General features: G+C 38.1%; 8 protein-coding genes, 1 long non-coding RNA gene and 1 pseudogene across 45 annotated transcripts; 4 read left to right on the forward strand and 6 right to left on the reverse strand.

Annotated features, from left to right (window-relative positions):
* The first annotated feature begins 17,165 nt into the window (after positions 1-17,165).
* ZBTB20 (zinc finger and BTB domain containing 20) lies at positions 17,166-794,742 on the forward strand. 20 transcript variants are annotated; one of them, XM_074331585.2, is made up of 13 exons: positions 17,179-17,308; positions 166,098-166,148; positions 219,503-219,547; positions 316,689-316,762; positions 427,922-427,971; positions 542,805-542,927; positions 576,913-576,984; positions 612,693-612,732; positions 720,168-720,268; positions 728,132-728,295; positions 728,674-728,861; positions 757,149-758,753; positions 769,687-794,742. In XM_074331585.2, the coding sequence occupies exons 10-13, from the start codon at positions 728,285-728,287 to the stop codon at positions 770,106-770,108; spliced, it is 2,226 nt and encodes a 741-aa protein (XP_074187686.1). In that variant the 5' UTR covers positions 17,179-17,308; positions 166,098-166,148; positions 219,503-219,547; positions 316,689-316,762; positions 427,922-427,971; positions 542,805-542,927; positions 576,913-576,984; positions 612,693-612,732; positions 720,168-720,268; positions 728,132-728,284; the 3' UTR covers positions 770,109-794,742. The 20 variants fall into 20 exon arrangements, 19 of the variants coding, with proteins under 19 accessions (XP_074187686.1, XP_019590410.2, XP_019590421.2 ...); XM_019734851.3 differs by lacking the exon at positions 576,913-576,984; XM_019734852.3 differs by lacking the exons at positions 17,179-17,308; positions 576,913-576,984 and adding an exon at positions 57,422-57,580.
* Positions 794,743-798,087: 3,345 nt separating this feature from the next.
* Positions 798,088-901,989, reverse strand: TIGIT (T cell immunoreceptor with Ig and ITIM domains). 2 transcript variants are annotated; one of them, XM_074331654.2, is made up of 5 exons: positions 901,596-901,989; positions 809,297-809,448; positions 807,981-808,310; positions 805,759-805,859; positions 798,088-800,446 (listed from the first exon to the last, which is right to left on the reverse strand). In XM_074331654.2, the coding sequence occupies exons 2-5, from the start codon at positions 809,358-809,360 to the stop codon at positions 800,210-800,212; spliced, it is 732 nt and encodes a 243-aa protein (XP_074187755.1). In that variant the 5' UTR covers positions 809,361-809,448; positions 901,596-901,989; the 3' UTR covers positions 798,088-800,209. The 2 variants fall into 2 exon arrangements, with proteins under 2 accessions (XP_074187755.1, XP_019590375.1); XM_019734816.3 differs by having other exon boundaries at positions 807,981-808,307; positions 901,596-901,987.
* ZNF80 (zinc finger protein 80) lies at positions 837,997-838,962 on the forward strand. The gene is given in 4 exon segments (XM_019734819.3): positions 837,997-838,171; positions 838,174-838,538; positions 838,540-838,667; positions 838,669-838,962. Coding segments are annotated over 4 exon segments (870 nt in total). The 3' UTR covers positions 838,871-838,962.
* On the reverse strand, positions 863,046-869,455 carry LOC148754810 (uncharacterized). The gene is made up of 2 exons (XR_016019625.1): positions 868,949-869,455; positions 863,046-863,609 (listed from the first exon to the last, which is right to left on the reverse strand). It is a non-coding gene; the product is annotated as an uncharacterized LOC148754810 (long non-coding RNA).
* On the forward strand, positions 897,169-939,189 carry DRD3 (dopamine receptor D3). Of its 4 annotated transcripts, XM_019734810.3 has the most exons (9): positions 897,173-897,510; positions 897,604-897,721; positions 904,373-904,677; positions 914,513-914,625; positions 922,672-922,814; positions 929,857-930,053; positions 931,185-931,262; positions 934,080-934,425; positions 935,575-939,189. In XM_019734810.3, exons 3-9 carry the CDS (start codon positions 904,408-904,410, stop codon positions 935,769-935,771), a joined length of 1,344 nt encoding a protein of 447 aa, XP_019590369.3. In that variant the 5' UTR covers positions 897,173-897,510; positions 897,604-897,721; positions 904,373-904,407; the 3' UTR covers positions 935,772-939,189. The 4 variants fall into 4 exon arrangements, with proteins under 4 accessions (XP_074187750.1, XP_074187744.2, XP_019590369.3 ...); XM_074331649.2 differs by having other exon boundaries at positions 897,169-897,721; positions 934,143-934,425; XM_074331643.2 differs by having other exon boundaries at positions 897,169-897,721; positions 929,911-930,053.
* Positions 939,190-957,894: 18,705 nt separating this feature from the next.
* On the reverse strand, positions 957,895-981,511 carry QTRT2 (queuine tRNA-ribosyltransferase accessory subunit 2). 3 transcript variants are annotated; one of them, XM_019734885.3, is made up of 9 exons: positions 981,366-981,511; positions 977,456-977,678; positions 976,614-976,669; positions 974,902-974,978; positions 972,467-972,679; positions 967,564-967,763; positions 964,851-965,002; positions 962,287-962,404; positions 957,895-960,046 (listed from the first exon to the last, which is right to left on the reverse strand). In XM_019734885.3, exons 2-9 carry the CDS (start codon positions 977,653-977,655, stop codon positions 959,815-959,817), a joined length of 1,248 nt encoding a protein of 415 aa, XP_019590444.2. In that variant the 5' UTR covers positions 977,656-977,678; positions 981,366-981,511; the 3' UTR covers positions 957,895-959,814. The 3 variants fall into 3 exon arrangements, with proteins under 3 accessions (XP_019590444.2, XP_074187824.1, XP_074187825.1); XM_074331723.2 differs by having other exon boundaries at positions 977,456-977,754; positions 981,366-981,472; XM_074331724.2 differs by lacking the exon at positions 981,366-981,511 and adding an exon at positions 981,028-981,152.
* Positions 981,512-981,630: 119 nt separating this feature from the next.
* On the forward strand, positions 981,631-1,045,249 carry CCDC191 (coiled-coil domain containing 191). Of its 3 annotated transcripts, none has more exons than XM_019734878.3 (16): positions 981,631-981,856; positions 986,323-986,464; positions 990,756-990,893; positions 994,390-994,568; positions 996,475-996,698; positions 999,646-999,796; positions 1,010,205-1,010,395; positions 1,019,560-1,019,809; positions 1,023,568-1,024,025; positions 1,024,826-1,024,938; positions 1,026,817-1,026,899; positions 1,027,654-1,027,755; positions 1,037,285-1,037,428; positions 1,042,271-1,042,423; positions 1,042,939-1,043,084; positions 1,044,082-1,045,249. In XM_019734878.3, the coding sequence occupies exons 1-16, from the start codon at positions 981,767-981,769 to the stop codon at positions 1,044,224-1,044,226; spliced, it is 2,709 nt and encodes a 902-aa protein (XP_019590437.3). In that variant the 5' UTR covers positions 981,631-981,766; the 3' UTR covers positions 1,044,227-1,045,249. The 3 variants fall into 3 exon arrangements, with proteins under 3 accessions (XP_019590437.3, XP_088650108.1, XP_074187775.2); XM_088793982.1 differs by having other exon boundaries at positions 1,042,304-1,042,423; XM_074331674.2 differs by lacking the exons at positions 1,037,285-1,037,428; positions 1,042,271-1,042,423; positions 1,042,939-1,043,084; positions 1,044,082-1,045,249 and adding an exon at positions 1,036,174-1,037,267.
* Positions 1,030,379-1,031,406, reverse strand: LOC109449003 (ATP synthase peripheral stalk subunit b, mitochondrial pseudogene; annotated as a pseudogene).
* Positions 1,045,250-1,046,250: 1,001 nt separating the features above from the next.
* ZDHHC23 (zDHHC palmitoyltransferase 23) lies at positions 1,046,251-1,058,755 on the reverse strand. Of its 4 annotated transcripts, XM_019734813.3 has the most exons (6): positions 1,058,238-1,058,373; positions 1,057,963-1,058,019; positions 1,057,405-1,057,676; positions 1,054,630-1,055,340; positions 1,052,924-1,053,091; positions 1,046,251-1,051,009 (listed from the first exon to the last, which is right to left on the reverse strand). In XM_019734813.3, exons 3-6 carry the CDS (start codon positions 1,057,563-1,057,565, stop codon positions 1,050,742-1,050,744), a joined length of 1,308 nt encoding a protein of 435 aa, XP_019590372.2. In that variant the 5' UTR covers positions 1,057,566-1,057,676; positions 1,057,963-1,058,019; positions 1,058,238-1,058,373; the 3' UTR covers positions 1,046,251-1,050,741. The 4 variants fall into 4 exon arrangements, with proteins under 4 accessions (XP_019590372.2, XP_074187807.1, XP_074187800.1 ...); XM_074331706.2 differs by lacking the exon at positions 1,057,963-1,058,019 and having other exon boundaries at positions 1,052,924-1,053,082; positions 1,057,405-1,057,574; positions 1,058,238-1,058,755; XM_074331699.2 differs by lacking the exon at positions 1,057,963-1,058,019 and having other exon boundaries at positions 1,057,405-1,057,574; positions 1,058,238-1,058,755.
* A 470-nt stretch (positions 1,058,756-1,059,225) lies between these two features.
* Positions 1,059,226-1,145,914, reverse strand: GRAMD1C (GRAM domain containing 1C). Of its 7 annotated transcripts, none has more exons than XM_074331682.2 (18): positions 1,145,811-1,145,852; positions 1,140,811-1,140,960; positions 1,124,547-1,124,631; positions 1,119,166-1,119,269; positions 1,118,461-1,118,556; positions 1,113,204-1,113,284; positions 1,094,066-1,094,184; positions 1,091,239-1,091,371; positions 1,087,704-1,087,866; positions 1,080,686-1,080,823; positions 1,074,328-1,074,446; positions 1,072,782-1,072,924; positions 1,071,928-1,072,031; positions 1,070,409-1,070,585; positions 1,069,384-1,069,441; positions 1,066,342-1,066,452; positions 1,065,974-1,066,079; positions 1,059,226-1,060,922 (listed from the first exon to the last, which is right to left on the reverse strand). In XM_074331682.2, the coding sequence occupies exons 1-18, from the start codon at positions 1,145,835-1,145,837 to the stop codon at positions 1,060,842-1,060,844; spliced, it is 1,995 nt and encodes a 664-aa protein (XP_074187783.1). In that variant the 5' UTR covers positions 1,145,838-1,145,852; the 3' UTR covers positions 1,059,226-1,060,841. The 7 variants fall into 7 exon arrangements, with proteins under 7 accessions (XP_074187783.1, XP_074187779.1, XP_019590434.1 ...); XM_074331678.2 differs by having other exon boundaries at positions 1,070,406-1,070,585; XM_019734875.3 differs by lacking the exon at positions 1,140,811-1,140,960 and having other exon boundaries at positions 1,070,406-1,070,585; positions 1,145,811-1,145,914.
* Positions 1,145,915-1,153,433: the final 7,519 nt, after the last annotated feature.

Consider the following 1,153,433-nt stretch of genomic DNA (forward strand, 5'->3'; position numbering starts at 1 on the left):
ATTAAGTTCTGGTGTAACAACCTTACCTCTATAGTGCTAAGTATTAACCTAAAAGATTTTATAGACTAAAACTTTGCCAGAAAGTTCCTCAGTTAAAATTTCTTCATACTTAATAATTATTTTTATATATAAAAATTTTATCTCCTCAACCACAGAATAAACACATAGAAGACAGAGAAAAGGTTGTGTATTGTTCTTTATACCTCTAATGCCACATACTTCTGTATGTTTGAGCCATACCTCACACCTGGGAAAATCTCATTCTACATTTCAGGAAGCTTTACATACACTTCTCTCTTTTCCTTGAAAACACGTTAACCATAAAGTACCAACCTAAATTAGTATTTAAGTAAACTCAAGCTAAAATTATTAGCTTGTGAGAGGCAAATCACAATAGTGACTGTCATATTTACTAATACAAATGCTCCAAACATACTAATGGTGGTCATTCTTGCCCTGTGCCGTGGGAAATGGTGGATATGAAATATCTCTGTGTAATCTCAGCCTTCTTCAGGATACTGTAACAACCGCACTGACGTTCCCAGCCAGTCTCATAAAGCCAAGATCCCTCCCTAGAGAAAGTCCTGCTCTTGGATCCTGGGTTTTGGCTCAAGTGACACCTGAAACTCCACATGCACTTCATCATCCTGTCAAATATCTATGCTGTGCAGCATTTTATACAGCTCTCCACGAGTGTTGCTTCATATGATGGGAATGTGTAAGAAAGTCTCAGCTCCCAATAGATTTGCCCTTCCAATAGAGGCCCGGGACTCCTTCCCTTGTGCATATTCTGCTTGGTGTTATAACCACTACATTGGATTTATCAGCCATACTCCTAGAGCAACAAGGATTGAGATTTTTGTGTATGTATTCACATAAGAAGACACATTGTTCCATACTGGAGTTTTTTGTTTGATCAGTCTTTTGAGTTGTTTGCAGTCTCTTTGTCTTGGGCTTTAAGGGAACCACCTCATTGCTGGTGGGAAGTCTGTGGCACTTTGCCCATAACTCCATTCTGGCTAAAGCTATCCCACCTACAGACTTATTTTGAAGAAATTTGCCTGTGTCAGTTAGCTCTTGCTGCGTGACAAAGAACCTCTAAACCTCAGTGGCATTTATTTAGCTCACACATCAGTGCATTAACTAGAGGCTGTCTGACCTAGAATGGGCCAATATGGGAGTGACACGATTGGTGCACTTATACTCTGCATGTCTCTCATTCTTTTCCTGGGTCCAGCAGGCTGGCCCTGGCCTATTCTTCCCACGGCAATGGCAGAAGTGAATAAAGATAAGAGAAAACCTGCAAATCCTTTTGACCTAGGCTTACCACTGGCATATTGCCACTTCTGCCTCATTCTATTGGTCATAAGCCCAAAATTAAAGGATGAGACAATATTTTCTGCCTCTTCCGCAGGAAGAATGTGAAGTCTCATGGCAAACAGCACAGCACAGCTAGTGGGAAGGGGAGAGAACTAGAGCCATTAATGCAATTTACCACACTGCCACAGCTTTTCCTTACACATCAGTTACCTTGCTGTAAACCCCAGGATCGCCCTACCTCTGAATCACTAAGTTAGGAATTCGCATCTGATCCAACAGCATCATAAGCTGTGTATCAGCTTATGAGCTAGCCTGATACAAGAGTTCTGGTCAATGAGAGAACTTTCTGTTGGATGATAACTAGCTGATCTGATTAGATATTTTCTTGGGGGATGTCAGAAACATACACAGAGGCACATGGACCACTGAACCGAGCAGAAACAGAATGATACAGAGAGTGAAGCCAATGAGTGGGAGGCATCAGGCTTTGGAAGCTGTTCTGGGCTGAATAATGGCCCCCAAAGATAGCCACACTCTAATCCCTGGAACCTGTGAACGTTATTTTATATGGCAAAAGGGTCTTTGCAGATACAATTAAATTAAGGATTTTGAGATGGGGGATTACCCTGGATTACTCAGGTGGGCCTGATGTTATCACAATGGTCCTTATAAGAAGGACTAGGACATTAGAGTCAGAGGAGAAGCGGATGTGATGACAGAAGCAGAGATTAGAGTGATGTGCTTTGAAGATGGAAGGAATGCAGGCAGCCATTAGAGGCTGAAAAGGGCAAGGAAATGGATTCTACCCTCAGAGCCACTGAAGGAGCCAGCCAATACCTTGATCTAGCCGACTGACACTAAGACTAATTTCAGACTTCTGAAGTCTAACAGGCAGGATAAATTTCTTTGTTTTAAGCTACTAAATTTATGATAATTTGTTACAGCAGCAATAGGAAACTAATGCCGAAGATGTGAGGTAGAAAAAGCTATGAGGTAGAATGGAGTACAGATGAAGAGAATCCATTAATTGGCACCAGTGGTCACCATGGAAACGGCAGTAGGTAAGAAAGGGAGTAGTTGAGTCTCCATAGTAGAACATTGGAGTTGAAAGCAATAGACTTCTGCTTCTACTAGAAGTACTCTGTACACTAAAGAATCATCCGGTTCTCAAAGAGGTATATCTCTTTAGCCGCCAACACTACTTTCACTTCTCCCTAATTTTTGCGTTTCCTGTGTATACTTAAATGTCAATTAACCGAAGTACACTTAGTGAGTCAGTATTTATTATAACTCGTAAGGGTCTAACCTACATTATAAAAACTAGATCATATCAGAGGTCCTCAACAGTGACATATTCACATTTTGGGCCAGATTACTGATGGTTCTCTCTGGCAACCTATAAGGACCAAAGAAGAGAATGGGAATTTATATAGATAACAGGTTCCTTTCTTCAGATCAGAAATCATGTCTCCCTTGAAGAAATGCCCAGGAGTGGTACAGAATCTTGCTCAATTTCCCATGTCTACCAGAGATCACTGAAAGACCTTTTGAAAGGACAAGTACATAGAAGCTCTTTTTGGTGCCTAGGAGATCCTACAATCCTGACCAATGTGGAGGACCAACCGGAATTACAGTCTAAGTTTCCTCGCAAACTTTCTTCAGTATTAAATCCTACAGACCTCTAAGCTAATCACATCAGTAGTTCCAATTTTGAAGGAAGGAAAGTAAAAACTAAGCCCCATATGAGAAGGGAGGCTTGCTGTTTCCTTGGTGTGAGGGATCACTGAAATGAACAATTTTTCTTGTTCCTGCTCAGCAGCCCTTTTCCAAGTATTGCCTCACTCAGCCCCCCAACCATAAATCAGCAGAGAGAGATCCCTCATTTCTAAAATGTGACCCATCTCTTGGCCACAGTTGATTTGTTCTAAGGTGGACACTGTCCTAGTTGGGCAAATCAGTTCTTGTCCTGAAATTTTTGTATCAGATATAAATAGAATAGTTTCCATCTAGGTGCTTGAGTAACCGTAACAGGCAAGTGCAAAGCTGTTGACAAATATGATTTCCACCAGTGGGTGGGAAAGCAAAAGAAATTGATCTGTATTTCTGCAGTGGTTAGAAACTGTATGTACTTCCTAACTCTCTCTGCTAGGGATTCCCTAGTTTCTCCCCTTCTAGTTCATGTGAGAATGACAATATAGTCAGTGTATGCTTATCTCCACTTTGAAATCACACCTCTGCATAAAGATCCACTTAATTTGGCTGGGTGGGCGGGGAGGCTCCTGGCTTCAGCTGCACAACTAAAAATTAGTCCTTAATCAGACTAATTAAATGTTGTAAGTGTTTTTGGGCTCAAACTCAAAATTTTTAAAGTTGTATTAAAAATTTGTTTCAGTTACTATGAGTAAAGATAAAGCCTCTTTTGCAGCTATTATTCAGGCAACAAAACACTTTTATATTGGAATCCTGCCCTCTTCTTCCCTAATACTAGATCCCTGCTCACCATTCTGGACACAGTTCACGTCTCTTTTTGCCATGAACTTTCAACAGGCTAACAATTCCACAGTAACTACTCCCTCCCTTCATCTCCCAGAGCATTTATGAACAATATGCTTACTGCCATGTTCCTGTGGGTTGTGGTGCCCTCTGCCATGCACTCACAAAGCCTTGCAGAAGAGGTAGCCCAAGGGAGCAGTGCCCTCATCACAGATCACTCCTCTGCCATCCAACTCCAACAAACAGCCAGCTTATCTACTCTTGGCCAATAGTTGGCTGAGAAAAGCTCAAGATAAATGAGGTTTGAATAATTAGCTAAATCAAACAGATTGTCTCTCAGGAACTTAAACTCTAGAAAAGAGAAGGGCAGAGAGGAAGACATAGAAAAATAGAGCCAGAGAGCAGTCACATCACATAAATGATAGAGCATTGGTGCAAGGGTTCAACCAACTGCCTTGAATCCAAGACAAGCTTTCATCTCTTATCATCCTATAATGCCACGGCATGCGTCTTTATCCTGGAGGTCCACGACAGCTTATCGCTCTTATTATTAAATGAATTCTAATAAAAACTCCCAGTGAGTATCTATGACTGGAAATGAAAATAACTATCCCAAAACACTAGCCATTTATGATATCTTCTCTTGTCTTTGTTGCATATTGCATACCTGACTATTTACTGAGATTATTAGTTCTGTGAAGGCAGAGATATTCTGTATCTTCCCAAAGGAGTTAGCACAGTCTTCCCACACATTGAGATCCTCAGGAAGAACGTACTAAATTGTAGTGACATCCAATCCCAATATTCTTTCTAAAACCAATTTGAAAACTTTCCCAAATGTATTTGTTATGTGCTATTTTAAATAATGACAGCTGAATTCTTTCTTTCAGATGTGGGATGTCCTACAAGATTTCTTCCCAGATAGTAGAAAGAACAGAACAGTTTAGCTAATCTTTTATTGTCATCTGCATTTAATTTACCTCCACTAGAGATAGAGAAGTAGCCAGAAACTTCCTTAAACTTTTCATCCCTTGATTCTTGGCATAAATAAAAATTATACCTGGAGATGAAAAAATACTACGGCGAGGTAGAGTGAGAAATGAGGGTGAGCCAGAAAATATCAGGTAAGGGTATTTTCAGCTGTTTGAACTCCGCATCAGTCGCCACACTCACCTTGAGAACTAGAGACAGGGGCGGTGGAGTACCGTCTGTCAGCCGTCATCTCCACACTGCATTCTGACAGCACACTAGAGGCGTATCATATATAAAGATACAGAGTAACTCTACAAGGCTTAAGTTTTCCTCAACTCTGTGATGTTTTGACATTTCAAACTATTAATCTTTAATAGAAAAGATAAATCAAAGGCAGGTTACCTTGGAAGTATTTTATTTAGCAATATTCTTAAATTACATCTCATAACTTTGATCCTTCCCTAGAAGTTTATACTTAAATCTGAAACTTTTACAAAATCCTAAAGCTTCAGTTTCAACTTTAAAAATACTCAACAAAGATGGAAGAAAGGCAATAATATATTTTGTAAATGTATTCAGGATCAAATTACTTGTACTATTTTTTTTCTAATTAAGGAAAAGAAAAATAAACTGTATGAATATTCTTCCTGACACCAGAGACTATCCTGTGTGTCCTTCCATTCTAATTAAGTCCCTATATTAGCCACACATTTCTGTCCTTTTAAAGCCATGCTAATTCATATATTTTATGAAAGAATTGGGATAACTGTGTTTTTTTTCCTACCAATTTCTCCTAAAACATGTTTTATTCTCTTACAGCTTTCATTTTCAGAAAAACAGATATTGCTTCTTTCTGTGTAAGAAATACTATTTCTATAAATCTGGTTTCCCCTCCCACTGGAAAATATTATCTAATCTTTTCATACTCTAAATAAAAATTCAGCTGTTAGTGTTCAAGAATTCTAAAATGTAATTTTTCTAGTCAGTGTGTCCATGGCAGCAGACAAGACTAACTTCCATCCAGAATATAAAACAGTAATTGCAGATGTGATCTACGAGTATATTATAGTACACAGCTATTACTGGGCCTGCTCCCCAAACTTCTCTCTGCCTATGAAAACTTCACTCATTCTCCACTTTTAGTCCAGAAGGGCCTAGATGAGCCGGAGACTCTATCAGCCAATGGAATTCTCCCAGTGGGAGGTTCCCTTCCCCCAGGACTTTTGCTGGAATAGAGAAATACACATTCTGCCCTTCTATGATTGTGGGTATTATTTTCTCCAGTATCCATCTCACCTGTCTCCCATTATACTGGTATATTTGGCTTGGGTGGGACTGATACAACCCCCAACTTCAGAGGTGGGTGCTGATTAATATAAACCAATCAGTACAGTAGAGTTCCTATCTCTCTTGCCCCAGATATTGGTTCCAGGACAGGAAATGACTTAAGTTGGTCCTCACAGAATGAAATATAGGACTTCTGTCCAATAATTCAGGAGAAAGATTTGTTCTCTTAACCCTGATTGATGTGGTGTGCATCTGTGAGGCCTGGGACCAGCTGACACACAAAGAAGGGTTAAAAGAATCCCAGAGAGTTTGATCAAACCGCATCTGTGTGCATCTAAACCACTGGAATACATCTGGACGTCTATCTGTTAGGTGAGCTGGTATATTTATTATTTAAACCAGTTTGTGCTGAAGGTCACGTAGGCTAACATTTTCATTACCGTATGTGCCATTCCATGGAGACAGCCCACCTGAGCATGAAGTCAAAGCAGAGGAAAGCAGAACCAGGAAAGAGAGGGGAGACTGATTGCTGGTAACTGATTGCACTTGGGGGTCCTTCTTCATATGTAAATTAATACAATAGCCTTTGTTATTTAAATGTATTTGAGTTGGCTTTCTTCTACTTTTAAATGTGAAATCGGACTTATTCAGTAATGTTTCTGGTTTCTACAGTTTACTGGCTCCAAGACTAGATTATTTTCCCATTGAAAGAACCATCACAAGAACCAGATTTCAAAACAGAACAAAGAAATATAATCTTTCAGAACTAAGTTGAGTATAATATAACCACTGGTTTTATTATTTAATATAACCACTGGTTATATATGTTTAATTTATTGTAGTATTTAGGCAGATCACCAATTTGCTACTTTAAAGGGTCATACTGACTAAAAAATACAGAAAAACCTTAAAAAAAATGGCTTAGATAAATTCCATCACCCTCCCAATGCCTAGTTACTAGGTGCTGATTCTATACGCTCCCATTGGATGATTATTATCTACATTTGTATTACATTCCAGGCTCCCAAGGAGGGTCAAGGCTTCCTCTCTCTACCACCACCACCAGAAATAAAGATTGCATGGATCAAGGCCAGGAGCACTGCTAGGCTCCAGTGCTAAAGGCTAATTAATACTTCCAATATGGCACAAGGGGTTTGGCTTCATTCTACAGTCATCCTTTCGGGATCTCCTCTCATTGGGTGCGGTCTTTATGGTGTGTGGGGGGATCCTATTCTGAGCTTCTTCCTTCTCCTATGCAACTATTATTGTCAGAGGAATTTGGGCCTCTTCTTTCTCAGGGTGTTTGTACTCCCATTACTCTCAAGCCCTGACAAATGGACAGAATATCAGGATAGTCAGATAAAAAGGACATAAGTTTAATGGTTAAAATAGAGGCTGAAAGAGAGAGCAACTGTATTAGACGATATTTTGACCAGCCTATCAAAAAAAAAAAAAAATCCATAAATAAATGCTATCCCAAAATAAAGGATACCTCCCTCTAACCTAGATGTCAGTCACAGTAAACTATTTGACATTCCCTGAATTCACTATGCTTTTAAACTTGCTAAGCCTCAAGTCCTCATCTGTATTAAAGGATGCAATAATTGTACTTAACTCATAAAGCTATTATGAGTTAAGAAAAAATTAACTGTATATATAGTCCCTAGGCACACAGAAAGCGTTAGGTATTAAAACATATCTCTACCATTGTCCTTATTAGATTGTGATAGAATTATCATATGTCTTCTAGTAGACTGTGTGATTTGTGAGGGTAGGATGCTGATTAATTTGTATTTATGCATGCAATATTTAGCAAAATTAGGAAGTTCTCAATAAACATATGTCCAGTGCATAAGTAACTGTTTAGAGTTCAAACTTCTATTGGCTATGCGGGAGAATGGGAAAAAGACTTTTCCTATAAATATTTAAGCCATATACAAATCATATTTAAATCATCATATATCAATGCAAATAACACTATAATAATGTGATACTTTTCAAGATACGTGCTTTGCATTCCTTCCCAATTCAAATATATTAACTCCGAATTTGAAGGGTAGGTAGTACAGATAACAAAGAAAGCAAGCACTGATCTAGTATGTAGAGATTAATCAGGGTGTTCATGACGAGAATCAGGAAGTGGGTCTAAATATCTTTCCTTCCCTTTCCCTTATTCTTCCTCTCCTCTATGAAGGAACTCAAATTTACTTCAGGAATATATATACCACTTCTCTTCCCCTACTGGCATAGGGAAGCACTAAAACGTTTGAGGATTGACAAGAAGCGGAAGACCTAGCAAAGTGTCCCCTGTAAAGGTTGTGTATGCAAAGGAGCTGAGAGACCAAAGAACAAGGTAGACAAGTCCAGCTTGTCCATTAATGGATTCTAAAGGGAACTTACTACAGAAATGGGTCCTGGGTGGCCGCAGGACATTAAGATCTCCACATCTTCCACCGCCTACACCGCCCTCTCTTATGCCCCCGTGGAGATGGGGCTAAGTGCTAGGAAAAGAGTGTATGGATAGTCAGGGGGAGACCAAGAAGCCAGATACTGAGGCCCTGGCGCCAGGGAGAGCTAAGAGATAGATAACATCAAGGGCTCCTTGCCCCAGAGGAAAGAGTAATGGAAACTTCAGGACTAGCCTGAAATCTCTTTACACATTCCGGAGTCCACCAGGGCGAAGGGTAGTGGATCAAAAGTCCAGCCTCATTTACTCAGAAGTTAAGCTGACGGATTGGCTTCAAGATGGAGTCAGCTTTTCAAGATGGGGTGCACACACAGGGTTGTGATTATATGCTCTTGGGTCTCTTATTTATAAGGAACCACTCTTTGCTTGTCGGCCAAATCTAAATCAACCCAGTTTCCTGAGAACATAACCACCTATTGCAAGCATTTGGTTCTCGTATGTTTTCAATAGTACCAGTCTTGCAATCAAATCCTTGAACATTTTTAAAGCTCTGGGCTTCAAAACCAGCCTTCTGGCTTATAGGGAGCTTATCAGTACTGTCCATAATGACAGATGTGTATGGATCCAATGAAAAATTTTCATTCAGAATGACAGTACTGCAGCCTCACAATTTTGAACATTATTTGCAGTGTATAATGTATGAAGGGTTGAAGGAAATGCTAAAATTAGAAGGCAAGGAAAACATTTTTTATGATGACCTGTTTAAAAACTAGTGAAAAAAAAGACCTTACTTTTGGGGGTGTTTATGTCCTCCAAATGGGCCAAGAAAATCAAGTTATACATAATGTACTTATATATTCTTATACAACAAAATTTATGTGTAATTACAAAAGGTGCATCATATATTTTTTTTCAAGATATCCAGTCTTCAAACTTAAAAGTGTATTATCATTTCCCCCCATGGCTTCTGCACTTTCCACTGATTTTTATGAGGATAGTTGTTAAAATTTGAATCTCTGAAAGGCATCCTGTTTTGAAACTTAAAATGTCCTTGGCATTTAGAATGTCATTCACTTAGGTGCATTTCATAAACCTAGAAACATTAAAATTCTAACTAAAAAGTTGAAGAATACTAGAGTTACCAGAAGAGGTTTTAAACAAATTTCTGGAGATTTATTATAGAGCAGATTAATTTTCTGCACAAATGGTTTAGGGATGCAAAATTTGAGAAAAGAAATTAATCTCTCAAATTTCCTTTATGCTTTTCCCTACCAGGTGATGATTTTTAGTATTTCTTTACCTGTAGGCATGATCTACTTTTGTCACAGTTCACAAAGCTAGCAACATCTGTCATAACATACAGTCACATTCTTCAAGAAAAAAAAAAACACAAGTCATCAAAGGTCCTTATGTTTCTTTCTGCCATTACAAATAGACAAAAAATAAAATAGGTCTGTATTAGGAAATGGACTTACTGGATTTGTGGAGGAAGACAAAGAAGGACCTTGGTAGAGTTCATGGTCTTTCCTCTGACTCTAGCTTCCTCGCTGTGATTCTTGATTAGACGCTATTGCATTTTCCATTGGCCTGTGAGAGACATGTAATTAATCTTTGATAAATTGAGCTATTTCCAAACTGAAGCCCGTTACATAATTTTGAAAGATCTTAAAAAAAAAAGAAAAAAAAAAAAAGAACTGATTTTAGGTCTGTTCTCTAAAAAACATTTAGCAATGTAGCAATCATACTGGCCATCTCTAACTCATCTAACCCCCCCATCTTGCCCCCACCCCGGCCCCTAGCCAAAGGTCTACACTCAGGAAATAGTCCAGAAAACCTTAAGCTATAGAGTGGTTTAGTCCTATGGAATTGCTATGTAAGAAAAATCTACTCAAGGATTACTGTTCAAACCTAGGGAGTTTTATCTAGAATATTAAGTTTAATTTTAAAAATGAAAGCTCTATGTTCCTTGGGCTTTTTTCAGAGTATAATGATGAGAGCGGTAAGAGTCTTTCTATGGTAGGATGAATAGTTGCCTCCCTGCCCCCAGATATGTCCATATTTTAATCCTCAGAACCCGTGAATGTGTTACATAGCAAAAAGGACTTTCCAGATGTGATTAAGGATTTTGAGATGGGGAGATTACCCAGGTAGCCCAGTGTAATCACAGGGATGCTCATAAAACGGAGGTAGGAGGGTTGGAGTTAGAAAAAGTTGTTAGACAGGAGTAGACAGTGATTGGAAAATGCTATGTGGCTGGCTTTGAAGATAGGGGAGGGGGCCACAAGCCAAGGAATGACGGTGGCCTCCAGAAACTAAAGGCTCACTTGGAACCTCCAGAAGGAACTCAGTTCTGTGCCACCTTGATTTTAGCCCACTGAGATTGATTTTGGACTTCTGATGTCCAGAACTATGGGAAAATAAACTTGTGTTGTTTTAAGTCACTAAATTTGTGATAATTTGTTACAACAACAATAGGAAACTAATACGTCTTCTCTGGTAGATTTCCAATATACACTAGGTCTAAAGACAATTCTTTTAACAACTAGAAGTGATCCTATGTCAACACCGAAGCATTCACTGAACAACAGAGCCTCAGGGAGGCAGAATCTTGCTGGGTAAATCACATTTAAATGATTGCCCTTTGGTATTACAATCATAATGTTTTCCCTGGATAAAATGTGATTTATCCAGTGACAGAAATTGCAGTAGACCTTAGGGCAATAAGGGAAAGAATTCCACCTTTACCTGAGGATTAGGACAGAAAGTTTACAGGAGAGGGCTTGTTCTGGCTCAGTATGTAGTTGAGGTAAGAAATCCTTCTGATGCAACTACCTATCCATTACATGGATGCCAAGAGTAAACTATTTATCTCTGTTCTCTTTTTTTTTCTTTTTTCTGAAAGAGCTCTACAATGAAATAACTACAAGATTTGAAGCCTAGGCTTGTGAGTCCACAAATTACACTGACACAGGGAAAGGGGTTTCTTCACCATGCTTGACCGCTAAGAAATCAGGGTGGGACCATCTATAGTGACATATGCTATTCACCTTAGAGAGAGAGCCATCAGTTTTCAAAGCAACACTGGATGGAAGAAACAGCATCAATAGAAGACTTTGCTGCTGAATAAACCAGATATTCCGGTCATGAGACAAAAAGTAGGAAAGAGACCTCGGACTTAGTAAGCATATCTGAGAATCTTAGACTTATCATTGGGACAGCCTGCATTGGGATGAAAGACCTGGTCACTCTATTTGATGATGGTTAGGAATTTTTAATTTGAATATTAAAATATATGTGACCTGGTTTTGTATGCGCCACTAGATAAAGTGATATATTTTCATTCATAGGGGTTCCAGTCATGATGAAGCAGCTTATACCAGACTAACTTTGTGCCAGAAACAACTACAAAAGCTGACTAAAACTATATAAGACATTTGTTTGAAGACAACTGATGCAGACAGTTTGAGGGGCTGACTCCTGACAGAAGGGAAGCATAACAAGGAGAGCTCTAAAGTCAATCTGGCCTTTTCCCTGAGGCGTTTCCTAACTCAAAAAAAGAGGGAATAAATTCTGAGTAAAAAGTTACAGTCTCACTGGTAGACGCCAAGAGAGGATAGGATATAACTCTGCCAAAGAGGTTGAAATTCAAGGGGCAAAATTTCAGAGAGGAAGGAATGACAGAGAAGTAAGCCCAAAGCTTTGCGTTTGATTTTCTCTTCTTGAGTTTGTGAACTTTTAAGCTGTATATGGACAGAGTAATGCCAACAAATCCATCAGAAAACAGCAGCTATGAGGCTAGAACTGAGCAGAAATTTCTTGCTTGGGAGACAGATGATGGAGTTCAGAGATTGCTAAACAAGAGAAGAATTTGTAAACACCCAGACTTTCATTTGAGACAGCAGAAAGGCTATGCCTATGGAAATAAATCTGTCTGAAACAGACCTGCCCAAATAAATACTAACGCCAACCTTTCTCAGAATCAATGTGATCTGCCTGCATACTTGCTGCCTCCCAGAAGAAAACGTAATCTCCAGAATTGTTCATCACAATATCCAGCATTCATTAAAAAATTATGAGCTATGCTAAAAAAACAGGAATGAATGTCTCAAACCAAGAGAAAAACAACAGAAACAGGTCCACAGGTATGGGAGTTTTACAGATATTAAGTATGTGTTACTAAATAAGCATATTTAAAGTTTAGAATAAGAGGAAAAATGGAGAATTTCAGCATAGACATGATTACATCAATGGGAATCAAATTTTACAACTGAAAAATAATTTGTCTGAAATTAAAACTTTAATATGTAAAACTTTTGCCCCCAGATAGGATATAAAAGATATTAGGTCAGAACTCTCACGTGAACTAAAAAAAAAATCAGATAAATTACAAAAACTGTATTTTTAAAAACACTAGAAACTTGTGGACACAAAGAGGAATTGATGAACCAAATACCAGAGAGTCAGAACATGTACAGACTCATTAGATACTCCCCAGGAAAAAGTTAGTTGGCAAATTCAGCTTACCCCTGTAAATTCAGTAAATATAAGGGCCTCAAACTTCTGCCTTATTGTGGATTTGGGGGTTCAAGGCAAATTTTATATGTCTCCAACACCAGAATAACTTGTATCACATCTGGGTTACAGGTGGATTTACAGAAATCCCTTTTTTGCTGCTTTAGATGCCAATTGTCTAAGCTTAATTATTGGCATGTTGCCCTAACACATTTTGATGTTTCATTCAATTTTACTTCACTATGAAAGGAAGACTCATTTTTCTTTTAATATTCTTTTATTGGCTATTAACTGCGCAGGTTATTGGTGGGTACATCTATAGAAAAGTTCTTGTCTTTGAGTCAACAGTAAAAAATATCAAGTGATGTGTATTTCATATATGTTGTGTGTGAGGAAGGGTGGTTAAGTTCTCTAACACATCCTTCAAAGACTACCTCAAAAGTCCTACCTTCCATTAAGATTTCCATGATTTCCTACTCTCCACTACTCAAGATGTAAATAGTATTTCTTTTCTGCTCTCCTATAGCACTTTATTTATGCCATCATTAAAACGCTTCTCATTTTGTCTAGTAATATAGTGTTTTCTTTTCCTGTGTATGTCTAATTAGTGCCCTTATTAGAATCTAAGCCCCTTGAGAGCATCATATGATTTGATTAACTTTTGGATTCAGTACAATGATGAGTACAGTGTATTACATATATTCCCAAATTCTTGCGAGTTAGGCATCCTCTCTTCTACATTCCCATGTTATATATACCACAAATGTACACAGCATAATAATTTACCCCTTTACTTCTCTCCTGATACACTGTGAGCTCTGGAGAAAAATGCCAAATCTTGTCTATCTTTAGTTTCAAAGTTCTTGTCAATTTTAAATGCTGTCCCTCCGTCTCTCCTCTCTCTCTCTCTCTCTCTCTCTCTCTCTCTCTCTCTCTCTCTCTCTCTGTATATATATATATATATATATATATATATATATATATATGTATATACACACATACATATATATGTATATATATGTATATGTATATATATATTTATATATAACAAATAACACGCACTTATGATTTGTTGAATGAATGAGTAAATAACATAGTGAAAAGAGGCAGAGAGACGTGAGTTTGAAAACAAGCTCTGCCACTTGGGACATGGATAAAACATCCAAAGTTGGAGGGTCATTTGTAACATAGGGAAGGTAAATTTACTACTAGTTTGGCCTCTATGAAGCACTTTTGATGCTTTAGGGACTGGAAACTATTTAGGATCTGTGAAGGCACTAGGTCAGGGGACCACCAAATTCCTTATAAAGTTCTTTTCCAAACAATCATAACTTTTATTTTCATTTTCTATCAATCATGCCTGCTTCATCACCCTCCCAAGCTTTCTTATTATTCTTATTGTATCCTTTTTTCTTGATTCTGATCATTGCTAACCAGAAAAATATGTCTTTCGTCCCTTGACATAATTATGATTGAATTCTTGCTACAACTTTTGGGATGTTTGTATATATATATGTGTGTTGATCGCCAAGGTGTGTGTAATATATGCATTTCTTATAGATAGCATTCTAACCCAGATACTAACATTAGGACACGATGTAATCACCATCTTATATAGGGGCAGTAACATCCAAGGCTTTAATCACCAACATTTGACTTAAATATTTTACACTGCTTTCCTAATGCCTTATCAATAATAATCCTAACAACTCTCACGTGAACACATTGAAAAATACCTTCAAAAACTAGTTTAAAAGGATGAGTTTTAAGTGGTAGAGGGAGTGGCCATTGCCCCTTGGAAAAATTATGGAAATAACTAAATACCTTTGTTAAAGTTTATTGAATTTTCTCATTTGAAGCTGAGGATTTGTGTATGGAATACTTACTAGTCACTACATCACCTTTTAGCTAAGATTTATACATAAATTCTAACATGTTTTGGCTTTCAGACTCGGTAGCAATTTGTACACTTTACTGGACTTCAAATGTAATACTTGATGCAATAATTTTCTGGATTCTGAGAACCTCATACACATATTCCTCAAAAGATATGTCTAATAGTATTTAGCAGGTCAAGGCTTTGCACATTTTTTTCACCAGGGCCAACTTATTTTGCTTAGGTTCTGCCAAAGACCCTCTAATCAAAGCCAGGCATCTGTGCTTCCTTGTAAAAATCCAGTTTTAGCAATAACCCTGCAACAGTCAGTTTAGCAAGACCACCCTCCACCTCCAGCTCCATATCTAATCACTCTGGATAAATGATCAGGTTCCTTATCCTCCACCCACCCTCAGGTGATGTCTGATCACTCTGGCCTGTCTTCAGCAAGAATCCAGTTAGGTGGGTTTAGCCAGATTCCCCTCCTCCCCCAGTGCCCTTACCCCTAAGGTTTCCTTGGTAATTTTCCATACACTGACCCCCACCCTGCTCCTTGGCTAAAATTTCCACCTGCCCATTCCGTATTTGGAGTCCAGCCCCATGTCTCTCCCACTGGAAAATTCTAGCACTGTGGTCCCTATACCTATCTTGATGGCCCTAACTAGGCTGCCTAACCATCTTTAACAAGTACCCAAAATAATTTTTTCTTTAATGCAAGCTATATCCAAGGAAGCTTAGGATAAAGCTACAAGGACTTGACATAAGTCTATTGGAAACTATACATCAAATGCATGTCCTATAAAAAGTTTTCAAACTGCAAATACACTATATTCTTTGTACGGATGCTACTTTTGGTAAAGTCCCTTATTCTGTGATGTTATTGATAGCCGTTTCCTAAAAAGTGCATTTTTTTTTTTTGGCAATTTTTTTTTTTTTTTTTAATAGTGAAAGGGTTTTTTCTTTTTTCCATCTTAGCCCTTTTGAGGAATCCTTTTTAGGAATCTTCCCTGAGATTCCTGCTGGCCTTGTGCCTCACTTTTTCCCCTATGCCTGAGGACTGGACCAACAAACACTTAGTAGGAAGAATTTGGCTCTGGGGAGTGCTATATTGAGTGACAAATGGATGAGGATGAAGGTTTTATTGAACATCTGAACCGCATTTAATTTTCCGTGTTGCTTTATTTGTTCTTTAGCCCTCAGGATATTGCATTTTGGGCTCCAGTTGGGTCGCTGGTACTTCAGGCGTTCAGGAACGCAATCTGCTTTTCCCGTTAGGATACTATCCACATTTGTGTTAAGGGCGACTGACTTCGAACTGTTTTACAGAGCATTTTTCTAAACCTCCTGAACGAACAAAATTTCCCTTTGAGCTCTGGCACTGCTTCAGCGGCCTCCGGTGACCTCCTAGCTTGGCAACCTGCGCCCCGCTCCGCAGGAATCAAGCCTGATCCAGTGTGGCCTTTCAGACACCGCCTAGCCAGACCCTCTCTCCCGCTTTCCCTCCCACCGCCCCGGTTCCAGTTTCCACACTGCTGCCTCAGCCGTCTGCGACAGTGACACCACCTCCTCCCCTCCCGCGGCTCCCCCGCGAGCTCGCCGCGCCAGACAGCGGGTAACCGCCGCCTCCGCTGGGGCATCCCGGCTCCATAGGCCTAGCGCGCTCCAGGCACCTGCCTCTCACTGGTCACCGCGGCTGCCCCTCTCCCCGCGGCCCCCTCAGCAATTGGTCCCAGGCCGCCCTTCGTCATCCTCGGCCTCTCGTCGAATCCCGCCTCCCTCGCCGGGTCATTTAAGTTTATCACAAATAAATAAATAAAGGAGGAAATAGAAATGCGTAGAAAGTAAAAGCAGTCAGGAAGGGGGCGGGGGCGTGGAGAAAAAAAGGGAGGAGGAGCGGAGGAGTAGACAACCAAACCTGATCGTATCTGTATTGACCAATCACAGCTCATTCTAGTCCGGTCTGACGGGCTCTCTCAACCAATAGCTTCCCGCCTCTAGGATCACTGAACAACGAGAAACCACTGACCTCTCCAGACTGGGCGATATGCGGGGGTTGGGGGCTGATGGAGTGGGAAGAGTGTTGACCAATCGCCTGTTAACAGTTCTCTGAGCGAAGTGTCGGCGCTCCAATAACTGTTTGAGATAGCGGATTGGGCCTCTTCTAGCCCAATCGAAGGCGGAAGAGATGAGGGAAGAGGAAGATGGGGGCGGGGACATGGGAGGGGAGGAGGAAGAGTGCATTTTGTTTATGGGCGGCAACCTCACGAGGAGCGTCCCATTCTTATAGGCTCACTGAAGCCAAGAATGGCATAAGAGCAACCCAATAGTGGGGAAAGACAGAGGGTTCGCGGCGTGAAGCGCCCAATGTGGACCTTCTACCGAAGAAGTAAGGGCGGGGGAAGTTTAGGAGTTGAGGAAAGAAGATTAAAGAGCGCGAGGAGGTAACGCCAAAAACTCTAATTTGTTGTAGGGCGGGCGGGAGGGGTGTGTGCGTGCCGAGGGGGATGAGGCGTCTGCGAGGCGCTCGGAGTGGGGGGCGGCGGGGCGAGAAAGGAGGGGAGCAGGGTGAGGTTGGAGAAGCGAGTTTGAGAGGCGAGCCCGCGGGCTGTCGGCCGGCCGAGCGCGCGCCCCTGCGCCCCGCCCCGCTCGCGCCTCCTCTCCCCGGGCGCCCCTCCTCGCGCCCGGCGGCGACTACGTCCTCACCCGACCTGGCTGGGAGGGAGGGAGCGCGGGAGGGTCTCGCGTCCCAGGAGCGGGCGGGGCGTCCCGCAGCTGGAAACGTGTCTTTACCTACTTCTCTCTACTCCCTGCGCCTGGAGCTGCCGCTTCCAAGAAGAGGAGCTGAGGGGGACTAGCCTGGGCTCTGGAGCTGCTAGAGGCGCCCGCTTGTCTTCCGCCCCCCTCTCTCCTGGCCCTCCCCTGCTTGCCTTGGCTCTCGCGGTCTCTGGAGCGTCTTCAGAGAACTGGGGGGCGGGAGGTGTCCTGGCCCCAGAGCCGCCGGACGCCCCCGCCAGACCTCGGAGCTGCCCCCGCCTGCTTCGCTGCTTCGACTAGAGAGGAGGGGGCTTGGGAAAGGAAGACACCTTCTTTCTCTCTTTTTAGCACCTTTGGAAACATTAAAAAATGTTTACGCTTTTCAGTAGCTGAGATAAAACGATTGGAAGGTTTTTGAAAGTTTAAAAGAATTGCACTCTCACGTTGTTCAATGCATTACTATCTGGCTTTCTGGTCCTCTCCCACCACCCACCCCACGCCCCCACCTCCCTGAATCTGTTATCCTTATTAAGGATGCTGAAAAGGCAGGAGGCAGGGATTTCCCCAAAAGTTCTATTGATAAACACACTTGCACAAGCATATGCTAGGTACACACATAAACTATAAACATTAGCTAAAAACACAATATGGCGTATAGCTACACTACCTAGCGCTGTTATCCACTGATCTAACACTGAACCCTGTTGAATTGGGTCAGTAGCAGGATAACAGTTCTCCAACAAAAATCTGAATGGAACAGAAAGTAATTTGGTAGCATATGGGTTAAGTACTATCCTCAGAGTCAGCATTGGCCCAAGCTAAGTTGAACATGTTAACTTTCTAGACATGTGAAAATTGTCTTCATTACTTACCATTAAAAATACCAAAATGTTGCCAAATTGTAGAGTTTTCTCATCCCGTGGTCGTGTGTAAATTCCAGCTAATAAAATTAGCAGAGGCACTCATTGCCCCAATGTTTTCAAATGAATTTAAATCTAAAATTACTATAGTAACTTGAAAATTTTGAAACATAAGTTATAACGATCATTTTGTAAATAAATTCTATAGCTGTAAATACTAAATTGAAATGATAATCAGTTATTATTGACAAATTCATAAATTTCCTTTCCTACCTGTTGCTCCTAATCCCAAGTATCCTTTGCTGTCACCTGGGAATAGTTAAAATACACCCCCCACCCCACACATGGAAATTTGACCAGTCCAGATGTGTCTATTTTATGCATTTATGCTTTGCAACTAGGTATTTTTATATTTCTAGGAAAAGAACAACAAAAAAACCAAAACAATTGCATTGATTTTTCATGAATTTGTTTGCTGTTTCTCATTCTTATTCAGAATGTATCAAAGTTGTCCTTGCACATGTAGTGCATGGTATCACTGTGCCCTCGGGAATAGTCTTCTCAAGAAAGCTTTTGGAATTGTCCTTGAAGAATTCCTGATGTTACTCATTGTTCAGTGCTCAAGGTTTAATTCCTAAAATGGGGATTGTGAGTTCCATTGAACTCAATTTTGGAGCACTTTACGCTTGAGGATATATGGTGCTCAAATAAACAGCTGAGAAGAAAAGTGAATTTTTTAGAAATTTATTAGCTGCTCAGTGAGTCCAGCAGTTGGGATATTTTTGGTTTTGTGATTTCAGATCTAGACCAGTGGAATATAGGCCTTTTGTATATGAAGATCAGGTGACAAGTTCACTGGCTACCAGCCTTCAAAGCAAAACACCTTTTCATGGTGAGGTCCTGATTTTAACCGACTGAAAAAAGAAGTTTAAGACTAAAAAACGGTCAGATTTTATCCATTTCCAGGAACAAGTCCTTATGCTTACCTGTCTAGTCCAGTTAAGATGCCAGTATTTTAAGATTACAAATACTACACCAAGAAAATATAGGTGTACACTGACTAGCTACTAAAAGACAATATGCGTTTAAGAATAGTAGAGGAAGAACTTTCATGGAAGAGTTATAATTTGGAATGTGTGTGTATGTTTAGAACTACTAGTTGATGTAATGCCAGTTTCCTACGTAGTTAGGTCAGAAAGTTTTTGAGACCCACAAATACTCAACTACTCTTGCTGTCAATGCGATTTGACTGCTTGATACAGGAATAAAATCTAAGAAAAAAGCCACTTTAAATGAATTGTCTGTGTCTCAGTAGTGAAAGTCTTCAGAAGACTTTCTCACCAAATTGGACTTCCTAGAAAAAGGCTAGGCTACACTGAATAATTAGGTCAGTTTAGAAGAGCAATAGAAGATAGGACTAAATTCCTGTAAAGGATCTAAAATTTATAAATGAATTACAAATTATTCCAAATATTTTAGAATGAGTGGTAGGGAGAGACTTCTTTAAAACATTTAGAATACAAAAGTGGAGCTCGATGGGCTCTGCTTTATTCTCTGAAATAACCATGCTTTGCTGAAATGGATGTTTAAATTCAAGAACTTGTTCTAGACAGTTTTATAGACACTTGGGAAGTAACTGAACAAGAAATAAAATTACCTGCCCTGGTAGAGTTTATATTTTAATGTCACAGGTGTGCTTCAGATTGTTAGAAGAGATTTTTGGATGGAATTTTAAAACCCGGCTGTTTTCTCGCTTTAGGGAATACATTTTGAGAGAGTTTACAGAGTTTGAGGGGCAGTGAGCTGTTTACCAATTGCCAATGATAAGAAGGGAAGAGCTTACTTTATTTCTTATTTTTACTCTTTGTTATTGTCATGAAACATTCTCCATACGTTAAAATAGGTCTTTTTTTTAAACAAAATAGGGGTTTTATTCTATTTGTATTTTTTCATAATTTTAAGCATGGCTTTGAAATAAAATGTTACTCTATAGTAAAAAAAAAAAATCTGTCTTGAAATTCACTACAATTCCTATGAAGCTTTTGTTAGCAAATTGTGGTAAAACGTGAGCTAGAATATCTTAATTTTTTCAGTTAGAATTTGATTTAGGAATAGATCTGAAAATCTAGTGCCTAAATCTTTTTCAGTTGTGGTTTTATCAAGAGAAGATAGAAATTTGTTGTAATTAATTTATAGGTGACATTAAAGAGAGGAAAAAAAAGAGAGGCCTGCAAAAAAATGCTTTGTTATTTAAACCTTTCTTTCAAACTACAAAAGCATTTGATTGGCACTTCTCTGATTTAATAGACCATTTGTAATGCAAGAGGAACATTACAGAAGATTTTAGCATTACTTTAAATCTAATCATTTAGTCTGTAGGTGTAAAAATCCTAGGTTGCTAACAGAAGGAAACTTGGTGCCTGGTTAAGGGAGTATATGATTTAATGCTTAGTTTGTTGCTTCAAGTAGTGGGTGTCTCACCTTTCCAAAACTTAATTCATAGTTCTCAAATAACAAGTTCTGATTTTTGTTATTTTTCTGTCATGGCGAGTCTTATTTTGTTAGCCATATACATGTTCAGTTCTTAAGTAGGATAACTTTTTTTACACAATCCCTGCACCACGGGTCTTCCTGTCCCCTGCTCTGAAGGGCTTGTATTTCTTTACGTACATTAGATCTTTATTTATGCTAATTTGTAGCATAATCACCTCTTCCAGAAAGGGTACATATTAATGCACTTTAGAGAACATTGAAGTTGCCTCTGGCTACTTGTATACAGAACTGCCTGCATCTGAAAGCTATAAATAGCAAGATTTAGGAAGAAAAGCAGAGGCTGTAACTAATGGAATATATTGTTTTAGCTGAAGTCTTTATTTTAAAAAGCAAAGTGGAAGAATTGTAAAATGTTAAAAATTAAGAACTTTTCCTAATTCTGGTGAGGATGGTTGATCTACGTGTGTTTATATGCATGCAAATATTATATATATTATATATATATATATTATATATATATGCAGTTTTTGAATAAAGACATATTTCAGTACTGGATAAATAATCCCAGTCCTGCCTATGGTCCTCGACATGGAAGGCATTCAAAGTTCCCAGGTGATTTTAACTAAATCTTTTAGTTACTAAAACTTTGAGCAACATAGAAACACAAGCTAATTAAATCTTTAAATTTTATAATAATTTTATATTCAAAAAATAATTTGGAAGATTTTTAAAAGTGTTATTACCAAGCAGCCCATAAAATGAATGAAATCTACAGTGAGGAGTTCTTCAAACCCTGGATCCACATAATAAGATAGTTGAGAGTTTCAAAAAGACATATTCATAGGGCAAAGGATAAAATCTTGACATCTGTCAAATTTTTATAGTAATAAAATAAGCATGACTAATTCTATTAATATGCATATTTGTAAGGTAAGTGTAAGTATATGTACAGTGCATTTTTAGTCAAAATTTGGGGTGTTATTGGCTAGACACAGTCATTTCTTTGCCAGAGATACTAGGCTGTGTGAGGGCTAACCATCTGTCAAGTGATAGAGACAAAGAAAGGTTTAATATCCTTGTCTGAAATTTCCACAGACTTGTTTTGAATTGTATTGTCATTTTGTTTTGGCCTTCATACTCTGTGTTGAATATGCATTGGGTCAGTCACCCCACTTTGTTTTATGAACAAACTATTCAAGGTCTGGATAAGGTTATCGTCACAGCTGACATGATGTAGAGGCAAGATAAAATATGTTTTGATTTTGCTTTCATGTAATGATCAAAAACTCACAAGTGGGCCACCCACTAGCAGTTATACATAAGACTTCAAGCATCCTTATTTTCACCCACCCATTCTGAATTTTGGGTGTCTTAATTCTTTTGCTTTATAATTCAAGCCTAGTATATAAAACCGATTTCCTGAGCTGTTTGGGGATGGGGGGAAAGTATCAACAAGAATCCAGATTGCCTGTTTTAGGTACAATATGGTGTGATGTGAAACTGAAACAGCAGATTGGTGAGAAACTTTAGTTTCAAACAAATATAAACTAGTTTGTTCAGTTAAGTCATACACAAAACAGTAGTGTCTATTGACAGGGCAACATTTTTTTTTTCCTCAGTAATTTCCACACCATGAGGTCACTGTGGTTCTTTGGGCCAGTAGTCTATTTCCAAGGCATCATATAGGAAAAAGAAGCTCTGATATTGCTGATTGTAATGACATACTTGGATATGGCAGGTTGAGAAATTATTTATAGCAATGCTAATTATATCAATAAAAATAGAAATATTAATGCTGTGAGTGTCAAAATCCATTCCTGACAGTATGAGGTAAACAGAACTATAGTCAAACAAAGCAGCCAGCCTGTCTCTACTGTCAGCTCATGAATATGCACTTCAGGAAAAATATATGCATAGTATAGAGAATTGGGTGTACTGATTTAATCTTTTTCAATTACTTTTGACTTTTTAAAAAAGATGTCCTTTATTTCTAATTCACATGATAATTAAAATGACTTGGATTTTCAGTTTTGAAATTCTTGGTACCTGTTTTCTTATAGTCATTAGTAAATTCCTAGAGATTTATTTATAGTTAAGTGCTCTAACAATTTAAAAAACCGAACAATACAAAACAAAAACCACTACTACCATACACGCATACACCCCCAATAAATCTCTGGCTTCCTTTAGACGTTAAGTCCTTTTTCATGGTTTTTATTTAAGAAAGTGCGTAAATTTCCTTTGTTGTTTTCATTACTTTTAGCTTTTAAAATTTTATGATATTTTAAAGTTACTTTCCTAGGAATATAAAATCAAGTAAGTAGAAGTCGTTAAATTCAAAGGTTTTTAACTTGAAGGGACAACATCTAACTTTTCAATCAATCCCTCATATATTAGAATTAACTCTTTGACTTTATTGCACATTGTCCAAGTCTCAGATGTAGAGTTAGGAGAGATTATTCTAGGTCTGTGGCTGCTACTAACTAGCTGTATGATCTTGGGCATGTCACATAGTCTGTTTAGATCTCTCCCTTAGCTTCTTCATCTTCAGGGTCCCTTTTAGCTCTAACATATCAGTATGTTTCCTTCAATTGAATATTTTAGCTTCAGATAATGTTACTGGAAGTGATGTTTAAGGCACCAGGAAACAGTATATATAAAATATTTGACTTTGCTTTTTACTTTTAGTCCTTGATAAAAGTTTCACTTTATTGATTCTTCCTTTCGAATATGTCATAGTAGTATAATTATAGATTCATAATATTAAAGGCAGATACATAATATTAAGTGCTTATACTCTTTTATAGTTGGTAATTATAATAAATTTATTAGTTTACATAAGTTTTTCACCAACTCACCTTTACTCATGAAGATTTATTGGTAATAGAATTTATAAACATGATTCTTTGCATTTCACACCACATAAAGTTGCTTAACTGAGGAAGGCAGTTAATAATATTAACTCCCAGTCATTGTCTAATTCTATAAAATAATACACATCAATATATTTCTTAAAAATAAAAAATATTTTTGTGCATCTTTAAGCAAAAAATAAATATACTTTGAGTAATCAGGAGTCATCTCCATATAGATCTTTTAAAATTGATAATTTTTAACTACTGCATTTGATTTTTGATCCTACATTACATCCATCCAGATATGTATTTACATAAGAGATGTCGACGAAAAACTTAAGAGAAAGCTTAGAAGAGTTTATTTGAGTCAAACTGATGACAATTGCTGGGAAGCAAAATCTCAATGGATTGAGAAAATGCTCTGCAAAATGTCGGTTTGCAGCTTATTTTATACATAGAATCGAAGTAGTGTTATATGAAATCCCTTGGTGGTAGATTAAGGGGGTGGGAGAAAGCAAAGGGGGGGGGTTGGGGGAGTGGGGGGGAGATCTGGGGTTGGATAAAAGTAAATTGGAGAAACAGGTACTTCTTTTACGTAGGTGGTACAGGATAGTTAATAGTTCACAGAGATGTTAATCAAGGGACAAGAATAATAATGAGAGTCTAATTTCCTACTCTGGTCTGGAAGAAGGGATTAACGACATTCGAAGGATGTCATCTTAGGCTCAAAAAGACAACAGGCTCACTTAAGGTGAAGATTGACTTTATGAAGGAAGCTTCAGGCTAAAAATGTGATTTCCCGCCATCGCCCACCTTAGTTATGAATTTTTTTATGTTCACGCTATCTTATGTGGTTATTTTCAGTCTCCTGACCTTGTCAGGTTTAACCTGTGGCCCCATTTCCAGCCTCAGAGAGATGATAAGGAAGACAAAGAAAATTGACTATTTTGATAAAGAATAGTGGAAAGAAGCTGTGTTATTAGGTTGGTGCAAAATTAATTGCGATTTTTGCAATTATTTTTAACCTTTAAACCACAATTATTTTTGCACCAACCTAATAGAAAAGCCTTTACAAATACTTCACTGCCATATATAGAAACAAACAACTGCACACAATTAGTGTGTACCTACTTGATAGGTCTTTAAATATAACCTCAAAGTTTTCATTTGAAATTGAAAATAAAAATTCACTCTCAGTTTCTTTTTAATTGACTCATATTTCTTTTGCTGGTGTGAGTGGTACTGAAAGACTCAAAACCGTCAATCACTACCTATTCACAAATGAAACAGCATTCTGGGGAAAGATACACTATCCCTGGATCCTCTCCGTTCCCTACACTCACGCACAGCTCTAGATGTTCTTGGTACCGATCGCAACAGTTTGTAAGTCACTTCAGAGACTGTATAGCAAATTCTCCAGTATATTTGGTGGTGGTAACCTGTTCTGGCTTTCCAAATGTCTAGCTAATAGAAATGGTAAGACAATTTAGATCAACCATTGGGCACAAAAGGTGGTATGAGTGCTTCATTGTGTGCAAATAAAGGAAAAATTCTAAGGGATATTTAAAAGGGAAGCTGAGTGTAGACGTAGTTAACTGACACCCAACACATGTACAAGGTATAATAAATATGGTGAATAAATTAAAAAAAAAATTGTTACAGTAAAAGACACCTTTCCATTAATCCCCCTCAAAATAATCCGCTTTGCTTTGAACACATCCCATTGTTCTTGCCACTTTCTGAAGCAGTTCTGGAAGTCCCCTTTCGTGTCTTTAGTTGCGCTGTTGTGGCTACCTCAATGTCCTGAATCATTTTGATTTGGGGGAAGAGCCAGAAGTCGCACGGTGCCAGGTCCAGTGAATAAGGTAGATGAGGACACACTAATGTTTTTATTTGACAGAAATTGCCATATACCAGCGATGTGTGACTCGGAGCGTTGTCGTGATGGAGGATGATTTACGGCACACTTTAAAACACCTTTTCTCAACTGTAGCTCATACCCAACTGACTGCACCAAACAAGTTGAAACTTGTCACACACTGTTACTAAAGTTTGATGCACTGCTTCTTGTATTGAAGATCCTAGCCTTTCTGTTGGATGGCACTCGGCAGCAGTATTCACTGTATTTTGTGATCACAACGGACAGGCTCGTGTCACACATCGCTTCTGGTATGGTACAGCAATTTCTGTCAAATAAAAACATTGTGGTGTGTCCTCATCCACCTTATTCGCTGGTTCTGGCACTGTGTAACTTTGGGCTCTTCCCCAAAGTCAACATGACCGTGAAAGGTAAACGTTTTGAATCGATTCAGGACATGGAGGCAGCCACGACAGCGCAACTAAAGACCCTCACGAAAGAGGACTCCCAGAACTGCTTCAGAAAGTGGCAAGAACATGGGATAAGTGTGTTGGAAGCGAGGGGGATTAATGGCAATGTGTCTTTTACTGTAATGTTTTTTAAATTTAAACATTGACCGTATTTTTTGATTACACCTCGTTTTGAGGAATTAATGTAGACTCTTTTCTAAAGACATTGGTGCCAAAAAGACTAGCAAAATTGTTTGTGGGAAGCATAGTAAAAAAATTAAAGTACATTCTGTTCTTGTAATAAACAGTAACAATAACAGTAACAGCAAGAGCAGCCAATATTTATTGACAATTTATTCTGTACCAGGCATTGGTTATATCTACATTTTCTCAGTTAATTTCATAATCCTATGAGACAAGTACTTTTATACCCTGTTTCCCTGAAAATAAGACCTAGCCGTACAATCAGGTCTAATGCGTCTTTTGGAGCAAAAATTAATATAAGACCCGGTCTTATTTTATATAAGATCCGGTCTTGTAGTAAAATATAAGACCGGGTCTTATATTAATTTTTGCTGCAAAAGATGCATTAGAGCTGATTATATGGCCAGGTCTTATTTGCAGGGAAACATGGTAATGCCATTTTTAAAGAGACACTAAGGCTCAGAAAGGTTAAGTAACTTGTTCAAAGTCATATATCCAGTATATAACAGGTGGGAATTCAAACTCAAGTCGAACTCTAGAGAACCTAAAGCTTTTAATCACCACCACATCATGCCTCTATTCTGGGATCTTTTTCACTTAGTGCTTGCCCATATTTGTACTGGTAATTTTATTTTAAGAAAGTTATAGTGGATTTGGAGAAGGTTCCAGAGAAGGGCACAAGGTGAAAGGTGTAAGTGGGAGTAATGGTTGCTATGGTAGAGTCTGTTTTTAAAATTTAACTGTTCAGTCTAGAATTACAAATGCTGAGAGAGAATTTGTCTACAGAGGATGAACTGGGTAGCTGCTGCCTGGTTTGGTTCAGTGAACAACAGTGAAGCTCGGTAACATTTGTTAAAGCAGTCTGAGGAAGTCATGACTAGAAGCATCTGATACTGGGAGGACTAGGAAGGTAGAGGTCAAAAAAGAACTAAATCTAAGCAGACCAGGAACTAGGGATCATGTAGAAAAAATGGGTGAGGCAGAACAGAAACAGAATATATTTTAAAATGTGGCAAATCCTACTGACTTTGGAAGGCCCTTATGTTATTTGTTGTTTGTGTCCTTATATTTGTTTCAGAAACCAACATCTGGCTTAAATGAGGGCCACCTAAAGTTTGGGTTACACAGACTGCTGTGTTTTTGACACAAAAAACGTGATCATCAATGCTAGTTTAGAATTAGGCAGTAAGTATAGATGCAAAGAAATGCAATTTAGTACAAAAATGTATGTGGTAAGCCTCAGAATAGATGTTATTTATTAAGTATCTATTGTGTGCCACTTAATTATGAAATCTGTTTCTGGGGGAATTTATAAGTTGCTGTCTGCTCTCCAGTTTTCAAATACAAGAAAACACCTCTTAGTTTTCCTGGCAGTTTGATGGACGAAATAAATAGTACCTTAATTTAATTTAATTTAATTTAATTTATGTAATTTAGCTTTTGATCTCCTCCTTCGCACACTTACGGAGTTCTAAACCAAGCTCCACTAGGCTTAAAGTGGAATAGAGTCTAGATTACTCTCATGTAACTTAAACTTTATCACTATACTGAAAGAGATTTATTTTCATTTGATAGGATAAAAGTACTTCTATCAGAGGAATGGACTCAAATGATCAGCCCTGGTAAAGTCAGTGTATGTAAGTTTGGATTATATTTAGGATAGTCAGCATCAGTTAATTAAAAGGGAATTATAGAAACTTCTGAAGTTCATTTTTGTTATTTCAAATAATTTTATTGACGTCAAACCAAGTACAAACTGATATGTATGCTATGTATACACATATATACTCATACTCTGTTTACAAGGTACTAGAGACTCCCAAAGTTTTTAAGAGATAGTATTCGTTGTTATGATATATGTATATATATGTATATATGTGTATATATGTATATGTACATATATGTATTAGTTGGAGTCAAAGAATAAGGAAATATAGAAGTGCTATACTCTTATTTATGTGACTTCATTTTTTCCTTATGACAGTATTTCTAATTTTCTTCAGACTCTTATTTTTATTGCATTAGGAAATATGGTACAATAATCACTTTGTATGTTTCAAATGGATACGTCACTAAGAAAAATATACTGTGAAGGTTAGAAAGATGATCAACATTCAGTTTATGCATGACACATTTTCTCTTTAGGTTCATTGTCATTGGAACTCTTCTTATTTTGACATCTTATGGTACCTAGTCTTTTTAACAGCTATGTTATTTGTTTGCATCTGAATACACACACACACACACACACCTTTGAAAACTCATGCTGTCAATAATTTTTCTTGTTCTAGTAAAGGGTTGAGAATAAGACAACACTGTTTAGGGGGTGATATGAGCTGAAAAACAGTATGGAAAAAAATGAATAGTCCAGGCCCTTCTGATTCAGATATTTTACATTATATTTGTTGTAAAGTGAATTGCCAAAGTGTATAAAAGCCAAAAATAAATAGTTGTTTTTCTGTAATGTTATGTTATTATGCATACCTGTTTCAATCTACTATTTGTGTAATGATGAGTTTTATTATGCAAAAATGGGTGCATCCAGTGTAAAGTGAATTTGATTCAGCTTGGTTTTTTATGTGCAGTCTAACTGGTGACTCAAATTCTTTGACATTGATCACTCAGGAAAGGTAACATTTAGAATTATACTCCACTGAACTGCAGTTCCTTAAGGGAAGGTACCATGTTTTATTAATCCTTAAAGCCTTGGTGCTTGGTATCGCACCTGGCACATTGGAGCGATTCAGTGTTGATCAGGCTCTTTTGTAGCTCTCGTAGGAAGATTACTTTGATCCTTGCTTATAAAGCTATCCATTCCCTTATTTTCTTTTAACTGGCTCAAATTTAGCATTGTTATAATTATTACCAGTTACAGGCTTTCTCCATACTTTTCTAAGTCCCATTTTTTGCACATGCTGGTGATCTTTTCCCCTTTTAGATACTTAATGAAATTGTATCATGGCAGAAGTTCCAATAAAAAATTATATTTACTGTGATTCAAAAAAGAAATATGTCAGATATCGTCCCTCAGTGGTAAAGCAAATCTACAATCAATTCAGGATATTGTGTTGAATAGAGTACATAAAATTACGTTACCTAGTGATTCAAAGATGAAACCCAAATTTCATATCCTATACGATTCCTATCTAGGACAGACAACCCACAGTATTTTTTGCACTTAGTAGATTGCAATTGAGATTTTGAACATTCTGTATGAGCTTTCTAATTCTTAATAAAGTTCATAAAATTTCACAGAATTAAAAAAACAGAGTTTTACTTGTTTCACCTTATTATCTAAGTTGTTGAGAAGTCTAGTCCACTGAAACACTTCAATGTTAGGTGATATATCCTGAGTTCTTTGGAAAAGCAAAAAAGGTAATTGGGCTGTGAACAACATGATGGGTAATGTCACGTAAACCACCGTGTAGGATGCATGTTTAATTTTTATATAACAGCTGACATACTTTTTCATATTTATAAGACTTGCTAATTAAACATTAGGAAACTTACATGATTGGCCAAGGTCAAAATTTGTCTTTCTATTAGGTTGGTGCAAAAGTAATTGCAGTTTTTGCAATTATTTGTAACCTTTTAAACTGCAATTACTTTTGCACCAACCTAATACTACCTGAAACAACAGCAAATTGATTTGAAATTGTTTCCAAAACAAAAGATAATTATGTTCTGGAATAATTAAAAACTAGGATTGCATTAACGCTTACTACAAGTGATTAATAGCTGTAGTATATTTTGGGATCTGTATCTAAGAGCATAAAGAGAACATATTGTCATTTTTATGTATTCAGAAATATGTTTTCTAAGGAAAGCATTGATTCTTGGGAATAATTATAATGAACTCCTAGACACACTCCAGAGCCACATACCTCCTCCCTCAACGTTTTTAAAATTAAGGATTCTGAAAACAAGGTGATCTATGTGTGGCTATCTTCCCCTTTACTTCTAATTCCTAGCTGCCTTTCTGAATCAAATCACTGTTGACAACTGTGAAAAATTGCCATCGCACCTTGGGCAGAAAAACCATGTTTTGAAACTTTTCTACCTTCGGTTGGGCAAGCAACTAGAGAGCAGTACTGGAATCCCGGGATAAAGATCAGAAACAGGAGGCATTGGGAAGAAGAGCTTGAGCTTCTGAGGTCTGTGAATTCACTGTGGGAGAAGATCAATATTTGCCTATTTCACGTATCCAAGGCTCCCCAACTAGCTAAAAAGCCAAAGTAGCTGAATGTGCTGGCTGAGTTTTCTCTGTCTCTGAGGTTGAAAAGAAATAGGACAACAGAGATCTTTTTCCTCATGCAGGGAACTGACAGACTGTGTACCTTTGCTTTTCACTAAGTGTCATACTTATGCCATTTAGGATACCCCAACAACCAGATCTGAGTTTCAGCGAATTATCAATGAAAAATAATCCATTTAAGGGGACCCAGTCATGAGGGAAAGAGGAAGATCAGGTAGGAAAATCAGAGTAGACACTCCAAGCAAGTAATGTTGGCAAAAATAAATGAAACCTGGTTTTCTGGGGGGAAAAAAAGCATTTAAGGAAATTCAACTACAAAAAAGAATTTAGGTACTAGGAAAAAAAACTCAGCTGAACAACTCAATGGAAAAATTGAAGAATATCATCACTGTTGAAACAGTGAACTGAAAGAACAAGTGCAAGAAACACATCCGGGTGCATAGATCAAAAATAAAACACGATGAAATTCTTGAGTAAGAAGGATAAGTCTTGGAGGATAGTTTAGAGGTCAAAACATATGAATGATAGGAATTACAGAGGAAGAAATAAGAACAGATGGAGGAGGGGTGTAATTAAATAATAGAAAAATTCTCTGAGATTAAGAGAGATCAGAGTCTGGATTGAAAGAGTGTACTGATTGATGGTCTTGATGGAAGGAAAAGGCACACTTACGCATATCCTGATAAAAGTTCTGAACACTGAAAATAAATTGAAACATTTTGTAAGCTCCCAAGTAGAAAGAACAAGTTCTCATAAAGGGGAAACTTCATATCTGCAACACAGGAAGCTGGAAGATAGTGGAAGGACATGTTCAGTCTGCAAAAGGAAAAATGACGACAATCCAAGAATCTCAATCCTCAGAAAGATATCCTTTGCTAGTCAAGGTGGAAGAAATACATTTAGAGATAATCAAGTCAGAGAATATGACCATTATACCCAATTGAGAAAATGCCTAAGAATAGATCGTAAGCAAACAACGTGAATCAGAACAAAGTCTTCAAGATGAGGAAGATGAAGAGGAAAAGGAAATAGTGGTGAATACTGAGTATTTGTGTGTGTGTGTGTGTGTGTGTGTGTGCGCGTGTGTGTGTGCGCGCAATTTTATTTAAGAGATAAAGGCAGATGGCTAGTAAAAATGTAATAAAATAGACAATTTCAGGCTTTTGAAATAAAAGGATCATATGTTTGCAAAGACTTTTAAAAGTACTAAACTGTCTCATCAAAACTTAGTTGATGGAGGCAGTGGGTAGGAGGAGAGCAAAAAGAAAATGAATGGTGAGAGATGAGAGGGAAGGAGAAAGACAAGAGGGGGGGAAGTAAATATATTCTAAAGATCTCACTTATTTAGGAGAAATGGAAGTGGGGGACTAGAACCTCTTGGTGGGGGAAAACTTGTTTTACATATATTTACATCTGTTTGTTAGAATAAGGAAAGGAAAGGTTAATGCAATAAAACACAGAACTTCCAGATTAGCAAGGAGAAAATAGAATGTAGAGCTACTTGATCAAACAAACAAAGAAATACAGAAAAGGGAAACGAGAAACAATAAAATAAGAACTATAAGTATTTGGAAGATATAAAATTGACCATATCAGTTACTATGTTTAGATGGACTAAATTCTCCCATTGTACAGAATAAATTATACTCCAATTTTACTTAGGAAATAAATTCAAAATTTCTATATAAAATGTTAGCCAATATCAGCAATAGTTCAAAAGAATAATATGCTAGGACTTAGAAGTTTTTTTTGTTTTGTTTTGTTTTTTAAATAGAAACTCAAGCATGATTTAACAACAGGAAATGTATCAGCATAATTCATTACATCATCAAGTTAAAAGAGCAAAATCATACATTCATCTCAGTAGATAGTGAAAAGTAATTTGACATAATTCAACAGATACTCCTTTTAGAAGTCAGTCAAAATGATAATAAAAGAATTGCTTAAATATAATAAAGTATTTTCATTCAAAGCCAACAGAAAATCTGAAATGGTTAAATCCTAAAAATATTTCAATTAACTTCAGAAAACAGACAAGAAATTATGACAATTATTTAACATTAGCTAGGAAGCTTTAGCAAATGCAGTAGGCAAATGATATAAATAACATTAGCATTTGTAGAGAAGAGCTTAAAGTGTCTTTTTGGTTGATATGATCTTACCTAAAACATTCTAGAATTCTAATTTAAAAATCCAGAGAAATTAGAAAAACAGGTAAGGTAGTTGGGTAGAAGATAATTAGATGCAATTCAACAGCTTTTCTCTGGAAATAATAGGCATCTAGGAAACTTTTTCTATTAGGAAAAATTATTTCCCATAAAAACACAAATTACAGAATGCTTAGTAATAAAATTATCAAAAATGATATAGGACCTATATGAGAAAAAAAGGTAATATCTTATTAAAAGCCATAAAATAAGATCTGATTGAAGAAAGCACAAATTATGTTTTTGAATGGGAAAACAACAGCCAAATGTTAATTTTTTCAAAGTTAATATATGTAATGCAATTTCAATTAGATTCTCAATGGGGATTTTTTTTTTTTTTTTTGAATTAGACAATGTTATTTTTAAATTACATGGAAGATTAAGTGCTGACAAAAGGCAAGAAAATATGAAAAAGCAGTGAGGAGGGACTTGCATTATACATACTAGAACATATTATAAAGCCAGCTAATCAAAACAATATAGGAATAGGCAAACAGATCCATTGAACAGTTTAGAGAATGCTAAAACAGATGACAATTTAGCTGGAAAACGAATGAACATTTAATTAACGGGATTGGCATAACAGGATATCTTTGTGGGAAGAAAATGAAATGATATTCTCATTTTGTACATCATGCAAAATATTCTAAGATGAAAGGCTTAAATGAAAATATAAAACAAAAAACTTGCCAAAAAATCTAAGAGCCTATAAATTTTTTAAACAAGTGAAAATCGAGAAAGTTTAGAATAACAGCTTAATTGATTACATAAAAATCAAAACTTTTATATAAAAATAATATAATGGAAATTATTAGGAAAACAGAGATTTGGAAACGTGATGCATATTAACACAAAAGATTACTATCCAATAGCTCGTAGCTATTGTTAAGAAAAAAGTTATCAAACCAATGTAAAAGGAAAAGACAATTCACAGAAAAGCATACTATTCGTTAACACAAGAAGATGCTAAAATTCACTAGTAATTAAGGAGATTCAAATTTAAGTAAAAATATTGTGTCTTAGCATTTAAAAAATTGTTAGTCTTATGGGTTTAACATTTCTTGCTAGTGGTCATGTGTGGAAAAGGGACCCTTATTTGTTACGAGTGGAAATATAATATATTTTAACTTTTTTGAAATGCATTCTGGTAACCCCCATTAAAAATTGCAATTCGTAATATCCTTTGATTTAACAGTCTCATTCTTGGGAATATATCCCATAGAAATATAAGTATTGATATTTAAGGACATGTATTTTTTTGCTTTTAAAGTTGTCATAGCTCGTTTGTAGTGGTAAAATGGGGGGGGAAGTATTATAATTCCATTAGTAAGGTAATGCTAATGAATAATGGAAATTAACACCATCATTATAATGCCATCATTATATAATGCCATCATTAAAATGTGAATTAGAGCTATGTCAGGTGATCTGGAAGAATTTTCAGGAGTTGATGAGTAAGAAGAGAAAGTTATTGAAAAGGGTGTACAATATTAAATTTTTGTAAAATAGTGACAAAAATCTATGAATATGTATTTCATATGTCATGTCATACATGCAAATATTTGATTTATAGTAGAGTTATTTGCAAAGGAAGACGAATGTGGAAGGGTGCATACTAAGTTGTTTAAATGGATTACTTTGGATGGGAGGAAATTTAGAGGGAGGGGAGCAAGAGCCAAGCAATATGAGGAAAAGAAAAATTGCACAAAAACATGTTCAAAACTCCACTTAATGCGTTTTAATAAAATTAAATACATTTGAATATGTATGTATAAAGAAATTAAAATGTTTTGAAATAATTGTAGCTACTTTTGGTAGTAATGATTTCATATTTATGAATATTTGCACCCAGGAAATGTTTTTTTCATTGACATTTGTTCTTTCTTTAATTTTGTACCACATTCTATCAGAATTTTCTACGTGTTCTAGAAAAGTTTTAGATGATTTTCTAGCATTTCAGGCCAGATAAACGTGTCTACAAATGATTTATAGTTTGAGATCTAATCAAACTCTGGGTTATACCCATGGCAGGGCGGACATGCGGCTGATATCCTTTGGTAAAATTTAGGTGGTATATTTCAGTTTGTTCAGTGTTCATTTTCTTTGGTTGGTACCTTCTGTGTCACTTGTTAAATATTTCTAATATTACTCCTGTCAGTGTTACTGATTAATTATAACAACAATTATGCATGTATTGAAGACTTGCACATAAAAGTTATTTAATAAACGTGAGAATTTGACACAGATTTTAGGTGCAGTAATGATTTTAACAGGGTAACTATGTAGAAATGAAAACACTTAAGGGTATTTAAGAATAAAACTAGAAGTTAACCTGGAATATAATTTTAGGCAAATTAGTTCTGTGTCTCAGAATCTTAATCTTTAAAAGAGCATATTTTCCTCATTTCACACAGCCCTTGTGATGGTCAAGTGAAGTAATACATGTCTGAGTGCTTTGGAAAATATAACGCATTGTGCAAAAATGATGATGATAATGAAAATCTGAAGGCAGGCATTTTTTATGCTTAATGATCATGTATTTTATGTACATATATATTGCAAGTTGCATGTTTAATGTTAAAGCCTCTTGACATATCATAATAGAACATATTACTGATGAAGCTGTCTGAGCCTCAAAAAGACAAAACAGTGGGATCCATGGAAGGTGTGAATACATTTAATTGCTTCAAGTCCAAGATTAATCTCTAGAATCTGTTTATTTTCCTGTTCATTGAGGGAAATTCTTTATTCAGGTATATCTCCTGGTGACCTTTTGTTCTGGTATAGAGATATTAATGTTTTGTGTGAAGTCTGGGCCTTTATCACATCTGGACAAAATGATAATGTTGAATTTTGTTTTGACTTAATAAATGGCCTTGGACAGCTAAGCACAGCTGTGTAATCTGTTGTTATAATTCATTAGAAATTCTCTCCTTGTAATTGGTAGCTGCAGTTAATAGTGACTATAGCATGGATACTTTAGTAAAATCTTTATCTTTTAGTAACCAGACACGAAATTTACCATTGGCTAATTTTTGGGGTGTGTGTGACTATCGGGAAATACCTACATTATGATTTATAGGTTAAAAACAGCACTACAAAAGCATAAAACATTTACATTTTTTTATTATGGAAACATAGGTATAATCTTGATACTCTAGAGTCTGCACTTTACTATTAAAGATACATAGATTCTGGTTTGGAGAAAATGAAATGGGTGAATGTGTTTTTCTAAATTTAAATAAATTATTATACCTGACTGTTTCCAAGAATACATCCTCATTTTAAAATTTTCTTGCCCCAGTAATTTGGCTTTTACTTTCTCTATAAATATTCTTGCTATTTCACTAGTCTGATTTTCTTTAGTTTCTCTACTGTTCCTCTACTATTGGAGACAATGTTATAAGAAAGCTGAAAAGGTAGATATTCGGAGATAACAATCTTTCTTTGCATTTCTTTAAATAGACCTTATGAAAGGTTACTAGTAAAAACCACCTGAAATGATTCTCTTTGATATTATGTATTTCACTTAATGAAGTTATTCCATCATGCATATTTGCACTTTCTATTTGTGTATTGATTATCTTTATTAAGTATGGAATTAACAGCAATGATGATAGATACATGCTGTATTTTTAATACAGATCTTCACTCTTGCTTAGTAATATTAGTGTTACTAGAGCAGTAGGACTTTCTGGAAAATGCTGTATGCATCCTTGGATGTATCTGTCGTTGCCAGTCATCTTTTAATTCTGTTCTTTTTCTGCCTCAAGAAACTTTCTAACCATCAGTGATTGCTCCCCTCAATGGAAGTTGCAGCAAGGAAATCTTCAAGTAATCTGTGTATTCTGATCCTCAAGAAACCTAAATGATTTTCCTTTAATTCTTAATATTCATTAAGTTTCCTGTAACTCAGGAAAGAAGATTCTTTCACTTCAAAGAAAATCCTGAATCCCAGAATCTTGTATCAGGATCTTCTACTTCACTTTGGAATGGGTGGAAAGCAAATCATCGTTTCTTAACACTGTAATCAACTTTCCAAAATATGGCACCAGTCATCCTTTTGGGTGGTCAGGCTAGTTTATTTAGTTTTTCCTTCTAAGTCTCTGAATTTCTTGAGTCACTGATGCTCAAGACCATGGTTGTATTTTTCTCTGCCTAGGTTTTCTTTTCTGTTTTTTTTTAAAACTAAAATTTCACTTGACCAAATAAAAAATATTTAGTTGTTTAGGCCTTTATATTTCAGGTTTTACATTTATTGTTGCTTTGAATAGTGTCAATCTTTTTAGCTTTTTTTGGATCTCATATTTGGAAATCAGTGGATAGGATGGAGTATTGTCTGTGAAACCAGCAGCATCCACATCACCGGGGAGCTTAGAATGCAGAATCTCAAGCCCCATCCCAAACGTAATGAAGCATCATCTTCATTTTAATAAGATCTCAAGTCATCCATCCATACATGAAACTTTGAGAAGTACTGCTAAAGTGCTTGTCATTTTAAAAAATCAGACTACAGTTGCACAGAATTGGTTAATTATAATACAATTCATAGTCATTGTTCCATTTACTACCCTCTTTTACTTCATTCATTCATTTGTTATTTTTAATCAAAAATCATGATTGTATATATGACATGGCATCAGGTCTCAGCCATATTTAGCTTTGGCTGGTGGGACCTCACTCAATAATTTGACCTTTTATCCTCTTAGATGTCCGGAGCTTGTATGGTGGTATATTTGTCAGAGGACTGACAAGTATTCTGCTTAATGTTTCTAGTAAAGACAGCCTTTGACAATTTAATCTGCCTCCATTCTTAATCTTTTGTGTTTCTAGAATGCTTGCTTCTTTTGTTTCCTATTTGCTATGTCTAGTCTGATTTTTTTAAATAAAACATATGATCAGATTGGTAAATAATTATATGTTTTATTAATAACTCATATTAAAACATACTCAACTATTAATCTGTTATTCTAGGTATTATTTGTTAAATTATGTGAAAGGCAAAGTTAAGAAGAAAGAAATTTCTGTGGGATGGAATGAAAATAAATGCCCACAAAAATATTAAGATATGGTGGCAAAGAGCTGATGTATGAGACTCCCAAGTATTTCTACTGAGTGAAGATGTTTTAGGGGGATGTAGGTTTAAGAAAGTAGAGGAAAGAACTTTCACAGACCTGGAATGGGTGCAATAGGGAGAAATGTATGATGACACAACACACAGAACTAGCCTGTGACAGATTGTTTGGAAAGCAGCAAGAATTAGAAATTTATGGAAAAAAAAAAAAAAAGGATTTAGAAATTTATGGAAAATCATGCACGTTTTTCACAATGATTGGAGTTTTGAGATAAATTACTAGGCCCTGACTTTTTAATGGATACATTTTTTGCCTAAAGAGTGGATGTTTGATGTTGGAAATTAGTGTGTAGAGAAGGCAGATCTTAGAGGGGTAAGTAGTAGTGGGAACGTGATTTAGCTGGGTGATTACAGGCTTGTGGAAAGGTGATTGTCAGTAGGGGATGAACAGTGAGGCCCTTAAAATGGGATATAACCGATAAAGGATAGAAATGTATTAATCAGAATGTATAGATAGCAACTGTAGGAATGTGTGGTCAGAACAAAGAATAGGATGTGTGTGGAAGGTCAACAGTCATTGGAAAAGCAAGAGATTAGACTAGGGAGAAGCAGGGCACAGGAAGGCATTATGGGGTTGTGATACCTTTTGAATAAATGAAAACATGGAAAACCAAGGCTCTCCTCAGAGGTATAGGGCTATACAGAGATACAATTTAACTTACATGAAACATAGGAAGGAATTGTTTTTCTTTTATTTAGGAAGGAATATTTTTGATTGAGGACTTTTTTTTCTTCTTAATTTAAGGGGGAATAGAGAGCAAGAGGCAGCTATATGCTAACATTTTGCTAATGAAAATAAAGGAGAGAATTAGTCTGTTCATTGGATTTGCAATCTAAAGTCAATCTGGAGGATTTGAGAAAAAGAACGTGTATTCTGATGTTTAGATTCATGCTTTAAAACTTCAGTTGGGTCTTAACGGTTTTTTTTGTTTTTGTTTTTTAACTTCCCTCTCCCCATCATCTTCCATCTCGACCTGCTAATTTTTGCCTTTTGTTTCATGATTAAAATTGGGACAGTTCAGCATGACATTCTTCACATTTTCTTTTCAATGAAGGTGTTTTTGATATGCTTGTATTTTCTGCACAGCCAGCTTCTAATAGTCTCTGTCTTCAACATTTAGACAGGAAATAAAAGTGAGATTCTAAATGCTCAGAAGAGTCCTTCAAGGTCTAAAAATAACAGTTTCATTAAGATTACAAAAAAAAAAAAACACCAAACTTGACAAAGTTACTTTATAATCTAATTAAAATTTCAAAATCACAAAATAGGAAAACTCTAAAACACACAGAGACTTTGTGGGAAATAAGCTGTTTTATTTATACTGTAAAAATAAACTGAGCTTTGAAAACAGACTTGGTGCTACTGAAATTTTGTAAATAGTGCAGACTGTTCTTTCTATAGGTACTTATTGGAATGTGGTAGGTTGGTGATTATGTAAATTTAAAGATGTTGAAATTAATCCTTATGTTCCTCAAAGATAAGCCAATCTTTAGAAACTGGAATCTCAGTGAAGCTTTACATTCTTTCTTATCCCACTACTTTGTGTCAAACTAAAAAAAGGTGGGAAATAATTCTTTAAAATACCCTCCTTCATCATAGACAGTGGTTCAGTTGTCAAATAACATATGTAGACTATCTAACAGACTTTCACTTTGTTATTCCTGATGCTTGTATTTATTTGCCTCGGAGAGGGGGTGGGAATCTTTCTGGTTCAAGTATCAGTGGATAACTGAAAATATTGCTTCCATCCTTTCTGTTTTCTTTTTCCAAAGATGGTTCTCTTCCTCTTAAATTAGTTCAATCATGCAGAAAAAAAAGAGTGGTTGTGGCAATAGGTTAAATATGAAAGGTAAAATGTTGTGAATTACTGAAATTGGATAATGGGTATAAGATAAAGTTTCATTATATACTATTTTTGTATGCTTGAAAATTTTCATAATATGACTTTTTAATTGCAGTCAGAAAAATAAAATAAGTTAGCTCAACTAACAGATGCGTTTGTTGCTCAGTTATAACTAGATATGAATTGAGGGAATTTCAGGGTGCAGACTATAAAATTGACTTTATCTCAACAGGTTATAATTTTACGTTATTTAGTATGGTTACTTAGTAAAGCACTTTGGATTATTACCTTAAAGGCAAAAAATCAGGTCTGAAACTACCAAACAGGGTAGGTAGCCTGTCATCACTTCCCATTAATTTTGAAGTTTCATCCCTTTTCAAATTTTTAGTTTCTTTCTTTTTTTTTCTGGTCAAAGCCATTTGAAATTATAGCTGTTCTTGCCATACTGGCTAGAATACTTGAGTCTGATTCAAAGATTTTCCGTTTTGTCATTTTTTTCTTTTCTTTCTTTTTTTTTATTAGTGTACTTACTGCATGGAGTCAAATATGTTCTATTGTGCCAATCTTATACTAGAAAGAGCGCTGGATTGGGAGTCACGAGTTTTTAGTCCCGGCTTTCCCATGAACTGGCTTCATGACTCTGGATAATTATTTCATTCCTTAAAACTTTCCAATCTGAAATTCTCTTCAATTTCTCATTTGGGGATTTTTAATCATTCAAAGCTATTTGTTTAAAAATGCCTTTCCTAGATAAAGGCACTGTTACACTGTCATTTGCCCGTCTTGATGGTCTCATCTTCTTCAAGTCTTGACCTTGTATGCTTGTGTTCCCAAAACAACTGACTTTTTTAAATAGAATTTTTTCAAATAGGTGTTATTTTTAAGAACTACTTTAGATTTACAAAAGATTGAGAACATAATACAGAAAGTTCTTATATATTCCACACCAGTTTTCTTTATTATTAATATTTTGTATTAGCATGGTACATTTGCCACAGTTAATGAGCCAGTATTATTATTAACCAAAGTCAATGGTTTATTTGGATTTCCTTTGTTTTGACCTAATATCTCTTTCTGTTCTAGGTTCCTATCCAGGATGCTATATTACATTTAAAGGCTTTATGTTTTTTAGAGCAGTTTCAAGTTTACAATAAAATAGAGAGGAAGGTACAGAGATTTCCCGTATACCCCTGCCTCCCACATGCACACAGCGTCCCCCCATTATCAGTATCACTCACCAGAGTAGTATGTTTTTTTCCCCAATGATGAACCTAGATTAACATATCATAATCACCCAAAGTCCCCCCCCACCCTTTTTTTAATCTTAGGATTCACTCTTGGTGTTGTGTAATCTGTGGGTTTGGACAAATGTACAGTGTTATATATCCATCATTATGATGTCATACAGAGTGTTTTCACTGCCATAAAAACCCTCTGCACTATGGAGGATTGCCTGTTCATCTCTGTCCTCCTCCCCACCCCTGGAAACCATTGCCTTTTTTACTGTCTCCATAGTCTTGCCTCTTCCAGAATGTTATATAGTTGGAATCATACAGTATATAGTCTTTTCAGATTTACTTCTTTCACTTAGTGTTATGCATTTAAGATTTCTCCATGTTTTTCCATGGCTTGATAGCTCATTTCTTTTTAGTACTGAGTCATATTCCGTTGCCTGGATGGACCACAGTTTGTTTATCCTTTCACCTACTGAAGGACATCCTGGTTGCTTTCAAGTTTTGGCAATTATGAATAAAACTGCTATAAACATCCTTGTGCAGGTTTTTTGTGTGGATCTAAGTTTTCACCTCTTTTGGGTAAATCCCAAGGAGCGTGATTACTGGATTGTATGATAAGAGCATGTTTAGTTTTGTAAGAAATCACCAAACTGCCTTCCAAAGTGACTCTCCTGCTTTGCTTTCTCACCAGCAATATATGAAAGTTCCTTTTGCCCCACATGCGTGTCAGCATTTAGTGTTGTCAGCATTCTGGATTTTGGCCATTCTAATAGATGTGTGGTGGTATCTTGTTTTAATTTGCATTTCTCTGATGACATATGATGTGGAGCAACTTTCATTGACTTATTTGCCATCTATATATCTTCTTTGGTGAGGTGTCTGTTAAGTTCTTTGGCCTGTTTTTTAATTAGGTTGTTGTCTTATTGTTCAGTTTTAAGAGTTCTTTGTATATTTTGTGTAACAGTCATTTATCAGCTGTATCATTTGCAAATATTTTCTTGATATTTTCTTTTCCAGAGCAGTTTTTAATTTTAATTTGAATGAAGTAGGCTTATTGGCTTCTTGTGGGGAACTCTCCCTGACTGAATCCCCTGAAGTTTTTACCTCGCAGGGTTGTCCAAATTGGGCCTCTAGCAGTCGGTCAATTGTAGTTCAGATTTGCCTACCCAACACTGGTTCTCATGGCAGTTTCCACTCTTGAGTCTCTGTTCCAGGAAGCCGTGACTCCCTGCAGTCGGTTGTCTCTCGCCACTCTTGGGGGCAGCTGTTTGCCCTGTCTTTTCCCCTTTTATGGATCCAAGAAGAACTGTTGATTTTTCCATTTGTTCAGCTTTTTATTTGTTGTTAGGCAACTTTCAGACTCCTTCCATGTGGAACCAGAAACTGGAAATTCTCCTATTGAATTTTGTCCATTAAGTGCCATATAGAAATCAGATCCTTATTAATAACCCTTAATAAGTAATTCACAATTTAGTGCTTGTGTTCTCTCTGTTTCTGTCTCTGTTTCTGTCTCTGCCTTTCTTCCCCCCCCCCCCCTTGCCCTCTCTCACACAGTAATCTCTTTTAACATAATGGTGTTGAGTAGGGTAAGAGCAAGGAGTCATGAAATTGAAATATTTGAGAATCACTTCATTTCCTTTGTTGGAACTGTTAAATGAGAAGTGGACACTTAGGTAAAGTAGAAATAAACCAAAAATACAAGCTGAGATTTACTAAATGCTTGCTATGTACCTGGCATTGAGCTTACTGAGTTTAGAATCTAAGGGTTCATTCATACTCTTGAATTAGTCTGCTGGATTTAAATCCTGGTTCTGGTTTATTGTGGGACCTTGGACCTCACTTTTCTCAATGGTAAAAGGTATAATAATAGTATTTACAGAGTTTTGTGATGATTAAATGAGATAGTATATGTAAAAATTTTAGCGTAGCACCTGTCATATGGTAAAATGCTTGATAAATGGTATTATTACCAATACTTGAATTATTGCATTTTGTCATCACAAACGCCCTGTACTGTAGGTCCTTTTATTTCCCCCATGTTAAAGATGAGGGTAAAAGCTTAATATTTAGGGAGTTGTCTGAAGCCTAGATTTGAACTTAAAGCAGTCAGAATCCAGAACCCGTATACACCTTTAAATTTTATGTACTGTTTCCTCCTAATTAGTAAGAAACAGATACAAGAGAAGCTGAGGACTCAAAGAAATGATTCTTTAAGTGTGGTCTTGAGAGTCTTGTGCTCATGTTAAGTGATTAATCAGTTGTTCTCTCAGAGTTGCTTAGATGAAATGGTGATTTTATTTTAATGGACCATCCAATATTTTAGACAAACCTATTTGCCAATATTATTTTGTGTTTTGTTTTTGATGAATAAGTAATTATTTTATTAAGGTATTTTTATAACTATAAAAATAATATATAATCTATAGAAAGTATTGAAAAATACAAAAAAGTACACAGAAATAAAGTGTGTTGCCAGTACTCAGAGACAACTGCTGTTCTGAAAAGATTATGTACACTTTTTATTATTTAAAAAAAGTTTCCCCAGTTTTATTGAGGTATAATTGACAAATAAAAATTGTATATAGTTAGGTTTTACATGATTTTTTTAAGGGGTACAACGTGATGACTTAATATATGTACCTATTATAAAATGATTACCACAATTCATTAACATATGTATCACCTCACATAGCTACTATTTTTTTCGTTTGTGCGTGATCACTTAAGATCTACTCTCTTAGCTAATAGCAGGTATGCGATACAGTGTTACTATCTACAATCACCATGCTGTATATTAGATTGCCAGAACTTATTCATGTTACTGTGTTTCCCCGAAAATAAGACCTAGCCAGACAATCATCTCTAATGTGTCTTTTGGAGCAAAAACTAATATAAGACCTGGTCTTATATTATATTTTATTATATAAGACCTGGTATTATATTATATTATATTATATTATATTATATTATATTATATTATATTATATTATTATCACTTTCTTAGTATAAAACATCTGTTAGTTTTGGCTGACTTTTTTTAGTAGTTGGGGAGCCAGGCTTGATGGAATGTTAGGTGAAAGTTCAATTTTGTTACCACCTGCAAGATCTTATGCAAATTATTTACTTTCTCTGAAGCTCAATTTATTGCTGTGAAAAATTAGGATAATGTTAAATTACTTCATAGGTTGGCAGTAAGGATTAAATTCAGTAGTTGATGTGAAGAAATTTTATAAGCTGTTATGTGACTGACAAATACAAATTGTTGATGAAGACACCCATAAATTCAGAACCTCTGGTTTAGGAAGAAAAGGAGGAGATGGATTATCATTTAATGGATTTTTGCTATGGGTCAAACACTTTATATCTGTTTTCATTTAATACTTTTGCCCCATTTTTGCTAATGAGGAAACTGAAATTCAGGGAAAATGAGTAACTTGTTTCAGATCACAACTTGGGAATGTGGAAGTTTGATTCAGATCTGAAGCCCACGTTCTTTCTACCAAAACACTCTGCTTCCCATACACCTAGAGAAGGAGTGTACCAATCAGGAATAATTAAGAATGAGATAAAAAGCCAATCTTTCCAGGTTCTCATTAAAATACACAATGCCTTACATTTATCATTCCTCCTTTTACTTTCTCTAAATGTTTCAAAATGATTTGCTTAGTTTTTTCTTTATAAATAAAGCACTGTGAGTTTGGTAGAAAACTTAGTGAGATTTCAGATGTAATTAAGTGAGTAAATATTGTATATCAAAAGTGACCTCAGGTCATTTATCTGAAAAAAAAGTCATGAAGAACATTAATGGTGTGCAATGCAGTTTACAAATTAATAAAATACTTTATAAAAAAATCAAAATTCTTAAATTTAGTGAAGCAAATGTTATGTTTCATAATACATTTCAATACATTTTTTTTTTGGTAATACCTAGTTAATCTTGATTTCAAATTCATTGATTAGAATTGCCTACTTTATGCAGAATATATCCCCATGAAAACCAACATTTAAACATTTATCTTCGGGGAGGGTCTGAAAAACAGCAAATTCCACGTAGTTTGAGTAATTCAAGTGGTGTAGTTTCCACAGAAGAGTTAAGTAAAGAGGAAAAATCACAGAAACTAAATTGCGTTCAACTTCTTTCTAAGTCAGCTTTTCATAGAGCAGCTTATTTTGTTGGAAGTGCATTTTCTTTTATAGAACATTAGGCATATCAGTCCTCATATATAGATACGGAAACGCATTTCGAAATCCAAATAGAAATTATTTTTTGGTTATCCATACCTTATTTCCCATCTGTTAATACAAATAATCAAGGGTTATTGTATTTTCAAAAGCTCTGGGGAGTGTTATGCTCCTGCAAAGGTATAATGGAGTATGTATAAAAACAGTAGCATGCTTTGCAATGCTTGTGCAATCAATTGATCATTCCTGTCAATAACAGAGTTGCTAGAATTTTTACAAACAATAAACAGCAAGGTATGGTGGCACCCTATGTACATTCATTCAAAAACATTTAATTATTGAGCACTTAGTACATTCAAAGCATTGTACTTCGCACTCTGATACGATACAGGGATGGTTATGACATGACGTTGCCTGCAGGAGCCTTGAAGTTGCACGGTAGAGATAGGCATCTAAACAACCAGCTCCATTTGCCCTAATAAATGTTACTGATTATGTACAATTTCTCTTTCCTGGGAAAGAAAACTAATTTTTTATCGAGTGTTCATTATTTGTAGACATTATACTTCAAAAATTAATACATTTAATGGGCTTTGAATACTGCCTTGCACTTTGTAAACACTCAACAAATATTATCTGTTATTAATCTAACATAATTATCAAAACAACTCTGTGAGATAGCTATTCTTATTCTCATTTTATAGGTGAGCAATGTGAGACATGGATAAATAACTTGCTTAAGGATACATAGCCAATAAGTATTATTCAGATCTGAGTCCAAAGCCCATGCTGTAGAACAGTGGTCTCAAAACTAGTGTACGTGCACTCCAGGAAATACGCAAGATGATGTATTAGGGTTTGAGGATATCAAATCTTTTATGTGTATTGTTTATTTAAAGAAACCTAAGAAATTAAAGTTTGCTAATATTTAATATTTAATATGGCTGACAATGTCAGAATATCATTTACATGCATTGTAAGTTGTACAAAGTATTCTGCAGGGAGAGTGAAAGTTGATTTGCTTTAAAATTTGGAGGTACTGAATTTTATCTGTGCCTTGTTATGTGGAATCACAGATTACATTATCTAGTTTTAACTATACCAACTCTTATAAAACAGACAACTCAAAAAAAATAGAATAAAGATAACAGTAATCCAAGCGTATTTAAAGAAGAATATCTCTAATACATATTAAGAATACTTTGTCAGTTACGTTACAAAGTAAAAACAATGATTTAATGATATTGGACAATAAGTGAACCAAAAGTAATGATCAAGAAATCTGTTTGAAATGTGGATTTATATTCACTCTCTTTAAGGATGAGCCTCACCGTTAGTGTATGGTGTACCTTGAGGTATAGAGAATGAGATAATGGAAGGCCATCTCATTGGTAAGGCATTAAAATCTATTCAGATCATGAAGCAAGCAATGTTTAATGTCACATGATGCTCAGTCCCGACTTTACAAAGTCATTAAACTAATGTTTAAAATACTTTTGGGGATTTTTTTTTTTAACTGACTAGGAAAAGACAAACACATATACCATTAGAAACACTGTTCTTCCCTCAATAGCAAAAACACCCGAAATAATACATGAAAAATAATATAGCAACAAACTATATCATATTTATTTGTCAGCAAATGCTATTAGAAGGTGCATAGAAAACATTCCTGAAAATTTAAAGGAACAAGTATTTGAACAAATTGCTCAGTTTGAAAGGTTTACTATACAGTTAAATAAAAGTACCAATATTTCTAATATTTCAGCCAATAGTATTTGTTAGGTTTAATTTAATATGAAGAACTACGTTTTTATGAATCACTAAAAGGATTATTGGAGAACATACCAGCTAAGCATCAAAATGCTCTCATAGGTAAAACAATGCATTCTGAAAAAACTATGTTAACATAGTTTTGGAATGTTGGAGTGGTTTGTTTAATTGGAATGGAAAAAAGATTTCCAGATAATGTTACAGAGGTGCTTCTACATACGAAATTCATTCATTTATCATTTGTAAGCAAGCTATTTTAGCAAATCAATTGAAGTCAAAAGTATACATAAGTACTGTAGGATGTCATGGACATGATAAATTTGTTGTATTTTTTTAAAATAAAAGATTGAATGTGTAGTAGAAAACAATTAAATTTGGAAGAATATTGAAATTTTAGTAGAATCTTTACAATAATTTGTAGTAAGATGGAGAGTAGCCATGAATATTGTTTGTAGCATTGAGGTTCATTGGTTAGTCAGTGGCATACTGTTGAGAAGCAGTATCGAATATATGGCAGCCGTGTAGTTGTCTTTTACCCAATGACAGAGTTCTTTTTTTCTGACCTCTTCTGTGATGACAGGTGCCTAACATTACTATGCCCTATAACATATATTTTTATCTCTTTTTAAAGTAATGATAGTGACTGAGTTTGAGAAGGTAACTGCTTTTTGAAAGACCCATTTTATGGAGAAAACATTTTCATATGGAATGTAATTACTTTCATTATATTTTGATTTTGTTGCCAAAACCAATGTAATTGTAAAACTCTAGTTTCTGTATAATTTAAAACTGTACAAAACTATTTGAATACTTAGAACAGAATTTTATAACTTGTTTTAAAATCTTCCAAATGAAATATTTAAATCAGTTTTAAAATTATTTTGTTAAAAATTATAAATGTTACCTATACTTCTTAATGACTGACTGACATCTGGTAAGATGGAAACTTAGTAGTCAACAAAAGCTTTTACTTAATTGGTGGTTGGGACTGAAAACTGCGTATTGTGATTTAATAAGCACAGCTAGTGATTCTCTTCTATTTGGATCTATTTTGTGAGGCTTTCCCCTCCTCTGCTGCCCTCCCCCCCCCCATGACAGACAACCATTACAGCTAAGTATCATGATAACCTGAACATAGTATGAGATTTTCAAAAGACTTTCACAAAGCGTAAAACTAAGCCAAGATATAAAAAGTGACAAATATTTAATCAAATTACTCTGTCTAAACATTGTTTTTTAGTGAGAGCAAAAATGTTTTAAAATTGTTGATAAATGCAACAAAATTAAAATTTATTTTAAGTATTGTTTAATTCTTGTTTATTTCATCCTTTAAAATGCCTATTCATCTATTCCGTGTTTATAATACAGTAGTAGTATATGTCTATAATTTATAAATAATTATATGTAGGCTTATATTAATCAGTGCCCAGTCAATAAAACTGATATGATTCAAAACAGTGACTTTCCACCAGGGAATTTGTTACAAAAGTGTTGCAAAGGCTGGTGGAAGGGAAAGAAAGTGACAATGTTGTTTAGCAACGAGTACCTATGGAAAACAAGGGAAAGTTTTGTTACCCAGAGTTTACAAGGCCTGTGCTGCTGCTGCTGTAGCTGTTGGAATCACCACTACCACTGCTTTGCAGGAAGCCAGGTGCCTGCACTCCTACTGACACGGCAAGAGCCCAAGAGTCCACAGTTCCACTGAAGCTGTTGTACTTGCCAAGGCTGCTAAAGCTTCCAGTCATCTGGGATGGCTGCTGCTGTTCCACAGCTGCAGTACCATTGCTGCACAATCAGCAGTCCTGACGGCCAGATCCCAAGAGTTCTGTGCTGCAGAGGCTCCTGAAGTACCATTGCTGAGCTTGCTAGTGTCAAAAGCCCAAGCAAAAATATTCTCTCTGATCTTTTGCCAGTGCTTCCCATTCTGGCAAAGCAATCTGGGAAATGTAGTTTTCAGGTGCCACCACAGAAGAGGGTATGGCAGGAGAGGGAATGGAGTTGAGAACCAACAGACAAATGATCTACACAGAGTTCAAAAAATATTTTTACTGATGGGGTATATAATTTTTGAAAGTTGAAGAATCCACTGCTCTAGAGTATAGGTAAAACATATCTTACTTCAAATGGTGTTGTTTTAGCATTCGGATTCTGGTTTGTTATTTAAAACTGGGGTTGTTTTTCAGGAAGCACATATTGGTAATATATCATTTAGTCACAGTCTACTACTTTGACTACTTACAATAACGTTTCTTATTGGTATATGCCCATGCCTTATCAGCTATAAATATTTTGCCCATCACCCACCACTGCCCCAAAACTGCTCTGATTTATTGTTTATTTCTATATACTTATTTTTAAAATAATAGTAATAATGAAAATGTGGCACCTGGAAAACTTCAGAATTTATAATATCTAATGTTTTATTTTATAATATAAAATATAATTTATTGTAAACATTCTAAATATCTGATTAAACTACTAAAGCACAAATTAATTATTGATAGAATATTAAACTAAATGCATTTATTGGTGGAGAAGTTTAATTATTTTAGGCAAAAACCACATGAATTTTATTAAAATGTTAGAGTGGTCTGCAGTTTATTTCAATTACAGATTTTTAGATATGACATCATAAGAAGTGTATTGGAGTCTCAGACCATTAACTTTCTAAAATTAATTTCACAATGATGATGTATTTATACCCCTTTTCATAGTTAATACAGATTTAATTATGGGCAGTGTTATTCTCATTGATTATTAATAAAACTATTTCCTCATCTGGTGAGATACTTGTTTTATGTTCATATTCTACATCAGTTTAAATGATGTTGGAGTATTATTTGTGTTGTGAAAGGACCAGTTACTACATTATAACTGGTAAATGTCATCAGTTTGAAAGAGTAGGACATCTTATTTAATTTAGTGATAAGTCCAAATTTATGGATTTTCAGCATGAAGTAGAATTTATTTGATAATTTTGAAATACCCAACATAATTATTAAAATAAAATTTAATTCATTTAAAAATTTCTATTTTACAAGAATCCTGTAAAACGTATCTGATACGGTATACAATCTGAATGTATATATTCTGATTAACGAGGTTTTTCTGTATTTGTTATTAGTATAAATGAAGAATGTTGAGATTTTATGTAGATTCTTTTTCAAAACTTGATGTGATCTTAAATGTTTAAAAGGTTGTGGTTGTAACCATATAACTTATTGGGGTAAAATGAGCTTTCTTAAATAAAATTAAAAGATATTGTTTGTACCCACTTTGGATCATCCCTATGGTCTGTTGCCTCAGAGGAGTTAGCAAGCTGCTGTCGTGCTGACTCTGTTATTAATAACTGGCTTCAAAATTACTGGACAGATTGCTATTAATGTTTCCAACCCTTTAATCAAACTGGTTCATGATACGTTTCTTTTGTCACTTTAAAATTTATTTGTATGCTGCTTCTCTTTGTTTCCCTCTCTTTAAATTTTACTTTGAGACACTTAATATACTTTTTCTCAAATATATGTAAAATAGGTATTGAAATTATCTGGAGAATGCTTTCAAACTTGTTCCCCACTATTAGTCTTCTTCCAAAATTTCTTACTAATCTCACCAGTTGTTTTTTTTCTAGAAAATTTTTGGAGTAATTTTGTCAAGCCCCTCCCTCTATCTCACAAATTCCATTTGGATTGAGTTTAGGCCTGACTTCTACCACTTATTAGCTACGTGATTTTGGACCTCAGTTTCCTTATTTATAAATGAAAACATTACTATTACCTTTCTTACAGTGTTGTTGGGAGGATTCAAGGAGATTGTGTATGTAGCAGTAAGCACACTTTCTGACCCAAACAGTAGTGATGAACTTACTTTAAGAATGCATTCTTATTGACTAGATTGGAAGAACATGAAGAGTGAGTTTTTCAATGTTGAGTCACCAGGCAGGACAGTGGTAATCTCACCAATCTGCTGGACAAACAGCATCTATGGCAATTAAGACACCTCTTTGATATCTTCTATGTGACTTTTATTTTTTCTATATTACACACTCTGCAGTTTCTGTTTCTTTGGCATAGCATATTTAGTATAACCTGTACATATGAATAAATTACTATGTAAGTGTTGAAACTTTAAAGACAGTTCCTAGGACTGTTCTAGATTGTTAGGAGAGAGGATTGAGCAGGGAGCAGCAAGAGTTCATGTAATATATGTCTAACATTTTTCTAAAGCAAGGCAATATTGCAAATGACACTTTTATGTTTTTTAATCATTTTATTCAAAACTTAGCAATTATGTCATGAAAGTACTTTCTTCCCCCACATTTCTGTTGATATATCACTTAAGATCAGTTTACAGAGGTAGTAACGACAATAATACTCATAACAATCTTGTAATTTAGACATTAATCTCTATGCCTCTTGACGTGGCCGTATTTCTTCTGTACATTTGTGGGAAAGGGTGATTGACTCATATCCCTATCTGAGTCATTCTATATTAAATATGCTTTTGACTTTTTACCACTCACTATCTGCCATTTACTGGCCACTGTTCACAGTACCACTGGTTACTCCTTGGAACTCCTGGAGTGTTTTCTTTCTCATTAAGAAGCTTCTGTGTTTGCAAAGCCATGACAGTATGGCAGTACCTTCGTTTTCCCATCCTTTTATTCCTCATTACACTACTAAACAAGGCTGTAGAATATAACAAGCTTTCTAGAAGTTTTGGAGAGAAGAAGAATATTTACATTGCAAAATGAAAACTTCTTAGACTATTTCACTGCCTACCATTCTTTCCTGTTATTCTCCTCTCATTTCTTCTCATCTCTGTGCTCCCCTACCTTCAAATTGTTATTTCTTATGCAATGCATTTTAACCCCACAAGAAAAATTATTCAAGTCCCACTCTCTGACTCCAACCAGCTTACCAAAGTGATTTCCTCAAAGGAGACGGTTCCATTCCTATGAGAAACACCAGACCTACACTTGAACACTTACATTGTAGATGTGAAAGAAATAATGAGTAAATGAAATGTAAAGGCAAGCTGAATTTTCTCAGAGATGATGTGAATTAAAATTCTGCTAGCTATAAGGCAATATCTTTTTTACTCAACATTTTATTATGACATTTTTCAAATATACATCAAAGGTAAAGTGTATCACTTACCCTATTATAACCATTTTTTTCACAAGATCTTAAAGTAATATGTTTCATGTTATTTAATACACTTTTAAAATGCTAGTTACAGGTTTATAGACTTAGAATTCAAATTTATTAAAGTTTTTAATTAACCAAGGTTTATAAATCCCATGTATTATTGCTTTATTCATTTGTTCATTCATTCATTCATTTAGTCATTTATTCAAGAAAACATTTTGGAGCTTCAACAATATTCTCGGTGTTTACCAGGTATCAGGCTGACAAAGCTTAGTAAGTAGACGCTCTGTTCTTGCTGGTTCCTCAGTCCAGTGGAGAAAGGATAAATGACTACAACACTGCATAAGGCATAATAAAAGTACTCCCAGTTATGTAGTTTACATGTAATGCTTTGTGTTTTTTTTAAACTTAAGAATTTGTTGACTAGAATTGAAATTTGGCATGCCTCTCTTCCCATATAAGGATCATACTACTGGCCTACTATTAGTAAACTACAATTTATCTACAATCTCTCCTAGTTTTTTTGGGGGACTGATGGGATAAAATTTTAAAACAGGTGGTCAAGATTATGGATTATTATCTCATTAGGCCACATATAATTCACTTTATGAAAGTGGTCTCAATGACAAAGTCAGTAGTTAGTGTAGCGCTTATTCATTTTGATCCACGAATCCCAGACTTTGCTTTTCCATCCCCTTTACTAAGGCTGAAAACTCTTGTTTTGTCCATCATTGCAACAACTCTAATTTTTACTCCTTTTTAATCTGGGCAATAAAAATATCTTTTGGGAATGTTCTTGTGAACAGTCTTAAACTATCTCAACATTTCCCCCGTTTAGCCTTACATAATATAAAACCATCAATGATAACCTGAGAAAGGACTTGGCAAAAATATATTTGGGATAGTGTTAAATGCTTTTGAAATTAGTTCACTTTCTTTCCTTTTCAAAAAAAATAAAAAAAATGCCTTAACCCTTTAAGTACTTTTGGAAGTATTCATTAGCCAAGACACCAATCTCTGATCAAAGTAAAGTACATTGTAACTAAAATTAATGAAATTCTGTGATCTAGGGCAATAGCTATCACTGATTTCTACTATTATGTAAGAAGAAAATGTACTGTGTACTTGTAGAAGACACTTTACTAGGGGACAATGGATAAAATATACTCAAAGGATCTACAAAGCACACTGTGAAAGAATAAACCGTCTCCAATCAAACCTCAACACCTCCCCCTGCTCCATGAGTGGGCGGACACATGCACACACACCTCTTTCATAAGCTACGTTTTATTTTTTTTAATTAAAAAAGGTTTCATAGCACATTTTAAATTTAGGTTTTATATTTATTTCATTGAATTTAAATTTTAGCTTTTTGAGGGAGAAGCACAGTTTCCGACACTGCATTTCATGTGATATCATAATATGCAGGGTAAGATTATTTGCTTGCACTAATATTTACGTATCTGTCCCCCACCAGCCTGTGAAGTCTTCCAAAGCAGAAGCTGCATCATATGTTTTATCTTCACTTTTTACCCCCAACTATAGTGTGTGGCACATAATGAGTACCCTGATATATGTTTAGTTAATGCACAAAGATTAGAGCAAAGGTAAATTCTTGCAAAATGAATCATTAGTATCAAAATATTCAAAATATATCTCCAAATAATTCAAAGTTAAAACCAACTGCGTAAAATTATATGATCATATTATTCAGCATCTCTTACAAATCATTTATAATTGAACCCTTGCTTTTTCTATGCCTTTCTCAGGCTATGGGATAAAGGACTTTTTTTTTTTATTGTATTTAATATTCATTTAGTTCTTTAAACAATTATTTGCATCAGAATTAGGTATTTGACACTCGAACTAAGGAACCTTCAATAACTATGTAGATTATTATTTTTTCCCCTTGACTTGGGGCATTTAGGAGAATAATCTATGGGAACTATATATAATGCAAGTAGGCTTTATAATTTGGTAGTTTTATTGATTACTGGTTATTTTCCAGTTCAAGCAAATGGAAGCACATATTTATGGATATTTGGAAAAAAAAGTGATTGAATGGATTACGTAAACTTTCAAATCTTGTTGCTAGACTCTTAACCCAAATATAATGAGAGCTTTGGGTATAATGTTATAAAAGTAAGTTTGCACTGTGCTATGTTAGTAATCAAGGTATGGTGAAGAATGACCAGGATATGTTGGATTTGACTCATAACCACAGAATTTTATGGGTAAATGGGGCCTTAGATATTATTAGATATTGGGAGATAATATGGCAAAGGGATTAAGCACATGAGCTCTACACCTGCCAGGTGGGTTCAAATCCCATTGCTGCTATGCTGTGTGATCAGGAAGGTTGCTTAACCTCTCTGTTTCTTCACCTGGAAAATGCAACTAAAAATAACCTCTACTTTATAGGGTCATTATTAGGATTTAATGACTTAGTACATGGAAAGTACTTAGAAGTGTGCCTGGCACGTAATAAGCACCTGACCACTAGCTGTCATCACCGTCATCATGTTGTCCAGTTCAAGTCCTTCCTTTAAATTTAACTTCATTATTTTTTTATATAAAGAAATGGAAGCTGAGAATGGTAACATGATTTGCCCAGGGTATACAAACAACTGGTGGTGACGCTGAGAATAAAACCAGTTTTTAACTCTAACTTCAGGATCTTTCTGCAGGATGAAATTGCCCCATGGCATATTAACATACTAAATAATTGAATAACTTTATAATGTACAGAATCTGGTAATCAACTAGGATTCTTGTTTCATGTGGTGCTATGGTTAACTCAATTACGTAGATCTCCATTTCCAGCAGGGAGGGTGTATCTTGAACTCCAGAAAGTACTAAGAATGTGCCACTTACTGTGTTTGGAATCCAGTAAAGTGTGCAGATATGGAGAAAGTGTTGAGATGTTGTGCATTTTTCACTAAGCCAAAATATTTGTTTTTCTTTTTTTCACATTCAACTTGGTAGTTGTTCTTTAGAAAAGGTGAATAACCTTCATGGTCCTTTACATTCCTTTTGACTCATGCTTGTAGAAATCAGACTGTCTTCTTATTCTCCTTGGGTTAAAACCAAACAGATCAAAAATATCTAGAACCCTATTTCAAAAAGTCATGATATACTAATATCTAATTTGAATCAGTCTGTCAAGCTGTGAGGCTTTTGTGTTTTTTTAAGTGGCGTGTTTCTTCATACATTTCAATAAAGCCTCAGAGAAACAATAGGGCAATAGTAGGAAAACAGAACTGCCAGGCTGAGCAGTAAGGGGTGAGATGCATGCTGGTCTTAGGTACACTAAGTATATTTTAGAAAGGTTTTTCTCAAGACATGTGACCAAAAGTAGGGGTCAGTTACATCCCCTTTGGTGTGTGTCTGTCACCTATTTATTAAGCACCCACCCTGGAGAGGGGTAAAACACAACTGCCGCACCATAGAATAGAACTGATGGTTTACAATGAGAGTGGAGGGTCAAGACTTTTTGTCCCAGGACAGTTTGTATGATGTGTGGCTGGACATAGCCCTTCTAATTTCTCTGCTATAAATTATCTTCCCTTAAAATCGCTAAAACAATATTGATCTCTGTTCTGAACGTGACCCAAGATTTAACTGACATTCTAAAAATAATTTGTAATTCTGGTAAAGATACAGTCAATCCATAGTTATATACTGAAATAATTAAGTTATTTTATTAACTGAAAACTAACTTTTAAATGAATTGACGCTTACATAGTAAACTAGTTTTGTTTATGCAAAGAAACACATTCTAATTTTTGAAGCATGGTGAAACATTCAACCATATAAAAGGATGATTTTACAATTAATATACTTAATATACAATTAATTATTGATGCCCAAATGCAGGCTTTGATTAGGTCAGATCCACTCATGTATTTTTTTTGCGTGTGTAGATTTTTAAAAGAATGTTTGACCTCCATAATGTATCTTAAGTCCCATCTCAATGACATACAGCCAAACTGTATAGAAATATTTTAAGGAAGGTGACTGTCTAGATAAACAAGCAGTGTCTAGTTTTAAAAAAAATTGGGGACAAGGAGAAGGGCTTGAAACTAGTTCTATCTTCTGATGTTTGTAATTCCATAGCTGCAAATATATTCTAAGTTTATTTTTTTTGCAAATAAACTTATGGGAGAAAAGGCACCTGGGAATGGGGAAAAGGGGTGGGGAGCCCGTGATGGGGTGAGAAGTATAATTTCTGCATTATTTTGGTTCTAGCATGTGAAAAAAAAAAAAAAAAACGGTTAGAGGAATCAGGCAAAGAGAAACATTTCTTTTTCCTTTTAAGGAAGGTATGTTTAGAAGCGTTGATTATTCTTATTTTTCCCTTCTGATAAAAGAACAAGGGATTTCTGTTATGGTTTCAGACTCACATTCTATGAAATCTTGTCCTGCTTGTGATGGAAGCTCCTTATGAGATTTATTTCTGTTGTTGTAACATTATGTACTATATGCATTGCACCTGTTCACGCAGAGTACATTGCATTGTGATGTTTGTACAGATAGATGCTTCAAATAACAATCCAATCTGCCTTTTTCTAAAGTATGAGTTTATTAGTTACTTAATTAAACTCAATTCTGTTTTTGTCTGCAATTTTGCATATGGTCTTGACTTATTTACTAAGCGATGATTTCTTCTTTGCAGTTATCAGTTTTGTCTGAGATCAGTTTTCCTATTGTATGGAGTCTTTCTTTGAGAGCCTCCTTTAAGACTGCTCTGACTTTAAAATCATTACTGGGCTTTTGTCAGAGCAGATTTGTTGATACTCTTCTCACATTAAAAAAATAAATTTAAAAGATTGCACAAATAAGCTATGCATTTCACTATTTCTTGCTAATGTGCAAAAAATGTTATTTATGATAATTACGTGTACTGTGTGCCAGAACTGAAACAATACATTCCTCATAGTGGAGCACAAATAAAGAAGGTGGAGCCAGCTGCTCTTAAACTGTTTATTTGCAAGCAGTAATGATATAGAGAATATACCTTTTTCACTGTTAGTCTGGCAATACTGAACCTGTTGCTGCATTACACGAGTTGCTTTTTGCTGGATAGGGGAAGGAAGGCTGTCTGTTGTCTGGTAGGAGGGCTTTGTCTGTGCCTTTCTCTCTCTGTTTCTTTCTGTTTTTCTTTTCTCTCTCTCTCTCTCTCTCTCTCTCTCTCTCTCTCTCTCTCTCTCTCTCTCTCTCTCTCTCTCTCTCTCTTGCTCTGTCTCTCTCTCTCTCTCTGTCCCCCCTCTCCCTCCCTCTCTCTTGCTCTCTCTCTCTCTTCCCGTCTCTGTGGTTTGTAAGGTAGGTTGCAGTGTGTGTATATACACAACATCAAGAGCAGGAAAATGGACTCATTAGGGAGGCAGGCAGTCATTACCACTCACACTGTACTTCCAGGGAGACACCGATTATGAGAAGAGAAACTCAGCGCTGGGGAAGAAGGTAGGGCAGACAACTTTGAAAAAAAAAAAAAAATCCTGCTTCCTCAATCCCCCCTCTACCTATCATCTCCTTCAGCCCCCAATGCTTTTATTCTTTCTCCCTTGAATTTTAATATCCAGATTTAAGTTTGACAGAGCTACTGCTAGCTTAAAATTTGGAACATCTATAGGAGGCCTACCCTCTGCTAATTTTCTTCCTACTTATTTAAGGGTGTGCCCTTGTGATTCAGTTTAATTACTTTAAAAATAATTACAAACAAACCTATTTTTCTCACTGAAGTACCAAATAAATCAGTATCTTTCACTCTTAAAGCAGACCCCTCCGTATGTTTGTTAGTCTCTTTGCTTTTCTTATCTGTTTATGCAATTCCATCTGTCTGTCTATATATCATGTTGTCCTTATTTATTGCTAACTGGGTTTTGCTAGTTACGTGCCAGTGAGTTTTAGCTGCAGTGCCAGTGTGGGTATTACTAAAGTCAGACTCTTGTTCTTTGTTTCACATTGAAGTTTAAAGTCCATATTTACAGTTTAAATCCTTGAAGCAGGTTGAATACTTTTTGTAGCTTATTTATTTGATGGCATTGGCCATAAGGTGAGGGGTAGTCATCGAGGGCGGGTAAGAATCTAGTAATCATTTTATCATCACACACTCTTCTGTATCACATCTGGGGGGGTGTATTTCGAAAGCAATAAGGTACTGTTTTGTAACTTTTACTTTGCAGATGGACTTTTATAGGGATATATATCACTGTGGTTAGTAAGAATGCAAACTTTTTTAACAAGCAGTTTTTATCCTAGGACAGTTTCCTTTTAGTATGTTACTGTTTATTTGTGTTTGGGGAGGGAGGAGTGGGGGGCTGGCCATCTTTTAACAAAGTGGAAGCTGTGAAGTGTATCAGGCTATCTTTTGCAACAACTGTAAGTATTTAACATTTTGGAGGCTATAAATAATGTATTTGTTATTTCAAACATAGTTTTGTGGTGCTTTTTTTCTCTTTATTTTTTCCTTTTTTATGGTGGGAATAGTTGCATTTCACAACTAGCTGACATTGTTGAAGAGTTTTCCCAGAACAGTGTTCTTCAAAATTCAAAGGAGTAGTTAAATTGGACCATTTGAAATGGACTCCTTAATGGAGTTTTATTCAGATTTGTCTGAAAGTAAACTGCTATTCATTTGATAAAAATTAAGTCAGACAGCAAGATACACAAATATTTTTAGTGTATACATGAGCAATGATAGAAAATAGATGGTGATCTATAGAAATCTTTGATAATAACAATCACTTTTTTCGTAGTAAATTATTTATTTAATAGAAGTGGCAGTTTCTTTTTTTTTTTTTTTTTAATTCCATTAGGCCTCTCTGACAACACAAAGAAGTCCATAAAGCAATATTCTTAACCCACCTGGGACGCTAGAACAGATTCCCAAACACATTCTCAAGGTTCAAACCTAGTAAAATGTTTATTAAAAATCCATTATTCCAAAGGGTTGTGAACTTTTGCTGTTAAAAGTCTTTTTTTTTTCCTTTCTTTTAAAAAATTTATTTGGAGACTTTTAATTTACTTATATTTCCTAAACTGTTTTCTAAGCTAGAAAAGTCAGCTTTGACCAAGAGTGGTGCAAATACTAAGTATATTCAGGTCCTGTTGAGGTTTTTTTTCCTAAAGGGGAACTTTTGGGGGAGTCTATTGAATGTGTTAACATGGTACACAGTGTATGGTGTTTCAAATGTGATTTTCTCCATTTCAGAACTCTTAACTAAAAAATTTGTTCTAAAACAAATAGCTATGTCAAAAATGTGCATGTCTCATGCACCTGTCTATCATTTTCTATATTAACATTGTGAGGACTATCAAAAATTCTACGCTTGTTTTCAAAAGACATTTTGCACGTATCTCTTGATCAACAGTTCTCTTTTTCTGCACACATGTATGTGTGGAGATATCTGTGTTCATATATATGTACTTATGTACATAGTCTCGTGTATGGATAAAGAAATCACAGATTCTCTTCAGATATGATATTTTAAAAATTTCATGTTAAACATATTTATGTTAACCAGAAGCAAACAAAAATGGAGAGGCTTTTAAGGGAAGATGAAAATTTCTTTTAACCTTCTAGAAAAAAGAAAAGAAAGTAAAAACGTAGTCATTTTAATGGTTGGCTTGATTTTTAGAATGTGTATATGTTTTCTTCTAAATTATAATTCTTAGCCTTCAGTAGATCTAAAATATTTTTAGTATGGAAATAATCTTGGCATTTTCTGGGAAGGACTGTCACAATCTAAATACAGCAGGACATTGTAAAATGTGCATAAGTGAACTTAAAACCAGTGTGCTCTGCTGTATAGGAGTTTGGAAAGCTGAAAGGCTTGTGCCAGAAAAATTCATTAACCCGCCCTGCAGGTTTATGGTGGGCTCTTCTATCAGCACATGAGATCTGCCTGTTGAGAACCTGAAGTCTTGGTCAGGTCACAGTGTGTTTCATTTTAACGTTGGAGCACACAGTTATCTAACACACCCACATGAGGAAGTGCTCTAAAGCAGTTATTTCATACTTTGCCATGCCCTGTAGCTAAAACAACTTGGTACTGAGTGACGTGTGCGCGCGCGCTCACGCGCGCTTTTTAACTCCTACCCCATGAAAATCAGCTTTGGCTCTTTGAAAAGGACCCAAACAGTGGAATGCAAGACAGTATAATTCAAATGCCAAGCACATGATGGTTTCAACTTTTCTTCTTTTTTTTTTTTTTTTTTTAGGAGAATCACTATGATTCTTTTTAATAAAAAGACTGTATAGTAATTTCCTGGATTTTACTCATTAAGATTTCAAAACTTGAGGTTACTTTTTCACATTTTTTCCAGAAGCCATTCATCAAAAGGATAGCAGCTGCATACGTTCCCCTGAAATGTGAACAAATAAATGGCATTCCTGTTTATCTATTTTTGAATTTTAATGATTAGTCCTTGTGCTAATTAACAAATTCCCGTATTCATAAAATCTGGCACTTCATAAATATCCAATTGTGTGATTATCTACACATGTTCTGGCTTTCTGTAAATATAGAAATTATGAGTGAATGTGTTCATGGACTTGCCCAGTCTGAGTAGTGGCTGGTCCTGCTGCCACACAGGAAGCTAGTTCAGCGCCTGAGCAAATGTGTTGCCCCAGGGTCTGGCAAGGTGTGTAGAAGCAGCATCTGACTGATACTGCTAACTAGTGATCCTTTCTGGCAGAGGAAGGACTGACGTTGGCATTTTATGCCACCAGTTCCAGCCTTCTTCAGTCCCAACGGTAGCCTCTGTAGGTCTAAAAGTTGATAATGGATACTAGAGCTGACTAGTCTTGGAAGCCACTTTAGATACACATTTTAGCAAACTACATTTTTCAGTGGAAAATATACTGATCTTCTACCAAAGAAGTAAAATAATGTGCAAGCCTTATATAACCATTTTAAGTTCCTTAACCAGTGAGGATCAAATTAGCATGAAAAGTCACATAGCGCTGAAAAGAAAATCTAAGTTATTTTCATTTATATGGCTGTGTAACTATCGCAAGCAAATGATAAAAATCAGATATTGCTTACATAGGAACAGTTCACCCTACATCAAGGACAATAAACACCAGCAGTGAACAAGAGTGTACATGCAAGAGTTGTTATTAAATTAGAAAACAGCCCTTTTAAATGATTTTTTTCATATCGTATAAACCAGTGGTTACCTAATACAAGCATTAGGTCTTATTGACAATGCTACTAGAGTCAGCCTTGGTCATTTGATTCTTTGCTCCAAACTTTCAAGTGAAGTATAGGATTCCTAGGTACTTAGCAAAAGTTGAAACTTATAATTTTCTTGAAAACCTATGTTTCATTCATTTGCATTGCTTAAGTAATTTCTAGCGTTTTGTAGAATCCTCAGGAATTACAGCCAATGTTAATAACTAGAAAAATCCTTTTAATTGTTTACCAAAAACTCAAGGGCAATATCTATATCCTAGAAATTCTAGGGAATGCCTGAATTCATGTTTTCCTGTAACATAACTATATTTAATCACCAAATACCATGGATGTCGATTATGTTTAATGTATACAAAATATATTCCTTGAGCTCTTTTAATTTCAACATAGGCAAGCTTCTGAGGCTGTGGGAAGAAGTAATGCTAGCTATTATTACTATCATACATGTGTAACCACTACAGCAGATGTTGGAAACATTTGAGGGTCTATAAGAAAAAAGGACTTTTCTACCACTTTAGCTGTTCGATTGTAATAATGACTAAGTGGCATGCTATTTCTGCACTAAACTGTGGAAAAATTATGCTCAACTGCAGCTTCATAACCTCTTTTCTACTCCAGGATCAAGTCTTTTGGTGATTCTACAGTTCACTTGAAAGTAATCAGCTTGAGGACATGGAGCTTGCCTTTCTGGAATCTTTTGACACTCAACTGAAACTTCAGCCCTGGGGTATTTGCAGTTCAGTTAACCAATGCAACCCTTATATAACCATTTTAATTTAGGGAAAGTTAGCTCCTGATTTCCAAGTGAGAATACTGAGATAAGAAGCAAAGGCTGAGTTAATTGACTCATCTAGTTACCAGGTGGAAAGTGAGGATATTATTATTAATTTCTGAATATTCAGGCTTACCTTTGAAACTCAGTTAGAGAGGGTGGTAATTATAGCATCATTTACCTTCTTGATATTAGATGTAATTTTATCATTGAATATTTCTGTGTCGGTATGATGAATTTCACATACATATTACACATTATGCATTTAGAATGATAAGAATTTATTTGAAAACTTTCTGTATTAAATAACTAATGTAAGGATTTGCGTTCAGTAAATATAAAGCTATGTAATGGAGTTTGGGGTTTTTATAAATTAAAAAGATGTCCAATAAAGTGAAACTAAAAAGGGCAATAATTACAAATCTTATTCATAATAGAATTATTTTATTCTTTGGAAATTCTTAATCTAAACTTTTTTAAAAACCATGTTTGAATTTAAATTTTAATTGTTTCTAATCTTTAATCTTTAGAAGGCTTTAGTTTCCTTTTTTTTTTTTTAACTAAATGAGTCTGGATATTTACTATTTTTACCTTTCTTTTCAGAAATGTTCTCTGAATTACTGTTGTAATCAAATTGTGATTTGTTGTTGGTAAATTCCTTTTATAGTATGAGATTCTTTCTAGTAAATGAAATGCAACTGAGAGAAAATTAGGGTAATGTCAGTTTGCTCAAGTACCACATTAAAACTCAGAAAAATAATTAGTCCTAGCAGAACATTATCAATGTTTTAGGTTATGTAATTTTTGTGGCAGATGTATGTATGTATATGAAAACTGTATGGCTATTATTGTAAACAAACAAAACCCCTTATTTATTAGGTTCGTGCAAAAGTAATTGCGGTTTTGCAATTATTTTTAACCTTTTAAACTGCAATTACTTTTGCACCAACCTAATAGACACCAAGATATTTAAATAGTGGGAATATGGTCCTCTCTTTTCTTATTTAAATATGAACGAAGCAAATATAGTCGCAAGGGTTGCTTTATACTGTTGGATTTATTATATTTTCTTTTCTTTTTAAAAAAATTCTGGACACACTAAAATTTCTTTTGTTCCCTATAAATGTACTTTGGGTCTGCACATATTTAACAATGTCTCCATCCTAATAGTCGTTTGCACGTATCACCTGGGCTTTAGGTTGGGCAAAAAAACTGAAATAGTTCTTACTTTTTCTATTCCTCAAACCAACAGTAATCTTTATCCCCTTGTGTCATCTCTACAGGGGAGAATAGAGACCATTAACAAGCAAATGGAGATCAGAATATAAGTAAAGCTGAGGGTAGAGGTTGTGGGAGCTTTTGAAGCTTCTAAATTTATAAGTCTAATGAAAGAGAAATACTTTCTCTCCAACCCTCGATAAAAGCCCTCCAACCTATCTATCTGACAGCACCATCTTCTCCCTATTCCCATCGAAAACAGAGTTACCTAAACTCCTTCTCTACTCCAAGACAGACTCAGTGGTTCCATCAAAAGACGATCATAGAAGAGAAAGTCGTAACATCTCATATTTCTAATACATTGACTGCCAGGTGTTCTTCATACTTTTTGCCTTTTAAGCTTTAAGTGTTTAGAGTTGTGAGCAGATTTTCATAGTTGGTAGACATATTTTATTTGTTTTGATAAGAAGCCTTCCCAACAAAGCAGTCCCAAGGCATGTCGCAAAACAGCATCATGAGTTTAATTCAGATGGATGAAGTGATTGAGTGAATAAGTAATTATGTATGTCTTTCCTGTCCCAAAATAAAGTAAAATACTTTTCATATTAAACAAAACAAAAAACAATAATAAACTTCGTTTCAGTCTGAACGGATTCAGGTTTCCTTTTACAAAATGGCTTTCTGAAACCATTTTGTGAAGCAGTTTTGACCAGCACATTCTGCTCCATTCCCTGCCCACTCACTGTTTGGCTTTCTAAACATTGAATGAATGTGACTAATTCATTAGTTAAAAAAAACTCACAAATTCATTTTCTTGTAACAGGCTCAGAATATAGCCATAGATATGAAGATGTGCTAGGACTTATATGCAATAGTTTCAGTCCTATCAATTTAGCATGAAAATACATGAGTTAAAATTTTAGAAACTAATTATTTTTCTAGTATGTTGAGAGAAACCCTATGGTGTGGTAAAAACAAAACAAAACAAACAAAACACTGAAGCACTGCCTTGGAGAGCAGGAGGCATTAATTAATGCTAAAAAGGATTTAAAGTGGTTAAATCTGTAGGCCAAGTTTCTAGTCCTGACTATATGATTTTGAATAAGTCATAATCTCTTTACTCCTTAGTTTCCTTGCCTGTAAAACAAAGGGGGAAGTTTCTTTTTAGGTTTACTTTTATTTTAAAGAATGTGTTATTTTTTTTATTAAATAACTTTATATGTAGGTAATTCTGCATGCATTTTCTACCTATAAATCACAAACCTATATGGAGAGATATGTAGGTTGGTAATGATGGAAAGATAAAAGTAATTTAGGTGATCTGAGAAAGCAACACGTACTTTAATTTTTTTGGTGGTGGTTGCTCTCAGCTTAAGTGGATGTCATAATATATTATTGGGTCTATTTAATGATTCAATAAATGGAATAAACCAAAAATTGTCATTTGTCAAAGTGACATAATTGCCTATGGGTGCTTTGATAAAAGGGCTGCTTTTAACTGAATGAAGCAAAACATGGTTACTATGGTTCTGTTCCTCCCCACTGGCCACTAGATGGAGAGACGGTCCATGTCCACGGCCTTGCACACAGTAAACATCTCACTTCTGACTTTCTACTGGCAAAGCTGCATGATATGTCTTTGGACATTTCTATGAAAACACACATGACATTTTGCAGAGGCCATTAGAGAATATGTTCTATACAGGCACGATGTGATATTCATGAAATGCAAACTGATTTGCTTCTTTGGCTACTATTGATGCTGGTAGACCTAGACAGCCAGTATTAAAACTCTGATTTTAGTTGTCACAGTAGGGCCTTTTGCCTCTTTCCAATTTGTCCTTTTAATAAGGGCCCTGAAATGAATGTCAGCACCACAGTGCCACCTTGTGTCCCAGTTGCTGTGAAAGTTACTGATGCATGAGCCAGGGAAGAGAATATGACATTTGCAAAAATTTGGCAAATTGTTTCACATTCTGATATTGCAGTAGCTGCACAAAAATTTATGTTTTAATGTGTTTGGAAAATTTTGCCACCCAAGGAGAAGTTAGGATGAGTGCACTTTACCCTTTCTCTCATGCCAGTGTATATAAAAAATATACTAAAAAATTCCTGGCACAAACACAGATGTGTTCAATTTAGAATGGGGAATGATGAAGGCAAGGATTGTTGCAGATACTCACCTAGTTCTGATCACTTACAAAGCCTCAGCTCAATTGCTTCAGACAGTGAGGTGCTCCTTCCTGCACACTCGCAGAGCAACTTTTATATGCATATCTTGATAGTATCATGCTTCCCATTGTATTGCCATTGTTTGTAAGCATATCATCCAACTAAACTGTGAGCTCCTTGAGGATGGTGTCTGTCTTATTCATCCTACTGCTTCCAGAACTTTCTATGGAATTCAGTCCATAGGTACTCAAATGTTTGAGGTCGGAATGAATGATTATGTCTGGCTGATTTATAACTTCTCATTTGTTTTATTTTTATTTGTTTGAGTTTTAAGTAATTTTAGAGGCTTTTCTCTTTGGAAGAACACCTGATAGCACCTCATTTCCAAATATCCCTTTATAAATGTACTTTTTCTAATATTAAAGTGACGGTTTCTCTTTTTGATTATGAAAACCAATATATTGCCAGTTCATGATTGCATATGGTAGTTGACTTTCAGGTAAAGATACATAATTTCTAGTTCTAGCTTTACAAGAAATTTGCTGTGTTGTCTTGGGTGAGATATTCAATCTTTCTAGGTCTGTTTCTCATGTATAAAATGAGCAGGCTGGATTAGTTGATCTTAAGGTACTTTTGACTAAGGGTTTCTTTTATAGGTATTGGACACATGTTAGTATTACTCTAGTTGTATTTGGTTTAACAGTTTTTAAAGTACTATGATAGCTGAAAATTAAATTGCTAGCCTTTGGAAGTACTATTTGATATCTCATGTTTCAGAAGAGGGAACTGAGGCACAATGTTGAACTGCAAATAGAAAAGGTAAATAGTATTATAACTGATGGGCATTCTAATTTTTTGTTTGTTTTTAATTTTTTTTGTTTGATTTTGCTTAATTGAGCTCCACTTGCCTTCTATCCTTTAACTATAAAATAAGTAAAACTACAACAAATTTAAGTAGCAAGATAAACCCATGGTTTGGTATAGGACTGTAGACTACTTAAAATTTAGAGACTCTTCCATGCTATTTTGAATTTTTTGTAACACTTAAAAATGAGTGCTAGGTTTTAAATTTCAGATTTTTGCATGGTATTTACATCTGGGGTGTTTAGTCCTTATATTGTTGTAAACACCACCAAACTGTATGACTTTGGGCAAGTTGCTTAAGCTTTTTAAAGCTTGGTTTTGTTATTTGTAGAAAAGTACCATATTTTTCTGTGTATTATGCACTCCCATGTATAATGCATACCCACGTTTTTGGCCCAAACTTCCAGGGGAAAAAAAAAATCTTTCGTTTTAATTTTTTAATTCAAATTTTTATTTGTTTACATTTAGGTACTTGTTTTTTTGTATTATAAAATAATTTTAGCATTTATTTTTTAACATATGGTACAAGAAATTTTATGTAACAAATGATTACAAAACACAAGAACAGATACAAGGTACAAGAAATTTTATGTACCGGTAACAAATTTACAATATTTACGCATCATAGAAGGCCAAGAATTCTTCCTCGTTGCAAGTTTGTTGTTAAGTTCAACAGAACTGATTATTCCATGGTATTATTTTGCATATGGATATAATTATTGTTTTCTAGAGTTAAACTTTTAACTCATAAGCACATATAAAAGAATTACAAACATTTATATAGATACGGAATTAGTACTACCCATGTATAATGCTCATCCTTATTTTTCCCTTCACAAATTTGGGCAAAGAAGTGCACATTATATGCAGCAAAATACGTAATGATAAATGTTGCCCTTCCTGTCTACCTCACAAGGTTACTGTGAGGATTAAATCAGTTAATGGATATGGAATTTTTCTATAAATAGTAAAATCTTATGTCAATTTAATAACATTTATTGTTATTACTGCTCTAATTAAAGAAGGAATAGATAATAGAAACCTAAGTCAAAGCAAAAGACACAAATTTAAAAAAACACTGAAACTCATAAATTTCTTAGTTGGGTGCTTCTCAGTGGTGGTAGGCTCGCTGAAGATGACTTGATATGTTTGCCCAATTTCCTATGTTTTGGTTTAACAACCTGTAATAATAATGATTGTGCTTTTGAGCTTACCGTTAGTGTTTTCTTTAAATAAATATTTTTACCCTTCATTCTTAAGTTCATTTTGACAGTGATATTTATTAACATAGAAGGTAAAACATTTAAACTAACCAAATATGAAAAAATTGTGTATACCTTTTTGATATTGTAGTATTGGACTTTAGTCCAGTGGTTTTTAAACTTTAGTGTATTTAAGAATTATCTAGATACAGCCACTGTGGAAAAGAGTTTGGAGTTTCCTCAAAAAATTAAAAATAGAACTACGTTATGACCCAGCAATTCCACTGCTGGGTATTTATATGAAAAAATCTAAAACATTAATTCGAAAAGATACATGCACCCCTATGTTCATTGCAGCATTATTTATAATAGTCAAGATATGGAAGCAACCCAAGTGTCCATCAATAGATGATTGGATAACAGAGATGTGGTATGTATATACAATGGGATATTACTTGACCATAAAAAAGAATGAGATCTTACCATTTGTGACAACATGGATGGACCTAGAGGATATTATGCTAAGTGAAATAAGTCAGACAGAGAAAGACAAATACCATATGATCTCACTTATATGTGGAATCTAAAGAACAAAATAGATGAACAAAACAGAAACAGACTCATAGATACAGAGAACAAACTGAAGGTTTTCAGAGGTGAGGAGGGTTGGGGAGCTGGGTGAAAAAGGTGAAGGGATTAAGAATACAAATTGGTAGTTACAAAATAGTCAGGGAGATGTAAAGTACAGCATGGGGAATATAGTCAATAATGGTGCTACAACTATGTGTAGAGCCGGGTGGGTATGAGACTAATCAGGGGAATCACTGCATAAATGATATACATGTATAACCACTACGCTGTACACCTCAAACTAATACAGAGGGTGCCAAAAAAATGTATACACATTTTAAGAAAGGAAAAACCTGTATTAAAATTGTGATAATATATACCGATAACAAAAGATGAATTGAAGTCATATGTATACATTTTTTTGGCACCTCCCGGTATAAAATAATATTGTATGTCAACTGTAACTGAGAAAAATAATTAAAAAAAAAAAAAAAGAATTACCTAGGGTGTTTGTTACAATTCAAATTTCTGAGCTTCATCCCTAATAGGTCTGGGCTGGAACTCAGGCATCCTGGGTCTGAGCTGGTCTAAAAATGTTAGAAAATGCTTCTTCCCTTGGCTATTGTACATCATAATCAGCGGGGTCTTTTAAAGTGCAGATTTCTAGGTTCTACTCCCAGATATCCTAAATCAGATTCTTTAAACTGGTATTCGGGCACCTATATTTTACAAAAACTGCTTCATAAATTCTAATAACATTGCAAGGTTTGGGAATCACTTGTTTTGTTTTTAGGGTATGTTGATAAAATATATTCACTATTGCACCTGAAGTCATCTTCATTTATATTATTCTTTAACTAACATAAACTCACTTTATATAGAAGGGCAAAGTTGAAACTGCTATGTAACAGAAACTTAGGCTTGAAAAACAATGCCGTTCTTGCCCTATAACCTCAAAATTAAGGAAAAAATTTACTAAGTACCTTTTGATGAATTGCTTACTTGAATATTTACAGCAACTCTATAATATTCCCTGGTTTTCTGCCTATATTATAGATACCCAAAAAACCTGAAGCTTATAAGTTGCCAAGTTCACATAGCTGTTAAGTGTCAAAGCCCGGATTCAGAACCTATACTTTTTCTATTATATTATTTTTTCCCTAATTCAGTAAATCTTTGCCAGGTTCCTATTACGTTAAATGATAACATCTAGCTTTGAGGGCCCCAAAGTGCAGTATTGACATGGTACAATAATTATTGCTTACACCATGTAAAATAAATTGAAAACTTTTTTCTTGTTTTTCCATTGAGAAATAATTTTTAGCTGGAGGTAAAATTCAAGTTTTCTGAGTAGTCAGATGGTTCTAAGTAGTAATAGTAATCATAATTATTTAATTGTTGAAGAACATTGTCTAATGGATCTTTTAACCCCCATGCCTTTGCTATGAGGTATTTCTTAACTCAGTTTACAGATAAAGGAAGCCAGACGTGGGATGGTTAAGTGAATTACCCACTGTGGCAGATTTAATTAAGTGGCAGAACTCTGGTTCAGTCTAACTTGGATAGCAAAGTTAGCGCTCTTAACCACCAGTATATGCAAATTTTGACTGCTTTACAGTTCACCTCCAGAATCAGACTGTTCCTCCGTTTGAGAAGTACAAGCTACTACATGCTAATTAAACTGTGTGGGACATAAGTTCATTTCCTTTGTGGGGAACAAACCCTTTTGCCACACTGAATCAGTCCAGTAATATATTTTTTTTAAGTCTTGTAAAGTTTGGTGTTAATAATGAATAATGCCTTGGGGAAGTCAGTTGATGTGAACAATCTTTTGTTTATATTTTTATTTGAGAGTTGAAACTCTTTGGTGGGAAAGATTATTTGAATGAAAATTTCAATCTTACCTATTATGACCTGCCATGAAACATAACAATTTCATGGCATATCCATTGTTATTGGTCTTTAAATAATTGATTTGCATTTAAAATCCATTGAGAGTATTCGTAGATTCAATACAGCAGTGCTCATGAAATCTAAAAACTGATTCCTGAGCATTCCTGATGTTCTTGTTGAAAACCAAACGTCTCATAGTGTTAAATGACAGCCTGTGTAGACAGTATAGTATACAAACGAATACAATTTCTCATTTAACCATTATATGAATTGCTAAAAACATTATTTTTATACATTTTTATAGATTTAATAATACTTTAAATACAATAGGGGTCCTAACAATTTAAAGGAACCCTGAAATGTATCTTTTAGGTGTGAAAATAATCATGGTTTTATAAATTTTGATAATGTGTATATTTTGGGGATATTCTTAATACATCTATAATTATGTGTTAAAAGATACCTTTTTTAAAAGACCCACAAAGTCACTAACGAGGGGATATAGTGTTGTCGTTAGCAGACTTTCACGTTTATTGGAAATTTGAATCCTATTTCAATTTTCTTCTCTAAGGATGGTCTTTTTTCAAATGGCATTCTTTTAAATTTTATCAAGTGAATGAATGCTACCATAAAGAGAGAAAGGTGAAAATATAAAGTGAAGAACTTTACCTATACTCCTTTTTCAGATGTAGAAATTAAAGCTTGATTTCTTAAATAAAGTTCCATTTAGCAGCAGAGCATAAATTGGAAAATTTGGTCAGTGATTTATTTAGGCTCCACAGGGAAAATCCTGTAGGGTGTTTTCGAATATCCTAAATTTATTTTGATTTGAGACCAGCTTAAAGGGCATGTCTATCTTAAAACAGTTCTCCATTTTCCTGAGAAAAATTCCAGTGGGGCTAGTTGTGGGAGGTAGTATCCCAACAATGAACCTTTTGGGGCCAAATAAGCACTTTAACAGAACTTACTCCATCCCTTTCCTTAAACCAAAGTCTGTCTTGCCCACTGGGCTTGTTTAACTTTGACTGCTAATTTTATTTCTCTGCAGAGGCAAAGGAGACAGGAAAAAGGAGGGAAAATAACTGATGGCATGTGGGTGAGGTTTTGGCTCGGAATAAATTTTAAAAGATCCTAGGCAGTGTAGGGATGCAGAAAGCAGTTGGTGTCTGAAACTCACCCCTGTTTTACAGATTAAGAAATAAAAGCCAATAGAGGTTGAATAACTTGCCCAAAGTTACACCATAGTTTCCAGTGCTGGGATTTGTCCTGAAAACTAGGTTACTCATTGTTTCAAAAAGACAATTGGACAATCCAGTTTCTCTTTTGGTCAAGATGCCCCCTTCTAATATTCCCTCCCTGCTCCCTTTTCTTTCTTTTCCTTTCCTTTCCTTTCCTTTTTGCTACTGTCCTTTAACATCTAAAAACTCATTGTGCTTATATTTTCAGGTTTAGAAGCTGGTTGAACAAATATATTTTGATGATTAAGTCCATTTAGAAGTAGCTGAGCTGTGAGGACAGTACTTATCTTGTTAAGCCTTCTGCCTTTCTTTTACTGGGGTTCTGTGAGGTAATGAACATGGAACTAGCAAATAAAAATGGTTTTGAATAAATTGGGCCTGAGCTCATGGCAGAGCCATTAAAAATGTGGTGGGCCCCTAATCAAGGATAGGCCTTTTTTTTTTCAAAGTTCTAATTACAGTTGATCATAGAATTTTGAAATGAACATATGCTAAGTTTCGACACTTTTTCTCCTAAATTGATGTCATTATATGGCTTTAAGGTGGAAAGGGGGACCATGACTGAAATATGAATCAGAACCGTAGTCTTCCATAAAGGGTTTGTTCATAACTGCCCCCAAATATCCCCTCGGTTTGGAACTGGTGGAAAAATTGTTTCTTGGCCCTAGTATCACTCTGTCAAAGCTGTGAGTGTAGATTGAGTCAATTTCTCACTTACATAATAAATATTTTCTGGAAAAAATAAGGTAAAGCATTTTTGATGTTGAGGTGCCTGATGAGTATTGCCATTTGTTTCTAGATACCAAACAAACTCAACTAGAATGAGTTTTATTTGGTTACCAGCAACTAACTACCTACATGAATATGTAGTAGAGCTTAGAAGTAATGCCATTGTATCTGACATGGTACGAACAGGCCCCAGTGCACTATTGGACCCCCTAAATTATTATTAGGAAATATTTACTCAGAACTTCAAAATCCCAGTGAAATTCAAGTGTATGTCCTCATATTGACCCATCTGCAGACTTGGCTTCTAGTCTAAGAATTTCAGTTTGAATTGATTGAGGTCAGAAGGAACTACATATTTGATTCACCGAATGTGTCCTACGGTATCTACTTACACATAGCAGCTCGTTTCCTTTTAGAGTCTTAGGAGGTAGTTGTTGGTTTTTATGTCTTAGTAATAGAGTCAGTGATAGCAGCACACATAGGCTAATTGTTTGATAGAAATGGAATGTAGGCTTCTGGTAATACTCTTAAATTCACACCAATTGGCAGGAAATTTAGTATGGTTCTCTAAGAATTATATCACAAAGGCTTACACTTGAAGTGGTTTAAAAAACCCCTCTTCACAGGCATTTAGTTATTTTCTAACCAAAAAAGTAATTTTCCTTTTATCTATATCTTTATAAGCCTTTAAGATGAAAGAGGAGAGTGACGACTGTATATGACAGTGACCTAAAAGTGTAAATTATAGTTAGTGGAGTTTGGGGAATCTTCAGGACAAATATAATCCAGGATATTTATCAGTGAGCTAAAAGGGGGAAATGTTATTTTCAGCATACTGCAAATAAAATGCTTAATTAAAATTCCCTAAAAAGGTAACAACTTGTTCCTAAGAAATTACTTTGCTTTCGAAGAAATTAAGGCTGGGAAAAAAGAAGAAAGAAAGAAGCTGATGGTTACAAATTTTTTCGTACATTTAGGTAATTTTAAAAATTGTTTTTATTAATTCTTAAATTTGAGTGAGAATGAGCTGTGATTAGATTAATTGCCACTTAAATATGCAGTTCCAGGGTTGTAGGCATCTTTCTGAACCAGGTTGGAAAAACCATAGAAAAAAATTCTAGTGTGGAAATTATATCTGGTGGTGAAACAAAAATTCAAAATGTTTCCTTTTATAATAAGGTGAAAGTGGTTACCAAAGAAACAAAAGTTTCTTATCATTCTTCCTGAGGCAAATGTCTCATATTAAGCTTAAAATGAATTCTCTTCTCCTGAATGCACACAACTCTTATTAAGGTCTTGGAAATTATGCACACATAGGAAAAGAGGACTAAGAATTTCTGGATGCATTTGAATAAGCATCCATTGGGGTATAGAGGCTATCTTATAACTGTGGATACTTTAGTGTTAAACTGGGTAAAAATCAGTTTTTACTATTTACCTTTTACTTGGATTTAACTTTAAACAGAAGGACTTTTTTTCATCTTAAAAGAAGACTTTATTTTAGTGAGAGCTAGGTTCCCTGGTGGCCTGAAAGAGTTAATGCAGTTTCCAAGAGTGTCCAACTTACTTCCAGGGAGTAGTGCGTGCATGTGAGAGTCTGGCTCCAGGATATTTGTTCACATCCCAAAACCAATTTGGCACAACTTAAAATGTCTGCTAGGGAGAGGATTCAGAGTGTTGTTAGGCCACGCAATTAGTGTTTTATTTCATGAACACCAAATTCAACCAATAGTGTTTTGTTTTAAAGAGAAGCTTGAAATTCACAATAACGGGTTTCATTTATCAGAGCCATATGGGACTCACCATCTTTGGATATATTTGTAAGGCTTTCACAAAGAAGACTCCTTAGGCATCTCAGATTTCACGGATTCGAGGGCAATCTGGATGAATATCTTTTTTGGAAATGATGAACGATCTTTTTCATTTGTAGTCTCCAATTTCAGTAATCCTTGAGAAGTCCCCTCCCCCCAAAAAAACAGGAAAGAGTTAAGTAAACACCAGCTTATTAGCTTTTACTAGAAAACAAAGACCATGATTCTTAGATCTGGTTCAATGTACCTTTGATGTTGAAATTTGGCCATGTAATCATCATGTTTGGTGATGTGGCGTTTATGAGAGGGAAGGTGGGTTCTAAGCGTCAAGCTATTTTTGAACTGTTTGCTAGTTCTGTCATGGTCATATGTCAGTAGATCGTTGGGGAGCATCTGCAACTGAAAATATAGCGCGGTGGTTCTTTTAACGTTTACCCAAGATTATTTCTTTGTGGCCTCCTCTTTTTCCATACTTCTCTGATCGTTAGGAGTCTATCTCAATGCAATATATTTTTGAAAATGTCTATAATAATTGATTTTTTTGGAGAAATCTCATATTTTCCCACTCATCTATAAATTTAGAGATTTAAAAATAAAATCAGAATGATCTTCATTTGACAGTGGTTGCTAATACTTTAATTTTGGGTTTCCAATTTCTCTTAAGCTATTAATGATCGATAAACAAATATTTAAGTGTTTACTAATTACAAATGAATATATTTTTAAAACAAAATGCGATTGTGTTATGATAGGTAACCACTATTTTTTTAGGTTTACATATTTTTTTCTCAGCTCTGTAGGGTTTCTTGTAAAGGACACACTTGATTCTGTTTGATAAATCTGGTAAATCAGAATATTTGCCAGTCATAAATGCTGCTGTAACAATTGCTACTGACCTATATAAAGTCTATGTAAACTTCATCAGTAAGGTAATTTCAGTTTTATTTTAAATTGTTATGGTAAATTGGCAATTACTTAGAATAACTTTTGCTCATCTTTAAATAGCATTTTATTGTATTCAGCCTTATTTTATTATCCTCTAGTTTATTTGGAAAAACAAAAAACCAAAAACCTTTAACACTTCATTTGCTAATTATGTTTATATTAGCATATTTTAGGTTTCCCAGAGAATGTCTGCTATATTTTGTTCAGTTTTGAGCATGATGAATAACATTAAAATACAGTATATTTTTGGCTACCATTTAAACTTTTTATTGATATCGATGTCCTGTATTTTAAATACTATTTTATAAAGATTCAAAATGTTACTCCCTACCGTTTCTTCTCTAAAAGACATTATACACTCCAGAGAGAGCACTTAGACCTCTGTTACATAGCACTCCTGGAGGGTACACACTTGCACTGCCATGTGTCATCGAGCCCCACGCTATAGGTTGACGAGGCTGCTGGATAACTGATAGAACATTGGAATTACAGAATGAGCTATGATTGCTTACATCAACTTGAGCATTAATTGTGCTGGATGGTTGACTGTCTCATCTTCGTTCTGTATTTTATTCTTAGTCAAGCATTCTAAAATCATTGAATGAGTATAATCAATTGTTAAAACACTCCTAGGATTAAGTTATATTATTTCCTTGTTGCTACAAACATAGGCATTATGACTCAATGAAAGTAAGTGTTTTTCTCACTGAAAAAGTCATTATGGAACTAAACATGATCTCTTTTATTGGCAGGTGCCTGGTGTCCATAGGAATTTTGAAATATTTTCTTTGGGAAATGATATAGTGAGATAGTTGAGATAGTGGTCAGTGGCAACAAGGAAATTAAAGATGGCAGAAAGACTCAGGATAGAATGTGTGGATATGGATACAATGGCATTTTATAGGTCTTTGGATTTAGTGTAAACCATAGGCTGTGAAGAGAAGATAGACACAGATCAAACAAGAAAATGCAGATGTGATGATCAGTGGTTATTTATGCATATTCCTACTAAAAGGCAGATGATAGTGGGAAGGACGTAATTTGATGGAGTGTATGTGTGAATGATAAAATGGTTGGATGCTGAGAGAAAGGTAGTGTGAAGAATAGATACAAGGATTATATGTAGTTTTGTGGCTGTAACTGCCTACTTTTCTGCATTTACACTGAGTTTCTGTTGTAGGGATGAATGGCTCCTATATATAACATTCTTGGTATAAATAGAATCCATAAATCACGGGTTGAGCAGGAATTTTATTTGCTTGTAAAGATAGACCTGTTTGATTTTGAGGTGCAGTGTGCTATTATTCTTACCTTTATGGCCAGAGTGAAGTTTATGTTGTTTTTGTTCAAATTATAATCTGAGTATAATTATATGGCACAGGTGTGTGTGTGTGTGTGTGTGTGTGTATGTGTGTGTGTGTTTGTGTGTGTTGTGTATGCGTGCATGTGTACACATGTAAAGAAAGACACTTTCATTTCTGTCTCTTTGTTTATCTGTCTCTATCTCTCCTGTGTCTGCTGCTTTTTGCTTGCCAGTTTTTCTTTGTCTCTATCATTTTTGTCGTTGAACCCATCTGTGTAGAAAATAGAATGCTTGGTTTCATAATTTTTAATGATTTTTAATTTTTTGCTATTTTGTTCTCCCAACTTGTTTTCACCTCAAGAATTAAGGCTCAATATAAGGCGTTTTAGTTCTTGCATTCAAGAGGTGTTTCTGCTTTCTTTTCCGTCCGTTTGTCCATATGTTTACTGGTCTCTGATAAGCTGTGCAGTGAGACAGCAGTTTACTATCTGTGTGTGTGTGAAATTAGCTAATTGGTGTTAGCAGAAATATTTTCACATGTTTTATAAGCAAAGTGCAGTAAGGTATATAAATGTAGATATGATCCAGACACGCGCACGCTTACGACTGTCACTGCTCATGCATAGGCGCTCAGAAGTAATTAATGTTAATAAGATTTTAATGTGCTTGTGAGATCATAATGAGGAGAAATGAATGCTCTGATTAGGAAAAGGTAACTGTGTGTGTGTTTTGGCTTAGAACAAGATTTCAATTTTTATAAACCGCAATTTTAGAACTTGTTTGTGATTGCATCAATTGGTTTTTATTTTCAAATTAGAGGTCTGTTTAGCCAGTTGAATGATTAACCAAATAAATGGGTGAAACCCTGATCATAAGGAATAGTGCAGGTTTTCATTTGCAAAGCAATGTTAGTGTACAGCAAGGCTGTGATCATGTCTTTTGCCAATGTACCATTTTTATGTTGTTTCTTAAAAAGCTTTTTCAGAAGCTACTTCTGGAGATGCTACTCATTTTTATAAATGTAGATGTTATCTATATGTTCCGGAGACAGGAGACACCAATCAGACACTGTAACTATTGTGTCTGAGATACATTCTTGCCAGTCAGTAATAATGTACTCAGTGTCCAAAGAATCTATATCATGCTTCTTGAAATGTATTGGGAAAAATGTAAAACAACCAAGATTTTTCTTCCTAAACACAACCTTTGCAAATGTTAGAGGCTTGACACCTTTTATGGTGAAGTCAAAAACGTCAAAGTAGGCAGGATGCTGCCTCATCCTGGACTCAGATGCCGTGCAGTCAGCAGCCGGCTCTAGGCTTGAATCCAGCTGGACACCAGAGGTCCTTCTCCACAACACATTTTTTGAAAATATTGTTTACAGAGCTTTTGCATACATTTGCATTATTATTATTTTTTAATTATAGGATAAATCTAAATATCTATTAAGGGCCCCTGCCCTGTAGCACAAAGAAGTCACTTAGGCATTTTTAAATATAAATAGTGGATTAAGGTATTCAAAGATTGTAATCCCTTTTAAAAGTATGCATAGACTGAAATGCAAGGAGAAGTCTTGGATGTGAATTGGAATATGGGGTAGTGACGTTTATTTCTAACTAAATGCTGCCGGTGTGGTTTAGGTTCTCCTAGGTTTTGGTTATATCACTGCACTCTTTCTGCTGGAGTTTAAAAATGATGATGAAGAAGGTGAAGGTATTAGAGTTTGATCTACTGAATAATTCTAGAATTTCTGTGATTCCTGAGGTGTGTTAGATTTTGCTTCCCATAGAATCCATAAGGATGATGATTTACCTGACCAAAAGAGGCACTGGCCCTTAATATTGCTTAGTTGACTTCGTTGGGTCTTATGTCATTGAGGCATATGTAGGAAAAATTTTTTTCCACTTCCAGTTTGGTCTAAAGGAATTCATTTATGTTTTCTTCCGGTACTTTCATGGTTTTCTATTTTAATTTTTTAATGCAATCGTACCTATATATTTTTTATGACAACCCAAAATTTATTATCTGGTTATTTTATTTTATTTTTTTATTAAAGCTTATTGGGGTGACGATGGTTAGTAAAGTTACATCGGTTTCAAGTGTACAATTCTGTAATACATCATCTATATATCATATTGTGTCTTTATCACCCTGTTGTGTGCCATTGGTCTTTCTATTCATATGTCATTATCACATTATTTTGATTATAGAGGCTTTGGAATATATTTTGATATCTGAAATGAAAGCCTTTAACCCCCACCCCTGGCATTGCTTTTCTTTTTCATGATTTTCCTGGCTTTTCTTGCTCACTTGTTATTCCCAATGAACTTTATAATTAACCAAGAAAAACCCTGATTGTATTTTTATTGGAATTATGATAAAATATGAATTAACATAGGGACAGTTAATATCTTTATGAGGTTGAATCTCTTTATCTAAGAATTTGCATTTTCTTTCCATGTGTTCAGTAAGTTTTGTGTCTTTTAGAAATGTATAGTTTTCCTTATAGAGGTTTTAAATATTTGTTACTAAGTTTGTTGCTTGGTGTTCTATTCATGTATTTATTTACTTGCTTACTTACTTTTTAAATTACTTACTCTCCTAAACAAAGTCTTCTCTTCCCTATATTTTCTCACTGGCGTTTTGTTTCTGTATAGGAAAAGCTATTGATTTTTGTAGGTTAATTTTGTGAACACCCAGTTGGCAAAATTTTCTTGTTGTTTGTGGTAGCACAGTGCTTGGTATCTGTGAGACCATGGACAGGTTATTCTGAGCCATTTTCCTGATCTGTAAAGTGCAGATAAGAAAACCAAACTCCCAGAGTGACAGAGAGTAAATGAGATCATATAATAAAGGGCCTATTATTAAAGAGCCCAGCACGTAATAAGCACTTGACTACTGATATTCATTAAACAATGTAAATATAATGTGATATGACATGATATGTTATTATCATTATTATTCTTTAAAGTATTGCTAATATACTATTGAATTATTGAAGGTTTATGGAATCAGAGTTTTTACTGCAAGAGTGGAGTGAATTAAAGGAATAAAAAAACTTACACTTCCTGGTAAACCTTCGTGATTTAAGAGACTAGGACTGAAGAGTAACTCTGAGATTAGGGTATTTTGTAGCTGTGCACATGTATTTCCATTACTTCTGTTTTAATTATAATTATTGCATGCAAGACTCCTTAGCTTGGAGAGTAAGTACAGGGAACTTCTTGACACCTAGAGTGATGATTCAGAGCAGTTCATAGAGTGTATTGATTCCAGCACTTGTTAATGACCTGAATGGATATGATCATCTAATTTAAAGTCCTGTAACCGTTATGTTCTACTGCAAGAATCTGGCAACTTTTCTTAGTAAACAATGTACCGACTTGTGAATTGAGGTCATGTAGGGTAAATACTGAACACATATGAACTTGTGATGGTATTTATTGATGTAAGCAGAATAATAATGCTTGCCAACCTGTTATGTAACATTTTTGATAAAGTTGATGGAAAACAGTAATTGATAAAAAAAGTTGTCCAATATGGTGGTTCTATGACTTTTAAGCTTCTTCGCTAATTTAATAAAATGGATATCAACATTGCAAATACGCTTTTTGAATTCATCTGAAAAAAATCTATTGTTTAAAATTGAGAATGCCAGAATTTCAGGGCTTATCTTATTTCTCCTGATGGCAGTTGTGAGGGTTAAGTGAGATAATGTACTGGCATTGTGATGCCGGTACTAATGATAATACAGGTGCCTGGCTCATGATAAGTGCTTGAAAATGGTAGTTATTTTTCTTGCTATTATTTTATTATTACCTTTGCTAGTTCTTCACTCCCACCACCTACACATATTTCCCACCTGCATATATTCTAACTGGTTATATTGTTCTATGCTTAGAATAAATGTATGAAATATGTCTCATGATGGTCATTTAAGAATAATCATAAAATTATATACCTATTATTTGCCAATATTGAAACTAGCTAAGGGTGAGGTAAGACTCTATCACTGGAGCATGCGAAAGCTTTAATTGCTTGTGGATGAAATTTCTGTGGCGCTGCAAGGATGAAAAATAATTTCTTTCAGAGAATTATAGGTACATTTTGTCCATAGTTTAGTGTCCCAGTGTTCTGGCTTAGCATTGAATGTAATTAGCCCTCCACAGCCTCTCAGTGTCCCTTTGTTCATTCATTCATATGGAAAACAACATAGAGTATCTATTAGGTATAAAACATTGTTCTGGGTAATATGAGATATTAAAATGGCAAGATTAGTTAGATGAACTGCCTCTACTCAAGAAGTCTAGTAGACAATTCAGACAGCAAACCACTAGGTAATGTGTAAGGACTTTGGAGCCAGATTATTTGGTTTGAATCCCTGCTCTGAAATTTACTATTAGGTTGGTGCAAAAGTAATTGTGGCTTTTGCAATTTTTTTTTTTAACCTTTTAAACCACAATTACTTTTGCACCAACCTGATAGTTATGTCACTTCAGGCAAGTTATTTAGTCTGAAACTGTTTCAGTTTCCTTACCTACAAAATGAAGCTGAAAATAATGCCTAGTGCATAGGATTGTCTTGAGGATTAAATGATTTGGTACGTGTACAGCATTTAGAGCAATAACGTAGTGAGCACTCAATAAATGTTAATTAACATTAATGTTATTATTAGATAAAGCAGAATAAAATTAATGCCATAAAACAATAAAAACAAAGTAATACAGTATTATAGAGGATGATAATACTAATTCTTACTGTATGTCTGGGGGCAATAGAATTAGAGGAGCTTTATTGGATGAAGTAATGTTTAAACTGAAACCTTGAATCATAATTTCTATAGGGCAGGGAAGAATACAAGAGTAGGAGTGAGTTGATTTCTAGGTTGAAGGTATAATCTAAGCCAATATTTAACGGTGGTAGAAAAGTAAAAATTAAAACTCCTGGGGATGTTGTAGTCAGAGACTTGTATGTGAAGCCTGGCTCCCTCGGTGTCAGCAGTGTGGCCCTGGGCAAAGCAGGCTCTGGTTGGGTTCTCCCTCCCGGAGTTGTGGCCGGGTAACTTTCTAGGCAGTAAGCTCCAATGGTAGGGCGGAGCTTGTCATGTGCTGCCTGTTGTCCAGTGTCTGGAAACCATTATTTTGTCCAGTTTTTAGTTTTTTAAGACAGAAAGCTAAGTCCTGTTTCTGTTACCCCATCATTTTTGGGAGCAGAAGATCAACGTATTACTTTTACTTTTCTCCTCATTGAGCGTAGGATTTATCATTTAATTCAGTTAGCCTTTGTATTCACTACACTGCATTACAAGTTTTAGTTTACGTATCTGTCACCTCATTACACTGGCTTCTCTGAGAACGGGACTACGTCTGGTTCATCTTTATCCCCACTACCAACCCACTACTCTGTTTGGAGTCTGGAACATAGCGGGCAGTTAATATCTTTTACATTGAATTTAATCCCTGTGAATTGTACTTTAGTACCATACTGTGAAAGATTTTGAATGCTAAGCTAGAGTTTGGATTTTAATCAGTGAAAACCACTCAAGATTTTTGAGGAGGTAAGGGAAATTCCGTGAGCCTTTTTTTTTTTTTTAAAGAAGATAACTTGAGAAGCATAAATATGGCTGACAGAGGTTAGTAATTGAAAATAATTAGATTACATATTTAGGATTCTAGGCAATAACAGTAGGAATAGAGAAGGACCATTTATTTGAGAGTAAAATTTCACAATGTAAAGAGGTAAATAATGTTAGGGATTTCTTTAAATTCTGTTTTAGTGTCTTTTTTTTTTTACTAAAATAAAGCTTGAATTTAAAATATTTTCTATAAAATGAATTATAGTTTTTTATTTTATCATGTAGTGATAGTTTTCATCTGTACATATCAGTCTCTTTTTACGTACATTTTTTCTCATTATAATCTCTTTTCTTTGGATACTATACTTATATGTATCTTTCTTTCCCTGTTAGTTTTTAGGTTTTTCTGAAAGATTGCTACTTTTAGTCTTTAGAAGATGTTGGTAATGAACTCAGGGCTAAACATTCATTTTGTGCAGTTGAATGACAGCACCTGTAGAATGACCTAGAGTGAGAATTTTTCTCAAATAAATTTTAACTTTGATTTTGTAGTATCAATTTCCATCCAAATTGTCTTTTCTTTTTGAGAGAAGTTAGAAGAGCTACTAAGAGAGTAGAAGTGGGGCAACAACAAACATTAGGACAATTATGGATACTCTCCAATGCCGAACACTTGTGCATAAAATATAATAGTAGCTCTTTGAGAGTTAAAACACTTATACCAAGAACTTGTTTACAGTGGTCTGAAGGCCATTAATTAGAAATAACGGACTGAATATGTGTATAGGAAGTATTTCTCCCACTGAGTTTTGTTCAGTTCTGCATAATCCTCTAAGGAAATAGTGCTGCTTGTAAAGTGTGATCTAACCTGAGAAAAATGACACAATGTTTGAATCAACAATACAATAACAACAATAACATGCTGACAGGTAGGGGGATTTCTTTTTAAAAATATTTTATTCTATTTCTCATTTCAGTTTCTTATGTGAACTATTTGTTACTCCTTTATAAAGAATGACACACACCATGACTACCATTTATTGAATCACCCTTTGTGCTGGTAACTGAACTATGAGATAAATATTATCTTATTATTGTTCACAACAATCTCATAAGGCCGATATTATTTACATTTTATCAATGAGGAATCTAAGACTAAATTAGATTAAGTAACTTCCATAAGGCTACACATTTGCTGTTGGCAGAGTTATTCAGAATCAATGGTATTTATTACAGGTAGAAATGGATTGCTGTCTGATGTGTGTATTGCTGTATGCAATGGAGTTTCTCACCAGTAAGCAGAGGAAGATGAGCTTTTTGGAACAGATGTGGGAAAGGAGTGGGGAGAAAGGGCAGATGTTTGTGGTTTTGACAGGTAAGTTAATCAGAGAATAGAAGGCTGATGTCTTATTGTGGCACGTCTTTCCAAAGCCCTAGGTATTGCTGCTTTTGGTACTCCTTTAGACAACTGATATCCAAGGCAGCTGAAAAACTGCATTGTGCCTTGCTGGGATCAGCTGAGGGGCCAGGAGCAATGGTGGCAGCAGGGAAGGTTCTTATAACTTTCAACTATTTGGAACAGCTTTTGTGAGCGAACTTACTCGGTACAGCTATTCCAGACTGTTAGGGACCATTGGACCTGATGCCATGTGATGAGAGTCATATCAGTTTCCCTGCTGATCTGCCCTCAACATCTTAACCAGTGTGCTGTTTTGTATAACAAGCTTATTATTCAGTGTACTTACGTCCGTCACAGAAAAAACCTGCATCTATTCCTGCATACAATTCTAAACTTTGAAGTAACGTTGAGCTCTAGCCCAGAGGGGTAAAATCAATTACATAATATGATCTCTTACTATAAATGAGGCACCCCAAACGTATATAACCAATTAGAAATTTTCTAAGTTTGTTTTAGTCACAAGAATATTTACACCTGGATGAATTGCAGAGATTAACAAACTCTGACTCTCCCAAGTTCCGCTACAAAGAAGTCTAGTTATTTGCCTTAGTTTCAAAAGAATAGTTTGCTAAGTATTTAAAAATGTCCATTGGCTGCCCCAGCCATTCTCTTTGGAAGCTTCTTTCTCATCCTCATGGCACATCTCTCTGGCATGCATGACCAGCTGCACGCTAAACCCTGTGGAATAAGAATTCTTTCATCCCTTTGTGTGATGTGTTTCATTTTCAGAGTTTGGATGATCCTCTTCGGCAGCAGCAGCAGGCATTGTTAGTTTCAATAGGCGGCCTGGATGCACAAGAGCAGTCATCATGGAGAGACAGGCTCTCAGGGTCTGTCCCTTCGTGCCGTGGTCTCTGTTAGATCACTTTCCCCTGCTGGATTCATGACCAGAAAAAAAAAAGAAACAAACTATATCCAAAGGAATCCAATTAAAGTACTTGAACTTCACTGACGTCCATCCTATTGTTTTCTTAACTTCCTAACCTATGGTTAATTATTCTGACCAGTAGAAAGGAATAGCATAAATACGAGAATTATCTCAAATTCTCCTCCCCCCCCTTTTTTTTAGTTTGAAAACGCATCAAAATTTTGTTGTAAAATATGAAATAATAATCTCCGTTTGGTATAGTTGAACTTTTTTTTGGTTAATGTTTTAATCTCTTCTCTAATATCTTGACCAAAGTCATTGCCAAGACTTATTGTATGAAACTGCTCAGCTTAAAATTTTGTTTCTGATCACCATCTACACTGCAGCATTAATTCATTCTGGGCACTTTGGCTTCCATGAATCTCCAATTGATCCCACTCCCACGACTGTGATATTCTCTTCCTGGTTAATCAAGAATTCTCTTTCTGCTCTGTCATCCATGCCATTGTAAGAAGGAAAGTAATTTAGGCTTTTGGCTCTCAGCTTCATCATTTGTGAAATAACCTCCCCAGACTCTAAAGTTCTGTGTCCAAAATACAAACTAGGATTTCCAGTAATAATAATTTACGTGTGTATGATGATTGATAGTTTCTAGAGTTTTTTCATGGATTTTATTTTATATAGTTCTGATCATAGTTCTGTGAGATGGGGAGAACAGGTATTTTTCTCTTCTTTTTCAGATAAGGATACTACAGCTCAGGGAGATGAAGTAACTTACCCCACATCAAACAAGTAGTAAGTGGCTGAACCTGAACCTTAAATTCAGTTTTTTCCCACATAAGGTGATGGTTTCCTTTCGTAGGAAGTGTCTTCTTTTATTAATTATAAGTTTGTGTTTATGTTTATGCTTTGGGAAGGGTTTCCTTATACTTAATTGAGTTTGGGGTAGAATTTTGTGATTAGTTTTTATCAGTGAAGGCGTCTCCTAGGATTTCCAATTAAGAAAGATAAGAAGGAATGTGTTACCTTTCTAGTATAGAATTTTGGTATTATTGTAAACCCCTCTATCAAATTTAATTGTATTTTCAATTGTAAATCCATTCTTCCAGAAATGTAATATACTTATTAAATAGTATTCTTTGTGAATAGGGAAGCTCTGACTATAGTAGAAGCCAATCTCTGCTTTAGGCCAATAGGACACTCTCTGAAAAATGGTACATTTCTATTTATCTGTTTACCTGATGGTATGCTTATCTAGAGTCATTTGTGTGTGTCTTCAGTTTTGTTTATTCCAGTCAAATGTGCAATTGTCATTTAACTATGCAGACTGATGAAATATGAGTAAAAAGTATAAAGGGTTGTTGATTTAATGAAATTCAAGTTGAGTGCTTTGGAAAGATTTTGTAAAGGTGAATCACTAAAACAAATTTTGGTTTAAATAGGAATGGGGTACATAACTGTGAAATATTGCCTGGGGTGGGTGTAAAAAATCTGGAAGGATCCTGCATTTAACTTGCTTTTGTAAGTCCTTTTAAGCACTCACCGACTTTATATAAACCAAAACCTTTAAACTGTCACTGAATTTAAGTAGATGATACATTGTGGTACAATTTAAACAAGAAGAATGATGTGACTTAGCAAATCAAGTGTCAATGGCAGCCCTTGGTCCTAAATCAAAAGTTTGGTCAATAGGTGGATAATTTTATGTTTTAACTTTAAATAAGCTAAATATGTTAAAATTGCTTTAACTAACTACTTTGTGTGTCTCAGTATCCTGTGTAAAATGAAGATGAGAATAATTTTACCTAACAAGGACAGTTTTTTGAATGTGTGAGGATTAAATGACATAATACATGCATAACACCTAGAACGGTGCCTGGCACAAGTACTAAAAAGTTAGCTATCGTCGTCATCATCATCATCATCAGCAGCAGCAGCAGCAGCAGCATTTAAGATTATCTGCAGTAAGGCTTATGTATACATTTTAAAAACATAACCTTCTGGAACAGTAACTGCTTTTCCCTTGCTGCTTTTAGGACTGTCTCTTTGCCTTTCACCTTTGCCATTTTAATTATGATATGTCTTGGTGTGGGCCTGTTTGGGTTCATCTTGTTTGGGACTTTCTGCGTTTCCTGGGCTTGTATGTCTGTTTCCATCGCCAGGTTAGGAAGGTTTTCAGCCATTATTTCTTCAAATAGATTCTCAGTTCCCTGGCTCTCTCTCTTCTCCTTCTGGTATCCCTATGATGCAAATGATGGTACACTTGATGTTGTCTCAGAGGTCTGTTAAACTATCCTCATTTTTTCAGATTCTTTTTTCTTTTTGCTGTTCCAATGGCTGTTTTCTTTTACCTTGTCTTTCAAATCGTTGATTTGATCCTCAGCTTCATCTAGTCTGTTGGTGATTCCTTCTGGTGCATTCTTCATTTCAGTTATTATATCTTCACTTCTGACTGGTTCTTTTTTATGGTTTCTGTGCCCTTTCTTATGCTTGCTCTGTCTTTGTTGAAGTTCTCACTAAGGTGAGCATCCTTGTAATGACTGCTTTTGACTCTGTCTCTGGTAGGTTGCTTGTCTCCATTTTGTCTAGCTCTGTTTCTAGAGTTTTCTCCAGTTATTTCATTTGGGATGTATGTCTTTGTTTCCTTATTTTGGCAGCCTGTCTGTGTTTGTTTCTATGCATTAGGTAGGGCTGCTATATTTCCCAGTCTTGCCCTGTGGGGCCCAGTAGTGCAGTCTCCCTGGTCACCCGAGCTGGGTACTCCAGGAGTGTCCCTTGTGTGGGTTGTGTGTGTCCCCTTGTTGTCGTTGAGACTTGATTTCTGTTGCCATGTCAGTAGGTGGTATTGACCCTCAGGCTGACAGCTTGTAGCATTTGGCCACATCTATAGCTTACAGGCTGCTGTGTGTGGGGGGGGCTTAGGTCACAGAGGGGGATTCACCCAGCGGGCTCTGGTGCCTGTTGAGACAGCCCTTTGTGTGTGTACTGATTGTGGGGCTAATTGGGTGGTGCTCCGCTCTGCTCTGAAGCCAGCCTTCAAAGTATGTTGGTTCTGGGGCCTCTTGGGAGGAGATTTGGTGCAGGCCCAGGTCAGCCACTGCCTGTGACCAGCCGGGGACTCCCTGATAGGAGCTACAAAGCAGTCCATGGTTGGTCACTGCCTATGCTGTACCTGGAGGCACGTGGGAGAGGCCACGCCATGCTGCAAACTGAGGATGGCTCCACCAGTACCGGGTCTGGGGTAGCTCTGCAAAAAGCCAGGACACTCTGAGGCCTGCTGCTACCTGCCGGCTTTCATATGGTTCAGCTGCTGACAAAGCCTCCTGCATTATGCAGGTTGATTGACGCAGGGTCTCAGTGAGTCAGCAGCAGTAGAGCTCACCAGGCCAGTCAGATTCAGATTTGGCCTGTGGGAGCGGGCACAACACAAGAAAGATGGCTTCTGCCTGCTGGCTGCACGGGAGAAGGGCTCTATGTGGGAAAATGGGGACTGTCCCTCCAGTCTTTGCCCCGAAGTTACACAACTCAGACTCTCCCCAAAGGTCTCCAATGACTCCAGAGTCACCGTCCCTCCACCAGAACCCAGGTGAGTGCCTATGTGGGCCCTTTAAGAAGACGTCTGGATTTCCCACAGCCTTCTGTTCCACCTGCATGGTTGGCATCCCCACTGTTTTTCACAACCAGAAGTTGTGGGGGCTCCTCTTCCTGGCACCAGTACTCCAGGCTGGGGAGCCTGGTGTGGGGCTGGGGTGCCTCACTCCTTCAGGGATCCTCTGTGGCCGAGATAGCTCTCCCAATTGTCACCTGCCACATGGGGGGGTGGGCTTGCCAATTTCACGTTTTCACTCCTCCCAGTCTCAATGTGGCTTCTTTTTTATATTCTTAGTTATAAAACTTCCGGTCAGCTAGACTTCAGATGGTTCACCAGACTGATAGTTATATACTTTAGTTGTAATTTTGATGTATTCACAGGACAAGGCAAGCACAGTGTTTATCTACTCTGCCATCTTGGATCTCCACCAAAGTCCGAGAAACTACTTATTTCCTACTCCCACCCCACCCTTATTTTCAGGATTTATGAGAAGAGGAAATTTGACTATAACTACCTGTTCTCAGGAAATGCTGAAACCTCAAAATGTATGTGAGACATAAGTGAAAGGGTTAGGTGTAGTCTCAGCTGAAGACTATCAAAAAGATTTGGATCTGAAGAGTCTGAAGCGTACTTGTGCAATTGTGTAGAATACTTAGATGGCATCTATCCACCTTGAGCCTAGATCTAGCCTAGGTGTTTCTCACTTAAATGAACACTGGGCTTCACATAATTCTGTCACAACTGTAAATAGAAAACAAACAAAGGAAAAGAAAATACAATCTTGACAAAAACTCCTAGTAGCTAAACTCTTAATAGTTGTGTGGTAGTCAAATACTGATTCAAAGTTAGGCATTGTACTGTTTTCCATCAATTCCTAAATGCTTCTGCTGACCAGTAAGTTACAGGTTTTCATTAATGAATCCACATTTAAAAATTGCGTTTTTGAATGGGAATTCAGCTTTTACCTGCTTTCTTTCTGAATGCTGCTATAAACATTTTCATGTCATTTCACATTATGTTTTCCTACCTAAGAATATACTCCTTCTAGGAAAGAGGATCAAACTTCAGGGTCAGAGCAACACCAACACTGCTGATTTTGTTTTTAATGTTACAATATTTGATTCAGTGCTTGTGGCATTAGAATGAATGCACTTGAAACTCCTTTTATTATTATTTAAATAAGTGATACCACTCACCTTCTATAGACGATTTATATGACACTTACATAATATTTAGAAACTAAAGCAAATAGGTAGCAAAGTGGAATTTAAGATGTTTTCTACAGTTGAAATAATTTTTAAATGATTATTCTAAAGTTATTAAGTACCCTTTTGGGTCTTTAAATAGTATAAGTATCACCATTGGTCACTCTCTGTGCTTATTATGGAATTTAGATCTATCTGTTTTTCATATTGTAGCCCATCCTTACCTGTCATAAAGTTTTTGGATAAAGAAATATTGCCTTTCAACGTCATGGCTCATTATAGCATTGGGATTACGTCAGCTCATACAAAGTACATATTTTTACCCATGAATATTATTTAACCTTTTTCTCTACTCCGTCTTTCCTGTGCTTTCCTTTTAATCATTACATGTCCTATAAATTCTGGCTGTACTCAGGTTTTTGCCCTCAGGTGTGTGTTCACATATTTTTATTTGCTCTTCTGTATGTCAGCATTTGTTAATATGCATTCCTCTTTCTAACCTATACTTTTACTCCTTAATTTGTTGATCAGCCATTATTTTTTTTATCTACACCATATCCATAGAGTTATTTTACATGAAGACAGCAGTGAAACTTATAAAAATTAGGTAGCATCCCAGAAACAAGCAGTCTTTATAGTGAAGTACAATAGGCTAGGTATTCAGGCTTCTACCCAGTGAGGATCTACCCGTTATATCTTTTTGTTATACACAATTTTTAAGCAAGTAGGATTCAAGAAAATTTTCTTCTTCATATGAAATTTCTGTTAGTCAACACAATATTCAGAATTCCTTGCTAAGCACCTTTCTAGGCAGAGAAAAGAGTCAGTTTCAGTTTGAGTATGTTCAGAGTGCTCTCTCTGTTCTTAACTCATATCCCAGGGGCCCACCCTCTTGATATGTTAAAATTTAGATTGTGGATTAAGGCATTTCTGTAACTGGCCTGGGATGCATTGCTAAACTTCAGGTGATGGGTTAATACATCACTGGGAGTGTTTTGCTGTGACAATAAAATGGAGGTAGGCAAGCAGGTTGGCTTTAGTGCGTAGTGGTCAGAGTATCATGGTACCTGAGGTTGATATGGTAGAAGAAATGATGAATTAGGTGAATGTGCAAATACAGTGGTGCTTTTTCTATTTTGTTTAGAAGGCAATTTGGATATCATTGCAACATGAAATGCAATAACTTGATCAAATTCCAGCTAAGAAAGTTCTCATTTCTCTGAATTGGAGAAATGAATGGAGGACAATCTAAAAATTAGAATATTAACAACAGTGACATCTTTCTTTTGCTTATTTTTCAGTTGGTATTTTTTTGTTATGGTGAAAAATTTTGCTGTGTTATCAATTGAATAATTTAACAAATGCACAAAGAAAAATCAGACTGATGTGCCATATAAAGATCTGCTGAATATATACATATACTTAAAAAAATTATGTATTCATGACATTTTGACTAAGTTGATCAACTAATAATAAATTCCATTGAATTATTTGGCTTATCAAGAGGCAGATAAGCTATTGCTGCCTGGATTTGTTGGCCTGATGTTATCTATAATTTCATTTAATTATTCATTTATTCATTCATTCATTCACTGGGCACTTATTATGTTGGGGATTGTATTTGTCAGAGTAAATAATGCAAAGATGATTAAGCCATGGTCCTTGCCTACTCAAATTTGTAGTCTAGTGGCTATTGTATAAAACATTCTTAGATTTGGCCTTTACTATAATAATGTATTGATAACTTAATTATTTCACATCCAAAAAGTCTAATTATTATTGTTATAATCATATATGTAATTTGCATCTTCAGTATTCTAGCTATTATATTCAATGCACTGTCAATACCTTTAAACAGATTATAATCTCTAAAAGAAAACATAAAATATCACAAATATGAATATTAATATTACGGTAAACCAAATTTTATCAAATACTCCTTATAGGGTTAATACTGGTTTTCAATCATACCATCCTCTTTTCTTTCGTCTGATTCCTTCTTTATTTGGGAGAAGAGATGGGAGCGGACAACTGGAATTTGGTAGTGAAAATGTAGTGTGAATAGAAAACCCAACAACAGCCTTTTGGTTTTAACCTGGTTACAAATGCCAAGTTAAATGCCATGTTAGTAGGCATAGGAGATGAGATGAAGAGATGTGCCGGTGCCTTAGGTGAAGTGTCTTATATGTGCCATGCTAAGGATCTAGAAATGAAGTGGGAGCCATTTAAAGGCTTTAAATAAGGAAATGACTTCTTAGTTATGTTGAGAAGAAACCAACACACTTCATCAATTGAGTGAGGAAAAAGGGGTGTAAAGAGAAGAGACTAGAGTCTGTGAGACCAGTTAGAAGATAATTAACAGTAATCAGGATGAAATACAGTGAGGGGCTGAACTGAAAACAGCTGCAAAGCTGTGAGGAACATCGAGAGGGATGGATTCAAGAGGTTTTTAGGAGGCCGAATTGATAAGATTTGGGGACTACCTAGAGGGAGGGGTGGGGGCTGGATGCTGTTAAGGAAAAAGAAGTTTAAGATGACTCTTGATTTTTCCGTGAGTACCTGTGTGGTACTATTCATGTAGGAAAAGATTATTTTAGGAGAAGTAGGTTGCCGGCCAGCCTGAGGTCGGAGAGTGTGAGGGTGGGAGATAAGGAAGGATATAAATAATTCACTTGACTTTTAAGCATAAATTTACTTTGCTTTGAGAAAACGTGGTGTGGGGGCAGAGCCCCAAAAAGCAGTTTCCAGGCTCTCGGCCTCACATAGAAAGGTGTTGGCTCAGGTAGTAAATGGCCAACTGTGATTGCATGGCCATCAGCTGTGGCTAGTTGGCCGTCAGCTGTAACCAGTGAGCCATTGGCCACTAATATAACTGCTGTGGCTACGCTAGCAGAGGGAGGAAAGAGAGAAAGAATGGGGGCTAGCAAGAAGATGGCGGCTGGGCTGGCAAGCGTGGATGGCGGTTTGCGGACAGTGTGGATCCAGCCTCCAGTGAGTATAGTGCCGCCAGAGAGAATAAAGTGGTACGACTCCCCTACCTATGGCTCCGTGGGTGTTCCTTTTTGGCCTCACCATATCCTGCGTTCTTGTATGGGGAGCGGGACCAGAGACCCTGCAGGTCTCCCTGCACGACAAATGGCGCAGCGAGCAGGGTCTCCCGCACGACACGTGGTGTGATCCTGGGACCTGAAAGCATAAAAATTAGGGTAACTCTGGCATGTTGAAGCAGGCTAAGGAGAGAGAATTTCATGGGAGACTGCTGATTAGGGAATTTTAGTGGAAAATAGAAAGTCTGGAATCAGATATTTATTCTTGGAGTCATTGTTTCCTTGATTTTCTTTAATGGCAGCTTTCCCCCATTTTGTTAACCAGAAACTAAATGGCTTTCTCACATGTTTTAACCTTATGATGTGATGTGGCTGGGCGTCCTTGGAGAGGAGCAGCTTTAAGGAGTTATCTGTTTGAGGAGGCAGTGTGATAATGAAGGCTAGTTCAAGCACCAGCTGTATGAATTGCTAGATAAATAACCTTGCATAAACCACTTAACCTTTTTGGGTTTCCATTTGCTCACCTCTAAAATAAGAGGGTTGAATTGGATGATATCTGAGAAGCTTTTTAACAGTAAAAAAACCTATGATTTTATAACCCTGTGAATAGCATGATTATACCTGTAGGTTTAACGTCTTTAGAAACTTCGACAACAGACTTCCAATTAAACCCGGTGATTGAACGTGTTTTTCCTCATTCCTTTCTAGTAAGGGACTAAAAATGTGAGTAAAAGACTGAAAAATAAATAAACTTTTAAAAATAAATAAACATTTACAAGCATAGGAAGAGCAAGCAACATATATATGAAAGAGATACAAGTTTTGGAAGATGTAATGTGGATGGAGGACTTAGTAGAACTGAGAAAGTTACATACAGTGGCTGGAGAGTGTTGTGCCAATGAGACAGCAAACCAGTTTATGCTCCAGATTTGGCTCAAGAATTGGAAACAATACTTCCTATGGAAGACAATCTACTCAGAGAAATAGGAGAAGATGGTACTTCCATGAAACATGATAGAATGATCTAAAAAAAGGAATAATCAGAATAAACACTCTTATGATAGCTGATATAACTTTAATAGGATTGAACTTTTCCTGAAAATACAGCAAAAAGTCAAATAAATGGAAAATAGGAGAGAACAGATAAAATCAGACAAACATTCTAACAAGCCGAAAATTTGATTAATAGAAGTTCCAGAAAACAGAGGAGAGCAAAGAAAATGAGAGATTATAATACAAAATTTTTCAGAACTGAAGAACATGAATTTCTAGTTTGACCCAGGGTCTTCTGGGTGCTCATAAAATATCTAAAACAGATCTATAACAAGTATGTAATTAATATTTTAGAATACCAGCCATATAGAGATAATAATAGAAGCTTCTTGAGAGAAAATGTAAACCCTACATACACATTGGCTCAAGAATCAGGTATCTTGCATAGCTAGAAGATGTAGCTTTAAAATTCTGAGGGAAATTACTTTTAACTTCTAATACTATACCTAGCCAAGCTATTAATCAGGTGTAAGAGTAGAAAAAAGACATTTTTAGATGCATGATCCTCTAAATTTATCTTTCATGGTTGCTTTCTCAGGAATCTTTTGGGAGCATGTGTTATATCCAAATGAGGCGAAACAGGAGAAAAAGAGGAAGACAGACTTTTAAGGAAATAAGTGATGAGAATGAGATGAGAAGGGTGAAGGGAAGTTCCTGGACAGCAGCTGTGCATTGATCTTAAGAATAATCAGTCCTTAGTTAAGCAGGAAGGTAGAAAAAATCCAGAAAGGGATGTGTTCAAAAGGAAGAATTGGAATTGATAGAATGCTTCATGGTTGAGAGTATGAAGTATATTCAGAGAGGTTTTACATTTCTGTTGCAGAGCTTGGGAATGGGGGACAAAGGTGGCAATATTAACTCTAGGAAGGAAAATTTGTTGCTCAAGGAAGGAAATATGTTAAAAATATATTAGTTAGCTAAATATTAGGAGAATGAAAATAAGGGAAATGGTGGTATAAGAGAGCTAAGTCTTGACCTTCCACAATAGGAAATTAATAGATTATGTCTACCATTTACAAATAAAAAATAAGAGTATAAGCATATTATTTAGAGATAAAGATGTAAACACTAGAAAGAATTTTGAGAGGAGGACTCAAAGTTGGAATATGGACTGCTTTTTAAAAAAAAATTTTATAAGAGTTTATTTGAGCCAAAATGATGACATATGCTGGGGAGAAACATCTCAAATGTTCTGGAGATTAACAGTTTTGCAGCTTCTTTTATACATTTGAAATTATAGGAGGGAGTGTCAGGAAGATTACATAAAGGTGGGAGAAAACAAGGCAGGGATTGGATTACAGAATAGGTAACAAGGTTATGTGTTTTCTTGAGGGTGGTTATTTCAAATATGTGTTAAACTAGATGCACAGAAACAATGGATAGGGCTTACTTAAGGCAAAGATAAACCTTTTACTAAAGAAGTTATATGCCTGGAGAATGACCATGCACTATTACCTGCCCAGTTAGGAATTTATGATCAGATCACCCTGTGAGGTTACTTTCCATAGAACCCCTTTTTTTTTCATCCATAGTTCTCCCTTTTGGTCATAAATCAATCCAAAGGATGCACTGATGACCAACCTTTGGGTCGGATAGTGTGGTCTTACAGCACTAGGAAGGTTCATTTCTACTACCGTGTTTCCCCAAAAGTAACACCTAGCCCCATCAGCTCTAATGCGTCTTTTAGAGCAAAAATTAATATAAGCCCTGGTATTATAGTATATTGTATTATATTATATTACATTATATTAATTATATTTATATTATATTAGACCCAGTCTTAATATTATAGTAAAATAAGACCAGGTCTTGTAGTAATTTTTACTCCAAAAAAAGCATTAGAGCTGATGGTCCGGCGAGGTCTTATTTTCGGGGAAACATGGTAGGAAGTCTTAGTATCCACGTCAACTTGTTGACATGGGGATGGGGCAATACTGTAACCAAGGGATCTGAGTTGAGGCTGAATTTTCCCCAAATGGGAAGGGCAGGTGAAAAGAAGGCAGTCAGGTCTTATGCCTTCACTGGGAAAACATACTTTGGATTATTTCTATCCAGTGAACACTCATGATCCGAATTTTGTCTTCTGTCTCATTTTCCTGTATTTGGCACCTAGTATAACATTTAAATAAGTCCTAAAAAGAGGACTAACAGTCATCCTATACATGTTCAGTAATCATAAATAGTTGGGACTATAGAAAAACCCAAAGAACAAATATAGCTGTTATTATTATGACTAATATCATTAGCAGACAGATAAAGACAATTGATTTCTGAGTTCAGTATCAGTATACAGGCCTTACTGATGTCTTTGGATAGCTGTCTACCTATAATATAAGCAGCTTCTCATAGAGGACTCTGATGACCGTTGTATGAAGAGGCAATTCGCAGAGCCAAGTGTCAGAGACAGGGATAGATGTCCATTCATGGTTAGGTGCCAGATAAGGTCTCTTCCAACAATGTTGGAGTGTCCTTTATTTGATGTCCTTTCCAAAAAAGAAACACAATATCTAAAGTATTTGTCTCCTGGGAGCTTGCTGTAGAATTGTGGTTTTTTTTTAAATATTGTATTACTATTTAACTAGCCAGCTATACAGTTAGACGTATTACTTTGAAAACAATGAGAAATGATCATTTAAAAGTTCTAACATTAGGAATATAAGTATTTTGGATTTTGATTTTTCAGATAGAAGACTAACTATTGAGGAAGTGTACATGTTTCACTTATCTGGAGGAATTAAATGGTTTATACCCTGGCGTTGTTGAAATTTGGACATTCTGTCTCTTGAGAATAAATGTTATTTGGAGGGGTTTCTTCTTATCCCTATAAGGTACACGTGTTGTTTGTATGGTAAAAACTGTGGTAAAAAATCTAAAAGTTGTTGCTATAATTCTCAGACCTCAAGTATATGTTCTAAATGAAAGAAAGTCATTAACTACTGATGGCTAAGGAGAAATAGAAAACACATGAGGAAACTTTCATTTAACTTCATAGGTATAGTCATATAAGACAAATTAAGCATAGTTCACATGTTAAACAAAGAATAGCTTTCCGTCATTCCAAGTAACGTCTAAATACTTAAGATCAAAAACTTCACATGGGTAGTTTATGCATTCTCATGGAATGCTTTTAACTGTTCACTGACTCATTACCTACTCATCTATAGCTAATGTAAAACCACTTGTGTTGTGGTTTACAGAAATATGGAGGTCATATGATTCAGTGCATGCAGTTCAGAATTTAGATTATCTTTCAATAATCAAAAACATCCTTTGCTAAAAAATCCAGTGTGAGTGTGCTCAAAATACCAAGTGCTTTTGAAGTTTTAAAATAAAAATCTAACAACAAATGAACAAACAAAAAAAACCCAGAAAATGTAAACAAGTGTTTAGCAGACATCCTTAAACCTCCTTGAGAGAATTTTTAGAACATAAGAGACATTAGAGGCAGAGACCGAGGTAGAAAAGGAGGGAATTTCTCCTTGAATTTTTTTTTTTTTTAAACCAAGGACATTTGGTGTTGAGAGGAGAAGGAGAGAAGAAGAAATGAAGAAAGAACACGATTTGTCTCAAAGAATTATTTTGTAATTGATTGGAGCTCATAAAGGTTTTCATTGATAGTTGTATGGGAGGGAGAATTCTAAGTTTCAATGCTGACACTTTGAAAAGTTGCCCTGTTGTTGCAGCTGCTTGGGCAGCCTTGCTCAAACATCAATGGTGCATTGTGGCAGCTTGCTCTGCTTCCGTGTTTCTGATGGACGTTCTCCAGGCAGTGAAGGGCAAAGGGGCCGGCAATGCTGGTAACTGGCATAATAGAAGTTGTTGGACCAGTTTACAGTGTATGTGTGTGAACTGAACACTTAATGACAGATTCTGTATTATGGTCAGTCTAAGTTCAGGGTCAGAAAGTACTTTCTGGTCAATTAACAGAGATGGGAATATATATATATACACACACACGTATATATATATATATTTATGTTGCCTTTTTGTGGCATAGAGTGCGTGTTATTTAGTTTTCGTGTAGTGATTGGTAGAAGAGACTAATGTTTATGGCTTGAAAACAAAATCAGTGTGTACTGAGGTATAACCAAACTGAAATATTTACATCCTAAAAATTTTGACTTTTATTGTTCATGTAAAAATTTTGACTTTTATTGTTCATGATACTTAATTATTGATTTATTAGGATATCCTAATTAAATATTTTCTATTTGTGAAAATATGTTCTAGTTTTTTTTTCAGCTCTCTTCTGTATATCCAATAACACTCTAATTTATTTTTTTAGAATCATAAATTATAGAAGGGATATGAATAGTGACCTCATACTGAATAGATAGGGCCATTACTTGGAAGAATATGACATGCTAGGAGGTGAAGCAGAGAAGGAAGAGATAATCAACATTTATTTTGCTTGTATTATTCCCTGTTACAAGGCATAACCTTCATATTGGAAGCAGGGAATGGAAATCAGTGATTTAATTGGTTAGTAAGGGACCATTTTGGCAAATTTAAAATTTCACAGAATTTGGCAATTATTTCAGAACAGTTATAACCATAATTAAAAAAAACCAAAACCCTGCATGTCTATATGTGTGTTTTTCAAAGCATTGTCAATATATAGTTTTACTGGATCTTTATGGTGATCTTGAGATGTAAGGAGTTACAATTATTCCCATTTTATAAGTGAAGAAAGAGAAAAGCAAGCAACTAAAGAATTTTGAATAGTAGGTACTAGGTAAGAACTTTTCACTTAATCTCCTTTAATATTCATTATAAGGAGGTAGGTGGTAGAAGAGAGTAAACAGGGTCAAATATATGGTGATGAAAGGAAAACTGACTCTGAGTGGTGAGCACACAATGTGATATATAGATGATGTACGAGTATTATAGAGTTGTGCACTTGAAACCTCTGTAATTTTACTAATCGTTGTCACCCTAATAAATTTTAATTTAAAAAAAAGCCAAAAAAATTCATTATGACCAAGAAGATGCTATTACCTCCATTTATAGATAGATGTGTTAACTGAAATTAAATAATTTTTTTTCAGGCCACACAGCTCTCCTTCAAAGCACCTAGAATCCAAACCTAAGGACTTTTGCTCCAAAACCTATGTTCTTCCCACTGAAATTCATAATTTTCAGATATAATCACATTTGGAGAGTTGGAAGATACAAGATACTGGATATAAGCAAATGTGTAAATTCTTAAAGATAAAATAAAGACAAATTTTGTAATCTGGAGTTAAATTTATCTCCAATAAAATTCTGAAATGAAATATTAAGTAGATTATTTGTGAGCATGTAGAAACCAAGGTGATTACTAAGAGCCACATTAGTATTTCACCAAGAGCAAGTCATGTCACACTAATCTCATTTCCCTTTTTTGATAAAGTTAACTAGGTTATTAGATAAGAACATTTTGCAAACATATATATCATAGTGTAAGCAAGGGATTTGACAAAATGATGGCAATAGATTTAGGTAGATTCATGAGCTATTCGAAAAACTTTACTCAGTCATATTTGATTTTGTTTGTTTTTGGTAAATATTTATTAATGACCTACTTAGGAAAACATACTACTCTCAACTTGGATCTAGGAGAAAGATTTCCTGTAGAGGTGGCGTTTTAACTGGACCTTGAATTATGAATAGGATTTGTATAAAGAAATAGGGAAAAGGTTTGCAAATAATAATATTAGCTCTCATTTATTGACTATATACTCTGTTCTATTTATTCTTCACAAGAATCATTTTGAGGTAGATTCTGTATTATTATTCCTATATTAAAAATGATACTATGGTATAGACAGTTTAAGTATAACTTGCTCTATAAATTGTTGGAGTCAGGATTTGAACTTAAGCAATTTACCTTATAGCCTGTGTTCTGAAGAAATGAAAAAAAAAAAAAGGTGTTAAGAGCAGGTTGTTTGGGTAATGATACACAGTTCAATATGACTAGAATTTAGGAATACCTAGAGGAAGGTGTCAAGTGAGGTCTTTGATTTTGTTTTTGTCAATGTTGTTTTATACATCAGTGGTTTGAATGAAAAGATAAGGAATTTATATAAAATTTTAAGATTATTCAAAGATGAACTTTAATAGGAATAAATGTAATTTCTGTATTTTGTTTCAAAATATTAACATAACCAGATACCACATGAAAGACATGGTTTTTGCTTTTCTTCATTCTCTTTTTTTAAATATTACTTATTATATTTTTAAATTATAGTTGATATACAATATTATGTTAGTTTTAGGTATATAGCATCATGGTCAGACATTTATATAACTTATGAGGTGTCACCCCAATAAGTCTAATACCTATCTGACACCATACATAGTTATTGCAATATTACTGATTATATTTCCTATGGTGTACTTTACATATCTGTGACCGTATTTATAATTGGTCATTGGGAATTCTTAATTCCCTCAATCCCCCTCCCATCTGGCAACCATCACTTTGTTCTCTGTATCTATGAGTTGTTTCTGTGTATTTGATTTTTCAGATTCTGCATATTGATGAAATCATATGGTATTTGTCTTTAACTGTTTGACTTACTTCACTTGCCATAATACCTCTAGGTCCATCCATGTTGTCAGAAATGGCAAGATTTCATTCTTTTTTATGGCTGAGTAACATTCCATTATATGTATGTGCCTCATCTTCTGTATTCAATCATCTATTTACAGGCACTTGGGTTGCTTCCATATTTGGCTATTGTAAATAGTGCTGCAATGAACATACGGGTGCATATATCATTTCAAATTAGTGTTTTGAATTTCTTCAGCTAGGTACCCAAGAAGTGGAATTGCTGGGCCATAAAGTAGTTCTATTTTTAATTTTTTGAGGAACCTCCATACTGTTTTCCATAGTGGCTATACCAATTTGAAATCCCACCAACAGAGCACGAGGGTTCCCTTTTCTCCACATGCTCACCAATACTTGTTGTTTGTTGATTTATTGTTGATACCCATTGTGACAGGTCTGAGGTGGTTTTAATTTGCATTTCCCTGGTTAGTGAAGTTGAGCATCTTTTCATATGTCTATTGGGCATCTGTATGTCCTCTTTGGAGAAATATCTATTTAGATCTTCTGCCCACTTATTAACCCCTTATCAGATGTATCATTGGCGAATATTTTCTCCCATTCAGTAGGCTGACTTCATTTTGTTGATGGTTTCCCTCACTGTGCAAAAATTTTTAGTTTGATGTAGTCTCATTTATTTATTTTTTCTTTTGTTTCCCTTGCCTGAGTAGACATATCCAAAAAAATATTACTAAGAGCAATGTCAGAGAATTTACTGCCTATGTTTTCTTCTAAGAGTTTTATGGTTTCAGGTCTTATATTTACGAGGTCGGACAATTAAGTTCACGAACTCATCCTAGAAAAAGTGCTACATACCTCATTGCTGAATATCACTATGGTCACCTTCAAAGTACTTCCCTTGGGAAGCTATATACCGACGCCAGTGCCTAGTCCACCCGTCAACGCAGTTTTGGAGCTCTTTTTCTGGAATGGTCATCAGAGCTGTTGTTGTATTACGCTTGATGTGCTGAATATCATGAAAATGTCTTCCTTTCAATATTTTCTTTAACTTTGGGTAAAGAAAGAAGTCATTGGGGGCCAGTGCAGGTAAGTAGGGAGGGTGTTTCAATACAGTTATTTGTTTACTGGCTAAAAACTCCCTCACAGACAGTGCTGTGTGAGTTGGTGCATTATCGTGATGAATTGTTGGCAAAAAGTTCAGGTTGTCTTTCACACAGCCTTTTCAGCACTTCCAAATAGTAAACTTGGTTTACTTTCCAGTTGAAGCAAGTGCATAATGAATAATCCCTCTGATATCAAAAAAGGTTAGCAACATCGGTGCAGCAAGTTCACAAACTTAATTGTCAGAACTTGTATGCATTGATTTTTAAAGAACTTTATGCTGAGGAAAAGAAGCTAGACCCCAAAGAGTCTCTATTGTATGAATTCAATTTACTTATACTTATATTAAGACCGGGTCTTATACTAATTTTTGCTCCAAAAGACGCCTTAGAGCTGATGGTATAATATAATTAATATAATATAATATAATATAATATAATATAATATAATATAATATAATGATATAATATAAATAATACCGGGTCTTATATTAATTTTTGCTCCAAAAGACGCATTAAAGCTAATGGTCCAGCTAGGTCTTATTTTTGGGGAAACACAGAAATATATTGTCACAGTCAAGAGAGATATTTGTTCGACTAAAGATGAATGAAGTTGTAATGGCAGCTCATCCACCAGAGGTATTGGGGAAGGCAGATGGGTGATGACATGTTTAATTCTGTGACTCTACAATAATTTTGAAAATGATGTACAAGTAACTGGAATATGAAGATTATTTTAATTTTTAATAGAGAATTTATACAGGCACATACTCTGGAATGGACAAACTCAAAGAATGCTCCAACAGAATAAATCAAACCATTTGAGGCACTAATTAGGCACAACCAATTATTATGCAGCTATTTCTCATTTCAAAGTATACTGTGAAGTAAAAGAGGAAACATTATTTCTTTTTTTTCCCCTTCTCGTATTAAGTCCAAACAACCTCTAAGTAAATATTGGTAACTACTGATATAAATTATATGCCTTAAAATTGAGAAGGAAGGATTTGGTTATGAAAGAGCTAGATAGCTGTATGATTTAATTATCTCACTATGTACTGAGGATTCCACCAAATACTCTCATCAGAGAACATTATTTATACATCTGTATATCTTTTTGTAATAATTTTTGAAGAGACAACACTTAATGTTTACGTGCTTGTTAGCAGTGGTGGAATTCTGAACAGTTTTTTCTTCAGAAATTTCTACTTTTTTACATTTTTTAAATTTCCTATAAAAGAATAGTTTTATCATGGAAAATTAAACATACTTCAAAAATTATAATAAAACTCTTAAAAATTTAAATTTATGAATTTTTAAATTGAATGTTTTGTTTTGTTTTGTTTATATAGGATAATAAGTGGTGGAAATGAAAGCTTGGCAGCTTCTTCCAAAGAGAAAGTTTGCAGGAAGAAAGATGAATTCCCATTTAATAATACAACATAATTCTAATCCCATCTCTTTGACTCCATATTTCTTTAGTATGCAAGATAGTACTGTGGTCTAGGCACTTCCATCTTTAGAGAGCTGTGGTATTATCAAATTCTGATTAAGTTCATCCATTAAGAGATCACTAATACTGAAACTGTGATAATTGGAAAAAGAACCTGCTGAAATTTGTCTTCTGAAAAAGGGGTTTGTGAGGCACATTGAGATTATGACCAACATTACGAGAATATTTTCTAGTCTACTTAGGAGAACAAACTAGCTTTAAGAAATTATTTTAGTAATGTTAATTTCTATTCTTACAATTAACTAACATCTCTTACTTGCCTAAACATTCATTTAAGAAAGAAACACTAAATCTTAATCCTGGCCTCTACCAGCTTTAGCTTGCCAGCCACAAACTCTTACTCATCCGTCACCTCTCAGCTTAAACATCACTCAAGGGGATGTTCTTGAGCATATGTCAGATTCCTTTCTCAAATTATATCATATCATCAAATCTCATTTTTTTCCTCCAAAATCTTCTCTCTACTGATAGTTATGTAGTCATTTTTATGATTATTGATTAATGTCTTACACCCAATAGACATTAGTTAAATGAAAACAGGCATCATGTCTATTTTTATTCTTCTTCTTATCATTCTAGGAACTAACATTGTATCCAAAAATATAATAGGATCTCAATACTTATTTATTTAATTAATATCTAAATGTCTGAGTGAAGTATTGAATGAATATACCCAACAGAAAATTTCGTCAAGGTACTTTAAACTTAAAGATTTAACATTATAAATTTTCAATGATATAATTTATAATTTAGGTAACACAAATTTGGAATTTTTGAGTATTGGGACAGAATTGGGACGTGAAATTGAAGAAATGCTTGAAAATGGTAAAGCAACCTTTAAAAATCAGTATTCTATAATTTTGTCTTCCTATAATTCTAGCTTGACTTTAGCGTTCTGTTGTTCTAATTGAGTTTTATAGTAGTTTTCATTTTACTACCATCCTTTGTTGTTAACTCTTTTCTGTAGATGAAACCACATAGTAATATTCTAGCTATATGCCCATATCAGTTTGACATAATGATTATAGCCTTTAATCAGAACTGGCATCCATACATAAAAAGTTTTATCAAGAAGTTCACTGAGTTCATATTTTCATATGCCAGTTAACCTATATTTATGAGATGGTATGTGTTTGAATATTTATGGCAGGGATTATAGAAAGTTAAAATCAAGAAACCATTGTGAAATGCAGAGGACCAATCATATGAATGCACAAATTTCCAAGTTACCTTACCTTGTAAAATATATTATAAATTGCTTTTCCATAAAAATATTTGATAACGTAATGCTAGTTTTGGTTTCCAAGAGAAGACAGAAGAGAGCTTAATTCATTCGTTTACCCATTTAATCATTTAAAAAATTCCATACATGCCCCCAAGTAAGATAACTCTGATTATAAGTCAATGCTTCCCTATTTTTATCATGGAAAAAAAAACAAAAAACTTTGGGGGGAACTTTGGATGAAATAGATGTTTACTTATTTAACTTGCTATTTAGTAACATGAATAATTAAAAATAACACATAAAATAATGTTTTAATTACTAATATTGTTTTTCAATCCTAATTTTATTAACCAGTTTTATTCATATTCTTCACATACATTTTAAGAATTAGTATCTTTTCAAAGTTTTCTGAAACACATCTTTAATTTTATCTAAGTTATTTTAGTTATAGTATGTTTTAAATCCAGGTATGATACTGTCCTTAAAATTTTATCACAAGACACAAAGACTATTTGGATTAAGACTAGGAGAATTATTTTTAATTAAAATTTATTAGGGTGACAATAGTTAACAAAATTACATAGGTTTCAAGTATACAATTCTGTAATGCATCATCTATATATCATAGTGTGTGTTCTTATAGGTCATTCTGATAGAATAGTTAAAAATGGAGGCAAAAATATTTAAAACAGATTTAGTGTTTCTAAGCCAATACTAACTGAGGTCATTCCTAAGTAGTACTTTGTTGTTTAAAATAAAGTAATTCGGAGTGTGTCCCAAGACATGAGTTTCTCTTCTAAGAAACAGTATTGAGTGAACAGTTTGCCTTATATTCTGAAATACACTATATTTGGTTAATACCTCCTATTCGTCTAGATGCTAGAGATATAAAAGTAGTCACCAGATAGTCCCTGTCCTCCAAGAACATATTGTATAGTGGGGGAGATAGACAGGTCATTGGACATTTTCAATACTGTATAATAATTGATTTTGAAACTAGTTACTACAGAGAAGTAGAAAGGCATATAGAAGTGACACCTCACTCAAGCCAGGGAAAACTTTGGTAGGACGTGATGGCTAAGATGATACTGAGAAGGTGAGTAGGGATTAGCTAGAGGTAGAAGTGTTAAGGGTATTGTAAAAAGAGGAAATAGCTTGTTCAAAAGCCTGGAGGTTAAGAAAACTCTGTGACAGGTTCATGGGTGTGCAGATAATTCAATATGGTTGGAGTGAAGTTTATAGGTGTGAGTGTGTGTCTGTTAAAGATGAAGTTGTGTAGGTAAACTAGAACATAAACTTATTATAAATGTCTTTTTAGATAGAAATCTTCAGTACATACTCTTTTCTAGATCATCCAAAAATACTGTTTTAAGACAGAAGTATTTAAGATATGCTCATTTGAAATGTAAATAAAATTTCAAAAATAGTCACATCTTTATAAACAAAGGGCAAATCATTGGTTTCACTTCCTATGTGTGTGAGAAAAACTGATGAATGGCCTTTCGTAACAGTCCTTAATACATAAGCTCTGTGAGGGTAGCAATTGTGAGTTTGATTTATTATATGAAGCTTATGGTTGCTTTGAAATGTAAACAGTAATAATTATCAACATTTGTTTTAATTCAGCCAAGATTATTTATCTTACCTTAAATGACAGACACTTCTGTTGGGATATAATTATAATTATCATTATGACTTACCAATATAAATCATATGATCCCAAGACCCTGGCTTTGGCATAGGATTTAAACACCACATTGAGTAGGCCGGCCGTGAGATGGTCTAGAAATGGGATATTGTACAGGCTTGTGTGGGAACTTTCCTATTTTAGCCAAACTAATTCAGGAATAAAAGGATAATTGGCATTCAGATAGAAATAATAGATTTTTTTCTTGTGTACATAGATATACTTCAAGTAAAAAGATAATAGGTATTTGATTTAGAAAATTTTATCAGTCACTAATAATCATGTTTTGTTTATTCCAACATCATGATCATACTATATCTGCGATTGGAACATTGCCGCAATTCCAGGTAGGTAGGTGCGTAGGGTACAGCCTTGTAAACATTCAGTTCACCATACATAAGGTAAATTTATGTATGAGAACAAGCTGGTTGCTACCAATTAAATCATGATTTATTTGTGTTAAGTAAATTGTGATATTCTGACATTGCTTCAGAATCTTTGTGTTTCTGTTTCCTACAAAATGTATTAATTCCAACCATATTCCAGAAAACACTCAGAATTTAATAACTAGAGAAATAAGTTAGATTCTGTACTCTTGAGTACATCTTTTTCCTAAGGAAAATTTCATTGCAATATATGTAGAGTAAGCAAACTCAGCAGAAGGGTAGGACGTAGATTCTCCATGTCATATTTGTCCACTACACAAGCCCATAGAAGATCCATATTTGGAGCAGAGATGCCTGATATTGCCATAGGCAAAACCTCTTATAATGTCCCTTTAATAAGTAGAAACAAAATTATTACCACTTCAGACATTATATCAGTAGTGCAGTAGAAAAAAAGTGAAGAATCGGGGAAAGGGGATACCAAGAGAGAAAGTACCTATTAGTTTTTATTTTTATTTTTTTTTAATTATTGGGGCAACAATGGTTAGTAAAATTACATAGGTTTCAAGTGTACAAATCTGTAATACATCACCTATATATCACATTGTGTGTTCACCACCCAGAGTCAGTTCTCCTTCCATCACCATATATTTGACTCCGTTTATCCTCATCTACCACCCCACTGCCTCCTTGCCCTCTGGTAACCACTGAACTATTGTCTAAGAACCTGTATTGCATATCTATGATCTTCATTGCACTTGGTTCTGTGGCCATACCCTCCTGGCCTCCCATTTTGCAATATGTTTAAAGAAGTCATGTACTGTGACTGAAGTGTGCGGCCATTAGAAGGTGGAAATTTACCTAAGGATTTGTATCTTCAAGTGCTACACACATGCATGAGGTTGCTGTAAAAATAAAACGAACATTGAGAAAGAGTCTACTAAAATCATGTCTATAGTGTGGTACTCCGTTTTGCTTGTTTGTGCTATTACTCAAAAGAAGATCCTTTTCAGATGCCATCGAAGCCATTTCATACCAGTGAAGCCCACTTATATACAGACTAGGCTGTTCATCTGACTTTTGTTACTCAAGGGCTCCATTGAATGTGATTATGGCTGGTGTTTTCTTTCACAGTCATTCATAATAAGGTATTTGGATGAAGCATGTTTTTCTGTCACAGATGAAAGCAAGGAGGATTGTTTATGATGTGAATGTGTTGCTCTTCTTGAAAGTTTGTCAATAACTTGGACCAGTTTTCTTATGTATGGCAAAGATCTGTCTTTGCTGTGTCACCTGTCCTAACTCTGAATTCTGTTTTTTTTGTTTTTGTTTTGTTTTTTGGTCTTTTATAACAGTGTTTCCCTAATTTGTAGACCTGGCAATGTATTAAGGGCCCATGAATTTTCGTAGTTTTAGAGAAAAAGAAGCAAAGAAATAATTTTGTTCACATTTAGTTTACAACATAAGAAATTATATTTTCACAAACTTTTGTTCTTAAAATTCACATATATATTGTAAAGACAGTTTATCTCAACCAAAATCAGTTAATAGGATACAAACATGATATGTCTTTATATAACTTACAGGTTGTTTCCATTTGTTAAATTTTACATTGTGTGTTGTTACTTTTCTGTTCTATTCCTTATTCACACAAAAAAAGTATGAGTGGTTAAAATAGGTTCATAGAAATTATAAAAGTATTAGTAGAAATATTAACTAAATAATTCACAATACTATTATAAATATAAATAGTGAATATTCTGGAGTGACCTAGAATGTATATTGAGTATATGCCGGGAAAAGTGAATATGCAGGTGTGACTATTTCATACAAGCACTTTAAAAAGTACAAATAGAAAAACCCAGTGATGAGTATCAACAATGCTTTATCCTCCTAGTTCCTAGTGTTGTCTTTTCTCAAATAATTAAAGGAAGCCATTGGAGCTTTTTTGTCATTTTTAATGCTTTCTGGTATAAAACTTGATGACTTTTGTTGCCAAGAGTGCGAGTATGAAAATTACAAAGGCTTAATTCAGAGTTGCACCCCTCAAAGCAAAGGCAAATACAAGCAATGCAGAGGATTGCTTTAAAACTAGTAAATCACCCTTAAAGTTAGTGACAAATACGCTTAGAGATAAGGTACAAGAAACTATTGATAAAATTTCTTCACCCAACCACACTGTTTGATTTTGGATTATATCAGCACATTAATAAATTGTGAAGAAATAGATACCATCTAATGTATGTGCTAGCATGTAATTAAATTTTAGTTGGAAGGTGTAATTCAGCTCTTGGCATTTGTGCTGAGAATATCTGAGGGAGAAGTGCTTGATGACGTTTTGTTCTGCTTTATCACTAAAAACCCATACTCTATAAAATAGAGATTTCTGTTTGTCTATTTTTACTAATTATTTTCTGAGCTGTGATGTTGACTGGAAAACTGTCATTGTTACAGTATGGAGAACCAGTCTTGCCCATAGTAAAGTAGGGTTTTGTTATATATGAAACAAGATGGTTTCTTTTGAAAGCCAATCCATAAACTATATTAGCAAGTATGAATGAGGGATGAGAGAAATAATATTTCTTCCTAATACCTGATAATGCCTATGAAGAGTATTCCTGTAACTGCAAATAGCATGAAGTTGTATATATCAGTCATTAAATGGCCTTAGCTTATTAATTTCAGGCCACATGATTTTGGTTGAGATAAGAAAGCAGTATTTCTTTATAATACAAATCCTAGTGCACATGTCTCCATGATGACTGAGAATGTGACTCTCACCCAGCATTTAATATGTTCTTTAATTTTGAGGGCAATGGATTCATGCTACACTTTTAATGTGCCAAAGGATGGATTAAGAATTAATTCTTCTCTATATTCCAAGTTGAAACCTTTAGCTTTTGAGGTTTGAATAATTGTTGACTTAGCATCTGACACATACAGTTAGGTTGGTGTAAAAGCAATTGCGATTTTGCAATTGTTTTTAACCTTTTAAACTAAAGTTATTTTTGCACCAACCTAATAAAATAGTCCTAAATGAGAAGCTCCATAACCTCAGGTTTAATGGTTACTAAAAATTATCCAAACTACCTGACAGAGGCACCTATAACTTGCTACTAACCCCACCTATAACTATAAATCATGATTCTTTGATCATGAAAAAAAAGTAAAAAAAAAAATTGTATAAAATTTTACTTGTACTGTGGCATAAACAACTCATCATTGACGCAGATAAAGATACTTTGATGAAAAACTGCAAACGATAGCATCCTTCCAACTGAAATTGGTCCATGTGTTTGCTGAACCGTCATCAAGTGATCTACGTAGCACACGTTAACAGTTTGAGAAAACAATCTTAGGATCTTTACAATATGAGAAGAGAGAGTAGAGAAAAAGATTCAGATCATAATTTGAATTTAGGGGAAAAATTTGGAAGTGGTAGAGAGCAAGAAATATCTCTATCCTGAAGTTTTTCTCCTAACTTTCTGAAAGGGAGAGTTAAATTCTGTATTCACATCCCTTTCCTCTCTTTTTCAGTTTTTATTTTCAGCTTTTATTTATTATAAATCTCTCCCATATTAGTGGCACTATGAATTTGACTAAATCAATCACATTTTAGTTGCTTGACAGGTTTTTTATTTTTTTCCATTTAAGAAAGTGTAAAGTCGGTGCATACAATAAAAATTCCCTCTATCACACTGCTAGGCTCTACCAGTGCAGAGCAGCAAGAGGTCTAATAGCGCGAGCATCAACAAGTATTTGAGGCCCTTCTGTGTCATTGTTTCTAGGTTCCTTACAATCATTATTTCTTTTTTCCTGACAGTATCTGCATAATGTAACCATTATGGCCATTTTGGAGATGAGGAAACTGAGAGTTTTATAGCTTAAAAGCAGCTTGTGTTCTTAATAACTGTGCTAAACAGTTGATCAAAAAAAGAAAAAAAAAGTTATCCCAGACATCCTTTAAACTTGGCACTACTAATTGTGATTTAATCAGTCTAAGCTGGGGCTCTGGCATTGGTATGTTTTAAAAGGTTACAAGTGATTCTTAAAGTTAGCCATGATTAGAAATCACTAATACAGATAATGACCAAAGTAATTTCATTTTTTGGAAAATTTTTAAAATACTCAGGTTCACAAACCAACATTATTTGATTTAGCTGTCTTTTTAAAGAATTATTTAATTTTTTAAAAAATTTATTGGGCCTTTTAGATTAACTAGGTAATAGGAATGAGCCACATTAGGCTTTAACTTCTCCTTTAAGATCTGAAGCTTAGAGGTAAGTGTGTGTGATACCTAGAAATAAAATGACTGTTTACCTCTATAAATCAAAACCAGATTTATGACTGAGTGAGTTTTTTGTTTCTCACTAAGGAATAAAACAGGGTAAATCTAGGCTGGCTGGCGCAATATGCCAATGTTTTGTCTTATGTGATTTGAAACTTCTTGGAGAGTAAATCCTGAAAATAGGGCTTATAAATTCAAGAAGGTAGAAATAATAGAGGAGGAATAAAGAGAAAAAGAAAGTGTGAAGTAAAACAATATCTCAAAATGACTCCTACCATGTTTCCCTGAAAATAAGACTGACCTGGACAATCAGCTCTAATGCATCTTTTGGAGCAAAAATTAATATAAGACCCTGTATATTATATTATATTATATAAGACCGGATCTTATATTATAGTACAATAAGACCGGGTCTTCCGTTAATTTTTGCTCCAAAAGGTGCATTAGAGCTGATTGTCTGGCTAGGTCTTATTTTTGGGGAAACACGGTATGTAGTTGATGAACTCTTCTGGTTTTAATGACCTTTTTATAATTAGTTTAAGGAAGTCAGAAACTCAGAATAATTTTTCAGGGTTAAAATACTTGTTTTTAAATTTACCACATACTATGAAATGTGCTGATTCATTCTGATATCGTGGAAAACTTATACGTAAGTCAAGATTTGAAACATTGTCAACATGGGACTTACTGAGTAGAAACGGTATTTTCAGGGTAAGGTGGGGAAAAGGATGTACATTTCTAGAAAAAATACTGGCAAAAACTGGGAAAGCCAGTTTCCAAACTAATGGAAAATTTTCAAATGGCATATAATTAGTGAATTATTTTCTCCCTTTGTGTTAAAACCAAAAAGTTAGATTTAGCTTTGGATTACAAGAGTTATGGTCAGAGATACTGGTCCCTATTTTTTTGCGTAACTTTTTTGTTTGGTTGGTTACAAAAATGGAGTATAATGATAAAGCATGTAAAAAATATAGTTTCTCAGTGTAGATCTCATGGACATTTTTCAAATTTGCAAAAAAACGTTCTCTCACTGCTAGAATAAACTCTTTATTCTCATAATCCAGGATGAGTTATTTTAGCTTCACTTTTGAATAAACACCTCCAGTCTTCTTGTGCTCACTAATATCTCAGGTGAGATATCATATCATCTGTGAACAATTCTGATGTTAACAAGTTCTTATTTACTGTGAGTAGAAATCTGTATCTAGTATTCTCAACCCATTATTTTAGTATACCCCTTGAGACCATGCAGAGGAAATCTAATATGAAGTTTTCAAACATTTGCAACCTTTCCTACGCTAATTATTCCCCCAATCCCATAAGTAGTAACATGCAATACCCTTGATTCTTTCTTTCAACCATTCCTACACTTGATCTTAGCCAAAAGGCCCAGCAGCGATTCAACCATTCCTTATCTGTTATGATTTTAGTCTTGTACCTTTCCTTGTCCCCTTTCTTAGAATACTGTAGTGATTCTGGGTCATTCTGTATCACAGTATTGATCATGTCATCTGACTATTACTGACGAGAATTGGACTGTTGTCTCCTTCATTCTAGATACTGTTATTCTGGTAGCACAGTTTAAGATTTCATCTGATTTCTTTTAATGTTCATATCACACAGTTGATTCATGTTGACCTTACTGGAGATGCCATCTCTTCTTATCCAAGGATACAGTAACAGGTCACTGAGATATTACCTAATAATGATGTCAGAGAAGAAGCTTTTAATCATTAGAAAAGAGAATCCAAAATTTTATATATATGTTCATATATATAAATATATATTTAATATATATTTAATATAAAATATACATATATTTAAACAATGGTGAAAATTATGTGAATTACATATAAATAGGACACAATGGCTAAAAGCTGTTGAAAATAGATTAAAATGCAAAACCTTTAGATTTTGCAACTTTTATATCACAGACATGTTAAGCAAATTTTCATAGTATTATAGTTTTTAGAACTACAATATAATTTAAATTGAATATTTTTAGCATTTCCTTCAAATATATATAATGTGACTAGTCTATCAAAAACATCTATTTTTATGAAATTTGTGATTTCTCTAAGGTTGGATGTATTCTTTATATTTAGAGATATATTTGTTTCAGGAAAGTATCCTTTCATTTTATAATAAAAATTCAAGAAAAAATATGATTTACATAGCAAAAATGTATTAAGAACACTTCCCTGGGATGAGGTTAGTCCAATGAACAAGTAATGAATGTTATTTTCATGTCTTTCTTTCTTGAATACTTAGTAATTTACTGAATCAGTGTGTGCAGTATAATTACTGATGTGACTGGTTGTGTTTCCATATATTTATTTGTGATTTCTTTAATTTTCCATTTTGATTGTAAAACCTGTATAGCCAAGTCTGGTTTCTTCTTGTGTTGTATTTACTCTTATAGTGTGTTGTGGTGTTATTATGTACACAAGGAACACATTTTGTTATTGAAGATTGTTATCTGAGTTTGTGAGTACCTTGAGAATGTAGGATGTATATGACAGTACTCACCTTGCTCTGTGTGCATTTTGGCTTAGTATATACCGGTTAACCCACCTTAAAGCTTACGTGAATTTTCCTTGTAGCTCTTTGAACCTGTGACATTTATCATAGACTTTAGATTGGAAGTTTAACCCTGAAAAGCTGCTTATTTATTTTTATATTAATACATTGACTATAACTTGTTAATGTGTGCCTATGTAGGTGGTAGTGGCATCTGTGTAAAACTTCATTGTTTGAATATACCTAAGTTTTCTATAGTTAGGATAACTGAGTTAATTATTTGATTATGATTTTCAACTCATTTGTGCTATTTAAAAATTAAATTAAATATATGGTGATGGAAGGAGAATGGACTCTGGGTGGTGAACACACAATGTGAAATATAGATGTTGTGTTACAGAATTGTACAGGAGTACTCCTGTACAATTCTGTAACTTTACTAACTTTACTATGTAACTTTAACTATGTAACTTTACTAACCAATGCCACCCCAATTAACTTTAATTAAAAAATAATAAGAATAAATAAATTTTAAAAAATTTCTGTGTTAAAATAATAAAGAATAAATGTTTTCTAGTGGATATATTTAAAAAAATAAAATTTAAAACAAGACTTAAAGGGATCGCCACATCTAGTTATAGTTATGTGTTTTTCATACTAATATTCTCCTATCAATCACTGCTTAAACCTACCTCCTTATACCAGATTAAGTCAACCAATGTAGTCATACTTCTACTAAGAGCTTGCTAGCTTGTATGCAGCTCAGCCCCAGTTGTTAGAAAACTTTAGCTTGAGGTATTCTTACAAAGGGTTTTTATTTTAAACTATCAACTACGTCTGAGTTTTGAAAGTCTATTTACCTAGTTAAAATCCTTGATTTTGGATTCAGATAGATGTGGTTTAACAGTCACTCTGTGTTTGTGACTTTGGTCAGTTTTCTTGATCTATGATGTGTGTTTCTAAAGTAGATGAACTTCATCAAGTTTTTACAAGAAAAAAATGTGGTATTTTATAAAGAATGCTGAACATTGTGCTTGCCATTAGTAAGAGCTCAGTAATTATCATAACTATATATTACTATCCAATCAAATTTCTCTGTGTCATCCATTTAAATCAGTAATTCCCCTATTCCTTAAAGATTGTCCTCAGTGTAGATCTAGTTTCATTGTAAACTTTGTTCAGGGACAAAACTGAGTTTTATTTTGGATTGCTTCCTGCTAATTTTAGGGAATGTTCTTAGTTTACTTTTTGTGTATTCATTAAAGTTCTCTGAGGGCTTAAGAGTTCTTCCAGAGGATTTGTTTTTTTCATTTTCTTAGCCAGTTTAGGAAAAGAAAACCATTACTTTTTCTTGAGCCCAGTGCTTACCAGGTGAGTTTTCCATAAATTTCTTTTGGTTTTTTTTTCATGTTTGGTGGGGAAAGGACAAATAAAAAGTTATAAAGCTTTATTACCATTTCCCCCTGATTTTTAAAAATTGTGATAAAATCGCCATATTTACTATTGTTTAAGTGGCACTCATGTTGTTGTGCAACCATCACCACCACTCATCTCCAGAACTCTTTTCATCTTGAAAAACTGAAACCCTGTACCCATTAAGCAGTAACGTCCCATTCTTCTCTCTCCAGCTCCTGGAAACCACCATTTTACTTTTTGTTTCTATGATTTTGACTACCCTAATTAACTAAATACCGTGCAGTATTTCTTTTTTTGTGTTTGGCTTATTTCATTTAGCATAATAGTCTCAAGGTTCAATATGTAGCATATGTGAGAATTTCCTTCCATTTTTAAAGCTGAGTAATATTGCATTGTATGTGTATACCACATTTTGCTTATCCATTCATCCATTCATGGACACTTGGGTTGCTTCTGTGTTTTAGCCATTGTGAACAATGCTACTATGAATATGGGTGTACAAATATCTTTTTGAGACTCTCTCTTTTTTAAGTAAATACCCAGAAGTAGAATTGCTGGATTACATGGTAATTCTATTATTAATTTTTTGAGGAAGTGCCATACTATTTTCCACAGTGACTATAACATTTTACATTCCCATCAGTAGAGTACAAGGGTTCTAGTTTCTCCACATTCTTTCTAACACTTGTGTTTTTTTCGTAGTAGCCATCTTAATGGGTGTGAGGTGATATCTCACCATAGTTTTGACTTGCATTTCCCTAGTGACTAGTGCTGTTGAGTATCTTTTCATGTGTTTATTGGCCATTTGTAGATAGTCTGAGAAATATCTATTTAAGTCCTTTGCCAATTTTTGAATCAGGTTTTTTGTTTGTTTGTTTTTGTTGTTACTGAGTTTTAAGTGCTTTCTATATGTTCCAGATATCAATCCCTTATTAGGTATATGATTTGCAAATATTTTCTCTCATTCTGTGGTTGTTGTTTTTTTACTCTGTTGATAGTGTCCTTTGATGCACACATTTTAAGAATTTTCATAAAACCCAATTTGTCTACGTTTTCTTTTGTTGCCTTTGGTATATACAAGAAATAGTTGCTAAATCCACTGTCGTGAAGTTTTCACCTTATGTTATCTTGTAAGATTTTAATAGTTTTAGGTCTTGAATTTAGGGCATGGATTCATTTTGAGTTAATTTTTGTGTGTGTTATTAGGTAAGGATCCAATTTTATTCTCTTGTATATGAATATCTAGTTTTCTTGGCATCATTTGTTGAAAAGGCTGTCTTTTCCCTATTGAATGATCTTGGCATCCTTGTTGAAATCATTTGATCATAGATGCAAGGATTTGTTTCTTGATTCTCTAGTCTATTTCATTGTTCTATATGCCTGTCTTTATGCCACTACTGCACTGATTTGAATACTGTAGTTTTTTTAGTAAGTTTTGAAATCAGGAGGTATCAGTCCTGCTGCTTTGTTCTTTTTCAGGATTGTTTTGACTATTTGAGGGCCTTTGAGATACCATATGAAATGTAGGATAGGTTTTTCTATTTCTGCAAAAAACACAATTGGGATTTTGGTAAGGATTGCTTTAAATAGGTAGATCACTTTGGAGAATATTGACATTTTAACAATATTAAATATTCCAATCCACAAACATGGAATTCTTTCCATTTATTTGCATCTTCTTTATTTCTTTCTGAAATGTTTTGTAGTTTTCATTGTACAAGAAATTTACCTTCTTAGTTAATTTCTAAGCATTTTATGGTAAATGGAATTGTATTCTTAATTTCTCTTTGGATTGTTCTTTGTTAGCATGTAGAAATGAAATTAATTTTTGTTGGTTGACTTTGCATCTTGTTACTTTGCTGAATTCATTTATTAGTTCTAACAGTTTTTTTGTGGAATCTTTAGGGTTTTCTACATATCAGATCATATCATCTGCAGACAGGTAATTTTACTTCTTTCTTTCCAATTCAGAAATTTTTATTTATTTTTCTTGCCTACTTACTCTGGCGAGGACTTCCAGTAATATGTTAAATAGAAGTGGTGAAAATAAGCATCCTTGCTTATTCCTAATCTTAAAAGAAAAACTCGCAGTCTTTCACAATTGAGTATGATATTCACTGTGAGTTTTTCATATATGGCTTTTATTATGTGTAGGTAGTTTTCTTGTATTCCTAATTTGTTGAGTTTTTTCTTTTTAATCATGAAAGGGGGTTGAATTTCATCAAATGCCTTTTCTAAGTCAACTGAGATGCTCATGTTTTCTCCCCCGCTTTGTTCTGTTGATACGGCATATTACATCAATTGATTTTCATGTATTGACCCACCCTTGTATTCCAAGAATATATCTTGTTTGGTTATGGTGTATAATCCTTTTAATATACTGCTGAATTTGGTTTGCTAGTATTTTGTTAAGAATTTTTGCATCAATGTTCGTAAGAGATACTGATCTGCAGTTTTCTTTTCTTGTGGTGTCATTGTCTGGCTTTGGTATTAGTAATGCTGGTTTCATAGAATGAGCTAGTGTGTTGCCTTGTCTTTAGTCCTTTTGGAAAATTTTGAGAAGGGTTGGTGTTCTTTAAATGTTTGGTAGAATTCACCAGTGAAGCCATCAGATCCAAGGATTTTCTTTGATGGGAGATTTTTGATTGCTGATTTAATCTCCTTACTAATTACGGTCTATTTATATTTCTATTTCTTCATGGTTTAGTCCTGGTAGGTTTTGTTTTTAGAAACTTGTCCTTTTTAATCTAAGTTATCCATTTATTGGCATACTGTTGCTCATAGTACTGTGCTATAATTCTTTTTATTTCTGTGGAATCAGTAGTAATGTCCCCACTTTGATGTATGGTTTTAGTAATTTGTGTCTTTCTTTTATTCTTAGTCCATCTATTTAAAGATTTATGAATTTTGTTGATTTTTTTTTGAAGAACAAGTTTTTCTTTTTATTGATTTTCTCTATTATTTCTCTATTCTCTATTTCATTTACCTTTCTCTAATCTTTATTATTTTCTTTCTTCTGCTAACTTTAGGTTTAGTTTGTTCTTCTATTTCTATTTCCTTAAGTTGTAAAGTTAGGCTGTTAATTTGAGATTTTTCTTGTTTTTTGATATAAGCATTTGTAGCTATAAATTCTCTTTTAGCTTTTGATATGTTATGCTTTCATTTTCATTTATCCCTAAGTAATTTTCACTTTCCCTTTGATTTCTTCTTTGATCCATTGGTTGTTTAAGAGTACATTGTTTAATTTCCACAAATTTGTGAATTTTCCTATTTTCCTTCTATTGTTGATTTCTAATTTTATCCTGTTCCTGTTGTGGTTAGAGAAGATACTTTGTATGGTATTTGACTTTTAAAATATATTGAGACTTAATTTGTGGCCTACCATATAGTCTATCCTGGAAAATGTACCATATGCTCTTGAGAAAATGTATAATCTGTTGAGGTTGAGTAGACTGTTCTACATAAGTCTATTACCCCCTAATTGTTTTTTGTATTATAATAACAAGTTATTTTTATAGTTTTCTATACTTTAAACATCCTCATTTCTACCCCCAGCAAATATCTAAAATATTTTATGCAATTTGTTCCCTTGTAGTGACTGTATAACGTATCTTCTTCTGCCTCTTTCCTCTCCTCATATCTCCTGTATCTACACATTTTCCTTTCCCCATTATTCAGGTTTAAAAGAGTAGGTTCCTGAAAGATCTGGGAAGTGATTTCTTTATAATATCCAATGATGTAACTCATTTAACCAATAATTTATTGTGTGCTTACTTTCAAGGCCATTTTATAATGAGAACTCAATCTGGATTGTATTATATAAAACAGTTTATTTTACCTTTTATTTCATATAAAAATCTATCTATCTATCTATCTATCTATCTATCTATCTATCTATCTATCTATCTGTCTATCTATATAGATTGGGACCATCACTTGGTAAAAAGTAAGTGACTCTTACCACTGGTTAATTTAGCTCATTTAAACAATTTGAATTTTCCCACTTCCCTTGAAAGCTCATGGGGAGACAATTTTTTCTTGATTATATGACACTAACTTATCTTTTGATAAATATGTTAAAAGCAACCAGTCTGATGTACTCAGGGTTGGATAGCATGCCCTAATTTTTGTTGACTAGTGACCTCTAAAACTTATTACATTTGAGCCCACTTAATATCAAGTCACCTAATGGAAGCACATTTCTTTCCACCAAATCATTTTCTACTAATTCAGTACAATTTTGCCCATTTAATATCAATTGACACTAAACGATTTCCTGTGCAATGTCAATTGAAAATCACTGATTTCCTGCTAATACAGCACTTAGTGTCAATTTCTGTGTGCAGCAAAAGCATTTTTTCAATTAACTACACCATATAATTTTTTGTTTTTAGTTGTTTGCTTGGAATGTCTGATAATAGTCTCGTGAAACAAAGACATAAGAAGGAGAAAAAGATCACTTTTTGCTTGGCATTAAATAATTTAAATCTAATGATTTTATTTTCGGTCTATAGGAGGTCAGATAGCTTATTGGAAAACTTTGGAATATAACAAGCAATGTGGTAGTAAATTGAAATTAGCTGTAAATAGGTTTGTGTGTTTTTGAACATTGTATATACTAAGCTATATGTAGAAAACTGTTTTGACTAACAAGAAAATCCATACTAATAGCACCTCTCACAGTTTAGCTCAAGAAATTCTATTGAATACTCATTAATGAAGTTTATTCTATTAATTGTAGAGGGATGAGCTCATTTAAATATCCTCATATACTCTTTCAGAAAAGAGGGGCTACTTACATCTACTAATTCATGAAAGTTAAGAAAAGATTGCTATAAAACTCAGTATTATATATCTACCATTCTGGATGGTGATCGAGAAAGAGGAAATTGGAGTTGACTCTTCCTGTCCTAGGAGAATTATGAAGAGAAGTATGTGTATAAAACTACAGAAAATTATTCAAATCTATAAATAAAATAAGTACATATTGAATTTTTATTAAATTCCTAAGCTGTTTAGCCAAACACATTATAGGATACCTAACTAGAATAAGTCAGTCTCTACTTATAACAGAGCTCAACATCTGTTGAGAAAGAAAAGATTCATAAATGAGAAATAATAACAATAAACTTCAAATGATAAGTTGTGGGATAAAGTCTGTACGTGGTATAGGTCTTTAGACTTTTCAGAAGATCAATATATACCTGGGATACTCTAGAGTAAATCATTGAGTTGTACCATGAAGGAAGCTTTTGGTATGTCTTGGAAAGGAGTACAGAATCAATTCTCATTAAGTAGCTTTGTCTTTTATTTTTTCTTTCTTTCAGCCTTCTTATACTGTTTGGCTCCCTATTAGCTTCATTCTGGAATAATCCTGGTTAGAAGACATTTCAGCAATAATTCAAACTAATATTTTTTAAATGTGTACCATATAATAGATACAGTAATAGCTACGGGGGATGCAAAGAAGTAAATATAGTTTTTATTCTCTTGTGGAACTTTAATAATAGGAGTGGAATGATATATATATATATATATATATATATATATATATATATATATATATATGTATATATATGTGTGTGTATATAAATATACATATATATGTAATATGTATTCAGACAATTAATTTTGTGAACTTGTTGCTAACCTTTTTTGATATCAGAGGAATTATTCATTGTGAATTTATATCAACTGGACAAGAAGGTAAACAAGTTTACTATTTGGAAATGCTGAAAAAGTTGTGTGAAAAAGTTAGATGACCTGAACTTTTCACCAACAATTCATGGTCCTTGCATCACAACAGTGCACTAGCTCACACGGCACTGTCTGTGAGGGAGTTTTTAGCCAGTAAACAAATAACAGTATTGGAACACCCTCCCTTGTCACCTGATTTGGTCCCCAAGGACTTCTTTCTTTACCCGAAGATAAAGGAAATATTGAAAGGAAGATATTTGGATGACATTCAGGACATCAGTGGTAATACAACAACAGCTCTGATGGCCATTCCAGAAAGAGTTCCAAAATTCCTTTAAAGGGTGGACCAGGCACTGGCATCAGTGCACAGCTTCCCAAGGGGAGTGCTTCGAAAGTGACTATAGTGATATTCAGCAGTGAGGTATGTAACACTTTTTCTAGGTTGAGTTTGTGAACTTAATTGTCAGTCCTCGTATGTGTGTTAATATTATATAACACTGATGGTGTGCAACATTGTGCTATGAGCAAACAAAGGAAGGGCACCTATTTGTTACAGCCTGGTAATTCAAGCAAAAGTTCTTGATGTCTGAAATAATCCTCGAAAAATAAATACTAGATGACTTGACAACGAGAGAGTAAAGATCGCTTTGGTCAGAGGGTACTGCATGAGTAAAAGCCTGGAGATTACTCCCAGAGAAGAAACTAAAGGAGTTTATCACCACCAAACCAGTATTACAAGGAATCTTAGAAGGACTTCTTTAAGACAAAAAGAAAAAAAGACAAACATACAAATAATAAGATGGCAATAACCACATACCCATCAACAATTTAAATGTGAATGGATTAAATGCTCCAATCAAAAGACAGGGTAGCTGAATGGATAAGAAAGCAAGACCATTACATATGCTGCCTACAAGAGACTCACTTCAGAATGAAAGATACACACAGACTGAAAGTAAAGAGATGGGAAAAAAATGTTCCATGAAAGTGGAAACAAACAAAACAAGGTGGGGTAGCAATACTTATATCAGACAAAATAGACTTTAAAACAAAGCCTATAATAAGAGACAAAGAAGGACCTAGTGATTGCACTTCTGGTGGGTATTTATCTGAAGCAACCCAAAACAATAATTTGGAAAAAATACATGCATTCATGTATTCATTGCAGCACTATGTACAGTAGCTTAGATATGGAAGCAATCTGAGTGTCCATCAGTGGATGAAGGGATAAAGAAGTGATACATACATACAATGGAATATTACAACTATAAAAAACAAAACAAAATCTTGCCATCTGCAACAACATTAATGGACCTAGAGGGTATTATGCTAAGTGAAATAAGTCTGACAGAGAAAGACAATTCCATATGATCTCACTATATGAGGACTGCAAAAAAACAAAATAAATGAAAAAACAAAATAGAAATAAACTCATAGATACAGAGAACATTTCAATGGTTGCCAGATGGGAGGGGTGTCAGAGGGATAGATGAAAAGGGAGGAGGGATTAAGAAATACAAATCGGTAGTTACAGAATAGCCATGGGGGTGTGAAGTATAGCATAAGGAATATAGTCAATCATATTGTAATAACTATGTATGGTGTCAGATGGGTACTAGACTTACTGGGACTATCACTTTGTAAGGTATATAAATGTCTAATCACTATGTTGTATACCTGAAATTAATATAATATTATTGTATGTTAAATATTGTGTGTATTGTAAAATTTAAAAAAAATATTTAAAAGAAAGCATGGAGAGCACAATGTGGTGTGTGTGGAAGCCATTATACCCAAACATGCATATATTTTACAAAGTTAGGATTATAAAATATATACTGTTTTGTAATGCTTTTCTCATTTCACAGGGTATGTTGATTACTTTTCTGAAGTCCTTAATTATTTTCCATAGAAAAAAAATTTAAAGTGCTGCATGGTATTCTGTATGTTTCAAGTAATTTTTCTGTATTGATTGTCTTTTAATTTTGTTTACATTTGTTATATAGATCATTTCATTTTGTTTTTATGTGTTCCACTCTACTATTTTAAAAAAAATCTATTATATTTTTCTTTATGGCGTCTGCCATTGCTTTTATGTTTAGAAAGAAATTCAACTTGGATTAGAAATTCTCCTATATTTGCTTCTAGTTTTTTTTATGGTTTCATTGTTTACATAAAACTCTTTAAACCATCTGGAATTTTATTTTGATATACAGTGTGAGATAGGCTCTAAATTTACTCTGTTCTAAATATTTAACCAGTTGTCCCAGCACCATCAATTGAAAAATCTCTGTTTTCCCTGTTGATTTGAAATGCATTATTTATCATATGCTAAATACTTAATTTACAAATGGGTTTGTTTCATGCCTTTCTATTTGATTTCCAGCCTTTATTTTTTCTCTTCAGTTCTATCAGTTTCTTTATTCTTTACTTGTATTATGCTATTTTAAATATTGTGGCTTTTACAATACTGTTTAAACCTGTTAATGAGAGTTTCCTTTTATTATTTTTCATTTGAAAAGATTATTGACTATTCTTTTCCAGTTAATCTTCTATAAGAACTTTAAAATAATTTAATCATCCCCCTTCCTGCCCAGACTTCAATTTCATTGCTCTTCTGATAGGGGTTTTATTAAATTAAGAATTGTTTTGGAGAGACTTGACATTGATTTGTTAGTTTGAAGTATTGGGATTTAAAACTTTAGATGATGGGTTCAATTCAGTTGCATGTATTAGGTTGGTGCAAAAGTAATTGCAGTTTAAAAGGTTAAAAATAATTGCAAAAACCACACCTTTGCACCAATCTAACAGCTACCTAAATATTATACCTGGAAAAAAAGTGCCTATATTTAACAACAGGTGGTATTTTGTTTGTTTGTTTTTTGCTATGTTTATTGTTGCTTTTTATTATATTTTCCTTTTTAAAAGCTCACATATGTTTTTCATATCAAAAAGTAAATCCTTTGAATTTTGTTGTTTATTTATTCAATGAGCAGAGATGAGAGGAGGAGAGGGAGTTGTTTCTAAAGGGAAGCACAGGGTCAGGGAGATTTGTATTAAGAGGAGGGTGATTCACATATTCTGAAAAGTAAGGAGTCAGTAGAGAAGACATTGAAAATAAGGAGAGAAGAGTGATAATCGATAGAGGAAAGTTCTAGAGATTTTAGATTCTAAAAATCAAGTATAAGATGATGTATTACAGAATTGTACACCTGAAACCTATGTAACTTTACTAACATTGTCACCCCAATAAACTTAAAAAAAAAAAAGAAAAGTACATAAGTTGAGGGATTGTCCTTAAATAGAAGGATAATGATAATGAGTTGGAAGATAAATAAATGAAACAATGACATGCATTGAGTGCACCTGATTATCACAATAACTCTGTAATGCAGGTATAGTTCTATAGATAAGGAAATTGAGTTTTAGAGATGTTAGCCGAAGAACAATTAATTTCCAGAAAACTTTGGTAAGATGAGATCTGGGATTTGTATAATTGAAGTGAGGCATTTATATGTTGTAGGTGAAATGATTACAAACTACCAGGAGTAAATTGGAATAGACAGTAATGAACATGCAGAAAGTGAGTGAGGGGAAATGTCATAAATAATCCTGGTCAGAATGGACTTTCCATTTTCTCCATTTTTAGATTTCTTGCCTTCCCTCCCCCCCCCAAAAAAAAAACACACTGAATGTTAGTGATATATTAAACTATCCATAGAGCCTTGAAATCTATAAAAATACTCATTTCTTGGTCTTCCGTTTCTCTCATTATATATTTTCAGATAGATACACCCCCAACTTTGCAACATTCATTTACATCAACATGTTTTCTATGTATCCAATCTTCAGTCTATCCAGCTACATTTTATTCAGTCACATACTTTAGATTACGAATTCTGTTAGTACTGGGGACGCAAATATAAAAGAGGTTCCTATTATTTATGCAATCTCTTTATAATATTACAGAATCTGTAAAATTTCATGTCATAGGAGATTTGCAAAATGTTTTTGTAGACTATTCACATATATATCAAGCCTTTGAAGCAAACATAGAGTTTATTCTGAAATAAATTTTTTGTTTTATAGGGAGGAAACGTAGATCCCTAGATCTTATTTTTTCTTATAGACATTATATTAAATAATCTCAGTAGGTGTAGCTTTGATTATGTGATTCTATGAATCATTTTTCTTGATATATTTAACTCTGTGTGATTTTGTTTTATTCTTATTATTGTGGGAATCCTGCATTTCCAATTAGAAAATAATCCTGGTCTATTTTGTGTATCTGAGGTAAATCTTCACAATAATATCAAAGAATAAGATAAAATTTTATAATTTTAAATCAATCTAATCCCTATTTTAGTAACAGTAGCTACTGATAGTAACTACTACTAGTAATAGTAGCAGTTGATTAAATTGTATAAGATTAAGTTGTATTTCCTAAGTGAATAAATATGTAGCATGCTGTATTGTTTTCAAAATAATAACGTCAAGGCATATAAATGGAAATTTTATGTGGAAGAGTTAACCTCTCACTGTTGTGACAGAAGTGTTTGAGGAAGTTCTTACTAAAATATCTCTCCTAACAGCTTACTATACAGTTCCTGATATCCCCATCATTAGCAACCAGTTCTTCTCAAATAGAGTGACTTGTTCAAATGCAAGAGAGATGTGATGTACATGCTTTACTCTTCTAATATCTAGTGTGAGTTAATTTGTGAGATTGTTTCCCAAAACACCAGTCCAAGAGGTGTGCCTTGAGGGAAAATGGGCTATAACTGACAGGTAAGTTTTAATGAGGAGTTTAGAGAGATTGGTTGCAAGTACAGGGAAAATCCAAGGAATAAATTAGAGGATTTGAGTAGCCAGATGCATAATGAGGCTAGCAATCTGTTCTTACTTACATTAATGGCCTTATCAAATTATATTACAGTTACATTCCTACCTCTCCACCTAGGTTGTAAACTTTCCCATGTCAGAGACGGCCTAATTCATCTTGTTATCAATAGCACCTACTATAATTCCAGACAAATAGTTAGGCTATAGTAAATATTATTGAATGACTAAAGTAAAACAGGGGAATCTAGAAGGTCAGGTTTATTACAAGGAAGAAAAAGTCTGAAGACAAACACTACCAGGTCCATTTTTTCACCTTTACCAACTTTGCCTTCTGTCAACAGTAGCCCTCTGATTTAGTCCTGCTGGAAATGGAGAGCTACAGAAAACTTTCTGTGTACCACAAATTACATTGTGCAGCATAGTTCAGAAATAGGATGTAGATATCAAATGACTAGTTTTCTTTAAAAATAATGTAATATATTCATCTCCAGACTACTTGTCATTTAATAGTTGATTCAGAAAGGAGGTATAACTCAGAATCATCATTAAGATCCTAACTGAACTTGCATGATTGAACTAGCAATGCTTGGAAGTGCTCTTTACTAATAGTCTGATTGTGAAGAATATTTGCTGTATTTTAGCATAATTTTTTCTCGTCTGTGTAATGTAAAAATCAGGAAGGAGAGAAAGAAAAGGGAGAAATGGACGAGGTATATAATTTGGAGGAAGTACAAAGAAATGAGGTGAGAGAAAACAAAAATTAGAAAGGAAAGAAGTACAAAGAGAAAAGAGTTATTGAAAATGCCATGTTGTGAAAGGTCACCCACGTTTGTGTTTGTTGGTGAGAAGCATTTTCTACCATCAGATAAAAGGTGTTTTTTCCTCCTTTTGTATATGTTCTGTCTAATGGTGTAGAAGATAAATACCTAGTAAACTTTACTTATTGTGAACAACTAGATGGTTTAAATTTCTCCTTTCAATAGTAGAAACAAACCATTTGGAAATCAATATAGATTAAAAAAAAACCTCTAGAAATCCTATCAGTATTATTTCTTCATTGTTGTATTGACATAGCCAAAGAATTAAGGTTATGTGTAAAGTTTTTAAGATCTGTGTTTTTATCTAGGATTATGGTCATTTTAAAAATAATGCTGCTGTTAAGATGAAAAAATGCTCAACATCACTAATCATCAGAGAAATGCAAATAAAAACCACAATGAGATATCACCTCACCCCAGTTAGAATGGCTATCATCAACAAGACAAATAGTAACAAGTGTTGGAGAGGCTGTGGAGAAAAAGGAACCTTCATACACTGTTGGTGGGAATGCAGATTGCTGCAGCTGCTATGGAAGGCAGTGTGGAGGTTCCTCAAAAAATTACGAATAGAATTACTATATGACCCAGCAATCCCTCTCCTGGGTATCTACCCAAAAAATCTGAAAACATTTATCCATAAAGATATGTGAGCTCCAGTGTTCATTGCAACTTTATTTACAGTTGCCAAGACATGGAAACAACCAAAATGTCCTTCGATAGATGAATGGATAAAGAAGTTGTGGTATATATACATGATGGAATACTATTTGGCGATAAGAAAAGATGAAATAGGAACATTTGTGACGACATGGTTGGATCTTGAGATTATAATCCTAAGTGAAATAAGTCAGGCAGAAAAAGTAGAGAACAATATGATTTCACTGATATATGGTATATAAAACTGAAAACAACAAAAGAACAAGACAAACATATGAAGAAACAAAAACTCAGAGACATAGACAATAATTCAGTGGTTACCAGAGGGTAGGGGGGTGGGGGCTCTAGAAGAGGGTAAACGGGGTCTAACATATGATGATGGAAAGAGAACTGACTCTGGGTGATGAACACACAATGTGAGATATAGATAATGTATTACAGAATTGTACACCTGAAATCTGTGTAACTTTACTAACAATTGTCACCCTAATAAACTTTAATTAAAAAAAAAAAAAAAGATGAAGGCAAGGATCTCCAATAGTTTTCAAGCATCCAGTTCTAGTATTAGGTTGGTGCAAAAATAATTGCGCTTTTTTCAATTATTTTTAACCTTTTAAACCACAGTTACTTTTGCACCAACCTAATACATGGGATGTCTACAGAATTTGGGTCTCTACTGTCAATGAGAAGTTGAGGGTTGAATATGTTCATGGATTCAGTCTCTACTTGGCCAGCAAGCAAACTGAACTCTGTGCTATTTCCTATTAGTTAAAACTGAAACTCAGCATATGTCAACTGCCTTGAAAACATGTACATTATGTCCTGAAAAGAGCGTGGCGGGATATATAGATATATCTATGTATCTATATATCTATATATTTATAGTCGTATATCCAGCGTAAGTTACCATGGTTTCAAATGACTAAAAACATGCCTTACCTATAATCTCTGTATATGTAGTATTGGACACTCCATTATATGGAAGTATTCTGTGATCTTCTTATATTTGCTCTCTCCCTCTCCTTTTCCCTCTCCTTCTTTCAGGAAGCAGGGGATATAGATTTCATTAGAAGAAAGCTATTTGGGGCTTCCTGGCAAGATTTGACAGTAACTTTCAGAAACAAGTTTCTGTGTAGTGTAGTAAACCATAAGGTTTGTGCTTCATTGTTTTTTTTTTCCAGTTTTATACATGAATAAAGGAAAGACAAAAAAACAAGAGGGCCTTTCATTTGCCACAGTCCTCTTCCTTGGGTGCCATTCCTTTCTTTGTTCAGACATGAATGTTCTGTGTATTCTTCTCACACAGACCAGAGCCAATTTTCCTTTTGCTCTATTTTAAAAGGCATAATATTTCTTGAACTAAAGAACACATTTATAATATGATTTCAGAGTGAGATTTTGTTTACTTATCATTTTCATGGAAGATTTCTCTAAATTTTTGGCAAGAGATATTTGTTTCTGATTGGTAATTGGTCACATTTATCGGTCTTCATTTGAAGGATTTCCTTGATACTGAAATTTCTGTTTAAGGAATTTGAAAAATGTTCAATTATATACAACCCATGCAACATATTTACTTATCCCTCTTCTATCCTGTCAACTATTTCTTTACAGATGTTAAGCAGGGTTTTGTGTGTGTGTGTGTGTGTGTGTGTGTGTGTGTGTGTGTGTGTGTGTGTATACACGCCTGTGTGCGTTTTGATAAAGGAGAAGCAGAGATAGAGGGAAAGTGGGCACTCATAGCATTCGAGCCAGTAGGCCTATTTCTAGAGAGACGGATTTTATTCTGAAAATTTTGTTTTAAATTCTCCACTTTTAAATTAATACATTTTTTAAAAGTTTCATGCAGTGTGACTTAAACAAATTTATATAGAAATTTCCACCCTTTAGGTTTACTTTTTATTGTAATCAGTTGGGCATTGAATTAATATCTTTATAACTTCTGTATAACCCCAAATTTTTTATGAATCAAAAATCTAAACATTTTCCTTTGTTATCTCAGAAATTATGTACATGTTTGAAAGTCAAAAAGTTCATATCTGAGTGGATATTTAGTTGCGGTCACTATTTCTAACTTGGAGTGAACATTATTTTAAAATAAGTATTTGTAAAGAACTGAGATTTATTACAGCATCTCTTATTCCAGGTACTTGTCGTGTCTCACATAATGCTCTGAACATCTATTTGCATTAATATAATTAACCTCAGTTTATAGAAGATGAAAGTAATTGAGACTCAGAGAGAGTAGGTAACAAATAGGGTGATTCAGTTCCTAACTACAAACCTTTGTCCACTTTTCTCCACCTCCACTGCTACCTTCCCGGTAGAGGTTACCGGGTTTCCATCATGGACCATTGGATTAGCCTCCTAACTGGCCTACTCAGTATCTGCCTTGCTGCCTCCAAACCATTCTGTATGAGATGCAGGGTTATTGTGGGATTATGTCTTACTTCAGTGGCAGTTAAAAAAAACTTTACTTACAGTAAAATTCTGTAAGATCTGTCTTACATTCTCTTTACATCATCTCAAATCGACTTTTCTTTTAGCTCACAACACTGTAACCACACTGATGTCCTTTTACTTCCTAAGCAATGTCACCTGCTTTTCTTCTTGGGAACATTCATACATGTTGGTCCCTGACCTGGCTTTCTGCATCATCAATTGCTTCTCATCCTTGAAGTCTGAACTAAAATACCGCTTCTTAAAACGGTCACCCTCTCCCCGTTGCCTGAATCTTTGTTGGTCATTATCAGAGGACCTTCTTAATTTGTAATTATTTTTGCTTGTTTTTCTATCCTTTCCTCTCCCCACAGTACAGTGAAATCTCTATGAAAACAGAAATATTCTATTTTATTTGTTATTCATATACAGTGTCCAGTACTATAGGCACTTAGTAAATATTTGCTGGATGACTAAATGACTAAATAAATAAATACTTGCTTCACTTTAATATGTTCTCCTATAAATTACATGTACTCGTAAAATTTATCCACTTGGCAATATATATTTTATTCTTTAACACTTTAGGTACTTCTGTTGTCCTTTAGTAAAGTTTGCATGATGTGAAACGATGGCACTTCTTTCATTTTTTTTGAATATTATTCCTTGCTCAGAAAATGTCATCTTCCTGCTTGGCCCAAAACGTATTGTGGCTTTATGTTTTAGCAAAATATCTCAAAGAATCATAAAATCATAGCGTCATTGAGCTGACGGGCACCTTAAAGCCCATCTATTCCCATTACTGACCTGGGCCCTGAGTCTCCACTACAGACCCTCCCCCAAGTGGTCCTGGAGATTGTGCTTCGGCATCACCAGCCTCACGGAACTGAGTACTTTTCAAGGCAACTCATCTAATTCTTCATGTGTTTTAGTAGCATATTTATGTTTAGACTTTCAGGTATTAATTCATTCCAAGTTCTCCTGTCTTTTGCATGTTCATGATTTATGCCCTTAGATTCGTTTGAAATCTTTTCAGTTTAACCTAACTTTGTTGTTTCTTTTTATTTAGAAACTCAGTTCAGGTAACTTTTCTTCCTGAATTAATGTAACAGTATCAGAAAAATTTTTCTTGGTTCATTCTTTTCTATTGTTAGTAAATGTAATGATAAGAGTAGGAGTATTTGCAAATTTTCTGCAAAATATTTCCACCTATGGCTGTTTCCATTTCTCCTTGTGCCAGTTCTATTTTCTCAATCAGTTACTATACTCATCATAATCAGTTTAATGTTTCAAGTAAAATTCTGAAATACATGTCTTTTCTTCTTGATTCCTCTAAAAAACACATCAGTTTTATCAGCAAAATCAAGTGAAATATCATTTATGACTTCGCCTTCTTCTGGATATTTTTCCTATATGTGTTTCATCATTTAATTTACCAATAATGCCTGCTATAATAATTTTGAATAATGTGGGGATACCATTTTCTGAAATGAAAAAAAAAGAGAAGGAAAGAAAGAAAATTAGAGATTATTTTAAATAAAGTATACTATGTGTATTCTGAATGCCATCACACTTTCATCCCCAAAGATTTTGCTAACTCACAATTACCTGTAAGATACTTATTCAACATTTGTTATGTCTATTACTTATCCTTTTTTCTCAACTATGTATTCAATCTGTATCAGCTCTTTCTTCTTATCCTATAAACTTATGCAAGTATTTGATCTCCCATCAAATATACAAAAATATGGAAACAACAACAAAAAAAGAAAGAAAATCCGTTTTTATTTATTTTTTTTTATTTTGAAATTTACTGTTACAACTTTTTTCTCTCTTATTTCTAGTCAAAATTTCTGGAAAGAATTTTTACTTCTTCACCTCTCATCCTCTCTACAACCCACTGAAAACTTAGTTCTGTCCTTAAAATGTAATTTAAATTCCCATCAAGATCACAAATTATAAAATTGTCAAATCTAATAGAATATATTCAGTTTTGAATTTATTTTTCTCTTCTCTTTCTGGTACCCCTATGATGTGAACGTTGTTACGCCTGATGTTATCCCAGTGGTCTCTTAAACTAGTCTCATTTTTTTGGATTCTTTTTTATTCTTGCTGTTTCAGTTGGGTATTTTCTCCTACCTTATCTTCCAAATCGTTGATTCGATCCTCTGCTTCATCTAGTCTACTGGTGATTCCTTTTTGTGCATTCTTCATTTCAATTTAGTCTTCACTTCTGACTGTATTTTTTTTTTTTATGGTTTCTATGTCCTTTTTTATGCTTCCTATTTTTTTTTTTTTGAAGTTCTCACTAAGTTCCTTGAGCATCCTTATAACCATTGTTTTGAAGTCTATCTGGTAGGTTATTTGCTTCCTTGTTTAGTTCTGTTTGTGGAGTTTTCTCTTGTTCTTTCATTTGGGTTGTATTTCTGTTTCCTCATTTTGTCTACCTCTCTGTTTGTTTCTATGTATTAGGTAGCTCTGCTGTGTCTCCCAGTCTTGGCTGGGTGGCCTTATGTAGTAGGTGCCCTGTGGGGCCCTGGCACAGTCTACCTGGTAACCTGCTCTGGGTTCTCCAAGAGTGTCCCTTGTGTTGGCTGTGTGTGCCGTCCTGTTATAGTTGAGCCTTGATTGCTAATGGCATGTCAGTGGGTAGGATTGACCCTCAGGCTGATTCCTGTGGTGTTTGGCCATGTCCACAGCTTACAGGCTGTTGTGCTGGGGGCTTCCCCCACTTCGTGGGATTTGCCCCAACAGACTCTGGTGCCTATTGAGACCACCCTTTGTGTGTGCCACTTGTGGCGCTCACTGGGTGATGTTCTGCTATGCTTTGAAGCCATCCTCCAAGTATGTTGGTCTGGGGCTTCTTATGAGGGGCTCCAGTACAGGCCCAGGTCAGCCACTGCCTATGACCAGTAGGGGACTCCCTGGTAGTAGCTACAAAGTGATCTGCAGTTGTTTGCTGCCTATGCTAACCCTGAAGGTACATGGGAGAGGTCATGCTGCAAACCGGAGACATCTGTCACCAGTACCGAGTCTGGAGTAGCTCTGCAAAAAGCCAGGACACCCCGAGGCCTGCTGTCACCTGCCAGCTTCCTTAAGATTCAGCCTTTGATAAAGCCTCGTTGGGAGAGGCAGGGTCTCAGGGAGTCATTAGAGTGGAAAGAGTGTGGTCACCAGGTTAATGTAGACTCTGGTTTGGTGCCAATGCTGAGGCTGGAGTGACTGACTCAGCAAAAGTCTCAGAGCTCCCTGAGGCCAGCTGCCACCCACATGGGTCCAGCGAACCCTGATAGTTTTTCAAGAAAGAGTGTAATGTGGACAGGGCCGGCTGCTTGCAAAGAAAGTGCCTTTTTTGTTGGGTTGTTTGTAATTTTTTATTCTTGAATTTTCTTTTGCTTCTTGGGTTTGGTTTTCTTTTGGACTGTGTTCAGATATATTTTTTCATGCTGATACTCTCTTTCTGTATGATTTTTACATAGTTGTCTCATTTCATAGGAAATGTACAAATCACTATATAGCCCTAATCCTCTTGAAAATTGTGTGTGTAAACACTTGTTAATGCTCTTCCCACCGCACTTTAATCGAAACTTATTTTATCTTCTGAACTTCTGTTTGGGGACTAAAATTTTACTTTATCAGAGCCACTTAGCCCAGGGGCTTACATTCTCCTATTCACCTGGTTTCCCACGGTACTGTCTCATCATTTTTCAGACAGAGAGGACAAATCAGGTAAAAATCATTGGGTTTTGCTATTACAATATTAGACTATGTGTTAGCCACTTGGGCTGCTATAGAAAAATACCATAAAGAGAGTGGCTTATCAACAACAAAAATTTATTTCTCATAGTTCTAGAAGCTGGAAGTCTGATATCATGTTGCCTAAATGGTCAGGCTTTCATGAGAACTCTCTTCCTAGTTGAAAGCAGCTGACATCTCATTGTGTTCTCATATGAGGGGAAGAACAAGTTAGCTCTCTGGCTTCCTTTTGGAAGGGCACTGATCCCATTCATGAGGGCTCCACCCTGGTGACCTAATTGCTTTCCAAGAGCCCCATCTTCTAATACCATCATATTGGGGCTTAGGATTTCAACATATAATATTTAGGGGAGACACGGACATTCAGTCTATAACAGTCTAGATCTAGAACAAGCAATTAGGGACTATCTTTGTGCCTGTTGATGTTGCTCTTCCCTCCAGCCTCCTCTTTCCTCAGAGAACTGAATTATTTATTTTTATCTTTTGCTTTACATTCTTCTAAGTGTCTCTTTTTCCGAAAGCTAGTCATCTTTGGGAAATTACCATGATTTTGGCTTCCCTTTCCCGCTTTCCTCCCAGTAAAGAAAAAACAAAATGGTGAGCATTGACTACCTGTCCCAGCTAAGGAAATTTGGATGACTTTTCATTTATTTTTTATTTTTTCATGATTTTGTCCATTTAATCAAACAAAAACACTTTATGGTGGGAGAGAATGTTACATATTAGCAGTTATATCAGTTCTCTTTTATTTTGGCTGCCATTTTACTAAAATTATGGAAGAAACTTTTGTCCCTTCCTTTCATTAATTATTACCAGCATTTTCTTTTTCTTTTTTTGGTAGGGGGATAGGTGAGAAAGTTCTGTCAGAAGCCTCCAAATGGATTTTATTTTATTTTGAAAATAATAAAATTGATAATATATGTGTGTGTATGTGTGTGTCTCATTTTTAAAATAAAATTAATATGGTTAATCTCAAATTTACTCAAAAAAGAGAGAATGATATACTAAGTCCCTACCATCACATAGCTTTAATAATTACCAATAAATCGCCAATAAATCACATCCACACTCAATTATTTTGAAACAAATCCAAAATGTCATAAAATTTCATTCATAAAAATGTCAGTATTTTAGATATGTTTTATAAGTTCTCTTTTTGTCCTAAAAAAAAGTTTTAAGAGAAATTCTTTCTGTTGGCTTTCTTTAAATTAGATCACCACTTATCTGTGGCCTGTTTTATGACTTTATCTAATCAGCATACTCAGAAAAGTAGAGGAACACAGAACATTTGTAGTTTGCCTCATTTACATCCTGATCTGTTGTCTTTTTGCCATCAAAGTATGTATGCAAATTAATTCAATTAAATAAATATTTGTAGAGGTTTTCCTGTGAATCACACAGTTTCCTAGGTAGTACTACAGATATTGCAGTGAACCAAAAAAATGCTCTCATGGAGCTTACAGTTTAGTGTTTTACTTTGAGAGGTGGCTCTGAAGTTCAAAGTGTCAGTTTATCAAAGAATGTTTTTCATTGTCTCTTTAATTGTGGTTTTTCATTTGAGGATCAAAACTTTTCTTATTAAAACATTAGCTTAAGCATCTTGTCAAGGATTCTGGTGATACAAAACAAAAATAAAAGAGCTCTTTATTGTATGGCTTTACTTGTAAACTATACAAAGTTACTGTCACTTTATAAGAGTCTGAGGAAACAATTTCACTGAAAACCTTATTGGCTGTTTTAGTGACATCACATCTTGTAGTTCTTTTATGAGGAACACAACATGGAAAGAGTGGGAAGAAGTTTAGCTAGAGCTGTGTTTGTTTACCTGCTGTGTGATGGGTCTCAGATGCCCTATACACTATTGTAGGTGGAAATCATTGCTTATCATTTTAATGTAAGTTTGATTGGGATGTGAGTAATTACATGCGAGTTATACAAGAAACATAATGCAGGATAGTTTAGATCTGCTAATTAAGATAAGCAGTATGAGGTAAAAAGAAGGTATAGTTTGTGCACAAATAAAGAAATGCAATGTTTCATTCCTATATGATATGGTTGTTAAAGTTATTTTGCACTGAATTGCTGATAAATATCTTCAAGAAAAGCTTGTGGTATAAATTAATAGTTTAAGATGGCAGTCTTTATTGCAGTAAGCCAAGAAATAGTCCATAAGCTTTCACAGAGAGATGTAAATTAAACTACCCATTGAGGAATTGTGTTGTCACTAATGCTTTCACAGGATTTCCTTTATATTAAGGATTTTAAAATCTTGCATTGTGTACTACTGCATTCATATTATCACCAACTTGTAATTTCAACAAATATATAGTGAGTTAAATGTGTTATAGGCATTGTGCTGGAATTTGGAGATACCATGGTAGTAAAATGAAGCATGGCTCATGGATCTTACAGAGTACTTGATATATATAGATATACACACACACACACACACACACACACACACACACACATACATATATATGCATATGTATATGTTATATATATACACACGTATGTATACTTATATATACGTATATACACACACATATACATACATGCACACATGTACACATACACTTACACACATAAATATGTTAAATAATCACACAAATACACAAATATTTACTTTCAGGTAATGCTACTATAATAAATTGTGATTAGTTTGTGTTGGCAAGAAAAACACAGTTCATTGAGATTTGTATTTCAATGACTTTTTACAAATTTAAACCTGTTTGTGTAAAGTTTTTTTTTCTTTTTGTCTTACAGTTTCAGTTACAAATTGCTGATTTGTGTACATGAAAGTTACTGAGACTTCTTGCTTAGTAGGAAGTTTATATGAGCTAATATTTCCCATTAGTACAATAGATTGAAAGATGCGTCAGTTGCCTGGAATTTATGCCACCAAGGGAAAGCAGTGAAGAGTGAGTTAAAAGCATCAGATCACTGGGTTAGTCATGTTCTGCCAGAATATCATTTACTATCCTTTAAATAAGAAAAAAAAATTAAGTTAGAGAGTTTTAACAAGTTAAAATTAACCAGGGACTATAAAGGAAAGTAAATTCAGCAGTATTCTTTATGCCCTCAATCAAAGTTTAAAACAAACAAAGAAAAAACAGTGTATATGTGGTATCTTATGTTTTGAAGATGATTCTTTCCATCCTTTGTTCTTAGATCTCTACATGAGCAGAAGCACATAAAGTGGCACTGGGGCCAAGGGTGCTAGATGCCTTGGCACTCATTAACTATGGCAATTAGCACCATTTAGATTGATATATTTTCAAGATGAAAACATGACTTGGACCAGACAAACGAAAAATGATGATGGTATTTGTGAAGCTGGAGTGACATTGACCAATAAGAATCAGAACAGAAACAGAGTTCACCTTAAAAGACTTGGAATATTTGAAAAATTGATTACATGATGAGACTGTTTCAACACAACTACAATTCTCTGAGGACTTATTAATGCTTCGGTAGCATTAAAGTAATATGAAAAGACACCAGGATAGTCCACTTTAATATTTTGCTGGCTTAAACCTCGATACATAATGTTCTTATAATAGTTTATGGGTGACTGCAGTAAATTGGTAGCGAATGTTTTCCAATTTTTGGCTCTTTATATCAGATCTGCTCTTAGAGAACATTTTGTTCTCAGAATATTATGAAGGCATTTGATCTAGTTTCGAAGTTGCTTGACAATTTTAGTGCAGTGTTAACTTTTCTCCCCTCCAGATTGTGTGATTTTATTCTTTAAGTTGAGATCAAATTATAGTTAGTTTGGACTTAAGCAGTTCATTCACTTAAACTTCACCTACTCTGACTAAATGTTTTGGAAGTACTGCCACAAACAAAGGAAACTCTTTTTTCCCCCAGTGCTTTTGTACTCTGTATCTATTTAGATAACAGTTTAAATCTGTCCTTTTTGACAGAGAAAACAATTTGAAATGGATTAATTTTGAACCTAAATAGTTTGTTGATGAATCATTAATGATCTTATTCAGGGGTTGTATTTGAAATAAAAAGAGATTTATAATGCACCGAAGAAATGACTGTCTTTTAAACAAAATAAAGGCTGAGGATTGCCTGGGGTTTACTGAACTGAATTATATAATATGAGTAGCCCTGAGGCATTTAGTGAATGGCCTATCTGTTTTTCAGTTTTTAAAGCAGCAAATATTGATACTGTACATACAATAAAAACAGGCTACAGATTTAATAGAAATTGAAATGGTCTCAATGTTAACATTAAACCCATGAAAAATTAGAAGATATATGAATACCTTATTCATTTTTTTTAGTCTTCAGTGTACCTAGGAACATTTATTTCATATAAAAGTTATATTACAAAATTAATGGACTAAGGGTGCATTTGAAGGACTGTGAAATAAATTCTGGATATATATGCTGAATGCAGGTGGAAGATGTTTAAGGAACATTTATGGAACAAAGTGCAGTCTCTTTCTACTAAAGTCTAGGCATTCAAAGTGGCAGGATGTGTCAGTGTGGTAATATCAAATTGCAAAGCAAATTCTGGTTGGACAGAGAGCTCTGAAGAGTAATAAAGCAATAAAGAGCAATGGCAATAAAGCAATAAAAGAAAAAACTGAGAAAATAAGAAAATGCAGAGGAGTTAGAAATAATTAGAGAAGAAATGAAATGCCTCAACAAAAAATGGGAACAACAAAAATTTAAGGGATTTCAATGCATTCCAGCCGACAGAAAGGATTTTAAAATTGTATGTGCGAGAAGCAGACAACATGATTGGAAATGAAGTATTTGCTTTTTCCTTTAAGAGTCGAAGGGTAAGACATCCCTAAGCAACAGACCTCTGCAACAGGATTAGTTGTATTTTCTCAAATATATATTGAAGTAAAAAGCTGAAAGCCAAATATTTTCCTTCAGCCACCTGAACTACCCAGGTCTCATGTAATACGTTGCCTTTAGTGTTGTATGGCTTATACAAAAAAAGACAAATTGTATTTTAAAACAGATATCTGTGTGCGCATGGTTATGCTACACCTATGGATTATCAAAGGTAAAACCAATAACAGTCAATCAACAGAGTCAATTCAGTCTCAGTAATTAAAAAGAAACAAAAATCCTTAAAGTGTTTTGTTAAATCCCATGAAAGTGGTTTCAATGACAAAGGTTTCAGATCTTTGCAAATGATAATGAATTTGGAGACATATAATGAGAAACTCTGTAATCAGGTCTAGACAGATTTGGATAAATAATGACCCAATAGTTGATGGCAGCCACAGTCTTTAACTTTGAGTAAAGGAATCTTAAAAGCAGTTCAGCAAAGAAATATTTTCTTTCTTTCCTTTTTCTTTTTAAAACATTTAATTGCCTTTTTTGAGGGCGATAAAGAAAAGATGAAATCTAGAGACTTCATTATACTATGCTCATTATATTCCCTCTTCTGCCTGATACATAAATCTATTTGGCCTCTTCACGTTTATTCATCTTTAAATAAAAATATTCTATATATAATATGTATACTCTTTCTATATGTATATGGGCATGTGTGTGTGGACACAAACATTCATACCTATTCTCTTCCATTTATGCTCATATAATAAGTCTTAAACTCTTTATTGAAATAGTTGTTTTAGGTGGATTAATTTTACATTAAATTGTTTTATTACAAATGAAAGACTTCCCTTCTATCAAATTGAAGCTTCTTTTGATACTAGAATGAGGCAAGCATTATTGCTACAGTATAACTTTATATGGTTGGATGTCCTATTGGTTCTTGAACTCTTAGTTATTTGAAATTTTTGCGGGCTGTTAGATGGAGTAAATGGCAAGATGCACTCACGGACTACAGATTTGTCATTCCTTAGTCATTTCTATAGTTTGTACTTTTTACATTAATGGACAATTTTTATCTGTGACAGAGGTCAACTTTATATATCGTGTGCTATTAGATTTTTCCCTCATATACTTGGAAGGCCATTTTTAATTGAATATTTTTAAGGGAAATCACTAACTGTTCTCTTAATGGATAATAGCTTGCATAAGTATAATACAAAGAACTTGATGTTTGAGTTTTAGATATAATCACCCTGATTTCTCATTGAAATCAGGGCTAAGCCTATGTAGTTTAGTAGCAAAGACAAAAGCAATCTTACCTACTAAAAAATCACTATCATTTTCTTACCAGTTTACCGTAAAGATGTGGATAGTATATATTTTTCAATATTTTGTATATATAGCAAGATTTGTATATATACACACAGAAAATTTGTTTGTAAAACTACATTTATGCAACATTAAAAATATTATTAAATAAAGTTTCTGGGTAATGAAGCTGTTCTTTGCAATTAGGCCCTATACTGTGATAATTTGTTTAAAATTTTTAGTATAATGGATGAACTTGAGTCACTGTCCAAACATGAACTCCTATTAAACGTATTTGCATGTGTTCTGCTATACAAACTGAGGTCTGTAAAAAGGATAATGCCATTGTACTTGTTCTGTTATCAAGAAGTTCTGTCTGCTTTTACAATTTAAACAATCTACTCTCCGCCATACTCCAAAAAGTTTCTGTTACATAACATAGGTGTATTCTAACAGTGGAAATGTTTGCATCTTTGTCAAACCAAATATCATGTTAAAATATTTCACACATTTCCATGGAGAGTTCTGTTTTCATAATAAAAACTTCAAACTGAATAGAGTCGTTTTGAAAATGGCTGGACTTTCAGTTCAAAACAAATACACAATTTAGATGCTAGTCTGATGATTTCAATAATACATTGCATTTTGAAACTTTGTTTTTTCCTGAATAATAGTGGTATTTTGGCCTTTAAGACACATTATTCAAAATATTTTGAATGAAAGTTAAGAGACATTTGTCCCAAAGATTAGAATCTGTCCACATAATAACTCAAGTGATCTCCATTTTTCAAAACCTAATTTATGAAAACTTAGGATTTGCAAAAGAGATAAATTAAGGAATGGTGTTTTGCTACATAGAAGAATTATGGTTTGCAAAATATTTTAGAAGTATAATTTCTTTACAAAATTTGATTTACACTATTTAACATATGAAAAGAATCAACTCCATATTCTAAAATTTATGTATTTTTTAAACAAATACAACTGGCTATTATGTAATGAACTTTTATGCATCCAAACGAGTATTATTCTTTGCAAAGTAGTCACCTTGGGAGATATTCCTTTATTGACAAAATATAGCCATTACTCTAAACATTGTACTGTGTTGGAATTGCCTTCAGAGGTAACAACATATCCTTTTGAATATTTTCATTGACAACTACCCTTTAATTTGATTTGATGTTTACAAATAGTCAAGAGTAGTTTGAAGCCATGTTTACTGAATAGAAACAAGTTGATTGCCATAACAAAACCTGGCCCATTCTGACTGGTACAGTTCTCTAAATCCACAACCTCCTCCAATTTGATGCCCTTCACCCTGTCCACTCGATCCAAACTACTGTTAAGTCTGTGGTCTGTCTCTTTTGGATGATCAACAAGGGCATTTTTTTTAAACATTATGGAAATAAAACTATCTTGTGTTTTTGTGCAGTCTTTAAAGGTAGTTTCCAAAGAGATGTAACTCACAGTACTTTGAGAAGGGCAGAATCATTGGAATAAAGATATGATCTTCACTGTGACAAAGGGTATTTGGATCTTCAGTTTTTGGATATTTGATATGTATCTTCAATTAAGTACAGTAAATATTTGTTGAGCATGTATACGATGCAAGACACTGTAGTAGGCACTGAGGCAGAAGCAAAGATGAAGAAGTAATGAGCCCAGCTCTGACTCAGGGACAAATAGGGAGGGAGGGGAGTACCCTTCAGTGACTACCACAGACAGATTTAAGTGTTCTCTTGGAGTTACAAAGCACTACATAAATACAGGAGAGGGAGAGATTCATTTTAACCGAGGCATGACAGTTAAATTGAACCTAGAAGGACATAGATTGAAACCTTGACAGGTGGGGATGGAAAGAAAGGTCATTATAAGAGGAGGAGGTAACTTGTTCAATTGTATGGCAGGGTTTATGTCTTTTTAAAAATGAACATTTTACTTTCTAATCACAGCTTTCACAGTAAAAACTGTGCTATTTTCAACTTTACCAGCACTATAGGATTTGCCTCCATTTAATTCAGCTGAATCTCACAAACACTCCGTCTTTTGTCCTGTGTGTGTGTGCCCCGTGGTCTTCTCTGTGTTTTCTTAGTGTGCCTTTGTGGTTTTGTCTGTCTTTCTCTTGTTCTGTGTCTCCCTCCTTTCCTCTTTATCTTTTTCTCGCCTTCCCTATCTCTTCCATTCCCTTCTCATAGTCTTCCATCTTGATTGCCCATAATAAGGAATTGAAATATACCTGTTAAATTTAGTGCTTTTATGTTTTCTGTTCTCGATTTTAGAGATAGGTGGATTTAACTTTATTTCTTAATTAACAGACTACTTTTTAAAGTAGTTTTAGGTTTACAACAAAAAACCCCCAAAAACAATCCTGAGAAAAATGTACCATGTTTCCCTGAAAAATAAGATCTAGCCGGACAATCAGCTCTAATGCATCTTTTGGAGCAAAAATCAATATAAGACCCGGTCTTATATTATAGTAAAATAAGACCGGTCTTAACATTAATTTTTGCTCCAAAAGATGCATTAGAACTGATTGTCTGACTAGGTCTTATTTTTGGGGAAACATGTTACAGAGTTCCCAGATATGCACTTGTCCCTCTTCCCCAGTTTTCATGAATATTGGCTAACCTCATACATTGGCATGCTACATTTGTTACAGTTAATAAGCTAGTATTGATATATTATTATTAATGAAAGTACATGGTTTACATTGGGCTTCATTCTGTGTTGTCAATTCTATGGGTTTTGACAAATGCATAATGTCTTGTGTCCACCATTACAGTATCATACAGAATAATTTCACTGACTTAAAAATTTTCTGTGCTGTAACTATCTCTCTCCCTGCACTCCTCTTCTCTCCCCTGCCTCTAAACCCCTGACAAACTTTTTACAGTTTTTATAGTTTTACCTTTTCCAGGATGTCATTTAGTTGAAATCATACAGTATGTAGCTTTTCCAGAATGGCTTCTTTCATTTAGTAATATTTAAGATTCCTCCATATCTTTTTGTGGCTTGATAGCTCATTTCTTTTTAATGCTAATAATATTCCATCGTATGGATGTACCATAGTTTGTTTCCTATCCATTCACCTATTAAAGGACAGACACCTTGGTTTCTTCTAATGGTTTGCAATTACAAATAAATCTGCTGTAAACATTCATGTGCAGGTTTTTGTGTGAACATATATTTAAGTTCATTTGGTTCAATACGAAGGAGCATAACCATGTTTCCCCGAAAATAAGACCTAGGCAGACAATCAGCTCTAATATGTCTTTTAGAGCAAAAATTCATATAAGACCCGGTATTATATTATATTATGTTATATTATACCCGGTATTGTGTTATATTATGTTATGTTATGTTATACCCAGTCTTATATTATAGTAAAATAAGATCGAGTCTTATATTAATTTTTGCTCCAAAAGACGCATTAGAGCTGATTGTCCGGCTAGGTCTTATTTTTGGGGAAACACGGTTAGTGGATCATATGATAACAGTATGTTTAGCTTTCTAACAAATTGCACAGCTGTCTTCCAAAGTGACTGTAACATTGTGCGTTCCCATCAGCAATCAATGAGAGCTCCTGTTGCTCCACATCCTCACCAGCATTTAGTGTTGTCCGTTGTTTGGATTTTAACCTTTCTAATAGGTGTATAGTGGTATCTCGTTTTAATTTATAGTTTCTAATAAAATATGTTGAGCATCTTTTCATGTGTTTATTTCCCATCTGTATATTTTCTTTGGGGGTGTGTTTATTCAAATCGTTGGCCAATTTTTTAATTGAGTTGTTTTTTTCATTGTTGAGTTTTAAGTTCTTTGTATATTTTCATGACCACTCCTTTATCAGAAATGTGATTAACAAATATTTTCTCCTAGTCCATAATTTGTGTTTCACAGAATGGAAGTTCTTAATTTCAGTTGAAGTTCAGCTTATCAATTATTTCTTTTATGGATCATGCTTTTGGTGTCATATCAAAAACTCATTGCCAAACTCAGTGTCACCTAGATTTTCATCTATGTTATCGCCTAGAAGTTTTATAGTTTTGCATTTTACATTTAGGTTGATAAACCATTTTGAGATAACTTTTGTGGAAGGTATAATGTCAGTGACCTTGATTAATTAATTAATTAATTAATTAAGGATGTGGATGTCTGGTTCCAGCACTGTTTGTTAACAAGACCGCCATTGTTCCCTTGTACTGCCTTTGTTCCTTTGTCAAAGATCAGTTGACTATACTTGTATGGGTCTGTTTCTGTGCTGTCTATTCTGTTCCTTTGATCTGTTTGTTTATTTTTTCACCAATAGCACATTGTCTTGATTATTTTAGCTTTATAGTAAGTCTTGACGTTAGGTAGTGTCAGCCCTCTGACTTTGTTCTTCTTCAATATTGAGTTGGCTATTCTGGATCTTTTGCCTCTCCATATAAACTTAATCAGTTTGTAGATATCTACAGAATAACTTCCTGGGGTTTTGATTGAGATTGCACTGAATCAGTAGATCAAGTTGATAAGAACTGACATCTTGACAATATTGAGGCTTCGTATCCATCAACACAGAATATCTCCTCACTTAGTTCTTTGATTTCTTGCACCAGGGTTTTGTAGTTTTCCTCATATGGATCTTGTACATATTTTGTTAGCTTTATACCTAAAGAATTTATTTAATATTTTGGTGCTAATGTAAAATATGTGCTTTTAATTTCAAATTTCGATAGTTAATTGGTGGTATATAAGAAAGCTATTGAATTTTGTATACTTTTAATGCCTGACTCTCACTTTCTCTAAAAAGAAATCCTAATCTAAGTATAAATATATTAAATATCTTTGCTTCCATACAGTTCCCAATTGTTGTTTTTTATATGTGATTAGAAAAAAACGGCCTCCATAATAAAGCGATAATACTGCCATTGGTCACAACCTCATATTTCTATTCTCATATTTGAACTTTATTTTGGAATGTATGTCAAATATGGCATGATCTGTTTCCAATCACATTAGAAGTTTCATTCGTGTATTCCATTGGTAATAAAAGAGCAGTTCTGACTTTTTCTTAATACTAGAGGGCTAGAAGTTTTACTTTGTTTTTTATTTTTTTTAAATACTTATTTTAACAAACCTGTAAAATACTGGAGTATAATTTTTTTTTTCCAGAATCCTATAACACTGGTAATATTTTGGGACATAGGCTCCTGTGGTTTTTAGATTTGTGGGAGATGACATCATGGTTAGAGAAGAAATGGATATCACTTCTTCCTAGTAATGAACAAGGGGTGGGTATACAGAAGGTGAAAGTTTATGCTAGTTCTCTTATATGCAGATATAAATATGTCACTGCAGGTCTAGTATTGACGGCAGAGCTCTGATACCTTATTTCTCTTCTCCCTTTTGAAACCATTGTTTTATTGTTTCTTGACTTCTTCTTACTTATTATTCTGATTATACTATTAATATTATAAAATCTAATAGGTAGTTTTTTGAAAAATTAAGATACTTTTCACATGCCATAATATTTCACCCATTTAGAATGTATGATTCAGTGGCTTTTCATATATTCAGAAAGTTATGCAAACATAAAAAAATATCTAATTGTAGAACATTTTCATCACCTCAAAGAATCCACAGTGTGTGGTCCTAGCAGTCATTTTGGGGAATCTAACCTGTAACAGTGCAGTGATATTAGAACTACCTGATCCTCTGTCTACATGATGCTGTATCAAGAATGTATTGACACTGAAGATTTTTCTCTTGGCTTCTCCTTTTCAAACCAACCCTCCTTTGTTGCTTCAACTCCCCCTACAATTTCAGTAATTCTCACCATACTGCATGTTTCTCTTTATAGGCTTTCTTTTCTAAAAAAAAATTCTTAAATTTATTGGGGTGACATTGGTTAGTAAAATTATATAGGTTTCAAGTGTACATTTCTATAATACATCATCTGTACTTTGCATTGTGTGCTCACCACCCAGAGTCAGTTCTCCTTCCATCACCACATATTTGACCCCCTTTTCCCTCTTCAAACATCCCTCCTCCCCCTTACCTTCTGGTAACCACTAAACTGTTGTCTGTGTCTATGATTTTTTTGTTTCTTTGTCTTGTTTATTTGTTTTATATCCCATACTTGAGTGAAGTCATATGGTTCTTGACTTTTTCTGTCTGACTTATTTTTTGGTATGTCAATGTCCTTATCAAAATGGATTGTCTCGAGCAAGACAGCTTGTGATCTATCAGTGCCATGCGTCATTTTTACCTTCTTTATTATTGTAGCTGATATTATTGATCATAAGGCCTTGAATGATACATAGAAATTCTGAAATCTGTCAACATTTCCATCACTCCCACAACATTTGTAGTTTCCTGTTTCTAATGATTAATCATATATATATATATATATATATACACACACACACACACACACACACACACACACACACACACACACACACACACATATATGGAGAGAGAGGGAGGGAGAGAGAGAGAGAGAGAGAGAGAGAGAGAGAACCTCAGAGGCAAAGGGGAACCAGACACATGACTAACAACCAACTTAATGTACACCCAGCATAACCATAAAGCATCAGTTGATTCACTGGAGTTGTACTTCTGAATTTGCTAGTATGCTAAGCATATAAATAGATAAGACTAAGGTTGGGATTATATGGTAGTTCTGTTTTTAATTTTTTGAGGAACCTCCATAGTGTTTTCCATAGTGGCTGCACCAATTTGCAATCCCACCAACAGTGTACCAGGGTTCCCTTTTCTCCACATCTTCGCCAACACTTGTTTGTTGATTTACTGATGATAGCCATTCTGACAGGTGTGAGGTGATATCTCATTGTGGTTTGAATTTGCATTTTCATGATAATTAGTGATGTTGAGCATCTTTTCACATGTTTGCTGGTCATCTGTATGTCATCTTTATCCGAAGAAAATGAAAACACTAATTTGAAAAGATAAAGAAGATGTGTGATAACACACACACACACACACACACACTCACAAAATGGAATATTACTCAGCAATAAAAGATAAAATCTTACCATTTGTGAAAACATGGATGGACTAGAGAGTATTATATTAAGTGAAATAAGACAAAGACAAATACCATATGATTTCATTTATATGTGAAATCTAAAAACATAAAATAAACAATAAAACAAAAACAGACCTATTGATATAGAGAGCAAACTGATGATTGCCAGAGGGTAATGGAGTGGAGGGATGGGTGAAAAAGCTGAAGGGATAAAAGGCACAAACTTCCAGGTATAAAATAAATAAGCCCTGGGGATGTAAGTTACAACACACAGTATAGTCAATAATATTGTAATAACTTTGAATGGTGACAGATCAGAGATGGTTACTGGACTTCTTGTTTACTTCATAAAGTATGCACATGTTGAATCACTGTGTTGTGTACCTGAAACTCGTATACCAGCTATACTTTAATAAAAAAAATTTTTTTAAAGATTAATGTTGGGAATAGATATATCTCTTGCAATGGGGTTTGTGCAATATCTCTTTGTGGGGTTTGTGATAGCACTAAATGAATAATGCTATGTTATATTGTCACATTATTTTCAGTAAGTAAAATAAGCAAATGAATATATTTTGAAGGTAGAGGAGAAAAAATGTTTACATACCATTTCTGCTGAGAGTTTTACCAAAATTACTAAATAAAAGCAACATTTATGACTTAGGGTGGAGCGTAGGAAATACAGGTCTTTGCACTGAACTTTTTTCTTTGAATGCTAGACTACTCCCAGTGGATAGCTTAGTGATTCTAAATGGAAACTGTGGAAAAGCAGGTCTAACAGTAACCAGATGTCTTGGGATTTAGAATGGCATGCTAAAAGTAGCAGCCTATATAAAGCTTTTGAAAACTTACAGTGCTTGTCATTTCTTATTTTCTTTTATGAACTATTTCCAAAATATATTAAGGCACAGAATTAATATAAATAGCAAATACCCATCCCTCATTTTAAGAACGTTAATGTTTAACGTACTTACTTAAGGAAAACTTTACAGAAATTAATCTTTACAGAAAGAGTTGAAGTCACCCTATTTTTACATTTCTCCATCTTTAATCTTTATTTTTCCAGAGATAACCACTCTCGTGAAGTTAATGTATATGCTTTTAGTCCGTACTTTTACTAGTTTTATGTTTTTAGTGTATGTGTGTTCATGAACACTTGGTGTAGTTTTGTATATTAAAAAAAAGACATAAATCATAGCTAAATGCCATGGTTTCCAGTCTAGGTACCAGGGTGCTCCTGGAGTGCCAACATGAACTCACAGGTGTGCTGTGGGATATTTTAAATTTTCAAGAGAAATATGGTGATATTCAACATCTGTCAGATGCCAGGTCAGCCACTAGCTCACGATAATTCACTGTTCCAACATTTAATTTTAGTACTTTTCTTCTTGATGGTGTCATGTCTTTGAGAAACTGGATTTTGGGCAGTTGCTGCCGGTACTGTGTGAAAATCAATATATAATAGGAAATATGGGTGGCAGTGTCCAATTTGATTTTCAGGTTTGAGAAGTTGTGCAGTGCTCAGCACATCCCGATAATAAGTAATTTAAGAATGGTTATACAAGAATGTAATTAAAATTTTTCCTTTCAATTTATGTTTATTTTTTTATATGATCACTAAGTTTCCAGGACATAAAAACTTATTGAGTAATTTAGAACTAAACTACTCAATAAATGGATCTGTTAGGTATTTTTTTAGGCTAAGTTTGCTGTGAAAACATTACTAAGACACTAATGGCTCTGTAAAAAAAAAAATAATGAGACACTGAGGGCTCTTGTGAACTGAGAAATTTTGGGTCCTTCTGCAACATATTTTGGTTTCACTTGACATTATGTTCATTCATAGTTATCTATGTTGGTGCATATAGACCCAAGGAATTTTAGATATGTATACAGTCTGTGTATTATTTAATTGTGTGACTGAGCCACTGTTTATTCATTTCCTATTGATCCACATTTGTGTTTCTTCTCTTACCTTCCTCTTTGCCTCCCTCACCTTCATTCTTCTATTTTCTTCCCTCCCTCCCTCCCTCCCTCCCTCCCTCCCTCCCTCCCTTTCTTCCTCAGTATACCTGGAGTGGAGTCTGATCATCTGCATTTCTAACAAGGTCCTAGGTAATTATTACCTGCCACACTTTGCGAATCCCTCCCCTGAGGGTTAGATCTAGGGTCACAGACTCAAGAGCATTCAATAGCCAGACAGAAACAAAAAGAACTGGGCATAACCTTAGGAAGTGGCGAGGCCTGTGGCAAGCTGCAAAGTATATTCATGATTTACAAGTCATTCGACTCAAAAGCATTCCATTAAACCCAGTGCAGGGAGGCAGCCGTCTGGGACCCTAGCTCAGGTGTTTGCTGCCACCCACCGTTCACTCCAATAGTTCCAAATGCACCCTTTGAAAAAGCACAGAAATTCATGCTGTAGTTGGAATTCTACAACTTGGACTGAGCCCTTTTTTTCCCTAGTTTTTTTTCACAGAAGTTAGAGATCATTAATAATTATGGTGCCTAACTAATGCCCATTAGAAATGAGCTGACCCTGCCATGGGAAAAATGTGATTAGAGCATCCTTCTAAGAGTTGGCAAGGTGTACAGGATATTCCTCATTTCTCCCTTTAGACGCACTCTCCATCCTCCTTTCCCACCTGCTGTGCTCCCAGAGGCTGACTGCTGGGCACCAAGTGAACCCAGCTCCCTTCCTTCAGTTTCTGGTTGGGACTGGCCAACGTGAAGCGCTGGCAGGAGACTGGAGGCAGGAGGAGAGAAAGGTCACCCCCGGGCAATGGCGGTCACTGTGCTCGTCTAAGACCGCAGCTCCTCCTCTGAGCGTTCCAGCTACTTTTTCTGGGACCTAGTCCTTCCAGGGTCACTTCATGTCCAAGGGCAGAAACAGCTTCCTGCTCCACCGTTCCTTGTTGGTTTCCCTTTGCCCTAACCAAACCTTAGTAACTAGTCCCTTTATTACACTCGATGCAATCACCCCTTTTGAGTGTGTTTTGTGTTCCCTACCTGGACCCTGTATGATCACTCCTCCCTCCCTCCCTCCCTCCCTCCCTTCTTTCTTTCTTTCCTTCCTCCTCCCCTCCCCTCCCCTCCCCTCCCCTCCCCTCCCCTCCCCTCCCCTCCCCTCCCCTCCCCTCCCCTCCCCTCCCCTCCCCTTGTATTTCATATGTTCTTTTGTTTGTTATTTCATTCTTCTCTTCCTTTTCTTTCCTTTCCTTTCTTTTCCTTCCTCTCTTTTTTATTTTCTATTACAGTGTTTCAATAAATATTTTTGTAAATATGTACTTCTGTACATGTCTGTAAGATAATTTTTCTATTTGAATTTCTGGGTTTAGGTAATACACATGTTTAAGTTTAAAAAGTAATGGAAAATTGCTCTCTAAATATTTCTGAGCTCTCCAACGCCAAATACTGACATACTTTTAAGTTTTTTATGAAAGAGAAGACTAAAAGTGTCATCTGTTTGCTACTTTAATTTTACTTCTTTTAAGTAATGTTGAGCTTCTCTTCATATTCTTCTTGGCCAATCAGATTTTATTTTCTATGATTTTTTTGTTTGTATTCTCTAAGCAGTTTGAAAAATTGTAATGTTTATGTTTTTTCTTACTGATTTCTTTTAGCTTGTTACGTATTCTGAATAGAAATTTTTTGTTGATTATGTGTGTTGCAAATACCTTCTCTTAATCTATTGTTTGTCTTTTATTCATGTTTATAATGTTTGTTTTGTTTTGTTTTGTTTTGTTTTTTGCTTATATTGACAGAACAATAGTTTTTCTAATTTAATCTCTAAATATGGCATGTATCACTTAACATATTCTTACATAACGATTCTTATATTCCTGGGATAAATTCTCTGATTATTATGTATTTATATGTATATGTACCCATATGCACATTGCTTTATTTGGTTTGCTCTTATTTATTTAGAATTTTTGCATCAAAGTTTTTTTAAATAATTTTTTTATTTTTCAATTACAGTTGACATGCAATATTATGTTAGTTTCAGGTGTACAACATAATGATTAGACATTTATATAACTTACGAAGTGATCACCCTGTTAAGTCTAATATCCATCTGACACACTCCATAGTTATTAAAATGTTAACTATGTTCCCTATGCTATACCTTACATCCCTGTGACTGTTTCTATAACTGGCAATTTGCACATCTTAATCCCTTCCCCTTTTCACCCATCCCCCAAACCCCCTCACATCTGGCAACTACCAAAATATTCTGTGTATCTATGAGTTTGTTTCTGTTTGGCTTGTTCATTTATTTTTAAATTCTACATAAAAGTGAAATCACATGGCATTTGTCTTTCTCTGTCTGACACATTTCACTTAGCGTAATACCCTGTAGGTTCATCCATATTGTTGTAGAAGACAAGATTTCATTCTTTTTTATGGCCGAGTAATATTCCATTGTATATATGTACCATCTCTTCTTTATCCATTTGTCCATCAGTGGGAGCTTAGGTTGCTTCCATATCTTGGCTATTGTAAATAATGCTGCAATGAACATGGGATGCATATGTCCTTTCAAATTAGTGTTTTGAGTTGTTTTGGATAAATACCCAGAACTGGTTTGTCTTTGTCTCATGTTATATAGCCTTTGTTTAAAGTCTATTTTGTCTGATATCAGTAATGTTACCCCAGCTTTTTTCATTCCATTTGCATTAATTATTTTTTCCCATCCCTTTCCTTTCAATCTGTGTGTGTCTTTTGACCTGAAGTTGGTCCTTTGTAGGCAGCATAAGTCTAGTTTTCTTATCTGTTCATCCACCCTATGTCTTTTATTCTATTTACATTTAAGGTAATTATTGATAGGTATGTAGTTATTGCTATTTCATTATTCATATTTATGTTCTTCCCCCACACCTTTCTTCTTCTTAAAGACGTCCCTTTAATGTTGTTTGTAATATTGGTTTGGTGGTGGTGAGTTCCGTTAGCTTTTTCTTGTCTGGGAAGCTCTTTATTTGTCCTTCAATTTTGAATGATAGCCTTGCTGGGTAGAGTAATCTTGGTTGTAGGTCCTCGCTTTTCATCACTGTGAATATTTCATGTAAATCACTTTTGACCTGCAAAGTTTCTATTGAGAAATCAGCTGACAGTCTTATGGGAGCTCTCCTGTTGGTAACTAACTGCTTTTCTCTTGCTACTTTTAAGATTTTTCTCTTTGTCTTTAACCTCTAGCATTTTAATTATGATGTGTCTTGATGTGGTCCTCTTTCGGTTCATTCTTTTTGGGACTTTCTGTGCTTCCTGGATTTGTATATTTATTTACTTCACTAGGTTAGAGAAATGTCCTGTCATTATTTCTTCAAATAGATTTTCAGTTCCTTACTCTCTCTCTTCTTCTGTACCCCTATGATGAGAATGTTGTTATGTTTGATGTTGTCCCAGACGCCCCTTAAACTGTCCTCATTTTTTGGATTCTTTTTGCTGTTCTGATTGGGTGTTTCCTACTACCTTATCTTCTAAATTGCTGATTTGATCCTTTGCTTCATCGGTTCTACTGTTGATTCCTTCTAATTTATTCTTCATTTCAGTTATTGTATTCTTTTTTCTGACTGGTTCTTTTTATGTTTTCTATTACCATTTTTATTTTTTCGATCTCTTTGTTGAAGTTTTTTCTGAGATCATTGAGCATCCTTATAAACTGTTTTGAACTCTGCATCTGGTAGAATACTTGTCTCCCTTTTCTTTCATTTGGGACATGTTTCTTTGTCTCCTCATTTTGGTCGTCTCTCTGTTTTTGTTTCTATGTATTAGGTAGACCTGATATGTCTCCTGGTCTTATTAGACAGTCTCCCTCATCACCTAAGGCAGGTGCTCCAGGTGTGTCCCTTTTGTGTATTGTGTGTGCCCTTCAGTTATAGTTGAGTCTTAGTTGCTTTTGGTACGTCAGTGGAAGGGATTCACCCTCAGGCTGATTAGCTGTGAGGACTGGTTGTGACTACAGCAGAGGAGCTGTTGTGCATAGGCTGACCCAACAGAGCAGGAGTCGCTTTACTGGGGCCCTGGTGCCTGCCAATTCTGCTCTTTAGGTGTGTCATTTATGGAGATGGTTGGGTGATGTCTGGGGTGGTGTGAATCTGGCCACCAGGTGTGTTGGTTCTGGGCCCTCTTGGGAGGTTCTGGTGCAGGCCAACGTCAACCACTGCCTGTGTCCTGCTTGGGACCACCTGGTATGAGCTACAAAGTTATCTTCAGATGTATGTCCCTTGTGCTGGGATTGGAGGTGCCTAGTAGAGACTAAGCTACGAACTGAGTCTGGCTGCCACAGGTGCCATACTTGGGGCCACTTAGCCAGAAGAACTGGACACACCAGTGTCAAATGTTGCTTGTTTGGGATTTGTGAACCTTTTAGAGATTTTAGGAAAGTGTGAAGCATAAGCCAACGCTGACTGTTGTATGGAAATGCCACTAGAAGTGTCAGGTGAGCTCACAAGTTTCGTGGGGTAGGGTCTCAGGGAATCACCAGGGCAGGGTGAATGTTGCTATCTACATAAATGGAGACTCAGACTTGGTGCCTGCCTATGCCTGCAGGCCAGGTGTCTGGGAGAGCTCACCAAAGGACCATTGGCTTCAATCAGCTCTTCTATCTTGGAGAAAGCTACCCCTCCAGCCCTTGCCCTAAAGCCAGACAATTCAGTTCCTTCAAATATATCCCTGCCACTTTTCAAGCTGTTGCCCTACACTGGAGCTCACCGTAAGTAAGACTGTGCATGGCCCCTTTAAGAGGAACATCTGGTACTCCAGCAGCCCTCCTGTCTCACTCAGCCACAGTCCCCTTGGTCACAATCTCCACTGTTTTTTGCAGCCAGAAGTTATGGGGATACTTCTTCACTAGCACTGGAACATAGGGCTGGGGAACCTGGTGTCAGACTGGGAGCTCTCGCTCCTCAGGGGTCCCCTCTGCAGCTGAGACACCTCTCCCAATTTTTAACTACCATACTGTTAATGTGAGACCAGCCTGTTCTGAGTCCCTACTCCTCCACCAGTCTTGCTGTGGCTTCTTCTGTATTCCCTTAGTTATAGAACTTCTGTGCACCTAGACTTCAGGTGGTTCTCAGTGATGGGTCTCTTGTTTAGTTGCAATTTTGATGTGGTCGTGGGAAGAGGCAAGGACAGAGTTTACCTACTCTACCATTTTGACTAGGCATCTAAATTCTTAAATGAGATTTCATGTACTTTGTCTTTCTCATGTTCTCTAGTTTTAGTATCAATTTTGCTATCAATTATTAACCATAAAGTTATTCATTTTTCTATTTCTTATTGTATTGATGTTGAATATTGCATTTTTCTAGGAAATTGCCCATTTTATTTGAGTTTGTAAATTGATTACCATTTATTAATAGTTGTTTGGTATATTCTCTTATATTTAATGTTTCTTCTATCATATGAGATGCATTCTCTTCATTCCTAATGTGTCTAAAGAGTGCCTTTTTTGTTGCTTAATAATTAATGAATAAATAATGATCAATAATAATTTGATCAGTACAGGTTTTATTATTAGGTTGAATTTTGTCAATTTCATATGGTTTAGGCTAACATTCTATTTGTCTTTTTAAAGGATCAGTTTTGTCTTTTTAAACCAGTTTTGTCTTTCTATTGTATATTCATTCTGTGCCACTATTTTTTTCTTCTAATCTTTATTATTTATTTCCTTCTCCTTCATTTGGCTTTATTCTGCTATTATTTTTAACTTGCTAAGTTAAATCCTCAACTAATTAATTTTACTACTTTGTAACATCTAATATATGCATTTAAGGCCATAAATATTCCACTAAGTGCCACTTTAGCTGCATCCCACAGGTTTTGATATGTAATGTCTTTATTGTTCAGTTTTAAATATTTAATATTTCCATTATGATTTTTTCTTTGACTCATGGATTATTTATTAATATGTTTCTTAGTTTCCACATATGTAGGGATTTTTAATCCTTCTTTTTGTGTTAATTTCTGATTTTGTTGCATTTTGGTTAGATAGCATGGTTTGTATAATATAAATTCTTTGGTGTTTGTTGAGACTTCTTTTAGTGAATCAATAATTGTTAAAGTTTATAAATACTACACATTTTTTTGGAAAGAACATGCAATCCTTGAGAGGAAACTTCTTCACATCACTTAGTTCAAAATGATTAATTATATTGTTAAATCTTCTGTATCTTTACTAATATTATTTTTCTCAGCTGTTGAAGTTTCTTCTGCGTCATGATTCACTCCTTCACTTTGTTCATTGTTCTGCTGGAATTTCACCTCCTTAGAAAGACTTTCTGTTAACATTCTTTCTAAGATACCTGCTTCTCCATATCTTCACTCTCTTTTCTTTTATGCTGCTTTTTCCTTGTGACATTTATTAGTACTGGACATTATATTTTATATTTATGTTCTGTTGTTCAGTTGTAATTTTGATGTGGTCATGGGAGGAGCAAGCACAGAGTTTACCTACTCTATCATTTTGACTATACATGTAAGTTCTTAAGTGAGATTGCATATACTTTTTCTTTCTCATGTTCTCTAGTCTTAATATCAATTTTGCCATCAATTGTTGACCATAAAGTTATTTATTTTTCTATTTCTTATTGTATTGATTTTGTATATTACACTTTTCTAGGAAATTGCCCATTTTGTTTGAGTTCCTAGAACATAAACTTGCTGAAGGCAGGAATTGTGTTTTATTCACTACTATATCTTTTGGGTCTAAAATACCAAAGACAGGTATTTAATATACATTAATAGTTGTTGAATGAATGAACAAAAAATAGCATTTTCTGATATTGTTGTGAGCTCATTTTCAGTTGAAGGAGATTGTTTTCTATGAAAGTCTTGTGAGTCCTTCCAAAGTGACTTAGCATTTCCTTCTGTCTTATGATCGATCCGATCTGTGTCCATAAGAGCTGAAGCAAGTCCTGATTATTTTTGTGTTAATTTTTAAACTTGAATTTTCTGTCCAAAAAATGTAGTTTAAATGCTGATTTCTAAGCCCATGGAACATATCTGGGTTTCATATTTTTTCAGTTGACTTTTTACCACTCTGAGCCATAAGAATAATTCCTGTTTTTGTATTGCTTCTCCATGCTAGTCTGTAGAATTTTTCTATTCCTAATCTTATGGGTGGAGCATCCATTAATAAGCATGTCTTAGTTGCTGCTCTACCCCTCTCACTGGTTTTATGTCGTGTGTGTTTTCCACGTATTGGTGCTAATACTCCATATATCACCCCAAATATCTGGGTATGCATGAGTATGATGCCCTAGAGTCCAACAAGTCTTCAGCCCCACCCTTCGCTCTAGATTTAAGTTCTCTCTTCATTTCTGACACTCAGCGATTTTCCTTTACATCTTTTATTCTACCTTGGCTCATTTTTTAATTATCAAAGTTATTCTAAATATCTGTTTGAAGTGAAAGCAGGGTATAATCACATCAGTGGAATCTGCTCTATGTAGTTCAATTATTACATTTCATAATAGCTTGTCTTTACCTCTAATAGGTCAATTAGGATCTTTATGTGATTATTTATAAAGGTTGTTTACAGCATGGTAATCCCCCTATAGAAGATGTACAGTAAGTATATTAATGTATGTGGCACTTGATTTGGATTATGTTGCCCTGATTGTTCAGTAGCTGACATACTTCTGTGCTGTCATATTAACAATCATATGTGCTTTTTTCAAATAAATTATCCTTTAAGTTAACAGTTAACATCATGCAGTGTGTGTGTGTGTGTGTGTGTGTGTGTGTGTAGTGGGAAGAAAGGAGAAGGAGAGAAAAAGAGATTAAAGTGTTTAGATGGAAATAGATTATGAAGAAAAAGATAGTTTAGGAGAGGAGAGATAGGCCGAGGATGGGGAATGGGCGACATGGCATTGATAAGACAGCTTATACCTAAACAAGACAAACCTTTGGCAAGGTTGGTTTAATTCTTTTCAGTGAGGCAGATGAACTGTAGCAGAAGCAGATAGATTATACTAATTCCAATCTGCCTTCCCCTTCACCTCCTTGGTCCTGACTTCATTTCACATGTAACTAAACTGGTGCTTTTTGCTGATACCTGAGTGAAGTTGAGAGGTTTACATTTGGACTTAGTTTTTTGGCACTGTAAGATTTGTGCTGTACTCATGACTATAGGGGAAAATTGGTCCCTCTGAGTACAGAGTGACTGTCAACTTGATTGTATGTGAAAGCTGCGATTCCATCATGTGATATTAACAGGAACCCAGGATCAGCAAACCTGTGTTCCTTCGGAACTGCTTTTCTTCAGCATTCTCTATACATAGCAAGAAAATAGGTAAGAAAGGTATTCAAGTCTCACAAGTGAGATGTGAATCCTTCATCCTTTTTTGCTAATATTGCAACGCTTTGTGATTCTCCTTCATATTAGGAAAGAGAAAGAATCTTTCCAATTATTTCTTTAATGAATCAGTTACTTTATGAAGCTTTTGAAAACAGCTATTTTTCAGATAGATTCAACAATCTTGCCCCTATTGTGTAATCTAGTGGTAAGCTTTCTGCATTCATCTTACCTGGGAAGGTCAAGCATTTTATGACCTCAAAAAGCCTGATCCTTGTTTTCTGCAGACAATTACCTAAATGTTCCCATCATTTAGAATGGATATTTCAAATATCTCAAGGTTTACTTTTACTAGGATTCTCAAGTGTTTTCATTTATTGAAGACTGAATCCAACTGAAGCAGTTTTCATAATAGTATCTAAAACCTTATATTTTCTCATTTTATTTAAAAATTCTTGGTTGTATGACATGCTGATGTAACTTAACAGTAAACGTTACATTTAAATGTTGTAGTTTTAGCATTTTTGCAAAAGCCTAGTTGAAGCTAAAAAAAATACTTTGACACCATAGGCTCTAGAGATTTATGTAGCCAGAACAGATAGAGCAGAATTGGATGTCAGAGAAGTAAAGTACAATTTATTGGTTATCACAAATAGAAGGGCTGATAACTTAATGAAAGCTGATTGGCAGTAGAATTTATTATAGCAACTGTAAGATAGAGAATAGAAAATGATAATGTTACTAATGAATAAATAACACATCTCAGGACAATGTGGATGAATGTACTATCATTTAGAATCTTGACCCACCAAGTTTTAATTTAATTGTGTAGCTATTTTGGTGTTTGAATACAATTTTGAGAAGCGTTAATTAGTTTAAAATATGTGAAAATAGTTATCAACTAGAATCTGGTAAAGAGGTATTTAGTATTTTGGAGATATGAAGGTATATTCTAATGGGGAAATTTAGAAAACCTAAAAGATTTTGAGGAAGCAACAATTCTTATAATAGACATAATGAAAATATAAATTGAAATGGCCTGACAGCATTTTCAATAAAACAGGAAGAGAAATCTGTAAACATCATGAAGACAAAGGAGTCATGAGCAATGAACAAAATGAGTTTATTATGAACAAATCATGTCTGACAAAATTAATAGTTGTTTAAAATAGAATTGCAGAATTAGTATGGAGAACAGGAATGTATGTTTTAAACTTCAACCAAGTATTTGTTGTAGCTTTTCAAAAATAATTCTAAAATTAGAATACAAATAATCTGATAGACTGCATATTTATGGCAAGATGATGAATCTACATAAGGCCAAAATTTAATGCCAAGGTTATTCCCAAATTGATTGTGAGATTAGGTGACAGCAACAAGGATTACCTGAGGGGTTTGCGTCTCCCATAATCTTCACCTGTCCTCTTAAATACTCATACAAGTTATGTAAAATCAACATGCATATCATGCAAAGGCAGCTACTAGGATAAGTCTTCCCAGCACTCCTTCTAAATAAATTTTGTTGCTAAGTCTCATCTATAGAATAGTAGCCATTCTATAGAAATTCTGTAGGCTTCACTAATGGGTTAGATTAGGAGTCAATAAATTTGTCCCGCTCCTTTTTGATAGATATAATTGACACATAACATTATATTGATTTCACACAGATGACATATTGATTCAATACATGTATATATTGTGGAATGATCACCACAACAAGTCTAGTTAACAACCATCACTGCACAGTTACAATTATTTTTCTTATAATAAGAGCTTTGAAGATCTACTCACTTAGCAATTTTCAAATATATAATACAGCATTATTAACTATAGTCATCATGATGTACATTACACCCCCAGGACTTATTTATTTTATAACTGGAAGTTTGTACATTTCGACCGCCTTTACCCATTTCCCCCCATCACCCCCACCTCTGGAAATCACCAGTTTGTTTTCTTTGTATATGATTTCGGTTTATTTTTTTAGACTCAATAAGATTGCATTAGATATAAGGGACGTTATGTGGTATTTGTCCATCTTGTCTGACTTATTTCACGTAGCTATAATGCCCTTAAGGTCCATCCATGTTGTGCAAATGGCAGGATTTTCTTCTGTTTTTATGGCTGAATAACATTCCATTGTATATGTGCACCACTTTTTCTTCATCCATTCATCTATCAACAGACACTTAGGTTGTTTTCATGTCTTGGCTATTGTAAATAATTCTGCTATGAGCATGAGAGTGCAGATATCTTTTTTGACTTAGTGATTTTATTTCCTTTGGTTCATTACCGCAAGTGGAATTGCTGTATCATAAGGTAGTTCTACTTCTAATTTTTTGAGGAACCTCCACACTGTTTTCCGTAGTGGCTGTACATTACAACCAACAGTGCACAAAGGTTTCCTTTCCTCCACATCCTCATCAACATTTGTTATTTCTTCTTGTCTTTAATAGTAGCCATTCTAACAGGTATGAAGTGAGATCTTTTGATTTGTGGTTCTCTGATGATCACACTCTTTGTTTTTGTAAATAAAATTTTATCGAAATACAGGCATGCTTCTTTGATTGTATATTTATTGCCTATGGCTGCTTTCATGCTATAGTGACAGAGTTGAGTAGTTGAGATAGAAGCTATAAGACCTACAAAGTCTAAAATACTTACCATGTGGCCTTTTAGAGAAAATTTGCTAATCCCTGGCATGTATGTATATGTATATGACCGTTAGAAGCAATTACATTATTTCAAGTGGAGCATAGGTAGAGTATTTGTACATTGTATGGAGGGAATGAAGCTGTACTCGTTACTCCACTTAAGGTTCAGTCTTACCCTGAACATTTCATGGCGACTGAAACAGCCATTTCAGCAATAAAGATCCAAAATGAGGTATGTTCCAGCATCACTGCCTTCATTCAGTTCCATTCAAATGTTCTTGACATCATAAAAGTTAATGGTGACATACCTATAGACTTACTGGGGGAATGCAAAGAGAACTGCAGGGGAAGAAAACAATGTTGTTAGTCTGAAGTAGCAAGACATTTTAGGTCACAATCTATTTTTTTTAGAACTCTTTCAAAATAAGTGTGGTCAAATTTATCTTGGACCATTCTCCCATATGCACTTATGTTAAGGGCTGAGCATTCTTCAGCTTGGGATTCTAGTTAAAAATAATTCATCTTGTGCATATAGGTGCTTGATAAATATATATGGCTGAATTATTAACTTCCTAGTTATTTTATTGATTTAATTTTTCATTCTTCAGCTATTAGAGTGCCTACTATGTGCCAGGCACAGGCATACAAGTTCAAAAGCCCCAGACTTTTGTGGTTTGACAAAGGAATGTAAAGAAGAGCAGTATGTCTGTATCCTAGAAAAGAGTGAGTGTGTGTGTGTGTGTGTGTGTGTGGTGTTAATTTAGATCTACGCTGTTTTGTGTCTGTGTGAGAATATTGGTGGGAACAGAGTATAAGGTTAGCCCTCTGTATGTTTTCTGAGGTATCCAAATCATCACTATTTTCTAAACAGAAATGTAGGTGTCTGAGTTAAAATGTAAGTGATTGAATTGATGGTATCTGAATCAAATTTTATTGAATCCAAGAGAAAGGCATTCATAGTTCTCTGGATAGGAATAAGAGAAGAGTGAGAAGGGCGAAAGCATTGATATACTGAGCGTTTTGGAGACAGTGGAGACTAGCGCTTGGTTCTTTAGCTCCAAGACCATGTAGATTTCAATTATAGTAACGCTCCTTGACACATTGTAGGCCCCAATAAATGTTTGCTAAGTCAATGTATATCGGTTTAAAATCTTATCTGATTGGATTAGAGGGCACAATTTCTGCATTCTTTGGAAGAGCGGATACATAATGGAACCAGATTATGGAAGACTTTGAAAGCCAAGCATGTAGGATTTGATACTGTAGAATCATTATGGGGAATAAGGCAATAACTAGTTGATTTCCGAATATTTGTTTTATTATGGTATGTGGGAAGGTTTAGAGACAGAAGGAGCTGAGGATGATATTGTATTCCAAGCGTACTTTCTATTTCAACCAGGTTTTCATTCCCAGCTGGCTTGGCTGCACTGGAATCAGTTACTCCATAAAAGTCCCTGGGTCTAATGATGAAAAGTTGCCTCAGTTACCAAGGTTCTTTGTTTTGTAGTCTTGCATCTGCATTTCTGTATTCCTCGTGCTGTACTTTCTTCACTGTATATCTGATCTTGAACCATTTTGTCAGTACTCTGAACATTCTGCCTTATTTTGCCCTTACTGTTTGTCCCTCACACCTGCTTGATTGCATTTATATGTAGGGCGTAATTCAATAAAAATTAAATGGAATAAATTTATAACTGAAGATGTTCCTGTACAAACTGTAAAAATGGGATTCTCCTCTCTCTCTCTCCCTCTCTCTCTCTGTCTCTCACTCTCTGTCTCTCTTTCTCTCTTGTTATCAGCCTTTGCTCTTCATGGGATTACTCAAAATATAAGGTTGGTACACGACCGGGTCTTAATATAATATAATATAATATAATATAATATAATATAATATAATATAATATAATACTGGGTCTTATATTAATGTTTGCTCCAAAAGATGCATTAGAGCTGATGGTCTGGCTAGGTCTTATTTTCGTGGAAACAGGGTACCTCCTAGAGTTTTTGTGAGGCTTAAATAAGTAAATATACTCGTACATAAAAGCACTTAGGACAAAACCTAAATACAAGGAATACTTATGTATTTGCTATTATCTGATAATCTTTAGAAGTAAAGATAAACATTAAGTAGCTTTCTCTTTGACCTTGCCTCCTCTGAGAGTCACAAAAGTATAAGAACATTGTTGCCACTTCTAGAATGTCGAATGATTTGAAAACAGCATTATTTTGTTTTAAAGCTCAAGCACTGATAGTGCAACTGTCCCGAAAGGAGATTCACATTTACTTTTGTTTCCAATTTTTTTAGGTATCATTTAAAAAAATTTTTTATTAAATTTATTGGGGTGACATTGGTTAGTAAAATTACATAGGTTTCAAATGTGCGTTTCTATAATACGTCATCTGTATATTGCATTAGGGGGACGATAGAAGGTGGAAAATGGGGTCAAGTATATGGTGATGGAAGGATAGCTGACTCTGGGTGGTGAACATTTAACTTGAACCAAGACGAAGTTAAACAGAATTGTTTTTTTCCACTTCCCTTTTAGAAAAAAGGAGACATCATAAGAAAATAATGCATTATTAGGGATGTCTTCATAAAGCAACTTTAAAATCCTTGTTGTGTCCTGGAGTCACTGTGCAGGCGGTACAGTCCCCTATGTATATGTATTTCGAATTCTGTAAAAGTGGAAGGCAAGTGGTCTTTATGTGGGATCCTCGCTCCCAGAAACTTTATACAAAATTTTGTGAACATGTACATTTTTCTAGAGAAATAGATTCTTGCTTTTCATTACATTTCAGAGGGACTTATGACCCCCCCCAAAAAAAAAGTTAAGAACCATCCTCTAAGGTAGTATAAAACGTTCATCTTTAATGAAGATAAAATTATAATACCTGTTTACCAAGGCAAAATAAATGTACTAGCATACCTTAGATTTTTAGTTTAAAGGATCAAAATGAAAACTTTATTCACCCTTAGCTAGCTGGAAAATTTAACCAGCATTTCAGGTAATTGATGTTTACTTGCATCTAGCACAATCATTCTTCAGTACATTAGCTGAGCTGGTTTCATCCAGAGAAAATGGTGATTTTTGTCTACTGTTCATTCTTTCTTTTTCTCCTTCATAATCGTATATTTCTTATGATATGCTTAGGAGTAAGAGCATTCTATAAATGTTTGCTCCAAAACCATTATTGTATCAGTCTCATCAATATAATTTAGTTCAGAATATTTCTACTCATTTTGTTCAAAGGTATTATAAACTAAAGTATCTGAAAGAGGACAAGGGAAAGTTGGCATGAAGGAATTTTTACTGACCTCTGAAATCTTAAAAATGTTTTGTATTTCTAATGCACTTTGCAGATGTTTAAATTCACTTTTACTCTGGTGTTCTTTTAATTGCTTTTATTAAAATGGCTTAATAGAATATTTAAAAATAATTGTTTTATGGATCCTTAGAAAGGGTATACATTCCAAGCTCAAAAACTTTAAAGTTTTTAGTTGAGGGAGATTAAGTAAATAATTCAGAAATGCATTCTGTTTACCTGTTAAAAATTAAGCAGGTTAGACTGTGTACTTTTTTATAGTCATTGAGTTTTAATTTATTTATTTGTTGGTGTGTTGATTTTAAGAATTTATTTAAGGCATTCAGCTGTTGGGAAATAAAAATAAACAGAATAAAGTTGTACATAATAAAGGAAGGGGGCTTGGGTTACTTTTAAAGGGACAAGTGAGAAAAAAAATTGATTGGATTTTAGGGTTAAAAGCAGTATTTAGTGCATAATCTCTCTGAACTTTTCCCCTCTGTGTGGAAGGGAAACTGAAATACCTAACAGCAAGTATAATTGAATCAAGTGAATGGTCTTTTGTTGTTTCTCTAGAACTGTGGCTCAATGGAATTCAATTTGATTTTAGATGGCTTTAGTGGGGTTTAGCCAGGTCACTTTTATAGATGCTTAGAAGAAGTCTACCATAGAACTTATCAGGTTTCTCTGGTATTTTAAAAACTCTGATAATACCCAAAGCCAGAACGAATACCTCCACTTCAAGAAGCACCATTATGGATGGACTAGACCTAAATTAGTCTTTTCCAATCTTAGAAGGGATGCATCTGTCCTCTTGACCATGAATGTACAGATTCTTTCTGATGTTCTTTAAAGATTATAAATTGGTTTTCATTTGCCAATTTTGATGAGATACAGCCAAACTTCATATTTAAGTTTTTATTTAATGAAGACTAGTTTTCTGTAATTATTGATAGAAAATAGTCTTTAGCAGTTTCTATTCACTTTGTCCTAATGTGTTATAAAATTTAATCTATGCAGTTAACAGAGGGAGCCTTTACCAGAAATAGGGACAGGAAGATATTTTCAAATGGCTTTCTTTACATTCAGGAAATCTAATAATATATTATCTAATGTTTTTCTGCAACATACAGCAAGTGTCTTGTTTCAGTACTTTTTTTTGTTTATAAAAGGTAATTTGTGTTTCTTGTAGAAAATTAGGACAGGGATTGTAAGAAGAAATATATTTGCCATAATCTTAATATCTGAGCTAAGTACTAGGATTAATTTAGTTTACAGGTGGCTACATGCTTTTTCTAATACATATATGTTTTTTCTAATACATACACATATACATACAGAACTACATTTATATATACATATGACCAACCATTGTGCATAGTCTATATATGTGTATATTATATATAAACAAATTATTAAAAATTGTATCTTATTGTTATTTTACAATCTGCTTTTTAGACATAATGGCATATTGTAAATTTTTATCTGCCATATTTAATAAAAGCTTACTATATCACATATAATTTATTTAACCAGTTCACTATCCTGGAATATTTAGGTTACTTTAATTTACATTTCTTTCATTGCTATTACACATTGATATTATTCCATATATATATTAGCTTGTGTTTCTCTATTATGAATTGCCTGTTGATTTGAAAAAATGAGATTTGTTTCATTTATTTACTTATAGATAAAGACTATTAACCCTATTAATATCCTATGCATGAATATATTTATTTTTATTTGTTGTTGGCCTCTTACTTTGTTGAAGATATTTTGGGACTTGTGAAAAATGTTTTATTTTAAGTAGTGAAATTCATAAATCTTTGTGCATATATATATATATATATATATATATATATATATATATATATATTACTGCTACGTGCCTCAAAAGGCCTTCTCATGTTGGAGTTCAGAAGGTTATATACATGTTTTCTTAAAGCTCTTTAACTATTTTACTTATTATATTGAGATATAGCAATCTGATTTATATTTTGGTGCCTGGTAAGGAGCAGAGAAGAGAATTTTTGTTTTCCATATAGTTATCTCAACACTGGAAATACTACCTGTAGTATTTATCACATACTGGAGTCCTATGATCTGTTCTAGTGATCGGTCTCTTTTACTGCCAATATCACACTGTCACTTATGCATATATTTCAATCTTTGGTTAAAACTAACCTTGTTCTTTACTCCTTTGTTGCAGGGCCAAAACCTAACACGTGACATTTTTTCTTTTGTAATCTCCTATTTTGTATTATTATTATTATTATTATTAATTTGAACTAGCTTTAAAGCATCAGAACTACTAAAGATAATTTTAGTTCAATTCAGTTCAACAAAGATTTATTGACTGCTATATATCAGGCCCTGTGCCTGTAATAGGAACATATAAATGAATCAGATCCCTGTGTAGTAGACTACTTGCACAAGAAAAGTGTATTAATGGTCAAGACAGTGGTCTAATATTAAAAACTTCATTGTTTTATGATTCTTCCTTATTCTTTTTTAACAATCTATGACTTACTGGCTGTAGCCATTTTATATAGCTTTCCCTTTTTTCTTTCTTTTTAATCCAGAAATGATTAATTATTAAGCGACATTGATTTAACAGAATTAAATTGATTCAGGCATATGAAATATGGTCTTTTTCATATTCATATAGTCTGTTTACTTTTTCTAATTAATGAACTGGTAATTGTGTCTTCCTATTTTCAATTCTATAAATGTTTATTGAATTTTTGCTAGGCACTGTTTAAGGAGCTGTAGGGAAATAAAAATGAATGACTGTCTGACAAATTTATAATCTAGTGGGGGAATTTACCATTTCTAAAACAATAGCAACATAGTAAAATAATAGTTATTGAGAATACTGTTGGCTGTGTGCTAGCCATTACACTGAGAAAGGTAATATGTATCTCGTTTAATCCTTATAAGAGCCCTTATAGTCCTCCAGATATTTTTTTGACTAGCTCTCTCACTTCTCTCAGGCATTTTCTAGTGTCATCTCTGAGAAGCTAACCTGTCTAAAATAGCCCATGTAACTCAATATTGTTACCTTGTTTTGTTTGCCTTCACACTACTAATTATATGACGTAAGTCTAACAATTTATTTGCTTATTGCTTGTATGCTCTGCTAGAATGAATATTGAGTGGAAGACTATAAACAATGGGTTGTAGAAGTTTGGAGTTGCAAAAGGCAAAGTTTAATTCATAACATTTAACTTCCTTAAACCTAAATTTCTTTATCTGTAAATAGCTGGAGACTTAGTGCCTGTTTCATAGATTGTTTAGGCTGTTCATTCTTTCATTCAATAAATATTCATTGATCTCCTACTATGTGGCAGACACTATTCATGGAAATGGGGAATACCATAAAAAAGACAGTGCCTGACCTTATGGAACTTTCATTGTAATAGGGGAGACAGACAATAAATAAATAATAATTACTTTTTTAACATATCATGTAATGGCCAAATTAATTTTTTCCTAAATGTCCTTCCCTACCTCATCCCTATAATCCAAACATTTTTTTTTTCTTTTCCATTCCTAGCTATCCTCTGTTTATCCAAAATGAATGGTTCGTATCTCAGTCCTCCTAACAGATTCTAATTTTCAGTGCCTCTTCTAAAGTTTGGTGTTGCAGAATGAGTGTGATATTTATTACTCATGCATCCTAAACATAACAGGACTATCACCTTCATTTTCTGGATCCAATTAATCTATTAGTACAGCCTAAACTCAGGTTTGTTTTGGTTTACTGGCTGGTTTGTTGTTTGATTGTTTTCCCTTTATAAAATATTGTTTATGCATGTTAAAGATCCAATCAACTAAAATCCTTACCTTTCATTTTAGTGGGTCTTTTACTATAGATGTATTGGTTTGCAGGATTGGGTTATGTTTATGTATGCATTTCCATTAGTAAAACTGCTTTTGAGACTTCGAATGGCTGAATCTCTGTGGAGATTATTAGTAAATATGACCGCAAGGTCATCATTGAGATTTCATAGCAAATTTAGATCACTTTCCAAGGACAGACAATATCAAACTCAATTTTTAATAGGAGGGTTGTTTCTAGTTAAATCTTTTCATATTCAGACTCACCAGATTGGCCTTAAAGGCACCTCAACATCCTGCCTGCTCTACTGCTCCCAGTCCCAGCTTTGAGTCCGTACTATTAGGTTGGTGCAAAAGTAATTGTGGTTTAAAAGGTTAAAAATAATCGCAAAAAACGCAATTACTTTTGCACCAACCTAATATCGAATGCATTTGGATGGAAAGGAATTTAAAAGTAACTCATCCATTTGTTTAACATCCTTGCCTCCAAATCTGAATAGGACCCTACTATTAGCCTTGCTTGCTCAGACAGGAAACATAAAGCCATATTCTAATGTCAATGTATTAGGTACTGTAGGCCAGTTCAAGCTATTTTGAACATGTTACTCTCTTCTCCCTATTTCTTTCTACCCATTTACTTTTTATTGTCTTTGGATTATCTTTTTTATGCATATCTGTCCAACCTCAATGATTTGGAGGATAGGGCCTGAGTCTTATTTATCTTGTATACTTTCTAACTCACCAATGCTTACCAGTATATTATACATAGTAGATTTTTGCAAAATATTTAAGAATAAAGAAATAAGTGGGATAAAGACTTGGACATTTGTTTTTTTAATTATAAAAATATAAATGTAAAAACCTTTGTATAAATTAAGAAAGCTTCTAATGATACTATAATAAATATTCTCCGTATAAACCGTGTGCAAACAGTGGTTTACCTTATATATTTGTGCCTCTTTTACTGAGTGCTAGTTCTGCACATATACAAAGAAACGTGTCAGCCTTTTTTTTAAAACTATACACATTAGTTGACATACACAAACTCATAAAGATCTTATGGAAATCTAAATTGTTTCCTTAGCAGACTTCTAATTTTAAGTATTTCTTTTTACAGCCACACAAAAGAAGTGTTAAGAATTGCCCTTTGAGACTCAGAAGGCTGAAGGTAATGTCCGATGATATTTTCTTGAATGGGTTTTATCTTCTTGAAAAGTTTCCTAATGTTTAAAACTTTGGGTTTACTACCTCAAGGCTTTCTTTTATTGCCCCTTAGCATGTTAGATATCTTTTTCCATGTCTGCTTAAAATAATCTGAAATTGTAAGTCAATAAAGAAGCAAGCTTTGTGTCATCTCAGAATAACTTCAGCCTAATTGGGTGTCGCTGTTCCCCTTCTTCCTTTATCTGGGAATGTATTACGGTTCCTTCCCTTTTTAAATCATTTTGGCACTCTTCTGATTTACACCTTGCCCTTTTCATAAATAGACACATTGGGTCAAAGCCAAAAAGTCAGTACCTATTCCTCATCAGGAAAAGCTTTACAACTAACTGTAAGAAACAAAAATGCATTTGTTGGAGACAACAAAACCATTCAGATGAGATTTTGGTAGCTACTGAAGGCCAGAATTTCAGGCCGCAGTCCAGAATTTCAGGCAAGAAGTTTACAATAGACTTGAGTCACTGCATTGTGTATAAAGAGCTCCTCGGGATTGAAGAAGGTTTCTTAGACAAGAGGGGGCTGTAATTACTTTCCTTCTTACATGCATGGTTAGATCTTCTAGTGAGAATAACATGGTAGGGTAATTTATTATAGAAGAGTAAATCACAGATTACATTGCAGGGGGACGGGGTGGTGTGATCCAGCCATCAGTTTTGTGAATACATACACTTAAGCATGTGTGATAGCTTGTTTTTAATTTCTTTACACCAGTGCACACCTCAAACATTCCGTTTAGCAGTGGGATATGCAAATTGTTCCAAATGCAGCAGCAGTACTTTCACCTGAATGTCAAAACTGTCAGAGAGCTTTAAATCAAATCTTTATAACGTTTTTTAGAAACCAACCAGCCCCAAGACTGAGGCACCAAACTCACTGCAAAAACTTGATGCCCATACTTTTTAAAAAGCTCCTGTATGTCAACAGGGTAATGTCAAAGTTCTAATTCACCTGCTTTCTAATTTTAACCTGTTAAGGATTTTATTTTATTTGGCTTAATTATGATATTTTCTACAAATTAATGATAAATGCCTTGATTAATAAAACCAAATGTCAGAGAAAATGACAACTTGATGAAAAATTAATAGTCGTCAATATTTTAAGGTACAGAAGTACTAGAAATGTACTCTTAAACCTCATACTTGATCAGCTCTTCTTGAATGTAGGTAACCAGGATTCACCTTGCACCTAAGTTTTCGTAGCCACATGTGTAGATGCACTATAGCCATATCATTTTCCGCTGTTTTTTACTACTAGCTGTTACAGATAGAAATATATTCTTAATTTTTATCTCTCCTTTATCCCATAATATTAATTTTTATTTCACAAAATCAAGGTAATATTTTATATTTTGGGTTGGTTTTATAGGTGAAGTTACCATATGCTGAGTCCAAATAGCAACGTGTGTGTGTGTGTGTGTGTGTGTGTGTGTGTGTGTGTGTGTTTCAAGAGAGCTCATGGTATAAAATGTAGTAATTGGTGATTGGATATCTGCTAGAGTATTAATTCATTTGGTTGTGCATTATTTCAGCTGTTATAGTTAAAAATTATTCAATAAAAATAATATATACACAGAGAGAGCACAGCCTTTCAAAGAGAAACAGATTTTAATGTGCGGATTCGCTTTTTTAAATTATATTTTTTTCTGACATTTCATTAAAAGACCTGAATATCAATAAAAAAATTGTAACTTGCTTTTTTTCCTGTAAACTGTTGCTTAAATAAAAAAATAAAAAAACAGAACAAACAAAAACAAACAAAATAAACAATTGAAAAATAGGAAATATGGCTATTTTATTTTTCTCATTTTACTGGCGATCATAGAGTAGAAAGATTAAAAAAAAAAAATCCCGTATATTTTTCCATCTTCACAAAACGCCAGGGTGATTTTTGATATGAATACTTAAATATTTGATTAAATGGTATGTGGAAATGGTACTATGCAGGATTATAGTCCATGTTGGCTTTTTATTTTCCTATTTCACAGATAAAGCTGCCAACCAAACGAGGGAAGGCACAATGACCTCTTCTGTGTTGTGCTTTTGTTTGGCGTGGTTATTCAGGGATAAAAAGACCCACATAATATACTGTCAGTGAAATGGACTCACTTTTACCATCTGTTCATGTAACGACATGATGGTCATACCTATCAACAGAAATTTTTGCCACTTCTTTCTGTAATATACTGAAATATTCTAGGTAGTTGTTTCAGGCAAATTGCTATGCATAGTAAGATAAATAGAGGTAAGTGTTGGACAATATATGCCAATCACAAGGGGAAACATTCTTCAGTGGAGATTGCTGGTACTATTAAAAACTGGAGATGGATTGTACTGATCTTCCTTTCGCTGGCTATAGGTTTTATTGTGTTTGTGTCTTGCCTGGTTCCAGGCATCCAGTCTGCACTGGCAAAGCTGCTTGATGAGGATAGGCCACCAACATCGCTGCCCTGACTTACATACCTGCCATGAATAATAGATCTGTCAGCTAGTTAATCATTGCATTGTAACTGTCTCTGTTCCTTCTTAGCTGATCACTGCCCAGAGGAGTTTAAGTTCCATTGTAACACAAAGCTTCTATTATGTTTCTATACCTACATTTATTTTATGCAAAAGCATCATTCTTCTTTTTTTCATATACCAGTAAATAAGACATGCCCCACATCTTTGACAGTTCTTAAATTACATATTAAACAATGTGCTTTCCCCACCTTGTTTATTCTGTTCTTTGCCTTTCATCAATTTGCTTTCGAATGTGAACCAATTAACTTTTATTCATTAGTTACAAAATTTGATTAAGGAAATACTAATATCTACCTTACAATCCTCAGCTTTATAAGTTTTTAGTTGAGATCTAGTTATTTGGGGTGAGTACTATAAGAGAATGACATCCTTTCCCCAAAATGTCTATGAACAAAGGAAGTAGACTGAAACCAAAAATAATCTCTAAAAGGCTTTTGCTTGGTATTACATTGTTTGATCTTACAAATAAGGACAATGGACAAAGCACTCACCCTTACAAAGTTAGATTGGTTAGTTTCAGGGAATTGAGTTATAATACTTTAAATTTGATGCTTGAATTAACACACACAACAATCAATTGATGTTCTTTGAACAATCTAAACCTCATGGAAAATTAAAATGTTAGACTATCTCTCATTAAAAAGGAAGGAAGGAAGGAGGAAAGGAAGGAAGGAAGGCTTTTAATAGACTTAAAATACATAAATTCCCAGTGTGAGTACTAATAATTAGACTGTATCTTCTCTCTAAATTCCTTTTTAGCATCATTAGAAGTGGTATTTTCTCCTTTAAACCTACTGCATTTTATAGTGCAAGCTCAAGTAATTGAGACCTTACTGGTTTGCAAAGGTGAATGCAGTTTTTAACATTGCCTGATGTATAACTTAAGTACCAGTAGAATGATCAGTTCTTTTAAGTAGGATTCATTTACCTTATTTGTTTTATTTGGAAGCTTGTGCTTATTAGTTGAATAAACTATGCTCATGAAACACACAATCAAAAGATACCAGGAGAAACCATGAACATTGTCCACAATATGTAAGGGATTTGTGTTTCCTGCCTAAATGCTGCATTCATTCCTCCCCCCATCTACCATTTCTTTAAATATCCAGGTCTCTCTTTATATCCTTTAGTGATGACAAGATGTTTTTTATTCCTCTAATGAAGTGGGAAGCAGATTAACATGCTTTCTTCTTGGGAATTAGATTACTTATTGTCGTACTTACCGCTCAACGTATCTTTGTAATACTCTCCAACCCCTACCCACAACTAATTAGTGACTTTCAGAATTAGGGAAAATCTTGTTGTGTGGTAGCTCTATTTACCAGTGATCAAGGAAGTGTTACTAATACACTTGTCAGTATCAAAAAAGAATTAAGTAAATAAAGGGCCAGATGGTCGAGCCCAGGACCTATCAAGAGCCCAGTATGTGTGGGCTGGTCCAACGGAATGACAGAAACATATTATCAGGCTAAGTGGGCTTTCACTTATAAGAAAAAGGTCATTTTTCAAATATGTTTTCCTATGATATAGTGATTTACATGTTCAGATCTCATTTGTGCTAGTGACATTTGCGAGCATATATTCTGTGTGCATCAAGAGCCAGCAGCCTTTACGTGTATCAGAAAAGTCTCTGGGAACAGGACATAGTGACATCAAAGTAAAGCAGTTACCATGTGAGCATTTTTGCTGGTTCAGAAAAGAATCCTGCTTTGTTCTCTCATAAAACCTGTTTTTACTGTTAAAACTTACTTATTATATTTTACTATAATAAATATTTTTCTGTTCCAGTAGACGCTATAGCTCATGATATGAGGAACCTGGTTATATAGTGGCTACAGTGCATGGCCAGATGAGGAACTAGTAAATATTCACTTAGTGTTTTTGTTATAAATAGAAGCATTATAATGTCGGTTATAATAAGATTCACCTGAACGAAATTAAAACAGCAAATTCCCTTCCTTTCCCATGATTTGTCTTTACATGTATACGTATACTGATACAAACATCTTGTTTCGCACTGTAATTTCCATCTTTTCCATTTTTCATCTATTTTAACTTATTTTATCTTTTAAATATGTTTTAAATCATTTGGTTACTAGGATAGATGGATGATCAGTAAATTGCTAGGTAGATAAACTGACTAAATAGAATGAAGTTTTTTTTTCAAATTTTCCCCCCCACAATCACACAGGTAATTCTAGAGGATATTAGCTAACCATAGGCCTCCAGCCTTCCTTCACTCCATCCCTCTTTCTGTCCTCCAGCAAATATTTATTGCATTTCTGCTCTGTGCCAGGAACTTCCTCAGTGTTAGATATAAACTGTTGAACAAAAAAGACATAGTGATTACCCTTGTGGAGCTTATAGTCTAATAGGAAAATATAAACACATAAATAAACATTAAAAACATAGATATATAATTAAATAATGAATTTTGCTGGACTTCTCAATTACAACATGGGTTAGGAAATTGGTCGACAGTAGAGAAATTATCTTCTATGGCCTGCCTTGTTAAAAGTAGGTCACGTCTAGATTTAAAAAATGCGGGCAGGCCAAATTAATTCCAATTATGTTTTATGGTGCAAGTGGCCTTGGGATGAAGACAGGTGAAGCAATATTTGCTTTTAAGGTGAGTGATAAAACAGTTTTGTAAACCTGGCTTACCATATATGATATAGAGGACCCCGATGTATATTTTCAAATCTCAAATTGAAAAATCACAGGAAATTCTAACATTTTTTAAATTACAAATAATTATTTCTTTTAAATATTGTTTAGTAGTCCAGAGTTTACCTGTGAATTGGGTTGTAGTAATAGTGATGGAAGAGCAGATTATGGAAACGTGTATTTTTCCTTCTCTTTGGACATGTGTGTGGAATATTTTTGTGTTCTGATCAGATTGTTCATTATGTTCCCTTTGGACATGTGTACTGTTTGGCCTTCCTGCCTTGCATGCTCATTCAAAGGCATTCCAAGCCATTATGCTGGACTTCAGCCTTGTCCAGTAAAAATGCCATTTCCTCTATCAGCTGTCCACTTGGACATACATTCTTTTTACTCTCAAAAAGATTTTATATGCATTCAGGGTGTATTAGATGGATTTGTCAAATTACTCACAGATAATCAGTTTTTTAAAGTTATAATTTGAGCTATGACCTCTCAAACTGTGAATTATAAGGTTTGACCCTTTGGTTCACTGTTTGACACAGCTGCCATTAATTACAGTTTTTAAAGGACATTTTATTTCAGTTAGAATTTGTATTATGAAAACAGTTTGAGTGTTTTCTCTCTAACTTTCAGGAATAAATGCTGAAATGTAAATTTATATATATATATATATAATAGTTGGCTTGTATATGCATGTGATACTCAAATGTATTTATACATATTTCTAGTAGTACATTAAGTCTGTTATATATAGTTATAGAGTTTTTTATATAATAGCCTGTGAATTAACACTAAGGTTATACTTATTTTATATAACTCTGGTATCAGAATGAGCCTAACTTTTTAAATATGTTTATCAAGGTGTGAGAGACTTTATTGCTACTTGAATCTAGGCTTTTCTCTTTTCTTTTCCTTGAGCAGGGATACAGAAGTAGGTGCCTGTGAATGCCCAGATTCTGACAGTAATTTGAAAGTCCTCAGGATGGTTCAAAGTAGCATGGTATGGGAGAATATAAACTAGTCAAGTGGTTTTCACAAATGTACTGAGATGGGAAGGACATAGCAGAAAGGTCAGTTTGGCTAAGTGCAGAAAGACATCCAGATATGTGGCTTTTTTTCTGACTAAGTGTATAGTTTGGATTGCATTATTTTTCTTTTTAGACCCGTTAGTTTGTGTTTTTCAAGGAAATGTTTGCCTCTATTTTTTTTTTTTTTTAATAAAAGCAAAGTCAGGGTACACTAACTAAAGGTAGAATTTCCAAAAGGCAATTTTTTTTTTTTCCTGAGACTAATTGTAAGCACTTTATGTCACAAAGTATGTTTAATCATTTGCAGATTTCCCAGAATGCCTTGAGATATGGATCTACCAGCTTCTCTCCCCAGTAGCTTTTGTTAATATATAATGAATCTTTTAGGTAGATAACATTTTAGGGATTTTGTTTTCCCATGGCAAAAAAACTCATTCTTTGAACTAAATGTAAGGACTTGTAAATACGTTATGGGAATTCTGAAATTTGAAAATAATTTTCAGAGGTCAATAGAGTTAGAAAAGTTTATTTTAATTTTCAGGATTTATACTGATCTCATTTTTGTTTGGTAAAACTATTTGTTTAGCAAATACAGGATGACATTGACATTTTAAAAAATTTGGTCCCAAACTGCTTCTTGAGCCCCTGACTTCCAAACTTCTCTCCGTTCTTCCCACGCCGCCTCGCCTCCTTTCCCTAAGCGTACAGCTCTTCTTGCCCACACTGCAGTGTCCTGTCTTCTGTGCCTCTGCTCTTCCTGTTCACTCAGCCTGCTGTGGCCTTGGTGTGGCCCAGAGAAATGCTGTGTCACTAGTGGACACCTTATTTATCCTCCACTATAGAATCAGCATATCTCTCATAGTGTCTCTACATAGTGTCTTTACATTTACTCACATTAGGGTAATATAACACTTACCACATTGTGTCATAGTTCACTTACTTATGCCTGTCTCCGTTCCCAGATGGTAAGCTTCTTGAGGGGAGGGAATACTTGTATACCTTCTTCATGTTGTGTTTGGTTCAGGCCACGTTCTCAATAAATGTTTATTGAATTGACTTCCCTATCAGACTTAGAGAAACTATATCATCAGTTGTACTCAAAATTTATCCACAACACAAACATAGGATCCTTTAAAAATTGTGTACTAAATTCCCTTTGAGTCACTACTTATTTTCTTTTAGGTCTGGGTATCTGTTTTGGTACTTATCTTTAAAGCCAAGTAAGGAAGTTTTCCCCTATATATTGAAATAAACTTAATTACAATTTTAAGACAAAAGAGATTGTTAGTAAAAAAAAAAAAAAGATCAAACCAATGACTTTTCAAAGTAGGTTTAGATCTTAACACTTGAAATGATAACATTGAAGGATCAATACAGAAAGTCTTAGAAGTGTTTAATACTCTTTAATACTATACAAACCACTATTGATGATTGTACTTAGTTTGAAATAGCATTTTATACTTATAGACTTATCCAGGATTTGAAATTTAGGCAATACTTGGCCTCTCAAATGGATCTGTTTGGAAAGTGTTATAAAATAATAGCTCTCTTCCCAAGGAAAGATGCCGGCGTGTTAAGACTGTTCTATCTAATGGTGTCTCCACTGAAACAGGTGCCTTGTTGCTTTGTTCTCCAGGAGCAGCTTTATAGGTTTAAGCACTGAGTATACAGTACACAGTGGCGCTGTTAACAAATCAGAATGAGGCCAAGGGAAAACTCATCTAGGACCCACATACCTAAATGCAGTTAGTAAACAGAGAAACGAACTCTCATTAAGCATAATTAAACCTAATATTGACTGTAAACTGTTACTTACCTTAAACTTCTCTGTAGAGAGTGTGAAAAGGGATTAACCTAGCAGATTGGGACATTAATTACTACCTCTTCCACATTCAAGTTACCATCAAGAAGGGCTGTATTCATAAATAAAACATAGAAGGGATGGAGAGACTGAAAATATGTAAATTGACTTTATAAAAAGGAAAGAAAAGCCTAAATTAAAACAAAAAAAGTAAGTGAGCTGTGAGTAATGCCAGGCCTAGAAAAATGGAACTCAGGCTAATTACTATTATACAAAAAAAAAAAAAAAAAAGGCTGAAATAATCACAGAAATGTGTCCTTGCGTTCTGACTGACAGAATCTGCTTCACAGGAGTCCACTCTTTATCATGCAGAGCTTCCTCCACTGCTGAAACTAATGTGTGGTTTAAGGAGAGGAGGAAGGGACTTGGGAGAAATAGAACTTCTTTCCTCCCCCTCCCCCAGTCGTTAGTCGCCCTTTATTTATGAAATTGATTATAATGATTGTACAAATCTTGTTTGATTTGTCAGCAAGAAGGCACAGTGCTGTTTTTTTGTTTAGTCGAAATGGTCTGGTAACTGGTCTCCTGCTACTATTTAATAATCTCCTTCTTGGGTGCAATCTAAAGAGTGTGTTGTGAAGGATATAAAAATGTCAGCTAAATTTAAGATCTACTGTTAAGTTTTTATCTTATACTGCTGCCCCTAGGGGGGAAGCCAGGATCTAGGAGATAAGAATTTAAAGAGAAAAGCAAAGTAATGACAATACAAACTTATCTACCAGCCTTAAAATCCTCTTCAAAATCTATCAGCCTGTCTGTTTGCCCCAAATGTACGCTTTTATCTATGACTTGTTTTCTATTTCTTTTCCAATAAGATACCATATACTCATTTCTGGACTTTCTCATTATTTCACCAGGGTGGGGGTTCTAACTTTTGGAAATGAACCCCCATACAACCTTGTTTATGGTTTGAGCGTTAAACCATAGTTTAGGTTTAACAGTGTTAGGCTCCTAACCAGGTCTTAGTACCTGTGATGCTACATTTTATCTTACACGCGCTCATGAGCACCAGAGTAGTAGAGTAGCTGTGCATGTGGAGAAGGGAGCCTAAGAATTAAGCCTGGAGCATGTGTTTAGTTTTTTAGAGGATATGAGGTTTAATTTTAGACTAAACCCCCTATTTTACCCCTCCTCCCAAAGTTTAAAGCTAGTTTCATAGCTCATGAGATGAACTAATGAAACAGAAATAATTAATGGACAAAAATCTATCCTTCATTTCCCCCATTGAACAAAAATTTGCAAACTGGTTGGATGACAGAGGATGAACAAAAACAGTGAGAGTAAGAGTACTTCTAGCCTCTGTTCTTATAATAATCGTGACATTACAAAATAACCATAACAATGGCACTCTTATTAATCAGACATATTTATACAGAATTAGTGTTGGCTTCTGCTCTATATTACCTTTAGTTTTACATGAACTTTTATTATCTGTGCATATCAAAAGAGACATGGTAAATGAACAAAGAAGCCCTGTTATGAGACAAGTATTATTTGACATTTTGGGAAGCTCTTATTATAGGGTTTCCTCTTAAGTGAGAATAACGGGAAGGTTGTCATTAGTTGCACTATTATAGACACTCTGGATTTTTAAAAACAGAAATGGAACCGATTTTTTTCCTTGAAGATTCATCAGAACAGTTAGAATGATCCAAGGCTTCTAACCAAGACTTAGCCCCACAATCTTCTTGTTTTATCATGTGAAACAATGACCACATAAGGCATCTCTTAAGACAATTGTGGGGTGTTTTTTTTTTCTTTTCAGTTTTTTGTTTTTTTATACAGAGCTAGCTAGATGCAAGTTTCTCTTACTTTTTTTTAAAGATGTACAATCATCTTTAAACTTCTGGTAAGTCTCCAATCAAGCCAAAACACAGAAGTGTTGCAAGGTCTACAGCCCTATGCTTTTTATTTTTTGTCCTAAAAGAGGACAGCTCTAAGTAAGTTCTTTTGAGGTCTTCTTCCCAGGCTTGTGACAGGTCTGGCTGAGAATTAAGGTGAAAAGCATGATTGTGGGTAACATTGAATTTCCTTTTGAAATCACTGAGCCTATACTTTTAAAGACTGACCAGTTGTCATGTATTTGTTTTGTCTACAGCTTGGAATAAAATGTTAAGTTCAATGAATAAAAATAATACTGTTGAAAAGAAAATAGGTGAGTCACTACAGCTGCAACACATCAGCTGCCTGAATAAGGAAAATAATAATTCTCAAAGTGGAGAAAGTGAGATTAAAATTACCACCTTTGGGGTCTTTCGAATTATCCTCCCCCAAGTTGACAATTATTTGTATAGAGGCTTATTTAAGAGCCAGAGATACTAGAAACACTTTGACCAATTGATAATTGAGCTGTTTTTAATCTTTTAAATTTTAAATGTAGAAAGTAGAATAGAGATTTTATAATCACAGAATTTCCTCCTACCCCATCGTATCTTCCTGTTTTATGTTAACATACACCGAGTTTGGGGGTTCAATGAAAAAACAAACAAAACCCTCAAATAACATATAAGCCCCTCAGGAAGACAAAAAGGCTGCCAAGTTTGGGGTTTAAACACATGTTAAAAGCAAGCCAAGTTTTTTGAATGAGCTTTGAAGTTATTAAATTTCTCTTAATCACCCATCTGTCCTACCTAGCAATAGGAAAGGACACAACTTTTATACCTTGAAATACTTAAATTGAATCCTTTAAAATAATTTTTATTTACTTGCCGGTTTATTTTAAATTTCTAATGTTTTCTATTAGACATTTTTAATTGGATGTTAGAAAGATAGGCAGAGTGATTTCACCTGTGACCATTCTAGTGTCTCAATGTATGGGGACACTAAAAACATATTTAAAGTAGGAGAGCTCATCCTTAACTGGAGTCGAGATTCCTTGGCTTTGAACTCCGTCAGAATGAAACGTCTTCACATTTTAGGAGCATTAACCAAACCATTCATTTAAGACAGGGTCACTGTGTATAACTTTTTTGCTACGTACTTATCAGGCACTTACTGGCCGAATAGCACTAGAAGGTGGTTCAAAGTAGTATAGATTTCCCCATGTCTAACTCCCCCAACAGATTATGAACTGTGGGAGCAGGGAACATATCATTTATAACTTTATATACTCCTTAGTACTTTGGACATTTATTACAGGTAAGCAGTGCATTCTTTAGGTGATTTTTGTTTTAAATTTGGACAAGCTGAGGTTAGGGAGGAGAGTCACTAAATTGAAAGGTAGTTCAGTGAATGTTTTTTACATCAAAATGTGATTCATCTTAATTTGCAAATACATAACATTTTCCAGGAAATAAATTCACCTGTGACTCACAAATCGCTAGTTTCCCGTAGTAGCCAATTACGTACATCCCACCCATGACCTGCTCTAAAGCTAGCTATACTTTGGGTTTGTACCATGCCTTTAGTAACAAGTCCATCCTTTCAGTCACTTAAAAAACATTCATTAGTGCTTACTGTGTGTGAAGCATAGAGATATACAAGTGAAAATATAGGATGTTTGCTCTCAAGAGACCAATGTGCTGTTGGGGTCTCAAACACAGTAGAATTCTTTAAGTATTAATACCTTAAGAGGGGCAGAGGAAAGTTACTATGGGAACATGAAATAAGGAGACCAAGAAAGGACTCATAAAGAGAATACTTGAATGGAGATGTGGAAGATAATTAGGAGTTTGATAAGTGAAAATGGAGTATGGAAGTGGTTGTGTTGGGGAAGAACATTCTAGCTAAAAGTAACAGTATGCATGAAGGCCCAGGAGAATGAGAAAGCCTGGCTCATTCAACAGTGGTAACTGGTTTAGTATGGCTGCAGCTTAGGGGGGAAGTAAGAAGTAAGGCTAGATGAGTAATGTTGATCAGGTTATAAAAGGCCATAAAGGCTATACTAAGGAGATTGAAGTTTATCCTGTCACTGTTGGTGAGTCATTGGAAGATGAATATAAAAGGATATATTCAAGAGTGTGGAGATATAATTTATACCACATAATAGATACTGTAGGTATGAAGGATGACAGAGGAGTCATGAATGAGTCAGCTGCCTGGCTTTGGTGAGTTTTAGTGTCATTTATAAAAGATAGATGATACTACTAGTTGCCACCTTCTCTCTTTTCCCAGTCTATACTCAGATTTCTCCAAAGAGATGTTTATACTGTTTCCAGTTCCTCACCAATCTGTTTATCCGTTTACCCCATCTGCTTCTGAGATCTCTATCACTTCACCAAACTGATTCTTACTGAGATCTCAATGAGCACTTTCTATCTTGCTGACTACTTCCTCCTTTTTGAAATGCGTTTTGCTTTTGTTTTCCATGGCATCCTGCTCTCCTAATTTTCTTCCTATGTCCCTTCTTATTCCACTGGTATCTCCTTTGCAGTTGTTTTCTCCTATATCCAGGTATTAAATGTTGGAGATTCTCAAGGCTGGATCCAAAGAATTTCTGTCGATGCCCAGCGTTTTGCACATCTGTATAGCCACAACACATTGGAATGTTTCACAGAATGTACAATAATTCTTTGAAGGTTATTTTTCGGGAACCATGTTTCAAAGGTTATATTTAAGGTATATAGTCTTGTATTCTTTATAATTGTCAACACATGCACACAGGGGAACTCATATGGTAACTTTTGTCTAATTTGAACATCTTATCAAATCTTCCACAGGTAATTATTAATCCTCCTTGAATCTGTTTATTAATCTCTAGGACATGGGTATACTATAGATTATATATTATACATTGGCTCTTTAGAATTCCATTAGTTGTGGTTTAATATTTTACTATCTGAAGAGGATAGTGAAATCTAGAGGATATGCAGATGACACTTTGAATTACATAGTCAAAGGTTATAAAAATGCTTGTCTTTTCCATATCCGTCCTTCACACTTTGCTTCCTATATCTAATTCCATGCTTGTGGAAATATATATATTTCTAATTTCGTGTTTACTTTAAATTTCTTTGTATAATTTTTGCTACGAAATTTTATGAAAAAGGAAAATCTTAATAGATTATATATTCTAGTTACTGCTTTTAGAGATGCTATTTAACCCCAGAAGAAACGCACATGTGAGAGGCTCAATTAACCAAGGGGAGGCTTAAGTTTTTCAGAAATGTTACCCTTTTGTACATATCCCTCTTATTTGTCTTTGGTTTCCAAGCTGCTTCTAAACCCTTTTTGTGATTGGGTCACAAAGTACTCCATGAAAGTGGCCATTTCAAGGACAGGTTAGTTAGGTATTTGGGGCACAGTTTCAGTCTTGATCAGCAACAATTTGATGCTAGTAATCCTACTACATCTAGTTTATTAATTAATTTTAGAATGACCATTATGTTTATCATTATTTTGAATCTAGAACCTTATAATTTGTGTGCTTCAAAATATATTTAAGGCATGGGAATCTCCTTGCAGTTTTCCTTGTGTGTGTGTGTGTGTGTGTTTGTGTGTGTATACATACATATTTTTTCATTATTAATTTAGTAAAACGAATCTTTGAATTGTCCTACTTATTGCTAGCTGATTTATCCCCTTGGCGTACAAACAACCCCCACCCCCCCAAAAAAAAAGAACAATTAAAAAAACAATTGGTATTGGTATCCCTTGCAAATGGGGCCTCAGATTTCTTATCATTTATTTATCTTACCTAGTATCTAATGGATTTTCTTTCTCCCTTTGGATAATTTTTACTGAACAGTTGGAGTGTGCAATCTACCTGGACTTTTCCCCAAAACATCCACTATGTGGCTGTTCTTTGTTCATTTGAGCAATCTTTTCATTTAAAAAATAAATGGACTTTTCTCTCATATTTCTTTGTTCACTTTACCATTTAAATCTACAGTATGATAGTCTCTATTTCTCCTTTTCTCTTCCCTTTGTTTCATGTTTTTGTTCTTGACATTTTATCTAATAAAATGTTTGAAGATAAGCCTTGAACAACGTGTGTCATTTTCTGTGTTAAAAACACTCCTTTAATCTTTGCTTGTCCATCTATAATTGTCCATTGGCGCTCATTAGGAGAAGAGAGGGATCAGTTCAGTTCCTGTTGGAGATCTGAAAGGAAAATAGTTGAGTAATTCAGAGTATTTGTGAATTTTAGGTTTTGGGCTCCTTAATTCTCGATTACACAGAGTTTGCTACCATCCTAGCCAGAAATGGGAGAGTTTGTGAAAAAATCAAGCGCAGTGATACCATTTCTGGATAACTTATAAATTCAGACTATTTCTCTTCATAACTTCAAAATAGCTATTATTTCCAACCTGGGAAAAATGACTAAGTTTTAAAAATCTATGCAGTAAAGACTTTATTCTGCTCTGAATAAAAAAAAGACCCCAGTCAACTGCAAGTGTAAATATTGTGCACCAATAGGAAGCTACCACCTGTTTTTATCTTTATTTAAAAAAATTTATATATTATACTATTCCTAGATTCTGTGGATAAGGCTGGCATATTAAGCACTAGAAGCTATTTGTCACTATCACACGAAGTGAGGAAATAAGAAATATCTGGATTCTAAAATATATTACAATATAAATTATTTAGACCAGAAATGATGGTTTCTCCTTTTGGATCTGATCTGTAGAATAGAGGATCCACCAAGGAGTAAATATACAGTCAACATAAATTGATGGGGAAAATTCTTAAATGTTAGCCCTGGAAAGGGAGATTTATAATTAAGTGTCTTTGCAGCTTTAAGGAAAATTTCACTCTTGAAATGCTATTTATTGAAAAGTACAAATATTTGTGTGGAGACACTCAAATAGAGATGAGTCCATTTTTAGTACATTGTGTGGGGAGTGACATGCGTGGAACTCCATTAATAGCAATGTATGTTGTGTTCTTTTCATTTCGCTAATGAATTTATTATCAGATTGATGGGTGCTCAGAACAGAAGACTTAATTTGCAGAATAAGTACTAAGAGGAGTGTATACATAAGGGCCTACAAAGCACTTTTCCATGGGAGGTCAAGCACTAGATACACAAGGATACTTGGAACCACTTGCTTCTCATCAGGTATGAAATGAGCTAGTGACCTTTTGTCTGTAGATTCATTTTCTTTATAGAAGGTGATATCATCACCTAGGTAGCATTTGGAAATGTATGGTTGTTACAGTGCTCAGGAAGCGCTAGTGGAATTTAGTGGCTAGGGGAAAGAGGTGACTTTTTTTTTTTTTTTTAACAAGACTTTATTGGGAAACAGTGTGTACTTCCAGGCCTTTTTTCCAAGTCAAGTTGTTGTCCTTTCAGTCTTAGTTGTGGAGGGCGCAGCTCAGCTCCAGGTCCAGTTGCTGTTGCTAGTTGCAGGGGGCGCAGCCCATCATCCCTTGTGGGAGTCAGGAATCGAACTGGCAACCTTGTGGTTGAGAGGATGCGCTCCAACCAACTGAGCCATCCGGGAGCTCAGCGGCAGCTCAGCTCAAGGTGCTGTGTTCAATTTTGGTTGCAGGGAGCGCTGCCCACCATCCCTTGGGGGACTCAAGGAATTGAACTGGCAACCTTGTGGTTGAGAGCCCACTGGCCCATGTGGGAATCGAACCGGCAGCCTTCGGAGTTAGAAGCATGGAGCTCTAACCGCCTGAGCCACCGGGCCGCCCCCCGAAAGAGGTGACTTTTAAGTCCTGCAATATGTGGACTGATTACTTAGAAGGGTTCTTGACCAGCTCCCAAAGCCAGTAGTACCCCTGTAGAGAAATGCTATTTAGGCAGTCGTATAGGTATCCTTTGTGGCAGTAGTTTTCACATTTTTCCGTAATAACCCATAGAAAGAAACCCATTTAAATCATGAGCTAGTACACACACACACACAAATTTATGAAATTTTAACAAAAATTTCACAAGACAAAAATTACTCTTCCTATATGTGATGCCTACAAATATTTTCCATTCTATCCTATTTTATGTCATCCTATCCTATCCTATCCCTTCCTTTTCTTTTGAAGTCTACAACCCACTATTTTAATTTCAAGACCACTAATGCCATAACCTGCAGCTTGAAAAACAATGTTTAGAGATTTTTAAATTTCCTGGTAAGAACAGAATAAAAGACAAAACCACCAAAGAGTTGCCTGTGATATGACTTGGTTTCCTTTTACCCTAAGCAGAGTTCAAAACTTCCATGTGTGACTATGAAACAAATTTGTTTTTGGGAGAGGCCTTTGGCCCATATATCAGCAGTCCAGGCATAAGGCCTGGCTGCCACCTTTGCCTTGTGTTGTCGTGCTAATGAGGGGAGAGAAACAGAGAATACTATCCCTGCTCACTCACAGCATTTGGATCCAAAGACCCAGTTACATCTGTGGGGCGTATTAGGAACTGTGTAGCAGTATGTTACAATGAACAGTATTCGGTGAGTTGAGAGTAAAATAGTCTGCTCATCCTGTCAAAGTGAGTCATCCCTAAGCTGTGGGCTGGTATTTGGCATATTGGGTCTCTCCCTTGCATGTTGTTGACCAAGGCAAATGCAGTCAAGTAGCCTGCATGTTTTGGTATGGTGTCCAATTTAGCATGATGGTATCAAGTTAACCAAGATCTTGGCTTCTCAGAATTGTCAGAATACTGGCTTCTCAGAGTACCATTAAAGGCGTAGCTGCTGATGGCAAGCCTACCATTATACCTTAATTTTCTTTACCTCCTTCATCTGAAGTGATTATATCAATTAAATATAATCTACAGTTCTCAGCTGACGGAGGGAAAGGTTAATTTGAAAAGAAGCTTCCCTAGTGATTTTGGTAAGAGGACCATTATTTGGCTATTTCTAGGATACCTACCTTGCTATCTTAAGTCATCAGAAGATGACTTCAATACAGGGTTTAGTCACAGAGGTAAACTGAGGATGGTCAGTTTTCTGCTGTCATCTTCCTGGTCCATGTGCTATTCTCATGAGTATTTGTCCATGTGTTTGACTGAAAAGGCCAGGATTTACCTTCATCCCTTGGTTTCGTTTCGTTGACCCAGTGACAATTGCAGAAAGCCTTGAGTAATTAGAGATTTATATTTGGGGAATGAAGAATTACAACCATCTCTTCTTCCTATGAGCTGATTTTGATTAGCATTTATACACAGATTTGTTAATGTGGCTGGTTGTTCAGAGACCTTGGTCTTACTTCCAATAGTAGTGTCGTGCGGGGAGGCCTGCAGGGTCTCTGGTCCCGCTCCCCACATAAGAACGCAGGATATGGCGAGGCCAAAAAGGAACACCCACGGAGCCATAGATGGGGGAGTCATACCACTATATTCTCTCTGGCGGCACTATACTCTCACTGGAGGCTGGATCCACACTGTCCGCAAACCGCCATCCACACCAGCCCAGCCGCCATCTTCTTGCTAGGCCCCATTTTCTCTCCTCTCCTTAGCGTAGCCACAGCAGTTATATTAGTGGTCAATGGCTCCCTGGTTACAGCTGACGGCCAACTAGCCACAGCTGATGGCCATGCAATCACAGTTGGCCATTTACTACCTGAGCCAGCACCTGTCTATGTGAGGCCGAGAGCCTGGAAACTCCTCTCTGGGGCTCCGCCCCCACAAGTAGACACCATTTAGTATTAGATCTTTAGCATGATTGTCGTGCAGGGTGTCAGGCGGGGTCTCTGGTCCCGCTCCCCACATAAGAACGCAGGATATAGCCAGGCCAAAAAGGAACACCCACAGAGCCATAAGTAGGGGAGTCATATCACTATATTCTTGCTGGTGGCATCCGCCTCTCTGTAATCGGCTCTTGCTAGCTCAGCCACCATCTTCTTGCTAGCCCCCATTTTTTGCTAGCGTAGCCACAGCAGTTATATTAGTGGCCAATGGCTCACTGGTTACAGCTGATGACCAACTAGCCACAGCTGATGGCCATGCAATCACAGTTGATGGCCATTTACTACCTGAGCCAGCAGCTTTCTATGTGAGGCTGAGAGCCTGGAAACTGCTTTCTGGGGCTCTGTCCCCACAATGATACATGGATGTTTCAGATTTATTTGTAAAGTAAAACACTATTTGGCATCAAACTGTAAAATGGTTTAAAACAATTAGACTTAGTATGCCACAAAATTTGCCCTTTCCTGTTCCACTTTTACTAAAACCCTCTACCATTTTCCACTCATGTTGTTTCATCTATGGAATACAGGACTATTTCCTTACAAACAAAACAAAATAAAATGTATCCTTTTCCCTGCAATTTTTTTGGTCCAACTTTACCCCCAAAAATAGATTTCCTAAAAGCCTGAGTCAGAGATGGAGTGACAGTTGTCTTTCTCTTTCCTCTTTTGGAACCATCATTTCTTATTTGAAGATGGTTACTTATCAGGGCCCTAACATTCCCTTACAGGGTGAAAAGCTTTATCTGGAGACATCTCTGTGGATGATTTCAGGGTTAAATACAAGAGCTAAGATAATAAAGACTTGTCCCAATTGAGTTGGACAGTGTGAAAAGAAACAGAGCAATTTTTTATTTGTTTGTTTTGTCAAAGTCCTTGGAGAGTAGTTGTCATTAAGTTAGTGAAGCCAAGATCAGAAGACAAGCTTAAAATGCAGTAGTTCAACTAACAAGTGAATTCTAATCAAGGATTAGGAATGCAGCAAAGCAATGTGGAGACAAAAAAAAAATAAAAAATAGGATTCTTGGGAACTCTATGAACAGAGCTCAAGAAATTGCACCTTGTGTATATTGGTCCTCAGTGACTTAGTACATGGAACAATATGTCTGACTTGTAGTAACAGTTATAGTGTCCAGATAGATAGCAGGACGCACAACTATCCTGTCACTGGCTACTGCCATTTAGTAACTTGCTCAAGAGTCTTTGGAGCTGGAGTTGTTAGAATTCATTCATAGTCAGGAGGTGGTTTATTATTGTGCTGGTTACCCTGGGCTGGTGAAGGGCTGAATGCTTCACCTCCAATGTCCAAGTAACCAGTAACCATAGGGCAGTAGTACTGTTCACAGCAGGACACACCTGCTCTGGTGGGATAGTTGTGCGGGATGAAGTGGACTCCCAGACTTCCGTTGGGCAGCTGGTAAAAGTGGTTTCCTTAGGAGTGACTATTAGCCCTTCTGTGGTAGAGGAACTTTGTCAGCAGAAATGGCAGCTGCAAGTGAAGGCACCTTTGTTCCCCACTATCAACCAGGGATCTCTCTAGCTTCACAAGATGTTGTTCTAGCCAGAACCCAGTGAAGTTTCCTATTCCTCTGTTATTTCCTCCAGAAAGTGATTGGCTTCTAATAGTACTTACTGTTGAGTACATTTGAGGTACCACAAATCTTCTCTTCCTTTGGAAGAGACATGTAACTAATCAACTGTCATTTTCTCTCAGTGTTCTCATTGAAGCATGTTGGAGCTGGCACTTAAACTCTCTCTTTGATTAGGTGGGTTCTTCTTTACTCTGCAGTCTCAGCTTAAATGATACCTCTCCAACGCAGCTTTCTCAGGTCATCCTATCTAAGATAGGACCCTCTTGGTAATTCATACCACCGTATCGTGTTTACTTCCTTCTTAGCATACATACATGGCTCTAGGAAATTGTGTGTGTGTGTGTGTGTGTGTGTGTGTGTGAGAGAGAGAGAGAGAGAGAGAGAGAGAGAGAGAGAGAGAGAGAGAGAGAGAATAATTGCATTTATAGTTAGTGTAATTATTGATATGTTTGGATTTATGTCTGCCGTTTTATATTTTGTTTCCTATTTGTTCTCTCTGTTGTCTATTCCTCTGTTTCCCATTTCCTGCCTGTTTTGGAGTTATTTCAACACTTTTTTTTTGTATTCCATTTTAATTTATCTATTGTGCTTTTGAGTATATATCTTTGAATAGATTTTTAGGGGTTATTCTAAGGTTTACAGTATACATTCTTCTCAGAATCAATATTTTATCACTTCAAGTAGAATGTAGAAATCTTTCCACTATGTAAGTTTCTTTATTCTCCCATTTGTACATCATCATTGTCATGTGTTATATCTACATACATTGAAAATCCCTATAGGTGTTATAATTTTTGCTTTCAACTGTCAACCATATTTTAAAGAACTCAAGAAGAGAAAAATAGTTTATTATGTTTACTCATATCTTAATGAATTTTGTTGCTTTTCCTTTATTCTTCATATATTCCTTCTGGTATCATTTCCTTCTGTTTGGAGAACTTCCTTTAGCAATTCTTTTAGAGCAGTTCTTTTGGCAACAGATCTTTTTAGTTCTTTTTCATGTGACAAGGTCTTTATTTCGCTTGTTCTATAAGGATATTTTTACTGGATATAGAATTCTATGTTGACAGTTCTTTCCTCTCAGCACTTTAAAAAAGGTATGTCATTCTGGCTTCTCTGGTTTCTGATGAGAAATACAGTCATTTGAATCATTGTTCCTCTGATGTGTTATTTCCTTTGAATGCTTTCAAGATACTTTCCCTTATCTTTGATGATTTTGGGCATAGATTGTTTTTGTTTTTATCCTGTTTGGAGTTTGCTATATTTCTTGAATCTGTAGGTTTATGTATTTCACAAAATTTGGGACGTTTCCAGTCAATATTTCTTCAAATATATATACATATATATTTACGTATATTTACATGTACATAAGTATATATATTTATATTTATTTATTTATATATACACACACATATACGTGTGTGTGTGTGTATATATATATTTAAAGTTTTCCTTATAGTTCTCCTTTCCTTTTGATACTCTGATGACATGAATGCTAGACTTCTTGTTATTGTCTCACGAGTCCTTGAGCCCCTTTTTATTTTTTCTCTTTGTTAGTAGTGGATAATTTTAATTGATCTGTCTTACAGCTCAGTGACTCTTTCGTCTGTCATCTTCATTGTTATTGAGAGCATACACTGATTTGTTATTTATTTTATTTTTCTGTTTCAAGACTAGTCCTTGTTGGAGTATTTTCATAGCAATTTAAAGTTTTTGTCACACAATTTCAACATCTGTCTCATTTCAGTGTCTGTGAATGTTAAAATTATCTTTTCTCATGTGAGTTGAGATTTTCCTGGTTCTTCATATGCCTAGTAGTTTTGGTTATAACCTTGACATTTTAAATATTATGTTATGAGATTTTGAGTCTTGCTTAAATTTATGGAGAATGTTGATATTTTCGTTTTGGCAGTCAATTGATTTGGTTAGGTTCAGATTGTAAGTTACAAGCTGTCTTCTGTGGTTCCAATGCCAGTTTTATTTTCAGTGCTTTTCAGATCTGTCCTGCATGTATCCCAGTGGCCAGTCTTGGACCTAGGCACTGGTCTGTCTGTTGTTAATTTAGTTCTCAATTTCTTTTGTACACTGATTTAAATCAGATCCAGGTATGTGCAGCTCAGGATGAGCTCAGAATTTCATAACACCTTTGCAGGGTTATTTTTCTGAGTCGTTTTCTCCCTATGATATCACTGGTATTTTTCAGTTACCTAGAGCTTCCCTTTGTAGTCCTCCAGCCAGCAAGCTGTGGCTGTATTTACCGCACTCTGATGCACATTTCTGTGCCTGTGCCTGTGTTTAAGGCCACATTGTGAAAGGACAGAGAGGGAAAACAAAGCAACGAGAGTTCACCCAACACTCTTGGGACCACAACTACATTTTAAGCTATTTTTTAAACTTTACCGCAATAAAATATATGTATAAAAAGTACAGAAATCATAAGTATACACCAAGATGAATTTTTTGAAAGTGAACATACCCATGCAAGCAAGCACCGAGACCAAGAAACAAAGCATTACCATACCACAGACGTTCCCTCATCCCTTCTTCCACTCCTACTCCATGGATACGTTTCGACTGTTTTTGAATAATATAGAAATAGAATTACATGATATATCTTCTTTTCCTTATGTTTGTGAGATTTATTCATGTTGCATTGCATTTTTGTATAATTGCAGATTTTTAAAGACATTTTATTGCTTTATAATATTCCTGTGTATGAATACATCACAATTTTATTTTTTTAAGCTATTCTTCTGTAGGTGGACATTTGGGTTTCCAGTTTAGAGTCCTTATGAATAATGATTGCCATATGCACATTCTAGTGAATGTTTTGTTGTACATGTCTATGTATATACCCAAGGGTGACATTGATGATATGCTTATGTTCAGTTTTAGTAGATATTGCCAAAAGTTTCCAAAATGATTATACCAATATTTACCATAGTATCAGTATATAAGAGTCTCAATTGCTCTAATCCTTGACAACACTTAGTATTATCTCTCTTTTAAATTTTGGCTTCTCTGATTTATGTTGCACGGTAGCCCATTATGGTTTTAGTTTGCAATTTTCTAATGACTGGTGAAATTAAGCATCTTTTCATATGTTTATTTTCCCTAACCTTAACCCTTTACTGTGGTGCACATGTTGAAGTTTATTGCTCATTTTCCAGTTTAGTTTGTTACTATTTCTGTTATTGACTTGTAGGTGTTTCTTTATATAGTCTGACTGTATGTTCATTGTCAGATATACATATTACAGCTATCTCCTCTTACTCTGAGGCCTGTTTTTTCATTTTTATGAACTTCAATTTGTCAATGTCTTTTTATAATTGGTGTTTTTTTATACCTCATTATAAAAAGAAAAACTGTCTACCATGAGATCGTGTAAACATTTTCCTTTGTTATTTTTTTGACATTCAGTATGATTTTATATTAATTTCAGGTATACAGTTTAGTGGTTAGACATTTATATAATTTAAGAAGTGATAACCTTGACTAGTCTAGCACTACGCATAGTTATTACCATTCCCTTGGCTTTATTTCACATCCCCATGACTATTTTGTAACTGCTAATTTATATTTCTTAATCCGGTCACATCTTTCACCCTGCCTCCAAACCCTTCCCATCTATCACCCCAACAAATCTAGTACCCATCTGACACCGTGCATAGTTATTACAATATTATTGACAGTATTTCTTATGCTATATGCTACATCCCCATAACTACTTCGTAATGACCAATTTGTACTTCTTAATCCCTTCCCATTCTTTCAGCCACACCCCCAACCCTCCTCCCATCTGGCAACCATCAAAATATTTTCTTTATCTATGAATTTGCTTCTGTTTTGTTTGTTAATTTTGTTCTTAGATTCCACATTTAAGCGAAATCACATTGCATCTATCTTTCTTGGTCTTATACTCCAGTCAGCACAATACCATCCAGGTCTATCAATGCTGCTGCAGATGGCAAGAACCCATTCCTCTGCATGGCTAAGCGATATTCCATAGTATATATGTACCACCTCCTCTTTATCCATTCTTCCATTCATGGACACCAAGGCTACCTCCATATCTTTGCCATTGTAAACAATGCTGCAGTAAACATATGGATGCACATGTCCCGTTGAAGTAGTATGTGGGTTTCTTTAGATAAATACCCTGACGTAGGATTACTGGGTCCTTCTTTGACTGTTGTTGTAGCCTTTGATTTAAAGTCTATTTTGTCTGGTAAAAGTATTTTTACCCCAGCTTTTTTGTTGTTTGTTTTTTTATGAAATATCTTTTTCCATCCCTTTACTTTCCATCTGTGTGTGTCTTTCAATCTGAAGTGAGTCTCTTGTAGGCAGCATATATAAGGGTTTTGTTTTCTTATCTATTCAGTACTCCTATATCTTTTGAGTGCAGCATTTAATCCATTTACATCGAAAGTAATTGTTGATAGATATGTAGCTATTGCCATTTTATTACTGATAATTTTGATTTTATTTTTCATCTTAAAGAAGTCTCTCTAAGATTCCTTGTAATACTGGTTTCATAGTGATGAACTCCTTTAGCTTTTTCTTGTCTGGGAAGCTTTTTATCTGTCCTTCAATTCTAAATGATAGCTTTGCTGGGTAGAGTAATCTTGGTTGTAGGTCCTTCCTTTTCATCATGTTGAATATTTTGTGCCAATTCCTTTTGGCCTGCAGTTTCTGTTGAGAAATCAGCTGACAATCTTGTGGGACTCCCTTATAAGTTACTAGTTGCCTTTCTCTTGTTCCTTTTAGGATTCACTCTTTGTCATTAACAATTTCCATTTTAATTATGAGGTGTCATGGTGTGGAACTCTTTGGGTTCATCCTGTTTGGGACTCTGTGATTCCTGGACTTGTATGTCTGTTTCCTTTGCCTACTGAGGAAAGTTTTCAGTCATTATTTCAAATAGGTTCTCAGGCTCTTGTTCTCGCTCTTCTCTTTCTGGTGCCCCATGATGCAAATGTTGTTAAGCTTGATTTTATCCCAGAGGTCCCTTAAACTATCCCTTTTTCTTTCTTTTTTTTTTCTTTCTGCTGTTCCAATTGTGTGTATTCTACCTTGTCTTTCAAATTGCTGATTTGATTCTCTGTTTCAACTAAATTGCTGTTGATTCTTTTTAGTGTGTTTTTCATTTCAGTTATTTTCTTCATTTCTAACTAGTTCTTTCTTATGTTTTTTATGTTCTTTTTATGCTTAGTGTGTCTTTGTTGAAGTTTTCACTAAGTACCTTGATAATCATTATAACCACTGTTAATCTGGTATGAGTAGATTGCTTGCCTCCATTTCATTTAATTTTAGTTTTTTTTTGTTTTTTGAGTTTTCTCCTGTTCTTTCATTGGGGCAATGTGTGTGTGTGTGTGTGTGTGTGTGTGTGTGTGTGTGTGTGTGTTTTCCTTCTCATTTTGGCTACCTCTCTGTGTTTATTTCTATATATTATGTAGATTTGCTATGTTTCCCAGTCTTGACAGGTATGTATTACATGTCTATATATTAAGTATCCCTTGGGGCCCAGTGACACAGTCTCCCTGATATCCTGAGCCAGATTCTCCACAAGTTTCCCTTGTGTGGGTTGTGTGTGACCTCCAGTTGCAGTTGCGTCTTGATTGCTTTTGGCACGTTAATGGGTGGGATTGACCCTCAGGCTGCCCAACCTTAGGATTAGACACACCGACAGTATATGAGCTGCTATGCAGGGGCTGAACCCATGGAGCAGGATTCACCCCAGTGTCCTCTGGTGCCTGCCCAGACACACTTTTGGTATGCCACTTGTGGGACTAGTTAAGTTGTGCTCTATTGTGGTCTAAAGCCAATCAACAGCTATGTTGATTCTGGGGTCTCTTGGGAGGGGCTTCCATGCATGCCAAGATCAGCTACTGCCTGTGGCCTGCCCATGGCTACCTGGTAGGAGTTACAAAGTGATTATCGGTGGTTGCTACTTATACTGGACTTGGAGGTGCATGGGAGAGGCCACACTGAGAACTGAGGCTGACTGCCACCAGTACCAGGTCTGGGGCAGCTCTGTCACAGGCCCAGGGCACTCTGAGGCCTATTACCCCCTGCTAGCTGCCCATAAGGCTGAGCTGCTGAAATAGCCTCTGATGGTATCCAAGTTGGGTGAGGTGGGGTATCAGGGAGTCACCAGGGAGGGGTGAGTGGTGTTCACCAGGTTAATGCTGATTCAGATTTGGTGCCAGTGCTGAGTCTGTGGTACTCAGCAATAGGCTCAGGGCTCACTGAGGTCAGCTGCCACCCACCTGGGGCCTGCAGACCCCTGAGAGTTCGCCAAGAAATAGTGCAGTGCAGGCCAAGGGCAGCTGCATGCTACAGAAAGAGCCTCAGGCTGTATGCAAGTTAGGGGTGTGGGGTCACAGGGAGTCACCAGGGTGAAGCAAATGGAGTTTACCAGGTCAATGCAGATTCAGATTTTTCCATGTAGGGGGAGAGCGCAACATAGGAAAGATGATACCAGTCTGTTACCTACATGGGAAAAGAACTCAACATAGGGACAATGCAGTCATCCCTCCAGTCCTTCCCCTGAAGCCACACAACTTATTCTCTCCCTGTATGTCTCTGGTGCCTCCCAAGCCACTGTCCCTCTGTTGGTGACTAGGGTATGTGCCTGAGAGTGAGTGGTTCTGTGCTCAGATCCTTTAAGAGAATGCCTGTGTTTCCAGCAGTCTTTCATCTCTCTGGAAAGGTCAGAATACCTGCTGATTTTCAAAGCCGGGTGTCGTGGCGGCTCTTCTTCCTGGTACTGATGCTTAGGGCTGGGGAACCTGGTGTGGGGCTGGGACTCCTTGCCTCTAAGGGGGCACCTCTGCATATACTATGTGATTCTCAACTGCCACACCTGAATGTGGGGTCAGCTTGGTTCCCATTTCCACCACTCCACCAGACTTGAAATGGCTTTTCCTTTATATTTTTACTTATAGGACTTCTGTTCGGCTGGTCTTCAGAGGTTCTTCAGGTTGACTGTTCTATAATTTAGTTATAATTTTAATGTAGTTATGGGAGGAGGCAAGCACAGCGTTTATTTACTTCACCATCTTGAATGGAACTTCTTAGTTATTTTATTTCTAAGTATAGAATATCATTTGATATTTTTGATAGATCCTGGTTGTCTGGTAATTCTCAATCTTTTCCTGTACTTTTTAAACGATATTAATCACAGTATTTAAGTCTGTGACTAATTATTCTCTTATTGTATCTTTTTTTTTGAGTTTATGTTTATTTTTTTCTCTTGGATTTTTGGTTATTTGATTATAACTCCTGGCATGCCTGATGATTTTTGTATATGAATTAAAAATTGAGAAGATTTTGTACGATATTGTATTTTTCCAAGGAGGATTTAACTTTCTTTTTGTAGATAATTAGAGTAAAGGTATTCACCTTGATCTAATCAGGAATTAAGATAATTTGAAGTTGGATTTCAGTCTTTGTGATGACTAATCTCTTTCTGTTTTGCCCTTACTCCTATAAATAGCCATTTAGAGGTTCAAATAAAATTATGGAATGCTTTTTAAGTAGTCCTTGAACTCCAGTTTTTGCCTCCTTGGGACTAAAAGAACATAATACCTTGGCACTGGACATTCTGTTTGATTTTCTAGTATTCAGACTGATGCTTTCTGCTTGTTTGTTTTTTGGAGTTTTTCACTCCATGAAAGGGAATTTGAAAATGCTGCAAGTGTTAAAAATGAAAAGGAATATAGGCTTCACCTCATTGCATTTATCTTATGCCCAGGATCTTAGCTCCTCATGTTGTGGCTATCTATCTTGATAGCTACGAAGTATAATTTTTGCTAGACTATTTAATGTTCTTTTACATAGCTTTGTGCTAGTCTCTCAACCCTGTGCTACTTAGAAATCACTAAATGCTTTGCGTGTAAAAGTAATAGGTATTATAGGGCTCACTTCAATGTTTCTCACTTTTTTACAGGATCTTGAGTTTTAAGTTGAAACCACTTTGGTTAGTCCTTGGTGACTTCAAACAGTTTTTAAATTATTTTATATTCAGCTTTTATAATTTTGATCAGCAGGAGAGGTGTTTTGATACTAGTCACTCTATCATGGTGGAACTGGGGGTCCTCTTATAGTGCTAATTTGATTAACAGGTCATTTAGGGGAAGGTGGGAGTTAACTAGTTTGTTTCTTTACAAAGTAATTTGTGAAGATACACTGTTTCTTCCAAATATATTTTATACTCCGGTATATATGAATTCCTTATATACATTTTTCTCTAAATATTATTCTTTCAATATTTAAAAGTACTAAAAAATTTTGTTGCTGAAGTTCATTTGGCACATCCTAATTGATCACTCTCCATTTAAATGGTTATCTTATTCTCCTCAGTTAAAGCTATACTGTTCTGAAATTTTAAAATCACCAAAAATAACATTATTATTTCCTAAAAGAAAGTTATCCCCAGTGAAAAGGAAATCTTCTAGTTTACTTAATTACATGCATTCTGAAAATCCTAGAAATAATAATAGTTTTAGTAGGCTATAATATCCTTCTCCAGTTTGTGTACTAAACTATGATTAATGTTTTCCTATGTCATAAACTGGTGACAGTTTCCTTTAACAATGGGTTAAAGTGTTTATAAAGGGAAGTCAATGTTATTTTAAAACTGATTCATGTGTATTTTGTGGTGATACTAGTAAATAGCTAGGCACAGAAAGGAGTTTCGTAAATGGCATATAATAATTTTTTGAAATTATTTTAATTTACTATTTTTTTCCCCTGAAATTTTCTTATCTCCCTGGATAATATGATGGACGATGTGTGACATACCATGTAATGAATAAAACCAGTATCAGATAAATATCAGTGTTTGCCTTAGTAATTCCAGTACTGGAAACTTGGATAAAAAGAAGCTGTTATAATGAAAGTTGAACAGTGAGGACCTTGATAACCTACTTAGACAACATAGAGATTTATTTATTGTCATTAAGAATCCATTGTATTTTATAGAATGAAAGTCTCAAAAATTAAATACTTTCTTAAACAAAGAATGAAAAGTAAGTAAGTGTACCAGTTAATTGTTCTAGGGGCGATAGAACCCTTAAGTATCTTTTGACTTTTCTTCCCTTTTTCCTTTGCCAGTCAAAAATATACATTCTCTTCAAACTTCTAAGTTGTTGATCACATACCTGCTTAACAGTTGTCTACATTTTGAGCTGCTATGGTTGGTAGAAATTTATGGTCCTTGGTGGTTTATATAAAATTTAGAAAAACATTGCAAATCATGGATTCTTTTGATTTGATAGTATCAAAAGACAAACCTGAAGTAGGAGTTAGGTGGACAATAACCTCGCTCCAGTTACATGCTGCTATCAGGCAAGTCTCATATTCTCTGGGCTCTCATTTCCTCCTTAATAAAAATGAGATCTTGTAAACCATTTACCTTAGATGCTCGACGAGTCATTGTGAGGACCAAATGAAATGATGTACGTGAAGTCTCTTCTCCAAGTAAAACTATTATGCAAATAGAGGAGATTATTATTGTTATCATCATTAGTGCTGATGATACTGGATGACAATAGCACTGCTCATAAGCTTAAAATAGTTTTAATATACATTTGTTTAGTTTTCCTGGTGATAAATAAATATGAAGTGTGCCTTCCTATCTGAAACTTGTTAGCATCCTTTGTATTTTTGTTTTTGTTACTTCGTTTTTTAAAAATGGCAACAAATTTGCTCTGTGGGTTTAAGGAGATCAATCCAATAACAAGCTCGGATTAATTTTTTCGTCAGTAACAATGAGTTATATATTCAGTGAATTTAACAAACTGGGACAGGATTTTATCTTATTAAGAATAGGGCCCCTAAGGCCCGTGAATGTATTTTACTCATTGTTTAGAGGAGAAGCAATAGGCTACTTCGGAGCAAACTTACTGAATTACAAAGGGAAACAGTTTATCTTTGAGCCATTATGAAATTCAGGGGATGGATGATACTCCCTCAAGGTCAATTTTGTAACATAAACACAGAAAATATTAACTCCTTTAAAGGGATGTGCATTATTTTAATTCTTGTAATCATTAAATTAATGATTCACTTCAAGATCACAGATCATTAAGTGATGGATTTAAATGGAAAAAAAAAAGTATGCATAAGTTGAATAAGAAGATAGGTATGCATTACATCAGAGATGACATTCAAATGCACCTGGAACACATGTTTGTCTAATTAGGAAGCATGAGTGCAATCTGTGCAACCAATGCTTGTGAGTAAATAGAGTTCTACCCCGCACACTATAGCAGATTCAGAATACTTTCCATGGTCCAAAGAGAATCAGAAATGAATGGTTAATATCCTCCTTTCTTCATTCATATGAATTAATCAAATTGTAATTAGACTCTGTCAGTCGTGTGCATATTGAAGAAAACCTGAAAAGCAATGAAATATACTGTACTCAATGAGCAGCTAGTTCTAGGACATAGGCATATACATACTTCTTATAAAGAAATTTAGAATACAAGGTTAAACATACATTTTATCACATTACACTGTGACCTTTGGTTTACTTGCACAATGCCTAGAATATAATGACTCTCAAAAGTTTGTTCAATTGTATGTTGAAGAATGATTGTCCTAATGTGTGTATGCAGAAGACAGTCCTTGCAGCGATGGTAGAATACCTGTACTGAGTAGTGATAGAAGAGGGTATGGAAAATCAATTTTCATTCAAAAACCCAATATCATGATTAAAATAAAACTCTTTCCCTTTTATTTCCTATCTTTGGCTTTGTTTAATGGTATGTTGGATCCATGAGTTTTCCAAAATTCTTAAAAACTGTATTCTTCAAATTTTTTGTCTTTTTTCCTTTGGTTTCTCTCTCATAGCTCCATGTTTTCCTTACTTTCCATTACAAATAATTTTAAATATTATGCACTTTTCTTTCATTTTTCATACTTTATTCCCCCAAGTAAAGATAATATTTTATTAAAGAAAAGTTGGAAAATTTAAAAAACCTCAAGAAAAGAAAATATTCCTATTACTGTATTGGTTTATTTTCCTCCAGTCTTAATAATGTATCTTTTCAAAGATTTTAATCTTAATCATTATACTATGTTGTATCTTAATTTTTAATTTTACTTAAACTATAAGTACCTTTTCCATTTTAATAGCTATAGCATATTCTGTTGAGTAGATAAATCATAGATACTTACTCATTTAAATTGTTCGGGCATTTAAATTGCTTGAACATTTAAATTGTTTCCAGCTTTCAGTTATTTTTTAAAAAGACTGCAATGAACTTCCTGTGCATTAAACTTTTTTAAAAAATATGTAATATTTAGATTATTTTCTTGGGATAAATTCCTAGATTTGAAATACAGCCATATGTGGTAGCCATGAAGATGCCCTGCTTAGATCTCCTTTCAAGAGCAGCTGTTGTGGAGAGAGCATAGATGATTGACAGAGAGCCTCCAGCTATCACACTTTTGGATCCACCATGACATTCAGACATTCACACTGAAGTAGAGTTTCTCCTGGGCTGCTCCCAGCTAATGACCAATCGTGTTGAGAGTATTATTATAGAATTGAGACATTCCTGTACAACACGGGCTAATTCCAAGGGGCAACTTTGGCTCAGGGACTCTCCATCAATGTGGCTGAGACTTTCTCAGAACTGCTCTGCATGTGAAGAAACTCCTTTCCCCTCCTTGCATCGTGGCCTGAGCACTCTCCCTGCTTAAACCTTTCTCTCTTTATCATCCACAGGTTATTCCTCCAATAAATATCTCACACACTCACCCATTTGCCCTTGGCACTAGAGGACCCAAACTGACAACATATAATCATTATTCAGGCTCTTGATCCATAGTGATCAATTTTCTTTCAAAACACTTTATACTAATTTATACCAATTTATACCACCACTGCAATGCAGGTTTTCAACACTGGATTTTTATTTTCTTCTAACTTTCATTGATTTGATAGATTAAAGCATGTTATTCCACTTTTTAAATTCCTATTTTCTTCATGAGATTCAACATCCTTTATTTTCCATTTAAGATCTATTAAAATGTATTCTTTTTTTTCCCCACTAAGAAACTGTTCTTCTAATTCATAGTTATAATCATTAATTTTGTGACATTTTTGATAGTGTATTTGAATGAGGTTTTCATTCAATATTCACTTACTAGTATTTGGGGTAAATTGAGAATGTGGGACAAATATCATGATCAATCATTTACTCACAACTAAACTAAGACCACAGATACTATTGATGATTTGCCAGCAGCAGTAGTAGAATCCAAGTCTCCTGTATGTCTCTAAGGAAAGCCTTATAGTTTTAACATATCTGTAATTAAAGTGTGTGTGTGTGTGTGTGTGTGTTTGTGTGTGTGTGTGAGTGTGTATGTGCATGTACACAGGAGGATGAGGAAGCGTGTAAGTACAAAGTTTGTTGGTTGAGAGGTAAGGCTTAAATTTCTTCATTCAGTTGTCTCATATTTTTTCTGTTAGTAATCTTGCTTTTCTCCTTTGTTTTTCCTCCACTATCTTTTTCCCACCTTTATTTCCAAGGTGTCCCTGATCATCTGATACTTATTAGGTAGTTAAATTATGCATGTGCCAATCTCTGTGTTCCCAAACTCACATAGCTAATCAAGAATCAAAGCATTTATTGTAAATTTACCTCCAGAATGAATCCTCCTTTTTCTGATTTTGAGGATGGATAGATGCTCATTATGATCTGGTAGACAATTATAACGTGCACGTTTAGAGTGTAGGTGGATGAAGAGTACTGAGTGTTAGGTGTTAAGAGTTTTATTTTACTCATTTAAAGACAAAGATTTAAATGTGCTTGTTTAAATTCAACAAGCCCTTAGAGCCACGAGGCCTTGGGGGTAAGAGGTGCTTAAAACCAAATAGCACAGGAGCTGAAGAAGTAATTATATGCCAGACTCAAGATCGAGCTGAACAAAGAGTGAGCTGATCTGGGAACAGGGGATGGGAAACTAAATTATATCCCAGGTATCCACACACCAAGAAAACAGACTGGCAAACATGCTTCTTCCTACATTGTACCAAATTTTATAAAAGACAATGCTTTTCAAACTGTTTGCTAATCTGATTTCATAATTTCTGCATTTTTAATGTAATCTAAATTGAAAAAAAAATCTTTACTGGGAGGGTGTTTCTAGTGAAGAACACAAAAACTTCATAATGTCCCATATATTCAGGATTTAAGGTGGCAGAAAATAAAAGATAATTGGAGTGAAATTTCAAAGTCCTTATGTCCCTGAAACCAGCTTTTAAAAGCTACCTCACCTCTCTCACCTCTTCTAAAAGGTGGGGAAAGGGCAAGGTGGGAATCACGCTGAGCAGAATTTAGACATTCTAAGGCAATGGGATTAATATTAAATACTTAAAATGTCCCACATTCCCCAGTTGCAAGAACATGGTAGGGAGGAGGGAAATACAGATTCTTAGTTCCAAATCCTTTCCCAAGGAATCTGGCCTATGGTTTAAGAAAAGACTCTAGAATTGGGTAGTAGGTATCAGAAGTGACCATAAGCCCAAAATAATTTATTTTTCATTTTTCTTAGGTTTACAGCTCATTCTTTATGAAAGTAATAACCGATGTTGATAGGCCCATCAATCTGATTATAAATAAAGGTTGTTTTATATTTCTAGAAACATTTTCTTAACCAAGCTCACTGTAAAAATACAAGTATGCATTTTTGCTTATGAAAATCCTTTTCAAACTTAAGAAGTTCTGGATTTTTGATGGTGAGAAATACAAATTCCACTTTAGAAGCCAATGTCGAAGTCTGTTTCGCCATAATGTAAAAAGACAAAAAGTTCCCAGTTAGCAATGAATTCCTGAGCTCCTATGCAAGTGCAGTTTGCTCTGTTACTTGTTTTGCTAAACTGTATGCAAACTGAAAAGAGACTCTGTACGATACTTTATAGAAGACTAAAGGGGAAAAAAGAGAATGGAAAGAGGAAGGGCCACATGCATATTTAGAGTATAGGTGGATAGAGGTGAGGGCAGGAGAATGAGAAGACCCCATTGATTTACTTATTCAATAAATATTTAGTAAGCGCCAACTGTGTTCCTGGCATAGAGACTGCGGTTCAAAAACTTGTAAGACAAATGCCTGGCTTTGGATGATCTTGAATTCAGTGGGAGAGAAAAGGGAAAATATCAAGAAAGGAAATTATGCAATTTCAATACAGAGCAAATTACTGTGATGGGTAAGTGTAGATTTGGGAAGTGGTGGGCAGCAAAGTTAGAGAAGACTTTCCCGAGGAGGTAATAGCTGTTGAGAACCAAAGGATGAAGAGGACTTTTCCAAGGAAGAGTTGGGGGTGGGGGGTGGGAAGAGGAAGAAAAGAGTGCATTTTAAGCAATAGGAACAGTATGTAGGATTTCAACAGATCAATGACTCCATCAGATTCTTATGTTGAGAGAGACAGACAGGGGCAATTACATGGGAGGGGCAAAAACCCTAAGGCAGGAGGGTCCAGTGATGGACAGGTACATGGATTAAATGCTGGAAAAAGGTTGATCCTGTAGTATTAGTAGAGATTGAGGAATGATTGGGTATGAATGGAGTTGTTTGTAAGTGAGGCAGCAAAAAGTTGATCTAATGGCCTTTATTTTCTCATTGAGATAGAGAGCAGATTTCTTTGCAGATACTGAAAGGGTAGAATGGAATAGATTTCAGGAAAGAGGGAAGCTTTGAAATAGATGTCAATTACAGAAATAGAGTGGGAGCTGATTAGGGAAACTTGGAAGGGTTAGTAAGCACTATTAGGCCCAGCTACACGAGGGGGCTGTGGATGGATGAGCAGTGTTTATAGTCTGAGTTTGCGAGACCCTCTTTAGGTTCTGAAGTCTAGGAATGGACAAGGCAGGCAGCCGCTAGGATTGGGCTTCACTGATGTTGGCACCCTTTCCATTTTTGCCCACCTCTCAGCTCTTGTCACTGAAGACTTCTTATGGCTGCTACTTGTGATTCTCTGCCCGAAGGAGTTTTTTTATTTCCCCTGGGTGTTGAGAAAGTTTGCAGACTATCTTATTTCCCTTCTCTGCCTTATTTCCTTTCTCCCTTACCAGTGTTTCCTGGGTCATCTCCCAAATGGAGTACTTACACTGGAATTCCTGTCTCAGGATCTCAACCAAGGTATTTTTGGTAAAGAGACAGGTAAATCAGGAAGTGAACTGAGGATATTAACAAAAGAATAAAATGTTGGGCAGGCTTGAAGTGCCAAAAAGTTGATGTCACTAGAAGAAGCCTTAAGCAAATACCTGGTGGTAACTTAGTGGGTAAATAAATGCCCTGGCATCCTTGTCCTCATGTGGGGTAACTATGAGGCATGTTCCACAGGTTCCCAGAATAGCCCAGTAGGATTGAAGTCCAGTTTACCACGAGCAGGGAGTTGCTTAATAAAGGCAGCCCTTATTGACTTTCTACCTGCTTCATTTACGGCTGTGTAAAAACGACCCCAAAACTTAGTTGCTTAGAATCACAAGGATTTATTACTTGTCACAATTCTGTAGGGGGACTGGGCTTAGCTGGGGGGTTCTTCTCCTCTACCTAGTAATACTAGACGTCACTCATGTAGCTGCACTTGCCTGTCTGAGTTAGGAAGTGACAATGGCTTTCCTTCCTGGCCTGGGGCCTCACTGTGACAGGTGGAATGGCCAGGGGCTGTCTGGGCCTCTTCTCTCCATATGCTTTTTTATCGTTCACTAATCTAGTCAAAGCTTCTTTACATGGTATATTGTATCTCAAGAAGGCAAAAGAGGAGGCTGCCAGGATTCTTTTGGCCTTGGCTCCGAAATGGCACAGTGTGACTTTTGCCATAATCTGTTGGTCAAAACAAGGTACCAGGCCAGCCCAGATTCAAGATGGGTGGAAATAAACTCTGCCCCTTGATGGCAGGGGCAACATGCAAAAACAGAGATCTAGGAACTATGGATGGTTATCTTTGCAGACTATCTTATTTCCCTTCTGTGCTTTATTTCCTTTTTCTCTTAACCAGTGTTTCTTGGGTCATCTCCCAAATAAAGCACTGACACTAGAATTCCTGTCTCAGGATGTCAACCAAGAGATTTTTGGTGAAGAGATAGAGGTAAATCAGGAAGTGAAGTGAGGATATTATCAAAAGAATAAAGTGATGGGGCTTTAGGTTTGGGCTGGGTGAGAAAACCTAAAAGGGATTCAAAGAGCAGAAAACTCCAGAGGATGAAGGCTTGACAATATCTGTGATACTAACAGAGCTAGAGCTGGTAAATTGGGCAGGAAGAGAAGACAGGAGGGAAAGGAGACTGTGTTGGTAGGTCCAGCAATGGCACAGTGTACCTTGGGGACTCCAAGGAACAGGACGCCGTGGAGCAACGACGAGGTTTCATGCAGCAGCCTCTGGCCAGACTGCTGGCACCGCCTTGGTGGGAGGGCTCGCAGCTTGTGAAATCAATTTTCTGGGTTGCACATCAGGCAAATACTCCTTCAGCTTGTGTTACAGCTGCTCCCTGACGCTAGCTCTGAAGAGGAGGTGGCTGTTAACACAAGCAGTGTACGGCACCTGGGACACATGTTTTCCCAAAAACAGCTTGAGGGGAATCGTTTGCCTACTGGACTGGCACGGCGGTCCTAAGGAAGAATGTTCCTTTGGAAAACGGACACATGAACAAAAACACGTATGGGAAAGAACAGAAGCTTCAGAGTCAGATTGGATCGAGTTATGGTGTCGCCAGTTAGGTGATACATGGTGTCACAGAAGTAACTTAGCCTTTATGAACTCCATTCCTTTCTTGTATTACGTGGCATCAATGCCTCATTTGATTGTGATGAGATTAAATGGTGAAACGTTTGCTGAGTGCCTCACCCAAAATAGGATGTAATTGAGTATCAGTTCCCTTTCTTCCATTTTTCCTTCCTCCATTCTATAAATCCGGATTCACAGGCAACGTATAACACACTTTCTTTTTCTGTTGTAGCTTGTTTCTGAAGAACCTGTGGTCTACTGTAAAGTATACCCTGGCGGCCAAAAGGTTCACTCTGTCTCCCTTAGGTCTTTTTCACTTAGGCAGCGAATAGGGAGAATGTAACTTAGTGGTAAGTGCCCAATCTGAGGAAATGTTGTGTTTTTTTCTTTAAATTTAAATGGAGGGCAAGAGGATTCATTTGTACGAAGTAGCCAAACAACCTGCTTGGACGGTATTTGACATTCATATGGATTTTGGCAAGGAATAAGCCTCATCTGAACTCTGCTGTTCTCTTATTCATTTTGTTAAAAAGTAATATTCAAAAGATTACAGTTATATTCAAGTAAGAATAAGGTCAATCTTCACTATATAATTTATGTTTGTAGATTTTTGTGAATTGTAAATTAAACTTGGAAGCTCTTGGCTGAAATATGTGTCTATTTCAAAGGAAGGCATTAAAATTCATATTCTTGTCATTAGTGTGATTATAGATTAATTCATTCTTACTGCCCTTTGAAAACAAAATGAAGACCAGTGATATTGATCCAAGCATTTCACCTTTAATTGAATGATTTAGAAAGGACGCGACTCAATTGCACATAGGAGCTATACACATACCCTCTTAGGGGCTAGGAAGCTGCAGACGGGAACTTGAACGTAGCTTTGTCCTCATTCTTAGGTTTAAGTTAGCCTGCCAGAATTTGCGCCCTGATAGAAACGGTTACTTTTTCCGATAATTGCTGCTTCTAGTGACATGTTCATGAGGTAGAAAACAGGAAAAATTCAAAATTTCTTGTTCTATGAGAGAAGTTTTGCTTTCCGTATTTCCTCAACTCAGAGTTCCTTTCTTCCCATAGTAGAGTCCTTACTCTATTGCTCTTTTTTCTCACCTTCCAGTTGCAGTGCATTATCCTTGATTCCTGGCCTTCTTCCCAGGAAATAGATCCTCTCCTCCCAGTGAGCACCTGTTACATCTTCAACTGAATGATGGTCCTGTAGGTCTACAGTTCTGCCCCTGCTGATGCAGGCTTCTCTCGCCATTCCACCATCTCCTGCGCTGACTATTCTGCATCCCACCTCCGGCAGGCTGGCCCCTACTAGCTTAGTTCCCTGCAGGCTCTCTCTGTGTCTCCTTCATAGTATTTACCTCTTCCTGCTATGCATTATTATTATTTGTGTGTGTATGCCTTCTAGTATGTGGTGCTTCTGGTAAATTTTAAACTCTCTAAAGGCAAATACAACATTCTTTCTTATATGTATGTGTCTCGCAGTGGACAGTATAACACTTTGTACCAACCAGGTGCTCAATATATGTTTATTAAGGTTATTTGAATGAATGTAATCCAGGCAGTTGTAAACAGGATTGTACTACTTATCCTGTTTTGTTTTCTTGGTTTCTTCTTTTTTTTTTTTTTAATTAAAGTTTATTGGGGTGACAATGGTTAGTAAAGTTACATAGATTTCAGGTGTACAATTCTATAATACATCATCTATATATCATGTTGTGTCCACCCAGACATGTTGTGTCTGGGTGGTTATATCACCACCCAGAGTCAGTTCTCCTTCCGTCACCACATATTGGATCCCCTTTACCCTCATCTACCACTCCCCTCCCCCCTTACCCTCTGGTAACCCCTAAACTATTGTCTATGTCTATGAATTTTTGTTCCTTTATTTGTCTTGTTCTTTTGTTGTTTTCAGTTTTATTTACCACATATAAGTCAAATCGTATGGTTCTCAACTTTTTCCGTCTGACTTATTTTGCTTAGCATAATAATCTCAAGCTCCATCCACATTGTCACAAATGATTCTATTTCATCTTTTCTTATGGCAGAATAGTATTTCATTGTGTATATGTACCACATCTTCTTTATCTGATCATCTATCAAAGGACACTTTGGTTGTTTCTGTGTCTTGGCCACCATAAATAAAGCTGCAATGAGCACTTTTGGTGGAAATGCAGATTGGTGCAGCCGCTATGGAAGGCAGTGTGGAGGTTCCTCAAAAAATTAAGAGTAGAATTACCATATGACCCAGCAATCCCTCTCCTGGGTATCTACCCAATTTTTGTTGTTGTTGTTGTTTCTAAGCAGCTTTTTATAAGATGATAGATCTAAAATTCTCAGAATTTTAAACAATATTGCAGCATCTCTTTCTTGAAATTCATAACAAATGTCCAATTACTTAATCTTCAAACTTAAAATTATTTTAAATATACCATTCACAAAATTATCACACTCACCTGAAGTTCTGATGTAAACAAGCTTCTTACATCGTAAGTATGACAGCTTCAGATGCCAGTTGATGATTTACATGAGATTGTACGTGGGAGCCTGCATTTTTTCCCCTTCATTTTTCTGAAAGGGATAACTTGTCTCTCCTGAATCTTTTCCATGGGCTAAGATCTGAGGAATTTGCCAGACCTGTTTTGTAGAAATCATACACGAAGACCTCAAATATTGAAGAATCCAGAAATAAGATAATTTATAGCATCACAAAATGGGACAATTAAAAAGTACAAACCATGTGTTCTAACCTCATATTTCACATGAGTCAACAGAATCCATGATACCTGAAGGGACTTGTGCAAGTCCCAGAGATGCTTATTGGTGGAATCATATCTTCTGATGGCTGATGGAGATGGCGGCAGTGTTTTTCACCATAACCTAATAGAATTAGATCCAGAGGCATATTAAAGGAGAATAAAAGTATAATGAAATTATTTCAAATGATAGATCTCTTACAGAGATTAGAGTCTTTCTGAGTTTTAAATGAGATCGTTTCTTCTCTTACCCAATATTATCATGTCCTATAATGCATCAAGTCTAAAAACAGAAGTTGTAATGATAATGATGTGTAGACTCTATTTTCATCTATAAAGTGAAATATGTTTTAGCTTCTTTATAAAAAAATTTACATGTAAGTGTGTGCTTGTTTTTAATTTAGAAAATACAATTGAGTTGAGATGAATTTTTCAAGCTTTGAGATATGTTGTGGGTTACAGTAATCTTGGCAAAAAAACTTTGGACAGAGATTCTTTTATTTATTTATTTTCCTACTTTGATTCTGGGAACTGATAAGAGTGTTGGTCTTGAAACAGTTGGCTGATATTTTTTTCTACTTAGAAAACTTTTGAGATATATATCTATATTTCACTTGCATTCTTAATGTATTTGGTGGCATATATTTCTTTAAATTTATTTATTACCCACTTCCTTGGCCCCTTTCTTCATGGGTTATTGTTCAGGCTTCTTCAAGAAGCAAGTGATATGTTTCTAGCCCATTTACTCCAATTTTCATCTGTACTTCTTGCTACTCTTTTAGAGCCTTCTGTTCCCACAATTAATCATAATACAAGAGGTTTGTTTCTGGTATGGAGAAATAAACTTCTAATCAAACAACTCACCTACAAATAACAACATTAAACTCTGAACAAAAACAAAAAGCAAAGAAAACAAAATACAGTACAATGATGTGAGGATTTTGGAGAATGAACAATAGTATGAAGAGTTTAGAAGGGGGCGGTGAAACTTGGATTAAGCAACTGACATTGGGTGAGGTGAGTTTCACATTTTTGTGGCTTTTCCTGAGAGTATCTGAAGCTGTAGTGGCAGCATAGGGAAACTAAACTTCAAAAGAAAGCCCACTACTTTCTGCCTAGAGGAACTCTGGGAAGGAACAGGGATATCAGAGTGAAGGGTATCACAGGAAAGGAAAGAGACAGAGACGGGAACATCAACTTCTGTATACAAACTCGGCCTAATTCGTTGGCTGACCCCTGAACCACATATGTATAAGGCAGACTGAACAGGACAGAGTTTACAGTTTCAGACTAGCCCAGTTAATGGCCTGCTAAAACAAAAATATCAGCACTCTCAGACTCTATTAACAGAACCCAGAGTATCTATAATTAATATTGACAATGCCTAAGATAAAACCCCAAATTAGCTCAAATACAAACAAACAAACAAACAAACAAAAACAGTAAACTGTAACCCTTTCTCAATGAAAAAGAAAATCAACAGATGACAATTCTGAAATGACCGAGATGTTGGAATTATCTGGCAAGAAAATTAACTATTACACCTATGCTGAATGAGATTAAAGAAAATATGGTTAAAATGAATTTAAAAAATAGGAAATCTCAACAGAGAAGTAAAAAATATGTTTTATATAAATTACTAAATGGAAATTTTGGAACAGAAAATTACCGTATCTGAAATAAGTAAATTACTGAATAGTCTTAATAGCATAGTGGAAGTGGTAGAAGGAAAAGGCAGTAGAGTTGAAGACAGATCAATAGAAATCATTCAATCTAAAAAGGAGTGAGGAAAAAAGAGTGGAAAAATAAGTAGAACCTCAGAAGCCTGACAGACAATTTTTAAAAATGTGACATATGGGTCATTGAAGAACAAGAATGAAACAGAAAAAAATATTTAAATATTTTAAGAATAAAGATTAAAGCTTTTCAAGTTTTGTGAAAAGCATACATAGATAGATTCAAGAAGTTTAGTGAATCCCAAACACAATAAATCAAAAGAAAACCATGCCTTGGACTATGATAGTAAAACTGCTGACAGGCAAAACTAATACTGCATTCAACATTAGATTTAGACATTATACGGTCCTATTTGAATGCTTTTAAAAAGATGAGGAAACACTAGAAGGTAGTGTTTAATAGGCTATGGGCTCCTGACATCAGTCTCTGCCACTGATTAGCTCTGTGACCTTGAGCCAATTGCTTTTCTTTAAATATCAATTTCTTCCTTTATAAAAGGGTGATAAAGATAAAACTAAAACTACGTCATGTGGTTGATGTACAGATTAAATTAAATAACATATGCAAAACTCTTGGCAAAGCCCTTAGCAGAAGCTAAATAAATACAAGCTGTTGTTACCTCCCCCCCCCCCGAGTGTTCTTTGTTTTCACCTCTTAATACTAATTATTGCAAATAATTTTCCTTTCTCACAAATCTTTGTCTAGTTTTTATATCAGTGTTTAATACTCTTATGTAATTGAATTGAGGTGCTTTCCTGTTTTCTATGGTACAGTTTTTATAACATAGACATTAACTGGTTTTTGAAGGTTTATTAAATATTGACTTAAATTTTTTGTTTGTTTTCTTATTTTAGGCAGAAAACTTTTAGTTTGTCACCATTGAGTATGATGTTATCGATGGGCTTTTTGTTTGTTTTTCTGGTAATGATAATTTACTACTTTAAATGAAGTAAAGAAACTTTATGTCTCCTTAAATATAATCATCTTAAGTATTTCCTTACCTATAGTAAGCACCACATAAGATAACTTGATGAATTTTACTTGAACTGTCAAACATGACTAAAAATATGAGAGGATAGTTTGTTTACCCTTCTTGTTTTATTTTTTAATAAATGAGATATAAGGCAATTCCTCCAATATTTTCAAAGGGTGTTTCTTTTTATTGTTTATTTTCTTATTTATATTTTTATATTTGACCCTCTTTACCCATTTTGCCCTCCCCTCACCTCATCCCCCTTTGGCAACCATCAGTTTGTTCTCTGTATCTATGGGTCTGTTTCTGTTTTGTTTTGCTTTTTTTACATTCCACATATAAGTGAAATCATGTGGTACGTATTTATTTTTTTCTGTCTGACTTATTTCACTTAACATAATATATTCTATGTCCATCCATGTTGTCACAAATGTCAAGATTTCATTCTGTATTGCTGAGCAATTTCCCATTATGTATGTGTGTACGTGTGTTATCACACATTTTCTTTATCCATTCATCTATCTGTGGACACCTAGGTGGCTTCCATATCTTGGCTATTGTAAATAGTGCTGCAATGAACTTAAGGGTGCATGTATTAAGTTGGTGCAAAAGTAATTGCGGTTTTTGCAAATTTTTTTTTAAATCTTTTAAACTGCAATTAGTTTTGCACCAACCTAATATCTTTTCGAATTACTGTTTTTATTTTCTTTGGATTAATACCCAGAAGTGGAATTGTTGGGTCACATAGTAGCTCTATTTTTATTTTTTTGAGGGATCTCCATACTGTTTTCCAAATGGCTGCACTAATTTACAATCTCACTATCCGTGTACAAAGGTTCCCTTTTCTTCACATCCTTGCAAGCACTTGGTATTTGTTGATTTTTTTTTTTTAAATGGGGAATATTGGGGAACAGTGTGTTTTTTCCAGGGCCCATGAGCTCCAAGTCAAGTTGTTGTCCTTTAATCTCGTTGTGGAGGGCGCAGCTCACCATCTTCTATTCTATCACTCCAAGTCTAGTCACCGTTTTCAATCTTTAGTTGCAGAGGGCACAGCCCATCATCCCATGCCGGAATTGAACTGGCAAACTTGTTGTTAAGAGCTCACACTCTAGCCAACTGAGCCATCTGGCCACCCCCTGATTTTTTGATGATAGCCATGCTGAGAGGTGTGAAGTTATATCTCATTGTGGTTTTGATTTACATTTCCCTGATAATTAGTGATGTTGAACATCTTTTCATATGTTGATCTGTTGGTTATTTGTATGTCCCCTTTGGTGAAACATCTATTCAGATCCTCTGCCCATTTTTAAATCAAATTGTTTGTCTTTTTGTTAAGTTATATGAGTTTCTTATATATTTTGGATATTAACTCCTTATCGGATATATCACTTGCGAATGTATTCTTCCATTCAGTAGGTTGTTTTTTTTCTTTTTTGTTGATGGTTTCCTTTGCTGTGCAAAAACATTTTTTATATATGAGTGTATTTGAGCCAAACTGACGACATATGCTAGGGATCAACAGCTCAAAAGCTCCCTGTGCAAAAACCATCTTAGTTTGATGTACTGCAAGGGCAACAAAAGCAAAAATGAACAAATGGGACTAAATATTAGCTTTCTAAATGTATTAGGACCTGGTGTGTGTGTGTGTGTGTGTGTGTGTGTGTGAGTGTGTGTGTGTGTGTGTGTGTGTGTGTGTGTTTACATCAATTTCTAACTACTTATATAATGGTTGTATTTATAATAGTCTGTTCTGGTTTACCAGTTTCTTTCAAGTCAGTTATATTTTTAAATAAAATTATCCATTTAATATAAGTTTTAAAGTAGCTTGAATGTTTAATTCAAATAAATAGCATAAACTTGTCCATACTATTCAGTAATTATTTTAGATCTCCAAATAGATTTGTCCTTTTTCCCTTTTAATGCTATTTACTTGTACCTTGTCTCTTTTTTTATGATAAAACTTCCCAGATATTTGTTTGTTATATTAGTGTTTTCAAAGAAGCAAATGTTTTATTTTGTTGACTGTTTTTATTTCACTTATTTCTGATATTATTTTGCTATTTTCCTGCTCTTACATTTTTTGGTTTTACTTTATTGTATCTTTTCTAATTTGATAAATTTTCATCTTTTCTTCTTAACATGTAAATTTAAAGCTATGCATTTTCCCTATGAACTGCTTTAGCTGCATCTCTTGAGTTTTGGTATATTATGTTCATTGTCATTGAGTTCTATATATTTAATAATCTTCAAAATTTGATTGGCCTTTGACTTGTGGTTTATCTAAAGTTTTAATTTTTAAAAACATTCCAATCATTAAAGGTTATTTGAGGGGTGGGGAAATGTTGTTGTTAAAGTCTGCATTTAAATGTGATTAGAAGAAATTACATATGATTTTAATTCTTTCGCATGTTTTGAGATTTTGCTATTTGTGTTGCATATATTTTATGTCTTTTTCTGTTAGATGCTTAGAGGGGCAGTTTGTTGTATCTTGATGATACATTATTTCATTTTCATTATTTAATTACCATCTTTATTTTTTAATAGTGCTTTTACTTAGAATGTGATGTACCACATTTCAGATATTAGTTTTAGTGAAAATTTCCTTTCTATAAATCTCCTTGTTTTAATTTATCAAGCTGTCTTTCACATTTTTTTCTCTGTACTTTTGCCTCTCTGTTTTTAAAATTTTTTATTATTTTAAACGTTTTGTCCCACTGAAGCTTCAGATTAATATTCTGTCACTTCAGTTCTTAAGACCGTGCTTTGTTCATTTGTAACTTAGTGCTCATATTTGATATAAAGAACTGTGTGTTTGCTGACTCAATGTGGAAAAACATTTACTCGTGTGTTTGATATTTTTGACGTTTGAGCTCTTCTTTATTAGAATTTGCTTTTTTCTTTGAGATTCCCACGTGGCCCGGGTTGTTGGAGGTGTCCTGCTAGAGAGGATTTTCTTCTTCTGGCTATTCCAGGTGTATTACTTGGTTGTCATTGTCTGTAATTGCAGTTATTGTAAACTTGTTTTGTGTCTCCGAGGTGTCCTAGTTATCACTGAGTTGGATAATATCCTTGGTGTCTTGTGGTAGCATCGTAATGATGCCAAATGTCCTGCCCTCACATCCCTTTTTGTTTCTATCTTCCTGGAATTTTAATTTCTTTCTAGTGAAATCAAACTTTTAACACGTTTTGTTTGTATATGTTTTTGTGTTTACTCCTTTAAATGTAGCACCACTATGTTTTAACAGGAGAATTTCTGTGTGAGTCTATCCTGACATTTTTATAGAAAAAAGAGAATACTCCTAAAAGGGGGACTTTGTATTTCCCATTCCTTTGGCTTGAATGCCTTTACTCCAAGGATCTCTTTTAAATTCATTTCTTTCTTTATTTTAGTCATTTATGTGAATGTGATCTTTTAATGATATCACTGGCCCTCTATCTAAAATATCAACCCCAACGCCCCCATCCCAGCATTTATTTCTCCCTTCTTTGATTATTTTAATTCTTTAGCATGGGCCATTGTCTATCATTCTGTATATTTAACTTATTTGTCTTGCTTATTGTCAGTTGCCCACACAAAAGTATAATCTCCATGGGATCAGAAACTTTCATCTATTTTGTTTACTCCTATATCTTCACCACTTAGAACAATGCCCGGCCCATAGTAAGTATTCAATAAATATTTGTTTAATAAATGAGTGAAATATTCAGTGGTTGTGTTCTGTACCTGTCCCTGAACTAGGTGGTGATGATAGAAAGAAAGAAAGAAACATAGACAAGATTCTAGACCTCATGCAGATGACAGGCTATTAAAAATGCAGTTTATCACTACAGGTGCACAAAGTACATGCACTCAAATGTACACTTCTGGTGAACTTATTGGTACCAGGTAGGCAAATACTGAAGTGAAGTAGGGCAATACAGTGATTACTTTTGGTATGCAATGCATCTGAGACCTCTTATTTGCTTCCTTTATCTGAAAACAAAGGAAAGAATTCTCTCTCTTTCTCTCTCTCTCTCTGACACACACGCATACTCACACACACACACACACACACACACACACTAGAAAGATAATGATTTAGGCAGAAAATAATTTTAATGAGGGAGCTGACATAAGTTTGACTAAAGTAGTGAGAAAATGAAAGCAACTAAGTGTGAAAAAAAGAATTTCCAATGAAGTTTTCATAATACCAAGTTTCTCTTCCTGTGTTGGTAGCCAGCATGTCTGAGAAGCACAAAATGCAAAGACAGAGTCTGACTCTGCATTCTTCTGCCTTGTAATTGTACCTAAAGAGCAAGTACACATTTACCTTTTATAACTCTGCAGGTAGTACATAGAGGAGGATATGCTGTTACTTTATCATAGTAAATAATAAAGTTCATGGCTATATTTACACAGGCTGAGTTTCCAGCATGTGAAATCATGTGAAGAATATTAAATCTCTAATATGTGTTTAATGTACATTTCAGTTGATTTTTCTCCTAACTATAATAGTAGCAATTATTTTATTTATAGGAAGGGAAGGCAGTGTCACCTAAGGGAAAAGCTAATAGATTTCTTGGCAATTTTTCTATCATGTTAAAATCTCTTTCCATTTCTGACTGCTGTTATAGTCCTACTACTCTGTCTTACACTGGTTTTTATTTATTGTATCTAACACCTGCTTGCTTTTTTTCTACCTTTGAGTCCTTGTTTATTCCATTTTTCTCTACCTAAAATGTCTGCTCTTGGGCTTAGTCAAATCATATCTCTATCTTTCTGCAGACACTGGCTGGCCAATGCAAAAGAACTAATGTGTAGTGAGCCCTTCTCCTAAAAACCACGAATTATATTAGCAGCTGCTTTCATATATACCACCTCATTCAATCTCCATTAAAAACTAAGTGTTAGATAAAATCCTTGCATTTTACATAAGGCGAAACTGAGTATTAAGGAGATTATGTAAATTTCCCCTAGGATTACACATTTAGCAAGCTGGAATTCAAACCCCAAACTTCTAATTGGAAGTGGTTGCTGTTCTCATTATAATCCTATTGCTTCTCCTAGATGTTCTATCTCTAGCCTACCTAGAGTCGCTTTTGAAGTTTTCCTGACTTGCTACTGAGTGAATGAACTTACAGTAAAATGTACTGACAATATCAAGGCTACCATGTGGTAGATAGAATTCGAATGTAGAGAAAAGAACAGTAGGAGTGGCTATTACCTACCTCAGTTTTTAGTCTCTTGATTGAAAGCTGCTGCCCCAAACCTCATATTTATACATCTGACAAATACTTATTGAGTGTTTATTGTGTGTCAGGCACTAAACAAGGCCCTGGTTATAGAGTGCCAAACAAAATTATGTGGTCTCTATAGAGTGTACAACCTAGTGGGGGAGAGAGAATAAACACATAAACCAGTAATCATATGAGTGATTCAAACTGTCATAAATGCCACAAAATAATAAAATAATGGAGGGCTCTGTCTCAGGAATAATCTTCAGGGGCAGCCTCTTAGAGAGTGTAAAAGAACCAAACAATTGGTAAGGAACTGCGGAACACTCAGGGAACTCTGTGTCTCAGCTTCTGCCAAACTCCGAGTCTGTTAACAAGTGGGATTTTGATTGTTCACCTCTGCTCAGCCTGAGGCGAAACGAAGCAGACTTTCTAATCTGTTGTAAACATTTGAGATTCAGATTCTCACTTAGTTTTGTAAATATGAAGAGGAAAAGAAGGAAGGAACAGTGGAAGAAAAGAGGTTGGAAGGTTACTTTTTTCAAAGGTTGAAAAACAATTTGTTTAAGAATGTCATTCCCTATTTTTCTGTTGTTTCTTTTTTAGCTGCTTGGATCTGGGGGTGGGTGGGTGGGCGGGTTATAGCATTTATTACATTTAGAAAAATTGAAGCCATTATTTCTTTTAAATTTGTTTTTTAATTTTTCAATTTAATTTATTTTTTTATTAGTTTCAGGTGTACAAAACTATGTAATAGTTAGACATTTCACCCCTCACAAAGTGATAACCCCTCTCCCCCAATCTGTTACCCCTCTGACATCATATATAGCTGTTACAATCCCATTGACAGTATTCCCTATGCTGAACTCCATATCCATGACTATACATATATATTAAATTATAGTTAACATTCAACATTATTAGAGAACCCCAGAGACTCCACCAAAAAGCTATTAGAACTGATAAAATAATTTAATAAAGTAAAAATTAGTAAAATTAATATCCAGAAATCAGTTGCATTTGTATATACCAATAGTGAACTATCAGAAGGAGAAATCAAGAAAACAATCCCATTTACAATTACTTCAAAACAATAAAATACTTAGGAATAAATTTAACCAAAGAAGTAAAACACCTGTACTCAAAAAATTGTAAGACACTGAAGAGATAAGTGAAAGAAGATACAAATAAATGGAAACACATACCATGCTCATGGATACAAAGAATTAATATAAAATGTCAGTACTACCTAAGGCAATATATAGATTGAGTGCAATTCCTATCAAACCACCAATGACATTTTTCACAGAAATAGAATATATAATCCTAAATTTATATGGAATCATTCCCTAATTTTTTATGCTTGTGAGTTTTCTTAAACATCAGAAGTAGATGACAACACAATTAATTCAACATTCCTTTAACCAATATTTAAGCCATGCCTCCTATTTATTAGGTCCTGTTCTACGGACTAGAGATGTAATGGTGAATAAGACAAAACCCCCGTCCTTATGTTACAATGCAGTGTGATGATTATGACAAGACTAAGCACAGAACATCAGATTCTGGAGGAGATAATGCCTAAACTAAGACCTCTAGATGTGTACAAGCAGGTCAGTACAATTGTCACATTTCCCGAGGACAAATAATTCCTTTCCATAGTTATAACTTCAAGTTGAGAGTATTTTGAAAATATAATTCTTAATGTTTATCTGAATTCTAGTTTTTGTTCATTTTCTTAACTAACTCTTAAGTTGCAAAAAATCATCTAATTAAAATTATTTTCTCCTTAATAAACTGTGAAGTGTGGATTACAGGATGGAGGTATTAACATGTAGTGTGTTGTAGATCAGGTTTCTACTTAAGAGTTCAAATTTATCATGTTTCCACATAAAATTTGATATTAAATTGTTTCCTTTTAAGTGGTAGCCATTAATACGAGAAAATTCAAATATAGCATTTTTTATAAGCTTCGTTTTTCATGCATTTTGTAGCTTTGTTATAGCTGGTGTGACCTGAGGTCTTGACAGACCAACTATGCCCTTGTGTTAACGGTGTTTATCGTATAATTTCCTCTTCCTTCCTTATTGCCCTTTATCTGTTTCCAGTTCACAGAGTTGATAAATAGATAACTGTTGCTTCTCAGACTTTCTTTTCTGATAGAAAGTTAGATTTATTTTTTAAACATGAAAGGCTAAGTCTAACTCAGTAATTTACAAAATTAAGCATAATTAACAAGTTTTTCAAGTCTACTTTTAAAATTATTCCTTTTACTCTTCATAGGCTTTCTGTTCAGATAAACTACAGAAATTAGAGTACCTCTAGTTTTAAAAATTAAGTTGGCTTTATTGATGATTAAAGTCTACATTTTATAATAACAATATAATAATGATAGAGCACCTGGCTCAGCAGTGGGTCTAGAAGAAGTAAATACATATTAAATAAAATGAAAGTATTTGGGATTACATAGTGTCTTTTCTCAAAATAGGTCAAATTTAAAATGCAAGGCACTCAAAATGTTCCTGAGGATGCTTATTCAGTCATAGGGGAAATGTTTTTTTAGTCTAAATTTAGGTTCAGAGCACTTTTATGGAGCCACTGCCCCAGCAGACCCAGCCAAGGCCCCTTTCAGTGCCTTAAGTGAATTAGCTATAAGATTTATTGATGGATCCAGAAGCACCATTAAGCACCCACTGTTCCATCCCTAGCCAGGCCCAACCCATGGGAGGAAAGACAGACTTCCCCAAACTTCACCACATAGGGCTGGCCCTGCTCAGTTCCCACCAGGGAACACACCTGGGCCAACCTAGACGTAAAAAGAACTTGAAAAAAAAAAAAAAATCCCCTGTAGTATATCTCCATTGGAATGGTGCTGATAGTAACTTCGTCCTCATGTGACCCAAACAATTCTAGAGATTATCTGACTGCATGGGATTCTGAAGAGACCGTTGAACAGTTCTGGATCTGTGCTATCCAAAAAACCAAAACAGAAATAAGGTCTAGCACAACAGCGGCATGCATTCATTTATGTGTTCAAAGCCCTGAGAGAAAAAACTGACTATAATATTTTTTATTTACATTTGCAAATCTTGAATTATATGTGAGCTCAGGTCATTTGCAGGGTCTCTTTAGAATACATAAAAAGGTGATACGGCCCACAAGTGACTGTTAAGGAGCCCACAACACTTTGGCTTGACTCAGGTTGGACAATTACACTCATTTTGTCTTTATTTTCCCTATTCTGATTTTTTCAGTTAAGTGTGGAAAATGACCCTTCATTTTTCACTAAGGCAAATGGGCAGTATTACTGCGCATGTTACTACTGAGATCCTCCTACCTTCCTCTTCGGTAACAGAGATGCTGCTTAAAAAGGCTGGTTAGGTTGCTTATTATGGCTATTAATATTATTATAGCGTTTTCTGATTCAGAGAGGTTCTGGGAACATCCTGTACATGACTGGCTCTTGGATGAGTTGTAGGATACAGTGTTGTCTTGAGCAAGCCATCTTTCTATCTCCTGACTCCCTGCTTAGCTTAGCCCCTTCTCTTAAAGGGACCGGCATCCCCTTCCTTTCTCCTCCAACTAGGACAGAACAAATAGCTTCCATTTAGCAGTGCTTATTCTATAGCAGGCCCTGTGCTGGATCCGCCTAGAATGTACTACGCACAAACAGTCCTCCTCTAGGGTAGATAACATGATCATCATTACACAGACAGGGAAAATGTAACTTGCTCAAGATCACACCACTGAAGAAAGGAAGCTGGAATTGGATCCCAGGTTTGTCTGACAGCCAAAGCTAATCACTTCACCACCATCCTACCTCGCGTAACTCTGCTGCTGTCCAGAACTCTGTGAGGCCCAGATCTACGGATCATTGATCACATAAATAGCCTTTCTTAGTGCCTGGCGCCGCTTCACACAGGCTGACCCCACTGACTGAACCTCAGAACCATCGCATAGCACTAGCTTCAGAGGGGCATATGACAATTACTGTTACAAGCTGCAAGGAAATTGAACTGCTGTTGAGAGAAACTCTGTGCTGCATAATTTTATCTGTACACCAAAAATGGAACCGACGACTACCACCACCACCACCACCACCACCACCACCACCACCACCACCACCACCACCACCACCTTTGGTTTTTAAAGATCCCCTCAGTATTCATCTATCCATTCCGATCCTCCTTTACTTTCCCTGGTGGTGGGGTTATAGCAGTGTTTTTGGCAGGGTTAGCAAGTGACTCACTTATTTACTTTGGTTGCCAATAAATAACTGTAGCCTGTTAATAATTGTGCATGTTTTATGTAGCCTTTGACAAACTAAGACTGTTTTATACATCTGGCATCTGCGATTGGATCAATACCCCTTCATACCTGGTCTCCTTATATAACTCTCTATTAACAGAAAGTAGATCACCTAAGGAAGAAAGTTAAATACCTAAAGTAATTTACTAGGTCATTTTATCTGTGATGTACATTCATGTACTCAACTTTTCGTTGACTGTTACCTAAATATCAGTCTTTGCCCAGCAATATAAAAGAATAAACCTGATATATGTTTTCATGCTTTAAAGTATATCAGATAGGTCACAAATGCCTTAAATTGTAATATGTTTACATCTTTATGTGAGCGGTATGTACATTTTTTTGTTTTGTTTTTCAGTTTTTTTGTTTGTTTTCTAATAACTTTTTTAAAAGCAGTTTTGGGTTCACAGTAAAATTAATAGGAAGTTATATGTATATATTTGTTAGCCCTTTTAAATTGTTAGCTCTATGAGGGTGTGATACATGTTCTGATTTATCTTTTAGCATGTCATAACGCCAAACAACACTTTGTATGTAATAGATACTCAGTAAATATTGTTTACTTAGTGAATAAATTAGTCTGTACTAGGTTGAACAGATTTGCAGTCCTAAGTTGTTCTTGCCATCATTTCACTCTGCATAATTAGAGAAGTTTTACTAAAATGATTAAAAATGTGTTATTGAATTATTGGTATAGATTCTAAAGCAGTGGGATGAAAGAGACCCTGGCTGCACCCTTATGAGGAAGCAGTGAGGATGAGATTCTCACTCTAGGGTATACTTGGTGGATTTTATGTGTAACTGAATTAATTTACTTCACTTAGGAAGGTTAGATTTATGATATCCATATGGCACTCTATAACTTTTTTCTTTTATCCTGCCGACTAATATTTATCCTATTATAAAATAATGTTTATTATAGAGATTAACTCTATATGAAAATAGAAAGAAAAAATTAAAATTATCTATAACCTTATTCCAGATATAATCACTCAATATTTGTGTGTATTCTTTGTATTTTTTCCTCTTCCATCAATATTTGTGTGTATTCTTTGTATTTTTTCCTCTTCCATGCAATTTCATCAGGTCCATTCAATTGGTACCCTGTATGTTTATGTAACATTGTATAACCACAAAGTATCTTGTGGATTGTTACAAAATATTCCTTTACATGGATGTGCTATGTTTTATTTAATCATTTTCTACTATTGGACATTTAGGTTGCTTTTAGTTTTTTTCTATCATAAAAATTATCTTTTTAACATAAATCTCTGTTTGTTTTCAGTTATGCAAGATAAATTCCTAGAACTAATTAATGAGTACAGATTTTGAACTTTAAGTTCTTGATACATATTACCCAATAGTTTTCCAGAAAATATTTTAGCAATTCACAAATTTATCAGAAATATATGGGAGATGGTGTTTTGTTAAACTATCGTCAAAATTGATTATTACATCTACATACTCTTAAACAAGTATTATTTAGGTCAACTGATTTTAATACATTACTGTCATTCACTATGCTGAGAAGTATATAAATTAAACACTTCAGTTTGCTTTTAGAAAGAATTATGAAATATTTTTAAGAGTCACAGTAGTTTGGAGGCTGCATGTTGCAATACAGTTTCCACCTACATGCAAATAGCGTTCAGGTCTAATTGTAAACTCTGCATACTTTTGCTCAGCTGGACTTACGTTGTCTTCCATACCGATACCTACTTCATTGGCGTTTACTCAAGTGTTTCGATGAGGCATTATATCTGGCATGGCTTTAGCATTCATTCTCTCTTGTAGCAATCAATCTCATTTCTATTTGCTGTGGAAACTAAACTTAATGAACATTCAAAGTTTACTTTATTTATGTATTTATGTATTTTTATGGACTACTCTACAAAAGCAACTTTCTTCCTTGCCAATATACTACACTGAGTGCAGATGAATCTGAGTGGTTTCATTTTAGAGTAGCAGTTATATTTGTATTAGGAAGGCAATAGTCTTGGAGGAATACCAAAAAAAAAAAAAAAAAAAAAAAAATCATTTCAAAGTGTGCCTCATTCTCTAGTCAAAGCATTTTCGTTTCAGAGTCCATGGTAAGCCTTAGTCCCTTGATGGTCCTTGTTTTGATAACTCTACTACGGGACTCTATGTGTGTGTATATTCACACACAGGAATTTAAGGTGATTTTGAAATATCCTCTGGGGAAAATGGAGATATAAAATAACTCACCTCTGCAGTCTTTCCTTCTTCTCTACAGAAATTATCTTAGCATAATACTGGCTCTACTTAGAAAATTGACGTTTACTTATATTTTCGTTTTGCATTTTAGGTACCTGATAAATTTCAAGTCTGTCTGTGCCCCATAGCTGCACAGGTATGTATATGAATTACCATAGTTATGTAAATCTATGTATTAACTGATAAGTTATTGCATTTTTATGTATTAAAATTACTTACAGATTTCATAATGTGAAAATGTTAATTTTTGAGTACTTATAAATGTTGACAGTTTCAAAGCATAGTACATTTTCTACATACGTTGCATTTTACTCTATTGTAAGAATCAAATAAATGTTTCTTGGATTTGATGAGGCAGAATAATTTTAATTACAAAGCATTCATTTGATGAAACAGTAGAGAATGTTTTATGGAACTATACTATTAAAGTGACTATTGATGTGGGGTCAAATTATTGCAGAAGCACTGTTTTTGACATTATTGCTTTATTTGCAAACTTTTTTTTTCTTCTGCTTTTGAGTTTGTTTTCTGTGGTGGTTGCTTTAGGTAAGGAGTGGTTGCAGATGTACTGTCTGCTGCACTTCTCAAGCACTATGGGAATGGAAAAAAAATGTTTGCACCTGTTGAAAATCTCAACCATGCGGTGTTGTGGTTCTTGGGCAACAAGCAGGAATTCTCAAAAGCTTGGTCGCACCTGCTCAGTTGTTGCTTGCAGCTGTGTCATACGAGTGAGCACACAGAGAAGCATGTTAGCAGTTTGCTTGTGCTGTTACGTGTTTTGTGTACTCTGAATCTGAAAGACTTACTTGATGTAGACCTTGAACTATCACATTGGTTTATGGGAAAACGCATGGGTTTTAGTTCCCAAATATTTTCTCCAAATCCTTCATTCTGAGTCTCAAATATTGTTTAGTTAACTGTCCTAGATAATGTGTCTGTTAACGTCTCTAAAGGATACCTGGGGAGAGTAGATCTCTCCAGATAAGTGGGTTGATAATAATTTTTATCCTGGTAGACACATTTTGTGTTTGGCTCAATTTCACCATGTTGGCAACCCCACTATGTGAGGCTGGATGTAGTTATTGATCCATTTAGCTGAACAGATTTGAAAGCATTTGGCTATTAGTGGACACATGGGGCATATTCAGAAAATTTAAGGGTATATTGTAAGATTTCTTGATTTGTGCATGTGTCTCTGTGGCAGTTGGGTGGAAGTGAGAGAGAAAAAAATGAAAATTAAACAGTGATCTTAGAAAAGGTGCTAAAATCCAGATGTAGTTTTTAAGGCTGGAATATTATTCTTTGCTTTCATCAAGTCTAGTCACCTGGTATTTTCCCAAGTGTTGCTGTCAGTGATAATGTTTCTTTTAGTTAATAGCTCTATATATTTTCTGACAAATATCTACATTTTTAATATAGACATGCTATTATAGACTGTATTCTGTACTAGTTAGGAAAAATTGTTAAATGCAATATAATAAGCTGCAACTCAACATAAGAAATATTTAGTTAAATAATTTATTTGATAGTCCCAAATTCCCGATATTGAAAATGTATTCAAATGACTGGCATTATTCTCATTAACATATTGAAAATGCTAAGGAGTTCTTATCAATATTTAGCAATATAAAGTCTTAGAGCTGGTGTACCTTTTCCATTTATTGACCCATTTAAATCTGTTTTTGCTTTTGTTTTTTTAAAATAAATCACCATAACATGAATTTAACTAACCTCTTTGGAAGTATGAAACATAGGTGCTAAGGTAAGTAGAGGATTTTCCACACAATGCTTTGAACATAGTAGGTGGTCAACAAATGTTAAATGAATGCATATATGAATAAAACATGCCTGGGGTTGTATTAGAAATAGAGGGCTAGAGTCCCAGAAACTTGTTACTCATTATATGTTTTGTATGGTTCTATGTATATGGACTTCCTTTAGTTCTTATACTGTTGATTAGACAGAAATGAAACAACTGATAAATTCTGTCTTCAAAATGAGAAATGAATATGTAAGAATTGATCCTCATTCTAATCGAGAATTGACATCACACTATTTACAATATGCTTTATATTCATTTTTACTGACTATGAAAAAAGTCTTTATGTTATCCTTATTTTACACACAATGTGAAGCATCAATGACTAAGTCAAGTGGAACTTGTCACCTTGGAAATACTTTGCAACATATGAATAAATTACTCTTCTGTGTTGTATGATTAATGCTGTAGGTTTCCTGAGCAATCACTTGTTCTCTCCTTCCCTCCCTCCTTCTTTCTCTCCCTCCCTCCCTCTTTCCCCCACACTTCCCCATCTCTAACTCACTGAAAACACAAAAATAAAATGTATGTTGACTTTCTTCAGGTCAAGTAAGATCAGATCATATTAAAAATCTGTAACTGTTTTGATAAACAGAAGTAATGGGTCCTGTGTTTACTGTATACATGTTTATAATTATGGTTTCTGTTATTGACAAAATTCTAACTATAAATAAGTAGCAATAAAGCCAAGTAGAGATAGAGTCAAAATAGGGTAATTAAGACCTGCTTTACACAGGCCATTCTAAAGTTCCACTTTGTGTGGCACGAATCAGTCATAAGAATGGGGGAGGTTGCATAATGAGCCAATATCTATTGCATCAAAACATCTTGTTTAGGCTTCTCAAAATTTGGTACCACTGGTTGATGATGTTCATGGGTGCTGCTAGGCTTGGAAGTACCTTTCCCCTGGGAACAGTGGTTGTTTTGTTTTGTTTTGTTTTGTTTTGTTGTTTTATTTTCACTGTAGTTACATCAGTGGATGAGAGGCCAATAGCAAAGACATTATTGTGTTTTTTCTGAAACCTTAGTGTGGAAGATTAAACTATATTCCTCTGTTCGTCTCAACATTAGAAATTAAGACATGAGCCAAGAACGTGTATTAACTAGAATACTAAACCAGATAACAACAGCTGCTTCAGTGACTTGTACCAGAAATTATAGTATGGAATCCCAAGGAGGTAGAAATTTCTAAGCCCCAGGATTCTTGGTCATAATTGCAGGTTTCCTTGTGATTTCAAGGTTAAAGAAATAAAGGAAGAAACTCAACATTTATTTAGAGCATAGTGTGTCTAGGTGTAATTTCTTTCTTCTTTCTCATTCTTTGCTCCCTTCCCTCCTCATTTCTTTCCTTCCTTTTATTCCACACAGTAAATGGATGCCTACTCTTTGCCTGATGCAGTGCTAGGCTAACTGAATAAAACAAAGTCCTTGCCCTCAAGGAGCACACAGGCTAGTGGGAGACAAAGGTATGTCAACAGAGCTCATTTGGGCTTCACCAGTTAGTATGGACCCAGTCAAGTTACGTCATCTTTCTGTTCCTTTGTTACTTCATTTGTAAAATTGGAAAAATAATAGTATCTACCTCATATATGGTTGTGTTGAGTTAGATATAACATAGTACACGTAAAATTCTTAGTTTGGTGCTTGGTACATAGCAAGTGTTCAATAAATCTTAGCTACACTAGTATTATTTCTGTCACTACTGTTACCACGACTACAACTTAGATAATGAAGAAAGACCATCTAATAGACTGACTCTGGTCTGGACATTGTCACACAGATTGTCTTAAAGCCGGGGTGTCCAAAGTGCGGCCCACGGGCCAACTGCAGCCCACGATCCATTTTTTTTGGCCCACAGCAAATTCCACAGCAAACTGAAAATATATTTAGTTTACTTAGATAAACCAGGTGAGGCAATACATACTTCACCTCGAGTGAGTGGCCTGGCTGTTTGTGTGTTTTACCGAATATGGCCATTGGTGAAAAATGTTGAAAAAAGTTTGAACACCACTGTCTTAAAGGTTCTATCCAAAGTTACCTCTGCTTCTGGGCTTTAGAAGAGATTCTGAAAATCACTTAGTGTTAGAACTTGGAGGGATCTTAATGGTCATCTATCTAACATCTTTATTTTATACATGGTGAGAAAATAAACTCAGAAAGTTCATGTACTTGTCAGGGCTATACAGTCTAGTAGGTGAGAGATGAAGGATTTGAACCCAGAACTCTTGATTCTTGGTCTAGTGTGAGATACTTCATGTGCAAAAATACTAGAGTTAAATTTTTTCCTACTAGTGATTGGAGAGTTGATTGATTTTCAACAGGAAGTAAATGAACTATGTCAAGTTGGTGGAACACTAACCATACGCGTAAGACAAGCAATCATTGTACGGAATTTGAAAGAAGTTCAGGTATTTTTATAATGGGATTAATTTTATCTAAAATGATTGAAGCCTTTTAGTATGTTTGTGAATAACTGGTTTATACATAAGGAGAATAAAGTGAGGTTTAGCAAGACTTTACTATCTAAGTGACTCCAGATGCTTTGAAGGAATCTGTGAATACCTTAAATAAATCAGCATCTTGAAAGCCAATGATGCTTCTAGGATCTCTGGATTCTAAATGTCTTGCCTGCATTTGAGGTTAGGAGCTTTGGGGTCCAAATGACATGCTCTGAAATCCCAGTCCCACAATTTAGTAGCTTTGTGACATGATCTCGTTTGCCTAACCTTGCTAGGCCTCAAATTTTCTTATCTGAATTATGATATAATAATGTCTACCTTTTTAATGATGGATGTGAGAATTAAAGTAGATAAGGTGTGCAAAATATTTAGTGCATGACATCCACCAGTCTTTCCTAGATATTAATTTTCTTCTCTCTTCTCATGTTAAAATATGAAAGTGGTTATGATGAGTAGTAAAAGAATTTGGGGGAAGTATGGGATTCACCCATTAAGAAAGTTAATTTTGGCAAAGTTCCATCTTTCATGGTAGTGGTTGAGTATCTTAGTTCAGTTTGATTAGACTCAGCATTTCTAGCTATGCATGCTGCATTTCTGTTGAAGGCTGGGGCTATTTAAGGAAAAACTTAAGATGAGGATGATCGCATACACTACAAGGTCTGTTGATTTGGGAAATGTACTTTTCAATGGAAGGACAGTTGGTACAACTCCTGACAACTGTCACCCCTCGTTTGAAAGTCAGATACTCTTAAAACCAATCTCTTGCAAAGAATCCATACTTGCCAATTAATCCATGTACTCTTACATGCATCCTGGTGAACTGAAGGTGGTTCTGTTGGCAAGGTTGTCACAATCTATGCAGCCACTGGTTTAGTGATCATAGGTGGCAATGAGTAGATGGCTGTATAAGGCCGTCTTTTTCCCTTGAGAAGAAAATTAGTGTGTGAAAATGTCCTGATAGCCTCCTATACAAACTCCATCAACAGAAGAAAAGTGGATTTGTGAATTTGTATATATGATTTCCCCTTAATTATCTTTAATAAAAACTAGATGATCTTAATTATAGTAAACCAGTTCTTTTTTTTTTTTTTTCTGCCAGGCTTTTTATAATGCAGCAGTATCTTTCTGAACAGCAATCAGAAAGTAAGTAAGGGAAAAAGCACTAGATAATTTATGGATAGACCATTACTTAGCAGCATGAATAAAGTTGACTTGTCTTGTGTACAGTTTTGACCATGATGAGTCAAGGTAAATATTAAAGATTCATGAAATTTTCATTTAGTTGGGTATTAGTTTGCTAGGGCTGCCATTACAAAGTATCACAAACTGGGTGGCTTAAACAGCAGAAATTTGTTTTGTCACAGTCCAGGAGTCTGAAATCAATGTTTTGACAATGTTAGTTCCTTCTGAGGGCTGTGAGGGAAAGATGGTTCTAGGCCTCTCTCCCTAACTTGTAAACCTCCATCTTCCCCCGTGTCTCTTCACATCATCTTCCCTCTATGCGTATATGTCTCTGTGTCCAAATTTCCCTGTTTTATGAGGACACAGTCATATTGGATTAGGGCTCTCTTTAATGATCTTATTTTTAACTTGATTACCTCTATAAAGATCCTATCTCGAAATAAATAAGGTCACACTTTGAAGTATTTGGGGTTAGGAATCCAACATATCTTCTTTTTTTTTTTTGGGGGGGGTGTAACAATTCAACTCATAACAATTAGGTTAATAATAGTTAACATTTATTGAGTGACTTATATTTCAGATATTTTACATACATTATTGATAATCCTTATAACAATCTATTACAGAGATGTTATTTTCCCTATTTTACAAGTGAGAAAAGTTAAATTCAGATTAAGAAAAGTTAAATTCAGGATAAGCAATTTTTCCAAGATCACACAGCTAGTAGATGTTAAATGCTGGGATTTGATCCAGAATTCGATGCCACCTTTTTAATGGATAAGCTTCACAACAACTCAGTCAAAAGTCTAAAGTTACTTGGAGCATTGCATTTTTTGTTTGTTTGGTTGTTTTCTTTGGGGTGGGGGTCATTAGGGCTTGTGCCAAAGGACATTCTATCCATCAAAAAAGGTGCATTAGGCTATTGCATAAATGCCCCATAGTGACTACCTACATTGTCACTCCTGATTTTTTCACTGACGGTGGTGGTGGTGACGTCTTAATGTTTTGGCTCTCCTGCACCTGATGACGCTCTTAGACAGGATGAATTCCGAACACAGACTGCACGGGTGGTTCTGGCCCCAGTGTGTGTGGATGGCATTGAGAGCCAAGTCCCACCCTGAGTCTGCTACACAGCACATGGCCGCTCTCCTCTCCTTTTTTTCTCGCCTCCTTCTCCCTCATCTTTGTTGTTTACTTTGAACAGGGAGTTTGTGATTTTCCTTTCTGACAGCCCCTTCCATGAGCGAGAACTATTGAAGAATGACAAAATAGGGGATATCTGTGCTGATGTGGAAGCTAGTGCTCCTGTAGCTGTGACCTCTAAACCATCCACACCCTTATTGTTGCTCATTCACCTAAAGAGCAAGGGGCGCTGTGCACTTTATTTAAATTCCCTATCTCACCAAAGGAACAGTTTGTTTCTCACTTTGAAGTTTTAAAGCAGGACTTGCTCATGACCCAATTTCACTAATAATTCTCTTAAGTAATCCTTGTACTCATTTATAAGACTTTTTTCCCCCACCCACTGTCTGTCTAGCCTGGTTTAAAATTTTTATATATGTACTTTTAAAAAATTGATTAGCTGGAGAGCTGCCCATTCCTCTGTGCTGTATAATAAGGATTTAAAAACTGCACACTGAATTCTGTATAGTGTAATTAAAACTGACCCACATTTGGACCTGAGTACACCAGGACTTAGCCAAACTTGCCATGAGCTGAGTTCTGGTGGCAGATGGGAACTAATGAGGACACACTCCACTCCAGAATTTCCCAGCTGCTTGGCCCCTTTTTGTACAAACAAGGTTTGGAGCGAAGTCCGGATCCCAAGAGCATGTTCTGTAAATGTGCTGTACCCAGTGATTTGGGAAATGTTCTCACAGAGTCAGGCTGTTTGAAGGTATCCTTAAGACTTCCGCTACTGTGAGATTTTAAATATGATGATTCAAGGGGACCTTTTGTGCTCGATCCAACCAATTTTTAATTTTAAAGTGAATTAAAATTACATCTTCCCTTGTCTCTTTTCCTGTGACTGGGGGTAGAATGATCACATATATCCAAACCTGGAGATTTGCAGGTGGTTGTCCCAGGACTAGGTCTCCTTGCAACCTATGGATCTCTTCAACTGGTTTGATGTCCTGGGACTATTCAGGCAGATGTAATTGAATCAGTTTGAAGCAGCTGTAGCTGGCATGTGGTCTCTCAGATTGCTAGCACCTGCTTGTTTTTTTGCAACTCACTAGAGTGAGAGAAGTGCCAAAACCAGCGTTGGTCTTGGAGCAGATAAAGCACTTCAGATCCTATATTCCATTCTCCTTCCAATCTCGCCACATCATCATTGGTGCCTGGATGAATACAACCCCTTTTCATGATTATGGCTGAGGTATACTTTTCCTTCTCATTCTTCTCAGTATTGAGATCCTGACAGTACTGACCATGCTAGTCCAAAAAAATAAGGGAGTGTAATGGTGATCAGGTGGCTTTGGGGCTCTTATCATTAGACAACTGGGTAGCCTGCGGTTTGCAGAATCATTTAAATGAAAGCACCAAATTCATTTGCTCTTCCAGCACAGTCTTATTGGCACAGAGAATGAGCAGTTAATGTATAACAAACTGTGAGCTGTTATGGAATATGATAAATACATTTGCTTAGCGGGGGGAATGTAAAATGGAACTATACCTCTAGTGTAATTCTAAACTAATCGACACGGATTTCTTCAACACTTACTATGGGCAAGGAGATGCAGTCTATTAAAAAAAGGATAAAAATTCTCAGACATAGTAAATATATAAAATGTTTTAAAGGATATAGATTTGGAATTTTTTTTTTTTAAAAAAAGGTTTAAATCCATTTAAAAATGCTTGTTTACCTTAACTTGTCTTTGTTCCACTATATTATTCAGTAGGCATATATTTAATTCTTAAATATTACTTCCTAATGTTTAATTTGAACCTGGAGATGATAAAGGCAACATATTGACTTAAATTTTGTAGTTTATTTTACAAAGTTCCTTTAAAATGGGTTTGATGTTGGTAATCTTTTGAGAAAAGCAGAAAGAAATGGAGTTTATGAATAATAGTGATAAGTGAATTCTAAAAGTGTCATTACCATCAGCAGATCCCTGTTTTGCAAGGCATGGCTAGATGCTATGAACATAAAGAGGCATATATGGTCCTTGACTAAGAGAATCTTATGGTATACTTGAGATATAATATACATTAATATATTACATATATAATTTATTTATATACATGACAATCTCAGTGTTAAATGCATGCTCTAAACCTAGATTTGGTGTCAAATGCATACTATAAAAGTAAAAAAAAAACTCATGCACTGTTGTAAAATGAATGTTCTAGACCCGATATCCTCATTCTCCCCTTCTGAAGGAAATCACTAATCCATCATGGTTCTCTTTGCCACTAAACCAGAACTTGACCTCAGAATTCTGCTGAAAACAACGCATTAGACAACCATTAACCAGTTGATAGAAGTTGGAATCCAAGATGAAACTCATTTTCCATGACTGAAAATGTCATTAAATGCTAAAGATACTCAGTGGAGGTAGAGTGTTTGGTGAGTTGCAAGTAAGAAAAAAAAGGGGGGGGGGCAGGGGCAGAGGACCTGAACAGATATTTCTCCCAAGAAGACATACAAGCGGCCAATAGATACATGAAAAGTTGCTCAACTTCACTAGCTGCTAGCAAAATGCAAATGAAAACAACAATGAGATGCCACCTCACGCCTGTCAGAATGGCTACGGTGTTTCCCCCAAAATAAGACCAGGTCTTATACTGTATTTCCCTGAAAATAAGACCGGGTCTTATAGTACTTTTTGCTTTGAAAGACACATTAGGGCGTATTTTCAGGGGATGTCTTATTTTTTTCATGAACAACAATCTACATTTATTCAAATACAGTCATGTCATCTTCTTCTGGAACATCGTCATAACAAACTAAATGCGTCCGTCTGGCTGTTGATCTTAACTGGGACTTATTTTCAGGGATACATGGCATCATCAACAAGACAAGTAATGCGTAACTAGTTTTGGAGAGGTTGTTGAGTAAAAGGAACTCTCGTACACTGCTGGTGGGAATGTAAATTGGTACAGCCACTATGGAAAACAGTATGGAGGTTCCTCAAAAAATTGTGAACAGGATTACCATACAACCCAGCAGTCCCACTTCTGGGTATCTACCCCAGAAATCTGAAAACATTTATCTGTAAAGATATACGAGGTCACAATTAAGTTCGCGAACTTGTTGCAATGATGTTGCGAACCTTTTTTTTGATATCAGAGGGATTATTCATTATGAATTTGTACCAACTGGACAAGCAGTTAACCAAATTTAGTATTTGGAAGTGCTGAAAAGGCTGCGTGAAAGACAACCTGAACTTTTTGCCAACAATTCATCACGACAATGCACCAGCTCACATGGCACTCACTGTCTGTGACGGAGTTTTTAGCCAGTAAAGAGAGAAATGTATTGGAACGCCCTCCCTACTCACCTGATCTGGCCCCCAGTGACTTCTTTCTTCACCCAAAGATAAAGGAAATATTGAAAGGAAGACATTTTGATGACATTCAGGACATCAAGGGTAATACGATGACAGCCCCGATGGCCATTCCAGTAAAAGAGTTCCAAAATTGCTTTGAAGGGTGAACTAGGCGCTGCCGTCGGTGCATAGTTTCCCAAGGGGAGTACTTTGAAGGTGACCATAGTGATATTCAGCAATGAGGTATGTGGCATTTTTTCTAGGATGAATTTGCAAAGTTAATTTTCCGATCTCCTATGTACCCCTATGTTCATTGCAGCATTATTTACAGTGGCCAAGGCATGGAAACAACCAAAGTGTCCCTGATAGATGATTGGGTAAAGAATTATATATATATGTATATATATATATGTATGTATATATATATATATACACACACACACACACACACACACACACACACACACACAATGGAATATTACTCAGCCATAAGAAAAAATGAAATACTGCTATTTGCGACAATATGGATAGATCTTGAGATTATCATGATAAGCAAAATAAGTCAGTCAGAATAGGTTGAGAACTATATATATATGACTTCACTCATGTGGGATATAAAACTGAGAGTAACAAATGAACAGGACAAACAAACAAACAAAATATCATAGACATTGACAACAGTTTAATGATTACCAGAGGGTAAGGAGGTAGGTGGGTGTTAAAAGAGGATAAAGGGAATCAAATATATGGTGATGGAAGGAGAACTGATTTTGGATGGTGAGCACATAATGCAATATATAGATGATGTATTATAGAATTGTACACTTGAAACATATATAATTTTCCTAACCAATGTCACCCCAATAAATTTAATAAAAATTATTTAAAAAAATAAAAAGAAATGGGACTTGAGCTAGGCCTTAAAAAAAAAGAAACTTAGGACTTAAGTAACTAAAAAGGAGAGAGGATATTATTTTCAGGCTGAGGACTAATATCAACAAATAAATTAAGTTTGGAATTCTGTGGTATATAGTCAAAGATTATGAGTAGATCTTAGTTGTAAATAGGTAAGTAGTAATGTAATTATTACTTTAATGGTTTTCTCCTCTGCTAGACCCTGTGAAGTATTATTTGTTATAAAATACCTCTGCAGAGGGAACTTCACTGAGACTCCTATTTGAATTAAGTCTTCTGTATGTTTCTGTAAGTTCTTAGTCTTTTCTTTCATAGTATGTAATTCACCCGATAGCTTTGGGAGCACCTTCCCATTGCCAAGGTTCTATATTAAGAACTGAGGGGATTCAAAGAGGATTTTGTCCTCTATAAGTTTATATAACAACAGTAATTTTTAAAGAATGGTTTTTATTTTTATAAATGCTGTGGCACTCTGAATAATGATTTGGGGGATTTCTATTTTAACCATAGTATGTAAGAATTTTACTACATATTTCTGGATTCAGGGAACAAAGAGGCAATACATCATACTGGGAAGGGTGTGGGTTTTAGAAATACCTGTAAAAGATCTGGGTTATCACATTGACTATGAGATATTGGGCAGCCTGTGCTTTTAGGCTGCTTGCTAATCTAAAAATTAGAGGTGACAATATAAAAAAGCACTTTGAAATTAAAATTATTCCTTCTTCTTCCTCCTCCTCCTCTCCATCCTCCTCCTCTTCCTTCTCTTTTATCATCGTCATTGCAGTTGTAGTCTGAAACCATGTAATAAAATGGTTAACATGATCTACTGTATAGATCCTTCTTTCTCTGTCACTTTTATTATTTGCTCTAGCTCTCACACATTTATTGTGCACTTTGAATAGAGCATTACACTTATCTGAAAAGAAGCAAGAATTTTAGAAATACTCCATAACCTAGTCATTACTAATATTTACTTTTGAATCATTTGCTCCTCAATAACTATTCTTATTTGTAACATGACTTTTAATATTAATTTATATATTTAAGGTATCTGTTTTATAATGATCCATTTTAAACATTAATTGTTTTTATGTTTTAATCATTCATTCACGCATTCACTCATTCAGTGCAAATTGTAGCTATTGACATAACTATATTCACTTCCCACCTGGTGGGAATACCTTAATTGTCCACATCTTACTGAGCTTATAAAGTGTTAGGAGACCAGTGTCTCTAAAAACAATTCAAATACAAGTAAAAATGACTGTTATTTACTAATAGTGATTAGTATACATCTCTTGGATTAAAAATAGTAATAATGACATTTGCCGTTTCCAGAAAGATATGAATTCCTTCAATATTTCTTGCTTTGAACATGTAATATTTAATGATGAATATCTACATGACTTGCCTTATGATTTTGAGTCTTTAAGGGAATTTATGAAAATAATTTCTAATTTCTAAATATATGCATTCCTATAAATATAGGGTGAAAATTTGTGACTAGATTTTTCATTCCTCAAAATATATTTTCTTCAAAGTATTTGAACTTCTCACACTATTTATTATTCTCATTTTTTTGTTAAGAGTATCAAAACACGATTGTACTATAGGTCATGACTTTTTTAAAATAAAAAATGTAAATGAGTTAGGGTCTTCTGAATTTCAAGATTTAAGTAAGTGTAGGTCCATGATAATATGTACAGAAAAAATAGGTAATCTAAAAATTAACTAAAAATCTTGCTTTTTAATAATGTCTTAACTTTGTGTAGCAAATAGGACAGCTGGGTTTAGTATTACTTTAATAAATGGTTAATTTAGGGTACTTGGAGACAGTTCAAACATAATCTTTAATCATGCTAGTCTGATGCCTCAAGCCAAGCAATGTATACTTATTAGAGTCTTTGCTGGTGTCAGGCTAGGATATGCCCTAAGCCAAAAGAAAATTGAATTTTTTCCCCTGTAAATTTGTCATTTGATGTTATATTTAAATTTCCATTGATCAAAAATAGGTGTATTTACTGTCTGAATCCAGTTCTTCAACAACATAAATAATTTTTCATTTGATGACTGGTTTAAGTTATGTTCACTTAAGTGATTTTAAGAATAACTTTGCTACTGACTATGTACCATCATAAAGTATTTATTAATTACTTATGTCAATATAGCACCTGGGATTTTTAAAAATATAAATCTCGTAATGTTCTTTAAAAAATTACCAACACCTGTGTAAGACCAGTTTCTGGCTTTCTTGAAAGTACGGGATGAGAAGAGGTTATATCACTTTTGGATGACGTCTATCTATGGGAGTTAAAAGGGAACAACTCCAAGTAAGAGGGCTGTACATTCCTTTTAAGGTTGACTTACTGCTATTAGCAACCATCACTACAACCTCTCAGTAAGTTATCTCATTGATCTCTCTTTGTCCTTGTATGCTCCTATCACCTGGGGCCTTTGAGGTCACCATTTACACTTATGTAACTGCTAGAGAGTATAGAGAGAAGGTATTAGTTTCCTAGGGCTCCTGTAACAAGACACAACAAACTGGGTGGCTTAAAACAGCAAAAATTTATTCTCTCACAATTCTGGAGGCCAGAAGTCCAAAACCAAGGTACCGCAGAGCCACAGTTCCTCTGAAGGGTCTAGGTGAGAGTCCTTTCCTGCTTTTTCCATCTTCTGTTGGTTCCAGGTGTTCCATGGCTTTCGACAGCGTAACCTGAAACTGTGCCTCCGTGTACATGATCTTCCCCTCTGTGTATGTCTATCTTCTCCTCTTCTTATAAGGACACCAGTCATTGGGTTTAGTGCCCACCTTCAATCCAACATGATTTCATCTCAAGATCCATAAGTAGTTACATCTTCAAAGGCCCATTCCCAATAGTGTCACATTCTGAGTCTTCAAGTAGACATGACATTTTAGAGGACACTATTTAACCTACTATAGAGAGTCACTTTGTTTTACTGTAAAATATCTATGGAAGGCTTATGTCCATGCTCATACATTAATCCTCTCTCCTCTCTGTGGTTGGCAAAGTTTATCTGTTTAACATTTGTAGAATATTTGTTGCCGTAGCACCTTGGTATTTTTTTATGGATTTAATTGAGTTATGAGTCCTTCTCTTTCACACTCTTTTAAACTACTGGAACTTCTCTTCATTATAGAAGCTAGCCTTGAGGCATAGAGTAGGTAGTCAACAGGGTGACAAGTACTCCACATATGCAGTACAAAATTTAAAACTGACGTTGGTATCACCCAGCTTTTCTGTGAATCCATGTGTGTGAGATACCAAATATACGTTTATATATTACATACTTTTATATATTGCATAATACATACTTTCAAATAACTTTACTCATGACCTAAGTCATGAGTTACAGAAAAGATTTTAATAACGATCTCCAGATACTATAAACCAAGTATGAACTTGAAATTTAGTGTCATAAAGTGACAAAAGCATTATGCTAGATGATTGCTTGTTGAAACCATGAGATAATCTCTCTATATTTAACATAGGCAAGATATTTATTAGAGAATTTTGAATCTGGCCAAAAAAAATGTATACACATGAGTTGTATTCATCTTTTGTTATCGGTATATATTGAGTATTACAATTTTAATACAGTTTTTTCCCCTCTTAAAATGCGTATACATTTTTTTGGCATCCTCTGTATAAGAATACACATCCATTACGTGATAACTGGAGGTTGAGAGTCTAGGACCAGATTGGAAAAGCAAGACTCAGATCAGAGAAGTCTGTTTCTAACTTTATGTAGCCAGTAAGTGGCTGAGACAGAATTTAAACTCAGCTCTGCCCAATCTGCATTCTTTCTGCTTTTCCTAAGTTGATTCACAGGCAGTTGAAAATGTTTTCCTCTTCCTATAAGTAAAGAATAAACTCCTGTTATGGTGAGGGTGGACAGAAGGAGCAGAGTGAGGTAGAGCCATTCCTAAAAGAATCGGAATAGAATTGGAAGCATTTGTTGGTCCTTTCCACCTCATGATTGTGGGATATTACAGGTGTGTTTTCTTTCAGAATACTCAATAAGCCACAATTTTAATTTTAAAAATAATTAGAGTGATTCTATGAATTATGACAAATCTTATCTACAGAACAGTTCCTTTAAGTTCTAGCTCTTCTGGTGTCCTTCTGTTTTGGATAACACATACCGTGTTTCCCTGAAAATAAGACCTAGCTGGACCATCAACTCTAACGTGTCTTTTGGAGCAAAAATTAATATAAGACCCAGTATTATGTTATATTATATTATATTATACCAGGTCTTATATTAAAATAAGACCTAGTCTGAAATAAGATCCGGTATCAAATCATATCATATCATATATCATATCATATCATATCATATCATATCATATCATATCATATCTCATATCATACCCGGTCTTATAGTAAGATAAGACTGGGTCTTGCATTAATTTTTGCTTCAAAAGACGCATTAGAGCTGATGGTCCAGCTAGGTCTCGTTTTCGGGAAACACGGTAATTGTATGCTCATAGGACAGAAAAAGTTTCGAAGTAAGCATTCTGAGGAGATAATGCTTGAACCTAAGAGCTGACTAAATATGAAGGAGCCCGTCAAGGGAAGATCTAGAGTACAAGAAATTTGATTTCTATATTCTTTTTTTTTTTTTTCCACAAATGATTTCTGTATTCTTATAGGTTGCTCAGGGTTGTGTCCACCAGGTGTTTGCGCATTAGCGCAGAGGGTGAGGGGATGCATGTCCCGTTAGCTGTTAACAGTGTACAATCAGGAGAACCGCTTCACGGCCAACCAGTTAACCCTCCTTTTTTATCCTGATAGTAAACAAGGCAATAGTAAGCATTCAGGAGTGGATTAAAGATGCTTAACTATATCTCCCTAAAATTTTGTGTACTTGTTATTTGTGAAAGCCAAAGTTAGTTTGGCCACAAAGAGAGACACTGAATTCCTTGCTACTCTCATCTGTTCTTATCCATTCCATTGTCCACTCTGGGGCCAGGAATTGGTAGAGGAGCCACAGGAATTCTTGAACCATCATTTCTCCCTGTGGAAAATCATCTTTTCTAAGGCTAATATCATCTCTTTTCCTCTTTTGCTGTATATCAAGGCTATAAATGAAAATAGAAGTTCAAACTGTATATCTTTCAATTTAATTTATTTTATTTTTTTAAATTTTCAATTACAGTTGACATTCAATATTATTTTATGTTAGTTTCAGATGTGCAGCATAGTGCTAAGACATTTGTATAATTTATGAAGTGATCCCCCCCGATTAGTCTAGTCCCCACCTGGCACTATACAGTTATTACAGTATTATTGACTATATTCCCTATGCTGTACTTTACATCTCCACGACTATTTTGTAACTACCAATTTGTACTTCTTAATCCCCTCACCTTTTTCACCCAGCCCTCCAACACCCCTCCCATCTGCCAGCAACGATCAGTTTGTTCACTGTATCTATAAGTCTGTTTCAGATTTAATCTTTTTTTTAAGTATTAGTCTCTTAGGCCACAGTTTATCATTGAGCTTTTTAGGAATACGTAGTTATCGCTCCATTTGAGTTGTGCATAGGAAAGCTGTTCTTCTCATCTCTCCTTTCATTCTGCAGCAGACATTTCTCCAAATGCTTCATTCAAAATTAAATTGTTTATCCATAACTAGACAAGGACATGTGGTGGTAAATTATTGAAATTGATGAGATTTGATTGAATTTTCCTGAGTTTAATGTGTCTAATCAACATTGCACTCACGGCATTATTATTTTCCCATTGCTTGCTACTGTAACAGATGACAGTATTACCATGACCCAGGCTGATACTATGTGAAAAGAAAATGCACAGGAAATAGTCTATAGTGAGCATTTAAAAACAAATAAAACAAATAACATTTTCAGAAATGGTTAAGATTTTAGATGAGCAGGTTTAAAAATTTTTTTTCAGTAGAGTAAAATTCTCTCAGTATGACTTTTGATAGGCTTTTACCTACATTCTGATTTATAAACCACATTGATGACACCACATTATCAGTTATACCATTGAATTTTATCAAGGAAATTTTCACGATTCTGGAAATATAATAATGGGAACCAGAAATAGAGGAAAGAACTACTTTCTTTTTCCGAAGTACCACAGTGTACAATTTCCACTCTGTGTAACTTAGATGACCACATAATTTGTCATCCAAACCATAACGGAGGATTTTTCTTTTAAAAACAATTATCCAAGCGACAAGAATATTATGTCACAATGGAAGAAGGTCACGATCACACTGAAGCCTCAAATACCACAAAGTAAAAAGTTACAGAGTATTTCGTATAACTTGTGAGCATGCACTATAATGTTGTAGAATATCATAAACTGTTAAAGAGTGCTTGTGGCAATAGTATATACCTGAATTATAAACCAATTTTGACATTTTGTTCAACTCAAGTTGTGTATTTGAGAGCACATATCAAGAATAGATTCAAGGGGGCAGCCGGGTGGCTCAGCTGGTTAGAGCCGAGCTCTGAACAACAGGGGTGCCAGTTCGATTCCCGCATGGGCCAGTGAGCTGCGCCTTCCACAGCTAGATTGAAGACCACAAAGAAACTGTCGCTGAGCCACCAGTGGGGCGGTCAGATGGCTCAGTTGGTTAGAGCACGAGCTCTCAACAAGGTTGCCGGTTCAATTCCCCCACGGGATGTTGGGCTGTGCCCCCGTAACTAAAGATTGAAAATGGCAACTGGACTTGGGAGCTGATCTGCGCCCTCCACAACTAGATTGAAGGACAATGGCTTGGAGCTGATGGGCCCTGGAGAAACACAGTTTCCCAATTAAAAAAAACACAAAAAACAAAAACAAAACAAAAGAATCGATTCAAGAAGACTCCTGAGCCAAGGAGTTGTCAGTGAGTATAGAAGTAAATTTCTGATCACTCTTGTTTGGCATATTTCAACACTTGGGCAGAACTGAACAGTTGAGACCCAGAAGCACTATTTATACAGTGAGTATAGTGTTCAAGATAATTTAGTTTATTCAGGTTTTCAAAACTTTCAGCATATACGTTGTTTTCTGTTGTCATAAAGACACGACTACAATCTGTCTACAAAATACCAAATAGAGATTTGTTAATTATAGTAGCTATCGATGCTCAAAATAGATAATGGGTCTCAAACATATTTTACCACTATTCTGTTTTGGATTACTAAGACATAAAAGTACAAACTGTTCAAACTATAAGATAATTTACATATTATCTTTTTAGTATAATTCAATTATTTTACAGATGGGGAAACGGAAACAGTTGAATAGGTCTAGATAAGTGTAGAGGGAGGAATTGAGCCATGCAGTACTCTTTACTTCCATTTAGTATACTTTTCACTTTTACCACTACACGGAACATTTTTTTGCAATTGTTATTTTTAAATGCATGCACATGGTAATAAGTTTAAAAATAAAATGGTACACAAGGATAAACAGTTTCAAGTGTATTCATGTACAGAAATGTACCTATATGGCTGCATTTTACAAACAGAGAGGCAATCACACACTTCAAGTTTTCTTTGTATTTTGTTTTTCTTTTATTTTTAATACTATATCTTAGAGATTTTATAATATTTATAGTATAGTATTTTATGCTATATCATCTCCTTTTTACTGGTACGTAGTATTTCCATTTTATGGATGCAACAATGTGTATTTAACTACTATCTATTTTACGGAAATTTGGTTATTTCCAATTCAAAAAATATTGCAATAAATAGTCTTCTAAATATCTTGTAGGTATTTATATATATATATATATATATATATATACATGGTATAATTTCCTAGATATATTTGTATAATTAAAATTTTTATAGCTATTAAATATTTCTCTTCAAAAACATTGTTCTAATGTATATAAACCTAACAATAGTGTGTGAGAATTACTGCTTTCCCACATCCTCACAAATACTAGGTTTTAACAGTTTGTTTTCTAATCTGAAAAGTGAAAATGATATTTCATGATTTTGATTTGCATTTTTTCTTTAGATTAAACAACATTTAAAAATTTTACAATTTTAATGCCCACTTGTATTTATTTTTCTGTGTCTGTAAATACTTTTAAATTTTTCTACAAAGTCTTTTTCAAATCTTTTGTTAATTCGTATAATCTGTTATTATGAAAAATAACACATTTTCTATAATAGATATTAAAATATCTCTCAGTTTGCTTTTTTACTTTTACTTTGGTCTTTTTATGTAGCTGCATGTATCAATCATTTCCTTTATGGTATAGAAAACTTGTATCAAAAGAGTTACCCATATTTTCTTCTAGTACATTTGTGATTTAGTCTTTTACTATTTACATCTTTAATTCAACAAAAAAGTATTTTGTGTAATATATGTTTTTAATTTATTAATATTTATTTACAAAATGAAAATAATTTTATTTTATCACTTGAAATAAAAGAATCACTGTTGTTTTTTATCTCATGAACTTTTTAGAAAGGCAGAGATAAGCACTAACGTTATAAAAAAAGTCCTAGAATGAGAACTGAAATGTCCAAATTGACATTTTTCTTAATCAATGTCTATTGTTTATGACAGAAAAATTCCGAGAAACTTTTTTACTTATGAGAATAAATTCTTATATTTTAATAATCTAAGCAATGATTAAATCAGTGAAAGTATCACAGAATAAATCAAACCCCTAGCGAGATACTTTAAACAGCAATTCCAGTTCATATGCTAATGTTAATTTTACTTACTTAAGAGAAGCTCTTACTTATCAGTAAGACCCTATAACTGTACAAATAAAGTCAAAATGTGAACCTTGTTATTTAAGCAGGATGCAATAGCCAGGTGATGGATATATATATTTGTACCTTGAAAAGTTCACTTCAAGTCCTCATCATTACTAAAAGGCAATTACTTTGTATGGTTTTTTAAGCATAAAAAGCAGCTTGGAGACTTCAGGGGTTTGATGGCTGACACCTTTGTAAGGTTTGTAAATGAGTAAACAATCCATTCAGTTAGAAAACTTGAATATTTAGCAATAAAAGAACATTACTGAGTTTCACATCTATTGTAGTATGATTGGAATTGACAAGGAGAGAAGTTAAGACAGGTGAAATATGAAATCTTTAAGTTGGGCAGAGAAATGAGTAAATATAATTTAGCTCTTTCCTTTATGCTCTTTACTTTTAATTGGACATTCATTTTTCTACTATAAAAGTAATGCACTATCATGGTAAAACTATTTAGAAAACACAAAAAGGCAGAAAGAAGAGAATAAAATCACACTTGATATTAATTACTATTAATATTACTATTTAGAAAAAAGTCCATCAATATTTTCGTGTGTGTATGTGTCTGTGCATGCAAAAACATAGAATTATACTCTATGCATGACTGTGAGTTTTGAATTTTTAACTAGCAATATATTGTGAACATTTGTTTCTGTTAATAATTATTCGGTAGCGTGATTTTTTTATTGATTATATAGTATTCCATACAACAGATGTGTTATAATAATTTAGCTGATCTCTTATTCTCGGACATGTAAGTTTCTTCCAGTTTTTCTATTAAAATCAACCTATGATGAATATGATTGTGCATACATTTTTAGGAACATCCCTGATTATGTCCTTAAGATAAATTACTATAAGTAGAACAGTTGATTCAAAGATAAATGTATTTTTCAAGCTTTTGATGCCTTTAGCTATACCACGTGCACATTACTGTCGCTTTACCAGCAGTCTCTGAAAATGTCTGTTTGCTCAGATCCTCATCAGTTCTTCATATATTACATTATATGGCTCAAAGAAAAGCTATCAGTGGTCTGAGAAGAATGAGTATAAAGAGGTGGGAAGAGGTCAAGCATAGGTAAGTGATGCTTTTGTCTAAAATGTTGCAGGCTGCCACAGGCTGTGAAGAGCAGCAGCTTTCTCCAAAGCGAACTTCCATTTTCGGAGGCAGCTCAGACTCTGAGTGTTACTTTGGCACAGTTGAAATGTCCCTATTTGCTTTGAGGCAGTGGTTTGACTCTTCAGGCACAGCCCTTTGAGACCACTGACTCATACTAATCATTGCACACCGAAAATACATAAAAGATTTGTATTCATCCCTCAGTATATTTTGCTACTCAAGTGTCATGAAGCAGTCAGGGTATATTAACTGGCAAATGCACACCTGGAGTATGTTACTTAGCTTTAGAAACTGCTAATTTAAAAAAATCAAATATTTAATTTTGAGGAAAAAAAATCAGTTTTGGATTTTGAGCATATATATCATCTTTCATTTTGGCCCAATTAACCCAGCAGGTGTGTGCAAATTAGGTCACTACTTTGTCACCGTGGTAACATGCTTTGGGGAGGTAGATCTTAACCACCTCCAGCACAGGTGATGTTGGCTGGGTTAGTATTAAGAGATGCTTTACAAACAAACAAGGCAGAATTTAGTATGTTAGGGTGTAGAAAATAGGTCTAATGCTGGGTACCAGCAGATAATATTCTATGGCATGAAAATAAGTACAGTACCACCTCAAATTTATGTTAACAAGAGAGATCTAATGAGCCTTAGAAACAGAACTTTCTATAAATGTAAAATTTATAATCTCTGAAAGGACAGTAAAACTTACTGACAATCACTCATGAAGTGATTATCTCATTCCTTCATTGATCACGAGGCTTGGGGGTTGGAATCAAATTCTCTGGAATTTAAGGACGTTTTTAGAGTTAAGCCATGGTTTTCAGAGGGTCAACTCCTTCCTGCCTACCCATTCTAGTAACTAGAATCTAGTCAGTCCTAAGGATTTTTTTTTAAAAAGACAGTGTCTAATCATTTCTTTTAAGTGCTATTTTTTATCATTATTCATAATAGCTTATGGGTTAAGAAGTTGGCAGACTTGGTCTATGCCATCACTCTAGCTTTAATGCAAGTCTTTAACTCCGGCTTCTTCTCACCAGGTGAAAAATCAGACATGTTTCAAGATCGCTGGTAGAGATTTGCAATCTGTTTGGCTGCGGAGGGTTCCAAATCATGTGGGCATTCTGCAGCCCCACAGAGTCGTACAATTTCTTCACTTATCACTGACAAGTTCACACCTCTTTTGGTCATTAAAATTGTAAATCTGTATTCTCAAATGCAGAAAACATGCCAGATTAATAATATTAAATATATCTCCAAGGAAGTGCACCTCCCGTGACCACTTTCAGCACCCAGTCACGGATGATTTTCCACTGAGCCTGTGGGAACGATTCATATGTGGCTTTGTTTCTCAGTTTGTCCTAGTATCCTGCCTTATATTTGTATGACTTTTTATGATTTTGAAGCATTTTTGTATATCATGTTTCATTTTTTTGTGATATTTTACACATGGCATTTCAGAAACTTGAATCCCTCTAGTGTTTATTTTCAGTTGGTTGTGACCACAGCTTTATTACTTATTTCGTGTGCTTTCAATAGTTAATATTTACAAAACACTGAACAAACTCTTCAAGATTGCTTTCCATAATCTCCCTCTCCATGTGTTAAGGATGAGAGCTACAGAGAAGTGTCATAGTGACTTACCCTGTGTCACAGAACATGTGAATTCACTTTCTTAGGAGAATCAAGGGTCCCTAGCTGGTTTTCTGTTTTCTTTCTTTCTTTTATTTTCAATCTTCCAAGAGTCTTCTGGTTTGGAGACTTACAAAGGGATAGCATTGCTAAGTGGAGAAACAGTAGGCTCAACTACTTTTTTACCTCTAACTTCTCTTTCACCATATACTCCCTCCCTATGTTCAAGTCTTCCGTTCCCATCTACCCCCTGGTGGACGCTGAAAAACATTTCTCTTGAAGAGCTGGTTCATAACATAAAGACCAGAAGACTCAGTAAAATCCATTAACTTGCTGAAGGTAAGGGTATATGCATTTTTCACTGGAGAACAGTATGCCATAGTCTACGCTGTCTGTTCTGGGGAACTAGGTGGGTGGTGGCACAGATTAGCATCAGAGCAGAGCTTTATCACAGTGGAACCCCAGGTTGTTTTAGGAATAAGACATGAAACAAAAATATGTGAAGGGATTCAATCCATCAAATCTAATAAAGGAAATTGTAGTAGAGTCAGGGAACTTGGATCCCTGAATTGTAGTAAAGAAGCTAGAGAGGAAACGGGCAGTTAAACAAAATAGTGCTGTATCTTTCATTGTTTGATGAAATAATTTTTGCCCCATTTAACTGGTATGTTAAAAAAGAAGAGCTTGGTATATCTGAAACAAAGAGCTTACACAGTCACCGAGCTGGTTGGTTTTTATACCTTCCTTTACTGAGTATTGTCCTTCAGTACAATACAGAGCCATTTCTTTGTTCTCACAAGCTAGCAGTTAAATTGTATGTAAATGTATGCAAATTAGATGCTGTCTAATAAAGAGAGTCATTAGATGGAAGAAATATTTAGTTTAGAAAAAAAAGCAGGTGTATTGTGTAAAAGAAAATGTAAGGCTACAAAAAAAACCCCAAAGTTTTGTGGACAGTTGTAGAAGAAAATTATTAAAATAGATTTTTAAAAGACTTACGTCTTCTGACCTTTCCTTTGTGCTTATATATATGTGTGTTTTTTAAATATTTACATATAAAACTAAGGGATTGGCTTCTTTCCCAGAATTACTGGAAGCACCTTCACCAGGAACATTTGGACTTGAATAATCTCCACAGCAGCATTTTCTTTCTTGAATTAAATGAATTGTAAAATGGATGATTGGCCCAGGAACACTGACTGCTTATTTGGGTTCCTTTCCTTTAGGTCAATAGAGGCTTAGTGGCTCCATGTTGGGTATCTTGCAATTGATTATCTTGGCTCCTTTAAAATTCCCGTTCAGTACACTTCACCCAGTTTTCTTAAAGGCTACTGTAGGCTCCTTAAAAGATATGTAGACTATAAGCTCCTTGAGAGGAACCAACAGTTTCTCTTGAACTTGATCAATGCTGTATGGAATGTTTAGTACAACGCACAGCACATACTAGGCACTCGCATTTATTTTTGAATGATTACGTGAATGAGTGAATAAATAGATAAAACATAATTTCACATACATGAAACATTTTAAGGGTCAGTAAAGTGGTTATGGGTATGTCAAATACCATCGTAGTCCCCAGCAAATAGTTAGTGAGGTGATTCCTCGGGTTTGCAGATAGCAGCTATTCAGTAAGTGCATAGTGCAAAAAATACTCTGTGGTCCGGTTTCCTCGGGCCAACTGTAGCAAATGCATTGGGTGCTCAGCAAGTGCATCACTCATTATGGCAGCTATTAGAGGGTAAGATGAATAGGCGTAGTCGTTTCTCCCTAGGAGCTCCTAGTCTTCTAGGGAGTCAGAGATACACATACTTAATAGATAGCAAACTGTACAAAGGAGCGTTACAGATAAAATATGGAAGCGTGAGACAGAAATTCTGTTTAAAGAGTGTCTGAGATGGTTTCTTGAAGGAAAGGAGAACTGAATGAAGCCTTGAAGGTTGTAGGGAGCAGACGGTTGGCTCTAGTAGGGTGGAGAAGATCAGAGTTGCAGAATTCTCCAAGTTGCAGTCCCAAGTTAATAGGAATACACTGGATTTTCTTCTCTAATGAATGTACAGCAATAGCTTGAGTTTAACCTCTGTGGAAACATAAATGAGGGCTGTGATGGATACAATAATGACTAAAGTTAAATTATAACTCTTAAGTCAAAATTTTAATCACATTCAGCCATTGATTAGGAAATAAGGTAAAGTATGCAAACGAACTTATAACTTATCAATTCTAAGGTATTACAAAAATATAGTTTTTTATTATATTTAAGGGGATAAGAGGTTTAGGTACCTAGAAAGGAATATCTCATATATATTTAATCTCTTACAGTTTACAGAGTATCTTCCTACTATTTTATTTTCGTAACAACCCTTGAGGTTGCAGAAGCATTATTTCCATTTTACAGGTGAGGGAACTGAAATTCTGAGAAGTTAAATGACTTAGCCAAGGTCACACAGTAAATGTCAGAGCCAGGGTTTCCTGACAAATTGTCTAGTCCTTTTCATATACCTCATTATCATCCGGAAACAATGCCTGGGAGAATTGTACAGCTATAGAAGCAGCACATCTTGGTTCTAATTTTATTGCAAATATTTTTTACTGATTTGGTTTTATATCTACATTTTCTTCATTTTGGCGTGGGTAAAATATGCAAGACTGAAACTGAGGGAGACATGCATGGGCAAGATGAGCTTATTTTGGTAACTGATATGGATATGAAAATCATAATGGGTCTACGGATTGAAAACATTTTATTTTCTTGACTTTTGAGTTAAAGAAAAGATTTCAATGTGAAGGTGCAAAATATGCTGCACTGAACTTATCTTGGAGGTAACCAAAGGGCTGTGGGACTAACAGCTTTTGATATTACTTAGTGCTTATTATTGTTATTATTATTATTTCTTTTTAATTATGCAAAGTGCTAATCAGTTTGATTATGCACAGTGCTAATCAGGTTAATTATGCAAAGTGCTAATCAGTTCTTCTTGAAGCACACGAGGAGAGCAGAGGTGCTGGCGGTGAATGGCGTAGCTAGATGGGGGTAGTCACGGCAGTCATTCCTTATTAAGATAGGAGTAGACAAGATAGCAACGGGGATTTATCCATAAACATAAAGAGAACTGTGAGCACACGAAAGAGTATGGTTTTGGCAGGACGGTGCTTACGCATAGAAAGCTGTTTTTCCCCCCGTTGCATAGTTTGGTTGGATAGTCTCTGCTGTATTTTGAAGGCACTCATTTGAAGCCAAAAAGACTGCAGAGGGAAAGAAACAGAGTATTGTATAGCTAGACAAGTTGTCAAAACAACTTATTGTAGTTGGCAAGCACCAATTCCTGGGAGGACAGTAGAGGAAGTAGAATCTAATAGACCTATACATGAAAGAGGACATCAATAAAGAGAATTGAAAAATTAAGGGAGTGCCATTCTGATAAAATAAACAGGGCCATCTCACCACTGTATTGTTATTTGGATGGTCGTCTGTGTAGCATATTTCCTGAGGTGAACTGAGGGCTTCTTGGTACTGGTCGTGGTCTCTGTTGAGAGTGCTGATGATGACAAATATGACAATAAGGGTTTTATGTAATAGCTCCTTGTTGGATCAGTTTTGTCGCTGCTGAAATCAAAGTGAATTTTAATATTAACTTGCAGGTCTGTGCTTATTAAGCTGGGTTACTTCCTGTGAAGGTGAGTTTATAACAGTATGTTCATATGTTTTTATAGAACAACGACCGTGGAACTCCCTTAGGAAAACCCTTTTTATTCGGTCCTCCTGTTTTATTCTGTGGTTTGATAAGCTATCAATGAAATGCTGCGATACCTACTTGTTCGAATGTACTCAAAGATCAGAAAGCATTTCAGGATTACTATGTGAATATTCGTTTTAAAAATGTTTTCAGTTCATGTGACTTTTCCTTTACTCTGGAATTTGAGCAGGAGATTTATAAGTCATTGATAAAAAGGAGGGTCTGCTTTTCCCTTTATAACTTGACAGAGTGTTTACTCACCATCTCTTTTTTAGGCCTATGTCTAAGCACAACTCATCTTCACAAATGCCTGTAGTGAGCTTGATTTCTGGAAATGTCCAAATAATGGTAAGACTACTGCAAAGTCATTGGTGGTGTCTACAGAATAGGGCATATTAATAAGGTATTTGTCCAGGCGGCACTGGTACTTGGAATAACGACAGGCTTTCCGTTTTCATTTTTATTTTAACCAGGACGAGAATGACATAAATCTTTGGTTTCCAAGGAGCGTCTGGAAAGAAATAGATTGTTAGAGGACAGAGCCCACAAATTGAGAAAGCCTGTTGGGGGCCCTTTGAGAATTTGGCTGGAAAATTCTTTTATAAGCAGTCCTTCTGCTCAGCTTTATGGGAACATGATTTTAGAAATAAAACGTTACTTCTGTGTTGCCCACCCCCCGAAACTAAGATAAGGATGAAATGTTCATGTTTCTACTTTGCTAATCAAAATCTCTTGAGTTATTTCTTAATAAGTTTAAATGTTTTCTTAATGATTCTACTCAAAGGACACCTTGCAAATTCCATTCATTGATGGCACACTAAACTCTTGATGCCCGATAAAGGCATTTGAAACCAAGAGCTTGCTATGTAAAGTATTTAAAATGTCACTAGAAAGTTTCAAGGAGAACATGATGTTATCCAAATGGCAAGTGAAAATTAGTTTAGTAACATCTAAATAATATGGTCAGTCTCTTGATTTAATTGCACTCTTGCACCCATATCACACAACTCCCATACACAGACCCATTCATCCCTTTATGAAACAGGTATTATTTGGGCCCCTTCTTTTGTAAAATGTGTACTATGTTCTAATAACAGAACCATTTACTGTCCTAGATAATGGAGATGTAGTTAGCCAAAAAGAGACAAATGCCTGGTATGGAGCTCACCTACACTGGGTGAGATGGTGTTTTTCTCATGATCTTCATCCTTCTGAGCAATAAGTTTGTACTTTATTTCTCCTCAGCACTGCTGTCCTCAGTAGTCTATGTAACTCAATTAGTTGGCCTTTGAATCTTTAATATTTACAAAAGGAGGTTTGACTAGACAGTTACCAGGGGTTTATTAGCTGATTATGCTATAAAAGCAATTTATTCTTTATTACATGTAAAGAGCCCTTAGGATCATACAAAGCCTGTCTTAGACTTTGATCTTTGAGGAAATAAAGTATTTTTTGGCTAACTTTTGTGAACCTCTTTGGACTTAGGCCAATGTTGAATGTATAAAGGGTGGACTTTAGAATCAGTCCTGAGTTTGAATCCTGACTCTTCAGTTACTAGTTGAGCAAGTCATAGCTGCTTTGAGCTGCTGTTTCCTCATAGTTCCTACCACACAGGGTGGTTATGAGTATTAGTTGAAATAAACTATATAAATCACTGAACTCAATGCCCAGTGGCACACTGAAGCATAGCTTTGCTCCGTTGTCAGTCCCTTTTTCATTTCTGGAAACTGTAGCCTTTCTGGCTCTCACTACCAGAAATATCTTCAACTAATTCAACTTCTTCTCCCCAAGCTGCTTTTTCTTACATTAAGCCTGTGCTTCAATTAACTCAGTATTTTTTTCCCATTGCATCTTTATAGATTTCTTTCTCCTTGTTCTCTTATTTGTGGACTTTGACCACTTCCCTGCTTATTCTGAGTCAATTTTTGGCTACCTCTTTTTACCATATGTAACATAGCCTTGATTACAACAACAAAAGATAATTCGAAGCAATTATATAGAAATATGCGGCCTGTGTCAGAGATGAATTATCATTGTCTATGTTTTTGACCTCCTGATTATACTGGAAACTTCTTGGGGGCAAGGGTAGTGTCTTCTACCCCTGTATTCCTAGCTTTAGCATGTGCTCTACCAATGAAACCCCACAATCTACCAAGGAGAATTTTAAAGCAGTAACACGTATGATCTACTAGTAGGAAAGTGTTGTGGAAAGTGAAGATGTTGAAAGCCTCATGGAGCAGATATTGGGAAAACGTCCTGGAGAAAATATTGTTTGAATTTGACCTTTTAAAAAAAGTACCTAAAATACATTTTTTTCCTCGGGGAAACAGTGAAGAGAAAATAAATTCTAGATGGAGATAAGAGCTCATGAGTACAAAAAGTTGATTGGTAGCTGGAAGGCAGGGGATTAGGGGACACAAAGGAAGATTAGAAAAGTATATTGGCAGCATACTATGAAGGGCCTATGAGCTGTTTAGAGTCTTGTGTGAATAATCCTAGATTTCCAAAATAAGTGTATATTTGTGGCAAAGAGAACATTGTCTATCAAGAATATAGACATTAGCTTTCTTTCTTTTTTTTTTTTTTTGAAGAAAGAAATGGTTAAGATGATGAACAAATGAATACAGAAAAAAGGACAATGAAGTATCATGTCAGAAGGAAGGTCCAAATCTGAATCCAACCTCTGCTCCAAACTTGCTTTATTACCTTAGACATTTCACTTCATCTTCCTAAACAATATATATCTTTTACTATCACTCGCTACCCCTCATTTAAGTTTTTATGAATTTACGTCACTTTTATTGGGTATAGTTAAAGAAGGCTCTTACTTTGTATACTTTGGATCCCAGAAGTTGGATATGATTGGTCTTTTTTAATGGGAAAGATGAATTTTATACTAGTAGCACGTTCAGCTTCAGCCAGTAATAGGATATTTGGGAGCGAAAGGAAGGTGAATAAGAATAATATTGTTCAGACCCAAAGAAGGCAAAAGGATCTCTACAAGTAAAAGTAAGATTATGGCTTAAACTATTTAAGAAGTCAGAGATATTGACAGATGGATCTGGCAGGGCTTTGCATTTGGGAGATGGACAAAGACCTGAAGAAGAAATAAAAAAAGAAACCATAGAGTATCCTAATTTCTAGCCTGAAGGTTGAAAGTTAACTCCTAAGATTAATAACTAATGAAAATATGAGCTGGGAGAGGAGATATGCAGAGAAGATCATAAAAGGGCACTGGCCAGTGGCTTACAAAGCTTTGAGGTCGGCATGTGTTTGGTATAAAAATATTTTTATGTAAGTGTTGATAACCCCCCCCTCTTTCTTCCACCATGGGATTCTTCTCAGTTCCCCCTCCTTTCTTTTCTTCTAAGAGCTCCATCATGCCAGCTAGGTGTCAGGACATTGATAATGTAGAATCAGGGGAATGGAAGACAGAACTGGAAAAGTGACCATGGCTGGAGGAAGGGTAGCGGACTCATCATAATGTGGCAGAATTTTACTAGAGTAAGAAGAAAAGAATAGAGATGGAAAGAAAAATGAACAGGGAGGGGGAAAATGTTTGTGAGGGAGAGAAGGGATGGAGAGATGTTTGGGCTGGGAGGTGAGAGTAAGAATAGAGAGAAATTTTGAGACCAGTTGCTGTCCATATTCAATTTGTCTAAGACGGACAAAAGGGATTTTTCTCTCCTCTTTTGGTATTTTCTCGAGGAACTTAATAAAATTAGAATATTTTTGTATGTTTTTTGACTTGGCTGCTATTTCTTTGGATCAAAACTAGGTATTACCTGGGACACAACTTTGTCCCCAGTCCCCATCACTGTCACCAATACAACACAGTGGAAACGGGAGGTTTAGAATTGTTCCAGGGTATCGTATAAATATTCTGTCGATTTCTTCTGTGATTTGTGCCCTGATTATCAGTTATTCTTGATGTTAAGTTTAACTCTATAAAATTATAGAAGTGGAGGGATGATGGCCAACCAGGATGTATGTATGGTGATTCATATTAGACAGCAGCCTCCTGAAGATGGCCTGATTGCTAGGGCATTTCACTGCCTCCTGATCTTAATTCATGCCTTTTTACTTGTGAGGGGTCAGATCAGCAAAGCAATTTTATGTTAACCACAACAAAGTTATGTTTATGTTCAGAGGAAAGAACTCTGCTTTTCAGGCATTACTGTTCCAGAAAAATCTTCAGAGGGTTAGATGCCAATTAATCAAGATTCCCATAAGAAATGTTAGTAAGTAAATACTATCCAATAAAAAAACTATTAGTCAATATTGTCATTTAGGAATTAAAGTTCAACCAGGGTAACTGTTGAGTCATGAAATTATTCTCTGTAAAACTGACCAACCACCACTGACTGACATACGTGAATGTGCTTGGGAACTTGGTGCCACCCCAGGACTGGGATTTAAAGGACTGTGTGAAGACTTCCTGTCACAAACAACACATTTTTTATAAGGTGGATTTTATTCATTAATAATGTCCATTTTGGAAACTTCGATTTTTTAATTTATTTTTTTATTTTTGGCATTAAAGAAGGAATGCAATTTCATAAATCTACATTTATTTTATTTTATTTTTAAAGACTTCCCACTGGATTATGTAACATCAAGCATACGACTACACAAAGATTAGAAGAGCTGTGGCCATCAGGAATAAATGTTGGTAATAAAACTGATGGAATTTCACATGTGTCATTTATTGTGAGAAAAGAAGACTTTCATGAACTGAGATAAGGAAATAGACTTGTTTTTTAATAAAAATGTAAACAGAGGCATTTGTCATTAAAATGGTAGCATTTGAAATTGGCTTCCTGATTTCATGTTAAGAGGAAACACCTTAAGTTAGAAGAATTTTTTTTTTCCTCTGATAAGAGTGAAAAATAATCAAATCAATCTATACACATTTTATTATGAAAAAAAATACTTGGAAGAATTCTATTGGTATAAACTAATGCAAGATGAGAATGTGTTTATTAAAAAAGTATTTTGAATGTCCTCTTCCATTGATCATGTGCCACTGGTATAAACAAAGATGTTGTGTACGACGGAGGACTTCTATTTGCATTCCTTTACATGTTTAGATATTTTTTAGGAGGACTTGTTTCTTCTGTTTATTGACAGTGCTTTTCAGGACTTTGTACAATTATAATGTGTACATCAGCAATGGCAGCATTTGAGTTTGCCCCAGAGGGTAGGTTCTTCAGTCAGTGTAGCCAGGAGAATATAAAAATTCATTGTATTAGTTTTGATGCTTCGGGTAAAATAGGTTTAGTCCAGGGCCTTCCCATTGCATAGGGCAAAATGCTATGCTCAGGGGACATGAAGGGGGGTGGAGAAAAGCTGCACTGGTTTTGTTTAGGGAGTGCCTGGCTTTTCATCTGCTTGGGAGAGAAGCAGACCTCTTTGCCAGTTGCCAAGTACTCTAATGCTGAGAAGTGAGTCAGCTGTGGTTACTCTGGGGATTTTGGCAACAATAAGCACTTTTCCTTGAGAAAAATCAGCATAGATGCCACACATTGGAATTGGACAAATTGCTTTTATTTTCTATTTTCTTTAACAATCAATTTGCATTTTCTTCCTTTCCCAGCTGTTGCCGCTTTTTTGGTTTTTAGCTTAGATGATGGGAGAAACACATGTTCACTTGCGACCCAGAGGAGAGCCACTTATTTCTTCCTGGGTGAACTCCTTGAACTCAAGATACTGACTAACCCTAACTGAATAATGATATTCAGAAGATGATTTGTTGGGAGGGGTTTGTGGGTGGTGAGCACAGTGAGTGGGGGCAGTAGAATCAGTATGTACACCACATGCATTAAGAAACTTACATTTGCAATCTTCGTGATGTTTTCAGCTGAAAGCCTTGGGGACCTAACCTGTTCTATAGAGAAGTCTTTTCATTTCCTGTGGTTTATAGCTGGGAAGAAAAATGCATTTGTAGGAGTTGGATTGGTTGGATTAGTGTACTGTAAATCAGATGTTAAACAAACAAAAAAACAAACAAACAAACCTGACCTTTTTCTGTTAATTTTTTCACTTTCCCTGAAACTTCTTACCTCTTAAAGGTATTGTCACATCTGTATTTCCACTGAGCTTGCCATCAAGGGCCAGAATTCCCTTCCAGGTCGGTGTAGGGCAGGATGGGAGTAGCTTTTATTCTTGATGTCCAGATCAAACTAGTTTCTCTACCTTCTCTTATTTTACATAAAGAAGCCAATCATCTGACCTACCTGCAGATTATAAAATTTGCCTCCTCCTTTCTTAACAGTCAGGAGTCCACAGACCATCCATCCTCCTTCTCTGGATCTATCTTTGTTCTCATTGAAGGAGGCTTTGCCATCCTGGAATTCCTTTCTGTCAGATGATTTATTGACTATTTCTGTATGTCAGACACTATGCACTTTACATGTCAGACTTCTCTAGAGAAACAGAACTGAGAGAGAGAGAGAGAGATTGAGAGAGAGAGAGATTTATGGCTTATACAATTACTGAGGCTAACAAGTCCCCAAATCTGCAGCTGGGAAGCTGGAGACCCAGGAGAACCGATGGAACAGTTCCAGTCCAAATCCGAAGGTCTGAGAACGAGGAGAGCTGATGTTTGTAGTTCCTGTCCAAAAGCTGGTAGGCTGAAAACTGAGGAAGGGCCATTGTTTCAGTTGGAGTCCAAAGGCAGGAAAACAGCTGATGTCCCAGCTCCAAGGCAATCAGTTAGGAGGAATTCCCTGTGACTCCCAGTCGCGTCTGCCTTTTTGTTCTATACAGGCCTTCAACTGACTTGGTGGGGCCCTCCCACGTTAGTGAGGCAATCTGCTTTACTTAGTCTGCCGATTCACATGTTAATCTCATCCACAAAACACTATCACAGACACATCTAGAATAATGTTTGACCAAATATCTGGGCACTCTGTGTCCCAGTCAAGTTGACACATAAAACTAACCATAATACATGCTTTACCTCATTTAATCCTGAACGAAATGCCGCCCAAAACCCTATATGAGGTGGATACTATTGAGATTGTCCTTATTCAAATTCTCTCTCCACCACTTATTGTATAACCATAGGCAAGTTACTTAATCTCAGTTTCTTCATCTCTAAATTGGGGACGATAGTACTATATACCTTGTTGAGTTATTATGAGAATTAAATAATATATGTAAAACACTTAACTTGGATGACTGGAACATAGCTTAATACTCAATGAAGGCTAACTACTTTTTATACACACAAGGAAATAAGGTTCATAGAGGTTTAAGATTTTTGCCCAAGGTCACACAGCCAGTAAGTGGTGAAATTAGGATTTGAATTTGTGCTGTCTGACTCCAAAATCATGCATTTAACCATTCCTCTTTACCAATGCCTACTTTATAGGGCAGCCTATAATATAATATAATATAATGGTTAAGGCTCTGGTATTAGACTCCATGGGTTCAAATCCTGGCTCTTTCACTTGCCGAAAGACTTTAGACGAGTTATGTAATTTTTCTGCACCTTAATGTCCTCATCTCTAATAGGAATAAAATAGAACTTTTCCCAGAGTAACAGTGAACTGAAAGATTTCTAGGGATATTACCTTCATTTATGAATCTTAAGGAACAAAATTTCAAGCTCAGTAAAGTTGTAGAGAGAGTTTTTCAGTTTTCCTCAAATGATGCTAGTTGGTACTGGGTTGGTAGGTAAGATTTATGAAATCTAGAAAAGTGTCAAAAGCATATTAACATATCCTTAATATTATAGATACCCTTATTTTGTAAGAAATTTCTTAGGAAACATTTTTTGAGAGCGAATGAAAATGATGCTTTCATTAGGAATAATTGTATTTATCTTCAAAATGTAGTTGAAACAATGGATAGCAGGTAGAAGGAAGCTGAGGAGGAGTCCATTACAAGATGAAAATGCCGGGCCTGCTTTTTGTTAATCTCTTGCCCATTTAATAGCCATGTAAGATCCACTACCTGGAAACAAAATATGGGGTGTGATTGAAAAATATGGTGAATGTTTAAATTAAAAAGAAAAATTATTAAAGTAAAAGATACATTGCCATTAATCCCTCTCAAAATACTCCCCCTCACGTTGAACATGCTTATCCCATCATTCTTGCCACTTTCAGAAGCAGTTCTGGAAGTCCTCTTCTGTGAGTACCTTTACTTCATCTTCTATCATGACAACGCTCTGTGTCACACATCACTCTGGTACAGCAATTTCTGTCAAATGAAAACATTATGGTGTGTCCTCAATTCACCTTATTCACTGGATCTGGCACTGTGTGACTTCTGGCTCTTGCCCAAAGTCAAAATGACCATGAAAAGAAAATGTTTTGAATTGATTCAGGACATCAAGGCAGCCACGACAGCACAACTAAAGACACTCACGAAAGAGGACTTCCAGAACTGCTGCAGAAAGTGGCAAGAATGATGGGATAAGTGTGTTTGAAGCAAGAGAGAGTATTGTGAGGAAGATTAATGGCAATGTATCTTTTACTGTAATTTTTTTTAAAATTTAAACATTAACTGTATTTTTTGATCACACTTTGTATTTCCTCCAGTATATAAGACAAGAAGACTCAGAATTTTGGAATGTTGTATCTGACTTTTCATCTGTCAGCCAAAAGTAGCTGAAAAGGCGAGAGCCCTGGAGAACTGTTTTCCTACATATGCATTTGTTTTTAGACAAATGTGTTTGTTTAAAAGTCTAAACACCATGGAAATGGGTACCATGGAAATGTTTGGTTGAAGGGTAGAATCCCTGGAAGTGTTGATTCAATCCTTAATCCTTCTGTGTGATGGATTAAATGCCACATGCTTCAGTTTGCTGTGTGTGAGTTCCTTTAGCACAGTTTAAAATTAACGGTAATGCTGTATGAAGGACATAGAAACTTACTGATCTTTTTTCAAGAGATTAATGAGAGGTTGGTTGTCATCTGCCCATTGCTTATGCTAACTGAACTCCAGAGAAAATTATATTGTGTCTTACTTTCCTTTCACCCCAAATGTTTTACATACACATGAAATCAGGTTAAAATTAATATTAAGGGCAGCCTTGAAGGGGAGACAAATATCCGTGTGTAGGTTGCAGGGAGTGTGGAAATGAAGGGAAGAAATATAGGGTTGCCCTCTTTCCTGAGAGTAGTGGGAGAAATCATAAGCCAATTAGGTATCATCCTCAACACTTTCATATATTCCATAATTCCTTTTTTAATTTTGACTCCTAAAACCATCGCTAGAAACCTGTCTTTTTTACCAAGTGTTTCCTTGAGTTACCTACCACCCATCTGCCTGTAGCAATTTGGAATCTTCTCAAAATAGGCAATCGTTATGGATATTATTATGTGAAAACTATTGGAATCAGATGAAAATTTTATGGTAAACATCAGATGGAAATGTTCTCTCTGCTGTATAGTTGCAGTTACTTTACTTTACCCTTTTTATTTTCATAGAATTACAAGGCTTCATGATTTTTTTGTGTTTTTTTGTTTGTTTGTTTTTGGCAATTGACATGAACAAAATTTTTTTCAAAGAAAAAAATACTTAAGAAATAGAAGACTAAGAGGGAAAATGTAATTGAGTCTGGTAACCATTTTGCCTTGGCTAAATAAATAAGAAATGATAAGGAGTACAATGCAATAAGAGTTGAGAAATGCTGAGGTTCATGCAGACTGTTTTATTTAACTCCATTTAATTTTATTGGATTGAATTTGATAGAGACAATGTCAATGGACATGTACAAGGAAATTGGCAGTGGAATGCCTGGGGCTGTTGTATCATTGACAGGAACGTGTATAAACAGAAAAGGAATGCTGAATAATTCTGAATATAATAGTGATTTTATATATCAAATTTCAGTTTTCCAAATGCACAGAGCCAGCAGATTGAAGCAGACCTGTCACCTGTATCTAGTTCTTCATTTCTATATGCTGAAAATCAAATGCATCAATATTATATTTTTTTCTTTTCTTCCTTTGCCAACAAATGTTTAGAATGTTTTTCCAGCATTGCTGAACTCCCAGCTAAAAGATATATTTCTGCTTAATTTTTAGAGGAGGAATAAACCTTAAGTGGGTTTCTAGCAATGGTTACACGTCAAACTTACGGTGCCTTTGCCTCCTCGGTTTTCTTATAGAGCTAAGCTTCCATAGCAGACTTGAAGAATCAGTTTACAAGCAAAAATATTTACAAAAGCTTGATTTCATTTCTATATGAAGCCAAAAGAACTGAGATTGTTTCAGAAAAACTAAACAACATCTCAAGTGGATTATCAGAATGAAATAAATTCAATTATGCTTGCTCCTCAACAGGCTTTACTTTGGTCAGTTATGCTTTAAGAGAATTTGTGTAGTAGACAGATGTAGCGCATTATAGTCCCATAGGGTGACTACAGATTAGATTGCCAGCCTTTATAGCAGTAACTTTTCTAATTAGCCCTTATGTGACAGGGAATTTGTAAGACCTTATTTATCTTCTAATATTTTGTGCATTTCTTTATTTCTTTTCCTTGAAATGGCATCATTCTTGAACTTAGCCATTAATAGCTGCATCTAGATTCCAATTCAGGGCAATCTAAACGAAGCTGTAGAGTGTGTTTGTGTTGATGAAGTTGAGAATTGATAATATGGCTAACTGAAGTGGATAACTCAGACCTTTCAGAACTTACCCTGATACATAAATTAACTTTTCACACATTCATTCATCAGCTTGTCTGGGTAATTGTCAGATAGCCACTCCAGTTTATGGATATATGTTTTAATTAATCAGTACACCTACATTTCTCTAGAGTTTCCTCATGGACATCCAGTGAAAGACTGAATGGTCAAAGCATTAGTAAATTAGGGTGGTAAAATGGTAAAAACAAACAAGAATCGCTGGTTTATAGAAAATCCTTGCCTCATAATTACATTATATAAAAAGACACCCTCCTCTCAAACACATAAACAATAATTGAAGCTCTGCACCAACAAGGGCTGTCTTTATTCCTAGAACTTCTTCTTATACCTGTCATACAGTGTGTGTTCAATAAATATTTGTTAATCAATGAACTCGATTGTGAAGAGGTTAGATGTGATTATACACTGGTGCAAATCAGATCTCTTCCTTTCTCCTCTATTTCCAAGAGCAAGCATTATATAGGCTGTTCCCAACTTACGGACAGGTCATGTTTAAAAATTCAGACAGTTTAGTCATTTGAAACCAAGAGTGCTTCTCTCATTTATACATTTATCACAAATCCTGAATCAACATTCATTCTGGCCCAGACATAGTTCTAGGCTTTGGAGATATAGTGATGAACAAGACACACAGGCCCCATTCCCACTAGCTCTTAGAACAGTGCCTGGCACAGAGTGAATGCTCAGTAATTGCTAACTACTGTTCTTAAATATTGACCCTTCTATTTTCAGGAATGTTTAATTCAGAGCCCTTAGCCTCTGTACTGAGTTGTCAACCTATTTCACTTCCCAAAACAAATTTGAATGGAAGCACTATGTGAGAAAAAAGAGGTACTATTTTAGGTATATTCTTCTTTTATTTCATTAATCTCCACTGGGCACCCACCTTATGAAAGGAAGGATCTTGCTCTTTTCTTTCTTTTTTTTTTTTTTTTGTTAATTTCCTTGCCGTGTGGTCTTGGGAAGTCATGGGCCCGTCTATGTGATTCTCACCTGAAAATAATGAAGATATGATAATATTCTAATTCACACAGAGAACACAGCAGAACCTAGTAAATTAATGTTTGCATAGTACTTAGAAATCTGAGGTTAAAATTGCTAAAAGAAATGTACTGAACTATTATTGCCTCTAAAAATATGATAGACATTTTTTTCTCTAACAAAAAAATACCTCAGTTAATTGCTATTTGTATTTTAAAAGTTATATGCCACCTTAAAGAAAATGTTCAATGTATATCTAAAGGAAAAACAAATAAAGATCCTGTCTTTTAATTATTATGTGATAAAAAATTTCTAAGCAATCACTAGTTTGGGGTAAGTACATGGCATTTAAGACCTTATGAATCATCAGTCTGGACAGATGGATGATTGTCTTTTCTTACTTAAGTGACAGGTGGCAGCTCTGTTGAAATGGCGTCCAAAGGTCTTCTGATTTTTACCTCTCTTCTTTAGCTACTGTTGGCTTGAAGTAAAGTTACAGTGTGCTCCAATTCCAAGAGTAAGGAGGGTTTTTGTTTATTTTATTTTATTTTATTTTATTTTATTTTATTTTATTTTATTTTATTTTATTTTGGTGTGTGTGTGTGTGTGTGTGTGTGTGTGTGTGTGTGTGTGTGTGTGTGTGTGTTGTCAGCACTTTGGTTAACTCCATCCATTCAGTGGTCTAGCTAAAATGACAGACAGTAAATGCCCCATAGCAACAGACTGATTTCAAACCAGATCTGAACACACGCTTCCTAGAATCGTGATTTTTCCATGTTAACATCATATATTGTCTAGTATGTAAAGGTTGTTCTATGTGATATTAGGTTGGTACAAAAGTAATTGAGATTTTTGCAATTATTTGTAACCTTTTAAACCGAAATTATGTTTGCAACAACCTTAATACTTTCTCTTATCAGCAGAAGATGAAGTGTTTAAGTTGTGAAATTTAAGAGAGAGTATTGTAGCCGTAAGTTTTATTTATTTGGCAAATATATAATAAATACCTACCATATGTTAGGCACAGGTCTGGGCACTGTTGATGCCATGGGGAATAAGATAAAGTCTTTGGCTCACAAAGCTTCCATTTCAGTAGGGAAGACAGATAATAAGCAAATAAATATAGAATTTCAGGAACGAATAAATACTATGAAGAAAACAAAGCAGGTTAGGAAAGGCCAAAGGTGGCAAGCTATTTTAGATATGATGGTCACTGTAGGTCTCCTGTAAAGGTGGTATGTGAGTAGAAACTGGAATAAAGAGAGAGATGGAACATGCCATACTCTGGAGGAAGGACATTGCAAGCATAGGTCAAAAGAAGTCCTCACACCCTGAGCTGGAACTTAGCTTGGTGTATCCCAGGAAAGAAGGGACACTTTTATGAACTTTGACAATCTTTAAAATCATGAAGAACCAGGTAGAGACTGGCCCATATTTTGTACAATTATTTGCCTAATACCACCTGTAGGACTGGAGGACATTAAGGCATCCTTAAAACATGATTTCCAATCTTAGATTTTAAGATGCCTTCATGATACTTTCATTTAGGTAGAATCAGAAGAGGGCTAGCTGCCTTCAGTCAAGAGGCACAGGAATAAATCTATTCTGATGAGACCTGAAGTTTACTACTCTGAAAGTGCTTTGAGAGGGAATGCCACAGGACAGTGAAAGCACAGTGAGAGATTCAGGGTGACTGAGAGGGCAAGAGAGACAAAGCGCAGCACTGCAGGTACAACTTTACTTTCAGCCTTCCTCTACTGCAAAAGCATCTGCCCTCAAAATCACCTGCAGGCACCTCCTACCCATGGGTTTAGCTGATCTTCTTAGATGCATGAATATGAGGGGTGTCTGTTTGAATGTTGTAATCCGTAATGATGTTCTGCCTCTAGAAACCTCCGATTGTTCTGAAAATACTGACATTTCTTACGTTATGTCAACCTTTCTTGAAAAGCGTTATGAGGATTAAAAAAAAATTAAAGCACATTTTAAAACATACTTAGAGTTGCTTCTCCTCAAAGGAGGCCTATGGCAAATAATTTTCTAAAACTGATAATCAGATCCTGTTTCAGAATTTCGTGTATTGGGTATTGGGTGTTCATAGTGACAGACACTTGTAGAGACAGATTATTCTCCAATACCTCCTTTGGTATTGGAACATGAAAAATGAATTAGGCCCTTACCCTGTTTTGCCTGTAAAAGATTCTTTAAAGCCTCAGACTTGACCCTAGATGTGTAGAACAGCCGGGGTGAGGTGAGGGGGTGAGGTCTTCAAGTGACATTGCAGTTGTAAAGTGCAGTTAGAATTTCTGCTTTATTTATGCACATACTCCCCTGTCATTTACTCTGTGCCTTTACACAAGCAATTGAAAAAATAGTTCTTCACTAGCTATCGCCGTCTTTTATAAAAGACTGCGTTTGCTTAGGGTAGATCACAGACTGCTGTGTGTAGAATTGGAAGCCATGATGGAAATATTTGGAAATAGCATGATCCCCAAAGGATAGCTATAGATTCTAAAGAAGAAGAAAAAAGGAATGTCATATGAGGTCATCTAAAATTTCCGTCTAAATCAGCAATTTGAGTAATAAAAAAACATGGATTCTGAAACAAAAATATTACTTTTTCGAAAAGTTTACCACCTTCTCCCCCAAATTAAAGAAAGAGGGGATGGGGAGAGAGGGAGGCACAGAAGAAAGGAAAGAGGGAAGGAAGGAAGGTAGGAAGGAAAGAAGGAAGAATGCTTCTCTTGGCACATAAAATACTTCTGTTAAATTCTTCCGACATTTTCTGTTAAAAAAACCCACACATACTGTTTTGTGCCATTATCTAACCTTGAAAGTCTAAAATTGACTGGTTTACTGTAAGAAAAAATAAATAAATGTAATTTTTAGTTTTAATAACGGTAGCTCAAATTTCATGTGAGATCACATCAGTTGTCCAATGTAATTAAGTTTATGGCTTTCTTATGTGCTTCAAGAATATCCACGATATGTGGTCAATAGATACGTTTTCAGGTAAGTACTAGGACACCGCATCAGTGATGCTGCAGTGGCAAAAGCAGATGCCACCAATTAATGAAGTTACATGATATTTTGGTGGAATTTGTCTAAAAAGGTTCATGGCAGAGAAGTCTGTTTTTGCTGAATGTCCAAAGTGATAAAGGGCTGATGAGTTGTCTGAAGAAAAAGGGTGTAAAACAAAGACTGTGTGTGTGCTTTGCAGGCTACAGAACCTCTGTGCCTTGCACAGGTATTCTCCAGAGCTCAAATGGAACTTTATGATGGGGAATGTGTCCTTGAGATTAGACTGGTGGCTCCTAAAGCAAATATGATAGCCCAGGATTTCTTTTAACATCAGAAGAAGGAAAAAAAAACCCACAAAAAACAACCCACAAGTAGAAACTGCAGGTGCTCCCTTTTTATTACACTATGTAAAGAGAAAATGTAAAATGGACAGGCTTTCGACAATCACGTTCTCTTCATCAAGCTGTTATTGTTATTTTAGTGAGTCCACTAAAAAGAATTATCTAGAGCTTCTTGTTCTTACTTCTTTGTGTACTTGATGAATGTGATTATCATTTTTACCTCATGTATTTAAACCCCTCTGCCATAATCCCATATTCTGCCTAAAAGCCATGTCTGTGAGCGCTTCCCTTCTCTGCAGTAGTTTTTGGGGGTATGACTGCATTTAAGCAGGTGCAGTAAATGCATGTTTGGTGATTTTTCACTGTTGTGTGCAAGTGCAAAACGCCTGGCATAATTAAGCTGACGTTAATAGACACTATTAGTAAAATAAGCTTGTTTTATGAATGAAGACCTTACATTCATTCAGTGTAGCCTTTCTTTGACAAATGCACTGCATTCACTTATGTAGCACAGCATTGTATGCCATTTGTCAGGCTACCTTCCAGAGTTTTCCATTAACTGTCTGGTAATTCCCTTCTCGTGGTCTGTAAAGGGAATTTGATTTTATTTTTAAATGGAACAAAGGGATTGGCCTGGCACCACGAGGGCCAGTGATTGTCAGAATCACGAGAAATCTTTAGTTAATATTGGTCCTGTGTTTTTCTCACTTTAGAATTTAAAGCATCCTTTTCAAAATGGCCACCATACAGGGGAGGAGGGAGTGAAGGAAAATAATAAAGAACAGTGGCAACTGAGTTGATGCTGTATAAATAAGCACATTTGCTGTGTCTCTGTTCTGCAGTTTTTATGTCCCACTGATGAGAGAACTGGTTTGAGATGTAAATTGCTTCCCTTTGATTGAACCAGGGAAGAGATGTCATGTAACTCATCTCATCAGCATAGAGCATTGTGCGCCTTTGGTGAATTATAGGATAGCAGAGCTAGGAAGAATTCCTTAACCTCGCTCTGCAGCCCTGTTCCCGTGTTTAATAACCACAAAAGGCAAGTACTTCCCTTCACTTCACCGGACTACCTTCCGTGGTTTGTGCTCATTTTGTCTGATCGGTCCTTAAATAGTTTGTAAAAGATCACTGGAAATTGCCACTGTGTTAACTTGCCATGCATTTCCTGTAAATTAAAATATCAAGTAGTAGGGAGGTGGTTTCTTTTTGTTGTTGTTTGCTCATTTGTTTTAGGTACAGAGCATTTAAATGATTGCTTGGGAAAAAATGAGAAACGGGATGAAGAAATGACCTGAAGGCAGTATTTCCTATAGTGCATCATTCCCTTGTTTAGACTTAGGGTAAACCTGGGGTGGCAGGCAGCTCTACATAAAACTGAGAATGGAGGAGGGGATAGGAGTAGAGGTGGAAGTGGGGGGGTAGGAACTCACTGTGACACCCATGAGATGGTGTGCTATATGAGCAATTAGTAAATGGATTTAAAACAAAAGAATTGGAAATAGGCCTGCAATCAATCTAGCCTGGTATCTCAACAAACCAGGAACTTTTTTTCTTTTTTTTTATAAGAAATTCAGGGCAGATATCACAGCCCTATCATGACAGCACGGCCTTTTCTTCCTCCCCTTCTATTAAATCTACATTTTGAAGGTGGATGGTGCTGACTCATAAATTAAATTGGAGTAATACATACAGTGTATATATATTTCTGTCACTTTGTCTCAAATTAAACACGAACCTTCTCCCCTGACAAGATGATAGAAAAGTTAATTGCTCGCCCTGGCTTTAAATTGGAATTTGAATTTGCAAAATGCTAAAGGTTTATGAGATCTAAATCATGAGGAGCTTAAATTACATTCCTGTGATAAAATATTAATAAATCAATTAAAACATAAGCCGAGTATAATATTACTTTTTTTTTTTGTAGGAACCTTGAACACAATAATTCATTAGGGTGTAGTGCAGTAACAATTATTGTATCTTTTTTTAATTTTCTTTTTATTAGTTTTTTTTTGATAAATACATCATCAGATAACATTCCACACGGTGGATTAGCGTCACCCCAGTGCAGCATCCAGAAATTTTGTTGCACCCCTAAACGAGAGCTCACAGTCTAAATTGTCTGCTGTTACTTATCCTTGTTAGCATCAGCTGCCTCTTTTACTGAAGGGGTATTTTCCTCTTGGGAACATCTGTTCAATGCCAGCTCTGCCATTTTGTGGTTTCTGAATCTCTCCTCTGAAAATGGGCATAATCATAATACTATCTCAGAACTGGCACAAGGATCAAATTAGATAATGTATGTGGAAACCATTTGGAGATGGTAAAGCACCATCAAATGTTAATTATTAGTCATAAATTGGAGAATTTTTATTCCAAAAGAGTTCTTAGACATCACTTAGTAACCAAACCCCTCATATTAAATATGAAGAATCAGAGGTCCAGAGAGGTTAGCTCACTTGTCTAAGGCTACACAGCTAGATAGTGAAACTGCTGAAGCTAAAAATCAGGACTCCTAAATCCCAACTCAAGTTGTTTTCCACTCTCTACCCTAAACCTCCCTACAAAAAATATTTGGAAGGTCACATCAAGTTTGGTATGTTATTTACTCTCTCCACATTCTTTTCCCTTTGATGCTGTGTTTTTTTGTTTTTGTTTTTGTTTTGTTTTTTAACTAAACATTAGCGATTTTTAGGATAATTTTCTAAGGGGCCTGGTGGCACAAACGCATATCCCCACAGCTGTCAGGAAGGGGTACATGTGGCTAAGGAGATACTGCCTTGTCCTGCTGCTCCCCAAATGAAGAATCAGCAGTATGTCTTCCTTTCCTGCAGGGTTCTGGTGAGGGAAGACAGTGGCCTTGCTTTTTTAGATTACTTCTCCCATGTAATGATGGATGAGGATTCACCCACCATCATTTTTGTCTCCTCTACCTCCTTCCTGCTATGTGGCCCTAGCTGGCAGTTTTCTTTCCCCATCCCCTCCACCTCCAAGTCCCAGGAATCACAAATCCCTGGGATTTGCTTTTTATTTATTTTGGAAATAAAGAGAACCTTCTCTTTAATACCAAACAGGCCTTTTCCAAATAATAGTACTTGGAAATGAATAGATATGTTTCTTACTCTGATGCTAAGATAACTCTAGTTGAACCAAACATCAGCAGATCAGAGAATGAGAGACTGAGTTGCTAATCCTGTTTTTCCTGGTGGCATGGGATATGCTATCTGACAAGTTTTCATCATTCCATCTTTGTTTCCTCTTCTTACCACCAGTAATAACAAGATCAATCTAACTAGTGTTTTAAAGACTTCCATTAAATGATTATGAAATGTTTGCAAAATGATAAAGGATTATATAAATTTTATATAATAATATTCTGTGATCTTCTATGAATGAGCTCAGGCAGAGTGGATACATTCTGTGGAATCCATAACAGTCACATGCATTATCATTACTTAATGGTGGTATAGGTTTTACAGAATATTCAGTGAGTTGTGAGCAGACGTGATATGGTCTCTGTCCTGAAGGTTTAAAATTAGGATATATTATTTTACAAGAGAAAAAGAGAAGTTAAGAAAAAAAATTAAAACAGAGAAACTATTGGAGCTATAAGACTAGTCATGAACATCAACAAAAATATTTTAAAGAAAAGTAGATTCTATGGTGGCATTTCAAAAAAAGTGAAACGGTTTATGAATAAAAAAGCTATTGATCAAAGTACAATGATACAGCAGTTGTCAAGTATCATAAAAACCCAATTAAGAACATGAAACTAAGCAAAATATGTTTTTAAAAAGGCAAATGAGATTTGATAAAATCCAAGAACTTTACATATTATATAACCCTTCAGGGTATCTTTGATTTTGAAATCCATTTATTGAGCCCGTACTATGTACCAGACCTTATGTAGATAGGATCTGATTTTTTTCCTCATCACGAGCCTCATAACATTCATTTTGCAGATGAGGAAGCAAATTTAGGGACATTAAATGATGAGCATGAGGGACAGACAGCCAGGATCCAAGCCAGATGTGACTCCAGAGCTTCTTCTTTTTTTTCATTACTCTGTACTATCTTTCACAGCAGATATAAGGCAATAAGAAACATCACAAAACAGAACTATAAAAATGTACTGGAGAAGAGGAAGCAAGAATAGAGAAAGTGGTGTTCCTGGAGGCAGGCTCATGAAAGCAATCATCAGTGAAATGGCAGTTCAGAGTGTAGCTGAACAATTAGAAAAAGCACACGAAAGGGTCCAAAAGCATATCATATTCTGTAGCATAAACTGCCCCATATACCTATGTTATCTTTGACAGCATCATAATACCTTGTTTTTATCTGGATCATCTTTTATTATTAGATACATAGATTTCTGGTTGTTTATTAGTTTACAAAACATTTGATATATATTATTTCATTTGCTACTCCCAGAAAACCTATATTGTAAGAAAATAAGTATTGCTATTCCCATTATACAGATGGGAGAAATGAGGCTTGGGTAGTTTAAATGACTCACTAAAATTTTATTAATAATAAATGACAGAGAGAGCTTATGAATCCTGAACTTCTCAGTCCAGTACATTTTCACTGTATCAAGTCATTTCTTTGTCTAGAAAATAGAAAAATAATTATAAAGATTTCCATCTTAATATTTAAAAGAAAATAGTTTAAACAGTTAAGTAGAAAATTTACTTACTTCCTCCTATGGTTCTCCTTTTATAGAAAAAAAAATGAGGCATTTCTGTAGCAAATTCTTGAGATTAGAGCAACTCAAACATAACTTTATCACTCACCCACATGAGGCAATTTTGCAGATACTACCGTGTTTCCCCAAAAATAAGACCTACCCCAAAAATAAACCCCAGTTAAGATCGTCAGCCAGACAGACGCATTTAGTACGTTATGGTGATGTTCCAGAAGAAGATGACATGACTGTATTTGAATAAATGTAGATTGTTGTACATGAAAAAATTAGACATCCCCTGAAAATATGCCCTACTGCGTCTTTTGGAGCAAAAATTAATACAAGACCTGGTCTTATTTTCGGGGAAATATGGAATAAGACCCGGTCTTATTTTCAGGGAAGTACGGTAGTAGGAGTCCTCTATCTTCTTTCCCATATCTACCAGATTATTTGTCATTCTATAGCCCTACTTTCATTTCATAGCTTCATCTGGAACTCTAAGGTTTAATCTAAGGTTTAGAGACCCCTATTTAAATTGAAATATGTTTATGAAGGGAGAGACATGCAATAGTCAATTAATATAAATGCTTAGTTGACACCTTACACGGGTTAGTCCAGTTTGGGGAACAGGGATGGCCAAGCATTTAACTGAGGGCAGAATTGGAGAGGAACTAATAAGAAAAGTTCTGTTTTTGCCAATTAAGAGGACATAGATGAAAAATTAAATGCAATTCTGCTGTATGTCTTCTAATGGAAAAACCAAACAATCAAACAAACAAATGAGATACATAAAAACCCTCTTTTTTCGGAAGGTGGGCAAATCACAAACCATAGAACACTATGACGTTTAGATCAAGTCAAAGGGGGATGTTGACAGTAAGTTAAACATATGGAGTAGGCAGAACCTCCAAAAATTGATGGAATGACCCTGAGGGACAAGTGCTACAATTACCTACAGGGACCAGGAAAGTCCAAGGTAATGGGTAGGCTATAGATGCATCCCTGGCCCTATTTTACAATAGAGGCTAACAGAGGACTGGCAGTGAGTGAGGAATAACACCAGCCTGCCACGTGTACCAGAGCCAGGATGTGAGGGTGGTAAGTGGAGATAATAAACCGCATCAGCTTTTGCCAGGTTGATCACATTCAAGGGAAGAAACCAAAACATTGAAGAGTGACTCATAAGATGTGTAACATACAGGGCTTCGTGCAAGTTCTTTAGGGCTCCTCCTAACCAAAGCAGGTAAGTCAGTGAGAAGAGGCATGTATTCTTTCAGCAATGTGCACCATGCAATGGGAGAGAAAGGGTATATAATGTGCCAGCAAATACAGCATCAAATAAGTTCCCTCCTGCCTCAGTTCACTCCCTCAGCCTCTTCTATTCAGCTGATAAAATTAATTCGTTAAAAAATAAGCAGTAATCACAAAAGAACCAGCATTGGACCCATGCTAACCTAATTGTAAAACAAAAGTAGCATAAGGAAAAGCAGATCAGTATATTTACCAGAAAATAATACGTTTTTCCTAGTGGCAAAGAAATAGAAGCAACTGTGGCCTCTTTACAATGAGGTCAAATTTATTAACAGGATCAAAGAGATAAGACAACAGAAAGAGACATAAAATGAGTTGTGAGGGAATGGGAAAAAAAGTGGAAGAGAAAAATAAAGCTAATACAGAATTAAAAGCCATATTAGTTGCAGAAAGTAGCAGAAGGAAAAAACTTCTAACAATACCACCAGAATTGTGAATGAGAAAAATAAAACAAAATAAAAAGTTTAAAAATAGTTTTCAAGGGATGTGATAAAAAAAAATCATTACGATTGGCAATATATATCTCAGATAAATATATTATCTCCCTAATAAATCAGACCCCTGAAAATTGATAAGAAGACCAACAACTCAATAGGAAAATGGGCACAGAACATTCAAATGGCTCTTAAACATATTAATAGATATTCAACACATACGTAAGAGAAATAAAGATTAAAATATGCATGATAAAAGAAATGCAAATTTGAAATGCACCTAGATGCATTTTCATCCATCAAAATGCCCAAAATAACTTCAAATGGAGATAAATTTTATAATGTGTAACAAAATAACAAATCCATATACTTTTTGACCCATCAATTCTGGTTTTAAGAACTTACGCACACGAGTAAAATAATATATGCATAGAATATTCACTACGGCATTGTTTGTTGTTGACAGTATTGGAAACAATCTAAATGTTTGTCAATAGGGAATTAGATTAATTAACTATTGGATAGCCATTGGCATATGTATTTTAAATGAAAAATGTAAGATGTGGAGCAGTGTGCTAGTATAAAAATATACACATAAAGAACATATTTTTTTTGTCTTTATTGGCATATCTGTTTTTTAAAAAAACAAACAAACTAATAGCAATGGTTACCCGTCAGAGGATAGTGTAAGCACTGGGTGGATGGAAAACAGAATGAAAAAGACTTTTTACGGTATATCATTTCATAGTTTACATTTTGGAATTATGTGTTATTTATTAAAATTGGATAAATAAACTTTTGTGTTATACCTTTGGAAGGCAAAGAAAATACAGAAACAACTGATATGTGTGAAGGAAAAAAGAACAGAACAAAGAGAAAACAATTTTGATGTGTAAATATAACAAGGTTTTCCTGGAATAAAGATAGTCCTGAATCTTCATATTGAAAAAGGCACCATATATTCCCAGGAAAATCATCATTCTGAGCAATGAGCACTGAGACCTATTTGATGAAGTTACAGAACTTCAAGGTTGAAGAAAGAAGCCTGGAAGGCATACAGGGAAAAATATCAAAAAGGGAGAGTTTGGATTTGCCTCAAATTTAAAATGCAAGAGCTCAGAAACTGTAACAGCATGAACTATTCTGGTAAACAAACAAAGCAAAACAAAACAACATGCTTAATGATGAATCTAGGTTACCAAAAGATTGAGAGAAGCCATGATAAATAAATGTTAGTGGATCTCAAATCAACTTCAAAATAGACTTATGACTAAATAATGGGGGTGGGGTGGGAAGTATGTTACAGAATAGAATGTGAATGGTATAAACCTTGATGTTATAGAATTGATAACATGACAAAACCTGAGAGGTTTGAAAGTTAAACAGGAGGTAAGAGGAGGCAAGGGTGAAATAATTTCGTACGAGAGAATGAGGGATCACTACTGCCTAAAGCTGACAGACTAAGTAACAGAGATGTAAATGTGTTTTAAAGCTATAAAGATAAAAACATGAAAAACTAAAAGTAGCAATTTAACCAAAGTCCAGTGGTGTAGAGGGAGGAGAGAGTGGAGGGCAAAGGGAAGTGTGTAGAGTATTGTCGTAATTTTTTTGAGAGTCCAAAGGTGTATCCTTAAAATCATCAAATCAAAAAGTGGGACTTTTAATTTTCTTATTCAGATGTATAAAGTTAACCATTAGAACAGGATACTCAAGGTGTGGTCATCAAACCACCAGAATGAGTATTATAAAGGTGTTTTTTAAAAAAATACGTACTGTGTGTCTTAACCCAGACCTACTAAATCTTTTGGTAATGAGTGATGAGACTTGATTTTAACAAATCCCCTAGGTTTGAGGAATACTGCAATAGAATAATTAATTATCTGTGATAAAACTTTCAAACTATTAGAAAAACCCATAGTAATAAGCAAAGCAAATCATTAGAAGAGAAAGGAAGCACTTTTTAAAATAATATAAAAAGGATGTAGAATATAAGATCAAACATGTCTTTTATAACAGTAATGCTAAACTCATCTATTAAAAATGTTTCATTATTAGAGAGTCTACTAATACAATCAGCCATGTTAATAAATCAAAGAAAAAAAAATGATTCCCAAAGGACATTTGAGAAAATTTAGTCTATATTCTATCACAGTATAATAAGTTAGAGATTAACACTGGAAAGAAAAAATTAAAATCATATCTTTCTACAAATTTTAAACTTTCAAAATCCATTTTTGAACTAAAGAGAGAATACCTAATTAACAGAAAATAAGCATATATGCATATAGATAAAGCAATGTTCAGAGGAAAATCCATAGCTTTAAATACTAATATTATAGGGAAATAATAATTATAAACAAATTATCACTCATCTCATGAAATTGGTTAAAAGTAAAAGAAAAAAACACATCTGCAAAGCAGAAGTAATTGATAAAAATAAAATCAGAAATTCATGCATTAGAAAACGAGAAACACTAATAAATCAAACATTGTTTTTTTTTCCAAAGAGAATATCAAAACAGTGACTAGATCAGTATCACATGATTTAATTACCAAATGAGAAAGCCCACTTTACAGAGTTGTTGTGAGGATTATATGAATACATACATATAAAGCTCTTAGAAGAGTGCCTAGCATAGAGTAAGCTCTCCACAAGTGTGAACTGTTACTAATGTCTTCTGCTACTTGTGAAGTATCTTAGCACAGAGGTAAACACACATGGCACTTGTCTTTGATCTACTCATTGTGAAAAATCCTTGTATTTGTATTTTGGTCTTGGCTGAAATAGTATCCTCCCCCTTGTCAAATTCTGATTGAGTCCATTGCTCTGCTATTAACTAGTAGCTATGAGTGTCCTTATATGCAGGATGCTTGGGGAGAAGCCTCTGGATTTTAGAAGCAACTTCCTTAATTTGGGGCTGTTTATTAAGCATCTCTGATCAGTAGAGGAAATGATTAAACTAAACTAGGGATTAACTGTATCCTGAATAGGAAATTATTTTTTTTATACTTTCTGTGTTTTATAAAGTCTTATTTATTATGTGTATGTATATATAATATAATCTGTGACCTAAGGACAACTACTTTCTTTGAAAAGCACAATAATATGAAAAATATAAAATTATGATTTTATTTGACTGTACTCAGCATATGTTGTTTTCTTTGAGTAGCATTTAAAGTTGAGAGATTATTAAGGAAAAACAACCAGTATGTTGATATTTCAGCATATAAATATCAACTGTCAATTAGAAAACAAAAATACAAAAGTTAATATATATAGTTTCAGGTAAAACAGATAATTTGCTATGCCTTTATCCTCTTTGGTTGAAAGTATTTTGGTGACTTACTTATGGTCATAAAGTGTATCCAAGGTACAATTAAGTTTCAAAATATTGAACTAGCTTATACGGAGCTAATTTTTATCTCAAATTTATAAACAGTTGTTTAGAATAGTCACATAAATTATCAAAGGCTGCTTTGGTTGTATATGGAAGATAAAAGCCAAGGTTCTTACGCTTAAAAGAAATGTCGATTTGTGTTGAATTTCAAAGGAAATGATTAGATTATCTGTGTTGCCTAGTTATCACAATTGTCTCATGTGCTCTGACCTTAGTTTATTTTTTTAAAAGCACAGTTAGTGCTTTTCTAGGAAATGAGGGACTATCTCAACACTATCTCGTTTTTATATCAAATTTAATATTTTGAAAATGTATGAACCCAACATGACCACTTTCTCTACAGGTTTTATGTTGGGCGGGTGCCATCTGCGGTTGTGAAGCCAAGTGTTCTGTTGGGGCAGAATAATCAAATCAAAGTTAATGGGGTGACCATCTAAGCAGGGCTCTTTGTCATTAAGGTCCACTCTTGTGATAGTAGCACATTATCCTGCTGATTGGATTTGTAGGAAGGCATCCACCTGTGGCCCAGATTGGCAGAAAAGAGACTGACTGCAGAGGCAGTCGTGGTGAAGTAGGCGGTGGCTGTCCTGGCCTGCAGATTCTTTTGCTGGAAAGCCAAAACATGGGCAATATTAGTAGATGGAGGATTCATACCTTATTTGGTGGATTTAGGCCCCCAAATAAAGAAACCAAACCCAAGGCAGTAGAAACTATATCATTAGAGAGAAACAACTGGTCTTGAGCCGGAGAAAGTTCCATGGAAAATGTAGAGACTCTGAGCAGATGATCAGACAAGATTTAAGCACATGGAGCCCTTTACCTCCATCTCAGAAATGATTTCCTGTGTTTGGACGAGAGCTATTGTAAGAATTTCCATGTCTGTTGGGGGCACTGAGGTTCTCACAGGCTATGGTAAACATGATTTGGCTCACATGCTCTCATAATCAGGCTGACTTGCACTGAAACAGAGAGTGCTCTATAGCAGCGCCAGGCCTCTAGCAGTACCAACTGTTAAATAATAAACAGGCCCTGTTTGTTGGCAGCCTCTTCCCCTCCCGCAGACATGCAGTGCCCATTCTCTGGGTTTACCTGCCTGCATGTGTTCAAACGCTCAGAACAGTGTGCGTGTTGTGTGAGGTGGCGGTGGCTTGGAGGCATCAGTCTACATCTAATCTGCTTAGTTTATTACTCTCCCACGACCTCTGTGAGCAAGCAAACATACAGGGCTCTGGCAGCCTGAACAATGGCTGTGCTGTCATTCTAGATACTGTTACAGACGTTGCAGAGTGCATTGGCTAATTGTTTTTCTTGTGTGCATTTTCTCTTCAGATTCTTTTCCTTCCTTTGAATTGGTTTGGGGCAAGTGGGGATTAGGAAGGGTAGGAATGGTTCTGCCTATTTGCTTCTTTTCCCTGGGATTCCAGGTACCAATTGACTACAGGAGATACTGGAAGAGCATGTCAATTAAGAGCCAAGCTGGAAACACACATACACACTCAAACCTTAGAAGAAAATGATTCCTAAAAGTCCTCTATTTGGTCATGGAGAATTTTCCCTATTCACCAGTCCCAGGAAAGGTTACTTGGTAATCTCAGTTTGATGTTGCTTTTTTAGCCAAAGGAATTTGGTATGCCTCACAGATGCAATGGTCAAAAACAGACTCTCTTAATTCCTATTAACCCTCTCCAACTCCCGATCCCCAGCAAAGCCCACAATAAACAAGCCATGATAGCAGTCTCCAAGAAGAAGCTTTTCATTTATCGGTGTAAACGAGACATTTTCAAAATAGGGTAATCAGGGGCATGTGGTGGTAGGGGAGGGGTAACTAGAAAGCAAAAAGAGTGGTTTTTCTCCTGAACTAAAGCTAAAGACAATGCCTCCACTTTCAAGTAATGACAATATCCCTGGAGTAAGTTTCTACCAGGATGGCCACTATGAAAAACAGCCCTTATTAGAAGTCTGTATTATGATACTTTTGTTTAGAAAATTCAGTCATATTCCTTTATAGTGATGGCTCCCATATGATAAAGTTATTGTTTGGTTGGAATACCAAAATCATTTGCTTGAGTGAAATGAAACTTCTATCTCACAACACTAAATATGCTAAATATTCTTGGACTAGCATAATTTTTAGTTCAAGAGTATATATTTGAATTAAGAACTCTGGTGAGAGCTCAGTAGGTGTTATAGAAAGTTAGTATAGTAATCCCATATTCAGCTTAATATTCCCCAAATTCATGCCTCAATGGTGTGTGATGGTTACACTTAGAGTGGTATTTTTCCTTTTATGAGAAATGCAAGGCTCTACTTATCTTTTAAGAAAGATTTGGCTAATTTGCAGTGTCAAAAGTGGTTTAAAGATTTAGGCAGTGTTGAGTTCACTCAGAATAGTTTACAAATACTTGATGGTAAAAATTTATAGGGTATATAAAACTGAAAACAAGACAAATGAAGAAACAAAACTCATAGACACAGACAATAGTTTTGTGGTTACCAGAGAGTAAGGGGGTAGGGGGATGTTAGATGTGGGTAAATGGGATCAAATATATGGTGATGGAAGGAGAACTGACTCTCGGTGGTGAACACACAACAGGACACATAGATGATGTATTACAGAATTGTACACCTGAAATCTATGTAACTTTACTACCAATTGTCACCCCAATAAACTTTAATTGCAAAAAAAATTATAGGGAAACAATCATTTAAAAAGCAACTAGCATTATGTAACATAATCATGAATTTGTATTCACCATTAGTCTCCTATTGGATTCATATCCCCTTGTTACTGAACTCTCAAAGATTTCATCTAAAGGACTAGACCCAGATTAATTACCTTTCATCCAAGAAATTTTGCCTCTGTCCACTAGGTCTCCTCCTGCCCGGCCTACTAGAAGGTACGTAGGGGGACCTATCAGCTCTCATGCCTCCCTACATCAGGCTGCTTTCCGTCAGTATCAACAGGTTCACCTTGAATTATCCACATTTAATCTGTTGTGGGTGGGAAAGCAGATACCCGAAGTTAGAATTGTATCTAAATGGAGATTATGTAAGCTGTGAGTGAGGAACTCGCTTAAGAATAAAGCTCATCAAGGTGGTGAATTCTGTTGGTTGTGTGACCATTTTATCTCCTGTGTTCCAATGAGTTCAGTTTTGATTACACACACATACACACACACACACACACACACCACAATATGTAGACCTATATAGTTACACATACAACATATATGCTGTGTAATATGCATATGTATAATATTGTATGTTTATCTATCTATCCACCTATCTACATCTCTGGTAATTGTTCCTAGTAGCTAAGGTGCTAAAATCTATGAAAACAAGCTTTTTTTAGGGGGTGGGGTAGGGAGTACCTATTTAAGCACCCACCTATCTGGAAGTCCAAGGGGCTTATAAGATCCTGCCCCACTTCATAAGGTCAAGACATATGCATTGAGGACCATTATAGTACATTACCTTATTACGTATTAGAAAAAGCTTTCACTGCCTAATTTAGTGTTTTGCATAATATAAAGCTGTTTTGGGTGTATTTAATAGAAAATATGTATATAGTTACAGCTAACTTTGTTGGGAAAATGGGATTGCTGGAACAGCACTTAAAGAAAATGAATAGTACTGACCTACTTAGAAAAATTAATTATGAAAGAAAAAATAATGGATTATAGTTGCAGATAATGGTTTTGGGGACGCTGCTGGTTGCAATCCATCCTGAGGCTTATTTATAATTGGCACAATTAGAGTTTTCGAGAATTTAGCAGCTTTGATTTATTTACAGGGATTCATACTGGATTTAAGTTATTGAGGAGGTAGGGAATAGGATGGACAGGGGACTTACTGCTTTATATTTAAGTTTTACAGAATTTCAAATTCATACTTTTTTGGGGAAAAGAATTATTTCCAGTAGAAGAGAATCAGATTCTGTAACCGAGAGAATATAGTCTATTTGGGTCCTTATATCAATAAAATTTTATATTAAATCAGATGACTAAAATTGAACATGCCTTTGCATTTAAGACTGTTTTTTATGCTGCCTACACAAATTGTTTCCAGAATTTGCATTTCACAACATGAAATTTTTATTTATTCATCAGATGTTTATTGAATACCTACTATGTATCAGATAACATTCTAGACACTTGGGATCCATCCATGAAAAAGATAAGTCAATCATGAAGCACATTAGGATATTATACCGTGTTTCCCTGAAAATAAGACTTAGCCAGACCATCAGCTCTAGTGCATCTTTTGGAGCAAAAATTAATATAAGACTCGGTCTTATTTTACTATAAGACCTGGTCTTATATAATATAATATAATATAATATAATATAATATAATATAATATAATATAATATAATGTAATACCGGGTCTTATATTAATTTTTGCTCTAAAAGACACATTAGAGCTGATGGTCCAGCTAGGTCTTATTTTCGGGGAAACACGGTAAGTGCAGAATCCAACTCATGCATGATACATAAAAGAGTAAATTGGACTTCGTTAAAATAAAAAACGTCAGCTCTTTGAAAACGTTATTACCAAAATGAAAAGATAAGCCACATACTATAAGAAAACATTTGCAAATAATTTATTTGATGAAGGACTTGTATTCAGAAATCATAAAAAGCTTTCAAAACTCAAAACTGGCTGTAACTTGTTAACTCATCGTTGAGTGAATGAACAAGTGTTTTTAGAGAAGAGGAGACAATAGAAATGGAAAAGATGGGAAGCTCTAAGCTCGAAGAAACAGTTCTCCGACTTCATAGTTTTGCCTCACGTTTGTCCTTTTGTTCTTGAAGTAGTTCTAGATGGCGAGGTCTTTGATAGGACAGGTGCACAAAGCGGAACACTTTTCAAGATGACCCCTAGGCTATTGCCCAGGCTAACACTAAAGAAGCAGCTGTAAGCAGCTGATGCACGAAGGTAGAGGAGGGGATGGAAAAAACTAAGCGGGAAATAAAGAGGCCCGAGTTCCAGTCTTAGCATTGATGATGTGCAGCCTCAGGCCTAGCCTTTTGGAACCTAGATTCTGATGTGTCAAGAGTTATATTGCCCACACGCTTGTGCCATAATCTTGTCTGAGAGCCAACAGCAGAATAGATGTTAAGAGTAAGTGTTGAATTGCTGTAGAAAAGTAAGGGTTTGTTATGAAGGGGGTTAAAAACATCCCATAAAGGCAGTCTCACTTTGCCTTTGCAGTATTAAGAGTTGACGTTCTTAGGACTCTCTTGGCTCTACTCACTTTGGACAATTCTCCTGGTCAATCTCACTTACTCCCACAGCTTTGATTAGCACCTTCAGATGGATTTCCACCACATTTTTTTCTTCAGCTCAGACTTACCTCTGAGAACTACCTTCTAGACCTCTTTTCTTGAATGAGCCATAAACACCGCAAACTCAGTATGCCCCAAACTAAATTCATAATCTTCCCCCAAACATCCCGTGCTGCCACATAATTGCCAACATTAGAAACCTGGCATTTTCCTTACCTTGTTCATATTCCCTATTGTCATACAGTCGTTCAGTCTCCAAGTTCTTTTGATCTTCCTCCTAAATATGTTTAAATCTGTTTACCTGTCCATAGCAACGCTACCACTCCAATGGACGGTACCGTCTTATCCCACCCCAGCTATTGGGACATTCTCCTGTGCTCCTTAGTATTAACCTTGCAACCTGGCCCTGTCTCCTCTTTTAGCCTGATTCCTATCACTGTTCCCCTAGTGTGCTATGCTCCAATCGCACTGAACTGCTTTTTGTGCATTCAGTGCACCACACTCGCTCTCATTTCTGGTGTTTGCATACATCCTCCTCTTTGTTTGGAATCACTTTCCATTTCTCCCCTCTTCCCCTTTCTGCTCAGATACACTGAAATAGCAAGTCTCAAGTTAAAGCTCATTTTCTCTGGATGCCTTTCCTAATTCTCTGACTGATTAGAATTGCTTTCCTTTATACTCCTAAAACACGTGCCTTATTTTTGTTGATTGTTTTGCCTAAATCTACTTTATGGTAGGGAGTGGTATATCTTATTTATTTAAGGCCGAATTTCTAGTGACTACCACAATGCCTGGTATTGGCTAGGCATTTAATAAGTATTTGTTGAATGAATTAATATATAAATACATTTTAACAGCCACAAATAATATTACAGCTAATATATCACATTTTCACTTTTATTTATTTATTTATTTTTGTAATATTTGCCTAGTTAGTCCTTAGAAAAGTGAAAACCAACAACTCTTGAAAAGTTATTTCACTTTTGTTGTATGTATTTTGAATACATACATTAGTCTCAATTTTCTGGTATTAAGGAGTTAATTCCAGAATGTGTAAGACCTGATCTCTATGATTCCTATATTTTTCCTCTAGGAAAATTATTGTTAGAACTCCTTTTATTGTTATTATTTTTTCTTCATGTCAGGGATAACCAAAGATGTTTGCAATTGGTATGCATTTGACAACTTTGTCTTAGAGATTATTAAATGCTGTTGTCGATTTTCTTACACTAACATTTACGAAAATTCTCTTATCACAGCCTTTGCCTCTGTATCTAGTGGTCTTAACTCCAAATGAGATGCAAATGTTTTTTAGTAATATTCTGGCATTGCTTTTCCATTATTTGTCTATAGGAAACTAGGGAGGATATTAAAGATGAGACAGTATAGGAATCTGGTCTGACTGTAGTGCCACTGACAACCGAGGAGGATGCTTAAAATGGCGTGAATAGTCAGTTTGAAATAAAAATTTGTCAAAACATTTGGTATCATATAACCAGTTTCCACATTAATCAATCCCTTATGCTCTAATTAATACCTTGCTAAAATGTTGATTCTCAAGGAAAACAACAGTTTTTAACTTTTATAGCGATGTGGCATACTTTAGAATTTATTAACAGGTTAATCGAGTATTGAATATTGAGCAGAATAATATTCTGCTGTTGGAATGCTTATAGTGAGTGAGGTACTTTACTTTTCTCCATATCCCACAGCGATCCTACAGTGAGAACTTACCATCATTTTACTAATGAAGAACCTGAAGATCAGAGATATAAAGTAACTTGGTTTTTTATATCACACAATTTGTATAGAGAAAGCCCAGGTTTAAATCTGAACCTGTCATGCTTAAATACTCCATTCCATTACCTGTCTGTAAAATAATTACTTATTTGGGGTATGTTAGTATGTTAGTTCTGAGTAGTTAGATCTGCAAAGACCCTTTTTACCAAATAAGGTCACATTCACCGTTCTGGGGATTAAGATGTGGGCATATCTTTTAGGGAGCCATCATTCAACCCACTGCCCTGGGTACCGTAGGAACTGTTTCGTTTTCAAAACAATAGATATATTGTTGGCATATGTCGTCAAAGTGCAGAAAACTAAAGTTCACTACTACCGTGTTTCCCTGAAAATAAGACCTAGCCAGACCATCAGCTCTAATGCGTCTTTTGGAGCAAAAATTAATATAAGACAGGGTCTTATTTTACTATAAGACCAGGCCTTATATAATATTATATATATCACAGGGTCTTATATTACTATAATGTAAGACCAGGCCTTTTATAATATTATAAGGCCCGGTCTTACATTATAGTAAAATAAGACCCTGTCTTATATATATATTATATATATAAGATCTAAATATATATATATATATATATATATATATATACACACACACACACACACACATATATATGTGTATGTGTATGTGTATATATATATATATATATATATATATATATATATATATATAAAATATAAGACTGGGTCTTATATTAATTTTTGCTCCAAAAGACGCATTAGAGCTGATGGTCCGGCTAGGTCTTATTTTTGGGGAAACACAGTATATGTAATCTGTATCTATATCTAATACACACACACACACATTTTATATACAGAGGGTACCAAAAAAAGTACACACATTTTAAGAAAGGAAAAAACTGTGTTAAAATTGCAGTACTCAATATATACTGATAACAAAAGATGAATACAAGTCACATTTGACTTCTGCAATTACAAGAGGTGCTCAAAGTGGTTACCTTCAGTGTAATTTTAATACAGTTTTTTCCTTTCTTAAAATGTGTATACATTTTTTTGGCACCCTCTGTGTGTGTATGTGTGTGTGTGTGTGTGTGTGGAGAGAGAGAGAGAGAGAGATTGAGAGAGAGAGATTGAGATTTGTAAATGGCTAGTTAACGTGGACTCTCCATCAGGACCAGCAGTAGAATAGTGAGTGTCTCTCTGTCACTAATAGGACAAGAATGATATTTCACAGGGGTACTGCTCATGGTTTGGAGTGGCTTCACTAAGGCTTGTGGCCCATCCTGCTTATTTGGTTGCAAATGGAGACCTCAGTAAATAAGTTGAAAGACACCTGGTTTTCCTCCCTGATGCCAACCTTAAAGCCATAAACCATCACATTCTGTTACAGTGTATCTTTTATGAATTTCTCCAACTACTTCATCTCTTAGTCTTTGCTACCTTTCAAGGTAGGCGTTCTTTGAAATACAGAATAGTGTTTCAGTCTCTGACCCTATTTGTACTTTATAAACTTGATGTTTGTCCTCTAGTATTACTATTCTAGGACTTCATGTGTAATTCTGTACTTACCTCTCCATAACGTCCATGACACCGTTATGTAATAAACCAGGGTTCAGTGCCCTTCCTTTAACTCTTCAGAAACTTTAACCCCAAGTCGTACTGTGGATCTTCCAATCCGCAAGCTGCACACAGCCCTCTCCATTTAAGCTTTCCTGCATTGTACAGGCTAGAAATGCGTCATTGTGCACAAAGATGTCATAATTTTACATAAAAATAGGAAAACCTTTCTAGCTTGTTTCCAGTACATGTGGTGAATCCCAACATTTTATTAGTCTTTTTGGCTACAGGTTCGTATTGAGCTAATATCATTAGTAAACAGTTCAAAGTGATTCATAAATTTGGTTTTCAGTTGTATCTGATATCTCAAATACCATCATCTTAAAAATACAACTTGTATTATTTTCCCCAAAAGTGCTTTCCTTGCATTTATCCTCATTAAGGTTAATAACTAACATTTATTCCGTGCTTTTGATTTGTGAGGTCCTGGATTAAACATTCTATATAAGCTACCTCAGTAAATCTCCAGTAACATGTACAACTACTTTCTGTATTTCACAGATGCAGAACTGAGGCTGTGCTGCTACGTGTTGCTTGCTCACACAACCCAATCTTTCTGCTGGTTATCTCTTTGGTTTGAATGGTTTGCATGTCAGTAATTTGTGTGGGATTTTACCCACTACTTCTTTTCTTGATCATTGGCAAAATGTTGAGTGAGGACAAATTCCAGTACTAATCCCTTGGAGACTCATTTTTTAATTCATTTGTTCACTAAATTCCTGGAATTATTCCACATGCTGAGAGTACAGTGGTAAGCAATTGTGCTGGGCAGCTTCTAAGATGGCCCCCACTGATCTCCGTGTCCTATATCCCACCTCCTTGTGTAATTACCTCTTCCTTAGTATTCACTGGACCTTGTGATCGACGTCTAAAAAGGGGCAAATGTAATAGGCTGTCACTTCCAAGAGTAAGTTGAAAAAAGATTGTGTCTTTCATCTTGGGTGCCTCTCTCATTCGCTCATAGGTTGCTCTCTCGGGAAAACCAAATGGCTTGTCACAAGGCAGCTGTGTGGAAAAACCCATTTGGCAGGGGCTCCAGGCCTGCCAACAGCCAAGTCAATGAATTTGGAAGTAGGTCCTCCATTCTAGTTGAAACTTCAGATGAAACCACAGCCCTGCCTGAAAGTTTGATCACAACCTCATAAGAGACTTTGACCCAGACTCATCTACTTATGCTGCACCCAGATTCCTGACCCTCAGAAACTAGGAGACAATACATGTTAGTTTTTTTTACGCTACTAAGTTTTGGAGTAAGTTGTTAAGCAGTAATAGGTAATTAATATAACAATATGGCTAAGAACTTCACTCTCTTGGAACTTACACTCTGATACATAATACACACATGATAGATATAGGTATAGATATATAAATATAGATATAGATATAAATATAGATATACGGAAGATACGAGCAATTCATTATAAGAGGAAAATAAAGCTGGGTAGAATAAATTGTGAATGCTTTGGATACCATGATCAGGGAAAGAAAAAAACTCTCTGTGAAGATAACGTTTAAGATGAAAGTAATGAGAAAGAACCAGTCATGTGAAGATGTAAGGGCAGGAAAGTACAAGAGGAACCGATAGCCACACTAGGGACAGGAGGAATAGGCTTGGGTTGTTTGAGGGATGGAATTGGATCACAGAGGCAGAAGCACAGTGAACAAGGCAAAGTGCTTGGCGATGAGATCAGAGAGGTGGGCAGGATAAGGTAATGGGAGGGACTTATTGGTTATGGTTTTGAATTTGAGTTTCATTCTTACTGCAACATATATACATTATAGATTTTATACAAGGGAATGACATGAACTGTCAGACATTTTAAGATCACTCTGGTTTCTGTTTAGAAAACGGATTGTAAGAGATAAGAATGGAGGCAGAGAAATCGATTAGGAGACCAGATGAGAGATCATTGTGATTTAGGTTGGTGATAGCTGCGATGGTAAGTAATGGCTAGGTTTGCAATATACTTTTGAGGTTGAGTTAACAGGAGTTATTGATGGAGTAAATGTGTTGGGTGAGGCTAAAGGAATCCTGAGGCTCTCAGTGTTTGGCTTGATCAACTGGGTAGATGGTAGCACCTTTCACTGAGATGGAGGAAGTGCAGTTTGATTGGAGGTGGAGGTGGTGCTATGGGTGCTATGGAATCAGGAGTTTTGTCTTGGGTGTGTTATGTTAGTCTGTAGTATGTAGAACTATCTAGAGAAGCACCCGTTCATCTCTGTTCTGTGCTTTGAGCCATTCTCTTGCACTGGAAAGCCATCCCTAACACCCCATAGTATCTTGTTTCCTCCTGAGTTTTTTTTCTTTGTGATAGAATTTTTTCTGAGGCTATTTGAGTGCTTAAGTAGCATATGTTGACTCCATTCTTTCAATATAGTGAGTTAATCAGACATAATTTCTCTTATAGAGTGCTGCAAAATTCACTGCGAGAAAAATCAGTGCAGTATTTTGACTATCCTGTAGTATAACATAAATATCAAATACAAGATAGCCTTTGCTCTCTCCTTGATTCAGACTTTGTCATAGCCTCCAATCATGCGTTCCTATAGATTCATTAGTACATAATTCATTCATGACACCCCACTTACCTTAACATTTGTACCAGCTCTGCTGTCACTCCTACGAGTGAGGTGGGGAATTTGAGTATATCATTGTTTCCCTTCCTTTGCACACTCTCCAGTGAGAGTAAGTAGTGAGAATAATTATGGTTACAGAAATACATTGGTCCATTAAGACAAAGGGATCAGGAAACTCCAGAGAAAACGTGAATAATGCCAACAGCATTTTGTAATGACAGGGTGAACAACTGTAAAAATAAATGTCTTAAAGAATTTTTTTAAAAATGTAAATATTTTCTAGGCTAGTGGAACATCGTTGTCCTGCCTGAGTAGTTAGCAAAAATATCTTTCGATGTCTGTGCGCTGCCAAGTATGGGTGATTCTCTAGCTCCCTGGGACATTTAGAACTGACTCTCAGATCCTCAGATATGAAACTGGGGGGATAGACTTGATCGGCTCATCGTGAGCCAGTTTATTGTAACCGCTGCGCTTTGGGAGACACTAGTATAAGCTGGTATATTATAAAATTAAATTGTATTGTATGGTGCATTGTATTGTTCCGTCAGACTTTGATATCCTCACTTTAAATAATTCATGGGAAGAAATGATCACTTCATAATGCCACAAAATCACAGCAGGCAAAACTAATTTTACACAATATGAAAACAGATTTTATTTATTTAAAAGGAATATTAAAAAAAAACACAACAACTTTTTTGACACCAGCTGCTGAGAAATAAATAGAATACTTTATGACAAAAAAATATATCTAAATCTACAAAAGCTGTTCCTGGGAGACCAAGTTAAGATTTGTAAAGATACATTTAAATGCCCTGGTCAATACTACAAGCCTTATTTTGAGGAAAAATAACCCTTCCATCTTGCTCACTCCCTGTGGGGATAAAACGGTATTGGGAAAAAATTAGCTTTACAAAACCCTCCTGACACCTACCACATAATGCCAATGATTAAGCTTCAGATATCACTCCAAGGGCCCCCCATTAGTCCAAGTGATGTCTATAGGTAAATGGTAACTAGCGTACTTAAATGCAAATCAAAAATTATTGCTTAACTTTGTCCCAACCAGATCTTAACTGGAAGCGGAGAGAGTATTTTGGCGTGACCACAACAATTTTCCTTTCACTGTGGCTTTAAGAGTGGAATGAGAAAATAAGGTGAAAATATGAGACTATTTTTTGGGGGAGAGTTTAGTAGATAGACATTTTTATACAAATATACAAATGTCATACATTTTGTATGCCAATAGTAAAAATCCAGGCTTGCTGTTCAATTTGATAATAATTCCATATCTGACTCTGGCAATCAGACGCTGGCTTCAGACAAAGAACGGGACCCATGCCATGGGTGGGTCTGGGTTTAATCTCAGAAGCGTGAAGGTCTAGGCATTTAGGCAATTTGCAGTCCTCTTCCCTGAAGCCTCAAAGAGAGAACAAGTGTGGAAAAGGGACAGGGGTTGGAGTGCAGGAACTAGGAGATGGTCAAAAGAGAGAAAGAAGAGAGCAAAGTCTAAAAGAATCAGATCTTTTAGCACCAATGCAATGAAAACACATTCTGTTGGTAATATAAATGTTGTTTATTAAATTTTTACTTTTTAAAAAAATGTTTAACTTAAAAACTCTTGCTGACAGTGGGAATGTAAATCTGAGACTAAGAGACTGACTCACCAGCAGAAGTTTATTATTATATCTTTGATAACAGCTGAATTCCAGTCTTCTTTGTGTACTGTAAAATGGGGCAGATTTGTGTATCCCTGGCCTCACAGGCACCATTGTAAGGGCTTGTCTCTGGTTTTGTTATAAGTTTCCTTCTTGAGCAGTTGTAAGTCAGGAGATAGAAATTCACGTTAAATTTTGAAGGGTTAACACATTTGGAGGGAAGTAAATTTGGCACAATTATTCTTTAACTTTTCAAGATTTAAAATACTTTGCAATGTAGCTAAGGTTTTAAATGTTCTCTGGGTGTTACCAAACTTTGATGGGATGGTGTTTTTAGCAGCTGTCTGTATTTTCAAAGGGCGATAACATATACAGAGATAATGGGTTTCCTTTATCCTTACTATGTCAGGTCAGTCTAATATGTATATTAGCAACATAGCTACAGTAATAGAAGGAGCGCTGAGATCCCAGTACAGGAGGTCTAAGTTACATTTTGGCTTAATTCCACTTGCTAGTTGTTGACCTTATGCAACTCATTTTTACCTTTTCTGTACCTTATTTTTTCATTTGTAAAATGGGGTTAACAATACCTGTCTATAAGGTTCTTGTACTATTCAGCAAAATAATAAAGGTATGGAAGCTTAAAATGCTATGACGATGCTGATTTAATCATTTTAATGAAGATTATATAAATTCTGCTGCTCAAAAGCAACACTGTTGCATATTAAGGGATGACTTTGTGCATATGTAATGTAATATATGTAAAAATGACTGTTTCTGCTGAGCGTTTTGCTATAACACAACCAGAGTTATCATGCAAACATTAACCAAAACAAAGCTGGTATAGCAATGCTAGCATCAGATAATCTGAGTAATATTGAAATGATTTTTTCAGTAAGTCAGTGTATGAGCCAGACTATTTTCTTATGTATAGTATAGAAATAAAACCAGAAATTCCGAAATTTCTAATTTCATTTCTTTGATTTATCTAAGATTTCTATCTTCCAGAATGTAAAGCTCCTATTTTTTTACTCGAGTCTTTACTTCAATTTCAAGCTTCTCTTCACAATGCAAGGGCAATTGATAGAATGAGACTTAAACATTATTTAAACAAATTATTTCAAGGTCGTATTAGTTTTATGAAATTGTAGATATCCTGAAAAGAGTTGTCACCTTTCCACCTGCTCAGATGCTGTAAGTCAATTATCAAAAACAGAACACTGGCCTAAAATATTCTTTTTTTTTTTTTTTTTTTAAATGTAGAAACAGGAATGTTCACATCTAAGTGGCAAAGTGGAGGTTCATGCAAAGCACAGATTTATTATCTAAGATTGGAAACATCATAACTGTCCATGCAATTAAGAACACTTAATTAAACTCAGAAGTTGACTTTGAACATAGAGAATTTTAGAAATAGAAAAGATGATGTTTCATAGCTTTTAGGAATACAATGATGTCATTTTTATTTATAAAAAATTATTATGCTTATTATAAAATGTCAGAAGATTTTTGTCATTAGAGAATTCAGGGCAGATGTCCCTTTGCCCCCTTGTGGAATTTACTTTGCTAGAATAGATTGTCACACTCTTTGAAGACAATTGCTTTGCTACTGACACCAGTCACCATGCCTTCCTTAGAGCTAGAGAGGAACAAGAAGGCGTATGAGTAACACTGGCACAGTCAGCCATAATGAAAGTTGCTGAACGTTGTGTTTGTCCTAGAATGAGGTGATTTTGGTGGGGAAGTAGTAGTCCAACCTGGATGCACTTTTGTGGAACAGAACACTTAACGACTGTTGTATCAACTGTGCATTCCATCCAAACCTGGAATTTGTGTTCATCCAAAGGGCTGCTCAGAGATTCAACAGGATGACTGAGAATGCACTGGGCCAAGTGGGGCAGAAAGAGGGCAGGATTCTGCTGACCTGGCAGAACAGGGCTTTGGGTTATCACCTCAAAAGTAACACTAAATTCCTTTTTCTGCAATTATAACATTTTTCATTTTCCAGGAGCCCCATCTATAGAATCCAAAAGGCTTATTCTCTTTCATGAAAATAATGTAACTAAGCTGCTTGAAATCTCAACAGATTAATATAAATGTTCAGATAAAAAGTTAGTGTTTTAGTGGTAGTCTTCAAACATTATTAGTAATGAAATTTAAGGAGGGCCTGGGAGAATAGAATCATGGAATCCTAGAATAAAATCATATCATTTTAGAAGTAGAAGTATTGTCCTATTCCTCTGTGTAACAGATGAGGCAGGTAAAAATGACTAGTTCAGGATCTCTAAATTGGAGTGCGTGGAAAAGCTGGGACTAGAAGCAGGTCTCTGTTCTCCAGTCAAGTGCTTTCTCTAGTAGAACTTGATTTCTTTATATCTGGACAATAAAATCAATCTCACAAAACGATATGGGTCATATTTTTTTTCTAGGCAGTGACATGTTAGTCCACTCCTCTACCATCAGTAATAATGAAAAACACTTACAGCACTTACTACCTGCTAGACAGGACACTGATTGTTTTACTTACAGTCTCTTTTAAATCTTCCTAAGAGCCTTATGAATGAAGTAGGAACTGTTGTTATCTTCATTTCCTAATTGAAGGAGGAAAGTAAGCACAGAAGATTAAGTAAATCCACCAAGGAAACAGATCCATTTAAGTGGTAATGCTTGGATTTGAACCCAGGCAGTCTGGGTTCCAGAGATTAACCACTACGCTATGTAGCCTCTCAAACATTTGTTAGTTGCATACCTGCTTAGAAAAGGCATGAATAAGTTCTCAGTACTCCAAAAGAACCAGTTTCAAGAAAGAATAAAACATATGTAAGCCGATGATATGCCCATTATATAAAATAAAAGGTTGGAAGTACTGGAGAATTTTACCCAGGAAAGAAGAAACCACGAGACAAATAGGATAGCTATGAGGAAAATGGGTTGTAATTGTTTTCAATGACTGTACAGCAAAGCTAGGACCAATGGGGAGTTATAAGGAGGCGGGTTCTGGCTTAGTACAGCGGTGCAGTCATCACAATAGGCAGCCTTGTTAGTGAGTTCCCGTCTGTGTATGTACAGGTTGCGTGACTGGTCCCTGTTGATATACACAGGGTTGCTGTATTGGGATAGTACAATAGAGCACAAGTACACTTAGTTAGGTGAGAGGTAAAGGACCACATTAAATTTCATCTGAAACAATATTGTGAGGCATGGAAGGACAAGGGCTCTAGACAGATCTGACTTTGAATTCTGGCACCATCACTTGTTAGCTGCACGGACTTGGTCAAGATACTTAACTCTCACTTCTCTGAGCCCAAGTTTCTTCATCTGGAATTGGGATAATCGTATTAATCTCCTAGAGTTGTGGTGAGGAGTCAATAAGGTCATTATGTAAAGTGCTTAGCACTGTGGCAGGCACAAAGCAAGTGCTCAGAAGATACTAATTTTTTCAGGAGTGAGGGATTCATTACTTTTTCAAAAATGAACTACAGTGCTAATTATTCATTCTTACGGAAAAGGAAGCTTGGCTTAGCAGGTAATAAGTGGTAGGACTTTATACCACCCATCTTTCACTGCCTTTGGATAAAGGACCATGGACTCTGGCTTGTGAAAAGGACTTATAAAGGAAGCTTTGTAAATGAACTTATTTAAAATGCAGTACAGCAGCTTATGATTTAAAAGTATCCTGTGGTGAATCCTTTTATAATGTGAATAATCACGCCCTGATTTATCTGTTTGGTAAGTTCAGAATTTGGCTTATTGAGTCTTCTTAAAGCAATGAGTACACCTGCATTCTTAGTCCCACAAGGTAGGACTAAGTATTTTCATGCTGAGCTGCCTTTCAGAGAAATACAGGGTGCCTCCTGGATTCAGTCTGGCAGAGGCTGGGTAACTGCTGAAACACACAAGGGCACTGCAGTTAGTGTGAAAGTTAATTGTACTTTGTGATCCATACATTTTTATGAGCATGCAAGCTCCCGTAGGTCGGTCGACCATAAGACCATTGCACGTAGGAATATTGCCTGAGTTGAAGAGTTGAGTACTTAAGAGTAACTTTCCTTATATCTCTTTTTCTTTCTCTGAAATTTCAATGGAAGCGAACATGAAATTTTGACATGATACGTAGCACCTTCAGGAAAAACCAAACAGCACTGGAAAGTTGTGCAATAGAAAAGAATACTGGGTTAGGAACTCTGAATAAGACCTTCCATGTACTAACTGCATGGCATGAGACAGGATACCACTTATTTTTTCTTAGTGTCCTAATTGTAAAATAATCAGGTTAGACTGACATCTTTTATGTAACTCTAGCTAAACATTTTTAGTATATTTGATTCATTAAATGAAGTGATACTATTTTATTTCTTTCTTTCAAATAGAAAGAATAGAACAGGAAATCAAAGAAAGAACACTTATGAATAGTTAAGAGGATTTCTTATTTCCAATCAACAATACTTGTCACTCTGCCTTAGCTTGAACCCTCATTTGCAGATGTGAAGATTTATAAGACATTTGATTTTACTATGATATAGAAATAAATATGAACGTGGGCAAACTGAAACCAAATCGGTCTTTTCTCCCATCAGCTGGCAAACATTGACCTATGTTTGGAGAAACTTGAATGTGTTTGAGAGAAAATGACCTCACTCACAAATTAATTACATCTAGGGCTAAAATAATTATATCTTTTCATTGATTCTCTTTATTTTCACAGTATCCATGGGAATTTTGCCAATTCTTTTTAGAGTGCTTTAAGCTTATTTATAACCAACTTAGATGAAGCACACTTTGAATATATGCTGGTGACTCTGTCCTTTGCAAGTTGAATGGGGGAATAACGTGCATTAGATGTGTATGCTCAAAGTAGCTGGTGATTCTCAAAGATGGCCCCTTAAGAGCTCAGTTGACTACTTTACAAGAACTCAAATCCACTTCACATGTCCCCAACTTTTTGGGCTGGTTGCAGTCCACGCAGGATGTTGAAAGGAGCTGGAATTCATAAATGACATTAGCTTGCCTTTTATCAAATGATAATTTAAAATACATTTTTATACAGATTCATGCATTATAAAGGGCTACTATTCAGCCCTGAATTTCTTATTGTCAAAACCTTCAACTGAATTTTGAGAAACTGTTAAACTTAATTCAATTAAGGAATAATGAAACTTTAAATTTAACCAAATTGGAAATGCAGACAAAGTCTTAGTATTCTACAATCATTTTCAGAATTATTCTGTCACCTCCTAAAGATGCTAAAGCCATCAAGATCGCAAGTATGTGTGATGAATAGGTCACCATGATGCTAGGCATGATGGCCAGTGGCCATCCATGGGTCAGAGACTTCCCATTCTGAAGGTGAAGAATTTTATAGTCTTTTGTTTTTTTAATTACATTTATTGGGGGTGGCATTGGTTAATAAAATTATATAGGTTTCAAATGTACAATTCTATAATACATCATCTGCACATTGCATTGTGCATTCACCACCCAAAGTTGTCTCCTTCTGTCACCACATATTTGACCCCCTTTGCCCTCTTCTACCACCTCCCCTCCCCCCTTACCCTCTGGTAACCACTAAACTGTTGTCTGTGTCTATGAGTCTTTGTTTGTCTTGTTTGTTTCTTTTAGTTTTATATCCCACATACGAATGAAATCATATGGTTCTTGACTTTTTCTGTCCAACTTATTTTGTTTAGCATGATGATCTCAGGATCCATCCATGTTGTTGCAAATAGCAGTATTTCATCTTTTCTTATGGCAGAGTAGTATTCTATTGTATATATGTACCACATCTTCTTAACCAGTCATCTGTCGAGGGACACTTCGGTTGTTTCCATGTCTTGGTCACCACTTAGTCTTTTATTTTGATTCTTAAGAAGAACATTGCTATGTATGGTTATATGCCATTGTTAATTTTTTAACATGTAGACAAACAAAACCTGTTCAGTTTTTCTAATAAATAAAAAACATTAAAAAGTTAATCACATAACAAAATGTCCATGTTTCATTTTCTATTAAGAATGTAATAATACCTGGAAGCATATAGAAAGGAACTAATATAAGGAATGATTAGAATAAGTCATTTAATATAAATCCCAGAACGGTAAAATTACAGTTATAGAAAAAATGTCTAACATATGGAGTCATCCTATCAGAAACATAGTACAGAAATTTCTATATACAATAAAGGATCCAGAAATAATTATTGACTATTTATTCAGTGCTCAATATATATTGTCATTAAAAATATGAATACTAAATATATAAATAATTGCTTGAGATTGACTCTATTTGACAATAAGATTACCTCTCTACAGATCCAACAGAATAATGAAAATCCTTTCGGTAAATGTATAAATTATTAACTTATTTATTACAAGATGAAAACATATTTGTAAAAATAGCTTCATCAGTTAATCCCATTTAATCTCACTTTGATATCTCTGGGAATTTCTTTAGTTATATGATTAGAATGTAGTCTTTCGGAGACCTCTAAGACCTCTTGAGGGCTTTACGTTTGTGAAGCCTACAAGTGTACTATCAGTAGAAACAAGGCAGTTACAAAGGAAAATAAGGACGAGGACCCAGTTCTGCTTGAGTTACCCTTACATCTGTAATGAAGTATTGGCTCTGGGTGCCATGATGGAGTTCAACTTATGCTAAAGCACAGTATATTTTCTGAGCAATCTTTGGTTTTCTTATTGGAGAATTGACAACTCATAAAAGCCCAAGAGCACCCTCTAGTGAAATTTCTGGAGTAGGCCTATGGGGCTTGCTCTTGACCTCGACTCTCCCTTTCAAATGACCTTTGGTCATCCAAAAAGTGGAAGCCGGATTTTCAGTATCTGGCTTTATCTTCAAACAATTTCCAGATCACAAAGAAGGTGGTATGCTTGTCAAGTTTTCTGGTGGTAAAAATGCTTAAATGCTAGTGACCTGATATTCCATCATTTCCATAATTCTTTGTTTTTACTTACAATACCAGCCTGCCACATAAGACTTCTACTACAGTCATGTGTTAAAATAGTTCCTGGAACTATTTATATAAGTGAAGAAATATGGGAAGCATGAGAAACATGTTACTGAATCATAATACTCCTGCCCTTCCCTCCACCTTTCTCATGTCTCTCACTGCTGGCTCAGGTACACTACATTCAGGGACTGTTTCAGTTCTTGGCATATCAGAGGTCAAGAATAGTAGGCTCAGAATTTAAGTAGAAGTAAAAAATTATACGAGGGGTAAAGAAGATTAAGTCCTGGTATTTGTGCACTTCTGAGTTTTTATGTTATCCGATTACTGCAAAGATATATTTTCACTTAAATCTTGAACAGAAATGAAAATGACATATTCCATAATGTTCAAGATAGCACCTTATTATATCAGAGTTGCAGTTAGAGAGATGATTACAAAGCAGGCCCAATCTTTGCAGTAAATTAGTTAAAGCTATGAGTGCAATGCCACTCATTTAGATTAGTAACTGTTACATAATAAATGAAACAAAGTAAATCATTACTTGATTTTGCAAGTAGCTTGTTGTAGAATGCTATTATTGGGAGGCACCTTTGAGATCTAAATCTCCCCATTTTAGAAAAAAAAAAATGATAACCTAAATGTAAGTAACTTGCCCAAGATGACACAATTGGAGAGTGACAGTTTCAGGATAATAATATAGGTCCCTTGTGCCCCTTCCAGTGTTCATTTTGCTGCAAGAATCCACTTATTAAAGAGCTTGCAATATAATTTCAAACAGTTTCACTTTCATTGGTTATTGGTTTTTATGCCTCTAATAATTTATGGATATGTCTTCACACTTACGGGGAGAAAAAAGTGTGTGCATTCTAATTTCATCTCGTTTCTATCTCTACTTTCATGTATGGTTGAATAAATTACTCTTGGGCTTACTATTAGGAAGAATACAAAAATATAATCATTTGATATGAGTCATATTTATTCTTAAAACACTGTGTCACACTGTGTTAACTTTACACACTATAAACAAAATGGGGGGACCCTCAGTCAGTTTGATATTCTAGCGTTACTGATAACCACTCCTATGATTATGTGATCTAACAGTATTTACCTCCTAGTGTTGATGGAAGGAGTACATGAATAAATGCAGATAAAGCATGTGAGATGTAGCTGGCATTAATTAAATGCATTATCTGTATTGAAGGTTAATGTCTAATTTCAAAAAAAAAAAAAAAAAAAAAAAGAACATGGCACTCCTAAGATTATTGCATAGAGATCAGAGCTATGAGTTATAACTTTTAGGATTATAGTCTGATTTCTTGAAAACTAAAAACAAAAATCTCCCAGTTCTTTCCAAGATAATTGTTTTTCATTGAGAATGTATAAGAAATCACCGCTTGTAAAGGCATATCACATACTAGTTCCATAGAAGTTTATAATTCATTTCTTAATTCATTATTATATCCTTAGTTTGGGCTTTAACCTTAATATTCCCACATATGACCTTAATATTCAACTTTCCTTTCATATTATTGATGATGTTTAGTAGGTGAGGTGGTTGTATATGGCAACTCAAGGCACAATTATATCACTTGAATTTTGCTGGAAAGTTAGTCATTTATGAAATTTTGTTCCTTGTTCTTTGCCCACTTAGCTATTCCTCAACACACAATGTTGGTATTTAGAATCATAAACCCAGTAAATATTAGAACTAGACGTGATCATAGATGTTATCAGGTCTGATTCCTCCATTTTGCAGATGAAGAAATTGACACGCCAACAGTGAAGATAACTGGTTGAATTTCATTCTGCACACTGACCGAGTTTCAGTTATAGAATATCATATTTCCTTATTTTTCTAAAAAAAACACACACAAAAAAACAATTGAATCTGGAGAAACAATTGAATGTTTAATTTTACATTGATATTCTGAACCAATAAGTTGATAATTTAAATCAGTGTTATCTACAAATAGACAATACACAGTATTTTAAACCTGTTTTATTCAGTAGTACAGAATACCATGTATGCCTGCCAGTTTCATAATTGTTGTCACTTTACAATGGCGTTAAAGCCCATACTGAAACTCTTAAGTGTCTGTCTGTAAGGATTTTCTTCTCCAGCTATGCAACTAAACAGTCTGAGTAATGAGACTGCATGGTCTCTGCATGGTCTACTAAGTACTTCCAGGAAGTGGAACCCCCTTCTGGAGTTATGAGAGAAACATCACTTCTCAAATGCCTTTAAAAGTACTCCAGCATAAACATTATACTGGAACATTTCATTAGCTTTTTGAGAACAATAAAGAAATGTGGAGCATAATAGGCTAATATGTTTAAGTGGCCTTGGTAGAACCCTACTTAACTCAGTGGGATTTTCTGCAGCATGCAGAGGTGGAAAACCATTCCCTACGCATTTATTGTGTAGGACTGCCTCTTTCTTTATTGCATGCAGTTTATATCAAAGAGAAGTGACTTTCCACCTGTAATTCTAAAATGAAGACAGGATCAACATACAACTTTTAGAAGAATCAATATTTAGATATGATGATCGGCAACCAGCAGCGCTGGCTTTTGGCACTCCGGATTTCTGTCAATAAAGATGGGGAAGAGGGGCCAACTTCCATCTCAGTATTTCCTAGCTTCTTAGGAATTAAATAGTCATCAGGGTATTAAGATTGTGAGGGACCTACATTCCTGTTGAGAAAGGCAAGATGTAAGCCAAACTTTATTGGTCACAAGTGAAAAAAAGTAATTAAATTAATAAAAATTTTCAGTTACCCAACCCAGCAATAAAACTTACCTGCACAATATGTTGAATTAAGTAAAATGGCAAGTTAATGAAAACGTAAAATGGTAATTTTTATGGTTTTATTACAATTCCAAGTGACTGCACTGAGTGTATGGTTAGACTTGCAATATGATACTTACCAATATTCTCTCTCTCTGAGCTTCTGTTTTTCTCTGACATAAATAGGGACTCATAGTCTTAAAAACACTGTGATCACTAAGATATTCTTGAGCTTTTAAGAAAAAAGGTATAAATTAAGCCCACAATTACAGTATTTTAACTAAGTTCAAAGAGACATGCGATGATAAATTTAAAGTTTCCCTTTAGGTAGCGGTTTCTTTTGTGTAAACAAATTGTTACCAAAATTTATTGAAAAGTAAGAATTCCTATTTGTGTGGCATTGAATTAATGATACAAAAAAAAAAAAAAAGCTTCCTGAATGACAGCTCTAGTGACTGAAGTGGCATATTTAAACCATTATGTTTGTTTCACTTACTGTCAAACTCTGTCTTAGAAATACTATCAACTGGTTATACTGATATATGGAATCGGTCTTTCAGTTCCAGGATGTGTTTTGTATCAAAGTTTCTCTTCATTGGTTTTTGGAATCTATAGGCAAAATAACACATAAACACTAATGTAAATCCCAGCTGTAATTGTTTCTCAGTATTTGGTGACATCACAAATCCCTTAAGATTTATATTCATATTGTGTTATAAATATCACCAGAACCATTCAGTATGAAAATAAAAACTCTAAACAAAACTTGAAAATAATGCATATGCTTCTTTCTCACTATGAGGATCGTTTCCTAGCTACCCTACTTACCCCAGTGGAATTTTACAAAAATGTTCCTGGCACTCAAAGTCGATCTAACAAAGAATCAAGTGGGCTTATTTTAAAATGCACCCCGAAATATGATTGCTGGTTTTGAAATTCTGATTTTTGTGCTTATGTAATACGTAAACAGCTTTGGTTTTAAAACAAAATTTGGCAAAAAGACTACTAGTGCATTATGTGTTCTAATCACGTGTGGTGTTTTGAAAAAATAGATTCAAAATTGACAAAATTGTTTCATTGGCATTGCAGTTCAAATGCATGGCTTTTCTTTTTCAAAAGTTGCATAAAATAAAAAAGTAAAATCAACAGATATTTCTTAAATGAATCATATATGAATTTAATTGAGTTTCATAATATCCAACAACCACACTACAGACATAAATTTTCATTGTGTGCTTTTGCATCCTTTGTTTTGCAGTTTACTCTGCTTTAGTTTATGGTCAATTTTGTAATGTGCCTTAACATCAATTTCGAAATGTCTGGGCTTCTCAAAAAAGTTTCTCCCAGTGATAAGAATAGTATGTGCTCAAATTCTAGTATCAATGGCCCAGCTTTCTTTGATTTTTCTTTAAGTGCTTTTCTTTTTTTCAGTAAAATATATGAACTTAGAGACAGAAGTTTCCCTGGCTCATATTACACTCAAGAGACAATGATGATACTGAAGTCCTTTTCATAATCAGGGTCTTTGTAAAGATTGTCCAGGTATTCTTAGCCAAAATATCCCTCTCATTGTGTACCACTCCAGGGCAACATGTGGTGTGCCAGCTGGATGCCCTCCCTACATGCCTCAGGTGGCCACATTTCAATGGTGTCTATAGAGCACAGGCCAAATTCTCATTCTCTGTGTTAATCAGTGGGAGAATTCCCATAGAAAATGGGATGGGAACATATTTTAGGAAAACTCAAAGAGATTATCCAGATGATTAGGCCAGGACATTGTAAGTTTGAGTTTTATGTAGGATTTCTATGGCATTATCTTGTTTGACCATGAAGAATGCTAGAAAAATTGGAGATATTTAGAAATTTAAAATCATATTTTTTATTCCACTGTATTTTCTCCCAAGAGATTTCTACAAAAATTTTCTTTAGATACAATAGGAGCTCTTCTTGATTCATTACATCAAAGACAACTGATGTACCTAGTAATATAATTTGATTGAGCTTTTTCCCATGATCTTGAAAGGATTTGAAATCTGCTATAGAACTCTCATTATACCTCTCTTCTCAATTAAATTCTAATCAATTCTACAAACATTTGGTAAGTACTTACTATATACAAAGCACTGTGAAAAATGCTCTGAATAATTCTATGTGTGGTGCTTTATGATGCATAACATATTTTCACACTCATTATCTCATTTATGTGGTAAAGATCCCCCTTATAATTATTAGTTATTTAAACTGCCTGGAGTTACAGATGATTTTATATTTTGATTTTGTTTTGTTTTTGATGAGTCCATAGACCATTCTAGAAATACATGCAGCATCTTTTGAACAAAAAATAAAGTCATGTCATTGCATCATATTAAATTGATTTGGGTTGGAACCAGTGGCATTTCTTAAAAATTTCCTGTTTATTTGATGTGCCATTAGGCTCAGTCTAAAGTGTATTTTTAATGACCTAATTAAAAGGTTTGTCAACATGTTCACAAAAAGTAACTTTATACTACTTTTAAGGCAATATTGATTTATTATATTTTATAATCTTTTTTAAGATAAAAAATCATTGATTTCTCCAGTAATTAATCATATTTAAAATTATATCAAATTCTACTGCTTGACCATGAAGTCTGTTAAGTGCTATACAACTTCTGGAGCATAGGTCTCAGAGCTATTAGTCTCCATTTAGTATGTGCAATATTTTCTACTTTTGTTGCATCTACTGCAGAGTAAAAAGTTCTACTTCTACATTAATATTACACTACAAAGTCTTATTTCTACATATTCCTGAGATTTTTTTAAAGTGTTTTTCTCAAACCTACTTTGTAAATACTTTAAAATAACCTTATTTTTATTTACTCATTTTATTTCCCTTATCCAAAGCATTGAAATGGAATTTATCCTTTAGCGTTTTTAACATTTTCAAACAATTTAAAGGGAAATCACCTTCACTTTAGGCATTGAACACATCACTTTTTTCACAAACTCAAACTCAAAAACTGGTAGGAAGTTCTTCGTTTGCTTTATTTCTAACATCAAATTTGCAAGAAGGCACTCTCCAGGTAACCCTTCAGCTATATTACCTTGGGTGTTTGGCCAGAGGGCAGGCATGTTGACCCCATCTGCGAAGGCTGGCTAAACTAGAATCTTGGACTATTAGAATGCCATTCATCAAGGTCCACATAAAGTAAGGTAGGTAGGAAGCAAGAGGACAGATGGTAGGTTCGGCAGCAAGGAACTTGTTTGTTGACATTGATATAGACCCTTCTTCTTGCCAGAGTGACTCCATGGACTTGTTTTGGCATGGAAGACTAGGCCAAAGCTATCATTTTAATAGAAGGTGAGCTGCAGGCAAACTGGAGAGATCCATGCACAGTAGGTGTTTAGGGTTGGCTTCGATTTTGTCTATCAGCTTGACTGTCATACATACTTGATTGATGTGCAGTGGGGCTCGAAAGTGCTGCATTGATGTTGAAGACTGTGTCATAAGGTTCCTGATATGGTGCACATGTCTGAATGGAGTTGGACATTGACTATCTTTGCACATGCCAAGCAACACCAGACTTGAGCGCATTATTCAGCGGTTGAGTAGCAGATGGTGAGTGCAGACATTTGGAGGGGGTGTGCCTTCAAACACAATATGGAGCCGGCAAACTTACTTAGAAGGTTATTGCATGTCTTGACTTTGGAAGCTATTTTTTCAGCACTGGTGAAAAAAAGTTCAAGTCCCATCCATTGTTAATCTTAGAAGACGCAGTATGGTTTGTGTTCCAGGCAAAAGAAATGTGAAAATCAAATTCACTATTCGGTATGTTGGTCACAGTTGGTTGAAGGTAACTTCTTTGGTGTTGGCTAAATGGGCCAAATAAACATTCTCAGACTGATTATTACTGGATGTGGTACCAAAATAGTTATTAACAAAATAGTAAACTTTATCTAGAAGTGGTAGAGGAAGGGCCATCAGAGCACAGGAAGAACACTGTGGTCAAATATGGTACTTAAGAGTGACTTTATTTTCTTTGGATTTTAATTCAGGAAAGTATTATATGCTTCAGAAATAAAAATAAGAAAATCAAGTATATGTTTTTCTTGTTAAATTTATTGGGGTACTGTTGGTATAAGTTTCAGGAGTACAGTTTTATAACACAACATTGCATTGTGTACTCACCACAAAAACTCATAGACACGGACAATAGTTTCCTGGTAACCAGAGGGTAAGGGGTGTGGGGCATGATAGAAGAGGATAAAGGGGATCAAATATATGGTGACGGAAGGAGAACTGACTCTGGGTGGTGAAGACACAGTATAGATGATATATTATAGAATTGTAATTTGACACCTATATTATTTTACTAACTAATGATGCCCCAATAAATGTATTACAAATTTTAAAAAATTCTGTAAAAATTTTGAAAGCACATAATTTGCTATGCTCAATGGAGATATATGTTATTGTTTAAAGTTGCTATTAGAAGTATTTGTCAAATGTATGGTGACAGAAGGAGACTAGGCTTTGTCTGGTGAGCACACCAATATCTTAATAGATGTTCTTTGTACCTAAAATTAGGGAGATTCACATATGAATGAGCATAGTAATTCCACATGTATAGTAAAAGCGATTTTTATTGGTGTTTTATTTTGTTTCCTTGAGTGGATTCTGAACAGATATAAATTTTAGAGTTAAAATAATTTTTTTTTCAGATTAAAAGGTAAGGAATGCTCATTGAATATATTATAGAAATATAAAAATGTATATAACAAATAAAATTTAAATCAGGTATGAACAGTCCTGTGATTTTTGCTCTGCCTCCTTCTGATTTATGTACAATCATTTCTCAGTGTATGTGTGTTTTTATGTATGTATGTATGTATATTTTTATATAAAAGTTTGGATCATATAGTCCATATTATTTCTTCAATTAGCATTAATTATATTATTATTTCTCAGAGTCATAAAATACTTTAATGGCTGCATAATATTTGTACCTTGTTTATGTACCAAAAAATTTTAAACCCCTCCATATTTGATATTAAGGTTATTTTTCACCATTATTCCTACTGTTCTGCGGACCATTCTTATGTATAAATTTTTATCTGCATCTTGAATTACGTTTTCAGCATATACCAGGAGTGCCAAAAAAATGTACACATTTGGACACTGTTGCTCAAGCAGTAGTTTGCCATAATCAGAAGTGTCTGGACGTTGATGGTAACCACTTTGAGCACCTCTTGTAATTGCAGAAGTCAAACGTGACTTGTATTCATCTTTTGTTATTTGTATGTATTTAACACTACAATTTTAATTGTTTTTTCCTGTCTTAAAATTTGTATACTTTTTTTGGCACCCTCTGTATTTTTCAAAGGTTAATTTCTGGGTTAGACAATATAAACTTCTCAAAGTTCTTTTGATAATTCCTCCCAATTTGTATGTAAGAGTACTTTTCTAATTATACTCTTACCTGCTTTGAATAGTATCATTTTTTAAATATTTCCAATTTGCAGGTAAAAAACTGGTTTATTTTGTTTTAATATGCATTGATTTATATAGTGCTGGATTTGTTCATATGCTTATTTGCTGTTGTTTTCTTCCTTTTAGAAATTGTTTGCTCATGTCCTTTATTCAGGTTGTTTTGATGAGTTGTAAGACATTTAAAAATGTTGTCACTAATTTTGTCAAACGTGTTGCAAAAATGTTTCTTCCAGTTTTCATATGACATTATATTGTTTTTGCTATTGTTGATGTGAGGAAATTTTACATATTTGTGTGGTTAATTCTATTGTATTTTTTACTCTATGACTATAGCCTTTGCTTTTATCTTATTTTTAACAGCTTGAAGTCAGATAAGTATTCACCATTTTTCTAATAGCATCATGGTTTTATTTTGTATTTTTAACTCTCAATTCCTTCCAGAATTTATTTTAACCTAAGGTATGAGATAAGCATCTTAATTTTGTTCCCAATAGTTAATCAATTGTCCCAGCATCTTTTCCCCACTGATTTTGATGCTATCTTTATAGCGTACTAATTTTTATCAACATTAGGATCTGTTTTTGGACTACCAGTCTTTTTCAGTTCTTTCACCAGTTCCCTACCATTTTCATTAGACCTTGACAGAGTTTACACGTTTGTTAAGTCAAATTTCCTTGCTTTTTATTTTTCAAAAATAATTTGACTATTGTCATCTACTTATTTTTTTAGATTAATTTACTTTATTGAATTCATAAAAATGTTCCACTGGAGTTTTATTAAACCTATAAAGTATTATCAATATCTTTGTAATATTCAGTCTTCACATTTAGAAGCATTGTGTGTTTACATTTAGGTAATATTTCATACATAAATAAATTGTGCCTTTCTATTTATATAAGTTCCCAAATTCCTTATTATATTTAAGTATAGATATGTTATGTTCTTGTTATTGTCTTTAAATGGTTACATTCCATTTTCTAGTTGTTCAGCAGAAAAGTCATATTTTCTTCTTTATAATGTTTGCCTAGATATTTTATTCAACTTTCCTGATAATTTTAATAATTTCTTATAAGTTCTCTTCAAGGTCATAAGTTATCTGCAAATAACGATGACATTATCTTTTTCCCCCCTCTGATTTCTGTTTAATGTCCTATTTCATTGATTAGAATTTCTAAAACAGTTAAAGAATCATGGTTATAGGAAGCATTCTCATTCTTGATTCTTTGGTAATGTTTCTAATTTTTCTCATAGTTAAGGTGGATATTAGGTATTGATTTAAGACAGATATTCTTTGTTATGTTAGTAAGGTAGATTACAATACTATTTTCCAACCCTTTCTTTGTTTATTATGAATGAGTGTTGAAGTACATTGCATGTCTTTTTTGGGCCAATATTGTCTAACTGATGGACATAGACTTTTCTTGTGATGTCTTTTTCAATTCAAATCAATTCAAACACATATTTATTCAGCACTTACTGTGTATCAGAAATTATTTGCTAGGCATTGGAATTCAGATGTGTAGCCCCTTCCCTTGAAAACATGTAAGATATTTTGGAACATGATAATTCAGCAAGGGATGTATAGTAATTGATTTACCATTATTAAATTGTCCCTGCATTAAAACTTTGTAATTAGGATTTTATTATTAATACTTGGAGGGCTACCTTCAATTGTATACCATGTCAAAATGTGAATTTTAAAAATTGTTAAGATTAAAATTATGATTTACAATTGAAATTATGTGTTTTTGTATCTGAAGTACTAGTGTTCAGATTCTAATCAAGAACATCTATAAAACTTGATAGTGTCTCAGAAAATTCATAGACCTCTATAATATAGATTGCTTATATTCTATACAATCAGGAAATTGGAATTTCTAGTCATACTTTATCACTTTTTATATAGTATGACAGGAATGATATGCAATATTGGGGCATATCTCTATCATAATGCCATCGTATTTTCATTTCTCTGGAAGTCTTCAGAATTATTTGTAGGATTTAAGTATGCATTTACATTGATTTGTTTTCAATTGAAGTTTTGTTTTTTGGTATTAATTTTTTTGCTTCAATATAGTTTAGCATAATATAACCTGTTTTCCCCATCTAGTGTTATACTTTCTTTTATTTTCAGAATCCTTTATTTTGTTCTTTTATACAGTACGCATAAATGAACATCTGATGTTTTTAAACTATACCCCCTTGACCAGATTCTTTGTATTTCACACAAATTAAATCAACAATATTGATTGATAATCAATGTTATACTCAGCATCATGTTGGTTATTATGAGTTATAGTACAGAAAAGCATAGATTGCATACTTTCAAGAAACTTATTTTCTAGTTGGTAGATAAGATACAAATAAGGAAAAATGCAAAAACAACAAATCCTAATAAAATGTTTATAGTGGCTAACATAAATACAGTCATATTCTTGTTCTATATTTAAGCAGATGTATTAGAACTCACAGCATATCTTTTGTGTATTGACCTCATCCTGGACTCTTCATGCTTTTCCTATTGTTACTGTATCTTCACCATTATTTCCTCATTTGCTGCTTAAAAGTTGTATTTACTTCTGTAAGATTTTTTTCTTTTAATTCTCTTTTGAACAACACTGGATAGACAAATGTCATGCACATTAATCTCGAAATATTACCAGTGATAATTTGTTTCACACCAAGGTGACCCTGCTCAGAGTTTGGAAATAGGAATAGTGCAGGCTACTATAATTGTAGACTGAAAATCATTGCTTTCTGAATTTCTTATTTCATTAAAGAACTTGCCCTGATTTATAGAATCATTCACAAAAGAATTAACATGCAAAGTAGGAGAAATCCAAATGCTAACATGAAGTTAGCATCTCTACTGAAAGGGAATTTTAGCATTTAGTTTTGCTGTATTAAGGAAGAGGAGTCTCATGCTTTGGGCTTTGATGAGGTTTTTATATCATAGGGCCATCCATTTTAAACTTTAGCATTCAATAAATGTTCTAAGTTATAACCTTAAAAATTCATCATATTTTGGAAAATTTATATCCCCCCTCAATTTTTAATGCCTGCATTGAATAATGTTTGTCACAGACCACAATACCTATCCCAGTGGGACTGTTATCTTATCTTAATTCAGAAGCAATGCTATTGATTAAGTAATACTTAACAGCTTCCAAACTTAAAGGCATTTTTCAGCCACCATTTCTCCCTAACCTCACTATGAGCTTCCTGTGTGGTATCATTCATTAGAGGTCTTATTAAAATGTAAATAAATTACACCCAGCGTATTTCCTGTATTTGCCCAACGTGTTACTATATTGAAACAAGTGTCTTAATGAAACACATATTGATGTATGGTGTATTTCCGTGTTAAACCAAAGTGAGAGGGAAGTTATATGAATATATAACAGAACACACTTTGTAACAGTTTCTGTTAAAGCATTTTTTGAATTGGAGATAATATGAGCCATGGGAGATGATGTAATTCTACATGACAGAGTTCACAGAAAGAGGATAGCTCCTCAGATAAAATTGGATTAGATTCTTGAGCGATATGCATTGGGGCTTTTATGGAGCTTTACCTTTACAAGCTTAACTAGCTCTCACTTTTCCATACTAATATTGTAGTGTTGTGATAAAGAGAATAAAAATAAAAATAAAGAAACAAGAACATTACCTAAATTAATTTGTCTTTGGCCTTTGTATACAATATCTGATGTTTTAGCATCAAATTTACCATTTTATTTTTGTTTTCCATGAGTTATAAAGCTATTTCTAACCTCCATATTATGAAACAAATGGTCTAACAGTTACATAATGTCTTAGTACTTCGTTATGTATAATAAATAATCTTCATAGGGCATGATCAGATAAAACCTAACTAATGTAATAATGAGCAATAATAATGAAAAATAGTAAGAATAAATAATAATCAATAGCAGACCTATGAAATACAATAGTACTTAGTTAATTACTAAGTTAATTTGTAAAAAATAATTGCTATTGCTTTAGTACATACCAAATAGTTGAACTAGGGCGCTACTAAGTGATGTGCAGGAGGAAAAGAGGAAGCCAAACTGGGATAAAGATTTGTCATGTTTGAATGAAATTCTGAAGTGCTGATAGTGGTTGATTGTCTCTGTGTGATCAGACTTTTGGTATTTGTAATTTTTCCTTATACTTTCCTATTTTTGCCATTTTATTTGCAATGGGCATATGTTAATTTTGTAGTGAAGAAAAGTTTATGTAAAAACGTGTTATGCATAGACCATTTGCAAATATTTCATTGAGAGTTAACTATATAAAATCTCCCAGGAAGAGTGGAAGCCATGAGCTAAATTTAAGGGCAATGTATTCCGTTATACAAACAATCCATTGTCTCAGAACTTATTGAAGTTTTGCTATCACTTTTACTGCTTTAAAATTCCGATCTGGAGACAACTTAATCGCAGAGATAACAATAATATGAATAGCATTATGCTCTGTATCTACTTCTCAACTCTACTTAGGAAGAAAAGTCTTTAGTATGTTGAGAATATGATCTGATATAAGATGTGTTGCCATCTATGGAGAAAGACATTATTAGGAGAATTCTTTTCCTCCTATTCTCTTTCAAAGTCAATCTCCCTGAGGAGAACTGTATATATAACTAATATTCTCTTTTTAAAGCATTGTTTAGTCCAAGTCATGGGGACTCAATCAAGCTCATGAGGTGAGATCATTACTAGGAGGCTTACCTAAATGTTTATGTAACATGTAACAGCTGGAGAGCCAGATAAATATCAATGCAATTAATTACACTTTGTTAGAATTACTATAGAAACATGTTATACAGGGCCTCTGTTACTTATATAGAGGTTTAGTACAACTTAGAAAAACATGTCGTCTTTGGGCTACCTCTGTGCAAATTTTTATAAGAAACCCTTTCCTCCAGTTGATGCAGCTTAGATGGGGGAATGTGGTGTCTAGAACAGAACACACCTCTGGCTTTGGGGCTCTTGTGCAGGGCACAAGCAGTTATGACTGCCTTATGTTATGTGCTTCATTAATGATTTGAAAATAGCTGCCCTTGCTCCATAGGTTCCAAATGGTTGTATTCTTGCACAGAAAGCCAAGAATAACCTTCAGGCAACTTAGCAAAAAGATGCTTATCTAAGCTTTAAGTTAGTCTTGGACCTTGATGATAGAAGTCTATTACTTTGCTTCAGACATCTGATTTGAATAACACTGAGGGTAAAAGAAAATGAAATTAAGTCATTACAAAAGCATAAATGAGTTTATCAAGTCCAGCTCCTAGAAGATATAAGCTGACATTTTAAAATTGCATCTAAAATCTTGGAGTCTCCTAGAGTAAATGTAGATGACTTGATATATGAGAAGGTAGATAAAAAGACAGATGGACATCTCTTTGTTCCAAAAAGATATATATAAAGGTGGTTTGAAGGGACACACACACACACACACACACACACACACACACACCTATTTAGTATAAATGAAAGTAAATAAAATAAATGAAGTGTATAACATAAATGAAATAAATGTAAACTAAAATGGGTAAACAAGGGAAAAACATGAGAAGGGATAAGAATTAGACCTATATAAAAAAATCCTATATGGAATCTTATATACATTTATAAATTGGATTTCTGCCATATGCTTTGAAGAAATACATTACTGATACTAAGACTAGAAAGAAATATCTTCTTATGATACCCTTCAGTATATGAAGGGATCACCATATTATATCATGAATATCATGAGAAACAAAGAATATTTTATCGGTACACTTCTGTTGTATTCCTCAATATAGATTGATAACATCTTCGTAACGTGCAATGTGTTTTTCTCAGTCTTATAAGATATAGACTGAGGTAGATAGCATTCCATTCTGGTATTGTTTCAAGGAAGATTTCAGAGTATATCTAGATGCTAAATGCCAATGAAAGGACTGCACATTCTTCAGGCAATTTTCTATGTACACTGTTTCTCTAAGTTACACCTTTGATTTTTATTGGAGAATGGTGAATTCTCGACTGTATTACTAGAAAACACTTAGAATACAGCTACTCTTTGTTAACAATAGCAGAAATGATAATCAAGTTAGACATTGGACTGAAATTGTCTTATAGAAATTGCAAATCCTAACAGAAATATACATGTAAAAAATGCCCATCCACTTTACCCAAAATTTTAGCTGGAGAAGTATCATTTTATAGGACAAAAAAAATATCTTTAAACATTTGTTTTGGTTTTGTTCTAACATATAGACAAATGGGGGTGGAGGCTCTAAGTCTTTTCTTTGTTACAGTTTGATAATTGTCTAATTGATAATTTCACACTACAAGGTAGTGCAATTTCATCACATACTTACTCACCAAACTTGCTTGTGTCCATAAGCAATTTATGTGATGTTTCTGTACTTTGTTTTATGGATTAGATTCCTTGTTTTCCAAATAGAAATAGTTATATTTCCTGTTACCGTTCTCTGGGTTAAAGGTGAATTATTATGACAATTTAGTGAGATAAACTTTGGTGAATACTTTGATTTCCTTGACACCTTGTAAATTGGAAGAATTGATATTGTTCCCAAAACATCAGTGAGCTGTTCAAAGTTGATGCATCAAACATTCTGAATTTCTACTACACAAAGTTTGCTAATTTTCCCATTTATTTCAGTCTCTCTGAAGAAAAAAAAAGTTTTGAAAATTCCTAGAAACAGATACTATATATTTATCTCACTTTATGTGATAAGAGTGATTTTGAAAATCTATTCATAGTTTAAATGCTCTAGGAGAATCTGTTCTTCAAGGGAATTCTGTTGTGGATTATTATGTAAAGCAAAAGTCATTTTAAAAGTTAGTAGTACTCCCTATTTCGATATGGGAACTTTCTGATTTATAAGAGTTATTTAAGTGTATTCCCTTAGTATGTTCCTAAGGAGATATAACCTGGACAGAATAGGAAACTGAGGAATAAGGTGGTAAAAACAAACCTGCTCTAAGTAAGTATTTTGACCTCTTAGATCTCTGAGCTAATATTTGTTATGAGATTAAGTCTATATGACGTATTCTCTACAATTGCTTGGAATGGTTTCTTCCAACTTAGTTAGTCTAGCTTCAAATCTCCCTACAATCCTTTATGAGCCATGTACGAGGTGTGATAAATATATCTATATATCTATATATCTATCTAGATATAGATAGATATATATGGTGCATGTTTAAATTTAAAAAAAATTACAGTAAAAGACACATTGCCATTAACCCTCCTCAAAATAATCCCCCTCACTTCGAACACACATCCCATCATTCTTGCCACTTTCTGAAGCAGTTCTGAAAGTCCTTTTTCATGAGTGTCTTTAGTTGTGTGGTCGTGGCTACCTCAATGTCCTGAATTGATTCAAAACATTTACCTGTCATGGTCATTTTGACTTTGGGGAAGAGCCAGAAGTCTCACGGTGCCAGATTAGGTGAATGAAGTGTATGAGGACACACCGTAATGTTTTTATTTGACAGAAATTGCCATATACCAGAAGTGATGTGTGACAGAGCATTGTCATGATGGAGGATGAAACCTCTGGTGAATGCTGCTGCTCATAACATCAAGATGATGTTAATTGTGTTTTTTGACCTTGATGGAATTGTACAAGCTGAGTTTGTATCCAGGAACACTACAGTGAGCTGTGAATGTTATAAGGGCTTATTAGAATGTTTAAGAAATTATGTGCCTAGAAAACAGCCTGAGAAATGGACAAATGGTTTCATCCGTCATCATGACAGTGATCCGTGTCACACATCGCTTCTGGTACAGCAATTTCTGTCAAATAAAAACATTACGGTGTGTCCTCATATACCTCATTCAACAAATCTGGCACCATGGGACTTCTGGCTCTTCCCCAAAGTCAAAATGACCGTGAAAAGTAAACATTTTGAATTGATTCAGGACATCGAGGCAGCCACGACAATGCAACTGAGGGCACTCACAAAAGAGGACTTCCAGAACTGCTTCAGAAAGTGGCAAGAATGAAGTGTTTTTGAAGTGAGGGGGATTAATGGCAGTGTGTCTTTTACTGTAATAATTTTTTTTAAATTTAAACGTTCACCATATTTTTTGATCACACCTTGTAATTCTAGTTCTTCTCACTGAGTGATTCCTTTCAGCTCTTCAAAATAAGGCAAAATTCTTTATCTCCCAAAAGAGAAGTTTGGTACCCTCATCCTCATCTTTCATCAACCTCCCAATCCTAATGACCCAACCTAACTCAGATTTGACGGACTTTCTTAATTTCCTAGGTTTAGACTTTCTAGCGACATAGTAGAACACGCAGTTGAGAATTCTCTGTACATGTGTAACCATCATGGTAACTTTCACTCAATGGCAATTGGACCTCCTCACCCCACCCCATCCCTCTACATACCTGCACCTGGGCCTCTGATTCTAGCATTGCAAGGAAAAGAATTAGGCAATGGTTTCTTGCTGAAGGAATACTGTAAATTATTTATGCTTACTGTGTAGAAGGAGATCATAAATTATATCACCCACCTGGATCCTTTTAGTAGTAAAAGGGGCCGCATTAAAAATTATGGTGAGACAAGCATAAGTGAGATATGGTGTTATGGATGGACTGACTTTATCCCTTTCCCCTCCCCAAATTCCATTGGCACAATTGTTCTACCAGGGCAGGGCATGCCGTGAAAACCCAAAATTTCACTGCTAAAAGGGGCTGACTTGATGGAGTAGAACATGGAAAACTGCATGCCCCTAGGTGTTTTCAGAAACAACAGCAATCTCAATGGTAAACAAACAAGGAGTATAAGCACTATAGATAGCCTGAAGTTGCAGCTCAGGTTGGGGCAAGCAATAGGTTGGCATATTAGCAATAAATTTGACAAGGAGGGTTGGAGAAGGAGACTGCCACAGAGGGCCAATCAAAGCTATCACATATCCCTGTTGTTTTGGAAATGCACACATATTTCAGCAAAAGCCAAAGAGGGTCTGAGATATCCAGATATCCCAGGCTGATGCTAAGGCCTTGTACAAATAGGAGATACGAGAGAGCCCAATGGAAAGTAAGAGCCAAGGAAGATTTGTAAACTGGTTGGACTTTGAATGCATTCCCCAACCAATAACATATTCATCTGCAAAGGGTGTTAGCTTATTGGCCCAAGGTCTTTGAGTACAACTTCCAACCAGTCATTGGATGTAAACTGAAAATTGTGCTGATACAGGCCCATCTTAGCTAAGAAATGGAAACAGGATTTATCAAACCTGACAAGAGACATCAGCAGCTGCGCAGTATAAGGAGACAGACCCTACAGAATTAGACCGGGAAGTCACTAAACAATTAAATAGCAATAACAGCAATGACTCCCTTGGAGAGAAAAATCCAAGGCCAGAATTACTATGATACATTGTAGAAAATGTTAATTTGCATGAAAAAAATTATGACACATGTACCGAAACAGGACTATGACCCATACCCAGTTAAAAAAAGCAGTCAAGAGAAACCATCTCTGGGTTACAAGGGGGAAAGCAGATGTTGAATTTGGCAGACAAATACTTGAAAGCAGCTGTTATATATATATATACACACACACAAATAACTAAAGGAAACCATGTTAAATAATTAAATAAAGTATTACTGTATTTACTCTTCAAATAAAGAGTGTTAATATAATTATAGAAATTATTAAAAAAACAAATTCTGGAGTTCAAAAGTGCAATAACTAAAATGAAAAATATTCTAGAAGGATTCAAATGCAAATTTCAGATGTCAGAAGAAAGAATCAGTAAACTTGATTAATCAGTAGAATTTATCCAATTTTCTGAAGAACAAAAAATAAAATAATGAAGAAAATGTACAGAGCTTCAAAGATCTTTGAGACACCATCAATCATACTACCATATTGTGTAATTGGAGAGGAGGAAGGAAGGGGAGAAAGGGTAGGAAAAGATATTTGAAGTAATAATGGAAAAAAAACTCACCAAATGTGATAAATAATAATAATAATAATAATAATAATAAACACATTTGAGAAGCTCAATAAACTGCAAGTATGATAAACACAAGAGGATTCATACACAGACACAGTATAGTCAAACTTTGAAAGCCAAAGGTAAAGAGAAATTCTTGAAAGCAGTGGGAGAAAAACGACTCATTCAATACAGGAGACAACACTATGATTTGCAATTGATTTCTGCTCAAAAGAAATTAAACTCAAAAGACAGAGGGATAACATATTGAAAGTCCTGAAGGAAAAAATATGGCAATCAAGAAATTTATATCCAGCAAAACTGTTATTCATAAATGAAGGTAAAATAAAGATATTCCAAGATGAATGAAGACTGAGGCAGTTTGTTGCTAGCAGACCTACCTTAAAAGAAACAGTGAAGGACACATTTTAGGTTGAAAGGAAATGAGAGCAAACAATAACTGAAATCCACCCAAAGAAATAAGTAGCACTAGTAATATAATTATGTAGGTCAATATGGATATGGTATAAATAAATATATAACAAAACTCAGCTTAAGAAGAAAATAATACAAATTAGAGCAGAAATCAATGAAATAGAAAATAATAGAGAAAAATCAATGAAGCCAAAAGTTGATTTTTTGAAAAGATGAACAAAAGTGACAGACCTTTAGCTAGACCATCCAAAGAAAAATGAGGGAAGATAACAGATTACCAAAGAGGGGACATTACTACCAACTCCACAGAAATTAAAACAAAAAATTAAAAGTTAATGCTATGAACAAATGTACTCCAAGAAATTTGACAACTTAAATAAAGTGGTCTCATTTCTAGAAATGCAAAAATTGCCAAAACTGATACAAGAAGAAATAGAAAATCTGAATAGACCTATAACAGTAAAGATATAGAATTACTAAGTCACCACACAAAGAAAAATCTGGATGTAGATGGCTTCACTTCATTTTGTCCAATATATAAAGAAGAAATAACACCATTTTTCACAAACTTTTACAGAAAATAGAGGGAAAAGGGACAGTTTTCAATTCATTCTATGAGAATAGTATTTCCTTGAGTCCAAAGCCAGACAAAGATAGCAGAAGGAAAAAAACAAAGAAACAAAAAAACAGTATCCCTTATAAATATTAACATCAAAATCCTCAACAAAATATTCTCAAATCATATACAACAATCTTTAAAAGAATTATGCACCCTGACCAAGTAGTATTTAGTCTAGGAATGCAAGGTTGGTTCAACACCGAGTAATCAATTAGTGTAATATACCATATTAGTAAAATAAGTGAGAGAACCACATGACTGTGTCAATAGAGACACAAAAAGCATTTGAGAAAATCCAGTATCTATTTATGACAGAAACTTTCAACAAACTAGGAATAGAGAACTTCTGTCACCCGATAAAGGGCATCCATGAAAAACGTACAACTATGAAAACATTGTAGTTAATGATAAAAGACTGACTGGTTTAACCCTAAGACTGAGAACAGGCAAGGTTTTCAGATCTCATCTCTTCTGTTTAACATTGTACTGGAGTTCCTCTTCAGAAAGATAAGAAAAAAGAAAAGAAAGGAAAGGGGAAAAGGACAGAAAAGAAAGAAAGCAAAGGCTTCCAGATTGGGAAGTAAAAAGTAAAACTTTATTTGCATAAAATATAATAAGTATGTAGAAAATCTTAAGGAATACATTCACATACACAAACTAATAAATGAGTTCAACGAGTTCACTGGATACAAGAGCATTATATAAAAAAAATTATTGTATTTATGTAGACTAGCAACAAACAATAAAATTAAGAAAACAATTCTATTCACAATAGCATCAAAAAGAATAAAGGCATTTTTGTAGAAATTGACAAGCTGATCTTAAAATTTATATGAAAGTGCAAAGGACCCAGAACAGTGAAAATAATTTTGAAAAGGAGGACAAAGTTAGATGGCTTACACTTCCTGATTTTAAAACTTACTATAAAAACTATACTAAGGAAGAGAGTTTAGTACTGGCATATAAATCAATGGAATGTAATTTTAAGTTCAGAAAATTAACTTTTACATTTTTGAGCAATTGACTATGACAAAGGTGCCAAGGCAATTTGATAGGGGAAGGAATAGTTTTTTCAGTAAATACTGCCAGGACAGTTGGTGGTAGGACTGTATGAAATACAATGAATAGCCATGGTGCTAACAATATATGAAAACAAACAAACAAACAAAAAGGTTTTAGATCCTTACCTCACACCATTAACAAAGATTGATTCCAAATGGATCATGGACTTAAATGTAAGAGCTAAAATTATAAGACTTGTGTAAGAAAACAAGAGAAACATCTTTCTGACATTGGGTTACACCAAGTTCTTAGATATGACATGCAAAACATGATACAAAAAAAAGGAAGAAATTTGATAATGTGGATTTCAACAAAATTAAAAATGTTTGCACTTCAAAAGATACCAGTAAAAAATTGTCAAGACTAGGAGAAAATATTTGCAAAATTTATGATTTGCAAATTATATCTGATAAAGGCTTTTTATCTTCATAATATATAAAGAATTTTTCAATTTAACAACAAAAAGACAACCCAATTAAAAATTGGGCAAAATGTTTGAATAGTTTTTTCACCAAAGAAGATATAAGAATGACTAATAGCCCATGAAAAGATGCTCAACATCATTAATCCTTAGGAAACAAATTAAACAATAGACATGGAAACAACCAAAGTGTCCTTTGATAGATGATTGGATAAAGAAGATGTTGTACGTATATACAATGGAATATTATTCAGCCATAAGAAAAGATGAAATACTACCATTTCATTTTAAATTAAGTAAATTACTCAAATTTACTTAAAAATCATCAAGTTGTACACTTACAAGGGCGAATTTTATATTACATAAATTATACCTCAATAAACTGTTAAAATTAAATATGCATTATGCTTATAAAATTAAGAAAAGACACTACCTTAACGAAATTACTAAGATTAATATCCCTAGTGTAAGGTCATATTGATATTGTGTATCCTCTGATATGATGTTATAAGAAGAGCACTTCATTCTTTAGCATTCTTCTCTAAAACTATAATCCCAATCTAATTATGAGAAAACATCAGATAAATACAAATTAAGGAACATTGCACCAAATATCTGACCATCACCCTGTATCAGAACTATGAAAGTCATGAAAAACAATTAAAAGAATGAGACATAGTCACAGATCAGAGTAGTTTAGGAGAATTGTCAACTAAATGCATTGTGATATCCTAGATTAGATCCTTGGAACAGAAAAAGATATTGGTGGAAAAACTGGTAACAAAGTAAGGTAGGGAATAAGGGAATTTTCTGTACTGTCTTTGCAACTTGTCCATAAATGTGAAATTGTTCCAAAATAAAAAAAAAGTTATAATTTTTAGCTTGATATAGTCCCATTCATTTATTTTTGCTTTTACTTCCCTTTACTTTGTGGTCAAGTTCATAAAATCCTCTCTGAGACCAAGGTCCAGAAATTTAGTACCTATGTTTTCTTCTATCTATTTTATTGTTTGAGGTCTTATATTTAAGTCTTTAATCCACTTTCAGTTAAGTTTTTATATGTGGTGACAAATAGCAGTGTAGTTTTATTCTTTTGCATGTGGCTCTCCCAATTTCCCCAAAACTATTAACCAAGGAAGCTTCCTTTCTTCCACTGTATATTTTTGGCTCCTTTCTCAAAAATTGGTTGCCCATATATATTTGGGTTTATTTCTGGGCTCTCAATTCTGTTCCATTGGTCTGTGTGTCTGTTTTTCTGCCAATACCATACTGTTCTAATTATTGTCACTCTGTATTATAATTTGAATTCAGGGAGTGTGACACTTCTGGCTTTGTTCTTTTTTTCTCAGGATTGCTTTGGCTGTTTGGGGTCTTTTGTGGTTCCATATATATTTGATAATTTTCTATTCTATTTCTTTGAAAAATGGGATTTTGATGGGGATTGCTAATATATACAATGAAATGCTATTCAGCCATAAAAAAAGGATGAAATACTGCCATTTGCAACAACATACATGGGTCTTGAGAATATCATGCTATGCAAAATAAGTCAGATGGAAAAGGACAAAAAGCATATGACTTCACTGATTTGTGAGATGTAAAACAGAAAGTAACAGACAAACAAAACAAGCAAAAACCTCATGGAAACAGACAACAGAAGGGTGGTTACCAGAGGGGAAGGGAGATGAGAGGAGGATGAAAAGAGTAAAAGTGGTCAAATATCTGGAGATAGAGTGAGATTAGACATTGGGTGGAGAGCACAGAATGCAATATATAGATGATGTATTATAGAATTATATTCTTGAAACATATAATGTTATTAACCAATATCACCCCAATAAATTTAATTTTTTAAGAAGTTAAAATTTTTTTTAAAAGAACAGTGTATTTATAGGTTAAAGGAGAATTACGGGTCAAATATAATGTGGGGACCTTGTTTAGATCCTAATTCAAATAACCAGCTGTTAAAAAAGAAAAGAACAAAGACATTAAAAGTTAATTATTTGACACAGACAGGATATTTAATAACATTAAAGAATTACTATTATTTTGGATGTGGGATAATGATATGTGTCATGATTTTTAAGAGTCATTTTTTTGGTAACACATACTAATATATTCATGGATGGGATGATATGATATCTGGGATTGTCATAAAATGATCTGGTGGAAGAAAAAGTGAATGAGTATAAATGTAAAAAACATTGATGATGGGTAATGAGTACATGGCAGTTCATTTAACTATGCTCGCTACTCTTGCATGTGTTAGAGATTTTTCATAATCAAATATTTTTAAGTGAAAAGAAAAAATGACCAAGGTAAATAATTAAAATATTATAATTTGCTCTCTATGCTGACCACAGACAGGGCTTGTCTCTTAAAAATCAAATCTGAACAGTGTCAGAATGAATAAATCATAGAAAGGTGAGTGAACTCTCAAAAACAATCTGAGCAAGATACAATCGATAGTGAATAGATTGGAGAGCTTTAGGAGAAGTGCCTAAATTAGCATAGACCTCCTACACTGGAGTGCTTTGTTGTTCTTTCTGTGAAATTCTGTGACCTGGTGATATCTAAAACTCCTATCTGTGTGAGAATTTTGAAACTTAGAGTGTGGTCAGAGCAGTCTTTTGTTCCTAGTGAATGTTAAGATCAGTAGTTCCTCACCCCCATTCAGTTTTTTGTTGTTGTCTGGCCCTTGTGACTTACAGGATAGGTTACTGTAATGTAAGGTATTTGCCACTCCTCTGGAAGGCCATTCAGAATTTAGACTAGTGCAGAATATACAACTCTTAGTAAAGGAGTTTGTCTCTGTCAGGAGAAGCATTCTTCTGGGTTTTCTAATTTGCATTGATTGCCGAGCTCTGTACAGTGGATCACTGGGTGTTGAGTGTAATCTATAAAGCCTTACACAGCTTGGTCCTGATTAAAGAAGGTCTGACACGGGTAGTCAGTTTCAATAATAACTGAGATTGATCTGGGTGACTTGAAAACATTTTAACAGGTTGTAGAACCCTGAATGTCAGGAGTTAGTTATTCTTATTGAAGACACATACTCTGGAAATCCACTTTATTTTTTTTTGGAAATCCACTATTTTAAAGGTAGTTTCAGTGTACAGAATTGAACTTTAAAAAAGAAACAGGAAGTTGAAAAGTAGGCAGTAGTGCAAAAAAATTAGGTGCTACTTCCAACGTTATGCTCCTAAATCTAATCTGACATGCCTTCAGAATATTTCAGTTCCTTGATGCTCATTCTTCCAAACAGATTCGACGCGATACTTAACCCCACTATATACTGACAGAGTTAATGATTTTCTCATGAGGCAGATATGAATAGGAACAGTATTCAAAGACAACTGGTCTCTCTTCCAGGTCCATCTTTGGGCCAAGATATGTAGTCGCCAACAGTGAGTTGGCGACTGTATTTTTTGAGTCCTGGCGCAAAGTAAGATCCATCTGTTTTGCCCAGCCGTTTGCCTGAATGCCACAAAATGATCCTGTTATTAGTCTTATTTGTGGTCCTATTTGAGGTTAGAGGATAATGTAAATAAACTTCGGTCCTCCTTATGATGAATGTAGCATGGGAATTAAAAGTGGTGGTATTGGTAGTGGTAAGTGATGTTGCGTCTCTATTTTCTCAATTGCTCTGTTTTCTTTGGATTGGGAAACAGACATTTAAGAATGAGTTTGTCATCTGGAAGGATAGTTGTGACCAAGATTCCCTCAACAGGATACAAGATGTTATTTTTGAGCTTCATTACCCTCACCAAGGGGGGAAAAAGAGAGGGAAAATAAATAAGGAAGAAAGTGAAAGTGAGGAAGAAACAGAGAAGTGTAGAGAAAGGTCAAAGAGGAGAAGGAGGAATGCCAATGAGGAGAGAAGGAGAATGGAACTTAGACTGTCTATTCATAGGAATGGCTTTATTATTTTGAACTGATAGTTCAGTGCACTCAACATCTGGTGAATTAAGGAAAAGGAAATCTGACTGATTAAATTGAACTGCTAGTTGTCAGTTAAATCGTTTATATATAAATATGCAGCCTAGTTTCCATCACCTTTTCTTGTCTGGACAGTGAATCAGTTTCACTAACCATATTCAAACGGGTGACTAGAACGATATCAATTGGTGATTCAGATTTATGTAAAGGTGGGCAGTTTCTATATTTCTGAAATCAGTTATTGGGGATTATTGTTATTCCATATAATTTCCAAGCATGAGTTATTTTTGTCAGTTTCTCTTATAAAATGTTTTGTTGCCTTGTAAGGAAATATGTGCAGTCCCCTCCTCTCATTCACTTGTCCCCGGGTGACGCCTCCATAATTTGTCTTTACACTGGTGCATTTTTAGTCTAATTCAGGCATGTGAGAAGCAGGGGAAAAGTTTAGTCAATGTCAGTGATTTTTTTGGAGGATCCATTCATGGATAGATTTAGTGAATCTGAAACAGTTTGCATTTAAAATCTGTATACATCAAATAGACACAATACTCAAAATATTCCTCCATATGCTTCAAGGAAAAAAGAAAACAGAATTTACAAGTGAGAACTAGATGCATTTTCTAATAATAGATGCAATTTCAGGGGTGATTTATGATCATGCTCTCATGTGGAGATTAAAATATTACCTTGCACTAATGGGAAGGTGGACATAAATATACCACTTTAGTTCTACAAATATATAAAAAATGCATTGCCATGCTATGAAGTAAAAGAAAGAGAATTGTATTATCTTCATTTTTACATGAAAAAAACTATATATTTCTAAATCCTGTCATGTCAGTTATTTGAAGCTATAGTAAAAATAGGGATGACTTAATCAAGTCTGTTTTTTTTTAAACCATTATCTTCTTTATAGATGGTGTTGTATGAAGAAAGAAAGGATTGAAAAAAATTGTATGATGTGTAAAGCACAAATATTTAGGACACACTTGGAGATTTTAATGCTTGGACTCTTAATTTATAGATTAAAAGTATATATGTTAAATATGTGATTATAGTTATTTAAACAAGGAGGTCTGGTTCAAACCCTGATGGTCTCCCTGTGCTGCTTCAAACAGCCGTGGCTGCATGTGACAGGATATACAGTATGATGTGGTGTGGGGCACGCTAAACCCACAATACATTGCAGTGGGCATTTTGTATTGGCAAATACAGCCGTTCACCTCTACTTCACCATCTGCCCCACCACCAGTTCAGTCATTTGAAAGTAGTGGATCTAACTTTTTTTTCTAATTTTATTTGAAGTCACGACTTCCCTTTAACAAGTGTATCCAGATCATAGATTTTCTTCTTTAGTCTCTGAAATTAACATTTTATATAATCTTGAGGCTGTGAAATTGTTGTTTAAGAGGTTGTGTTTTTTTTAAAAATCAGAGTATTGCTAAAATTCAGAGGCACTGAGCTTCTAGTCATATCATTATGAAGTCCTTAACATGGAGGCATATTTTGTTTTTCAGAGTTGCTTTTCTTTTTCTCTTTAGATCCTTTTCTTTTCATTAAAAAACTACTCTGGGAAGAGGTGTTTTTTTTTTTTTTTTTTTTTTCTTAACAGAAAAAAAAAAGCCACGCTTGACTGATAATGCATTGCTTTGGATGGTGAAACATTATGAAAGTTTAATTTTTAATTAAATCTGAAATACCAATTATAACTGAAAGAGATTTTAACCTGTTTCTTTTCAGACTGCCTGAAGTTACATTTAGAGACTGAAATCACTGCACCTTAAAAACAAAAGATTGAGCTGCACTGCATTCCTGTAAGTGAAAGCTTCCTGTACCTTCCTCTGTGTTTTTGTGACCAACTCAATAAAGGACAAAAATATTGGTAACATAGTAACCAGACATGAGCAAAAATTTGAATGTCCCTGAAGAAATATGTTTAAATGAGTTCCTTCTTTAAAAAAAGAAAATTTGTTGGGCTCAATATTCAGTATGTCTTTTTATCCACCCTAAATTGTGAATCCTTTTTTCTAGCTGGTTTGAATTGCATTAGGGAGGGTGTCACCCACTGTGCATCAGCATGGTTACATACACCCTGTCAGGAAAGATTCTTGCGTTTTTGTAGAAATTTCATAGAATATAACAGATTTCTTATGGAATCAAAGTAAATTCCTTTTTCCTTTGTGATGTCATTAGAAATTTTTAGCCTTTGTTTCAGTGGAAATGGAAAGTTAATGATGACATCACAAGATTCTGTTGCCTTGAGGACTTTGGGCAAAACTAAGGAAAATGCATAATTCCCTTGTGTGCGTGTGTTCCCCATTCTGCTATGAAGCAGTCAAAATAGCACATCTTATGTCTTCCCGTGAGCTACAAGGCTGTCTCTCAGAGCCCCATTGTTCCATAAATGCATGTCAGAGTCTACCACAGTCTGGTCTACCCTTATTTAGCTGCTGTTTTGTCAATGTACTTGGAAGAACAATTAACATTTGGGATTTCAATGTCTGAATAACAGGCAGTGAATAGAACCCGAGCGTAGAAAGAATTCAGACGCCCAGGGTAAGAAAACAGAAGCTTATAGTTGGTGGGGGATAAAAGGAAAGCATTTTAATGCTGTACTCAAAGGTTGTGAAATACTACAAGGAAAGTCAATCGGAGGTTTTTGTTGTTGTTGTTGTTGATTACTTTTTAGATCAAAATGTGCATTTTGGTAATGAAATCCAGAAGGTTATGATGTCTTCCTAAGTTTTGCTGTTTAATGTAGTGTAAGGTCTTTCACTAGAAAGTCTTAAAACACTTAACATTTGTCTCTGAGTTATTGTGGGAAGGCTGGGTGTGGGGTATATGACACTGGATGTCAGAGTGTCCCAGTGCCTGTCTAAAGGTAATTCTGACGATTTCTTCCATTTTCGCTTTGGTTCTCTGCACTCTTTCATTATTGACTATAATTCTTGTGTGTTGACTGTGGACAGTCCTGAAGTTGTTTAAATATCTCTGCCTATTGTTTGAATTCCTACTGAAGTCCTGTGTTTTTCTTTTTTGTTATTTGTTTGTTTGTTTGTTTGTTTGAGAGATGATGCATGGACAGGGCAAGGTTACCTCACTGTCAGGGTATCCAGAGGGAACTTCGGCCGCTTATGCATGTTGCCCATTGAGCTCAGTGCCTAGCTGGTATGAGTCAATAAATGGTGGTTATAGTTATTTTTGTCATAACTACAGCAGTTCAAACCCATAGATGGTAACATCTCTAAAAGCAGGGTCTATTTCTTACTAATTTTTATAATCCTCAGGGCTTGGCATAATAATAGTAATCAAGAAATAGCTGTTGTTATTAGTACAATTACAAAATTTGTTAAAAATCAGAACTTCTGGATTCATTCTGTCAGAAAATATTTATTATGAAGATGGGTTGAATCAAGGTTTTGACAGTCAGGAAGATAATTATAAAGGAATTTGAGAAAGACAAACCTACTGTTTATCATCACATTAGGCGCTAATTAGTCTCCCAGTCTTTCTCCTCTTTGACTTTACACTTCTTTCTCCTGACCAAAATGAGATGTGTCCATTTTTTTTTCTGTCGGAGAAATTGTCTTCAGTAATTTTCTACATAAGTTGAGTGTCTTGCATCCCATGCACTGGAGTTGTCTTTGAAGATAAACTTTCCTGACTCCAGGATGGGTGGTGCTCTGCACCTGTTTGTCTAATTGCCAAGCAGTGGATTGTGCTTCAAGGAAATGGGGAAAATGGTACAATAGGTATTGGGTCAAGAGGCCAGAGATTTGGGAAGTTGCCATTAGAAACTTCTGCTTTCAGGGCATAAAACGCCAGGACCAGTTGTTCTCAGCACTAATAAGGCCGTGGCACTCCTCAGAACTCAGAACCATTTGACCCAGCATAAGTTTAGCTTCCTGGTGTTTTCTTACATAAGATTCTCTGCCCGTACCGACCAATTTTAATTTATTTCCAAAAAGGGTTCCTTTATTTTTATTAAATCGGCTTCTGGTGATGCAAATTAAGGCTCTCATAAAGCTTAGCCTCTGAGGCAAAACTAAAATGATAAAATTTAGGTTCAGTGAATAGTACTGTTATCATGTTGAATAACATTTAAGGACATAAAAGAACTTTATAAGCATATTGCACATTTTTTAAGGCTAAAAAAATTGAGGTGACAGGGATTTAAGGGCAGAGCAACATCAGACGTTGTAGGTAGAAAGGATATAAGAAATAAAAGTTCAGTCATCTCATTTTGAAATAAGTAAACTGAGGCCCCGTGTAGGGCGTGCAGGTTATGCAAACCATACTGACACGAATGCAGTCCATTCTTAGCCACCTAGGCCTGGGAGGAGACCTGGATTAGACTCGGGGGCTTTGATCTTCCCTTTATACTCAGGCACTGAGCAGTGTTTCCTAAGCAATGTATTACCTTCTGCTCATTTTTATGAAACCAGTTGAACTGCATTTCCCTCCACCACATAGTCCAAAAGTCACATATAAAGGGGTAGTCTAAAAACATTTATTGTTATCAAAACAGGATTTTTTTCCTTTTCCTATACATTTTGATATCATGCCTCTGATTGTACAATGAGTCACATAGAAGCAAGTTTATTTGGTTCACTTAATATTCTTTATGATGAACTACAAAGTAGACAGAAGACCATCAGAAACTTCAGTACTTTAATTGTGCTTAGAGGCATGATGAAACCCGAAGTAATCTGAGCCGTTGTGACACGGAATTCAGACTTCGCAAGAGTGGGTATCATGCACGGTGTCAGAATGTCACTGTTGCCAGGGGTCATTTCCACCATAGGAAAGGTTTTCAGGGCCTGAGAAAAAATGAAATAAACTTTAATAATTGAAAATGAAACACTTGCTCTGGTAATTTATTTCAGGTTTCCTTTATTGGATTCTGTCATCCAAAGGTACCAGTGTAGGAACATTTCTATTATTTTACCTAGAGCTAGGTCTTAGATACACTTTAGTTTCTTCCTCAAATTTATTGTGTCTCCTCCAGAACTTTCCTGCCCCAACCATAAAGACGCTCAAGTCACTATGCATAAAAAATTAATGGCCTAAGTCTTTGTGTCCCAAACAAGGAGACAGTGCTCTGCCTTAAAAACTTCCACGGAATCTTTGGCATACAGGGAAGAAGGGAGAATTGAAGCATGAGGATTGGAGAGCATTGAAGCCAGAGCAGGACCTTAGAAGCAGGGACTCAGTAAGGTTTCCTCCTCAGACCTCTTGTCTCTTTTCTCTATAATAATGAATTGAAATTTATTCTATACCTCTTATGAACAGATAATTTCAGCAGGATACATAGATAAGTAACACCTGTTTGCGCTCATCATAAAGTTCATAATCTATTTGTGCAATAGGTAAATCTTTTTTATGGATGAAGTGTGATATGGGTAGAATAGAGGAAGTAGATGACTGTTATTTTTTCTAGACCATCACAGAATAACATGATAATAACAAGCAGCCCAAGCAGAGGGAGTAATAAAAATGAAAGTTGAGGGAACAGAGTAGAAATGGTGTGATCTGAGTATAGGATGATGGTTGAGTCCAGTTTTCAAGTGTGGGTTGCCGCCCATTTTTAGGTCATGAATTCAGTTTAGAGGATCACAGTCAACATGATGTTCATGAAATAGAATCAAAAGAAAGTAATTTATAGAAAGAGTGTGTTACATATGTTTCAGATAATGGGTTACAAAATAAATATAGGATTTCTTACTGGATATCATGCCACCAAAATATGAAAGGACGTCTGAAAATACTAGGTATTTTAAATATTCAACTCATGTAACCCTGACTAAGGGATAATAATACTATTTCACCCCTTTTTATATATGAGAAAATGGAGGGATTAAGCAATTTATCTCAGGTCACACAACAGGTAAATAGTAGAGACAGGATGTAAAAATGTCATCAAACTCCACATTCATACGCTTCCCATGGTTTGACACTGCTTTCCAGGGTTGCATGACTTCAATTATTTTACTGTTGACAACTCACACATTTATATCTCTAGTCCTGATATCTCTCCCAAACTCCAGTCCTATATTTACAATGTCCTATTTAAACGTTCAACTAGATATCACACGAGTTTCTCAGAGTCAGTATATCAATATTGAATTTATTCTCCTAGTTAAAAATCATCATCCTTTTGACAACCCTAATTTTCTTCACCCCAATTCTCCAGGTCTCTTGACTCAAAATATATCATTTTTTACCTCTCTTCCCCCAACCAGGTGGCCTAGTCCTGTTAATTCCCCTTCTTTGATACCCCTGTCCTAGCCAGGCTTTCATCTTCTCTTGCCTGCAATAAGACCTTAATTGAAAGAGACAGGAAAAGGGAGACCAGCTCATCCTGAACGCTGTTGCCCCATTAGGCTTCCTGAAGCAGGAGCCCCAAGATCATGTTACCTTTGTTTAGACAAAACTTTAATAATTCCGTATTAATTATCAAACAATTCCTAACTAATATTTATGACATTATAAAACCTAGTTCTAACTTCATTTCTGGTTTAATCTTATGGTAATATACTCAGGCCAAATTTCCTCATCCACCTTCATTAGGATTGTTTCCATTAATTCCATGAAACCTTCCCTCCCTGACCTTGTCAGAAATAATTCACTCTCCCCTACTCACCCAGCTCACCTAGGACCTGCCGTGCCCCTGCCAACAATTTGATTTTAGACTTCTAGCCTTCAAACCTGGGAGAGAATAAATTTCTGTTGTTTCAAGTCAACAAGTTTGTAGTAATTTGTTATAGCAGCCCAAGAAACTAATACAGCACACATTACACTCTTTTTTGAGACATGAATTACTCTCTGTATTTTTAAAGAATGTTTTTGTTCATGCCTTGTCTTCCTACTAGAAAATAAATTCTTTGGATATAGACTCCATATTTAATTAGCATTTCTAAACCCTACAGAATTTACCACAATAAAATCATTAATTCGTTATTCAGTCATGTTTAATATTAGTAATATAGAAATGATCCTTCAGGCTCCTATGGAATTTATAGCCTCCTAAGGGAATCAGACATTAAATACATAAACAGATAATTACAAATTACAAATTGTACTCCATGAAAAGAGCTAATAGATATGCAAGACGACAGTGGGGGAAATCTATGTACTGTCCACTGGGTGCTCAGGAAAAAATTCTCAAAGAAAGTGTCATGTAAGTTGAGAGTTGAAGAACAGGAAGAATCAGCCAGGTGAAAAACGGGGGGTAGGGATGGAAGCATGTGAGGGAGAGCAAGCTCCAGACAGAAACAGCATGAAGGAGGCCCTGAGGCAAGGACAGACTTTGCCCGTTCAAGGAAATAAAAGGATTCCAGAGTGGCTACGGCAAAGTTAGCAGAGGAGGAGAGTGACTGGAGGTGAGGTCAGAGAAGTAGTCAGGGAGGAATTTAGGTGGTATTCTCAACACACTGGAAAAGCACGTAGTAGATGTGTGTGGGGGGGTGGGGGTGAGGGGGGATGAAGGGAAAAAAAGAATAAAAATGTATATGTTGAAGGATAGCTCAAGAATAGAGCAAAATCAAAATAATTCAAAGGTGAATACTATGCACAACTCATAGCATTCGTACATTTGATCTGAGTTCTCATTGAAGGTTTACTTCTGATTTTGAGAAAGGCTTGGACTTCTGAAACCAAGGTCTAATAATTCACAACATATTTCCTATCTGCATAACCAAAGTTATGCAGATCGGACAACCTTCTAAGATAAGGTCAAGTTAATTTTATTTCCTTTCTAGTTAATAATTATTAAAATTCTGTTGTTGCTTAATGGATCTTTTATTTTTAAATGTTCATTATGTAATACACGAATGAGTACCAAAATGTGTTTTACTCCTAGAATGCATTTTTAACTGTTAAACCTTAATCTTATTTTTAATTTTGGTGTATTTTATCATATGCAATGACCAAAGGCCTGGAGGCATAGAAAGCCTTGAAAATGAACCATCGTTATCCTCATTATTACTACCTACAATATTACTGAATTTCTGGATTGAAAACAATCCAGACTGCTTTAAAATGTAATGCTTTAATATCCTGGAATGCCACTAAGTCAGAATAGAGATATTGGTTTGTTTGCAAAGTGATGGAAATTATCCCCTCTTAGAAGAAATAGAATAAAGGCAATGTAAAAATTAAACCATAGAGAAGTAGGTTAATCTCTAAAGATGAGGTTTTATCTGCTGTAAGTCAGTAAAAAGACACTAGAATCATAAAATATTATAGCTACAGAGAATCTTAGGAATTATTTATTCCAGCCTCCTCATCTTGGAGATGAACAAAATTCGGGTCTAGGGTTCCTGTCCAAGTCATACATTTAAATCTTAAGGGCTGGAACTGTAACCCCAAATCTTAGGAGCTAAATCAACACAGTCAAACCAGCTAATCTGTGATCAAGGCCCCTACCATAACCCTTCCAGAAAGGAATATTTACTACAGGAGGGGAATCTACAGACAAGCTTTACTTAATAAAAATCTGAACAATATATATTACGCACAATCTGCTTACTTAATGTACCAGATGCTTTATAAAAGTTGTCTCTAATCCTTGCTATCCTACTCATCAACCACTCCACAAAGTAGGAATTATTTCCATTTTATAATGAGAATACTGAGCCCCAGAAAGATTAAGTAATAGCCAAGATTGCAAAACCAGTAAGTGAATTTGTATTAATGCCAGACCTAACTGATTCAAACTCTGTACTAGCTCCTGCTTGGTGTTTTTATCTATTACATTTTGTTATCACCTTAGCTCATAGTGGTCACAGAGGTCAATAGTTCGCTAGTCCAAATGTCTGAAAAACCTTGAAAAGAGATAGGAAGGTAAGGAAGAAAGTTACATTCAGCAGGGGCCCTCTCTGCATAAAGCTCTTTACATTAAATTCTCACAACAGTGCCTCAAGATAGATGTTATAATCCTCAGTTTACAATCTAGGAAATTGAGGCTCAATGAGATCTAATTGCCCCACACATTTTAGTACAAGCCGGAGCCAGGATTCAAACTCCGATCTGTCTGACCCCAAGTGTTCTTCCCATTATTCCACCCTCCTCCCAGTTTATTCTCCTGAACGCCAGTTAGTCTTCCTTGGTCTGTATACCTCAGCAATTTACCTGGCAAAGAAGAATAGTAATGCAAGCTCTCATGGACTTCCCGAGAAGAAAGCATGTTGAGAGTGTGCTTTTAAAATTAAGTTATATCATCTTGTCTGGAAGTAAATACCGTGCCCCCTATATGTTTCCTTTGTTTGAGAAATGGGGATCTGGGAAGATTGGTCCAATCCATGCCTTAGCCTTTCATCTTTACATCTTCTTGGCTCACTGTGTGTCTGTGCCCCAAACCCAGTCACATCCGATAGTGGTGCCAGTAACCTAGATCATACTTGAAAACATTTTTGAAAGTGAAAGCAGTAAAATCATTGTATTTATGAAACCAGTAAGAAGTAATGAGGCTTATAGTTTTCCTTCTCAGGTCTAACGTATTTGAAGCCTTATAAGCCTGATCAGTGATACAGTTCAATGAAAGTGCCCATCATTAACTGCTATTAAAAAATGTCAAACTGAAAGTCCAAACGTGCTTAAGTATTATTAATATTGTTTTCTAATGACGACTGAGGACTATATTAGCAGTGAGCTCATTGGTAAAAACAGGAGGGAGGGAGGAAGGGAGGGAGGGAAGGGGGAAGAGAGAGAGAGAGAGATTTTGAGGGATTTGAAATACTTGTTGAGGGCAGGTTCTACTGCAAACATGATCCTGAATTTTCTTCCATGTATGCGTATCAACCTCAGCAGCACTGCATGTATACACCTCCATGTCTGAGGTGGTCTTTTTCTGGTATTGATTCACTTGAACAATTATTCTAAAACCAACTGTCTCTGTAGAATAGGACCAGAATACATAACAAGTTTGTGGTAATTAGAAGCAATGCCTACATGTTATGGTTCTGGTGTTGCTTTTTTTCCCCTCTACTTGAGTTTGACTCCAAGTCTTCCTGTGTGAAAGCCCTCAGCAGGCCATTCAAGTTTTCTAAAATAACTCAGTGAAACACATGCTTCCTGCTTTGCAGAAGGGACTTGGTTCTTTGGCTCAGCTTTGTTCTTTGCAATATGTTGCTAGTAGCCCTAAATCAGAAAGTGCATTAATATATCCTTTGAATTGCTGGATCTCCTCAGGAGAAAAAAAAAGTGTTTTCAAAACTCTTATAATATTTTGTTAAAAATCCAATTCTGATTCAATGTTTTGTTCTCAAAGGAATTTTGAATGAAGAAAAAGCTTTTGTAAGAGGGGGGAAGCTTATCTAATCTCTTCAAGACTGATGAGAAGCAATCAGGAGACTTGTGACTGTTTGAAACAGTAAGTTTCCAGGGAATTAGGCACACGTTTCTCAAGAACAATAAAGAGTGTTACACTCCAGGTTGCAGCATATTGGCTGTAAATGCACTTCTTCATGGATCCCAAATGGCACTTTGAAAGCACCATTCTTTGAGTCAACTGGAAAAGGGAGGAGTCCATGCCGATCTGCCGTTCTTTTCATGAGAAATTAAATACAGAATGAAGTCAGTCTTCTAGGATCAGACTCTCAGTTATAAATCTCTTATGCTAAAATATCTTCAGAGATGTAGGAAAATAAGTTTGCTCATGTAATAGTTACCTAGTATTAGAAGATTTAGATTTTTAGCAGTTGTTTACTTGTTTGCAATTGCACTAACTTGACCATATGAAATTTGCTTAACCTCTGCTACAATTTTACTGAACTATTCTTTGCTTACCTTATTTGAATATTGTAGGACTTCATTCAATGATCAATATATGTCTGACATTGTTATCATCTCCACTGTTGTTACTATAGGAGGTCTGTTTTCTTCTCTGGATTAGGGCTGGCAGGAACAGCAGTGAACCTGGGTTACACATTTAATGCTACATCTATTTTATCTTCTTGTAGCACTGGAAATTGGAAGGGTCAACTGGACTGGTTGTTCAGTAAGTTAAGTTAGACTCATCTCACTTAGAAAACTTGTCAATGAAGTTTTATTTCTAAGCCCTTTTAGCAGATAGAGAAACAGTTTGCATGAAAAGCTCTTGTTTTTGTGTGTGTGTGTTTCTTTTTTTTTTAAATGAGAACTGACTCTAGCATGAGATATGAGACTCTCTAATTAATGGCATAATACTACCCACATCGTCATTGCAGTTACCACTAGGGAGGCAGCAAGGGTAATTGAAAGGAAAGAGCATGGGGCTGCCTATCTTGAGACTTGATGCAGGCATTGTCAAACAGTTTAGTCTTAAGCTCATTTTCTGTAGGGGACTGTAGGGGACTCTTTTCTCTATCTTACAGACATTATGCAAAGAAGTCAGATGATATATATGAAGTATTTAGAGGTCCATGGTGTAAAGATAGTTCATAAATATCATGTATTACTATTACAGTAAAAGTACAGTATTAATAGAATTATAAATCACTTTGAGATCTCAGGAGTAAGATGCTTTATCTGAGGTCTTAGTGGGTAGAAATTAGTTTGTGTTTTGAGTTTCCATATAGGGAAGTATTCTGTTGCTGCTAAGTACTGTTCGTACACTGGAAATAATGACTAAGAATGAATTGCCATTGATAAAGTACTTCCTTTAAAGATTTATTTTAAAAGCAGTCTTTGTTATAAATTCTCTGAACAGGTCCTCTCAAATTAAAAAAAATAATAACTATTTTATCTCCCATGTTAGTTATTTTCTTGATGGAAAGATCCATAAGTAATTTACTATTATTCTCAATCACTGAAACTGTTGCCAGATAGGTGTTCAGTAACTATTTGCTGAGTATCCTGTGTAAAATTTTAACATTTGTTTAAAAAAAGGAAACTAAATTCATTAATTTGACTACATGTATACAATGGGACATGGACAGATATCATTGAAGATTATACAGCCATTAGAAAAAGAATGAATTATACCTGTTGCTATTGACATGGAAGGATGACCATAATTTATTATGTTAAAATAGCAAATTTTCAAGGGAATTAATATTTATGATAAGTACGTTGTACATGTTTGTATGAATGTGAAAAAAGCTATGGAAAATGCATATTATATTCTTCACAACGGTTATCTCACAGGGTTAAGAACAAAAGAAGACTCAGGGAAGATTATTAATTATTTTCTTTAAACTTTTTTTATTGTTTCACTAGTTATAATAAACATCTATTCAAGTAAGTTTGAAAATAAATATATAAAATTATTTTTTAAATTACTACCTTTTATTTCTTGGAAAAGCAGCCTGAGAAAAATAATCACCATACAGAAGTTTTAATTTCATTGTATTCCCTCAATTTCCATAATAAAGTACATATTCTAAATAGATTGATTCATTTTATTCAACAAATATTTCCTGAACTCTATGATGGTACTAGTTCCTGTTAACAAGTTATATCTGTGTATGTGCGCGCGCGCGTATATATAAAGCTGAATCCTTGCATGATTCAGGTTTGTATATGGAACCTTTTTCAAAATCTCACAGTTGAGGAAGCAGAAGTTATTAAAAGTAATTAGATTATTTGCTATAGTTTCTCTAAAAATATAATCTACAAATGCACAAAAAATTAAAGATGTTTTTATCTTTTATTTTGCCATCGCTCTCTTCCAGATGTATTTCTCCATATTGCTTCCCCCAGTGTTTCTCCTGCCTTTTCCTCACTCTTCTGTTCAAGAGCTCTCACTAACCCTCCTTGGTCCAGGTCAATTAGTTTTTCTGTTCACTTTCAAACTCCTTGCTGGATTGGTCCTATTCTTCTCTTTCTGTTGTAAATCTCACTTGACTTTCTGGCTTCTACTTGTCTCACTTACTGAGGGCAAAACAAATAGAAAAAAAACACAAACTCTGCAAGATAAGTTTTCAGGACTATATTCCCAACAGAAAACTCATAGGAGTTTAAGTAAATGAAGGGGCAGACCCGGAAACCTTAGGATAAAAACATTAGGTCCCCTTCTTGAGCGAGTGACGTGGGCAGAACATCCGAATTGGAATCAGGCAAGAGATGACCATTCAATTTGAAGTGCTGTATTTTCCAGGGCTGTGACATTCCAGATCCCATCACAGACTACTCCCGACAATGAACTGGACTTGGTGGATGGAGGACAGAGGCACCACGAACTGAATTTAAAACACAGGAGAGTTGTATGAGGTGTGATAAAACAATACAGTGAATGTTTAAATTTAAAAAAATTGTTTCAATAAAATACACATTGCCGTTAATCTCCCTCAAAATACTCCCCCCTTGCTTCAAACACACTTATCGCATCATCCTTTCCACTTTCTGAAGCAGAGCTGGAAGTTCTCTTTCATGAGTGTCTTTAGTTGTGCTGTCATGGCTGCCTCGATGTCCTGAATCGATCCAAAATGTTTATCTTTCACGGTCACTTTGACTTTGGGGAAGAGCCAGAAATCGCATGATGCCAGATCTGGTGAATAAGGTGGATGAGGACACACTGTAATGTTTTTATTTGACAGAAATTGCCGTACCAGAAGCAATGTGTGACATGAGCCTGTCCATTGTGATCATAAAATGCAGTGAATGTGAATGCTGCTGCCGAGTGCCACCCAACGGAAAGGCAGGGATCTTTAAGATGGAAAGTGGCCCATCGAACCTTAGTAACAGTATTTCAACTTCTTCAGTGCAGTCAGTTGGGTGTGAGCTGCAGTTGAGAGAAGCCGTGTTTTAAAATGTGCCGTAAATCATTCTCCATCATGACAATGCTCCATGTCACACATCACTTCTGGTGTGGCAATTTCTATTAATAAAAACATTACAGTGTGTCATCATCTACCTTGTTCACTGGATCTGGCACCGTGTGACTTCTGGCTCTTCCCCAAATTCAAAATGATTTAGGACATTGAGGCAGCCACGACAGTGCAACCAAGACACTCACAAAAGAAGACTTCCAGAACTGCTTCAGAAAGTGGCAAGAACAATGGGATAGGTGTGTTCGAAGCGAGGGAGAGTATTGTGAGGGGGATTAATGGCATCGTGTTATTCACTGTAAAATTTTTTTTTTAATTTAAACATTCGCCATATTGTTTGATCACACCTCATAGTATGATAATTGCAACTAATGATGAACAGATATACTTCCCTTTATGTTATAGTCAGTTATAATACAGGCTTTAAGAAAAGGGAGGGAGGGATGGGAAAGGGGGAAGAGAGACAAAGAGAGGGGAAGAGAGGGAGAGGGAGAGAGAAGGAGGGGCGGGAGAGAGAGAAAGAGAAAGAGAGAGAGAGAGAGAGAAAGAGAGAGAATCCCTTCTCCCAAATCAAAAAATGGAAGAGTGGAAGAAGATTGCTGGTTAGGGGAGTCGGAAGCATGAAGAAAAAAATAAAACATATTTTGACACCCCAGTGTTTTTTTTTGTGTGTGTTTTTGTTTGTTTGTTTGTTTGTTTCTTTTTTTTTTTTGCATTAGGACAAGTCTTCCCTGGTTAGTCACGAGTCCTACCTTGGGTGGGTGGGGTCTGCTTGGCACTTCCAGCCAGACAGCTGTCCTCTTCTTCCATCTAGAGAATGTTAACTCAGAGTGAACCACTTATGGTTGTTGGAAACTCTTTAAAATACACTCACAATTATATTTGTTGCTCTTAACTGCAGGGGGCTGAAGAAGTCAATAAACAGCTGATCATGGCAAGCTTGCCCAAAGATGTAGGTCCCCTTCTCTACCCTATGCTTTCAGTTTAAGAGTTTTATGCAGAAAAAGAATGTGAATTCTAATTTCTGTTATTTGACTCCTACCTGTGCCCCTCTAGTCTGGTGAGAACAGAAACTCTAGCTAGACAGATAATAGATGTGTGGTTAGAAAAACAAATAATGTTTGTGCAGAGATTTTAATGAGATAAAAATGATTATATAATGTTAACAGAAAAAAGCAAGATAACAAAACATATAAAATATTAAGCATTTATTTCTGGGTATTTATTGTGCATTTCTCTTCCATTCTTTTCTTTTTCCAAAAGAAAGAAAAGAAAAGGAAAAGTACTCTTGGGGTAGCCTTCCTTTTTTGTTTTTTATCAATGAATTCATTTTAATGGTGGCATATCTTATAATGAAGACATTTTACCTCAAGTTTGAATGATAGGATATCTTGCTAAGAATTTTTTTTTCCTTTATATACTGCTACTGTGGTGTAATGTCCTGGTCATTTTTAATGATCAAGCAGCCCTTCAGTTCTGGTGGAATGATTGAGGGAAGGGGATTGTGAGGTAGGTGGTTCATTATTTAATTACTGGTGATGGATTAATACAGCTCAAACAAAGCTCTTGTCACTTTGGGTATGAGTAGCCAACAGAAGCAAGGTAGGTCAATGGATATATTCAAATTATGCTTTTGTATATAGAATAAATGTTTACTTAGATGATAAATTACTTCACATTCCACTTATTAAAGCTCAGTTAGTATAAATATTTAAGTGGAATAAAAACTGTATACAATTAAGAAACTTGATATTTCTAAAACTCTGTGTAATCTGCTCCTCTAAATATTTACCTATTTATCTTATTTTCACCTTATGGCTTCCTCAAACCATTTTCATGGTTTATGATCAGTTTAGGTTTTGCGGCTCTTTAGAATCTAGATGTTAATTATCCCTATATAGCCATAAGTTGGAGACAGTGCTGGTTCGGTTCCAGAACACTACAAAAAAGAAAGTTGTAATCTTCTTGCTGGTAGAGTACCTTGCCTTCAATTTATATATATAAAAAAAGTGCAACATTTGTGAAGCGAAATAAAACAAAAGCACAACAAAAGGAGGTATGCCAGTAACTGACACCTCTTTTGTTCTTCTGCTTTTAACTAAAAGCTGCTTAATTTCTCCCAGCTTGATAGTGGTTCTTCTGCCATTTGCAATGATAAATTTCTCTTCCCTTCATCTCTGTGTGCTCCAGGTCCTAACTGCCATTTACAGTTACTTTCAAAGTTACTCCTAGCTCCTCCTAACTCAGGGTCTCTGCCTCTAGCTCAGAGGTTCCTAATCCTGCCTGCACATTCAAATCACCTATAAAGTTCTTTTGTTGTTGTTGTTTTGTTTTGTTTTTAATACCATTGCAGTGTCCCCACCCCAAATATTCTGCTTTAATTAGTCAGGAGTGGTGTTTAGCTATATGCTAGACCCTCACAGGAGCCAATCTCTTATTTCATCTTCAAATTTCCAATTCAGTTAAGTTTAACATGCTGCTTCACACTGGAAAATTGTTTTTCTAGATAAGGACTACCTTCCTAACCAGACAATAATAAAGCTTTAACATTATGCAGAATACAGCTCTGTCCATATAGCAGCACACAGACATGTAAGTGACACACACACAAACACACACTTGAAGCTAATAACCAAACTGGAACAAATATTTGATAAACATATCATTTAATAATTAATTGGAAACTAAGCATAGGTGACTGAATTTTAAAAGTTCTCTTTATATCTGACCATTGTAAAGGAAAGGTCCTGCATTGCTAAGAGTATGAGAAGATGTCTTGAGTCTGATTTGTGGGGGGGAGAGAAAGGTGGCTGACAGCAATGTCAGAGGGGTACATAATTGATAGTCAGAAGGTGAAAACAACACAACAGAAAGTAGAATAGAGGTTACCAGAGGCTGGAAGAAGGGAAGAGGGGGAAGTTAGTTATTTAATGGGTACATTTTCAGTTTTGAAAGATTAAAAACTTCTGGGGATGGATGGTGGTAATGGTTGTACAACAATGTGGATGTACGTACTGCCACTGAATTGTACACCTAAAAATGGTTGAAATGGTAAATTTTATGTTTATGTACACTATCGCAATAAAAAAGGAATGTACATTTGAAAACTTTTAAGACATTTCAATGAAAATGGATTGCTGTCACAGGGTTCAGAGGTACAATTGAACTGAGTAGTCTATTCACAGTCATTAGGGTTTTATTAAATGTAATAATGTATTAGTTTAAGTAATAGTCTTTACTTTGCTGTTGAGGCCTGTCATACTTATGAAATTCAAGCACTGGTATTATTCTTGATTCATAAGCAGTAATGACTGTAATAAACTACAGAGACTAAATTTTAAATAAACAGGATTATAATTAAATGCTTGTTGCTATATTAGAATTCTCATTTTGGTCAACTGATTGCAGAGGCCGAACTGCAGGTTTCTTTTTCACCAACAATACATTCTCTTACCAAATTTCTTCTTGGTAGGAGAAGCCATGGTCTTGTATGAATCCATATTTTTCAGTAATTCATATGTAAGCCTGTTGCTTCCTTTTTTCCTGAAAATGTTGAACATTTTTATTGACTTTTATAAATGTCTTTGTTTACATTTCTATGAATTTTAACACATGTATAGATTTGTGTAACAGCCACCACTGCTATCAGGATACAGAGCAGTTCCAATACCCCAAGGCACTGCTTTATGCTATCCCTGTCCCTCTCCCCCAACCACCAATCTCTGGTATCTACTGATCTGTTTTTTATCACTATAGTTTTCTCTTCCTGAAAATTGTCATATAAATGGAATCATACTGTATGTAAGCTATTGAGGCTGGCTTCTTTCACTCAGCATAATGCATTTAAAACTCATCCATATTGTTGCATGTATAAAAGGCTTTTTTCTTTTTATTGCTGAGTAGCAATCCTTTGTGTGGATGTATCACAGACTGTTTATCCATTCATCTCTTGAAAAACATATTTTTCCCCCAGTCGGGGCAATGATGAACAGAACTACTGTAAACATTTATGTACAGGATTTTATGTGAACGTGTTTTCATTCCCTAGGGTAAATATTCAGGAGCTGGATTGCTGGGTCAGATGAGATATGTATGTTTAATTTTATTTTTAAAAAATTGCCAAACTGTTTTGCTGAGTGGCTGTATCATTTTGCATTCCCACCAGACATGTATGAGTTCCAGTAGCTCCACATCCTTATCAACACTTGGTATCGTCATTATTTTTTTATTAAATTAAATTTATTGGCATGACTAGTTAATACATTATATGTTTCAAGTGTACAATTCTATAATACATCATCCATATGTTGCAATGTGTGTTCACCATCCAGATTCAGTTCTCCTTCTGTCACCATATATTTGACCCCCTTTACCCTCTTCATCTTCCCCCGACCCTCTTCCCCTCTAATAACCACCATACTATTGTTGCGTGTGTCTATGAGTTTGTTTGTTGCTTTTTGTTTTACATCCCACATATGAGTGAAATCATAGTGTTCTTGTCCTTTTCCATTTGACTTACTTCACTTAACATGACACTCTGAAGATCCATCCATGTTGTCATAAATGGCAGTATTTCATCCTTTCTTATTTTAGTCATTGCAATATCTATGTAGTGGAACTACTCTTTTTCTTTTAACTACATTTTTACAAGCTATCGACAATGATTTGATTCTGGGGCCATAATATCTTGACTCCTATTTTTATAAATAATCTATTTCTGTGTGCTTTTTTTATACAGGAAGAAAAATGTTGTCTATTTTTATATTTCTGATACTGTTACTTTTTTCCTACTGTACTCAGAACTGCTATTTTTCCTTATGATAGTATATTTATTTAATCTTTCAAAAATTTATTTCTTGAAGATCTGAAAAACCCACATTTATCTATATCTAAATTCTAATGGTAGCTTAAAATAGTGTATGTACCTATATAAATATTAAATAACAGGTGTAAGAAAATTAATGTATCATTCAAACATGTTTGTTGAACGTTTGCTGTATCTTAGACAGTGAGGTGAAAAACATAGGGTACAATAAGAAAGCAATCAGAAAAATATCAAATTATAGTTCTGTTTGCATTTCTAATGTTGTGGCAAATTATATTGATGATGTAGTTGCTGAGATACAGTTCTTTAAGATCAGCACATCAGGTGTGAGATGGTGTTGGTCTCTACTTTAATATAACATCTTGTGAAAATGAAAACAAATTTATGTAAATGAACACATATTTTTTTAAGAGAAAAGAGCCCTGTCCTGGGAGTTGGAAGAGCTGCATCACAGCCCCACTCCTTCCATCTTGTAGCTCTGGAGTTCAAGCAAGTTATTGCTCCTCTCCAAATGTGTTTCCTTGTCCACGAAATTAGAAAGTTGGTCTAGATGCTCTCTAAAATCCTTCCAGCTTAAAAATTTTAACTTACACTGTGTCTTTCTAGCATTTACATCTAGCTGCCAATAATGGTAAGAAAGGCAACATTTTTATTATTTTGAATAAATAGTTGGCTTTATATCCTAACAGAACAGAACATAATTAACGAATTTGTTTATTATTCTTTCTTGCCATAGGACTTTGTCAGTACCTTGATATAGAGGCCTGTTATCTTAACGTCTCAGAAGCATTTCAAGATGTGATGTAATCCTTTTCTTTTTCTTTCTTTTTTTTTTTTTTGAATAATGTCAGTCATCCTTTGGCTCATGTGAAATCATTCTCTCCTGATTTTCCTCCTATCTTACTGACTTGTCAGTCATTTTTGTTAGCTGCCCCTTCTCTACTCCATTATACTCTCTAGACCAGGGGTGTCCAAACTTTTTTCAACGTTTTTTCACCAAGGGCCATATGCGGTAAAAATACACAAACAGCCGGGCCACTCACTGAGGTGTAGTATGTATGGCCTCACCTGGTTTATTTAAGTAAACTAAATGTATTTTTGGAATTTGCTGCGGGCCAATTAACAATGGATCATGGACCACAGTTGGCCTGCAGGCCACAGTTTGGACACCCCTGTTCTGGATGAACTCATCCAATCCAATAGCTCTAAATACCATTTATATGCCGATGACTCCAAGATTTTTATCTCCAGTCTAACCGTAACCTATCTATCACCTGAGCTCCAGACTTATAAACACAACCATTTTCTTATTATCTCCAATGGTCATCTACTGGGCACCTTAATATCATTACGAGGCCGTGATTCTCCACCCCTCTCTGTGAATAGCACCATCCTGCTGGAAGAGGCCTGCTCCACTTGTGTTCTAGCTCATCTCATTTCTTGTTCTTATATCTTTGGCAACTCAGTTTCCTCAAAAAATTTAACTGGCTTCTGGTCCATTTGTTTCAGGTCATTTCCATATGTGAGTAACCACAGCAAAAATTCTCATGTAGGCATTGTTTTTAAGCCTGAAAACTGAAGTATAAAAAATTTTGAAAACAATCCTACCACTTTAAGATCAATTTTGACTTCTAAGAAGAGAGGGGACCTCCTTCTGTCCCTATAATCGTCCTTAGTCACCCCCTAATTTTTTTTTTAACTGATGTTTATTTTTTAACTGGTCCCATGTTTTTCCCGTCCCCACCTTTTCTAATTTAATAATGGCTCTCTGGAGCCACTGGAAACAATAGGCAATATGGGAAAGTATACCCTCAGTCTGCCCTTGCTTTGAGCATGTTACCACTGTCTGTCGGAGATAATACTTGAAGGAAGAGACTTACCTATACCTACTGAGGCTGCCACTTTGTTCAGTTCTGGGTACAGAAGAAGTTGGCTCTATGTTAGGCCTTCCTACTGTTAGTCCTTTACAAGTATTGCCCTCCACTGTCTGGTTTCAAGCCTTCAGCTACCATTTAATATACCTCCTCCAGCTTTCCTCTCTCCCCTTCCTGGAAACATTTATTCTGAAGAAGAAGATTGGCCATTCCCCTACTCAGAAACTTTCATTGACTCCTCATTGCTCTTAGTGCAATCCAACTCCAAGCAGTGACGATCAAGCTCTTTCAGAATTGGACCATCAGAATTTCTATATATAATAACCTTTGCATATTGAAATGTATTAATATATTTAAAGGGCATACCACACTACCTAGTAGGTGCTAAATAATGGTAATCATTTTATTAACTAAATTACTTGGTGTTTTAAATGTTTAAAGAATTCTCCTTCAAAAAAAATTTTTTTAGAGGAGTATGTGTTAAGATCCAGTAATTCACTTCTAGTAATCTTCACATATATTACAACAATTTTCATTGCAGCTTTATTCGTAATAGCAAAAATTTCAAAGCATACTAGATTTCCAAGGGTTTAATACAGTGTTACATTAGTCTATTTGTAGCTATTGCAAAGCATAAAATAGATCCATATATCCCACTCTGAAAAGATTCACATGGTCTATTTTTGGTTTAAATAGAAAGTTGTAGGTTAATATAGGCGATTCTCTTATCTTACACTGATACAGAATGAAATACTATCTCAAAAAATGAGAAGAGTATACCCCAAAGTGGTTATTTTAGGGGATGACTGAGGACAATTATAGGGACACAGGGAGGTTCTTTCACTTTTTTAAAAATTTAAAGAGGTGGGATTGTTTTCATTTTTTTTTTTTTTTATACTTTAGATTTTGTATGTTCGTGGGGGGAGGGGAAGTTTTCAGTATTTTTCGATTAAAAAATTAAATTAAAAAAGCCCTTGTTAAAATTAAAGATGTTGCCTTGGAAGAACCATTAGGAGCTATATATTATACAAAATAGTATGAATTGGTTTGTTGATTTGTGCTTACTTTGGAAAGTAAAGTGTAGTGTATTGGCAAAATATAAAATAGAATTTGGAGAAAGTGAGGTTTCTTAAAGACTTAATTTTTCGAGTGTCAACCTTATTTAGAATGATTGAGTTTGTATGATAGCACCATTTTTCTATAGTCATCCAGAATTGTTAATTTTCTATTATTTTGATAATTACAAGTGTTCGATTATACCTTAAATCAAGCGACATTTGACCTCAATATCATAGATTGACTTTTTAATTTTTTTTAAAGGCAGTTAAGTGTAAATGAATTTGTGCTAGTAAGTTCTTCATAGTTTTGCTCTAAGTAAGGGTAAGAAAGCTCTAATTCTTATTTTTGTGTGTTAAAAAGATTCTGTGTATGCTGGAGGCCATATATTTTTACTCTCTCCTGTGAAAACTGTCAGTGACTCTGGAAGCTTGTTGAGAAATTCCCATGACTAACTATAGGCGTTTTAATAATAATAATAACGATGATGGTGATGATAATAATAACGATAATGCAATATAAGAGCCAAAGTTTGCAAATCTATCACCAATTTATGTGAGTTGTGAATTTAGACTATTAATTTAAGATACTAAATATTAGCATAGAAATATGGAATTAAATCATAGAAAGATTCCCTTCAGTAGGGAAACTATCTGGATATTGTATTTACTCTTTTCTGGTTTCTCTGTAATGTTATGCTGATTTTCTGTCTGCCTCTAACCTACCACTCAAACGCCTTTTCAACAGAAAGTCTATTCCTCTGTGATGACATTCAAAGGGGCCTGTGGAAATGCAGTAAAATCTAAATTGTCCTAAGAGAATTAAGAAAACAATAATCTTCAAGACAGATATAAGTATTTGATGCTATAATTACATTTATCCATTTATGTAATTATTAGAATATATTGAGTATAGGATTTACAGATTTTACTTTTTATCTAAATATACTGAAGGCCTTGAAAAATCAAAATTATTATGCTTATAAAGTAGGATGGTACCATAAAATATTGAAGTTGGGGCAAAGTTCTCAGAAATCATCTAGTACAGTGACTTTATTTTCTAGATCAGGGTTGGCAAACTGTGGACCATGTGCCAAATCCAGCTTGCTGTTTGTTTTTCTATGACCTATGAGGTAAGATTTTTTTTTCCAGATGAATATTTGCAATTCATTTCATGTTAAGTACACTGTCTTTGAGCCCCAATTAAGCAAAATTCTGTTATCTCCCCCCAAAATTCTGTTCTTATTAATAGACCTATCTTTCAAAAAATATATGCTTAATTTTATTTTTGTTAACTTTTGTTAATAATATAACAATGTGATATATTTTAAATACATTTAAAATTAAAAATTTTAAATTAACTAATTGTATTTTAAAAAGTATGATGTGATTTGTTTTCTTTCTTGTTATATAAGTACCTACGTAATATAACATTCCTGATTTTGCCTCTTGACCCACAAAGCCTAAAATATTTGCGATCTGGCTCTTCATAGAAAAACTTTGCTGACTCCTGTTTTAGGTGAAGGACCCAAAGTCCAGAAAGGCTGAAGGATGTTCCCCAGACATCGGTTAGACCTCTTTCATCTTTTTGTGTCAGAATATGCTCATATTGTACGGGCTCTGCAGCATCTGGTTGAATCCTAATTACCTTTAACTAGCCTGTTGACCTTGAGCAAGTTACTTAACTTCTCTTTGCCTCAGTTTCCTTATCTGTAATGTAGTGCTTTTGTGTGTATTAAGTGACATAATATATGTGAAATAATTACAACAGTGCCTTGCACGTGGTTAGTGCTCAGTAACTGTTAATTATTGTTGTAATTAGTGTCAATGTGTTTAATTGGTAGGATATCCTAAAGAGAAAGAATTAATCCACATCTGTTCCTACCTCTCATTTTCTTATGATAAGAACGAGGGTCTCTCTCCTCAGGTTCGGGGAGGACTTGGCATTTATTCACATTCTCATTTTTGCAGCATAATTTTTTTCTGCTTCTTTACAATAGCTCCATGAGATAATCCAAAAAAGTATGTACTTCTAAAACACAAACATGCACATATAATTTATTGTATTGATGGGAAAACTTAAACAAAGAGCACTTAAATGATAGTCACACAACACACCTGCTCTGAGAATGAAATCTTTTTATTCTCTCACCCTGTATGTCCTGAGGACATTTTTACCATATTTGAGACACTTGAACCGATCACATGTCTTTCACTGATGTGGCAGACATTCAGCTGCTGGGATGTTTTTGTTATTGTTGTTGTTTTTGTTTTTAATAATTATGCTTAATTGTATTCTGTGCAATGGAGAAGTGTTGTATTTCTGTTCATTGTTTTCCATTCAATCCTCATAAAATGTTATTTGCCCAGTTTATTAATGCTCTTCATGAACTGCTTAGACTACAAAGCCATGATGCTGAACTAGATGAAATCCAGCGAGATAAATGTCCTACGTATTGGATCATTTAGTATTTCAGCCTGTTAGGCTTCTAGGCTGTGGCAGCTCTAGTTAACTACACTTTGTCATGAAAAGAAGGAAAAAAAGAGTTTTATTCCTCCCTTAGAGTTGAAATGAAGGAGGATAGCATGCTTTCTGCTTTAATAACTTTAGAATTTTGGTTTCTAAGGAAGACCCACTGTGCGGTTTACAATTTTGAGGGAAATATTTGTTATAGGGTATAAACTATAGTTTGGATTTAAAGAAAAACCTCACCAAAAAGACCAACTCGAACCTTTCATTATTAAAATGATAAGAATTGAGGTTGCCTATAATTACTTCCTCTGTGACTTCTATGTTGTGTTTGTTCAATTTACCAGTCCAAACAAGATTTTACTTTTTTCAGTCTTATAGATATAATCGCACAAAAGAAAGCATGTTTTTTCTGTTTCATACATCATCACCATCATCTTCATGGGTTGCTGTCATTTATAATAAAAGATGTGCCTTAACAGAAAAAGAAACATGGAGGTAGGAAAAATGCTGCCATGTTTAGTCTTAAAGAAATTACAAAAATAATAATATTTGTGCTCGATGTGTCCGTAATCAGATAGGTAATTCAAAATGCAAGATTTAAAAAAGCAATTAGTATACCTAAGACACACATGTGGCAGTTTATTCTGAAGATAAACAAGACCAAACCAGAAGTTCAAGGTCAATAAAAACCACTAGCACTTTATATTGTTCAAATATAGTTCTACCATATTTCTGGAATGAATTAAAATATAAATAGCTTACAGGTATGCATTTCCATAGCATCTAGTACTTCACCTAACATAGAATGTATCATGTTGTAATTATTAAATTAATTATCTGAATATACTTCTTGGGCAGAGGACCTATTCTGTCTTGATCACCATGATATCCATTGTACTCAGCACAATTCAGAGTCTGATACTTAGTTAAGTCCTCATATTAGATTGAAGAAATGAATGGATGAGTGAATGAATATTCATGAATGCATGGACTTTTTGAAGGGGCATTGTTATTTTTTTTTTTTTTTACTGGACTGATTGCCATTTACAGAGACAGTTTATCAACTAATAGCCAGCTTTTCATATGTATCAATACTGTGAGTTGGGAATGCCTTTGATGTTTATGTCACCCATTCACAGATATTTCCACTTATGTCTGCACATCTGTCAATTCCCTGGTTATGGTATAATGGTCTATCTTCATAGATTTAAATTATGTGCATCAAGATTCAGCTCAAATATTATCCCTCTGCTAAAATTACCTTGATTCCCTCAGCTATAAGTGATTACTCATTCTTTAATATCCCACAACATATTATCTAGGACTCTTTTATTGAGTTTACTTTCAGACTATTGCCATGGTTTATCAGTCAGATTATATTTGTACCCCACATTGCACCTAGTCTTTTAAATAGTTCCTCTGCCTTATAAAGTGCTACATAGTAGATTCATAAATATTTGTGAAATTTTTTAAAAGAAATTTATGGTTAAAAAGCTCACAAAATTTGCACATGTTTACACTTCAAAAATATTTTATGCTTGTTGAGAGCATTTATCCCTGGCACAGAGATCAGAGATCCATTGCCAGGACCATAAAAAGCCAGTCACTCTACCTCAGCCCTTCCCTCTATTGTGTAGGCTGCTTGTGAGAGAGCCTTAGCTCTCCCTTTGGGAACCACTAACCAGTCTCCCCCATTGGAGTAGCTGTTATTCACTAACTAGTTAAGTCACTCTTTCAGTGAGTATTTTATTGAGCAACTACTGAACAAAAATGAACGTAACAATTTTTCTCCTCGAGTAGATCACTATTATGTTATAGGAGATAAAATATGTAAATGGATAATTACAGGGTAAAAGGTTAATTACTTTGAGATACACATAAGATACCGGGGTCACATAAGGGGGCATCCCCTTGCTGAAGAGTCTGCACCTCTCCTCTCCTCTGTGTTTTCTAATGTCCCCTGCATGAGAAGATATGCATCTTGCTAAGCCTCTCCTGCTCCCTCTTCCCCCCGTTAGCCTTCTAGAGGTTGCCTCTCGGTTGCTCTAAGCCAGTACCGAGTGCTACCTTTTAGTTTATTCCTTCTAAAAGGATGCTAATCCCTATCTCCAACACATCTAAGCAAACCAGACTGAGGCATTTCTTCATACCATGTCATCATTCATCCTGAGATGAAATATTGGCATAAAGTAAACTAGGCAACAAATTGAAAGACAAAACATAAAACAGATCTCATGAATGACATATTTATGCTTATACCCTTACCCCTGCCAGTGTTTAACAGGATTGTGCATATAAGTAATAGCACCTAGCATTTATTGAGTAATTACTAGGTACCAGTCCCTGTTCTAAGAAATTTATATGTAAAATTCTCTCATTTTGTTGTTACTACATCTCTTTTATGTTTTTATTCTTTTTTAAATTACAGTTGAAAATCAATATTTTTGTATTAGTTTCAGGTATACAATATAGTGGTTAGACATTTATATAATTTATGAAGTTATTATTATATATAAACTCAGCCCAGCCCCCAAGCTCCCTCCCATCTGACAACCATCAGTTTGTTCTTTGTGTCTGAGCCTGTTTCTGTTTTGCTTGTTCATTTATTTTGTTCTTTAGATTCTACGTATAAGTGAGATGATATGGTATTTGACTTACTCTGTCTGACCTATTTCACTTAGCATTATACCCTAGGTCCATCCGTATTATCGCAAATGGTAAGATTTTATTTTTATGGCCAAGTAATATTCCATGGTATATATGTACCACATCTTTATCAAACCATCTATGGATGGGCACTTAGGTGGCGTCCATATCTTGGCTACTATAAGTAGTGCTGCAGTGAACATAGGGGTGCATATATCTTTTCAAGTTGGTGTTTTTGATTTCTTCAGATAACTACCCAGAAGTGGAATTCCTGGGTCATAAGGTAGTTCTATTTTTAATTTTTTGAGGAATCCCCAAACTGTTTTCCATAGTGGCTGTATCAATTTGTAATCCCACTAACAGTACAAAAGGGTCCCCTTTTCTCCACATCCTCACCAACAATTATTGTTTGTTGATTTATTGATGATAGGCATTCTAACGCCATGTTTCCCCGAAAATAAGACCTAGCTCGACAATCAGTTCTAATGCGTCTTTTGGAGCAAAAATTAACATAAGACCTGGTCTTATTTTACTATAAGACCGGGTCTTTAATATAATATAATATATATAATATAAGGCTGGGTCTTATATTAATTTTAGCTCCAAAAGATGCATTAGAGCTGATTGTCCAGCTAGGTCTTATTTTCGGGTAAACAGTGTGTTGAATAAAAGTGGTGAAAGTGAACATCCTTGTCTTGTTCCTGTTCTTAATGAAGATGCTTTTAGCTTTTCCCCACTGAGTGTGATATTAGCTGTGTGTTTGTCATACATGGCCTTTATTATGTGGAGGTATGTTGCCTCTATTTCCACTTTGCCGAGAGTTTGTATCATAAAAGCATGCTGGATTTTGTCAAATGCTTTTTTTGCATCTATTGATATGCTCATGTAATTTTTGTATTTCATTTTGTTTACATGGTGTATCACGTTAATTGATTTGTGGGTTTTGAACAAACCTCTCATCCCAGAAATAAATCCCACTTTATCATAATGTATGATCTTTTTAATGTATTGCTGAATTCAGTTTGCTGATATTTTGTTGAGGATTTTTGCATCTATGTTCATCAGAGATATCAGCCTATAATTTTCTTTTTCTGTAATGTCTTTGTCTGGTTTGGAATCAGTGTCACAGAGGCCTTGTAAAATGAGCTTTGAGAGCCTTTGCTTCTCTTGAATTTTTTGGAATAGTTTGAGAAGGATAGGTGTTAATTCTTCTTTGAATATTTGGTAAAAATTCACCTGTGAAGCCATCCGATGCAGGACTTTAATTTGCTGGGGTGTTTTGATTGCTGATTCAATTTCATTAGTAGTAAGTTGTCTGTTCAGATGTTCTGTTTCTTCTTGATTCAGTTTTGGAAGATTGTTTACGTTTCTAGGAATTTATCCGTTTCTTCCAGGTTATCCAATTTGTTGGCATATAATTATTTATAGTATTTTCTTTTAATCCTTCGTTTTTATGTGATGTCTGTTGTCATTTCTCTTTCATTTCTGATTTTATTTATTTGGGTCATCTCTTCTCTCTCTCTCTCTCTCTCTCTCTCTCTCTCTTTCTCTCTCTCTCTGATGAGTCTGGTTAAAGGTTTATAAATTTTGTTTATCTTTTCAGAGAACCAACTCTTGGTTTCATTGATCTTTTGTGTTGTTTTTTTAGTCTATTTTGTTTATTTATACTCTGGTCTTTATTAGTTCTTTCCTCCTACTCATTTTTGGCTTTGTTTGCTGTTCTTTTTCTAGTTCCTTTAAGTGTAAGCTTAGATTGTTAATTTGAGATTTTTCTACTTTCTTGAGGTAGGCCTGTGTTGTGTATTTCTCTCTTAGGCCTGCTTTTGTTGTGTCCCATAGATTTTGGGCCATTGTGTTTTCATTTTCATTTTCCTCAAGGTATTTTTTATTTCTTCCTTGATCTCATTGTTAACCCATTCATTGTTTAGTAGTGTGTTATTTAGCCTCCATATGTTTGTGTGTTTTTCAGGGGTTTTTTTTTGTTTGTTTTGTAATTGATTTCTAGTTTCATACCATTGTGATTGGAGAATATGCTTGATATGATTTAAATCTTCCTAAATTTATTGAGACTTGTTTTATGGACTAACATGTGGTATATCATGGAAAATGTTCCATGTGCACTTAAAAAGCATTTATCTTCTGCTGCTTTGGGGTGAAATGCCCTAAAAATACAAATTAAATCCATTTGGTCTAGTGAGTCATTTAAGGCCATTGTTGCCTTGTTGATTTTCTGTGTGGAAGAGCTGTCCATTGGTATCAATGGGTGTTGAAGTCCCCTACTATGACTGTATTACTGTCCATTTCTCCCTTCATGTCCATCAGTATTTGCTTTATGTATATATTTAGGTGCTCCTTTGTTGGGTGTATAAATGTTTACAAGGGTTATGTCCTCTTGCCAGATTGATACCTTTAGCATTATGTAATGTACTTCTTTGTCTCTTATTATAACCTTTGTTTCAGTATTCATTTTTGTCTAAGTGTCACTACCCCTGCTTTGTTTTTGTATCCAGTCGCATGAAATATTTTTCTATCCCTTTACTTTCAGTCTGTCTCTGTCTTTCAGTCTGAAGTGGGTCTCTTGTAGACAGCATATGTATGGGGGAAGGGGTGTCTTGTTTCTTATCCATTCTGCTACCCTATATCTTTTAATTGTGGCATTTAATCCATTTACGTTTAAAGTGATTATTGATAGGTACATATGAGTAGTTACTGCCATTTTATTATTCATATTTATGTTCTGCCCTCCCTCTCCCCTTATTCTTAAAGAAGTCCTTTTAACATTTTTTGTAATACTGGCTTGGTTGTGGTAAACTTCTTTAGCTTTTTCGTGTCTGGGAAGCTCTTTATCTTTTCCTTCAATTCTAAATGATAGCTTTGCTGGGTAGAGTAGTCTTGGTGGTAAGTCCTTGTTTTTCATCACTTTGAATATTTTGTTCTAATCCTGCCTTGCCTGCAAAGTTTCTGTTGAAAAATCAGCTGACAGTTTTATGGGAGCTCCCTTGTAAGTAAATAACTGCCTTTCTCTTGCTGCTTTTAAGATTCTCATTTTGTCTCTGATCTTTGCCATTTTAATTATGATGTGACTTGGGGTGGGCCTCTTTGCGTTCATCTTCTTTGTGACTCTGCATTTCCTGGACGTGTATATCTGTTTTCTTCACCAGGTTAGGAAAGTTTTTAGTCATTATTTTTTCAAATAGGTTCTCAATCGCTTGCTTTCTCTCTTCTCCTGGTACCCCTATGATGCGAATATTGTTACACTTGATGTTCTCCCAGAGATCCCTTAAATTATCCTCATTTTTATTTTTTTATTTTTTTCTGTTCTGATTGGGTGTTTTCTGCTATCTTGTCTTCCAAATCACTGATTCGATCCTCTGCTTCATCTAATCTGCTATTGATTTCTTCTAGTGTGTTCTTCATTTCAGTTCTTGTATTCTTCATTTCTGACTGGTTCTTTCTTATGGTTTCTATGTCTTCTTTTATATTTAGTATCTCTTTGTTGAAGTTCTCACTAAGTACTTTAAGCATTCTTATAGCCAGTGTTTTGAACTCTGTATCAGGTAGGTTGCTTGCTACCATTTCATTTAGTTCTTTTTTTGTTTGTTTTTTGTTTTTTTGTGTTTTGAGTTTTCGTCTATTCTTTCAATTAGAACATATTTCTTTGTTTTCTCATTTTCACTCTCTCTGTGCTTATTTCCATATGTCATGTAGATCTGCTACATCTCCCAGTCTTGGCCTGGTAGCCTTATGTAGTAGATGCCCTGTGGGGCCCAGTGGTGCTGTGTCTCTGATCACTTGATCTGGGTGTTCTGGGAATGTCCCTTGTGTGGCGTGTGTGTGCCCGCCTTTTTGAAGTTGAGCCTTGATTGATGTTGGCTTGTTAGTGGGTGAGACTGACCCTCAGGCTCACTGGCTGTGAGGATTGGCCATGCTCACGGCATATGAGCTGCTTTATGGGGGCAACCCAGCAGAGCGGGATTCACTTCATTGGGATCTGGTGCTTGCCGAGACTACCCCTTGTGTGGGCCACTCCTGGTACTAATCAGGTGGTGCTCGGTTGTGGGCTGAAGCCAGTCTCCATGTGTGTTGGCTCTGGGGCCTCTTGGGAGGGGCTGCCATGCAGCCCAATGTCTGCCATTGCCTGTGACTTGCCCGAGGCCACTTGGTAGGAGCTACAAAGCAATCTGCGTGTGCTGGACCTGGACGCGCAGGTGGCTGCCTGTGCCAGACCTGGAGGTGCATGGGAGAGTACACGCTGCAAACTGAGGTTGGCTTCCACCAGTATCGGGTCTGGGGTACCTCAGCAAAAGGCACAAGACACTCCAAAGCCTGCCAGTGCCTATCAGGTGCCTGTAAGGCTCAGCTGCTGAAAGAGCCTGGTGTGGTAAGTGAATTGCATAAGGCGGGGTTTCAGCGAGTCACTTGGGTGGGGCAAGCGGTGTTCAGCAGGTTAATGCAGATTAAGGTTTGGCACCAGTGCTGAGTTGTGGGTACTCAGCAGAAGGCTCAGGGCATACCAAGCCGTTTGCAGTCCACCTGGGACCCACGGACCCTTGAGAGTTGTCCAAGAAAGACATCAACTTGGGCCGGGGGTGACTGCTGGTAGCCAAAAGTGCCTCAGTCAGCTTGCAAGCTGAGGCTGGCTGTTTGCTGCTGAAAGAGCCTTTACACTGTGAGTTGGGTGAGGCGGAGTCCTAGGGAATTATCAGGGTAGAGAGTGGATTTCACCAGGCTGATGCAGATTCAGATTTGATTGTGTGTGGGGAGGGCTCAACACAGTAAAGATGGCACCTGGACCACCAGCTTCACAGGAAGAGGGCTTGACACAGGGACAATGGCAGCCGTTCTTCTAGCCCTTGCACTGAAGCCACACAACTCAGTTTCTCCCTGTATGTCTCTGGTGCCTCCCTAGCTGTGTCCTTCTGCCAGAGCCCAAGGTGAGTGCCTGGGAAGTGAGAGAGTCTGTGTGTGGGCCCTTTAAAAAGACACCTGGGTTTCAGCAACCTTCTGTCTCATCTGGACAGATGGATTCCTAGCTGATTTTCATAGCCAGATGTCATGGGGCTTGTCTTCCTGGCACTAGTGTATTCTGGGCTGAGGAGCTCGGTGTGGGACTCGGACCCCTCACTCCTCTGGGGGGATCTCCACAGCCAATGTATTATTCCTCCCAGTTCTCAACAAGCACATGTGGGTGTGGGGCCAGCCTGTTATGTGTCTCTGCCCCTCTTACTAGTCATGACATGACTTCTTCTTTATATCCTTAGTTATATGACTTCTGTTCAGCTAGTCTGCAGGTGGTTCTCCAGGTTGATTGTTGTATAATTTAGTTGTAATTTTAATGTGGTCATGGGAGGAGGCAAACACAGCGTTTACCTACTCCACCATCTTGCCCCAGGTCTGTCTCTAACTACAACTCTTAAATAGTCACTATTGTTATCCCAATTTTACTGGTGAGAAAACTAAGGCATAGAAAGGAATAAATTTGGCCAAGGTCGTGTAGGTGGCAAAGCCAAGGTTCAGTCCCAGGAAGTCCGAACCTGCTCTTTTAACAAGTTTATATGTCCTTTAGTAACAAGTTTCAAAATTAAAATTTATCTTTATATAACTCTAAATAGTATTCACATTTTCTCTGTTTTTATGGGATAATCTTTGTTTTAAAATAGATTTTAACAATGGCCATTCTGTTTCCCTTCAATTTGCATATGCTGGCAAATTGAGAGGTGATATGCAATATAAATGAATGGACAGTTACCATGTTAGAAATACAGAACATGTTTGTTTATTTATGATGAGTCATGTGGTTCCCTAGAGGTAAATCTGTCTAAACTGTTTATATGTGAATAATCTAAGCAATTATTTTAAAAGTGGATGGTACCATCTTTGTAATGTTTAAGCCTATCTCCAGCAAAAACCTGGATGTGTATTAGAGAATGCATCCCAGCTTAGTGCGCTCCTCCAGTGAAAAAGCCCATCTCTTTTCTTTTTTCTCTCTCCTTCACCAATCTTCTGTTAAGACTTTTTCTGCTTCTTTTTAACAGTCATTTTGTATCAATACAAATCTTAAATAGGGTTTATTAAAACATTCACTTTTTTTTTATCTGTAAAATGAGGGATTGGTTTAGGTGATTTTAAAGTCTGTATGGGAAAACTTTATGACCTATCTATGTATTTGATGAAGATCCCATTTTAAGAAAAAATATATACAGTAATCTGTAACCAACACACATCATGACAACCATTAATGGAGAACATTTTTATCCAGAATTTAACATCTGGTTTTATTCCTTACAAGTTTCTCCTTTAACTCACTGAATTGCTTCAAAGAAAAAAAGTATTAACTTTATTTACATTTTCATGTATGTAATTTGACCATGTTGAAGGGACTGTATAAATCTATCGGTTTTGATTAAGTGCACAATTAAGGGATGTTTACTGGAAAATTTATACTAAGTAACCGATAACCTGGGACTTTGATAAACTCAAGTTCCAGAAACATGATTACTAAAATGCTAAAGACCTTGCTTATTTGAAAGGTACCCGTGTTTGTATTGCCTCTTCCCAAATGTCCTTAACTTTTGATATTTAAAGCCCTATTCATCTCAACCGTTTCTCCCTCACAACACACTATCTCATATTAAACTCATCGTCCTGTATTTGTTATGGTACAGAATATGTGTTATGACAAAGTACAGATTATTAGTTTTTAGGATCATAATCTATGCTAAAGGAGTTAAGGTACTTTTGTATTAGGATTTTTCAAAATTCTTTTATGTTTTTTCTCTGTAGCACTCAATGTTTTATGGCAATGTCTGCAGAACCAAATGGGCCAATTTCCACTGGTGCTGCCCACCCATTCTTCTGTACCTTGAATTATATGTCAAGTAGTTACTCCTCAAAAACTGACTGGTGTCATAAAGCTAAGGGGAGCTAGTTAAAAAGAACACATGTTCCTAGCCAACTAGGAACTCATAGAAACAGGTGGGATGGTAAAAAATGGGAATGTTAACAGTTGTCCTCTGGCTTGTTGGAAGGGTTAATAAATGAGTAAAGAAAACTAATTATGTGGCACTGTGAAAACTTACACAACACAAAGATATAAATTCTGTTCTTCCAAAGATAAGGTGTAAATGGAATTGAAGTAAATGAAACAATGAGGTGAAGCAAATAAAATAAAACAGGGTGTCATGCAGGGTGCCAGGCAGGGTCTCAGCTCCCGCTCTGCACATAAGAATGCAGGACATGGTGAGGCCAAAAGGGAACACCCACGGAGCCATAGACAGGGGTGTCATACCTCTATTGTCTCACTGGTGGCTCGGTTGGAGACACTGGAAATAGAATCCACACGATCTGCAACCTGCCGTCCACTTTTCTGCCAACCAACCAACCCCACTTGCTAGCTGCAATCTGCCCTGCTAACTGCAATTCACGCTTGCTACCTCAGCCACCATCTTCTTGCTAGCCCCCCAGTTGCTGTTAGCATAGCCACGGCAGTTATATTAGTGGCCAGTGGCTCCCTGGTTACAGCTGATGACCAACTAGCCACAGCTGATGGCCATCCAATCACAGTTGATGGCCATTTACTACCTGAGCCAGCAACTTTCCACGTGAGGGCGAGAGCCTGGAAACTGCACTCCCGGCTCTGTCCCCACACAGGGGGAATATGCAGGTGGAATTTACACTGACTGCTCTTCAGTCCAGATAGTGAAACTCTGAAGTCCTGAAACCTTGAGTGGCCAGAGTCCAGTGGTAGTGTTAGGATATGGAAAAGGCAATATACTAAGATTCTTATTATACCTGCTTTTTCAAATGTAGGTGCATAGGGATAACTAAGAGGTTTGTTTTTTTCAGTATTTTTTTTTTAGCCTCCTACTAATTTGAATGTGCTGGGATATATTTCTTCTGTACAATTGTTGTATTAATAATCAGTTTATCATTTGTTTATTTTGTTAAAAAATAGAGTATTGTGTTCTTTCTTTTTTTAACCTACTGTCAAATGAATGCTCAGTGGTAATTATATGAAAGTAGCAAAAGATATATGACCATTTTTTATATATCCTGACATTAGAGTGTTATCTTCAAAAGGAAAATTCAATCTCTATTAACTTTTCAAAGGTAGACTCTATTCCTAGAAAAAAGAGGCAACATTTCTACTTGATTTTCTCAGGTTTTCTCATTTACTGATTAATCCAGAATCTCTTTAGGCTCCTGAGAACTTCATTTCTTCCTCTGTTATCAGTGGACTGTGTCTACTGACCTCATGTTGATCCTGATGATTGGTGGTTTGGTTGTTGGAAAGCCCAGCTGAAAAGAATTATGGGAATTGAGAAGGTTTCCTTATCCTTTTTGATGATGCAGCTACCGTAGATTTTTTAATAATGAACTAGAGAAAGTGATAAACTGGGTGGTTTGGTTATATAATAGTCATTTTGCTGTTGGACTTTTCCAGACTTAACTTATTGTTTTAATACATCTATTTAAGAATTCTTGCATTTAGGTATGGGTAAATCTTTGGGTTAATCTTTAAAAATCTATTGTCTTTTGAAAAGCTATAGTAAAGTTACTTCAAGTGCAGACTGAGGCTCTTCACTTTTATAGCATAGTATACATGTCCCAAATATAATACGTACGTACCAAGTCACTTGCCACTAAAGTTCCTTATACTGACAGTTGATTTAAGAAAAAATGGCTGGTAATGCACATGTATTATATACAAACATTTATTTTAAAGGGAAAATATGATCGATTTGTCCTACATACAATATGCAAGCTAGTCTTAGAAAATTGGAGCTTTTCCATTCACAGTCTGTATAATCTGTTAAATGCCCGCATGTACTCTCTTTGTCCTATTTTCATTCTCAATTTGTTGTAGATCACAAGTTCCATAAAAATTCCGGCATCTCCACAAAGAACTTTCCTTCAAATCTTGTCACCCTATTTTCCACTCCTTCCCACACCACCAACCTTGGACTGTTGATTTCAGGAATATGCTGAACAATAGGGTCTTGAAACAGTTACCATCTGTATTAGTTTCCCATGGTTGCTTTAACAAATTATCAGAAACTTGTTGACTTAAAACATCAGAAATTTATTCTCTCACAATTTTGGAGGCCAGAAGTCCAAAATCAGTATCACTGGGCTGAAATCAAGATGTTAGCAGGGCTGTGTTTCTTCTGGAGGTTCTAGGGGAGACTCTGTGTCCTTTCCTGTTCCAGCTTCTTGCGTCTGCCAACATTTCTTGGCTTGTGGCTGCATCACTTCAATCTCTGCTTCCATGTTCACACTGACTTCTCCTCCTGTGTCTGTTGGAAATCTTCCTCTTATAAGGATACATGGGATTGCATTTAAGGGCCATCTAGGTAATCCAGGATAATCACGTCATCTCAAAATCCTTAACTATATCTGCTTAAATCTGTTCTGCTGCCTAAGATAACACTCAGAGGTTCCAGGGATCAGGATATAGCCATCATTTGGGAGGAACACTGTTTAGCCAGCACACCACCTTATCCTGTGCACCTGCCCTCATCTCCTGCCTTGTTCTTCCTTTTCATTTCTTCTAGCACCCTCAGTGAGACCAAGAAAATATGAGAAATGTCCAAATACTTCACTTTCCTGTCCACTCTTTGTACTTGAAATGGAACAATTGGACAGATGCAAACATTATGCCTTTATAGGATTGTGTAAGGCGAGGTCCATGAACAATGGGCTGCAGATTTGTATATTTTCTTTGGCCAGGTTCGCATAATTTCTATCTTAATTCTAAGGACACTTGCCTGAAGAGACCCAATTCTGCCTTCCTAAGTCTTAACTTTTCACCATCATTGTGCCTAAGGCAAGGAGAACCCAATGGCTCAATCAAATGTCAACTCCCTGTCACACTCCTTTTGGGAAAGCTGTATGCCAGAGCCGTGGGTCTTGAATGTTTATTCTTACGCTACATAATGAAGAGGGACATTGCAGAAAGGTGGCTGTGGGGAAAACATCTGGAAGAAATAAATTTCCTCGGATCAAAGGGCTCCGTGTGCAGCCCAGAGGGTCCTCAGGGTGCTCCTCAGAGCAAACAAACAATTCTCTTGATGAGTCACTGCAATTTTCTTCTGCCAAAAGCCCACATGTGTTGCAAGATCTCAAGGAAAAGGGGTGGAGTAAAGAGAGAGGAGGAAAATTAAAGAAGGCAACAAAAAGTGATTTTAAAAAGATCTTAGCCATATAAATGAGAGAAATTTCAACATGATTACAATCCTTTAATATATCCACCATCCTCAACCTTGCATCACTTCCATTGCTACAGAGTAAAATTAAATATAACAAAATATTTTTAAAAAAACACAAGAACAGCAATGCAAAGAAAGGATGTTGAAGAAGAGTACAACACTCTGAAACAACTTTTTTTTTTTCTCTCTCTCTAACGCATGAAAATTGCCAGGACTATGTCTCGAACCCTATAGGGCCAGTGGCGTTTTCCTGAGGAAAAAAAAAGTTACTTATGAATCAGTACAGCCATGCTTTGTTCTGCATGAGTGTTTTAATAGAGCGAGTGTAATATAAGGATCAGGTGGGCTCGTGGGAATGGAACAAAAGGTTTTGTAAAATTAAAGCAAAATAATTATAGCTCTAGGTGCAAAGCGAGCATACTCCAGCAGTTGATAGCAAGGACCTGCTCAGAATGGAGAAGGGAGGGGGCATTCTGGAAGTTTTTTTCTTTTTCTTTCTTTCCTTTTTTTTTTTTTTATTCACTAACAAAGGCTTTTAATAGGTAACAGTTGTAAAGCAGCTTTGAAAGTAATTAATGCACCCACACAAAAATTTATTAAAATGAAAATTTAAGGAATTGTCTAAAATGAATTAATTAACAAAAAAAAAGAACATCATGCCTTTCTTATTTTTTAAAGAGGGAGAGAAGGTTAAGCAAAGCATGTTTTTATGAGATTGCATTTTAAAATGTTCTTGGTTTACTTTGTATCTGAATAGCCCTAAAAAAGAGAGTTGGCGGGATTTATTATTATCCACCTCCTTTAGAAATATTAAATTAGGACAGACATAAAATGGGGATTAATTTGCTGTGCGTGAGCCTCAGAGCCCCTTATCTGATATGATATTTCCTTATAAAATGACCAAAGTATTTAATAAGTTTTCTGGGACCTGTAGGAAACAGAATGTGGTCCTCAAAAGAAGAGGAAGGTGAGTGGTTTTTCTCGGTGGGCTTCTCCATCATGCACTGCTCTTAAACAGGCCATTGAGAACTACGCTTCCTGTTGTAGCCTCATGGAATACAAAAGGAAAGCTGCAAAGTGTGGTGTTAGTAATTTTTACCTCAATATATTTTCTGTCTCTACGGGGGAAAAAAATTAACTGAATTTATCCTGTTTCTACAAGAATTTTTAATCACTATATTTGTTTTTCCTCCTATTTTCTTTCGTATTATTTCATACTGTGATATAATTATAAAGTTGGTTATGTATAACCTGCTGAGAATTTACCCTTTACTGTGAGAATCATTTCCAGTTGATTATAAAAGTATTTGTTTTCAACATGTTGTTGTTATACGTCAGAAAGTTTTAGGTTCTGAACGCGAGCAAGGTCAAGTTCTCTAAATCTGAATAATCTAGGATTGTCTCCCTATTATAAGGTATGTAACCTTTGTTACATCTGCACAGTCCTTTTTCCATGTCACATAACATTTTGTCATGTAATGGAGGTTCTAAGTATTACAGAGTAGATATTTTGACGTGTAATTATTTTGCCTTTCACAGATGAATTCTAGAAGAATGGGTGAGCTCCATTATATACTTTTAGAGTACTCTGAGTATTCTTTTTTTTGCTGTAGATGTAGAAGGAAATACTCAGTTTGAATACATATAAAATCTATTAGTAGGTTTTCTCCTAAAAATTTAAACATGTATCCTTATATATCTCATTGAACTTGGTAAAGAGTGTTTTTTTCCTCACTTGGTAAATAGAACAGCTAGTGCACAGGAAAAACCAAGCTGACCATTATGGCCTGAGCTACACTGAGGCTTTGTGATTTACGGTACAGATTTTATTCCTCAATACCCTTTATTCTCCACAAATCATGCTAGAACCATAGTGGTAGCCCAGCTGGAAAAGGGAAGCAAGAGTGAGAAAACCAGAAATGGAATTGCTAAAATATTAGCAGAGATGATCTACAGGGAAATAAATGCACTTACACCTGCCAACAAACAGGAAAATCTCTAGTCTGTCACTGTTATATAAGAGTGTGTTCTGGTAAGTGAAGGCATGACACAAGGCAGAGCGAAATTGGTCAGACAGATGTCAGCGTTTTGATTCAGGGGTTGGCAAAGTGGGCGAAGGATGCCATAATAGGAATCCAAGTTGAATAAGGACCTCAGTTTACAGCTGAAATTACAGAGAAACGTTCTAGCACCCTAGTGAAAAGGGACCAGAAATAAATCTTTGGATAAGGTTGAAGAGAGGGCTAAGAAGTTCAAAAGGAAACAAGGTCAAAGAGAGATTAGGAGAGGAATTGGGGACAAAGTTACATACACGTCACAATTTTGCTCAAGGTGGGTTCTGATGTCTGGGATGTTAGGGTTGCTTTGGATAGTAAGAGAGAAATACAGGTAAATCCACTGAATTGTAATTTCTGTTATACCTTTTCCTTAAGAAAAAAATTAGGTTATCCCAGCAATCTATCATCTTATTTCTTTTAAAATCTATCATTTTATTATTTGCGTCTGATATATCACAGTTTAAAAAAATAGAATTTTCCAACTAAAAGAGTGATGCCCTAAGTGAAAACAGGAAATATACGGACAATTGAATTCTCAAACTTTATCAATAACTAAGTTTGGGCCTTTGTTTAATTATAACGTAAGGTTGAACAATATATTATTTTCTAAAAAGTTAGTTTTTACTTCTATTTAGTAAATTTGATTTAAGTGATCACTTATAAACTAACAGGAAGTTTAGTTGAAGTAGATATATGTATACTTATATGTTTTTCTCAAAATTTATTCTACTTTGCTGTTCATGTATTTGTTGATTTGATTTATAAATTATTTGTGAACATGTGCCCCTACTAAATGCAAGATTAATAATAAAGTAAAAGCTTAACTTGACAGTATTGTTTTCTAGTGGAATGAGGAAACACACATTAATTCAAACACATATGCATGTAACCACATACAGAGAGTATCCATACATATTCTATTCATATACATTTAAATATATCTATGCGCTCTTCTAAAATAGCTAATATACTTGCTGTTTCTCTGTATTCCATCCACAAATTCCATGTACGAAATAAATATGCATATGAACTCATTTGAGGGTATATGACATTATTCTCATTTCCAAAGTAAGACAACATAGGTGCCTAAATAATTATGTGTGATGAACATTTTTGTTTGTTTGTTTTTGTTTGTTTGTTTATTCTTTGCTTTGATGAACATTTTTTTTAGTGCAGTATAGGATAGCAGAAAAATTACTGGGTAACTATCAAATTTCCTGAGTTCTTGTCTTTGTTTTGCTACATGTTAAATATGTGATATTCAGCATATCATTTAATCATTTACAGCCTCAGTTTCCTTACTTGCAAAATAAAGACAATATATCTTTCATTTACTTTCCAAAATTAATATCCCAATCAGAGAAACTAAAGATACCTTATGGTATTTAAAGATTATGAAATGCTCTAAAAAAACATTATGTTTTAAACAAATATGAACAATTCTCAATACAGTAAGGCATAATCTGTGTCCTCAAATATATGCAGTCTATTAAAATTATAAAATTTGTTTGTTTGTTTGTTTGTTTGTTTTGGTATCTCTTGCCACATCTCCATGTCATTTCTTATTTCTGATGAGTTGTTATTCACAGTATTCAGTAATGTTGGTTTTCAATACTGTTGTATATGTCACAGCTGAAGTTCAAAACCAGGACAGCAGTAGATGTCAGTGTACTATCAGATGCAGCTAATAGTGAGGAATGCAAAATTAATGATTAAAAACATGCAGAATCACTATAATATTTATATCTTGCTGTATACTTTATTTTTACTAATTAAATAGCTCATTAGTCAAATCATATATTTTCCTCTTCTAAATTCCAAAAACATTGACAAGAGTCAGAATTTAATGGTTGACTTAGAGACAAAAGACACCTTTTTCTATGGATGTGTTGGTTGGTTGGTTGATTGGTTGGATTTAGATCTCATTTCCATTTCTCCAAGTTCCTATCCTCACCTTTTTATTTTGGCTTGGTCCCAATTCTAGAGCCATTGGTTCTTTACATCCAGCTAATGGGTGGTTAGAGAGTGCAGAGATCAGTTTAGAGTTTATATGAGCCCTGTACAAATGTATGCAAATATATTTTATATGTATGTATGTATATGCATATTTATATGTATACTTTCTATGTATTTGTAAATGCACCCTTTCTTTCTCCCTTGGAGAGGTTCATAACTTTCATTTATTCTCAAAGGTTGCACTAGAGCTTAGAAACACCTGGACCTACTGAATTACAGATATTGTTGCCTCAGTGAGCATCAACGGAGGGGAGAACTTTTGCTCCCCCACTCCATTTTCAGCTGTTTCAGTTGTGTCCCAAACATTTGGGTTTGGGTAGGTAGTAGGGAAGGAAGAGTAGAGGGCCAGCCAGTGAGAAGGGTGAGAGAGTAGTACCTCCATAAATGACTTTCTTCTTTCCTACTGTCTCACCTTCTTGTTTTCTTGCTTTTATGCTCAATCACTTTATTTTCTTAATCTTCCTCTCTCCCTCCCTCCTTTCCTTCTTCCCTTTTTCTCTCCTTCCTTTCTTTTTCTTTTCAATTACTCTTCAGAGAAGAAAGTTTAAGGAAGCATTATTTTGAGTAAGCTCCCCTCCCAAAAATATTTCTTTAGTGCTTTAATATTATCCCTTTCCTCATTTACTTCTCATTTCCCTCCCCATTGATGTGAATTTACTCGTTTTACTATTTTGTCAGTTTTGAGAGCATTCTTTCCTATCCACCAGAAGTAGCCGTGCTCTGCGCAGTCATTTCCATAGCAGAAATCATTTAGAAATCAGTGGAAAGAAAAGGTAATACCTATATAAAAAATGTCCTTCACCTTCGTTTTTCAACATTTTGGCTCTCTACTTGAACATTATCATCTTAGCTAAAATTTCCCCCAATTAATAAAACAAATAATTAAATTGACTTGTGAATTAACATAGAAAGAGATTAAATTAAACTGCAATTCTTCTGTTTAGTGGCATAATTGAGTTATTTTTAGAGACGTGGACAGGGCCACCTCCAATTTCTATGAATAGAAGAAGTATAGTTTTGACTTTCTTGAGCAAAACCTTCCTATTACCATAAAGAGTGAATAACTTCCTTTATTTTTTCATTTCATCCAAGAGTATATTTGTATCACCATTTTTTTTTTTTTTTTTTTGAGAGAATGAACTTTGGAAAGGAAGAAAAAGGTGATTCTGTCATTATGGATTTCTGTTGGCATTCAAAATGTTGCTATGCAGAGTTTTCCCTATGTCCTATTCTTGTAGGATTTGAATTTTCCAGTTAGATTGAGTTGGCTGTCAAAAAGTCAAGTTGATTTTTCTTTCCCCAAATTAACTTGATAATTGGCTGAATAAAATGTTAAGAACAATTAGGAGAGGTAGGATTTTAAAGCTACTTAACACAACAAACAAACTTTATGGGGCTGTTTTGTTTTCTCTCTCTCTCTCTCTGTAACTTCTCCAGAGAACACTTTGTATAAAGTTATAGTTTCCTGTTCCATGAAGTATTTCTTCCTTGACCTACCTGCCATAACTGCTTAGCTTTCGCTTAAAGAAAAAAAAAGTTTCCATTCCACTATTGAATCCTTTTAAAGAAAAATCAAGGTACAGCCTTTCTTTTCCATACAAAAGCATTCAAAGCACTATTTTTAAGGAGAGCTTAATTCTTACACTAGATGTTTTTAACTCTATTCTTGTTCAGAATACAAGAATGCTACCCTCTTGTCTTTCTTACAGCCTGCCAGAGTTTTTTTTTTTTTTTTTTTTATCATTTTCTATGCCCATTTCAGATTGTTTTACTGTCAATACCAGCTAGCCTTCTCAAATTCCCTCTACTACTGTTTCCATATCTTCCCTCTGACTCGAGCTTCGCCTCACTCTTCTTACTTTCCCCCAGTATTCCACATACTTAGAATTGTTTGTAACTTCTCATCTAGATGAATGCCTATTTAGTTTTGATCTAGATTCAAGTCCCATTTCTTAATAGTTCTCTTCTAAGTAAGCAGCCTCTTCTCTACCAATAATAACTTCTCTTGGTAACCATTTCACACTCAGTAGGCTATGTATTTTAAACAAACAAAAATAAATTCACATTATCGGCTTTGCTAGTCAAAACGCTTCTTAGAGGTTGGGGACACTTTCTTTAATGTCTTCAGTAGATTGCGTATTACTTTGTCTTTTTCGTAAAGGTGGCAACAGCCTGTTGCATTAGCAAAAATTAAAAACTATGTTTCATGTATTGTAGTCATCGAGATGCCACTCAAACAACAAATGGTTTATTTACTTAAAGCATATTAATGACACTTTTTCTTCAGTGAATCTTATGTTTTTCCACCTTCTTAAACGAAGTATTCTAATCGTGATTTAATCGTTACCTGATGATTCCCTATTCACAATTAGTGTATTAACTTTCTAGAGCTGCTATAACAAAGTACCACAAACTGGGTGGCTGCAACAGCAGAAATGTATTGTGTCGGAGTTCTGGTGGCTGGAAGAGATGAGGGTTTCAGCAGGATTGGTTTCTTTTGGCTGTAAGAGGGACTCTGTTCCCTGCTGCTCGCCTAACTTGTGATGGTTTGCTGGCAATTGAGGTGCTGCTTGGCCTGTAGCAGCATCTCCCTCATCTCCATCTTTACCTTCACATGGTGCTCTCCCTGTGTACCTGTCTGTGTCCGAGCCCCCCCACCCCTTTATAAGGACACCAGTTATATTGGGTTAGGGGCCCACTCTACTCTAGTGTGATCTCATCTTAATTAATGATACCTTCAATGACCCTATTTCCAAATAAGGTCACATTCTGACATACAAGGGGGTTTGAACTTTAACATATGAATTTTGAGGGGACGCAATTCAACCCCTAACAATCATGAACATGATTTTCTGTGTAGAGCTCTACCACATCGATTTCTGCAGGACTCAGTTATGGACACGTTGGCAAGCTAAGCTATACGTAGTTCTCAGCCATGGGTACCTCATCCCTCCCTTACCCACTCTGCCTCCTGTTCATTCTGAGATGCACAATGGTTTCATATAGTTGTCACTGTGCTTTCTTCTGGAAGTGTCCCATCTTCCCATCTAACATGAATGGAAGGTCGCAGTAAGGAAGAATATATTGGTTTCAGGCTAAAGTCTCACTGATAAATACAGATGAGTTTGGGCAATCATGTGTACTTTATGGCAACTTTTTTTCATTTCTCAAGGACTCAATTTTCTCTTTTCTAGGATCTTGACCATGTTAAATCAAGATAGGCTTATTTATAAATGAATAGGACAATGCTGGATAATTGAGGTATTGACGTATTATTTTCTCATGACAGATGAAAACTAAAGAAATATATTTGATAAAAATATTAGAAATATAATTATCGTATCTACTGGTTGCCTAAGATTTTACCCAGTAATATAGGAAATTCAGAGTTCTCCTTAGAATCCTGTCAGGTGTGAAATTTGAGTAGAAAGGAATTATACTTTTGTGTAATCTGTATAGTATCTATCACACTGAGATCATTCACTAAGTGTAACACTAGCACAGAATTGTATTGAAATCCAGTGCTGTGAGTGGGTAAGGAAATGTGCACATTTAGTCCTTAGCAGGTAGCACTCCTGAGCATTATACGGGTGCTGACTTCCCCGAGAGGCCCATGTGGTTCCCACGGCGCCCTGCTCATGAGCCACCCACTGTGGTTCCAGTGTGGGCGGGTGTAGCCACGTCGCTCTGTGATCCTGCGACAGTGACCACTTCTGTTTGTTTTGCCCCTCCCTTTGGTCATTATTCCCGCCTACCACTAAAGAAAAAAGAGAGAGAGAGAGAGAGAGAGAGAGAGAGAGAGAGAGAGAGAGAGAGAGAAAGAGAGAGAGAGAGAGAGAGAGAGAGAAATGAGAAGTGGGATGGGGTTCTAAGGGGACACTTCAGGAACAGGACCCTGCCAAGTATGAAAAGCTGCTCATATAGTTCTGGTTCAGAAGCACATGTGTAACATTTCTGCCAACCTATCCGTGAATGCATTTTATTTTCTATATCGTGCAACAGTCTGCTAAAAATCACGTTTCCTGATTCTGTTTTCTCATTACTGGGATCTTGGATCCACCATAAAATGCAGCCAGCAATACAAATAAAGGGTCATATTGCTTCCTGTCTTTTAATAGACTTTTTTCTGTAAGTATGTAAATATGCTTGGAACATTCACTTCATCTTATGCCTCGATATTTTGAAATCAATTCCTCTGCTATATTTGAAAATCCACATTAGTGGCTTATGTTGGTCAATTTCTTCTTTACATTTTATGAAACTTCTGTTGAAAAATTTTAGATTTTGCAATAGTCTCTGCATTTCAATACACTATTTGATGAAAAGTGTAACCGTGACTGTACCCATTTTATAGCTGAAAAAGTGGCGACAATGAAGTGCTCAATACTGTGATTTAAGATCGTACAGGGTGTTAGTGTCATTCTACTAATGATACTGGTAGTTATTTGGATACCCTGGGATTGAGGACTTTAGCACATGCTGTATGATATGATCAAAATATTTGCTCCACATTACCTTGACAATGTCATTTAGGCATCATAGATAGGATGACAGAAAACTGAGACACAGGGGGTATTAAATGACTTACAGCAAATCATATAGCAAGGTCACAGGAAAGCTGATAAGATCTTGGACTCCTTCACTCTCTGAACTACCCTGACTAGTTTCTGACAAGAAACATTTTTCTCCTTCAGGGGATCCTAGTTTTCACAGTTGTGAAGCTTGGAGACTTTCACCGAGAAAGCAATGCCTCAAGGGATAAGGAACTTTTGAGAAAATTTAAAGTTTTTAACTTCAACCTGGTATAGCCAGCCGACTATATCAATCACCACTTAACCATTTTAGAATATTTACTTTCTGATATACTGGTTTAGACAGAAATCTGAATTTGAAACTGGAATTAAATCACCTTTTCCCTCCTTCATTATCTAGTTATTACTTAGTAAAACATTTAGGAATTAAGTGTTTGTCTGTGTATGTAAAAATGTTTGAGTTTGGAAACTAAAGTATGTGGAACTTATTTGGAAAAGGTTATAGAAAGTAGCAACTACTTAGAACTGTTTCTGTAATAACTTCTGCTTGCCATCATTTTCAACCAGTGGAGGAAATTTCCTGATGTTCGGCTGGAGACTCAGACAATTAGTTAATAAGGAAGAAGGGGCCCAACCGGGCCAAAAGTTTACTAAGTCGTGGTTACAATGCAGGTATCATGAGGAGAGAGTACATGAACTAATCTTCCACAATTTTAGTTCCTACCAGTTAGGATTTCCAGTGAGAAATAAACAGTTTCTAGAAAGCTCCAGCTGCCCACGATATCCCACACAGGTTAGTAGGGCTCAGGCAGTCCCTGTGCTCATTAACTCATCCACTGGTTTTCTCAGACAAACCTGATCTCAGCCAGAGGCCATCCAATGAGAACCAATAATGGAGGCCCCAGGCAGTCCCTTAGCCCAAAGAATCCCCAAAGTAGTAAATTCACATAGACATTCAAAGAAATGAGAAGAGCCTTGGTGAAGCCCTTCCAATGACTCCTCCATGAAGGAATACCCCGTTTCACCTAGAACCAACCTTATCCACATCAGTAAATGTGTGTCCCACTGGTATTTGTTCCTTCAGTCAAGAACTGGAGATGGCTGCAAAGTATGTGGAGAGGGCATCAGGGTGCCTGGAGAACGCTGGTAGTTAGCTGGTCGTTAATGAAGTTCACAGCATCGGATTATCTGAGGAGAGCATGTGGTTATACTGAGTGGTGGGACCCAAATAAACTTTTCCATCTCCACCAAATGAGGTGTAATGCATTAATCAGGTGGAAAAGGAAGAAGTCTTTTCTAGTAGTAACTGGTAAATCCCTGTGTCATCTATCTCTGTTTTGTCTGTCAGCATTGTTTTCCGAAACACAACCATTTCAGCTATATTATTAACATTTTCAAAGGAAATTCTACCAGACTACCAAATGCAATTTGCTTTAGCTAAGACTTATTTATATTTATTGTTTAAGGCAGGCTTAGATAATCTATGTGTCATTTGGTCCAGAAATAGTAAATCTTTGTTGTAGATGTTAAGCTTTAACTCTGAGTACTTCAAGCACCATATACTGTGCACCTATTCTGGGCTAGTTGCTATGCTGTGTACCTTATATACATTTTCTCCTTCAGTTTTCACAACAAACCATTTTAGACATAAGAAAATTGAGCCTTAGCGAACTTAATTAATTTGACCAAGGACATACAGATAGTAAGCAGCCAAGCTAGGATTCAAACCTAAGCCTATGTGACTCCAACTCCTTCTCCGCTCTACTGCAGCACTACCCCACGCTGCTTCTAAAGGTGTAGACAATTTTGACTTACCTTCTAAGAGTCTATGCAGTTTTAACAAGGGAAAAGGGGGCTGCCGTAGCATGTGGTTCTGTGCTGCCTTGTCATTTCAGGAGCGTTTACTGACTCTTGAAAAATGCCTTTTGGGGAAATTGGAGGAATCATTTATTTTCTCAGCATCTCACCCTTAGTACCATGTAGCATGCACTCTCTGGCAAGAGTTGTACGTGTGACCACTAAGTGGATATAGGTGTTCCCCATCCTACTGATCATGCAGATATGATTTATCTTATGGTACAATGGAAACAGAAGTACTATGTACATGTTAAAAGAAGATACATGAGCTGGAAAAAAGCAAAAAGGGCAACATGTGTCATGGAGGTTTCCTGTTTGCCTAAGACACTGAAATATACCGAAAGTAAGAAGGATGTGTATTGTCACAATTTGTTCTAGTTCTGGAGATGATGTATACTTTTCTAATGATGTCAAGATGTTACAGTTTTGGGGAGCCTTTTTTTCTTAAGAAATTTATTTTTACCATTTTTACCAAAATGTTTACCATTATGGATCTGAAATTATCATGCTTTAAATACCATAGTTCCTAAATGATAGTGTCATTGTAATGAGAGTTTTACAAAGGGTTCAAAGGTTTGCCTCTCCCTAGACTGTTCTTCCTACCAATGATATTCCAACTCTACCTTTAGATACAGTCCATGCATCACTTCTGGAAGCCCTGCCTCGTACTTCTAGGCATATTTGTGGCATTGCTTTTGCTATGTTGTATTTTAATTATCTATCTAGATGTGTGTTTTCTCTTTTGTCTAGTGACTAAACTGTGAGCTTCTTGAAGACACAAGCTGTGCTTTGTTTATCTTTTGGTCCCCAGTATTATTTAGTTCCTAGGACAGAGTAGGTGATCAACAAATATGTTTCCAATTATTAATTAACTTGCAGTCACACACACACACACACACACACACACACACACGCACACAGTTAGATCAAGGACATGAATAAAATTTCCTGTGTATTACCATTGCTGATTGATATGTTTCTGCATACTCTAGTCACTTTGAGGGAAGTTTTCTAATCTTTGAAAAACTATTTTTTACCTGTTAGTATTCATTGTTTTTACTCTGAGCATCACCTTTGCACATGGACTCACATGTGCTGTCAAGTACTGATTACTTCATTGAACCACACAGGTGGTGTTATGAATCTTTATTTTTATTTGTGCACTACCTGTTTGATGGCTTTGTTCAAGCACATTATCTGTATGTTCAAAAAAAAAAAAATCTCCCCCCCCCCCCCATGGATTGTGACAGTTAACTGGAAAAGTCTCAGTTTCAAAAAAAAAAAAAAAAAGAAAATCTCAGCATTTAATACAGTGCTTGGCATATAGTTGGGATTCAATAAATGTTTGTGGAATGTGTGAACAAATAAGCCATTATTGTTAACTGTTTTGAGGATGAGGTATGAGATTTCTTTTTTCAAGACTGAATGAAATGCCCGGTATCAGCAGGATAAGAATAAATCTAACACTCGTAGGTCTTACCTCCGTGTTTCTAGACTGTTACACCGGCTCCCTGAGAAGTGCCGTATATGTCGGATTTCTCAACTTCACCCTGCAGTAAACTTTTGCAATCTGGAGGCTAGAGACCTCTTTTGTAAATGTTGTCTGCCCGATGGTGGTGTTGGCACCGAGGAGGCCTTAGCAGATAAAGTGGAGGAACATATGGCTCCCATCTGAATACAAATTGGTGGACATAACATGGTAATTCAGCTGAGATGTCCTCTATATTGTAAACTGAAAGAGTATGATTAGAGGTGTTTATAAACGGCGTCTGAATTCCCCCCACACACACCCCTTTCCACCCCCTTTCCACTGTAGTTTTATCGGCCTGAATCATAGCCATCTAGCGTCCCAGTCTCACTGTGTTATTTGTTAAAATGGCCAGCGTGAGGAATTATTAATTAAAGCTAACAAATCACCCTGACGAGCTGTGCCCTGGCATGGCTGAAGGTTGATTGGCGAAAGTGTTCTCCTTTGGAGAAAAGACTTTTTGTGCTTGTGACGCAGTCAGGGACGGATTATTGAATATTCAAGTTAGAAGAAAAATCACAGGACAAGCAAATTGAGTATTTACTGGCAAATAATTGCTCTCTTAAGCTGTGGCTCTCTTCCTAAATTCTTAACATTCCCGAGGGTTAGAAAGAAACACAGAAAAATGCATCGGTACATTTCAAAAAATATATATAGACTGATGTTTCAGACTTGTGCAGGTAAGTGTGATTATGTGTGCATGGAAAGTGAAAGAACAAGGGGAAGCAAGGGAAAGATGGGGTAAATTTTTAATATGGTGAGTTTTTAAAATCAATTTGTTGTTTATTGGAATACTGCTCGGTGTATTTCTAAGTTGACTAAGAATTTACTTTCAGTGCTGCATTTATTGTGAAAGTTAGAGAAATGAGAAGGAGGGAGGAGGGATTTCTCAGAGTTACTTTATGTCTATATCAGCAGAAGATTATGTTAATGTTTTGCCCTAATAATAGTTACCAACTTTGCTCAGATATTTGTGGATATGTGTATAAAATTATCACTTGATTTAAGGCTCTTGAGTTGTTCTCAACATCGTTAATTATGAACTGTCTTAACAGTGTCCCAAACACATTTCGGTTTAACTATTGCATTTATTTTTTTTTAAAGTAAACTCTGTTTTACATTAGCATCAGGCTAGATCTTTTTCAGAATTTCTAAAGGGACATTACAGTTTTGGAATATGTAGTTACTTAAACTTAGGGCTTCTGTAATAACCGAAGGGTACTTATTGTCAATTGTGTGGTCTTTTTATCTGAAACGTTGATCAGACTACTGAGTTTTGGGGACATTGTGAGATAAGTGAAACTTGTTTAGAGGCTTTTCCAAAACCAAACTTAAATACATAAAAATGTGGTGTGGTGTGGAAATAAAGCCTCATTCTATGTATAAAATGTAGACATTAAGAAACAGAGATACTCTCCTAAGTACAGCTAGGTTATATGAACGGCCTTATCAAAACATATATATCCACTGAGGATGCATTTCATATCCTATGAAAACCCAGAAAATGTGCTTTGATCGACAACAAACTGTTTTTGAAAATGAGAATAACTGGCTGGTGAAATAGCATTTTAGGGTTGTAATAACTATGAATAACATGGATTTAAAACAAAGGCATAAACATAGTTTAAACTAAATTAACTAATTAATAATTTCAAAGTACATTACCAATAAAGCATCTACATAATAGTAATAGTAATAGCAATAATAATAAAAAAGGAAAATCTGGCAATCTCCCAGAAATTAAATCAGATGACTCTCATAAGGTTTTAGAGAATCAGGATTTTAAAACGTAACTATATAAAACTTATATTTTACCTCCTAATCTATTTCTTGAACCATGCAATATTGTGCTAGTTAAGATTCTTCCTTACTATATCCTATTTTATTAAAAAAAATACAGTTTGCCTTAGTATGTAGGGTAGAGCTCATAAGAAAGTTTAGAAAGTGTTTTTTAAAGGTTTAATTCCCACTGGATAACGTTTTGTCCTCAGATTTCAAGAGGCAGCCTCCTTAAAGTTTCTTGTGATTATTTGAGGGCACAATTTGGTCCATTCTTTTGAAATAGCAAAAGGGGCATTTAAAGCATATGTTCAGAGACTAAACCATCTGCCTGCTTTATTATGAAACCACAGAATTATGAGGACTTGGAAAGGCTCAAAAATTGAACCAGAGTTCTATGCAAGGTTAAAAGAAAATACAGCACTTTGATTTTAAAAAGTGTTTTATAACCATTTACTTTTGCTAAGTATTTCATTAGTCTTCTGGGGTAGAGTAGTATCATTATACCCCTTTGATATATAGGGAATGAATGGTAAAGTGTAGTTAGTGACATGAACTTATGGCAAGTAAATGATAATATTTTCTCTCTGATTTAGCACACTAAATTTAAATACCTTTTGAGGTTTGGGATTGACTTGTCAATAGTGAAACTCGTAGTGAATTGGAGAAACATTATAAAATGGTGACTGCTGGAACAAAAATGAAGTCCAGCTGCTAGCTTCTGGACAATCTACAAATGAGTTGCAAGAGACATGCAGAGGTCAGACTAAAAGCACTTCTGTAATCCAACTGTGATGTAATGGAAGTATGAGTTGGCGATTGGTTGCCCACGCTGGGGTGGGTGGGGGGGTGGAATGAGCGTTACTTGGCATTATTCTATAGTGGTACTATATTCCTTTTGTATCTGGAAGGACACGAGATCCAGAAATTAATACGAGAACAAAAATCATAGTTAGGTCTCAAACATAATAATATGTCAGCCCAGAGCAATCGTGCAGTCATATACAGACAAACAAAGATGAGCATCATTGTGGAGATGTCTAATGCCCAGTTAGAGTTCTTCTAACTTACCTGAGTTTTACTAGAGTCAGATTGAGACTACCTGGATCACTCTCAGAGGAAATGAAGAAAATAGACTCAACCCAGCCTGAAAATAAGCTTTCAGTGTTGAGATTACTTATTAGTACTTGTTGCTTAATGAAAATTATTAAAGGAAAATAATAATGGAGGCAAAGGACTGAAGTGTGTGGTTTGAAGATGCTCTTATATATATATAAGACATAGAAGTAAATGATACATAAAAATGTATAATTTTTTAAAAGAAAAAAATTTTTCAAAATTGTACACTTTGTTAAGCTGATTAAGCCTAGGATTTTTTGTAGTCTGTCTAAAGACTAACACAGCTATAGTTGACTTTCAGAACTGAAGGATGTCAGAATAATGATCTGGTAATAAAAATACCTATGTCCAATTTCATGTGGATCTTCTCATAGTGATATTTAAATTTTATGCCTCCTTAAATTGCAAACCTGCAAATAATCAAGTGACTCTAATAGCCCAAAGACTACAAAACACTTCCATTATTTGAGGAAGTTTTTATTTTATATTTTGGGTGTGTTCTGATATATATATATATATATATATATATATATATATATATATATATATATATATTACACACACACATGCACACACTCTTTGTTTTGTTTTGTTTCCTTCATGTATTTCTGCCACCTTGTTCCAATGAGTAATTAAAATGGCTAAAAAAAGATAATACAGTAAAACATGAATTAGATATAGATAAGAACGATAAACAAAATAAAACAAAACAATAAACAAAGGCAAGGATATAAAAAATGGAGGCAGGAGTGAAGTCAGCATACAAACTACATTCAGTCAGGTGTTATACATTTGCCTTTAAACTTGCTTGCAGCCAAGTTGAAGAGAAAACCATGACAAGTTATGCAATTTATAACATGCATAAGAATAATAAAACAATTTCCATCATTCATTAACTAAAGCTCTTTAAAAATGACAGACTCTGAGATTTTAGAGAACTCAGTGCTGAGACAACTCCCATTGAAAATAATTATAGGCTGCAGAGACCTAAAGGTCAGGGCAGAGCAGAAGCAATACCTTCTCTGGGACATGTGTGGAGGAGTAGATATTCAATCTCAGGGGATAAGTTTCTCGGGGGGTTGGGGGGGGAAGCAATAATGTTGACAAGACCAAGATCTATGGCAAATAAGGAATCGAGGGAATTTTTTAAATTATTTCATATAAATATATACATACATATTTTTATAGTAAGTCAAAGACTTAGAAGTCATCCACTTTTATAATAGACATTCAAACACATTTTGTCAGATAAACCTCTTGAGTCAACATTGCTTCCCTAAGTTGTTCATGAAATCCTGCAGCTCTGCTGCTATTCTTCTCCCTCTTTTACTTTAAACACACTGCCAGTCTTTGTGAGGTTTTAAAAAGAGCCCTTTCTGGCTAGAAATGTAATGTTTCTTGACTTTGCATTTTCCCTTGGTTCATTTTCAAAAGTCTCAGCAAACTGCATGGTCTTTACACAAGTAGTTTTAATGGTTAAGTCCCATTGGGTAGGCTAGTCCTTCCTCCATACTGTAAAGGTGAAGCATAAAGATTTTTTTTTTCACACTCCCTTTGTAGCCCATAGTAAGTAGTCCAAGGACCACCGTATCCTAATTACCTGAAGTGCTTGTCAGAAGGAAGATTCCTGGACCCCATTCCAGAATTTCTGAATTAGAAATTCTGAGCCTGGAGCCTGGGGATCTTCAGTTTAGGAAGCGGCCCATGTTTGTTATGTAAACTGAAGTTTGAAAACCACTGTTTCAAGATTATGACTGTAAAATTTCTAGTATGTGAACACAAAATGGTAGGCTTGCCACACCACACTTAGTGAGGATTTGCTATATTAACACTAACCAAAACATTAATGCATGTTCAATAATAACTGACGATTGCCTGCTAATAAAACTGGAAAGATCAAGCTTAGAAACACTCTGCATTTGTTTGAATGCTTTAAGCCATATCTCACAATTGTAGAAAACAGTCTTTAATTTTTGTAGCTATCATTTATTGAAAACCACTGTATGCTAAGTCATTTGTTGGATCTGGGTATTAGAAAAACAAAGATGAAAAAGAACAAGTCAGTTTGTTGTATGAAAAAACTCATTATCTAGGATAATTTATTACTACCGTGTTTCCCCGAAAATGAGACCTAGCTGGACAATCAGCTCTAACGCATCTTTTGGAGCAAACATTAATATAAGACCCAGTATTATTTTACTATAATATAAGAGTCTTATATTAATGTTTGCTCCAAAAGACACATTAGAGCTGATGGTCCGGCTAGGTCTTATTTTCGGGGAAACACGGTACTGGGATATTAACCTCTCCATACTAGGATAAGTATGAATTGCCCCATAATCTCCTCTTGAGTAAAACTCAAGATTTCCACTTTTTCCATCAGTAAAAGTATACATTTGTTGATAGCAGTTTTATATTGTAGGACCCTGTTACAATTTGGAAGCTGCAAAACATAAGAAACCCTTTGTAGGGTCCTCCTTCTCTTCAGTAGGAGACAGTATCCGCCAAGACTGGGATGGGAGATATCATGGGACCTTCTAATTTCATTTCTCCCATCATCAATCAGGTACCAGGATCCTTTCTGAGAGGAGGAGAGAAATGTGTGAGTGAGTGCGCCTGACATTATGAAGACTTACATGTCTCTTTTCACTGCCCCTCAAGGAGGCTCAGCGGACCTGTAGGGAATGCTGAAGCCTATATGGCATCAGCCCCCGCTGTTGACAGGTGGGGCAAATATAGAAGGACTCAAGCTGATTCTGCCCAGTTCTCTGCCCCCAAGTCTTAGCAGTGCCAAAAATTGGGTATCGACAGGCTAGAAGGGACATATTGTGCATGAAGGAATTTAGTAGCTGCTATGAGGAACAGGATGAAAGCTCAAAATTTCATTGGTGATTCATGTTTTCCTAGAAAAGTACTGGAGATACCTGCCCCCTCTATTATGTTCAGAACAATATGAGAAATGTTATTAGGGTTTCTATATATATATTTTCCTTTCCTTTCTCCCTTTTCAACACATATTTATTGAGTATATAGAACCAATGCTCTCTTCTAGAAACTAGGGATGCTGTGGTGATAAAGTTTCTACTTTCATGATATATATTAGGTATATATCATGAAAGTATACATATTATATTAGGGGCAGAGAGGGAATAAAATTACTAAATATAAAATGTAAAGTAATATAATATAAATATTAAAATAAGCTTTATTTTAGAGACACTGCTGCGTACTGCATTCCCCATTACTTCCAATTATATTCATGTTATTTCATAATGTGTGTGTATAAATATATATATTCCTTGATGCATTAATAAACTTCTCTGGGGAACATACCAGTCGCTTCAGGGCATTCCTTGTTTTGGGGTGCTCTTTTTTATGGGGACCTGTATGTAATGTAAGGGGAGAAACAAAGTGCACAGTCAGTCACAAGATCGTTCATTTTCTTCTCTTTGTTCTGTGTGTGTGTGTGTGTGTGTGTGTGTGTGTTCTGATTTTGTTGTTGTTTGGTTGTTGTTTTTTAACTGAATGCCAGTGTTCTGGAATCCCAAGGGTCTAAGAGGTGGATAAGTTATGAGGTCAATCTTCAAGGGACTAAAGATAAAGAGATGACTTAACAATAGTATGTGACTGTGACATACAGTAAGAATTGTGACACACAATAAGAGTCTTTGTGACACATGATAAGAATCTGGGTTTATAGATGAAAATTATAACATAATTTAGCTCCGTAGATAAATGACATTATGCAGACTAATTTTCTGTTTCTAGGTAGAAATGATGTTTAAATCTGTCTTAAATGCCCTTCATGGTACAGATTTTGTTTCAACAATTTGTGACTAACTAGGTTTGTTATATTAAAAGGAACCTTTAAATCCAAAGCCCTAATGTTTTTCACACAGGGCTACATTTCTTTGTACCATCAGTGACTGAAAGGATTAGAAATACAATTTTACCTAAAGAGGCATCTTCAGGAAGGAGAGGATACTACGTTGTCAAGATCTGTATTTTAACATGATAGTGAACTGATATCTAGCCTAACAGGTGCTACATAGTAGGAGCTTAAATAATTTTTTTAGTTTGAACTACATTCCATAAGGCATGTAGACATCAATGTAGATGTTCTTTTGAAGAGGAAACAATATTAAGAGAATGACGATGCAATGCAATAACAATGTATTAGAAAAAAGCAATTGCGTGGAATCTTGACAACACAGTAGGTTAGCTTTTTAAAATTGTAGCCTTGCCTCAGTATGAAAGGCAGAACGATGTAGTGAAAAACACACAGACTTTGTAGTGCACAGCCATGGGTTTGGTCATCACCTTTATGTGTACGAATGACTATATGATCATGGACATGGGATCTCTCGTCTCTAAGTCCTCAGATGGAAAATGGAGCAATAATGGCTTCATTGCAGGACATGGGTGTGTAGCGCCTAGAAGAGTTCTTGACATGTAACAGTACTGAGTGAGTGATAGTCACTAACAACAGCAGTAATAGCAATAAGACATAAAATGAACAATGAACATAAGCTCATTACATATAATACATATGTGTATATATAATACATAATGCATATGATCCATACATAAGGTGTAAATACTAATACTTGAAATTGACTTGCTTAATGTTTGACACAGTAGGAACTTCATGGGTAATTTTTCCTATTTAAATGTCATGCAAAAAATTACTTTAGTTATTCCAGTTAAATGAAAATAGAATTCAAAAATCTAAAACTAACTCTATCTTTTGAAAAATGACAGTAAAAGAAAAAAGCTACCAAAAGATGTGTTACTAAAATAGACAAATAATTTGGATTTCATGCAAATGAAGAGCAGGGATTACACTCCACTTCAAATGGTAGAAAGGGTGAATTAACTTGAGACACTCTTAAGTGACCCCAAATTTGGATAGTATTAATTGGAAGTATTTTACAGATCAAAAGGCTATTATTTCTAGTTGTGGTGGTAGCTACATATGGAAAGTGGCTGCAGTGATTCACAATACAAAAATAGTTCATTGCTAAATTCAAATTTCTGTTAATGTCACAAACAGTGGGATGTGAAACACAAATGAATTGTGATGACAGTTAAGTCCCAAGCTGCCTATTTTTTTTCCCCTTAGATTTGCCCATATTTAGCTTTATATTTTCCTCAGTTCTGAGTTAACTCATCAATATTTGTATTTTCTGAAGCTAGCACCACCTTGGAGCATACCATGTATAGATTTTATTCCTAAATACTCCTTAGTCCTAGGAATTTCGCTCTCACTGCTTTTCTTCACACAGATATGCATTCTTAAATCTTTCTTTGCCTCTCATCTTAGGGTCAGTTTCAATGACTTGTTAACCTACAGCCTTCTAGGGCTCGCTGTTGCTCTTTCCACCTCCATTTCTCTCCAGTGTTTAGTCATTCCACTCTTCTTCATCTACGGGCTGTTTACACAGGGCACATTTCTTCTCCAATGGTGTGACTTGGGGCACTTCCTGTCATCCAATAATCGATATTCATTTCCTACTGTAGTTTTTAAAAATCTGTTTTTTTAAATGTCACTCTTATCCTTTATGGTGAAAGGTCTTTATGACCCTGGATTTGGGGGAACAAGACTACATATGCTGTTTTATGAACTGAATAAGCTCTCTTTTAAACACAGGAATTCCATATAACCATAAGCTAGATTGTCTTTTGAGAAATGTCATTTAAAATAATCTTTAAAGAGTATTGCTAAAATGACCAAATTATTTTGACTTCATGGATTTTGTAGTGAGATACCAAACTTAACTCACTGAGCGACAGACCTGACTATGTTTTATCTGGATTTTACTGCAGGCAGTGATTTGACTGCCAGTTATTGAGTGACCTCTCTGCACCGAGAATTTTGCATTTAATTCTTAAAACAATCCTGTGAGATAGGTACCATTATGTTCACTTACTAGAAGAGAAAACTTTGACCTAAAGAGGCTAAGGGGTGGAAATAGGATACAAATGTAAGGTTCTAAGACTAAAACTCATCTATTACCACTTGCTTGTGTATAGTTATATATTTATGTTATTGGTAGTGGGAAAGAAGTTTATAGTTAATTGAGGGCATAGCCAATTTCATCAAAGCAAACACAGTGAAAAAGACTTTGTTGTGTTGTTATTTTTATAGAAATATGAACCCCAGGCGATCACTGGATCTCCAGAAGGGTGAAGTACATGAGGATAGGCAACTTTATCGCTCCCTTTGGTTTCAGGAGACAGGTTATTACTAGTTCAGAAGAAACTGGATCTTAAAATGGATGGTTCATAGTTCAGGAATTTCTGACTTCCCATCGAAAGCCTCCTGACTTGTCCTAGTCATTTTCTCCAAAATTAAAATGTGCTAATTATTTTCACCCAATGTATTCTGTATACCTTCCCCTCACCAAATTTCTGAAGAATGATTATTTTGAGTTGTAGTAATACTATTTAGCACGTTTATAAAAGCAAACAATATATTTTTAATCTATTCATTAATCTATATATTTCTCTTAAGAGGCATTAATACCACTTTACTTTTATATAGTAGTTTACAGTTAAAAAACTGCATACAAAAAATAACACTGTCTTTTCCTCAAGCTCACCAAAAGTACAGATATATAATTTAGCCACAATTTTCACGTAGCTAAAGCAGTGGTAGGAGTACCGTTCAGATCAAGAATCTTTATTTTCCAGGATCGTACTCAGGCCTAGTTTTCCAACTGGCCCTTGTGTAGTTGGCTCATTGAGTTCTCTAGTTTTCACTCATGCCCCAAGACCTTGCTTTGAGTAAGGATTTGGGGGTTAGTGTGGACTGGCTTAGTTTATCATTTTGCCACAACCACTTACTTAAATTGGGTCAGAACCTCTAAGAGGGAGCTTCTGAAATTTCCCTAGAATTTAGAGTGAAATTTTAGATAAAGAAAAGAAACTACAACAAAAATCCTGGAACAATATTTCTTCAAATATTTCCCTGAAAATAAAATTATACAAAACTTTATTGTATGTTGCTGGGTTTTCGATTACACATGCCGAATGCTTTTCCTGGGCTGCATTTCTGATGCTCACCCTTCCCCTGGTCACAGCGTTCAATTTATTTTGCTCAAAGTCTGGCCACTGCCAGTTTTGATGTGTGTGTTCACGATAGTTTTTTACTCTAAATTTAAAATGGGGTAGGTGTTTCACTGTCACTTTGAAGATTCAGAAAGTTTTATTGTGTTTTTATAAAAAAATCACTGTAGAACTTGACCCCAAATCCTGGTTTTTAAACAAATATTGCTATTTTCTACAAATCTGAACACCATTAGCTATTTTCACCCGTCATCTTAATCTCAAATTTCTTCCCCTTCCATTTTCTGTAAATTATTGAGTCCTGGAAATATAAGTGAAAATTAGCAGTCCTAGAAAATTATAATAGGAAAGTTTGCCATTCATAGTTGTATTCAAAATGGACTTCCTGTCATATTTGTAACCTAAGTGTTTCATTTTCACAAATGTAAATTATATAGATATTAAGGCATATTCACAGTAACACATTAGCAAAAATATGGAGGAAATTCCATGTGTAAATACCCCATCTTCCCCCACACCATGAATCTTGGACTTGAGAAAATATCTTTCCAATAGTGAGATATCATGTTGTGCTTGGGGAATTTTAACATTTGCATTCCTTGGTGTTCATGTTTATGAAAAGTATTGAAGACTTATGACCTCTTTTTCCTTGTAGCTCCACATGGCTCATTCTAATAAATTTTGAATACAAATTCAATATGGTTATAATCTCAATCATACCACATTTAAAAGCAGTGTTCTAGACTGTGTTTCTGTGCCAGCATGACTCTACAAAGAAAACGAAACCAACCCTCGCAAAACCCTCCTTAAAAGAGAGAGTAAAATCGGGCTTGCAAGAACTGTTTTGAAAAATGGTTTGAACAGTAACCAACAACCAGGTTTTCAAACACTGTCGTAGCCATTTCGAGTTGTAGAGTGGACAGTACACAGGAAAAATCAAAGGGAAAGATCTCTGTCACAGATGAAACCTAAAAATACCTTGAAGACCAGTTCCCTCTCTATGCATCTATTATTGCATTCCACTCAAAGGTGCTGAAAAAAAACCCCACCAACTTCTACTAGAACAAAGTGTCCAGACAAGCAAGTCTGTAAATAATTAAAAGAATAAACTAGAGTAGAAGAAGGGAATTGAAGGGTAGGGGGAGGAGATTAAGCACTTAAAATGTTGAGTACACCAAAACCAGAAAACCCAGAGAGAGAAAGAACTTGTTCTTCAAAAGAAGTTGCCTTCCATCCTTCGCCAGTAGCACAGAATTGATAGTCTGCTAACAGAAGCCCTTTGGGTAGGTGGGAGGGAGGAACACTGTCTTCACAAAGGGGTCACTAGGTTTTCAATTGCCCGGAGCCATCTGATCAGTGCGTCCTTGTTTCTAGAATTGAGTAAACTGAATCAGGATGAACAACATATGGTTTAATAGTTAACTTTTAGAACAAGGGACAGGGAGATGCTTTTATGCCTCGGTCCCAGCATTCATTCCAATCTCATTGCTAAACTCTGTTCTGAGAGCATTTACAGCTTTCCGGGGAGTCTGACTTTGGCTGAATCCTGAAGATAGAAATACAGCCTTAATGACCTCCTTGTCCTGGAGTCTCCCTTAAAACAGGTGAATTTTTGTGATAAACATGCTCTGAAATCCAAAGTATTGGTCTTAATATCATAACTACTAATATTATTATTACTCCTTTCTGATATTGATAGTTATCTCTCCATTTTCTTCTTCTAAGAATAAGTGAAAGTTTTGAGAATATGCAGAGTTGTTTTCTCAGAGTTTCTCTGAGAAAGTTTGGTGTCTTCTTCCAAGTTGGAAATTTGAGATATTTTGAAATATAGCTGTATGTGCAAGTCCAAGCCTGCCTTTTAATGACTATGGATAGAAAAGATCCTAAAAATAATCTTATGCTACAAAGGGAGAGGACAAAGGAAGGGAGAGAATTGTGTATTTTGTCTGATTCAGCCCTCCGTGCTCAGTGTTGTTTGGGCAGTGGCCTTTTTATTAAAGTCTCTGCTTTCTTAGAATCCTAATCAAACTCTTCCCCTATGACTAAGAGAATATACCCAACTCTTAGCATCTTCTCCGTCTCTTCGAAAGTAGAGTAGCCGTGGACTAGGATTTAGTATACTTGATGAATGGGCACTGCGTTATGAAGAAGTACTAAGGGAAAGGAGCAACAAGAAAATTGAAGGCAAATTCGTGATAAGCACTGAGGTCTTGGAACCAACTGTTGGAAGAATCTGGCATGGAGTTGCTGTTAGTATTACAGCTAAACTAAGCAGCAACAGTGACAAACAAACAAAAAAAACCCAGCATATTTCTCACTCCCCTCTCCCTGGTTCCATTGTAAAACAACCACCGCTATAAAAATAGCCCAGCAAAGAGAAAATGCACGTCTCTGTGTTTTTGGTATATGATTATATATCTTGATTGTAGTTCCTCTGCCATATATTAGCAGAGTTATTCGCTCCTGGTGTTTCTCAAAGATCACTTTTATGCGTGTCTCCATAGTTGTTCTCATAGCATTACTATTCTCTTTTCTTCATGCTCTCCTTTTATTTGAGCTCTTTTTTTATGTATGCAAAGAGGCTGTTTCTCTAGCTCCCCTGCATACATTCTCCATGTCACTAGGAAAAATGAGTGTTTCTATATGATGCCTTTTAATGTGATGAAATAGCAACAATAGATGTCGAACAATATTTTACCAGTATTACTGAAAAATTAGCAACTGTATATTTTATACACACACACAGAAGCTACATAAAATGCGAGTTCTATTCATGTCTGATCGCTTCTGCATTTGCGCAGTGACTATTGCTGTAGCATCTAGGCATTTTATGTTATTTTCTCTTATTATTATTTACCACCTGATCGTTCCAAAGTGCTTTTTACAATCAGACAATTTCATTAACAACCCATTCCCTCTCTCTTTGTTTTTCTGCACCGTTGCATATAAAAGTATCAAGATCTTAGCAGCTATATCAGATAAATTACAGTAAAAAGATAGAGTATTGCTGACAGGGTGAGGGAAATCACAAAGCATCTCCTAAAATCCAGTTTATGTTTTACACTATCCAAATAATATTACAGGAGTGTGTGTGTGTGTATATATATATATATATATATATATATATATATATATATATATATATATTAGAGTAGAAAGTACAGTGCATCTGTACACTTCTGTCATGGTTTTCACCCTTCCAATAATCAGGAATGGGAGCTGAGCAGGGAGTACCGTCTGCACTTCTTATATAGAGAGGTCTGGGCAATTGCACCTTCTCACCGTAGAAAACTGGTCATTTCTTCTTGCTTCCTGAGCTTCCTTTAGCCCAGAGTTATAGAAGTCAATTTGTTTTAAAATCCAAAAAGTTACTGTTATGTTTTTTAAGCTTAGAAGATAGAGACTTGTTTATGAAAAGGTTCATTGTGATTAGAGATAAAAGTGCGTGGTTGGTACCTTAACAGTTTGATTGAATTAAAATCAAGTTCACTCTGAGGTTTCTTTCTCAGCTCTACTCCTTGCTTTCTCTTTGACTCCAAGCTAATTGCATAACCTCTGGTTGACTTGTGCCATGTCTACACATTCAAAGTGCAATTCAGAAATGAGGTGATTAATCTAACTAATGTAGGCTATAACGTTATTTCTCTAAATACTTCCATGAGAGAATTTTCGATTTCTGACCTAAGCAGATAGTAATAAAAACTAAGAATTCAATGCAGAATCGCCTTTTATCCTCAGACAACCCTCATGCAGTAGATGCAGCAGAATCACCTGGAGGGCTTGTTCGAACACAGATTTCTGGGCCCCACCCCAAGGGTTTCAGATTCTGAGTCTAGCTAGAGTAGAGACGGATAATATGCATTTCTAACAAGTCTCCCGGTAATGCTGCTGGCTAGGCCACTTTTAAAATCACTGCAGTGGTTGCCAGAGGGTAAGGGGGGTGGGGGGTGGGAGATGAGGGTAAGGGGGATCGAATATATGGTGATGGAAGGAGAACAGACTCTGGGTGATGAACACACAATGGGATTTATAGATGATGTAATACAGAATTGTACACCTGAAATCTGTGTAATTTTACTAACAATTGTCACCCCAATAAATTTAATAAAATAAAATTTAAAAAAAAATCACTGCAGTAAGAGAGATGTGTACAGGAGAGAGATGTGTACAGTAAGAGAGATAAGTACAGGAAAGGAAACTGAGGCTGACTTTGTCCTCAGTCACGGCAATGAAGTGGCAGAGTGCCAAGAAAAACCACGACTTCTGAGCTGAAATCTCACTGTCTTTCTTCTACGCACATTTGTTTTTCCTTTATTTCTAGTACTTTTATGATTTGAATAACTTTCGGTGGCCTTGAGATCCTGAGTGAAATAGTGTTGTAAGGGAGTGGTAATTGGATCTTTCCCCTTTGGATCCAGTAGCGCCTCTTTCCAGATTTGTAAAAGGAGAGGAGGAGGCCATTCTAAATTTTAGTGATTGGCTTTGGTAAAAAGGGCTTTTAAGGCCAGCCTATACTTCCCTTTGGGGGTGACAGTAATAAATGTGAGTCTTCTTTGTGTTCATTCGTCATAGCCTGTAGGTAGATATGACAGGTTCTCTTTGATGAGCTTGTGCCCTATTCTTCTGTGACAATGCTTTGTAAAAATGTCCACATGTATATTACCTCTATAGTCAAGACAAACAAACATGGCAGGGAGTACACGGGGGGGGGGCGGGGGAAAAGCCACTGCAGAGAGACTGAGGATTTGGTTTCTACTGCTGTCTTACCTTAGTGCAGTGGTTTGCCATCCAGGCTGCGTGTTACAGTCACCCAGGGAAGCTTTGAAACAAACATTCATGCCTGGGGCCCATACACAAGAAATTCTGACTCATAGTTCTGGGGGTAGGGTCTGAGCATCAGTAGTTTTTAGAAGTTTCCCTGGGTGATTCTAATGTGCAATGTGAATAAAGAACTACTGGCCTAGTGGTTAAGAACCTGGATTTTGAAATCAGACAGGTCTGAATTCATATCTTGACTGTTCCACTTAACTGTGCAACCTTGAACAAGTTTTTTAAATGTCTGTCACCTTTAGTTTTCTCATTTGTAAAATGTGAAATAATAACATTTGCCTTCTAGGAATTTGTGAAAATTATATGAGATGATACATTTAAATGTTTGACATAGTTCCTGGCTTGTGGTATAAATCTATTCCATGTTAGCTGCTGTCATTACTATAATGCACATTTGGTCTCCTTACCTGTAAAGGGAGTGGGACACTTTATGCGATGGAGGAAAAATATCTTGGCATTCTTCATAAATGCTTCCCTCTCCCCTTATCCACATTATCTTGCTCACTGCCATCTTGCCCTTTTCACTTCCTAAATATACATATTTTGTTAGGTACAGTCTTAGACAGACTCAACCTTTATTACCATGTTTTACCAACTATTACTATCCTGTCCTCCTTCTTCCCATTAAGATTGAAAACTTGAGTAATAGAACCAATCCACTGACATTCCATATGGGGCAATGGAGGTGTGATGTATGGTTGACATATAGGTTTGAGAAACAAATAGAAAAGCTTTGTAAACATGTACAAAAACTAACATGGCTCCTCAGTTGATTGCTGTTTTTCTGCTATCACCCCCTCTAAGAGTTCAGTTACTGGTATTTTTCATCACAGAGGAAGAAGGGTGCCCTCACCCTTAATCATGAAGATGATCACAGTCTGTTAATTCCCTTCATTTTTCCTGATTTCCTCCTATAAGTCTTAAAGAAGCCTTAGTACACAGATGAATAGTAATAATTTTTAAGGCAGTCGTAATTTTCTAAGCCCATTTGCCTATGTTTACTAGGTTATACTTTTCAGATTATATCACCAATTTGAAAAATTAGATCCTTTTTACAAAAACTCTCCTTGTATCTCCCTTAAAGTATACAAATTATGTTTTGGATGGGCAGAGAGGAATTATTTGATTGTCCAATGAAAGTACATATGGTTCCATTTCCCTTGACTCATCGTACAGCACACATTAGTCAGGTCACATGCCTATTTGGGAATTTTTGTAGCACTAGGTCACTTGCCGAGCTTTGGGGCACATAAAAGACTATTTGCCTGGCTTTTAAGTTTGTGGATCTTACACTGTGCCTGGCATGGAGATAGGAAGGACATTTTTTTTCCATTAAGCATTTTCACTGTGTTTGGAAAGGAAAAGTTGAAACAGAGTCCCTACTGAGATTTTAACATGTTGCATGGTGGTAACCATAGGAAATAGGGAAACACAAAATTTTGGGACAGAAGGAAGCCGAGGAGTCCATCTCAGCTTGTCCTCACCTCTCAGATACCAGTTGGATTCTACAATATTATTTTTATCTAGGTGTGTGTCTAATGCCTTGTATTTCTATAGCTTATCTTCTGATCGAAGAGAAACATTGCTACCGATCATGGTGGAAAAGATTGCTCTCTAAACCATGCTCAGTTCCCTCTTCTGGAAAACACAATGGAAACATTCATTCAAATGTTAATAAAGCTAAATCATGGACGTTTTTATTTGGAAAAATCCATTTTGATGTTTCAAGGGATTCTCAAAAGGTGTTATGATAGAACCTATGTAAACTCCGGTTATGGAGAAAAGTACTTGTTTCACATAATGTGTATAAACACAATAATGGGATTTTCTTCTTCGTTAAATTCAGAGTACTTAAATTCACCAAGTGTGTGCACACATGTGAATGTACACACGTATATCCTCCACCTGCCCTCTTCCTTCACCTGCCCTCTGTCCTAACATCTGGGATCAAAAATGCTGACATCTAAATCAGCTCCCATCTCTGAAAGATTCTATAATACAAAGCAAAAGTGCTTAACAAACAGATCCATTGAGATTCTTTCCTAATAACTTAATTACAAACATTTTAATGTACGTGTGTGTGTGTGTGTGTGTGTGTGTGTGTGTGTTTTCTACCCGCAGGGAACATTTTTCAAATAATCTAGTTCAATAGAGGGAGCTCTATTGAAAAGTCACCAGTTGGTTAGCTTTATACCTGTGCTACTAGTTTCTATTTTCTTTCATTACATAGCAGTTACCAGGACTGGGATCCTAGACGCCACTTCCCATTGTCGCATTTGAATAGTGAAGTAGAGCTAACCAAATAGTAGTCATGGCTATCAATAATTTTTTGATACACATTCAATGTGGCAGCAGTTAAATTTTCTTTCTCATACCCACAGTAGCAAAAAACCTTAAAATAAATTACGAAAATTCAAAATGATGAGTTTCTAAAAAATCTAGCTCTTACAGGTCAGAGCTAGTAAGTACCTCACAAGACTGGCAGCAACGTGGTCATTGCCGTTTCACACTGGACCACCCCAGACCGCACAATGCTAGACTCACACAATAGCAGTAGGTTTTCCATAGTCCACTTTTTGAAAGATAAACACCATGTACACATGAGCATAGATGAAATAACTCGGAGATACAGAGCCCATAACACCCGCCTAGTCCGTAGCAGCAGGGGAAGGTTTGCTCACACAGCAGGTTGAACGGCAGGTGGTAGAATGTCAGAGTGTCTGTGCTCCAGCTCAGACTCTGCCACGTAGTGAGTTAGTGTAGTTAAAGGGTCTACTTCCGTGTGCATCAGTTCCCAACATCTGGCTCAATCTCAACCTAAAAACCTCTTGTATTTTAATAATGATCAAAGTAATTAAGGTGTTAAATTATTTTGAAGTGAGCTACGTTACATATACACATAATCTGTGTGTGGTAAAGTTTTAAATGGGAATTGGGACCAAATTATTGGGAAAAGCTTCCTTGTTCCAGATGTTGGAGACAAATTGAATGATGTGAAAACCTCAAAGATTTGCACAGGTTGGCAACAAACATACAGCCAGACAGAAGGGGTTGGTTGAAGTAGGGCAGTTACAGTGGATTACGATTTTTTAAATTAATGGAAGACATGGGAGACACTGGACTCTTGAGGAAGCTGATTCAAATGTGTTTTGCCTTGTGAATTCTCTACTCAGACCCAAAAGATGACCTGAGAGGGCTTATTTGTCAAGGGGAAGTTCTGGTGAGATATAGGAGTTTTACCCTAAGACTATTCTCAAAGTTGATCGTACCTAACAAGCCGGCTTAACGTGCAGGTTCTAGGGCCATATCCCTCATATTCTAATTTAATGGGGTTCTTGGATCAGCCTGTGATTCTTCATTCTGACCAGCCTCCCTGACAGTTTGGTTGCTGACGTTCTTGAGAACACACCCTGAATCTTCTGTCATAGCCATTCAATTCTCTAGTCTTCAGATGATATGGTTTCTGGTATGGGAAGCACCGAAGGTTATTTAATGCTTTGTAAAGCCCGTTAGACAGAACTTTTTATTTGTTTCAATGGAAATTCATTATCTTTGAAATTTTCTCTGTTTGTTCCTACTAAATTGGCATGTTTTGGCGTTTAGGAAAGAATACAAATAGATCTGTTTGGTCAGAATTTTTACTTAATTGGCACTATAGGATCTATCAGAATAGGAAGTCTTTTACACATTTTGGTGGGTTTTTTTTTTATTTTTTTTTGTCTTCTTTTTATGCATGTGCCCAGCTGTCTTCACAGAACTAAAATGAATTTTAAAAACATAAATGAACAGTTCCATTTAATATATTTATCACATATTGTCATATGAGGTACTAATGCCATCTGATCTAACCTCTCTAAAATCTTTGAATCCATAAGGGTAAGCAGGCAATATCCCCATTACTAAGAAAATTTTGTCATATGAAAGAAAAAAATCTCTCTATCTTATTCCACATATTCAATTCCCTTGTCATTTTACATTATAAATAAATAACAAACCAATTTGGCACATGCCCACCGATTAAAAATAAAAGTTGTCAGAGTGAGAGGAGAAAGACAAAAATATGAATTATTAATTATAATATTGAGCAGCACAAAAAGCCTAACATGGAATGATATCACTTAAAAGGAGATTTTATCAAGATAAAAATGGGACAGTGATATAGTCTTTATCATGCAATTTGCATTGTTGTCATTTTAAGCCAGAAATATATTTACCACATCTACTATATTTATATCAAATTTGGTGAAAAGATATTTTAATCATGGCAAATAGAGAAGTTATTTATAGAATAGTAGCATAAAAGACAAGCTTAATTTTAAAGTCATACATTAAATTATCATAGACCCGGTCGCTATATTCACTATCACGTGATATCCTTTCACATTATTACTTTCCAAATGTACACGACTGGAAGAAGCAAGAACGCTTCATTAGAAGAAGAATGATGTTTTTCTTTTTAAGATGAGTTTGGAAGTTTGCACAGTTCATATTGAAATGAGAATGAAAGTGTGTGTTGTTTTTTGTTTGTTTGTTTGTTTGTTTGTTTGTTTGTTTTACCTAAATGGAGGTTTCAAATGACTGTACATTGAATACTGGCTTATAGATTTTCAGGGGAATAGAGTGTTTTCTTCTCAAGAAGGGACGATATCAGAGCTTTAATGGAAATATTTCCAACTATGTCTTCCTGCATCAGTTACACAATATTTGTGACAGACTTGAGTATTCTTTTCCTAAATAGGCTAGGCCTATAGCGTTTTGTTTTCAGTAATTTAAAGGTTTTATTTCTGATAAAGTTTCACTTGTTTTATGAAAGGTCTTAAAATTTCATGTGGAAACAAAGGCAATTCTGAGAAAATTCTCCACATTTGTAGTAATCTCATAGGAGTTATTCACATAGATTCTGAGGAAAAAAATCTTCACTTGCTATTCCCATGCATAGCAAGATGGGTTCTGTTTAGTAGTATTTTTATTTTAACACTACAGAAAACTTCCTTGACTTGTGTTAAGTTTGCTTGTTTCATTTCAGTTGGTTTCGTTCATCCTGTCTTGATAGTTTATTCTCTCTGGCGTGATGTTATATTACCATCTCAATTTCCCTGGCAGTTCTCTTATTTTTGGTTTTTAACTGAATTTAATGCTCATGGAAGTTGAGAGGTGGGTCCATACCCAGGCAGAAGGCCGTGCATCTGCACACATCTTTGCATAAAGCAACTGTTTCGTTTTTGTTGCCTTCATGAAATTTTTTCAAACAACCAAATACTTGGAGTGCTTTTTAATAAAAGCTTTTGTGTCATAGATACTCTGTTTCAGTGTCTGCCAACATGGGTTCTAATTTTAATTTATCTTGTCAATCAATTTCTAACTTTGGCTTTTTCACATACATCATCTTCATTGCTATTTTCATCATCACCAAGCACTTTTTAAGCATCCTATCTATATCAGCATACACAAAGATATTGTCCCCTCCATGCAGGTTATGCAGTAAAGAAATCAAATACAGTAAAAATTGCCATTTGTCTTGGTTCTCATTCTGTTCTTACAAGTAGTTGCCATTTGATAAAAGTACATCAGTCCTTTCAGTATTATTGTCTTGTCCAAATATTCATCCAGAAGTGACTTTCCTGGCTCCGATAGTCTTCAGAGGCTGTTCCTTAAGCTTAGATTTCCCTTGTAAATCATGTTTAAGTTTCATGGCCTTCCATTTTTTTCTTTTGTTTCTGTGGGTTTCACTGATTTCCTCCATGTACCGCCCATTTCACAGCTGCTCTCATCAACTGCTCACCCTTGGCATGATTTATATTTAATAACATCCCTTTTTGCCCAACTTTGATAACCATTAGTCTCAATACATTCTTCATAATGGTGAGTTCTTCCTTGAGTTTTATTTTTAAATCACTTAGTAGAAACTGGAAAATAACAACAAGCAGTGACCAAAAAAGCAAGTACAGAACTACAAAATGAAGCACAGCAATCCTATTTGATGATTGGGCTGGAGCTGAAGAGATGTTAGCCAGACAGAGAACATTCTGGAAATGAAGAAAAAAAAATTTAAGTAGAACATTATTCTAGAAGGGAACAACATAAAGTCAATAAATTGTGAGTAAAATCGGGTCATAGAAAAAATAACCAGAAGAACACAACAGGCTTTTAGGTGTTTAGCAATTTTAATGATTACAGTAAATAATATTTATTGAGAGCTTTTTATCTGCTAGGCAACATGCTAAGCAACTTTCATTCATTATTGCATTTTTTTTTTTTTTACTAAAAATCTATAAGAATAGGTGTTCTTATTATTTCCTCCATTATACACAAATGAAAACTGAGGCTTAGGACAGTTACAGCAATTTGCCCAAGGTCACATAGCTAGGAATGTGGAGCCAGAACAGAAACTCAGGTGCATTCTTAACCTTTACACTGTGGTAGCTTTCACTTGACAGCTTTTAGAAAACAAACACATACATAATTCTGGTTTGACCACTCTTTACAGAGACCATGAAAAACCTCAAGTCAATTTTTTCATGATTTATACTTCAGTGTTACAAAAGTTCGAAACACTTTCATAGTAGAGCATAGTTCAGGTTTTAGAAAATGGATCTTTCCTCAGGTTTGCTAATTTCATTCTCTGTAGTGGTGGAAAGTCATTTTTGACTCACTCTTTTTGTTCACTATAGCTAATGGCTGATGAACATTAGGAAAAATTCTTCTGGAGGCTTTTAACATAATATATTTTGAATAAATGTAAAATAAATGAATAAATGTCCGTGTATTACATAATTAATATAAGCAGTGTTTCTTAGATAATTAAAGAGATTTCCATTAACTTATTTCTTGGTTACTACTGGTTAAATTTTAAACTAATATGTTAATTCTGATAATCTGGCACTGTAAAAATATCTGATAATTTTCATGTATTGGGTAAATTTAAGACAAGATGACCGTTTTTGATGTGTGGTGATTTTATGATAAACAATCTCATCCTCGGTGTAAAAATGTCATCATTCTTAAGCTTGAATAAGTAGCTAGTATATGAAATCCAGTTTGGGTCCAGTATATCTGCTGTATACAGTGGCCTGAGGCAGTCAGTCAATAAATTCAGAAGCTGAGCAGCCTGGAGCCAGAAGCATGCAATTCAAACTGCCATGAGTTTCAGGGTTCATACAAATTATTTGACCCAGAGATTCTTTTATGTGTCATCTAAACCACAGAACTCTCTTTTCAAAATAAATCTTATTGGAGCCTTTACACATAAGATAATGAGTAGTATTTTATTAAAATAAACACATTTTATAAATTGAAATTATTTATCATATTAAACTTAATAAGAACATTATGGAAAATAAGAACATTATGGCAAATATACCAAGAAGTGGAGACTCAGGATTGGCTTATTTTATTGGCTTAAGCCTTTAGTGTGTTTTTGTATAAGGAATAGAGTACTATGTATGGTGTCATAAAAATCACGAGACATAGGTAAGTAGTTGCATATAGTAAGTTTTGTTTGTTTGTTTGCTTCCTTTTTAAACAGTTTGCCTTTCAATCTCAGAGCCTTAATTTGAGGCCTGCATGAATACTAGCTAACCTTATTGTACATATTCAGTTTGTACATGTTGGTTTCCAATATGTTCTAAAAATTTATATAATACATTTAAACTTTGCATGTCATTTTATCACAATTATAAATTGATACAAATATGTAATTTTTAAAATTTATACAGAAGGTGCCAAAAAAATGTATACACATTTTTAGAGAGGAAAAAACTGTGTTAAAATTATGCTGATGGTAACCACTTTGAGCACCTCTTTTAAGTGCCGAGGACAAACGTGACTTGTTATTGGTATATATTGAGTATTACAATTTTAATGCATTTTTTCTTTCTTAAAATGTGTTTACATTTTTTGGCACCCTCTGTATTTAATTAAATATTTAGTTGCTCAATTGTCTCTTTGTAGTCTTCTCTTTGTAAGCTTGGGGACCATGAAGCATAGTTTGAAAACCACTAATCTGGTTCAAATTTTTAGGAAGTCAGCTTATTTTCTCTCTGTGTTCCTCTGTTATTTAAGGACAATTCCACCCTGTGGGGATGCTTTATCTTGTCGATTTTGGTATACAATCGTTGCCCCATATCTATGGTTTTGCTTTCTGCAGGTTCAGTTTGACCGTGGGGTCAAATGTTGTCTGAAAATATTAAATGGAAAATTCCAGAAATAAGCAAGTCATAAGTTTTAAAGTGTGTACCATTTTGTGTAGCATGATGAAATCTCTCATCATCCTGCTCCATGCAACCTGAATGTGACTCATCCCTTTGTCCAGCACATCTGTGCTGTATATTCTCCCCTCCCAGGAGTCACTTAGTAGCCTTTTTGGTTATCAGATTGACTGTGGCAGTATCATGGTGATTGTCTTCAAGTAACCTTAGTTTACTGAACAATGGCCCCAAAGAGTAGTGATGCTTGCAATTCAGATATGCCATACAGAAGCTGTAAAGTGCTTCTTTTATGTGAAAATATATGTATGCATAGGAAAAAAATAGTGCATATATAGAGTTCAATACTGTCTGTGGTTTTAGGCATCCACTAGGGATCTTAGAACACACCCCATGCAGGTAAGAGGGGAATTACTATATCTGAGTTCTTCATTTAGAGGTTAAACTCCTGAAGGGCAAGAATCTTTTTTCTTTTTTTTTGCCTTATTCTCTCCACAAGCCTAATATTACACATTGTACATAGACATAGGGTTTGTCCAAATTCATTTGGTTTCCATCTGTGTTCACTAGAGAATTTGGAAGAGGAGCCCAAATCTCAGTCTCAGCCTCCTCCCATCTCCTGTCTATATTTCTACTTCTGCTTCTGCATGATGCTGTTGATAGCAAAAGCAATCCAGTGAGTCCACTGGGCTTCCCGTTTTTTAAGTTCCCAAGATGGGGCTATCAATTAATAAATTATGGCTTTCAGAGGGTGGAACTTTGAAAGAATAAAATTAATAGAGTAGTAGTACAAGGTTCAGGAACATCGCTTCTGATGAACTAGAGCAAAGAGGAGGGAGAGAGGGTTAAGAGGCAGGAGAGAAGTGAAAAAGGGTAGGTAAAAGCCAGTGGAGAAAAAGAAAGAACCATTTATCTAGTAGAAGCAAGATAATTCTGGTACCATTAGTGCCTTCTGTAGAAGGCTTTGAAGTGTACAAAAGAATGACCAAAAATCACAATTGACTATCTGGGCCACAAATGAAAAAGAAAAACAAAAATCAAGTCCGAAGAGAGAATGTGGTATAACTATGATACCAACCAAATGACATCAGAGCCACCACTGGAAAAACTTGTGTAGAACTCAGATGCTTTTCAACCTCCCATCAGCTTTTGGGTATCCAAGTAGGCTGAGCCATTCAGGAACTACCTCTTCTGAAATGCAAGTCTTATTGAGACTATTACATGATGAGCCAGTGAGGAAATGAGAGCAAATATAGTATACTGTGAATCCACAGAACCCCAAATTAGTCTGTTTTTATAAATATGGGACATTTCCTACACATTTACTTGAAAAAAATCTTTTTTATGATATATGTGTTTACATAAAACCAATGTCTTGTATGTGTTAGAACATTTTGCTTTTATGTCTGGTAGACCATTTACTTTACCTCCTATTCAGTGCCTATTGGGACAGTTATTTTATATTCTCTATTTCATTGCTGTTGGAGCATTTATGTATGATTTGTTTGTTACTTTTATCAGTTGATCTTGCCCTCCCCATATGCTCATGTCTAACTGGCCTAGTTTCCCACATTCAGTGTGTGATCTCTAGCCCTTCTTAAATATTAATTAGTGTAATTGAATTCCCTCCAGTATTTCCAACCTCAGGCACCTGAATCTCAGTGTTTTTATTATAACTGATTTGTTCATTTAAAGTCCAACCTGCCTCCCCATCTCCCACCCCCCGAACAACTTTTCTTGATTAGGTAAAGGTCGGGGTACACATGCCTGCCTCAGAGAAAGTCTTCACGGGAAAATAAAAGCATTATATATCCGAACTTTTCTCAGTTAAAGACTGAAAAATGCAAAGCTATCTTGAATCTTTGGCAAAGAAAAATCATTCAGAGTGAATAGAAAAAATGATGCAACCCCGTCCAGGTGCACAGCTAGAAGTAAAAAACCGAACACAGGCAGAGCCATCCTCAGAAATGAGAGTAAAGCCTCACATAATCATAGCCCATTCTGCTCTGCCAGCAGTCAGAGACCCAAGGACAACACCTTTTTAATTTCTCTCTACACTTCCAGTTTGCAGATTTATCTCTGACCAGCATACCATCCCTGGCTACAGTCCATGGTTACATGTAAGTGATTCTATTCCTTGGAAAGAAACAGGAAAACGGAAAAGAAAAAGAGCCTGGAAGTACACCTAGAGAACCACAGGCTAGTGAGAAGATCTGTCAATAAGATCATCAGTTACTGGCATTCATACATTCATATCTGAGGAGAAGACAAAAAATGTTAGCCAACAAGAGATGTGAAAAATGTTCTGATCTTCGGAAAGTAAAGGAGGTAGTTTTCAAGGACAAACAGCTTGATGTCAGTCCTGAGCAAGAGCCTAGAATATATTATTAAAACAATGAAGTATAAGTTATGGTTTCTGATCCCCTGAGAGAAGTGGTGCTCGCTAGAAACCAGAATGACGTCATGAAAACGTGCCTACAATTTGTGATCTGATTCCACCTGGGTTAGATGCACAGGTAGATTAGTAACTAATATAAGTACAGATAGATTAGTAACTGGTTGAATGATCACACTATTAATTGCAAACAAATGGCTGGCTCAGTGTCATAGTAGAACGGATTCGTATGGCAGGCTTATCTTGGCTACCATTTTTTTCCCCAATGGCTTAGGTAAAAGCATGTTCATCAGAGTTGCAGGTGACGTGAATAAATACATAGAAAAGTTGTTGAATGAAGTAATCAAGTTCCAAAGACATCTTGAAAGACTGAAATGATGGGCTACGTCTAACCAGATGAAATTTCTATAATGAATAAATGCAAGATTTTGTCTTTATATTTTTAAAAGACTGCTCGTGAATGATATAGGGGAAATACAGTTTAACAAGCCAGTACAAACAATCTAAACAAAACAGGAACGTCTTCAGTGCTAAGTGACCAGGATGTTAGGGAAACGAAAGGTCTGATAACAAGGAATGGTTAAGGGAACTGGCATTCTTTGGAAATTCACCAGGAAGGATATGAAAACTATGTTCAAGTATATTAAGGACTGTCATATAGAAGATAAATTATGTTGTTTTCTGTGGCCCCAACAAGTAGAATACAAGTCAGTGGTGAAACATACAAGAATAAAATATTTGGGTGAATATAAAACCTAAGTTTTTAACACCTTTATGTGCTCAAAGGTGAAAAACAGACAAGGAAGAAAAAATATCGGTCTGGAAGAAAGTTAAATCTTGGTTATGCCACTTTTGATTCTGTGTCTCTTAGGACATTTTTCAAATCTCCCATAGTCTATTTCTGTACCTGTAGATTTAATCAATTCCTGCTTTGCAAATCGTGGGAACTCTAGTACCTGTAATACTTTGCAGGGACTGCCAGAGCAAAATATCACAGACTAGATGGCTTAAACAGAATTTTATGTCTCAGTTTTGGGGGCCAGAAGTTCAGGATCGAAGTGACATACATGAAGGTTGGTTTCTCATGAGGCCTCTCTCCTTGGCTTGCACATAACCTTCTTCTCAATGCTTCTCCTTGCATGGCCTTTTCTCTGTGTGAACTCATCGCTGATGTCTCTTTCTCTTTTCATAAAGACACCAGTCCTATTGGATTAAAGTCCCACCCTTGTGACCTCATTTAACCTTAATTGCCTCTTTAAATGCCCTATGACCAAATGCTGTCACATTGGTGATTAGGGCTTCAACATGTAAATGTCAGGGGGTGGGGGGACAAGACATATTCAGTCCATACCAGTTCCTACCGTCAACAAATATTAATTCCCTAAGCCCAAGGTGTTTAAGTATGGACAACCGCTTTACAGGGATGTTTTATAGGATGTTCAAGCCTTAGACAAAAGATTGTAATATATAATTTTAATGAACTCCACTAACACTACTATTCTGTCATCATAAAAATAAAATCCCTAGTATGCATCAAGTCTGAAATTCTTCAATTCTCTGAAAATGCTCAGTAGCAAAGTAGTAGTTCAGCATATACAGCAACCTTTTTTCAATAAATGTTTTCATTTACTGTTCAAAAATTCAATGGTGGTGAAACAAATTCCATCTAATTTGATAAATACTTATGTACTAGACCTCCCTTAGCCTCTGCAGCCCAGATTCCCAAGATGCCTTGTAGGTGAAATCTCTCTCTCTTTTGTGGGAATGCATTGCTTTGCCAAACCTTTAAATGCTCTAAGTCAAAAGTTGTACATACATAAGAAGAGAGAGAATATAACTATCTTAAAACAGAAAACAAAACAGACAAGTTGTACAAGTAAATGCCTGCAAAAAAAATAATTTTTACATCAATTGTACAAGTAAATGTATGTAAAAGGGAAAAATAAACACGTGCTAATTCAGTCAAGAAATTTCAAAGTCTGAATCTATAGCTTTGAGACTTTTGAGTTCAGAACAGTGAATGGATGGTTTATTTTGTTATCCTCTGCTGTTATCCTCATTTTAATATGCATATGTATTGGCCACTTATTTAGAAACTAATAGTTTAAAGTTGAGCCTGTGCCAGAATCTGGCCATTGAGGTTGGTTAGTCCTTTTGTTTGTCTTTCTTGTGACGAGTATTTTGATGGGAATGAGGCTGCATTGTCTCTTGTGTCTGTGGGTAGTTGAAGTTACTTTTAAAAGTCAGTATTCTCAGCCAATGAAATAATATATTCTCTCCTTTTTCTCTTGACAGACTGAGTAATATTGTAAAATGCATATCTTCTCAGGGAGTGTATACCTTTTTTTTTTTTTTTTTTTGTCAAGGCTAACTGAAAACAAACAAAAATTATGAGCACTAATGGTGACTGTAGTACCTGGCAATTAAACAAGCCACCTCTTGACAGGGCCAGTTACTGTAACTCGACATTTACAACTGAGAGTCAAATCTATGGTTCAGTGGAAAGAGTATAGCATCTTGAGCTGGGTTATTTGCATTCAAGTCCTAGCTCTGCCATTTGTGACCTTTGGGAGGCATCAGATTCTGAGCCTATTTCATGTTATATAAAACTCTATATTTGGGCTTCTTTTCAGGTCTGCACAGAGTTCGACCCCATATAGATATTTAGTAAAGATTAATTTATTTCCTTCTTCTCTGATCCTTAATTCTCTTACCTTCTGATGGGTATAATAGTAATACTTTCCCTCCTTACCTATCCCGAAGGATTGCTGAGACAATCAAATAATATGATGTTTGTGAAACTGCTTTTATAAACTGTAAAACCCTACACAAGTGGTATTTCTTTCTTCTTATGAGTGAATGGGGATGCTTAACTAGAAATGGAATTGGGACCAGGCAGGAATTAATGTTGATACTGTTTCCTAAGAGACGTTAGAGGCCTCATGTTGTTGTCTATTTAAATTGCCTGAACTGATCTGTAAAATGAAGATCCTTAACAACAGGTATTAAAGTTTATTGTCTATTCTTCTGTGGTGTTTTCCAGGGAGCATATGAAAGATTTTCTTTCTTTCAATTTTTTTTTCCTGTTTTATTGGGCTGTTCTTGAAAATAACTGAGACAAATTCTTATTTTTTTTATAACTATGGAGATCTGGGCCCATGGTGCTTAGTATCATTATTTCTGTTGTACTTGTGGTAATTGTTGTTATTATTATTAATTATATTTGTAATTATAGAGCTTCTCATTTTAAGGAAAGATAAATGACTAGGAAATAAACAAGCTGCTGTAATTGAGAGATTTTTGGAGTTACTGAGAAAGTTTTGAACATTTTAACCCACTTTTAACATTTTTTTATGTATACTTCTGCATGAATTTTGAAACACTGCACTTTTTTTCTTTTTTTTCTTTTTTTGTCTACCGTTGAAAATAAAGTACTAACTTGTAAGGTGCTGTCCTTGGAGTCACTCAGGAGAAAATAGGGTCTCTCAGAGCATTTCTTTTCTCTGCTTTTTAAAGTATAGTTACTACAGTGGAAGTTTGTTGTGGAGAAAGATTTTGATGCAGGAAGTGGATATGCTTAAAAGTGACCCACGCCTAAGTGGCGAGGCCTTGCCCCCTGCTCATTCCTGATTGCCTGTTGAGGAAAAGAAAAAGGTGAATGAAGACAAGCTGGGAACAGTTGTGGGTTATGGGGCAGGCAGTCAAGTGTAGCCCAAGTACAAAATGTCCCACATATATTGATAGAGGCTCTTTGGAATAAGACATCCACTCACCTCCTTCAATCACTTGGCTCTATTATTTTCAGTTCTTGAATATCCTTAATGCTGATTAAGTCTTTTGTAAGTTCCAGGCTAGTTGGCCTGGTCTTCTTTGGATCACGGGTCTCCTATTCCCTCACTTAAGAAACCTAATAGAGAGACCGGGGGTCAGAGTCAGTGTCTTTTTCCATAGGTGGTCTCCATGTAGGTTCTTCTGTGATTGGGTATGAAAGTGGAGATGAAACTTTACCAGGAATAAAGAAGGTTATTCAGTTATTTAATTATTTCTTACTTTTAGAAAAAACCTCCTCCATCCAACTCTGTCTTACCATCTTCTAAAGCCGCCATCCTCAGCATGAGAATCACCTATGAATATGTTATAAACACAGGCTCTTGCTCCTCACCCTGACCTACTGAAGTAGCAACGTTGGGGTGGAGTATGGCAATTTGTGTTTCACACAGAGGGCTCTAGGTGATTCTGATGCATACTACTAAAATTTGAGAACCACTGTTCTAAAGAGATGTTGAATTACACTGAGAAAATTATTGGGCAATTAAAAATCCTATCGAGAAAACAAAACTGACTTTTGGAATTCAGAACCCTTGACTGCTTTACCACAAATTCTTTAACAGTTTCATCCTAAACTATTTAACAGACCCTAACGTGTTTTACCTCTGACCTGCAGCTCATATCAACCCCAACCCCAGCTTGAAACAATCTTGGTCCCTCTGTCTAGCTAAAGCTTATTCATTCTAAATTAGCGTATTTTGCTGTGTATAATGCACACTTCTTTGCCCAAATTTGTGAGGGAAAAATAAGGATGCGCATTATGCATGGCTAGTACTAATTCCGTGTGTATGTAAATGTTTTTAATCCTTTTATTTATGCTTATGAGTTAAAAGTGTAACCCTAGAAATCAATAACAATATCCACATGCAAACTAATACCCTGGAATACAATAACTGGTTTTATTGGACTTACCATGAACTTGCAACAAAAGTAATTTCAGCCAGCAATTCAACAAAATGAAACAAAGAGCGAGGTGTTGTGGTCCAGAGTAAGTGACTCTGACTGGGTAACATTGGTGATGCCGGCTTTATTACCACAGGGTGAGCAGCGCAACATTTCTCTTCGTACACTTTGGGCAGGAGCTCGCAACCAGTCTAGCTGGTATTTTTACAAAAACTATTAGAAAATTAAAATGAAAGATTTATTTCCCTGAAAGTTTGGGCCAAAAACGCGGGTGCACATTGTATATGGGAGCACGTTATACACAGTAAAATATGGTATTCAACTCAAATACCACTCCTTGCAAAAACTTTACCAGTCATGTGGACCTTCTCTGAATTTGGAGTTTCTATAGCTTTCAATGTCTATACCATTCATGTAAGCCTTACCTGTGACGTATTTGTGTAATAAACTGTGAACTACCATGTTTCCCCAACAGTAAGACCTAACCGGACCATCCGCTCTAATGCATCTTGTAGAGCAAAAGTTAATATAAGACCCAGTCTTATTTTAATATAACATAAGACCAGGTAAAATATAATATAATATAATATAATATAATATAATATAATATAATATAATATAATATATATTATATGATAAATATAATAATATAATATAATACCTGGTCTTATTTTAATACAAGACCGTGTATAATATAATAATATAATTAATATAATATAATACCTAATGTTATTCTAATATAAGACCCGGTTTATATTAATTTTTGCTCCAAAAGAAACATTAGAGCTGATGGTCCAGCTAGGTCTTATTTTCGGGGAAAAGACGCTACTACAATAAACAACAACTTGCATTTATTCGGTGCCCTCTGTTACCACAGCTAGAGGGCTAGTTACCACAGCCCTCTCAGAGAAGTACTGTGCCTGAATTGCTGAGATCTTACGTGGCTTACGCTAACACGCAGTATGTATTAAAAAGAAGATTTTCATTTGGCCTCACACTTGACCTTTAGACTATGTTGTCCTGCAATGTTAATACACTTTCTCCTATTGGTATCTTTTTTGTCTCTCCTGCTGAACTGTATGCTCAGTTGCAATTAGAGACCATAATTCTCGTGTTGTCCTATAATAATATTTTTTACAATATAGAGAGTAAATGCGCATCTGTAGGCATATTGTATTACAAACTCGAAACTCATTTCTGTATTTGTCTCACTGTCTTTTCCTTAAGAAAATCTTGAAAGTGAAAATGGTTAAAATTCCTCCTAAGATCCAAAATAGGATCTATTTGTAGGTTGGGTATCTTCATTTTAGTAAATTGATTTATCAATTGTATTAAAATATTTAACTCACAATTGTGTTTTGATTTTTATCACCAGTTTTGATTAGTGCATTTCAAAAATACTTTATTCTATAATGCATTTAAAAGAGGAAATAGCTCTTTTATTTAAAGAATTTACTGATTTTCAGAAAGTCATTTTATTATTTTGTAAGAAAACAAAAATGAGTTGATAATGACTTTGACCCATGCCTGTATACTTACGTGTACCTAGTAGTGATGGAAAAGTTGAAGATACTATTAGTGGCTAAATAATTTTTCAGGAAGTGTGTTTAATGGAAGAAAAAAATAGATTTTTTACTCTATGAGCATAATCATACCCTGTGAACGTGTTCTATTTGTGAGTAACTTAAATTCATCCAACTGAATCTGACCTAAGGAACAGATGTATGTCCTCTTCCAGGTCAGGCCACACTGTGCAGGTTTTCGGGGGATAAATGTTTGGCTAATTTCTATTCCGTTATAGCTGTTTTATGAAAGGCGAGGATCCTCAACCCTGGGTCAGAATTACCTGGGTGTTTGCTAAACTACATATGAGGTCTGGTGACAATTAAGTTCGCGACTTTGTTGCAACAATGTTGCTAACTTTTTTTGATATCAGAGGGATTATTCATTATGAATTTGTACCAACTGGAGAAACAGTTAAGCAGGTTTACTATTTGGAAGTGCTGAAAATGCTGCGTGAAAAAGTTATACAATCTGAACTTTTCGCCAACAATTCATGGCTCTTGCATCACGACAATGCACCAGCTCACACGGCACTGTCTGTGAGGGAGTTTTTAGCCAGGAAACAAATAACTGTATTGGAACACCCTCCCTACTCACCTGATCTGGCCCCCAATGACTTCTTTCTTTACCCAAAGATAAAGGAAATATTGAAAGGAAGACATGTTGATGACATTCAGGACATCAAGGGTAATACGATGACAGCTCTGATGGCCATTCCAGAAAAAGAGTTCCAAAATTGCTTTGAAGGGTGGACTAGGGGCTGGTGTCAGTGCATAGCTTCCCAAGGGGAGGACTTCAAAGGTGACTGTAGTGATATTCAGCAATGAGGTATGTGGCACTTTTTCCAGGATGAGTTCTCAAACTTAATTGCCCTACCTCGTATTCCTAGATTCCACCCCTATTTATTGAATCAGAATCTCTGGGACTGGAGCCCAACAATTTACATTTTTAACAATCACTGTCAGGCGATACTTATGCACAATAAAATTTGAAAGCCATTTCCATTTAGATTCATCCTCTTTTTCCCGGTGGAGCAAAGTTTCCAAAAACCTGATCTTTGAGTCTCAAAGCAGAGTTTTTAGACACAGAGGCTCAGTGACAACCTTAAATAGTTATTTTATTTGCCATCAACAGGTTTTTATTTAGTTCTCATAGTTCTGTTTGCCAGGCACTCTTATCTAAATTAATACAAACCCAAATTGCTTTGTGAGGTAAGTATTATTGTGCCCATTTTAAAGATGTGGTAATGGAGGCTTAGAGAAATAAATACCTTTCTGAAGGCCACCCAACTAGTAATTGGATTGGATTTGATGCTAGAACCTGTGTCCTTAAACTCCCAAACAGGGCTGAGTCAGAATTTGAAATCAGATCTTTTCAGTCCTGCCTTTCTCTTTTTAAAAAGACAGCTGAATAGTGAAGATGACAGCTCTTTCCAAGTTTGTCCAAACTCTGAGATTTTATGATGTTAGCCAACAGTCATCTTAAATTACAGGGTAGGTAGCTATAGTGTTATCATGTGAGGACCTCAATCAGTAAACTCTCCCCTTCAGTGTTATTGAATGGACCCACGGAAGCATCTTCAGCCTAAACCTGTCTGTTTTGTATTCTTCTGCATTTACATTGCCCTTAAGATACCTGATATATATTTTTCTATGCAAAGGTTACAAGAAAAAGCTTTTTGTAATTTTGCTAAGAGATTTTCCACAATAATAGCAGGCTTGTTTTGATAAATCTCTTGCAAATATAGCTGATAACGCTGTAGAGATGACGCGATGGTTCTCAACCCTGGAAGCACATTCAAATCCCCTATGGACTTTTAAAAATATATAGATGCTTAGGTCTGCTCTTATAGATACTGAATCATTGGGTCTGGACTGGGAACCAGATGGTTGATTGTTTACCTAGCTTCCCAGGTGCTTCTATAGACATGCAAGATGGAGAATCGGGGGTCCAACTCATTACTTGATATAGAATTTGGAAATATACATTAAAACAGCAATTGAAATAAGTAAAATTTCTTCATAAATCCTACAATGAGTCCTTTGAAATGAAAGTAGAACTGTGATCAGCTTGAGAAACTGTTTCTTGGGCCATCTAAATATTCAGATTTGAGTCTCAGATAATGAAAAGGCAAGAAATAAGTAGCCATTAGAGCATGGTGCTAAGTGGAATTATGGGAAACCGTTTATAAATGCTGTGGGGTTTGGAAGGACTATTTTTAAATAGGCATTTTTGTAATAGACATTGGGGTAACGGAATCGGCTGCATATTTGAATCTATCTACATTTCCTTTACATTAAAATAAAAGTGTAGTGTATGTATAACCTGCAAATGTTTCTTGATCTGATATTTTTGTGAGTTAAACAGACATTGGGTCACCAGTCAGCCCGATCAGAGCCAGCTATCAAATCAGAGCTCGCTCTTCAAATCCCAGCACTAATCGAAATGATGAAGAGCTACCGTTCGATTAATCCTGCCCTGGACTTTAGACAAAAGATAGTGCAGTTTAATTACCGAGTGAAATTCACTTTGTCCAATCTGCCCGTTTTTGCTATAATGTCATAATATAATCAGCATCATCCCTGTCTGAAACACAGGGCTGTGAAGTCCAAGGCCTGTGAGATTGGAAGAAATAAAATGATGCTCAAACAACAACCAGTCACAGTGCAGTAATTATTCAAACCTTGTTTTCATCTGTATGTCATTCTCTCATTGGCTTGTCATGACAGCAACTGAGACAAGGATGGAAGAGAGCGTGATTGAAAAAGAGATTGACCCGATGGAATCAGACTAGGTGTGGGAGGGAAGAGCCAAGCTGTATAAAATCTTAAGGCTAATTAATCTTGGTTTTTCTTTAATATGTATTCCACTGACTGCTACTGATCCCACAAGTCCAGGCTAAACCATTCAGCTAATGTCTCCCTGCAATTAAAATTAAAATCTCCCTTTCAGTTGAAACTCTATAGTTTTTACTTCTCTGAAAATAATTTATGGTTTTTTTGAAACTGGCAATTGGCGCATATATATCTATATATATCTATATATATATATATATATATTATTGTATAGATCTCAATGTAATTTTTGGAAATTCAACTCAATACGAGAAGAGGGTTGCAGATTTTCTTCTGTGAGAGATAATAGCCTTTGGGGGCATTCATTTCTAGGTTTTCATAAACCCACTGCCTTACATAGAAGCTCTGAATCCAGAAAGATGCCTGGCTTTCCAATCAATTATCACCCCATATTATACAAAATCTTTAAAGTAACTTGCCCTAGATCCTATTGTTGGAAAGTTACTGAGCTAGAATTTGAACCAAGATTCTTCTGACTCTGGGTCCTATTCTTTTGACTCTACTATCCTACCCTTCCCTTTATTCTCACTTACTTATGATTAATATCCTCCAATTTATTCATTTAATATGTTAGTCTTGTGCATCTATGTATCAAGAACTGTACTATACTCGATATTTACATTAGTGAAACTAGCAAAGAAGAATCAACTAGTATCTATCTTCAAAGAGCTTTTAAGTTTTGTGGTTCAGTTGTTTTTCTTGTTCAGTAAGTTGACATCTTAAGTTCAAAAAACAATTGAACTCTTAAGAAATGTAAAATATGAGGTCCAGAAGGTCTATGTTATTTCCTTGCTTTTATTCATAGTATTACTAGTCTACCCTTGACCCAAAACTCTCAGAATCAACATTCCCAAGAATCTCAAGATCTTATATATAATCAGTCATCAAGTTCAATATCTTGTCACGTATGATCTACCACTCCTAAGCCTAAGAAAAACAGAAAGCATGGAGATTAAGCAGACGGCCTCTGGAGTCAGATAACCTGGGTTTTAATCCTGGTTTATTACTTATTAACTGGATAAACTTGAGAAAGTTTCTTAATCTTCATCTGTAAAGTAAAAACAATACAGTTACTTGCCCTTTAGAGTTGGCATGCAGATTAAAGAGTTAATCTAGGTAAAGCATATATTACACTTCAGTGCCTGGCACATAGTCGAGGCTTTCTAGATATTAATTATCATTTCTTCCTTCACAGTGTCTCTAGAATATTTTCTTTTCCATTTCTAGTGACACTACTGAGATCAGATAGTGCCTGGGTTTTACAGTGGATTTCTCTCTCTACCTCTCAATCTCTGGTTACCTCTAGGCTCTCTGTGTTTCAGTTTATTCTGCCCATCATTCCCAATTACTTATACTAAAATACCACTGTAATGATGTCAGTGCCCTCCTTACAAGCCTTTACTACACCTCTTTTGCCCACAGAATAAAGTGAATGACTCAGCCCAGTACTCGAGGACCCCCTTCATATTCCAGGCTCAACCTCTGTTTTCAACACGATTTCCTATTACAAGTCCAGCTACCTTATTTATGTGTGGTTCCAAATATATTTTTCAACTGTATGCTTCCATGCCTTTTTTCATGCCCTTCATTCACATCAAATTTTACACATTTTTTAAAAATTCAACTAGATTTCTTCATTGTAGTGAAACTTGCATTGTCAGCCTAGATATAAGAGATGGTTTTCTCTAAATCCTCATTCTAAACATCTAAATTGCTTTGTATTGCAATTATTTTTTAATATTACCTCAATAGCTAGATATTAAGTACCTCAGGCATAGGTTGGCATCTCAATACACATCATTGTTTGCCCAATGACATTCAGAGAAACTCGAACATGGTAGCTATACAATTAATATATGCCAGATGAATAAGTGGTCTGAAGTTTGGAGTTTCTTCCTTGCTCTAACCACTTTTTCTTTCCCACAAATCACTCTGAATTTTACCCTTTATTCCTAGTGTTTGTCTGTACTTCCTATTGAATATTTTGAAATGTCTCCCACTTTTTTCACCCTCTTCTGATCACTTAATTTATAAAATCTTTCCATTCCACGGTTACCATGCTGTCCCCTCCCGCTGCATGTAGCCAGACTGCTAATGGGTCTGGCTTCCTCTGTTTTGGTCCACGCTGTACCAATACATCAGTACATCAGAGCCAGAGTGATACTTGCTTATCTGCAGAACAGGGATGATAAACCTGCTTTTTTACTTTTTGGAGTCATCCAGAAAAAAAAATTAATTTCTGTGAAAGTACTGTAGAAACTGTAAAAAAGCTCTACAAGTACAAGGTATAGTCTACAACGTCTGAATATTTTCCAGTAAGCATGTATTCATGTATTAAATGCATACTTAAAATATCAAATATAAGATCTGATGAGTTGCATCATTCTTCTTGAATCTAACGATATGCATGTCTGTCTAAGGATGGTTCCTTCTATATTCATGTATCTTCCCCTTTTTTCCCATCTAGTCCCACCCCTCTCTTGAGCAACTTATATTATTTGGCCTCATTCTGTCCATCTACAGGGCAAATGGGAATGTTCCTTAAAAGATCTTCACTGGGAAGGTGTTGTTGTTTTTAAGTGATTTTTTTCAAAAAATTATTAAGCAAAACTGAGCTTTAACAGACGGACAGGCAGAATCTTAACAAGTTCTAACCAATCCTGAAACAACATTAAAAATAGATAAACTGTCTGGAGAATGCCAGTTAAATTTATTTTGGTGATTTTGTTGTATTTATCATTTTTAATGTGTAATTATAAATATTCACTGTGTTACCTAAAAAAAAAAAATAGATAAACTTTATCCTACACCACAGGTGTAAAGATTATGCAAATTAGCGGGCCACGTGGATTTTCTTGAAATTTCTGGGTCAAAAACCTAGCCATAGGGCAATATTTATGGTAATACCATTCAAACATTGGTCTACTACCTAGATCATTTTTTCTCCCTGGGGTGATACGTTTCTATTAATCAGAGGGTGAATTGATGGGTAGTTTGATGATAGCTGAGAACTTGAAATCACAGTGCCTAACAACTCAGTACAGCAGGGGGACATTTCAGTTTTGTTTCATTGCTGTTAAATGGAACCAGAACAGACAGATCAGTCTGTATCCCATTGTTCCTAATGGCAGAGTAGTCCCAGCGTGTTCCGTGTGAGTTCAGTAGCAGGCGGGCAGTATGGACCAGCCAACCTTATTGGATGTGTTACCCATGTTGTTTTCTTAAAAAGTGTCCATATTCTTGAATACTTACTTGTATTATCCCTGAATTCCTATGGACATTATCAATGAATTCATATTTCCATGAATTTTCTTTTCCACGAAGTTTGCCCTCACTGCTCTAAGTTTTGAGATTTTGATGACAAGCCGCAGGCATCTTCCGGGCTTTTCTCTTGCTCTCCCCCACCCCCAACTCCATTCCTGCACATAATCCATCTGCCATGAAAATAATCCTTTCAAGGTAACCTGATATACCAGAGCAGCATAATCTCTACTCCTTCCTACTGGCTTTTTGGCTCCTCCTGCTTGTTTGGAGTTTTGAGTTAAAATTTTCAAGTTAATATTTAACTTGTGAGATAACTGTTTACAAAATTGTTGGTTGATAATCAGGGATATTTTCCCCTGAATTAATATGGTTAAAGTTTAACTTAGTAGAACAGCTCTAAGAAAGTAAATACATACACATATATATGTAACATGTATATAAATAAATATATATATGTATATATGTATTTATGTATTTACTTAAATAAAAATATTAACTCTGGGAATTCTGCTGATGTGTTCTCATGACTTGAAATGGAATATTTGTTCTAGTCTAGATAAAAGAAAGACCTTGGTTATAGGCCAGGCAGACTGACTCTATGGGAGAATTTAAGCAGAAAAGTGAGCCAGCGTCTACTCCTAGCTGGCAGGTGACATGCAAATGCGAACATCACTTTTTTTTATTAAAAAAAAAAAAAAATGGTGTCCTTTATTCTTAGTCTTAGTAATATCACATTCAAAATAAGTTCTTGGGATTTTCTCAAAATAGTATATTTTGGATAATTTTGGGCTTTGATCAGCCTTGTGCTGTCTTGTGGTATTTTATCATGTCAGTGACCTTATATGTTACAAAATGCTCAAAACTTGGAGTCAGACATGGGGTGAGAAGTCATTTCTGTTGATCTATTGCCTTCCAGCCATATTTGTTAAGTCATGAGTGACCATTTCTTCTTCTAAAACACAGACGAATGAAAGCTTCGTCTAATGATTGCTAGAGTATATCTTGTGTTCTAAAAAGAAATCTTCATGCTTTTGCTAGGTTTCAGCACTAAAACCATATTCAGGTTATTTTGGTTTATTTGGGAATGGGTTTCGGCTTTACTTCTTGCAGTGTAGACTTCAAGGAACAATTGTTGAAAGAAACTGGGTGGAGCAATTAAGTGAATCTGGTAGAACTATGCGGTACTGCATATATGTGTATGTGACCTTCAAGTTCAATATAGAGTTTTCTGAAATTGTGGGCCACTGAAGACACTGTTTGTTTTGCCCACATGTAGAAATCTGTCCATTCAGTAAGTTTCTAGTTAAAGGATCATTTATGGATATTCAAACTTAGTTGCTCATAATTTTTGCTATAAGGATAAACAAGCTTCAAGCCAAACGAAGAACTAGCTTTTCTGCTCTATTCTGAATTCAGAGTCATAAAGCCAGACTTTATTCAAAACCTGGATATCTCGCAAGCACCTTCTAAGAGTCCATTGTTTTGCCAAATATACTGTGTTTATCCCAAATCACTAGAGGGATTGAATTACTAGTAACATATTTCATATTCGATGAGACTTGAATAGGTTTTAAGTGCCCAATAAGGTAGTAGAAAAAACTGGAAAGAAGGGTGTCCCAGAAGATAGCCAGTGATTCAAGTAAGAGGAAGTGGTTAACCATGTTAAATTACTGCTGAGAAGTTGAGTAAGATGAAAATGAAAATGTGACCATTGAATTTGGCAACAGCAGATATGGTTGAATGGAATGGATAAAGCTTCACTGGACTAGGTTGAAGAAAGAATAGAAAGTGAAGCTATGTTAACAGCTAATATAGACAGTTCTTTCAATAAATGTTGCTATTAAAGGAAGAAGACAGATGGGAAGCAACTGGAGAGAAACTTGGGTCAAGAGAGTATCATAAAGATTTGCAAAGCATTGTAGTTTTTTGTCTTGTTTTTGTGTTTTTTTGTTTGTTTAATCTGCTTTCCCAATTGCAAAAATAACATAAATAAGAATCAAAGCCTCAAATATGGATTGAAAAAGGAAAAAGGTATGGAAAAAGCAAAACCAGTCTGGTAAGATGTAAAAGCTATTGGGTAAGATGCAATGGATCTTGGTTCTAGTTCAGGTTCTATAAGCTACTGGTAATATAGCCCTAAATAACATTTCTGTGACTATCAGTCTAGTTATTTATTGATAAGCTCTAAAGTCCATTTATAATCTAGATCTGTGAAGGGAAAAATAACAGACTATTTCAGAAATTTCTCTCTAGTAGAAATAAAATTTGTATCATTTTTAACCATTTACAAAGCACTTTATTATTTAGAAAGCGTACGCAACTGGTTAGTTAACCCTCATGAGACTGCTATGAGGTAGGTGGTTGTATTGTTTTATTTCACAGATAAGGAATCCAAGGCTCTAAAAGATAAACTAACCGACAAAATCTTACAGTGCACAGACAGCAGAGGCAGGGCTTAAACCCAGATTTTCAGAATATAACTCAAAGGTTCTTCCCATTATGCAGTGCTCTCCCTCTACTTGCCCTGTAGTCTTTTGTTTTGTTTTATTTTTTTCCCCTTACTGTTCAGTAAATTCCTTTCTTTTCCTCCATTTCTACTCCAGGCTTCCATTGTTTTTCTTTCATTCCACTTTCCCCAGGACTTTCTGAATATGGCCACTTTCCTAAATATCTGCATTTCGTCATAAAACAGAACCAAGTACACAGGATTGCGGGTCTGTATTAAGTGCAAAGGAAGAACAATCCCACGCGAAAATATTTTACCAGTCTAGTGAAATTGCATTTCAAACAGCCCATGGAAAATCAACACTCTGACCACAATGGCCAGGGTTAGCAGTCAAAATTCCTTTGCAATATCTTGTCATTTGGGCTTACAAGCTTTTAAAACCAGAAGATGGAAATGGAAGAGCAAGAAGATAGGAAGGGGAAATGGGAAATGGGAAGTAAAAGAAGAGATGGCACCGAGGGGTATGTGTGTTACTTAGTGTAGGCCCTGCAGACCAAAAATTATAGTGTTTCTAACACTATTGATTTTTTCAGCAGCTGATATTTCAATCTGGGTGCAGTGTGTCTGTGAGTCTACGCACACTGTCAAGAAGAAATATGATAGTGTCTTAAAAGATTAATAATATCGCTGGTCCTCTGGAGGCCTGTCTTAATTCACTGGCCTGTTCCCTGGCATGTACTGTAATTTATCTAGTCTGATTTGAATAGCAAATGGCAATCGGCTGCCATTAGGGAAATGGGCATCATTCTTATTGATCCAGCATGGGCTGGATTTTATTTAAGGAGAACTGCAAAATGTTATTACCTTCAGGAAAAGAAACTGAAAAGGGAGCTTTTCCCTCGTGTATTTTGGAAGTGTTCTACCTTAAGAAGGGGGCAATGGACTGTGGATTTCGGAGAACAGAGGGAGATGATGATCCTAGCGTGTGATCAGAGACATGTAGAGGCTGTTTTCGGCATAATTGTTTACCAGCAGGAAAGAGTACTCATGATTATGAGAAAGAGGCCATGGGCCTCGGAGGTTAGAACATTGGACAATCAGATCTGATCTCTTTCACTGTCCGCCTTTGTAAAAAGCTCCTTGTTGCTCAGAATCCATTTGTCAGTCTGTAAAATGGGCTGGAAAAAAAATCCACTGGCCAAGTGAAGGTTACTGTAGTGTTTGTTTCACCTCCTGGGAGCCTTGGGTAAAGGATGCTATGAAATAAAACAGAAAACACAAAGAGGGCTAATTTAGCTTTGGGGGGAGGGTGGGCTTTCACTATTTATTGCTGTTCTTCACTTAGAGTTCTTGAAAAGACAGGTTCTGCAGTGAGTGAAGCATAACGAACTAGCCTCATAATTCTCATTAACCGTAATGGGCATCTCTCAGGTTCACATGGAATATATTGACTTTAATGTTCACCTGTTCGTGGCAGATCTAAACCTGCACTCTTCCCTTGTTTTACAGAATTAGGGGAAGCCGTCAGCATTAGGGTAGAAAATGTGCGAGACAGTTAGACCCGTTAGGGGCTGAAGGTGCCACTCCAATTATAGCTTGTTGGAGATTTGCTGTGAAGAAGCGCACGCTTACCCTACCCCTAACCTTCCTTAGCAGCCCCAGGAAGGGAGGAAGGTATGACAAAGGTGGCTAAAGGAAGTGCTCATTGCTACTTAAATTCTTCTCCATTCCACCTCGGGTTGTTATGGAAAGAAACGATAATGTGCTACAGGAAATGGCCAAGTATAAAAGCAATAAAATAAATTGAAAATGACTTTGTTTTTTTTTGAGCGGCAGTAATTGCTATATGTTGTGATGTTTGCATAAGGAATTAGTTAATGTGTAGCAGAATGGCATGTGATACTTTTTATTTGCCTGATGACTATAGTCTCTGAGTGAATGACTTATTAAGGTTAATAAAGAAAAATTTGCTTGTGACTTGTAATGATCCAATTGCTAGAATTTAGCATCCCCTTATGCATTGTTGCCTAAAGGGGAGAAGGAAAAAAACCCACACACATTAATGGCCGACTGGCTATGATTTTTTATAGTGGTGTGAGAACAAACAATGTCTTCTAAATTGTTGGTCTGTCTATCTTTCTGCCTGCCTGGGCAGGAACGTTATGGCTTTCTTAATTCTCCTGTGTGATTTATCATCCTAAATTCATTGTTTTGCATAACTCTGCTCAAAATGAAGAAATGTCATTATTTTGCAGCGAAAAAGTTGTCATTTGCATAATGCCTGCCATTAATTATTGTGAGACTAATGCAGTTGTTGATATTTTTAGGGCACCGTGGTACAGCCTGCACCTTGTATAATGTCATTCTGAAAACATTGGTAGTTAATAGGTGCCACAACATTGCACAAATGGAAAAGAAGATGATGAAGAAGAAAGGGACACAATGGAACAGGCTGTGATCTTTATTTAGCTTTTTTCTTTCCTTTTTTATTTTTTTCCTGAAATGCTTGGTGAGGAAAGACTATAAAAGGAAGCGAATAGAGCAGGAAGCTGTGACATCCAAGAGAACAAAGGGATTGAAAAGCAGAGGTTTTCTATTTAGGCTGAATTGGTATAACCTGGGTTCCAGCCAATTTAATGGAGGAGGTCGAGTCTCCTGTGTTTTGGCTTACCTACTTAAACCAAAGCCCTGAACAGACTGTAGCACTGGGCTTTTTTAAACCGTCAATTAGGATAAGGTTGCTCTAAAACATGCTCATCTTGTGGCAGAATTCTCTTAACTGGGGCACTTGGTCAAAGTTAAGAGGACATACCAGGCTTTCATGGAAGAGAGCTGAAGACTATGATTTCCAGGTTTCGATTAATCAGTCTTCCGTGTGTCACTTATTTCAGTATTTATATTTAGGGCCATAGTTGTCCTTTCCTGCAAAAAGCAGAGGGATACAGTAGTAGCATATTAGGGTGATGATTTTTTCTTTCTTCTGTTCCCCTCAATAGAACTAGCTTTCGCATCTGATTCTTTAGGGCAAGAGCCTACCAAGGCTTTCTATTTCACAGGTAAATGAAAGTCAGTTATAAAAATTCGATCAGAGATGAAACTCATTACGCTGAGTCTGGAAGGCATAAATATTACAAATGTAGGTAACTGTTGATCTTTTTAGTCATGGGAGCTTAACAAAAAAGACTCACATCAAATAGAATTTTTTTCCTAATTTCAGCTTTCTCTGTATTATAAATTTAGATATTTTTTCTTTATCATTAAATTTAAAAGACATACAAGAAATGGAACCTCAAAAGTAGGTCTATTTGCTAAGACTGACCAGAGATATTTAGAAAGAAGACATTGCCCTTCACAGTTTAAAGCCTGGCATTGTGAATTCTGGAAAAGGCAATACTTTTCAGACTGTAATCCAGCTTGTGATGGCACGGAATGTGCCCAACTACTATTTTGGAGCGTCCTTAAACCAACTACTATTTTGGAGCCTCCTTACAGCCCGATGATGGGTGTGAGGGAGCCTTAAGGATCAGGAGAAGGCCACAAGGGTTGTCCCAGTTTGTCTTACAATAAATACCTAAGCAGAACTTGGGCCGGGATAGTTTTGTAGACCTCACCTTGGATTTCAGGACTTAATCTGTACGTATTCAGTGCTGGAATACGGAGAAAACACTCATTCTCGGTTAGGAAAGTTTTAATTCCCCACAGTGACATCACCATCGTAAATTACCACATTTAGGATTGTGAAAAACAGATGAGCCCATGCGTCAATTGAGACTAGTCTCCATTGCTAATTCTCACTTTTCCCTTTCTTCTGAAGAAAAGGAAATTGCCCTAACACCCCAAATTAATATCCTTTGACTATAATAAAATCAGTACAAGCATACAATTTTAAAGCATAAGAGGTCCAAAATGGGGGTGGGGGTGGAGAAGAGAGAAGGGATTTTTACTTCATGTGGTATACTAGGACAAGACTACTTCTTAGTCCACTTGTATTTGTAGCCTACTAATTCCTAGTTGTCTATCATATATTCTACATCGATATATAAATCCTACAAATAAATACATATGAATATCTGATAATTAAATTAGCAAGTTATACCATGATTACGGTGACCAACTCATCTTGGCTAGCCCAGAATTTTCCCTGTTTTAGCACTGAAAGTCCCACATCCCAGGAATCCCCTCAGTCTCAGGCAACCCAGGGCGGTTGGTTACCCTAACCATGATGGATACTCACAAGGCATATTGATTTAATCATTACATTTATATTTCATCTTATATTTGAAGAGGTTCTCATATTTAGTGAACAAACTGCTATTAGGAAATGTGTGTGTGTGTGTGTGTGTGTGTGTGTGTGTGTGTGTGTGTGTGTATCACCCATTTGCTAATAGCATTTTACCTAATTATAAGAGAGATTTGAGTAAAGAGGTGTAGATTTTCATGCACTGAGTGTCTAACACTTTGAGCAGCAATATTCTGGAAAGTAGCGGTCTCATAGTATAATAATCAGCATCAACTCTCATCCCCTGTGTTCAGGAAATAATTTTAGAGCTAAAGTCTTCCATAGAAACCGGGTAGGAATCCATATGTTAGTTGGCATGACTTTCACCACCTAACATCTGATAATCATGTTAGACTGGCATTCTTTAATATTCACTGATTCCTGCCAGGACTTCTAACTTCTCTAGCCTTTGCTTTGGAGTTTTCCTCCTTTTCCAGCCAGACACCGTGCTAAGAGCTGGGGATACACAATCGATAAGACATGGTCCTTAACCATGAGTTTTTCAATCTAATCTATGAAGGAAAAAGAGCTGCAAGAATGAATTTTATATAGCACATGTCTAATTGAGGCAATTGCTTTATTCACTGAGATTAGTTAGCACTATCACAAAGCTTAGACAAAAAAAGAGTAGCGCTTAAAATTTTGTTATTGTTTGTTTCATGGATCTGTTTGTTCATTTGTTTAATAAACATTTATTGAAGCTCAACAGTCTACTCAGCAATGTTCTGAACATTGTGGATATAAAGATATGTTATACGTGGTACTTAAACAGAACAAAGAGTATAAAAGGATACTTCATCCCCTCTCTAGATTCGGAGTTCCTCAAGCACAAGATGGCACGTCAGAATTCCATGCCAGTCTAACTCCCCAGGACCAGGGGGCTGGGAAGGAAAACTTCTCCCTTTGTAGACCCAGAGGAGACATTATTTTCAGTTAACTAACTAATGTGACTTTACTTTTCCCAAGAACCTTCTTCTAAGACCTGAGCTCTACCAGGTAGCTGGGTGCTCAGATGGGCCTGTGCAGTCAGATGGAAAGAACTGAGGCCTCTGGGACGATTCAGAACAGCCACTACACCACACAGAAGGAAGATTTTCTATTTAAAGTTGATGTGCCTGGGATGAGATTTATAAATGCTGGAGCACTTTAATCCTCCACTTACTCATTCAGTCATTTAATATCTATCAACCACCTATAATGTTTCAGACACTGTTCTAATTACTGGGAACATAGTGAGAAATGAAACGAAGTCCTCGATACAACTGACTTTGTAGTGGAAGGAAAGAGAGCCAATAAGCAAATAAAAATATCTGCCATATTATAATGATAAAATCTGGGAGGAAAACAGTGCAGGGTAAGGGGTAGAAAATAGGCATAGATGAGGGAGAAATAAGGTGGGTAGCGGAGGTCTCACTGAGCAGGAGACGTTTTGCAATGATTTAGATAGTGACCAGGAGCCCAGTATTTGGTCATTAGGAGGAAGAGGATTTTAGGCAGAAGGAACAGATACTGTAAAGTAAGTTAAGAACAAGTTGAAATATTCCAGGAAGAATAAGAAGAAATGTATGGCTGAAATGGAGTGCAGCAAGAGTCCATTTAAGCCCTAGGTAGGGACCGGATCACATGGGCCATGGAAAAGACTGACAGGAAGCCATAAAATGGTGATGTGATCTAATCTAATGATTAAAAGACATCTGTGGGTCTTTGTGGAGAACAGACTGAAGGGATCAAGGTGGAGCAGGAAGACCAGTTAGGAGTTATTGTGGTGGCCCCATATGAGATAGACAAAAGCAGTGGAACAGAGGAAAAGCGGTTCAATTCTGAATAATTTGCAGGTAATTTCAAGGCAATTTCTGAGGGACTGGTGTGGTGTAAATGAGACAGACATCAGGTGATTATACCCCAGGTATTTGGCCTGCGTAACTTGATGAATGACAGTACCATTCATTAACTGTTTGGAGTTGGGAGCTGTGGCGAATATGGAGGAAAGAGCCAGTTTAGGGACAGAGGTGATTATGAATTAATTTGGGGGCATGTTGACCTTGAGATTCTTATCCAAGTGAAGAAATTGAGTAGGCGTTTGGATATATGACTACTCAGGAGCTCAGAGGAGGAATTAGGGCTACAGATGCAAACTCTTTCTTTTCTTTTTTCATTTCTACATACGTATTTTCTTTAGAATGTAAGCCTACAGAGTAAAGGAATGGACACTGAGCACTTTGGGGAAGTAAAAAATACATACTCTGGTTACTTGATGATGAACGTACAAATGCTACTTTCATTCATTCTGCTGTCTTTCGAAAGTCCTGGATGTATATAGCAAAGAGGTACCAACAAAACCATATGGAAATTTCCTGAGGACACATATGGTTTATGATCCCACTGAGATATAAGACAAACATAAATTATTGGTGCTATAATGACATAAGACAGAAGGGAAAACACATAATCTGTAGTTTATCAATGTTTGTAAAAATCAGTGTGGGTTAGAAGAAGGAAGGTAAAGCTTGAACCCAATTTTGGAAGTGAGAATTTAAACAAGCAGTAAGGAGCAGGCAAGGCATTCCAGATAGGGAGACGTCAGGAGCCGATGTAGAAAGACATAAATTAACTTTCTGTTTGGGAAGAACCAAGGATGGAGAACAAGGATCCTGACCCAGGAGGAGCTGAATTTTTATGTTTGTGAGGTTAAGGGAGATGGATTCATGATGGTGGAGCTTACCCAGTAGCACATTGGCCCTCACCTCTAGGATATTTCACAATCATTTTTGGAGCTTAAAAATGTGGATGCCTGCATAGCACTTCTGGAAATTCTGATTCCATAGGTCTTGGAAGGGCCCTGGCATTTGTATTTTTCACAGGGAACTTGTTCCAGAACAGACCTCCTTTGCAAAGCTGTCATTATTTCCTGGGTTAATTGTCCTACTGGACTTGTAGGTAGAGTTGTCTGCAGTCACCATTCTAGTGTGGCTCCCAAGCTGGCTCTTGTTGTTTTGGAATGTTTATTGGCCTAACCTGTAAGAAATGGAGGTCTGTAGCTTTCTCTGTCTTTAGTTATGCTATAGGCATAAGTTGTGGTTTTATTTTCTCTCCTTTTTGCTCTACATTACTTTTGGAAGATATTTGGAGACTTCAAATTTAGTTTGCTACCATTACCCAGTAGGAACCCAGAAGCCTGCAAAACAGTTTCAAGAGTAACTTCCAGCCTTTGTAAGGGGTTGCTTCATCGCTGCATACCATGGACACCTAAATTTATAATCCCATAGACCTGACATAAATTCATGATATTCCACTTTAGCTATTTGAAATTTCCACAGTGAAATAAAATACTCAGGTTTAAAAACAGTCTGTGTCTTGGAATCTAATGAAATCTCAAAGTTTGGATGTTAGATGCTATTGTTGTTGTTGTTGTTATTTTATTCAAAGGAACAGAGACACAGTCAGCTTGCTGAATTTTTGAGATATAGATGGCATAATAAAAATAAAGGACTGCTAAAGGGAGGTTCTGGTGAGGTCATTCCAGATCCAGGGCTGCTCCAGCGCCTTTACGACAGGAGTTCATGGAACATTGCTTCATAGACTAGGTATCACATCTCAGCGTTTCTTCACATCTATGCTTAATTCTTTTTTTTCAGTGCTACTAGACACTATATTGTTTTCCTGTTTTATAACTTGGGACCACTTGTGGCCTGTCATGGCTTCTCCATTTTCTTCCTATTTCTGTGGTTTCTTACACAATCATCTATGTCTGCGTGTCGCTGTGTGGGTGAGGAAAGGCTGTGGAAGGGATAGTCTCTCTTACAAGGAGCTGTAGGCATGAGAAATACCGTGACAATTACATCAAGCACTGCACCAAGAATTAGACTGCACTGAACGGAGCTCCTCCTATATGACGAAACCTGTGACGATTTTTCTTGAATGATTGATTGATTCTGTGTTTCATTTGTTTTCTACAGCATCAACATCTATTAAACAAATAAGGATTGGTGAAATAAACGAAAGAGTTTGGAAATTAAAAAGGGCAAAAGTATTATGCTGTGGACCGAAATACTAAAACTTAATGATATTAATTGCTATTATGGAGCCTGACTTGAAAACAAAATTTAGGACTTCAGGAGCAATAGATACAGAAGCCCTATTGTAATTTTTAAGATTCCATATAATTAACTCACAGGCCATTGGAATTATTTCTAAGAAGAAGCATAAGACTGAAATCATAGGGCTATTAAAGGTTTTTATTTAAGAGGTAGAGTAACTATTTTAACTATTAGGTTGGTGTAAAAGCAACTGCGGCTTTTGCAATTACTTCTAACCTTTTAAACTGCAATTACTTTTGCACCAACCTAATATATTGTCTGAAACACTTAAGATTTTTTGAAAGCTATCTATAAAAACAGAATAGGGGAGACTGCTAGGGACAAAAATACCTATGGAAAGTCACTTTTTAGACCTTTAAGGAAGAAAGCTTTGTGTAGACTAATATTTTAGGTAATATTTTGCTAAAAAGTTAATATGCTTTTATTGTGTAGAAGTTCAAAATAAACAAAAATTATTCAAAATTCCTCTGCCCAGAAACAACCACTTTTAGTGTTTTCATACATATTTTCTAGTCTTTTTCCACTATGTGTGTACACATTTATAATTTCTTAAACAATATTTATCTTAGCAATATTTACTTAAACAATAATCATCCTTTGCATGTTGTTGGTTAATATGCCTTTTCATTTAACAGTATTACAAAAACATTTCTTCATGTCATTAAGTAGCATTCAAAATATGATTTTTCATAACTCCAGAGTTTTGCAATACATGGATATACTATCATTTATTTTATCAACCCTCTATTATCAGAGAAAGTTTCCAGTTTTTCACAATGATATATAATACTGATAAACACTTTTTCTTCTAAATCTTTTTGTAGCTCTTTGATTGTTTCTATTAGATAAATTCCTAGATATGAAATTTCTGGTCAAATAGCATCATATCTTTTTAAGTTTTTGATGCATATTGCTGAGACGCTCTCCAGATAGTTGTGTGAATTTTAATCTTTCTGTGGTAACATGTTAAAGTTTCCCTCCAGAAGAAACTTGATTTAAAGCTGTGCCATTACTTTTCTTTGAGTCCTATCTCGTCCACCAGTTACAGGTGACTCAATGTAACTCTTACCTCAAGGTTATACTTATAGTACTGGAAACATTTCTGTAGATTATGCTGCACATGAGGAAGTTTAAGGAATATAATTTGACACTGGGATTAAATTGTGTTCCTGTTTCATGCCTGCTCTGTGCAAACATTCTGTTTAGGATAACAAACAGACAAAGAGAAAGAGAGAGGGAGGGAGGAAGGAAGGAAGGAAATAAGGAAGAAAGGAAGGAAGAGGGAGAAAGAGAGAGAGAGAGAGAGAGAGAGAGAGAGAGAGAGAGAGAGAGAGAGAGGTGGAGGAAGAAGGAAACGGGAGGAGGGGAGAAAAGAAACCTACCTCTCCTATTTGGACTGATTGAGCACTCACAATATGCTAGGCACTGAATTGAACATGCAGGAGACATGAGTCCTGCATTCAGAAGCCCTACAATTCCAGGTACCTTGATTCATAAGGCAGGATGTAAATAGTGGGCTTCTAACACAATGCCCTATTGTGAAAGTGCTTGAACCGTGTGGTACAGGCAAACTACAGGACACCTGTGATCCACACTTGCAGGGGGACTGTAAGTTTTAATGATGTGGAGTCGGGGAGAAGAGGACATTCAGGTATCAGTTTCAACTCTAGAATAATATAGAAACCTCAAGGGATTCCTGCAGGGGTAAATACAAATAAGAGGTTGACCAGAAAGAGGTGAAGGGATGAGGTGAGAGAAAACAAATCAACTCATTCCCACTCCTCCCAGTGTGTCCTTTCCAGGGACATGTGGGCTGCTGATCGGAGACCAGCTTCCTCCACGTGGTAGCTCTGAGTTCCTGAGGTTTTCAGACCTGCTGAGGGAAGAGTATGGCGTGGACGTAGAGACTATTTTCCTGTGAGGACAATGGGAGAGTATGTGGAATTGGGCCTCTGAGGAATAATCAGAAGGGTTGCGGTGGACCTGGGACATCCTTAGTGGTGGAGTTCTGTAGTGCGTGTGTGGCAGGGAGGTGTGATGGGGGTGGGCGTCGCTTGCTTGAGAATTAAAGACGTGAGAGTCCCTATCCCATTGCTTGGACTGGCAAGGCTTTCCGACCGTTACTTGGTTAGCTAAAACTCGCATGAATTAGAGGGGCCATTGTAACAGTGACATAAAAATTTCAAATAGCCCTTCTGAATAGATATGCACACATTTAGAAAATGCATAATAAATGACATATAGTGAAAATGTAAACAAGCCATTTAATAACATTTTAATGCTTGATTCTGATCTCTTAATTAAAATGTGCATAAAAGAAAACAATGGTGGAACATCTGTGTGTGTTATTGGGATAGCAGGATTTATGCTGCACCCTGGGCTTTTGTGTTTGCTTCTCAGGGTGCGTGAATGTGGGAGGGTTTCCTCTCCAAGGCACAGTTACCCATTGGAGCCCCACGGGGTCTGTGTTCCCGCCCACCTTCTCTGGGCTGTGGTTGTCTCCCCTTTTCTTTCCTCTTATATTAAATACTGGATGGCTGGTTGTCTGCTAAAATTAAACTACTCTCATCATTCTCTCTGAAAGCACTCCTCACCCCACCCCTGTGACCTGAAACCCTGACCTAACCCTGACTCACCCTTCTTATCTCAGCAGATGTACACAGCATTACCTAATGTTTTTGGCCTCAGTGAATAATTTCAAAGAGCTTTGGGGAAAGCATGGCCCTTTGTATCTGTGACCTTGGCAGCAGTTATTACTCAGCTGGACGCTATTGGGGTTTAGATTTAAAAGACAGAAATTCTACTCACCCCTGCTGGTGATTTTTTAAAAAAATTATTATTCATTTGGGGGATGTATGTCTGAGCTTGATTTTGCCCAGTTGTTAAGTGAGAGTACCAGCAATCACGAAAGTCGAGGGTTATTAAGTGCTTTAAAGTCTTCCAGTAAAAATGTTACACCATGAAACACTTTTATTTCTATCATTATTTGGAACGTACCTGATCACCAGAAAGTTTGCCTTTGATTAAAAACCAGCATATAAAGTACCTCATATCTTTTTTTACTCCCAGAAGAGTTCTGTATCATTTATATAACAAAAAGTCACAGCCAAAAGGTGTTCTTAAACATTTAATAATTAATATTTAATGGTCCCCTTTATGAGGTGGACATTGCTCTGGAAGTCTCTCTAATACTCACAGTGTTTCTGCAAAATACATGGTTTTATACCCCATTCCACATGTGATGGACCTGAGATTCGGAGCCGTGTAACCGATGGGCCTAAATCTGTAGAGATAGTAAGTAGAAGACCTGGAATTCAAGCTCAAGTCCATCTTTCTCTCTCTACGCCACCATCTTTCCAGTGTCAGGGCCTGTCCTATGACAGCTCCCATTTCCTGTAGACAGTTGCTAGCTGGGGTTCTCAAAGAGTTAAGTGAAATATACCCTGTTTGTGACAAATGTCTGAAACTTGTTTTTATAACTTGGACTTAATTCACAAATAAAGAGTAATTATCAATATGTCACAGACGAAGAGCTGCATGTATGGATCCATGTAATTTCTGTTCCTTGGCTTATGGATGCTTTATGCCCCAGGGAGTTTCACAAATCCACATGGCATCTCCTAGCGCTGGGTGCTGTGGAAGCTGAACAAAGTGTAAAACTCCGATGTGTTGGGGTAGCTGACAACTGGTGACTATCCGAGGAAATGTGTAGCAAATTACCTTACCATATGTAGACATGGTTTCTTTTCTGAATCTGTCCTTAACACTTGATGGGGGCGGGGAGGGGGGGGGTGAAATACCAATTTTTGGTACTGGCTTTGTATTTTTTGAAGGATATTTGTTTTTGGAAGTGTTGCCACCTAAGAGGAAGAAGAATGGGGGGTGTGGTTCTTCCTTTCTTTTGTTATCCTCCCTTTGCCTTCTTGTGCCTCTGTTTCCCATCAGATTCCATTTTGTCACTTTGCTATAATCCTTTGATGAAAAAAGACATAAAATGTTCAGACTGGAAGTTATTAAGACTTTAAATCACATAGGATGACCCTCGGGGTAGTATTTTTGGTCTGAATTTTGCATATTTCAGTTTTGTAGAACAGGGTATGTGCTGTATATTGGGCGTGTGTAACTCATACCTGTTCTACTCCCCTTTATTTTCTTCTCAATCTTAGAGAATCTCTGCTTTAGCCTTGTTATGCATCCTGAAACAGACCAGTTATATAATTTATACGATAGTTAGGCTGCGGCGGTGATGAGATTTCTTAGGACATTCAGATGTGTAACGGGCAAAACAGCCCTTGGAGTATCCCCAGATCTCAGCTCTTTTTCTTTCTAGGTATATACCTTCTGGTGAGTTATTTAACTCAGCAAGTCTCAGTTTGTGTCTGTAAAATGAACACTAATAATAATGCCTACTTTATGGAAATATTGTGCAAATTAAATGAGATAGCACATTGAAAACATTTAGAGCAGTGGCTGACCTATGTTGGTTGCTTACATTTCATGCCCCAAAGAAAGGGGAAAACTGGGAAAGATTGGAAATTAGAAGATAATACTGGATTTGAGAAAAACGTTTTCATCATTTCAGTTCAGAATAGCCGAAGTAGTGTTTGTCTAGAAAGCAGAGACATGGGTTTGACTTCCAACTCTGCTACTAGACAGCTATAAAATCCTTGCCCTTAGCCCTCAGTGTGTCAGTTTCCTCATCTTTAAAGTGACTAAGTTGGAATGCATGGTCTCTGTTTAGTGATATAGTTTTGCCTTCAGAAGATTTGTCTCCTTGCCACAGTACTGGATGGCTATCACTCAGCAGTGTGTAAGTCTCAGAGGCCCGCTAGCACAGACAGCCCTATTGTAAGGCACACTGTTCCCTGTGCAACTATGTTTACGTGTAGTCTTTGTATATTCGTCATGTGTCTGAGTATTTATGCACCTGCCTGCTTGATAAAGTAAGCACACTAGCATGCATTCATACATTTTTTTGTGGGTATGTGTGTTTATATATAACACACACACACACACACACACATATATATATATATACAGTATGTGTGTATATATATAAATATATGTCTGTGTGTATGAGAAACAGATGTACTGTAGGCAGATAAAGCAGATAAATATGGATCCAAATAGAAGCAAAGCTTATAAATATAGACGTTATATACAGTGAACGCAAGCAGATCAGCACAATTTCATGATTGCTGGAAGTCTTTGTAATAAAAGAGTTGAAACTCAGTAACTGACACTGAACTTATTGATTGAATGGCACTGTCAGATCAGAAGGCATGGTGTACGGTAAGAAAATAACCTTTCTTTCAACTTTGAGAAGCAATTAGCAGGCAGATCTATTACTTTTAATTACTTGATTTATGAAAGTTTTTAGCTGCTATGTAGTGTGGCGATTTTAGGAGTACAGATATGTCACCTTTCCCAAAAATACTACCAGAAAACAAAAAAATAATACATAAGAAAAGAACACCTGTTCCAGTGCTGAGAAAAGACTTGACAAAGGTGACAAAATCCCTTTTATTTGCCACTTGTGATTGGCAACTCTTTCCAAGTACGGACAGACAAGTTCGTTTCATTCTACATTACTTTTCACAAGCCCTCTGGAGTCTTTAAGGAAACTCTCCTAAATTAGATATTTTGAAGCACAAGGCTAGAGTCACCATTGTTAAGTTGTTTTTGTGAGAACGCTGGCAATTGTATTTAGTGTGTGTGTTGTGTGAGTAAAACTGGGCTTCCATCTGCTACTTTCATGTCACTGTTTTCACCAGTCAAAATAATTGGTTGTGAGTTTTTGCTTTATTTTGTTTTGTTTTAGTGAAGAGGGTACTGTGAGTTATTTTAGCAGGTTCCAGTTAACTCTATAATTTTTTTTAATGTTGCAAGCTGTATCTTGGTCATGTGTTTAAGCACTCTATGAAAATAAGGAGTGTCTCCTTTTTCCCCCCCAAATCTCATCTATTTCCCTAAACAGATTGTATCTGCTATTCAGCTTTGTTGTAAGAACATCCAAAAAAGCTAAAATTCGAAGGGAGCCCTTGAAATTGTGCAGATACAAATGCTGCTTTTGCCTAATACCACAAAACTGTCAACGCTGTTGCTTTTTCTGTTGTTTCGTTCCGTATTGCTTTTCCTTATGAGGATGAGAAAAGACAGTCAGGACCGTGTTCTTGTTATCTCCACTTTTGTGCTTCTTTTAACCAGAGTGTGTTGTTTTTTCCTTCCTATTCCCAATGGAGTTTAGACTTGAGGAAGAGGAAGGAAGGACAAAGCAATAGAACTCATTAAAACTTGTGGGATAAGTTAGTGCTGCCTCAAGAACTGGGAATTCTTCCTTTCAAATCTGTTTGGCTACTATTACTTTGTTGGTAAGTTCTTCACCAAACTATGAGTTTAAAAATATATTTTTAAAAGTGGTCTTGAGAATAGAACATAATACACACACACACACACACACACACACACACACACCCCACATATGCACACAATAATAAAGTTGTAAAAGCTTTATCCCAAAAAAACTGTATTGTATGAGAAAATGGAGTATACGTCCCATTTTATAAGTTATTTTGAAAGAATATTTCATAGCAATGTGTAAAGTTGGTAAACTGTATAGTGCTTCAAACCATACACTATTCAAAACTGTTGCTATTTAACTGATGAGTTCTGTTACTTTCAACAAGTGTTTATTTATGAGATTATTATAAAATAATATATCTACATATAAAAGACTCAGTAAAATAATCATTTTGAAAAATAATCATTTGCCAAATTAACATAGCAAAGCGTCTTTATCATTTTATACACACACATGCACATAAATATACACACACACACATAGACACACATACACACACATTGAATTTTTAGTGTATTAATCATCTGACTTTATATGCACTATATTTTTAAACTTTATTATAAATCTTTAAAGGAATTTTTATAAACACTCATATATCTGGTCTGATTTAAAGGTTCCTGGGAGATTGTATATTTTTTTACCTAGGACAAAGAACATTTTCCAAAATTTGGAAAAGTAGGAACCTGTTTTCTTTTTAGGAGTCCTTTCCCTTTCCCCACTCTGCTTGGAGCATGGTGGCTCTCATGATGGGCATGGAGAATTTGTTTTTGGTTCAATGGCTTCAGATTCTGCTCTGGCTTTGTGGTACATTACAATACATGTAGGTCTGGGAGGACGTGATCCTGACCCTCACCTGCCGGACTTTTTAATTAGCTCTTTGTCCTTCAGAAGGGGAGCTAATGGCTCTGTAATAGGTTGCTAATCTACGAAATGTAGCCAATCTGATTTACTTCACAGGGGTTAGTATTAAAAGGTACAATATTAATGAAGCAGGTGGCATATAATATGTACTCAGTAAATGCTAGTTTCTCCTGGCCTATTAATTTTAATTTATGTCTGTGATTTCCCCCTCTTATCCGTCCTCACCAGTGCAGTTTAGCACCATATTGTTCCCATTAGATGTTATAGCGAATGCTGGGAAAAGAGGAGCAAGGGGTTTAAAAGTTATTAATTATCTAATATGCACCCTGAAAATGGGTTAATGGTTAATGAGGAAAGAGATAGGAGGAAATCAACAGGAGTTACCGTCTCCTATAATTGTGATGTTTTCTAGTTAGCAAAGAGGAGTGGGAGACTTCTCAACAAAGTGTGGCTGACATTCTATTCTCATCAATAAAGTGGGATGAAATATCCATCCAAGTGACGTACATTAAGCCTTTTAAAATAATAGAGCATCCTTTTATTGCCCATTCATATACCAAGTTCATGTCCTTCATTCCGCAGTGGACGTTGCTCACCTTGGCTCACTATAAATTAGGCCCCTTAATTAACACGTACAATATTTTAGGGAAAGGTGTGTGGTCAGCATCCAAATGTCTTTGAAATTGCTAAATAATTGCTGTATATTTTGTTTTTTTAAGGAATATGGAGGAAACAAATACCTCCCACTCTAAGATATCTGGAGCTCTTTCAGCCTAGAGCTGATTGTTTTAGCTCAATTGTGAACCCTTGCAAGAGTTAAGGTTTAGAAGGGAAACAGTGACACCGTCTCAATGACAGTGATTTGGGAGCCATGTCCCTGTTACCCAGAAATCTCTTTCTCATGTCCGAGTTCTCTTTTAACCTCCCCAGATTTCACTTTCTGTGTAACTGCAATTTTGCTATGCAACTCTTTCTGACTTTGTTTGGAATTGAGAGTTTTGCCAGTATTGTTAAGCCATCTTACACCACTAGGATTTCTCTGGATCTCCACCTGCTGTGCCGTAACTAGTCTCAAACTAGCTGTGTCTTCGGAAGGGAAAGAAAGAAAAGGGGAAAAGAAAGGTTTTACCTGGTGTGATGGGAAATGAGTGGTCTAGCGATCATGAGACTTTGCTCTCCATCTGTGATGAGGGTCCTTGTCACACTAGCCCCAGTCGGCTTACTGACAATGCGGAGGTCTGGACAGCTGTAACCTCTGGCTCAGCCTGTAGCTGTAGGTTATCCTCAGGTGGTCAGTCTTGTTGCAGACCTTTCCTCTTTCTAAAAGTTAACTATATACCAAAGGCCTGTTTATTGTATAATATGCAATTAAAACATTTTCTTCCTTTATGATTTCTTGAGGATCTCAAAGCACGTTAAGGACAACAAAAAATGATATTTATGAGGAGAAGTAATAAACAAAAGTTGGAGAAACAGATGAAAAATGAGAGAAAGGGAAGAATTTGAGATCAGGAATGGGCATAAATGAGCTAGAAACAGAGGAAAAATTATTCTCTCTGAAGATCCAAAGAATAAGAGGAGGAAGCAAAAGAGGAGGAAAGGAGACTTGGAGTAAAGATAAAACATGAAATTAAATATAAGAAATGTTGAGGTGATCATTTTACATAACATAAGGATTCCTTATCTTACAAAAGAATTCTTTGAAATCTTTCTCTGTGGCGTTTAAACTAATATTGAATTTATACGTCTTTGACTTATTCTATGCTGTGAAGAAATGAATTGCAAGCTTTAAATACTAGTCCTCGATCTGTCTTAAAATATATTCCCTTGTGAAAATTACCGTCTGAGCTTCAGAATCTTCATATATACAACAAGGAGGCCAGACAAGTTCTCATCTGCTTTTAAGAATCCATGAAATGAAGAGGCACTCGGGAAGGCCTTGTTGACATACTGCCAGGATGCTTGCTTATTGAAGAAAATTGCTGAGATTGGTTAGATTATACCACTGACTAGTTTAAAAAACAAAACTTTTTGAAAGTTTTGACTGAAATGTATGTGCTTAGTTGTATATGAGTTAACAAGATGGTAGCCCCACTTTGTAAAAAGTACTATGGCTACCATTGCCGAACTTGCTTTTAGCTGAATCTTCAACTGGAACTTTCGAAAGATTCCACTTGCAACTCTTTCTCTGAAGGTCTTATTCTCCCATTAACTGAAAGATGGCATTTCTGATTTTCTAATCCAGAATTTTTTTCTCATAAAACTCCTCCTGTTTAACCAAGAAAATGGAAATCAGTACATTCTTGGTTGCCCTTCCATTAATTTAAATTTGCATAACCTAATCAAAACTCAACCTGCCTTGCCCTTCAACAAAAAGGTATGTTCTCTCCCATTACTAAATGCCTACATTCTTCTCAGTGTTTTTTTAAAGATGAATTATGTTGATAACTCATGACTTTTCCTTTAGAATGTGTCCATGAAAATTAAAATGGACTTTTTTGTGCCCACAACTGAAATGAAAAATAGTCCAGAAAGGCGGGTGGAAATGAACACAAAACTTTGCTGATGTTATCAGTGTTATAATTTTGTTAAGCTTTTTCCTAATAAAATGGAACTGAAGTCAACTGCCCCTCAAACAACTGATACTTCCTCTACATCATTGTTTTGTGTCTGCAGCCTAAGTGCAGCCTAAGATTCCCTCTGAATCACTGGAATATATTTTCCTGAGGCTTTTCTAGTATACCTTTCCTGCAGAGATGTTTTTCCCATAATCGTCTTACTACTTCAACAAATATTTGCTGAGCACAGGGACCGTGCCAAGCACTATGCTAGGTGGTCGGTATAAACTGTGTGCCCGCAGCCATCGGTCATTAACGCATTCCTGACAAATGGGTGGCACAGGCATCTTTACTATTTCCTAAGTGAAAATGGCTGAAGAGAGATTGTTGGATGATCAGAAATGAAACGCTGACTTCTGTTCTTTCCTTTGGGTGATCCCGTGATCTTCCCTAGTCTCCATTTACAAACCCACGTCCAGGAAGACCCCCTGCCTTGGTCTCTCGCTGGCTGCTAAGAAAGAGCACTTCTGTTTCTCTTCCTCACCTTAGTGGTTCTTCTCAGCCATGGGAGGTCACTCAGGAGCTCGAAGGGCCTGTGCCTAACAGCAGCGTTGACTTCACCCTCACTTTCTGGCCTAAGCTTTGGAACTCATTGTGCGGTGCGGGAAGCATGGAGGGAGCAGCCTCCGAAGGCTGTTATCATCAAGATCCAACGTTCAGTTTTAAGGGCTCGCCATAGCCAAAATATAAGGAGTTATTCAAATTTCTTTCACAAGTATTGTTCATCGGTTTAGAACCGTTCCTCATTTTACCCATTTCTCTTTCATTATCCTCTATTGGGCTGTTCTGTTTAGACACATAATTTGTGGCGTGTCTTTCTTCCAAAGTAAAATAGTGACCTTTTCAAAGGTTTCTAAATGCATTCTTTATACACCTTTAAAGGAGATGGGTAAAATAGAACATATTCCTCTTTGGCCTGATGCATACCTTGCAAATAATAATTGTGACTAGGTAAGCTAGTTGGGCCATAGCACTGGCTATCACAGAGTCACAAACGCATAGAGAGAATGATAAATAGGTGCATATGGAGAAGTCTGACAGTTGAGTGCAATTGCTATCAAGTAATTTGACACATTAGTACTTTCAGACATTCACCTGCCAGTAATCCTCATTAGAAATAAGATTGGAATATTGGGGTCACTAGCTCAAGCCCATTTTTTTTCTGAGACTCGAACAATAATCAAAAGTCAGAGCTAGAGGGAATAAGAATGAAACTATTCCAGGCATTGGCATTGTTTCTGTAAATGAGCTCTTTCTCTTTCTACCCTCCGTGCCTCCTTTTTTCTCTCCCTGTTCCTCTCTTTTTCTTTTTCCTCCATCCCCCTCCCACTCCTTTCTTTTTAGTGTTCTGAATTCATTAGATGGCATAGTGTAAATCAATAGTAAACGCTAACCGCCTACTCAGTTACGCAACATCACAAAACCGGTACACAGAGACAAAAAGGGAAAAAGCACACACAGCCTTTACATTCAAAAGCTCTTGCATAATTTTACTTTTCCACAGCCAAAAAGAAAAAAAAAAGGAAATAACAGATGGGGAAACTTACAGTTTTTTTTTTCCCTTTTCTCAGACTGTTGAAAAGGGAGTTAGTTAACATCTATGGCCATTTCTAGTTGCCCTAGGCTGCAGCAAAACATCCCATAATTGACAGTGCCTTAACTGGCTTTAAAACAGGATTTCTGTGACCCTCCATGATGTGGTACATTTTCCAGGTAACATAAGACTAAAATTATTCTGAGGTGTTTAATGCTGACTTGGATTTTACTTATTTTATGAAAAATCAACAAAATTTAAAGTATGGGATGAATTTTAAAATAGAAAGAGGATAAGACGGCTGTGTGTGTGTGTGTGTTTTCATTTGAAATGTATCCTGATGTAATATTTATGTAAAAAGCTGGTTATATAAACCCTGTCTTTCTCTTGCTTTTTCTCTTTGGGGGTTGTACAAAGCTCTAATGTTTTGTGTTTTTTCTCATGACAAAGTATATTTAAACTCCAAACTCATAATGAAAGAGAAAACATCTAGATGCTACAGCAGAGACACTTAATTCAAACTTCCTATAGATCCATCCCCTAAGCAGCAGTTCCTTGTAAGGACCTGTAGTTTCTGGAACTCTCATTTAGAACTTTCTGTTACACTACTCCCTGGAACACCCATTTGATTTATTGTACCGCCTTTACGTCTCAAATGTATAATAAAAGGTATTTTTTTCTCTCTCTCTCTTTCTCTTTGTAGCCCTTCACCCCTTTCCCACACCCCCAACTTTTTCATGGGAGTAACTCTCTTCCCAGCTTAAATGGGAACACAGTGAGATTTGTATGAGGTTTATCCGTCTTCCTTCCCTGTTGTAGTGTTTTGTTTCACTTAACTGACTGATATCCTCAGGGAATGAAGCATTAGTCTGATGAGGGATGTTGGAAGGATTTGGGGCTTTATTTTTTTTCTTCCTTTTTAGTTTCTGCCTATAAATGGTTGTAACATGGATACAAAATGGTAGAGAGCACATCACTAGGCATTGTTATCTGCCGCAAGAAAGCTAAATCAGGCGCGTGAGGGGTGGTGGTGATAACTCGGATTGTTCTCAATGCAATCAGAAAAGATGACAGTAGGAAGGAGAGAGCATGGATCTGAGTAGGAACTACTGAGACACTTCATCTCAGTATATTTGGGATCAGCATCATTCCTTTAGGTCATACGTTACTTCTGGTTGGTAAGGTCATGGGACATGGGTTTATTTGATGTTACTGAAGGTAAGAGGTGAGTTTTCCTTTACTTTTTCAAAAAGATCCAGGCTATTTCCTAGTTTATTTAGCTTTACCTTATGTGTTAGAATTTAGGATTCCTTTTGTATGGAAAAATCTGGTGTATAAAGATAAAACTCAAAGCCAGGAGCATTTCATCTGGTTTTTCAGGTTTTGTTGTCTGAATGTGTTGCTCTCTGTTGTAACAACTGAGTAATCAACATCATTGGGATTGTCATGTCTCTATATTTCTGATGACATGGAGACATCATTGGTTGTCCTAATATGAATAATGAGTAAGCTGGTATATGTGGAAAATACATATGTATGTATGTATGTGTGTGTATGCGTATTTTATAAATACATTTTCTTTCTGCTTTTTTCCTTAAAAGAATCTGTAGCTCAAAAAAAAATTCCTCTTAAAAAAAGAATCTATAGCTCAGAAGAATTTGTTTGTAGAAAAATAATGAAGATTGTTCAGCATATTCTAGTTTAAAGACTGGTTAAAGCCAGGAAATCATATTCACAGGTATATTTTTTCTGTGTATCCCTCTACATGGGTTATAGCTAAGTTTGGATTCCCATATGCAATTTTGTATATATGTCCCTGATTATCAAGATGAATTCTGAACGACATAGAGTATATTCTTTATAATATGAATTTAACGTGATTAATCATCTGTAACCAAGCACTTATCTTTGGTGTGTAGTTCTGTATATAGAAAGTCATATAGAATACCCTGATTTTCAAACAGGTTGCCTGGCTTTAAAAGAAAAATTAGGACTCCAGAGTAGTTTTTTTAGTTGTCAAAAATATGTTGAAGGCATCTGGTTACCAAAGAAATAGAGGGAAATATCTTTGAGTAAAACATCTTTGAACTTTTTTTCCTGCCTCAGTTTGTCAGAATCACTTCCATTTTCATCTTGGTTAATTTTTACACTCTCTGAACCATACTTAGGGCAGTATTGGCCTTTCAGCGTCCAATGGATGCCCACTAGTTCATTTCACCCCTCATTTTCAATTGTAGCCCCGGCCCTAGGAACATATAGGCTACTCACACTTTTTCTTTTACTATATGGGATCCAGGGTTAGGAAGGGCTGGCAGGCCTAAGCTTTCTATTTCTAGGGCAGGCAATAAGCTAGGGAGAGTTTTAAATATTTTCTAATTTTTCAAAAGTCCTTCACAACTATGTCAACCTTGCTTCTAGTTGTTGTTGGCAGTAGTAATAGATACTTTTAAAGGCTGCAACAAGAACCTCAGTCACTGACTTACCTTCTCAAACACAATCACTCTAGTTGTCCCCTGCACATAGTAGCTGCTTCACAGATATTTTACCATATTTTGGTGAACTGGTGAGGGAAACTGCTATGTCTGTTCCCTCATAGTACTTAATCAGGTAAGCAGTACACCATGCGAGTAATAAAGGAGTAAGATACAATAGGATACAGAGCGCTCCAAGCTTCAGAAATGGACAGATCATCCCATTTGATAAGAAAGCCCTTATTATTCTGTTTCTGTCTTTATAAAAGTAGCAAATTGCAAAAAGCAAATTTATATTTTTCATGGAGGTCCTCCATGCTGCATGGGCCATTGGGTCATTTAAAAAATGTGGGGGCTAGCTACTTTGGTGATCCCCATTAAGTTTCATATGCAAAAATGTTAGGTACTTATGATTCTGGGTCTCAAATATACTCCCATTGTGTTCTGCCACAGGGTCCTTTGATCTTGTCTTTTCTTGTTTTCTGTGGACAATTATATTTTAGACTTCATTTTATTTCATAGGTTCTAGGATGATGACTATAGACAAATTTTACATGGAGTTTTTTTTTGTTGTTTTTTGTTTTTGTTTTAATATACCAGAACTGCCAAAAAAATGTATGCACGTGACTTCTATTCATCTTTCGTTATCAGTGTATATTGAGTATTACAATTTTAATACAGTTTTTTTCCTTTCTTAAAATGTGTATACATTTTTTGGCACCCCCAGTAGTGAGTGTTTCATTACTTTTAGCTACAATAATTCCTGACCTTTCTAAACTAATTTTGGCTTTAGTTATGCTGGTTATTTTCAAGACCTCATTCTGGTAATATTGGGGATGGGAGGTGATCTCTGGTAAAACCACCTATGGCTTCTAAATTATAAAAGCAATAAAAAGAGAAGCATGTAGAATTATTGATAAACTGCTGCTTGTTAAGCATGCAATTTTTAAAATGCAGATTATATAATATTTGGGGATTTTGTTGCTCCACAGTAGAAGCTTTTTAAATGTTAATTTGGGGTTTGTTTTGTTGCTTTGTGACTTAGCATAAAAGGGTTTGGTTTCAAAAGGTTTCAGTTCACTCATTCCATTTGCCTTCCAGGACTAAGAATATAATACTATACATTTATTTATACTCATGAAGGAGGATAAGGCCAGTAACTCACAATTCATGCAGCCAGGGGTAAATAATCCATAGCTTGTTCTCCAACCATTGCCACAATATTTATATCTAGAACACAAGTAACAAACAACCAAAAGCAAGGGGAAAAAAAAGTTTGTTTTTGTTTACAAAATGTTTAATCAGAAGTACAGTAAAGTTCAAATGGAGCTGCAAATCCTGGTGGTTCACAATGGTTTATTTCTTTAAAAAACAGACCATGGATAATTAACCATAAGACATAACTTTCTCGACACAAGTTGCAATGACTTACAGCAATGGGCAGCCAGTCATTCACAACTGGTTAGAGCCCTTCAAGTTAAACATGCAGGCGGCTCCAAAAGCCGCTTTCTCAGTGCACACTTGTATTTTCATTTTCAAAGGGAAGCATCTGTTACTTTTTATATAGTATCACCAAGTCAGTGTCCCAAAGTGAGAAGTAAATGGGTTATTTTCTATGATTACCGTGTTGTCAGACATCTATTAAATACCTAGCATTTATGGTACTCTTTTCATTTCAGAATGTTTCACCATCACTAACTGAATAGTCCTCACTCGACATTGCTGTCTGGTAAGTAACTTTCAGAATCTCTAAATGGCAATCCAAAATATTGAGGTGAAAAGAAGTCAAGTGTTATTTCTCCCAGCCTTGGAAAGAATTAGACCTAAAGGTATGGAGAGTCCACCATCTCAAGTACAAAAGTTGAGCAGAACATATTTTGACATTGGTGAAGGGTATACATTTCATATCCTATTTATTTGTTCATTTTTGTAATACCATCATTTTAGAATGGTAAGAAACTGTGATCCGAAGAACCTATTATCACAGATTTCAACAAACATTTTACAATGATTTTGCCACGCGTGGGTAGAAGTATTCAAAAGATTTGTTTGGAAGACTCTCCAAGAATACATATATATTTCCAAAAGTGACACCTCTGTGGACAAGAAAGGGTGATATAGTGAAGTTGGGGACTGACATTGCCCATATGGAACATTAGATGCTTTGGCATTAAACAAACACAAAATCCTCCAAACATATTTTGTGATGCTTTGAACTACCTTTTATAATTTGATGACATGCTGCCAATTTAAAATATACTTGCTTCATTTGGATCAATCTTGAAATCAAATATGACCACTTGAAATCAAATATGTACACCCACGAACAGAAGGGAACCATGTTATTTAGGAACGTGAAATCCTTCCCCAAATCCTTTACCAGCTCTGTAGGAGGTCCAGGACCAGGGCTGCAAGCGAGCATACGTTTGAAACTCTGAGGTCTGTGTGTCTTTTACGGAGAATTGATCATTTCCAAAAGGTTGCTGTTGTGCCTTCTAGAAATCTTGAGATTTCAGTGGTCGGGAAGAGGGTGCAGGTCAGGACTGAAAGTATATAGGTAGAGCATCAAGTCAGACAGCCGGAAAGAGCTGAGTTTGCTAGAGGTTGGCCTGCATATTCAGCATTGGCAAATATACTGGAGACGCAGGAGCAGGGAAAGGGTGACTTGTCTGGCAACTGACGAGATTCTGCCTGGCTACCGCCAGGCCTGTTTAGTCATGAACTTCATATTCATCCAAACCTTTAAAAGTTATACTTTCGACTTCACTGTATATGAATGTGCATAAAATGAGGAAAATAATCTCTTGGGATAATGATAGCTTTCTAACAGGGACTTTTCATATCCGTTGCACATAGTCCCTGGTTGTCACTGTATTTTTGTCTCGAATTCTGCTGCACATGTATCTCTGCTCCTGTGAACATACCCGTCTTGCTAGTGAAGACCACAAGCCTTAGGATTACAACTCCACTCCCTCCCCACTCCCACTCCCATGCTTTACTTGTTATGCTGCTGAAGGAGAAACTCATATCTGCGTGAGCATCAGGAGCTCAAGGAACAGGCTTATTTGGTAACTTTAAATTGTGGCTCCCCTTGCATTCATTGCAAAATGATCTCATCACAAAATGGCCTGAATTTCACACTCTTTCTGGCTTGCAAAGAAGCCAGTTCCTCCCATGTTTCTATCCAACACACAGAAAGCTCTTTATGTTTCTATGATCAGATAAAGTCTGTATTGACATTTCTTTTCCTGTGGGTGTATTTCCCTTGTAGGTATAAAGATTTAAAGTAGCAGGGCAATGCTGTATGTTTGCAGTTTCTCTGTTTTAGTAAATGAAAAGCTCCTTGGGAAAGCAGAGCGCATCTTATCCACTAATGAATAAATATTTATTTTCATTTTAAAATGATACATGCTCATTAAAAATAATTTGAAAAAACACATAGGAGTAAAATGAAGAAAAATTAAAGTAATTATTTCTATAATTTAAATCCAATCATTAATAACCATTTGATATATTTCCTTACTCTCATTTTCCCCTGAAGACATATTTTTTAAAACATGCTGTAATCATACTTTCTATATAATTTTGTGTTCTGCTTTCAAAATTTAACCTAAGAATTCTACATGTAATTATATAGTCTTTATAAACATCATTTTAAAGAAATACATATTATTCAGGAACAGGAATAGCTTACTTAACCTACATGTCCAAAAAGAGCATTGTTTTGTTCTTTGGTTTTTTTGTCCTTTTTTCTTTTTTCTTTTTTTTTACTGTTTACATTTCCACAATAATTTGCATATGAAGAGTAAATGAATCAATCAATAAATAATGAGCAAACAAATGAAAGTTCAAATCAGTATATATTTTTCAAACTTTTATTATGAAAAATTGAAAATACATTAATGTAGACATATTACTACATTGAACTCCAATATACCCATCACCCAGCTTGCACAATGATTAACTTTGACCTATCATTTTCCCGAGCTATTGCCATGTTACTTTGAAGCAAACCCCAGACATCATAACAGTTAGTCCACCAATATTTCAGGCCCATCAGGACTCTTTTGTATGTTAATATTAAAAAACATTCAGAAAAATAGTTCTACTCATTGTATATAGGAGTATCTTCTTCTGAGTATACTGCCATCAGGTTTTCTAACATGTAACAATTGATCATAAAATCTTATCAGTGTGTTTCATAATGTTCTTAGGCACATCTGTAAGCTAAAGGGCAGTTTGGTTGACTAGAAAGACATCTCACAGATTTGGCCAGGTTTCCTGGAAGAACTATTATTTTTTGGGGGAAGGGGATACTTTCTCTACTGGCCTCAAATTGAGGATGATAATTTACATGCTAGATTTATGCAGTATTAATTTTACTCATTATTAGATATATGTCATGTTATAAACAATTCTGTATCTGAGGTGAAAGGAAAACATTGACTACTTGGAAGTCCAATATGGCTTACCCAACCCATACTGTTAGGTTGGTGCAAAAGTAATTGTGGTTTTTGCAATTATTTTTAACCTTTTAAACCACAATTATGTTTGCACCAACCTAATAGATAGCTATGGTGAACCTACTTAAACCAAATGTAACACTGGATTTAAAAGTGTATAATTTTTAAAGAATTCGTGGCCGACATGGAAGATTTCTTCCTAAGTAAGAATTTATGAAATCTGAAAAAGGAGGAATTATATATGAATAATCGGAATTTTTTGTTTGTTTGTTTTAAAAAGCACTATGTTTGGGAAGTGGGAGTAGAGGGAGGTGGCCTGTTGCAAGACAGAGGGCCCTCCCTATGTGCCTGTATGTTTTGCTCTAGTTTATTCTAAGAATATTTGAAGAACGCTCTGTGAGCCAGCTCTTCATGGCTACACTAGATCCTTTACATTCAGAGCTCCACAAATGAGGAATGTGCCGCACAAATTAGGCTCTCCATAGAGCACCTACAGTTAGGGTTTGTCCTGCCTCTGTGTTTGAATTGCAGGCCAGTGACTATTCAGTAGCAGCGTGTCATCCAACAGGTGTGTTCCACTCATCAGAAATTCAGGATGTGAGTAACTGTAACATACTGCATCAGTATAAACTGAATTTATGTGTTACTCAGGTCTATTCAATCTTAGGAACACATTTTCCATTGGCCTCGAAAGTGAGTAGCTAGAATATTGATGTGCCTATCCCTTGGGGAAGGAAAAAAAAAAAAAAAGGAGCTTCTCCACCATAATAAATCTGTAGAAAAATACGAGAGTTTACAGTACAGACACATACAAAATATTTTCAGCCAAAGTTGGTAGAAGCAAGCACATGGGGGGGAAAAAAGAAAGAAAAGAAATAACATAAGCAATAAACTACCCCAAGCAAACAGAAAACATCTGTAAAATTGGCCAGAATGGATAGTATAAGCAATAGAAACTCTCTTTTTTTTTTCCATTTCATTTTTCCCCACAGTCTACTGATCAACTCTGTTTCTCCTTTACCCTTGGCCTGGCATTACCATCATTAAAATGTCCTCAAAAGGTCGGGAATGAATCTAATGGCTTGGCACTGGGGCAGGTATTCCAAGAAATTCCTACGTGGGAATTAGCCACTATACTATGTTAAAGCTGCAGGGATAACTTACCACAACCCATAATACACATATTTTAAAACAGCTAGCCTTTTCATCATTATTTTAAGATTGATATTGATAACACAACAACTGAAATAAAAGTGTAAGTCTTCACTTCTTACTGCATCCTTTTCTGACCTGTTGGTATTGGATTATGTAGATTATGTCATATAGGATATGAACTGCCTTTAAAGAGAATAATAAATTCACCCATGGTTCTTTCTAGCTAATGTATTCTGTATTATGTCCAAGTGAACTATCAATGCCTCGTCATGATAATAGCCATAATAATTATTATAATGATAGTATTTGTCTCTTGGTATGTTTGTTGTGGCATTTCCTTATGTTTAGTCTTTGGGTCTGGTGTTTGTTCAGTTGTTGTTACATTTGTGACCGTATGTATCCTCAAGCTATAAAACAACATTTCTTGGAATAAACTCATATTCCATATCTTCTACCTCCTTCCGCCTAGTTAAAGTTCAGAATCATGGTTGGATGATTCTACTTATATAGGGCAGGGAATCCTTTACAAATACCTCCATCAAGCCTAGATTTTCATTTTAGACCTGAAGACACAGATAGTTGCAAAAGAGAAAAATGGTTTGTTCATGTCATCAGATGTATGTTTCATAAAGTTGGCATATTTTCTGGATAAATTTTATTGGCTGTGTAACACACCATCATGCAAAATTATCATAAGGATGGGGATTTTGGCATTCTCTTACTGAGATGATTGGTGACTCTGTTTCACCTACAGTTACAAGGGAAGGTGAAACCCTCACTCATGGCAAAGATATTCAAGGAGATGATTTTGCAGCCAGCTCCGTACTTTTACACTGGAAATGCTAAGGAAAAGTTTTCATTTTTGTCCCCCTTCACTAGGGATTGTGTAAAAGCTCTGATATAAAGAACGTGCACTGAATATGGTCTTCTCTTTTGACTAATGAACTGCTCTATTAGTCGACCTTGCTAGCTTCCATAGAGAATTGGTTCTATTTGTTCTATCCTACTCTATGAAATATTCTTAATGTGCTGTTGATGTACACTTTTTGGTCAAAAGTAATTTGCTTTCTGGGTTTTTGATGGCCACTTTGTGAATCAACTATGTATTTGTGGTGTGGGGATCTGTAACCTCTGAATACTAAGTTTAAAGACTTTTGTAATTCATTATTTAAAGACATTTTAGCCCTTAACTCTTACTTGCTCTTTGTCTACAAACAAGTTGATTGGTTAATCATGTCTTTGTTTATTTTTATTGTTGTTGCTTTCCGCATTGCACATGAAACAGGAAAGAGGAAAGGCTGTTTGTAAGAGGTAATTACAATGGCAAAGTTGTACTTTCTCTAACTGTTCTCATTTTCTAATGTGTGATTACATCAAGAGCTGCACTCTAAGAAGGGTGTTTTCGTTTTGCTAGGAAAATGACAGAGGAGAAAGATAAATCCAGTTCTATAAAGAGATGTCAAGCACAACTTAGAACAAATATAAATATCAATATTTTATTCAAACCCGATGTCTCTACTCCTGGAGGACTTTGATTTCTGGCCATCCTTTGATAATAAGGATCCATAGCAAGGAAAAGACAGAGACTACTTTAGAGACCCTTGGACATGGGGTCTTTTAATCTTTTAGTTGAACATGATTGGTCTAGTGGATTCTTCGAAGCCTGAGTTATTTCTGGCATGGCTTATCCATCCCTGAGTAGAATCAGAACTCACACAGTTTTCTGAAGATCAAATAGAAACCCCAGAGAATAAGTGAATCTTTAAGATTTTCTCCAGGTCATTCTTTAAACAAACTTTTGTTGATGCTTACTATGTGACAGGTAAATGTGAATCCATTTCTTTTTAAACCTTCTAACTCATTTTACTTTCTTTGTTCATTTAAGCAAGGACAAATCTCCTTACATGTCGCTAAGGGCCCTGTGCATATTTGCATGTAGCCAAAGCTCCATCCCTTCCAGGAAGTCTGGTTGTCAACCGGTGATCTTGCCTTTGTCTTTTCTCGTAGTTCTGCCTGTGGCGCCTGTCACTAGCAGTCAAATAAGGACAATTTTACCATTCTCTCCTGCTGCTTTAACTTTTTTTTTTTTTAGTGCCGGTACATGAATTTGTTATTCTTTATAATTCCCTTTGAAGTTAGAAATCCAAGGGGAATCTAAAACCAACCAGATGTTTTTGCTGCTGGAGCGGGAAGGGAGTAAGGATTAAGTTTAACAAAAAACTTGGTCTCTAGAAACAAAACAAAAAATCATTTCAGATGGAAGTCATCTTTAAATCTACTCATTTGCTACATATCTGTTAGTTAATTTACATTTACTAGTCAGTTATAGACAATATCACCGATCCATTTCCTCCAGGGAAAACTCATCAGTTTTGTGAACAAATAGACTCACCGTTGTGGTTTGCTCAGGTCTATTTCCCTTTGGGGGTTTTAGTTCTATTGCTCGACATATTTCTCTTATGTGCTTTACAGTGAAGGTTTTTTGTTATTGTGATTGTGATTGTTGTTATTGTTGTTGCTGTTGAAAGATCACTGTCGTGTCACATCCATCTGGGAAGCCCGTTGCAGACTGTCGCAAGAGGTTGCTGTCAGTGCAGACTGTGATTGGGGAGAGAAAGAAAGGACAGTTGCCTAAATTCTTAGCCTTTATGGAGTATTTCAACCTGTTTTGAGATGTATAGATCAAAACAAGAATAAGAGTGATGAAGACCTTCAGGGTCAAAAAAAAGAGTCTTGTGGTCTTTCAAGGAATTAGATGATGTTTCAGACAGCATGAATAAACAGGGGTGGGAGGTACAGAAAGTTAGCTGTATTAAAACATAAAAGAGAAAAGGGTGTCTGTGAGATGAATTGTTAGGATCTCACAAACTGAGTGTCCAAGGCTTCAGGCCCCTGTACAAGAGTGGAGAATGATTAAAGTAAAATTGGAAAGAGGTGGGTCCAAGATAGTCGTGTAGGAAGACTCTGAACTCACTTCCTCCTGCAGACACACCTAATATGTACCTACATATAGATCAATTCCTCCTGAACAACTGAGGGCTGATGTACAACAAACGAGAGAGTGGCCACATAGAGAAAGGTAAGAGATACCCTATGCGGCAGCCTTCATTATGAGGGATATCACTGAGGGAGCCCTGCACAGACTTGCCTGCCCTGAGGAACAGTGATAAAACAGCAATGTAAGAGTGCCCAGCACATGATTACTAGACTTATCATGGTGATCACTTTGTAAGGTATTCTAAGTGTGTAATCACTATGTTTTACACTTTTACACCTGAAACATCATATTGTATGTCAACTATAACTCAAAAAATAATTTAAGAAATAAAAATAAAGGACACTTTGACTATACATGAGAAAGATCCATTTGCAAAGCCCAAAGGATCTGCCAAACAGGTGAGCATGAGAGAACTCTCTTGATCTACAGAAACACTCTAGGATCACAGGTGCCCGGGAGCACCATTGTTTACATTCACCTTCCACCTATAAATGCAAGTAGGAGTTTGGCCCAAGTGCTCTATCCAGCTTGCAAGGCCACCACAGTGTGCTCTGGCCATGAGGCCAGCACTTGCCCTAATCATGGCCAGCTGGCCTGCCACAGAGATCCCAGAGCCACATGCCCTGGGACACCTCAGCTCGTGTCTGCCCTAGATTCTGCCAGCTGGCTTGCCAAGATGCCCCTGGAGTCACACACCCTGGGCTACCACACCTGTCACCCACCCAAGACCCAGTCAGATGGCAGACGAGGGCACCCTTCTCACTGCAAATGCCTGTTTCAGCTCCAGCAGCCTGCCAGAACAACCCAATATATGCAGTCTACACAGAGGTTGCTCCTACACAACACCACTCCTTTCAGATCAGGAAAGGAAGCTGTTTCATTTGATTCATAGAAACAAACAGAAAAAGGCAAACAAAATGAAGAGATACAGGAATATGTTCCAAATGAAAGAGCAACCCCCACCCCCCAAAAGAACAAAACTTAAATGGAGATAAGTAATTTCCCTGATAAAGAATTCAAAGTAATAGTCAAGGATGCACATCAAAGGATGCTTATCTTGGAAGAAGAATAGAGGACCACAGTGAAAACTTTAACAAAGTGTTAAAAAAAGAGCCAACCAGAGCTGAAGAATACAATAACTGAAGTGAAAAAAATATACTAGAGGGAATCAACACCAAATTAATTAATAGAGTAGAATGGATTATCAACCTGGAAGACAGAATAGTGGCAGTCACCTAATCAGAACAACAGAAAGAATTTTAAAATACAAGGATTGTTTAAGGGAACTTGATGACAACATCAAGCATACTAACATTTGCCTTATAGGCTTTTCAGAAAAAGAAGGGAGAGAGAGAGAGAAAACCTATTTGAAAAAATAATGGCTGAAAACTTTCCTAAGCTGGGGAAGGAAATAGACATTTAGGTCCAAGAAGCACAGAGAGTCCCACACAAGTTGAACCCAAAGAGATCCACACCAAGACATATTATAATTAAAATAGAAAAAGTTAAAAATAAAGAGAGACTCTTGCAGGCAATAAGAGGAAAACACCTAGTCACATACAAGAGAAACTCCATAAAGCCCTCAGTTGATTTCTCAGCAAAACTTTTCAGTCCAGATATATTTAAAGTACTGAATGGAAAGAATCTGCAACCTCTCATACTCTTACCTTGTAAAGCTATCGTTTAGAATCGAAGAAAAGATAAAGAGTTTTCTTCTAGGCAAGCAAAAACTGAAGGAGTTTATCACCACTAAATAGGCTTTATAAGAATTGTTAAAGGGTCTTTAAGCCGAAAAGAAAAGGCCATAACCAGAAATAAGAAAACATACAAAAGAAAAAAAAAAAAAATCTCACTAATAAAGGCAATGGATCAGCTACTTAGAAAGCTAGTATGAAACTTTATCTGTAAAAGACAAAAGCAGCAAAATCAACTATACTACAATAAGTAGTTAGGAGAAAACAAAACAAAAAGATCTAAACTATGACATCAAAATGTGAAGTGTGGAAGAGGGAGTAAAAAGGTAGTATTTTAGAACTTACCTAACAGCTTAAATGAGACTGATTAGGTAGGTAGGTAGGTAGGTAGGTAGGTAGGTAGGTAGGTAGGTAGGTAGGTAGATAGGTAGGTAGGTAGATAGATAGATAGATAGATAGATAGATAGATAGATAGATAGATAGATAGATAGAGAACCTCATGGTAACCACAAACTAAAACCTACAAAAGATATACAAAAAGTAAAGAGAAAGGTGCCCAAACATAACACTAAAGAAAAACAGCAAACCACAAAAGGTATGTATGGCAAACCCAAAGCTAACATCGTTCTTACTGATGAAAAGCTGAAAGCTTCTCCTGTAAGATTAGGAACAAGACAAGGATGCCCATTCTTACCACTTATATTAACATAGTTTTGGAAATCATAGTCACAGCAATTAGAAAAGAAAAAGAAGTAAAAGGCATCCAAATTGGAAAAGAGGAAGTAAAATTGTCACTATTTGCAGATGGCATGATATTATATATAGAAAACCCAAAAGACTCCACACAAAAAAAATTAGAACTGATAAATGAATTTAATACAGTTGCAGAATACAAAATTAATATATACAGTCTGTTGTGTTTCTATATACAAATAATAAACTATCACAAAGAGAAATTCACTTGCAATTCCATTTACAAGTCCATCAAAAAGAATAAAATATCTAGGAATAAATTTAAGCAAGGAGGTAAAAGACCTGTACTCTGAAAACAATAAGATACTGATGAAAGAAATTGAAGATGGCACAAATGAATGGAAGGATATACCATGTTAATGGATTGGAAGGATTAATATGTTAAAACATGTAATACCCAAAGCAATCTATAGATTCACTGCAATCGCTATCTAAATACCAAAGACATTTTTCACAGAATTAGAACAAATAATCCTAAAATTGGTATGAAACCACAAAAAACCATGAATAGCCAAAGCAATCTTGAGAAAGAACAAAGTTGAAGGTATCACATTTCCTTATTTCAAACTATACTACAAAGCTATAATAATCAAAACAGTATGGTACTAGCACAAACCAGGCACAAATCAATAGAACAGAATAAAGAGCACAGAAATAAACCCACACTTACATGGTCTATTAATCTACTATAAAGGTGGCAAAAATATACAATGGGGAAATGATATTCTCTACAATTAATGGTGTTGGGAAAACTGGTCAGATACATGCAAAAAAAATAAAACTGGATCACTTTCCTACACCATATACAAAAATAAACTCAAAATAGATTAAAGACTTAAATGTAAGAACTGAACCATCAAATTCCTAGAAGAAAACATAACATGTCTCCCCAAAAATAAGACCTAGCTGGACAATCATCTCTAATGCATCTTTTGGAGCAAAAATTAATATAAGACCCGGTATTATATTATACCTGATATTATATTATTTATTACATTATATAAGACCCGGTCTTATTTTACTATAAGACTGGGTCTTATAGTAAATTTTTGCTCCAAAAGATGCATTAGAGCTGATTGTCCAGCTAGGTCTTATTTTCGGGGAAATACAGTAGGCAGTAAACTCTTTAACATAAGTCTTAGCAATAATTTTTTTTTTTTTTTTTTTTTTTTGGATATGTCTTCCTGGGCAAGGTCAACAAGAAAAAATAGGCAAATGGGACTACATCAAACTAAAAATCTTTTGCACAGTGAAGGAAACCATCATCAAACAAAAAGAGAACCTACTAAATGGGAGAAGATATTTGTAAATGATATATCTGATAAAGGGTTAACATCCAAAATAAATAATGAACTCATGCTTCTCAACATCGAAAAACAAATTGATTAAAAACTGGGCAGAAGATCTGAATTGACATTTTTCCAAAGAAGACATACAGATGACCAACAGACGTATGAAAAGATGCTCAACATCACTAATCATCAGGGAAATGCAAATCAGAACCACAATTAGGCATCACCTCACACTTGTCAGAATAGATAGTATCAAAACGTCAACAAATCATAAGTGTTGACAAGGATGTGGAGAAAAGTGAACCCTAGTGCATAGTTGGTGGGATTGCAAATTGGTGCAGCCACTATGGAAAACAGTATGGAGCTTCCTCAAAAAATGAAAATAGAACTACCATACAACCCAAGATTCTACTTCTGGATATTTATCCCAAGAAAATGAAAGTACTAATTCAAAAAGACGTATGTACCCCTGTGTTCATTGCCACATTATTACAGTAGCCAACATATGGAAGCAACCAAAGTGCCCATCGATAGATGAATGTGATATAAAAGAAGATGGGGTATATATAATGAATATTGCTCAGCCTTAGAAAAGAATGAAATGTTACCATTTGCCACAACCTAGATGGACCTAGAGGGTATTATGCTAAGTGAAATAAGTCAGAGAATACAGATACCGTATGATTTCACTTATATGTGGAATCTAAAAGATAAAATAAATGAACAAAGAAAACAAAACAGAAACAGGCTCATACAGAGAACAAACTCATAGTTGCTAGAGGAGAGGTAGGTGAGGGGTGGCTGAAAAAGGTGATGGGTAATAAGAGGTACAAACTTCAAAATTATTTAAAAAAAGTCACAGGGATGTAGTAAATAATATCATAATAACTTTGTATGGTGACAGATGGTTACTAGACTTATCATGGTGATCACATCCTAAGGTATATAAATGTCAAAGCACTATGTTGTACTTCTGAAACTAATACAATATTGTATGTCAACTATAAAAAAAATAAATTAAAAATAAAATAAAATTGGAAAAACAGTCTTAGAATCCAATCAGAACGTTTTGGTGGTTTGCTTAGTACTTCACAAAAGTGTTGGATTGCAGAGATGGATTTTTCATTTGTTCGCTTCCTGCCCAGCATCTGTGACACTATCGCCTTACATACTACATTGCTCTCTAGATTTCCCAGGTTTCCCTAGGTTTCCAGGAGGACAAAGAAATCTGTGAATAACTTCTTTGCACTCCTTACTTGCTTAGTGGATTAAATGTTTAGGAATATTTCTCACACTTCCCAAAAAATGAATACTCACAACTCATAGTTTCTGTTGCCCTAGCTATCTTATTTTTAAATAGAAAGTCTGAGTCCTCAGTAATCATATTAAGCTTCTTAAGCAGCACGTATCAATTGCACATACCATTTTAAGCATTTTTTTTCAGCCTTTAGAAAAAGAGAGTAGGGGAAGAGACAGAGAGAAATCACTTAGCAGCTGATTCACTTATTTTAAGCAGCCTTCTCCATTTTAAAATATAAAAAATTCAGGTCCTGGAACATTGGGTGATTTGAATGTTCTGTAAGGAGTTGAAAAAAAAAGACTTTTTAAAAATCATATGTTCTACATTCAGGGACCCAGATTTTCAATTTAGTCCTTTAAAAAATATGTACGTTGAAATAAGAATTTCAACCTAAACAGTTTCTCTTCTTCCTTTTCATCTATTTGACATTATTATTGTTATTATTTATTTTGTCAAAGCAGATAGCACGAAAAGCGTTTATGTTGGTCTCACTGCTGACAGAGCTTAACCTAATAATCCAAGACTTGGAACTTGGTGTTTCAATAAAGGAAACACTCTTTGAGATATTTTCCATTCAAACCAGCATCAAAAGTTTTTAATTAACACTTTTAGAAATTAATGGGCTAAATGCAGGACAGGGCTCCTACATACCCCACTACTGGGAACAAGACATCAAGAGGGACCCATTGTGCATGTTTGTGTTTTATAATGTATTTTTATTTACTGACTGAAGCAGAGTCCCAGCTGCACATTGTGTGGCAGCCACAAGAGTGAAACCTGCCCAGGGCTGCTTCACTCCAGCAGTTTCATTTTGCTCACTGATTATTGTCCTGAGCTCTTTGTGATTGTAATTGGTTAGAAAGTTTGAAATTCACAGGTCCTTGTCAGCCCATGAAAGCTTTGAAGTCCTGAGGCTTGATGCGGCTATCCAGCCTGCGGAAGCCTAATGGCTTGGTGGGTTAAGAGCCTCAGAGCTGTAAGACCTCTCTCCCTCCTCGGGCTTTGACCCATTCACCATCCAGCACTCTCAGGAGTCCCAGTCTTGCAAGAAGGCTTTGTTTGCGGCCCTTTCTTTTCCGTCACTGAAGCCTTATTCGGGATGAACAGATTATGGCCTGACTAGTGGGGGTGAGGAAAATGAGAGCAAATGGGATAAAGACTGAAGTAGAGATCAAGGAAATAGGGAGGAAGGAAAGGGGAAGAAAGAGCACAAAAGAAAACGGAAGTGGGACGTAAGATGGAAAGAGTTTAGTAAATATTAGCATTTGGTTTCTGTGTCCTTGGACTTGATGTCTCAGGATGGACACATTGACAGAGGTTAAATGGTTCCTGGGGCCCTTCCTCCCTTCTTCCCTCCCTTCCTTCTTTCCTTCTTTCCTTTTTATTTTTTTTTTTCAGAAATTTTTTTAAAGACTTGCCCACTCACTGTGAAAGGGAAGACACATATGTTCAATATTCATATCAGGCGCCATAACCTACCCACCACCACTTTCACCGCATTTTTTAGGGATTAGGGATACAGTTGTTTTCTTTATACAGCGTAATAAGGCAATGAGGAGTTTATCAGTTCTTCTCCTGTAACCAGTAAAGTATCTATTGTTTAACCTTATGCTCTTGTCCCCAAACCAAAATTTTCCACAAAACTCCCACACTGCTTGGTGAATTACAAAATAAGTTCACCTTCATCCATAGAGCAACACAGGAACTGCTTGGGCAGGATGAGCTACAGGAGATATTGTCAGCACTGATGAAATGTTTATAGGCGCTAAAGGTCTTAGTAACTTTCTATAAATCTCATTTGTGTTGAAAGCCTTCAAGCTTAATACGTTTAGGTGCAATCCTTAAGTTATTCCTATTTCTCCTCTACTTTAATACAAAACAAAAAAATACAAACCAACTACAACACAGATATTATTGCCATGAATTCAGAATGTGAGGGAATTTTTCAATAGCATCAGTCAGGCCAAAATAATGCAAAAATGCATCACCATTTTTGGAAAAGCTCCCTCAAGCTCTTCAAAGGTTTCCTGAAATACAGGGAGATCAATACATATCAACATTAGAGGATAATTGGTGAATGAGTGTCAGGATTTTCGTAAGAACTGCTAATAGTCCGTTCTTGACATCATAGTCACAGAATCAGGTAGGGCGATTAGAAAATCACCATTTTTCTGTGTCTTAGCTGGACAGTGTTAGGATTTACAGGCCCAACGTTTGACTTCTTGCAGGAATCAGAGACACCTTATGTGTAATATAATGTAGTAAAAAAGATGTCAGTCCTGGCTTTCCCCTGACCACCTCTAGGGCTGCTAGATCCGATTGCACAGCACCTATGCTCCAGCCCGCAGGATTCTTTATAGGCAACTCCAGCAAATGTGTCTGGCACTGTGCCATAATCCCTAAACTCACCTCTGATTTCAACTACATCCGGAAGCAGTTCTCCCTTAGCCCAGACTCCCACCTCAAGAGTGCTTTTCTGCATTCTGCCCCCAGGACCCTTTCCCGTGTTGAGAGTGCTCAATAAATCTACATTGGTTTGGGAAGGGTGGTTGGCAGCTTAATGTCCTGGGGCTGAGTCTCAACCAGAGGAGAACTAGCACTGCAGAGAAAATGTCCCAGCCCTCCGTTGCTTTCAGACGGTTACCTCTGGAGGCATTCTGGACAGGTCTCAGAGATCCTGGTACAATCGCGCCTCTGTTGCCAAACTGGTGGCCTCACTGACAGGGCCTTATTATTGCTTCGTCTTCTCTGACTCACTCCCACCACTCCTTCACTCCTGCCTCTGAGGTCACCCTCCAAATTGCTACCTGCACCCAAGCCAGTCCTATCTCAGACTCCTTTCTTTGAGGGAAGCTAAAATGAGACAGCACTCAGATTTGGGGTTTTTTTTTGTTTATTTATTTATTTTAATAAGTCAGTTCACAGCATTTTCTTGTCTCCTATCTACTGCCCCAATGAATTATTACTCATTCATACCTGATGCCCAAAGCTAGCTAGAAAGAAGCCCAGTAGCTCACGTTAATAGATTGTAACATTTGGAAGGAGACACATTGTTTTATTCATCTGTGGTCTCCTGTATCTACCACTGCCCCAGCACATAGTAGGTGCTCAATTAATGTTTGTTGGATGAGTGAATAAATGCATAATTTATACCAATGACTTTAATTGTCAGTAATAAATACTGGCGTGTGTCAATCATGAAATGTGTTACAACAAATTTGTTACGAATAATGTATTATGAAGTACCTATACATGTATATGACTTATGTTTTAAAAAATTAAATGAAAACAAACGCAAGTTTGGTCTTATAATAAAGTTACACTCACACACTTGTGTTTCCTGATATGCTTTATAGTAGGAGAAAATGGGTACTAGACTGTACTTGAAGGATCTGGTCAAATTCAACAGGTTCTTGAATTACTTTTGGGGATATTTGGTGCTGTGAATACATGAAGCCGTCTGAAATGAGACATGGTGAAGTCTTGATGTGCCTGTTTTCTAGACAGCAATATAAGATCTACTTTATGTGTAATCAGCACCAGGGAAGAGTCTACATTCTGTGAGAGAAATTAACGAGCTCCAGAACGCAAATAACAATGAGATGGAAAGTTCAACACTTTCTTCCTGCATCTCAGTGCCTGAGACGTGGGTATTTTAAAATTATTTCCAGGGTGTGGTGACCAAGATGATCACCCTGGCACCACAAGCCTCTTTTTCTTAACCATTGTCCCAGTCTGTACTGAAGAAAGTAAAAGATGAGGAAAAGCTCCAGGAAAAGACACCTTCATTTTCCAAGTAGTTTATTTTGGCCCCAACTGAGTACAAAAGAATCTGATGTTGTGTTAGGAGCTATACTCCTCTGGGGGGAAAAGTTTTTTTTCCCCTACTTTCAGAAAAACGTTTCAACTTATATGTAGGAAGATAAACTATTGATAATTACTGAAGTTGTCCAAAACTATCATGTTTCAGGAAGAAATGGTGATTTCTTTTTATACTTCCTTAGCATTCATTGTGACACCTAAAGAGCTGTGAAACTATAAGCATTGAGAAACAATCTCTTTAACCAAAATCAACTATCTGATCTGCTGTTTTCTAAAGTGGACTCATTTGGAATTTGTACTGTACCTTCCAGCATAATTTTTTATATACCCTCACCTTTTCTGCAGTGGTTATTGATCAACTTCCTAGAAAATGCCTTTCCACACTAGTGTTTTACAGAAAATATCAGTTTAACTGTCTGTGAAAGATCCAAAATGAGTCAGAGGCAGTGATTACAAAGGTTGAGTCTCTTTGTGTTCCGAAGAGTTTGTGCTTGTGTCCAGTGTTTAGTTTGCCAAACTACGTGGGATGCTTGTTGATCCCCTCGGAGAGGCATGGTGGCAGCTAGAGCTGCAAAGTCAGTCATATCTGGCCAACCAGAGCCTCCTCCGATATTTCAAATCCTTCCTAGTTTATCCTGGCAAGCGGGACAAATACTATGTCGTTTTGTATGTGTTCCATGATGTGAACAAGTTTGGGAAGCATGAGTCTTATAGACTGAATGTTTGTGTCCCCCCACAATTCATATGTAGAAACCTTAACCCCATTGCGATGATATTAGCAGGTGGAGCCTTGGGAAGTAATGAGGTTTAGATGCGGTCATGTGGGTGGAGCCCCCGTGGTGGGATTAGCACCCTTACAAAAAGAGGAAGGGAGACCAGAGCTTCATTTCTCTCTGCCATGGGAGGACACAGTGAGAAGGTGGCCGTCTGCAAGCTAGGAGGGCTCTCAGCAGAACTCACCCATGCTGGCCCCTGGATCTTGGACTTCTCCCCCTCCAGAACTGTGAGAAATACATTTGTGTCATTTCAGCTACCCAGTTTACGGTATATTTTTATGGCAGGCTTGAGCCAACTAAGACAACTAGTCTAATGGATTTCAGTGAAGGGTAAATGAAGTATTAAAAAGAGAAAACAGATAACGATAAGCTTGCTGTTAGGAAACTACATTACAGACTGTGAACTTATATATAAGATTTTTCCATATGACTGCTGCAAGGTCCCAGGTTTACCGATATGTATGTTCCTACAGAATGCACACAGAGGGATGCTAATTAGCACTGTGAGGAGGACTCTAGCACTGGTCCTTAACAGGCCTGCATATTATGTGATTGGGAACATATACTCACCATTAGCATGAGGGCTGCCATTTGATTTGTTTGCAGGGCCTGTTTCCTTTGACTCTTTTGCCTCTTACCTGAATTGTTTTGTTATCAGATAAATTTAATCAAAATTTTCTGCATTTTTATTTCCTTTGTTGCAAACTGATTTCCCTGTTTGTGACAGCTTCTTGTAACAATCAACTAGTCACATCACTGGAGGCTATGGTTGCCCTCACCTTTCCTTTCTAATTTGCCTCAATTCAGCTCACTTGTGTCCACATAGCTACCATTATCCGTCCTCTATGCCTTTGCTACTCAGAGTGTCGTAGTATTAGTGGTATCAGTATCACCTGGAAACTCATTGGAAATACAGAATCTGAGACCCCACCTCAGACCTACTGAATGAGAATTTTAATAAGATCCCAAATGATTTGTCTGTTCAGTAAAATGTGAGAAGTACATACATGTCTGACTAAAAGGCATAGTAGCAGCTTCTCCATTTATGAACTTTCAACTGACAACTTTTTAAAACTATATATGAAAAACATTTCTGAATATTATGTATATATCAGCAGAAGTATAGAAAATGTGCCACCAAATAGCATTATAGTATTAATAGCTGTTGGTGTATCAGTGATTGCTGTGATAATGCTGTATAACAAACAACCCCCAAATTTAAATGGCTTATAACTATATATTTTTTATCATCTATAGATAAACATTGGTACCTCTGTTTCAGGCTGTTTGGGTTCATTTCTTCTCCATATGTTTCTCATTCTGGGACCCAGGATGAAGGGACCAGAAACCTGGGACAAAGTTTTCTTATTGCAAATTTCAGAGGCACAAAAGGCCAAGCCAAATCACACACTTAAATTAAATCTCTACTCATGGCATGTCTGCTAACATTCTAATTGGTCAAAGCAAGTCACTTAACCAAACTCAAAGCCAAGGGACAGAGATATATACCCCACTTCCACACTGTACAGTAAAGTCATATGGTAAATGCATGGATATACAGTTCTATTATAGAGACAGTGTGAAGAATTAGGGAAAAATCAATCTACCACGTATACTCTCTGTTTGGACCCAGAAACAAGTGACTTACAGAGTTGCATAAATAATTTAAGAAGCCTGATATGGTATAAAGGACTTTTTGTGTGTGGGTGCTGATAATACATTTGCAATCATAGTAACTGTAATCACCCTCTAGAGGTCTTCTTCATAGATTACTTTTGAATTCCTCAATAATGATAACCACTGAATAGAGGGTAGGATGTCAGAGAAAACATGCCAGGTTAGAAATGAAGGGCCTTGGGTTCTATCCAAGCTCCATCTCTCGATGTGGAATCTCACACAATTTCTGCTAGTGTTGCTGCTTAGTATTATTATCTCTAAAATAGGAATGTTTTTCTCCCAGCTATTCTTTATTTTTATTATTATGCTCATCATATATTGGCATTGTAGAATATATAGAATAAACTGCAAGAGGGTAATAAAATCACCCACAATCATCCAGAAATAATCTCCTTTCAAACATTGGGGATATACCTCTCTAGTCATTTTTTTCTGTGCCATTTTACTTTTGGTAAAACATTGTGTGCACTGTTTTGCATCCTACTTTGTCACTTAAATTTATGTTATAAGTAACATTCTGTACTATCAACACCATTTTAATACTGGCTTACTACATTCTACATTGAATATCTCATTTTTATGAAATCAAATGTTATAAAGTCTTTAAAAGCAGAATATACTTCAAAAATAAAGGTATTATCATCATCATCATTGTAATTACAGAATTTGAAAGATTGAAGAAAAAAAGAGAAAGCATATTTAATAAAGGTTACTCTCTGTCGTGCTCTGTGCTTGGAACTTTATTTAATCAATTTCATTTAATAACCTTTCAGCCTAGTAAGAAGTATAGCATGGTAGTTAAATCCTGTGAGCTATAGGCAGAAATGTCTTACTACAGAGCTGCTTACTAACTTTGTGACTTTGGAAAAGTTTACCTTTTCTTTGGCTCAGTTTCCATACTGTAAAGTAATAACAATAATAAAAATAGCACTTGTCTCCAAAAAATTGTTGTAAAGATTAAATGAGTGAATACATCCAAAATGCTTAGAAGAGTACTAAGTACTCAGTAAATGTTAGCTATTATTTTCTATCAATACCTATACTAAAGTTCCACTCTTCCTTCCATAAATCCTTCCATTAAAATATAAATCTACATAGATTTTAACTTCTTGGTTTGGAAGTGGGTTCTAAGAAGAAGTAATGTAATATAAATGGAAAAGGTCTCTAAGCTTTTAAATTTTGGTTTCCCAGCCTCCTAATAATGTGGCTTCTGGCAATTTAGTTAAAATTTCCAAACTCAGTTATGTTTCTATTTAAAATGGATAAATACTATTAGCCATCTTAGTATTTTCATGAGGATGTAAATGAGATAATTTATCATTGGAGTCTACTACCTTGCCTACTCACTAGATGGCTTTGTAAATATTAGACTTTTCTCCCTTGTTTTGCTATGAAATTGTGTTATTTGTTTTAACAACTAGTATCTCTGGGAAGGTAATTCACACACTTTTGCCAGCACCACAGGCACTCACATCTCAGTGTGAGACACTCAATAAACATAGGCCATACAGAGGCAATGATGCTAAATGGTGCGCTGGTACAGTTCTCAGTTTTCTACAAGTTTATCGCCAGTTTTTGTGAGTCTAGCATGGTATATACTCTTCAGATGTACCCATTATTTGTTTCATTATTTAGATGTACCCATTATTTATTTGTGTAATAATAATTACCATATAATAGACTTTCTTAGCCTGTTGATTTGTAAAATATTTTTATTCAAATAAACAAAACTTTTTTTTTTTAATTTTCTTGGGGAATATTGGGGAACAGTGTGCTTCTCCAGGGCCCATCAGCTCCAAGTCATTGTCCTTCAATCTAGTTGTAGAGGGCGCAGCTCACTGGCCCATGTGGGAATCGAACTGGCAACCCTATTGTTCAGAGCACTAAACAACTGAGCCATCCAGCCGCCCTAAACAACACATTTTTATAAAGCAGCCTTTAGTTCCTTCTGTATGAGCATATGGAATTATTGAAGTAGTTTTCTTAAGTAAGTATTAATGATAAAGCAAGGGAGTGAATCGTTTAATGAATGACTCTATCTTATTCACCTAACAGTCATTGAGCATTGGTTACAGAAGTGTAGTATTTGGACATCATTACTCGACCAATTATATCAATACAGTCCTTCTTTTCCTTTTTCGTTTGTAAAACTTGGATGAAAGATTTCAGGCCAATACTATCTAGATTCTAGAAGGAGAGAGACTTAGAAACAAAGAGCTTCAATATAAAGTAGAATGCAAAAGTTGCTGTTTTAGAAGAGGTCACGTGCTGTGGTTGATTCTAAGGTGAGTGAGAAGGAAAACTTTGGAAAGGAAGTGATCTACATCAAGTAGACGTTGGAGCATGAATGAGATTTTCACCTGGTAGAAGAGGAATAAGACAGTCTAGACTGACTGATGGGACATAAGGAGAACTGAGGCAGGAAGCCGTGATGAGAACCTGGTGTGTGTCCAGAATGGTGAGGAGACTAACCTGGCAAGGCTGTAGGGCACTGTGGGATGTAGTGGGCGATGAGGCTGTACAGCTTTCTGGAGCAGATCATGGGTGTCTCAGAATGAAGTTCTATTGGCTAGCTAATGATAATCATTAAAGGTAACTTTTTAGGAAAGAAAGAATAGTAGCATCAAATCTGTGTTTTTCAGAAGCCAGATATTATTGAACTCATATTAGGCTCCATTGGTGATGGACTTTGAGTCAGTTAGAGAATCACACAGTTCCACCCCCCAAAATCATACCTTTTAGGGTGGACGTTTAGCCAGTGAAAGTGGTACTGTATCCAAAATGAATGCAACACCAAAGTTCCCTTTTTAAAACAAAAATTTGGTATCATTCCTCAACTTGAAAATGTTTCCTCATTACTTATAAAATACAATATGAACTTTGTTGTTTGTTATTACAAAGTCTTTTATAATCACTCAACCCTTTGGTTTTCTCATCTGTGAGACTGAGGCCTATCCTTCAGGTTTGGTGTGAAGTGGTTCGTATAAAGCACCAAGGATATTGCTTCTATCCATGAGAGGCTCTCAGCTCATGGCAGCTATAATTGTAATCACTTTATTATCTCATCTCTGTTCTTCCTCACCAGCCCCATGTACACCCCCCTCTACTATTTTTCAGATCAAGTCGATTGCTTTTTGTATTTTCATTGTCTATTATAATGCTTAGCACAAAGTAGGTTCACAACAAATGTATCTTGAATGAATTAATAAACTATGCTAACTTCCTGAGGTCACTCTTATGCTCACACACTCTAGATAAATATAAAATGCTCCATTACATTTTAAATAATTCTCCATAATTGAGCCATTTAGTGACAGGATTTCAGGAGAGCTTTCTTTCATTGAACGTGTCTCTTTTTGAAATTATCAACTCAATACAACTTAGTCATATATAAGAAATAACGATTATGCAAGGCATATAGTAGTCTTCTTTAGAAGACTTTAGAAGACTAATGACCTTAGAATTATCCACTTCAAATCCTGAAATAGATATTGTTTAAAATCATAGACACAATGCCACACATACCTTCAGTGTGGAGGTGAAGAAAATATTGACAAGACCTGCTTGCTGATTGGAGAGTTTGTTACAGCAATCGTTATGTTCTCCCATTGACCTTAAACGTGTTCTCTCCTTAAGAGAGCAGGCTTGTTTTGAGTGAGTTCTGTCTGCAATTTTCAAGTCCTTTTTTTAAAAAAGAATAAGAACACAGTTTTCAGAGTGATGCTGATATTATTTAATGATGCCAAGGCATCGACGAAGAGTGTATTTTTTAAGTTGAATATGTTCTTATTTTTTTGTTTGTTGATTTTAAAGCCAATCTAAACATGTGAAGGGAAAAAAATCAAATTTTGCCAATTTGAAAAGAACAAAAACAGCTAAAACCTCCTTTTAAAATTTCTAAGCTATTATGAGAATATTACAGACAAAAGATTGTACATGAAAGAATTTTTTCAAATCAAGTTGCTTTGCCTTTCTTTAGTCACTTCAAAAGTCTTTGTCAGATATGAAAAAGAAATATACTCAAAATGAAGAGTAAATATAATTAAAATGGTTCTTTGCCTTGACATATAAGCTTCTTATGGACAAAAATCTGTATAAATTTAATACTATGAAACTTGGGCTTAAAAGAAGGAATAAGAAAGAGTGGGCAGGGAGAGAAAAGGAGAGAGGAAAAAGTTTGATTTTTATACAAGTAGACAAAAAATGATGGTAAGTGAAATGACATTAAATCCTTAATTGCTTTTGACGAGTAAATTTTAGATCCATAGTATTTTTTTTCTTATTGTTTGTAACTGGCATGTGCCTCGCACGCAGTATTTTTTTAACAGTTAACTAGACAGGCCACATTAGTTTGCTATAAGCACAAGGTTTCTGATAACAGATGATAATTAAGAATTCAGTTGATTCATCATCAAGACCTGATATTTATTGAACATCTCCCTTAAATTCATTCTTTAGCAGGTAGGATTCAGTTGTGGTTAAAGGTTCACATTCTTGAACACTTACCTGTGTGACCTCTGTGAGCCTCAGTTTCCTCCTGTATACAGTGAAGACTTTCAAAGTCCCTAGTTCATAGGCTTAAGGGGAGAATTACATAAGATAATGTCATAATGCACTCGGCAGAGTTCCTGGCACATAGTAGGTGCTTACTAAATTTTAGATATCGGTATAAATATCATAGTACTTATAATAGTATAAATAAATATATTACCTGATATAATTGTTATGAAGATTTAATGAGTTAATGTCTGTTATTATGGGGGTGCCTAGAACATCTGAGAGTTCAACAACATATATTAAACATCTGGAAAGTCCTACACACAAAACAATGAGTATTCATATTGATAATTTCTCTGAAAAGAAATATAATCTAAATGGGGGAAAGGATCATATGTATTAACAGATAAAAATCGGTAGAAGTGAAGCTAACATTTATTAAGCATTGACCCTCCACTGAGCTCTAAGATGCATGATCCCACTTCACCCTCGCCACAGCTACATGAAGTTTGTATTATTATTCCTATTTTACACAGGAGGAAACTGAGTTATGAGATCTAGGGTGAAACCCTCGTCTGACTCCAGATCCTGAGCTTTTAGCTACCGTGTTATTCAAAACAGACTGTGTGCAAACAGGCGTGTAAATGTTCAGAAGGGAAAATGAACAGCAAGAGCTGGTCAGTTAGGGGAGAGCTTCAGGGGAGGGGAGGAGCTCGGAGTGTTAGGAGACCAAATACTCCTCACCTAGCAGGGTCTGGCTTCCTCGTTTTGAATCCCAACTCCTCTACTAACTGGCTTTGTGATCTTGGGCAAGTTTCTAAACTCTGTGCTTATGTGTCCTTATCTATAAAATGGGAGTAATAATATTACCTGGTAGAGTTGTTGTGAAGATTTAGTGAATCAATACGCGTGATCACAGGGGTGCCTAGAACATTTAAGACTTCGATAACTGTTAGTGGATGTTTATATTGTTGTAGTTACCGCTGCTGTTGTTACCGTTTCCCCCAAAATAAGACCCAGCCGGACAATCATAAGATCGGGTCTTATATTAATTTTTGCTCCAAAAGACGCGTTAGAGCTGATTGTATGGCTGGGTTTTATTTTGGGGGAAACACAGTATTAGTGACTACAATAGTTTGGATTTTTTTCTTAATGAGTTAGCGTTTAAAATGTAAGGATAAGCTAATATGTCAAAGGTGTAGATCATTAGATGACTTAAAGTATGGTTTTTCTACTTTCAGTCCAAGAGCTATGCTTCAGTCTTACATGATGTGAAGAGAAAACACAATTTGGCCGAGGATTCCATTGTATATTTAGGTGAAAGAAATTCAGTAAGATAGTATGTTTGCTAGCCTCATGTGTTTTTCTTTGCTCTGTGTTTGTCCATTGATATTCTCAGTTAGCCTTCTTAAGAAAACAGTAAGATGAAATTAAAAATTAGTGTCTTTTTTACTTGGGAAAGCTAAGCCACAGCTCACTGTCACGTTTAGCCCATTTCATTAAAGGAATAGTAGTGTGGTTAGTGGCCAGTGTGTAGAAATCCCCTCCCCCCCAAAAAAAAAGTACAGTAACCTTATTCGTGAGAAGAATATGATAATATTCATCGACTGGGGAACTACAAGGAGCAATTATCCCAAGCTGTGTCTTTGAGACAATGCTGCCAGTTTTCCACTTTGATGGTGAGTACCGCTGGGCATGTGATGCGAGGGCAAGACATTCCAATGGGACTAGAAGACCAGTGCATGGGCTACCATCTTCGCTCTACCAAAGGAGCAATATCTGTCAAGGAAAGATGGATTTTAAAAATGTTTGTCATAGAAATGACTATTGGCAGCACTTGACTGGTTTCCCTCCCTGCTAGTGACCCCAGCAGAAGCAGATTATCAGATATTGTTTTTCTTCTGCCCTTTTCAAAGACCCTTTAAAGCCAGAAAGCTACACCAGAAGACCCCTATGTTTGATGTGTGTGTATATATGTGTGTGTGTGTATATGTGTGTTTAAGCATGTATGTGTTTAAACACACATCGTGTTTGGAATATTTTGCATTGTTCGTTATTATGCCTCACGTGACTCTTAGAAATCAAAAGGCGTTTCTAATGTTTACTACTTCATGAAAAGTAGATCAGTTATAACTCTGGTTTTTTCATTTTTGCCTGCGCATCTCCCTTCTTTCCTTCCTTCCTCCTTCTTTTCTTTTCATCTTTCCTTTCTTTTTCTTTTTGCCTTGCATTCCTCTCTCTCTCTCTCTCTCTCTCTCCCCCCCCTTATAGACAGAATAAAGTTTAATTTCAGCATTTACAAGATAATTTGCATTATACTGATTAACTTTATTTTCTCATACTCATTCACCTTAGTCGACACCTGTTTTTTATTGGATTAAAAAAAATGTAAATCTTTGAACTAGGAGTTAATAATTAAAAATAAGAGCAAGGTACCACATGCTCATTCCTCTCCTTGCTCGCTTTCTTTCCCTTTCAAAGTACTCAACTACAAACTTTATTGCATGGAACTACAGTACCTCTTTACATACATATCGAAACAGCTTTGTGTGTGAGCTATAAAACAACTAGAATTAAAACTTGTCTAAGGCCCCAAAGCCTGTTCTTCACAAAAGAACCTTTCTTGCCTGATTTAGAAAGTGTTTTGAACGATGCATAACTAAGCAGAGTAACTAAACAATTGCTTTTGAACATCTGAATCTTGCCCATTAAGATTTCTATAGCCTTTTCTTTTACTTTCTGTGGTTTAAGAAGTGATTCATGTTCAGTATATGGAAGTTCTGGGTTCAGCACATTGAGCTTTTATTGGAAGGGTCTCCATGAATCTAATAAATGAAACAACTAATGTAAGAACCGAGGGCAGTTGGGCTCGTGTGAGTTTGTGCACCACAATATTTTCTTCCTGTTGTCTCCTATATGTTTTAGTTTCCTAAATTCAAATATAGAAATATACCCTAGTTTTCTTAGAAAGATCTACAGGAGTCAAATTGATTGTAAACAACTGATTGAAATATTACCTGGAACTTCATAGAATTACATCAATACTCTTCAGATAAAAAACATTACCTACCAATAGGGGCGAATTATGAATATGTTCCATCTAAGCAAAAGCATAGCCAAGTGCCTTAATAATGCTTAATTTTAGATGTCGTACTGATGAGATATTTTCCATACAAAAAAAAAAAAAGAAAGAAAGAAAACCAAAGTGTATAAAACCTCAGGATGTGTGCCTGAGTTAGAATTACAATGCAACTGTCATTTTTGCATTTCTTGGCTTTTGTGAAACATTACTACTGATCCTCTGTCATTTAAATCAGTGGAGAATATGGATTTATCTTAATTTTCGCCCTTTGTTTCCCCTTTTTGTGATAACAGTTATGAGATATGATGATGTAAAGTGTTTCTACGTATAATGGTTTCAGGCTTGTCCCTTGGCAGCCTAAATCTTCTGGCTAATTCACTGATCAGTTAAATAGTCAAGGTTATTATTATTATTATTATAATTATTGTTTTACATTTATATAGCACTTTTCTTGAAGAGGCTCAAGGCATTTTACACACAGTAAATTACCAAATAGGAATTAATCCTTATATCGCCCTGTGGGGTAGGTACTGTCACATAAATGAAACTGCACAGAAATCCCGCCTGTGTCACAGCTCTCAGCCATCCTTTCCCCACCCCCCAGTGAGCCTACCCTGCCTAAGTGAAGATAAAGCAGAATGCTGTTGGCATGGAAAGGAAAGGCTCCAAGCAAGATCTTTGGGAAAGTGGTCCTATGTTTTTTCCTTGGTACTTTGAGCTAACCAGGAAAGTATCAGGAAAGAGAGCAGCTAATCATGTAATGTCTTGATTTGCAGTTCACAGATAAGTTTCACCTACATGGTTTAATTTAATCCTGACTCAAGACAAGTTAGGCTGGGGTCCTAAAACTGGAATGTGTACAAAAATCACTTAAAAGTGAGTTTAAAGGCAGACTCCAAGGCTTTCTAGCTCAGAGAGCTTAACTTAATAGGCCGTGGAATCTGGATTTTCACCCTGGTGATTGTAAGGCAGGTGATACTTACCCATGCTTGGAGAAACTTGATCTGATTAGGGAAGAATTGTTGGTCTCCATTCTGCATATCAGAAAAGGATGGCTCAGGAAAGCAACATATCATGCAGTATTTGGCAGAGCTGGTATTAGAAAGCCAGCTTTCAAATTCCAAAACCTGTACATAGTCTTTTCATTACACAAGGATGCTTCATGGAAAGGGAAGGCAGAGACACAAATGAAATAGGATTTAAGTGTAAAGGAAAGGACAGAATAGCTCGATGTGATGTGAAACACTTTGCCCTTATGCACTGGCACCTCCTGGCTCCTTCGGAAGCTCTAGTTGACTTGTGATGTCCAGGCAGAGATGACCATCATTTGTGGGGCTGGGCTGGACCTAAGGAAGCCTTTTCCGTGATCTCAGAGTGACTTTGCTCCCTCTAGCCAATGAGTCAGTCAACTAACTCTAATCCAGTGGGTGCCTAATAGACTTGCAATGTTTAATTTTTCACCCTGCCCACAAAGAGAGTTCTTTTCTTGATGGGTGCTGCCACCAAAATAAAAAGTGAGTTTTGCCAGGGAACCAAGAAAAACTCTTTTAACAAGCTTCCTGTTTACGTGAGTGGGCTCTTTATGGGATGGGATGGGTTTTACATTTTTTTATTTGAAGCATTCTTACTCCATTTCTAAGAGAGAGAGAAATAAATATAACAGGAAACGGTTATGAACAATTTAACTATTATTTTTCAATTTAGTATTCCATTTGGGGTAATTTCATTCATTTTTTATCTTGAATTAATTTTTATTCAGTTTTCTTCAAAAACTGGGACAAGGCATTATAGGAAAAACTGCAGACAGACATAGAGCACCCAAAGCTTTTATTTTGTTCTGAAGTTCTTACTCCAAAGTGTCAGAATTCCATGATGGGGTTTAGAGGTTCTTGTGGGATTTATTTGGGGTTTTCAGAAACCAGAAAAACAGACACATGGTGTTACTCATGGTAAAAATTCCCACACTCTACGTAAACTCACCATTCTTTTTAGTAGGTACTACTGTTAATTGTATTGAGAGCATTTCCATGCCCTGCCTTTTCTCAAATTTATCTATCCTTTAGATATGGATAATAATTATTGTTGTTTTAGTAAAATAAAAAAAAATTGTCTCTCTCACGTACGTTTTTATTCTTAGAAATTTATCTTCTGCCTGTGAATTTTTTATCTTTAAAAAAACGAAAAACCACTGTGATTATTCCCAGTCATTGACCAGATGGGTTTTAATTAAAAGGGTCTCATAACCTTGTCACAGTGGGGTGAGACAGCATTTGTTCTTTGGCAGGGCGGAGGGCAACAACAATAGGAAGGGTACATTTGGGTGTAATTTATATGCTCTCCTTGTGAAAGTACATCTTGTATCCGTCTCAGGCTTCTCGGGACTATCAGATGTGATCCCGTCAAGGGGACCTTACACCCAGGGTGGATCAAGGTTTTGCCAGAAGCTTAAACTATTTGGGGGATCTTCTTCAAGAAAAAGAATACATAGTTATGATCAAAGATTAACTACAGGGCCTCTGAAGGGTCAGGCAAGTGAGGGGTCCTAAAGTTTAAGCTCCGTTACATTCACAGTAAACCCACCTGTGCATCTCCCCATTTTGAGCTTTACAGAGGCACCCTTAATAAATTTTATTATTTCCTATAATAACAAGATCATTTGAGGACAATGCTCTATTTTAAATGCCCAGTTTTTACGTTAAAAGTAATCAAATATTGTAAAAATAATGCAACAAATGATCTAACTGGTTCCATGTAGTATTCATTTCCATTTATTCAGGCTAACCCTAATTTCATGCAGGTCAACAAATGCCATTAGAGCAGACCTCTCTGCATGGAGCCTGGTATTTCAAGCAATACTTGAGATGAACTACAGGGCAGCAAAAAATGTCAACAGTTCCTCGAAGTTCTTTATAATGGGATTATACCTGTATTATGAAACTAATATCAGAAACTAGAGTAAGTTGCATTTGACCCATTGTCTCTCTTCTCCGAGCTGGAAAAGATATAAGAGACACAGCTTCTCCACAGCATTTTGCTTCTACCTCCACCCGTTTTTATGCTTAATTATACTGCTTCTCATTGTTCTTCAGTTAAGTGGATTCATCTTTTTCTCTAGAACAAGATTGTAAGTAAGCATCTTGAAAACAGAAATCAGACTTTTTTTCTGAATATTTTATAGTGCCAGAACATTACTGTTTCCTTCCTGTTCATTTCCTTACTTAAATCTCTCCCTTTGCCCTGCTCTAAAAGCAATTTTTAGTGCTGGTCTCTTGGTAGGAGGTACTTAACAGTCTTGAATTGAGCTGCTATGAAAACCTAAAACCATTTCTACCCTCCCCTCTACTGTCCTTGTGACTCTAGGATTTCCCCTTAAGAGAGAAAGTGCACATACTTGGAGCTAAATCGAGAAATTAAAATGGAAAAAAGAGGAGAAACATACTGACAGCTCAGAAATTAGTGAGTTTCATTCTCTGTGTGGCTAAGCCAGATATTTCCCCTTTTGTTTCCTTCTTATCCCTAAGAAATGCCTGCCTAGGAAGCAACTTTTGGGGGTTCAAAGAGGGAAGCAATAAAAGCCAATTTTTCTAAGGACCTCAATGCATTATAACTCCTGGTGCTGCTAACCAAAATAAAATTCAAAAGCATAACATTAACTGCAAAGGTGAATAAATCCGTGCAACATGACACACTGGTAGTGTGCAAATGTTCACCTGAGTGTCACTTTCAGGCATTTTCTTTTATCAGGAAAATACGTGTTGCCTTTGACAGGGAACCTCATAAAAATTAAATGTCATGTATTTGAATTTTAGTCACATCAACAATAATTTTCAGATATTTTATTTTCTTCATTTTCAGATTTCATTTATGTTGGTTCTTCCTTTCACATGTAATCAACATTTTTTAACAGTGGCACAGTGCTGAGTTAAATATTTGCAGAATAGTTGTGGCTTATTTAAAAACTAAATTTCACACCTACCTTAGAGCTCGTGGTGTGCTCCCTTAGCTGAAAATGACTTTTGTACCTAAATGGTTCCTGAACTCTTCGCTTTCGCCTGATTTGTCTTAGAGAGAAATAGTGTGAGAAGTGGGGTGCTATGATTTGCACAAATGAGTGCTTGCAATACATATGGAAAATACCACATGTAGACAAAAATGATCCCAGAAAAATGACTCCTAACTTGTCACAACTCATTTAGGCTATCTTTTTTTTTTTTTTCCAATGTGTTCACTGCTTTTTATAAACCATTTCAAAATATCTCTGTGTCAGGATAATGTTGCATAGTCTTAACTTCTTATTTTTAAACCCCTTGGAACGAAAAAAGGATATTAGTCCGGTTGACTCAGTAATGTAAAATTATCTGTGTATAACATTTGGCATAATTAGCTCCCAATAAACAACTACTTGCTTCACCAGTTCTTTGCTTAGCAATGTAGACAGATTTGTCAGGTTATGTATTGGAAGTGGTGTTCCTTCTAGCATCTCCTTCAACTGTTAGACTATCCCATGGACTGAGAATCTTGAGGGTTAATGTAGCTAATGGTAGGCTAGTCTCTGGGGAATTTCAACTCAGTACAAGGTTTCTCAGTAGCTGCACTACTGACATTTTGGACCAGATAATTCTTTGCTGGGGGCAGGTAGGTGCTATCCTGTGTATTGTAGAACATTTATCAGTATTCCTGGCCTCTACCCTCTAGATGCCACGAGACCCTTCAGTTATGATCATTAAAATCACCTCCAGACATTGACAATTGTCCCTTAGGGTTTGGGGGCAGCAAAATCTTCTCCCAGTTAAGAACCACTAGATTAGTAGTGTACAGTACACGAAACCAGAACCACTGTTGTTCATTTGTTTGTCTTTGTTTTTACTGGAGTACAGAAAAAATCCAATGCAAAGAAAGTCAGTAGTTCTTAGCTGTGAATTTCTTTCACAGAGCTGTTATGGGTTCTATTTTAAATGTAAATTACATAAGCAGAACTCAGAGTTTCCTTTAATGACTTACGTGTAAGAGAAAGGGTTCCAAGATTCAGCATAGATGTACGTTTTATCCTTTTTATTTATTTATTGGTCTCCTTATGATAGTGATCTTCTGAAAGGCAGACCAAGCTGGCACATTGCTATTGACCTAACTAAACTCCCTTTTCAACATTTATTTGCTTCAAATAGTTTAATAGTTGATATTTTACCCTTAGTAGCATGCAGCTAAGGAGAGATCCAGTGAAAACTAAAATCTTGGCTTTGAGGCAGAAAGATGGCAAATACACAAGCAGGGCTTAACTCCACTGATTTTAGAAGGTCAGAGGCCAAAAGTGAAATTGTGAGATCACTAGCCAAACCAAGAAACCAAAGATTTGCTTAACTAACCTGATTTCAAGGACTCAGAGAAACACCTTCACACTGACTGTATGAAACTCATTAATCCTCATTGTAAGTATAGGAGGTAGGTGCTGTTATTATACCTTTCTCACAGATGAGGAAACTGGGCTATGAGAAATTCGGTGGCTTCCTCTGTCAAACAACCTGTAAGAGATGGAGGCAAGCTCCAAATTAGTCAGTCCTCCACCGTTCATGGTCTCCTAATGTCCTTTAAATATGTTAGAATTTAAAGGGAAACAAACGGCTGGGTTTCAAGGATCTATGAACAAAATAATTATCGAAAAGAATAAATGAAGAAAATTGTTGATCCTTCAGATTTAAGGGAGGGATATGGTTGGAAATAAAGGGTTACATATTTAATAATCAGCTGTTCTAATTGCACCATACTATTTTTTTAAATGCATAACACAAACTTTTCATAGAATATCTCAGTTCTGTCCATCGAGTGTCAAGTTACTTTATTATCTCCCATTTCCATTTGAGGATTGAGAGAATATAATTTTGCTCATGAGCGTGGTTGACCTGTAACAGATGATTTGCCACTCACCATTAACTGTCAGGTAATTCTACTTCTCACTAATACTTTTTCCAGAAAATGTAAGAACTTAGATCATAAATAAATCAGATTTTTTTTAAATTATGCATCTCTAAGCATCTTTTTTTAAAAATATACTATACCCACTAAAAAATTCCTCGATCTGGAATACTGTGGTTAAAAAGTCATCTTGATACTTATAATTTGCAATGCGTCAATATTAGTCAGCAAGTAAATGCCCTTAGTTCTTAATTTATTCTCTGAATATCTTCAGTAAAAAAATTTGTGTCACCTCTTTTGATTATTTGTAATTTTTTAAAAGTAATGCCAAAATTGTTTTTTACCCAATTCTCTAACTTATTGGCTAGAGGTTAGGCTGCCATAAATGGATGGAGGAAGAGGAATATAGGAGTGAGAAGTGTGAGAAACACAGAATTGGACCCATTTCTTTCTAAATGTGTTTAATCAGTGCAGCCTACAATTAGATAACATTTGCATTGATAGCAGAAAACATTGATTCAATCCACTGGTATCTTCAAGTCTAGTGACATCCATGTTTCTAGAAATCGTGAAATTATATATGTGGACTCATTCTTTTCAAAATGATTTTGCTTACTGTTGTGCCGTGGTTACCAAGGCCATCTTTTGTGAACCTAGCAAAGTTACTTTTTATACACATTTTAAGATGCATGATTACAGTATTGGAGGGAAATTCTGATACAGCTTAAAAAATAGAGAACTTTCATTTTATTGTTACGCATTTCATATGTCATCTAGACTCTCATAGTAGTTATTATTGTTTCCTACCTATATTTTACAATTGTCTTGCCCAGCCCATATCTGTTTTTAGTATTGATTTGCATCTCACTGGAAAAGGTGTTGGTAATATGTCTCTTTGCAAAGTACTACCCATGGAAATGAGACACCACATTCGCTATAGTCTGTCCCATTTATAAAGAGAACCTCATGGGTAGTTTTTAAAAAGAAAGCCAAGGGCGGCCGGTTACCTCAGTTGGTTAGAGCAGGGTGTTCTTAACAGCAAGGTTGCCTGTTCGATCCCCACATGGGCCACTGTGAGCTGCACCCTCCACAACTAGATTGAAACAACTACTCGACTTGGAGCTGATGGGTCCTGGAAAAACACAGTTAAACAAAATAAAAGTTTTAAAAAAAGAAAGAAAGCCAAGAGCTTATCACGTATTCCAGATACTCTAAAACCCCTTTTAACATGACTGCTTGTCCCTTGCGATTGAAGAGAACAGTGTGCCCCTCTTTAAGAAGTCTTCAGCAGTTTACCAATCTCTAGCATGTGTAAAATCACAGAACAGAATCTTTGTTCTCAGCTTTTGAACTTGAAGTTCTTGATAACTGAACCATGGTTGCCTAATAAGAAAAGGGTTTTGAAACCCATCCCCACTAACCGGAAGTTTTTGTAAGTAAAGAAAGATTATACTTTCTATCTGCATACAAAGAGAAGTAGCTAATTAATCTTTGTTGCCAGGTAAATTAACTGTATTCAGAGGAAATAGGCAACTTGTAGAAAGAAAGTCTAACAGGTGCTTTAGAATTCTGTCATGATATGATTTAGTAACTGATGTTGGTGAGCAGATTGCTACTGAAGTTTATAAGAGTTTACTCTGTAACATTTCTACTGAAGTGAAGGAAATCAAATTGCTTCTTGATTGTGGAAAGGACGTTAGACCTCTTCAACAGGGCAACGTCTCAGGCTGATGGAGCTCCACTCCAGACGGCACTGTGACTGCTGCTAAGAGCCCCACAGCCTTTTGGCTCCTCCCAGGAAGATAGACATAAGTTGAAAGGTGGGACAGGAGCTGGGATCAGGGATCTGAGGTGCAATCATGATCGGTAACCCCCAGTAAAAATCAGAGAATGCCCGGGACAAAGGAAGCATGAGCCCTTTGAGGATCATGACAGTATCTAAAGGATTTAGTCTGATCTTACCAAACTGGTACAGCTGGAGGAACCTCTCATCAAAAGTTTGCTGAATGGATGAATACACGTAAACACTCAAAGTTACAAGGTCACTAATTCATAAGCTCAGAGAGTAGGGAAAATTAGACTTATTAGGAAACTGCTATGGTAGCCAGTTACTAAGAGATGTCCTATGACGTCTGCTAAATAACATTTATTAACAGCCGTGTTTGTTTGCATTTTTCTCATAGTCAATGAGTTGTTATGATATCACAAAATAACTTGTTCTCTACTAGCTTACATTATATTAATCTAGTTTGGAGTCTTTAAGGACTGCCCTGTGTGAGAGATTTTGGGGCGTTATCTCACAGGACATGATACTCTAAGTGCAGAGGTTTTAACATAAGAAAAGTCTGATATTATTTTCATTAATTCTCTTAACAATGGCTAACATTTTCCAGGGCCTTTTTACCTGAAAGAACCCAGTGGTCCTCCAGTCCCTTCCTGGTTAACACGTAAAGCTCTTCTTCTCATATATTTGAATTCTTTGGTCGTCCATGCTCACACCATTCTGCACACCTGGACACATACTGTGCCTCGTCAGCTTAGCTTTCTCCTGCTCAGGAAACTTGAATTTCATCTACATACTTTGATAATTGATTGTACACTCCTTGTTTTAGATTATTCACTCAGGCAGCAAAAACTAATTGAGCTTCCGCTATATGTCAGGCATAGTGCAAAACGCTGAGGTGAGCAAGTCACTTATAAATGTGTTAAACAAGGTTAGTCCTATCGCCAGTTGCTAAGGCATCCGTCCTCGTTCTCTGTGTTCTCTGCTGTCCGTGTACCTTTAACTTGCTCTGCGCCTGCTTTCTTTCTTCGTGGTAATGCACAAAAACCATGGCCATGCCAGTTTTCTCACTTTCATCTTTCTGCAGTGTATATAAAGCAGCTTTCGTGGTTCACAAATGCAAATTTAACACTAGGCCTAGTCTAGTACTAGCGTGTGTGTGTGTGTGTGTGTGTGTGTGTGGAGGAAGAAGGGGAGTAATAGATCTATGAGAACTGTTTCCTACAGATCCAATTCAAGTAGTGCTTCAAGAATTGTACACGAAAATATTTCCATTGGTGCTGAGGCTGTCCTTTGGTTAGTTTTGTTGTAATGATTGGCTGCATAGTAACATACTGATACAGTACTACTTTTGTTTCTAAACTCCAATGTTTAATCCTCTTCTTCTTGGGGCTGGTATATTTACAGGCACTTAGTTCCTGGGTTTTCAGCATTAATCCTAATGTTCTGTCTAAAGTATAGTAAAGGTTTCTTTGTACTTCAGTTCACTACAGTGCTTGAGGGGGAGTCACCGTAAGTAATGATTTTGCTTTATGCCTTGGCAGTGCAGCCACGCACTACAGAGGTTCAAAATCTCAGGTTTTGCAAGGAATTGTAAGAGATCATATGCGGCCTCGGGGAACTACTAAAATGCTCAGATTAATTGTCTAGATACAAGTTCCTGAGTGTCATGACCATTTACTTTAGAGTTAGAAAAAAACGCTAAAATCACTAAATCACAATTTAATGTCATGGTAAACCACTTGGTTTTACTGGAGGAAAATGGCCTCCATTTCAGAAGCAAAATCCTAATTCTAAGATAAAGTTAATGTAGAATAGAACACGCAAGGGAAGCATCCATGAAACCGGTGGCAGTAATTCTGGTCTCTGCAGACTTTGTTCCATGTAGCTGCCCTTTCCCTTTCCAAATTCACATTATCGACAAATTTCTGTTTATTCACATGAGTAGACAAACTCATGAAATGGTCTCAAGCAGCAAATGGTGTTGGAAACCAGATAGAGTGCACTAATCTTCGGTTTATAGATGTGCTGTGATGCTGAAGGAATGGCTGCATTATCAATCAACTTTAACAAGGAATCATGGGTCTGAGGATAAGAAGCTGAAATGGGTGAAGAACAACAATGCTAAGAGCAAATGACATGCCGGAAAAGTAAACTTCATCCTTTGAAGGAGATTATGAAAAAGCCAGCTTGAAAATAATGAATGAGAGGGGCCAACTTGATATGTTTTAGAGAGAGTTGGTTCAGCTAAGACCTCACTTTGGCTTTGACAAGGCAATTGCTAAATGTGGGGAGAGTGAGCTGCACAGCCCCTAAAATCACATCTTTCAATCTTTATTTATGCTGAGTAAGGATAGCAAGAGGGTACACTTTCCTCCCTCATTACCAGACCTTTTTATCTATCTTTCTTTTATTTTTGTCCCAGACTATAAGTCATTTAACTAGGCAGGGTCATTTTGGAGAGCTTTCGTAATGCCAAGAGACACAAAATGGTGAGGTAGATGAAAGGAACAAAGAATTATAGAGGCATTGAGCCACTTTCCTTAGGACTCTGAGTATAATGCGAATCGTCTACTTAGCTCCAGGCCCCAAACCAAGTATTTTGCAGCAGACCCAGTCTGGATTTCTTGAGAAGTTCTCCCTGTTGCTTTTCAGTTTAGATAATCCACTTGAACAGTCCTGATTAAATCAGTTGCCCCCAGGCTATGGGCAAAAGCGTAAATGGCTTTCAGGACAGAATGGTCCAAAAGCCAGCTTCTCCCTCCCTCTCCCTCTCCCTCTCCCTCTCCCTCTCCCTCTCCCTCTCCCTCTCTTCCTTTCCCTCTCCCTCTTCTTCTCCCTCCTTCTCCCTGTCTCTCTCCCTCCTTCCCCAATTCTGTCTTTTCTCTTGTCTCTCTATATGTTTCCCTGTTTTTTCAGTTGTTCTTTTTGTTTCCACTAAAATTCTGTCTATCCAATGTAATGGTGAAGTAGAGGATACCAGAAAAGGTGGTGTTCCCCTCATTTCATAATTCAGGTTTTGGTTTTGAATTACATGACCTGTCTGGTTGTACTTATTATGAATAGTTTATTGAAAGTCTGTTATCTAAAGGGTGGTTACCCAACAATATTGTGGAAGGTCACCAGGCATTTAGTTCTCATGTCTGATTCTTTATAAACCCAGCAATTACTCTATCATTTAATAATTCTTACCTCAAAATTTACTTGAAAGAAAGCTCATAAGATTTAAGGGGAAAAAAATCCCTAAAAATAAAAGTTAGACTAGTCTAGGCCAGGGTGGGAAATTCCATTGTGGCTAGAAGCCCATGGCAGGTAGAGTGGAATTTAATGAAGGAAACTGCTGTGTTTTTGTGTCTTTCTGTATGTTTTTCCTTTAAAACCAAGAGCTGGGCAGGCATCCCATTCGACCTGACGTGACCCAAGCAAATTGCTTCTTATATAAAAACAACTGCAGACTTTGAGAATGTGAAAACGCACTGCATCCTTTTCCAACTGAGGGAAACGAAAGCCTGAGAAACAGGACGGCTCTGTCAATACTCGTTGGGCAAAACTATCATTCAAACCTGATAAAGGGAGATTAGAACAGGCTTCCTTGTGCCAGAGAGATTCATTATAAGTTGGACTTCTCTATTTATTTTTTTATTTTCTTAAACAAGCACAGTGGAAAATGGAAATGCATTTTTAAAAGACACGTTTTAGGTAGGAAACAATAGTATGCACAGTTTGCAAGTGTTTTTTTTATAGAACTAACATTTTTAATTTTTAAAAACCACTAAGATTAAATTTAAAAAGACAAAGAGAATCTTTTTTTTTTTTTTGCTTTATTTTTTTATTTATGGCCTTTTTTGCCACAGTCTTGGACTAGCAAAGGAGAAGAGATTCAGGGTGTGTCCACTGATATTGCATTCAGATGTGTTGTCTTGGCTTGTGTACTGACAGATTTATTTAAAAAACAAAGTTTAAAAAATGCATTGTGTGCTAGTGAAGTCACTTCATAAATCTTTTCCTTTATGAATTATTTTGATCACAAGGCTCGTTGTTTGAATCACTGAAGGACTATTCTCCCTAAAAGAAAAATTCCTTCATTTCCAAACTGTCAGTTCAAAAGCCAGCAACTTCCCGTGAACAGCATGCAGGGATCCAGAGGGGCAGAGAAAAAGGGACCACATGAGTCCTGATTCTAACATAAGGCATAATCCAGTTTAGATTTGCCGTGGTTCACAGAAGAGACATGTTGTGAAAATTTAGATCCAGAGTTTTTACTTTTCTAATAGATGGACTTCGTTTGAAATAGTGATTCTGCTTCAGGAAAAAAACAAACAAACAAGGGAACACAGTCTTTGATGCAGCTGGTCTGTCAGAGGGCGGAAGGTTAGAATTAGAATACTCTTCAAGCTGTTGCTGAATAATGAAGGGTAGGGCTTCCTAGCTGGGCAGTTACCACAGTCTCCGGGGAGCACAGAGGACAAATATTACCTAATGTGTACAAAGATTTTAAATGTGTACAAAGATTTTAAAAGTTAAGTTAATTACAATCTCAGTAAGGAAGGTTGGAAAAGGCTGCAAGGGCTGAATTCCATGAGAAAGACCAGATAGGAGCCACAGGGATCCACTTAGCCCTCAATTCTCAGGGTTAAAGGGATGGATGCCAATAGGAAGTCAATTAGGTTCTTGAAATGAATAGCCTGCATGAAATCATTACAAAAAGAAAGAAAAGTGGCATATTGAAATATGTGCATGCATCAGCTCGATAAGTTAGATGAAGGTAACACTGTAGGTGACTGTGTGATGGGTAAGAGTCTCCCTAACCAAAGTGTAATGTGCTTGTGACCAAGGACCTTGTCTTGTTCTTTATTTGTTTCCCACATAGCACCTAGAATGTTGTTGAGACATAAAAGTAAATAATTAATAATTGGTCTGTTATCTCAATTTGCCAAGGTAATTGGTCAGGTGGAATGGTAGGTGGTTCCAAGTTAAATATTAGAGGCTCTCTAGAAGAGATGAATTGGAAACTGGTTTCTAAAGGACAAGAGGGGAGGACAGAACTGGACAGGCTGTTTCAGGTTCATTGATTCCTGAGGTATTTCTCGACTGCTCACCATTTCAATCCTGAGATCTCTCTTTTACTGCTGCTCCGTGAAATGAACAAGAATTGTATGGGAAGGATGAAGAGCAAGTTTACATGACAGAGGAAGCAAGTTGCTAATGTAGAAAATGGGAAGAATATTCATAGGAGATGCGTACTGTTAGAACACGTGATGAATGTTGTGAATGAGTTTGATCTCAATTCTGAGTAGGCAATAAGAGGGAAGGGTTGGAATTTTAACTCTGGAGTCTGACTACATGGGCTATTTTATAAATTCCTGCACATAAAATACTTGGCAAATGCCTATCTTAGAATAGGCTTTAAAAACAGTCAGGATGGAGTTACCCATTTCCCCTGCACAGCAGTACCTCATGTTCAGATTCTTTGTCATAAATGGAAATACACTGCTATTCACCCAAGCATATTCCTTAAGGTGATTTTCTTTATTTGTAACTCTATTTCACTTCACTCATATAGATTATTCTGTTCAATTTAGTTACACAAATATTCATTGGTCATATTTACTAAATGGAATACATACCATTTTCCTAGGACTATGAATGATTTTTTTTTTTTAACATGAAAAAAAATAGCCTTTTTTCGTAAGGAACAAGCAGTCTATTGGGAGAGGAAAGCCTATTGATACTTTGATTATAATGCAATTTTTCAAATCAATTTCTAAAGACTGTCTACCATGAAACTACATTTTTGATGGTTTTGATTTTGGTAATGGAGGAATAACTTATACTACTGCAGGACAAACATTTCTACAGATAACAATTCCAAACTCTGGTTATGATTTTTAAAAACAACTAAACTACAATTAAAAACTAACAAACAATTATTTGAAGGCACTAGCGAATGACCAAAAGAAAACAGAATCTGGAGTGAAGTGTACTGGGTGAAATTCACATTTTATATAGCTTTTCCCATCAGGAACTGCCCAGTCTCTATGGGATAGGAGAGCAAGCCACAGTCTTATTGGTTTGAGGTATTGAAAGGACATAATGAAGCATAAGACCAAGTCACCACAATGTCAAAGATATCAAGCAGTAATTTAATGGCCTGCTAGAATAAAATCCATTCTTTAGAGGAAGATAACAGAACCCAGAGTCTCTATAACATATCATACACAAGGTCCAAATGCAATTAAATAACAACTGGACAAGGGAAACAGGAAAATGTGGCCTCTAACTTAACAAAATAGTCCATAGAAAAAAAATTATTAGATGATTCAGATGTTTAAATTAACAGACAAGGACTTTAAAGTAAAAGTTATAAATATATCAGGACTTAGAGGAAAATATGGTCATAATGAGAGAACAGATGAGAAAATAAGTAGAGAAATGGAAATTACTACAGGGAACCAAAAAATTAAGGTACAATATCTGAAACCAACAAACAGAAAATAATTGGAGTGTCTTAAAAACAGATTAGAGATGGAAAAAGAAAATATCAGTGAATTTGAATACAAATTAATGGAAATTATTAATATAAAGACAGAGAGTAAAAGGGGCTGTAAAACATGCAGAGTGTCAATGATTTGTAGAACAATATCAATAGTCTAATATTCTTGGAGTATTTCCAAAGAAGAGAAAAAAATGGAATTATTAAAAAGTACCAAAGTGTTAAAGTACAATATCTGAAATAAAAATAATTCACTAGAGAGGCTTTACTGTAAATTGGAGATGTCAGAAGAAAGAATGGGACAAAAATGATATTTGAAGAAATGATAGCTGAAAATACCCAAAATTTGTTGAGAAAGCAAAATTATAGAACGAAAATCACATATAGGTATTATTTTCCAACATCTTTAAACCAAAGATGAAAAGAAAAAGCTTTGAAAACAGCTAGACGAATGTGGGGAATAGATTGCTTATAGAAGAATAATTAATAAATGTTGACTGATTCCTGATCATAAATGATGAAGGCTAGAAACAGTAAAAAACTGTCAACTCAGAAGTCTATATACAGCAAATAAATATCTTTTTTATCCTGTTATTTTAAAAAACTGCTTAATGCATAAATTGTGACATTTTATCACGGGTCTATAGCATTTATAGATTTAAAATACATAAAAATACTACAAAGGAGGGAGTGGTGGTAAATAGAGTTATAGTTGTGTAAGACTCATACATTTACATGGAGTGGTACTATATTATCTATAAGTAGACATTGATAAATTAAAGAGTTATGTTATAATCCCTAGAATAACTGCTAAAAGCTAAGGCAAAAAAGCACAACTAACGAGCCAATAGTGGATTTAAAATGGAATAATAAATTACCAATTTAGCCCATTTAAAAAAAGAAAAGAAAGCAGAGGAACAAAAAAGGAAAATATAGAAAACAGATAATGAGATGGTAAATCTAAATTCAAACATGGAAATAATTCCATTCAATATAAATGGTCTAATCACTATAATTAAAAGGCAGAGACTGTCAGACTGGATTAAAACAGTTAAGACTCGACTACATACAGTCTACAAGGAATGTACTTTAAATGTGATGATACGGAGATCTTGCAAGTAAAAGAATGGGGAGCTATATAGAATACAAACAATAAGAATAAAAAGGCTCTATTTTATATTAATATTAGGCTTTAAGAGAAGGAGTATTATTAGCAATAAACAAGGATATTTTATAATGATAGATGTCAAATTATCATGAAGGCATAAATAAATAAATAAACATAAATTAAACATAAATAATAAACAAATAAATAAACATTATGTAGAAATTGACAGAAAAACAGAGACATAGAGAAATCCATAAGAAGTGAAGATGTTAATACCATTTCCCTAATACTTAATAGAATAAGTAGACAGAAAATCAGTAAGGGTATACAAGATATTAAAAATACCATCAAACACCTTGACCAATTTGACATTTATAGAACAGTATTCCCACCTGCAATATATGCATTCTTTACAACTACTCATAGTACTTTTACCAAGATAGACCACAACCTGGGCCATTAAATCCAGTTCAAAAATTTTCAAAAGACTGATATACTAGAGAATATGTTCTCTGATCATAATTAAATTAGAAATTTAAAACAATAAAATATCTAGAAAAGACCATTTGGAAATTGGACAACAAATTTATAAATACCCCATAATTGAAAGAATAAATTCTTGAGGAAAATTATAAAAATACTTTAAATAAAGTTATACTGAAAATGTAGTATGTTGAAATTTATGGCATAAGTTAAAGAAGGGCTTAGCAGAAATCTAGAGCTTTTATACCTAAAACAGAAGAAAGAAGAAAGGTTTAAAATCAGTAGCATAGGTTTCCACTTAGATAAAATAGAAAAATATGATCATATCAAACCCCGAAGTACTTGAAATAAGAAAGGAAATAAGTAATAAGGCTAAAATCCAAGAAATAGAAAACAAACAATAAAGAATTACAAAGGCAAACTTGATTTTTTGAAAAGATAAATAAAATTCATAAGCCTCTAATAAGAATGATCAAGAATAAAAAGATTCAAATTACCAATAGCAGTAATGAAAGAGGGGATCATCATTACATGTCACACAAATATTGAAAGGATAACAAGGGAATATTATGAAAACTTCATGCCAATAATTTCAACAACTTTAATGAAATAGGTTAAGTTCCTTAAAGACATGTTGCTGAAACAGACACAGAAAACAGAAAATCTAAATAACCTTATATATATTAAAGAAATTGAATTTGTTATCAAAAACATTCCTAAAAAGACAACTAGAGGCTCATATAGTTTCTCTGAAGAATTCTATAAAACATTTAAGGAGAAAATAAAATTAAACCTACACAAAATCTCAGAAAATATACAAGGAGAAAACATTTCCTGATTTGTTTTATGAGGCCAACATAATCTGACTAGCAAAACCTGAAAAAGATATAAGAAAATTGCAGGTCAGTATCCCTCCTGGGTCTGGACATAGTAATCTCTTAAAAATATTAACAAATAAGTCCAGTAATACATAAAATGAGTACTACCTCATGACCAACTGGAGTTTATCTCAGAAATGCAAGTTTAGTTTAACATTTGAAAATAAATTAATGTATATTCATCATATTACTAGAATAAAAGAGAAAAATATGATCTTCTCAATAGATGTGAAAAAATCATTTGAAATAATTTAACAGGGATTTGTAATAAAAACTGAGAAAACTGTGATAGGAGCTTTCTCAATCTGATGAAGGGCTTCTGTGAAAACCTACAATTAATACCATATTTAATAAACGACTAAATGAATACTTTCTGCCTAAGATCTAGTACACAGCAAGGATATCTGTTCTGATTATTTCTGTTCAACACTGTACTAAAGATCCTAGCTTGAGTAATAAAGCAGGAAAAATAAATTAAAGGTATAAGGCTAGGGAGGGAAGTAATACTGTCTTTATCACATATGTCATGATTTTTTATGTTAGAGAATCGTAAGGAATATACAATACAACTACTGGAACTAATAAGAGCATTCAGGAAGGTCACAGAATCATTATACAAAAATTGATTATATTTCTTATATAATAGTGGCAAATAATTTGAATATGAAATTTAAAGTCAATTTATAATAGCATGAAAATATAAAATACAAATAAGTTTAACAAAGGAATATAAGGGCCCTACATTCAAAACTAAATAGTCCTTAGAGAAATATTATTGTTCATGGGTGAACACTCTATTGTTAAAGTGTCATTTCTTCCCAAATTGATCTGTAGAATCAACATTCCGAGTCAAGATCTCATCAGTTGTTGTTTTTTTTGTTTATTTTCCCCTAATTTTTGGAGAAATTGTCAAGTGAGTTTTAAAATCAAATGGAATTTCAAATACCCTAGAAAAAGAAGAACAAAGTTGGAACATTCACACTATCTAATTTCAAGACCTCCCTAAGTAATGACAGATTATACTATTTTTTTGGATTATACTCCAAAAAAGAAAAAAAAAAAATCATACATAAGTAGGTCATTGTAACAGAAGAGAGAGTCCAGATATAAACTCCAAGCATATGGCCAATTGATATCAACAATGGTAACAATGTAATTTAATTGGGATAAGGAAAATCTTTTCAACAAATGGTGCTTGAACAACTGGATAGACTGTGGAGAAAAATATTGGACTCTTCATACATTGCACACTAAAATTAATTTAACATCTATTTAACACCTGCAAGAACTAAGATTGTAAAGCTTCTAAAAGGACACAGGGGGAAAGAAAAATCTCATAACCTTGGCGTAGGCAAGATTTTTTAGAGGACATAACATAAAAGAAAAAGTTAATAAATCAGACTGTATCCAAATTAAAGATTTCTAGTTATCAAAAGACATTAAGAAAATGAAAAGGCAAGCAACAAACTGGGTGAAAATATTTGAGATATATCAAAGAACTCATGTCCAGAATATGTAAGGAATGCCTACAAATCAATAGCAAGTAGACAAGAAAAAAATTAAAAATAGGCAAATGACTTGAGTTGGCATTTCACAATGGAAGGTCTAAGAATGGCCAATAAGCTCATAAGAAAACGTACTCTGTATCATTAGTCATTAGGAAAATTAAAATTAAAACAATGAGACCCTAGTTCATGCTTACTAGAATGACTAAAATGAAGAAGACTGATATATTCAAGTTGACAAGGATGTAGAATACTTGGCTTCTTACATTTACTAGTGGGAATGTTCCACTCTGGAACACTGGGTCAGTAGATTATAAAGTTCAACATATACCTCCCCTACGATTTTATAATTGCATTCCAGGAAAAAAGAATGCTAATAAGCAAACAAAACAAAGCAAATTGGACTATACTACAGACAACAATGTGGATGAATTTCAAAACCATGCTATGTAAAAAAAGCCAGGACCCCAAAGACTACACATTGTATGATTCTATTTATATGAAGGGAAAACTAATCTGATAAAAATCAGAATATTGGTTGTTTATGAGAGGTGGGAATTGACTAGAAGGGGGCACAAAGGAATTTTCTTTTTCTGTGCTAGGATGGTGATCACACAGTTGTATACAGTCGTCCCTCATTATTTGGGGAAGATTGATTCCAGGAAACCCCCCCCCCACAGATACAAAAACGTGAGGATGCTCAATTCCCTTATATAAAATGGCATAGTATTTGCATATAACCTATACACATCCTCCTGTATACTTTAAATAATCTCTAGATTACTTATAATACCTAACACAATGTAAATGCTATGTAAATATTTGTTATACTGTATTGTTTAGGGAATAATGACAAGAAAAAAAAGTGCACATTAGGTACAGGCACACTCATCCTAGGCCTAACTATGGTACATAGTACAAGTTAGCAACAATGTAACTTATTATTATTTTGGGGGAATATTTTTGATCCAAGGTTGGTTGAATCCGCAGATGCAGAACCTGAGAATACGGAACCTGAGGATACAGAGGGCTGACTGTGTATTTATCAAAACTCCTGGTGTTGTACACCTTAAAATCAATAATTTTTGTTTTATATAAATTTTACCTCAATTTTTTAAAAACGTATCCTTGACCCTAATCAACTTTTTCCCGAAGTGCTTCATACGTTTTGCTAACAGTTTTTCTGGACCTTCTCTTAATTAATCTTCAAAGCTATGTTAAAACTTTTCTGCCTATTGCCTTATTTCCAAGAGATGTGGTAGTGCATAAATTGTCAAAATTTGGAAACCCAGGAAATATTCAGGGTTAAGGATAGAAATGTCTGATAACAAACCCAGGTATGGCCGTGGGCAGGCATTGACACCTTGGGCAACTTTTCACTGCTCGTGTTGTTGTTTTGTGTGTGTGTAAGGATACTGTTTTCTCAACATGCTTTATTTCTAGAGCAAGAGGGATAAAATCTTTCACATTTACTTTTTGTGTGATTACATACTGCAAAGTTAATACAAATTCTCACTTAAAATCTACAAAGAATGTTAGGGCTTTTTAATTTTTCCTTCTTTTGCAATCCAACCAATAATTGTGTTTATGCCCTGGTTTACTGTGTACTTTTAAATAGTCATCACCAAAGAAAAGAATAATTGAATATTCAAAGCTGACAATAAGCAAGATTTCAGTTTCTTTCTAAATGCAGGCTTACCACTTCCCTGTGTTTAGCTGTGAAGCTGGTGTTCTGGCAGTATTGTCATATGATTGAGAATTCTGCTTTACCTAAAACACTTTTTTGTTTTTAGCTTATGTAGGTGTCATCAGGTCTTATTTTATTTTACTTCTCTCCAACCACCCCAACAAATATTACTCAGGTCGGACTGAAATGCAGCCTTTCTTTTGTAGTGAATATTTATGAAAGCACTTAATACCTGAATTATGAAATATAGACAAGAGCACATTAACCTGGCTGAGTTATTTCCTTTCTTGTTTTTTTTTTTTTCTTTTTCTTTTTCTTTAACACATATTCTAGCCGGGTCTATCAACGCCAGATGGCAACTGCATTTTGATACACTGAATATTTACCAAGTCATGTGGTGTGCTTTTGAAGTATTTTTTTACCCTTTCCATCAAATGAGCTGACTCATCTCTCATTCATTTATTCCTGCTTTTAACAAGTTGCATTTTTAGAAACTTGACCTCAGCTTTATCAGAATGATAAATGATGTTTTAACGTGATGCCTCAGAAGTTCTGAAGGCCTGACTACATCTTACATCCTATGACTACCATGTATATTGTTTAATTTTTAAATGTTAATGGTGAACCAATTTCCCTCATATATTTTAATGAAACTTTACTCCAACTGCATTACCGGGTTAGCATAGAGGAATGTGGTGGGAGTCTATTTGTTTTAGACAGCTTAGGATATTCAGAGAATTAAAGCATTTATGGTTGAAATAACTTAAAATGACCATGAAAACAACTGAGCAACTGATATTTATGTCCAAGTTCTAACTAAAGGGCCCTATATTTTGAGTCTAATGAAAGATTCAACCTATTAGAAATAAGCAGTAGACCTAATAATAATAATAAGAAAAAAGAAAAAAAAAACTAAAAGGACCTCGGAATACTATAATTCTCATGTTTTCTTCTTGTTTTCTGGGTTTTCATAGGCACATGCATTTGTGGGAACACTCTCAGGATATTTCTGTAAATAAATGCTGATATTCCTTAATGTAGGAATATAAAGAAAAGCAAAAGAAAGTTTTGGTAGATAAAAGTACATGGCATTGAAAAATGGGGGTGGAGACCAGTGCATAGTCTAAGAATTCTTCCCGGCCTATTGATCTTTGAAGACTATTTTCAGTTATTATTTAAGTTTCTATGGCTACTTTACAATGATTTTTTCAGAAGTAGTAGAGAATATTGTGTGTCTTAAGAAGTTAAGAATCAGTGCTTCATATAAAAGAGTAGTTTTCTTTGTGAATAATTTTTTCAAAATTATTATAGTTTTTTTTCTTTTTAAAAGCAGGCATTAGAGGTATTTGGATAGATTCAAATGGAGAAATATGAAAGGACTATTCAGTTTTACCAAAATTCTCCCGATACTCTTATCCATTATATTTTCTAGCCCTGTTGTATAATTAAAATTGCTTCTATCTGTGTGTGTGACACATTTTGTGTAGTGCCTAATCTGAAGTAGGTTCTCAAACATATTGACTGTTTTATTCATTTACTAATGTATATAGAACCCTAAGCATAGTGCCCGATATACGGTGTTATTCATTATTATTGTCTTAATATTGCTTTTGTTATTAGTACTACTTTTAAAAGGAAATCTCCAACTCACTTTTTAAAATAATCTCATTTAGACTATGCTTTTATAAAAGATTTGAGAAATGTACAATTTACAAGTGTAAATTTAAAGTAATTTGAGTTATATTCTAAAGGGGGGAAAAAGACATTCTAGGGGCAAAACACCACCAACAGGACTTCATTCATGTTTGGATTAGAATTAGTTTTTATGCGTATACAGAACTTGAGATCAAATAAATTTGATCCCTATGACACATGTGGAATTTCTGTCTCTGTAGACTTTGTCAGCTTATTCACTTATATGACCCTCTGCCAGAGGAAGTACATCCTGATCCAGTATACCCGTGAGTCACAAAGTAGAGACTTGGATCCATTATACACCCTTTTAGGTTTTCTTTAGAAAAGAATCTCATGAATTCCACATTCTCTTTTTAAATAAGTCCAGAAGATTCTCTGCTAACCCTCTCATTTTTATGTGTAATCAGCTTCTCAAGAACTGGAATTTCTGGAGTCTACTTATCTTTATTTTGTGAATTTCACTTCAATGTTTCCAACTTCTTGGGGACTCAGCTGATTGAATGGCAACATTCTGTATTCAGTCAGCAGAGTTAGTACTAGTAAAAGCCTGTGGTAGACACACACAAAAGTAAGGTTTTCCATGTAATTTATATTGTATTTCTTTCCCTGAAGTAAAGTAACAGTGAAAGAAGATCCTGTCTTCTTTGGCTTCTCTGACCGATTAAACTATAGGATAATTAAGTTATTGTATTGTTTGGGGAGATAGGAAATGGATGAGCATAGGTTAAATTTTCGAACTGTGAGAACACGTCAAATGTAATGAAGATCATTTTATTTAGCAACATATAGGTCAACTGCTAAAGTTGTGGTAGTTTTAACTCTTTAATTATTTCATCTCTGAGCCTGCTGGTTAGTCAAAAGAGTAGGAGCTATAACACAATGTGATATTTGCTTTACTTTTATTTTAGGAGGTACTACTTTCTGTATCTGCACTGCTTGAGTTTGTTCCTTTGGGATGAAATTTAATGATAATCCCCAGACAATGTCAGTGATCTTAGCCCACTATATCTATGAGTTTTGAAATACATTCCAATGAAATCCAGTCAAGCTAAAATGTTTGGTTTTTCTAGATTCTATCTCTGTATTTCAGATGGAATTTTGTTTCTTTATTATGGGTTATTGTGTACACTTCATCAAATGCTATTTTTGGGGGGGCAGCCTTTCCACCCTGTGTCATGTAACATTATTATTGCACAAATTAGTAAATTAGTTAACAGTATACTTTTATAAATGGACTTTCTAAGTCAAAGATACTGTGTTTCCCTGATTTTGCTCCGAAAGACGCATTAGAGCTGATGGTCCGGCTAGGTCTTATTTTCGGGGAAACATGGTATTATCATTCTGTTCTATCAGTGCTTCTAAGATTTGGATATAGTGAGTTTTCCTTTAACGAGAAAAAATTGTCATGGCTCCTCATTTATCTAAAGATACTGAGCTCATGAGATCTTTGAAAGTATTAACTAAAAATTAATATAAAATGCTTAGCAAAATGTGGTACACAAAAAACATTCAATAAATGATTCCTATTGTTATTATACATAATATGTTTATAGTTATTAATGATATTAAAATACTAATAGTGTGATTAGTACAATGTAATAAGTATTAATTATGTTAATTAACTGGTTTCTTAGTAAAATTTTTATTTATTTATTTTTTTAAGTGTGTTTTTCTATAACCCATCAGCTCCAAGTCAGGTAGTTGTTTCAATCTAGTTGTGGAGGGCGCACCTCACAGTGGCCCATGCGGGGATCGAACCGGCAACCTTGTTGTTAAGAGCACCCTGCCCTAACCAACTGAGCTAACCAGCCACCCCTAAAATTTTTATTAACTGGGGTACTAAGACAATAATAGAAGGAATGTCATAACAAATTCAATAAATACTACAGGTTAAATACCTAGTCAAACATAGCACAAAATTTAGTTACAATTTACACTTGAGGTACCTCTTCTTACTCTTCTGATAGACAACTATATCAAAGTATACGTAGAGAACTTGTTCTACAATGTGGGAATACTGACATCATACGCTTATGGAAAATCTCTAAAAGATTAACCTTAAAAAGTATCTAGTACTTTCTTCTGTTTCTTAGGTCTGATCTTTAGTTGTTTTCAAATGATATGAATGAGAGAGTAATTATTTTTCTTCCACTTCTAACATTTTATCAATTAGCAAATGAAGAGATGTCAACAAAGTGCCATCTGGTCAATTGTCAAATGATTGTTTCCTCCAGTGAGTGATCTGAGGATCAAATATCTTTCCTTTCTCTCACATAGATGTTATCATTACTAGCTCCTTACTCCGAATGGAGGGGTACTAGAGAAGTACTCAGTACTTACTGAGTACCTGCATAATACATGGGACACGGGTTCCATACGTAACCAGCATTTTAGAGACAACTAAACTGAAGGTTAAACGGGTTAGCTAACTTGCTCAAGATGACACTGATAAGTAATGGAGTTCAGCTTCAAAGTCATAGCTGTGTGACCCAAACCCATACTTTTCCTGGCATATCATATTGCTTCTTTCACTCAACCTAAGTAAATTGCCAAAAGCTTTTCCCAGAAGTTTAACCTCACTTTAGATCTTTGAGACCTTCCACTTGCCCTCTATGGTTTCCCATTCGTAGGTCATTTATCTTTGAGTCACCAGAAGGAAGAGCTGTGGAGATGCAGGAAGCAGACAAGGAAGGTTGTAAGGGGAGGGGAATGATGAACATCCCTCTTCTGCTTTCTCCTCATGATAACTCTTACCTTTATTCCCAAGAGGAAAAAATGTAAAAATCCTCCCTTCTGGGGAAGTGTAAAACTACCTTGACTCAGTTTTTCCCAATCAGTGATTAACTAGGAACTCTAGCCCAGAATTCTAAATCTTTTCTTTTCCTTTCTAAAGGTAACTCTTAAACCTTCCCTTCTACTTAATCTGCGGATTGTACTTAGGTTATTTATCTTCCAACTTTTTTCAAGTTCCCTTAGGAATAACCTTAGCAACTGACTTTCATATAAACTGCCTGGGAAAGTTTAAGGGCATCAAATCCCTTGTCACTAAATAAAATGGAGCATTTGGATGGAAATTTAATATCAAATTAGATTGGCATCATTAGAATGAATGAAACTTTTGTTTTCTTTGCATTTACAGAATAAAAGTCAACTAACTCTCCATTATCCAATAAACTGGAAGAAAGAGATTATTCCATTTTTTTGGCTTATTGTACAATATAGCTTGTTTTCACCACATTCTATCAATTCAACCTCCAAAGCAAATCTTAAACCTGATCTCTCTTTCTCTTTGCCATTGCCTCTGCCTTATGCATTGACTCTTGCAAATATCCTAATGGAGTTTTCATTAGGAAGGCAAAGTTTTCTTTAGAAAGAAGTAGACTCTTCCCTCTCCAAATATAAACTCCAGTACAGGAGAGGAACAATATGGCTTTCATTCTCTTGAAATTGGGGCTTCCACTTTTTCTGATCCCTCCCATAAATGTTCCAGACTTCTTTCATCCACCACAATCTTACTGAGTGAGGGTATCTAGGCAAGGGCTGGTTTGGGTAGCCCTCTTTCTGGCCCATGGACTCTTATTGCCCTCCCATGTAGCTGCTTTATGAGGGGTCCTTTTTTCTAGTGTACAGGTTTTTTGAAAACTGAGAAATTTGAGAAAAAAGTTATTCCTAAAATATTCATGTCCTATTAATAAAGAGCCTTCGGAAAATGACTACAGATGACCCTCCTCTAGCCATACTTCTAATCATCTTTAGTAATTCTGTTAATCCTCTGCATTCTTTTCTGACCTGCTTCAGGCTTCGGACTTTATGCCATAGTTGAGGGCTCTATTTCATCAACATTTCTTTTCCTTTTATTCCGTAAAGCTGAACAATTTGTTTAGTGAAGGACTGAGAACGAAATATTTCCTGCTTTATAGTTTTCACGTACATTCTTCGTAATTATGTCATGTGATAGAAAAATGTTTGTGTCTATTTGGTAAAGCCAAATGGCTAAATAAATCCCAATTTCATGGGTACAATTAATTTGACCACTCCAAAACAAGTCACCTTGTACTAGAAGTCTACTTAGCTTATGGAGTCATATTGAATCTCTGTGGCTCAACATCCCTCTTTGAGACACCCAAGGGGGTGGGGGGTGCAGGGGAACTAATAATAGTATTAAAATAAAATAACTTTGACATTCAACAATACTATCCATTGTAAACTGATGCCCTCCAGAAAGATATCAGGAAACAGCTGGCTGATACAAATATAGTGAAACATTTCTGGAATTAACAAACGAGGCCAGTTTCCAGATAGTGCTATCAAGACAAAAGAATGTAATCTTTGAGTGACTGGGAAGGAGGTGAGAGGAGAGGTTAGGAGAGCCCCCATTTGGCTATATAATTAATCAGATTTGTCAATAATACTTTAGGTTGTATTCATAGAGGTTTGAAGTGGATATGAAGTAATCATATATAAGAATTCTTTGATAATGTATATGTATTTGAGAACAGTTGGTAGTAAAGAAAATTTCTGTGCATAAATATTATTATTTACATAAAACTATATTATATGAATTCTTAAAGAAAAGAGTAGATTATCTTCGGTACTCACTCACCGATGTAGTCTCCCACAATGGGTTCTTTAGAACACTAATATTTTACTTTCATATAGGCAGCTTTTACTATATTTTCATAGGTCTTTGGGCTTTGTAATATCACTTCAACAAACATCTGTGGGGCCCATAGTTTGTGTGTATGTGTGTGTATATAATAAACTGTATTATATTAACAATCAACGTATACGGTTTACTAAAATATGCTATTGAATATCCATTATCCATAGGGAAAGAAATATTTTTAATTTATAAATTAATAAATCAATCTTCTGTGTTTTTTTTTTTCATTTCTAGAGCTAGTGAATTCATTTAAATTATATCCCAAATATGTTTTATCCTGCCTACCCACAACTATATAATTCTGTGATGTAAGGGCTTTTTTTTCCTCTCTTTTCTCTCATCAGTAATTAGACACAAAATGAACAAATTGCAGTAATATGCAACAACATGGATAAACTTTAATAATATAATATTAAGTGAAAATACTGAAATCCAAAAAATATTATATAGAGCATAATAGCATTTTACAAAGTAAAAAGCAACCAAAATATATATTACATACATAATACACACACATTTACACACATACACACACACACATATATATACAAACATAAATTTAAGGATACCTATAGATGAGATCAAACATGAAAAGAAAAACAAAAAAATGATAAACATAAGTATCAGGATAGTGGTTATCTTAGATTGAAGAGGCAAGAATGTAAAATGGGGTAAATTATACGGATAGATATAGGTTATTATAAAACTCCAACCTATTTTTACAGGGATTAAGTTTGCTCAGGTTTATTAATTCATTAAAAAATAATTGTGTGAATAAAAGTAAGCCACACATGGACCAATAATAGGTATGCATCAAATACCAAGGATTATGATTAATCCAAGTCTGTGCACTTGAGGTACAAAAAAGAAAAAAGCTATATTGGCTATCTAATGCTACAAAAAAAAAAAAAAATTGCCTCAAAACCTAGTGTCTTAAAACCATAAGCATGTATTATCTCCCAGGAATCTCTCGTGATCAGGAATCCGGGAGCCTCTTAGTGGGGTGGTTGTGGTTTCAGATCCTTCATGATGTGACAGTCAGGATGTCAGCAGGGGGTGCAGTCATTGCTGGTTTGACTGGGGCTGGAGAATCCACTCCCAGCGTTCACAGCTGGTGTTGACTGTTGGTCTAAGCTCCTGGCCATGTGGACCTTTCCATAAGGCGGCTTGAGTACCTTCCCAACACAGGGGCTGGTTTCCCCGGAGTGAGTGATCAAAGAGAGTAAGGAGACACAAGAATGGCTTTTCTGACCTAGCATTGGTCCCACAGACTAACTCTAATTCAATGTAGGCCGGACTGTACAAAGGTGTGAATACCAGGAGGCAGGCATCATAGGGAATCACCTTGGAAGCAGGTTACCACGCAAACCAATCTGGCTTACCTTGAACATCCAGCTTTTTTATCTACTGCAACTCTTAAATTCCAATTATTTCTCCCTATTCTGCTCTTGGTGGCTTTGGAGAATGTGTTCTTCTCTCTAGAGTTGAAAGAAGTAACTTTCTCCTTTTGATATAATAATGCCAACAAGCATTCTAATTTCAGGCTTTCCATTTAATTTTAAAAAAACAATATATTAACTTCCTTCTACATGTGCTTTCAATTGTGTTGAACTGTATCTTTTTTTTCTTTTTTGATTCTAGAATTTTTCATTTTTAACCTTCTACGCTTTGTCCTTCCTAAATATCTTTGGAATTTTTAATCATTTGTAACTATCATGGATTTTTCCTCCAAAGCTGTAGATTTATTAATTTGCCTAATTAAAAGTTTTTCTACTGTTTACTTGATAATTTGTCCAGGTGGTTTTTCTTGCATTCAGCGAGTCTTTAGAGAGAACCTATCATGTGCCAAAGTGCTAGAGTCTCACTGTCAAGCAGAATTGGGAAGGTGTTGGATTCAAAATATGTCGGGAAAGAAGGAGTGTTGTAAGAAAAGGTAAGGGCAAAATATAAAGTGAGAAATCAAATTAAATAGTTGAAAGGATTCTCAGTTGTTCTCCATGACCCTTCTATTTGAAAAAACTACATACACCTCGATCATGTGCATTTAACAGCTGACTATTACACTCAAAGATCAACTGAGAGTCATACACCAAAATTTCAAGGTTAGGCTTTGTGACATTTTAATACTTCCGGGACATTTCACTCATCCTTATGGGCAAGATAGCTTATAATAGTGATTCACTGATCTGATGGAAAATAAACGTGTGGAGATTTATGTTTAATAATAAGAAAAACTTACCTAGTACTTCATAGGTAGATGAAAATTAGCCACACAAATAATCCCTTTCCCACCACTGCTTCACTACTTGTCAAAATGCATTCAGGTGAATAAACCACAAAGGGATCAATTGATTGAGGAATGTGCAATATAATGTTTGCTCTCCCCCTGTGTCCTGTACCAGTTTCCAGACCTACAAGGAAGGGATTTTCATCAGAGGGTTTCTTTTTCCCCCACTAGAATTCATTTCACTAACAATGGAAAAGGAAGAAAATTATTTAGAACAAGAAGCCATCAACACAACAAAATAGCACATGGAACAACTGAGGAAAATTTTGCAGACTCAAAAGAGGAACACTCATGAAAGAATAAGCATGTTCCAACCATATGTTTTCATGTAATAGTTTATGAATGTATCCAACCACATAAAAACTAAAATTAGCCATTTTGGCAGGAAAGATGACCTCTTCTTAACAGTGAAGATTTTAGCATATTTATTTTTCATATAAAAGGAGAGGTGATTAATAATGTTATAAGATGTCATAAAATATTTTTCCTTGAATTTCTGCCCAGCTAAGACTTGTAGCTTAAGTCGACTGAAGTCTAATTTAAATTCTGCAACCTTTTGATATCAGATTAAATGGCAATTACTAAAACAGATATACAATTGATAGATCACCTTATATTCTTTTGAAACTTCTTATAGTATGTTCTAGGATTACATACCATAATCTCTAAAAAAGTGAAGAACTAGAGAAACAATGAAAAAGGACTGGACTACATTTTTTTTTTAACTCATTTATCAGTTGAACTTCAAACCTGGGAGGTTGAACCAGGGGAGAGTCCAAGGTTGATGAGTTGTGGAGATACTGAGAAATACCTAGAAACGTTTCCAGGATAAACTAAATTCAGTTCACTTGCTTTGGTTAAATGTTTAAAACTTGAAATTTGTAGACTTCCAGATCTGTTCTGACCTCAGCCAGACATTGGCAATCAAGGAAAGGGAAGGGCTCATGTTGTGGTACCCAAGCTATCGCCACTCTCCTCGACAAAGCTACACAATATCAGTGTGCTCTATTGCTCACAGAAGATACCCGACATGACCACCCCCAGCCCCACTCCAGCAAAGTTACTCTTTTCCACCCTGAGCTATTTGTTCATTCCTAGATTGCCAATACGGTATCAGATAAGTGTTGATCATGTTATAGAACATCAAAGTAATTAACAAAAAGGTGTGAAGGAAGTTTACAGGTTCAGAAGGCATATTTGCATTTTAAAAGAGGGGCTTGTTAAACACAAATGAACTAATAGATGGAACGTGTGAGAGATATTTTTCTATCCAAGGTATGGGGGAAGATTTCTAGTGCTCTTTTTCAGCCTCTGGAAACCAAGTACAGTCCTGTCAGCTTTCCTTTCCCCTCTGCAGTCTCTTGCCATTCACTCCTCTTTTTATCCTAACACTGCAAGTAGAGTATATTTATAATAAAGAACCATTAGTTAGAGAGTTGCTTCATAGGACCTTATACAAACCTAAAGATCTTGATGCCGCAAATTGGGTACTAGCGCCCTAATTCCCAGAGCAGTCAATTTAAACAGAAAGAAATGCCATGCATTAGAGGATTACTTCTCCATTTAGTGTATTTACCTGTTTAATTATTTGGATCAAGGATAATTTATAATAACTTTTTCTACAATTACTAAAAGCTCCAAAGAAATGTCTTTTAAACTGGGGGGGGGGGGGGGAGAGTCAGACTTTTTTTTAAATCAAATTATTTGATTACATTCATATAGATGAAAAACTAGAAAGACTTTCCATATAATTTTGATGTCAGGTAGACTTAGAAAATTAAGTCTGAATACCCAGATTTTTTTTCGGGCCCAAAGAATCTAGAATTTCAGAGAAGAAAGAAGAGAATGTCAACAAAAGGAAAATATATCTGTAGGGATCCAGGGCCTCATTTAAAAATGTAACAGTGCAAGAGAAAATGTTGCCGCTCCACAAACTAACCTTTCTATTCCAGCTCTTCTGACTCCCAAGTTTCCCTTTATTTTTGAGGAAAGATTATATCAGAAACTCACAAAACCACTAACAAAACTTTTGACCAAAGTTGTATACTTTAAATTGCAGCCTTTCATTTTCTAGCCACAGTGTACAAGAGCCATAGTCGTTCCTCCCCAGAGTTTTGTGGGCCATAAATGTCCATGCACAGGTGTCACCTAGACATGTGATGGAGCTGTGTCAGAAGGAGAGGCAAGTGACAGGCCCCTGCTTGTACACGTGTGGCTCAGTCTTAGCTGCTGCGTGCAACTTTTCTGCAGTCCAGCTAAGTGTTTAGAAATTGAAAAGGGGAAAGCTGTCTTTATTATAAAAAGAAATAATAGTAACTATGTTGAATTTATGTTCGCTTCTTAGAGTATATATAGCTGTTTCATGTCTGGTTTTTAAAATGTCCTTAAAGGAAATTTAGAAAGGGGTTAATAATAATAATGTTCCCAGGGATTAATTGAATTTGCCAACTGAGCAAATAGTTGAATTAGGATTCAAACCCAGGATTCAAAGAATTTCATTTCGGATCTTATGCTTTTTTCATTACAACACATTTTAAGGGCAGCTATGCCTTCTTATATAAAATGGGGCTTTAAAAATCCAGTACTGCCTAAAATTAGGAATTCTAAATAATTCATAGAAATATAACTTTCCAAAATTATCCTCATCTTAAAATAAACCTCTAGATGGAACGATCTCTCCCGTTGAAGCATTGGGATTAAAGTAATAAAGTTTTAGTTTCTCTCTTTTTTTTAACAGGTGTTAACCAATAGTAACCATTTTCATTTGCCTAAAGAGAATGATTATCACTTATAAATGGGTCACAGCTTTTTTTTTTTCAGCTTATGTGTAGGCGTCTAACCCTATTTATCAACCAAATGGGGGCACTTTTGAAAGTAAAAGTGGCCAGTATTAATATTTGTGCCTGGAGAATTGGAACTGTAACTATCCTGGGAAAACTGGGAGATACTGTCACTCAACTTGTAAGAAGTACGTCTGAGTCTGAGAGCAGTGAGTTTTGAATGGAAGAAAGGCCAGCAAAGTGAAAATCCTTATAACGGGCCTCGATTCCACGGTTCCCGAGTTGGTTCACAAACACAGTGAGCACAGAGAGTCGCGGCATCCATTTAGGACCAAGTCAGAAGGAAGAGTGCCACCTGCTCAGACTCAAACCCCCAATTGTTTTAAACCTCTTGTTAGTTGGGGGCTCCCATCTCCACTTTGACTATGCACAACCCAGATGCTCAGACCAAAAGACATGTCCTATGCAACATTCCCCAGTAAACCCTAGTCATTTTCATAGGCGTCTAAGTGACAAACATTAAACCAGCATTTGAAAGATTGAAAGGGAAAAATCTATTCAGCCCTTAAATTATTTTTACAGATAATCATAATAAGATTATGTAATGGAAACCTCTTAAATTAGTAATTGATTAAAGAATTAAACTGATTTTAAAAAGTTGATATTTATACACTAAAGCTAAATTTGTTAGCATAGGACTGTATTTAATCTTAGAATGTCCTCATAACAGGCATAAAAATAAATTTTATTTTGAACAAAGATAATATTTATGAAAAGGTACTGCTACGTGCCAGCCATATAACGTGCCGTCTTCCTATTTTGCCTATAAAATGCTGTATTGAAAGGTGACCCTCTAAAGAGTCGTACACAGAACAGATTTAACACTACCCCAAAAATGATAGGTTCAGGGAGAGTTTGACAATTATTGCTAACTATCGCTGAATTATTTGGAAATTCTTCCTATGAGATTACGTTTGTTCACCTAATTTAAGAAGTGTTTTCCCAGTCAGTATAAAGTTCAAATTAATTTGATTTGGTTTCTGGGGGAAAAAAAGGTTTTCTTGAGATTTAAACTTTTATTTCAGATAAAAAGTTTCCCTTCTGGACAACAAGTTGCAGCCTGGAAATGGTAAAATGTCTAGGGGGGGAAACTAATGAAACTTTGTTGTGGAATAGTTCACAAAGGAATACAAGATGCGTTACATAATGCAGCCCTTTGTTTGTGGAGCCTCTGACAGAATCCTGCAGTTTTAGCTCAGGCTGAAGGCTGCCACCAGAGTCCTCCCTAATTCCAGGCAGCTCTGAGTCTTTTTCCCCACCTCCTGCCATGATTACTCTGGCTTCTGATTAAATCACACCTTATATTTAAGGTCACTAACCTAAAACGACCCAAAGCTGCTTATTTCTCTCCTCAACAGTTCCCCGTTACTTGTAATATTTGGAAGCCTTGAAAATAGCTCCTGTCGCAACTTCTGTAGTCTTTTCTCCAAAAGCAAATGCTGTAATAGTTTCCTCACTCCTGGGTTCAAACCTCAGGTGAAAGATTTGGAAGCTAAATTAGCATGCTAAGGAGTCTGGAGCCTTTGGGTGAGTCACAGTCATGCTTCCTAAGAGACAAGAAAATGTCTTGTTGCTGGTGATATTTAACTAGTGCCGTTTCCTCACTTAGTTTAATGGAGCTGTAACTGCATTGCATTGTCTTCTTTATATTTAATAGAAATCTTGTGTATATCATCTCTTCTTTAAAACATCTATCCTTTTGAGGCTTATTCTAAGGTCTTATTTCTTAAAATATATTTCTGCTAATTTTGGAAAACTTTTAAAAGTTTGCTTTTATTATATGAACTGGGTTGTAACAAATTCTCGTCTTAAAACGTCTTATTATAGACTCAAGTTATTCTTTTTTGACCTAGTTTAATCCTCTTTTCTTAGCTTAATACAAATTCTCCCCTTGCTTGTAGAGTGAGAATTGCATTACGTATATCGACTGTCGAGTATACATAATCAAGATATGAAGCCAATGAATATTTATTAAATGCCAAGAATATGACCAATGTTTGCCATCTAGTTCAGAAGAACAGTTTGGATAATTCAATAAATGGAAGTAATTCTTGGTCAGAAATGTGTTCCGTAGCAGAAGTCCTCACTTGAATGGCTGAAACAAATAGGGGTTTGTGTTTCTCACGTAACACAATATCCAGAGGTAGGGAGCTGCTGGCATGTGCTAAAGTCAGGGCCACCGTCTCTGGGGTTCTGTTCACCATTTTTGCATGCTGGTTACTTTATTATCACAAAATGGCTGCTACAACTCCACACACATCATGTCCCAATTCAAAGAGGGAAGAAGAGGGAAGCAGAAGGATCATATTTGACCTCTATCTTTATCAGAAAAGAAACCAGCCTCTCAATCAGATTGACACAGAGGTATTATTGACTAGAACTGGGTCCCAGGGCCACCTTTGGTTGCTAGGGAGACAAGGAAATCAGGGAACAGATTTGTCATAATTGCTTAGAAATCATCAAAACTCATCCAGGACTAAGCACATTGCCACTCTGAAAATAGGAGTCTGTCTCTAGGAAGAATGGGAACGGGCACTGGGTGGACAGTGGTGTCTACTCCAGCTGTACTAGTAAAAAAAAAAAAAAAAAAAAAAAAAAAAGGAAAATTAGTGTGGACTACAAAAACTAAAAAATGATTTATGGCAGAGATAGAACCTAAACGCGTCTACAAGGTAACTAAAGCAATTAGATCAGTAAAAGAATGACGACAGGACACTTTAAGGGAAGAACAGAAGCTTAAAAAGCAGAAACATGTGTGCTATCTATGGAAAGTAGCCACTACACTGTGGATTTCTTAATTCTTTGAGGGCAGGAATTAAGACTTACTCCTATTTATTTCCCCAGCATCTCACACATAGTAGATGCTTATTGAATCATAGTAAATTAATACATAATATTCCAATCCAGAAATCCAGACATGATTTAACAGATCATGGAGAAAACAGAAGAGAAAATTCAAATTTTAGGAGTCCCTTGGTAATACCAGGACGAAGGGAAACACTAATATGAATCTGGTATTGGAACCTGGAATGCCTAAGCAAGGTAGAGCAAGAAATGGAGGGTGAAATACCAAGTTAAGAATTTAAATTTGGTTTATGAAAGCCAAGATTATGTTTCTGAAGACAGATTTCTGGTAATACACAAACAATGGTCTCCAATAGGCCTTCCATCTATTACAAGTACCTACGTGGTTGCTTTCACTTGCTCCCCTTTTCTCCATGTTCTGTTCTCTGTGGCCTTGAGGGATTTCCAATGTGAAAGGACCTTTGGAAACATGAAAAGTAGTTCATTGGCGATTCCTAGATTCTGACCTTACAATAATTGAAATTTGACGTTTATTCAGTTTCTGTTTTATGCCAGTTACTCTGCTGCAGTTTTTAGGAGATTATTAAAATAACACTGACTGCAAATTGTTTACATCCTAGTCAAGAATTTAAATGTCTTGATTGATTTAAGATAAAGAAAAAGAAAAAAAATAATACTGTCCAGAAAAAAAGCTAAGTCCATCCAAAGTATAGTTTGAATTGCTTTCTGTTGTTACGGTGCTGTTTTAACCAGACAACAAAGCCAAGAGGCAAACAAACTTATTTCTGCAAATACCACACACGTAACTTGTACTAAAGGGAAATGGCCTTACTATAGGTGTGCTTATTTTTTATTTAGCAAAGGATAAAGTGCCATGTCCTATTTTGTTTAGTGAACCCTAGAATTTAATTTGGGCTTCCAGTCTGCAATATGATTTCCTAGTAGACTAAAATAATAAATGAAAGTAATTTCATGTTTAAATTTTGCCTCCATGAGTCCCCCATAATTTTAAGGACTGACCTTACTTTTTGTTTTTATGACCTTAATTTTACCTGAAAACTATGCCAATAGGCTAGGGGACAGACACAGTATTAAAATGTGCAACTTCAGTGACGTGGCGTTTCTAGCACACTTATGTCTGTGGCCATTTAATGAGGTTTCCCTGTGATTTTAGGCTCCAGCTTCCCTGGTATGATTAGAATACTTCAGATTATTTGAGCTGAAGAGTACCTCTTATTTTGACGAAAGAGCATCTCTTCTGTTTTAGCTGATTGAGCGATGTATTTTTACTGGCAGATCTTGAACAACTCTGAAGACTTGTACCATTATTAACATTGCACTTGGATAAGTAACTCAGTCTGGGCATCAGGTTTATCATCTGCAAAATGAGGTAACTAGACTTCCATGGTCTCTAGCTACTTTCAGCTCTAAAGTTGTATGATCTCGTTTTCCAATTCAATTCAGCAAATCCAGAGGGTGCCAAAAAAATGTACACATTTTAAGAAAGGAAAAAACTCTATTAAAGTTGTAACACAATGAATGATGCTAGCATTCATTTGATTAACATCATCTTTTGAGCAAATGTCATACTACACATTGCTACCATAATTCAATTCAACTTCGAAAAGTAATACATAGATAACAGCTCTTAAAATGTGTATATTTCTTTTTCGGCACCCCCAGTATTAATGCAATACTTACATAATGCAAACCAATATCGTAGGACCTGGTGGATAGAAGGATGAGTATTGTGATCTTTTCATGCAAATAGCTTATACTTTGATGCATTCAAGATTTAGATGTGTATTTCCCAACAAATCTTAGCTCCTTATGTTTGGGATGTCATTTATGAAAGAGGGCATAAGATTTATTCCAAGAGGGGAAGAAATTCATTCATTCATTCATTCATTCATTCATTTATTCATTCATTAATATTTCTCATATCTGGGTTTAGAGAACCAAAAAAGGGATCAAAACTTATCATTTTAATAATGTGCATTTGTATCCCACCTCACATTGCAAAGAATTTAGAGCATTCCAGAACCATTATCTCATTCATCCCTAAAGAAGCTCAATGCATGTAGAAAAAGATGAATATAGTTATTTCCATTTTGGTGATTAGAAACCGGACCCTACGTTTCCTGGAGTTCTATCATGAGCCAGTGAATGAACACAGGTGAAAATCTAGGCACTCCCACTCCAGGCCTGCACAGCCGGCTTCCTTCACGTGTGACAGATTCTTTTAGCAAGTTCTGCAGAGCCTGATTGGCAAACCTCCTTCCACACTTTATCTTTCTCATTCCCTATCCAAAGAGCAGCTTAAACATTGGTGATTTCAAATGTATCAACCGGAGGGAGTGGGGGGGAGGTATAGAGGAAGAACGGAACGTGTGGGAACGTGTGCAATAACAGGTGCAATATGCAAGCTGTGATACAGTGGTATAATGTTTCATCTTCGATGTGCATTAAAATCAGAAGTGAAGAAAAGTTGGGGACTCCTTTATCAATGTAATCTGTAAACATCTGACAATAGGCCCAGCAGCCATAAAGAAACCCGCACTTTCGCGAGGTGAGAACATCATTCTAAATGTGCCACCCTGGACACACTGCTGCAGTTCTCATATCGCTAGAATCTTCCTAGTCCGCTTTTGACAGGAGTCAGGAGCATGAGAAATTTAGTTCTTTTTACAAATCTTGCGAGCAGCACCTTGGAAACAGGTGATTATATTTCCTTCTTTACCTAAATCTTCCCAAGTAGTAAAAAAGTCACATCCATGTTTCATCTCATGGTTTCCTTAGTGAAAAAATTTGCATCTGAGGCCTAGGAAAATGTTTGGCCTTCACAACTGAATGTTTAAACAGGTGCACATTGCATTGGCCTGGCTGAGGAAAGGTAGTCCCCTCCTTCTGGAAACCCTGACTTTAAGAGAATAATTCTGGTGCCAGCTCTCACGAGTACTTGTGAAGGAAAGTTCAGGTGATTTTTAAGTCATATTACCTGGTTACAGAGGGAGCTCCCGTTCTGTGTTCTCAAGAAGAAATTGATTTAATAGATTCAAGATATTATTAAATACATTCTGCATTAATATTATATGTCCTCTTTGAATCCAAGTGGCAATACAATAGAATTTCATTTTATAAATAACACCTTTCAAGCTAACACCACAGGGCACAGTACAAAAGAATCAAAATAGAACACAAATGCTGTAATCAAATGCAGACCCCAGGAAGGCTGATTAAAAAGGCATGTTGCTAGTCAGAGCAGCCGACAGGGTAAGTATAGTGGGTCAGAGCAGAGAAGCCAGCTGAACAGAAGGGCAAACTGAAATCAAACGGACGTGCCTGCCTCATTCATGTGGACTTAAGATTCTTCCTTTGTCATCATCTCCTTTGGCACTCAGGAATTGCAGGGGAGATGAGTGTGATTGTGATTGTTGGGGAGGTGGGGACCCAATGTACGTAGAGTCCCGAGGCTCATCCTCAGTCCTCACTTACAACATAAGCAAAAGAAAATCCTAAAGACAACCACTGGCAGCTGGCAGCGATGCCTACAATACGAGTGTGAGACGACCCAACAGGGCTTGCTTTGCTCGGTAATATCACTGGTTTTCAGAAAACACAGCTGTGAGGAAACAAGCCGATCCCTTCCCTGGTAGCGAGAGCAGACAGTACGGCTGTGGCCTGGCCCGGGGAAGCAGGTGACGGGTGAGGTGGTGCTTTGTGGTTGTAGCCTGGTGGTAATGTCCTCCCCACAGGACCCTCTTCTCACCCCACTGCTTACTGTGCTCTAGCTTCTCTCCACCACACCCTCCTCTAATGTCAAGGGTTTGTGTTTTAAAACCCCACCTCTAATTATAGGATGGAAGTCCTCTTCTTAAAGGAATTAAGCCAAAATTAAGGAGGTATTTTGGCACATACCTCCCCATCTATATGTAAAACCAGTGCTAACGGTGATCATTGTATACTTTGAAGAATGCACCAAATTGGTGATCTACTGATACTATCCTACTTAATATTGAGGGAAGAACAATGTAGGACAGGAATCATAGGAAAAATTCTCTACAAAATATATGATACATTTTTCTGAAAAGTAGCAACCTATAGTTAACAGTCATGGAACAGCAAATGTGGGTTCTACCATCAATAAAAAGAAACAGAGAGAGAAAGGGAAAAAAGGATACATTGAGGCAATTTTTACCACTCTTGAATCTCCAGGTTATTTGCAATGACTCTCCTGTTTGCCCACTTAGTTGAAATTCTTGACTGAAATCACTGGTGCATTAATTTAGGTCAATAGTTTAGTATTTCTGTACATCTTTTTCTTAATCTGTCAAATGTAAACAATTAAAATATGTGGGCAGCATTTGGGGAAAAAGATTATCATACAAATACTAGTATTGCTACTTTTACTTAACAGAATCTTATTTTCCTTAATTCTGTCAGTATTTGTTTGTCTGTGCAGCGTCAGTTTATCAGTAAAGGTGAAGAGTAGCATAGTAAATTGAGAACACTGGGTTATAATCTCCAAAGTGAGTTATTTCATAAAGTATGTGAGCAAATGATAGCTGTGCCAGTTATCAATGTGCTATCTCTCAGATCCAAATTTACCTTCATTGCCTACTCTACAAAGGTGTATTTGGGTCCTTTCTATATTTTTCCTTTCCCAGCTGTACGAGTGCGCTTTGTCACTAGAGAGTTTAGAGAGGCTTTACTGGAGGAAGAGGTTTTTCCTTCCTGGTTCCCACGTACTCCATTGGTTTCTCCAGGGCCTGACTCCTGCAGCACACACGGCTGCCCAGCAGCTGAAGCACAGGCAGCGTCTCCAGTGCCTGGTGGCCAGCAGCTTTCCCTAGCACCCGCCACACGCTTACGCACGCATGCTCACACACACATGCGCACGCACACATAAACACGTTGGCTGGTTTAGGTAGTAGCATGCCTCAGATAAGACACCTCCCTGTGAACAATTTTCCTGGCAACCTAGAGTGCAGATTTCCAGCACATTCTGCTGATACAGCTCCCCAGCAATTTCTCTACCATTTATTCATTCAGTGTCTGGGCCTGGTCCAACAAGGTCTAGATCCCAGTCCAGCAGTGGATTCTTCCTAGAGCATTCTATCTCAGCGCCATAAAACGCTATGCTCCGTACATTTGCTAATTCTTATATAATTTAGAATTCTCTTTGCTTCTTACTAGCTACTCCCTCATTTCTCCAATCCCCTATTATAGTTAATAATTCTTTATATTAAACTTTTCATATTTAAATTGCTATGTGGTTTCTCTCTCCTGATGGATCCTGACTGATACGTAACCAGAGAATATTAAAATAATCCGTATTCTTTGGGAGTAGGGGAAAGTAAATATGAAAAGCCATCTCTCTGTGGAATGGACTAACATTGGTACAATGCGCCTCATCAAGGCCTGACTATTAGATGAACAAAAACTTGTGAGAATTTGATGCTAGATTGAAAGGTGAAATAATATGATGCTATATACTATTTTTAACTGTACATATGATTTTAAGGACCAATTTTTAAATATTTGATTTCACCAAGAGGTTTTTTGGTTTGTTTTTTTGTTTTTAATATAAACGATAATAAAGCAAACAATAAAAATCTGGACTCAACAATAATTTGTTGGCCTTGAAAAGATGTTGCAAAATAATATCACTTGAATGAAAATTTGTAGATTATTAATGTTGGGTAATGATGATACCCATCATTTATGGAGAACTCAGAAAGTCCTTTACACAGGTTTATTGAATCCTCATCGCAATAGAGGTGGATACTGTCATTATCCCTGTGTTACGAATTGGAAAACAAAGTCTCAGGAGGTTAAGGAAGTGGCCTAATGTGATACCTGTAGTAAGTTTCAGAGCTAGAATTTTAACCTGCAGCTGCCTGTGAGCTCTGGTTCTGAATCACTGCCCCCTGCTTCTAGAACACTACCCCTGAAGCAAATACCGAGTTACCTGAGAAAACAAACACAGAATAATTGTTTTCTTGTTTTCATCAAAGATCCAGGAAGAGAAACTCTGAAGTGTTACTACAATGTATAGCACACCCTGAGATATTTCTGAGACAGGCAATCTATTACTTTTACCTACCAAGATCTGGACAAACTGGGTGAATATCAGTGATCAGATCCCCAGAACCAAAGTGTTAACAGTGTATCAAAAACCCAGCAGCCTTTATTCAGAGCTGAATTGAAGGCAGATGAAATATTAACAGCCGTTCTAGCAGCACAAAATGAAATACGAGATCCTGTATCAGAAATTATTAGTAACCTGTTAAAAGAAATGCTGAAAAATGGCAGTTACCAAATTAAAAACTAGGAAACAGAGCCCAAATGGGAAATTTTGAAAAGTTTGGAGGAAAATAAATGACAGATTGTCCTCTTGGCTCTTATTACTATGCCATCCTAAATCCTACTTGGCAATACATGGTGGAGGTGAAATAAGAACTGCATCACTGCCAGTGCTGGCCCTCAAATTTGTAGTCCTAAGTGTCTGTGATGGTGTCTGGGATTGATTAGAAAAGTAGTTGGAATTTGGTAGCATTTAGCTTATCTAAATTGAAGAGTCTGGAGACTCTTATTATGAAAGGCTTCCTCTCATTTGTGAATTGGCCCCTTTGCTCCACTTTTGGATGGCTGGCTTCCTCCATGCCGAGCTGCACTAAATGCTCTACATGGGAAAGCTATTCTCCTTAAACGCCTTCAAATTTAAAGCATCTATCTGGATACATTCGTATGTATGACTCCAAATATCTAGGATCAAAAAAAGAAAGAAAGGCTACAAATACCAAATACCGGGTAGTAAACGAAGGAGACATTTTTCCATCAGGAACTGAAAGCAGAGAAATGACTGTAAGCAGAGTTGTTGTTGAGCAGTCGATGCCAGAGAGAAAAAGGAAATGAGCTATAGAACCATAGAATCTTAGTGTTGGCAGAGACTGTGGAGTTCCTGCAGTCCTACCCTATCATTTTTCAATGAAGAGGCTGAGACATGGGGAGTTAAGGGACTTGACTTGCCCTAGACACATAGTTGTTTACTGACAGTCAGGCCAAAAACATTTCCCAACTCGCAGTCTGGAACTCTGTAGTTCAGCATGCTCCTGCCATCCTCTACTGAAAATTAACACTAACCCAGCCTGGAACATGGAAGAATTCAGCATAGGTGGGGAGCAAGCAAAACGAGGAATTTTGAGATGGTGATCAGTGTGGGGAAGGAGGAGGGGAGATGGATGATCCTCCTTCGTTGTGACTCGTTGGCCAAGCTTGTGCAAGACATTTTGTGTCAGTTTACACCCCCACAAAAAAATAATAATTTTGTTGTAATTCCCCAGGGTTTTTATATTTATGCATTCAGATTTGATTGCTTAGACAATTCTCCCACATAAAGGTTTGCTCCCGATGGAGTTTGGTTTGTGGGTGGCATTGCTATTGATCCCTGTTATTTCCATGAGCTTAACTTTCTTTCTCTGGAAGTGAAATGTGCTCCAGAGTTCTCGTGGGGAGAATCTTCTTCATGGGACACTACTAACCGAGGATCAGATGTAGGTTTAAGATGTAAGAATTATCTTCTGTTAACCTTGTATTCTATTAACCTCATGGAGAACTCGGGCCATATGTGGTGGGCCTTTTAATCCGGCTCGTGAGTTAGGTAAAATAGTTTTCTTTCTTTGGAAGCACAGTAATTTGAAGTAAGCCAGTAGCAAAGAAGATATAATAAAAATGTCTCAATAGGATTCCCTGTGAAATAGCAGTACAGGTCTTTTAGACCAGTCAAATATTTTTCAGAATAGAGCAACCGGAAATGAGAGAATCAGACAGTATGATGAAAACTACAGATGGAATGCTTTGCATGAAAAGTGATTATATTTAAGAGAGGGCTCGGGAGCGGGTAGGCGTAGAGATGGAAGGGGGGGGGCATAACTGAAATAAGAGAAGATGATGCTTGACCAGGTCTAGTAAAATATTCCCTGCCACAACCACTGTTCCATGAAGAGATTGAGCCAAGAGGCCTGAATAAACTAACCTTAAGTTCAGAGTTGCCATTATTGTGGGAAACATCGGGGAGAGCACATCCGGATTTGTGTTACATAGTAATCACTGCTGGGTGTCAGCATTCATCAGCCAGATGGTCAGACCCACAATTAATCAATTAGGCCGGGATGATCAACTGGACTAAGTTTTCCCCTTTGGTAAAAAACCCTCATCATGCGGTCAAGGCCAGCAGCACTTTTATCCTGTTGCTTTTGGAGAAGCTTCTGAAAACCCATCTTTTCTTTTTTCGGCCTGTAGTTACCGGACACTGTTAAGCTCCAAGCTGCTTTGACAACATAGATACCCCAAATCAAGATTTTAACATAATAGATTTTCAACATCCTCTGTGTTCAGCGATAATGTTTACCATACCCAGGCAGAAATAAGCTTTTTAAAGCAGCCTTCCCTGACGACTGCTACTCCACTGATTTGACCACAGTCTTCGTATTGGCCCCACTCATTCCAGTAGAAATAACGCTGGCAATGATTCTTTCACTGGGCACTTATAAAGATGCTGTGATAGTCAGATGAAAATCATAGCAATTTATTGAGTGTTTGCCGTGCGACAGACACTGCTATGATAAGGACCAAACGTTGACCAAACATCGACTCGGTCCATAATAATTCAATAAGGGTGATAATATTCCATTTCAAAGAGAAGGAAACTGAAGGTTAGGAAAGTTCATGTGCCCAAGGTTGAGCATTTGTTAAAGATGTATTGAGATGACTTAATACTCTCTGGAATGAGATTAAATAAAATTTACTCCACATTTTCTTCCACATCTTACATATCTCTAGGGGATAACAGTTAGGAATATATAGTGGGTCCTTATTATTCCTCTTCACAGGACTGTAAAGAAATCTTTGACTAGTGTGTCCCAACGCTGGTGATCTTTCTTTCTTTGCCATGCCATTCTTGCTGCACACTGTCTGCCTTGAGATTGCTTTCTTCCTTATGTTGGGGCCCCCGTTACTGTTTGCTGCTGATTCTGTCTCCACCTCAGTTTCCTTATCTCGATGTGGTTCTTCTAAGTTTGTTTCAGACACTAAGACTTTTCTTCATCAGTTGGCTTATAGGGCAATTTGCCTCCTCCAAAACAAAATGTCCATGACTGATTTATTTCTAAGGTTGAAATAAGTGTTGGTTTTTCCCTCTGACTGGTTTATTTTCCCTCTCCTCTTGTTGTGTTAGAGTACTACTGCTCAGGGGAGGTGTTGGAAACTCCTCGTGGTGGGAAGCGTCACTTCCTGATGGAGGGCTATGCTGACCCCACTGAGTGGAAATATGGACATGTCATATTTCTGTAGTGTTTCATCATTGAACTTATGCCCCTCTTCTCTCAGTGCTTCTCTGCCACCACCCAAGCTTGATTTAAGGATTTCTTCTCTTTAACCACTTTGTGACCAGGATTTTGCAGGCTGTACACGGACACCATTGATCCAGATGTACGTCTTTAAGATATTAGGCTCTTACTTATAATTATATTATTTTATGCAGTATAAGGCTTCTTCTGGCTACTTAACTGCAGCGCTTTGCTTTTATGTGTTTGTTTTGCTACTTACCGAATTGGGAAAGCAAAACCGAAACACCAGGATAGTATATAGGTAACCACTGTTTCTTACAAGTTCAGGAGCACACTGAAGAAAAGGTATTGAAGAAATCTTAATGAGCATCTCTTCTCCTCCAGGGCTCCACCCGTGCTCCCTTTCTCTCCCTGTGGCACTCTAATTTGTTCTTGCTGTGTTTGGTAGGCAGCTGTTTGGAGTTTTTCCCTTGCTGCTCCTTTTTCTACAGTCTTCACCCCAGAGCTGATGAGGCTCTTTCATTTTGACCTGCATACAGTATGTCCGTGCATGGCAGAGCTGGGCCCTGCCATCTAGACTGCCTTTCTGCTTCATTTTGCTCCTGACCTAAACCCCCCTGCTATTCCAGGCCTGGCCTCTCATGACCAGAGACTGCTGACTCATCCTGGCCTGTGCCAAGCTGTGCAGTCGCTTAGCGATGTGGACAGGAGTCGAAGGACTAGAATGAGATCACTGAACTCATTTCACTTGTTGCTTACGGTACAGTCCAGCATGAGCTGGAAATGTAGGAACCTCAGCCTCCCGAGCAGAAAGAGTAAGTAGATTAAACACATCGCATCACCAAGTCCTCAACAAGCAGAGTTGGGTGGAGGGTGGGGCTGGCTTTCTCCTGGCTGTGGCTAGGGTATTCCGGTTCACCAGGAGTGTTCCTTTGTCCTCTCTTCTTCCTCTCCTCCACAGTTGAGCCCTCCCCCCTTCCCTGAACTTCCCTTCTGAAAATGTCCGGATGGCACAGCAATGATCTGGGCAGAAATGAAATTTTGCTAATAAGCAGCCTCCGCAAGAAATCCTGGAACAGTGACACTGTTGAAACTGCTTAGTTTAGTTTGTCTACTGGGAACTCACATGAACTTCCCAACAGAATTCAAGGGGATGAAAAAAATCTTTTTTTGGTTCTTATTTTCTTCTTGATTCTCTTTTTCTTTCTGTTTTGAGGGGAGGTAGTTTCAGGAGACATGGCTGCATTCTGGTGTGGTGTAAAGTTTTCCGTCGGGAGACAATAATGTACATTCCTCTGGCAGGACGGGATAATTTTTTTTTGTTTTGTTTTGTTTCTGTTGCTGTTGTTTATTTATAAGACATTTCCTCTCAGTTAGTGGAAGTTAGATCGTAAGAGGCTCCAGTGATTTTCCTTCCACCTCCCCTCCCTAATTTCTGTGCTTCAGCACTCTGGAACACTGTGAACTCGACAAACTAATCAGAGCAGGGAGCTTAGCAGCCAGGCCTGGACACTCTCAAGAGACTGTGCTGATTCTCGGTGGACACTCCTTGGATCAGGAACCACAGTCTTGGTGAGTGGTGAGGTTCCAGAATTTGATGTGTCAAGGATTCTATTCTCGGTGTCTCTGAGGCAGTCAGGAAATAACGGGAGTTTTTTGAAAGAAAAAAAAAATCCAGTTTTTAAAAAAAGCTACCAAACAATCCAACGGAATGGTGACGATTTCAGTGTGCACGGCTGAGAGCACTCTGTGGCAAGGGCAGAGCCCCGAGTCTGCTCGGGAGGAGCCTGCAGGCATAGGTTTCATGCTGCCACCGATGGATGTCAGCCTTGACATGCCTAGCACACATGCTGGTGGGAGGAGGAAGGTAGGTGAGTGAGTGGGGACAGGGAGGTGGTAGTCCTCGGGCTGGCAGGAGGGGGAAGTGAAAGTGGGATTCGGCGTACATTTGAAGTTTCTCTCTACCAACTTTTCATGCATCTCTATCCTGAACATGTGCGTTATGCTCAGAATACTTAGTACCCAGCTAAGCAAGAAAGAAAAGTGGGTGCCTAGCAAAAAAAAAAAAATGTTGTTAATACGATTCCTCTAAAGATCACTTTGCTAAAAGCTGCTTACTTTTAAATGTTAGGGAACCTCCCCGCACCTGACCTTTGGAAAATATTATTTGTCACACCCTCTTCTTGGGTCTTCTGCACTCATGGTATCGAACAGAAGGATGCCATGAGCATCCTTGTTGGGTTCCAGGGAAATGTATCATCCTGACACAGGAAAACTAGATGACTGTCCTCACAGTATTAAACCCAAATATAGTCATGCCCTCAATATAAGAGACTCTGATTGAATGTGTTCAGGGAAGTTGTCGAAGGATTGGAATGGGGGTGGTTGCATCCTGTCTAATGTGCGACTAACAGAGGAGTCAACAGACCAGCTTTCAGAGTCAATATGTGCCTTCTGTGTCCTTGTTAATAACTCACATCTCCCTGAAAGTGGAGTTCCAGTTGGAATATGTATTTGTCCTTTACAATCAGGCCTCTACTTACTTGCTCTTGCAGAGATATTTGATCTTAACTGTGTTTTCTTGTCTTCTTTCCAATTTCAAGAATCCGGCATGTTCCAAAATATTGAGTGGGGGAAAAGAAAAAAAACATGGTGGCCATAAAAGCATTAGACTTTGTGGCAGCATCTGATGTGAATTGCTCTTTGGAGAGAGGGAGGAACCTTTGATGTCCCCAATATGGTTCTCATAGGCTAAAACTTCCAAGAACCACAACTCAGCCTAAGGGGTACTTACTCGATGTTCTTAAATATTTGGAAAGAGATGCTATTTTATTGTTTTAGCTTTCCTTGCTATTAACACATTGCCAGTAGATTCCTCCGAAAAGTTGAAAATGCTTTAGCAATAGTCAATTTTACGTTGAACCAGATGTGTATTGTGTGTGTCTGTTGTGTGTACTCTTGTCCAAGCTGGTGCAGTCATCCAACATATTACATTGGTACTTAAGCTTTGGAATTTTGTTTGCTGCTCTAAACGATGCGCATTCTTCACCATGTAACTCATGCTTGCTCATATATCCTGAGTTCCCTACAGAGACTGCCCCTTGCTACAGCCTCACCAGGGTCCATCAGTGACCTCAAGAACAGAGTCAGCTTCCTGTCACAGTTCTTATAGTTTGTGAGGCACATCATATTCCTCAGCTGTCACTGGGACAGGAAGCAGTCTCTGAGTTTTATTAGGACCCATATCCTAAAAGTTTAATGGTATATCGTTTGCCTGTTTCAGTTAGGCCATTGAATTATGACCACACTATTTGTATGTAGAATGTTTCTTGGGGATTTTCCATTAGGTCTCTTGTTTTCTAAAGAAAGAAGTTGAATGGGAAAATGGTGGTAAAATTTTTAAAATATGGCATAAGAAAATATACCTCGTGTCCAGCCCATTACCAAGGCATACGGGTATATAAGAGGTTTGCCCTCTCAGTTAACACTCAGGCTGGACAGATTGCCAGGAGAATTGTCTGTTAGTCTGTGGTGAGGATGTTTATTAGAACATCCTAATACATGGAGGGCAAGCTGGATCTCTATCGCTTTGAAGACATTTTGTTTTAATTGAAATCGTCTATGTCTATACATAAAAATGTTTAAACATTGTTAAGCAGAGAATGGGTAAATACATATATCTAAGAGTATATCTCAAGAGATGACATTTTAAAAAACATAACCTGCCAGGGAGATTTTCCTTATTATTGCCAAGATCTAGAGTTCCACGTAACCAAGAATTCCATGGCTAAGCTGGAGTATAAAAGTCAGAATTTGATCAGTACACCTCTGATAAAAAGGCAAGATAATGATGTATTTCTTTTTGTATAAATGGCTCTGTTCATGTTACCTGATTTTTTTCAATACCTGTATTTAAACTATCATAGAGTACTATCAATAATTCAATTTTCTAGTGCTCATCCCCAAAATTTTAATTTCATTTCAGAAGATGCGTGTTGCAAAATGTACATTTTCTTGCATTCACATTTCAGCTATAAGCACTTTCTATATGTCATATGCATTTAATTAGGTACTCACAATTAGATGCAAATGACATTGCTAAATAACAGAATTATGATTGACCCAATAAGAAATTATTCTTTATTTGTATAGAAGTGTTTTTTGATATTTATGTGAATTCTTTAAAAGATACATGTTTTAAAAAGTTACAAAAAGGGTTAATTCATTATATCATGTGATTGTGTTTGTATGTTATCTTGTAAATGTATACATACATGCGTAATGTGCATAATCAAATACCTATATTCAACTATTAAAAATATGACCAAATACTAGCTAGGTTTACTTTGAATTCAATCAAACATTTTTTTCAAATTGACCATAAGTAAAGTGTAGTTGATATTTTATCACACTGATAACAAAAATTTTACACAAATATTTATGAATAGTACCTGCAAAAGGTAAGATTTGGTTAGCTGATAAGCTTGGTAATTATCCTTCATCAAGTATGCATGCTAGATTATAAACCTAAATTATATTATGCACAACTTCAAATTATTAATTGCTATACGTATAAAGTAGTTTAAAATTAAACAGAAAGAAATTAAATTGGTATTAATTGTCTTAAAATTGAAAATATATTTAATGAATTCACTTTATTTTATAAGAATGAATTTGTGTTCAAATGACTCGGTTTATTCTAGTTTCTCAACTATTTAGATTTACTTTCAATACTTTGATGCTATATTCACATACCAGTATTAGCAACTATAATTTTCCAGATATCTTTCAAGATACCCAGCCAAGTTATGTCCTTGTCAAGTCACATTTTTTTCCTCTGAAGCTTTTCATAATAACCCAAACTAAAAGTGAACTTCCCCTTCTGACATTGACAGCATTTAAAAACCTGTTGATAGCTTTTGTTTGTCACTTAAGTGGGTGTGGTTTTTTTTTGGTTTTTGTTTTTTGTACATATGAAACTACAAGTGGTTAGAGGGCAGGTACTGCATTTTATGTTTATCTCCCTCCCAACCAGTGTCAAATTGCCTCAGTCTAAATGGAAAATCAATGAATAGGTGATGAATGAGTGAAAGAATGAATGGATGGCTATTTATATGTTATTACATTGACAGTGAATACATCTTGCTTATCATAATGGAAGAAATATGTCCAGAAAACAAATCACCAGATTCTGCCATATCTGAACCCCTTAAACTCGAGTATTCGATCTTCCAACTAGCCAGCAGCGTCTCTAGCCATTTGCCAAGGTAGCTTCTCTAATCCTGCCCAGGTGATTTCTGATGGGACATGAGGTCTTGAGTTTGCAGTAGTCCCATTCATTTTCCGGGACTCAGGAGGGTGGCCCAATACCCTGAGTGGTCTGTTTGTGCAGTCTGAAAGTACCAGATGCACCAGTAATGCATCGTATTGACCGAAGAGCTCTCCGACGTGTCACTACTTGCTTCCAACCAGTCAGTGGTTCCTTCTTTCCTCATACTCAACACCTCGGAAGCTCAGGCATGTCAGCTGTGGAAAGGCATGAAGACTGGCTATGAATGGCTTGTGAACTAGATGAGGCAGGGAGGGCAGACAGACAACACAATAAAGAGAGGGGCAAGAGGACAGCCAGCCAAACCATTTCCACTACCTCAACAAGCACTAATTAAATGCCATTTTAGGCAAATAATAGTTGAAAATAGCCAAGTGCAATCGTTTCTCATGGACGTGTAGAGAAATCGGTAGGACTGCTGGGGCTGCTTTAGTCACCAAGCTGCAGTACACTGAGGTGCCGTCAGTGCTGTGGTGACACAGGAAGAGAGGGCCCATTCCAGGACCCTCAGTGGTGTGCCGCTGACGTGAATCACATCCAGGGAGTCACTTCCCAGATTACAAACCAACCATAACAAACAATAATTAAAAGAAACCAAAATATTGTGTAAAATGTGCTTTAATTACATCTGTTATCAATGGTCAATCAACTTGGCCATCCTCAAACTACACCTAATTCTGTCTCTTACTCTGAATTATTTTCTGGAGCTTCTAATATGTATAAATGAAATGTACTCGTTTCATTTTTATCTCTTTTTATTTTCCCTACTTATCCTCTAGTAAACTGAATTCCTAGAGGTAAGCAGCCAGAGGGAGAAAGAGAAGCGATTCACATAATGGATAATTAACCCTTGAACAATGGAAAGTTAACCCTCCGTAGACATGCCAAAAACTGCAATGTTTTGTTGTTGAATTTGTTCTCCTTTGGGTGCTGACACATAGAGGACATCTCCATTAGCACAAACTTGGCACCAAACAACAGGTTCATCCTCAAGCTACAAATGCCACACTCACCTTCCAGTTCATTCTGGCAGGATTTGTAGCATGAGGTCCTCTTGGGTAGTCGTGTACAAACCGCTCTCAGGGGCAAAATTGTATGAGTGCCTAATCCACTTTGAAAATGAAAGAAAAGGATCTGTTTAATGAAAAGCACCTAATAAGGAAAGACACAAATTGTAATAAAAAGTATTAGCACCTTGCACCTCCTGTTAATTGCCTTCCTAGTCAAGAGGAATCAAAATAGTGTAATAAATGTTAGTGGTACATCAAGAACATAGTGCAAAGAATCATGTCTACCTTTTAATAGTGAATTGAGAAAAGTAGCAAACATTAAGCTATATATGTAGCTTTGATTTAGGTTCCTAACCTTTCTGGGACTCATCTACCTCATTTGTCTAGTGAGAATAATAGTACCCATCGTCATGAGGATCGGATTACAAAAACTGTCTCTCCATTAAACATGGATGTAACATTCATTCATTCATTCATTCACTATTTTATCTATTAGTTCAAGAAACATTTTAAAACCCATACTCTGTGTCAGGTATTATTCTAGAAGCTAAAGATGGATTCACTTATTAACAAATATTTATTGAAGAACACATATTAAGCACCTGACACTTTTCCAGGGGCTGAGATACTACAGTAAACAAAACAAACGGAAGTCTCTAGTCTCATCATGCTTGCTTTTTATGCAGGGGAGGAAGATGACAAGCAAGTACGTATGTAAAATATATAGCATGTAAGAGTGAAAAATACTACGGAGAAAAGTGGAGGAGCAAAGAGAAAGATAGAGAGTGTATGTGTGGGGCGGGGGAGAAGGGGTAGTAAAGTTGCAATTTTAAATTGGACGGAAAAGGAATAGCTCATTGTGGGGACAACATTTGAGAAAGGTGAAGATGCATGTTTTGTGAACATCTAGGCAAGAGCATTTTGCGCAGTGGAACCACCAGGTGCAATGGCTCTGGACAAGAACGTATCTGGCAAGTTTGAATGAAAACAAGCCTTTGTGGCAGGATCAAAGTGGGCAAGCAGGAGAATGGTAGGAGGTGAGGTGGGTCAGGCAGTGGGGACCTGGACACGTAGGGCTTGATACGCTGTCATCAGGGCTGTGGCTTTCTCATTGACAATCCAAAGGTGAATAAGACATGGCCTCAAGCTGCTCACTGGAGGAGAAACAGAAAGGGAAACGAGTTTGCATAATGCCCTAGGCTAAGGATCATAACTGAAGGAGGTTCAAGGAACTTTGGAGGCACAAAACAGTGTGTGTTTAACGGACTGTACCTTGGAGTAGAGGGTCAGGGAAAGCTTCACAGAAGAGCTAATAAATCCATGCTGGGCCGTGAAGGATTTTCCCAGATAGTCAGAGGGAGGAAGAACATTCAGTAAGAAGACCAGCAGAGGCAAAGGCACTTAAACAGGAAATCAGGTGGCAGAGTCGGGGACCAGTAGCGCTGGTGTTTAGTAGAGGAGTGGGGAGAAATGATGCTGTAGATGGAGGCGGGGAACAATCATGCTGGGCCCTGATTGCCATGCACAGAAGTTTTAACTTCATCTGGTGGCATTTGGGGAGCCATTGAATGGTTGTAAGTAGAGAAGGTTAATGATCAAATTGTGTTATAGAAGATCACCCTGGCAGCAAGGTGGAGGATAGATTGGAGGAATGGGAGAATAGAGACAGGAAAATGAGTTAGGAGGCAACTGAAATTGTTCAGATAGGAAACAATGAAGCCCTGAACTAGGGCAATAACTGTGGGAATAGAGAGGAGGAGACACGTTTGAGAGATAAGAGGCAGAATGGACACAATTTAATTACCTTTGGGCTGGGCATTGAGAGAAGAAGGAATTTTGGATTGCTCCCAGGTTTCTGCCTTATACAACTAAACAAGAAAAGCTACGAAGAGTCAGAGCAGGCTTTGTAGGCTGGGGGAAGATGATACATTTACTTTTGAATGTGTTAATTTTGAGATGTGGGAGGAGCCTTCAGACTGATGTCTGGTAGGCTGTTGGATGTAGTCAGGAAAGCTGGAGCTGGGTCAGGGAGAGACAGAAGTTTGGCAATTACCTGAATTATCAGCACCATGGTAGTACCGTGTTTCCCCCAAAATAAGACCTAGCCGGACAATCACCTCTAATGCGTCTTTTGGAGCAAAAATTAATATAAGACCCGGTCTTATTTTACTATAATATAAAACCAGGTCTTATGTTATAGTAAACACATCTTATAGTAAAATAAGACCGGGTCTCATATTAATTTTTGCTCCAAAAGACGCATTAGAGCTGATTGTCCGGCTAGGTCTTATTTTGGGGGAAACACGGTAGTTAAAAATCATGGAGTGGGCTTTTCTCAAGGAAAATATGTTCACAGAAAGCAAAAGGGTACAATGGTCTTATGGAACAGAGAGAGGAAGAGGAGGCTTAGCGATTATTATTATGAACAACTATTACGTGCCAGTAATTGGGCCAGGTGGTGGCGGAATGAGGATGACTAGTGCTCAGATGCTGCCCCGGAAGTTTGTACAAATACAAGAGGTTTTCACTACTATCACCACCAACCATGGAGCAGTGCTAACAGAGGAAATGCCCAAGCATGCCAAGAAAGTTATGCAGAATATTAGCGTCAAGGGAGATAATTATAAAGGCAGGATCCTGGAACGTTTGCTACATGCATTTTTGCTGTGGAGTTCCTTTCTGATTTCTCTAATGCTGGTATGTGTATATTGCAGTGTTAGCATGGGTTCAAGCTATTGGCAAAACAAGCCAGGTGTAAATTATGGTAGAATTGAAATCGATAGCGCTTTGAAGCGCTGGAGTGCCCAGTTCACATCAGGGCGTGCGTCTGTGTTCACTGAAGCATGGCTATCAAGTGCACCCCGAGTCATTAGATGTGTTATCCAGTGAATAATACCATAATGTTATTTTAGCAGAGCAGCCTTATGATAAATTCTGTTTTAGTGAAACTCCATATACAGAGCAATTTCTGCTGGCCGTGTATATTGCGTGGCAAAGAAAGGATATCCTGCTGCGTATCAGAAGGCTGTAATTTCATTTAGGGGTTCTATTGACATCGTAAACTGCAAGAGCAGAGCTCAAGTGGCTATTTAAGTCATAGGAACTTCAAGCTAAAATTACTGCCTAGTCCTAATCGCCACCTCCGGGGGACTCCTGCCTATACATACGTGCTTTATGTTTCTATCTCTGTGTCTCTAAATACTCAATCACTCCAGGGGCCGAAGTGAGAAGCTGTCCTAAAATATGACAGGTATCCGTCACCTTTGCAGCTGGTACAGGCTAAAGGAAAAAGCGGTTCTATTATTGATTGAAGGTCAAATGCCAAAAGGGGCCAGCAGCTTCTGACAAGTTCACGGTGTAGGTGTTCCTGTTTTTCTGCTTGAAGACATTCTCTGCTTAGTTTAAGGTCAAGGTCTTTCCACAGGTTGAGTCTAGGAAAGTGGGGACTTTTAGACTTACCTGTACAGCAGGGTTTATAGCCTGTGAGCCCTTGCTCTATTCTTTCCTATTTTTACCTTGACCTAGCTCACTTGTGAAAATAATAGTACTGGATAGTCTTAGTATCCAGTAAGATACAAAGTCATTCCCTAGACATCAAAAGGGGACATTCTGTCTTGAGAGATAGTCAAGCTGAAAATTGGAAGCCATAATAATTGACCTGAATGTTTATACTTTCTAGGAAAATAAATTTATATAACATTTAAAATTCTCAAATAGTATTTATTAGATGTTGCTTTGGAATCGACTCCAGGAGCCCAAAGACTCAAAGCTAAGTATGTTTCCCATTGGTGTCTAACGAAAATTTCATGTTCATGCCCCAGCAATAACAATGAGCTTTGTCAAGAGGGGACAACACAAATTAGACCCTAGAGTCCAAACTTCTTCAGTCATTATGGTGCTGATGTTTTATTTGGTCGCTCTCTCCTGTGCTTACAGTCGTCTGTGGACATGCTGTCTTAAAAAGAAATCCCAGGGTTGGCCGGTTAGCTCAGTTGGTTAGAGCGTGGTGTTCTTAACAACAAGGTTGCCGGTTCGATCCCCACATGGGCCACTATGAGCTGTGCCCTCCACAACTAGATTGAAACAACTGCTTGACTTGGAGCTGATGGGTCCTGGAAAAACACACTTAAAAAAATAAATTAAAAAAAAAGGAAAAAAGAACACAAGATATCCCAGAAGAATTATCATGGTTCAGAAAATCATAGTAGTAATAGCACTTAGGACTTTAATAAGGTAAATGTGTTTTATAGTCATCTTATTAACCCTTATGTCACCCTGTAGAGAAATGGAGGATGGAGAGGTAGAGAGCTGGATGCACTCTTAGTGGCTGTCTGACACTAAAAATTTTCCTTTCTACGTTACCCTGTCTATTGTTCTACTGCTTCGTCACAATATTTTTTTATTGCTTAAATAGTATAATTAAAAACTATAATCTAAAAGAGCTGAATCTCTCTCATCTGTTACCATGATACTTTCATTATATGCCTGAACAACATAATATGTCATTGTCATATTTTTGACAACGGCTACTGTTCTAGAAAGAGTAGCCTAAAATCATTTCTATCTATGGGAATGTAAAAAAAAAAGATATTATGTAGACATAGATAAGCTTCTCCATGAACTAGTACAACAACTATCATATTGTTCTGGATTTAAGCAGTATAGCAGTGAATCAGTGTACAGACTGCCTAGGTTCTACAACTTCCTTTGCATGACCTTGGGAAAGCTTCCATTCTCACAGCCTCAGTTTCTTAATCTATAAAATGGGGAGGATGATGATGATGATGATGATGATGATGATGATGATGATACCTTCATCATAAAATTACTGTGGGGAGTAAATGATCTTATAGATGTAAAATATTTAAATCAACAGCTGGTACATAGTAAACTACAATAAACATTAGCTGTTGTTATAATCACTATTATCATCATCCTCATCCTCACTTATTCCTATCCTGTAGGATAATGGTTAATACATGTTAGGAGAAAACCTGCACACACGCATGTATACACACACACACACACACACACACACACACACACACACCCCATCCAACAGGAATGCTTGCTTGCCCCAGCTGTGGACTTAAGCTTCACCAGCGTATTAATCTGAATGTTTTCCTGGGCAGAGGACACATGAGGAATCCATGCTTTGAATGAGGTGGTCTTTGTACTGAGTTCGGCTTTAACACTGGTTTCAAGGACTTGATGCAGAATTACTCAGTTGCTGGGCCTCACTCATTACCTACTCACTCTGCTTCTCTCATCTCATCACTGAAATCCTTCCTGATCTATAAATTCTGTTAAGTATAGTCTAGTCCAGACCTATTGATAGGTTCACCACTATTACAGCTCAATAAATAAATGTAGGGTGAATGTATGAATGGAATGCTCTTCTTTTCCCAGCCTCTTCACTTAGGTCATAGCTCTGGCTACATGATGTTCTAAATGCTGACCTCATTATCCACTTAGGCCACTGTATTCACTATCCCTGGTTATGATTCCCAGTCTTCCAGTCCAAACTCCCCTAGTTATTTTCTCAGTACTAATAACCCGTCAATATAGTAGGCCTATCCTCTTAATCTACTTCATCTTTCCCTTCATGGAACCATGGACACCACCCTTATAGCTGTGTTCTTTATGCCTCTGCTGATGTCTTATTCCTGTTTGATATTTGAACTTTAATCTTACAAGTGATTCATTACCATTTGCATTTTAATCTGATGCCTTTGGTTCTAACCTTGATTTTGATCTTCATATCATGTTATACACACACCCCTTTCTATATTTATTATAGTTTGAGGAAAATATGCTTATATCAATAATAAGCAAGTGAAAGCTGATATCAAACCCGATCTGCAAGAAGCAACATTCAGCAACCTTGGCATACTGTGTTGTATCATTTGTTATGTCTCCCATAATGGTCCTTATCTTAGCTCCTTGATGAATATGCTATCTTATACCCTGAATGTAGTCTCAGTTGCCCTATACCTGCTCTAACCGTAGGCTGATGCTAACAACATTCAAAGCTTAATTATTGTAAAATTTAATGGGGCAATGTTGGCATTAGTATAGAGTATGCCTAATAGTAAATGTCACACATAAAAGGGAGAGAGGAACTAACAGCAAAACGCACCGTTATTGCAGCCGGTAAAGACCACTGACCATTACACGTTGATATAATTATTGCGTTCCCCTTATTGTCACTATTTTTTGACTGTTTCAAAAAAGGGAGAAAATAGTTTTTAAAAAGAGGAAAAGAGGTACAATTTAAATTTAGAAATAAGTATGATGCTAATCTTGATTAGTATTTATCACAATAGTAACAGTGCTACTGATTATCAGACACCATACCTGCTTACAAGAAGCTTATAGTTTGTATAATCATATTGCAGAGATTAGTAATTAAATTCTAAAACTAATTAGGTAGAAATTATTAATCTATTTTATGCACCAAAATGAGTAGTAAAGAAAGGCAGTGACTGCTGCAAGAATTCCCATCAGGATGGCTTTTCATGATACATGAAAGCCTTGAGAATTGAGAGGAAACTTTAGCTATAGATGTGAAAGCTCAGCATTAAAGAATAAAAAAAAAAGGACTCCTGCAGAGGAGTAAACATGGAATATGGTGGTGTGATACCAGAAAACAGGGAAGCAGGGAGAATGAAGAAAAATTTCAACCTGAAAGAAGGCATGGCTACGGGACTGAAGTTGGTGGGTCCAGGAAGTAATAAAATTAGAGATGAGATACATGTTGGTAAAGATTAGGATATGAATTTCGAAAGGCAGGTGGAGTCCAGAATTTATTCTTTCTGGGTGATGAAAACAATGGCTGTTGTAGAGTCTTTAGAACTCAGTTAGGGTTTGCTGAATAATTGAAACATTTTAGAGATGCAAACAAAAATAATAAAAGCAGTGTTTTAGGAGTTAACCGGGTGCCTAGGGTGGATCAAGGAGGTTGAGACTAGTGTGATGCCAGCTGGGAGGCAACTGCAATCACTCAGACGCAGAGCGCTCAGAACTCAAATACAGTCACGACTGTGGAGATAAAAGAAAAAGGGCCTTCAAACAACATTAATAGCACTCTCCATGTCTCTTTCCTACTACCCGTAACCCTGGTTTCTCCCAACCATAACTTTAACTGGAAAATATCTCCTACATGTGGGATCCTCTTGCCTTTTGATTTGATTTTAGTGAAGTTCATTCCTTCGTAGAGAGCAGGGCCAGGTTGGGGAGTGGGCACTCAGGCTCACTCAAGCCTCCAACCAGTGAGGGCTTTATTGTATTAATATTATATTCCTGAACAATGCAATGTGCTCTCCAAGTTTGACTGCTTGGGAATCAACTCAAGCAACGCACAGACTCCTCTGGTTCCTATTTATGAGTTCCTGATATGCAGAACTCTGGGGGAAACCTCACATGTCATAGAAGTTTCATTTCATGATTCATTTTAGGCTCTTCACTTTTCAGTTCTTAGCCCTCGCTGTCTGACTCCTGAGACAGCGATAGACTCCTTCTTGTACATTTTCTCCGTTCCTTCCTCAGTTCAACCAGCTGGGCACCAAAAGGAAAGCTCCAGAGAGATGATATGCTAGCAGAGATTTCAGGATCGTCTCAAGCTCTTTCATGAGCCGTGAGACAGTCTGAGCGATCCCAAGGGTATTTTGGGACTTGGTCATGAAAACATGACCTGCCTGTCGGGAGGAGCAAACAGGGCACAGCTCTTTGATGGGTAAGAACTGCAGGTCAAAGCCATGGACTTGCTGCGGTTGCTGCCACTGTGATTTCTGTGGCTTTATCATTTGAGTCCCGAAGGAGGCTCGGGGCAGCTTGTTAGTTGTTCCAGCCTAACCTGGGAGGCTAGCTCTGGTCGCTGACATCACTAAAGCGACCTTGCAAATGCTGCCTGTCAGTGCTGTGCTTAGTGAGATGGACACTTAAAACCATGATCACCTGCCATTTATAATCTTGCAACTGTGCCTCCCGAGTCCACACATGTCTCCCATCTCCAGGCACCGTCCCTCGTGCTGTTCTGATCTGCCTGGTAAGAGTATTTCTTTCCTGCTGCAAGCTGCACTACTCACTGGTTTTCAGCCTCTACTCTACTCAAGAGATGCATTTTTCTCTCAGTAGGAAAAAATTGCTCTGCTTCAACCTTCTGAGGGAAATAGTCTACTAAACATGGTGCTTATTTTTGCAGCAGTTACACCCCTATAACTACACACATCGTCGGCCTTGGCCTTTATCATCTCAATATGCCATGTGCCTTGTGAGGAAAATACTTTTTCCCCCGAAAGTGCAAATATACTAGTGATGGCAAACTGAATTCGTGATTACTTTGTATATAACTGAGGAGAATAAGCAGAGTGAACTTGTGTTTTTACCAGTTTAATTTGATAGTGGGAATTAATTGTGCAATTCTTTTTTTATTATTAGTTTCAGGTGTACAAAACAATGCGGTGGTTAGACATTTATATACTTCACAAAGTGATAACCCCAACAAGTCTACTACACATCTGACGCGGTACACAGCTATTACAATGCCATTGTCTGTGCTTCCTATGCTGTACTTTACCTCCCGTGAATATCTATCTATCTATTTATAGTTGACATTCAATATTATTTTATACTAGTTTCAGATGTAGAACAGTGATTAGGCATTTATATAATGTATGAAGTTATCCCCCCAATAAGTCTAGTATCCATCTGACACCATACATAGATTTTACAATATTATTGACTGTATTCCCCACACTGTATTTCACATCCCCATGACTATTTTGTGACTACCAATTTGTACTTTCTAATCCCTTCACCTTTCTCACTCATCCCCCAAACCCCCTCCCATCTGGCAATCATCAGTTATTTCTCTGTATCTACGAGTCTATGCGTATGTGCCACATTTTCTCTCTCCAATTGTCTATTGATGGGCATTTCAGTTGTTTTCATATCTTGGCTATTGTGAATAGCACTGGAGTAAATGTAGGGGTGCATATATCTTTTCAAATTAGTGTTTTGGATTTCTTTGGATAAAATACCCAGGAGTGAAATTGTTGGGTCATAAAGTAGTTCTATTTTTAATTTTTGAGGAATCTCCATACTGTTTTCCATAGTGGCTGCACCAATTTGCAATCCCACCAACAGTATACCAGGTATACCCTTTTCCCTGAATCCTCGCCAACACTTGTTCTTTTTTGATTTATTGATGATGGCCATTCAGACAGGTGTGAGGTCATAGATCATTGTGGTTTTTATTTGCATTTCTCTGATGATTAGTGACTTTGAGCATGTCTTCATATATCTATTGGCCATGTGCATGTCCTCTTTGGAGAGATGTCTATTCAGGTCCTCTGCCTATTTTTTGATTGGATTGTTTGCTTTTTTGGTGTTGAGTTATATGAGTTTTTTATAAATTTTGGATATTAACCACTTATCAGATGTATCATTGGCTAATATCTTCTCCCATTCAGTAGGACGTCTTTTCGTTTTGTTGATGGCTTCCTTTGCTGTGCAAAAACCTTTTAGTTTGATGTATGAGTCTCATTTGTTTATGTTTTTCTTTTGTTTCCCTTGACCAAGGAGATGTATCAGTAAAAATATTACTAATACATGTCTGAGAATTTACTTCCTATATTCTAGGATTTTTATGGTTTCAGGTCTTACATTTAAGTCTTTAACCCATTTTGAGCTTATTCTTGTATATGTTATAAAAAAATGGTCCAGTTTAATTTTTTTGCATGTATCCGTCCAGTTTTCCCAGCACCATTTATTGAATAGACTGTCTTTACCCCAATGTATATTCTTGCATCTGTTATTATGGATTAAATGACCATATAGGCATGGGTTTGTTTCTGGGCTTTCTATTCTGTTCCATTGATGTAGATGTCTGTTTCTATGCCAGTACCCTACTGTTTTGGCCTTGTAGTATAATTTGATAGTAGGTAGCAAGATACCTCCAGCTATGTGCTTCTTTCTCAGGATTGCTGTGGTTATTCAGGGTCTTTTATGGTCCCATATAAATTTTAGGATTATTTATTCTAGTTGTATGAAAAATGCCATTGGTATTTTGATAGGGATTACACTGAATCTGTAGATGGCTTTGGGTAGTATGGACATTTTAATTCTTCCTATCCAAGAACATGGTATACATTTCCATTTATTTGTATCTTATTTCTCTCTTCAGTGTCTTATCATTTTATGAGTACAGGTAAGAGACCTGTACTTCCTTGGTTAAATTTATTCCTAGGTGTTTTATTTTATTTTTTATGCAGTTGTAAATGAGATTGTTTTCTTAATTTCTCTTTCTGAAATTTCATTATTGGCATATAAAAATGCAACTGACTTCTGAATGTTAATTTTGTATCCTGCTACTTTACTAAATTTCCTTATCAGTTCTCGTAGCTTTTTGGTGGACTCTTTGGGTTTCTCTATATATATTATGTCATCAGCAAATAATGACAGTTTTACTTCTTCTTTTCCAATTTGGATGCCTTTTATTTCTTTTCCTTGTCTGATTGCTGTGGCTAGGACTTCCAGTACTATGTGAAAGTGGACATCCTTGTCTTGTTCCTGATTTAAAAACAGTGCTACTAGCTTTTCTACTCTGAATATGATATTAGCTGTGGGATTGTCATATGTGGCTTATAATGTTGAGATACATTTCCTCTCTTCCCATTTTGCTGAGAGACTTTATCATAAATGGACACTGGGTTTTTATCAAATGCTTTTTCTGCATCTATGTATATGACCATATGATTTTTATTTTTCATTTTCTTTATGTGGTGTATCACATTAATTGATTCTCAGATATTGAACCAACTTTGCATACCAGGAATGAATCCCACTTGCCTTCTTGATCATGGTGTATGATCTTTTTAATATATTGCTGAATTATGTTTGCTAATATTTTGTTGAGGATTTTTGCATCTGTGTTCATCAGGGATATCGTTGTACAGTTTTTTGTTTTGTGTTTTTGTTTTTGTTGTTGTTGTTTTGTCTTTGTCTGGTTTTGGAATCAGGGTAATGATGGCCTCATAAAATGAGCTCAGGAGGCTCCCCTCCTTTTGAATTTTTTGGAATAGTTTGAGAAGAATAGGTGTTAATTCTTTTTTGAATGTTTGGTAAAATTCACCTGTGAAGCCATCTAGTTCAGGACTTTTGTTCGTTGGGAGCTTGTTGATTACTGACTTGATTTCATTAGTACTAATTGGTCTGTTCAGATTTTTTTGTTTCTTTTGATTCAGCCTTGGAATACTGTATGCTTCTAGGAATTTATCCATTTCTTCCAGATTGTCTAGTTTGTTGGTTTATAGTTGCTCATAGTATTTTCTTAAATTTTTTTGTATTTCTGTGGTGTCATCACTGCTCTTTCATTTCTGATTCCATTTATTTGGGTCCTCTATCTTTTTTCTTGATGAGTCTGGTTAAAGGTTTGTCAATTTTGTTTATCTTTTCAAAAAACAAGCTCTTGGTTTCATTGATCTTTTGTATTTTTTTCTTTCAGTCTCTATTTTGTTTATTTCAGTTCTGATCTTTATTTTTTCCTTCCCTGTACTCACTTTTGACTTTGTTTGCTGTTCTTTTTCCAGTTCCCTTAGGTGTAAAGTTAGACTGTTTATTTGAGATTTCTCTTGTTTCTTGAGGTAGGCCTGCGTTGCTATGAATTTCTTCTTAGGACTGCTTTCACTGTGTCCCATGGATTTTGAATCATTGTGTTTTCATTTTTGTTTGTCTCAGGGTATCTTTTGATTTTTTTCTTTGATCTCATTGTTTACCCATTCATTGTTTAGTAGTTATTTAGCCTCCATGTGTTTATGTGTTTTTCAGTGTTTTTTTTCTTGTAATTGATTTCTAGTGTCATACCATTGTGGTCAGAGAAAACGACTGATATGATTTCAATCTCCTAAATTTATTGAGACTTGTTTTGTGGCTTAACATGTGGTCTATCTTGGGAAATGTTCCATGTGCTTTTGAAAAGAATGTATATTGTGCTGCTTTGGTGTGAAATGCTCTAAAAATACCAATTAAATCCATCTGGTCTAATGTGTCATTTAAGGCCACTGTTTCCTTGTTGATTTTCTGTCTGGAAGATCTGTCCATTGGTGTCAGTGGGGTATTAAAGTCCCCTACTATTACTGTGTTGTTGTCAATCTCTGCCTTTATTTTGGTCAATATTTGTTTTATATATTTAGGTGCTCCTTTGTTGGGTGCATAGATGTTTACTAGGGTTATGCCCACTTGTTGGATTTATCCCTTTCCCATTATGTAATGTCCTTCTTTCTCTCTTACTGTAGTCTTTGTTTTAAAGTCTGTTTTGTCTGATAGAAGTATTGGTATCCCAGATATTTTTTTGTTTCCATTTGTATGAAATATCTTTTTCCATCTCTTATTTTCAGTCCATGTGTGTCTTTCAATCTGAGATGGATCTCTTGTAGACAGCATATGCATGGTCTTTTTTTCTTATCCATTCAACTACTTTGTATCTTGACTGGAACATTTAATCCACTTACATTTAAAGTGATTATTGATAGATACATAGTTTTTGCTGTTTCAGTGTTCATAATTGTGATCTTCTTTTGTTTGTTTGTTTTCCCCCTTCTTCTTCTTAAAGAAATCCTTCTAACATTTCTTACAATACTGTCTTGGTGGTAATGAATTCCTTTAACCTTTTCTTTTCTGGGAAGCTCTTTATCTGACCTTCAATTTTCAATGATAGTCTTGCTGGTTAGAGTAGTCTTGGTTGTAGGCCCTTGTTTTTCATCACTTTGAATATTTCTTGCCACTCCCTTCTGGCCTGCAAAGTTTCTGTTGAGAAATCAGCTGATAGTCTCATGGGAGCTCCCTTGTAAGTAACTAGTTGCCTTTCTCTTGCAGCTTTTAGGATTCTCTTTTTGTCTTTAACCTTTGCCATTTTAATTATAATGTGTCTTGGTGTGGGCCTTTTAGAGTTCATCTTGTTTAGGACTTGGTAATTCCTGGGCTTTATGTCTGTTTCCTTCTCCAGGTTAAGGAAGTTTTCAGTCATTATTTCTTCAAACAAGTTCTTGATCCCTTGTTCCCTCTCTTCTCCTTCTGGTACTCCTATAATGCGAATGTTGTTAAGCTTGATGTGTCCCAAAGGTCCCCCAAAGCTGACTCCATATTTTTGTCTTTTCTTTTTGTTGTTCTGATTGGGTGTATTTTGCTACCTTGTCTTCTAAAGCACTGATTTGATTCTCTGCTTCATCTAATCTTCTGTTGATTCTTTCTAGCATATTCTTGATTTCCATTATTGCATTTTTTATTTCTAACTGGTTCTTTTTATGGTTTCTATATCTTTCTTTCTGCTTACTATCTCTTGGTTGAAGTTCTCACTGAGTTCTTTAAGCATTCTTATAACCAGTGATTTAAACTGTCTTTGGTAGGTTGGTTGTCTCCATTTCATTTAATTCCATTTCTAGAGGTTTCTCCTGTTCTTTTATTTAGGACATGTTTTTTTGTCTCCTCATTCTGGCTGCCACTCTGCGTTTGATTCTGTGTATTAGGTAGATCTCCTATGTCTCTGTCTTTGCTGGGTGACCTTATGTAGTATGTGTCCTGTGTGGTCCAATGGTGCAGTCTCCCTGATCACCTGTGCGTGTGTTCCAGGAGTGTCCCTTGTGTGGGTTGTTTGTATTCTCTGTTGTAGTTGAGCCTTGATTGCTTTTGGTGCATCTGTGGGTGGAATTGACTCTCAGGCTGACTGGCTGTGAAGATTGGCTATGCCCATGGGGTATGAGCTGCTGTGTTTGGGCTGACCCCTCAGAGGGGTTTTATCCCAGTGGGCCTGTTGAGACCACGCTTTGGGTGCTGCATGTGGGGCTAACTGGGTAGTGCTCTGGTGTGGTAGAAGCCGGCCTCTGGGTGTGTTGTTTCTGGTTTCTCTTGGGAGGGGCTCCCGTGCAGGCCAATTTCAGCCTTGCCTGTGACCAGCCCGGGGCTAACTGATAGGAGCTACAAAGCTATGTACAGTTGGACCTAGGGGCATATGGTGGTGGCCTCACTGTGAACTGAGGCTGGCTGCCTTCAGTATTGGGCTTCGGGCAGCTTAGCAAAAGGCCCAGGGTCCCCTTGGCCTGTTGTCACCTGCCAGCTGTCTATAAGGCTCAAACCTCTTCAGGTATGTGGACTGTGCTGGTTGACCGGTATTGAGAGTGTCCCAGGTGATGCAACACTAGTTGGGCAGGGCAGGGTCCCAAGGTGTCAGGAGGCGTGGCTGGTGGTTTTTACAAAGGTAATGCAGATTCAGTTCTTGCGCCAATGCTGGGCCTCTGACCACTTTGCAAAATGCCCTGAGAACACCACAGCCAGCCACCACTTGCCTCAGGCCCTGCAGATCCCCGAGAGCCGCCCAAGAGAGGCTACAGCGCAAGTTGTGACTGACTGTCCACCACCAAAGGTTCCTCAGGCTGCTGCGGGCCGTCTGCTGCTGTAAAAGGGTTCCACGTCTTGCAGGACGGGGCCGGCACCTCAGGAGCTGAGGTACCCCTGGTGATGCAGCACTAGTTGGGTGGTGCATGGACCCAGAGCATCACCAAGGTGATGCACTCACTTGGATTTTAGGAGACCAATGCAGTCTCAGATTTGGCCCCTTGGAGGAGGTTTCAACATAGAAAGTTCGGCGCCCCGTGTAGGCTACATGTGAAGCAGGCTCCACACAGGGACAATGGCTCCTGTTCCTCTAGCCTTCACCCCGAAGCTACACAACTAACTCAGTCTTTCCTGGTATGTGTCTGGTGCCTCTCGTGTTACCTCTCCTTCACCAGAGACCAGGTAAGGGTCTGCAATTGAGTCTGTGTGCGAGCTCTTTAAGAGGGCATTTGGATTTCCAGCTGCCTTCCATCTCACCAGGATGGACAGAGAGAGTCCTCACTGATTTTCACTGCCAGATATTGTGGGTACCTCTCCTCTCAGCACAGGACCCCTGTGCTGGGGAGCCCAGTGTTCGGCTGGGACCCTTCCCTCTTCCCGGGAGAACTCTGCCCCCAAGGGGTCCCTCCCACTGTTTAACTACTGTCTGTGGGTTTGGGAGTCAGCCTGTTTTGTGTCTCCGCCCCTCCGATTCGTCTTGATGTGGTGTCTTCTTTATATTCTTAGTTATAGGGGTTCTGGTCAGCTAGCCTTCATACAATTCTTGAGGTTGATTGTTCTATAATTTTGTTGTAATTTTAATGGGATCATGGAAGATAGCAGGTATAGCATGTACCTAATCCACCATGTTGGACCTTCTCTAATTGTGCAATTCTTAATATAACTTCAGTGCAACCACAATTAACAGACATTCTTTACAGTTATTGCCCCTCCCTCTTCAGCTTATAAGAGGGCACATACTGTTCTTTTCCCCTAAGTTCAATTTTCCTCAAGATTGTAGAATTATTGCAAAAGAAGAAACTGTAGTATTTTTGTTTTCTGGTTGGCTTGTGTGGTATCCATTTAATAAAAGTTTGACTGATAGACATGAGGAAGTGAGCTCATACTAGTCAGCAGCATTTCCTGGTTGTGCCTTTCTGAATGTTAGGGGGAAGAACAGAGTTTTATCTGATGCAAGTTTTGGGAGGAAATAGACTGACTTACCAAAGAGAGGTGAGATGATGTGTCAGAAAGGTATAAGTCAGATGTTTTACTGAGCAAAAGGGGGACTGGGCTCAAATACAGAGGTTTCTTTTCCTACTTATTTTAGTGTGATAGCTTTATTTATTATTTTGAATATCTCTGGGATGCAACAAAGGCAGACTGATTTTTCTGAAGATCATCTCCAACAGGGTTGGAATTAATAATTTGATCAACCAGATTGGCAGACAATGAAATAAAAGTGAATAAAAAGAAACCCTGTATTCAATTAAAGTATGTTGACTAAGCACAGGTTTTTGTTTGTTTGTTTGTTTTCCTCTTTTTAATAAATTAGGGATTGATACTTGGGAAATATAAGTCAATGCTTCTGTGGGAGGGAGCTATTTATGAACCCCATTTGACTTGTTGCTGTTGCTAAAAGCTTTAAGACTCAGAATTCAGTAAATGTATCTAAATTATTCTAAAGGAACATACCGTGGATTGGAATGAGAGTCTGCACCTGCTTAAAAGGCACAACAGAAACATTGAAATGGTACAATTCATTAGGAATGAAGAATTTTTTAGATACTGTAGCAAAGGTTTCCCAAACATCCCTGATCCTAAGACTCAACAGGGTCACCCCCTGAAATAAGTACATTTCTGGGTCCCACCCCAGACCTGAAGTATCAGAAACTTCCATGGGGCCACTTTGGCATTTGTATCTGAAACAAGAAATCTAGTCAGATGTTATGACCAGGGAAGTTTCAGGAACACTGCTCTAAGGTGTGTGTGTGTGTGTGTGTGTGTGTGTGTGTGTGTGTGTATTTTTTAGAACACAAAAGGGAGAGAATGATACATCATATACACACATATATACATATATATTTCTATTTCTCCTATGGTCTTCTCTGGAATTCAGAGATATTTCAAGTGAGTAAAAGAAACTTTCTCTAGACCAGTGGGTTGTTTTGTTTTTGTTTTTCTTTTTCTTTTCTTAACATCTCATATCTCTTCTTGTCCTTCCGTATCAGTGACCTTAAGATATTGTATTCCCCTCTTTCTCACCCCTCACCCACCTAATAAATGGTCATCATATAACGTAAACATCCCTAGATTAAGAATTTGGAGCTTGAGATCTAATTCTGACTGGAACTCAGAGCTATGTCACCTTATACCTTCTTATCACTTTAGTTTTCATATTAGAACGTGGATGAGGTTGTACAAAATGGGTTTTTTTTTTGTGTGTGGTTTTTTTGTTGTTGTTGTTGTTTTGTTTTGTTTTGTGAACCAAACTGTCTCTACATTGTTACAAATATTAAACATCTTTTCCAGCCTTGTTTGGGGATCATAACCATGTGTGACGATTTTGGTGCTTGATGGGAATTTGTGTTCAGGTTTAGACATGTCCATAAATACTATTTACAGACTTTTACCTATTTTGAAACCAAGTTGAGTTACAATTTAAGATAAACTCTTTAGAAAATATATTTCCTTCTTTGGACTATTAAAAGTACCTTCCAGGGAAATTATCGACAAGGGTTTTTCATATTGACAGCCACATGATGGATACTGATTTGTTAAAAGAGTAAGAGAATAAATAAATGAATGAATGAACTACGTGGTACCTGGTACTCTAGGTGCTAACACTTCTGAGTCTGTGGAAAATTACAGCCTTCAGCTAAAGGATGGGGACTGGTAGTGAAAATACTTTTAAAAATACATATAAGTGGCTCTGGTTTGGGGTTGTTCTACAGCTGCATGGAAAGTACATGGCTGGATACAACAATAAAAACAGAAAAGGGAGAAAGTGCTGCTCCAGTTTCAAAGGTGAAGATAGAGAAGTGTAGCGGTGGAGGTTCCCATTTCCTAAACTCCCTCACCAGCTCAGCATGTCCTCCATGTAAATACACACGTGAGAGTGGCCTCTGCACTTCTTCACACTTCAGAGAAGCCCTTGGTTTCCTTTGCTCCCTCTATTTTAGCAGTGGGCAGCCTGCAACCTTTTGATCAAGCTGACTTTGTACGTTACATGACTGAACTCAGCGATGCCAAACATCCTTGAGGAAGTTGACATTTGTGTACTTTGAAAGAAAAAAAAAAGAAAAGTGAATCCCAACTGCTTCCTCCTGCCCTTTTGATTAAGCGAATGGTAAGTCAGCAGGAGAGGTGCTGCTTTTAACAAGCAGGGGTGTACAGAACTGATTGGTATCTTTCTTTGAAAAAAAGTAGAAAAGATTGATGTTAAACAACACTAATCAGAGTTGATTACAGGGACTGAATGAAATCATTGATGGGAAAAAGCCATGGTTCCAGAGACAACAGAAGAGATTAAATAATAGTCAGGGGAATCGTATTTGGAATAGTTCTCTCATCTCTGCAACCAGGAATCAGTGCCCCCAGGTCTTTAACCACTCCTTGGAATAGAATAATCCGTGTGTCCAGTGCAGTTCTCTTCAGGAAAAGCTCTTCTCCCTGAGCTTTGCATGGCTGACCCTTTCTTTTCACCTAGGTCTCAGCTTTCCCTGATTGCCTTATCTAAAGTGGTGCTTCCATCTCAACCTGAGTGGGCCCTACCCACCTCTGAAACCCCATTCCCTGCTATTCCCAAATGTCACCCAGAGCTCTGTCTGGAATGGACTATACTCTGCTGTGCTCTGTATTTTTTTTTCTTCCTTTCTGTTACCTCTACCTCATGTCCCTTTCCATTCTCCCTAGTCTTTGCCTGATCTACTCTGCCCATCCTTCAAGTTTCAGCTCAGGCGTCATCCCCTCTAAACTTGTTATATAAACTCCTCATTAAAAGCCAGCATCCCATGCCGCTGCCCCCCCCCCAGCTATTTATACTGAGCTCATTTATAGTAGGTATCACCCTGTCTTATAATTAGTTGGATATTTACTTTCCCTTCTCCCCAATAGGCTGAAATATTTGAGGGCAGGGGCAGTGTCTTTTATCTCTGTATCTTTAATGATAGTAACATACCCAGAATGTATTGGGTGTTTAATAAAGAATCAATCAATCAATCCTCCCTCCTGCCCCACCTCCATGTTTTAAAATAAAATAAATAACAGAACCCAGAGCAAGAAATTCTCACACAGAATGGATAACTCAGTGGTTATCTGTTTACCAAAGCAGTAGTGGGACAAAGGAAATGGCAAGTCACGTTTAGGAGCTTCTACCTCTGTTCTTTTCTGTGATTTCTAAGTTGTTCCAGATAGCACTCTGACTATAAAAATGAGGAAACCTTTGGGGAAACAGTTTGTTGGACTGATGCTGTAATTTCTGACCAGTGAATGAGTGTGTTACTTATCTTACAAAAATGAGGCTGCTGCTATTAAATAATTATTAATTATAACCCACTGTTTATATAGGCTTCTCCTTTAGGCATTCCCAACTAGTCAACATGCACCACCATCTGCCTCATCTTAATAACCGTATGCATACTGAATATGTCACCTGAGCACTTTAGAATCTTGGTAACTATTATCTAACAAATGAATCTTTTACACTCATTATTTTTTATATTCTCATACATTTAAACTCCTAGAGAAATGTGTTTTCTTCTTCTTATGCAGCAACAAGTAGATACCTAGATCTTCTCCCCCCAACGCATGGATTAAGTAGAAAATATGAGGAATCACCATAGGCTTTTAAATGGGATTTGTCCCAGCTAGTTCATGGTTACAATATGTTAATGCCATTTTAGATTTTAGTAGTAACGCCATTGGGCTCAGAAAGGAGCAGTTGTTTAATAACATCGTAAGAACGCGACAAAAGTAGGGCTGGAAGAACCTGAAGCATTTTATGGTCCAAGGTGATGGAGTCCCAAGCATGCCAAATGCTGGCCACATTTGCCCAAATTTTGGCTGCACCAGTGGCTAAAAGATGGGGAACTTGGGGAACATTGTATCATTGTTATGACACTTCCATTTTCACTTTTTTATGGGATTATTCTTGAATTAGTCAATCTTGCATTTTTCAATGCATTTTCAATGCAGTTCTCAGTCTTGTGTTCTCCAGTATATCGTGGAGATGTTTCCAACCAGTACACAGAGAGCTCCCTTACTCATTTATTCAGTTGCACAGTACTCCATTATGTAAACGTATCATAGTTTTTTCTGCCAGTCCCTATTCATAAACAATTTTTGTCACTTCAAACAATGCTCCAGTGAACAACTTCGTACATAAATCATTTCTTAGATGTGTAGGTTTTCTGGAGAATAAAGCCTCAGAAGTAAAGTTGTTGATCAGAGGGCTACATGCATCTTAAGTATTGAGAAATTTTGCCAAATGGGTCTCAACAGGGGTTGTATTAGTGAGCGGACCATTGGCAATATATGGAAGTGCCTTTTGACCCCCAGCCTCAACAAAATAGTGTTTTTTATAGACTTTGGAATTTTGCCAATTGTATAGGTAAAAGACAATATCTCACTGTATTTTTAATTTGCCTTTTCCTTTTTATGAGTGGTGCCTAGCACCTTTTGATATGTTTAATGATTTTGGTGTTTATTTTTTTATAAGGTGTCTATTTTCTTTGCCTTTTCTTTCTATCAGATTCTTGTTCTTTTCTTATTGATTTCTTGCCATTTATACATTAAGCAGATCATCCTTTTATCTGTACACATTGCAAACATTTTTCCCAGTTTGTCCTTTTTTAAATTACTTTGTTTATGGTGTATGTTTTTTTTCCATACAGATGTTTGTTTTTAACATAAATCGATTTACTGACCTTTTCTATTATGGCTTCTAGACATTGAATCATAGGTAGAAAGTCCTTCCCCATGCCAAGATTATAAAAGGATTTGCCAGTGTTTTCTTTTAGTACTTTAATAATTTAGATTTTTGTGTTGAAAAATCTGATCCATTGAATGAGATTTTTAATCCAGAAGATATTTTCAGGATAACAGATGATCTGAGAAAACAGAAGCCATAATGTTCCCACAGCTTGATGAGCTGTGGCTGACCTACTATTGTTTGCATAGTATGCTAAATCTCATTCCTTTCTGTCAGTAGGATGCAATATAATTATGATGAAAAAGAACAATCTGGATTTTAAAATTAAAATTAAGAAGAACCATGTTTAGCCTTTAGAGGTGTTCACCTTTCCCCTTTCTATATTGATGTTTGTCTTTATGTTTTATTTGTTGTTGTTGTTGTTGTTGTTGCTATAAGAAGGCCGTGAGCTAGCAGAGAGTCCACAAGCTAATAGCATTATTTATTGGTTCAAATCTAGTATCCTATGCAATTCAACACTAAAATCTCAGTAACTATGAAATACCGATTGGTATGAAATAGTGCGTAGAACCTAACCTCTGCTGTCAGAAGCCCTGAATTCATCTGCTGTACCCACAGAGCGTCTCTCTTTGCCTTGATTTACATCTATATAAAAAGGAAAAAAGGAGATCACGATTTCAATAACAGTAACAAAGCAAATAGACACATTTTTAAAAGTGCTTTGAGGTCTATAGAAAATTAGTTCATGAAGTTACTAGCTGATGATATTTTTTAATTATATGCCATACTAATTTTTGAAGGGAGGCTGTATGTAGAAAGCTCCCCCCACCCCGACTCCAGTTCATATTTGCTTACCCTCTTCAGTATTTTGCCTTTATTTTCAAAAGTCATCTTTCAACAGGTATCTGTTGTAGGTACTAGGGTTACAACAGTGAACAAAACAGACACCTACAAAAACCCTTGTCTTCAAAGAGCTAACATTTAGATGGGAAGGGCAGAAAAGAAACAAACACACACGTAAACTATTAAGTATATCAGAAGTCAGTAAGTGCAATAGAGAGCAATAAAGAGGGAGGAAGATAGGAAGTGCTGCAAAAGGGGTGTTTCTATGATGACTAGAATCCAAGAATCCTACACATTTATCAGTGAACCTTCAAGGATAGGTGAGGATATCTCAGTGATCGAAATACACTGGAATGACTTTCCATGTCACAAAGAGAACCAGAAGTAGAAATATATAGGTAACCAATCATTTAGGAACATATTGGCTCTATTCAAGGTCAAATGACAGTGTTTATGTCAAACTTTTCATCAGATATCTCATATGTGCTCACAACATCCACCTCTCTCGTCTGATCCAGACTCACCGTCAGCCTTTAGGCAACTCCTAGAATCTGTTATTGAGAATGAAGGATCAATGGCCGTGTGTGAGATTCTTGTTTAGGTAACGTGTATGATTAATCTCAGTAGATGAAGCATGATATAATCTGCTAGAATAAGACTCATTAGATATAAAGACCTTTTCTCTGTCGTGAATGTAGCATCTCCCAGGTGGTCCCCAAAGCCTCGGAGTTGTGATGTATTACTATATTCTCTACTGAAATTATGTTGCTGGTGAGTTGTTTAATGAACTTTCTTCAGACCTAGACTATTGACAGAGTGATGTTCTTCGGTCGGCACTCAAGATCCCCTGTTATCTAGGCCAAATTTACCTAAAAATGACCAGTTTTACTTCTTGCTACTCCCTTTCACAAACCAAATTATTTACTTTCCCCAATGAATGATGACCTTTTTGTTCATGCAGTTTATTCTGCTTGAAATGATTTCTCTTTCCTCTCGATACTTTGAAATCCCATCTGTCCTTCAATACCTAATTTAAAGGATTCTCCACCTGGAATCTCCTTCCTTAGCCATTTATTGAGATCATTATTCATATATTTTATCTAGCTAGCTAGCTATCATTTATCTATCTGTTGATCAATCTATTAATCAATCATCTACCTACCCATCCTCCTAAAGTAATAAATGTCCTCGATATGTATTATATAGTGAATAAAAGAATGAGTAGTGAAATGGGGGATAGAAGGCAGATATGGGAATATGGACAAGCAGTGAAATAAAGGTGAACTTGAGTAGATCCTATAGTCTGCGTATGACCAAGTAGTCAATAGGATGTAAGCACACCTTGTTTGTACTGGTCGAGAACCAGGCAGGCTGTCTGGTGGCTTCTCAGGCAGCTGTCATGTGTGAAATAATCTGAAGGACGGAATCCTTTTAGGATTGGTGAAGAATACTTCTAGCTGATGTGTCCAACCTACTTCATAAGGGTGTAGTCTATACTGACCTCTCTCACTTGATGAGTGTAAGCATGCCGAGATTGGAACTTGTTTCCTACCTGAGCTCTAAAGATAAGAAAGCTCATCTATTTAATAAGGTTTTTGTGTTCCTGATTAGTTCACTCTGATGTTTTCAAACATTACTGCTTTTCCCAAGGTCTGGGCAGCACATGATTTATTTTTAAAATTCCATTCTTTCTGAATATTTTCCACAAGTAAAGGATGTCCTGAGAGAACAAAAAAAGAAAAAATACATATGAAGGCATTAATTTAAGTCCAGGTATTTCAAGGAAAGGCAAGCACCAGGATGCAACTGGGTGTTAGAAAGAAGTGCATTGTGGGAGCATATAGCTTGGCCTCAGTCAGTAACATGACACGCTCATATCTGATGAGACTAGGGGGAGAAAATAGCACTTCGAGCGAAGAGTCAGGTTTAGTTATGAGTTGAAGGTGAAGTCAGTACTATTTAAAGTTTTATTTTATTTATAGGACTCCCTAGTAAGTGTAGGGTTTCTGAGACAGTAGAAGACACAATTCCTGACCCAGAAGCCTTTTATTATAATTAATATGATGAAGCTAACACAAGTATTGTTGATACATATGACTGAGACTTATAACCAAACATACAGAGGAAGTAGGGCACTAAGGAATTTACCTAAATGGAAATCTCAAATTAAAGGAATTTTCAAATTAAAGGAACTTTATATCATGTGGGATAGGGCTGTCAGGTGAAGTATTGTTGTTGCACACACATTTTATTGAAAAGAAGGGAATCATCTCTGGAACTGCTGGAGTAGTTTCAGGAATTACCAGACCAAGGAGGCTGAGGAGAGGGAGATAAGAGGATCTAGAAAGCGCTGCCAACACACAGACTGCTCCCAGTATAACACTCATAGACCCAACCTCCACCTGAACCCCCGCCTTGCATCAAGTCTTCATTTCAATCTGTTAGGAATCTTTTTTCTATGGTTTTATAATGTAATTGCTCTGTGATTTGATAATAGAAGTTAAGCCTATACATTTTCATAATCACCTTCTCCAAAACACATCCATTATGCAAAGAAGGGAAACTTGTGTAGCGATAATGATAATGTTTTATTTTAGGTGTACTGAGTGCTTTCACTTATATTAATCTTATTTGGTCCTCACAATAAACCTCTGAGATAGGTGCTATCCATTTTAGAGCTGAGGAAAATGGAGTCCTAGAGAAATTTTGTAACATTTGTAGTTTCTCTCTCTCTCTCTCTCTCTCTCTCTCTCTCTCTCTCTCTCTCTCTCTCTCTCTCTCTCTCTCTGACACACACACACACACACACACACACACACACACACACACACACAGTATTAGAAATACAAGAAAGCTCTGGTCATGGTTTGTACTTCTCAGTAAGGAGTCATGGAAACCCAGCCTGGAAGATGATCTTAAGGAAGGTTAGGAATCAGCTTGAGTCTTTACTTGCCTCTTACTAGATTTGTGATATCTGGCAAGTTTTTCAACATTTTTGAGTCTGGGTTTTCTCATCTATGAAATAGGAATACTAATAACAACAACAACAGCAGAGCTATTTTGAGAATTAAATGAATATAGTGTAAGTAAACTGCCCGACACATAGAAAACAATCAATGGGAGGTAGCCATAATCAAAATAATGATTATCATTATCTTATTTTCAATAACAGCAGCAACACAGGTGGGAAAATTCTTAAATTTATTGAAAGGAGGATAAGATATTTAAAAGATATATATTAACACCAAGTGTTTGCATGGATGAGAGGGTTAGTAGCCTTTTTCAGAAAATGATCCCCAACAAATAAAGTATTAAAAGGTGTTATAATTATTAGCTCAATGGCCTGAGAAATAACACCAAGTATATCACGTCTCTGTGTTCTTCCTTCATCTGCCTTAGCCTTTACAAGAAGTTTCAGGACTAAATATCTGGCAGGGAAGGACCTCTGTGTGTTCAGTGGAACATTTCTGAGTGCTCCAGAAACTATTTCAGTGCAGACACTATAATAATTGTAGAGCATCATGAGGCCACCTTTGCTCCATCATGAGATGTCATGAACTATTATAAGGTGACACAGGGATCATGCTTTTCAGGAAACAATCCCACATGAATGAAGTCCTGTATAATTTTGAGAAGTGTCACATGGAGCCTATGCTGCTCCAGCAATGTCCTGGTGATCAAAAACCGTGTGGTGGAAAACAGTGTCCAGGAGGGTATATAACAGACTAGCTCAGAGAGCGGTTTTGGATCCCTCCACCCCCACCCAAAGGAACGAAAAGGATCTTTCTTACTCCCAGTGGTTATTGTTGGGTCAAAAAAATACAAGTTTTGGGTTTTTAAGAAACTTTATTTATGCTTTTCTAGTGCTTTCAAATTTATTATGAGTTACTTTTATATAATTTATTTTGGACATGTGTCCTTTTAAAATATCATATTAAGTTTTTAACACAGAGAAAATTAAAGAAGAAAAAATTATTCATGCTGGCATTATTTTTAAATATATAGTCGAAAAATTCAAACAGAATAGAAAAGTATGTAACTAAAAGTAAATTTTTTCATCCCTCCAATCAAAAGCGTCTTGTATATCCTCACAGAAAAAAATGTTTATGTTTATGCCAGTATACATACATATGTATGTCCTTATTTTATTCATACAAGAGGGATTGTACCACGTATGTCTTTTATCTTGTCGCATAGCATATAAATCTACCTAATTCTTTTTTAGCAACTTCACAGCATTCCTTATCAGGGGGGTATCACATTGTTTAACCAGTCACTGGATATTTGGTAAATAGTCTTACTTTTATAATCAGAAAAATTCAATATCCTTTTTTTTTTTAATGAGTTTGCTAAACCTTAGCCTAGATAGAGTAAACCAGAACCTCTCTGCTTATTATATGGTCACAGGAGAAAAATCACTTTATGTGTGTGTGTGTGTGTGTGTGTGTGTGTGTGTGTGTGTAACATATTAGAGAGGATAGCCTTGATCTTTAATTTTATAGCATAAAGATTTTCAACTATAAGCTGTCAGAATGGACGCAGGTGGAGTGGATAATGTCTCTTTGTGACCCTGGCTGAGTTGTGGCCTCACATGGAAGTTCACTTCTTGAAAGTGTTAACGCAGCCACTGATTACAGTGTCTGAGATTTTACTGCGATTTCCATTTGAGTTAAAACTGATTTTGTCCTCAAAATAAAAGCCTTTAAAAACAGAGAAAATAATTATTTATTTTCATGGCAGGAAGTCTAAATTCTTTCATTTGATCTCCTAACATTAAAAAAGAAAGTACTAAGACATCATTAAAAACGTGATACAGAAACAAACTCTCTTTTGAATATCTGAGCTTCAGGAATTTATCCTCCAAATACCTGCTAATGTCCCAGATACCCAACACAGAGAGAGTCAGATGCAGAAAAAAATTATATCAAGATTTATTGTGATGCTAGTAAAAAGGCAGTTGAGGCTTTTGAAAACCATTTTTCTGCAGGTTAATTTTTTTTTCCCCATGTGCTTTTGAATAGGAAGAATTTTGTTTGTGGATATTGGCAGGATTGCCCTGTGTAAAATGTGGAGATTGCACAACTCTAATGCAGAAAAGTAAATGCACAAGCAAGCCATATTCTAACCTTGAAAATATGGTTGATTTTAATGACACAGTACATCAAGGTCAAGAGAAGGTGCCCTCAGCAGATGAAAGACTTTTCAAGTGAAAAAGCTTCATTTACATTTAAAATATATTGAGTTACACATGATTTCTAAGGAACACTTGGTTGTTCTAGTTATAAGCATGGCTCATTGCTGTTATCATGTGTCAAGTAATGGATTTACCTCATATTTCCCTGGCAGGTGTTTTCTATGGAAAGGCAGGGAGAGAGGTGAAGGAGGAAGGTATTCCTCAATATCTTGCTATAAACCCACTAGGTGTCACTGCTTTCAGTGGGACTCTGGAAAGAAACCTGTCAAAGGACACATCTGTGCCTTGGTGAAAAATGAATTTCATGGCACCTTGAGTTTTAACCTCTAATGTACATGGAAAACTGCTTAGGAGACTTTCTCATGTTTATTTGCATCTGTGGTTCCCTTACTTTATTTTATTTTGAATTTTTTAAGGTTAAGTTTTGCAGTATTTATATTTGAACCATGTTTTGCTCAGAAATGGTTTGTTGAAGCTATTCTATAACCCATACGTCCCTTCGAAATTATTGAAAGTGTTTGAGTACTTTGGTAACAGAATGCATTCAGAAGACTTGACCTTATCCTTTGTAAGGCGCTGAAGCAATGAGATGTCACGTGCTTTCATGTCAGTGGTATGGAAGTGACTTTCTTCTTTCCTTTTTTTCTTATCCTGCCTTTCATTCTGTGTTCTTTCTCTCTTCTTGCTCTTCCTTTCTCTCTCCCAATTTCATGAAAATTCATTTATCTGTGACATTTAAAGACTGTGTCTGAGAGGTGTCTGGAGCTGTGGCTGGCTGTGTACATCAATAGTGTCTTAGAACCTGGCACTCTGTCAATATTTGGGGGCCTCGGTAACCGCACTTAAATGCACTGTCTGCCAGCCATCACGCTCTTAGTGTCTCAGTAATGAATCCGAAAGGAATGGATATTAGCATGTCAATTCCTTTCACAACTGGTAACACTTTTTAGATAGTATATGGGCATCTTGCATTTGCCCTCTGCACCTCTATATTTGTCTGCTTCATTTATGTGATGTCATTTTCCCCTCTACATACAAAAATAGGAATCTCCAAAAAATACTATTAACAAACTGAAGGAAACAGCATCATTGTACAATCTTGGGTTGGTAGGTTTTATAGTACATAGCTACCTACGTAGGCAATACATTTTTTTAATTACATTCTAGGTGTTTCTTTTTGCTTAGGTTATATTTGGACCAAAATTGTTACTGCTATTTTGTGGTAGAAATATATATGTTGGGGCTTTCTAGGTAAAATTTCCCTAGTTTATGTACGAGTCTAGTATTACAGAGCTATAGCTACATAAAGTAGAAATATTAGTGGGTTGAAGAGACAAGGCTGAAACAAGAACTATTTACATTTTCAAATGTTTCTTAGTGTCCTCCCTCCTATGCCTGTGAAATGGCCCATTTGTAAATTGATTCATTAAAGCATTATTATGTCAACTTTCCCATGAACTGTCCCAGACTATAGCATGTTAGCCTTTCAAGGTTTGTAAGGGAAACCAACATTAGGGCAACATTTAGTTACTGAACTAAAGGTTACATGTGCTCGCAACCTATACGTAACCTTGACCATATCTTGTAATGAGAATCCATCAGGAATGTGAACTTGAGGAAAAAAAGGAACAAGAGGATGAGATTTTATCAGATACCAGTCTTGTCTTGGAGATCTGCATCCAACGTAGAATAAGTATGGAAGAATTTGCCAAACTCTAGGTCATGCTCTGATCAAGGTGTCCAGATACCAAGCAACTATCCTGGAACTCTTCATGCTCCTGGATGGAGTCATTACTGGCCTCTGTCTTGGACTCCTTGGACCAGCAATAACTTCTACGTTTAATGAATTCACCCAACCTTCATCTGACTCACAGATCTTTCTCAGTCTGGGTTTTCAATTCAGGTCCCTAACATCTGAGTTCTTGCTCTCATGTGAGTTGCCAGGACCTGCTCTTCACCAGAGTAATCTTAATGTGGCCCTTACTGGGACTGAGAAAAGAACTGCCTAAATAACGGCATTAATGCACTTTCAATTCAACCACTAAAGACAAACTCACGACCTCTAGAACCATTTGTTATACTTCAGAAAGGGAAATACACATGCTTATTTGTCTCATAATTATGAGTCCTTTGTAAGGCTACAAGTTCATTTGACCAGCTCTAAATGCTGCCTCCAGATTTTATGTCCTAATACAGAAATCATTTTATAGGTTCAATCACTCATCATCTTTAGTAAGAGAAAGGCCATTGGAAGTTTGTATTGAACTAGACAGCATGGATGGACAAAAGAATGTCATAGGAGCTCCAACCACCAGAAATCATATGGCAATATAGGGGCGTGCCTCAAATTCAAAAAAGATACATGGGCACAAGAACTGAGAGAACAGCCAAAAGGAAAGGAGAAGTATGTCTGAATCTGTACATGGCCTGCATCAAGGGATTTGGTATTTTCCTTTCTAATTCATTTACAGTAGAATATAGTAGTATGTACAGCTTCTAATGAAGAAACCAATATGCTCTCCCACCTCTGTCCAGATTTAGAACTGTTTTTGTGGTCAGAGAAGAGAGAAAAAAAAACAACACTGTACCTCATTAACCACAAGATTTTTACACTACAAACTTCATCTCAAGATATAATAGAGAACATTTTCAGCACCTTCCATGGATGAATTAAAAACATGTCTCTATTACTGCCAATAAGACTCATCTTCTGGGCTAAGAACTTACCCTCCTCTGGCTCTGGATTCAGAATTTTATGAGTATGCATTACGTCTGTTCTTTATTGTATACTGTTTGTTTAATGTTAGACACTTAATCCTTTCTGGGGCAGAGGAAGAAACAGGGATGAGATGAGAACATAGAATCAGCCTGCAGAATTTATAGGAGGAATTTTGTTTTCTTTTGCATCACTTTAGACACATCTTGGAATTGTATTTGAAATTTGATGGGCTACAATTTAACCATCTCTTTTCATTGATATTAAAATGTTGTGTTGGCTAAAGCAGGCAAGAGTTGGGTTCTTCTTCCTTAGAGATCATAGCAACTTCTTCAGTTCCTTCTTCTCTAGTGTATATTTTGTCTATTGATCACAGAGTGAAATGAGAACAACAGGACAAAAGTGTTGAGGGAATATGCCTGATCCCACCAGTTAAGGCGCATATATTAATTCTTCAGCCTTGGCCACCCCTGCCAGAAAAGAAATAGCGGCTTGACTGTATGGCTGATAAACAACAGAACAATAGAAGGGGTTGTTTAAAAGGTCTATCTTAACGTAAAGTATAGAATCTACTGTTACTATGGAGATGAGCTTTGTTGTTGCCTCTGCGATGCCTTAGTGACAGACACCACTTAAACAGAAACCCACAACTCCAACCGGAAAAGACACAAGAGGTAAATGGCCTATCCAGTTTCAGTTCCATGTTATGTCCCAGTCACAGGGGTGCCCATATTCAGAAATCTGCCCCCTCTATTTTTGGCCCAAAAATTGTCGTTCTTGTTCTTAGTGTATGAAGGATTGAATGATTTTATAACAATTACTACCTCCACATTTCTAAAAAGTCCACTTACCATCTTTAAACTTAAAAGGGCCCCAAGTAAGAGGTGTCATTGCTACTAAAGGACTGCTTTTTAGTATTCATCTCAAGAACTACTTAAAAAGAAAAAAAAAAAAGGTTAATACTGGATTTCTGATGTCCATACACCAGAACGGGAGCCATTGTCTTTGTTCTTTCTGAAGAAGTGAGCTTTTGAAATAACGATATGCTTCTCCATAATCAAAGTCCTCTTTCCCACAGTAATATAAAGCACATATATTTCATTTCCTACTCATGTCATAGTGGCCTGGGAGCTACCTGCTTAACCAGCAGTCATGGACCCAGTGACCGTTTATGTGTCCAGAAATAATGAATGTTGAACTATTGTATGTGAATCTCTTGGAATTGTATTCTGGAATTATACTGGTAGAAAATGCATAATATAGGTTTTTATAGAATAAATTTCTACAAAGACAATAGACTGGTCACAAATAGAGAATAGATTGGACAACACAATAGATTGGGCTAATTAATCTATTTCAGAGGAAGTTTCTCTATAAATTTCATTAAGTGAGTTGCTTATGAACAACATTGTCATATTTATATTCAATGCAATGTAAAAATAAGGTCAGTATAGAGAGTCAAAGTCTTACATAAATGGTGCTTAATGGCTGATTACCCAGGAAGTCTGCAGTTCTGGTTGTGGGTGATGTGGGTGATGATACTTTCACATTTACCTTCATTGTCTCTTTTCTGCTTGGGAAACTCTGTTTGGGAAACTGTACCTGTATATAACCACTTTAATACTGTCTGCAAGTTATAGACCTGAAAATCTAACCACCATGCAATGAAATGTCCCAGGAAAGCCCCGATAAAATTGATGTGGCAAGTCCTTGATGATACGAGGTACGAGGTAATGACCAGCACAATGCCATGCAGTACGTTGTCTTTTTTCTGGGCCCAGTGAGAGCTCTGGTGATCCAAGGCAAAGTAGAGCTATGATCCGACTCTACTTAACTAGCAGAGCTTTTAATTTTGTCTCAAATGACAAAAACAAACAAACAAACAAAAAACACCACAAATCTAACCAATTTATTTGGTGCCAAGCACTTCAGAATTCTCAAGAAATGATTATTCGGGTATCAGAGTCAAAATGGAGAAATGGAGAAATGGTGTGCCATTGGGGTCCATCTTGGAATATGGTTTTTGATGACCTTGATTATCTAAACACATTTTCTAATATTAACAAACCCAGTGTATTCTAAATTATTGGTAGCAGCATTTCAAAATCAGACAACTGAATCAATTTTAGTTTAAAATTACATTTTAATAAAGGCTAGTTGAGGAAGAGTGATGCAAAGTCTCATTAACAATGTGACATCAGAGATTGTAAACAGTTATGAATCATGATTTTAGGACAGGGAATCCATATTTTCCAAGTACAGTGCATTTATGCACAGTGTCCAGATACCAACAATTTGAAACACAGGTGTTTGAGACCACTTCAGAGGGAGGACAGTCATTTGAAGTGAACACTCAATAAAACACAAAATAAACAGAATGTTGTTAGCATTCTTTAGGAGGGAAAGGAAACATCACAAGTGGCAATTCATCCCGTAACTCCCTCATCACTTATATATAAACTTTCATAGAGCTATATTAGCTTGCGTGTGTTAACTCCCAAACTAACACCACGTACCCGAATATGCATATCTACATTGCTTCTTTTATGTAAGATTGTCTTCTTTCTCCATAACTTTGTTACGTGCAAGGGAAGGCATATACCTTTGTTTCTTTTGCATCTTCTGGCAATTCTAAAATATCCCATTATCCATTATGATTTGGTAAATCTCATTGATGGACTGAAAATAACGAATGACCAGCTCTGTGGGCAAAGTAGCATCTAGAAGTCAAACACAGAAGGTTAATCAAGAGTGTGAAATGTAAAACTGAAATTTAAAAATAGCTGTAATAGTAGAATGTATAAGAAGCATGCAGAATATAGACATTTCTCCTATTTACTCTGAGCATAGATCAGACACTCAATCAGACTTGTTCTGAATTCAACTAAAATTGAATAGGAACATCTTGGGGAGAGTTATAAAACTCTTCCCCTCCAATATTAAATTTAACATTTTGAGAAAAAAGTTTCTTGAGAAAAAGTTAAAGACATTGACTTTTTTTTAATCTTAATAAAGAAAAGATTAGGATAGTGAGTTAATACCACTTTTTAAGCAAGTAATGGGAAGTAAGAAAAATATTAGTCTTTCTTTTATTCACTGAGACCCCATAGTGATAAAATATGCTTATACAGCAACAGAAAATCTTTAGGTTTGATAATGAGGTAGAGAATTTCATTTGATAGTGTGGCTTCTAAACACTGAAAGGGAAGGTGGTTTGTCTTCTATGAAACTTTAACTTAAACAGGATAGATTCACATCTTTCTGGAAGGGTCTGCATGTGTCAGGGAGAAGGGAAGGAATGTCTACTCAAGGTGGTTCACATTTTCCAAGAGGTTCTTCTTCTCTCTCTTTTATAAAGCCACTGTTATGCAGGAGCAAAAACTGTTGTGAGCCGCCAGGACTTCTAAACGTGCTTGGCCAAGGTGAAAGCAATAGAATGGTCACCAATATTTTAATGATCACATATGGAACCATTACTCTGTGTTACCATCATTTCCTACAATAATTGATTTACTACAAACTTGGAATTGTGGGTACAGCTGCTGAAAAATTTATTTATGAACAAAGAGATTAGAGCATATCGTTCAGTGTTCTGTACAAAGGTGCAGTGGACTTTTAGTGGACAAGTTATCACATTTTGTTCTCTGTTGGTGTCAATATTCAAAGTCAAACTCATTACCATTAATCTTAAGCCATTCCTTTCCTGTGGGACTAAGGGAAGTATTTGTTTTGTTCTGTTTTTATAAATTTTATTGGGGAATACTGGGGGAGAGTGTGTTTCTCCAGGGCCCATCAGCTCCAAGTTGTTGTCCTTCAATCTAGTTGTGGAGGGCGCAGCTCAGCTCCAAGTCCATTTTCAATCTTAGTTGCAGGGGGCGCAGCCCACCATCCCATGCAGGAATTGAACCAGCAACTTTGTTGTTGAGAGCTCCAACTGAGCCATCCAGCCGCCCCTCTGGCAGCTCAGTGGCAGCTCCTTGTCTTCAATCTAGTTGTGGAGGGCGCAGCTCACTGGCCCGTGTGGGAATCAAACTGGCAACCCTGTTATTCAGAGCTCGTGCTCTAACCAACGGAACCATCCAGCTGCCCAAAGGGAAGTATTTTTTATTCATCTCCAAAAATATGAAGCCAATATGTGTTGCTGGTATTTGTTATAAAGTAAGGGGAGGCTTCCACAGAATGGAATTAGGGGAAACGATTCCCTCAATTTAAAAAAAATAAAAAATCTACCTAGCTGTTTTGACTTGCCAGATACTCTTCTGGGAACCAGAGGTACAAGGGAAATAAATGTCCATCACTAAAGAGTGATGATGGGAGAAACACACATGAAAAAAGTGAAGTGCAGTGAGCTAGGTATTGGAGTAAAGATATGTTTACGGTACTGTATAGATTTGCCTGGGACATTTCTGGTGTGTATCTGTGATCTTAGTATAATTATTTACATGGTCCTTTCACCCTCAAAAATGTCCTGTTTAGAGAATAAATTATATGGCCACCCTAGAAATAGCTATGGCAGTCAAGTCTGCCTCAGGTCGTCTAGCAAGATTTTCCACAGAATAGGACAAAAAAATCAAAGAGAGTAAGAATGCTTTGCCACACATGTTATCTACATCCAAATGGAAATGAAAAACTAGGTAGACTGATGTTCATTTCTGCCAGGGTTGTCAGAGGGTACCGTGGCATTCTAACTCGTGGGGTGAGGGGAGAAGAACAAGGCAGGACAATCCAAACCCACTTGTTGGTATATGATATGCACAAGAGTTGTCGTTAAAGGAGCCATTAAACTATGAATTCCCTGAAGCTCTCAGGATCGAGATGGGGTGAGAAAGAATTAGAAGCCATGGGGGCAATTTTAGAAAGAAAGGTTAGGGTTCAATACAAGGGAGGGCATTTTATACAAATGGAGGGTCCTAAAGAGGGATTGGGTTTCCTGTGAGGGTGAGAGTCCCATGCCCCTGGCAGGGTGCAGCAGAGGCTGGGTGGCCACTGCCAGCAAACCCACACACCGGATCAAGACTCAGACCGCAGTTTATTTAGGTTCTCTACACATCGCCCAGGGATCTAATGATGCCACATTATGCGTGGTATCTTTTTGAGTAGTCTTTAATTAAGAACCCTATGCTTAGGAAAACCTCTACAAGTTAAAAAAAAAAAAAAAAAAAAAGTAGAAATACCGTGAGAAACAAGAAGGTTGTGTGAGTTACAACCTCTTGTGATCTACTCTGAACACACACTAAAAAGAGACGAGGGAATGTGGATGTAGATGTCCTTGAGCTTATTCTTTGCCACTCATATCAGGAAAGCCGCCATTGACACATAGTATTCAGAAAACGTGCCTCACTCAGAGGTTTCCACCTCTTGGACACATACTCATTTTAAGAGTCTCTGCGGAGTCTTGCTTACCAGTTTGATTTGCATAGCTCTGAGTTACATACGAATGGGACCTGTGGCAAAGCTATCATTAAAAAGAAACAAAGCAGAAGATTGAACAAAGGATGCATTCTGTGCAAAGTTTGAAGTTTAGTCGGTTTCAGTAATCCTTGTCATGGTGATAAAGATGTCCGCCCCTTCCCCCACCTACAAAGAATAGCAGACAAGTGACAAAAGGAGGCTCCCTGGAGGTAACATGGGAGCACAGAGTAGGGTGAACTAAAGGCTGTACAGATGAAGAGAGAGAGAGGAGTTGGCATGGACACAGGGAGATGTAGCCAAATACCCTGCATTCACAGCACAGAGATACGTGATTAGGTTAGAATCACTTTCACCTCCTCCCAGCGTCGAAAAGTAGGAATAGGTCAGACTGGGGCCAAAGGAATGGCATCGTGATGCTGCTCAGCTTTCCCAGAGGCCTAACAAGGATGGCAACACAACTAAAACCAGAACATTCTCACTGGCCCTTGTCTATCAAATTCTTGAATATCGACATTTACAGATTAAAACATTTTCTAGCAAACGCGAGAAAAAAGTCTTCTGAAGGCAGTATAAATGATTTCAGTTCTTCAGTGGTCTTAAGTGTGTAAGGAAGGGCTTTGGAGTAAGGGAAAACTTGTTTCAAATCTCTGTTCCTTACAGATTTATGGTAAAGTATTTAAATTCCTCTATGTTTTAGTTCCAACATGTGAAAAATAAATTGGTAATATATACACCACAGAGTGTATGTAAAGATTGTATTACACATGTAAATTGTATAACACACAGAGTGTCTGGCAAATGATTATTAACAATAACATTTTTATTCAGCAAGGACTCTTATCCATTTCTGTCACATTCTCTGTCACCCACACCCAGCTCTGCCTCACCACCCGTCGTTACTTTCTGTCTGGTCTTTGACATTTCGCCCTCTGGTCCAGCTTTGCCTTGCTTCCCCAAATACTGTGAGCGTTGATCTCCCTGCTTCCAAACCTCAAGCTTCCATGTTCTTCCAGAGGTATAGCTAGAATTATTCATAAATTCAGTACCAAAAATAGAAATTTAAAATCATAAATAGGACACATGACTTTTAGGAAATACTGTTCTTGTTCTTGAATTCTGAATGTGCTCTTCATCTTTTATAGCTTTGACCCTGAGGCCATTTGTGTCAGGTGAACAAGGAATAGGTATTATTATTTTGTACCCTCCTCCCAAGAGGTTAAAATGACTCACCGAAAGTCACTCAGTGATCTTGGATGCAGAGTCCAATGAGATAACCTTGGATTGGTTCAAAGTCTTCCAGGGTCTCCACTTACTATGAAGAAGCCAGCCTAGAGAGGATGATCCCAGGTGTTACTTTTACATTATGATATTATTTTTTACACATAAAATGCGTTCAGGACTTAGATTGGCCCTCTGGTTACCCACAGAATACAAAGTGAAGGCCGTGTGAATTGCCACAGTGGCGGTTGTCCTAGTCACCAAAACTCCCATATGTGAGATTACATGCAGTGTCTGTGATATAGTCAGGCCTTGGCTTCTCAGGATCTACTCATTACAAGTGAGATTATGTGCCTTGAAGCATATGGCCTTGATATATGATCCCAGAGCAAAAGAGCAAGGTATTTTAAGCTGGCCACAACTTTATTGACTCTCACAGGCTTGCTTTGTAGTCATTCCAATAAACTAGATGAGAAATTTCTGATGCTTCAAGCTATCCAGTCCCTAGGACTCCATTTCATGATTCAGAGTCCAACTAAACAACTCAAGAGTGCTTTTGTGTGACACTGTGACCACAGGGATAAATAATTGCTTAGTAATTCTCTTTGAGGCAGAAAATTCTAAACATGGAGGAACCATTTCCCCTTAATGGGAGCCAGAAATCCTGTAAGTGCTTGAAATGGCATTCACAAGTCTGAATGGTAAACAGATAAAAACAGGAGCGCACCAGTTGCACAAATGACTTGCCTGTCACAAACTTGTCATTGCAGTAATCTAACATTTCTTTCACAGAGCCCGATGGAAAGCATGGCACAAACAGACCCTGCTGACGTTTTGGCTCTGCTAAACCTTCCTCCGAGCTAAAGCGTCTGCAAGCATCTTCCTGTCCTAGACCCTTTATCTGCTGAAGTTAGCTGATACTGTACATGTCAAAGAAATGTTTGACTATTGCATTAACAAGTCGATGACAAGCAAGTTATTCCTGCAACTGAAATACTGCTGCTTTTAGCAGGCTGCCATTTTGACCTTCCTCTTATTATCCAGAGGAACCCTAACAGAGCGAAGCTCGAGGGAGATACCAGTAGTGTGGTCCCTGGCCTGTGCTCATGAGTAAGGACCACCTGTCTAGGGTTTAGGTGCAGTGGTATAGTGGCAGTTCCATCAGGGTTATGGATGGGATTTCCTAGTAAAATGTAAGTTCTGCCGCCACATTGGACTGTCGCAGGGATTGCTCTTGCTAGGACAGAGGGAGCTGCCCAGAAATTCATTTTCTCCCGCACCCCCTCTACCCACACACGCGTGCCCACACACAGGCCTGCATATACTTTATAAAATGTTATTAGCTGGAAAACGTAATGAAAATTGTATAGCAGCTTTACATGTAGTTTTTGCCAGTTCTTGGAGTCCCTCCTATCAGTAGCCTCTCCTTGCCTCCTCCTCCTTCAGCATAACATCTGGAACTGTCTAACCCTAATCAGAACCATGCTCTTATCCCCTGAAAAGCAAGGTGTGGCCATTAGCCTCCTCACAGGGACCCCTGAGAGCCCTGAGACTCCACCAGTCCAGCTGCAACCTCGGCTGCCAGCAGGGGGGTGCTCATACGCTGTGCAGCATCGACGCTTGCCTTTCTTTGAGGAGGCTTCCTCCCCTGGGACACCCACCTGTAGTGTCCCCAGAGTGTGCAGTCTGGTGGGTCACAGGCTTATCAGCGAGCAGAGCCGAGCTGGAGCCTGTAACAGGAGCCTTGCCTGCCTGCCGCTGGAGTCTTTTGCCTCTGCCGGTGCCATAAGCATATCAGCACTTGGAACAATGGAGCATTTGCCCTAAGACTTTGGCCTTTTCATACAGCTGAGCTTCTCTTATTCAACAAGGTGTCAGGTGCCCTGTATTCTTTTTAGACCCCTCGTTAAGGGTGCATTGATAGTGTCTTATCTGGTTTAAATATTGACGTGAAACGCTTGCATTCTCAGACATTTTCTGGCTGGTGCCCCAGGTGCTTTCATTTTTTTAAAGTCTTGTGTAAAAATGATTATCATTGTTCAGCCATGAGAACCCAAATTTCTTGCCAAAGTAGCGATGGAGCTTAACTTTCTTTTATATTTGGCAAATTGACCACCTTCTGGCTCCCAGATGAATTGTTTTACTCCCATCCCAAATATCTCACGCTGTAATCTATACCTCAGCTTTGTTACCTCAGAAGACAGGTGGGAAGGGTGTGAGAAGAGGGTCCTGTGTTTACACAGTTAAGTATATTGTCCCTGGAAAGGGAAGTGAAAGCAGTGTGAGGTGGCGCTGATATTTTCTGTAAAGGAAAACATGAAAACAAACGATTTTAATTTTAAATGGAGTTTTAGTGACTTTTTGTTTCTTTTCAAAGTGCCTAATAGGATTTCTGTAATGATTTTGTGTTTTCTTTCTTAATAGAACTTAAATGGCAAAGAAATGATATGCTATTTTTGATTCAGGAAAAAAATAAAAATCTTTTTGATGGGAACTCTCTTTTTAAATACACATTAGGGAATAGATAATGGCAACAACGAAAAATGTTCTCTCTTCCCATTTAGAGGGATAGCTGATTAGTGTATGTGTATGTGTTTTTAATATGTATTTACTTATTTGATTGTTTATTTGTCTATTTATTTTAAGAATGCAAGAAAGGAAGAATAGAAAAATCCTTAAGTTGGAATAATTTCATTAGATTTGTAGAATTGTAGGGCTAGAAAGGAGCTTCCGATAGGTCTCTGACTTTGGGTCGCGCCTGCGCGTCAGTGCCGTGGATACTGAGACCCAAAGATGTTTGATAACATGAACAGAGATGCACAACACACTTGTGGCAGAACTGGGCCTAAATCAAGGCCTGACTTTCAATTCAAGCAATACTGTCTCAGAAATTAGATTACAAATTTTTAGACTTTCTTTTAAACAAAGACAGTCTTATTTGAATAATTTGCACTCATGTGCTTAAATCTAATAGTGTATTTGCTTTTTGGATAACTGGGGCTAGGTACTGGCTAAGTAAGCCAACTTAGAGATGTACATTTGAACAGTTTGGAGACATTTCATCCTAAGCTGTATGTTATGTGAGTCGTGCTAGGAACTGTTACAATTTCAATTAATTGTTTTCTCTTACATGATTTCAAAGAAACACTCCATTCCCATTTTAGCCACCTGAAAATGTCTTTTTAAATGAGTCTGTTCCTTTAATAAGTATTCATGTAAATAGGTCATAGTCGAAAATTCTTGGAGATAAAAGATCTTTTATTAGATTAAAAGAAATCTGTTTTTTATTCCCACTTTTAGCCATGTTTCAGTTGGTCCTTGTAATTGTCAGTTTCAGCAAAACACTGATTAAGACAAAACGTCAATGTTTTTGTTTTTTTTGGCTCTTTTAGTTTAACACAAAAGGATAAATAAAAACTGCATTTACCTTTTTGCAGCTATGATAATTATATACTGTATTTTCCATTTATGCAAAACTTATTTTTGAGGGTTTTCTTTTTGTTTCATTTCTTCATTTTTGCATTTTCCAAACATCTGTACAGTGGCTGGTGGCAAGAGAAGCAGTGACTGGCACTTTTCCTCCACGTTTTGAGAGAAAGAGAATTGGCTGGCTGGAATAAAACCTTGCTTTCCATATGGTCGACTTGAAATACTGCATTGAAAAGGTACCGTCTCTTTTTCTTTTCTGAAACCAGAGGTGAAACCCATGAACAAATAGCCATATTGATACCAGACCACCTGTTGATTCACATTAAAAAAGTCCTTGGCAATGCTTTCCCCACTTCATCAGATGAAAAGTCTAAATGGATGGATGTTCTTTGTGTGTTGGTAGCATCTTATCAACAATACACTCATATGCTGCTGGTCACTCACTTAAGAAAGCCTAGAGTCTACACGTAGTCGAGACATGAATTGAAAGTTTTGCTTTTGATTCAACAATACGATCGCTTTGTAAGTATGTTTGGCTATGAAGTGTTTATTGATTCCTGGAACACGGGGACAGTGAAGAGAAGATGACACTAGTGGTTTCTTTTACCTTGATTAATTCTAGTTAGGAAAAGCAGAAGTCTTTGTCTTATCAATTCTTTTAATGTAAACTGTTTCAAGCATATGAAAGTATAAAGAATAATATGAACAGACAAGAATTCAGCGCCCAGGTCAAACAAATCTTAATTCATTTGGAATATTTATTTCTGTAACTGGTTTTAGCTTTTATTTTTCCATTATAAGTCCCATACAGTGAAGTACACAAATTAAGTGTATAGCTTGATGAGCTTGTATGTAAATATACATCCATGTGACACCATCCAATCCAAGACAGAGAATATTCATCATGCCTGGGAAGAGTCCCGTATGTCCCCTTGCAGGTGATATTCTCCAAAGCTTTAACAAAAGGTTGAAAACAAGTAAAACTATTCTGGCCTCTATCATCATGAATTAATTTTACATAAGCCATACATTATGGCTTATATAAAATGCATCCTACTGTATGTATCACTAAAGTTTATTTATTGCACCTCTCATTGTTAGAGATTATTTCCAGGGTTTCCCAATCACAACCAATACTGTAGTTAACATTTTTATACATGTTTAAACACAGCGAAGGAATTGCTAACCTCTAAGAAATAATGCATTTTCAACTTTACTAGGGACTGTAAAATTTCTCTCACAAGTGGTAGTACAATTTTGCATCCTCATGAACAATCTAGGAGAGTTTCTCCATATGCTTTACATTTAGAATGGCCAGACTTTTTCAATTTTTGTTGGTCTGATGGGTATTAAATAATATACCATTTAAATTTTTTTTTTTTTCACTTATAAACCATTGGGATTTCCTCATGTGTGTTGCCTATTTGTATATTTGCCTATCTTTCTATTGGGTTATTTATTTTGCTATTGTTGTTATTTCGGATGGCTTTTGATTTTGGTTTTTATTGTTATAATAGTCTGAATTTCCCTCCTTTGGGCAATACAGATAGCAAATATTTTTTCCCAATTTGTAGTTTCTCTTTTAACTGTGTCTGTACTACCATTTATTTTTAAAAGCTTCTAATTTTAGTGCAGTTAAGTTTATTGATATTTTCCTTTATGATTTGTGCTTGTGTGTCATTTAAGAAGTCCTTCCATATAACCAAGTCATTATGAAACCTTCTTATATTTTGTTTCAACAGTTTTAAAGTTTGGCCTTTTTAGAGCTCTAATCTTCTTGGCATTGCTTTTGTATATGGTATCTTACATGCACCCTATTTTATTCTTTTTCCATGTGGATAACCTTATTATTCCAGCACCATTTAACAAATTAGTCATCCTTACCACTAATTTGTAATGCCATCTTTCGCCTACATTAAATCTGTTTTTGGGATCTTTATTTCATCCAGTGGACTGTTTCTCTATTCTAATGCTAACACCATAATGCCTTAATTACCATAGCTTTATAATATTCTTGTTATTTGGTAAGGTAAATCTCTCTGCATTGTTTTATTTGAAGTGTTCGTCTCCTCTTGGCTTTTTGCTACTCAATATGAATTGCAGCATTAGTCAAATTTGGCAAAAGCCCTGCTAAATTTTATTTGTAATTACATTAACTTTAGCGAATAGTCTGGGGGGAGAATGGACATTTTTTATAACATTGTGTCTTTCTGCCCATTAACAGACTATATTCCTCTACTTGATCATATTTTCCTTCATGTTTCTTAATAATGTTTTACAGTTTTCACCATAAAGTTCTTGCTTGAACCTCTTTTGTTAGATTTCTTTTCATATAACAGATTTATGTGCTATTATGTATAGAATTTCTTTTTATTTCATTGTTTATTGGAATTATTGGTGGATATTCAGCAACTTTGCTGAAATCTCTTATTAGTTTAATGGCTAAACTTAAGTTTTCTGCATAGATATGTATGCCATCAGTAAATAATGACAGCTTTTCTCTTAAATTTCAGTTCTTAAATGCTCAATTTCTTTTTCCTTTCATATTGCATTACTAAGACCTGTATACAATGTTGACCAGAAACAGTGATATTAGGAATATCTGTTCTGTTTCTTACTTTAATAGAAATGTTTTGGAAATGTGATATTTGCTTAGGATGTTGATAAGTCAAAATTCCTGTGATAAGGAAGTTCCCACCATCTATTAATAGTTTGCTAAGCATTTTTAATCTGAAATACTAGCTGAATTTTATCTAATGCATTTTCTGCCTCAATAATATGATAGAATTTCCCATTAATATGTTAATATTTTATATGATATTAATACATTTCCTGATATTAAACATGTCTTACATTCCTGGAGAAAATTTTATATGATCCTGGTATGTTTTTTTAATCTGTTGAGTTTAATTTGCTGATTTTATGTAGTGTGTTTGCATGTGGACATTAGTCTTTAATTTTTCTTTCTTAAACTGTTATTGCAGAGTTTGTGTTTCATGGTAATACTAGCTTCATAAAATAAGTTGAGCAGTATTTATTTGTTTGTTTGTTTGTTTATTTTTCTATCTCTGAAGCAGTTTTTGTGTTATAAGGATTACCTCTAATATCAATAACTTGCCTCTAAAATCATCTGTACATGGTTTCTGTCTGTAAGGAGAGTGTAGGGTGGACTTTTGATTATCAGTTCAACTTCTTCCATTGTTATTGATTTATTAAAGTGTTCTATCTCTTCTTAAGTCAACATTGGGAAATTGCTTTTGTTTTTTGTTTTTTCAGAAAAATGTACGATTAACAGTTAATATACACTTTCAAATTTATTTGCATAAAGTTGTTCATAATAGTGTTACAATTTATCATTTTATCTTTAGCTGTTCAATTTAATTCTGTTTTATTTGCTGTTTTCAAAAACTGGCTTTTGATTTTGCTTACCTACTTTATTGTGTCTCTGGATTCTGTATCATTACTTTCTGCTTTTATCAACATTTTTTTCTTCATTCTGCTTTCTTATAGTTTAGACCATTTTTCTGTTTCTAGATTCTTGAGTTGAATTATTACTCGTTTAATTTCAATTCTCTTCATTATTTTTTAAAATGAATTTTAGTCTCTAAATTCTCCTTCATTAGCTGCGTAACATGTCTTGATATGTAGTTTTGTTCAGTTTTAAATATGTTGTAATGTCTGTTTTGATTAATTTTTACTCCTTGAGTTATTTGGAAGTATTTTTACTTTCTAAGTATATATTTGCTCTATTTCTATTACTGCTTCTGAGTTGAATTGCCCTATAGTGAGACAATGTATTTTATATGGTGTTAATTGAAAAAACTTTTTGAAATAATTTTTGTGACCTGGCACATGGATTTTACTACTGAGCTTGAAATCTATAGGTGGCTTATATATTTCTTTAGTGCTCATGCTAAAATATTTATATGTATACCTAGCTACATATTCTTCTTTAAAAAATGCACTTTTTAGTTTTTCTGGCTTTCTCCTTAATGTAAAAACAGAGGCCTAGAATGTTTTATCTACTTACTAAGTATCAATCTGGTTACATAACTATTGACTAAAGTTTTAGTATTCCCTGTTAGTTTTAAACATATACAAACATGGTTATCATTGATATTTATAGTCAATGTTCAGTTATATTTACTCATATATTTTAGTTATTACTGTGCCCACCATTATTCTTGGATTTTATGGTTTCCTTTCTTCTTGTTGAATTACATCTTTTAGTAATTCTTTTGGGAGAGGCCTGGACAGTACACTTTTTTTGTATATCTAAAAATATGTTTATCTTTAATCTTAAATCACAATTTATCTGGACATTTTTGCTCAGCATTTGAAGGTAATATTAAATTATATCTTAGACTATTGTTCTGTTAACTATCATTACATAAAAAGACATCTGCTACCAGTCTATTTTTCGTCTCTTTGTAGGTAGTCTGCCTTTTTCCTCTGGTAACTTTTAAGAACTTTTCTATATCCATGATATCTTACTGTCTTTCTAAAATGTGTCTAGATGTGGATTTATTTTGAATTATTTCTTGTGAACTCAGGGTATGCTTTCTTCTAATCTCAGGACTCTTAATTCTGGAAAATTCTCAACTATTATCTTTTTCCTTATTGCTTCTTTGTCATTACTTTCATTTTCTTTTGGGATTCTTATAAGATATGTATCGGTGTTTTCCAGTCAATTTACCATATCTCAACTGCTCTTTCATTTTCTAAAAATATATTTTACTTTCTGTGATTTTTTTGAGTGAATTTCGTATATTACTTTCTAACTCACTAAATCCTCTCCTTGAAATTGCCCAGTCTTAAGTTATCCCATCTATTGCATTATGTCAGTGAACATATTTTTCATTTTTTAGATTTATGATTGGTTCTTTATTCACCTATTCTTATTGCTATCTGGTTTATTTCATCATTTCTTGTTCTTTTATAGATTCGATTCTTTTATTTATCTCTGAGCATCATAAACATACTCATGTGGAGGTCATTATCAGGCAATTCTATAAACTCACATTCATCTCAAGCAACTGTACCAGTGATAAGTTTGTAGGTTGTTTTTCTTAACATTGGGTTTCTTGCTATGTTTTAGAACGTTGTTTTGCAGGTTAATGTTCATCATAGGCTTTTTCGCCTTGTCTCTTGGTTCTCTCTCTCTCTCTCTCTCTCTCTCTCTCTCTCTCTCTCTCTCTCTCTCTCTTTCTCTCTCTTTTTGTTCATACATTCCTGATTAGTGGTTTTGCAGTGGCTTTCATCTGGATTCCTCGGTTCCTAGTCCCAATGCAAATCTTATAATGGTAGCTTTCCGCTTCTTCTCTTTAAGATCATGAAGCTGTGTTTTTATCCTTCCAAATCTCACCACCTGCAGCTCTATATAAGCTATTGCCCCAGGCAGCAGGTAGACACATTTTTAGCAGCCTCTTGCTGAAGTAGTGAGCCAGGCTCAGGTCCACCATTTCATATCAACCCTTTGTGGCCCCATTACTCCAAAGAGCTAGATTTCCAGCCACCCCTGTGTGCTTCTGGATCTAGACGTCAGCAGGCTTACGGCTTCAGCCCCCCTTTGCTGCTGTTAGTTTCTTTGCAGAAAGGATCCCCTTCTTTTGAAGTTTCACTCTGCCTCTTTGGCTTTCTCATTTTGAATTGTATCGATTTATATAGTTAACAATGTATCTTAGATAACCCTCCTTTGGTTTTTTACCTCTCTATTATTTAGATGCATCGTTTTAAATCAAATATTATAAATGATATTATTATGGAATGTTTAGTTGTGCTAGGCACTGAACTTTGTAGATATTATTTTATTCAATCCTCTCCATAGTCAGTTATTTTATTCCCATTATATAAACTGAGAAATTGAGGGAAATAGGCTAAATAAATTCCCCCTTAGGAAAGAGGTTATAACTAGTAAATGACAAAAGTAAGATTTGAACTTAGTTTTCTCCACTATCAAAATTAGTCCTCTTAAAGTACTGTCCTATGTTTAGATTTTGTGGCTTTTTTTAAACCTATATTACGGTGCGTATTTTTAATACATTAACTCATATTTATTGTTGTAAAAAATATATCTAGTCATATCTCAGAAATTTTACTTTATATTTTCTGTGTTTTTATGCATCCTTGGTTCTCTCTCTCATTTTTTAAAATATATGACTGTTTGTTATCAATATACCCATTTTACAAAGTTTTAAAGCATAGTTTTTTCTTCCTATAATGATTGCTGCTATTTTTAAAAAAACATGTAGGCCTATTTTCTTTAATTATCATTATTAATGAAATTGCTGTACGAAATGAGAAATTTAGGATACTGCTTCGTCATTCCTCTCTTCCCACCCAATGTATCTTATTTTGTTATATATACATTATATCATGTATAGGATATTATTCATTTTTATGATACAGCTATGGATAGGATAATCACAAAAAGCTGAATCATTTATTTGGGTAATAGAGAGCTTCTATCACAAAGTAGGTGCTTAGTAAATATTTGCTGAGTATGAAATGAATGGACCTGTTTTGTGTGCACACATGTACACAGACAAAGAAAACATAGCTGAGATCTCTTTAGAGTCTCCCTCTACTGCTGGATGACCCACCTATTTATTTAAACCTTAGATTTTATAAACTGTGGAAGAGTTATATGAATTAATATACACTCTTTCTGTCAACACTTTTGTTAAACAAACACATGCTTTGTGAACCAACCTTTTATAATCAATGAGCCCTTATGCAAGTTAGTCACGATCATAGCTATTTCTACATTTGCCCCTTCTAACCTACCCTACCCCTACAAATAATAAATATATTTGGCAACTCCCATTCTCACATCAGTGACTATTGTTAAGTTTTTATTTGCCAAATAACTGTGTGATTCTTGAATATGAAATAGTTATTAAATAGCAATAGTTGTATCATATTCAATTGCTATTAGTTCATGTTCGTCCAGAATAGTCCATGTTGTTTACTACTGAAATAGGGGCATTTTGAAGTAGTTCTTGTTTTACTTTTTAAGCTTAATTCTTGAAATTCCCAATTGTAGTCACAGGAAATTCTGTATAGACGTTGCTAGGAGAATTCGATGTTCGTTGAATACCGGTAGGTATTACCAAGAAACTTGATGATGATCTGCAAAGTGCCAGAAAAAAATGTGATGCTTCTATTGCAGTAAATCAGATTAATAACACAACATATATTAGCAAGAAAAAAGCAAACTACTATAAACTAGGTCATTTGCTGATGTGTTAATTTTATGGAAATTTTAATGACACATTTGATCGATTTATAAGAAGCACAAATTATTTGTGTTTATAAGAACACTCAAGCCTTCTATGTGGCATGATTTTAGCAATCTTTTATACATAAGAACAGATTGAAATTAAACTGTCTTTCTAGCTGTTTCTGTTCTTTAAATTGTAAAAATGATTTTTATTATTCTCTATTGAAAAGGCACTGAACTTGGAATCAGGAGACTTAGTCTCTAATCCAAGTTCTGTCATTTAACTAGCTCTATGTCCTTGGGTAATTACTGACTCTGAGTCAGTTTCTTCTATTTAAATGTAAAGAGTTGCGCTTGATGCTTTATAAAGTCCCTTCTAATGTGTATCTGTACTGTTTGTCATTGTGTGTCTCTCTCTCACCTACATATATAAACTTTACTGCATATAGGTTCAATATATCAATAACAAGTTATTCAACAGAATTCATAAGGAAATATCCAAGAATGGGATTAATTTTCTCCTGAATACGGCACTTGAATTTAGCCAATAGATAAATAACTGGACACTACTATAGGTTCTTGACCAGGACTGACATGATGAAAGCAATAATTTCAAAAGTACTGTTAGACAGCAGTCTACAGAATGGATCAGAATGGAAGAAATCTGGAAGACAGACCAGGTAGACACGATACCATGGTTCAGGATGAGATAAGAAGCGCCCACAGTATAGTGATAGCATCAGAGATGAAGTAGAAGCAAATGATATAAAGATACTGAGATATGTATTTGTTCAAAAAGAACATCTAAAAGATTACAAAAAAGAAAAATCATGAAAGAGGAAATACAAATGCCTAGTAAACACGTTAAAAGAGTATTTTAACTTACTAGCTCTCAAAGACATAATTTATAAAAATAATAATTCTCAATGCTGGTGAGTGTACAGTAAAACTTGCACCCATGTAATAGGGATACTGGAGGTATATATTACCATAAAATTCTGCAAAGTAATACGGCACTGTATTCTCAGAACCTTTCTTTAAAATGTGACCTTTGGTCCAGTAATTTTACTTCTGAGTATCTTTCTATAGGAAACAGAACTTAGACAAATATTTATGTACTAAAATTTTCATCGCAATGTCATTTCTAAAAGTAAAAGAAGAGAAAAACAATCTTAAATATTTAATCAGAAAAATTGTTAAGCAAATTATCAAACATCCATATATATCATTGCATATAATAATTATTAATTATATAGTTATTTAAGGTATATTGAAGAATTTTTACTAGGAAATGCTCATGAAATGATGTAACTAATCTGATCCAAAAGAAACTTGTATACCTAACACATCCCAAATTCGAAAAATGAAAGTATTTGGTTACAATCAAAGGAAACACATTAGAATGTGAACAGTAGTTACCTCTGTATAGTAGAACTGAATGATATTTTATTTCTTCTTTTTCTTAAACTTTCTAAATGTTCTGAGAGTACTCTAATGATTAGAAAAATAAAAAAATTGAGCAAACAGCAAAAAAATCTAAATAATTAATTCCAAATTTTATAATAATTCACCTTAAGAAAAGAATACATGTCTACTATTTATCACCTCTTAAAGGAATTCAAGCATTTTGTTTTTTGCTATTTATTAAGCTTATGAAATATATGAGATACCAATTTTAGGAGACATATCATATTGAATATGATATGATATGTATTTTCTGAATCATATATTGTTTCTATTGCCCAGTGTTTCTCAGAGTCTCTCTTTTTCACATTTCCTTTGTACTTTGACATTCCAGAACCTTATTTTCTTTCGTCCATCAGGAAGTTCTGCCATCGATATGCTCAAACCACATTTACATATATATGAGATTATTACAAGGGAAGAAATCTAGATCACTCTTTATGTTTTCAATTGTTTTTAACTTCGAAATTTCTCATTGTGTAAACATTGCATAATCTAATAATAGAATTTTGAGTAATTGAAACAGATGAAAACGAAGTAAAGGACACAGCCGATATGTCACTGTAGAGTCACTTTTATTGGGTGGAACAAACCACTGCTGATAAAATTGATTGGGCACCCGTCTCCAGAATAGTCTCAGCTGCTGCTGGTAGGAATGAATGAACATAACAACTTACTTGGCTCTGTACCCAGAATTTAGCCAAAAAAGAAACCCAGTGGGATGCCAGAAAGAAGGAACCAGATAAAGTTTTACCGGCTCAAAATGTACAAGTGACTTAGTCTGTCTCTTTTCTAACAAAACTGTAGAAAGAAAAATGTAATCTTCTTTCAAAGTCTAAATTCCTTACGCTAGCCAATGGCAAAGAGCTGGGGTAACTAAAAATTTCCAGACCGCACCCTCTTTTTCTTCTTCTGCCAGCCTCCTCTGCTCCTCCCCCAGCTCAGGCCTCCACTGGCGAGAAGTTAACCCAGAACCATTTGCACACAAGCTGATGTCTTTTTTGGAACTGTAGGTCCAGTGAAGGCAGAGGCTGTGTCCTACTTATCGTCATTATCTCAGGTTATGACAAAGTACATGATTGTTGAATGAACTCATGAAAGATTACAATTTAGATTGTTTTAGTACGTATCTATAAAAATTATCTAAGGAAAATAGTTCCTTGGATACAAATGCTCACGCCCTATGCATTATTACATGACCAATTTTATTAGCATTTAGGCAAGTTCCTTTAAAATGATGCTATCATCGTGTCATGAACCTCTTTGGGAGTAAACATCTTTCAAGAACATATTTTCCTGCAAGGCTAAGAGTTCAAGTAATGAAGTTCTTAAGAGCTCTTGCAGTGATTAGTGTGACACCCAACAAGTTACTAAATCTCTCTGAATCTCAATTTCCTCATCTGAAAGATGGGAATAGTAATGATACTTACCTCGTAGTCCTTGCTGTGGGGATTGGATGAAATCTGACATGTGAAGCAGCATTGTGTCTGGCTAAACCCTGGGGCTATTATTATAGAATTAATGCCTCCCAGGAAAGCTGCTTGTATTTGTGCATGTGCATGCATCTTGACCACTGGGACAGAGGGTGCAGGCACACCAGCGGGGCTCTCAGTGGGTATAGAATTAGAGAGTCTGAGTGTATAAACCAGTGCTTTTCAGGCTTCAGTAGCATGAGTGACTTGGGAATCTCATTTAAAATGTAGATCTTTGAGTTTCACCTCAAGAGATACTCAATTCAGTGTATTTTCTCTGGGATAAGAGCCTGAAATGTGTATTTTTCACAAGCTCCTCAGGTCATGCTGGTGTAGCTGGTCCCAGACCAAGCTCTAGGAAACCGTGGCCTCAGCCCACCTGCAGCCCCATGGTGTCACCCTCCCGAACTTGCCCTGCTCTGTGGCTCCGTTGTCCCCATCCACTTACCCTACCTCACTGAAAGCAGAAGAGAAGAAAAGGGAAGGCAGGGTCAGTTGGGAAAACTTGAGTAACTACAGCAAATTATCTGTTACTTTGTATTATTTTGACTAATCATCTGCATTAGTGAGCTGACTTGAGAAGTAAGCTTAAACTTGAGAACAATAGTCTGGCCCCAATAACTGTAGAATGACTGGCTACAGTGCAGTGTATCTCCTGTGTTTTCATGGGATTGCTACCTATAGAACTTAGATGAATAAGCACAATTGAAGTGCAAAGTGTTAACTGCATGCTTCAGTTTAGTCAATGCATTTGCACATTGAAGTAATTAGGATGTATTTAAAAGCATTCTGCTTAAAATACTTTGTTCTCCATTTCCTACAAATCAAATTAGTGAGGGGTAGATTTGATTTTGACATCATTTTGAAAATATTTTCTTTTTCTTTTTTAAATTTTCTTAGTATTACATTTTTACAAACTTCAAAACACAACCAACTGTGACTAAATTCATAACAACAAAACAAAAAGTCCATAGTGCAAGAAAATGAAAAACAGCACAGAATAATATGCAGAACAACGTAAATCATACCTACAAATATAGTTGCAATAACACACTTTATCCATGTCTGATCAATTAATAGCAAATACTTATTCAAATAGCAAATCGTGCATTCTTTGACTTTGAGGGCCCCAAATATGATTATTCACCTCAGTCCAAATAAATACAAAAAGGCAGCCAGATCCACTTAGTAAAATCTTAACCATCTCCTAGTTTCATTGCACTATATGTAATGCAATGAATGACTGTAAAGAAAGATTATAAAGGGTGTTTTCCTCGTTTGCTAACAAAGCATTCAAACAAGATTACTCGTTTTTTAAATAGTTAGATTGGGCAGAACCACGAAATGTTATGGCGCTACATGACACAGACAAAGACAGCCTCTTGAGCTTATATCCCAACTCTGCCCATTGTCTGTATTGTCTGTAATAATTGCCTCTCTGAGCCTTAGTTTTCACATGTACAAAGTGAGGGTAATAATGTCTACGTTGCAGAGTCATTTTCCAACATGCAATAATGTATTTGAAGTGCCTGGAATTTAATATGTACTCAATAAATTGCAATTATTATTATTATTATTAATGCAGGGAAGAAAGTGTGGAGCGATAAGAACCCAAAACCCTCAGAGAAAAAAAAAAAAGACTAAACAGAAATAGTCTGTGTTCTCTCTTTTCCAGAGGCTATGTACAGGAGTCACAGATTTCATCCAGAATTTTACCAGGATTCCTACAGAAGGGATTGTTTCCCCTTTATAATCTTCTTGCCCCCCAATTGTTGTCCTTAATGTAAATCAGTGACCTCAAAATACATGTTGAGAAATAATCCTTTGTACTACTGAAGTGCATATTTGAATGGCCATAATATTCTAATACAAATTATTATCATATCCTTTTGTTGAAAATCAGTAGTACTTTGGATTGGGCGTAGATTAGATAAGTCTAATTCCTCTTAGTTTTTTCTATACTACTTTTATAGTTTTCGAAGTCTAATGTTTAGGAATAGAAATGAAGAGGAGATAGAGAGAATCAATGAGAATGGTAGATTCATTTGTGCTTCTTAAGAAGTAGAAATGGTATCTTGTTCAACCCTATCTTCAATAACTAGCTCTATGTTTCACATATAGAAAGTGCTCATTGGATGTTTGTTGCATTAAGTAAATGAACAGAAACAAAATGCTGAGAAAATATTTACACAGCGTCAAGGAGCCAACCTGGCAGTAGTGTGTGCGGGTGGTAGGCAAAGAGCTTAAACTTAGTCGTGGGCGTCAGCAGCCCTGTGGGAAGGATGGCTGCGTGTGGAGGGGCAGCCATTTTTATTCAGAGCCTCTAATTCCTAACTGGAGGAAGCGGCTAAACCACAAGAGCCAACTGACCTTCAGTCCTGGAACCATGACATGACCTTCATGTCAAAGCTGGAAGGGACCATAGAGATTTTCTAATTCAATGGCCTCATTTCTCAGTTGAAGGAACTGAATGAGTTGCCGGAACACTTGATAGCAAAGTTTATTGCTCCTCAGACTTCGGTTTCCCGATTCTGGTCCAATTCATTTGGTATTGGACCAGGTTGCCATTGTGTCCCCAGGTTGTCCCCTTGGGTTCCCATGTATTCACAGTGGCTTCTCTTCCTTTGACCAAAGTAATGCAACAGAAGATCCAGCAATGCCTCTGATTAGAATCATCTCACCAAAATACGGTAGTTTTTCATAGAGCCTAAAAGGCCACAATAAAGAGATTCTTTGGTTGACTCTTAAAATTAAATTTCTGTACCAAGAAATAATCTATACTGAATTATTATTAACCAGTAACAGCTCATCCAAATTACTTTAGCTCCTTTTCAAGTGATTATTAACTAACAGGAATGGAGAGGAGAAAAGCCCTCAGAATTTGAGTGAGGAGAAAGTGAAGGAAGAGTGCTGCCTTTGGGGTGGCACCCAGGGAAAAGCACTGCCAGCTTGGCTGTGGCAAGGCATGGGGCCAGGTAGGGTGGGGGTGGACCAGAGTACCCAGGAAGGAACTGAAGGATTTGAGTCTTTGAGAAGGAGAGAGGAGATAGAAGAGTTGAAGGAACAGAAAAAAAAAGAGGAAGTGAAAAAGGGGGAGGGTACTGCAGGTAAATTTAATAATTTTGGTTTTGGGTTCATTATTTGTACCTCTTACAAACTCATATACTTGTAACTCTTGCGTTCAGTGGAGAAACCTTGTGTTCAGGTTATTTGTGTCCTGTTACAATTTATATTGCTATTATCAAATAATGACAAGAATTCCTTGAATCAAGTATGAATGACATCCATGAAAGAAAAAATAAAGCATTTGGTAGGTAAATATCTTCCCCACCTACCTAGAGAGTGGAGGAAGTGTTGATGGGCTGCTGATGGTGAGTTAAACTGGCATACCAGGAATTTTTATAAATGGTTTTCCCATGCTCCATTGACTCTGTTGCTGAGACTTCAGTTGTATCCCAGCTGTGCGTGCAAAATCTCATAATTATTCTTACTGTATTAAGCATTTTATAGCAATTTTAGCTCCAAAATGCTATGCAATAGTTTTTATGCAAGTGTACCAGACATGTAAGCTGTTCCAATGAAAACATTTCCTTTCATTTAGACACGTGGTTTTAGGTTTCCAAACTTAGCTCTCTGCATTGAAGGAAGACTCTGTAGGACAGACATCAGGGGTTTTATGGTGGGCGAAGAGGGCGCAGTTGGATTTTCTTGCACATACTTGAATTCTACAAGCAGCCTCCTCAGAAAAGGGACATTTCACTAGTTGTACAAAATACTGATATTAGTAAATGCTGCTACTGAGCAGGAGCTTCTCCCCAGCCTGTCCTGTTGAGAAAGGCACGGGAGAGGAAGTGAGGGTGATCTCTGCATCCCTCTGGGGCATGACAAACAGGCAGAAGGACTTGGGCTTAACCTCTCCACAGACGGCTGGTACCTTTAACACTGCTGCACATGCTGTTGCGTCCTGCAGTGGCACGTCTTGGGCCCGAGCCCAAAGCTGGTGTGGAGTTTGAACCCTTGGCATTCTGGCCCAGGGCCAACTGCTATCAATGGAACCCCACTGACACCTTTAGTTATTCTTCCTAGATTAGGATAGTAATTTACTTGTCTCTTTGATTTCAAGTGTCTGGTTTTGTTTCCAGATGCCTCCCAGCTCATCTGTATTCCAGGGGTTTCAAAAGACTTTAACCTCATTGGTTCTTTCCTTTGTCAGTTCCATTTGGAGCACACAGGAGGGATACAAACTAGAGAGAGGCAAGGGAGGGGTGGTGTGTGTGTGTGATGTATGGCGCGCTGGGGAGGGCTGGGTGAGACTGCAGGCATACATGAAAGGCATATTCACTTGCAGAATATGAGCTATTATTTCAGGGCAAGTCAGGATGGAGTTTAAGAGGTGATGTGTAGGACAGTGTAGTGAAAAGTGTCATTAGATAGATTCATGTGTCAAAGCCCTCCAACCAGCAGTAATCTCTAACACCCCAAACGATTGCAATATACGAAAGAGATGGAGAGACCATAGAAATTTTATCCCAATGCCAATAAGGTAACAGCAGTCGGATTTTAACATGCTATGGTAGGAAAAGGCATTATTGCAGGGGTGTCATTTCATGTTTACAGGGACCTGTCTAGCACTGTTTATTGATTTTACTGCATTTCTTTCCCTAGGACCCTGTAGATAGATAATTGCTAGAAATGTCCATCATTAGCAGAGCAACGAGTGCAACCATCGCACTAGGAAAAAGATACACATAGGACCCTGCAAGCAGGCATCAAATGGGGGGAAGAGTCACAATAACACGTGCAGCTATAACTCCAGGCAAACACACACACAACACCCTGTGTAGCCATTGCACTGAGAAAATACACAGAGCCCCCTGTGCAGCCATCACACATCAGGAAAATACACACATGACACCCCTATGCAGCCATCACACCAGGCACAAGCACAGACATAAAATGCTAAGTCAATAGGAATGAACAGCTCATAAAAGCCTACTGGAATAGATCACATCACAGCCAGGTACATCTGTTCTCAGCACTAACCATTATCGTTAGCTTAAAATGCTTAAAATCACTGCGCATCCTCAGGTCTAGGGACAGATTATTCCAAGAAGATTCTGCTAAATAGATTTGGCAATGCAGTGAAGGGGACCTCTACCACATTAAAGTGATGCATTTTGCATCTCAAAGGCTGTCAACTGTATTTAGAGGAACTGTGTGATGGAAGAACAATGCCCTAGGATGGGATAGCAATTTTTCCAGCCCTTCTAAATCTGGGGGTAATTTTTACCCCAACTTTTAAGTGTACAATTGAATGGGCAGCCATCAGATTGGGAGGTGACTAATAAAAGCAGAGTTGGAAACAATTTTCATCTGTGCTGCAAAGTAAGCCACACCATCCTGTTTTAAACTGCAACTCTCAGGGGAGATGTCGTATCTAGAGGTTTTAGTGAGGTCAGGCTTCAAGCCATCAGCTTGAGATAAATAAGTAGTAACTACAGTCCTTGCTTCACAGGGTTGCCTGCCCAACTGGGGGGAATAAAGGAACCACCCACCTCTTCTTTTTCCAGTGCCTTCTCTTTATCTTCTTGCCTTGGTCTGTGATGTTACTCTAACTGTATGACACAGGGGTTATAGCACTGTGAGGGAAACTCGGTGTGTCCTTCTGAAGAGTGGTCCAAAAAAATACGAGAATTTCAAACTTGCAGTTCCGTTTTTCAATTACAGTGGCGTTCTGTGTTTCTACTGAGTGAGACAAGTTTCAAGCTAGCTTGTTAAGAATGATTTACACCATAATTCTAGGAAAAAACAAATGTGACTGAAATTTGAAAAGGAAGAGTGGGGGGGAAGTGCCAGACTAAATGAATCCTAAGTAAATAGGGTGGAGTCGGGTTTCTTTTTTTGGTGTTTTTTTGTTTGTTTGTTTGTTTGTTTGTTTGCTTTTTTAAAAAAAAGAGAGAGAGAGAGAGAAATGTATGTATTGTTGGTAATCACTTCTCTCACCTGGGTGGAATGAAGCAAAAGAAAACAGAATTGCTCCATTTACTCCTTGTAAAAGCAAATTTTCAGGAGAGGACAGGTGTTTCTCTTAAATTCACATGACAACACCTTACTGGGGATGAACAGAACTGGAAATGAAAACTAAGAATTCCACCTCCTTTTTTTCCTCAAATGTGGTGCAAAAGATTTTGTTAGGGTGAGATAAGCAGTTTCCATAAAACAATGCAATGGTGACATGAGGTAATTACATGGTGATTAGGACACACGGCGTGGCATACTGGAGAAATGACATGATACCTACGTGACAACTATAGTAACTCTACTTATTGCTACCGTATTTTCTCCTGGTAACTATAAAATTAGTTTGTGTCACCAAAGCACTCTAAACGTATGCCTGTTCCAGCTACTCCGGTAGGAAAAAAATAAATAACTTTTTTGCAAGGGGGGAAAAAAAGCTAATGAAGAAAGTTGCCAAGAACAGATATTTTGTAATCTGTGCTAAATCTCTGCTGGAAAACATGAACAGTAACGAAGCTGAGAAGACAGTAAAAGAAATTCGGGGCAAGGTGCCAGACGCCCAGACGGAAGGAGAATGTGGACCAAAAGATTGCGACAATCGGGTAATTATGGTTTATGAATTTCAGCTTTAATCTGTAGTTCAGTGAGTCCTGATTAAATATCTGTTAAACACAATTAAAGTTTGTTTTTGTATTTCACCGTCTTGATCAGAATAATTAGAGACTGCGTGTTTCATGTCAAAAGTAGCAAGAGGAATTTTAGTGAATGAACATCGTTTTTAAAAGCCATTTGTAGCACCAGCTGTTGGCATTATTTTATATTTTAGTGTTATCAGCATAAAGATGGTCCTCTGGATGCTGAATAGTTTCCAGCAGGACAGGGACGTTATGCTATCATGATGGGCCTGTGCTGATGAAGCTTAAATGTTTAAGGGCTGACGTTCTCTGGAGATAGTGGACGGGGGAGTTGTAGGTCAGGAAAGCAGATACTTTCGGGAAGAGAAGAAGGAAGACAGTGAAGTTTATGGACGCAAGGAGCTGAGGGAGGAAATTTCTCATGGTATAGTCATTTGTGTTAACACCTGCAAACATTGCTTAGCTTATTGAAACAGGATGTGTATAGTGCCTGAGGGAAGGGCACGAGAAAGGTGTGATGAGAAGCGCAGGAACTCTGTGCTGGTTGGTCCTTGGCTGAGGGCCTGTGTTTTTTATTCCTCGAGTTAGTAGAAGGTATAGCTGAAAGAACTTACCATATTAATAATTGACTAGCGATAGCAGTATGAATTCTGCAAAAAAGACAAACTGGAATACAAGTAGGATTAACTGAAATTGGGTAAAGAGGTAAAATACATCTCCACAACCCCAAACTAAGACTATGATTTCCATCCACATGCGCCATAAGTGAGGTTGGCGAGTCATTAAGTTCTATCCCTTTAAAAATTATAGGAGGGTGTATGTAAAAATTTCTGTACAGCTTGCCATGATATGAACTTTAAAGAAACAAGATACTGTCTTGCTTGCTATTTGAAATGTGGGTACATGAAATATGTAGGTCACTGGGATAGAATAACAGCAACCCCCCCCCCCGCCCCACCCAAGGTCTCCACATCCTCATCCCCAGAATTTGTGAATATGTTGCTTATATGGCAACAGAGACTTTGCAGATATAAATTAAGGGTCTTGAGATGGGGACAGTATTCTGGATTATTTGGGTAGACCTGAGTAATCACAAGGGTCTTTTTAAGGAAAAGAAGGAGACACAAGGGTCAGGGTTAGAGAAGGGGATATGACAATGGAAGCAGAATCAGAGAGAGAAAGAGAGAGGAGAGATTATAAATGCTGCACTGCTGGCTTTGAAGATAGAGGAAGGGGCTATGAGCCAAGAAATGCAGGCAGCCTCTAGAAGCTGGAAAAGACAAGGGGAAGGATTCTCCCTTAGAATCTGCTTTCTTTCTAAGCAGCCCTGCTGACGGTTTTATTTAAGGACTTCTGACCTGCACAACTGTAATGTCTGTTGTTGAAGCCATCCACTTGCAGTCCTTTGTTCCCGCAGCAGGAGGAAACCAGTACAGTCCCCAGAAACCTACCCTATGGATTTGATATCCACTTAGAAGGTGGCTGGTTCAAAGTTCATTTAGGTGTGAGAAAACCAACAAGCTTATATGAGTTTAATTTTCCAAAGCCCGTTCTGCAGACTTTCTCTGTGGTGTCATTTGGACGTACCTGCTATGATAAGAATTAAGAAAGCCTATATACTATAAATTAAAATTGGGAAAATTCAACCCCATCCCAGCACCACTTACCAACAATACATTCTGTGTGACTAGAAATGTTTACAGGAATGAGGATTGGAGGGTGAGAATAATTTCTCTAACACTAGCAGTTAACATTTGAGTGCTTACCTCAGGTTGAACACTTTACCAATATTCGACCATTCGGATCCACTGAAATGGTAATTTCATATGGTTCAACAAATCCAGTGTTATCTCATTTAAATCTTCAAAGACTTAAATTTAAAAATTTCCCCAAGATAATATAATTAATAAATGTCAGAGTTATGTAGAGTTCAGACTAATAAAAATGCTTATATCCAACACATTCAAGTAAAAACGAGATTAAATCCCAATGGGCCGAAGGTATTTTAGCACAGTGGAGGATGCAGGCGTGTGTCTTCTGTGCAATTCCAAAAAGTGACAGTTTAAAAGTCATGAGAAAGCTGTGGGGTAAAGTGAGCATGACCACAATAGACAGAGACAATGACTGAAATTTGCTGCCTCGCTTCTTTGAATTCAGAAGAGCCTATACGACCACAGAGGACGATGGGATGGCAGAGTGCTTTAGAGTGGTATTGCTTAAAAGGATTCCTCGCCGCTTTTGGCTTATGGCTTCTGTTGATAATCTGATGAAATCTGTGGATCCTCTCCCCAAAACAGGACACAGTACCTTTTCAAAGAATTTATAGACCCCCTCCCCCACCCTGAAAGCCTATCATTGACCCTCAGATTAATTATCCCTGGTTTACAGTTGTGTTCTAAGAAAAACACTGCGGGACTGACTGGTCTGACATGATTTGAGACCAGAATTGTGCAATACTTATTTAGCACAGGATTTTGCACCAGTCTTCAATGTACACTGAGGTCCAGGCTTTGAATTAGTAAAACTAGGACTTCTGATGCTAATGTGCAAGGAAAGTATATTTTTGTTTTGAAAACACTTTGAGGTACGTTTAAACAACCATCGAAATGAAAAGCATGGGTATTTCCCTTGTTTACTATTCATTCTCTTATTGTTTAGTCATTAATGTATTCATTCATTTAGCAAATATATACTGAGCCCCTACTGTTCTCAGTGCTGGGGATATAATAGTGGGCAGGACTCTTTCCTCATGGAACATTCTAGTTAGAGGAGGTAGCTAATAAATATGTAAACATGCTGACACGCACTGATGAGTGACATGAAGAAAAAGAGAGTGTAACCTGGTAGAGGTAGCATGTAATGAGATGGCATCTGGCTGAGACATGAATGATATTAGAAACTGGCTATTTGAAGGTCTCAAGGAAGAGCATTGCAGGCAGATTGGAACAACAACTGCAAAGACTCTGAGACTGAAATGAGCTAGGTATGTGAATTGTGAAAGCTGGTCAGTGAATAAGAAGTATATTGGAGGTGTGAACAGAAAAGGAATTAGAAACCGGATTACACAGGCTTGTTTGTGATAAGTTTGAATTTTCTTCTAGTTGCAGTGGGCAACCTTTGGAGATTTATGTAGTGGGATCTGATATTACACTGAAAGAAATCATTGCAGTTGCTGTATAGAGAGTGGGGTATGGGCGAGCAAGAACAGAAGTAATCCCTACTAATAGTTAAGAAAACATCCAAAGCTAAAGATAGGAAGTAATCTCAGGATAGTGTAATACCATGTTTCTCCGAAAATAACACCTAGCCGTACAATCAGCTCTAATGCACCTTTTGAAGCAAAAATTAATATGAAACCCGGTCTTATTTTACTATAAGACCAGATACAATATAATTAATATAATATAATATAATATAATATAATATAATATAATATAATACAATATAATAATATAATATATACCGGGTCTAATATAATATAATATAATATAATATAATATAATATAATATAATATAATATAACATAATGCAATATAGTGTAATATAATACCGGGTCTTATATTAATTTTTGCTCCAAAAGATGCATTAGAGCTAATTGTCCGGCCAGGTCTTATTTTCGGGGAAACAGGGTATAGTGCCTGATGGAGAATTTTTTTTTTAATTAAAATGTATTGGGGTGACAATGGTTAGTAAAATTACATAGATTTCAACTGTACAATCCTGTAATACATCATCTGTATATCACATGGTGTGTTCACCACCCAGAGTCAGTTCTCCTTCCATCACCATATATTTGATCCACTTTTCCTTCTACCACCCCCTCCCCCCTTACCCTCTGGTAACCACTGAACTATGGTCTGTATCTATGAGTTTTTGTTTCTTTGTTTGTTTTGTTCCTCTGTTGCTTTCAATTGTGTATCCCACATATCAGTGAAGTCATATGGTTCTCGACTCTTTCTGTCTGACTTATTTCGCTTAGCATCACAATCTCAAGATCCATCCGTGTTGTCCCAAATAGAGCCTCATGGAGAATTTGAGCTGTCTTAGGCTGAGCAGCCAAATGAGCAGAAAATGGTTTAGGGAGTGTAGCATCTCCTCTGTTTTTGGTCCATGAAAGGATTGCTTGGGCCAAAAATGTTATTCCTGAGAGGAAGAGGAACAGGAAATGTGAGCACAGTCCAAGCGTTGTTTGACTGGGAGAAGATTATTAAAGTAACTGCTCAAGTCACCAGCAAACAGAAATCTCGACAGGTAAGGGAGTTATTGAGAGTTTGGCCCATTTTACTGAGGTTCATCACAAGTCTGCTTCCTCTGTTTCCTGAAACCTACCTGAGATCACAGTCATTTAAACTTCTGCCCGTTTTTAATGTAGTTTTAAATGCCCTGTTTCTTCACTACCATTCATGCCTGAAAGTAGTCCACGGAGGAGAAGTGCTCCAGGGGTTGGGGGCAAATGTGAAAGGAAGGAGAGGAAGAACTTCTGTTACAGGTGTTTCCCAGTAGAATTAATAGATTCAGTCGGGCGTAGATATTCATGCAGTGTTTTACAGGTTTAGTGAATCACCCACATTGCTTGAACAGTTAGTCGTATTATACTTTGTTGACCAATTGAAATCCTTTAATAAATGGTAAATCATAATAAATACATCCTGTATAAAAATAGTGATTTGCTGTTAGCTTGTAGACAACTTACTTTCACTAACAATGTTAATTATATCTCAATGATATTCATAAATAATACAAATTGGTAAACTCTGCAATTATATATGAAAACATATGTAGAAAATCATTTAGAAGGCAAAGGACAGGAGCCTTTTCCAAAGGGGCATTGCTATGAGACTGTAGGGTTTTAGCTTCAGGGTAAGTGTGAGGGTATAAGAAAACTGCAGGAGGGTTAAGGATGACTAACTGGAAGTGAATTTTATCATCAGAGTTCCTAGAATGACCTTGCAAATTATATTTTCAGGAAAGCATGAGCATAGTAGTGTAGCATTACGGAATAGCCTTATTCCATAGACCAAAAACAATTAGGTATACTATATGTGAAAAACATGTTGCAAATACTAAAGGTTCTGAGCATATTCAAATGAAGGCTTAACAACTGGTTGTTGTTATTGTTGCTGTTGTTTTAATTGAAGTTGAAAAATCCTGCAATAGAATTACCTGCCCTTCTGCCACCCCAAGTCTTTATGCTATTTTAAACCCTTCCCTCCCTTCGGTTCCCAAACTGCCCTTTCTCTGGGGAACAGAATATAAATTATCCTATCTAAATTTCAATAATGGCTATTCCCACATGAGAGCATATCAAAGCTGAGAAGAGAATATAGAACTCTTAACAACCAGTACTATTCATACCTGCTCATCTGCTACCTCCTAATAAAACTGGTTGTTAATCTCCCCTGATTTGTCTACATCTTCCAGGTAATAAAAGTGTCTAAACCGTAATGCATTCTTCCAGAAAAGATAATCAGGTAACTTAATACTTCTCTGCTCGGTGACACAGTGTCCCTTTGTATCCAGTCCTGAATTGGATTGATATTTCTAACTGACACTTTACATCAAAGGTCATTTTGTTCAGTTCACTGTCTGATCTTTTTTTATTGTCTTCTAGTATATTCCTAATTTGCAAGAAGATTTCTTCATCCCTGGCAGTATACTGAGAGCTTCCAATTTCATTGTCATTGGTATATTTAATTAATTATTAAGGTTTCTCTTTCCAGGAAAGTGTGAGTCCCATCACTAGAGAAATTAATAACCAGAATATTGCAAACACCAAAAGTATATAGTTAAGTGGCACATAACTCTGAACTATCAAGAGAAAAAAAGAAAATCCAAAGTAGAAAGAGCTCTCCTAACTGTAATGATTTCATAAGGGACATTCATACTTAGTAAATTTTATCAAAATGGGTTGAGTCAATGTGAGTAAAAGATTTGGTTTCCTTTATTTATTTATGTTAAGCCATTCAACTCATACAGATCGGAAAACAATGTCTGACGCAAGACCAACTTGTGTTTTGTGGCTTAATATAGATGCTGTATCCTGAAGGGTATCTTTTATTTTCCTTCAGTTTTGGCTATTTCTACTTTAGTCCCTTAAAAAAGAAAGAGAGAGAGAGAGAGAGAGAGAGAGAGAGAGAGAGAGAGAGAGAGAGAGAGAAATATATTATAATCTAATAAAATAACAGAACCCCCAAAACTTATTTACTAAAGAAGTAAACTAGTCATTAAATGTCTAATGCTATCGATGTTATTGACAAAAAAGATTAGAAAGAAATTAAAAATCAAAGGTACATTAGGAAATAACATCACAGAACTATGAAAAATATGATACTCTTTCTAAAATCTAAAAGCCCTGAAGATACAGCATTGCTACTAGAGCTAAGGGAGATAGAATCAAAAGAGAGATCAAAAGAGAATATGCAGCTTTAAAAAAAGATGTCTGAGAGTAGAGGAAGCGATATATTTGGGATTAAATTTTCATAGCAGTAGAGCATTTACCAAGGTATGAATAGTGTACAGAGTGCAAATTATCCTATTTCCCAAGGAGATTTGACAGTAAACGCAGATGAGATTGGGAGAGTAGGGAGGATTTAAAGGAAAAGGTCAATATAGGTTAGAGGAGGAAATAGACCTGTTGGGAGATGTTTTGAAAACCATGAGTTCATATGTACTGCTGTGCATCTTTATCCTACTTCGTAGAAACAATGCATGGACAAATTTAGAGATGAAGGGACGCGCACAGGAAGGAAACAAACAGTTAACTTTCCACTGCGTATGCCAGGTTGTGTGTGTGTGTGTGTGTTTACATTGGATGGTGGGATGTTTTTACCTTCCATTGATAGAGAGGATAAAAAAAATAAAAATAAAAAAGGAGAGGAAGGCAACAATACCTATGTTATTGCCCAATGTATTTTTGAATGCCTCTGATCCAACTTTCAATTTCAAGCTGTTTAAATCTATCTCACTGATGGGTCCAAATCTAGTGCTCACATGTTTGGGACAATTAAAGTCAGCAGGGTCTGTGGCTCCCTAACCCAGGCTTTATTGTCTAAGGGGTAAACAGCCTCTTGTAATTTAGTAAGTGCAAGTCTTTCAAGATGCACATACCAGTTCCACTGAAAACCGATCAATTTCTGTGCTTGGCAGTGGCATTCACAAGGCCCCTATGGAGCATTATCCCATGCCTGAGGGTCATTACTCTTCCACAGAAGCACTGACAGTTGTGATGAATGGCGGTACCTGGGAAGAGGAGGGTTTGGATGTTTAAACAGATTACATTTTCCTTTTAGAGCAGTAGACATTAGATCACATCTTAGACTGTCTACCCATGTGGACAGTGAGAATGAAATCAGAGCATATGTGAACTAGTGAGATTCAGGTGTAACAATCATCATTTCTGTTGGGGGAAATAGACTTGACTTTGCATCCTGTCACGATACTGCACGTGCTGGAAAGCAATGGGTAATAGCCGTATACGAGCTGCTGAGATGTTGGGCTGTCAACAGGCGTGCGATTCTGTCGATCACTATTATCTACAACAAGACTCATTACCTGCCAGCCAGTAAACATCCCATTTATACCATCTGCAATGAATTAAAAAGTGACGAAAAGAATCAGGATCTGTTTGAGTTGCAACATGATTGTCAAGTTGATTTTCATCTCTGGAAGCCCTTCCGTTCTTTGAGAGACTTTAGGGGAAAATATATGATGAGGAAACCCAGGAATAGCCTGGCAGTGACAACTGTCACTGACAATTGTCAGGTTTTTAACCAGGAATTTACATATACAATTAGCTTCTTAAAGTGTAAGAAAACTCTAGGCCTTTGTCAATTCCCATTTTTAGCTCTTCCTTCTCTCTGTTTTTCTGGTGTGCTGGAACTGGGAATCAATGTTTGATACTCCTAAATAGATGCTGACTACAGTGAGAAATGTTTCATTAAAAAAATGTATATTTCAACATAAACTCTTAGACAAAGCTGCCACTGTATCGAGAGAGGAAGTGATGATTAGTTTCTCATTTACACGTGCGGTGATTTCTTTGGCAAGTGTGAATTCCGTGTCCTACAGTAAGGTTCTCTGTAGCTGTTCCTACTTGAAAAAGTTATTGAGGTATTAAAAAGAAACAGAGGTCTGCTGGCACTTGAGGCTATTTAATGTATCTGTAAGCAAACCAGCTGTCTGTCAGATTACACATGTAAGTCATCCAGTGGTGGAAACGGCAGAGCAAAAGATAAGATAGAAGTGTCACACACAAACCACATGAGAAATAGCAGAAGGATTTGACATTTGTTCATATGCATCACCTTTTATAAGAAGAATCTCTTGTTTTCCAGTCTTTCTTTTTCTTTATTATATATTCCAACAACAAGGAGATAACTTTCATTCTTACCTTAAAGATGAGGGTTCTTGGTGTTGCCCAAGGTATTGCTCTGAGGAAAGAGACCAATTTTGAAATGAGGATATTGAAGATAAGCCCTTCTGAAAATAGCCTGGCTATTCAGTAGTATTTCACTCCCAGAAATCTATCTCTTCCTCCCACAAATTGCCCTTGTGGTAGTAATATAGAAATGAGATTATATATTACCTCATCTCCTTACAGAGAAAGGACAAGTGCTATGGGAAAGCTTTGTTTCTTTTAATCATTCCAGGCATCGCTTGCCTTCAATATTTCACTAAAGAGGTCCTCGGTTGCCTTTAGAAAGACACTCTAGTGAGAAAGGAAGAAACAGAGTAATGAGAATGACGGCCTCATCTGGAAAGGCTTTCTAACCAAAAGGGAAAGGCTAGCTGTGACCCCCACCCTCCAATATGTGAATCAGACAAGAATAGAAAGGTAGTATGAAGTTATGACTGCCTCTCCAAAATTTTGCTTAGTAAATGTTCTATCTGATACTGTAATATAGCAGGAGACATCTTTTAATCACATGTTCATCTTTATGTTTTCAGGGGGGAAAGACACAAACCTCTATGTAGAAGGCTTTTAGGGCTACTAACTTTAACCGTGCTAGAAATAAGGAAGAGAAATGTAACATGTGGGAATAAGGAAGCTATTTTGCAGAACCTGGCAGGGGAGTGAATGAGTTTCATTCTCCCTTCCTCTTCTCATGTACCCAATCCTGAACTTGTACATTGTGTTAATTCCATTAGGGCAAAGTTAATTGCCGATGGGCTCATATAGAAGATTTTGCCTCTCTAGGAGTAAAATCTTATTATGTTTGAGTCATTTCAGTCCTAAACAGCACATTTTCAAACTCTAAGTAAAAGGAATGTACAAGATTATGCTGTGAATTTATGGTGTTTATTTTAACTAATATATTTGACCAGCCTAATACTAAGGTTGGGTTAGAAAAGCTGTAATCTATCTCTAATAGCATCAGAAGAGGGAAGCTCAGTATACTTTTCATAAATGTACACATAATCAAACACAGAATTGTGATTTTTCACCGATTTGTCAAGGATCAAAGAAATACTTTAAAAAGGATAGGAAAAAGAGGCCAAGCGTTTGAGAAAATGGAAGTTAAATTGTACTTTTATTACATTTTTCCTACAAAGTAACTTAATATACATGCCAGAAATTAGTAGATATTGTGAAGTGTTGATTAATACTTGTTGATTATGTACCACATCACAGGTATATATAGAAAACAAAATGGTGGAGTTCTTAAAGTCTTACATATGTCATTAATTTCCAGTTGCTTTGGCAATATTATGGTAAAGTCTTTGACTGGATTGCTTCTCAAGTCTAAATGCCCAATTAAACATGAGACATTACTTCTAGTTTCTCTCTTAGCAAAACATCATATAACTTTCATGTTTTCATGAAATAAACCTAGATTTGGAGAGAAGAGGGTAAATTTTTGAAGCTACATTGAGGATACTTCTTGGAGTGACCCAACATCAGTAGTCCACCTTGGACTTGTTTTTTTTGTGTTTATATAAAATAGTGTTGAAAACAGTGATTCTGAGGGCAAAAATGTAACACAAAGTAATAGACACAATCTTCACATGCATTAAACTTCTAAGCTTCTACCTTGGTCATGAACAGGCAAATAGAGAGAGACAGTATTAGAATAGCTACCCTTTGTGTCTAGCTTCATCTCACTGTACCAAACACAAAAAGGGTGTGTGTGTGTGTGTGTGTGTGTGTGTGTGTGTGTGTGTGTGTGTTTGAATAACAAACATGGATCAAATTGCTTGGTGTAGCAACCAGTGGCCACATCTTCAGCAAAGACACTTTTGTGGGAGCTCCTAAAACTCATAACCATGGAGTGAATCATAATTATATTGTTTAGAAATGCACGTCAGAGAAAAAACTCTTTTGACTTTAACCATTTTCCCCATTAATTTTGAGGTGTTTGATAATAGACAATTTTGATCTAACACTGTTTTCTTTACTTGATGCTTGTATATACTCTTATCTTTATTTTCATCTGTCAAATGTTATCTATCCATTTCAAATACCACTGCCTTTATGAAGCCCTTCTTGCCTATTTCTCTGCTTCTCTCATGCAGCAAAAGTCATTGATTTCGGGGTGGCAGGTTAGCTCAGTTGGTTAGTGTGTGCTGCTGATAATACCAAGGTTGCTGGTTCGATCCCCGCATGGGCCACTGTGAGCTGTACCCTCCTTGAAAAAGAAAAAAATGACATTGATTTCTCCCACAGACCCGCCACCTCAACACACTTTTTGGTGCTTCTTTTATGAAACTTAGTGCTTAATTTGCATTATCACCAGTAATTTGTCTAACCCCTCCACTAGGTATGAATTCTTTAAGTGAAAGAAAAGTTCTCAGTATAATGTCTTAGGCATAGTAGATTCTCAATAAATATTATAACTCAAACTGAATCTCTTTCGTGGCAAACAGGAATTTTTTGGAAAATTTCCCATACCACTTAGAGAAGGACATAGTAATAAATAAAAGCATGTCTAATATTCAAAATTAGAAAGACAAAAAAATATAATTTTTAATCCTTGTGAGTCTACAAACGCTCTTTGTTTCAGATACTCAGGCATCTTCTACTCTAGATCCTCTTTTAAAAAATGTATCTTAGACTCTGTATGTTCAAAAGATAACTCATAAAATATGACCTTTAAAAAGAGAGAATAAATATGCAAGTGGAAGAAAATAAAGAGATAAAAAATGGGGCCTGAAAATAAGAAATTATCATTTTTTTCTCAAAGGTTGATTGAAAGTCCTTAAAGATAACCAAACATAAAAAAATTAGAAAGCTAAATAACCCACCTATGGTCTTCAAGGCTTCCTCCATAAGTGAAGAAGAAATAGTGTTGAAGAATGGAAGTCTTGTCCACCTTCCTGCTTACAGAAAACTGTACATGATCAAGTTGAAATTTGGACTTCAGTCTTTTTACAGCAAATGTGAATCATTTTGATAAATGCATAGGCTCTATGCTAGTCATCAACCAAATTATGGAATCCTTGATGTAAATACAACTGAACCAACACATATTTGGGAAATATTTCAATTGCATAAAGAAATTAGGATCAAGTGTAATAGTGGGGGGAAATATAATGAAGAAAATATAGTTACATAAAAGTAGAAGCAATATTTTATGGAAAGAAAATTGAGGAAGCACAGTGATAAAAGCAAAATAGTAGAAATGGTGTGGTTGAGGTCAGTCACTTCTGTGAGAAAAACGTCAGATGAAAGGTATACTTCTTAACTGATAGGTTCACCAAAAGTCTAATATCAGCATCAGTTAACAAAGAAAAAGAAAAAAATAAAATAAAGTCAACTTGTAACCCATTAGGAAATCAACCCTACCCACAGCTTTCTAGGAAAGAATATTCTTAGGACGGTGATTAGAGAAATGAAAACAGAAAAAATGTTCAAAGGAGGACAGTAGTAAATTGCTTATACCCTAAATTGAGCATCATTAGCACTTTTATAGTTTGGTGGAAATTGCTGTGTGAAAGCCAAATTTCTGTTTACAAAAAGAAAATGATGCTATAGTAGCGAATGGATAGTACTGCGTAGATTTAAGACATGAGAAGCCATTGTGGTACCAGTAATAGTACCATGGTGAAGAAAATTAACAATGAGGATATACATTGGACATTAACAGGACTTTGACATTAATTTGATAAAATGTTAGTAAAGGAAGTAGAACTATAGGGCTTTAAAGAATTGTTGTAAATAATCGTCTCACTCTACTAGGTCATGTACTACAAAATTAACACTGAATCCATCTTAAAGACGACCTACTTAAGACAAGGTCTCACTTACAGTTATAAGGACTGGTGAACAAGACTATCTGAAATAAACACAGAAAATGCTCTTTGGTTGGACAGATATTTAGTGACATTTCATAAAAGAATTTTGTTTCCTTGAATAAGAGGAGCATCTTCCATTATATCGAGTAGCTATAGAATTGTCATCCTACATATTTTCTCAGTAGCCAAAGGTCAGAAGTAAATAGAGTAATACCTTGCTATGTTCAGAGGCTTGCTATGTTTATTTCTTTGTGTACTTTTTTCTTTAACCACTGTGAGGAAGTTGTCTTATCCATGACTAGTTTTCTTCAAAGTTGGTTTTTAGGTCTTAACAAATATGAGAAAATGAGATTTCCACATCCATTTTTTTGTATTCCTTTTGCTTTATATTAATGTTTAAAAAATGATTCAGCCATGATTTTAAAACTTGCTTTCCTTTTGGTGCACTTGTCAGTGAACTCAATTTTGATACTTACTGATCTCCTAAGCCTCTTCAGTTTCTTGCATATCAGATGCATGAGAGAAGTAAGATGACGTAAGAGATCAGTACGGCAGGTCGACTCTCCACAGGTTTTCATCATATCTGAACTGAGGATGATAGAAACCAGAGCCATTGGATTCCTGCACAATGCTTTGTACAAAATAAGTGTGAATTTCCCTTTTTCTTCCCACCCCCGAACAAGCAGGAATCCGCAATAGAATTGAAGGTAGTTCCAATGCCATGGCCATCAAAACATCTGAGTGAAGCACAGAAGATGCATATACACATGTATCCCTTCCAGAGAACCACATAGTTCTCAGTCAGGACTGATCTTAGTAAAAATTAAAACCTGCTGTAACCCAAAGCCAGCTTATTCACTGGCTTCATTTAAATGCATAAATGTTATTTGAGAACAAAAAAGATATCCAAGTACACTAAGAAAAATTACTTGATTATAAATTGTGTCTAGATGGCGCATTTATCACTGATGAAAGCACTGCGATCACTGGTCTGAGAATTACAAACAATGTAAAATTAATATAAAAAAATGAAAATGCACCCTTTAAATAATGTTGCAATAAAGTTTAAACCATTTTCCATTCAGTGATGGAACATTTCTGTATCCTTATTGTAAGCCTTACACATAGTAGGCACTTAATAAATACCCGGTTAATAAAGAATTGAGTAATTGAATGAAAATTGTAAGCTCTTCTGTGCCATGAGGAAAATGGAGGCATTGCTCCTAAATCTGCATGTCTGTAGTCCACACACACACACACACACACACACACACACTCACACTCCTAATCTTTCGGATGTCCAAGCCCTGCCCCAAAGCGTCTTCCACTGCAGCCACATCCATTTTCCCCCATTGACAACCCGTGGGACCCTTTCCTCAGGCACCATCACTAGGGTCATTTTAAAAGCCGCTTCTTTTGACCTTTACTTCCATTTAGTCAGTCACTAAATTCTGCCAGTTCTCCCCCAACAATATCTTTCAGTTGGCCCCTTTCTTCTCTTTATTTTCAGGATCTCACAGTGGGTCTTGGAAAGGATGGCCCTTATCTCCTGTCTGAAGCACTGGAAATAGGCCACCCTTCCTTCGGGCTGCTTTCATAAAACAGTCCTTTTAAGCATCTGAAATAATTGCTCTTATCCATCATTTTCCTCATCTCATTTCTTGGCGTAGGATCCTACACTGCTTCTCTTCCACCTATAGATTAAAATCCAAATTCCTCATCTGGCTCTAAAGCTCCTCTGGCCTCTTTTTCTTCCGCAACACCAAGGTCCCCATCAATTTCTGTTTCCCCTAAAGTAGAATGAACAAGGCTTTGGTTTAGCATCTTGGCAAACTTCATGAGCCAGGTGAGTTGGTTCTGCACAGAGCTCCACACACCTGCAGGGACCCGCCTGCTCTTGGTTGCCCTGCTTCCTGGACCCCGGCCAAGTCTGTCAACTTGCCTTTTCCCAGCCCCATGCTCTCGTTTATGCTGTCTCTTCACTCTGTGGTGCTCTTCTCTTTCACTTCGGGAAATGTACACCCATCCCTCCTTTCCGCATTCTTTTTGTATCCTATTTATTACACTAGAACCTTCATAGTCTCTGTGTGTACTCTCTTTGTGTTGAGCTGTACACGTTAAGCAGTTTTGCCTTGTATGGGTTTTGTTGTTCTCTCCCTCCCAACAAGATTATAAACATCTTAAGGCAGTAGGGAGCATTTCCTTAAGTATGGTCCAGAATTCTCCACATAGAACTTCTTCAGTGAATGTTTGCTGACTTCTTGGTGAAGCATGTGGCCACTAGATCTCAATGAAACATGTAGATTCTCCATTCATGATTTTAAAAAAAATAGTCGTATGTTGTGAAAGGATTCACTGCACATCCAAAACCTGGCTCTCCAGGCCAGAAGCTGGATAATGTTTGAGGGCAGGTAAAGCACGCAGGACCCTTCTACAGGGTATTTAGTTGGAAGGTCTGTCGTGTGAAGAACATCAAAGGACCTATGTTTCCTGGACAAGCAGTCGTGCTCAGCGGCAGTGGGACAGCCTTGCCATTCAGGAGAGGAAGTTTGCCAAATGTTGTCATAATATTCAAGTGGGTTTGTCCTTAAATGAACACATCTGATGAGCATCCCCACCCAGGCTGCTTTTTGAAGATGTAAGTGGGCAACAAAGCACAAGTGTGACTCAGTTCAGCTGCCAGAGACTGACTGGCTCCAAAAACATCCACACCCACCTCTCTCCACTGTGCAGAATGTGCTATTTCACTCTAGTTGTGCCAGCCCCATGGTTGAGAATCATCAATGAATCGGTAAGGGAGAGAGGCCATCAAGATTTTCCCTGTACTTATGGATCTCGAAAATTCTTCATTAGAAAATTTTAACTTACTCTCTGAAGATCCCACAGGGACAGCAATTATGTAAGAAAACTTCCTTCTGGCTCAATTTCTGCCCACCTGATAGTATCTGATGGCAGTGCATGGGTTGCTTCAGAGCACGTAGTTTCGGGCTTAAAGAAGACCTAGAATTAAATTTATGTCTTGCTCCCCAAAAAGCACTGTCTCTTGGGAGTATATGGAAAGGCCTCTTGTGGCCATCAGTTAAAGAACCATTTTATGAGGATGGTTCAGATCTAAGATTTGAAAAGATTATTCCTTTCATCAGGGGCTTGGATTATGTCATTTTAAGTAACGGTGAAGACCCCCTTCCTTCAGCCTGATAAAGGGAAGCAGACTATTGAGAAGCCCGTGGTGTCCCCGCTATGGATTCTCAGTGATAACCTTTTAACTGCCCCATGGCTACCCTCTACCTCACTGCAAGGTAGGGATTATTACCCCCAACTTACAAATAAGAAAATCGAGGCTTAAAGTGATCAAGGGGCTTGCATAATGGCACACATCTCGTGAGTGGCTTTGTTAAACACCCCGGTGTCTGGTGCCCGAGCCAATGATCTTAACCCTCATCCCCGCTGCCTTCTGACCAGATGCCGCAATGCACATGCGAGTGTTGTGCAAACTAGCAAGAGGTGTACAAATGGGAGTGTATGTGGGAGCCAGAAAGTCCCAAGAAGGACAGTTTCCAGGTTATCCTGAAAAGAGAATAAGTGGTTTTTATTCTGAACACCCTAAAGACACGAGCAGCCCTTTTGGTTATACACAAAAGGCCCTAAGCTGTGCTTCTGAGGCATCCAGATGCATCCAGTAACAACGGAGTCGTGTGCCTTTTTGACTAGCCTAGCCTGGAGCATCAATATCCAAAGCAGGTTTTCCCACCTTCATATACAGGAAGGCTCATGGCTAATGACATCCCAAGGAGAAGGAGGAGGTGTGAGCAGAATTCTTATATTTTAATATATGCATCAACTTCATGAGCCATTTCATTTCAGTTTCCTGACAGGCTTTCTTCATGATCACCACATGAAATAGGCAGTCATTCTTGTAAATTTATTAATGGAGTAAAATTGGTTCCTAAGAGAGATACTATCCTCCGTGTTCTAGACGCTAAGTAAATACAGACCGAATGAATGAGTCACAGTTAGTTTTTGACATAGCTGGGAGTTACCCTACATATTCAAAAACTTGGTTTTTAAGAACACTTCACGTAATTTTTTTGGCCTTAGGTGATGTGCCTTTTTACAAAATAGATTTCTCCCCCCTTTGCAAATTATTGTGTTTCTTGTTGATTCATTTTTGTTATTTCAAAAATGGCTCTCGTTGGCCATTTTTAGCATTTGAGCAAGAAGGTAAATAATTTGTAAATAAATAGATGATATAAATAAACTGTTATTTCAAAAAGTCTTTAATGAAATGAAACTTGAATGATCACTGTTTTGAACTTCCTTTATCTCTAGACCAAATCCACTAAGCCTGGCTGTGAATACTCTTTCCCTATAACAGGAAGTCGTGTTGCGCATTTTCTATGAGCAGAAATCTGAACCCTCTTGTTCACTCCTTTCCCCGGTGACAAACATAGTAGGTGCTCAATGAATAGCTGCTGAGTGAATTAATAAATGAATTACCTCTAATTTGTTTGTCGTTTAGTTCTGAGGTTTCCTGGTGAGGGGAGAGACATCTTTAAACTAACATTTACCTATTTCTTGAGATTTTGCATGCTTACTCTCAAAGGTAATTTTTGTATGAAAATCTGTAAGGAAAAAATTTGAAAAGTTTTTGAGTTAAGCTATTCTATAAAGAGAGCTCTTTTCTGTCTCAGAAAATATTGATTGATTCCATTTTGGTATTTATGGCCATTGAAACTGTAACTTCTTTCTTGGTCTTAAAAGTGTAAACTACTGTATTATTATAAATATATACTGATGTTAAAAGGCTTGAGGAATATAAGCCCTTGGGTGTAGACAGGTAGGTTTAGTCTGGAAAAAGCCCATTTTCTAATAGAGTTTATATTAGCTAAAGTATTAATTGTTGTTAAGAAAATGAAGTATCAAAAAGTGGGCACTTTGGTCCCCATCAGGGAAGTCGGAGATGGTAAGGGGCGCTGTCGTCGTTGGTCCAAGTACTCTCTCTGTACGAAATCTCATCTACTCCATTGATTTAGCATGCGGAGAGCCAATAGGACTCAGAAATGATTTGTTTTTTATGGTTTTCTGGGTCCTATACACGTGTGAGATTTTTTGGTTTCAGTCATTGTTATCAGTTGAGACTCATGGCTTCACCATCGATCTCTCCACCTTTGTTGCACAGTGGTGCTCCTGGGACCAAACCCTGTCGGAGACTGTGCCAGCAACCGTGCAGCAAGTTATCAGTCTGTTGAAGGTATTTATACTTTTGAAAATGACTTTGGCTGTGTTCTTCAGAAAGGGTCTGATTCACCTGAACCCTGCCTGCGCACCTCACTGCCAGAGGAGAAAGCCCAAGTAGGCGGAACACATGTATCTTTTGTGTACCAGTCTGCTAGACCTCAAATAAGATTAGTGCTAACATGGAGAAACAAATTTCCTTTTCATTCCACAACGTAACTTAGCTGCTTTCAGATGCAAAAGCCTCCCACACACACATACACACTCCATTCTCCCTCCCCTACCCTTTCCCCTTTAATTCCTGCCTGGAATGGATTCCTCCCAAATGAGGATAATCCTGCCTTAGCTGTTTACTCACTTGGTTACCTTCCTGGGCTCCGCACCGTCCACAACAGGCTTTGCCGCTTTTATTTATTCCTGCCAGAATGCACTTAGGAGTTTTTATTATTGTTATGGCTGAGGTGGCACTTTAGCTTTAAGCCCTTATATTTATGGTTTATAACTTTCTCTCTAAATTGTATGCTGGACTAGAATTTGTCAAGCGTAGTCTCTATTTAGATACAAATGTTTCGTAAAATTTGAAGAAAATGTTGGACATGGCAGCCAATCAATATCCAAGAATTCATTTCACTCACCTGCTTTCAGAGTCAGCTGTTATACCTCGATGCCTCATGTATGGAACACGCCTGGGTTCTCAGTAATAAGCCATAGATGCGTACCTAACCTAAGGAAACGATTATGGGGGGGGGGGAGGAAAAATAACCTCTGTGTTTTTCAATAAAATAAATTTAAATCATCATTGTTTTGTGTTTCAGAAATACCTTTGGACAGCCAAATGATGGTTAAATTATGGTTATTCATTCTTTAATGGTAATAGTTGATAATGGTGCTATAAACTCCAAAAGAGCTTTGCAAAACCTATGTTACATATATTACTTCATTAATCTTCATAACAACCCTATGAAATAGGTATTATTACTCTGATAATAAGACTCAGAGAGGTTAAGATATTTGCTCAAAGTCACCTTGGCTAGTAAGTAGCATTAAAACGATTTGAATCCCTATCCCCTCATCTCTGGAACCTTTGCTTGTTCTACTAGATCAACCCATAAACCTAAATATTCTGAGCTGCTACGCCCTTTATTAGTCGTCCCACATGAATACATTTCGTCATATGTTGAAAGAACACATGTACTACAGCCCACAGGTTGTTTGTTTTGTTCATTTGTTTTTAGATAGATTCTCTTTCCTTCTGCAGAAGATGGTTAGTTTGTAATCAGAAGTAAAGGTTAAAGGACCTATAGAGGAAAGAGACAAATACCTAAACAGGAATACGATAATCACTCAAAAGAGGCATTGTTTTTTAAAAATAAGTGTGCTTTTCCACTATTGTTGATTATCTAAAACTCTAAGCAGACATATTACAAGTTGAATCCTAATCTGTTGTGCCTTATATTCCTCCCCAGGAACTCTACCACAGACACAATTAAATTAAATATATATTACAGAAAATCAGGTGAGGAATGTTGTAGAACTGACAGAGAGTGGCACTAGAAACCTTCATTTTAAATTTCATGACTTTTGTGCAATTAGAAGCTCAACCTAACATTGCATTAGCTTAGGGGTTTTGTTTTGTATTTTTTCTTGCATTCAATTATAGATACTGAGTTAAAGCTATGGATGTTAATATTTTAAGCCTCCGTTAATGGTTGTAATCGATTTTTTGTATTATTTTTTGCCATAATAATCAAAAGCGCATTTAACCTGGACAGGAAACAAATCTAGGATTCTAGAGATTAATATTAAATCTGCTAATGTATTGTCCTCCCATCCCCTGGAAGCCTAGGGTATCTGATGCTATATGCAAACATTTACAGGTGACGAGAATCTCTGGAAAATGGCCGAGGTTTCAGTATTTCTCTTAGAATTGTCATAGTAGCATTGTTTTTCTAGTTTCACAGTGGGATATATTTTAAGCAAATGGAGGGTGGGGATTCAAAGATTTAAAAAAAAAAAAGAAAACTAAAGGAATTGCTTAATTTGTACATTTAACCCTGTATCATGTTTCTTCATTAGGGATATTTGCGATACTGATTCAGTACCAAGCACAGGGGGCAAATGGGACAGAAAGGGCACTAACTATATTGAAGATGGCACTAGAAATTTGGAGGGCTCTTAATAATTAGGTACTTAAGCTCACCTAGAGAAGTGATTAGTGCTTAGAAGTGGAGACATGGCTACAGGAACATAGATAAATTGGAAGGGAACAAAATGTCCAGCTTGCCGCAGTTATTTTAAACAATTGTAGCCTGCACAAGCAATGCTGGAATAACTGTTCATGCTGCTTCCACAGCCTCCCAACAGTCTGCTTGGTCCCAGTATGTATGACTATGGTGGTACAGATGTAGCCTGAGCATGAAGATCCTGGGTTGTTTTTTTGTTTGTTTGTTGTTTGTTTTTCCTATCTCTATCAGTGACAAACAAGATACTCTCAGATAAACCATTCACTCTCCTGATTTTTCTATTCTCCTCCTTGTGACATGGATGAAATATCTTCCACTCAGATATACTAACATTTATAACATATTCTTAAAAGTCGTGGGTTGAAGACAGTTTACAACTAAGAGAAGATGAACATTTATAGCAGTCACTCCGCAGACACGTAGTAAGAGCTCACGGGAGGCTAGAGGTACAAACACGCATGAAACATTGTCCGGGAGTAGCTACAGTCTATGAGGGGTGTGGGGAACCGCAAGGGTGGGTACAGTCTATTAAAGAGCAAGTAGAATATGACAGGAATGCTATTTGTGCCTTGCAGAGGAGGACATGATGCTGGACATCTGAAAAGCATTAATAAGTATGTATAATGGTAAAGAAACATTAATAATAATGGGATGTAGTGGAAAGCGCACTGGACTAAGAGTTTGTTCTGGCCATGCTGCGTACTGTGTGTGATCCAGCAGAAATCTTTGTTCCTTTGTGTCCTTATCTATGTAATGGGGGGAATAGCTTATTGCATATGCCACAAAGTACATTGAGAATCAAATAAAAACTGTGTATTGGCCACACTTTGAAAACTTTATAGTGCTCCGTAAACATCTAGCATTGTAACTATCATATCACTAGAAATGGTGGAAAACCCACATAATTAAATGGGTGATTCAGACCCAAACTAATTTCACGAAAAAAAAAAAAAAAGTCAAATAACTGTGACAGAAGGAAACGTTGATGCTTCTATTGTATGAATGATGCCTCTGACTAAAATTTTGTTATATGGAATTGATATTTTCTGGCCACACAGTAGCAAAATAATTGTGACTTTTCAGCATGAGAGTCTTCTGAAACTAAGACAGAGAAACTTAAAATTGAAAAGAGCCTGGACACTTATACATTAAAGATGACAGGATGAAAAAGAGGAGGATTGTGCTTTTCCAAATGTCAAAATTTAAAATGCTAATAAAATCCAATAAACAGGATATTTACCATGACTACCACGACTCGCAAAGGTTAGCGTGGACAGGGACCGGAAGCCATGGAAGGTGCGAGGGACAGCAGTCAATGAGGATGCCGGTCGGCGTGAGCTGTACTCTCACCGGCATGTGCGCAAGTCCTGGAGCTGCTGCTTTCATAGATTGAACCTGACTGTAAGCGCATTTATTAAGAGACTTTTTAACATGCACATACTAGTTCATTACTGTGTTTTGTTCCGTTTTGTTTTGTTGCATAGCGGAAGTTACTTTTGCATCTCAGTGAGAAAACTGTTCCTACATGATTTACCGCCAACAGTTTGAGTAAGATGACAGAATACGCAGACACAAGCAAGACCTGTGTCTACACATCTCAGAAAGAGAGCAGAATATTCAAACATGTGTATCTTGCACTTAATTTAAACTGCGTGGTTGGTTACCTATCTCTTCGGCAATTCAGTATAAAGTTTTATTACTGTGAAATAGAATAGGGTAGGGATTTATGTCACACAAAAATGAATTTCCATGGATGGGAACACACATGAAATAATTTAGGTAAGCAGTATGTCAAATGAAAATTTAAGATGTTAGAGCTGGTGATGCAAAGGGAGGAAGCAAAGAGGAAGTTTGGGTAATAGATGATAAATACATCACCAGGGAAAGAATAAGGACCACAGTTGCTATAGGAAGTTATTAGTAATGGCGAAGAACTGTAGAAAACGTTAAAGAATGAGTTTCAGGACCAAGAAACCAAAGCAAGTGATTAAATGAGGGGGAAGTCTCATTTTGAATGTCGATGGAAAGTATAACACTTAAAATAAATGAGAACCCTTAGCGTTATACCCAGGAGTGAATGAAAACCTCAGGCCTATAGAATTTCTGTACCTTTAGACACTGGAGACATTTTTTTAACTTTCCTTTTGCAAAGGTTACTGAAGGAACAGTGGTGAGCAAAGCTGCTGTCACCTCTGCAAAAATCCTTCCTTTCCACTGATTCAATTGTGTTTCAGAATAATCCCAGTTGTGAGAAACAGGATGTGAGAATGTTCACCCTCAGAGCTGCTCACGGAGTGCTCTGCTGGTTTACGGTGTAATCAGGTATGACGGAAGCGTATGAAAATCTTCCTTTTGTCATTCTGTTCTTCTTCCCTTTTTTATATGTTTTTGTGAAGAAATTCCTAGCAGTAGGTCTCTGACATATAAATTAAAAGAAGTAGAATTGTTAATGTGCTTTCGGGGCTCTAGTCCTCAAACATAGGCTAAAAATTTCAAAAGAACTGAAAAACCAGGATAGAATTTAGAATTTAATTAGCTAATTTAGATAAAGGACAGCGGAGAAGGATAAGGAGAATTTAATGTGTCTGAGTTGATGCCATCTACCAAGAGAAGGAACACAGGAGCAGGAAGAAGTTTGCCAAGAAAGAACAACTCATGGCTTTGATTTGGGACCATTTGTATATAAGTTGGCTGCAAGATGTGTCAATTTTCATACAATGTCCAGGAGACTAGAGACAAGCTCCAAAGAAAGTTCGGGGCTGGAGATAGAGATTCAGGAGTTATTTGTGAGGAAGTGGTAGGTGGAGCCATGAGGCTGGATGAGATGTGACTCCAGGAGACTGTGTGAGGAAAACAGCCCAAGGAGGGATACTCGTAAATTCCAGCACTTAAAGAGTGGACAAGAAAGAGGAGCTAAAGAAAGGATGAGAGGGGACTGTCTGAGAGAGAGAATGGGAAGATCAAGCCAGTATTGAGGAAACCAAGTGTGGCAGAGGGGCTGTGGTGAGGCCAACTAAAAATAAAACAGAAAATGTCCAAGGAATTTGGTTTGTAAGAGGTCGAGACTGACGCTGAGAGCAAAGCACCTCAAATGCAGTGATCTGTTTGAGATGATAGTTTATAGTCGTATTTCATAAGTGGCAGTGGTGGTGGAAGTCCCTTGTAACTCAAGATATTTTTCTTAAAAATCCCTTAGTTCTCATATTTCTCAGTTTATCTCTTCACTTATCCCTCCCTTTGGTATTATTTTAATTTTTCAAAATATTGAATTTGCACTTTATTTTAAGAGCATGGTTATTAGGCAGGCAGTACACAAAATGTGTAAGAGGCTGTGGTTGTCACAATATGATTTACACGCGCACACACACATACACACACCTGATCATCCCCACCTTTTACCTAAGTAGGACAAGATAAAAACTAGGATTTTTTTTTTTTTAATCACTACTGCTTTTACAACCTTCAATAAGTTTCAAAGTAGGTATGTTCTATTCAGCATTCATTCAACTAGCTAGATTTCTGTGGAGGATGAAAAAAAAATGAATGAAACACATACAGTCCCGGAAGTTCTTACATATCGGTAAAGAATTCATTATAAGGTGAAAATATGGTTAAAGAGACATAAATGAAGTGTCTTGGAGGGAGAGCCAATCTCTGGTTTAGGGGGCTTTTAATTAAGGTATTTATTTTTTTACATTTATGTTTAACCTTTTAAACCTCAATTACTTTTGCAACGACCTAATAATATTAGTTCCTATAATACATAAACCTCCAAATCTCAGAGGCTTAGTACAATACAAGTTTATCTTTTGCTCATGTAAAGACTGCTCAGGAATCCAGGTTGGCAGAGGCTCTGTCATCTTTAGCACGTAACTTCTAAGGTCACCTTGAGTGTGACATCCAGCCAGCCCACTGGTCGAGAGAGAGCAATAACTGCACAGCAACTTTTCATGGACTAGGCTTGGAACAGCATGTGTCACTTTTGCCGACATCCCACTGGCCAGAATTTACTCACAAGGCTGTAGCCATCTGCAGGGAGGGCGGGGAAATGGAGTTTAGTAATGTGCCCAAGAGGAAAAGTAAAGGGTTTTTTGAATAATTAGCTTGTGACTACCTAGGGGCCAGGGAGGGCCTTGGGGTAGGATTTAGACTTACAGACAGTGGGAGCGTCCCTGCAAAAGTGATGCAGGATGGGAAAGGGAGAAGGGGACTGCAAGAAGAATCAATTCCAGCTTCATCTCCATGCATAGGGTCCACAATGTCGGATGGGACCTGTTAACTCTCAGTATAAGCTCCTTAACAATATTGGTCTCTCATCTGAGAGAATTAGTTTATTTCAGAGAGAGAAAAAAAAATCCTACAATGCACAGCAGTTTACTTCACTGGATTTCGAATGTTAAAGCAGAGAGCGATCACAGACTTTCTCCTTATAAGCCCTCGTATCAGAGATGAGGGAGGGGACTTGGATGAGGCCATGCCCGCCAGCAGATGAGAAAATACTTTGTATACCCTTAGATTATAGCTGGATCATACCCAGGGAGGCATTGTCAAAACCAGGATAACACCAGGGCCTCAGCTTCCATTCCAGTTCTCTTTCTGTGAGGGAGGCACAAGTTTTAACATTTGAGGGGTGGCGGGAGAGGAGGGAGTTCAATTTCATTCACCACAATTATGTAGAAATAACCATGGCGCTTCATCACAAATTGTTTCTGTCATCATATTTTAAATTCTACTGTCAAACTAAAGGAAGAGAGCTGATGTAAAAATCTCTTCTGTGCTAATGAGTATAGTCCATATTTATTCTTTATATAAAAAAAAGATCTTGTTTTTATTCTATAGACCACTGTATATGTCCTCTTCTTCTCACACCTCATGTGGACATTTAACAGTCCAAATATACAGAATAAGGATAGATGAAATCAACATGTTTACTATTATTCTTTTACCTAAATTTCAACAGAAAGAGGGAACAAAAGGTGAGTGATGGATGAGTTGTATGGCTATAATTGAGTTTGTGTTGCTTTCATTGTTATAAAATTTTAATTGGCATGGATGCTTAAATGTATATCAAAATGCATGTCACAGCTTTTGTACAAAAATAAATTTGACTTCAGAACATGTTTTCTTACGTGAGAATGATGAATTGTCTCAAAACTTGTGATACTTTACTTATAAAAATCATAAGGTCAGTTCTTTAATTAAAAGATAAAGGAAAGTACTCAGTGTTCACGTAGTCAAATCATTTATATCAGGATAATCTAGTAATCAAAAAAAAAACTTATGAACGGAGAGATGTAATCTATCTTCAAAATAATTGGCCTAAGAATGACTTTTTTTTATAGTCTCATAAGACCCACCTCTAGCACACTCACATCTCAGTGCAAGAAAATGGAAATAACACAGGGTACAACAAAGAATTTGTTCTAAATTAACTCAGATCAGTTTCAATTGTGGGGCTTAATTATTTTTTCAGTTTAAGAATATAGCTCCTATATGTAAATATTCTCTTTTCCAAAACAATTAATATGAATGAATATATAGTCAATCTCTGGTATAGGAAATATAGATACAGTCACCCCTCAGCATCCACAGATTTATCATCCTCACATTCCCAACTGCAGATGAAAATACTGTTTTCAATCCTTGGTTAATTGAATCCGCAGATGCTAAGAGCTGGCTGTACTGTTCTATGCCATTTTATATAAGGGATTTGAGCATCCAAGGATTTTTTTATCTGCAGGGGAGTCCTTGAGCCAATCTTCCACACTCACAGAGGGACAACCATATACATGTAGATAGATATATAGATATTTATACAGAGGATGCCAAAAAATGTATACACATCTTAAGAAAGGAAAAAACTGTATTAAAATTATGCTGATGGTAACCACTTTGAGCAACTCTTGTAATTGCAGAAGTCAAATGTGACTTGTATTCATCTTTTGTTATCAGTATAGAGTATTATAATTTTAATACAGTTTTCCTTTCTTAAAATGTGTGTACATTTTTTGGCACCCTCTGTATATATAGGTATAAAATACTAGATTGGAATTACAGTTGACCATTGAACAATGCTGGGATTGGGAATACCATCTCCCACATAGTCAAAAATCCATATATAACTTTTGACTCCCCCAAAACTTAATTGCAGTCTTCCCCCTCATATCCACGGGTTTCAGATCCATGAACTCAACCAACTGCAGATCAGAAACACTGAAAACAATATATTCGATGTGCAGTTAGGAATCCATGGATGTGGAGGACCGACCATGCTAATAGGCTAGTGTGGACTGGAAGCCTTACCGATACACAAACAGTTGATTAACACATATTTGATATGTTATATGTGTTATATACTGTAATCTTACAATAAAGTAAGCTAGAGGAAAAAATGTTAAGAAAATCATAAGAAAAAGAAAATATATTTCTTTATTCAAAATAATCTGTATAAGTGAACCTGTGAGATTCAAACCATTGTTGTTCGAGGGTCAACTGTACCAGTAAATATATTTTTGTTAAGTGGTACATAATGCAGCCGTGTGTGCCCTCATCCCTGCCTGTGTGACAGTCTTCTCCATGTGTTTCTATAAAGGCAAAGGAGAAAATACTTTGCATACCCCTTAGATTATAACAAGGTATTATATAATGAAATATAGCTGAACATTTATACACACCACATCTGAGAATGTCTGTTGATACAAGTCTAATGGTCTAGCCGTATCTGGATGTGTGAGTATGTATGATACGGCTCTACAAACCTAGACAGCAAAGCGCTTCCTTCTCGCTGCAGTCCTGTGAAGTGATCTGGACATTGTCTTATCCTCCCAATATTTTGGCAAACAGCAGAGGCTGACTGATAAACCAGTGCTGGACTGAAGGCCCGAAAAGATTCTGCTTCCCAGATAAGAATTGCCCTCCTGTGAGGCTCCCACCAGATTTTTGGACCTGCCATCTAGTGGCCACTGCAGTGATAAGGCAGTGGTAACATTTTGGTCTTCATTTGAAACCTGGGGTTTAATTGTGGCTCCTCTGCAGATAAATCTGGAAGCGTTCCACCCATGGAGCTATAGTCCCCTCCTCTTTCATTAGACACTGCCGTTTTCATGGAGCAACGTCAATCAGAACATTTGTTATAGTCACAGGAAAAACAGATTTTTCACGCAAAACGATACACTTCCCACCTGGAATTTTAAAAAAAAGAAGAAAAGAAAGAAACCAAGTCTTCCATTATTGAAAAGAGATCTAGAGTGGCAAAGGAAGAGGGAGGGGGAAGGAGAGGGAGCTGGAGAGCAGGCATATATTCTGTCAAGTAGTTCTGCTTGTGAGACTAATTCTTCCAAACTGTGCACCCAGCAGAGTAAACCTCTTATTTTGCTGCTTTTGCTCTGATCCCCCACGTAGCTGTAATATTCTAGTTGTTTTCCCCGGTCCTATAAACCACGTAGGCATTTGATATGATACATAATGTTGGCAAAGGAGCAATTTACAAATGACTTAAGTAGGTAATTATTTAGTAGAATATAGGTCTATAGAAATGTATGTTACTGTAGCAAAACCTGGTAAGAGGTTAGTTTTGTTTCGGTGTTTCTATTATAATCCCTGGTTATTAGTTTTCCTTTTTCCAGGGAGTTATGAGCGGAATGTGAAAATGCACAGTGGGCTATTATTATTTATTATTTGTCAAAGAAACAGGAATATACAGAGCAGAGGCCGGTTTGTGCACTACGCCAGCCGTCCCCAGCCCCAAAGACCTCACAATACAGCTCTTAAGTAGGTGCTGAAAAATGCAAGACAGAATGAAAACAGATGGATGAATGATACTTATTCAATATCTTAAATATAGAACTCAGTGGTGCAGGTGTATCTTCAGATGTTATTTGAAAGAAGAGACAGACTATCTTGGCATTGTGTCATTTATTCATAAATATTATAAATTTTATATTATTTGAGAAATTATTCTAAGTATACAGAATGGTTTGAAAGAAGTTGTGAAAGCCAATTCCCTCAAGTGAGACAAAGGGCAAATTGAATGAGAAGCAGGAACTGAATACACAGAAAGTGGAGAAGAACCAGGTCAAGGATGGAGCCAAGGGGAAATACATCCCAAGGGGATACATAAAGTTTGATGGAAAACAATCGCAAGGATTTTTTCTTTTTTAAGAAAGAATCAAATCAAGCAAGAAAAAAGATGATCTTGGCAGCTATGTCCTGAAATACTACAATTGCCGAGAGACTCCAGGAAGAGTAGTGGCAAAGGCCATGATTTAGTTACGGAAATGGCAGTGTAAGAGTGCATAGTTCTGTGTGGCGGACAGAGGACATGGTCCTGAAGACGATACAAGAAGCAGGAAGAATAGTCAGATTAAGCCTAAAGCAGAATCAAAGGTGCGAAAGGAGTTACGGTTTTCAGATTGTGGAGGAAGACAAAAATCAGTGACCCTGTTCCGTGAAGCTGTCGTATTTTTCTGAGCATCCATTGTCCGTTATGTATCCGTGCACCCATTATGGCGTCATTATGCACGTCATTACGGAGTGTATCATAGATGTTAGGTGGCATCCCTGACTCAAAAACAAACCTATGTTCAAAGTGAAAACCTAAGATGAACACACGTTAAACAATTAGAAAATACAAAGCAGCTAACGTTATGAGGCATAGTGGGGTTTTTAAGAAGGTGGAAATCAGCAGGCCTCAGAGTTATCATGGAAAAGCCATCCAGGAGATGAGACTAAAGCTGAGCCTTGAAGAATTGATTTGTGGGGAACTGACATTAAGAACAGAGGAGAAATATGAAATCATCAGGATAGAAATTAACAGAATAATTTGGGGAAGCAGTGACATGCCCTTACCATGTGAAGTGGATGGTTTGAGCAGGATGGTTAGGGGATACAGGTAGGATGGTAAACTGTGTGTGAAACTGAGAAAATGTGGATTCATCAGCCTGTGATGGGGCCATTCATGAATTCATTCTAGAAATATTTGTTGACAGTGTATTATGTTTCAAGCACAAAATAGACAAGATTTTCTTCCTTGTGGAACTTACATTCTAATGAGGGGAAAACAGAACCTCCCTCGAACACAAAGCAGAAACATAAATGAACAAAGTAATTTCGGATAGTGATTAGTGCCATGAAGAACATTAAACCGAGGGATAAAAAAGAGAGTGCCTGGTAAGAGTACGGACAGCCCAACATAGGGAGAAAGGAGAGTAAATATTTGAAAGTGGAAATTCTTAAGACTTGGAGATAATTTGAATAGAAAAGACAAAAGGACAGCACAGGTGATTTATAGCTATCTACACTGGGAAGTCATAGGTTTGCTGACGCCAGTCATATAAACTGGGAAGATGGAAAGTAAGAGCGGAAAAGTCGAGAGGGAGTAGGAAAGCTCACTGTTCCCGTAAACCCAGCTCGTGGCAGCTATCTACTAAGCCCCAGGATGCTACCCCTAATTTCTTAAAGATTTTAGCCACTACTGCACTAATGCCCTTTTCATTTCTACCTCATCACAATTCTTGGTCATTTCTGTGTCTAAATATACGATCCTTCCAATACCTTGCCTCTGCCAAGTCCTTGATTCTTTAGTGATCTGTCCACTGCCCTACCCTAGCTTCCCTCTCCCAGGGTTATACTTTTGACCTTTTAATTACTAACAATTGCAACTTCTCCATAATCCCAATTTCAAGTGTCCCACTCTCCAACCACTGCCTAGTTTCCCAGCCTAATCACTCCGTACAGCAATTCCTGAAGCCCACCGAGATCTCTAATTCATTGGTTCTACACGTAGCCCCTTATATTCTCACTGCCATATAGAGTGTGGAGTCCATGGAAAATGATTTTAATCATGTCCTTGCATACACCTTGAGCACCTTCCATCTTCTCTTGCTTCGCTGTCCTTTCCTGGCAGATCTCAACTCTAGTGATGGTATGCAGCTCCCTGTCTGTTCCATGCATACCTGCCAGCTGATTGTGGCTGGTGGAAAACACCTAGCAAACTGATGACCCTCCCTTTAAACTGATGACCACTCAAAGAGGCTCTTAGTGCTGGCTGCTCTGTAGTTACTGTTTCCCTGTCCAGTCTCTTCCCCATGTCTCTACAAGAATATCTCCTATCTTTCCCTCTCCCAAACTTCCAACATCTCCTCCCCTATTCTTACTCTCAACTTATGACCCTCTTCCTACTTCACTGAGAAAATAGAAGCAATCAAAAAAGATCTTTCACAAACATGCACTCCCCAGCACACCTACCCTCCCATCTGCACCCATACCCACAGACTGCTTTCTCTCCTACTACTATGGAAAAACTCTGCGTGCTCCTGTCTCAGCCCACCTCTCACTGTGCATTAGATCCCATCCCCTCTCACATACTCATAAACAGAGCTCCTAAAAGAGCTTCCCTCTTTCTCTCACTTGATCGATTTTTCCTATCTACCAAATCTATCTTTCCTATCAGCATACAAACATGTTGTAATGTCTCTTACCCTAAATAATACTCTCATCTGGCCCCACGCTCCCTGCCAGCTACTATCCCATTTCTTTCATTACCATTATAACAAAACTTCTCAAGAAATGGCCATCATCACTATAGACACTCTCCATCCTATTCTATAATCTTCTCATTACCTCTGCACCCACCAGGGTCGTAACACTGCGCACGCTGACATCACCAGTGACTTCCGTGTTGCTAAATCCATTAACCAGTTTTCAGTCTTCATCTTCCCTGATCTCTCAGCATTGTTTTACCTGGCTCATTATGCTTTTCTCCATTAAAACACTTTCTTTACTTGGCTTTCAGTCCACCACACTCCCTTGATTTTTTTCCTACCTCACAGATCATTTCTTCTCCATCTCCTTTGCTGTCATATTCTCATTTCCCCAACATGTGAACACCAGAGCATCCTAGGACTCAGTTCTTGAACCTCTTCTCTTCTTTATCTCTGTTCACCTCCTTCATGTTCACACACAAGCATATGGTTGAAGCTTGTATCTCTCATTCACGCCTTTACCCTGAATTCTAGACTCACATAGTCGATTGCCGACTCAACATTTCCAGTGGTAAGTCTAATGGGCATCACCAACTTAACATTCCCAAATGGGATTTCTTATTGTACCCAACAAATATATAGTCTTCCCCACTTTGGCAAACGGTATCTCCATCCTTAGACTTGCTCAAATACAAAATTTATCTCCCAGCCATTTATTTTTCTCACACATCCAACCTATCAACAAATTCTACAGTTCTACCTTCAAAATACATCCAGAATCTAACCACTTCTCATTCTCACCATCGCTACTACCCCGAATCAAGCTATTATTATCTCTTGCCTGGATTATTGCAATAGCCTCTGGATTATCTTCCCTGCTTCTAGCCTTATCCCTTACAGTCTACGTTAAAACAGTAGCCAGAGTCACTCTTTGTAATATATGTAATGTAATTTAAGTCAGACCATGTCACTCCTCTGCTCAGAGCTCTCTAATGGCTCACCACCTACGCAGAGGGAAAGCCGAAGCCTTTGCTGAGCTTGAAAAGACCCTTAGTTTTCCCTATTACTTCTGTGTCCTCATTTCATACTTGACCTCTCACTCACTCGTCTCAAGTTCCATTAACGGCCTTGCTTTCCTCACCTACATACGTTCCTCACCTCAGGGCCTTCACACGTGCTTTTCTCACAGCCTGCAGTGCTTTCCCCAGGTAAGGCCTGTTTGCTCACCATCTTCAGGTCTCTGTAACTTGTACTCCCAAGTAAGGCTTTTCGTAATCACCATGTTTAAAAATGTACCCCCTCCTTTTCTTCATTCCCTTCAGATGTCATATATATTTTATTTACATATTTATTTCCCCTGGCCGTGGAATATAAGCCTCATGATTGCAGGGTTTTGGTTTTGGGGTTTTGGTTTCTTTTTTCTGTTTTGTACTCTAAGAAATCCCCAGTGTCCAGAACAGTGCCTGATGCATTAAGCGTCTTCAGTAAATATTTGCTGGATGAATTAAGAAAAAGAATGAGTACTTTTTTCCCTGAGTTCGCAGGTGTTTCTATTAAATGCAAAACTTAATATTGTGGCATGGGCCCCATGATTCTCCTTGGCAAAATTTTCAGATTTTTCAAAATTAATTTTTGAAAGTAGGAGCACTTTATGCAGACTAATCCCAAATATTAGATAGGCCACTATTTCTGTTCAGAACCCAAAGCAGCAACATCTAAAACATTTACTTTTTTTTTCATTTAGTAAATGTTTATCAGGGAATATGGGTGTTTTAGACACAAGTAGTGACGTGTGCAAAAGCTCAGAAACATAAGAGAACTTAGTACAATGGACTGTTACAATATTACAAGTGACAGATAATGGAAGCCCCTGCTAATGTGGTACAGTGGGAATGAGAGACATAGAAATGTGAAAAACATCAATAAGCCAAAGGGCACTAGAATCAAGAAACCTGGTTGATGGAGAAAACAAAATATTATTTACCTGGATCATGCTATAAAGCGGAAAGGGACTATCAAAGAATTAGATTAAGAGTGGAACTTGAGCATAGAGGACCTGAGCTGTAACATTCCCTTTGTAGGATGTAGACTTAGTATCCCTCATTGTTCTAGTTACTATAAAAACATCCAGTGTGTTCGTTGGTGACTCTGGTAGAATCATTGTGGAAGGTGTTTCCAGATCAGACCTTCTCATTCTTTCAACCCCCTGACAGTTGAAATAGTTTGAGATCCTAAATTTTCTACCTCGTAACCTCACCCTTCCTGAAAGTGATTTTTCTTTCTTTTTTTTTACAGAAATTACTAGATTAATAAATAGAATATTATATGTGTGTATAGATAGATACACACACATAATAGTTGAAACCCCAATTAACTGTGAATATTGCTTTCTATGCACAAAAATCTCCTTTGGTTATTAAAAGAAATTACATTTAGAATTACAAATCTGGTGATTATTTGAGGAGAGATGAAAATCAATAGGTGATTCCCAGGTAGGAGGCTTGGGCAGATCGGTGAATGGTGACGCTATTTGCCCACGTAGGGAACAAAGAAGGAAGAGAAACTTTGAAAAAGATGATTCAGCTTTGGATACATTGAGGAACTCAATTGGAATTGTCCAGTAGGTCATTTGATATAAAGGGTTGGAGGTCAGGAGAGAACTAATGGCCCAAGATGAAGATTTGAAATTTACTAACATATTGGTGATAATTAAAGTTGGGAGACTTTATGGAAATTAATGGATGTCAAGTGGGCAGTGGAATATATTAGATGAAAGTATGTGTAATGAAACATTGCCAGATCTAGACCTGTACATCAAGGAACTTATAATCACTCATATGACATTTTCTTAGACTGGTTTTCTCTTAAATTCGCTCCCTCTCATTCCCTACACCAACCTGTATCCAATCTCCAGCTTTTCGTTCTGTTTAAAAATGTCTATGGTTTAATACCTGGACCCTTTACATTTAGCAGACATGCCGTTATCCGTATGCAGAGAAAAAGCGTGTATGTGAGATCACTCTGTCAGTGAACTCAAAAGCTCTCGTTATTTTACGAAACTCTAGGATGAGCCTGTTGGCATGATGACAATGTTCCCTAATCTATGTATTCTCTGAGTTCTTGTCAGGTTTCCTTTCACTGGTGTGCATCGTATTCTTCTGTTATAACATGAAACCACTGGGATGGTTGAGGAGATCCCTGTTAAAAAGTGAGAAGGATGTCATCTTTATTCTTTGTCTTTCTGCTTGTGGGGAAGGACATAGAGGCAATCGGTTATTCCCGGAGGGCCAGTCTCCCTGTAAGTCAGCCATCCTCCAGAAATGGAACTTTCAAGTTTATTTTTTTCCTAATTCTTTTTTTTTTCTTGCCTTGGGTCATTTAAAAATGTTTTCTTGCCGTGCCACTTTTGTCACCTCTATACCCTGGTAGGTTTATTTATTTACTCTTTTATTTTTGAATACCTTACGTCTGTTCTTTCTCCTCGTACTTGAAATTTTCCTGACAGAGACAGCCCTTGTATGGAAAGTTTGTTGGGTTTATGGTAGTAGTTATAATCTCGATTTTCCCGAATTTCTAGGCCCTGTGATCATCAGGGCCTTCTCTTTGCTATGCCTCTGTATTGGCCGTCTCACTTTCTTTCTTGTGTCTTACCTTCATTCCACCAAAACAGCTTCTGCAAAATGTGTCTTCCTCACCAATCATAGCACTGCAGTGATGGCGTACGCAGCCTCTATGGTAACTGGGACACGTGCCACAATACCAAGACCACTGGGGCAACCTTCATAGTGGGGAAATCGGTGCGTTCACTCCTCTGGCACCATGGAAGTTCCCCCACTGACACCGGAATCAGATACTACTATTTTAATATGCAGGGCAAAGAAGGGAGCAGAGGAAACGCTATAAACCCAGTTTCTCTACAGGCACCATACTGGGTGTTAGTGGAACTCTTGAAGTTCCTTATCATGAATAAAACTAGACTGGTGTGCAGCTCCAGACCAGACATGGATAAACTGCTTGAATTAAGGGAGAACCTTCCTTTTTCTTACAGTTACATGCCTAGTCTCTAAGCAAGCTGGTTTTATTGAAATTAGGACATACAGAGGGTGCCAAAAACATGTATACACATTTTAAGATAGGAAACCTGTATTAAAATTGTAATACTCAATGTATACCGATAACAAAAGATGAACACAAGTCACGTTTGACTCCTGCAATTACAAGAGGTGCTCAAAGTGGTTACCATCGACGTCCAGATACTTCTGATTACGGCGAACTACTGCTTGAGTAACACTGACCAAAATGTCCACGTACCTACATTTTTTGGCACCCTCAGTATTCTTAGGTAAGCTCAAGGAAGTTCTAATACACTATGAAAATTATTCACTGACATTGCAGAGACAGACTCTTGCAGGCGGTTTCGCCCATAACTGCATGTTGACCCAGTGGGGGCCAAAGGCAAAAATGGCTGTGTCTTAGCATGCCTTAGAAGGGGGCAGTTCTGTTGGATCATGAAAGGAATGAGAATGAAGCAAGGCGCTTCCTCTGGTTGCTTCCTCTAGGACTGCACTTCCTCCCACAAATGTGGAGGGCCACACTCCCAGGGACAGCCCAATAGAAACGAAGGACCTGAAGCAGGGTTTTATAACCGTGGCCTTGTTGAGATTTGGGGGCCAGGTAAACCTTTGTTGTGGGGGGCTGTCCTGTGCATTGCAGGATAGTTAGCAGCATCCCTGGCCTCTGCCCACTAGATCCCGGTGGCAACTTCTCCAGTCTTGACAACAAAAAAGGTCTCAAGATGTTGCCAAATGTTCCCTGGTGGGGGCAAAAAGTTGCCCCAGGTTAAGGACTGCTGGCCTAATGTAAGAAAAGGGTAAGAAAAGAGAGTTGGAATATTCCTTCAAAGACCCAGGATATTCATTGTTAGTCATTCAGCAGGTATTACTGCATCCCTGCTGTCTTCCACACACTCTTCTGTGTATCAAGGATACAATGCCAAACAAAGGCCTGCCCTCATGGAGCTTACTTTCTAGTGGATGTATGCCACATGTTTCTGACCAGCTGGATCCCTTGATGCCAATGCTTCAAATGCTTCAAGCCAACTGAGGGACAAGAAAAGGAAAACACAAGTTCATATTTAAAGACTCTTTTTTAGTTTATGAACCTCAAAAACGGCTTTGATTTAAAAATGAAACTTGGCAGGCAAGTGATTAGTTCATATGTTTTAATTTATAATATGTTTTAATCATTTTGGGTGTTTTCAAAACAAATGGTGAGATTAGGGTTGTTTTTCTTTTTTCCTTCTATTTTTGGCCCCTTTCCTCTGGAAAGTCCTTCTCTTGTGTTTAGTTTTTGGTGTTCTTAGCGTATTGGAAGAACACTTTTAAGTATTTGAAATGTGTGCCTGTGGATGAAAGGAGATGCGGAAGAAGAAACATAGAACCCTGTGACCTTTACTCGAACAAATACCAGCACCCAAACCCAACGCAGTGTTCAGACATCATTTCCTCAAGGATGCCTTCTCACACACAGTACCCTGACCCCGCTGCTCTCCCGCACGCTTCCTACATCCATACCCCAACCGTAAGGAAGGAATGGCTGTGAAATCAGTTGCTCAGGTGTTTCCCTTTAGAATGCAAGCGCCGTAGGGCTCAGTGCATGCGTGCTCTGTCCGCAGTTCCGACTTCGGCACAGGGGCTGACACACAGGAAGTGCTTCAGAAATACAGACGGTGCCAAAAAAATGTATACACAATTTAAAAAAGGAAAAAACTATTAAAATTATGCTGATGGCAACCCCTTTGAGCACCTCTTGTAATTGCAGAAGTCAAACGTGACTTGTATTCATCTTTTGTGATTGGTATATATTGAGTATTACAATTTTAATACAGTTTTTTTCCCTTTTTAAAATGTGTATACATTTTTTTGGCACCCTCTGTTCCCTGACTGTGGGTGACCCTACCCCCACTCTCAGACTTCATGGTTGGTCATTATTTTGTAGATGCTGAAGTAACATGTAAACTCCTACAATCACGCTTAAATGAGAAAGTCCAGAGAACAGCTTAAGTTCATTAATCTTAGGGATATTTCAGGCTTCTATAGAGATTGTAGGAATGTAAGGGAAATAACAGGGCATGGTATTTAGGAATATTTTTAAGTATTACTAACACCCTAAGCATTGTTCAAGAGTTAGTGGGTTTAGAGTACAAATGCTTATGATTGTCGAGTTAAGTTACATAATGTCAAGTTAAGTTACTTGTTTTCCTGTTTGATGTCTATTTCCCCCACCAGAATTTAAGCTTCATGAAGGTGGAGAACTTGTCTTGTCAATAACTAGATCCTCTGTGCCTAGAATGATATTTGACACATAGTAGGTATTCAGTGAATATTTGCTGAATGAATAAATGGTAGGCATTCAATCAATCCTGTGTTGATGGATAGATTAAGTGCTTGTTAGTACAACAAAAATGCAGTAACATGATATTTTTATTAATTCATTCCTCAAGTATATTTAAGTTTTTCCTATATGCCCCACATCCTAATATCCTCTCTAGACCAGTGCCTAGCACATAGTAGGTATCCAACACGTATTTAATGAGTGAATGAGCTCATTAGTATTCCAACATATTTAAATATGGTTTATTTACTAAGTGTATTAGTTTACCAGGGCTGCCATAACGAAGTGCCACAAAACTGGGGGGCTTAAACAACAAACTTACTGTCTCCCAGTTCTAGAGGCTAGACACCCAAGATCGAAGTGTCAGTAGGGTTGGTTCTTTCTGAGGCCTCTGAGAAGAATCTGTTCCATGCCTCTCTCCTAACGTCTGGTGGTCTGCTGGCCATCTTTGGTATTCCCTGGCTTGTGGAAGCATCACCCTGACCTCCGCCTCCATCTTCACATGGTGCTCTCCCCATGTGCGTGTCTGTGTCCAGGCCTTCCCTTAGGTAAGAACACCAGTCGTATTGGACTAGGGATCCACCCTACTTCAGGATAACCTCATCTTAACTTTAGTAGTCACATATGCAATGACCCTGTTCCCAACTAAGGTCACATTCGGTGTTGCTAGGGGCTCGGTCTTCAACGTCTGAAATTGGGGAGGACACAGTTCAACTCATGACACTAAAACAATGGAGAGCCTCAGGTAGCGATATTTTAAAGGTTAAGTTCCATTTTGAAAACATCAACTTCTGAGAATAACATCTAGTTTTATGATTCTAAATGGAAATTGATATGGTGATATTAATAGCATTTACTATATTACACAAAAACTTGTGTGTTCATAGAGAGGAAACACGGAGAACGTCCAAGAGGCATGAGTGTATGTACATAGCACATTTTGTCAAATGGTGTGTGACCAGACAGTGGGTCATGTGGGGAAGACTGTTTGAGATCCTGAAGGGATTTGTATATGAATCAAAGGTATTTGGTATTTGGACTTTATCTTACAGACATCAAGGGACCAGCACGGAAGTCAACACTCAGTGAACTGTAGAAGGGTATAAAAAGGGTGAATTTAGTATACATGTAAATAATTCAATGAACCTGACTTTAAAAAGAAAGAAATAAAATGATGAGGTTGAAGAATGGACCTTGGAAACTAGCAATTCAGAAGTTTTTGGTGACTTTGGCAGTTTAATTAGGAACCACTAGAGAAACCAGATTTTACTGTGTTGAGGAATAAACCAGAGTTTGGGAAGCATGAAGATGGTACAAAGGAGGGGAAAAATCAGCTCCACTGAATGTGGTGTGTTTTTTTTGTTTGTTAATTTGTTGTGGTTATTGTTTGTTTAGATGAGGACTGCAAAAGCATGTTGGCGGGCAGTAGGAAAATGGCAAATGTAGAAGGCAGGAGTAATTGATACAGTAAGACCCTGAAGGAGGGCATCAGGGGCTAGAGAGAAGAGTCTCTGGAAGGTCATGGCTGGGTTCTGACAGAGGTGGAGTGATGGGAAGACCATTTGCCGGCCTCTGGCTTCTCTGTGAAAAAAAGAGGCAAAGCTAAGAATTGAGAATGAAGAGTAGAAGGTAAGTTACAAGTTGTAAAATAGCGTGATGAATGGAAACTGGGAAGTGAAAAAGGAAACTGACTAGGAACAAATAAAGAATTATAAAGTAGTTCTGAAACCCCAGCTCAAGTTGGAAACCAGGACTCTGGAGGGGCACTAGACTGTACAGTTTTGTCATTTTTCTCCTGCATTGCTCAGCAGCCTGGGAGCTGAGGAGAACACGCACGCGTGGGTTCACCTGGGCTCAAGAACGAGCTAAGTACAGTTGAGAACCATAGATGAGGGAACTGATGGAGCTGGTGGGTGTCTTTATATTTAACAACCATGAGGGTCTGCCCTGGTAGAGAAGAAATTGGAGATTAACAGTCTGGGATAAAAGAGAAAAAAATGAAAATCAAGAAGTCATGGTGCAAAGGTAGAGTACTTGTTTTCTGGAGGTGCATACATCCCAGTAAGGGTGCCTGCTGCTACCGCACATATTTTGTGCCACCAGTTCCAGACTGAACACTCTGGGGGGCATAGACTGGCAGGAACATAGCCTGGAGGTCAGGGTTTCATTGCCAATTTTGCCAGTAACCTAAGGCTGTCATCTTTACCACCATTATCACAGAAGGCTGGTTCTTAGGGAAAGAACGTACTTGTGTATGTAAAAGTAGGGACAATGGTAATAACTGTCAAGAGGCAAATGTTTTCACTTTTTGCCTCAGATTCCAAAAGTGTTCTGATGTTTCCCTCAAAGTATGCTCTGTCATTTCTCTTATTTTAAGATTCTCTCTTTTTCCTATTAGAGAGTCTTGAGTCCTGCACCCCTCTTTCAGCATCCACACTCCCTTTCTGTGTTTCGTCTTTCTCCTTGCTTCCTCTTGTCTTTAGACATTGAATGTTGTCATCTGTTTCAGCAACCTTCCCCCACCCAATGACCAAATAAAATATTCCCATAAGCTTTATACTGGAATTTTTTTTCCAAGAACACAGGGCTAAAAAGTCGGTGTTTGTTTAGAAAATGCTTGTACGTACCTTGCAGAGGACCCTGTACAGCTAAGCCTTCATACCCTATGCATTCAGATGGAGCCATGTGCCCTCCATGGTACTCATAAGGAGACCGAACTCTGCTCCTGTGGGCCCTGCCTCCATGTGTCAGACGGACAAAGCACCCACCATGTTATCTGCCGTGAGAACCCATGCTCTAGTTATCCTTTACTTGCTTGAGTGACGTGATGAACATCATACATAAGGTTTGGTCGTTTCCTAAACCCCATGAGAATTCCTAAGCTCCTTCTCATCTTGATATTGTTTACATATAAGTTCATAAAATGATTTGGGGGGAATTTCAATAGACAACTTAAAGAAGTCCCTTTTTCCTTTCAAATATAAATCCTTATAGAATTACATCCCCCACTCCGTTGTTGTTTTTTTGGTTTTTTTCCCCCCTATTCATAACTCTCTTACACCTCTTCCCAGCAATGCTAAGAACCAGCTTGTCTGGAGATTAATATGATCAGACATACCATGAATTTTTTAAATCTCAAAAGTCCCAGTTTCTAGTCTTGGTCATTCATACATAGGTTGTATTTTCTTGCATATACAAATGTGCAATATTATCATAAGTCTTCTCTAAATTCCTTTTTATTTCAGTCTCATTGTCCCCTAAGATAGTCATTTGTTATAAATGTTCTTTGTTATAAATATCCCCTAAATGTTTCTTTGTTCTAAAGAGGCAGAGAAAAGAGCCTGAAGGGCGGAGGGGAGACGAGTATGAAGTGATGATGGAAGGGAACGCACTCCAGGGATGAAGGGAAACCAATGAGGAGATGGAAAAAGTAGTGATTTCCCTTCTCCCCAGGCCCCTCAGACTGCTTTTATGTTTGGTTTTGATATTCCTCTCATCTAATGCCTCAGATGACCTCTTCCTAGCCATTTATTCTACAAAAAAAAATACTCCTCTCACTGCCAGAAAATCTCCCTACCTACACAACAAGTCAAAACCTCCTGCCCTAGCAGCTTTACAGCCTCTCCAGCCGGCCAAGCCCCCGTCCTCTGACCCCAAGGACCTGAACCCAGTACCGTTAGTCCCACCCTTCCCTACCCCGCGCTGGCGTAGAAAGTGTTAATGGCTGACGTAAGTCTGAAAAGAACTTAAGCTGTAATTTGATTTTACTTTATTAACATTCAAAATATAAACAGTTAAATTACACATTGAATTCATTAATTCTCCCTCCACTATTTAGAAAGATGAACACTACATTTTTTTAAAAAGGGATTGATTGGTGTCATATGCGTATTTATTCACTTGTTTATGCAAGATAACAAGAATATTAACATGGAGGTAGAACCATGGTGTTTATCATTCATCACCACTGTTTATATAAGAAGAAACTGTCAGAAAAGAAACAGGGAGCGAACATTTGTTCCTCTGCACCCACATCAAATTCTTCCGTTTTTGTTTAAAAGGAGATGAGGAGAAAAAAAAAGTTGAACAAGTGGAAGACAGTTTATACCATGGTCACATGGTATAAACATTGACCTGAGACAGCTCGGTTCAGAAAAGACTAACAGGTAATGGTGGGGTACCCCTTAGAAGGAGCAAAGGGACCGGGAGCATGTGTTCCACTAATTCCTCTCTGAGGTTGAGATGAGTAAGATTATGACCCTCTGCCAGGTGCTGAAATGTTCTCTCTTGGACAGTAATGAGTACTGTGTCTGTGAGACCACAGACTGTAATTTCAGCAAATAGCTCAAGGTACGCTTCCTAGGTAGGGGCCAAGGCCCCCCTCCAAAAAAAAGAAAAAAATGGTGTTTCAAATATGATTGTAAGAATCCATTTCATAGACTTAAATACGCATAGTTCTGGGAAGACTTTTATAATATTTTCTTGGCTGTTTGAGAAAGAAAGGGTAGTTGGGGGTGGGGAAGGGGTTTCTTACCGCAGTAAAAATGAGCTGATTTGATGATATAGGCCACAAAGGGTCAGATCATTCACAAGGGCTTAATAGATGTCCTGAGGCAATTGAAAAGCTGAGGAACAAGAAGAGAGGTTGTTATGGGCAGGTTGTTGTATTTATCGTAACTTACCTAAGTGGGCTAATAACCAGTCAGTGATCACAGAGACATAAAAACTCTAAGATGTATATTAGAATGGAAGATCCTTGAGAGCAGGAGTGGGGTCTAATTAGCACAGTAATTAATAATAAACTCTGAAAAAAACCTGTTAAATTAATGAATGAATATATGCCTCCATCTGGACAATGCATTGCGTGTTCTCGCTTATCTAAACCAATTCTCAAGGAAGTTCAGAAATGTTGATAGGCTCAGTTATAAACACAGGTATTTCCCCAGTGAGAGAGCTGAATTTTAACAAGGGCATAAAGTCACTAATTTTTATTGATGTATTCCTTTTAATCTCCATTTACATTCCTATTCCTGTCTACCTCGCGAGGTGGCCATATTCTATTTCTAGTTGGACCGATTTTGCATGAAAGCGATGAGAGTAAGGTCAGAGAGGTAGTGAGGATTGGGCCTCAGAGACCATGGTATAGGCTTGAAATCCCAAGTCTCAGGGAGCCAGAAAAAGTCTGATGGGCAGGAGTCTTTGTAATTGTAGCAACCCTATTGCAGGATGACCACGTGAGGCAGTTCCGGCCAAACGCTGGAGGCACAGATGTACAAGCTGGAATTAGGCTTTCTGTCAGATATAAGATTTCTGACCAGTGTAAATAAAAACAAACTGTGCCTCGTTGGACCCTGTTTTTTGCCTGCTGGGCCAGTTGACCCACCTGACACTCCCAGTTGGCAGTCATGCCTTTGAGAAGCTTAAGGGGGCAATAGTGAACCTGTTTTAGAACTTCCTAAGGTCTTTGGTTCCAAAGCATAGGATTAGACACCACACAAGAATTTAAAATGTTAGATAGGTTTCCCCTTGTGCTGACGGTCCACTGTGCAAAGAATTATAGAATTCTTTTTAATATTGCCCAAGTGCATAAATCACTTTTCAGAAGAAAGTGGGGTTGAGAGTTCACACAAGACTTGAGTGCTCTATGACCAAATCCTACCAAAATGGGCCAGTTTGCACATATACTTTTGAGAATGAGAGAGATCTGATGGTTTGCCTAAGATGGGACATTCAGAAGAGCTCATTTTCTTGTTCATTAATGTATAAATCTTTCAAATTCTAAAGTTATGTGCAAGTATAACTGAAAGAACTAGCCCAGAATTTTTCTTCTCATGTACCAGAGATGACAGACTGAAAATCTGATGATTCTTCGATAGCTTCTAAAAGAACTAGAAATTGTCTGGCTCCATTTGTCTGGCCAGAATGTATTTCTGTGATTTATCCATGGAGGTTTTTAGCAGAACCTTACACTTACTGTCTAAATTAATGATATTCCTTTCTTTTGCCATGACAAAAACCACTCTACACTATATACATTATGTTAAAGATTTTTTTATTTTAGCATATGGACATGTTCTATAAAAGCTTTTTCAGTTTCATCACATTGACAAGCTGATTCCATTAAATCACCCACCATCATCATGTTCACTTTTTTTTCTTCTTTGAAAAGTTAGAAAACAGTGATCATCTTAGAGTTTTCAAGGCATTCACTTTGGCAAAAATAAATCTGGAAAAGCATGAGCCTATTCCTTGAAGTGGAAAACGGATGAGTTATGTCATTCTCCTCATTGGCCCTGCTCTTGAAATTCTCAAAGACGGGAAAGGATGTAGTGGGTCTTTTTTATTTTTTTCCAGTAAAATGGTATTTAAAAAAATTTTTCTGGATATAGATCAAACTTTTCTACCTCATTATTTACTATGTATTGTTATTTCAAATAGAAACGCCAATACGTTTGGATGTATAACATGAAAGGGTTTAATGCAAACATTTTTTAGCATTTCTGCACCCTCTGATAAAATGTTATTTGGTAATGTTGTAGGGTCACACTGTTGTTTTGAATTAGCGCAGATATATCCCAGCTCTCCCATGACCACGCTTTCCTCGTTGAGAAGAAAAAAAAATAACCTATCTGATCATGCTACTGCTGGACCATTTAAAACACGGAGTGGATGTGTGAAATGAGAAAAAAAAAAAAAAAAAGCTCAGTATGGGGTTAATTACCTATAGTAGGTCACTTCCTCAGGACCAAATCATGCAGGAGGAAGCATGCATTTGCGGACTTACAAAAAGTAAAAGAAAGCTATGACCCCTCAGACTCGGGGGGCACAAATTGATTGTCTTTGGACACAAGAAAGGGACCCTTTTGTGCAGTGCGTACTTTGGGCTTCGTTGGTCAGAGTCAAATGGACTTCCCTTGAAGTGTCTGGTGAAGGCCACTGTCAGCCACTGAAAAAGAATCCACGGTTGATTAGCCCTGGCAAATCTGGCACTTTTGAAATTTATCTCTGCTGACTCTTTTTAAAAGCCTATCTTGCGCAGTTTCTTTTAATGTGCCTTATTTTCTAGGTCTCATCTTGGAAACAACATAATTTCTTCCTGATAATATGGGTGAATCCTTTCCTTTTTCCTAATTGTATTCATAGATTGCCAAAGGTTCCCTACCTGCTGCGATCAGCTCAGCCATGCTTTGCCCTGAAGGAGTCCCGCTAGGTTGTTTACAGTCTAATCCTTTCATGAAGCGGGAGGCGAAAGAGCAGGCAGAAAATATCCTCAATTCCTAGATCATTAATAGGTGAATACGAGAATGCAGATATCTATAAGGGAATTTCACAGCCAGTGTTTTCTAAGGCAGAAAGATGCTGTGAAAAAGTCTTCCTGAGCGTATGCTGACAAAGAGCCAGGAACCCATGGAGACGAACCATGAGGAAATCACTAATGAAGGCTATGTTAATAAAGTTCCAGTGCACACCGTTGGTGCTTTCTTATGTTTCTGCCTAAATTACTCTGACATCACTAAGAGCAACCCTTCATAGAGTGTTTGAACAGAAAGTCCCAAAATGTGTATAACTTTTGAGAGGAAAAAAATACATACGATGTGTACATGTATATGCATATGTCTTTATTTGCAGTTAAACTACAAGCAACATTGGCTTGTTGAGATGAGGGAGCAGGTGACCGCCCTGACAGTAAAACTGAAAAATTTTGAGAGTCCAGAGCAGAATCCACCATCACTACCACCACCCACACACCACACACAATTACCAGATACTCATCCCTCATCATCTGTGGAGAAACCTGAATTTGGATCTTATAAAGACAGTTAAGAAAATGCAAATTTCCCTAAGAGGAAGTATTAAAGCAATTAAATTAATAAAACTTTAAGATGACTGAGACCAAGTTGGGGTTGGGGAGGCTAGAGAGCTGAGAGTGTCCCCAACGAGGCAGTCTCAGTACATCTTTTTTTTTCTTCAACTGCCTGATGAATGTGGAAATAAGAAGAGATTGGGGGTGGCCGGTTGGCTCAGTTGGTTAGAATGTGGTGCTCATAACACCAAAGTTGTCGGTTCAATCCCCATATGGGCCACTGTGAGCTGCACCCTCCTTTAAAAAAAAAAAAAGAAGAAGAAGGGATGGAAACGGGAGAGGCCAGGAGTAAGTTTGATGAATTCTAGCAGCATTATCATCTTATTGTACCATAGCTTTTCAAAATTCAAGTTGCTGTTGAGCTTGACACGTTTGCTGTTCAGTTCATTCCTGGCATTTGAAACGGCATAAACAAGAGCTCCCGGCACCAACCATTGTCCTGGTGAGGTTGTCAGTTAGCTTAACGCTGACTTTACTTTCTGTGGTGATACTGTTCCTTTTGAAAGGTCTTCCACCTCTGTCCTGCCAACTCCTGATCTCAGTAATAACCAACCTCAAGTAGTCATTAGTGAAGACTCAACGAATATCCTGTAACGAGTCAGCTATGAAGAAATTGGCATAGTTTATCTCTTTTATTTGTGTTCTTATGAAAATAATGGGTTGCAAAATAAAATTACATTTCTTTCTCTCAATCTCTTTTTTTTTTTTTTTAACTGGATCTTTAGAAGTTACACCAGGACTGATTTTTTTTTCCCCCTAACAAAGGTTGAATAACACTTAAAGGCTTTAATAGCCAAAGTCCATCTTTAGAAATAGCTTTCTTCTATAATGTACTGCCAATTTCTTATGCGTGTGTATTTCGACCTTCCTCATGCCTCTGCTATGGGCTGCCTGTTGATTGGTACATGTTAGTGCTTTGCTTATAAGAGTTGGGCAATAGTTCAGTGACCCAGTCCAAATCTGTGCCACAGATAGAATGGGCTCATCTTCTATTTAAGAAATGTGGCAAACTGCTTACATGAATTTGGTTCAGACAAGGTAATTGGAACTGTTCATCTAACCCTGTGTGCTGTATGTGATGGACCCTTCTGCTGAGCTCCAAAGCTACAAGGTAAATAGACGAGAAAGCCCTTAACTTGCCACCCCCTTTAGAGCTTTTCCTGAGTCTGTTATTAGATTTACATTCTTAGTCACATGGGACCCATTTCGGTCATTTAAAAGGGCTGTTCACGTGTTCTACTGATGTCTTTGTAGATAGTGCTGGGAATAATAATAGTTCCTATATTATTTTCTGGTCTTTTTTTTTAAATTGGAGATTGAATTTATATGCATATTCATATCAGCTTTATGAAATATTCAGCTAAATTTCTTAGACATGAAAGAATTCATTGTTAGAATGTTTTACTTTAGCTAATTATTATGTTGAAACTATAGTAGATTCAAGTGAATTTTTCCTCAATTCTATTTGTGTCATATACGCTTGGCATATTGAATCATAATTGCCAAATTGAAACGTAAGCACTATGTATACTATTTTGAATTTAGTAACTTACAGACTTTCTGTGTTGCCTAATGCTCTTCAAACTGTAGAATGTATTTTATTCAACTGTGTTATGATTCTGTATAATTTTTAGGGTCAGCGTGGTATAGAATTTTGTAATCATATAGGGCTCAACAAGATGAAAGAAGTTATTGAATTCATCCTCCTGACTAGAGGCAGAGCTGCATTTATTTCAATCAAAATAGACGAGGATCTTTTTCCTATTTTTAAATAGACATGAAGATAGAAATTTCTTAACCACGCTTAGCAATCTATTTGGTTATGTACCACTTGCACATTTAGAATGCTCATCTTTAAGTCTTAACTTAAATTCTTCACTGGACGTTTTAATACCATTTGCCCTGGGATAAAAATGCTGATCATTACCCTCTTTACAACAACTCATCTTAGAGTCAGAAATCTGTGATGAGGCACCTCAACTCTTTCTTTCCTAAGTGAAATCATCCCAGTTTTAAACATTTGCTTTTGTTTTTGTAGCTCTTTCTGTATGAGAGTGGCAAAGGGGACTATTTTAAAAAGTTCTGTCATATACGATGCCTATGAGAAACTCACTGCATATTTTAATTTCACCGTGCCGATATGGAAATAGCCACAGCTTTTTCATTATATGCTGATGGACAGAGCATTTGTGTTCATTTAACCTTGAGGTTGAAACTTGTTCCCAAAAAAGTAACTGACTCATCGCATTGGCTAGACCCAAGAATAAAGAGCATCAGTTTTCCTAATCTTAAAGCTCATCTTGCCCCTACTCCTAAAACACACTAAAATTAACTTTTCCTTGACCTCTCTCTGGTGCTATTTATTTACTGATTTAGCAACTTTTTTTCTATCATCTTTGTCTCCTAAAATAGATGGACAGCATTTATTCAACAAAAGAAGTGTTGGGCTGTGATTTGGATCCTATACTAGGCTTGGGAGATTCAAGTGTGAACTGTGAGCAAAGGCTCCAAGTCTGAGGTGTCCTAGGTATGTTCAGAGAGGAGCAAATAGCCTATCACAGAATATAAGGAGACAGTGGTGCAAAAAAACAAAAGCAAAAGCAAAAAAACAAAACAAAAAAATAAAAATAAAGACAAGAGAGGTGGATTGGGGTCAGATTGTGAAAGATCTTGGATCCTCTTAAGCAAATAGTTGATTTTTGACAAGGACAAAAGTAACAGTTTTTTCAATCTATATTGTGGAAAGATCTTTCCAAGTTTTTAAAACACAGACTGTGCCTACATTGTCCTCTTGGTTTAGTATCTAACAGGCAGACCATCATATATAAGTACTTGCTTAATTTATATCTTTTGATATAAATTTTGTGTCATGATTTTTCCCTTTGTATTTCAAAAAAAGGAAAAAAAACATTTGAGTGAACCATTTGAGTAAAGCAAGCCTTCTGTTCACACTGTTCTGGATGTTTCTTTCTCCTGCTGTGCCCATATTTATTCCAAAGCCCTCTGTACCACTAACATGTTACTTTCTGTATTTACATACTGTGGAGTCTCAGGATGAGTTTGCCCTGTAACAGGCACAGCCTTTATTGAACCAAATGAATGGCATTACTGGTAGGCTGGGCGCAGCATTGTGACCAAGTGTTTCTAATTGATTGGTCACATGATAACAGTGCCAGACCTTTTCATCATCCCCTAAAGGATACCAGTATACTATAGTAGAAGGTCCTGGCATACCAATCCATTTGGAATCCATAAAGCAACAACTTAAGGAGTTTGAAGTATGGAGGAAAAAGTTGCTCTTAGGGATAAGATGGTAGAGAGCTCCTGAATGTCACCATGTCATAGAGTTAGGTCTATTTTAGGAGCTGGAAGAAATCATCCTGAATGTAATAAACAAATTCAGTTCCTGATGCTACCTGCCACCTTGCCCTGCCATCCCTCCCAGCACTGCTGTCGTTACTTCATTCAAATCTCTCTGGCCCAATAGCTGTAAGAAGCAGGAAGGCTCAGGAGGATTGGTATGGGGTGGGATGGGGTGGCAAGTTGTAACTCAGCAATGTCTCAGGCCCGGAAACAGTCCCAGACCTAATTACTGAACTTTACTTTTTGAATTCTCTCTTTTTATTGATCATTATTTCATCATCTAAATTTTTGAAGGTAGACATCATTCAGAGTTATAGCATATTAAGGAAAGATAAAGCATCACTGTGATTTCCTTATTCTTTTCACGATGGAACCAAAAAATGGATGGTCTTGAAAAGCAGACTCCCAAGCTATGAATGACCATTTGTGTTACTTATGACCAGAAAGAATGAAAATACTTCAAGAAACATGTCTGCAGGAGACCCCAAAGTACCTACTGGGAGACTGAACATGCTTTGTATGCATGTCTGAATAACCCTTCCATCTGACTTCAACGTGGAAACCTTTGCCAGATAGAAAATAGAGAATTAAAAGCTCCAAATTCAGGGTGCATGAAATGTCATTAAATCTAGCATAAAATTTCTTGAATCTGTCAGATAAAGGAAGTCATGTATCCAGAGTGAAGATGGAATATCAATTGACAGGAACCTATGAAGCTGGCACTTACTCTGAGAGACATATGAATTTAAAAATCCGATAGTGCCTCATCCTTTGAAAACACTGGGAGCCAGAAAGGTATTAGGAAAATCAATAAGGTAAAAATCTTCATCCTCCTATTTGGAATGACTCCCACATATGAATTAATTAACACAATACTTCTAGAACATTAAAAGGATATTAAAATGTTATCTCTACCCATAGGAAACAAAGATATAAACCCACCGAACTTCTAGAGACAGTAGTTGAAGAAAAAAGATTGGAACGATCAAAGGCCTGTGTAAGAGGTCATTTCTGTCCTGCTGTCACTCCATTTGCCCTCTTCAGATAGAAGGCATACGTGTCGAACTGAAGTTCATCTGAATTCCTCAGTTCTGTCATCAGTGCGCTGACACCTTCTAATTTTCTGATTCATTTGTGATGAATAAGCTCTCCCTTTCCTATTCACAATGCTAAAAGTAACCAATTTCTTTGAGTGTTATGATTACTTATTTTCCACCTTTTATTGCACTGTTATTTTCTCTTTCCGAAGTTTGTCTCACTCTGCATCAGCCAGCGTTCCTTCCCCTTGCACAAAAGCCCCTGGACAGTGTCAGTGCTTAGGCTCGGAGTTAGGAGGAATGAGAGACTGACAACCCAGCTTCTGTTTTTAACCCCGCCAGATACCTCAGCTGGCAAGTGGCTCGGCTTCCGCACCATAAAATGGGTATAATAATAGCTTTCCCTTACCACTGGGAAATATTTAGAATGCAAATCAAGCCAAACCTGTCCCCTTCCAAAGCAGCTCAAACTAGCCTGCAAAATCCTGAATGAGCCCAGATTTCAAGGGGAAACGTAAAGTGGAAAACACCTAGAGGTAGCATAATGTAGTGGTTACAATGTATGTAGACTTTGGAATGGTACAGACTTATGCAGATCCCAGCAGCTGTGTGATTTGGGGTAAGTTTCCCAATGTCTCAAATCTCCCGTTTTTCTCTAGTAAATTGGAAGTAATGGTGGTGACTTGTGTAGTCAGGGTTAAATGATAGATGGTTAATCAATGCTGCTTTTCAAACTCTTCCATGTAGATGATCCTCAGGTCAGACTGAGTGATCCAGTACTGGGGGTGCCGGGGACGTTGCCTGAAGCAGTCTGCCCCAAATGTGACTTGTCAGTGAGGTCGCAGGTCTCACCCTAAAAATACATACAGATGGTGCATTCTGTGCCACAATATAGTCTTGTGTATTTCACTAAACTGGAAGTTCCAGGAGGCCAAGAGCAGTATCTGTTTTATTTCTTCTATAACATCCAAGAAATGTTACCAGATAAATGAATATAGGTACAAATGAGAGTTTAAATTACTTAGCCACAAGGACAACTGCCCCTCCCCCAGAGAGACAGCCACGTCTTTATTATTGATTTGGTGGCCTTGTGTACTCCCGTTACACTGCTCCACCTTCTCGGTGATACTCACATTCAAACTTGAGAAGCATTTACTTACCAGGTTGCCTGAAACCCCAGAAGAACTCAGTGAATAGGAAGGTTGTCATTTCTCTGCTCACTGCTTCTCGACCTCATGGTTCCTAAGGCTCTGTGGACTTTTCAAAAAAGAAATGGTAGGGGACTGGGAAGGTCAGCCTGGGGGGCCTTTGAAGGAGTGTAGGGCTCTCTAGCCACACACACTCACCCAGGTATTTTCCAAATATTGGATTTATTCCTGGCTTCCACTTAGAGCAACTTGTCAAAACTCCCTAGAGGCCATGAACAGTGAGATTGAAAGCGCTTTTTCTCCCCCTCCCCCTAGGCCAAAGGTCACCAACCTGGAATTCGTGGATGACCTTCATGGAGTCTGGGAGCTCCTTGAAACTTGGTGTTTGGGGGTCGTTTCTTGGGAGGAGGATTCTCATAGGGACCTGTATTACTATTGCCCTAGAACATTACATAAATTAAAATCAGAATTGACTAATCTTTAAGTTACAGTTAATAATACTTTCAGTTTCTTGGAGATGGATAGTATATAATAACTTCCACTCAAAAATCACAAACTAAGATTAGATTTCCACCAGTCACCCCCTTCTCAGCCCTCCCCACACCCCACCACTCCTCACCCCCTGTCTACTTTTGCCTTCCCCCACCATGTTTTAAGGTCCTATTCATTGATTCATTTGGGCTTTACAGTTATATATTCCTGGCTAGATATTCGTGCTTTGAATGTAGCATGGTTAATGTACATTTTTTTAATCTTATGCAAAATCATTATAGGTAATTCTTTGCATTTCAGATGAAAACAACTTACAGACATACAAGGTGAATATCACTTAGGCAGAAAGGATGCATATCAATAAAATAACAATTTGAACTGAACAAAAATAAATCTATGTAGTTTAATACATATTCTCAAATTGCCTAGCAGATTGTAATTCAGTCAAGAAGTCAGGGCCTTTTGACGTTTATGAGCATTTATGAATTGCATAAGAACTCTGAGATTAAATATTAAGCCTTAATATTAAATTTTGGATAGGTATTATTGTTTTTCATTAATATATAATGACAACAATTATATCCAATAAAATCTTCAATTTAACTTGGCTTTAATTTGTCTGAGACTGTGACATACACACTGCAATTTTTATCTCCATCTTGGATTCCTGTAATTGACAGCCTGTGTGTCATTTGACATCCAGAAAGATAGTTTTTATTCCAGGCCTTGGATGTATTAGTCAATCTGGTTTCAGTTTACATTGATCTCTTCTGATCACATCAAAAATTTAATTTTGACTAATTAACTTTTATGAAAAAATGCTCTTTGAAATTTAGAAAGTTATGTGCTTAGATGTAAGAACACAAATACTAAGTACAATTTAAAAATAGCATAATATGTTATTGAGAGTTACTGAGTTTATAACGTGCAACAGAAAAATGATAAGTGAGCATATTTCATAGATAACCACTAATCACATTTTTCTCCTTTTCCTCAAAGGTTGAGAAAGAAGTCAAGATCAAAAAAAGTTGGGGAGAGGGAAGAAAAAAGAAAGTGGGGGAGGGAAGAAAGGAAGGAAACATGCACCAGTGCAATGGTCTAGCATCCGGGCTTGCAGAAGAGACGAGAGTGTAGCAAAACTTAGAGCTTTTTAAAGTCTTTGAAGACTAGTCAGTCATATATTATATACGTTTCAGGTTTGTATGTGCTTTCAATGAATCATACATAATCTAATTATCCTGCTTAAATTTTTCATTATGCTCATCAATTTTGTGAGACAATTTGAAAGCATTGAAGACCCCCCAACCTCTCTTGTGTTAGCATACATTATGATCAGATTTTCATCTCTACTCTTCTTGTCTCACGAAAGGAACATCATCTTTTAAACTTGGATGTGCACGGACAGGGGTGCATGTTGGCCGTAAATAGGATACTTTTTCTTTGGAGGAGCCTTAGTGGTGGTGCATTTGTCCAGAAAGCTTGCTGAGAAGTGAAGTCTCTTTAATTGCTAGTTTTCTGCTTGAGCCTTCTTCTATGCTGTTATTTAATCCGATCCTTCTACTTGATCTCTTTTAATGCAGTTTGTTTTGCATATTTCTGGAGGCCTTGTGTGAAGTCGTTAAAATCATGGTGTCAGAGAGACAAGAATTCAATCAGCGCATATGAAGTCCTTGATATATTTGAGTGGGATGGGGGTGGGGAGACTGCTTTGTTTTCTCAGCATCCTTGTTTGGTTTATTAATTTCTCATGGATCTTCTGCTACTTCAGTTTGATTCTTCTATAAAGGAAACTATCAAGACAGTGGTTAACAGGCCAGTCCCACAATAGCTTATCTGGCTCGTGAGTTGAAGGTCACAAAGGAGAATTATTAGACTTAAAATACAGAATGAGAAACGGTTAAGGTCAGCTCCCCCAAACCTGAAGTTGTCATTGTTAGTGTTGGTTTTAGGGGACAGATGCTTCAGTTTCAAATCATTTGGTCAGAGGGGACATTTCTAGGCTGATGAGATGGGGTAGAAGAGGCAATATCAAGTCCTCAGCTGAGGCTTGACAATGCATAGAGGGGTCAGATTGGTCCAGAGGACCTTCTAGACATTAAACTTACCAATTTTACCCTAAAGAGAACCAAAATTTATCAGAGGTTGACTCATCCTTGTCAAAAGGAGAAAGGACCTAAAATTTCTCACTCACTACATAGTGGTTTGTCCCCATTCTAGCCAGTGCTGCCCAAAGATGTTTATGCAACAATAGAAACGTTCCACCTGTAAGGTAGCCAGTAGCCACAGGTAGCCACTGAGTACTTGAAAGGTCGCTGGTGCAGCAGAGGAACTAAACATTTCATTTTCAAATTCAATTTTAATTAAATTGAAATAGATAAATGTGGCTTGTGGCTTCTGGAGTGGACAGCACAGCTCTACAAAATACTCGTATAACTCAGATCAGAATGAAGTTGACAAAGAAAGAGGTTGGCACTCCTTGTGCTGGGAACTGCTGTGTTGGTCATACAGCAGGAGGGCACTCCTTTGGAAAATGTCATGTGGCTGGACCTCCTTTTTCTTGGTGACAGGTGACAAAATGACCTCCTGCTGCTCGTCCTGTAGGAGCAACCAGTCCCATCTATACAGTACTTAGATTTGCTTTCCTTCTCCCCACAGTATCATTGGGTTTGTTTTTAATTCCTTCTTTTTTTCTTTGCTTTTCAGTTCCGTGACCATCAGTCTGTGGCCTGCCCTTTCTCTTTATGTAAGTAAAAGTGGTTTCTTTTACTTTTCCAAAAAATGTCCGATGTGGGAAATTTGGGTCGTTATTGGCACGTTGTCTGGTTGCCTTTGTTGTGGTTCCCAGCGCTTCTTCAGTATGTATTAGCTTCTTTTGTGTTTGGAGTCGATGCTGTTGGTGGTAGTAGTTGTTGCCATCTGTGAGGGGGCTAAAAAGACCAGCATCCCCAGCGACTGGACTTATATAAAGACTGCCTTTTACTCAGCCACAGCTGCTGATTGCAAAAGTCACTCCTCTTCTAAACTATAGCTTACATTCTTCAGCCAGATACCAGCAGCAGTTGGGCTTTTGCCCCACTGTCAATCAATGGGCAATTATTTATTCTTCAGTTACACACCCATCCCTGGGTTCAGTGGTGTTTAGTTTCAACTTCTAGGTCAGAGCTTTCATTTATGGACAAAATTTCTAATATCCTTTTACTAAGAAGCACAAGAGTGAAGTTCAAGATTTCTGCCATTTAGGTTAAAATTGTGAAGTCCACAGGAAGAGAGAGAGAGATCCAGGATTACATGCTTCAGGAGGTTTATGGAAGGTACTATTCTTTTTTAGAAAAGATGCAAGTCACTGGGGGCAAGGGGGACTTGATTTCAGATGAAAAGAGAGAATAGTTATTATTTCAAGCCCAAACTAGGCTGCACTGAATGGGTTTGGATAAATTTTACCTTGAGCTGCTTGAAAGAGATTGTGGGGCAGCGAACCCAAATAATCCAAGTCACTACATCACATACCAACCGAGAGATGCCACAGGTAGTGGCAGTCACCTCATGTGATAAATAATCTTTTTTTTTTTAATTTAAATAAATGATTCCTTCCAGCTGCTTCTCACTCTGGTGAGCACAACTGGTTCCTTAGTCCCAGCATTCTCTCTTACTCCACTGACCCCTCACTCCGAGGCATTTCTTATGTTGTAATCATTTGCACAGAAAAAGGGGTTCCCGTGACTCTTGGGCTTATGTGTGGCTTCCACTAATATTCTTAGAAGCCAGTTAAACATATTTAGGGGAGCAGAATCCTCCAAAGGAGGCCCAGGCCTAAGTCTAAAGTGACAGTTATTTGACAGAAAAGGGAGATTTATTAAACTCCCCAAAGACTGGTGCTGTGTGTAATGCGTTTATACAGCAGGGGTGGGTCGGCCCTGCCCGACAGGTCTTGTTATTCCTCATTCTCGGTGTTGACAGAGTGGGTCTGTCAATGCTTTGGAGGCTGCGAAGTGCGTGCTTATGGCTACCACTTCATGTCTCTGCAGCCCCACCCCAGTTACCTAGCGCTGCATATTTCTAGGCCTCTGCCTGGCAAATCATTTTTGTCACAGGTCTTTGTGTAAAAACAGTTCACATAATAGCTCTGTGTTAGACAAGGCATTAATCGTCACATCACTGGGGATGAGTCAGCACGTTGCACTCCTGCCCGCACGGCTCAGCTATTATGACGTCAGCACTATAGGGCGAGCCTCAGACACAAGCAGTCCAGGGGGCTGGAGACCTGTGTCACAGATTAGAAATCAAGGGGGAGACCTTTGAGGCAAAAAATATAATTGAAACACTGTCTCTGGCTCATAGGAAAATGTGAAACTGATTCTGTGCTACATCAACCATCAATCGAGCAGCTTCTAGAGAGATCTTAGTTTTTAACCAGAGAGGAGGCTGGGAGAATGATGACCTATATATAATGAGCTGATAGCCCATTCATGTACCTACTAACCTTGTCCCACCCCCGGGCCATGTGGCTGGAATTGTTCCAAATCCTAAGGCTGCCTTTATTTCAAGGGTAACAAGGCCTGTGACAGTCCTGCTGTCCTCAAGTGCCCCACAGACACAGCTGATGGCTTCAGAGGTGGTGCCCCAGATGCCCATTAAAGGGAAAAGAAAGGTTCCTTGGGAACAGATCTCCCCAGTACTTCTTCAATGGCCTCTTCCAGACAGATGCAGAGTTCTGCCTCTTCGACCTTCTTCCCTTAGCACTGCATTTAGTCCAAAGTCCCAATCTGGACTTGACGCAGATTTCAATAGGAACTGAATAGCTTCCAGATGCACCCCCGCAAGAGTTTTCCGTTCCATTGCTCTTTAACAGAAACAAAAAGGAGCTTTCCGTAACCTGCTCTGCTACCTTGAAGCAGGTGTCACAGACTTGCCCTGTTTGGGAAACCAGGTTTTTAGAAGTTAGACCTCTCTACAGTTCAGACTCTGATTCATTCTCAGGACAATACCTTTCAATATTGAAACCTGTGTGTTGGAAAAGCTGAAAATTCACTGCTTCGATGACATTCTCTGTTACTGAGACGGTCCTCCATCTATCCCTCACTCTCCCTCTCACCCATCAGAAGTACCTTACTTCTGGGATCTTCTGCCTTCATTACATGGCTAAGAGCTCTTACCGTGGCTACAGAAGCTAATACTACTGCTTGGCTTAGTTTTGATTTATTATCATGCACAGCTCTTTATTCAGTTTTCAGTCAACAACCATTTAAGGAAAGCCGGTCACCATGCTTGGTACCTGGAACTCCAAGATAAGTAAGAAGCGCTCCCTTGTTGTTAAGAATCTCACAGTCCGGGTAGGGGAGATAAACAGTAAACAAAGGCTGCACCATGTGACTGATAGGCCCTGGAATGGAGGCGTATACACGACATAGGGAGGGGAAGGAGAAAGGAGTGCCCACCGCCATGTGCAGAGGTACCCAAGCTGGGCAGTCTATTAGGTGAACGTAGAGGAGAGGAAAGCAAAAGGGGGTCATACTCAGGAAAAGAAGCAAAAGCATTTGCGAAGTCAGGAGGTGCTGAGCAGCAGCCAGGTCCAGAGGACAGTAGTTAGTGTGGCTGGAGCATGGTGGTGGGAAAGGTGCCTGAGAGAGGAAGCTGGAACGTGGTAGGAGGCAGGTCGCCGAGGGCCTGGTATGCTGTGCCCAGGACTGAGTCTGGACTGGATGCTGCAAACTTGAGGAGGCTTTGAAGTTTTAACCAGATCCGTGTTTTAGCAAAAGAGAGCTCTGGTGGTGATAGAGATGGCTGACTGAGAAAAGGGAGAGCAGGTCAAAGGTGAACCCCAAGGGCCCGAACCATGCAGTGGGGGTGAAAGTGGAGAGGAGAGGCCATTTGGTGGTGTTGGCAGTGACACTGACGTTGCATAACGCCAGCACATCTTGGCCCAGTGCATAGTCCTCGCCTCCTATGAGAAAGGCTGATGGATTGTGTGGGGCCGAATTTCAGACCAAAGTACATCTTTATGGGCGCTTCAGCAGAGACCTCAATTTGAATCTGACCTCACTCTGAGCTGCTGCCTCCTGGTCTCCAGAGATAGGTGTCTCTCTCCCATAGTCACTTGGGGAAGGAACAGGCAGATAAGGAGAAGACATTCCCAGTGTTCTACTTTTCTCTTCTTTCACCTGAAAATGAAATAATTTCTTAAGAATGTCCCCCTAAGGTCAATTAATGCCCCAATTTTCTATCATTTTCCCATTGCTGCCTTTTTCTAAGCAGAACTTTCAAGCCATTGAGCTGAATTCCAACTTATGCACAGCCGGGTGTTGAAACAATTCAGTATATTCATTCCTTTTTTCTGAATTAGAGTTCACCATAAGTGTGCTTTTCTCTTGTTCACTTTGGGCTGCCAGGACAATTTAAAGGAAATTTTCAACAGCTTCTGTTTCATGTACCATGTTCTCTTTTGCAAATGGGAGTACATGCGTGGGTCTGTTTAAATCTTCTCTATATTGCTTTCTGGAGAAAGGTTGGAGAAGATGGATAAGATAAGGAATAGGGACCTATTGAAAGCCCAGGTCTCTTCAGTGACCTGAGTGCAGAATGTAGGCTGGTAATCAGATGGTCAATTATGTGTTTGTCAAAACACAGTGGGCTGCATTCCAGACTGCCAGCTTTGGAGGCCCAGCTTCTGCCAACCAAATGTCATCTGGGAACATGCAACACTGGGCACTGTGAAGGAGTTTGAAATAGACCATGCCACAGCCAACCGACTGCCAGTCTTAAAGCACCAATATGGCATGCACAGCCGGGCCCCATGTTTCAGAGCTCAGGAATTCACTGTACTAAATTCAAGAGGTCAGATGGGTTCATTTTTTCAAAGCCTATGTTCTCTGCTTTGAACATTGTGACTTGCTCCTCAACAATTTCCAAGGGATATTTTCCAATCACATCTCTGTGGAAACCACTCTTTTTGTGATGGTTATAAGAGCCTTGCAAATGTCCCAGAGGAGAGAGAAAAAAAAAATAAACTTGCTCTGACAATGACTGTGATGCTGGCAGAGGGATTCCAACTCTGAGGAAATTACATTAAAGGTTCATAGCTTTTAAAATATCAGGAACCACCTTGGCAACTTATAAAAAGCAGAAGGGCTTTGCCTATTTTATAAAGTGATTTGCATATACCTGCATAAATAATGTCCCCACCTGTACTTTTATGCATTTAGGTTGAATAAATTACATTCAGTGATCTTTAAAATATTCACTGTCTTTCATGCTCAGATACCATTTTCAGGACCCTTCCTCCTCATTTTTTGTCCTGTGGTAGTAGTGGCGTTTTTTGTTTTTTGTGTTGTTGTGTGTTTTTTTCTCAATCTTTCCACTAACTCAGAGAATCAAAACATTCTGCAGACCAGCCTACCACAGCCAAGAGCATTGCCTTCTTCTGCTTACACGTCTCTTCGCTTTCTACCTAAGACCATGAGTTCCATATGCTTTTCATAAAGGAAAAGTGGAGGAGTATATTGCTAAGGTGAAAACACAACACAAGATAGGACTAAATTCCACCACCTGTATGTATATCCAGACTTGCCCTGATACGCGTCTCAGGGACACACTCATGTTAAGCTTTCCTTTATTTGGCCACTGCCACCACCTCTTCAGGACCATCCAGCCACTAAGCCAAATCCACTGTAACTTGGGCTGTCAGATCAAAGCCTGATCAGCAGGCCAGCATCAGGCACAATCATCCCATAAGATATTATTCAGCACTTACCATACGCAAAGAGTCATGATTAGTGGGAAGTTAAAGCATCAATCTAGGTCACTGCCCTTGCTTGCTCTTAAGGACGTTAAAATAGAATTAGGAAAAGAAGTTATACCTTTGCATGTTCCACATGCGTATAAGACAATAAATGACAATTCCAAAAGGAACGATACAGCCCAGTAAGTGCTATAGAATTTTATTCGTGAAAGAGAGCCTTGAGGGCTGGAAAGAGTCGTGTAAAATGTGGTTTAGCTGGGTCTTGAAAAATGGCTAGAATGTAAAAAAGATGAAGAGTAGAAGGAAGATAAGCCAAGCAAAAGCACAAACCTAAGTGTTGAAATCTTTGACGGAGTCCAATAAATAGCACTGCTCAAATTCTAAGCCCATTGAAAAGGTAGATCAAAGAACTGATAGCTGGGGAACCAAACTTTTTGATAAAGACCAGGTTGAAGGATGGAGCTTAATTTGAGTAATAAAATGGGCTTGCTGGCTCATTTCTCTTCAGTCTAAACCTTGGAAAAGCCCTCCCAAGGGAAAATTTGGATCTGCATAAAAGCAACACTTTTCCAGGTCACTAACTCCAACTAGTCTAAGTAGGAAAGGAAGGAGAAAGAGGCTAAATTCCTGCGCATGTAAACTTTGATAGATCGGTTCCACCTGAGAAAACACGGACCGAGTGCTGTCTCACCCACAGCGTGATTTGTCTCCATGGGAAAATAGAAGGAATGAGACGAGAGGGTAGGTGTGTTTAGAAAACTTCCTTCTGGAAACAAGGAGTTTCTAGACTCCTAGAGGGGACTCTGGAGGGGAAGAGGCATTCCTACCAACCCGAAGAGCCACAGGCTGGAGAACAAGATGACAAAGTATTGAGTGAGATGAAAATGGGAACCAGAGCCAAGAGGCCAAACAAGGCTCTTATCTGTCTAAGGGGACATACCGAGGGTTGGAACCAGTAGTCATAGCCTTATCGAAGTTCTAAACTGAGGGTTCCTTTTCAGACTTTCAGACTTACCGGAATCAGAACCCCAGGGAATCAGCAAGAAAGGAAGATAACGGACTAAAACCTAGTTGGGAAAAAAAAAATACAAAAACTCTTTATCTTTTGTAAAACTAATAGTAACAATAAGAAATAACATTTTTTGAGTACTTGCCTTGCATTAGGCACCAGACAAAATAATTTTAATGGCTATCTGATTTAACTTTTAAAATGACTCTTATTAAGTAGATGTTGTTATAATCCTAATTTTGAAAATGAAACAAAGATTTAGCATGTTTGAGTAATTTTTCCAAGAATACCTAGTGAGTAGCAATAGAGATAGAACTTGAATCTAAGACTGTCTTAAAAGCCTTGTCCAAATTTTATTAAACACAAAATAGGTGTCTACTAAATGCTAAAGATATAATGGTGAACAAAACAGACATGGTGTCTGCCCCACTAAAGCTTACAATCTGGGGGACGAGAGACAAGTATTGATCAGATGATCACACAAAAGAAATTATGATTATAAACTGTGCTTACTGCTATGAAATAAAAGTGCCAGATGCTCCAAGAGCAAATATAAGAGGGGGATCTAAGTGAGTCTGGAAGTTCACGAGAAGTTTCCTTGAGGAAGTGACATGTGAGCTACCATCTGAAGATGAAAAACAAGAAGTAGGATTGGGTGGTGGAAGAGGTTTCAAGACCTAGGGAACATGTGGACAAAGGCCCTGAACATAGCTGGGTAGAGAGAATGAGGTGCAAAGCTACCCATGTTGAAGTTGAAGAGACATGTAAGGCTTGGTGATGCGGGATCTCCGTAGGCTGTGTTAGGGACTTTCCTCAGGACGACGGGAAAGCAAACTTCAGAAGGAATGTGGCATGATCCATTTTGTACTCTTAAAAAGTATACTCCTCTCGGACACTTATCCCGGGCAGATGGAAACATATCCACACAAAAACCTGTACACCAATGTTCCTAGCAGCTTTATTCATGATAGTCCCAAACTGGAAACAATCCAAAGTACCTTTTATGAGTGAATGGTTAAACAAACGGGGACATCCATACCATGGAATACTTTTCAGCACTAAAAAGTAAGGAACGCTAATTACATACAACAACTTGGATTAACCACAAAGGTATCACACTGAGTGAAAAAAAACAGTCTCAAGATTATATACTTCATGATTCCATTTATATACCAGTCTTGAAATGACAAAATTATATATATGGTGAAGTGATTCATGGTTGACAGAGGTTAAGGAGTTGGGGAAAGATGGAGCTGACTGTGTCTATAAAAGGGTAGCAAGAAATATCTTTATGACGGAACTATTCTGAATCTTGACTGTGGTCGTACATGAATCTGTACATGCAATATAACAGCACAGAAATACACACACACACACACACACACACACACACACACACACATATAAAACTAGTGAAATCTGAATAAGGTGAATGGATTGTACCAATGTCAGTTTTCTGGTTGTGATATTGTACTATAGTTATACAAGACATTACTATTGGACAAAACTGGGTAGACATACCAGATCTCTCTGTATTATCTCTTACAACTGCATATTATACTACCATAATCTTGAAATTGAAAGTTAAAAAAAGAATAGATCTAACGAACTTCACTGTGGTAAGTGGTTTGGAAGGAAGCTATCGTCGTGGGCCAGATGAGCTACAGACGAGGGTAGTGACGGTGGGAATGGAGGAAAATAAATGGAACTGAGAAACAGTTCAGAAGTGAAATACACAGGTTTTTCTTATGGATTGAATGTGGGAAATGAGAGAAAGAAGTGGCAACTGTGATTACTGGCTGTACATTTATAAACCTATATGGAGGATGGTGCCATTCACAGTTTTATGAAACACCAAGGAGGAGCGGGGTGAAGGGAAGACTATAAGATCTGTTTTTGAGATGCAGAGTATGAGGTGCTTTTAATAATGATAAGGAAGCATAGTGAATCGACAGATACATACAACTGGGGTTCAGAAGTGAAGTGAGGGCAGATGACGCTGTTGGCATGAATGATATTGCCTAGGGACAGGGTTAGGTTGAGAAGCAGTCCCAAACTGGAACTTGAAAAACTCAGTATTTGATCAGCTAGTAGAGAAAAATGAGGCCATAGAAACACCCTCAGAAGGAATAGCTAAAGAGGCAGTGGGAAAATCAGAAAACTTGGGCACAGAACCCAAGAGAAAACAGAGTTTCAAAGAGAATGGTCAGTAGTGAGAAGTGCTACTGAGAGGTCAAATAAGTTAAAGACTGAAAAGCATGCATTTGATATATTAATTTGGAAGTTATTGTTGACCTTCGCAAAAGCTATTTTGTTGAAAGTGGTAGAAGTAGTCACCTGTTTGCACTGGGATGAGAAAAGAGTGAGAGATGACAAGATAGAGACAGCAAATGTAGATAACTCTTACAAGTTTTACTGTAAAGGAAAGGAAACTGAGCTAGTATGATATCTTGGGAAGGGGAGAGTGAAGTCGAAAGAAGGTCTGGAAAAAATGGAAACATTGGCATTTTCATATGCTCATGGGAAGAAAGCGGTAAAGAGGAGAGATTGAGTGTACAGCAGAGAGAAGAGGCAGGTGATTGATAGGGTAAGATTCCTGGTGAGGCTGGAGACATGGAATGCTGAGCATGAGTGGAGGGATAAATGGAGGGACACCTCGTCTATTGTTACATGAAAGAAGAAGAAAAGGACAGGGGAGATGCAAGCCATGTGTAGACTGGGTGCGGACAGGTTAAGAGGTTTCCCCAATGCTGGCTCCTACGGAGTGAGGTCCTGCTGAGAATAAATGGAGAGGAGATTTGAGGAAAAGTAGAAGTTTAAAGTACTTCCTGGGACAAATGGGACAGCAAGTTGACCAGAGAAGCATAGTTGGATTCTCCTTGGCAGAGTGGAAGCCCTGGGTGTGTCTGGTGGGTTCAGATTGAGAACCTGTCTGCCTTGTGTAATTGTATCCAGTAGTTCAGTGACCAAGGTAGACGCTCAGGGGAAATGTGTATTTGAGTTCAAATTAGGATGGGTTTTTGCCAGTATGTGTGAAGAGACACTAGGGCTTTTAGCTTCTTTTGGTTCTAGCTGATTCCAGAATGAAAGGGCAGTAAATGGGCTCAGTTTAATCCTTCAGGTGTGTGGTGAACACCAACACTGCACCAGGCACTGTGCTTAGTACAGAAAAATCAGAGGTGAATAAGGCACCGTCTCTGACCTCAAGGAGCTCACAGTCTAGGAAAGTTTGAAGGCTGCCATTTTGTCCAAAAGGCCGGGAACAGGTGGTTAGAAAACCTTTGCCAAAAGACACAGAGACCCCTATCCTTCCTTTTTTTATTTTTCTTATGTCTGCTCCTTCCTCCCATCCTGGCATTACCCACTTATTTTCTTGCTTTCTCAAAAAATACCTACTGTGTGCCTTTTTGCCAAGCCTCTAATATGCATCATACATGCATAAGTGATAACTCTGATATCTTCATCATCACTTTGCTAAAATATGATCATTTAGGAATAATGAGATAACCTATTCAAAGGGTGATATCGGGACTATGTGAATTTTCTTTAAATTTCAAGAGCTGCCATCTAACTATACAGAAAAACTATTTCAAAGAGGGAAAGAGAGAAGAAGTCTGCGTAGGTAAGAGAAAGGAAGGGAAAGAAAGCGAACCATCTGTAAAAGACCTTATGTAGCAGCTCATCCTTGTTATTCAAAGGAACTCCCGTTTGAAATGAATGGATGAGCCTCTATTTCTAATGGCGGCCTGTATCATCAGCCTCCAAAAAGAGCTTCCAAATCTGGAGATATTACAGAGTACTATAGATTAATTAAATTCCAGCGTCTAGCAGCCTAAGACAAGATGTGAAGAACACCTGAAGAATGTAGAAATTACCAATTTCCAATAGAAGTGGGATTCCTTCCTCAGATTTATTCTAAGCATTATAGAATGGTGGCTTAGAAAGAGGTGATGGCAATGATGCCTTTCCTTTATTGCAACACATTCCATTCTCCTGGATTAGAAAATTATATCAGGGCCATTTGACTCTCAACTAAATTGCAGATACATCGGGGGTAAAATTTGGCAGCTGTTGAGCAAAGCAGCTGTATTTTTTTAATTTTATTTCTTTCATGATTCTACAATTCACATTTATTGTAAAATGTTAAAGTATAGGGCAAGGAGAAATCAATCCATAATCCCACTACACAAAAACAACCATCATTAACAATTTTTCAGATCACTTTCTAGTCTCTTCTTGGAACTTTATCATAATTGAGCATACGTTGTATCTACATGGTTGTATCCTATTTTTAAACTAAATATTATATAAATACTTCCCAGTGTAATTGCAAACTCTTAATAAATACCACTGTTATGTCTGAATAATTTTCTATCATATAACCCACCCCCCCAAAATTTACCTAACTATGCCCTAGATATACATATTTGGGTTATTTCTAATGTTTGAGCTTTAAAGTCCTCTAAGGTAAGAACTACAATGCGTCACCTGAGTTGTCAGACTTGGAGGAGAATTGAGGCAGTCAGTAATGTTACCCATGAAGAAAATGGTCAGGCAATGATGTCAGCCTATTAAGAGGATTACTCATTGCTAATGATGATGAAACTCATATTTGAATTTTTAAGTAATTGTTGCAAGGGTCATCTCTAGGCTCTTTTTCCCAAAAAAGTAAAAGTTCCAATTTTTATTTCTATAAAATATACATTTAGTTTTGTTTGAATTTGTTGCAATGATGATGTATAAAAAAGGTTTTAAAATTCATTCAAAATCTAACTGCCTAGAGATAACCACTAGTAACACTTTGGGAAATATCTTTCCATACATATCTATTTATCTCTCTTTCTTTTTGTTTCTCTTTGTTATTCTCTTTCCAAAATGAAAGGAAAATCTACTTGCTGTTTTGTAATCTGCTTTTTCACTCAACAGTGTAATAAGCATTTTTCATTTAATAAATATAGATCTACATTATCTTTTTGACAGTTATATTGTACTCCGGTGTATGAATAATTTATTGAATCAGTCACTGGTGGACGTTTAAGGTATTTGGGTTTCTTTTTTCTCTGTAAACCATGCCACAGTAACTATCTTTATACACATATGCATTTTTTTAATTCACTTGCCTTAAGATAAATTTCTGGTAGCGGAACTGCCAAAATTAAATGTATCAATTGCTAACCGGTCCTCCAGTAACATTGTATCAATGCATTCTTCCACCAACAAAGCAAAAGATTGCCCATTTTTGCGCCCATCTTCACAAATTCTGTAATTTTCTATTGTAATTTTTGCCATATGAGTGAATTTTTCATATTGGAGATATGAGATGCTTTTGCCAAGCATAAAACCAAAGTCTGAAAATGCAAAGAAAAATATTAAATTTTACCACATGAGAAAAAGAATTGCTCTTGTAGAAAATATCTTTTAAAAACTGGGGAACATGTTTGTGACATATTCCTCATATTTTAAGAGTGGTTATAAATCAACAATGAAAAGGTGATTAACACAGTAAAAATTTGGAAAGGGCCAATAAGCAGTCTAACATGTGTTTCGTTGTTCAGTGTCATTTATTGCAAAGGCCGTGCTCCCCGAAGTCCTACGAGGTCACCTCAAGCGCTGTTTCCTAGGTTCTGAAAGCAGCACCCACCCTCACTGCCCTCCTGGGGAGTGTTGTGGGGAGCAAAGCACCAGTCAGGGGACATGCAGTTTCTGGTTGGGGGGGCGGTTAGCACTTCTCCTGGTTATATATATATGTATGTATGTATGTATGTATGTATGTATGTATATACATATACATATACATATACATATACATATACATATACATATACATATACATATACATATACATATACATATATATTTGGCATCACCGTCCCCCAGTGGGGCAGGCTAATTGTTCACGCACATGAATGTAAAAATGATTCTCTGAGCTCTTCCATCAGATTCCAGAATCAGTTAATTATGGGGAAGGGAGAAAGACACACTGGCAACATTGCCTGATCCATGTCTCCAGGGCAGAATTGACACTATTCTTCTACCAGATGTAGATAGAGATTTCTAGATGTTCTCATAAATAAAGTGCTAGAGGCCATGTCATCAGTGTCCTCCGCCTTTCCCTCTCTCTGTGACTCCCATGTGTATTACTACATACTTAATGAAATGGAATCTTTTTCAGCAACCTCAGGGAAAGCGAAAGACACTGGAGAGGTAGAAATGCCACACTGGCAGCATCAGTCCCTGCCTCCACAGTACAGACTGTGACAGGGCGTCTTCCCTGTGTTTGGGGTAGAGGTGTCTGGGTTCTGGAAGGGAGTCCCGAGTATTTCCGAGGGGCAGGCACTGTGCAAAGCTGTTCTGAGTGGTAATTAGAGCGTTCCTCAGCGCTAGGAGTTCACTTGCCAGATGATAAGGGTTGGCCTGTGTTCTGGGGCAGTCTTTCTCCCTCTCTGGTAGAAAACTGTTGTGTACTGAGGTTGTGTGTGCCTCAAATCCTTAGGCAGTGTCCAGAAAGCAAGCAGAAGAGAGACAAAACGTGTTCAAGATGGTGTGGGAGCCCTTTAGGCCAACCACAAGCTAAGGAGAGTGGTAGGAACCAGGCCTAACAAATGGCTTCTTCTCCACCTGAGCAGCGGAAGCCCCCAAGGTGTGAGGACGTGATTAGAGCCAGGCTTCGTGCCACTCACAGTTCTCTTAGAGGCCACGTGGCCAGCTCAGAGGGCCAGGTCTCAGTGCTCAATGTCCAGCTTTCCTAATGATGCTCTTAGAAAACCTCACGTATTATACACCTTCCTCCATAACACAGCCTATACTCAGAGGCCAAATGGGGACACAGTAATGATTCATGTTGAATGTTATTAATTAGCATTATGACTATTTCTCATGTCTTTTCTTACCCTTTTCTTTTCTTCCCCAAACACGGTTGCCTGTTCAAAACTGGGAAGATGTGTGTGTGTGTGTGTGTGTGTGTGTGTGTATCTTCATCATATATATACATACACACACACACACACACACACACACACATATGGTATTTACATACATATGATATATACATAACCTGCTTATTCAAAAACTCTTTCTACTAGGGCACTTGCAGAGGCATCTTGTGTAAGAGGTCTTTGCAGTGATAAAATTAAGATTTCTTTCTTTCATTAGATTCTTCTTTCATGCACTCTTTCTCTAGTCTCTGTCATTCCTCATTCCTCCCAGAGTGGGGTTATTGAAGACAAATCAGGCATACCTACCTTACCCAGAAAATCTCTTCCAGGTATTTACTTAGAATGGATCACCTTACCTTTTACACTTTGGTAGGCTAACATGGATTCCACCTTTAGCTCCTCTCTGTATGTGTATAGGCTTTTTGTACCTATAAATGATTATCACCTCTAATTTAAAATTAAGCCTTTATTTTGGGTGAGAGAATCACATGTCTCATGACAGAAATTGAGGAAAAGATATACTCTAAATCCATTAACAATGTGCTTGAGTCTGTCTGGTCCTTACAAGCTGGTCAAGGATGCAGAAGAGAAGTAATAGGAAATCTCCACTTAGAACCATTTCCTGGGATTTTTCCCTTGCTCTTTTCCATCATCACCATGCCCACATGCTGTCTACTCCATTGGTTTTTCACTGGTAGGTTCCACATGCTTCTCTACCAGTTTTATAACAGTACTCTTTAGTAAAGATTAGGAAGAATCGTAGTACTATGTATTTTTCCTAAAATGCAGGAAGTGTCTTTTCACAGAGTGTCTAAACACTATCCATCTACTTATAAAGAATCAAATTCTTTATCATCTTATCACCACCAATCATTAACATCACTCATCTAGAACAGATACAGAGGCCAGCCACCTAACACTGTGTTCACCACTCCACCCAGCTCCCTGATATACCTGGGTAAAGAGCTTCAGAAATGTACAGTAACATTCAGAAAAATACTCCAGAGGTCTGAATCTTGGTGCAGGAATCCAAGAGAAATCTTACTGGCCACTATTATTTGGAATTTTTCCTTTTTATCCAAACAACAAAGAACTACAGCCCCGACACTTGGAAGAATTCCTTTTGAGCCATTTTGGTATTAGTTTCTGGTTTATTCCATTTTAGAAAATGGGGTATCATATTTAAATCCCAGATAAATACTTTTACCTGATAAGAAACGAACATACCATTTTTGACTGTTGTAATAAATGACCTTTCATGAGGTGCAGCATCTAACACTCATCTCTACCCTCGTAATGACCAAGAGATGGAGGCCTTCTTTAAAGAGGAGACAGAACATTGTGGATAGTCCTCCAAAGGGATGCAGACTTTGCAACTAGACAGACATGCAACTAAAAGCCAGAAAAACAACAGAGAGCTGTGTTTATATTAACAACACCAGTTACCCTAAAATGCGTTAAGCTTTAGTTAAGATGGAGTCAAAAACACGCACTCTAGCTCTTCATCCATTTCTAGGATTGTGCCGTGTTTTAGTTTCTTCTTCTGTCTTAGTAAAATTCAAAATAACTTGATCTAAGAAGAAAGATTGCCCCACACCCCAGTTAGGTTATTTCATGGGAACAGCACACCCCTCGGCAGACCACAATGATTGTGCACCAACCTGAGGATCCAGGGAAAACAGACTGAATGACCCAGAGGCACAGAGTCAGGGCCAGCTGTGGACATGACGAGTCTTTACCATCTTCCCCAAACTACCCCAAATCAGCCACTGATTTCCTTTCTCAGCAATAGGCATTGGAAAACTTAAAGAGCAAAGTTCTTTTTAAGGCCTGAGTTAGTGATGTATTTACAGAGATTATTTCTAGGTCAGCTGCAGTTACCTTTGTCTGTGGTTCGGACCACAGAGCAGTCCCACACCAGAACACATGTACCCACCTGTACACTTGCACACAATCTGTGGGGCTGGGCTTTTCCCCTGCCTATTTGATGCATTACACATTTGCTTTTAATGGGGCCTCTTTGCATTCCAACAGAAACATTTCTGGAGCTCTCCTGGCTCCCACAGCACTTGCTGGGTGCACATTTAATATGTTTTAGCTTTACTTCCTGAAGATGGAATCAGGGACATCTACCTGCACATGACAGTGCTTTGGCTCTTGCAGCTGCAGAACTTAATGTATGTATCAGTAATGAAAATCTTAATTAAGAAAGCTGCATCATTGTCCACGAACACTCATTTTTCTCCCCCTGCACAGCCCTTTGTGTATTGCAGTATATACCTGGTCCAGACAGACAGAGCCCTCGAAGAGCTTGTCTGGCAGATCTTCTCTTGATTATTAACAGCTAGTGAATGACAAAGTCTCGCTCTCCTTTTGTCTTGAATCTGAGGCTGGGAACAGCAGAGCACACAATGTACTGGAAGGTTTGTTTGTGTGTTTTTTTAAAACTTGCTTTTATTACGTTGGTGGGTTTAAAAATCCGACAGTGTTGATCAAAACTAATTTAGGTAACTTAGAGTTGCCAAAACACTAGCAGATGCATATTTACACATATACTCTCAGAGAAATATAACTTCCCATATAGAAACAATGCACAAACATAAAGAGACCATTTTGAGCTGCCTGCCCATGTTTCTGGTGCCTTTGGCCTCCAGTGCTTGCCGCCTGCTGTATCCCTACTTCTGTGACCTTAGCAGTTACTTCTTTCCTTGCACCAATATGCATGTGCCAGTTTGTCATTGTGCAGAGAGTAAGAAGCTTTGGAAGATGAGATCACTTTAGGCAGACAAATAACTGTGCCCTAGACTTTGGGTAGTGAGCACACAATGCTGTATACAGATGATGTATTATACAATTATACACTTGAAACTTACATAATCTTATCAACAAATGTCACCCCAATAAGTTTAATTAAAGAGAAGGTTTTTTGAAAAACATATAATTATGTTTATGAAACAGTGTCCAATTGTAATAATTTAATCATGCCCAAGTCACAATCCCCAAAATAAAAAGTTAATTCACTTGAAATTCCAGAATAGAAGGACCTGCCCACCTAAATAAAGGCTAGTGATAAATACATAGGACCTGCCTGCTTATTGGACTTGCACCATCCTCATCAAGAGGGGACCGGAAACTCTGTCTCTGGTGGTGCTAATGTCCCTGTGTATTCACCCTACTTCTTAGAACTTCTCAGGCTTTAGCTCATTTGTTTTAAAAATCACTGTCAAAAAGGTAACAGTCAATTGTCTGCCTATCTGTAGCTTGAGAAAATCTGTGTCACTATTCTCCATGTGTCATGTAAGGTGTGAGGACAACCTTATTATGGAAAAATTAGTTTGTAATATTCTGACAAAATTTCATGGTTGCACTCAACATTTTTAATTAAGATTAAAGATGGAAAGTAAATAAAAATGGACTTACGTTTTTATACGATAACTAAAATAAGAGGTTCCAAGAGATGCTATGAGGGCTCTTGGTTGCTAGATAAGAAACTCTGTGAACAGGTTGTTTTACTCTGGAAGAATTTCCTTTTCAAGAACCATCTGGCCAACCCTGCCATAAATCCCAAAGCAACAGTGAGGTAATTATCCTAGGAATGTGTTGCAGGTATACCATGTGAGGCATATCGTTGGCTATCGATAAATGTTTGGAGAATGAATAAATGAATAAATTATGAATGACTAATGGAAAGAATGAATTTTGTTGGTCTTTCAAAGACTAAATCAGAAGATCAGATACTTTTCTAAATTTTGCAAAGCCCTTGATTAGAAATTTGAAATGTGGTGGATTTCTAGACGTTCTACTCTTCAACTTCAATTGTATTGTTTGCAATAAAACACTCAAAAGAATGATGAAGAATCTTAAGATTTAAAAATTCAGATAGATCACTTTCTGCCTCTGGAACACACACATATACACACAAACTTGCGTGTGTGTGTGTGTGTGTATGTATATATCCACATATGTATGTAAACAATCACTGGATCACATTGTAAACATACTTGTTACTGTGCGTCATGAATAAAAATGTTTGAAAACCTCAAAAAAGGGGGTGGCGGGTCAATCAAGATAGCATCTTCTCCGATTCAGCATCTCTATAGTGTGATTAAAATTGAGGAGTGACTAGACCCATTAAAAATGGCAGACGGCAGGCCTCCTGATGATTTACCCTCATCTCTGCCTCTCTGCTGAGACCTGTGTGTTTCCTCATCATTTTTGTGCTGGAAATACCCTATGTTGTATCAATGTTGGCCCACTTAACAGCTGAGGAATCAAGCAGGTTTAGGGCCAAGCAGTGCCATGCAACTGGTGTAAAAGGTCTTTCGAAAGCGTGCCAGCCGACTATGAAGGTGCTCTTCAGTTCACATCTGGTCACCCTTTGCTCCCACACAGAAATACGTTCACTAGCAGTGTTATAAGTGACCCTGTCAGCAAACCCGTGCCTCAGTGGTCCTCCAAATACCATGTTTATGTGAGTGCCTAATGAGATGTTCATGAAGCAATGTGCACTTTGTTATATTTAAATGCCCCTGACTTCCTTATTTCAAAAGCAAGTACCTTTAAACATAGCAATAGCATTTCTCTATATGCAAACCTCTGTACATAAAAAGGTTTACATTTTAAAACAAACATGTTTTTGAGTTTTATCCAAATTCAAAAAAAGCATCTGAAAAATTTAACAGCTGAAAAACACTTTCTCCTTGCTGAGAAAACTTAAACCTTGCTAGGCTTTATGCAACTTAAAAAAAAAAAAAATCACTTCTGTGCTGAGAACTAGCATGAGAAATCTCAGCATGAAAGGTTGTTGGAATTTTTTTTCTTCATAGAGCTAAAACCAATCATTGGTTTTACAGTGATGCCACAATATGCATAGGCTTTGTCCAGAACAAATATAATTTCAAGGGCATCTTCAACAAAAATTAGGGGGGAAATGATAAAGGCTACTTAAGCAGCCATCTAGGGTCTGAAAGCAAAGGTTAAGGACATCATTGTACCATCAAGGTCTAGAAATGTGCTAACCCTGAGCTGGTGGTTACTGTTTGAAAAGCCTAAGGATATTTGCTTGATTATTGTCTCACTCAATCCTTCCTTAGCCCTTAGCCGAGTGGCTCTCACAAGGGAAGTGCTGCTCTCTGATGGTGTCCCGGACTTTGTTTTCTGTTTGTTTCAGCACTTCAATAAATGCTCTGTTACCTACCATTATGACCTGCATGCATTTGCTGAGCAGTTTTTCAAATCAAAACAAATTATGTGGCTGTGTTTCTAGAAAGCTGAACCATTTTCAAGATAGTATGGAATTGGAAACACACGTAGATGTGTCCATGCAATTGCATGTTTATCTTGGACACATATGTTCTGGCATATTCAGGAAAATAAGAAGAAAGAAAATAGACTGGACAATGCAGATATGGAAATACAGCTTACTCAAACATTTGCAGCCCATGTTCCTAACAGTGTACCTATGTAGAAGTGACTTCATAAAGAAGGCCTGCATTCAAGCATGTTCTTTATATTTGCCTGGGAATAGAGGACACAGAGTAGTTTTTTTAAATATCATACTGGCTTTTAGATGTAATACTCTGTGTAGTGTCTTAGGGAGCCATGGAAGGGACGAGAGATAACATAACTCTATTATTTGCAGGGTAATTTTTGAGAGAAACAAGTCCTTCCTTGAAGACTGGCTTAGATATTTCAAGACCTCTTCAGTAAAATTTTTCAGCACCTTCTGTGCTCCAAATTGAGGCAGTTTTCATCATGTTTCAGTATAACTGAGTAACAGGATGGCAAATTCCCTGCTTTCTTATTCACCGAAATCCAAAATAGAACTCACAAAACTCCCTCTTTCAAACCCCCACCCCACAAAAACACCCCACTGTTGCCCCCCAGGGAGGAACAGACCAAAAACAAAAAAAAATAAAATAAAATAAACCCCAGTAAATAGAGCCAGCCCTGAAAGACAAATTCCCAGCTGAAACGGGAGCACTTTGCTCAGTTTTATGAGCTTGCTAGAGCTGGCACATTTTTTATAATACAGATGCAGAAATGGGCTGTCGGAGGCCGAGCAGCCCCTTTGGTGTTTCTTGTCTTGAGTATATTACACAGGAGTAGCCTCCTCAGACCCAGAATAAAAGACTTAATTTGCCATCAGACTTTTTTTTTTCAATTATGCCCTTCTGTGACTTAATTTTTCATGTTGTAGAAAAGCACCTTTATCAGACTTTCACAGTATTTTTCAAATTCAGACTTTCACTGTCTGTGTCTTACACATACACACATACTCATATGTATACACATTAACAGATTGCATGTTTAAAGGGAAATATGTAAATATAAAGCACTTAATAGGTTTTCTAAACAACATGCATGTATGTGTGTGGTTGATAATGAGTTATTTCATGGTGGACATAAAATAAACAAACCAATGGGAAATTATTGTTTAAAACCAAGATGGGTGGAAAAGATATATATACCCCTATGTCCACTGCAGCATTGCTTACAATAGCCAAGATGTGGAAGCAACCTAGGTGCCCATTGATAGATAAATGGATAAAGAAGGTGTGTTATATATACAATGGACTGTTACTCAGCAATAAAAAAAGAATGAAATCTTGCTGTTTGCATCAACATGGATGGACCTAGAGGCTATTATGCTAATATGTCAGGCTGAGAAAGACAAATACTGTATGATTTTACTTCTATGTGGAATCTAAAAAAGAAAAAAGAATAAACAAAACAAAAGAGAAACAGATGCATAGATATAGAGAACAAGCTGATGGTTGCCAAAGGAGAGGGGGATGGAGGTATGGGGAAAATAAATAAAACCATGATGGATATTAATTTTTTGGACCATGATATAGGCATTCTGAAAGGGCAGCTTATTTTATGGAGTACCCCATTCTCTTCTCTAAAATTACTTTCTAGAATAACTTTTAAAATGAATAGTACTGATTAAAGTGAAAGGAAAGAAAAATATGCTCCAACTAGAGTTCCAGTTGAACCTCCCAAATTGGGCCAAAATGTTGTCCAAAATACAAAGGTGGCCTCTCAAGGATAAAGATGAGAGACACTGAGGTCTGTGCAACAGAGCATGAGACCAGAAGCCATTCCTAATTGCTCGGGAATGAGTTCCAGGGGTCCAGGCCTGTGTTTCACAACAGGCCCTGCCTGTTCCAGTGTTCTTTGGGGCACGTTAAGTAATCTTTAAGCCTCGATTTTCTTAGCTATAAGATAAGAATTACATTAGTAATTACTTCAAGAACTCTTGTGAAGATTCAATGAGCTAATACATGTGAACCATTGAGCCTAGTGTCAGCTACACGGAAAATGCTCCATAATGGTAGTCGTTCACCTAAATTATTAGAGCATTGGCAGTATCTCTGGAATAAGTGCCTAACCTGGGGATGGAGATGAAGCACACTCCGGTGTGTTATTTCTGGCGTGTTTCTCAGTTTATACGTCATGATCTTTTATAACCACAACACAAATAAACTGTGCAACCAGAACGTTGTTTTTTTCATGGTGCTACTTACTGCCCACTAGCAGTGTACCAGGCCCTGTGGAAGGCATCTGATGCACGGCATCTCTTATAATCTTACAATAGCCTTTGGAGATACCATGACCATACCCCCTTTCCACACAAGGGCAGTGAAGCTGGGCAGGCATCAGCAGCTTGGCTAGTTACACAACCACGTAGGTAATAACGGAGTCAGACTTTGAACCAGGCAGCGAGTACTAAACTCTAAGAAAATAATTGCAAATAAACAGAAACCACTGCACACATGTGTTTGTCATGGGTAAATATGTACTTTTTTACCTTTTCACTACAGAGATTTTACACGTATATAAAAGCAGAAAGAGTATCACAGTAAACCCTCACTCAGGCTGCACAATTACCAGCTTATGACAAAACTTGTTAGACATAACTATATTATAAAACTGGAAATAAGCTATATGTTCAGCTCTAGGGGACTGGTTAAGTGTATTATGACATATCCACTAAACTGAATTTTTGAGCCATTAAAATGTTTATGAAAAGCTTATAACAACCAGGACTGTTTATGCCACATATTAATTAAAAGCAGCATACATAATTATACATATTGTATAATCACAACAATCTTTTTAAATAATAGATTGTGGATCTTGGAAAGATTTTAAAATTTTTTTGTCTTTGACTTTCCTAAAAGTCCTAAATTGTACATCATGAGCATATTTTATTTTTAATACAAAAATTGTCTCCCTAATATTCAGAAAAATATGTAGGTGTACTCAAGTGTAGGGAGAAAGAGCTTATTTAGCTGGCTTCACTATGGAAATCGGTTTATGTAACAGAAAATGCCATGTAACAGAACTTTATCTCCTCTTAACGATCAAATTTTTCTTTATTTTATTCATATTAAGTTATGATGTATTGTACCTTAAATTTATATGCGTATCCAGGTTTCTTAGAATATGTTTACCATAATTTAAACTTTCTAAACGAGTCAGGTCATCCTCTCAAACAACAATTGTATTCTGTTTCTACTGATAACTGATGGGGACATGGAAGTACAAAAATAATGCTGTACATTTGAATATTGTTTTGTGGTTTCCAAACAGTTTATTATGGGACTACCCATTTGGTCCTGAGTCTATAACATTATTTGCTTCTGTGCTTATTTACCCCCAGACTGCTATAATAGTTTTAGGTCTCATATCTTCTTTTTATAGTTTTTATTTATCTTCTTTAGCTATCAAGTTACTTCTTGTTGTGCCAGCCTCTAAGATCCCCATCCCTTCTCTAACATACTACTTCTGATCTGCTCTGGACTAGGAAAACAGCCGTAGTGTTTAGGTTACAGGTAAAGCCCATGCAGCAACTCATTCACTTGACAAATATTAGTGAGTCGTGCACTGTGTGAACTCAACACCGGAGTGTACACAGATAAACAAGCACCAACCCTACCCTCAAAACAGTTTTAATCTAGCATGTGCCTACTTTGCTAGAATCCAGAGTAGAAAGTGATATGCTCTGTGAAAGTAGTACAGATCACATATTATTGGAGTTCAGAGGAGGGCTCACTAGGGGTTTTACCAGAAGAGGTGATTCTGGATTTGGACCTTGAAAGGCAAGAAGAACTGGAGCATACAAAGGGAGAAAGGAAAAGAGAAAAGAAAAAAAAAACAAAACATTTTGAATTGAATTTAGCTAGAGCGTGGAAGGTGTAAAAGCGAGTAGTGGGAAATAAAGTGGTAAAAGTAGACTGGGACCACAAAGTGAAAGGACTTGATTACCAGGCTAAGGAATCTGGACGTTATTCAGTAGACAATGGGGAGCTATTGAAAGTTTTTAGTAGAGAGTAACATAATCAGAACTGTGCCTCAGAAAGATTAATCTGGCAACAGTGAGCAGAATGGATTGGAATAGGGAGAGGCCAGAGGATACAGATCAGGTAGGAGACGATCACAATAGTCCAGCCAGCGGCACCGAGGGCCTTAACTGGGGCAGGGGCAGAGGGAACGAACGGAGCCCGCCAACTGATTTATGAGACGTGGCGTAAGGAGAATTAATCAATTATATTTGGGGATTGAGGGAGAGGAAGACATCAAAGACATCACAAGATCTTTTTGTCTAAGTGGGGCCATAAACAGAAGCAGAGGGCAACAGAGCAGAAGCAGGTTTGGGAGGAGAAAGCACAAGTTTAATTTTGAGAACTCCGAGTGAAGGTGCTGGCTGGGCATCCATGAGACGTCCACTGGGCTTCTGGAGACGGGAGATTACGGTGCAGCAAAAAGGCCTGGCCTGGAGATGAGGCTTTTGAGTCCTCTCTGTGTCAAAGACAAAAAGGACAAAGAGGCAAGAGGCACAGCATGTCAGAGAGACTTCCAGGGTTGAGGTGTGAGCTACTTGATGCCAGTTTTGGTGGCTTACAGTTTGGTGGCCAGCCAGTTTGGCTGTTCTTTTCCACTTTCTTTCTGTTGTTAACCATACTAGGAATGCCACATAAGTGGCTCACAGATGAGAGAATTATTGCTTTATATATGCAAATACACAAAATATATCTTGAAGTAATTTGGAATATACCTAATGAGGTCAATTTCACATTATCCACAGTCTTTATCTTCACATGAAATATATTGCTGTGTGACCATAGAGAAGTCACTGTACCTCTCTGGGTCTCAGATCCCTCATCAGTTTAAGGAAGACAAGCTCTTTGGTCCCCGTAACTGGCAACAAGCTGCCAGAACTGACACTGTATCAATCACTTGGGAAGGGAGTGGAGGGGGACCAAGACTCAGGAATCTATATTTTTTAAAACCTTCGTAGGTGATTCTGATATGCATTCTGGGTTAGTAACCACTGGGCTAAACATTCCAGCTCTCACATTCTAAAGTGTTGTCAATATTTAGACCAAATGTGCTTTTTTTTTTTTTTGGGGGGGGGGTTTTGCCACAACTCAAAAATAAGAAAACCTATCCAAAACAACAAATTTACTGTCAAATTCAGTTCATTTATAATTCCCCTCCTCCCCTTTCAGTTAGGAGTAAGATATAAAGTGTATTTGAAAAACACTATAATTTAGAAGGCTCCTGTGATGTTCTGAAATATGAAAGATTCTATGGGGGAAGGTGAAAGAGGGTGAAAACCAGGGAGGGTCCGACCGCACACATGTACAGCAGGCTCTTCTCCAGCCACATCCGGGGACTATCCCCATACCCATAATTCACTATGCCTGTGTTTTACAGTTGATTTTAACGCTCCAGCTGTGCTTGCTGAGGCATGCCGTCCTGTGCCATCCGTCTCTGGTTGTACCTGTCAGATTGTAGACGTAAGCATTTCAGGAGTACCTGTGCAGGCTGCCTTAGTCCGTCCGGGCTGCTGTAACAAAATACCAAAGACTGGGTGCCTTATAAACAACAGAAATTGTTTTCTCACAGTTCTGGAGGTTGAACGTCTGAGATAGGGTGCCAGCATGGTGGCATGATGGGCCTCTCCCAGGTGGCAGACTTCTCTTTGTTATCTTCACATGACATAAAGGACTGGGGAGCTCTGTGGGGCCTCTTTTGTGAGAGTACTAATCCTGTTCATGAGGGCTCTGTCCTCATGACCTGATCACCGAGCAAAGGGCACCCCCCACCTCCTAACACCATCACACTGGGCATTAGAATTCCAACATGTGAACCTGAGGGGCAGGTGGGGGGCGGGAATCACAGACATTCAGACCATAGCACAAACCCAGTACAGGTGTACAGTGGAATGAAAGAGCCTATTGAGATTCCAGTGGGGTGAGGTGAGCGTTCTCATTAGTGAGATCATCTTCCGTGTTCCTCCCTGTTAGTTTTTCATCATACATTTCATCATTTGACTTGTACATAGCTCCATTATTACAGCCTGGCCTCAGCATTCGTAGGAGATACATTCTAAAAGCCCCACAGAATCTAGAGCGCTGTCCTGGGCTGTTTGGGGGTGGGAAGGGAAGGGGCTGAGGGAATGAGAGGACTGAGGTGTCCATTCTTTCTTCCCTTTCTGTATTTTTTCTCCCTTCCCCCACTGAGGAAACAGCTGAACTTCACAGGTTCGGCTGGATGAACCTAGACTGGAGAAACAGGTTGGAATTTGGCCAATCTGAAAGTGTCCAACTCCCAAACTAATTTTGACACCCCCTTTCAAGTTTTTATTGAAGAGCTGCTATACTTAGAGTGTTCTGCTCAGTGTTTACATCAGAAATCAGCCACCAATTGTGATTTTCACTGCACACCGGCTACTACCAAAATTCTAGACGTAAGGGCAGGGTAATATTAATGATAATAATCACACTTCTACTTTACATTTATGTAGATCTTAGCGGTGTTTTCACAGAATTATATTTGGTCACCTCCCACTCCCTGGGGAAACCCTTCTCCTCTTTTGTATCACCACCCATCACCCTGCTTTCACCCTTCACCACCACAGTTATCCATTACCTTTCCCCAGTCAAATGGTGGCTTCGTTACCTTGATTAGACCCAGTCAGCTGGTCTAGTAACCTCTTTAAAGTAATATACTCCAAGATGTAAAGAAGGTTTAACCTTCTTGGAGAAATTTGTATTTTAAAAAAGAAGATTATTAGACAACTGGATTTCCCCATCCCAGCCCCAACCCCCAACCCCCTGCAGTTAGTACCATGTGACAAGAGTTCTCAGGGCTTTTAGATGCATCCTCTTTGCCACTGTCCCCCAACACACAAAGCTTTATTTACATTTATAAAAAAGACAAGCAACCCAATTTCTCTTATCTACCCCCCCCCCACATACAGATTTCCTCCCCACCACCACACACACACCGGCGCTGTTAGCAGCAACTGTAAGGTCCACAGCTATTGCTCATCGCACATGCTCCCTCTTCTCTCTCTCTCTCTCTCTCTCTCTCTCTGTCTCTGTCTCTGTCTCTGTCTCTGTCTCTGTCTCTCTCTGTAGCTCTCACTCTCTCTCTCCCCCCTGCCCCCGCATGTCACTATACTTTTAATGTCACGTGATACCCTGCGTCCTGCATGTCGGACACATGCTGGCCTCCACCATGCTGGACTCACCGCTTTGTTCCTAACTTGTTTCTACTCTAAGTCTTGGCTCCATCTTCTACTCTTATAAGTGCTCTTTGAATTTACCTCTTTAGATTTTGTCCCTCTGCTCTCGGAGACAGATTAGTAAAATAAGTGAAGCAAAGGCACTGGAGTCACTTGCCACTTACTAGGCATGTGAACATAGGTGAGTTATTTATCTCTAAGCCTCTGTTTCCTCACATGTAATGGGCATATCGTGAGGATTAAATAGGATATATAAATAGGATCAGGGACATTTTGTTAAGAGTTCAGTACATGTAGTTACTATTATTAATATTATTTATTATCTCCATTCCCCTCAACAACTTTGAGTTGGACTCATGCTACAGGTTCTACCTTGGGGGATCTAATTCTTGAGTGTTATGTGCTAGGCACAACTAGTTTCCTGGACCTGACCTTGTAATCTGCAGGTCACATGCAAAGTAGACAATGATAGTGACCATTTTTCTGAACAAAGACAGGACACAATTTTATGCATACAACATATTTGTGGGAATAATAAAGGCAAGATTTGAAACCGGGTCTGTTCTAGGAAATCAGAGACTTATGGCTTCTGTGCCTGTTTATAGAATGTGAATTTTATACTAAAGATGAAGGTGAATTTCAGAGTCACAAGGTAGTGCTAAACATAATTAAGAATGTGGCCTCGTTAATAGCCCATTGTACGGAGAAAGCAAGGTTGATTACACAGGTAAAAGTTGTCTACATTTCAGGGAGGTTATTTGTCTCACCCAAAAGAGAAAACAGAGCCTTTGAAGTCAGATCTGGGGTTCTTTACAAACTCCATTCACTTAAAACCCATGGACTCCACAGCCCATGTCATTAATCTGTTACTAATGAGGAAACTGAGGCTCAGATAAATCAAATAATTTGACCAAAGTGAATATTACCCATCTCGCAGACATATTATGAAGATTAGAAATTATGTATAAAAGTTTGGTGGCATATTGTTTAGTCTAAATAAATACATTTCTTAGGAATCTAGGGCCAGGTTTCTCTTCAAGATGAAAAGGGACTGAAATTATGCCCACCTTCCATATAACCAAGGTCTATATTTAAAAACAAACAAAAACTTACCTAGCTACTATAGAACATGGAAATAAACATGTTTAACATTTTTAACCTTAATTTGTCCAATACATATATCCAGATAGACAGACTAGGTATAAACTAAGTACTTTTTCAACACTGGTTTATAAAAAAGAAGTTTTCAAAGGATTCCTAATGTATTAGGTTGGTGCAAAAGTAATTGCGGTTTTTGCAATTATTTTTAACCTTTTAAACTGCAATTACTTTTGCACCAACCTAATACTTTGCAGTCTAGAAGTGTCTTTTGTTATCATATAAGGGAAACATAAGACCTTTAAAAAATGACCACAACATTTTATGGAGAAATATGGAGGCACTTAATGAAACCTCACAAAAAAAGACTCCATATTTCAATATAGTTAATGCCTAATTTCCAAGAAAAAAATATTTCTCTCATCTAAATAAATCTTGAACATTTTAGATAAGTTGAAAAATTGTATGCTGAGTGTTTTTTGTTTTTTATTTGTAATGAATCAGTAAATCTGACCTTCATTCCATATGCCTCCTTAATTTATGGTGAATAAAGTAATGCTGATTTTTCAAAAATTAATACACAATTTCAAGCCACCACGTTTCCAAATTATAATATTTCCAATGGCAAATAAAATAACATGCTGTCCGTGCAGTTAGTGATTTGAGGCAATTTGAACATCGTGATAAAAGGAGGGGGGGATTACAAGCAGTGTTATAATTAAAGGTCTGTTGATTCTTCAGTTTAAATGCCATTGTTGAAAGATTTTTCACTCAGATGTCAAAGTCTGTGGCCAGCCAAAACTTGGCATGCTAGAACTCAGCCCAGGAAAACATTGTGTTCTACAGATTTAAAAACCAAAATCTGTTAGGAACAGAAATGTTGGGCTTGGGCTGATTTCTCATGAATCAGAACCAGAGCATAGCCAAATACCATCTCCTCTCTATGAGAGGAAGTAGTGCAGGTGGATATTAATGGGCAATGTTTGTTCAGATGGAAAATGAAGGGAAATCATCGTTAGATGTCATCATACAGAGCGCTGGGTTAAAGTTGTATATAGTTAAAGCATGTTTCTTTGAGAAATTTGAAACATTTTAGAAGTTTCTAGTTAGTTTTTCCTGGGTGATTAAATGGGGAGCCATATTTACCCATCTTCCAAAATTTTCATATTGAGGTTCAGTCTCTCCACATTGCATCCCTTGTTAGTAGAGAACATCGAAGCAAAACTTTATTTGCTTAATTCACCACATAGAAATATATTTCCAAACACCAGGCTTCCTTTTCTTTAATTTAAAGATTACCAGTGTCTGGTAGCTGCCTCTAGCTAACCCATAGAATTTCTTTTTTCCTCCAAAGAATATTTTAAAATAATTTGCCCGTTTGAGCCAACTTTTTTTTTCCTTAAAATTTATTGGGGTGACAATGGTTAGTAAAATTACATAGCCAACTTTTAAAGATCAAGAGATTTCACACAAAAATACCCAGATTTTTCCAGCTTCTCTTGAAAATTTGAAGATCTGGCAATATCAGACCTACATTTTCACATGGCACCAATATCTGGAACTGAGTAATGGCTGTTCCCTGAGACAAGCCATGTCTTCTCCAGTGTGACAACATCTCTGTCACCCCATATTTTGTGCCATACCATTTTACTCATTAATTCTACCACCCTGGCTCCTAGAGGCATTTGATTTTCTTTTCTTTGCTTGTGATAGATGTGTTGTTTCTTTGCTTTTTTTGCTTGTGGTATTAAATTTTAAAGCTTCCAAATATTTCTTCCCAATAAATAATAGCATTGCAAAGGCTATGCACACGGGTACTCAACAGAGCTTATATTGAAGATGACAAAAATTGAAATGTGACCAAAATGTCCAAAAATAGGGGATATCTTAAATGTATGTTGATGTATCCATGGAATGGAATACTATCCAGTGCTTAAAAATGTATGTCTTGAAAGAATGCAGGTTACAAAACAATGTATGCAACAAAATTCCTATTCTGTAGGAACAAAAAAAACCATATTTATACATATAGGAAAAGGCTCAAGTGATATCTCAGGACAGTATTAGAAAAATATATACATATATATATACATAAATAAGTTAACAAATAAGCCCCAAGGGTACCTTTTATAGATCTCTTTCCATATGGCTTTCTTACTCCATTTGACCCAACAGTTGGAACATGTCCTGAAGCTATTTTTCAATTTTCTATCTAAAGCTGATTATTTTTCTTGCTTTTACTCTTTAAAGGATACAGTCAAGAATAAGATTTCCATAGTGATTTTAAATACTTAAAAAAGTATTTTTGCTTGCCCACATAATAGACTACCACCATGGAGAAGCAAGAGAACCAATTACTGTGTTGGCCTAGAGTTGGTTTGTTCTTCTAACGCACCTTTTCTGATACCAAAAATTATTAAAAACTTTTTAAAAGCATCTTAGAACAAAAAAATTACACATAAATATGCACTTAATAATATGACTACAGAAACTCTTAGGGGCTGGAATTGAAACTCATCATTACAAAGGCATCAACTTTGTACCAACCATAAGAAACAAAGCTCACAGGTAAAAGCCATCTAAGCAGTTATGGAAATTCTTCTGATCCCAGCACTTAGCACAATCCCTAGCAGATAGGAAAGGCTCAAAAAGTATATATTTGTCAAATAAAATATGAATAAATTTGCACTCCCACGAAGGAACAATTGACCTGTGCAACTGAAGTCAGTCATCTTTTAAATAAAACTCAAACAAAATTGAGACTTTACTCATAAAACTTCCCGATTTAGTATGGGTGCCTCAGAGTTATAATAATAATGCCATACAATTTTTCCCAGGGGGAAAATATGTTTCAGTGTGTGGTTGAGTGCATGATGAGTCTGGGGAAAGAGTAGAAAAGAATAAGAGGGGGGTTTTCAAAGATGAGTGATGAAGACTTCAGCTTCAAAATATGGCAGTGTTTCTGATTTGACTGTTTTGACCATCTATGTCCACTTCTCTAGCGCATTCTTCCTCCTTGGGCTCCATAGCATCTGTTTTCATGATTGTCTGAATTCTCTTTCTTGCTCCTTCATGCGTTCTCCCTTCATCTGCCAATGGAATGTAAGTTTGCCTCTCTTTCTTCCATCATTGCATTCGTGAAGTCTGTGGGCACTTTCATAGAACCATATAGCTGCTACCACACGTTCCTATCACCTCCCTGAAGGTCTGAGTATCTAGTCCTGGCCTGTAGATTCTTGTACTACCGTCTTGGGTTTCCAGCTGCCAGCTGCACATTGCCGCCTGGATGTGCCACCCACAACATCTCAAACTCCTGCTGCTGTCCTTGGAGTATTCTCAAAGCTGATCAAATCCACCCCAAATATATTTTGTGCTTTCCTATCCCTATTCTTTTATTCTGTACCCCTTGCCTAAAACCTATGTCTCCAAATTCTAACTGTTGGAACTTTTCCCATATACCAAAGTCCATCTCAAACACCGCCTTCTGCAAGTAACTTTTTTCAGTGGCCATCATCACATGATGCTGCTCGAGCCACTGAACTGACAGAATTTTGTGAGCAGCCCTTTATGGTATTCCCTTTTTTTGCATTATGTTTTAGTTATGTGGAGTTTATTCTCTGCCATATTCCAAAAGGTTAGGTTTTTGGCTTCTTACCTAACCTTTGTAGCTATTTTCTGGAGCTTAGCTCCTAGAAGAGTCCTTTATTCATAGCAGGTACTCATTAAATATATATTGAATTAAATTGGGTTTATATATAGATAGTTGTACATGTTATGATTTGAAAGACCCAGAAAGTTCACCTTTTCAAAATGTTTCCTCTACTTTCCAGACCATAAGATCTGGTTTTGGAGACTTCTTCTACAAATAGGAATTTTCTACTAAATTGTATCTTTTTGTTACCGAGCAAATAAACTGTTGACTCGTTAATACTTGAGTTCCCCCACCTTCTAAGATCCATTCATTATCACCTAAGAGGGAATAAAGTCTTAAAAGAATAGGCCACGGGTCAAGTACGTTCTCAAGAGGGTAACAAACAGGAAAAAGTCCACAAGAGAGTAACTTGGGCAGTGCCACTTACAAGTTGTATGCCTTACTCTTCTCATCTGTAAAACCAGACAATAGTAATTCCTACCTTATAGAGATGTTATGAGAACTAAGTGAATAGTACTAAATACTAATTAATAAATAATAATGTACTTGGAATAATATCTAGCACAGTATAAGAACTAATAAGTTTCAGCTATTAAATATTTATGTATGGCATATTGGCATATACATAATATATATAATCATATGTATATTAAATATATATGTGTATACTTGATATATATATATATATATATATATACATATGTATATATATATTTAACAATTATTACGGTTGTTGTGATTGAACTTGATAGAAGATCCCAAAGAAACTTAAATAGCCAAAGACCTTAAGTGCCAGGGGATGGAGCATATAAAAGAACAGAGAACATACAGAGAACAAACTGATAGTTGCCAGAAGAGAAGAGGTGGGGGAACGGGTGAAAAAGATGAAAGATAAGAGATACAAACTTCCAGTCACGAGATGTAATGTACAGCTTAGGGAATATAGCCAATATTATCGTAATAATTTTGTACCATGGCAGATGGTTACTAGGCTTATTGTAGTGATCACATCGTAAGGTACATAAATGTTGAATCACTGTGTTGTGCACCTGAAACTAATATAATATTGTGTGTCAACTATAGTTTAATAAAAATAGAAAAGAGAACAGGCTTTGTCCGACAGACAGGGGTTGACAGTGCCGCCTTGTCACTGTGCCCCTTGGGGAAGTGCTCGCCCTCTCTGAGCCTCAGTTTCTTCGTCTGCAAAACAAGGACGCCTCATATTTTATATTTGCTTTGAGGGGTAAGTGAGCTTTTGTTCTCCCTCATCATTTGGAGCTTGGATCTCTTTCTTTTAGTGATTCCTGTCCTTTTTCTGAACTTTGCATTTGTTTTCTTGACAGTTAGATTCCAGACTTTTTGTTTTACACCAAACTTAGATGAAACAGGTGGCAGTATTTCAGAAAAACAGTGGCAGTACCAGCTAATAATTTCAAATTATTAATAATGCAGTAGTGAAATGTTAAAATATGTACCAATTAATATGCACCAAGCCTAACAGAGAACAAATACTTACCCAAGTCTGGCTAAATCCTTAATCTAGAACAAACTTACCAGTCAGACCCAGGTTTCTTGTTTTTTAATGAAATATGTTCTACCTATGGAAATAATTAACTAACTGTGGTAATCCACAGATTTTACAGTGGTCATTTTTTAAAAGTACAAGAATTCAATATTTACTAAAAAGTCCTTTCCACATAGTCCTATCTGAAAGGAGTTTGTGGGGGTTGGTGGGAGAAGAAAAAAACAAAGGAAGAAACGATCTTGAAAATATCTACAAACTCCCAAATATTTGGATCTGAAAGAAAAAGAACCTTGTAATGTACCTTCTCACAGTCAGGCCTGTCCTTGTAGTGCTGTGATGTGGCACTTAATGCTCTAGGGGACGTAGAGCAAGTGTTACAAATGCAACCAAAAGTCTCATGAAAATGAGCCTCTTAACAGTGTGTGAGCTGGTCTGCAATGGCCTCAGGAAATCCCCCCAGCTATTCACGTCCTTTTTATCCACTACATTCTCTGGCTGTAAGGGAAACCTCACTTCACCTCCTTGACCAGATTTGAGCAGACATTGATTTGGTTACCCAGTGCTTTATTTATTCATTTATTAGTCTTCATTTGAATTGCACCAGAACAAAAGAATGTATCTTTTCTTCGCATTAACTTAAGTTTCAGGATGTGCAAATGTGTGTTTGGGAGCAAGTGCATATTTATGGTTATGTAATTTTATGGATAGCTTGCTTTAATTTAAAATATTTTCCGTCAAAGCTGTGGTACATGGAGCCTCACCACCACCACCACCATTGTGCAGAATGACTGTGCTTGACACATGAGCTGAATTCCTTAAAATGTTGCATGTAAAGTGAGCTTTTTAAAAGAGAATCATGTTTTTCTATTCACTTCTATAATTAGGCAGGTTAAGTGTCACATGGGAAAAATAAGTGGCCCAATGCATAATTTAAAAAAAAAAATTAAGAACCGCAACTTCATCTCAGTGATAATGATGCATTTATCTATGGGCACTTTATGTGCCTTTATTGCCCCCAAGAAAAGCCAATAAGAAGTAGAGCCAATTAAACAGCAGGTATTTTGGAAGCAAATGCTATGTGTAAACCACTGTACTGGAGGCAATGGGAAATTCAAAGAAATATAGTCAGGGTTTATCCTCAGGGAGCGTATAGTCTATTTAAGGATACATGGCAGAAAAGGTGGGGTTATATGCAACAATTAAAGATTTAAGTAACACTTCAAGATATTCAGACATGTTCTTTGCACAAATTATGTTAATGATTTATATTAAAATATACTACATAGTTAATTGCCCTTCCATTGAAAGGACTCATTAATTGGGTACCATATATACTCACAGTTACCTAAATACCAACAGTGTATGAAATCTTCACACGAACTTGACTCACAGATTTGTTTAAACACATTTTGGGCAATTCAAGCAGTAAGAATTTGCACTGTGGCAGAATACACGTTCCTGTCCTTTTCAGTGTTGAATATCCAGTAGCTTTACTGCAAATTTTCCTTCAGGAATGCTTGTTGAACTAACAGACATTTCTAAGTAGATGTCTGATATTAAGCAACCAAGGAATAGCCTCTGAGGATATTTTCAGTCCTCAATATCAGCTTTGGATGTCATGCTTTCTTCGATTTTGTAATATTGCATTTGTTTTTACTTAGAGACTATATTCAAAGTAGAGTTGCCCAGAACACAACCATAATAAATTCTGCAGCAGTGTCTATTTAATGAATGACTGGTCAGAATCAACGCAGAGATCATATAGGGACCTAATCTTTATTTACCACTTTAGTTATAACCGACAAAGAGATTAATGTAAGTTCAGGGAAAACCAGAGACGTATACACAACTTAAATGTCTAAAAATATGCAGACTACCTTGCCCATATTTGTATACACACCTTTATTCTTCTGCTGTGGTGTAAATAATAACAATATCATCATGCCAAGCTAATGGAATCTGTAGCTTACAAAGCATTTTGGATACATCATCTCTTTTGATCCTCACCTTGTGACCTCAATAACTTGTGAGACTGGTAAGACAAATATTATCCACATTTTACAAATGAAAAAAATCTATGAAGTTTAAAAGGACAGATGACTTGCCTAATGACACAGAGCTCTTAAAAGGTGCAGCTGCTTCTCCTGATGCACACATGACTGGCAGAGGAAACAGCCACGCAAACAGAATCTTTGCTGTACCACAACTGTCCTGCAAGGCCCAGAGGAGCTGCCAAAATGGGAGCTTTAGACTCTCATTTTTAGAGAATGGAAGAGCTCTCAGGCCCAAAAGCATACCTACTATGATTTCATGCAAGAAGTTAGCTATCTTTTCTAAGGTGTTTTTTTCCCACTTGTGCAGTGCCAGAGACGTATACACTGTGACGTATACATTCGTCAATACTTTGAATTTTTTTTATTGCTCAGCAATTGTATAAAATCCTCATGATTTTCCATGGAAATCATGGTTATATCTCAACTGGTTGTGTCAGAGTTTTTTTTCCAGCTCCCTAAGAGCTGGGACTTCACTATCTAAAAAAGTCTCAATCCTGATCTGGACAGCCCTTCCCACCTACCAGGATTTATGGTTTTTTTCCATTGAACAATCTGTGAATATAATCATTTGTCTTTGAGCAGGCTTCCTGGCGCTTCTTACTTATTGAAGAATATGATATGGAAATGATGGAGATCATGGGCCACTTTACTAAAACTGATTGTCACTGGGAATTGATAAAGAAGTGTGGTTCTGAATCCCACAAGCCACAGGCTTTCATTGGCAATATAGAATTCAGAGCTGTCACTAAATTGTTGCCACCTGATGAATAGAAAAGGTAGAGCGATGAATAGAAAGGTAGAATTTCAAATCAAGAAATTCAGTACTTAGTTCAGGAAACTTGGCTCCAGAAACATTCATCAGTGGGTCCTCCATTCAATATTGCTTCCTTTAAGGGTCTACCGACTTCCAGCCTTCACTTTGGCTGGAGACTTAGACCTGACATCTTGAATTTCTTGAAATTTTTTCTGTTACTACTTTGGAGCCTCAGTTAGTGTGAAATATCAAGGCCATATCCCCAACACCTTGGTCCCAGGACAGTGGTAATCCAAATTAATGTTTCTTCCATAATAAATAATCCTGCAGTTATAAAACATTTTCATATTCGTGGTCTTGTTAAGTCCTACACAGTAGCCATTTGCATAGATGGGGTGTTATGACTATTGTCATGTCGTCATCATTCCCATTTTGTAGATGAGGAGATACACAGACTAACAACATGCTCTGAGGTCACATAGCTGGCGACAGACCCACAGTTACACCCAGGGGAGCAGGTCGTCTCATCCACGTCAACATGTTCTTCAGGAGTTTTGCCGAACCTCATAGATTTGCCCTAGGACAGTGGTTTTCAGCCACGTTCTAGAATTATCTACAGGACTTTTTAAAATATAGCCATTCAGATGTCTACCTCTGAGTGTCTAATTTAGTAGGTCTGGAGTAGGGCCCAAGGATGTATTTTTCTAGCAAGTTTCCAGGCAATGATGCTGTGAAAACTCACTCTGTCCTATAGATTGTATACAGTAACTTAATGGCAATGATACCTCAAGGCAAGATAGTCTCATAAAAAGGAGGTATGTGCTGCGTGATGCTTCTTTTCTACATTTCTGAACTCCATTAGGAAAGAGCAGAACAAATGTGGAGTGGGGGCTAGCAAGAGAGTGCCTGACTGTTTAGAATGAGTTTTGATCTTCTGGCACATAAGAAATGGACAGCAAGACCCTTCAGTTTGCTTTTAACTGGAGATTGTTGTTGTAGATTAACTTTGAGATGTGATTGCCAACCCACCAATGAAGAGCTGCTATAAGACTGGACATGGGCAAATAGGATTATATGAACCTACAGACAGCTGATCCATTAACCAGCAATCTTCAGATAGATTTCTCCATGTCAACCTGGGAGGTTCTTAATGGCAAGAGGGAAAGACCTAGTCTTGACCTGTTCTAGTAAATATATTTCTGAAGACTGGTAAGAAGTTTTTGTACCACCAGCTCAGTTTGAACCAACAAGGTAACATATCTGCTTTAAAAAAAAAAAAAAAGCTAAGAAATATTTCAGCTGTGTTGTGAGATCTTGTTCAGATCAAGGTAGCTGATGGTAGGGCTGGTTCCTCTGAAGGCTCTAGGGACTGACCTTGAAAAGCCTAGAAAAGGCTCCTTGCCTTTTCTAGCTCTTGGGGCCATCTGTGCTCCTTGGTTCATGACTTCTTCTAGAATAACTCCATCTCTTGTTTCTGTCATCACATCTACTACCAGCTCTGATCCTCCTGCGTCTCCTAAGTACCCCTGTGATCACATTCAGAGCCTACCTAGATAATCCAGAATCATCTCCCCATCTTAGTATCCTTAATTTAATCACACTCACAAGAATCCCTTTGCCACTCATAGGTTCTGGGGGTTAAGACATGGATATCTTCTGCAGGGTCATTATTCAGCCCACTGCAGGGTCGTTATTCAGCCCACCACAGCCCTTCATAGGAATATAGTGCCCCTTTCTCAGCAACAGAAGGCAAGAGTGTGACTGAGGCAGGCATTGGGCCAGGACGCAGGAGAACCAGGTTCCAGAACTATTTTTGCTTCCACCAAGTTGTGTGACTTTAAGCTTGCTTGGTAAATGCCTCTGCCACTCTGCTCTTCTCTGCAAACTGAAAGAACCAGGGATTCTCCTAAATACCTCCTAGGTCTAAGAGTCTATGCTTCTATAAAATCCATCGGGCTGTTTCTAGATGACCTTTAAATTTAAAACCAAGGCCTTGCTTACCACCTCTAATATTCAGTATAAATCTTGTCTAATTTTCTTTTGAATTCAAAATTCATTTAAATTTTGAGTTTGAAATGTGTTAGCTAAGGACTTCTTGCCATCAAAACAGTGGTGAGACTATAAAAATCACCTCTACAAGTGTGTTTCACTAGCTAATTCTTAGGTATCCTACCCAATGATACTACTTTCGTCTAAGCAACAAATCACTAATCATAGGGTAATAATATACCCCTTTCACATATTGGAAACTTGAGGCACAGAAAGAATAAGTTGCAATTGCATATGAAGAGCTAGCAGAGTTGGCAGTTGTTGTCTCCAGCTCTTCTGAAATATTATCTACCACCATGGGCAGGTGTGATGCCAGACAATACATTAAGCAGACCAAGCCGAGTATAAAGACTTTATCCAAAGATCTGTCTAAAGGCATGAGTGACAAACCAGAAGACTGTCACTGAGTGACTGCTGTCATTATTACAGGGGTCAGGGAGGTGGGAAAGTCCTGGGGTTTTATTCTTTTTTTTTTTTTTTTTTTTTTTTAATTTAATTTGGCCTAGAACTTGACCACTGAATCTCAAAAGGAAATGGGCTGGTTTGAGACAAATCTCTCTAGAGCAGTCGAATCATCTCATAATCACAGATTTTAAATGATGATTTACAGAGGGCCACGAAGAATAATTTGGAGGAAGTTTATAGGAAGGAAGCTTTGAGAGCTGAACCAGAAAAGGTGCTTGAAAGTAAATCAAATTATGGCATACATTGAATTATGGCATTTATTATAATGTGCAGAGTATGCATGGAATTTTGAACTAAAAGCTGAGGAAGCAAAGGTCTAGAAACTCTCATGCATAGTAAATAAATTAACCTTTTATTCCCTTACTTTCTGTGTATCCTATATTTGGTGACTTGTTCATACAAATGTACACTGAAAAGAACTAATAATCCATGCTCTGCCATGGGTACATTTGACTATTGCGCTCACAATTAAAATGTATGCCTGCTGGAGATTTTCTTTGGTATCCTGTAGACACAGTCAGTGTTTCAAAGGCCAAGAATGCTTTAGGAAAGGGAGAAGTCTTGTGTCTGTGTATGACTATCAAACTTTCCTAAACTTATTAAATTGGAATCCCTTGTCCTCTTCTCCTATAATTTGAAGACTATTCTAATATGTTTGGCAAAGAAAAATCTTGCCACATAAGTCAGGGTCTAATAACTGGATTAATGACTGTTCTCAAATCCATGAGTTCAGTATACTATATCACTCGGGACATAGTCTCTCTCACATTCTACTTTGTAAGATCAATTTCCATTGCTATTTTTTTATGCTGGTAACTACATAGTATAAAGAAATGAGCTTATCATGAGCAGGTCATCAGCTCTTGGAATATCTGCCCATGAGGAAAAGAAAAAAAAAAATGTGATTGGAATCCTGTCACCAAGGAAATGGTTTAAAAATCTGTTTATTTCAGTGCCAAATGAAGACCTTAGCATCAACTAGTTATTTTGCAGTAACTTTAATTCTTTTGCCCATTCATTCATTTACTGCATGCATGGCTAGTAAACACTAATCATTTAGAAAAAAAGGAACACCCTACAGATTATGAAAACCTTAAATATAACTATATGTTTGTGTGTGTTCATATGCTTTTTTAAAGAGCACAGTTGTGACAGGAAGTGAAGAATGGCATGGTCGGAGAAAAATTAAAGAGACACGATGTAATTATCTGAACTGGAATTAAGCCAATTAATAACCCATGTGCTAACACTACCCTCAAAGTGCTGAAAATGCCGTCAGGTACTTAAATGCCCTGGGTGGTCATAGCCAATGAGCTTCACCTCATCCATTTTCAACACCATGCAGGGAAATGGGGACATGGGGACATGGCTCCCCTCAGCTTCTGAGGAAGGGCTGCCACCAGATGTGAGCTACAGAAGAGACACAGATTGTATAATCCAATCACGAGATTCTCTCAAGTAATTGTGCACAGATTTTCACTTATTTTTAATGAAATCAAAACACTGGTGTTTTATGCATTTGCTCATTTATTCAACACATATTTACTGAATGCCTACTGTGTGCCATCCCAGCCTCATGGCTGAGGATGCAGGCTTTACCATCAGTTGCCTGGATTTCATCTCCAGCTCCACATGTACTAGCTGTGTGAGTTTGAGCAAGTTACTTAATCCTTCTATGCCTTGTTTTTCTTTCCTACGAAATGAGGATTGGTAGTCCCTAATTCTTAGGGACTAAAGCCCAATAAAAAATGTAAAGTGCTTAGCAGAGCACCTAACACAAATCAAGTACTCAATAATATGTTGGTTATTGTTATTATGAGCCAGGAATCATACCAAAGTCTGGAAACCAAGAGATCCAACAACCCTCACATGAGCCTTGAATTTTAGATTCCAGAACTATGGGGTTCTGAACTTTATAATCTCTGCTGCCAACCCTTTCTAACAGAAGTCCATATATTCGATCCTTGCTTTGCTATGTGCATTCATGTCTTGTACCTGCATGCTGTGAATATTAACACACTCAGCATGTCCATACAATGCAGTTTTATTTATTTATATCCTCATTTTATGCCTTCCTCAATAATAGTTACCATGTACCGACCAGCCACGGACTTCACGTTAGCTCACGTCATCTTGAAAATAACCTCATGGGGTCAGTTTTATCACCTTTTACAGATAGGGAAACTGAGTCTCTGAGAGTGGTTGTGACTTAGGAAATATTATAAAGGTCTGTTTGACTCCACAGCTCATTCCCTTTTTGATTCAGTTTACCCAGCATGCACGTACCAAGCATTTCACTGCTCTTCTCTGGACTCTTGCCTCTCAGGAGCTTTGAGACCTGCAGGAGGACCTCACCAATGTCAAAAATCATTGCTCTCTCCTCCCCCTAAATTGGTTGACTGTGGACCATGTGTTTTTGACCTGTCACAGCAGCCACTGTTAAAGAGGCTGGTGTGCAAATAAACTAAATGACTCTGGCTATGACTTGTCTCAGATTACTTGCCTTTGAGTGGGCTCCCAGGTGTCTGACATTTTTCAGTTTTCTTCTTACAACCTAAGTAGCGACGTCGTTGCTAAAGCATGACTGAGAGATAGTTTTCGCTTTTATATACACCATGATTCTTGTTTTAGGACAAGAAACTTCATCTCTCCAGTAACATCTGATGGCACTGTTCTCTTCATAAGCACCCCTTTCCCCCTTAAAAAGAAATTTACTTTCAATTATCTGTTGTCAAGAGGGAAATCCTTACTGAATATGATCATACATGTCCAGAAGAAAGATACCATCAAATACGTGGGCAGATAATCGTTTCCCCTTTCTATTTTAGGAGCTCGTTTCAATTGAAAGCTATAGGAAAAGTTGCCCCTAGCTAATCTTTCAGGCTGAAAATCTCACTCGTGGTTTCAAACAACATTGGAAGCCAAAAGACTCAATCTCTTTCACCCACCGTGTGCCTATATTTTAAAAATGAGTTGTGTGAGAGAACCACCCTTTTTTACATGGTGATATATAGCACACAGTCTTCACAGAGGGAATTGCAAAGTCAGGGAGAGGTTTTGTAGATCAGTGCACCAGCCTTTGCTGGCCTGGAACGTGGCACCAGCTATACTTTGCTGAGACGGGGCCTCCACAGTGTTCCATTTTTCTGCTTTTCTCTGAGAAGGAATTCAGGACTTACATCCCTATCCCTAGAGTTCAAAATGGACCAAAAATATTGCTACTTAGACTTTTTTTTTTTTAATTGGAGGTTTGTGCATTCATTGTATAGATGGAGGAATCTCGTTCTTGTGGAGATGAGGGTGATTGTCATACCTGTTGGGCCAGAATCATTAAAGAAAGCTGGAGGTTAGCTGGTATGATGGAAAGATCCCTGGCCTCGTGGACTGCTGCAGCTCGGGTCCCAGTGTCCTGGCCATCACGCCTGTCCCTGTGATTTATTAGACTGAATGTCTGGGCCTCAGTTTCCTCATCTGCTACATTATGGCCTTGGAGAGATTGATCTCTGGGGCTTTTCCCCAGCTCTGGTGTCCTCTGGATCTGCGACTCGCCGTCAGTGTCTGCCATCGTCTGCCTTGCCAGCTCTGTTTGTCACAAAGATTAATCCATTTTAACTGTACCTTGGAGTGCTCCTGGGAGAGGAGGAGGGATGGGCTGTTTTGCACCTATTATTGCATCAGAACTTTTGCCGTTTGAGACGAGATCGTGCCGTGCCTAAAATCTGTCTGCCTCTCTGCCTGTGCTGATCTCTGGCCACGGTGCCTCTTCTTCCAGCATCCACCTCCCTCCAAGATCCAGACTCGGCATCCGACTGTACCTGTCTTGTTCTCTGCAGCATCTGCCTGCTACACTCCCAGACCATCGTTAATAAACTTTCACACATTACACGCAGACCCTAATATGTTTGCGCCTGCACATAAATATCTACCGTTCATAAAACTAGGGGAGAAAACTCCATTTTTTAAAAAGACCTCTATCCAGTGCCATTTGTATTTGCACTTTTTGTTTAGTTGTAAGTTTTAATAGTTCCCCCTTTGAGGATTTGTCAGTACGAGCAGTATTGCTTATCAGAACACACCAACAGTCTTTTTGTAATATTCGCTTTTCCCCTTTGGTTCAGCCGAGCCTGCTGACAGATCATTCAAATTCAATTGTTTTATGTCTAAGCCGAACAGCTAATTAAAGTAGGGATGATTAACCTGACTGGCAGTGTCGCTCTCCCTCTCGCGCGCTCTCTCTCCCTCTCTCTCTCTCTCTCCCTCTCCCTTTCTCTCTCTCCCTCCCTCCTGTTCCAATCAGTCTTTTTCTCACTCTCTCTCCTTCCGTGTCTCTCTCTCTCTCTCTCTCTCTCTCTCTCTCTCTCTCTCTCTCTCTCTCACCCCCCCTCTCTCAGTCTCTCTCCCTCCCTCGGTTGGTCTCTCTCTCTCTCTCTCTCTCTCTCTCTCTCTCTCTCTCTCTCTGTCTCTTGCTCTACTGTTTTTTTTTTTTTTTCCTCTCTCTCTCCTAAACGTGGTCTGCTTGCTGATGGCAGAATGGCACTCGGAGATTTGTGCATTGTGTCTGGTTTCCTACGGGCAGGCTGACCCAGTGCCTCCAGGGACTTATCAATAGACCACTCAGAAGAGACACAGACAGGAGAGAGGAGGAGGGGTGGGGGGAGAGAGAGAGAATCAATATCAAGAATAGAAGGAGCTCCGAAGCCATTTTTTTTTTAAAGAAGTATCGGGACTTGGGAGAGGGTGACAAAGAAGGTTTTTCAAAGAGGCAGTGGAGGAGGTTCTAATAAATTTGGAAGGAAACAGTTCCCTGTCTTGGGAAAAGGAGAACTCCTGACTGATTAGCATTCACACCAGGTATGAGATGTTCGCTACCCCTTATCACTGTGTCGCAACGGAGATGGAAAAGCCTTTTTTTTTTTTTTTCCTTTTTTTTTTTTTTTTTTTTTTTTTTTTTTTTTTTTTAAGGAGACTGAGGGAGCATGTATTTCGCTATGTTTGTTGTTGGGGGGTAAGGAGGGTGGCGTGAGATCTGTGGGCATTTGTGTATGGGAGCAGAAAGAATGGAAGCAGTACAACGGGGGTGGGAAAGAGTATGGAGTGTGTTACTGTCTTCCCTGTCTTTGTGCACCCCTGGGGGGTTACCCAAGTTCATTTCTAGCAGGTGGATTTAGACGGGAGTTACTTAACGCTTGACCGCCAGTTTTGAAAAAAAAAAAAGAAAAAAAAAAACGCTGCTTCCTATGTCTATTAAAGGAAGCTCCAATCTCTCTCTCTCTCTCTCTCTCTCTCTCTCTCTCTCTCTCTCTCTCTCTCTCTCTCTCTCCCTCTCTCCCCCCTCCTTCTATCTCCCTCTCTCTCCCCTTCTCTCTCTCCCTCTCTCTCTCTGCCCCCCCCCCCCCATCTCTCTTCCCCTCTCTCCCTCTCTCTTCTTTTTTTCCTCTCTAACCAGACAGCGGGAGGGTTCCTGGCTCCCAGCCAGCCCAAAAGCCTCTAAGTGTTTTGCACTTGTTTCAGGGAGTAGCTGCCCGGGGATTTTTCAGCATTTTCACTAGAGAACAAAGAGTTCTTTACAAAGGGAAGGGGGGTGGGGGGGAGTCAGCTTAATGTCTGATATATGTTTTTCTATTTTTATTAGTTTTTCGCCTAAAAAGAAAGAGACAGGAACAGAACATTCACTCTATAAAAACACAAAGACATTCAAAAGAAATCCAGTTATCTTTTTTCCCCATCACCCCAATATATATACATAAAAAATAAAAAGGAAAAAGACTAATTAAGTTAGGTATGTTGCTCTTTTCTCCTCTTTTAATCTTTCTAAATCCAACTGTTCTTATGCTCACTCTATGCTATTTTTTTCTACTCACAGTAAAAGTTGTTCAGGATGCATCTTCTCTGATCATCTCTTGCCCCTTTCTGCATCCCCAAAATCCTGCAGAGGAGAGAACAAGAGTCTACCAAATAATCAATTTAGTGTCGAGAACATCTTCTACTTTTGCCACTTGGGTAAAAAGTTAATTATGGAATTTGGGTTCCCAAAATATCAGTGGGGTACATTAGTTCATTCGGTCTCACAAGTTTTTGGATCCATCTGTTTAAAAGGTGTCACTTGTCAGTTATTAAGAAAGGTACAAAGGGAGTAGATATTTGTATTTTATCTTTGTTTCTATCTAATTACATAAATGACAAAACGCCCAGATAGCTTACTTGCCCCCATCCATGATACACTAGTTCAAGCGAAATACAGTACAGACCGAGATTTTTCAGTGATTCTGATTGTCGTGTAGCTTTGTGTTCTCCATTTGATTTTTGCCTGTGCATGTGTATTTTTTACCGTGAATTTGTGTTTGTAGCAAACATTCTACAGTGCTTATCATTTTCAAATTAATGCTCCCACAAAAGAAAAAGAAATCAGCATGTGATCTGTATGTGCAAAATGTAGTAAACAATTCCATCTTTTATGTATGCTGTACATTTATACTTTTATCCTAATATTTTGAATTATAAACCCAAGGAAATGATTTCTTTCTAAAAGTTATCCTAATGCATTTCTATTTCATTTGTCATTTGGCAATCTTTTTAAGGTACCTAATAGAAACAAAATTGAATAAGGGGAAATTTTTATAAGCTCCACAAAAATTTTATATATTATGTATAGTACCTAACTACAGATAACTACTTTACTAAGTGGAAACTAGCTACAACCGTCGTTTCAAGATTCTGAAACTCTTTTATCTTTTTCATTTACTGAAAATATAATCTATTTTTTGTCCCTGGGGAGGGAAAATATAGATATATACATTTTTATACATTTTTCCATATTTTTATATGTATATAACTGCCTCTTAAGGGTGTAATACATAGAAGGGCAAAGTGTGATGTCTAGTCAGTAAACCCTTCTGACTAGGAGGTGTAAGCGCCTTACTTTTGAAGTAACTTCATAACAAGGAGTCTTGGGGGTGGGGGAGAAACCTTACTGTGTAGTGTTGCCTCAGTAATGACCCTGAGAGAAAAAACAAAAGCTAGGTGGCCAGTGTTTGCACTTGAACTCCATGAAAGACATTAGAATTGGGGGGACTTCTGGCAAATCCAAAATTTTCTAGAGTAGCTTACTTCTTACAGTTATGTTTTCTTCAGGAAAATTCTTGTATTGCCTTCAGACTTTTGTATACTTTTGTAGAGATTTTTGAATGCTTTTAATAATGCTGAAGGAGAAAAAGATCTTTTAAAAGAAAGTCATCAAAATAAGAGAAAAGAAAACTCGGTCTTCAAAAAGTTTTATATTGAAAGCAAGTTATTTTTTCCGTGACTTGTTTCTGATCCCCCCCCCCACACACACACACACACCACACACACACACACACACACACACACACACACACACACACCCCGAAATCTTTTGTTGCTCTGGGCTGTTGTGCTTGTATTTTTGTTTTTTGTTTTGTTTTTTGCTTTTGCCTTTTTTTTTTTTTTTTTTTTTGGCAGGGGGTCTATTTTTGATGTGACCAACAGGGTCTGTGAAAGGGGTAGAGGGATTATGGTAAGAGGCTGTTACTGAAACCTGGACTATCCCCTCTTGATCCCAACTCAGGCAGCTCCTATCAGCTAGTTGTGCCGCCAAGAGTACAGTGAAAGGTGATAGCTGTCATTCTGGGATTCTTCATGGATCTGACCTGAGAGTAACACATTCACAGTCGAGGAGAAAAGGGAAAAAAAATTGAGGAGGAGGAAAGAAAAGCTCTTTGAGCTGGAATACACTGGCCCTTTCTTCCTGTAGGCAATCCGCTCTAGTTCTTGGCGACGTGTCCTGCACTATCAGATATCATATGACTTTTTATTTAGATTCCTTTTCGGAGAATGGCCTGTTAGGACTCTGTTTGTTTTCTTTTATTTAATTTCCTTCTCCCTTCACCCACTAGTTTTGTGTATCTGTGTGTGTGTGTGTGTGTGTGTGTGTGTGTGCACGCGCGCATGCATATGTGTGTGCAATTTTTATCTTTGTTTTTGTTCTGTTGATCTGATGCTTTATTTAAGGACAAAGCTTTAATTATTTCAGTATACTAGTTTAATCATTTGCCAAAAAGAAACCTCATTCTAGGCGTTTTGGGGGGGTCGATTTTTAAACACATCCATTAACACATGAGGCTGGAGATCCTAAATGCTTGCTGGTCGGCCCTTGGCCCACTCCCTCACCTTAATTTAACCCTCCCCCTCATCAGCATGCACAGTAGTATAAGTTAGGAAACACCTGTGCTGAGTTGAGAGGGAAATAAAAGTAGAAGCAACTTCTTTAAATCTGCACTCCTAGTTTCACTTTAATAAACTTTTTTTAATCGTTGATTTTTTATTTTTTTTTTATTTTTTTTGGCACCTTCTGCTGAGCTTGAAAGCATCAGAGATACTGAGAGATGTCTGTGGAGCTTTTGTGAGGCCAGCTGAGCACCCCTAGAAAGTAGACCAGGGTCTGCAAGTCATTCAGAGACTTAAGAATTAAGTGAGAGATTTAAATAAGATCTGTGAGATCTGTGGGCTGTGCAGGGTTTGGTGATAGATGGGAAAATGGAATACTTAGGGGAACTCAAGGAGGAGGGGAAAATTCCAACCCAGGGGTAACACAGGCATTCCTGCTGCAATTAATACTTTAAAAACCATATTTAATCATTTTCTTTTATTTTGTATCGCACGAAACTTAACCAAAGGACATGCTTTCCTCTCATGCTTGCTATGTGAAACAGAGGAATTATACTGACATCATTACAGGGTTTCTCCTAAATTTTTTATGTATTTCTTTTTCAGTTTTGAAGATTGCAGATTTTAGTTAGCAAAAGCAAAATATAACGTCTCTAGGTATGCAAATGTTTGTCTACACATTATTCTTCTTGCTACCTAACTTTTCTATATGTACATAATATATCCTGTTTGTATCAAGATTTTGGGGGTTTTTTTTAATAGTAAAAAGCAAGACTGCCTTGAAGGTTCATATGACCATTGCATTCTTTAAACCCATAGTTTTTAGGTCTTTGCTACTTTCTCTAAAATTATTTTTTATAGACCTTAAATTTCTAATGCCTTATGATAGCCAGAGGTGAATTTTGTTGAAAGTTGGAGGAAAATCTATTCCACCCCTTTAAGAGTACCCAAAAGGGAAGGGAGAACTATTTTTCGTTCAACAAAAAATTTTAGAAGCCTTTTTTCCCCCAGCGGAGAACTCCAAAACAGCTTTGTCTCAGAACGTTAAACTTGGCATGGATAAGAAATGTGAGTTTTGCTTTGTTTGAGGAAATTTGTTTTTGAATCAACAATGTTATAAATATTTTTAAGTTGCCTGCTGAGCATGCGCTGTATCTGACTTTATTCATAGTTTTAAACACACACCAAAGTGCAGTCTTCTGAATGGCCACAGGTAAGGCTGTTGATTTGTATGATCTTTCTCAGAGCCACCTTCAGTGAGTCTTCTCAGTTTTCCAGAAGGGAAAAGAGTGAGAGCTGAGTGTAGACCTGGACTCCCTTCTAAAAATCATAGAGCAAGAGTAGATTCCCCCATTAAGGCTTGCACATTACACTTAGGGTAAGTACTATTCAACTTTCCTTTCTTATAGGAGTCGCCTGCCTTAACTTTTCAGCATAATACTAGCAGAGTAAATTTTTTTTTAACTCAATGAGGTATTTGACTGAAGTAGAAAATTTGTAGATTTTTTTAAGGGCGTCTATTGTGCATAAATTTGGGGATACGAGAATTTGCCAGTGAAATGATAGCAGCTCTGTGCTTACAGAGCAAAGATGTGCTAGTCTGAACATGCCTGAGCTCATCTGGAATCGAAAGCTAAATCTAGGTGGGCCTGTAATAATACCAGAAAGGGAACACATGTATCTTTTGTGCAACCTTCTTTTTTTTCTTTTTTTTTAAGCCAGGCATCCAAAGGGAATGACAAAGAATTGGGTTCTCTCTTATTTAATAAGTAGTCATACTTTGCTTCTGGAGACATATATTTCCAGTTGTTTTGTTTTGTTGTTGTCATCACTGTTGAAGTATATTCTTTCTTGTCAGTGATTGTTAACACTTTTCATTTTTCAGAATGCTTTATTTCCATTAATTCGTTTGATGTTTCCTCACTTGGTTACCTTTCTCACGTCTGCGATGACCCTCTGAGGCTGTGCAATTCTTATTGATTCTTGCCAGAATATATTTATTCATTAGCTGTTTGTTATAGTTATGGTAGAGGTAATCTCGTTTTTCAGGCCTTTATAACAATCCAAAATTTTTTTCATTTCGAGGTGAAATTTCTCAGTTATTCTTAACTCAGAACTCAACTTGTCTTGCAAAGGCTTGAAGAAAATCCAATTAACCATCTTTAGAGAACTAAATGTTCTAATAAATGCAAATGAATTTTTTACAATATACATATTGATATGCAATGCTTTTCTAATTTGTTTTTCCCATACTTTAAAACAGTACCTGAAAATTAAATGTATTTTTTTTTAAAAAAGGGAAAGAAACCTGCCAGGTTAATGCTGATATTTTAAATGCCCAGTTTAAAATAATTCAGTTTTTATTTCTATGCATGTATTACCTTTCAAAGTCATTCATTAATGCTTCGTGCAGATATACGTATATATATGTATAATATATATATGCACACAGAGAAATGACTCCACTTTACATTTATATTAATTCTATTTTTACATAAATGAGGGTTAGCATTAATGCAAACTTTTATTTATTTTTTTTATTTTTCTGTAATTTAAACATCCAATTAATTGTTGCCTCCATCTGATTATTTAATATATGTATATACTTATTAATATCTATTTGTAGTCTAATAATTTATCTTAATTTATAAAGTATTTTTATAAGTCTTACACACTCCCGAATATTACGCAGCTATATTAACGTTCAAGTTTATATTAACGTTCAGATTTATTCAGATACAATTTGCTTGTTCCGTATCAGTTACTGTGTTTTTTTTTTACTTTCCCAATCTATAAAGACTGTGACGGTTTTTTCCTATATGTGATTTCTATATGTCTTCAGTATTCTGAAGAAGAAACTTTTTAACCTTGTAATCTCCTGAAAAGCTTTCAAACAAGTGGGAGAAGTATTTTTACCTTGCTACTCCCTGGTCTGTCTGTCACTCACTGTACTCACCACCAGCAACCCTGAAAAAACAACAATAATAAACATGATAGGATAATTTTTTCTGATCACAGAACCGGGAAATACCAAAGGAAATTGTGGCACATGAAGGAAAGTGCCAAGAGCTTCTTCAGTAAGATCAGCTGTTTTCGTACTTTTTTTTTCTTTCCTGAATTGTGTTTGTGACTTTTTTGGCTTGCTAAAGTACACCCCCATCATCTTACGAAGCCACAGCAAATTCCCAATGCCACAACAACACTATGCAGCTGGGAAGAGCCCCGAAGAGCTTGATCCTGGGTGGCAGCAGACTTCCCTAGCAGGGATGCAAGGCAGGAGGAGTAAGTAGGCTGCTCTTCTCTTTGCTTCTTACCTGGGCTGCTCAGCTGGCCAGGTAGAGTGATTTTCTTTCTGTCATTTTTTCCGTCAGCTATCTGGGGCTTTTTCTTCAATCAATCACCAGTGGCCTTCTACATCTTTCCGGGGATGATTTACGTAGCAAAGCATCCCATTCTTCTTTTATATGGAAACATGGAAAGCTTTGAAGATTGGGAAGGGCAAAGGAAAGAAATTCAGGGTATCTGGGAAATATTCAGTAAGGTGTCAGAATCAGAGCCGGGTTTTTTTGTTTGTTTGTTTTTTTGTTGGTTTCTTTTTTTTTTTTTTCTTTTTTTTTTCTTTTTTTTTTTGGTCTGTAACTTTTCTATTCCCTCCAGAGTCTCTGAGAGGTTGAAAGTGGTGAATGGGATAACTTAGGATAACTATAGGGTGCAAACGATGATCTAACTGATTCAGTAGATGGAGCTCTTCCCCCTAAGTCTGTACTTACATTAACATCCCACTCTAATTTGTGGGGCTCTCAGTTTTAAGGTGTGTCATACTACACATGTAAAACCGAGGGTCTAGATGGCCAGAGAAGAGATTTCCTGGCAGTTCTCAAAAGAGATGTAGCATTTGTTCTAAAACACAAAACATAGTGCAGGAAGGAAATAAAGATGGGTGGGAAATGAAGTTTACATATCTAAATTTCTCCCTATCTGTTGATGTTCTTAAGTATGAAGTTAAAGCCTAGCACTTACTGTACAAGTGATTATTACTGGAAATGTAGAAAAATGTATGGAACTTACAGAATTTTGGCTGTATTTGTTGCAAATCTTTCAGGGTACCTGACCTGTGCAGATCTCCGCTCATCCAATTCTGCAAAGGAATCTTAATACTGTGGTGCAATTGTTTCATCCAATTAGTCTAGCGAACCTGGCTGAAATGTTACAAATTCTGAATTGTGGCAGTGCAGAGAGGGGCAAAGCAGCTGTGCTAGTAAGGTACCTGTAGGGAAGCCAAAATATTTTCAGCAATAACTGAAAATAGATCTCCAGTATCTGTTTTAATGTGAAAAGAACTACTTGTTTATTTTTTTAATTAATTGAAATGAATAATTGTCATAAAATTCATGTCAGTGTTATATTCTCAGTACCAAGAAAGTAAGTTTGATTACATCCCTCCCTGGTACCAGGAGGAAAAATATATGCATACTGTATGTATTAAATTATCTTCCTTAGTGGAATGTCTTCTCACAGATTGGAGATATTACTGAATATCTCTTGTTAAATCTTGATAAGATCATTTGGCCAAAGTAGAACTGGGCTTGGCTTTAGTACCATAAGAAATAGCATTTTTAAAGGACTTGGATTTCCTTTGCATACCACGTGTCTGAGTCTGATACGGTCCAGGAAAATAGAGAGGATGAGACAAAATTATTCCTAAGCAGCCGCCGTAGGCCAAACACTGAAACAGTGCCAACCTGGACCAATCAGGCTGGCTTCTCAGTAGATACATGCTTTTGTCAAACACTTACACGAAGAGAAAGAGGGAGAAAGCCCTTGCAATTTTATTCGTATGAATGATTCTTCACTAATTCCAATAAAGTCCATCGTAGTAAATTCAGTGATTTTTATTCTTTTGTAAAGCAGACACTGTAAATTTGTTGTCCAGCTAAGGATCTCTAAATGTTGCATTCTGACATCTTTTAAACAAAACTAGCCTTTTGAATTTAACCGAGTGAAAAACTTCTCACAGAGAGCAAAGAGTAAAATTGATGGAAACTCAAAATCAATTCCAAACCCATTTCTGGCATGATGAGAATAACATTTGTGCTGTGTTTAAAGCCGTTTAAAACAAGAAAATGATAAAATGATCAATATACTTACAGCCAAAAATAACCAGTAGAGAATGATCTGTGATCCATTCCCAGACCTGAAACCCTATACTTCTGATTGAACATGAAAATAGACGAATATGTCTTTTATAAGGTGGCATTATAAGCCTTATAATATAAAGCAATGATGAAATGCCAAGGTTTCAACTCTATTTATGCTATGTATTCAGAGTTTAGCCAAACAAAAATGCCTAGACTTAAACTATTATAGAATTATTTGCTTGTATATACCCTGACCATAGAAAGAGCAAAAGTTAAGTAAGATATAGACTGTCACAATGAACTACATTGCCACTTCACAGTCTGTGTACTCTCTTTATTTTTAAAAAAAGGAAGAAAGGTTTAAGCTGCAAGCAAAAATGTTTTAGGCTATCGCTGAACGTCAGTGAATTAGTCAGTGTGGAATAGACTGAATATTTCTTTAAAAATACTTGGACTTTTGACTAATTTATTAAGTTCAGTACACACATAAATATAAATCATGCATGTTTTATGCTTATTCTGCAATAGATTGAAAGACTAAGTTGCCACTAATAAATTTTGCAACTTAAATTTTGAATTGAAGGTCAGTAAAATACCACTGTCCCGGTTTACAAAAACCTGTCTAGACTTAAGATTTTACCCCAATGAATGATTTTTTTACCAATTTTTCCAGAGTCATTTGATAGGCTAGTTATTTATTGATCAGATAAAGTAAAATTGTCCTTCTGGATGAAGAAATCCTAGCTGAAAAATTAAAATGACAACAAATTGCATAAGCACATTTAATTGGGTTGACCTAAGGCACAGTAGGAATGATGATAATTCTAATAAGCACTGTGACGGTGTAACTACAAAACAGGCATGTGTGATTACATCAGTAAGAATGAACTCAGTGGGCAAGGTCAGAGGGGTGAGACACAAGAGCGGTGACAGAGTGGGGGCTAATGAGAAAAGTTACTGGAGATGTATGAAGCCTGTGGCTGGCTGCAATATGAACAGATACTCAAAAGAAAAGTCAATCAATTTTAAAAGTAGATGGATGGGCAACACTTTTCCCTATAGGATATAATTGACCGTAGAATTCAGTTTTGCAAAGAGCTATAACAATCTCAGAAGCTCCGGCTGTCCAGTGTGATAATAATTGTAAAGGGCTGTTATGACATCTGCTTAAAGAGTCATATAAGTGTAATTGTTATAGGAACTTCTTATGCTATTGTTTGAAGTTGAAAAGCTCTACTTTAAGTGTCGACAAAGCAAATGTCAGCATCATAGATTCATAATCATTGCATCTTAGAGCTTGAAGGAGCCTTAGACATCTCAATGTGGGTGAATGGGTTAGCAAACTCTCCAGAAAAGAATATTGGAATATCTGGTGTAGGACCATGTAACATTTGAAAAAAATATATACATATTTTATGTATTACAATGATATATTTGGAAAGCACAATTTAAGAGAAAAGCTTAAAAAACAGAGAAAGTAAAGCTCCACAAATTTATCTTGACTAGTGGGGCTGTACATTGGATTCTGTGAACCAGGATTCTAAATAGGGAAGAGTGGCAGAATTTACAGAAAAGCACAAGGTTTTGTTTTCATCAAAAGGGGCAGGGGGTTTAACAGATTAAAAAATGCTGTTTGGGCTGAGACATTCACTTTGCCAATAAGAAAATTTAAACCCAGAAGTGACAAAACTTCCTCAAAATGTGAAAGGCAAACTGTACTACAACTCAAGTTTTTTAGCTACTACACCACATGTCTGACCCCTAAAACAGATTTATAAAAATGAAAAGTGGATGATATTTTAGAAGTAATTGAATAAGAGAGCAATTGAATAGAAACCTTGAGGTTTCAATTTCTATACCAATATCCCCACCTTAGACAGGGCAGGAGCAAATATGTGTGGTAAGGATAAGGCATTCTGGGAAAGGTAAGAGAATGCACCCAGATCATGAGCTCCCTGGATACCCTCTGCTGTTAACACTGCTCCCCTGACCCCCGCAGTCCCTCCAAGGTGACCTTGTATCTCATTTCTCTTCTTCCCTCTTCCCTTACTTAAAAAACAAAAACAAACAAACAAACAAACAAAAAACACCACAATTTTTGAGAAATTGCAGTCAGAAGATCTTTCAGAAAGACATCCCTCACTTAGAAATCATCCTATACGGATCAGTATATCTTATCTTATTAAGGTATAAGTTCTAAGCAGAGGGTGCTGATTCAACAAGTTGGAACACATCACAACCTGGTACTGCTCGTTTCCTAAGCTTGCACCACATGCGTTATCACATCCCCTGGTGTTTCCAAATAGAAGCAAATTCTGTCTCCTTGATTTCTACAATACTCTAGATGTTCGTGGCTCTTGTCATATTCTGTCGTACACATTAGCCATTTGTGTGTTTACTTGTAATGTAAGGAACTTGTCTGTGTCATCTTAGGCAATGCCCTTAATTTCACTGGGGCTCCCTTTCCACTGCTGTAAATAGGAAAATGATAACTACCTTGCTGAGATACTGTAAGAATTCGTGAAAAGGAATATAAAGTGCTGAGCACAATGACCTGCACATGGTCACCACTCAGTATCATTCTTGCTGCTGCTACTACTATTAATTAATAGCCCTTTGCCACTCATTCTTTCCCAGCAACATTCTTCTCGAGGTCATAGATTGATCTTACTGACTTCAATATCTCCTCAAGAAACAAACAAAATGACTTACATACAATAAAAATATATTGAATCTTTTTTAATAAAAACATATTGAATCTTTTTATGCAAGTCCATCGGTCCTGTGACTTCCTTAACAAAATCCTTAAATTCTTTCCTGGAAGTTCAGAATAGGGGAAGGTCGTGACCAGTGCCAACGTACGTACACCATAAAAGATACCCCTATTGCTCCCTGTAGACAGTTAGGGCCACCCTCTCTTTCCAGTTCCCAAGAGACCCTCCAACCGCTTAGGATTGCTCTTTGCAGCATCCCCAGAAGTGTCAGCTTGTAGTTCTGGTTCATGTGATTAATGAGCTTGTTATACCTCTGTCTGTAGCCTGAACTAGAAACTTTCACTTTGGAGAGCAGGTCAAGATATCGAATTTAATTTCAGTTGCATCTGTTATAAGCCAATTGTGTATTCATTACATTTATAGATTCCCTCTCCAGCCATATATTTTCATGGCTGTTGAGAGCACCTGGATCTGTGTTGAATGTCCTTAGATTTTACGTTGGGGACCTGAAAATTAGGCAGTGAGACATTTTTGATAGCTAGCTGTCATCTTTGGCATTTCTTCCCTTTATTGTCTAATCTGGCCTGTGTGAAGAAGGGGGCAAGTATAGAATTTTCTCTAACTTGAGTACAGCATGCTAATTCTGTATTATTGAGGTTTATGGTCAAAGCAGTTCATCCGCACATTTTTGTTTTTCCTCTTATGCAACCACATTCTGTGGAAATGGGAAACCTCTAAAAACTGCAAATGATAAAATAAGTTGAGGCATGTCGGAGTAGAGATACAGCCTTAAATGTACAGGTTCGGCTGTAGGCGGGACGGCATACAAAGTGGACTCGGGGTGTACATGGATCTTGCTGGTCCTCCAAGGTCACAGTGAATCGTGAGATCATGTGGCCATGGCCAAGGAGAGGCCGACAGCAGGATGTGTTCAAGTCAGGAAGAACGTTGCACCTTAATCAGCCAGAAGTTGCATTTATTTGAGAGTGAGCTAGTATTTGTGAGGGGAACAAGGTCACATTTAGTAAAACTGGCAATTCAGTAAAGGGTTCTGACTTGGCCAGGGTAATGGTATTGGCATGAAGGGAAGAAAGTTTTGCAGATTTCTGCGTGTGCACTTGCTGTTACTGGTGTTCCTAGTGGGTGGCTGGCTGAATCATTCTGATGGCATTCAACAGGAACCAGCTGCTGAGAATATTAAAATGCAAGCGTTTAGTCCTCTAGAGAGACAGTAGCATCTGCAGAGTTTTCCTATCTTGATAGTACAGATAATCCCAGGGAGCATTCTCTAGTAGTTTTAACTCTCTATTCATTTATGCATTTTCTTTTTATTGTTATTGTCAGTATCTCACGTTCTAACTGCAGAGAAGAGTGCCTGAGTCCACACCAGGTTGTAGAGACAGAGAGTGAGCACTTGGCCATGGATATGGTATCGCCTCTTGGGCTTTACCTTGAGTTATGATTCTCAACAGGAGAAATCGGCCTCTCCCTCCCTTGGCCTGTCTTCATAGCCAAGAGCCACCCATGCTCCTAGTCCTCAGTGCACAAGGAAAGGCCTCGGACTTCCCCACCCTCAATAAACACAGGCTTCTGGGGAGCTTTCCTTTTTCGTTTGTCAAACTTGTGAATTTGTTGCTTTCCTAGTGTGGCTCGTCGTTGTTTTTGTTTTTGCTTTTTGAGCTAGCATCAACAGTTGGGGGAGAGTGAGTGCGGCAAGGAGATTTGGCCTCGGTAATCTACTAGGTCTTTTCCACCTCTAATATTTATGAATAATGTATTGAACTGATGGGAAAATGTTGAATATGTTCATTATGAATTATATTCACTGGTGTGTTGCCTAGAATATAAAAGAGCAAAGCAGTTGGAGCATAACTAGTTTCTCATAATAAATGCACGGGTACGACAGAGCTTTGTGTCCTGTCCGATTCCACCGTGTGTCATCCCCAAACACACGCTCTACATGTCTCAGTGGCACCTGCAGACCAGGTACCTGATGAGATGAGTTGGGTGGAGTCTGGGTCCTAAACAGAAGCAGCTTTCTGGAAGGTATTGAGAAATCACTGAAGCCACTTTCACCTGGCACACGTTACTCGGGGAATATTATGCTGCAGGGGTCACAGTTCTTATCATCAGAGAAGGAACTCAGAATTCTGTCCCTTTATTTAAAAAGAAAGTTAAGTATGCATAATTAATTTGTTGGCAGTGTTCTATTCTGATATAAATGGGTAAGAGTGGCAGATAATTCAAAGTAACTTACATTTAGCTTCAAAATTCACTGTGTGTTTCTCTGTGTTGTTCTCTTTCACAATTATATTTTGTTGAGGATTTATTAAAACAAAATTGTGTTTCTTAAGCATTTACCAGATAACATTGGGAAACATTAGCCAGAAGCATGACAAGAGGCAAGAAATCTAGGATTTCTTTTTAATTCACACAAATAATCAACAAAATAAATAATAAAGAATTAAAATAATACTGAAATAGTTTTTCCCTGGCCATACAACAGTTGGGCCCATTTTTAATCAAACACAGCACTGGCAGTGACATGCAATATGTACCAAAATAGAGAAAGACTCTTTAAGGTCGAGAATTACAGGATGCAGCCCTAATGTACAGTAGAGAACAGATCCAAGTAGAAGCTGGTCACAGAGGGTGCAGCCGACAGCTCTGGCCCTGGTGGTCCCAGGAGGTCAGCAGGACATTGATGAGGGAGTCCTGCCTCAGGGAAGCCTTTGCTCGTGTCACTTCACAGCCCATGGACTAGCTCTTCTGAAAGGGGAGTCTGAGACTTCACATGTACCAGTATCAACTTCCACAGCGACATTAACGCAAACTCACCGTCCCAGCATTATTTATCATTATTGCACATCAGAGGTGATTTCTTTTTCTGATATTTTGTATTAGAATACAGCTATCATACAATATTATATTAGTTTCAGGTGTACATCATAGTTATTCAACAGTACCCACCTAGCCCTACACATAGTTGTCACCACATTATTGATTATATTCCCTGTGCTAAAGAAGTGATCACCGTGATGAGTCCAGCAACTGTCTGACACTGTACCACGCTATCACAATATTATTGATCGTCCCCCCACTTTTAAAATTTTCAATTAGAGTTGACATTCCATATTATTTTATATTGGTTTCAAGTGTGTGGCATAGTGGTTAGACATTTATATAATTTAGGAAGTGATCCCCCTGACTAGTACCCACCTGTTACTATACATAGTTTTTCAGAGGTGATTTTTTTTTTCTTATGCTCTCTTAAGAGCTAATACCCATCAGAGCCTATAAGAAACAAGTATAAAGTTAAAGCAACCACGTTTATCAATAGTTTATAATAATCTCTGAGGAGAGGAAGAGAGAAGGAGAGAGAAAGTACAGGGGAGAAAGAAAAAGTAAAATCTTTTTTCAGGAAATTGCCTTGCCCACCATTCAGATTAGGTCACTCAGAAACAATAATGGCTGCTGCATTGCAGAGCGGTATGACATAAGGGCAGAGGTGGCAGGTTTTTTTCCCAGCTCTACCCTTCCTTACAGGACACATCACTGAGCCTGTCTATGTAATAGTGTATTTGTCAAATAAATAGAAAACCATCTATCCTCATCTCATTCACAGCGGTATTGCTAAGGCTGATTGTGCACACGTATATAAATGTATATATTAAAGCTATCTATTTACAGCAGGGGAGAATGACTTAAAAATAAATGAATCAGGATTTTATGTATGCGTCTGTTGTGAAGGTCAATCACTTAAAAAAAAAATTAAATCCTCCTCTGCTAATTACTAATTGTTAAAACACTTGAAAATAATGACTGAGCCTGTGTCATCTCTGTGAAATGGACAAATTTTTCAAATTTAAGCATGATTATAGAGATTCAAATATATATTCATCTGCTTACGGACTCTAGGGGCCTTACTCAAGGGAGCACGAACCTATTAAGCAAAAGAAAAGATTCGCTTTGCCAATAGATACCTTTTTAAAAATCCTAAATCAATGTCTAGTATCAAAGTATAATTGTGGCTGTAGGAGTGAACTGGGTCTCTCCATCAGGCACGTATATTGTAGAAAATAGGACAACGATAACGTCATAAGGAGAGGATGGGCTTCAGCCTACAAACATCCTTGGCATCTGCCCAGGCTACGCTCTGTCCCAACGAGAATCAGGCTCAGTATATATAAAACCCCTAAGATCTTTGGAAAAGAGGCCATATTTATCTACTCCGTACTGCTGTTATTCTTTTGATGTTCATCTTGGCTGTTTAATCTCTGCTTTCTATATACGGTCCTCAGTGGAATGGTAATGACATGAGGAGGGCAGGTGAAGATAAATGAATGTGATTTTTTAGACATGACGGTTACCCTCTAATAGCTTTTCTCTGCTCCATTCCAAACATCCATGAAAGAGAAACTACGCGTCCATGGAGAGTGAAGTCATAGCTCCAACTTAGCATGAGAAGAGGAGAGAGAGGGAGCAAGCGTACTGTTAGTGAAACAAGTGAGTTTCTACTGGGCTATGAGCAGGTTCTCCTATTTCCTCTATTTTTTTCCCAAACTGAAAAGAGTTATTGTGGTAATTCACCTGTGCTTCTGAGCCTGTGTGCACATGCCCAAGACCTGCTCCAGGTAAGGCCAGAAAGAAATCAGGGACAGGACTTGCATCCAGGAAACTCAGCTTCTTTTTAGTAACGTCTGCTTGTGTGGTTTGGTTTTTGTTTTGTTTTGTTTTTTTTGTTTTCAGGGAAATTTGTGTTTTTAGAAAATAGGTTTCAATTCACAGACATTGATATCCTGGGCATCTTTAGGTTGTGACAGAAGCGGGGATTAGTAATGGCTGTGACAAATGTGGCAGAAGCCAGTGCAGTTGCAATCTATCAGACACATTGGCAGATCCTGGATTTTTCTGATCCTTCCTGCGGAATTCAGTGGCCTCCTGACCCTCGGGAGACAGAGTTAACCGAGAGCGGTGGTGCATCTTCCTAAATCTTGGTCTCGGTAATGATGTGACTGAAATACCCTGGTAAAAACAATAAGTAGAATCAGGACCACCTTCCTGGACACACAAGCCGGGCAGGTGCCCAGGTCCCCGCTTACAAGGGCCCTGGGCTTGCTTTAATGCTCTGCTGGTGCTGCCTTGAACTTCCTAATGATTTTTTCATAAGGGGCCCACATTTTCATGTTGCCTTTGAGCCCCACAAATTATGCAGCCAGTCCTGCCTGGAATTCATCTTTCCCTGGCATGCCAGCTAAAGGTATCAGTCACATGTCTTTTCCTACTGAAAATGATCCTTTTTTTCGATTCCTCAGAAGCTAATTTCTGTTAAACTCTGGAGATTTCTGTCCATGCAGTGTGGTTAAGAAGAACCCATCTCTCCTTCCTTCCTCCAAACACCTTGAGATGATTATAATCAAGATGGTCTTGATTTGTAATCAGAAACTCGGGAGTTGTCTCAGCCAACTATTTCTTGCTAGAGGTTAATACTTGGGAGAAATGGTGTGGTGGTGAAGCCTCTGCCCTTTGCTGGATAGTTAAAAATAGGCTTCAACCATTAAATTGAAATTTTAAAAAGAACATCTAACGTCCAGGTTATCTTAGACTAGGACTTTCAAAGCATTATCATACACGTAGGTGTATTCTGAAAATAAGTGGATCTCCTGCCCTGGCTTTCTGTTCTTCTCGGGCTCCCACCATGGCTGCTGCTACCTGTGTGTTCTGTGTCCTGCTCATTTTCCCTTCTGCCTTGAGCTCATATCAGTCCTTCCAGCCTTCTTACTCAAAGTTGGTCTTGAGAGGAGAGAGTTCCTCTCTGCAGTCTACAGATGGCACCTAATGAACCTAATTCTTGCTAAGTTTTGTACTGTGCAAACACACTTCCCCTGCCACCACCTTGATGAGTGTGAATGACAGAATTGTAGGGTCTGGATTAGATCCCACAGAGGTTCCTGGGCCTGCCCACTGTGGCCGTGTATTAGAACCAAGCCTTCACCGGAAGAATCCAGGCCTCCTGACTCCCAGCCAGATTGGCTTTTGATGGGTCAGGACATGCTCAGCAATCCTGAAAGATCTATTTGACATGACTGGCGCAGAAGCCAGTTTTTAAGCACCCGACCAGGAGGAGGAGGAGGACATTTGCTAGAGGAACTAGAAGCTGGGAGAGAACCTGACCGGCCACCAAAAGCTGTTAGGTTGGTGCAAAAGCAGTTGCGGTTTAAGAGGTTGAAAATAATTGCAGAAAGTGCAATGACTTTTGCACCAATGTAATAGTTCACCTCTCTGAGGCTACAAAATACTTCCCCGCCACTAATAATGTCTCCAGGATTATTGGGAGGCTCCAGAGCGCTGCTCACCTAACACAAAGCCTCCCTCGCAGCAGACACTCAGGAAGAGTTAGGTAGCTCCTTCCAGCACGCCCCCCCTCCTCCTCTACGCTCTTCCACACACCTGTTCTTCCTCCTCTAAGAAAGGAAGGGAAGCAAGAGGGATCTAACCAAGAGGTGCCAGACTGTGTAGCCTTTGTGAGTTTAAACTGTAAGTCAGAATAGCCCGTCTTTGCCTGCACCAGGTAGGCTAAAGTTTGCAGGTTTTTAAATCGCTGCTGACCTCCTGTCTGGTGACAGCACAGCCATGACACAGCACAGGGGTCACAGCATTACTCATCTCCCAAGGGATTTTTCAGCGGTTCACCAGCTGCACACAAGACCCAGGGCAAGCGCTGCGAAGGAGATTTAGTCCTTTTCAGCCATGGCCCCTCCCATCCTCCTCTGCTCTGCCTCCAGGGCCGAGAGTCCTCGTGTTAATCTGATTCTCTCCCAACCAACCACCCCTGTTCCAAAATTATCCCTATCCCTTCTCCCTGCTCCAACTCAAAACCACTTTACACTCAGGCAACGCCTCTTAGGGTAGAAGTGATTAGAGCATGAGGCATGAATGACTTAACCCCCCTGTGGGACGTTTGCATCTCAGAAGAAGTGTTGGAAATTGAAATGTACCTCATTAACAAGGGGGCTTTGCGCCTTGCTTTCTGTAGGTGGCTGTCCCTTTAGCCAAACAAGTCTGCATAGAATCAGCCAGGTCCTGATGCAGCTGTACCCCACCCCCTTCTTTATATTTGGTCATATATGTGATATGAACTCAGAAAAGCAAACTTTTTTCCTCGGAGAGAGAGGGGGGAAAAAAATGTAGGTTTACACAGTGAATAATCAAACCCTGGGCGACTGCAGAGGGTCTCTCTTACAAAAACATGCCACAGCATCATTTTTTTTAAAATATGAAAATAAGTTTCTATCTTGGATAACCAAGACCCTAATGGGTATAGATATGAAAGTAGTGTGAATAAGTTTAAAATCCAACTGCTTTGCAATAAGTCACGGCTCCTACCTCCGGTGAACTCTTAGCATTCTGCACATTTGAATACTCAGTCATTTTGCGTTTCCTCTTTTCACGGGGGAGAGTATTCAAGTCTAGATGGGACAGGACTTTTTTTCCTGGTCACCCAACTCACCTGCAGAGCTGCGTGTGGGGCCCTAGGGGAGTAGCTTTTATATCCTACAGTTGGGGAGCTCCTAAGAGCTCCCCCATCCACTGCAGCCCGCTTTCCCATCTTCTAGTCGTTTCTCCTCACCACTGTTTCCCTGAAAATAAGACCGAGTCTTATATTAAAGTTTGCTCCAAAAGACGCATTATAGGGCTTATGTTCAGGGGATGTCCTCCTGAAAAATCATGCTAGGGCTTATTTTCCAGTGAAGTCTTATTCTCAGGGAAGCACAGTAGTTGTTGCTCCTGCAAAGTGAGAGAGAATGTTAGCAGGAGAATCAAAGGGAGGCGAAGGAGCATTAAGGGAACATTAGTAACTATTGAAAAGACATTTTGACCTATTTCTGAGTTATCAATGTAATAGTATTTGTTGCCAGGAAATGCACCGACGGCTGGCGGGTGGGAGGCTGGATTGCACTAGCAGCCTGCTCTCAGGGGCCCTCCAGTTACAGGAGGTGGTAATTCCAGTTAATAAAAGGGTGAACTTCAAACACATTTTAACCAAATCAAATTGTAGCGGGAAATATCATATTACTGACGTTCAGGCCGACTCACAGCTGGTAACATTAGTCAGTCTATAGGCCCCAAATTCTGACTTTTCAGCATTTTCAGATGAATTTCTGGCACTGAGAGAGTTCCCCAGGCACATTGTTATGTAGGAAGAGGAGATTTTTAACTAACGTAGGAGCTAGCATAAATGAAAAGAAAAAAATTTTTTTTTTCTTGTTAGACTTCGGTATAAGATTGTCAGCTATTTAAATAATATGTTACCAAGCCAAACTTCAGGTGGCTGATAGGAAATCTCCTAGAGCCAAGGAGTTTTAATTTTTTTGTTGTTGTTTTGGTTTTTTTCTATGACATGTTGGCAAATGATAAAAGTGATTCACTCTGCTCACCAGAGATGCTGGGCAGAGTTCCGCCAACACTGATTTCATGCCATGAAAAGCACAAGGCGTGGTGAAGAGCACAGGCTTTGTGTCCTGGCGCTCGGAGTTGAATCCCAGTTTAGTCCCTGCTAGCTGTGTGACCAGAGGATATTTACCTAACCTCTCTGAAACTTAGGCACCCCACATAGAAAATGGGCATAATATCAGTCTTTCATAGTTGGTACAAGGATCCAATGAGAGGACACATAGCAAGAAATCCACATATAAAGAAAAAGTGCTGGGCACGTACCAAGTGTTCAAAGGTGATCATTGTTATTTTCTGCTCTTTTTGTGTCTGTGGTTTGCAAGTCTTTTCTTTTTGTCTTTTAAGAGTTAATTATTTTTACCAGTAAAATGCATAGCTTTTAATATGATAATCAAAGGAAACAAGTTATGAATAAAATACACTGCAGACTGATCTGGCCAGTCCTTTTTGAGTGAGAATCTGGTGGCCACCTCACGGTAGCACCAGTTAGCCTAGACTTCCCTTTATTAGCCTCCTGGGTTCCTGCAGTTAGATCATAGGACACATTTTAACCAAATCAACTGGACCCCCTGGTAACACAGAGCCACGTTTTATGGGCATAGGTAAGACAGTAGAGCATATGGCAGCTGGAACTCTCTGTACCCCTTCCTCACCTGCCCTACTCCAACCAACCTTGAATTAGGAGAGATGTCAGATATCGTTCTGTGGGGTAGCGTCCTGTCGGACTTTTTTCTAAACTTTTTCCATGTGCTGAGTCTCCATTTTCATAGAGATTAGTTCTGATTTGGTTCGCCTACACTTTTGAAGCTCTAAAAGCTTTCCATTGTGGGCAGATTGTCTCAAATACTGTATTTGAGGATGGAAAAAGAAAACTCTGCCCAAATGTAAGCACCATTGAATCAAAGAAACAGTATTTTTTTTTCAGTTGCATTCTTTGAGGATCCAGACAACCTTGAATCCTTTACAAAAGCACATCAGTAATGCCATCCTCCCTCTTAAAAAGACACACACACACACACACACACACACACACACACACACACACCAACTGCAGAAGATCACTTTCATGATGTAAGGGGTTAGAGTGTCCAAGACAATAAAAATTAGAAAAGGTGATTTTATAGATAGAGCCCAGGCCCAAATGCCAGGACATCCAAATTCTGTTACCTATTGCATGGGAACCTGCCTTCTTATATGGACCCCAACATATCTGCTGCACCCCAAGTCCACTGTTACTATTCCTAGGGAGCATGGATTCTGACTCATCCTCCTTAAGGGCTATCAGGGAACTCATTTGTTCCTGTTTTAAAAGTACATATATCAGGTACTTTTGTAATACCTATATCAGGAGCACTTTACGTGAGCAAAGTCTTTCCCTCACTAGGAATATGAAGCCCTGAATTTTACTTCCTGTCACTCTAGAGTGGTTAAAAGACTGAACTTTTCACACTAGTATGGGGAGAAAATGATGTCATTGTAATGCCAACTTTCCACAGGGTATTAATAGTCGTTTTACTATCCAGAGCTGATACAGACACACTGACCTGGCCTGTCATCCATGCTGACTCCTCTTTCATCTGTGCATGCTTTTGGTAAACATCAAGTACTGGACAACCCTGCGTGAGAGGTGCTGTGGGTACAGAGTACATCCCCACACACACACACAGTCTCACTAAACCCCCATGCACGCCGATGGGTAGTTCACTTAAAGCTTGGTCCAAACCCCTTCCCTTTTGTGCACTGAGCCATTTTAGTCAGTCTGTGGAAGGCTGGTTCCATAGCCAGGAGGTCTTGCTTCTTCTGAACTGTTAAGACACGTATTTATTGCCTCATGGGGCACTGATTACGTCCTATATTAGGGTAGATTTATATGTGTCTCATTCCTCCTACCGCTGGTCAGTAAGCTTCATAAATACAGAGACTGTATGTATACACAGTTTGTATCCCTTTCAACACCTAGACTGTACCATCAGAAATTAAAAAGTACATAGTGAATATTACAATTTTAAGGAATGAAATAAACAATAGCATGTAAGTATTTGGCAACAAGCCATCTTTCCTGAACTCCATAAATGCCTACCCAGATGCTAGTCTACAGAAAACATCTCTCAGTCATCTCTGTAAAGCTTAAGGATTTTTTTTTCCAATTTAGTATTTATAGATTTTTTTCCCTCTTCTTGGTTGACAGTATTTGTACATAGTAGGTTTTAAATGATGGATATTGATTTATTAATTAAAACCATAGAATAAAGCAATGATTTCACATTTTTTTAATGTTAAAAAATAGTCATTTCGATCCCCATCTACATCTTTCTTCTCAGCCCTGGTCAACCCATGCAACATAGATATCCCAGGATTTCATGCCAAGTGGCACCTGGCTTAGGCTTAGAAGTGGTCGTGAGTTTTATTTGGCCTCTTTATCAGGTGTCTGACAGCACAGAAGGAAAATCGTTTTTTCCTGCCTCCTCCTCTTCCTTATAGAACTGTTACAGTTGAATGAGACCTATGTCTATATAAAAATCAGTTAATTCCTGGAACAAACATAATGTCAGATCCATAATGTTAGACTGAGGAAGCTTTGGCCTCCCAGCTCATCAGTCGTGTTGTACATCCCATATGCTGTTCTTATGCGTGGACCTGAGGGGTGAGGGGTTTATTGCTCTAAGCTTTTAGGTTAGGTGCCTATGATCCATACCGGGTGCATTAAGTGTGTGCTCAGCCCACACGAGCCAGCTGATTTAATAGGTCCTCTCCAGCCACACAAAAGCTTCACCATTCCTCTCCAACCTGATTAGATCCTATATTTAATCCACACAAAATGATCTGAAACCAGTCACTTATGTGCTAGGTCACAGGATGTGAATTAGTAAAGAATTCCAAAATAGATACATTCTTCCAGTTTCACGTTAGTTCTCGCTCAGAGAGTCTGTCTCCCAGAAAGCCGGGGAGCCCATCCCTCCCAGGCTAGACGTTCTGTTGAGTCATGTTTACTGTCCCTCTCAGAAAGGTTCCAGAAGCAAATGCAAGAGGTTGCTGAATGCAGGGACATGTGGCGTGCATGCTACTGAAGTGAGAGGCATAGCATACACCTGCTTTCTGGCGGTGGCAGGCCATCTTGACTGTGCCATGCCACAAGTTAGCATTTTGGATGAGCAATTGCCATTCTGTTGTTTTCTTCTCAACACATGGTGTTCAAAAACAGTTAAAAGAAAACTGTACCCATTTGCTCATCCCAGAAATCTAAAATTTCACAGAAGCATGCCAAATTAATGTTCACATAATATTTTCCAAGCTTTTTCTTTGCACTGAGAAATGATATTTCACTTTTTGAACTCTTGGTGTCCCGGCCTGAGGTAAATGGATGCAGTTTCTCTTTAAATGGCATTAAACATATCAAAGCAGGATTATATCTGTCACCGTCCTTTTTTTTTTTTTTTTTTTTTTTTTTTCTAATGGAATCAAAATCCTTCAGGGAGTGTCCCAAATCCACATTAATGTCTTTGAGTGCTAATGTTTCCACTGGGACTTTTACATTAGCAAAATACAAGTGTGTGGTTTCCGCCCCCTCTGCTGTCTGTGTAAGAAAGAGACGGTTGCACATCCGTTATTCTCCATGGCCTTCAGCTCACCCGTGTCAAGGTGGTAGAAGATGACTACAGATTTTTGGTACTGATGTTTCCTTTTTCCTTCCCGTGTGTGGCTCACCCACAAAGCTGATGTGAATGCTTTTTCCGGTATGGGTGATTCTTTGGAATCCCAGCGATGAATTTTATTCAAAAAACACTATCCTGCAGTAGCCATCAATACTATCTGAGGGGCCGATTACAACCTAAATTCCACCTTTGGATCTGATTGTGCAAAAATTAGACAAACACCCAGGATTTCAGGACCTCGCTATTGACCTTTTTGCCATTGCTTTTGGGATGTCAGTCACGTGTCCTTGTTATTGCAATACAATTCCTATCTACCTCAATCGCTCTTTTTTCTTTCTTTAACAAAGCAATTCAAGTGACATGTTGTCAACTCTTGATTATGAAGTGGCAATGAAAGATTGCAGTGTCATAGATAGGTAATAATTATAGATAAATAATTGTAACACAATAAAATATAATAAATAATTCTCACATCACATTTAACCTTAGAATGCACCTTTTTCTTACGTTTGAATACATTCTGGAAAGTTACAGTGTTTCTAGAATGGTTGTTTTTCTATGTGGTGCAGAAGGGGCTGGAGCCTCCTGTAGTATCTCTCTGCAACCCCTGTCCAGCGTCTTCCTTGTTTCCGTGCCCTCCTGGCCACAGAGGGCTTTGCTTCTGGAACTGATGGAGACAGCCAGCCCTGGAGAGCTGGGAGGTGCCCGGTTCTCTAAGCTCACTCTGCATACTTTCACTTTCCGGAGCACTCTGTAGAACGACACTACTTCCTTAGACACTCTTCCTACCCCTTTCTGTTTCTTCCCCTTCTACACCCTTTCCCACTTTTCTTTTTTTCCCTTTCTTTTTCTACCCAGCATGAAAATAGGTGGGGAAGCTTGAACTGAGGTGTGTTTGTGTGGATGGTGGAGTGCAGAGAGAAGGGGTATCTCCTGATGCCCGAGCCTACCACTAGGAAAGAAACTCAGTGTTTTTATTTGAACAACCTTTCCCCACAGCTAAGCCTGCATATGTGGAAGAAAAACCCAAACCTTTTCCCTTTCCACACTTTACGGAAGACAAGGTAAGCAGAGGCAGTGAAAATGTTGACCATGGATTGAAAATAAAGCCTTTATGTACAAATTATGTGCTCACCTTAAATATTTTTGAGGGTAAATCCCTGTCTGTTGGCAATTAATGGAGAATTGACTGTGCTAGATTTTTGTGGGGATTCTGCATGGTTTGTTGTTGTTGTTGTTGTTGTTTTGGTGGTGAAAGAGTTTTGAGGTTCTTTGCTTGTTTGTTTATGTTTTTAAGCATTAGTTGTACAAAAGCTTTGCAATGTCCCGTAGACTGTCTTCTGTACTGAAAAAAAAAATACCCTTTTGCACGTGAGTCATTTGAATTCACCACGTTAATATTCTTTGTGGTGGGTCCAGTGTCAGTTTGTTCATGTTAGCATATTTAAATGTCAAGGTGGCGGAAAACGTGTGTTTATATTTGTATAAACTTCTGCACACAAATTAACACCATATAGCAGATACTCAACTAAAAATAACTGACAACATTCTTAATTGTTTCATCTTTGGGTTTCCCTCTTAGCAAACTTTGGCAAAGAACACAGGCTTTTTAGATGGACAAACTTGGGTTCATATATGAGTGCCATAAATTACTTTCTACTTTGTGAGTCTGATCAAACCACAATTTTGCTGTGCCTCAGTTTCTTTACCTGAAGAAATGTGGATAATTTTTACTCTAGAGGGTTTTTATAAGGATTAAATGAGATGATATGTGTAAATCCCCGAACATAGTACCTGAAACATGGTAGGCACGCAAACATTTCTCTAATCCCTTCCTTTTAAGAAAAATGCCATGGTGACATGCTCACTTCTTGGGTGTTAAGCTTCATATTCCTGATTTTTCTTTATAACCAGAGTACTTGAACCAATCATATTAATTAGGTTTTAGCCTCTCAGTTTTTGTTCACTTCAAAGGAAATCACTGTGCTCTGCCATATATTAAAATATGTAGCTATATATTTTATATAAAATATATAAAATATAACTGTAAGTGAAATGACTCGGATATTAGGTATTGTGTGGAGCTGATAGATGCTCAGCCAGGTTCTTTGCTTGATCCCCACTTCACCCTCATTCTTGTCCTGAATACCTCTCGACACTGGGCAGAAGCACAGCAGCACAGCCTAGAGAGCCCCGTTTCCGATCTACTTCGGCAGTGAATTTGGGGTACATTCTGAAGGGCAAAACATGTCCAAATGCAGAGAACAGCTGAAATCAATGGCTCAGCCTTTAGATTTGGGGTACCAGAAGCATTCCAAAGTACATCCAGTCATCTCTGACTTAAATACAACACAGAGTTTATGCTTTCTCTTCTGATTCAAAATTAACAATTACATTTTATGTTCATCCCAGGGCATTGAGTTTGGCTACGTAATTATTTGGGGGTATATGTTGCAGATGTAAAACAACTATATTGTAAACTCTTTGAAACAGCACAAACTATGTCTAATCATATACTTTTTGCTTTCATAATACTTACACGTAGTTGAAACTCAATAAATGCTTGTCGAATGAACAAATGAATCTAACCAATGGCTTCTTAACCATAATAATGCAATGCTATATCTATAGATCTCATATATAACATATATATAACTAATATATAGCTATATATATAACTATATATGTAAATACATATTTATATATATAACTATATATGTAAATATATATAAACATGTATTTACATATATAGTTATATATATAGCTATATATATATAGTTATAGTTACATAGAGAACAGATATAGTTATGTGTATATCTGTTCAAATAAAGGGCCCTTAAGGACCCAGTGGAATTGGGTCACTGATAGTCATCACTGATAAAATTGCCAGCTGCATAATTAACTCTGTGACTACTGGCAAGTCCTCAGTTTCCTCATTTACAAAGTGACTAGATTAAATAATCACTAAGGTATAAAACCCTTCCAACTCCCTAATACTATTCTTTCTTTCTAGTGAGAAAAGACATGTGTTTTTGAGAGGTATGCAATTGTTTGAACTTAGTGTGAGTTTTTCCCCTAATGCAAGAATCGGAGATGAAATCCACTGGAGGGCTAGGAACTTACACTCCCTTTTAAAGGCTGCCTTTGGGTGTGTCCCTGGTAACTTTACACTCAGGGCAGCCATTGACATAGGTGCCTTTTCATTTCAGTTACTTATCATTTAGACACTGGGACTCAACATGCTGGTGTCAACCGGAACCCCCAAAGGAACCTGCCCTGCTTCTGTCATTCCAAAAAAAGAGACTGAAAGCTGCCCAGACCCCCCCTTCTGGAATCTGTAAGGGCACTTCCTTGTGGGAAATGAGGACTGCTAGTTTCTGTCTAGCTTCAGCCAAGGTGTGCTGGTGTTAGTGACACAGTCTGCCTTCGTCAGCCTCACCATTTCCAGACAGGTGTTTGTGGTGGGCTTTTTTGTTGTTTTTTTAATACCTGCATATTTAATGCTGTGATAGAGCTTGATTGTCCCCATGAGAAAAGTAGGTTTTCATGTCATTAATATGCTGACTTGGTTCCTGTAAGAGAGAGTAAACTGCCGATATGGTACAGTAGTTCTGGGTTGTGGTTTTTGGCTTTTCTCTCTCCTTTTTTTCTCTTCCATTTCCAAGAAGAAAAAGACTCTAAATTGTGTCCTTTGGATTATCGTTTTCTCCTTGTACATTTGAATTTCAAAATCCTCTTTAAGTGAACAATTCTCAAGGTTTCCATTAGAAGGCTGCCTTTGGGTGTGTCCCCGGTAACTTTATGGCTGTGGGCACTTCTTCCTTTCAGCTCTTTGTGAATATTCTGTGTCCTGGCCTTCTCTCAGAGTCACGTGGGCATTCAAACAATAACCTCTCCCCTAGTTAGTGCTTCTTGATTACCAAAATCACCAGGCTGCCTCTGTTGCCTCACCTCTCTTACAGATGCTCCCCACATTTCTGTAGAAAAAAGTCTTTTAACATTTCATTTCTTACATGATAAATTTTGATAGGCACCCAAGTATCAGATTTTAGTGAGTGCTAAGGGGAAGGCCCAGACAACAGACACCAGAATTTATTTTTGGAGACTACTTCATGGTATAAATGTACAGTACTTGGGGGTTGCCAAGTCTTGCACATTTGAATGAAAGAACAGGGTTGTTGCCTTGTCTGTGGCAGGATCTCCTCCCCTCTGGTCTGCAGTGCAGCCCTGCTTTGGTTTAATTAATCCATTAAGGTCTATCGTAACCCTAGTCAGTAATGATGGAGGGGCTCACCGGGGCCGTCCAGAATGGGAGAAATTAGATGGATAATGATTTTTGTGCTGATGATGTGTTCTGTCTTTTTATATAGTTGATCCCGTGAGGGACATATTTCTTTGGTGTATTCTTGCTGATGTTCTCAAGACAGATATATTACAGAGAAATAAATCAGACTATGAGATTTTGCCAGTGTCTAATTCTCAGTGTGTAAATGTAGTGTTTTAAAATCAAAGCTATTTTTAAAAGTATATTTTTATCAATATAATGTTAAATAATCAACAGGTTGAGAGAAATTTGAGAAACTCTCATTTGGGTATTATTTTTTATTACACTTAGATGCTGTTATGGAATATTTATGTTAATAGTCTTCTGATTACTCCCTCCTCCATGAGTAAACTGTTTAAGATGATTCCTCCTCGATTCTACTCAACAAGTGTTTACTGAAACGTACCACGTACGTAGCAGTTGACGGTTCTCAAAAATCAGGAGACTTAAATGGCTTTATATGTCTTAAAGTAACAAAACAGTAGAGTTGTTCTTGTTTTAATACAACTGTTTGAAACCAAGACCTAACATTGCAAGGCAATAAATTAATCAAACTGTATTGGTTGAGCACCCACTATATTTTGCTACCATCAGTGGAATTTATAAGTAAGCACAATGTACATTTAAAATACAACAATTTTTTTAAAACTATGGTTAGGTGGATGGAGTGGTTTTTACCTTGTTTTAGATGGTTAGCAATTGGCTGACAGGAGTCTTGGAAACCTCTCTAGCAGAGCAGGGTTTAAGTTATAATTTGAAGGAAGGAAAGATGTTCTTTAGTGCATGAGAGATTATTGCCCAGATTCAGGCTTATATAGGAAAGGTTCAGAAATGGACTTTTCCCACTTGAAAGGAAGACTCTCAGTGGGATGAAACCACAAGGTAAAGGAGATTTATTTAGTGGATGGGTATAAGTGGGCTTTAGTGGCACCTTTTTCTGACAGATTAGATGAGCAGACCTATAGAAGGACTTTCAGTGCGGGGAGTTTGGAATTCAGAACTGAGCTGAAGTAGGATGATAGCAATCCACTGGAGGACTGAAGAGGTAACTGTGACAGTCAAACCACCAAGACAATGTTTGGAGTAAGGAGGCAATTTTCATATCTTAGGTACAGTGTGATCAGCTGGCCAAAAATAATGGTAAAAATGTTTATTTGAGTTAAGATCTTTATAAGACATTTTCTAGATTTGATAATTGACTATACAGGAGACACAAACTATTTTAAAATATGAGAATTTAGCAGAAGTTTGCAGCATTGGATGCTGTCGTGACCTGTGGTTGTATAGAATTTAGATGCAGAATGATTTAAGCAGAGTGGTTTAAAATAAAAGAGAGAATGCTCTATGTGGCATTTGAGGTGCTAGCAGAATATCTCATCAGCGATATTCTGAAGCGAAGTGTTAACTAAGTTAACTTAATTAACCCTAAGAGAAGAGGTTAGAGGAAACGGTAGATGAGTGTATCCACTCCTCAAACGTGTGAATGTAAAAAGAAAAAGCTGTATGTCTTAAGATGGTACCTTTGAAGGATGGAACATTTAGGAAATAGTAAAGGAATGTTGAAGGCTTAATTGAAGGAAAGTGATTGAGCCAAGATGTTGTTCCACTGTGCTGTGCTGCCTCAGTGAAGGCCTTGTCTGATCGCCTCTTGCAAATGTCATGAGTTAAGCAAAGAAAGGCAGAATTTCTAGTGGACCAAGCTGACACCAACTGACTTATTGATGAGAGAAAAGGAGAGAGTGGTATTAAAATCTCTATCACTGTTTGTGAGCTGTGGCCAGGATGGTCAACAGAAGAAGGGCAACGAATAGTTTGGAGTGCTTCATAGTAACTTTTTATGCCTGCTGCATGTCAGACTCACCTGTGTATAATGGCACTTAGAGATATATGGCTCCGCAGTTTCGCAACTGTAGAAGCATATTTATATTTTGCTTCAATATCAACTCCTCTCAACTCGGTCCTTAATATTGAGGGAAAATTCATGTCAAATTAAAATAACTAAATTGAACCTGGACTTAGTTGGTTTAAAAAAAAAAGACTGAAACTGAAGAACCCCTGACTCTAACCCAAACTGAAAGACTGGTTTGCTTTGGAACTTGACTGGCTTTCTTCAGTCCAGCCATGCAAACAGTCGGCCAATGCTATAGTCCAGAAAGCATGCCCGTGCTTTGCTTGCTAAATATTTTTAAATTGGCCCCTTTTCTTCAGGAAGACCTCCTAGGTTTTGCCTGCGTAAGGACCACAAACTTGAACCCATGCTAACTACAACTGTTAAGGTCTTGTGAGAGATGGAGGAGAGTCTGTGCAATTGTGACATGTTGAAGGGGGCTCCCCTGCATAATGTGATCCATGTCTTTAGGAATAGAGCTTTGCTCCCATGTTAATACATTCTGGAAATTGCTCAAGAGGCAGCTTTGGCATTAGAATAGCAACTTTCAAAGCAGTGAACGTCAGCACTTCTATTTCTCCTTCTTCTTGGCGTGCGTTACATGAAGCTGGAAAGACTAATTGGCTAAATGAAGGGACTCAGTGTCGCAGAGTTGAAATCCTGGCATGTAAATGGAGAGGTGGGGAGAGACTTTGCATGCATATCTATATGGCCTCCCTTTGTGAATTATCATAATAGAAATGGTTCTGCCCCTTCTCTAGTTTCCCTTCGAGATGAGTTGGGATGTGAAGTGCATGGCACAGAAATTCACCATGCTTTGTATCTATGATTACTTGTCTCTGTGTGCATCTTTCCCACTCCTAAATTGCATGCTTACCTAAGGTTGCTGAATAATACATTGTTTTAAAAGATGTGTACCTGAATTAAAGTTATAATATGGCTGCATACCGCTGAATATTATAAAGAAAAAAAATCAGTAAATGTCAGTTTTAAAAGCCAACAAGGAAATCTCTTGTTTTATAGGCGTTACATTTACTTCCTTGACCTCTGCCAAGCATTTGTAAGGACCGATTGATCAACAGTGGGATCACACAGTTCAGTGATTGGTTCCCTATCACAATGCTCTACCTGGCACGTAGGGTGTTGAAGTCGTTGCATGGTAGAGAGGCTTTTTGCGAAAGAGTGTTTCCAAATACGCTGCACCACTCAGCTGTAACTTTTATGAAAAGTCAAGGTCTAAATCTCATTTGGCTCATCTGCCCTGCCTTCGAGCAACACTTTACCTAAATCGTCACAGACAAAAGGAGAGCAAATGTATTTCATAAAACTTATAATAGGACATCACAGTATTTCATATGAGGATTTAACATCTTCTGAAAAATGTCAGAATTTTATAACTAAAGTCTTCATGTTCTTAAGCCCCCTTTTTAAATGTTTAATCTGAATTGTAGATAAAGAACGTCTATTAACACATCATCTCACTGATAACCATTATCAAATCACCTCTTAAAATATTTTGGACCAGGAAGGGAGGGAAAGTTCTTTGACCTTTACCCTGAACCCTCTCTAAGCTTTTCTTGTTTCCATTAATGATGGAACTTTGAATCTCAAGGTTGATATAAAACATGGGATGAATTTAAGTTATCCACTTCTTTGTTAACTTTTGTCATCATTTTATTTTTAAAGCACATTTTATGCTTCGCAAAATTGATGCGAACTGAACCTGATACAGTGATGCATTATAAACACCTCACAGACTAATATGGTTAAACTGTTGATCACTGAGAAAATAATTTGAAGTCACTGGGTACCACTGTGTGAAATGTTGTGGTTAAAGAACGTTCCATGGAAGCTTGACGCTGAAAGAGGGTCTTGGTGATTCAACTGAAAGCTAGGTGAACTTTGAACATTGGTAAAAACAACTCTGAGCATGCCAAACTTGATTCAAAGATCAAATATTAAAGTGTTGCCCTTTGACCATGGAAGAAAAAGTTTTGCCTGGAGAACATAAGTAGGACTAGACCCTTACAGCCCATTCGTGGGAAATGCCATTTCCGTGTTTCATTCTACCCAAGAGGGGATAAAATGCAATGAATTTTGATTGTCAATCATTAGTCATGCCATTCTAAATGTGACTCGCCTTAAATACCTATAACATCTTTTGTCCAGTAGCTTATCGTATCATTTCATTCATCTCATCAGTAATGAATATGAATGAATATGAATATGAATGAATATAAGTGTACAGGTGTCGTTCTCCTCAAATGGGAAATGGGAAAGCTGAGGCTCCGTAAGGTTAAACACCTTGCTTAGTGTTACATACTCGTATCTACTCAGAATCAAAACCACAACTAGGCTTGATGTCTGGAATCTGCAGTGTTGTTTTCAGGGCCAGGTGGAGCAAGTTATATTTAGTTTGATTTTAATCCATTTCAGAATCTGGACAACATCATACAACATGTCTGATTGTGTCCTGTTTTTCCTGTAGATTTCTACAAAGGGAGGCACAGTTGGGGGGTGGAGAGTAAATCTATTTTCTGACAATGAAATGCTTTGGCTCTTAAAATCTCCTCAGCTGAATTACCAGAAAATTCAAATTCTGTGTCTAACTCACATAAGGTGAGTCATGACATCATGACAGGTAGCGATAGAGTCACAAAATGGACCTTCTTGCTATGTGTTCCTCACATGTCAGACTAAAATGGCTTTTACAGAACGCTCAGTGCTGATTATATAAGGTCCTACTTCGCTGCCAGGAGGTTCGCAGCTCTTTGATGCCAGAGAATAGGAAGCAACAAACTACGGGGGCCTCTGCCCATTGTGGTCTTAGAGCAGCTGCTAGGTGCGCTTTGAATCCCATTGTGAGGAATCCCCAGGACAAGGCAGGAAAGCCACAGTTTGAGCAGAAGATGCAGTGGTCTAAGCGAACTGTAATTAGTCTCCCACTTTTCTTCATTTTTGACCCTGCTGTCATGCCTGGGGAGGGAGAGGTGGGAGGGGCGGTGAGAGGAGAGAAAAACTGATTTAAATAGACTAGGAAGTCCTCCAAATTTCATCGACTTCTGTGTTCAGCAGGGCTAGAGAGGGGGCTGCAGAGGAAACTGTGAAATAGAGATAACCTCCTGCGCAGCCCATGCCTTGCAGAAGAGCAGTCTTTGGGGTTATTCTGTGAGAGATTGCACTAGGATATGGCCAGAAACTAAGTGAGGTGTGGCAGGGACGGGGGGAGGGGGGGGGGCACCGAGTGATGGCAACCAGATGAGGGACATTGAAGGAGAAGGGAATATTTTCCCTGAGAGGTTCCCAACCACAGAGAATTTTAAAAAAATAATAATAAAAATGACAGCTATAGTCTTAAAATGACTTTAAGGTCTTATTTTTCCTGCATCAGAAAGTTAGCATTTTAAAAGTTAGGTTTGGAGTGTGTCCTGATGGACGTCGAAATCAGGAGTGCATTTTTATGGCTGGGTTATAAACCCACCATAATAGTGAGGGGTTAAAATGGAACGCCTTCAAAGATAACCTATACCTACTGCAGGCTTGAAACTCGATTAGCTCAGCTATTAAAACCAGGAGGACAAACTGTTTCTTCCCTGGATACAAAAGCTGTTAGGCTACGGCCTGACCCAGTACAAAAGTTTTTTGAATCTCTCCACTTTACTAAACGTCGGCTCATTGCTGCTGTCTGCAGTGAAGCTGTTTACAGCTCTGTGCTAAGTGGAAAGTTCAAATCAATTATTGTCCATTAGAGTTTAGGTATAACTGATGAAATATCCCCAGAGGAGTATTGTAAATGTATCAAGACGTCCTTCCCCATTATAGAAATGGGGACGCATAGTGAATTACTTACCTTCTCTCTTACCCTTTAATGCCTCTGAAAGGCTGCTGGGCAAACAGAGCTTATCTTGTCTTGCTGGGGTTTAAAGTAAGGACTTTACCATTTGGTGAAAGTGTGTGGTGAGCCAACAGAAATTTTAGGCTCCAACTCCTCTTGTAACCTCCCTAAACTCCCTTGTGGGCATGAAGGTCTAAGAAACAAAAGCTATAAAAGAAAACCCTAGAAATGATTAAAACTGCCACTCAGAAGTGTCCTGCAATCAGGTTCTTTCAGAAATGTTAAGTTTCTTGTTAACAATCAAAGGGAAAAGGCTCTGACTCCAAATTTGAGCAGTGACAGTAAGATGTAATGCCTGATAATTTGTGCCAGGATGCTTTCTTTCATAAAACTAGGTCTCTGCACCAAGCTTCAGCAGGGCAGAAAAGGAGACCCACTCACGGCTCAACGGTGAGAGGGGTCGTATTAATTTCCCAGGTGCTGTTATTCGGTTACAGAATCCAACAATGTCTCTTACCCCGTAAAAACCAAAACTGAGAGGGAGAAGAAGGTCTCATCTGTGACCTGCTATGACAGGAGATGGAATAGAGGTTCTTGACTTCCTCTTACAATTGTCCTTACCTATTCGCTTCCCTTAGTTCTGCCCCATAGCGATCTCTGCGCCCTAGCGCTCCTAAGACTGAAATACACGTGGACTCATCTTGTCATGGGAACACCTGGGTATTATTCCTCAGAGTACTCTGATTTTTTCCAAAACCGGAAAGTGACAGAGAAAGGTCAGGAAGACATCGTTCTCCTGTCATCCTTTTCCGTCCTCCATGTGCCCAGGTGGGCAAGATACCTTTTCATTCCGATCTAGTCCTGTTCAGCTCCAGTGGCTGCATTGTGGGAAAGCAGCGGGACACAATTCCAAACAATTCCACAAGCCAGTCAGACTGGAGATAAGAAGCATCTTCAAAACACAGCATTGATTTCTTTGTGTTTCTCTAACTCCAAGGATAACGCCAAGGATGTTTCTTTCTGCTGACAGCTCTGTCCGTGGTGCTAAGTAGGAAATTGGCCGTATTTCTTCCCTGTGGCCCATACTGCTCACCCCCAGCTCTCTCGGGGCTTCCAGTCATCTGTCTGAAGAGATGCTAATGGCTGTACAGTAAATCTGGTCGAGATGAAAACCAAGCTTCCAGGATATTTATGGGACAGATTTCCTTCTAGCTCACTCAAGTAATGAGAGATTCCATGTTGTGGTTGTTGTTGTTGTTGTTTAGCCTTTATCTAATTAGGTCAGTGGCTTTTTTTTTTTTTTTAACTTGACGAGAAGCCCTCTTGAATCTACCTTTGATTGCTAAACCATCACTCCTTTACCGAATGATGTGCTGTGAAAACTGTCACTCACTTAAAGGGAGCAATCTGGCTCCATACCCATCGAGATCCCACGCTCCTCCAATATACATCCAGCCCCACAGACCAGCATCTAACAATTTATAATATTTAAAGGATTAGTTCACTTCTTTCCCCACATTTGTAGCAATGACCACTCGCCTGCTGCACTCAGCATGCACAGGATACGATTCTCTTGATTCAGATTTCATTTATTCTGCCCGGTAATATAAGTTGTTTTTGCAACTCAGATTGTATAATTGTTTCCTCTCGGTATTTTAGGAGAATTGTTTTCTTGGCATATACTTTGATTATTAAGTATCTGAGGGAGAGGGTAGAAGAAATTCAAGCCAAGTGTGAGATTAAAATTTAGTGATTAAAGTCTAAATCCTTTAAAATAATTAATATTATACAAAGAGAATTGCCTTCAGATTTATCTCATGTCTTAATGACAAAATGCTAAAGAACTGTACAGATTCATATCTTTCTTTAGTGGAATAGAGCATCTGTATTCCACACCTGAAAAGCAGCCTAAATATGATAGCATTAAACATATTCCCACAGCACCAAATATGTGTTTAGTCTTATTTTCCTGCCCTGTGACTATAGGTAAGGGTGTGTTTAGTCAGTCTTTTTCCAATCAGCTTCCCTGTTCTGAAGCCCATTTTGCCTGCCATCTTCTGAGTATCAGCCAGCACACTCATAGATTGCTAATATACTTGCTCAGATTTAAGGAGCAGTCCTGATTTTCAAGTTTCTCCTAGCCGTTATTTGTGTTCCAAATTATCTTACTGCATCTGTATTAATTTTCTGTTTCCAAAAGTAAACTCCATGTATTCAAGGCAGCACGGTTTCTTTTTTACATTTTCCAGGGAACTGGTGTTTTTAATGTCATGTGAGGACAACATTACACAATGGATCTTTGGCAGGAATACACAGAAATGAATACCGTGTGCGAACAAACATTAAATGGCAGTCTTAATTACAGAGTTTGACTCTGTTGTTTTTAATGCCCTTCAATTTTATAATTTGATGGAAAATGCATCAACACAGCTATTTTCTTTCTACCCTAAATGATTAAGGATTGATATACCCCCAAGCCGTGGTAGCTTGTTAGATCTGTCTGATCAGGTAGGTCCTACATTTCATCCACTAGAGGGCAGTAGGGATACATATCCACACCAAGCAATATGTGCAACATATGGTCGATGTGGAAACATAGTAGCCATAGCTTTCCGTGTGTATGAAAAATTCCCATTGCAGTGTTGCTTCACTTATAATTATATTGAAAGTAAACACTAATTCACAGACGGACTACGCATATTTTATTTCAACATACCCCACTAGTGTTTTGTCTATTCTAGTTTAAAATGCCCTGAGTAATGAAGCTTCCACTACCTCCCTTGGGAAGCTGTACCAAAACCCAACTGTTTTCACTGCTTGAAATTTTTTTAAAACGTACTCAAGATCTATTAGTCCTCCTTCAGGTTTATTTAGACTTCTGTTACGTACTCCCTTTTCCCTCTACAATAAGGTTGGTTCCATTCTGGAAAGCAAATGTTTATTGAGCTCCTACTATGTGTAAGCCATAAAGTGAATGAATAACCACAATTGGCCAGGGTTGCGGCACTGCGTTAGATGGATTTGCAGGAGTCAGAAAGACTAAAGGAGACGCTCTCCCAGGTCAAACATCCAAAGAAATGTTGGTCTGAGTTGTTTCAAGTAAGTGATATGCATAAGGCTGTCAAAGCTTGGGGAAATTTGTATTTGTTCTTAGGTATCAGAACTCAAAAGGTATTACACATGCATGGTAATATCAGATGTCACGTGGAGAACAGTAAGGTGTACAGCTGACACGGCAGTGCGTTCATGCCAAGCAAGTGACCTGGATGCTTACTAATGAAGGTTTGATCCTTCTTCCTTTAGCAGCTGGTTGTCAGCTTCGCCAGGAAGCATCAGAACCGACACTGGGGCTCTTTATACCCGTTTATGAAGGGTAAGAAATGGGTCTGTGAGTCTCCCTAGGGTAGTGGCACCTTGCTGTACATCATGTCGTGTTGTCTATTTCCTATCATTGACTTTCTGGGTCCAAGCTTAGTCACACTACACAGTGAGAAAGAGGTCTGAGTTCATGTGCAATACTCTGGTTTGCATCATTAGTTTCTTGGCACATACTTTGATTATTAAGTATATGAGGGGGAGGGTGGAAGAAATTCAAGCCAAGAAAGTTCCGTTAAGGCTAGAACTCACAATTACACAGTTGTTAAAAAGTCTTTTTGTTCCCCCTTTACATTAGAGACATAGTAAGATTTTTTTGCTCTATTGGGTATATTCATCTGGAAGGATTTCCATACGGCTGTCCTCCTCACCAAGAGCAATCTCCAGATCAGCATGTATGTAAACAAGAACTGTTCAGACTCCAACAGCAAAAATTGAACATTGCAGAAATTCTAGAAATGATACTTTTTTTTATGAACATCTTTTGAGCCTCTATAGGCAGTAACCTATTCTCCAGAGTTTTTGCAATAAAGTGCTTTCCTGTGACAATTAAGAGAGCAAGACTGTACTTTCATAGATGGTCTTTCTTGAGGAAAATAGTAGGGAAGAGGACAGAATCTATACAATATCATAGCCCAGGTTCGCTATCACAAACACAGCTTAGATTTGAAATTTATGTCACCTGTAATAAAATCCACGTGGGGATTTTCTATGGGAGTAATTAAGTGCAAATGTGCAACAGCCATTTTGGTGTTTTTGTTTCAAAATACCAAAGGTGATTAGGCCATATTATGAACTAATTACGTACTTAATTTATTTAAGTTGAAACGAGTGTTTGAGTTATACAAGGACCAAAAATAAGAACTCATTAATCTGTTCCGCACATCACTGAAAGGAACAAAACAAAGAAGTTAACGCCTATTTGGTTACAACACACCAATATTTGGAACACTGATGAGGACCCAAGTGGTCAAAACATCTGTATTTGGTAAAAAAAAAAAAAAAAAAAAAAGTAAATAAATATATAAATAAAACAAATAAACTCTTTTTCCCCAACATTTGGTCCTTTCAGTTGGTGTGCTGAAATTCAGAATGAATTACTAAAGTTATGAAAATGGTGTCTTTTTTCGCACATTTTCCTATGGAAAGTTTAAAAGACTTTTCAAACATATTTGAAAACAGTAAATAAATAACCTATAAAACTCAATATTTTCTTAAATTTGGAAGTAAACCACAGTCATTCTGGGGCTTGGGACGCTGTACACCAAGTTTCAAACCAGAGCATATTTTGGTATTTTGATGGTTGAATTATAATCCCCTGAAAAGAGGGACTGCTTGTGTGCAGTGAGGACAGCTGCCCGTGGAACTAAAACAGAGCTCCTAAAATCAAATGAGTGTTTCCTCGTCGCCACTGACCGGGAGATACGAGACTCCGTAGACCCGTTCCGCAGGCCCTAAGATGAGCTCGCTGGGCTCTGCGATGGGGTTTCACCCTCTGCACGTATACTTGGCCAGACTCTAGAAGGAGAGGACCAGGAGAACACAATACACTCATGGAACCAAAAACAAAAGGAAACAACAAAACCCTAGATGCTGGAAGCAAATCAAAGGTGTCAGAAAACATTTATGACTGCAGGGTACTTGTTCTCATGTTTGACCCTTCCTCTTCCAGGTTCTAGTCCTTCTTTCTAGTTGGTTTTTCACGTATAGCTAAAGAATTCAAATTACGACCACTGATCCGACCACGGACCCGGTGTGTGGTATTATCGTCGCCCTTAATGTATAGTTTTACAGGTCCTTCTATGACATGATTCTCATTACCTGAGGCAAAATTCTGGCATGTGATTGTCACCTAAATCTCTGGGTATCTTACACCTGGGTACAGTCAACGCTCAGATATTTTCCAATGAGGGAGTGGCTCAAGCTTTCATAGTGGTTCGCTTGTTTTCTGCCTCTGTAGGAACTGGGGTGGTCTGCGATGGAAGCAGGCTTCTCTTTTCCCATGTGGAAAAGGGAGAGGAAAACCTCCATTGAATGTTGTGAGGAATTGATGAGCTATTTATATAATCTTAAATTCAGGGAATCCTTGTAGGATGAATGTCTTTTTGGAAGAGGGTTTTGGGAAGAACACGTGCAGCCGACTTGAGGAGTAACACATGGAACCTTGTGTTCTTACCACAGCTAGCGATAGCAGTGCCACGGACTCCACATTAGTGAGACCTGTGTTTTGAATTCCTTTGCCCAGGGGCTCAGATGCATTGGTACTAAGTCCTATGGTCTCTCTTGGCAGCTCTTCATTTTCACCTAAATTAGAATCTTTGACTGTGAAATAGAGTTTTTCTCTATACCAAACATGTACTCATTGAACAAATATTTGTTGAGCAAGTACTACGTGTGAAGCACTATACAGGGCCATCTTATTTTGTATGAGAACTGAATTTATGATGTTAACCTCATTCAAACCATGTTCTAACCGAGCAAGCCAGCCAGACAAGACTCACAAAATCAGAACTTTAAATTTGAAAGGAGTCCTTCACTTTACAGACAAAGGTATATTTAGGCCTAGACAGTTCAGTCATTTTGCCCAACTCAACACATCTAATTAGTATCAAGAGCCAGAGCCAGAGCTCAAAGCAGCTGGTCATCACTCTAATATTCTGTCTATTATATCCCCTTTCTCCCCCGAGTCAAAGGGCATGAACAAAGCCGAGACCAAACCCAGCAACTTAGCATTGTCAGGATGAAAAGGCAGGCTGAGCTGCCCAGTCTTCATTGGTGTTTTATCAATAGGAAGAGGCTATGAAAATTAAGTAGTAGAGTCCAGATTGCTGTGCGGAAGGAAAAGAGTCCAGTCAATGATGATGCTGTGAATCTTTTAATATGTGCAACATCTTCATTGAGAAGCTTTTTCTCTCAGTGGTTTAGACAATGACCCCTGACATTTCCCTAGTATCCTCTTTCTTCTTTGATACTTATCAGTCCCTTTGGTTCAGTTAAGCAATGACATCATGGCATAGCTTTGCCAGGTTCAGTCATGCCATATCCCAGGCCTTATTGGCAGTGAGACCGTCAAATCAGTGTTGAGGAAAAGTAAGTATCTAGGTAGGAAGTGTTCTTAAATAATAAAAGAATTTCTGCTCAGAGAATTAGTTCAGTCCTTTCTAAATGATTTCAAACCACCATGATTTTTCATTGGCCAGTGATAGTCACTAATTGGCCAGTCCCTCTCCAAGGGAATATTTGTGCAAGCAATGAGTTTCCAGTCAGCGTTAGAGAAACCCATTACATCTGTGGCTAAAATCCTGGAAAAAAGAAAAGGGAGCAGAAATGTAAAGAAAGGGAAGAGCACCCTGGAAAAATGATTGTAGATCACTTTACTTTTACCTGGATTTTCAATAATACACACAAATAGCACCCATTCCCTTGTAAACATATACAATAATTATGAATATACAAAAAATAGCTGGCCCCATTGTACAAAGACAGAGATTAAATTTACCAACAGATTCAAAGGCACATATAATTTTGAAAAGTTTTTCTTTTTTGATGAGGGACAGAAAGCTCCTGAAATATGTTACCACCGCCTTTATGTTAGCAACACTTACATCACAAAATCTCCTACAGCGGAATTTAAATTCTTCAAAATAATGGAGAAATCACCCAGAGTCTAGGAAAGTAAACTCTGTATTTTCCTCTCATTTCTCTTCTCCTTACCATGTTGCTTCTCACCACCCAGATATTTCTCATCTTCCATTTTGACAACCCATTCGAAATGAGCATTAGTAAGTCAACGAGGTTGTAGGCAGCCGTAATATTCCAGCACTTCTCAGATGTTACTTTTATTGAAATAGGTGAGCTTAGATTAGGCAAGCTGAGAATGAATCTTTAGATGATTTGATAGAGACGAAAGAATTGCACTGCCGTCTGAGGTGCTCTGTAAATAGCTGCATGTGTTGCTAGCCATGTGTCTTTACCGTCTCGTAAACTGCTTGCTTCTTTTGTTCCCTCTGAATGAAGCTGGAGACAACTTAACGTAAAGCTGCAGATGTTCACATGATTTCATAGCAAGACACTACTGCACACACAGTTTAGATACTGAGGGAAATGAAAATAAGACTTTGTGTAGCTTTAACAGGTTACTCTGGTCATCTTAAACTAGTAAATAAATAAATAAATAAAATTAGGCTACTGGGCAGAAAACAGCAGCAGTATGGGGCCATAGCTTTGGAAGCAGATACTCCTGAGTTCAAATCCCTGGTCTGCCACTTACCAGCTGGGTGACTGTTGTTACTTTTTTCCTCTGAACTTCTCTGATCTTTGCTTTTCTCATCTCTGACATAGATATAATATCAATTGCTACAGAGAAGGAGTGGTACAACGTGACTTAGGCAGTGCGACATGTGTGACTGACTAGGTTGAAGAATTTGTGGCACTTCTGGCCCCAGTGTGTGTAATATCAGCGCTACAGTTGGCCACTAATTTCTTATGAGCAGGTGGTTATAAGAGCCGTCCCAGTGCGTCAGATCCATGGACCTCTCAGCTCAGCACTCACCTTCTGATCACAGGACAGGGAAATTGTTATGTGAGACACAATTGTCCTTGTTGCCAACTTCAAGATATCCTAGTTTCTCTAAATAAAGTGTTATAAACTTATCATCCATGAATTTAACTAAACCTTTGTGATACTATTTGTCACCAACCTTAATGAATTTATAAGTTTACTGACTACTACATAAAGTACATTTTTACTTTGTCTTAAAGTGTTACTTTTAAGGAGTAATGAGATGACTTCTAATTCACCTATACTACGATTTGATAAACAAATCCACATTCACTTTACCCAGGATTTTCATTTCTTTATAGACATTTCCTATATCCCTTCCTGGATTTGACCATTATAAATGGAAATCTTTATCTTACATCATGGTTATTTTAATTGATTCTGAGCTTTCTCCTGTGTTTGTTTGTTTGTTTGTTTGTTTGTTTATTGAAGTACCTCATGCAGAAACAGTGTCCCATATACAAGGTGCCATTATCTTCTGCTAGAGTTGCTGTGATTTAACTCCCCTTCTCCTTTGTCAAAATTACATCCTAAGTATGCTCTGGGCTCAAACCAGAATGATCTTGATGTGAATGCAATTGTATTTGAGCCAAGGTTCATCGCAGGGGCAGCTGGCAAAATGTACAACAAACAGGACCAAAGAGGAAGAAACATAACAGAAAATGTGATTCTGTCTGTAGCAAGGTGAGAAGCTTGCCTTAAGGAAAAAGTAGAGACTGAAATTTTTACTCATTGTGAAAATCTTTAAGAAGAGGTACCAGGCAATGCTTACCTAGCCAGTATGTTCCATTGGAACTAGAACTTGGACTTGGAGCGCTAGTGGGCCCAGAACGAAATCTGGGTTGGGCTGGCCGGCCTGTGTTGCAGTGAGAGGTGGGGGCTCCCATTTTGACAATGCCAGCAGAAATCCGTGACTAAAGAGCCTCCAACTGCTTACTGCTCCGTTCCCATTGCTAGCACGAAGTGAGATTTGAACTTCACATGACTCATTACGAGTGGGTGGCAACCTACTGTGGAGGCAATCTGTGAACCCGAGGTCAACCTCCCAGGGAGATACCCCTGCAGGTAGCGAGTGATACAACCAGTCAGCACTGAGAGGGAGATCTCTGTCTCCTCAGCTTTGTCAGAGCATTTCCTACGTTGTTTCCAATCCAGTTTCTCAGGATATTTGGCATATTGTTCATCCTGTACTTGGCATCACAGTCTTCAAGAAATAAGTATGTCTTCCGTGTGTACAGCACTTGAGAGAATACTTTTATCTAGATTATCTCACTTGATCCTCACAACTCCACGACAGTAACTGTTCGTATTCCCATTTTATGAATGAGGACAACTGATTAAATTCACTTGTGCGTGCAGGTGTAGCTAGCACATGACTGAGCAAGGACTGGTCTCCTGATACTAAGTCTTACGTCCTTTCTCTGTCACCACCACAGTGATAGCCTGGTCTTCCTCAGACACCAGCCTGAAAATATGCTTTCATTTTCCCCTAAATGTATTGCATGATACTTGCTTGTACTAACATTGATCTGAACTGTTTGGACGACAGCAAGTCTCGTGAGATCACCCTGAAGACTTGGCCTTTTAATGCCCAGAATAGCAATAACACAGATTTCCCCGTGTTCTACAACATCCATATCGTATGGAGAGTGGAAAATGTTCAATATATCTAGCACTGAACTCACATCTGGACGTTCAATCCAGAGAAGAGGTCATTTATCCCAACCTTTTCTTCTTTTCCTGAACTTCCTTTCCATATTAAAATCCCACTCCCACTCCTTAATTTAAATGCGCTTCAGTATTATTTTAATAACTCAGTGGCATCTGTACCTTACATCTTTCTGTACCCTTCCCTTCCTCTTGAGGGGCAGAATCCCTGAATGATCCTAGTAGATTCTGAAAAGCCTTTGCAGGGTAGATAATGGGTAAAGATCACTGCATTTCAGCTCCCGGATCCATTACACGCCTGCCTTTCACCAGCGTGCAGAGCGCTGTGTTTTTTTTTTTCTAACAGAATAAATTAAATATGAAAGAGAAGGACTAATGTAATTCAAATAAACATGTTAATGACCCTATTTTTCCATTTGGTAACTAGACCGGATGTGGTGGAATGCCAGTTTTTCACTGAGCCTGTAATTTAAAACTTTCAACAAGGACACTTTTTTTCCCCTTTTATTTCCATCCTCCACTCCCACCCCCTTTTATTCTTACGGACACTCCTTACTGTCCAATTAGTTTTGGAACATGAAAACTGCCCTCATTGCTGTCTGGAGTCCTAGGGGGACCTAGGGTGGTTTGTCTCTGTAGGATGGCTTGGAAGTCTCAGGTTTTACTGGCGATTACCCTGACAGCCCTGAACTGTTCAGGGGTGTGGGGAAGGAGGTGACCAGTACATTTCACGCACCTCCTCTCTGGCCCTGAACCCCTATTTTGTGGATTTTGGATGTTTTCATGTACATGCTTGCTGCTCTAGGTAGTACTTTAGCATTCAGATTTGGCAACGGTAGACCTCTTAGTGTGTTTTTAACCCTGTAAGTAGCCAACGATTCCACAACATTTTTTATAAGAGTCAAAGCTGAGAACTTGTTATCATCCAAACTGAAACCTTAACTGACTCTCGGTGTGCCCCCACACGACTTCCTAATTTATTCCCTCCCCTGCCCTCTTGTAAGCCACCTGTCTGTCTCTGCACCCCAAGAGGAGTCATTTGCCCCAGCACCCCTAACCCCCTCCTCCAGAAAATGGACTGCCCAAAATAAAGCCCTTCCTCTCCTCCAGGCTTCAAATTCCCCACCTGTCTGCTTACATTTACAGTTAGTTAGCTGTACAGCCTGACTCTTCTCCAAATTGTGTGTGTTTCATCCCTTATTTCTCTTCTACCCCCAAAATGCGATGTCCCTTTGGCATTTTACCTGCTAGAACCAGCTTTCTCTTATTTCTTTTATTTTGGTCTCTTTCCAGTGTTTGAAGGAAAACTTCTTGATCTAAACGCATTTCAGTTTTTTCCAATTTACATGGGAGGGAGGAATGGAGGGGAGAGGGGCTCTGGCCCTGTTACTTCCTGTTTGTTTTTGTTCTGGAGAATGCAGACCATCTGTGTCTCTCAGAAGCTAGTCTACAGCCATCGTGCTGATTCTGATATTTAACTTCTTAGTTTTTCCCTCGTTTCTCTCTAAATAATTTTCTATTCCTCCTCCCCAAACTCCTAATCCCCTCATTAAATCTTTCTTCCTGAAATTTCTTATCTTAATAGTACCTCTGGATACAGTTCCGTCCCCATTAAGGCCAGGATTCAAATTAAGTAAACAATAATGGGAAAGAAAAAAAAGGGAGAGGGGAGAGAGGAAGCAGTAGGCGAAAGGAAAAAAAAAAGTAGGATTGCTTTTTAAAAATGGATTTCACTAATTCTCAGACCCCACTCTTGGGTCCTTAGATCCATTGCTGAACTACAGCCTCACCTGTCAGATGAAGTTGGCCTTTTTCTGAAGAAACATCTGTGGATGTTGGGTCTCTCCAAGCGTGGCCTCAGAATTCCCCGAGTTTATTTTTGCAGCCACGTAGACTTGGGTTAATGTTGTACTTTCTCATAGTAATCAAGATGGTTATTTCCCAGAACTAGTGGAGAGCTCACTTTTCTGACAGCTACCCAATGAATCCCAACAGATAGTCACTCTGTATAGGAGTCATGTATTTTTTCTGTGTTTCTTTTTCAAGCAATTTCACCAAACGAGGTCTCTTAAACAGCTAGAACCCTTTTTTGGTAATGACACTAACTCTGTAAATGAATGAAAATTTAACTTTCTCACAATACAGTTAAATAGGCTGGTTCCCATCTTCATTTCAGATGCCATTGCAATTTAGAACACATTATTTCCCCCATTCACATTTTTTTAAAAAATCAAAGGACTTTGTGTTTTTTTTTCTTTAATTCTTAAGGTCATAATTAAAAAGCTAAATGAATTCCAGACTTCAAACTCCCAGAATGGTATTTCAGCTAGTTCGAGTCTAAAATGTGCTATCACCAGTCCACTGGTGAAGTGGTCATGGCCGTGGCCTTCCCGGCGTGCCAAGCACAGTATAAGGCTGTCTGCTTTCAGAGCTGTGGCCTGTGGCCTCGCTCGCCCATTACTTCGGCGGCGTCTGCTTGTTCCTGCTCTAGTACCTTCAGCCATGAACATGCCATTTAATCAGTGGTGGATGAAAATGGACTTGGTACAGTCAGCAATAGCGAGGCCAAAATCAATTGGATATTTTTAAAAAGGAAAAAAAAAAAAAAAGAGGATAGAAAATTGCTCTTTTAATCTGAGTAAATCAAATCGTGCCTGCTTGCTTTCCACCTGTAGCTAAGCATAGGCAAGAGCACTCGGATTGAGGAAAGTACTTTTTCTTTTTTTTAATTTAAGTTTATTGGGGTGACATTGGTGAGTAAAGTTACATAGGTTTCAGGTGTACAATTCTGTAACACATCATCTATAGATCACATTGTATGTTCACCACCCGGAGTCAGTTCTCCTTCCATCACTATATATTGGATCCCCTTTACCCAAGTACTTTTTGAGCTTCCTTATTCATGGTTATCCGCTTGGGGTGAAAGCGCCAGGGTACTTTGGAAGGTGAGTTTTCACATTCACATGAGAAAGCTTCTGCTCTTTTTCTCTTACACACACACACAAAATAAATCATCTTCCCTTTTGCCCCCTTTTAGAAGATTTGAATAAAAGCAGAATATATTTGACCTTTTCTGCCTTTTTGGGTTTTGTTTCTCTTTTTTCCTGCCATGAACTCATACCTGACTGTGACATCGCAGTGTGTTGCTTTGGGCAGCCTTGTGCTGTCTGAAGGTGAGGACTTTAATTGGGTTAACAGAACACACCAGGAGAGGACAGCAGTCCAGTGCTGCTCTCCCAGCAGGCACTGCTCTGCTTTAGGCAGTGTGAACGGAGAAGCAGAGTCCCGCTTGGGAGCAGCTCCTTTTCCCACGGATTTGTGTTTTGTGTTTTTTCTTTTTCTTTTTTCTGTTTATTTTATTTTATTTTATTTTATTTTATTTTATTTATTTATTTTTTTTAATGCTAGGGCTTTCTTCTTTTAGTATATTACTAGCAAATGAAATTAATTTTTTAAAAGAAAACTGTGCTTTGTTTTTCACACTGCAAGGGGGGGTCTGGGGAGGGGGGCTGTGCTGGCAGGTTTGTTCTATAGCATTGATTTGTAACCAACAAAGGAAATGTCGACTTATGAGACACAAATCAATGCAACCAGACTGAGAAAGTGCAAACAGAGATGTGAGAAAATTATTCAATCGTTAGTCTTCCGTGGAATTTAAAAACATGGAGTCTTTTGATGGTTCCAACACCAAAAAAAGAAAAAAGAAAGTGAATAACTAGAAGAAAGGAAGGGAGGACATAACGACTGGTTCGAATTTCATCCACGTTTTTCTCTCATGATTATGGAAAGGTCAGGCAAGGTTATGAGATTCCTAAAAGATTAGCAATGTTATGAATGAATTTCAGAACTCATTAACCATGTCCTCAGATGCTGTTGTGGAAAACTGGTAGAACACCAGTTCATGTCTGAACTTCTGCGTCAGTCTGTGTCACCTTGGCTGCTGTCAAATTGACAGTTTCTTGCGAACTTTCTTTATCCAAAAACAATCTATAACAAGTAGACCTAGCTCTCACATTGGTATTTTTTTATCACATAAACACATTACAAAAATTACCAAATAAATCAAACAAGTAAAAATATAACTCTAGGAAGCTAAAGATACTTATTTTGTAAAACTTGACCAGTTCGGACGAACTGGGATAGAGACAACCGAGCTGAGTTAGCTGAAAATATGAATCATGGAATATTTTTATGTAATCTGAACTGTGATTTCAAAGTGTTAACAAGTTTCTTGAGCACTGACTTCTAAATAAATAAGAATTGTCAGTAGCTTATCAGATGTGTGTTTTATGAAGTATATTAAAAGGTATTTTTCCCCCTCCTCTAGGTTAAACAATCTTAACACTGTTAGTTTGCTTAGCAATCCTATTTTCAGAGATAGGGAAAAGGTAAATTCCAACACAATCATTATCCTAACTATTACATTGTAAATTGCACTGAATTCTCCTTTTGGGGAAAGGGAGAAAAGATGATCAGATGTTACTTTTCTGAACACTTAAATTAATATAAATAGATTCACTGGGGTTTTTTTTTTTTTTTTAATGCTTTCTTTATGTCCAGTAATGCCAGAGTCCTATTAAAAATCTAGGGGAAAATTGGAAATCCAGAGGCATTTTCTAGCTTGACTATATACTTCTGCTTCTCTCCCCATGATGAAGTCAATTACCAAGATTCTTTAACCTTATCCAAAAAAAAATGTCCTATTTCTTTACTTCTCACCATTATCATGTTAGTTACCTTGCCTGAAGAAATCAAGAAAGTGAAATGGAATGGATCACAGACATACAAATAAAATAACCAAGAATAGATTTCTGGGCAACCCCTTTGAAAATAAGAGCGCTTGCAATAAAGGAGCATAAATGTCTCACTCTGCGTTACACAATAATACCTTGAAGTCTGATTTCTGGCAGTTCAGACTTCTGAATTACAACCCTGAACAAAGAAGTAAATGAAGACCTTCGAACATCCACATGAGTGTCCCAAAGTCTCCCACCAAACTGTGATTTCAAGCAATATTGTCTCTGTAGCACTCATTTATCTGATTTTCCAATCCAAAGCAGACTAGAAAATATATCTAGCATAGAGGGTTGGAAGGAGATGGTTCTCAAAACTGGGACAGCGACCCCAGTGAGGTGGCAGAAGACTGTGGTTGGCAGCTCAGCCTGCGGCCATTGGACTGAGTGGTGAGGGACGAGGCCAATTCTTAAGAGAAATAAAATGTATTACTGAGAAACAGGAGCAGTGAATATTCACAAGGATATCCATGCATCATAAGAAAAAAATGTAAATGATATCAGCATATTCCTTTTTAAGAAAACAGAGATATGTAAAAGTTTTCTGTTAAAAAACGGTAAAATACACTTTATTGCTTAAAGGCAAGTTTATGTCATTAAATATGTGTGTGTGTGTGTGTGTGTGTATAATTTCATTCCCCAGTATAGCGTTTTTTTGTTATTCTATTCGTAATTGTAATTTGGAAAAAAATTAGAGATGATTTTGTAGTGACATTATAAAAAGTGACCTAGCCAAACTACTCAAGGCAAACACCTTAGAAGGAAAGATATTTATTCTTGAATATTTTTTCAAGCCCAAATCTCTTAAAATAAAGATGTTCTCTGTTATTGATCTTAGTTATATAATATACGTTGTCATCTGGGGTAAGGCACTCTAGCTTACATTTAGCTGGTTTACTTTGTAATGCGTCATTATAAGTGACCAAAAGCATAGTACAGGAAGTTGTTTGTGTGTTTCTTCATTGCTTATGCAACTTCCAAGCAGAAAATGTTCTTGAGACCAGATGGTAAAGAACAGTCAATTGCAAGTTCTATCCTCCAGATGCATTGATGTTTTATGTCTTCTTGAAGCCAGTTCAAGTACATTTGTGAATTCAAGTCTTAACTTTTAGTAACCCTTTCACTCCTGCTGGCCACTATTTCAATTGACCAAGAATTGGGCTAGAATATTTCATTACAGGCTCTCCGAGGCCAGCTGTACAACAGAGTGGCAATGCCATGGCCACATAATGTAGCCGGGTCAAAGTTCATCACATGTGCTTTTGCACTTATCTCGTCACTGTGCTACAATGATGGCTCTGTGTTGACATTTATAGTACCAAGCTTCTTTTCAACTTTATCCTTTCCAATAGTGTACTTTTTTATGACAATGTAAAAAAAAAAAAAGCCATTTACCCAGTGTTTCTACTTGGCATGTAGGTTTTGGTTTTGTTTTTGTTTTGTTTTTTGGTGTTTTTTGTTTGTTTTTAATGTGCTCAGCAATTTGGGAGTTTGCTGGAACACAGATGAGTTAAAATAAAAAGCTGTTTTTCAAAAAAATGCCTCTAGTAAGTAAAAATGAAGATACTATATCTGAATGAATGTGAAAAGTTATCCCCTTGTATATTTTTAAAGCTTCCCAAACCATCCCCAGTTCCCAGCCAAGTGCAGCCTACCCAGATTGTCTTTAGGAGAGTAGGAATTCACAGAGATTTGCAGTTAACCGTATATGAAACTGCACTCTCTCTTCAGTCCCTGCTCACAGCTCACCATTTTAGAATATGGTGAGATATGCCAGAGCCCTACCATCTGTTTAATGGGCTAATTATGTTTGCCACATGCCTACTTCACAGGAATACCATGAGTGAGGCTGCCAAACATCATACAAATATATATGTTTGTATATATAGATATAAAAGTATACACATAAATAAAATCATATACATATAGAACCGCCTCCAGCATTGCTGAGCTTCATTCTATCTTTTACTATCAGAATACATCATGGCCCATCACCTAAGCCCAGCTGGGCACTGTCCAGGTTTATTATAATGCATGCCGTGGCCATCAGACTGAAGGGGACAGGGGGTAGAAAGTCACGTTCTATGTACATACTTATCTTTGCCTGTTGGAACTGTGCCCCATAGTCTCCCTGTTCAAATCTTGACATTTTAGCTTCATAATTAAGACAATCAAATTTTATGATACTTTACGTTGCGATAGCCAAGGTTTTAACTCCTTTTCAGAAAGAATATCTTTTTCCCCTTATTAAAGAAGTAAAAAGGTCTGGCCATTCTTAAACCATGCCTTTTATATAAGGCTACAACTTTTTATTTACAAAGGCTACTGTTTTTCTCTTCTGTGCCACAGCTTCTGTGTGGGGCCTGTTCTTAACGCTAACCTGTTGGTCCCTTTCTGAGGACCCTGACACTTTTCATCTTTTTTCTCTGGTGTTTTCTGAGCACTTCCTAGGTGTGTGCTCAGTGACGCCACTTACCACAAGGGCCAATTATGGCTTGCTAGCCGACGAAAATTATCACTAGATCCCAAGTTGGATCAACCTAAGTTGCTTCTTGGAAATGGGGCTTGAGCTAGGTAGGTCTTGAAAATAGGCGGAAGTTTTAAGCAGTAAAGGGAGGTAAACGAAGGGCATGCTAGGTGAAGGGAATTAAGGTAACAAAGGAACAGGACAGAGATGAAAAGGGGCGAGTCAAGAGTAACTGAAGTGCCTACTCAGGATCTGATACAAGCTCCAGGTACTGGGTTTTCTGTGTGGCTCCTTTGTCTATGTAAATGCAAGTTGGTGAGCTCTGGGTCTTCTTGGCTTAGAGGATGCAGTGGCTTGAGAAATATGGAGAGAAATATCGACACCAGACTATAAATCCAATATGTAGCATTCTCTTTGGAAAAAAAAAAAAAAACAGTAACAACATATTAAACTAGCATTGATATACATTTTACTAAGGCTTTTGTAAGATACAGGAGTATTTTTTAAAGCTTCTTTTTTTTCCCTGAGTGTTAGAATGTCTTCGTATACTGCCTTAACTAAAGTGAATTATTCAAACAGAGCTGTTTTGTTTTGTTTGTTTTATTTTTACAGCTTTATGCTTACCAGGGATTTCACAAACAAGTTGGAAGAGAAAAAATAGCCAGGATATAAATATAGAAATAACCCTATCAGATGAGCTTGCATGAGTAAGGACCTGTAACGAGGATGAGGAAGAGTGTTTGTCAGTGCCAGAGTGATCATGTTTTTGTCTTAGGCATGTAAGTCTGATTTGAGAAGAAACACTGATGTAGAAAGAAAGGGAGAATTAGTCCTCTATTATTTTCCCATGTAGCTAAAGAAAAAATGACTTGAATATTTACGATGGCATTTCTAGAACCCAGAAACCTAAAACCCAATGCAAACCACATAGACAGATAGGGAGAAAGCAGTGTTCACCAAAATGAGAGGACACGGGGATTACTCTGTCATCTTCTCTTACTTTAAAATCATCAAATATTGTAACTGGAAAGACTCTTGAAGACCATCTAGTCCAACACTCCCCTTTTACATATGAGAAAAGTGGAGACACAGGAGGCATTTGATGACTTGCAACAATCATGCAACAGTTGACAAACAGGGCAGGCCACCCAGAGCTTCTGATTTACAATCAGATGCCTTCCAGCCAAACCATTCTGCCATTTCTTCAGTTTCTCTGTAATCATTTTAGAGAACTCTGACTTTGCCTTATCACACAAATGTTGCTTTGTGTATCTTGATTGTCAACAAGCTTCTCAATTAATTGCATTGGATTAAAGTTTATTTTATAATAATAAATTGTCAGATACTCATAAATCATTCCAAAAATTAAGATGGGTTCTCGGAAGTGTTCTGAGTATTCTACAATTACAGAGAAGCTCACTAGATAAACATAGAAGCCTCTTTTTCATAAGAATCCTATCATGTCTATACGAAGGGCTCATATTATTAAAGCTCATATTAGGTGTTTCAAGGTTTCTGGAGTCCAAACAGTTGTTGGAATGCAGTTGTTGGAATAGGTCAAACCGATGTGTTCATTCACCCCCTCTGAGTTGTCCCAGAGACATTCTTAAACTGCTGTGCCTTTGTAAGGAAGTCGTTACCACGTCCACCAGTATCACCAGTCCCTACAATCATCAGCGTGGCCAGTTGCTACATACTGATTGCCCATCGGGTTCAAAAAAAAAAAGCTGTGCTTGGTGTTTTACTGATATTTTGTTCCATATAAGAGGAGAAAGGACAAAGTGAGAGTCTGACATAGCCTAGCTCCCTTCTGTGAATGAAAAGTCTCCCACTGACAATAAGCATTCAATAAATGCTTATTGAAAGGGGGAGTAAAGCACCTACACTTTCTCCTTTTCAAAAAAGTTTCTGGTTCATTTGAAAATGAACTTAAGCTTCTGATGCATTGTTGTGTGGTTTGCTGCACCACATATGGCTATTAGGATCTACTTGTCAGCAACAATCCAGAAATACTGTTGCAATGCAAGATAATATAATCGTCCACTTTTACATTTTAAGTGTGTGTGACCCACCAACAACTTGTCCAGGTGCCAAACACACCACTGTGAAGGAACTGGCTGATACAGAGTCCCGAAATTTCAGGTAAATGTAATCACCTCACAACTGCAAAGAAGAGCTAGGTTTTGAAGTCCAAGAGGAGAAGAGGCAAACCTCCTGCTCTTCTAGAAGCAGGAACCATTTGGCAATATATTCACAGCTGTTAGAGGGAAAAGCCTTTTGTGAAGAAAGGTGATAAACTAAATGTTTATCAAAACATTTAGTCCACCAGCGTCCCAACTCTAAGAACAATTTACTTCACAAAGCGAATGTAATAAGCAGAAGAGTCTGGCCCCATCAGCCACATCCCACCACTGTGGTTCTGTTGTTATGTGGGGTGATTTAGTGGTCAAGATCCCTACTGTTTTGCATTTGGATGTCTGTGAGAAAAACCTAGAACTCATTTCCTCCAGAAACCACATCCATATGGCATGTAGCAAAGATTACCAGAGAGCAGTTGTAGAGGTTTTATTATCAACTCCAGTCAGGTTTGCTCATGGGGGAAATGGGACATTAGTAATTTCCCTTCCTCGTCCTCTCTCGTCTCTTTTTATTCTTTTTCTTTCTCTTCTTTCGTTCTTCTAGTCAAAACTCATTTGCTTAAGGATTTGAAGAATATTCCAAAAGGAAATGGGGAGAGTAAATCCTATTTTGAGGGAACACACAACCATCCTGACATATAACGATATCCATATGCCTTTCTATATTCTTAAACAACGGGAAAGCATGTAGAATAACCCAGGGGCTGGTCTTCAAAGTGGGTGTTTCCTAGCACATTCTTTGGTGAACTGGCCTTGTCCACTGTTTCATGTTATTGACCAATCAAAAAAGAGGAGAAAGTTTTCCGTCTATGGGCCTAGCCCAAATGAGTGGCAGGATGTAACCTCCATCTGTAATTTTCGATAAAGTCCTCCCCAGGTCCAATGTACATGATATCTAGAGCTACTGGGCTCCAGGGAAGGTACTCTCAAAAAAATATAGCCTACAGTGATATTTCTGAGGATGGCTATGATAAGGCAGCAAGGAAATGGAGACATGGATGTTACAAACTTACATATATTTTTTCCTCGTAACACTTTCAAACTTGCTATCTAGAGCCCATATTTTTCCCAAGCAAATTCATGGTATAAAGGAAAACTTACTTTCGTAATTATGTAAGTGTCATTTTTTTCAGCCTGTCCTATTGTTTTGCTTTTTTGGTAATCACCTTAATGGGTGGCTGAGTAGGGACCATGTATGAAAAGACCTCGTCATGTCTTACAAGGCAGAGACTATGCTCATGGGAAAAATACAAGTCTTCAGACGCAGGGTTCTTTCTACCAAAGAAAGTGGCTCAGAGAGCAGCGTCTAATGCTGTATAGACTACATGGTGGAACATTACAGCCATGTTTTCAGTCGCTCTTCACTCTCTGGAATTTTATGCAATACTGTAGCCAAGAACCTTTGAAATAGCTCTGTCTGGTCAAACAAAAAGTAGAAAAGAAAGAATCATTTGAAAATTAAACGTAGTTGGTGCAAGTTCGTAGTCAATCTAGCAAAATGTCTACTCACCCCCACCTCCTTATACCCCCCTCCAATCTTTAGGGTTTTCATATAGTAATGGAGTGTTGGAGAAGGTGTCTGTCGGGTGTGTTTGGGGTTCTTTGCTGTCTCCAATACTTTGAAGAAGAGTGCTTATTTCCTACAGTTTATTAAACCAGCTCAGTTAAACATACTGGTCATCAGGCCCTGTGATGCATGATTATTCATTATTATTTTAAAATCCGAATAAAAATCAATTGTGCTGGCCCCTTTCTCCCTCTGCCTCCTCCCTGTCTGTTTCACTTTACTGTGAGGCCCTGGGAGTAGTGTGTGTGTGTGTGTGTGTGTGTGTGTGTGTGTGTGTGTCTGTCTGGGAGGAAGACAGACTCCCTACCTGTAAATGGCTTGCTATTATTAGACGTTCAGTTACCAGGGGTTATGTAAGACAATTGAAGCTCTGTTTTTTAACAGAGACATGATTCATGCTGCTTGTAGTAACAGTAACCACCTCCAAACGAGACAGAAACCAGACGCAGACAAAGGCTGGAGAAATCAATGCCGACGCGGTACAGCCATTCTGCTGATACCCTCTGCCTTTCAATCAGAGCACTTAGGTTATCAGGAGAAGAGGCTTCTGCTCATTCTGGGTCTTTTCTGTCTCCTGGGGCTGCCAGGAGAACTCATGTGGGCTGGAGCTATGTGCGAGAGAACAGGGGGCCTGGGGAGCCCTGACGTCTGACCTTCCTCCCCAGGGTCTCTCCAGCATTTCAGACACACCTGGAGGACCAGTACTGTGACCTGCACTGTGGCTCAGAATTCTCTGTAGCTGCTACTCAGAAAGGTTGACGCTTGAGTGTTTGGCTCACCCACACGGCTCACTTGCTGAAGTGATGCTCTGTACCATTGCTGGACAGGAGAGGAGAGAGTGGGATTTGAGCCGGTGCCAGCGCTTTATTACAGCCTCTCCCAAAACCTGAATGGAAGTGCACTGGCTGTCAGCTTCCACACACCCGCGGGACTCTTCCTGCTTCATTCTTGAGACTATGTTGATTCAGTACCTCCCAGACTGCAAAGCACTTCCACGTGCGTCAGCTTATTTTAGCCTCATGGCTTTATGAGATCAGCAAAGCACACGTTAGTAACCAATACCATTCGACAGATGAGAAGAGATGCAGCCGGAAGGTAATTATGTCACGCATGGACTCCTTGCGCCTGAGTTCATAAAGTTCAGAAAAGTCAGCGACTTGACAACGGTCACACGGCTAGTTCTTCACAGATCCAGGAAGACGTGGCAGATCTTGTGATTCTCTGTCTAGTGCTCTGCTTCACAGATTGGCTGCAAAGCTCATTGGCAGCCATGGCGTTTGGGGGAGAAAAAGTATTTTCTGCTGAAAACTTCGGTTTTAGATTAAGTTCTACTGCTCAACTGAACTCTCCCTTCCCCACCTCAATCTTCTCATTTGCATAACTCATGATGGGGAAAAGTCATTTGTAGAGAGCGTTTGTGAAAATACCACATAGCCTTTAAGGTGTCTAAATCAATTGAAGCTTTGACAATGGGTGACATGCAGGAGAGAGATGGAGAGATCCCAGACCTCACCCAGTACATAAAGTAAACCATTTTTATTACAAAAAGAAGGCACTGAGATACACTTTACTGTAGAAACTGCCCATGGCTCTCAGATAACAGCATCCTTGATGCAGTGGCCCAAATGCATCCAAAAGGTAGGCCACCGTCCATTTTCACGCCTACATATGTAAATTGTCCAGAAAGGCAGCTCTACACCAGAGCATGACCGAAAAATAGCTAAACCATTTAGCTTCACCCACCCAGGAATCCCCCACAATAAAAGTTCCAGTTTTCAAAATACTTATGTATTGGTTACTACTAATAATAAATACTCTATTGTTATGCATTTTAATTAAGGAACAACACAGAATTTTCTATTATAGAATTTTTACCATTATCCTACTAGTTTCACACATTGCATAGTAGTCTATACCTATTTTAAAGTAAACATAAGTAAATGTTCTCTATTATAAATAGGTTTTCATTAAATCTTTTTTTTTTTTTGGATACCATCTTTTATCCAGGAAGGTAGCAAAATACTTCACAGGCTGTAGTTTAATGAAATGTATTTTCTCTTCTGCTAAAACATGAACATCGTTTGTCGCTGCAGTTTTAAGGAAGAAAGCTATACTCTGTTATCTCACATAATAAAACTCCCTGACGAGACATCAAGAGACCAAATTTCTAGTTCTAGCCTCACTATTAGGAAACCGATTAAGTCCCAACTTAAGATAACATCTAATCCGAAAAACTCAAAGCCCCTTAATATCTGGATAGTGCACACTCACCTGAGACGTACACCTGCTCTGTGCTCTTATGTGATGTGGCAGTAAAAGATCTTTATGGGAAAGATGGAGTTCATTGCTTGGGAGTTGCATTTTGTGCTAGTGGCAGCCAAGCTGCCTTGACTTCTCCAAAGTAATGGGTCTCCAGACTGACCCGAGAGATAGCGGTTGGAATATGACTGGAAGGCAGGAGCACATTCGGCAAAGTGTTGCTGCACTATAGACCAGGCGCAGTGATGAGCAGTGCACCCTCCCACAAGACTGCCCTTGACTTCTCCTGTAAGAAAACAGCCTTTTCTTTTTCATCAGGTCACCACGATTCAATGATCACGAATGCTGATCTCCTCATTGGTAGAGAGGCATTTATTCCAGCGGTTCCTTTTGTGGATCCTTGGATGTTCCTAGATTATTTTACCCTTCTCCCCATTCGGTGCCAACTAATGCACATTCTTATTTTCACCTAAGAAAGGAGCTGCCTTTGCACTTCTAGATCCGTCCTTCCTCTCCCCCCAGAGCATACGTGTTATCATTTGCAGAGGTGATGATGCCGCTGGTGCGCGGTGTTTCTTCCCAACAAGGTGGTGGTGGTACTTTCCACCTGGGCCTGCAGCATACTAAACTGTCCCAATAGCTACAGAAATCAAGTTTTGACCTACCAGGCCCCAATGTCATCCATTTCTGTCTATGGCAACCATCAACACGATTATAAGCCAGTGCTATGCACAAAGGGCCACACTAGGTGCTGAAGATTCTGCAGTTTATAAAACAGGTTCCTGCCCTAGAGAATTTACATTCTCATCAATGATACAGAAAATAGGCATTAAACTATAGCCATTTATCTGAGTGCTAAATGAGTGACAGAGGTCAAGATGGGCCAAAGCAGTTTTCACAAGGAAAAGTTGTATACGGGATAGATGATTTAATATGGGCCTTGAAGGAGGGGAAAGGCCTAGATGAGAAAAAGATGCTCAAGGCATTCCAAGTAGCCAAAATGATATGTTCAGGGACCCAGAGATACAAATGTGCTCCGAAGTTAACTGGTTTAGGCCAAATACAGTATTGATGGAAAAGAAATCTGAAAGGACTTATTTGGTATAGATTCAGTGAACTTGCATACCCAGGCTAAAGAGTTTGGAACCAGGGGAAATCCCCTGACACGTATTTTCTCTAAGTATATTCTGAGGTTCGTCAATGTTCCATTACAAAGGTGGGGGTTGGGGAGGAGGTCTGTCATCCAGTAAGTTTGGACATGGCCAGGGTCTTTGGCACCTTCAATATCCTTACACACAGTATGAGTTTACAAGAGAGAGATAGTGTGCAGGGTTTCCTGTAGTTGTTTAACCAAACAACTTGTTTTAAGGTCCCTCTTGAAGTTCTAGTGCTCTATAAAATTCACTGTGAGATACAACACCTGGAAAGACTGTGTAGGGCAAGAGTTGAAGGCAAGGAAAACACTGCACTGCGGTGATTAACCTAGTTCTATAAGGAGTGGATGTGTCGTCAACTGCAGAGAAGACCATCACCTCTGGTGGAACCAAAATGGAAGGGTAAAGATCACAAGCAGAGAGAATACCTCCAGGATAGGAAGAAAGTGTAGAGAGAGGTACAGCTAAATCTTGAGAAAACAAAATGAGGAAAATTCAGAGATATTGAAAAAGGAGATGAGAGCCAGCAAGCTTACCACCCTGGATGGTCAAGATCCTCTTACTAATGGAGGAGGGAAGGTCCTCAACTGAACGAAAGAATGGAGACTGGAACTTGGTAACGCGGGACTTACTAGGCTCGTACTTGGAAATAACACTGAGTGAGGGTTCAGACGGCATGGATGTATCGGGTTTTGTAGTAAGAGTGGGAAGGAATGGTACGTTTTGATAGGGACTCAGGGATGAAGAACATAAGGAGAGGTCCTGTATGTAGACAGTCAAGGAGCAAGGAAATCTGGAGGGTTATTGAAAGTAATGTGGCAATGGTGGATTATGGGGTAAGGTCAGACTGAACAGAGATGTCATAGTGAAGCCATCGGGAGCCGAGTGATGGACCAGCTGAGAAGAGTAGATTCCTTAGGCATCCAGGAAGAGAAGTTCTCAAGCTGTGGTTGGAACACTTGAGATCAAATGTGAGGTCTTGAAAGACTAAATTGGAATGAAAATGAGGCCTAAAAAGTAGCTGAAGAAGATGGTGGTAAAAGGTCTGTTGTAAAAAAACAAAACAAAACACGGTAATGGGTTTGTGGATTGAAGTCCAGAGGGAAAACATAAATCAAGTGTGGAAGGTTTTGGAGAAGGATAAAAACAGGTTCAAGAAGGCATTAGAGGACCCTGGTGGAGAACCTATAGTACGAACCTGTGGCGAGGACCTGAAGTGAATAGGGGTGGGATGAAGGTGGCAGATCTGCGGTGTAGTGATCACGTGGGTAGGTTACGACATAGAGCGTTGTGGCTAACGCCTGGCCTTTACGCCCTGCTTTGCTGCCCTGTGGCTTCGTGACTCACGGCAAATAACTTCACCTTCCGTAAACGTCAGGTTCTTCATCTATAAAATTGGAAGGGTGATTATAAGAAATAAAGTTAGACAATGTCTGAAAAGTGCCAAGCACAATGCCTGCCACACGTAAGCATTGAGCAAACGCAGCCCAATGAGTGTGATGGGAGCCGGAAAAGGGAAGTGGTGGTCTCACCTTGGAGACAGCAACAGTGTGTTCTCCGGGGTAAAGCCATTTTGATGCTCCTGGGGACCTGTTTTTCCATTTAGCCACAAACTGTAATGATCAGTCCCAACATACTCAGTGCAAGAGGCAAGGTGTAGATACCTCGGATGTAACACCGATCACATGCTGCTCCGTACATCGTGCTCATGTTGGAATCCTCAGTACAGAGTTTAAAATGACCTTACAACCAGGACCTGTGGTAGGCTTCTGGACAGGAAGATTCCAGTGTCAAATGACTTAGAAAAGGAGTTTCCATCATCAGGTATTCATTAAAACCGGAAAAACTATCACATATGTGTGTATATATGTATATATGCATATGTATGTGTGTGTTGAGATAAATATATATATATGGTATAGATATATGACATATGTGTATATATATATCATATATACAGAAGGTGACAAAAAAATGTATACACATTTTAAGAAAGGAAAACTATTAACATTGTAATACTCAATATATATACCGATAACAAAAGATGAATACAAGTCACGTTTGACTTCTGCAATTACTAGAGGTGCACAAAGTGGTTACCATCAGCATCTAGACACTTCTGATTACGGCGAACTACTGCTTGAGCAACGTTGACCAAAGTGTCCACTCGTATATATTTTTTTTCGCATCCCTGGTATGTATATATATAATACAGATATATGATATATATATACATATATATATATACACACACATATATATTATATACATATTATATATATATCATACTATATATATAGTATGATATATAGTATGATATACATATCACCTGATCCCAAAGATCACTTATTTTAAAAACAGGAATCAACTGTATACACCTTACAGTGCCAAGGATCCTGGGATGTGCAGGTCTTATTAACGGAGTTTGTGAACTGCCAAGGAGGAATCCAGAGGTCTCTATGGAGAAAATTAACATAGATTTAATATGACAAACAGTGGGACCTTCTACTGGCTGGGCTATCGCAGGGGTCTTCAATCCATCAGAGGTGTTTCTTCTGGACATGGGTGTTAACTAGTGGTTAATTAAGGAGCTAAAATTTTGTAAAGTAAAATATGTATTATAGCATCAGAAAGCTGAAGCTGGGGTTCCTGATTAGTTTGTCTGGCCATGATGCTGCGATGCTTCCCTTTAACCATTCATTAAATGGTTTTCTCACCAGTTTCCAGAGAGGTGGAATTAGTGACATCAGACTTGGGAATTCGTTTTAGGTAATTAGTTAAAAAGTTAAAAGTCAAATAGATTTCTTTAACAGGTTTAATGGTTTAACAGGTTTATGAGCTACTTAATTTCCGCTTCTTTCTTCTCAGGGGACTATTAAAGTTTTAAGGGACCTTAAAAATCATAAAATCCACCTTTTTCTTACAGATGGAAATACTGAGCCACCTAGAGGTGAATGACTCATCCAAGGTCATCCAGCTAGTTCTACAATTTCTCTCTTTTCTACTCTTACTCCTTTTAATTCTCCCTTCTTTTTTCTCTCACCAACATTCTGTTCCCCCACAACCACCCCTTTGCTGATTATTTCTTGGACTTACCCTTGCTTTATGAAATTTCCTGTGCCTCAAATTATGAGATAGTAGGTCTTAGCCAATTAGTAACCCTTCCCCACTAATTCATCACTACATTTGGGACAACGAAAGGAGGGAAGTGGAACAATTTTAAATTTACTGTGATCTTTGAGACAGCTTTATCTACACCTGGGAATTGCTGTTAGACAATTAAGGTTAGTAAAGCTCGTTGAATTTCTCAGAGGATAGGTGTTATTTGAATTACTACCAGATAATTATTGTTAAAAATAACAACAATGTAAAAAATGGGAGCTTTACATGTTAGAGATATTATCATTTTAATTTCTAAGGGCTTTCCGAAAGCCCTGGGGCATCCAGAAATGATTTTTTTTTTTTCATAGTGTGCTCATACCAGAAACTCCTTGAATTCTAATGCCTGATGACCTGACAGACTGGCCCAGAATCAGAAGCCAGTTGAGCCTTGTGAGCTGCTAGCCAAGTTATGTATCTTGAACTACTCCAACCCTCAGTGGGAAGGCCAGTGTCAGACGTGAGGCCTGTGGTAACCAGACCAGTGTCATCAGCACCACCTGGGAGTTGTTAGAAATGCAGAATCAGATTCCATCGCAGACATGCTGAGTCAGAAATCCCGGGTGATTCACTGGTTCATTAGAGTTTGAGAAGACGGATTTAAGATACAGAAGACCATTCTCACCTTCAAATAGAAAGGAGCTAGGAAGAAGCTGTCCTTACTGATAGTTTCTGGAAGAGTTCCTTCACCTGAAGCCTGTGACCCCAGTTCTTTCAGTGACTCTGAACCATCATGGAAATAGTATAGCATCTTTCTTGTGCTGAAATCGCAGTGGGAATTAGGGACGTGTCCATGCAGTGTGGGAGCAGTTGCTGTATAGCGAAAAAGCACAGATTTACAGTCAGAGAGATCTAGGTTTGGATTCTGACCTCACTATCCACAGCTGTCTAATCTTGGAGTGGTTACTTGAGGTCTCTGAGCCTCACTTTTCCTCATCCACAAAATGGGTATACCAATGCCTACAGGATGGCATCACTGTGAGGGTTTAATGAGAATGTATTTACATATAAAAATGCCTGCTGCAGTTCCTGACAAGAAACTTAGAAACTCTAATACATGGTAGCTATTATTGTTAGTATTATCTTTTTTGTAAGCTCTAGTTATGAAGGCCCCATCTGTCATTTTAGAATGATTTGGTGTGATTTCTAAAGACTAAGAAGGGCCATACTAAAATAAGACCTCTGCAGTAAGTTCCTTAGGGTGATATGTGGTGCACTGTGTTATATAACAGCTCTGTTCTCTAAGGGCTTCCAAGACAGATCTTCAGAGACATCAACAATAAAACAGGCTGGAATGAAAATGACCCCCTGTCTCCTCTGCCTCTGACACCATCAAGATCCTTGCCAGCTGGGTTCCAAGAGCAGATTCTTTATTACAGTGATGATGTAAGAGGCAGAGAGAACAGCTGTGTTTCCAAACTCTAGGAAGAATGTGTGGCCCCAGCAGCCTCTCAAAATTATCTGTCGACTTAAAAACTGACTACATTGGATATGGAAGTCATTGAAAAGGAATAAATATGAAACTTCATGAAGTCATTTTCACTGAGTCTTTTTTAGAGGATAACCACCCTTTAAGCAATAAAACATGACACCCCATGCAGTAGTTCTGATTAATAGGCCCTCAGGTGTGTGTTAAGGCAAGAGGGGAAATAAAAAGAAGGGGATAGGTGACAATTTGCCGAAAAATGAAAGGGAGAGCCTAACAGCGGGCTGTGGAGCTAAGAGTTTGATTAAAAGACAGAAAGATTATGTCCCCATTTAATTATAAAATGTACAATTTAAATCAAATGTTAGGCATATTTAAAATGTACACTTATCTAATTACACAATGGATTTGGATGCTTCCAGGTGATTTTTCACTGCGATGTACTAGACATATCAATCAGTGATTGCCTTTATCATTTTCATGTGGTTGCCAGGGGGAGAGAAGACACGGTAGCGCTGTCTGGTGAGGTATTGATAAGCTGTGCAGCCATATCATGCTTTAGTAAGAACTCTGAAGAGCTCTTGGATCCTTTTTTGCTGTTTATGTGGCTATTGGGGTGTTGATATTTAATGGACATTGCAACGCATAGCATGGCTTCACCATACTGGCCGAAAAGAATATGATTAATATGACCACGGTGTTCCTCTGCTGAGTAACAATGGGTAAAGAGCTCACCTGGGAGAGCCAGGCTGGGAGTGCTGTAGGCTAACATTTAAGAGCTGAGTTTTTGTGGCCATGTACAAACTACTGAGATCCCCTGGAAAAGTCTGGTTTCTTCACTAGGTAAACACTGTTATCCCCACAGCACGTTTGGTTCAGCTTTTCATCTTGTGGTGAGAGAAAATGATTCTGTTTGAGGATGACGATAGAGACGAGATTAAACAATTACTGTTTCTTCTAGCACAAGAAGAGAACAAGGGAATTAGAACAGACTTGGGAGCAGTAATCTATGTATTTCTACAGGTAAATTGGTGGTATAATGGAAGAAAAATAAGTAAAAATGTAAGCTTGTAGGATAAATACTGGGCAAAGCTAGGTCAAAAAGAAGTGCTGATGGGCATAATAGCAAGATTGCGAATACTTATGTTTCTGTAAGATAATGAATTGAACCATAGAATTACAGCACGTTCTCACCAAGTAGTGCAACTGAACCTACTGCTTTCCCAAAGCATGAGAAATACCTTCATTCTGGTTTTTGCCCTGAGCGTATCACCCCAGTAGTGTTTGCAATATTGTCATTATTGTTTCTGCTGGTAATGTTAGAAAGGTTTGCTTCCCTAGTCTTTAAATCCACAATCATTTTTAAACATCATTGAACTATTAAAAGGCGTTTATTTGTTCAGTTTATTAAAGTGAATACCTGAAACAATTTTTTTTTTTTTTTTGGAACCCAGTATACCCTTGTAGACGATGCGCCGCCCACCCCTCACTCTCTCTGATCTTCTCACTGCTGATGGTCTGCTGGGCCCACTGGTGTTGAGCAAGTGCTGAGAGATATTTAGAGACTTGTGACCTTTTATATCAGTTATCATTGGTCAGCCACTAACAAGGATGTGGCCTTGAGCAAGTCCGTTCCCATAATCCCCTCATCTGAAAAATGAGGGGGTTGGAACAGATAAGCTTTAAGGTCTTTCCAATTCAGTCTTAGTTTCCATGACTCAAAGCAAGACTCTTCAGTCCTTTTAAATTTGGTTCAGCAGACATCAGCTGAGCGTAAACCTGTGTGCAAGGCATGGCACACTACAGGGTATACAATGTAAAAATTGTCTCTGTCTTCAAGGAGCTTTTAGAGGGTGGAGATAAATTACACAAATACTACAGTCCATTGAATGTGCAAAAGGAGTAGTGCAGAAGTGCTTAAGGATTCAGGAAGGGCACTTTCCTTTGGGAAATGCTTCATAAATGAGGTGATATTTGGATGGCTCTTAAAGAAGCTACATGTAGATCTTGGGGAAAAGGGAGGAAAACCATGCCTGTGGTGAGAAAGAGTGGGACTTTGCAGCACTGGAGAATGGACTGTAGAGATAAAACTAGGAAATTAAATTGGGGCTATATTGCAGGAGCCTTGAATGCCAAACTGAGTTTGAATGTAATCCAGTAAGCAAAGAGCAAAGGACTGATATGTTGAGAATGGTACTTTAGAAAAATAATTGTAGTGGTGGCGTGAAGGATGGGCTAGAAGTAAAGAGAATCTAGAGGAAGTGAAGCCAGTTAGGAGGCTCTCCCAGAAGTCCTGGCAACAGGTGATAAAAGGATAAATCAATGCTCGTATTGAGTCAGGAAACACAGCCTGAGTAAAAGCCACAGGACTTGGCAGCTGATTGGATCTGGGAAGTGAAAAAAAAAAAAAAAAGGGGAATGCTTAGAGATGACTCCTCAATTGTAGGCCCAAGTAACTGGATGACAATTGTCCCAATGTCAGGAAATGAGAAGGCTGGAGAAGGAACATATTTTGAGGGAAAGGCAATGAATTCTTGTTTAAACTTTCTGAATTAGAACTGTCTGTGCAGTATGTGATGGATATGTGAGCCTCTCAACGTTAGAAGTGGCATCTTATTCATCTTTTCCAGGTGCCTAGTAGACGCTATCTAAACACTCAATGATGAATGGATGAAGGAATGAATGAACAAATGAACAAATTGATGAAACAATAACCAGCAGTTATTTAGAATGTGGGTCTGGAGCTCTGTAGATAGGCAAGAACTAAAGATAGCTATGTGGGTGTTCTCTATGGAGAAGTGATTGTTGAGGTCGTGGAGGGTGGGTGTAGGCAAAGCCTGAAGAGAGAATCTTGAGGAATATCTACATTTGGGGAACAGGAGAAAGAAGACCAGCCAGTGAAGGAGGCAGAAGAGAGAACTGAAGGTAGGACCAGAGTCAGGATAATGCAGCCTCCCGATGAGAGGGGAGGAGAGTTTCAGGAATCAAGTGGTCATTGGAGCCCAACGTGGCCAGAGGGGTGAGGCCTGGGAAGAGGCCTCTGGGTGTGAGGCTGAGACAAATGGCAGTCAATTCTGTAGCCCTGCAAGCCGAACTACACAGGTTAGAGGATATGGGAGGAAATGGAGACTTCGTAGTGAAGGGCAGAGAGAAAGCAAGAGCTCAGAGAGAAAGCAAGAGCTCAGAAATGTGGCCAGGCCAGAAGGCATTCGTAAGAACTGAGCACTAAAGAGGTAGAAACTGCAGTGGAATCAAAAACAGTGGACGAAGAGTCGGCTGTGCCAGGCTGAAAGACACGGGCCCCATTCCCCCACCCTCACCCTCCACCTCAGCTTCCCACTCAGAACCACAAAATCAGTTCCCTCTTCAGTGACAGGGTGCTGTAGATGCTCTCAGACCATACAGACAGTCAGGTAAAAATACTAAAATCGAGTCTGGATGACGTCCTCTCCACTCCCCCTTCCCTGACTTGCCATTCTCTGGTGCAAAGGTACAGGAGCAGCCTTTCCACCAAGCCCCACCGTTCCGTCTCTGCCAAAATGAATGATTGCCATCACCTATCTGTTTAACAGCCTGATTTGTGTTTGTTTCTCATCTGATCTAGATGCAGCCGCTCTCTGTTCCCTGCCCCAATGACCATCTGCACTAGGCCCAAGCCTTGGAGTGATTTACCTGAAGAGTGACACCATTTATTTGGAAACTACTGTGAGTACATTATGCCTCCAATGAAAGGACTCTTAGTTCACTTTGTTTAATTAAAAAAAAAAACACACACCATAGTAAAAGCAGATGAAATTTTAGATGGCTTCATCTCTTGGATGCAGCGAGGTAATCGGACTCAGTCCTGAGGTGCCCACAGCACGTCTCAGCTTCCAGCCTGCACTGCACACCCCGGGCGGCATCGCGCCTTCCTCCGCGGGCGGCTTTGCCCAGCTGGTTCTGAGCACCTCTTGCATGCACTGGGCTGTTCTGCCTGGTCATCTGTGCCCCTGCCTGAACCAGTGGCAGCTCCCGCCCGACGTGTTCACCTCTCATCACCCCACTGTGCCACTCTGTCGAATCTCACAGCAGCTTGTCATTTCATGCCACTTTGGTCAAATCCAGGAGCCAGCTTTCCTTGCCCATGTCTACCTGGGGTCTGAGCTGCATCTCTGTGCCCGGTAGTTGCCTCCTTGCTACTCTAAGGGTCCAAGGCCTGCCCCTTGGCACTCGGGGCTCCTTCAGCCACATCTTTAAGCCATTGTATCCAGCTCAGCTCTGCCCTCTGGAAGCATGGCTGTGCATATTGGGGTTAGTTCCCTCTGTGAAAGGCATTTATGTAGAAGTACAGCCCTTGCAAGGCAAGAGGCAGAAATAAGTTGGGGTAGGAGGTAGGATGCCTACAGGAACACTCTGATGAAAGATTGGTATCCAGTACTCATTAATCATTACTAAAATTAACAGATGAAAATAGGGGCTTTTGGGGATTTTTTTTTTACTAGAAAACCAGAAATTAAATTATTTAGAGGCTATGCATGCGGAATAACTTAATTACACATTTTAAAACAAAAACTCATTCTAGTTGTATTTGCAAGTTTTCTTATGTGGGATCAGGCAGGTGATGGGGTAGTATTTTACAGACACCTCTGTTACTAGAAAACACTACGTCCCTCTTAGGCTTCAGGTAGGATCTTCACCTTTATATTTTCTACGTTGTTAGCTATTCTGGCAAAAAGCAAACCCCAAGGGATAAAGCCAGCATTTTCTTTTGCTTTGTGTTGCTGTGTACTTTTCACGCTTTCAGTCACCTGAATTGGAATGGATGGTAGCAAATGTGTAGCTGACAGGCAGGCCCGCCCAGCCTGAACAGAGATGGGGACCCTCAGAGTGCCGTGCACGGTAATGGGGGTGAGTGGTTGGGACTAAAGACATGACACAAAGTCAAACATAGAGTTTCTTCATTTCATACCCATGCAAGGAACTCACCTGTGCAACACCTTCATTCATCCATAAGTTCCAGTGCAAGGCAGGCCTCAGAAAGGCCCACATCTGGATAGTTTTCCGAGTGTTGCTCCATCACGGAGGCACTGCGCAGGTGCAGGGAGCGCAGCTGCACTGGGATGCAGACAGGTTGCATAGTTTCTGTACCACGTGGGAGAGCAAAGCGTGTTCTGCCACCTCTATCTTCCTGTGCTGCAGAGAACCCAGATGCAGAGCCAGAAATCAGGACCTACAGTTTCCTGACAATCCCAAGGCAGCGCACACGTGCGCGTCTGTTTCTGCCATTAGAAGAACTTCACCTGTGCAGAACATCGTTGCCTGCTTTCACATTTCACAGATCCTAGAGAATGGACAGCTTGGGGCTCATCCTTGCAGTCTCTGCTCTTCAGAAACTCAGCTCCCTCATACAGTAAAGAGAAATAAGAAGAAGACTTACAGAGACTTGCTAGGTACAAAAAGCAAGATGGTGAATAAAGTATAAGAATATGGACTGATTACTAAAATGTGTCTCGTCCTGTGAGTTGCCAATGCCCTGGGCCAGAATTGAAGGCTTAGGGGTGGAAAGGAAGGGAGGGAGGGTTAGATTAAAAACCTACCCACTCCCACACCACCTGGACACCCATACTCAGTGTCCCTGCCTACCTGCCTGGATTGTTATGAAAATTAAATGAGAGAGTGTATATGTAGTGTCTGGCACAGCAGAGGTAAACTCAGTCAAATAAAATTGACGGGACAGTTACTATGTGCCAGGTACTGTTCTAGGCACTAGCGTTATGGCAGCAAACAAACAAGAATACCTGCTCTCATGGAGCTTACATTCAGTTTTCTTCTCTCATAGACAAATAGACAAACTAGGTATATGAACACCAAAAGAGAACTGATGTCATTTTATTTTGCTATGTCTTTCTTTCTAGAAAGTAAAATTGAGAGGAAAAAGGTGGAGGAATGGAGAGGGAAAGAATAGATATGCCAATTAGTCTCCTACCACCTCCAAGACACACACACACACACACACACACACACACACACACACACATTCTCTGCCCTGATTTGTGGTCCAGAAGGCTGACCTCTGGACTACATTACCCAGAATGCTTTCTCCTCTGGCTTCCTTTTGACTTTGGCCTAAAGGAAACATCAGCAAGAGATGGAAAGCAGGAGGAGAGAGTGAGGTCATGGCATTTATTAATCAAGCCCCCCTTCCCAACTCCAGTTCTGACTGGACTTCGAGAACACCAGGCCTTCCCTTGCTCCTTCAGCGAAACGGTGTAAAGCTGAGATTTAACAGTTTTCCACCGCTGCTAGTCCCTGATGCTGCACCTACCATCCCTTAAGGGTCCCTTAACCTCATCTGTACCTCAGTGTACAGTCCTTTCATTAAACTCTCTTCAGTGAAAACCCTTGAGTGTGCCATCTGCTTCTTGCCAGGATCCTGACTGATACAGTGAGGGAGAAATACATTGAAAAAAAAAAACATTATAAATCAGCCTTGCCAAGAAGGTTAAAAAAAAAAAAAAAATGAGAGAATAAAACATTTTAATCACGAAAACATCATAAATGCATCTGAGAACATTAGACCAAGTAGTGACAGAATACATTGTAAGAACATGTGATAAGAGAATGCCGAAGGTTGGTTTTAATGCATAGACCATAGTGCTCAGGTTGGGTGGGCTCTATAAGCCAAGTGTGGCCTGCTTGACCCTCAGCCTCAGGAGGAGTTCTTGGTACAGCAGCAGCCATGACAAACACGTGAAAAGAAAGGAGGTGTCGGGGGGTTAATACCGTAAGATCGAAATGTGGAGGAACAGATTGCTTATCCTAGCATTCTTTCTGCCTTTGCTACAATTAGAATCCATTTGCCCCTGCCCAAATCTAGACATTGAAAAAGATAACTGAGATAAAGGAAGTGCCCTGTTATAGTTTAAATGATGAAAACCGCAAAACTGACGCTGTCTGTGAGGACAGCTACCACCAGTGGGCACTGGCCATGTGCCAGCATTGTACCAACCACTGGGCATGAGTGATCTCATTTAATTCTCCCAGCAGCCCTAGGAAATGGGTATTATTATTTCTACTTTACAGATGATGAAACTGAGGCCCAGAGAAGCAGCGTAACGTGCCTAGAGCACACAGTTAGTTACTAGATGGTGGAACTCAGTTCTGCCACCATCCCTCATTGGGGTGTTTGTTACTATCTGCTCTTTGTCCCCCACACCCAAAGCCTCTACTAAGACTTTCCCAATGTACTGTAGGGGAAGATTGGGGGCAGGGGGATGACATTACTGGTCTAACTTGTCATGATCCAATGACTAAGTAATTGTTCATCAAAAGGAGGTTCTTACTAATTCTTTCCTATCCAGCCAGGCTGATGAGCGGAGGGCGTGTTGATGTGCAGGAGACGGGGGGGAGCCCAGAGGAGAGAAAATTGGGAGAGGGAGCTAGAAGAGAGCACTCCTCTCTCAACAGACTCTGGAGACTGATAAGAGCTCACGCAGATAAAATATTTATTTTCCATATGTTGCAGAAAGCATTGCCATCACTGTATGTGTGCAATATGTGCAAAGAAGTGTGAAATATATACATCAAATGCCACCGATCTGGTTAATTTCCATGCATTTAACATGCTTGATACCCACCATTGCATCAATATGTTTTAATGCATATTTCTTTCCACATACAATATGGTCTAGTAAGGAAAGAGCCAGCATCATCCACAGCCCCATTCACTGCTATGTTTCAGCCCAAAACTTGCTGCCAGAGCCAGCACAAGGAGAGTTAAAATCAGAAGATCCTGCTGGCTAACCCAGCCTCGAGTCACCTTAAAACACCTTCCCAGTTCTTGAAGCGGCCTTTTTTTCATAACAGAAATCTTCGCAGTGGGGAGGCGAAAACGTTTTTGTTCTCTTTGGACAATTGGGAAATACTCAGTAAGAATGTCAGAACTGACCGTTGAAAGGCAGGTGCCTGCGGCCACACTTTTTTTCCTTTTTTTTTTTTTTTTTTGAATGCAGAGCTCCACCAGTGTGGCGGGAGGAAGTGCACAATGATTGGTCTGTTTCTCTGTGGAAGTGTTCAGGGTACACCCAGTTTTGCTTTGCATATATTTACGAAACATCTGCCCTTTTCTTGTTCTTAAATCCTTCCCCCGCACCAGCCCCCTTTCCCCTTTCTCCTAGTTTCTTTCTTTGTTGTTGTTGGCTTGTCTAACTTTTTCATTGGAGCTTTCATTTTCCGGTTGAGGGGCGACTGCATCAGAGTGTATAATTTTAACATTGAGCGATGGAGGGAGGGAGGAAAGGGAAGGGAAAGGAAAAGGAGGAGAGAGAGAGAGAGAGAGAGAGAGAGAGAGAGAGAGAGAGAGAGAGAGAGAGAGAGAGAGAGAGAGCTGAAAAGAAAGAAAGAGGCTGAGTGGCCAGAGCTTGGCAAACCACACTTTGGCATGGTGACTAGGAGGAAGGATCTGGTCTGGTGGGGAGTTTGCCTCTCTCTGAAATGCTGCCTGGAGTCCGCCGGTGTGCTGCTGCCCTCTAAAGGCTCCAGGGGATAATACACAGCCATAAAGGCTTGGAGAGACTTGTCCTTCAATGTGCCATGTTTATATAATTGTTTTTACACAACCAGAGAAGGTATTTTCAATTAATCACTGCAGGAGTTGCTCTTTCCTCCTTAATAAACTACGAACTGCAGAAATGGGGTCAAAATAACAGCACCTATGCATTTCTAGACATAGACGGCTGCTATGTTTCAGTGTTTCTCAACTCCGGAAAAAGGAGTCCAAAAGGACTAGTGGAGAGAGTGAGAAGGAGAATGAATTGCTTCTTAGGACAGTGAGTAGCTCTGTGTTATCTGTGCAGTTGGGAAACAGCCCAGTGGTATAGACAAGTAAAGTGGTATTAGGCAAATGAGGGTATGAGCCCAATTAAGGCTCATGCCCTCAAGGCTCATACCCTCATTTGCCTAATATTTTCTGTTCATAGAAGTGGCCCCAGTGCCTGTTATGAACGTTCGCCAAAGGTGACCCTTGAGACAACAAACAGGAGGGTCTAGTGCAAGATGTCAGGTAGGAAGCAGAATCAAATCTAGGGAAGAAAACCAGGGCATTGATATAAAGAACAATACAATTTGTGCAGTCTTAAAAATAAAAGAGTAATCTCTACATGTACTCATGTTTGAAAGAGGGCTTCCTTAATTTCCTAAAGTACACATCTGAAACTAGCCTAGACTTGTCTAAGAGCAACAGAGATAAGTTTTTTGTTTTGTTTTTCTGTTAAGAGATACCTGTCATCCCTCTATTTAACTGGATCATGAGGACCGGCCGAGCTTTAGTGAGCAAAATGGCCCTACTCTTATCAAACACCCTTCATGGATTCAAGGAAAAAGTAACACGCAAGGTAGATTTCACTGGTACATAAAGAGTAGGAAACACAACCGGCATTCAGACTATAACTATTTTAAAAATATACTTTAATTTCAGCTCCATTTCATTCCATCAACAAACATATATTGAATGACAGCTTTGTCTAAACTACTCGGCTCAACAGTATACACCAGACAGCAAACTCTGGGAGGGCAGAAACTAGGCTTGTTTAATTCTCTAACCCATGCTGGCACATCATAGGCACATAATAAATATTTGTAAGATGAATGTGTGAATAAATGAAGGGGTAGGGAAGGAAGAAGGGAAGAGTGGATAAACACAGGGATTCAAAAATAACTCGGACATTTCCTTAGCCTCAGAGAGTTTACAGGATCATAGGGAAGGAATAAGCACGTCAATAACCATTGTTGAGACAAACTTTAGTGAGTAAAATAAAAGAAGTAAAAAGTGTTTGGGGAATTTCAGAGAAGGGTCAAAGGGAAGAGAATTTCAGAGAGAGAAGTCCTATCTGTACAGGGGGAATCAAGACAGTTACAAGATGGAGACAGCATTCAATACGTATAAAGGATAAGTATGATTTCAACGGTTAGAGTTGAAAAGGGAGCATTCAAAGCAAGAGAAATAATTTGAGCAAAAATGTAGAGCAAGGGTATAGCTTCCCCAGGATGTGCTGGGAATATTCAAGAAATTGGAGAGACCAGTATGGCCAATACGTAGGGCATGTGAGCTAAACGAGCAGATAGAAAACTCGCCGTGAGTGAGTGTCAAGCTAATGTGGTCGCCTCAGATGTAGTGAATGCAAAGCAGTGGGACAAGAGGAATCAAGGAGAATGGGAGCCAGAAGGTAAACAACAGTCTAAATAAAAAGCGTTTGGGTGATTGCATTGGAAATGGAAAGGAAACCCAGATGTGAAAACTATAAAAGAAACAGAATCGTCAGGACTTGACGACTTGGCTTCAAGGCAGAGGAAGGTATACATGTGAGCCTAAGGTTTCCAACCTGGTGAGAGACAACAGTGATAGAAATAAGGACCTTAGAGGTGGCACTGGTTTTCATGGAAAAAAAGGAGTTGGGCTTTGACTTTCATCTTGGTTACCTCCTGAAACTGAAAACCAGAAACCAGCTCCTTGAAGGTCCAAGTAGACACTCAGAATTTGAGGGTTAGTTCCACAGTCACTCATGCAACCCACAGTTGGTAAAAGATTTCAGTATATTTCTTCTCTTATGTTGGCTTCCTCCATACTGAAAAATGTCTCAAAGCTCCCCCTCTGTTTTCATCTTTACCATGCCACGTCTGCCCTCCTGCCCTCTGAAACAGCAGATTTTATTTCACAGCCTGTTGGACCAGAAACACAGCATGCTAATCATAACACCATATTCTGCGAGGGCCGATCTAACGACCCAGTGCAACAAATTTCAATACAAAATACTCTGTATGATGAGTCCATTGCCATGCTTATTGAAACAAGGAAAACATGGAAACAATTCTACTTACAACACATTCGGTACCACACATAATCTTCTACCAAAAAGTAAAACAAAATACTTTCTCTGGTCGCCGTGCACATAATAATAGGAAAAGGCACAGAGCAAAGGAAATTGGGGAGAATTATCAGGGTATGATTAATAATCCAGTTTGGCTGTGGCCTAGGGTACACGCAGTCTAAGTTAAGTATTTATTCATTTATATCCATATTGTCCTAGAGAGAGACCAGAGCTGACCAGTAGCGGACCTTTGACTTCCTGTTCCTGACTCCAACTAACAGTTAGCAGCAGTTACTTTCTAATTCCCTTTACCCATCTCTTCCTCGCATCCCAAACACACAGCCGTACTCCTGTAGTCCAGAATCATGCACTAAATCGGAAAAGCAAAACAAAACAAAACAAAAAACCAAAGGGGATCGTAAGCTTTAGAGGAGTAAAGAGTTGGAATAGAGGACCTCTTGTGTCACACCATCCCTCCACCTACTGGAATCTAAACTCTTCTTTTCACCTTTCATGTGCTACTTTAACAGAACCCTCCATCACTACCCCCTCTCATCTGTACAACCTGCAAATTGAGATTGTGATTTGAAATTATGTGTTGATCTAAAATAAATTCTAATGAGACTGCAAGAAAGTTAAATGTTCCATAATGTGTTCCGTGAACAGAAACTTAAAGCTGGAAGGTACTTTTAAGGCCTTCTAATCCAAGCCCTTTATTTTACAGATGAGGAAACTGAAGCCCAGAGAGGTGAAGTGAGGTGCCCAAGGCCACACAGCAAGTTAGAGGCACAGCTAGTACCATAGCTCAAGTCTCCTGACTCCCAGTCCAGTGCTCCTCCCATTACTCCACGGGTCCTGTCTCTAAGCTTCCTGACAAATGCTAGAACGGTAAACCTCCACTAGTATTTTTCCAGACCATGTTAAAACTCTTAAGGGGGAAAAAAAAGGATGCTTTCTTGGATAATGTCAGCCATACGTAGCTCAAGCTGTCTAAAGTTCTGGGACAGGGTCTTTTTATGCAGCCAACAGAGTCCAAATGTGGTGCTGTTTGCTTGGCCCATATGCTTTCATGTGTTCCCAGTTAGGCCATTACTGGAGGGAAAAAAAAAACAAGAATCAGCTTGTTTTAAAACAAGGGACATACTGGACTCCCTCCCATCCCCCCTCAGAAAAAAAAAAAAATCAAGTTATCTTTAACAGATTCTAAAAATGCCTTTTCCCAAATATGCAGTCAGTTCCTTCAAAGGGCCCTTTGTTTATTTTCAGGAAGAAACCCAAGACAGCTGAAAACCAGAAGGCATCTGAGGAGAATGAGATTACTCAGCCGGGCGGATCCAGCGCCAAGCCGGGCCTTCCCTGCCTGAACTTTGAAGCTGTTTTGTCTCCAGACCCAGCCCTCATCCACTCAACACATTCACTGACAAACTCTCACGCTCACACCGGGTCATCTGATTGTGAGTACACCAGTACGGTGATGGTGTCTTCGTGGTGCTTGGAGCATGCTTCTCCCCTGGGTTCTGGCTTTTCTGCATTCAGAGCAAGCTGCGTTTCCATTTGGTCTTCCAAAGTAGCCAAAAGTAACTTGCCACCATTTTGATTCAGCCAACATCTATATTTCCAAAGCTAGAGTGTTAAAACCAGGTGACCAACCATTTAGCCTCAAAAGGCTGATGAATTACACAAACCACATTTTCTTTCATGATATTAACTCAAAAAAAGAAGTTGTGAAGTTGTGTTGCTTTCTAATGATTCTTTTGTCCCCGAGATCTGGATAACTACACTTCCACCATGACTTAATTGAACAAACAAATATGGACCTCAGAAGGCCAGTTAGACATAAGGAAACATCCATTTTGAAATTACATAACACAAATCAGCTTTGCATTAGTTATTGGAGTCTCATGTAGCTTGGCTGAATTTCTGTCTTTCCAGTTTTTAATTTATTTTGAAGTGGTTAAAGGATAGCATAAATTTACAGAAGAAAAGAGAATGGCTTCCAAGAATTCAGAAGCCACCCAGACTTCACGTAGCCAATAAGAATTCAGGTTAAAAATATTTTTTAATTAAAAAAACTGCCTACGGGCTAAATTTGGAAACGGGCAGCTTAATGAGATCGTCGCTATTGAAATCACTTCATAGCTGTTTATTTTTGCTGTCTTCCCACTAAACGGGGAGTCACTTCTTTAAATTCTATTTTAGGGAAGTTGATAAATCACATTTAGGACTTTTTTTTCTCTTTCTGAAACGTAACTCAATACTTCAGAGAGAAATACGTGTGTTGACAAAGGAAAAGAATGGAAAAACTTGGGGGTCTAATCCAAAAGAATACTCCTTTCAGTCTTGAGATACCCAACAACTATTCTAAACTGATCTCCATAAAGGAAATCTGGCAAGAGGAAAAGAGCTGGTGTATTCTTCTTTAGGAATGACCAGGAAAAGACTCATTTTCAAAAAAGGACTCCATTGATCCTGTCCACAAAAACAAAAGTTATTAATTAGGAAATGAGATTCTAAATATCCTAGCATTATTACTCTTACAAAACAAATGTAAAACCCTACAAAGAGGGCACGAGGTGAATAAGTGTGGGAGATTCCATTCCCTACTAGCTACCTCATAATAGTCTCTAGATAAAGGGACAAGACCTAAGCATTGGGTTGGGGTAAAGGAAGATCGTTCTCTTCGTGGCTGGGCTGAGATCACACTTCAGCTGTCAGAATGAAACCAGAAGTAACAAGATCCAAATCTCTATAGCCTGTGTGGTTTGTACACAATCGCTGCTTCTATAGAGAAACCTGGGGGTCAGAGCAGGGACTCTTCTGCAAACCGTTGTAATAGTAACATCCTTGGCCCTTCTTGCCTGGCAGTCTCCAGCCTGATAGTAATTACAGGAAGCATTGGAAAATAGCATGGCACAGTGCCAACACACGTGTGCACACTGCCCTACGTACCAGGAAGGTAGCCCGTTCCTGTGGAGAAGGGCCTGGAGCTCCTGCATGCAGACCTTCAGCGCCTGGCTTTCTGCCACACCTTATGGGGAACATTACATAGAATGGCCTTAGCCAGAAATATCTCTGTCACAGCAAAGTAGGTGTTTTTCAGACTAGAAGAAGCACTGGGCTTCATTTATTGTACTTGACCATCAGCATTCTCTGACCAGGCCTTGGCATTAGTATGGACTATGTACAAGAAACTGTACACGTATGGCATTGCGTCCTCAGCCATGAAGAAGCCCGTGGATCTGAGCTCAGTAAGATATCTGAATGCAGTTGGAAGGAGAACAAATAGGGAGGAGAAACCTAATCTCCAGCTGTTTAAAAAGTCATTTTGATTTTGCCATTAAGATGTGAAAGTCTTCTCTGCACCAGCCTGTTGTTTAAATTGATTGTGCTTTTCTCCAAATATATTCGGATTGTAGTTTGTCCAGATTTGAACTTACACTTAGAAGAAAATTGTTTTTAGGAAAGATTCAGAGAAATCTGTCCCTTTGGAGACTGCTTAAAAGAAGACAGAAAAGAGGTTTATTTTAAGCTGTTAAAATTTTTGGATGCTCTTCTTCCATTCAAGAGGATTTTTCTCTTTTCTTTCTTCCTCTTTCTTTTTTTTTTTTTAATTTGTAAATGCCTTTCTTACCATAGATTAATTTAAAAGCCTAATTTCATTAAGGTAAAAGATTCAGTCTCTGTTTAGAACTAACAGATTTGGGACATTTAAAAATAGTGCCCTTGACTTGTTAGTCTCTTTAACTTCAGAAACATTCCACCGCTGTGTGGTGTTCCAAGCTTTCACAAGTGCCTGAATTTTTATGGCACCTTTTTATTTGTCATGTGTTTCGCAAAACTATTCTTAACCATACCTTACTGCCCATATCCTACGAGTCATTATAATTCTTCCCAATTTACAGATGAGAAAATCGACACCCAGATAGATGAATGACTTGCTGGGTAGTTAGTTAACTCATTCAGTTGCTGAGAGACGTTTATGGCTTTGCTCTCACAGTGAGCAGCATGAGTTCTCCATTCAGAGCCCAGAAATGGCATTCCTGGCTCTAAATGGGCATCTTGAAAATGTGCAACTACTCATATTGGTGAGTGAGTTATGAAACCCGATGTATAAATGTCCCCACAGAAGAAAAGTCAGCTCGGAATAGGAACGAGTAAGGGTGAGTAAGCCACAGTGTGTTGTTGCATCTGAAGGAAACAGGCCAGACTTTAGGACAAACAGGACAAGTCCGACCCCATAAGTTCTCAGCGGACTATTCAACCTGCTGAGCCACTTCCAATTTGGCCACAGATCCCAGTAATATTCAAAACAAGAAGGAATACTGTTGAGAAGGGCTTTCTTTTGTGAGATGGTGAGGTTAATTAATATTGCTCCTGACGTGTGCTGCTTTGCAGTGCACCCACTAACAATTTCCTTTTATCAGTATTCATTCCCCCATTACCTCCTAGCTTGTCACCTCTTCGCCATTTCTAAAACTCTAATGGTACACAAACTCAGATGATGATAATGGGCGGCGTTACGATGAGTTTCGGAATATCAAGGGTGCAAAACCCCTGAACAGTTAGTTACTCACTGAACATGCTGAGGATGAGCTGAGCCAAACTCTCCCTTCCGGTGCTAAAACAGGACTAAACCAAGTCAGCAGAGCAGCAGACAAGGCTCTGCACATGAAAAACCTTTCTTGACAACTATCAAACTGTAGCACATTACAGGCAAATACAGGTGATAGAGGCAACCAGAACTTTTACTTGCATATTTCTTCCATTTCAGTTTCCCCAAAATTAGCCTTCATCTAAAGGAAAAAGAGAAATGATTCTTCCCCCTTGGGCAGTCCTCCCTACTTTTGGCTGTAGATCCACCTATTGTGATGTCTTTCTTTTGTTGGAAGCTGACATCCATGCTTACTTACCTTCCCATGTTTTGCACTGGTCTCATCAGACTGCCTCGTTTTTTTGTGTCTTTGCCAAGATGCACTTATGTATTAACAGTTTTTATTTATTTTTAATTTAACCTTTACACATTAACAAACTGTTGTGTGGGTGGGTTTAACTTTAGCTCTGTAGGTAGCAAGACTCTGCAGGGGTTGAACACTCTCCAGGAGACTGGTGGGCTCCTCTCTTTCCTCTCTCCTCTCTCTTCTCTCCTCTCTCCTCTCTCCTCTCTCCTCTCCCCTCTCCCCTCTCCCCTCTCCCCTCTCCCCTCTCCCCTCTCCCCTCTCCCCTCCTCTCCCCTCTCCCCTCTCCCCTCTCCCCTCTCCCCTCTCCCCTCTCCCCTCTCCCCTCTCCCCTCTCCCCTCTCCCCTCTCCCCTCTCCCCTCTCCCCTCTCCCCTCTCTCTCTATCCACACCTTCACTGGGCTTCCGCCTCCAAACCCCGTCCAAGTCCCCAAGATAAAAATTTTTAGTACGCTTGGTTCAGTTTGAACTTTGAAGCAATTTTTTTAGAGAACAAAACAAAGAGGATGTTTTATGGCAAACTCCATTAATGCCACATTAAGGCTGACATTTTAATTACCCTAAAGTCAGGAAATGCAAAGTTCAGGTTCCCACAGCAACAGAAACTGTCCCCTTAAGTGCCTGCATTACAGCAGATTCTTTCATTCCCTGATTACACAACACCGGGCATGGGGACATTGTTTGTATCCACATATGTGGAAAGGAGCACGGCTTATATCCTTTGTTTTTTTCCTGTAAGTACAGTTGAGGACATGGGTCGTTAGCTTCCCGCCCCAAACCAGCTATGTGTAGGATCCTGGAACGGAAGGCTGTTACAGCTCTGCGTGTGCACACGGACAGAATTAAAGTTGCTGTGGGAACATTAACTCTGATTTCCGGACTTCCGTGCCAGTCACATTTAAACCATAATGTTGTAATTTTTGGCATGTAATAAATGTGCATTTCATGTACACAGACAGAAAGAAGCATAAAATGTATTTTAAAGAGCAATTAATTACTAACTTTGTGATTAAAAAACATTTGGTGCGTGTTCCTTCCCATTTAGCATCAGCTGCTGGTCTTAGCCAGGCCTAATAGATGACATACTGTGTCTCATCCTTATCTCAGATGTACTTACTGTATGTTCCTGTTCTTCTAGATAATTAATTCCCTTAGTAAAGCTGTAGGGGGAAAACAAAATGGAAGGAATATGCAAGCATGTAAATAGGGTAAAGGATATTTTGAAGGAAATGATTCATTTCTGCAAATAAACCTCTTAGTCCCTGATAAAGAGCCAGAAATCTGCTAAGTGGGTGTAGACAATGGTTCCTGGCCACCTTAGAGCATCTGGTCCGGGGCCATAAGAACAACTTGAAAGCAGATTTCCCCCTGAATTCTAGGCATGCCCAATGGGGGAGTGATTTTACTCTGTAGTAACTTTTCAGGCTTACGGCTTAAAAAGTTATTTTACTCTGTAACAGCTTTTCAGTTTACATTCAAACTGGAAAGAAAAATTGCAGGGAATCGAATAAGATAATCGGTTTTGCCAAAGAACCCCTGATTTAGAGAGTAGTGTTTCCTCCTTCATCTCAATTGGAATCTGGGTGACCGCTTTGTGTTGGAGGACGAAGTGTTTCAAAATAACTGTTTGAACAAGTTTGTGAGTCAAGGAATTGGTAGCAGTACTCTAAGGTGTAGTGTTTAAAAACTCAAATGCTTGAGCATTTATTTGAAACTGGGGTGAGGTAGAGTTTTGACTGAAAGGATGTGTAGCTTTAAACTCTCAGGTAAAGCGTTAGGGGCAACATCCTCACGAAGACGCTGAACCTCTGTTCTTGCTGTTTATTCATTACCTACCCTGTTATGTACTTCCTTCCGTTCAGTTTGGTTGTGTATGGTATTTAACTTTTGAGAAAGACACTTGAGTTTTCCGGAGCTCTGATTTGCTTTCACCCGGGTTGTCTGTATGTGTGAATGTTTGTCTGTATGAGTGAAAACTACTCAAGCGAATTTGAAGGTCTCTTTAGCAGATTTGACTGCGTGTTCAGAGAGTTCCAATCAGAAAGCTGACTCAGTATTAAACCTTCCAAAAACTTCCTAAAGCACCTGTTCACATGAAAAGATTGGATTTTTGCTGGAGGTGCTCAGAAGGCAGTGTTTATAACTGAAGATCTCTGTTTGGAGTGCCAAAAAAAGGAAAAACATTTTGTCCCCCAAAAAACCTCCATAAATGTTCAAAATGTGTAATCAAACAAAAGCTTGATTTGAATTCAAATGCATGTATCTTAACAGATGTGTCTAAACTAACTGGAATCCCATAGGAGCAGTTGAACTGGATTTTGGTATGTCTTGATAACTGAAAGAGTTATTCTTAGACTTTGGAAGGACAAAAATGGTACATCTGTAAAGAACTGTAATAGAGACATGGCAAAAAAAAAAAAAAAAAAGCATCCTCTGAAAGAGTGTATTTATGGAATTTAGGACAAGTTGGACAATCCTGAAAACATTTTGGGGTCACACTAATTTGCAGAAGAAATAAAGGGATGGAATAGCAACCTCACTTATTATCCTGTAGCTTCCTATTAATTTTCTAATTGATTCCATATCAGTTAAACAGGTGAGCATCTTTGGTATAAGTAAGTGCTCTCAATGTCCCCAAAATGTCCTGCTTTCCTCTTTATTCTACTTCCGATAGAGAGTTATGTATTTACCTTTTCATTGCTAACAGTTTAAACTGTTTTTCTGCTGTTTTGTTAACTAACTAAACCTCTTCCTTGTTACATGTGGATTCATTTCTTTAAAGATAGTCTTTCCCTTTATAAAAAGTCACCTTTCTGCCTCTGAGTTAATTGATTAATAATTTCTTTGAGCTTGTTTTTATTACTTTTGATAATCTTTTGATTAGAGGTTTCAGTGCTTGGTCCAGCTCTTACATATTGTCGGTTAATTTTTTTATGTTCTCTAATTTCTTAGGGTTTCCTCTTAGTATATCGAGGGACACATTTTTTAAAACATCATAGTTCTTGACGTTTCATATCACAATCTGCCTCTTTCTGTAAAATTGTCCCTCTTTTTACAAAATTTGCCCCCTCCCTACAATGCTAATTTAATTGGATGTCTTCCACAGTCACTTAATGCAGTAATTTCTGTTCATCAGTCTTACCTGATTCTTTCATGCATTCCTTCATTTAGTCATTCATTCAACGTTATTGAGCCGCTGCCTCGGTGCCAAATCCTCGGCTAGGCCCAGAGGTCCATATACAAACAAGATGCCGTCCCTCACTTTAGGAACTCACAATGTTCCCCAACACTTTCCTAAACCTGTAATCCTGTACAGGGAGACATGTAAAGGCATTCTTAAAATGTTCGATGACGCACGGAAAGCTTCCAAGCTCCAGAGGAGGTAGCTGAAGCAGGGCGAAGGGCTTCACAGGGGAGGTGACGTTAGACCTGGATCATGCAGGAGTAGGTGTGTGTCAAGTAGAAGAGACAGCGAATGGCATTCCAGGTGAAAGGAATAGAAGGAAACCCACAGAGGCACAAAAAGAGAATTGTGTTCTCAGAAAACCGAGCAGTTCAGTTACAATACCCAGACCTTCTTATGCCTCATTTTAATCATGGGACAGTTTGTATTTAAGTAACATTGCCTGCCATTGAAATTCAGCTGGGCTGAATTGTATGTCCCTTTTAGAGACATTGCCTTTCTAAATAAGTAAAGCAAGACACCCTTTTATTTTCAAATAGGCAAAACTGCCCTTCTTTCCATGAAGTTAGGAGATATAGGAAAGCATTAATGAGGACCTAGTGATAATTTATTAGTGAAAAGATTTCAGAATTACTTTTTTTTTTTTTTTTTTTTTTGAGAAAGGTTCATTCTGGAGCCACAGAGTCACCTGTAAGTGTCATGCTGGACCTCTGTCACTGACTCATAGTCTCCCCAGATTCTAGCCATGTGTCCTCTTATGAAATCCTTCCAGATCCCTGGCGAATCTGGTCCCATGGCCCATTGCCTGAGCTACATCGTGCTCCATTGCTTTTCCAAATAATGCATGAATGTGCTTAGTATTGTCCACACATAATTGTTAAGACTGACTTCTCGTTTTCAGGGCTCTATTCTTTAACTTGCTGTCTCATATCTTTCTGGAATACATCTTTAATTCTTACCCATAGCTGCTAGTGACAGTTTCATATGTGCCTCCTGCACTCGTGGCACGTTTCCTTATATAGAATTAGTGTTGTGTTCCTCCCTCTCTATCAGGGTTTCTCACATCCAGACTTTAAAAAAAAAAAAAATCACATGTATTACTGCCCTCAGAGATGGGTCATTCAGGATCGATTGAGGGCATTCACAAAGATTCTAGGAATTCCTTGCTTTAAGGAAACTTCAAGTCAGATCCTTCCACCAATCACCTCACACCAGGTGCCATAGTGAATCCCCTTATTACCTCATCAACTGAATAAATACTTTTTTCTTTTTTCTTTTTCTCTTTTTGTACCTCTACATCCTTTGTTCTCCCTTAAGGATTGTGTACCAGTCAGAACTTTCTATCAGCGCTGAAAGAGAGTAAAGGTGACCTGGTCTAAGCCCATTATTATACAGATAAGGAAACCAAGGCCCAAAGAGGGCCAGTGTCATACCAAAAGGTTCCCAGCAGAGTGAGTGGAAGACCCCAAAGTAGAACCCTGGTCCGCCTCCACCACTACGCTGCCTGTTACTGAGTCTGCTTCTGAGAGAACTTATGTTAAAGAGGGAGTCAGGACTATTCATCCCGTCACTGTGCTGAATGCTTCCAACGTGGAGGACCAAGGCTAGAGATTGTGCAGGATGTGGCTTCATAAACCGGAGGCCTATGCTCACAGACAGAGAGTCCCATAGGGAAGATAAGATGCAGTCACAAACAGCTGCCCTGCAGGGTGGTTAAAGATACGTCCCTTACACCTGGATACACCAGAGCACTAATTCACTTGCTAGGCAGGCATGTGCAGAATACGTCTTAGGTGCCTGGCACTACACTGCGTTCTGCAGAGGTCCAAAGATGGAAACAGACCCTGCCACCAGGAATCTTACAATTGAGTGCATGTCTTCAACTCACCATTATCTTGGATAAAAGTTAGCAAGTTAATAAAATACGTTGTAATCCAGTTAATAGTGACATCCAGTTTAGTGTATCAGAGGAGTTTCCATTTGAGCTGTCTTAAAAGATGAGTAGAATTTCATTAGAGGTGAGGCATTAGGGAAGGTATAAGGAGATGGCATTCTGGTGCAGAGTTGTGCAAGGGTTTGAAGTAGGAGTTGCCATGATTGGGACTTTGCTGTGGGAAGATCTAATTTAGTGTCCAGGGTATGGAGCATGCATGGATGTGGCAGGGGGTGACGACTGGTGGGAGGAGAGAGCCCAGGAAGTCTTGTCAATAGTTGAGACTGTTGGTAACCTGAAGAGGGCTGGTGACAGGGTGAATGGGTAGGAGCCAGGTACAGTGGCCTAAGGATGAGGGTGGACAGCTCCGGGAGCTGACTGTTAGGTAAGAGAGAGGAAATCATGAATGATAGCTAGCTCCAAGACAGCAAAAAGAGATGATAAAGAAGTGTTTAGAGGGAAAGAATACAGTTCAGTTTTATGCAATGTTGAATAGAGATCCCAGAGGTAGCCCAGGTGGAGATGACGGACACTGAGTCACAAATAGGATACTGGAGTACAGTACCTTTGAAGATTTGAAATTAGGGCTAGAAAAAACTTTGGCCAAGAGGCCATACTTTAAGCCATGAATGTGGGAGTAAATTCAAAGATGACTGTTGTGTGCAGAAAACAAGGAAAATGGAATCTTGGGGAATATTTACAATGAGTTGTAAAAAAGAGTGATAAAAAAGGAGGAAAAGAAAAGAAGGTCTGAGACATAGGAGGAAAACCAGGGTCGGGCAGAGAGCTCTTCGGGGCCAGGCAGGGTCCGCGGTGTTGGGTGCCGCAGATGCCGAGAACTGGCAGCTTCCGTGGCTGGCAGGGACATCACAGCAACACCGTGGAAGGGGGTCAGGATCGAGCAGGATGAGTGGGAGCGCAACCATGATGAACTTTGCAAAGAAGCTTAATGCTTTCAAAAGAAATAATACACAGGTAACACAAAAGCAAGGTAATGAATATGTTTATGACTCAGGAATCCCAAGCCCATTTATAGGCTGAAGAATAAAAACTAGTGTTAAGGGAGACTGCAATTAAACAAACAAGGTGAGCGAGACTAGGTCTCCCATTGTACAGAGCAATTGGAATGATAAACATATGTAAATGAAATTTGAAGTCATTACCCAAGCCTAAAGAATCAGTAATTTTATTTTATTAGTTCTTTCTATAGTGCTTCCCAACCTTGCTTTCTCTTTCTTTGAGCTAATAAGAACTAATATTTTGAAAGAATTGTTGCTTGTCTCCTTTGGATGACTTCACAAATACACAGCCCATCTTCAGTCATCTCTGAGCATTAGGCAGAGGACAGGTATCATATAGTTTGAACATCTGAATTTTCTAAAAATTTTTCAGGCAAGTTGTCTCGAAGCATAATCTTTTTAAAATGCGTATTCTGTGAACTTCTTTCGTGACAGGTCCGATTCCAGGGGCTCTGTCGTTACTAGTAACAAACCTATGTGTTGTTCCATGTACTGCTCCAGACACCCTCAAGTTCACTACTTGTGGGATTTTTTTTTAAAACTTGTTTATTACTTAGACTGCATTGCTCTCTTTGATGGTTAAAGACGTCCCTAAGGCCACTGTCACCTGGACACACAGTATCTACAATGATTTCTCCTTCAGGATGGCGCTCTGGAACCAACTAAATCAAATGTTACTTTACTCTGCTGTTGAGTTACCTGTAAAACTAATAAGAAAAGGCTTTTTAATCACTACTGTAAGTTGTATACACAACCACATGGAATAATTTGGAATATGAGTCTTTATCATGTCACAAGGGAGGATGAATTCAAAGTTGACATCAGAAGGGACCTTGAGGAGGTTTTCCTCTTCTCCAACTCCAAACAGGAATGTCCTCCTACCCATTTATCCTGTGATTTTAGGTAGATTCATGTTACCCGTTTTATTCCACGATTTCATGCTGTATTAATCCAGGCCATGCATAATGTTGAAGAAAGCTTGGTGTGGCACGTAGAACAGATGAAGAATTTCAAGAAGTGGTAACTAAATTAACTTTTTCCTTTAGTTTTTTGCTGTAATCATTTCCTGTCCTGTAGAATCACTTATTGTTTCTTTGCCTCATAGCTCAAGTGGGTACTTAGATATAAAAGAGATAGTGGAAGAAAGGTGTACATAAACTTGAGCTACAGAGCGTAATTCCATGTCCTGTGGAAAAGACACATGCAAATTCTGAACTTGAACGGTTGGAAGTTAACCCCGGGGAAACGATGTGTATCCTTTCCCCAGGGAAAGACTGTAGGTCTCTCCAGGCAGGCCTGGGTGCTCTTTCAGATTTTAAGAAAACTCTCAGAAATCGAGGCTTTTCCATTTTATTCCAGATCTTACGTTCCCAGGGGGGTGATTGGATCCTGAGCTCCTGAAGCAGCCTCATAATCCGGGGATTACGTGCTGAGGCACAAGCAGATGTGGGGTCCTTAGGCAGTGAGACAGGCAGAGGCGCTAGGCAGAGGGTACCCCTCCCCCAGAGAAGGAATACTTGGCCTGGAGGCCTTAACCTCCACTGGTACCGTGACTGGGTTTCCCTCTAAGAGTCTGTGAACTTCCTAAGGAGATGTGCCCACCTACATGCATGCCCATGTTCTGGTACACGGGCTTTCATTAGATTGGAGTCAGGAAATTAAGAGAACGAACGGGCCACTTCCCCAGGACGTATCCCGGTCAGAATCTGCACCTTCAAACCTGCCCTCCTCCCCAGGAAAGTAAAACGCAAGGAGGAGAAGTCCGACCTGAGCATCCAAAGGCTTCATGACTGATTCCCGAAGCTCTTTCTGGTCCCCTCAGTGTACCCGCAGAGCAGGGGCAGGTATGACAACAGCCTTCTAAAGCTGTTTCTGGAACATGTTGATAATGGACTAATTTGGACCAGGGGTTGCTCAGAAAATGTTTTCTCACCCCCATGGTCTAGTTGTGTGCTCTTTTTAATGTGAACTTCAGCCTCTGAATGCATTTACATGCCTTTTTTAACCTCCCTATGTTTCCATTTCCTCATATGCATAATGAGAATGAAAATAGTATCTGTCTCATTGGGTTATTATGAGAATTAGATGGAATGCTGTGTGTAAAGCCCCTGAAACAGCACCAGACAGACAGTGTTCAGTGAATTCGAGCACTAGCTATAGTTTAACTGTTTTAAATTATTAAGTAACATGCACTAAAATTGATGCAACATAAATGGAGGTTGTGGCAGGTGCCCCATCCTTCGTGCTGAGAATGACTGAGACAAAAGCCCGGGGCCGGAAGAAGAGACCGTGTGGGGAGCAGTCTCCCTCCTCACTTCAGGGTAAAGCTGGTGCTCCTTTCCCTGTCCCTTCTTGGATTCAGGCCTGGGTATACAGGGAAGCTCTGCATTATCTTTTTGCCTTCTTGTATTCCACTTACCTTTTTTTTTTCCCCCCTAAAATTGGAAGAAGACAAATATTCACTAAGCCTCTACTCTGTGTCAAATACATTATATCATTCTTACAAAACACCCCATTTTACAGATAAGGAAACTGTGGCTCAGAGAAGTTAAAAAGAAACTTTCTAAATGTTTTCTTCTTTGGTATAGGGAAGGTTTAGAGTATTATTTGTATTGTAGTACTAACCTGTTAAGTTCCTTCTTGTACTCAAGTGCGTTCTGATCAATGAGAGATTTTCAAATTATAGAGAATGGCTTTGTGTCTTGTCTTACCTCACAAGACGTTGTAGAACCCACACACACCCCTGCCATGCACCCTTAGGTGTCTTTCACTGTAACACCTTCCAGCCCTAATATCTGAAGAGGCCAAAACATAGGTCCTTAAAATAGGCAAACAGCTGGGCCACATCAGAGAGCTCTTTCCAAAGAGACGCACTTACAGCTAAAGAAATGCATCTTTTATCTTTGTTAAAGACAGTCTGCCTGACGGCTTCTGAGTATTTGAAATAATTCCAAATTGAGGTAAAGTTAGGAGAGTAAATGTGATTCACTGCAGAGGGGGATTGCTCCTAACCGCCCAGCTCACTCACCTTTAATTCTGAAGCGGTTTGCAGTAGATGAAAAATATATATAACCTTAAGAAATTCAGCAAGATTTGTTGGCGCCTTGTACCTAGTGAGCCTTCCTTTCCCGTCCCGTGGGGGCCGCGTGGTTTTTGGTAATGCGTGGAGATAATTTCAGACATTGGCTTTTCTGAACTCCTGAGCACTTTTGCTGCTGAGCATAGAATCCCAGACACATGGCTACAAAACTTGAGCTACAAGTCTCTTAGTAATTGTTGCAGATCAAATGCTACACTGGATTGTGTGCAAGTCTGTATAAATCCCAAGTCAGAGCTTCAAAATAATAACTTACTGAGTCATGATTTCTGCATCTCATATGCAGTATTCCTTAAATCATATGTTGATGGCTAATCAGCAGAATCCAAAGACACAAATTAGATGGTACAATATTTACAGAGAAAATATATATGTAGCTTGAAAAGCAAAGATCCTCAATCCTCAGGCTTACAGCCCCACCAAAAAAAAAAAAAAAAAAAAAAAAAGGTAGTAGTTGTGATCTGAACTGTCAGCACTGTAGCCAAGAAAGGAATGAATATAACAATAAAAACAGAGAGCTTTAAGACAGAACTTCTTGATTAAAGAAGTTTGGACCTTTACGAAATATGAGAAAGATTCAGAAGAAATACTAGCTAAATGAATTATTCCTGTTCCTCAAATAACATTCTAATGGTTAAATTATTAAATACTTCTTTTGGCCAGGTGGAAGAATTTGTGAGGGCAGAAATCCTGTGTATTTTGTTCACTGCTGGATCCGTAGCAGAGTAGGTGCTCAGCAAAAATTTGTTGAATGAATGAATGAATGAATGAGGTGGGGAGAACTGAGCAAAAGTAAAAGTACATTTGTGAGCATTTCACCCATTTGTAATAGTATAGGCAGTGATTTTTTTTTAACCTGGTTTTTTTCATTTTTTTTTTTTTTTTCATTCAGCAGACCTACGAAATGAAGTGCATCCCAGATACCCTCTGGTTTTTATGCTGGGAAAACAGAATCATTTTCTGTTGGTTGTAGACTGCTACATGTTTTGATTCTAGTAGCAATATGGCAGGGTTAAGGTCAACTTTGTAGTATAATCTGGTGCCTGTTTTTGATAGATACCATGAAAATAGATACTTATTTTCAAGATGCTCAAACAGATGATTAGGCAAAAGCTCCAGCAAACCTTGAAACAACAAACAGGAAAGGTTTTCCCACTCCCACCTCCCATTACTGTACCATCCTGCACTGTTTTCTGCCACCCCACACCCTCCTCCTTGTTTCGCCCTTTTCCCGGGTCTAATCTTTGTCTAAGCAACACAGCATGTGACTGTCAGTCGAGCAAGGAAACAGTTCTTGAAAAATCCACCCCACACAGTGCTCTTAGACGTCTGTCATGGGGATGGCGTGGTCTGACCAGCAGCGGGCAGAGCCGGCCCAGAGAAACAGAGCTTGGAATAGACATTTCATGCCCTCCTACTGGAAGAGCCCTCAAGAGAGTTCTTCACGCCCACTGTCCTTCCACTGGCTGGACAGTGGAAGGATGTGTAGGAAAAACAAACTCCTGGCTGAATGAATAGAGGATTAAATGAATGAGAGATGAGTTCACTCCACCAGAAGTCTCTGCCACCCTACTTGAATAGAAAGCTAACTTTCAAGCTAACTCTGTTCTCCATGGCACGTTTTTGTATATACTCAGCTTTGGAATATGGTTGCCATCTGCTGCCAGTGCATAGGGCTGAGGAAGTATTGGGGTGGGGAGGAGGAGGCCCGAGGGAAGAAAAGAAACACTTAAAACGAGCTAATGATCGCCTTTGTGTTGGAGTCTAGGTTTCAGAACATCAGCCCTGTACTCAAGAACAAAAACCCCAGTGTGTCTCAGACCACACCAGGCGCCGGCTCATCAGATAAGACCTGTGCTGTGTGGTGTTCAGCCACCGAGCCTTGAGAAGTTCTAAAAGTGAAATGAAAGGAGCAAACTGAGGAAGCTGAAAGGAGAAAAGGCTTAGGGGAAAACACAGTCAGGAGGACTCTGCAGATATGTGTCTTCGGGGTTACAGTAGTTCAAAAATGAATCTACTAATTAAAGGGTCGAAAAAATGCTATAAATCCCAGGAATTTAAGGATCTTTAGAAGAAATGAGACACTCCTCCATACCCTCTGAGTACATTGCGATCCTTCAGTAGCATCTCAGGGTGAAAGTGACCTGGCTATTGTACATTGTTGCAGATTTAAGCAGTTGATTAAGACTTACCGCAGTTGTACTAGAGGCATGAGTGGGGTGGTCCTTTCAAAATAGACAAAACTGTTCAGCAAAGCCTGTAAGACCGGAGAACATCTCTGAAAGGCAGTGAATAGCTCATGGAGCTTCCTATAGTCCCCTGACATTATCTATATACATTGTTGGTTAAGGCACAGAATCATCCTGGTAACTGATATACGAAAATGACATGCCAGAGAATCCTAATTCCGCTGTGGATATACACAAGTGAAAAAGAAGTTAGCTTTGCTTTCGAAAGCCCGGTTAGCTAGTTGGTTAAACATGACATTTGAAGGCCAGTATTGTTCTATATTCAGTACTGGTTCTTCATCTCAAGTTTGAGAAGTGTGTAAGGTGGGGAGGTGGAACTCCCTTTGGCTGTGCAAGGAAAGACTCTCTTCAAAGATGTACGTAATATAAATTTAGAAGCATTGAAAACCCCAAGCGTGCAAAAATCACTTGGAGGAGCACAAAGTGACTGCCCAGCAGTGGGTCACACTCGATGCCTGGGAGTGGTTGAGTCAGTAAATATTTGTGAGCTGCATGAGCTCCGGCCTCAACTGCTGTCTGCTGTCAGGGACAAGTCACACAACTGTGACTCAACCACAGTGAGACTACTCGTAATATCTTAATGCTATCTCGTGTACAAGTTCTCTTCCTGGGAACTCTATGTGCCTCCATATTCTATCCTATTTGTCCTACAACAACCCTGTAAAGCCCCAGAATCTTCATCTTACAGGTGGGATAACTGATCCGCAAAAAAATAACTTAATTCTTTGTCTTGATATATGAAATGATTGATAATCATTACACGACCTAGCTCATCGTACTATTTTTCACATTATTTCAGGTTTCCCAGGTAAAGGACTTATTTTATCTTTCTCATTATTATTTTTAATTGGTTTTCAGAAAAGTTGAGATGAAAACAGAATCTGACAAATATCCCACGGAGATATTTGGTGTTCTCTTTTCTTTCAAGAATAAATTAAGACCTCTGTTCCTCTCTCCTGGCTGTCTCTGCAGATAGTCAAAATCCCATGCCAATTTTCAAATGAATAAGGGCTCATTCGAATAGCTGGATCACAGTCGCCTCTATTGAGGAAACAGCCTTGTAAATTCATGTCTGGAACCTGTAGAAGTTACTTTTGGTTATAAACGTTAACAGTTTGACCTGAAGGTTTTTAAACAGTACTAATATGTGACCTGGTTGTGAGTTCAGCAATAAATTTATACTCGGTATGTGAAAGGCCAAAAAGAAAACTAGTGTCTTTTATTCTCTCTGGTGACTTACACCAAATATTGCATATTTACTTTGTAAATGAGGACACCCAGTGGCCACCAAGTGAAAATCTTCTAAACAATCCCTGATGCTGTTTATGCAAATACAAATCCCATTATCAAAGCTGATTGATAGATATCTCCGAAACATCTGTTACCAAGCAGTTTAGCTTCCCAAAGGTAGGCAAGAGTGATGGGAGTTGGGCCTGATCATTTTTCTATCACATCACAAACTGGTCGTCTCTTCTCTCTTTGGATTACAAGGTGTGGTTCAGCTTTGAGTTCCACTGAAGCCTCAGCTGACAGAAGGACCCAGTGAGCTGTCTCTTGGGGGAACTGGAATCAGGCAGATAGGAAGGGTATGGCATGTGTCAAAAATCATAAATGAGTGAACAGTTTGTGGAAAACAAAGTGAACACATGAAAAACTATTGCCTTCGACCTTAAATCCATACTGAAAAGAGAACTGTGGCTATTCCCTGATGAGCGGGGGTAGAGTAATAAAGGACAGCAAGAAGAGAATTACACAGAATTTCAGGGATGGAAAGACCCCCTGGGACTGCAAATGCAGACATACCTCAGAGAAAAGGTTCAGCCCCTCAGGCTGCCACTTGTTGTCAGCATGTTTGTAAAGTGCACTGGACAGCTGACCATACAAATACTCGGATGGCACTCCTGAATGTAAAGAAATAGGTTGGGCACTGTGAGAGATCCAGTAATTTGTAGTTATAGTTGTAGTTATAACAATGCAAGGCACTAGCCTTCTGGAAGCGTGGAGTCTTCTTATAGAGATAAGACAGACACAAGTGACAAAAAATGAAGCGAGACAATAATCAATCAGATACTGTTAAGGACTAAATGTGCTACACGTGTAAAAAGTCCAGATTTAATCTTTAAAATTCAGGTGCAAGAAGCATTTCCTTATTGTCCTAAGGCAAATTAAACCCGAGGCTCTTATCACGAAGTTAGCAAGAAATTCAGTGAAGTTTCAGAGATCCCTCCCCCTCCCTAGACTTGTATAAGACTCATGAAATCTAGGGTGGGATCAGATTTTTAGTCCATGATGGTCTCCACCATTGACATTTCTCGTCCATCACGCAAGATGCCCTTGAGCCTGGTCCATCTGACTGCCTGAACTACAGCATTAGTTGGGTTTAGAGATGCCCTTCGCAGTGGTCTTTGAGCATCAGCTCAAGGTCATCACTGTTAATCTCAACACAGTGCCTTGTCATGTCCAGCCTCCAGAAGCGTGACGAGCAATTACCCCAACTGGAGTCGTGTGTAAGCAGAGACTTCAGACCTTGGCACCTTCCCCATTGGAGGGAAAGTTGATGGTTTTTCTCCAGTCAGGCCACTTCAATCTAAGTCCAAAGCACCAGCCTTCCCCTCCTTACCCCAGAAAGGGCCCCGCATAATTCCCTTTAGAGAATATAAATTCTGAAAACAAGTCTTGAGGGCTTACTTTCTGATTTGGGCTCTAACGCCACAGCTCCCTGGGGCAAGGGAGCCCAGAACTGTGTACAAGGCTTGGACTTTCTTCATTGCCTTATTATTGTGAAAGTTTTCTAATTCAGTGGAGAAAAAAAAAACAGAAATTAATGTTATGATGTCACCAAGCAACGGGAACTAGGAAAAGAGAATTCAGGATGAACTCTAATAATGAAGTCTCCACAGAGAAGGAAGAATTTTTGAGTAGGGTTCTCGATTGGTCCATAATATCTGGTAAGTAGGGAAAGCACGATAATTTCAGAACTTGGGACAAATTCAGCAGAAAAAGAGAATGAAGAATGGGTGCAATACACGCAAGGGATAGCAAAATGTCCAACTTCTTGGATTAGCACAGAGATTTCATTTGTCCAAAAATGAAAAAATAAGATCAAATCAAATCAGTGAAGTGAGATGAAGTAATTAGACCATTACCTGTAGCTACAAAGATTCTTACAGCTTAATGTCTTTTTTCCTATAGTATGTAAATAAAATCACAAAATATATGAAAATACACAAAGAATGTAAAAATAAACATAATAAAATACCTTACTCCTTATGAATAATTACAAAGTATGCCTTCTCCTTCACTTATTTACCAGTGCCTCCAAAGGTCTTAAGTTCTGATGACACTTATTGAGGATCTCCTTCATCTCAGCGTGAGCCAAAAAGGAACTTACATCTTATTTGTTCTCTAAGGAAATCCTGTGCTGGTGCCTGGTTCTATGATGGGTCACCCCAGGTGGGCTGTTGAGATGTAGTCTCAGCTACTTTCTTAAACTGGCCCACATCAAATTGCGCCTGTGCTTCCCTCTTAACTAGCCATCCAGCAAAACAAAGCTACCTTTTTCCTTGGCGTTTCCTTGTTGCTTTGAGATTAGAAAAAGCTTCATACCTCAGTAAAACAATTAGCATGACTCAAGTCCATACCTTTCAGAAAGGAATAGTGTAGTCCCCTCCTGTTAATAAATAAATAGCTATGAGGTTTGATCAAAACATATGGTGAATGTTAAAGTAAAACAAAAGTTATTAGAGTAAAAGACACATTGCCGTTAATTCCCCCTCAAAAGATTCCCCCTTCCTTCAAACACACATCCCATCGTTCTTGCCACTTTCTGAAGCAGATCTGGAAGTCCTCTTTTGTGAGTGTCTTTAGTTGCGCTGTTGTGGCTGCCTTGATATCCTGAATCATTTTTACTTTGGGGAAGAGCCAGAAGTCACACGGGGCCAGATTAGGTGAATACAGTGAATGAGGACACACCGTAATGTTTTTATTTAACAGAAATTGCCATACCAGAAATGATGTGTGACATGGAGCACTGTCATGATGAAAGATGAAACCGTTTGCCCATTTCATGGCAATGCATTGTTGGTGATCCATGATTTACAGCACACTTTAAAATATACCTTCCCTCAACCATAGCTCACACTCGACTGACTGCACCGGAACAAGTTGAAACTTGTCACACACAGTTACTAAGATTCGATGCACTGCTTCCTGTGTTGAAGATCCTTGCCTTTTTGTTAGATGGCACTCGGCAGCAGCATTCACCATATGTTTTGATGACTCTTCCTTGCTCCAAAACCAGTTGTTGCATCGGAAGCAACTTATTTTTCCTAGGAAAACACAAGCAAAGGGAACATTTGAGCACAATTCTGAAGAAATGTTTCAAATAGCAGTTTCAGAGCATAACAGTTTCACAACAGAGGACAAAAGTGAATTGGGACGCTCTGTGATTATTTTAGTCAAAAAGCTTTTTTTAAATGACACTGTGGGGTTTTATTTTCTCACTCATTGGAGTTCAATTAAAGTTTTCCCAAAGTCAAAAAACTAATTTCTTACCTAACTATAGTTCATCACCAATTGATGATATTTTTTTTTTTAAAGTGCCATTCCTGGGAGTTGTGCTTGATATTGGAACTCACTAGACCTAAAATTTTATTTTTCCTTTAAAATAAGTATATAATGATGTGGGGATCAAAAGAAGGACAAGTTAGTAAGTAACAAGGTAATGTTTTTTATACGAGCACTTTTTAAATTTATAATTTATTTTCAAGCAAATTAAAGGACGGAACTTACAAACTGCATGTTTGAATATATAGATTTTTCTTTAAGGCCTAGCCAAAGCCAAGTTCAAACTGAATACTTTAACTATGAATTTAAGTAGATCCTTTTGTTCACTTTTGTATCCCACCCACAGATGCAGCATCTCTGTGTTTTTGTTCCCCAGATTTAATGAACAAGGAAAATGTTACAATAGGGCAGCAACTAAATTTGTAAGGAAAGGGCTTTAGAAAGAAGAATCAAACTCCTAAAAAGTGTCTCAAAAGGTTTACAATATAAAAAGATTAAAGGCATCAACTTCAGATTTCATTGACTTTTCTCGTTATTCCCAGCAGGTCCTCCCTCCTCAAGAAGAGGCCACTGCATTTCAGCTTTGCAATGAGGGCATCACTGTCTCTCAGAATGTTGTCTAGAATTAGAGCTGTCCAATGCCTTTGTTGACAGAGTTAAAACTTGGCTTTCACAATCTGTAATATAAGAGAGTCAAGAAGGTGTTTGAACTTCCAGGGTTTTATTCTGCTGGAATCAGATGCTCAAAGTACACGCGTAGAAATTCATATAGCATATAGCTCGGTAACACCCCAAAATGAAGTTTTAACGTATGTTTAGAATTGGTTCCATAAAGTTGATGGTCAGTTACTTGCTGATTGTTTGACTATATCCTCACCTCATAATGAAAGGAATTTAAGTTAGCTTAAAAGAATTTTCAATGCATTAGTAAATATGTAGGAGATATACAGAGGGTGCCAAAAAATGTATACACATGTTAAGAAAGGAAAACTGTATTAAAATTGCACTACTCAATATATACTGATAACAAAAGATGAATACAAGTCACGTTTGACTTCTGTAATTACAAGAGGTGCTCAAAGTGGTTACCATCAGCGTCCAGACACTTCTGATTACAGCGAACTACTGCTTGAACAACATTGACCAGTGTCCACTTGTATGTATTTTTTTGGCACCCCTGATATTTGTGTGTGTGTGTGTGTGTGTGTGTGTGTGTGTGTAGTCAGAGTGGAAGTGGAATAAGGAATTGACACTAGAATGAAGCTGGGGGTAAATTTTACACAGAAACACATATCATGAAGTTCTAGATACTTACTAAAATACGGCCTAAATTTTAATTCTGAGCTCCAGTTAGGATATTCACAGGGTCCAAAATGGTGAAGTCGAACCAGCTGTTCCTGGGCATTGAGGTCTGAGAGAAGTTGATGAATGTATATTTCAAATATCACAGGTCCTTAAGGATGAATTTCCTCCACTGTTTTAGATTTCAGATCATCTCTGGCCTAATGGGTCCATTTATACTGGGGTATAAATGTTTTATTGGTAAATGTTTCACTAGTGAAGTTGTAAAAATTCAAATGGCCTCAAAAGCAACTTCATCCATCAATCAGTTGTATTTGCAATGTTAGACATATGGTCAGGCATTTCTTAGTCCCTTCTTGGAGATAACTACAGACTTCATTTGCAATCAAGTAAACCGAAGATCCGTGCTAACTGCGGGACACTGTGGGGACCTCCACAGTCAAGTGAAAAGGCTTCCCTGGAATTACTTCTTCCTTTGGACCTGAAAATCCCATTAGGAATTTCAGTCTACTGCCATCCTTCAGACAAAGTGTAAAGCTCTTAATTTTTGGTAGCGGGAAAAGCGGGAAAGGAGATCAGAATGGAGGAACAGTCCAAATTTGGGGATGGGCCTAAGGATCACGGGGCAAATGTTTTCCTAGTTCACAATTTTCCCCTTTGTTGCCCATTCATGAAGCTTAGTAAAACTTAACAGTGTAACAGAAGGAAAGAGGAAAGGGAGGGAGGGAGGGAGGGAGGGAAAAGGAGAGAAGGAAGGAGGGAGGGAAGGAATAAGGAAGAAAGGAAGAGAAGAAAGAAGGAAGGAAGGGAGGGAGGGAGGGGGAAGGGTAAGGAAAGGAAAGAGAAAAAGAAAGAAAAGCAGGCTGCCTATTTGAAGTACTATAGAACTTTCACGTGCACTCTATCTTGTTAGCTGGATTAAAATTGTGAATTAAGTTTGTGGGTATTTTTTTAATACAATTTATACCACAATATCTAATTTTTAACAAAACAAGTTAAAGGTTGTTTCCTAGTTCTTCTATGGATTTGTGTTAACTGTCAAAGGTCATCCACTCTGATAAAAACCTGATTCAGAGCAAATTTTGCTAAATAACACTTGGATTCAATGATTGTAAAACTACTAGGGGTACCAAAAACAATGTATACACATGACTTGTATTCATTTTTTGTTATCGGTATATATTGAGTATTACAATTTTTAACAGTTTTTTCCTTTCTTAAAATGTGTATACATTTTTTGGCACCCTCTGTATATAGCTCTGTTACAGTTCTCCAGATTTCGTCTAACATTGGTATTTTATTATCTGCATGTGTCTTTTTTCTTCCCTTGCAATCCTATTTTTATTTTTAAATCATTCTCTTCTGAAAAGTAACTTCTGTCACTTTGGGTGAGACTGTTGTGTTTATCATATGCAATCACATCAGTCCCACTTAAATGGGAAACATCAGCTCCACAGGCCTGATGTGGAGATGCAGGTCATGAAGGTTGCATTGGTTTCAGAGGCTTTGATTATTGAAAGTTGTTAAAAGCAGTTTAAGGAGAGATCCTTGAATCTCAATCCACGGATCTTAACTTGGAGGAAACACAGACCTCTTTGAGATTCTAATAAAGCTACAGACCTTATCCCTGTGAAAGTACAAACATGTCCCTTTGTGAAAAAAAAAAAATGTAGATAACCCCTAGAACCACATATATGTCTTAAAGACCTATAAATACTTAAAACATGCTCCAGAAATCTTATATGTATGAGTGAAAATTTAAGTAATATGAAAGACATACTCAATTACAGTATTGAGATCATAAATAGAATAGTGTTGTAAACACATCAAGCAAGTTGATCATGTTAAACTCTCTGTCCAGCTAAAATAAGAAGCTGTGCCTATGAAAGTACGTATAGGCTGTCCTCAGCTTTCAGAGGTGGTGTATTTCTGAGAATATGTTTGAAAGTTGAACAATTTATGTTTTGTGAGAAGAATTCTGTTACTGATGTTTAACCAAAAAAGATGAAATCTCTAATGGTTTCAGTACCGTAGGCCTAGGTAATCTGGAAAATAGAGAACTGTCACTGGCAGCTGGCCCCAAACATCGCCCTTTGCACTCAGGGATGGGTAAGTAAAGCAGGGCAGCTCTCCTTCCCATAGGCTGCTGACCCCCTCACGGTTCACCTACAAGGGCAATGACAGCTGGGTTACGCTAGGTGCATGAAGCCAGGGCGGGAGGAAGAGGTCTCCTTCTGCCTTCTGCCTGCCACCTTCCACCTGCATAAGTGATCCCCCCGGGATCTGCAGCCATCCTCCAAAGGCTGTGAAGGTGCCAGTGAGGCAGAAAGAGAGGGCCATCTGCTTTAGATGGCGGAACCTGTGAGCAAACCACCTCTGTCTTCCTATCGTGCAGAGGCTCAGCAAGCCCCCCTCAGCATTTAGGTGAAGTGGACACGGAAGCCTGGCTGCTGCCAGGGCAACAGATGTTGATTTAGGGAGTAAGGGGCCTGAGTTACCACATGCACCCCTGCTTTTTCCGGAGAAGGATGGCTCTTCCCTAGTGTGACCAACTTGGTAAGGAGCCCCAACATGTGATAGCTTAGGATCCTCACTACTCAGCTAAGAGATGAAAGAGCGGCCTCAGCATCCTGAAGGCACACGGTACAATGTGGAAAAGAGTGTGATGTAAGAGTCTGGGTTGTAGAGGCCCGGCTACCCTAGCCCTAGTTCAGGTGCTGACCCACTTACCTCACGTGAGCCTCGTGGCCCAGATTGAAGGCTCCAGAGCTTTTCGGCCTTGCCATTGGACTTAGACCTGTTGAACTGACCGAAATTCATATCGGTGTTAATTTGAGAGCTGGTGTTTCCTCCCAAGTCACAGAGCCTTCAAATTCCCATCTCCCACTCCAGTACCTCACACTTCCACGACTCTCATTTTATTTATCTGGACTGAGGAAGGACTGGATTTCACACCTAATTAAAAGAGACTGTATTGCCTGCTGTTTCCTTTCTTGTTCATTTTCTCTTGTGCTCAGACAGCTTTTTATTCTCATGCTAAGTCCTATTCCTGGACACCTGCAGCTTAAGTGACAGACAGGAGCTGGGTTCCTACAAAACAGAAAGCCGGGCCCTCTCTCACCTATGTCAGCACAAGTAGGTTTTCCCTGCGGCACTCACTCCTGCTTTAGCGCTGGCCGTACTCATGAGGACACAGTCACTTAGAATCCGTGATCATGTTCAGTGGTAGAATTCCTTGCATGTTTCTGGAGAATACCGTCACAGGCTGACTCTGTATTTTTACTCTAGTGGAAAAGACGTAGGTTATTATTTTAAAACAGAGAACTATTTTTATCACTTTGCCATCAATTCTATGTCCATACCACTATGGGGTTTTTTCAGGTGGGGTGGCGTTCCCAAGTACACATAATCTTTGTAAAGTTGTACGGTTTTGTAGAGTGAGAGGCGTGTTTTTTCTTCTTCTTTTTTTTTTTTTTTTGAATAGCCCAAATGCCTATTCAGTGCCAATCTAGGAAAGAATGGAGTTAGCATTTTCACACCATTCCTTCCTATACAGTCCCTGAATAACCATCTAATCAAGATTTGTTTTCAATGGAGGACAAATCTACAGTAGAGTATTTCAGACTTATTCCATTGGAATCTATACATTAATGCCCATTGGATGAAAAGGACAGGTTTCACAAAAGCCTAGACATTGCCTTGCTGTGGCAGAAACATTTTCCCACTGTATTAGTGTAAAAAATCAAAGAAAGCCTGGGAAAGGAATTGCTTCAGCATTGTGTGCTGAAGGAATGAGGCGTGCTTGAATGGGGAGGCAGGGTCCCCCCATCACGTCTGTACCCATATCAGCAAAACCTGTTGAGCTTTTCATGGCTGCTCACTGCAATGCAGGACCAGTGTACTCGGGGAGATGTTTAGAAAGTGTCTATAAGAACCCAGCTGGGCTTGTCAGTCAGGTTGTATATGTGCGCAGGTTTGAGTCTGTCTCTGTGGCTTTGAATGAAGATGGTGACACCATTACTGCAATAATCATAACTCAGAGTATTTCAAAGAAATGTTTTTGCATGGTGACCGCTATAGGTTTACCTGACTGTTTAGATAGATTCAACCAGTTTGGTCAAACAAGCAGTTTGAATTATCCTCATGAGATTGTGTGTGCGCGCGTGTGTGTGTTCATGTGTGTGTGTGTGTGTGTGTGTGATAACAGCTTTTGCTCTTGACCACTTCCATTTCTAAGCAACCTCCTTCATCACTTGCAGTGTGTATCTTTTCTTCTATGTCTCTAGAGTTAGGATGGCACTACATCTTTGGGCAATCCAAGTTTCATTCCTCAGCAATCCAGTGTTGACCGAAAAGAGCCCTGAAAAGAGCATCAAGGGGCATGAGTTCTAATCTCAACGCTGCAACTTCCTAGCTGTGTAGAACTTTAAGCAAGTCATTTAGATACTTGGAGAGCCTCAACCTCCTCTCACACGAAATAGTAATAATAGCCCCTGTCCTGGAAGCATATAGGATTGTTGTTAAGGAGTAAATGAGCTGCTGCATGTGAGAGTTTTGTACACTGCACAACACTACATGGATATTAATTATTATAGTAATTGTGATAGAGTTTCTTCCCAGAATTAGCAGAAAGATGACAACTCTTCATCACATATGACATCTCGAGTGATACAATTGCAACTGGTGCTATGAGCAAGTGTGTGTTTAAAGAGTGTTTTCACCTGTTTGGGGAAAAAAAATACTTTTAATAAATCCATCCTACTCAGAGATGGTGATTTTATCAGAGATTCAACCAGTTTTAATGGTTTAATGGTGTGTTTAAAGAGTGTTTTCACCTGTTTGGGGGAAAAAAATACTTTTAATAAATCCATCCTACTCAGAGATGATGATTTTATCAGAGATTCAACCAGTTGTAATGGTTAATGTTTTACTTAAGTGAAAGAGACCTTGGTGATGATAAAATTGTATATAGAAAAGTCTACATTTTAATGCCAGGGCAAGTTGTGTTATCTCTTGCATCATTCCACTTACAAACTTTAAAAAATATGTTCCTTATTAGATGACTGATGCTATGCTTAAGTCCCAAGACCCAGAAATGTGAACACCATGAAAATTCATGGCTAGGTATAGAAGTAGCCGGAGGGCCTTCTAGGCAAACCTTTTCACACAGCTTTACTGCAGACCCTGCACACCTAAGGGCCAGACTTAATTCAGGGGCAAAGTATGCAATATAGTGAAGCTGACAAGAGTATGACCTCTAGAGCCAGACTGCCTGGCTTCAAATGCCAACTCTACCATCAACTGCTTTTGTGGCGTTGAGCAAACTTCTTAATTTCTCTGGCCTCAGTTTTTCACCTGAAAAATGGAGGTAATAATACTATGTCATAGGGTTGTTGTTACGATTAAATGAAATAATAGACACAAAGTCGTTAAACCAGCTCTAACAGTAGTTAGGACTTGACACATGATAAGCTCTAAGAACAAAGTTTGCCCGTTATTAGTATCATGGTACAAATACACATAGGGGACTCAGCAAGAACTTGGAATTTGGTCTGCTGACTTCTTTTCTGAATATTCCTTCCTGGGTTATGGGGGCCTTCCTCTGGGGCCATATTGAGTACAATTACAGGGGATTCACAATGATTCTTTAATCTGGCAAAGGCAATTTGTTTTACACTAGTAAAAATAAAAAAGAAATAGAAACCATAGCCTAATGAACTCCTTTTAGGAATGGAACAGACCCAGTGGAAGTCGGAACAAGAAAGAATTCTCTTATGTAAAACATTGTGCAAATCATATCGCTGAAAGTAAACAAAGAGACTGTAGGCATTTCTTAAGTTAAATGGATAGATGTGGGGCTGACTTAACACAAAGATGGGAACAAAGAAAATGAATGACTATCTGAAAGAATGTAGTCATACCGACTGAGCTCAGACAGCAGGAGCAGATTGAGTAGAGCAAGGTAGAAATTCTAGTTGAGCTCAGACTTACCTGAGCAGGTCTGCTCTCCTAAGACCGAGGAGAAAGAACCTGAGGAGGTGAGCACTCCTCCTCTCTGCAGGCCATGGCCTCTGGGGTTACTTCTAACAAGACAGGGGTCAATGCCTGGGCCACCTGGTTTTGAAAGGCCACTTCCTTGGCCTCTCGCAAGCTGATTATTCAATTGTGAAGGCAAGAATGGCGAATCTGACTAAGGTGTGGTTTGGAGAGAGGGAGTCTTCAGAGTCACTTGAGAGGTGAGGTAGAAAAGGAGGAAATCCCTAAGACTTATTGTTATAGCCAACTGTTTTCTTTCTCAATCTGTGACCCAAATGTCACTAACATTAGCCCTTGTCTTCACAGTCTGGGGCGTAAGGATGGCAATGAGTCAGACTTTCCACAGCCTCCACATAGCTGACTGTTCCTTCCAACGGGGAGCCGTTTGATACTTCCCTGTAGCAAGTGCATAGAGCACCCAGTTACCTAGGGGGCTCATACATCCCACTCCTGGTTTACTCCTGCTATCCTGACCTAATTCTTAGCAAAGCTGCCTTTCACTCTCAAAGTGCCCAGTTTGAATGGTAAATACGATCACCAAGTGTACTCCAGTCTCCAAGGTCAATGCTGCCATCTCTGATCTCTTAATGAAGATTCCTTCTGCAGTAAGCCTCAGAAAATTCAGAAAGCCACCATATTACATACAACCATCCTAGAACGTACTCAGATTGTCAAAGAGGACAAGAGCCATGTCACCTATAGAATGTTTCTGTAGATACAGAAAGCATCAGGCAAGTGCCCCTTTAGTGAGCACCTTATGTTCTATAACCTGTCTCTCAACTGGGAACCAGGTGGCCGCTGTTTGGTGAACATCCTGGTCGGGCTTGAATTTTCCAAGAATTTTTGCATACCTGGTGTCGATTTGGGGAATATGCCATGGAAATTAACAGGAAGGGAATTTATTTTTTACTATGAATATTATTGCAGTCTATAAGTAAAATAAGCAATTTTAATAAGTTGGGGAAAATGTAAGCTTTCCGAAGGATCTGGGCTTGGGCTTGTCTCAAGTGGAGGTAGAGAGTTCCATGAGAACAAGTCCTCCATTTGCCTTTCGGTTCTTATTTGCTGAAGTTGTAGGCGTGGCAGGCAAATGACCTTTCTGTTTCCTGGGCTGCTCTACATCCACTGACAATCCTGCTGAAGCTCTAAGAATTAACATGGACTCAATACCCCAAACTAGCTGGGGCTCTGTTGGGCCAAAATTCAAGGCCTCGTTCCCATAGGACTCATGTCGGCGCCTTGCCCCCTGTGCAGAGCCTGTCCATCTCTCCAAAGAGCCCGCTTGTGTCTACCAGGTCCTTCTAGGAGCCATGAGCATTACCCAGCCAAGCCCCAGGTGTTAGGAACGCAGTCAGCCAGCTCTGACCCACGCCCTGTTTTGTGTTTGTCTTGGCGCGCAGGTGACATCAGTTGCAAGGGGATGACCGAGCGCATTCATAGCATCAACCTTCACAACTTCAGCAATTCCGTGCTCGAGACCCTTAACGAGCAGCGCAACCGTGGCCACTTCTGTGACGTGACGGTGCGCATCCACGGGAGCATGCTGCGCGCGCACCGCTGTGTGCTGGCAGCCGGCAGCCCCTTCTTCCAGGACAAGCTGCTGCTGGGCTACAGCGACATCGAAATCCCGTCCGTGGTGTCCGTGCAGTCGGTGCAAAAGCTCATTGACTTCATGTACAGCGGCGTCCTGCGCGTCTCGCAGTCGGAAGCCCTGCAGATCCTTACAGCCGCCAGCATCCTGCAGATCAAAACCGTCATCGATGAGTGCACACGCATCGTGTCACAGAATGTGGGCGATGTGTTCCCGGGGATCCAGGACTCGGGCCAGGACACGCCGCGGGGCACTCCGGAGTCGGGCACCTCGGGCCAGAGCAGCGACACGGAGTCGGGCTACCTGCAGAGCCACCCGCAGCACAGCGTGGACAGGATCTACTCGGCGCTGTACGCGTGCTCCATGCAGAACGGCAGCGGCGAGCGCTCCTTCTACAGCGGTGCGGTGGTCAGCCACCACGAGACTGCGCTGGGCCTGCCCCGCGACCACCACATGGAAGACCCCAGCTGGATCACGCGCATCCACGAGCGCTCGCAGCAGATGGAGCGGTACCTGTCCACCACCCCCGAGACCACGCACTGCCGCAAGCAGCCCCGGCCTGTGCGCATCCAGACCCTGGTGGGCAACATCCACATCAAGCAGGAGATGGAGGACGATTACGACTACTACGGGCAGCAAAGGGTGCAGATCCTGGAGCGCAATGAATCCGAAGAGTGTACGGAAGACACCGATCAGGCCGAGGGCACCGAGAGTGAGCCCAAGGGCGAGAGCTTCGACTCCGGCGTCAGCTCCTCCATAGGCACCGAGCCTGACTCCGTGGAGCAGCAGTTTGGGCCCGGGGCAGTGCGGGACGGCCCCGCTGAACCCACCCCACCTGAGCAAGCCGCGGAAGGCCCTGCAGAGGGCGGCCCGCAGCCACACCAGTTAGAGACCGGTGCCTCCTCCCCGGAAAGAAGCACGGAGGTGGATATGGACAACACGGTCATCACTGTCAGCAACAGCTCGGATAAGAGCGTCCTGCAGCAGCCTTCGGTGAACACGTCCATCGGGCAGCCGTTGCCAAGTACCCAGCTCTACTTACGCCAGACAGAAACCCTCACCAGCAACTTGAGGATGCCTCTGACCTTGACCAGCAACACCCAGGTCATTGGCACAGCCGGCAACACCTACCTGCCAGCCCTCTTCACTACCCAGCCCGCGGGCAGCGGCCCCAAGCCTTTCCTCTTCAGCCTGCCACAGCCCCTGGCAGGCCAGCAGACCCAGTTTGTGACAGTGTCCCAGCCCGGCCTGTCGACCTTTACTGCACAGCTGCCAGCGCCACAGCCCCTGGCCCCATCTGCAGGCCACAGCACAGCCAGTGGGCAGGGCGAAAAAAAGCCTTATGAGTGCACTCTCTGCAACAAGACTTTCACCGCCAAACAGAACTACGTCAAGCACATGTTTGTACACACAGGTGAGTGCCGGCCTCCCTGGAGGCCTAGCAGCAGGGACAGGTGTGAGGGAGCTGTGGGAAGGGAAGGGAAGATTTGGAGTCATTTTTCAGATTTTAAGGAGACCCCATTGTAAGCCCCAACTGTGCCCCTCTCACAGGAACATAGCACCCTGTCACCAAAAGACAAAATCACAGAAACCCTTTATGGAGAAGGGCCAAGTGGGAAAAAGCCTTATAAAGAATTGGCAGGCACAGCATCCCTTAAATACATTGAACTTGGTAATACATTCTTTCATCCTAGGTGTTGAGACCTGGAAATCATATACTCCAGCACCTCATTTTACAGACCAAAGTCATTAAGCAGAACAGGGACGAGGGTTTTTAGTCTGTAGAACATACTGTAATAACCATCAGCTTGAAAAGGCCACAGCAAAGCTGATGCAAGCGTGAGCTGCATTTGTGGTCCCTGAAATGAGGAGGAGTGACAGACTCACTCTGCTTTCTATTGCTTATTCCCTATTGTCAACATCTAGAGACCACAGTCCGTTCTAGGTACTACCTTTTAAAAGGACAGTAGACTAACTGGGACACATCCAGAGGAGTATGAATAGGATGATGCAGGATGCAAAGCCATGGCATATGAATCATGGTTGAAGGCCCTGGGATGCTCAGACTGCAGAACAGAAGACCCAGGGCACCATGTAAGCCATACTCGAGTGTTTGAGCTGCAGGGAAAGCATAATGTACTAGTTAAGTTGGGGCTCTGGAGCCAGATTGCCTGGATTTGAATTTAGACTAAGCAGCTACTAAACTTTGTCACCCTGGGAAAATTACTTAACCTTTCTATATTTCAGTTTCCTTGTCTATATAATGAGGAAAATAGTGCTAGATCTTTCTTATAGTGCTGTTTTGAGGATTAAATGAATTAATATATATGAAGTTCTTAAAACAAGTTCTTACCACTCTATAAACGATAGTTATCATTAGCACTATTAGTATTATTTAAATGGTTGGGAGGAAAGAGACATGTTTATTTTGTTTGGGTCCAAAAGGTAGAACTGGACCAATGACTGGAAGCTCCAAGGAGATTCTTTCAACAAAATAAAAGAAAATGTGTGTTGACAGTCAGAGTTGCTCTAAGATGGGATGGACAGCCTCCCAAGGGCGTGAGTTCCTATAATTAGAGGTGTTAGGTATTCAAGGAGAGAAGGGGTGAACCATTCCTAGGGATGCTGTAGAAAGGATTCAATCATCAGGCAAGTAGTGAGTGGGGTGAGATGGTCTTTCATCCCTGAATTCTATAATTCTAGAGCTAAGATCTGACCTCACAGCCGGTGCTCTTTCCTAGCTCTGTAATGGGACAGACATAGAAGCAAGAGCTCCACACATGCTCTTCCATATAAGGGACCACATATGCAATGTGATTTCACATAGATTCTCTTGTACCTGAAAATGCCTACCCCAATAATGATCACCATTTTTGAAACTCCTATTTTGAGAGTTACTCTTCTGGTAAACCTCTGGTTCTTGAATATCCCTGTTAAATGACAAATAAGTTGCCAGGGGAAAGTTATACACTTGAATCACAATACATGAAAACAAATTAGTTCATCAAAGCAACCTTGTTTCTCAGATCAGCTAGCAGGAATAGCCAGGGGATAGGTCATAAAGCAGATAAATTTAAATTGGGGATTAGAAGGGAAGGAGAGCAACAGATATTGAGACAAGATACCCAACATGGAAGTGAACAACTACACTAGAACATTACTTAAGATGAACGTTTCTTTCATTGCAGTTTAGCTCATGTCAGGACATTATGTAAATCCATGTACTCCCCTTTATGCAAATCAATTGTTCTTAAAGATGACAGTTTTCACACCTCCAAAAAATATATAGTGACACATTACTAAACTTAGAAAGAAAATCAGGTAGTGGTGAGTCACTGTGTTTACTTGGGGGTAAATGTGAATGCACTAATAATCTGGGATCAATCAAGGAAATTTTCCATTCGGCATGGGTATCATCATTACTTGGTAAATTAATCCAATACTAGTATTTTTATTTATTTGGCAATTTATGTCTTACAGAGTGCTCTCACATAGTTTATATTCTTTCCTCCTCCAAATAGCTGTCTTATAAACCATCAAATTAAGAATTAAGGGGGGAAAAAGACCAATTGTGGAAGTGTCTTCTTAGGCAAAGTTGACTTTGCTGGTCCTGGATCCATAAACATTTCTACTCTCTCCATCTGTGCATCTCTTCCAGTAGACCTAGCAGATATAAAATTCACACATTCTAATAGATCACATATTGAAATAAGGTCCTAATTTACAACAGAAAATGTTCAGTGTACTACTAAAAATTATCTTTTTGGTATATAAACACATTTGTCTAATGGATTCACTGGAGGTTTCTGTAGTTAACCCAAATAACTAGATTTGTCAGTAAGAAAACCAGCAATGGGTTTACACATTTATGCATCATAAATGCAAGAGGTACAAGTAAAGTCATTTGACAAACCTAAGTTATGGTTAAAGTATAGCCTTCAGATAGCTAGTAAACTACGAGGTTAAAGTAAACTGTGAGGTTCCTCAGTAAATTATGAAGGTTTTGTATTGGTGTGTATAACACGGCCACATCTGAGAACCATTAATGGTGCACATATATCACTCTAGCACCTCATTCAAAAGAAGCATCACTCTTCCCTTTCACCCTAGAATTATTTGGCAGTGTCAATTTGGAAGGGCCATCTGTCTGTCAAAACTTTTGTCTGACTGAAGGAGTCCATAACCTAACAACGTTTAGGAACAACTGGTCTAGATTTTCAAAAGCAAGATGGCCTGATCATATGAAAGTAATGCAGGACCTGGATTCATGGTTGGCCCACATGTCAAAGCAAAGTTCTCTCCAATTTATTGGGAAAACGTCGAGAAAGTGGGGCCTCCCAACTTTACAGGAGCCAACGGAAATGATAAAAATCCAGAGCTAAAAAGTCCCCTTGTTGGTCTAAAAAGAGTCTAGAAAGTACTGGGGATACTTGGAAGAGTAGGGATGGAGTCAGTATTCTTCTCTATAGTCGAATCAAAAAGAATCCTACCAGTACTGAGGATTGACAGAGCTAAAAGGAAAGATATTTGGAGTCTTGGCATCACAGCTACTGTGCATAGTAACTGGCTTTGCATTTCAGTAGCTCCAAGGTTTAATGTAAATGGTACTTGTTTTCAACAACTGCAGGAAATCAATTCTGAGATTGGATTCCAAGTAAAATTCTGGGTAGCTTTATGTTAATGGCCCACATATTCATTAAAGGAAGTGTTTAAGACAAATAAGTAGTCCATCATATTGATTATGGAGCTAAGCTCTACCTTAGAGAACCAAAGAAGCCCTGGTTATAAAGCATATTCCATAATGATTATGACACTAACACTTAGAGTGGGGATATAAGTGAAAGACGATTGTACTGGAATTAGATTATTTGGGTTGAGTTTGGTTCCTCTAATTGTGGCCTTCAGTGAGTCACTTAATTTCATAACCCTCAGTTTCTTTGAGTTTCAAATGGAAATAATAATTTGCCTACCTTTTAAGTAGCTATAAAGGTACGATGTGTGTGAGAGCTTTTCATAAAAGGTAAAGTACTACTTAATGTTTTGGTTTGTTTGGTTTGTTTGGTTTTTAATCATCATTGTTACTTTAGCCGCATCCTCCCAGGAGACACTGAGTTTCTTTGCTCTATATCCAATCTCTGAATAATAAGCTCTCCACGTGTTTCCTTCCTCTATGGAATTCAAATGCTGAAGCAATGTGATACTCCTTGGGTTTCCCTTGAACTTCTTTCCTAACGTGAACATTTTTTTTTCTCATCCTTAAGAATTTTTTTTTAAGTAAAAGAAAATTTCTCACCTAACCACTCTGTCCTGCCAAACAGACCACAGTAGGACTTGGTCTATTCTAGGAAATTCTCAAGTTCACTTTACTACAGTTTTTATAAAAGTTGTGAGGAAGGAAACCAAGAGTTAAGGACATATTTGAATATGAGAATCAGAGAGAAAAAACAAAGATAATACAAACCACCCCCTCAGGAAAAAGCAGGACTCCCCTATGCCTCTTCCCAAGAGAAAATACAATCAAGGGAAGGGGAATGGAAGGGAAAAGCAGAGGACGTGAAGGAGACTTGGTGCCAGAGTGGATGTGGACCACAAGCAATAGGGCAAATTCAAAGATAGCCTGGGAGTAGTGGTGCTGGAAGTGTGATCCCCACGCCAGCAGCCCAGACCCGAATCCCAAACTGGGGATGGAACCCAGCAGTCTGGATTTTAATAAGCCCTGAGTCACATGAAGTTGGAATGACTTCCCTAGATGGTCTCGGTGATTAGGAGGAAGATGGCATCAGGTTGTTTTGTTACATAACGCTGTTCTCTGAAACCCCACTCAGGGATCTCTGTGTATGGAAAAAGTAAACCAGAGTTATGGATAACAGCTTGACTTCACAGTGGATAAATTATGTTATGGAAGCAAGTATATGAAAGGGGAGCTAGGTATCTCAGACTATACAGGTACCATTGCGGATGTAGCCCTTCTGGCACTTAGCAGGACTGACCTGTATTGTAATCATATGGCTGTCTCTATAGCTTCCCATTAGAATGTAAACTGTGAGAGCAGAAATGGTTTTATATGTAATTATATATATATATATATATAAAATACATATATGTGTATATATATATATATATATATATATATATATATATATATATCTTCAAAATACCCACCATAATACATAATACCTTACATGTGATAAACATTCAAAAAATAGTGATCAATGAATGAATCGAATCCTCTCTGATGTCTAATCTCTTCCAGAAGGAAAAGTACTCTGTTTCCACAGAGTGGTTTATTAACTATGTGATATAGAAGTAACACAAAAATGTTTTGCACATGTATACATTAAGTACTTTCTCCAAGGATGTGAACATGTTTCAGATACCACATTCGGTTTGTTCTTACCTTGCTCTATATAACAAAATCGCACATATAATAAGACTGACCAGATGGCATTTGGGCATTTATTTACCACCAGGTAAAGGGTTGTCAAACTTAGTAAACAAAACTATAGGGTGCCCAATTAAATTTGAATTTTAGATAAACAATAGGTTTGTTTAGTCCCAAGTATGTTTCACGCAATATTTGTGACATACTTATACTAAAAAATTATTCATTTTTTATCAGCAATTGAGATTTTACTGGGTGTCATGTATTTTATCTGGCAGTGCTATTCAGTTTGGACTTTTTCTTTTAAGACCCAATCTTAGGACATTTAGCTTTAAAATCTATAGATGAATATAGGTTAGCATATGTAGTTGCTTAAAAAATATATGTTGAGTAAGTGAATGAATGTCAAAAATGTGGGCATGCTTTCCAGGAGAATTCAATTCAAAGGACTTATACATAAATGCATTATTTTCTCAGCAAGACTTGAATTTCTTTTTCTTTCCTTCCTTTTTCTTTTTTCATTTGCTAGAGAATATATTGTATCTGTGTTCCCACTTGTGTTTTCTTTGCCAACAAATGGTAGATGTTTGAGCCTTTTTCTGAATCATTTTATCAATAGACCATTCAGTGGTTTTTAGCCCATTGGTGTCCTCTGCACATATAGTAATTTTGTTTGTTATTTAGAAGCTCAGCTATTTTAGCCATGAATTTGAGATAAATAGATAAAGCAATAAGAGTAACATTACAGTGCCATCAATAGAGCAATGATGGTGAGATCAAAATAATAATACAATAATTCTCAGATGGAGGTTTGGTTATTAATTACATCAAGCCAGTGGAGTAATGTATGATTATAAGAAGTAAGAAAGCCTTGATTTTATCACTTTCTGACCAGGTGACCTTAGGTAAATTCTATAATCAATCTGAGCCACAGATTTTTGAACATAAGATACAGATCTTAATAGTACTTACTTTACATGGTTGCTCTGAGAACCCAATAACATAATTTATATGAAAGCACTTAACTGTAAATGCTGTAAAATTATCAAACCATTTAGGAATATATATGTTATGTATTACAGCAGCATCATATGTTTTGCAGCATAATCCAGAGGAAATTGTTAACAGGGAAGGAGGGGGAAATTTGTCTGGGCTGGGGTCATCCTCTCAGCTATTGCTGACTCGTTAAGTGACTGTCAGGATGTTATTATACCCCTCTAATGGAGATATACCATCTTCTGGAGATGTTCATATCTACCCCACTCATAAAGCTGTAAGAAAAGTCAAGTAATATCGATGAAGTTCCCTAAGGCCTTCAAAATTCTGCTTAATAGCAAAATATTTTAGTTGTCACTGAAGCCACAGATATTTTGTGAATGCAATGTGTCCCCAATAAGCAATCCCCCCCTAGACAGCCTCAAAGTCCAAGCTGGCACCAGAATTGCACCCTAGAACTGGAGAGAAATGTTGACAGGCAGTTACAGCAGCCGTATCTCAGGTATGCTGGTCTGCCCTCCTCCAACTAGACTTCTCTTGTGGAGAGCAAACAGTGCAGCCAGTGAAAGCTCTGTGTGATTCTATCTGAGCACCTTTCCGTGTTTGTCACAGGACCTTTCCCATTTTCTGTTCCAATCTTGATTTTCTCCATTCGGAGGACCTGCAATTTCAAGGACCCTTTCTGCTTTCCTTGCCAGTCGCCACCTTCCCCAGACCATACTCCCCTGTTCCTTCCTCCTGTCTGCTCTCTCACTGCGCACCCAGGCTTGGTTTTCTAACCCCTCACTGTACTTACCTGAGGAGGTGTCGTCATGCCAGAGTGTATGATGGAGAAAGCAAGAGAATGAGAGCGACAGGTGGAAACAGTGCTTCAGAAAAACGCCCTGGTTTATGCAGCCCAGAAGAAGCCTGGTTAGAGAAAGAATGAGCAGAATAAATGGACTCTTGCTGGGCCCCTTATACAGCATTGGGGTGGCTTAGCCCATTAGGAGAGCTTTTACTTAAACTTTGGGCAGATTCTCTGCATCTGTTAACCTAACAGTATCTTTCTTCCTCTCTCTCTCTCTCTCTCTCTCTCTCTCTCTCTCTCTCTCTCTCTCTCTCTCTCTCTCTCCCACTTGTCAGTCATAGTAGACTAAAGGTCAGTGCCGGTCCATGAGAAGGAGTTAAAAAAGTGGCTCTTTAGAGAGCGTGCATAAAAAAAAAAAAAAATGGAGAAAAGTATATGCATTCACTACCCTCCCACCCTTGGAATAGTAAAGGACACTGCCTCTCCCTCGATTTCTCCACTTGCTGTCTGGTTTCTCCATCTCCCGAGCTCAGTTGTTGCTTGCTAAGAATCCTCTGTCTATGCTATTTGCTGACATTTTATTCATGGTACCATTTCTTTCCATTAGCGTATATAACTGAGAGCAGACTGTACCCTTAACTCTGAATTACATAGCTGCAATATAGTCACTTGCTTTATTGATTATCTGAAATAATTTTTTTTAATCTTGAGATGGCTTCCCCACTTCTCAGTTGGTTTCATTTATCATCATTTCCTTTGTGCCTAAGGGAACGGTTGATTTTTTTTTTTTTTAATGAACCCATACTCTATACTAAGTGCTTTATTTCTTTAATTTTCAAAACACCTTCACAAGACAGGTACTTACTGTATTATTCTCAAGATACAGATAAGGAAACTGAGGCTTAGAGAGGTTAAGTAACATACCCAAGTCATTCAACCAAGGAAATGGAATTCATATCTGACTCCTGCATCTTATAGCCCCCAAATGAATCATTTTAAAGTGAAGGGGCTTATGTGAGCTTCCCCCACTCACGTTATAATTTTAGTGTCTGTTTTGTACTTTGTGTTTTGTACTTTGAGTCTAACAAATCGGACTTGCCATTTCTGGCCATAGGCTGAGACCTGTAAAACCATCCACTACCGTTCATCTTAACTCTTCATTTCTCCATGTTAAGAGGAATACTCAGCCAACTGTGTCCATTCCATGTATAATACCGAAAGCCCTTGGGGGATCGCTCGCTATAAGTAATATGCAGGAAAATAACTGAAAGGAAAAAAATATTAACATTTCTACTGAGTGATACAGTTTCAAATCTAAACATACAGAGACACCTGACTACTCCGAAAATACACCCCACTTAGTAAGACATTTCCCAAAATGCCTGTGCTCCACCAACACAGCACCTTCATAATTATAGAGAGCAGTTCCTTTAAGGAGCTCCCAAGTGCTTTGCAAACCTTTTGCCTCATTAACTATCATACCATTTTTCTGTGGCAGGGAAGGAAACAGGATACTTTGCCCTATTTAAAATGTGGGACTGCTGAAGCATTGAGTGACTTAAGCAGCTTGCCCTCAGGTCACGCACGGACAAGTCCTAGACTAGAATCCTGGGGGTTGTAGGCCACGTGGGCAGAAGGCCACTACACCTGCAAGGGACCATGGCAAGTGCTTGGTCCAGCTCCTCACTTACAGAAGGGGAAACAAACCCAGAGAGATGAGAACACTTAGCAAGCCCAGGGTCACCCCGATAATGAAGGGCCACACCAATACAACATGCATCCAAACAACATGCATCCAAACAACATACAGACCTGGGGTATGGAGGGAAAGATGACAACTGGGAAAAATCCATTCAGAGTCCGATTAGAAGGGGGTGAAAGTAAAAAGCCTTCATCAGTGACCTTGCCTAGAGGAAAAACACAGGGGAAGAAGGTGAAAGTTTCAAACAGCAAGAGCATTTTAACACAGACAAAGTTTCAACTTCCTAGCAGTCAAAATACCATCTGATACTTAAGAAGGCACACTTCCCATTAAAGGTGACAGGTGGACATATTTTAAAAGATAGCTGGCCAGCCCATCGTAGCCTCTAGAAAGTTTACTGACAGCACAGGGATGGCAAAGACCAGCTTAAGTTCCAAACGTGTTTACCGCTGACAGAAATGTTTCAACTAAAAATAATATGCATGACTGCTTCTCCTAGGGAATCTCTCATTTCAAAAAAATGTACCTATGTAAACACCATGCATATACTGAGCTCTTCTTTTAGGAATGAGGCCTCTTGAAATTCCCTCACTTTAGTCTAAAAGTGAAATGTTTCTCTTCTAACCCTATGGATCATACTGCCCCATCCGTGAAAATGAGGGAAAGGAAATCAAAAGAGAATTAAGAGGAGCAGGAGGCAGGCCAAAATGTTTGTGAATAATTAAAGGGAAAAAAGTTCAAAGACCAGTGAAATTAAGAAATTTGTGGAGTAATTCCTGAATGAAACAGCCATCTCTTACCATCATGTGCTTCAGAACATATCCTTGTATGTTTACAAACACAATGAAAAAGCTTTCTGATGAGATCAAGTTTCGTAAAACAGACCACACACATTGAACCTGGCATATACTAAGCACTCAATATGTGGTGATTGTTTTCAATGCCATTATTACCATGACACACCTCTTCTGTTTCATAACAGAAAAAATGGAAACACAGTCAAGGCACATATTTTAATTGGCAGTTAATTCAAATTTAAGAAATACAGTTCCTACCTTGATGCATAGTGCAGATGTTGAAATATTACCCTAGAGACCTTGAAAGGCGTTGGGCTTTCGGCTGGGTTATGGAAGAGTACATAGGAGGACTTGATTCTCAGAGGTGGGCAATCAGAAATGAGGTGAGAGAGATGGAACACCTTATTGAAGTTCATCTCACCTGTCAGGAGCAGAGCTGAGAACAAACAGCACCAACAAAAACCAAGTCTCTGTTTATCCAAAGAGATGTCACAGGCCTATGGACATTACTTACAGAAGAACACCTCACGTGGTCATTCAGTGACAATATTTATACTTACCTTACTGTTTTTAACAAGCTTGATTGTTTGGTTTCTAAGTCAAAAGCAAACCAAAGCAGTAAACTGTGGAAAAAGAAGAGCTTCGGCCAACAGACTGAGAGCAAAGAAGGAGAAAACTATTTTTTAAATTGACCCAAGTGTTCAAAAAAGCGTATGGAACCATTTAATGGGCAGGGGTGAGAGGGAGGAGAGTGTTGTAATAAGGATACCATGCAAGTCTTCCCACACCACTCTTGGTGGTCTGCAAAGTGATTGCATATGGTTTTTATGTCAGCACCAGCACAGTGAGGGAAGTAGGACTGAATACCTCAAAGGCATTTGGAGATTTGTCAGAGTGGCGTGCCGTGTGCTGGGGCCTGGGTTTGAACAGGGCGATTGGACTCTGAGCCCTTTGTGTTATCCACCACCTCCTCAACCTCCACACCAGACAAGGCCCATCTGCAGTTCGGTGAGGTCAAGAAAGAATAGCCGATTCACTCTTAAGTTATATTTAGGAAGATTTCTGTATAAAATAGATAAAATTAAAAGTGTAGCGGTTCAGAATCACTTATTGCTAAGTTAGCCAATATTTTCCAGACCTAAAACCAAAGCATGAGTGCACTTACTAGATGAAATGCTGGACATGGAGAGTGTCCCCAAAGAGCCAATTTATGTGACCACGGTCCTTCAGTTCCCAAAGACTCTAGAGAACCCCATGTCTCCAAGATCTTTCCTCTTATTTCTTGTATTTGTTTGACAAAATTAATGGAAGACACATAGTTATATCCCCCAATGATGACACTGAAAACGACCCCCTTAAAGCAGCCCTCCCTTTTCTCTACCGGATGACCTTTTAGTGGGGAATATCTTGTAGCTTTCCAAGAAAGCCATTTTCTGACACAGGGAAAACAGAAAACTCTAGACTGCCCTGGCATCACCTTAAAGCAAGGTTTCTCAGAGCATGAGAGGCTAGAAAGGACTGGATCTTCCCAATCAAGAGTGATGCATTAACGAAGCAGACTTTATTTTTTTTTATTTCTTTTTTGTTTGTTTGTTTTGTGTTGTCTTGTTTTTCTGTCTCTCCTTCTCCCTCCCTATGTCTGGCTCCGTCCTGCTTGCTGTCTTTTTCCCCCCTCCACAGGTGAGAAGCCCCACCAATGCAGCATCTGCTGGCGCTCCTTCTCTTTAAAGGATTACCTTATCAAGCACATGGTGACACACACGGGAGTGAGGGCCTACCAGTGCAGTATCTGCAACAAGCGCTTCACCCAGAAGAGCTCTCTGAACGTGCACATGCGCCTCCACCGGGGGGAGAAGTCCTACGAGTGCTACATCTGCAAAAAGAAGTTCTCCCACAAGACCCTCCTGGAGCGGCACGTGGCCCTGCACAGTGCCAGCAACGGGACCCCTCCCGCGGGCACACCCCCCGGAGCCCGCGCTGGCCCCCCAGGGGTGGTGGCCTGCACGGAGGGGACCACTTACGTCTGCTCCGTCTGCCCAGCAAAGTTTGACCAAATCGAGCAGTTCAACGACCACATGAGGATGCATGTGTCTGACGGATAAGTAGTATCTTTCTCTCTTTCTTATGAACAAAACAACAACAAAAAAGAAACAAACAAACAAAAAAAGCTATGGCACTAGAATTTAAGAAATGTTTTGGTTTCATTTTTACTTTCTGTTTTTGTTTTTGGTTCGTTTCATTTTGTACTACATGAAGAACTGTTTTTTGCCTGCTGGTACATTACATTTCCGGAGGCTTGGGTGAATAATCGTTTTCCCAGCCTCCCTCGGATGGTGGCCTTAAGGCCTGGTAGTGCTTCAAGAGGTCCACTGGTTGGATCTCTAGCTACTGGCCTCTAAATACAACCCTTCTTTACAAAAAAAAATCTTTAAAAAAAAAAAAGTAAAAAAAAAAAAAAAAAAAAATTTTTTTTTTTCACTTGTGAAGAGCACTACAAAAATATATAACAAAATCTAAAAGGCCTACTGTCTTTAAGTACACCGCTTGCAGTGTTTCAGTGGACATTTTCACAATTCTGGCCGCTTGGACTTCACAGTAACCAGTTAAAACTGTGGAATATCACTTCTGGTTGAAAAGCCAGAGGAAAGGCCCTGCTGTTTTCCACCTACCATATTGTCTGATTTCATAAAAGGGCTGTGGGGTGGGAAGGGGCAGTGGGTTTGGTGGTGTGGGAAAGGCAAATGGCAGGCTTCTCCCCCTAATTCTGCTTGGGTCCACACACCCTGGCCCACCTCCTCCATGTCCCCCCTTGCAGCAGAAGCCAGGAAGACTTGGACAAGCATCATGCAACAGTGGCTATCGTATTTATTCAGTGTCTTCGCTGAGCCACAGCCTCAGCACAATCAAGAGGGACTTTCATGAAAGGCAGGAATGCAGATAAAACAAAGATATCAGAGGTTTGCACCTACGTTTCTAGGTACAAGAGAAGGATTATTTCCAACAATCTTTGCAAAAAACAAAAAACGAAAAAAAAAGTGTCAGGATATATTCTTGTGGAAGAGAGAAAGAGAAATGGAGGGTGGGGGGGATAATCAAAAGTTCTTGAGGCTTTTTTAATTCAAAATTTTATAGAGGGGCAAAAGTGACGTTTACCAGATAGAATGCTGATTTTTTTAATATATTTACAACAGTATTTGTGTAAAAAAAAAAACAAAAAAAAAGTGAGATTGTTAAAAGTAATTTTTTTCCATTTTGGTTTTGCATACACTGCCACCAATCCCTTCTCTTTTATTTTATTTCACACACATATATATATTTTTTGGTAAGTCAAGACTGTTAAGGTTAGCGATACTGCTTCCAGATAGAAAGAATAAAAGGCGATTAAAGTTATATTTGAAAGAGAGGAAGGATATTTTCTTCATATTTTTTTTAATTTTTCTTAATTTTTATTATTTTAAGTATTGCCTGGGTTGATGAGGGCCTCTGTGGCCAGCCCATCCCTGCTGTAATTTGAACTGCTGCTTTGTATTTTGATATGTAGTTCTTTGACTTTTAGCAAGCTTAGGTTACTCCACTGAATTTTTTTTTTTTTCCAACCGATCCATTTAGAATTCTGTTCTTTTTCATGGGAGGGACTTTATCTTTCAGAAACAGATTTCTTGGTTCTCTAGAAGTTCATTGAGATCTAGAAATTCTAGAATTTCTATTGACTTTCCTTTTTTTCTTTGATGAAACACTAGTAGTTTAGAGGTCTTGACAAATGAATTCTTTCCTTTTGTGGTCAGCCTGGAGGAGGAGTTCACAGAACTCTGCCAGAGCTCCTCACCTTCATGGCCACATAGCAGCATTATCAGAAGCCTGTTACAGAGCAGGACGCCTTGATGCCAAAATTACTCTCTTCCTTTCAAATATTACCTTCTGACTATTTCCACCATGGCTGAGAGGGTGAAATGAGATGATCGGTCTTTAGATGATTTATTAACCCTTGCTGTTTGGAAAAGTTTTAAAGAAAGTGACAAAAATTTCCCAGATGCCAACGTCTGTCGTTCAAAGACCACCAATCCATTGCATCATAACATCCTAGATGCCACTCTCTCCTCCTAGTTGGGATTTCTCTCCTCGGTCCTGATTAAGGTATTAAATAGAGATTTTTTTCCATTTATAGACAGTGTCCTGAAGGGATTCTAAGTCAAATATAGGAATTCTTAAGCCTAACAAAAACATCAAAGATGACGACATTGCTGGGCATATTTTAACACACTTAAGGGGCAAAGCAAAACTTTAGACAAAGCAGAAACACCAAACTACTTTTTTTTTTAAAAAAAGGAAAGAGAGCGTTTTAGTTTCAAAATTACTTTGCATTAATTTTCCTTTCAGCAACTTATTTACAAAAACTATGTAACAAAAGAGAAGTCTTTCCAAGGTAAACAACTCTATAATGACTAAATTGGTTTTACCCATCTATTTTAGACTTTTAGTTAACTTGGATCTTTTCCACAAGCTCTTGGTGATGTTTAGTAGGGTTAGTGCAACTGGAGTATATGTGAGTTTGATTTGGTCCTGTGGTCCTTAATTCAGTAAATATTTTGCTAGAAGGTTTATTGTGGAGTTGGATGGTAAATTGACTGTTGAGTATTGCCCATGGTGATTTCTAAGAGGACTCCTGCCAAGAACTGTGTGTCCAAAATTGACCTGTTTTAAAAGTTAGTAGAAAACAGCTAATTCTCTTGCTAATTTTGCTTTATAAAACAGCAATGTTGTAAGACTAATATTTCCACTTACTACCAACAGAGGGAGCATTAGTTAATTAACCATGTCATGGAATTGTTTTGATATTATGAAAACAAGTCATTGAACCTATGAAATAAAAAAGAAAAAATTGACATTAAGAAAAAAGTTTTTTAATTGAGAGGAAAATGACCTGATATCGCTCAGCATATGTTACAAAGAAAGAAGGCCAAAAGCCACTTTAAAGTATTTTTAATTACTCGACAGTAGCTGATTTAAAATAGCATCCTTATTTAAACCTAGCAAAGTAGACAGAATTCATAGCACCTCCAGAAAAGTTGATTTTTGGATGCCGTTATGGGCCACATTTAGCTATCTTCTTCTCAAATATGAGGGAGATCCATTTGCCTTAATGCTGATTTGCCATGTAAAAAGCTAAGCAATTGGGTTAAAATCCACCTTTTAGAACATATAATGGAAAAAATTCCAGTGGGGCTTGAAAGCCTAATATTCATCCTTTCCCTTCAAAAGAAGTATGCCTTTTTTTTTAAATGTCAGAGGATCCCTAAAGAATTTTTGGTGAGGTGCTGATATCAATATAACAACATGAACCATCCAGGTTTGCATCGCTCTAGACTTTTTCTACATGTCTGCATGTATGTCTGTACCTCCCAAACATCTCATAGCCGAAAGTAGTTGACAGATTTGTTCTCTGGAGAGAGGAAGAAGCTAGATTGGAGTGGAAGATCTAATCTGGAGGAGCAATCAATTTGCTGTGGGGCCATTACTGTACGTTCTGGCCTCTGAAAGGGCGGCCTTCCAAACTAACCAACATTTTAGAAAATAAACCGTCATATCTATTTCAAAAGGATATAGATGCTTTTAGATTGTCAATCTTTACTTTCATAAATAATCACAAACATCTTAGGAAATGGAGAGTCATATTTTGCTTAAGAATAGAAGATGAGCATGAGTCCTTTAATTTTTTGGTTTCAAAGCCAACAATCTTCTTGCATTTAGAACTTCATGCCAGGATGCTATGTGTGCTAAGCAAGTTTTTTCGGTAGCCCGGGGAAAATAAATAGATAAAATGAAAGCAAGTGTTCCAGATTTAACACCTCTCAGGACGAGTACGGGATGAGGACAAGAACTGATACGGAAAAGAACATTTTTTTTTAGCAATTTATGATTTTAAAACTGGGTTAGCTGAACAAGAAAAAAAACGTCAAAGAGGAATATGTCTCTCAAGACATTTAGATATAGTTTTTGAAAAATAAAGTTTCTAGCACTAAAAACTTGGTAGTATCTTAGCATAGTGTACTATTTTCCCCCTATTAAATGCCATTATTTGTACCCAGAAAAGCACCCCAAAGATGTAAAACATAGCCCTAAAAAAGAAGGAATTAGAACACGTGGATCCGATATAAATCTCTAAATGAGGAAAGATTGAGAAACAAGCCAGGCAAATTTTTTTTAAAAAAGAAAGAAAGAAAATTATATCAAAATGTTTTTTACTATGTATTTTAATTGAATTGTACACTTTAGTTCTGAATAAGAGTTTTAGAGACTTTTTCCTCCCCAAATTCCTAATGCTCTGGATCTGTTTGTGCCATGAGTCACTGGTGGATAATCAGCTTATGTTCCAGCCACAGTCCATTCCTTCTTCCTAGGCATCTGGGAGATCACAATAGCTCCTGACCTTAGAAAGAATGACTTGAATTTGCTTTGTTTAGAAGTCACAGGGGTTCTTTTTTGTATCATCCCAATATTCTGTAAGGACCAAGAAAACCCTTTCCAACCCATGAACAGTTAGAATTTGTGCATTCTGATGTGAAAAGAAAAAAGATTTCCTCTAGTTGTGTTTGTTTCATCCAAGTCCTAATGGCTTGACCTACATGTACTTCCATCATAAAAGCACACCCATGGTATGTGCCCAGGCCATGCCCCAAATCAATGTTTTCCCTCAGCACAGAAGTTCCACATGAAGTGTGCCCCTCAGATACAAATCCCTCAGATCCCCCAAGAGAACATAATAAAGGTTCATGTTGCTTCCTAGTTGGGGCTCCCATAATGCTCCCAGCACCTGTTGCCCTTAGGAAAGGGGGGGCAAAGAGGTAGATCAGGCCAGGATTCACACCAGATATGCCCATTTTGGAGCCTTCCTCTGTTGTTACAGAAAATGTTAATTAGTTGGGGCTGAGAGCAGAGGATATGTGATTCTACAGCAAAGGTATCAGATAACCAGTCTGCCCCTGCTATAGCCGGTGAGCTGCTATAGCAAAAAGAAACAAAATGAAGGTGCAACGTAAGAGTGGCACAACCTGAGATAGCCTTGGGATTTAGGAGAATGGGAGGGTGCCCTTTCTTTTGTGACCTGACTCTTAAAAGAAATCTTCTGAAAGAATTCTTTAATTTAGGAATGAGTTGAAGTCCAGAGTAATGGAAGCCCTGGGGAAGAGAACAAAAGGAATGCAAAATGTATTCAGCACCAATAATGCGAAACCAAAAAAACATCCAATCACATTAGGAAGTTTGGCAAGAGGTATTTAGAGAAATCTCTGGGCTTTTCCATGGGTAGGGTCGACAGACTTTCTTTTGAGTGATTTCTGGCTCTAAGAAACCTCTTTACTCACTAGAAAAGAACTTTATTTAAATGGCTAATTTTGTCCCCCAAAAAGAGAAATTTAAAAAAAGAAAAACAGGACACTAAAGACAGAACCATGTGACTCGGTGAAAAACAAAAGGAAGGGCGCACTAGAATTTCAATAGACTCCCTAATTCCATAGAAAAAGGAAAGCAACCCAATGCCTCTCTGCAGTGTGAAGAGAGTACCTGAGCTGACCCAGCCACTAGGCTTCTCAGACTAGACATAACTTCCCGATTGGGATGGCGGCAGCCTCTCTCTCAATCTCTCTCTCTCTCTCTCTGTCTCTAGCTCTCTCTCTCTCTCTCTCTCTCTCTCTCTCTCTCTCTCTCTCTCTCTCTCTATGTTTGTGTGTGTTTTCATGAAGAAAAGGGCTGTTCTGTTAGGTGCCCAGGAAATAAAATTACATGGGGCAAACTTTCAAGAGCAGTGTCCACCCTGGTGCTCAGGCTGCATATGGAGGCTGAAAGGAGGCACAGAAGAGCCTTTGCTCTAGAAAAAGAATATTTTCATACTCCCAAGGGCTCTCTCTCTCTCTCTCTCTCTCTCTCTCTCAATCTCTCTCTCTCGTTGCCATTTCTAGATACAGTTTAAACCCTCCACCAGAGGAAAAGCAGATTTACTCGGTGTTCCTGTAAACACAGACGTGGAAATTATTAACCCAAAGCATTATTTCTAGTACTAGATGATTATTTCTCGCATTAAGATGATTAGTCTGACCAAAATATTCCAAAGATTGTTCTAAGTCACTGATTATTTTTTTCTCTTTGGACACTGAGTCCATAGTGGTCAATGGTGTGCATTAACAGATCCCAGAAAATGGAACACTAGGGTTTGTTTCTATTCTTTTCAGGGTGAAGAGGTAGAAGGTGAGGGCCACGTAGCATAGGTTTTTTTTCAGAACTATGTATTTCACTGAAGGAGGGGTGACAGTGCCCTGGGTTGAAACAAAAAACATCATCTTTCCACACCACTGACGGAAACACCTGGATTCCAGTGTTTCTTCAGGCCCAGATTATTGCTCCATAAACTGAATATTTTCAGAGTAAAAATCAAATCGGAAGTGACCTCAGTTAAGGTATTTTTACAAGAAGCCACTTGTAGTAAAGAATTATTGCCTTAAATCAGAAAGCCCAGGGGAAAGGACAGACGATAGAGAAATTGGAAGAGTGTGGCGACATGGACATTTCTTGCTTTTTATTGGTTGCATCATCACAAAAATGAGCCCTATTCATGCCTGAAGACTGTGGAAACAGTGAGCACCAAACTTGTCCGAACTAGCTGTCCACAGGAAGTGGTTGCTATTTCCTGTCCTATTTCAGTGACATAGATCTGGGCTGAGTGTAAAATCGACATCGTATTAGCTAAAGAATGAATCCCCTAAGACATGATCGCAGGTGCCCGGGATGCCAGTTTTAATCATTTGCTTAACAGGGAGAACAATCTCAACAAAAAGCTTTCTTTCCTATACAATATATACCTCTAAAACTGGGTGTTTTTTTCCCCTCAGTTTTACTGAGTATCTGGTTTATCTGGTGGTTCTTTGTTTAAATGCAAACTCACAACTTTTAAGTCTTCAATGAAGGAGGCAAATGTGCAGATCGTAGGGAAAATCTAGCCACAGTAATGGGAGTCCTGGGTTTTAAGACACCTAATTGGGGTATAAAAAGTCCTTACTAGCTCTCTTTCAAATTCAGAGGTTTCCTTGGTTCAAAATGCCTCAGTGAGATTCTGATACACCCAAGACAGAAAAAATAATAATAACCCGTGATAGACATCTGCTTCTATTACTGTTGCAACAAAAGTTTGTTATTGCCCAGCAAAATCGTTGCAATTTCTATGTAGATTATAGTAAGGAAAGGGACTTAGCCCATCCAGTATGTCACAGCTGCTGTCCAAAATGTCTGTAAATGAGTATACAATATGCATGTACACACCCAGCGTGAGGTGCTCTTCATACAAAACTGTTCCACATTCATATTCCCTAGTGACAATAAGACAGATTCTGGAACGGCTAGGTCAGGGGTGTCCAAACTGCGGGCCGTGGGCCAACTGCGGTCCGCACTCCATTGTTAATTGGCCCGCAGCAAATTCCAAAAATATATTTAGTTTACTTAAATAAACCAGGTGAGGCAATAGGTACTTCACCTCGAGTGAGTGGCCCGGCTGTTTGTGTATTTTACCGCATATGGCCCTTGGTGAAAAAACGTTGAAAAAAGTTTGGACACCCCTGGGCTAGGTAGTCAAAGGTCTCACATATCTCACATACCCGCTTCACTTTGTTGCCTTAGTTGGGTGTGTCAGTGCCATCTGCTATCTATCTGTGTGATGAGGCTTTAGGGCATTCTGAAGGAGCCCCAGCATCAGTAATTTGTATGTACCCCTTTCATGAGAAACTTGAATATGCTTATATGGAGTAGAGTCCACTTAACAAACTCTGCACTTCTATTGGATTTACTGATGTGTTTGTGTGTGTACTCCTTGTAGTCTGGGCATGTGTGTGCATCTCAAATGAAACACACAGCGTAGGGCCCAAGGCATAGATACAGTTGCTTCTTCCCACTGTTGCGCTCAAGACTTGTGGCTCCCTTCCCAGAAAGCAGTCCCCTGCCCACGGTTGCTTTTTGTGGTGTTTGAGAGTTGGGAGAAACAAAGGCAGCTTGTTGGATCCACCGCAAACCCTCAGAGGCGGGCTGTTTTTCCTCTTGAAGGTGCTCAACTGGTGAGCAGACAGGAGAGAGCAGCAGTCTGGGGCACCTCCGCAGGAGCCCTAAGGAGGCAAGGCCCACATAAACTTTGGCCTGAACCATCCATGGCGTAACGACTTCCATTCCTTTCCTCTATGTAACCCATTGTGTGCACACAAACACCCACCACCACCTTGTAAGTTTTACTCCCAAACATAAGCTTCCTTAATCCTGCCTGCATCTGCCGAAGGTAATCATAAACTGTGTCTCCTGAAACCAAGATGGCCTTTGCCAAAATCTTTCCAGGAGTGGGTTGTTTACCACATCTAGCAAACCAATAAACTCTTGGGGAAAGATTTTTTTTGGTAATCTCTAAGAATTAATGGCTCTTGCCCTTCTCAAATGTTAAAACAGGTACTACCGGTATTCTGCATAAGTGGACCTGGCTCTCGTAGCTGACTTTGAAGGGTGGCCTGGAAACAGTCAGATTCAGTTTCCTCACTCTCATGCCCTTCTTTTACTAGATGGTTTATTATTTTTTATGACATGTAGATTATTTCTGCTAATTTACAGAATTCAGAGGACATTTTCTTTCCTCTTCTATTTTGGTGACCTTTCTCCTCTATTATGTAGGGCTACTTACAGTTGCCATCTTTTCCTTGTTATTATTTTCAAAAATGTATATTGTCTTTCTATATCCAAAAGAAGTCTGTGACTGTAACCATAGGTATTTCTTTTTTACTGGAAAACTGAGTTTTGTTTTTGTTTTGTTTTGTTTTTTTAATTAACAGTACTAGTGACTTTGTGGAAGAATATGAGTTACTATTAAGGTATGCTTACTTAAGTACAGTACACTACATTGCAGTATTTCTCAAAGCTAGAACATACACATTATATATAACAACTCTATATTGAAATATATATTACATTATACTCATTTTAACTTTTGAATCTGCCTATGATCATGAGTTGATTGAAATATGATTTATTTGCATTTATCACCCATCACCAGCCTGCTGCAGTTAATATGGTGCATTTAATAATAATCATTACTGCTCTAGTTTGCTTTTTATATTATCAGCTTCAGTATTGTCTTTACAGGATTTTAGATTTTTTTTTTTAAGCTCAGACTTAGCAAATGTAGGAAAGTGAAAACTTTTTGTAAAAAAATTTTTTTTTTTTTTTTTGGTGTGGCCGATACAAAGAGGTTCATATTCAAAGTGATCTTGTTTAGCTGACCCTCTCAATATCTGAAGAACAAAAGAAGTGCATATGAATGTATCTGTGATTTTCCCCTCTACGACTGTCACTGTCTATATTTGCTTTGAAAAATATGACCAAGAGGCTGCTTAACCTCCATATGATCTGACCGACAATTACAGGCTGCATTTCAAAGGGCTGCTGGTCTGAAAAGCGTAAGGCAGTAAAAAATGCCTACTTGTCCCAACTCTATTTTCAAACCTTGATTTTAAGATCAGTCCTTTACTTACCACTTTCTGTTTTCGGTGTGCTTACAGTTATTTCAACTAGTCTTCAGTGCTTCCCTGGAGGCAAGGTGGCAATATAATACTCATTTTCCTAGGAGTTTTTAAAAAATAAAACCAGAGTTTGAGGAACTTTTTCATGGTGGGCTAATAGAACCCAGAAATGTATATATCTAATATGTGAGCCAGCAGAATCAACAAAATGGTGGCTCTAGGGTAGCTGGCCCTCAGTATCTCCATCTGTCTGTCAGAGTGGGGATTTGGTGCCTTTCTTCTTTAACCAGGCCATCCTGGAAACTTCAGAAATCAGGCATCCTGTCTTCCTAGCAAGAAATATTTTCAAATAGTGTTCTCAGATAAAGAGCTACTTCAGTTTCCTTTAGCTACTCAACCCAATGCCTGGAAAACTCCACACTTGGATAAGCTTTACATCCATCCTGGGTGCCTGAAACCTGTCTCATTCTCTCAGTTCTGCATTCGAGACAAAATGAAAACAGCTGTTCATGAAGCTCAGCGTGAAAACCCTTCCCACACTGGACCGATATTGAGGCTTCTCAGTGTGAATAACACCAATTCCTTCCTTTCACCTTTCTTAATAGATTTTTACGTTCAGATCCCATCGCATTCTGCCGTGCCCCTCCCACAAACTCCTCTGCACCCCCTTCATCCAGGCTTTCTTCAGTGGCCTCCGCTTATGAAGCCTGGTACTCGTTAAGGAACTACCTGCTGTAGTCTCCTTTGAAGGGGCTAACTTGAGTCTAATAGCAAAACTATCCATCTGTTGCTCCAAAGTTTTCAACTAAGTATATTTCTACTAGACAAACATAATTGTGAATTGAGACTTAGAGAAGCTGTTCCTTTTCCAGCAATCACGTAGCTCCCAAATTGTGTCAACTTCATCATCTTCCTCTTTCTTTCTCCTAACCCTTTCTCTTTAGTGCTTGTTTCTCTTCAAGACTACTTTGAATTATCTCTTCCTCTCATTACCATCCCAAGAACTCTAGTAATTGTGACCCTCGGGTGCTCGTTTTCCTTCCTTTCCCCTACCCCATTGTGAGTGTCCTCCTTTAAGCTTTATGTAGCTGAAGGTTATTGACGTGAGTTCGTCAACTTGAGACTCATCCACAGAGTGAAGTGTGTCTTCACTGTACCTTCAAATTTTAAATGTTGTTGATATTCGTTTGAGAGTGGGAGGACCTGAGTCACAGTTTTAAATGTCAACTATACTAGCTGAGGTCATTAATTCCTTTCACCTTCAAATCTGGCCAAAGATAAAGAGAAAAATATTTTCTGTGCGTTTTTTTCTTTAAATACCACAGTGTTTAAATTCCTGATATGAGTAGACCATTTCTGAAGGAGAAAAAAAAACAAAAATCATCAGTGTTAACTATTTCAACACTTGCTTACTTGCTTATTTTTAGCCAAATGACATATTACCAGATACCAGATTTACAGAAATCTAACAAAAGGGGTGACATTTCAAAATAATTTTGATAACTGCTCAAGCCTTAGTGAGCGCTTCTAAAATTAGTAAAACCACTTCCACTCAAACACACTGTAGAAGACAATTAGGAAGAATTTTTTCATTTATTATCTTATCGAAAAACAATTATTGATTGGTTTAGAACGTTAAGAAACAATTTGCTAGGACATGAAAAGATTCAGAAAGTTTCTTAAGTATCTATTTTTCACCCAGCTATTTTTTAAACATAAACTTAACATATGTTTAAATAAAATAATTGAGTTGAATAAATACTTGAAGGGCCATATAATACACTTCCCAGTTCCTAAATTCCATATAATTTGGTCATTGTGCTAGATCTCATTTCAGTGAGTTACAACGGTCTGACCACCAGAGCATTGCCCAAAACACTGGTACTGCTCTGGATCTATCCCTTTATAGGATGTTTCTAATGGGATCTTAACAACAACTCTGTAACAGTCTTTCCTGATTTCCAGTCCAACACTCTTTGCCTCTCAGCTCTTGTGAAGACAAATTCTGTGACATTTAGAGTACTACCTGATTTTGAGCGCGCAGGGTTTTGCTTTCATTCCTTGCTTTACCCATTGACAAACAGAATCAACATTTAATGTCAGAAATGTATTCTAAATTGGACTCGAGGCTTCACCCTGCTTTTATCTTACCAGTTTATAACATCAACTCACACACCATAGAGAACAATGCAATAAAGAGAAGGTTCAAAAGCTTTCCTGCGTTACATATCTAGTAGGAAACCCACATTTCTTACAGCCTGAATTTATGGTGCTTAGGACTGTGCTCTTCACTTGACATGTGTATCCTAGTCGATCCTATCTCCTCCTTTCCTTTTGTCCATTCTGACTCCCTGTATCTTTTTTTAAAGAACTCTTCATCTGAAGTGCTCTTCTCCTCAGGCATTGGCTTCTGAAAGAATAAAACACTCTCTTTTAAATCCTAAATATTATAATTTAAACTATAATGTGGAGTAGGAGAGAATCTGGTTCTGATAGATTCCACTTGGTCCAGTTAGTCAGAAGGATTTCCCCAGGATGCCGTCTTGATATTGTTCCTTCTAGTTCCCCGAGGAGAATTCTAACCCTGATATCCAGGACTTCTCACTACCATCTCTGCATGAGTCTAGATTAATGTCTAAATCCTGTTTAATATTCTAGATATTCCAGGGCGTAGGGTTCTTATTGCTTTTGAGCCTCCCACTTTTCCAAGTCGACATCTGTCAGGAGCACCAATAGCCCTAACAGTAACTAATGCAGCAAAATAATGGTCAGAAACATTATAGTACATATTTGGGAGGATAGGAAGGGATTTCTTTCTTTCCCCTCCCCCCCATAAAAAAAGCTTGCTTCCTCCCCCAAACCCCACCACAATGCATTTCAGAAAGTCTGCATCTCATTTGACAGATACAGTAGTTTTAGGATTTGCAAATATAGCTTAGGAAATGTTCTGAGATTGAGGCTGGTAGCAAACCAGTTGATTTTCTGCACTGGACTTTAGGACAAGTGTGCACAGATGCAATTCCTTCCAAGAAAGTGAAACTAACGTAGTAAAGCAAAGGGATAATACTTTTACACATTAAAACAGTTGTTTGCTATCTATAAACCTTGATTTAAGCATAATTATTACTTCTTAGAAACCTGAAACTGGAGGAATGTGTATTTTAGTAAAGTAAGTTTGTTAATTTATTTGTTTGCCTTTCTTTCTTTCTTCTCACGATAGTAAAAGATTTTGATTCTTTATTTTGAAATAACTACAGGCCTTTATCATGTTCCCTTCCCTCTTAGAATGAAAAGCCTTCCACCCTCCCATTAAGGAGTGTTTTCTCCATGAAAATCGTATCTTCCTTTTCTAATAGCACTTGAGAGCTTTGACGAGAGACATTCTCTCTACACTTTGAAGGTAGAAGAGTTAAAGTAAAAACTATTCCTTGAGAGAGGAACCCCATTTACCTAAACTAACAGGTCTGGGGCCAAAGAATAGGAGTTGATTGCAGGTGAAGGTCATTCATTTTTACACTACAAATTCTTATTGTCTCCTCAAATTTTAGGAATAAGACTGGGAATAAATTAACTTAATGAAAATCCTCCTTGGGCATTTCTTATTCCTATCTGGTGTAGAATATTTAGAAAAGAAAGATGCTACTGAAATGTCAAAAGCAATCGATCTATAGATTTCTCTAATTGTTCAAATTTTTTTCTGTTTATTTCAAAACTGTGTGTGTGCATGAGGTCTTCAGCCGAGAGACATTCCCCTTCTCCATTGCTTCTCATTCCCCCCACCTGCTGCTACAGGTGGTATCACAGAGGAGATTGGCATCTCACTGCCAGGATTTGATGCATCCATAGCCCCACAACCACAAAAGAAGGAGAAGCCAAATTAGAACTCTTTCTCTCTTTTTTTTTTTTAAGGAAATTGTAGTGCTTCATTTGAAGGCATAGGGCTTTCAACTCAACTCAATTTGCAGATAGCCTGACAACCTTTTTATAACCTGTCTTTTGTGCTGTAATTTGCATTCTTAGCTCAGTCTTTTAAATAATTGCAAGTTCAATGAAGTAAACAGAGGAAAAGCAAAGCAGGGGAACAGGACAATGTGATGGGACTAAATGTGATACAGTTCTGGATTCCTAAAGCTGGTTCTCAGGGTTACAGGCCAAGTTAACACCACTCACCCTGTGCCGTTCCGCCCGTCTCGCTCACTATTATAGCCCCAGGAATTAATATAGTAAGATAACCTCACTTCTTTGTGATTGAAGACTTTTCTTAATACTATCAAACTCCTACAGAGAAATTGCAGAAACCGTTGAACACTCCTATATCTAACCTGCTCTCCAGGGCATATGCAGAGAGTTCACTGAAAATAAAATAATGGTTCAAATTTGATACAAGATTTAGACATAGTAGAATGCTTTGTATGTGTTCACTGCCAGGGGGTTCTTTGAAAAATAACGCTAGTTACTCTGCTCCTGCTCTCCTCGGGACAAACTTTGATTTGGAACCATCTGTATGTAAATGTGTAGGAGAAAATTGTCAAAGACATTGTCAGGAGTTAAACTCCTTTCTTAGTCCCATTGATTTGAACCTGTTTCCCTGAGGCACCTACTGCGATATAAATTAAGGCTAACCTTCATTCGACTTAATATTAAATTTGGTTTTTGCACTATTGTTGAAAGAACTGTAGTTTTCAGAGTAAGTGGGGGCAGAATCTTTTAGTAATCCTCATCATGGCAAACAAAGGCAAGAAGTTGATAAAATAGACAAAATGCATAGTAACTTTATGTTTTAAAGTAATTTGAATGTACGGACCCCACTAGGCCAAACGCCTTTGTTTCTAAATTCTATTCTAAACTACACATTATTTCTCCTGAGACTTCCAGCGTGCCTGTGTGGGTATGAGCAGACTAGAAGATTTATATTTGGAGAGTGGAGACCCAGACAAATTGAAGAGTCTGATTCTTGAGGATTACCAAATGCAAAGCATTTCTCCAGAATCCTTCAACACTGCCCTATGCCAAACTAATTCCAAATTCATATTAAGCAAGAAGTGAGCTCCATAAGATACCCTACTATGAATGTGTGTTTTTTTCTTATAGAATAATACAAGGAAAGGTACAATGCAGACTCTTAATTTTGGTGTAATAATTTGCTTTTATATTTAGTAACTATACTTTTTGTGTGAGTGTGTCATTGAGCTACTTGTACCAGTTTTCAACCTATCATCCTGAGAGGGGCCTTGAGAATTTTCGTGTATATGTGTTTAGATCTGTATTTATGTGTATTCAGAAAAAAAACAGTGAATAGGAGAGGAATGAAGTGAGGGAGATGGTGGTCAGTGTAAAAACGTGAGTGTTCCTAGTATCTCTATTTATGTTAGGTAAGGTGGCTGCTGCCCGAAGCCCTCGAGGAATAGCTAATTGCACTATTCAAAAATAAGAGCCCGGCACTGTTAAATTCAGACCATGTTTTAAGAAACAGGAAAGCTTTATCTTTTCCTGTACCCATGCCCTTTAGCATCAGAGCCATTTGACATGACGGAAACCATTCAGTAAAAACCACTACTGACCTTTGCATTAAATAGTTATTTTCCTCTTCTTAATACTATCCTTGGTTTCAACTCGACTACTTCTCTTTATTTTCTGTCTATTGGCTTAACATTTTACAAAATAATACATAGCTGCATGTTAGTTGTTTCTCTCCCTTGAGCTGAAACAAACAGGGGCAACAAAAGAGATGACTCACAAAAGTGTAAGGTAAAAGCTGAAATTTCCCGCTTTTGTGGCACTGGTAACCTTTAGTAAGTAAGAGCTGTTGAGGGTTGAGCTTGGGTCTGTAATAGGACTTCTTTTTTTGTTTTGGGTTTTTTGTTTGTTTGTTTGTTTGTTTGTTTTTTTGTTGCACTACATATGACTGCACTGCGTTGCACTACTGACGTGTATTTACTCGTGCTGGGAGAAGAGAGTGTGTGAGGTGTGGGGAAGAAAGAGACAAGTTATGAAACAAGAGCATCACAAAAATAGAAGCTTGTTTCCATCATGCTTGGTCTTAGCAGGGTTGCTGAAAAATCTGTATAATCGGCCAACCCTGGTCAGGCCTAGAAACTGCCACGCTGATGGGATCTGTTTTCTTATTATAAAGAAGCTGGGTTAGTATAGTAAATTGAAGATATTTCAGGAGCAGTCTGGCCAATGCTGTCTCCAGCTAAGCTTCCAGTAAGAGTTGGGATGATGAGGAAGCCAGCCGAGGTGACATGAAAATCGTTGCCTGGGCACGCACCTCAAAGTCCCTTGCTGAGGAAGCTCCCAGTGTGGCAGAGGGCAGTGGTAATGCCCTCCTTTCAAAAAAAAAAACATAACCTTGTCCATAGCAGAGATACCCTTTCAGCCTGAGCATGCTTTTCCATCCCTGGGTGAAACCTAGATCGGGCTAACCAAAGAGGAAGTCCATGCATGTGGTAAAATCCTTTAAGATGACAGTAAGGGAACAGTGCAATAAACACTGAAAACCAGTGAGGTGAAAGGTTTCTTTTGAAACGAGCTAGGCCAACTTTCAAATTGGAGGAAGAGTTGGAGGATTGATCAGAACCAATTTGCTAGCTGCTCTGTCGTAGACTATCCTTTATTAAGCAGATGACCTTAACAGTGCCTAAAAGTTTAGTTTTGAAGTTCTTGGGGTTTTTCTCAATTTTTCTTTATTGGATTTATTTTTATTGCCTTGTTTAGTCTTAGAAGTAATTAGAGTTTGACAGCTCTGTAATGTCTATTAATAAAAGAATCTTATACCATAAGAAAAGCAATAGATTGTGTAGGGAATAATGATACAAGAGTGAAGATGCTGAAGGGCTCTTGCAAAATCCAAGGTGACAGTTTGGAAGATTCTGGTTCCATAAGAAAGGGTTACAACCCATATATATGGCAAATGTTGGATAAATCTGAACACTATCACATGTGGGGACATCAATTTGGAAAACTCTCAGTGGAGGCCCCTTTCCTAACGTTACAATATTGATACCTATCTCTTTCTCTCTTCTTGTTAGCATCAATCCAAGTCTACTATTCCTAGGTTAAAACAAAAATTTTTTTAAGGAAGCTGTTAACCTTGCTAGTCAGAAAAACTCCTTTTAGAACTTCCAGAACTAACATAAGAAATCCCTTAAGCACTCAAAGCATTATCTCTATTTTAAATAAGAAATTCTAAATTCAGAACTCTTAACAGGTACTTAGAGATGTGCATTGGGTAGGCACCAAGAAGATATTGACTGCACCAAACCAAAGTTATGGAAAGAAATAATTGACCTTTTAAAAAACATTCACGTTGACTGCCCTAGGATACTTCTCTGGAGGTTTTGGGGAAACGACTTCTTCCTTGAAACTTGCATATGCACTGCAGTTTTGTCACCAAAGATTTTAATCTTCAGAGCCCAACCTCCTCTCTCCCAGACAAAAGTAATACAGTAGGCTCAAGAGATATGCTTTGGTGGTCAAGGGATGACACTGATTTTCATTCTGTTCACAGTGATACTTACAGACTTCTTATTAGAGGAGCTACTGAACTGTCTTTACGACTGAGTGTTTGGTTGAAGGTTTTAAAAAAAAATAGGAAAATAATAAACAGTAGAACTTGACACTGTAAACTAGCCTTTCATAGAGTCATGACCTAGAGACTGATGGAGAGAAAGAAACTTCCAAGGAGGAGAGTGAGCTAAATCATTTAGAACCAAGCAAGGCTCATTGATGAAATGTGGGGCCACACGGACACAGAGCAAATCAGTGCTCTGCATGGCCAGGACCAACAGCAGTGGCCAGGGAGTGAGTCGGATAACTGGCCAATGAATTCAAGTATTGAAAAAACCGTGGTCTGGGTTTCATTGTGTTGCTGGAGTTGTTAAAATGTTCATGCCCGTGGCAAGGAAAACGCAGAGGCTGATCTGTTGTGATAGTGCCTTTCTTGTTGTAGTGAGTGCTAGACGAATCATGTGTTCAGTTACGCTTTTCTGGATCATTGCCCCCAGTCTTCTGAGGAGGTCTGAAGGGATCGTGTTCACTTAGGATGAAGGGATAAGACATTGCTCCTGGAATGCTGTGATTTGATGATATTTGCACTAGATTCTAAACTCTACTTTAAACTGGAGCAACTGAATGAGAGAAAAACCAAGGATGATTTGAAGTTAAAAGAAACCAAAAGCAGTATTTTCTAACTGATGCCATTTGTTTTTCTTCTTTCTCTTCTTCTTTCTTCTTTTTTTTTTTTTTTCCTGGAAGAAAAACTTCATACTTGTTGATTACCAAGCTCAACTCTTACCAATTCTTTTCCTTCATATTCTTTTTCCCACACAGACCCATCAGTATGAATTAACCATCAGATAAGAATGGTTAATGACAACTTTGCAACTTTGCATCCTTTTCTGCCTCATCAAGGGCATGGAACGTGAGGGGCAGGTATCCTCCAGAGCCACGTAGCCCTTAGGAAGGCCAATAAGCATAGATAGCGTATTGAGGGCCGAGCTGACACGTATTTGCTCAGAGGACACTGGGACCTGTAGCTAATCCTAAAGGATGTTCACAAAAAGAAAGGAAACAATGTGGTGAAGAAAACAGGGAGATGGTGCCCGAAGTCTGCCTAGTTCAACTCTTTCTCTTTCCCACCTCCCCACCGTGTCCTCTCTATCAGAATTATGTTTCATCTCATATATGTTACCAGAAGAATGATTTGGTTCTTTGGTTTCTCTCTTTTCAGTGGGCTGGGATCTCCTCCAAAATTAAAAACAGATACCATCCGCAACTCCCCTATGGCCTACCAGTTTCTTGAGTGCTAGCCACATGGTCTTGACCGGTCAATTCAGATAACTTGGAGGTTTTGGCTGGCTCAACCACCTGCCCACTTTATTTTTATGTTGTTTCCATTTCCATTTGAATTTTGAGTGATCCTATGGAAAGGTGGAAATCATGGGAAAGGTTTGGAGGCTACAATTCTAGGGCATAGCTTGTCTGGAGTTTGTATTATCCAAAATATATCTTTCTACACCTGTCTTCAGTTTAATCTGTTGCCCTGATTATAATTTCTATTACATTTGTGGTTCTTTTTATCAGACTAGAGTCCATTTGCTGTGTCTATTTGAGTACTTTTTTTCTATTTTCCCCATAATGGATGCAGTACCAACCTGTTCATGAAATATCTCTTTATTATATTATTAATATGTAATTCTACTGTAGACCAAAAATATAAAAACAAATTTGTTCATTTTAAAGATATAAAGAACTAGTGAGTTAAAGATTAAGAGTTGAAGGAAAAGACAGAAGAGCAGTGGTTAACTATGTTGAGTTAAAAATCTAAGCGTAGCCTTACCTGTTTTTTAACCAGTGCTTGCCAGTCATACCATAGTTGGGATTATATAGTCTTGGCTCCTTCATTCTTATGTTCTATAATTCTTGTTTGTCTGTTTGTTTTTCTTTTATGTAATTGAGGTTGCACATCATGATATTTTTGGCAATGCCTAATTTTATTATATTGTACTTTTATCAGTCATTTCCTTTAGAAGGATGGGGGAAACGTTTTATTTCTTTTAATTTAAAATTTGTTTAATGCACTGGAAATAAAATTGGACACATTTCACTGTTTAAAAAAGCAGCAACAAAACAAAACAAAAACCACAAAGAAAAAACCAGCAACCCACTAAGCAACAGGAACAAAAACTATGGAAAAAAAAAGCAAGTTGTACTGAATACACATACAAAATACTTCCAACACAAAAGAGAAATGCCATCAAATTAGAAAACTATATCATTTAAGCTACAATACTGAAAATATGGAAGAAACCTGGGTTCAATGGAGATGGGGAAAGAGGGCATTCTTTTGAGATCTGAGATCTTCTCATTTTTCCCATTAATGCCCGAACAGGTTAAATGTGGGAGAAGCGGCTATGGAGGAAGTCACCCCAGCCTTCCTCATACCACTGGAGCTCTTCATTAGCTTATAGCCTATACTTGAGCTCCATTTTGAGAAAAAAAAAGAAAAACACGTGCTATCGTTGAGAAAATGGCTTGTATAGAGGTATGTGTACAGTACACATGGACACAGCTTAGTCCTCTGCCCATGTCCTACCTCACGTGATTCTTTTGTCTGTGAGGATTTGCGTGGAGAGGCCGGTCACATGGGAGCCTGTAAATGACTCAGAACATCAGCTATTGCTCAACAATCTCTTGGCTCCAACCTGATCTCATTTCTTCAGCATTCCCAGATACCAACAGAGCCAGTTAACCCATACAAGTGCACAGGGAACGGAAAGACAGTTTTCCTAGCCATCTGGCTATATCGTTTGTTGAATGTTTGCTGGGTTTTTCTGGTTTTGTTTTGTTTAAGAGTAGGGGTGGGAGAGGATGTAACTTTACAATCCTGATACAGTAATTGTTTTGCATCTTCCATGTTTTATGCAAAAACAGACATTTAAATCAATAAATAATTGTGCCCTAGACTGAAAGTTAATGTGTAGGAAAGGAAAAAAAAATTGTTGGAATTTTTTCTACATTTTTTTGTGAAGAATCTTTTTTGGAAAGGAAGGATACATATTTTTGTTGTGTAATATTTTCTATTTTTGAATGCATTTTATTGGTACAAGACTGTTTTTTTGGTGAAGACATTATTTAAAAAAAAAAAAAGAAAAAAACTAATCGAAAAGTTTGCCCTTAAGGATATGCTGCAGTTTTGAGGTTAAAAAAAAAAATAACTGATTCAAGATGCGTGTTAAAAGTTGGGATTATATTGTTGTTTTTTGTAATTGTTACAAGAAGAAGTTTGTACCCACTGCTGTTTATTTTGTTTCAGATGAGTAAGTAAAGGGATTGTTCTTGTTTTATTCTTTTTTTAGAGAAAAAAAGCTATTTATGAAATGTCAAAAACACTGGACTGTGAGTTTAAGTGTGGAAGCATTTTAACACCCTGTGTCTTCGACCAATTATGGAAACCCCTTTTCTCTTCCCCCACGCCTTAGCCTTGCCAAATGAGAAAAAAAATATATAACAGCAGTCAGATGATCGAAGCCACTGAAGCCCTGCTTTAATTTTTATGGTTTGAAAAAGTCGGAAAACCAAAGTTAAATTTGTTTCTGAAATCCCATTGCCTGTAGCCCTTTTTTATATGACACAGCCAGCTGACTCTGCCTCTCTGTCTTGGACCATTGCCTTCTTAAGGACTGGGGCCAACTCTGATGCAAAGAGAGGCTTAGAGGTGGTGAGCCTGAGAGTTGAGGTCTCATGCAGTAAATGTGAGTGGGACTTCAGCCTCTCAGTGGGCAACCACGCTTTCCCATCCTGCGTCAAGGCTGCCAAGGTTAAGCTGCCTGAGGGGAGAGCCTCTCAAGCCTCCATCCTTGGCTTCCAAAACCCTCCTGTAACCACCGCTCTCCAGGATGGCTTTGCCTTTCTCAGCAGCTCACATTCCATGGATGGGGCAGGGGGAGGAGGGAGCCAGTTGAATGAAACGGCTGTGGGTGCTGTGAAGGCACCCCCAGCCCTGGGGAAGGTCAGGCAAGGCACCATCTAGCACAAGGGATCTTGCCTGCCTCCTCTTGGATTCTGTGGATTGTCCATCCATCTGCTCACTGCGAAGATGGAGACGCAGAGTGCCCTAAGGCTGTTCAATAGCTTTTCCATATTTTTTCAACATTGAAAAAATAATTTTTTAAAACTGTGATTTAAAAAAAAAAAAAAAAAATCATTTGGCTGGAGGGAAGGGAAAAGGGAAACACCAAAAGCTGTAACATGATTAACTGGAGATATTTAACTGGGGGCATTTTCTAGACCAAGACAAATGAATTCCATTCTGGACCCTAAAGCAGCCAAATCTTGAGACTGTCAATGACAGAAAGCTGAAGAGAGGCCTTCATTTCCTCCTTTCTCCTTTCTTTCTCTCTGTCTCAAAATTCTCTTGTTCTCCTTTTCCAACTTCCTTTGGACTACTGCCCCAATGGCCCTGGGACTCCCATTTCGTGTGTATGTGCTCCTGTGAGTACACACACACACACACACACACACAAACTTGCAAAATGCCATTTTTCTTAAGGATTGTGGGACCGAATAAAATCATGTGCCTTCATTTTTTTCCTTTTGTAGTTAGATGAACCTCTTCCTTTTTACAGTGTTTTAAAAAAAAAATTGGGGGAGGTTGAAGTGTTAGTGGAGGATTTGGGCATCATCTGAGAAATAATTTTTGTTTAGCACATTCCCCCTAAACATTGAACACAAACATTTCAACCCCTTCACAATGCCCTTTGGACCTTTAGAGCATCAAGTACCCAGACACATGACAACGTAAACCCATTTGATCTTAGCGTAATTCCTGAAAACTCTTATTTCCTAGACTTCTTTGATTTTTATCAAAAATGAGGTGAGCAGTGGCAAGTAGCCTTGTTCTCCCGATTTGGTGCTTTTGCGTGTGGCGTGAGGTGGGCACAGGGGTGGGGGGAGTGGGTGTGTGTAGACAAAGGGTGCATTCCTACAGATTTCTGGTGCTGAAGGGCCTCGAGTTCCTTTCAGAGCCTGCATTCAACACACTTACGTACACACAAATGAATGGTATCACATGCAATATTGTAATGGAGCAGTGAGCGAGGCTCTTTGAATTGAGGTTTTGCATCTTTTTGTAACATTTTGATTTCTCTGGTGCCTTATTCCTACTCAATGCTGGCACTCACATACCCACAGGGAGATGACACAGGAGTGAGCACGCACGGGTGATGCTGGAGCGTGCAGGCACGTGGGCAGGTTGGGGTCAGTTGGTGAGGAGGGGACTAGGTGGCATCTCTTAGCTAAAGCCAAGCAGGAACTGCACGAATCCATACAAAGTTAACACTTCTACCCTGTAAACACCCCCCCAGACTCATCCCTCCTCATCTGAGCTTTCCTTCCTTCGTCCTCTCCTGTCTCCGCCTTCTCCTAAAAGGTGCTGCTGCTGCTGCTGCTGCTGCTAAGGTGCCCAGAGTCCAGAATGCCCAGTGATCACTCAGGCACAAGCCTGGCACTGCCACATCAGCCCCTGGCACGACCAAACCCAGGTTTCTCTTGCCTGGGGCTGAGAACCGTCAGATTTTTCTCATCAAAAATGTTTTCCAAGGAATCAGTGGATTACAGTTATTCTGCATTGAAAATGCACTTTAAAAAATAAATAAAAGCTCCCAACTGTTTAAAATGGACAGAGGGAGCAGGGGAAAGATAAACATGTGCTAGTGTCTGAACCCAGTTCAGTTTATCTCCAGTTGAAACAATATACACTATATTATGTATAAATGTATACACACTTCCTATATATATCCATATATAGTGTATATATTATACATGTATAGGTGTGTATATGTGCATATATACACACATGCACACAACAAAACCAGATGCTCATTACAAATCCAGATGCAACACAAACAGCAGCAGAGGAAACAAGGTTGGACTCTTGCAACAGATCACAAAAAATAAAAACAGCGACTTGCAGTGACTGGTCATTTCTGTATGTTCACAAGGAATGGATTGTAACAAAGAAAAAAAAAGGAACAGTGTTAGTGAAAGAGGAAAAATGGGCGAAACCATCTTGATCCAATGGGAATGCAGTAATGTTCTATACCATTTCATCTGTTCTTTCTTTTAGTCCTATTGATTTGATTACAGTTTTTGGCTATTCAATAATTTTTTTTAAATTCAAGTGACCCACAACAAACTGAGTAAAACAACTACAGTGAAAGCCCTTTTCAATGGAAGATGTCAGAAGTCTCAAAACCCTTGGCCTGCCTCAAAACTACCATGTGCAAATCAGTAGTCTCTTAATGTTTGAAATAAAAACTGAAAAAAAAAAAAAAAAACTTTTTTGAAGCACCTTAATGTGGCCATCCATTCGAGGAGTGGGTGCCACTTTTTTCTTTGAGCACCTTATTGACGTGTTTTGCTATCTGCTGTCTTTCTGTTACCTGTTGGCTGAATGGCTAGCTGTTAACATTCACATGTGCACAGACCAGACGGCTGGGCATGTGTGTTCTCAGTGAAGTTTACTGTGGTGACTGCTGAAAGGTGAACCCATTTCCTGATTTTCCCGCCACAGTGTTGTGATAAGATTCGAAGAAACCCGATTTCCTGCACAGAAATGTTTCTTATCACATTGTATGTTAGTATGGAAAGGAATATGGTCCCTTTTTTGCAATTGCTACTGTACACACACACGCACACGCACGCACACATATGCACAAACATATCCATACATCCAAGCGGTATTTTCAATGTCTGTGTGGGTGTCACTGTTTAAGCAGTTTCTATTTCCCAGTGAATTTTGAAGGGAGGGCCACTTTCCTATCCAGATTATCTTTTCAGACAGAAGACCTGGGAATTGGGGAAGAGTTTGGAAAGAGGTAGGTAGATGCAAGGAAAAAGAGAGCTTTAATTGAAAGAATAATTTCCCAAGAGAAACCTGGGCTCAATGACTGCAGAGACGAGACCCTCTGATCATTACAAGTGGGCATGGAACACTGCTTGTACCATTCTGTGTACCAGATAAACCCATGGAAACACACACATACCCATCCTTCAGTATATACATGGTTTGGGATGAGCAGGTCAATAGTTTTGAGAGGGAGTTTGTTCCTTTTTTTTTTTCCTCATTATACTCTTAAATTGTTGTCAGTTATCAAACAAACAAAAAATTGTTTTTGAAAAACCTTGCATACGCCTTTTCTATCAAGTGCTTTAAAATATAGACTAAATACACACATCCTGCCAGTTTTTTCTTACAGTGACAGTATCCTTACCTGCCATTTAATATTAGCCTCGTATTTTTCTCACGTATATTTACCTGTGACTTGTATTTGTTATTTAAACAGGAAAAAAAAACATTCAAAAAAAGAAAAATTAACTGTAGCGCTTCATTATACTATTATATTATTATTATTATTGTGACATTTTGGAATACTGTGAAGTTTTATCTCTTGCATATACTTTATACGGAAGTATTACGCCTTAAAAATACGAAAATAAATTTTACAAGGTTTCTGTTTTGTGTGGAAGAGTAATTGATGTTGCTAAGAATGATGTTTGTTTTTTGGGGTTTTTGTTGTTTTTTTTTTAAATGTTACCAGCACTTTTTTTGTAAGTTTCACTTTCCGAGGTATTGTACAAGTTCACACTGTTTGTGAAGTTTGAATATGAAGGAATAATTAAAAAAAAAAAACTCTTCTCTTGGTTTCTTATTGTGTCTTCTTTATATTGTGGCAATTTTTCTGTTTTAGGCAGTTCTCCACATCCTTTCACACACTGTGGTCTAGGTCCAGTCTGAGATTATCCAAAATGAGAGCTGTGCCGAAAAGGCAAGAAAGATGCTCAATGTATCAGTCTTCTTGTTACAAGAAATAAGAATTCCAGGACTGATGATGCTGAGGTCACTTCAGGGAAATATGAGACAAATTTGGACATTTTCCTTCTCCTGTCCAAACCTCACAAATGATCACATGGCTCATTTACTGCTATGTAAATCATTCATCTTTTTTTTTCTTCCTCACATACAAATCGATATCTATATGCCTCTTGTGGAAATCACCAATCCCATATAACTCTATGCCCATCTATCCTTATATCTTTGTATCCAAGGAAAGTTCATGGCTCAAAATATGGCCCCATTGGATGCCTTTGGAGACCTCTAAGGGACGCCTCTATTTACTACATAGACCCTTTCTCATAGGCGACCATACCCAGAAGGGCTCTCTAACATCATTCTCACAGCAATTGCTAGTGTGAGGAAGAAGACTTACATCTCATTTGTCCCTGGTGAATTGGATTTGCTAAGTCTTCAGTAAGCATCTCTATTTCACTCAACAGTATGCAGTGTATGAAGCGAATGGAGCAAATTGTCTCAGCCCCAGGAAGCCTTAAAATGTAACAACTAGACATAAAGATTCGTATAAAATCACGAGCTAGATTGTACTATTCAAACTCTCATTGTCATGGGAGTTTATAAACTAACAAAGATTGAGGAGCAGGGTAAATCAAGAAAGGGTCCAAGCAGTCTATTCTGGGGACTCAAAGACGCGCAGGCTTGGGGTTGGAGGAGGTGAGCGCAGACAAACACTTTCACCAGTGTGAGGACACAAAGCTACCTACGCCTGGGCTTGGGATGGGGAGAGTCTTAAGGAGAACGCTGGGTTGAAAGGTGATCTCTGTGAATTTAAATATTGGCTTATTGCAGCTCAGTCACTGAACCCCTAAGTTCACCCGGTATTCTAGGAAGTAGAAAATAAAGAGGAAGAAGACATTTTCAGGATGCGTGATCTTTCCCTAGTTGATTTGGCAACATCTTAGCGATGCCAGGCAACGTCCCCCAGAGTCTTTGATCTCTCTGGGCACCATCCCCACACTCTTGAGGCTTCTTCTCTGCCCGTTGAAATATTGTGGTGTGGTTTATGTACAGGCTATAATAATAGTAAATGTCACATGGGCTATTCATATGGTACTTACCAGTTTATAAAGTTCTCTTTCATTTGCTTTATCCATCCTCACAATTACCCTGTCAAACATTGTGAAGTAGTTATTGTTACACTAGTTTATAGAAACAGAGGTTCAGAAATATGTGTTTTTCCCAATATATAACAATAAACTAGCACTTGAAGTCAAGTTTTCTGAAATACAGTGATATGTACACCATGCCGGTATTTCTCACACTTGAGTAATGTATATACCTTTACAAAGGAAAAACAAATACTTCTCACAGACTGCCCCGCATAGGAAAGACCTGTGATTATTTTTATTATGATGTTTAGAAATAATGTATAATTATTTTTATTACACTCTTTCTTAAATATGCTCAAACATAAAACCAGGTAAAACTATTATGTTTATAGCTCTTATCAGAATTATAAAATAAAAATAAATAAAAGTAAATTTAAAAACATATTAAAAATGCAAGTACAAAGTGCAAGTAATTCTATGAAATTAATGGGTTAAATAAAGATATTAATTTAATATACTGGGTGATGCTTTGCTGACGCTCAGCAGCTGCCCACGTAGTGTACTGCCTGCTCGGCAGGTGACCTTCTGAGGGCAGCACCCCGGCACTGCAGGGTGTAAAGTGAAGACAGTTCTCCCACCGCTTGCGCAGTATTTCAACTGCAAAATCTTTCACTACTCTGCCCACCTGGAACAGATGAATCATTTATGAATTAAGCCTCCCTGTCTTGAAATCAACTTAATTATGAACACAACTATGGAGACTGAAGACAATGACAGCTCTGTTATACTAAGAAGCTCATCTCTACAGATGTTACGTATTTGAAAGGGCTACTGCCAGGAAGAAACATGACCTATACACACATACCTCTCTGTGTTTTCTTCGTATGCAAGGCAATTACCAGAATTGTGATATCTAATATACTAGCCACCATTCACATGTCACTATTTACATTTAGGTTTAATTAAAATTAAATAAAATTTTAAATTCAGTTTCTTAGTCGCATTAGTCACTTTTCAAGGTTTGATAAGCATGTGTGGCCAGTGGCTGCCATATTGGATGGCGCAGACACAGACCATTTCCATCATCACAGGAAGTTCTGTTGGATGGTGTATGTCCTAGACACTCTAATAAATTCTCTGACACATCAAAGTATATAGTTCAGACTTCCAGAAAGCTCAAGCTCTTGCATACATAAGGCTCTCCTGGGCCTCCTGACAGGTGTGCTGTGGGTAAGAGGTGGGGATTACTAGCTACAGCCTTAAAGCAGGACTAGGTAGAACCAGAAGACGGAACAAACTCACAGCCCACAGCTGGCAGCCACAGCCTGCTGGTCCCTCCTCGTTGTGGGGGCGGGTATGCCCAGGAGAACACGGCCTTTCACATGCAGCACACTCAGCTGCCTTGCCATCCCGCTCACCACTGATGGAATCTCTGAGAACCTGAGTGTGTGTGATGACTCATTTCCAGGGTCTCAGTGGGTAAGAAGGGACAAGTCATGAAATAAAATCACCTGAAACTAATTTTTTAAAAAATGTTTAAAAAGAAAAATTGCATGGGAAGGCCCTGTCCACTCATAAAGATTACCTCAAACTCCATGACTCAAAATTTCTCATATTTGTTCAGCATGATTCTTTGGATTATAGATCAGACTCTATCTGTCCAGGCTTAAAATGTGGAATGATAAGGGGTAAGGAATCGGTAAATTTATTTCTCCCTGAACTCTCATTCAATGATTCCTCCTGTCAGAGAATCCAAGAGGGGTTCCAAGAGAGCTTAGGGTCTCTTCCTGTCTGCACTTAGTGGTCCTCTACCTCAATCTCCCCTGTGATTCTTTCCTATATATTTCTTGAAAGCTATAAGAGGGGAAAGCCTTCTCAAAGCCTACTTTGAATGAGAGAGAAACAGAGACCCCCCAGTCAGAGATAGACACCCTCCCCAGGGTGGGTATCTGGAGTCTTGGCTTGGGTTTAGAGTCTAGAGCTACATGGTCCAATAAAAATATAATGGGAGTCACATCGGCAATTTTAGATTATTCCGTGGTCTCACTAAGAGAGTAAGAAAAACAAAAAATAGTAGAAATTAATTGTAATAATATATTTTATTTAACCCAGTATACTCAAAATACCATTTTGACATGTAATCAATATTTTTAAGTTACTAAGTGATAGTTTACATTCTTATCATTCATGTGAACTCTTCAAAATCTGATGTGTGTCTTACACTCACAGCACAGCACTTCTCAGACTAAGCACATGCTCAATGGCTTAGGCAGAGAAAGGCTGCTGCACAGGACTGTGCACGTCCCTGGGAATCTGGCTTTTACAAGATGCTCTCCTCTGGTTCTCTAAGGAAAATCTAGTTCATTGAATTCCATTTTAAAATTTATTTTCTGTTGAATTCAATCTCATTTTAGTAACCTGACCCATTTGCAAAATCTATGGGTCCTTCTGTATTTTTATCACCATCCAAATGGTATTTGTAAATGTTTCCCAGTTACCATAATCACGGTAAATAACACCCAACTCTCAGTCTACCTCAGCCCAACATACATTGCCATCAAATCAAAACTCCACTCCCTTTTTCTCATTACCTGTTAATTCATTTCCAATTCTGCGTTCTACTCCCAACCAATTTGCACTCGTTTTGTAAGAAAACTGCTGTGAACTGCCATAGCAAATAACAGCATTTTACATGGATATCTTTCTTCAGAAAAACTTGGCACTCTGGACAGATTTCAGCTCATTGCTCCTAACTACACACCTGTTTGGTAGAAAAGGGAGAAACATAAAAATCCAAGGAGGGGAAGGATTTGAATTGCCTTCTTGCTCAACCAGCCTAATTCTTAGAGAGCAGGGCAATGTTTTATTCTAACGGTTGGCAAGAGACAGCCTTGCTTCACATTTTCTCTTAGTTCCTATGCCCATGGAAAAAGAAGAAAAAAAGCAGCCACCTGTAAACCAACCTCCTTCCTCATTCCTCTAAGAGAGATGGTGGGAGGATAAAAGCGTAAATGTCACTTAAACAGAAATGAGCAGCTCAGATGCCACCCTAACCTCAGCATTAAGAAATCAGGGCTGAATTTAAGGGGTCAGAGAAACTAGTTTGAGGGTATACAAATTTTTAAAACCCTCTCTCACCTTTTTTATTTCTTTCAAAGGAAGAATCCTTATTTTTAAAATTTAGGTTTTCCTTTTAGTGGGAAACAGATTCTTTATTCAAAGGCTCAGTGCTGGATTGATAGAGAATCGGTGAGTCACGGCCCACGGGCTCCGATGCAGTCCCCACACACATACTGTTTCTGTGGCTTCCCCCACACGTGGCTGGAAGAACCTAGAATCCCCCGTATCAGGCCATTACTGGATTCTGAGTATATCCAACAAAAGGAGACTTGAAACATCTGCCCAGAAAATAAGATCTGAAGTCTCATGGGGACCCTTGGCACCTGGGTCTTCCTTGTGGGGATTTCACTCCCAACGTTAGTTTCTGCCGGTTCCCTGGACAAAGCCCCAGTGCTCACCAGACCAGCCTCACTGTCCCCTGCTCCCCCTTAGGCCACTTCACTACAGGTAAACCTATCCCCGACCACCTCACACCGAACCGACCTCTGTTCCCAAACATGTCTCGTGTCCTTATCTCCGTACTAACTTTTCACATCAGCATTGTCTCCCCACCTCACTGTAAGTTCTCAAAGGACTGAGCCTGGAGACCATGGTTTCGTCATCCCCGCACAAGCGGGTGCCATGTGTTATTCATAGAATGCCCTGAAGCTGTGAAGGTTGATGAAAATGGCAGTGAGAAATAAAATGAGTGTGGCTCTGTAGTCATACCATCACCACCAGCCACCACAAAACCCTGTAGCCCGAACCCTCTGCCTGGTGCTATAAGGAGGAATGCATCGCTCAGAGCCACAGAAGCAGCTCAACTGCCAGATTCAAAACCAGGTCGTTTTTTTTTTTTTAACGTTGCCTTCATAATCAAGACCCAAGCGGCTCCCCCTGGGTTTGCCACAATGGAACGGGAGGCAAGGGTACAGGAGACACAGACAGAGAAGGCGATGATGTTCATTCACTCAACCAAACACACACACACACACACACACACACACACACACACACACACACACAGCAGTGATGGAGAGTGCTTATCCATCCATCTGTAATAGCAAACACAGGCTGTGTCTCTCCGAAGATGCCTCTGGGAACTAACCAGTCTCTGCTGGGAAGCTGAAGCTCCCGAGGCTTCTGTAACTCAGGACATTAAAGTAGTCGTGGGGCTCGGCATAGTCATCTCCGCTCTGCTCTTGGCAGAGGCTGGCAGGCACAGCTTCTGCCTGGACACAGCTTCCATGGGACGACAGCACAGGGGGATCCCGTTCCTCCTGCTCGGATGGCGTTCTCCTGAGGCCACTTTCTGCAGAGTGGATTCGGAGAAATTTCTTCTAAAAACAAACAAACTACAAAGTCAGTATGTAGAGATGTTCAAAAGTTACTCCCCAAGATACTGCATAATTATAATGACCTCTCTTTTCCTTTCTTATACACACACAGAAGCAAAGTTGTGTTCTTCTGAGGAGCAATTCCTTCACCCTTAATTTCTCAACCTCGTCATAGCTAGATTTCAGTGCTAACCATCCCACTGAAACGACACTTGCTACACATGCAACATGCCCCGTACTTCATCCCTTCCCAGTAGCTAAGCCTAGGGAGGCCGCTTCCCCTGCGCCTTTATCTTTACCGCACCTGATGTTGCTGACCTCTTCCTTTTCTAAACCTTCCTTCCCCAAACTCCACGATGTCACTCTCTCCTGGTTCTCCTCCTCCTCCTTGCCTCCTTGAACCCTCCCCTTCATCTTTAGCCAGCCCTCCTTTTTTTTTTCTGCTCACATATCAGCTCCCCAAATAAAGAGTTTTCCCCGAGTTCTGCCAACTGCTTTCTCACATTCAACACGCTCTCTGAGTCACTTCATCCAAATGCACACCCACAACCACCCTCTTTCCTCTCAGGATTCCCAAATCTCTATCCAAATCTGCCCAAGGTTCCTGCCCTGCGCTCCAGACCCAGACGTCCACCTGGGAACTGGGCATGGCCACCTGAGGACCCACAGCAAGCCCAGACTCAACCTGTCTCAAAGCAGCCCATCAAATTCCCTCCTCCACAAACTGTTCCTGCGCCCACAGTCTCTGTCCTGGGTTATCACACCATCTGATCAGAAACCTGGAGGCTAATGTTAAACTCCAATTGGCCATAAAAGCCCATCCAATTTTACTCCTCAGCGGCTCTGAAGTTTATTCCCTCTTTTCCATCCCTACGTCCAGGTCTTATCTCTCACCTGTACCTCCATACTCACCCGCCTCTGGAGTCCCTTACCTCTCTAATCCAACTCCCACGTAGCCCCCAGCAAAGTGATCTTTCAAAAAGGAACGTTGGATCATGCCATGCCTCTGCCTACACCCCTTCGATGGCTCCCATTGTTTACAGGAGCCACAGGAGGACTTTAGGGGATTTGTAAAACTGCTTACTTATATAAGAACCATTGTGCATTCTTCTGGGGGGGAAGTCCGTAATTTAACTGCATTCCCCACAGAGGACTGTGCGTGATGCCCCCCAAAATGCCCTTTGTGATGTGGTCACAGTCACCTTTGCAGCTCCATGTCCTGCGGTGCTTCCCCAACGTGTGCGATGGGCCTGAGGCCAGAGAGCTGCCACTGCTTGAGGTTCTCCCATGAGCCCGGACTGGGCCAGCTTCTCACGTGATCTCAGCAACACCCCCCGGCCCCAAGTGAAGTTTCTGTTTTGAATGAGCTAATACCACTGGCAGGTGCAGTCACTTGCCCTAGGACAAATCTAATTCTGACTTGGGTTCGTCTGACTTCAGGCCATACTCTTTGTCCTCAGCCAGGCTACCTCTCATCTGACAGTTTCTAGAATGCCAGGCATTGTTTCCTGCCTTCCCAGTTTTGTATGTGTTGCACCCATTGTCCCTTCCCTGTAGCTCCCTGAAAAAGTTGTCTCCTGAGTCCTCCAGACTCAGCTCCAGAGCACGCTGCCCAAGAAGGCTTCTCTTCCTGGAGAGCTACGTTTTTCCCATGTGCCAGACTATGATCCTGGACGTTCTCTGTTGTAGCACTGAATGCTGTCTGGAACGTCCTTGTTTACCCTCTGTCTTCTCCAAACTGTCTGCTCCTTGAAGGAAAGTTCTGTACTATGTTCCTCTTTGTAACCTCAGAGCCCATAACAGATGCTCCATGTATGTCTTAGGACTGAAATGCACACACACACACACACACACACACACACACACACACACATTCTTCTACAGCCCCATACCAAAAGAACCAGATTTTCCAAATCAAAGTAGGGACTCATGGTCAGAAAGCTACAATTGGACTTGTGAGACAATAGGCCAGAACAGTGAAATCTGGGAAAATCAAGGATGTGAAGTCAGCCATCACATCAATATGAGAGCATCATAGGTGAGCGTTGTGCAAAGGCAAGGAAATCAAAGCACAGCAGGCACACACAGGATAGCAGAAGAAATGCTTACTATCACTCAATGCAAAGATGACAACCTCTCAGCCTTACCGGACACTGCTCTGAAGCAGGTTGCTCACCCCCACTATAGGTCTGAATGACAGAATTCCACAGAGTCACATGCAGGCTTGGAAAATAACAACAAACAAACTAAATTGCATTCCGCTCTCCCCCACTGCTTCCAGGATAAGAAACAGCAGCACCCTTATTGGCTACCATCAAGCTCAGCAGTGCATAAATATACAGGGGGCTGAGAGGGAAGTGGGTGGGGCTTCAGGGATGTACACCGTGAACAAATGTGAAAAATGCAGGCCCTAAGAAGATGGGCCTGGGGAGAGGCCATAGTCTCAGAAGCACACACATGAGTCAGGTAGTATCCCTCCCATACTGTTTCATTCATTCCTTTTCAGTCGAAGTGGCTGTACCTTATCAACCAAAAGTATGAAGGAAAAAAGTGGTGATCATAGGTCATGCTGATGCTGTGCTTAAAGGAAGTTCGACATCCCCTGTCAATCACAACCCAATCCATTCCTAAAATATCGATACCCAATTTGTTCTCAAAGAACCGATGTGACCTTTGGTGCTGGTGTGTTCTTGTCCCCATTCTTAGATGAGCCACCCTTGCCTTTGAGTCTTAGGACTCTTTTGGCTTCCAAAAGTGCTCTGGGAAGTGTAAATGTGCCTGAGCTGGGTCACTCAGCTGTCCCGTTGGCGTTCCACCCTGCACGAGCCACTCTGCACTTGTAGTCAGTGTGAAAAACAAGTCTGGGATTCATGCACTGCTGGGATAAACATTGCCCTCTTCAAGAGTCTGAGGAGCACAGACAGCGGGGTTGGCAGTCATTGTCCCAGAGCTGGACAGCCCTTCTCTCCTTTACCTCACAGAAGATCCCCTGGGGACACTGTTGCCAATAGCTGCTTAGCAAATAATATTCATTCATTTAGCCATCATTGATCCATGCAATATAAATATTTATTGAACACCACGTGTTATGAGGTGCTATGATAAAAAATAGTTATAATAATTATAAGAACATATTTATACGAATAATTGCTATAAATACATGCCAGGAAAAGTGCCAAGTGCCTCACTTGAATTATTTGACGTAAGTCAACCCTATGAGGGCAGCACCATAATTATTCCCAATTTACAGATGAGGGAGCTGAGGATTACCAAGGTCAGGTGACACAGCTATTCAAGTGGTAGAGCCAGGATACAAGCCTAGGTCTGTCTGATTCCAAAGGCCATGCTCCTAAATACTGCAATCTACTGACTCTTGGGGTCTGTAGGAATGCTCTGGTGCTCTGCTCGGATCCTCTGCACCTGAGCAGTGCTCCCAGCCCCCAGACCAGGGGTGTCCAAACTTTTTTCAACGTTTTTCACCAAGGGCCATATTCGGTAAAATACACAAACAGCCGGGCCACTCGAGGTGAAGTACGTATTGCCTCACCTGGTTTATTTAAGTAAACTAAATATATTTTTGGAATTTGCTGCGGGCCAATAAAAAATGAGTTCGCAGGCCACAGTTGGCCCGCGGGCCACTGTTTGTACACCCCTGCCCTAGACCCTGGGAGTATAGGCTGTGAGCAGCTCACAGCTGACCCTTCTCTGGAGAACTGTTCTTGGGCCCTCCCTGGTGAGCAGCCAGCAGTCAATGAATGACTGAGGTGGGTTTTTAAGTGGTCAGCTCCTTGCCCCCAGGTGTAACCTACTCTGCATACAATTCTTGCTTCAACCAAGTCTCCAGCTCAGATGACATCATGCTGAGCTTTCTTCCCTTAGCCTTATCCTACTTCCTTCACTATCCTTCATCTGAGAGGCTATCCCAATAAATCCTGTCACCAGAATTCACATGTCAGTCTCTATTTCCAGCAACCTCATCTAAAACAGTTGCTCCTGGGAATGGCCCTAGATGGGCTGTGGAAGGAAATCCCTCACCAGCTGGATGGGAATATAGACTCTACCACCAGTGGTGAAATGGGATAGGACACAGATGGAAGGGGATTATGAGCTGATGCAACAACTCTGACATTGAGAAGTAGGGAGTGAGTGACGATTATTAGGATTGTGGGATTGGGTGACTTTTGCTAAATTCTTTTGGTGCACTAATGAGAGAAAATGACAGGTCTCTCAGCAACTGAAAGCAACGTGTGAGAGTCAAAGGCCTTCCTTGGCAGCATTTAAAGAAGCACTTCTCTCAGTACTGAAGAGCAGGCACTGGACCTAACTGTAAGAGGGACGGAACTTCAAAGAAGGCTGGATTCGAGGCTTGGGCAAGTCTTCTATACCAGGGTCTTGACAGGAAAAGGGGGGTATCTGATTGTCATGCGGGGGACCCTGCTCGCTGTGCCATGTGCCAGGCAGGGTGTTGGGCAGGGTCTCACCTCCCGCTCTCCACACAAGAACGCAGGATATGGTGAAGCCAAAAAGGAACACCCACGGAGCCATAGGTAAGGGAGTCATACTGCTATATTCTCGCTGGAGGCTGGGTTGGAGACACAGGAAGCAGGAGCCACACTATCTGCAACCTGCCGTCCACTTCTCTGCCAACCCACCTCACTTGCTAGCTACAACAAGCCGTGCTAACTGCAGCTCTTCCTAGTTCAGCCACCATCTTCTTGCTAGCCCCCATTTCCTGCTAGCGTAGCCACAGCAGTTATATTAGTGGCCAATGGCTCACTGGTTACAGCTGATGGCCAACTAGCCACAGCTGAATCACAGTTGATGGCCATTTACTACCTGAGCCAGCACCTTCCCACGTGAGGCCAAAAGCCTGGAAACTGCTCTCTGGGGCTCTGTCCCCACACTGATCCTCCTTTATTTCCAATCTAACAGAAGTGCTGGGTAGCCCGGAACGACTGAAGGACTGCTAAATTCAATGACTTCATGTACAAAACTCCCTACCACAGAGTAGATGCCCAGGATGCATCAAACGCCCAGGGGAGTGGCTTAAGGGACAGGCAGGACGTAGGAATTGTAGGTGACAGCAAGATGGGGAGGGGACAGGTCCCACCTTTCAGGAGTTCCCAGACATGGAAGGGACAGAGGAGGAGCATAAACAACTTCACTAAAAAGCTGAACAAGGACCGTGAAAAAGGCACAAAGAGCAGTGGGGGAGATCACATCTAGGTCTCTCTCTGGACAGAAAGAGGATCTGGAAGGAGCAGGATGACAGGGGTGGGGTGCCCATGACTGAGCTGGGCAGCCAGAGTCATTACCTTTCTGGCCAATGCAACCACCACGATGACTGCTATGCAGATGGCCACCAGCAGTGAGACTCCGAGCAATGGGATCTGGAAGCCAGGGCTGTGCTCAGACGCTAGAGGGAGGACAAAATAAAGGGAGTGGGCTGAGGCCAGAAGCCAAGGGCAACCACTCCCCAGGGAAGACACAGAGGTGGGGGTTGGCCACGCCTTTCTGCAACTACAAGACTGGAGTCTCTAAGCCCAGCTCTTTGGAAAGTAGAGCCTCTGCCTCGACCAGCAGGAAACACTGACCTCTCAAGCACTGGTGTACCTCACACATTTGACACCAGAGCAGACCACTTTGACACACTCTTCCTCTGTGTGACTGAATCACTTTTAGTGATAATCATGAAATGAAACACATGATAACATCCAGGAGGGGGTGAAAAAAAAAACAGAAAAATGAACAACTTTCTTTTATTAAACTTTGTATTTATAATCATACCGGTAAAACAAATGTAATTAAAGATTAAAATAAAATTAAAGTACAAAAAAAGTAAAGAAAGAAATGACCTTTCTACTTAAGCCTCTAACAGTTATCCCACCTAGGCTGTGAGACCCCAGAGGGAGCAAGATTCTGGAGTTTTCTCATTTGCTGTTACCTAGCACCTGGCACATAGCAGGGACTTAATAAATATTTGTGGTATGAATTAAAGAATGAACAAGTGAATTTCTATTAAGACATAAAATGTAACTGGAAGGAGGAAGAGGCAGGAAAGAAGTTTTGAAGAGATGAGTGAGAGTCGATCCAAGGAGAAAGTGAGGGAAATAGGACCATTGCCCAGATGTGTGCTGTGCTCTAGGTGGAAGGGTTTCTGGGTTGCTACATCTCATCTCTACCTCCTTCCCAGGAGCTGGGGCACAACCCGGTGTCCAGGGAAGTCTTGAAAGGAGAAGGGTCTAGCAGAGGCCATGCTCTCTTCCTTCTAACTAAGGGCTTAAATTGCCAAAAAGGTGGCTAAGGAATGCCATCCCTTAGGACAAGGGCAGAGCCCGTTGTCCCCACATGGTACCAGGACAGGGAGGGGAGGGAGCCCAAACCTCCAGAACGTGTTCCTTCAGCCCTGAGTTGGCCACGATGCGGAGAGAGGGCAGATGGAGAGCACTGTGTCATGGGCAGCACAGTTGCAGGGGGTCAGTGGGGCTGCAGAGAGACTGTGCACAGAACCAGAAAAGCATGCAGGCTCCTCCCCACATGCAGCCTTGGCCTGTGTCGGGACCACCCAAGAGGTAACACTTGAAAAGAAACTTTAAGGCAAACTTTTATCTTCTCAGTTTCACATATTTTGCTCACTCATAAAACTTAACCTCCAGCACAACTGACGGCAGCGAGTAGAAGTCCTGAGGGTATCGTTTAGAGGAACCAGAACGCCTGTGTGAAAACGAGCTCTAACGCTCTGAGCAAGTCCAAGCCTCCGCTCCCGCCTCCATCAGTCAGGTACACATGGTATTCACAGCTAACACCTACTCAGGACTTACCCATTCCGGGTGCTGTTCTAAGGGCATTTTCTTGTAGCAAGTAATTCAATCCGACATGAACACCTCATAGGGTCTTACATCTACCCTCATTTCACAGATGAGAAAACCCATATGCAGAGGAGCTAAGTAATCTTATCTGAGGTCAACAGTAGCACCAGCCTGGCGTCCTTCTGAGCTCGTAACCACTCTGCTGCACTGTCTCTCAAATATGATAATAACCCTTTCCCACATCCCAGAGACCTGGGTTAAGTGTCCAGGTGGATAATGAATATGAGCGCATTCTGAAAACTAGGAAGCACACACAGATGTAAATTATGATACATTTATACTTAGCACATAGCTTTGTTTTTAACCAGCTCTAATCCTTCATAAACTTAGGGGCTAATTCTAATTTGCATGATTGGTGCTAAACTAATAAATGAGAATATTTCCCAGATGACCTTATCAACTGGTCTTCCTAGTAAATACACATAGATGTCCTTCTGATACCCAAAAGTGTTGTTCTCAATCCTGGCTGCACAGTTTGAACCACCAGGTTCTGCCCGTAGAGAGTCTGATTGAATTGGTCTGGGATAAGGTGCCGGCATCAGCATTATTTAAAAAGTACTATGAATGTGAGACAGGGTTGGAAGACTCTGCTCCCCAGTGTTCGGCAGGTACACATTTTCTATCCTAGAGGATGAGGGTCATCACCCTTTCTGCTGCAGAGGGCGTACCTGAGCTTTGGAGGACCTTCAGGAAGAGTCTCCCTTTGTAAATCCCATCAGGAAAGGTGTGATACATGCAGAAGTACTCCCCGGTGTCGTTCATGGTCAGCGACCGGAGGGTGAGGCCCAGGTTGGGGCTGGGGACCACTCGCTTCCTGAAGGCTGGGACGACGTGCCACCCCTTTTGAGAATGATGAATGGCCAGAAGTTGGTTCTGCTGCTCCCAGTTGACCTGAGTGACTATGGCAGTGGTGGAGGCGAGGTGACATTGTAAGGTGACAGAGCCACCTTCCTCTGCAGAAATGTTCCCCACGGTTATTATTCTGCCTGTCACAGCTGCTGTGGAAGAGGAAAAAGCTTGCATGAGTCCTGGGTCAATAGCTGGCCTTGAACCTTCCCCTAGAAATTCCAAGGGGCTCTGAAGCCAGAACTGGTTTTTGGAATGACAGTCTCCCAGTCCTTCCTGCCAGTCCCCCATGTAGACTATAACTGCTGCATGGTGTAGCCCTCCATCCTCTCAGGATATGCTGCTGTAATATAGCCCAGCTCATGGACTATTTTCATATGCTTATTTTTCTCCCTACCTCGAATATAAACCCTGTCAGCCACTGCTTCTGTTTTATTGCATCTTCCAGCATCCTGGTTCTGGGCTGGACACATTATTCTTTGAAATAAAATCGGCTGTTTGGTTGATTACTGTTTGGGGTGCCTGGAAAACCCTTCCAGAAAGCCATGAAATCCAACGGAAAGGAGCACTGGAGAGAAACTGTTTCTTCAAGGTAAACCACACTTTCAGTACTTATCACCCCCTGGGCACAGCTCCACCCTCAGAGGGTTCAGAAAACAACATAAAAATTAATTTATACTACAGTTTTTAAATATTTGTGTCCCCTTTTAATACAGAAAGAGATCGACTTAACATAAATTCAATCAATGATGGTAAAATCTCTAGAATCTGTGAAGAAGACATTTTGATCCACAGAAAGTGTACAATGTTTTTCTAGAAGTTTCCCCCAGGACATTAAGGAAGGACAATGGAGCAGGAGTGAACTTATACAAGCAAACTGATCATTCCTCCTCCTTCGTCCCTTTCTCTCTCCCTGTTTCTTTTCTTGGGTTGGCCTACCAGGCACCCCGAGCCCCAAATCCTTCATCTGCCACCAAAAACAGGATTGTGCCTCCTTCTCAGAGGAGAGAACTCCACAGGACTCTGAAAACTGTGGTTTCCTTCCCACAGACAGAGATAACATTCACTCCCAGTCTCCCTTTCCTCCTCCCTGCTCTCCCTCTGCCTTAGGTTCCAGGATAGATTTTTCAGTTCTTACCTGAAGCAAGGAGGGGAGCCTGCCTCAGCCCCTGGGCCCAGATCAGGAGGAGACACCACTGCATGCTTCTGCCCAGAGGGCTTCCAGGAAGCAGATGTGGCCTCTTCTGCCACCGAAACTGGCCGACTGCAGATGGCAGGGTGAAACCGAGCCTATGAGGAGAAAGGGTCTCGGAAAAACTGAGTTCAGCAAAAACAAAGATAAAGCTCTCAACAAGTACACAAACTGCACAGGGTGAGCCACAAGAAAGACCGTGAGGAAACACATTGAAAAATAAGCAAAGAAGTGGTTAGAAATGCACTACACTGGTCTTTGGATTACTATTAGTCAACCTACTGTTTTAAGTTCTCTTACTGCCCTTCTTTTTAAATCAGCCTTTGTCTAATGAGCTCAAGGCATCTGTGTCATGGCCAAGATTCTGTAGAACCTGTTACCAGTAAGGTCACTGGCTCCTTCTGACTTCATCCTACTAAAGAATGGGCAAAGATAAGAGAAACCTAAGTTTGCACTTACAGGCTAGAAACTACTTGAAATCTAACGAGCCATTGAACAAGAGGCATTTGCTTTGGGGACAAGACATGGGTGTGACAAAAGTCTTGGACAAACACAGCAGCTTTCCCTTGAATGAAGTTCTCTCCTTGACTCTTCTATCTTCTGTCTTGTTTATCTGGACTGAAACTTTGTTGAATTCTAGCTTAGTCTCTCTGACCCAGTATTATCTGATGAGTGATAATCTGATCAGATGAGTGAGTTTTCTTGTGCATGGCGACACCAGGAAAATCGGGAATTCAGAGAATGGTGAGTTCCAGTTGCATGACCCTGAAAAGGGAATGGTTGATCCTTGCCTGGAGCTCCCAGCTCATCATCAAATCCGATGGTTGAGTCATCCTCCTTCCTTTCCCCCTCCCTCCCTTGCTTCATTCATTTGAAAGTCCCTGAATGCATATGAAACACCAGACTAAACACCAGGCTCTGGAGATACAGGGGTGAATAATCACAGTCCTCAGACAGTTCGTAGTCAAAGCTTGCTCTCTAGTGAAGTCATGAAGCCACACTCTGAGGAAAGGAGGTGGAGGGTCCACATTCACCTGCCTCCAGAGCTCACCACTGCTCCTTTGGGCATGCTCCATGGTATATGTCCTGAAAATCTGCAGCTCCACTAGGAGAAGCATCTGAAGCCTGGTGCTCTGCCCCCTCCGTTCTGGCCAAGCACCCTGAGCCTTCCATACTGAACAGGCTCCTGTGTTCCTTCTCTACTGCAAGGTGCTCCATCTCAGACCAGTTTCCTCCCTTCCCTGGGTTCTGCCTATTCCAAACTCTACATCATGACCTATATGCCCCCCACAGCCCACCTCCAGCCCCTTAGACAATATATGCCTCACCAGCTTCTCTCTGCCTTTTCCAAATTCAACCTGTCCTTCAAGGCTCACATGGAGATACAACTCCACCCTTTGCAACAATCGCAGTCCCTACAGCTAAAGGAGCAATAATACCCAATGTCTGTCCAAGGGAAGGTGCTGAGGTTGAACTGGTGTGGTGTTTCCAAACCTGGTTTCCAAGACAAAGGTGCTAGTGATAGGAGAACCAAGAGCAGCTAGTGGGAATGGAGCACAGAGAGAGGTGGCCTCTGGGGTTTGGGCTATAAAAAGTTTACGGCCTGTGTTTCCATAGTGGGGGTAGGTGGAAACCATAGAGGCAGGACATGTCTTATATAATGAGAAATCTAAAGAAATTTAGACTGGGTTAAAACAGAAATAAAAGAAGATACAGAATTGTTCTATTTGTTTCTAAGCAACCAGTCCAAAGAGGTACACAGTCAAATCCATTTTGATGAATGGTGCTCTCAAGAGTCATTTGAGGGTGGTAATTAGCAGACTATAGAGTAAAAAACACATGGGTCCCAATTCATCCTGGTTTGGTGACCTTGGGAAAATTACTCAGCCTCCTTAAGACTCAGTTTCCTCATCTGCAATAAGAGCTACAGTATCCCCTTCCCCTTTCATAAGGTCATTGTGAGGATTCAGTGAACTAATGCTTGGTGAGGTGTTAAGTACAGTGCCTGGAACACAAAAAGGGTTCAGTATATCCATGATAGCATTAATAATAATATTAATTAAGGAAGTGAAAGGAAAATCGAAGGAGAATTTCCCTCTATTTTTTTGTCTTTTTATTTATTTATTTTTAATTAAATTTATTGGGGTAATAATGGTTAGTAAATTTACATAGGTTTTAAGTGTACAATTCTATAATACATCATCTATATATCGCTTTGTGTGCTCACCACCCAGTCAGTTCTCCTTCCATCAAAATGTATTTGATCGCCTTTTCTCTCTTCTACCATTTCCCCTCCCCCCTTACCCTCTGGTAACCACTAAACTGTTGTCTGTGTCTTTATTTGTTTGTCTTGTTCTTTTGTTGCTTTCGGTTTTATATCCCACAGGTGAGTGAAGTCATATGGTCTCAATGTAATGTATTTTGCCAGGAGTAAAAGCCTGGACTCCAAGACTAGGGTTCTGTATAACCGCTTCATTTTGTCATAAGCATTAAGAATATGAGGATAAAATGTTCCTGCAGAAAACTGGCCACTGTACCAGAGGGACCCTGAAGAGGCCTTGGAGGAAAGTGAATGATAGAAGTATCTCCCTGAGGAAACTTCTAGAAGTCCCTCTTGGAGCCTCCTACTGGGATGCCATCTGGAAACCTTGCTGGTATGGCCACCCACTCAGCAGTGGATGCAGCCCGAGCTCAGCAGCACAGCTCTGAGGAGCAGGTCTGGACTGAGAGCTCCCAAGGCCCTCGGAGCCTTTGGTGCCAGTTGGCAGCCCCTGTGGCACGGCATGAACCTGTGCCGTCGGTCAGACGCTGACTCACATTTCCATTTAAAAGTTCTAAATGGAGCCAGCACATTTTTTCTCCCCTCGCTTTTGGGGTTGTGGGTTGAACAGGTCCGATTAGCCTTGATGCAGCTGGGTGCGTGTAGGTGCTGGGGAAAGGACTCTGTCTGCATGTAAATGGGGAAGAAGTGCTGGCCTAGAATGTAAAACATTCCCAGGATTCTCAAGTTCTTTCACAGCCCAGCCTCCCCCTAGCTCTACAAGCCCCTCATGAGCCCACAGCTGGCTCCACTGGCTACAGCTGGAAACCTTGGCCCTGGCAGGGATCCCAGCACTGGGCACACAGAGCTGAGAGTGGTCACACTTTGCAAAAGGCCTGTAACTTGCACACAGGAAACACTACCCAAGGTTCTCTCAGGCACAGACCAGTCTCTCGTCAGTGTCTTTGAGCTTCAACCTCTCCAAAGTCTTCCCTCTGGCTCAGATAGGGTTGGGGCACTTCAGGGATATCACAACCTTCTTCTCCTTCCTTTCCCTGCCTCCCTTCAAGTGCAACATACTGCAGCTTCCAGGTTGGTGACCTTCACAGCCAAGGGCTCTCACTCTCTATCTCGAAGATTGGTGCCTCCTGCTGGTACGCTGTCTTGTGGCCCAGGTAGCAAAGAAAATCAGCTCCTAATCTCACTTACAAATATTGAGGAAAATAAATCTAAATAAAATATTGTCACACAGACCTCAATAACGTATTCAACAAAATGCATAATAACAAAGTAGAATTTATTCCAGGATTGCGAAGATGATTCAATACTAGGAAATCTATTAATATTAAATACTAGATCTACATAGAAAAAGCATATGGTTATTTCCTTTGATGCTGAAATGAAATTTCAATCCTCATGACTGATTAAATAAAAAATTCTCAATAAAATAAAAATTGATAAATGCTTTCTTAACATAATTACACACAAACACACATACACCAGCCCGAAAGCCAATGTCTCTTTTGATGCAAAAACACGAGAGATGATCCCATGAAAGTCAGGAATAAGATAAGGATACTCACTATTGAAATAACTAGTTAACTTTTCAGAAGTATCAACCAATTCAATTAAGTAAAAGCAGCAGTTAGAGGCAGAAGAATTAGAAATAAGGCTATAAAACTATTTCTAGTTATTGCTTATATAAATGGGAAACCCAAGAGAATCAATGGAAAAAAATGCCACAAAAAAACAGAATTCTTCAAAATTTGCAGGATATAAAATTAATATAAATAAACAAATCATTTTCCTATATACATTCATCACCAGTTAGAAGATATTTTGGAAGAGAATCCCTGTTTACAATGGTAGGGAAAAAAAAGCTAAAATACTTAGGAATAAATTCAACAAGAGATGTGCAAAAGCGACATGAAAAAACTTTAATCCAATGAACCAACTATCCAAATATGCTTTTAGATGAAACCATGCAAATACTAAAGAAAGCCTAGGTGACTTCCTTTAAAACCTGGAAGTAGAGAAAACTTTTTAAATTATGACTCAAAATCTAGAATCATAAATATAATTTAATGAGGAATTTGACTACAGTATTTTTTTTAAAAAAGCTTTTGCATTTAAAACAATCATAAAGGTCAAAAGACAAATGGCAACTGGAAAAGAATCCTGAACATGTCAAAATATATGACCTGACAGTTCATAGAAAAAGAAATACAAATGTTCCTTAAATATATGGAAAGTTCCTCAACCCCAGTTATAAAAAGGGAGATATACACTGAAACTACACTGTGATACCACTTCTCCCCCACCAAACTGGCAAAAATAAAAATTTTACCAATACATTATTGGTGAAGCTACAGAGAAATACATGCTGTTATATATTGCTGTTAGGAATACAACATGACACAACTTTTTTGGAGAATTTGTCATTATCAATCCAGATCTCAGCTGTGTTTACCCTTTAGCCCAGGAATCCACTTCTAGAAATCTATTCTAAGGACATAACTGCACAAATATGAAGTGATATATGCACAAAGTTATTCACTGAGATATCATATGTAATAGAAAAAAATGAAACTGAAATGTCCATCAATAGGGGCCTGATACCCAATCCCTTATTGAACAAACTTGGTAACACCACATGATGGAGAAGTAGGCAACCAAATAACGAGAGCATCTCAATGTATCGATATGATGTGATCTCCAGAAGATATTGTTAAACAAGGTGCCAAGAAGTGTGTATAGTATGCCACTTTTGTGGAAAGAGGTAAAAGGGAGTGAGTATATGAGCACAAATTTGCCTAAATTTATGCTAAGAAACACGTAAGAATTAATCAGAAATTAATTTTTAAAACTGGTTACCATTAGGTGGTGGTAGAGGGTGTGGGAGGAGGAGATTGAGATGGAAGAGAAACTTCCTGGAGTATAGCTGTTAACTTCTAAGATGCGTAACTGTTTTACATATTCAAAACATACATATTATATACAAACAAAAAAGAAATACCATCCCTGAAATTGAAGGAAAAAAAGAAACAAATTATTCTAATTGCATATAAAATTAACAACATACGAGGTTTGACAATTTAGTTCACAAACTTGTTGCTACGATGTTGCTAACGTTTTTTGATATCAGAGGGATTATTCATTATGAATTTGTACAAACTGGACAAACAGTTCAAGCTTACTATTTGAAAGTGCTGAAAAGGCTGTGGGAAAAAGTTAGACGACCTGAACTTTTCACCAACAATTCGTGGCTCTTGAATCACGACAATGCACCAGCTCACACGACACTATCTGCGAGGGACTTTTTAGCCAATAAACAAATAACTGTATTGGAACACCCTCCCTACTCACCTGATCTGGCCCCCAATGACTTCTTTCTTTACCCAAAGATAAAGAAAATATTGAAAGGAAGACATTTTGATGACATTCAGGACATCAAGGGTAATACGACGACAGCTCTGAGGGCCATTCCAGAAAAAGAGTTCCAAAATTGCTTTGAAGGGTGGACTAGGTGCTGGCATAGGTACATAGCTTACCAAGGGGAGTACTTCAAAGGTAACCATAGTGATATTCAGCAATGAGGTGTGTAGCCCTTTTTCTAGGATGAGTTTGCAAACTAAATTGGCAGAACTCATAATGACACAGAGAAGAAGATAATTTTAACTGAGTTTAAAACTTAGCCCTTTTAGTTCCTTGATGGGATATATTTTAGGATAAAAAATATATATTCTATTCAATCAATTGTATTGTTTTTTTGAAATAACAATATTATTATTTTGAAACACCAATACAACAAATAAGTAATTACATTGAAGTTGTTAAAAACCAAGTTTTTCAGCCTAAGAGAAAATAGAGAGCAGTGTAAATTCAAATAATTAAGTGAAACCCTGTAATGTTATATCAACTATAATTTTTTTAAAAAATTATATATATAGATATATATATACACATATATATATACATATATATGTGTATATATACATCTATATATATAATATATACACCGTGTGTCCCTGAAAACAAGACCTAGCTGAACAATCAGCTCTAATGTGTCTTTTGGAGCAAAAGTTAATATAAGACGCAGTCTTATTTTACTATAAGACCGGGTCTTATATAATATAATATCAGGTCTTACATTAATTTTTGCTCCAAAAGGCGTATATGTGTATATATATATATATATATATATATATATATATATATATATATATACAGTCATGGGATGCGGAGTACAGCATAGGGAATAGAGTCAATGGACTTGTAACAGTTGTATACAATATCAGACAGGTAGTAGATTGGAGGAGGAGGTTATCACTTTGTGAGGAATGTAAATATCTAATTATTACATTGTTTTGTACATCTGAAAATAAAAAAGAAAAGAAAAACCCTGCAATGTTAAATTTGAATTTGAACTATCAATACAAAGTCATGATTTAATAGAATATACATATTGTCTAGCTCAACCCAATGAAAGAGCCTAAAAACAAAAATATTCCAGTAGCATGCGTCTTCCAGGAGCCAGACTATGGTTTCCAAAGCCATTCTGCATTTGAGGAAACAGAGCTTCGAGAGAAATGGCTGATTCCAGGTTTGAGACAAGGAATATGTAAGGCAAGCGTGGGGCGTCTCATTCTCACAGGAAATAAGGAATCTTTCAAAGATTAATGGTATCATGTTGAAAAGAGCAGAACAATTTGCAGGGGCCACAACTGGGCCAGAGGTGGGCCAATTAAAGTGTGAAAAAGAACAAATAGCTATAAAAATATATTGAAGGCCACAAATTTATTAATGACACTCTCAAAGCAGAAAACTCCAAAAAATAAAACAACAACAACCCTCATTTGTCACTACTGGAAGTAGTTATTATACCAACTCCTTGTTCTGAAAATTGGTAATTAAACTTAAAAGCATTTATACTGTCTTTCCATTTGGAACTGTATTTAAGGATAATTAAATAGCCCCAGTTGATGAGGGAAACCTCTTCTTTACAGAATACTTCCAGCTAATAAATGTAGAATAAATTTGGTAAACCCTAATGAAATAGTTGATTTAGTTAAGAATCATCAATGGAAACTAAAACCATTAGGTGATGTGATGACACAGTGCATGTTCAAGGTGCTAAATTAAAGCAGCCCCCACAGATTGCTCTCTGGTCACAGAGCGAAATGTAACTGCGTAAGGGAGGGATCAAGCTGTCCCCACTTTATCCCAGTGACTAGATCAAATCATCACTTAAATCTGAACAACCAGACGTACTATGCCATTTAACCTGAATCTGAATCAGGCCTTGAGGCCTAACTTCTATTAGGTTGGTGCAAAAGTAATTGCAGTATAAAAGGTTAAAAATAATTGCAAAAACCGCAATAACTTTTGCACCAACCTGATAGTTTGTAGGAAACCCAGTACAGCACATAGGTAAACAAGTTACTCCACAGCAAAGCAGGAAAAAATGCAAAATGTGGGGCAATTGTGTCAACAAGACAATGTCATGGGGAAAAAGGGAGGAAGACTATTTCAGATTAAAATAAATTTAGGAGCTCTAACAGCCAAATGCAATTCACAGTCCTTGATTGGCCCTTGGTTTGAACAAAGATATTTTGAGGACAACTGTAAGAAATGACATATGGATTCAGAGCTAAATTACATTAATAATCTACTGTTAGTATTGTTAAGTGTGTATGACCTGAATTATGTACCCTGCCTCCCCAAATTCATATGTTGAAGACCTAATTCCTTGTACCTCAGAATGTAACTCTATTTGACAATAAGGTTTTTAAAGAGGTCATTAAGTTAAAATGAGGTCTTCAGGGCAAGCCCTAATGCAATATTGAGGTGGGTTAGGTAGTTAGGAATTCCCTGGTAGACTGAGCAGAAACTGAACTGACCATATCTTCCAAGCCCCAAGATAACCTGCTCCTACAGGGCAAAAACCTTAATCATACTCGGGGGCAACTGGAACATTTCAAAAGTCTCCCCTAGGCTGGAGCAGCAGAGTGGATCTGAAAAACATCAACTGGTGGGCACCAGCATTCCAATATTCCCCTCCTGGGTAGAATTAGAAATATAAAAGTAAAAGCTTTTGCCTTAGCTAGTGGGTTTCCTAGTTTGGGGTACCTCCTTCCGCTAGGGAGTTGTAACCTTTCCTCTTGCTTTAATCAACTATCTTCCTTTACAAGTCTTTGCCTCTCCCTGGTCCCTGTGTCCATGCTTTGGCTTCGTGAGACAGGATCCTAGCTCACATCCAGAAACTGCCGGCAAATCCTACATCAATATGATCATTGTCCTTATAAAAAGAGGAAATTTGGACACAGAGATTGACATACAGACAGAGGAACAACCAAGGGAGGAGACAGTGAGAAAGTGGCCGTCTGCAAGCCAAGGAGACAGGCCTCAGAAGAAACCAACCGTGCTGAGACCTTGATCTTGCACTTCTAGCCTCCAGGACTGTAAGACAGTAAATTTCTGTTGTTTAAGCTACCCCGGCTGTGGTACGGCAGCCATAGCAAACTAATACAGTGTAATAATGATATCATGGCTCTGTAGGAAAATGTTTCTAGAGATTTCTACTGAAGTTTTTAAGTGTAAAATGTCATAATATCTGTAATTTTTAAATCCTTAAAATTAATGAAGTAAACGTGGCTAAATGGTGATTGGTAAATTTAGGTGATGGGAATATGGGTATTAATTATCTTTCTACTTCTCTGTATATTCAAAATTCATAGCAAAAAAAAGTCAAAATTAAAAGAAAGGAAATGTTCAAGCGCAGCTGGGAGAAGGAAGGCACCAGGCAAGGTGCACAGGCAGGATGGGACAGCAACCCAGCAGGGAGACCCCTTAAAGGAGACCCCTGCCGGTTGTGGGACTGACCTCAGCGCCTGGGTCTTTTAACACATCTGAACATGATATAGGGTAATTAAAATGAAAGTGTGCTTTGCATCAGAGGAATTGCCAATAGCAAGGCTGTGAGAAGGGAACAATTAAAAATGAATTTGGTTTGGCTGTAAAACATTACTAATTTCAGTCGCTTACATGAACTACTAAACATTTAAGTATAAATACTGTTTAGCATAATAATAATTATGCATACACCTGAAAAATATAGTTGGAAATATATAATTAATTTAAAATGTCATAATAATTAAAGGAGCTTTTCAGTCTCTAGCCAAGTTCCTCATATTGACTAGGCAGTTCCTAGTCTGAGCGAAGGCTGCGTGATTCTCTGTCACAATAAATCTAACAGCCCTAACATATTTCTTCATGTCAATCAATCAACAAATATTGAGCCCTTACTTTGCAAAACTGCTATGCACGGCATTATGGTTGATATGAAGAAGTTTGTTCAAGGAGTTTACAATCTAATTAGGAAGTTTAATACCCAAAGGAAAATACTGTACAATATAACATAGGCTATAAGTGCAAATGACTGGTACAGGCAAGCAAAGCTGGATTTACAGAATAGTCGTTTGTATCAGATAAAAGGGGAAATGGGTAGTTGTGTGGATGAAGCAAGGAGAGAGGCCTGAATAATACGTATAAAGGCCAATGTGGAAGCAGTGAGCACCTCCAGCGTGCACACAATGCCTGGACAGAGTCGGGATGACAGCGTTTAACCCACATCCCCAGACTCCGAGGCAATACCTCAGAAACAGGACAGGACACTCAGGCATGCTTAGGCTGAACGTTTACAAACATGTATTATGAAAAACTAAACATAGTATGATTGTGGATGGCGTTCTGGCTCCAGGGAAGGTATGAACAAAGCCTCAGGAAATGGGGGACTATTGATTCCTAAGTCCTCACCTGGTCTTACAGGGCTCGATGTGCACAGCGTGCTCCCTTGGCCAAGTGGTCAACACAAATGCTTGTTGCTCCTCTGAAAAGAGCTCGGGGAACCGTGCCTCCTGTGGGGCGAGCGGATGTGCCACACTGTGCCCCACCGTCATCCTGGCTCAACACACACATGTTCTCTTTGCCTTATGGAATCGAAGCTACCCTTATAGCGTCTGAGAAAAGACTTCAAAAGAGACGGGACACATGATCTGAGGTCTGAATAACCAAGAGCACGAAGAAGTCTACCAGGTGGAAAAAGAGGGGTCAAAATTGAGGTGTTCCTCAATTTGGTTTTCAGGAAGACCCTGCCCCTTCCCCTTCCACCGAGCCAAGCCACCTCCCTCCTCAGCTTTACAAGACCACTGCCAAGGAGGTTTTATGTGGGGCTAAGCCCAGCATGACTCGTCTTCCTCTTACGTTAACCAGCATCAGAAGTCCAAGCCTCCAAGGTCAACGCACATCACCTGGATTCCTCTTCCTGTAAAGGCTCTGATCTGACCCACTTTCCCTCCCTTCCTGCCTCCCCCAATCCAAACTCTGCCCCTTGAGTCTCAGGGATTGTCATCAAAAACATCCCTTTTATCTTCAAACTCTTTTTTAAATTGATGGTTTTCAAAGCCTGGGCCTGGCCCAGCAGCAGCTCATTGCTTAAAAACTTGGAAGAAATGGGAATTCCCAGGCTCCATTCCGACTCTTTGGGGGCGGGGCCAGCAGTCTGCATTGTAAAGAGCAGCAGCCTGTCTCACTGCTTTGATCACTGCAGTCACCCACCCCCCTTCTTGCATGTGAATTAAAATAGCCCACCCTAACACAGCAATGAGGCAACCTCTTGTACCTTTCATCATCACCTCTAACTTCTAATGTCACCCCCCAACACACACACACACTACTCCTGAATCATCCTGTATGAATTTCTTAGAAATAATTTTCTTTTACCCTAAAACAATAATCTCCACGTTTTTTCCTGTTTATTTCACACACCATCACTAAAAAGAATTTAAGCAGTGACCTCCCAAATTGTATATTCATATAAAATATGCACACATATGGCTGTAGTTTTATACATTTTATACATTATAAAACAAAAACTGAGACAGGAAAATATTAGCTATTAGGAAAAAATTTGAAGTAACAACCGTGAGATCTTCTTTATGCCCCCCAATGACTCATCTTATAGAAATTACTTTGGAGACATCTGCTTGGAAGGAATCGAGACATCGCAAAGACCATGTTTCCACTACAAGTTTCTAGACCCAGAAACAGGCAGGTCCTCTGACTAGGAGCACAAGTTAGATGTTCCCAGTGGTGTGATAGCAAATGATTAACAGATCTCAGAGAAAAGAATGGGCCAGGTTTGCAGCCTTTGTCTACGTTAGTGGTGCAAACAGTCCCACCGTGGTGATTTCAAGCTACTGACATGATGTCACTGAACGTGAAGTTTGAGACGTATACAGTCATTTCAGATAAGCCAGTATAAGCCAGCTCCCGCAGTGGAGTTTTGTGCCCAAATCTTCTTGATTAAGGTTTGTTTTTCAGTAAATTCCCTTTCTTCTAGGGAACTGGTTTCCTAATTAAGCTTTTTCTAATTAACTTGCTCCTTTTTAATTTCTCAAAGCCCCTGCTATGGCTGGGGTAGAGCTTCAGTCCTTCTGGCTTTGGTGGGGGTCTCCAGGTCTGATATAGGAGCCAGGTGGTCACCTGGGATTTGTCCACTTTGTGGTAAAAGTAGGGCGAGAGAGAAGCAGTGACAGCCATGCCTTGGAAATGCCCACCTATGTCAAAGACATGGGTTTATGCAAATTCACCAGCCTATACAAAGGGGCTCTGGGATTTAGATCTCTCCAGAATCCACACTCCTTAACTCCAATAGCTCCTGCCTCTCTGTTCCCCATCCCACATGCAAACCCCCAACTGGACAGTAGCCAGTAGGTAGGAGCTCTTGAAATTTGAGATCCAAATGAAAGTAAAAACTGTTTCTTAATGTATTACTAATGCGAATAGAGCATTTGCTGGGTGCCAGGCATAGTTCCGACTGCTTTATAAAGTAGGTATGATTCGTATTCCCATTTTGCAGATGAAGAAACAGGTTTGGAGAAGTTAAACAATCTGCCCAAGGTCACATAGCTAATTAGAAGTAAAATTTGGATTTGAACCCAGCCAGGCTGACCCTAGAGCCTTTACAGTAACTCACATTCTCCTGCCGACCTCTACTATCCAATGTCTTCTGGGTGGCTGTCACTAAGGTGGGCTCTGCCTGGGGTAGAAGACCCAGAAAAGTGTGCCCCTGTCCTCAAGGTGCTTTCCAAAAGCTTACCAGCTCTTTAGGAAAGCAAGGCTAATGTAAGTGAAATAATTAGAAAATCTTAGCAGACAGCCTGTAATTAGCTGTAATGTAATATCCCCCAAGGCTAAGAAAAGTGCTTCCTGATGGAGGCCATGAGACCTAACCCCTGCCTCCAGAGCTATAATCACTCTTTTAAAAAATCAAAATCTAGGTCAGACGGGGCCCTCCGCCTGCAATCTGGTACTGTAATTCTCTCTCCCAAGGAATCCCACCTGAACAAATGACATATCCATAAAATAGCTATATAAAGCTGCATTGTATGCACAGTTTTTTCCAGTTTTCTAAAACTGAGAAAATATTTTTAAAATGAGAACTTTTTTAAAGTTCCTGATTCTCTATTGCCACAAAAGCCCTAAGTCTGAGCTCTGGGCCTTTATCTCATCCTCTCTCTCCGGTGGTATCAATTTTTCAAGGTTGCCTACTGTGGTCCATCCTAGTCTGACAATGTGGATAGAAAATTAGGTATCCCTACACAAAGAGCAACTCTAGAAGGCCAAGCTTGTTCCTATTCCCAGCACTGTGGAACAAACTACCCCAAAACTTTGTGACTTAACACAGCAACCATTTATTTATTATATTTCACAATTTCTGTGGGTGACAAATTCTTGGCTGGGTGAGTGTATTAGTTTGCTAGGGCTGCCATTACAAAGGACCACAAACTGGATGGTTTAAACAACAGAAATCTATTTTCTCACAGTTCTGGAGACTAGAAGCCGAAGGCCAAGGTGTTGGCTGGCAGGGTTGATTTCTTCTGAGGCCTGTTAAAGTAACCAGATTAGGCCCAAGATGAATCGCTCATGCTAAGCTCCACATCAGCAAACCCAATTTTAACTAGGTGTTCCTATGCTCAGCTCTCCCAGAAAAGGAAGGCCTAGGTCAACCAGTCAGGGCTTGCCTGCTTATGACAAGTTACCTGACCCGGCTCCAGGACTTCCCTTTGTTCCATATAAGCAAAGTAACCCTGCTTTAACCAATCAGGAAATGCCCAATACAACTTCCTTCTTCCTATTCACTTCGGTTTTTAAAATTTCTCTTTGTGCAACTCTTTGGAGCCCCTTCCTATCTGCTAGATTGGATGTGACCTGATTCATGAATCATTAAATAAAAGCCTACTAGATCAGTAAATTGTCTGTGGAAAGTTTTCTTTTAACAGGCTTCTCTCCTTGGCTTGTATATCTTCTCCATATGTTTTTACATGGTCTCCCCTCTGTGTATGTCTGTGTCCTAATCTCTTTTTGGAAGGATATTGGATTAGGGCCTAACTGTATAACCTCATTTTACCTTAATTTTACCTTAACCTCATTTTTCCTTGTAACTGTATACTCTGTGGTACTGGGGTAGGGGACAGGGAGTGTTACAATTTCAATATATGAATTTTGAGGAGATATAATTCAGGCTATAACAGTTTTTTGCTCCTTGTGCATCCACGCATATAACTCAGTGGGACTCAGTTGGTAGATGGGCTGATCTGGAAGGTCCAAGTGACTTCAGTCACATCTGCCTTGGTGGGGATGGCTGGAGGGCTGAGTTCAGCTGTGTCTGTTGACTGGAGAGCCTTCACATGGCCTCTCCATCCTGGCTATCATGGCGTAAGCAGATATTCTACACGGTGGCTGGTGCCCCAAGAGAACCAGGCATGACCTTTTAATACCTAGCCTCCAAAGTTACCTGGCACTACCTCTGTCATGCTCTATTGGTCAAAGCAGTCACAAATCTGCCTCGATTCAAGGGGAGGAAACATAGACCCCCACCTCTCATTGGAAGGAGTCTCAAAGAATTTTCAGCCATTTTTTAAACTGCCACCGTTGTTTACAGTTCTACCGTGTCATCCACAAAATTTCACCTTGACCCACATGAAAAGAGCTTGCTAAGCACTACAGTTATTCTCAGTCCTCTGGGTTCTTCTCTGCTTTTTGAGGACTGGAGGAAGTGCCTCAGGTTTGTCAGAAACAAACAGTCCCATCCAGGCCCTGATCTGCCATCTGACCTCATTCATCGTTCAGATTCTTTTCTAGTGGTCCAAACACTAGGATCTGTGGATCCTTCTTCACTAACTTGGCTGCTATGCCTGGTCGTAGGAAGTCCTGTCTTTCCAGTCTCCATCTCACCCACCTCTTTATCGTGATCTCCTCCATTTTCCCTTTTGAGCTGTTTAGTGCACTCAGGCGTCTCACGCCTGCACTTCAGAGCTCCCATTTTGTATCTTGCATACCAGTCACTCTCCTCCCATCTTGGCCCCTTCTTTTTATTGTAAAAATTGTAATTTGGGCAAGTCTGATGAAGATGGGGAGGCCTGCCAGAAACCTGTTGCCACGCAGCAGCCTACCTATCTGTCCCCATCGTACCTGCCCCTAAAGGAAGGAGAGTCTGTGAGATGGATTCTTTCATGGACTTTGCTTCACCTTTGTGCTTGCACCTTATGTCTCTCTGTCTGGCCCCAAAGGATGGCTGGTTAGTCAGTGACGGGTAAGATTCCTTAAGGAAGGAACAACCTAAGCCAGACACAGTCACATGGGGGCCATCTGGAGAACTCACGGGTTTGATAGAGGTGGGCACAGACCCCCCACTTCCCCTGACTAAGGAGAGCTTCTGCCTCTGTGGCTACATTCCTTCCCACATCTTGCTTGGGAAGAGATTCAATGATGTGATAACATCAGCTCTCCATCTATTCATATGCATAAAGGTTTTGTCCCTTGGGGAGGTACATACATCCTGAGACTGAGGTTCTGCTGTCTGCAGGCCAGGGTGGTTATCTTGAATCAGTTTCTTAGTATAATGTGTGAAATTCACAGATCTTGAGATTAACAAGCTTCACTTCCTCATTTGTTAATCAATAAAAGCTATGCATTGGCCTGATTCGGGGCTCAGTCCTTGAGGCTGGAGTCCCTTGGCCCCACTTGCACTCTATTCTTGGCTCCTGTATTTCTTAATCCTGTGCTGCCCTTCTTGCTTCCCACAACTCTTGTTGTGCTGGACGCAACAAAACCTATTTGCTGGAGTGACTGGAAAGCCCAGGAAGGAAGTGTCCCTAAGAGAAGTCAGCACAAGGCACTGACAGTCTGACCAAGAAACAAAGCCTTGTTTCCCAGAATAACTGCTCTTGTCAGATCCTGAATGGCACTTGTCTCTTGGATCCATCTTAGCTCCCAGCCCTTAGACACAGCCCGGATCCTGGATCCTGGTGAGAGACCTCTCACACACAATGGAAGTTCTATTCCCCTTCTAACTGTAAGACCTTTTTTTTTTTTTTTTAAGACTTTTATTGGGGAAGGGGAACAGAACTTGATTGGGGAACAGTGTGTACTTCCAGGAATTTTTTCCAAGTCAAGTTGTTGTCCTTTCAGTCTTAGTTGTGGAGGGCGCAGCTCAGCTCCAGGTCCAGTTGCCATTGCTAGTTTCAGGGGGCGGAGCCCACCATCCCTTGTGGGACTCGAGGGATTGAACTGGCAACCTTGTGGTTGAGAGCCCACTGGCCCATGTGGGAATCGAACTGGCAGCCTTCGGAGTTAGGAGCACAGAGCTCTAACCGCCTGAGCCACCGGGCCGACCAAAACCTCTTTTAAATTGAATGTATCACTAAGAAGGGGTGGTGCAGTATTCTTCCCCTTTCCCATGGAAGAGGGGTTCCAGGGTATCCTGTGAGATGCCTGTTTTCACTGCCATAAAGAGTCCACATGAACCTCAGGGGGGTTCCAAGAAATCACTAGGAGAGAATGTTCCAGGGACAGGAAGCCTACACCAATAGTAAGGGCACTAAGAAGTGAGATTTAAATTATTAAATTAATTAGCACCCATGTGTTGCTAAAAGGAGGCCTGGAAAACTCAATTGAGTTGAGAAAAGAAAATGCATTGCTTTGTTCCTTCTCCTTGCTTTGCTCCCCTTTTCCATCCCATGGGGCAGGGTCTCTTCTGGCCCATTGGTATTTCCTTTCATGTTACTAGCAAGCTCCTTCCTTACCAGCAAGCTCCTGCAACCTCTAAGCTTTATGACCTCATACACTAGGAGTTGTCTGAGTTAAGGGTCTTCATTTGTAAATTGTGAGTTACACCATGCTCATTGACCTCAAAGCACTGTTTTAAGAACCAAAGTTTTGAAATGACTTCAAATGAATAGAATTACTACATAAATATAAGTACTCTACCTGTCCTATTTTTTTTTAATATCTCCTTTGTGACTTCAAAGAGCATGGAACCATTTCAACAACAATTTCTAGACTTCATCTCTACCTATGTACATATCTCCCCTCCACACTGAAAACCTTTTGAATGTAGGGGCAGTGTCTTATGCATCTTCATATTCCTTAATGCATCAGCTGCAGAGTTTAGCAAACCACTGGGGCTTCATAAATCGTTAATAATGAACTTAATTTTAAAACCTCCCCACCCTATTCTTGCTCATCATGAGACATCTCTTAAATTCATAACCAACCACCTTCTCTCTTTTCTGGATTAAGGCATAGCATCAACAACTGATTAATTAAATTTCACCATCACCTCTGTGGGATTCTGGGGCTGCGGTGTGTCCTTTCCCAGTGACTGTCTTTATCAGGGGTTGTGACTATGAATCACTTTCCCTGTTCCTGCACACAAAGGAGTTTCTGCAAGGTTTGGGAGCAAAGCTGTTGCTTTGACGTCTGCAGGTCTGTAGATCTGGATGCTGCTGGCTGCCTCCGTGGAGAGGCCTGGCAATCCACGAGAATGCAAGACTGTCTGGCTCTTCAGAGAAAGTCACACGGTCAAGTCCGTTTCTGGCCATCCCAGTGGTGATGGGGTGGAGCTTCTGGAGTGACCACAGGCTGAGCGCTACCATTTTTCTTTCATAGGCAAAAGTTCCCTTCTTACCTGAACTCAACTAAAACTAAAAATAGTGTGTCCTTTCCAGATCTCATTTTAATGTCTGGTGTCACAGCAGTGACTCATTCTTTCCCTCTCCTGGCAGATATCAGAGGGGTATTTTTTGGTGGGAGGAGCGGGGTGGGGGGGAGGGAAGGAGGGGACCAGGGTGGTGGTGGCAGGGTTACTCCCATGTGGATGGTCTTAAAAAATCCTTACCTCTGTTCAAAGGGCTCGAGTGAAAAGAGGAGCTCCCTGAGAGTTTAATTTAATGTAATTAAAGGTACTATAAAAATATTAGCTGCCCAGGTCTTAAAAAAAACATCCTGGGCTCCTTCTTAGATATGTAGTACAAGTACCATGGAAAGAAAATGACAGAAAGGCCCTCTTTGAACTGAATAATTGCTCCAGTTATGACAATGCACCCAGACTCATTTGCATAGGTGAGTCATTGTGGGGAGTCCTGACCATGCACCCTAGACTCATTTGCATAGGACTAGAAGTCCCAGGCTGCCAGTGACAAGCTAATTGTGTACTAATCTGCTACTTCCACCCTGACAACTCCCTTTAGGCCTGCACAAATGATGATGCAGAGGAAATTCTCTACCTGGGTGACCCACAGGCACTTCAAACTCACCAAATTCAAAGCTGAACTCAACATTTTCACCCCTAAACCTGCTCATTCCCTTGTGCTTTCTATCTCACTTGAGGGCATGCCATCTACATAGTCATCCAAGTTTGAAACCTAGAAGTCATTCTTGATACCTAGTTTTTCTTCACTACCACCCTCAACATCCAAATACCAAGTCCTTCGATTTTTGGACTTTCCCCACCTCCACGTCTCCAATGTCCCTGCCCAAATGGAAGCTTTCATCATCTCTCACTTGAAATACTACAATTTCCTCCCCATAAGCCCTTGGAATGATTTACTTAAAACTCAACTCTGGGGGCCGGCCCGATGGCTCAGGCGGTTAGGGCTCCATGCTCCTAACTCCGAAGGCTGCCGGTTCGATTCCCACTTGGGCCAGTAGGCTCTCAACCACGAGGTTGCCAGTTCAATTCCTCGACTCCCGCAAGGGATGGTGGGCTGTGCCCCTTGCAACTAGCAACGGCAACTGGACCTGGAGCTGAGCTGCGCCCTCCACAACTAAGACTGAAAGGACAACAACTTGACTTGGGAAAAAAAAAAAGGCCTGGAAGTACACACTGTTCCCAGTAAAGTCCTGTTCCCCTTCCCCAATAAAATCTTTAAAAAAAAAAAACTCAACTCTGAACCTGTTGTTATTTCCTTAAATCATGTCATCATGTCTGTAGTTCCCCTAAGTCTACAAAATAGAGTTCAAAGATTTTTAGCAGTGGTGCTTCCTCTGGCACACAAGACCCTCCACACACATAGGCCCTACCTCCATCTTCAGTCTTGTCTCTCTTCATTCATTTTTTGTAATTTACACAGCTGTCACCACAAATTTATCATAGTCTTTCCTTTGGTATTTGGCTGGAATAATCAGGTGTTATCAAAAAGATTTTCTGTTCTATTTAGGTTACTCTTTTCCTGTTTTTTGGTCTCTTTTTTTTTTCTTTTGAGTAGAGAAAGGAGAATTTTGGGGTGGGGGGTTGTTTTTGGTCTTTGCCTTTTGAGGGTTCCAGTTTGAAGGCTTCTCCAGCACCCCACAGTTTGGGATATATTGGAGGCAATAGTGAAGGAGGAGTATGTCTCTGTGAGTCCCCAAATGATGTAGGGGACTCTTGAGTGAGTGAGTGCCGGGGTCGTGTCTCATGCGAGACCGAAGAATAGAAACACGGACCCAGGAAAGGCAAAGAGTTTTAAAAAGAGGATAGTTTATTGAAAGCAAAGGGTCAGAGCTCCTAAGCGGGAGGGGTTCCCGAATGGGGTTGCCCAATGACTGAGGCAAAAGCTCTTACTTTTATACTTTCCCTTGCCTGTTTGGGGAAGGGGAGCTGTTTGAAGAAGGGAACTGGCTCCTTCTGATGAAATCCGTCTACCAGGTTTGCTCTGCTTGCCCATCCTAAAGGAACTAGCAAAGTAACCCACTCTTATCTATCAGATCTGCTCTGTTTGTCAGGCCAAAAGGAATTTTATGATTAACCTCAAGGCCTTGTTACATTATATCCTGGAGCAAAGGAGTGATTTCAAAACCAGGAATTTTAGGATATGGCTGTCTTTGTTTATTCCACCAGGGACCTCCCTGTCTACCTAAGGATATGCTAACTAACCTGCCTCGATAGGAAAACCCAGGGAATTCACCATTGTGTCGTTTCCCAAGTCCTGAGGTTCAAGGCAGTACATCTTTTTCCTTCCACCTTTCAGAGTCTTCCTGTGTTTGTTGTGTGATGTCTGGGATTTTTTCAGTTATAAGCGGCAAGCCTACTGAGAAATGAGCTATTCTAGCTTGGACAGAACCAAAGTCCATCAATTAAGCTTTAATGAACAAATCAAAGGGACTGCTTGAGAAATACTTAAGGACCAGATCAGCTCAGTATTTTGAAGAATATATACTCCTCTATTATGGAAAATACTGAAGAGGGGGTTCCCCAGGGAAGCCCTGCTCTGGGGTTCTGGGATGTATCCTGAATATGGAATGAGGAAGAGTTATTCTTTATCATCTCCTAGAGAGAAGTTTCAAACTGTGAGACATAAGAAAATCCTATAAAAATAAACACTGTCTTATGAAGAATTTAGGGAGAGACAGCGAGCTGGGATAAATCAGACTGTCCTAATAAGGCTAACCTGAGAGCAACCAGAGTAATCAATCCTATCTATGCCACAGGTCAGAAAACATCTAGGGCACCCCAACATGAGCTTCATTAATTCCCCTCAGGGAAGGAAGGCCAAAACGTCTTCATAGGGACAGTTGAAGTTCTCATATAGCAATAGTTACACCTCTGCAGCCACTAATAAGAGTTTTCAAATTTGCAGCCTTGGGCAACTGTATGGAGCAGCCTTGACTCGGACAAGGAAAATAAGAAGAAGCTATGGGCAAGGACTAGAGCAGCACAGAATGGGAAGTCATGGTTTGGGAGATCCCCTACTTAGGTTTTAGTATGGAATACATTCAGGATCCCTCCTTCCCCACCTTAGCCCATGTCCTTTGGCTGGGAATGGCTTGTTGGGAAAGATGGAAATGGGAAGAGTTAGTTAATGAGTTCTTAGAGATGGTATGATTATCCACATCCAGACTGGACCCGACTTTTTGGCAAGAGATTTTGAGAGTTTTGAAGCGGGGAATCCTGATATACATGAATAAAAATGGGGAACAGTGGTCTGTATGATATTTGCCCTTTAAATCCCAAATTAGAATTATAAATGTAATTATAGTTCTATGAATTCTTAAAGTCTGCTTCTGACAGCATTCTCTCTTTAATATTCCCTTCCAATCCTGAGATACACTAATTTTTCACACTTGGATTTATATAAGATCAGACAATTAAGTTTGCAAACTCATCCTAGAAAAAGTGCTACATACCTTATTGCTGAATATCATTAAGTTCATCTTCGAAGTAGATATATATTCCTTGTCCCAAACCTGGAATCAGCCATTTAGCTCGGAAGCTCTGGTTCCTCAAATGCAGAATGGCTTTGGAAACCATAATCTGGCTCCTGGGAAACTCATGCTACTGGAATATTTTTGTTTTTAGGCTCTTTCAATGGGTTGAGCTAGACAATATGTATATTCTATTAAATCATGACTTTGTATTGATAGTTCAAATTCAAATTTAACATTGCAGGGTTTCTTTTCTTTTTTTTAATTTTCAGGTGTACAAAACAATGTAATAATTAGATATTTACACCCCTCACAAAGTGATAAACCCCCTTCCCCAATCTACTACCTGTCTGATATTGTATACAGCTGTTACAAGTCCATTGACTCTATTCCCTATGCTGTACTCCACATCCTGTGACTATATATATATATAGTGATTCCCTGAAAATAAGACCTAGCTGGACAATCAGCTCTAATGTGTCTTTTGGAGCAAAAATTAATATAAGACCTGGTATTATATTATATTATATTATTATTATATTATATAAGACCTGGTTTTATAGTAAAATAAGACCGGGTCTTATATTAATTTTTGCTCCAAAAGATGCATTAGAGCTGATTATCAGACTAGGTCTTATTTTCGGGGATACACGGTGTATATATATACATATATATGTATATATATATATATATATATATATATATATATATATATATATAAAAATTAGTTTTAAAAAGTTACAGTTGACATAACATTACAGGGTTTCACTTAATTGTTTGAATTTACATGGTTCTCTGTTTTTTCTTAGGCTGAAAATCTTGGTTTTTAACAACTTCAATGTAATTACTTGTTTGTTGTACTTGTGTTTAAAAATAATAATATTGCTATTTCAAAATAACAATACAATTGAATGAATAGAATATTTTTTTTTTTTACTTTTTGCCATTTCCCTTTTATTTTATCCAAATCATTTTTATAGAAGTTAATGCTTCTGCATGTGAATTTTTTTTTAATTTGTTTTTTAATTAGTTTCAGGTGCACAAGACAAAGCAAAACTTAGACGTTTATCATTTATATCCCTCACACTGTGTGAACCCCCCTAGAATATATTTTTTATCCTAAAATATATCCCATCAAGGAACTAAAAGGGCTAAGTTTTAAACTCAGTTAAAATTATTATTTTCTCTGTGTCTTTATGAGATCTGCCAATTAAGTTCGCCAACTCATCCTAGAAAAGGTGCTACATACCTCATTGCTGAATATCACTATGGTTACCTTCAAAGTACTCCCCTTGGAAAGCTATGTACCTATGCCAGCACCTAGTCCACCCTTCAAAGCAATTTTGGAACTCTTTTTCTGGAATGGCCCTCAGAGCTGTCATCCTATTACCCTTGATGTCCTGAATGTCATCAAAATCTCTTCCTTTCAATATTTCCTTTATCTTTGGGTAAAGAAAGAAGTCACTGGGGGCCAGATCAGTTGAGTAGGGAGGGTGTTCCAATACAGTTATTTGTTTACTGGCTAAAAACTCCCTCACAGACAGTGCCGTGTGAGCTGGTGCAGTGTCGTGATGCAAGAGCCGTGAATTGTTGGTGAAAAGTTCAGGTCGTCTAACTTTTTCCCACAGCCTTTTCAGCACTTCCAAATAGTAAACTTGGTTAATTGTTTGTCCAGCTCATACAAATTCATAATGAATAATCCCTCTGATATCAAAAAAGGTTAGTAACATCGTTGCAACAAGTTTGCGAACTTAATTGTCAGATCTCGTAGATCTGGATAATTTGATCTAATCCCTCATTTTCCAGGTGAAGAAACTGAAGGGTGAAATGAATTTCCCAAGGCTATTCAACAAGTCAGTCCTATCTCAAACCTAAGCCTCCCCCACTTTGATTTACCAAATACTCCTAGACCAAGAAACAATGAAGCTTTCTGTTTCCTATTTGTGAATATTTTTAGTGGGTTGTCACAGAGCGAGACTTTGACATCTCCTAACAACTTCTGAAGGATTTGCTGTTGACCTGGCAATGGGAAACATGCCAAGAAATAAACATTTATTTATCTATGAATAATTTAGGAGTCAGGCGTTCTGTCAGCAAATGGTAGACAAGTAGAACAGACAAAAAGCACATGGGAAACCTCCAGTCAGAAAGAATATTTTCTGAGAATCACAGAAACTCATCCTCCTCAAAGCAATCTCCATGGGGAGGGACTTCAGAGTCCACTGGGCATCTGAAAGACAGGTGTTGAGCTCATCACAGCAGGTCTGGGCCCAAAGGCAACTCCCACAAGCAGAAAAGGAGGAGGACCCGGTCCTATATCTATCACTGTGGCAGAAATAACAATTTGCTTTTGTGTTGGAAGTGAGCGGCTCCCTTGAGAGGCTGAAACAGAACCGTGCCACACAAAGGGAAGTTAGCTCCCATAACAGATAACCAGTGGGTCCGTTGTACTGGGTTTGCTGTTTTGGGTTTTTTTATTTGTTGTTTGGTAGGCTTTATAATTGTTTGAAGCAGTCGGCGGTGGTGAAAGACTTCTCCATGGGCAGGTCATTCTCATCCTTGGGGCATGCCTCTCTTAGTAGGTCAAAAGGGTATATAACTTTTTCTGAGTTATAAGAGAAATCAGATTAGAAAAGACATGTATTCATTCATCAACCACATGGAAGGCACAGTGTTCCTCACTCTGGGAGATAGAAAGATGAATTCAACAGGAACTCTCATGGTCTCAGGAGAGAGTCAGGCTGCACACACCATTAGCCTTATCACCAGGCAGTAGGTAAAAGGTGATGGTATGAGATAAGGATGAAAGACAAAGGAGAGTTTATTCCTAACATGGACAACCAAGGAGAATCCACATTTTTAGAGGAAATGACATTTTAGTTGGGCTTTGAACATTTAGAAAATCAATAGAACATTCAGGCAGAGACAAGGCCCAGGCAAAGAGGTGAAAGCAGCCATGTACTCGTGTGTCTGGAAAGGTGAGTACTTCAAGAGGCTAGTTCCACAGGAAAAAGAAGGAAACTGAATTAATAAATTTCTAGAATCTGGCTGATGACCAGAGAACTTGGGGCGATTTAGTCGTTTTTTGCTTCCTTTTGCTTTAAATACACGCTTAAGTTCCTATTGGGCTGTTCTCCCCTAGGAGCCTGGGATAGGAGTGGGGATTGGGGATTAGGGGGAATCAAAGGACCACAACCACTTAAAACTATTTGAATTCACCTCTAAAAATATTTCAAGACCTTTATGTTCTATTGGGCTTGCTTTTTTTTTTTTTCCTTCTGAAGGCAGAAACTGTGTCAGCATTGAAATATTATCACCCATGTCTGTCTCTTTAAAAGTCACTATTTTGATTTTCATTTTCTGCCTGCCTGTCATGGGACCCTGTTGCTAAGAGCCCAGGGCCCATCAGCTTTTTTCCGGATTCTCTTCCTGTAGCTCCTCACAGAAGCATTTAAAGGGCCAGCTTCACAGGCTTGCTGAGGTAAGAGGAGTGAGACTACATCCAAAATATCCATGAGATATGACTGAGGGCAGACGTGGCGGCCCCACCTGGCATTTGAGTGTGGGGGTTGGTGGCAGCAGGAGAGGAGTATCTGAGCAGAGCTCGGTGCCACCTGCTTCTCCATTTCTCAGACCAGTTCCTGACTCCTCTACTCCCCGCTCCTCAATCAGCACCAGTGAAAAGGGAAGAGGGTGCAGCTCCATAACAGAGCCTTAGATATGTCCACACTGTAAGTTCCTCTTCTTCCTCCTCCTCTGTGCTTTACACAGATTCATGGTACAGTTCCCACGCTGTGAGGGGGGATCTCTCTGACTTGAGCGTTTCCATTGGGTAAATTTGGAGACCAGACTCTAAGCCTATCTGCACAGAGGAACCCATGGAGGACCGAGCAGTGAGTGGGAAAGAAGTCCAAAGGCACTCTGCATATTCAGGGACCTCCTGGGTGGAAATGCCAGGTCTTCTCAGTAACAGAACGGGGATCCTCTACTGCAATAGCTGGACTCAGGGACCACATACTAAGACACAGTGATGGAAATATTCTGTTTCTGCTAACTGGCAAAAGAACAGATCTGGAAAATGACATGCACAATTTTCTAGAATAGGTCACCAGTGGAAAGTTAACCATATTAAAACACCTCCTAAAAGATGTGAAGGCCACAGAGAAGTAGAGGTGATAGAGTTGCTGTGGTTCCAAGAAGTTAAATTTCCTGTGTGATCCTGTTAGTTGTAGGCAGAATCATCTTCAGGGTTTCTAGAAGTTGATCCCCCAGGACTTGTGGAAACACAGCCTGGATTACAGTGTGGATATCTCACAAGAGGTGTTATTTAAAACTGAACAAACTAGCCTTTGGAAAAGTTAAAAATAAAAGGCGTAATATATAAATATCAATGTTATATGTTTATGAATAAATATATGTTTTCTTATGTATGTGTATATAAATACAAATGTAGCAAGTGTATAAAACATTCAAGAAATTATAAATATCAAGCTCACCTCTAGCAAACAACCTAGCTACTTCCAGAAGTGGTGTAAGCTTAATTGAATCAAGAAGGAATACACAAGGGGCCGGCCCGGTGGCTCAGGGGTTAGAGCTCCATGCTCCTAACTCCGAAGGCTGCCGTTCGATTTCCACATGGGCCAGTGGGCTCTCAACCACAAGGTTGCCAGTTCAATTCCTGGAGTCCCGCAAGGGATGGTGGGCTCTGCCCCCTGCAACTAAGATTGAACACGGCACCTTGAGCTGAGCTTCCTCCCGGATGGCTCAGTTGTTGGTTGGAGCACGGGCTCTCAACCACAAGGTTGCCGGTTCGACTCCCGCAAGGGATGGTGGGCTGTGCCCCCTGCAACTAGCAACGGCAACGGCAACTGGACCTGGAGCTGAGCTGCGCCCTCCACAACTAAGACTGAAAGAACAACAACTTGAAGCTGAACAGAACCCTCCACAACTAAGATTGAAAGGACAACAACTTGACTTGGAGAAAAGTCCTGGAAGTGCACACTGTTTCCCAATAAAGTCCTGTTCCCCTTCCCCAATAAAAGCTCTAAAAAAAAAAAGAAGGAATACACAAGAGATTTCCATTACGTCAGTGGGATTTTCTTTATTAAGCTGCATGGTGAGCATATGCGTGGTCATTACAGTATTGTATATATGCCTGAAATGAAACATTTTTAGAACATTTTAATATGGTTCTTTAAAAATAATTTCTGAAATATAGTTCCCATACATGAAATTCACCCATATAAAGTGTACAAGTCAAGGGTTTTTAATATATTCACAGAGTTGTCCAACCATTACTACAATCTAATTTTAAAACCTATTCCTCACCCCAAAAGAAACTCCATACCCACTAGCAGTCAATCACCATCCCTTCCTCCCACTCCCTACCCTACTTTCTGTTTCTATAGATTTACCTATTCTGGACAATTCATACAGAAGGAGTCATACAATATATGTTCTTTTATGTCTGGCTTCTTTCACATAGCATGCTTTTAAGGTTCATCCATGTCGTAGCATGTATCAGTACGTCCCTCCTTGTGGCTGAATAATATTCCACTTTATGGATAGACCATATTTTGCTTATTCATTTATCAGTTGATAGACATTTGGGTTGTTTTCACTTTTCTGCTATTACGAATCATGATATTATAAACACTCATACAGGTTTTTGTGTGGACATAATTTTAAATTTCTTTTGGCTATCTACCTAGGAGTAAAATTTCTGGGCCCAATGGTAATTCCACATTTAAATTTTTGAGGAACCACCAGATTGCTTTCCAAAATGTCTACACTATGTTATATTCTCACCAGCGATATATGAGTTTTTCAATTTCTCTACATCCTCACCAATACTTGTTATTGTCTTTTCAATTTTAGTCATCCCAGTAAGTGTGAGGTGATATCTCTTTGTGGTTTTGATTTTCATTTCCTTAACAGCTAATGCCATTGAGCACCTTTTCATGTGACATTGGCCATTTGTATATCCTTTATGGAGAAATAGCTATTCAAATCCTTTGCTCATCTTAATTGGGCTTTTTATCTTTCGTTTATTGAGTTGTAAGATATTTTTTTTATATTCAGGATACAAATCCCTTTTCAAATGTATTATATAATTTGCACATTTTTCCCTGTTCTGTGAGTTGTCTTTTCATTTTATCAGTGATGTCCTTTGAAGCACAAAAGGTTTTAATTTTAATGAAGCCAAATTCATCCATTTTTCTCTCATAGCTCATGCTTTTAGTGCCATGTCTAAGAAACCATTACCTAACCCAAGATCACAGGAATTTACACCTGTTTCCTTCTAAGAGTTTTGTAGGTTTAGCTCTTATATTTGGGTCTATGATCTGTTTTGAGTTCACTTTTGTGTCTAGTGTGAGGTAAGACTCCAAGTTCTTTCTTTTGCATGTGGACTCAGTTGTCTCAGCACCACTTGTTGAAAATATTATTCTTTCTCAGCATAATCATTCCTTTTAATGAAAGAAGCTTTCTCTTTTTTTCTGAAATTTTTTATAAGGACATATTCTTACTAGACTACAGCCCACCTTACTGACCCCATTTTAACTTGATCATCTGCAAAAACAATATTTTCAAATACAGTCATATCCACAGGTACTAGAGGTTAGGACTTCCACATCTTTTATGGGGGGATGTAATTGAAGCCATAAGAGTAAGTATGTGTGTCTTATAGAAATGATGCTCTATTGTATCCTAAAGGGATGTGCTATTGGAGACATAAGCTAAGACCAATACTGTGTGAATGGGGGTGGAGTCTCCACTACAGGATGTAGATACTACACCAATCAGTCATCCTTAAAGGTAACAGATGGGAACAGAAAATGGGGAAGACAGGCCTGAGATGGGGTTCAGAAGTAAACTTCTTCCTCCCTCTGAACCTTAACTGGGCCTAATCTCTGGAGAATTAAGGCATGTTTGAGGTACTTCTGGGTGGTAGAGGAAACCTGGCCTCTTCCTGAAGAGGGAATAATGGGCTCTGAACAGAAAGTCAGTCCTATGGAGGCTCCAGGAGGACAGCCTTGGAACTGAGAGCTCTAAGAACAGCCATAGCTCATACGCAGTTGTAAGTTATTCTCTGTGTGGCAGTCCCTCTGCAATCCCCAGCCATCAACAAGGTCTTGTTAAGCTCAAAGCCTGGTCTTATATTAGAGAAAAAGTCAGTGTTCATGCTTGGACAACAGTGCTGAAGAGAGGCAGACAAACAGGGGTGGATACTCTGCTCGTGAATGTGTCAAAGGACCAAAGATTTCAGGTGACAGTATACACTCACAATGGTTACGTCACCTGCAGTAGCCCAGGCTGACACAGGACCCCTTGTGAGAAGCCCCCCATATAGAATACTCTGAGTATAGAAGAGCTATGGATGTGACCTCATTTGTACCAACCTCCTGCTGAGCTATTCAGGTTACTTAAAAGCATTGCTACCGATAGTTCAAATGACTGAAAGTGTTAATCATTTTGGAAACTGCTGATATATATATATATATATATATATATATATATATATATATATATATATTTAAAATCATATACTGAAAGACAAATTCATTAAAGATGGGGCAGCTGGACCAGGCCTACAGGACCCTGTTCTGGGAAGTGATGCTGGATACCTGCAGCCTGATCTCACTGGGGCTTGCAGGTCCCAAACCAGAGTTTATCTAACAGCCAAAGCACAGGTAAGAGATAAAAAAGAGAGGCCTTTGCTGAAGCACCTGTCCAGGTGACAAGTAAAACCTAAGACCAGTCAGCTTTTTCATAGGGCGCCTTGCTCCAGGGAAGACTGACTCAGAGAGCCAGAAGGTCCTCCCCATTGGGGCAAGTCAGGGATCAGGAAGTGCTGTTGGAAATGCAGGAAGGGCACTTGAGGCCAGTTACAGTCTCCCACAAGGAAACCTTCCTTAGAAAGATGAGCGTTGAACACAATGAGGGAGGGACATATGGCAGTCTTTGCTCAAGGGTTTTACAGAAGCAAGACTCTGCGGGAGATGAATGTGATACACTGGGATCAAGTAGAGACACCTTGCACGAACTCCACGAACCAAGACGACCCTCTGCAAATGCAAAGAATGCAGGAAAGTGTTTAACAAGAATTGCCTCCTTGTTCGATATCAGCGGATTCACACTGGAGTGAAGTCTTACGAATGCCAGGAGTGTGGGAAAGCCTTCATTGAAAAGACAGACTTTGTTTGGCACATGAGGATTCACACTGGGGAGAAGCCCAGTAAGTGTGTGGAGTGTGGGAAGGTCTTCAATCATAGGTCACACCTCATGTGCCACCAGTGGATTCACACTGGTAAGAAGCCCTATGAGTGTAGTGAATGTGGAAAGACCTTCAACTACCAGTCTGTTTTTGTCCAGCGTCATATGACCCATACTGGAGAAAAACTCCGTTGGGTGTGAAGAATGTGGGAAAACCTTTCACTACAACTCTTCCTTAACTCAATACATGAAGGTTCACACTGGAAAGAAGCCCAGTGAATGTGGAAAGACCTTCATCTAATGCTCTGTGTTTTTCCGACAGTATGACCCACACTGCATGAAAGCCCTATGAGTGTAAAGAATGTGGGAAAGGTTTTTACTACAGCTATTCCCTCTCTAGACACACAAGAAGTCACACTAGAGAGAAGCCCCATGAGTGCAGTGAATGTGGAAAGACCTTTGCCTATCACTCTGCTTTTCTCCAGTGTAATAAGATACACACTAGAGAAGAAAACCTTTGAGAGCAAATAATGTGGGAAAGCCATCTGTGATAGCTTTTTTATTCCCTTGACACTTGAAGAGTCGTGCTGGAGAGAAGCATTCTGAATGCTGTGAAGGTAGGAAGGCCTTCAGCAGCTGCTCACCCCCCACCAGCATCGTCAATGCTAGAGAGAAGCTCTATGAATGTCAGATAAATGGGAAGGCCTTTTGCATGTGAACCTACCTCAGTCAACATCAGAGCACTTATACTGGGAAAAGACATTTTGAGTATAACTACTAGGAAAAATCATTTGGCCACGAGAAATATCTTGTTTGGTATCTGAGAAATCATCCAGGAGAGAGACCTCTTGGCTATTATCACTTAGAAGAAACTTCAGCCACAGCTCTTTCCATAGGTTATATCACTGAGCCATATCAGGAATGTTGTTAAAAGAACAAGGAGGAGGGTGCTAGAGAAGAGAAAAGAAAAAGCAATGCATCCACAGCTTCTTTCACACTTCTCTGAAAGCCAAGACTATGAAACTTTGAATATGTTTCTCTATTTGGGGTCATTTAAAAGGTAAAAGGGATTTTTCTGTTTTTGTCATACACACATGTGTATATATTTACTTCTGTACAATGACAGGAGAGTTGGACAGTTGAGGGCAGCTCTATAAAGATTTGTTGAAAGCACTCTTTGTTTCAAAACATATCTGTAATCTTGAGGAGCATAAATCTTTGTGAGAAATATACAGGCTTACATCATGAAGTACTGAAACTTGTAAAAAATTAGATTATTAACAATACTGCCACATAAAATTCTTCTAGATTTAAGGAGATAAGGACCCACATATGGATGGGTACATTTGACTGCATCATTTAAGACTACTCAAGGCTTTAATTTTTAAAAATCTCTTCATGAGGTTTTGAACACCCAGCACTCATTTTTTTCTTGACTTTGATATAATTGTTTGGTTTCTTTCATTTTCTCAGAGACATGGGAATGATTGTGTAGCTGTGTGGCTTTCCCAGGTGATCCCTAATTCTTTTCTCCATGGTTTCTCTGCTTCTTTAGTCCTCTGTAAAGGGGCTTCTCCAAAATATGTCAGCAGTCATCTAGAGCAGGGGTGTCCAAACTTTCTTCAACGTTTTTTACCAAGGGCCATATGCAGTAAAATACACAAACAGCCGGGCCACTCACTCGAGGTGAAGTACATATTGCCTCACCTGGTTTATTTAAGTAAACTAAATATATTTTTGGAATTTGCTGCGGGCCAATTAAAAATGGATTGCGGGCCACAGTTGGCCCGCGGGCCGCAGTTTGGACACCCCTGGTCTAGAGGATAAATACAGCTAACTTAAATGAGTGAAAAACTCAGAGAAAAATTAAAAATTTTAATGAACACAATATATTAAAAAGCAAAACATGTTTTACATTTGACATGTTAATTCAGTTTCTAGAAATCTATCTTAGAAAAATATTCTCACAGATGTGCAGAGATATGTGTATAAAAATTAGTCAATCTGCTTTTATATATGAAACACTGAAAACAAACTAAATGTCCAATAAGGAAATAAATTATGGTACATTTCTTCTGTGAAATACTATGAAACAATAAGTTTTCTCTGTATGTACTGATGTTAAAACATCTCCAAGATACAATGTAGGGAGAAGAGCAAGTTGCAGGAAATAAATCTAGGTCTGGAAGGATGAACAGAAAACACTGTTAACAGTGGCTCTCTATGGGGAATGGGATGAACCCAGGTTGTAGGGACTTTCAGTTTTTACTTTATATACTTCAGTATTGTTTGCACTTTTTAAAATAAAGAGCATGTATTATTTTTGCAATGAATGTTTCAAGCATTTTAATTTAAAAAATGACACCTTGGAATAAAAGTGACTCCTATTATTTCCTTTAAAGCGTGAATTTTACAGGATTTTTAAAGTGCTGGCATCATTATGCCTTTAAAAAAAAAAAAATCTGAGATCAAGAGTTCAGAGCTATTTGGCCAAACTTAATACATAGTAAGTTTAAAAATGAGTCAACATGTATGTAGAATAATACGTGTGAAAATAAGAGATCAGCATAGGCACTCTTCAGGGAACGTTTGTTTACTTTAAAATCTTTGTAATTTATAAATGCCTTTTTGCAAGTGGTTAGGTTTTAGGTATCAGGTTTTTATCTCCTTGAAGTTGATCACAGGACAGTGCTTTGATTTCTGTTAATGTCAATGTATTGTGTGTACACACATTTGCTGGGCACAGCTGATTTCTAAAGTTTGCTGCTGAATGAACGTGGTTTGGTTATACTGGATTACTTTCAGACTTCATAATTTATGTTAGTGTCCTGAATGAAGAGAATCGTAGCTGCTTTTCTTCGACATAATATTCATGCCAAGCAATCAGACCTATTTTCCAGTAAGGAAAACAAGGTGGCTATCCACTGATTACACCTTAGGATTTGCCCCTGTTCTCCCTCACAATACATGTGAATATTTGTTAACATCATTTCATTGGGAATCAGATACCATTAGAAATATTTTTCCTATTTAGAAATAAACATGGAGTAGGATTTTCACACAAGCAAACCTGTAGTTTGTGCAATAGAGTTGCCCCACAAGAGATTGACTTTATGAGTTTTGTTCTCCTTTAGCAAGAGAAGTTGACAGCTGTGTTGTGATATAAGTTATTCTGCCCATTTGGGGTCAGTTCCTGAAAGTGGACTGTGAAAGAGAAGTAAGAAGACCTTACTAGCTTAGGAGAATGCCTTCGTTCGGGATGCTATAACAAAATACTATAAACTAGATGGTTTATAAATAATAGAAATTTACTTCTCACAGTTCTGGAGGCTAGGAAGTTCAAGATCAAGGCACTGGCAGATTCAGTATCTGGTGAGAGCCCACTTCCTAGTTCATAGAAGACCATCTTCTCACTGTGGTGGAAGGGACAAGGGAACCCTCTGGGGTCTCTTCTATAAGGGTATTAATCCCATTCATTAGGGATCCATCCTATGACCTAATCACCTCCCAAAGACCTCACCTCCAAATACCATCACACTGGGGATAAGGGTTCAACATATGAATTTTGGAGAGACACAAACAGTCTGTAGCAGGGGAGAAAAATATCTACTTGACGTCTCTTTTCTGTGAATCATTGAGTAGTTTCCCTGGTCATATAAGCATAGGCTAAGCAGGCTTTGAGTAAGTGCCAGTGTTCTTAGATGATTCAATTCCAGGGGTGTGAAAACACTCAGAAGAAGATGCTGAGCTTCATGATCGTGAGGCACGTAGGACGAGTAAGCAGTCAAGTGGCCAATTCGAAAAAATAGGGGGAAATATCCATATTAAAATTCCAAGTTGTGGAACAATTCATTCAGACTACATATATGACTCAATGTAAATTAAGCATTACCCTGTGAGAGATGAATAGAAGACTACAGGTATTTCCTATGGTTTTAAAACTCTGTCTCCAATCTGAGATGGAAGGTGGACAGTAATAGGCACAGTGCTTTTGCATCTGGGGGTGGTAGTGGCAGTGATGGGGTGGTTAATGTGACCAACTGCTCCCTGGGAGGTTACGATTGTCACTCAAGGAAGTCGTAATTTAAGACACCTCAGGTGGGGACTCACTGTGATTATGAAATGATCTGAACTCATTGAAGTGTCCTTGGAATGGACAAATGGTCATGGAATTTTTCAAGACAAAATTCAACTGTAGTACATATAGCAGTGAAAAAGTAACTGCACTGGGTGGTATAACCAGACTAAGTTTCATTTCCCTCCATATTTGGCATTAGAAGAGGACTAAGCCACTTTAAAGTAAGTGCCCAATGTTCTTAAACAATTCAATTTAAGGGTCATGGGAACTCCCAGAAGATGCTGAGCTTCATGATAATGAGGCATGTAGGACAGGTGAACCATCAAATGGCTAATTGGAAAATGTCCACATTTAAATTCCAAGTGTATGGTACAGTTCATTCCAGTTCCAGCTGAAAAGGTGTTTTCTTAAGGGTAATCAAATCTAGGCCTTTTGGAGATGTAATTCTTTATTTATTACATTTGGCTTATTAAACTGTTTTCAGTGAAAGACTTTGAATGTATCGCTCTCCTTTAATTTCCATTGATGCAATTAAGACAGCTGTCAGCTTATTATCATTCCTTTATAGGTCATTTTTCTCTGTAGTTTTTTTAAGACCTCTTTATCTTTGATATTCTATAATTTTAATATGGTGTGTCTAGGTGTGGCTTGCTAATTTATCAGGATTTCTGAATCTAAGGATTGCTATATTTCATCAATTCTGGGAATTTTTCATTCATTGTAACTTTGGATATGCATCTCCCCCATTTTCTATCTCTATTATTACTTTCTGTAATTCCAATTAGATGTATATTGTACCTTGTAACTTTATCGTCCCTTTCTTTTAACTTACCTCCCATATTTTCATTCTCTGTTTCTCCCTGCTTTCAGAGTAGTTATTTCATATCTATCTTCGGGTTTATTAATTCTCTTTTCATCTGTGTCACTGAAATTTTTAAATGTCAGTGATTATAGTTTTAATTTATACAAGTTCTAATTGGTTCTTTTTTAAATATTCTTGGTAATTTCTTATACCTTCAATGCTTCTTTTATTTTGTTTTCGATGCCATATTTCTATAGTATCTGAAGTTTTTAAAGTTCTGATTCTGCTTCTTGATGTTCCCTTTGATTTCTTCCCATGACATCTTATTTCCTCATTTATTTTGTGATTTTTTAATTATGAGCTAATGTTAATTGAAATTACATCTGTAGGAACTCTTTGAGGCCTGAAATCAAAGTGCATGCCTTAAGAGAAATTTTATGTGCGCTCCTATCAAGCACCTGGAGGCACTACCCAACTCAGACTATTTTGAATTCTCAACTTGGGATTTTTTAGCTCATATTAATAATGGGAATTCTAGCCTTCAATCCAATGGGAGTGACTCATGGTTATGAATTTCTTAAGAGAACTTTATCCTTCCTAGCATCCCAAGGCTAAGACAGGCAGTTTTATTTACTGGGCTTCCTTGAGGAGCACTTTTTTTCTTTTCCTAGTTTCTCTTTTCACCAAGGATGTCTCCTTTTGGGAGCACTAGCTTTAAGCAAGAGTCTTTGATACTATTTCCCACCTTGTTCACACCTTGAGATTTGTCTCCTTTCTCCCAAATGTAGTGTTCTCTGATTTGTGCTTTCCTGTCATTTTTAGCTTCTAGGGATTTTCCTTTCTTGCCAATACAACTATGCATTCTTTTAAATATATAACTTTTCCAATTTTACATTCTTTTAGGTGCATTGTACCAGAAGGATATTTTTTTAATATCCAGTATTCCATATTGCCAGAAATAGAACTTCTATTTTTCATTTAGTTAGCTATATCATGTTTCCCCAGCTTTTTGAATTTACCAAACAGTAAAAATGTTAACAATAAAATTTTAACAATAAAGAATTGACAGACGTAGGCTTGCCAACTTCTTATTGTGTAAAACAACATTTAAAAACAAGCCAACAAACAAAAACCTTACTACCTCCTATTAACACCATCGTTCCATAGTAGAAAGTTGGAAAGATAGATTATGACAGAAGCAGCCTTTAACTTAAATTTATTTTGCATTTTTCTGAGATCGGTGACAACTTTGTCATACACCATGATTGGTCCATGGACTAGCACTTGGGAACCACTAAGTTATGTCACATGCCATGAAGACTAGTCTATCTGAAAGTGTACTCACTGTAAAATCTACTAACCAGAAATCCCAACCACCAACATCAAGTCAACTGACAACTGGGCTAATGCCATTGAATTATTTGCTTGCAATTGAGCAAATAACTCCCAATTTATAAAAGAAAGAAAGCATGGATGTCAAGTTGAAATCTTGAGTCCCACCTCCATTTGGGAAGATCACTCAGCCTCAGTTTCTTCATCTATAACAACAAGATATTACTCATATGGATATTTAGAGGACTTATTATTAACTTCTCTATTATTCTCCTCAAAGGAATTCTCCCCAAAGGAGTAAGCCTCAAACTCCAAACAATAGGACTTTCTTTTTAATATGGATCTAGAACAGGCAATATGTTCCATTGGTTCCTTTTATTCCTATCATGAAGGAAGAAGTTAGGGCCAACTAAGGCTTCCAGGAGAATAACATTTGCTGACAAGAGAGAGAACCCTGCCAAAATTTAAGCTCCACAGAAGCTGGGACTTTGTTCATGGCTGTATCCCCAGTACCTATAACAGTTTTTGGCATGTGGTAAATGTTCAATCAATGAATGAGGAATAGAAAAACAAATCAGAGCTCTACAACAAAATGAGCAACAGTAAAACTACTACCAAAATTACCCAACAGGAGCAGAAATCCTGTGTTCCACTTTATAGTCTTGCTGTCATCAATCCTCTTTCCTCCTGTCACCCCCCTTTCCATCCCCGCCCCCCCACCATCATGCAGTGCTTCTCCAACAAGTTCTGCACAGTCCCAGAGGCAGAACCTGGCTTTGGGAGAAAACAGGCAGAATTAAATTCAATATGTTGAGCCACCTTTTCAAAGTCCTTGCAATCTGTGCGCAAGTCTGTCATGCAATAGCTGCTCTGAAGGCCTGCACGAGTATCTATCAACTCTGTAGAGGATGGTCAGCTAAAAGCTATGAATAGCAATACGAGTTAATATTCACTGAGCATTTTTGTTATGTCTGGCTCTATGCTAATGGCCTTTTTTGGATTATCTCATTTAATTCTCAGAACAACCCACCCAGTTAAGACTCCATTTTATAGATGCTTAGAAAGGTGAAATAGCTTGTTTGGGGCCACGTAGTTAATATTCTGTCTGCAAAATCCATGCTCTTATAGCACTGTGTGATACAGATTTTACACCACTTCAAAGTCTTTGGCATGGATATTATATGTAAGCATATCCACATTGTGATACGACTTTTCTTAAGTATATCTATTACCTTTGATTTTCTTATACTTGGATATAAGTTGAAAAGATAAATACAGAAAAAGAAAGCCGAGTCTAAAAGTGAAAATAGAGTTTGAAGTGACAAGAGTGGAGGGAAAAAATACAAATGCACTTCTTACTCACATTGTCTTTTTCCTCCTTAAAAAAATAGCTCTGTCCTGGCCCTTTCTTTTCTTTTCCACAACACCCGCCCTCTGACTTATTTTCATTTCTTACCTCCACTATTACTGCAAAGGCTTCCTCTATGACCTCCCCATCTCTGCTTTTGCCCCTTCCTAGCCCGTCATCCTTCAAGAAAGAAAGAAAGCGTGGGATATGTTTTGAATGGGAGAGAAACTTAAATACTGATCTGATCATGTTCACCCTCCCACCTAAAACCCTTTTCAATGGCTTCCCTTTTCCCTTAGAAGAAGGCGAAGGTCCCTAATGGGGCCACCCCGGGCCTGTTCTCCAGCCCCTCCCCAGCCCTCCGGCCACACTGCGTGCGTCTCCTTACTTCCACTTAGCCTCTGGACTCCTACACATCCGGTCCTCTCACCGGTCGGCGCTTCCCTCACTTCTCCATCTAAGGGAGTCTGACTCATCTTTCAGACTGCTTGCCATTCTGTCACTCTGCAGGGCACACACCTGCCTATTGCTCGTCAAGAGATGTGGTTAAGTGCATGAGTAAAGGAATGGATCCGTGGTGGCCCACGTACCAGATCTGTTGGCATCTAGTTTTCACTTTGAATCCCCCTGAATGATGAGGCTGGACTTATTTCACCTCTTGCTTCTGCCACAATTGGCTCAGGATCCAGATCACACTGGGCCTGCAGGTGGGTCTCCTGGCTAGGTTTGTACGCCGTCAGGGGCTGGGAGTGTTCTCGGAAACTCATCTTAGAGCCAGCTTTTCCAGCCCTCAGATACTTTTGTAGCCACTTAATATCTGGTAATGCTAGATCTGGTAACATTTCGGTTTCAATTCATTAGAGTGGTTTCTATTGTATGAGGCTGAATTCACCAGTATGAGGCTCAAAGTGTGAATTGTAAGCCTCTGGGGCACTAGGCATAGACGTGTTCAGTCTACCGGGAGGTCTTGTTCCAGGTTCAGGCTGTTTCTCACCTGTGAGAATTAGTGCCCAGGCAGCACGCTTACGACTCCGTACCACACAGCAAACTCATATCCAGCCTGCAGGGACACCAGACCAAAGGATCATTCCCAGGAATGTGCACCCAGAGCCCAGTCCTTAAATTGCGGCCTCTCAGTGCCTTTCTGGCCATCCCTCCCTGTTGACTGACTTTGTGCTTCCTCTTGTCTGTCCCTTGAGTCAGTTTATGGACTCCTTATTGCCCTACTTCTTAGGTCATGAAACAAAGGTTTGAGTTACTTCCATCAATCACTTCAAAGGTAAATACATACCCCTCTTACATGCCACATAGCACTCTATATACTATACTTCAAGGCAGAGTTTGTCACATTGTACTATACTTACCCGTTTTCTTTTCCATAACTCCCATTAGACTATATCTGCATAGAAGTGAGGTCAGAGTGAGCCTGTTTTGTGGAATATTGAGTCCTAGAGCTTAACCCTATGCTTGGCCTATAGTAAGTACTCAACAAATAGTTCTCAAACTTGTTAATAAATCCATAAACATCTGATATAAATGTGGTGTTTCTTGCCAAATCCCAGGGTCTCTCCCCAGTTCCTCTGACTAAATCCTCAGCCAATCAGCAAAACTGCTACAGGCAGAGAATTGCCAAAAGTCCATTGTTTGGATAGGTAGACTATTCTGGAATTGATCAGTCATATAAAAATTGCATAATTTCACACTTCCTCTGGGGTATGTCAAAATTCTACAAAGGTAAGTTATTGTGTAACCTCCGCAATGCCCTTTCTTTCCCCACGTTATGATTTTCTGTGGTTTGCAATTGAATATATCTCAATATTGTCTATTCAGGTATAATTGTAATGAGATTTCTGAAATGTAAAATAAAATTCTTTGACCATACCACCGTACTCCTTGGCAGCTCCTTGTCTTAAAGATTGGCATTTACAGATCTTCCGATACACCCATGATCTTGCTCATAGCAAGCAACACACAAACGAATATAGCAAATGGTGTCAGAAAAACAATCTTGAACACCTGTGTGTGTTTGTTTGCTTTTGGCATTTCGTTCAACTGCTAGCTATAAATTAATTATCCCAGTCAAAATTAATTTCTCCCTCTTCTGTTGCCCAATAGTACTTTCTTTATTCTGCAATCATAACACCTAGCCCTTTTCCCCATAGTATTATAAAATCAGGTTCTCCAATATATTTGTTTAGGAACTGCTACACACCATTTATTCAAAGACTGGAAGAGAACCACAAACTATCATTAAGGTGAGTGTCCTAGATGGTTAATTAGCTTCACTCACTAATTAAATGACTGCTTCTCACACATCAGGCTCAAAGCACTTGGATGCAAATTTATACTACAGCACTATTATAAATGATATTCCTTACATTCATATAAGCTATACGTCTCCTACGCCATTACTCAAAGGGTGTATCTCTGGCCACTTGAATCAGAATCACCCAGGGTTGTAGTTAATTAATGCATGCAGATTCCCAGGCTCCACGGTACAGCTACTGAATCAAACATCCCACCTGGAAGAGAGGACTCAATGAGGTAAATACATGCTGGAACCTGTCCATGTGGTAGTCCAGTATTTTCCCACTCCGAGGTCTGCACATCATAGGTATTCAATAGCATATTGTTGCTGTGGCTGCTTTTAAATTCTTTTGCCCACTGACGTTTAAGGACTACTGATTATAAAACACACCACAAGAGGAGAAAATAAGTATAGATAATAAAATCAAGTAATAATTAATTAAATATTAGTAAAAGAAAAAAGTATATAAGAGCGTCTGAACAAAATAAGTGTGAACAAAATGTTAGGAAGGACCAAGGTAGAAACAATCAATTCTGCATAGGAGGCTCCAGAAAGACATTCTAGAGCAGGTTATCATTGAACTGGGTCATTCAGAATGCATTGGAAATAGCCAATCAGAGAAGCAACACAGAAACACTGTGGATGGGAGGGCATGAGCTGGTTTGGAGAGGCAAACATGTCTTGGGTGTCAGAGACGAGCAAGTCTGTTACGGTAGCTTAGGGGGCAGAGGACAGAGATGAGGGGAAGGGAAACTGGTAGGCAGGAAGGCTGGTGTAGTGACTGGGGCCAGACTGTGAGGCCTCTTGGCCGCAGGTGCTTTCCTCTGTTTTCTCAGAGCTGTAAGAGATGTCAAGAGGCCGACTTGCCTGGCTGTGATCTAGCAAGACAATGAGTTGCTCTCAGACATGGAGCTTCGTCACACGCTTGGTTGTTTTGCAGGGTGTAGTTGTTCTTATATGGCCTCCAGGTGACCACTTTCAGTTAATTGGCAGCCCGTTACATTAACCAGTCAAGTCAAAGAGCCAAACACACTGGACTTGTCTGGTTTATGATTTATCTGAAAAAGAGTCAGAAATGGGGCCATGAATTCTTTTCAATGACCACAGATTTAGAGCCCAACGGTAAATTTTGAGGAACTAAAATTGTGGGCAGAACTCAGGTCCTGGTGTCTGATCAGCTATTCAAGCTTCATAGTGAAGAAAGTTGAGGGGAGACGGGGTGACAGATCCAGCCTGACCAGATTTGCTCAGGGGATTGCAGACCTTGGGGCCAAGTGTGGGCTCTGTTTGTCCCTGCCTCTCAGTGGAGCAGGGTGAGGGCAAGCTCTCTACCGAAATATTTAGACTTCATTCCCAGAAAATCAGGCAGGAGTGAGGCCTGCAGAAGGGAGGAAGGACTTTGCTGGACCAAAGAAGGGGAGGCAGGAACCCAGACCAAAAGCTTATTCTGGGCCTTTTCCTTGTGGTTCTACTGAGAGGAAAATCACCCTGAGTGAGGTCCCGCCACTACTCTCATCCCAGCAGCATATTTCTGCCCCCAGTTAGGTGCTGTCCCTCCCGTATTAGATGAAGACAGCAAAGCATAGCCCTTTGTTCAACATCAGCCTGTCTACCTGTGCCCCTGAGCTTGATCTTTGCTGTAAGGAGATCCACACTCAACAGTAACGGCCAATGCTTCCTAAATCCCGACCACCCCCTTTACACAAAGGGTCTCACTTATCCTCCCAGCAGCTCATGGAGCACATGCTGCTATTATCTGTGTTACAAATGAGGGAACTGTGGCCCGGAGATGTGAAGTCATTCACCCATGGTCCACATCCACTGCAGAGCAGTAGGGCTGGGATGTGAACCCAGGAGTCCCAACTCCAGATCCACATGCTCAGCCACTACACTGCACGGCTTCTCAGGCAGAAATGAGGCTTGATCACAAAAGCAACACAGGTTCATGATGAGAAATTTGGAAAAATATAGAAAAGGCACAAAAAGGAAAATAAAAATCACTCACAATCCCACCACTGCTACCTATTGGGGCAGGGTATAAAGGGAAAACTGAAATTCCCTTCTTATTCCCAACTTTAGCTCTAAAAAGGTATCCAGTGTCTTTCCAAACATTTTTCCTTTAACATTTATACAAATATGGCATTTAAAAAATATGTATACACATATATATATACACACACACACATTTTTTAAATAATAATGACAGTTTGCACATTGCACAATAAGATTATTTTTGTACGTTGCTTTTTCACTTAACATCGATTCAAACCTTTTTGAATGATTGCATAGTTATCCGCTGTCTGCCAAACCATAATTTATACAAAAGTGCTATACTAAATATTTGTCCATATATCTTTATGTACCCTAGCTAGTAGTTCTGTAAGATACATTCCAGCAACTCACAGAGCATATTCATTTTTCATTTTGCCAATTATCAAATTACCCAGTGGATTTTTAACTCTTCATGATGACAAAAAGGAGGTTGTTGATAATAAATCTACATTATGTAATGAAAATCACACATAGCTTATTTAAGCATAATTGTATACAACACTGAATAAGTGATATAAAAGGGGTTTCTCGTGTACATTTCAAACTCTTCCTCCCTAAGAAACTGGAGAAATACCTTCACTTGTTGTGGGTAAGAAAATGTGTCTCTTTCTGGCCCCTCTGGAATCTTCCTCTCTGCTGGCACTGCTCGTGACCCATGTGAGTCTATGCTGGGGTGTATCTTTCTTGTATATGTGACTTTATTTACTATTTCCTGAAAATGTACATTCTCTACACCTTTGCTAGTTCAACATGTACTTCAAATACCAAATCTTTACTAATAACTCTCCTCAAATGCCTGCTCCCTCCAATACCTCAGCAAAATGCTTTCTGCTCATTTCTCTTTGCCAGGCTTGCCCCTCTTGCTCCAGAGCTGGTGAATCTGAGGGCTGGCTCTGTGTACACTGGTCAGCGAGAGGAGGGCAACGTCGCTGGGTTTTTTTGTTTTGTTCTTTTTTTTTCCCAAAAGAGTAACTTGCAGACTGAGCTGGGCCTGGTCAAACTCTTCAGCTTCCCTCCCGACTGACCCCACCCCACCATCGTTCCTCTTAGCCAGCTCCCACTCGCTGCCTTGCCGGCCAAGTGGCCATCTTTTCAGGGACCCTCTGTTGTGAGCCAAGCCCAGGACGCGATCTCTTGAGATCGACACAAACCCCTTTTCTTGACCTGAGTTTCCTTGGATTACTTATCCTCCCTGTCTGCGAGGCAGTGCAGCCAAATGCAGAGCATGAGGGCTGTGGAATCACACTTGGGGGTTTGAATCCTGACTCTTAACCCTGCTGGCTGTGTGATTTTAGGCAAACCTCTCTGCACCTCAATTTCCTCAATTATAAAACGGGGTTAATGAAAAAAATTAACTCACAGGACTGTTGAAAGCACCTGGTATGAAGTGTCTGGCACACACAGACATAATAATGTGTAGCTATTCTCGATATCATTCCACAGCCAAATTTCTCACATGAGGTGTTACTGGTAATGTCATGTAAAATTGTAGGATTGTTTCAAATTCGAGAGTTGTATCAAGTTTCTTTCCTATCTGAGTCCTGGAAGAGGCTCCGAATCTTCATTAGCCTTGGAGCAGCCCCCCTCTGCGGGTGGCATGTGATGCAGTGGGACATGGGCACACAGGTAGTGTGACTCATACAGCCCTTTCAGAGAAGGTCACATCCCCAAGGAGGAGACAGTCAGGAGCCGCAATCTGTAAATACTTACTCAAGTATGAGAGCTTGCTGTGCCAGCCTCCTCCATTGAGAACTGGCATCGGGAAGTGGCCCCGCGGAGGCCAGGCAGCTGGCCAGTTGGCGGGCAGGCATATCTGCAGGGAGGACGTTCCAGGCACATTGTTCCTCTCACTACGGTCCCCACATGAGGAGGTCAAAAAATGTGTGGGATCTTTTTGGTTATCGCAGTGTTTGTGAGGTGAGGGGCTCTACTAACATTGAGTGGGAGGGGCCACAGGTACCACATACGCTGCATCGCTCAGGACAACCCCACCCAGTGAGGAATCGTCCTTCCAAGAATGCCAATAACTCTCCTTGTGAGAATCATCGGTAGGGCTCAGACCACCACAAGTCGTTGATATTTGTTATTTGTTTCCCATGCTGGTGAACGGGGCTGGAGCACGGGGTGAGCTGTCAAGACTCCCTTTGCCCCTTTAGCTTGGAGTCTGGGTTATAATTACAGATACCCCACTCCAGGCCTCCTTCCATGGCACCACAGCAGTGTACACTCGGCTGCCAGTACAGAGGGGGCAGAATGCAAATGCATATTGTCTGATCTATAAAGATTTGACTTCAAACCCCTACGTAGTACCCTTGCTGGTGATCTGCCATTTGGCTTCTTGCCTACAGGCTTATGGCCAAAGAAAAGTTAACTCAAGGACAAACTCACTCCACTGAACCTTGGGCCTCGCAAGGGCAATATAACCCACTAGCTCCATGGCACAACAATGACACCAATTGCCCCCAAGTCTACTGCCATCCCCAGGGCTTGGGGTGTGCCAGATATGGACAGCCCCTAAGTCTTATCAGAAGAACAAGAAGATAATACTTAATGTCAGTACTTCCTGAGTGCCAGGCTCTGTGCTAAGCACTTTATATACATTATCTCACTTAATCTCAAGTGACATAAAATAAAGCTCACATTAGAAGAAGGCCGTGACATTCATGCTAATCCAGTCCCTCAGCCTTTATGGGTGAGTCACTCTTGTACTGAAGCTGCCCTCTGGGTGTATGGCACTCCCAGAATCCCTCAGGTGTCTCAGCCGCTCAGGGAGGCAGAGTGACTAAATGCCTGAGTTGGGAGCCCACCCTGGGAGGATTTATCTCTCACATGGCTTCTGCTATTAACAGAGATAAATCCAGGTACTGTCATTACAGTAATGGCCTCAGTGACTAAGAGGAGTTAAAAAGAAAGTCAGCAAATGTCAAATATCTTGAAAAATCTATTCACCATGAAGTCACCTTGTCATGTGTTCTAAGAAAACAATAGCATTCATTTCCACTCCAGACACCATTCTCTGTGGTAAATAATATCATGAGGTGACTCCATCCTGTAAGTCCCCAGAAAATGCTTCTAATTATTGTCAGAGGCACATCAATTACCAGTAGAGCCTCCAGGCATCCCTCAACGGAGCTCTGATTAGAAACATGTTTTACTTCCATTTCTCCTGTCAAACCCCTCAGCCCTCTACATATTTAATTGCTCTGTCTTGGCCGTGGGCCTGCTTTGCTCACCCTCCTCTCTGAACTGCACCTCTCACGGCTAAGTCCGCATCTTTATCTGGTGTCAGCCTTCCACCTCACTCTCTTTGAGAAGCAACTCAGCACCTGCCAAGGGCTCATTCTGTCCCTTCAAAAAATACTGGGGCTCTGGTAACCAGATAGCTCATAAAACTGCTTCAATTAAAAACAGACAACAAAAACAACAACAACAAATAAACTATGCTGGGCTGGGGACTGTGACAAGCTCACGGTGTACATCTCATTGAACCCTCTAGAGAGACCCCTGTGAGGGAGATACAATTATTATCAACATTTTGCATTTAGGAAAACTCAGGCACAGGCAGGTTACATAATTCTCCCAGAGTCACATAACTAACAAGAGAGAACTCACAGTCACCCAAACGGAGTCTGTATTTGCTTCCAATTCCTCTCAAGCCCCTGGCCTAGGGCTCTGTCGAGCTTCCTTGTCACTCACTGTCCCTCCTCACTTCTTGTTACTGATCTCTGCGTCCCTCTCACTCATTCGCGAAGATTTTAGTCTAGTTTAACTCTTTTTAGCTACTTCTATCACAATTCTTGGTTCTCTCAACATCCAACTAGACTTCACGGAGCTGGGCTCCAGGGGGCACCACCCATGTCAAATACAACAGGAAGGATGGCCCCAAAGGTATAGCTGCAGGGCAGAAAGCTGCTCCCCGCAAAGAGCTGCCCCCCCAGTTATTTCACCTCCTCTCCTCCAATGGTTTTGTTCTGCCCTCCCTCAGCCACCTATGTGTGTGCCCCCGCCTGGATGAACCAACAACTACAACTGCAGCTGCTCTGTTTCAATGTCTCCCTCTCTGACCACCACCTCCTCTCTCTCCAGCTCATCTTTTCTAGTCTTCCAGCTCCAACGATTCTTGAGCTACACCAAGACCTACAAACCATTGTTCTTGGCACTTTTTAATTGTCCCTCACCCCTTCATTGCCTCCTGCCCTCCTTACCCAACTTAGATTCCATGGGCCATCTTTGGGTTACTCCCTGTGTATACCTTCAAGTGTCTCAACCCACTCACCCTTCTTCATACTTAGTCCTAGTCCATGCAATTTCCCAGGACTATGTCACCTGTTCCTCTCTCTCTTCAAACCTCCAACACCTTCTCTTTGCCCTCTGGAATTCTCAGCTGATAATTTTGCTTCCCACTTGACTGAGAAAATTAAAGCAATCACAAAAAGAATTTGAGCAAGTTTCTACCATCAAATATACCCATCTTTCTACATTTATGTCCATGTACTTCACCTTCCCTCTCATTGCTGTGGATGAACTGTCCATCTTCTACCTAAAGCCAAACCCTCTACTTTGCACCAGATCCCATCCCCTCATGCCTATTCAAGCATATTGATTTAGTATCAATTTTCCTTCTCTATTGAATCAGTACAAATACAATGTTATTTTTCCAGTCAAGAACACAAATAACTTCCTCTGACTTCACATCTAAATCAAACTCCACTTGATTTCTGTTGCCCTTATGACAAAACTCCTTAAAATGGTTGTCTTTATTTACTCGCCAATTTTTCTTCTATGTCTTTTTTTTTTTAACACATCGCAAGAAGACTTTTATTCCCTCCATTCTACTGAAACAGCTCTTGTCAAAGTTACCAATGACCACCCATTGCTAAATGCAGTGGTAAATTCTCACTCTAACTTAAACTACCAGTAGTATTTGACTTGGGTACTCACACCTTCCTTCTTAAAATGCTTTCTTCCCTTCCCTCCAAGGACACCACTCTCTCACCAGTTGATTATCTCAGTCTCTTTGCTTGTTTCTCCTCATCTCCCTCAACATTTAGATGTTGGGTTCCCTAGGGTTTCAGTCTCCAGATCTTTTCTCTTCTCTAGCTACAACCATTCCTTGGGTGACAGCTCCAGCCGAGACCTCTCCTTTGACATCCAGACACGATTGGTCAATGGGCCTCCTCGCTGTTTCTGGGAAACGCTCCTGCCCCTGTGGCTTTGCTCCTGCTGTTCGCTCTTCTTTGATGCTTCCTCCCAGGTGGTTTGTGCCTTTCAGCCTCCACTAAACTATCACCTCAGAAGTGAGCCCTTCACTACCTGGTTAACATTGAGGCACCATCATCTCCACCACCCCTTCTCCCTCGACCCCAATTTTTCTCCATAGCATTTATCTCTAAATGTAGTTGTTGTTTTTTATTTATATTTGTCTCCCTTCAGTGGAACCTGAATCACATGAGAGCTTGGACTGCTCTTTCCTCAGCACCTAGAATAGTGCTGGGTTCATCGTGGGCCTTCCTTTTAAATGTCCTATGAAGGAATAAATTGAGGAGTTGAACCCTGCAGTCTGACTCCAGTGGCCTTGGGTCAGAACCATACCAGAGGGACATCCTTGTCCCTGGGGACTTCAAAAATTACTTGAGAATTTGGAGGATTGCAAGTCCCACTTAGTAAGGGCAGAGTCAGAAAAACAAAAGTTGTTTGTCATTGTGGGGACAGAGCCAGGAGTTCAGTGTCCAGGCTCTCGGCCTCACGTGGAAAGGTGCTGGCTCAGGTAGTAAATGGCCATCAGCTGTGATTGGATGGCCATCAGCTGTAGCTAGTTGGCCGTCAGCTGTAACCAGTGAGCCATTGGCCACTAATATAACTGCCGTGGCTACGCTAGCAGCAAATGGAGGCTAGCAAGAAGATGGTGGCTGAGCTAGCAAGCGCAGATTGCAGTTGGCAGGGCGGATTGCAACTAGCAAGTGGGTTTAGTTGGTTGCGGATTGCAGAGAAGTGGACAGCAGATTGCAGATAATGTGGCTCCTGCTTCCTGTGTCTCCAACCCAGCTGCCAGCGAGAATATAGTGGTATGACTCCCCCATCTATGGCTCCGTGGGTGTTCCTTTTTGGCCTCACCATATCCTGCGTTCTTATGTGGGGAGCGGGAGCTGAGAGCCTGCATACCACCCTGCGTGACAGTCATAAACTTATTTATGCCCCCTCACTAGCGAGCTGAGAAACCCAAGTTACACGTCTGTGTTACTTATGAAAGATGGAAAACACCCATGTCTCCTGAGAATATGTGGTTTGACATGTAACTGCATCCACAGACCACTAGGGGTTTCGTATGTTTTTTGTAATTTTTTTTGTAACTCACCAATTTTTATTCCAACTGCCATGTGCTCACCCCGCCTCCTTCACCTACCTTGTGGTATTTTCCCCATCTGAGCACACCTGTGCCAGGTTTTGGATAAATCTGTGCCCATGCAGACAGTGTCATCTTGCCCTGCTTAGTTGGGAAACATGTCTGTAACACTATAATCACAACTGCCATCTGAGCACAGCTGGATGGAAGCAGAGCCCTCATTGGTCTATTGAAGTAAGGATGGGCTTTCAACCCTGCTCTATTTAAAAAAAAAAAAAAAAAAAGCGAACTTTTTTTTTTTTTTCACCTATTCATGCCATGACTTGCATGAGAACAACACTTCTTTCTGACCCCTGTAGTGATCAAGTGATGTCTTGAAGCAGGAAATGTGATTGCCCTCATCTCAGGCTGAGTCTCTATTTTACCAGTCACAGAATGACTCAACCCCTTTTTAAAAGCTAGCTGTGACCATTGACTCTGTCACTTCCTGTGGTGGTGAATTCAGCTTAAAAAATAATGATAAAACAACAAAGGTTATTGAAGCTATTATGCTTCGATTATCAACCCTTTGGGAGCTGGAGAAAATAAAGCAAGTTAGCCAGACCTGAGGAGTCGGCGACACACATTTCCCTCCTCCAGAAGCATCTTGTCACATGGCCCACGCCAGCAGTGACTTCCCCGTGCTGCTTGCCTCCCTGCTGTTCCCCATCAGCAAGAACTGGCTGACACACAGGCTGATGTGATGAGTGGCACGGAAACTTATCGAGTGTGTCCTTTCTGCCTTGAACCTCACAGCCTGTCATCCCCCGTTGTCACACAGCTCTTGCTCATTCACTCACGGCTCACACTAATCTAGAAGATGATCAAAGAACAACTCCACTGACTTACCCCTGCCTAGGCCAGCGTGGGGATTGGTCAAGCGTGCGCTTTAAATATCACTAGATTCTAATCTATTCTTTTCACCCAGCTCGCTGACTCACTCACTCACTCTCTCTTCCTCACTCTCATTTTTCAAAAAAATAAATAAGTGAATTCTAGGTTGGCTGAAGACGTCAGCGATGTGACTGCTGGGCAGATGGATCCTGCTGAAGCTGGGGCTGGCTCTCTAGGGAGTAGCATGAAATGCTGGTTTTCAAAACCTGAGCAGCGTGTAAATGGCAGCTCCAAAGGAAATGCAGATTGGTGCTGAGTGTTAATTGTCTCTTCCTCTCTTCACACACTTCAGAGGCAGTGTGGTGGCAGAAGACAGGAAGGCAGGCCTGCCCCCTCGTGGGGTGGGCTTGCTTTCTTTCAAGCTGGACTGAGAGAATAACACCTAGAGTCCAAGTCAAAACATGGCACGGGATTTTCTTTTTTTCTTTTTTCTTTTTTTCAAGTTCTCATCTGATGAAAGTCAGAGAGGTGGCACCGAGCTTGTAATGAAAGAAAGATTCTGCTGAGAATGAGCCGATGAGATGTGACACAGAAAGGGTAAGCAGGATGTCTTCGTTTTGAAATGACAGGCGATAAGCTACCCGGGTGCCTGGTGAGATTTTAGTCCATAACTAGGTAGCAACCTGTCAAACGCAGGCCCCTTAAATGCATCACAAGAATTCTCACTTGAGATGATTTCAATTCCAGCTCTGCCTGTGTGAGTGTGTGAGTATATGCACGCACGCGTAGCAAACATAATTGAATGCCCCCAAATCACCGCCATGTCCTGTGAAGGGTACCACTGTAATCACACGCGGGCGAGAGCTCAAAGTCCGTCCATTGCCTTTCTCGCTTAGGCAGTGACAAGGTCTTATGACCACAGCCCAGATGCCGAGTCATTTATTTTCATGTCTGAAGACTCATGTTAGCTTTCTCCCAAAACATTCATCAAGCAGAGTCTTTGATTGACTGTTCTTTTTATGTGTTTTGTCTGGATGAAGTAGGGTTATTTGAATTTGTTCAGTTTTCAATAAGATGGGGGCAATAGAGAAGCAACTGAGAAAATTGACTATCACTTGGCAAGGAAATAAGAAGACTGAAATCTTTTTTTTTTTTATCATAAAATCCCTGGGTCCCACCTGAGCAGTTGTACCCTGGACCTGCAGGTACCTCATTTCTCCACACATTCTTTTATGAAAAGACTCTCTCTGCTGCTTTTGCCAAGTGCCAACACCATTCTAGCTTGCCAGCTGGAGACTAAGATAAACAATCACGAATGAAAACAAGTGGTTGTCTGGATCCATTCTCTCTGAGACCAGAAATGGGCAGGTGAACTGGTCCCCGCCCCTGCACTTCAGCGGCATGATCGAGAGGGTGTAGTGGACACTTTCCAAAGAAATGGCTCCCCCTGCTGCTGCCCCCCCCTCCCCCGCCCCGTCAGCTGGGCATGTGCTCCACACTCCATCCTCCTAGCACCTTTCCTTACCACGGCAGGGAGTGAACTCAGCTGAGGATGGGAAAACCACCCGCTGATCTCGCTCCAAGTACAAAGTAGACTCACTCAAGTTGTGTGTGTGAAGGAAGGAAGCAGACAGACAAGGAACGTCCTTTCAAGGAACTGGCAAGGAGAGTTGTGAGGGTGGGAGGGGCTCACCTTGGTTGGCCCCACCCCTGAAAAAGCTCCCCTGGCTAGAAATGGGGTTCAGGTATGGGAAACAGTAGTAGGCAACCAGGCCTGTCTCATTAGAAGCACCTCATGAGTCTGAGTCCAGTCACTTATCTGCCACATTCTGCTTATAGTCTGATTTCCCAAATCTATTTTCCTCCCTAAAAGGGAGTGGCCCCCACATGCAGGTCACCAAGACAGAATCACCACAGAGTCACCACTAATACATGGGACTAGTGACGGTTGCCATTGAACACCATGATGTTGGCTAATGAGCTTTAGGGCGTGACTCAGTCTTCCCAGCCCTGTGTGCAGGAGAGAGTCTGTTCCTGGAGGGGAAAGCCCAGAGGAGACGTTTATGAACTTATAACTTGTTCTCCCCAGAGGTGTAATGGAATGGGGTTGACATTTTATTGTGTCTCAACATTAATTTGATTCCAGTGGTATGTTACATATAAGCCAACAAGAGCCTCGGATAAGGTCTCAAAGCTTCTTAAATGTCACTCACTGCCTAGTGAATGCAGAAGGGAGCTGTTGTCGCAGTGACTCTGCCTCTGTTTAGTGACATAAGCTGGCAGACCTATCGAAGTGGCTCATATGTAGCCTGGTTGACCATGGCAACCAAAAGAGATGACACGGTTACTGTTGCCAATCCAGCCCTTTCCACAGGTGACCAAAATAGAACCATCTTAAACCAGTTTTCCAAATCTATGGGACAGAAATCAGAACTAAGAAGATTATTTGGCAAAAGGATGTGATGAGAGGAGTCGGATTGATTGAGAAGGGACATGATGTGATGACAATATTTCTGGAATGATGGAAGTGTTCTACATCTTGATCACATGTGGGTTACATGAGTGTCTGCGTTTCAAAACTGATCAAACCACACACTTCATGTCTGTGCATTTCACTGTAGGTAAATTATACCCTTGTTATTAAAAGGCTATTTCTCCTAGGCCACAAGAAGGACAATTCTGGTAGTCCTCACCTCCAACCTACCTTTCTGGTACCAGTTGAGAAAGGGCAGCCCAGAAGTTCCAGTCCTTGCTCCCTGTGCCCTACTGTGAGCAATAGTAGATCAAACCCAAGACTTGGAATCTAAAGCCTAAATCTGAAGCCCTGCTTGTCACTCATCAAGCCTGTGACTTTTGGAAAGTCCCCTGATCTCTTTGAGGTTCTGATTCTTCATCTATAGCATGGAGGCTGGGACCCCTGCCTTCCCTAGAAGATCATCGGAGGAAATGAAAAATAACCTTTATGAACTGGGAAGAGCTACAGGAATACAGATTGTACACTGTCTCGAAAAGATCAAAGATCAACACCGTTTAGATACATACCTGAAATGGACAAGCTTTTTAATATAGTGTTAAAACTCCAACTGGACAATCTTCTTTGAAAATCTTCATAAACAAGATGTAACTAAATAATTATAAGTAGTGATACGAATTTTACTCCACAGCACCCAAGTGTGAAATAATGTTATATCTCCTTGTTTCTGTAATCATAAAACCTATTCCAACTTTCCACCGACCTGAGAGGCAGAAAGTTCACTTTCAATCAGTTTGTGGGTACCCTGATCAACCCCAAGCACAGACATTGCTATTGACACATTCAGACTAATCATGTAATATGGGCCTGGATAACGTAAGTTCTTTGCTCTCCCTGCCACCATTCCTGAGACAGGGATGGTAGAGTCAGACTTTACTACAGCGCTGGCTTCTCTTTACACTCTTTACAGGGTGGGGAAATTAGATGTTAACACTTGTTAATAATGGTATATACATATATATGTATATACGTGTATATATGTATGTATGTGTGTACATATATATACACACATATGTAATTATGAGGTATGACAATTAAGTTTGCGGACTTGTTGCAATAATGTTGCTAACCTTTTCTTGATATCAGAGGGATTATTCATTATGAATTTGTACCAACTAGACAAACAGTTAACCAAGTTTACTATTTGGAAGTGCTGAAAAGTCTGCGTGAAAAAGTTAAAGGAAAACAACCTGAACTTTTCACCAACAATTCATGGCTCTTGCATCACAACAATGCACCAGCTCACACAGCACTGTCTGTGAGGGAGTTTTTAGCCAGTAAACAAATAACTGTATTGGTACATCCCGCCTAGTCACCTGATCTGGAGTCCAATGATTTCTTTCTTTATCCAAAGAGAAAGGAAATATTGAAAGAAAGACATTTGGATGACATTCAGGACATCAGGGTAATACAACGACAGCTCTGATGGCCATTCCAGAAAAAGAGTTCCAAAATTGCTTTGAAGGGTGGACTAGGCACTGGCGTCAGTGCATAGCTTCCCAAGGGGAGTACTTCGAAGGTGACCGTGGTGATATTCAACAATGAGGTATGTAGCACTTTTTCTAGGATGAATTCATGAACTTAATTGTCTGAACTTGTATGTACACACATACACACACACACACACACAAATACAACATTGTAACATCTCCTCCAGTGTCTAGAGCTCCCACCCATAAATCACAGTATAAACGAATGGATGCAACTTACTTTGAGAAGCATGTGAAGTGAGGAGAAAAACACTCCCTTAACTGCAGACAATCAGATGCTCTAGGGTCAGATGATGAGGGGAGTTGCGACGGGCCAGCCGTCACGAGTCGGTGGGTTCCCGAATGGGGGAGTGGGAATGAATAAAAGACACTCTCACATATGATGGCGATCGCGGAACTTCAGTGATCCTGAAGACACTAAGTTTATTTTACTGCACCCATATAAGCAGTTTGAGCACGTGCAAGTATGTATTAACATAACAAATGTAAATTCTTTAGCTTTCACATAGAGGATACAACATTCACCGAAACTCACAAGTAATTATCTTATCAATTGCCCTGATAGGCATCAGCCTTCTGTGTCTGGGAATGGGCCGCTCCCACCAAATTCCTCAGCAGCTTACAAGCTCAAGCTCCCCTCAGGTGCAGGCAGAGACAATTGCCTCAGTGGGAGGAAACAGGTAGCATAAACCGAGCCATTCTGCAAAGCTCAGAGTTTCCTGTAACCATGGCTCCCCACATCTCCCCCTTTTTTATTTTATATGAACAAAATCCATCCAGTCAGGATGGCGAGGTGACGGCGCCTGTCTTAGGCATCTCAGGACGCCTGCCTCAACTTACCCGTCATTGGTACTCATATTTTATCATACAAGCCCTGTCTTAGGTGTTGAAGCGGCTCCCAAGTATTTACCCGTCATTGACTAATCCGTCCCTCATAAATGCACAGGGGTGAGAGTCTTAAGACTTGTCTTAAGCTCAAGCTGATGGATGTCAGCTCGTAAGTCTAACATCCTGCTGATGAAACATCTAATGAGGATGGGGAGTAGGCACAGAACCAAACAGACACAGAAGCCCAATAAACCTACTCAAAGCATACTCAATTTCTTTAAAAACCTGCAAACTTCTTTCAGCATACCAAGGTCCAGAAATATTAACAGGAAGCATAACAAAAGATGGCTGTTTAAGTATCATAACATGAGTTCCTGATGGTACCCAAGAAATACAATTTGCTAAAGAACAATTACTACAGGATACACTAAATTGGTTTCCTATAAAGTGTACATTAAGATTTCCAATCAACAGTGCATAAGGAGAAGGAACACAAGCAGATATATTAACAGTCTTAGCAACAGTAGTCCAATCTCTAGTCCCATCTTTCAAGACACTCACATGACTGCAGGGAGTGCCTGATTTACAGAACTCAACTATTTGAACAACTTCACCTATTACTCCCATAAGTCTCCATAATGAATTTTGCTGATACTGTGTATCAGAAGTCCAAAATCCAGAAATCAGTTCTCAGGCCCATCCTGACTGGTTACTTCTTGACCAGTTAATGATGTATCTGCCTGTTCCAGGAATGTCATAACGAACAGGATCATTGTCAAGACAGTCTCTCCATGGGACAGTCTCAATATTTAATTTCAATCTTTTATTGTAAGATGGATGTGATGGAGGGATGGGCAGATTTATTCTGCGTCCTCCTGACCAATCACCTAGCATATTAAGACGAACAGTCCATCCAACTAAAGAGTCATTAATGTGCATAGTGACAGGAGAACTACGCAAGCACCAAGATGTTGACCTATTATTTGCAATACAAATAGGCAAACCTGTTCCTGTACCATTATAAGTAAAATTCTTCTCTAGTTGTTGTTTTATGTGTCCATCAGAGGGCAATCCTAAGGCCTGAGTATCATTAACATAAACTGGAATCTCAGGACCGTCCCACACAGCGAGGTGGAGGATTGGTGGATCAGGTACATAGGCCCAATACGTCTGGTCAGGTTCCGCTTGGCAAAGCATCAGTAGCATCATCAATGGGCTGAGGGTCCACATGTCGCACCAATCTTTCTGGCAGCCACCGAGGGCCTTCTGCATCCTGTGGAAAAACACATACATGTCCTCGTCCCCATATGAGGACTGGATCTGGGCCTTGCCAAGAGCCCGTAAGTGGGTCTTTCCATTTGACCAAAGCCTGTGGGGCAGTAGAAGGATGCCAAAAGCGCTCTGCAGCACTCTTGCCATGGGCATCCAAGGTCAAAAAATTTTGAATAAAGAGAGAATGAGACAAATAATTATGAGGTGTCAGGGGATATAACTCCCCCTTTTTTATTTTTTGCAAATTAACTTTTAATGTACCATGAGTACGTTCAACAATCCCTTGTCCTTGGGGATTGTAAGGAATGCCAGTAACATGATTGATCGAAAATTGCTGGCAAAATAGAGCAAATTTTTTGCTGGTATAACCTGAGCCATTATCTGTTTTAAGTTTTTTAGGAGTTCCAATCATGGCAAATGCAGCAAGACAATGTCTAATTACGTGTGACGTTGCTTCTCCTGTCTGAACAGAAGCCACAACGAATCCGGAGAATGTATCGATGGAGACATGAACATATTTTAATTTTCCAAATTCAGGTATATGAGTCACATCCATTTGCCATAAGTCATTAGGACGTAAGCCTCGGGGGTTGACTCCATAATGAGGCACAGGCAGAAGATGTGAACAGTCCGGACATTGTTTTACTATCTGACGTGCTGCTTCTCTGGTTATATTATACTGCAATCTCAAGCTCTGGCTATTTTGATGGTGGAGGCTATGAGCCTTTTGTGCCTTTTCTATTTGAGTCAAGGCAACGAGCTGAGTGGCAGAGTCTGCAATTTGATTTCCTGAGGCCAAAGGGCCTGGAAGATTAGAATGAGCTCTAATATGGCCAATATAAAATTTTTCACAGCGCAGCTGAATGGCCCGCTGTATCTGAAGAAACAGATCCTGAATAACAGGATTGCTGGTACTAATAAAAGGTACTGTTTCTAAACTTTGGATAGCACGAACTACATAATGGCTATCAGAAAATAAATTAAAAGACTGGGAAGCAAAATCAAGCAAAACCATATGAACTGCTCGAAGCTCAACTATTTGAGCTGAGGCTGGAGGTGTCTGCACTCTTTTAATGACCTTATCATTGAGTGCATAGACAGCTGCACCATTACTAGATCCATCAGTAAATATATTAAGTACAGCAGGAAGAGGAGCGTGTGACACAACTGAAGGAAAAATAGGAGCATGATGCTGAAAAAATTGAAGCAATTTATGCTTAGGATAATGATTATCTAAAGTTCCCACAAAATGAGCCAATGCAACAGGAAAACTGTTAGTAAACTGCATCAGGCCTTGAATCTGTGCTTTTGTAAAAGGAATAACAATAGAATCTGGTTCCTTTCCATAAAATTTTCGAGCTTCTAAGCGGCTCTCCTGAATTAAACTGGCCACAAATTCATAATAAGGTGTAAGATTCTTTTGTGCAGCCACATGGAGGTGTATCCATCTAAGTGGCCCTTCTTGCCACAACACTGCTGTGGGTGTATGTTTGGTGTCTAAAACATACACATATAGAGGTTTAGAATAATCTAAAAAAGAAACATGCTGTTGCTGAATGGCTTCCTCAACCTTAGAAAGAGCCTTCCGTGCAGGCTCAGTAAGAGACCTGGGCGAGGTCGGATCAGAATCTCCTTTTAAAATTTCAAACAGTGGTTTAAGATCTCCAGTAGTTAGTCCCAAAGAAGGGCGCAGCCAATTAATATCTCCCAACAGTTTCTGAAAATCATTAAGAGATTTAAGATGATCTTTTCTAAGCTCTATTTTTTGTGGAGTGAAATACTGAGCAAACAACTGAAATCCCAAGTAAGAATAAGGCTCACTTCGCTGTACTTTCTCAGGTGCAATAATAAGACCTGAGGCTAGAAGATTCTTTTTTATATCTGTAAAGCAAGCTAACAACATTCCTTCTTTCTTACAAGCCAATAAGATGTCATCCATATAATGAATGATATACACAGAAGGAAACTGTTTTCTGGTGTTATCAATTGCTTCACTAACAAACTTTTGACATAAAGTGGGGCTGTTTGCCATACCTTGGGGGAGGACTCGCCATTGATATCTTTTTATAGGTTCCTGGAAATTTGGACTAGGAATACTAAAGGCAAATCTCTTACAATCTTGCGGATGAAGGGGAATAGTATAAAAACAATCCTTCAAATCCAAGACTATTTTATAAGTGTCTTTTGGTATGGCAGAGGGATGAGGTAATCCTGGTTGCAAAGCCCCCATAACTTCCATAGTTTCATTCACTTTTCTCAAATCCTGCAACAATCTCCATTTCCCTGATTTTTTCTTAATTACAAAAATGGGTGAATTCCAAGGAGAGGTTGATTCAGTTATGTTGCCTTGTTCAAGCTGCTCCTGTACTAGCGCTTGAGCGGCCAAGATTTTTTCTTTAGTAAGGGGCCATTGATCTATCCACACAGGCGTATCAGATTTCCAAGTAATAGCCTCTGCTGTTTTTTGGTGGAGTACAGGTAAATCTATGACCCCTGGGGAAAATACCCCAAACCTGTCCTCTGTAAATTGGGATTGGGCGATATAGGTTCCTGACGTCCTTGTCCTGCGCTCCCTAAGCCTTTCCCAGGAAGAAACCCCTGATCAAACATCTGCTGAGTAACTTGAACACTCGGGCTGTAAAGATAAACTCCCATATTGCTCATAATATCACGTCCCCACAAATTCACCGGCAAACCGGGAATAATATAAGGCTGAAATGTTCCTTGATGACCATCATCATCCTGCCATGATAACAAATTGCTACTTTGCTGTGGGGCGTGAGACTGACCGATACCTTGCAGGCTTGTACTCGTACTTTGCATCGGCCAATTAGATGGCCAATGTTGCGCAGATATGCAAGACACATCGGCTCCAGTATCTAAAAGCCCCTGAAAATCTTTCCCAGCAATCTTAAGCTGTAAAACAGGTCGATCTTTCTTTATTTCTTGAACCCAATACACATCCGAGGAACCGAAGCCTCGATCTCCTCGTTCTTGGTCTTGTCTACTTTTCCCTATTTTCATCCTAGGCAAAATTATTAATTGAGCAATCCGAGTTCCAGAGGGAATATTGGAAATAGTCAGTGGTGAATGAACCATAATCTTAATTTTTCCGGTAAAATCCTCATCAATAACTCCCGGGGAAACTTGAATTCCCTTCATGGTTGTACTACTTCTCCCTAATAGAAGCCCAACGGTTTTTGGCGGCAGCGGCCCAAAAACCCCTGTGGGTAGGGCTTGCATTCCCATTTCAGGAGTTAATACGATGTCGGCGGTGGAACACAAGTCCAATCCTGCGCTGCCTGAGGTGGCCCGGAATAAATCTGTGATGTATTTCTTTTCTGAGGTTCGTTCCCTTTCTGCTCGGGAACCTGCAGAGCCCCATAACATTGCTGATTCGGGGCCTGGGGCTGGCCCCTCACCCAGTTTCCCTGAATCGGTTTTCCATCTTTATCTATCCTAGATTTACACTCATTAGCCCAATGCTTTCCTCTCCTACATTTAGGACAGATATCTGGAGGTTTTTTAACAGGAGCAGCTACAGTCCCTGTTTTTCCCTTATCGGGGCATTGGGCTGCTCGATGTCCCCTTTTCCCGCAAGTAAAACATGCTCCAGTACGATTCCCTGTATGAAGTCTTGCCTGTTGATTGAGCACTTCCCTCATAGGCTTTCCCTGTATAGCTGCCGCTATTGCTATGCCCTGGGTAAAAGAGGGGCCCACATCAGTACACAGGCGAAGGTATTCAGATAAATCTCCTTTCTTCCTAATTGGCCTGATAACGGCTTGACATGCCGAATTGGCATTTTCATAGGCAAGCTGCGTTATAAAGGACTGGGTAGCCATTGACGCCCCAAAAATCCGTCCAGCCGCAGTGGTAAGGCGGGACACAAAATCTTGGAACGGCTCATCCGCTCCCTGTCTTATCTGAGATACATGTTCCTCTTTGCGGGAAGTTTCTGGTAGCATACGCCAGGCTTCCTTTGCAGCGGCAGAAGTCTGAGCATAAGCTCCTGCCGCAAAGCCCATTTGGTTTCTTATTTCAGCATAAATGCCTTCACCGGCCAACATCTCAAAAGTAATGGGAACTCGCCTCAAATTGTTCTGATTAGCTTTCTTTTTGCAGTTTTCATAAAACTCAGATCTCCATAAGAGATGATCGCCTCCCGAAAGGCAAGCATGAGCAATAAGCTTCCAATCCTCTGGAGGGGTGGCTTCAGTAGACAGAATATCCAAAATTGCCAGGGTAAAAGGGGCAATAGGCCCATACTGCACACAAGCCTCTTTCAATTCTTTTATCTGCTTCCACTGGAAAGGCCTCCAATCCCTAACCCTACGTCCTGCCTGATCATATCTTTCAAAAATAGGATATACGCCAAACTGTTCTGTAGATTCCCCTTGTTTGTGAGCCTCTTCACAAGCTATTTGAAGAGGGGATAGTACAACAGAGTCCGATCCTGGCTTAACATAACTTGGCGAAGGCTCTGCAGGCATGTCCCAAACCGGGGACTGCGGCGGAGGTCTCCACCTACAGGACTCCTCAGGAGGTGGTGCAGAGGGATCAACTATGGGGGGATCTTTACCCCGAGGACAATTTCCTCCGTCTACAGCAACTTTAAGTTCTATCAACTGTCCCTGAATCTTTTTTATTTGATCTGCAAGAGAAAGTGCAGTATCTGCAAGTTTCTCGTCCTCCCGAGCCACAGCCACTAAAGGAGGGTTTTTGTCTCTATCATATTTGACTCCCTCATCTTCTAATTTTTCCTGATCCTGAGGTTTTAAATCTTCCCGGTGCTCGACCGGAGTTTCCTGATAAACAGGCTCTTTATTAACCTTAAGAACTCCCTCTAACAACTTTGCGCTCTCTCCCTCCTCATCACCGGCTTGTTTCACTTTCTCTAATTTGCATTCCTCATGTTTAAGGTTCAAACAGTCTCGGATCAAAGTCCACAGTCCAAATGTTTCCACAGGGACCCGCTGAGGTCCGTGGACAGTGTAAAAATCCTTTAATTGTTTTCCCACTTTCTGCCAGGTTCCCAGACTGACAGTTCCTTCTTCAGGAAACCACGGACAAACTTCTTTTACAAATTCTAAAAACTTATCTAACTGTTCTCTGCTCACCCGACTGCCATGGGCGGCAAGCAATTTCTTAAGTCCTCTAACATACAGGTCCTTGCTGCTAGCGTGACCCATTCTTTTCCCTAACTCGGTCCTTCTTTCAAACAAAGAAACAATCAGGTGCCCTTCTGGATTGGGGCCCAATCAAGCTCCGTGACAAAAAGTCGTGGAACTATCAATCATTCACACATTCATTCAACCGAGGGGATCGTGTCTCACTCACCGTGCATCCACTGATTCAGCTCTAATGAGCCGGGGCCCTTTCCACGCGGTGTTCCTCACTGTTACCCCCGTATTCGAGCCCCACGTTGGGCGCCAAGTGCGACGGGCCAGCCGTCACGAGTCGGTGGGTTCCCGAATGGGGGAGTGGGAATGAATAAAAGACACTCTCACATATGATGGCGATCGCGGAACTTCAGTGATCCTGAAGACACTAAGTTTATTTTACTGCACCCATATAAGCAGTTTGAGCACGTGCAAGTATGTATTAACATAACAAATGTAAATTCTTTAGCTTTCACATAGAGGATACAACATTCACCGAAACTCACAAGTAATTATCTTATCAATTGCCCTGATAGGCATCAGCCTTCTGTGTCTGGGAATGGGCCGCTCCCACCAAATTCCTCAGCAGCTTACAAGCTCAAGCTCCCCTCAGGTGCAGGCAGAGACAATTGCCTCAGTGGGAGGAAACAGGTAGCATAAACCGAGCCATTCTGCAAAGCTCAGAGTTTCCTGTAACCATGGCTCCCCACAGGGAGTCAAAAATCTGACATGAACAACTCTTAAAATAACTTGAGTTGAGAGCTGTCTTCAGTTATTGGAATGGTTGCTAATGTAGGAGAAGAAAGAGAACAATGCTAAGCTTGCCCCAGAGCGAGAACAAAGACCAATGGGTGGAAGTCACAAAGACCCTAAAAATAAAGAAGATATTTCCAACAAAAGCTGTCCAACAATGGAATAGGCTCTTTCTAAGGGTGACAGAAATTCCTTAACTTGGAGAGTTTCAAGGAAACTGATAACAAATGATAAGATAAAACAGATGTTGGACTAGAGATCTACAGTCAGTGCTAATTGTTTATCATTCTGATACTAGAGAACAGATTAGAATTTGACATAGTATCTTCTTGGAATTTACCAGGTATGTTTAAATTTCCCTGGGAGAGAGAAGCAACAACACAGAGGAGGCTCGCTATGGGCCATCACGGAGAGGGATTTACACTCCGCTGGCTGGACCAGCGGTCCCATTAGGCACAGTATCTTAAGAGCCAGTGGCTTTCTTGGGCCCAAAGTGAGCTGCTGTCATTATCTAAAGGGTCCAGTCTGATGATCTGAAAAACAACAACAGGAGGCTGTAGACAGCACAAAACGTCCATCCCTAATCTAAAATTCAAGACAGGGATAAAGTTACAGCCAGGAGTAGGGATGCTGATAAGAAACCCAAGCACCAGTGCTCAACTGTTTCAGGATCCCTTTGAGCATTTATGAAAATTATAGCCCCTCTCTGCAGAAAAATGTACATTTGCACAAAATTTCAAGGGCTCTGTTTGAATCCCCTGTGTTTCATTCAAGAACTACAGGTGTATAATACTAGGCACCATCAGTAGTTTTTGCTGATGTTGTTGATGATGGTGACTATGAGGAGGATGGATTGGCTTTCTCGTATGAGTCAGTTTTCCCAAAGCCTGAACAACTCTGGTACATAAACGTTGTGGTTGCAGTCCAAGTTCTAAAGTGGGAAGAAATCGTAAGTCATTTATCCCTTTCCCAGGTATCTTTTCACCCCATGGTAGAACAGAGAGAAACTGGGGAAGTAGATAAAGATATCTCAGGAGGTAGCTCTTTTGTGCTCCTAGGATAGGCTAGAGTATAGGTTAAACCTGAATCATCCAAAAGTTGATACACAAATATATTTTAAGTACACTGTTCATAACCATGGAGGGTTTGACTATTCCCCCTCCCCAGTTTAGCTATTCGTTTATGCTGGCCTGGGCTGCTGTGCCCAAACAGCTCCATTATCATCTTTTAAAATGTCTTTGCATGGCACCTAACCAATCTTATCAAAAAGTTCTTATCAAAAGGTTCTTATCAAAAGTTCAGTAAATATGGCATGTTAGTAAACATTTGTTATAATACATTACCCCCAAACTTACCAGCTTAAAAGAGTAAACATTTATTATCTCACAGTTTTCGTGAATCAAGAATCTGAGCACAGCTTTCGCAGAAGCCTGTATGTCAAGGTGTGTCACAAGGCTACAGTGACAGAGGTAAGTTGCTGGCTAGGACTGCAGCCTCCATCAAAGGCTTGACCGAGGGAGGATCCGCTTCTAAGCTCCTCACACAGTTGTAGGAGGTCAGTGCCTCACAGCCTTCTGGACTGAAGGCCTCACCTCCTCCCTGGCTGCTGGGCAGAGGCCTCCTTCAGTTTCTTGCCACGTAAGTCGCTCCACCACATAATTTAGAACATGACAACTAGCTTCCCACAGAGCAAACTAGCAAGAGAATGAAAGAAAGAAAGCAAGATGGAAGTTTTGCAACCTAATCTCAGAAGTGGCATCTCAACTCTTTTGCTGTATTCTGTTCATGATAAATGAGTCATTAACATCAGACCACACTCAAGGGAGGAGATTATGCAAAGGTGTGAATACCAGAAGTGGGACATGATGGGGAGTCATCTTAGAGACTGCCTAACACACATGTGTTCAAATTCTGACTCTGCCACTTATTGTAGGACCTCAGGCCAGTAACCCAACCTCTCTCAACCTGGGTTTACCCCCCTGTGAAGTTAAGGTAATAATGCTTAATTTGCAGGGTTGCGAGGAAGATGAAAGATAATGAACGTATCTCCTGTAGCTCAAAACAAAAACAACTTAATTAAATGATGGGCAAAGCACTTGAATAGGCATTTTTCCAAAGATGTACAAATGCCCGATAAGCACATAAAAAGATGCTCAACATCATTAGTCACCAGGGAAATGCAAATCAAAACCAAAATGAGATACCATTTCAGACTTACTAATATGGCTATTGTTTAAGAAAAAGGAAAAATAAGGAAATAAGAGTTGGTTAAGGATGTGGAGAAACTGGAACCTTTGTACATTGCTGGTGGGAATGTAAATGGTACAGCAACTGTGGAAAAGAATTTGACTGTTACTCAAAAAGTTAAACATAGAATTACCATGTAACCCAGCAATTCTACTACTCAGAATACACCCCAAAGAATTGAAAACAAGGATTCAAACAAATACTTGTATGCCAATGTTATAGCAGCATTATTCACAATAGCTAAAGGTAGAAATAATGCAAGCTTCCATCGAGGGATGAATAAACAAATTGTGCTACACACACAATATTCTTTACATTCATGGATGAACCTTGAAAACATCGTAAGTGAAGTGATCCAGATACAAAAGGACAAATATTATACGATTCCACTATATGAAATACCTAGGATAGGTAAATTCATAGAGACAGGAAGTATATAAGAGGATACCAGGCATTGGGGGAAGGGAGGAATGGGGAGTTACTGCTCAAGAGGTACAGTTTCCTTTTGGGGATGATGAAAGGGTTTTGGAAACAGTCGGGATGGTTGCACAGCATTACGAAAGTAGTTAATGCCATTGAATTGTACACTTAAAAATGGTTAAAAGGGCATATCTTATGTTATATAATATTCAACCACAGTTTTTTTAAAAAGATAATGAATATAGTATAGTAGCTGCTCAACAAATTGCAGAATTAAATACCCATCAGCAGAGATCATGAAGGCCATCGCTTTAAATGTCTTGGACCATGGCCCTGCCTGATCTGGGATGTGAAAGACATTGTAAAGCAGGGGGGATAGGGGTCAAATATGCTTCCACCAACAGCTGGTTCCTTGTTTGCCATTTGGGGTGCACTGTATTTTCCACACATTCTTAGCTCTAATAATCTGAGAAGGAATGAGGGGAGAAATTACTATATTCCCTATGATAGTTTGGGGGACAGACATATGCTCACTGTCTGTGGTTAAACATATAAGAGCAAAATTTGCCTTTGTTTGATCATCCTCTTTTCACCTCAGTTCCCTGCAGGATTTGAAGTGATTTCACTAAGTGTTCCAAAGATCCCCAGCTGTGTGGCTATAATGGTTACTTTCCTATGGTAATCTGGACCCCTGGGTAAGGGCTCAGGCTTGAAGCCAAGCTCCCTGTGGTTTGAATCCCAGTTTTGCAACTTTGTGAGAGAGTGATCCTGAGTTTACCCACTCACTTACTTACCTAATCCCTCTGATTCCATTTCTTTCTCTATAAAATGATAATAACAATGCCTAGCTCATAAGGTATTGTAAAGTATAAATGAAATAATGCACATAACTGACTTAGAAAGGAACCTGGCACATATCAAAGTGGCAACAAATGGCAGCTAATTTGTTATCTTAGAGCACTATTATTTTTCTACTGCAGCTCTGTCTGTGCAACATTACGTGAGTGAATAATTATTTAACGTTAGTTTCTCCAAGTATCTGATGAGTAAAATAGGACATTCATTTTTCCATTTCAAACATTTAATGGACACGTACTGTGTGAATGGTATTCTATTTTATCATATTACGCAATCTTGCTTCATGCAGTTGAGGATGTGGGTGCAGGGAAGGGATGTGTCAATTGGATAATAGCCATGACAGAAGTCACTGGCAAGAGTTAGATAAAATTTCTAGAGCAATTAAAATCTTCCAGGTAGCTTCTAGTGTCCAGATGACCTATGTTACAAATGTTTTTGAAAAGTCAATGTGACTGTGCCAGCATTTTTAAATAGAGCACACTGCTTCCTATGTATGACTAATTATGAAGACCCAGTCTGTTCTAGCCCTCTTTAGAAGGAAATAAGACTCATTTTGATACTGTTTATGACGATTATTCGATAGCAGGACACAAAGGCAAAGGAACACCTGTCAGAGTGTTCAAATTGTGTAACACTCCAACAGACAGTTTTTCCTTTAAAAACAAAGAAATAACAAGGGGGAAGATGTAGCATTGAACATATGAACCCTCATAGGTTCTGGAGTCATGCCATAAACCATCCCACCCTGATTCAAATTTTTACTACAGGATAATTTCAAATTATTTTAAAATAGTATCCAACCTCATATGCTGATTGTTTCATAAAACTGATTGTAATCAAATAATTGCTCCTCTTTTAAAATATTCTAGTACCCTATCCATGCATCTTTACATCAAAATATTCTAAATTAAAGACATTAGATATTATTTACCCTAGTTCTTCAATTCCTACTCTTCAGAATGCAAAATGTACCTTCTCACATCACAGAGAAAACTCTCTTTTAATTTATTTATGCAACAAATTCAATAAATATTTGTTTAGGCAACGGTTAGTTATTGGGTGTCTACTATGTACCAAGAGGGAAACAGTAACATATCCTCCCACTACCCATCATAGGAAGTGTAGAGGTGATAATAATAAAGTATGGATGATCATCAAGCCTCCACTTGAATGATTCTAGTGGTAGGTATCTCACCATGAGGGAGCAAACTCAGTATTGGCAAGATCTAATTGTTAGAAAGTTATTTCATATCTGAGCTGAGTATAGGTGACGCTTAGTTCCAACATAACATCTGGCATGCATTGCCCTGCCAGGCAAAAATTAGGGACACTGCCAAGGCTATTCCATACCAAATACAGAAAATAAACCCTTTGGCACAGAGACAAAATTCCCTACAGAGTTTCCTCCTGGTGCCAGCTATTTTTCTACTCCCCTAAGCATTCAGCATCTCTACACAAGTAACACAGACTTACAAAATAAGTAAACTTTTACTTTACAGTTTTTCCTTCATTTTCAACTTAGAGGTTGAGAAACTAACCACCTCAATCTCTTAAAGAACCCATTCAAACTCTTATTTTATAGTGAGCTAATAATTGTCAAGCATAAGTTGCCTTCTAAACATAAGTAAGCAAAGGGAAATTACTGACTCTTTATAAAGTTTCTATGATTCAAAAGAAAGGAATTTGGTTTCTGTTTTGGTATGGCAAAGTGAGGTCCAAACAGAATGATTCTCCTGCAGATCACAGCTATAAAATTTGCATAAATACCAAATGTAAACCATGTGGAAGTACTGGAGAATAAACAAAAGCAGGTTGATTCTAGAGAAGAATTGGAACTTGTGAAAATGAATGAGTAAAAGGTGAGTTTCCCTATTGTTATGGTGTTCTGCTTGAAGGCAGACTGCAGTCAGAGCAGCTAAAACTCTAATAGAAAATGAGAACTTATCCGGTCAGAAGAACCAGAGGACAGTGTTGGATGAACCACAGCTGCTAGAAATTGAGGGATGAATCCCAGAAAAGAAGGAACCAGAGTGGGTGAGCCACAATTTCTGTGTATAAATTCTGCCCAAATCTCTGGTTGACTCCTGAACCACATATTTAGGCGGGCAAACTCCAACTAAAGACAAAAGAATGAATTGAGATTTGAGTTGCCACCTAAAAGATAAAGTTTGCATTTTGAGTGCACTCAGGTAAAACAACGAAAGCAAAATAAATCATTGGAAGACTGTGACAGAATCCATACCTACCATTCACAATGTATAGGATAAAATGCAAAATCAATCAACATACAGAGAACCAGGAAACCGTGACTTATTCTCAAGAGAAAAAGAAACTAATAGAGAACAACTCCAAGATGACCTAAATGTTGGAATAGCAGCTATTATAGCTATACTTGATGAGTTAAAAAAATATATATATGCTTTCAATGAATAAAATTATAGGACATCTCAGCAGAGAAGTAGATGCTATATTTAAAAAACAAAATGTAAACCCAAGAACTGAAAAAATATACATTTTTAAAAATCACTGCATGGACATAATGAAATGGAGATTATAAAGAAATGAAACAATTAACTGAAGATACATCAATAGAAATTACCGAATCTAAAGAAGTAAGAAAAAAAGAATTAGGAGAAAAAATGTGCGCGGAGCTTTCAGAGGCCAGTGGGACAATATCAAAATGTCTAACATACATATTATAATTACAGTCTATGAAGGAAAAAGTGTGAAAAGGGGGCATAAAAATATTTGAAAAAATAATGGCCAAAATTTTCCCAATTTTGGTTAAAAGTATAAATTTACACTCAATTTCTGGCAGATTAAACTCTAGGCAGAATAAACACAGAGAAAACCATGTGTAGCAGCATTATAGTCAAAATCACTGAGTAACAAAGATACAAAGATAATTATTTTAAAGTACAGAAAGAAAAAAAGTCAATCCAGGATTTTATATCCAGCAAAAAATGCCCTTCAAGAAAAAGAAAAAATAAAGAAAATGAAAAGAATTAATTACCAACAGATATGCACTATCAGAAAGTATAAAGGAAGTTCTTCAGGCTAAAGGAAAATGAAACCAAATGGAAATAAAATCTTCAGCAAAGAACAAAGAGGATCAGAAATGGTTAATATCTGGTAAATATATAGGACTATTTATTCCTCTAATTTTCTTTAAAAACATAGAATTGTTTAAAGTAAAAACAGTAATATTACCTTGCTGGAGTTTATAATGTATGTAGATAAAAATACATATAAGAACTGTAGCATGAAAGATAGAGGTGGGAATAAATGGACCTCTACGGTTGAAAAATTTCTATATTTCATGTAAAGTGAGATAATATTAACTCTAAGCAGACAACAAAAAGTTACAGATGTATATTATAAACCCTATAGCAACCAACAAAATGTAATACAAATAGGTATAGCTAAAAAGCCAATAAATAAACTAAAATGTAATTATAAAAATATATAAATTATCCCAAAGAAAAGGATTCTCTAACAGAGAAAAATTGTTTTCTTTGAAGGAGAAATTTCCCCACAATGCCATTTTATAATTATCAAGAAAAAAACACTTTATCTATGTAGCTAAAACCAATAATAAAAAAGAAAGCAATAAAAGAGAAGGAAAGATTTCATGGAGAATTAAAACAAGCAACAGCCATGTGAGGAGACAACCAAAAGGCAGCTGGTGCAAAAGCAAGAAAGTGGACCCTCACCAGACACGAGGCCTGCTGGCATCTTCACCTAGAAGACTTCCAGCCTCCAGAACAGTGAGAAAAACAAACAAACAAACAAACAAAAATATTGTTTAAAAACATGAACAAGATGGCAAAGTAGATAAACGCTGTGCTTGCGTCCTCTCACAACCAATCAGAATCACAACTAAACTACTGAACAACCATCATTGAGAATTACCTGATGTCTAGCTGTATGTCCTACAACTAAAGACATACAGAAGAAACCACCTCAAGACTGGTAGGAGAGGCAGGACATAGAATGGGCTGGTCCCACACCCATGTGTAACCAATAAAAATTGAAAGTGATATCTCAGCTACAGAGATCCCCCCAGAGAAGCCTGGGGCCCAAGTCCCACACCAGGATCCCCAGCCCAAGTTTCCAGTGCCAGGGAGAGAAGTCCCCATGATTTCTGGCTATGAAAACCAGTGGAGACTGTGGCTGAGTGAGATGGAGGGCAGGTGAGTCCCAGGCAATCCTCTTAAAGAGCCACATAGAAATTTACTCACTGATGGACTCACTCACTCAGAGCTCCAGTGCTGAGGGAGCAGCTCAAAAGGTGCCAGATACATACGGGAAGGAACTGAGTTGTCTGGCTTCAGGGCGAGGGCTGGAGGAATACTTTTCTCCTGGACAGAGGAGCTGGCGGAGGCCATTGTTTCTTTGTTGAACCCTCCCCCCACCTGGCATACAGATAGAGATGGCTGCCATATCTTAGTTTCCATCAACCTGGCTAACACCTTCGTCTACTCCACCCTGGTGAGTCCAAGACCCTGCCCCACCCAACTTTCAGGCAGATGCATACCACTTCCAGTGGTTTTCCATACAAGCAGTCTGCCTTAATTCATGCTGAAGACATCCCTAAAATCTCTCAAAGCAACATCTGGCTTTGGCGTGTCCTGTACCTCTGGCTGAGCAGCCCCAAGCCTCGCACTAGCAACAACCAGCCTTGGTTCAACAATTGGCCTTTCAAGGCACCTCCAAGCACAGTATTAGTGGCAGCAGTGGCCATCTGCAGACTGCTTTGTGGCTCATTCCAGGTGGCCTCGGGTAGGACACAGGCTGTGGCTAAACTTGGCCTGCAATGAGTTTCCTGCCAGGAGTCCCCAGGGCTGGCATGCACAGTGGCCAGCTTTGGACCTAGCTGAAGCATCACCCAGCTGTCTCCAAGGATGACACACCCAAAAGGCAGACTGGAAAAGCAGAAGAGCCCTGCTAAAGCAAATCCTATTCTACACGGTCAGCCTCTGCAACACTGTAGTCATAGCCAGTCCTCACAACAAATCAGCCTGAGGGTTAATCTCTCCCAGTCTCTCCATGCAAATAGCAACCAAGGCTCAACAACATCAGGAGGGCACACACACAACTCACACAAGGGACACGCCTGGTGGACCTGGCTCTGGTGACCAGAAAGACTCTGCCGCTGAGCCCCACAGCACACCTACTACATAACACCACTCTGTTAAGACAGGGAGATATATCAGCTCCACCTAATACATAGAAACAAACACAGGGAGGCAGCCAAAATGAAGAGACAAAGAAACATGTCCCAAATGAAAAGAATAGAACAAAGCTCCAGAAAAAAGAACTAAACAAAATGGATGCAAGCAATCTACCAGATGCAGAGTTCAAAACACTGGTTATAAGGATGTTCAACAATCTCAGGGAGAACTTCAACAAAGAGATAGGAAACATAAAAATTGTGATAAAAATATTAAAAAGGAACCAGCCAGAAATGAAGAATACAATAACTGAAATGAAGAATACATTAGAGGGAATCAACAGTAGATGAAGCAGACGTTCAAATCAGCAATTTGGAGTTAAGGTAGCAAAAAACACTAAATCAGAACCAAAAAGAAAAAAGAATCCAAAAAAATGAAGACAGTTTAAGGGGCCTCTAGGACGATATTAAGCATACCAAAATTTGTATCATAGGGGTACCAAAAGGAGAGGAGAAAGAGCAAAGAATTGGAAACCTATGTGGAGAAATAATGATGGAAAACTTCCCTAACCTAATGAAGGAAGTAGATATACAAGCCCAGGAAGCAGAGTCCCAAACAAGATGAACCAAAAGAGGCCCACACCAAGGCACATCATAATTAAATTGCCAAAGGCTAAAGACATAGAAAGAATCTTAAAAGCAGCAAGAGAAAAGCAGTTGCCTACAAGGGAGCCCCCATAAAACTATCAACTGATTTCTCAACAGAAACTTTGCAGGACAGAAGGGATTGGCACGAAATGTTCAAAGTGATGAAAAGTAAGGATCTACAACCAAAATTATGTTATCCAGCAAAACTATCATTTAGAATTAAAGGACAGATAAAGAGCTTTCCAGACAAAAAAAGCTAAAGGAGTTCATCACCACCAAAGCAGTATTACAAGGAATCATAGAGGGATTTCTTTAAGACCCCCCCACAAAAAAAATCAAAATCAAAATTCTGAATAATAAAATGGTAATAACTACATATCTATCAAGAATCACTTTAAATGTAAATTGATTAAATGCTCCAATCAAAAGACATAGGGTAGCCAAATGGATAAGAAAACAAGACCCATATCAATGCTGCCTGCAAGAGACACACTTCAGATCAAAAGACACACACAGACTGAAAGTAAAGGGAAAAAGATATTTCATGAAAATGCAAATGAAACAAAAAAAAGCTTGGGGTAGCAATACTTATACCAGACAAAATAGACTTTAAAACAAAGGCTATAACAAGAGACAAAGAAGGACCTAATAATCTCAATTCTGGGTATTTATCTGAAGAAACCTGAAACATTATATGAAGGGGATGTGTGCATCCATATGTTTATTGCAGCATTGTTTACAAAGGACAAAACGTGAGGTAACCTCAGTGTCCCTGAATGGATGATTGGATAAAGAAGAGGTGGTAGATATGTAAAACGGAATATTACTCACACATAAAAAAAGAATGAAATCTTGCCATCTGCAACAACATGGATGGACCTAGAGGATATTGTGCTGAGTGTAGTAAGTCAGACAGAAAAAAACAAATGTCATATGGTTTCACTTATAAGTGGAATCTAAAAAAAAAAGTAAACAAACAAATGAAACAGAAACAAACTCATAGATACAGAGAACATTTTGATGGTCGTTAGATGGGAGGGGGGTTAGGGATGGGTCAAAAAGGGGAAAGGATTAAGAAGTACAAATTGGTTGATCCAAAGTATTCATGAGGATGTAGAATATAGCATAAGGAATATAGTCAATAATATTGTAATAACTGTATGGTGTCAGATGGGTACTAGATTTATTGGGGCGAAAAATGGGAGGCATGTCATGGCAGGGTGAAAAGGGTGAAGAGATTAAGAATACAAATTGATAGTTACAAAATGGTCATGGGGATATAAAGTAAAGCATAGGGAATATAGTCAACAATATGGTAATAACTATGTATAGCGTAAGGTGGGTACCAGACTAGTCAGGGGAATTAATTCTTAAATTATATAAATGTATAACCACTATGTTTTACATTTGAAATTAATATAAAATAATACTGAATGTCAAATGTAATTGAAAAATTTTAAAAAGAGGGAAAAATGTGAAGGGAAATAAAAGGTCCAAATTTCCAGTTATAAAACAAATAAGTCTTGGGAATGTAATATACAGCATAGGAAATATAGTCAATAATACCGTGACAGCATGGAACAGTGTCAGATGGTTGCTGGATTTATCATGTTGATCACTTCTTTAGGTACATAAATGTTGAGTAACCATAGTGTACACCTGAAACTAATATAATATTGTGTCAGCTACATTTTAATAAAAATCTTCTAAAAATTTAATGAATAAGTAAATAAAACAAGCAAATCATTATTGTGATAATTGAAAACAGTCATAAAACAAATAAATAGCAGATTGAATACAGACAAAAACCAAAGGAAAAAATTCAAAACTTTGTAATTAGAGGAAACAGGAATGGTGTGGCATTTTAGAGGGAGAAGTATAAGCAGGCAGGTTCAGGAAATTCTACCTAGGAACAATAAAGATTCCAGAAAGCAAGACTGCATGGAAGGGGGTGGCTGGTTAGCTCAGTTGGTTAGAGCGTGGTGCTAATAACACCAAGGTTACGGGTTAAAAAAGAATAGATGGAGAGACAAGTTAAATTGTGAAGTGTCTCCATGTCTGCTTCCCAGGGAAAACTACCTATTATACCTTATAATAAAAAATAATTTCTATTCACTATTTTAAAACATAGTAATAATGTCACATGAGGTTCTTTAGTCAGAAAGATGATGAATAATCTAAAAGATAATAATGAAAATAATCTGGATATAAAATCTCTGATTTTATTAATAAAATTTAGGACTTGGGAGAGGAGACAGCAAAGAAGTACATGAATAATTTTTTTACCCAACACAGAGGCCATCAATATACATTCCTTTTCTTTTTTAATAAAAGCTTTGAGATATCATTTTACTTGAATATAACAATAAAAACAAGCGAAAAGGAAACCCTAGCATCACTGAATTTTAGAAAATTATTTTTTTCAAAACAAGAATTATTCCATCCAAAAATTTTTCTTTGAGGTAAGAAAATTTTAAGAAAAAAACAGTAAGAGGGTTAGTGGTTGTGTGAGAGGTTTTCAGTGTTTCTTAATGGGCATCAGTTTAAGTTACCAAGAAGTAATACTACGTCAACTGTCTTAAGCATCTGAAGATACCACCAAGGGTAAACAGCAAGAACAAAAATGTTTTTTAATTTAAAAAATAATAAAGTTTGAAACTTTGGAGGAAATTAATAGGAACAAGCTGCTCTGAAAGGAAAAATAGCTTATAAAAAAGACAAATTAGTTTCTAGAGGGGAAAACTAAATATATCACAGGAATATATTAAATCTAGTAATTATGACAAGCCCAAAGAAACTACACTTGAATACAAAACATCAGTTGGTCCTCTTCATCTTTCTGAAATATCTAAAATTTTGCTTCATTTTTTTCAGAAAGTGCTGCTTTTCCATTTCCATCAATTGCTCAAATCATATAGTGTAATTTATTTTTATAACATGACTGTCTCATATGTGCTTAGTTTTCTCTGAATTTCTAATTGTATTTCTTTGTTGTTGCTGCTGCTGTTCTTACTTTTTATTCACAGAGGTATCTTTCACCTTCTTCTCATCAATAGCGTACTTTGTACCTCAGGTTCTTAATGATCAATTCATAATATATATGCCTCTGTTTGTAGACATTTTTCATGAATCTTCTGATTTTATGTTATAATTTTGACTTTAATTTTTGGCCTGCTAATCAGTTGTTAAACTAGGAAATTTTTTAATCTCATTCAGGGGTTAGTTTCAGTAGTTATTAACTCTCCATAGTGAGGGGGGGAAATAAATCAAAAATAACCCAGACTGACATGGATATTAAATTTGGCAGGTAAGGACATTAAAACCATTATTACAACTGCATTCTTAATATTCAAAAGTTAAGTAGAGGCATGCAAATGAAAAAAAAAAAACAAATTGAATTTCTAGACATTAATACAGTGTGGGAGATGAAATATTTGTTGGATGAGATTAATAGCAGGTTAGACATTGCAAAAGAAATGATTAGTGAACTTGATATAAAAACAAATTATCAAAAATGAAATACAGTGAGAATTTTTAAATATAAGAGACAGAGAGAGAGAAACAAAAGTCAGCCAGATTGGCAAGAAATAAAACTGTCATTATTTTCAAATGACACGATCATCTATGTATAAAATCCAAAAGAATGTCAAGTAAAAGCTACTAGAACTTATAAGTGCGAATAAATACTAGAGCTAAATACTAAGGTTGCAAGATACAAGATCAATATATAAAAAGCAATTGAATTTCTATATACTAGTGACAAACAATGGGAAATTAAAATTATAGAATATATAATTTACAATAGAATTAAGAATATGAAATACTCAGAGAGATATATCTGGCAAAAGAAGTGAAAGGCCTGTATACTAAAAACTACATAATATTCCTGAGAAAAACTAAAGAAGACATAAATAAATGAAGAGGTATATCTTTGTTCATGTGTTGAAAGATTCAATATTGATTTATAAGGAAGACCCAAAATTGATCTATGGGATAAATGCCATCCCAACCAAAATTCCTGCAGATTTTTTGGATAGAAAGTAATAAGCTGATTTTAAAGTCCACATGGAAATGTAAAGTATCTATGTCTCTGAAGGTTCACGGAGACGTCCAAGAGAGGACTCAGCCCGGAGTAAGTTCTTGTCTCTCCGGGAGAAAGAATTCAAGAGTGAGACAGATGCAGGAAAGCACAGGGAGTTTATTGAAACTAAAGTACACACGTGAAAGGGAAGCGCAGGTGAACTCACAGACTGAGTGGTGGAGGAAGTCCCGAACAAGGGTATTTATCCTCCCTGGGCGGGAATTAGTGATGTCCCATTGAGGTGGCTCATCAGTTTCTTTCCAGTAAGTGGGATCCTCAGTTTCCCATTCTTTCTTCCCTATTTGGCTCCTCCAGAACTGTCATGGCATCAGGCGCATAGTGGGAGATGTAGTAACCGCAATGTAAATGACATTATAATGAGCTAAAAGTCAGGTGCCAGTCATAGGGATTAGCTTTGCTGGATGAAACTGGTTCTTGTTTTTCTCCAGCTGCAGGTGTCAGATATAGTCACTTACTATTTACATAACCACTAGTGAGGACCCTCACATCCTATCCTGGGGGGAGTGGTCAATTTCCTAGACTACTTATCCTGCGTCACCTATAACAGCCAAACAACTTTGAAAAAGAAGATCAAGTCAGAGAGGTCTGATTTCAAAATTTACATGACTACAGTCATCAAGACTGTGGTATCAGTGTCAATATAAACAAATAGATCAGTGGAATGAAAGAGAGAGTCCAGAAACACACCTTACATATATGGACACTCAATGGAGAAAGAGTAGCCTTTTCAACAAATTGTGGTAAAAACAAAAATAGGAAACCTTATGTAAAAATACGAACTTTAATCCATGTCTTGTACCATAAACAAATTAATAAAAATGTATCTGTCATGCAGGGTGTCATGCGGGGTCTCTGGTCCCACTCCCCACATAACGCAGGACATGGTGAGGCCAAAAAGGAACACCCACGGAGCCATAGATAGGGGAGTCATACCACTATAGTCTCACTGGAGGCTGGGTAGGAGACACAGGAAGCAGGAGCCACACTTCCAGCAACCCGCCATCTGCTTCTCTGCCAACCAACCAACTTGCTAGCTGCAATCCACTGTGCTAACTGCAATCCGCTCTTGCTAGCTCAGCCACCATCTTCTTGCTGGCCCCTATCTGCTGCTAGCGTAGCCACGGCAGTTATATTAGTGGCCAATGGCTCACTGGTTACAGCTGACGGGCAACTAGCCACAACTGATGGCCATCCAATCACAGTTGATGGCCATTTACTACCTGAGCCAGCAGCTTTCCACGTGAGGTCGAGAGCCTGGAAACTGCACTCCTGGCTCTGTCCCCACAGTATCATAGACCTAAATGTAAAACCTAATACTATGAAATTTCTAGAAAAAAAAACACACAAGAAAATCTTCATAACTTTGGGTTAGACAAAAGTATCTTATGTAAGAAACCAAAACACAATCCATTAAAAAGAAAGTATTGATAAATTTTATAAATTGGACTTCATCAAAATTTAAAACTTTTGCCCTTCAAAAGACACTATTAAGAGAATGAAAAGACAGATAGAGACTGGAAAGAACATATTCGCAAAGCATATATCAGATAAAGGACTTGTATCCAGAATGTATAATGAACTCTCAAAACTCAATAAAAACAAATGCCCAACATAAAGTGGGGATAGAATTTGAATAGACACTTCACCAACACAAAGATATAAAGATGGTAAATAAGCACATGAAAATATACTCAACATCATTATTCATTAGGGAAACACAACTTAAAATTACAATGCAATTTCACCACATATCTATTAGTATGATGAAAATTAAAAAGACTGGCCATACAAGTGCCAGTAAGAATGTGGGGGTGTGGGGACAGAGGCAAGAGTGCAGTTTCCAGGCTTTCAGCCTCATGTGTAAAGGTGTTGGCTCAGGTAGTAAATGGCCATCAACTGTGATTGGATGGCCATCAGCTGTGGCTAGTTGCCCGTCAGCTGTAACCAGTGAGCCATTGGCCACTAATATAACTGCTGTGGCTACACTAGCAGAAAAATGGGGGCTAGCAAGAAGATGGTGGCTGGCAAGCAGGGATTGCAGTTAGCACAGCGGATTGCATCTAGCAAGTGGGGTTGGTTGGTTGGCAGAGAAGCAGATGACAGGTTGCAGATCGTGTGGCTCCTGCTGCCTGTGTCTCCAACCCAGCCGCCAGCGAGAATATAGTGGTATGACTCCCCCATCGATGGCTCCATGGGTGTTCCTTTTGGCCTCACCATATTCTGCATTCTTATGTGGGGAGCAGGAGCTGAGACCCCACATCACACCCTGCATGACAGGGGGAACTACAACATTTATACAATGTTGGTGGGGATGTGAAATATTACAATTACTTTAGACAACAGTGTGGTACTATTTTAGACATATCACATGATCTAGTTAGTCATTCCACTCCTCCTAGGTATTATCCAAGAGAAAAAGAGCGTATATCCATACAAAGATTTGTATGTGTATGTTCATAAATCCTTTATTTATAATCAAGAACTGGAAATGGATAAACAATGACTACTAGTCAACATTAAAAAGAAATGAATTATTGATACACACACAACATGAAAGAATACAAATGTCACCTTGGCATCACTTAACTAGATAGGGCTACACATACTTGGTCTTCATCTTACATACATTTCTGAAAGTATCTTCTAGTTACTACAAATGAAAAATAAAACAAAGGTAACTTATAAGAAATAACATTCTCCCCTTAGAATTCAGGGAGTCTTCCTCCAGAAAAGGTTTTATTGGTGTTTAGAAGCAGATTCATAACTTTCCCCCACGCACCCCTTCTTCACCCATCCTTCTGCCCTTCCTCCCAGTTCCCCACAAGGCTGAAAGCACTTGACAAGCCTCTGGCTCAGCCTCAAGTGGTTCCTTTTGAAAGAAAATCACTGATGAGTAGATTAGAGTTGATTGGAGATACTTGCCTGGGGGAATTTCCTAAGAATTGAGAGCAGACAAGCTGACTCCATGTCTTAGGAATATTGTTTCTCCTTCACGTATTTTGCTCTGAATGTCAGTGACAAATACTTGAAAGCAAGAGGAGACTTTGTTTTACTTGAGTGATTTCAAAAGAAAACGTCTTTGCAGTATGATCCAAGACTGTGTCAGACTTTCCTATAGAAGAAGGCAAGGTGGGAAGTGACTTGTGTGAGACAAGACAGCACGTTTGCTCTCAAAGCAACAGAGAGAAGCAGGTAGTAAGACCAAGTTCATCACATGGAAAACTTAGGACAGGATTCACCATGGATTTGTAAGATCAGAAATACTAGCATTCCTGACACATCTATACAGATGTGGAGGACAGAAAGTACAATGGATTCAGGAGTCAGAGGGGACCTGCCAGAATGTGCCTTCTGAAACACAACTCGACAGGAAAACCACCAGTTGGATGGAAACAGAACAAGGAAACTGAGTGTAAAACACTGACTTGGAGCAGAACAAAAATCCTATTGGCTGTGCCATTTGGGGATATTGTTTAGGGCCTGCTATCTCGGTCACTGAGGTATCCAGTTAGGATACAAGGAAGGTGTGTTCCTCAGCTCTCCCTTCTCCACCACACTACTGCCTACCAAGACATAAGAGGCTCTCAGTAGGCAGTAGGGACGCTGTATGTTGGCAGAGTTTGTGAAATAGAAGCCTAGTGTAGCCCCTGTTGACTCAGGAAACCTGAGAGGTAGAGAGAGGGAGACTTCCAGGCTGGGAAAGCCTGTCAGTCAGATCAGACACCGTCTCTGTCCCCACCTGTAAGCATTAACTGTTTGCTACCTTCTTTCTTCCTCTTCTCGTTTCAGTTATTCTAGGACTGGCTACTTAAGGAATCTAGCACAGTACTTCTCAAACCATCTGTTATGAATGTCCAGGCTCTTTTATTTTTTAACCTACAATCCACACATTGGATTGATGAAAAAGGAGGGAAGAGCATATAAGCCTAAAATTTAATGACTAAGTTCAACAGATATAAAATTGTTTTGTAAAATTGCTCTAAGTGATTCTGAATGCTTACTTTCAATTTCCGGATTTATGTTGTCTCAGACGAGTAAGAAATTTTGCCGACCAGCACCTTTTGGGAAACCACACTTTGAATTACAGAGAATGTTATTTTGACCATTGTAATAGTTGGACATAATGTGTCATTATGGGTCCAGTTAGGATACAAGGAAGGTGTGTTCCTCAGCTCTCCCTTCTCCTGGGTCTCAGGATTGGAAACTCAACTAGTATCTGTGTGAGTCATAAAATAGTCACCTAGGAGAGGTGACAGCTGTGTGAGCCATTGAAAGAAAGTCAAAACTCCAAAGGAAAACTGAGGTTGGAACAGAGATAGACACAGGGAACAAGGAAGAGGTGAAGAGAAATAGACTCACAGGAGTTTAAAGAAACATATGGTTATTTATGACCTGCTTCGAAAATAAAAACATTATCAAGACATTGAGAGATTGAATACACTCAGACAATGGCCAGGCCATACAATATATAAAAATAAAGTTTTGCCCCACAACCTGCAGCAACCTGCACAGGAAACCAACCCCTTAAATACAATAAACAACCCAGGAAGCCAACTTGCTCTAAGTCAGACTTGCAGGAACACAGATTGCTATCTCTAGTGGCAATCAGGAAGCTAAAAAATAACTTATGTAACAGTCAGCCCAAAATGGCCAGGACTTGATTAATAACTGACAGCCTCCCCAGTTTTTGTCTCCACTTCCAACTTAGGGCCAATCAAAGAAAGCCAGATATGCACCCTTCACCTATCACATAAGATGCCCCACTTCCAGCTGGCCCACCTACAGCTTCCCATGCCAACAACCTCCAATCAGGGCATATCTGAAGCCGTCGGTTTTTTCGTTTTTTTTTTTTTTTCTTTTTTGCCACCATAAGGCTGCCTGCATTTGAGTCCCTGTCTAACTTTGAGTCTCTGCCAAAACACAAGTGACAGTGGCTGACTCCTTTGCTATAGCAAACTGTGAATAAATAGCCTTTGGTTTTTTCACTTGGTTGGTTTTCATTTATTTCCACAATATGCTTACTTTTCTCAATGCTGTGATAGAGCTTCCATAGGCCATTTCAGAGAAACCAGCACCTTCTCAATAACTGAGTCCAATTCTGTCACTATTTTGGCAACTCCATGCCACATCCAATCTATTGGTAACTCGACCTCCAAAATGTAACCCAAATGTATCCACTTCTCCCCCACCTACAGTACCACCACTAGAGTCCAAGGAACCACCAATGTACTCCTGGATTGCCACAGTGACCTCTTCCCTGGTCCCTGCTTCCTCTCTTTCTCTCGCTGTAATCCATTCTCCCACAGCCGCCAGAGGAATCTGCGTATCAAGTGTATCGTTTCTCTTCTTAAACCTTCAAATGGCTTCCGTCCCACTTAGAATAAAATCCCAACTCCTATACCATCTGGCATATTGCCTCTCCAGCCTCACCTTATTCCTCCCCGCCCCCCACCCCCACCCCTGTCATCTACTACATTCCAGTGACACTGGCCTTCTCAAATGTGCCAAACATGTTCCCATCTCAGGGACTCTGCACCAGCTGTTCCCTCTGCTGGGAATGCTCTTCCCCTGACCTTTTCATGGCTGGCTGCTTTTCATCATTCAGACATGGGCTTAGCCATCCCCTCTTTAGAGTAGCAAAGAAAGTACCTAGTCACCCAATCACTGTCACATCACCCAATTCTACTTCTCTGCATAATACTCCCCACTACCTGAGACTTGCCTTTGTTACTTGGTTTTATTTTCTGTCTCTTTGTATCAGAGCAGGGATCTGTCTGCCATGATTATCTGCTACACCCCAGGCCTAAAACAGGCCTGGTGTGGAATCAATGCTCAAGAAGTATTTGTTGAATAAATGAATGAATGCATAATTGAACTGTCTGAGACTTTGGAGTCTGGTACATAAAACTGTTCTCCCTTACCATACTCCAGCTCAGACCTAACTCCCGCATACCATAAGGCCCAAATCAATTTCCAGCTTCTCTGGAAAGTCTTTCTATTCCACTCAGATGATGTGCTTTTTCCTCTTCCTCACACACAGCTCTGTTGGAAGCGTTCATTTGGGCTTGATCATATCTGACCTCTTCCCTTGCTTCTTAGCTTAGCACACGTGCATGTTCTACCCACCCAAACATACATCTTTGTACCTTCCATAAAGTGGTGCAGTAAACCTAGTGGAAACTCAATAACTAGTTGTTGAATAAATTTTTAAATGTATATCAGGTAAAATTAGAAAGACATAAAAGTTGTGCAGGATAGAGCCCACAAAGGAATGAGACCTCAGAGCACGTCCACACAGATTTATTCCCTGTTGGTGTAAGTGGCCCATGTTTCTCATCACCCATTCATTGGTTTGCCCTGCACAAAGTCCATTTCATCTCCTTTTTTCCTCTCTAGGATGCATTCTGTGCTGCAAAGGCAATGCTATGCATAGGCCCTGCTAGCATTCACTGAGGACAGGCTTATATGCCCAGTGGGCAGCCAGCCAGGAATTGCAGCTTGAATGACATTTTTTTTTTTCTTTTTGCTTGGCAAACAAAGAGTTGTTTCACCACCCCAGAGCTTAAACACTAGTTCACCTGGTTGGTGAAAGCGTCTTGCTATTTTATTGAAATTATACTCCTGAAAACTCAGGTAGTAGTCTCTCCCCTACAGTCTGGTTTGTGATACTGGCTCTTTCTAAAGAATGGAAAAAAACAAAAACAAAAAAACTAAAATAATCTTTTCAGGAGTGAATTGTCAAAAAGGATCAGCAATTCCACAGGTTACTCCGACTTTTTTCCCCATCTGCTGTGACAGCAGGTGTGATTTCACAAGCCCACTCCCATCAATCATCCTCTCCAACCTGTCTCTGGTGCCTGACAAGGTGTTTATGTGCATAACATGAAATCCATCACTAGATCTCGCGAACAAATAAGGCTGCCTTTCACAGTACTCCGAAGGAAGGCTTCCATGAAAACCTGGGTGCTGGGTTCAGGTGCTTGACGGCCACATTCGCACCTCCTTCCAGGGGATGCAAACTCAAAGCCCTTCAGGTGCAAAACAGGAACTGAGAAAGGAGGAAGCACCCTAGTGGGAAACAACAGAGAGTGGGAAAAACTGTGACCTAAACGGATAGTGCTCTGTCAAAAAAAGTGTTTGCATTCACTTTACATAAAAATGCACTGGCTAAACCCGTTTTCTACCACCAATTTTCAATCTCTATGCGTTTGTCGAGTTGATATCTTTGCCTGAGGCCTAAGCACTGACACTGTTCGAAGGATCTCGGAATTCATAAAATCATGGACAATTGAAGGGGTGGGGGAGCTTAGAATTAATTTATTCCAACTTCATCTTTTCCAGATAAGGAAATGGAAGCCCAAACAATTGATAAACCAGTCAAGGGTACACAGCACACATGTAGCAGAGTCAATAAAACTCTAGTTTCCAACTCCAAGTCTAATGATCTTTCCAGGTACTTGCCATCTTTTATTCTGTGTAATAGTAACAACCTTATGCTTCATGTTTCCTTAATATAAATATCCCCATTAAAGGTTCATTGCAGTGATGACAATAGTAAAAGTTTCAAATGATAGGGAATGGATTAAAATGTCAACTCAATAAAAGAGAATTTAATTATTAATGATGGTAACAATAATGTAAAATGTGCACAAATAGAATAATTTTACATGGTAAACATAGACTATGAAATTACGATCTCAACTCTGTAAAAGTGAATGTGCACGTGGACAAAGACTAGAGTGAACTTTATAAAATGAAATCAATTCAAGAGGTAAGATTGTTGTTATTATTTTTAAAATCACTTTAATGCTGCTATAGTATTCTTTATAGCATTTTAGATGATTTTCTGTAACATGGGGGTTCATTTTAATCTCAGGACTAGCCATTTGCCACTTCCTACCCTCTTCCTTGCTAGCAAAATCCTGTATTTTGTTCAATTATCCAGGCTTTTCCCTTGTGAGTCTGGAATGTCCTGATAAATCTGTCAATAGCGGTGTTCTCATTTCCTTTGCTAGTGATTGGTTCAGGCATGGACATAGGATGTAAATTTGGCCAATGAAATACAAAGAGAATTTGCTAAGGGACCACTTGGAAAGGGTTTCCTCAATCTCAAAAGCAGGTCTCTGTCTCCCCCTGTATATTACTATGAGAATATGAAGACCTGGAGCTGCTGCAGCCATCTTCTGACCATGAGGCAAGCCAGCCTGAGGACAGACTTATACACTGAGATTGACAGAGCAGAAAGATAGAAATGATCCCTAATGAAGAGTGTGAAGTCACCTACCTCTGGACTTCTTATGTGAAACAATCAGCTCCTTATCATTTAACTCTATTGAGAAGGGCATTTTCTGTTGTTTGCCAAAGCCCCAGCGAAAATAACCAACTTGATTCTCCCCCTCATATTCAGGAAAGCACATTTGGATATCTTTATACAGAGGGGAGTACACTTCATATTTTCTTATTCTTTCCTCTTCCTATGGCATTGACAGAATGACATTGAAATTCTCTAGTGTCTCATTTCAAGGGTGTGGTCAGGTGGGATATCAGCATAATCCTTTTGCCTGAGTTACCATGCTGGTTCTACTGCACACTCTAATGTGACCACAACCTGATGACCACCAGCACTTTCATACGGCATCTTTAAAACATAACTAGTTTGAGAGAGAAATACTTTCTCAAGAGAAAATAAGAAAGAGGAGGAAACAGGCATTTCTAGGAATAAGGAGGTCATCCCAATAACTCTGAGTCTTTTAACTCCCCCGAGAGTTCTAGTGACACCAAATGACCTTGTTGGGTGCTTGTTATTTGTCTTTTTCCAAACCAGCTACTTTGTAATAAACAGTCTGTCATTTTTCTTCACTCTGTAAGTGACCGTATTTCAATCATGGCAGTGTCGTAGGACATCTGGGCAACAATGACAAGTTTACAATGAGGCTGTGGAGGAAACAAAAGCTACCACTGAACGCGGGAGGATTGTCATTAACATACGAAATGCTGAAATTCCTGTCTGCTGGGGAGAACTGAACTTTCGAGGATTAGAAAATGTAACCCGTAGAGAATGGACTGCAAATATACTTTATATATGCTGAGTGTCTTGAAAATCACCTATGAAGATAAAGGAGCTCCTTTATGCTCTAGGGCAAGAGTCAAACATTTATAAAGGCACTTACCCCAGAAAGGCATGGCACTCGAACCCCAACTATGGCAACAGTAATAATAGTCTATTTTTACTCTTTGAGAACATTTCCTCCTGGGAAATCCTAAAGGGTTTTGAAACGATTTTTTCACAAAATTAACATACATATTTTCGTATATATTTAGGCCTTTGCAAAAAAAAGCACAGCCTTATGCTATGATAAAATGTTGTCAACTATGAAAAAGTTAGAGTACCTCTACTATCCCTCCATCTTACCCCCTATAGTGTCCCCCTCCCACTAGAGTAAAACAGATGAAATATGGCTCACCCAGTCTAGAATCTCTAAGCCCCTTTTGCACTCCCAGATCCTTGCTTTCACAGCCATTTCTACTTCTGTCATACACTTCCCTCATCTTCCACCCCCCCATGCATACAGTTTCCTGATTTCCAGGGGGAGACAAAAGCAAGTGGAAAGTAAATAATACATTCTTCCTCTAGTGTCTATAACTGCATCTATTTCACAAGCTTGTTCTTTATACCAGTGCTTCTCAAACTCTAACAAATAACCTGGGCATCTTGTTAAAACGCAGATTCTGAGTTCAGTAAGTCTGGGGTGGGGCCTAAGATTCTCCATTTCTAACAACTTCCGAAGTGAATGAAGCTGATGCTGCTGGTCCTGGTCCATGGCCTCCACTCTAAGTAACAAGATTTTATAAAATTTGTAAGATAAACAGCACCTGAGATTCAAACAAAACACACCAAATAATAAAATGGCAATTGCTTCAAAATGTGATGGAGTTTGATAGAATTTGAGATGTGCTCTTCGGAACACTAAATATTGCAAGTGCTAGGAAAATTGAGTTTCAGTGTATCCACTATCTTTCACTACACAATGAAATTATTGGCTTACAACAATACAAACATTTATTTTGCTTATGAATCTGGAATTTGGACACAGGTCTATAGAGATAGCTTGTCTCTGTTCTGCATAGATCAAGTGGGACAGCTCAGCCAGGAACAGTGGAGGAGCCACTTTCAAAATGATTCACTCTATGGCTGCCAAGCTGATGCTAGCTTTCAGCCAGAAGTTCAGCCGGGCCTGTGATACAACCATCTTGTGGTTCTTCTCCATGTCGGCCCCTGCAGGGGCTGTTTAAACTTTCTGAGTTCCAAAAGCAAGTTTCTCAAGAAAAAAAAAAAAAAAAAAAGGAATAAGTACACAGCATTTTTATGTCCTGGCCTCAGAAATCACATAACATTACTTCTGCCATACTCTATTAGCTGAGGTAGTTACAAAGGCCAACCAGGTTCAAGAAGAGAGACCTAAGACTCTACCTCTTGATGATGGAGTGGCAAGGTTCAAGAAGAACATGAGGGATAGGAGATATAATTGTGGTCGTCTTGGGAAAATACAATCTGCCATACTCATAAACCCCAAATCTTTTTTGAACAAACAATAAGTTACAGATACAAACTTTTCTAATTTTAGCCCATCTCCATTGCTATTATATGTATTTTGGAAAAGAAGAAAAGAAATATAGAATAGATTGGAAGAAACTGAGAAAAAGGTAGAAAAATGTAATATTATCTGATGGAGAGTAGGAAGAAAATAGGTGGAAAAGTGAAGAGGGAAGTATACAAAGGAAGTAAGATGCAAGCACACAGAAAAGAAGAGGTAAATATGAAGACAAATATCACTTATTTATTCCCTTCCCTACTCTTCCTCTACTACCTATAAAAGAGTGGAGCGGGTACCAGTCTGGTTGGCAAGCCACCTCTGTTATTTGCTGCCATTCTCTGGTAAAAGGACACAAGTTGGAGCCCAGTACTGGACAATAATAAATGAGTTTGGCAATTCTTTTCTTTCAATAAATTTTTTACAACAGCAGAACGAATTCAAACATAAAACATAGAGCTCTCTCAGACAGTTCTCTTCTAGGGCAAAACCAAAACCATAGTGTCATTGGAGAGGGATGGGAGCTGGGGTTGGGAAGAAGCTATCATATTGCCTGGTCCACTTACTGCATTTGCCAACTTACATTTACCCGCTACAATATGAGGTCTGATTCCAGTGAAAAATACACCCACGGGCTGTTCTTTAGACTAGATAGTTATCCACGCAATTTAAGATCATCAATCTTCATCTACCAATTTACAGTGAAAAAAAATGCTAGTTTGGGCAAGACATGAAAACAAAATGTCCCTCTGTGATACAGGGCCCTGCAAATTGGCTCCTCACACTGCCTCATTTGTTCTCCACACTCTCCCGCTGATGTGAGCTCTGGGGAGGTTTAAAATGGTGTGAGAAAGACCCCGTTGTCGTCAATGTTTGATGTTGAAGTTAAGATTCCTGTGATGAAACCAAAGAAGGGCTACCTTGGAGCAGCAGGATAGGAAGGAATATGTTCACCACAAACTGCACGCCAATTCCCTTTCAAATAAAGCCACTGTGCATAACTATTAACACCCACACCTCTTAACTCTACCTCTAAACCTTCCACTTCAAGTTCAAAAGACAAAGAGTTCCCTGATGAAGCCCTGTTGGCTGGTCCACGAAAATGTTCCTGTCATGCTACTGAAACACGGGTTCCTGGAAGGAAGATGAGGGAAAGGATGTGGATTTTTCTTGATTTCTGCCCAAGCATGCCTGTTCTGTAGGTGTCCCAGAGTTCTTTCCAGGAGGAAGATCTCAAAATCTTCAATAAAGATCTCAAAATCTTCCATGTCAACCATGAATCAGAGTCCCACTTACTTAAAAGAATGAAATGTGTTCAGTATTGTGAATATGGAGGAAAAATGTGCCAGATTAAAAGGAGCAATTGACGATATTCACCCAAACTGATGTCCTGAGAGAAAGGCCCACCTCACTCACCACCTGCCTTCCTTTCCTTGCACCCATCCCTTTCCGTTCACCGCGGCAGTCAGGGAGCCTACCAGAGAGACATCTGAGTCAGACTGAAATGACTGCCTAGCCATGCGACTTTGGGTACGCCAGTTAATTTCTCTATCTGTTGCTTCTGTATAGAATTAGAACGAGAGTCTTTATCCTTCCTTATCTTCCTTTGAACTTTGTCAAAGAAAGGCATTACAAAAATGCTAAGGAAAATTCTGCCAGCAACATTTATAGCTGCCCTGTGAGGATACACCAGGTGATCGCAACACAGAACATTTAGTAACAGTGGCCTTTGCTGCTACCTCCCTGCACTATCCGGGCAGCATTATCATTAGACACAGTATCCCCCAAGCCTAAAAATGCTAAAGAAAATAAACATAAGACACTCAAAGGTGGAACCATGAGGCTGAAACTGAGCAATTAAGATCCTGAGCTCTTTAACACACCTCTGCATTGTTCTACTTACACACTCTCTGTTTTTATACTAGATATGCCAACCCTAGACAGTGCATAATCTCTTGGTGCCCTAACCCAAGGGGAGAAGAGAGTGGGGCTCACATTCAGGCTGGGAGTTTCAGTCTTAGGGCATGTTCGATACAGTTATGCCACATAACAGTATATTTATGCCCTATAAAGCATGAGAAATCTTCAGTATGGTACCTAACCTCTCTAAGCCTCTGTATTAGTTTTCTTGGGCTGACATAACAAAATACCATAAATTGGGTGGCGTAACCAACATAAATTAACTTTCTCACAGTTCTGGAGGCTACAAGGTCAAAATCAACATGTCAGCAAGATTTGGTTTTTCCTGAGGCCTCTCTCCTTGGCTTGCAGATGGCTCCCATCTTGCTGTGTCCCCACATGGTCTTTTCTCTGTTTGTGTCTTCCTGATATCTCTTTCTTTTTTGATAAGGACACCAGTCATATCGGCTGAGGGCACACCATAATGGCTTCATTTTAACTTAATCGCCTCTTTAAAGACCTTATCTCCAAATGTAGTCACATTCTGAGGCTAACGCTTCAATATATGGATGAGGAGGGGAGTATAATTAAATCCATAACAGCCTCTGTAAAAATGGGCATCATGAGGATTTATGTAAGAGGCAGACAAGAACAAGAATTAGAAAATGCTTCATAAGTTATGTCACCATATAAATATTGTATCATTGATATCATTTTGTCATTATAATTATTATTCTCGATGACATATTGTCAGTTTCTTAGGAAATATAGATGTTGCACCTTTTGAAGAATTACGGCATAGTGGGTAAGAGAACATGCTCCAGAATTAAGATGTCTGGATCCAAATCTTGACGCCACTACTTGTTAGCTGTGTGACCTTCAAAAATTATTTTAACCTCTCTAAGCCTCAATTTTTCTATCTATAAATTAGGGATGTAAAATATTACCTACCTTTTAGGGTTATTGAAATGACTAAAAGAGGGAATGCATTAAAATGACTGGCTAATAGTACATGCTCCATAAATGATAGCTGTTATTCACAGCAGTATTTAGACTTCGCAGCTGCTGCTGCTGCCGCCTCTTTCTTCAGCCAGCAGAGGTCTCCATCATAGTCAAGCTTAGACTGGTTTTCCTTTGACAGTCTGCATTGCAGCTGCCAAGCACATCCCCTGCTGTCAGAGAAAGCAGTGAAAAAATTGCCATGCTGTCTGATGGAAGGAGAAGAAATCAAAACAAGAGAACAGAGAATAGTTAGGATTCCATGGTAAAATGTTATCTGAACAGATGACTGACCACGAATTGAGATTGTCTAAGTTCTAGCGCTGCTTCAGAATCTGACTTTCATTTGACATTGCCCTAAGCTGCATCTCACTTTAGCCAATTCTAAAGTTGAGTTAATAAAAATTACTCACATATACCTCAGAGGAGCAGTAAGAATGAATTGCAAATATTTTGTAAAGTTCTCTGAAAACAAAGAGTGCTGCTAAATGAACCGTTAACCTTTCTCACAGTATTAAGCTTATTTCATCTTTATCACCAGTTATACTCTATGCTTCAGTTTTGCTTCCACTGTAACATAGTTCCTTTAACCTTCTTTCCCCACACAGGCTTACACCTCCAAGTTCAATTATTCTGTCCCAATTGTGTTTTAAATTGTACTGATTTCTATTAACCACTTGTGGTCTCAATTTGTTGATCTGTTCCTTCTGCTGAACCAATCATCTTTACACCCACCAAAAGCTGGGACGGCAATTCAGCCGAGGAAGATGAAGAAATTAAAGCATAGAAGTAAAGGCAGTGGGAAAGTGGGATTAAAAAGAGCATTGAGGGGGAAAGTACAGATGTGCTTAAAAGCATAGCACGGAGCAGACAGAGGCACAGAGGGAAGAGTAAAGCAGGGTAGAAAACGGATCCTTCATCTGCCTACTCCAGCTCACTTTCAGCACCAAGGACAGAGCCTCTGAAGGGCAGCCCCAAGCAACATTCAGGGTCCCTCCCAAATCCTCTGGAGATAACGGATGCATTCGAAAACAGCTATGAAACATGCAGTAAGGTCTAATAGGGAAGCTGGAAGAGCAGCATACAAGTGATTTCACCTTCGAGGCAAAAATGGGTGATTTTCTTTCTGTTCATTTCCACAGTTTCTGTGTCTTAGGAAAGGCAAAGTTTGCTTTGCTTGGGCATATCCGCTGTCAGTAAATGGCTACAGGAGCTGAGGTGCTAAACTTCAGTCTCCAGAAATCAGAAGAAATTTTCAGGGTAAGTAATTTTTCTTTTCTTTTCTACTTCAATACACAGTGTTTTCCTGGAAGGTTATTTAATCAGGTTGGGGTTCTGTGGTTTTCTAAGAATATTCATTAAAACTCTGTACCCTCTCTTATTTAAAAACCTAAAATAAATAAATAAATAAATAAATAAATAAATAAATAAATAAATAAATAAATAAAACCTGAAACCCTGAGGAAACTATTTTCTTTTTTTTTTTTTCCCCCCTCATGTTTGGGGCAGTAGAAACCTGTTTTGTTTTGTTTTTTTTCCTGAAAAAACTAGATCCTCATAGGCTCTAGAAATTATACAAGGCAGAATTTAAAAGATGGAAAATAAAACGCTGTTACTATTCCTGGGGTTTGTATGGAAATTGATTGTATTCCTCTTAAGGGTTTTACTTAATTGTAAGGGTCTGTTATTTTAAATTCCCCCAGTTCAGCACGCTGGTAATCCAGGGTTAGGAGAGTCGCTGTTTTCAATGGTCTGTTTAAAGCCAGGCTGTTTACAAGTCAGAATTCAATTATTTCCAACAGAGATATGCAGTACTTGAGATGATGATTGTGTATGTTTTCTTTAATGATGGCATGATTTTGAAGGTGTTGTTGTTTAATTGTGGGACTTCCATAACTTACTGTAGCTTATTGGGTCAACAGAAGTTGTTGCAATTAGGTATTTGTTTCAGTTCATGCGTTTAGTTTAATCAAATACTATTAAAATGCATGCACAAATAATAATGCAGCAACAGCAAAGTGGAACTTAGATTCTAAACTCATTCTGCATACCTGTTTGCACTTTATAAGTGAAGCCCTTTGCTTATTGATACTAAAAGGTCTGTAAGATGTCCATCCTTGGATAACAGTGAAGAATCACTGCTTGACACAGCATTGGTTAAATCTCTTATAGCCAAAGAGAAGCAGATACAATATGAGAAAGATTCTTACTCAGACATTCGATATTTATAGCTGAACACTTTCAAGGATCTGCCTGGTTAGCAGTGAACATGGTGTTAAACAAGGAAAATAATTGCAGTATCCAAATGAATGCCTGATGCTAAAGCATCTATACTGAAGCCTTCTCGTTATGAAATCTGAATTAAAGCACATACCAAATAGATTTTACCCAATACTAAGTTCGATTTCTAATACATTGAAATTTGTCATCAATATTTGCTGATTAATTGACTGATCCATTGAGTTCCCCATTTATCCCTGATTAGAATGATAGGATGCTCAGTGCTTACAGGTTGTAACAAAAAGTGGGGATGCTCTGCTTTGCTGAGCAGGTTTAATTTTTTAGAAAACTATATTACCTTAGCTATGAGAGCTCAGTAACCAGCTGTGGTTTTTCTCCAATCACTTGCCAACAATGTAAATGTGCCCAAATATATAAATATGTTATGTATTCCAATGTACTGTGTATCTTCATTAGGAAAATAAACCAGAAAGCAATTTTAAATAATGAAGTACCATAGAAGTGCTAAAGACTACCTTTAGTAAGAATGACAGTGTAACTCCCACTGTTTCTATATGCAGAATGCACCTGCATTAACTTCACCGAGCTTGGTCACGTGATGTGCACAGATACTCTGGGAAGGAGAGGTTTTAAAATTAGTCCCTATTTCAGGTTTGTCTCCCTCACCCCAACAGTGGAATAGTTAGGAACATGAACTCTGGAAACAGACAGATCTAGAATTGAATCAGCTCCATCATTTACTGGTATATGGACCACAGCAAGATACTTAACCTTTCTGTTACTTACTTTCTTCATCTGCAAAAATGGAGACAATAGCACCAGCTTCCTTTTTTCAGGTTGTCATATGGTTTAAGTATGATAGTGTTTACAAACGATAGCTATCATTAGTAATTTTTTCCAACAATATAGCAAGTCTGCCCTGAAGCCCAGAACCAGAAAAGCTCTGAAGACTAGAGGTCAGGATATAACTAAGTAAAAGATTAGAGACAGTAAAAGACAGGAATCTATGATACAAGCGATTTGGTCATGGAAACTGGCTATCAAGGTGTTTCGTTCTGGGTGTAGGAAAAACCATTTCTACCTGGAAATGATTGCCACATCAACTTCACTCCCAGAACAGACACATTCAATAAGTTGTGAGATTTTAATTTAGGGGGACCCGAGATCAAACTGGGCTCAATGTAGGCCCCAACACATTGCATAATCTTGGAAAAGTCACTGAACTTCTGTCTCCGTTTTTTAGTCTAAAAAGGACGATATCCTTATGTACCTTCTGGACTGCTATAAATATTAAAATGAGACAATACGTGTAGAGTATCAATGTTTGGCACATGGTAGCAGTCAGAACTGCTAGTGACTTTTGTCTTCAGAAAGAGGTAGAGAACTAAAAGTGTTTTGGAATTGTGTGTGTGTGTGTGTGTGTGTGTGTGTGTGTGTGTGTGTGTGAGAACTTTTGCCTAACTCAGTATCCTTAAGGAAAGAGAAAAAATAATTACAACCCTGTAAATCTTAATAAATGTCTTCCTAACAAATTCAGTGGGAGCCTGGTATGGAATGAGGTGCCAAAGAGGCACCCCACAAGTGTTCTGAACAGACTATAGTTCAGAACTGAGGAACTGAATATCAGTAAAGCAGGACGTATGTCATAGGTGATGAGAGCCTGACCACTCTGTCCCTGCTTTTTAAAATAGATTACGCTGTCATTCTAAGAGATTCTAAATAAACGCTAAAGACCAAGGTAAGTCAATACTTTGTAAGAAATTCAAAGGCTCATTAAAATTGGTAAGTGGTGTTTCATATGATGAATCTTAAAAGAGAAAGACCAGCAATAGTCTAGTCCTTGCCGTCTCCACTTCTTCACCTCCCACCCGTGCTTAACTACGAATACGCTTCGTTGAGGTCATCGGTAGTCTCCTCATTTCCAAGTCCATTAAACACTCTGCAGTTGTACTTTATTTGACCCCTTTACCTGTTCCCACTTTCCCTTTAACAATAAATGCTGCAATGTTTCAAGTGCTATGTGCTAGACATTATGTTAGAGCTGTGATTCTTAATGGGGAGAGAAATTTTGCCCCACAAAGGACATTTGACAATGTCTAGAGACATTTTTCGTTGTCATAACTTGGGAGCAGGAGAGTTCTACTGGCATCTAATGGGTCTACATCAGGGACCCTGCTAACCCTCCTACTACGGTGCACAAGACAACCCCTCCACCATGAAGAATTATCAAGCCCAGATTGTCAATAGGTCCAAGCCTTCACATATATAATTGTGTTTAATTATCACAATAACCCTATAGAGTGGATATGATTATTCTCATTTTGCTGATGAGAAAACCAGGCTATCATTGTGAATTATTAGAGAGTGATTATTAAGTTAATGAATTCTCCAGGCTCTTTGCTGCTCCTGCCTGAGACCAGTGTACTATCTGTTAGCATATCTGTCAGAGAGAGAAAGAAAGGAGAAAGCCCAGCCCAGCTCTGTGTTATATAAGTACAAAAAAAAAAAAAAATCTAAAAAGGGAGGAGGTTGAAACAATTAGCTGAGAGGTGGGAAGTAATCTAGCATCTCACTCATTTTCTGCTTTCATCTCCCACACCCACAACTCATCAAGAACTGCCGGACAACCTAGACTTACCCCCACCCGCTGCTAGAAAGAATCTGTGACCAGAGACAGTACAATGCCCAAAAATAAATAAATAAATCAGAAATCCGTGCAATTGTGATCCCAACATCAGCCTCAGAATCAATTTTCAGAGTTGAAGATCTCCCCTCCCGTAATCAGTCATTGACATTCAGCTCTACTATTTTTAATTAGCTGTCAAACCTCAGCAGAGTAAAAAGTCCAGCAAGGTGGTAACAAATATCCCAAGGTTTTCTGCTTCCCTCTTACCTGACAGGTGAAATGAGACTAAGACATTAGCCAACTGCAGACCTCAGGAAAGAGTGATTTCTGGCCTCTGCTTTCCAAGTGGCCCAAATGCAGAAGAAAAGGCTTTCTGGGCCTAAGCCTGCCTCAAAGGTGAAAATATCCTTGAACAATCAGAAAGCACTGTATTTTTCCAAAAGCTCTTGGCAACAGCAGTGCTATCTCCAGGGTACTGGCTGCCCTTCTCCGAATAATGAGGAAATTATAATTATTATCAAAAATTATTATTATGCTTTAAAATAGACTGAGTGCAAACAGTGTGCCAAGATAAAGAATATTTTTTTAAACAGTTCTCTGCGTTTAATCCACGTCGGTCACCCCTGAACAATCATTTGTTCATTTTAACACTTACACATTCCAGGCTGAAAAATTTCAGAACTAGGTACAAAATGACAGCCATGATCAAACGAATCTCCTAATCCAAGGAGAGCTGCAGATATCAGGAGTGAGAGCAAATCCTGTCCACCAAGCCAGCCTCTACCTCTGCCAAGTGCTGGAACAAGAGTTCCCATGGAGGGCCATATACTCCATGTCTAAATATTTTAGTCATAACCAACAAATCATTGAATAAAATGTTTAATGCTCCTGCCTTGACAAATACAACTTTCTAACAATCTCAAAGGCCAGGTCTCAGTTTAGCATTCTTGGGTGCTTAAGAGTTCCATATAAATTGTAAGAGGGCAGGAGAAGTAGCGTCTCACCCCCGAGCCTGTCCCAGGGATTCTGTCCTCTTCTCTCCCCACTTCGGGCTACACCCAAGCTATTCATCTGAGCTCCCAAAAGAGCTACCCCTTGAGCCCAGGGGCCGCACATATACAGGGCACAGTCTACCCTCAGGGTGGCAGATCCAGAAGGATACTGCTGCTGCCCTGGAAGCAGGCTCCAAGCAGTTTGGCCGAGACTTCTGTGATGTCAGCACCCAGAGTGTGTTCTAAATGGGAGTGTGGATTCTTGGTGGCCCTGCTCCTTGGTGCTATGCGATGGTACCACCTCATCCTATAGGGAGGATATGATCCAATGGGGGCCAGCGTAGGGCCCTCTAAAGCACAGGGTTCAGGGCTGGAGTCAGTCTTGCCTAGGTCTCAGGGCCAGACTGTAGGCTATAGTGTCTTCTCCCAGCACATGGCTTTAATGCACTGCTACCCTTCGCACACAGGCATTTCCATGTTTTACTTCAGGATATGGTGAGTTTTGTCCCCCACAGACACAAACAAACCTGGTTCTAATTGCCCAGAGTCCCTTCTTCAATGCTGGCCCCAACAGGCTGGGGCATGGGGGCAGCTGATAGGCTCTAATGCCTTTCCCACTCTAAGTCCCAAGTCCCCACAGTTTGAGGATTGGCTCTTCCCAGTGGGAAACTGACAAAATCGTTGTTGTGGCTTTCAGATGTCAAGGACAACATTGGGAGAATTAGTTCTGCTACTATTATAATAAGCTGTGTGACTTAAGACATACCACTCATCTCTCTGGGTCTCTATTTCCCTGTTTGAAAAGTGAGGGTATTGGACTAGATCATAGCTTGAAAATAGGTGGTGCATGAGTCATGGCCTATGGATGTGGGATGTGGGGGTGGGGAGAGGACTTCATAGGGTTTAAACACTTTTCTAATTGGTAACCAATCTTTAAGATTTAGGAGGTTTCAAATTAAATCCCACACATGGTTTTTCCCCTAAATATAAAAACCACTGTTTGCCTCCAGACTTCATTCCTCTTGATTTTCTCTCCCACAACCCAGTCTCCCAACGCTACCATGCTGTATGTGAGATATAAGAGAGAGACTGAGATTGAGGAAGTGAAGAGAGACGGAGGGAGGCAGGGGAAAAGGCAAATGGGGGCAATAGAGGGTGGGAGGGAGTAAACAAAGACAGATGGGTGGGAAGCTAAGAGAAACAGACCAATAGAACAAAAGAGCTAACGCTTATATAGCTTTCTAGGTCTCAGATATGGTTTTCAATGTCTCATATATACAAGTATAACAGCTCATTTAAGTCTCACAAAAACCCTAAGGAAATAATTTCCATCATTTCCGCATTTTATAGAGGAGGAAAATGAAGCCCAGAGAGGTGAAGTAACAAGCCCAAGGCCCCAGCATTAGGAAGTGGTGAAGCTGTGATTCTAATTCTGCAGTGGCTCCCCATCTTACTCCGAGTCCAAGTGTGGTTCTTTCAACAGCCTTGCACATCCTCTCAACCTCATGCCCTTCCACTCTGCCCCTGCCTCACTTGGCTCCAGCCACACAGGCCTCCCTGCTGTTTCTTCCACAGGCCAGCTGTCCTGTCTTTGTACCTGCTGTTCCTTCTGCTTAGAGAACTCGTGCTCCAGATACCTGCACAGTCAGCTTCCGCAGGTCCTTTAGCTCTTAACTCAATTGTCACCTCCTTCATGAAGGCTTCCTGATGACCCTAATTAAAACTTACACTCAGATACCCTGCTCACACAAACATGATTCTCACCCTCTCCTTCCCTGATTTACTGTTCTCCAAAATACATAGCATCATCGAACATACTACATCCTTGATTTCTCTTGTGTATTAGTCTCCTCCAGAATGAAGGCTTCAAGAAGGCAGGGAGTGTTATTATCCCTTTTGTTCACTGCTGTATTTCCAATGATTAGAATAGTGCCTGGCATATAAGAAGTGCTCAATAAATATTTATTGAAGCAACAAATCAAAATATACATGCAAGCAGCCCAGCTCCAAAGCATCTGATTTTACCATCGTTGTTTTTTTGTCTCCTCCTAGGAAACCCATTGGGGTCACTCTTCTCCCTCCGGGCAATGGCACCTCTGACTCAACTGAGTGGCCACGTCAACTCCACCTGTGGGGCAGACAACTCCACGGGCCCCAGCTGGGCCCGCCCGCATGCCTACTATGCCCTCTCCTACTGTGCACTCATCCTGGCCATCATCTTCGGCAATGGTCTCGTGTGTGTGGCTGTGTTGAGGGAGCGGGTCCTGCAGACCACCACCAACTACCTGGTGGTGAGCCTGGCCGTGGCGGACCTGCTGGTGGCCACCTTGGTCATGCCCTGGGTCGTGTACCTGGAGGTGAGTGAGGCCAGGTGCGGGCTGCCCATGTGACCATGCTTGTCCTTGTCTTCCCTGATCGCTTAGCCTTCTGGGCTCAAAATGTTCCCTGTTGTGATCTAGGGACTTGGGAAGGAAGGAGAGCTCCTGTCATTCTGCTTTTCATGAGAAAACTGACGGTCTTGACAGCAGCCATTATCCAGTATCTTTTGCTCACATCAGAACCTGGGATCTGGGAATGATTCTGTTCCCAAGCTTCCAGTATCCAGGTGACCAGAATTGAGTGATGGGACTTGTCCTAGAAATGTGCTAACCTTACTTTCTGTGCCAGGCATGTCTCAGAGATGTGAGGGATTGGGGGAGGCAGTCCAGTGGGCATCTTCATCGGTGTTTCAATGTATATGGGGGTGAGGATGTGCAGGAGAGACACAGAACGAAGGTGGGGTGTAGGGAGTGCTAAAGGAATTTTAGAAAAAAAATGTTAATGACTGAGAGGAAAAGAAAGAAAGAATAGTCTGCAAATAGATCAGAATTCTTTTGATGGTTCAGTTGCCCTCAGACTTGGCTCTTTCCTCCTGGGAACCACAGACTGTAGAGGAACGACCAAACCTTCAAATGTATATTTTTGATGCCTGCATTAACAGTACACAACACTCACAAATCAGATCATGCAGCAAACATTGGAGACTTTATTTGGAGAGAAAAATTTCTTAAATTTGACAGTGTTTTCATTTGAAAGTACAAAGCAGAAGCAGGAGGTGATCAAGACAAAACACCCACTTGCTGACAAGGAAGTAGGGGTGCCTATATCTGTTCAAGAAACATATACTCTTACCAGAACACATGCAACTTACTAAAGAGTTTTTTAAGGACATCTTAATATACTATTAATATTTCTCCTCTGCACTGTGTATCATTCTAAAGAGGTATCCAATGAAGGATCAAAATTATGCTATGATTAATAGAAATTAAAATTCATCAAATTAATATCACAGTTAATATTAATAGTGAAGATGGCAGTTAATTAAGTATGACATATCACAGGAGAGCAAAATCCTTGAACATAGGCTTAGGCTAGTTCCCATATTAAAGAAAGACTGGGAACTAAAATTAGACTTACGATCTCAGTGGGGAGACATAAAAGAAAGAAATCAAGAAAATAAAAAGAAAAATATAGAAGAACTAGGCTGATTGGGATAGATTTAAAGGCTAAGGAAATACTCAGAGAAAAAATACATGTTTACTCTTCCCAGTTAAGATAATCCTGATGGCACAGGGTCTTGTAATTATTGACTTTTCTGTCAACCCAATTAGGCTGAGACATCCTTGAAGTACAAAGTACAGAGGTTTTTCCTGTAGTCCAAGCATACTACTTGACAAATAATATGTGCTAAATAAATAATTGATATATGAATGAGTAAATGAATGTGTTCTGCAATGTATGCATTAGGTGGGAAATTCCTGCTTATGTCATTTGCTGCTGTATCTATTGCCACAATGATTTTTTTTTTTTTAACATCCAATAATAATGAGACTAAAAGGAGTTAAAAGTATGTGATATTTCTGTTCAAGAGTGAGGCAGACTTTAGGTGCTGTAACCTAGTATGGATCAGTCAATGATTCATTATACCACCACCACCCAAGGTGTTTCTGTCCATCTCTATACATTACAAGGATTCTTAAGTCTTCCAGAAAGATGAATGTCAGAAACAAATGCAGAAAGAGGACTTTTAGTCTAATAAGCATTTTAATTGCCTCTGAAATAAAACCAGGGCTTTTGGTGTCTATAAAAAAAGCCACTCAAGCAAACTCTGGCTGTCTATTTGTGATGGCTACCAGGAGTCTGGGTGGACCGTAGTGGAAAAGCTCTGTAGATACTGATATAGGAGATGGACATTGTAACTTTTCCACACTAGACACCATGGCAGCCCCTTCTCGCCACACCCACCAATATACATGATGCCCCCATTCTACTGCTGAGCATAGAAGAGCAACTGAGTCTGCAAAAGGCCGGCATGAAATCTTGCCAAAGGGTTAATGGACCCTCTGCAGGTTGGATCTATGGGTTCTCCCCAGGAGAAGAATTCTGGTGGAGCTCTTGGTTTCCCCTCATAAAACCAACATGCCCTCTGTCCAACAAGTTATTTGATGTAGGTGTTCAGCAATCAAGAGCATGGCCAAATTAGTCTACAATCATATAAAGAAGAGCCATGGAAGCAAAGACAGCTCTCCACTGAGAAATGGGTTTCGGGACCTCTTTTTGGTCCTTTCTAAATTGCCTCAAGGTTCTAGCCAATGCAATTTAATATCTTATATCACTTTCTCCAACAGTCCACTCAGGGTCTATCTTAGTAAAAGATAAAATATGACTTAAAGTAGCCATTATTAACAGATGACCAGTTAAGATATTAGAAGTTTCTAGTCCAAAGGACCAGGTCTCCCTACCCCACCCCAGTATATATATATTTCTTAGTCTTAAATAGCTGCCTGCTTTCGCTGGACCTCAGCAGCAGATGGGGTACCTTAACCAGAGAAACAGCACTTTGAGCCCTTACAGGGACTGTGAACATATAAATCCATGTGTCTCAAAGAAGAGCAAAGCAGACTCTCACTAACTTAGCCTAAGGATGGCACAGTTTGAGTCGCTGGTCTAGTAATTGCATAATTAAACCTAAGAGCTCCTTTGGAAAGAGGGAAGGATGCAGTATTGACCACAGAGGCTTCTGTAGGCTAACGGCCTCCAAGGGCATAGGGCAGAAATGAGCAGAACACCATGTGGGGGGCCAAATGAGCAGCCAAATTCACAGCTTCCTGTGCTTTTATTTGAATACATTCATTTTCTCTGAAGGAAGTATTGGCTCACACTGGCCAGATACCTTCCTTCAAAGGAAAACTGGCTCCTTTCGCCAGACACCAGTATGTATGAGTTAGGGATGTTTGGGTTGTAAATACTGGAAAATTTGACTAACTGTGGCTTAGGTGAATAGGAGTTACGTCTGTCACATAACCAGAATTCTGGAGGAAGGCAATTGTTGGCGTTCGTTCAGCTGCCCCAGGATGTCGTCAAGAATCAGACGTTCCAGCCTTCCCGAGCTGGCTGACTTCCTTGTGCTACTCGTAGGATGGCTGCCATCACCTCAGCATATAGGATTCGAATACAGGATGGGTGGGAACAGCAGACAGAGGGAGGAAAAGGCCCTTTCCCTGCAGTGGCTTGAAGCAGCTCCCTAAAGGACTTCACTTAAGCCTAATTTGCCAGAAGTGGATCATATAGCCACTTTTAGCTGCAAGGGAGAATAGAAAAGAAAATGGGAAAATGTGGATTTTAGTCAAAACGAATATGTGGGTGTGAGGAATTGCTGTGAGGTAGGCAATAAAATGTCACGTAACATCATGCTTTTGCTGAAATTCACAGGGATGAATGTCATTCCAACACAGAGTTGTGCTATAAAAAAGACTCAGAACTGGGAGTCAGAAGATGTGGGAATTAAGTGAATAAAATGGAGGTGACAACTACACTTTCCCTGTTTCATAGGATTGCTGTTAGGCTCAATGGTCATCAACTGAGGAAGTGCTTTGAGAACTAAAAAGTATAATCTATAAATGTCTCAGTTGAGACACCTTTAGCTGTAAGAAAAAGAAAATTTAATTCCAATTGACTTGAATACTAAACAGAATGCACTGGCTCTCACAGCAGGAACTTTACATGTGGTAAGGGGGGTTGCAGGCACAGTTGGAACAGGGATACAGCTCCATTTCTCTCAGCTCTGTCTTCTCCCATATGTTGGCCTTATCTGTAAGCAAAGAGAAAGCACCAGGCCTCCCATGTGCATACCACACCACTCCCAGCAAGAGAGACAATCTGCCTTAGAATTTCTAGTAGAAGTGTGAAGGTGTCCTTTGATTGGCCTGGCTTACGGCACATAATTTTCTCTGAACTGATCGCTGAATGGAAGAGCTGGTTTAGCACAGGTTCTGTGTTCTTTCCATGGAACACATCAACTGCTCGGGCATCTCATGGATTCCCAGTAGAATCCAAGGACTATTGGAAAGAAGGAAGAGGACAGTGAGCAAGTCTGCCCCACAGAAGCTTTCACGGATACCGTTCTCATCACTAAGGCAACAGGAGCCTGGGCTCAGGCAGTATATAAAGGAGAAGGAGCAGGGGCCACTCACTAACCCTCATCGGTTTTCTCTGTCCCCAGGCCTAGCAGAGAAGTTCATGATAAAAACCATGCAGGTGACCTCAGATTAGTTATATTTCCGAGTGCCCTGGCCTGGCTGTCTCTTTTATTCTGCTTGCAGCATTTTCTCAAAAACGCTTTTCTGTGTCATACCAAATAGTTTCATCTCCGATTCCCTCTCAAGTTTTTAATTTCCTGCTTTAGAAACTACATTCTGTTTGGGGCTTCCTCTCCAAGCACAACCATCACATTTTGTTTCACTTGGGTAAGCACTTTTTGTGATGTTTAATGCACTTATATCAGGGCAGAAAGGCAATATAAGCAGCCAGGGGAACACTTGGAATACTAAACTCAGAGTACTTGGGTCTCAGGATGGAGAGGAAAAGAAGACTCGAGGGTTAAATAATACAGACAAGCAAAAACAAAGAGCAGGATAGGTTCAGGCAGGAAAACTCACCACAGAGAGAGTCATCAAGGTCAGATAGTAATGACAGGAAAGAGCAGCACTGTTTTGGGAGACAGGAGCCTTTGGGCCTTGTAATAATACTGATTATTAGAAATAAAGGAGAGTCTGCATTTTAAATGGGCTCCTCCATGATTCTTATGCACCTACACTTTGACCAGTTCTAAGATAAACTTTCATTACAGGAAGCTTCTTGTTCAAAATACAGACAGTTGAGTCTACCCCAGATGCTACCAAGTAGAACAGTAATTGTAACCAACCTCCCAGCCCTAGCCCCACTCCCACACCAAGTGATTTGTGCAGCCAGCTGGCCATTCTGCAGCAAACTGACATTTAGGAACCACTAATCTATAAAAACCCCATTTCACAGATGAGCAAATTGGAATTCAGAGACGTGAACCCCCAGAAATCCCCTCCTTAAAAAAAATTCCAAATGCAGCAAACAAAAAAAATGAAATGAAGAGGTTAATTAGAGAAGTAATTCCATCTTTGCCCCTTGGCTATCTCCCCAAAACAACTAAAAATCCATCCCTTATAGCAAGAGTTCTTAATCTGGGGAATCCTTCAACTTGGATATAAATAAAATTACTTCTTTATTTTCACTAAGCTGAAAGTTAGCATTTCCATCAATTATGAAAGCAGGCATCAACCCACAACAGAAGAAATCCTTAATGTCACCAGTACAAATCACAGATATTTATATTTTCAAATCACATGACGGCTGTGGTAGACACCTTGAAATACCATTTATATTCATCAGTACTTTGAAATTACGGGACTTCTGAACCTGCTGACACGTCCTGTCATTTAACGCATTGTTAAAGAAGCACATATATTTAAAATACTTTGGCAACTATACGTCAATATAATTGGTATCCTTTGTGATCCATTATATTTTATTGTATGCATTCAAACACATTCTTCTGAGAAGGGGACCAACCATGAGGCTAAAGAGATCCATAGAACAAAAAATTGCTTAAAAGAGCTCTGCTTTAAGACAACCATCTCTAAAAATAATGTCATGGCCCCCATACCCTCCAGACCAGCATTTCCCAAACCTCCCACCAGGCAGTTGGAATCTCTGGAGCAACGTATTATACTGAGTGGGGCCTGAGAAACAGTTTGTTTAACCAGAGCCTCAGGTGACTTGGGAAATGCTGCCTTATGATCAGTAAATTTGGGGAATGCTGCCATAGGCTGTGTCTGTTGAAAATCAATAGCCAACTTCTGTACCTGAAGACACTTTCTTGCTTACTCACTCCCACCTTCTGTATTGCCAAAGGGAGTGAGTTATATTCATTAGCAAGTGAGAGTAACACCACCTGGCTGTTATATGATTCTGAAGTGAGTTATTCATTAGGATTCAGGAGAAAGGTAGAATCATGTCTTCAAAGAGTTTTAAATCAATCACATTTTTTTTCTGCCTTTTTTTCCTGCTTTAATTTCAAAAGTCACTTTACCTCTTCCAACACTTTCTACTTACCGCACTGTCACACTTATCACATTGTATTATAGTTATTTTCTTAGTGTCTATTTACCCGGCTCTCAATTCAGCCCCACACATTCACACATCACACCCCCCCCCCCCCTGCCAACATGCACACACTATATTCTGAGGCCTTGGAGACAAAAACAGGTTTAATTCATTTCAGCATGCTCACCCAAGCAAAGTATCCGGCCTCTCATGGGCACTCAGTAAACACTGGATATATGGGTGGATGGATGGACAAACACCAACTCTTCCCCCGCCTATGTTATTAGAATGGAGTTAAATTGCCCATTTCCCAGAAGTGAGTGTTAAGGCGCTGGCCTTTGAGAAGCAAATAGAGCAATGATTAATATTAAGGGTTTGAAATTCCAGCCCTTTTACTAGCTATGTGTCCTTAGGCAACTTACTCAACTCCTCTCAACTCCGTTTTGTTATCCATAAACTAGAAATAATATTTACGTCTTTGGGTAGCTGTAAGATAATGGGTGAGAGTTACATGGTCTTGGCCCTTTGCAGCTCCTTCTTCATAACTTAACCATTACTTGCTTGGTGTGGAGAACTCCAATGAAAACAAGTATTTCCATTACACATCCCACCAATCAGAAATTCATTTTAATGAGTAAGTTCTGGGGAAGGCTAAGTGATGGCACCTCAGTGGGAATTACTTTAATCAGCTAATCAGATTGTTTTCTTCTGTCACTTAGCTGAGATCAAGGAGAGAAATTTTGATGGCAGAATTGGAGAAAGGAAGAGAAGATAGCCAGAATGGGGTGGCACAGTGGGGGCCCGGAAGCCAGAGGACAGCTTGAGGGCTTTGGCCCTTATGGACTAAAGAAACGGTACCAAAGAAATCTGCCAGGTGTGTACCTTCATTAGGCCCCAGAGTCAGCAGCCACCACTGTTTTTTTGTACTGCTTTTTGCAACCCTGAGATGGAGGCAATCAGAAGAAGGGTGTCTCTTTCCATAGAAGGGAAATGAAGCAGTCTGTCACACAAAAATCCTGGATGAGGACATGGTTTTCTCCTTTCCCCTCGTGCTCACCCATTTCCACCCCTTTCCAATAACTGCCCCCTCCACCCTTGACATTTCCTTATAACAGGGCATAGAACAACCTACCTTCCAATGCCTTGTGTGCCTCTACTAGCTGTGCCACCTCAGGCAAGGGGCTGAACCTCTCAGAGCTTTCGTCTCTTTCTCTGTAATAAAGATGGCAGCAGTCCCCTCTCATAGGATTATAATCAGCAATGGAGGCCACGTATATAAAGTGCTTCGCAAAACATCAAGACTTAATGAGCATTCAAAAAATGCTAGTTATTAGTATTAATGCAGATTGTGTCAGAGACCATTTATTCTTTCGGAATAGATTTGGGCGCCAGGCACTGTTCTAGGAGCCAAGAGTTAAGTAACAGGTGTTTCATTTCCTATCAAGTATGTGCATAATTTGTCCTCAAAAAACTGTAAGAGCACATACAGTCAAAAATAAATTCAGTTTTCAGAATCTGAAGTTTCAAAGCTACAGATGTTCCTGGAATGGGTCATGTGGGTCAATGACCCACACAGAGCAAGTTGTCAAGAAATGTGAGATTGTATTAACATTGTTAGGATCTCATGATGATCTCTAGTTATTTTTATTTAAGAATCCTTTGCTTTTCCAGTAATCTTATAAGTTCCTCAAGGACAGAGCCTGAAGTACATTTTTAAAAACCTCTTAAAACATATAACATACCCTCCTTCTATGAACTAAGTATTAGGAGCTTTACAACAACTTGCTATATGAATGAATGAATGAATGAATGAACACCCAGCAAGCACTGGAGTTCGCTATTGTTCTACCTATCCTCTCACCTACTTTGCACCCTCAAGACACAGATAAAAACAGGCACTCACAATTTGGAGGGGAAGTGGGTTTTTTCCCAACTTAAGACATAAATTGCATAGTATGTGTATGTTAAAATGAGATTTAGTATACAAAAATTCAACTTTTTGCAAGAAGCTTTTAAAGCAAACAACATCCTGTGTACTGAGCAAAACTATCTTTTATTCTCCTGGCTCCCTTAAATCATTGTGTCATTACGACTACACATCTCCCTTTTGAAAAGTATTTCATTCTCAGAAATCCTATAAAGTCATATTAGTTAGGCCTTTATACATTGTCAAATGGTTGAACTTAAAGAGAGAAAGTAAATCCACAAACAAATGAGCAAAAGTTAGGACTTCATAGCTAGTTTGAACTTGTCATTGTCATTTTTAAACAACATATCTTTGGTCAGAGTTTCCCAAAATAGAGTCTGGAGATGACCAAATATAGTGATAAAATCAAATGCTGAAAAGGAAATAAATCCAAGGGGAAAGAAGTAAATAGGTAAGGGGATGGGTTGAGAGACTTTGTTTTCGTGGGATAAAAAAGGAATGAATAGTAAAGCGACCTGGTTGTATAACAAGATTCTTGGATGAGAAAAACTCGAGGGACGAACAGCATCATGTTTACCCACTATCATTTCAACGAGATCTCTTTTTTCCTTGAGAAGCTACTTCAGAGGCAACTGTGCCTATTTTTCACTCTCCCTTCCTCTTAATTCGTCATTGGGTCTACCCAGCAGGGACACCCAGCTACTGCCAGGGACACAAGGTGTCACAGGTTTCTCCTAGAGAACATGGTCCCCAAGAACAGCAGCACCGTGGGCAGGAAGCTGGCAAATGAACAAAAGCCTTGGGGCCCAAGAATGGCATCTGTGGACATTCTGACAGTGACAACCCCTGACACATTTCTCTGGTACAATCAAGTTATGTAAAAAAAAAAATTAAATTAAATTAAAATGTGCTAGAATATAAATTAAATTACCTAAATTCCTGACTTTTTAAAAGTGTTAGTGGGAGGAAGATGTGGACCTTGGAACACGTGTAAATGCATGAGGTCAGAACCAACCTCACTGATTCTGTGAGTGGCAGAGAGGACCTGGGCCCCTTTCCAATTTGCTGGACCCAGCCTTTCTCCCCACCTCTTGGTGACTGGGACCCAGGTGTCAAAGGCAGGCACCCTGGCACAGACTTAGGTTCTTAGAGATGTTGTTCCAGGATGCTTCCAAGCTTTAAAATCAGAAGCTGGATAGATTTTCATTTTGGAGGTAAGTTTTAAGAAACATGTGTTCTCAGCTTATTTTCTGGGTGCATGGTGAACTCCCCACTGCACGGAGGACTTCAGAGAGGCAGTTTGGGCACAGTGCACACATCTGGCGGTCACCCAAGGTCATTTACTACCAGCTGCGCATCTGTGGGCATATCACTGAACCACAATGTTCCTGAGTTGCCTCCTGAGTTTGAGCTAGATCAGTGATTCTCAAATCTTGGTGTGTTTGGGGGTGGGGAGGGGAGTGCTCGTTTTAAAATGAAGATACATGGGCCCCAGGTCTAGAGAATCTGACTCAGGAAAGGGTTCAGAAATCTTCATCTTTAATGAGTACCCCACTGTGGACCACACTTTGAAAAACACCGACCTGTTGATTTGGAAGATACCTTCCAGCACTAATGCTCTAACATTCTGTGAATTTGTCCTTTCTTGGGTGACCAGCCTTGGGCAGCTCGGCATTCCCTTGATGTCTGTCTGCCCTTGGTCATGATGATGTAACAACAGCGTGGCAGCCTAGGGAAGGCAGCAGAGTCGCTTAGGCTGTCATCCCTTTACTGGGGAGAACACTAACATCCTTATCTCTGATGCCCAGGTAACAGGTGGAGTCTGGAATTTCAGCCGCATGTGCTGTGATGTTTTCGTCACCCTGGATGTCATGATGTGTACAGCCAGCATCCTGAACCTCTGTGCCATCAGCATCGACAGGTAGGGCTGTGATTCCCCTCCCTGGCTTAGGAGAAAGTCAGCCTAGACCAGGTGGGGAAGCTGCTCTTGCTGTACCTGAGACACAGGCTTTGCACCTCACGGCACTGGGGTCACTGAGGCGTAGAGCTTGTCACTGGAACATTTTCTTTCCTCTCTTTCTTTTAAATGATGGTTTCTGGGTGAAAAGAAACCCGTGTAACAGGACAGAAATAATTCTCCAAAAGCTTTCCTAGCCTGTCCTTTCCCCCAGGTCACTAAAGAGAATTTTGGGTTTGTCTTCCCACCATCTTTGGAGGCTTTTGTGATTCCTAATTGGGAGACGGGGGGGGGGGGGGGGGGGGGGGGGGGGGGGGGACAATGGTGAAAGGTGAGCTGACTTGGGTCAGGAAGAAAATTTCCTGTTACTACTCTGTTGGTGTTTTGGTAAAAGGAGGGAGGAAGGAGTGCTTTGTGTGATTTCTTGACATTTATTACATAAATATGTTCCAGAAGTAACAGCATCTGATCTGTTACGTCTTCACCTCCACCCCCCAAACTCTTCTACTCATCCTAGGTCCTTATCACCTGTGGGTCTCCCTGCTGTGACTATTACAGAACCTTGAACAAAGAACATTAAACCGAATTGAATGGTCCCTGCCTGAGGGTAGCCATTCAATGCGCACAAATGCGCACCTTCAGAAAGGACAGGAGAGAATGGGAGAGAATGGGAGCCCAGTCTTGGAGGAGGGAGGGAAAAAGTGAACAAAGAGAGCTTCTAGGAGAGGCTCTGGGACAGGCCCCTCCCAGCCTCCTGGCTCCTGCCCCTACTCTCTACCCCTCTGAGCATGTGCTTCTACACTCTACACACACATTCACGCATGGGCTGGTAGGTGAGGCTGTGCTTGTCATGCCCTACACTAGGGCGTGGGAACCGAATTCAGCCAGTGCTTCACCTGCCAAGCCTTGAGTCGGCCAGGAGAGGGTGCCTTTTTCTCATTTGCACAGGAGCACCATTTTGCAGGCGGCAGCCACACTTAACACTCACTTCTACTTTCACCACTTAAGACACAACCACCAAGAATAAACCCTGAATTGGCATCGGTCCCATACAGGAAAACTCCCAGAAAGCATAGCACTCACCTCCCTGACAGCTGAAGGGCCAAGCCACTTATGCCTTAGATCCCGGGGGAGAAGGACGCTCCCGTCTTGGCTTGCATTTCTGTATGAACGAATCTTAACCACACCTCAAATTGGAGCCTCCTCCCTAGTCTAGCAATGAAAATTGGCCTTGGAAAAGCTGTCTCCATTATCCTTCACAGCAGTTAGCAGTACACAGCATGAAATTCTGTTCATGTGATGCCAAATGACTGGTCAATTCATTAAAAATGTAGTCATTCATGTAGACCTTTGGTCTTCACACAATGCTAGTCACCAGTCTGACAAACTTAACCAAATGGATTCAGCATTTTTCGGTCATGAAGCCCCGGTCTGTACTAACAGGGTACTAAGACATAGGAAAGAAAAGGAAGTGATGAAAGGGTTTTTGAAAGCAAGTACTCCTGTTGTCATTAGATTCTTCGGCATAGCTCTGGATGCCTAAGAATTGGATGAAGGCCGCCTTTTCTTTGCTAAAAAGCAGAGTGGGTAAGTACGAGCCCCCACCCCCTTGGCTCCTTGCCTCCACAGTGGGCCAGGCCCCTCCCACCAGACCCTGGGTCAGAACTAACTTAGGGACAGGGCTGAGAAAGTGTCAGAGGAGAACACGATGCGAACAGTGAGAATTCCAGCCCTCTGCAAGGAGCGCCGGAATAATGCAACCAAATTCATTCACTGGGGAGTTCTTTAAGTGGCTCTCAAATGGCACCCATCACACAGGCAGGCCTCCGCATCTGGGAGTCTTCACAGGAGCACAATAGGTACCAGATGAGTCACAGGCACCTCGGAGTTTTAGTTTGCATCTAAATAAGCACTTTAAAGCTGCAAAGGGCTTTCCAGTCATTTGCAAGAAGCTTTCTCCTTCAATAATTCCTTGAGGGGACACAGAACTAAAGATTTACTGAGCCCCCTGTCTGATGAAATAAAAGGTGGTGAAAAGCAGCCCTCACAGAGCTCTGAGGCTCATTAAACCCAGGCGGGAGTTAGACTCAAGCCCTCCCACCCAGCTCAGTCTCTCAAGCCGCCCCCCCCACCCCCCACCCCCCGCAGCCAGCTTCCTCAAGAGGCACCCTCATCAGCTCACACACACACACACACACACACACACACACACACACACTCCTCCCACTCTGGGACAGAACTTTCCATGGAGGTCGAATTCTGAGAGGATCGTGAGACCTTCCGTAGAGTGACAAGCCCACAAAACCCCAGTCACAGAACTGGGAGTCAGGAGGAGCACATAGATTAACTCATTTGTGCAGAAATGTTACATGCTTCCTGGGATCCTACGTAGGTCTGGGACTAGAACCTGAGTGCCCCAGCTCCCCTGGCAGAACTGTCTGTTCCAATGTGTAGACCCTTCACAGGTGGAGGTGGGGATAGGGCACCCAGGGAGGGACCTCTGGCCCGGCCGGCAGCCCAGCTCCATAGGTGCTATTTCCCTGGAGTGGACAAGGCACAGTTCCTTTGCCTTTCTTGCCCTGGCTATCTCTGTGCCCATCCCAAGTTGCCTGGTTCTAAAAGCAGCAACAATCGAAATAGCTGCCATTTATCGAACATGTACTATGTGCCAGGCACGAAGCGCTTTTTATTATTGCTAACCCACACAACACCCCAGCAAGGTAGGTGTGTTATCCCTATTTTCCAAATAAAGATGCTCAGGCTAGACCGTGTAGGGAAGCTTGCCCAGGTCACACAGCTGGTAGGTGCAGGAGTAGGGATTCAGTCAGCCTCTTTCACCTCCCAACACTGCTTTCCACTGAGGTGCTTAGCCATATTCCGGGGCCCCTAGCTCTGGAGCCACACAGCTGGGCTGAAAATCTTAGCTTGACCACTTAATAACAATGTGACCTTGGGCAAGACAATTAACCTCCCTGGACCTCAGTTTCCTTACCTGTTTAGTGGTAACGATAGCAAAAGGATTGTTATAAGGATTAAATGAATTACTATCGTCATATAGTTGTCTGGCACATAGAAAGCCATACTTCCTTGATAAATAAATTTAATGTTCCCTGATAATCAGGAATAAAGGGAGCTACCCATAAATTCACTGATACAAACAATCCCAGATCCCTTGGGCTAGCACAGTAATAATGACAATTATAACCATATTGTTTTTTTAATGTTTAATAGGTGCCAGGCATTGTGCTAAAAAAAAACTTCACAGAGTTACTCTCATTCACTATTCATAACAGCCCTATGGAGCTGAAACGTTATTGTACAGATAGACGCCAAATCTTTGGCCCAGGCCACGCAGTTAAGTGCAAGAACCGATTCAGACACGAGTCAGTCTCTTTCCAAGGCCCACGGACTTCACCACTTTGCCCACTGCCCGTGTTCCAGCCACACCAGAAACGGCCCAGCGAGCTCGGAGCTCAAACCCAAGGGGAGAGGGCCTGGTGAGGGAGCGACGTGGGCGGCTCGCGGAGTCCGCAGGCCCGCGGTGAGCGCAGCAGCCACACGTTAGGGGCGGCCCCAGGCTAGCCTCCTGCTTGCATCCAAGCCTTACTCTGCCTTTGCCTGCGGTCGCTCGGTCATCCGCGATGGATTTCGAAGGAGATCAGAGTCTGAGCAGCCTGTTTGGGAATTCAGAGTCCCTGCAGTGCTCTAGGAACCAGCTCCCCCTCTTCCCTCCCCCCTCCCCCCCCCTCCGGCTTTGCCTCCCCGCCTCCTACAGGGCCTGGAGAGCCCCCAGGTGAGCAATGAACTTCTCACCCGGTGGAGCTGGCAGAGTTTGGGCTGCATTATGGTGCCCTCCTATGGCTAATTCCGGAACAGCCTTTATGTCTCAGGCCTATGGCAGACTTCCTAGTGGAAAAACCCTAGAGGCAAGTTTGGGGGCCTCATTTATTCTAAATGCTTAATCATGTTTAAAAAATAATTAGAAAAAAATGTAATGTAACAGTGGCAACATTAGTCTCATGCAGTCTCATCTCTCACTTTTAACCCAAGTAACAAGAAGTTTTGACACAGAAATTTTGCCTCATGTAGATTTGCTCAAACTTGTCTAATTAAAAGATGCACTTGCTTGTCAAAAACACACATTTATGGGTTTCACTCCAGAAGCACTTAATCAAAACGTCCAGCGGTGCGGCCCTAGAATATGTATTTTAACAGGGCCCCCAGGCAAGTAACAGAATCAAGTTAACCGGGGAAACTCAGCTCTGGGCATCCACAGCTCTCTCTACGTAAGTACAAACCACCCTTCATACCACCTTTCCTGAGGAAGCCCTTGTCCCCACAGACCTTTGAGAGGGAGTGGGCCACCCAGGAGAGACCCTGGTCTCAGAGGTGGGAGACCTGGTTCTGTCACAACCAGCTGTGTGACCTCAGGTTCATCACGTAACCTCTTGATGTCTCTGATTCCTCCTTCATAACATGGAGTCAGTGTTACCTACACTTGCTGGCTTATTAAATTAACAGGAACCTCCAAGGAGTTGCTGAACATTAAAGCATATTTAGGAAAGGATTGCGACTCTCAGTGGTGTGCTTGGAGACAGCTGGTGACGGCTAGTGAATGCTGACTGGCAACATTTTAAGAAGTTTTTGAGCCAGTTATGAAACCTTTGTTGTAGCTTGAAATGGGCAATAGTGGGAGTATTTATACCAGGGGAACTGACAAATGGTACAAACTCGGGCTTCTTTCACCTGGAGAGCCAGTTGTTAGCCATTTAGCAGCACCCCACTGAATGTATGGGATGGTCAGGCTCTTTTACATCAAAGGACATTATGTAAATGAAAAACATGGGCCCAACTGCAGGTATGGACAGAAGGAAGTGACTCATACCTTTCCCTCCCAACCCTCTGCAGCTGTTCAGCCGTGATAGCTGCAAGACTCAAGGCTCAGTCTTTTCCCCAGGGTGCCTCATGGCCCGGGTAGGCATATTTGACTTGAAGCCACCGCTCACTGCCCCAGCAGAGTCTAAAGTCCTGAGGACAGTGAGAGGCCTGGAGGAACCCCAGGTGCTACTTGCCCTGCTCCTTCATCGCCCAGTCAGCGGCGATGTGCGTCAGGGGAAGGGAACCAGGTTGTCATGGGCCTCCCATAGGGTTGGTGGGGGAATCTTAATTTGACCTTATTAAATAAGGGCCTCTATCACTCCTCCTTGAGAAAGAAGCCACCTCTGTCACATCATGGTGCCAAGGTCAAGTCCTGCAGAGTCTGTCTCCATCTCAGCCCTCAGAGCTGACTCTCAAGCTGCTTTTGGGGAATACAAATGTTAACACATGAACTCTAAGGCCAGATGCACAAAAGGCAGATGATTCAGGCAAAGCTGGCACATATCGAAGGAGCCTCAGGGAGCACTTGTCCCAACCCCTCCAGCCCAGGGGCTGGCCTTCCCTTCCTCAGCCCCAAGCCTTGAGGTGCTCAGAGGGGCTAAGGAGGCTCCTGCTCTGAATCTGACCTTCAGGTTCCCTGGACACTAAGAAAACAAAGAAAAATTGAAGCATATGTAGACTCAGCCGTGCATGTTAGATCTCTTGAGCTTGGCTAAGAAAAGAATTATCCTCTTATGGGGAAGGAGGCCTTCAGGATCATTGAGGCAATGAAGCAATAGCTTCTTACTGCTTGCTTTGCACAAGGATCTATAGGGAATACCAAGGCTACAAGACGATTTGAGCCATCAAGTAACTTAGCTCATATTGGAACTCTCTCTCTCCGGCCATGAGGCAAGTTCTATAATGAGGCAAGACAGCTGCATGCAGAAGAGCACGTGACTGATTGGCGTAAGAATGTTATATGTTCAAAGCTAGAGGGCTCTCTCTATAAGATGAAGAGGCCTGGGAGAAGGGATAACAGATTGAACAAAGACAAGACTCTCTTTTGTTGCTGTGGAACAAATTATCACAAGTTTAGTGGCTTAAATTATACCCATTTTTTATCTCACAGTTTCTGTAGGTCAGAAGTCCATGCATAGTGCAGGTAGGTTCTCTGTTCAAGGTCTCACAAGGCTGAAACCAAGGTGTAGGCTGGGACGTGTTCTCATCTGGAGCTTGGGATCCTCTTTCAAGGTCATTCAGGTTGTCAGTAGAATTCAGTTCTTTGCCATTGTTGGTCTGAGGTCCCCACTTTTTGGGTGGTTGTCAACCAGGGGTTATTCTCAGCTCCTGTAGGTCTTTTGCCATTCTCTGCCAAATGACCTTTTCCAAAACATGACAGTTTGTGCCTTCATAACCGATAATATAAATTCTTATGCTTTGAATCTCTCTGAATTAAGGAAGGGCCCAGTCCTTTCTAAGGGCTTCCTGATTAGATCAGGCCCACTGAGGATAATCTCCCTTTTGATTAACTCAATCTCTTGATTAGTAATCTAATCATGGGAAAAATATTGTATCATATTCACAAGTTCAGTCTACATTCAGTGGGAGGGCATTCTACAGGGACATCATAATGGGTAAATTTACAGGACCTGCTGTTCTCTGCCTAAAATGTTCTTCCCCTACCGTACCTCTTAGCTGGGTCCCTCTTACCCCTCTCATTTTCCTGCCCAGTCTATGCTGGTTTGCCCCTTTTTTACAGCCTCCATTATCCTCAAACATGTCACCCAACTTATTTCTATCATGATACTCTTCATTTTATATTTAAAAAAAATTTTTTTGATACGTCCATTCCACTCAACTCCCAGCCCCATAAGACAGGCACAATGTTCTATATGCACATCTCTATTTTTCCCGTCTAGGGTCTGGCATATAGCAGGGACTCAATAAATATTGAATGAATGAAAGGTTAAACGAAGAAATGAGAAAATTATATGGAAGGGCCAAAGTGGAGTCAAAAGGCCAGAGTATTAGGTGTGGATATCTTGAGGAAAGGCAGGAAGTGGAACCAGATTAAGGGATGTGAGGAGACAGGGAAATCTATTTCAGATAACTTGTGTTTGAGATGACTGTGGAATAATCGTTCAGGTGGTAAGTCCAACAAGCTGCTGGAAATGTGTGTGAGGGGTTGCCGTAGAAAAGACAACAGCATCCAACAACAATAAGGAACCGTGCTTGGACCATGTGAAAGCATGTGATGTAGACTGAAGGTTTGTGTTCCCCAAAATGCATTATGTTGAAATCCTAACCCCCAAAGTAATGGCATTAGGAGGTGGGACCTTTGAGTGGCAATTAGGTCCTGGGGGCAGAGCCCTCATGAATGGGATTAGTGCCCTTAGAAAAGAGGCCCCACTGAGCTTCCTTGCCCCTTTCACCAAGGACACAGTGAGAAGACAGCTACCCGTGAACCAGGAAATGGGTCCTCACCAAACACTGAATCTGCCAGCACCTTGACCTTGGACTTCTCAGCCTTCTGAACTGTAAAAAATAAATGGTTGCTGTTTAAACCACCCAGTCTATGGTATTTTTCATATAGCAGCCCAAACAGACTAAGTCGGCATGAAAACCGGATTTTAAAATAAGCTTTCATTGGATATTACTCATCTCTATTTTCAAAATCTCTGCTACTTGGAATAAATATCACTATGAGGGTTAGAATTTATATTAGGACACAAGCAGGGGCAAGCATCCACTTCGGGCACAGTTCTATCATTATCTGAAGTACTGTGAGAGAAAGTAAAGACACACACCAGCATCCAAAGTCTCCTCGGTTCAGAGTGGTGAATCCAGAGCTCAGATATGCTGGGCCATCAGTCAGCCGCAGCGAAGAAGCTGTCTGGCACCCCAGTGCTGCTATGCTAACGTTTTTATTCTTTCTCCATTTCTCTGCTCAGCCCCCTCAGTGAGTTCTTCATCTATCTTATCTCAACCTTTCTACTATCTTCACCTTTTCTCTTTCTCCAACAAAATTATTTTTCTCTTGCCACATTTATCAACCTGATTATTTCTCTAGCAATCTCCTTCAACTTGTCTTTTGGACAGTTCCCCCATCCGTCCTCATCATGCCTATCTCCTCTTCCTATCCTTTTACAGGTACACCGCAGTGGTCATGCCAGTTCACTACCAACATGGCACGGGACAGAGCTCCTGCCGGCGTGTGGCCCTCATGATTACAATCGTCTGGGTGCTGGCCTTTGCCGTGTCTTGCCCTCTCCTCTTTGGCTTCAACACTACAGGTAACTGATGGCCCCACTGCCAACACCCATGGGATTCACAGCACACGTGAGTGGTTGCAAGTGGTGCTCAGCCCTGAAATCTCGGACCCCTGGCCAGTGCACTTTGTAATCAAATGAAGATGCTCTGGACTGCAAAGCTTTGACCTTTGTTGATGATAATAAAATATAAAGCAACTTTCATCAATTATTGGCACAGAGATAAAGTTCTGTGCCACTTAATGAAAAGTCTGCCTTACACCTATTTTGAAAGAAATATCATTGTATTCATATGAAGAAATATACCGGTTAAAAAACTAAACCATACTAATAATTCAGGTGAGATTTGCTAATGAAAAGATGACAATTCCTAATGGACTTACAATGCAAAATAATTTATCATAAAAGCCCTCAAGTAGGATATAAAGTTCTAACTTTTGCTCAATAAGAATCATTTCTAGCATTTGGGAACTAGTATAGATTCCTAAATTATTGATGAATGTATTTCTTATATTTTAATATACAAAAATTCTGGCCATGATGGTTGACACAAGGTACATCTTCTATTGGATGGATGGATGGATGGATGGATGGATGGATGGATGGATGGATGGATGAACAATGTATATATCTGAGATGTTTGGGGTTTTAAACATAAGACAGCAATCCAACTTTACACCTCATATGGATCAGTGTCTTCTGTGTCTGTTCATGACCGTCTTTTAGTCTCAGGAATTTCGTGTGTTGAATGAAAAGTATTGTTACATATAGTAGGGTTATGGGTATTGACAATAAATACTGAGTGTTTGCTAAGAGAGAACTGACTAACTCTCATTCTGGTGTTCATTTGGATTTCTTATTTTGTCCATTATGATTGGCTCATTCAATTCCTACTGGGTTCCAGGTTCATGAATTTCTAGCATATATGTACATGACACAGTGCTGAGTGTTTATGTGTATGCAGATATTATATGTAACACATTACATATAAATACAGGCAAATTCTAACTTATAAGTAATCTTCAAAGAGTCATTTACTCGACAATGATTTAGAAATCAAAACACATTTAGGAAGAGAGACAGAGGCTCTGAAGTAAGAGCAACCTAGATTCAAATTCTAATTCTATGACTTACCAGTTCTGTCTCCTTTAACAAGATATTTAACTTTTATGAGTTAAGTTTCCTTATTGATAAATTTGAGATAATAATACGGTGGAGCATAAACTTGAGCAAATGCAAATATATAGACTCAGTCTATATATTTAGTTAAGAAGTTTTCAGTATTTATTTTTATATATGACTGCCTGCAAATAAGCCCAGCAACTAAAATTACATGTTGCATTTGAACTCTTTATAATATATGACATATTACTGTATCATACATCTTATTACTGTTCCAGGCTGTAATCAAATCACATATATCCTTATATGTACTTCAGGGGATTTTTCAACTCTATATAAATTTTCACTTTACTCATTGACTTTAGAATCTAACCCTACATCTGATATAATTCCATTCTACCTCCTTCACAGACTTTTTTATAATTAAGTAAAGATTAAATTGGGATAACATATATAGATGTGCCAAGTACATGCCACCTGCTCAAGGTCCAGCTTGTTTCTCTGTCACATTAAAGGTTAAGTAGTCAAGTATTTGCCTGGTTAACTCAGGGAATTCCTAAAATATTATATGATGTTATTATCATCTCTGCATTGCTCTTTACCATGAATTACTTTGTTATTTTCACTGAATGACACTTTATACACACAAATATGCAGCTGTACGCACGTGCACACACACACACACACACACACACACACACACACACACAAACCAAAGCAACATTTCCCAACACAACTATAAAAACTGACTTTGACACTAAAATACCAGTTTTGATGAGTTAAGTGCTTTTTGGGTTAGTCTGACAATGAAGTCACCTCCTATAGCCTTGTTTCCATGTGAAAGTGCATTCTAAGTCGGAAATTATCGTCTGGGACACTCACTACCACTGCTAGACAAAAGTATTGCTTAACCCCTGGGCCAGCAGCAAATCCCCACCAGTGTCTGCTGCACTGAGTGGTTCTTCTTACTCATTCTTGGAGGCTGGCGAAGGCAGTCATTCTCTCACAGAGACACGCCCTCCTAAGCGTTAAAACAGTCTCAAAATCTGACATCAGACCGAGTTCCCAGTTAATGACAACATCTAAAATGAAGAAGAATGATGAGCTCATTGCAGTGTTTTTACCAGCAGTGAGATCATTGCTGTACCAGAAACAAAACTCAGAGAAAGCTTTCCAAAAGGAGTTTGAAATATAGAATTAAGGCAAAGCAAGCCCATGATTTAACACGTGTCTAGTCTCACTTCTCTCTCAATCTCTCTTCTCTCTCTTATCTTTAAGTTTACTAACAAGACTATCATAAGCCCTCCACTTATCCATATATTATGTCAAAGTGTCAGGTCCATCGTAAGATCCCGATAGATAAGTAGCTAATTGTTGCTATTGTTATTATTATTATTATTATGTATTAGGAAAGGTTGGTATGTCTCAAAATATAACTATGCACCTGCTCCAAGGAAAATCTAAACAGTGGTAGTTCTGCTAGTGGTCAGAGAGGACATCAGTTGTCTCATCCGAGAACTCAGTTCTGGGAATTAGTGAGCAGAACTCCAGGCAGGGAAACCCAGCGTCCCTCTCTGCCTCAGTCTGACCTTCACAGTACAGCGTCATTATCTTGATAGATACAGGTTCCTCCAGCACTTCTTCCATCTATAAGGAAGTTCCCAAGTTCATTCAAAAGCCCAGTATAAATGACTTCTCTCAGCCATTTTTTTTCTACTCCCTCTGTGACAAGCAGAGGAGAGAAGGGCAAGATACTGCCAATAGCATGGGATATTGGAAGGAAATGAACTTTCACTAAGAAGTACAACACCGAAGAACTTTCTGGCAGGGTTCTTCTTTTAATGAAATGGGCTGCCACACGGGATTGTGAACCGTCAAGAGAACACAGGTGTGAAAAATTGAACTTCACTTTCTTTCAACTTGGAGTTGCTCTTATTGCCTGAGGAAAGGTCAACATGCATTTCTGGATGCACACATAAGGCAGGATCTTGGGTCACAGCGAGTTCCAAGGCCGTGGGGCCTGGCTGACCCGGACTGTCCTCGCTCTCAGCAGAGGCCCAGCAATCTAGCCAAATATCACACCGTCACCAGCCCCTACCAGCAGTGCAGCCCAGCGCGTTGGTGCCAGAGGAAACCCTAAAGATCCCTGGATGAGCAGTCTTTTCATTTCACGGATAATAAAAATAACTAGTATTTAAATTTCTGCTGGATCAGATAGCTATTGGACTATAAAAAATTCTAGAGTGAATTAGCCGTAGCTGGTAACAAGGGTTTAGGAAATCTTCAAGGGAGAAAAAACTCAAAGCTAAGAAAATCCTATCAGCTGACTTAATTTTCCTTTGAAACAAGGAAATGGAGGAGTGCTATTTATTTGATGTTAGCAGTAGAACACCTCACCTGGCTTTCAGAACATTGGAGGGAGGGAGAAGGGCAGGGAAGCTTAGTTGAGAGACACAAAGTTAAAAAAAAAAATCAGATTCATCAGGATCTCCTGTCTGTGCAAACAATTTGAAGACAAATCCTTCCATGAGCTTGAAGTTCATGAATCTCTGAAGCCAACCTACTTCTGGCTTTGCTGTTTCTATCACTGTGGGACTCGAGTTCCCAGGCTGGCCCACAGAAGTCTCTTAGGTGCCTTAGTGGAGCTACTGAGTGTTTTTATCACCCAGCACAGAGCCTTGGCTATAGTAGGTGCTCCATAAAATTGTGTTGAATCAATGGATGAATCTTCCTCATACCCGTTTCCTCCTTAAATGTAGAGATTAGTTGGGATAAACATCTTAGTCTCAGACCACGAGGAGTAATGCCCTGGCCTTCTCCAGTATCCTCCAGCCAGTGACTGCTAATATGTTTATGTAAAACGCTCATTTGTCCACTTTGCTCAGTCATTCATCATTCAGGTGTCCGTTCAATAACTATTGTGCTGACAGCACAGCACTGTTTCAGTTAAATAATCAAGATAAAGTGGGAAACCTCAGTCCCTAAGGGGTCTCACGGCCCTCACCGTCTCGGGACACAGCAGAGAGAAGCTTCCAGAATTGCTGGTGTGTGGTGCTTCGCTCTGTCCTGCACACAAGGTCAGAACTGCTGGGGGCTAGAGCAGGCCCCACTTACCGGCCACTTGCCTCCTATATCACTCTGCCTGCTGACAGGCCTCACGGGATTGCATCGTGTGGGGAACTTCTGGGAGAGGCTACCAAACTCCATCTGAGCACAGGCAGCAGTTTCTCAGCTAGGGAAGGGCAGGATGACGACACAGGTTTATTGATTATATATGAGGGCCTTCATTGATCAGCAATCCTAAAATAGCTTTGGGTTCTTGCTTTACTCTCTGTTTCTCATACATATACTTTCAATATTTTTACCAGAAAAATAAATATTTGCACACAATAAAACATAAGGCGTCATGGGATACATGTACATACTTATACGTAGGTTTCCCTTTTACCCTGTATTGCTAATTCCTACATCCCCTCCCTAGAAGCAAACACTAATAGTCTTCAAAGATAATGCTTGAAACAAGTATATACACCCACGTATATACATATGCACATGCGTGTGTGTGCCCATTTTTACACAACCCACTTTTGCACCTGGCTTTTTAAAAGTACTAGTTAATATATAAAATTTAGAGGTCCGCCTTCCAGAACCCAGAGGCGGGTCGAGAAGGGCAGAAGGCATATCTGGAGGGACAAATGGGGAATATCTGGCACACCAACGATGGCAACAAGATGAGTAGTGGGGAGATAGCCCTGGCCCACTTCTCACTAGCAAGACATGCTGAGGTGCCTCTGTTTATAGGAGGCATTTCAATCAGGGTCAGACACTGATGATGGGGGAGCTGATTTCAGGGGAGGGGTTGATCACTGCCAACAGGGCTTCTTAAAGACTCAGAGACCACAGCTGCCACCCTATCCTTACCTCCAACCCCATCACCCTCAGCAGAAGATGACAATTTGGTGCCCAGTTCTCAAAGTTTTATGAGCCATTTCCTAAAGAATATGACTGACAGGCTTTGGTGAGATGACATTAATTTCACCTGAATTTCACCTCCTCCTGAAGAGAATCCGAGAATTTGGGAGCAGCTCATAAATATTCTGATGGCAGTGCCGTCATTAAAACACCCCACTGAGCACACTCCTTTTTTTGTTTTGTTTTGTTTTAGTTCTTAGCTGTTTCTCCCTTCCCTCCCCCACAAATATTGTTCCCTATAAGTCTCTCTCCAAATTTCCATTCCAAAGGATACCTTCCTTTTAAGTTCAAAATGCTCAGAGGAGGTAAAAATCAAATAACAACACTAAAGAATAAATAATAATAGCTGCCATTTATTCTCATGAATTCTAATAACCACTACCTGAAACAAGATTTTTACCTTTCTTTTATAGATAATGAAACTGAGGCTTGGCATAGTTAAGCAATTCATGTGCCCAAGATCACACAGTTAATAAATGGCAGGCCTGGCTCTCACCCTGTGGGCTGCCTGGCCTCTGCTACAGGAAGCAGAATCAGGCACCCATGTGGTCACTGCCCTCTCCCCACCAGCTCACACCTGAGGCTATATGTTCTGAGGCCAGATTTTGGATTGGAGAATCCCTAACCGGTGTGAAGATTGGCCAACTTGGTGCCCAGTTCTACTGGGTATCATCTACTCAACAGCCATTGTTGACAGTGCTGGAGAAAGTGCGAATGTGCCATGTCCCAGTGGTACAGGGAGGTGGAGAGTCAAAATCACAGAAAGCACATTGGTTTGGGGGTGTCAGAGTGGCTGGAGGAGATGTATCCAGGCCCTGCCCCTTTCAAGCTGTGTGGTACTGGGCCATGTACTGAACCTCTCAAAGCCTTACTTCATCTGCTCATCTAAGAATAGTCAGTAATGGCACCTGTGTCACATAATGTTGCCATGAATACGTAAGATAAAGGGTATAAAGCCCTTGGCTTATCACCCGGAAGATACCAGTTTGCTTCCCTTTTCTCTTCCAAGAGGGACAAATAAGTTCTAGGCCCTCTCCTGGGCATTGGAGGAATCTCAACATCTGCTAGGGAAGATGACAAAACGACAAGGCCCTCCCAAGGAGGAATGGCAGGAGCATTTCAGGACATAAAGCAATTCACATTATCCAGGCTAACAATATCCTTACTGGCCCTCTTCCCATCTCAGCCCTGACCATGCTGGAATTCCCTGAAAAATCAAACACCTGTCTCATATTCAGTCACCAGCTGCCCCATACCACAGATTCCGAATTGGAGACATGGCATTCTCAGCAGAGAAGCTGCCTCTGTTCACTGCACTCAACAATCCCTATAGGCCTCCACTCCGGCAGGCCCTTTGCTGGGGGCTGCAACCCTCCTGAGAGCCCCTGCCCTGTTGCTCGCTGACACGCCCCCAGCCTCTCAGGCTGCATGCCTCTGTGACTCTTAGCACAGCATACGGAAAGGATCATCCGTGCGTCTAGACTGTGAGCGCCTGCAAGGGTGGATATGGTGTCCTGTCTCTGTGCAGCCCCAGTGTAGACCAGCGTCTGCCAGGGAATCATTGGTAAATTTTCTTTTTAAGTGAACTGTGAGCAACACAACAAATGAGTGACACCTCCCACCCTCAGCGAGCTGACATCGCAGTTGTCTGAGCCTGCATCCCTCCCCACCCTCACAACTTCACAATCAGGACGTGTGTGCTAAGCACACAAAAGAGGCAAAAGTAAAGTGCTGTGAGGCACAAAGGAAATGAGTTGTTTCTGACTGAGAAACCCAAGCAAGCCTCCGTGGATGAGGAAATGTGAGCTGGGACGTGATGAAGGGGTCGGTGGGACTGGGCACCCTCACTTCCCAAAGCTCCGTGTTTATGAGACAGTGGAGACGCCACACATGATTTGGGGCCCTATTTTGTGCTCCCCACTGAGGTCTCATACTCGGCAAACTGCTGTGCTTTCTCCTTTTCCCTCACAAGGAGACCCCAGCGTCTGCTCCATCTCCAACCCTGATTTTGTCATCTACTCTTCAGTGGTGTCCTTCTATCTGCCCTTTGGAGTGACTGTCCTCGTCTATGCCAGGATCTACGTGGTGCTGAGACAGAGGAGACGGAAACGAATCCTTACTCGACAGAACAGTCAGTGCATCAGTGTGAGGCCTGGCTTCCCACAACAAGTAAGCACTCTGGAGGGGCAGAGGGAAGACAACACCTGACCCCATGGCCCCCCAGCCTGGTGTCCAGCAGTGCGTGCTTTCGCCTGTACTGTCACACTGGAGACACACATGTGACACCCACCTTCTAATCTGCTGGTATTGGCTCTGCTTTAGAGGTAGGAAATCCGAGCCAAAAAGCGGGAGTCTTTTGCATTGGATGGTCTTCCTTAGATCACACCCTTCAAAGTCTTTCATTGTCCCCCAATGGCCCGCAGTTCAGATGTCACCCAGGGTGTAAAGTTTTAGTGTGGCAGTTGTACCATGTACCGCCGGTAGGTTCCCAAGGCTCTTTTTGGCCAGTTCACTTATTCCAAGAATCCCTGGGGTTCATCAAAATCTCTTTTCCTTACTAGATCTGTGCTTATACCAAGGCATTTAGGAGTTGGCTGAATGGGATGCCGATGATACATTTTATTGGGTCTTTTTTTTTTTTCAATTACAGTTTACGTTCAATATTATATTAGTTTTGGGTCTATTTAGGCTCTGTAGAGGAAGGTTGTTGCCTCAGGACTGATCTTCCAATTTCTTGGGCTTTAAATTCGCTTATTCCATTGCCCAGTATCATAGGAATTTCCCTATAATGTACTTGGAGCATGAACAGATGACAACCAACTACTTGCAATCTTCTAGGGAGGGGACAGCAGAAATAGTATACAGCCTCTGCCTTCATGGAGCTTAGAATCTGGACAAGCAAATAAAGCACACCTCCACCCAAAGCTAATGAGCAGCCCCAAACTGAACGGGGTGTTTGCCAAATGTGAGGTGAAGACACTTGAACATCCAAACATTAAAGGCCTTTGAGGTTATGAAAAGAAAGAGATCAATATGCTTAAGAAAGGGCTTCATAGACAAAGTAAGAACTGAACTGATCTTGAAAGCAGGTCCCATGTGGACGTGTAAATCAGCCTGAGTGAGGGTCAGACTCAAAGTTGAAGTCCCAAGGCTTGAGTAAAACAAGAATATTGGTTCTCATGAAATAAAAAGTAGGATCAGAGGCCGAGGATATGAACATATTATATTTAAAGCATCATCATCTATGGCTCAACTCTGTAGAGCTTAACCCACAATTATTTCTCCTTCAACCCACTCTAGTCTTCCTGCCTTCGGCTGCACCCCATTCGTCAGTTTTCAATAAGGGCCAGATTTCCATCAGATGCCACAGGGAAAATGGTAAGTCAGCCATGTCTCGCATGTAGCAAAAGAATAAGAGACCTTTCCTCAAGATGCTGGCTTGACTTGATTCCACTTCCGCCCCAAAATGGAATCTCACCTCAACCCCACACTTGTATCTATAATATAGAACAGATCTGAGATCCTGCCTGATTGAAGTTTCAAAATAGGAATCATCAAATGGTATTCAGAAAGCATATGACTATTGGGCGAGCTCGCAATGACTGGAGCCAAAGACTCGTGGATGTGGTGTGAGGATGCCATCCAGAGCCACCTGCATTAGAGGAAAAAGGGCATCAATAAAACATACACGGGCAGAGCCAAGAAAAGCAGAGAAGGGAGGCTAATGTGAAACTTTCAAGTGCCCTATCTGCCATTGAATATGAGGAAAAGCAAGACAATTTCATGGTCACCCTGATCCTATCCTTCCAATTCAAGCCAGCCCTGCCTCCCCAAGCAAGTCGAGTGTATACTGGAGCCTGTAGGTGTTAAATATAAGACCAGTATTCCTCTCTATGAACTCCATAGCCAAGTAAATATTAGGAACAAAGCTTCAGAGCCTTGTCCAATCTCTGTACAGTTAATTTACCATTTTTTATACAAGTCTGGTGTAGCAGTTAGAGATGCTTGTAAGTGATGAAAAACATACGTGTGTGTGATTGTGTGTGTGTGTGTGTGTGTGTGTGTGTGTGTGTGTGTGTGTGGTTTAAAGCTGCCTATAGCAGATCCAAGGTCTGAGGAAGCTCCAAGGCCAAAAGGAGAAAAAGTGGTGACTACTAAGGAGTTACTAGAGAACCAAGAGCCTGGCATTGCCAGGAAGGTGGAGAAATAGGTTCTGTCCTGCCATGTGGGAGTACAGAGCTCTGCCGGCCAGACTCAAAAGAATCCAGTGTTTTCTCATGTTAGTCATGGAGGTAGGATGAGGATCTGCAGAGCTGAAAATTACACACACCAATGTGTAACCTTGGAAGAATCACTTTCCTTCTATAGGACTGAATTTTCACACCTGTGAAATGGAGACACGGTGCACTAGATCAGTTCTCATGTCTGTGATTTCATAAGCGCTCTCAAGAATTTGTCCCCAGTCCTCCAGTTTCAGAAATAATGCATTAGAAGTTAAGTATTGCCACTTCTAGAAGATCACTCGATGCCAGCATAATCATAAACATAATCATGCTCATTCAGCTAAAATACAACTGCTTACATTAATAAGTAGAAAAGCCCATCAGAGTAAAAGTCAAAAATGTTTTTTAATATATTATGTTAGAATCCATATGGATACCTCTGTGGAGTAGTTTAAAAATGCTATATCATCTTGAAGGCTCCTTGCACTAATTCATTCAACAATACTTCTGAGTGTATACAATGTACTCGTATCATATATCTGAAAAATTGTGATTCCTTGAACTGAGGAGAGAGTAGTGAGGGTTCTTGGTTGCTGACACTGACTAACTTATGTAGAAAAAGGAATTTACTGGAAGGATATCGAGTAGCTCAGATTCAGTGAGGATGATGAAGCACGGCTTTAGGAGATGCAGTTCATGCCTGAGGAAGAATCTGTTTAGAAGACCAAACACTGGACAGTGACCGCCATCATTGCTAGATGAATTCTGGTCTCCCTGCTTCATGAACTCCAATTCAAGGTCTTAGGTGAGAATCTCCCATTGCCTGGGCTGGGGCCATGTGCCAGAGTTCTAGATGCCCAGTGGGGACGTGGGGGAGAGTGACCATCTGGCCGCTATGTCTTTAGTAATGGGAGCTGAAGGGTTCTGCCTGCTACTCCAGATTCACACAGTGTCTGATTCTTCAAACATGGAAAGAAGTTTAGATGTTGAGCACACACACATATCCCCCCAAATACCAGAAATACCCACATATCTTCAGTTTTCTACTCTGAGTCTACTTATCCCAAACTCACTTTCCCCAATTTCTTTTCTGTTTTATAAATGAGACTTAGGACATTTACTTAACTTGCCCAAGGATACGTCTACTACACAGAAAAGCTGAGATTAAAATCCTGGATTTTCCTTTATTTTTTTAACTTTTTATTATGGAAAATTTCAAAAATAAAAAAGTAGAAAGACAAATATAACAAATCCTTCAGTAGCCATCAGTCACCTGCACTAATTATCAACGCATGGCCAATTTTGTTTCATCTACATTCCCACCGACATTCAAGATCATACAAGATCCCAATGGATTGTTATAAAGCAAATCCCAAACATCGGAGTATTTCAACCAAAATTATTTCTGTAAGACTCTCTAAAGGATATGAACTCTTTTATAAAGCACATAAACACAGTACCACATCAAACTAAATAAATTAATAATTTCCCTATATTTCCTAATATCACTAAATATCCAATGTGCAAATTTTCTCAATTATATTATAAATTTTTTACAGTTAGTTTATTTGAATCAAAATTCAAACCAGGCCCGTATTTTGCAACTGGTAAGTGTTGTTATTGTTGTTGTTGTCATAGCAATTTATTTGTTAAAGAAACCAAATTGTCTTAAAGAGTTTTCCACATTCCAGATTTTGCCACTTATATCCCAATGGTGTCATTTAACATAGTCCTCTGTATATCCAAGCTATTCTAACTCAGAAAGGCCAGGCTATAATCCTATGCTACCCTCCTCAAGGGGTTATGTGATTCTCAAATGTTGGATATGTGGAAGGTACTTTTTAGTGTAAAGTCGGAAGTAGATGTCATTTACCTTAACTTTCCATGGTTCCCCCACTCTCAGATGCACCCTCTGCGGGTTTCACACAATGATATTTTCCTGTTCCTTCTTTACATTCTCTTTCCCTTTCAGGAAAATTCAGATGATAAACAATATCCCCAGAAATGTCAGGACCCTCTCTTGTCACACCTGCAGCCCCTCTCCCCTGGCCAGGCACACCTGGAGCTGAGGCGTTACTATAGCATCTGCCAAGATACTGCCTTCGGGCCACCAGGCTTCCAAGAAGGGGAAGGAGAGTTGAAAAAGGAGGGGAGGACTCAGAACTCCCTCAGCCCCACCATGGCACCGAGGCTCAGCTTAGAGGTTCGAAAACTCAGTAATGGCCGATTGTCGACATCCCTGAAGCTGGGGCCCTTCCAACCTCGGGGAGTGCCACTTCGGGAGAAGAAGGCAACCCAGATGCTGGCCATCGTGCTCGGTGAGTTTGGGTTGGGTTGGGTTGGGTTGGGTTGCGTTAGGTTAGATTAAATTGGGTTAGGTTGAGTTTGATGCAGCTGGCAGAGGGTTAAGGTAACCACATTTGACAGAAATTGGAAATTCAATGACTGCAACATTTATAAATGTTTATAATACAAGTGAAAAGGGTTTGTGAATAAACTGGTGGAAATCACAAGACCTAGACTGAAAAGTATGAAATGAGAAAGTTAAAAAGTCACCTAAATGAGCTACGTTTATCTGTCATGTTTGTTGTCTAAAATGTGGAGTTATAATGAATAAATCAAATAATAAATAAGACAATGATTAAATAAAAGTGTCTGGCACATCTTGGATATTTAATAAATGCTTCCTAGTCTAAAATATTAAATGAAAAAATAGCAATGCAAAAAAAACTATTGTCATGTGATATGAGAACATCTAGATTATTTTAAATACAGAGAAAAGAAACCTGAAAATTAATTCACCAAGCTGTCAAAAGTGATTATCTTTGAGTGGTGGGTGGTTATTTTTCTTCTTTCTACTTTTTTGTATTTACTAAGTTTTCATAATGTATAAAATCAGAGCTAGTTTTTTAGTAGAAAAATATAACATGTATTTAAATAAAGAAAAATATTAAATCACAGGTACCATATAGAGTTAGTGAAGGCAATTCATCCTGTTCATTATCACTGACAAACCTCACCTTCTTGTATCTTGGGACTTTATGAGAATCTCTAGATGTAATTTCCTCAACAGCAGGAACTATGGCAATTGTGTCTTAGGGTCTTCTTCCCTATTAGCACCTAGGATCATGTCTTGATGGCTAGACATTAAGTAAATATTTTATTTAAATTGAGAAGTAGAAAAGACTAGTAAAGAACTATCTAAAGATCAAACTAGAAAATTCATTTAGGAACAAAGACCTAAGATGAATTAAAGACGTTAGCATTTTGATGTTTTCTCACCAAAAAAAAAAAAAAAAAGTTGCTAATCACACCTACTTCGTAGGGTTGGTTTGAAAATTAAATGGGTATGTAAAACTTCCAGCATAGTAGCTGGCAAAAAGGAAACAAGCATGAGTCATTTTCATGTTATAACAAAATGAGTAAGCAAAGCCCTCACCCAGTTTTTCTCTTCCTTTGCAACGTAGGGACCTTCATTGTCTGCTGGCTGCCCTTCTTTTTGACCCACGTTCTCAATACCCACTGTCCAGCATGCCACGTGTCCCCAGAGCTCTACAGAGCCACAACGTGGCTGGGCTATGTGAACAGTGCCCTCAACCCCGTGATCTATACCACCTTCAATGTTGAGTTCCGCAAAGCCTTCCTCAAGATACTGTCTTGCTGAAGGAGAGAAGAGAACACTCCTGTACCCACCTTTATCTGCCAGGCCACTGGGCCACTGTCCAGGACTTGCTTAGAAAGACTGCCGTGTCCTCTGGCATGTGGTAGGAAGAAGATTCCTGGAACCAAGATGTCCCTGAGTGGCTGGGGTAACCAACTGCTTCCTCCAAAACAGAATGTTCTACCTCCCCAGCTAAACTCTGACTTTCTCCTGGCAATCTTCAAGGGATTGGGGGTACCCTGAATGATAAGCAATAATTCAGAAAGATGCTGATAAAACATGACTCTACACACACACAAAATTGTCATCGGAGGCATGATTCATTACAGTGAAGGAAAAATGAACAGATCTCATAATTCTCAACTTGCCAAGGATCCTTGAAATCTCAGCCAGTAAACCATCTTGCAGAACAGCCCATCTCTCTTCCTTCAAACCTCTAATCAACTGCCAAGCTAACCTTGCACTTTTGGGGACCCACTCCCTTTTGGTCACTCGTTTCATTCACTGTATCCTGAAATATAATGGCAAGGCCAGTGCTTCCGCTTCTCCATAGACTCTGACTGGCTACATTTGGTGATTCCTCACCCTGAAGGAGACAATTGTCCCACATTGGGACCTGGGCTTCATTTCAAACTTTGCTACCCCTGTATTTTAGCTCTAGCTGAGAAAGCCCTTGATTCCATCCCCTAACTCTCAGAGTCTCAACTCCAGAGTAATTCAAGATGCGGATGCTAAATGAAAAAGGAACAATACCCACTGTAGCATCAGTGTTGAACCTTGTGGTTCAGAACATGCCTTCAGTAAGCTTTTCATAACACTGTAAGCTTTTCCTACCCAGGCATCTCCATCTCCTGCTTAACACAGACCCGAGACCAATACTTTCAGACCCTGAAACTTATTGAGTATTTAGTGTCTGCAAAGTGCCGTCACCTCCCAAGGTCTGGATATACTCATATGACAATGAATAAGACAGATCCTGCCCTCAAGGAGGTTACCACCTGCTCCTGTGTTTGCCCATTTCCTTGTCGAAGGCTGGTAGGGAGTCAGCCAAAGGATCTCACAGCTGAGGGTACCAGGCAAGGCAGCTCCCCAAAGCCGTCCCATGGACAGCCCTAGGGCAGATCCTAAACATCCCCACTCCAACAACGGAGAGGAAAGGTATACAGAAGTAATGTGTAAACGTCATTCAAAATTGCATTTAGAAGAAACCTGAATAGTCTCACCATTTACCTTTTCACCTACAGAAGCTATTTCATATTGATTACAGAATCAGGGTACAATTTATGGATACTTTATGAGACCTTGTCATCCTGAACTTCAATAAATTTACTGTTAAGAGCTGTTAGTGCATAGGCATGACAGATACCTGCTACAATGCTGTTAAAACTAAAAGTGCTTAAGAACTTACAAGGAATCTAACGCTTTCCTTGCCCCATCTTTATTCCTCTAACCCTTAAGAATATAGAAGAAAATATATACCCTCAGTGAGGTGGTTACCTTTACTCCTGAATGTTTTATATGCACCATTTAAAAAATGTTATTGCCTATCACAATATTTATCATTTTAACTCAGTGGGAAATTCGGTCTGTCCACTAGTTCTTCTACCTTGTACCAACTAGTTCAATAGGTTTATGGCACAAGCAGAACTGGGGGCTGAGACAATTAAATACCTGAAGAAGTAAAAGTACGTGACATGATTCCTAGTTTTTTCCATGTAAAATCAATGGCAAATAGGTGGGACAACTGCAAACAGGTCAAAGATCATAGAATTCCATGTCAAAATCTGAGCTCTAGGATAGGAACATAAACAGCATCAGTATTAAGATGTTTGTGAATACAGAAGCAAGTATTCTGTATTCTTTCTTTACCTCAAGTCATTCAACCCTAATGATAACCTTAGGAAGATAAACTCTGTTTGTAGATGAGGAAACTGAGGCAGTGGGAGGTTACGAAATTTGTCCCAGGTCACACGCAGTAAGTGGCAGAGCTGGGATTCAAATGTACTTCCTCTATATGACTCCCAAGTCCATGCAAATAACCACTATGGCACACTGCCTCCCACCAGAAAGGCAAAGGGGTGAGGAGGAAAAAAATGGGAAGAAAAAGATGAAACAAAGATCCCCTGGGAAAGCCTGACTCTACACGGCCCACCTCCACCCCAGGCTTTCCTAAGAACCCAGTCCAAGGCTTTATGCCCCCTCTCCTGCCACGTTCAATTTCTGAAATGGTCACATGGGAAATCCATAATCTACTTTTACAGAATCATGAAACAGTCCTTAGAGAGTATTTGGTTTTACCCACTCTTTCATTTACAGAAAAGGAAACTGAGGCCTATAACTGTTGTCTCACGTTGGTTAATGACACACAAGCATTCAAATCTGAATACTAGCTCAGTGCTCTTTCCAGAGAACCCCGTAAAAACTATAAACAGCAGACAGATATAAGAAAAAAGTCATATTTTTATCTCTACCATTAAACTGAGAGGCACTTTTTCCCTAGACATTGTCTATTAGGAGACAACATCTCCTTCCCAGAATTCCCTTGTGATCCAGGAAGAGCCTCCCCGGGGAATTGCAAACATCGTCCAAGCCCTCACTTCAACCTCTTTGTCCTAGGATTCTGCATTCTACCTCCTCTACTTCTGCAGTTTCTGCCGTGAACCAGCACACTTAACCACAGGGCTTGCTACTTCCAGAGCCAGAATGGCCAAAAATCCCAGGAGAGATACTGGCCTTAGTGAAGCAGAGCAGAGGTTTGAGGCAAATCAGGTCTAGAGCCCAAGGAAGCCTCATAGCTGCCATTTGGGTGAAATGCAAATAGTACAGAAATCCAAGTCGATTACAACCAGCATTCAACTGTAGACCTTAACCAAATATTTTCTTCTTCCAAGACACCATCCTCCAAAACTCCATTTATTACTCACTTACTATTTCAATCACTTATTCAAGAAATGTTGATCAATCATCTTCTACGTGCCAGGCACTGTGCTTGGTGCTGGGAAATATGATCAAGGAAGACAGTCTTACAGAGGAAAAACTGAGGGTTGTTAGATGGGAGGAGGGGTGGGGATAAGCGGAAAGGTGAGGGGATTAGAAAGCACAATCGGTAACCACAAGATTGCCACGGGGATATGAAAGTCAGTTTGGGGAATGTAATCAATAATGTTGTAAAGATTTTGTAGGGTGTCAGATGGGCACTTGTCTTATTAGGGAGACCACGTCAGGGATGATGTAGATGCCTGATCACTGCAGTGTACACCTGAAGCTGAAGTTGAATACTAATGAGTGTCAACTATAATTTTATACACATATATATAGTTACAAGAAGCGGAGTACAGCATTAGGAATAGAGACAGTGGAAATGTAGTGGCTGTGTGTGATGTCAGAGGGGTAGTAGATTGGGGGAGGGGGGTTATCACTTTGTGAGGGATATAAATGATAAATGTCTATTACATTGTTTTGTACACCTGAAACTAATAAAAAAATTAAAAAAAAAAAAAAGGAACACAGTCTTTGTCCCAGAAGCTTGTAGTCTAGTGGGGAGGTAGAATTCATGTGATGGCACAATTGTTGTCTGTAGTAAAAGGAAGTCATGACGTTTTGCAGTCCCATATTTAGCCTTGAGAAGGCTTTCCAGAGAAACATTGTCATAGTTGAGAAATAATTAAAAAGTAGGAAGGGTGTTCCAGGCTGAGGAAACTGGAAGAGCTAAAGATAAAACAAGCAAGGAACTTGCAAGGAATCTCAAATAATTCTATCTGGCCATAGAGAAAGGACCCTAGGGTAGGACAGGAAAGGAAAGGGCTTCATCTTTGGAGATCTCCTTCAGCTCTGCTCAGGTGCCAGCTGAACTGGTGGCGACGCCTCTCACAGAAGATCTCTAGATCTTGTCTCTACTTCCCTCCATGTGGGCAACACACATCACAGAACATTCATCATCGATTTACTTAACTACTTCTCTCTGAGCGACAGTGAATTTCAACAACTGCAGAATTCAATTTGAATTCTTTGTTCTTTTCTCTATAGAGGGGGAATGGCTAGTTGAGTCATAAACGGTCAAAATTAAGGCAGTGCAGAGAGTTTGGGTCAGAAATCAAGGGAGGTCAGACAAAGAGATTTACTTTCCTGAATTCATGGGTCAGAACTAAGCAGAGAGGCAGAAAGCTTCGGGGACTCATGCAGAGCTGGCTATTTACTGGAGGTCCTGATTCCCAGGCCTGTGCTCTGGTCATTTGGTATCTGCTGACATCAGGAAACTGAAGAAGCTTAATTTGAATCAACACACAGAGAGCAGCGAGGGGATGACAGGCAATTAACTTGATTCTTCCTTTCTACCTAATTCTCTCCTCATGAGGAAGGGAGTGAGTTTCCATGACTACCTCCTGACACAGAGGGTGATGCTGGCGTCGGCTCGGCTCTGTAATACACACTGGCAGAGGTGGAAACCGGGAGTCTGTGCCAAGCATAAGACCAGGGACCTCTTGCCCCACCCACACTCACCTCAATTAATCACCCAGTCTCCATCATTCAGCATCAAGTCCCTGCTCTGTGCGGAGTCTGCTGAGCACGGGGAGGAGAAGAGAGGTAGTCGTAGGTCTCTAAGGTTGGACGTGTCCCGGAGAGGGAGCTGGGCTGATGAACCTCCTGACAGGAAAGATAATGGACAGAAATAAGTCAAGGGTTGGAGTTCTAGTGCTAGCACAGACAAGTGACCTTGAGCAAGTGTTTAACTTTGATGAACCTCAACTTCCTCATTAGTAAAACGGGGGACCTGAGAGCCTAGCATTCCTCACTAAACCATTTGAAGATTAGATAATATCATGTATTAGAAATGTTTTCTCAACTATAAAGCTCAAACAAATGTAAGAGATTATTTTTATAATTGATGTTATTATTATTATTTTCCCCCTAAGCAGCTGTTTCTATTATACCTTTCTGGTTCACAGTCCACCTTCCCTTCTTTTTGTTGATTCTCTAGTTGTCTCAAGTTATTAGGCACAGTCTATTCAGCCTATCACATGAAATCGAATTTTTCTCTTGTCTCTTATGCCCTAAAAGTGCCCAGGATCCTTGGCTGAATTTGTAGTTAGATTGTTAGGCAAATGGATAGTCCCTAATAGGGTACCCTTTCCCTGCTCATACAGCCAAGTATGGCATGATCTAACACCAGGCTGATGGCAGATGCTTGCTAAAGGTGATCTTATGGTCTCTGTTCCTCATCTGGCCAGGGAATGAGGAGCAGAACACATCTATTCTTCAAGACTTTCCATTGTGTTTTTCATAATGTCTGAGTCTAACACCCTTTCCTATCACTCCATCTCTTCCTGCCTGAGAGAAATCCATTGTATATAGTGCGTTCAGTTCCTAGAGCTGATGTAATAAATTACCACCAACTGAGTGGTTTGAAACAACAAAAACTTATTGTCTCACAGTTCTGGAAGCTAGAAGTACAAAATCAAGGTGTTGGCTGGCCCATGCTTTCTCTGAAAACTGTAGGTGAAGATCCTTCCTTGCCTCTTCCTAGCTTCTGGTGGTAATTCTCGGTGTTCCGTAGCTTGTGGTAACATAACTCTCAATATCTGCCTCTCTTCGCATGGTGTTCTCCCACGTGTCTGTATCCAAATTTCCCTGTTCTTATAAATCATTGGATTAGGTGCCACCCTATTCCAAAGACACTATTTCAAAATAAGATCACATTTCCAGGGGTTAGAACTTTCACATATATGTTGGGGGGGACACAAATCAATCCATAAAATATGATGAGTGGTCTGAAAGAAGAGGACTTGGAAGTTGGGTGACTTGGGAAAATATACAAAAGCAATGTCATTTAGAATATAAGAGGTTAGATTTCAGCCTTGGCGTATTGTCCCTTTAGTGGCCTGAGTCAAGTCTGCAAACTTCCTGGAGCTCAACTCTCTTATGAGTAAAAGTGATCTGGATTCCTAACCTATGATAAACAAGCTAGCAATAATTCTAGAAGGATATAAATCATCTTTTGAGCCCTAAAAACCTATAAACATGCTCATTAATAAAAGTCAAAACTGTTCAAAGATAATCCTTAGTTGCTTCTTTGTGTCTTAAAAAAGGGGGTGGGGAAATTCAACAGCAAATTTGTTGGGACTGAGGAAAGTTTAGAGGGACTATTATGTAGTTCTCTTACTCCATGTAGCACCACTCCAGACTAACTAAGGTGGAAGAGTGTTTTTCCCTGTAAGAAAAACTGATATATTTGAGTCTTACATTATGCTCTGAGCAGATTCCATAAGATTCCATATTAAAGACCCTTAAAAAGTTTGCAATTTATCACAACTTATAATCATGGGATTTGAGAGTTGACAGGGACGTTAGCCCAATCCCCTAGTTATTGCAGAAATTCTCTCTACTATCTCTGACCCATGGTCACCTAGCTGTATGAAGGAGCTGGCTCACTTCTTCCCAAGACGCATGACAGGTTGTCTTTTAAAAAATTCCTCCCTCCTTTAAGCCAAAATCTGCTTTCTTATAAAATTCACCTTTTGGTCCCTATTCTCTCCTTTAGTACAGAAACCTCTATTCCATATTCCCAATAACAGCCTTTGTGGGATGAAGAAAGTTTTCCAACGTTTCAATCCCTATATCTCTACTATAAGTAATATTTTCTTACACTCTCCATCTTGGTTGCTTTTTACTGGATATAGCCATGTTATTAGTGTTTCTCTTAAAATATGAGGCCCCAAATAGAATACAATCTTCTACATGTTGTTTAAGGAGTTTGAAGCAGTTCGAAGGGCCATGGATTCATTATTCTGCATGACTGGAATATTTGATTTTTAATGATCCAGGCTCATACTGAAAGTCTAAGAAGGAGATTTGCATGCTTAATGGATAAATTTAATAGAATATGCCTTAGGGATCAACACCTATATGTGAAGGAAGTAGGATTCAGCAGAGGAAGGAGTTGAACTGGAATACAGTCACACACAAAAACTCAGCTGATTCTATGGCAATTTCTGGTCCTTTATGACCCAGCCTGTAATTGGATGCGGGTTACCTCTGGGAAGGAGGCATGACCTTGGCAAGGAGGTTCTCTTCAGTTGAAAACTTTGAGCTGTCATCATTCCTAAGCAACTGAGAGAACGAAGTCCTGAATCCTGAAGTGGGGATCTGAGTGGCACACCACAGCGTACATGGTGGACCACTATATTTTACCTTTTATTCTGTTTGGCTCCACTTCCTTCATAAATTAAATTCTAGAAACAGCTTCATCAGGAATCTAGGTGGTCTCTCTTCCTGTGGAAAGGTAGAGGCATGGACTATAATCTTTGCCACAGCAACTGGTCTCAAGGTCAAAGTAATTCTCATCATTCTATTATCTATTCTAGATTCTTCTCGCTATTGATTAGCACTCTACTGGTCTGGGTGGTTTACCTGATAGAGTGACCCTGAAGGACACAGTGGTTTCTCAGGTCATGGCTGCTGCCCTTATCTATGTACCATCAAAATTAAACAAGGGAATACAAAGTGACACCTCAGTGGATCATCCCGGTACCAAATATATTCTTCCCTATCCCCATTGTATAACAGCATCCCTAACTTCTTCTGATGATCAATATTTAATTATCCTTGCCAGGATGCTCCATCACTTGCCTATTGGTCTCCTGGCACAAGGAGGTCCAAATGACTAGGTGGAGGCCACAACTTAAAGCTAAATGGGATTCTTATCCCCTAGTGGATACAGTCTTCCTTTAAGAAGAAGGACCTTTATCTCACAAAATTAAACATAGCATTACTATATGACCCAGCAATTATACTCTTAGGTATATACCCCAAAGAATAGAAAACAAGTACTTAAACAAACATTTGCATAGAAAATTACATAGCAGCACTATTCATAATGGCCACAAGTTCGGAAAGAATCCAAATGCACATCAATAGATGAATGGATAAACAAACTTCAGCATATATATATATATACATACATACATACATATATATATATATATATATATATATATATATATATATATATTTCAGCCATAAAAAGAAATGAAATACTAGTACATGCTATAATGTAGATGAACCTTGAAAACATGCTAAATGCAAGAAGCCAGACACAAAAGGTCACATATGTATGATTTCATTTATATGAAACATCCAGAATAGGTAAACCCATAGAGACAAAAAAAGAAGATTGGTGGTTTCCAAGGGTGGGAAGAGAGAGAATGGGGAATAACTGCTTAATGGGTACACAATTTTCTTCAGGGTGATGAAAGAAAATGTTTTGGAAATAGATAGAGGTAGTGGTTGCACAATAGACAGAGGTACTAAATGTCACTTAAAATGGTTAATTTTATGTTATGTGAATTTTACCTTAATACATTTTTTTTAGAAAAAGAACAAGGACTCAAAGTTTCCATATTCTTGAATTGAAAGACTCAATACTGTTAAGATGACAATTCTCTCCAAATTAATATATATATATATATATATATATATATATATATATATATATATATTTAATGCAATCTCTCTCAAAAGTTCAAAAGACTATTTTTTCCAGAAAGTTATAAGCAGATTGTAAAATTTATATAAAAATGCAAAAGATCCAGAATAGCCAAGATAATTTTTATAAAGAAGAACAAAGTTGGAGAATGTTTACTTCCCAACCTGAAACTTACTATAAAGTTACAGTTGTCAAGATAATATGGTATTGACATAAATAGATATACAGATTAATAGAACAGAATTAAAAGTCTAAAAACAAATTCTTACATTCATGGTCAATTGATTTTCAACAAAGGCAACCTTTTAAACAAATGGTGCTAGGAAAATTGGATATTCGTATGCCAAAACATGAATTTAGGCTCATACCTCACACCATATCCAAAAATTAACTCAAAATGGATCACAGAATTAAATGTAAGTGCTAACAAATAACACTTGTAAAAGAAAACGTAGGTGAAAATCTTGAGACCTTAGGTTAAAGATTTATTAGATATGACACTTCAAACACTGTAAAAAAGAAAAAAGTGATAAATCGAACCTTATGAAAATTCAGAACTTTGCAATTCAAAAGACACCATTTAGAAACAACAGAGTGGTTTGCAAAATATTTGCAGAACACATAACTAATAAGAACTTGTATCCAGAATATACAAAGAACTCTTACAACTCAATAATAAGAAGACAAACAACCCAATCCAAAAAATATGGCAAAGTATTTTAATGGATATTTTATTATAGAAGATACAAAATTACTTGTATGCATAAAAAAGGTGCTCAGCATCATTAGTAATTAGACAATAATAAACAGTACAGACAATAACAACAAATATTGGAGAGGATGCAGAGAAATGGGAATCCTCATACATTGCTGATAGGAACGTAAAACGATGCTGCCACTTTGGAAAACAGTTTGTCAGCCTCTTAAAAAGTTAAACATAAATGTACCATATCAGCCAGTGATTGTGCTCCTGGGCATCTGCCCAACAGAAATGAAAACAAATATCCACACAAAGACTTGCACACTACTATTCTTTGCAGCATTATTCATTATTCCAGCCAACAGGTGGAAACAACCTACATACCGATCAGTTGGTGAATGGATGGACAAAATGCGGTGTATCCCTACAACAAAATACTATTCAATAATGCAAAGTAACAAACTAGTGATACATGCTATGGCATGGACAAATCTTGGAAACATTACACTAAGTAAAAGAAGCAAGCCACAAGACTATATATATTGCACGATTCGACTTACATGAAATATCCAGAAAAGGCAAATCTGAAGAAATAGAGAGAGATGAGAGGTTGCCTAGGGCAGGCGAGTGCGAATGGGGATTAACAGTAAATGGGCATGAGGATCTTATTGGGATGATAAAATGGTTTTAGAACTTTATTGTGATGGTTGTACAACTGGTAAACTTACTAAAAAATCATTGAATTATTCACTTGAAGTAAGTGAATTATATGCTATGAAAAGTATGCCTCGACAAAGTGATTTGAACAAACAAACAAGGACTTCTAAACCTGCAGCGTCCGGACTTGCAGCGACAAGAAGTACAAAATTCCTCAAGTGGGTCAAGGAGAGTAATGTCAAGCGGGAGAACTTCGACTTGCACTTGTTTCCCAGATGCATGTGTTCTACTGGGTGGGTCAGCAACATGTGATGGTCGTTGACGTACAGTGTATACTGTGTCTGAAGGCTGCTGCCCCGTCATCAGAAGGTATCATCTCCAAGCTGATGCCTACATCATGCATCCAACAAGCTGCTGAACATGACTTCAGGCTGGTAGCTTCTGGGAGGTGTAATATGTGACAGAAGCACTGGATCTCAAGTTCATGTGCACAGGACTATACCGTTATGGATATAAGCAATTACCTTGGTCTGGTGCAATGTTTGGCGGGATTCTATTCCAATGACTCGAAGGCTGCATAAGCACTATCTGGCTGAAGTGGTATGAGTAGGAAAAGTAAGTCCGTACTGAAATGTGTGTCAATTCCAGTCAATTCCTATCAAGACGAGTCACAAGATGGAAGGGTCCCTTGTAATAAACTTGCACATTCAGAAGTTGGCTGATCTGTTCAAGAGTTGGAGCCATCTTGGGAACTCAATGCTGGTGTCTGTTGCTGGCAGGCTAGATATTTAAATGGCAGTAATTGGATCACACTTAGTAAGCAGGAGGCCACATTTTGGGGCCATAGCATAGCCTCCATCCTTGCCACCATTTCTCAGGCCATGGTTATTGTATCTGCCCATTACCATCAAAATTGGGCAAGGGAGTATTTTTTTCTGTCTCCATTATGTAAGAGCAGAACTACCTTCTCCTGATGACCAAGGTCTATTACCCTTGCTAAGATGGACTCACTTGCTAGTCCATTCAAGCGCTTGTTATGCCAGCACTGACAGAAGTTGGCTGACATCAACTAGTCAAGACATTCTGTTTCCTAGCTTCTGTAGAGTCAACTGGCCAAGCCATTCACCACTGCCCATGTGTGATATATATTCTTACCTCGAAGTATTCCCTTGACAGGCATACTGCCGGAGTCTTTTTGTCCATTAGGAAGAATTCCCCTCATCCCTATCTTTCAGAGACACGCCTTTTCCCTTCATCCCATGTACCCATAAATATGAGCTAAGGAAAGGCATCAGGACAAAACTGGTGGATGACACAGAAGTCTGGGTTACACTACTGTGCAACTTATTTGTGCTCTCTGGCTCTGCTCATGCCTGATTCCCGATGTACAACTTTTTACCTGATGATTGTTATTGGGTGTCTGACAGACCTTATGATGGGAAGTTCTGCTGCATGGACACTTGGTATCCCATGGTCAGGTGCTCTGTTTCTACCGAGAACCAGGAGCACACCAGGACCTAGTTATAGCAAGGTATGCAGTTCTCTGCTGCAGACAGCTTGTCTCACTTCTGAATCCTAGAAGTCTATTTGGGTTTTCTTATTGAGGCTTGCCATAAAATCTACAGAGCATTTTTCCTATCGATGATATTTCCTGTATCATAGGCTCCACTGGTCAGATGAATTTTGGACCATCTGACCAGTGTCACTCTGATTGAGTTGTAAGGAACTTCAGCAGATCCCACTGGGTTCTCGGAATCTGGGATGGCCCTTCAGACTTGTTTTGCCCTTAGGCACATGGATCAGGTCTTTATATATCCATACTGATCAATATTAAAAGCAGCTATCTTCAAGGAGGAGGTCCAACTTGGGGGTTGTGGGGAGTGTCGCTCTCTTCATCTGAGGACAATTCCTGGCCAGGAACTCAGCTGAGAACCGTTGGCCATTGGCCAACAATACACTCCCCAGATGGGGGTAATATTGCCTCAGTTCTGAGGCAGCAGACAGTAGCATCCACTACACGTGCTCCAAGTTCCCAGGTGTTTCCCAGTACAGTTCTACTAAAACCAAGTCCCACTCATCTTGAACTTCTGCAGTAGATTTTCGGAGTCACTGCTCGATCCCATATTTGGCATCTGTTCAATTTGTTGGTTTCATCCTAGCATTCCAGCCTGTGAAGTCACTTTGAATTTTAATTCTATCTTCTGTATCAAACTTTCTTTGAGATTTGAGTTATCTTAAAATGCAATAAGACATCAGAGAAAATGTTGTCATATTATTGATAAAACATTGAGGCTTCAATTCTCATAGGCAGAAAATATTTGTAGGACTTACACAATTTTTCACCACTCTTTATCCAACATAATATCCAAAATGTTTATCCAACATTTATACTTATAGTTATTATTATCTGGCCCACAAAACACTTTCCTATCAAAGACTCTATGAAAATATCTGTGAAGTGTTTTGTTGAATTTATGCCATTCTATCAGTTAGGATTTCTTTGCCTCAAATGTCATAAAACCCTGACTCAAACTGCCTTAAATGATAAGAAAGATTATTATTATCACTTATGAAGAAATCTATAGAAAGTATGAATTTCAGGCTGGCAGATTCAGCGGTTTAGCAATGTTGTCATGGATTTAAGCTCTTTCCAGCTCACCTCTCTGCTAACCTCAAGAGTATTGGCCTTGATTTCAAGCTATTTCCCCACCTCTACCTCCATGAGTACAGGGTAATAATGGAGCAGTTCCAGGAGCCCTAACTTAATACAAAAATGTCCAACAGCAACAGCAGAACCACTCTTCTCCTCATTTATTTCTTTGCCTGTTACCCCCAGCAGACTTCCTTTTGTGTCTTATTAACCAGGATTAAGACACTGTAGCACTCCAAAATTCATCCTGGCAAGGGGAATGGAACACCAGAATCGACTTAGCTTTAGACTGACCATTTGCAGCAGAATGGATGCCGAGGTTTACTGATCCATAGTTGTTAGAATCTGATCTGTTTCTTTTTGTGAAAGGCTTCAGCCTCTAGTCACCTCTCCCATTTGTTGTAATCCCCAGATGGATTTTTGATAGAGGCTCTGAGAACCCCTCTGCCTGGCACATTATTTCAAGTTCCTGCCATTTAATTTCTCTAACTCTAGAAACTTAAAAATCTACATGTGTTCTTACTTTCTCACTTATGTGGGACTTCAATTCTCACTTCATCTCCTTTCAAAATTGAAGGTGGTGTATCCTGGTGTCCCTTTCCTCTGGGCTCCTGCATCTGAAAGTTGATTTTCATTTTCCCCAGGCCCCCTAGGGAGCCAAGCTGAGTCCATCTTTTATTTCCATAAGAAATCCATTCACACTAAGGAATTAATCAGTTTTAGTGGAATTTACCCAAGATCTGAGCAGAACGGGGAGGGGAGGAGGGGCAGATCACCATCTTCCTGGTTTTGTCTCTCTCCTATGTGTTGTCCTCACCACCTTTCACCAAAATGTTGGCCTGAGGGCTCTTGTCTTTGATGCCTGGATCCTGAGAATCTCCATTTCTTGCCCAAGTGGGTTAATATTAACATACTCCTTCCACACTGTCTCTCTACGAGAAATACAGTTTTCTCCATCTTTTTGCACAGTGCAGAAGATAGAAGCAAGATAAGCAATAGAAAAAGTAAGAACTACTTCTGTTAACATTACATCATACTTACTCAAAAAGCAAGTCACTCATATTTGTGCTTCACCTTACCCCAAGGAAAGAAAAGCTTTCCTTATGACAGCCTTTAGCACTCTTCTAAAGCGAGGGTTTATTCTTGACTTTAGCCTCCTTTGTTCTGTTCTTGCAGGTTCATGACAGTCTTTTGTGTTCAAGCATATCTATAATCCCCTCACTCTGTCTTTTGTTCATGTCCTTTTAAAAACTTGAGCTCTGCAGAGGGCTCCCCGCACAAACACCTCCTTCTTTAGTTGTCTCCCCCATTATGAGGGGATTATTTCCTATTCTAGCATCATCAGGATTTTATTATTTAAATCTCCCACCTCCCCCAAGCCATATTCCTTTCTCAAGTCTCATATCACAGAATCACACCTGTGGTAAATACTCTTTTGAAGTGGAGGGTTAATTTGTAATGCAAATAATTACTTCTTTATTTATCTCATTTTCAAGTAGGCATTTTCACATATCAAAACTTCATAAAGACAAATTAGGGGCGAATTATTTCACACGTTTTCCCCTCTCTGTCGCTTATTCTCCTTCCCCTCCCACTTCCCTCCTGTCCTTTTCCCCTCTGGTTGCTTTTCTCCCTCCTGCCAGGATCCACGGAGAACCCCCTGGGCTTCTCTCCCAGACTCTGCTTTTGTTGAACCGAAATACTTCTGTTCATGCAAGTCTTTGTTGTTCTAGGCAAACTCACCTACCACCTGCCTCCAAGGAAGTCCGTGGTTGGAGCCCAGTGAAGAAAGCGCTTCTGCAGGGGATTGGCTGTACGTGCCTGTAACCCTGACAGCTGGGATTTCCATTTCCTGACTGTCCCCCTTCTTCAGCTGGCATACTCTCAGGACTAAATCTCTATGCCTCCGCTTCCTTGGGAGTAACATGAGGGCAATGATCTCTGGCCTGTCTACTTTACAGAGTTGCTGGCAGGGGGTGGGCGAATCATGTGTAAGAAAATATAAATTGGAAAGCATGATTTATCTATCTATAAACAAATATCGGCCTCTTGTGCTTAATCATAGATGTGTTGCCTGAAAATATGAAGGGTGGACTTTTTGAGTATGAAACTGAGTAGAAATAAACTGTGTTTAGGGATGATTTTGAGCCAGGAACTCTGAGCACTGAATTTTTTAAGCCAAGGACGGCTCTGTCCTCATACACTTGGGGAGAAAGGAAAGGTGAGAAAGGAGAAGTGCTCTGTGAAAGAAACATGTTATTGTTCCCTTAGATGATTTTTCCCACTTTTGAAATCATAAAGGCAAAGCTGTCTAGGAGACTGAGAGGAAGGAGAGAGGAGATAAGGGCAGGGTTTGCTCTTAGGGAGGTAAAGCAAGGGAGCAAAGGTGGAATTAGTATATTATAGATTTGTTGGGAGCCTTAACGTGACGACCACTCAAACCGAATTAGTGTGAGCTGATCCAGGCAGCCAGATAAGAGGCAAACTCAGCTCACTATTTCGGCCTGCAATCCTAGTCCTTTGATAATGAATAGTAACAAACTCTTAACATTTTGATTTTCTTCATCTACAGATATTGTCATCTAGTGATTTTCCACATTCTGTCATCTCTTAGGACAGCTTAATAGTCTGCTTTTGTGGTTGGGATATGTTGATAGATTACATGAGCAAAGTGAAGCTTTCTAACTCCGTAGAATATGTATAATTTTTGGAGTTTGCTCCTGGTCTGTAAGTCCCAAGAAGGCAGGTGTTCTCTGGGGGGTGTTTGTCATTGGATCCCACATGTTGAGAGTGCCTGACACTTAGCTGGAAGTAGGTAAAGTTTTTTGACTGGATGTATGAGTGAATACGAGGTATTGGAGAGAATTAGGACGGAGAGGATATATAAGACTGAGCAATACCCCTGGTGCTAAGTTATAGGAAGTCTCTGATCAAGATGTTAGTTTTTATGTCCTGCTTGGTGGGATGGAATGCCATAAACTACCCAGGACCCCTGGGAAAAGATAGGATCACTGATGGGGCCCTGGAAGATGGACATCATTACTCACCCCTTTCCCTCTCCTGATACAAACCAGCAACCCATAAAAAGCAGTAGGGCCTGTTATAACCAGGGGACGGACATAAGCCAGAGAGGGGATTATAAACGGCAGAAGGCCTTGAAAAGGGCTTGATCTACATGATCTTTCTGAACTGGACTTGAGACATCTTTGCTAACTCTCTTAATATCCACAGTCATAATGAGGTCAATGTAGCCTCCTATAAAAACGTATCTACAGACAGAATGACCTCTGTGGTCAAGAGTCACTATTATCCCAGCAGCTGGGAAGGCTATAGTCTCTGCCAGAGCAGTAAAATAATGTCTGTCGGGGGAGAGAGAGGAAAGAAAGAAAAGAGAAGAGGAGAGGGAGGGAGGGAGAAAGAGAGAGAGAGAGAGAGAGACAGAGAGAGACAGAGAGAGAGAGAGAGACAGAGAGAGAGACAGAGAGACAGAGACAGAGAGAGAATGAAAAAGAGAAAGAAAGAAAGAAAGAAAGGAAGGAAGGAAGGAAGGAAGGAAGGAAGGAAGGAAGGAAGGAAGGAAGGAAGAAAGAAAGAAAGAAAGAAAGAAAGAAAGAAAGAAAGAAAGAAAGAAAGAAAGAAAGAAAGAAAGAAAGATTACAGGAATTATTGGCTCACACAATTATGGAGGCCAAGAAGTCCAACAGTCTGATCTGCTGTTTGCAAGCTGGAGGCCCAGAGAAGCTGGTCATGTAGTTCTAGTTTAAACCCAAAGTCTTGAGAACCAGGGGAGCCAATGGTGCAAATTCCAATCCGAGTTCTAAGGCCCAAGAACCAGGAGCACTGATGCCCAGGGACTGATGCCCAGGGACGGGAGGAAGCGGATGTCCCGATCCAAGCAAGAGAGCAACTTCGTCCTCCCTCTTCCTTCTTATTCTGTTCAGTCCCTCAAGAGATTTGACAAAGCCTACTGCATGGGTGACGACTATCTTCTTTACTCAGTCTGCTGATGCAAATGCTAATCTCTTCCAGGAACACCCTCAAATGTCTGCCAGCTATCTGTGCACCCCTATCCAGTCAAGTTGACACATCACATTAAGTATCACAAGCACCTAGGATACGACAGAGGAGCTGCTGTAGAGTACTGACGCTGCATAGAGGCAGAACAAAAGATAGAGACGTACAGAGGGGCTAGGGCTGACAAAGGAAACCTATACTCCTGTCCAGCCTCGGCTTTCATTTCCTGGGGGAGCTTGGGTTTGTTGCACTCTCTCTGGGCTTGGGTTCTGCTTCTATAAAAGGAGGAGGTTGGGTAGATGATCTGTAACATTCCTTCTGGCTCTAAAATTATATTCTGTGCCACCAAAGAATTCTCTTTCTGACAAGGAGAAATGCTAAGCAGTTTTTCCCCCTTTCTACAATTTACATGTCCTTTTGCTTTTCATTTATATGTTTATGTATGAGCCTTTGACCAAAACAAAATTACCATCTTTGGGTCATTCCTCAGCCTTCTCATCATTAAAATGCAGCAGCAGATTTCTGGGACCAAAAAGGGAAAACAAAACAGTTACTAAGTCATCCCAACTTACCAGTCCTAGATAGAGTACCAGCGGGTAATTATAGGGGTGGCCCAGAGGGCAACCAGGAGAGGTGAGCACACAAAGAAGTTTTGTTTGGCATAGGCTTCCGCCTACTTCTGGCCTTTGTTCTTGAAGGAGAGCAGATGCTCCGTATAAGGAAAACAATTTAGGGAGGTCAGGGAGTGAAAGGGAAAACCCTGGGCTTCAGAGTCACCTACCCAGTTAAAACCTGGGATCTCCTGTTTTGTATCCTCAAGCAAGTCATTTAACCTCTCTGAACCTGTTTCTTCTCTGTTAAATGGAAGACGATCAGCTTCAGAGGGTTGCCATGAGCAGCAAAGTAGGTAATGTGCTAAAGCACAGGAAGTACTAAACACATTATAACGAAAAAAGGAACAAGCCATGTGTTAAAGATACAGGAGCAGAGGGCATACTCGTACGATAGAAAACTAGTCACACAGTCCCCCTTTATCATTTCAGTGGGCACATGTTGCAAGCTGGGGCAGGAGCAGAGGCGCAGACAAGGGAAACATTGACGAATTATCCTTCCCTCACAGAGCTGATAGTTTGGTTGGGGGGTGGGGCTCACAGAATGGAAGGCTTGAGCAAATCAAACGCCCAGAGCACTGGTTGTTGATGCTGTTACGAACAAGGGAACCCAGAATAGAAGCCCTTCCTCTTCTAATCCCGAGAGTCTAGGTTTCTAGAAAAGCCAGGTTTTTATGGAAGATTTGGTTCTTGGACTGGACCTTGAAGAATGGTAGGATTAGGATGTGACCACTGAGAAAAAGTGGGTAAACCCATAGGGATTGGATAGGGTCAGAGTATGACAGGCCTAGACATTATCAGCCAGTGGAACCTTGCTCTGGATGGCACTGGGGAGCCACTGAAGGTTTTAGTCAGGGAGTATCCCAATGAAGATAAGATTTATTATGACAGCTTAGCCTAGTAGCAGTGAGTGGTAAAACTAAAGAAGAGAGGAGTGGGAGAGGATAAGGGAATTAAGGGCAGGATGGGTGGTCATCTTCCTTGAGTCACACCTTAACTGTATCCTTTTGAGCCAGTCATCAAGTCTTCTTGTTGGCTCCCTTGAAATATCTTATCTCCAAACCTTCTACGAATGAGTTCATGTATCCAAGGAGTAAGTTTTCCAGCTGGATTGATGGGAAGACAGGTGCCATTGTCTGAGGCAACGAAGTTGGAAAACCAGACTGACTGAAGATACATAATAAATCTGGTTCTTGACATGTTGGATTTGTGGTAATAGCTGAATGTTCAAGTGGAAAAATACAGTTGAACTGGCTTTTTCAACATGACTGGAAGTGACTTTAATACTCAAACAACATGAAATTCAAGAGTCTAACCAAAATCAGATACAGGGTAAAAAAAGAAAAAAATGGAACATACACTGTCACTCTCTTCTCTTTTGATGTGGAATTACTATGTGGGGAACTGAGCATATTTGCATAGTTTGTGTTTTCTTCAGCTGGCATTATAGGGAATGATAAATGGATTTGTGAGGGAAATGTCATGTAAGTTTGTTAAACCAAAATAAAAGAGTAGGGAATGGAAAATGTGGGTAATTAGCTTTTCGGAGGTGTGGTTTGAAAAACTCGTATCTATTGTGTAATTGGATTCCATGAAAGGATTTCTGACCAACATAAATGATGTGGGATGGCTCGAAGCAGTATTTTAACAATTTGGGAGGAAAACAGATCCTCAGAAGGGAGACCGTCTTCCCATCCTGTCCATAAAAATTGGAGGAAAACTTCACCAGACCACTAACCGGGCTTGTAACATTCGGTGTTGAGGGCTAATCTTGCTTAATGTCTTCATAAAAAAGAAAGAGTCCTGAAGATGTTTGCCATTTCTGTTATTGGAGTACCCCTCAGCTTTTGGTTTCTCTCCCCTTATTTTTCTCTCCTCCCTCTTGTGCCTTATTGATAGCCACTAGAAAGCAGTAGTTATAAAATGGTTATAAAACTTGTATTTGAAGCAGAGATGGTTATGTGGTTCGGAAGGGAGAGGGGAAAAAAAGGACTAAATACAAGAAAGGGACTCTAAGCTGTTGAGAAAGAGAAGACCATTATTAGCAACATCTTGATTTTGTTAAAAGGTGAGCCGGAGCCATCTGAAACAGGCAGGGGACAAGGTGATAATAAGAGGAAAATGTGTTTCTCAGACAAAGGAGCAGACAGCAGGCGACAGCAGTTCAGAGGAAAAGAGGAACATTCGGGAGAGTGTGCAGAGAGGACGTTCTAATCCCTCTGACTCACGCTGGCGGGAGCACAGGCGTTTGAACTCCTTGGCAACTTCAGCCCCGTCTCAAAGTGGATAGTGAGGAATGAGGACAAAAGGAAAGTGCACTGAGTTCCTCTTGTCAGAGCAGGGGAAATGGCTTTGAGGCCAGCACTAGAAGATGCTAATAGCAGAAAGCAGAACCCAGTAAAAGAAGAAAAGAAATGTCAGGTCATTGGGAGCTTGCCTACCATAAAGGAGATAAAACCAACCACCACTGACAAGACATTCAGCCTACAACCTACTGCTACGCAAGTCACTTCTAACCAGAGCTCTGCTGGCTAAACTCTGCAGATAATGCCTCAACTGCTCTGAGAATTTTCGTTCACTTGACAAACAGCAATTGAACACTCACTGTGTCCGCGAGAGCTGTTGCTATTAACGCTGGAAGATGCGGTAGGAGCCCTTATGTCCTTGTAACAACTGGTTTTATGTGTGAGGAACGAGCACTAGAAAGTGAGTACTGGGAAATCATGCTGATCCTGGAAGGGCACAGTCTAGCAGAAAATAGGGTAAGAAGCAGGAAAGCCAAAGTGGTAACTGGAAAGAAATATGTGTCTGTTTAGATTCCTTAAGAGCAAAGACATAGCAGCTGCTGGCCTTTCTTCTCCAGGCCTAACAGTTCTCATCCATGAAACAGGTTGAACAAGATAACACTGACTTTCCCTCTGGGTATTTTAGAACGGTTCTGGGAGTTATGTGGGGGTCATGCCCCAGAGCTGGGAGAAAATGGGGCTCTTTATGTGGAAATCTGCAAACAGCTGCAGGGGCTAGAAACTGTAGGTGCTTTTTTTTTGTATATTTTGAGTCACTGAGAAATTTTAAAATGCTGAAAATGCCTTCCCTCCAGATTCTAAGCCAAAGGCCGCAAACGAGGCACAGCTATGTAGGTTTTGTATGGCTAGCAGAATATTTTTTAAAAAATTGATCCAGCACTTAAAAATTGTGAGATTTCATCTGAAAATCCCTATTTTTGGCTTCTCTGAGCCACTGGAGGATCTGACAGCACTGGACTCACAGCAGCAATTGGCGAGTGGGTAGCAGCTGTCCCACGTAGATGGGGCACCTGCTCTCTCATGTGCCATCTCCACCACTCACATTAGGGTGACCAGATCATTTGTTGGCCACACTAGGGCACTTCTGAGAGTAAAAGGGGGTGCTGTTAGTAATTATGCCTGGAGCACAGACACAGGCCAGGATTGTTGTGGGCAGTGAGGTTACCGCAATTCACACTGCTTACACTCGGCTTGCTCTTCTTTGCTGTGATTTAGGTGACGGGCTCCTAAGTCAGGGACTCTCCTGAGAAAGAAGGGGGAGGCAAGGTGTAAAATGAGAAAGAGACCTGAAAGTGGAAAAAAAAGGACAGAAGTGAACAAGAATATTACAATGGATGGCAATTACACCAAACGTTCAGGTAAAGGCAGAGCCTCGCTAGTGGCTGGCTCAGCATGTGAGTTTGACCTTCCTGGCTCCCTGCCCTACACAGCACTGTCGATTTTAATAAGCTGTAATCCCGCAGCTACGAGCGAGACTAATCAAACTGCAGAGAGCAGCCTGTTCCTAATCAGGAAGGCACAGGGTAATCATTTAACTCTGGTTTCTCAGTGAGCTCCAAGCTGCCTCCACAGAAAAAAATATCCTGGATACGACAGTTGCTTACACACTCAAATCTTGACATTTGATGGTCTTTGTTTGAAGTTTTTATTAAAATACTTTAATTACACAAGTGTTTGGTTTAAAAATGTTTTAGAGGACTTTTCCCTTTATTCCCAGAGAATAAAATACCCCTCCTCCGAAGCCTGTAAGACACAGACTCCTGTTGATTACCCGAGTCCACCGGAACCGATCGCAGACCCAAACCCTTTCAACACCATCGGGGTGTGAGTCCAGTCCCCAAACTGGAAGAGAGAGGGATTTGGGGACACGGAACGGCAACTCACACTGAGCACCTACAGACCTACAGGCAACGGCGTGGTACTGTAGGCTACGCATGCTATTCCCCAGTGCAGGAGTGGGTGCAGGGACCCTGCTGCCGCAAAGCTCCAGAAGCACCCTCTACCTCTTCAATCCTGGCTTCTCTGTCCCTTCAACCCATGAGCAAGAAAGATGCTACGCAATGCAATGGTTCACTGTTGAGTTTTAGTCAGATGGAGCTAAAGTCTAACCTGGACGCTAACTAGTGGTAGGTAGGCCCTTAGGCAAACTACTCAATCTTCCAGAAATTCCTGGTAGGCCCTTAGGCAGCATACTCAACCTTTCTGAAACTCAGTTCTTAAAGGGAATAATATCAACACCTCACAGCCTTGCTCCAAGGGTCAATGAGATATGTATGGAAAGCATTTACTAAGGTGCCTGGCACATTAAAAATGCTCCATAGATTGTAGTTATTTTTATTATGTGCTAAGCCTTAATGGCCTTAAGGTCCCCAATTATATAACTGAAAGAGACAGGTGCATCCCTGAATCTCCTTGGATTCTGCATTTAGCGTGCGTGCACTTAAAACCATGACTACAGATGGAATAAATATAGAAAAATCTTTTTCCAATGGAGAACATTTCTGGTACCATGAAAATTTAGTATTTTAATAGATCCACTACTATTCACAGGAAACAAGACACTATTTAAAAATGTTTATGGGCTATTGACTTTAATAGATTTACATTACAGAAACATTTTTCAAATGTGCTAATAAGAAAAAAACCCAGAAAAATGGAGCATATTGGGCAGAATTTTGTGTTTTGAACATAAATAAATCTCATACATTTTATACTGATTTGGGGATATTTATTAATACTCCTCCAATAATGGATTTGGCATTGAACAGGAATATAAACATATGAACAAGTCCAATCCAATATATTTCAAAACATCAAATCCTTGAGAACAGAAATTCTGTCTTTCATAAGTAACGTTGCCATTAATGAAGGAGAGAGGTTATAGGAAAGTCCATGAATTCTAAAATTCATGAATTCCAAAATCGAATTCATGGACATTCCTATACCACTAAAAAGGAAACCACATAGATGGGCATCCAACACATAAAAATATAGTAACCACATAATTAAAAACAATGTTCAGTGACACCCACTAAAATGAACAAACAGTAAAATATAGCACAAGAATATAAAACTAATATATTTCACACTCCTACAAACAAAACAAAGGCATCTTTTCGGTTCTGTTGTTGTTTTACAAAAGCTGTGTGTATGTGTGTTCTTAAAGAAAACTTGATAAATATAGAAAAGCACACACACAAAATCGCCTGCCACACTGTCAACACGGATGTCAGTCCTCTGGCAAGAGCAGAAAAAAATCACAGAATCAGAGATGATCCAGGAAGGTCTTCCCAGCCTCAGGGTCGGCTAATGCCAATTCACCTACCACTTCAAAATCCAGAGGCCAAAACCCCTTTTTAGGCTCTTGAGTATTTCTGCTGTTGCCTGACTCCTGGCACTACTACATTTTCGTCAGGCCAACAGTGATCAATAAACAAGAACAAGTAAGGCTAGGACTCTATCTAAAATGTTTTGTTCCCCAAATACTAGCACTAGACCAGGGATGTCAAAACTGCGGCCCGCGGGCCAACTGCGGTCCGTAATCCATTGTTAATTGGCCCATAGCAAATTCCAAAAATATATTTAGTTTACTTAAATAAACCAGGTGACGCAATACGTACTTCACCTCGAGTGAGTGGCCCGGCTGTTTGTGTATTTTACCGCATATGGCCCTTGGTGAAAAACATTGAAAAAATTTGGACACCCCTGCACTAGATGGAATCAAAGAATTTGATTTAGTCCCATCCACTATGCCTGCCCTATTTAGTCAAGAGGAACCAGGCATGGAGAGGTGAGTAGCACTGAAACCCAATCCTCTAATAGCCAGTCCACTGCTCGGTCCGAGCGAACACATGGTAAAGGAATTTCCCCAAGTGATGGGGCTATAGTTATTACGCGTTCAGACTATCGCTGAACCTGAAGGGCAGGCCCCAGTAGAAATGTACAATCAGATGCAAACTTCCAGTCAGCTCCAGGGACACTAGTCACAAACAGTCCATGTAGCCAAATGAGGGGTATCCCTGGGCCAACTGGTCATAGGAGCAATGTGTGAGCCCCACATTCCGTAGAGATGCTCGCCTGGTTAGGTCGCAAGAGCCATTTCTGATTCATTGAACTGCCGGGTCAGCGTGGAAGGCAGAAGTGTCCAAAAGAGGCCCCTGAGAACATGAGGATTCAAATACAGAAATCTCCTCAATCAGCCAGATTCCTTCTCCAGTCAACAGGCAGGTGTCCACAAGCTCATGCGACTCAGGACTAATCATGTCCCTTCCGGCTCCAACCCAACCCAGTGAACCCTCAGCATCTCCTCACCACCACTTCTAGGCTGTCTGTTCACATCTCAAGCTTTTGTCTTTGACTAAACGAATCTCTGCTGACTAAAAGAGTTAGCATAGAAATATTAAAGGTCATGGTTCAGTTATTTCTGATCAACTTGGGTCATTTAAGTCTTTAGAAAAAGTCTCTTTATCCTTATGTGGGCAGTTTGGTACAGACATTCCTTATCTGAGCAGACCTTAGTCTCAAGTACAAATGATGAAAGCTTAGTTCATTTCTTGTTCTCTTCTTCCCACATTCCAACAGGGGCACTGGCTCAATGTGAAGAGTTAGACTTGGGTGTGATGGGTCTCAAGATGCTTGCCTGTGGATGAGTTCTTTCAACTTTGCCAGTCTGTCATTTTTCAGTGCTTCCCGGATAGAGTGGAAAAATCCAAAGTAGTGTTCGAAGTTGTGTATCATCAGCAGGACCCCAGCCAACAGTTCATTGGTCACCAGTAGATGGTGGACGTATGCACGAGTGTGATTCTTACAGGAGTAACAGGAACACCCTCTCACCAGTGGGTCAAAATCCTCCTGGTACCTGAGGAGGGAAGTTACAGTGACATTCCAGAAAGTGAGGAATACAAGAAGTCCACAACCGGGCTCTCTGTTCTGCTGGTGCATAACCAATAGTTAATAACATCGCTGGCAAATGTTCCACTTGGCACCTGCTTAGGTGGCGATGTGGTCGAAGCTGACAGAGCACAATGAGCCAGAGACTCAGGAGTCCATCTCTGCTGGATGTGACCTCCCAGCCTAAGGCTTACACAGGAGCAGCAAGGAGAGTCCTGGGGTCGCTCCCTCGGGCTGAGCACTGTCAGCCACACGGTAAGGCACATAATGCTAGGAAACGCTATTCTAAGGGACACACTTTCTTCCATTTGTCACCAGAGCTAGTATCAGAGGACACAGTACAACCTCTTACTTGCATAGGTTTTTGCAGTTTACAAAGCACTTTTACGTACACTGTGTTACTGAATCTCTTTAACCACTCTTGGAGACATGCATTTTTATTGTCATTTTACTGATGAAGACCATTAAGGGGGTTAAGAAGGAAGGTGCTGGAGCTACAATGCCTGGGTTTGATTCCTGGCTCAGAACTTACTTGGGCAAGTCACCTAATCTCCCTCTGTCTGTTTTCTCATCTGTAATGGTCCTAAGGGTCATAGCAGTGCCTACCCCACGGAGTTGTTGCAAGGATTAAATGAGGTAATCTAGCAAAAGGCTTCGACACCGCTGGGTACACACATTCTAAGCACCGTACACGTCTGTGTGGCACCTTTTAGCAGCTCTTACAAAGAAGCTGAATGACTTGACCAGGTCACACAGTCGTGAGCAGTGCTAGGATCCAAACTCCAAGTCTTCAAAATGTCCAGTCTAGTGCTGACAGTAAGAAAATGGCAATTTCCAGATAAATTTATAATGTATGGAGAATTTTAGTAGTATTACCCTAGCATTTTAAAAATAGAAATGAATCTCCTTGGCTATTTTTCAAGTTAAAATGTGGTAAACATCACTATTTCAGACCTACAATCAAGAAGCCTCTTTGGGGGGGCCGGCCCGGTGGCTCAGGCGGTTAGAGCTCCATGCTCCTAACTCCAAAGGCTGCCAGTTCGATTCCCACATGGGCCAGTGGGCTCTCAACCACAAGGTTGTCAGTTCAATTCCTGGAGTCCCGCAAGGGATGGTGGGCTCCACCCCCTGCAACTAAGATTGAACACAGCACCTTGAGCTGAGCTGCCTCCGGGATGGCTCAGTTGGTTGGAGCATGGGCTCTCAACCACAAGGTTGCCAGTTCAATTCCTCGAGTCCCGCAAGGGATGGATGGTGGGCAGCACCCCCCGCAACTAAGATTGAACACAGCACCTTGAGCTGAGCTCCCGGATAGCTGTTGGTTGGAGCGCATCCTCTCAACCACAAGGTTGCCAGTTCATCGACTCCCACAAGGGATGATGGGCTGTGCCCCCTGCAACTAGAAAACGGCAACTGGACCTGGAGCTGAGCTGCGCCCTCCACAACTAAGATTGAAAGGACAACAACTTGACTTGGAAAAAAGGCCTGGAAGTACACACTGTTCCCCAATAAAGTCCTGTTCCCCCCAGTAAAATCTTTAAAAAAAAAAAAAAAAAAAAAAAAAAGAAGCTTCTTTGGCACAGGTAAGAACTAGGATTTTCATGTTCTTTCATTAACTTTCAAGTCTGTACTATCACTACATAGACATTAATAAGTCTGAATCCCCAAAATACCCCTTCACACAAAACCAAAAACACCACTAAACTGAGCGTGCAAACCACTGGTTCCCTGACTATTACCACTTTGGGCCAAATATATTCAAAGTTACAAGATATCTTAGTTCATTCTTTACAGAGGCAAATATTTTGTTTAAGATTTACAGTCTGCATGTAATCAAGAAGACTTCGGTTCCCTAAAATTAAAAAAAACTTTTGTAGTGTTTTATCTTGAAATCCTTATTTTGCTCTGTCATGATTTAAAGTAACTGGAGGAGTAAAAAAACACCAAACAATGAATGTGGTCAAATCTTTCTGACACTTATTCTAAAACAATAGTTATCTAGCCTTAGTTTTCTGACAAGCCAAAGCACACAAATTCATCTGCAGAAAAAGATTTTTTTCTGGAACTGAATTTGAGAAGGCCTAAATAATATTCAACTATAAATATTTTATAAAGTCATAAACAGAAAAGGGAACAGTTACATAAACTTTTAAAACACTGATATTAAGAAGTCAGAAAACAAAACCTAAACTTTACAAAATTCCTTACCTTTTTTCCTTCAGATTAATTTCAAATGATGTCATTTCTTGGTTGCAACTGGTTGTTTTGGTTTTCTTTGTTTGATCCACATACTTTATTTCTTCTTGTGTCCCATTTTGTTGTAATACTGAAGGACAAACCAATAAAAAGTCTTGAATGATCAGATAAAAAGTGGACCCCCATTGGAAGAATTTTATTTCAGTCCTATGACCCTGTAACTCCACTCCTGAGAATTTATTGGAAGGAAAAGACACAAGAAAAATAGCAGTATGTACCAAGATGATCTCTGACCCACTACTTATAAATCTATATCAAAACTCGGAGATTCAACAATGTCTAAGCAAATAATGGTTACAAGTATATAACAATCTTACTATCAAGGAATGGTTTAAAAAAAAGTTATTGTGTGTGTGTGTGTGTGAGAGAGAGAGAGAGAGAGAGAGAGAGAGAGAGAGAAAATAAATGTGTGAGATGAAGTTATGTCTCATCATAAAGTACATGTAAATTAACTGGGCTTTGTAACTGCCTGAGTTCCAAACAGATTAAAAGTAAAATATGGTTTTAATTTATGTGCTCTGTACAGAGACTCCAGCTCTTCAGGGAACTGATTATCCAGAATTAAATGGGGACTTGAATTGCTCCCTTGAACTCTTTGCTTTAAAAAAAAAAAAAAATTCCTGGAATTACAAGAGAAACACCAGTGCCTATGCAAAGAGCCAGCTGCCTTAAACAGGGGAAAGCAGATAAATATTTTTGCAAACAAGTAATAACAACATCAGGATTAACCCAAGGAGAATGGACAGACACTCCTAGGAAGGTAGTTTTGTCCAGGTCCAAGGAAAAAGAGAAGTGACCTGAACAATGAACGCAGGGTTGTTACAACTTTGCTGCTATGAAGTTGCATGCTGACGTGGGAAACCAGGAAGCCCTGGCTTTTGGAAAATCCTTGTCACTAGGGGACACTGGTGCCTATATTAGGCAATTTATTCCTTTGTAATTTTCACTTCGTAATTGGCAAAGGATTTTAATTTACTATACACATATCTACAAATCTGATTAATAGTAATACTTTAATAAAAATGTTCAAACTATTTCAGTTTTCCTAATCATAACGAAACAGCTTTCTCTGGCCAAAAAGGAACTTGTTTGTTCCAGAGAACTCAATATAGGTTCTTTTCAGAGTTTTGCGTATTCGTGGTAGGGAATAACTAATAAGTATGTCCTGGTGGAAATAATTCAGCTTGTAAATAAAGTCATGAACACTTATAAAGTGTTTACATCATTTATAAAGTGGTACACCTATCCACATACATTATATTCTGGTCCATATAAAGGACAGTAAAATTGACCTCCTATATATAAGAATTTGACCAACCTTATTCATTTTGTTTCCAGAAGCAACTCACTTCAGATTAATGCTTAAATTGCTTTATAAAAGTGTAACATCTTCTGAATGAAATTTTGGTAACTTGTGGGGAATACAATGACTCTTAAAGGAAGTCTCTAGGCCTAGACAAATGTAAGGTTGGTAGTGACAGAGGAAGAGTTCAAAGGACAGCAGGAAAAGGGAAAGGAAAGCATACCAATCACCTCACACCAGGTACTATGGTCAAACCCCTTATTGCCTCATTAGGTGAATGAATACATTTTGCTTTTTTTTTTCTTGTGCCTTTATATCCGTTGTCCTCTCTAAGGATTATGTGCCAGTCAGAACTTTTATCAGCACCGAAAGAGAGTAAAGGTTACCAGGTCTAAGCCCGTTATTACACAGATAAGGAAACCAAGGCCCAAAGAGGTTGCCAGCCAAAGGTTCCCAGCAGAGTGAGTGGAGAACCCCAAAGTCGAACCCTGGTCCTCCACCACCATGCTGCCTGTTACCGAGGGCAGGCCAGAGGGAACGCTGGGCATGCAACATTCTCCTGACAAACTGGAGATGCTTCAAGGGACCCCCGCACCCCCACCCCGCCGCCCGAAGTCTGTATCCAAATTCTTTTTCTACTGCCAGTTAAATGTCAGAATCTGAAACTGATTTTCTTGACTTCTGAATAACTAAACAATAAAAGAAAATGGCAGTGCTTCAAAGCAACATTAGCAGAGGAAAACAGCTTCCCCATCTCAGTGTGTAGAAAAAGACAAAAAAGCAAAAGTAACACTGGGCTCAGAGGAGGTTAGACTCCTGGTATTTTAAAAGCATGGGGTTTGCAAAAAGCAGACAAGAACTCTTTTGTGAAAAACGAATTAACTTTTTCCAAGCAGTTCAAAGGTTTTATTTTCTTAGATTGTCATCACTATTCACTCTGAATGTTCTTTTTTGGGTTGTTAATAGAAGAGGTTTTGTTTTTCTTGGTTCTGCTCACTACAAAATTACTTCCTAATATTGATGAGCTACATGTACAGTATTAAGTACCTGGCTTTGTGGACCAACACGCCAGGGCGTTCAGATAAGAAACAAAGATAGACTTTCATAAAAGGCTGGCTTTATAGTATGCACATATTTCTGGTTTGAATCACAAGCCAAAAAATAGGAAATAGAAACTTAAGGATAACACTGAGATTAACTTCAAAAGACCTACATGTCTCCTCAGGATTCGGCTGGTAATCAAAGCTGAAAGTCAGGGCACATCCCCGCTCTGTCACTTGATAAGGAAAAAAACTCTCAAATAAGTCCACTCCTCTTTCAATACACTCAAGCACCTCATCTGGCCGGCTAATGCCACAAATGAGCCTGTGAAAATAAGAACAGTGACATGAGGACAATGCCAGGAATGAAATCAAAGAGTCTTTACAGAAGGCATTAAAATAATAATGAAAACCACCAACCATGGGTAGCACGGCAGGCAGCAGATAATAAGGTGTGGTGGAAAGAACCTTTGCTTTGGAGGCAGAGACCTAGGCTAGAATCCTAGCTCTGCTATTTACTTGCTGTGTTACTTTGGGAAAGTTTGTTAACCACTCTGTTTTAGGTTTCTCATTTTAAAAATGAGTGCAATAATACATATGTGGGGCCAGAGCCAGGAGTGCAGTTTCCAGGCTCTTGCCCTCACGTGGAAAGGTGCTCACTAGGGTAGTAAATGGCCATCAACTGTGATTGGATGGCCATCAACTGTGGCTAGTTGGCCGTCAGCTGTAACCAGTGAGCCATTGGCCACTAATATAACTGCCGTGGCTACGCTAGCAGAAAATAGGGGGCTAGCAAGAAGATGGTGGCTGAGCTAGCAAGTGCGGATTTCGGTTAGCAGGGTGGACTGCAGCTAACAAGTGAGGTGGGTTGGCAGAGACAAGTGGACAGCAGGTTGCGAATAGTGTGGCTCCTGCTTCCTGCGTCTCCAACACAGCCTCCAGTGAGAATATAGCAGTGTGACTCCCCTATCTATGGCTTCGTGGGTGTTCCTGTTTGGCCTCACCATGTGCTGCGTTCTTATGTGGGGAGCGGGAGCTGAGACCCTGCCTGACACCCTGCATAACATACCTTACAGAATTGATTGATCAATGAGATATTTGAAAAAGCACATAATGTAGTTTCTGGCCCCAGAGAGAAACTCAATAAAGGTTAGTTTTTCCCCCCTTTCATCCATTCTAAACAACCTCCCTAGTCTTAGGCTGAACTTTATAGGCTATCTTCCTCCACAGAGATTTTCTTAAGTACAAAACTGTGTTCTTTATCTCCCCCTCAAATACGTCCATGTTTTAACTGTATTTTGCCTGTAATTCTTTTTTATAATTGGTTCCCAAAAGACATTTTGACTTACTATATTCTTCATAGGTTCATTTACAAAGCAACTCTTGCTTTCAGTAGTTTAACTCTGCTCATAAGATCTAAGAATCTAGGTGGTTTTATTTGTGTTTCTTTATATTTTCTCCACTAATAAAACCTCTGCATCATACAATGAGACAGTATTTTCAGAGGTAATAAGTAAGGCATTCTGAGAGAATTAATAATACTCAACCAGGTTTTGCCACCAACACATGATAGGGAGTCATTAGATCAGAGCAGAGCTGGCTGTTGTTTTTCATGTTTGTTTTTCTACCCATAGTTCCTTTTATGAACTGGCAGAAAAAAGTTTAAAGACTCCCTGATTTCTAAAAAGGGCTTATGTAGTATTAAACGTGGACCCTTAAATATATGCTAGTTTTTCTGACTACAGTTTCCTTCAAATAATGTAATGTTTTAGAACTCCTCTCCAACTGAAGCTGGCATTTCTACACCTTAGGAAGAAAAACAATCCCAGCTTTCAAATCCAGTAACAGACATCTGTGAGCACTTAACTCAAGAAGTCCAGAAAATGACTAGAAATACTACTGCTGAACTGTCATCTGCAGCACAATGAAGCAAGGAGGGGGAGCAATGAACACAGAACCAGGTGAAAACTGAGGCGAATTCTACATGGGGTGATAAAAACACCTCGTTCTGGCTGGTGTTTACACAGGTGTAGACGTGTAAAAATCCATCAAGCTCTACGTAAGACCTATACACTTTATTGCAAACTACACCTGGATTTTTTTTTTAAAGTGGTAAAATTACATATACTATTATTATACCATGTTTCCCTGAAAATAAGACCTAACCGGAAAATAAGCCCTAGCATGATTTTTCAGGAGGACATCCCCTGAGCATAAGCCCTAATGTGTCTTACGGAGCAAAAATGAATATGAGACCTGGTCTTATTTTTGGAGAAACATGGTCAGACATCAGCTACATTCAGAAACTTGGGATTTTTTGCTTTGAACCTTGTAGATCATCTCCTCTCACCAGTATGTAGTGAATCCTGTGATTTATGAAAAGAACCAACCCCACTAGAGTTGCCGATCCCCTCAATTTCAAAAACTGAAGCCACCAAATCTAAGAACTTCTTAAAGATCCTTAGTAGTGCCCGTCTTCACTCCGCCAGGCACCCCGATCTGTCCTCAAGTTTTCTTCATTAAGGCCAGAATTCCACCTGACTATACCTGCCCCCAGGCACCATGTTATAAGGAATAAAGAACAACATGTGTACTTGTCAAAAGAATGAGGGGAAACAGTATAACACTTGCCCTCATTTAGAATGAGGGTCAAATAAATGAATTCACATGGCAACTGTCTTCTGGTCTACATTCTGAAATCAAGGGCAGAGCAGCCTTGATGGAACTTACCCCCCGGGCCAGCCTCAGCAGATTCAGCCCGGAAAGGACATAATCAAAAGATCCAAAGACATGCCCAGGTAGCGACCACATAATATACCCCCCTCGCCCCTGCACTCCTGCTCTGCAGCCCACGAGGCTGGGCCTGCATCCTAACTGAACACTAGCCTCGGTTTGTCTTCCGGCAGCTCTGCGGTGACAGATGATAGCAAGTGCAGTCTAGTCTCCAGAGTTGTTGGATTCCCTTGAAATCCATCCAGCAGGAAGCCCCCTACGGGCCGCTTGGCTGTCTCTCGTGCTGACCTCAGCCTCTCCTCCACCACGTCTCCACCTTCAATCACTCCAATGATCATACTTTTCTTAAGGACCTAAGATAAGAAAGAACTGAATGCTTTAAACCATTTCTAGTAGCAGAGATCTTTATCAAATGAACCACGCACAGAAGCAGCGAAGCTGCTACAGCTGAATCTTGCAGAGGGATGGTGCTTGGTGCTCCCTCCTCCCTGAGAACCGTTTGGACTTCAAAGAACACAATTTGAAAGCCACCCAAATACTTAAGACTGAGGAGAAACTGAGGCAATCGACAAATGTAGTCATGCTTCAGGTTAAACTAAATGCATACTGAGCAAGTATAAGAGGAAAAGGATAAAAAGAACAGTTTTCATGTGTTTAAGTGACTATCCAGGTCTGCTTTAGGTCACTGCCAAGTCTCTCAGTTAGAGACAACTTTATGAACTTCTAAACTATTTGGTTGGGACAACTGACTATCCACGTGGGAAAAAAAAAAAGTAATAAAAACTGCTATTGCACACATTCTCAAAAGTAAATCTAAACATAAAAAATATAATTATACAAGTATTAAAAGAATCTATTGAATATTTTTATAATCTTGGGATAAGGAAGGCCTTCCTAAGCAACCTACAGCTTACAGGAAAAGGCTGACATATTTCTGAGTACAAGAACATTAATATTCTCTAGTGAAATACACTATCAACAAGGGCAAGGGAAAACTTACTTTGTAGAGGAATAGGTTAATAGCTATACCACAGAAAAAGCTCCAACAAGTCCTCGAAGGAAATGACAAGCCTATGGAAATTTAGGCAGATACGTGAATACGAACGTGAGAAAAATAAATATGAATGCCTTGTGCACATATGGAGAGTGTACTAAACCTCGCCAGTAAGGAAAATGAAAATTGGAAACAATTAGATATCGTAACTGGAAACAATTAGATACCACTTTTGCCCATCACACTGACAAAGAAAGTTAAGTGACAACAACATAGTGAAGGCAAAAGTGTTTAAGAGAAACACACGTATATACCCTGATACCTAGAGAGTAAAAATCGGTTCAGCCTCATGGGAGGGGAAGGAGACAACAAACTTGTCACAATGTCAGTGCTTTTATCTTTCTATCTTAAAATTTCACTTCTACAATCTCTCCTACAAATATATTCATATGCACCAAGGTATCAGAAAAGAGTTCCGAGATATTGTTAAATAAAAGACAAGCAAATTTCTGAACATATGATCATATTCATGTAATAAAAATCACATGTAGGTATGCATATACACGTAATAATTATGTATATGAAACTGTCAAAATAAGGATGGCAAGGAAATACACAAACCCACAGCGGCTCTCTGGTAGAACAGAGGGATGGAGAGCCTGGCAGGCTGTGAAGAGGGAATTTCGCTTCTTAGTTTAAGCAGGAGGGTACAATCAAACTACTCCCCCAGAAAGAGCACTTTGAATGCTGTGTGGAGAATGAAGTAAGGGTGAGTCTGAGTGAAGGATGGGGTAGGACACAACGGCAGTAATCCAGACAAAAGACGAGGAGGACCTGGACTAAAGCAGCGGCAGTGGGGTAGAGGAGGGAAGGGATTTGCAACCTCCTCAGGAGGTACGATCAACACGACCTGACTAATCAGCTGTTCCGGAGAATGAAGACAGTCTAGGATGACTCCTGGCTGCTGTTTTGCAAGTTCGGGGAGAAGGTGAGAATTGCAGACGGGGAATCCTAAAAGCACAGTGCACGTTGAGGCACGAAGAATAGTCTGTTCTGTGTATTCTGAGTTTGAGGTATCAGAGGGGCATACAAATTTAGCCACTGAATATGTAGGCCTGAAGTTATGGACACGTATGATACAAATGCACCTGCCCAGGCTAGAACACAGACCCTTGGCACAAGGCTGCGATTCCCTACTCCTGCTTCCATGGCAGACATGGCCAATAGGCCTCTTTCTTCCTGCTGCATTCAGACACAGCTCCAAGCACCTTCGGATGAAATCCATTTGCCATCCCTGGCCTAGGAAATATATGAAGAAGAAAAACAGCCAATAACAGAACCTTGGGAACTTCAATATTTAAGGGCATTCAGAACAAAACGATCCAGTGAATAAGAGCAGAAGGACTCCTAGGAAAAGGAACAGATGTATGCAGATGTACAAAGCAGACAGTTTTACATGGGGATGCCCCTTTACATGACTGCTTGCACAGCCCTATGTGGGAAACTCCTTTTCTGGGTGTAAGAACTGTGATCCTATATAATTTATTGTCTAAAATGGAACACATTTCAGAGTAAAATGGCACTATTAATAATCATATCGAGACAACAGCATAAGCATAAGGGGTACAGAGAGGAACCCCAGCATTTGACCAACACACAGGAAAGTGTGAAATGGTGAGGCTGATTGTAACACAGAAGAGGGACTTGAGGCTCATCTGGCCATTGCTGTCGTACTCCATCTTCTTCTCTACTCACCCAAACATTACTCGTCCTACAAGGATAATTACTGGCTGAAAACAACTGCTGGTGAGCAATGCTAACAATTCAGACCCACAGCAATGTTCCCAGATACTGAGCATTCTATTCAGAATGACTACTAAGCTTTCTCTCATTATTTCATGTATATTAACTTCATTAGCCAAATTACATTTTTATTGGTAAACTGAAAATAACAATGTTTCTCAAACTGAATGGGCTTACCCTGGTGGGACCTGATCACTGCTCAGGACGACTGTATATAAAATCATCACAGATAACCAATTCTCCACTCTGATCACTATCTTCTGTTCTCCTACCTCCTCTGCTTTCTCTTAGTGAATGCATCCTTTTCCAGTTTCATTAACTCTGCTACCAGGAGCCCTTATTTATTGCACAGCTTCGTCCCACCCCATCACAACTATTCACCACCAGCAAGAATTCTGCTACATAACGAAGACACAAAAATGACACACAGAAATTGAGCTTAAGGAGGTCAAAGACTAATAAAAAGACAAATACGAAGAAATCAGTGCAGTACACTGTGCCTGGGGCTATAACTGAGCTACATACAAATTAAAGGGGAGTGGCAAAAGATGAAAAGAAATTTCTGGAAGCATTAGGGACAGTTTCCTAGAATGAAGAATGGAATTAAATGAACCAGATCTGGAAGCAAGAGGAGGAATATGGCTGAAGATAAGAAAAAAGAAACAGTCCAGAAGTAAGTCTGTGTACAGGTATAGCGACATGAAACAGGATAACGCCTCAAGGAATGGCAGTAAGTCAGAAGAGCCGGAGCGCCAGCCACAGGAGAAAGTAGGCCACACTGAGCTGGAGGAGCAGGCCGAGGCCAGGTCACAGCAGGCCGTCCAGGCCATGTAAAAGCTGAAGTGGATAGTCACTAAATTATTTTAGGGAGGTGGGCAATGGGTTCACTTCTGTGCTTTACAAAGATCTCTCAGATAGCAGGGCTGAAGACGGCTTGGGCACCAATGAGAACCGAGGTAGAAAGAATAATTAAAAGGTAATTTACGTAAGAGATGCTGAGGCTATTATGACTTAAGGTGGTGACAAGAGGGTGATGAGGGGCAGACTGTAGATATATTAGGGAGACAGAATCAAAGAGAAGTGACTATTGGGTATTAAATCGGACATTAAAAGGAATCTTGAAAGACTCAAATTTCTGGGCTGAGGAACTCAGTGGCTGCCAAAAACTGAGAAAGAGTATTGAGGAAGAGCAAAAGAAAGAAAGGGTTTGAGGAAATAAGACACAGAATATGGTTACCTCTGAGTTTGAGGTGCATGTGAGGGACGGTTTAGTGACAGAACCTAGCTAAAGCCCTGTAGTTATGTAATGGTGACACTAAGCAGAGTGATTTTGATTATACCTACAATTTTAGAACCATTCACCAATAAAAACTAAGGGATGATTGGGCAGCTGGATGGCTCAGTTGGTTAGAGCGGAAGCTCTGAACAACAGAGTTGCTGGTTCGATTCCCACATGGGCCAGTGAGCTGCGCCCTCCACAACTAGACTGAAGACAATGAGCTGCTGCTGAGCTGCTGGAGGGACGGTTGAATGGCTCAGTTGGTTAGAGCGCAAGCTCTCAATAACAAGGTTGCTGGTTCAATTCCCTCATGGGATGGTGGGCTGTGCCCCCTGCAACTAATATTGAAGGACAATGACTTGGAGCTGATGGGCCCTGGAGAAACACACTGCCCAATATGCCCCAATAAGAAAATTAAAAACAAGCAAACAAACAAACAAAAACAAAAAAAACAACTAAGGGATGATTGCCTAAGGAGAACATATACAGTGGGATGAAAAGAAAGCCTAAGAATCTTAGAGAGCAATAACGCTTAACAATTCAGGGGAAAAAAAGGAGAGCATAAAAGAGACCAAGAAGTGAGGAGCAAGAAGTGAGGAGCAGAGAAGTAGGAGTAGGAAACGGTATATGTGGCATATAAAACTGAAAACAACAAAAGAACAAGACAAACAAATGAAGACACAAAAACTCATAGACACAGACATAGTTTTGTGGTTACCAGAGGGTAAGGGGGGTGGGGTTGGTAGATATGGGTACGGAGATCAAATATATGGTGATGGAAGGAGAACTGACTCTGGGTGGTGAACACACAATGTGATATATAGATGACGTGTTACAGAATTGTACACCTGAAACCTATGTAACTTTACTAACAATCGTTACCCCAATAAACTTTAATTTAAAAAAATGAAGACGGTATCATGCAATGTAAATTAGCAAGAGCTTCAAAGAGAAAGGAGTGGTGAGATGTACAGCCTTACCTCTGACTCTTCTTGTAGCCGCAGACAATTATCCAGGAATAGAAGCGATCGGTCAACAGACTTTCTGACTCTTTTTATGGAAGATGCTTCTGCACAAGATGCTTCTCCATCTGAGAGGCACTGAAACCAGTCTGGCTGAAGGGCCTGCTGAATTGCCATGAACTTGGAAACAGTCATTTCCACTCGTCCTCCAACACTCCACACAGACACAGACTGCCATGGAACAAGACAATGGGAATGAGAAATTAGCAAGAGTAAAATGCAAATAAAAAGAAAATAATAAAGTAATAAAGCAATTCTGAATTTAATTCTTCTTTACAACTAGAGACATGGTAGTGATTCAATATCCTAGGGTGAGTAAAAGAGGTTTCCTGTAGTATACGCCCATTTCTCTAAGAAACTTAAGAGCTCACAGAGAATCCTTCAACAGCCATACGTGTCAACTTCTGAGCTTGCCCCCAAGAATTCTTTGATATACTTTTCTAGAAGCCCAGTCTTCAGTTCTCCCTCACCCCACTCCATCCATGCTGTTCCTGAATACACCAGACTTTGATTCTTCTTTGCTCTCATTATTCCTTTTGACTGAAATGCCCTTCACCTACTTTGCCTAGTAAAATATTATACACCTTTCAAGACTATAGTTCAAATCTTAACGGTATCTTGTCACATCCAGCGCAACTCGGGCAGCGAGGGAACAAAAAGGGGCGGCTTTAGGTTAAGTTTTTCAAAAAAGAAGCAGAGACTCGATGCAGTTAAATCTCAGAAGGCCAGGGGGCCTCGCAGTCATGGAAGACTGGAGCCCAGAATTAAGCTGACTGGTGGCTTTTATTGATATTCACATAAGGCATTCACATTATTTATTCCACAGTCTGTGAATCTCATACATCTTAATAGAAAACCGATTGGAGTCAATCACCCTTGCCTGCAGACAGCTGGACAGTAAGTCTCAACTTCCCCAAGGGACAAAACCTATATGCATATGAATAGATGGAGAGTACCTCATTGAATCACTTCCCTTGCAGGTGTTGGGAAGGAATGCAGCCAGAGGCTGAGGCTTTCCTTAGCCTGAGGAAGGTGGGGGCTGTGCCCACCTCTGTGAACCCCCTGGGTTCTCCTGTTGGTCCCCAGGACAGCGTCTGGCTTGAGTTGTTCCTTCCGTGAGGAATCTTACTCGTCATTGACTGTCCAGTCATCTTTTTGGAACCAAACAGGGAGGCATAAGGTGCAAACACAAAGGTTTAGCAAAGTCCCTGAAAGGATCGTCTTACAGACTCTCCTTTCTATGGGGCAGGTAGGAGGAAACAAAAAGTTAAGCTGTTGCGTGGCTACAGTATCTACCCGAATGTATTCCCCAAACTTTCCCAGGTGTAATCACTCACCCACTCTTCTAAGTTCTCTCAGAATTTGTACTTATTTCTTTTATAGAAAAGATAGCCCTCATCACACCATCGTATATTTGTCTGACTGGAGTATCCCAATTCATGAGTGTGCCCCAAAAGCACAGTTGAGGGCCGAACACATTATTAAGTATTTAGCAAATTGAGTTAGATACGGAATTATGTGCTAAGACAAAAATCCCATGGTGCATGAGAACCTCTGTATGTCCCTTTGGTTACAGTATCTCTCTTCTTAGAAGAGACTGACAAAGACATCGATGGGAGGCCACATAGAGTCTTTTTTATTCTGGCATAAAAACAGTGTTTAGGTGAATCCTCTCTCCCTTATAAATGGTATAGATAACTGACGTCAAAATATTTTCTTTGAATTCAAATAACATAATAAAAAGACGTTTAAAGAAGGGTGATTTAAAATAGCAATCTTAGGTAAGATTAATAGATATTGCCGATATCAATATAGTGGGTGCAGGAAAAGTAATTGCACCGGTGAAGGAGCATATACTGCAGCCTTGCTGTCCTCAGGGTCAATGCAATGGGGCCACGTTGCAGGTGGAAACTTTTAATGAAGTCCTTTTGATACTGTTCCCCACTAGCTAAAACTCTCTGGTTGTAGATCCAGCTTTTTGAAATTCTGTTCTAAAAGCAAGCCGTATTACACTGTGGTTCTACTATATATAGTTACACATGTGATAACACTCATCAGCAACTTTCCCCACTCTTCCTGAGGTTGTTAAAAACTGCAAATAAAGCAGGGCATCAAAAGGCTATTGTTTTCTACCATCATAGCAATTTCTTTTTTTGGAATGTACTTGACCCTTTTTCAGGCCCAGATTTTTTTACCATAACCCCATCCTCAGGCATCCCTACTTTAACCTCTATAAACTGTCATCCCATTATATTCATAGAAATAAAGAGAAGGCATACAGGGGTCAGGAACGGGCCAGCATCCCAGGCAGTGGGATCCTAGCACGTGAGAAATACAGCAGGCTGACTTCCGGGGACAAAGATGCAGCCTTGGGGGTCCTTCTGAGAACACACCTTATTTGTTACATGGCCAGCTGGGCAGGGGCTGACTGGATCGTGCAGGGAACAGTACAAGAGGGCGTCTGGCATGCCTGTATAAACACAGAAAAGAACCCTTGAAAGCACATCAACAATTACCCTGTATTATAATAGACAGAAGCTTCATAATCTGTACTGCGGGATAACGCAACACTAAACTTAGAATTATAGAAAGCACGTCAACATGAATGAAAAGACTACTTTGAAATCTTCTAATCTAAAAGAAAAATTAAATGTAAAGGTTCATTTCTAATGACAGTGAGTTGCTACAAAGGAATGGTATATCTTAGAAAGTATGAGATACAACGAAAGCATTTAATGACATGTTGACCCTACTCAATGTGCTTTGAAGAAGAATTTAGTATCAGGTAGGTTCATTCTAGGTACCATCCAAGGGAAACCAGCTCCTGGAAAGGTGAAATGATATGGTCAAAAGGTAATCTCATTAATAATAAAACCATCCCATATCATGGGTCCCTAGAGGCAGAATTATAGGGAAGCTATAGGATATTGCAAATGGATCTCCTTTTCAGTAAGTTTCATTGACTCAAGATGACAGTCTTAGATTCTTTAGTCAGAAAGATAGTCATTTAAAAAAAAATCCAAAAAAGGTTTAGTAAACCATTATGTGCTTAAATATCATATTTTCTTAAGAGAAAAAGATTTCATAAGAAAAAAAATTAGGATTTCATTGATAAAAGACCAAAAAAATAAAGCAAATAAAAAAAAACAAAACAAAAAAAAAAACTACAGTTCTCTACCTTGTTTTCCACAATTTTAATTATGACAATTATCTGTAGAAAGCTTTTATTAGCTATTTTCACTGAATTATATGCTTGTATACTTTAAAGCTGGTTATTAAATCTGGTCTCAGATCAAGAAAAACAGTATTACATAAATTCCTCTGCTGAAATATAGCGCCTTTTAACAATCAAGTTGTCATGCAGTTTCCCTCAGAAGCAGAGGACTGAGTAACCAATGGAAACTGGATTTTCATTCACTTAGGTGAGTCCTAGATATTGGGGAAAAGCTTCAGGAGAAGGTGGTCTACAGAAGAATTGGTTCTCTAGCTATCACTGCTAAGCTTTTCTTATAAAATACATGGACACATACATCCTATTTCGGGAACAAAAGATAACAGTAACATATCCAAATATAGCATCCTCCGCCTATGTTTTAGGCTCAAGCAGGGCAATACTGCTTTGGATCGTAGGCATGTCCCATGCAGTCTGACCTCTGGGTCCTCGCTCTATGCCTGGAGCGTCTGCCCACACCTGCCTGCCACAACTGCTACACCAACCTGACCTAACTCCTACTCTTCCTTGACCCAGCTGAGATGCTCCCTCATCTTCTCTTTCAAGAATCCTTTCCTTATTCTGACCTCCTTCCACAAGTAACCTACAGCACATTATGTGTTTCTCCTTCTGGCTCTCATGATAGATACATGTACATATCCCTAATCATGCAAATTCAGAATTACCTGTTTATCCCTATCCCAACTAGGCTCTGAGTTCCATGAGAGCAGCAAATATTTCCTACTCATCTTTGAATCCCGAATGCCTAGTTCCTACTCAATAAATGCTTATTAATGAGTAAGTAAATGTATGAATGAAAGATCAAAGAACAAACAGCACCTCCACACTCCAAATTAATACATCACAAGAGACACACAAATGATTAATTTTTACCTATAAACTTTCCAACTCCTTCCTTATATTCTGCCAAGACTTCATGATGTTCTGCCCTGTAAACAAAACAGAAAAATACATAATACAAGGAACCATTCTACAGATACTGTATACGACTGAAGCCTTCCTCTCCTCGCCCAGACAAGTGATGACAGTAAACGCAGTCTTGAACCACAAACCCACCATTATTCAATAGCCTCAACTCACTAGGCTGGGTTCAGTAGCCAGAGTAAAGGTTGTCAATTTGCAAGTGTTTCTCTTCTCTGAGAAGAGAAACTGGCAAAGCAGATATTCTGAACTGCTTCAGAATACCCAGACTGTCTTCTTCCACTTGCCCTTTAAAAATCACTGTTATTAATATAGTACTGTGGAGTTATTTCATCACATAGCAGGTTCTTCAATTCAGGATAAAGTCAGTATGTACATTACACAAAATGATCTAACTCCGTTAGTTCCATTTCTGTAGGTACTGCTAGCAAGCACATGTGCAGAGACAGAGGAAACTTTGAGGCTGGTGCATGAAGACAGCCCCTAGGCTCCAGCTTCAGCTGTCACAGAGCGTTCCCTGCCCTGTCGCCCCGGGAGCAGTGGCAATGAGGGCAGTATGGAACCTCGGGTTTAGAAGAAAAGCGAAGCAACTCTGCCATGTAGGTCTGGCCCATGGCTTCCAGATTAGAACCAGATAGAGTGTAATATTTGATATATTTCTTCTGATTTCATTCTAAAAATCTACAAATTTTGTGCATGTTAGAAAAAGAAAAAAAGTTTGCTTGACTGCACCTTATTAAAGTAACTAAGCCACTGCCAGAGCTGACGCTTAGATGGGCAGGTCTAATACTCACAGCGATGACAGCGTAAGCTGGGCCATGGCAGGCACCCCGTGGATTTTATGCAGGGTGTGATGGGTCAGGTGTGGGGCAGAGCCAGTCTTGGTGTACAGAAGGCAGCCTGGAATGTCCACGGTGTGGTCCCCCGTCTTGCCTAGGTTTTTTATTTTTCCTAGGCGACAGCCATTAACTACCTTGGTAAGATTCAGCTTCATCCTGAGAGAGATTCCTCTAGGTCCTGATAAGAAAAGAACATCAAGTTCAGACGGAGTTCCAGGACATCTATCGGCTAAATATTTTGCAAAGAACGCAACCTACAAGAAAACAAATGATAACATGTTTATTACTACTTCCAGGCTAGGAATTTGTTTAGCTATCAGGAATAGGGAAATGGGAAAAGACACAAAGAGAATAAGACACCTCACCTCAAGTCCCAGAGCAATATGATGACATCAACTGCATTGAAATTCAGTCATGGAATTTTTATTTTTGTCTGATGTAATGAAAACCAAACAAATGGAAGGACGGAAGAAAAAACTACTCATGGAGAGAACACTGTGAAGCCAAGTCTTACTGTCAGCTTTGAAAATGTATCCAAAGAAAGGTCACACTGCTTAAGAAATACAAATTAATTTGATTGATTTTTTTTCCTTCTTTTTCTTTAATCAATTTTTTCTTTCTCTAATTTGAAAGAATATTAGGCAAAACAGCAACTTGGTCTAATATGTAACTAAATGAAGAAAACAGGTTCCCAAACAGCATTCTGGTGTTTATTAAAATATACGGAAGAATATACATCAAAAGATAAACAGATTGTCTCTGAGGGGTGGGATTATTTTCCAGTATGTTCTTATGTGGTATTCAAATAGAGGTGAGAAACTATGGTCATACATGTAATTCATAAGCAATTTAGCATTACTTTTATAATTGGAAAGAAAAAATATTTGACAAAAGAAAAAAATTAAGATATACTTTCTAATTTCCATAGATACACAGGAGAAAAAAAATCAGAAAACATTATCAGTTACTTTGTTGGATGCTGTTAATTATTTGTTACTCAGTGAGGCAAATCCTAAGCTCTGCTTTTTAAAGACTTGGTAACCAGGCATGGCAGATCATTTGCAAAATGTCACTGGATATACCAGCGTTTTACAAATACCAGCATTTCTATAACAGGTACCATACCCTCTGGAATTCTTGCCAATGGGGCCAGGCCCAGTTTTATTAGTAGATAAGTAATTACATCTATCTAGAGGCTCCAATCTTAGATCCTGTCCTTTTAAGCATTATACTATACCACACTCTGAAAGTCAACCATTGTTTAAGATGCTACCAAATAAATCAGCATTATCTATCATTAGTTAAAAAATATTCAGGAATGTGAATATGACTTTTTTGAGAGTCCTCAGTTCTTTTTTTTTTTTTTTTTATGATCTAACTTATATTTTGTTTTTTAATTAAAGTTTATTGGGGTGACAATTGTTAGTAAAGTTACACAGGTTTCAGGTGTACAATTCTGTAATATATCATCTATATATCACATTGTGAGTCTGGGTGGGGGGTCCTAAGTTCTTATATTGAAATAAAATAATCAATACAGTCTGTAGAACTTCAGAAATAAGAATAACTACTTTCTGTATGGTCCAATAAAACATTTCATGCTAAACATGAATTATAAAAAACAATACAAGTGTTTGAGGGAAGCCTGGTCAATTTTCTATGACTCTAACTTCATTATTTCAAGTTATCACAAAGATAGACGTAAAAATAAGTATTACTGAAATCCATAGGAATGGAGACTACTAGGGAAAAAAGTTATGTTTTAACAAAGAGTAATATAAAAGCTATTTTTTAGACCCCTGTTACTACGCATTAAAACTGTTAAACAAAGTTTATACCCCGAAAAATTGTTCACACAATCATACTTCTTATTGATTTATCAGTAATACACATAACCTTCTGATTTCAAGTGATAAAAATATATTTTAAAGAAACAGAACTCTGAAGCCAGTTGTAGCAAAGTTAAAGACTGCATTTTGCCATCAAAGTTAAGTTCCAGGGAATTGAAGCAGGAAAGTACAAAGATGAGAAACGCACTTTAAAGTTAATAATCAATGCCTGTTATTCTGACTGAATATTGGAATCAAACAAATATAGAATAGGTTTTTGAAACATAAATAGAACTAATGAAAAATGAAAATGAAAATGACACAGAGACTCAAATTCTGTAAAACAGGAACTGAAGATGAGAAGGAGACTATTCAGAGTACAGTATTCTAAAATCCTTACACTATTTGGGAGGAGGAGAGACATAATGAATAACATTAAACTTAGAGCATGTGCGTTAAAATATTTTTAAGGAACCATTAAAAGACTAATGACAGAATGCATAATTTCCAAACCCATTGGGGAGGTGCTGGGCAAGATAAAGAAAAATTGGTTAATACAATGAAGGGCAAGAAAGAGGAAGAGATGAAAAAGCACACCAAAAATAGAAACTACAAAATAAGATGATATAAGTCCAAATATGTTGGTAATCACAATAAAAGTTAAGAAATTAATTTCACCTATTTAAAGACATAATGGTAATAGTAGCAACTATTTACTATGTATTAAGTACTGTTCTTTACATATTAACGCCACTAATGTGTATCGCCATATATACCTCATAAGACAGATGCTATTATTATGTGCATTTTACAGATGAGAAAACTGAGGCTAATCTAAAAGTCACCATTTAGGAAGTGGGAAAGCCAGGACATAAATCGTAAGTCTAGCTTTAGAGGCTATACTCTAATCAACTGGTAGCCTGTTAGAAGTCCCATCTTGTCCATAAGCATATGCAGTGTTTACATATTAACTGTAATGTTAAGATATAATTTTAGAGTCATATATTCCAATTTACTATAGTGTTATTATTGTTCTGGTTTTCCCTTATTTCCCTTCTCTGCCTCTATCCACTCTCCCAACCTCCATGCTCATAGAAACATTTAAACATGCTTGTATATAGGACCGGGTGTTTTTTTTTAATAACAAGGACAACCAAAAAAAGGAAACATACTATACTGTAAGCACTTCTCTGCAATTTGCTTTTCTTCCAGTAATACACACTGTGTATCTTTCCTGAAGAAGAGACAGAGCAAACTTACCCTTTTTAAATAACTACTTCATGATATTACATAGTTTGGATGTAACACAATTTAATCAACAACCACCTTTCTGATGGACACTCAAGGTATTAGGGAAGGTCCTAAGATCTGTGCAACAGTCTGAGGGCACAGCTTCCCTGATCGCATTTTCACCAATCTCAAAGTCTACTTTAGTTTACGCTTCCTGGTAGAGCTCTATACATAAACAGTACTTTTTAATCGTTACCGCACTCCAATCATTTACGTACTGTCGCCCTCATTTTGCTTAAGAGTAAATTGAGGATCCGAGAATTTAAAGTTGCCTGAGGTCATACAGTTACAAAGTAGCTGGTTCCAAAGCTCTCGCTCCAAATCTCTACTTCTGCCCTCTGAACACTTGTGTCCTAGAATGGACTGTCCACAGCAACGCCTAGGCTCGGTCACTAAGGATGGATTCACCTTCACTCCATGGGCCACGTCCACGGGCCTCGCGAGGCGCTTGGCTCAGGGACCCGAGATCGTGCCAACCCTCCCAAGTATCCTGTGCAGCCCAGCAAACACTTCCGCCTCCCAACTTGATCCTTGAGCAGAGGCCCGTCGAAAGGAGGCCCCTTTCTCTCGGAGATGTGGTCAAGTTCACACGATTTGGGAAAATCTGGACTTACCGGAGCCACCAAGAGACCAAGAAAAGGAGAGACATGGCAGGAAGTACAATTACTGTTACTGCAACACAAGCCGGAAGAGTCTGGGCACGACGCGTAGCAGCTCCCACAGCATCGGGGAGAGGGGTCACTTACCTGCAAACCTCCCAACTTTTTTGGCCTGGACACCCCCCTCAATCTCCTCACAGTTCGCTCCCACGTGTTCCGCTTGCAGAATTCTCGGCTCCCTAAACCACCGCCTCGGGTGCAGATCCAATCAGGAAGCACTCCGTCATCACTGGGCGCCAGTAAAAGGCAAAAGTAATCTCACAGCGAGCTCCGGTGAGAGCGGCGCCGAGGGACCGCTGCCGTTGCTATAGGTAACAGAGCCAACGCGTTCCGCCTGCGCAAAGCCTCCTGGGAGTGGTGGTTCGTCGGCCCCCAACACCTGCCTTCCTTGCGGACAAAGGAACTACAACTCCCAGGGAGACCCGGAAGCAGGAGAGGCAAAGGAGCGGTTGTCTGTTGCCGCGGAGGTTCGGACCTGAAACTGGAAAATGCTGCTGGCGCCTCACAAAAGATCCTCTTCAAGGAAGAGGACGGAGCTGAATCGCTGGAAGCAGCTTACAAGGAAACCGAGTCCCAAGGTGATCCATTGCAATCGGGAGTTGTGGGGTGCGAAGACCGGCCCGGGGCCAGCCGCAGCCCCGCCTATGCTTCCTCCTTCCCCCAGGGCATCCTTACCTGGCCCGCCCCTGCCTTGGCTGCCCTGGAGCCAGCATTGCCCTGGTGGAGGAGGCCTAGGAACTTTGGGGTCTTACGGCTTTAGTGGGCAGCATCGTGGAAAAACTATTTCCATCTAACGCTTTTTGCAAACGAAAGAGGTCTGGTAGTGCCCATCCAGGTGAAGAGAATTCACGAACTCCCTCGCCCCCCGCTAATAACCCCACAATTTTAAGGAAGTTCCCACACATTTCTTTTTCTTTTATTTATTTGTTTATTTATTGTTTTGCAACTCACAGGGAACTAACTGATTTTTATAGAAAGGGGAAGATTTTCACGTTAAATCCTTGTATCCCTCCCCCTCTAGTTTTACATAAAGGATCTAAAATGAACTGAAAGCAAGTGAGTATTGAATATATCAATATGTGATTCACTTGAAAATGTCTAAATTCAACCAACATTTAAAAAATAGGTCCTCTTTAAGTTTGTTACCTCCTTTGATGCAATAGCATACAAAGACATGGAAACCTGATAACCCCATTTTAAACTTTAAACATAATGACTTTAAATGTAAATGACATGTGCAAAGTCACAATTACATGGTGTATACTTTTCACAGACTTGTTAACAGTCACAAAAATAAATGCTTTAAATGTAGGTGAGAGTACCAGAATGTAACTGGCTTCTCAGCTTTCAGCTCCAAAGCAGTTTCACCAGCTGTTTTCACCCTGAAGTTATATTTTCTTAAAAAAATATTCTATAGACACGTGGCCTTTTTGAGGGCCCTAGGCAATTTTGCTTGCAGTTTATTCTAAATATACCAGCTAAACAATGCACTGCAAATATTCCACTTGGTCAATATCTTGCCCCAGATATTGGAGGGGGCAGACTAGGGCACTAGAGAGTTGGAAAGAGTCTGCTCCTGTCTTAATATACCAGTTTGAATTGGATCCAAAATAGGTTATAAATATAGACTTGATGATGAAAGATAAAAATTTGGGACAATATTTCAGGACTCAAAAAGGAAGGGGTTTTGCTGCTAGTGCTCATTGTTACTGCCCACAGAAGAAAATGGTAAAAACACAAGACCTCCTCAAAGTTCAGTTGTGTTTTAATAGAATCAAGTCTTCTTTGTTGCTAATAAAATTATTCAGCAATACAGCTGTAGTAATTAGTTTTCTATAAGGTGCTTTGAAGGTGAAGTGTTATGTAAGTGAAAGTGTTATACCTTTTCCCTCCTTCATGTATCAGTATGCTAGTTTAGATAGTCCTTATTTTTTAAAAAACCCACCTGAATTACTAGCAAAGTAAATACCGTGTTTCCCCGAAAATAAGACCTAGCTGGACAATCAGCTCTAATGCGTCTTTTGGAGGAAAAAATAAGACCCGGTCGTATTTTACTATAATATACTGAAGTAATAATATAATATAATATAAATAATATAATACTGGGTCTTACATTAATTTTTGCTGCAAAAGACGCACTAGAGCGGATTGTCTGGCTAGGTCTTATCTTCGGGGAAACACGGTATGTGATTAAACGAGTATATGTTGCCTTACTTTTATACTCTTTAGGAGAGGAGAAGAGAGAGGAGAAGAGAGGAGAGGAGAAGAGAGGAGAGGAGAAGAGAGGAGAGTACAGACCTTAGGAGAGGACGCTGTGGCCTTCCTCAGATAATTGAAAAGACTGTACTGTAGTTACATTTACCTATGGGACCAATACAATAGGTAAAAGCTATGCATGCATCACAAGTAAGAATCTTCTAATGACTAGAGGCAACCCAAAAATGGAGTGGACAGTTGTCACGCGGGGAGTCAAGCAGGGTCTCTGGTCCCGCTCCCCACATAAGAACGCAGGACATGGAGAGGCCAAAAAGGAACACCCACAGAGCCATAGATAGGGGAGTCATACTACTATACTCTCACTGGAGGCTGGATCCACACTGTCCGCAACCCGCCATCCTAACTGCAATCCCCGCTTGCCGGCTGAGCCACCATCTTCTTGCTAGCCCCCACTCTGCTGCTAGCATAGCCACAGCAATTATATTAGTGGCCAATGGCTCACTGGTTACAGCTGACAGCCAACTAGCCACAGCTGATGGCCAACCAATCACAGTTGATGGCCATTTACTACCTGAGCCAGCACCTTTTTATGAGAGGCCGAGAGCCTGGAAACTGTTCTTTGGGGCTCTGTCCCCACAACAGTCTTATAAGTGTTTTCTATCACTGAAGTATTCAGGTGGATTCTAAATGGTCACTTAATGTCAGGACTACCGAAGAGTATGTCTGAGCATTTAGTGAGGGAGTGGGAGGTTGGATTAGATAACCTTTGAGGTCTCTTCCAGACCTGAGATGTATATTTTTGAGTCCAAGTACCATTTAAGTTGAAAATACCATTAAACCATCTCAGGTGCATGCCTGAGTGTCAGTTTGGCAACTTGCCATACTTAATTCATTTGTGCACCACATGGTTCAAAATCATGCCACATTTTCCTGGGAAAATATTCTTTTGCCTGGTAGTATTTTGAAGAGCTATTACTTACTTAGGTTGACAGGCATTATGAGCCTCAGGACAGGTGGAACCTAGGCTAGACATCATTGTTAACTATTCATCCACCCGGTGTTTATTAAGTGCCTACTAAGCGCTAGCTCATTATTTTGGGCACTGGAGATAATACAGCGTGTGGGGCAGGTTTAGGTTCTGCCTTCCCAGAGTTTATAGTCCAGTGGGGGTAAGCAAGTTACTTAAACCTGTTGGGAGAATTGAGGATATAAGGGAAGCATTTGGTGGGGATGCAGATACAGATGGAGCCATTTTCCTCTTTCATGCAGTTGTTAGCCAGCTTGACTCAGATTTTTAGCATTCCTTTTATCATTCTCCTCTAAAACTTTTGCTGTAGCTCTTTTTTCCATTGTACCCTCAAATCTCCCATCTTGAAAAAACCAGTAAGTCCTCATTTGACCCCCTCCATCCATTCAGATTGCCGTATAATTTCTTTTTCTCATTTAACATCTTTGGATGTATAGCCTATATTCCTTGCTGTTGTATTTTTATTATCCTCTCATGTCCACAATTGTTTTATCCCAGTTTCTGGTTTTCACCACTTCACAGAAACTGTTTTATAAATTACTTATTGACTAAATCTAATGGTTTCTTCTTTGTCCTCTTAAGGTTCATTTGCTATAGTTATCACTTTTTTAGTCTAGAAATCTCCATTATCTTTTTATAACACTGTTTTCTCTTGCTTCTCCTAATACCTCTCTGCTCATTTCTCTGTCTTCTTTTCTGATTTTGTTCCCTAATATATCCTAACTCTGAGTGTACCCTAAACAATTACAACCTCTAGACTTAAGACTTCCAAATGCACTTGAGTGAACCACCCTCTCAAAATCAGCTAGGACCTTGTTATGTGGAAGATAGGGGAGTATACAGAAAGAACGTGTGGAGCATGGTGAAGGCCAAGAACAGGCTTCCTTCAGAGTAGAAATGAAAGATTACCCAGCAGCACTGGGGACTTGCCTGAAGCAGGTAATTGTAAATTTTTGTGGAACCCAAAATTGCTAGATTAGATTGACCCAGGCCTGAAGGTTTTCACTGGAAAGGCAAAGGAGCAATAGATTTGAGGCTTATGTAAGAGAGTAACTGAATATCCACACAGAGTAGGAAAAGAAGGGGACCCTTTAGAGGACTCATAGGTTGGGAAGAAGGAGGAGACATGTGGTGCCTGGAGGACTTGGTGAGTGGAGTAGGGGGAGCGGGAGAAGATGGGTAGGAGACTGACGTTAGCGGGCCGAGGTTATCAGGGTTGGGTTGACCAGTGGAAAATTCTGTATGAGGTGGTTCAGGGCAACCATGTCAGTGGGTTGCTGAACTGCAATCGAGGGGAAGGCTGTACAGAAGGTGAAGTGAACCTTGAGTCTGGAATGTGGGTCGGTGTTCCTCAGGGATGTTGAAGTCACTTAGAATCAGACAGATGCCTGGTAGAACTGCGAGTCCTGGGGCAGCTCACCCCAAATGCAGCAGTCCACCACCATTTACAATTCATCCTCATTCTGATTTTATAGGTATTTCTTATTGAAAGCAAATATTCAGGTGCCAGGATCCCATAACTAATGCTCTACACAAAAGTTATCTGAAGCTTAAATAACCTTTTGTTCAAATACAAACATTATGACCACCTGGTAAAACCTGGTGAAATACTGCAATTCATGTATAATGAATGAAATTATTTGAGGTGAATGTTTAAGCCTCAGAGTTCCTTCAAAAATGGAAAAATGAAAGTATTTTAGTAGTTGTTAGAAAATCAGACTCTTGAGTTGGAGGGAAATTTTCTAACACTAACAAACTTGTCATCCTCCTGGATTTTTTTTTTTTTCTGTTATGTTAAAGGAAATAGAGAAAAGCTCAGAATATGCAGTTTCGAAAGCATTTTCTGCTGGAAATTCAGATTTTTCTAGAAGGCTTTGGGGCCAAATCATTGATTTGGAAACATCTGAGCAAATAGAGAATCATGATGAAGTCTATGCAGAAGGTAAGAGAATACATTTTTTGCTGCGTTATTAACAGTTCTTTGGAGTACAACTTATTAAAGCATAACCCATAATGCATTTTGGAGTACAGAATGAAAGCTTTTCTTTCTCTTCTTATTTTTTGTTTGTTTTTACTGCCCTGAACTTAATTTACTCTGGAATTAACTTGAGAATTACAACTAAGGCTATATCAAAGGCCCTCTTTGTCTTCTGAAATAGAACCACATCCAGAGGCAGTTTGACATAAAGAGTAAACGATGAGAGTTATAAGGTATTAGTCCTGTGGTAGCTTGTTAATTTGCTCTAGTATCATACAGAATTTGATCACTAGTTTATAAATCAACTTTGTTCCTTATAAAGAGATTCTAAAACTGATCTAACCTCCTTATCTCCCCAAAGCATTTACTCCTCTGGAATTTAGTATTTTAGTTACTGATGCCCTGAGGAACGCCACGGTTTAGGGATGAAGAGATTAAAAGGAACCAGCAAAGAAGACTGGGAAGGAGAGGCCACTGAGACCGGAGGAGAGTCCGAGTGCCATGTCCTGAAAGCCAACTTCCTGCTGGGTTATTTGTGTCTCCAGTTATTCAGTTAATTTCTTTTTTCATTCAACACATATATTTAAGTATTATTCAGTGCCAGGAACTATTTTAGGCACTGGAGGAACAGGTTATGAACAAGACAGGCAAAGAAAGCCCTTGCTTCATGGAGTATACATTCTTGTGTGGGAATAAAGAAAATTGAAATCAAATGATCAGATAGTGACAAGTCTTTTGAGTTTAGACCTGAATAACAAGAAGGAGCCAGCTGAGTAGTGATGGAGGAAGAGCATCCCAGGCTGAGGGAAAGGTGGCATCAAGAGTTCAAGTACAGACAAGCTTGATGTGCTTGAGGAACTGAGGGCAGACCCTTGTGGTTAGAGGTTACCAGTGGAGATGAGCTCTCAGAAGTGAGCGGAAGACATGTCACCTCGGGCCTTACAGGCCTGGGAAAAGAATTTAGATTTTATTCTGAGTATGATGAGACACCACACAAGGGTTTTAAGCAGAGGTGTAATAGGACAATTTTTAAATGTATAAAAAGTGGATTAGAGGGGAGAAAAAGAGGGAGTGGGGAAACCAGTGGGAGGCTATTGCAGTGTCTGGGTGAGCAGAATGGTGCTTAGTCGTGGGTGGTTAGTTGTACTGCAGCTGGAGAAAGGAGACTGATTCAGAAATCGGCAAGGTACGTCTTGCCGATCCTACTTCCCATTCCACCAATGAGAATGTACAATATATATACTTTAGCCTTTTAAGGTTTCTGAGAACTCCTGCTGGTAAAAAAAAAAAAAAAAAAAGTTTACCCAGTTTCCCAAGCTTCCACAAAACTCTTCTTATCCTAAAATACCTATTAATATCCTGAGAAACTAGTGATCCACATTAAGAAGTACTGGTGTATGGACAGAACATGATTTTCAAAGGTTTATATTCTTTTCTCTCCTCTCATGAACCATCTATTAATAATCTACAAGAATAGTGTTCTGAGAAGCATCCTTTGAGAGATTCCGCTCTGAGGTAGCCTTGGACACCCCTCTTCTGATCCAACATGAATTCCTCCAGTTGAACACTCCCAGGGAAGTTTCCATTCTTAGTTCCTTTGGCGCACTTCGTAGAGCAGTAGTTCCCCCTTATCCTTGGATTCACTTTCCACGTTTCCATTTACCTGAGGTCAACTGGAGTCCAAAAATATTAAATGGAAAACTCCAGAAATAAACAGTTCATGAATTTTGCATTGCACGCTATTCTGAGTCGCGTGATGAACTGTTTCACCGATTGCTTTGTACCTCCTGGGACTTGAGTCATCCTTTGGTCCAGGTATCTACCCTGTATGTGTTGCCTGCCTGTTGTCACTTAGTAGCTCTCTTGGTTATCAGATGGACTGTCATAGCATCACCGTGCTTGAGTTCAAGTAAGCTTTATTTTACTTAATTGCCCCAAAATGCAAGAGTAGTGATGCTGGCAATTCAGATATGCCAAAGCGAAGCTGTAAACTGCTTCCTTTTAGTGAAAAGGTGAGTGTAGGACAGTAAGATATTTTGAGAGAGAGAGACCACATTCATATATCTTTTATAACAATATATTGATATAATTCTATTTTATTAGTTATTGTTGTTAATCTCTTACTGTGCCTAATTTATAAATTAAACTGTATCATAAGTATGTATGTATAGGAAAAACAGTACATGGAGGGTTTGGTACTGGCCATAGTTTCAGGCATCCACTGGGGGTCTTGGAACGTTTCCCCTGCGGATATTAGTAAACCTCTCTTTACCAATGACTAGTGTTGAGTAGATCTGAATTATTCTATACATAAGTTACTATACACATAAATATCTGAATTATCATGCACAGGGTTACTCAATAAATATCTGCTCCCTTTCTCGACCTTCCTCTGAAAGCTGGTAATGTTTGTTGCTCGTATACTTTTGACACTTACTTTCTACTACCTTGATTCATTTTTTTCGTGTTTTACACATCATTCATTCCTATCTCTATTAAATGCCTTTTAGCATTATTTAATATATAGAAACACTCCATTCCCACAGAGTTATGTGATAATAATAATAACGATGAAGAGAATGCTGAAGTAGACATTTTTTTCCTTTGAAACTCCCAAACCCTCCCCATAAGAGCTGTTATGCTGATAGTCACGGTGAAGGTCATGCTAAAGGAGACATTTTCTCACCTATCTATTTGAGAAGATTTCCTGGATATCACCAAGAAAGAAATTTAAATGAGAGTTGGCTTCCAGGATATCACACTCTTAGTTTCTTCTGCTTCCTTAATGACCTCTCCTTCCTCGTCTGCTTTTCTGGTTTTAGAGGCTTTATCTCTTCAGCCTCTAGATACTGGAGTTCCTCATGGCTTTGTCCTTGAACCAGTCCCTACCCACCTTCCTCCTTTTGCAGTCTCCCCCACTTCTGCGGCTTAAGTACCATCTGTATACCAACAACACCCACACTTATTTCTTCCACTTGCTCTTCTCCCCTGAAATACAGAGTGGTATAGCCAGTACCTACTTGACATTCCTCTTTGGATATCTCATAAGTATCTCAAACCTAAACAAGTCTAAAACTGAACGCCTGATCTTGCTTCCAAACCCACTGTTCCGTTGGCCTTCCCTGGCTCGGAAAATGTATCTCCGTCCTTGCAGTTGTTTAGGCCCAAAACCTGTATTTCTTTTTCTGTCACATGCCATGTCTTGTCCATCAGCAAATCATGTCAACTTTACCTCATAATATTATTTTCTAGACTATGACCATTTTTCAAACCTCCACTCCAGGTCCAGGCCACCATCCCCTTTCTTCCTGGATTTTTGCATTTGTCTCCCAACTGGTGTGCCCTGCTTCTGTGTTTTGTCCCCCTGTAGCCTATTTTAACATAGTCGTCATCAGAATGATCTCTTAGAATATAAATTACCTCTTCGCTCACTACCCTCCTGTGGCTTCTCATTGCATTCAGAGTAAAAGCCAAAATGCCTAGAATGGAGTCAAGACTCTAAAGAAGGAAGGGGTGTTCAGTCTCAGCACTACTGACATTTTAGGTCAGATAATTTTTGTTGTGGGTACTGCCCTGTATATTGTAGGATGTTCAGCATCATTCCTGGCCTCTGCCCCCTAGATGCCAGTATCACCTCCCTGAGTAGTGACAACCAAAAATGGCTGCAGACGTGACCAAATGTCCACGGGAGCCTGAGATAACCCTAGCCTGGAATCACCTGATCTCTACGTTACCCTTCCCCCTCCTCTCCTGCTCTTCCCCCAGCTCCCTTCACTCACTGCTCTCCAGCCGCACTGCCTCCTTACTATCTGTCCAACACACTAGACACTCTCCTGCTTTAGGGCCTTTGTACTTGCTTTCCCTCTGCATAGAATAATATTCCCTTACAGAGCCACATGACTCACTCCCTCACTTCCTTCCGTTCTTTGCTCAAATATCTTCTCAATGAGGCCTCCTTTGACCACCCAATTTAAAACTATCAACACCTAGCTTCTATTTCTTGTACACACTTTCTCTTTCCCCTGCTCTGTTTTTCTGACTTGTTTATTTTCTCTCTTTCCCAATTAGAATGTAAGCTTCATGGTGGTGTGTTTTGTTTTTCCCGTTTTGTTCACTGCTCTATTCCAAGCATCTAGAACACATGATAGGTGCTCAATTAATATTTATTGAATGAATGAAAACAGTGAATGAAGAAAGGTCTCTGAAGTAATTGAAATACTGAAATATTAAAGACATGTTTTTGTTTTATTGATAGCTCAGGAGCTGATCCATGACTGGTTAGACACCAAACTTAAGCAAGAACTAGCAAGTGATGGGGACACTGAAGACATTGGGTCAAGTATCCCTCCTGTGTCAGAGGTCAAAGGTCATTTGCAATATGACAAATTTGATGGTAAGAACGGATCTGATTGTTCCCAGCTTTAACATCCAATGAGTGTGTTTAAGAAGTCTTTTCAACTGTTTTAAATAATAAATGACAATATCTTTTGACTTTTCTGTGTTTTGCTTAGCTTTATAATTGGCTTTCATTTTTCCTGATTCAATTTAAATTACTTATCTATATCCTCAGTAAGTTCATGATATTTTTAAATCAAAATATTCTATTATTTATAGTTCTTATGACTATACTAGTAAATAATGATGTTTAAGATTGCCTCTTCCTATACACTGTTGGGTGCCTATTTATTTTGGAGACTACATTTGAGCACGCGTATATTATTTTGTATTTACAAAATGCTTCATATATCTTTATAAGGAAAATTATTACTTGTACACAGAGCTAGTGTCAGACAAGTTAAACAGCTAACTTGTGATGGTTCCTCTAATGTAGCCGAAGAATCTGAGATTTTTTCCCCTGAGCGTAGGGGAAGGCATGGTGACAGTGTGGCAGCGTTACCCAGACAACCTTGAACTGACCTGGCAGCATTCCCCTCTTTAGGACTCTACAAACCCCAGCTTGGGAATCACAAAGTCATAAGCTCTTAAAGTTAGAGGAATCCTTCAAGATCACCTAGTCTGATCTACTCCCTTCACCCACTCAGATAAAGGTCCTCCTACAGTATCCCTAATATGGGGTGATATAATCTCTGCCTGAACACCTCCCAGGATACAGAGCCTGCACTTTGGAGGAGCCCGTTCAACTGTTGTGAGGCTCTAATCTTCCTAGTATTCTCTCTTAGTTAAGAGAATTAGGATTTTTGTCCTCAGTAACTTTTATCTGTTAGTGTCACAGAAAATAGTATCATGTTTCCTCTCGTTAGGACAGTCTTTGTTTTTTTTGTGGGAGTTGTAGTCATATCTGATCCCTCATATACTTCAGTGTTTCTAGAGTAAGTAACACCAGTGCTCTCTGCAGTTTTTTTTATTATCACATTGTTTCTGGATCTTATCCTGGTTGCCACCTTCTGGATATTTTTCTAGTTTATGAATGTCATTATTAAAGTGAGGCATTTCAGTACTTCATATTTATTCTGAAGCACATATGAAATACAGTGAAACTTTTAATTCCTTTCATACCGTGCTAACAGATCCAGTTATATCTCTTTACTTAAGCTGGCTATTAACCGCCTAGTATCATACCGGGTCACTCATCTTATGCTATTAGAGTTTTGTTTTTCGAGGTTTCTTGGGTTGTTTTATTTATTTGTTTGTTTTTTAATCAAAACATTGAACAGAATTATTATGTGGCCATTAAAAAGGATGCTTACCATGCTTACCAAAAATATTCATTAGCATGTGATTATCTCAGTAGACACAGAAAAAGTACTTAACAAAAATCCTGATTAGAAATTCTGAGCAAATTAGTAAAAGACGGTAAACTCCGCAACCTGATAAAGGGCATTTACAGATGATGTGTAAAAACCAAATACCAAAATGACAAATGTAAATCCTACTGTATCTCAGGAATTACATTAAATGTAAATGGATTAAACACACCAATCAAAACACAGAATTTCAGAATATGACCTAACTATATGCTATCTACAAGAGACAAGATTTAGATTCAAAAATATAAATAGGTTAAAAGTAAAAAGATGGAAAAATATATACCATGTAAGCAGTAACCAAAAGAGAACAAGAGCAGCTTACTAATACACTTTAAGAAAAAAATAGACTTTAAGAAAAAAATAGACTTTAAGAAAAAAAACTTCTACTAGAGACAAAGAAGGCCATTTTATAATGATGAAGAGGTCAATCCATCAAGAGAACATAAGTATAAACATATATACTCTAAACAGAAGAGCCCAAAATATGTGAAGCAAAAACTGACAAAATTGAAGGGAGAAACAGATAATTCAACAATAACAATTAAAGACTTCAAAACCCCGTTTTCTTTGTTCAAAATTTAATTTTATTATTAGTTTCAGCTGTATAAAACAACATAATGATTAGACATTTACACCCCTCACAAAGTGATAACCCCAACAAGTCTACTGCCCGTCTGACACGATACATAGCTATTACAATGCCATTGACTATGTTCCCTGTGCTGTACTTTACATCAGTATTATTTTATATTAGTTTCAGGTGTACAGTACAGTGGTTAGGCATTTATATAATCGATGAAGTGATCCCCCGGTAAATTCAGTATCCATCGGACACCCTACATAGTCTTTACTCAAAACCCCATTTTCAATAATGTATGAAACTATGTGATATACTAAACAGAATATCAGCAAGGATGATGTACAATATTATTAGGAAAATACAAATTAAAACGACCATGAGTAACCCCTTGTACACCTATTAAAATGGTTTAAATTAAAAGACTGATCATACCAAGCGTTGGCAAAGATGTGGAGGGAGCTCTCTTGCACTGCTGCCGAGAGGGTAAAATCATGTAGCCACTTTGGAAAACAGTTTGGCAATTTCTTAAACAGTTAAACATATACTTACCATATGATCTAACCATTCTAACCTTAGGCATTTTTCCAAGAGAAAAGAAAGCCTGTGCTCGTACAAAGACTTCTACACAAATAAATGTTCATAACAACTTTATTTGGAATAGCCAAAATCTAGAAACAACCCAAATGTTTATCCACAGATGAAGGAATGAATCAACTGTGGTATACCCATTGCAGTGGAATACTACTCAGCAGTAAAGTGGGATAAACTATTGCTACAACATGGATGAATCTCAAAATAACTGTGCTGAGTAAAAGAAGCCTAACCAAAAAAAGAGTACATAGCGTATGATTTAATCGATACAAAATTGTGGAAAATGTAACCTAATCAGTGGCAACAGAAAGCAGGTTCTGTGGTTGCCTGGAGTAGGAGAGAGAGTGGGGAGGAATGAAGGGAAGAGACGACAAATCAGTGTGAGGGCTCTTTTGGGGCTGACAGACATGCTCATTATCTTGACTGTAATGATGGTTTTACTGGTATACAGATATGTCAAAACTTACTGTAAACTTTAAATATTTACAGTTTAGTTATGCTGCAATTAAGCCATTTTTTAAAAAGCAATGCAGTCTCAAGCATGTTTAGATTGAAGTAATAGCTTTTATATTTGACAGTGAGGGAGTCTTCGGTGACTGGGATGAGGGCAATTATTCACGAGTAGAGGTTTTCTCCCTCTTAGTTGAAGGTAATTGCTGAGGTCTATACTCATCCAATTGGCATTATCAGTTACTATTTATTGAGCACTCACAGCTTTGTATTTTTATTGTACCGGGATTATTATTATTTTTTAATTAAAATTTATTGGGGTGACAATGGTTAGTAAAATTACATAGGTTTCAAGTGCACAATTCTGTGATACAGCATCTGTATGTCACATTGTGTGTTCACCACCCCAAGTCAGTTCTCCTTCCATAAATATGGAAATTACATTAAAATTAAAATTTTTGAAAAATGTCCCTTTTTTGTTGTTGTTCTGTATCCCCCAGATTTATGTAGCCATTTGGAGGAAGAAGAAGAAAGTACCACCATTCAAAAATTTATAGACCATCTGCTCCATAAAGATGTGGTGGATTCTGGGATGTTGGAAGATCTTGGAATGAATGGAAACCAAGACCAGAAGCAGCAGAAGGATCCTCGTCTTACCATGGAGATGAGACATAAGCAGGTGGGAGGGAAAAACAAAATTAAAATGGATAACAGGAAGCAATCTTTGTGTAACACATTTAATAAGCTTAAATAAAGACTGAGGCTTTCTTATGAAAAAGGGTGCCATCTGTGGTTTGGTTAGATGGAATAAAAGTAAAATATAAGAACTTCAGAAGAAAAATAATGCTTGTAAACTGAGGATAGGAAACAATTTAAGAAAGCCCCCCCAAAAAAAGAATAATTGATTTTAACCAATAGAGTGGTGAGCTAAACTTCGTTAGTTTGGACATGGTTCTTTGTATCATAAATATGTGGTTTGGGTTTTGATTGATTTTGGTTTTTGAATTGTGACATCAACATATTAATATCGTGAATATTCTAGTGATAATTTTTTTCTAGCAACTGAAAAATTCACTCATTTTGTGATTGTAATTTGAAAGAGAGGACAGATATGAATTAATTCCAGTTCAGCTGTGTTGAATATGGAAATTTTCCTTTCTCCACAGGGAATAGCAGGTTATAGGAAAAAGATGCACTTGACACTTTGTAGAGGAGCTTCAGGACATCAGAATGGCCAAGTCTTTGCCACATGTGCAAAACTAAGACTGAACTAGAATCAGTGTCTATACATGTGTTCTGTCTTCTTGTGACACCGAATTTCTGATTGCTTTAAATCATAAGGCACTGTGGGTGTTAGAAAAACTGAGGTAGAAATATATCTTTGTTTTGGGTTTATGATAAAAGAGAGGAAAGAAGTTTCAATAAGAGATAGCCATTATCCAGAAGTCTTATAACCGGATAGTAAGATAAGGGTAAAGTGAAGCAGGAAGGAAAGGACGACTCCTTACTTCAAAAAAAGAATTAATAGATTTGAACAAAGGTTATTGAACTTATTCAAAAATATCTGTAAAGGGGGTCAAATACATGGTGATGGAAGGAGAACTGACTCTGGGTGGCGAACACACAATGTGATATATAGATGATGTATTACAGAATTGTAGAAACAGTACACTTGAAACCTATGTAATTTTACTAACCATTGTCACCCCAATAAATTCAAAACAAAACTGTGAAGTTCATGGTTTTGATTTCCAGATATGATCCAGCAACGTCAGTATATTTAAATATTGATAGAAAGGAACAAAGGGTTGTGGTGTTCCTTAAGGCAGTATAGGTGCTCCTTGACTTACGATGGGGTTATGTCCCCATATACCCATTAGAAGTTGAAAATATTGTGAATCGAAGATGCACTTAATATACCTAATCTACTGTACGTCATAGCTTAGCCTAGCCTACCTTAAATGTACTCAGGACACTTACATTAGCCTATAGCTCGGCAAAATCATCTCACTGCCACTGCCCAGCATCATGACAGAGTATCTTACTACATATTGCTAGCCCAGGAAAAAATCAAAATTCAGAATTCAAAGTATAGTTTCTACTGATGTGTATTGCTTAAGTTGAAAAATTGTAAGTCAAACCACGATAAGTTGGGGACCATCTGTAAATCACTCTTCTGTCCTTTACAATGTAGCCTCCCAAAATGTTCTGTTTCAAATTATAATTAGCATGCAGACGTGGCCTAAATAAATAACAGTAATGTATATGTTAGAAACTTACAGGTAGGAAATCATTACTAAATAAGAATTCAGAACTCGGCAACTGACCCGTTAGATTTTCAACTTTTCCATGGTGCAGATCACTCCCTGATTGTTTGGGTGTCATCTTACCTAACTTCATTTAAAAATATGTATGGGTCCTTACCCAATAAGCAAATGAATTCCCGCTATTCTTCTGATAAATGGTGGAATTCTGGACCAGAATATTTCAAACTGGGTATATTCTGACCTTCAAAATGTGTTCTGAGGTTTTACAAATCCCTTTCTACTTGCAAGGCTGCATTTCACCCTTGTATTCTCTTTAAGGTAAAAGAAAACCGCTTAAGACGGGAGAAAGAGCTGGAGCGCCGGAGAATTGAAAAGACCCTGAAAAAATCGGCCTTCTTAGAGGCTCAGTATCTGGTGCAAGAAGAGAAGAAAAGGAAGGCTCTGGAAGCCAAGAAAGAGGAGGAGGAAATTCAAAGGGAGATGGTAAAGCTGCGGAGAGAAATAATTGAGAGGAGGCGCACTGTGGAAGAAGCGTGGAAAATGTACGCCCGCCGTACTGAGTAGTGTGTGCGGTTTCTTTTTCTGTAGTCATTTTGGAAGTACTCTACCTTTTTTTTTTCAATGCACAAACATTAAAATGACAAAACACAACAGAGAAATCAGCCACTATTCCACCATCCTAACAAATTAACGATTTTCACTTTTCCATGTGTCCTCCTGGTCTTGGCCCCTTTACATACTTAATTGCAACTACAAAGTACATTTAATGTGTTATTCTGCTGTAATTAATTATTCTGTTGTAATTAACACATTGCCTGGAGTCCTGAGGTCTGTATATTACTCCATCGAGTTCCTATTCCATAATTTATGTAAGCCTTATGCTGGTAAGCCCTTCAGCTACGTATTTAGACTTTTCACCAGTAGTGCAGTGAGCGTCCTTAAGCATAGACCTTTCTCATTTTTTTTTGAATTATACTCTTAGGAGTCTAATTACTGAGTTAAATGGTACAGACCTTTTCATGACTCTGGAAACATTGCCAAATTGCTTTCCAAATGGGTTGTACTTATTTATATGATTGCTGGCGGTGGGCCAGTTTACTACACTTCTCGGCATTGAGGCAGATCATCATTTTTAATACATTTTGCACTTTTAATAGGTATTGTATTGGTTAGTTTTCATGGCTTTGATTGCCTGAATGTTTTTAAGGTTTAATACATTTCCTTATGCATGTCTGCTAATTGTGCCTTGTCCTACTGTGGCTTGCATCCGCGTCTTACCTTCTGATAATCATGACGGAGGGTCTCCATTGCCCTACTGCCACTGAGAAGGAAAAAGAATACCTCACATAAAAGGAAAGTCAAAATAATTCTCACAGGATGCAGTCCTATTATGTATCCTCATGCAGAAAATGAGCTTCATAAATGAAATAGCTAATGTATTTATTCAGAGAAACAGCACCGTTCGTGATCTGCAAAAGCCTTGGAACAACGTGCCTGAAGTGCCTGAGCACTCAAACTGAGAGGCCAGAAAGACCTGTTAGATAATCCCTTCCACCCACATCAGTCCCCCTGTGTTCTTGATTGCTCTCCTTCTACCCGTTTTAAAACAGCTCAGCAGTAGATGCGCACTTCACTCTTTCAAGTGCCAGGCTCAGGCCTCCTCCAGACCTGTCATTCCTTTCAGAAAGCAGTCACAGGTGTTTTAGTGAGTTCTTGCTAAGGTCAGCCATGCTTTTCAGATTGCTCTTAAGCCCTGAGACATCTAGGCTGATCTAAAATAAATTGTGAAGCAGTTAACATTTGATGGTGCAGGAAGCTTTGCGCCAGTGGACACTCAACGTGTTCACTGACCCGTCATTTCTTTTAGAAGTTGAAATCTTCTCCATGGTTACGGAGAGACAGACAATGTGCTATACTTCTAGGTGGGTGAACCGATTAAACAATTTAAACGTTCATTTCGCAATGAACAACAAGAGCCATGAAAATGTTGTCATTTGACCTGCGAATTCCAGCCCTAGGAAAACTACCCTAAGAAAACGATCAGAAATCCAGACAAAGATCTGTGCACAAAGACAATTAAAATAATATTATTTATGATAACAGACATTAATAAGTAGTGAAGAAATTAATAAAAACAATGTGTGTACAGTGAAACAGCACTAACATGGTATCATTGTTTTTTTCCTGGGTGGAAGTAAGGATGGTTTTTATACCTCTCCAATTTTTCACAGTGAGCAGGTAGTACTTTCACGACAGATACTTATTTTAATGTTATTTAAAAAGAACAGATCCATGGTTATTAGAACTGTATTTCTTTAAATGCCCACTATGATCTGCCTATAACCATCTAATGTAACATTGTTATGGCGTTGGTAAATTTGGAAAGATTCTGTAAAATTGTATTGTTGTTAGGGCTTTTTCACTTATTTGTAAGCTATCATAAATGGCTTCATTACATAGTTTCGAAGTGTCTCCTCCAAGAGATTTATTAATTACATAGGGAAAAGTAGCGACTGCACCAGAGAAGCCACCTTAACCAAGTGATGGTTAATATCACCAGTAATAAGATATAACATTGTATGAGACATGAGAATTAGAGAATGTCTACAGAGTATTCTGACATCCATCTCTCAACTTGAGTTTCTATAAATGTAAAGTGAAGAAAGACTAGGTGACTTGCCTGAGTTTTCACAGTTTGTTTGTGGCCACAGCCTATGAATCCTGATTCCTGACTAGGTGTTATCTTTACTACCTCATTAATAGTATATATGCTGTATACACATACACAAATCTATGTAGTTTAATATGCTCCAAAAAGAAGGCAATTGCTGTGAGCTGGCGTGAATGTAAGAGGGGGTGACCTGGGTGGGAAAGAGTAGATAGGTGGGTGAAAAAGAGGATGACCAGAAAGGTGAGCAACAGTTACTGAAAGATTCTCGTTACTTGCCTGAAGGCCTTTTACTCATTAAGTTCTGTTTTTCCTTTTAGCTATTTTAGAATTAATATAAATTCCATTCTCTCCTTACTCAGTAACACTTGATTCTTTTATTATTTTTCTCCCTAGAAACCTTGTAAAAGTCTTGTAAAAACCTCATTCCTTTCTCACCTGAGGGTCCTTTATTGTACCCACCTTATAAACAGAGAATTTATGTCTATATTAGAGAATACCTAGTAGTTGTTAACTGTCAAATTTTGATCCAAGTATTGCTCAATGTTAAACTCAGTAAAAATACTCTACTAAAATATCTATAGGGCTTTCTACTTTTCAGAGTATATTATAAAAATTTTATTTCATTTAATTTGTATTTTTTTAAAAATGTACTGAGGTTCAAAAAACAAAAAAAAATTATCCTACCATGTAGTTTTAAAGCCAGATCAAAAATCTGTATCTTCTGATGGAAAATGCAATGTTCATTCTACTGTGGTAGGTTGTAACATTGCTTGTTGAGTCTATTGTTCATGTATGTATTTTTAAATTGTTATTAATAGAGAGAAGAAGAAGCAAGAAGAAAATTCTCCAAAAATTCCAGAAAGAGGCATGTTTCAAACTGTTCCTATTCTGGATGAAGAAAAAATGGCAAAAGAAAGAAAGAAGAAACTGAAAGAGTTATTAATCCAGACTTTCAAGGAAAATCACCAGGTGGGAATTGGAATGTCTTTATACTGGACATTCTGTAGCGTAAATGACAAAGGCTCCATCAGAGATGGGGCAGAGTAACACTAAGCCCAACCAAGCCTCATCACAAGTACCAAAAGTGCCCACGCCGCTTGTGCTGTGCAGGGCTCTGATCCCCTGTGCGGGGGATATTCTTACATGCTCTGTGTGATCCTAGGATACCAGGGTGTGAATTTGAGACACCTTCCTAAGTTACCCTTTTCAAAATAGCATTTAACTCCTAATTGTAGATCTCTGGCAATTTTTGAAAGCTTGGCTTCCACTTTGACAGTCTTACAAACCATTGTGTTCTGGATTATTCAGAAGAATTTTTCAAAAAGCCACTTGCCTTTTGGTAGCTTAGTTCCTGAAACAATGATGTACTTACATTTGTGCTTCCCACTCCCTTTCATTTATTATTAGGCTGGTGCAAAAGTAATTGTGGTTGAAAAGGTTAAATTGCAAAAACCACAATTATTTTTGCATCAAATAGTTTCAGGTGTACAAAACAATGCAATAGACATGTACACCCTGACAAAGTGATAACGCCACCAAGCCTACTACCCTTCTGACATAGTATATAGCTGTTAGAATACCGTTGACTATATTCCCTATGCTGTACTTTATATCCCATGAGTATATACGTGTGTGTGTGTGTGTGTGTGTGTGTGTGTGTGTGTATGTGTGTGTATTTAATTGTAGTTGACATTCAGTATCATTCAACTTCAGCTTCAGGTGTATAGCACAGTGGTCAGGCATCCACACATGGTCTGCGTTTTATTTATTCTCCCTCTCTTTCACTCTTTGTAAAATTAACTGGCCAATGTTGTTGTTTTTTTGAAAAATGAGCATCTTAGGTAACTTAAGCAGAAGTTTTTTTCAATGAAGTGGGATTGATTAACAGTATGAATTTGGGGTTTAAGGTGAAAGGAATTACTTGAAAGATTTGTAAATGAGAAGGTTGGCGATAAAAGATAACTATATATGTTTTATATCTCCTATAACACCCACCTGGGGCCTTAGGTATTGCTGAAATTCAGTGAACGCATAAATGAATGGATTTAACAAGAGAGAGATAATGTAAGGAAGATACTGAGGGAGCTTGATAAATGTAGGATAGACTACAAAGACCCTGGAAATCAGTAACAGGAATTTGAATATGACATGGGTAACTAAGAGATGAGGAAAAAAGTAAACTAGTCAAAGCAATTTTTTTTAAAAAGCTAAACATTTGATGGGGGCATTTTGGACTGATGGTCAGGCAGTTATAATTGTTCAGATATAAAACAGCAGAAGTTTGGTCAGAGTTTTGGCTTTAGAAATGAAGAGGGAAGTGTGGTGGGAGGAAATGTTAAGAATTAGGATTAACATTTTGAGAAAGATTTGCAAAGACTTTCAAGGCACTTCGTGAGGCAGAGCGAGTTACTGTGTGCTCCTGCAATAACAGTTCAGATTTCTGAAAGAAAATAGGAAGGGAAATGAGTACTCGGGGCCATCTTGAAAAGGCCTGAGGAGAAAGTGCCATGATATGTTACACAACCAATGAGAGATGGCTATAATGTGTTCCCAATAAGCTTAACTTTTAAATTTTATTGAAGTCCACTGTACAGGAAGAAATCATGTATGTTATTGATAGAAGTGCTAGGTATGACTTTTAGACAAAAATAAAGTTTTACAAATTCAGTGGCCTACTAAAACAGATTACTCAGTTTTAAAAGGACCAGCCAGTGTATTTAAAAATGAGAGATTATGAGTAAATTATCTCTACTTTGGTACACATTCTGCTTGATTTGAACCTGTACTTTATTGTTTTTAAATTTTTATTTTGAAATAATTTGGGACATACAGAAAAATTGCAAAAATAGTACACAGAGTTCCTGAATATCCTTCACCCAGCTTTCCCCAAATGTTAATCTTACAGAAACATAGTATAATTCTCAAAACTAGGAAATTAACATTGGTACATACCATTAAATACCATTAACTAAATTATAGATCTTACTAGAATGTCACCAGTTTTTCCACTAAGGTCCTTTTTCTGTTCCAGGACTCAATCTCTAATTTCATGTTGCATTTAGTTGTTATGTCTCCTTAGTCTCCTCCCAGTTCCTCTGTCTTCCTTGTCTTTTATGATCTTGAAATTTTTGAAGAGTACTCGTCAGGTGTTTTGTAGAATGTCTCTCAGTTTGGGTTTTCTTCTGCTCAGATTGATACTACGGATTTTCGGTATGCATACTACAAGAAGTGAAGCTCTGCTCTTCTCAGTATGTCGTATCGTGGGTATATAATGTTAATATGTCTTATGACTGTTGATGTTAACCTGTCACACTTAATGTTGTGTCTAAAGTGGGTTTCCCCACTATAAAGTTACTGTTTTCCCCTTCGTAATTCAGAAATGTCTTAGAGGAAATATTGTGAAAGTGTGCAACTATCCTTAAACTTTCACCTATTAACTTTAGCATCCACGGGTGGATCTTGCCTGTAACAATTATTAATGTGATATTTGTCTAATAATGATTTTGTATCTCCCTCATTTCTTCATTTATTGAAATTCTTCTAGAAGAAAATACTGTCCCTTTTTCCCTATTTATTTATTATTTATTCAATTATTTATTTGTATCAGTATAGGCTCATGGATATTTATTTTATTCTGTGGGTTATAATCTAATATTTCTGTTGTTCACTTTGTTACTCAAATTGTTCTAACTTTGGCCATTGGGAAATCTTCCAGGTTGACTCTTTTGCCCTTGCAAAATGCTACCATCCTTTTTTGGGTACTTCCTTTCTTTCTGTCACCACAAGATGTTTCCAGCTCATCTTGTATTTTCCCTGCCCTAGCCCTGGAATATGGAACCCTAGTTCCTTTTATTGGAGAATAATACTTAGAAACCAATATCTGGATAGTAAGTGTGCTCACTGCTACTGGGATGTCAGCTGTTTCTGGGCCCTCTCAGCAGACAGAACTGGGAAATGTATGCATATATGCTAACCCACACATGCATACACATGTTCATTTCCGTGTCTATCTGTATACATATTAAAATCCATGCGTTCATACTGATACCTCCAATTTGAGTGCAACAACGCAGGGATCATGCTCTCCTTCCCCCTCCTCACTTGTAACATATGTTATACATCTGTATATATGTTAAAATAATAAATGAGTTCATGGTAACTTCAACCCTAATCCGGCACCACAGGTTTCAGTGTAGCCTTTTCTTCTTGCTTGGCTACAACTTCTTTCTCAGACAGTTGAGAAACCTGGAGCTTTTCTAAAATATACTCACTTATTTGTTTAATCCTAGTATATGAGAAAGTAGTTTCAGATTGTTAACCCATACAGCTGTAGAAACATTTTAGTAACTAGAGTATGCTATTGGTACAGTTATTTTTATTTTTAGCCTTATTCAGCCAAAATATGATTTTCCAAAGTTTCTCAGGTTAGTTCTTTTTGTCTCCTTCCCCTTCAGTGTGATGTGTGAACCATTTGTAGTATTGTCAGTGAACCTGTTACTCAGATTTCCCCAGTGTATGTGGCTGTGACTGAGACATGGGAAAAACCTACTTACCAGACTCCTTGGGCTTCTGATAGACTTGGCTGGAGACAGGACAGCTTCTGGTAAACACCACCGGACTGGCAGGCCCTCGGGGCTCATTATCTTGGCCCCAGTCCACATTGCCAGCCTGGTCCTAAAGGAGCCTGAAGCTGCCCTTGGGTAATGAAACGGGACACTCAGCAGCCTAAATATGACCACAGGACAAAAAGAGGAAATGCCTCCCTGCCTGGGAGCGAGCAGCTGGATAACAGGAAGCTCTTGTCAGCGCCTCAGAGTGATGCACTGGCACAAACCCAACAGCAGGCTGTCTAGAGTATTGCAGGAACACTAAAGAATTTCTTTCTGTGAGTTGCTGTAGTTCAGGCTCCTTTGATTCCTGTACTCTTTGTGCTTTGATTCTGGATTGCGTTTGCTCCCCCAAACAATCTCTTAACATCACATTTGGGTCATATTATTTAATAGGAGACTTTCTGAGAGAAACAGAGCAGGCTGTCTTTATCAAAACACAAGTTCAGATACAGCACTATTCGTGCATCTTTCCTACCCATTTCATTTCTAGGTCTCCTTGTGTTATCAAAAAAAAAATCTTTTCTTTTTCTTTATAGAAACTTTCTACTTCCATCCTATCCTATTTCCTCTTTGATCTTGCAGTAAAATCTCTTGGGGAGATTCAGCAATCCACATGCCGTTGCTAATTAGCAGTAACAACAAGGGATTCACTATGAAATTCTTAATACCGTTTGGAAAATGGCCTTCTTAATTCTCACCCTATTCTGAAATACATTTTGTATTTTCCTAATGAGATAAGAAAGTCTATGATCTTTCCTGCTTGTGAAATTTGAAGAGAACAGTGAAAAATGGGTTGACACTAACCTAAATCTTAATTCTATAGGGGAAGCAAAATTGCTTATTTGGTTGGGTGTTTCTGTTAGACAGTAAGGTAAAAATGACCCAAAGGAGTCATTGTGGCATAGTGCCTTCCAAAAGGCTGCCCCAAAATAAACCCAGGGAAGGTGGAGATATACGGGAAACATACCTGACGAGATGATGAAAACTGTAGTTAAGCACCTCATTTATATAGCAGGATTCCTTCCTAAAGATCTTAGTTTATCAGGACTGCTTACACACTGCTGCAGCAAAACCATTTCTGAGCTGAAACATAGCAAACATCTTCTCAGCAGTGTTGTCTTTTCAGGGAAGGAAATGAAGGGAAAGCCTCTTTGCAAATAAAAAACTGCAGAGAAAGAGAAATGTAGGGCACACACATGAAGAATATCGGGATTCATGCATTGCATATGTGACTTCATATAGCCAACTCTCTGTAAAACTTCTAAGTAAAATTATAGCATTGGTAAAGAGGTTGTTTACTCTGTTATTACAGCCTTCCTTACCCTCACCCTATAAGTAATCCAGGTTTCCCATTCTCACAGAACGACAGTGAGGGGCAGTTGACCAAAACATTGCCCTGGTGTTTTGCTTTTCAAAATGTCATGAAGCCTTCTTTGATCCTAGAGGTTCCATTCATGTATAGATGATTGATTTTTTTTTTCTTTTGAAAAAGTACTGATTAATTTCTGCTGTTAAAAAAATTAAGAAAAAGCCTTTGGCATAAATAAAGCCCATTCCCTAAACTTGTACAGAGTAGAATGTCTTTTTCCCCTAAACACTGGACATTTCAGGTGAATATTTATAAGGAGCCTGAGAACCAGATGGGTGAGGAACAAATGACATCATGTCCTTGTCTTACTGTCAGACTACCCTAGAGGTAAATCAAGCGTTTGTCTAATGGCTCCTGAGGTTAGCTGTCCTTTTAGCAAAGTTTGCGCATGTGTGTGTGGCTGCGGGTGGGAGAGAGTGGGCAGGAAGTGGGGATTCATAGAGAGGAGGAAGAAGGTCTAGAAGGGGAAGAAAGAAGAAAGGAAAGAGGTATTGGGGAGCCATAGGTCTGCCTTCCCTCTTAAAGACAGGAGGTCTTGAAAATTGGTCTAGGCTGTATTGGGAAAGGAGCTCTCGCCTAACGAGTAGTTAGGTCATAGGCTGTATTATGGTCGTTCTTCTGTAAAAGATCCCAGAGAGTTTTTTCTTGGTTAAGAATTTACTGCACGGCAAGACTAAACAATTGCTTTCTGAAATTCTACTAGAGTGAAGCAGTATTAGATAATTACAGCAATATTATTGATGGAAACTTCTCAGCAGAATTAAGAATTTACAAAATGTCCTTATGTTAGCAATACATATTTATGCATTTATGGATGAAATGATATAATGTCTGATGTCAGGGATTTATTTTTAAATACACCAGAAAAAAAAAAAGTGGGTAGAGGAGAGATGAAACAAGATTAGCAAAATGTTGATAATTTTTGAAGCTTAGTGAGGGGTTTATTCTTCTGTTCTCCTTTTGGTTATGTGCGTTAAATTGTCATAAGCATTTTTTTTAAATTTTATAAAAGGAAGTAGGAAAAAATTAAATAAAGAATTAAATATCCCGGAATCATATCTTCCGGGATCTAACAAAAGCAGACAGTCGACACAGGTAGCATTTGACACAGCAGTGGTGTCAAAGTTTAGGCCTCCAAGCTTTTCCATGGACCTCAACAGCAAATCCCAGCCTTGGCAGTGTGTGCTGAGACCTGAATATCTTTTCCCTAATGTGATTAGTTATAGGAGTATATATAGGTGGGGGTGGGGGACACAATGTTTTCCCCTGCATTCTTTTAAAAATTATAAGCATCAGGAGTAGGATGGTTCACAGGGTACTGATTTTCAGCACTGCTTCTTCCCAGGGGCATTTATTTTGCCAAAGATCCTCTTCTCCCCAACACCCAAGCACTTCATGTGGTCTGTGGGGACTTCTGTCCAGCAACAGCAGTGCCCAAAAGGAAAAAAAAGAAGTTGGGGATTGCTTCTTTTTTTTTTTTTTTTTTAAGATTTTAGTGGGGAAGGGGAACAGGGCTTTACCGGGGAACAGTACGGCAACCTTGTGGTTGAGAGCCTGCGCTCCAACCAACTGACACTGGCCCTGGCCCATGTGGGAACCAAACCGGCAGCCTTCAGCATTAGGAGCATGGAGTTCCAACCCCCTGAACCACCAGGCTGGCCTTGCTTCTTTATGTAGCAATAGGGTGCCTGCTCCTTTCGGCCTGTGAACATCAAGGAGTCGGTTGGCGCCCTGTGGGGAGTATAGCTTTATTCCTGCCATTCGAGTGGGGCTGACTCCCCTGGACACATTTGCACCACAGTTACTTCCATCTGACAGAAATAAATCGTGAACTTGTTGACATTTTTGTCTTCTTTACAATTCATTGTTTATTTTGCCATGACAGATAATTTTGATGCCATTATCGCTGAGCTTTCTGACAAAAGGAAAATAGCTGAGGAATTCTGATGAGTTACCCACTTCATTAATCAGGACGAGCGTCTCTAGTGACAGGGTTAGAATTAACAATGAAGATTGGGTAGCAAATTGCCGTTCCACCTAACGTCAATCATTCCCAATGACAGCTGTGTGATTATACTTCAGAGAAGAGATTTTCCTGCCAACAAAACAGGGCAATGCCAGTGCAGGTAATAAATTTAGCAGGGCGAACTGTCATTTTTTCTCTTGAGTGGAACCCTTTACAACCAAGTGATGTCTTGGAGAAGATTTTGAGAGGAGAAAAGCATTTCACTTAGAAAATTTATAAATTTCACTGTGTGGTATTTTATTTTAAAAATTATTATAGATATGTACTTAGCAATGCTCCTTCCCACTGTGTTTTTTTCAGTATGTTATTGACCTGTATCAAGCCTTACTTATCACCACAATTGTGTAAAGAGACGTGGAAGTTAATTAAAAAATGCATGACTGTGCATTTGAAAATCTATCAAATAAAAATATGGTGTAGAAATAAGTGAACCAGGGAAGAAATGGAAAGAGGTCAGACTAGTCGTCTGGCTAGTTAAAACATTAAGTTCTTCTGGTTTAAACAGAATGTATTCCTCTTCCAACCCAGTTGTAGTTTTAAATAATTGTTCTGTTTCAAAGAGCAAAGGGATAAAGCGGTCTTGTGGTTCCAGAATGTAGAACTAAAGAGGAGAAGCAGGTCTGGGAGCAGCAGGAGCTCAGCAGCGTAATCGAGTAAGTCCATCAGGACTGTGGAAGTACGCCCCCTCTGGTTCCTTCTAAATAAAAGCAGAGTGCTAGCATCTCTTCCCAGAGAAGATGGACAGTATTTTCTTATTCCAAATACTTTCTCTCAAGCATATTTATTATACTCCTGTTTGCCTGAATAATGTTTGCTGCAAATCAAGAATAACTGAGCAGCTAGTCTCGATTCATACTTTTATTTTTTTATTTAAATTTTAATAGGATCGCTTTTTTGAGTGGAGAAGGAAAAAACCAATAGGAAGTTGATTTCAAGAACGCAATTGCCATATGAGTCTGTGACTTTGTTACTGTTAACTTCTGTGTAGTGAAACTGAATTATAGACCTTTAAAACTAATCATTTTGCACTCAGAGTCTAAACTTATGTATTTTAAAACAAATGTATCAACTACAGCATTTATAAACTCAAATTTTCCCTTCTTAAATTCAGACGTGTTCTAGCAGTGCTATTCTTAGTAAGTTATATGTTGATTTCTTTGTCTTTCAGTAGAAAAGAAGTAAAAAAATTTGCCCTTGGTTTTTAGGAGAAACTTTTTCCCTAAGAGATGAGGGTCACCAGGCCGCCAGAATGTTTCAGTTTTAGCCTGAGCTGTACCACTAACACTTCATTTCGTAAAGTGAGTCATTAACCATTCTCTACTTGAAGTGTAGCTTGGTAAGGTAAATCATCATAATATCTGCAGTTTCTATTTTGTAATGATGCTCTGCGAATTGAAAAAAAAAGTACACGTAAGGTGTTCCAACTGTACAGAGAAAAGGAATATAGAATCCAGAAAGGACACTCTTAATAATGTTATTATTGTCAAGGTGGATTATGCCTATGCTATTTCATCTTTAGAATTATTCCGTGAGTTAAAATCAAGTCCTTCAAGAGGAATCTGGTAAATAGACACAGGATCTTTTCTTTTGACTGGCACAAGTTAACACTTTTTTTTTCATGCTGTATTTTATGGGCTAGATAAAAAAATAATAATGCAAAAAGTATACCTCCTCAACCTGGCAGCTGCGTGTCTTTTCTTTGTTATGACTGAAGGTATATTCTATATTCAGCAAATCTCCTTTCCTGCATGCCTCTCATTCTTCCTCCTTCCATGGGATCTAAGGTAAAAGTCTAGAAAATGTGCCTTTGTTTAACATAATAGAAAGGGAACAAGGGCTTTAAAAAGTTTTGCATGGTTTCTCCTGATGGGAAATAAACAAGCTTTTGTAGTTTGTCTAAATGGAAATGTAGCTGATTTCCTATATAGAAAATATTTCTGGCCAAATAGGCTATTTCTAAGAATGCTAGCATATGCTCCCCTGTTATTGGTCTTTTAATGTATACATTTTCTCTCCCAATAAACCTCTCAGAAGTAGAGATTATATCTTAAACAACTTTGTTCAGAGTCCCCCAAATTCAAACTTAGTGGTGGGTGCTCACTAAATATTGAAATAGTGGAAGATAAGTATTTTTATAGAGAAAGGAGCAGTAAGTCGAGCTGACCCTGGTGAGGTTACCAAGTTCTTAAAGTTGGTCATTAGCCTCCCCGTCCCCCCACAAAGTCACTTCCTATGAGGTCACTTTTTATTTTACTGCACCCCACCCTTGATACCACTCCCAGATTTGCTGTTCCCATTGGTGGGACCCAGGCCCTTCATTCCAGAGGCTGACAGTCTAGTGGAAACCAGTAAACAGTTGATTATAATACAATGTGATTAGTGTCTTGACTGAAGAACACAGGTTGCTCTAGGAACACAGTGGAAGGGCACTTATATTTGGGGAGAATGGTTGGTAATAGGAAGGCTTCCTAAGAGAGGCGACACCTGAAGTAGTCAGGCAGAGAGAGAGAGAGAGAGAGAGAGAGAGAGAGAGAGAGAGAGAGAGAGAGAGAGAAGAAAGGGATGGAGACATTAGTATGACTATAGATAGAAAAGTATGAATCGATATCGTTGGTGTAAGGCCAATAACTGAAAGGAATTTGATGTAGTAGGAACATAAAGTTTGCTATGAAGATAAAAGATACAGGCAAGGACTAGATCTCAGAGACTTTCTTATACTAGGGCCATAAGTACTTCTCTAGGACGCCCTTAGGGTCAGTAGACCTTGTCTGATTGGTTGTCAGATGCATATAATGGAAGCCTGCAGGCAGCGAGCATCTCGTCTGTCTCTAGGCCTGCTCACCGCAGCCCGACATGCTCACTGGTAGCCCAGCGCAAGTTCTTGTGGTTGGCTGTCTTGTTCCCAGGGACCAGGGGACCCAGTCCACCCTTGTGGGATCTCCCATGTCTGTGCAGGGCATCATGGTGCTGGTAGCAGGAATGAATGAAAGGGTTTGTATTTTAAGCTCCAAGACAGCATGGCAGGGAAGATCCTGCCGGAAGCAGATCTTTCAAGCCTCACAAACAAGCTCTGTAACTTAGATCTTAGGTATGACTGTTCGTCCAGCTCCTTATCGCACGGGTGCCTTACAATGAGAATCAAGTATTTGAGTGTTAAGTCGTGAGGCTGAGAGTACCCCAGTTGCATGACTCAAATATTTCTATCATTATTAGCATAAAACAGCTGTGCTTTGTCTGTTCCCCTCCCATCAAGACAATAGTTCCTAGATTTGTAAGAAAAAGTGTGAGGAGGAAATCCGAGGAGAGGACTCTATCAGGTATTTGAAACACTAGCGCTGATCAGTCGTGATTTTCCGAATGTTTCCATTGTAGTGTCAAAAACGCTATTTCTCTGCCTGGCACAAGCTGATTCTTGATCACAGGATTAAGCTGGGGAAAGCTGGGATCCTGTCCGACTGGAAGTTACAACTGAAAGTCCTGAAGGCCTGGAGAGACTACACAAGATCTCAGAAGTTGGAACGGGAGATGCAAGCCATGGAAAACGACCTTAGGGAAGAAAACAGGTACTATTTTTTTGTGCTATGAAAATCCTCCAGTATGCTTATCTAGGACACCTTTCCTCCTGAAGAATCCTGAAATGAACTGTAAAAATGCCGTTTACTAGAATCATCTCGTCTGCTTGTGAAATGTGGCAATCACTGTTTTCCTATGTTACATCCCAAACTAGAAAAATTTAACTGAAAATTATAAGCAAAAAAAAATTATTTTATTAAAACACTAATGTGCATGCTTTCCTGTTTTAAAGGAAGCTTTTCCCCTTGTCCTCTGATGTAGTAGCATTGCACTTGGATCATCTTTCAATTCAGAAGACAGAGTTTAGTTTATATACCAGTAATTCACATTGGTAGAAATCACTGTCTGCACATAGAATATTAATTAGGGACACAGGGGACATCCATCTGGGAGGGCAGACCTGCCGAGAATGATTCCTCCCATTCCTACATCTTTTATTCCCCACCTCTGTAGGTCAAAACCTAGAGAGGTTCTGACACCTTTATATCAACTCCCTCTTATTCTTGTGAATGACAGAATTTGTCTTCAAATAAAACTTGCTTTGCTCCATCATCTTAAAATTAACCATATTTTGTTCTTTTCATTTCCAAGTTTAACTTTGCATTCTTGATCCAAAATCATAGATGTAGAAGAAAGCATTTGTTTATTTGGGAGAGGGCAGTTCGTGTTCTTACGTGTGTGTGCTCACTTCTCTACCAGCAACTCTGTTATTCACTGAGGGTGAAAAATTAAATGGATGGTATGTGAAAGCATTGTTATGTGGAAGAGAATGGCTCCCTGTGACGGCACTAGGCTCTAGGGAGGATACATAGGAGACCGACGCCCCTTGTCTTCAAAGAACTCATCATTTTTTGGGGCAAACAAGATTTAGAAACAGTACAAATATTGAGTAACATTATAAACTGAGTAATGCATCCCTTTTTGCTGCTGAGATCTTAGCAGAAGGAAGTGTGGCTGTGACTGAGGAGGCTCCTCCACGGTGCCAGGAAAGGCTTTATCAGAAAGATGGGTCGTGAGCTGGGCTCTGCACGATAAGCCGGATGTTCCTAGGTGGAAATGGGGAGACGAGATAATGGCACGGAGTGTAGCCATCCAGACTGGCTGGGGATCGTCAAGCTTGTGGTTGGCAAGTTGGACTTGCAAAAGGCCTTGAATTTAGGTATTCTTTTGTAAACAAATGTAAATTCTTGAAGATTTTTAAGCAGGGGGGTGCCCTAGTCAATTTTACTTCCCACAGTATGCTGGGGGAAATCATCAGCATAAAAAAAGGTCAACATAGAAAACTCTTCCATAAGTCATTTCTAAATTCTCAGGACCTAGTGATTTATATAAGGGATTGGAATAATAATCTAACTGAAAAAATAATGGCTGTCAGGATTTGTTGGATAAAGAAAGGAAACTGGAGGTGTTGTGAAGGGAAAGTAGCATGGGTGAGGGCATAAAGGAAGTAGATACTGAGATATTACAGTGAAAAGTGGCCTGTGAAATTTACATGCCAGAAGAAACTTGTAGAAAGAAAAATCTAAAGAACTTGAGATTCCATTCCAATTAAACTGTTTAAATATAAAAACACTAAATGGGGATTTCATAATGGCATAATGTGCCAATTTTTTTTAAAGATCTCAGAACTTTTTGTCTCATATCTGTGAATTATTTTCAAGTATCCATTTTTAAATGTTCTGAATGGGTATTACATTTTTTAAACTGTCAGACATAGAAAATTTTTAACTTATAATAATTTTTTATTACAAAACTTTAGAGCAGGAAGTCACCTCAACGATCGTCTATTCCAGCCCCTCATTTTAAACATGATACAAGTAAAGCCCAGAGGAGGTAAACAATTCTCTCAAGGTCATAAAGTTAAGAGTAACTAGTCCAGGACTAGAGACTGGTCTCTTTGATTCTGAATCAGCTGCTTTTTCCTATGCCACACAGCTGTGTTAAATAGCATCCGAGTCATGGTTCCCTAAGACAACCAGGTTTTTCACTTACATTGTAATTGACTTGAGATGGGTGCAGATGTAGTTAACAAATGACAAGTCTTGCTAGAAACATGAGAAGAAAGGATCTATTAGACACAAACCGTACTTTATGCTGCTTTCCTACAAATCCCCCGGCATGTTGTTCTTTGCTCTAGAGATTGGTTTAGAAGAATAAGTTGGATGACTTGGTTTCTTGGTGCATGTAGAAACCAAGAAATGTCAGTGGGATTGAGGGTGTCAGGAGACCTGGGACCCTCCTTACTGTGCTCATCAGGTTTCTCCCAATAGCTCAATGGACACTGAATACATATTTGTTAAATAGTCACTGAATGAATGAAGAGCTCAGTTGCTTCCTCTCCTGCAATTTAACTTGATAGCATTTTCAAGCTTTTTTTTTTCTAAATAGTGAGCTCAAGAGATAGAGAGCATTTACTATAATGGATTAAATACTAAACTTTTGCCAGATTGACTATCGTGTGGGGCGGCCTGCGGGGTCTCTGTTCCCGCTCCCCACATAAGAATGCAGGATATGGTGAGGCCAAAAAGGAACATCCACGGAGCAATAGATGGGGGAGTCATATGACTACAGTCTCGCTGGCAGCTGGGTTGGAGACACAGGAAGCAGGAGCCACACTGTCTGCATCCTGCTGTCCATTTCTCTGCAATCTGCAACCTGCACTCCACCCTGCTAACTGCAATCCGTCTTGCTAGCTCAGCCACCATCTTCTTGCTAGACCCCATTTGCTGCTAGCGTAGCCACGGCAGTTATATTAGTGGCCAATGGCTCACTGGTTACAGCTGACGGCCAACTAGCCACAGCTGATGGCCATCCAATCACAGTTGATGGCCATTTACTACCTGAGCCAGCACCTTTCCACGTGAGGCCGAGAGCCGGGAAACTGCACTTCTTGCTCTGTCCCCACATTGACAAAACACAGACGGTTCTGTGGCTCATCCACCTGGACATGGAAATCATTTATGTCCGTTCCTCAGATGTTAGCTGTGTCCTCATCTTTCAGCTCTTGCATGCACATTTGTTTTTGCCACCTGGAAAACAAATGTTTGCCACTGGCCTGTCCCCAATCCAGGGCCCAGCTTTTTGGGCTTCTTTTCTTCCCTTCTTTCCTTTTCGTTGTTCTCACTTTCTCTCTGGAGCAACAACAAATCCCTCTTTTCTTATTATTCATGATTTAGCCACTGAGCCTGTGCTCAGTCTCACTGACACTCCAAGTGCTCATCCATTTCTTCTAAAGTTCATCATTTCTTCTAAAAATGCATCTTGCTTTTTCTAATAGGAATTCTGGTCACTTTTTTTTTTTAATAAAACAATTAAAAAAATTTTTTCAATTACAGTTGACGTACAATATTATATTAGTTTCAGGTGTACAGCATAGTGATTAGACATTTATATAACTTACGAAGTGAGCATCTGGTCACTCTATTTCTGTGTATCTCTTTTCTTTTAAAACTAGTTATGGTAATGGTGTCATACAAGTTTCAATACAGTGTTATAATACAATTTCAACATTAACAGGTATTTCCAAAGCCTAACTAAGGATTCACTCACTTAGGTACTACAACGGGATTCTGGTACACACACTCAGTTAGACCCCTTGATATGGTGGTGTTGGAATTTGAACTGTATTTTTTAATTTCTAGTTTTTTAATTTTATTTTTTTAATTTCTATTTTGTCATTTTTAATTAGCATATTCACTTTTGAAAGTTGGCCCCAGATCTTCCAGGTCCTCTCTCCTTTCCTCCCTAAACTTACAACCAGCCCTAGACAACATTGGAAGAAGCAGGATTTGTTTCAGCATTTTCCACCAGCCCTTCCTGAGCCCCGATTCCCTGATTCCTCCTTTCTTTCCCAGGAAGCATTTCTGTCCTTCTGTGTATTAACCTCCACATTGCCTCAGGCCTGCCCTCTCTTGGACTAGGGCCTTTCCTGGAACATGCTGTGATCTCTTCCATGTGTCCCTCAGGCCCCTCACACTTTGTCCCTGTAATCCTCAGTGTATGTTTTTTCCCTCCCAGGAAACTTACTGTAACAGGCATTGTCTGGAAACAGTGCCCACAATGTAAGTGACGGGCATTTGAGGGGACTGTGGCAGGCCAGTGGAAAAACTGGCCCTTTGACATCCCTCAAACCTTGGCATTCATTCATTCATTCATTTTGATAAAATATATTCATTCAGCCAGCCACCTTTGCTGATGCTTACTATGTACCTAGACTCTCTCCTAAGTACTGGGAGGGGGACTAAAAAAAGTGTCAAACGTTCTAGGAGTTTTCAATCTAAGTTGAGAAGCTAAAAATTGTATCCAAATACTAATTTCAACAGAAGGCACCATAAGATAAATATTATACATAGGAGCGACATAGACTTGGCCATTGTACATTACAGCCCCTCAAAGAGCTTTTTAAAAATAGGAATTCATGGACCCCATCTTCTGAGAGGGGGAAAATGTGGCTAAATAGAAGAGGGCATTTTTCTCTTTGGGGAAGAACTGGTAAACCTGCACATAGGCAGCTCGTGTGGGAACAGGCTGGGGTGACCCACCAGCCTCGCCTAGAGGTAGGAGGGTGAATTGAAAATAGACAGTCAGCTTTCCTGACTCCAGCATTCTTTTGGGCTGTCATTTATGGAGCACCTCTATTAATCATGTTCGATTACCCTTCCCTTTGTGCTCACCTGGGTATCCAGATGCGAGGCCCGAAACTGCATGGTATCTGAAGCTGGTAAAGCTCCTGATAAGTCTGTCAGAGAGGCAGGAGAACCAAGCTTGTATTGTCCGGCTCACTTTGAAACTCTAAAACAGAATTAATTGTGTAATCTTCCACTTTCTCCCTGGGGGCTACCGTGTGCATTGTTGAATGCATTAGCTTTCTCATTTCTATTCCTGCTGATCCTGGTCATCCCAAATGCAGCTGTTTGCATCATTGCTGTTTTTATGTTCTGCATCAGATCTCAACACGCAATCAGACCACTAGTATGTGGTTATTTATTTGTCATTTCTCTTTTCTTTTTAAAAAATGCAAGACACTTTAGATTATCTGGAATTATCCTAAGACAGTGTTATTACTTCACATGAGAATTTGTTCTATATTTTCAGGTTCTCTTTTTATTTAATTTGATCTTTTTTTAAAAAAATTCCTGTATGATGGTCAGTATAGGGCTTTCGTTTTTGGGCGATACCATTTTTGAGGGGAAATCTAAGGCTTAGAAACTTTCAGTCACTCACCCAATATCCCATATCTAGTTAGTGTTCTTACTTCTCAGTTTTATAATGTGCAGCAATCACTAATTATTCTGAGGTGTTGATTCTAAGCAGCACGGTTCATATTTAGATTCCTATTTAAATCTTTTATATTCTTAAGTCTCTAGAGACAGCCTTTCTCTGCATGCAGTTATATAATTGTGATGATCAATTTATATATTCCTGCCAGAAATTCCTTGATTTCAACTTAATAGCATACTGGGACAGGATGTTTTCTATACGGGAACTCTCCTTTTTTTATGATTGTCGGGGAACTGTGTCTGAGACAATCTCTTTAGGTTAGCATACTCAAGTAAATCACATCTGTTTGAGCTTTTAAGGACTTTACATGGTGTTTCACTTTCAGAAATATTTATGTTTTTAGTGTCATGTTTTTAAAAGTTAAGAAATTGGCTCATCTGGAATATTGTCTCTGCTGAAGAGAACTGCAAGTGCACAGGAGTAGAACCAGCTTTGTCTCTGGGTCGCTAGCTTCTGTGTTCCTACCCTTCCACCTCAACCCACAAAAAGATATCAAATGTATCTTCAAATCGCCTCCATAACCATTATAGAGTAGGCTCTCAGCACTATAATGAACATGCACTGTTTTACCTATTTTCTTACTATTTAGTCTTTTTGTTCTACTTACAGAAATATTTTTCTCTTTGCCTTTTCATAGTATCCAAATACTCTCTTCCCTGATAGGCAAAACCTCAGTTTTGTTTTAGCTGTTTATGCTGTGAAAACGTAAAATTAACACATCAGGTAAATTTCACACACCCCCTTCCTGAGCAGATTGATGTAAATCGCTTTTCACATTAATCAGAGCAACGTACATCTTCTCTCCTGTGGAAATTTATGATTTTTACTTGATCAAGTGCTATAGGTTTTTTGTTTGTTTCACTGTTTATACATTGATATTTTTGGAGCTTTGTTCTCATCTGTGTTGCTATCTGATTTATTATTTTTATTTCTTCTAAAATTTTTATTTCAAAGTTATTGAATCTCATATTAGATACCTAATTCATTTCCATCAAAGTAAAATAATATATAAATGTTTATTATGACCTATGTTGTATTTTCATTACAAAACTGTCAATCACCAAGTATTTATTGAGTATCCATTTTTAATTCATCAGAAAGAAGCAATTAGATATAATGAAAAATGCTGTTGGCAGAGTTCCTGTTAGTAGTTTATCCTGAAATTCATTATTTCAATCGACTTTATTCTCATTAATTAGTTGTTTCATCCAACTCCCCTGACGTAGGTTAAATTCTGTGACTCTAGAGTAGGCTTTTTCAAACTAAGGTTTTTAACCCACTAGTGCATCCTGAAATCAGGCTCAAAATGAGCTATGTTTTTTAAAGAAATTGAATAAATTAGAACAGAAATGTTTATCTCTGGTAATAAGGATAAACATTTGATGAAACTTTTGTTTCAGTTGTATATACTTTTGTTTCATACACACACACATACACACATAGACTTGTATACTGAGTCACAGTGTAACTTTTTTCTTACTGTAGGTGGCAATGAAAAAGTTAAAAGTCATTTAAGCATTTAAGAACTGTAGAAATGTTCTCCTGAGTCATTGACTTAAGAACTTTATGGGCTCTTTTTATATGACCCCAAAAAGTTCATGAGGAGAGTTAAGCAATAGGTATATTTAACAGAAATGGATATGCAAATAGTGTTATGGAGAACTTATTCGAGTCACCTTTACAAAAAGATAAAATCTAGTAGGTATCCAAACAATGTTAGGTTTTAAACCTCGAAACTGATCCCTGATGTGGCATAAGTTCCAAGCTCTGCACCTCACTTCTTCAGGGACAGTAGTCATCCACTTCCAGATAGATCTCAAAGAGCTGTATGCTTAGATTCTCGACTGGCTGCCACCAAAGTGTCTCCAAATGGAGAGTCCCTTCGGAAAGGGAATGTACTTGTAGCTGGCAGTTCCCAACTCCATTCAGTCATGTCCTGTAATGTTCATGAAGTTTCCAGGAGTCAAAAGGAGCTCTTCCTTAGGAAGAGAGTGAACTTGGTCCCCTCCTAGGCTATGAATGTGTTCCATCAGAGCGAGTGCCTGTCTGTGCCTTTCACACGGGTCAAGTGTTTGGCCAGTCTCATCAAAAGGACGTCTTTCATTCATTTAGTTTAAGCATTCAGTAAATAAGTACTTTTTAGAGATCCTTTCCCTGACCAAGTCCTTCTTTCACAAGGTCTACCCTCAGAGTTTCATGTTGACGTCTATAAATCTTATACTTAATTAATTATCGACAATTCGCTTAAGTTTTGTTCCTTTCCCTTTCTCCCAAACTTCTGTCTTCCTTAGGTTTCCAAGTATAGCTGAATATCTCCCTCATGCATTCACCTTTTAAAAAGTCGTTATTTATACACCCATTGTTTTTGCTCCTTCCCCTCCAAAAGCTCTCAGAAACTATTTTATTGTAATTTAAAAATGTAATATGTCTTTGTGACATGATAGAACAGAATAGTCACTCTTTTTTCTGAAGTAATGTCTTGAGGTGCCAGTGCCTCCTAAGAGCAGACCCTTTGTATTGGGGAATTTTACAAAGTGATTCCATTTAGTTTAAATACAAGGATAAGCTGGAGCTAAGTGCAGTATTTCTGGGAATCCTTTGCACTTGTGTTTAATTCATATTTCTGAGCTGTAAATGGCTTCTTTTTTTTTTAATTCTTCAATCACAGTTGACATTCAATATGTTAGTTTCAGGTGTACAGCATAGTGGTTAGAAATTTATGTAACTTACAAAGTGATCACCCCAATAAGTCTAGTACCCACCTAAGACCATAAATAATTATTACCATATTATTGACTATCTTCCCTATGCTGTACTTTACATCCCATGACTATTTTGTAACTACCAATTTGTACTTCTTAATCCCTTTTCCTTTTTCACCCAGCCTCCCAACCCCGCTCTCATCTGGCAACCGTGAGTTTGTTCTCTGTATCTATGAATCTGTTTTGTTTGTTTATTTTGTTTTTTAGATTCCACATATAAGTGAAATCATGGTATTTGTCCTTCTCTGTCCTGCTTATTTCACTTAGAATAATACCCTCTAGGTCCATCCATGTTGTCACAAATGGTACGATTTCATTTTTATGACTGAGTAAAAACTTATACATGTGTCACTTCTTTATCTAGTCATCTATTGATGGACACTTAGGTTGCTTCCATATTTTGACTATTGTAAATAATGCTGCAATGAACATAGAGGTGCATATATCTTTTCAAATTAGTGTTTTGGATTTCTTCAGATAAATACCTAAAAGTGGGATTGTTGGGTCATAAGGTAGTTCTACTTTTAACTTATTGAGGAACCTTCGTACTGTTTTCCATAGTGGCTGCACCAATTTACAATCCTACCAACAGTGCGGGAGGGTTCCCTTTTCTCTACTTTCTTCCCTTTTCATCCTTGCCAACTCTTGAACACTTGTTGTTTGTTGATTTATTGATGATAGGCTTCTGACAGGTGTGAGGTGATATCTCACTGTGGTTTTAATTTGCATTTCTCTGATGATTTGTGACATTGAGCATCTTTTCATGTCTTTTGGCCATCTGTATATCCTCCTTGGAGAAATGTCTATTCAGGTCCTCTGCCCATTTTTTAATCGGATTGTTTGTCTGTTTGGTGTTAAGCTGTATGAATTCCTTTTACATTTTGGATATTAACCCTTTAACAGGTTGTATCATTGGTAAATATCTTCTCTCATTCAATAGTATGTCTTTTTGTTTTGTTGATGGTTTGCTTTTTAGTTTGCTATAGTCCCACGTGTTTTTTTCTTTTGTTTTCCTTGCCCAAGGAGACATATCCAAAAAATATTACTAAGAGCAATGTCAGAGAGTTTACTGAATGGATTCTTTTTTTTAATGGATGTGCTTTGTTGCTTAGAAAACAACAACTGGCCACTGAGTATAACAGGAAACAAGTTCTCCGGTACCACTTTACAGAATGGCATCACTGGCATTGTGCAGAGATCCTAAAGAGAGAGCTGGCTGTAACAAAGGAGGAAACAAGGAAGAAAATGAATGAGTTGCTGAAGGCAGCATCACTAGGGAAACTCAGTGCAAATGGGTCATCAGGGATCAATCTACTCGGGGAGACAACAGCCAAGCTGGATCCACTTATACAAAACGGAGAGGTACATTGTGTTTCCTTTGCTTGGGCTTTCTGCTTATTAATCACTTGCATTTGAACTTTGCCCGTGGATAGCTTGGGGCATGTTAGCCATTGTCAGATTGCCTTGCCTAGGCTGTCTAAAAGGTGAGAGCTGCTACAATGCACAAAGATTAACTTTCAGGCAGTGTTTATTTTCTTGAACTGGATCTTCTTTTTATAATCACATACAGACTTTGGTGTAGCTGAACTTAGTAGGGACATAATAGAAAGATGGAATTTAAAAGAACTAAGAGAAAGATTCCTTTTGGAACAGATGCATACAGCATGGTTTACAACTCTCAAACTCCTCTTAGCTGATCATCAGACATTTCCTTTCTAAGTAAGCTTGTGACTTATAAGAGGCGAATGTCTGTTTTATTTTTCTAGTAAGAAAAAATCACATACATTAATTGTAGCAATTTGGTATGAGAAAATGACAGAGAAAACATGGAAAATAGCCTATAATTCTATCATCTGGAGATAACCACATGTTGAAGTATAGCCATCTAGGTTTTCCTCTATTCAGGCATATGTACATTTTTCTCTTTAATATTTAGCTTTCAAATGTTCATCAGTCAAGTCATTGAAGGCATTACTCTGCCATAATACAGCGAAAGGACGGCCGTGTAGTTTTCTTCTCAGTAATAATGGAATTATTCTGGCTTTCTAAAAAATTTCTTTTGTATTTTCACAATCCAATGTCAGTAAATCTATTTCTGCAGCAGTAGTTATCAGCTGAGAGTGTACTGCAGAGTCAGGTCACTAACTCAGAATTCCTGGGTGTGGGGCACCTGTATTTTTTTAAAGGTCCACAGATGAACCTGATGAACACCCCCGGGTTAAGGTCTACCATTTTGTGCCATCAGATTGTAATGGGTGCGTCATCTTCTATCATGAACTACAAGCTAAAATCTGTTTATCTCCGCCATTGCTGGGTATTTATTGCCCGTGTGCCACTATCATAAACGAAGCTTCAGTGAACATCCTTGTAGCTAAATCTTTGTACGCACACATAATGCTTTACTTTGGATAAATACCTGAATAGAGAATACACATTTTAAAGACTATTACCAAATTGCCCTTCCAGAAAGGTTATACCAAAGAAGTGCCTGTTTTCCTGCCTAATAACATTTTTCATTTTTGCAACATTAACAGGTAAAATATTTTCATCTTATTATCTCTCTAACATTTCCATTTTTTTAATTCTAGTGAAGTTAAACATTTTTTTTATATTGGCCATTTACATATACATATAGTATATGAAAATGGATGTAGAAAGATATGTAATAAATTGTGTCTTCATGCCTTTTGTCCATATTTCCACTTGATTATATATCCTTTTCTTATTTCTAGAAGCTCTTTATATTTTTATGACTATTGATGCTTTTATTATTATATATCTTGCATATTTTTTTCATATTGTCATTTGTCTTTTGGGTACTATACACAGTAAGTTTTTTGGTACTATACACAGTTAAGTTTTTATAAAGTCAATCCTATTAGTTTTTTTCTTCCATAATTGCCCTTGTCATGTTTGAAAAGCCTTTCAGAGAAGGTCCTCTACCCCTCCCAACCACCCCTGCCCCCTCTATCCCTCCACATAATGCTGTTAAGTACTTAACTCAGCTTGGGAAATTAAATTGGTCACTACGTGGTCCCCAGCCTTGCTTTTTACTCCGATTACTGATAGCAAGTAGGCAGGTGTGGTTTTTGTTTGTTTGTTTGTTTGTTTAGTTTAGTTTCAGCTGTACAAAACAATGTAATAGTTAGACATTTACACCCCTCACAAAGTGATAACGCCCCTCCCCCAATCTACTACCCCTCTCGTATCGTGTATAGCAAGTAGACTGGTTTTCATTGAAACTTAGTCTCTCGGCAAAGGGGCGTCACTGGGACTTACGTAACAGTTTGGTCCTTCCCCCAGGCAATTTATCTACCTTCATGTCAGTTAGATAATTTTGTTCCCCTTGAGATCCAACAGAGTCTTCTATCTTAGGAAATAGCTGTGTGGACCTTTTACCCTACAAAATTCCACTGTTGTTACATTTAAATGAAAAAAAAAAGTCATCAGAAAGCATTTTTTATGCTAATATGTATATAATTTAGACTCAAGAAAAACGGTTTCCAAGTCTCTGAAATCGAGAACAAAAGAATTTATCGAGAAAGGATAATATTGTAAAAAATAGAGCAAATGAAAATAAAGGGCTATATAGTAGGTTACTGGATAAACTATTATCTTTTCCAGAGTTTAGAGTTAACATGAACAAATCAAAATATAAAATCTTTAGTTAGATGCTCATTAATTATACAATCATAGGAACTCATGTACCACAAACACATATATTATACCTTAAAAATTTTTTAAATTATCAGTTAGCTAATAGATGATTTTCCCTGATTAAGCCAGAATGTTCAGTTCTGTTCTATTAAGTACATTCTGTACCAGTTAGCTTTTCTTTCATTTTCTTATTTTCACCTTAAAAAGTTACCATGATTCAAAAGAAATCTTGTTGCTGTACTCAAGGCTTTTACAGTCTTGCTGGGTTAATAACGTATCATTACCACAAAGTTTAAAAGGCCTAAAACATATACCCTGTTTGATGCTAAATTACTTAAGCAGGTGTTCTCATGAATAAATGGCCATTTCTGGAATAGAAGGTTATTTTTTAAAGAATTTAACATGTCACAGTTTGCGTATATCACAGCTTTCACTTCAGCTGAATCTATAGAACATATTTCCATCATCATGAAAAAATATCTTTTGAGTACCTGAGTGTAGCACCATGTTAGAGCTAGAAGCTTCTAAGCTATAAGATAACTCACAGTATTTTTCTCCTTATACCACTGCAGATGACAGAATCAAAAACTGGTCAGACCTTAGACCATGAAATCAAACCATTCCCAAAGGGACATTTTACCTATGACATTATTTTGGCCAGGATAAATTTTTCTGATTAAAAATTCTGCTTCCTTCCCCTCTGTATAGAACTTGTAATGGGGTTTAAATGATAAAGCTTTGAAAATTATTAAACCATATGCTAATGTAAAATATTATTAGATAACATTATTTTTAGGTAATGCAGGTCCTTATCCAGTATTCCTGGGTTTGCCAGTATTTCCCACAAATAGATTGTTTGGGAATAGCTGGAGACTACACTTTAATCCAGGCCTTACTCCTACAATAAACAAATGCCCTGTGACTAATTTAGTAGTGGCAAGAGAAACATTGAAAAAACTATTATTGAAAAGCTATTCGTATTAAAGAGTTTTATAAAGAGCTATTATTGATTTGTATTAGTTTTCAAACATTCTTGAGAAAGAATATATCCTTTGCCACAAATTTTTCAATTTTCTGCAAAATTCCGTCAATTCGTGCAAATGCAAATTCCTGTAATATGTATCTGGAGTAATCTTGCCTAATTCACAAATGAACTATCTAAATTAGGAGTTCGCAAGAGCACATTTTTCTGGTTACAGATGTCCTGGCTCATGTCAGTGGTTTGTGCAGCTTTTGTAGTGAGCAGCAGCCCCCACCCCGTTTTCGTGGTGAGCAGCAGTGCCCAGTCTCAGAGTGCCTTACAGAGCTCAGGCCGTAGCTCTGAGATAGCCAGGCCAGGAGCACAGGGCCGCTCTGGCAGGGATGTTGTGCCATCGAGCAGAGCAATGCTGACTAGATGAAATCGGATCTCATGAGCACACTCCTTGAAATAGCTGACCTATAACATTTTCCTTCTCTTTCAGGTAACTGCCATACCCACTTTGTGGGCCATGCCTCCCTCAGGGAGCATTGGCTGTATGCCCAGCCCCCCACTAGGAAGACCAACAAACAGCATCTTGCAGGTTCCCCTCCAGAATGTCCCTCTGAACACGTCTGACAGTGAGCCACACAAGGCCCTGGATGTGGAACCTTCCCCACACCCTAGCCCCAACGAGAGGCTCAGAACCACCAGCCGGAAAGCAGAACCCATTTGCATGGGCCATTTCCACAACCGCCACGTCTTCCAGCAACAGCTGATTGAGAAGCAAAAGAAGAAACTGCAGGAACAGCAGAAAACAATTCTGGAGCTGAAGGAAAGCCAAAGGTTGGCGAAGGCTCAGTGGGCCGTGGCGCGTGCTTCCGCAGTCACAGACACACAGAGCCACCTGCCGTCAAACCCCCGAGAAGATGAACCAAAAAGAACCTGCCAGGTGCTTCCAAAGTATGTCCATTGTGTCACAACACTCTTTGGACTCATTATTTGGGATTTTTCACTCTGTGGCAGAGGGGCTTCTGAACTTTCCCAGCTTCCAGACTCCGTGATCTCGCCTCTTATCGTGCCCTATAAAAGCACAGAAGCCCTGTGCACTGTGCCTGGTACATGACAGGTATTTAAAGCAAGTGGCTGCCTCTAAGGATCCACTTACACAGCTAGCATTTGTACTGCAGCTGCCTTTGTCTGAGGACCTGTATTATACCAGTAAGAGGAAAATGCTTACTTGCTTCTCACTTGATTTGTGGGTTTCTGATTATGTTTAGTGCTGAGACTATCATACACTCAGCACTATCAGTCAGCCTGATAGTCAGACACTATCAGGTCCAAATGGAACAGTCCCTGGGATTGGCCAATGCTCTAGTTTAAATTTGTAGTTTTGGGTAAAAGTAAACATCTTTGAGCCTGGAATGAGTCCAGATTTCTCAAAAGCCATTTAAGGTGTTTTCAGATGTGCTTGAGACATACTCAATATGTGTGATAAATGGTAAGGTAAGAAGTGAGGGATGCCTATTGATTTGAAGCACTGGGATGGGAGTCAGAGGACCAGTCTCAAAGTGTAGACTCAGGCTAATCACTCAACCTTTCTCTGCCTCATTCCATCAATTTATCTAGTGGGTGTAATAATTCACAGTTATCTCAGAGAGTAAGGATTAATGGAAGTTTTTAAATGCTTTGAGTTCCCCAGGTTCAAGTGCTTTGAATGAAGCTGGTTGTTGGTCTGAATTCTCTTCTTTTTCCTCCCCCAGTTCTCCTGTTGCTTCCCCTCGGACTGAAGGTAGTAGAAGTGACTCCCGAAATTCTCTTTCTGGACCCAGAAGGAACCCGAGGCGGCTGACGGCACCCCATCCCATACTTAAAGGCAGGGCTGTCTTGGTGGGGCTTTGGGGGTGGTTATCTTCCCTCCTGGAGTAGAATGTGCTGGGACTGAATTCTGGCAACTCTTGGGTTTTGAGGCTTGGCAGAACTCGGTCAGTCTACGGCGGGTGGACACGTGGGAAGTGGAGTACACCAGAGAGCTCCATGCCTTGTTTCCTGCCTCTTCTGCCAAACTTTTTGGCCTCTCCAGCCAATACCGAAAAAAAAAAAATGCTGAAAGTATATCATTTTCCTGTAATTGGAGATTTGTATTGTGATTTATGGGACAAATTTTTTTGTGGGACAAATACACAAATGAGAAAACTATGAGTAGCTTCTAAGAGTAAATTTTAACAAAGATCACCTATCATTATACTTTGTTAATTTTAAAATATTGACCAGTTCACAGCAATTTACATCAGGTTATTACATCGTTTTATAAAGAGTTGTGCCTTGATGATAGACTTTTAGTAATGAAATCTGTAAACCACACATTTTAATTTAATAAGATTTTCGATGTACATAGAAATCATTATTTAAACCAAATAATACTATGAGAAGAGAAGCATTCACCTATGGCAAGATTGCTGCCCTAACAAGAAGTGATGTCATCTGAGACACTTCCTATTAATGAAAAAATTAGCAGTCTTGGCACTGACTCTGCCAGGACAGCAGTTTATGCCATCATTGCCCGAGGATGACCAAGAAATGCCCAGTTTGGTGTGATTATTTTTTTATTATTACTTGATCAAGGAGTTGGAATATTCTATAATCCCAGGCTACTTTTCAAGTTGTCTTTAATGACTAGCTCCAGAAAAGATGGAGAAAAGGGCATATTACCAGAGACTCTGCTTCTCAAGTCTCTCTCATTTTAATCCGCTAGTGTATTTCTGCCTCCTTAAACACTCCCGCCATCTGTGGCACCTCCACTGTTCTTTTTCCAGCAAAGCAGACACTTAATATCTGTAAGAAATAGCCTGGCGAGTTTTTTTGTTTATTAATTCTTAAAACTTGGACTTAAAATTTTCTTCCTCAATAATATAGCAAGAGGAACCAAAAGTAACCATTGGCTGACTTAGGTGGGCAGAATTTGATACTCCTGCCATCCATGCCCCTCTTTATATGAAAGTCTTGACTTATGACAGAGTCATATTACCAGACCATCTTGCACATTTCCTTCTTTTGGATTGATATTTAATAGACTGTCAAGAACAAGAGTCTGACACTCGAATTTGTTCAGATGCCAGTTCTCCAAATGCTTAGTGCAGTTCCATTTCCTGCCCATCTGGATATCCAGGCCTTAAAACTAAATTGAAATATATTCATCGTGACCCTAAACTTTTGTTGTTGTTGTTTTTACGTATACAGACACATGTACAGTGACTTAAGATAAATTAACAGACTCAATGGGATTTGAGGAGTAGTTCTATTCTCCTCAAATTTTTATTATTTGTTATAATTATTTGTTAGATATAATTAAAGTTTTCTATATTCATTAAAGGAATTACCAAATTAAAATTTTGGTTTCTGAGTTTCACATACTGAGAGTATTATCAAGGCACATTCTCTTATTTAAACCAGTAAACAGTTATTCTAATGGAAATATAAACAAAAACATAATCTGCAAATTCAGATTCATCATTGCAAGTTCATCATTGCTGAGGATAAGATTATGGGTCTTTAATCTATAGGGGATATATGGTACACACACCTACAATTTATATATTTTTATATAAATTTTATACATATATATTTCTGAGATTGTGAACACTCAACTTGAAAGAAAACCTTAACACCAAACTTCACTATGCAATGGACACATTTGTTTTGCATGCAGTGTTCCTTATATTTTTTATATTGGAACTCTGTTACTATTTTCTAGCCATGGAAGAGAGAGCAGTTCAGCGAGCTGAACGCAGACGGATCTTGGCAGAGAGGAAGAAAAAACAAGAAGAGGAGAAATTGGTAATAAATCAAAAATGCAAACTGAACAAGAAAAAGGATTTGTATAGGTCTTTATTACAAAATTAAACCTAGCTTATTAAAGCCTGTTGAGACAATGGAGTTATACCAACTTTGGAAATGGCTTTTTGCCTACTGGCCTGAACTCTGACACTTTTAGGAAAATAAAGGGAAAAAACATCAACATCATTAGTATAGAAGGTAGGAAATGTTACAAAGGTTGATGGGAACGAGCATATTGGAAGAGATACACATAACCAGGACTAATGTATTGTAGGTAGATGTCTGACCCGATGAGTTTGCAAAGCTGGGTAATTGTTGTCCTTCAGAGTTTTGACTTTATCTGTCAGAGTAAATTTTGTACCTACTAAGAAAGAATAGACAGTTCTAACAGCTTTGGGGGTTTGTTTTGGTGAAATGAAAGAAACAATTTTCCCAAATGACATATAGTTTGGACTTAGTATTTCACAGATGAAAATAAGAACTAAAAACTAATCATTTTCATGATTAAAAGTTAATGGCCTTATTCATGCTTAGTCTCACCTTCCCAAGTAGAAGGGGATTCTTTGGAGAAACTTCTAAGTTACACAACTGACCACGTATTGATTGGGTTTTCTACTTTTATCACCAAGTGCTGGCTTCAAGAGAGAGAGTGGGTACTTTGGTAGATACTTGACTTTCTTCAACCTCAAATGAAAAGATCCTAGTCCCATACAAAGTGAGGGTTCTCATTTTTATGAATTCTGACCTTGATCAGGCCCAGTTAAAAGCCCAAGAGGAGGAGCGTCAGAAGAGGGAGGCAGAAGAAAAGGAGGCTCAGCTCGAGAGAAAACAAGCAGAGAAGCGACTGAAGAAAATGGTGAGTAGAGCCTGTTTGGTCTTGTTGTGCAGTGCGGTGGTCCTGTGACCTTCCCACCCCAGAACCTCTGTCCAGAGCACTCTTTTCTCACTTCTACCATTTTTCTCTAGTGAGTGAAAACCTACTCATTCTTTACGTCTTACCTCAATAGGACTTCTTCCAGATTAGCCGTTCCTGCCTTGCCACACCCTTCCCTGCACCCACCATTAAGTTAGGTCCTTCTCTGTGGACTCTCAGTTTATTGCCTTCAAAGCATTACCAGAGCTTACAATTACGCATCTGTTTTTGGGTTATTTTATTCATTTCTGCATCTTCCACTAAACTGTAGTCTCCATAAGAGTAGAGGGAGAGGGCCGGCCCGGTGGCTCAGGTGGTTGGAGCTCTGTGCTCCTAACGCTGAAGGCTGCCGGTTCGAATCCCACATGGGCCAGTGGGCTCTCAACCACAAGGTTGCCAGTTCAATTCCTCGAGTTCCGCAAAGGATGGTGGGCTGCGCCCCCTGCAACTAACAACGGCAACTGGACCTGGAGCTGAGCTGCGCCCTCCACAACTAAGAGTGAAAGAACAACAACTTGACTTGGAAAAAGTCCTGGAAATACATACTGTTCCCCAATAAAGTCCTGTTCCCCTTTCCCAATAAAATCTTTAAAAAAAAAAAAAAAAGAGTAGAGGGAGCAATCTTATGTTGCTCACTATTATATTGGCTAGCAGTGTATTGAGCACATCACAGGAACTCAGCAAATGTATTGAATGAGTGAATAAATGAACAAACAAATGGAAGAAAATTCACACAGAAGAAATGAGATAAAACTCTTCTATTCAAGGTTATTAAATTCTGAGTTTCTTGTTATGTGGTCAGTAATTTTGGAATATATTTACCCATTATTTCTTCAAATATTTCACCTGTCCCATTCATTTTCTTCTCTTTCTGGGATTCTAGTTATGCTTGTGTTACATTGTTTGGTATTGTCCCTCAGCTCTTGGATGCTCTGTTGTATTTTTCACACTTTTTTCTCTTTGCCTTTCAGTTTGTGTAGTTTCTATTGCCCTAACTTCAAAGTACCTGATTTTTTCCTCAGCTGCGTCACATCTAGGAATAAACCCTTCATTTCTGTTACGATGTTTTTGATTTGCAGCATTGTCATTTGACTCTTTATTATACTGTCCATGTCTTTGCTAAAATTACCTGTCTGATCTTGAATAATGACTTCCTTTTCCATTACAGACTTTAATGTTATCGTAAGTTATTTAAAATTCCCTCTTATATTTCCAACATCTCTGTCATATCTTAGTCTTGTTCTAATGATTGCTTTATCTTTTCAGACTGTTTATTTCTTGTCTTTCATTATATTGCGTGTGTGTGTGTATAATATATATATATATATTTCCCCCCCTCCCCAAGCCAGACATGTTGTACAGGGCAATAGCAACTGAGATAAATGGGCCTTTAGTGTGGAGATTTACACGTATGTTAATCTAGTCGGAAGTTGGGCCATGAAGTTTGTTAATGCTATGGTTACCATCGCTGGGGTTTGTTGTTCCTATGGGCACCATAGACTTCAATTTCCTCCAGTGACTTTGTTATGTCTCCTTTTGTGGCCTTCAGTCTTTCCTCTGTGCTGTTCCCCAGAGAGAATCTGTCTCTTGCAGCTCTCTCGGCTGTGCTCCATTGTTACAACTGGAGATTTGTGCTGCTGGGGTGTGGACAGGGGGAGGAGATTTCTCTAATGTTCTGATTCTCACTGGGGAATGCACACTACTGGGCATTCAGGAGGATTTTTGTTCCTCCTCTAGGGGTGGAGCTTTCCCCTGCCCCTCTGTTCCCTTCTTTGAGTATCTACTGTCTCAATCTGTGACCTGAGAGCCCTTTCCTCTGGGCCGTTCCCCCTCCATGTAGGTGAGATGGGGGGCTGGTCTGGACATAGTGGCATTCCACTAGTGCCCTCAGGTGGTGCCACTTGCAGATGAAGTCTTTTGTTTCCTAAGGGAAAATGGTCTGGGCAGGTTTTGCAGTGGCTGCTGTTCCTCTCCCTGAGCCAAAACCATGGTGGGAATTTCATCTGGACTCTCGTAGCCGGTCCTCTCAGAGAGACTAGGGGAGTTCCTAGAACAAAAGCCTGCAAAAAGGTGGGGAACGTCCCTCTGACTGTGACCCTCAGGAGCTTCACCTTTCTTATCTGGACCACCCTTGGCCTCCTCCAATTCGCCAAAATTTCTAGTTTAATCACCTTACTGGCTCAGAGGGTGTATGGTGGTTTCTGCCTCAGATAAGGAAATTCTTAGGTCCTGTGCCTCCCTTAAAGTGCCTGTCTCTCCAGATTTTCAATGGCTTTGATTCTCTGATTTGTTCATCAAAAGTCATTAATTTGCTGTCTACCCAGCTTTTTTTCTTGTTGGAAGCAAACAGCCTATACAGAGCAAGAAGGATGAGAAATACATTACTGGCCAATACGTTGTTTTCTTTCACCCATTGTACCAAGACTAAATCTTTCCTTTTTAGGAAAGGTAAAATGTACCTCCAGTCCCCAACAACAGACAAAAAGATTTTTGTCACATAGACTAGTTTCCATTTAGTAAATCAACTTTCTGTAGCTGTCTCAGTTGAGATGAATACATTCACAGACTAGCTGTAAATGCATCTGTGCTTTAGATCTAAAATGCACTTGGCAATTGCAGTTCCCTCCTTTTGCTTCTAACAGAGATGCTCTGCACAGTGCGTTTCTGCACCACTTCATCATGGCTCTTATTCCTTTTCACGCATCCTATTCTGCACAGGCGATTCTTTACCTCCTTGTGTACTTTATAGGGCCGTTCCCAGGAAGTGACCTCCAAGGCCACAGCAGTATTCCTGTGGACATCAAAAAGGTGATGACATTTCTGAACCAGTGCCTGCTGTGACTTCTCTAATTCAGTCGCATCCTGGATGTGTGGGATGGAAGCCTGCTTCACCTCTTCTGGCTGGGCACTTTTTTGCTCAGGTTTATCAGCAAATGGTTCCACAGTGGTGCCATATTTTCTGATTACATAGATGAGCAACCCTATTGTTGATATGGTAGAGAAGGTCTCTAGGGCAATCACATGTCTTTCTTTAGATAGAAAACACAAGTCCTGTGACACCAGTTTTAGGATAAAGGAACAGGAAGAATTCCTCAGGGAAGAGCCCATGACAGATCTGTCCTCCATATTCAGGAAGAGGTGGTTCCTGGTTTTTGTTCCTCCCCTAGAGGAGGAGCAAAAATGGCTGCCCTCTGTGAAAGATCCTTGTTACCTGCGATTCCTCTGGACCTAAACATGCTACATGCTTCAGAGAGGGGGCCACGTGGTGATGGCAGAAGTACCACCTGGGACAGCATGGTCAGCAATGGTCCAGGTGGTGGCTAAGAGTCTCTTCGTGTCAGGTGCAGCCATAAGATAGGTGGCCACTCACAGGTCTCACACAGTGACCTTGTGAAACTAAAAATCTAAACTCTTAGCATCCCATTACTCTATTTTTACTAGAAGCTTACTTTCTAGTATTACTTATCAGACAGTGACTTTTATGGCTGTATAAATATGCTCTTGATTGATTGACAGTTGATGAAGTTTGTGATTGAAAAGGTAAATTGATTGGAGAAGACCAGGTAAGATTTGAAGTCTTCCACAATTACTTAAGAAGCATATTTGTTCATTTAACAGATATCTGTAGAGCACTTACTATGTGCTAGGCATTGTTCTAGGTGTTAGAATAGGGCAGTGGAGAAAATAAACAGCCCTCTCCTCAAAAATGTATGCTAGCTGGGGAAAACAGGTAATACATAAGACAGCAACTAAAGAAGCAGGGAGGGAAAGGTACTCGTCGTATAAGCGGGGGAAGCAAGATGGGAAAGGCCTCTCTGAGAAGGTAATATTTGAGCTGCCAGATGCTGAAGAGGTTTCTGCAAGGTCCACTGGGGGCATGTTACCTGTGAGATGCCTGTTAAACTCCCAAATGAACATGTGAAATAGGTAGTTGACTATGTAAGCCTGGACATCAAGATTGTAGTAAGGAATCTGGGAGGCAAAAACGTGTCGATGTTTTTAATGCTCTAGAAGTAAATGAAATCAGCTTGGGAATTGTCTGAACAGAGAAGAAATATGATGGTCCAGGAATAATTACTGAAAGGATGAGGAGCTAGTGAGGTAGAAAGAGAACAGGAGAGTTTTCTGTTGACAAGCTGAGAGAAAACCAGTATTTCTGGAAGGGGGCGATGGTGGTTAACCGGGCAAACTGCTTCCGAGTTCAGTCAGGAGGAGGACAGACAAGTGACTCTTTGATTTGGCAACACAGAGATCGTTCATGACCTAGATGAGAGAGTTTTCAATGGAGTGCTAAGAGGGGAGTGCATTCCAGTGAGCTGAGGAGAGAATAGGTGGGGATATAGACACCGTGAGTATATTTGGGGTCACATGGGGTCAAAGAAAGATTTTTTTCCTTTGGTGATTGTTTGGGGTTTTTTATTTTTTATTTTTGGTTTTATTTTATAAAGCCGGGAAAAGCAGCACACATTTTGCATATTGATAGGAATGATCCAGTAGAGAGGGAGAAATTCATGATACAAGAGAGTAAAGTGTATAAATTACAGGACTGCATACGCGAGAATATGTTCCAGAGCACAGTGAAAAGGTGGCTTATGATGGGCAGAAGGCAGAGAGTTTGAGGATGACATCCACTGCCCCATACTCTTCTTCATTTTCGCTGAAATCCCTGGTCTTTCTCTCAAAGCAGTAGTGATGGACACACACACACACCATCAAATAAGTCTTATTTTTTGCCTGTCATTTGTTGAATAATTTAAATCAGAAAGCTACCCTGATTTTGTTTCCCTTTTTAGCCTGAGTGATCTATGTTCTATGAAACGCTAGCAGTGTAGCTCTCTGATATAAGTGCCACCTGAAAGCAGACAGCATCACATCATGTAATCCACTGAGCACATCTTGGACGCAGGTATTGTTATAGACATTTTACATACAAGGAAATGGAAAATACAGTACTATTCATAAACTACAACCAACTCTAGTGAGGAATCCTTAATGAAGGGAGGCAATACACATTTAAATTAAATCGCTACGTAAGAATACAAATTTTCGGCCCAAGCAGACCTCTAATTTGTTAAATGTTTTTCATTCTATTTTTATATGGAAAAGTAGGCTTAAAGCAATCCATGTTTGCAGTCCATGCAAACAAAATGGTTTGCCTTTGGAGCCCGCACCACCAGCCAGAGGTTGTCCATCTAGGAAGACAGGCTGCAGTTTCGGTGTACGGAGACCAGGATGGGCCGAGCCGGAGGCCGTCCCCAAAGGCTCACTGGCGGTTAGTCCTGTCTGCAAGTTGCCGCTGCTGCCTCGACAGGGACATCTCAGTGGGTGTGAAAATGGCCAGTTTCTGTTTTCCATCCCACTCAACCTTTGGCTTCCTCTTGTGACTCATAAGAACATTCTTGTAAATAATTTTTATTTCTGGCCATTTAACTCAACATCTCAAGTGTCTGGAATCAAGATTAAAGGTAATTTTGGTCGAGCGCTGTGGAGAACATGAGCATTTCCTCTTGAGGAATTTGTACGGAAACAGGTAGTTAGGATTGGAAGATCAGAGCGAGTCTCCCTTCCATATTCGAAATGTTCCAGTGCTTGCGCTCCTATTTTCTTTCTCACAGACGAAGGCTCAGGCAATTAGGTAGCTTGTCAAAATCATCCAATTCACTACAATCTTTTTCCCGAAGTGAAATTGTGGGAAATAAAGAAAATGATGCTTAAACTAAATGTTTTTCTATTTATGCTGCAGAGAGGGCAACTGCTGCGAAGGCAGCCTGAAGTCTTTGATTTTGCTCTTGTGACTTTCATAATGGGTGACACTAGTTACTACCCACCATTTTTAGGTAGTGTTTTTTTCTGTCAGTTTTATTATAGCCTATTTTCATTAAAAAGACAAAAATAAATAAAATGATATCTGTCTAGTACACCATTAAACTTCTCTCATCTTTCTCAGGCAGCCCCTTAGGGTTTTGGGGGGGCATGGGGGTGTGTTTTCTCAGTGTGTCAACAGAGGTGGTTAATCTTCTCAGAGGAAGGAGTGCCGTTTCCCAACGATCAAGTACTTTTAACTTTTCTCTGGACTTATTATTGAGCACTTGAAAAAACAACTCAGTGTAAGAATATTCTTTCCAATGGAGTATCTTTAATTTTGAATAGTTATAAATCTCTACCACATAATCTGAATGCAGGGGCTGTATTGCTAGGTTTTGCATAATAATGAAGGAAGAATACTGATTGCTCTCTCCTACCTGGATGTTTTACTCTTTAGTAACTTGGTGAGCTGCTGTCAATCATTTCTGTGATCATTACTGAATAAATCCAAGAATATGCAGTCCTGATTCTTGTAGGAGTCATGACCAACATTTCCTCAGCCTTTTGGCAGAATTGTTTTTCTTTTTTTAATCCTTATTTTAATGCTCCAGAGTTTTTTGTTTGTTTGTTTTATTGGGGAATATTGGGAAACAGTGTGTTTCTCCAGGGCTCATCAGCTCCAAGTTGTTGTCCTTCAATCTAGTTGTGAAGGGTGCAGCTCAGCTCCAAGTCCAGTTTCCGTTTTTGCTTTAGTTGTGGGGGGCGCAGCCCACCATCCCATGGAGGGAATTGAACCGGCGACTCTGTTGTTCAGAGTTCGCACTCTAACCAACTGAGCCATCTGGCTGCCCCTCCTGCGTTCTTTTACCGTGATTAACACACTGATTAGTGGTTACATGTTCAAATTAAATTAATTAGCTATTTGTTGAAATGAAATTCATTAGTTTTTTGGTCATGGCACTTTTACTTTGTTTTCAGCTTTACTGAGGTATAATTGACAAAATTGTAAGATACCTAAAATGTACATGATGATTGATATACATATGCACATGTAAAAGGATTCCCACCATTGAGTTAGTTAATGCATCCATCACCTCAGTACATATTTAATGTGTGTGTGTGTGAGTGTGTGTGTGTGTGAGAGAGAGAGAGAGAGGGAGAGAGAGAGAGAGAAAACACAAGTTCTCCGCTCTTAGTAAATTTCAATTATAATCGACTGTAGTTACCATGTTATACATTGGTCCACAGACCTTATTCATCTTATAACTGAAAGTTTATACCTTTTTTCAGGCTCTCCCTATTCTTCCCATCCCTCAGCCACTGACAACCACAATTCGACTCTCCATTTCTATGAGTTCAACCTTTTTTTAAAGATTCCACATAGAAGTGATACCGCGTAATATTTGTTTTCCTCTGTCTGCCTTATTTTATTTAGCATAATGCCAACAGCGTTTGTCTATGTTGTCAAAAATGTCAGGATTTCCTTTTTTTAAAGGCTAATATCCCATTTGTGTGTGTGTGTGTGTGTGTGTGTGTGTGTGTGTGTCACATTTTCTTTATCCATTCATCCGTCAGTGGATACTTAGATTGTTTCAATACCTTAGCTATTGTGAATACTGCTGCAATAAACAAAGGAGTATAGATATCTGAGATAGTGACTTTGTTTCCTATGGCTATATAACAGAAGTGGGATTGACATTTAAGGTTTCTGCTGAAAAGTCCGCTTGTAGTCTTATTGGAGTGCCCGTGTGTAACAAATTGCTTTTCTCTTGCTGCTTTTAAGATTCTCTCCTTGTCTTTAATTTTTGACAATTCAATTATAATGTGTCTTAGCGTATGTCTATTTAGATTCACCGTCTTTGGTATTCTTTAGGCTTCCTGAATCTGGATGTCTATTTCTTTCCCCAGAGTAGGGAAATTTTCAGCCAGTATTTCTTTGAATAAACTTTCAGCCCCTTTCTCTCTCCTCCTTCTGGGACCCCTGTCATGCATGTATTTGTCTCCTTGATGGTGACACATAAATCCCTCAAGCTTTGTCTACTCTTTTGCATTGTTTTTTCTTTTTGTTCCTCTAATTGGATAAATCCCACTGCTCTGTCTGCAAGTTGGCTTGTCCTTTTTTCTGCTTGATCTAAACAGCTCTTGAACCAATGTATTGAATTTTTCAGTTCAGTTATTGTATTCTTCAGCTGTATGGTTATGTTTGGTACTTTTAAAATATTTTCTATCCCTTTGTTGACAACCTCTCTGTTAATGCTTTGCTTTTATGACCTCAGGGAGCATCTTTATGGCCCTTATTTTGAACTCTTTATTGGGTAAATATCTTATCTCCATTTCATTGATTTCTGGAGAGTTAGCGTGTGCTTTTGTTTGGAACATATTCCTCGTTTCTTCATTTTTTTAAAATTCTTTGTGTTGGTTTCTGTGCATTGGCTAAAACAGCTACCTCTCCTAGTCTTGACAGATTTGTCTTGTGTAGGAGATGAGTCAGCTCAATGCAGGCTCCTGGTGTCTCTCAGACCTTTGTGATCATCCAGCTGCTCTCTTTGTTCTTAGTTGCTCCCAGTAGTTGAACATGTTTCAAGATCTGTCAGTGTCCCAAGGACAAGGATCTCATTCAGCACCTGGATGCAAGCTGATTTGAAGCTGTACCCTCTCGCAACAGCTGGGAATGTATGTAGTTAAGCCCCTTCCAGAAAGAAACCAGGAGATGCGTGTTTTTGCCTGCTCCCTCTGGACTGAGCCCAAGTGGTGGATAGCTACTGAGGGTATGGGGGGCAATGGGGTGGGGGAAATGGTTCTCCTGCATCCATTTAAAAACTGCTTCTTTGTTTACTATAGTCCTGTGGGACTGTGAATGTAAGTTCCATTGGCTATCAGAGCCAGACGATGCAGGGGCCCATCCCTCAGGTGGCGGTCACAAAAATCGGGGTGCCAGATGTGTAGGTAAGCTCCTTCTAGAGATGTTGGCTATCTGTTTTTATCATTAGAGCAAGCCAGAGGAAGAAGGTGAGTTAAGTGCCCACCGGTGGGGTAAGATCCCCCAGGCTCTAAGGAGGATCCAGCCAGCCCCTAGATGCACGCTAAATTAGAAGCCAGACCCTCAGACAGCAGCTTGTACAGTATGTAGTCAAACCCCTTTTAGCAAAGACTAGGACATGGGCGTTTCTTTTGCCTGCACAGGCTGAGCCCTGTGGGGACAGCCACAGCGAGATCTCACACATCCATTAAGAACTACTTCTTTGTTTGCTATAGTTTTGTGCGCCTCAGGGACACAAGCCCAGTTGGCTTTCAGAGATAGGTGTTTGGGGGGCCCATCCCTTGGGTGGTTGTCTTAAAAGTTGGGGTTCTAGATGTGCAGTCCAAACCCTTCACTCCTCAGGGAGAAGCTGGGAGGTGGGAGTGCCCTCCCTATTGTGTGGTGCTGTGCCAGGCATGAGTTTATGGCAAGAACGTGTCTCAGCCTTTTCTACCTATTTCAATTCGGGTAGTTTCTCATTTACCTGATATGGAAGAGTCACTCAGCTAGTTTCTGGATTTCTTTCAGAGGGAATAACTTTGTGTGTAGCTGTATATTCAGTGCATCCAAAGGAGGAGGAAAGTTCAAGAGCTCCTATGTTGCCATCTTGGTCTCTCCTCAGCATTTTTACTTCTTTATTTTTTTCAGAAAGAACTAGAGAAACAGAAGAGAATTAAGAGGAACCAACAGCTTGAAGCAATAGCCAAAAATCATTATGAAAGGGTATTGCTAAGAAAAAAAGTTCTGGAGCCTTGGAAGAGATTGAGAATGCAAAGCAAGCAAAACATCCAGGTATAGTGTCACACTCTCACCACCCAAAATTAGAAAATGGATTTTTCAAATCGGAGAAACACCCAATTATGCTTTGGGGTTCTTTAATGATTTAAAAGCCAGAAAGATAAATGAATTGAGTGTTTGTATTTATTTGTTTTGGATAAGAGTTTAGATTTGGTCTTCCAAGGTAGAGAAAGACTTCTGTATTTGAATAGAGTGGGAAAAGATAGAGTAAATTTTTTATTAGATACCTCCAAGGTAAGCAGAAGCCTCTCTCACTTCTAGCAGTGTTTAATAAAGAGAAAAATAAGGTCTGTTAGTCAGGTTTCTGCTGCAGTAAAGCTGCATAACAAACAGTTCCCACATATCAGTGGCATATAATTCGAGCATTTATTTCTCACTCATATCAGTGTACCAGTTATGGATTGGGTTCAGGTCTCCCCGCAGCCTCTCTTTCTGGCTGCAGCAGTTATTCAGGCCATGCTTTTCACCTGACAAATGTCTGAGATACAAAGGCCAAATCCTGTTATATAAACCCCTATGAAATCTCTGCTAGTATCATATTTATTAACATTCTTTTGGCACGAGCAAGTCATAGGACTAAACTGAAGGTCATCAAGGAGTGAAAGAGACTCATCTACTCCACTAGGAGACACTATGAAATCATACGCAAAGCGTAGGGGTATAATCCTATTATAGGAAACACAAAGATACATGAAATAAAATGCTATTGAAATTCAAATTTATCCAGTTCCTAAAACAGGGCATTCAACTAAATGATCGTGAAGCTCAAAACACAGAAAATGTTACCTTTAAAATTCTAGTTAATAAGCTCAGTAACGTGTGCCAGTTATGACCAGTCTTATTTGGCCAGGTTAATACTGAAAAGTAAGAGTAGTATTTTTGGTTGTGAAAACCAGGATCGAAGATGTTTCATATCATAAGAGTCCCACTAAATCAAGTAATGCTGCAGGTTCTTCCTCTGCGAACGTGACTTAGGATGCTTTTTTCCTCCCTAGCCAATCTATTCACCCTTCATTCTCTTTGTTCTCTTCCTATTTTCACACTTTCTTTCCTTTGCATCTTTCCTAAATACCCTTCCCACTATTTTAACACTGTCCCCGATTTTTTTGTCCTCAGTCTCCTTACCAGTGGTTCTCGAACTACTGAATATTCCAAAACAGCTGAGGAGGCCAATTTGTGGTGGTCCGGACCCATCTGTGCCCCAGGCCACTGCTATTTTGCTTTGGCTTTTTCCTAGTAATGAGATGGGAGCAATGACTCCTCAGTCTTCTGAGTGAATGAATCTGGAAATGAATTTTGAAATTTGAATTGAAATTTGCTTCTTACAATATATTACCACAAAGATTGGTCATATCAGATAGTTTGCTATTCATTTAAGTGCTCCTGGTTTTGTTTTATCTGGCTTTTATCTATTTCTTTATTGTTAATTATTAATTCACAAAGGAAAGGCAGACAGGGCGTGGAAAGGCTCACATATTCTTATTAACTATTCTTTTTTGGTCCTTGTTTTTGATTGAGTAAAATCAAGAAAGGTATGACATTTAGAAACAAAATAGAATCTATGGGTGAATAACCAAATTAAATTTTTAAAAATTTATTCATAAGAATGTAAAAATAGAAACAAAGTTTGAGCTCAAAATAACAATTCTAGGCTTTAAATATATTAATAGAAAACCCCAATTAAAATAAAAACAAGAAATCACGTATCTGAAACCAGCATTTCCAAAATTTTTCATAAAACCGTCTGGAGAACCTATAAAAATGCACAGTCTAGGTCCCACCTCCAAGTATTTTCAGTAGGTCTGGGTTGTTGGCCAGGGTGTGGGGGCGGGGAGGAGGGCGGGGCATGGGGGTATCAGAGAATTGGTATTTTTAAAAAGTAGCCCAGGGGATTCTGAGACAAGCAGTCTGAGCACCATATATGGAGAATCACCTCTCTAGTTCATAACAAATGTATTTGTTTCCTATTGCTGTTATAATAAATTAATACAAAGCTCAGTGGCTTAAAACAACACAAATATATTATCTTAAAATTCTGGAGGTCAGAAATCCAAAATCAAACTTACTGGGCTAAAGTCAAACCATGAGCAGGGTAAGTTCCTCCTGGAGCTTCCAAGGGGAGCATCCGTGCCTTTTTTAGCTCCTAGCAGTCACCTGCGTTCCTTTGCTCCTGGCCGCTTTCTCGAGTCACTCCAATCTCTTCCAGACCCTCCTGCTTCCCTCTTAGGAGGACGCTTGCGATTACATTTAGGGATCTCCCAGCTAATCCAGGATCATCTCCACATGTTAGGATCCGTCACTTAATCACAGCTGCAAAGTCCCTTTGACCATGTAAGGTCACACATTTACAGGTTCCAGGGCTCAGGACGAAGCTGCTGCTGAGGGGCCACTATTCAGCGTATCACAAGATAATGGAATTTTAGGACATTAGCAATCCTCTCCATCTCTCTCAATTTGTAGATAAGGGGACAGAACCCTGGAGAGAAGAACTGACTTGCTGAAAGTCACGCAGTGCCTTGGTTACAAAGCTCGAGTGGAGCTGGGCACTGTCTTCCTCCACGAACCCTGCCCAGCTGTGCCACGCTTTTGTGCTGTAGGAATCAGGTGTGCGTAGGTGCCAACCACCAGCTGAAAGTGAAAAATACAAAGTAAAACGAAAAATTCTAGAGGACAGAAAGAGGAAGGAATGGCTTCTTCACCCATTAGAGTTGGCTTCCAGGAAGGGATAGAAAAAAATCAAGAAAGAAGGAGGGCTTGTTCATAACACTTTTTTCAGAAGAGTTATTTAGCATTTTTTCCTCAAAGTCACACTTGCTTGCTTGTTAAACAACAACAACAAATTAACTTCCACAACTGAAGTCTCTTTTAAGTAAGGTTTCATTGAGCCAGAAGGCTAGCCAAAAGACAGGTCTTGGGACATGGAGCCGACACCACCAGCACCATGGCTAGGTAGAAAAGACAGCATGTCCATCATCCCAGAGTTTTGCAAACGTTTTTATATTAGGTTGGTGCAAAAGTAATCCAGTTTAAAAGGTTAAAAATAATTGCAAAAGTGGCAATTACTTTTGCACCAACCTAATACATCAAGTAGGGAGAAAGGGAACGAAAGAGATCTGAACGAATTTTCATTTGCTATAGGCAAAGGGGTGGGGGAAGGTGATGCGGGGCCAGCCCTGGGATAGGCGCCAGGTCTGCATAAAGAAATGTCTGCTCCTGTGGACTGGCTGTGGGCAGCAGTCCGGAAAGCCCACATGTAAACAAGCTGAGGCTTCTGGAGTTAGATGGTGCCTGAAAATAATCTGCAGAAATAGCTGCCAGGAGATTAATCCAAAATTCCAACAGGCAGTAGAAGGAATGTGAGTAGTCTTTTGTTAGCTGGCGAGCCTGACAGTTCTCTTTCTCTGTTTCCGGCCTCTGTAATTTAGAACATCTCAGAATTTTCTCCTTGTCATGCTGTATTCCATTTATTCCAACAACCATTTTCAGAACTTGGAAGGTGCCTTCTGAGAATCTCTTCCTTCCTGGTTCTGTTTTCCCAGAGGGTGGAGAGAAGGGAGGGGAGCAGGCCCTGTGTTTCTGGCTCCCCTTGCCTTTGGCTCCCAGACTGGGAGGAGTTAGGACAGGCAGCCAGCTCAGGTGCCACAGAGATGTCCTGTGGTGGTCACTCTGGCCCAGAAGTATGACTGCCAAGAAACTCACTTGGATCAGTCCCATTCACAGGGCTGGGTGGCTAGCAAGGCTTAGCAAAATGTGTAATTGTCTGGAGAGGACTAAGAGGGAAGGATTTCTCCTTCCTGCTTCTTGAAAGAATGTTAACAGTTACTTTTTTTTTTTTTGTAAAGCTTTATCAATTTTGTTTATCTTTTCAACCAGCTCTTAGTTTTATTTTTCTTTTCAATTCTTTTTTTTAAAATTTCTGTTTTATTTCCACGCTTCACAATTTACTTCTGTTTACTTTGGGTTTTGTTTGTCCTTTTTCTAGTTCTTTTAGGTGTAGAATTAGAGTGTTTATTTGGGATAGTTCTTGTTTCTTTTTTAAACTCTTTTTAAACTTTTGTATTTATTTTAAGTGTGTCTTTCCAGGACCCATCAGCTCCAAGTCAAGTAGTTGTTTCAATTAGTTGTGGAGGGTGCAGCTCACAGTGGCCCATGTGGGGATCGAACCGGCAACCTTGTTGTTAAGAGCACCACACTCTAACCGACTGAGCTAACCGGCCGCCCCTACTTTTTAAAATCTATAAACTCTGAGTTGTAAGTTTATTTTGATAGAATGATGCTCTGAGCCTTTTAAGTTGGTAAGACATTGAATTATTCATCATGTTATTTTTCTATCAAATGGTTTTGTGGTTTATTGATAATGTCTAAATTTCAGTGCTAGTGACAGCTCATTCTACAAAACTAATTGAAAGTATTGGCATTCCCTCCCTTAGATAGTGGTTAAGTACATAGAAAGAGAGGTTTGTTATGGAATTGCTGTCCAAGCTCCAGGAGAACAAACTGAGAATGTTGCCAGCCACCCACTTCAAAACTCAGTGCAAGGGAGGTAATGGCTTTGGAGGTTGTTTATCCCATTTCCCTAATAACCAGCCAGTCACTATGGTCTTCAGGGAGTCAGCACTGAAAGGCTATGCGTGATATAAATCTAAAACCCCCAGGTAATAGGGTCAGTAGTCAAAGCTTTGGGGACATAGGCTGAATGTCCGTAAGATTCTTCTTCTCTCCAGTAGCTGCCTACATAGGGTTTGCAACATCGTCTGCCCAGAGGATGTGTGTTTCCTGAAATGATTTAAGATACAAGAAATAATTTCCTTTTTCTTATTTAAAAAAATTGCCCAGGTGGCTGAAGAACATCACTCTTTGGCCTTACAGAGGAAATGCCTGCTGACCTGGTTCCAGCATAGTCGGGAGCGCCTGGCAAGGAAGACGGCCCAGGCCGACCAGTTTTATTCCCAAACGTTGCTCAGGAGAGTCATCCGCAGCTGGAGGCAGGCAAGGCCACGGGGAAGGGAGCTTTAAATGCATGTCTCTGCTCACTGCTGTGTGAGAAAACTGGATGCAATCCAGAATGTCCATAAGTCATTGTTTTTTCAAGAACGTATGATCAAGCTCATTCATTGCTTTGAAATGAATATGAAAACGTCAGTTCAGTTTTTTGTTAGTATAAAACCTTAAGCACGTTTCTTTTCACACAGTGTTCATCTTTATAAAGATGTAATGTATCATTATACCAGCTTGTTTTTATACTCGTTTCTTGTCCCGTAATTGCCCAAGTGATTTTGCCAGAAACCTGTCCCCTCAGTCTTACGTTTTTTACCCCTCTGGTTCCATTATTTTTAAAATACATTCCAGAGGGTATTACCTTGTCTGCATAGTGTCTTTTTCTCCTGCGCCTCTGGTGTCCTGCGTTCCTTTTTGTGTTTGCTTTCATTCTCTTTAGTACTGTTTGTTTGCTCTAATTCTTTGTGACCTTTTTCTCTCACTTCTGTTCCTTTCCTCATCCCCAGTACCTGGCTGACCTGGAGGAAGAAGTACAAAGACAGTGTGTACACTTCCTCCAGAAGAAGATTTTCTGGGCCTGGTTCAACGCGGTCAGGGAGGCCAAGGTCGCTTCTCAGAGCAAGCACGAGGCTGCGGTGCAACACAGTGACAGGTGAGGACCGGGTCCCCGAGGAGGTTCACCCCCGGGCTTCATGATTGCTCTGCAATGTATTGTGCCTTGAACATGCCTGACGGGGTGACACGGAGGCTGGGAGACCTGGGCACTGGCGACACTGGGCAGGCGTGGGAATCCCAGAATGTATGTATTCTTGTCACACAGGATTATCTTTGAAATTCAACTTTTTTTAACATTATTGTGAAATAAAACACAAATATAGAAAAGTGCTTAAATCATACAAATGCCACTTAATGAATTACTATAAAGTGGACACCCCATGTCACTACCACTGAGGTCAAAAAGTAGGGCCCCCAGAAGTCCCTGCTGGCCTCCCGCCAATCACAAGCCCGGCCCCTTCCTTCCTAAAGGTAAACTAATTTCATTTTTATAGTGAACATTTCAGGGTTTTTTTTGTGTTTTTTTTTTACTTTTACTTTCTAAGTATGCAGCCTTCAAGGCTACCGTCTGGTTTGGAACTTTATATAAGCGGGCTCGTACTGTATGCCATATTAATATTTATAATACAGTGATCCATCCTCCTTGGGGAATAAGGTTATTACATGTTTTCCTTTGCTTTGTAATTTTAAGCCTTTCGAGTAGAAATGCTCTAAGTTTCATTATATACTTCCCTTTGAGAGTAAACAAATAATCTGTCCTTCTTTGGTGAGTGGGTGCACTCTTTATGAGCGTAGTGTGGTGGGCAGATGCCTCCTTGTTGACGTGATGACTGTAGTGTAGGTATGGAAGTGTCACCTTCTCAGTTTCCCAAATCCACCTGATAGAAAATAAAAACCTATTAGTCACTCCCTTCCACTTTGGTTGCTTTATTTTCTTCATAGCATTTCTCAGTTGAATTCTAGCTGTGATTTCTGTTATCTTTTATGTTTTAGATACATAAGTATGATTCTTTTATAAAGTGTTTAACGTTCTTCAGATGGAAAGCCAACTTTTTCTTAGCATTTCACTTTTTTCCTTCTTTTTCTTCCTGAAGGAGGATTCTCTGGATCACATTTCAGACATGGAAGAAGTTTGCAAAATTTATGCAAGAGGAAAGAGTAAGAGAAGAAAGGCGAGAGCAACTCCGTAAGAAGGTAGCTGAGATTCTTCCAGATTTCCAGGTGCTGGCACCACCGTGACGTAGTGGTACCAGCCCTCATGGAAGAGGAGTCCTGCGTGTGCAGAGCACACAAGCCAGTGCAGTGTTCGGATAGTGGTGTCCACCGGTCCACAGTATGCGTGCGTCATCGCCACCCAGCCACACATACGCGCATACACCTGGTTTATGTTGTCACATCCTTCTTGGAGCCAAGGAATTATTTTGTGAATTTGCACTTCCTTATTTCTTAGATAGCTAGTTCACTACATCATTTGTCACAGCAGGATTATCCAAAGGAACAGTCTAGAGAGCTCCACTGTTCAAATGTATCCTACATATTTTTAGCATCATAAACTTTAAAAAGGGCAAGTGTTTGCTTGCCTGAGCTTGTGGAGGAAAATGTGTCCTTATAGCTTAACAAGAGTTGTTGACCAATGTAAGTCCAATTAAATAGAAATTAAATTAGTGAGGAAAGGAGCCATGCCATCTCATACGTTAGCATCAGCAACAGACATTCTGCCAGACCACGTCCATTTTTCACCCACCCCAATGTGGGTGAACCACGTATCGAAAGGTATTCTGTGTAGCTGGTGCAAAGAGTAACAGCGTATCCTAATTTCAGAGAAATTTGGGGACCACAGATACTTCTCTTCAGTGCACCTTGATAAGCAGGAAGGGAACTGCCAAAAGCTAATGACTGTCAAAGGCAGCCCATCAATTTGTTTAAATGTCTGTTCGTGCTCCCACTTGCATCTTCTAAGTAATACCTGATGTGGCATCTAATCCTCAGCTCAGTTTGTTCTATATATCAAGATGTTTATCTTGAATTCAAAGAATGTTTTAGTCGTTAAGGTGCTAAAGACTCTAAAGACAAAATGCTCCCTTCTGTGAACTGAATTACCTGCTAGAAAAAATTGTTTTCATTACAAAATACATGTTTATTACAACAAATTCAGGGAGTGAAATGTACAGAGTGAAATAGAAGGCCCTTATAGCCCTGAGGTAACTATTATTTGGTAAGTTGAAAATCTGAGTTGGTAAAGTAAAATTCGGTGTGTTCAATACATTCTGTAATCGTGCCTTACTTCCTAGAAGGGGTTTCTAGCTCCACCACCTGCAAAATGACTTCTGTCCTTTTCCTATGGAAGATATGTGATGATTTACTCAGATACAACAAAACACCCTAAGTTGAACTTCATTTCTTCCAGTGTCCCTGTCCCCACACTTTTTCCTTTAATGTGACTGACTATACAGTTGTCATCTAAAAATTATTTTTAAGATTGATGGTTGCTAAAGAAAATGGGAATGAAAGTACTCATATTCAATCTCTTTCCATCTAAATCACTGTCTGTTTATTCTTAACTATACTACAGTTATAGAACATTGGCCGATAGTACCTTGTTTCCCCTAAAATAACAACTAGCCAGACAATCAGCTCTAATGCGTCTTTTGGAGCAAAAATTAATATAAGTCTTAGTAAGTCTTAACCCAGTCTTATATTAACTTTTGCTCCAAAAGACACATTAGAGCTGATTGCCCAGCTAGGTCTTATTTTTGGGGAAACACAGTAGCACCCAGAAATCAAACACCAATTTTAATACCAAGCCTGTAGATAAGGGTGAATCCCTAAGTAAACATGCCAGGTGCCTAAATACATCCGTAAAGCTTAAGTTTTCTTTTATTTTTATTTGGCCTCAAGCATCATTTAGAAATTGCGTCTTTAGCAGCCCATATTCTGATTGGGCTAGCAAGAACTTTTTACCTACTTATAGAACCTTCTAAAGAGACACAGGAAAATAACTTAGTAAATGACCTATGTTTCTTGCTGGGCTGTCTTAAAGATGTGACTTGAAATGTTATTGCTAACAAAATGCCCAATAAGCAATATCCCTGGCTTACAGAACAGGAAAAGTAACACCAGGAAAAAGATAATTTAGGGGTAGAAGTGGTGTAGGTCCATCCATAGGCTGGAGACATCCAGGCAGCAGAGACCACAGCCCAGCTATAATGCAGGCTCTCTTAGCGGAGAAGAGTTCAGGAGACACACCAAGAAATACCAACCAGTTTCCTTAAAGAAAGCACTTTATTTTCCATGTAAATAACTTGCTCACAGTACCTTATTTTACATAAATGGCAGTAATTTTTTAAATGTCCATTTAAAAGGCCTTGTGTCTGAGTCTGAGGTGATAAGAAGATATGAAATACAAGTATAAAAAGAGTGCAAAGTGTTTAACCCACAGCTCCCAGAGTTGGCTTCAGAAACCCCTTTTAATGTTGCTGGGCCAGTTAAATATTAATTTTCATATTAAATATACCTGGGTTTCTTTTAGTCCAACATCAGACCCAGAAAAGTAATCAAATGAAAAGGCTCAAAGCCCCAACAACTCAAACCATCAAATCACTGAGACCGTCTGATCCCAAGTTGAGCTTGCAAGTTCTGTAACATGGAGTTTTGTCAGTGACGTCCTCTGAAGAAAAGGATTTTAGTTGCATCGATTACTAGAATAGACTAAATCTGGTTTTAAAGCTTAGCTTTAAAGTGTGAGTTTTCTAGAACTGAAAGGTGCTCTCTCTCAGGAAAGCTGGAGTAGTAGTAAGTCACAAGCCTGACTTGGAAATAGCTGCAGCCTCTAAGAAATTTGTCTTCATTCCCCTTCAGCCTTTGGCCTGCTGCTGAGCTTATTCTGAAACACTTAGCGCCAGCTGACGTCAGAAGAACTGGCCATTAGCAGCAGCATGAAATTCAGCTGATTTTACAAAAAGTTTGTATTGCAGCAAACATCCACGAGAACACAGTGAGTTTCATTCAGCATTAAGTTAAGCACAGCGCTCATTCTCCGCCTGCATCGTCTCTGCGACATTTAGTACAGAATGGCACATTGGTCAAGCTGCTGATGAGAAAACCAAACAGGTGCCTCAAGCAAGTCTCCATCATCCATCATTTATCTGAGGCAATTCTCCTTTTGAAAATGCAGGGTACCAAAATACGAATCAAATGAAGTTACGTCATGTAAGGCTACTTACCTACAGAAACACTTAAACCTGACAGAACAGTAATTTTTAAACATCCTGGTTAAAACTGTGCTTCTAGATGCCATATTTTTGCTTCTATTAGTTGAGTTTTATAATAAAAATCTAATGGTCTATCCATCTAATAATCTATTAAGCAGATGGTCAGTATTACAAAGAACCTTACTGGCACTGTTTTCTGGCAGTGGAAGATTCTAGTATAGAAAATTTTCTCTTGTGAAAAATACTCGAAGTTCCAAGGACTATTGCATAAGAGAAAGTTGGTAGCAGTCTTTCTGTGAGGCAGATGGTACAGGGGAAGACAACAATTACTTCATTCGCCAAAGGAAAACATACTTGGATAGCAGAGATATACAGTATCCCACGCACGCGCGCGCACACACGTGGCTGAGGCGAGACCAGCAGCAGTGTCCCTAACACACGTTAAGGCTCGATGTCAGCAGCAGCATGGAAACCTACCCAACAGGTGTTGCTGATGGTCAGTTAACTTCATGTGGGCCCACAAAGTACTCTCTGGGTAGCGTAAGAAACATTTTACATATTGAAGGATTTTCTCCTTTCATGCAATCTTGATCCTTAACTCTTTCTCCCTTGAATCTTTCAAATGGACCCATTTCTCTTCCCCAGGAACAGTACACAGGAGCATGACAGCAATGCTCATTAGAAGACAGTAAATCATTCACTAAGTCCACATCCAGTGTGTTTATTAACAGAGGCTGCGGATGCGGAGGGAGAGAAGGGAACACACTTGTCTAGAATTATGCTGGTGGGAGGGGCAGTTAACTTGCTCCTGTGGCCAACAGACTGCTGGTTGACAGGTCTGCAGGGCAGTTCTTCTCTGGGACTCATTTGTTCCCAGAGGCTTTGCCTTTAGAGCAACAAAATCCTTCCAAAAGCTCCAGATTATAAGAAGGGTTATAATCTGGGTGTCCAGGCCAAGGACGTCCCAGAGCCTAGAGCACTGCTAATGGCGCCTGTTGTTGGCTCCCCTTTTGGTGCAAATACTTCAGTAGACTCTTACCCCCACAAAAACAGCTTCTCAAAGATTTGAGCTTTCTTCTGTAAACTGCCAATCATGAAGTTCTCAAGGAACTTAAAACAAGCATCTTAATTCCAATAATCCAGGGTAACATACAGAGTCCTTATCCAGGAGAGGGACACCGGCTTGCCCTATCCAGGGAATGCTATTGGGTGATCATTCCTAATTATCCCAGCTGACTCTGGACTTTCAGGTATGACTCATCTTCACCACATCGTATTTTGCTAGTTTTTAAAGATTCAGCAAGAGGTTCAAGTTACTGACTATACTAATGTCTCTATGAATGTTACCATCAACTGCTAGACAATCAGAGTTGGCTATACATCTGGCATTCAAGAGACTACAGCTAGAGATTTCTGGCCGTATGTGCTTGACTGGACTTTATTACTGTCTCTCTTATCTCAAACCTACACAGAAAGAAGTGAGTTATATCAGATCCAACGTTAATTCCAAATGAATGCTTGACTCTGGGCCAGGGAGGGTGCATCACTGTAGAAACCAGAGCCTCTCCTAACACCCCCCGACTTGCTCTTTGGCTCATCCCAGGGGATTTCAGAGCCTATCGTTCATTAAACAAACCATCTCTGGGGAGAACAAGCTGTCTTAAGGAGTCTCAGTTAATGGTGGGACTCGGGAGGGTGCTAGCTGGAGGGCAGAGTCACAGGAAGTAGCACTATTTCCTCTCAGCATTTATAAACCTTTTGTTATAGCAGCATGCACAGAAAGACTGAAAACCTGGCAATATTTTCCCTTATAAGCCAAGAGAAATTTAAGGACTCATGAATTATCTTTGGGACTGCAAAAAAAAATAAAAAAAATACAGGTACAAAACCAAGTATTTCAGGAGGGTATTTTCCCTATCTGAAATTGCCTCATCTTAAATCTATGGCAGAATAAACCTATTCTATATATTTAATCCTTTGTCCATTTTCAGTTTTGAGATATGATTAAAGAAACCATGTGATATTTTTGGAAGAGCTAGGGAAGAACAGTAATCCATTAATTAGTGGAAAACACATATACCCTGTTTGTCTCTCCTGCTGAGATACTTTGATCTAGGGAAAGGTGAATGAGAAGTAATGTGTAAGTTAAGTGGGAAGATGTCAATCAACCCCTCAAATAGAGTCCATGTCAGAATGTGAATGCCAGAAGACTGATTATTGTGACTTAGTGCTGTAACTGACAGCATTTGAATTACTTACATGAACAAGGGAAAAAAAATCAAGCCCTTGCTATTAACCAGCCACCCCATCCAGGAAAGAGAGTGAAGTGTTCCCTGTAGGGGTGTCTGTTCTCCTCTTCCAGCCTCGTCACAGTGTGGCTAGCACCTCAGCCGGTGAGACATGGAGAGAGGACAAAACAGGAATGCCTACTGGACTTATTTAGAGTAAATATAAACAATAAATATCTAAGAAATAAGATAAATATAAGAACTCATCACCTAAAATCATGACCACCATGCATTATACCAGCAATAATTCTCTTTATAATTCTATCAACTGTCTTTTCAGATGATAGTATAAAACCATCCTGTCATCTTCTAACCGGTTGGAGTAGTTCATGTCTAATACTTCAGAAACTCCCGTAACTGTACACCATGGGATTTGGGGACCTCTTTTCACTCTGAAACGCTGGAAACAGATGAATAATATTGGCTTTAGTATTCTGACCCACAAACAGTTTTTTCAGTCTTGGGATTTTCCTAATACTTCATACCTCTCTGACACTTCCATTATTTCCCAGTGCTTTTCAGAGCCCTCGTCCCTCGGGTGACCCTCACACCGGCTCTGAGGGAGCCAGGGCAGGCATCAGTACCCCACTTTACAGAGAAACCTGAGACTCAGGGAAGTGACTCCACTACAGGTCATATGGCTATTACCGTGTTTCCCCGAAAATAAGACCTAGCCGCACCAACAGCTCTGATGCGTCTTTTGGAGCAAAAATTAATATAAGACCCGGTCTTACATAAGACCGGGTCTCATATTAAAATAAGACCGGATTTTATATAAGAGCCAGTCTCATATTATAGTAAAATAAGACTGGGTCTTACGTTAATTTTTGCTCAAAAAAAATAGCATTAGAGCTGATGGTCAGGCTAGATAATATTTTCGGGGAAATATGGTAGCGATTAAATGAGGGACTAGAAACTATCCTAATCCAAGCCTCTTTCTCCCACACTAATGGACGGGAATTGCTTCTATCAATTTGTGCATTAGCAATCCACATCCTTTCGACTTCTGGTGGTTTAGTTAACAAGGTGACTGGAAAGGAATGGCTCTACTTTTACTCCAATATAAAAATCTCAAGTTGTGAAGTAAGAAAAATTATTTTCTTCACAATCCACTCTCTAAACCTGAGCATGGCCCTATAATGCCTTTAAGAAACTGGGGATAAAAACAAACATCCTGCGTGGACCCTGAAGCATATGATGGAAGGGAACGGAGGGAGGAGTCACCCCTCACGCCGCCCACCAGGCAGAAGGCACTTCAGACAATGTCCTCAGCAGGGTGGTGGAAGGGGCGAGTGCCCAGGGTGGAGAACAGGTGCCAGTTCCGCAGGAAGCCCCGATTGTACTGGCCTGGGTCCACGACGAGCCCACACAGGAGCCGGCGCCCCGTCTTCTGTCGGAGGGCCTGCTGGACTTCCCTCTCGGTCACGTTGTAACTGATGTTTATCACCTGGATCAGGAAGATGTAGGCCATGCCGGCGGTGACGATCACAGAGTACCACACACAGGTGAAGGACAGGGCCGAGCTGGGGGCAGAATGGGGGCGTCAGGGTGGCCGGTCTTTTCACATTCAGAAAGCGCTCACTGTTCTGACATTTCTACACACGTAGTACTTGGACACTTTCGCCAGTTGCTCCACTGGAAAACACTTCTATCCTCAAAATGCCAATAACCTGTTTAACTCATGGCCATTAATTAACATGTTCTGTTGTATTTTATAATCATTGGTGCCTCTTTTTCTAGTATGTTCTACTAGAATAGCAAGGTTTTTGTTTTTTTTTGCATTTTGTACCCCCACACAACCAACACAGCGCCTGACATAACAGCATTCAAAATCTGTTTGTTGAATGAAGAATTCCTAATTTGTTCTTAACTCTGGAGAAAACAAAGGCACCACGAGATTGCTATAAACATCCTCAGGAAGCTATGGTGGGAAGGAACCCAGGCACGGTGCTGAAGTCCTTAATTTCAGTTCTTTTTCAGCCCAATGACAACTCCCCAAACTAGAAGCCCTTTTCTTGTAAGATGTGTAGGCACACCTTCACATTTCAAATTCAGCTTCCTAAAGCCAAACAGAATCACACAGGACAAGAAATCTCCTTTCAGCTCATTAGTAAAGACTGTGAGAACTACCGGTTAATGTCTGCCAATTGAATATTTTCACTCAAAGATTTCCAAGGAGTTATACGGAAATAAACTCATTCAGAATCTGCACTTGTTAAGCCAAAAGGCACCTTGGAGATGATTAAATCACCACAAAGATGAGGCCAGCTGAGGCCCAGCTGGGAGACACGAGTCGCTGTACACAGAGCAGTGAGAACCAATGGCAGGACTGCGTTCCTCATTTCAGTGGCCCACAGAAAGTCTACAAAACCCATGCTTTGTAACATGCTCTGCGTTAGGACATCTGTCACAACCTACTAAGAACAGTAATTACTAAAGATTCCAGTGTTACTGAAAAATTTCACAACCTACTAAGACTCTCAACATAGAGAAAGACAGAACTTACCCTGGGGGGGGGGGGAACCAATCTATTGTAATAATGCTCACACATGTCTACGTCTAGCATGACCGTGGAGATCGGTCCACAGACTAACACAAAGCCCTGCATGGGGCACTGTGTAGATAAAGCAGGGAGTGCTCTGAAAACAGGAGAAAGAAAAGGACTGTGGGGGCAGAGCTGCCCCAGCTCAGATAGGACCCAAGGAAAGCACAGAGCACCCACATCAGAGGAAAACGGTAGAAGGGAGGGAACAAAGAAAGGCAGGGACTCAGAGGTGGTGGTTTTCAGGGGAGGGGGCGGTTCAGGCCAAAGGGGAAAACTCCCAGCTTCTGCCAAAGTATGGAGATCTTCACTATACAGAAATGTGCCCCAACTAATAACGCTGAAGGAAATTTTGACCTAGATACCACAGTAATCATGAGCGGTAATTTTTTAAAATGTGGAACAGGGAAAACCAACAGAGGTTAAATAGAAAAGAAAGGTTACAGAGATTATCAGCACTTCACAAAAGGGTCAGCAGTAAATGAAGCTAGGGCTAAAAACCACCAGAAAGCAGCAGTCAAGTAAGCAGTTCCGTGATATTTATGATGAAATGGACCATGCACTCACCCTGGGACTTGTATTTGCTTATTTTAGTTTCACTGTCACTTGCTTGGGCACGTGACGCTGGAAGTCCCTGAGGAAGCCTGGTCCTACTTGTACAGTACTAGTTCCTCACTTTTTAAGGGTCAGTGATCCTTCTGACATTATCCTAGAAAAATGCACCTATGCATTGCACCATTTTGTTGGCAATTTCCAGGCTGCTCAGCAGCCCCACAGCCTGCCCGAGGTTTTTGGTTGAGAAGTCCTAGCCTAGGGGCCGACAGCAGCCCCTTAGGTTAATGACGACACCCCTTCCCTTCTCCGTGGGCCTCAGGCTGTGGTAACCCCATCTCACCTGGAATTGGCATACACTCCAGGACAATAGAAGAGAGCTGTGAAGACACTTCTGTCTCTACAGATGGTGTCCAAGGTCAGCGTGATCCCGTACACCGAGGTGAGCAAGAAGATGGAAAGGGCAAGTACAAACGCTTGATGATTTGATTCTCCGACACAGCTATTTATCCTCAAAACAGCAGAGGGGGGAAAAGCAAACACGTCTTTAGAAATTCTCTCTATAACTCACATAATAAACAAAAAAGCTTTTAAAACAGGAATAGTGTGAATTTCAATTATTAAAAAGTTCTCTTATTTTTCAATTTTAGGGAATTAAAACCTTGTCCACTGAGAGAGACAGTCTTATAGTCTCTTCTCTTTGCAAAGTGAAATTATACCATTAGTTTAAGGACGAGACTAAGTAAAAAGCAGAGCTGGGCTAAGAAATCTCTAAATATTAGTAAGTGAAGTCTATTGTCCAGCTTTGAACAGAGTTAATATTGTAATCACCATGATAAGGGTGATTGATCAGTTATGAAAACCTAAAAATGCTAAGTCAGAAGTATTACACAGCATGGGAAAATATATGTTATATATATATGGATCCCAAGAGGTTAAAAACATGGTGCAGGGTGGAGAAGAGCTCGATGATATGCAGACTTGTTAGGTAAAAAGAGTTCGTGTTACAGCCATTTGTAGGGCAGGATGTACAGAGACGCCAGGATGCCCCAGCGGGTGAGGATGGCAGGCTCTCTGCAAACCAGCACTTGTAAACGGGCCACACACTCACACACATGAATAAATGACAGACACAGAAGTGGAAAAATCTAAAATGAAAATACTGTTTACTCCTGAAGACAAAGCCCCAGAAAAGCGCTGTCCCCGTATTTGAGCCCTGCACTAGAGGTCCACCCCAATGCACTCCTGGCCTTTCGGCCCCTCACCCTCTCTGATGTCCCCTTCTGAGGGGGAAATATGTTACCTAACAGAATCCTAGCCATAAAAAGCAGGATTCATTGACCACTGACTGCGTTAAAACAAAGTTGCAAACATGTTACTTAGCAGTCACACCTGAATTAATTACACTTCCTTTAGCTTAAGGTTTATTCAGTAAAGCTGCAACATTATCTGTAACAGTTGCACTTTATATCTTAAGGGCCTTCGGTGTCCTCATTTGTCACTGGCCAGCAGGTAGGTGACAAAAAAGCCCATCTCCCCATCAATAACCAAATAGAAAGTTATCTGGTGAGGCCTTAACTCAATAACGTAGACTAGAAATCATCAATAGTGTTAAAATGATTAAGGATGTATGGTGAGAGGACAAAAGAATCACCTAAAAACATGGGAACACATTCTTGAATTCTGTTCAAAAAGGAATAGCACAAGGAAACACTCCTATACTGATTCTGATAAATTCTTAAAAAAAAAAAAAAAAAATCACTCAACTGTAAATGCTTCTCTTTTACAGAGGAGAAGATAAGTGAGGGGCAGCTCAAAAGAGAATAACAAAAAAGAAAAAAACACCTTCAGGAAATGACTGTGAAAGAACTAAATTGGTGAAATTCAAAAAACTGATGACTAAGTGGGAACAGCATAACGGCCCACAAATATCTACAAGGTGTAAGGCTGGGAAGGAGAGAGATTTTAGGATGATACAAGGAAGATCAAACACGGCTAGAGTCTCACGTGAAGTTACACTTTGCAAGCCTCCACATTTTTCCCACATACCAGACACAGTGATGATCCATTCTCCTCACACACATGCCACATATCCGGCAATGCCACGCCCGGGCTGGGCGCACCAGCTGGCACTTGGCACACCAGTCCTCTTTCACCTTGGTGGGGCTTCCAGCCAACATCCTGGAAGAGCCCGTTAGCCCATCCTTCAGCGTGCGGCTGTTGAGACTGCCTGGTGTATCTGTGCCAGGGAACCCTTTGGGCTTCTCCTGCCCTTTTCTGTTCAGGCACTCCATTTGGCCGCTGCCTAGAGACCTGTCATTGCCCGCTGGATTTCTGAGGTAGCCTGGATTCTTCTTGGCTCTGTACAGGGCGAAGAGGACCAGAAATAACCCGCAGGTAAGAAGAGCCAGCTGAGTGGGCCCCACACGCCCTCTGGGGACCACTTCCTGCAGGAACACATAGTACATGTAGCCCAGGGAGAACAGCCCAAGGCTCAGGAAGAACAGGGTCTGCTCTTTCCTTCTGTGAGTGAGGTAGTAGTACCACAGAGCCAGCACAGGAAGGGAAGTCAAAACCACCACCCCCAGGACGAAATGCCAGGAAGCCACGCGAAGGAAGACGGGCAGAAGGATGAGAGGGGGGATGATGCTAATGTTCACTTTTTTGGCTCCTCTAAGCCAAGGAATTCTGAGGCGATCAGAGAGTGTCTCCGTGATTCTTTCACAAGTCTCTGGCTGCACGGATTTACACGTAATCCATCTATTCAGAAAGAACACAAAGAGAAGGTACTTCATGTAGGTTTGTTGAATTAAAAAACCACTGAACACTGGAGGCCAAACAGCAGGCTCAATGATAAGAGGCCAAAGGCCAAGTATTCTACTTCCTGACTACTAAACATGAGCTTTGTAGATTCATGTATCATTTCTTAATATGAACGAGATGTTTAACAGTTGAAAACTAGTTCTCCATGAAACAAGTACATATATATGCACACATATTCCATGCAAGTACTGTTTAGACGTGGGTGGGTGGGTATGTACAGACAAGGAAGTCTCAAAAAATTTCACAATCTAGTATGAAGAGATGGGAACTTATATATCAGATAAGGGACAAAGCAGCAAAATCACCCAGTGAACTATGATGGTCAAACATCACAAGGAATGCGCAGAGGAGAGTGAGCATTTCTGGGTGGTCATTAGAGGGGCCCTTGCTGCAAAGGTGGGATCAGTGCTCCACCTTGACAGCTGGCTTGCAGTTATATAGGTGGAGAGGGAGGCTTCCAGGGGACAGACGTGTACAGCACAAAACTCGTCCTGGGCCCAGGGAGTAAACCAGTTCCATAGGGGCAGGGGTCTGCATAGAGAAGAACGGAGATCAAACTAATATGACTCAAATGGCTACGCTTGGTGGACCCATGGTAGTCTTGACATTTTTTCTGCACACTTAGGCTAGTAAGGAAAGGAACAGTTTAAGAAATGATAACACTGATTTCAGACAATTGAAACAAAAATAGGGATAGAACTTGGAAGTGGGAGATAACTATATGGGAGTGATTCAGAGCAGCGGGAGAGTGGAAATGCTGGGAGCCTATCTCCAGAGAAACGTATGGAGAGAGCAGAGGAGAGAACTCAGGGACAGCCCAGGTCTCAAGGGCTGGGAGGAAGGATGAGTTAGCAGGTTAATGGAAGAGCTGCGGCCTTGAGTGATAGAGATTGTGGAAGCAGCATCATCTCTCCATTCATTAGCACAAAGTGCTTCCTTTTCTCAGTATGGATTTTAGACTAAGTCTAAAGAATCTATGTTTAAAGACACCTGTCAAAAAGACTACAGACATTGTCAAGTTAGAATTGCAAGAAGGTTATGGGGTATTCAGGTGTCAAGACCACAGTGGTCCCCAAGAATGCTCTTCATAGCTAAATTAATGCACCAAGTTCTAAATCAGCAATCTACCATTGCAATGACTTTTTAAAGCAGAAGTAACTATTAATGGGAAAGCAAGTTTCCAACATCCTTATTCTTCCCACATTATGCTTTCCATATGGCGACAATTTTTAAATATATAATTACTTAGAAAATGGATTAAAAATGGATAATTGCTTAGAAATAACATATATAAAAATATGTAATTACTTAGAAAATGGAAAAAGACCGTTTCATACAAAATTTTTTCACTGATGTTAAAAATTATCCTTTTGGACAGTAATTTCCATCACTTGGGATAACAGTGAAAACGAAAGCCAAATACAACAGCATTGAATGAGGCAGTGTTAATGCTCATGTTGAAAATAGCCAGTCCAAGGGAGGGAGGTGCCTTCTGGTTGGATTTCTTCCCCAGGAACAAGGGGTGAAACCAGTTCCAACAGCAGGAAAATGATCTTGCAACCCTCAAGGCCCTTTGTGGACAGGTGCAGCCCAGTTTCAAGTAGTCAATCTCTAAATGCTGAGACCACTGAGAACGTACAAACTTTCTCGTACTAATATGTTCCTTTTAAAATTACTGCCAGATTCTGCTGGCCTGCATTTTATATTTTTTATACATTTTATACATTTAACTTGCCCTTCACCTGCCTGTTCTCGCCATCATCTTCTCCCTTCATACGAAAAATAATAATGTCCTAGTACACTGAGCTGAACAGTTGTGCACAACTGAGTAATTCATCCTTATAAAATCCTCACCCTTGACATAGAAGGCAAGTCTCAATTTTAGACACTTGGAAATAGACTCAAGAGCAAATTCTAGTGTTCTGGACGACTATGCTGCAAGGACACATGGTAGCTCTCAAAAGGGATAGTGGAGTCGGCATCAAGAAACACTGCTCTTACCTATCACACCCTTCATCCAGATCTTGGCAATCACACAAACAGGCAGCCACGTGGTTCTTTTCTCCATTTCGATCTATGTACTCGCAGCAGCACAGGGGCTCTAATTCAGGTTCTTCCGCTTTGTTTTTCTTCACTGGCTTCACACTGCCCTTCTGTGTCATGATTCCCACCTGTCACCATGAGGCGTAAGAAGCCCTCAAAAGGTGAAGGTGGAAAGAACACAACTCACATCTTGTAAACACATCCACGCCTCTCCGATTAACCACCAACGCCTGAGAAATCAAAAATGAGAAGAGGGGGTGGGGGTCCCATTTTCATCAAGCTTTTCTGACTCGGCTTGACCAGACAGGGAGCTCTTGGACTCTAGGAGCTCCAAGCCGTCCTCACCACCACTTCCCAACCAGGGCAGGCTCCGTCTGGGCACCAGCCGTTCCCATGGTGACAGCCGACCACGCTGCTGGGGACAGCCGGGACGCGGGTGGCTGCGCGCACCTGCTGGTGTGTGCTCGGGAGGGCCCACCGGTCCTCACCCGAACCTGGGCGCAGGTGGAAACTCACCCTCGGGGCTGCGGGCAGAGACGTAGCGGTTACCGCTGGGCCGGCGGACGCGTCCGGCTGCAGGGGAACCAGGGACCCGGCTCGTGGGGTGTGGGGGGGGGAGGAGCCGGCGCCCGGACAGCGCTCGGAGTCGTGGTCCCACCCAGCTTTTCCAGCCGCGCTTCTCCACTCCAGCCCCGCACAGGGAGCGCCTCTCCCGCCCCCACAAATCTTGAGGACGTGGGCGGGCCGCGAGCACCGCCCCGCGCCAAGAATGACCTTGGAAGGGAAGTTACCTGCGCTCCAGGGCCGAGGTGCGGCTGCAGCCAAAGAAGCCAAGGCAGAGGGGAGAAAGGTCGGCTCCTGCGGAGGCGCGGACGTGTCCGATCTCTGCTCTGCGAAGCTCCCGGAGTGACGGCTGGAGTCTCCGGGACCCCGACTCTGCTCAGCCGCGCCCTCGCCGCCGCCGCTGCCCACCTGTGACTACAGCCCGCCGCGGTCCGGGCGGTGCTCCCGCGTCCCCGCCGCGCCCCGGCAAGTCCGCGCGCGCTTCCGGGTGCCCCGCCCCCGGCGCCCGGGATCCCCACCCACCCGCACGTGCGCCACCCCCGGTCCGGAGGCGCCCGCCGGCAAGGCCCCGCCCCCGGCAGGCGGCCCGGCGCCGGGAGGAGAGGAGGCGTAGAGGACCGGCTACCGAAAGCGGGTCCCGACGGCGGGGCGCAGGGCTGGCCCGGCCCGTCCCATCCCGCCCCCGAGTCGGCAGCCCGGAGCCAGCTGGGCCTCGCAGGTGCCCGCGGGCGGTGCGTGGGCGGGGCAGCCTCCAAAGCCCTCGGGCCCGGGAGGGGTCGAAACCGGAATACGGGAAACACGAGACTTGGAGGATTTCCGAAGTACTGAGACCCGAAGGGCAGCCAACCCTCATTCAGACGCCCGCAACAGGCGTTGGGGGAGATCTCCACCACCAGATGTTACCGAGGGTACCCAAATTCGCTACACTTCCCTTAAAGGTCCGTAACTGTCCTTATGTGATAATTATCCAACTTGTTCATTTATTTCTGGTGCGCTGTCTCTACATTAGACCCCAAGCCTATCTAGTACTTCTGTTCCAGTAGTCTGCATATTTGAAATGATATGGCTCTAAGATGAGAGTCTTCTTTGGGTTTTATTTTTGCACAAAATTTTGAAAAGAATGTAGGCCAGTGTACGTGTTTTCACTTCAGCAGGCTCTCTACCTTTTTTTTTTTTTTAACAGAATAAGAAGAAAGAAAAACATGACAACTCGGAGATTTGGGGACTTACTAGTATTCAATTTACATAACAAACAACAATTACTGAATTCTGCATGCATACATATTTAGTCATAGGTAATTTATAAAACAACTTACTTTGGTCATTATCTTTGAGGTATGTAATGAAGTACAACTTTTTAATAAACATCTCAAAAATATTCAGCTTGTCACTGATCATTTTTGTGAATTTAACAGAGAACAAGGTTTCAAGTTTATAATCCAGTCAGTCTTGCGCACAGCCAGACACCTCATAAATCCTTATCAACCCTCCCCCAGGTGAGTATTACAATGGTACCTCAAAGTAGGTGAGTTGGGATTCACCTACAGAAACCCATTTTCCCTCTAATCGAGTCAATCCTTTCATTCTCTACAGGCATCTCAGAAATGAGTATAACCATCCCATGTGTCTGTGGTGACTGGGAAAAAAAGAAATTTAAAGGCAATAGTTGTTCAAACAGTAATATATACAAATTACTCTTTCTCTTGTCCCAGAGACATATATGCCTTGTAGTGACACACGTATGCCCAAAACCTTTTTATGAAAGAGCCAAAGCTTGTGTCTGACTTACTTCAGTGTCAATGCACTTGAGAGATCAGGTACCCAAATTTTTTGTTAAAGCGCTAAAGTTTGTGTCTGGCTTATAAATTAATGAGTTAAACAAGCCATACATATGAATGAATAAATGAAGCCATATGTGACCACTGAAAACTAATCCACAAATTATTTTCAACCAGATGGCTTACTTCCACCTGAAAGAGTGCTAAGCTGAAGCCAAGCTTAGTTCAAGTATTTATTTGATCTGTCACTAAGTGCCCAGATTTTAACCTAATCTTCTGGTTTTTAAAACTCAGAGCATTCTTCATTTTGAGTATTGGTATCCTACTCTGTTCCTTTTCTGAAATTGACACTTCTGACATTTGATGTATAAAGAGGCAAGGTAATCTCACTTCTGATGGCTACCTGAAGAAGAAACAACTATTTCTTTCATGAAGATACAACATGGCTGAAGAACCTTTCGGATAATAATCCTCAACATGCAGAGTCAAAAAGTCTGGCTATTGAATTTGCATGCTAAGTTAATGAAGATATTGTAATATACATAGTACACAAACCAAGAAATGTTATATGCCGGAAACTGCATCCTTCAAAATTCGTAATGATTTAGAGGTTTCTTCTTACATTATCTTCTTTAGCCTCTTGAATGTATCTCGACTGAAAGCAGACACATACATTGGACATTCTGATTCTATGTTAACAGATAAAGCATCAAACTTCAAACCTCACTGTAGAAACGAGGCCATATCACTCAGTTCAGAGTGTCTCATTTTCTTTTCCTATCACAGAAATTCAAATCCACAATGTATTTCATGCGGCACTGGAGAAATTCACAGCTTAAAATTAGGTATAAGAAGTGAAAGGATGGATTCTTAAGGCCATCAGAGACTAATTATATCTAACAAATGTTATTTTAAAAAATGTTCATATTAGAAGTACCAGTAATGAGAAAATATGGAAATGTTCCTATGACAATTAAAATCCTTCATCTGGTTTTTCTCCTGGATGTTTTCTTCTAGTTCCAAGTATCTCTACATTTTCAGTCCTTAAGATCACTAGCTGTCCACAGCCATGCCAGCCTTGTTCTTATTTAGTAGATCAAAGGTTCTCTGAAGCATAATGAGTGAGCTCTTCAACTGCAAACAAAATAATTTTCAAAATCAGATTGTTTCAATTTTTCGGATTATTTTTATGCCAAAAGTTTACATTTACATTTAACATAATTTTGTTTATACTGATGCCCAAATGAAAGACTGAATATAAAACACCTGATTCCTCAGAGTATCTGGCAGTATGATTGCTATAGGATCTTCCCATTTGCTGTAGTACTGCATTGCTTCCTACAATGTACTGTGTATTCTGCCTCCCAGTACATCCCTTAATCAAATTATCCAAAGTGAAAGCCTTGTTATTTAAATGGTTTCTGAAGTTGCAACGGTCTCACTCTCTCCTAAACAACTCAAAGTCCACTTCCAGGCCTCTGCTTACTATTATCCTCTTGTTTGTCTTACCTAAAACTCACTCACCCCAACTGTCTCTATGTAGTTTTCCCTAATCATCCTGCCTTTAAATTCTCAAAGCATTACTATTTACTTTGACACTTAATTTTGTACTTTTTTATAGCCTTTAACAATACACATGTCATCTGATTTCTCTAATAAAATTGTAGGCAACTTGAGAGCAAGAGTTACGTCTTATTCTTTGCATTCATTCATTCATTCAAATAGTTATTGCTTATCTATTACGTGTCAGGCACTGTGCTAAGCACTGGGTATGCAATGGTGAACCAAATAGACACTGTGCCTTCATGGAGCTTACAGACTAGTGAGGGATAAAGTAAAACAAATAATCACACACAAATAGGTACTTACACATTGTATTAAGTTTTTGACTTGAACAACGAGGATGCTAGCATCATTTTCTAAAATTAGGTCAACTAGAGAATTGGGTTGGCTCAGGATGAAAATGGAATTCTGTTTTGGACATGATCAGTTGGGATGCCTGTCAGCATCTGGGTGAAGATACCAAGTTGGCAAGTCACTGTATGAGTCTGGAGCTCAGGGAAGAGTTCAGGGTGAGGGAGATGGATTTGGGAGTCAATGGCACATGTGGTATTCCAAGTTAGGGGATTGAATGCACCTAAAGGGGCAGCAGGGAAGAGAATCTAACAGAGCCTGAAGCATTGGGCCAGGAAGAGGTCAGGGAGAGGAGATGGTTTTAAAGTAAAAAGTAGTTTTACATTATGCTAAGTAAAAGAAACCAGTCACAAAAGACCATATCTTGTATGATTCCATTTATAGGAAATCTCCAGAATAGGCAAATTTATGGAACTAGAAAATCAATTAGTGCTTGCCAGGTGCTTGAGAGAGTGAGGGATGGGAGTGACTGCTAATGGGTCTGGGGTTTCTCTCTGGGGTGATGAAAATGCTCTGGAATGATAATGCTGATGGTTGCATAACCTTGTGAGTACACTAAAACTCCTCTAAAAAGGGAATTTTACAATATATGAACTATTTCACCATAAAGCTGGGTTTTAAAGAAAGCAAGATTAGATACATTTTAAGAAAAGAGAGGTCAGCTCTATCAAAATGCTGACACTGTAAGGTGAAAACTAAAAAAAGTACATTAATGTTAAAAGCCAGAGAGGTCACTGGGGACCTTAGCTCAAGCAATATCAGTGGAAGATGGGGGAAAGAAAACAAGGCAGGAGTGAGCTGAAGAGTAAGGACGTGGATTAAATACACGTATCCAGTTTTCTTCCCTCCTGAAACCCCACTAAAAGCACCGTAAGGGGACTTTTTTAAAAGACATAAGCCACAAGGGGGGACGGGGAGAACAGAAAAAGTGACAACTGCAACACAACTTTGGAAACTGGAAAACAGATGGATGACTTAGCAGGCCTGAAAAAGCTGAATCCTAAGTTAACAGTAGAGAAGCTGAGAACCAACCAAATTTACCCTGAAGAATCCTCAAAAGCCTCAGGAATTGATGGCCAGGAATCTTTGAAAGTAGGAATAAGGAGGAAGGGGATTGAATGAACCTTTGGACATCTGACCTTTCCTACTACCAGGGCAGAAGCCTAAAATTTTATTTTCTGGAGAGGATAAAATTGAGGGTCTCTAGCTGTCTGGCTTGGAGGACACCAAGACATCATTAAGGACAGTGGTACCATATCAAAATCGGGGATTAAACGAGAAAAGTGTATACCGAATGTTGAGACCATCCTCTCTGCCCTGACTGCCCCCCCCCATCCCTCTTCTTTCACTCAGCTTCTAAAATGCTAGCAGCCAGCCCTTATTCCTCCAGATAGGAGACTGAAAGAGTCGTCCTTGTGGAAACTGATCGATCCAAGAGGAAACACCTAAAGATACTGAGATCAGGATTTCTCAACCAACAGTCCAGCCAAGTCTACAGAGAAGGTCAGGGGAGACCAGCCTGACCCAAGTGTTAGGAGCTTCTGATTCACACGAGCAGACGACCAGCGACTACAGACATCTAAAGAAATCCTCTAACACTAAGGATATAAATCCAAGGATTTTGATGGAAAATGAGTATGCAAAAAGAAAAAAATGTTTTTAACTATCAGTAATATAGTCAGAGAGATAAAGAGATTATAGTTATTTAAAAAGATCACAATGTTATAAAAAAAATTCAGGGGACTAGCAGCTCTTTGAAATTCAAAACTTGTTAGCAAAAATTGAGAAACCCAATAGAAGAATTTGCAGAATAAGTTGAGGAAATCGCTGAGGAAGCAGAACAAAAAAGCAGAGATGGAAGCTTGAAACAAAAGGTAAGAAGATTAGATAACCTGTCCACAGAAGGCCAACATCTGAATGTTAGGAGCTGTAGATAGCAGAGGGAGGAAAATCATCACCTATGTAACTCAATACTTCCGAGAACTACAGGGCATGAGTCTCCAGATTAAAGGATTAGGAATGAATATATCCTCAGTATTCTCAATAGTAACACTGAAAAGCAAAAGACAATGGAGCAATGACTTAAAAGTTCCGTAGGAACATAATTTCTAAGTTAGAATTCTATCTCCAGCCAACCTATTATAATCAAGGGGAAGGACAGAATAAAAAATTTTCAGACAGGTGAAATCTCAAACATTACCTCCATACTCTCTTTCTCAGGAAGCTATGAGAGGATATACTCCATTAAAAGGAGGAAGTAAATCAAGAAAGCAGAACACATGGGACGTAGGAAACAGGAGATGGGCAACAAGAACCCCCAGGATGATAGCTGTGCACCCACACACAGGGCCATTGGACCTGACTGGAGCCAGTCAGAGGCTACAATACAGTAGGTGAATGAGGATTACGAGAGATTTATACAACAGAGCATTAGGGGATGAAATAGTTACAAATAATACTGATAAAATAATCAACTGTAATGAAATTCAGGGATAAGAAAAACACGGAAAAGAAAAAGTCATGGTTTATTCTATGGCACAGCTCAGAACAGGAAACTTAGTCAAAACAAAGCAAGTATTGAATATTGATCTAGCCAAAATTATAACTTCAGTTGGGAGAATGGGGGAATTAGAAATGAGGGCAAGAAGAGGTGAAAGGAAACAAAATTCTTGTATTCCATAATAGGAAGACAAAAGATAATATCTAAAACTGAAAAATCAAGAAATATCAATACATGCTTGTTGATAAATATGGAGGTAAACAAAAGAATAAAAATTAAAGATTGTTTCTTTCGGAAAGAAATGGAGAAGAGAGTGACAGGATTGCCATTTTTCTCAACAAATCTTGTAGAACAAGTTAACTCTGTGACCAAGAGAATTTTAAGAAAATAAAAACTTTAAAAAATGAATGGGTTAAGAGGAACAAAGGAGTGACAGCAGAGTAAGCAACTCTGAAAGATCTCAACTGTGAAAGGAAGTAGAGATGATGAGTAGACAAGAGAAGGATATGGATGATGTAGGTTTTTAATGTAGGAGATAATAGAGCAGGGTCATGTGCGATGGTAAAGGTCCAGTTGAATGAGGGAGACTGAAAATGGGGAAGCTGGCAGGTGCACGGGGTCTCCTGCTAACATACGCAGGGACTTGACTCCCGCAGGCAGAGGAATGCTTCTAACAGGAGTGGAGAAGACACGGGAGCAGTGATAGGAAGGTCTGTAGAGTTGGTTATAGAAGGAGAGGGAAAGTCTCCCTTTTCCTTGAGGCACAGTCATCAGTTGACAGTGAAGGGGAAATGGGAGGCGAGGGTGAGGAGAGACGTGAGACTGTGACGTACGCCTTGATGATAGTGGGAGCAGGAAGTTACTACAGAACTGGAGAGACTGTGCAGCTGAAGAAGGCCTCCTTGAAGTTGTACACTTCACTGCCCCACATGATATCCTAAGAAGTACTCAATGACTGAATCGTATACAAACCAAACCTACACAGAGAAGAAAAGGATGAAAGGAGATAAAGCAAAAGATTAGCAGTGATTATGTCTGAATGCTAGAACTATACGTTTTCTTCTTCTATTCTCTATTTTTCAATTTTGAAAAGGAAGCAGGTATATTATAATGGAAATATTAATCTTTATTTTTCAAAGGGAATCCTGTTTTGGTTCATGGAACTAAGCAGCACATACTGATGACACTATGTTCAAGAGATAATGTTTATAGCAAAACACTGAAATAACCTAAATGTTCATTCTTCAGTGGAGAACTGGTAAAATAATTAGGGCACATTTAAACAGTTGAATTCTCTGCAACTGTTAATAGAAGAAGAGGCACTTTATCTGTTGATATGGAAGTATCTCCAAGATATATGGTTAACAGATAAAAACAGATAAAAACAAAATAATGAACAGTGTATACAGTATCTACCACTTCTATAAAATGAGTTAATATTAAGCATAAAATTTTATATAGAAGGATCAACAAAAAAGAATGAGGTAGATGTACAGATATGGAAACATCTTCAAACTATATTACAAATTGAAAAAAGGGTATGCAATGGTGTGTGTAGTATGCTCCCATTTTATAAAATATAATATATGTGTATATATATATATATATACACACGCACACACACACACAAGTGACTATACACAATGCATAATACAGAAACTGGCAAGGGTGGGTACCTCTACGAGGGTATAGGAAACACTCTCTTACAACCAGAGGAGTGACTGACCCAGCTGGTCTGAGCGTTCTAACTATTAATACTTAACTTGCCTACCTCTTCAAGCATCACAATGGAGTCTCGGAGCACTCCTTTTAAACGATGGGACCGATCTTTATTCTTTTGACCATTTTCTGCTCTTGACACCATGTCAGAAGCTAAACTGTAAGAAAAACACCATTGAAAAATCGGGAATAGCTGCTAACCTTTCAGTTCTAGAAATCACAGGTGCTCAATTAATTACCAAACAAAACAAGAAATTAAAAAAAAAGATTATATATATATATATATATATATATATATATATATATATATATATGATTGCAGAATAGTTAGCAGACCAAAATCTCTAAAATTAAAATTAAGTGTTCTGCAACTAAGGAATTATTGAAGTAATAACAGGTTGGAGGTGAAAAAAGACTTACTTTAAAGATTTCTCTTCTTGGATGTGGAGACGGTAAAAAGACTGAGCAGCATATTCTATCTTTGACAGCTTCAGAAACAGTGTCACATTCAACAAAACCAGCAAGAGCAAACTAGGCAGAGCAAATCATACCTGGTTAGTCCACACTTATCTGGACATAAAGCATTGCTAATGCACAATATGCATGCAAAACCTTCAAAAATGTGTATTATCTACACTGGTTTCCAATTATTGTTACTATTTAAATCAATTATCTCTAGTGTATGAAACAGTTACTTGTAAGTATTAAGTGGATGTTAAGAAAAAAGGTAGCATGTAACTAGAGTGAAAATCCAGTCCTCAGATAGAGCAGGTCAGAGTATCCCTGACCTCTCTCCATGCTGGGAATCTCGGCCAGGATTAAAGTGTGACCCCCGGCTTAGAAATCTACCAGGTAAGCTTTCAGGGCCTGCTTTTCGGAGCTTTTTTTGGTTTAAGCAATTATAGACCCATAATGCTGCACCTCAAACAGGAAATGAAGATCAATATGGACTTGGTCTTACGTAGATGATGTTGTACCTGTTATTCCCAGTGGGAGCCAAAAGAAATTTTAAAAAATTACCATTCAGCAAAAATTTCTTCTAGTTCAACTTAGACAAAGGAAGTACCAAATCCCAAATATACATTAATGGTGTCATATATACATTCTAAATAAACTTTATTGTAAGCCTTTCAAGTGAATGGATAGATTTCTCATTACACATATACACAAATACATAGGTGGCATCGTATCTCCTTTTTCTGTTAAAATACTGACTTGCCCTTAAAAATATACAGTATTCACCATTACCCATCCAGAAGAGGATCTTTTTAAAAGTGGAAATTAGGGTAGTAGCTACAAAATAAAATCTATGAAATTATTATGGCAAAGAAATGGTATACAGATGATGTGGTATCTAGAACATTTGATACAAATTTTCTGTAAAGTAGGGCAAAAGATCACTGATAACATTTACTATTCAAAATCGTCATAGCAAACCGACTTAAGCAGAGTATGAAAACCTTTTTATAAAACTCAAAGGTACAATAAACATTTTCTATGTTCTGAAATCTATAATTAGAAAAAAACAGCTAATATAATAATTTCATTCAAAAAAAAAATACCCAGAGTGTATTACCCAGTCATAACCAATTCAACGAAATCTACTGGAACACCTCAGGATGCACAGAAAGCCATGTAGACAACAGCAGTCTAAATGTGACTGGCTGAGTCAGCTCCTGTAGAACACTCTGAGGTTCAGACTAGCTGCCTATTTCTCTCCACGTGATCCTGAGATCACTTGTGTCAGAATAACCCGTGCAGTCTGTTTTAAAACACTGATTCCTGATCCCTATTCAAGACCTAGTGACTCCAGCAAAGGAAACCATCAATAAAACAAAAAGGTAGCCTGCTGAATGGGAGAAGATATTTGTCAGTGATACATCTGATAAGGGGTTAATATCCAAAATTTATTTAAAAAACTCAGTCAACGCAACTCCAAAAAAAGCAAAACAATCCAATTGAAAAATGGGCAAAGGACCTGAATAGACATTTCTCTAAAGAGGACATACAGATGGCAAAGAGACATATGAAAAAATGCTCAACCTCACTAATCATTAGAGAAATGCAAATAAAAACCACAATGAGATACCACTTCACCCCAGTCAAAATGGCTATCATCAATAAATCAACAAATCAGTGCTGGCGTGGATGTGGAGAAAAGGGATCCCTCGCGCACTGTTGGTGGGATTGCAGATTGGTGCCGCCACTACGGAAATCAGTATGAAGGTATCTCAAAAAACTGGAAATGGAACTACCTTATGATCCAGCAATTTCACATTTAGGAATCTATCCGGAGAAATCCAAAACATGAATTCGAAAAAATTTATGCACCACTATGTTTACTGCAGTGCTATTCACAATACCCAAGACATGAAAACAACCGAAACGCCCATCGGTAGATGACTGGATTAAGAAACTGTGGTATATTTATACAATGGAGTAGTACTTGGCTATAAAGAAGAATGAAATCTTACCATTTGCAACAATATGGATGGACCTAGAGAACATTATGCTAAGTGAAATAAGTCAGTCGGAGAAAGACGAATACCATATGCTCTCACTTATATGTGGAATCTAAAGAACTGAATAAATGAGAAAAGTAAACAAACAGTCTCAGAGATATAGAGGAAAAACTGATGGTTGCTAGATGGGAGGGGGGTGGGGATGAGGGAGAAGGTGAGGGGATTAGGCAGCATAAATTGGTAACTACAATATTGCCACGGGGATATGAAAGACAGTTTGGGGAATATAATCAATAATGTTGTAAAGATTTTGTAGGGTGTCAGATGGGCACTTGTCTTATTAGGGAGACCACTTCATGGACTGTGTAGGTGCTTGACCAATGCACTGTACACCTGAAGCTGAAGTTGAATAATATTGTATGTCAACTATAATTTAATATATATATAGTCACAGGATACGGAGTACAGCATAGGTAATAGAGTCAATGGAATTGTAATAGATATATATGATGTCAGAGGGGCAATAGATTGGGAGAGGGGAGCTATCACTTTGTGAGCGGTGAAATGTTTAACTATTACATTGTTTTGTACTCCTGAAACTAAAAAAAAAAAAAAAAAAAAGACCTAGTGACTCAATCTCTGGAATTGGGGCCACTGGTCTAATCAAATAGAGTAAATTAGCATTATTGGGAATTCACCAGCTTGCATATATAAACATTCCCTTTAAATTTATGGAACTTCCCATAAAAACCTATGGTGGTAGAAATAAATCAGATTAGCTTAAAAAGTAAAAATATTTATTGAATGTGTACTTGGTATTCCCTCAAATTTAATAATTCTGAAAATAATACATCAAAAACTATCAACTGAAGCATATAAAATTACTGTTTTTGTAGGCCAGAATTGGTCAAATAATGGCAATTTCTCTACAATAATATATAAATGCGCTCAAATCCTTTTGGAAACTTAAAAGTGAAAGCACAGAAAAACAAATACTTACAAAATACTCATCACCACAATGAGGGCGGTGTTATAGCTTTCGATTTCCTTTTTCTTTCCTACACATCAGACACAAAAAAGGCTGATTAGAATCAGGATTGTGATTATAACTGGTAAAATTTTAATTTCATTTGAAAAGAACTGGAGAAGAAATTTTAAAAATTATTTGTAAAGACAAAGTGATTTAGGGTGAATTCCCTGCACTCTTTTTTGGTTTCTGATATCCTGAGTAATATGAAACAATCTATGAAAATAAAACCTATATCAGGCCTTCCAATTGGCCTATATTATAAATTAATTTACTCTGAAGTACACAATTCAATACCTCAAGTACAATGTCTAGCTAAGTTCCATCTCTGCGAACAATATTTGAGCTAGGTTTATGTGTACAATGCTTTCCTCCTTAAAAATAATTTTTTTAAGTCATCCTCACCTGTCATCTGTTGCCCAAATTTTTAAATTCCAAAATTAAAGAGCCATTAAGCTTAAACAGTAGATAAACACATTCATACTAAAAAGTAAGCCTTAGAAAAGAATTTGATAATGTAGAAGGATGAGAAGGTATTACAGCTTTATAGTTCTGAGAGGGAGGGAATAAAGTTAGTAGAGGCAGGAGGTCTTCAAAATTGAGAGTGAGGATAATGAAAATCAAATTCCACCTTTGCTGGGCTGGCCCTGACAGTACATAAGGATTGAAAACACATAATTATTGTAGTACATTCAAGGGTAGAAACCAAATGTCTGTAACGCTGGGCAGGAAATTAGTGAGTGAAGAGTCCAGCAGCTGGGGACAATGGTGGTGACTGGTGACCTAGCGAGTGTACTTGGTCTAATGTGGCAGCTACTATTAAGCTCCAGTTGACTGTTGCTCTGAAGGGATTTGGGGCCAGAGCTATCAGGTCTGAGTTTTTATACAAAAATGTCCAGTTTTTAAAATACCATGCGGGCCCCAAAAATACTTCTATTGACCATACACCTGTCATTTTGCAACTGCACAAGAGGCATATTCTATCAGGTAACAGCTACCTGTAACATCCCCTTTGGCATCTAAGGCCCCATCTCCAGAAGGACGCCGAGAAGCAAGTTTAGGAACTGTTTCTGCTGTTCGGTTGAATGTTCTCCTTCTCCTTCGTAGGACACTATGCTTTCCAGGGTCTTCAGTGGACTGATTTAACATGGATTCTTCCATTATCAAATCTGATTCTAAGAAGGAAAAAGAATCTTTAGATAGTGGAGAAACCTTCTCAACTATAAGACACAGAGGGTTTGGTGGCTGTTTTGTTTTGTTTTGTTTTTTTAAGCCTTGGTAACTTTCTTTAATAATTACTTAGGTGCTTATGGCCTAGATTCAAACCTTACTCTTAATAAAAAGCACAGTGATTTCATAATGAGGCTTCACTATTCTAGGAAGAATGGACTGTATTAATAAATGATGGGATCATCAGAGCAAATCTGCTATGTGCTATATTAAATATTAATGTAACGATTTCAGTTATAGAAACAACAGGCTACCCATTTATACTGTATCATTAGAAAGATTTCCAAGATAGATTATGGCACCATATTGTGAATTTCAAAGGAAGGAGTAGCATGTGATAGTTCTAATTTATGAGGCTTTGCAAGAAAGGAAGCACTAATAAAGAAAATGTGCACACAACCTAAAAACCTCATTTTTGTCATTTGTTTCAGTCTTTTCCTTCACCAGATTTTTTTATTAGAAGCTCATTATCCAGTGACCAAACTAATTTTTGAGTTTCACTTTCTTTGTTCCTGATCAGGAGTTTAATAATGAAATAACCAGAGAGAAAAGCAAGGAAATAAAATAATAAAAAAAAACAGATGGTGATAGAGAAATTACCCTGAGCTGACTGACCACCAGCTTTTTTTAACTAAAATTAATTATGCTCATGTATGTATATACATCTTTTCCTTGTGTATATTTTAAGGAATACCCAAACAGGACAACTATATTAGTCCCCCGGTCTAGTACCCACCTCTACCAAATCCATACACATACATGAAACCATTTCTAAGTGGGCCTGTATAAACTCAGGAAGCTGTGTTGGTAAGCAAGGTGTGGGCCCGAGGACTCTCCAGGTATTCAAAGCACAGGTGCATATTTATAATCAAGTTATGTAGTCCCTCCCTGCACTCAGCTTTCTTGGTTCTCTACAGAGGCAGGGAATGTGACAGATCCTAACTGTATGACCTTAGACACGTCATTTAGCCTCTCTTTGTTTCAATAGTTCTTCTTTAACAAAATGGAAATAAAAATAATAGTACCTACTTCATAGGGTTGTAATGAGTTGATATTTATAACGTACATAGAACAATGTCTGGCATATAGTGAGCATTACAGAAGTGTTTGTTAGACCAATGAAAATGAAAAGTGTGAAATCCCAAGTGACGTAGTTGGAACCACTTCAGTGGGAGCCATTCCAACATCATCTACCAGTTTCTGCTATGAATCCAAATGAAGAAGCAGTCCATGTTGTTAATAAATGCTCTCTTTACAAAAAATAGATACATCAAGAAGTTTACAAACCAAGCTGTTTGAAATAGTCTTCCAATGAACTCCAGGAATTCTTCTCAATTAAAGATTTAATAATGGCCCATGGTTGTTTTCTGTATTTCAAATCTGTAGAAACTCTAATAGGATAAGGAAAATGTTTATTTAAAGAACAGAATTTAGTTATATTAACATTGCAATTAAATGTAAGATTGTATTCAGTAGAGAGCCAAAAGGATTCGAAATCATTAATAAAAGAAAATTTGTTCACTGACAATGACTTCTTTCAAAAATAACTACACGTTACTTCTAATAATTTCATCAAATTTTCCCTCTACGTTCTTGGCATTTTATTTCTTTCCTTTCTCTAGCCTTGAATTTTTTTTCAAATTAAATAGCAGGAAAGGCCCAAAATAAATTCTAAATTTTCTGCATGCCTTGTATAAAATATCTCCAGACATCATAAATTAGTTGAAGATAATAACTACATTAGCTGAGACTAGGCCAAGCATATGATGGCCCATCACTATCATTAAGGCACCAATATTTCTTATTTCCCATTCCAACAGTGTCATTTCCTGCTCACCATGCACTCTTCAACAACTCCCAGCCCCCTGGCCATTAAACAGAGTCACGTGACTAGTTCTGGCCATTGGGCTGCCAGCACAATTCTACATTTTTCTTTTCCTGTAGCTCCAGGATGTGGAAGCCTTCATCAGCTTGAGCCTTGAGTGAAGAACCCCACCCTCTGGTGACCACTGGTGGACATGTAATTTGAGCCAAAAATAAAGCTTTGTTGTGTAAAGTTACCACCAAGATTTTAGGATGACTATGTTACCAGGGCATAGTCTAGCCTATCCTGACTAAAACACTCATTTACGGAAGCTCACCTCAGCCGGCATTTCTGTTTTGAAGATGGGATGATATAGTATCTGTTGAGGGTATAGAAGTAATCATGGTAAGGGACATCATGTGTCAGCACTTCTGAATCTACCAAATAAAACTGTGCTTCCCGGCTTTCTTTATACAATGTCTGCCAAAATAAGATAAAACATTTTTTTGCATGTGCATGTTTAATATATCAAATTCCTTGTAAATTTAGAACATATATATTAGAATTCCTTCTCACAAATAACAAAAGACATGAGAAACCTATATACAAAGCCACAAGAGCTCCGTGTTGGCTAAGCAGAAGGGACCTGCAGAAATAGTATTTGCTGCCTCTCTGTCATTTGATTGTACAATTATTTTTTTCTTTCATTTGGACATGAGGAGGAGAAAGGAACCATATAATCTCTTGCATGTATTATTAGTTTATGAAGAATTTTAAATGTTGCTTGTTAGGAAACAATTCAAAATTCAAAACAAAGTAAGGATTCCCCTGCCCCTCAAATTCATCAAATTTTAACAAAACCACCCTTCACCAAAAAAGTGAAGGAAGTGGGCAACCGAACAAAACACTACTTTCCCTACACAATATCTGAAGTGGTTGTTGGCCAAACCTTTCTCATTGTAACCTTACCTTTTCTTCCTATCTTCTAAGGTTATCAAAGACTCTCCAATACCAAAATATCAAACTTTTCTATAATGTCTGAAAATCTTTTGAAACAATGTTTTAAGTCCTTTTTAACAGTGATGGACAAAAGCTACAATAGTATAATCAGTTCAGATATTAACATCTATTTTCAAACTATGTGAAGAACAGACACACTATACTTCAACACGAATTGGCCAAACACAAACTCCACGATAAGACAGTGCCACACTCGTCACAGAGCATAGAGTATTAAATATCTTACAGCCTCTTCCCCATATGTCACAGCAGCCATCTAGTTACATGACCCTAACCCTTGACTTGATCCTGTAAATCAGATTCCAATAGTGTTCTTTTTTAAAACCATTTAGAAAAAGTTCAAATGTACACACGAGTAAAAATAAAATATAATGAACCCTCATAAACTCATCAACCAGCTTCAACAACATTAACTCCTACCCACTCCTGTTTCATCTAAATCCCATTTCCACATGCCCTCCCTCCCCCACCATCCTCTGCCTGGCTAGATTGCTTTTAAGGATGTCCCAGACATCAACATAATTTCACCCACAAACACATCAATAATCTGTGTGTGTGTGCATAAATTCTTCAGTATGTCTCTTTAAAAAATATTCTTTTCTTTAAAATATACCTACAATACCATTACACATAAAACATTAACAGTTCCTTAAATCTCATAAATCCCTTTTTACAGTTGGTTTGTTTGAATTAGGATTGAGTTCATATGCCTCTTAAGTCTCTTTTAACCTGTAACAGTTTCTCCTCCCTTTTTGTTCTTGCCATGTATTTGTTGAAATTGTTTTTTAAATTGGTGACTATGAGAGGCAGCTTCTTTCTTCCCACATGTATGACTTTCTGAAATCCTGACGGAGTAGACATACCTGCTTTTCAGAGGCAGCAGTGCATTTTCCAGTAAGTGGATTATTAAGGATTATAGTGTAGGTCATAGTTCTCAATTGATCACCTCCAGGTTCCACATTCCAAGGGGTACATACTACATCTAATCACACCAAACAGAAAACAAGTTAGTTCTAGAATTTTGAAGGGTATGACTTGAAATGGAATCAAAAAGGTAGGTTTTGAATTACTTAAATTTTTATTTTTGACCAGTCCAAAAGTAAAATTAAATGTTAGGTACTCTTCTTATATGTGACATACCCCCCATCTCTGATCTATTTCCTTCTAAATTGTTGTCTATTAATATACTTTTTTCCTTTCTTTAGAAGATAACATTAAAAGTTGGCTCATCTGTAGTCTTCTTTTCAAAGTCCCCAGAAGAGAGGTAATGGCACCAGCCTCATCAAACACAGACAGAACAACACTTCAACATTCCCATCATCCAGGACAAAACGTTGAAAGACATCTGTCATTTGCAACAATATGACCTTGACCTCAACTTGTGGAGAAATCATGTCAATGAGAAATCATGTAACAAGAAATCATATAATGTTAATGGCTTATCTACTGAAATTTTTAATAAGGAGGGAGTGATGAAATATAAATAACTATATAAGCTTCTCTATATTAAGAAAGTTATACAATAATCTCTCTGTATTTATGACAAGATCTTGGTCAAAATTCTGTTATTTTCTGAGTAACAACACAATGAGTAAAAACACACTTTGAACAGAAATACATCTTTAGAACACAGCACTGTACACTAAAGGTCATTTTACAAGCCAAAGACTAGTGAAGTACAGGAAATAGCATCATGAATTCCATTCAAACATCTGACTAAATCACCTAATGCTGTTAACACAAATGGACTTACGCAATTAGTATGTTTGTTTACTGTTCATCAACATCCTAAAATATAGAAGCTTTATCTAACCCATTATCCATCATCAAAGGAATGAAGCCCGGCTTTATGATATATCCAATTTACTCAATTTCTTTCCTACAGCTAGGCCTAGGGATTTAATGAGGGATCCTGAAACTGCCTTTTGAGTATCTGAAAAAAAATTACAACTAAGCTTAAAAAGCAACATCATAAACAATGGAATCTATCATCCAGAATTTACTATAAAAATTATTTAGGTGTACGAGAAAGAAGACATAAAATTCTAAAAGATTTCAAAAGATTTTAAAATTTTTCAAAAGATTACTTTGGCTATATGTCAGCCTGTTGCAGAAAAATTATACAAATAATCCATGGTGAATCAGCAACAGAATTTAAAGATATCACTGAATTCTGCTGTTAAAACTGTACACTATCCAACAAAGTAACCATCAACAAAGTAACCATCAACTATTCAACAAAGTAACCATCAACAAGGGTAAAAGAAAAGTATCTGTCTTCCATTTGCATTTTCACCAATGTTACCACAAGCCTACTGAATATCATGTGCCAGAACACCCTCTACAACAATGTCTTGAAAAACCAAGCCCCAAATACCTAAGAAAAGTTCAACATTATATAAAAAATTAGGGATGAAATTATACAAATCCCTAAATTCAACATGATATAAAAAATTAGGCAACAGTATACAAAAAGACACATGAGCCATTTTGATATATTGAGTTGAAGTAATAAAAAGCAGGAACTGTAGAACAAATAATTTAAGAATCCCTTAATGTAATAAAGTTTAAAACTTGAGTATTTTCATACCCATTAGGATGGCTATTATCACAAAATACTGAAAATAACAAGTGTTGATGAGGACGTGGGGAAATTGGAACCTTTATGCATTGCTGGTGGGAATGTAAAATGATGCAGCCCCTGTGGAAAACAGTATGGCAGTTCCTCAAAAACTTAAACATAGCAATGATTCAGCAATTCCACTTCCAGGTATAAACCCAAAGGAATTGAAAGCAGTGACTCAAACAGATATTTGTACATCAATGTTCATAGCAGCATTATTCATAATAACTAAAAAGTGGAAACAACTCAGAACTCCATCAATATATGAATGGATAAACAAAATGTGGTATAGATGAACAATGGAATATCATTCAGCCTTAAAAGGGAAGGAAAACCTTGGATTAACCTTAGAGACATTATGCTAAGTGAAATAAGCCACTCACAAAGGGACAAATATTGCATGATTCCACTTATAGGTGGGTACCAAGTAGACAAATTCATAGAGACAAAGTGGAATGGTACTCATCAGGAGTGGGAGGAGGGGGAAATGGAGAGTTATTGTTTAATGGATACAGAGTTTCAGCTTTGGAAGATGAAAAAGTTCTGGAGCAGGACAGTGGTGATGGCTGCACAAAACATGAAGGTACTTAATAACACTGAATTGTACACTTAAAAATGGTTAAAATGGTAAATTTTGTTATGGACATTTTACCACAATTTTAGAAAATGGTGAACCTAGGTGATGGGTATATGGGTTTTATTATACTATTCATTCAACTTTTATGAAGATTTACATTTTTTTCAAAGTTAAAAATGTTGAATAAAAAGACTTAAAACTGAGCTTTGAATTACAAAAGTAGTTATATACTGTAAACAAAACTTAAAATAACACTTATTTAAAAGCTCCCTAATTTAAAAAGAAAAATAGATTGAGTAGTAGCCATTTTACTGCTAAAAGTAGATTAAATCCACAAATAATTGACTATAGAAAAATTTTTCATTAAATTCATATTTTTGTTTTTTTTTTATTTTATTTTTTTCAGATAGAGTTGGCCTATAATTTTACATTAGTTTCAGGTGTACAATGAAGTGATTAGACATTTATGTAACTTACAAGGTGATCACCCCAATAAATCTAGTACCCATCTGATACTATACATAGTTATTACAATATTATTGTATATATTCCTTATGCTATAGTTTACATCCCCATGACTATTTTGTAATTACCAATCTGTACTTCTTAATCCCTTCCCCCTTTTCACCCATCCCCGAATCCCCATCCCAGCTGGCAACCATCAAAATGTTCTCTGTATCTATGAGATTGTTTCTGTTTTGTTTGTTATTTTGTTCTTTAGATTCCACATATAAGTGAAGTCATATGACATTTGTCTTTCTCTGTCTGACTCTAGTCAGCACAATACCCTCTAGGTCCACCCATGTTGTTGAGATGGCAAGATTTCATTCTTTTTTTATTGCCGAGTAATATGCCATTGTATACGCGTATATGTACCACCTCTTCTTTATCCATTCATCCATTAATGGACACCCAGGCTGCCTCCACATCTTAGCCATTGTAAACACTGCTGCAATGAACATATGGATGCACACGTCCCTTTGAAGCAGTGTTTTGGGTTTCTTTGGATAAATACCCAGAAGTGGGATTACTGGGTTCTTCTTTGTCTCTTGTTATAGCCTTTGTTTTAAAGTCTATTTTGCCTGGTATAACTATTGCTACCCCAGATTTTTTTTTAATTTCCATTTTCATAAAATACATTTTTCCATCCTTTTACTTTCAATCTGTGTCTTTCGATCTGAGATGACTCTCTAGTAAGTAGTAAATGTAAGGGTCTTGTTTTCTTACCCACTTAGGCACCCTATCCTTTGTAGAATTTAATCAATTTACATTAAAAGTAATTGTTGATAGATATGTAGCTATTGCCATTTTATTATTCATATTTTTAAAATTATGATTATTTTTTGTCTTAAAGAAGTCCCTCTAACATTCCTTGTAATACTGGTTTGGTGGTGATAAACTCCTTTAGCTTTTTCTTGTCTAAGAAGCTCTTTATCTGTCCTTCAATTCTAAATGATAGCTTTGCTGAGTAGAGTAATCTTGGTTGTAGTTCCTTGCTTTTCACCATTTTGAATATTTTGTGCCAATCCCTTCTGGCCTGCAAAGTTTCTGTTGAGAAATCGGCTGACAATCTTATGGGAGCTCCCAAGAGAAAAGCAACTACCTGCTTTTCTCTTGTTGCTTTTAAGATTCTCTTGGCATTTTAATTATGATGTCCCATGTGTCTAGGTGTGACCCTCTTTGGGTTCATCTTGCTTGGGTCTCTCTGCGTTTCTTGGGCTTATGTATCTATTTCCTTCACCAGGTTATGAAGGTTTTCAGTCATTATTTTTTCAAATAGGTTTTCAATTCCTTGCACTCTCTCTTCTCCTTCTGGTACCCCTATGATGCAAATGTTCGTACACTTGATGTTGTCCCAGAGGCCCTTTAAACTATCCTCCTTTTTTTTGGATTCTTTTTCATTTTGCTGTTCTGATTGGGTATTTTCTGCTACCTTAACTTCTAAATTGCTCACTTGATCCTCTGCTTCATCTAATCTGCTGTTGATTCCCCTTAATGTATTCTTTATTTCAGTTGCTATCTTATTCATTTTAAAAAGAAGCCTTTGAAACCCATTCTCAAGAATACAACTTTGATTACCAGGTAACAAGTTCAGAAGATAGCGTAATGTTGTGCAATCATAAGCAGATGTATCCTTTTGGAGAAAGCCTTCTCACTAATTCTAGGTCTAAACAGCAATATGCCTAAAACTGTTTATATTTAGAATTAGCCAGTAGCCTTTGTTTCCCAAAGCCGCTTATAAGATCAGATGGCAAATATATTCATCCATACTGAAACCAGATGTGATATCAGGCACTAAACGCAATTTTGATTCTAAAAACAAACTTCATTTAGTACCAGTGTAAAATAACATACTAGTACCTCGTAGGCCTTTTCAGCCATAAAAAATAAAAATAGCAGTGCAATATCAACAGGCATCATCTTAGAAAATTAAGAGAAATAATGTATCCAACTCTTCTGAAATACCAAGTTCTCCAGATAGACATGAAAAGCAAGACTATATAATAGGTTCAAAACAGATATAAGTTAAGTATAAGCTACTGAGTGAAGAGGAAGATTCTATCCCTCAGATATTCTACATTTTTAAAACTAGAAGAGAAAAGAATAAATGATTTTTTAAAACTGTGCAATTCTTAATATAATCACAGGACTCAATTAATAGCTATATATTAGAAATATCTTTGCTATTTTACTATGAATAATAAGAAAAAAATATTTTTTTAATATAAAATCCATGTCAATGATATAATCTATGAATTTGTGATTATGGTTACATAAAAGTTTCAAATAAAGAAATACCATCTAATGGTTAATAGAATGGCTCAATTATAAAGTGTAGATTACAGAATAACTTTCTCTTTGACTAGGTCAAATGACTCAGCTTATGAATCTCTGCTGCTGTTATTTTCTACTTTTACATGGCAAATTAAACCATGTGCTCCCAAAATTTGTTGAATATCTTGAATTATTTAGGATAAATTCAGTTTCAAACTAACCACAAGCTTATTTTAGATGTTTACCAAAATAGAACTTGTAACACATAATCAATGAAATCCTTTTTATAAGTATAACTCATAAGTATATCCCTCCCTGGAACTTTTGTGTTTTTGGCATTTTCATTGGGGTATACCATAGACACTGCAATCTCAAATGTACAACTCCGTGAGTTTTCACATAGAAAACACATGTGCACCACTACCCAGGTCAAGACAGAAAACCAGCATCTCAGAAACTCCTTCCCAGTCTTGAACCACCCGACTCTCCATGACCGTAAATACTATGATGATTTTATATCCATAAATTAGTTATGCCTGTTTTTTTAATATATATAAAGAAATCATACTATGTACTCTTTTTGTCTGGCTTCTTTTGCTTAACATTATATTTGTGAGATTTACACATATTGTTATTAAGGAGCAGCAGTTTGCTTTTTATCATTGCCATATAGCATTCTTTCGTGTGAATATACACAATTTGTTTATCCACTCAATTACTGGTGGATTTTGGGCTTTTTTGAGTTTGGGGGCCATTCTAAATAATGCTTCTATGAATAACAGTACATGTCTATCAGAGTCCACATAGTTCCTTTTCTGAAGGATGTATTCCTAGTAGTAGAACTATAGAGTCGGAGAGAACGCATGTGAGCAGCGTTAGTAAATTCTGCCAAACCTTACTGCAAAGTGATTGTGCCAATTCATACTCCACCAGCACCCAGCTGTTCCACAACGGAACCATTTAAAACGGGGTTCAAGCCAAGTGAACTGCTACATTAATAAATAAATGAACTTTTAGTTTTTCAAAGTCTGAACTTAATTGTAGGTAGGATCCGACTAATTGAACAATTATACTATTTACATACGAATGTAACCAAAAGACTTAAAAACGAGTTTATATATCACCAAAATAAAATCAAAGCCTAATGTTTTCCCCCGAAAACATAAATCAGTTTATGTAGGCTCAAACCTCTAAAGATAATAAAATCATCCCAAATTTATCATTAGATAAGAACACAAGAACCAACCTATTATATTTCTAGAATTGGCAAATCTCTGCATAAAGCGTGAACTGGTGAAGAGCAATTCAAACATTTTCTCAGCACTGATGTGAAAAACTCGGTTGATATAAAGTCTTCCACGAAGATCTTTCTCAGGAATATTGTCTGGGGAAACAAATAAACAAAGAAACAAAAACAAACATAGAATCAAAGGGGAAGAAACCAAGGAAAGGAAAGGTAATTTGAAGGTTTTGTTTCGTCTGTTTGATTTTGGTACAAAATAGTTCTACTGTGATTACAGTGATCAGCACATCCCTGGCACAACTAAAATTCTAAATTGGTGTCATATACATATATTTGATGTATAACTATACGTAAGGATACCAGGGGTGCCAAAAAATGTATTCAAGTGGACACTTTGGTCAACGTTGCTCAAACAGTAGTTCGCAGTAATCAGAAGTGTCTGGACGCTGATGGTAACCACTTTGAGCACCTCTTGTCATTGCAGAAGTCAAACGTGACTTGTATTCATCTTTTGTTATCAGTATATATTGAGTATTACAATTTTAATAGTTTTCCTTTCTTGAAATGTATATACATTTTTTGGCACCCTCTGCATATTAAACTATATATGATCAATAGTTCAGTTATCAACCCCCAAAAGATAGAGAAATAGTTAACTTGAATAATATTGAACTCTCATCATGTATCGCTCAAAAGAATATTTCAAAAGTGACAAGGGCCAGACTGAAATGCATAGAGTGGTATTTATTACAACAATTAGCAGGTCCGATTTCTGAATGCTCACACATTCAGTAACTATTAAGTCATGATTGGCTCTAATATCAGTCGCACTCACTAACTTGCTAGCCTGAATAATCTTTCAAACTCGACTTAAAGCTGACTCTCCCAAGTCAAGTGTCATTGTATTCACAACCTATTCTTAAAAACCACACATTAAAAGAAGAAATCCTTCTTTTAATCTGAAAAGTATGCTTCAAAGCTAAATAATGCCCAATGGAATATTACATTTTTCTGGGAACCTGGTAATGATAATGATGTTGAAAACTACTGGTAGCAAATGAAGCAGCAGCCTCGGCTCACCGCTCCTCATATGCCCTGGAAACATCGTCTGAAATAGCCCATGCTTGTACGGTGCTTACTATAGTCAGGCATCGTGCTAAGCCCCGTACAAGTGTTTAGTCTTCCTCACAGCAATCCTGAGATATGTGGTGTCATCATTTCCATTGCACAGATGAGCAAACTGAGGACTGAGAGAACTGCCAAAGCTCCACGGCTAATGAGTGACTGAATTGGAATCTGAATTCATTCCAGCTCCAGAGCACACAAACTTAACCTCTACTTTACACTGCCAGGAGTTTAACTTAGAAGAATCAAAAAGAAAAAAGACAGCTAGAAGTAGGAGCCTAGTAAACTAAAGGAAATAGAGTAAAGTAATCCAATATGAAATTTTAATGATTTCAGGACTGGGGTTACTTATTGTTTCAAGGATTATGCCCCATCAATACAGAATGAAAACTGTGACCAAAGCTTCCCATATTTCAGAAACCAGGCTCTAAGAATTATCTGTGTAGAACATCTGTCAATATTATGCCAAAGAAAGCAGTCTGGGAAAGTATTTAAAAGACAGTAGTCTAAGAATCAAAAAAACTCTTCTAGCTCTGCCTTCACCACAGTTATTGCTTTTTCTCCCTCATTAAATGATTTGTGTCTTTCTACTTTGCTACAGAGGCAATGAACTTAGGGATATCAGGCAGATACTAATTTACCTTCTTCCTGCAATAATACTATATGTAGGCAAAAGTTAGTCACTGCAATTTCAAATAGTGGCTTCTTCAAGCATAGAAATAAATCACTGAAACTAGGCAATTTACTAAGGTTTTGTGAGGCAGCTTCCCAATTAGGCTTGAGAAATAGCTTCTTCTGACAGAGAAGTAATGTATAGTCATTGTAAAAAATAACTCATATGTTCACCAAGCAAGCAAACACATACGGATGATCTTATTGATCCTGCTCATTTCCTTCACAGAATTTGTAATTATATTTTTGTTGGCTTATTGTCTCTCGCCTGCACTGGGCGCTAAGTTCCATGAGCGTAGGGGCCATGTTGATTTTAAACAATGTACATCATGTGCTTGGCACATAATAAGTGTCAAATAAGTATTTTTGATTGAGTAAGTGGCTACTGAAAACACTAAAAATATCTTAGGGTGTACTGTAATTTATAGGACTTGGATTTACAACTATGTTTTTTAACTTTTTATTTTGAGATAATTTGAGATGTGCAATGAACTAAACTGGCTTTATTTCTATTTCTTTCCAGTAATGCCCTTTTCTGTATGAAGGGTCCAACCCCAAATGCCATATTGCATTTAGTTATTATATCTCGTTAGTCTTCTCCAATCTACATATGACAGTCCCTCCTTCTCCCAACCCCCTTTGTTTTAATGGCCTTATATTTGAAGAGCACTGGTCAGATATTTTATAGGATGTCTCTCAACTTGGGTTCATCCAAGGTGTTTTCATGATTAGACAGGGGTTGTAGATTTGGGGGGGAAACACCACAAAGGTGAAGTGCCCGTCCCATCAAACTCAGGGGGCACACATACCACCATGACTAACACCTTCAGATGTTGCTTAAGGTGGTGTCTAGCAGGTTTCTCCTGTAGAGGTACTATTTCACCCTTTCCCCATTGGTCAGAAATGAGTCACTAAGTTCAGCTCATATGCAAGGGCAGGAGAGTTAAGCTCCGCCTTCTAGAAGGGGGAAGTATGTGCATGGGTTAGGCGGAACTCCGTGAGGACCATTTGTGCTTTCTCCTCCATTTATGTATTTACTCAGTCATTTATATCCGCATGGACTCATGAATAGTTATTTTATTCTCTAAGTTATAAACCGATACTGTCATTATTTATTTTGTTGCTCAGACTTTTTTACTTGGCCATTGGGAGCTCTTTCAGGTTGACTCCTGCGTCCTTTGACATGTCTCCCTCTTATTTTAAGTAGTTCTTTATATTCCGGCACTCCAAGAGGCTCCAGGCTCTTTCTGTATATTCCCCACCCCAGGCCTAGAAGCAGCCATTTCTCTAAGGTGCCCTGGAACTATAATTTTTCAAAAGTCAATTTCTTATTCACATTTAAGAAGGAAAAAAAATTACACTTATCTAGATAGTTCAATATAATATTTTTGTATTTCATTTTAACTCCCTTAGTAGATAAATTGTACTGTGTTGTGACTGATAAAAAATAGAATTCATGGTATCACTAAAGGAAATGAACAATAATACCTTTTGTACGTAAATTTGTCCAAAGAAGTAAGGATATGAAATAAAGTATTTCCACCTGGGTTATTTATGCATGAAATTCATGGTACTTTAAAGCCTCCTATCTAAGCAACATCACCAGTGGCACTGCTGTAACATTAAGCTAGCAGCTGGTATTTTAAATGGGGAAAGGAACACAGCTCAACCTAGTAGCAGGTTACTATTTCCAATAAAGAAGAAACACTATTTCAAACATATCAGCCTGAAAGTGGCCGATGGAAATGCTGGGAAAAGTGAAACATAAATATGAAAAGGACATGGACATGAATAAAACTGAAACTATATGTTCATAGTGTTTTGAGGATGCACGAAAAATGTACTTAGGTAAGTATGCAAGAAAAGCAGGTGATTTGGAATTTTGAGTGACTAAGGACACAGTTTGTTTTATCTTCCATTTTCTAAAAACTGGTAATCTTCTGTCTTTCTGACTCAGATTAAGGGCTTTCTTTACACCTGAAAAACCAAGCTCAATGTGAGAGTGTAGTTCACACACCTGACTCAGGTAACTGTCAGGGTCACCTGGTTTAGTCTCATGGCTGCTTCCCTGACATGTTAGACTATTTCACGCCTTTGTCTCTGGCTTTCCCCAGCGCTCTGCTTGTCCTCACCTTTATTACTTAGGAAGCATCACCTAATATTTTGATTCTGTTTCTTGTGCACGGCTTTGCCTCTAATTCATCTTGTTCTTTCAGCTATAGATCATGGACTCCAATTTTGCTATTCTTACGCATCCATCCCTGCCTAATCTTTGCCTAACTTAGCTTCCATTCTTGGGATCAGTGACTTTGGTAGGGAACCCTGTCACACCAAGTCCTGCCCCCGCTGTACAAAACTAAGTTTAAATTCTGTCACATGACACAGCCCAGGTGTCTCATGTCATTGACCTGTTTCTCACATTCCACTCAAGGCTCTATCTCCTGGGCAAATGCGTCCCAGACTACGCAAGACATGACAGAGCAGGGCAGGCGGAAGCAGCAAATCCTGGTATCAACAGAGATATTATCTCCTCAGAAACACAGCCGTAATTTCCTTGTACTTGTGGATGTGGATGCAGTGTATCAACTCATCTTCATTTGCCAGGAAACTCCCAGCAACTTCTCAGATGCTCTCAACTCCTCCCCGAACTGGGCAAGCAGTCAACAAGCTGAGGAAAGGAAAGTCTACCAGCCACAGCCCTCAGCAAAGTTCTGTAGCTTACTGTGTGAATTATTCTGTATTAAAGTTTTAAGTTAGTAACATGGTTTAACAGACTAAAATATAATGCTGTGGATTTTGTTCAGCAGCTGGAAGCCCAGAACCCATTTCCGTTAAGGACAGAAATATGTATTCCTAAAAAAGGCACCCTTTAATCTTAGTGGGTTCTAAACTTCCTAGTGTAGAGTAAGAACATTAAAAAAGAAGCCCAATAGTTTAGTGGTTACCAGAGGGTAAGGGTGGTGGTAAATGAGGGTAAACGGGATCAAATATATGGTGATGGAAGGAGAACTGACTCTGGGTGGTGAACACGCAATGGGATTTACAGATTATGTAATATAGAATTGTATACCTGAAATCTATGTAACTTTACTAATAACTGTCACCCCAATAAACTTTAATTTTTTAAAAAGGAGCCAATTAAAGGACATTCTAGGCTTTCCCTATCTGGGCTTAGTTAAATGCTACATCAAAGGGACCATGCTAGGAGTTATAGCAGGTCCCTCTGTGAGGTTATTTCACGATGCTCTGCTTTGTTGATCCCTCACCAGTGTACATGGGTCTAGAGTAAGTCTTTACATCAAAATAATCCAGTGTCCCCCTACCACAGGTTACAGCCTACAGTAGAAAACAAAGCATCTCATTTTCTCACTCAAACTGCTCACAACAGTAGATCGAAATACTATCATTTTAAATAAAGTGATGCCTGGTGTAAAGTAATCTGCCATCTACCTAGCTCCCTCTAAATCCCCACACACATTTTCAAATTTCCTGGGATGCTTTACTTCTTTTGACCTTTCCCATTGCATCCCCAGTTCACTGAGTTCAAGCATCTTCAAAACCTCACAACTTTCAGAAACTAGAAAACAGATTCATTATAATACCCACTTAATACATATGATAAGCCCTAGATTTTGGAACCTGCTTAGGGAAAACAATAGGAATACTTGATTTGTTATCGAATGATAATCTAATAATAATTTAAAAAATCACCACATGCACCTTAAAGGAAACCTGCACAGAGGCCTGAATGTTACATGACTAGACTCTTATTGCTATAAAGCCTGTCTTTAAAGAGGGGCCAGCAAGGAGCCAAATGCGATCAGGGGTCATATGTAATACAGCAACTACACAACTATTGGCTATAAATACAGCTTATATGAGTTTTAATGCTATTCTTTACGTAACTTTACATTAATGTTAATTTTATAGGCACTCAATAAGAAAACTACTTTTGAAGCACTATTCTTATAAAACAGCGGGGGAGAAAGAGGGAAAAACAATCCTTGTTTTGGAGTCACTTACCCATCTGGCCACTGGGTGCCAGAGTAGATCTTCCTAAAGTCAGAGGTTCAGCCAGGCAGGGGATGATAACTAATTCAAACCCACCGCCTACCAACGCGCGAATGGTAGCAACTGTAAGAGTCTAGTCTTCCAAGGGGGCACGAGCCTTGAAAAAAAACTTCCTCTTGACTATCTTTTCAAAAGAACTCAACAACTGTCTTCTTAATGCATCCTGTGATTTTTAGGAATTAGTGGGTTTTCATTTATGTTTTTAAGAGTAGGGATTTAGTTTTCATTAAAGATACTTCCGTGTTCCCAAACCAAGGTCAAACCTAATATGGATTGGGTTTTTGTAGACTTGGCCTTGGTTTGGTTTTGAATGTGGATTTCATTTTAGATTTGCACTTGATTTGGATTTGACTTGGATTTAGTTTTGGTTTTCATGGATTTGATTTACACGATAGTAAAAGACTTCAAGGGATCTCAAGCCAGGTCTAACATGAACAGTAACTAGGCTAGCATATACAGTCACGTCCGAAAGATCCAAACCAGTTATGTCCCCTTATTGACATGTGTAGCACGGCTGGTAGGAAAGCAGGTACAGCAAAAATCATCGGCATTGCTCCCGTGCCTGAAATTTGAAAGTAGCCACTAACTTGCACCTTTCCCGATGTCTCCCCACTTCAATGTCAATAATCTTACAGTCAAGAAAAAGATTTCTTAAAATGCCCCGTTAAGTATGGCAAGACCCAGGTTACTGGTATTGACTAAGAAAAAGTAGAGAGAAAATGATTTGCTATAGTTTCCTTTTAGCAACTGCTTTTTATTTTTATTACATTCTCTACTTTTGAATCTCTATGTCTCTCTCTTTTTTTGGTGGTTAAAAGAAAGTAGTATAATTATAGTGTCTATAACACTAAGCAGATTTTAATTAAGATGTGTTTTTCCATTGCTACTGCTCCATCTCCACTGACTCAAGGCTTGGAATTTTAAAAGCTAAATGTGATGGAGATTTTCAAATTCCAGGCTTTCGGAAAGTGAAGATGGCTTAGATTTAGCGGCCTCTTTCCCCTATTTCCTATTAACTCCATTTCTTTTCTGGTTCTGTATAGAGTGAGACTGTATCTAATGAAACTAAATTCTCAATCTGCACACACCTAAAACAAAGAGAAACATTAAAAGAAAACTGAAATCTTATTTAAATTTATAAGAAATTCTTTACCTTCATCAACAGAATCTGAAGTGCTGCTTTTGTCCAGAGAAAGATATTCATTTTTATTCAAGTCCAGAGATTTTGACGGCAGTCTACTTAACCTCTTTTCTGAAGTGAGTACAGGACTTTTTTTCATCTGTTTCTCACTTTGGGGTTCCTCTTTCCTTAACTCCTAAAAGGTAAACAATCCAGTTTAGAAAAACCAGATTATCAGATTATAGATTTCAATTTTACCGTGAGATCTTTAATAATAAAGACACTATGAAATACTGCTCTTTGAAAAATTTGTTTGCTATGTTTGCATCATATTTTCATTTCAGTCCATGAAACATTGGTAGAGAACACATATCGTTCTAAAGTTATCTTCTTAAACAGTAATGAACAATAATTTGATGAAGAACATCATATAAAAAGAACTCACAGACAGTTAACATCATGTGAATCCTGAAGCAGAAGGGAAAGGGGTCAGAGGACAAAATAATGGAACATTCATTTCTTTGGGGTGGGCCAGGGAAAGGGGTAAAACCCAGTTAGTTTCCCCCGACAATACCTGCCCAATCATCTCAAAGAAGAAAACTCACCCATCTCTCAAGACCAGTAACTAAAGGGGAAAGAGAAAGAAAATACAGAGATAAAAGTCACATAAGAGTACAGTGGGGGGGAGAGAAGATTAAAAGGAAAAATTAGTTTCACTGTAAACTCACAAGGACACAGTTGTCTTTGCTGTTAAGGGACCAAGGGACTGGGCATTAAAATATAGTCAATATATGATTCTATCTATACTTTCTGGGAATGGTTTAATAAAGATATGTCATATCTATAATAAACTTAATACTAGGCATTAAAGAATGAATGCTATTGATATATTAGTATTCAGGTAGAATTATAATTCAGCTTAATAGAACAGTGTAAAAATCATAAACTACACATCAGAGTACTTTCCTGCATTGTTTGTGTATAAGCAGATGAAAGAGAGCAAAAAGCATAGATACACTCCTTACACTTCCTGTCTCAAGAGATCTTTGAGCAGCCCTGAACAGAAGCACCAGGGAAGACACGGCTTTCCATTGGCCACTCAGAAAGCAGAATAACAACTGGGACCCAAACACAATTTATTAAAGCATGATACAATCCTACTCAGGGGACTGATTCTTCAAGCAGAGATTATTGCTAAAATCCAGACTTTGTTTCTTTGGAAGTTGCACACTACAAAGCAACATGCTTCTTTAGCTAACCCAGGGCCTCTTTAGCATGCTAAGCAGAGTAAGTTTCCACAGATTTCTCCTTTTGGTTCTAGTTAAGATATAGTTCCTGTTATAAAGAATATAGATAGATATTTATAGGAAAAGTAACAGTCACTATCTTTGAATGGTTGGCAATCTGGACAATTTTTATCTCTTTGTATAATTTTCTATATTCCCTGAATTTTTACAAAGAATATTAATTTTATACCTTAAGAGAAACCCCAAGACAAACAAATAAAGAAACAAAAACTCGTAGACATAGACAATAGTTTAGTGGTTACCAGAAGGTAAGCGGGGAGGGAGGTGGTAGATGAGGGTAAACGGGATCAAATATATGGTTCACCACCGAAGACTCTGGGTGGTGAACACACCATGTTATATATAGATGATGTATTACAGAATTGTACACCTGAAACCTATGTAACTTTACTAACCATTGTCACCCCAATAAACTTTAATTTAAAAAAAAAGAACAAAAATTTTAAAATATGAAAAAAAGGAGAAACCTATTTTCATTTTGGAAAAATGTTACTTCTGACTTTTTGTTGGAAGTAAAAGTAAAACAAGTGACCTGATAGTTATTGACATCTGAGAATTCTCACCATACTGCTCTAAATTACAAATAAAAAAGGACCAAGCTTCTCTATTGCTTCTATTCCATAACCTGACAACAGCTATACCCAGTACCAATGAATGTATGATCAATCTTAAAACATTAAATTATTCCTCTGCATTCCATCCCTTTCCTTAGAGAAAACAGGACTTCCCTTAAGGATGAAACTAGAAGCAGGAACCAATGGGCTAACTACTCCAAGAGCAGGTACAGAAGACAATGTCAAAGAGACTATAGAAAGGACTCTAGTAAGATCAGCAGTGCTGAGGACCCAGTCCTCAAAGTCAGACTTTTGTAAAAGGATGAGAAGACTTCAAGAGATCCCCTGTCCTACGTTACGTCCCCGAAGTTGAGTGGCTTGGTTTTTCTCACTGAGAACATACAAAAGAGATTAGCATGCAGAATCACCTCCCGCACACCAGGAGAAGTTCCTAAGTCTCTAGATCAATAAGTTTTGCAAGAAATCCACAACACAAAATCAGATTGAGAAAGACACATGACAGATGCCTGAAACAAGTTGATAACTTGGTGGCCTTTCACACAAATAGTCTGTTTCAGTGCTTTCCTAACATTGATTCACCGGAGATGCTTGGGGCTCCATGAAAGAAGGTAGAAAAGGGCCACTGCTGGCCACACACAGATTCACTTTCAATTATAATAGCTTATGGTTACTGAATACTTGTGTACTAGGGACTGTTCAAAGCACATTCACATATATTAATTCATTCAATCCTTATAAAAAAAAAACCCATGGGGTATTACTGTCCTCGTCTTCGAGATGAGAAAACAAAGACATAGGTTGACTTATTTAAGGTCTACAGTTAGCAAGAGGCAAAGGTAGTATGTGAAGCCGGTGCTCTTCTCTAAACCAAGAAACCCATCTTTAGTCCAGACCTTGCAATCCCAAACAGAACAAAAGCTCTAGAGTAGGCGCACTCTTAGCCCTCAGACTGTGGGCTCTAACTACCCTTCTTCACTAAGAACTATGGCTCATTAGGAAAATGGCTGATACCAAGCCTGTGACAGAAAATGTATAGTGTGCCTGGGACACGTGCTTGTATCAGAAAGAAAGGAAGCCATCAAAAATCACTGATCACTTCAAAAGGACAAAGAAGCCAATCTGAAAGGGCTCCTGTTGGCAGAGGGGATAAACTGAGTATAAAAAATAATGATAGAAACTCATGGAAATTTTTTAAAAAATCGATGGGCTTATAATGATACTTGACAAAATAAAGGAAGACACTAATTAAATTAAGTGAAGCCCAGTGATTAACTGGATGTGCCTTAGTTGTCAGCTTGAGAAGCATCCCTTGTCACTCAGGCATGCTGCTCAGGGTTCTCATTTCTCCCTTCAAAACAGATTCTTTCTACCATAACAGACCCACTACCTACTCTGGGAAAAATTCTGCTAACTACAAATTTCTCCATCTTATATTTTTAAGGATCTCTATCCCCCTACAGGCTGATGCTCTGTCTGGTAGCTCTGCACTGTATCCAGCTCTGAACAGAACCGCATGTGTATATAACCTCTGCTACATACAGACTTGAAATTCTACCCCTAAAATAAAGGAGCAGCCTGACATCCTAAGTTTTAAACATTTTGTATATTGCATTTTTATTTGATCTTACATTATGATGAACACATGGCAGCATGAGGTATATTTTAAAGGGGGCATCACACACTGACCGCTTTTGATAGATTTCCATCGATTGACTCTGTTTCTGAAATGCCATTAATTGAGTCACAGGTAAAACTCGTGGACTTGGACAATTTTTCATCTCTCTCCCCACAGTCATCCAAGCTGCTTCTTTCTGTACTTCTGTAAGAAACACATCATTATAGAAACATAATAAACAAGGTCACTTTCACACAAATGAGTAATTTAGTCTCCTCACTGAGCTCCTTTTCTATTATGAAGCATTTTGACAACAACTGTGTTTTTTTGTAATGTAACAAATAAGCCTCTACTTACAACGTGCTTAAATCACACGCTGTCTTCTTAAATCAGGTGCAAGCGGACTTTACTTCTGAAAATAAGATGTGCTCATAGGAGATTTTATAAATTTCAGAAACCATTACAAACTTAACCAAGTACAAGTGGCTGTAACAGCACCTAACACAGTGAATACTGCTCATGTAAATTTCAGTTGTGGACAAACACAAAGCTTCAAAAGGTACAGGGTGGGCGTATGAGCTGGGTACCAGGCAACATCAGAAGGCAGTGTTTTTGAATCTCCTCCCTTCTGATTCAGTCCCAGCTGAAATGGCAAATCCTCCTGATGTCTGAGCACAGAGCCCACAAATCAGTTGATGCCCCCCTTACTGCTTTTCTCATTGCTAAGAACAAGGTTTAAGGAATTGCTTTCAGAAGGTCACAGGGACAAGATCACAGTAATTATCCTGGGACCCGCTTGTTCTCTCTCAGGCAGCAAAGAGAAAAGAAAGTCTATTAAAAGTCTATAAAAGGAGCACAATTGATCTAATTTCCAGCGCTCACCCTTACTGAGAAATTATTATTCCCATGTAATCATTGCAATGTATAGACTTAAAGCTCTTCTACAATAAAGCAGCAGCCTGACATTTTAAGCCGTATTATCCTGAGGAAGGAATAGAAATGCTAAAGGACCTTTCAACTCTATTCTACTCTACTCAAATAATACTTAAATCTGCAATCAAGTTGCTCTTGCCAGGCAGAATGGCAGGCCTCGGAAGGAACCAAGCAACAAAATGGTTCCTGGAGACTACCCACCACCTGAGTGTCTGAACTTAAGGATTTTAAGGATGGAGTTGAGTTGTGGAGAAAGAAAGAAAGAACAAAGGAGGAGAGAGAGTGAAGGAGAGATTAAAAATGAAGAAAAGAAAAGATGGAAGAGCTGAGGAAATAAAGGTTTGAGAGAGATAAGCTTCTTTCAGAAACCGGAAGAATGGAGAAAGGAGTAGAAGAGGGAATGAGGATCCTGCCAAATCTTTACTTAGAAAGCACTCAATCACCAGAAGAAAATAGCACCTTTTCTGGTGCCTCAAGAAGCTGGACCTTAGAGTACATAAAGCAGCTGGTCAAAAATATTTATTCTTTCCTTTTTCAAAGACCAGAAACCTTTCGAGTTGGCAGGAAGTCATCTAATTTAACTGCCTCATTTCACAGATCAGTAAACTGAGGATCAGACAGGCTAAGAGATTTGCTTGAGGTTGCTCAGCTACTTGGTGGCAAAGTCCAGACTAGAATCTAGATCTTCTTTCCCACAATCCAAGGCTCTTTGCATTGAATCGTTGCTTTTCTACCCAACTCCAGTACCTGAGAGAAGCTAATAAGCTTTAGAGGGAGAGCAATACAATGGAAATTTTTAACTTTACAGAAAACTAATAAAATATGCATGTGCAACGATGTAAAAAAGACTGTAAAATATTGATGCTTACCTGAAACACTATAAATAGGATCAGCATAGCTAGAGAGTAAAATTGTACACACATCAAGACTTTCGAAAGATTTCCATATTAAGATTTACTTGCCATAGTATTTTTTAATAAGTTTTATTAAGGTATAATTCACATACCATAAAATTTACCCCATTTAGAGTGTACAATACAGTGGTTTACAGAGCTGTGTAGCCATCACCACTATCTACTTTTAGAACACTTTCATCACCCCGAAAAGAAACCCTGTCCCCATTAGCAGTCACTCCCCATCCTCCATTTCTCCCCGTCCCTAGCAACCACTCATCTACTTTCTGTCTCTATGGATTTACTGATTCTGAACTCCATTTCATATAAATGGAACCATACAATATGTGGTCTTTTGTGACTGGATTCTTTCACTTAGCGTAATGTTTGCTATAGAATTTTAATGTATTCGCCTCAGTTGTTTTTATTGCTATGAACTCAATTACTATTGGACAAAATGCACTTTCGCTCATACAGGTTAATAAAAATGTCCACTCTTCCAAATGAATTCCCATCAGTCAAAATTAATTTCTCTCTACTCTGAATTTCTTTATCACATTAATGATTGCTCTTTTCGGCCCTTATCATTTTCAACCTTGTATTATAATTTGCATTCCCCATAGTACTGTGAGCTCCTTTCATTAACGCATTCAGTATTTATTAAGTGCCAACTAGTCCATGTCAAGCACTATGCTAGGGGATCCTTGAACAAAAGTCGTATTATCTTTGTATCCCTCAAAATACCTACCAGCTAATTTACTTTATTGTTATCTGTAAGCACAGAGATTTCACTAGGTACTTCTCCAGACCCTTAATAAAAAGGTTTACGCAAGCCACACTTTAAGCAAATCCTAGGTGTCACAGTTACAAAGCCGTATTTCCTTATATGTCCTGTATTTGCTTACCAATTTAGCAAACTATTCACTGTCCTCACCTTTCATTCCATTCCACTACAGAGAACATAGAGGCAAATTCAACCAAGGGTGAATTAATAGAAATTCTGAATTAGTAAAGTTGAAAATATTTCTGCTTTGATTAATAAATCCTGACATTTCAAAACATTTTGCTGTACCTTGCCTGTACATTATCTTCAATCGAAAGGGACAAGTTTTCCATCTCTTCAGCATTTAAGCCTAATTCAGTGCCATAGTTCTGCTGAAGCAGTTGCCAGAATTCCTGTCTGGTCAAGCTCTAAAATGACAGAAAACTTACACTGAGTATTGGAAAATGTAAGATAGCATAACATAGTGATTCAAACATGAATTCTGAAGTCAAAATGACCTGTTAGGCAGCTACTAGATGTGTGATTTTGGTAGTCATTTGACCTTCCTAAACGTGTTTTCTGTATCTATAAAAAAATGGGTTAGCAAAACTTACCTGACACAGTTGATACTGGAAATAGATAAAATGATGATTTTAAAGTGCCTAATATAATTACTACTGTAAATCGGAGGTAAGACGTTTAAACTTTTCTTTTTATAAAATAATTTGTCCATAGTTTCTGGAAATTACTAATCTGCAATTTAAATTCTGCAATCCAAGCAGTCTACCATGACCACTGGATCCCCACTCAGAGTTTTAATCACCAGTTCAGAACCCATTCTCTTAATCTATAATACGATATATGAATACTTTAACCATTTGAAAAAACTTACATATCAGTAAACTTTAAATTATATTTTCCTAAAATATAAAATGCAAGAGGCTGGAATTCAGAATATTTCCTTTGATTTATTTATTTTTAATTAATTTTTTTATTAGTTTCAGGTGTACAAAACAATGTCATAGACATTTATCATTTATATCCCTCACACAGTGATAACCCCCCTTCCCCATCTACTACCCCTCTGATATTGCCTACAGCTATTACATTTCCACTGTCTCTATTCCTAATTCTATACTCCACTTCTTGTAACTATATATACATATATATATATATATATATATATATATATATATATAGAGAGAGAGAGAGAGAGAGAGAGAGAGAGAGAGAATTGTACTTGACATTCATTATTGTTCAGCTTCAGCTTCAGGTGTACAGTGCAGTGATCAGGTATATACATCATCCCTGGGTTGGTTTCCCTAATGGAACACATGTCCATCGGATACCCTACAAAATCTTTACATTATTGATTACATTCCCCAAATTGGCTTTCGTATCTGAAAAACCTGAAAATGGAACTACCTTATGACCCAGCAATTCCACTCCTAGGTATCTATCCGGAGAAATCCAAAACTCTAATTTGAAAAAATTTATGCACTCCTATGTTTATTGCAGCACTATGCACAATAGCCAAGACATGGAAACAACCAAAACGCCCATCGGTAGATGACTGGATTAAGAAACTGTGGTACATTCATACAATGGAGTATTACGCAGCCATAAAGAATAATGAAATGTTACCATTTGCAACAATATGGATGGACCTAGCGAACATTATAAGTGAAATAAGTCAGACAGAGAAAGACAAATACCATATGATCTCACTTATATGTGGAATCTAAAGAAAAGAATAAATGAATGAACTAATCAGAAACAGTCTCACAGACATAGAGGGAAAACTGAGGGTTGCTAGATGGGAGGGGGGTGGGGATGAGGGAGAAGGTGAGGGGATTAGAAAGCACAATTGGTAACCACAAGATTGCCATGGGGATTTATTTTTAATAAAACCCAGCTTGTTCTTTCTTTGTAGGTATCATATCAGTGTTAAAATCATTCAATACAAAAACCTCATACATTATATAGCAACAGAAAAACAATAATAGTGTGATAACTAATGGTCTGATTTCTAGAAACATGATTAAGCAAGGTAGAGGGAAGCAGCATAAATACTTGAAGCAACTGTTGGCAACCTTCTTTATCTCTCATCCATTCAACAGAGGTTTATTTAGAACCTACCAGATGTGTATCTCTAAACTACATGCTAAGGAGGATAAAATGCTCTCAAACCACTTACAATATACTTAAAGAAACACAGGAGACTCTTAAGTAAAATTAAAGATGACAAGCTATAATATTATTATGTACTTAAGTATTGGTGGAATCAACATAGTAATAAGAAATATTACTGTAGATTAGGGTGATCAGATAAGGCTTCGTATTAGAGAAGAGTCTTCAGCTGAGCTGAAAGACATGAATGTGGGAAATGGAGGAATGAGAAAATTTGGAGAAAGGACAACCAACATACAAATATAGAATAAATACATGAAGAACATAGGGAATATTTGTTTTGAAGTCAGTAATAATAAGTACTATTTGTTTTAATAGTTTATCAGTAAAATTTTGGAGTAAAAATTTTAAGTTGGGAAATTGTAGCTATAAATATAGAGAGATTTAATGGGGCTACACATACAGATGCCTTGAATTCCTCCCCTATATTCCTCCCTATGACAAATACCACTTCCTTTTTTTTTCTTTCTCTTTATTTCTTCTCTCTGTCTAGTAGCTATGGTATCTTTGTTACATTATACTCGATGACCTTCATTGTACTTCATGGAACTTCAAAGAGATTAAGAACAAAATTTCTGTACTTTAGATCACTAGTTCCCAATTTGCCATGCCCAGACTACTAGGATGCCAAAAGGTAGTTGATGAAAATTCAGACATTATTACCAGTACTTCAAAAGTCAAATATCCAAATAGTTACCTACAATAAAATTATTCAAGCTAAGTAAAATGTCAGGCCTCTTTGTTTGGGGCTTAATTATATTAACCTAGAGTGGTTATGTTATAATGACAAGAAACTTTCAATGGAAATAATGTATGACTAATAAACAACAATGTCCTAACATTTTATTATTTAACATACACCACTTATTTGGTGGACAAAAGTCTTTTGAAGCATAGTGTTAACCGAAGAACAATAAAAAGGATCACTAGTGGTAGAGAACGTTAAGGAACCACTGTCCTTGACCCTAAAGGTAGGCCACACATTTCTTTTTTGACTTCCACTCCAGAAGAGCCATGTATGAACTTTTTTTCACAACAGCAGTTAGCTTATACTAATAATTAACTCAATCTTCCAAAGAGATTATCTTTGAAATACTTTTAGTGTCAAAAATGGATGGTTAACATTAGAAAAACAAACAAGCAATACTTCAATATACTTGTGGAAGATTAACCTTTTATAAAAACTCTTCTGAAATAATAGATACTATACCATACCAAAAAATAAGACAAGTAGATTAACCAATAATAAATATTCAGACAGCTTCCTAAGTGTGAAAGAAAGAAAACTTGTAAGTAAATATTACGAACAAAAATACAATTTTATTTGACTATATAAATAAATGTTTTACATATATTATCAGATGCAATCAGGAAGTTAATAGAAGGGTAATTTTAACACATTTTTAATCCATTAACTTAAAAATATGTATATATAAAAGATTAATGGAAAACAAAATAGAACTCATTTAACTCACCAGCTACATAAATTTGTTAAAAATGACATTTTCTTCAAAGCTGACCGGAAGTCACAAAAATGTGGCTATTTACAGCCACGTTGAACATTCAAACATTCAAACATACTTCCAGATTGATATTTATTGTTCTCTCAATAATAACCGCAGAATCAGAGTTAAGTAACCTTAAAAAAAACAACCTAAATTTTAAACAAAAGCTGACCACCTACCTGCCAACAATGGAGAGTCTCCTGGTTTCAGCCTGCAGAGTACTTTAACAAAATAAAGATGAACCAAGCAGTAATCAGATAAGGCTCAAAAGTCTGAAGATCAATTTCTGGCCCAGAAAGCTTTGTATTCTCAGAATGCTGCTAAGTGTTATCATGAAGCCGAGTTCCAAATAGTTAATGACAACTATGTAAAATCACTGCTTCAATCTTCTAGTTTTGTTATGAGAAGTTTCCCTTATAAAAGACAAGTTCTATTATAGTTTAAAGCACATTATTTGCCACTTCCTGGTTTATAGTATCAGCATTCTTTCCAAGGTGGCAGGGCAGAATGCACAATTGGAAGTAATACCTCACTCTACAGGTTCCTAAGCCACGCCTTCTAGAAGAGATAGGTAAACAGGGTTTTATTAAAGGGACAGTTCCCAATTTCTTCTGTGCTACACATAGATTAGAAATAAAATTCAAATGAAAGTATCTTGCTTATGCTCAATTAAATGCCTGTTGCAATATTATTTTAATCTCATTTTAAAAATTAAATATATTAAAGGTTAAATTTTCTTCTCCATACTAATACTTTTTATTCAATTCTGGCAATGTCATTATTACTTCGTCATGTATCACTTCTTCAGTACTGATGTAGAAGCCCCAACAGTCTCCTGCCTTAACCCTTTACAACTATCAAAGATTCACTCCCTTGAGAATCATAAATGGAATGTCAGTAAATAGCAGGAAGAGTGAGCTAACCAAATGGAGCAATTCTAGTAAGTACTTAGAACATCTTTCATCACTGAAATGTTTACATCTTGATTACTCAATAATTCTTTCCTTTAAAGATATTTTGGGGTAGGGGGATGGCCGGTTGGGTCAGTGGTTACAGCGCCATGCTCCTAACACCAGGGTTGCCGGTTCGATTCCCACATGGGCCAGTGAGCTGCGCCTTCCCCACAACTAGATTGAAAACGACTTTACATGAAGCTGATGGGTCCTGGAAAAACACTTTACCCCAATATTCCCCAATAAAACTTAAAGTAAAATATATTTTTTACTTTATTCAGAATAATTTCCTGTCAGGGACCTGGACTACAATAAACATTACAGAAGAGTCTCATCTACCATTTCCAATTTATTTCCCAGAAGAAAAGTTTTCTTCTAAATGAAAAATCAAAGCTTGCCCTAATTTCCACCTAGTCATTCCATTTAATTTAGTAGTGTACAGACATGACAAATGCTACTTGAGGAACTCAAAGGATGATCTGAGCAGAAGTGGAGTGGACAGCAAAAAAGAATGAAGGAAATACCAGAAAGGTAAGAAGAAATTCCAGAAGAAATGCCATGGAAATAAAGGGAAGAAGTGTTGCAAAAATAGAGGGTGTGTACAATGACAGTGAAACACTGCTGAAAGATCAACTAAGATAAGCATACGTATGGCACATGCAAGCGTGCAGAGGAGTGAAGAGCCTAGCAAGCCAGTTCACATGACTAACATGGGTGGTGGGAGAAGATAGAGAAAGGAGAAGATAAACGTCAGTGGGGAAGTGGTAAGCAGCCAGAACACCAAAAGGGTCATATGCCATGCTAAGGAATACAGGGTTTACAATGTCAAAATATAAAAAGCCCCCTACTAGTTTCACACAGAAAAGTACCAAGTTCAGAATTGTGTTCTTAAAAGATACATATTTTATGGGCATTTATCCAAAGAATATGGAAATACTAATTCAAAAGGATACACGTATCGCTATATGCACTGCAGCATTATTTATAATAGCCAAGATATGGAAACTACCTAAGTTTCCATTGACGGGTGAACAGATAAAAAAGATGTGGGGTGTGTGAGTGTGTGTGTGTGTATATATATATATATATATATACATACATAGAGGCAATTTTTTTATTCAGCCAAAAAAAAAAAAGATGAAATCTTGCCATTTGCAACAACATGGATGGATCTCGATGGTATTATGCTAAGTCAAATAATTCAGACAGAAAAGGACAAAAACTGCATGATTTCACTCATTTGTGAAATATAAAACAAATACTAAAAAGTAACAAACAAATTAACAGAACAAAACAAACTCACACATACAAACAACAGAACGGCGGTTACCAGAGGGACAGGGAGGTGAGGAGAGGGCAAAAGGGGGTCAAATACTTACATATGGTAACAGTGGAAACAAGAATTTTGGTGGTGAGTACACAATGGAATATACAGATATCAAAATAGAATGTGCATACCTGAAATGTATATAGTATTACTAAACAATGTTACCTCAATTAAATAAATAAAAATATACGCTTTTTAAAACTATTACTACTTTGGTAACAACTTAAAGGACAGATTAGAGTGTTAAAAAGAGACAGTTAAGAGGCTATTGTAATGGTTCAAGCTAGAAATGATGAGGGTTTGGGTGACCAATATGACATGAAGAGGTAATAATCAAGGATACATCCAGGTTTCTGGCTTGGGTACTAGGTAGGATGTATACTTCACTGACCACAGGAAACTAGTGGAGGAGTTCTGCCAACCAAAAAGGTAAAAGACAGGGAAGAACACAAGAATACCAATATTTCTACATTGCCAAGCTATCATATAGAAAATGTGACTAAAATCGCAATGTTACATTTATTAATTTCCAGGCAGCTTTGGATGTCGCACTTATTAGATTTACAGCACTACTGGAAAACGTCTAGATTTCCAAGTAAGTCCAAAAGAAGTGATTCTTGGAGAGGGGCATGAGGAAGAATAAGGGGATTTGAAATGGCTGAGCAGACTGCAGGAAAAGGCTGGATGACATTCTTCCAAAAGGTCTCAGAAGGTGACATTAACTTCATAAACTGACCAGTATTTGGAGAGTGGCCACAGCACTGTCAATGGGCTAGAACTGCACTGGGAGAGGGGAGAGGCTGATTGAAACAAGCCACACTCACAAACAGACCACAGACACTCGCTCAGTGGTAAACATATGAATGCACAGTAGGGGAACAGTGCTTTCATTCTCCGTCATTCATCCAGGGTGCCTGAATACCTCGGAAGTCAGGTATTAGTAATCAGAACTTTGCATGATAAGCATGAAATCAGAGCAAAGGTAGACAGTTTTAAACGACAACTTGGTGTGACATCAGTGGGGCCCGATGATTCATCTCTGTACATTTCTCCGGTGATCAAAGTCTGCCTCTGTGCCTCTCCCTTTCTGTCCCAGATCCTAAATTCTTGGCCTAAGCCTAGGCAAGCCATCTCAGACTGACATTCTTTCTTTATTTACACTAATACAATCAATCAATCAATTTAAATACTTTTTCCCCCAACACATCTAAGGAATGAGACACCCTTCTATCATCCTTCTATTAGCAACTCCCAAAATTGAAACTGGGGTGACTTGTATCAGAATTTGGAGAGGGTGTACCTGTACACATTGAAAAGGCTCCCACCATCACCTCATCTCCAATTCTGATCATGCCCCCTCCTCCTGCCCTTAGGGAATGAGACTGAAAGCCATTCTGTCTCTTTAAGCCTTAGAATTCAAAATGAGCTCAGATTTCTGCTTTTTTAGGCCCTGGATTTAAGCATTCACTCTCAAAATGTACTCTTAAATTTCCAGGAATAGCTAGCTTCCCACTAGGATCAGTACACTGACAAGAGAGGCCACCATCATCTGAAAAAAAAATAATGCAAAAAGGACATTTTGATTCCGTACACAGCCTGCCTATATTATTAGTATCAGTAAACCTAGATCCAATAATACAACGACAGTATCACTAGGATCTTGAAAAGAGTAATATTAAGGACTGAGCCTTAACCAAACAAACAAACAAACAACCTTTTAAGTTTTAAGCCTTGTTAAAATTAATAACCTTATATTGTATGTACATCCTATTATCTTAGTAATTCAAGTATAAAGAATATAAGATTTCTTTGACAGTCGAGGATACTTTAGTGTTTCAAGATGATCATTATTCTCACGGAATAGATAGGTTTGAGAAATTTAGTTAAATAAACATTGGACGTAGAGCGTATCTTGAATGCTGTCTCTGCAACTAAATTCCTGCCTGTTTTTTTTCTCCCCATCCTATGCCTTTTCCTTGAGCAGAGAATTGAAAATGTCTTGTTACTTAAGTGGAATGATTATCTGGAGTCTAAATCATCAAGATCCAACTAAATTGAGTCACTCAAAAGGTATTTATTGAGCATTAGCTATGTATAACACAGCCCTATAACTTATTGTCCAAGTAAGTTATAACTGGCATACCTTGGAGAATAAAGGGGGTGCTATTAATATTTACCTTGACATAGGCATGCATCCAGACAGACCCAAACTGTACTGGGTAAACCAAGACGTATGCCAAACCAGCTATACAGTCAACACTGAGCATGTCACTGGACAAACAATGAATAAGATAGACATGGTCCTTACCTTCAAGGTCTTTGCAGTCAAGCAAGGAGAAAGAAATGGAACAAAGAATTAGAATTGTAATGAGTGTTATAAAGGAGAAGTGCAAGATGTTACGGGAAGGTGAAAGAATCGACCTGACTCATTTTATTAATGAGTTTCAGTTAGAAGGAGAGGTGGCAAAAAGACCATTTGAAGACCTAGTGCAGAAAAAAAAAAAAAAAAGCAGACTCTTTAAGAACAAGGAGGGTGTACTGAGATGAGGCAGGAGTGGTTGGCTGGGGCCAGATCATGTGGTACCTACAGAAAATTTTCGATTTTTATTCCAAAGGAAGTGGTATTAAGCAGGAAGCTAGTATTAGCAAGTATACATTTTTTTAAATGATAAATTTGGCTGCAGTATCATTCAGAGATCAAAAAACTATTTTTGTAAATGGTCATAGTGTAAATATTTTAGGCTTTGTGGGCCATTCAGTTTCCGTTTCATCTACTCAGCTCTGCTGTTGCAGTGTGAAAGCAGCCATAGACAATACATAAACAAATAAGTGGCCGTGTTTCAATAAAAATTTATTAATGGACACTGATATTTGAATTTCATATAGTTATGTTATGAAATATTATCCTTTTGGTTTTTTAAAAAACCACTTAAAAATGTACAACCGTTCCTACCCTTGCAAATCATACAAAACCACGTGGCAAGACCATTTGGCTCTGCTATAAAACATGGAAGTGCGGGAGGGGCTTAAACAAAATTGCTGAGGGGGGCAGTGGGGAAGGGTTTAGAGAATTCTCCTAAACCATAACTGCACAGTTCTTTACAAAAGACAGAAAACAAAGAATGGAGCTGCCACTATACTCTGGCCTCACAAATCCCAGATACTCAATGTCTAGAAAAAGGGTGCTAAACTCAAAATTTATGAACTAAGCTAAAGTGTTATAAATTACTACATGAATGACCATAGTGACAGTTTAAACACATGTCTAAACATTGAGGATTTATGTTAAAGTAAGTCAAATATCTGAAATAAACTGTCCTTTCTGAAGCAATGCTTCAGCGGAAACCTACGAATGAAAAAAATGTACTTTTAGAAACATTCTTTCTCAAAGGCACCAAATTTGCCTCCAGCTTTTTTACTCTATTGTGAATTTATTTTATTAGAGAAATAAAGCACGCATGCACACACACACACACACACACACACACAAACACACACAATTTTAAAATCATTTTGTTGTATTTACCTTAATTGAATATTTTTTCTAGATTAATTTGCTTTAAGGCCTTCTCATGTAAGAAGTAAGCAAAATAAGACATATTTACTTTTACTCTCAGATTCCCTAATTACAAGTAAACATAAACATAATATTCTGAACTTTTATCCTCTAAAAATGTTTTGAATGTATACAAAATGTATTCAAATAACTTACATTGTTTTACAGAATTTTGTAGTTACGCTGTATATTTTATAGATTTTGTTTTTTTCTTCTTTTTTAAAAAAATAGTATTACAAAAGATCTAGAAAACTTACCAATGTGGCTTTATCACTTTAAAACCTAGAGGCAACTGAGGGTTGTAAAATTACAGACAATATTAAAACTATACCAAGCACCTAGCACTGTACTTGGCACCTAATACCTCATAAGTGGGAGTTGCTATTATGGTTATAGATACTATGTTTTAAAAAATATCCTTCAAGAATCACTAGGAAAATACAGGAAGGGTAGTTTTGTTTTGTTTTCTAGTTCTTCCTAGGTGAATTCTACAATGTTTAAAATTACTGCCAAGCCAACATTACAAAAAATATTAAAGAGACTTCTTTAAGAAGAAAAAGGGGGAAGAAAAAACATAAATATGAATAACAAAATGGCAGTAACTATGTACCTATCAATAATCATTTTAAATGTAAATGGATTAAATGCTCCAATCAAAAGACACAGGGTAGCTGAACAGATAAGAAAACAAGAACCATACATACGCTGTCTACAGGAGACCCACTTCAGATCGAAAGACACACACAGACTAAAAGTAAAGGGATGGAAAAGACATTTCATGCAAATGGAAATGAAAAAAAAGCTAAGGTGGCAATACTTATACCATACAAGATAGACCTTAAAACAAAGACTATAATGAAAGACAAAGAAGGACACTACCTAATGATAAAGGGATCAATCCAACAAGAGGATATAACCCTAGTAAACATCTATGTACCCAACAAAGGAGCACGTAAGTATATAAAGAAAATATTGACCAGCATAAAAGGAGAGATTGACAGTAAAACAATCATAGTAGGGGACTTTAACACCCCATTGACACCAATAGACAAATATTCCAGACAGAAAATCAACAAGGAAACATCAGACTTAAATGACACACCATCTCGACATAATAAAGGCCATATATGACAAACCCACAGCTAACATCATACTCAATGGGAAAAGCTAAAAGTATTCCACTTAAGATGAGGAACAAGACAAGGATGCCCACTTTCACCATTTTTATTCAACATAGTACTGGAAGTTCTAGCCACAGTAATCAGAAAAGAAAAAGAAATAACAGGCATCCAAATTGGAAAGGACGGAGTAAAACTGTCATTACTTGCTGATGACAGGAGACTATATATAGAGAATCCCAAAGAATCCACTAAAAAACTATTAGAACTAAATGAATTCAGTAAAGTAGCAGAACACAAAATTAATATTTAGAAATCAGTTGCATTTTTATACATTCATAACAAACTATCAGAGAAATTAAGAAAATAATCCCATTTACAGTTGCATAAAAACAAACAAACAAACAAACAAAACACCTAGGAATAAATTTAACCAAGGAAGTAAAAGACCTGTACTCAGAAAATGATCAGACATTGAGGATAGAAATTGAAGAAGATACAAATAAATGGAAGCATATAACTTGCTCATGAATAGGAAGAATTAATATCGTTAAAATGTCCATACTTTATAGATGATGTAATACAGAATTGTACACCTGAAATCTATGTAATTTTACTAACAATTGTCACCCCAATAAATTTAATTAAAAAAATAATAATAATAATAAAAAAAAAATGTCCATACTACCCAAAGTAATCTATAGATTCAATGCAATCTATCAAAATGTCTATGGCATTTTTCACAGAACTATAATAATCCTAAAATTTATATGGAACCATAATAAACCCCGAATAGCCACAGCAATCTTGAGAGAGAAGAACAAAGCTAGAGGTATCACACTACCTGATATTAAGCTATACTATAAGGCCACAGTAATCAAAACAGTAGGGTACTGGCATAAAAACAGACACATAGATCAATGGAACAGAATAGAGAGTACAGAAATAAATCCACGTCTATATAGTAATTTAATTTATGACAAAGGAAGCAAGAATTTACATTGGGGTAAAGACAGTCTTCAATAAATGGCGCTGGGAAAATTGAACAGATACGTGCAAAAAAAATGAAACTGGACTACCTTCTTATTCTATACACAAGAAAAAACTCAAAATGGATTAAAGACTTAAATGTAAGATGCAAAACCATAAAACTGCTAAAAAAAAAAAAAAAACACAGGCAGAAAACTCTTTGACATTGCCCTTAGTAATATTTTTTCTGATATATCTCCTCGGGCAAGAGACACAAAAGAAAAAATAAACAAATGGGACTCCATCAAACTAAAATGTTTTTGCAAAGCAAAGGAAACCATCAACAAAACAAAAAGACATCCTACTGAATGGGAGAAGATATTCACCAATGATACATCTGATAAGGGGTTAATATCCAAAATTTATAAAGAACTCATACAACTCAATACCAAAAAAAACCAAACAATCAAATTTAAAAATGGGCAGAGGACATGAATAGACATTTCTCCACAAAGGACACACAAATGGCCAATAGATATATGAAAAGATGCTCAACGTCACTAATCATCAGAGAAATGCAAATTAAAACCACAATAAGATATCACCTCACACCTGTCAGAATGGCCATCATCAATAAATCAAAACACAAGTGTTGGCCAGGATATGGAAAAAAGGGAACCCTTGTGCACTGTTGCAGGGGCTACAAATTGGTGCAACCACTATGGAAAATAGTTTGGATGTTCCTCAAAAAATTAAAAATATAACTACCCTATGACCCAGCAATTCCACTTCTGGGTATTTACCTGAAGAAATCCAAAACACTAATTCAAAAAGATATACGCACCCCTAAGTTCACTGCAGTACAATTTACAATACCCAAAATATGGAAGAACCTAAGTGCCCATCAATAGATGATTGGAGAAAGATGTGGTACATATATACAATGGAATATTACTCAGCCATAAAAAAATGAAATATTACCATTTGAGAAGACATGGATGGACCTAGGGGGTATTATGCTAAGTGAAATTAAGTCAAACAGAGAGAGACAAATACCATATGATCTAACATATACGCGGAATCTAAAGAACAAAACACATACACTTGCACACACACACACACACACACACACACACACACACAACAAAACAACATAGACTCATAGATACAGAGAACAAACTGACGGTTACCAGATGGGAGGGGGTTGGGAGAGTTGGGTTAAAAAGTTGAAGGGACTAAGAAATACAAATTGGTAGTTACAAAATAATAATAGGGTATAAAGTACAAGCATAGGGAATATAGTCAATAATATTGTCATAACTATGTATAGTGCCAGGTGGATACTAGACTTGTTGGGGGAAATCACTTCATAAATTATATAAATGTCTAACCACTACGCTGTACACCAGAAACTAATATAAAATAATACTGAATGTCAACTAAAATTGAAAAGTAAAAATTAATTTTTCTAGTTAGAACAGTTTAAAATTGAGATCTCACCTTCAACTTTCATTAAGTTCTGTAGAGTACTTAATATAATAACACATACTGTATACTTAAACATAGATTTTTTGTCTTAGTACAGAGTAGAAATGGTCACCATTCCATTTCCTAAAATGAGCATAGTGTCCTCTTAAAGAGTTACACATTCAATATTAAAGATAACCAAATTACCCCAAGATTTTAAAGGTACAACTACAGTAAAGATGGTGATATTCCTCGTGTACACCTCAAGCACACAGGTGACATCAGGATTTTTTTCAAAGAGGGTTATATTTTATTCCCAGGAGTAGATGCAGTGTTTCTCAGCTATGGTGGCCTCAGAAGTATCCTGGAAATCTCTTTATTTCTTCTACTTCAAAGAGCTTTTTCTTTTCACATTAAAGTTCAGATAGCAGTTTCTCTCTTGGCTCATCTGTAAACCTAAACTTTATGACTTCCCTGGAGGTATTCGTTTTCATAAGGATGTATCCCCACTTACTCGTGACAAGCGCAAATCTGATTTTGGGAGAACACCGAACCAGCGCATAATCAAATAAATGTAGGTTGCAGTAGCAGTCTCTGGTTTCTTGTTAAAATGAGGGAATACACCTGGGGGATTTCCAGAGCACTGGAAGAAACTTGGGTTTGGGGGTAGAGTTGGCCAGCACTGTAGGGCAACACTGGAGTTTTCAGCCTATGCCAGTAAGAGAAGCCCATTGTAAGTATGACAACGCATCAGAACGTGACAGGCCTGATGTCGGGGAGGGAGACTTCCCGTAGGGCGACCTGGCACTGCGGCGTACAGTTGTGGGGCCGCAAGCCTTTGTGTGTGTGCAGCGGCTCAAGCCTCGCAGGTGGCTGCTGCGAGACACGGGTCCCTGCCCCGGAGGTGCGCTGCACTGAGTATCTCCCAGGCCAGACGCATGCGCGTAGGGCTCTGGGGCGGCAGGGCGCCCAAAGGGCAAGAAAGACTCATGGGGGCGGAGGGCGGGGGAGACCTTGAACTTGGGGCTTCGCAGCCAGCCTTGTCTATTCCCTTAGGGAGGAAGGAGGGCCTGGGCTTGGCAAGGCCCCACCTCTACCCGCTTCTTTCCTCTGTCTGGTCCATCTCTGGACTTCCAGGCAACTTCTCCACGTCCACTCCACACCCAGAAAGTAAAAGCATCCGAGTAGCGGAAGACCCTGCCCTCAACAGCTGCCCGAAAATTGAAAGTTCAAAAGCCGTTCTACCCCAGGAACCCCAGGCCAAAATTTGTCACTCCAGCGGGAGGCTTGGCTGGGGAATGGGGAGGGGAGGAGGAAAAGTCCAGGCCTGCGGTGTTTAAGCTCCTGCTGCAAAGGAGCCTTTCTTACAACTGGAAATCTCCACTCTCCCCAAGTCATGTTTTAAAATAACACCTTTATTGAGCTATAATTCACACACCATAAAATTTACTTTTTTTAAAGTATACAATTTAGAAGTTTTTAGCATATCCAGAGTTGACCAGCTATCGCCACTAATTTTAGAACATTTTCATCATTGACCCAGAATATACCCAAATCCACTAGTAGTGACTCCTCATTCCTCCCTTCCCCTTGCAACAAATTTACTTTGTATTTCTGTGAATTTGCCTATTCTGGACATTTCATTAAAATAGAATCATACAATGTGTTCTTTGGGGCTGGCTTTTTTCACATAGTATAATGTTTCAAGGTTCACCTCTGTTGTAACATGTATTAGTAATTCACTCTTTTCATTGCTGAATATTTCATTGATTTATATACATTTGTTTATCCATTCATCAGCTGATGGACATTTGGAATGTTTCCATTTTGGGGCTATTATGAATAATGCTGTAAGTATTCGAGTACAAGTTTTTGGTGAACATATGTTTTCAATTCTCTAAACCTAGAAGTGGAATTGTGGAGTCATATAGTAACTCTATACTTAACATTTTAAGAAACTGCCAAACTGCTCTTCAGTTTTCAGAGCAGTGTATTAGTGCTCCAGTTTCTCCACATCCTCAACATTTTCCTTTTTATTTTAGCCATCCCAGTGGGTGATAAGTGGTATTTCATTGTGGTTTTGGTCTGTGTTTCCCTAATGGCTAATGACATTGAGCATCTCTGCATGAGCTTATTGACCATTTCTTCTTTGGACAATCTTTTGCCTGTTTTTTAATCGGTTATTTGTCTTATTCTTGTTGAGTTGTAAGAGTTCTTTACATATTCTGAATACAAATATAACTCGTAAATATTTTCTCCCAATCCATGAGTTGTTTTTTCATTTTCTTGATGGACTCTTTCAAGCACAAAAGTTTTTTTTAATTTTGATTAAGTCCAATTGATGTATTTTTTCTTTTATCAATTGAGCGTTTGCGTCATATCCAAAAAACCACTGTCTAATCCAAAAATTATGAGGATTTATACCTACGGTTTCTTCTGAAAGTTTCATACTTAAGATCTTACATTTAGGTCTATGATCCGTTTTGAGTAATATTTTGTATATGGCATAAAGTAAGGGTCAAAATTCATTCTTTTGAATGTGGATATCTAATTGCTCCAGTACCATTGGGTGCAAAGATTATTCTTTCCCCATTGAATTGTTTTGGCATATTTCTGGACTCTCAATTCTGTTCCATTCATCTAGACTTACACCAGTAAGTCTATGCCTTGATTACTGCAGCTTTGTAGTAAACATTGAAATCAAGAAATGTAGTAAACACTGAAATCAAGTCCTCCAGTGTAATGGACTGAATTGTATCTCCCAAAATTCATACACTGAATCCTTAACCCCCAAAGTGACCATATTTGGAGATAGGGACTTTTAAGTAGGAATTTCAGATTAAATAAGGTTACAATGGACTGAACTGTATCCCCCTAAATTTCTTATGTTGAAGTCCTCACCCCCATGTTATTTGGAAATGAGGCCCTTGGGAGATAATTAGGTTTAGATAAGGTGTGAGGGTGGGGCCCTCATGATGGGATCAGTTGTCCCTAAGAAAAGACACCAGAGAGTTCGCTGCTCTCTCTTTCTCTGCCATATCAGGTGACAGAGAGAATGGGCCAACTGTGAAGTCAGGAAGTATTCTCACCAGAACTAAACCATGCGGGCTGGAATCCTGATCTCAGACTTCCGGCCTCCAGAACTGTGAGAAAAGTAATTTCTGATGTTTAAGCCACCCAGTCTATAAAAATTTGTTATGGCAGCTGAGCTAAGACAGAGGTCATAAGAGTGAGGCCCCAATGCCACAGGACTGCTATTCATATAAAAAGAGGAAGACGTACCAGGAGTGTGCATGAACAGACCAAAACCATGTGGGAACACGGTGAGAAGGCTTTAGCTAACAAGAGCGGTCTCAGCAGAAACTCACCCTGCCAGTACCATAATCTTGAACTTCCAGCATCCAGAACTGTGAGAAAATTAATTTCTGTTGTTTAAAACACCGAGTCTGTGGTATTTTGTTATGGCAGCCCTAACAGACTAACTCATCCAACTTTGTTCTTTTTCAAGATGGTTTTGGCTATTTTGGATACCTTACATTTCCATATGAATTTTAGGATACACTTGTCAATTTCTGTAAAAATGCCAGTTGGGATTTTGATAGGGATTGCATTAAATCTGCAGATCAACTTGGGGGTATTACCATCTTAATAATATAAGTCTTCGGATCCATGAACATGAGATTCTTTGCATTTACTTAAGCCTTCTTTAATTTCTTTCAACAATATTTAGTAGCTTTCAGTATACATGTCTCATAGTTCTTTTGTTAAAGTTATTCCCAAGTATTTTATTCTTTTTGCTATTATTGTTAATGAACTGTTTTATTTTGTTTTAATTTTTGGATTGTTCACTGTGAGCATAAAGAAATACAATTGATTTTTGTATTTTGATAATATATTCTGCAACCTTGCTGAATGTATTAGTTTTATTGGCATATATTGCCATCTTCCAAAGGAGATAGTTTTATTTCATCATTTTTAATCTGGACGTCTTTTACCTTTTTTTCTTGCCTAACTTTCCTGGCTAGAACCTTCAATACAATGTTGAATAGAAGTGGCAAGAAAGGACGTCCTTGTCTTGTTCCTGACATTAGGGAGAAAACATTAGTCTTTCACCATTAAATATGTTAGTGGTGAGCTTTATCAGATGAAAGAAATTCCTTGATAGTCCTAATTTGTTTATTTGTTTTATCAGGAAAGGATGTTGGACTTTGTCAAATGCTTTTCTGTATTAAGATGATTATGCAGTTTTTGTCCTCTATTCTACTAATACAGTTTATTATATTGATTGATTTTCATAGGTTAAACCAATCTTGTATGAACCCCACTTAGTTCTGGCATATAACCTTTTTTATATATTGCTGGATATGATTTGCTAACATTTTGTTGAGGGTTTTTGTTTCTATATCCATAGACACAATGAACATAAACATCGGTCTGTAGTATTCTTGTGACGTTCTTTGTCTGGTTTTGATATGAAGGTAATATTGGCCTCATAGTGAGTTGGGAGGTGTTCTCTCTTCTTCTATTTTTGGACTACTTTGTGAAAGATTGGTGTCAATTCTACTAAACATTTGACAGAATTTACCAATGAAGCCATCTGGGCCTGGGCTTTGTTTATGGGTAAACTTTTATTACTAATTCAGTCTCTTTCCTGTTATTGGTCTATTCAGATTTTCTATTTTTACTTGAGTCAGTTTCAATAGTTTGGGACTTCCTAGGTTTTTGTCCATTTCATTTAGGTTAATTAATTTGTTGGTATACAATTGTTCATAGTATGACCCTTTATTATTTTTGTAAGGTCAGTACTAATGTTACCACTTTCACTTCTGAATTTAATACCTTTAATCTATCATTTTTTCTTGGTCAATTTAGCCAAAGGTTTGTCAATTTTGTTGATTTTTTCAAAGAAAGAACTTTTGATTCTGTTGATTGTTTCTATTTTCCGATTTTGTATTTCATTCATATCTGTTCTAATCTTTATTATTTCCTTGCTTCTATTTGCTTTGAGTTTAGTTTGCTCTCCTTTTTCCTTCTTAAGGTGGAAAGTTAGGTTATTGATTTGAAATCATTCTTCTTTTTTAATATAGGTGTTTATAGTTATAAATCCCCTTCTAGGCATTGTTGTAGCTGTATCTCATAAGTTTTGGGATGTGTTTTTTTTGTTTCACTTAACTCAGTCTTTTCTAATTTTCCTTCTATCTTTTTCTTTCTTTCACCCATTTCTTCTTTCACCCATTGGTTATTTAGGAGTGTTCTGCTTAATATCTACTTTTTGTGAATTTCCCAAATTTCCTTCTGTTACTGATTGCAAATTTAATTCCATTGTGGTCAGAGAACATATTTTGTATTATTTCAGTCCTTCTCAATTTGTTAAGGCGTGTTTTATGACCTAGTCTATGGTCTGTTCTATAGAACGTTCCATGTGTACTTGAGAAGGATATGCATTCTGTTTTGAGTGGAGTGTCCCATAAATGTCTTTTAGTTCTAGTTAGCTTACAGTTTTGTCCAAGTCTTCTATTTCCTTGTTGATTTTCTGTCTGGTTGTTCTATCCATCATTGAAAGTGAAGTACTGAAAGCTCCAACTATTATTATTGCATTATCTATTTCTCCCTTTAATTCTGCCAGTTTTTGTTTCATGTACTTTAGAGCTCTGTTATTAGGTGCATGTAAGTTTATAATTGTTGTGAATTCCAGATAGATTGATCCTTTTATTATTATAGAATATTCTTTAAAAAAATTCTTCCTTGCCTCTATTAATTTTTATCTTAAAATCTATTTTGTCTGATATTACTATAGTCACTTCAGCTCTCTTTTAGTTATTGTTTGCATGGTATTTATTTTTCTGTCCTTTTATGTTTCATCTGTTTGTGCCTTTAAATCTAATGTGTCTCTTACAGACATCATATAGTTGGATCATGGTTTTTCTTCTCATTCATTCTGCCTATCTCTGTCTTCTGATTGAAGTGTTTGATCCATTTGCGTTTAATGATTTAATATAATGTCTGCAATTTTGCTATTTGTTTTCTATGTGTTTTATGTCTTTTTGCCCCTCTATTCCTCCATTACTGCCTTCTTATGTGTTAAATAGATAGTTCTAGTGTACCATTTTATTTCTCTTGATGTTTCTTTTACTATATTTGTTCAGTTATTTTCTTGGTGGTTACCCTGGGGATTACAATTAACATCTTAACTTGTAACTATGGATTTTGTTTTGCTTCAAGTTTCTTCTTGGAATTTAAGTAATCTAGTCAAAATTAATTCCAGAAAATAAAAAGGAGTTTTTCAATTCACAAATGCTGTTTAGGTACACACTGGGAGGTTACTATTATAACAAACACTTGCTTCTAGTATGAACACTTACCTTCTCCAATAGTGCATTCTGCCACAATCTAAAGATACTGAGGTAACTTCTATCCCTGGCACCAAAAGATGTAAAGAAAAACTGAAAACAAACATAATAGGACAATTTTAGTGTCATTAGAAAAAGGGGAAAGTATCTGTCACAAAAGTCTGCTGGCACTTGGTATAGTCAAAGCAAACTAGTAGGTCACCACTGCCTACTTCATATACTATTTTTGTTTAACTCTTTGCTACAATAGACAACAAAAACAGGTAATTGGTGCATGAACAAGGTGTCTTTCAAAATTGTATCTTACAGAAAATACAATTATATCAATATTTACTAGGGAAAGGAGCTTGAAATAAGCAGTTACTTATTTTCATCGTAGTTTACCTATGAAAATCCATCTACATAAACTTATGAGAAATATTAAAATTTTATTTATTCTAAACTTTGCAAAGAGATATGATTTGGAAGCCACCTGAAACAAGTATAAATGAAGAATAAGAAAAAATACAGTGGATTTCAGAGATAAATTTATTTTAAGATCCTAATTTAAAATTATATCATCTTTCATAGTCTTCTAAAACAATCCAGAAATACTTAACCTCTACTAATTATAGATATAAAAAAACCCATATTAACACTAAACTTTACTTTGAATGCTGTAAAAGAAAAATAGCATGTTTCAATCTATAATTTTATGTTTGCCTTTAGACCTATCTTTTCCACTGCATTTAAGTGATTTTTGCAAGTCACATTTCAAAATAGGCTTTTATGAGAAAATATGATAAATGGCAGCACTAAATACAGTGTCTCAGTGTATCGTCCCTTCCGATCCCCTAGTTAGTGACTTTTCATGATTGAATGGTTACTTTTAGGAATGAGAAAACTCAGTTCTATGTTTGATTTATTAAATAAAATGTCAAACAAATAATATTTTGGGTTCTTACATTTCTCATACAGAGATGTTAAAGTGCTATTTTCCAATTAATAAATTGAAATCTTGCTATATAATATTAATAAAGCAAAATATAATATAATAAAGCAAAACTTTTTATAATATGGATGTATCTAGGAGCTCTTCCAAATATGATTACATACGTAATGTGTGATCGAATGATTACTAGTTACTGTCCCCTATTTCCTTTTCTTAGACCAAATTGTTTTGCTTTTTTGGATTGTAGTTATCTTACAACCCTGTGTTCAGATATATAGGTAAGAAAAATCTCCTAGTCTGTTTCTTTTTCACCACTGTGTTACACTTACTAATTCCCGCTTCTTAAACCAAATAACTTGTTATCAACGTCATCCCCTCTTGTATACAATCACCACATTCTCAATTCCTTAACAGTCTTTCTGGATAATCTTTTATTACCATTTTATTTTATTCCTTGCTAGATATTCAACTTCAAAAATTTATTAATAAATCTTGGTTCAAGAATGACCATAATTTGGGAGGAGTTCTGGATAATGATATCTCTAAGCTGCTGGGGCATCAAACATATGCTACAACCTAAAACAACTAAAAGTACCATGATTAACTCTACTTTAATCATAGAATATGGAAAGGATGAATATTTAGTAATGTAGATTTTTTTCCCCATAACGATGGAAAAAGAGATCACTGATTCAATATGGTGAGGTAGTTAGGACCAGGGTCTCCGCAATTCAACTGCCTGTGTACATGTCCTGGCTCTACCATTCAGTTCTATGACTTTGGGTCACTTTTCTTTTTTTCAGTTTCCTCATCTGTAAAATGGGAATAATAATAGTAGAAAATATTTTTGAGAAGTAAATGAAAATATATATATATAAAGAACTTAAGACAGTGTCTAGAACAATTGTGTTCAGCAAACGCTAGTTATCATTATTAAAACTGAAATGCCTGATCCTGAAATTCCATTATATAGATGAGAAATAGCCTATAGAAACAAGGCTATTCACTGCAGCAGTGTTTGTAATAACAAAACATTGGAAATGAACTAATGGTCAAGGAAAACATCATAAATCTATTATATGAAATACTATACAGCACTTTAATAAATAGAGATAGGTCTATCTATATGTCATAACCTGTGACTCCAAGAGATAACGTTAAGTTCTTTTTTAAGAAAAGAGAACCGAAGAACAACACATGTAAGACAGCATTTCCTTTAAAAACAAAGCAAAATTATATGTTGATATACATGCATACATATGTAAAAACAAAGGAGGAAGGTCTGAAAGGTCAGAAAAGATATATACCAAACTGAGAACAGTGTTTGCCTCTAAAAAAGCAATAGGATTGGGAATTATAGGCATGAAAGGAAGATGTTTAAGAACTGTCTGATAGGTCTATCTATATGTCATAACCTGATTTTGTTAAACAATGCAATGTATACCTGTGTTAATTATAAAATTAAAAATAAGTTTATTTTAGCTATTCTTCCCTTCCTGAACTGTTCAGCCTTGTAGCTGTTGGTGGAACAGAGAAAAGTAGGCATCCACACTAGAGGTGAGGGTAGGGGCAGAGGAGCTGCAGTAGCCGAAAGGAAGGTATCAGACCCAGACAAGAATGAGGAGGTTGTCCACATAGAACGGCAGCACTACACAGAGTGTCAGAGCCCATGTGGGGAAGAAGGGCCTCCACATACGGGAGTGACCTGGAGCACGGCGTTAGAACAAGAATGGCATGAGGGGCACAAATCAGAGCCCAAGCAGGGTGACCATGTACAAGGGTAGCCAGGTATGGGTGTCAAAGCCCAGGCACGGTGAAGAGTGTGGCCATGCATGCAGGCAGCCTACAGAGGCACGTCAGAGCCAGAACAGGTGAGGGCAGCATGGTGTGACAGAGTCCAGGAGGGCAGTTGAAGGCTGGTGAGTCAGAGCCTGAGCAGGGTGAAGAGGGTGACCACACACAGTGACAGACTGGCACAGAATGTCAGAGCAAACACAGGGAACAGAGGGCATGCCTGGGGAAGGGTGACCTGGTGCAGGGTAAGGTGAACACAGGGAAGATGCTGGCATGGGGTGTCAGCCCAAGCAGTGTGAGGAAAGCTTTTACATGGTGAGAGCATCTATGTCACGGTGGGATGGGCAACAGCCTGACTTGAAGTGTGAGAAACCAAGTCAGGTGAAAGGGCGTCCATGTGGGGGGCAGTGGAAGAAGAAATGAAGATTGGTTACATACAGGCCAGTTGATCAAATAAGTAAATATATTAAGGGTAATGGAAGCTTGGTTTCTCATGGTCGGGAAGGTAGTTACAAATATGAAAGGGAGAAAACAAAAATGAACTCTGTGGTGTTGGGTAGAAATTAGAGATGTTGGTGTGAATTTGTGGTTTATGATAGATACACAGATAGATGATTGATAGATAGATAGATAAACACTGATGTATAAGTGGGTATATATGTGTGTGTAATATGTATATGGATATGTAATTTTATATATATATATATATATCCTTGTTTTCGCCCACTGAGAGGGCTCGGGAACAGTGATTCCCCAATAGCAATAAACACACTGGCTTCTAAGTATCAGTCTCCCCTAAAAGAAACCAGGACTCGTTGGAGAAATGACTGATACCAGGGCTGAAGCAGGGAAAGCCTGTAATATCTTGTACCAAAAAACAAGGAAATGCTCAAACAGAGCTAAGAATACTCAAAAGGACACCAGAGCCAACTTGAGGGGGCTCCCATTGGCCAAATTTGGGACAACTTGAACATCAAAATAAATAATGATAGCAATGTATTATAACTTGTTGAACAAAACAAGAAACTATGAGTTGATGCTGATACAAGTAAATCAATGAATAGATTTAAAATTTGATGAAGAATAGTATATTTAGATAAGTTTCAAAATAGCTTGCCGCAAAACACTATTACAAAGAAAAATAGATTAACTTTACAGTAAAGTCTGGCAGATACCACCTTCATTAGGTGATCAAAGTGAATCTCACCAGTAGTGGCAGAAATTGAAATCATGCGTCATCTGATAGGACGCAACGGAAAGAACAGAGCATCACTTCTGTGTTATTTCTGCCAAAACTGCATAACCTTAATTTAATCACAAGGCAGTATCAGGCAAACACAATTGAGGGATATCCTACAAAATAACTGACCTGTGAGTTTTTAAAGTGTCCAGGGCACAAAAGTCAAGGAAAGACTAAAGGACTACTACAGAATAAGGAAATTAAACAGTATGCCAACTAAACGTAATACGTATTTCTCAACTGGGTCTATTTGCTACAAAGGATATTATTAGGATAATTGGGGGAATTGAAGAGGGTTTGAGGATTAAACAGTGGTAATGATCAAAGTTAATTTCTTGATTTTGATAATTATGTTGTGGTTATGTGGAGAATGTCTTTGCTGGAAAATCACACTAGAATATCTGGGGTAATATCAGGGGTGATGAGGCTTCAGAGTAAAAATTTATTCTCAAATAGCTCAGAGGGGAAAAGTTCTTTGTACTGTACTTTGAAGTTTTGTGTAAGGATAAGATTACTTAAAACTAAAAATAAAACTTAAAGTGCATTTGAGAGAAAGATTGAAGATTTCATTACAATTATTCAATATCACGATAGCATTTCTCTCCCCGCCTCTATCTCTTTACTTTTTCTCTCTTCACTTTTTTCTTTTTTTCATTTCCTTCTCTCTCCTTCCCCTTCATTTCCTTCCATGCTTTCCTTCTTTTCCTTCCTTCCTCATTTCTTTTTCTTTCTCAGCATTATACCTCTAATGTCACACAGAGAGCCCTAATCAATTTTCCAGATGAGTCTAGAAAGATTCTTCATATATTCCCCACTAAGAAGTGACAGATACTAAAGGAAAAGAATAAAAATGATAGCAGTTAAAGATAATTGCCCAAAAAAATATTACAATGATTATGTGTTTACATGTATGCTACACAAATCTCTGTTCACCAGAACCATTTGTTTTTATTAGTTGCTATTATACAGGTATTACTGACTAAAAAACAATTGTGCAATTAGGGTATTTGAAATAATAAAATAATATGGATGTCTAGCTAATGCTTATTCTACCTACTTATAATGAAGAAATGAAAAATATGAAAGTTCTCTTTAAGTTATAAAGTACAAAAAAAATTAGTAGTCATTTAAAGTTAATTGTCAGTAAGTATTTAAGTATATGGAAATCTACTATCTAAATAAAATATATCTCAATTAGATATTCCTAATTCCAAGAATTGCCTATATTCCCAACACTGATGACCAGTATGAGTCAGATTTTCTCCACATTATGTAACAAGGCAAAGGTACAAAAGTTTTTTCACCTTTTCACCCTCTGTAACGATCTGGATAGCATTTGGGATGAGTCGAGCAGTTTTCTCCTTGGTCATGAAGGTTATATTCTTTAAAGCAATAGAAATCTAAACACACAAAAGAATAAAAAATTGCGAAATGGATTTTTCAGAAACACATATAACACAAAATTCCAATGATTTCATCAACATAATCTGGACTATTCAGTTGAAAAACCTGAAGGAGTTAATAATAATAAGCACATGCTTGCATTCTCTGAGAAAAAAAGGGTAAGCAGTCAGACATTCTTCCCTTCAGTAATTTTCCCCATCAGCTTCTATCTCTAACAGTAGGATAAAGTGTGAAAAGACATGTGGTGTTCATGTTTCACATACACACACACACACACACACACACACACACACACACCTCAGTCTATCACTTAAGACATCATTTTGGCAGTCAAAAGAATGTATATTTAAGGTTTTTTCAATCTGAAATCTCTTTCTCAAACTGTATTAAGTATGTATAAATAGAGCTCAATGTATTAAGAAAAATGTATTACACACTTCTACAACACATAAAAACACTGTATTTATTATACATATACGAGTATAGGTATACAAATATAAATTTACTTTAGAATCTACAGTAGATTGCTTTTAGGAGGACTGTATGTATACATTTCTATCTATGCAATTATTTGTATCAACAAATCAAATCAAAACATGTCTTACTGTAGTTTCCCATCTGAAGATGTTGCTATGGAAACATAGCCAGTTTTCTGAAAGGTATAGTCGTCCCTGAAGCAAAATGTCCCTCTGAAGAGCACAAGCATAATCTACATACACAAAAATAAGGAACAGCTTAGTCACAAAAATCTGGCAATTTAATAAATCTTATACTATTTTAATACATGGGAAGTCGTCACTCTTTCTTCATTAGTTCACTCGTTCATTCATTCATTCATTCATATTCTTTGTACACCATACACTAGAGTTACAAGAAATGAACTTGCCCTATGGAACACAGAAGACAAGGCATACAATAGACAAACACAATAAACAAATAAATACAAAAATAAGTATAATGACGAAAGTGTAGAGAAAGCTATGAGAGAATATAACAAGGCATACATAAGTATGGGGGATGGGGCAGGAAGAAAGTGTATCAGAAAAAGTTTTCTAGAAAAAAGTAATCTTTACACTGAGATCTAAAGATCAATAAAAGGTCAGCTGGACCTTGAGGTAACAGTATGAGCAAAGGCCCCATGGTTAAAAGAAATAGCACATTTGAGCAAGTACACAAAGATGTCTCCGGACTAGAGAATCTGGAGAAGCTAGATCATGTAAGGGGTCTCGGGCCATGGTAGACTATGGACTAGGTGAGAGGTCATTGATGAGTTTTAAGTGGAAGGAACATGATCAGCTGTATCTTATTAAAGACCATTTTATTCAATGGATTCAGATAAATCAGTTGGAAATTCAGAGAAAAACTGATGGTGGCTCAGACCAGGAGATGACAGTATTAAGAGAAAGAAGTAGTTAGATTCAGAGATATTAAGGTTAGTACTGATGGGGAATTGGTGATTAATTAGAAGGTAGACAAGGGTGAGTGAGGGGACAAGAATGACTCCAAAAATTGTGTATATTTTTCGGTTTGTTTCAAAGTTGATCCTCTCCACCTCAGCACTAAACCAGCAAAATCAAGAGTTCTGGTAAATGCCACTGCCTACCAACAAGTTACTACCAAGATTAAGGTCTGGCTCTTTGGCTAATGCAAATGGTATTGCTAAATTACCAATAAAACAAGATATAAAGGACTGCTGTGAGGAGATTTAGTTAAACTGATAAATTTTAAAACTATTTAAAGTGATTAGCAATTTTAGGAAAAAATTATTGAGATTATGAACCTCAAAATATTTCAAGTTAGTCAAATTTAGTTAAATTTCTAAGCAAATACTAAAAACCGAGCAAAGTAATTCACTCTTTTAAAATGCTTCCTTCAGCAAAACAAAACTGAGATACCATCAAACACAAAGAATCCTAGTAAATAATTAAGCAGATTAAGTTACTCATTTACTAGTTTGCATCTCTAAAACAGGATTAGGCTAAATAAAGGTCACCTCAAATTATCCTGAAACTTTTATCTAAACCACTGAAACATTTTATTAATGTAATGCTTCCCAAATTTCAGATCAGAAATATCTGGCAGACTTATTAAAACACAGATTGCTAGGTCCCTCACCCAGAGTTTCTGATTAAGTATATCTGGGGTGAGGTGAAGGGTTTGCATGTCAAACAAAATCCCAGTGATACCAGCATTGCTGGTCTATGAATCACACTATGAAAACCACTGCATTTCATTACACTATGTTCAAAGCTATAGAAACCAACTTGATAATTTAAATGAAGACTATTTAATATAGATTGACACTTTTTTCAGTAGTCTTAAAAATGTTTTCTCAAGAACAGGTGTATTTTATTTAAATAAACTTATACCTCAAAATTTAATTTGTATAAAATGGCTTCCTAACAATATATCCTATGCAAGAAATGACAAAAAAATGTTTTAAAAGAGATTTTACTTCTTTTTGCTCCCAATTTCCTTACTGATAAACACATGTAACTATCAGCATTTCAGAAGCCAATATTCTGATTTGAGTCATGTTAGCAATCTGATTCATATGAAATGGAATAAGAAAGTAATATTTATCAAAAATTGTTTTATGGATTTTATAACTTTATAATTAATTACTAGAAAGTTAGAATAAAATTATGTAAATTCAATAAGCAACAAAGGTTGTTTTGATACGTGTGCTAACATCCACTTACTAGCTATTACATGATCAATTTTGGAACTATTAAATGGCTCCAACTCAAAGATTATTTTAATAACTATAATATAAAAAAAGATATAATAGAAATATGTACAAAGTGTTATCGGAATACAGACAGAGTATATCAGGACCATGTATCTCTAGAGTAAGATTGCACAATAAGTAGTATACATTTATTTAAATAAACAAGAAGTACTATTTAGTTTTACCACGGAACTTAGGCATATCTATCCATAAGGGAGATGAATTAAAAGAATGTGTTTTTGTGTTTTTTTTTTAAAGAATGTGTTTTTAATTAATCATTCAGGAAATACATATCCGAAAGTATTCTTTTCTAGAAGAAATCTTTTGGAGTCCAATAATGCTAACATTGCTTAAGAAAGACTTCGGGACAACATTTTTCGGATTGCTTTCAAATTTAATATTTAAATTACAAAAGATAACCATTCTCATTTTTTATACTTTACATTTTTTGTTACTTTGTTTGCTTTATACCTGAGAAAACTGTAAGGGTAAATACAAATTGAAAAAGAAAAAAATTAATTTTCTCTGGTGCAAAAAAGGAAAAAGACCCCCGTTCCCTTTTCTTAGAGCATTTTCTTTAGAAAAGTTGTAAATACTGTCTCAGATCCTTTGAGGTGTGTGTGAGTCTTTTAAAAGTAAAATAAGCCTCTTGTACCATTTGTTGAAAAGACTAACTTTTCTCCATTAAATAGGCACCTTTGTCAAAAATCAGTTCACAATATTTGTATGAAATTTTATGTCGGCTTTTTTTCTGTCCCATTAATCTAAGTGTCTGTCCTTTGGCAAGTCTCATACTGTCTTGTTTACTCTAACTCATAGTAAGTCTTAAAATCGAGTAGTGTGTGTCTTCCAGCTTTGTTCCATTTTCTCAGAATTGTTGTGGCTATTCTAATATTTTTTTTTTGCTTTTCCATATAAATTTTAGAATCAACTTGTTAATGTAAACGAAAAAGCTTGCTGGGATTTTCATTGGAGGGACCTGAGATCTTAAAAACATTGAATCTACTGATCCATATATACTTATTGGATATTCTTTTATCAATGTTTTACAATTATCATCATAGAGAGCCTACACATTTGTTAAATTTATACCTAAGTATTCATTATTGGGAGGTGTTTGATGTAAATGATATTTGCATAATTCAAATTCCAATTGTTCATTGCAAGTATATATGAATGTGATTCTTTCTTTTACCTTCAATTACCCTTCAATCCTGTGACATTACTAAACTCACTCAAATCTACATTATCTGAGACTTTCTACATGAAAAGCAAATATACACACTAAAAAAAATCTAGAAAGCTATCCACAAAATATTAACCAAATTTTTCCATAGGTGGAAGAATCACTAATGATTTTTAATTTTTTCTTTATACTTTTCCATATATGTTTTATAATGGATACATATATATATATAAAAAATGGATATATGTGTGTGTGTATATATATATATAAAACTGTAATCAGATTAATTTCTTTCAGTAAGGCAATGATGAGTATGATACATTTTATAAAGGTTTCCATTAAAAGTATTTGATTTCAAGTGACAAACTGGCAAAAGAAATATGCGGCACACATGGGAAAGATCTAATTTTTTAAACATCTAATAAGCTACTTCAAGTTAACAAAAAGACAAATAACCACTAGAAAAATTGGGCAAAGTTTATGACAAGAAAGCTTCACAGAAAAAGACATACAAATGGTATATACACATATAAATAAATGTTCAACCTCCTTCATAATTAAAGAAATGCATATTTAAACAATGATTATGCACCATTCCTAAATATCAAATTTTGCTAAAGCAAAGTTCCTGAGGTGTGGCAAAACAGACACTTACAAACATTGCTGATGAGAATAAAAGCTGGTGCAGCCTTTTCGGAGGGTAACTTGGCAACAGTAGCCTTTAAATTATCTTTTTGCAACAATTACCTTTTTGCCACAATTGCACTTCATGGAATTTATCCTACAATATGTGTGCACATGTGTGATAAAACAAGTGTACAAGAAGTTTCAATGTACCATGAGTAGTAATAGTAAAAGACAGGAAACAATCAAAATGTCCATCAATAGGGGATTTGTTAAATAAATTATGGTGCAAAATTCATTCAGTTGAATACTAGGCAAGCATGAAAAGAATGAAGTGGATCCTAAGTAGTGCTAATAGAAAGAGCTCTAAACAAATTCAAACAGTAAGCACACTGCGCTCCCACTTAAGTTCTGTTAGGAATATGTGCATATTCCCTTTGAAGTGCATCCGGAAAATTTCTGGAAATATGCATAAGAAAAATTTAAAGTGGTTATCACCCAAGAAGAATGTTGGAGTGATCCTCGTTAGGACCACTCACTTTTCACTATATGCCTTCTTGTAGTATTTGAACACTTATCATGAGAATGTATTATTTCAGATGTTCTTAAAAGTTGTTTTAATTCATTATTATGATTTTAAATACTGAACTGAACTATCTAGAAATTCAGTTTTGTGGTATTGAATATTGCCCAACAGTATCAGAAATCTGAAAATTTCTATGAATTATTGGTTTAAATAAAATATATACTAAAACACAGTTCTATGTTTTTATCATAAAGTATCTATACTTATATCAAAAATAAGGCACTTTTGTAAGAAAAATGACTAAATATTTTAAAATCTATTTCCAAAAAAAAAGCAAAGCAAACCTATCTGAAATATTATACATGTAATAATATCGCCCTAGAAAATTTTATAAAATTGCTCTATAATCTGGTAAGGAGTACCTTTTTTCTGGGGAAAGATAATATACATTGAATGAACATAAGCAGCAGAAGAAATTGTGACAAATCATTTCCCTTTAGTTCTATTTTCTTAGTCAGTACTTAATATTTTTTTTCTCCATTACAATTTTTTTTCTTTTTTTTTTAAGTGTGTTTTTCCAGGACCCATCAGCTCCAAGTCAAAAAGTTGTTGAGGGAGCAGCTCACAGTGGCCCATGTGGGGATCGAACCAGCAACCTTGTTGTTAAGAGTACCACGCTCTAATCAACTGAGCCAACTGGCGGCCCCAGTACTTAATATTTTTATAAGTCAGAAATCACTCCTCAAATTACAACTTAGTTTTACATTGTCTAATTATGAATAAAAACATGCTCCTTAACTTGAAAATATTCTCTGGCTAGCACAAAGGCTGAAATTTTTTATAACATTATCATGCATCAGTTCTATTTTGATAATGAAGTAGCAAAATGGCTTTTTTTGCAACTTCCTGTCTTTTTTACCTGCTATCAGCTTCTCTGTATCAGGTAGATGTATGAACTGTCTCTTATATTCCTCAGTCCTGTCTTTATAGGTGGAACTTGAAATCTGCAACAATAAAAAGATTAAATTTCTGTTTAATTATAATCTTCATTAGATGAACTGAAATATAATGTCTCAGAAAATAAATTTAAAATGGACTTTAAAATAGTATGCTTTTTATGCAACATTATGTATTTCTTTATATGAAAAACCACATAAACAAACATTTCAAAAAACACCAAAAGGAAGCTTCCAGCATGATGGAGTGAAGAATTTGGAAAATCCTCTCTGCAAAAGCAAATTTATAGCTAGAAAAAAAACACCTGTTAAAAACAATCATCTAAAATTATTGGACGTTGACCCAAAGCATACAATAAATTGAGAAGTATCTGTTCATGAAAATCTACTGAACTTGGGAACTGCAGAAGTCTGGCACTGTTTCCTTATCCAGTTCCCATTACTCTTCTTGCCCTATCAGTTAAGTCAGTGTCATAATTCTCCGAGGTTGGAACAAGCCAGGAAAACTATGCTGTAGCAGCTACGCTGAGAGAGGGTGGCTAAATTGACTCAGAATAAAGAGCAGAAAACCTCTGCCCAGAAGTGAAAGGAAACATTCTGAAGCTGTTCAAGTGTGAAGTTGCAGTCCCAATGAAGGCAAGAAACAAGCAGACTGGCAGATTAGCAGGAGACTTAACAAAGAGATGTTGGAGGAGAGATAGCCATAGATGGGCTTGATAAACCCTCCATGTATATGTGGCAGAACAGAGACTGCATACATATGCAGCTGAGATTAGAGAGACCCTAAACTATCCACTCATTCCTGGCTAGAGACACAAGAAGTCTCAGAGGAACATAAAAACTGAGACAAACCTGAAAATGTCTGAACTTTGAATGCATTAACCAATCTACACACAGATCTGTCAGCAGAAAGGAAAAGCCTTACTGACTCTACAGATTTGAGCACAATTTCTAACCAATCATTGGCTGACTAAAGAGTGACTACTGGGAAGCCATCCTTAAAAATAAAAACAACAATAATAAACTGAGCAGACATTTGTTCCCACGTGCCACATGACAAACCAATTTCACAGATTTACTTTAGGCAAGTTATTAAACAAACAAAAATCAGCAACGACAAGCCTTAGGGGCAGGGAGGGTACAATCAGAATCCACAGTTGCTACAATGTATTATCTAAATTGTACAGTTTTCAATAAAAATTACAAAACATGCAAAAAAAAAACACCCCAGAAATATGTGACTCATACTAAGAAAAATCAGGCAATAGTCCTTCAGGGTCCCCAGATACTGGATTTAGCAAACAATGACATCAAAGTAGTTATTATAAATATGTTCAAAGAACTAAAGAGAACCATGGTTAAAGAATTAAAGGAAAATATGATAATAATGACTCCACAAGTAGAGAATCTCAACAAGTAGATTTTTATTTTAATTTTAAGAAAAAGAAGACATTCTGGAGTTGAAAACTACAATCACTGAAATAAAAATAATCACTATAGGAGCTCAACAAAAGATTTAAAATGGCAGAGAAAGAACCAGTGAACCTAAAGATAAATTAGTAAAAATTATCCAATTTGAAAAACAAAATGAAAAAGACTGTAGAAAATGAAAAAACTCAGAGACCTGTGGGACAACATTTAGTGACTCAAAATATATGTAATGGGAGTGTCAGAAGGAAAAAGAAAGGCAGAAAAATATCTGAAGATATGGTTAAAACTTTCCAAATATAATAAAAAACATTAATCTATATATCAAAGAAGCTCAATGAACCACATGTAGGATAAAGAAAAACGATTCACACTTAAACATATCACAGTCAAATTGCTGAAGGACAAAGAAGAACTTGAAAGCAGCAAGAGACAAGTGACTCACACATGCAGGTATAAACCAGCATAATTAATGGCTGGCTTCTCATTATAAAACAATGGAGACAGCAGACCTGCCTTAAGGAAACAATAAAGCAAGTCCTTCAGGCTGCAAAGAAATGACACAATATGGTAATTCAAATTCACAAGAAGAAATGAAGAGCACCAGAAGTGGAAATATGTGGGTAAATATTTTAAAAAGTATATAAATAAATCTATTTTCCAATGTCTGCCTTAACATCTTTAAAAGACCTAAGAATCTAAAAGCAATAATTATAATGCTATATTGTTGGGTTTATAAGATATATAGGAGCAATAAGTATGACAATAGAAGAAAGGGAGGGGAGAGGTAATGGAGTTAGGTTGAAGCAAAGGTTCAATATTTTAGCAGAATTAGGTTAGTAATCTGAAGTTACTGTAAGAAGTTAATATGTATACTGTAATCCTTTAGCAATGAATTAAAAAACCCTCAAAATTTTAAACCAAAGGAAATAAAACATATTTCATATAAAAGAAAGAATGAATGAAAGAAAGAAAAAAAGGAGAAACAACAAAGACATGAAACATAGTGAAAACAAATAGCAAAATAGATACTCATAAATACAACCTTATTATAACTGCAATAAATATAAATGGATTAAACACAGAGATTGTCAAACTGGATAAAAATAGACCCAACTATATGCTGTGTACAAGAGACAGACACCTTAGATCCAAAACACAAAGAGGCTGAAAGGGAAAGGATAGAAAAGATATACCATGCAAACAGTAACCACAAGAGAACTTGAGTGGCTATATTACTATCAGCTGAAATAGACTTTAAAACAAAAAATATTACTAGACACTAAGATATACTTTTTTAATAATAAAAAGGTCAACATGAGTGGAAGATACAACAATTATAAATATACACACAATTAAAAACGAAGCCCCAAATACATGAAGCAAAAACTGACACACAATTGAAAAACAGACCATTCAGCATAAGTTTGAGATACCATTTCAGGTTTAGATGGTAGAGTAGGTAAATGATGTGTTTGCTCCTATCATGATCACATCAAAACTACAGAACAACCATCATTGAGAATCGCCTGAAGTCCTACAACTAAGGACATACAGAAGTCCTACAACTAAGGACATACAGAAGAAACCACTCCAAAACTGATTGGAAGTGTGGAGACGCGGAACAGGCTAGTCCCACATCTGCGTGTGGTGGTTAAAAATTGGAAGGGATATCTTAGCTGCAGAGGTCCCCCATGAGGAGTGAGGCTCCCCAGCCCAGGGTTCCAGTGCCAGGAAGAGAAGTACCCAAAACTGGCTGTGAAAACCAGCAGACTGTAGCTGAGTGAAACGGAGGGCTACAGGAGTCCCAGGTGCTCCTCTTACAGGGCTCGCACACACTTACTCGCTGACAAACTCATCCTAAGCTCCAGCACTAGGGCAGCAGCTTGAAAGGCACCAGAGACAGAAAGGAAGTGAGTTCTGGCTTCAGGTCAAGGGATGGAGAGGCAGCTTTCTCTTAGATGGACGGAGGAGCTGGCAGAATCTATTGTTACTTTGTTGAGCACTCTCCTCTCCCCGCATGCAAACTTAGGCGAGCACCATATCTGAGTCCCCATCAACCAAGCTAATACTGTTCACCCCACCCTGGTGATTCCCTGAAACCCCGCTCCACCCAACTTGCAGACCCCCACCCCATCCAAGCCACCTTGTGGGGACAGAGCCAGGAGTGCAGTGTCCAGGCTCCTGGCCTCACGTGGAAAGGTGCTGGCTCAGGTAGTAAATGGCCATCAACTGTGATTGGATGGTCATCAGCTGTGGCTAGCTGGCCGTCAGCTGTAACCAGTGAGCCACTGGCCACTAATATAACTGCTGTGGCTATGCTAGCAAAAAATGGGGCCTAGCAAGAAGATGGTGGCTGAGCTAGCAAGACGGATTGCAGTTAGCAGGGCGGATTGCAGCTAGCAAGTGGGGTTGGTTGGCAGAAAAGCAAACGGCAGGTTGCAGGTCATGTAGATCCTGCTTCCTGTGTCTCCAACCCAGCCGCCAGCAAGACTACAGTGGTATGACTCCCCTATCTATGGCTCTGTGGGTGTTCCTTTTTGGCCTCACCATATCCTGCATTCTTATGTGGAGCGTGGGAGCTGAGACCCCGCCTGACACCCTGCATGACACACCTCCAGTGGCTTTTCCATACAAGCAGCCTGTCTTGGCTTATGCCATGTGAGTAAACTTTCCTAAAATCTCACAAAGGATCACAAACCCCAAATAAGCACCAGCTGGCCTCAGAATGCCCCATACCTCTTGCTGAGCTGCCCCAAACCCAGCACTGGCAGCAGCGAGCTTGATTCAAAGCCTAGCCTCTGCCAGGTAACTCCAAGCCCGGCACAGGGGCGGCCATTTGCGGGTTGTTTTGTGGAGCATGTCAATTGGCCCTCGGCAGAGCACAGGCTGCAACTAAACTAGGCCTGTGGCAGGGCCACTCCCAGGAGGCCCCAGGGCCAGCACACCTGGTGACCAGCTTCAGAATGAGCTGGAACACTACCCAGCCGCCTCCAAGGACAACATACACACCCAAGGGGCAAACTAGGCAGGCACCAGGGCCCAGTAATCCCGCTTCCTATCTGTGTTGAACTTCTCACTGAGCTCATCGAGCATCCTTATAACCAATGTTTCTATTTATCCAAAGAAACTGAAAACACTACTTTGAAGGGCCACGTGCATCCATATATTCATTGCAGCATTGACTACAATGGCTAAGATGTGGAGGCAGCTTGGGTGTCAGTCAATGGATGAATGGATATGTGGTACACATATACAACGGAATGTTGCTCAGCCATGGAAGGGAATGGGTTCTTGCCATCTGCGGAGGCATGGATGGACCTGGAGGGTATTGTGCTGAGTATGTCAGACAGAGAAAGACAGATGCAATGTGTCTTATATGTGGCATCTAAAGAACAAAATAAACAGAAACAAACTCACAGATACAGAGAACATGGTTCAATGGTTGCCAGATGGGAGGGGGTTTACGGGGGGTGGCTTACAAAAGGGAAGGTATTAAGAAGTACAAATTGGTTGTTACACAGTAGTCATGGGGATGTAGGTTATGGCATAAGGAATATAGGCAATAATATTGTAATAACTATGTATGGTGTCAGATGGGTGCTAGATTTTACGGGGTGATCATTTCCTAAGTTATATAAATGTCTAATCACTACTTTGTACGCCTGAAACTAATATAATGTTGAATTTTAACTTAATTGAAAAATAAAAAAATTATTTTAAAAATGTTAGAGATACCAATAAACCATTCTCAATAACTGATAGAATAAGTAGACAGAAAATCAGCAAAGATATAGAAGACTTTAACAACATTATCCAACCATTTATAACAACATGGATGGAACTTGAGGGCATTATGCAAAGTGAAATAAGCCAGACAGAGAAAAACAAATATTGGGAGGTATCACTTTAATGTGGAATCTAAATAAAAACTCAAACGCATAGAAATAGAGAGTAGAAAGTGGTTGCCAGGGGCTCCAGGGTAGAGGTAATAAGAAGAGACTGGTAAAAGGGTACAAACTTTCACCTATAAGATGAATAAGGTCTGAGGATCTAATGTAGGACATGATGACTACAGTTGATAACACTGTATTGTATAACTGAAATTCACATTTGTTGAGAACTTAACGTTCTCACCAAAAATAATAATAGTAATATGTAAAGTGATGGATGTGTTAATTAACTAGATGGGATGTATTCTTTGACAATGTATACGTGCATCAAATCATCACAACGTACACTTTAAATAGCTTACAATTTTATTTGTCAACTATATCTCAATAAAACTGTGGGTTGTGGGGGGAGGGTGACATTATCCACCAACTATACCTAACTGGCCATTATAAAACACTTCATTCAGCAAGTGCAGAATATGCATTCTTTTCAAGTATACACAGAACATTCTCCAGAATGGACAACATGCTAAGTCACAAAACAAGTTTCAATAAATTTAAAAGAACCGAAACCATACAAAGTATGTTCTCTGTCAACAACAGAATAAAATCACAAATCAACAACATAAATACTAGAGCCCAGATTCAAGTCATCTTAATCCTTGAAAATGGAATCAGGTGAGCTCAGACTCCTTGACAGAATATATGAAAATCCTCTCTGAAAGAAGACAACATTGCACTAAGATTCAAAATGTTTCTACAAGAATGATGGAAAGCAGAGAAGAAAGAATGAGAGTCTGAGGATTCCGTGAGAAGGTCCAACACACATGCTCCTGGAGTTCCAGGGAGGGAGAGAGAATGAGGTAGATGTAATATCTGTAATAATGGCTAAAAACATTCCAAATCTGATGAAAGACAGCAAACATTCAAGAAACTACACAAACCCCAAGCAAGATAAATAGAGAGCAATACTAGGTTAAAGAACATGAGTCACATTCATTGGCCATAATGGTTTAAGATGTGCTGTGAAGAAGTCCAGTCAAAAATTAGTATGCATATGACCTTGTTGGATATTTGAAGAAAACTGACTCAGAGGATATGTTTACAAACAAACAAAAAAAAGAGCCTCTAAGCAAAACTCCTGGAGATCAGAATCTATCAATGTTACCAGGGAAACATCTCACTAAAGAATACCATTCACCTGAAACTAATATAAATAAATAAATAAATAAATAAATAAATAAATAAATAAATAAAAGAATTCCATTAGTGCTACTAGGAATATGTCAAGAATTCGTAAACTAGACAAAGTGAGATACTGATTTACATAAGGTACAGGTCTGACAATTAAGTTCACGTGAGCTTATTGCAACCATGTTGCTAACCTTTTTTGATATCAGCTGGATTATTCATTATGAATTTGTACCAACCAGACAAAGAGTTAGCCAAGTTTATTATTTGGAAGTGCTGAAAAGATTGCATGACAAAATTAGACAAACTGAACTTTTCGCCAACAATTTATGGCTCTTGCATCACGAAAACGCACCAGCTCACATGGCACTGTCTCTGAGAGAGTTTTAGCCAGTAAACAAATAACTGTACTGGAACACCCTCCCTACTCACCTGATTTGGCCCCCAATGACTTCTTTCTTCACCCGAAGATAAAGGAAATATTTAAAGGAAGACATTTTGATGATTCAGGACATCAAGGGTAATATGATGACAGCTGTGATGACCATTCCAGAAAAAGAGTTCCAAAATTGCTTTGAAGGGTAGACTAGGCACTGGCATCAGTGCATAGCTTCCCAAGGGGAGTACTTCAGAGGTGACTGTAGTGATATTCAGCAATGAGGTAGGTACCGTGTTTCCCCGAAAATAAAACCTAGCTGGACCATCAGCTCTAATGCATTTTTGGAGCAAAAAGTAACATAAGACCAAGTCGTATTTTAATATAAGACCTGGTATAATATAATATGATATAATACCGGGTCTTACATTAATTTTTGCTCCAAAAGATGCATTAGAGCTGATGGTCCAGCTAGGTCTTATTTTTGGAGAAACACGGTAGCACTTTCTCTAGGATGAGTTTGAGAGCTTAATTGTCAGACCTCGTATGTGGTTGTAGGCAACAAAACAATCAATCTTCTTTACCACTCATTTAAGAAAAGAATGTATTCCATTTTTTAAGTCAATCTATGCTTTGAGAAGCATTTATATGCAACAATTGAATAACAAGACTAAAAATTAGTGTTCATAAAGATGACATGTTTCATCAAGGATAATCTAATTTTAGAAAGATTTTTCACTAAAATGAAGATTTCAAATTTATTTTAATTATGTAAGAGGATAAAGTGTAATGAGATTAATATATACTCACACACTACAGCTAGTATAAATTGATACTCTTTTTCTTAAAAATGTTTGCAATACATATCAAAAGACAATATGCAGACTTGAATCAAGTAATTCTACTTATTCTAGTAATTCTACTAATTCTAATATTCTAAAGAAAGAAACATTTCGATGTAGACTTTATTTAAAAATGCTCATTTTTAATGCAATGCTTATAATGATAATAAATTTGGAAACAATCTAAATGTCTAGAAAAACAGACTAGTCAAATAAATTTGTAAACATTAATATGATGGTGTATAATACTCAGTAAAACTCGAGATTCTAAAGAATTTTTAATGGCCTGAGGAAAAGTTCAGTAGGTCAAACTTTTAAAAAAAGGAAACAGAAATGTACATAGACATACTGATTCCAATTATGCCAAAGGAAAAAATTCTCACACATACATAGAAAAAATGAAAAGGAAATATCTCAAAATAGTTTTCTCTGGTTGGTGAAAACACAAGTAATTTTACTTTTCTTCTTTATATATTTTTCCAATTTCCAAATTTTAAAAAAAATTCCTAAAATTTGAATTCATCTGAACACTTAAATTAAGTTCCACAGTTTCAAAACTTATAATTTATTCAAATTATTTCATTCTATTTTTACACTAACGATTTTTTTTTCTGATCTTAGGGAGGAAGCATTTAGTCTTCCTCTATTTAAAAAAGGAAAGTTGTTGAGAAGCTATATAAGATGTCGGAGGGGTAGTAGCTTGGGGGATGGAGGTTATCACTTTGTGAGGGCTATAACTGTCTGTTATGTTGCATTGTACACCTGAAACTAATTTTTTTTTTAAATTGTTGAGTTATAACTGGCATATAACATTATGTTGACTTGATACATTTCTATATTGCAATACGATTACAACCATAGCATTAGCTAACACCTCCATCATGTCCCATAATTATCATTTCTTTTTTGTGGTGAGAACATTTAAGATCTAGTTTCTTAGCAACTTTAAAGTATATAATACAGTACTGTTAACTATAATCGCAATGCTTTGTATTGGATCTCCAAAGCTTATTCATCTTCTAAGTACAAGTTTGTACCCCTTAACCCAACATCTCCCCACCCCCACCCCCACCACCCCAACCCATTTAGTTGCGATGATTAAATATTTTTGGCACCCTTGTCAAAATCAGTTGACCTTAAATGTAAGTTTATTTCTGGACTCTCAATTCTATTCCATTAATCTACATGTCTAGTCTTATGTCAGGGCCACATAATGTAGTTGTGTTGGAAGTTTTGAAATCAGGAAGTGTGCCTCTTCCGACTTTGTTCTTTTTCAAGATAATCTTGGATATTCTGGGTCCCTTGCATTTTCATGTGAACTTAGATTTAGCTCGTAAATTTCCACACACACACATACACATACACACACACACAAACACAAAGCCAGTTAGTATTTTGATAGGATGACAGTGAATTTGTACATCAGATCAATTTGGGGAGTACTGCCATCTTAACAATACTAAATCTTCCAATACATGAACATGGAATATCTTTCCATTTACTTACTTTTTAAAATTTTTTCAGTGAGTTTTTGTAGTTTTCAGTGCACAAGTCTTACACTTCTTTTGTTAAATTTATTCCTAAGTATTTTGTTCTTTTGATGCTACTAAAAATGGAATTTTTAAAAATTTCATTTTCAATTTGTTCACTGCTGATGGATAAAATTTGTGATTAATTTCGGTTTCAGAATCAGGGTAATACTAGTCTCATGAAATGATTTGGAAGTGTTCCCTCTCCCTCCCCTTTTTTTTTGGAAAAAGTTTTTGAAAGATTTGTTAATTCTTTAAATATTTGGTAGAATCTTTCAGGTACAGAGCTTTTCTTTGCAATTTTATTTCTTGTTTTGATTTTGTATTTTTTTTTTGTTTTTTTAAACAAACTCAATTTCTTTCTTTGTTATAGCTCTATTCAGATTTTCTATTTCTTCTTCAGTCAATTTAAGTAGTTCTTGTTCTCCAAGGAATTTGTCTAGTTCATTAAGATTCTCTAAAGTACTATTTCAAATTATTAAGTTTAGCAAAAATTTAAAGACCGATAATATCAAGTGTATTGGAATATATACCAAGATAGATCTCAACACATTTAAGATAAATGAAATAGAGTGTATTTTCTGACCACGATGGAATCAATTTAGAAATGAATAACAGAAAGGTAGCACAAAAATCTCCAAACACTTGGACACTAAACAACATATTTCCAAATAATACATGAGCCAAAGAAGTCTCAAGGAAAATAAAAATTACATTGAACTGAATGAAAATACAACATATCAAAATACAACATATCAACATATCAATATCTCAAGCCTACTTCTCCCCCAGTCTTTGTCTTCTCCTAAATGGTGGATCCATGTACCCTGTTGCACTGATCAGAAACCTAGGAATCATTATCCTTGAACAGTCTCTTTCCCTCACTCACCATATCTGAGCCTCTAAGGAAACTGTTTAGCAAACAAGCTAATCTCATTCCTGACTCAGGCCTTTCCCTAGAATATCACTCCCCTTTCTGCTTCCTCACATAATTCGTTGCTTTTTTCCTTTGTCCTCCACTCCCAACCCTATATAGGGCTCTTTCAAATGGTACCTTTTCAGAGAACCTTTTCCTGACTAAAAATGCTACTACCTCCCCAGTGATTCTCTACACCTTTACATTCTCTTATTGATTTCAGAGCTCCTATCACTGCCTGACGTATTACACGTTTCCTTATTTGTGTACTATCCATTTCCCATTCTGGACTGTCAGCTCCAGAATGATATAGACAACTGTCCTGTTCACTTAAAGAGTCTGGCGTATAGAAAAAACTCAAATGACCTAATAAGACTATTCCTATCTTAATTCATGTATATCTATCTTTGCCACTTCTATTATAATGTGTCTGCTCACATACTCTCTTAGAGTTTATCCTATGACAGACTCACTGTAGCTCCTGATTCTGAAGTCTTTCATCAAAAGTGGATATCTCTTTGGATATTGCCTAATACTCACTCTCTATGTTCACCTTCTGAAACACTTTATTAGATCCAAAATGTCCTTCTCTATTTTTCTTCTATCTTAACCCATTCTCTCTCAAATATTCTCTCTCTCAGTGGTACAATCTGAATAATTTCCTCATATATATCTTTCAGTTTACTGATTTTCTCTTTAGCTGCTATTTCCAATGTCGACTGAATTTTTAAATTATTACTTCATTGACTGTAGTATTCATTTCTAGAAGTTGTATTTGGTTGTTTTTCAAATCTGCCTAGTGTTTTTGAGAATGTATTATCGATTTATCGTATTTTTTACTCTTTCTATTAAATCTTTAATAATATCAAATGGTTGCTTTATAGTCTTTACCTGATAGTTTTAGCTCAATTTTTTAAGGGTCTAGTATGCTATTTATTCAATCTCCTTCTGCTCGCTCATAAAGTATTAAATTCAAGTCCCAAAACTTCATGAGATGAGCTACAGTTACATACTATCAGAAAGACTCCCCACCCCCTACCTCCCCGAGCCTAAGTTTGGACAGGTAAGCTTGTCTTCAATCTGCAGATGTACGTGGATGTTCTCCTACTCTACCTTTCACAGAAGGTATAACTCTTCAAGAGTCATGGCTTTATAAACAGTTCTTAGTTCCAACTCATCCAAGTCCATGGCGTCATCTCCTAGTCCAGTGTGGCCATTAATGCTTTAGTTACTGAGACTAATAAACTCCTCGGGGCTGCCTCAGCATTAGCTTGTGTGCTTACAACTCTGGTAATCAGTTCCCTCTTCTTTTTTTAGCCATTAGGTATCTCCCTTGCCATTTTGTGAGCCCAGACATGCATTTAAAAAAGATGTTTATAACATTTCATCCAGCACTTCTAAGCACGTTGAGGCAGAGGAGCTTTTTTTTTCCATTAGTTTCAGGTGAGGCAGAGGAACTTTTAAGTTAAATAGTCCTATCTCCATATTTCCATAAATGTTAGTCCCTATTCCTTTCTAATTAAATCTGAAAGTATTAAAAGGTATCTAGGTTTTCAAACAATATCTATCTATAATTGAAATTTTTAATTGGACAAAATATGCTTTTAATCCAAGAGACATTGGAAAATGACTTTATTCTTTTGTATCATTTATCAAAGTGAAAATGTGAAGTATCTTTTTAGGTTGAATAAATTCGAGATATGTTGTGGAAGACAACACAGGATTTTAGGAAGTCTTCTCCAAAGTTGCCAAAATATGTTACAAACATACTAATTAATCCTCTTGGGCTTTTTGTTTCATTATTTAACAGTGCAATATTAATTAATCCACATGATGTACCTCTAAATCAGTTGTGTGGCAAGTTTTACCTCCCATTTACAAGTAGAAAAGTGTACCTGTGAATGATATGACTATGATCATGCTGTAAGTAAATGATAAAGTAGAGTCTTGTACATTTAGAAAAAACTTGACTGTGATCTAGAAAAATTCAAATCTAAATATTTTCTATTAAAACATAAGGTGCCAGATAAGTACTAAATCTATCAGAGTGATAGATGGGAATGGGGGTGAGGGCAGGGTGAAAAAGATGAAGGTACTAAGAAATACAAATTGGTAGTTAATACAGTATGGAGAATAGAATCAACAATGTTGTAAAGATCACGTAAAGTGCCAGATGGGCACTGGACTTACCAGGGGAATCACCTCATAGACTGTAGATGCCTGACCAATGCACTATACACCTGAAGCTGAAGTAGAATAATATTGAATGTCAACTATAACTAAATATATAGGTATATATAGTCACGGGCTGTTGAATACAACATAGGGAAGATGGTCAATGGTACTATAACAGCTATATAAGATGTCAGAGGGGTAGTAGCTTGGGGGGTGGGTTATCACTTTATGAGGAGTTTAAATGTCTAACTATTACGTTGCCTTGTACACCTGAAACTAATAAAAAATAAATAAATAAATAAGTTAATAATGCAATTCATTTCCCATATACTAGGATTAAATATTTTCATTTTTAAATAAAAACTAAAACAAATACAATAATATTCCTATCTTTATATTATAGGGTTGAAATAGGAAATCTGCTGCTGTTGATATCACTATCAATTGCTATGGTGACTTACTCATACTTACTAGCCAATCTGTTACGCAGCACAAGATTAAATGGATAGGGTCTAAAGGAGATCAACTTCAGAGGAAAAAAAACAAACTTCAATAAACTTTGGTTCAGTTTCTTGTATCCTTTTAAGTTTTCACGATTTTTTTTAATTATGGGAAATCATCAAAATACATTTTCCAGTATTCCAAACAGTAGGTCCCCTTATCCAGGACTTTTCAACCTTTTTACCACTGGGACAATCTTCAGGAAAGATGTTCCCCAGGTAACGTACACCCACTGAGTACGCCCAGAGTTGTTTATGACTGATACATAGCTATCAGGACTAGAGATTATGAACACTTGCTCATAATAGCTATAAACCCCCTTTTTTTTCTCCTATTGATTCAAGACATACCAATGTTGCAATATGGTGGCCCAATTTCTAATTTTATACATGAGTCACCCTGAGGCCAGACAGGTTAAAGTACGTTGTTAAAAGCACCACAAGATGAAATCACCAGGGACAGAGCATACACTCTACCCCAGATGTTTTGTTTCCAATCTCCAATTTGTTCAGTTATATCATGCTGCCCTCTGAATTCACTACTGTGGAACAGTTGAGTTAACCAGGCCAGAATATATGAGTTATTCTACGTTAGTGAATTTTGCAGGCCCCTGGAGCTTAACTCTTTAAATACCAAAACTCAGGTTAGCTCAGTTGGTTAGAGCGCGGTGCTAGTAACACCAAGGTTGCCGGTTCGATTCTTGCATGAGCTGCGCCCTCCATTAAAAAAAATAATAATGAAAGTTATCAGTCCTTGCTTTTTTGCCTACCGTTGGCACTCTCTGTAGTCACGTACAGAACATAACCAAGGGCTTTACGCTGGGCTTCCGTTACAAGATGAGGCTTGTGTGTGCTCACTTCCCCGTCAACATCGTTATTCAGGGGAATGGTTCTCTTGTTGAAATCTGAAATTTTGGGGATGAAAAATACATCCACAGGCTTCAGATGAGGTCAGGTATTGCTTGTTCAGTATATCAAGCCCAGAATGATGAGTTAATTCTTGAGGGAAATGATTTTGAACTTGTATCATATTCAGCTGTTTGATTCAACAAGCCACATTTCAAAAGAAGGATATTAGAAAATTTTGGGATCTATGTTTCTGAAAAAGAAGCAGTTCTGCAGGCTGATAAATAAGACCTAAGTTATCCAGCTTTAGAAACGCCAAGATGTCAAGCAATTCCTCAGGCTTATTTGTGATATTTTAAAGATGCAATAAAAGTCATGTATTGGGGGGGAAAAAAGGTTATTAATCCTTTTTGGTAGAAATCTTCCAAAAGTGAAAAGGTACAACAAATCCAGATTCCTTGGATGTTCCAGTGAAATGGCTCTGACATTCTTTTAATTCTTTGTTTAACTACCAAGTCATGTGCCTCATGAATATTTTCCTGTTGTGCTACTGGTCTTCCTTGTGTTAATTTTGGGTCCATCAGTGAACTGTACCATTTTACTGTACTCATTCAATTCCTACTTTATTGCCAGAACATGAAAATAGCAACATGGTGGAGTCAGTGATAGAAGCAGATGGATTTAAAATAGCAGAAAAGTACATTATTTTCCAGACTTGTTACATATCATTTCTACCAGTTATAGTACAATATTAAAGCCAAATTATTTACATAGACCTTTGGCTGCCATATTAAGAGGCCCAGGTTGCTACATTTTTTGAGCTTCTGCTGTCACTTCTTACTACTATCTATGTGTTATCACCAAATAATTCCCGTCTCCAATATTCTATTCAACTACAAAATGGGAATCAACTTATTTATTAGGCTTATAAAAAAAATGTATTAAAGAAATTCCAAATGAAGACTTGAGGAATTCTCCTCTTACAATATATAGCAGCACAAACTTTGATTTAACTATTCGGGTTCTTTTTAATTTTTCTTTGCTTCTGTATGCTGATAGTTCTGGTTTCTGGGTAAGTACCCTCTGGAAAAGTCAGTAAAACTTCTGATATGTTGCATTTGTCTTTAAGTCTATTCCATGTGAATTCATATAAAAATTCCTCAAAATAAAAGTTCTTGCAATCAGCATAGGGACCTAAACTGAGCAAAAGTAGACCTTCAACACTCCAAACCAGTGCTTCTCAAGCTTGAATGTGCATGCAAATCCCTTGGAAATCTTGTGAAAATGAAGATTCTGATTAAGTAGGTCTGAGGCTGGGCCAAGGATTCTGCATTTTTAATCAGCTGATATGTGATGCTGAGTATTCTAGCCCCAAATACTACAATTTCATTACAAAGCTGTAAAACACATACTCTTTTATTTCTCTCCCTCCTTCTATTTCTATATCTTCATTCCCTTGCTTTTTGCTTCTCTTGCTTTACCCTATTTTGTGCAGCAAGTCTGCCAAGAGTAACCACAGTAACTGTTTAATCTTGTACATAGCCCTTGGAACTATAAAGGTTTTCCAATCTATAACATAAGCTATAAAAATCACAGTGCAGAAGGGTCAAAACACTACAGTAGTCATAAACTTTCTCTAACTGTGACCAAAAATAATGCCAATTCTGCCAATTCTGAACAGAATTATGGTACGTGTACAAATCCTTATAACCTGTTAATGATATGTCTTTTTTGGCCTACTCTAAAATTATTAGAAATTCTGCCAAGCATACCTAATCCCCAAGAGATCAGCTTTCTAATAAATTAATATTGGCACCATATATGCCTTATAATCTTATATGAATTTCACTTACAGTTGCATTATACCAGATTCTACCAAATGGCTCATAACTCGTATAGAAATGGCTAGATTTAGAATGAGCCCTTTCATATGATAATTGCTAGCGTCCGCATGGTAACAGAGATGTGCTTACCACAAGACTATGCACCTAGGCAACAAGCAGCAGTCTCATTTTACAGTGGGGAAACCTGAAGCATATCCCGGTTATGTGACCCAGTGAGCACAGCGCAAACAGAATATGAAACGCCTAACTTGAAAACCTATCTTATCATTATACACTACAAGTCAAACATTGCTAAACTTCCTTTTAGGTACAGGAGCTAAATCTTTACATCAAAATTGTGTAAAATAGCTGGCTTCTCAGGAACTTTTAGAAATACAGTTTCTGTATAATGTTGGTCTTCTGCCAGTACAGAGAAAAATGTTAAGTGCAATCCGATTCTGTGGTATAGTTTTCTGCCAGGGAAACTGAAGCAGATAATTCCACTCTATCAAACCAGACAACAGTGCGTCCTAGTGGCCAAAGGAGGGCACAATCAGAAATGTCTTTGGGACTCGGGACTGAAACTTAAATACTTGAAATCTAGAAGGTAATAAGAAAATATTACAAATACTATATGAATGTCTGTAGCCCTAAAGAAAATCAGCATTTAAAATTAAAATGAAGGTATAAGAAACGAAAAAATATTACCCAAAAGCTCCAGTCGCCACTCCAGTTATGTAAATGTGGCCCCTGTTTTTTAGCTGACACTAAATTACTCTCATCCACAATTGGACTAGGATTTTTCTCTAACTCTTCCTGTGACTCGGTGGCAAAGCTTGAATCCCCTTCATTTATCACCTGGGAACAAGTATCAAACAATTCAAATTACTTATTGAGAAATACCCATTTTAAAAAGAAATGAAGTAATGTTCAAAGTACATAAATTAACTTGAAAACGACAACATTTAAGCTTGCAGAAAATAGTAATTAATATAGTTTTGCTTCCATAGTTCATACATTTACACATGCAACAAATATTTTCCAACTACTACCACTTGTTAGGTAGTTTAGTTGGCATTAGGAATTCAAAAATGAATAAAACAAAGTCCTGAGTCTCCAGAAGTTTATCGTCAGCTAGAGAAACAAACATTTAAAAAAAAAAAGTAATGGGAATGACAACTGGTTCAACCTCTTTGGAGAACAATTTGCAAGGCCTCGTAGAGCCTAAGAAGGGTATATACTACAACCCATCAATTTAATGTGCCCATGGAGTCAACAGTATTTGTAATACTAAAAAAGTGCAAACAACCACGCTGTCCATTGGTAGGGAAATTGGTAAATTATCTCTGGTTTATACAAATAGTGGAGTTCAAATAAATGAATCAGATGTCTCAACCAGACATTGGCACCCATCTATAGGGCACTCAGGGGAAAGATTACACCCTATGCAAGATATGGGCCCATCAAGTGGTCACTCATGAAAGAGCAGTCATTTTGGAGTCAACAAAAGAAGAGGAGAAAAGGGAAGTGTGGAGGGGAAGGGGGAGCAGCCATTATAAGAGCACATAGCTCATCAGGACCCTTAAATACCTTTGCTGCTGCTGCTGCCACCTATACCTCTGTTGTGACACAAATCCTGACCCTTGGGGTTACAGAGAGAAGCACCCATGGCACCCAAGTGGCACAGCAAAGGGTTAATTCAAGCTCAACTTAATCTTGGGGTTCTCACACGCTATAAAGTACCATAGGGGAAGCACCTAACCCTGGTGCTACTGAGTTGAGGCTCTCTGGAGGAAACAATTTATAAATATGACAGGGTAGACAGGACCTCCTCCACCTTAGTTTATTCACTCACCATAAAAAGAGAGAGGAAAAGAAACAAAATTGGATACAAGGGAAAGAAACAAATAAATAAAGAAGCAAACCGAAAATTGAAACAAAACTTGGAAACACAATTTGGCGAAGTAGGGAATCTAAAACTTATTAAAATAATTTATACAACAAAAGGTAAATGTTGGTTTTTCCACCTCTACAGCAAAGGTTTTGAATTAACGTCAACATCTGCTGAAATGCATCAATTGGCAAATCTTCATGGCTTTAATCAATGCTGGGCTCAAACTACAGCTACACTTGGAGATCTCACTAAATTTAAACCAGGTACTCCCAACAATCTTAGGGGAATTACTCAACATAAAATAAGACAAAGAATAGGTATGTCTCACCTTAACCATCAGAACTACTGCCTTGCCTACATTCTCCCTGGTCATAGTACACATCGCCCTAAAATAACATATAGTGTAAGTGGACACTCTGGCCCAACGAGTAATAAATTTAATATGTCTTTGGAGCTTACAAATTGAATTTTTAAAAAAATGGAACCCTATGGACCAACCACCCCACCCCAATCCCAAGGGAGAATAGGTAAAACAGATCAATGTAAAATAAAACAGGGGCTTCAAAGATTGAGATTTATTATACAAGAATTAATTAGTGAGAGAGCGATTATCCCTACTGCCTTTCCATTTAAGAGCCCAATGTGGCTTGTTCAAGTTGGAAAAATGAATGAACGGTGTTTCACACTTGACTATTGTATCCTTGATGCCGTGGTCATCTATTATACCCAACTATTAAAATTACTGACTCCATCCAATCAGAAACAGATAAATGTTTTGATATTATAAATTTGACTGATATGTTCTGTTCAGTGTCCCTTTCAATATTTCAGGGCCTCTCTCAGTCACAGTTTGCTTTCACCTCCAGAGGTACACAATATACCTTTACCTAGCTACACACAGATACCCCAAAAGGCTTGCCATCACATGCAGTCTTTATAGGCAAAATCTTAACTGCATCCCCTTCTTCTCCAGGAGCACAGGTATGACATTACATTGATTACATCCCCTCTCTGAGGACATTGTTTTAACATACCCATTCAGGACATACAAATACTCACAAAAGGGCTCACAAAAAGGGGATGGCCCATTGCCCCACACGTAATGGAAGTCCTGACACCTCGGTGAAATTCCTGAAAATTATTTGGTAAACCAAGGGCTATAGACCCTGTCAGCACCCACAACATTAAAAAAAGCCCAACATCTTTGAGGCTTTGGGGGTTCTGGAGGCAATATAGCCCTCATTTTACTTAAGCCTATTTATGCTGTTACTGCAAAACAGCATACCCTGAATGGGGCCTCCTCCCAAAAAAGATTCTAAAATTTGTCACAATTGTAATATACCGACACTCACATTAACGCTACTTCCTCCAACACACACACAGACACACAAACACAATCCTTCACTGTGAAGACTGAAGCAGCCTCTTTTCATGACTTCTGGAGTCTGTGAACCACCTATAATGTCCGTAAGTTGTCCATAGGCTTCCGATCAAAGAAACTATCTCCTCAGCCCCACCCTATATGCCATTAGAGCAGCACTTACTGCCAGCATACTGGACTCTCTGGGAATGGAGCTTGTGACCCTCCATCCCCAGCTGCCCGTGAATGCGTTGAGTCCTGCAAGCAACACCTTGAAGCTCAGCACGGCCACCAAGTCCTTCTTTCTACAGGACAGAACCAAGTCTGAGCCGTCCGGCACATCCCACCTGCAGGAGGGCATGGCCTCCTCTGTCCTCGTTCCTTTGTCAGATGTCATGGTGTTGGAAGAGGTCACCTCTCTTCTAAACCCCTTGAATACCTGGGGAGCAACCTGGGTTCGACTGAGTGAACAGCAATAGGAGTTTGTACTCTTCGAACTTCCCTTTGAAGTTTTGATGGACAAACTTGCTTTTCAGTGGACACATCACCACCATTACACATGATGAAGTGCACTAGAGACCTACTACTTTTCATCCCTTAACCAGGATGTCCCTGATAAACGCCCACAGAGGAGTACAACTGGCTGAACTTCCCACAGTCACCTTACCAGTGAAGCTCTGGCCAACAACTGGAGCCATCGGCCGAAGAGTCGTGCCCTTTGGGGCAAAGAATCTGGAACTCGCTTGCTTCATAGATACTCAAAACATAAATCAAAGTCACACAGGTCTCTACATATGCTAAAGCCATAACAAAAGGCCGCCCCAGGGAACTCCTTATCCCCATCAGAGTTCCAGACAGCACTCTGTGACCAAGGCACTCATTTCATTTCTCAAAATACACATCATTGGGCTCTTGAACAAGGCATTCAACGGAACTTCTATGTTCCTTACTGGCGTCAGCCTGCAGGCCTCACAGCGAGTCATGATGGCTTACTTAAGTTCAAATTCAACAATGAAAAATGGTATATGGTGTATTTTGGTCATACTCGTAAGTCAAACATCAGGAGTGAAGTATAATAAGGAGTCTCATTGGGGTTTTTTTTGTTTGTTTGCTGACAGCTTTTAAACCTCACCCTTTCCCCCTCCCCCCCCCTTCTTCTCCTGTCCCTCAAATGGGCCAGTTGGTAAGAAAGCCTGGGTGCTCTTTCCTTTGGTGTGCGGGTGGAAGAGTCAAACCCAGCAAGCCTCTGACCACACGCAGGAACCCTCACCCTGACGCCGCCCCCTAACCACAATAAAAACCCTGGAGTCAGCCTCCTGTCCTTGCTCTTTCAAGTCTTTTCGGATCTGCTTGAGAAGCCTGCCCTGCTCTTCCTTTCATTATATGAGCACACAAGTAACAAGCCTGTATGTATGTAATAAACCTCTTCATACCTTCATGGTGTGTGTGTGGCATCATCACTTTCTACATCCAAAGCAAATTTGGGTGGGGGGATCCTTTCTGGATTTGTAGAGTGGTTACAAAAGAATGCTCTCTAACTTAGCTGTGTGGTCACTGGTAGTCACACAGTCTCCCTAAATCTGTTTTCTCCACTCTATAGTACGGGTATGATTGTCTCTAGTCTAGACAATAAGTTCATGGAGACCATGGATCCCTCTGTGTTGCTGTCTTACCCCAAACACCCAGTGCCAGGGACATAGTTGAACGAATGACTGATCGGGTTCATGAATGTCTACCTTGCCTATTTCATTGTAGGAATGTTTTGAGAATTCACTGAAATACTACATTTGTTCATTTGTTCATTCAACAATTATTTGCGTGCCTGTACCGTTTTGTAAACTGTAAAATGCTACTCAAAGAAAAGGTACTGCACTGATTGCAATTCTCTTTAAGTAAAATATATACACAGAGCCAATGTAAAAGTAATGAAGACAGTGTTCAAATACGCAGGTACTCCTGCAGCTACAGTAGGTGTTTCACCCTGAAGATTAATCAAAAAGTTTTCCGTTTATTAAATAAAGCAGCAAACAAAACTAGCTGAAACCGAAAACACAGTGGTAGTTGTCAGCACACGAATGTAAACTATCTCGTCTGAGCCCTTTAATCAAGAGCTGATAGTTAACGGAAGGGGGTGAAACTGGATCAAGGCGATTGGGTCAGAACCATGACAACGGAGCGATGTCCTGAGGCGATGGGCCCCTCGGCGGAGGCATCCGGACCTGGTCACTTCGGGCCAAATCCCCGCACACCGACCCACCGTCGCCCAGAGGGGAAGGCTCGCAGGAAGTACAGGAAACCGTTTCCTTGGTAACAACTTGCCACATTACTCCAAAGAGCACCAAGAAAAGGGAAGGGAGGAGTTAATTATCATAATCTGAGAGGTTTCAAACAACCATCGCGAAGAAAACTGGTAAACCACCGTTTGGGATCCCGCCCCAGCGAGGCGCCTCTTACCTGGCGGACAGTCAGAGAGCCCTCCATCGCGGCTCCATCCGCCGCCCGCCGCGGTACCGCGCACGCGCGCCTCGCCGCGGGGAGGGGGCTGCCAGGCGCGCGCCCCGCGCCCAGCCCCGACGTGCCCCGCCCGCCCGCCCTTCCTCCGAGGGCCACCGGGGTTCTGCCGGCGCGCCTTGCGCCCTCTGGCGGCCGTTGAGGCCCGCTCCCTTTGGCTAACTTCTAAGGATGCCATGTTACTTTGTTAGCCTGAGATCAATTTTTACTAGGGATCAGGATGATTGACAAAAACACAGAAGTTTGATAACACATTCTGTCGGCAAGACTGTTAGGGATACAGGAACTCTCATGGGGGAAGTGTAAAGTGATACAGCACTTCGGCAATAGCACTTCGACAATAACTATAAAAACTACAAAATATATACACTCTTGCAGCAATTCTACTTCTGGGGTATTTCTGTGGCCACAGATTTTTAAAATTTTTAAATTTTATAAAATGAGTATAAATTTTATAAAATGAGTTCACTTATGAGGTACCTAGAGTAGTCAAATTCATTGAGAACAGAGAGTAGAATGATGGTTTCAAGGTGGGGGGGATACACAGAATGAGGAGTTACTGTTTAATGGGTACAGAGTTTTAGTTTGGAAAGATGAAAAAGCTCTAAAGGTGGATGGTGGGGATGGTTGTGCAGCAACATGAATGCACTAATGCCACTGAACTGGATAAAACGGTAAATTTTATGTTGTGCATGTTTTACCACCATAAAAACAAGTTCATAAAAGTCTAAACAAACAACAACTACCAGAACAAGCAGCCACGACAAACCCTGGGGATGGGGACAATCTGATTTCCAGAGTTGCCACACTATAATATTCAAAAGTTTACAACAAAAAATTACAAGACTTGAAGCAAGAAAATATGGCCCGTATACAGAGAAAAATTAATGGAAGCTGTCCCTAATGAAACCTAGACATTGAACAGATAAAACTTTAAATCACCTACTTTATATATGCTCAAAGAGCTCAAGGAAATCATGTAAAAAGATGAGACCAATGAGAATGCTGTCTCACCAAAGAGTAATAAAGAAATGATAAAAGGAGCCATATAGGAATTCTGGAGTTGAAAAGTACAGCAACGGAAATTAAAAATTCAGTAGAGGTGTTCAAAAGCAAGTTTCGGCATACAAACTTAAAGATAGTTCAATTGAGATGATCAAGTCTAAGGAGCAGAAATTTTTTAAGAGTGTGAGGAAATAAAGAACAGAATCTAAGAGATCTGTGGAACACCATCAAGTGTACCCACATACACACAATGGAAGTCCTAGAAGGAGAGAGAAAGGGACAGAAAGAATATCTGAAGAAATAATGGCAAAAAAAAAAGGAGAGAGAGAGAGATTCTTTGTACTGATATGGAAATATATACAAATATGTTGTTAAATAACAAAAGCAAAGTCAAAACTACATATAGCATCAAAACTGCATACTATGAATCTAATCAAGAGGAACCACCAGACAACTTGAAACTGAAGAACTCTACAAACTAATTGACTTGAATTCTTCAGAAATGTCAAGCTCATGAAAGCCATAAAAAGACTAAAGGGCTTTTCTATGTTAAAGGAGATGAAAGACATATGGCAACTAAATGCAATGTGTGATCTTGGATTGGATCCTGAACCAGAAAAAAACATTTGTGTGTGTGTGTGTGTGTGTGTGTTTTAAAAAACATTATCGAGACAAATGGAACACTTTGAATAATCTGCAGATTAGATTATAGAAAGTATTCAATGTTGATATTGTTTTTGATAATTATGCTATGGTCAGTTATGACAATGTCCTTCTTTTAGGAAATATACGGATGTATATTTATTTAGGTTTCACTGATGTAGCTAGGTTTAATTCACTCTCAAATGATTCAGAAAAAACTTATGTGCAGAGAGAGAGAATCATAAAATAAAGCAAACATGGAAATGTTAATAACTGGGGAATCTGAGTAAAGGGTATATAGGAAGCCTTTGTACTATTCTTGCAACCGTCCTAGTTCAAATAATTAAAAACTATTATCACCTGTCAAAAAATATGGAGAAACCAGCGGGCACAGGTGTGTGTTTTCCTGCAGTAGCACAAGTGCAAGCATAGAATGGGCAAAGTTGGACAGAGAAAAAGAGGTCTAAGATAGAGAAAGGGGTAACATTTCCTGGGAGAGTAGGATGAGATCCAGTGGACAAATCAACTTTAGACACTCATAACAGCTAAGGATACATGTGAAGTAGACGCCAGCGTTGGGGTAAAAAGACAGAAGTGCAAGCCAAGAGAGTTCTTAAGACATTTGCTAAAGGTGTTGGGTTTCTAGATTTCATTTAATTAAATTGTGAATTATTTAAACCCACCTTGAAATGGGATGCCTTATATTATCTAATGTAGCACTATATCTATGGTATTAAATAAATAAACATACCCAAATTTGACCTGCCATCTCTCACACGCATCCCCTATTGCTTTTCTTTAATGATATCTTTTAAACTCACAATTTTGCAATTGCTATTTAAAGTAGAAATGCTTTGTTTTACAAAGATATAAGCCAATGTTTTCTAACAAACTATTGATAGTGTAATTAAATTCAGAGATCATTAAACATGGTGAGACACTGTTTTCCTTCATATATACTCTTCCTGGAAATTAGACATATTTAGAAACTACATATCTATTTCATTGAGTCTAACAGGCCACAGGAGTATCATTTTTTAAAAATCTCTAGTGAGATCATTTACAATTTAGCAGTTATAATTCATAGATAAGTGCTTTAATTCTGCCTTCTAAAGCTAAGAATAGAAATTGTGCTCATTGTGATTAGAACCCAATGCTAAAATTATATAAATTGTAAAATATCTAGTGTTTTTTTGTGTAGCTATTTTTGTTGGAAACTGAGAAGCGAATACAAATATCAATCAGTATCTTGTATTGAACCACACAGGGTGCATTTAAAACAAACTACAACCCCTCTACATGATTCAGATCCTAAAACAGAAGAAAGACAGAAGATAAAGATGTGGGCTTGAATTCTCAATTCTCTGATAATTAAGTCTACAATTTAAACACCTTCTTTTAGTGAAAAATTCTCACAAGATACTTGTCTGACCATATTCACCATGGCTGGAAAAATCATTGTACTTATTTCTTTCTACTCAATGAGTTTCTATGGAAGAGAAAAATGGTACAGAGGGAGGAAATGGAAGGTAATGTGTTTAGTTCAGTTCCCAGAAGTTGAGCCTGAGAAGGAGATTCCTTTTAAAAGGGGTCCTTTTAAAAGTATTCAAGTAAGCACTTATATTTTAACAGGCAATATAACACAGTCCGGCTTTTAACTTACAAGTAGCGTTGCTAAAATTTTGGTTTGAAGACTACCTTCATGATTTTTGCCATGTCTTATTGCCTATAATTTTCTGCCCTTAACATTTTTCTTTAAAAATGACTCACTTAAAAATTATTTACTGGGCCAGCCCGGTGGCTCAGGCAGTTAGAGCTCCATGCTCCTAACTCCAAAGGCGGACAGTTTGATTCCCACATGGGCCAGAGGGCTCTCAACCACAAGGTAGCCAGTTCGATTCCTTGACTCCTGCAAGGGATGGCGGGCTCCACCCCCTGCAACTAAGATTGAACATGGCACCTTGAGTTGAGCTGCCTCTGAGCTGCCAGATGGCTCAGTTGGTTGGAGCACATCCTCTCTACCGCAAGGTTGCCGGTTCGAGTCCTGGTTGGGATGGTGGGCTGCACCCCCTGCAGCTAACAGCAGCAACTGGACCTGGAGCTGAGCTGCGCCCTCCACAACTAAGACTGAAAGGACAACAACTTTACTTGGGAAAAGTCCTGGAAGTACACACTGTTCCCCAATAAAGTCCTGTTCCCCTTCCCCAATAAAACCTTAAAAAAACAAAACAAAAACATTTGCTAGTTTGGCCTCCTCTCATCCTCGAAGTTTGGATATGAAGTACTAAATGCTTGCCTCTATGCATTAAAATGTATACTATTCATCTGTCTCCCTCTGAAAACCATCGCATGGACACAGTTATGCTGTGCAGAGCCCCTTCAAGGAAAGACTTACTGCCCAGCTGCCTGGAGTGTGGTCAGCAGACAACCTTCAGCTGTCAGCTCCTTCTAGGTCAGGTCTAAAGACGCCACCTCACTGGAGGTCACATCATCGAGGGCAGCTTGAAGCTGGATTCCAAGTGGCAGGGCTAATAAGATCTGGCCATTTCAGCCTGATGTATGTCAATTCTGATCAACAATATTTGCCCCAGAGCTTACGTGCCCACAGCTTTGCGAGGCTTGCTTTGTGTGTTTTTTTAAATTAAAATTTATTGAGGTGACAATGGTTAGTAAAATTACATAGGTTTCAAGTGTACAATTCTGTAATATATCATCTATATATCACATTGTGTGCTCACCACCCAGTAGTCCTCCTTCCATCACCATATATTTGATCCCATTTACCCTCTTCTACCACCCTCCTCCCCCCTTACTCTCTGGTAACTGATAAACTATTCTCTGTGTCTGTGAGTTTTTATTTCTTTATTTGTCTTGTTCCTTTGTTGCTTTCAGTTTATATCCCACATATTAGTGAAGTCATATGGTTCTCGACTTTTTCTGACTTACTTCGCTTAGCATAATAATATCAAGATCCATTTGTTGTCACAAATGGCATTATTTCATCTTAAGTCTGTATTCCATTTGTATATATAGTACCACATCTTCTTTACCCAATCGTTTATCGAAGGACACTTGGGTTGTTTCCATGCTCTGGCCACTGTAAATAAAGCTGCAATGAATACAGGTGCACATATATCTTCATGGATAAACATTTTCAGATTTTTTGGATACAAACCCAGGAGAGGGATTGCTGCATCATATGGTAATTCTACTATTTTTTTGAGGAACCTCCACACTGCCTTCCATAATGGCTGCAACAGTCTGCATTCCCACCAACAGTGTATGAGGGTTCCTTTTTCTCTACAGCTTCTCCAACACTTATTATTTATCTTGTTGATGATAGTGTGAGGTGATATCTCATTGTGGTTTTTATTTGCATTTCTCTGATGATTAGTGATGTTGAGCATCTTTTCATATGTGTATTGGCCATCTGCATGTCCTCTTTGGAGAAATGTCTATTCAGGTCCTCTGCCCCCCCCTTTTTAAGGAGGGCCCAGCTCACAGTGGCCCATGCGGGGATCAAACTGGCAACCTTGGTTATCAGCACCATACTCTAACCAACTGAGCTAACCCGTCAGCCCCCTCTGCCCATTTTTTAATTAGATTGTCTTTTTTTGTTGAGTTGTATGAGTTCCTTATATATTTTGGATATTAGTCCCTTATCAGAGGCGTTGTTTGCAAATATCTTCTTCCATTTGGTTGATTGCCTCTTTGTTTTGTCGATGGTTTCTTTTGCTGTGCAGAACCTTTTGAGTTTAATATAGTCCCATTCATTTATTCAGCTTTTACTTCTCTTGCCTGTGAGGTCAAATTAATAAAATGCTCTTTGAACTCAAAATCCGCAAGTTTAGTACCTATGTTTTCTTCTATGCAGTTTACTGTTTCAAGTGTAATGTTTAGGTCTTTGATCTATTTTGAGTTAATTTATAGTGACAGAGAGCAGTCTAGTTTCATTTTTTTGCATGTGGTTTTCCATTCTCCCAGCAGTTTATTGAACAGGTTTTCTTTTCTTCATTGTATGTTTTTGGCTCCTTTGTCGAAAATTATCTATCCATATTTACGTGGGTTTATTTCTGGGTTTTCAATTCTATTCCATTGGTCTGTGTTTTCTGCCAATACCATGTTGTTTTGATTATTGCTGCTTTGTAGTACAAGTTGAAGTCAGGGAGTGTGATACCTCCAGACTTTTTCTTTGTTCTTAGGCGTGTTTTGGCTACTTGGGGTCTTTTGTGGTTCCATAGAAATCTGATGATTTTTTTGTTCAGTAAAGTTGCTGGCTACAAAATCAACATACAAAAATCCATTCCATTCCTATATACTAACACTGAAATCTCAGAAAAAGAAATAAAAAAAACATCCTTTTGCAATTGCAACAAAAAGAATAAAGTACCTAGGAATAAACTTAACCAAAGATGTGAAGGACCTATACACTGAAAACTATAAGACATTTTTAAAAGAAATTGAAGAAGACACAAAGAAATGGAAAGACATTCCGTGTTCAAGGATTGCAAGGTTCAACATAGTTAAAATGACCATATTACCCAAAGCAATATACAGAGTTAATGCAATCCCCATCAAAATCCTAATGGCATTTTTTTGCTTTGTATTTTGATTTCCTCTATGCCCAAACCTGCTTCACCCCTTTCCTTTCTCAAGTGTTGATTCCAAATGAACAACTTGTACCTCCACCCATCCATCCACCCATCAATCCATCCATCCATCCATCCATCCATCCATCCACCCACCCACCCACCCATCTATCCATCCATCTCAGCATCTGTTTCCAAAGAACTCAAGCCTGCAGCACCATGCTTGAGGAAACAGTGTCCTAAATCGTCTTTTGTTAGGACAAGTGTCAAAACGTATTTATAGATTTTAAAATGCAATTTAAAAATAAAGGCCATGAATATTTTATGTGATCAAAGGCAATTTGGCCTTTATACAAAGTATCCAAAACTTTTAGTGCAATTTTAAGTCACCTAGTAAATGCTAGATGTACTAGCTATTTGGGAGTTGTAACAATTCAAGAACGATTCAGATGGTTGAAAATCAAAAGACTAAAAAATTGTCTTAATGGATTAAAGAAAAAAGAATTTTGAATTCCAGGAAAAATGCTGTTTTTCAAAATGGAACTAAATTATATTCTTTCATAATTATATTCACAAGCTAAGCCTATGTATGACAAAATTCAAGTATGTTACAGAATTTTGATTCCTTTTCGAAATCCCTTGCATATAAAGAAATGGCAGAAGAGAAACTGCTGGTCCATTCAGTAAATACAAGAAATCCCTTGCATATAAAGAAATGGGCAGAAGAGAAACTGCTGGTCCATTCAGTAAATACATGAAACTACTATAACACAATCCTGTTTGAAGTCCATGGGTGTAACAATTATTACTGCTCAAATGTCATGATTTAGGAAAACTTAGTCCTACTGCCAGACTATTCTGAATCTCAGTTAGTCAGAATACATGTGAACCAGCAGAGCACCGTTTAGGGTCAGTAACAGGAGATATTTCTTGAAGAATAAATGGTTCAGGAACATCTTATAAATACTAAGATTGTGGTAAAACTAGTTAACAGTCAGAGAATACTTGTTTAAATTTACTATTTCTAAGCATTGAAGAAAGATACTTGTTTCCCAAAACTTGCCCCATGTAAGAATGAACTGGGATGTTTGTTAAATCGACTCCTATACCCTTCCCTCTAGAATAGAGATTTCAGTTGAGTTGGGTTGGTGCAGGTCTGGGGACCTGTATCATTAATACAGTCCCATATGTTTCTTGTATTCAGATAAGTTTGAGAAACAGCTAATTAAGACATGTATAATTACTCGTAACATCCAACCTTCTTTCAGCATGCATCCACTGTTGCATACACACACACACACACACACACACACGCACACACACACTCATG

The sequence above is a fragment of the Rhinolophus sinicus genome, chromosome 17 (genome assembly GCF_057876585.1).
Source record: "Rhinolophus sinicus isolate RSI-liver-muscle chromosome 17, RSI-T2T, whole genome shotgun sequence".
Taxonomy (NCBI): Eukaryota; Metazoa; Chordata; class Mammalia; order Chiroptera; family Rhinolophidae; genus Rhinolophus; species Rhinolophus sinicus.

What these genes read in the sequence shown, in the direction of transcription:
- ZDHHC23 (XM_074331699.2), bottom strand. Translation starts at nt 1,057,565, where the DNA reads ATGACACAGAAGGGCAGTGTGAAGCCAGTGAAGAAAAACAAAGCGGAA. An exon ending in ATGGATCATCACTGTGTCTG is followed by an intron (nt 1,053,092 to 1,054,629) that starts GTATGTGGGAAA and finishes TGCTGTTTTGAG; the next exon opens with GATAAATAGCTGTGTCGGAG. An exon ending in GGAGTGTATGCCAATTCCAG is followed by an intron (nt 1,051,010 to 1,052,923) that starts GTGAGATGGGGT and finishes TTCTGCCCCCAG; the next exon opens with CTCGGCCCTGTCCTTCACCT.
- DRD3 (XM_074331632.2), top strand. Translation starts at nt 904,408, where the DNA reads ATGGCACCTCTGACTCAACTGAGTGGCCACGTCAACTCCACCTGTGGG. An exon ending in GGCCTGGCTTCCCACAACAA is followed by an intron (nt 930,054 to 931,184) that starts GTAAGCACTCTG and finishes AACCCACTCTAG; the next exon opens with TCTTCCTGCCTTCGGCTGCA. An exon ending in GATGCTGGCCATCGTGCTCG is followed by an intron (nt 934,426 to 935,574) that starts GTGAGTTTGGGT and finishes TTTGCAACGTAG; the next exon opens with GGACCTTCATTGTCTGCTGG.
- CCDC191 (XM_019734878.3), top strand. Translation starts at nt 981,767, where the DNA reads ATGCTGCTGGCGCCTCACAAAAGATCCTCTTCAAGGAAGAGGACGGAG. An exon ending in GCAATATGACAAATTTGATG is followed by an intron (nt 990,894 to 994,389) that starts GTAAGAACGGAT and finishes TGTATCCCCCAG; the next exon opens with ATTTATGTAGCCATTTGGAG. An exon ending in GACCTTAGGGAAGAAAACAG is followed by an intron (nt 1,010,396 to 1,019,559) that starts GTACTATTTTTT and finishes TTTGTTGCTTAG; the next exon opens with AAAACAACAACTGGCCACTG.
- ZBTB20 (XM_074331585.2), top strand. An exon ending in TCACACCGGGTCATCTGATT is followed by an intron (nt 728,862 to 757,148) that starts GTGAGTACACCA and finishes CTTGGCGCGCAG; the next exon opens with GTGACATCAGTTGCAAGGGG. An exon ending in GCACATGTTTGTACACACAG is followed by an intron (nt 758,754 to 769,686) that starts GTGAGTGCCGGC and finishes CCCCCTCCACAG; the next exon opens with GTGAGAAGCCCCACCAATGC.
- TIGIT (XM_074331654.2), bottom strand. Translation starts at nt 809,360, where the DNA reads ATGCAGTGGTGTCTCCTCCTGATCTGGGCCCAGGGGCTGAGGCAGGCT. An exon ending in GGCTCCCCTCCTTGCTTCAG is followed by an intron (nt 808,311 to 809,296) that starts GTAAGAACTGAA and finishes CCTCTTCCACAG; the next exon opens with CAGCTGTGACAGGCAGAATA. An exon ending in TGGTTGCATTGGCCAGAAAG is followed by an intron (nt 800,447 to 805,758) that starts GTAATGACTCTG and finishes GTTTGTTTTTAG; the next exon opens with AAGAAATTTCTCCGAATCCA.
- GRAMD1C (XM_074331678.2), bottom strand. Translation starts at nt 1,145,837, where the DNA reads ATGGAGGGCTCTCTGACTGTCCGCCAG. An exon ending in TACAGAGAAGCTGATAGCAG is followed by an intron (nt 1,119,270 to 1,124,546) that starts GTAAAAAAGACA and finishes TTGTGTATGTAG; the next exon opens with ATTATGCTTGTGCTCTTCAG. An exon ending in TTCAGATTCTGTTGATGAAG is followed by an intron (nt 1,080,824 to 1,087,703) that starts GTAAAGAATTTC and finishes TTGTTTCCCCAG; the next exon opens with ACAATATTCCTGAGAAAGAT.
- QTRT2 (XM_019734885.3), bottom strand. Translation starts at nt 977,655, where the DNA reads ATGAAGCTGAATCTTACCAAGGTAGTTAATGGCTGTCGCCTAGGAAAA. An exon ending in CTGGCCATGTAACAAATAAG is followed by an intron (nt 972,680 to 974,901) that starts GTGTGTTCTCAG and finishes GTTCCATGGCAG; the next exon opens with TCTGTGTCTGTGTGGAGTGT. An exon ending in GGCTACAAGAAGAGTCAGAG is followed by an intron (nt 967,764 to 972,466) that starts GTAAGGCTGTAC and finishes TTCTTATCTTAG; the next exon opens with GTCCTTAAGAAAAGTATGAT.